Source organism: Aquarana catesbeiana, linkage group LG08, assembly GCF_042186555.1.
Source record: "Aquarana catesbeiana isolate 2022-GZ linkage group LG08, ASM4218655v1, whole genome shotgun sequence".
In the NCBI taxonomy this organism is placed as follows: Eukaryota; Metazoa; Chordata; class Amphibia; order Anura; family Ranidae; genus Aquarana; species Aquarana catesbeiana.
This window is the reverse complement of record NC_133331.1, coordinates 135166663-136320095: the sequence shown is the minus strand read 5'-3', so window position 1 is coordinate 136320095 and position 1153433 is coordinate 135166663. Positions and strand designations below refer to the sequence as shown.

The 1153433-nt window shown below is 43.0% G+C and overlaps 1 protein-coding gene and 1 long non-coding RNA gene across 8 annotated transcripts; both read right to left on the bottom strand.

Moving 5' to 3' along the window:
• Nucleotides 1–214490: 214490 nt before the first annotated feature.
• Nucleotides 214491–872761, bottom strand: LOC141106055 (solute carrier family 22 member 15-like). Of its 7 annotated transcripts, none has more exons than XM_073596429.1 (14): nucleotides 872483–872761; nucleotides 794733–794876; nucleotides 776518–776650; nucleotides 774274–774438; nucleotides 769939–770068; nucleotides 740064–740285; nucleotides 694068–694208; nucleotides 673262–673351; nucleotides 666474–666559; nucleotides 566729–566837; nucleotides 383365–383437; nucleotides 298432–298584; nucleotides 276973–277107; nucleotides 276783–276884 (listed from the first exon to the last, which is right to left on the bottom strand). In XM_073596429.1, exons 1-14 carry the CDS (start codon nucleotides 872564–872566, stop codon nucleotides 276828–276830), a joined length of 1722 nt encoding a protein of 573 aa, XP_073452530.1. In that variant the 5' UTR covers nucleotides 872567–872761; the 3' UTR covers nucleotides 276783–276827. The 7 variants fall into 7 exon arrangements, 6 of the variants coding, with proteins under 6 accessions (XP_073452534.1, XP_073452530.1, XP_073452532.1 ...); XM_073596431.1 differs by lacking the exon at nucleotides 872483–872761 and adding an exon at nucleotides 845546–845695; XM_073596433.1 differs by lacking the exons at nucleotides 276783–276884; nucleotides 276973–277107 and adding an exon at nucleotides 214491–219396.
• Nucleotides 872762–1007831: 135070 nt separating this feature from the next.
• LOC141105303 (uncharacterized) lies at nucleotides 1007832–1150048 on the bottom strand. Its single transcript, XR_012235559.1, has 3 exons — nucleotides 1149941–1150048; nucleotides 1109796–1109840; nucleotides 1007832–1007986 (listed from the first exon to the last, which is right to left on the bottom strand). It is a non-coding gene; the product is annotated as an uncharacterized lncRNA (long non-coding RNA).
• Between the last annotated feature and the right edge of the window lie 3385 nt (nucleotides 1150049–1153433).

Genomic DNA, 1153433 nt, shown 5'->3' with positions numbered 1-1153433 from the left:
TCGTAATCTTACGTCATTTATGCTTCCTGATAATGTAAGATTACGAAATGTATGTTGAGACACCTTCTGGTCACACCACTTCCAGGTCCCAGCTTCCGGTTTGTCTCTCAGCATTCCTGGAGCGCACGCCGATGATACAGCATGAGCTGAGCGGTGGGGCTACTGTTACTTATCTTTGGGCATGTTTTAATAAAACCGTATCACGCTATTGGTCCTCCTCTTGTCTTTTATCCCCCATGGGCAACCGTGTTGGAGAGGAAAGCTAAACATAGAAACTAACGGATCTGTCTGCAGCCTACCTGTTCCAGTTTACTTACCTAGCGATCTCAGACCTTTTTTTAGTTAAAGAGGTCATGGAAATCTGGTGAGCAGGTTTTCCACTAGAGCACATTGAGTGATCTGGATTGTTGTCAAGTGGTGAAGGACTGTCTGCACATTTCTGAATTATTTGAATCACCAAGCTGTTGATTAGCATATGAACTTTCTTGTCCTTGGTCATTCTCATAAAATTAACACAGTGGTTTACTCAGTTTAATGGAAATAGAAAGGTCCTGGATAGCCGCACTTTATCAAAAAAGCATTTTTATTGGGTATATAAAATCCAACAATAGGAAACCATATAATGGGAATAATTGGTACAAACCCCCGTATGACCAGAGGGATTATAGAGGATATACACAAGACCATAGGGAACAAAGGAGGCCATATGATTACAGAGACAACAGAAGACCAACATATGACTATCAAGGCCCAAGAGGAAGAAGCCCTGGTCAAGATTACGGATACGAAGAAAGAAGAGGACCACAACAGAGAGACCATCGACACCATGAACGTAGCCCAATACCTACATACAACTATTATGCTCCACTGACCGATCGTGGGGAGGAGAGAAATGGCCAATACAGGCAACATCCTGCACAGCACGAAACTTCCGACAACTCTAGGCCTTTTTTAGACAGAGGCCGGGAGAACCCTCCCCCGAGACATATAGACGAAAACAGAAGCCACAGAAGAAGTCAAGAAAGAAGAGAGGAAAGCGATCTGGAAAGAGAGAGCAAAAGAAAAAGGGAGTGAAAGGAGAGGGTATCTTTAATCTGAGCGGCCAAACGTTGACACATGAGGAAATAGGGGTTCTAGATAAAGGATTAAAATATGCACCCTCCAAGAACTTGGACAAATTCCAAACCTATCTAGGGATTCAGAAATTCGTAAGGAAACTTAATATTGCCAAGTACATTGCAGGAAATCCACCAAGGCCTAGACATATAGAGTGTTGTGATGAGGAGATTGTGCATAGTACACTACGAAACAAATCTGTTTTTAATCCTTCAATAAAGAACAACAAGTATACTGAGGTTTTTAAAAAAGTAGTTTTAGATGATATTAAAGTTTTAAAAATTAAGAAAAGAGAAGAACCAAGCCACATAAAGAGTGGTATCAAGAAATTAACAAGAAGGAAAGACTTGGTTATACGACCAGCAGATAAGGGAGGAGGAATTGTGATTTTTATCGAAAGAGCAATACCACAGCAGTATGACCAAGATGCTGGGAGATGAGACAACTTACAGCAGATTGTTAAGTAACCCGATGTTCAAGTGCAGAAAAGCACTAGAAAAGGTGGTGTGCTTAGGAGTAAAGAGAAACATACTGAATAAAAAAGAAGCCAGATATCTGATACCTGATTCCTGTAGGACCCCGATCATATATTCATTGCCAAAAATTCATAAAGATAAAATTAACCCACTACCATGACCGATTGTAAATGGGATAGACTCACTGACATCGAGAATCGGGCAATATATAGATTATTTCCTACAGCCAGCGGTCCAGAACACAGAGGCATACCTCAGAGACACCAAGCAGATGTTGCAAATACTAGAAGATGTCCCAAAAGAAACAGGTCCATGGATTATGGCTACCGCGGATGTTTCATCCCTATATACAGTGATACCCCACCATCAAGCATGCAAAGCCGCAAAATGGGGCCTTAGGTCATACACCAAGCTACCATGCGTCCAAAGGAAGTTCATAGTGAAATGCTTAGACTTCTGCCTCAAGAACAACTATTTCTGGTATGACAAGAATTACTACTATCAACAAACAGGAGTAGCGATGGGAGCTAAATTTGCCCCAAGCGTGGCAGGCCTCTTCATGGCCCAGTGGGAGGAACAGAATGTTTTTAGAGACAGGCCCACCGAACTAGCCATTTACAAGAGATATATCGATGATGTCTTTATACTCTGGAAAGGTGAACTGGATCAGCTCACCAGTTTTTTGGAAAACCTTAACATCAATGATAGAAATATTAAATTATCTTGGGAGGCCAGTGATGAAAAAGTGACATTTTTAGATTTAGACATCATACAAGAAAATGGTATACTATGGTCACGCACGCGCTTTAAAACGGTGGACAGGAACAGTTATCTCCCTATTGAAAGCTGCCACCACAGGAATTGGCTGTTTAATGTCCCTAAAGGTCAACTTATGAGGGTAAGACGGAACTGTACCCACCTTAATATTTATCTAGAACAAGCAGAACTGATTGCGCAGAGATTCGCCAAGAAAGGCTACGACCAACAATTCATAAGAGACAAAATACTGGAAGTCAAGGAAATGGACCGAAAAGAATTAATCAGAGATAAAACCAGAAATGAAACGACATTAGCGGTAGCACCGATAATCTTGGACTTCAATGCCCAATACAAGAGAATTTAGAAGATTATCAAGAGACACTGGCATATACTTCTGGCAGATAAGGAATTACAGGATAAGTTACCCCCCAATCCCAGGTTCATTTACAAGAAAGCACCTACCCTTAGAGCCAAAATTGTGAAAAACATAATTGATCCACCAAAGAAAGTAATCTCCTTCTTTACCCGGAATGGTTTCTTCCCTTGCAAAAGGTGCTTTGCATGTTTGAGAACTAGGCGCCCCAATGAGAAGAAGTTCCACTTTACGTCGACTAGTACAGGGGAGACATATGAAATAAAAGAATTTATCTGTTGTAACACGGAAGGAGCGGTATACGCCCTAGAATGCAGTTGCGGCCTACAGTATATAGGCCGCACAAAAAGACCCCTTCGAGTTAGGATCAAAGAACACGTGAAGAATATTTTGAATGGGTATGACAAACATAGTGTTTCTAAACACTTCCTGCTGTGTCACAACAAAGACCCCACACAATTAAAATTTTGGGGAATTGAACCATATGTCAGACACTGGCGGGGGGGACATGAGGTTAGGACCCTCAGCCAGCTCGAATCTAAGTGGATTTTCACCCTAGATACTTTTGCACCCAGAGGTTTGAACATCGAATTTGATTTGAACTGCTTTTTAAGCGATTTTTAATAGGAGTGTACATTACCAGCTCTCTTTTTTCTCTCACCATTATTTTAAGAATATGCTTTGGCCCTCCCTCTCTCTCTTCTTATGCCCTTGGATATTGTTATTATTAGTACATGTTGTGATTTATCATTATAGATTTATTCGCTACCCCCCCGCCCCCCCCCCTTCCATTACCTCTTTACGTCTCCTCCCCTCCTTTTCCCCCTCCCTTCCCCGTCCCCCCTCTCCCTTTCCCCTCTCCCCCCACCACCTCTTCCCTTCCCCCCCGGTTTACCTTCCCTCCCTTTCCTTATGATTGCACTGTAGTTGAGATTGTAGGTATTCCATGTGATATTTATATGAGTATATATGATATGAAATAGCCCATTCCATCATCCCTCCGCGGCTATTTTAATTTGAATTTTACTGGATATTCCAGCTATTTGCACCTCAACCCCGTATATATTTTAATCATATTTCATTAAATAATTTAATTTTAGCCTTTTTATTACCTTTCAATATATTTTACAAATTTAAATTTCCATGTATGCACTTTTAGTGGTAGCCTCCGACCATTTGGCATTTTTTAGCTTCCAATACAGCGGGATCTCTCTCTTTTTTAATATATGCCCACCTATGCGTCCGTCTCTGGTCAATTAGCCCCTCTGTATATCATTAAGCCATATTTATGGGCAACGCAATATATCGTTACATAAACATACAGCCAATTCGGTATCTATTTGCCTTGGTATGAGTATAAAGTCTTCTCTAACCTATAAAATGGCCGCGCCCATCAGACACCTAGCTATTAGCTTTGTTATGATCAGGTAGTCGTTTCTAACCTACAAAATGGCCACGCCCATGTGAGACCCAGTAATGGCCGGCGTGGCTACAAGAAAATGGCCGCCCATTAATCACTATGGGAGAGACTATTTAAGACCACAATAAGCCTATTTTGCTCATCCCCTGAAGAAGTCACGTGATCGGTGATGACACGCGTAGGGACGGAATAGGCTGTTTCACATTGCTAGACACAGAACGAGTTCGCTGTTCGTAGGAGAGAGGTTTGCTCTGCATTGTTTTTATGTGAGTTCATCTACTTAAAGATTTTTAATAAAGCATTACCTGGTTAATACATACTTCACTATCAAGTACCTTTGTCCTGCATATTCCTGTACATACATACCTGAGATGTGGAGGCTGAGCTAGGATCCGCGCTGGTCCAGGACCCCTGATAGGACCATTAATATGGTAGAAGGGTATGGCGCTGTTCCTTTATCTGTTTAATGGTTTCCTACCTGCATGTTATGTATTTCTAAGATTAAACGAGACGTACAGGTATCAAATGGTGATATCCTCAAAAGATATTTCACAATGTTGAACCGAGTAAAAAATGTAAAATAATAATAGTGTCAAACTCCATACATAGTGTTGCTGTGTAAATTTTATATTTCAAATAGCACTTAATGAATGTGCATAAAGTGGATCAGGTTTAAAGGAAACCAAACCAAAGGCGGGGGGAGGGGACAGGGTGGGGGGGTTGGGGGGGGGGGAAGGGAGGAAGGGAGGGGGAAAAGGGGGAGTGGGAGGTCAAACAGTGGTAGAAAGAACTGATAAGTATCCAAAAAACAATCTTGGTAAAGTGCAAGCGTGCTATCAAGTTCATAAAGAGTCCTTATTGTGCAGTAAACGTTCTGTCAGATTCATAAAAAGTCCTTATTTGTGCAATAACTTGGTGCATATGGTGTTTATGATTATAATCCTTCTGCTGTTCAAGAATCCGTACTCTAAATGTGCAGCCACTCACCAGCTCACTTCACCCCTGCAGGGGTATCAGGCAGTTACAGTTTTGAGCCACTGTACGGCAATCTCTGGCAGACTCAGGATCGTGATGTGTCATGTAAAAAGAGAGAAGGGGTGCCCATAGTGTAAAATCGTTTTTAAAAAATTTATTTAAACAAGTGGAGAGGTACTCACAATTTCATAGTATGAATCAAGTAAAATAGACAAAAGTCGCGGTTAACCTTCAGCTGTTGCAAGCAAGTAATGTTGGGAAGCACAGTTTAGGCCACGCCCTACGCGTTTCGTCATCAGGACGTCTACGGGAGCGTGACCTGTGCTGTGTCTCCCCACCTTTATATAGCGTGCGGTGTCCCCTTGTTAATTCTTTAATTGGCATCCATTTTGCCTGTGATTCCGCGGACCGGAAGACGTCCGCGGCCATTTTGCCTATGATATGCAGACCGGAGCCTAACTTCCTGTATGGGAGAATGTGGATACTGCGGTGTACAATTTACTTATGTTTCTAAGGGATGGTTTGTTTTTAGCTATTGTGTGGCCATATTGCCTGGGATCTTTGCAGACAGAAGACAATGTCATATGTCTCTGTGTGCATATCCTCCGAAATGTTGGCGGCCATTATACCTATGATTTTATGGACAGAGGAGACCATAGAGTTATATCTCTTGTAACTGATTTACCTTAGTTTCGTTTTTCAGCTAATATTAATCCAAATTTGCTATTTGTAATCCCGGTGTCCCGTCCAGGTATACTATATTGGGTGTTCCGCATGTTATAATTAGGTGAAAGGTATTTTTAAAACATAACTTCCAGCTTGCACATATCACAATAAAAATCAGAATGTTTAAAATCACTGGCATATATATATGCCTCTTTCAATAAAAAACAACTACAGCGCAATAAAATATATGTACTTCATCTGGAATAAATCCTCATGTATAAACAATAAAAATGTAAAAAATAAACAATAAAAATGAAAAAAATGAAAAAAATATCAACGAAAAAAAAAAAAAAAAAAAAAACTATTATGCTAACTCCATTAAGTATATATACCAAATATATAAAATATCGCCTCTATGCATATTTTTATATGTCAATCTGGGAAGAGGGGGGGAGGAATCTTTTTATTTTAGTGAAGAACTTATTGTATCATGGTCATATGTATATATATCGACTGCTGGTCTATCTATATCTGTTCACTATATATCCATTTGTTGTTGCTATTGTAAGTCGCTAATTCTATAGTGCACAGAGAAGAGGGGTGTTGAATGCATGTGCAGCATCCCTTTGGGTAGATATTCTTATTTGTATAAGTTTGGACCTATGTCCGAACTATTAAAAAGTTTTAAAAGTATTAAAGAGTAATTAGAAAGGAGAAATTGAAGAATGAAAGGTTATATCTTTTGATGGTTCGTATTCCCTGTATGTGAACCTATGAGTCCATATTATAGATATATGTTTGAAGGAGGCATATGGAAACCTATGTTGTACAGTTCATGCATATATGTGTACATGATTTGATTGTGTACTTAAGGAGTCCTATTTAAGGAGTAATGTGGAACCATTAATTCATGCTTTTACTATTGGGTTCTTCTGCTATATACGGATATTTGTCATTAGAGATTCATTGGTACAATTTTTCATCATTTATCAGTAAAGATTTATCGGTACAGTTTTCACTTTTCACTTTCACAGGAGAAACCTGACTTAATGTTAATATTGTTTCCGTTATATTGGAGTATTATTTCTGTACTTCTAGTGTTGTTTAAGGTCAGGTATGTTGGTACTGCGTACCCCCCATGTTGATGTTAATGTCAGAAATTAGTTAGGAAGCAGTTTAGGTCGAGGTCTATATTCATTCCCATAGGCTGTAGGGTATCCAGCAGAAATATCCACTTGGTTTCATTTTGTGAAACCTTAGTTTTTTTATTCTCGCCTCTCCAATGGCCCCTAATTTTGTCAATTGCATAGAATGTCATACATGTTGGGTCCCTATTATGATGGTCTCTGAAATGCCTAGAGACACTATGTTTATTGAACCCTTTTTTGATGTTCTTAATATGTTCTCTAATCCTGACGTGTAACTCTCTGGTTGTTCTACCTACATATTGCTTCCGACATGGGCACTCTAATACATAGGTGACATGGGTACTGTGGCAAGTGATGAGTTCTCGAATGGTGAACTCCTTTCCGTTGGCGGTCGACCTAAACTTTGTTGTTTTCCTGTTGGTTTTTTTGCTAGTTCTGCAAGGCAGGCATTTACCACATTTGAAAAACCCTTTTAAACCTTTTCCTATTTTTATCTCTCTGGGTGGGTCTATTGCGTTATGTACCAGCTTGTTCCTCAGGGTTGGTGCTTTCTTATAGATAAAGACGGGTTTCCTAGGTAATATGGAATTAAGTACCCTATCAGATTGTAAAATAGGCCAATGTTTTCTAATTATAGTTTCCGCGTTTTTGTATTGTCTGTTGTATCCCGTTAGAAAGGCTACTTCCATCTTCTTGTTCTTTACTCTTCTTTGTTGTTTTCCTGTTTCTTCTATAAGTTTGTTCCTATCCATATTCCCGACTTTGCATTTTAGTGCCAATAGGTCCTTCTTTTTGTATCCCTTTTCTACAAACTTGTTTATTAAGATGTCTGTTTGTTTTTCATAATCATGTTTACTGGAACAGTTCCTATGTAGTCGCATGAACTGGCCTTTGGGTATGTTCCCTAGCCACCGTGGGTGGTGGCAACTACTGGTTGGGATATACCCATTTCTGTCCGTGGCTTTGAAATATGTTCTTGTGTTCAGGTGTCCGCTGTCTTTGTATATTTGTAAGTCCAAATAATCTACGGTTTCATTGTCCCACTTTCCAGAAAAGGTAAGCCCATAGGCATTGCCACTGATCTCGTCAAAGAAATTCTGTAATTCTCCTGCCGTGCCACCCCACACTATGACAATGTCATCTATATACCTCCGGTATAATTTCAAGTGTCTTCTTTCAATACTGTAGATCTGTTCCTCCTCCCATTTGTTGAGGAATAGGTTCGCTACGCTGGGGGCGTATTTAGCCCCCATAGCTACTCCTTTCGTCTGGGAATAGAAATCTCCTTTGTGCCAAAAGTAGTTATGGCTCATGGCCAGTTTTAACCCCTCCAATATGTATTTAATTTGTGCTTCCTTTAGGTCTGTCAGTGTATGTAAGGCCCATTCCACACCACTCAGACCGTCCTCCTGTACGATATTGGTGTACAGGGAATTTATATCGATGGTTACCAGGATATCGTTTTCACTTATTTTGAAGTTCTTTAATTCCCCAATCAGCTGTTTGCTGTCCCTCAGGAACGATTTTCCTTGTCCTACTAGGGGTTGCAAGTAGCCATCCAGATATGCTCCCAATCTGGAGAACAGTGAATCGATGCCACTGATTATCGATTCACTGTTCTCCAGATTGGGAGCATATCTGGATGGCTACTTGCAACCCCTAGTAGGACAAGGAAAATCGTTCCTGAGGGACAGCAAACAGCTGATTGGGGAATTAAAGAACTTCAAAATAAGTGAAAACGATATCCTGGTAACCATCGATATAAATTCCCTGTACACCAATATCGTACAGGAGGACGGTCTGAGTGGTGTGGAATGGGCCTTACATACACTGACAGACCTAAAGGAATCACAAATTAAATACATATTGGAGGGGTTAAAACTGGCCATGAGCCATAACTACTTTTGGCACAAAGGAGATTTCTATTCCCAGACGAAAGGAGTAGCTATGGGGGCTAAATACGCCCCCAGCGTAGCGAACCTATTCCTCAACAAATGGGAGGAGGAACAGATCTACAGTATTGAAAGAAGACACTTGAAATTATACCGGAGGTATATAGATGACATTGTCATAGTGTGGGGTGGCACGGCAGGAGAATTACAGAATTTCTTTGACAAGATCAGTGGCAATGCCTATGGGCTTACCTTTTCTGGAAAGTGGGACAATGAAACCGTAGATTATTTGGACTTACAAATATACAAAAACAGCGGACACCTGAACACAAGAACATATTTCAAAGCCACGGACAGAAATGGGTATATCCCAACCAGTAGTTGCCACCACCCACGGTGGCTAGGGAACATACCCAAAGGCCAGTTCATGCAACTACATAGGAACTGTTCCAGTAAACATGATTATGAAAAACAAACAGACATCTTAATAAACAAGTTTGTAGAAAAGGGATACAAAAAGAAGGACCTATTGGCACTAAAATGCAAAGTCGGGAATTTGGATAGGAACAAACTTATAGAAGAAACAGGAAAACAACAAAGAAGAGTAAAGAACAATAAGATGGAAGTAGCCTTTCTAACGGGATACAACAGACAATACAAAAATGCGGAAACTATAATTAGAAAACATTGGCCTATTTTACAATCTGATAGGGTACTTAATTCCATATTACCTAGGAAACCCGTCTTTATCTATAAGAAAGCACCAACCCTGAGGAACAAGCTGGTTCATAATGCAATAGACCCACCCAGAGAGATAAAAATAGGAAAAGGTTTAAAAGGGTTTTTCAAATGTGGTAAATGCCTGCCTTGCAGAACTAGCAAAAAAACCAACAGGAAAACAACAAAGTTTAGGTTGACCGCCAACGGAAAGGAGTTCACCATTCGAGAACTCATCACTTGCCACAGTACCCATGTCACCTATGTATTAGAGTGCCCATGTCGGAAGCAATATGTAGGTAGAACAACCAGAGAGTTACACGTCAGGATTAGAGAACATATTAAGAACATCAAAAAAGGGTTCAATAAACATAGTGTCTCTAGGCATTTCAGAGACCATCATAATAGGGACCCAGCATGTATGACATTCTATGCAATTGACAAAATTAGGGGCCATTGGAGAGGCGAGAATAAAAAAAACTAAGGTTTCACAAAATGAAACCAAGTGGATATTTCTGCTGGATACCCTACAGCCTATGGGAATGAATATAGACCTCGACCTAAACTGCTTCCTAACTAATTTCTGACATTAACATCAACATGGGGGGTACGCAGTACCAACATACCTGACCTTAAACAACACTAGAAGTACAGAAATAATACTCCAATATAACAGAAACAATATTAACATTAAGTCAGGTTTCTCCTCTTTAAAAAAGTGAAAACTGTACCGATAAATCTTTACTGATAAATGATGAAAAATTGTACCAATGAATCTCTAATGACAAATATCCGTATATAGCAGAAGAACCCAATAGTAAAAGCATGAATTAATGGTTCCACATTACTCCTTAAATAGGACTCCTTAAGTACACAATCAAATCATGTACACATATATGCATGAACTGTACAACATAGGTTTCCATATGCCTCCTTCAAACATATATCTATAATATGGACTCATAGGTTCACATACAGGGAATACGAACCATCAAAAGATATAACCTTTCATTCTTCAATTTCTCCTTTCTAATTACTCTTTAATACTTTTAAAACTTTTTAATAGTTCGGACATAGGTCCAAACTTATACAAATAAGAATATCTACCCAAAGGGATGCTGCACATACATTCAACACCCCTCTTCTCTGTGCACTATAGAATTAGCGACTTACAATAGCAACAACAAATGGATATATAGTGAACAGATATAGATAGACCAGCAGTCAATATATATACATATGACCATGATACAATAAGTTCTTCACTAAAATAAAAAGATTTCTCCCCCCCCCCTCTTCCCAGACTGACATATAAAAATACGCGTAGAGGCGATATTTTATATATTTGGTATATATACTTAATGGAGTTAGCATAATAGTTTTTTTTTTTTTTTTTTTTTTTTTTCGTTTATATTTTTTTCATTTTTTTCATTTTTATTGTTTATTTTTTACATTTTTATTGTTTATACATGAGGATTTAAGCCAGATGAAGTACATATATTTTATTGCGCTGTAGTTGTTTTTTATTGAAAGAGGCATATATATATGCCGGTGATTTTAAACATTCTGATTTTTATTGTGATATGTGCAAGCTGGAAGTTATGTTTTAAAAATACCTTTCACCTAATTATAACATGCGGAACACCCAATATAGTATACCTGGACGGGACACCGGGATTACAAATAGCAAATTTGGATTAATATTAGCTCAAAAACGAAACTAAGGTAAATCAGTTACAAGAGATATAACTCTATGGTCTCTTCTGTCCATAAAATCATAGGTATAATGGCCGCCAACATTTCGGAGGATATGCACACAGAGACATATGACATTGTCTTCTGTCTGCAAAGATCCCAGGCAATATGGCCACACAATAGCTAAAAACAAACCATCCCTTAGAAACATAAGTAAATTGGACACCGCAGTATCCACATTCTCCCATACAGGAAGTTAGGCTCCGGTCTGCATATCATAGGCAAAATGGCCGCGGACGACTTCCGGTCCGCGGAATCACAGGCAAAATGGATGCCAATTAAAGAATTAACAAGGGGACACCGCACGCTATATAAAGGTGGGGAGACACAGCACAGGTCACGCTCCCGTAGACGTCCTGATGACGAAACGCGTAGGGCGTGACCTAATCTGTGCTTCCCAACATTACTTGCTTGCAACAGCTGAAGGTTAACCGCGACTTTTGTCTATTTTACTTGATTCATACTATGAAATTGTGAGTACCTCTCCACTTGTTTAAATAAATTTTTTAAAAACGATTTTACACTATGGGCACCCCTTCTCTCTTTTTACATGACACATCACGATCCTGAGTCTGCCAGAGATTGCCGTACAGTGGCTCAAAACTGTAACTGCCTGATACCCCTGCAGGGGTGAAGTGAGCTGGTGAGTGGCTGCACATTTAGAGTACGGATTCTTGAACAGCAGAAGGATTATAATCATAAACGCCATATGCACCAAGTTATTGCACAAATAAGGACTTTTTATGAATCTGACAGAACGTTTACTGCACAATAAGGACTCTTTATGAACTTGATAGCACGCTTGCACTTTACCAAGATTGTTTTTTGTATACTTATCAGTTCTTTCTACCACCGTTTGACCTCCCACTCCCCCTTTTCCCCCTCCCTTCCTCCCTTCCCCCCCCCCCCAACCCCCCGCCCTGTCCCCTCCCCCCGCCTTTGGTTTGGTTTCCTTTAAACCTGATCCACTTTATGCACATTCATTAAGTGCCATTTGAAATATAAAATTTACACAGCAACACTATGTATGGAGTTTGACACTATTATTATTTTACATTTTTTACTCGGTTCAACATTGTGAAATATCTTTTGAGGATATCACCATTTGATACCTGTACATCTCGTTTAATCTTAGAAATACATAACATGCAGGTAGGAAACCATTAAACAGATAAAGGAACAGCGCCATACCCTTCTACCATATTAATCAACTTAGCTGTCCCAATTTATGGTGACTGCATGTTGGGCGGCAGCAGTTCCAAAGTGTTCACTAACATATCTTCACTATTTCCACTGCGCGGGTCCACTACTCTTTTCCTGATAGGACCATAGCCACTTGTAATCAGCTGCCATTAGGATAACTCAACACCGACAAGCGTAGATATAGGGACGCGATTGAGGCTCAGGACCTGGTGTTTTAGCTACAATTCATGCGGTTGACCTAGCACCGCTAGGTAAGGGGCCACTGCTTACATTAGTGTTTTATGCACGAAGAGGACACTGAGTGAATTGCATCCCAGACACCTCACTGTTGTTTTGTTGAATACACCAGAACTTGCTTTTGCACCTTCAATTACTTTTACACTGGCACTTTAAGTTTGCTGCACTTACTGGCATGTCATTGGTCATTTGTTTCGCAGGCCAGCACAATATATTTTATATCACTATTATTGGGACATTTATTTATATTATTTATTATCCATATTGCGTTGGATTGATGTGTTTTATTTGCGATATCTAGATCACCTTTAAGCACTGGCACTTTGTATGTTTTGCACCATTTATAAGGATATGTTTTTGATGGTTATTTCTGATTTATTCTATGTATTTTTATTTAGAATTATTCACATGAAGTAGTGTTTATGTCCCTTTGTGCGCCAACACATGATTATCTAGATTTATATGTTTTAGTGTCCACTTATTTATGTGATTTTACATGCAATTTTTTTGTCATTTAGTATATACCAATTGAAAAGGATTTTTTATGCACTTTTTTTCACATACACATGATGCTGATTATTAAGACTTGAATGTTTTTTAGTGCCAACACTTATTTATGCGATTTATGCTATTATGCGATTTTATGTCATTTTATTAATTGACCACAGACAGAGATTTACAGCTTTCTTCTGGTTAGCGCAGCATCTCCCCCCCTTATACCTCAGTTTGATTTTGGGCTTATGTCTGACCCTTGCTTCGGTGCATGCAGCTGTCCAGTCGCATACGTGCGTTTTTACTATTTTTCTTGAGTTCTTGATTTCTTTTCTTTTTCCAATTGGGTAGCGCAGGAATATTTTTATTGCATATAAAATCCAAAAACGCAGACAGGTAGCAGAAGTAGACATAAAGGGGATCAAATCGCTAACGCGTTTCACATCCAAAGATGCTTACTCATAGCTTATAAAATTAACACAGTGGTTTACTCAGTTTACTTACTCACTGTTATTTGATTTCTTTCATGTATATAATCTTCAAACATATTTACTGCTATCAGTGGCGGCTGGTGCTTACAAATTTTGGGGGGTGCAAACGAACTGAAAAATTCAGAAAAATACTGAAACAAAAACATCAATTGCAGCCACTGTGCCACTGTGCCCATCATAAGCAGCCACTTGTGCCCATCATATGCAGCCAACTGTGCCCATCATATGCAGCCATTGTGCCCATTATATGCAGCCAACTGTGCCCATCATATGCAGCCACCTGTGCCCATCATATGCAGCCACCTGTGCCCATCATATGCAGCCACCTGTGCCCATCATATGCAGCCACTGTGCCCATCATATGCAGCCGCTGTGCCCAGCAAAAGCAGCCACCTGTGCCCTTCATATGCAGCCAACTGTGCCCCATCAATTGCAGCCTTTCTGCCCATAATATGCAGCCACTGTGCCCCCCCCGCCCACCTGTTGTCTACCCGGAACTTACCCCATCGTGGTGGTGGGTCAGGCAGCAGAACAGGCAGCGAGCTGTGGGACGGGTAGCATGGTGATGGCTCTGTGTCCTCCACGCATCCTCCGTGCATGTCTTCTTCCTGCTTTTCTAGGCGGCCAATGAGAACACCTCTACCTTCAGCCAATCAGGTGCCCGGTATTACATCAGGGGCTCCTGATTGGCTAAGAGGCAGTTCTGTGTTAGCAAAGCAAATATCATACTTCCCAACATTTTGAGATGGGAATGAGGGACACCTACTAGCAAATGTATGTAGGCATAGGACATGGCCCTGTCACGCCCCTTAAAGGGGACATAACCAAAAAAAAAAGGTTAATTAAGTGCTTTTTTTTACCACTGATATTCCTTTATATTGGCTTTTAAAATTGACAAATGCAGCAATTTAGAATTTGGATGAAAGGTTTAGCACTGGAAAACACTTTTTTAAAGATAAAAAGTGCATTTTTTATACAACTATATGGATCAGATCAAAATGAGGGACAAATGAGGAGGAAAAAGGGACAGAGGGACATTGCTCCAAATCAGGGACAGTCCCTTGAAATCAGGGACAGTTGGGAGTTATGAAATATTCATTTGCTTTGCTAACACACCTGGGTGCACTGCGAGCGCCATGCTTTGTGCTCGCAGTGCAACTTTTTTGATGGCTATTAGAGCCTATGGCTCTAATCAGGTGCTTCAAAACACCCCCCACCACTGTAATTCAGGCGCCCGGCGCACGAAAAGGGTCATTAACCACCTCAATACATGGCACTTTCACCCCCTTCCTGCCCAAGCCATTTTTCAGTTTTCAGCGCTGTCGCACTTTGAATGACAATTGCGCGGTCATGTTACACTGCACCCTAATTAAATTTTTAGCATTTTTTCCTCACAAATAGAGCTTTCTTTTGGTGGTATTTGATCACCTCTGCGGTTTTTATTTATTGCACTATAAACAAAAGAATAGGGACAATTTTTGAAAAAACACAATATTTTTTACTTTTTGCTATAATAAATATCCAATTTTTTTTTTTTTTTAAACAAATTTTTTCTTCAGTTTAGGCCGATATATATTCTTCTACATATTTTTGGTAAAAAAAAATTGCGATAAGCCTATATTGATTGGTTTGCGCAAAAGTTATAGCGTTTACAAAATAGGGGATAGATTTATAGCATTTTTATGTATTTATTTATTTTTTAGTAGTAATGGCGGCGATCTGCGATTTTTATTGTGACTGCGATATTGAGGCGGACATATCGGACACTTTTGACACATTTTTGGGACCATTCACATTTATACAGCGATCCGTGCTATAAAAATGCATTAATTACTGTGTATATGTGACTGGCAGGGAAGGGGTTAACACTAGGGGCGATCAAGGGGTTAATGTGTGTCCTAGGGAGGTGATTCTAACTGTGGGGGGAGGGGACTGACTGGGGGAGGTGATTGATCGGTGTCCCTATGTACAAGGGACACACCATCGGTCTCCTCTCCTCTCTGACAGGACATGGATCTGTGTTTACATGCACAGATCCACGGTCCTGCTCTGTTACCCGGCAATCGCGGGTGCCCGGCGGACATCGCGGCCTAGTGGCTCGGGAGGGCGATCAGAACAAGAGCTGCCTCGTCCTGCCATCATATGACGGTGGGTGGTAGCTTAGTGGTTAATTTATCCATAATACACAGAGGGGGGTGGTTGGAGAGAGGGGGCGGCACCCGAGAGCCCCTAATGGACGCACCGCAGCTGACTACTATTTTAATCACTGTTTATGGTTTATGAATTGCTATTGGTTGTTAGCACTCACAAGCAGTGTTTACTTAGCGCCTCCTATTCACTTATTTCACTTTGCCCAGTTATTTACTAGATTTGGGGATCAGCGTCTGTAGTTTTTTAAGTTTCACTTATTTGGCACGATGTTCACATACTTACAAACTTGAGCTACATATCTGTTCCAGGTCAGTGACTCAAAGTATTAAAGCTCGAGTCAGAAAATTTCATTTTCAGGGGAGATCATCAGTGACAGACTCTCTGTATTTCGATTCGTACAGGGTTTCTAGAAATAAAGCTGTCACAAGCATGGTGTAATGGAACTTTGTATATGATAGAAATGAAACAGAAGAGAATTGATTAGCACAAGTCAAAAAGATAAGTAGGTCTAGACATATAACATATACAAATTCTATGTATAAATTATTTAAAACTATTTACACCTGCACTCTATATTTATATAGTACCCCAGCAGCTAACCACAAATCTCATCCTAGACATCCAATAAGTGCATTTCGTCCTGGATGATGAAACACGTTGGAAAGGGCTTTGGCTCATGACACCACTTCCATTCCTTGGAGTGAATAAATGGAGCCTAGTTTTCAAAAAAACATACAGGCTGGTTATCCCTAGTGTCAGGAGAGGTACTATGAAATGTGAGTGATTTGATTTTTAAGCTTATACAATTTTAATAAAACAGTAATAATTATGTGAGTTCTTCCAGTTTTTCTTCCATTTAAACCAGATGGCAGTCAAAGACCACATGCAGAGGGGGGTCGTTGTGCCTTACCATTAACCACAAGCATGTACAGACCCACTTATTAATTTAAGCAGTCCCCTCATCTGGTGAGTGTATTCACTAGTATGGGAAATGTAGTAAAACACCAGAGAAATATTCACTGTCACTAGCACTGTCACTAGCACTGTCACTAGCACTTTAGAGTGTGAATTGCTGGCACACTGTGTTGTAATCACTGGATTTGTCAGCATTGGACACAGTTTACACGATAAGCATTGGAGGCTGAAAACAGCATTTTCATTGTCTTTAACAAGATTGTATACTGAACTCTGATGTTGTAAGGATAATTTAACACATTTTCATATTTTTGGCGATTTTGGCATTTTATCATAGATATGTGTTATTAATATGCACTTACTGATTGCAGCACTTTAAAATGAGTTTCCATGTATGTACGACTGATTTGGGTTTATTGGAACATAGGTGCATATACAATATATTTTAGCTCTGTACCTTGCTTATTAGATGCTCTATGCAGAAATTGACTTTTCCTATAAAAGTTGATCTTTGCCTCACCTCATGAGCCTCCCTAATAGTCAGCAAAGTGCACCTAAAACCAGTGGCTCTCAACCCTGTCCTCAAGTACCCCCAACAGGCCATATTTGCAGGTTACCTTTATCTTGCACAGGTGCTTTAAATCAGAGTCAATGGCTTGCTATTTTGGACAGCTATTTTATCTAAGAGAAATTCCCAAAAGATGGCCTGTTGGGGGTACCTGAAGACAGGGTTGAGAACCACTGGTCTAGACCAGGGGTCTCCAAACCCCGGCCTGTGGGCCACATCCAGCCCGCTTGTGTGTTTAACCACTTGACGACCGCCTCACGCCGATTTACGTCGGCAAGGTGGCACGGACAGGCAAAATCACGTACATATACGTGATTTGCCTTCCGCGGGTGGGGGGTCCGATCAGACCCCCCCCGGTGCCCGAGGCGGTCGTCTTTTGTCCAGCGGCGATCAGAGGTGAGGGGGAGGCCATCCGTTCGTGGCCCCCCCCTCGCGATCGCCGCCGGCCAATCACATCATTCCTTTGCTGCTGTATGCTAAACAGCAGCAAAAGAAATGATGTCATCTCTCCTCGGCTCGGTAATTTCCGTTCTGGCCCGAGGAGAGAAGACAGGTATGTGAGTGCACAACACACACACACACACAGTAGAACATGCCAGGCACACTAAACACCCCGATCCCCCCCCCGATCGCCCCCCGATCCCCCCCCAATCACCCCCCCCCCGTCACAAACTGACACCAGCAGTTTTTTTTTTTTTTTTCTGATTACTGCATTGGTGTCAGTTTGTGACAGTTACAGTGTTGGGACAGTTAGTATTACCCCCCTGTAGGTCTAGGATACCCCCCTAACCCCCCCTAATAAAGTTTTAACCCCTTGATCACCCCCTGTCACCAGTGTCGCTAAGCGATCATTTTTCTGATCGCTGTATTAGTGTCGCTGGTGACGCTAGTTAGGGACCTAAATATTTAGGTTCGCCGTCAGCGTTTTATAGCGACAGGGACCCCCATATACTACCGAATAAAAGTTTTAACCCCTTGATTGCCCCCTAGTTAACCCTTTCACCACTGATCACCGTATAACTGTTACGGGTGACGCTGGTTAGTTTGTTTATTTTTTATAGTGTCAGGGCACCCGCCGTTTATTACCGAATAAAGGTTTAGCCCCCTGATCGCCCGGCGGTGATATGCGTCGCCCCAGGCAGCGTCAGATTAGCGCCAGTACCGCTAACACTCACGCACGCAGCATACACCTCCCTTAGTGGTATAGTATCTGTACGGATCAATATCTGATCCGATCAGATCTATACTAGCGTCCCCAGCAGTTTAGGGTTCCCAAAAACGCAGTGTTAGCGGGATCAGCCCAGATACCTGCTAGCACCTGCGTTTTGCCCCTCCGCCCAGCCCACCCAAGTGCAGTATCGATCGATCACTGTCACTTACAAAACACTAAACGCATAACTACAGCGTTCGCAGAGTCAGGCCTGATCCCTGCGATCGCTAACAGTTTTTTTGGTAGCATTTTGGTGAACTGGCAAGCACCAGCCCCAGGCAGCGTCAGGTTAGCGCCAGTAGCGCTAACACCCACGCACGCACCGTACAGCTCCCTTAGTGGTATAGTATCTGATCGGATCAATATCTGATCCGATCAGATCTATACTGGCGTCCCCAGCAGTTTAGGGTTCCCAAAAACGCAGTGTTAGCAGGATCAGCCCAGATACCTGCTAGCACCTGCATTTTGCCCCTCCGCCCGGCCCAGCCCACCCAAGTGCAGTATCGATCGATCACTGTCACTTACAAAACACTTAACGCATAACTGCAGCGTTCGCAGAGTCAGGCCTGATCCCTGCGATCGCTAACAGTTTTTTTGGTAGCTTTTTATTGAACTGGCAAGCGCCAGCGGCCTAGTACACCCCGGTCGTAGTCAAACCAGCACTGCAGTAACACTTGGTGACGTGGCGAGTCCCATAAGTGCAGTTCAAGCTGGTGAGGTGGCAAGCACAAGTAGTGTCCCGCTGCCACCAAGAAGACAAACACAGGCCCGTCGTGCCCATAGTGCCCTTCCTGCTGCATTCGCCAATCCTAATTGGGAACCCACCGCTTCTGCAGCGCCCGTACTTCCCCCATTCACATCCCCAACCAAATGCAGTCGGCTGCATGAGAGGCATTTTCTTTATGTCCTCCCGAGTACCCCTACCCAACGAACCCCCAAAAAAGATGTCGTGTCTGCAGCAAGCGCGAATATAGGCGTGACACCCTCTATTATTGTCCCTCCTGTCCTGACAATCCTGGTCTTTGCATTGGTGAATGTTTTGAACGCTACCATTCACTAGTTGAGTATTAGCGTAGGGTACAGCATTGCACAGACTAGGCACACTTTCACAGGGTCTCCCAAGATGCCATCGCATTTTGAGAGACCCGAACCTGGAACCGGTTACAGTTATAAAAGTTAGTTACAAAAAAAGTGTAAAAAAAAAAAAATATATATAAAATAAAAAAAAATAGTTGTCGTTTTATTGTTCTCTCTCTCTCTATTCTCTCTCTCTTGTTCTGCTCTTTTTTACTGTATTCTATTCTGCAATGTTTTATTGTTATTATGTTTTATCATGTTTGCTTTTCAGGTATGCAATTTTTTATACTTTACCGTTTACTGTGCTTTATTGTTAACCATTTTTTTGTCTTCAGGTACGCCATTCACGACTTTGAATGGTTATACCAGAATGATGCCTGCAGGTTTAGGTATCATCTTGGTATCATTCTTTTCAGCCAGCGGTCGGCTTTCATGTAAAAGCAATCCTAGTGGCTAATTAGCCTCTAGACTGCTTTTACAAGCCGTGGGAGGGAAAGTCCCCCCCCCCACCGTCTTCCGTGTTTTTCTCTGGCTCTCCTGTCTCAACAGGGAACCTGAGAATGCAGCCGGTGATTCAGCCAGCTGACCATAGAGCTGATCAGAGACCAGAGTGGCTCCAAACATCTATATGGCCTAAGAAACCGGAAGCTACGAGCATTTTATGACTTAGATTTCGCCGGATGTAAATAGCGCCATTGGGAAATTGGGGAAGCATTTTATCACACCGATCTTGGTGTCATCAGATGCTTTGAGGGCAGAGGAGAGATCTAGGGTCTAATAGACCCCAATTTTTTCAAAAAAGAGTACCTGTCACTACCTATTGCTATCATAGGGGATATTTACATTCCCCGAGATAACAATAAAAATGATTAAAAAAAAAAAATGAAAGGAACAGTTTACAAATAAGATAAAAAAGCAAAAAAAATAATAAAGAAAAAAAAAAAAAAAGCACCCCTGTCGCCCCCTGCTCTCGCGCTAAGGCGAACGCAAGCGGCGGTCTGTCGTCAAACGTAAACAGCAATTGCACCATGCATGTGAGGTATCGCCGCGAAGGTCAGATCAAGGGCAGTAATTTTTGCAGTAGACCTCCTCTGTAAATCTAAAGTGGTAACCTGTAAAGGCTTTTAAAGGCTTTTAAAAATGTATTTATTTTGTTGCCACTGCACGTTTGTGCGCAATTTTAAAGCATGTCATGTTTGGTATCCATGTACTCGGCCTAAGATCATCTTTTTTATTTCATCAAACATTTGGGCAATATAGTGTGTTTTAGTGCATTAAAATTTAAAAAAGTGTGTTTTTTCCCCAAAAAATGCGTTTGAAAAATCGCTGCGCAAATACTGTGTGAAAAAAAAAAATGAAACACCCACCATACTCACCATGCCTCTCAGCAAATAACTTGGGGTGTCTACTTTCCAAAATGGGGTCATTTGGGGGGGTTTTGTGCCACCTGGGCATTCCATGGCCTCCGAAACTGTGATAGGCAGTGAAGAGTGAAATCAAAAATTTTCACCCTTAGAAATCCTGAAGGCGGTGCTTGGTTTTCGGGGCCCCGTACGCGGCTAGGCTCCCAAAAAGTCCCACACATGTGGTATCCCCATACTCAGGAGAAGCAGCTAAATGTATTTTGGGGTGCAATTCCACATATGCCCATGGCCTGTGTGAGCAATATATCATTTAGTGACAACTTTGTGCAAAAAAAAAAAAAAAAGTGTCACTTTCCCACAACTTGTGTCAAAATATAAAATATTCCATGGACTCAATATGCCTCTCAGCAAATAGCTTGGGGTGTCTACTTTCCAAAATGGAGTCATTTGGGGGGGGTTTTGTGCCACCTGGGCATTCCATGGCCTCCGAAACTGTGATAGGCATTGAAGAGTGAAATCAAAAATTTACACCCTTAGAAATCCTGAAGGCGGTGCTTGGTTTTCGGGGCCCCGTACGCGGCTAAGCTCCCAAAAAGTCCCACACATGTGGTATCCTCATACTCAGGAGAAGCAGATGAATGTATTTTGGGGTGCAATTCCACATAGGCCCATGGCCTGTGTGAGCAATATATCATTTAGTGACAACTTTTTGTAAATATTTTTTTTTTTTTTTTGTCATTATTCAATCACTTGGGACAAAAAAAATAACTATTCAATGGGTTCAACATGCCTCTCAGCAATTTCCTTGGGTTGTCTACTTTCCAAAATGGGGTCATTTGGGGGGGTTTTGTACTGCCCTGCCATTTTAGCACCTCAAGAAATGACATAGGCAGTCATAAACTAAAAGCTGTGTAAATTACAGAAAATGTACCCTAGTTTGTAGACGCTATAACTTTTGCGCAAACCAATAAATTTATGCTTATTGACATTTTTTTTACCAAAGACATGTGGCCGAATACATTTTGGCCTAAATGTATGACTAAAATTTAGTTTATTGGATTTTTTTTTATAACAAAAAGTAGAAAATATCATTTTTTTTTCAAAATTTTCGGTCTTTTTCCGTTTATAGCGCAAAAAATAAAAACTGCAGAGGTGATCAAATACCATCAAAAGAAAGCTCTATTTGTGGGAAGAAAAGGACGCAAATTTCGTTTGGGTACAGCATTGCATGACCGCGCAATTAGCAGTTAAAGCGACGCAGTGCCAAATTGGAAAAAGACCTCTGGTCCTTAGGCAGCATAATGGTCCGGGGCTCAAGTGGTTAACCCCCAGCTGGCAGGTCCTGCAATACAAAGCAGCACACCCGCCCATGCTGCATGACGTGCTTATGATTGGCTTCTGGGACCGCCAATGTCCCAGCAACCAGTGATGTCATTGGCACGGCACCTCCCCTTTTCCTGCCCCCTGTTTGTATTAACGATTCTTCCGCTTGTGAAGCAGCGGGCGGCAGTCGGTAGCTGAAGACGGCTCATACGGAGGCAAGAGGTGTGTGTGTGTGTTGCTGATGGGTGGAGGGAGGGTCATTAACACTGTATAATTGAAGAGATTTTGATGGAGCTCCAGAGGTTGAAGGCTGCATTCCCCACTGCCCCACCTTCCCACTGACCTGTTTGCAGCAGAAGTCAGCTCGTAAGGAGGCAAGAGGTGTGTGTTGCTGATGGGGACACTGATGGGGAAATTGCTGGAGACACCACTGATGGGGATTGTCACGGGCATGGCCAGAGCGGAGGCTGTTGGAGAGGACTGTGTGCAAGCCTGTTGCCCACCGATTATGGGCCCTAGCATTTGAGGTGAATGAGAAATCCAGTCTGAACTGTATTAATCGGACTCAGTCATGTATATATTGTATGGGGACTCCTTACTGTATATTTGTGTCCCTGAAGAGGGAGGGGGGATTCCTCCAGCAGCCCCCTGCTGATAAGACTGATTCATTCTGCTGGGACACATCCTGTGAGGAGATGCTGGTGTTATCAACATGTGTTTATGTTAATTGAGAGAGCTGATCACATTAGCCACCAGCCCTGGCTAATAGACGAATGGTCTAGGCTGAGGAGGGGGGAGATTGTTGTTTGTATTGTTAATTGTATTAATGTGTGAAGCCCGGTGCCCACAAGACTGTCATCTGGTCTGGGTACATTTTGTAGTAAATTAGGTCATGTTAATTAGGTTAGCTTTGAGTCATCCCTGATATAAAAAGGTCTGTGAGATCTCAAAATAAAGGCAGTTCTGATGTACTCCAAGACTGGTGTTGTCTAGTTCTTGGGGTTCCTATAGCCAGATCCATTGGACTCGTGTTCCAGAACTTAGGAAGCGGTATATGACGGAAGCACTCAAGCGGAGTGTGGGGCGTTCCGTGACATTGGTGGCAAGCAGCGGGAAAGCTTCCTGAAGTCTGAAGTCTGGGACATCCAAACCTCCAACTGGATCCAAGATCAGCATAGCAGACTTCAGTCACCCCAGCGGAGATATGGACCTGGCATCAGAATTCCCGGGGCTGCTGCGGATCATCCTTTCAACGTACACCAGGACTGTGTCTGAGGATGAATACCTGGAGCTCAGGCAGCTGATTCGGGTGGAGCTCTGGATTGCAGCCCTCCGTCTCGCTGGTATAAAACAGGGCAAGTGCTTTCCAACCCAAGAGCAACGGGCCAGTGACCAACGGGCATTGCGGATGGCATTCCTGGGAGAGCAGCCCCAGGAGCAATGGGTGACTGAGTTGGACAGGTTGGTCCAGCAGGAGATAGAGCTGGACAATCGATATCGGGCTCTGCAATGGCACGCAGAGGAGGGATATTTAGGGGAGACAACAGAATGCTCTCCGGAGGGATATGACTTTGGCGGCCCTGGATTGCTGTGGGAGAACCTTACAGATCTTTTTATGTTTGGCGATGAAGGGGAACCTGACCTTGAGGACATGAGAGACTATAGAGAGTCTATGCTCGGTCTTGCAGGGGTCTCAGAGCTCAAACCTGATCTGGACCATTTGCTAAGGAAGGAGCAGCATCTGGAAAGGGCATACAGGAAACTGCTAGAACAAGTTCAGTAGCATGCCAGAGAATCGGCAGTGGAAAATCCGGAGATTGCCGTCCCCAAACCTGAAGTGCTGACAACAGGGCAGAGCTCTGCTAACCTCTGTCCAGAAATGATAACATCTTCTGGGTTCCATGGACAGGAGATGGTGAACCCCTATTCCCCGACATCAGTTGCAGAGACATGGGATTTGATAGACTTTTCTGCTGAGGAAGAACAACCTGATGAGCCTCCAGCAGAAGAGCTGCTATCAGGGCCAAAGTTCACTGTGTTCTGCCCAGCACCAACAGTGGCTTCGGCCTTCCTGAGAGAAGAGGTAGTCGGCCTTTCTCCCACAACACTGACAGGGACATGTGATTTTCTGCCAGCAGCATCTATGGAGTTAAAACAAACTTCTCCAGCTGAAGATCTGGTAACTGAACAGAGGGTCCAAGACCTCTGTCCCACACTTTTACCACTTCCAGAGACTGGGGATTTAATAGACATTTCTGTAGAGGAGGAACCACCTAGCAAACCCCCAGCAGAAGTGCTGGCAACCGGACAGAGGGTCCAAGACCTCTGCCCCACACCTGCAGCAATTGTGGAGGCTCAGGGTGAGAAGATGGCAATCACTTCCCAGCAGCAGATACAGGGGGAGAAGGGAGAGGAGGTGTGTGTTGTCCCTCCCCAACAGTTGGCCAGGGTGGAGGAAGTGGGCTTTCCTCCCCAGCAAAGATCCGTGTACCTGGGAGACAGTACCATCGACATGTCGTCCCAGCAGCCAGATGAGGGAATGGAAAAGGAAGCAGCCGGCTCACCTCCCCAATGGCAGCTACACAGTTTGGGAGTGGAGGAAGCCAGCTGCCTGCCCCAACAGTTAGCCGGAGCAGAGGATGCGGAGTCCCCAGCAGAAGTGCTGGCAACAGGGCAGAGTGCTACCAACCTCTGCCCAGCACCGGCAACAACTACAGAGTTCCAGGGAGGCGGGGCAGTCGGCCTCCCTCTCCAACAGTTAGCCGGAACAGATGGTGTGGGGTTTCCAGCAGAAGGGCTGGCAACAGGGCCGAGGACTGCTGGACTCTGCCCTCAACTAACAGAGGATGGATTTCCTGTGAAGGTGGATGGAACTTCAGTCTCCACCTATATACCCCAGGGATGCTGGGCAGTGGGCCCCGATCCCCAACAGCATGACAGAGTGAGCCCAGTCACCCTGTCTTCTCTCCAGCGGCAGATATGTTCTCTGAGAGAGGCAGAGGATGGCTGGGTGAGTAATGCACTGTTTGGGATAATTTGTTTGGGGTACTGTGTGGGTACAGGCAGTAGAGGACTGGAGCTGTTTACTAACTTCGGAGTCAACCCGTCTGGGGTCTCCTCCTGTGTTAGTCTCCTGCCGAAAGGGGAGAAATGTCACGGGCATGGCCAGAGCGGAGGCTGTTGGAGAGGACTGTGTGCAAGCCTGTTGCCCACCGATTATGGGCCCTAGCATTTGAGGTGAATGAGAAATCCAGTCTGAACTGTATTAATCGGACTCAGTCATGTATATATTGTATGGGGACTCCTTACTGTATATTTGTGTCCCTGAAGAGGGAGGGGGGATTCCTCCAGCAGCCCCCTGCTGATAAGACTGATTCATTCTGCTGGGACACATCCTGTGAGGAGATGCTGGTGTTATCAACATGTGTTTATGTTAATTGAGAGAGCTGATCACATTAGCCACCAGCCCTGGCTAATAGACGAATGGTCTAGGCAGAGGAGGGGGGAGATTGTTGTTTGTATTGTTAATTGTATTAATGTGTGAAGCCCGGTGCCCACAAGACTGTCATCTGGTCTGGGTACATTTTGTAGTAAATTAGGTCATGTTAATTAGGTTAGCTTTGAGTCATCCCTGATATAAAAAGGTCTGTGAGATCTCAAAATAAAGGCAGTTCTGATGTACTCCAAGACTGGTGTTGTCTAGTTCTTGGGGTTCCTATAGCCAGATCCATTGGACTCGTGTTCCAGAACTTAGGAAGCGGTATATGACGGAAGCACTCAAGCGGAGTGTGGGGCGTTCCGTGACAGGGATATTGCTAGAGACACTGCTGATGGGGACAAGACTGATGGGGATACCACTGATGGGGACACAGGTGTCTGGAAGGCCCTGATGGGGACACAGGTGCGTGGAAGGCTCTGATGAGGACACGGGCGCGTGGAATGCTCTGATGGGGACACAGACGTGTGGAAGGCTCTGATGGGGACACAGGCGTGTTGAAGGCTCTGATGGGGACACAGATGTGTGAAAGGCTCTAATGGGGACACAATGTACAAGGAGACTCTGATGAAGGACACAGATGTGCAGAAAGGCTCTGATGGGGACACAATGTGCAAGGATACTCTGATGGGGGACACAGATGTTTGGAAAGGCTCTGACGGGGACACAGATGTATGGAAGTCTCTGATGGGGACAAACATGCGGAAAAGCTCTGATTGGGACACTGACGTGTGGAAAGGCTCCGATGTGGACACAGGTGTGCAAGGAGTCTCTGGGGCACAGATGTGCAAGGAGACTCTGTTGGGGAGAAAGATGTGTAGAAAGCTCTGATGGGGACACAGATGTGCAGAAAGACTCTGATGGGGACACAGATGTGGTGGAGACTCTGTTGGAGTACAATTTGCGTCGGCACTATGAGACAAAACATGAACAAAGTTATTCCAAATTCACAGGAGCACAGCGTTGGGAAAAATTTAAATCGATGCAACGCAATTTGCTTTCCCAAAAAGCTCTATTTACGCAAAAGAAAAGTGAAAATGAAGCTTTAACGCAAGACAGTTATAAAGTAGCTTATGCCTTGGCTAAAAGAGGAAAACCATTCACTGATGGAGATCTTATCAAGGAGTGTATGATGGAAGCAGTGGAAGAGTTATGCCCAGGAAAAAGCTAATTTGTTAAAAACTATAACTCTTGTACCAAATACTGTTGCTCATAGAATTGATAATATAGGAAGCAATATAGTTAATCAAATTGCAGAAAAAGCAGAAAATGTTCTGGTGTATTCTCTCGCACTTGATGAGTCAACTGATGTGTGTAATAGATCACAACTTTTAGTATTCATTCGTGGTGTCAACAGCAAATTTGAAGTCACACAAGAGTTAGCAACAGTGCATAGCATGCACAGTACAGTAGCTGGAGAAGACATCTTTAAAGAACTGCAAAAAACTGTGACAGAATATAACCTGGAGTGAAATAAGCTGCAATGCGTAACAATTGATGGAGGAAAAAACATGTATGGGGCGAAGAAAGGTTTAGTTGGACAAATAACAAAAACTTGCGAGTTTGGTGGATTCTCAAAGCCCATGTTCCTGCATTGCATTATCCATCAGCAAGAATTGTGTGGAAAATATCTGGATATGTCTTGTGTTCTGAAACCTGTTGTTTCAGTAGTAAATTTTATTCGATCTCATGGGCTTAATCATCGCCAGTTTTGTGATTTTCTGAAAGAAATTGACTCAAAGTATGTTGACTTGACTTACTATACAGTAGTTTGATGGCTTAGTTGTGGAACAGTTATATCACGCTTCTTTCAGCTCAGAGAAGAAATAAATTCATTTCTAACAGAAAAGAATTGACCCGACCCACTTTTGTCAAACACTGACTGGCTTTGGAAATTGGCATTTTTTGCAGATTTGACAAACCATATGAATCAACCGAATCTGAAATTGCAAGGTGAAACCAATTTGATTTGTGACCTATTTGTGCATGTCAAGTCATTCAGGGCAAAACTCATGCTTTTTGAAGGACAGGTGAAAGTCCATAATTTGGTTAATGTCCCATGTTGTGAAAAATTTCATGAAGAATGCAAAACAGAATTTCCTTCTTCATTTGTAACTGAAATCATTCAGGGCTTGCAAAAACATTTTTAAGAGCGATTTTCTGATCTTGATGGTGGAGCAGATGATATAAAACTGTTTCAAAATCCATTTGACTGCAATGTTGAAACACTCCCAAGTCACTTTCAACTGGAAATTATTGACCTACAATCAAATGACATGTTGAAAGACAAATTTAAAAAAGGAAATTTGATCCAATTTTATAAATCTTTGCAGCCTGAGCAGTTTCCAAATTTGAAGCAATTTGCTCATAGACTTGTGTCAGTTTTTGGTACAACATACCTGTGTGAACAAACATTTTCAAAAATGAAGTCCAAATATCGAGCAAATTTATCAGATGATCATTTGAAGTCCATTCCAATAATTGGCTCCTCAAGCTTGAAACCTCAGTACAGTGACATTTTGAAATTAAAAAAATCAGCTCCATCGTTCAGATTAAATTTGTAAAAATGTTTTTGTTTTGTGAACATGAAGCACATAATTCTTTGCATTATGTTTTGCTGTTTACACAAAATTGCCAGGTCTGTGTTGAAATTTGCAGACTGATTTTATTTTTCTTCGACTCATATTAAAGGTCCAAGTTTATTTTGAATGTCTTTGCGTTGTTTTACTCAAGTTGTTTCTCTTTTGTTCTCAGTCATATCATGCTGATTACAAAAATGATCCATGTAAAATATATACACTTTTATAATTTTATTCATTCGTGTATTTTATATATAACTGATTTTTTTTTTTCGGCCCCCGAATACTTGTAAAATCTACAATGTGGTCCTCATGTTGAAAAGTTTGGAGACCCCTGGTCTAGGCTATAAACTTTAAAGTTTTTTCATATCCTTAACAAGTAGTAAATTAGTTTTAAAACAAGCCATCCCTGACTTCTCTAGCTGCATGTACTGTGAAGTAATTCATATCACAACAAAGACTCTAAAGCAGGCATCACTAAATGGTGGGCTATGATCCAGACCTGAATGAAGTGACAGTCTTATCCGGACCACACAAGCTAAGTCAGCAAAGGGAGGTAGATCGGGCAAAAACAGGAGGGAAAAGCAGAATCCAGAGACAAGCTGAGGTCAGGGCAGGTAGCAAACAAACGAAGGTCAGGAGCAAGTCGGGTCAGGATCAGAGGTCAAGCATAGGAATAGAGATGGGCCGAACACCCCTCGGTTCACGCCAGAACTCTCAAACATCGCAAATGTTCGGACCTGAATGACAAACCCCATTGAAGTCTACAGGACCCGAATAGGAAATATCAGAAGTCCCCATTTTGAAGGCTTATATGCAAGTTATTGGCCATAAAAAGGGTATGGGGGCCTGGGTACTGCCCTAGGGGACATGTACCAATGCAAAAAAAAACTTTAAAAAAAAAAAACGTCCCATAGCCAAATGACGGCTGCAGGGCGGTCGGATAACTCTGGGAGCACGTCATATGACGTGCTCCAAGAAAACCGCTCCCGCGCGCCCCCTGAGGACCCAGCGCATCACGGATCACGGTAAATGGCTGCTGATCACAGCCGTTTACCATGTGATCACTCTGTCAAATGACGGAGCGATCACATGTAAACAAACCGGCGTCATGTCATGACGCCGGTTCCTCTCTCCCCTCTCTGTACCGATCGGTACAGAGGGGGAGGGATCGGATGGGAGCAGCCCTGTGGGCTGGATGTGTAGTGCCCACAGCGCTGCTCAGTGTCACATCCATCCATCCCTCCATGCTCAGCCATCCCCCCCATGCTCAGCAATACCCAGCACTACTCTGCAATTCCCTGTGCAATGCTCTGCAATTCCCTGTGCAATACTCTGCAATACCCTGCAATGCTCTGCAATGCCCCGCAATACCCCACTGTGACAGACCTAGCCTGGAGAGAGACTTTTGGAGGGGACTGTATGCTAGACTCTTGCCGATCGATCGTGGGCCCTGGCATTTGGGGGAACGGTGCTCTTTGTGAGCTGTATGCCTGGGGACCCTTGAAGTGGTATTACTGTGGATTCGGGTCCTGGTCCTCCAGGACACACAGACTCTGGGGACCCTGGATTTGCCATATTGGAATAGTGACTGATTCATACCGTTGGGACTCCTACTGTTAAATGCTAATGTCATCAATTCCAGCTACCTGTCTGTTGTCTGCTAAAATGTGTATTGTAAATAAGTCTCTAGTATGGGATCTAAGAGTCATTAGATCCCCATTGTTGTTTGTGTTTAATTAACTCTGCTATTGTGATAATGTTGATATGGGGTTCTAAGCTACAAGATGGCCAGTCTGGCCTAAAGGTCATGTCTGAGTCATCTAGGCTGTCTAAAGGGATTAGGTAATTAGCCCATGTTAATTAGGTTAATTAGGTTACAGGTGTATTGTTAGAGTAATATGAGCCGGAGGTATGCACCTCCACTGTTAGTGTATAAAAGAGCCTGTATTTTTGAATAAAGGAGATTCCTGGTTGAACTTACATACAGCCTGCCTGGTGTTTGTTCTGAGCTATCACAACTGGGTTAGAACGGCACATAGCTGTAGTTCTAATCCCGGAGCATTGGATGACCGAGCAATCAGATGGTGCGATCTGCAATCTGATTCTATAGCAGCAGAGGAGTGTCGGGAGAGTGGAACCGAGCGAGCAAAGGGGCTCGTTACATTGGTGGCAGCGGTGGGATTTGCTCTCCAGTTACTGGGACACTCCAAACCAGCCTGCAGGAGAGCCACGCTGAAAGACTTACTTAAGAGCCGTGGAGGGAATGGTGGGATCATGCTTCCTTGCCGTGAACACATCCAAACCATCACCTGGATCCAAGGTCCAGATAGCTGGAGAGGAGAGATACCAGCCATCATGGATGAGGAATTCAGAAAGAGGTTGCGAGAGATGCAGATACAGCACAGAGGACCAGTATCAGAGCAGGCCCTGCTAGGATGGTTTGATTCTATCCGCTGTGAACTCTGGAAGGAAGTGCTAGCCCGTGAGCAGCGACACCAGGGAAAAGTTCTCCCCTCCATCCATGTGAGGTACTGGTCGCAGTATGAAGTGCGAATGCTGTTTTTGGGGGAACAGCTGAACCAGCAGTGGACAGCAGAGTTAAGCAGGCTGATCTGGGCAGAAATGCGGTTAGACGAGAGCTACAGAGCCCTCCAGTGGTATGTAGCCCAAGTGTGCCTGTGGACAGCGGATGACAGCCCCTCGGAAGGCTTTGACTACGATGGCCTGGGGTTGTTATACTGGAGGCTGTCCAGGGACCTTGACTTTGGGAGTGATCGGGAGTGGCGTTTGGAGGAAATAATGGAGCACAGAGAGCGAAGACTGAATGTCTCAGAAGTGCACTGGGCACAGGAAGATTTGGAGTTTCTGGCCGTTCAGGAATGGGAGCTGGAGATCGCCTACAAACAGCTGTTAGACTCTGCTCAGCAGCAGGGTGGGGCTTCCTTTGCCTGGGACTATCAGGAAATACCAGTTGACAACTCTGAAGTCTTGGCTGAAGAGTTGACAATGTGGCAGAGTAACAGTGTGCTTTGCCAACCTGCCCCCACAGCTATGGAGGCAGAGGTCTTATGGCGGATGCAGCAAGTGCTGACTGACCTTGATGAACCTGTTTCTGCATTGGATGATCTTGGATGGAGGAATGTGCCTGTCCAGCAGAATGCCAGAAAATCGGCAGTGGAAAATCTAAAGATTGCCGTCCCCAAACCTGAAGTGCTGACAACAGGGCAGAGCTCTGCTTACCTCTTCCCAGCACTGATAGCATCTTCTGGGTTCCAGGGACAGGAGATGGTGAACCTTTATCCCCAGACACCAGTTGCAGAGACAGGGGATTTGATAGACTTTTCTGATGAGGAAGAACAACCTGGTGAGCCTCCAGCAGAAGAAGAGCTGTTATTAGGGCCAAACTTCACTGTGCTCTGCCCAGTACCAACAGAAGTATCTGTGAAGTTACAAGGAACTTCCCCAGCTGAAGCGCTGGCAACCGGACAGAGGGTCCAAGATCTCTGCCCTACACCTGCGGCGGTTCCGGAGGCTCAGGGTGAGAAGGAGGTGGTCACTTCCCAGCAGCAGATCAGGATACAGGGGGAGAAGGGAGAGGAGGTGTTCGTCGTCCCTCCCCAACAGTTGGCCAGGGTGGAGGAAGTGGCCTTTCCTCCCCAGCAAAGATCCGTGCACCTGGGAGACAGTACCATAGACATATCATCCCAACATCCAGATGAGGGAATGGAAAAGGAAGCAGCCGGCTCACCTCCCCAATGGCAGCTACACAGTTTGGGAGTGGAGGAAGCCAGCCTCCTGCCCCAACGGTTAGCTGGAGCGAAGGATGCGGAGTCCCCAGCAGAAGTGCTGGCAACAGGGCAGAGTGCTACCAACCCCTAACAGCACCGGCAACAACTACAGAGTTCCAGGGAGGTGGGTCAGTCGGCCTCCCTCCCCAACAGTTAGCCGGAGCAGATGGTGTGGGGTTTCCAGCAGAAGGGCTGGCAACAGGGCCGAGTACTGCTGGACTCTGCCCTCAACTAACAGAGGATGGATTTCCTGTGAAGGTGGATCGTTCTTCAGTCTCCACCTGTATACCCCAGAGATGCTGGGCAGTCAGCCCAGATCCCCAACAGCATGACGGAGTGAGCCCAGACACCCTGTCTGTAGTCACTTAACAATGTATTTTATCAGCTCTATAGTAGTGCTTTACCCCAAACACCCCCTAAAATGTTTGGAAATTTTATTTTTGATTTAAATTCAGGCAGAGTGCCAGAGGCTTTTTTTTGTGGTGTCCCCAAATTTTTGGTAACCCTCCCTCCCCCCAACTGCTAAGTCAGCTGATCACAATTCTCTATCCTCAATCATCTATCTGCTGACTTTGCCAAACCCATACACACTATACCCACCTCTTTACTGGTCAGATTTATGGATGAATTTCCCAAAGCATGTAGTGCAAGGGCCTGCCTTTATACTTTCCAATGGTACTGTTTAAAGTTTTTGTATCCTATTATTATCTTGATAGGTAATATCAGAATGTTCAAATGTGCTCAAATGTGTACAGTGTGTATTTATATCTTTGTATTCAGACACTTCTTACCTGTCCAGTGGTCTGCCAATAGTGTAACTAAGGAGGGGCTGTTCCAAGTAATACCCATTATTTAGGCATTCATCTCTCAATGAAGTGAAGAGGGTTACCTGTCCAAGGGTGTCCCCCCCTATAATGTTAGAAATGGCCCATGAGAGGGGGGGAGGGGGAATATGATAGGTGTACCTTATACTTTGTTGTTGTTAAATTCCCCTTAATAAATACTATCTGGAGGTTGCCCCATAATGTTTGTGTCTAATCTGCTTGCCATGTTTCTGTGAAAAAATAGTAATGTTTATTGTTTTTTCCTCAACAGTTTCCTTCAACGCCACAGGAATGGCAGACTGTGGCCTCCCACTTTGCCCAGCGGTGGGACTTTCCTAACTGCGGAGGGGCAATTGATGGGAAACACGTCCACATCGTCCCACCACCCAATTCGGGGTCGTACTATTATAATTACAAGGGGTTTAATAGTATAGTGATGTTGGCGGGGGTGTCGGCTAATTACGAGTTCCTGTATGTGGACGTGGGGAAGAATGGCCGGATGTCCGATGGTGGAGTCATCGCCCAGACGGAGTTCTACAGGCGTCTCCAGAATGGCAGCTTGGACTTGCTACCTCCAGAGGACAATGTTGAAGGTCTCCCATTTGTGTTCGTTGCTGATGAAGCGTTTGCGCTGGGGGACCACCTGATGCGGCCATTCCCAATGAGGACCCTCACCCCGGAACAGAGGGTTTTTAATTACCGGCTGGCCAGAGCCCGAAGAGTGGTGGAGAACACATTTGGAATCCTGGCCAGCCGGTTCCGATTATTTCTGACACCCATCCATATGGCGGAGTATAAACTGAACCATATAATACTTGCCTTCTGTGTTCTCCATAATTTTTTAAGAAAATATTCAGCCAACTATGCTGGCTCAGTTGGGCCTGAGGCCGGAATCCCAAATCCATCAACACTGACGGCGCTTGAAAGTGGCCGTCCTGGCTTGCCCTCCCTGAATGCCCGTGATGTCCGGTTACGCTACCTGGAGTTCTTTGCGGGTAGGGGGGCTATCAATATGCCAGACAATCTGTGAAACCTTTTTCAAATAAAAAACAAAAAAAAAGAAATTCTTTGTGGACATTTAATGCTTGTGTTTGTTTTAGCTGACCCTGACAGAAATGTGTTGAGTGCAGAAAATGTCGTGATTGGGTAACCTTATAAAAAACACTGTTGGCTGGTACTTCCTAAATGCAAAAACACATTTCACTACAAGTGCACTTGCAACTGCACTGAAACTGCACTTGTAGTGCAAAGTGTATTTGCCCTTAGGAAATAACCCCCATGTTTGCATAAAACAGCAATTACATCACCCCAAAAGTGTTTTAGCGTTGAGACAATAATCCACACATTCTTGAGTAACCAACTTTTTTATAGCTGCACAATCACATGTGCATTTACCAAAGGTTTTTAAAACGAACCAACATGTTTGTTGTATAACAATTTTTGCTGTAGCATTATCAAAAATTGAAATGTCCTTTTCTGATAAAACAGGCCTGTGTAAAACCAACAAGAAAGCCAAAAAAATGTAACTTACAAAGTTCACATATGGTAAAACCTGAAGGCTATATCAGACATGAGTATTTAGGAACTGTGTTTGATATAGCGTTCAGATGGGGGGAAATCACCCCTGGAAAAGCCAAATTTGGAAGATGCACACCAAGTTCAGAATGTCAACATGTGCTATCTGCCATCAGGGGGGATCAAGGGACATGTTTTGTGGGAGCAAGCCCTTCCTCACCGCTACTTTAGAATTGAGGAAGGTGTTGCACCCCCAAAACGCATCCATTGATCTCCCGTGATGGCAGATAGCACATGTTGGCACACTATGTGCATCCTCCAAATTTGGCTTTTCAAAACATTGCAAAAAAATTTTAAAGATTGGACCACAATCCAAAAAGGTGATTTGGTGGCCTTTTAAATTCGCCCCAAACATCAATGATGTTATTATTTTTTTTAATAACATCACTGATTTGTTGCTGTATGTTGTGCAATTCGAGATTACACCCCATGATCTCCCCGATGAGGATCTGGGCACTTTCAGAAGTAAAGCGTTCTCTCTCCCTCACATCACGATCACCTAAAAAGAGATAAAGAAAACAAAAATAGGTATCAAAAATCTGCCACCATCCATATCGGTAACCTGAGCCTGTGGTCGCAGACACTCACCTGTTGTGGTGCCAATCTCCACCACATCTTCTTCTTCCTCCTGCTCTTCTTCTTGGATTGGGGGTATTTCCCCTTCTTCCATAGGTGGGGGGTCTCTGGTCTCCTGGGATGAGGGGTGTCCTCCGAGTCTTTTCTCCCCTATGTAAAACAAAAATGGTATAATTAGCACACAGATATTTGATGGCAGAACTAGAAATAGGAAACATTGCTTGGAAGTGAGGTACAATTGTCTATTTTAGCAGAGTTCCAAGATGTATTTTTTTTATTGCCCTTTGTCAAGCTGCAATACTTTACCTGTTTAGTACAAGCTTCACAGATGGAGACCCCCCTATAGTATACACTGGAGCACCTGTGTGGCCCCCCTAATAAAAAGGGTGTTCTTGTGTCCCACACTAGTGCTCCAGTGTCCAGATGTGAAAACAGCTGCTCAGTGTCCTCTCCTTACACACAATCTAGTTGGCATTTCATTCTAGTAACAAACCCATCTACACAAACAAATATTTGGCATCCAAGTAGGCCCCAAAAAATGTGTGAAAATGCATATGGCCTAAACAATGGTGTTCTAGAGGCCGAAAGAAAAATGTTTGATACGAACGAATAATGGGCCCATGAACATTAAAGTTGCCCTTTTAAACGTTCCAATTAATAAAAGCATATGGAGCAGAACGAACGGAATAAAGACAGAAAGAATACGAACACAGCACAACTACTTACTTTTTTGCAGCACTCTCCGGATCTTTCGGTACTGCTCTGGCTCTCTCAACTTCAGGTCCGACCACCGCTTCCTGAGCTGATCTTTAGATCTCTGTACCCCGAAATTCCTGTGAAGGGTTTTGATCACTTTAGCAATGATTTTGGCCTTTCGGATGTTGGGGTTGGGGTAAGGCCCATATTTTCCGTCATAGTCGGACTTCTTCATGATGTCGACCATCTCCAACATCTCCCCAGAGGACATATTTGTGGCCTTAAAACGTCTCCTTCTGGATCGGGACGTGCTTGGATCCGGGCTTTCCTCCTCCTCCTCCTCGTTGCTAGAATTAGCACACACCAGCTCTAAATCCGCCATCATGCTCTTCACCCACTGCGCCGAACGAAAAGGGGCGGGGAATAGACTAGAAAGAACGTCAGGGGCGGGCGGAGTTACACGCATGCGCAGTGTGTATAAAGCGTAACATGCGTGCGTATTACGTACGATCTGTGAGCGGAGGAAGGAGCATTGGACGCGCCGATCGTAAGAACGAAGATAAGAGACAAACTTGTGCCTATACTGCTTCTAGATTGAGGCCTATATTGTAACAAGATTAGGAGAGTTTTGTCTGACATTAGGCTTTGTCTTGTGTTGTGTCTTGCAGTGAACATGGATATGCTACTCAAAGATAATGACTTCATGTCAGTATTCGTAGATATGTTAAGGGAGCTGCCCTGTCTGTGGGAGATTAACCACCCCCATTTCAAGAACCAAGCAAAGAGGAAGGCAGCACTGGTGCAATTGTGTGAAATTGTGAAGCAGGTGATCCCCACGGCAGACATCACCTATTTAAAGATCTTCATTGGTGGCCTGAGGAGCACATATCTGAGGGAGCGCAAGAAAGTCCTGGATTCACAGAGATCCGGAGCAGCAGATGACATCTATGTCCCCAGGCTGTGGTACTATGACAGGCTGCATTTTCTGGCAGGCCAGACTGAACCCAGGCCATCCCTCTCCAGTCTTCCTTCCACGCTTCCTTCCCCCCCGGCTGAGGCTTCTGACGCCCAACCTGGGCCTTCTAGGCCGCATGTGGAGGAGCCCAGATTGAGCCAGGTATAGCATTCCTCTAAATATTTCTGCTATGATGTTAACTAGATGTTAGTTGGGAGTAGTAATTTATGATTGTGATTGATGAAGCAAAAACTAAAACCATGTCCCTTTTTCATACACAGGGAAGTCTCAGCCAGGAGGTGGCCGGGCCGAGCCGGCTGGCTGATCTGCAGGTCCCTCCACCCCCCCTGAAAAGAGAAAGTGGCAGTAGGAGGAGTGCCCTAGAGGAGGCTGCTATAGGATTCTTTTGGAGGGCTACAGAGGTCCTGGGAGCACCCCACACCATGGAGGAGAACATTGCTGCCTTCATTGCATATAAAATGCAGAGGATGGAGAAGGGCCAAAAAGTCATGTGTGAGGCCCTCATATCGGAGGATCTGGAGAAAGGTATGAGGGGCCAAATTACACCTCAGACACACCTTCGCGTTGGTCCTCCTCCTCCTCCTGCAGGTCCTCCTCCTCCCTCTCCTCCAGGTCCCCCCAGTCCTCCTCCAGGTCCTACTCCTCCTCCTGCCACATCTCCAACTGCACAGCCACAGCCCGGAATGAAGCGTGGAAGGAAGACCAGACAGTGATTGCCCTGGATCCAGTCTGGTTGGCCAAAAAATGCAGCCTCTTGTGGTACCACAGCCTGGGAACATAGATGTCATCTGCTGCTTTCCAGATCTCTGCAAATTCTGGACCAGACTGCCCTCCCTTAGATATGGACTCCTCAGGCCACCAATTTTGATGTTGAAGAATTGATGTCTGCCGTGGGGGTCCCAGGCTTCGCTAATTTCTCCTGTTGATCCAGTGTTGCCTTCCTCTTTGTTTGGTTCTGATCCCTTAATAAAGGATTTTTGTTTTGAATTATACTCTCCTATGTGTTTTACTTCAAAAATGACAGTTGGTTTGTGAGGATTCAGGTACATGTCAAATATACAATGTGAAATGAACAAGGGACACCAACACCAAACAATCTCCTTGAGATTAAATAATAAAAGATATCAATGGTGTTGGGGTAACTTGACACACAAAACACACACAAAAATATTCTTGAGTAAAAATAAAAATAACATTGAACAAAGATCAGCCTTGGAAAAAATCCAAACATTAAAGAAAAAAAAAAGGCTGAAAATCCAAAAAAAAAAAAAAAATAATAATATAAAACTGTCAGATGTGACAACTAATAACAATATATTCAGGGAATCCCACTAAATAAAACACAAATAAAAGTTTGTGAGAAGTGTGTGTGAATATGAGCAACAAAACTACTTAATTCTTGTCACATTATAAAGAAGAAGAGAGTGCGCTGTATTAAACCATTTTGAACATTGCAGCGTGACGAAAGTGCTGTATCCATTGCGAACGCTAAGTTTACCAGAACGAGCTGTCCCGTCTCGGAATTTCTTCTGAGCATGCGTGGCACTTTGTGCGTCGGAAAAGGCCACACACGGTCGGAATTGACGCGATCGGATTTTGTTGTCGGAAAATTTTATCTCCTGCTGTCCAACTTTGTGTGTCGGAAAATCTGATGGAAAATGTCCGATGGCGCCCACACACGGTCGGAATTTCCGACAACACGCTCCGATCGGACATTTTCCATCGGAAAATCCGACCATATGTACGGGGCATTAGTGTATAAAAGAGCCTGTATTTTTGAATAAAGGAGATTCCTGGTTGAACTTACATACAGCCTTCCTGGTGTTTGTTCTGAGCTATCACAACTGGGTTAGAACGGCACATAGCTGTAGTTCTAATCCCAGAGCATTGGATGACCGAGCAATCAGATGGTGCGATCTGCAATCTGATTCTATAGCAGCAGAGGAGTGTCGGGAGAGTGGAACCGAGCGAGCAAAGGGGCTCGTTACACCCACAATACTCTGCAATGCCCCGCAATACTCTGCAATGCCCCGCAATACTCTGCAATACCCTGCCATACTCTGCAATACTCTTCAATGCCCTGCAATACTCTGCAATGCCCCGCAATACCCCGCAATACCCTGCAATACTCTGCAATGCCCTGCAATACTCTGCAATACCCTGCAATACTCTGCAATACTCTGCAATACCCTGCAATACCCCGCAATACCCTACAATACCCCACAATACCCCACAATACCCCACAATACCCCACAATACCCCACAATACTCTGCAATACTCTGCAATACTCTGCAATACCCAGCAATACTCTGCAATGCCCTGCAATACTCTGCAATACCCTGCAATGCCCTGCAATATCCTGCAATACTCTGCAATGCCCTGCAATACCCAGCCATACTCTGCCATACCCAGCCATACTATGCAATACTCGGTGATACCCAGCCACACTTTGCCATGCTCAGCCATACCCAGCCATGCTCGGCTATACTCAGCCATACTCTGCCATACTCGGCTGTACTCGGCCTCTGTATGTGGCCAGGCTGTGGAAGTCTCACACATGTGGTATCGCCGTACTCAGGAGGAGTAGGAGAATCTGTTTTGGGGTGTCATTTTTGGTATGTACATGCTATGTGTTAGAAATATTGTATAAATGGACAATTTTGTGTTAAAAACAAAAAAGTGTTTTAACCACTTCCCGCCCGCCGGCCGTCATACGACGTCCTTGACTTTGTGTGGGGATATCTGAATGATGGGTGCAGCTACAGGCATCATTCAGATATCAGCTTTTTCAGCTGGCGATTCCCTACACCATGAGAATGATCATAGTGGCTGTTCCACTGCTTGATCGTTCTTATGGGAGGCGAGAGGGGACGTCCCCCCCCTCCTGCCGCCCTCAGGTGCTTCTACCGACTCACCGCTACCATCGAAGCCAGGATTTTTTTTTTTTTTAATTTCACGGCTTCCCAGCCTAGAGGTGAGATGTGGAGTCTTATTGACCCCATATCTCACTGTAAAGAGGACCTGTCATGCCATATTCCTATTACAAGGGATGTTTACATTCCTTGTAATAGGAATAAGAGTGATCAAAAAATGTATTTTTTGGAAAAAAGCATCAAACTAAAATAAATAAAGTAAAATGAACAATAAAAAAAAATAATTTTTTTTTTCCCCATGTGCTCGCATGCTGAAGTCCCGCCCACATATGAAAATGGTGTTCAAACCACACATGTGAGGTATCGCTGCGATCGGTAGAGCAAGAGCAATCATTTTGGCCCCAGACCTCCTCTGTAACTCACAACATGTAACCAGTAAAAAATTTGAAAACGTCTCCTATGGGGATTTTTAAGTAGCGAAGTTTGGCGCGTGTGCAATTTTAAAGGGTGACATGTTAGGTATCTATTTACTTGGCATAACTTCATCTTTCACATTATGCAAAAACATTGGGCTAACTTTACTGTTTTGTTTTTTTTTAAAGCACAAAACTGTTTTTTTTTAAAAAAAAAAACACGTTTGAAAAATTGCTGCGCAAATACCATGCGAGATAAAAAGTTGCAACAACCGCCATTGTATTCTCTAGGGTCTTTGCTAAAAAAACATATATGTTTTGGGGCTCTATGTAATTTTCTAGCAAATAAATTATGATATTTACATGTAGGAGAGAAATGTCAGAATTGGCTTGGGTGCTCCAGAACACCTGAAGGTGCTCCGTGCATGTTGGGCCTCTGTATGTGGCCACGCTGTGTAAAAGTCTCACACATGTGGTATCACCATACTCCGGTAATAGCAGAATGTGTTTTGGGGTGTAATTTGTGGTATGCATATGTGGTGTGTGAGAAATAACCTGCTAATGTGACAATTTTGTGAAAAAGAAAAAAAAGAAAAAAAAATCTTGATTTTGCAAAGAATTGTGGGAAAAAATGACAACTTCAAAAAACTCATCATGCATCTTTCTAAATACCTTGGAATGTCTTCTTTCCAAAAAGGGGTCATTTGGGGGTATTTGTACTTTTCTGGCACGTTAGGGTCTCAAGAAATGAGATAGGCCGTCAATAATTTAGGTGTGATCAATTTTCAGAGATTGGCACCATAGCTTGTGAACTCTATAACTTTCACAAAGACCAAATAATATACACCGATTTGGGTTATTTTTACCAAAGATATGTAGCGGTATAAATTTTGGCCAAAATATATGAAGAAAATATTACTAATTTGCAAAATTTTATAACAGAAATGAAGAAAAATGCATTTTTTTACAGAATTTTCGGTCTTTTTTATTTTATAGCGCAAAAAATAAAGAACCCAGCGGTGATTAAATACCACCAAAAGAAGCTCTATTTGTGGGAAAAAAAGGACAAAAATTTTCATTTTTCATTTGGGTACAGTGTTGCATGACTGAGTAATTGTCATTCAAAGTGTGAGAGCACCGAAAGCTGAAAATTGGTCTGGTTATTAAGGGGTTTTAAGTGCCCAGTGGTCAAGTGGTTAAAGCAGCAGTGCTTTTAATGATGCTTAACCACTTAAGGACCGGTTCTATTTTTCAGACTTGGTATTTACAAGTTAAAATCATTTTTTTTTTTTTTTGCAAGAAAATTGGGTAGAACACCAAACACTATATATATTTTTTTCAGACAACCTAGAGAATAAAATGGCGGTTGTTTCAATACTTTATGTCACACTGTATTTGTGCAGCGGTCTTGCAAGCGCAATTTTTTTGGAAAAAAATAATTTTTTTGGAAAAAAATAACTTTTTTGGAAAAAAATAACTTTTTTTTAATCAAAAAATATGACAACAGTAAAGTTAGCCCAATTTTTTTTTTTATATTGTGAAAGATAAACGTTATGCCGAGTAAATTGATACCCAACACGTCACACTTCTAAATTGTGCCAGCTCGTGGAATGGCAACAAACTTTGACCCTTAAACTTCTTCTAACTTTTTTTTTGTCCTTTTAAAAAAAAAGTTTTGGGTCACTTTTATTCCTATTACAAGGAATGTAAACACCCCTTGTAATAAAAAAAAAAAACATGACATGACCTCTTAAATGTGAGATCTAGGGTCAAAAAGACCTCAGATCTAACATTTACACTAAAAAGCAATAAAAAAAAAAATTAAATGTCATTTTTGTTTGCAAAAAAGAAATTTCCCCTTTAAGACCATTGGGCGAAAGCGACATTTGACGTCGCTTCCGCCATCCAATGGGGTGGAGCCGAGCGGGGGGCCATCTTTCCCTCACTCGGCATTCAGCCTTTGAGGGGAGAGGACTTGATTGTCTCCACCGCTACCAACGGCTCTGGTAAGCGACAGGCGGGAGGGGAACTCACAAGCGGGTGAGAGGGAGAGAGAGGATGACAGTCCACAGTGGATAGTAATGATCTGGAAGCTGTGTGGTAGTCCTTGGTAGAGAAGAAGGCCGGCCCCTGTGTAGGGGGCAATATGAGCCTGGAGTCCGTAAAGGGAGACCGGTGTCAGGCTGCCCTGTGTGGCCGTGATGGTATCGCTGATGAAAGAAGCGTAATCAAGCTTCCAAAATGCGTCCCGATTGGGACTACAGGCTCATATTGCTCCCCACCACAGCTGGCTTTCTTTTCCACCAATGACTACTACACAGCTCCCAGCTCATTACTATCCACTGCTGACTGTCGTCCTCTGTCTCCCCCTCACCTGCTTGTGAGTTCCATTTTTTATATGGCAGTTTACTTAATAAATTGTGCTACACTATGCCGGTTTGGCGCTTTCTTCCCTTCCCTTCAGTTAGTTTCCAGCAGCTTACAAGCACCTGCCGTGTTTAATTAAATTTGAAAGTCTGGAATGCTGCCATTATCATGCTCTCCATAGAAAGTAAGGAGGCGAGGAGCTGTGATTTCAGTGCATAGGTTAAGCTTGCTTTAAAGTTTTTTTAATGCTTGTTCAGAATAGGTAAATAGCTGAATGTGTACAGTATAGTCTGGGCACTTGTTCACTTTAAGGCTATCATCACGTTAAAGGACTAGTAAAGCATAGTTGCCAACATTCTCCTCAAATTTTTAGGCACACTTACGTGGAGTATTATTTTAATTAGGGATGGGCATTAGGGGTGGCCTAGCAGGATTTTAAAAATGTGGCACACTTTGCAAGGTTTCAATTACCCTAAATGATGGGCGTGACCTACATAGTGGAGAATGTAGTAAAATGTGGGGAAAACATATGCTGTGTCCGGGGGGGGGGGGGGTCTTGGTGGGAGGGTCCTTCTAAAAGAGGCAAATGAATGAAATTAAATTATTACAGATGTCCTGTGAAAAATTCACCAGTTCTCTTTCAGTGCATGAGAGAGAGAGAGAGAGAGAGAAGGAGAAAAAGAGGGGAGAGAGACGAAAGTGAGAGAGAGAGACGAAAGAGAAAGCGAGGGAGATAGGGAGAGAGAGGGGGAGATAGAGAGAGATGGAGATAGAGAGAGGGGGAAGAGGGGGGAGAGAGGAGGGAGGGGGAAGAGGGGGGAGAGAGGAGGGAGGGAGAGAGGGAGAGAGAGGGGGGAGGGAGAGAGAGATGGAAATAGAAAGGGGGAGAGGGAGAGAGAGAGAAGGTAGGGAGAGAGAGAGGGAGATAGAGAGAGAGGGAGGGAGATGGAGAGAGAGGGAGAGGGGGCGGGTGAGAGAGAGAGAGAGAGAGAGAGAGAGAGAGATGAAAGAGATAGTGAAAGAAAGGAGGAGAGAGAGAGAGAGAAAGAGGGAGAGAGAGAGGGGGATAGAGAGGGAGAGAGAGATGGAGATAGAGAGGGGGGAAGGGGGGAGGGAGAGAGAGATGGAAATAGAGAGGGGGGATGGAGAGAGAGGGAGAGGGAGGGAGAGAGAGAGGGGGTAGAGATAGGAAGAGAGAGAGGGAGATAGAGAGGGAGGGAGATTGAGAGAGAGGGAGAGGGGGAGAGAGGGAGATGGAGAGAGAGGGATGGAGATGGAGACAGAGAGAGGGGAGAGAGGGGGAGGGAGATGGAGAGAGAGAGATGAGAGAGGGAGAGAGAGAGAAGAGATATAGAGATGGAGGGATAAGGAGAGAGAGAGTGTGAGAGGATGGGAGATAGAGAGAGAGGGAGAGAGACACTGCTGCATACAGGTTCAGCTATACTTTGTTCTTCACAGATTCCAGTAGTGTTCAAACATTTTCATAGCACTGTTCTTTCTCACCTGATAGACAGTAACGTGGTTCCACAGCAGCTCCATGCACCCGGCCGATATTGGTGCCAGCGCACCCAATGGCTGGGACAGAAAGCCCAGACAGTGCACCAATTGGCTGGGATGCACTGCAGCCCACCTCCTGATACCTCCTCAGCCAGTAGCTGACTCAAGTTGTCTGCTACATCCCTCCCTCTCCCTCTATCACCTTGTCCCGACTACCAGCCCACCCAGCTTACTATGTTGGTGACCCAGGATGACACTGAGTGACAGCCGATCGGTGCGACTTTTGTTATGGGCATCAGACACTCCAGTCCACTCCTGCCCGGGACAAAGCCCGTTTTCTGGGATTCTGGCCAGGACATTCTCAAACCGGGACATGGGTCTGAATTCCGTGAATGCCAAATCGGGACCGTAGGTAATGATAGTGAAGGGATATTGGAGAGGGTAGTATCAAACTCAGCTTTTGCAATAAAGTAGAGCTTTTTTTTTAATTTCAGCTGCCTAAATCCCTGGATCCACTCATTTACGTGCAATGCAGTTTTTATTCAAGGTAACCTTTATTGATTGACCACATGCTCAATTAAATTTGCCCAGACCTCTGACTTGTACTTTAAATAATATTGCCCATGTCTTGTTAAAAAAACATTTCCGGCTGCAATACCACAGACCTTTCTGACTCTGACCTGGGTCACTCTTCTGGATTAAATGATACCCACTTTGATTCTGTCCACTTCCTTTGAGCCCAAGGCATCAAAGACAGCAGCCCTAAGTTCATAGGAGAAGGCTGTGGGAAACTTTGTAAAAGTCATTATATGTGTGTCGACCTCGGCAGCATTCAGGACCATCCACCATTTGTAAAGACCAGAAGATGAAGAGCACCTTACACCTGATGTGACTGGACTGAAGGCAGGTGGAAAAGCTAAGTATACTTAGGTTTTGTTACACTATGTTACACTATTACATTTTTGACATACTAGAGTGGACAAAAAATTAAAAAGCAGCATGTCGTTCTGATGCAGCACATCCCAACATTAACATTTTGCCCTGCACTGTGGTGCATTGCAATGTGTGTGCAAGGGAGCTGCGTTGTTTTAGTGCACTGGGTTGCAATTCAAAATGCTTGGCCCCACATCGTGCTAATGTATGTGACATGCATTAATGTGTCAACAGCAACATATCACAAATGAAAATGGGCCCTGTTGGTTGGGCTGGAGGAGAGTGGTTGGAAGACTAAAAGCTATAAAACCTAACTTTAGCTTTAAAATTGTTTGTCCGAGGCTGGTCCAAACGAACCAATACCTTCACTAACATACAGTAAATATAAACACGGGCATCAGTTACATACAGTATACATCACTGTGTATGTATACAATCATATAAAGAAACATAGTTATGCCGCCCACTGATTCAGTTCAAACAGCATAACTATAAATATTCTTAATAAGTAGTAGTCTTATACAAGCAGACCTGTACTTTGCATATGGAAAACAAAGCAACAGGTTAGATTTAAAGTTTAGCTAAATATTCCTTTGTTAAATCTGCACAAGGGATGGAATAATTAGTAGTGTCCCTTATGCTGGTGCTGGCTGTCCTAGTTGAATTCTTCCATGCACTGTACTGTCCACCCCCAAAAAAGGAGGATGCCAGAGCTGGCCTGAGTGGGTATAAGGTAAGTAATACAGACTGCACTGCGCACCCCATAACAAATATGTAATCCCTGCAATGCAGGGGGCACTGCAATGGGGAGTTTTTAAAACATTCCTGGAGCTGGGCTATAACCAATTAAAGTGATTTACCAAACAGGTTTATACTTACCTGCTCTGTACAATTAAATTGCACAGAGTGGCCTGGAACCTCCTCTTCTCAGGTCCTCCGCCAGCGCTCCTGGCTCCTCCTCTTCTTGGTGTGCCACCATAGGAAGCCAATTCTCATGGTGGCACACCTGTAAGCTTACTCCTGAGCCCCCCTACCTGTGTCTATAGTCAGAGACAGGCCCTGCCCCCCACTCCCTTGTAACAGGAATTGACAATGATAAGAGCAGAGAGAAGGGAGAGAGCCGCTACAGACAGGCTCAGTGCTGGATCGCGTGAGGACTCAGGTAGGTATGAGGGGTGTGTGTGGGGGCATCCTCTCCCTAAACATTTTTTTATCTTAATGCAAGGAATGCATTAAAGGAGAAATATAGCTAAAGCTTTTTTGGCTATACTTCTCTACTGGATCTCAGGATTGCAGTTTTTTTCTGCACTCCTGTGATGCTTTTCCAGCAAACTGCAGGCTACAGTCCGCTGTTGGCTGACATCACAGAGCTAGTTCAGGTTCTGAAAATATCCCAACCATATGGCTGGGATCCACCCAGCAGCTTGGACCGGCAGTTGGCTTAACCTTTCTGTGATCCGCTGAGAGCCTGAGCTGGCCCCTTCTGCACCCTCTGCAGCCCAGCACTCCAGTGAGGAGGGGAAGAGTAGAGAGCCAGACATTGACAGTACAGACTCTCTGTTTAGAGCGAAGGGAGAGAACTGAACAATTAGCAGTGTTTGATTGTTCAGTTCTCACTGCAGAGCCATCAGGGGGAAAGATGCGTGAGTATAAATGTTTTTTTTTTAAAAGTCCATACTTCTCTTTTAAGATAAAAAATGCTTAGGCTTAAGAACCACTTTAAAACTCTTGGAAAGTCCAAATAGTCCATTTGGAAGAATAAACTTGTGATTATCAATAAAAATGATGCAGCATACAGCATTAGTATCGTTGGGGAGCTTGTAATCAAAATCCCGCTGATCTTATTCTCCCTGTAGCTGTAATTAGTGAGGAGATAGATTATGCAGTTCTGGCTAGTGACTGCAGCTCAGGAGCGGGGGGGGGGGGGGGACGACTTTCATGTGTGGACAGTGACGTCACTGTGTTTCATAGTTACTGCCAGCACAGTTTTGCCTTTCTTATTGCTGTATCTTGTATAAATTATCCCAGTACAGTTCTTGTATCTTAAGCCTTTTCTTTAGGAAACTACTTGCTGGGAGATCATTGGCAGCACCCATGGAGCTATGTTTCTATTGCTAAGCAAATATAGGCTATTTAGCAGGATTCCTATCCAGTGGTAGTAAGGTGAGTTCTCAGGGACAATACAGAGGGGTTTTTAGAAGGCTATACACATCCCAGTACTAACCCCAGCTGGCACTTTTTTTGAGCCCCAGCTGTAAGATTTTTGTCTTTTCTATCATAAAATATTCCCCCAATCCTACTAGCAGTCCTCTACTAGTTACTAGTGCATGCTTACCTCAGTGTACATTTCCAGCATACTGTAAGATGTCAGGAGTGTCAGGTGCCTACACCTTCCCAACCTACCAAATCAACATGGCCAGGGCCTTGAAAAAGACTGGGAGAACATGGAAGCATCAGCAATAAAGGGACAAGTGGGAATGTTGGCATTACTGGAGCAGGGCACTTTGCAAAAAAAAGTGTGTCATAATGTGTAAATATGCCGCGCATACTTGAACATTATGGCAGTAGCTCCTTGGATGCTGAAATCATTTAGTTCCATTTTAAAGTTAAAGTTTTTGGATACAACTTCAGTCACATAACTTATCTATAATGAAGTGTATCCCACATCCTGCTTGCTGTGCCCTATTTCTAGCCATATAACCTACTGTATATGCTAGAGCCTTGTAACCATCTACATAGAGTCTTGGAGTTTAGAGGCTGCAACAGAATGATTTCTTTTAGCGGATTACACTTTCTCCGTTGCTTTTAATCTCCTTCTTCTGACTCCCAGCTCTCTTTAAGTTCCCCTCCACATCATTAATCTATTTTTTCTATAGATCTCAAAGATCTTCATTCGCCCTTTATCTCCAAGCCATCTAAGATGCTAGCTTCCTATATCTGTTGCTATCGTTTTTAGATTTAGGAAAAAAATTCTTTACTTCATTACTAGGGATAAACAAATCATTTTGAAAATAAGGTATAGTGGCAAATTTCAAACTTTTTCATTTGCCTAAATATAATTATACTAATTATCCAACATACTGAGAATTATACAATTTATTATAATGAATTGTGTAATTATGTGCAAATCTGAGAGACCTGTATAGAAATATGCAATTGAGTCTAAAAGTCTCTTACTCCTTACCCCCCTTCCTCCCACCATTCTTTTAGCGTTCCACCTCTTACTATATACTTCAACATTTTACTTCATTCTAGCTTTAGTTTTTGTTTTTTTTATGGTTAATTCGGCAACGCATACCTATGCTCTTCGGACCAAGTGTATTGTGACAGCTGGTTCTGGCATATGCTAAATTTCGTTACAATTCTCATAGAGGTTTTCTTATCTTTATTGTACCCTTGGTATTTTGTCCCCTTTGTTTATGGATACCAATAAACCCTCCTGTACCAAAATACAATTTCTGGAATTTTGTATTGTCTTCAACGTTATTGTCCTTATTTTCCCTCTATTGGGACACTGTAGTGTAAGTGTATACTGGATACTTTCCCTCGTGTTCTTGTATGCTGTCTATTTTTTGCTAACAAAATAAAGGAATTCCAAAAACATTGAGCCTAAAATGTGTGGTTCACTAATTTAAACTGCACATTTTATACATCTAATCTCTATACACTTCCCACCTGTAGGACATCATATGACATCCTAGAGTTTCAGTGGATATACCGGGAACTGCAGCTACAGGCATTATCCCAGTATGAAATTGTTTTGCCCGGAGATGCTATTTAATGTAAAACTAATTCTAGGGGATAAATAGCCCCTGAATTGCTTTTACATGTGGTGGAAGGAGGTCCTCCAGCCCTGATGCCTTCTGGTGCTTTTCCAGGCTCTCCCATCCCACCAGGGAGCCCGGAACTGAAGCCAACAGTTCTGCCGGCTTACTATAGAGATGACCTGAGTACTCGAACATCCCCGATCATCTCTATGGTCTAAGAAACTGGAAGCGACAAGTATTTTGTCACTTACAGTTTCACTCAGATGTAAATATGCCATTACTGGCTTGAGAAAGCATCTAATCAAACTGATCTTGGTTTGATCAGGGAAGAGCAGAGATCTGGGGTCTAATAAAGTAAAGAGTACCTGTCAATGCCCATGCTATCACAAGGGATGCTGTTCATCCCTTGTGATAGCAATAAAAGTGATCCATAAAAATGTAAAGAGACAGTGTAAAAAAAAAAAAAAAAAAAAGGTAAATAAAATAATTTAAAAAAATGAAAGTGCCCCCACCCCCTGCGCTCACACGCAATGGTGAATGCATATGTAGGTCCCGCACACATATGTAAACAGTGTTCCCACCACACATGTGAGGCATCGCCGTGAACGTCAGATTTTATTAGTATACAAAACACGATTAAAAAATATTGGTTAGTTTCCAAGTAAATCTCTCGAGGTAATGTACACAATAGGAATCATGGGGACAATGCCCAATGTCCTAATACCCAGGGGTGACTGCTGTGTGGGGTGATAATGTTCAGTTGGGGGTCCTGCTCGACATGTTTTGCAACAAAATGCTTCTTCTGAGCTTAGGAGTTAAAAATAAATTTTTCTAGACAAAATGAAAATAGTACAATGCGTATCACATAACAGTATTATGACAAAATAATATAGTTGACTTGGTTAAATTGATGATAGGCAACTCCTTTCCTCATATTGATTAGTGGTTCCAAATTAATAATAACTACTGCAGTAGGGAACAGACACAAAAGATATGCTCAGCATCTTTCCAAATTACCGTTCAGCCTTATTATGACGCAATTGAAGGTTTTTATGCACATGATTACGTAGGTATCACATTAATATTACAATTGTACGTTTATTGTAACAAGGGGCGTTACATAGGCAGGCTAATTCTAATCAGGACTCGAAAGAATATAAACATGTACTGAAAACATTATTAGTGCCGTGTGCACAGTGAGGGTAGTGTGCAATACATACATAATAGAATACAATTATATACAGAACGTACAAATTTCCATTACAGTCTCCCCTCTTTTGATCAATATTTTCCTTGTCAAAAGAAGTTTATTGAGTATACAATGTTATAAAGATACATAAAGTAAGTTTACAAGGATCTATAAAGTAAGCTCATTGTTTTACAGTAGGGTTTATATAGATAAATATCATGAAATTTCAAATATTAAACCTTGGGTTCACGTAAACCTAAATTAAAGATATATATCATTTCCTTAGTTACTTTTGTAGGTATTTAAATGATTTATACCTACTATACATATTGTTTACAAGTAGAGTGTATATAGGTCAAATAAATTCTGATAATGAGCTTTAATCGTAAGGTGGAGAAAAGGAAAGAGAAAGAAGAAAAAGGGTTGAAAGGTAGAGGTATGGTCCACAAGGTTGTCCCGCTCGTCAGTTTATTATTCTTTTTAGTTCTCTTTGAAGCCTTAGAATGGGTGTCTCTGTAAGTCATTTAATCTGTTACCATGGCAACAGGACAGAGTCATTGAAGTTTGACAGGAACTGTTGTTTTATCCAAGGATGCCAAAGTTTTTCAAATTTTGGAATTTGATTTTGATCGATGGCTACCATCTTAGCATGGGACATTGTATTATTCATTCTGTGAATTGTTTCTGCTAGTACCAATGTAGGAGATTTCCATGCCTTGGCCACTGTTTGTTTTGCAGCCGTTATTAGTTGGATCATAAGTTTGAATTGAGAGAGTGTTAACCATTCCGGTTTTAGATTAAGTAAAGTTAAATATGAATCTGGTTGTATTATTTTTTTAAATATTTTAGATGCAATCACGAAGACTTCCTTCCAGAAGGTTTGGATTACTGGACACGTCCACCATATGTGTAAATATGTGCCTATTTCTGGGCATCCTCGAAAACAAAGAGTTGAGGTATTAGGTGAATATTTTGCCACTCTAGCGGGTACAAGGTACCAGCGAGTTAGGACTTTATAATTTGTCTCCAGTGCTAAGATGTTGGGTGAAGATGACTTAGATGTGAGCCATATGTTAGACCAGTCCGTGTCTTCTAAAGTTCGTCCCAGGTCCTCCTCCCACCTCTGAACGTAAGAGGGTCTATTAAGATTTGTTACTCCATATAATTGATTATAAAGTGATGAAATTGTACCTTTAGCAAATGGATCTTTTGTACAGATTGATTCAAAAATGGATAATTGGGATAATGGTGTATCCCCCTTTAGGAATGGTGTATAGAAATTTTTGATTTGGAGATATCTAAATATCTCAGAGTTTGGTAGATCATATTTTTGATCAATATTTTGATCACTAACCATACCTGCTATAAACTTTAACCTGGAACCTCCACACGCTTAGGTGGAGTTAGTCCTGGCCAAAGAGGAAAAAAAAAACTCCACTGTGAAGAAAATAATAGCTGAGCAACTTTTTTCATTACCAAATGACTTTTCATTGTGAAAAACAAATGATTGATAAGACATATTTACAGAGTACTGGCTGTACACTCCTGTGGCCAGAATGGCCTTCTAGCTTAATTGTGAGCATGCTGACTTATCAGCATATGTAAACACAGACAATTTAACATAAAATGGAAAACGGACAAAAGACAAAATATGACTTCAACATGGCTAAACTACTTTTCAAATATATATATTCCTTACAATTAAAGTAATTGAATCAAAAAGTACCCTAGACTGTGATCACAAGAGGGAAACAAATCAAACACAGAGATTTCTTTAATTAAGTCATTTTTGCAGTGTCTGGTGTGGATCCAGGTGACTTTTCCTTCAAGTTTTGCAAAAACTGTACATGAAATAGATGCTGTATTGAGTCTCCAAACATTTCCTTATATATAAATGTCTCTTAACAATCCAAAAGTCACCTGGCTTTAGTTTTAGATCCTCCCAAACTTTTAGGATCTGGAATTGGGGAGAAAACACATAAATGAGTTTGTCAAAAACCTTAAAAGATCAGCAACGTTCTCTGTGAGATCCAAATGGAGGACTTCAGACAAAATATAAGCAAGTGAGTAACACACTCCCAAACCAAATCCCATAGGGAGAGAGTCCAACATCCCCCTTAGAGGCTTGATAAAATATAAGAAAACATTCAGGCAAAAGTTTTCTAGTTTCTTACTCTACTTTGTCCGCTACATTGTAGACAGTAGGGGGTGTAAAAATAAAACCTCAAAACTTCTAGTAAGGACTCTCCTATAAGAATGATTTCCTCTGTTACTCTCTGTACTTTCTGCACTCTGTACTTACAAACTACTTCTGATAACAGTTTTTACTGTGGCCTTAGCAGTAGCATTTGCCACTGGACATCCAAAAAAAATGTCCATACAGACAAAATGCATACTTGTAAGATCCTGACTTGGGCATCTGGATATATCTTTTTTGTAATCTCTGGAAGGGATGTTCAACTTTTGATTTGATTTGATATGGGATTTGTATTGCGCCGAATGCGCTCCGTTAGCGCATTCAGTAACACCTTTGGTAACAGGTAAAACAAGAAGTGGTATGTTATAAAAACAACTGTGGTGAACCCTGGCTCTATCCCATGCTCATTTACTAAGGCAGCCATAACTGCTTGTGACCGATGACACGGTCCATGTGTCAAGCTGGAGGGAAAAGAGTGGTTGGCAGACATAAATGATCACCTTTTTCCAAAGTCCTGTTTCATAAGAAGTTGCCCCCTGTGGACCACTTGTTCTTCTCATTCTGGGGTCCTTAAAGTTGAATTATTAATCCCAGCTATACTGGGCCAGAACTAGGGTGGAATCTGTGAGTTGCACAGACCCATCAAGTGTACGGGGCTGTAAATGCAGCATCCTTAGTCACCTGGTCTGCTTCCATGTGTGAAAGTTAATATGGCTACCTCAGCAAGAACCTGGAAGACTGAAAACAGCCAATCAAATTAACTTGGCATGCTTGGTTGGTTTACCTGCCGAAGTAAAAACAAACTTCTGGCCCTTTAAATGGAACCAAAAGCTCTCTATATCTCGACTATCTATATAAATATACACTTTTTATAGCTCACAGGCTTTGCTAAAACATGGAGCTCTGCTTCTTGAGCTGGGGAAAAAGGATCCAATGACTTTGAATACAGAGTATCCTTCTGGGTGATAAACTGCATACTCAAATCTACAAAAAATGTAATATCTGGGTCTTCAGGGAGTGTGTCCTGCACTGGGCTCACAACAGCTGATTCCTACACCATCAATTTAACACATGTGTCTTCCTTTGTCTCCAGCCTCCTCCAATAGAGGCAATAAGGTGGCTGGATTCAAATGTATGCATTTTTCATTGTTAGATTTGTACATAAACTCATATTTTAAACCTTTCATTAGACAAACATTTAGTTAGCTGTATATTTGCTGCACAGAATGTCGGACCGTTAAAAATTAAATGTTTGACCAAAACAATATCTAACTTTGTCTAATAGCACCTTTGCATAAAAGCTGCAGCTCTGATATATCGGGATGAACCCTTCATTACTGGGTCCAGCTTGCATAAATATATTACAATGGCTTGTTTTCTATCATGCTGTTTGTGTAAGAACTCCAGTTTCATGTTTCAAAAGTCAACTTTTTCCTGGCAATATTATAATAAATGATAACAATACCCTGCGGTCATGGAGAGATGCCCATAAATCCAAAATATTCTTCTGCTTATACCACTGTACTTACAAGAAAAAGGGGCACACCATTTCACAATCCACACATTCTGCTTTGGATTTCAAAAATAAATAAAAACAAAAGGATCAACAATCTGTATGATGGACCAGAAAGCATCAAAAACTATAAAACAACTGGCTGCAGGTGGCCTCTATCCTAACAGGGTGTGTGGACTTGATGTGATGGGTCTGTTATATTTAAATTTTATTTATTATTACTCTCACATCATGGACCGCACATCAAGTTATTATCAAAAACCTTAAAATGTCATTTTTGTAGAAAAACTTCTTATGTATTCCATCCATCTTGGCTTTGTTAAATATTATGGCAGCTGTATTACAAATAACAACCCCATCTTAATCTTTTTTTTTTCTCAATGAATAAATGTAAAATTACAAAATTGTTATCTTAATCTAAACTAATCCCATTTTTTCCCCAATAACCTGGATTTCATTTCCAACCAAAGGTTGTCTAAACCAGTTTCAATATATCTATATTATTAATAAAATTGTTAAACTCATATTAGAAATGAATACTCATTATTACTTAATTTTACTTAATTTCCCTTTTTTAAATGCAGTGTTTCCACTATCAAAGGATATTCAATTTGTGTAATACATGGTTAAATGTAACCTTCATTTTACCATGTTTGGAAAACAGATTCAAAATAATTGTGATCACATTGTTTATCATTAAATTCGTTAACCCGGCACATTTTGTTATAAATGTTTTCTCTAAAAAAAATGGAATTGGCATGGTGCCCTTCCAGCTTATCACTGACCTCTCATCTGAGCAACATTCGTTCATGAGAGCACAAAGGAGGGGGTCACATCTGCGTACATGACACACACAAGCAATAGAACTAAAGGTCCCAGCATTCGCACACACATACACCAATATCTCTCCTAAATCGCTTACTTTTTTCCCATTTGTACACAACACATGCATATCATTCTCTCACTTTCTTTTAACTCTTTAATATTTCCCTGCCTTAAATTCTGCATTCCTTATTTTGTTCAGGTATCTTTTATATCCAGCTTCTATGATCAGACAGACAGCCAGAGTGCTCATCCCATCTTCCCTCTCTGACAACATATAAAGTATTCTGTTTTACCTCTAATTTCTCTGTTTCTGACTCTAATAGTTGTAGTGCCTGACCCCAAATTCATCCCACAACTTAACATGAAAATGTCCCTTTCTGTCTAGTGTTAATGTCACCCTTGATCCATCCTGCTCACATAGATAGCTGTTTCTCTAGCTGTTTACTCTGCATGATTCTTAGTCCCTGTGGACCTTCGTAACCCAGTTACCCATTGTGGATCCCTGTTCACTTTAACCATTAATCTAGGGGCTCAGTATAGGCGGAACCGCACCTTCGGTTCATATATATCGCTCCTCTTTGCGCTGGGCATTTTTGAGGGTCTCTTACACTTCATTCCCTTACTTAATTTAATGCCAATAATGACTGGCCAGTCTTCTCTACATGTGCCTATACCCTCTTGCCTCTAAACAACTTTATCTAGCAGATTTACTACATATACCTGTGAACAGCACTATCCTTCCCTTTCTTATCTATAAAACTCCGATGGACAATAGACAGGGACAACATAACATATAACCACCAATCAATACAGTTCGATTAAGGGGAGTAAAATAGGTACCCTTTGTCCCGAAAATGCCTTACCGATCAAGGAAGTCTGATAACTCAAATGTAAGCAAAAGGCTTACCTCAGCCGGCTGATTATCAGAAATTCCTGGATTGTCTCAAGCTCCTCATTTCTGATACTCAGGGTCACCTGGAATCCCCTCCTGGCTGGCTCGCCATGCTGACTTGGTTAAATTGATGATAGGCAACTCCTATCCTCATATTGATTAGTGGTTCCAAATTAATAATAACTACTGTAGTAGGGAACAGACACAAAAGATACGCTCAGCATCTTTCCAAATTACTGTTCTGCCTTATTATAACACAATTGAAGGTTTTTATGCACATGATTACGTAGGTATCACATTAATATTACAATTGTACGTTTATGGTAACAAGGGGCATTACATAGGCAATTCTAATCTGGACTCGAAAGAATGTAAACATGTACTGAAAACATTATTAGTGCCGTGTGCACAGTGAGGGTAGTGTGCACAGTGAGGGTAGTGTGCAATACATACAAAATAGAATACAATTATATACAGAACGTAAAAATGTTGCCATTACAATAGTATACATAGTTGCTGCTACAATTGGCTATGCTTACAGTATAACATGCAATGTATTAGTGAGACAGATAGAAGAGAGAGCTAGCTAGGCAGACTGAACTCAGTTCCCAAAGGTGGATGTGGGGGTAAACCTAGGGGCGACAGCGAGGGTTGATACAGAGAGTTTCTCTTAAGAATTTATCATATAGAGCGTGCCCTAATACTGGGTCCCACTTGCATAAATTCCAATGGTATCTTAGAGTTTTAAAGCGTGACATGTTAGGTATTCACTTGCTCAGACTCAATGATGTTGAGACCAGGGCTCTCTGGGAGCCAAACCATCACTTCCAGGACTCCATGTTCTTCTTTAAACTATACTGTAGATAGTTCTTAATAACATTGGTTGTATGTTGGGGGTCCTTGTCATGCTGCAGAATAAATTTGAAACCAATCACACGCCTCCCTAATGGTATGGCATGATTGATAAGTATCTGCCGGTATTTCTCAGGACACCATTGATCCTGACCAAATCTCCAACTCCATTTGCAGAAGTGCAGCCCCACACCTGCAAGTAACCTCCAACATGCTTCACTGTTCCCTTCAGACACTCATTTTTGTACTGCTCTCCAGTCCTTCGGTGAACAAACTGCCTCCTGCTATAGCTAAATATTTAAAATGTCGACTCATCAGTCCAGAGCACATGCTGCCATTTTTTTGCACCCCAGTTCCTATGTTTTTGTGCATAGTTAAGTCGCTTAGCCTTGTTTCCACATCAGAGGTATGTTTTCTTTGGCCACAATTCCTCCATGAAGAACTTCTGGCTCTGCTTCTGGCCAGACTTTTCTAGACAGGAGATGTGTGTACATGGGTCCCACTGGTTTTTGTTAGCTCTGTGCCGATGGCACTGCTGAACATCTTCCGATGTCAAAGGGAAGTAAGCATGATGTGTCTTTCATCTGTTGCATTATGTTTTCCTGGTGTCCACGGTCCTTAATGTTGCCTGTTTATTTGTGCTTTTTTCAAAAGATCTTGAACAGAACATCTTAAAACCCCAGTCTTCTTTGAAGTTTTTGCCTGAAACCCCAGTCTTTGAAGTTTTTGCCTGGCAGAGACCTTGCTGATGCAGTATAACTTCCTTGTATCCTGTTGTTGTCTTCAGTCTTGCCATGGTGTATGACCCGTGACATTAACCACTTGCCGACCGCCTAACGCAGATATACTGCAGCAGAATGGCACGGGCAGGCAAAATCACGTCTGGTACGTGATCTGCCTCCCGCGGGCGGGGGGGCGCATAGCGCCCCCCCCCGGTGCCCGAGGCGGTCGGCTTCATTAGGGGAGCGATCCAGGCTGAGGGGGAGACCACTCATTCATGGCCACCCCCTCGCGATCGCTCCCCACGAATGAGATTCTTCCTCTGCTGCTGTATAGTAAACAGCGGCAGAGGAAGCGATGTCATCGCTCCTTGGCTCGGTATTTTCCGTTCCAGCGCCGAGGAGAGACGACATCAATGTGAGTGCACAACACATACACACACAGTAAAGCACACCAGGCACACTTTTCACCGCCCATCACCCCCCGATCACCCCCTAATCACCCCCCCCCCATCACAATGACACCAAGCAGTTTTTTTTTCTCTGATTACTGCATTGGTGTCAGTTTGTGACAGTTAGTGTGGTAGGGCAGTTAGGGTTAGCCCCCTTTAGGTCTAGGGTACCCCCCTAACCCCCCATAATAAAGTTTTAACCCCTTGATCACCCCCTGTCACCAGTGTCACTAAGCAATCGTTTTTCTGATCGCTGTATTAGTGTCACTGGTCACGCTAGTTAGGGAGGTAAATATATAGGTTCACCGTCAGTGTTTTATAGCGTCAGGGACCCCCATATACTACCTAATAAAGGTTTTAACCCCTTGATTGCCCCCTAGTTAACCCTTTCACCAGTGATCACCGTATAACTGTTACGGGTGACGCTGGTTAGTTAGTTTATTTTTATAGTGTCAGGGCACCTGCTGTTTATTACCTAATAAAGGTTTAGCCCCCTGATCGCCCAGCGGTGATATAACTTAGGTTTTAGGGTCAGATAGGGTCTGCGTCGCCCCAGGCAGCGTCAGGTTAGCGCCAGTACCGCTAACACCCACGCACGCACCATACACCTCCCTTAGTGGTATAATATCTGATCCGATCTATACTAGCATCCCCAGCAGTTTAGGGTTCCCAAAAATGCAGTGTTAGCGGGATCAGCCCAGATACCTGTAAGCACCTGCGTTTTGCCCCTCCGCCCGGCCCAGCCCAGCCCACCCAAGTGCAGTATCGATCGATCACTGTCACTTACAAAACACTAAACGCATAACTGCAGTGTTCGCAGAGTCAGGCCTGATCCCTGCGATCGTTTTTTTGGTAGCATTTTGTTGAACTGGCAAGCACCAGCCCCAGGCAGCGTCAGGTTAGTGCCAGTAGCAATAACACCCACGCACCCACCATACACCTCCCTTAGTGGTATAGTATCTGAACGGATCAATATCTGATCCGATCAGATTTATACTATCGTCCCCTGCAGTTTAGGGTTCCCAAAAACGCAGTGTTAACGGGATCAGCCCAGATACCTGCTAGCACCTGCGTTTTGCCCCTCCACCCAGCCCAGCCCACCCAAGTGCAGTATTGATCGATCACTGTCACTTACAAAACACTAAACGCATAACTGCAGCGTTCGCACAGTCAGGCCTGATCCCTGCGATCACTAACAGTTTTTTTGGTAGCGTTTTGGTGAACTGGCAAGCACCAGCGGCCTAGTACACCCCGATCGTAGTTAAACCAGCACTGCAGTAACACTTGGTGACGTGGCGAGTCCCATAAGTACAGTTCAAGCTGGTGAGGTGGCAAGCACAAGTAGTGTCCCGCTGCCACCAAGAAGAAGAAAAACACAAGCCCGTCGTGCCCATAATGCCCTTCCTGCTGCATTCGCCAATCATAATTGGGAACCCACCACTTCTGCAGCACCCGTACTTCCCCTATTCACATCCCCAACCAAATGCAGTCGGCTGCATGAGAGGCATTTTCTTTATGTCCTCCCGGGTACCCCTACCCAACGAACCCCCCCCAAAAAAGATGTTGTGTCTGCAGCAAGCGTGGATATAGGCGTGACACCTGCTATTATTGTCCCTCCTGTCCTGACAATCCTGGTCTTTGCGTTGGTGAATGTTTTGAACGCTACCATACACTAGTTGAGTATTAGCGTAGGGTACAGCATTGCACAGACTAGGCATATTTTCACAGGGTCTCCCAAGATGCCATCGCATTTTGAGAGACCCAAACCTGGAACCGGTTACAGTTATAAAAGTTACAGTTCCAAAAAAAAGTGTAAAAAAAAAAAAACACAAAAAAAATATATATAAAAAAAAAATAAATAAATAGTTGTCGTTTTATTGTTCTCTCTCTCTCTCTATTCTCTCTCTATTGTTCTGCTCTTTTTTACTGTATTCTATTCTGCAATGTTTTATTGTTATTATGTTTTATCATGTTAGCTTTTCAGGTATGCAGTTTTCTATACTTTACTGTTTACTGTGCTTTATTGTTAACCATTTTTTTGTTTTCAGGTACGCCATTCAGCTGCAGCGCGGATTTATTTATCTTGACAGCAACAGCGTTTGCTCCCACGATATATAAAGCCGTGACTCCAGCGGAGGTGATATATGCCGAAGCATGGGGGCAGCAGGGGCGGAGGAGCGATTTCCTCCTAACTTTTGGGGCGGATGCCCCCATGCTTCGGCATATATAAATGGTGCATGTATACCCATCATTAGAAGTGGGTGGATGGAAGGGAGGTATTCTAATGGTGGGCATACCCACCAATCAATCTCTTTTTTTCGTTCAGCCCACAGGCTGCAAGAAAAAAAGATTACAATATATGCCCAACAAGGACCAGCAATGTACTGGTATGTTGCTGGATTTTGAGTGGTTATACCAGAATGATGCCTGCAAGTTTAGGTATCATCTTGGTATCATTCTTTTCAGCCAGCGGTCGGCTTTCATGTAAAAGCAATCCTAACGGCTAATTAGCCTCTAGACTGCTTTTACAAGCAGTGGGAGGGAATGTCCCCCCCTCCCACTGTCTTCCATGTTTTTCTCTGGCTCTCCTGTCCCAACAGGGAACCTGAGAATGCAGCCGGTGATTCCACCAGCTGACCATAGAGCTGATCAGAGACCAGAATTGCTCCAATCATCTATATGGCCTAAGAAACCGGAAGCTACGAGCATTTCATGACTTAGATTTCGCCGGATGTAAACAGCGCCACTGGGAAATTGGGAAAGTATTTTATCACACTGATCTTGGTGTGGTCAGATGCTTTTGAGGGCAGAGGAGAGATCTAGGGTCTAATAGACCCCATTTTTTTAAAAAAAGAGTACCTGTCACTACCTATTGCTATCATAGGGGATATTTACATTCCCTGACATAACAATAAAAATGATTAAAAAAAAAAATGAAAGGAACAGTTTAAAAATAAGATAAAAAAAAAAAAATAATAAAGAAAAAGAAAAGCACCCCTGTCCCCCCCTGCTCTTGCGCAAAGTCGAACGCAAGTGTTGGTCTGGCGTCAAATGTAAACAGCAATTGCAGATCGAGGGCAGTAATTTTAGAAGTAGACCTTCTCTATAAATTTAAAGTGGTAAAATGTATGTAGTTTGTCGCCACTGCACGTTTGTGCGCAATTTTAAAGTATGTCATGTTTGGTATCCATGTACCCGGCCTAAGATCATCTTTTTTATTTCATCAAACATCTGGGCAATATAGTGTGTTTTAGTGCATTTAAATTTAAAAAAGTGTGTTTTTTTCCCCCAAAAATGCGTTTGAAAAAATCGCTGCGCAAATACTGTGTGAAAAAAAAAATGAAACACCCACCATTTTAATCTGTAGGGAATTTGCTTTAAAAAAATATATAATGTTTGGGGGTTCATGTGAAAATTCACCCTAAAATACATTCTGTTTCTTCTCCTGAGTATGGGGATCAAAAAATCAAAAATTTACTCCCTTAGAAATCCTGAAGGCGGTGCTTGGTTTTCGGGGCCCCGTACACAGCTAGGCTCCCAAAAAGTCCCACACATGTGGTATCCCCATACTCAGGAGAAGCAACAGAATGTATTTTGGGGTGTAATTCCACATATGCCCATGGCATGTTTGAGCGATAACGGAAAATTTATATCAAATACTTACCGTAATTTTCCTTTCCTGATGGACTCCATGGCAGCCTACGTATGAGAGGCGGGTTAATCCCGCCTCTCATACCTCATAGGACCCCACTCCCATAAATCTTTGCTTCTGGTCAGAGACCGTGCTCCGTAACTTAGCCTACTCCAGCAAATGGGAGGGAACTCCTACTGCCATGGAGTCCATCAGGAAAGGAAAATTACGGTAAGTATTTGATATAAATTTTCCGTTTTCCTGACAGACTCCATGGCAGCCTACGTATGGGAAATAACTAGCCATACACACCCGGGTGGGTAATTGCTGGATAAAGAAAAAAAGGTTTAATTGGCACCATCAACAGATAATACATGCAAACCAAAGTTAACCGAAGACAAAGAAGCCGGTTCTACACAATAGTGCATCATAAAAGTGTTAATTGATGACCATGAGGCCACTTTACAGATTACTTCCAGAGACACATGCCGGGATGCTGCCCACGATGTAGAGACGCTCCTGGTAGAATGAGCGGTTACCGCCTCCGGAGAAGCCAAACCCTTAGACCTATAAGCCCATTGAATGGCCTGAACGATCTATGCTGCGATGGTTCTAGAGGAAGCCCGTGATCCCTTGTTTTTGCCATGAAAGAGAACAAACAGATGATCAGACTGGCGAAAGGAAGCTGTGGCTTCTAGGTATTGTTTTAGAACCTCCCCAACATCCAGAGGGTGAACGTTAGAGTCCTCAGCAGACCTGTAGGAAGGACAATCTCCTGATTCTCATGGAAGACTGTTGTTACTTTTGGATTCGATCCTAACATGGGAATCAAGACCACTCGATTTGGGAAGAAGGTAAGGAATGGTTCTTTGCATCCTAAGGAACCAATTTCGGAAACCCTCTTGGCCGATGTTATGGCCACTAGAAAGACCACTTTGAGAGAAAGCTCTTTAATCGATGATTGATCCATATGCTGTATTTCCTTTCCTGAGAAGGAATCAAAGACGAGAGGAAGATCCCATTTAGAAAATCTCGGTTTTCTCTGAGGCCTAAGCCTTATTGCTCCCCTGAAGAACTGCCTAGTAAGGGGGTGTCTGGCCCATGGTACGCCTGTGAAGGCCGAGATTGCAGAAACCTGGACCCGCAAGGAACTAACCGATAAGGACAAATCTAGGCCAGTTGGTAGAAAACCTAGAATATCCTGAATCCTTGGGTTATTACAGGAACCATTGGTGGAAGCCACATAGTCAGCAAACTTCGCCCAAATCCTTTGATACACTCTGTTGGTGCCCACTCTTCTGGCATTCAACAATGTAGCAATAGTTGTACTTGGACATCCTAGTGCTTCCAACCTTCCCCTCTCAACCACCAAGCCATCAGATGGAGATGGGATGGGCATGGGTGAAGAGACGCTCCCTGCAACAGGAGATCTGGTCTGGACGGGAGAGGGACCGGCTCTCAGTAACTGAGCTGCATCAGGAGAGGAAACCATGGCCTGTTGGGCCAAAACGGGACAATTGCCAATACTTCGACATCCTCCCACCTGAGCCTTGATAGAAACCGAAGAATGATTGGAACCGAGGGAAAGGCATAAGCCCTGTGGAATCTCCACTGGTCCGTCAAGGCATCCACTCCGAAGGCCTGGGGACAACGACACCTCGTGTAATATTTCTCCAGCTTGAAGTTGCAAGGGGATGCAAACAGATCTACTTCCGGCATCATCCCTAGAGACAGGACCCAGTTGAAAACTTCGGTGTGGAGGGACCACTCGTTGTTGTCCAGGGTGACTCTTGAAAGGAAGTCTGCCTGGACATTTTGAATTCCCGGGAGATAAACAGCCGATAGATTCGTCAAGTTTGTCTGGGCCCAGGACATGATCGGGCTTACTTCCCTCAGCAAGGAGAGACTGCGGGTGCCCCCCTGTCTCTTGATATATGATACTGCGGTCGTGTTGTCTAACCTCAGGAGGACTGAGGTTCCTGATATCAGATGGAGAAAGGCTTGGAGGGCCCGGAAGGAGGCTCGTAGCTCCAGGACATTTGAGACCACCCCTTGGGATGGGAAGTCCCATCTGCCCTGGGCTACCTCCGTCAGGCAGAGAGCGCCCCAACCTCTGTTGCTTGCATCCGTTGTCACCGTAATCCAGGAGACAGGTGCTATGGAATGGCAATTGAGGAGATTTTTCCATTGCAGCCACCAGGGGAGGCTCTCCCGCATGGAGGTGGTTACCCGCACAAGATGGTATCGAGACCCTGGATCCCATTGTTGGAGGAACCCCTTCTGAAAGGGCCGCATTTTCCATTGCACCCACCTCACCATGGGGGCTGTGGCTACCATGGTGCCAATTATCTTTGGACACTGTGAGGCTCTGAGAAGAGGCGATGACAATGCTAGGCGAATTCTCTCCCGAATCACCAGAATTTTCTCCAGAGGCAGAGAGATGGTGCTCTCCACCGTGTTGAATTGGGCTCTCAGGAAACTTTAGAGTCTGTGTCGGAACTAGATGACTTTTCTCTCTGTTCAATAGCCAACCGAACTCTGTCAGGGTAGAGATGACTTGATCTCGATGTGACAACATCTGTTCCCTGTCTTGTGACAGCAGGAGTAGGTCGTCCAAATAATGGTGTAACCGAATACCTCTGACCCGGATTAGTGCCACCACAGCCAATAAGAGCTTCGAAAACACTTGAGGTGATGTTGTGAGCCCGAATGGGAGACATGTAAATTGGAGATGCCTCTGGTCTACTGCAAATCGGAGATACCTCTGGAATTCTTTTGCGATCGGCACATGAAAGTAGGCGTCTTTCAGGTCTATGGAGACCAGCCAATCTCCTGGTTGTACTGTTTGTCGGATTGTCAGCAGGGTTTCCATCTTGAATTTTTCCTTCTTGATGAAGGAGTTCAGATGTGTCAAGTCGATTACTGGCCTCCAGGAGCCATTCTTTTTGAGGACCATGAAAAGGGGGGAAAAAAACCCCTAGAAATCTTTCTTCTGATGGAACCTGAATGGCGGCCCCCTGGGCAATCAGTGAATCTGCATATGATAGAAGAATTTGTTTTTTCTCTTCTGAGTGCGGAAGGACCGTAGGCACAAACTGGTGTATGGGTGGACTGTTGAATACCCAAGTGTGACCTGAGGAGACCGTTTTGACGGTCCAGTAATCTTGAATCGAGGCTGCCCAGACGTGCTGATACCGGAGTAAACGAGCCCCTACTTGCTCCGTCTGGACAGGCGCTGTATCAAAAGGACTTGGAAGTCTCCCGTCCTCCTGACGGGGCTGACTTTGAGGATTTTTGGCTGGAAGGCTGGCCTCTCCTCCAGTTTTTTCTAAACTCACGGCCAGGTCTGTAGCGGCGAGCATCTCTAGTGCGCTCTGGCTCTTGCCTAGGTTGAGTTCTTCTTTGGTTTAGGATACGACGGTCCTGGGGTAAGAAGCCTGATTTACCCCCAGTTGCACGGGAAATGGCAGAATCAAGCTTATTTCCAAAGAGTGAAGAACCCTCAAATGGAATCCTGCACCATGCTTGTTTAGAGGCAGGGTCTGCAACCCATTGGCGTAACCATAGGGCGCGTTTTGCTGTAACTGACGAGAGCATGACACGTGCCACAAGACGAATAATGTCAATGGATGCTTCCCCCAGGAAGACCGAAGTCAGCTTCAGCTCATGTACAGGAGAGCTCTTGAATAAGTCTTCAGACACACTTCCTAAAGCTGCACCCACATCGTCCGTCCAAGACTCCATCACTTTTGACAAAGCTGCCAGGGCCAGAGCTGGTTTACAAGCCATACCTGCCGTGATATAAATAAGTTTTAAGTCCGTATCAATCTTCCTCTCCAAACCATCCTTGAAAGAGACAGTATCCTCTAGAGGGAGCGTGACATGTCTCACCAGCCTCATGAGAGCCGCATCGATAAGGGGTGCTGATTCAAGATGTTTTACCTCATCACTCTTGAATGGATACATCTTTGCTATCTTGGAAATTAAAGCGTTTTTCCTTTCAACCTTACCCCATTCATCTGAGATAATTTTGCCCAGTTCACCCAGGAAGGGGAAATTTGGGCGATCCTTCTTAAGATGTTTAAAGTATTTCCTCTGCTTAGAGGGTGCCTCTACTGGTTTTTCCCATCTCAATGCGTCTTTAACAGCTCCGACCAACTGTGGAACCAGGGAGAAGTCAAAACCTGCACCAGGCTCATTCATCTCTGCCTCGCTGTCCGAGGAACCACTCAAAGAGAGACTATGTTGAGATGGACCCGGAACTTCGGGTTCAGTTTCTTCAACCACTGGAGCTATAACAGAAGGAGGAATTACTGCCCGGTCAAAATCCGTTTTGTTAAGAGATTCTTGGACCACTTTCCTAACCAGAGATTCTATTTGCTGGTCCCCAGCTCCTCTTTCCTTCGTAGCTCTCGAATAGCATAACTCACAGAGGGATTTACCCTCTGGAACTTGAGTTTTACATCCCCAGCAAGCTTTTCTCTCAGAGCGGCTGGGATGGCGGGGGGAGTGATGACTGGACCTAGATCTTGACCCCTCTTTGTGGTGTCTGGAGGATGACTTGGTACGTCTAGAACTTGACGTGGACTGGTGATGTTGTGACCTAGACTGGTCTTTCTCTTTGTGTGCCGATAGCTGCGGTTCAGACCTAGAAGGGCTGAAGGAAAGAAAAGAATACTTTGCTCCTAAATAGTACCCCAAACAATACAGGCAGAATGAAAAATAAAAATACTTTCATCCTACCTGCGGTGTAAGGGTTGGCCACTAGGGGGCGGTGACACATCCATGGCGACAGAATCAAGAGACTGAAAATAATTCAATAATAAAACTAATAAATAATAGTTTTACCCTCTCTCTCTCTTTTTTTTTTTTTTTTTTAAAAGAAAGCACAGTTACCAGAAAGGAATAACAAAAAGAACCCCCTACCTTAGAAGTCAGAGGAATGGACACAGGGAAGCCTGCTGCCTGAGCTGTGAGAGCAACCCATATAATAGCTGTATCTAACAGCTATTTGAATCTGCCGCCTGACGATGATGTCATCGCGGCCGCCGCCGTCTTACCCGAACTGCGCAGGTGCGAACCAAGCCTCGATCTCAATCGAGACTTCGCAGCTGCGCACTCAGAACGGGGAAGCGGAGGACTTAAACGCAGATGCGTCCCAGCCGCCATGGCCACATAAACAAACGGAGCTACGTGACAAAAAACAACACACAAAAACAGGCTGCCATGTATCAGAAAAGCAGAAGGGCATACATTACCACGGCACCAACGAGATCCATCCTGGGACTAGGAGCTAAGAGAGCGCTCACCGCACGACCGGGGTATTGTAAGAGGAGGCCTCCCGCTAATAGCTGGGACGATTGGCCAGGTTGCTGCTTCCCAGCCAATGGCTGGTTTAGTAAGCTCTTCAAGGCATCGTAATGAACCCCTTGTGTTCGCCCTGCTAATAGCTGGGGAATCTGGACTTCAGTAAGACACCGCCATCACCATCAAAACACGTGCAATCCACCAGGACTGGATCAATAAACTTCATAAGGTAAGAGATACACCTTGGTCCTAGGAGGAGGCCAAAAAAAAGGAACACGGTCTCTGACCAGAAGCAAAGATTTATGGGAGTGGGGTCCTATGAGGTATGAGAGGCGGGATTAACCCGCCTCTCATACGTAGGCTGCCATGGAGTCTGTCAGGAAATATCATTTAGTGACAACTTTGTGCAAAAAAAAAAAAAGTTTGTCATTTTCCCGCAACTTCTGGCAAAACATAAAATATTCCATGGACTCAACATGCCTCTCAGCAAATAGCTTGGGGTGACTACTTTCCAAAATCCCATTTGGGGAGGGGGGTTTGAACTGTCCTGGCATTTTATGGCCTTCAAAACTGTGATAGGTAGTGAGGAGCGAAATAAAAAATTTACACCCTTAGAAATCCTGAAGGCGGTGCTTGGTTTTCGGGGCCCCGTACGCGGCTAGGCTCCCAAAAAGTCCCACACATGTGGTATCCCCATACTCAGGAGAAGCAGCTAAATGTATTTTGGGGTGCAATTCCACATATGCCCATGGCCTGTGTGAGCAATAAATCATTTAGTGACAACTTTTTGTAATTTTTTTTTTTTTATCATTATTCAGTCACTTGGGACAAAAAAATTAATATTCAATTGGCTCAACATGCCTCTCAGCAATTTCCTTGGGGTATCTACTTTCAAAATGGGGTCATTTGGGGGGGGGTTGTACTGCCCTGCCATTTTAGCACCTCAAGAATTGAGATAGGCAGTCATAAACTAAAAGCTGTGTAAATTCCAGAAAATGTACCCTAGTTTGTAGACACTATAACTTTTGCGTAAACCAATAAATATATGCTTTTTTTTTACCAAAGACATGTGGCTGAATACATTTTGGACTAAATGTATGACTAAAATTGAGTTTATTGTATTTTTTTAATAACAAAAGGTAGAAAATATCGTTTTTTTCAAAATTTTCGGTCTTTTTCTGTTTATAGCGCAAAAAATAAAAACCACAGAGGTGATCAAATAGCATCAAAAGAAAGCTCTATTTGTGGGAACAAAAGGATGCAAATTTTAAAAACATTCTTACAACATTTCTTCATGACATTTCTTCACACCTGCCTGAAACTTTTGCACAGAACTGTACTTTAAAACATACAGCCTTCCCTAAATTTATATTCAATCAAATCTGCTGATTCTTGTACTATTGTATTCATCTTTATAATTTACAATCCTAATTTCATTCCTTTGCCTTTTATATCACTAGCATACATTATGCACCTCTTTTGTTAGGGTGTCCCAGATACATACCATTTGTGTTTTTAAAACTTATTTTAAATGATTTTACCAATTCTATATGTATTCCTTTTCCTTAATAATATGACCAGATTTTCCTGGTTGACACTGTCCTATACTTGCTTAAAACCTACATTTATCATATGGAGTGGATCAAATGAAAAGCTACTAAGAAGGGAGCTTTAAGTAATTATTCTGTGTATGTATATATTTATGATAAGTGCACTTGCTACATTTATATTCACAAGTAGTTTTGTGGAAATGTTTGGAATAATGTTGCCATTTGGTAGTTAGGCATTCATAGACATTGGCATAATGTTACATCATTAAGTGGCTAGAGAAATCAAGCAATATTGGAAGTATACATGATTTATTCCAGTTTAGTACTTAAAACATTTTGTGAAGGGGGAATTGTTAACATTGGGATTAAATATCAGGACTAAAATATTGTGAATTGTGGAGTGGGCATGTTATCATGTTCCTTTGTTAGTTGTAGCAAAAATGGGATAAATCTTGGCAATCTGATAGATGAGTGGGACTAGGTGGTTATTTGCAACATGGCATGGTGTCAGAAAAGGTTTCACCTGCTGGTGGCGCTGTCAGATCTATGGGCTGCATTACTGGTGTCCACCAGCGGGTGTCTCCCGGCAGTCTTGAGCCAACATCATCTCCTGCAATCAGGCGTCACCTGAGACTGATTGAAGGAGGTGTACTTATACCCGGCAGATGCTTGCACTCATCGCCTTGGTATTGTTCCTTGAGCCCTGACCTGTGTTGTTATCCTGAAACCTGTATTCCTGTATCCTGACCTGCTATCCTGAAACCTGTATCCATTCCTGGACTCCTGCCCTGCAGCCTGATCCCTTCCGCCTTCTCCTCCTGTCTCCTGTTACCTTCTTCCTGTCCTGTCTTGCTCCTTGTCCCCATCTGCTTGATCTCCCGTGTATGACCCTGGCTTGTTTATGATTAGGATTGTATCTTTCACTTGTATATACTTTTGGTTTGGGTAGTTATTTATGTGTGTCACTGTGGTTGGTTGTTGGTTTATTTTATTATTTGTTACATCAGAGGTGCGTTTACTTTGGTTTATTACTTATCCCCATAATAAATCATATTATTATTACTTTATATGCATTTGGTCTTCCCTATCACAGCCCACACATTTCTTTTTTTTTATCCCAAAAGTCAGTTTATTGAGATACGAACCAGGTATACATATACAATTGCATCTGAGTCAAGGTATATCAAACATATACATTCCAGTATGAGAATTACAAACATTAGTAGACATGTCAAACTCCATATTTAAGTACAGATGTGTACACATCATTCATATTTAAGCAGGGTAAATCCCATGATGATTGCAAATTTCCCAAAAGCAACATCACACAGTGCACGTTTCACCGTCCCCCAGCCATCGATCCCAAATACTGGAAAATTTTTGCGGGCGGCCTCTGTGGGTATATATCATTTTTCTATATGGAAGGGTATCATTTTTTTCTTTTTTCCAATTTTGTAGTGTTGGGGGCACCGCCTGCATCCAAACCTTAGCGATTACTTTCCTTGCAATGAATAATGTTTCATTTATAAATATAGCTAAATATTTATCTACATCAGTGTCAGGTAGTAGACCTAGAAGACATAGTTTTGGGTCAAGACCTACTGGTGTGCCCATACTGTCATGTAGAAATTGTATTACCTGTAACCAGTAGGTTTGTATGTTTGGGCAACTCCATATTAAATGGTAGAATGAGCCTGGAACCAATAAACACATAGGGCACATGGGACTTCTGTTATGTTGAAACTTTGCCAGTTTTATAGGTGTAATGTACGTGCGATGTACAATATTCAGTTGTGTAAGCCTATCCGATAGTTTAAGGGAGGCCATCTTAACTCCCTCCAAGATTTCTACCCAGTCTGTGTTGTCAATTGGGCCTATGTCTTGTTCCCACTTTTCTTTAGCCAATTGGGAAACTTTATGTGATCTTTGAAGTCTAAGGACATAGTACAAATTTGATATAAGCTTATTTGGGTCTGTCCCAAGTAGAATGCCAATAACCGGCGGGGACAGCCCACACATTTCTGGTCGCACCAGTTTATGACACATGGGTACTTGTTGCTTTGGTGGGGATCTTTTTTTTTTAACTTGGCAAATATAAGGGGATGTGGAAAAGGTGGTAAGATTTGGGGGACTATCCTTGGGATGTAGCTACATCCCCCTATTTTTTATTAAAATATTTATTGTTTTCTTTAAAAAAAAAAAAAAGAAAATATATATATATATATATATTTGTTTATGAATAGAGGATTTGTCTGTGAGTATTTACTGATCATCACCAACCTCATCTGCAGATATCGCCCAAACTGTGCTTTCCAGTCCTCCCAAGATATCTTGCTCTATAGCTCCCTTGTAACCACCTCCCATGCTTGCCTCCAGAACTTTTCCAGATCTCTCCTATCCTCTGGAACCCCCTACCCCAATATGCTCAGTCACCTCTACCCTGTCCACCTTTCCATTTTATTCCTCCCAAACGGAAATGCCTAAGTTTTATACATTTTTGTCATTTGTACCCTTCTATAGATTCCATGTTCTTATCCACATACCTTACTAGTGTTTGGGTTGTCATCATTTTTCTGTCAAGTTTTTCCTTGTCAAAAGAAGTTTATTGAGTATACAATGTTATAAAGATACATAAAGTAAGTTTACAAGGATCTATAAAGTAAGCTCATTGTTTTAGAGTAGGGTTTATATAGGTAAATATCATGAAATTTCAAATATTAAACATTGGGTTCACGTAAACCTAAATTAAAGATATATATAATTTCCTTAGTTACTTTTGTAGGTATTTAAATGATTTATACCTACTATACATATTGTTTACAAGTAGAGTGTATATAGGTCAAATAAATTCTGATAATGAGCTTTAATCATAAGGTGGAGAAAAGGAAAGAGAAAGAAGAAAAAGGGTTGAAAGGTAGAGGTATGGTCCACAAGGTTGTCCCGCTCGTCAGTTTATTATTCTTTTTAGTTCTCTTTGAAGCCTTAGAATGGGTGTCTCTGTAAGTCATTTAATCTGTTACCATGGCAACAGGACAGAGTCATTGAAGTTTGACAGGAACTGTTGTTTTATCCAAGGATGCCAAAGTTTTTAAAATTTTGGAATTTGATTTTGATCGATGGCTACCATCTTAGCATGGGACATTGTATTATTCATTCTGTGAATTGTTTCTGCTAGTACCAATGTAGGAGATTTCCATGCCTTGGCCACTGTTTGTTTTGCAGCCGTTATTAGTTGGATCATAAGTTTGAATTGAGAGAGTGTTAACCATTCCGGTTTTAGATTAAGTAAAGTTAAATATGGATCTGGTTGTATTATTTTTTTAAATATTTTGGATGCAATCACGAAGACTTCCTTCCAGAAGGTTTGGATTACTGGGCACGTCCACCATATGTGTAAATATGTGCCTATTTCTGGGCATCCTCGAAAACAAAGAGCTGAGGTATTAGGTGAATATTTTGCCACTCTAGCGGGTACAAGGTACCAGCGAGTTAGGACTTTATAATTTGTCTCCAGTGCTAAGATGTTGGGTGAAGATGACTTAGATGTGAGCCATATGTTAGACCAGTCCGTGTCTTCTAAAGTTCGTCCCAGGTCCTCCTCCCACCTCTGAACGTAAGAGGGTCTATTAAGGTTTGGTACTCCATATAATTGATTATAAAGTGATGAAATTGTACCTTTAGCAAATGGATCTTTTGTACAGATTGATTCAAAAATGGATAATTGGGATAATGGTGTATCCCCCTTTAGGAATGGTGTATAGAAATTTTTGATTTGGAGATATCTAAATATCTCAGAGTTTGGTAGATCATATTTTTCTCTAAGCGATGGGAATGAAAGGAATGATTTAGATGCTATGAAGTCATTTAGTGTCTGAATGCCTGATGTTGTCCAAGCTTTAAAAGAATTTGGGTAGATCCATGCCGGATAAAAGGCCGGATTTCTGATAAAAGAAAGGAGAGGATTGTGTGGAGATTGTAACTGATATTTGGTTTTTAGTTTATCCCAGAGAGATAAGAAGTGTTTAGTTATGGGATTATGAATTTTAAAGCGGTCTTTAGGATCAAGCCATAATAAATTTGATATTAATAGAGGGTCATTTTCTGAAGCCTCTATAAATACCCATAATGGGATTTCCTGTTTTGCATGGTATTTGGACAGATTGGCCAAATGTGCCGCTCTGTAGTAGTTAGTAAAATTAGGGTATCCCAGGCCTCCTTTATTTTTGGGAAGATGTAGTGTGTGTATAGGTATACGTGGTTTAGAAGAGCCCCATATAAACGAAGTTGCTCTTTTTTGTACTATTCTCAAAAAATAGGAAGGAATTGGAATAGGGAGGACTCTGAATAAATAAAGCGATTTGGGTAGAATAGTCATTTTGATTGCATTAATCTTCCCCATCCAGGATAAAGGAAGTTGCGACCATTGTTTTATTAGATTTGTGATCTGTCTTAATACAGGAGGATAATTGGTTGAGAATAAGTCAGAATGAGAGGCTGTTAAATGAATTCCAAGATATGGGATTGATTTTTCTGCCCATGTGAATGGGAGTGCAGCCCTAGCCGGGATCAATTCCATGTTTGTGAGTGAAATATTAAGCACTAGGCATTTCTTAGGATTAATCATAAGGCCGGATAGGGCTGCAAATCCATCAAGAGCTGGTATTAAGTTAGGACCAGAGACCTGTGGTGATGATAAAAAAAGTAATATATCGTCTGCAAATATACATAATTTGTGTGTAATACCTCCTACTTCAATGCCAGTTATAGTTTGGTTTGTTCTGATATATTGGGCCATGGGTTCGAGTATAAGGGCAAATAATAAGGGAGATAATGGGCAACCCTGTCGGGTACCTCTTTCGATATTAAAGGCTTCAGATTTGTATCCAGCATATTTTATATAGGCTTTGGGTTTATTATATAATGCTTTGATCCATGTTAAAAAGTGGGGTCCAAAACCCCATTTTTGTAATGAATATTGCATATATTGCCAGGATACTGTGTCAAATGCCCTCTTAATATCGAGAGATAGAAAACATAAAGGGATTTTCCGTTTTTTAGCAATATGTGCCAATAACACTGCCCTGCATATATTATCGCCTGCCTGTCTATTTGGCATGAAGCCTACTTGATCTCTATGTATTAATTTTCCTATAATGCTATTGAGGCGTTTTGCTATTATTTTTGCTAATAATTTAATATCGAGGTTTAACAGAGAGATAGGCCGATAATTCACACAGGAAGTATCATCAGAAAGGGGTTTTGGGATCATACAAACAATTGCCATTAGTGTTTCTTGCCGAAAAGAATGTCCATATAGAAGTTTGTTAAAAGTTTCAGTGAGAATGGGAGAGAGTATTTCTGAGAAAGTTTTATAGTATAAAGCCGAGTAGCCGTCTGGGCCTGGTCTTTTGTTAAGTTTTAGGTCTTTTATGGCGTTAGCAACTTCATCTATAGTTATAGGCTCATCCAAACTGCTTTTTTGATTCTGAGATAACTCAGGTAAGGTTATTTTTGAGAAGAAGGATTCAGCCTCTGTAGGATTAAATTCATTGTTTGTCTTGTATGAAGTTACGAGATGTGAGTGAAATTTATGGACTATTTTAACTGGATTACAGGTGTAAACATTTTTTGATAATTTCAAACGTATTGGTTTGAAAGATTTGTTAGTTGAATTTAATGCCCGAGCCAAATATGTACCTGGTTTGTTTGTATTCATGTAAAAATTGTGTTTGGAGCGTTTGAGGGATTTATCAACTGACTCAGTGAGAAATAGATCGTATTCCAATCTAGATTTTTCCAGATGAGATTTTGTACTCTGAGATGGATTATCTTGAAATGATATGTAGGCTGCATTAAAATTGAGTTCTAGTTTTTTTGCTAGATTTTTGCGTTCCCGTTTAAATAGTGCCATTTGTCTTTGTATTGTACCACGCAAGACAGGCTTATGAGCTTCCCACAGTGTTATTGGGGAGATGTCTGTTGTATTATTAATTGATATGTATTCCTTTAAAGCTTGTTCAATGGCCATCTGATGTAGTGGGTGTTTGAGCATTATGTCCGGTAAGTACCACGTTGGGTCATGCGCTTTTGGTATGGCTGAGGCTATAGTAGTGTATACTGCATTATGATCAGACCACGGAATCGGAATTATATCTGATGCAATAATTTCTGGTATCATTCCTATTGTTAGAAAAATATGATCTATTCTGGTAAAGGTTTGATGAGGGTGCGAGAAATAAGTGAATTTCTTTTTCATTGGGTTACTTTCTCTCCATGAATCTACCAGATTGTATTTGGAAAGAAGTTGAGGAAAAGGTAATCTAGAGGTTATTTTGGATGGTGTAAAAGGTGATTTATCTAGAAATGGGAGGAGGATCTGGTTCGAATCCCCGCACATTATCACTGTTCCTATTTTGTGTGTATTAATCACTTGTAATATATGTGAGAGGAATGGTGTAGGTTGTTTGTTAGGAGCGTAGTAGGAAATCACCGTGATTGCTGTATCCATTATATAACCCATGAGTATCAGGTATCTACCTTCTGGGTCTTTAATTTCTGATGATAAGGTGAATGGTGTGGATCGGTGAAATGCAATTAGAGTTCCCCTTTGCTTGGTACAGGCAGAAGCCGTGTAAATTTGTTGATAAAAAGGTGAAATATATTTTGGAGTAGAATCTTTGGTGAAGTGTGTTTCTTGGAGGCATACTATGTGAGCCTTCTTGTTATGGAAAGTACGGAAGGCTTTGGTCCTTTTTTGAGGGACATTTATTCCCTGAACATTTAGGGAAAGTATATTCAGTGGTGCCATGGCAATAGATCAAATAGTTTTGACTTACTTTTTATTATGCAGAGCTGACTGCGCAGATCAACCTGTGTGGACTGAAGAGATGAATAGATAGAAAAGAAACCAGTGAATTCTGGAGTAAAGAGTAAACAAAAAACATATGAGATTAGATGATACATTGTATAAATTATTTTTTGCAAGTAATCACAATTTACCCGTGAAAGAGAATAAATATCTCTCTCAGGGGAATAAGTGCCTTCGTCACACTCCCACATAATATGGTTGGGAGAATGAGGAGGGCTAATGGGGGTACACGGATCTTCCGCTTACAGGAGAGAAGTGCTATGTCAAAAGACATCAAAATGATGTTTCATTAGTTGGAGTGCAGAATATAGTTTTTGTTGAAATTATTTATTCCAGGGTGGTTGTATATGGTTAGTCTTGCCCTAGGCTAAATAATTCAGTTAGAAAGGTACTGTTAATAACTTTGGTATTGATGAAGATAGTTTGAATTATTTTGGGATTTTAACCCTTTTAGAGTAAACAATTACATATTTTATTCATATGTAACTGTTTAGATATGTTAATTCATAAAATTGAGGTTGTATTGCTTCAGATTAGAATAAACAAAAACATAATTCTAGGAACTAGTTAGGTAATAATATATTTGTTTTAAGAAAAGAAAGAAAAAAAAAAAAAAAAAAAAAGCTTCCATTACTTTTGGATTATTGAACATATTTGTCCTAAAAAGTAATAAATCTATTGTTATTACCTGATAATATATAACTGAACAAGAATTTCCTTATTTCACTTATATATTCTAAGGCTATATGAATCAGAAGTAATAAGAAATATAACTGGAATGTAACATGATCCCACACAGTGTGTGACTATCAGAATGCAGTTACATTCAGTTATAAATATAGGTTTTTTATAGAGAACCATCTCTTAGTATAATAAATGAAGAGATATCAGGAATTAGGATGTCAGTCCATTGAATCTTCTTGGTCCATGGATGATGTGGCATAACGGCCTCTTTTGTGAGAATGATGATTCCCATTTTGTTCTGGAATTTTCTGGGTGCTGCCTGAAGGTGAAGATGATGCCATTCTTCTGCGTGTGGGAGTGTTGCTGCTTGTGGGTTCTGTCAGATTTAATTTTAAAAGGGTTTGTTGTAGTTCATCTGCTGATCTGCTTCTGTAAATTGTACCTTGGTAGTTAAATCTGACTGAAAAGGGGAAGCCCCATTGATACATAATGTTGTGGCGTTGCAGTTCCATTAGTTGGGGTTTCATGGATCGTCTTTTAGTAATAGTAAGTTGGGATAGGTCAGCAAAAATTTGATAATTGTGTCCTTGAAAATTAAGTTCCTTTTTTTCTCTTGCAGAAATTAGTATTTGTTCTTTCGTTCTGTAATAATGAAATTTTGTGATTATATCACGTGGGGGTCCATCTTTCTTTTTGGCTGTGAGGGCTCTGTGTACTCTGTCCAGTTCTAAACGTTCAATAGGGATATCTGGCTTTAGTTCTTGTAATAGAGCAGTAATAGTAGATTGCAGGTCTGTCACAGTTTCAGGTATTCCCCTTATGCGCAAGTTTGAACGTCTGGCTCTATTTTCGTAATCTTCGAGCTTAGTTTGAAGTATTAAATTCTCTTTTTTTAATTGTTCCAATTCTGTTATATTTTCTTGGGTTGTAATTTCAATTTCATCCATTTTTATTTCTAAGGCTGCGGTGCGGTTTCCCAGCTCTCTTATTTCTTTGGTTAGGCTGTTTGTTATTTGGTCTGAGGTTTGTTTTAAAGCCTTATGAAGCATCTTTTCAAATTGTAATAATATTACTGGGGATACTGAGGAGGCTTGTGGAGAAGTTTGTGAGAGGATTTGTTCTGTATCTGACTCAAATGGAGAGTCTTGCTGTGACATTTTCTGTCTGTGAGAGCGCCCCGATGCTGTATCTTGTGAGGTGACTGGAGCTGCTTCAGCTGCAGTGAGTGCCTGTGAGCTCTTTGTGAGGTGATTTTTATTTCTGCCACGGTTTCCTCCCAGTACCATATTTATTGCCCAAACTTTCACAGTTTGTTCCCTGGGGCAAAAAGGTTCAAATGGATACCTTTTGAGCCTGCAGGCTCCGCTTTGTCCTTCTCTTCTCTCCTCAGCGGTGTGGAGCTCTAACAATGCATGTCTGCTCCGCTAGGCTCCGCCTCCTGCCCCCCCTTCTGTCAAGTTTTTAAGATCTGGATGGACAATTCTGGTTTTCCAGAACAGGTTTAGGCTTATATAAACCACTAACCTGGCACTTAAAGTGGATGTAAACTCCATTCATAAAATCTGACCTGGGAGAATCTATCTGTAGTGTTTACTTATCTCTCTCCAAAGCCCTAAGTCCCGTTGCTTTCTGCAGCACTGCTCCTCTGTTATTAACATGATAACTTCTGACACAGGAGATAAAATCAGCTGGAAATTTGTGTTGTGGAGGGAGCTTAGAGACAGGTAAGCAGAGAGCTTGTCGATTCACAGCACAGCTCTGCATGTTTCTTCATTCCTCTGCCTATGTGGAGGGGGGGTGCCTTTCCTCCAATCAGCTCACACACAGTGTATGTCCAAACCCCACACCCACTACTGAAACAGGAAGAAACATTTCTAACACAATATGCACTTTCTAAAGAATATAGAAAGGGAAAGACAGCAGATATACTTGTAAAACGTATCTAGGGAAATTTGTTTCATCCCCGTGGATCATTTGGGGCTGTTCACTTCACTGGGTATAGGAGAGTGTTGACATCCACTTTAAGGCTTCAGGCTTTGGTTTTCTATCAAGATTCCAGCCCTTAGCCTTTGAGGATTTCCGCCTATCCTATAGGGCAGCTATTATTTATTGAAGGCACAAACTTGCCATGCCAAAATGCTGTCACAAGTATCCCCTTACTCCTTCAGTAGCCTTGCTGTTATCCAGCCAACAAATTGATTATATGTTGGAATACCTTTAGACACAAGAGAATCTAGCCTGGTCCACATTTTCATGACTATGGTAAAAATACAATTTACGTGTAAACATAGCATTTTTTTAGTTTTGGGTAGACTAAGGAAGGGTTTACACACCTGGCAGGTTATTTTTGCTGTCTGTGTACCATTGGGGAAATTGTTCTTCATTTCTTGTCCTAGTGATGCAACAGAAGTTAGAGGAAATTTCCCAATCTGAGGGAAACTCACTTCTGATGCCCCGTACACACGGTCGGATTTTCTGACGGAAAATGTGTGATAGGACCTTGTTGTTGGAAATTCTGACCGTGTGTGCTCTCCATCACACATTTTCCATCGGAATTTCCGACACACAAAATTTGAGAGCTTGCTATAAAATTTTCCGACAACAAAATCCGTTGTCGGAAATTCCGATCGTGTGTACACAAATCCGACGCACAAAGTGCCATGCATGCTCAGAATAAATTAAGAGACAAAAGCTATTGGCTACTGCCCCATTTATAGTCCCGACGTACGTGTTTTACGTCACCGCGTTCAGAACGATCAGATTTTCCGACAACTTTGTGTGACCGTGTGTATGCAAGACAAATTTGAGGCAACATCCGTCAGAAAAAATCCATGGATTTTGTTGTCGGAATGTCCGATCAATGTCCGACCATGTGTACAGGGCATTAGACTTAAAGAAGATTGAAAGATTTAAAAATGTGGATTCCCCTTCACTTTCCTGTATGTAAAAAGTGCATTAAGAAAAACTGCCTGTAACAACTCTCAGAAAAGGATTGACTGTTTTCTATGGACAACAAGACACTTTCTTTAGAACACTTTTCAAACATAAGCTCCTAAAAAAAGTCTCCTAAAAGTCTCTTGCTTAATGGCGAAGTAAAGTTATTAACCATAGGAAAATAAATGTTATTTTAATAAATATAATAAATAATTAATAAATGTTTTTATAACAAGAAAAATGTAAAAATGTTGGCCACAATCTACTGGTTACTATTGGAAGTATTTTATGTCATTGATTTTTTTTCTACATTAGACTTTATGCATGTTTAGAGGTATCAATAACCAATGATGTGTCAGACATGCTAAGCCTAGAGTGCAGAACAGACATCCAATATTAATCTCATCATAAATCACACTTTATTTTATTGTAGGATATTTTATAACAATATACATTTGATTATTATCTCTAGGAATTAGCATAATGTGGTTCATGTCATGTTAAAATAAAAGGTGACAAGCCATGATCAAAGTGGCAATTTCTTAGACATTCATAACATAAATCAAATTCACCATATAATTGCTTCAAAATATACTGAGCAAAGCATGTATAATATAAAAGGTCACCATCAAATAAATGTATAGTCAGACCAAAATTGACATCTACAGGATATGACATGCTGTAATTGTTTCTTATAAATGCTGAGAGGAAATAACTTCAGAATAATAAAAGCAGATTTATAATTGCATTGGGTTACTGCACTTTTATACGTTTCGTTATACCATTCACAGCTTTATTCAACAAACTGAAGTAAATAAAAGCAGCCAAACAGAATAGGCAAATGGACTGTTCACTTTGCAATTGGTAACAGAAAAAAAGTTAATCTACAAGAAATAACAACATCAGTTTAGTTACATTAACACATATACTGTATATATATACAAAAATGGATCAAAAAATCTCACTGTACATGGTAACTTAGTGGAAAGAATGGGATGTAAAAGGAAGACGGAGGAGAAAGAAGGAAAGAAAAATAAACCACAACCAGACCACCTACTGCGGTGAGGTTGCAATAGGTTGTGTGGTTGTTTTTCTTTGTCTTCCCCTCTTCCTTTTGCATCCCTCCTTCCCACTAAGTGACTATGAACGCTAAAGTTTTTTTACCCCCTTATTTGGGGGGTATTTGTATTGTATTTCCTGTACATGGACTTTTTTCTGTTACCAATGTATACAGGAAAGCTTATGTTTCAGTACTAAAGATACAGATGTACTGTAAAAGGCATAGACTGATCTAGATATGAAGTACCAAGCTTTCTATATTTTATTTTTACTGTCACACCTATCATTGTAAACAGGACATTCTACTTCATGTTTTATATGTTATGGGATACATTTTTAATTTGTATATACAAGAAAAGCACAATAAAAAATGTAATGATACTATTTTGTATGTATTTTTTCTGGATACTCCCGGGGGGGCATATTTAAAGTCCTACACACATTATACGGTTTGATATTAGTACTACTTGGGATGATGTCCCCTTGGACATATTCTACTGATATATAGTTACATTGATCCCACATACAAAATTGACATCCTTTTTTCCCACAAAAAGAGCTTTCTTTTGGTGGTATTTGATCACCTCTGCAGTTTTTATTTTTTTGCGCTATAAACAAAAAAAATGCGACAATTTTAAAAAAAAGCAATATTTTTTACTTTTTGCTATAAAATATCCCACAAAAATATATAAAAAAAAACAAATTTTTTCCTCAGTTTAGGCCAATATGTATTCTACTGTACTGTACTCACGTTTACAAAATAGGGGATAGATTTATGGCATTTTATTATTACTATTTTTTTTTTAATTAGTAATGGAGGCGATCTGCAATTTTTATCGTGACTGCGACATTGCGGCAGACAGATCGGACACTTTTGACACTATTTTGGGACCATTGACATTTGTACAGCAATCAGTGCTATAAAAATGCACCAATTCCTGTGTAAATGTCACTGGCAGGGAAGGGGTTAAACACTAGGGAGCGATCAAGGGGTTAAGTGTGTTCCCTCAGTGTGTTCTAACTGTAGGGGGAATGGGCTCACTAGAACATGACAGAGATCACTGCTCCCGATCACTGGGAGCAGTAGATCCCTGTCATGATGCTAGGAAGAACAGGGAAATGCCTTGTTTACATAGGCATCTCCCCATTCTGCCTCTCCATGCCACAATCGCGGGCCACCGGTGGACATCGAGTCCGCGAGGCCTCGTGGGCGCGCGCCCTTGGTGCGCGTGTGATGTCGGTGGCGTGCGCATGCCCTCTAGCTGTCGAGGATGGAGTGACGTACGGGTACATGGTTTTGCGCACCCGTGCCATTCTGCCGATGTGTATCGGCGTGAGCCGGTCGGCAAGTGGTTAAAGAGGAACTTTACCCTCTCCCCCACATTGTTTTTTTCCCTGCTTAACTGATGCTGTGTTCTGCACAGTAAAGAAACTCACCCACCCAGTGAATGCAGTGTTTTCCTGCTGAGATCCTCTTTTCTGCAGCCGCCGCTTGGGTCCCACACCACACCACCATCTCCTGTGATGTCACTGGGAGGCTTCCGCTTCTTCCAGTTTCAGGCCCTGCCTCCTGATGATGTGCCACTAGGCCCACCCCCTCCTCCTTTGGTGAATAGAATGACTGTAGTGCTCCCGGTGCCTCCTGAGATATGTAAGTACCGGTGGCACTGATGTCATTCACCTAGGCTATTTTAGAGGAAGGGGGTGGGACTGAAACCACTAAAAAAGAAGTAAAAAAATAATATATTAGTGTGGGGGAGGAGCAAAGTTATATTTAAGGGTGAAGTTCAGTTTTAAGTACAGCTCTCCACGCCTGGATTTGTAGAAAGGTCGCTTAAGTTATTTCCATATTTTTTTTTTTACATCTTCTCTGTGCAAATCTTTACGGATAGAATGTAGTATTCTATCTTGAATTTAATTTGACAATTTTTGTCTTTATATTTGCTACTTTATTAAGCAGCAGATGAGTTCAGTTTTTTTGCCCCGCGTTTTTTTTACTAATAAAGAACAATCAAAGCCCCATTGGATCCTGCTGTCATCCAATGTGCTCATTCACTGAACATCACATATTAGGTAATCTCCCTTATAGGGTTTGATGGGTAGCAGTAGCTTAGCTCTATCAAAAACTATTGAATGTTTTCTAGCCTATCAGGGTTCTTATGCTTAGTGTTGATCAGTTGTCATGGTCTTTTAAACCATGTAGTTGCCTGCACAACTGTTTTGGAATCATTTATGTCCACAATTTTATTCTTTTAGGTGCCTTAACCTCTTGATTCTTTCTTGTTCCCTAATTCTCTCAATGTTCTTTCTGAATTTCAGTAATATAGAACCTCAAATGACTGTGCAGATAATGAGGCCGAATCTTCAACCTCATCTACTACTGTCTGAAATATGGTCATAGAAATCCCTTGAGTTTAGCAAAATCTTTATACCCCACAGAACTAGTAATTTACCCTATTTTTCTCATTTATGTTTATATCAACATAAAAATTGCACTTGCTGTACAATGGCCTTTCATTGGCAGCTATAGAAACAATGTAGCTTAGGAAATATACCTTGCAATGTTGTTCTTTTTACTATTATTCTTCTTAAACAAGCATTCATGTGGTTGTTTAGCAACCTGAAACATCCACATTGTAAAGGCATCTCGGTGGAGAATTCATGAGAGATTGCGAGTGCTTACTGTGCCGTCTAATTACATTATCCCAGTAATGTAGTAAATTAAAAGGGTTCTTTGATCCTAACACCCTAAAATAGATGGATAAAAAGAAAATGCTTCGGTAAAAGCTGAATACATTTATGGTGATTAATTAGAAAAGAGATGCTAATAGAGATACTAATTGTGCTTTAAAAGTAAAATATAGTTGGGAGAAATGTTTTTTTTTTCATAAGTAATCAGTGCTTACTTAGTATGCCAGAATAGTTCATAAGCATTTGACCATGCATGGAGCAAGTCAACATAGTGTTTTTTTTAAAGCGATATATTATTTTACACATTACAGTATATGACATTTTTACTGAATGTATCACCATTACTTCAAAATCAGTCCTTTACTATACGTGTGTATCTAAAAAAAAGAAACCTACCATTATTTACAGAAGCGAGTCATGAGATCTCTTATTACCAGCCCATTGCCAGGAATAATGTGAGTGCTCATCAGATGCCACACCTAGTCTCAACTGGCCTTCTTAGCCTAGCCAATAAGGCGCCTTTCACACGGACGGCTATTCTGCCGCAGTTAAAAGTATGTTTCTTTTTCTGTGAAATTCAAGACTCCAGGCACTGCGATCAGCTGCATTTGCACTGCATTTGTACAGTGCGATTAGCTGCGTTTAGCTGCGGTTTGCCATTTCCATAGCAACCCGACAGGGTACCAACTCGTATTGAACGGTGATCCGACTTGGATCCCCGCCAATGCCCAGCACTGTTTGGTATGAATCTTGAGGGGGAACTCCACGCCAAATTTAAAATAAAAAAACGGCATGGGTTCCCCCTCCAGGAGCATACCAGGCCCTTCAGTCTGGTATGGATTTTAAGGGGAACCCCCTACGCTGAAAAAACAGCGTGGGGCCCCCCCCCAAAATCCATACCAGACCCTTATCCGAGCACGCAGCCCGGTCATTCAGGAAAGGGGGTGGGGACGGGGGAGCGGTCCCCCCCTCCTGAATTGTACCAGGCCGCATGCCCTCAACATGGGGGGGTTGGTGCTTTGGGGCAAGGGGGCCACCCAGCAGGCCCCCCCACCCCAAAGCACCTCGTCCCCATATTGATGAGGACAAGGGCCTCTTCCCGACAACCCTGGCCATTGGTTGTCGGGGTCTGTGGGTGGAGGGCTTATCGGAATCCGGGAGCTCCCTTTAATAAGGGGGCCCCCAGATCCCGGCCCCCCACCCTATGTGAAAGAATATGGGGTACATGATACCCCTACCCGTTCACCTAGGAAAAAATTGTCAATTAAAAACATAGTAAACAGGTTTTTAAAGTGATTAATTGGCAGCTCCGGGGGTCTTCTTCCGACTTCAGTGGGTCTTCCGACTTCGGGGGTCTTCTTCTGACTTCGGTGGTCTTCTCCCTCTCTCCGCGGTCGTCTCCGCACTCTCTGGTTCTTCACCAGTGCCTTCTACCTTCTGCCGGGCTCCTCCGCTATCTTCTGCTCTTTTGTCGCTCTTTTGTTAGTGGAGGAGCCCGGTCTCCCGAGAGGTCTTCTTTCCTCTTCTGTTCCTAAGATGTTGACACGACGCTCCCTCTCGCTGTAATGTAATGTAATGTCCCAATATCTCATTGTGAAGTGCTGCTACTAATGCTTCCCAGCTCTGCCCTATTGTTGTGTACAGATGACTCACCTGCAGACCATGGGGTTGATTTACTAAAGGCAAAGCCATTTTGCACTACAAGTGCACTGCAAGTGCAGTCGCTGTAGATCTGAGGGGGACATGCAAGGAAAATAAAAAACAGCATTTTTGGTTGCACATGATTGGATGATAAAATCAGCAGAGTTTCCCTTCATTTCACAGCTTCCCTTCAGATCTACAGCGACTGCACTTTCAAGTGCACTTGTAGTGCAAAGTGGATTTTCCTTTAGTAAATAACCCCCCATGTGTTTACATGTAAATAACCGGCATTGATATGTAAATAGCGACTGCATTTATATGTAAATGGTCGCGGACTGGCGGCATTCATATGTAAATAGAGGCAGCATTCATATGTATATCATGCCCCCCTGAGGTCATATCCACCATCACCTATACTGAATGCTGCCCACTGGGGAGATAAAGGGGCATGCTTAAATGTTCTGCCTGCAACTGTGGTCATTCAGCCTAACATCAGCTTGTTCTGCAAAGGTAAGCAATTTGGTGGGGGGTGGGGAGGGTAGTGTGGGGTGTGCAGAGGTAGGCAGAGAAGGAGTGCAAAGATGAACAGAAGAGGCAGGTAGAGTTAAAGGGGTGGAGGGTTGGAGTGGAGAGGATGGGGGAGGTTTGGGGTGCAGAGGATAGTAGAGGTTTTAAGATGCAAAGGTGTACTGACAGGGTGGATAAAGATGTAGGTCGCGTGTAGGGCAGCCCAATTATTTCAATGGGTTGCTCTATGCACTAGAAATGTGGAAATAAAGTCCCTAACACTTTTTCAAAATCACACGGTTGCACAGCACATGTCAGCAGATGCGTGAGTGTGTCATTAACAATTAATGACACTGCTGTGTATCTGCTTAAGGGCAGCACGTTTCTGTGGTGTCAGGAAATCGATTTTGCATGCATTCCCGACACACACAAATGTGAACACAGGCTAAATGTCTACCAGTTACATTGGTGGTCAGTGTAAATCTTCTCATTACATTGGTGCTTGGTGTAGAATCCTTTAATTCACACTAGTAGCCAGTAGGGATGAGCTCCGGCGTGTTCGCATGGCGCACGTGCCGAGCCCGCCAGGAAGTCGGCACGGCGCAGCGCTAATCACAAGCAGTGAGACATTTCCCGATGTGCGGCTGCAGAGATCGGGAAATGTCTCCCTGCCTGTGATTAGCGCTGCGCCGTGCCGACTTCCTGGCGGGCTCGGCACGTGCGCCATGCGAACACGCCGGAGCTCATCCTTAGTAGCCAGTGTGAAGGTCCCCCTTACATTGGCGGTCAGTGTAAATCCCTCCTTACCTTGGTGGTTACTGTGAATGCTCCTATTACGTTAGTGGTCAGTGTAAATCCCCTTCACACTGGTAGTCATTGTAAATCTTCTCATTACATTGGGGCTTGGGGTACACTCATTTTATTCCCACTAGTGGCCAGTGTGAAGGTCCCCCTTACATTAGCGGTCACTGTAAATCCCTCCTTACATTGGTGGTTACTGTGAATGCTTCTATTACATTAGTGGTCAGTGTAAACCTCTATTACATTGGTGGCCAGTGTTGAAACTCTTCTTTATATTGGTAGTCGGTAAAAAAAATCAGCATCTGCGTTTGATCACACCCTCCCCTCCCCCCCAGCACTGCCACTGATCCCAGGAGTTCTAGGATCCCTAGAAGTTTTCTGTCTTTTGATGGGTCCCCTCACCGTCCCAGTCCATTGTGTGCAGGCAGGTGGAGAGCAAAATTGCATGGGGGGGGGGCCAAGAAAATGTTTGCCCAGGGTCCAATCAATATTAAAGACGGCCCTGAGCAGAATATTAGAGAAAATCACAAGTGGGAATTCCCATCTTAGACCCTTAGCTGTCCCCCAATTAGGTTTCCACCAAACATTCTCAATAAACCCACTGAACACTGCTACATCTTTGTAGCAAACTTTTGCATACACAGGAATTTTTGGTTCACATACATTGCAATACATGTTTAAGCTGGTCATCTGGGTCAAAGTAATCCATCTCTGGCCAGTCCCTACTCTGCTAACTGCCAAATGCTTGCTTATGACATACTTTAGTGCAGTGGTCATCAACCCTGTCCTCAGGGCCCACTAACAGGCCAGGTTTTATGTATTACCTTGGGGAGATGCAGACTAGAATAGATAGAATGCAGTCACTGAGCAGCAAATGATATCACCTGTGATGTATTTCAGTTATCTTGCAAACCTGGCCTGTTAGTGGGCCCTGAGGACAGGGTTGATGACCACTGCTTTAGTGGACATATAGGGGTAGATTTACTAAAGGCAAATAGATTGTTTGATTGATGAATGATGTGAAGTTCTGCTGACTTCCATAATCCAATCATGTGCAAGAAAAAAAATGCTGTTTTTTTTTTTTAAATTTCCCTTGCACTTGATTCCAAAGTAAAAAATTCAACAACTCCCCGTTGTTGCCACCACCCCCCGTAGTGCTGCTGTCTTCCCTTCCCTCTTCTCCCCCCGGCTGCTGTGGGGCATGTTTCAGGATGGAGAGAGGGGGTAGGGGCTAGTAAATAGTTCCTTTTCTAAATGAACACGGTAAACACACTAGCTCACTGTGTCCATTCATAACTGAAGCATAGTACAATGTCTTAACCCTCTTGGGCATGGAGTTCACCAGAGCTTCACAATTTGCCACTGGAGTCCTCTTCCACTCCTCCATGATGACATCACGGAGCTGGTGGATGTTAGAGACCTTGCGCTCCTCCACCTTCCATTTGAGGATGCCCCACAGATGCTACTCATCAAAAATAAAAAATAAATAATGACCCTTTAAGTGTGTGTGGGGTGCTATGGGAAGGTGCTATGGGAAGCATTACGTCATTGCAGTGGACTGTCCTCTGGTGGTATCTGGCGGGTCTGTAGGACATAGGGTGGTGCTTTCATTGGACTTGCAGCATCACTTCTGGTTTCTCGAGTGCCTGACACAGCACAGGATCAGTGGGAACCCCTCATAATGAGGACAGCAGGTGTACAGACAGGGATGGTGGGAACCCCTCATAATGGGCACAGCAGCCAGCAGTCGTACAGACCTGTGTACTCAGCACAGGGATGGTGGGAACCCCTCATAATGGGCACAGCAGCTGTACAGACCCGGGTACTCAGCACAGGGATGGTGGGAACCCCTAATAATGCACATAGCAGGTGTACAGACCCGGGTACTCAGCACAGGGATGGTGGGAACCCCTAATAATGCACATAGCAGGTGTACAGACCCAGGAACTCAGCACAGGGATGGTGTGAACCCCTCATAATGGGCACAGCAGCCAGCAGGTGTACAGACCTGGGAACTCAGCACAGGGATGGGGGGAACCCCTCATAATGGGCACCGTGAGGCTGCATTTGATGGGCACAGTGAGGCTGGAATTGACAGGCATAGTGAGGCTACAATTGATGTGCACAGTGAGGCTGCAATTGATGGGCACCATGAGGCTTCAATTAATGCACACAGTAGGGCTGCAATTGATGGACACAACGAGCTTGCATTTGATGGGCAAAGTGAGGCTGCAATTGATGGGCAAAGTAAGGCTGCATATGATGGGCACAGTGAGGCTGCATATGATGGGCACAGTGAGGCTGCATATGATGGACACAGTGGGGCGGCATTTGGTGGACACAGTGGGGCGGCATTTGGTGGACACAGTGGGGCGGCATTTGGTGGACACAGTGAGGCTGCAATTGATGTGCATAGTCAGGCTGCAATTGATGTGCACAGTGAGGCTGCAATTGATGTGCACAGTGAGGCTGCAATTGATGTGCACAGTGAGGCTGCAATTGATGGGCACAGTGAGGCTGCAATTGATGGGAACAGTGAGCCTGCATTTGATGGGCACAGTAAGCCTGATGGGCACAGTGATGCTGAAATTGATGGGCACAGTGAGGCTGAAATTGATGGGCACAATGAGGCTGAAATTGATGGGCACAGTGAGGCTGCAACTGATGGGCACAGTGAGGCTGCAACTGATGGGCACAGTGAGGCTGCATTTGATGGGCACAGTGGGGCTGCAATTGATGGGCACAGTGAAGCTGCAATTGATGGGCACAGTGAAGCTGCAATTGATGGGCACAATAAGGTTGAATTTGATGGGCACAATGAGGCTGAATTTGATGGGCACAATGAGGCTGAATTTGATGGGCACAGTGACGCTGAAATTGATGTGCACAATGAGCCTGCATTTGATGGGCACAGTGAGGCTGCATTTGATGGGCACAGTGAGGCTGCAATTGATGGGCACAGTGAGGCTGCATTTGATGGGCACAGTGAGGCTGCATATGATGGGCACAGTGAGATTTGTCATTTGTCATTTGCCAAGAAACCCTATCTGCTCTGAGCTATTAGACATTATTTTAACAAACCAAATGTGAGCTACAGCAACCTGACTGGTTTAGTGCAAAGGCATTTAGGCAGGGACCATAGTGATCACACCTGCACTACTGCATAAATAGACTTGATAATCAGGTCACATGATCAATACCTATTCACAACACAACAAAGATTCAAAATTTTAAAAATATGCAATGTCTATACTAACTGCATCAGTCTTTCTCACTCTTTTATGCCATAGGAACCCCTAAAATATTTTTCAGGTCTCGGGGGACCCTTACTAAAACCAATTCATTGGGCATCAATGAGAAAATGCCCCTGTTAATAGAAATTGAAAAATAACAGACTTACTGGCTGCATCACCAGATATGCAAAAAAGACATTTAAATGATAAATGTCTTTTTTGCATGTGTGCGCTGTAATATTTTGTTCTGTTGTATGGTCTTATGGCTGCACCATCTTTAATGCATCTTTTAGGGTGTGCCCCCAAATATCTTGTTTGTCTATTGTATAGATTTTGACCAAATCCTTTTAGGCAGGAGTACTCCACTCCCTCATTAGTGCCTCTCATTAGTTTCCACCTGTGTCATAGGTGAAGACCTCTAGTTCTCCCATATAGAGGAGTGTATGGCTCCCATGGTTCAGAGAAGCAGGATCTCCCAGTCTATGGATAGTGTAGGACCCACTAACAATGGGATACTTTGTCGCAGTAAGTGGGCTTAAGCACCATATAGCAATACGGTTTGACCAAATCCCCATATTTTTTTATAATGTTTTTTGAAAATGTCTAGGTGTTTTAAATAGCCTTGCAAGAGGTAAATGTCTTTTTTGCATGTGTGCGCTGTAATATTTTGTTCTGTCAGTTAAAGTGACGCAGTGCCGAATCGCAAAAAGTGCTCTGGTCAGGAAGAGGGTAAATCCTTCCGGGGCTGAAGTGGTTAACAAGTATAAACTGAACTCGAAGCATGCAAATAAATATACAGATACATATCATATTAAGCAGAGTAAAAACAGAAAATATTTTTAACATATAAAGATCATTGTAAAAAAACTCTATAACCCATCTGTAGACGGGCGCTGGGCTGCAGTAATATAGAGAAGGAGACATTGGACCATTCTCCTCTGGCCAGCAGGGGGAGAGCTGAAGCTAAGTAAGCCCATAGACTTCTATGCAGAGTGCTGAGAACCTTGGGACTGCAGATCCCAATAGACACGGTGCTGTAGGGGGGAGTGGAGAGAGGATTTTTTTTTTTTTAAACTACCCAGGAAAGTTCTTCCTCTTGGTGCAGAGGAGAGCGAGAGAAGCAGAGCACCTCTATCCGGTTATTAACCTGTCAGCAGGGAAGGGAGTTTAAGACTGAGAGTTAGGACATTCGGGGCAGCACAACAACACCCACAACACGGATCCTGCACTCCTGAAGCAGCCACTCCCCTTCTGCCTCCTACGGCTCATCACCAGAGACTTTCAAGGAAAGACTGAGGGGGCCCTTGTCTACAGTGGACATCCACAGCAGCATCCTGGGAACTGGTAAGAGGACTATCTGCCCATTATTGACCCTGCCGGTAGAGACTAGAGTTGGGCCCCGGTCAGTTCGCACCAGAACTCTCAAACATTGCAAAAGTTTGGACCCGAACCCTATTCAAGTCTACTGGACCCAAACTTGAAAAAAGAAAAGTCCCCATTTTGAAGGGTTTTATGGTACTGCCCTGGGGGACATGTATTAATACAAAACATTTTTTTTAAAGATTGTTTTTACAGGAGCACTGATTTTAATGCTGCTTAAAGTGAAACAAAAAAGATGAAAAATTCCTTTAAATATAGTTCCTGGGGGGTCCCCTTAGTCTGTGTTTAAAGTGGCTTATTTGTACTGTTCTGTGTATAGAACCTGCTGCAGCAAAACTGACATTTATAAAGAAAAAAAATGACATTTAAATTGCCAGCAATACAATTCCATTGCCAGCAATACTAAAAAAAAAATTTACCTGCCCCCCCCCCCCCAATCCATACCAGACTCTTATCCAAGCATGCAGCCCGGCAGGTCAGAAAAGGGGGGGGGCGACGAGCGAGCGCCCCCCCCCCCGAACCATACCAGGCCACATACCCTCAACATAGGGAGGGTGCTTTGGGGCGAGGGGTGGCTCTGCCCCCCACCCAAAGTACCTTGTTACCATGTTGATGGGGACAATGGCCTGTTCCCACCAACCCTGGGCAGTGGTTGTGGGGGTCTGCGGGGGCTTATCGGAATCTGGAAGCCCCCTTTAACAAGAGAGCCCCCACATCCTGCCCCTCCCTATGTGACTGAGTATGGGGTACATTGTACCCCTACCCATTCACCCAAAAAAGTGTCAAATTTAAATAAAAGCAGAAGTCAGTTTTTGAAAATTCCTTCATTAAAAAAATAAAAAAACAATGTCGCCCCGATGTAGATCCATCGTCAATGATGCCGGCCATCTTACCGCCGGGCCCGGAAAAAAAAAATCTCCACCTGTGACGAAGGCTAACCACTGAATGTCTGCTCAGCCATTTGACAGTTCTTAACCACTTGCCGACCGCCTCACGACGATATACGTCGGCAGAATGGCACGGGCAGGCAAAGTAACGTATGGGTACGTTACTTGCCTCCCGTGGGCGGGGGGGTCCGAGGCGGTCGGCATCGTTCCCTGAGTGATCCAAGGTGAGAGGGAGGCCATCCATTCGTGGCCACCCCCTCGCGATCGCTCCCAGCCAATGACAATCTTCCTCTGCCTCTGAAATGTAAACAGCGGCAGAGGAAGTGATGTCATCTCTCCTTGCGTCGGTCTTTTTCGTTCCGGCGCCGAGGAGAGAAGACATCCAAGTAAGTGCTCCAACACTACACGTACAGTAGAACACTCTAGGCACACTTTTCACCCCCCGATCACCCCCCTGCCCCCTTGTCACAGTGACACCAATAACAGTTTTTTTTTCTGATTATTGCATTGGTGTCAGTTTGTGACAGTTATAAGTGTTAGGGCAGTTATGGTTAGCCCCCTTTTAGGTCTAGGGTGCCCCCTTTAGGTCTAGGGTACCCCCCTAACCCCCCCTAATAAGGTTAACCCCTTGATCACCCCCGTCGCCAGTGTCACTAAGTGATCGTTTTTCTGATCGCTGTATTAGTGTCATTGGTGACGCTAGTTAGGGAGGTAAGTATTTAGGTTCGCCATCAGCGTTTTATAGCGTCAGGGACCCCCATATACTACCTAATAAAGGTTTTAACCCCTGATTGCCCCCTAGTTAACCCTTTCACCAGTGATCAACGTATAACTGTTACGGGTGACGCTGTTAATTTTTTATAGTGTCAGGGCACCCGCCGTTTATTACCTAATAAAGGTTTAACCCCCTGATCGCCCGGCGGGTGATATGTTAAGTTTTAGGGTCAGATAGGGTCTGCGTCGCCCCAGGCAGCGTCAGGTTAGTGCCAGTACCGCTAACACCCACGCACGCAGCATACACCTCCCTTAGTGGTATAGTATCTGAATGGATCGATATCTGATCTGATCAGATCTATACTAGTGTCCCCAGCAGTTTAGGGTTCCCAAAAACGCAGTGTTAGCGGGATCAGCCCAGATACCTGCTAGCACCTGCATTTTGCCCCTCCGCCTGGCCCAGCCCAGCCCACCCAAGTGCAGTATCGATTGATCACTGTCACTTACAAAACACTAAACACACATAACTGAAGTGTTCGTAGAGTCAGGCCTGATCCCTGCGATCGCTAACAGTTTTTTTTGGTAGCGTTTTGATACAGTCGCTAACAGTCAGGAGCTTTTTTTACCTGTGAGTCTCACTAGTGTACCACTAAATTTAGAGCCCAAAATGGCAAATCGAAGGTACATGTGCTATACAGAGCTTCAGGACGGACTGGATCTTTCCTTAAATTCCAGGAAGAGATCGTCAGAGCCCTTCTGTTTCCAGGCGGTGCTCCACCTCACCTTCCCAACCAAATGCAGTAAGCCGGCTGCATGAGAGGCATTTCCTTATGTGCTCCCGAGTGCCATTCAGTTGCAGCGCGGATTTATTTATCTTGACAGCAACAGCGTTTGCTCCCACGATCCATAAAGCCATGACTCCAGTCTCTGGGTGGAGACCATACCTGCCTGCCTATTGACTATGTGTTGACCTTGACTAATCTAAACTTTGCCTGCCTTGTACCTTCGACTGAAGCACTCTGCCTGTCTGCCAAACACAAGTACCTGTTTGCTTTGCTCAGTTCGTGCCTGCCCCGGTGTGGTGGCAAGGCACTATAGCATTGTGTATAAGTCCTGGGGGTGATGAGTTCCAGTAGGTCTGATTGAATTGTGACATTATCACAAGCCTTTAACAAGAAAATATTTCAGTGAAGATCGACTACACAGGCTCATTTATTTGAAGAGGAGATTTGCAAACTGACACGCCAAGCCCAGAAACTGGGCGAGCGTGTAAACACATCTCCAACATGCGGGGGCTAACCTGCCTGACCATTTTTAGGGTAAACCCCTTTTTTTTCAACTTTAAAAATAGCTGTATGCTATACTTTAAAATTAGGCCACGCTTTTCTGGTTCTGAAGCACAGCGGATTACCCTGATTATTACATGGTTGCAGAATGACCCCCAGTCTTGGGCTTTTAGTCTCCCCGCAGAAGATCCAGCCTGAGGGTCAGGGGAAGCATTTCTCAAGGCCCTGGGTTTACTCTATGATGATCCTGACCATACCCACTCAGCAGAAACTACCCTTAGGTCACTACGTCAGGATAAACGCCCTTGGACGCAAAAAGGGATAATTTTTGTGTAAGGAGTTCACTCCAAGATTAGAGCTTTAAGGACATCACCACTTGCTCGTTTAACCCCTTCCCGACCGGCGCACGCCGATGTACGTCGGCAGAATGGCATGGCTGGGCAAATGGGCGTACCTGTAAGTCCCATTTGAATTCCCCGCCATGCCATTGCGTGCGCGCTTGCGCGTGCCAGCCGGGAGCTTCGTGAGTCGGGTCGCGGGTCCCGTGGACTCGATCGCCGCGGGGATTGCCGCGATCGCCTCACGGAGAGGACGATCGGGGAGATTCTGATGTAAACAAACATCTCCCCGTTCTGCCTAGTGACAGTGTCACTGATCTCTGCTCCCTGTCATCGGGAGCAGAGATAGTGACATGTCACAGCTAGCCCATCCCCCCTACAGTTAGAAATCACTCCCTAGTACTGACTTAACCCCTCCCTGCCCCCTAGTGGTTAACCCCTTCACTGCCAGTGTCATTTACACAGGAATAAGTGCATTTTTATAGCACTGATTGCTGTATAATCGACAATGGTCCCAAAAATGTGTCAAAAAGAATACGTATCGGCCTAAACTGAGGAAAAAAAAATGTTTTTTTAATTAATTTTTGGGGATATTTATTATAGCAAAAAGTAAAAAATAATGCATTTTTTTCCAAAATTGTCGCCATTTTTTTTTGTTTGTTTATAGCGCAAAAAATAAAACCCGCAGAGGTGATCAAATACCACCAAAAGAGAGCTCTATTTGTGGGAAAAAAAGGACGTCAATTTTGTTTGGGAGCCATGTCGCACAACCGCGCAATTGTCAGCTAAAGCGACGCAGTGCCGAATCGCAAAAAGTGCTCTGGTCAGGAAGGGGGTAAATTCTTCCAGGGCTGAAGCGGTTAAGGGCTGGTTTTGCCCATTTTTATTCAAAAGAAAGTTCAACAAATACAGTAGATTCCCTCCCAGGGGTATTCAGCATTTCAGTTCAGCTACAGAAATGAACAACATTCATCCCGCTTGGCTAATAACCTCAGCTCTCCTGCCTTACGCTTTAGGCCTTGGTCTATCTCCCACAGACCGGAGCCCTCCTGACTCCTAGGCCAGACTTCCTATCTGCCAGGGTGGCATCTGCATCTGGTCATTAAAGCCCAGAACACAGCTGACCAATTAGTGTACTGTACTGGCTGTTCACTAGACCTGGACCCTGGCAGGGTACCACCCTGCTACATGGATTTTTTGGGGGCTTCTTACTATCCTGTTTTTTGTTTTGTTTTTTGTTTTGTTTTTTTTCCTTTTATATAGCAAACGTAAAAAAAAAAACAGTGCCTATTAAATGCCAGCAGAAAAAGTCCTGTCTGCTTTTAAAAAAATGATACAAAAATTAATTTGGGTAAAGTATTGCATTACTGAGTAATTGTCAGTCAAACTATAACAGTACTTAACACTGAAAAATGGCAAGGTAATGACAGGGTATTACGGGCCACTGAAGTGACCAAAAATAGCATGCATGGCTAATAAACTTTGAGTGTAACAATGTTAAAAATGTTACTGTCATTGTGTTTGCTGAATCTTTGGTTTGTAAACCAGAACATCCATAGGGTTTTATGGTACCACGTAAAATGCATTGCACTGCAACCGCAGAGGTGTGAATACTGCCTTACAGGCTGTACTAACCTGCTTGATGTACCAAAAGCCTCTCCGTAGCCTGTAGAAAATCTGTCCCGGTTGATAGGAATGCCAGTCGTACACATGGCAATTTTCACGCTTTCAAAAACAACCTGATGAATGAGTGCAACCTACCATTAACATTTTCTGTTGAAACCCTGAAACAATCAAAGCTGTTGGTGATAGATTACCTCTCACTATGTTCATTGCAGAAGCTATCCTAGCTGACATCTAAATGCAGCGTTCAATTTGTTTTCTCTGTACCTTCCAACTTCTCAGAATCATTTCAGCATTCAAACAAGTGGATAGAAACACAGGAACATACACAAGCTGTTATTTTTACAACTGAGATGTCTCATATTTTGATTAGTGTGCCTGGTCTTTTGTGAGATTATGGTTACCTGCTCCCCATTATTTGTTCATGGTATATATTGGTAACCCTTAACCACTTCAGAGGCGGCATGTTACACCCCATTCCTGCCCAGGCCATTTTTCAGTGCTTTGATAATTTGACCAACGATAACTCTATCATGCAAAACTATCCAAATTACTTTTAGATCACAGACATATCTATCTTTTAGTGGTATTTAATAACCATTTAAATCATAATAACTCATTTTGTAAATTTTTTGGAAGGAAAAAGCATGCTGATATTGAGATGTTTAAAAAATAAAATAAGGTGTGCTTGGCTTTGAAAATCTGGCCACTGAAGCTGTTCAGTAAGTCTTCTGTTATTGATGGAAGAGATTTGCCTTGAGGATGATACTGAATTGTCATGAAATTACATTGTGTTAATGGCTAGGTGTCAAGAAAAAACATTTTAAACTACCCCAAAAATTACCACAATTTACTATAAAACGTCTCTCACTCTCATCATGGGCGGTCAGCAGGGCTTTAAATTCTCCTTTCCCCAAACAAAACCACAACATTGATAGTCTGTGATCCTTTAAATCCCCCCCAAATGATCACATATTCAGTGGCAATTTCCTCATCTCTGTTGAGATAGGGAGAAGAAGAATCACCAATGTAAACAGTACTACACTGACCATCACAGCGATCACACAGACCTACTCCAATTGGCTCTGTGCCTTTAGCTGATGCTCTCCACGGTTTAATGCTGAGCTATGGCTTGACAGTATTTTTTTTTGGGGGGGGGGTGCCTCTGAGTGTTTCCCCCTTAGGCGTGTACCTATTAAGGCGACAGGTCCCCCGGTAGTGAGGGGGTCAGTATTCTGGCTCCCTCCCTAGGGGTATCCAATAGCAACTGGATCTGAACCCATGTTACAGAGATTTATGGCCTGGTCACGAGGTATGGGAAGTGAAAGAGTTAATAAGTGCACAAATGAGGTCCGCGCTATGTGCACTGCGAGACCCCATTCTGTTACTGGGAGTGAGATAACAGAGGTACGCTGGAATGGTGGAGTGGGCGCAGGCTCAGCATGTCCCTCCTAATACAACATATAAGTTACAGTGTGGAGTTACGTGGAACAGCACTTTGTCAGAGGAACTCTGTATGTTATTTTACTACACATAGTGAAGGCTCATCTCTAAGTCGGGGGAATGGTCTTAATGTTAGATTCTTCACATAATCGTAGTCTACGCCTGGTCCCGGGTGTTAATGAACACGCTCCACGCAAAAGGTACTTCACGTGCATGTCGAAGATGACCCCACTCACATGTTTGTGTCCAAATATGGTCAATGATGTCACCCGGAGACCCTACCACTTCATTTATATCAGCTGTCATCCACTGGAGTAGTCAGAAGCAGGCTAGCTGTCATCAGAGTAAGATTGTACCAGCGGGCAGTGAGTTCTTCTTCTTTTGGCATTTAGGTGGGCATTAGGCATAGCAATTGATGTGAATAAACATTGCTGCACAAAAATGGCACCGTTGGCTGCTGAGTAAACTGAAGATGAAGCTACCAGGTTTCTACATCGGAGACTCAATCAAAGGTAAATCCGGCTTTGTTTGAGTCTCCTGGTAGGGTGGGAGACCTGGGCTGAGCGGCGGGATGGGGGGTACATCCCCTCCCGCTCCTTGTAAGAACAGCCAATGCTGTTCATCCATGGCAACCAGTGGCAATAGACGGGACAGGCAAGAGGTGTCAGTTACTCACGTGTGAGCAGATCCCACATTTTTGGACAGATCGTGGTCAGGGAAGTGGAGAGCTGGACTGGATCTGCTATTAGGAAGACATCAGAGTGAGATGGGGAGACAGCTGACAATACAAAGTATGGCCCATACTTTGCATTATTTGCTGTCCCCAGGGACAGATCCGATCCAGAGATCCCACTGTATGGCGATCTCTGGATCAGATCTGTCCCTGGGGACAGCAGACCATGGCATCATTGGCATTAATGATTTGATGCAGATTTTGGAACTGACCTGCTGACAAGGCGTGTTGCTTGCTGGACCGTGGATGGGATCTGATGGCCACAGAGAAGATGGCAAGATGCTGCTTGCTGGACGGATCTGATGGCTGCAAGATGTGGGTGTAGGTCAATGTCTGTTTATACCTAGTCTGCAGACACCCCCCCATCAGACCAGCTCATCTACTATACCTGGGTGGTGAGCACAGTGACACCACCCCCCCATCAGGCCAGCTCAGCTACTATAGATGGGTAGTGGACACACAGCAGTACCCCCCCATCAGGTCAGCTCAGCTACTGGGTGGGTGGGGTGGTAGACACAGCAGCACCACCCCCCCCCATCAGGTCAGCTACTATAGGTGGGTGGGGTGGTAGACACAGCAACAAAACCCACACCCCAATCAGGTTAGCTACTATAGGTGTGTGGTAGACACAGCAACACCACCCCCCATCATGTCAGCTACACTATACCTGAGTGGTTGTAGACACAGCAACAACCCCCCCCCCCTGTTATCAGACCAGCTCAGGGTGGCACTGGCAGGACAGACACAAACATCCCTCCCCTCCGGCCTCTTCTCACACCAGCTCAGGGCGCATGTCAGCTCACATCCACTGGGTAGCCGCGGTAGATACCATGCGTGCCAACCCACACCACACACACACACTCCCTTATCACCAGGCACTCAACTCGGGAGGTGGAGCTAGAGCAGCAAGAAAACAGTGACCAGGCTAGTGCGGCCGCGGCGCTGGGGGTGTTCATGCTGATAAAAAAAAACAACCAAAGGGAGCAGCCAGAGCCAGGGCACTCGTCGCCCTCTCTCTGGATGGTGTCAGTGTCACCGACCTGGGTGCGGAGCGCACCTCCATAGCAACGCCACTGACACCCCCCCAATGTGTGGCACCCGGAGCGGACCGCCCCCCCCCCATTGCTACGCCCCTGCACACAAATACTCATTCATACAACATACATACCAGCGCCATAGTCCCCTGATTGGCCAACAAATTGCAACTGGAAGCCTGAAATAGCTAATCCCAACAGTGATTACAACCAAATATTAGAAACAAATATAGATTTGAGCATAGAACTTCTCCTCAAAGGGACTTCGAGATGTCCAACCATGGTTGCCATATTTTAGTAAATTTCTTAGAGCACACCCTGCCCTTATAAATTAATTTAAACTTAGGTAGCTCCCCATTCACAACACGATATACCCTTAAAACTGTGGGTGGATTAGCATCCTTCCATTGTAACAAGATTACTTTACCTGCATAAAATAGTAACATAGGTAACAAAATACGAGTATGAGTCCTTGGAACAAAGTCATTTAGAATACCTAACAGTCCAACTTCCGGGGTTTGAGGTATTGGAAGATTTAATTGTATGTTCACAAAAATAAAATAAATCCTGCCAAAAAATCCTTAGACCCGGACAATTCCAAAACATGTGAAGCAGATCTGCCCTAGTGAGTCCACATCGAGGACAATTAGCAGCAGTTTCAAATCCCATTCGATCCAGTTTAGCTGGGGTATAGAGTGAATGATGAATAAACCTAAATTGGATAAATTGATCTGCTGTATGAATCAGATCCTGTAAACAAACTTCAGTGGCTTCCTCCCAACCCCCCTCAGAAAGCTCAGGCAGTAACAAAAGCCAGGAATCCTGAAATGGGTTGGTCCCTGCCAGTTGAAGACGACTAGAAAAGGTTACCAATTTAGTGACAATTGAATGACTTCTGGATAGGATAGTAAATCCTCTAGTGGGAATTCTGTGAGTCCCAAACTGCACCTGGACGGCATGGCGAAACAAAAGATATTTAAAGAAAAATGAATTATCCACACCGTGACTACCTTTTAGGGCTTCAAAGGACACAAAGATATTATTATTATTATTATTATTATTATTAATAACGATGTGAGAGATATAGGTAATACCATAGCGACCCCACCAGAGTGAGTCAGGATGACCATAGACCTCAGGGAGATTGGGTTTATTCCATATAGGGACCCGTGGCGACCCCCAGGCTCGTTATTTGATGGAGTTTTGCATTTTTAATGTTTTACTTTCAGCGTTACTAAAATTGCTGCTCCCTCCAAATGGAATTTAAAAAAATTTTTGGTTTTTTGGCTGTGGTACATGTCCTCTAAGGCAGTGCCCAGCTCTCCGTATCATTTGTTTGACAATCCCTTGCTTGTTAGCATGGAAAATGGCAAGAACAGATTTTCAACACTTGGCTTCTATTGACTTCAATGGGGTTTGGATCCAGGACAGAATTTTTACTTATGTTCGCTGAACCCTGTTTAAGCCGAACCCAGGTGTGTTCAGCTCATCAACAGCACCCACCTTTAAGCAGATAAGTGCTATCACCCCTTTCAGATGGGGCAGCTCCGTCCAGCGGATCTGCCTGCTCAGCGGGGAATCTCTCGCCTGATCCCCGCTGAGCAGGCGGATGACAGGTCCGTGTCCGCTCCTCTGATGCAGAGGGGACACGGACACAGTCTGCTGCTCTCCATGGGGCGGTCGGATGGAAAGGGACTGCCTGTTTGTTTCCATCCAACTTTCATCTGATCTGAATGCATAGGGAAGGGTTCCCCATCAGTCTGTTTTTAGTGGACCGGATCAGATGCTGGCGGGTGTCAGCGGACACATGTCCGCCGCTCCATAGAGAACAATGGTGGTCTGATCAGGTCTGCCTGAAAAATGGACAGGCGGACCCGATCGGTCTGCTGGTGTGAAAGGGGCCTAAAGCCTTGTACACACAGTTCGATTGTTGTATGACCGAGCGTCTGTTTTTTTGTCAAAAGCGCGTGTGCAGGATAGCATACTAACTATCCACAAATTGTCTTTTGACAAACACAAATGTAGTGACGTACTACAAGAGTATAAAGGGCGGCACCCTTTGGGCCCCTTTTGCTAATTTCATGTTAGTAGAAGTTTGGTGAGCGTTGATTCGCGATTTTCAGATCGTTCATCAACCAGCCATGTTACAAAATAAGAGGAGAGAACGTTCTATTATTGGGCTAGGAGTCATTGCTTTGAACCAAGTCCTTTCCAGGAACAGGAGGAAGAGGAGTTCTTGGGCTGGCCGTCATTCAAATGCTGCAGAACGACTATATTAGGGTAGGTTTTTTTTTATTTAAGATCACATTCTATGTATTTCTGTTTGCTAATTTTTTTTAATTTTTTTTTTTTTTTTCTGATTACATAATTTTCAATATTGTGATATGCTGTGACTGTCCTCTTTGTCCTAATGCAAGCTGTAAGGTTTTCCAGCTCCTTTTTTGGTCTACATGCATATTTTCCTACAATAACTTCCCCAGCATGCTATCCTGGGCCCATACACACCTAGCCTGGTAACTTAACAATGTTTTTTTGTCAGCTACATTTTGGGGCTTACCCTAAACAACCCCTAAAATGTGTTCAAATGTCATTTGTGTGCTCCAAAATCGGTCAGCATGCAAGAGGCCTTTTTATTATGGGCAAACTCATTTTGAATTCCCCCCCTCCCAAAAAATGCTAAGTCAACATATCCAAATACTCTATCTGCCGACTTTTAAAAAAACATACACACTATCCCTCTTTTGTGGTCAAATTTCATTATCAATTACCCAAACCATGTAGTGCAAGGGCCTGCCTGACCACCTACAAATTGAAACTTCTTAGTTTTCACTCCTATTATATTAGTTAAATCATAATGTAAAAATGTGCTGCAATTTGAACAGTGTGTATCCAGATTTAGATTATGACACTTCTTACCTGTCCACTGGGCTGGCAATAGTGTAAGTAAGGAGGGGCTGGCAAAAGTATCACCGATTATTTCTGCAACCAGCTCTCATGGAAGTGGAGAGGGTTACCCATCACCCCTCCCCCCCAAAAAAAGTTGTCTAGTGGGCCACCAGAGGAGGGGAGGAATCAGATAAATTGAGCTTCCACTTTTGTCTTTAAATACTCTTTTAAGTGTATACTTATGTTGGCTAAGCATGTTTGTGTCAAATCTGATTGCAATGTTATGTGCAGAAGTAGTAATATATATTTTTTTCTTTCTTTAATCCAGTTTCCTTCCAACCCAGAGCAATGGCAGGACGTTGCAGCCCAGTTTCTTCACCAATCGAATTTTCCCAACTGTGGTGGTGCTATTGATGGGAAACATGTCCGGATTGTACCACCAGCCAACTCTGGCTCATATTATTTTAATTATAGTGGCTTTTATAGCATAGTGATGCTAGCTGTTGTGTCGGCCAATTATGAATTTCTTTATTTGGATGTTGGGAAGAACGGCCGCAACTGTGATGGAGGAGTCATCATGCAGACAGAGTTCTACAGGTGGCTCCAAAATGGCACCTTAAACTTTCCACCTGCTGACCAGAATGTGGAGGGCCTCAATTTTGTGTTTGTGGCAGATGAGCCGTTTGCTCTTGGGGAACATCTGATGAAGCCATTTCATATGAGGAACCTCACCCCCGAGCAGAAAATATTTAATTTGCGACTCTCTCGTGCCAGAAGGGTGGTTGAAAATGCCTTTGGCATCTTATCCAACCATTTCCGTCTGGTTTTGACTCCCATTAACCTGGCATTCTACAATATAATCATGTGGTCCTGTGCTGCTGCATCCTCTACAATTTTTTAAGGAGGGATGCTACGAGCTATCTTGCCTCCCTGCCAAGTGACATGAACCCTGCAGTACCAGGCCCAGCTGGAGAGGCTGTAGGTTGTCCGTCTGTGGGTGTGATGACGGCTATAGAAAATGCCTGTGCTGGCTTGCCCTCCCAAATTGCCAGGGATTTACACAAGAAATACATGGACTATTTTGTGGGTAGAGGGGCAGTGTCTTGGAAGCAATTTCTAGCTGATCCTGTCTAAACTTTTTTGGAGCTCATAAACTCATCATTCAGTTGAACTACTGTTGTCTGTCCTTCTTATATGTATAATATGTTCCCAAATGGGATTTTGTTTGGACACTTGCTCCAATAGTGAAAATGTACCTTAATTTTTACATGAGGTGACAATATCTTCTTCAGCTAACTATTATGGTGTGCTGGGGGTCTGCTACACACACACACACACACACACACACACACACACACACACACACACACACACACACACACACACACACACACAATGTTTTTGTTCTTAATGGATCTAATGCAGGAAGAACGATAACATTACAACTCCATTCATTTTTGCTGCCTCAGATTTGCAGGAGTTGACAACATGTAAGAGCTTATTGTAACTGTAACTACAACAACTTTTTGAAACTCACTGGTATTGAGCAATGAAATAATAAGCCACACATTGTTTAGTATAAATCATTTTACTCAAAGCACATTCACATGTGCTTTTTAAGGTGCTTAAACAAACCAACATCTTTGTGTATAACATTTATGTTTTGAGGTATTTCTCCTTTTTTGGGGGTAAACAGGCATGTTCAAAACCATTAGATACATATCCAAAACTCAGTAACTTCCAAAGTTCTAGTTTAGTAAAGTGAAGGGCAACTGAGACATTAGTATCCCAAGACTGTGTGGATGTTGCCTTCCTCAGATGAGGTGATCTCACCCCCTAAAAGCCAAAATTTGAAGCCATGTACACGTAGTGGCTTACCAAATACATTTTCCCCATAATCCCATTCCTAAAATGTGTGTAGTTACAAACAACAGTTTTTCGAATCCCCAAATCACACAGTGTGTAAATATATGTGCTATCTCTCATCACAGGATATCAATGGTCACATTTCAGGGGTGCAATCCCTTCCCCAGAACTAAAGTAGCTCTGATGAAGGGGTTGCACCCCCAAAATGCGTCCATTGATACCCAGTGATGAGAGATAGCACATGTTTACACACTGTGTGATTTGGGGGATTCAAAAAATTGCCGATTGTAACTACACACATTTTAGGCATGGGGTCATGGGGAAAATCATAGTGTTAAGCCCCAATTTATGTGTACCTTCAAATTTTGGGTTTTAGATTAGAAAAAATAGATAAACATTGGCATTCACATTAGTTAGGACAGTGTTTCTCAACTCCCCTCCTCAAGTGCAAACCCAGGTCATGTTTTCTGGATTTCTTGCTACTTTGAGCAAGAACATATACAGACAACTAATTTACACATATACATATTTTTTTAGATACAACTATTGCTTACTTTTTTTAGGATATGATGTATGTGCTCCAGCTGGCCTTGTGCCCGGTGTTTAAGATCGGACCATCGTTTTCGGATCTGGTCTTTTGATCGGTCCACCGAAAATTCTTTCTTCAAACCAACGATTACCTTATCCAAAATGCAGTCTTTTCGGCTGTTGGGCCTCTGATAATTCTGCAGCTTGCAATCGTAATCATCATGCTTCTGCAGGATGCGCACCATCTCCACCATCTCACCCTTGCTCATTGGTGTGGCTTTTCCCCTCCTATGAGCTCCACCACCAGGGGGCTGGCTGCAACTAGATGAATCTGACATGTTCCGCACGAAAGTTCCGCTGTGTGTCACATGCAGGATAGGAGAGGTGTTCATGCCCCAGCATCATGACGCACGTGAGAGCGGAGTTGGACGCATACGCAGTGTATATTAAGCCAAAACGCACATTCAATGGAGCGGCCATAGGAACGATCTGTGGATGGAGGACAATCAATCGGCAACGTGCATAAGGAGGCAGAAAAGGTACAATTGGAAATTGGGGCATAGGTGGTTAGTGGCCTATACTGGTTAGATTGGGGCTGACATGGAGGATTAAATGGGCTATACTGCTTAGATTGATGTCTATATTGGGACCAACTTATGGGTTAAGCCAGACATTATGGTTTGTCTTGTGTTCTGTCTTGCAGGCATTATATAATGAATGACAAGTTCACATCCCCATTTCATTGATATGTACCAGCAGCTGCCCTGTCTATGGAGGATTAAGAGCAAAGACTACTCTAATAAAAACTAAGGTTGGCAGCATTGGAGAAACTGGCCCAATTGTGCAAACCAGTTAACCCCAAGGAAGACCCCAGCTATGTCCGCCAAAAGATTGCTAATCTCTGTAGCACCTTTAAAAGTAAGCTTAACAAGATCCAGGAATCGGAGAGGTCAGGAGCAGCAGCAGATGACATCTATGTACCGAGGCTCTGGTACTATGACAGCTTACGGTTTCTGACAGACCAGACTAAACCCAGGCCATCACTGTCAACCCTGGCTTCCACCTCTGCTGAGGGCACAGCTCCTGATGCACAAGATGAAGATGTGGAGAAGCCCATCTTGACACAGGTATAGCGATGTTGAACATATTTGGATCCAAAAATACAATGATAACTATACGTTATTGGAAAAATATTTGAGCCTTAACAAAGTGGTTTCCATATCACTACACAGTAGTGACCAAGAATGATTTGAACAAGAATGAAAATTGCTGGGGTCAGAATGATAGTCTTTTCTATTTCTCCGCATTCAATTTGCAACAGTGAGGAGATCAAAATTGTGTGTGATTGATTACCAAACCCAAAAAAAGATTCTAATTATGTCCTATTTTCATACACAGGAAAGTTTCAGTCTGGAGGAGCCAGCGGTCAGTAGTCAGACAGAGTCGCAGATCCCTCCCCTACCTCCTGCTGCAAAAAGAGCCAGGAAGACCAGAAATCTGGAGGAGGCCACAGCTTCATTTCTCAGCCAGGCCCTAACTGCGCTCAGTACTGACCCAGATGAGGTTGAAGGATTTGGGTGTGTTACAGCCAATAAATTAAGGCAGATGGCCAGTGAGCAAAGAAGCAGGTGTGAGGAAGTCATCCTGCAACAAGGGGGTGAGGGGCGAAATTTCAGAAAGCACCCACATTTCTGATTTTGTGGCCCCACCTCCACAGCCACTCCACCCACCCACCACAGCAGCATGCCGGTCAGTGGCAATACCAGCCACATGAACCCCAACAACCACGCTGGTCTGGGGATTTTCACCCCTACCCCTATTTCTATTATTTTGTGCAGTTTTTGGTAATGTTTTGTTTTGTTGTTTTTTTCTGCATGGAATAAACTTTTGTTAAGTTATTTTTATTTGGATGGCAGATAGCATCTCTAATTTAAATTAGTTTTTTTACTGCACAATAAAAAAATTGTGTAGAATAATACTTATCTATGTTTAGGAGTAGTTACATTAAAAACAACACATGGAAAATTAACAAGGGACACCAACATAGTTGTATCTTTGATCTTAAAAACTCAGGGATAATGGTGTTGTGGTAACTTCTCCAAAAGATCAAATTAATTTTAATATTAATATTACTTATATCACTACAGAACAAATGCCTTTTAACCACTTGCTGCCCGCCCTATTACAAAATGATGGCTGCAAAGTGGTTTGATATACCTAACCGGACATCATATGATATAATCAGGATATCGAGCCACTGCGTGCCCCCGGGGGCGCGCATTGCGGCGATCGTTGTTGGGTGGTGTCAGTCTGACACCCTGCAACACCGATCTAGGTAAAGAGTCTCCGTCAGTCTGTCCAATCACGGCTGATCACGATGTAAATAGGAAGAGCCGGTGATCGGCTTTTCCTCACTCGCGTCTGACAAACGCGAGTAGAGGAGAGCCAATCGGCTGCTCTCCTGACAGGGGGGGTCTGTGCTGATTGTTTATCAGTACAGCCCCCCCTCGGATCCCGGACCACCAGGATGGCCACCACATGGACCACCAGGTATGCCCCCTAGACCACCAGGGAAATACCAATATGTGCTCCCAGGCAGCTGCCAATCAGTGCCCACTCCAATGCCTACCACTGCCAGTGCCACCAGGGATGCCTATCAGTGCCGCATATCAGTGCCGCATATCAGTGCCCATCAGTGCCACGTATCAGTGCCCAGCAGTGCCACCTATCAGTGCCCAGCAGTGCCGCCTATCAGTGCCACCCTATCAGTGCCCAGCAGTGCCGCCTTTCAGTGCCCATCAGTGTCGCCCATCAGTGCCACCCAGTGCCACCTATCAATGCCCATCAGTACTGCATATCAGTGCCACCCATCAGTGCCGCCTACCAGTGCCCATCGTCAGTGCCCGCTCATTGGTGCCACCTCATCGTTGCCGCCGTATGAGTGCCTGTCAGTGCCGCCTTATCAGTGCCCATCAGTGAAAGAGAAAACGTACTTATTTACAAATTTTTTTAACTGAAACAAAAGCAAAACTTATTTTTTTCAAAATTTTCGGTCTTTTTTTATTTGTTTAGCAAAAAACAAAAACCGCAGAGTTGATCAAATACCACAAAAAGAAAGCTCTATTTGTGGTAACAAAATGATAAAAATTTAGTTTGGGTACAGTGTTGTATGACCACTGAATTGTCATTCAAACTGCGACAGCACTGAAAGCTGAAAATTGGTCTGGGCAGGAGGGTGTCTAAGTGTCCCATATTGAAGTGGTTAAAATACGTTTGGTATAACTATATCAGTATCACCAGCAAAGCAGCTTCATTATTATACCATTAAAGAAGATGAGAATGTGCGCTGCATTACGACATTTCATCAATTGCCGCTTCACAAATGTTAATTCTAGATTACGAACAGTAGTTTACAAGACCGAACTCTTTCGGGTCATTCCTTGCTTCCGATCATGCGTGTTTGTACTTTTGACTTTTGTGTGACGATTTCTGTACAGACCATCCGAAAATCGGATGTTGAGCTGTCGTTCGTCAAAAATGTACTAGTCCGCTCATCCAGCTTTTGTCTGACAAAAAGTGAAAATCGGATGTCGAAAGGAGCATACTAACGGTAAGAATTTCGGACGATAGGCCATCAAACGAAAATCCCCTTCCGAATTTTGCATCGTGTGCACAGGATTTAAGGTTAAAAGTGTTTTACTGGCAAGGATAGCGAGTGAAAATATAGGAAAAAAGCCAAATCAAAGGACTGCAATATGCTACACTTTTTTATTTTTGTGTTTAGAGGCACTTTTAGTGGAGGTGTTTTAGTCTGATGCTGATGTCAAAAGGCTGCTTCACTTTTTAGCTTCTAGGATCATTTCACAAGGCTTTTACATGTTTACGTGTACTGTATGTGTGTATTTGCTATAACAGGCTCAATTTGCTAAACTATAATGCATTTGTTATTTGCCACAAAAATTATTATGTTTACCTCCCATTAGTTGTCATTTCTGCAGATAGTGGTTCCTATGGCAGTAAATGATTTTCGCAGGATAGTAAACTGAACCACCATTGACTCTGGCATTAGCTCACCACATATTTTAAAGTCTGATTACACAGTCTCTTTTAGATTTACCAACAATATGTAGTGCAAGGACCTGCCTAATTGGATATCATTTGATTGAATAGATTAGATAGATCCTCATAATATGTTGATTGGTAAATCTAAAGATGATTGCCCAAAGATTGTATGGTCAGATTGTAACATGTAGGGTGACCCACTGAGATCGTTGAAGCTGTGTTCCTAGTCTCCTCCACCTGGTCTGGTTGTTATTAAGAAGCAACCCCCTAGTGGGACTTTAAAGTCCCACAATAGCAAATCATAATAGAGTGTAAATTAACAAGAGAATATTTTAAAAAATCAAGTACAATTTTTTTTAACAAAATAGTTAAATACAGATTACGCTGGTGTAAAGTAAAGCCAACATAGTGTGAGTCACACAAATGTATACAGTTCTACATATTCCAAACATACCACAATGAAGACACCGTGGCAGAGAATACATGGAAAACATCCTATGCATTTCAGAAGTTCATTTGTTCCTCAGGGGTGTGTTTATTAGTAGAACAGGCCACTTATGTTGTCAAAAAATGGAACTTTCATACATCAGCCAAAGATGTTTAAAAAGACAATCAGTGATAACCATCCCATTGCCAGGGAAGAGGGGAACTCAGTAGTAAATCAACCCCATATGAGATCCAACAAGACCTGTCTGGGAGGGGAATGTAGATGTACAATTTGGTCTAAAGCGTAAAGTATCCCGCACGTCCTCTCCCATAGACTGAGGGGATGTTATTAGAGGAGCTCTCTCTTTTTGAAGGAGTTGTGACAAAAGCTGACCATAAACTGGGAGATTTTTTAATGGACGTTCATATGAAAATTCTCACTAGTACATTTGATAATGTTAACAGAGACCTGATGGATTGTTTGAAAATACTTCAAGATTTCAATTGCTATTAACATTCAATTATGATATGAATTGAATTTTCCCTAACAAAAAACACATACACTGTTGGAAACATAGGTGTGCGCAGCCCATTGTATTAGGGTGTGCACCCCAAAGCTCAAACACACACCCCTTTCTCTGCAGCCTCGACTGCACTGCACAGGGAATGAATGGGAGGAGCTCTGTACTGAGCCGTTTCCTGTTTATTCACAAATTGAAGCATAGTAATCACAGTTTAATATGCTTCAGTTATGAATGAACACAGAGAGCGAGTGTGCTCTCTATGTTCATTCAGAAAAGGAAGGGGCCAGTAAATGACATATTGACTAGATATGGGTGCTCAACCTGTGGCCCTCCAGCTGTTGGGGAACTACAAGTCCCATCATGCCTCTGCCTTTGAAAGTCATACTTGTAACTGTCCGCAACTTGCAATGTCTCATTGGACTTGTAGTTCTGTAACAGCTGGAGGGCCACAGGTTGAGTACCCATGGGCTAGCCCTTTCCCCTGCTTTTCATCCTGAAACATTCTCCTTAAGAGCCAGGGGGAGGAGGAGAGGAAAGAAACCAGTAGCACTGCGGGGGGGGGCGCAACACAGAGGGAAGCCTGGGCAGTAGGGGAAATTGGCACTGCACAGAGTGATTAGGGTGTGCCCAGGCACACCTGGCACACCTCCTGCGCACACCTATGGTTGGAAACTTGCTTGAGAAAAATTTCTATCCTGTCTTTTGAATTTTCTCATCACTACGGTTGAAAATGATCATCTGTTTGACCACAAACAATTAGAAGATAAAACAAACTTCCGAAAACAAACATTTTTTTTAAACAAAATTCTGCTTGTATATAGGCCACCTTTACTTACATGATGGAAAATGCAAGAGGCGAAGTGAAATTATTCCTGTATAAAAAGAGGGAGGGAGAATCTCTGGTAGACGTGGGCACTAACATTATATACACCTGTACATTCATCTCAAGCAAACAATCAGACTGTTTGTAAAATCTGGCTGTAAGATAATGCAGCATAAACACAAAACTGTGTCTCTTGGAAGGTCAGAAAATAGCCAGATGCTTAGTCATATTTCAAGCTTCGAATAAGATTTTCCTGCGCACTTGAGAGTTTAGCCAAGATTCTTCCTCCCAGTTCAGGCGTAATATACACATTCAATTACACACAACAGTACAGAAAGGCTCTCCTGCTTCTCTATATAATATTTCTTTTTTTCTCCTGTGCTCTTCAGACAGAGATTATCCCCGCTGCTTCTATAAAAGGGAATTGGTTTCCAACTTTGTATAATTTGAAGATCTGTCACTTTCACTACTTTCATTTATGTTAAATAACTGCCTTCTCTCCACACATATATGGAAATGATCGCACATATCAATGCATGCTCACAAGGGAAAATGTGCTGTGTGTTTTTCTAGGATGTTCACTAAAAGCTTAGGTAGATTTACATTCAAGATAAGCTTACTTAGGAATACCATTATATATTATTTATTTTACTTCTAAAGCTGAAACGGGATCCATTCACATATATATATTATTTATATATACACACACACACATATATATATACACACACACACACACAGTATCTCACAAAAGTGAGTACACCCCTCACATTTTTGTAAATATATTGTATCTTTTCATGTGCCAACACTGAAGAAATGACACTTACACTCTACAATGTAAAGTAGTGAATGTACAGATTGTATAACAGTGTAAATTTGCTGTCCCCTCAAAATAACTCAACACACAGCCATTAATGTCTAAACCGCTGGCTCAAAAGTGAGTACACCCCTAAGTGAAAAAGGCCAAATCGGGCTCAATTAGCCATTTTCCGTCCCCGGTGTCATGTGACTCGTTAGTGTTACAAGTTCTCAGGTGTGAATGGGGAGCAGGTGTGTTAAATTTGGTGTTATCGCTCTCACTCTCTCCTACTGTTTACTGGAAGTTCAACATGGCACCTCAAGAGGATATGAAAAAAGGAATTGTTGCTCTACATAAAGATGGCCTAGGCTATAAGAAGATTAGGAGGGACATGCTGAGCTTTGTCCATATCCACCTGTCTAGCGTTTTCCATTACCATACCCCAGTAGCAGAGTGGGCCCCACTGTGCACCTTGTGCGGGCTCCACGCATGCACTGAACTCTTGAATTTCCGTACCTCTGAACAGGACGGAAGCCACTGCGGTGCAAATCCATTCCCGTTGCACTTGGAGACAGACAGCTGGTGGAAGGAGTGCGGACAATTTTCCCTCGCCGCTAGAGGCCGTTCCACCTATAACAGGTACACACTACCGACAGGCTGCTGTAAAAGTTCTGTTGCCCTAGGCAACTGCTTGTGTCTTCACACGGCTCCATTCCATAACAATGTCTTCATATTCCAATGTGTTTAAGAATCACTTGGTAGTCTACTGTATGTGTGCCGATTACTTACATTACACCCCTTTGAGTAACTTTAGACCAGGAAGGACATTTCAAACGCTTTACTTAAAAAAAGTGCAAAAGGGCAACTACAGAGTCCAACATTCAAAGGCATAACTCTTCCATAATTCCCTAACTTTAACTACAGCCTGTGTGCTGCCCCGGCATATCTGCAAAGGTAGTGTTTGTGTAATAGTCCATCAGAGGCATCCTTCCAGGGCTGGTGTCTTCAGGGTGAACCCCAGGTTCTGATGATTTTACATATAGGAAGTAATGAGCAACATCTTCCTGCTCCTCTCAGGTGTGGTTCTCCTTCGCTTTCCCTTATGTGCACATGCTCAACTTTCTGTTAGCCCTATTAAGGACCCTGGGACCCCCTTGGATCTCTCAGCTCTCTAGGGGACGGACCCCTGTTCCTTTTATATTACCCAAAACCAGTGGGTCGCACCCAAAAACCCATGCAATTTATTATATGACAAATAAAAGTTACGTTTTAACCCTTAGCGGTATTGATGTGTGAGTTGAGTGCATCCCCTTTCTTATTTATACAGTCAGGTCCATAAATATTGGGACATTGACACAATTCTAATCTGTTTGGCTCTATACACCACCACAATGGATTTGAAATGAAACAAACAAGATGTGCTTTAACTGTAGCTTCAGCTTTAATTTGAGGGTATTTACATCCAAATCAGGTGAACGGTATAGGAATTACAAAAGTTTGTATATGTGCCTCCCACTTTTTAAGGGACCAAAAGTAACGGGACAGATTTACAATCATCCATCAAACTTTCACTTTTTAATACTTGGTTGCAAATCCTTTGCAGTCAATTACAGCTTGAAGTCTGAAACGCATAGACATCACCAGACGCTGGGTTTTATCCCTGGGGAGTACTTTGCTACAATGTAAAATAGTGAGTTGTACAGCTTGTATAACAGTATAAATTTGCTGTCCCCTCAAAATAACTTAAAACACAGCCAATAATGTCTAAACCACTGGCAACAAAAGTGAGTATATGCCTAAGTGAAAATGTCCAAATTGGGTCGAATTAGCCATTTTTCCTCCCCCGGTGTCATGTGACTCGTTAGTGTTACAAGGTCTCAGGTGTGAATGGGGAGCAGGTGTGTTAAATTTGGTGTTATCGCTCTCACTCTCTCATACTGGTCACTGGAAGTTTAACATGGCACCTTAAGGAAAAGAACTCTGAGGATCTAAAAAAAAGAATTGTTGCTCTACATAAAGATGGCCTAGGCTATAAGAAGATTACCTAGACCCTGAAACTGAGCTGCAGCACGGAGGCCAAGACCATACAGCGGTTTAACAGGACAGGTTCCACTCAGAACAGGCCTTGCCACGGTCAATCAAAAAAGTTGAGTGCACATGCTCAGCGACATATCCAGAGGTTGTCTTTGGGAAATAGACGTATGAGTGCTGCCAGCATTGCTGCAGAGGTTTAAGGGGTGGGGGTTCAGCCTGTCAGTGCTCAGACGCCACACACTGCATCAAATTGGTTTGCATGGCTTTCATCCCAAAAGGAAGCCTCTTCTAAAGATGATGCGTGAAAAAACCCACAAGCAGTTTTCTGAAGACAATCAGACTAAGGACATGGACAGTTTATCTTGGTCTGATGAGACCAAGATAAACTTATTTGGTTCAGATGGTGTCAAGCGTGTGTGGCGGCAACCAGGTGAGGAGTACTAAGACAAGTGTGTCTTGCCTACAGTCTAGCATTGTGGTGGGAGTGTCATGGTCTGGGGCTGCATGAGTGCTGCCAGCACTGGGGAGCTACAGTTCATTGAGGGAACCATGAATGACAACATGTACTGTGACATACTGAGGTAGAGCATGATCCCCTCCCTTTGGAGACTGGGCTGCAGTGCAGTATTCCAACATGATAATGACCCCAAACACACCTCCAAGAGGACCTCCAAGAGGACCACTGCCTTGCTAAAGAAGCTGAGTAAAGGTGATGGAATGGCCAAGCATGTCTCCAGAGCTAAACCCTATTGAGCATCTGTGGGGCATCCTCAAACAGAAGGTAGAGTAGCGCAAGGTCTCTCATATCCACCAGCTCCGTGATGTCATCATGGAGGAGTGGAAGAGGACTCCAGTGGCAACCTGTGAATCTCTGGTGAACACCATGGTCAAGAGTGTTAAGGCAGTGCTGGAAAATAATGGTGGCCACACAAAATATTGACACTTTGCGCCCAATTTGGACATTTTTACTTACGGGTGTACTCACTTTTGTTGCCAGCGGTTTAGACATTAATAGCTGTGTGTTGAGTTATTTTGAGGGGACAGCAAATTTACACTGTTATACAAGCTGTACACTCATTACTTTACATTGTAGCAAAGTGTCATTTCTTCAGTGTTGTCACATGAAAAGATATAATAAAATATTTACAAAAATGTGAGATACTGTATACGCGTACACACATACATATGCGCACTAATGGGTTGTACCACAATGTTCAGATCTGTTCTCAGATATACCTACAGTAAAAATAGGACCTTGGACAGAAAAAAATTAAGCTTTGAATAAGGATGGTTCTGTATATTCTTATAAACTTGGCCCTTGCATTAAAACAGGTCAAGTGCAAGGGAATTTACTCATCAATTCCAAACAATTAGATCTGTGAAAGATCATTTTTGAACATGACAAAGACATTCCTATGCTCAGTTCATGTTGATGAGTCTGCACAAAGCATCTGAATTGTAGCTCCCATTTATCTTTGCTCACACAGCAGATAATAGGTAATCAGTCAGTCAAACTCGCAAAATATACTTGCATGTATGAACATTGTACTTCAACGGAGAATTACATTCAGGATAAAAATCTTTTATAATCTTGCATAACATCAGCTTATTTTCCCACTTGTTCAAATAGTATACAATTGTATTATATGTAAGATGCTCAGTACTGCATCTTTCAGAGCAATTGCTTTCTATATAACCGGGTTTCTTTTGTTGGCTAACATATATATTACAGATGGATGCAGGTGTTATTTGGTATAATAATGACTGCAGTGAATATATTGTGCTTTAAAGCTTAACTCTAGGCAGATATAAGAGACACAGATAATGCAGCACTGTGATCATTTATACATAATGTAACTTTTCTTCTTTTAAAAAAAAAAGTGTAAGTATCTGCATTTGGCCATGGTATCAGTCCTTGCGGTACCTGCATAGTAAAGTTTCCAGATTTTTTTTTTCCAGATTTATAAAATGAAATCTGGGGATACTCTACTAACCATGTCCAGTTTTAATCACACCCACAAAAACATGTACTTACTTATAGTGCCAGACAAATTCACACCCCCATTTTTAAAACGCCCTCAAACAATTGGTCACAGACTTTTGGAACAAGAGGCAGCCATGTAAGTTATAAAGACAAAATAAACCGATTTCAAAGAAATGGTACCAAGATATGCATGCATAGTTATGGGTAAGACCAGCTTGAAATCTTCAAAAAGAAAAAATGCAGCAAATAAAGTGGGCACTATGGTGCCAATCACTGAAAATTCATCACATCAGGTGAATCTCATTTCTTGAGACACTAACAAGTCAGAAAAGTACAAATACCCCCCAAATGACCCCTTTTTAGAAAGTAGACATTCCAAGGTAGTAGCCTCCCTGACGGTTTTCCCGTATGTGGCTCGGGATACATTGCAGGATCCTGGAGCGGTATACTTACCTTGTCCCCAGGATCCTGCGATGTCCCACCACGCTGTCTGCGGGCTCTTTCACCTCCGAAGCCTCTCTGTGCCAGGCTCTGTTCCCTGCGAGCATCGCGATGCACGGGGGGCGGAGCCTGGCGGCAAATTAAAAGGAAAGTAAAAAACATAACACATACAGATTACAGTACTGTATGAAATTATTTCACTTTCCTTTTGTCCCCAGTGCTTTGTCCAATGCCCTGCATGCAGTTTTATATTATATATACTGTTCTTTCTGCCTGGAAACTGGAGATTGTCCATAGCAACCAAAAAGTGTCCCTTTACGTCAAAAGTGGCTTTAGACCAGCTAGAAAACAGCGATAGTAAATTAGAACACTTGCAGAATTGAGCGTTAGTGAATCGTGGGGAAATTTATTTTATTATTATTATTATTATATTATTATTTTTTTTTTATTATTTATATTTATTTATTATATTATAATTTATGTTTTTGTGTTTCAAACTTCATCATACCCGGGATATCTACTAGACTTTTGGTGGACAGATATAAGTGTGTTTTTGTTAAGAATTACAGACCTACAATATAAAACGCCATAATTCCATGCAAACTAATTGTACCGCTTTCAGCACCTAAAATCCAAAATAATCATACCGCCAGGGAGGTTAAGTAAGTAGCATGGTGAGTTTTTTCAAGTTGTCATTTTTTCCCACAATTCTTTGCAAAATGAAGATTTTTTATTTTTTTTACAAAATTGTCATATTATCAGGTTATTTCTCTCACACAGCATATGCATACAACAAATTAGACTCCAAAATACATTCTGCTACTCCTCCCGAATATGCGATACCACATGTGTGAGACTTTTACAAAGCGTGGCAACATACAAAGGCCCAACATTGAAGTAGCACCTTCAGGCGTTCTACGAGCATAAATGACAAATCTCATTTCTCAACCACCTATTACACTTTTGAAGGCCCTGGAGCACCAGGACAATGGAATTGCCCACAAAATGACCCCATTTTGGAAAGCAAACACCCCGACGTATAATCTATGAGGCATAATGTGTCTTTTGAACGGTTTATTTTTTTCCAGAAGTTTTTGGAAAATGTGAAAAAAAAAATAACGCTTTTTTTTTTTTTTTTTTTTTACACAAAGTTGTCAATTTATAAGATTTTTTAAAAACATAGCATGTATATAGCAAAAATTACACCCCAAAATACGTTCTGCTGCTTTCCCCGAGTATGGCAATACCACATGTGTGAGACTTTTACACAGCCTGGCCACATACAGAGGTCCAACATTGAAGTAGTATCTTCAGGCGTTCTAGGAGCATAAATTACACATCTCATTTCATTCCTACATATCACACTTTTGAAGGTCCTGGAGCACCAGGACAGTGGAATTACCCATTTTGGAAAGAAAACACCCCAACGTATTTTCTATGAGGCATGGGCTGCAAATAGGTACTTGGGTACTCTGATGGGCTGCAGATAGGTACTCAGGTACTCTGATGGGCTGGAGACAGGTACTCGGGTAACTTAATGAGCTGCAGACAGGTACTCGGGTACTTTGATGGGCTGGTGACAGGTACTCGGTTACTCTGATGGGCTGGTGACAGGTTCTCAGGTACTCTGATGGGCTGGTGACTGGTATTCGTTTACTCTGATGGGCTGGTGACTGGTACTCGGGTACTCGGTACTCATATGGACTGTGACAGGTACTCAGGTAATCATATGGACTGTGACAGGTACTCAGGTAATCATATGGACTGTGACAGGTACTCGGGTACTCAGATGAACTGTGACAGGTACTCCGGTACTCTGATGGACTGTCACAGGTACTCCGGTACTCTGATGGACTGTCACAGGTACTCAGGTACTCTGATGGACTGTCACAGGTACTCGGGTACTCTGATGGACTGTGACAGGTACTCGGGTACTCTGATGGACTGTAACAGGTACTCGGGTACTCTGATGGACTGTGACAGGTACTCGGGTACTCAGATGGACTGTCACAGGTACTCGGGTACTCAGATGGACTGTGACAGGTACTCATATGGACTGACAGATACTCAGATGGACTGTGACAGGTACTATGATGGGTGATGACAGGTCCTCTTTATTGGGGGAGCAATCAGTGTGATTACACTGTAAGCGGTAATGAAATGTTACCGATTGTGTGTGAGGAGGAGACACATGGGCAGGAGACAGGTACTCGGGTAACTTGATGAGCTGCAGACAGGTACTCGGGTACTTTGATGGGCTGGTGACAGGTACTCGGTTACTCTGATGGGCTGGTGGCAGGTACTTGGGTACTCTGATGGCCTGGTGACAGGTTCTCGGGTACTCTGATGGGCTATAGATAGGTACTCGGGTACTCTGATGGGCTGGTGACTGGTATTCGTTTACTCTGATGGGCTGGTGACTGGTACTCGGGTACTCTGAAGGGCGGTGACAGGTACTTAGGTACTCGGTACTCATATGGACTGACAGGTACTCGGGTACTCTGATGGACTGTGACAGGTACTCATATGGACTGACAGATACTCAGATGGACTGTGACAGGTACTTTGATGGGTGGTGACAGGCCCTCTTTATTGGGGGGAGCAATCAGTGTGATTGGTATACACTGTAAGCGGTAACGAGATGTTACCGATTGTGTATGAGGAGGAGAACCCGGTAACATCTCGTTAGTGATCAGCTGTGAAAGGATCACAGCCGGTCGCGTGGTAAACAGCCGCCAGCCAATGGCTGTTTACCAGCATCGGTGACGAGCAGTGGTCCCGGGAACACACTGCCACTGACGTCCATGAGCAGCGCCCGCGATCGCACGCATGCGCCGTGCACAGTGGGGCAGAACCATCTGTGATCGGCCATGACTTCATCACGGCCGATCATGTGGTAAACAGCAATGATCAATGGCTGTTCACCCCCCTCGTTGGCGAGCGGAGTCTCCATGACACACCGCCACCGAAGGAACAGGGATGCGCGCGCACGATCGCGTGCATTCCCTGTTTAAATGGAGGGACGTCATATGATGCCCTCCCAGAACGAGAGACGCGTCGCCTGGCCGTCTTATGATGGCCGGCGGTAAGCGGTTAAATATCAGGCGTAACACAGAGTTCAGGTATTATTTGTATGGAATGCCGAGTTCAGAGGTCTGTATTGCATAACACACAATTTTGTGAAATCTGTAGTAAATAATGCAAAGTTCAGAGCTCAGTAGTATGTAATGCAGAGGTCAATAATATGTAATGCAAAGTGCAGTGGTGTGGGGTAAATAATGCAGAGTTCAAGGGCCAGGAATATGTAATGTAGAATGCAGGGGTCAGTTGTATGTATTGCAGAAATCAGAGGTCAAAAATATGTAACACAGAGCCAGTAGTAAATAGTGCATAGAGTGTGGGGGTCAAGAGTAATGCAGCGTTCAGTGTCATATATGTCATACATGTAATGCAGAGGTCTGTAGTATGTATCGCAGAGTTCAGAGATTGGGAGTAACGCAGATTTCAAAGATTGATAGTATGTAATGCAGAGGTCAATAATAAGTAATGCACAGTGTAGTGCTCAGGAGTAAGTAACACAGTGTTCAAAGGTCAGGAGTAAGTTAGACAAAGTTAAGGGGTCAGGAGTAAGTAATGCAGAATTCAGTGGTCAGGAGAAAATAATGATGAGTTCAGTGGTCAGGAGTATGTAATATGGAGTTTAAATGTCAGTAGTAAATAACACAGAGTTCAGGGGTCAGGGTTAAACAACACCAAGTGCAGGGCTCAGGAGCATGTAATGCTGAGTTCAGAGGTCAGACTAGTAAGTAATGCAGAATTCAGGGGTCAGTATTAAGTAATGCAGAGTTCAGAGATTCAGGAATAAGTACCGCAGGTCAGGAGTAAATAATGCAGTGTTCAGAGGTCAGGAGTAAGTAATGTAGAGTTCAGGAATCAGGAGTAAATAATGCAGCGTTCAAAAGGTGAGTAATAAGTACCACTGAGTTGAGGGGTCAGAATTAAGCAACGCAGAGCGCAGGGTTTAGGTGTAAGTAATGCAGAGTTTAGAGGTCAGAGTAGTGGGTAAAGCAGAATGCAGGGGTTTGTAGTAAATAATGCAGACTTCAGGGGTCAAAAGTAACAAGTTCTGGGTTCAGTAGTATGTAACAGTTAAAGGGTCAGGATTAAACAACAAAGAGTGCAGGGGTCAGGATAGGTATTGCCAAGTTCAGGGGGTGAATAGTAAGTAAGACAGAGCTCAGAGACTAGACTAGTAAGTAATGCAGAATTCAGGGTTCAGTAGTAAATATTGCAGAGGTCAGAGTAGTAATTAACACAGAGTTCAAAGGCTAAGTTCACTTTTTTCCCCCTAAATTCCAGCTCCCCTATATACTAATACAACATTTATAGTACTTATTTTTCAAAAATAAAACAGCTTTCCATTAATTCTACACCTGCTTACCCAACTCTCTTCATAGCTGTTTAAACAGAAAGGAGTTTACCAGCTGACCTCATTAGCACACACTCTGCAATATCTACCCTCAGCTGGTTAACTCCTTCCTGTGTCATGACCCAAAGTCTGACCAGGAAGTAAGGCAGAACTAAACGAGCAGTGTGTTTAAACAGCTATGAAGAGAGTTAGGTAAGCAGATGTAAAATTAATGCAAAACCGTTTTATTTTTGCAAAATAAGTACATTATTGCTATATTGGTATATAGGGAAGCTGGAATTTAGGGAGAAAAAAAACAGGTGAACCAAGGTGAACTTAGTCTTTAAAGCACAGCTCTCAACTGTCCCTGATTTTGAGGGACTGTCCCTGATTTGGAGCAATGTCCCTCTGTCCCTCTTTCCCCCTCATGTGTCCCTCATTTTGGTCTCATCTATATAGTTGTGTAGTGCTGGTAGATTTTCAATCTACCGCAGATTTTCGATCTACCGCAGATTAGGTAAATTTAGTAAATTGTGTGTTAGGAAGGTTAAAAGTTTGCCTCTGTTCCAGCTTGGCTGACGTTGTGTGTGCTTCCATGCTGACCGGTGGGTGTCGCTGTTACCATTAGTCAGTGTTGGAAGGGCAACGTGTTGAAGTGTATAGATGCTCCTCTGTCTTGGAGACAAGCTCGGTGGAGGTGGTCCTCCGAGTTGCATTCTGGGAAGGGGGTATTTATGGGACAGACGCCATGTTCTAGCGTTCGTTTTCAGCCACCTGCTGGCCCTCGTGGCCGACAGGTATGCATTAAGGAGCTACCTTGTGGTCCTCCGATCGAGAGGCCAACAATGCTACGGTGCAGGGGTGGGTCCAGAGGCTTGTCTGGGGCCTACCACCGTGGCCGAGGAATGGTCCTGAGCTGTCGGTCCTGTGTGACGAAGCTGGACAGCCGAGGAGATCCCAGGGGAGGACCCGTCTTGGAGAGATCACGCAGCGTGCTGGTCTATAGAAGGGCCTGGTGACTTGGTTGCAGGACGTATCCAAAAGAAGTAATTATACAGCATAGTGTCGCCGGCTCGGCTTAAAGGTTCAGGCACTGTGACTGACTGTTCACTGCAGAAGATATGATACATCCTGTGGCAGAGGATCGTGCAGATTTACCCCCCAATTAAGTCTGTGGTAGAGACTTTAGATTCGTGCTGCGTACTGGCTGCTAGACCGGTGAGAGAGGCCTATCCAGACGAGCAAAGAGTGCATCCCATGGGGGGAACGCATTCCACATAATTATTTGAATTCTACCAGGACATTTGTCGCTAAGATCTTGTAAGAAGATATTTGAGTTTCTCCTAAAACTTTCCTTTTCCGTCTCTTTCCTGCTACTTCCTAAAGTTTGACTGTTCAATAAAGCATTGAAAATGTACTCCAGTGTTGGTGCGTTTATCGTCCAGCAGTAAACTCAATGGAACCCCTAGACCCGGTGCCGGTGAAACAGAGGGAAGCAAAGTGAAGGTAACAGACCCATTTAAACCAGCAGCTCCACCGTGAGTTAGTGCTACAGTTGTATATAAAATGCACTTTTTATCTTTCAAAAAGTGTTTGTCAGAGCTAAACCTTTCATTCAAATTCTAAATTGTTGCATTTGTACATTTTAAAAGCCAATATAAAGGAATAGTGGTGGTAAAAAAAAAAAACCCTTGTGGATTTAATTAATCTTTTTATTTTGGTTAATTCTCCTTTAAGAGGGTGTGGCAGTGGGCATGTCCTATGCCTACATACGTTTGCTAGTAGGTGTCTCTCATTCCCATCTCAAAATGTTGGGAGGTATGTTTAAACTATAATTAAACGCAAAAGTTTTTTTTTGTTTTGGAGAGAGTGGAGAGGGATTAGAGCCCCTGTCAGTTTTTATTGCTGTCTGTGCCCCTGTTAAGGAGATTCACCTGCTTTATTTGTCCTGTTTACCATTGTCATTGAAAGTCAAAGTAAAAATAAAACTCCAATTTTGGGGACACTAGTTCTGGTGAGCTGGGGGTCCCCAAAAAATTCCTTTAATTTGCAGAGATATCCTCTCACTTCCTGTTTCGCTATGGGACAGGAAGTGAAGGGAAATCTCTGCAATGGGACAGAGATGTTGAAAAAAAAAAAATCTGACAGGGGTTATTACTTTCCCTTACTCTATCCGAAAAAAAAAAAGTTTTGCCCATAGTTCTACTTTAAGGGTTAGAGTAGTATATAATGCAGAGTTCAGAGGTCAATATTAACACAAAGTTCAGAAGTCAGTAGTAACGCAGAGTTCAGGAGTCAGTAATAAGTAATGCAGAGTTCAGGGGTCAGTAGTAGGTAACATGGAATTCAGGGGTCAGGAGTAAGTAACAGGGAGTTCAGGGATCAGGAGTAACAAAAAGTTCAGAGGTCAGAGTAATAAGTAACACAGAGTTCAGAGGTCAGTACAATGTAGCACAGTGTTTATAGATCAAAGAAGTAAAGGGTCAGAGTGGTAGAAAATGCAGCATGCAAGGGTTAGGAGTAAGTAACACACATCAGAGGTCAGTAGTAAGTAATGCAGAGTTCAGGGGTTAGAGTAGTAAGTAGCACAGAGTTCAAAGGTCAGGAGAAAGGAATACAGAGTTCAGAGGTCCAAGCAACATAGAGTGCAGGGGTCAATTGAGCCATACAGTGTGTCCGTGTAGGTCAATGTGTTATATAACGTTGGTGTGGCTCCCAGTACTGGGACACATTTGTCCAGTACCCAGTGCAAGGATGGGAAACCATGCCCCCCCTGCTGCTAGTGTATGATGTAGAATGGAGTACCACCCTGCACCTATTCTCTGCTCTGTTTCTGCTACTTATGGTTGGCATTAGGGATGAGCCAAACACCCCCGGTTCAGTTTGCAGCAGAACATGCAAACAGGCAAAAAATTTGTGCGAACACCGTTAAAGTTTATGGGACACAAGCGTGAAAAATCAAAAGTGCTCATTTTAAAGGATTATATGCAAGTTATTGCCATAAAAAGTGTTTGGGGATCCGGGTCCTGCCCCAGGGGACATGTATTAATGTAAAAAAAGTTTTAAAAACGTCAGTTTTTTCGGGAGCAGTGATTTTAATAATGCTTAAAGTGAAATGATAAAAATGAAATATTCCTTTAAATATCGTGCCTGGCGGGTGTCCTTAGTATGTCTGTAAAGTAGTACATTTTTCCCTTGTTTAGAACAATACCACAGCAAAATTAAATTTCTAAAGGAAAAAAAAGTCATTTAAAACTACTCGTGGCTGTAACGTATTGTTGGGTCCTGGAAATATAGATGAAAATCATTGAAAAAAATGTCATGGGTTCCCCCCCAATCCATTACCAGGCCGTTTGAGTCTGGTATGGATATTAAGGGGAACCCTGCACCCAAATGTACAAAAAAAATGGTGTGGGGGTCCCACTATATACTCTGAACAGCAGTATATATACTATGCGGCCTGCCCTATATACTCTGCAGAAAACTGGGCCTTAGGTGTTGGTGGTACCAGAACACTGTAACACCTCACAGATACACTTGTTGGGTGCAGGAATGGGCCCTGCTGTGAAATATTATATAAAGAATTGTAATTACATGCCCCTGTTAAACAGGGGCAGAAAATTGGGCCTTAGGTGGTGGTGGTGGTGGTGGTGCCCTAAACCAAAAATATTGTTGGAAGCTATCATCATCAAGATTGAGGAGGAATAGGATAGTCAGCATAAGCAGTCTTCAAGAGATCCCACATCCATAGCAAATTCAATTAGTTACATCAGCATCAGGTGCTTGATAGCTGCTGATCCAAGACCGATTTTTATGAATATGAGCCTATCAATGGAGTCTATGGACAGGCGCACTCTTTGATCCGTTACAAACCCTCCAGCAGCACTGAATGTGCGTTCAGAAACCATGCTGGATGCAGGACAGGGCAGTAGCTCAATTGCATATTGAGCAAGTTCTGGCCAGTGGTCCATTCTCAAGACCCAGTAACCCAGTGGAAGCTCTGTTGGAAAGGTCTCCAAGTCTGCTCTTGCCCCTAGGTATTCCTGCACCATGTAATGCAGACGCTGGCAATTGTTGCTTGAACCGATCAGACCTTGGCGCTGAGGACAGAAAAATTGTTTAAAGGTATCGGTCAGCCAACCACCTTCTATACTGCTCTTCCTCTGACTGAACGAAGCCTTAGCAACACGTTGTCCAGCACCAGGAAATTGTAACCCCCCAGGGTCTGGAAATGCGTTGCACAAACCTTTCTTCAAGGCCTCCTGAAGATGTTTCATCCTCTGCTCCCTCTGGGAAGGCAGGATGAATTCTGCAACCTTACCCTTGTAACGTGGATCAAGAATGGTTGCCAGCCAGTAATGATCCCTCTCCTTGATACCACGAATCCTAGGGTCCTTTCACAGGTTATGCAGAAGCAGGGAGGCCATGCAGCGTAAATTTGCAGAGTCATTCGATTCTGAGTCCTCTGGGTCACTAAGGATCACATGATCTGTAACTACCTCCTCCCAGCCACGAACAACTCCTTGGGTTTCTGGGGACTGAAGACCATCCCTTGAAGACTGCTGCTGAGTGTTATCATCTACATCCATGCTGAGACAATCCTCCTCCTCCTCTTCTTCCTGTGTGTTTGGCGGCCTGCAGGAATGCTATCTGGATAAAGGGGGCCTTAAGAGGTAAGGAAGTCATCCTCTTCCCCCCGCTGTTCTGCCTCAATTGCCCTGTCCATGATTCCACGAAGCATATGTTCCAACAGGAAGACTAGAGGGACAGTGTCACTGATGCATGCATTGTCCCTGCTCACCATCCTTGTGGCCTCCTCAAATGGTGACAGGACAATGCATGCATCCTTGATCAGTAGCCACTGGCATGGCAAAAAGAGGCCAAGCTCCTCTGACCCTGTCCTGGTGCCATACTCGCACAGGTACTCATGGATGGCCCTCTGCTGTGCGTGCAGCCGCTGCAGCATTGCCAACATTAAGTTCCACTTGGTGGGGATGTCACAAAAGAGGCGGTTAGTGGGCAGGTTGCATTCCCTTTAAATGTCAGCCAGCCGAGCACTGGCATTATATGACCGGCGGAAATGACCACAGACTTTTCTGGCCTGCCTCAGGAGATCCTGTAAGCCTGGGTACCTGCTCAAGAACCGCTGCACCACCAAATTTAGAACGTGTGCCAAACATGGAACATAGGTCAAGTGTCCCTGTTGGAGGGCGGAGAGAAGGTTGTTGCCATTGTCGCATACAACCATTCCTGACTGAAGCTGGCATGGCGTCAACCACCTCTGAGCCTGCCCCTGCAGAGCTGACAAAATTTCTGCCCCAGTGTGACTCCTGTCCCCTAGGCAGACAAACTCAAGCATCGCATGACATCTTTTAGCCTGACTGCTTGCACAGCCCCTTGAATGCTTACGGAGCACTGCTGGTTCAGAGGACAAATCTACAGAAGAGGCCTTAGAGGAAGAAGAAGAGGAGGGGGTGGAGGAGAGAGCTGTGGCAGAATCACCACTGGCATTTTGGAGGCGTGGTGGTGGAACAAGCTCCAACAGGTTTGCAACTCTGACATATAGAAGCAATGCCCTGTCTCTACCAGGATGTCCACATCCACACAGATTTGCAGTATAGAATACACCATGTTAAGGCGGTCGTAGAGAAAACATCAGTTGCAGTCTACAGGCCATAATGGTAACTAGTTTTTTCTCCCCTGCTTGTCTTGTTTGGACACAGCTTCCACAGTATAGAAAATTACAAGGAAAAAAGTGAAATTATGAATATAATAATGTTAATCATAAAAGCAGACCCCTAATGTCCAGCTGTAAAAAAAATGTACTTCTCTAAGCAAAAAGAGAAACTTGCTTGAAACAAGATAATTTCACTGTACATAAAAATAGCTTATTTTCTTAAGACCATAAAAGTTTTTTTTTTTTTTTTGTTTTTTTTATGAGCTGTACAAAATTATTTTTTATTATAAGTTACGCATATTTTTTTTCCTGATGTGTGCTTTTTTGATATTTGTTGCAATGTTTTCAGTTTACTGGAAATAAAATGTACTCTAAAATGTACTGAAAATAAGTCTAACCACCCTGAATATAGGTGTAAATTCCAAATAACTAAATGTGATTCTTAAAGTGACGATATCCTTATTTTTCAAAACATAATCCATATATAATAATCCATATTTTTCATGAAATTGTCTCTTAATGTGTTCTTTCGCATCCCATAGTCCCTAGAGTGAGAAAGAGAGTGTGGCTATGCTGTTACTTAGAGTGGGACCGTGGAGAAAGAATGTAGCCACCCTCTAACAAGAAGCCAGGTAACAGCAGCAAAAAATAGTACATTTTGGAGAAGGCTGAAAGCCATAGAATGTTCTTTCTTGAGTTAATAATACACTAGTCAGAGGTGTCAAACTAGCGGCCCTCCAGCTGTTGCGGTACTACAAGTCCCATTATGCCTCTGCCTGTGGGAATCATGCTTGTAACTGTCAGCCTTGCAATACCTCATGGGACTTGTAGTTCTGCAACAGCTGGAGGGCTGCCAGTTTGACACCTGTGCACTAGATTCTTGAATAGAATACATATTTTTTTTAAACCAAAATTTAGTGTCACTTTAAGACTACAAGTTAACTATGACAACTTGTCTACAAACATCTACTGTCTACTGAAATTTGCCCAATTACATCACAAGTGACACCACTGCTTGCCAAAATGTACGTATGTGTGGGTATCTTCACCAAGCCTTAAAGAGACCTTGCTGCTTTTCCATTCATTTTAACAACAATCTACCTAAATGATTATATGTGCATTTAAACTGTTATGCCCTGTACACACGGTCGGATTTTCTGGTGGAAAATGTGCAATCGGAGCGTGTTGTCAGAAATTCCGACCGTGTGTGGGCTCCATCTGACTTTTTCCATCGGATTTTCCGACACACAAAATTTGAGAGCAGGCTATAAAATTTTCCGACAACAAAATCCGATCGCGTCAATTCCGACCGTGTGTGGACAATTCCGACGCACAAAGTGCCAAGCATGCTCAGAAAAAATTCCGAGACGGAACAGCTCGGTCTGGTAAAATTAGCGCTCGGGGGGCGTGGCCTGACACTACATGGAGTAGGACGCTTCTCCACAGAGCTCTGTCCATTAATCCTGTTACTCGGCTAATCCTTGACTCACCGGCACACTACGGGACCCGGGACAGGCTACTTTAGCTCCTCTGCCTTCAGGTGTCATGTCTCCGATGAAAGCACAAAAGGCGGCCGTGGCGAAATTAGATCAATACCGCCGACATGACAGGGATGAAGCAAAGGAAGATGGCGGCGCCGCGCTGGATACAAGGGAACAGCCGAAGGGAGACACAGACAGACTTCTAGAAGCCATCACATTCTGCCGCACCTCTCTCACTGCACAAATTGAAGAGGTGAAGGTAGACATATCCCTGATCAGACAAGATCTCCAGAAGGTCCGAGACAGGGTCAAAACAGCGGAGACCAGGATTTGCACTATAGAAGATGCCATACCGCCTTTACAGGCAGGGTCTGATCATATGCAGAAGCAGATACACCAGCTCCTCGTCAAGCAGGGCGACATGGAGAACAGGCTCAGGAGGTGTAATCTGCGCTTTATTGGTCTACCTGAGGGGGCAGAAGGTAAGGACCCTGCTTTGTTTCTTGAACAGTTACTTGTGACAACATATGGCAGAGAGGCCTTCTCCCCCATGCTAGCAATTGAGAGAGCACACCGCATGCTGACCAGGCCACCTCCACAGGGAGCTCCCCCCCCGCACATTTATCGCCAAGTTCCTTAATTTCAGGGACCAGGACGCGGCCCTACAACTTGCAAGAGAAAAGGGTAATATCCCCTGCGGGAATGTCAAAGTCGCCATCTTCCCTGACTTCTCGGCGGAGGTCCAGCGCCACCGCCAGAGCTTCATGGAAGCTAAACGCAGGCTGAGGGAACGTCAATTTAAATATTCCATGCTGTTCCCTGCACGATTAAGGGTGGAACATGAAGGTCGCGCCATCTTTTTTGAGGCTCCTGAGGATGTGGTCAACTGGCTGGAACACTGAACAACCCCTGGAAGAGCAGACTGACTGTACACCGGACATGAAGCCCCAAGCCTTTCCTTCTACACTTTCCATACCATGCAATGCACTTCTAGTGTGGCAGAACCAGCCTAGACCCCAAAACTGCGATCACTACTATCCTAACTCCCCGCCTGTTTTATGTTGCAGGTAACAACGGATTGTTAGCGGGCTGTGATTACTGCCATTATCTTAACACCCTGGAGCTGTTATTCCCTGATGACAGAGATACCTGTTCGTGTGAGTCCAGATTATTTCTGAACCCTTTGGGGTTCAATCATATTTCCTTTTTCCTCTTTGTTTCTAATCTACACCGCTGTAAGGAGCTTAGGAACAAAGTAGTCCTACATAATACATGTAAAGTGCAGCGAGACTTTGCCTCCTATTTCAACAGAGGACATAGTCATGTTTGTCTAAGATGTGGCCGAGATCTATTTGGCATACTAAATGCTTATATTGGAAGACAGACTACCTCACTTGATGTTATATCCTCCCTTCAGATGAAAACTAACTGTCTTTCTTTGCATGCATGGCGATACCCATTTAAGTTTTTCTATCAACAAGGATTGTTCCTCTTTTTTTTCATGACTACCTATGTTTTTTTCAGGGATTATGCCCACACCAGTTGGGGAGGGTGTAGGGCGGGGTGGGGGGAGGGGGTTAGTTTACTTAGAGAGTGTATAAGAATGTATACGGAATTTCAATGTCAGGTAACACAACGATGTAAACTTACAGATTGGTTTTACTATATGCTGATTTCTTTACCCTTTACAATGATTTGTTTGACCCAGGAAGATAAGCATAGTAATCTCATAATGGCTCAGATGTCTGTTATCATAAAAATGCGTTATCTTTTCACAGGTTATTCATGGGGTCTCTGAAATTCCTTACATGGAATGTGCGAGGTCTGTGTGAGAAAATTAAATGCTCGGCGGTAGACATGTGCACACTGAAATATTTCGTTTCGGAATTTCGTTTTCATCTGAAAAATAAATTTATTTAGTTACTCCCGAAATTCGTTTTTATTTATTTCGTTTTTCGTTAAAAATTGCATTAGTCCGAAAATCCAAATTAAGGTCGAATCTGTCATTGAAGGCTTATGGTGTCTGTCGAATGTTCAAAGAAGATTCGACGGAGCAGCTAAACTGTACAATGCCGTACAGTTTACCTGCTCCATCGAATCTTCTTAGAACTTTCAACAGACACCATAAGCCAAAGTACGTGTGTACTTAGTTCTAGCTATTTTACTGCTCCACCTCTTTGGTTACAATCAGCCAATAACATTCATCATCATCATTATTTTTATTTATCTTTCCTCCCCTACGTCGAATCTTTCCTCCCCTACGTCGAATCTTTCCTCCCCTACGTCAAATCTTTTCTCCCCTACGTCGAATCTTTTCTCTCTACGTCGAATCTTTTCTCTCTACGTCGAATCTTTTCTCTCTATGTCAGTGGTTCTCAACTCCAGTCCTCGGGACCCACCAACAGGCCAGATTTTAAGTATTACCTTGGGGAGTTGCAAACTAGAATACTGCAATCACTGAGCAGCAAAGGAGATCACCTGTGATATATTTCAGTTATCTTGCAAACCTGGCCTGTTGGTGGGTCCTGAGGACTGAAGTTGAGAACCGCTGCTCTATGTAGAATAATCTTGGACTAATAGAGCTAAGGTTAGGCACATTCGACCACAGGTTTGATGGACACAGATTGTTATTGTCATCATCATGTCGAATCTCCTATCTATATCGAACTGTTGTAGCAACGAAAACGAAAATAAAGCATTTGTTTATGTCGGATCTTTCGTTTTTCGGACTCTGCACTTTCGTTATCGTTTCTTAAAACGATAACGAAAATACCTGAAATTCGGACGAAAATGCATTCGGACGAAAACGAATGCACATGTCTACTCGGCGGCCTTCACATTCCTCAAAAAACAAAGAGCTGATGTAGTGGTATTGGTGGAGACACATGTAGAAGGGAAATTGCAAATGGCCCTACGACGTCCATGGGTTGGGTGGGCATATCATTCTACCCACACATCCTACGCTAGAGTTTCAATCCTGATTGCCAAATCTGTTCATTTTGAATTAAATGAAGTTGTTACCGATCCCCAGGGCCGCTTTGTATTCTTGTCTGTCAAGCTTTATGGCGAAACCTTTCTAATACTTGCATTTTACATCCCTCCCCCTTTTTCCACCTCCGCTATCCTAGAGGGTCTCTCGTTCATGGCCAGATACCCTTCAACACAGGCTATATGGTTAGGGGACTTCAATACTACGTTGAATCCCACATTAGATAGACTCCGGTCCACTGGGCCTGCCACAGGGGCCACCGGGGAAACCAGATTCTCTAAACTTATTACTGCCTTCCAGCTAGTGGATACGTGGCGCTTTAAATTTCCCCACACACGGTCCTACTCCTGTTTTTCATCTACCCACAACTCTATGTCACGCATTGATTTAATTTTAGTATCCCAAAAGCTCACACCACGACTACTAAATACACACTTTGGCCCCAGAGTACTCTCTAAACACAGTCCATATTGGATTACCCTCAGTGTACCCATTGACAACCCTACATACACATGGGGCTTGAATCCTTTCTGGCTCTCATTGTTGCCAGATGACAACGAACTCCTAAATACTTGGAAGACGTATTTTGCAGAGAATGATCAGACCGCCTCTCCGGCAGCGGTGTGGGATTCCTTCAAATTATACGTGCGTACATCCCTAATTTCTCGCATTAATAAAATTAAGGCAGATTCTGCAGGAGCCCTTGACAGAGCGATAGTGGAGCTATCCTCTACGGAAAGGGAATAAACGAATAACCCATCCCCGGACAAAGCGCACCAACTCAAATTGCAGAATAGAGTGGTAACTCAACTACAGTTTGAGAAATCCAGACAAAAACTATTTTTCACTAAACAGAAATTATTTGAGCATGGAGAGAAGGCTGGTAGATTGTTGGCGTATTTGGTTCACAATGAAGACAGACCGCCTGTGGTCATTTCCCTACATGGACCTACGGGCCAACAAATTACAGACCCGCCTAGTGTAACCTCAATGTTCAAAGAATTTTTCTCGGACTTATATACATCATCAGTACCTGATGATTCCGCCGCAATGGACTCTTTCCTTAGAGACCTCACCTATCCCCAAGCTGACGAAGGAACAGGTTGATCTTTTGGAAGCGCCATTTACAATAGACAAAATAACGACTGCTATTGCCGGCTTTGCTAGGTCTAAGGCCCCAGGATCTGATGGCCTCCCTATAGAATTTTATTACCACTTTGGCGAGATACTTATCCCCAAACTCCTAACCTTATATAACCACTTGCTAGAGACTCAGACACTACCACCTTCCATGAGGGAAGCAACCATAATTCTTATACCCAAACCGGGGAAGGACCCTGGATACCCGAAATCCTATCGTCCCATTTCCCTATTACAAGCAGATATTCAAATCTTAGCCAAGGTCTTATCTAATCGTCTTAATCAAGTCATATTATCCCTCATACATCCAGACCAAGCAGGGTTTATGCCTGGTCGCAACACCTCCTTCAATTTAAGAAAAGTATTTATTAATTTGCAGGCTACACATATGGAGGTGGGCTCCCGGGTAGTGGCAACTCTTGATACGGCAAAAGCGTTTGATTCAGTGGAGTGGAGATATCTCTGGAGATGCTTGGAGAGATATGGCTTTGGGCACCTTTTTATTAAGTGGGTCCAATTACTGTATAGGACTCCCGCGGCTAGGGTGGTGGCGAATGGCTGGCTGTCCTCAGTACCTCAGTAGAGGCACGAGGCAGGGCTGCCCACTCTCACCACTTTTGTACGCCCTGGCTGCGGAACCCCTAGCCATGTCCATTCGAGCTGACCCAAAGATCAGGGGGCTCAAAATGGGAACCTTAACCGAAAAAAATCAGTATGTACGCGGATGACACACTGTTATACTTAGCAGACTCGGGCCCCTCCCTCCGCACAGCACTGCAAAAGATTGAACGCTTTGGGACCTTTTCTGGGCTTAAAATTAATTGGGGAAAATCACAAATTTTGCCACTGGATAGCTTTCCACCTACTGAATTTCAAGCTAGATTACCGTTACAGTGAGTCGACACTATTAAGTACCTGGGAATCCATATCTCCAGAATACCAGCAGATTATATCTCCCTCAATATTGAACCCATATTCTCCCTCGTCAAATCTAAGATACGTGCCTGGTCCCGGTTACCCCTCGGAATCTGGGGCCGTATTAATCTAATTCAGATGGTCCTTCTCCCCAAAATCTTATACATACTTTGGCACTCCCCAGTCTACTTACCTTTGAAACACTTTAAGGTTCTTGAAGCCCTTCTTAAACCCTTCGTATTGGGAACAAATAGACATAAACTTGCATGGCAGTCTCTCAAAAATACCACGGACCTGGGAGGTACAGCCCTCCCCGACTTTAACCTGTATTATGTCGCGTCCCAACTTTCCCAATTATACCATCTGGACAAAACAGACAGAGATAGATTCCACACTCTAATGTGTCCGGCTTGGGCTCAGTGCACTCAGGACCCGATATATGCCATAGCGGGGGTCCTTGGTTGCGTGGAACCTGAGGGAGACAGAAAATCTCTCATATACCATTATAGACGTATCTGGGACTTGGCATCTGCCAGGCTGATAATACCTCAACATAATGACTACACTCCATTATGGCACAATAAACGTCTTTCGGAGTTCCTCCATATACAAAACGCAGAGATATGGGCCAAGCGGGGAATATACTATTTACATCATCTGCTGTCTGACAGTACCATTAAAAACTTTAACGCACTTCGAGAGGAATTTACACTTTATAACCATATGTACTTCAGATTCTTTCAGATACGCCATGCGCTTCAAACCCAATTTCCACAATCCCTTCCCCAACCCACTCCTAATCCCATTATGGCAATTATTAAAAGTACAGACCCTCGAAAGCTGACTTCAACTTTTTACAACATGTTTTCTACACCTGCTGCTACTCAACTTGCATATGCTTTGAAGCCTCGTTGGGAGCAGGGAGTAGGCCCGATGGAGGATGAGGAGTGGGAGGAGGCACTGGAGACCTGCAGGGCAGTGTCACCCAAGCTATCTGACAGACTCTCACAGATATACATACTTCACCGAGCATATCTCACACCCCTTAGAGTGGCTAGATATAAAAGAGGATATCCTACCGGGTGCCCGGTGTGCAGACAGGAGGTGGGCACATTCTTCCATCTCATCTGGTCTTGCCTCAAAATACAGGGTCTGTGGTCACAAGTTATAACATTTTTACATGACACCATGGGCTCCCCGGTGTCACTGGATCCGAAAATTTGTATACTTGGGATATTCCCTGACAATATTGACAAATTCACCAAAATATTCCTCCATGAAACCCTGTTTTCAGTTAGAAAAGTTGTTGCTAAAAAATGGATGAGACCGTTACCCCCTACCTTCACGGATTGGAAGGTGGATGTTAACAGTGCTCTACCTTATCAAAAATGTATCTATATCAACCGTAATTGTCCCGCTAAATATAATACAATATGGGACCGATGGCTCCAGGAATCAGAAACCTGCACTTAGGCTATGTTTCCACTATTGCGTCCCCAAAGTTGCGCGATTTACACTGCAACTTTACAATGCCATTTATGTTGCGATTTGATGCGACTTTAAAAGCGACTTTGATGTTCTGCGATTTAGCCAGAGTGATGTCATTCCTTATCCTGCTTAGTTATTTCCCCTTCCTGTCTTCCACACTCACGTACATCAATATAGGAAGTGATGTATTTGGGAGGAGCAGAGATCATGTGCTTCCGTAGACTTCCGTGGAAGTCGCAACAAAGTCGCGGTGTCAGACATGTACATACAACTGCATTGCGACTTAATACCTTTCTATGGAGAACAAGTCGCACCGAAGACGGAACAAAGTAGTGCAAGAACCTTTTTTGGAGTCGCTGCGACTTGAGTCGCACCAATTAGAACGGGGACCATTGAAATACATGAGTTTTGTCTTGTCATGCGACTTGACATGTGTCAAGTCGCAAAACAAGTCGCAGTAGTGGAAACAGAGCCTTAACCACAATATGTCACCATGGAATTGATAATCGGATACCTGACAATAGATAACACCCTTGAATGTATTGGGTTATATGCTGTATTACTGCAATCTACATCTGACCAACTGATAGTCAAGCATATATTAGTATGTAATGTAAAACTCTGCATATGATGACCAAGATGTATGTACCTGCTATGACTCTAACATGTTTGAACAGACTACTCAATAAAAAACTTTATTAAGGAAAAAAAAAAAAAAAAAAAAAATAGCGCTCGGAAAGGAAGGATATAGCACTTTCCTCAGGCTGCAGTGTTTTAAATTGTTTAATGCAGCGCACTCTGTTCTTCTTTATAATGTGAGAAGAATGAAGTTGTTTTGCTGCTCATATTCACACAGACGTCTCACAAACATCTTTCTTTATTATTTATCATGATTTCATCAATATAATATTTTTATTTGTCACATCTGACTCAAAACTGTTTTTTTGTTTTTTTTTGGGGGGGTTATTATTTTTTCTAAGCCTGATTTTTTTTTTTTTTTTTTTTACTCCAGAATATTTTTGTGTGTGTTTTGTGTGTCAAGTTACCACAACACCATTATTATCTTGTATTATTTAATCTCAAGGAGGTTGCTTGGTGTTGGTGTCTCTTGTTAATTTCACATTGTATTTTTGAAATGTACCTGCCTCCTCACAAACAAACTGGAAAACACACATAGGCGAGTAAAATAGAAACCAAAAAACCTTTATTAAGGGATCCGAACCAAACAAAGAGGGAGGCAACGCTGGAGAAACATCCAAGATTGGTGAAGCCTTTAGCCCCCAGGGCACACATCAATTATTTCCTGCCAAAATTGGTGGCCTGAGATTAGATTAGACACAAACATTCTTGGCCAACATCAGTATAACATTTATTTTAGAGAGAATTTAAAGACAAAGGTATTTGTATATGTTGGGGGAGGGAGATGTTTTGGACAGGTAACCCTGTCCACTTCATTGAGAGATGAATGCCTAAATAATGTGGATTACTTTGGCCAGCCCCTCCTTACTTTACACTATTGGCAGCCCACTGGACAGGTAAGAAGTGTCATAATACAAAGATATAAATAGGGCTTTTTTTCTCAAACAATAGGTGCTGGAACTTAACCACGGCCCCACAAAACCCCTCCCCCTACACACATCCTCCAAATCATATCAAATAGTGGGTGTGTTCAGTTAAATTTCACAAAAACAGTAGAAAGGTCTTAAAGGGGCATTGAATACCAGGATTGCATTACATACAGAGTGCAGAGCTGTCACTTATAAACACAGAAACCAGACTTCCTGTGTTTACAAGTGATTGAGGTGAGCAGGCACCAAAGGGTCTGAGCCAGAGGTGGTGGAACTCAGTTCCCCCTGAAAAAAAGCCCTGGATATAAATACACACTGTACACATTTGAGCACATTTTACATTCTGCTATTACCTATCAAGATAATAATAGGATACAAAAACTTGAAACAGTACCATTTGAAAGTATTCAGGCAGGCCTTTGCACTACATGCTTTGGGGAATTCATCCATAAATCTGACCACTAAAGAGGTGGGTATAGTGTGTATGGGTTTGGCAAAGTCAGCAGATAGAGGATTGGTATCAGCTGAGTTAGCAGTTGGGGGGAGGGAGGGTTCAAAAAGATTTTGGGAGACCAAAAAAAAAAAAAAAAAGCCTCTGGCACTCTGCCTGAATTTAAAGCACACATCACAAATTTACACATTTTAGGGGGTATTTAGGGTAAAGCACTACTATGGATCTGACAAAATACATTGTTAAGTGACTAGACGAGGTGAATATAGGCCAGGAGAGCATGCTGGGGAGGTAAGTGAGGGTAAGTGAAGGCAGATATGTATGAAGGACAAAAAAAATTACATAAATTACATAAAAATCCAGCATGCATGAGGACAAAGGGGACATTCACAGCATATTACAATCATGGTAATTAGGGAATGAGGAAAGAAATACAATATATTATCAAACATTAAATACAATAAAATGTGATGTTAAAAGATAAAAGGGTGCCGCGCTTGGTTCTGAACTGCCCTTTTATAGTCTCGTCGTACGTGGTGTACGTGACTGCGTTCTTGGCGATCAGAAATCCAGACAACTTTGTGCGACCATGTGTATGCAAAACAAGTGATGTTAAAAGATAAAAATCTTACCTTAATATAGTCTTTCTGCAGGACCTGAATGATGGCAGAACAGGTCTCTGGAATAATGATCCCCAGAGCCTGGGGGGAGATGCCTGTCGAGAACTTGAGGTCCTGCAGGCTTCTCCCCGTCGCCAAGTACCGCAGGGTGGCGAATAGCCTCTGCTCCGGAGTGATGGCTTGCCTCATGCAGGTATCCTGCCTGCTGATATAGGGGGTCAGCAAAGCCAACAAACGGTGAAATACGGGGTCCGTCATCCGGAGAAAGTTCCTAAAATCATCAGGATTATTCTCACGGATCTCACGGAGCAAAGGCATATGACAGAACTGGTCACGCTGGAGTAACCAATTCTTGGTCCATGAACTCCTCCCCACCCTGTTCATGGACTGGACTTGTGTCAAGGTAAGGACCCCAACACCAAGCCCCCAGCACGAACTCTACGAGGAGTATGTATATGCAACATGGCTAGAAAACGGTCGGCTGCTCAGAACGAAGTAACAGAACGCACTGAAGAACAGCAAGGCCTGTGAAGAGGACCTGAAAAACAGTAACGAATGAACACGAACACAATGACAAGTCAATTGTACTCGCTGCACGCACTGAAGAACAGATACAAACCCACAAGCACAAACTGAACAGCAGAAAACGATCTGAAAACCACGAGTCTGAAAAAGTGCGAATCGTCTCTCACCAAACTTTTACTAACACGAGATTAGCAAAAGGAGCCCAAAGGGTGCCGCGCTTGGTTCTGAACTGCCCTTTTATAGTCTCGTCGTACGTGGTGTACGTGACTGCGTTCTTGGCGATCAGAAATCCAGACAACTTTGTGCGACCATGTGTATGCAAAACAAGTTTGAGCCAACATGCTTCGGAAAAAATCCATGGATTTTGTTGTCGGAATGTCCGATCAATGTCCGATCGTGTGTACAGGGCATTACACCAACATTTTTGTGATATGTGTCTGCTGTACCATGTACTTGTATTAAAAAGTATCCTATTCTCTTTGTATTGCTTCCTTTGTGTGAAATTCAAGGTGATCCTGCCTGTGGGTGGATGCAGTGTTATTGTGGTAAAGGCAAAACATTTGCAAAACAGTTCACAACAAACCCAGAGGGATAAGGCCCAACCGGGAGCACCCATTGATGTCAATTGCATGTAGCAGAGCAGGTATCAGCTGAATTGACAGCGTCTGTCTGGGCGGGAAGAATGAAGCCTGGTAGTCTAGGACCCAAAACCGGAAGATGTCTAAGGAGATTGCGAGCCCTAAGCTTTCCCTTCTCGTCTGGAACCTGTCCCTGCCGCTAATACTGTCCCTGACAGATGGGTGACCTGTCCCTATACTACCCACACATGAATTCACGCCAAACCCAGACCCTGCTACACCCAAGATAGCTTACCAAAGCCACATGGGTGACCAGCATCCAATTGGATCACTACCTTAGTGACTCAGGAAATCATAGAGGAACCATGTTCCTTATGACTTCCTCTCCCTCTGCATTGTCGCTGCTGTTGAGCATCACCTGCAGTGGAGACAGCCAGCTGCACCTGCCTACATGCTATTCCCCCATGCTTTCCTATTTTAAACTGACCATGCTAGGCATGAGCACATCTATCCCAGAGTGGTCAGTTTTCTGGCTGTATATACAAAAAAGGTGTTCCTACGGGCCCTAAAGTACACCACTCAGCGCCAGGAAAAGATGCTGTTCCAAAGTAGAAATAGTAAATAAAAATGAAGATAAAGATGGAAGTAACGACCAATTGGCTAACACACAAAAGGTACGGAATCCAGATAGTAAAAAAGCAGCCATTCAAAAACATAGATAAATCATGATAAACAGTGGTATAAAATAATCAATAAATTAGACTATAATATCACACTAAAAACAGCGCTATTGTTGAGCTGAAATAAACATGCATGTGGCCAACTTCACACAAAAGTCCTTTAAAAGTGGTGAGGAGTTTAAAAATTAGTTCAGAAAGTGTTCATAGGTGATCATAAAACAGAATCTCAGTGTGTACCTTCCACCGGTCAGTCCAATTCCACCATGTGAGAACACACTCCCCTTAGGGGGTTAAACTCACCAGAGCTAAGTAATAATAAGCCTCCAAGGAAAGAAACATCCAAGCCACAAGCCGCTGCCAACACCACTCCGGAGGATTCACAGATGATCAGGGCTCAGAAATAAATCAACAACAAAAGAAAAGCGCACATAGCGTAATCCTATTTATTGATTAAAAGCCCATCACATCACACAAAGAACCCCCCTTCAATAAAAATACGTACATCAACACTGCAATCAACAAAGCACATCACAAGGAAGCGTTTAGACATGCACTTCACCGTAGCAGACATCAACCGACTCAGCTTCCCAAGGAGCGATCTCCACTTCCTGGTTGTGGATCCAGCTGCGGTGGAGCGCAAATGTCACTTCCGGCGTTGTGTAGGCCACGCTCTGATGCGTTTCGTCATATCCTGACTTCAACAGAGGGCGTGCCTACACGACAGACGGACAGGCTTAAATTATCCCACCCCAGCCTCCATGGCAAATCACAGTGCATTCGGCGTGACGACAGGTGCACGTCGTCAGCCGAAGTAAACACTAACGGCTTCCTAAACACTGACGGTTTCCTACAGGAGGGGGAGAGGGACAATCAGCCACACTGCACTTTTTATATGTCAAATAAGAATATGCAGATATACATACCCACAAGTTAAACATGTTAGCAAGCAGGTATATGAGTCAACACTGCATATTACACTCTTCTCATAGGGGCTAGAACATCTATAGTTATGCAAATTAACACATATTGAATTAATCGGTATACAGATATGCAACACAGCAGAGTAACAAATCTTAAGCGGACTACTAAATGCCAGCGCCCACATAATTAACACATATTAAGCGGACTAATAAATATAAAAATCCTCATACTTTATATAGTTCCGTCATTGGTACATCGATTAATTGTAATCATAGTGTTTTTAACAAGAAAATGAATTCTCATTACAGTTCTATACTCAATAAATCACCTATTATACCCATAATGCTTTTAACAAGACAATTTAGTTCTCATCACAATAGAATCAAAGCAATAATATTGATAAATACAAATTAGAATATTATGATGTGACTTATTAATAAAAATATATATAAATCGGCTGCAAGTAAATTATTTCTAAAAAACTAGAAAAAAGATAAAATAGATCTAAATGCATTTAAAGAGAATCCAAATGCGTTTAAAAAGGAGCAAAAAATAGAGCAAAAATAGACATGAGGCACTTAATCGGAAAACACAAGTAAAAAACCAGATATACAGTGATATACACTGTATATGGTATATAAAAAAATTAATCGATAAAAACTGCTCCAAACAGTTACTTCAAAACCTCAATAATCACTTATGAAACAGTTAATATCTAGATCCACGTTCAACCCTTTTGGCGATAATGTATCCGCCAAAAAAATCCATTGGGTCTCTCTCCTAGACAGGTCACGGACTAGATTTGAACCCCTCCATTTTGGTTTTAAATGGTCAACGCCCCAAAATTTGAGGCCTGACGGGTCTTGATTATGTATTAGTTTAAAATGGAGCGATACATTGTGGTCTTTAAAACCTATTTTTATATTTGTTATATGCTCTGCAATTCTGACTCTTAAAAGTCTCTTAGTGCGTCCTATATAAATCAGACCACACGGACATTGCAGAGCATAGACCACAAAGGAAATGTTACATGTAATGAATTCTTTGATGGCAAATTCTTTGTTGTTAGAGATGGATATAAAGCTCTCCAAAGCCCTCACTGGTCTATCTACTTCCCTACAAGCACGACACCTCCTACAGCTGTAAAAAACATTTCTATCCCAAAAAGTAGGGGGCCTAGACGGAGGGTCCAACACTTTCCGCACTATTTTGTCCGCAAAACTTAGGGACCTTCTATAGATAAACTTAGGTCTACAGGGTAAAACTGAATGCAACACTCTGTCCATACGCAAAACGTGCCAGTGGGCAGCAAAGATGTCTTCCACCTCCCTGTATTGGGAGTGAAAGCCCGAGATGAAGCTCCATTCATGGCTGTTCCTATTCGGGACTAATGGAGCTTCTTCTAAAAAGGCATCTCTGGGTTGCACAGCCAATTCCTGAATAATGGAGTCCAACGCTCCCTCATAATACCCCTTTTCCATAAACTTTTTCTTTATAGTTTGAGCTTGCAGCATAAAGTCCACTTCTTCAGAACAGTTCCTTTTCACCCTAGTGAGTTGTCCCTTAGGAATATTTTTTAACCACATAGGGTGATGCCCGCTATCAACGGGTAGGTAGCTGTTAGAGTCTGTGGGCTTGAAGTAAACCTTAGTTCCCAACCTATTCCCTTGTCTAAAGATACTCACATCCAAAAAATGTATATCACTCTGACTAAATTCACTAGTCAGTTTAATATTATTAACATTGGAGTTGAGTTCCCTCAGGAATTCTTGTAAACTATCAATTGACCCTTCCTAGATAAAAAACAAATCGTCTACATAGGTGTGCGCAGCCTCTTGCATTAGGGTGTGCACCCCAAAGCTCAAATACATATGCATGTGTATATGTACTGATGGTGTCAGTAGGGCAGTGGACGACAGTGTCAGTAGTTTTATTTTTATTCTTTTTAGATTATTTTATTTTGTAACATTTTTTTGGGATGAAATATCAGCGCTCTAAACAGGGGGGAATATGCACCACACAAGGCGATTAGGGTGTGCCCAGGCACACCTGGCACACCCTGTGCGCACGCCTATGATCGTCTATGTATCTTTTGTATAGCAGGAGCTGGGTACGAGTGACAGAGAAAGTAGTTTTATCCTCCCACTCCCCCATGAACAAATTTGCTATACTCGGGGCAAATTTGGCCCCCATAGCAACGCCCCTACATTGGGAAAAGAACTGGCCATCAAACCAAAAGAAATTGTAGCTTAGACAGAAGTCCAAAGCATTCCTGATGAAGACTTTTTGATTGTGTGGTAAATCATCACGTTGGCACAAAGCCCAATTAAGAGCTAAAAGTGCATCATCATGTTGGATGATTGAACACAGGGATGCCACATCCGCCGTTACCAAATAAAGTTCTTGCTTCCCTGTTAAATCCACCTGTTGTAAAATCTGTAGGAGACTCTTAGTATCCCTAAGATACGCCTTTGTTTGTGTGACACTGCCTTGGAGGAAATGATCCAGGTATTGGCCCATCCGGGACGTGATGGAGCCAATGCCGTTAAATATTGGCCTACCGGGGGGGTTATTCAGATCCTTATGTATCTTAGGTAGGGTAAAAATCGTAGGGATTCTACTACTACTCGGCACAAGATATTTTCTTTCTCTATTAGATAAAACACCTGTCGAGTAACCCATTTCAACCAGATTCCTAAGATCTTTTTCATATTGTGTAGTAGGATCCTTTGTTAGTTTTACATAAGTGTTACTGTCATTTAGCATTTCGGTGAGTTGGTTGTGATAAAAATCTTTATTTAAAATCACTACCCCTCCCCCTTTATCAGCGTGCCTTATGACTATCTCTTTCCTCTTTTCAAGCATAGTGATCCCATCTAATATATGTTGGGGGTTTACATTCTTTTTAGGCACTAAATGTTCCAAATCACGTGTCACTAATCCTTTAAACACTTCAATATGTTGATTTGCGCTATTAAGAGGATTAAAAAGGGACTTGTTCCTTAGTCCACTATCCAGTGGCCCTAAGGCCCTAGTGTTAGCTGGTTGAGAGTTCCTATTTAGAAAGTACTTCTTGATGTTTACTTTTCTCATATATTTATGTATGTCGATAAAAACATCAAATTTATTGATCGGCCTTTTAAGGCCACACTTTAGACCCAAATGCAAGATATTAGTTTCTTTATGAGATAAAACCACATTACTTAAATTAAAAATGCCTCCTAGTCCTGCTCTCTCCTTTTTTTGGGCCCTTCGTCCTGCCCTACAGCCCCTTGTTCTTCTCTCCACTGATTGGGATGATGAACATACCCCAACTCCTGTTGCGGCTGTTCCCTCCACTGCAGTTCGCGATAATCCTGTCTCGGCTGCGACTGTCCTGGAGGTCTCCCCCTTCGCTGAGGGTGCCCCCGACCACGTTTCTGCCAGCCTCTCCCCCTCCCTAAAAAAGGATGGGGAGATTGGAACCTTGTTCTATCCCCATTTTCTCTCAAAGGATCAAATCTGTTATAAATAGGGACTTGATACTGATTATTGGAAGGTGTATGATGGTAGGAATTATTAGATCCATTCCTCCCCTCATTACTTCTCCCATAATCCATATTCCTTCTGGCATGGGTGGAACGATCATTTGGGGGGCGGCTATAGCCGTCATCTCTTCTGCTGCCACCAACATACGGGGCCGTATTGGGTATATTGTTCAACCGACTAATAGGGTTCAAATCTAGTCTGTGACCTGTCTAGGAGAAAGACCCAATGGATTTTTTTGGTGGATACATTATCGCCAAAAGGGTTGAACGTGGATCTAGATATTAACTGTTTCATAAGTGATTATTGAGGTTTTGAAGTAACTGTTTGGAGCAGTTTTTATCGATCTTTTTATTGATTAATTTTTTATATACCATATACAGTGTATATCACTGTATATCTGTTTTTTTACTTGTGTTTTCCGATTAAGTGCCTCATGTCTATTTTTGCTCTATTTTTTGCTCCTTTTTAAACGCATTTGGATTCTCTTTAAATGCATTTAGATCTATTTTATCTTTTTTCTAGTTTTTTAGAAATAATTTACTTGCAGCCGATATATATATATTTTTATTAATAAGTCACATCATAATATTCTAATTTGTAATTATCAATATTTGTTATTGCTTTGATTCTATTGTGATGAGAACTAAATTGTCTTGTTAAAAGCATTATGGGTATAATAGGTGATTTATTGAGTATAGAACTGTAATGAGAATTCATTTTCTTGTTAAAAACACTATGATTACAATTAATTGATGTACCAATGACGGAACTATATAAAGTATGAGGGTTTTTATATTTTTATATTAGTCCGCTTAATATGTGTTAATTATGTGGGCGCTGGCATTTAGTAGTCCGCTTAAGATTTGTTACTCTGCTGTCTTGCATATCTGTATACCGATTAATTCAATATGTGTTAATTTGCATAACTATAGATGTTCTAGCCCCTATGAGAAGAGTGTAATATGCAGTGTTGACTCATATACCTGCTTGCTAACATGTTTAACTTGTGGGTATGTATATCTGCATATTCTTATTTGACATATAAAAAGTGCAGTGTGGCTGATTGTCCCTCTACCCCCTCCTGTAGGAAGCCTCCAGTGTTTAGGAAGCCGTCAGGGTTTACTTCGGCTGACGACGCGCACCTGTCGTCACGCCGAATGCACTGTGATTGGCCATGGAGGCCAGGGCGGGATAATTTAAGCCTGTCCGTTTGTCGTGTAGGCATGCCCTCTGTTTAAGTCAGGATATGACGAAAGTGACGTTTGCGCTCCACCGCAGCTGGATCCACAACCAGGAAGTGGAGATCGCTCCTTGGGAAGCTGAGCCGGCTGATGTCTGCTACGGTGAAGTGCACGTCTAAACGCTTCCTTGTGATGTGCTTTGTTGATTGCAGTGTTGATGTACGTATTTTTATTGAAGGGGAGTTCTTTGTGTGATGGGCTTTTAATCAATAGGATTACGCTATGTGCGCTTTTCTTTTGTTGATTTATTTCTGAGCCCTGATCATCTGTGAATCCTCCAAAGTGTAGTGCAGCGCTAAAAATTCATACAACTGAAAGAAAGTCCATAAAATAACATATGTAAGAAAATAAATGAAGCAAACAGAGCCAAGATCACCATGGGAACTATGTTCAACATCAGGTCCTCTTACTTCCTACTCCCGAGCGGTGCGTTCCGATTGGACGGTCACCGCTCGGGATTTTATTGGTAACACATGAGCTAATTAGGGGGCTGCTTATAAAACAATGACCAGACGTGAGGGACCCCAAGACCGCTGAGGAAGTCCTGCTGGACGATACGCGTGCGGATCAGGATTTTATCCCTAAGAGACGTCACTGCAGCCACCTTAATATCTTCTGTCACCTTTTAAATGCATGCACTCAATACCTTAGCACTGGGCATAGTGCTTCCTATGTGAGTACCTTTTTAATAAATGATATCGTGTTTTAGCTATACAGAGAGCACTATAGTATTCTTTATATATTTCATGTGAATATGAATGAAAACCGTAAAGCCTGATTAATGAAGTGGGTTCCGGTGTTCCAGTCAAGATTTTACCCTGACCACTAATAAAGTGGTGAACGCCTATGTGACCCTTCTGTTAGTTCAGGGGTCCGTGTAACAAGGTGAGCGGTTTGGCTGGCAAGAGGTGTGTGCACGGTTCGAAGAGCACCTTGGATTTGCATGAAGCACCCTTTTTCACCGTGGATTTTTCTTGGCTCTGTTTGCTTCATTTATTTTCTTGCATATGTTATTTTATGGACTTTCTTTCAGTTGTATGAATTTTTAGCGCTGCACTACTACTGTTTACTTTATCACTTGAGAGGACTTATATATTTGCCTTTAGTGTCCAGCAGCTTGTTTTATCTGATGGTTTTTTGCGCTGACCTTTTTCTTTGAATACGTATTGCTTGTTTAATATATCTCGGTACAGCAGCATTAATAATGGACATCTTCCAATACATAGAAAAAAGAGAGATTAAATTAGGAGAGATTTTTACTAGTAATTACAACTCAGAAGAAGTGAATGCTCTATCCCTGGGCTTTAGAAAACTGGGGTATCTATTTGAGAAAAAGATTAAAACATGGTGGGACATAGTCTCATTTGAACAATATCTTACTGCCAAGCTGATCCCTAGGAGACTCAGATGGGAGGTACCTCCCAACAATGGTCTCATGGATGACCAGGCAATGAAAGAATGGGAAAATTTTTTTACAGCTAAAAGTCTCGAATTGATTGAGTTTTTATTATCACATAAAAGACGTAAAATGATCCTTCTGGAAACCCAGATTGCTGAACTTAAAAGCTCTATTGAGTCTCACAAGGAGTCTGAGGAATTCCTCAGACTCTCAGCTGAGTTGAAAAACAAGTTAGTTAAATGGGATTATGAGACCCAAAATAAAAAGAAGAAAAAATACATAAGAGATTTGGAGGATTTTGGGAAAGGGAACGTATATAAATGGCAGAGAAAACCAGGAGAGTTAGCAACTGCTCATCCGGTACCAGCTTCTACTAACAGAGAACCCCCTTATACCCCCCTACCTACACAACAAGAGGATCCTGGAGTTAATTGTGATCAGTTTGATTACAGAAATCCAGGTACCCCTTCATACACTAATCCATTTAAAGTGGTACACAATAAAAGAGGGAAAAATAAAAAAGGAAGGGGGACCAAGAGGGATGTCTATGACTCACCGTATAGGCAATACCCTTGGAATCCCCCTCGCACCAATGAAGCATCCTATCATCAAGATACTTATTTCCCTGACAGTGAGCATAACTGGGGTTACAGTAATGGCCCTACCAACGATAACCAGTATTTTTCTAGACCTCACAGTATCCCTTATAATAGAGGGAGAGGGTTTCAATCTTCTAGAAACCCCATTTCCATCCAAAATAGGTTCGCCCCATTACAAAATCCCGGACCCAATAGGGGAGGGGATTTTTTCAGGTCCCCGAGAGGGATGGTGAGAGGTGCTCCATTCATTCCACCCAATCCAGGGGGGAGATTGAATGTGGCCCCACCCCTTGTGAACCCAGACAGTGGGCTAAGAAAAAGAAAAATCAGAGAGGAAGGAGAGGAGGTAGGTGAACTAAAAAGAGTGAAACCCCAGTAGGGGCCGGTATCTACAACCTTAGCGGCTCACCTTTGAGTGAGGATGAGATTAAGGTTCTCGATAAGGGCCTGAAATACGCCCCCACTCGTAATTTAAATAAATTCCACACATATATTAGTTTGCAAAAGTTTATTAGGAGTTTAAACATCAAGAAATATCATCTTTCTAATACCTCAATACGTAATCCATCCAATATCCAGAAATCTCTGATCAGACACTCGGACCTCCGCAATAAATCGTTCTTTAACCCTCCTAATCGAGACACTAAACATGTTGAAGTGTTTAGGAATATGGTCTCTAAAGATTTGGATACACTTAAAATCTGGAAGGTTGATGACCCAGCATTTATTAAAAGGGGTATTAAGTCTCTGATTGAGCGGAAGGATCTTGTAATACGCCCCGCCGATAAAGGCGGTGGCTTGGTTGTTTTGAGGAAGACTTACTATAATAATGAAATGGAAAATATGTTGGGTGATTACAATACTTATGTTTTACTTACTAAAGACCCGATGTTCCAGTTTAAAGAAGAGTTACACTATCTGATTGAAAGAGGCAAACATATTGGAGTTTTGATCTCAAAGGAAGCTTCTTATTTAGATCCTTTCTTTTGTCGCACTCCAATTATATATTTTTTGCCCAAAATTCACAAAAATAGCACCCACCCTCCAGGCCGGCCCATAGTCAATGGGATTGACTCAGTCTCCTCCAGACTGGGTCAATACATTGACTTTTTTCTCCAGCCTATGGTTATGAAAACTCGTTCTTTTTTAAAAGACACTAAACATATAATCCATATCCTAGAGTCTCTCCCTCTTTCATCTTCGTGTGTGCTGATAACGGCGGACGTCAGTTCGTTATATACGATCATTAGCCATGAAGATGCCTTAACTTCGGTTAAATGGGCTTTTGGATCATCAGATCTGACCAAAAGACATAAGAATTATATTTTAGACTGTTTGAGATTTTGTTTAGCCAAAAATTATTTTTGGTACAATAAACGTTTCTTCCTTCAAACAAGGGGTGTGGCGATGGGGGCCCGCTTTGCTCCCAGTGTTGCCAACCTATTCATGGCACACTGGGAGGAAGAAGTTATTTATAAGAACACACCTCCTGAACTCATCTGTTACCAACGGTATATCGATGATATCATTATGATCTGGGAGGGTGACAGATCTAACCTGGATGTTTTTATGCAGAAACTCGATGAGAACAATAGAAACATTGTCCTCTCTTGGAATGTGGGGAACGATCATGTCACATTCCTTGATCTAGATATCCATCTAAAAGATAATCAGTTAGAACTAAAAAATCATTTTAAACCCACGGACCGCAATGCGTACATTCCCCTGGGAAGTTGCCACCATCTACAATGGTTGTGCAACATCCCTAAGGGACAATTTGTACGCATTAGGCGGAACTGCACATATGAGCATGAATATCTTGCACAGTCTGAAGTTCTATCAGCCCGTTTTGTACAAAAGGGATATAACAAATCTGATATTACTAAACATATTGAGACCGTCCGTACAATGGATAGAACAGCACTGGTTGCCAATGGACCTAGGGTGAAACAGGACCAATCAGGGAATTTTAGAATTATCTTAGACTATAATGTCCAATATAGGAAATTTGAAAAAATCATTCGTAAGTATTGGCCTATTTTGAAACAAGACAAGACACTAGGCCCAGTCCTCCCTGAACACCCTCAGTTTGTGTATAAAAGGGCACCTTCTCTAAGAGATAAACTAGCCCCTGGGGTCATTGACCCACCTCTTGCGTCTGTAAATAGGATATCTAATATCCTGACTGGCTTCTAGGCATGTGGACGTTGTCCACCATGCAAACAAGCTAGGGGGAATATCAAAAAACGAAAAGAGTTTATGGCTACTGCTACTAAGAAGGTTTACCAGATTAAAGATTTCATTACATGTTCTACGGCAGGGGTGGTATACATTATGGAATGCGAATGTGGTTTACAATATGTGGGTAGAACGTCTCGTCCCCTGCACATTCGCATTGGTGAACATATTACTAATATTAAGAAAGGGCTTGATTCACATAGTGTTTCCAAACATTTTAAAATATGTCATAAACGCAATCCTGCAAAATTAAAGTTCTGGGGAGTAGAAAAAGTTACACCCCACTGGAGAGGGGGTAATTTTATAAGACAATTAAGCCGCCGTGAGTCGTTCTGGGTCTATGAGACTCGTGTGGGAGTACCCACGGGGCTTAATGTCGAGTTCGATTTGAACTGTTTTATTTCCGATCGATAACAGTTGTTTTATGTATGTAGGATGTTATAGTCTGTTGGATATTGTAATAATGTGATTTATGTTTTGTGAAAGGTGGCTGCAGTGAAGGTTCTTATATTAATTATCTCTTATAGTTTTTAATTAAATTTTTTGTCATAATTTTTTTCTTTATCATATTTTATGAATTGTTTATGTATTTTAATTTAATTTGTTATATGGTGTTGCCTGCAGGATTCCCTCCCGGTCCAATCTGATATAGCATTGTCACGTTATGTGTATTCCAGCTAATTATTATGTTCCTATTCTCGCTGGGCGTCCTGTTCCCTAGCAACCATAGACACGCAGAGGATTGGCATTTACTGCCTCTTCCTCTGACTGCGTTCCATACAGCGGACGTGGCACTAGGATGATCATGTGACTGAGCGTCACTCCTATACTATTAATTCAGCTTTGGTTTGATCCAGGGAGGGATGCGCCGTTTGTCAGGTAACCCTACGTCGCGTCATCTGGATGACGCGATCACGTCCTACACACTCCACTCAGACACTCCCCCTACCCGCGCGTCAGCATAATGTAGCGGCTCACAGCCCTGCTCGCAACTCGGGGGGGAGGAGCGCAGTGACGCAGTGTACCAGGTGATCTGGCGTCGTGTCATTACGACGCCGATCACCTTGGGAACTATGTTCAACATCAGGTCCTCTTACTTCCTACTCCCGAGCGGTGCGTTCCGATTGGACGGTCACCGCTCGGGATTTTATTGGTAACACATGAGCTAATTAGGGGGCTGCTTATAAAACAATGACCAGACGTGAGGGACCCCAAGACCGCTGAGGAAGTCCTGCTGGACGATACGCGTGCGGATCAGGATTTTATCCCTAAGAGACGTCACTGCAGCCACCTTAATATCTTCTGTCACCTTATAAATGCATGCACTCAATACCTTAGCACTGGGCATAGTGCTTCCTATGTGAGTACCTTTTTAATAAATGATATCGTGTTTTAGCTATACAGAGAGCACTATAGTATTCTTTATATATTTCATGTGAATATGAATGAAAACCGTAAAGCCTGATTAATGAAGTGGGTTCCGGTGTTCCAGTCAAGATTTTACCCTGACCACTAATAAAGTGGTGAACGCCTATGTGACCCTTCTGTTAGTTCAGGGGTCCGTGTAACAAGGTGAGCGGTTTGGCTGGCAAGAGGTGTGTGCACGGTTCGAAGAGCACCTTGGATTTGCATGAAGCACCCTTTTTCACCGTGGATTTTTCTTGGCTCTGTTTGCTTCATTTATTTTCTTGCATATGTTATTTTATGGACTTTCTTTCAGTTGTATGAATTTTTAGCGCTGCACTACTACTGTTTACTCTATCACTTGAGAGGACTTATATATTTGCCTTTAGTGTCCAGCAGCTTGTTTTATCTGATGGTTTTTTGCGCTGACCTTTTTCTTTGAATCCTCCGGAGTGGTGTTGGCAGCGGCTTGTGGCTTGGATGTTTCTTTCCTTGGAGGCTTATTATTACTTAGCTCTGGTGAGTTTAACCCTCTAAGGGGAGTGTGTTCTCACATGGTGGAATTGGACTGACCGGTGGAAGGTGATCACCTATGAACACTTTCTGAACTACTTTTTAAACTCCTCACCACTTTTAAAGGACTTTTGTGTGAAGTTGGCCACATGCATGTTTATTTCAGCTCAACAATAGCGCTGTTTTTAGTGTGATATTATAGTCTAATTTATTGATTATTTTATACCGCTGTTTATCATGAGTTTTCTGGCTGTGCTTGCTTTAATCCAATGGTCAGACTTGTGCTGATGCGCCCCTCTGCACAACTATTCACTAGGAAGATCAGTGTACTTCTCTCCTTCTGCCTACTGCTGTCATGCCTCCCTGCAGTCTCCATTCCCAGCTCTCTAAGCCCCTTATGCAGCTGAGAACAGAGGTTATGTGATTGCTTATAAAAATAAATAAATTATTATTGATAAAGCGTTTTTTTTAAACATGTACACAAATGTTTTGCCTTGCATTTCAATTTTTTTATACTCTTATTTTTATGCTTTTTCATACATACTGTAGAAATACACCGCCTCTCAAGAGGCTCATACAATTCAGAAACATTTTGTCAACCATATTTACATCACCTCATCAATTCTCAAAATTGGTTACCTATCTATACCTTATTGTAAGCCATTACTATTTGCTCAACCTCTTTCAAAAGATGGAGGGAGCGATTTATTATACAGCATATCAGGAAATGGTCCCCTAGAAAGGGAAAATTAAACATTTATGTGCTACCCTGATCATGATTCCATTCCCTTTGTTAGTACCGTTTCCCCTTTATTGCATTTCAATTTTAAACTGAACGGGTTGTTTTACAAGGTGAAGGTTCACATATACGTGAACATATTTTAGGTATGTTCTTTATTTATAAATCCTCCCTTGCAGTGGCGTAACTAGAACCTTCAGGGCCCCCCTGACCCCCAGACAGGGTTCTTTTCTCAGAGCCCGATTGCGGAAATACAACAGGGCCAGGTCACAAGTGGGAGGCTGCATATAAAGGAATCGATTTCTCCATTTCCCCCCACTGCTCCTCCTCTCCCTCCCACAGGCATTCAGCGGCTGCAGGAGGAAAATGGAGAGATCAGTTCCTCTAGATCGGTGTTTCTCAATCTTTTTCCAGTCAGGGCACCCTTGAAGTATACCCCTAGGTGAATGGGGCAGAACTGCAACCACTCCGCAACTGTGTGCATTGCATGCAGTTGCGGGATAGTGATGATGCATTTAAGGGATTAAAACAGGCAGTCAGTAGGCAACATATTGGGGGTGGCTGGTGAGAGGGGGCGGCGCCTGTGCGCCCTTATGGACGCACCACCACTGATAAACACATGCACATACATGCACACTAAAAAAAAAAAAGACCTCTCCTGCGCTCAGGTGTCCATGAACTGGATATGTGGTGCAGCCACCTATAGAAGTAATGCCTAGCGTCTTGCAGCCCTCATTTGAACAATGGGTATTCAAGCTTTAAAAAAATCAGAAAAGAAAGAGGGCGCACCAACCTAGTGCATTACCACTAATAAACTTTAATGCAGCATAAAAACAGTAAAAATTATACTCACAAACGAGCTAATAGAAATAGCTTTCAAAAGGGCGCAAAAGCGCTGTTTCTGTGGATCTACACCCCAGGACCTGTTGCCGAGAGGATCAGACCGGTGAAAATGGCTGATGGCTTACGCGTTTCGGGGGAGCACCCCTTTCTTCAGAGCCTAAGCGGGCAATGGTTCGAGAGACCAACCAATAAGTGCGCCCTCTTGAAAGCTATTTCTATTAGCTCGTTTGTGAGTATAATTTTTACTGTTTTTATGCTGCATTAAAGTTTATCAGTGGTAATGCACTAGGTTGGTGCGCCCTCTTTCTTTTCTGATTTTTCATACATGCACACTCACATACATACATACATACATGCACACACACATACATACACACTCACATACATACATACATACATGCACACTCACATACAGTGGGGCAAAAAAGTATTTAGTCAGCCACCAATTGTGCAAGTTCTCCCACTTAAAAAGATGAGAGTGGCCTGTAATTGTCATCATAGGTATAACTCAACTATGAGAGACAAAATGTGGAAACAAATCTAGACAATCACATTGTCTGATTTTTGAAAGAATTTATTTGCAAATTATGGTGGAAAATAAGTATTTGGTCACCTACAAACAAGCAAGATTTCTGGCTCTCACAGACCTGTATCTTCTTCTTTAAGAGGCTCCTCTGTCCTCCACTCATTACCTGTATTAATGGCACCTGTTTGAACTTGTTATCAGTATAAAAGACACCTGTCCACAACCTCAAACAGTCACACTCCAAACTCCACTATGGTGAAGACCAAAGAGCTGTTCAAAGACACCAGAAACAAAATTGTAGGCCTGCACCAGGCTGGGAAGACTGCATCTGCAATAGGTAAGCAGCTTGGTGTGAAGAAATCAATTGTGGGAGCAATAATTAGAAAATGGAAGATATACAAGACCACTGATAATCTCCCTCGATCTGGGGCTCCACGCAAGATCTCACCCCGTGGCGTCAAAATTATTACAAGAACGGTGAGCAAAAATCCCAGAACCACACGAGGGGACCTAGTGAATGACCTGCAGAGAGCTGGGACCAACGTAACAAAGGCTACAATCAGTAACACACTACGCCGCCAGGGACTCAGATCCTGCAGTGCCAGATGCGTCCCCCTGCTTAAGCCAGTACATGTCCCGGCCCGTCTGAGGTTTGCTAGAGAACATTTGGATGATTCAGAAGAGGATTGGGAGAATGTCATATGGTCAGATGAAACCAAAGTAGAACTGTTTGGTATAAACACAACTCGTCGTGTTTGGAGGAGAGAGAATGCTGAGTTGCAACCAAGAACACCATACCTACTGTGAAGCATGGGGGTAGCAACATCATGCTTTTGGGCTGTTTCTCTGCAAATAAAAACAGGACGACTGATCCGTGTACATGAAAGAATGAATGGGGCCATGTATCATGAGATTTTGAGTGCAAACCTCCTCCCATCAGCGAGGGCATTGAAAATGAAACGTGGCTGGGTCTTTCAGCATGACAATGATACCAAACACACCGCCCGGGCAACAAAGGAGTGGCTTCAAGAAGCTTTTCAAGGTCCTGGAGTGGCCTAGCCAGTTTCCAGATCTCAACCCCATAGAAAACCTTTGGAGGGAGTTGAAAGTCTGTGTTGCCCAGCGACAGCCCCAAAACATCACTGGTCTAGAGGAGATTTGCATGGAGGAATGGGCCAACATACCAGCAACAGTGTGTGACAACCTTGTGAAGACTTACAGAAAATGTTTGACCTCTGTCATTGCCAACAAAGGATATATAACAAAGTATTGGGATGAACTTTTGATATTGACCAAATAGTTATTTTCCACCATAATTTGCAAATAAATTCTTTCAAAAATCAGACAATGTGATTGTCTGGATTTGTTTCTACATTTTGTCTCTCATAGTTGAGGTATACCTATGACGACAATTACAGGCCACTCTCATCTTTTTAAGTGGGAGAACTTGCACAATTGGTGGCTGACTAAATACTTTTTTGCCCCACTGTACATACATACATGCACACTCACATACATACATATGCATACATACATGCCCCACACACATACATATGCACACACACACATATAAACACACATATAGTAGACAGATAGTCTTATTAAAAAAAGGCAGACCTCCTTAGCTCATCCTGCCGGGTACTGCACTGTAGGGGGAGACAAAGAGCACAGCACACACTATGCTTTCACTTTGACAAGCTCCCTGCAGTCAGCGCCGATTACAGTTTGGCTGACGATCGGGGAGCTCCTATCGAAGAGTACAGGGGGCCCTCAAGAGCCCCCTGCAGCAAGGGGCCTGGTCGCCAAGGCGATCTCAGCGACCCCTATAATTCCGCCACTGCTCCCTTGTGTAGACCTCCATATGCCTGGAAACGGCTGCAGGGCACCATTATCTTAAAGCAGAGCTAAATCCTTTTCAGCCAAGGAAGCTGACATCTTTGACTCTGATCGGCGACTGCCATGTTGTGATCTGTTATGACATGAGCCATTTGATGATCTGACAGCTTTGGTTGCCAATACAAGCAAAAGTGACAGCTAGCATCCACGGCATGACATGAATGCAACTGTTTTTTTAAACCATTAAATCAATGGGTTTAGTTCCACTTAAAATGTGATATCAGCTGCCTCAGCAGACTCCTGTCACTCAAGTGACAACCTACAGTTTTTCACTTCTCCCCACCTGCTACACGAAAAGTTATGCAGGGAGTTAAGGAGTAGAGGAACAAGGTCAGAACCAGTGGCAACCTGTGCATTGTGGGCGTACAGGTGCCGCCCCCCCCCCGACACCTCTGCCGCCCTCCCTATTCATGTGCCCGGCCCCTTTCAGGTTGCTGGACAAATTAAATACTATGGTGGGGATAGGCGGGGGTGTGTATTTTGAAGCATGTGATTAGAGTCAGAGGCTCTAATAAGCTTCAAAATAGGGTGGGCCCAGGGCGCAGAGCACTGAGTCCCGATCCCACCCTGTTGTGTGACATAGCAAATTAATTTTCGCTATTTTCACATTAACGTTCCTCCCTGCCAATCAGGAGGCAGGTCATTGAGACCTGTCTCCTGACTGGCCAAAGCATTAGGCGATCCTATGGGATGCCTAACGCTTTGGCGGAAGAGGAGACATGGCATAGGAAGCCTGAGGACTGGAGCCGAGCGGACACAGGAGTCGCCACTTCCTGCCACTACAGAAGAAGAGGAGGAGAGCCCCGTCACTCCAAGAGAGGAGCAGAGCCCCGCCACACAAGCGGTAAGTGCTGCTGGACCAGCCGCGGGGGGGTTGGTTAAAGTGACAGCTGGGGGATGCACCTGGCAGTATATAATGGGCACAGTGGCTGCACATGATGGGCACAGTGGCTGTATTTGGTGGGCACAGTGGCTGCACACGATGGGCACAGTCCTGCATTTGATGGCAAAGTGTCTGTATTTGATGGGCACAGTGGCTGCATCGATAGGCACTGTGGCTGCATATCATGGGCACAGTTGGCTGCATATCATGGGCACAGTTGGCTGCATATCATGGGCACAGGTGGCTGCAACTGATGGGCACAGGCTGCATTTGATAGACACTGTGAGGCTGCAATTGATTTTTTTTTTAAAGTATTTTTCATAATTTTTCAGTTTGTTTGCGCCCCCCCAAAATTTTGAGCACCAGCCGTCACTTGCCAGAACAATGAGTAATTAGACATTTCCAGAAGAGGAGAGTTAGGACATCGCAGGAAAGAGGGAGCTGTGCTAGGAAACTGCCTTGTCAGATTTGCTAGCAAGTTCAGATGCACATTGCAAGTTAATAAAGTATTTTATGGAAAGGAAAAAGCAATAAAAGCAAGCACGTAATATACTTGACTCTTCTGTGATTTTATCTGCATTTTGTTAATCTGGTGACAGAGTCTATAAAGAAGATCTATACAGGAGGAAACTGTGCTAGAATGAGGCAAGCAGTACTGGGCAAGTACAAGTCACCACTATTGCCTGTTGGCTCCCTGAAGCTGATCTTTTCACCAATACTAACAATGTTTTTTTCAAAGTGTGGAAGTGGCCTTGTTGGTAGAGGCAGGGCTTTGCTTCTGCAATGTAAGTGCTGCCTGTAACTGGTGGGATAATAATCAAAAAGCCGCAGGAGATATAGATAGAGTACAGATCTACAGAACGAATGAAGCAGAAGCAGGGAGTTTTATAGGTTGCTCTCCAGCAAATAATGCATTGGGCAGTACAGTAGTGAGATCATCAAATCCCACCCCAAATCACCTGAGAATAGCAGTTAGAGACAGCCGGTGCCTTAAGCTGGTAATACACTAGAAGAACATTCAAAGGAAAATTCTTAGTACATTCGCGCTGGTATGAAGAATGTCATTCAAAAATGGTTAAAAATTTTGATGGCTTTTAACATTCAAATTTTAAACAAATGGACTTTACTGAACGAAAACCACATACACTGTTAGAAATGAATTTGTTTGAGAAAAAAAATTCCATCCTGTTCCTTTGACCTCACTAACAATTAGAAAATTGAAATTGTACCACTCTTCTAGCATAGAATGCAAGGCAAATTTAGTGTTGGCCTCTTCTGTAGTCAAGGGAATAGTGATTGTTTGTTCTGGTCTGTTTAGGGTCTCACAGGCTGGGAGTTTTATTGTTTCGCCCTGCCTCTGCAAGAAGCTTCCAGAACATAGGAAGGGAGATTTAAATGACCAGCCTGAATATTTATCATGGCCTGGCCAAACCCTGGAAAGAAGTGTCCAGAAGGTGATAGATAGTCTGAAGCCCTAGAGAGATTGTTCTCTCTCCCCAGGAGGATTCCAAGCTAAAAGGGGGGCTGCTGTGTAGATGTTCTTGAGGCCTCAACAGTGTCAGGGCTGAGGGCCTGGAATGATCTTCCTGAGGAGCTAGCTGTGGGACTTCACCATTGGTATCAGGTCTGAAAAAGGGTTGTCTCCCTCACTGGACCATGCCCAAAGAAAGCTGAAAGGTGTGCAGCTAATGACCCTAAACTGATTCCTGGTGAAAGTGTGTGCTTTTGGCATATAAGTGCCAGAGGGAGCATGGATTGAGGTGGATCTCACAGTAATGTTCATTCCCCTATCCTCAGCAAAGCCTGGAGTGTGAGCTTAGAGAAGAGTGTCCTCTTGTTACTATTCAGGATTGTGTAGTATCCCATGCCCTAACACCTCTTCTGATTAGAGTTCTGTAAGCAATACATTTCAAAAAGACATCCCCTAGACTGAGTTATTGGAGCCAGAGTGTATGGACCGATGCTTGTGGTGTTGGGCAGTCTCTGTACTATTAGAGAAGAAACAGCCATTACCAGCGGCTGCTCTGGGGGAAGCGCTACAAAATTAAAATCTACTAGTGTATACACAGCTTTAGATGATCTCATACTGCAGATATTTTGCTGTAAGGTTACAGATACAGTAGACTTGTGTAGTTTGTTTCATTCCGAATTAAAATTCTGACAAATTTCTCAATATCACAATTGGGACGTTTTTAAATTAATCCAAAATAAATGATAAAGAAACAAAATTTCATCCAAATTTGAAGCAAAACAAATTCAAGAACGAATTTGAAATGTCAACATATTGCTGACTATTGCTAATTTCTTTGAAATACTGTGTGCAAGTGTACCTAAAAGAATGGATGCTGTTTTGAATCGAAAAAGTTTTCAAATATTGATTTAATTTAGATTTTTCTTAGGTTTGCTCACTCTGCATTGTTTAAATTGATAAAAACAAACAAGTAAAAAAAATATATATATATATATATATATATATATATATATATATATATATATATATATATATATATATATATATATATGGCAGACAGTTCCCCTCAGTCAGCTTCTTCAAAGTACCAGGGTCTCAGCATTCCTCCCTCAGGTCGCCCACCTCCAGGGATCCTACGCCTGAGAGGGCAGAATGCCCTCCTCAGGCTGGACTTCTCCACTCTGGGACAAGACCTAGAGTGCTCCCAGAATTAATACAGTCTCCTTGCACAAGCAAGGTCCATAAAGACATAGATGAGCGAGTTTGAGGTGGAGGAACTTGACTGGCCTGCACAGAGTCCTGACCTCAACCCGATAGAACACCTTTAGAATGGATTAAAGAGGGGACTGTAAGCCAGGCCTTCTCATCCAACATCAGTGCCTGACCTCACAAATGCGCTTCTGGAAGAATGGTTAAACATTCCCATAGACACACTCTTAAGCCTTGTGGACAGCCTTCCCAGAAGAGTTGAAGCTGTTATAGCTGCAAAGGGTGGGCCAACTCAATACTGAACAGGGGCAGCCCGTCCATTAAGGGCGCACAGGCACCGCCCCCCTCCCCCCGTCCATGCACCCGGCCCCTTTCAGGACACTGGCGCATGGATTCCAATGCGGGGGAGACTTTTTTTTGAAGCACCAATTAGAGCCAGAGGCTCCAATATAGGGTGGTCTCAGGTCGCAGAGAGTGTGCTCCGATCCCACCCAGGTGTGTTACAACAGCGAATGAATATTCGCTGTTGTAACACTGATCCTCCTCCCAACCAATCAGGAAGCGGGTTTTGACACCGGTCATCCGATTGGCTGAAAGGACAGGGGATCCTATTGGACACCTAGGAGGAGGAGGAGGGGATGCACTAGAAGCCACCGTGGAGGAGAGGACACGGGGCCGCCGCACCACGCTGCCTGCTGCGATGGGGTAAGTGCCGGACTGACCGGCAAACAGCAGAGGGGTGGTTGTTTGCTGCCCCCCAAGAAAAAAACACCAGCCACCACTGATACTGAACCCTCCGGACTAATTCTGGGATGCCATTAAAGTTCATGTGCATGTAAGGGCAGTCGTCCCAATAATTTTGGTAATATAGTGCAGCCCTCAAAAAATCCACACACCTGCTCGCATTTTGCGAGTGGATTTTGAGGGCTAGCGAGGAAGGGCTGCCTGGGAGTGGGGGGTGAGCCGGCAGCCTGTGTAGAATGGGAGTCTCTCTCTCAGCGATCACGGAGGGGAAGAGAAAAAAGAGAGCCACCCAGGTGTTCAGAGTGCAGTGTGAGGAACACAACGATAACAGCTTTCATTTCAATAGCCGTGTTCCCCGCCGCTCGCTGTCAGATACAGCCCCTCCTCCTGGTCCCGGGACTTTGATAGACAGATCACCCATCCAATCCCAGTGACGGGTGATCTGTCAATCAAAGTTCCTGGCCAGGGGGTGGGGCTGTATATGACATTGCGCCGCGGGAACACAGCAATTGAAATGAAAGCTGTTATCGCCGTGTTCCCCGCGCTGCACTCTGAACACCTGGGCGGTTCTCCTGTTCCTCTCCTCCCCTGCACAGGTAGGCTGCATGGTGGACACAAGACTGCATTGGTGGGCACAATGCTGCATTGGTGGGCACAAGGCTGCATTGGTGGGCACAAGGCTGCATTGTGGACACTAGACTGCATTGGTGGGCACAAGGCTGCATGTGGACATAAAGCTGCATTGGTTGGCACAAGGCTGCATGGTGGGCACTGGGCACAAGGCTGCATGGTGGGCACAAGGCTGTATTTGTGGGCACAAGGCTGCATGGTTAGCACTGGGCACAAGGCTGTATGGTTGAAACAAGGCTGCATTGGTTGGTACAAGGCTGCATTGGTGGGCACAAGGCTGTATTGGTGGGCACAAGGCTGCATTGGTGGGCACAAGCTGAATGGTGGGCACACGGCTGCATGGTGGACATATGGCTGCATTGGTGGGCACAAGGTTGCATTGGTGGACACAAGGCTGCATTGGTGGACACTGGGCACAAGGCTGTATTGGTGGGCACAAGGCTGCATGGTGGAAACAAGGCTGCATTTGTGAACACAAGGCTGCATTGGTGGGCACTGGGCACAAGGCTGCATTGGTGGACACTAGGCTGCATTGGTGGACAACAGGCTGCATTGGTGGGCACTGGGCACAAGGCTGCATGGTGGACACAAAGCTGCATTGGTTGGCACAAGGCTGCATTGGTGGGCACAAGCCTGCATGGGGGACACACGCAGCCTGCATTGGTGGGCACAGATACAGTTGTTGTTAATATTTATTTTCATAACTTAATTCTGCCTAATACATTTGTGTCATTTTATGAGATATTTTATGAGGGCGTGATTAGGGGCAGGGCGGGCTGGGTGGGGCAACTGGTGGCGAGTAACCCTTGAGGCCTGGCTAGTAGCTCAGGACTTAAAATTTTGAGCCCTGATAGTGTATGTTTGTTTGTCCTTGACTGCGGTCCTGAGTTTGATCTCACCAGGCACTATGCACCTTGAGTACACGTACTGTACATATACATGCACCTTATTAGTAAGCATTCCTGGGTTTGAACTTACACCAGGCACTATGTGTCTGGTACACATCAAAGTTGGGGAAGGTTTTCTTTGGGATGCTCAGGATTGCTCATACTGTCCATGTAAAATGTATAGATTTTCAGTGTTATTTGTATGTTAATTCACAGAAAAGATTGTACAGATTTTTGTGCTTGAAAATATTGATGCTTGTGTCTGCCGTTAGTTGTGAGATGTCAACTGAGGGGAGAAGAAAATAGAGCCAATTAAGAGAAAAATGGAAAATAAAATTGTGTTTTATGGAAAAAAATGATTCATGAGAATAAGCGGATTGCAATAGTAAGATAACGATTTCATGAAAAAATAATTCCACACCTATACAATATTTATGTATGTGAATGAAATGTTTGATTGAGATCATTATTGCAATTGAGATATGATTCCTACAGAATAGTAAATTTACCCTTTTGCATGAACATAAAAGTAATGTGTGAAGCATTAAAGTGCAATTGAACCCTCACTATTAATGCAGTCTGGCTGCATATATAGTAATGCAGTATATAGTACTAATTATAGAGTGATGCAGCAAAGGTTAAAATATCCATAAGACAGTTTTGTCTAGGCTCTCACATGTTCCCCTTGTCAAAAACTGCTCCAATCAACAATGCTTTTCAGGAAGTGAGAGTGCTAATAAATGGAGCCATGTTTGGGGGATGTGTTGGACTGATGGAGAGCAAGGCCACTGCTTTGTGCGTAAGAGCCATGGTCCAACGCTAAAGCCTCGTACACACGATCTGATTGTTGGCCAACAGAGCGTCAGAATTTTGTCTGAAGGGTGCGTGCCGTGAACTTGTCTTGCATACAAACAGTACACAATTGTCGGCCAGCAAGCACGAACGAACGTAGTGACGTACTACGAGCTGATAAAAAGGAAGTACAATTGTCAGGCACCACCCTTTGGGCTCCTTCTGCTAATTTCGTGTTAGTAGAAGTTTGGTGAGCGTTGATTCATGCTTTTCAGTTAGTTTCTGAACGGCTGTTCAGCAACCAGCGGAATCAAAGGAAAGAATGTTCTATCATTGGGCTTGGAGTTATTGCTTTGACCCAAGTACAGTCCAGGAACAGGAGGAGGAGGAGTTCTTGGACCAAAAATTGGTTGCTTAATCATGACCCCTGCTTTCACCAACTGTTGGCAGTGGTGACCCCGTATATTAAGAAGCAGGACACATGCATGAGGCTTGCCATCACTCCAGAGCAAAGGCTCATAGACACCTTGCGTTACTTGGCGACGGGGAGAAGTCTCCAGGACCTCAAGTTTACCACAGGGTCTCCCCAGGCTCTGGGACTCATTATTCCAGACACCTGCTCAGCCATTATTCAAGTACTGCAAAAGGACTATATTCCGGTAAGGTTTTACCTTTAAGATCACATTCTATGTATTAATGTTTGCTAATGTAGTATCTTAATTTGTTGATTACATAATTATCAATATTGTAATATGCTGTGAATGTCATCTTTGTCCTCATGCATGCTGTAAGCTTTTCCCACTTCTTTGTTGGCCTACATGCATTTTTTCCTTAACTAACCTCCTCAGCATGCTATCCTGGGCCCATATACACCTAGCCTAGTAACTTCACAGTGTTTTTGTCAGCTAAATTTTGGGGCTTACCCTAAACAACCCCTAAAATGTGTACAAATGTTATTGTTGTCCTCAAATTCAGTCAGTGCCCAGTGTTTGCCCTCTGTAAAATGACATCAGCTTCCTTTTTCTATGCATTTTGCACTGTTAAAAAAACAGTGCAGCATGGTGGAGTCCACTAGTCAGGAGCAAACATTGCCATCAGATCAAGTGCAAGGTTGGTCAACTAATGTAGCAAAATGAATGCTAGAAACAGATGGGGCTAGGGGTGGCTTAATGAATGGTGTATTGTTTCTTTTTAGAGGAAAGTGAGTGTGGTCATCTCACCCAGGATGTTGGTTTGGAGGCATGGGATCTGACTCCTGGACCCAGCACAGACATAACAGACCTGGACTTCAAATCCCCTGATGCAAGTCACACTGAGGGCCAAAGCGACCCCGAAGAGGAAGAAATTATTCGGAAGCCTCTTGTTTGCGCAAGTAAGTATTCTTGTAATCTGGCTTCAAATGTGTCTACATCGAGTGTTTAGCTCAGGGGTCTTCAAACTATGGCCCTCCAGTTGTTCAGGAACTACAATTCCCATCATGAGCTATGATTGCTCTTACCAGAAATATCAGTGATATGAGCGGATGGCAAAAAACCCTGCCAGGGCCTTTGGAATGATAGACCAGTCAGCACCGTCCGTTTTCAAATTAAAACCCCTCAATGGATGCAGGAGAAAAAACAAACAAAAGAAAACTGGCCATAGTGTAGTATATTAAATTTGGTCCCCATTGAGAACGTCCTTTTGATGACGAAACGCGTCTGGGTACGCACGCAGCGACACTACCACGAGACCAGGAAGTAGGACGAGCTTCGCTTCCATGTTTGTATGCCGGCCGGCGACTTATACTCTATGCGATACAAGTGTTTTTATCCTGTAAGTGCATTACTTTACTTATTAAACTCGATTTTAAACGTACTTCACCATGGAAAGCTTATCATTTGTATTCTGGGTTGTGTACTGATGATGTGGACTTCGGGCTAATGTGGATGAATCAAAGTGTTCCTTGCCAACTTTTGATTCGCTTCCAACTCATTTAGAGCCTGCTTATCACCGTGAGTCGGTAAGCACAATCTACAGCCACGGTGGTGGGGTTTTTTCACTTCCCTCCCCTTTTTTTTGGTTGTTGTTATGTGCACACCAGGGTGTTTGGTACGTCTGTCTGTCCATGCCTAACATTTAATATACTACACTATGGCCAGTTTTCTTTTGTTTGTTTTTTCTCCTGCATCCATTGAGGGGTTTTAATTTGAAAACAGACGGTGCTGACTGGTCTATCATTCCAAAGGCCCTGGCAGGGTTTTTTGCCATCCGCTCATATCACTGATATTTCTGGTAAGAGCAATCATAGCTCATTTGGATTATTATTTACATTCAAACTGAACATCCTACCATTTTGAAGATCTGGACTTTATATTATTTCTTAAATATTTGCTGGTGTTAGGTTATACTACTTTACTTCAAACATAAGATTTTTGTTTAGCGCAGTTTATAATTTTCTTTGATATAATTTTCTTTGTTCTGATTGGTGTTGTCGCACTGTTTACTGCTGCTTATCTTTATATGTTTCTAGCGCGGAATTTTTTTATTATATACAATTCCCATCATGCCTAGTCATGGAGACCCAGGCACCAGGGCCAAGATTACTGAGTAGTTGCAGTGTGTACATTCCTAGTAGTGTAGGAGTCTGAAGGGCATGCAGGTTGCAAGCAACAATAGACTGGGTAGGTAAGTATTTCCTGAATTTGACTACTAACTTGACCATAACTCACTATGTAGGGCCTCAGCCACTTGACCATCGTTCCCTTAATCCTTTTTTGTCTTCTTACTAGGTCATGATCTTCCAAGATGCACAATTGGCCGAATGAGTGCAGATATGTTGCATTGTTTAAAGAATCTGGACCAAATAAAGGAGGCTGCCACTGCTTTACAGCGAAGAATCAGAGATTATGTAGACATGCTTGCCAAATTCGAATTTCCTATTGCCTGTTCAGAAGTTTCTTGTTCCACTTGTTGGCTCCTGTTTGCACTTTTAATATTTACCATGTTTTTCTGACTTTTAAGTGAGAACGTTTAGTGTCCAAATCCAGTGTTTCTCCACTCCACTCCTCTAGGTGCACTACAAGGTCCTGTTTTCTGTATTTTCCTCAGTCTAAAAATGACTGTGTGAATTACTAACATTGAAAATGACAACATCACCTGTGCCAAATTCAACAAATATAGAAAACATGACCTGGGTTTGCATCTAGGGAGAGCTGGGAAAAACTGCCCTAAGTAATGTGAATTGGAATCTTTCTGTGTTTTGAAGAATAGCAAAGCCAAAATTTGATCCCATGCCTAAAATGTGTGTATTTCTATACACAAAGTTTGCCAAAAGCAAAAATCAAAATCTACCATCACTGGGTATCTATGGACAGGTTTTGGGGGTGCAACTCCTTCCTCATAACTATAGAAGCTCAGAGGAAGGGGTTGCATCCCAGAAACACGTCCATTGATACCCTGTGATGGAAGCTAGCACATGTTGACACACTGGGTTTAGTAAAAAAAAAAAAATTTGCAACTACACACATTTGTGGCATGGGATCATAAGGGTTATTTAATCGTTATGTGTACGTGGTTTCAAATTTTGGCTTTTAAAGGGGTGAGATCACCCCATATTAGGAGGGCAACATCCACACAGTCTTGGGATGTCTCATTTGGCCTTCAATTTACCAAAATCTAACTTTGTAAGTTCCCAAGTTTGGGATGTGTATCTAATGTTTTGGAACATGCTCGTTTAGCCCAAAAAAGGGGAAATAATGCAAAACATACATGTTATATACACACATGTGAATATGCTTGGAGTCATTTTTTTCAATTTGCAACAGTGTGAAGATCAAAATTGTGTGCGATTGATGACCAAACGCTAAAAAAACCCTAAATTATGTCCAATTTTCATACACAGGAAAGTGTCAGTCAGGAGGAGCCCGTGGCCAGCAGCCAGACGGAGTCCCAGATCCCTCCCCTATGCCCTCCTGCTAAAAAGGGCCAGGAATCTGGACGAGGCCACAGCTGCCTTCCTCAGCCAGGCCACTACTGCCATACAGACAGACCCAGATGCAGCTGAGGCATTTGGGTGTCTGACGGCAAACAAATTAAGGGAGATGGATGTATGAAAGAACTCATCCTGCAGTTCCTCAAAAAGGGGGGGGGGCACAATTCGGAAAAAACACATATTTCTGATTTTGAGGCCCCACCTCCGCCACCCCAACCACCATGGCAGACAGTGGCAATACCAGCCACAAGACCCCCACAAGGCCGCTGGACTGGGGATTTTCAGCCCTTCACCAATTACTAATTTCTTTTTTTTTTTTGGTTTGGTATAATGATTTTATTTGTTATATTTTCTATATTTTTGTATGCATAGAATGCACTTTTTAGTTAAGTTCTTTATAAGTGGATGGCAGATAGCATCTCTAATTTTAATTTTTTTTCTTTTTTTAATGCACAATAAAAAAAAAAAAAAAATGTGTAGAATGACAAATGACTGTTTGGGAGTAGGCAGTCACAACTATGTTGGCGTCCCTTGTTAATTTTACCTTGTATTTATTTTAAATAAATCTGTGATCTTAAAAACTACGGGATAATGGTGTTGTGGTAACTTGCCCAAAAACAAGCATAATAATATTATTCTTGATAACACTAAGAAAAATAAAGCCTTTGAAAATACGTTTGGCAGAACTTCATCAGTATCACCAGCAAAGCAGCTTCATTATTATCCCATTAAAAAAGAGAATGTGCGCTGCATTTCGAGATTTCATAATTTGCCGTGTCACGAATGTTAATTCTCCATTACGAACGCTAGTTTACAAGACCAACTGCTTCCGGCGCGTGCTTGCTTCCGAGCATGCGTGTTTGTACTTTGGACTTTTGTGTGACGGACTTGTATACAAACTATAGGAAAATCTGACAACAGACCGTTGTCCGCCGAAAATTTACTAGCCTGCCATCCAACATTTGTTGGCAGAAAGTTGGACAACAATTGTCAGATGTTAGGCAAACAGTCTGTTATCACACAATTCCCGGACGAAAATCTGATCATGTGTACCAGGCTTAAGTTTTGCTTTTATTTTTTTATTTAAACAAAAGAGCTGCATCATTATTAAGTCAGACTGTATTACAATTTTTGATTACAAGTATTTAATTGGATTTTAACGTGATCTCAAAAGGGAGATTTTTTATGATTTTTTTAAATAACATGTCACACTTACCTGCCCTGTGCACTGGTTTTCACAGATCAGCCCCGATCCTCCTCTTCTTAGGTCCCCCGCCGGTGCTCCCGGCCCCTTCCTGCTGTCAAGTGCCCCAACAGCAACTAGCTTGCTATGAGGGCACCTGAGCAGGCTCACTCCCGAGCCTGTGTCCATTCACACACAGAGAGTGGCTCCGCCTCGCTCTCTCCTCATTGGCTTACTGGCTGTGACTGATAGTAGCGGGAGCGTCACTGTTCTCATGCACGTTACTGCATGAAGGTAAAAAACCTTGAGCCTTTACAACCACTTTAACCACTTAAGCCCCAGACCATTTGGCTGCCCAAAGACCAGAGCGATTCGGCACTGCATCGATTTAACTGTTAATTGCGCGGTCGTGCGACGTGGCTCCCAAACAAAATTGACGTCCTTTTTTCCCCACAAATAGAGCTTTCTTTTGGTGGTATTTGATCACCTCTGCGTTTTTTATTTTTTGCGCTATAAACATAAAAATAGCGACAATTTTTGAAAAAAAAAAAAAAAACGCATTATTTTTTACTTTTTGCTATAATAAATATCCCCAAAAAATATATATAAAAAAATGTTTTTCCTCCGTTTAGGCCAATACGTATTCTTCTACATATTTTTAGGGAAAAAATTTTTTTAAAAAAATGCAATAAGCGTTTGATTGGTTTGCGCAAAAGTTATAGCATCTACAAAATAGGGGATAGTTTTTATGGCATTTTTATTAATTTTTTTTTTTTTTTTTTACTAGTAATGTCGGTGATCAGCGATTTTTATCTTGACTGCGACAATATGGCGGACAGATCGGACACTTTTGGCGCAATTTTGGGTCCATTCACATTTATACAGCGATCAGTGCAATTAAAAATGCATTGATTAATGTGTAAATGTGACTGGCAGTGAAGGGGTTAATAACAAGGTGGCACTGTAGGGGTTAAGTGTGTCCTAGGGAGAGACTCTAACTGTGGGGGGGGAGGGGCTATGTGCGACACGGCACTGATCACCGCTCCCGATTACAGGGAGCGGTGATCAGTGTCAGTGTCATTAGGCAGAATGGGGAAATGTTTGTTTACATCAGCATTTCCCCATTCTTCCTCTCCGTGAGACGATCGCAGGTATCCCCATGGACATTGAGTCCGCGGGACCCGCGATCACACTCACGGAGGCCGTGGCAGGCGCGTGCCCACAAACCGCTTCTTAAAGGACAACGTACAGATACGTTATTCTGCCTGTACGTGCCCTTCTGCCGACGTCTATCGGCGTGAGCAAATGGCTGTAGATCTATTTTCATCAATAAACCATTATATGTTTTTTTTTTTGTTTTGTTTTTTAAACACAGGCAGTGTAAGTACGTGAATTTGACTTGCTATCCATCTTGTACCAATCCTCTGAGCAGCAGGACTCTGATAGAGGGAGGGGCAGTACTGGGAGCCAATCATATGTGCTGCACTCAAATGTGTTCACAGGGAACATACTGATAGAAAGGGAGAGCAGAGTATACAGAAGGATGAGTCTATAAGGGTTGATTTACTAAAACTGGAGAGTGAAAAATGTCGTGCAGCTGTACATGGTAACCAATAAGTTTCTAACGTCAGCTTGTTCAATGAAGCCTGGAAGCCGATTGGTTTCTATGCAGAGCTGCACTAAATTCTGCACTAGTAGTCAGTTTAAGTAAATCAACCCCTATTAGTCTACCGCTACTTTTTCTTTTCAATCAGCAGGTTGGGGTGGATCACCGGTTGGCTTATTTTGTCTCAGTGGGGAAGCAAGCGGCTCTAAGTGAGTAAGTCCAGGTGTGGTTAGGTGAGGTGGAACTCCTCGTGTGGGTGCACACCCCGGCTCACCTGCCATGATTAGCCAGAAATTGAAGGAAATGGCTGCACTCCAGCATAACGAAAACCGACGGTTAGACTAAGACCCCTTTCACACTGAGGCATTTTTCAGGTGCATTTGGGCTAAAAATAGCACTTGTAAAGTGCCTCTCCTGCAGTCCCAGTGTGAAAGTCAGAGTGCTTTCACACTGGGGCACTGCGCTTGCAGGACATTAGAAAAAGTCCTGCAAGCAGCATCTTTGGGGCAGTGGAAGGAACGGTGTATACAGCGCTATTCCACTGCTCCTACCCATTTAAAAGAATACACGCATTTAACCCTTTATTCGCCCACTAGCGAGGGTTAAAAGCACCCCGCTAGCGGCCAAATAACGGCAGTAAAGCGTCGCTAAAACTAGTGGCATTTTAGTGTCAACGCCCGCCCCAGTGTGAAAGCAGCCTTACTGGTAATGGCGTTTCATCGAACCTTCCAGGACAGCAACACATGAGAGATGAGAGGCTCCTCCCTACAAGAAACACAATCAGTTCACAGCTGTTAAAAGGCCCACCTTACCCCTTGTCCCTCAGTTGTTGTAAAGTAATTCTCCCAACCAATTCCGACGGTTAGACTTCTACAGTTACTGGTAAGTCTAACCGTAGGTTTTCTCATCTCACCTTCCAGGACAGCAACACATGAGGGTAATCAAGTAATACACAGGCCTACCTTAGGACCGCTGGCTGCAAGATCTTCCTGCCAAATGTCAGGTTCTGTAGCACGTTTTACCTCCACTTCATTATGACTGATGAAGGTATCTTAGCTGGTTCAGGAGGATGATCAGCAGGTTTGCTCCATTGATGTCCCTGCCTTCTCCGCTTCGGATGCAAGATCTATGTGGAGTGCTTTTAAAGATGGATTTAGAAAAAAAAAAAAACCTGTAAAATTAGTAGATTAGCAGGGTTTGACTGTCTCAATCATCTAGCAATTGTGGCCCAACATGCACTTTTTAGGACCACTAAAAGGACAAATCAAAGATTTGCTCTGTGACACGAGGATACTACTTTGATCAACAAAGAGGATCTGGCCTAAACATTACTCTGTTCAGGAGAATGATTTAAAAAGGGCTCCTTGACAGACAGACCTTGCAGGTCCCCTTTAATTATTTATAGTGATGGGTAAAAGAAAGCCCACTTAAGGGTAATAGAATAAAGGGCAGGTTATTCCTGGGGCTCAGAAGGCTGGGTAGGTATGTGCCCAAGCACACTAACCTTGGACTTCCCTCACATCTGAATGCTGGCATGTCAACTGTGAAAGTGCTCTATATACCCAGACTCCCTATACCCCTGCCCGCAAATGCATTAAAATTAAGCGGAAAGGAGCTTTGGTAAACACCAGATTGTACCTATTCCGTAAATATCCGGTATCCTACCTGATGTTTGAAACCATAATCCACTCCAACATCATAGGGTGCTTTTTGGGATCAGTGAGGGATACATTAAGCAGAACCCCACTTCATTAAGTCAATAGAGGAACCAGAACAATAACACTGGTTTGCTATGAACAGTTCTACTAACAGGGTGATAAGAAGAATACATATAGAACTGTAACCCTATTTGAGTTAGGCATACGGGTCAGATAAGTTCTGATACTGCATCTTCAGGTAATACTCCTAAGAACAGAAGTTTTTACTGAAAAAGGTGATCTTATAACCTTCCAGTGTCCTACAACCCTACCGGGTTATAGGCACAGGAAATGCCTCTGGCATGGCTGAATGCAGGGACTGAATTTTCTGACATCCAAGTTTCTGCAGACAGAACTTCTGGCCCCTCCATGTACATGGGAAATTAAGGTCTGAAATATAAGTGATACGTGTATAACTAATATCACAAGTATAAAAGATCATGCGTTTCAGACGCACAGCACCAGAAAAGACATGTAGACATAAAAGGACATAAGCAGGACTACAACGCTGTATATTTCTGAAGTGCAGCTAGATAGACCAACACAGAAAAGACAGGACATGAACTTCAAAGTCATGTACTTCAAAAGTGCAACAAACTAGGCTATATAAAAAATATAAATAGAAAAGACGCAAACAGTCTTCAATGTTGCGTATTCTGATGTGCAGCCAAAATGTAAAAAACAGAAAAAAAAAAAAGACAAAAAAAAAAAAAAAAAAGCAGGACACGAAGTTCATTGCTGTATATTGCTGATGCTCAACAATGTACCGTCATAACCAATATGAAACCAGAAAAGGTACAAAAATGTCAACATTGTGCTTTTCTGATTAGCAAGAAGGTACTGTCATAACAGAAAGACACTGACAACCTTCAATACTGTGCATTTCTGATTAGCAACAGTGTACAGTCATAGGATTGACAGAAATGTTGCAAACAAACATTAAATGCTGTGCATTTTTATTGGCAACAGGGAACAATAACAACACCCACAGAAATGTTACCAACACTTCAATGTTGTGTATTTCTGATTAGCAACAGTGTACAGTCATATGATCCACAGAAATGTCAGGAGCCAACTTCAATGCTGTGCATTTCTGATTAGCAACAGGGTACAGTCATATGATCCACAGAAAAGTCGCTAACGAACTTTAAATAATGTGCATTTTTGATTAGCAACAGTGTATAGTCATGTAACCCAAAGAAATGTCAGTAGCAAACGTCAATGCTGTGCATTTCTGATATAGACATATGATCAATGGAAATGTCGCCAACTTTAAATCGTGTGCCTTTTTTGAATAGTAACAGAGAACTGTGTCACAAAATTTGAATGTTGTGCATTTTACATTAGCAACAGAGTACAGTTACATAACCAGCAGAAATGTTACCAACAAAATTCAATGTTGAGCATTTCTAATGAGCAATAAGCGTCATATAACTAAGATGATAGAACAGACACAAAACAATGTTGTGTATTTCTGATGCACAGGCACAGTCAAACAGAAAAATACACAGACAACTCAGTGTTGTGTATTTCTGATGAGCAGCAAGACCACCAGAAAGGACGCAAATAAACTTCCACATTGTGCTTTTCTGATATGCAGCCAAAGCATTAAAGTCAAAGTCATGGTATATTCAACTGCCCAACAAAGGGCAAAATCTATCATAGGCATAGCCTGGACTCTATATACTAACCTTCAAAGACCACAGGGCAAGCAGTGTAGTTCCAAATAATGGAAGTCTAAAGCCCCATACACACTAAGATTTTCTGCAGATTTTTGTCTTCAGATTTACCATAACCATGTAGTGCAAGGGCCTGCCTGATTGCATACAAATTGAAACTCCTAAGGTTTGACCTCATATTAAATGGTTTTGGTAAATCTGAAGACAAAAATCTGCAGAAAATGTAATAGAAAATTTAATAGTGTCTATGGGGCTTAAAGTGGAGTTCCACCCACTTTTACAACGCTTCAGCATCCCTGACTAAACTGTGCACTGTAAACAAATTGGATATTTTTTTATTTTTTTTCTCAGCACCTACTGTATATCTGCTGTATTCATTTTTCACTTCCTCCTCCCTGGCCGCGGCCCATCGCATCATTTCCTGTTTGCAATGCCTTCTGGGAAAGGGCGGCAACTTCCTCTGAAACTGCCGTTGCTATGGAAACCTGACCTGAAACCTATTGCACTGCTTGTGCTGTGCTGAGCATGTGCGAGATCTGCAAGGATGAGATCCAGGAAGAAACACAGTCTAGCTTCAGATGCCCACACTTAAGATGGCCACGGCCTGCTGTAAATTTATAAAATAACAAACTACTGCTATAAACTAACAAAACAGACCTTAGTTTACAGACTAACTTTACTAGAATACATTAAGCTTGTGTATTATAGGGGTATTTTTATTTAAAAACTATATATTTGGCCGGAACACCACTTTAAGGTGTATGACTATCCCACAGTAGTAATAGCTGTTGGTCTACCACTGTCAAAGCATGAGCAGGTGTAGGTAGCCACACACAGGTGAAAGAGTCCAAGCATCTAAGTTCTTAACAAGCACAAATCTAGAGATCAATTAAGTCAGCCTCAAGAAGAGGTGGTCGCAATCTTAGCCTGTAGGACTTAACAAGCAATCCAGGTTAGTATATGTAGCTCTTGCATAGCTGTTTGCACCAGAACACGTCAATTAAGGGTTGCAGGATAACATTTTATGCTTCTAATTTATCCAAGGGGTGGGCTGTAGCCCAAACCACAAGAGGTCTTGATTAACTCGTACACACGGTCGGACTTTGTTCGGACATTCCGACAACAAAATCCTAGGATTTTTTCCGACGGATGTTGGCTCAAACTTGTTTTGCCTACATACGGTCGCACAAAGTTGTCGGAATTTCCGATCAGCAACCACGCGGTCACGTACACCACGTACGACGATACTAGAAAAGGCCGGTTCAGAACCAAGCGCGGCACCCTTTGGGCTCCTTTTGCTAATCTCGTGTTAGTAAAAGTTTGGTGAGAGACGATTCGCGCTTTTTCAGACTCGTGGCTTTCAGATCGTTTTCTGCCGTTCAGTTTGTGCTTGTGGGTTTGTATCTGCTCTTCAGTGCGTGCAGTCAGTTCGTATCAGAGTTTTCTGTGTGATCTTGCCTGCTCGTTGCTGTTTTTCAGGTCGCTCTTCACAGGCCTTGCTGTTCTTCAGTGCGTTCTGTTACTTCGTTCTGAGCAGCCGACCGTTTTCTAGCCATCTTTCGTATGCGTACTCCTCGTAGAGTTCGTGCTGTGTGGGGGCTTGGTGTTGGGGTCCTGACCTTGACACAAGTCCAGTCCATGAACAGGGTGGGGAGGAGTTCATGGACCAAGAATTGGTTGCTTCAGCGTGACCAGTTCTCTCATATGCCTTTGCTCCGTGAGATCCGTGAGAATAATCCTGATGATTTCAGGAACTTTCTCAGGATGACGGATCCCATGTTTCACCGTTTGTTGGCTTCGCTGACCCCCCTATATCAGCAGGCAGGATACCTGCATGAGGCAAGCCATCACTCCGGAGCAGAGGTTGGTCGCTACCTTGCGGTATTTGGCCACAGGGAGAAGTCTGCAGGACTTAAAGTTCTCGACAGGCATCTCCCCCCAGGCTCTGGGGATCATTATCCCGGAGACCTGTTCTGCCATCATACAGGTCCTACAGAAGGAGTATATGAAGGTAAGATTTTTATCCTTTTATATCACATTTTATTGTATTGAATGTTTGATAATATATTTTATTTCTCTCCTCATTCCCTAATTACCATGATTGTAATATGCTGTGAATGTCCCCTTTGTCCTCATGCATGCTGGATTTTTATGTAATTATTATTTTCGGTCCTTCATACATATTTGCCCTTCACTAACCTCCCCAGCATGGTGTCTCCTGGCCTATATTCACCTCATGTAGTCACTTAACAATGTATTTTATCAGCTCCATAGTAGTGCTTTACCCCAAACACCCCCTAAAATGTTTGGTAATGTTATTTTTGATTTAAATTTAGGCAGAGTGGCAGAGGCTTTTTTTTGTGGTGTCCCCAAATAATTTTTAGTAACCCTCCCTCCCCCAACTGCTAAGTCAGCTGATCCCAATTCTCTATCCTCAATCATCTATCTGCTGACTTTGCCAAACCCATACACACTATACCCATTTTCTTTAGTGCTCAGATTTATGAATGAATTCCCCAAAGCATGTAGTGCAAGGGCCTGCCTGTATACTTTTCAATGGTACTGTTTAAAGTTTTTGTAATAGCAGAATGTCCAAATGTCCTCAAATGTGTACAGTGTGTATTTATATCTTTGTATTGTGACACTTCTTACCTGTCCAGTGGGCTGCCAATAGTGTAACTAAGGAGGGGCTGTTCCAAGTAATACCTTGTATTTAGGCATTCATCTCTCAATGAAGTGAAGAGGGTTACCTGTCCAAGAGTTCCCCCCCCATAATGTTAGAAATGGCCCATGAGAGGGGGGGGAGGGGGAATATGATAGGTGTACCTTATACTTTGGCGTTGTTAAATTCCCCTTAATAAATGCTATCTGGAGGTTGCCCCATAATGTTTGTGTATAATCTGCTTGCCATGTTTCTGTAAAAAAATAGTAATGTTTATTGTTTTTTCCTCAACAGTTTCCTTCCATGCCACAGGAATGGCAGACTGTGGCCTCCCACTTTGCCCAGCGGTGGGACTTTCCTAACTGCGGAGGGGCAATTGATGGGAAACACGTCCACATCGTCCCACCACCCAACTCGGGGTCGTACTATTATAATTACAAGGGGTTTAATAGTATAGTGATGTTGGCGGTGGTGTCGGCTAATAACGACTTCTTGTATGTGGACGTGGGGAAGAATGGCCGGATGTCCGATGGTGGAGTGATCGCCCAGATGGAGTTCTACAGGCGTCTCCAGAATGGCAGCTTGGACTTGCCAACTCCAGAGGACAATGTGGAAGGTCTCCCATTTGTGTTCGTTGCTGATGAAGCATTTGCGCTGGGGGACCACCTGATGCGGCCATTCCCGATGAGGACCCTCACCCCGGAACAGAGGGTTTTTAATTACCGGCTGGCCAGAGCCCGAAGAGTGGTGGAGAACACATTTGGAATCCTGGCCAGCCGGTTCCGACTATTTCTGACACCCATCCATATGGCGGAGTATAAACTGAACCATATAATACTGGCGTGCTGTGTTCTCCATAGTTTTTTAAGAAAACATTCTGCCAACTATGCTGGCTCAGTTGGGCCTGAGGCCGGAATCCTACATCCAACAACACTGACGGCGCTTGAAAGTGGCCGTCCTGGCTTGCCCTCCCTGAGTGCCCGTGATGTCCGGTTACGATACCTGGAGTTCTTTGCGGGTAGGGGGGCTATCAATATGCCAGACAATATGTGAAGCCTTTTTCAAATAAAAAAAAAAAAGAAATTCTTTGTGGACATTTACTGCTTGTGTTTGTTTTAGCTGACCCTGACAGAAATGTGTGGAGTCCAGAAAATGTCGTGATTGTGTAACCTTATTATACAAAGCACTGTTGGCTGTTATTTCCTAAATGCAAAAACACATTTCACTACAAGTGCACTTGCAACTGCACTGAACCTGCACTTGTAGTGCAAAGTGGATTTGCCCTTAGGAAATAACCCCCATTTTTGCATAAAACAGCAATTACATCACCCCAAAAGTGTTGTAGTGTTGAGACAATAATCCACACATTCTTGAGTAAGCCACTTTTTTATGCCTGCACAATCACATGTGCATTTACCAAAGGTTTTTAAAACAAACCAACATGTTTGTTGTATAACAATTTTTGCAGTAGCATTATCAAAAATCGAAATATCCATTTCAGATAAAACAGGCCTGTGTAAAACCAACAAGAAAGCCAAAAAACTTGAACTTACAAAGTTCACATTAGGTACAAGCTGAAGGCTATATCAGACATCAGTATTTAGGAACTGGGTTTGATATAGCGTTCAGATGGGGGGAAATCACCCCTGGAAAAGCCAAATTTGGAAGATGCACACCAATTTACGAATGTCAACATGTGCTATCTGCCATCAGGGGGGATCAAGGGACGTGTTTTGGGGGAGCAAGCCCTTCCTCACCGCTACTTTATAATTGAGGAAGGGGTTGCACCCCCAAAACGCGTCCATTGATCTCCCGTGATGGCAGATAGCACATGTTGGCACACTGTGTGCATCCTCCAAATTTGGCTTTTCAAAACATTGCAAAAAATTTAAAAAGATTGGACCACAATAAAACAAGTGATTTTGTGGGGTTTAAATTCGCCCCAAAACATCAATGATGTTATTATTTTTTTTAATCACATCATTGATTTTTTGCTGGATGTTTTGCAGTTCGGCATTACACCCCATGATCTCCCCGATCAGGATCTGGGCACTTTCAGAAGTAAAGCGTTCTCTATCCCTCACATCACGATCACCTAAAAAGAGATAAAGAAAAAAAAAAAAGTCTCAAAAATCTGCCACCATCCATCTCTTTTACCTGACCCTGTGGTCGCAGACACTCACCTGTTGTGGTGCCAATCTCCACCACATCTTCTTCTTCCTCCTGCTCTTCTTCTTGGGTTTGGGGTATTTCACCTTCTTCCATAGGTGGGGGGTCTGTGTTCTCCTGGGATGAGGGGTGTCCTCCGAGTCTTTTCTCCCCTATGTAAAACAAAAATGGTAGAATTAGCACACAGATATTTGATGGCAGAACTAGAAATAGGAAACATTGCTTGGAAGTGGGGTACAATTGTCTATTTTAGCCGAGTTCCAAGATGTATATTTTTTATTGGCCTTTGTCAAGCTGCAATACTTTACCTGTTTGGTACAAGCTTCACAGATGTAGCCCCCTCTATAGTATACACTGGAGCACCTGTGTGGCCCCCTAATAAAAATGGTGTTCTGGGGTCCCACACTAGTGCTCCAGTGTCCAGATGTGAAAACAGCTGCTCAGTGTCCTCTCCTTACACACAATCTAGTTGGCATTTCATTCTAGTAACAAACCCATCTACACAAACAAATATTTGGCATCCAAGTAGGCCCAAAAAAATGTGTGAAAATGCATATGGCCTAAACAATGGTGTTCTAGAGGCCGAAAGAAAAATGTTTGATACGAAGGAATAATGGGCCCATGAACATTAACCACTTGAGCCCCGGACCATTATGCTGCCTAAGGACCAGAGGTCTTTTTCCAATTTGGCACTGCGTCGCTTTAACTGCTAATTGCGCGGTCATGCAATGCTGTACCCAAACAAAATTTGCGTCCTTTTCTTCCCACAAATAGAGCTTTCTTTTGATGGTATTTGATCACCTCTGCAGTTTTTATTTTTTGCGCTATAAACGGAAAAAGACCGAAAATTTTTTTAAAAAATGATATTTTCTACTTTTTGTTATAAAAAAAATCCAATAAACTAAATTTTAGTCATACATTTAGGCCAAAATGTATTCGGCCACATGTCTTTGGTAAAAAAAATGTCAATAAGCATATATTTATTGGTTTGCGCAAAAGTTATAGCGTCTACAAACTAGGGTACATTTTCTGTAATTTACACAGCTTTTAGTTTATGACTGCCTATGTCATTTCTTGAGGTGCTAAAATGGCAGGGCAGTACAAACCCCCCCCCAAATGACCCCATTTTGGAAAGTAGACACCCCAAGGAAATTGCTGAGAGGCATGTTGAACCCATTGAATATTTATTTTTTTTGTCCCAAGTGATTGAATAATGACAAAAAAAAAAAAAAAATTTACAAAAAGTTGTCACTAAATGATATATTGCTCACACAGGCCATGGGCCTATGTGGAATTGCACCCCAAAATACATTCAGCTGCTTCTCCTGAGTATGGGGATACCACATGTGTGGGACTTTTTGGGAGCTTAGCCGTGTACGGGGCCCCGAAAACCAAGCACCGCCTTCAGGATTTCTAAGGGTGTAAATTTTTGATTTCACTCTTCACTGCCTATCACAGTTTCAGAGGCCATGGAATGCCCAGGTGGCACAAAACCCCCCCAAATGACCCCATTTTGGAAAGTAGACACCCCAAGCTATTTGCTGAGAGGCATATTGAGTCCATGGAATATTTTATATTTTGACACAAGTTGCGGGAAAGTGACACTTTTTTTTTTTTTTTTTGCACAAAGTTGTCACTAAATGATATATTGCTCACACAGGGCATGGGCATATGTGGAATTGCACCCCAAAATACGTTTGTGCGCAATTTTAAAGCATGTCATGTTTGGTATCCATGTACTCGGCCTAAGATCATCTTTTTTATATCATCAAACATTTGGGCAATATAGTGTGTTTTAGTGCATTAAAATTTAAAAAAGTGTGTTTTTTCCCCAAAAAATGCGTTTGAAAAATCGCTGCGCAAATACTGTGTGAAAAAAAAAAATGAAACACCCACCATTTTAATCTGTAGGGCATTTGCTTTAAAAAAATATATAATGTTTGGGGGTTCAAAGTAATTTTTTTGCAAAAAAAAATAACTTTTTCATGTAAACAATGAGTGTCAGAAAGGGCTTTGTCTTCAAGTGGTTAGAAGAGTTGGTGATGTGTGACATAAGCTTCTAAATGTTGTGCATAAAATGCCAGGACAGTTCAAAACCCCCCCAAATGACCCCATTTTGGAAAGTAGACACCCCAAGCTATTTGATGAGAGGCATGTCGAGTCCATGGAATATTTTATATTGCGACACAAGTTGCGGGAAAGAGACAAATTTTTTTTTTTTTTTTTTTGCACAAAGTTGTCACTAAATGATATATTGCTCAAACATGCCATGGGAATATGTGAAATTACACCCTAAAATACATTCTGCTGCTTCTCCTGAGTATGGGGATACCACATGTGTGGGACTTTTTGGGAGCCTAGCCGCGTACGGGGCCCCGAAAACCAAGCACCGCCTTCAGGATTTCCAAGGGTGAAAATTTTTGATTTCACTCTTCACTGCCTATCACAGTTTCGGAGGCCATGAAATGCCCAGGTGGCACAAAACCCCCCCAAATGACCCCATTTTGGAAAGTAGACACCCCAAGCTATTTGCTGAGAGGCATGGTGAGTATTTTGCAGCTCTCATTTGTTTTTGAAAATGAAGAAAGACAAGAAAAAACTTTTTTTTTTTTCTTTTTTCAATTTTCAAAACTTTGTGACAAAAAGTGAGGTCTGCAAAATACTCACTATACCTCTCAGCAAATAGCTTTGGGTGTCTACTTTCCAAAATGGGGTCATTTGGGGGGGGGGTTGTGCCACCTGGGCTTTCCATGGCCTCCGAAACTGTGATAGGCAGTGAAGAGTGAAATCAAAAATTCACGCCCTTAGAAAGCCTGAAGGCGGTGCTTGGTTTTCGGGGTCCCGTACACGGCTAGGCTCCCAAAAAGTCTCACACATGTGGTATCCCCGTACTCAGGAGAAGCAGCAGAATGTATTTTAGGGTGTAATTTCACATATTCCCATGGCATGTTTGAGCAATATATCATTTAGTGACAACTTTGTGCAAAAAAAAAAAAAAAAAATTTGTCTCTTTCCCGCAACTTGTGTCGCAATATAAAATATTCCATGGACTCGACATGCCTCTCAGCAAATAGCTTGGGGTGTCTACTTTCCAAAATGGGGTCATTTGGGGGGGTTTTGAACTGTCCTGGCATTTTATGCACAACATTTAGAAGCTTATGTCACACATCACCAACTCTTCTAACCACTTGAAGACAAAGCCCTTTCTGACACTCATTGTTTACATGAAAAAGTTATTTTTTTTTGCAAAAAAATTACTTTGAACCCCCAAACATTATATATTTTTTTAAAGCAAATGCCCTACAGATTAAAATGGTGGGTGTTTCATTTTTTTTTTTCACACAGTATTTGCGCAGCGATTTTTCAAACGCATTTTTTGGGGAAAAAACACACTTTTTTAAATTTTAATGCACTAAAACACACTATATTGCCCAAATGTTTGATGATATAAAAAAGATGATCTTAGGCCGAGTACATGGATACCAAACATGACATGCTTTAAAATTGCGCACAAACGTGCAGTGGCAACAAAATAAATGCATTTTTAAAAGCCTTTAAAAGCCTTTACAGGTTACCACTTTAGATTTACAGAGGAGGTCTACTGCAAAAATTACTGCCCTCGATCTGACCTTCGCGGCGATACCTCACATGCATGGTGCAATTGCTGTTTACGTTTGACGACAGACCGCCGTTTGCGTTCGCCTTAGCGCGAGAGCAGGGGGCGGCAGGGGTGCTTTTTTTTTTTTTTTTTTTTTTTCTTTATTATTTTTTTGCTTTTTTATCTTATTTTTAAACTGTTCCTTTCATTTTTTTTTTTTTTTTTAATCGTTTTTATTGTTATCTCGGGGAATGCAAATATCCCCTATGATAGCAATAGGTAGTGACAGGTACTCTTTTTTGAAAAAATTGGGGTCTATTAGACCCTAGATCTCTCCTCTGCCCTCAAAGCATCTGATGACACCAAGATTGGTGTGATAAAATGCTTCCCCAATTTCCCAATGGCGCTATTTACATCCGGCGAAATCTAAGTCATAAAATGATCGTAGCTTCCGGTTTCTTAGGCCATAGAGATGTTTGGAGACACTCTGGTCTCTGATCAGCTCTATGGTCAGCTGGCTGAATCACCGGCTGCATTCTCAGGTTCCCTGTTGAGACAGAAGAGCCAGAGAAAAACACGGAAGACGGTGGGGGGGGCATTCCCTCCCACGGCTTGTAAAAGCAGTCTAGAGGCTAATTAGCCACTAGGATTGCTTTTACATGAAAGCCGACCGCTGGCTGAAAAGAATGATACCAAGATGATACCTAAACCTGCAGACATCATTCTGGTATAACCATTCAAAGTCGTGAATGGTGTACCTGAAGACAAAAAAATGGTTAACAATAAAGCACAGTAAACGGTAAAGTATAAAAAATTGCATACCTGAAAAGCAAACATGATAAAACATAATAACAATAAAACATTGCAGAATAGAATACAGTAAAAAAGAGCAGAACAATAGAGAGAGAATAGAGAGAGAGAGAACAATAAAACGACAACTATTTTTTTTATTTTATATATATATTTTTTTTTTTTTTACACTTTTTTTGTAACTGTAACTTTTATAACGGTAACCGGTTCCAGGTTCGGGTCTCTCAAAATGCGATGGCATCTTGGGAGACCCTGTGAAAGTGTGCCTAGTCTGTGCAATGCTGTACCCTACGCTAATACTCAACTAGTGAATGGTAGCGTTCAAAACATTCACCAATGCAAAGACCAGGATTGTCAGGACAGGAGGGACAATAATAGCGAGTGTCACGCCTATATCCGCGCTTGCTGCAGACACGACATCTTTTTTGGGGGGGTTCGTTGGGTAGGGGTACTCGGGAGGACATAAAGAAAATGCCTCTCATGCAGCTGACTGCATTTGGTTGAGGATGTGAATGGGGGAAGTACGGGCGCTGCAGAAGCGGTGGATTCCCAATTAGGATTGGCGAATGCAGCAGGAAGGGCATTATGGGCACGACGGGCCTGTGTTTGTCTTCTTGGTGGCAGTGGGACACTACTTGTGCTTGCCACCTCACCAGCTTGAACTGCACTTATAGGACTCGCCACGTCACCAAGTGTTACTGCAGTGCTGGTTTGACTACGACCGGGGTGTACTAGGCCGCTGGCGCTTGCCAGTTCAATAAAAAGCTACCAAAAAAACTGTTAGCGATCGCAGGGATCAGGCCTGACTCTGCGAACGCTGCAGTTATGCGTTTAGTGTTTTGTAAGTGACAGTGATCGATACTGCACTTGGGTGGGCTGGGCTGGGCGGAAGGGCAAAATGCAGGTGCTAGCAGGTATCTGGGCTGATCCCGCTAACACTGCGTTTTTTGGAACCCTAAACTGCTGGGGACGCCAGTATAGATCTGATCGGATCAGATATTGATCCGTTCAGATACTATACCACTAAGGGAGGTGTACGGTGCGTGCGTGGGTGTTAGCGGTACTGGCGCTAATTTGACGCTGCTTGGGGCTGGTGCTTGCCAGTTCACCAAAATACTACCAAAAAAACTGTTAGCGATCGCAGGGATCAGGCCTGACTCTGCGAACGCTGCAGTTATGCGTTTAGTGTTTTGTAAGTGTCAGTGATCGATCGATACTGCACTTGGGTGGGCTGGGCCGGGCCGGGCGGAGGGGCAAAACGCAGGTGCTAGCAGGTATCTGGGCTGATCCCGCTAACACTGCGTTTTTGGGAACCCTAAACTGCTGGGGACGCTAGTATAGATCTGATCGGATCAGATATTGATCCGATCAGATACTATACCACTAAGGGAGCTGTACGGTGCGTGCGTGGGTGTTAGCGCTACTGGCGCTAACCTGACGCTGCCTGGGGCTGGTGCTTGCCAGTTCACCAAAATGCTACCAAAAAAACTGTTAGCGATCGCAGGGATCAGGCCTGACTCTGCGAACGCTGCAGTTATGCGTTTAGTGTTTTGTAAGTGACAGTGATCGATCGATACTGCACTTGGGCTGGGCCGGGCGGAGGGGCAAAACGCAGGTGCTAGCAGGTATCTGGGCTGATCCCGCTAACACTGTGTTTTTGGGAACCCTAAACTGCTGGGGACGCTAGTATAGATCTGATCGGATCAGATATTGATCCGATCAGATACTATACCACTAAGGGCGTGGGTGTTAGCAGTACTGGCGCTAATCTGACGCTGCCTGGGGCGACGCATATCACCGCCGGGCGATCAGGGGGCTAAACCTTTATTCGGTAATAAACGGCGGGTGCCCTGACACTATAAAAAATAAACAAACTAACCAGCGTCACCCGTAACAGTTATACGGTGATCAGTGGTGAAAGGGTTAACTAGGGGGCAATCAAGGGGTTAAAACATTTATTAGATAGTATATGGGGGTCCCTGTCGCTATAAAACGCTGACGGCGAACCTAAATATTTACCTCACTAACTAGCGTCACCAGCGACACTAATACAGCGATCAGAAAAATGATCGCTTAGTGACACTGGTGACAGGGGGTGATCAAGGGGTTAAAACTTTATTAGGGGGGGTTAGGGGGGTATCCTAGACCTAAAGGGGGGTAATACTAACTGTCCCAACACCGTAACTGTCACAAACTGACACCAATGCAGTAATCAGAAAAAAAAAAAAAAAAAACTGCTGGTGTCAGTTTGTGACGGGGGGGGGGTGATTGGGGGGGGATCGGGGTGTTTTGTGTGCCTGGCATGTTCTACTGTGTGTGTAGTGTTTGTGCACTCACATACCTGTCTTCTCTCCTCGGGCCGGAACGGAAATTACCGAGCCGAGGAGAGATGACATCATTTCCTTTGCTGCTGTTTAGCATACAGCAGCAAAGGAATGTTCTCATTGGCCGGCGGCGATCGCGAGGGGGGGGCCACGAACGGATGGCCTCCCCCTCATCTCCGATCGCCGTGGGAGAAAAGACGACCGCCTCGGACCCCCCACCCGCGGAAGGCAAATCACGTATATGTACGTGATTTTGCCTGTCCGTGCCACCTTGCCGACGTAAATCGGCGTGAGGCGGTCGTCAAGTGGTTAAAGTTGCCCTTTTAAACGTTACAATTAATAAAAGCATATGGAGCAGAACGAACGGAATAAAGACAGAAAGAATAGGAACACAGCACAACTACTTACTTTTTTGCAGCACTCTCCGGATCTTTCGGTACTGCTCTGGCTCTCTCAACTTCAGGTCCGACCACTGCTTCCTAAGCTGATCTTTAGATCTTCGTACCCCGAAATTCCTGTGAAGGCTTTTGATCACTTTAGCAATGATTTTGGCCTTTCGGATGTTGGGGTGGGGGTAAGGCCCATATTTTCTGTCATAGTCGGACTTCCTCATGATGTCGACCATCTCCAACATCTCCCCAAAGGACATATTTGTGGCCTTAAAACGTCTCCTTCTGGACGTGCCTGGATCCGGGCTTTCCTCCTCCTCCTCCTCGTTGCTAGAATTAGCATGCACCTGCTGTAACTCCGCCATCATGCTCTTCACCCACTGCGCCGAACGAAAAGGGGCGGGGAATAGACTAGAAAGAACGTCAGGGGCGGGCGGAGTTACACGCATGCGCAGTGTGTATAAAGCGTAACACGCGTGCGTATTACGTACGATCTGTGAGCGGAGGAAGGAGCATTGGACGCGCCGATCGTAAGAACGAAGGTAAGAGACAAACTTGTGCCTATACTGCTTCTAGATTGAGGCCTATATTGTAACAAGATTATGAGAGTTTTGTCTGACATTAGGCTTTGTCTTGTTTTGTGTCTTGCAGTGAACATGGATATGGTACTCAAAGATAATGACTTCATGTCAGTATTCATAGATATGCTAAGGGAGCTGCCATGTCTGTGGGAGATTAACCACCCCCATTTCAAGAACCAAGCAAAGAGGAAGGCAGCACTGGAGCAATTGTGTGAAATTGTGAAGCAGGTGATCCTCACGGCAGACATCACCTATTTAAAGATATTAATTGGGGGGCGTGGCCGGGATGGAAGACTGAGCGGACGTGTTCCTGAGCTCTCCTGGAGTGTGATTCGGTAATTTATCCGTACTATCTACTTTCACCTGATAAAAAGAGACCTAATAACCTCTGGATGCCTTCTAAGACTCCAGGCTACCAGAAAAGGGGCAAGAAATTGAAGTTCCCCCCTGATATACCCGTAGAGACTGTCTCAAACTCCTGCTCCACGAGATCCCCTGCGCGCCATAGCAACATGGCGTCGCAAACAGACCATGAGGAGAACTCAATGTCGGCGTCTCCGGGATTACCAGAGATCATGGCGGCAATTACAACCTGCCAAGCTGCCGTTACCTCCTGCCAGTCTACCTTAGCTTCAAAAATAGAGGAGGTTCAGTTGGATGTCGGCCTGATTCGGCAAGATCTGGACAAGATCCGCTCCAGAGTGACGGAGGCTGAGAACAGAGTCGGGACGGTGGAAGACACAGTAAGCGACCATGCTGCTTCCATTCGCTCACTGCAAACTAAGGTTAAGGCGCTCGAATACTGAGCTGAAGATGCCGAGAACCGGAGCCGCCGGAACAATTTGAGGATCGTAGGCCTGCCGGAGGGAGTGGAGGGCCGCTCCCCGTCGCAGTTCACGGAGGGGCTGCTGCGCTCCCTGCTACCGACAGCTCAGCTCTCCCCTTACTTTGCGGTTGAAAGAGCCCACTGAGTACCGCCAAGACCTGGTCTTGAGGGAGCCCCCCCAAGAACCTTCATCCTCAGATTGTTGAACTTTCGGGACCGTGACGAGTTGCTCAGGGCGTCTCGTGCTGCGGGAGATTTACCCTTCCAGAACACCAAACTCCTATTATTCCCGGATTATACCATGGAAACACAACGGCAGAGGAGATCCTTTGATGCTGTGAAGGCGGCCCTGCGGAAGAAAGGTATAAAATACAGCGTTTTATTCCTGGCAAAATTGAGGGTGATTGATGGGGAAACGGCACGCTTCTTTACTAGCCCCAAGGATGCTTCGGCTTGGCTGGACACTCTGCCCCCATAAGAAGATTACTCTGCAAGCTCGCTGCACTGCTTTACTGGTAAAAATGTTTTCCTGCCTCACTAAACCGAATATCTCTGTTTACTTCCTGACTTTGAACGTTCACATATAACAGGGGCTGGTGCTCCAGCTTCAACAAATGTGCCTGACAAGGTTGTGTTAAGTGTTACCGACACCTGCGGTTCCGTTCAGCCGGACCTTGGGCAAGTTATATGCCTGACCTTGAAGCATGAGAATTACCCTTACACTGCCCATCAGTTCTCGGTGGTTGGTTTACTTTCGGTTCAGACTATACTGGTACTCTCTCTGGATCTTCTTTGCCCCCCTCTTTTCTTTTTGAGGAGGGCACTGGACAAAGAAGTTGCAAGTTATGGTAACAAACTCTAAGAATGTGCCCCTGTTTAGGCAGGTGAATGCTGCAATCTGTTATCTGAGTATGCCTGGTTACTTTTATCTTTTTATTTTTTGGTTCTCTTTTTTTAAACACTCCAATAGCTCTAAAAAGGAACTTACTACTCTCACATATAAACCCTGGTATCAGGGAAGATGTAGGGTCTGTATCCAAGCTCACAACCCTAACTTAGGTTACTAACTTTAGTATTATGGGTGTTTGGGGATCCAGACGCTCCTCATGTTTCCGAGGTGCGTGGGGTGGGTGGGGGAGGGTGTTGTGGGATGCTAATGTTTGGGCACCCATGTTATTTTTTTGTTCTGTTGTTTTTACTTATTACTCTTGTTTTTGCAAATGTAGATGCAAATCACGGTTGGTCTTTATGGGCAGGTATGTGTGGGCACGTCCCTATCGCATGGAGCTCGAATTTTTTGAGGTTCTGTGTGATACGGATCCCCGGTGTGGCCTGGGAGGGACAGGTTTTCCCTTGAAATTATTATTCCTGGATACTTTCAACATTTTACCATTTTTATTTTTATTGATGCACCTATCCCATGGCTAAGTGTTTGGTGGTTTCTTGGAATGTGAGAGGCCTTAACTCGGCGGTTAAGCGCTCCCTGGTACTTGCCTACCTGCGGAGACTCCGCCCACAAGTGTGTATACTTCAGGAGACACATCTTGTCGGTTCACGCATCCTAAGTCTTAAAAAGGCCTGGGTGGGCGCGCACTACCATGCACCATACTCTAATTATGCGAGAGGCATTAGTATACTAGTGCATAGATCCCTTCCATTTCAGATTGTGGAGGTGAAGTTGGACCCGGGGGGCAGGTACATTCTCTTACATGCTTTAATCTCTGAAATTCCTTTTGTAATAGTAGGGTTGTACCTGCCACCACCGGCAGATGTTGCTGTCCTCCATGAACTTATGCAAAAGGTCATACTATACAATGTCGAAAATGTGTTATTTATGGGTGATTTCAACTTGGCCCCCTCCAGAGACATTGACAGACTCCATGCTTCCGGTCCGACCCAACATGGACTCTCTCGATGGGCTTCCGCCTTCCACATGACAGACGTCTGGCGCCATTACCACCCTTCGGATAGGGCTTTCACATGTTTATCTACTACATACCGGACCATGTCCTGCATTGATTTGGCTTTTGCCTCCTCTATGTTACTGCGGAGGATTGAATCCTCTGAGATCCTTTCCAGAGGTATTTCGGATCATGCTCCGGTATCGGTTACTATTCGACTCTCTCATGTGGTGGGTGAAAGAGTGTGGAGGCTGTCTAAATACTGGATTATGGACCCTGACATTCAAGAAGAGCTCCCTGAGGCTTTATGTAATTTCTGGTTAAACAATGATGGGTCCACGGGGCCTCTGGTACAGTGGGATGCCTTTAAGGCCTGGCTTCGGGGGGAGTATATGACCCGCATTGCAACCAAGAAGCGTGACTCTGTGCAGTCTCTGAGACACCTGGAAATGCAGGCGAAATTGAAAGAAGAGGAGTATATACAAAATCCTGATCAGAACCACTATGTGCTCTGGCAGGACTCTCTGAGGGAACTGTCCCTTCTTAGAGTCGAGCTAACTCAAAAATCTATGCTTGATAGTGCACAGAGAGTATTTGAATTCGGTGATAAGAACGGGAAACTATTGGCCTGGTTAGCAAGGGGAAGGAATAGTATGACCCATATTGGAAGGGTGAAGGCGATAGATGGTCGGCTTTTGACGACCCCGATGGACATTAATGCAAGGTTCCTTGAGTTCTATCAGAATTGATACGCATCTAGAGCGAGATTCAGAGGCGAGGAGCTACTCCAGTATCTGGAGAGGATCCCCTTTCCCTCCCTGACGGATGAGAAGCGTGAGGAGTTGGATAGGGACATTTCCTTAGAGGAAGTTCAGGAGGCATTGGGTGCTATGCAGTCTGGGGAAATCCCCTGGACCAGACGGCATCCCTATAGAATTCTACGCCACACACCAGGATCTCCTGGCACCTAGGCTTACCTCGCTGCTGCTGCGGTCCGCGGAACTGGGATCCATCCCGGATTCGTTATCCAAAGCAATTGTTGTGTTGGTGCCCAAGCCCGGCAGGGACCCGGAAGAATACGCCTCTTACCGGCCTATCTCCCTTATCAATGCTGATGCTAAATTACTGGCCAAAATACTGGCCATTAGAATTGGTAGGGTGATAGAGGACCTGGTGCAGATCGACCAGACTGGTTTTATGCCGGGTAGGGGTACCGATATCAACATCCGTCGCTTATTCCTGAATCTGGCTGCCGCCCATGATAATGGTGGCACTAGAGTCATAGCCTCTCTGGATGCAGAGAAGGCTTTTGACTCTGTTGAGTGGGAGTATTTGTGGGCGGTCATGCAGAAGTTTGGAATAGGACCTCGGTTCATGCAATGGCTCCGTGTCCTGTATAAGGGCCCTAGGGCTAGGATTCGAGTAAATGAGGCCCTCTCAGATTTTTTTCTCCTCCAGAGGGGCACTCGGCAGGGCTGCCCCCTTTCTCCCAGTTTGTTTGCACTTGCCCTGGAGCCCCTGGCGATTTTGGTCCGGGAGTCCAGCCGTATAGTGGGACTCAAGATTGGCCCTCTGGAGGAGAAAATACCATTATATGCTGACGATGCCCTGCTTTACCTGCAAGATGCTGGTGCCTCATTGGAGGCTGCTCTGGAGGCCTTTGACGAATTTGGGCAATTCTCGGGGATACGTATAAATTGGTCCAAATCAGTCCTTTTCCATTTAGATGGACGGGCAAAAGAGCTGGCTCCTCAGACGGCATTGAGATGGGTGGAAGAATTTACGTACCTTGGTATAAAGATTGCAAGAGAGCCTCAGGCATATCAGCGCCTAAACCTTTTTCCGATAGTCGCGCAACTGAAAGAGCTCTGCTCCCGCTGGGCCAATTTGCCCCTAAATCTTCTTGGAAGGATTAATATTTTAAAAATGATATATCTACCCAAGCTTAATTATATATTCCGGAACTGCCCAACGTGGATACCCCAAAAAATTTTTAAGAATCTAGATACGTGTATTGGCTCCTTTCTGTGGAGGGGATCGTCTCCGCGTATAGCTCATTCCACTTTACAGCTCCCCGTGAGTTACGGAAGCCTGGCCCTTCCTAACCTGACGGTGTACTACTGGGCGGCTGTCCTGGTCACGGTCAGGTGGTGGTTCGAACAATCTAGAGCTAACGCGGCGGTGTGTCTTGAGGCGGCTATCGTGGGATCCCTTACTGAACTAGGTAACCTGGCCTACCGCGGGGCCTCGTCATACCCCTCCCTACCTGCTCCCACTGGGACTACCCTGCGAGTATGGGGAATAACTAGAAAAAGGTTCTTAGCTACCAACCAATGGTCTCCATTCTGCCCGCTGTGGGGGAACTCAACCCTCCCGCATTTTCGGACCATTCCGGATCCGCAGGTGTGGGCCAGATTTGGTGTCAAGGTCTTAAAAGATATCATAGCATCAGGATCTCTTATCCCATTCCGTGCACTAGCGATTAAGCATAATCTCCCGGGGTGGATGTTTTTTCGTTATTATCAGCTGCGACATGCCTTCCAAGCGCAGTTTCCGATCCCGCCTGTCATTCAGGCTGACGCGGTTGAGGAGTTGCTCTCACAAGAAGATTTGCAAAAACCCTTGTCCACGCTATACTTTACAATACTTAAGAAAGGCTCGCCCAAGATGGAGGCCTTGTGGGTTAAGTGGAAGACAGATATCCCGAACCTAGACAGGGAATCATGGGAAGAGTGCTTTGACAATGGGCTTCAAATACTAATCTCCTCTAGGGATAAATGAATCCAGACCAAGTTTTTGCACAGGGTATACTTTACACGTCAGAGATTGCACAGAACGTTTCCGTTGAGATCCTCAAATTGTCCGAGGTGCCAGTCACCGAATAGTGACTACATTCACATGTTCTGGAACTGTCCTAGACTCTCCGGATACTGGGCTGCTATAGAGGAATTTGTACAGGTCAGACTACAGTTGGAAATTTCTCTATCGCCGGAATTGGCCCTGTTGGGTATCCAAGACGACGAACAGAGACCTCGCTATACCAAATTATTATTGGCCCTACTGTTATTCTATGCAAAAAAAGTGATTCTGCTGAAATGGATATCTAGTCGCCCTCCTACAATAAGAGCCTGGGAGGACTTAATAAATGCGGTTTTACCGCTTTATAAATTAACTTATATAAGTAGAGGTTGTCCCCAAAAATTCGCCAAAGTCTGGCAACCGTGGACTGACCCGATCTGACCTCCCTGCTAAGTATCTTGTGACTGTAGAGTGGTGCAAGATGTGTGGTGTGAGATAGGCATGTTGTCTCCTGCCGCCCCTCCCCCCCCCATATATATTGTGCAATGGCTATCTGTATTTTATGTTGGCACCCCCCCTCCCCCCCCCCCCACTGCCTGATGACACTGAAATGAACAATATTTAAATGCTAAGCTAATACTGTCCGCTGTATACTATCTATACGCTGCATAACTGTATTGTATTTGGCACACTGATTTAGCTTTTTACATTCTGTATATCATATTTCTCAAATAAAGACCAACCTTATTGTTAAAAAAAAAAAAAGATATTCATTGGTTGCCTGAGGAGTACATATCTAAGGGAGCGCAAGAAATGAAAAAAATCCAAAAGGAAAAGCGCCTCTTAAGTATCAGAATTTATTTGTAATAAAAGAATCACATCAAAGCACTTACATGTAAAAATGTAGACTTCCAAGAAGAACTGTTCCCGTTGTCGCCACATCCAGGTGTAGGTTGGAATAAATGACGGCCGAGCGGGTGGCCGCGGACCTCCGCACGGAAACGCCGGCTGTTGTGCGGTGAGCGAGTGTCACTTCCGCGTTCCAACAGGGTCACGTGGTGGGTGACGTCAATCAGGCAGTTCTGATGTCTGGGATCCACTACGCGTTTCTGAGCATGCGCGAAGCTCGCAACGGGCATGCGCGCTCCTTTCTCAAGTGTACACTCGCGCTCCTTTCTCAAGTGTACAAGAGAAGCTCGCAACGGGCATGCGCGCTCCTTTCTCAAGTGTACACTTGAGAAAGGAGCGCGCATGCCCGTTGCGAGCTTCGCGCATGCTCAGAAACGCGTAGTGGATCCCAGACATCAGAACTGCCCGATTGACGTCACCCACCACGTGACCCTGTTGGAACGCGGAAGTGACACTCGCTCACCGCACAACAGCCGGCGTTTCCGTGCGGAGGTCCGCGGCCACCCGCTCGGCCGTCATTTATTCCAACCTACACCTGGATGTGGCGACAACGGGAACAGTTCTTCTTGGAAGTCTACATTTTTACATGTAAGTGCTTTGATGTGATTCTTTTATTACAAATAAATTCTGATACTTAAGAGGCGCTTTTCCTTTTGGATTTTTTTCATATCTTTCATGGAGAGCTGACTTCGCTCAACAGGAAGCTGCCCTGGGTATTGGATATATAGAGACCCCTATATCTATCAATTACACCGATGATTTACATCCATAGACTTTACATTGTCTTTTACAGTATTGGATCATCTTTTATTGGACATTGCTCCTATTTATTACTATCTTTTACCGGACATTGCTTCCACTGGTCTGCTTGTTCTCTTTGATTGATTATACACACACATGTGTGTTTATATGTGAATGGACTAAGCGCTGTTACATTATATTTTATTTTAAGGGAGCGCAAGAAGGTCCTGGATTCACAGAGATCCGGAGCAGCAGATGACATCTATGTCCCCAGGATGTTGTACTACGACAGGCTGCACTTTCTGGCAGGCCAGACTGAACCCAGGCCATCCCTCTCAAGTCTTCCTTCCACGCTTCCTTCCCCCCCAGCTGAGGCTTCTGACGTCCAACCTGGGCCTTCCAGGCCACATGTGGAGGAGCCCAGATTGAGCCAGGTATAGCATTCCTCTAAATATTTCTGCTTGTTCAATCAATGATGTTAACTAGATGTTAGTTGGGAGTAGTAATTTAGGATTGTGATTGATGAAGCAAAAACTAAAACCATGTCCCTTTTTCATACACAGGAAAGTCTCAGCCAGGAGGTGGCCGGGCCAAGCCGGCTGGCTGATCTGCAGGTCCCTCCACCCCCCCTGAAAAGAGAAAGTGGCAGTAGGAGGAGTGCCCTAGAGGAGGCTGCTATAGGATTCTTTTGGAGGGCTACAGAGGTCCTGGGAGCACCCCACACCATGGAGGAGAACATTGCTGCCTTCATTGCATATAAAATGCAGAGGATGGAGGAGGGCCAAAAAGTCTTGTGTGAGGCCCTCATATCGGAGGCTCTGGAGAAAGGTATGAGGGGCCAAATTACACCTCAGACACACCTTTGGGATGGTCCTCCTCCTCCTCCTGCAGGTCCTCCTCCTCCTCCTCCTCCCTCTCCTCCAGGTCCCCCCAGTCCTCCTCCAGGTCCCCCCAGTCCTCCTCCTCCTCCAGGTCCTACTCCTCCTCCTGCCACATCTCCAACTGCACAGCCACAGCCCGGAAGGAAGCCTGGAAGGAAGACCAGACAGTGATTGCCCTGGGTTCAGTCTGGTCGGCCAAAAAATGCAGCCTCTTGTGGTACCACAGCCTGGGAACATAGATGTCATCCGCTGCTTTCCAGATCTCTGCGAATCCCGGACCAGACTGCCCTCCCTTAGATATGGACTCCTCAGGCCACCAATTTTGATGTTGAAGAATTGATGTCTGCCGTGGGGGTCCCAGGTTTCGCTAATTTCTCCTGTTGATCCAGTGTTGCCTTCCTCTTTGTTTGGTTCTGATCCCTTAATAAAGGATTTTTATTTTGAATTATACTCTCCTATGTGTTTTACTTCAAAAATGACAGTTGGTTTGTAAGGATTCAGGTACATTTCAAATATACAATGTGAAATGAACAAGGGACACCAACACCAAACAATCTCCTGGAGATTAAATAATAAAAGATATCAATGGTGTTGGGGCAACTTGACACACAAAACACACACAAAAATATTCTGGAGTAAAAATAAAAATAACATTGAACAAAGATCAGCCTTGGAAAAAATCCAAACATTAAAGAAAAAAAAAGGCTGAAAATACAAAAAAAAAAATGTCAGATGTGACAACTAATAACAATATATTCAGGGAATCCCACTAAAAAAACACAAATAAAAGTTTGTGAGAAGTGTGTGTGAATATGAGCAGCAAAACTACTTAATTCTTGTCACATTATAAAGAAGAAGAGAGTGCACTGTATTAAACCATTTTGAACATTGCAGCGTGACGAAAGTGCTGTATCCATTGCGAACGCTAAGTTTACCAGAACGAGCTGTCCCGTCTCGGAATTTCTTCTGAGCATGCGTGGCACTTTGTGCGTCGGAACAGGCCACACACGGTCGGAATTGACGCGATCGGGTTTTGTTGTCGGAAAATTTTATCTCCTGCTCTCCAACTTTGTGTGTCGGAAAATCCGATGGAAAATGTCCGATGGCGCCCACACACGGTCGGAATTTCCGACAACACGCTCCGATCGGACATTGTCCATCGGAAAATCCGACCGTGTGTACGGGGCATAAGAGATATAACTGCAGTGTGAGGAGGAATTAATAGGTTGGAGCTTATTAAAATGTTACACATACCAAGCAACCCCCACACAGAGAATATGTTCACAAGGCTACCCCTTGCTGTGTCCCCCTCATATGGGGGAAAACTAGGAGGCAAGCTTTTAAAAGCCAACAACCTCTAAATGAACCCTCTTGGAGCTACATGACAGATTCATAGCAGCTGGCCTAATATATTCAGATTATCTGGTGTGCAAAGCTGACCAGGGGAAATCTGTGCTATTACACCTGGAATCACCAGGTACCCACAGATCACTTCACATCCCTTCCAAGTAACCCTTTAGGAATGTGTAACTTATTTAGTGGCAGAAATAGCCTATAAGAGACAATTTGTGTCTAACAGCTCTCAACTCTCTACTATATTTATCCTAATTGATAGATTTATAGTGAGTGGCTGGCAACTTAATGTTGCAATAGCCACAGTCTTTCCTGGGGTAAAAGGGAGCTGTGGACATTGGTCTAGCTAAGGCTTCTGGGCCATTTGTTCCCAGACCCAAGGGCAAGGATAGTAGCACCCTGTATTGAGAGAGGGAGTCCTATCTCAATGCCCAGAAACCACCAGGCTGCCATTAGGGATGCTGCTGCTAATCTTCCAAGGCAAAAAAGGGAAGTACTCACCACTGTTGTTATTCCCTTTGCCACAGGGCTTGGTTTTCTCGCCTCAAGGTAGCATGAGAAAAGGATAGCGGCCAAAAATCACCCCCTTCCAAGTTGCTGTCCCAACTAGGGAGCTGCCAAGTTAGGCTGTGTGCACTGCACCAGTTGCATATCCATACCGCTCTTCTGAGATCCAAACTTTTTTTCAAAAGGAAAAGGGGAGGGGAGGCCAGGGCCATTATCCTCTTTAGCGGTGAGTTGCTCTGAGTCTACCACCTAAGGTGTGGGTACAGAGGTGCGGAAAGATTGAATAGTGGCCAACATTTCCCCGTGAACAGATTTAAGAAAATCTTTCATTAATACTGAGGCTTTTTTCCAGCCAGTTTGTTAATACACCTAGAACAAAATGGCTTGGTGTGGGATTTAGACAATATTTCCCCACAGTTACTGCACTTTTTACTGGCACTAGTGCTAGCGGATGTAGAAGGTGGTTTGTCAAAGACCTCCTGCACTCCACTTGGGGAATCTGCAAGAGAAAAGGGAACAATCAACAGTCACTCTTCCTGCCCGCTGTATCATGGCTGCAGCCCCCCATCCCCAGGAGGTGAGAGCATGGGGGTCTACCAGGGATTACATCTTAATCTGATGTCACCCCCCATAGTAGGTAAACGGCACTTACCTGTGCTCCGCCTTGCTCTTGCCTGCAGCCAACTGTGCTGTCTTTCCATCCTCCTTCCCATGAGGTGGGCTCAGACAGACTTTCAGCTCCTTGCAGCTCGCTGAACCCTGTGAGACAGGAATGTGTCAGCCTCCGCAGCCATGCGAGTCTGGCATCTCCTCAATACTTTAAGCCCACTTCCTGGGTTGCACTGGGCGCACTTCACCCTCTTCCTGCTTTGACAGGAAGTTTCACCCTGAGAATGAGGCTTGGAGCACTCCCCTTGGTGTCTTACATCGTTTGGACTTCAGCAAAATGGCGCACGTTGCACACAGGGGAAGACAGGAGGAGACATGGGCTGCTGAGTGGCGTGCAATGGCTGGGGATTCAGTTATATCCAAACTACCTGCACAATACTGTGGTGGCGACCTGTGAGAAGCTCTGAGGTGGCAGGTTAGTGCAGCCCTCACCGGCATTCCTAAACCTGGCTCACAGGGGGACCATCCAACTCTCTTAGTCTTCTGGTCAGAGAAAGAAAAAAAATGTTTTGCTGTGGTAGAAAGACAATCAATACTGAGGGACAAGAGGGAAGGTGGGGCCTTTTAACAGCTGTGAACTGATTGTGTTTCCTGTAGGGAGGAGCCTCTCATCTCTCATGTGCTGCCACCCTGGCTCATGTGTTGCCATCATGGCACACATCACAGGTGGTGACAATGGTTGGTGCGTTTCACACAATTAACTGTGCTTTTAATGTACAGTCGGTTATGAACAAAAAAAAATATTGTTTTCTTGTGACTATGGAAGTTGGAAACATTTGAATGCAGAATGTCCATTAAATATAATTTCCTGCTTTCCTAAGCAGTTTTTTGTTTTCACTTTTTACAACACTGGGGCTGATCATGTAATTAAAGCCCAACTTCAACCAGATTATTTTTGTTTTGGACACAATGGAGATGGGTTAAAGCCTCTGTCAGTTTTTTATTGATACCGGTCTCCCTATTGCAGAGATTTTCCCTCATTTCCTTTCAGGACAAGACATTTTTCCATTAGAGACACAGAAAAAAGCAAATACACAGTTTTAGCAAAGTGAAGAAAATGTAGAACGTCTGGCAATGTTTTATTCTGGGCCTTCCTGTCCCTGTGAAAACTGCTCCACCCTTATAGTTATTGGCATCACAGGGACAGGAAATGAGGGAAAATCATCCTAATGAGGTCATAGACAGAAATAAAAAAACATGCTCGTGCTCTCCTCCACCTGTGTATTAGGCTGCTCACCTCACAATTTGACCCGTTTCACCAGCGGGTCAAATAAAGCAGTTCCCATCTGGGGATATCATAAGGGACTGGCGTAAAGCTGACACCGGAAGTCCTCAATTCCATACACTTCCTCCAAGTGTTTGACAAGCTCTCCAAGTGTGCAACGATCAGCATATGTAAAAAACAGGATAGCGAGATCTAGTGCTCTCCGTTTAAAAACCAATTTATTTCTATAAAAGATGAGTCAAACATACTCACAAGTAAGGCACTATAAGCCGTGCTAGCTGTACAGGCATAGATACAAATCAAACTGGATAGCTGCGATGTGACGTCAGCACGTGGGCTCCATCCCCTATACGTGTATCGTGGCGCAAGGCGTAGACTTCTTCTACTGTTTTTATACATATGCTAATCGTTGCACACTTGGAGAGCTTGCCAACCACTTAGAGGAAGTGTATGGAATTGAGAACTTCTGGTGTCAGCTTTACACCAGTCCCCTGTGATATCCCCAGATGGGAACAGCTTTATTTGATCCGCTGGTGAAACAGGGGTCAAATTGTGAGGTGAGCAGCCTAACACACAGGTGGAGGAGAGCACGAGCGTGGTTTATTTGGATCATCTTACACGAATGGTGGATTGTTTTCTGTCACTTGTTTACTCATCTTTTTTCATGGGCTGGAATATTTAGTTCATGTCTTCATTGTATTGATTATGCACATTGTATTTTTAGTAGCACAGCACTGTTTATGCATTTTCTTATGGGTGGAGTGAAAACACTGAGTGATAGCACCTACTATTTTTTATTCACTGTCACATTAATTGTTATTTAGGATTTGATTGCACTGATTGATTTCACACAGAAATAAAAAACCCTATAAAAATTTGAACTCTAACCCACGATATCCAAATCTCAAAATGATTTTGCCTGGAGTTAAAGTGGTTGTTAAGTCACTATGTTATGTTTATACCATCCCCTCTGTTAGATAGAGACATGTGTCCTAGTGCCTGTGCTTTATAAAAAAAAAATCAGAGTTCTAGCTGATTTCACAGCGCCTCTCGGCGCTCACATGACTCCTCGGCTCTCTCCTCTCCCCGTCTGACAGTTCCAGCAAGCGGGGCCGAGAACTCCCACTGACATCAGCCGGGAGGAGAGGAGGAGAGAATCATGTAAGCGCTGGGAGGTGCTGTGAAATCAGGTAGAAATCTGCATTTTTTTTATAAAGCACAGACACTAGGACACATGTTGTTATCTAACAGAGGGGATGGTATAAATATAACATAGTTTTATAGCTGCGGGGAGGGGAAGCAGAGCGGTGCTGGTATGAGCTGACAGGCAGGGAGGGGAGGGGGAGAGGAGCACAGAGCAGGACAGGAGAGCTGCGGATGACAGAATCACATGAACTGACCACGGTGTCAGTGCTCAGCAGCCATGATAAACCATGGTCAGTTTACAGGGGGGACAGGAGAACCAGGCAGGATCAACCAGGTGATAGAAGGGGCCAAATTACACAGCACAAGCACTGTGCTGTATAACATACAGTACTTTAAGGGAACAGGTAACCAACACTTTAAGCCTTCAAGTAGGCAGATATTACCACAGTAGAAGGAAGAAGTTACTGCAATGCATGTGTTAGTGTCCAGTGGTCAGCGACAGGTCAGAGTCTGCAATGTGCAAACTTCTGTAATTAATGTAACTAACTGGGAAAGGGTAATCTTTTTTCCAACGAAAGTGAAACTTCATTTCTATTGCTGATATTCCAGACATATTTTCTTGTAAAAGTGGTTATTCTTCAATATAGTAAAGAATGAAACAAAGAAAAAACAAAATTAGTAACACCACATCCCAAATAATCATTAATAAAGAGAAATGGACTTTAAGGACATAAGCCCTGGGATTTTAAGTGTGTATAAGATTTGATGATATTCAGGAATTTGTCCAGAATTGTAGTTTTATTAAAAAAGAGAAATGTTATTTAAACAATGTTTAAAAAGCCAAAAAGCTAATTGCAGTACAGAAATTACTACAATTTCATAAAATACAGTAACAGATCATGATAAAAATACCACTTTTCTCAACATGTTTCACTCAGTGGAGCTTCTTCAAGAGACTTAGCATGTGGCATCGTTATTATACTGAAAGTTATATAAAAAGAGAAAACAAAGGATCAATAATTTGAATACAACATAAAATAAATGTATGTAATTATTGGTCAAAGAGAGAACTTGCAGAGCAGTGACGGGGAGAGAGGAAACAATCCCCGTAATTGTATTGATCTCCAGCGCGACGGCGTCTGACATTACCGCCGCGCCACGGACTTCCTTCACGTCTGCGGCGCGGCGGTGATTTCAGACGCCGCTGCGCTGGAGATCAATACAAATACGGGGATTGTTTCCTCTCTCCCCGTCTCTCCTCTGCTGGACACCCTAGAGACAAGATGGAAGGATTTTTCCTTCCCTGTTGATCCAGTTTAATCCCCAGCCATGTTCCATTTAGGTAGGCTCATATTGTGCTGCGTTTTTTCTCACTAATTTGGCATTCTAACCCCTTATCTATGCAAAATCAATTCAAGTATATTACAATTATATTGAGTTTTCTTTGTTTATTATTGCGGTCTAGGGTCTGATTTGGATTGAATGGATGCTGCTCTCTTCCTCTCCAGGTCTCCCCATTACCTTTGCTACACTACGTTTCATTTACCTCACACATCCTACTTATAATGTGTCTTTGTCCAATTAAACACTTTGGATGTAATTACTAAACAATATTGATTCTACTAATCAAATACCATTGAGGTCATTCTCAAAAATGACTTTTTCAATTGGTGATACTTTTTTACCTATTTAATCAATTGTATATATTGATTATATATTTAATTATATATAAAAATACCTCTTCAATAACCTTACCTTTATTGGTCCTTTCTCTATCAGCAAGGACCTTGTTAACCCTGATCGCCCATGCATTGTCTCTGCAAACTTGTTTATGAGGCCTGAGGCTATAAGGAGAAGGCAACCCATGGACTAGACTTCTAAATATTTGTGATTTCCAGCTCTAAGTGTAACTCATTGAAATAAAAAATTCTTTGGGTAAGGTTCATTTTTATGTAGTAGTTTAACATCTCCCTATATGGAACATTAGACTTTCTCTATACAGTGTTTTGTAATTTTCAAATATAGCTTATACTCCAACATACAAGTTCTGTCTTTGACCAATAATTACATACGTTTATTTTATGTTGTATTCAAATTATTGATCCTTTGTTTTCTCTTTTTATATAACTTTCAGTAAAATAACGATGCCACATGCTAAGACTCCTGAAGAAGCTCCACTGAGCGAAACATGTTGAGAAAAGTGGTATTCTTATCATGATCTGTTACTGTATTTTATGAAATTGTAGTAATTTCTGTACTGCAATTAGCTTTTTGGCTTTTTAAACATTCACGACTTTTAAACATTCAAATCTTATACACCCTTAATGTCCCGGGGCTTATTGCCTCAAAGTCCATTTCTCTTTATTAATGGTTATACTTCAAGCTTCAAAATTCCTTTGCCAAAAATAAAAGCTACCCTTCTTTTCCACACCATTAAACAGGTGTGGAGCATTCAGTGCCAAAATCAGATGTGAGCACCCAAGTATCACTAACACTCACTCCAAAGCCTATCCCCATCCTACCCACTAATATTAAAGTGGTAGTAAACTGCTTAAAAAAAAAAAAACTAGGGCCTTGGGCAGTTTAAGTCATAATGCATTATATACTAGCACATTATGATAGACTTACCCAAAAACAAAGCCACCGCTGAACGCGTTTCAATCTGCACCTGTCTTCCTTCCAGGTTCCGGCAATATGCATGCGCATGGCAATCGCTGTTTAAGGCACAAGTATGCTGTTCTTTCAGAGTGCATGCGTTAGTGATGTCTCCGGCTGCATCTAAAGTAATATCTTCGAAACAGTGCACGTTTAAAAGATATTTACTGTACCTATAGGTAAGCCTTATTATAGGTAATAATTGGACAAGGGAATTTACTTCCACTTTAAGCCCAGGTTCACACTGACAGCAGGAATAAAATGGTGTGAGTTCAGCTGAACTCGCACCATTTCATTCCCGAATGTCAGTCCCGACTTCAGGGGCGATTTCAGAGACATCTGTGCGAGTTTCTGCACAGATGTCTATTAAAATTGAACCCCAAAGTCGCCAAAAGTAGTACAGAAACTACTTTTGGGCATCGGTGTGGTGCCGCTAATGCGGCATCGCACCGATTCGGACGGTGCCGTTGCCAGCAATAGCCGCCGATTTGACATGTCAAATCACTGCAATGTGAACCAGGGCTTATAGTAAAGTCCCCAAAAAATTAAACTTAGGGTAGGTAAAAACATGTTTTTGTTTATGGACTTATATGGTGTCTCTGTTGCCCGTGTATTGTTAATGGATTTATATAGTGTTTCTGTTGGGTGTGCACTCTTCATAAAGGGTGAAAGGTGTTGGTGTGGGTTGGGAGTTGTTTCTCTACACTTTGAAGAGATTTTCTCACACTTTCTGTTATGTCTCAGGACAGGAAGTCAAAGGCACTCTCCCAATAGGAGAAAAAAAAATTACAAGGGTTTAAACCATTCTCTATTCTATCCAAAGCTAAAAAAAGTTTTAGATTTTAGATATATAGCTTTAGCTATGCTTTACCCATAACCATTCTTAAAGCAGACCTTCAGTAATTTTCAACTTTCCATCTATTAACTCTTCTGCCCTTGTTGTTTTAACTTTTTGTATAGTAAAACATTATTTTTTCTGCCAGAAAATACCTTATACAGCCCACTTCCTGTTTATTGTCTGGTCATTAGACTAGGCTTATGACATCATGCACAGCTCTCTCACTCTCATGAGAATTTGCAAGGAAGGGAGGGGGGATGATGAGTCATAAGAGGGCCAATGAGAACTGCAGAGCTAGAGGTGTGCCTTTGTGTGTCTGTGTAAATCCAGAAAGTGAACAGGCAGCATCTTCAGCTGCCTACAGTTAAAATGTCTGCAGCCAGACTTAGTGGAGGGAGATTTCTGCAGCATATTTGACAAGTACAGAATCACAGTATATATAAAATAATATGCAAAGTGGTTGGAGGGAAGCATCAGAATGGCAAAGACGTTTCAATTACAAATTATGTGAGCAGTCTACAGTTCCTCTTTAATTTAATGCAGATTATAAAGTATTTACACAACACCCACATTTGAAAACAGAGCTTAAAGACCACACCTTGCATAGTTAACAAAAAATGAATAATAAATTCAGAGCCCACTGCAGAAAACCAAAGACACAACTTCTGTAAAAATATCTAATTTTATAGGCTTTCATGGAAATTCTGGTAAATATTTATAGAAAACAATAATGAAAAAAAAATATCTGCGCATTATCTGATGCAGCTAACTGTATACAGTGAGTGGAAAAAAGTATTTGATCCCCTGCTGTTTTTATATATTTGCCCACTGATATAGAAATGATCAGTCTATAATTTTAATGGTAGGTTTTTTTTTTTTTAACAGTGAGAGACAGAATAACAACAAAAAAATCCAGAAAAATGCATTTAAAAAAAGTTAAAAATTAATTTGCATTTTAATGAGTGAAATAGGTATTTGATCCCCTATCAATCAGCAAGATTTCTGGCTCCCAGGTGTCTTCTATACAGGTAACAAGCTGAGATTAGGAGCACTCCCTTTAAGGGAGTGCTCCTAATCTCAGCTTGTTACCTGTATAAAAAAACACTTGTCCACAGAAGCAATCAATCAGATTCCAATCTCTCCACCATGGCCAAGACCAAAGAGCTGTCCAAGGATGTAAGGGATACGATTGTAGACCTACACAAGGCTGGAATGGGCTACAAGACCTTAGTCAAGCAGCTTGGTGAGAGGGTGACAACAGTTGGTGCGATTATTCACAAATGGAAGAAACACAAAATAACTATCAATCTCCCTCAGTCTGGGGCTCCATGCAAGATCTGATCTCGTGGAGTTTCAATGATCATGTGAACGGTGAGGAATGAGCCCAGAACTACACAGGAGAATCTTGTCAATAATCTCGAGGCAGGTGGGGCCATAGTCACCAAGAAAACAATTGGTAACACACTATGCCGTGAAGGACTGAAATCCTGCAGTGCCCGCAGGGTCCCTCAGCCTACGACCCCAAGAACACCATCCCCACCGTCAAACATGGAGGTGGAAACATTATGCTTTGGGGGTGTTTTTGTGCTAAGGGGACAGGATAACTTATATATGTGGAGGGAGCTGAAGGTTCGAGTTACCAGACGTCAGCCTCGAAACCTTAATGAGTTGGAGAGGATCTGCAAAGAGGAGTGAGACAAAATCCCTCCTGAGATGTGTACAAGAAATGTCTGACCGTGATTGCCAACAAGGGTTTCTCCACCAAGTACTAAGTCATGTTTTGCAAAGGGGTCAAATACTTATTTCACTCATTAAAATACAAATCAATTTATACCTTTTTTAAAATGCATTTTTCAGGATTTTTTTGTTGTTGTTATTCTGTCTCTCACTGTTAAAATAAACCTACCATTAAAATTATAGACTGATCATTTCTTTGTCTGTGGGCAAATGTACAAAATCAGCAGGGGATCAAATACTTTTTTTCCCTCACTGTAACAAATGTATTTTACTACATAGAAAGTATAAAGACCAGTTTAAAACAAAGGTTTACCTACTAAAATTCAAAGACCCAAAATGGTCTTTAGGACATATATGAATACATTCTACAGTGTAAATCAATTACTCAAAAAAGTATATCAAATGTACAGATAAGGATGTAATAATCATAACGATAGTGGTGGCTACTCTTCCACGTAGAGTACCAAAATCAACAATATTCTAAAGTATCCATTTCTTGCATGGATAAATTAGAGTTGTATATCATCTAGACTGTATTCCAGGAGGGCTTAGTAAAAGCTTCCTGTGCTGTTGAGGATGTAGCACACCAAAAGGTTAAAACCAGCACATCAAGGTGACATGGGCAAGATATGAATACTGTAATGTTATTATCCAAAAAAACTTGAATGCTCCATGTATTAGAAAGGTCTCAAGGTGGATCTATCCTGAGATTTATCAAAGCAGAGAATGTCCATATATACACTTTAACAGGGACCACAGAGACAATACACACTCACAGGACACTTTATTAGGTATACCTGTTCAGTTGCTCGGTAACACAAATTGCTAATCAGGCAATCACATGGCAGCAACTCAATGCATTAGGCATCTAGACATGGTGAAGATGACTTTCTGAAGTTCAAACCGAGCATCAGAAAGGAGAAGAAAGGGGATTTAGGTGACTTTGAACGTGGCACTTTTAACGAGTATTTCAAAAACTGCTGATCTACTGTGATTTTGACGTGCACCCATCTCTAGGGTTTACAGGGAATGGTCTGAAAAAGAGAAAATATCCAGTGAGCGGCAGTTGTGTGGACGAAAATGCCTTGTTGATGTCAGAGGTCAAGTTCTGAAGGTAAAAAGGGGGTCCAACCGAGTACTAGCAAGGTCTACCTAATAAAGTGGTTGGTGAGTTTATATAGTATTAGGTGCAACATTATCCAGTCTCCAGGTGGATTTAACCTGCCATTAGTAGTATACAAATGTCCATGTACAGATTTCAACAGGGACCACCGAGACCTTATATGCATGGTTTGTATAGTTGGTGCATCATCACCCAGTCTCCAGGTGGATTTAAACTCTCATTAGTGATACAAATGTATTTAGCCTGCCATTAGTCGTGCATGAATGTCCACATGAAAACCTTTACAAGGACCACCGAGACCTCAGATGTCACGCCAAATATTTAGGAATTAATCAGGTGACCAAAGTAGAGGCAAATATACAATAGTCCCTTGAAACAGAAACTCAAATCATAAAGACTTCATACCAAGTTTAAAAGTAAGAGTCCATCCATCATAAAAGGACATGGAGAGCACCACCACTGGATCAGTTGGAGAAAAAGACTGACATCTGACCAGTTTTGTTGGTGAACCAACTTCCTCAGAGACTGACTAGCCCAAAGTGCTATACCAAATCTTTAAATACTAGACCAGGTGTCAAAGATGATGCTCAGAGGAGTGGGGGATGCCAATGTGGTTGTAGCCCCTTTTTCCTGGAAACCCGGATATTTCACTGTCTCTCCCATCCCTACAATGATAACTCCCCCAGGTGTCTAGAAAGAGCTATTACTGCTCCAAATGGCAGACTCAGCCACACGGAAACATGGGAGGGAGAAACAAAGTGAAATAAAGGGGTGAACAAATGCCAACCTTAAGGAAGTGTACTTTGAAGATATTTTCTCTCACTCCCTGTTGTTTCTAAGGACAGGAAGTGAAAGGGAATCTCCCAGTAGGACACAGTGAGAAAACAGACAAGGCTCAGAGGGAAAATGGAATAGGCATTTGATGTATCAAACATTTATTTCTGATTATCAGTCATTTCTTTCTTTTCAGGCAGATATCTTGTTAGAAGTCACATTGTGTAACAGCTGTATTGCGTGTGTTAAAATGCTATTTACACCTCCATCTGGGAAGATGGTTCTCTGTCTTTTTAAGGAATTGTTCCTCCGAAAGAGCCACTGGAAGTGACAAGCCTATGTGAATGACCATCTGCATCTCAATGGATTTCACCAGAGACACAGATGTAGCTTCAAAGAAAGTTTAGATAACTAGGTGCCACCCACTTTAGAACATATACGTTGTATTAGAAGTCCTTAGTGAGCAATACTTTTGAAACTAAACACTGTATTGTGCTGCTCTCCCTGCATGTAGGTTTAACCACATGCTTGTTTAATAAATACATTTACTTTCCAATCTGGCTTCAGCAGTCAAAATGTTACTGAAACCTATACGTTTTGGAGTTTCCCCTACAAGGGTTTTAACAATTCTCTAATATATCCAAGGCTGAAAAAAGTAAAAGTTAATGGTCATTACACTTACCTTATGGGCACCAGGGCTAAAAAAAAAAAAAAAAAAAAAAACTATGCGCAAAAATCCCACCTAGAAAATAAAGCACTATAAAAAGTTTATGCTGAATTCTTTGTGGAGGCATAGGCTTTTGTAAGGTTCCTGTGTTACAGGGAAACACGGGACATAAAATGCAGAGAGCAGCTCTCTTTCAGATATATAGCTGCTCATAAATATGAAAATACTGCTTCTTTCTCTCCCACAAAAGAGCTGAGCAAGGAACAATGGATTGCTGGTAAGATTTTATTACTTTGGAAAAACATCAATATATGTCTATATGCTGCATTATAAGAACATTGTTACTTTTACTATACGTAGACCTTTCAATTGATAAACATGTAATGAAAATATGAAATACAAAATATTTACTTAGACAAGCTTTACAGATCAGTAAAAAATGTGGCACCGCTGTGCAGTGCAAATGTATTTACACACTTTTTTATCTATGAACAAAATAAGTAAGAGACACATTTTTTTTCTACACAATTTTCACTTAACCACAGACCCAATTGGAAAATAGCAGATGTAGCTGAAGATAAAAAAAAAACATAGATATATTATAATTTATAGTTCCTTTTACCTCACATGTATGGTTTGAACACCGTTTTCATATGTGGGCGGGACTTACGTATGCGTTCGCTTCTGCGTGCGAGCACACGGGGACAACGGCGCTTTAAAATTTTTTTTTTTTTTTAATTGTTAATTATATTTTATTTTTTTATTTTGACACTTTTTTGAAAAAAAAAAAAAAATTGATCACTTTTATTCCTATTACAAGGAATGTAAACATCCCTTGTAATAGCAATATGACATGTCAGGTGCTCTTAATAGTGAGATATGGGGTCAATAAGACCCCATATCTCACCACTAGGCTGGGAAGCCTGAAATAAAAAAAAAAAATAAAACGATCGCCGCTTCCCAGCCGAAGCGGCGCCGTTTTTTTGAATGGAGAGGCCGGGCGTGACGTCATAACATCGCGCCCGGCCTCCGACGATCATAGAGACTCCGGGGACCATCTGGTCCGCCGGAAATCTCTATGATCTACATCCGGCGCCAGCGGATCCACTCTCCGCCTCACCGATCGTAACGGTGAGTCGGAGCAAGCACCGGAGGGCGGCGGGAGGGGAGGGACGTCCCCTCTCGCCTCCCATAGGAACGATCAAGCGGCGGAACGGCCGCTATGATTGTTCCTATGGTGTAGGGATTCGCCGGCTGAAACCGGCAATATCTGAATGATGTCTGTAACTACAGGCATCATTCAGATATACCCGCCCAAAGCCCAGGACGTCATATGACGTCTGTGGGCTGGAAGTGGCTAGAGCAAGGAGCTGCTGTTTTTATTTTCGCTTTTGAAAAAAGTGTACCAGTTCTTCACCCATATGCATGCAGTCCCAAATCAAAGTCATTGATGCCTAAACGTCTGTACAAGAATGATATGAGAGGCAGGATAAAATGCTGCTTCAAAATCCAGAAATATCACATAAACAACAGTCTCAACTACCAAATTTGAATTTCCTTATAAAAATTGCATCACATTAACTAGATACAACCTTTCTAATTTTCGAAAGCTAAATTCCAGGCAGATATAAAATATTCAGGCTATTTTGTAACCATTAATGCATCATAAATTGTGTTTTTTTAAAATGCAAGAATTGTAAGTATTGACATGGGCTTTTTGTTCACACTTTTGAAATGTGTTATGCAACCTTCATTTAACACACAGACACAACTTCTGCTAGAAGTTCTCTCTGTCTCTACTCCCCCATCCCTTTTCAAGGTTTTACTTTTGCAATTGTTCTGTTCGCTAGCTTTTAATAACATTATTTCTATTTATTAGTTTTTAATAACATCTCACACCACCCCTTTCTTATCTATGTATAAAATAACATGTAATAATACATTTTGTCATGAATGGACATTTTAACCACTTGCTTACTGGGCACTTAAACCCCCCTCCTGTCCAGACCAATTTTCAGCTTTTAGCGCTGTCGCACTTTGAATGACAATTGCGCGGTCATACAACACTGTGAAATTTTTATAATTTTTTCCCCACAAATAGAGCTTTCTTTTGGTGGTTGATCACATCTGTGGTTTTTATTGTTTGTTAAAAAGACCGAATTTAAAAAAAAAAAAATTTATATATTTTTTATATTTTGTTATAAAATTTTGCAAAGAGGTAATTTTTCTCCTTCATTGATGTACGCTGATGAGGCGGCACTGATGGGCACCGATAGGTGGCAGTGATGGGCACTGATGGGTGGCAATAATGGGCACAGATTGTTTACATTGATGGCAGCACTGCTAGGTGGCACTGATTGGCACCACTGCTGGGCATTGATAGGTGGCACTTGTGGGCATTCATAGGTGACACTTGTGGGCATTCATAGGTGGCACTGCTGGGCACTGGCAGGTGGCAATGACAGATGGCACTGGCAGGCTCAGATGAGGCATATGTGCCTCCTTCCTCTTTGGGACCAATGTCCCTTTAACATAAGCTCGGCTTTTTTTTCTCCTCACGCTGTCAGCGTGAGGAGAAAAAGAATCTGATTATTGAGCTTTTGTTTACATCATGTGATCAGCTGTCATTGGCTGACAGCTGATCACATGGTAAGGGGCCGGGATCAGCCCCTTACTCGGATCTGTGATCAACCGAGTCTCCGTGACTCGGTGAGCACAGCGCGCGCACCGCGTACCCTGCAGGGTGCGCGTGGTGCACATGCACAGGGGAGGACGTCCCATGACTCCCGGAAATTGAGGATTGAGGTCCGCGCTGTGGCCGTCATTCGGCTATGGCCCGAACCTCAAGTGGTTAAACACAATGATTGCGTCCTGTGAATCTGTTCCTGCAATTGCAGAAATATTCCCATTTTGATGAGCCAGCCAGAAGGCGTTTCACAAACCTTCTGTCCACTAACCATCTTATCTAGATTTGTGACGTCTACACCACTTTCTTTAAGTATATACCCAGACATGGGGCGTGGCCTAGCAAGGCATGTGATCGGACGTGTCCCAGTACAGCTCCGGCTGCTTTTCACAATTCTGTTCCATCTTGGATTGACCAGGGTAAAAACAATGAGCCTACGCTGCCTATCCTGTCGGGGAAGAGTCCTGCTTCGCTGGGAGGTGTTTTTGGTGGATGGACAAACAGAAGAAACAGCCGCTGGCTTTGCCACATGCTCAGGCCAAGATGGCCTCCGCAACAACACTGTGCCATGCATATCGCCTGCCTCTACCCCTGATCTCTTTGGGGATGCTCCGGACACCTAGACCTAGACCCTTCAAATCTGTCTTCACAAGCATCCGGGGGAGGAGGGAGCGGATGATGGGACTGGGCCTACACTGTTGGAGGTACTGCGTACCATTAAGGTAAACCACACTGACTTAATGGGGGAGGTGGCACAAATTAAAACTGACTTTGCGATCATGCGGTAAGATGTATAAAAAATAGTATTTTTTGTACATCTTGCCGCATGATCGCAAAGTCAGTTTTAATTTCTGCCACCTTTCCCATTAAATCAGTGTGGTTTACCTTAATGGTACACAGTACCTCCGACAGTGTAGGCCCAGTCCCATCATCTGGGTCACTGAAACCGAATGCCGCATCAGCGACCTTGAAGACACCATTAACCCCCTACTGCCTAAAATCAATACTTTTGTCTGGAAGATCGCAACCCTGGAAGACAAAGTGGATGACCTCGAGAACCGCCTCCACAGGAATAATTTGCAATTGTTGGGCCTCCCTGAGTGGGTGGAGGGGTCAGACCCTGTGGCTTTCATGGAAAGCTGGTTGGAGCAAGAGTTCGGCCGTGATCACCTATCGTCATGCTTTGTGATCAAGCGGGCTTATTAGGTCCTGGATCGACCTCTCCCAGAAGTTAATCCTACCTGCACTATCGTGATTCGTCTGTTACATTACAGAGACCGAGACTCCATTCTGCGTGCTGCTCGCTTGAAGGGAAGTCTTAAGATCAACAATGCGGTGGTGTCGCTTTTTCCGGATTACTCAGTGGCTGTCCGCAACCAACGAGCCCAATACCAGACCGTAAAGCAGAAGCTGCGGGAATATCCAATATTCCCGCATCCAATATAATATGTTTCCAGCCACCCTCCATGTCGTACATCAAAGAAAAGTTCATTTCTTCCAGTCTCCTAGAAATGCCATGGCATGGTGGGAATCATTGCTGCAGCTTCCCCGAGCTCCCGCTTGATGGGTGTCATCTCTTCTGTTCAAGTTTATTACCTTTTCTTTTGTATGCTGTAAGCCCTACAGCAACCCCACAAATGTGTGGTTTGGTTGACCAATTTACTTGTCCCCGACCCTCTTCTGCTGAGTTGGCATGAGCTGCCATGAGGGAAATATGCTAATCCTCCCATCTGTGGAACACTGACATTTCCTTTTTCATAACATGGATAAAGGACATGTGTCCCATGCATGGTACAAGTTTTGGGTTTAAGCCCACTCTGTTTTTTAGGTGTTGGGCAGGGGTGTTGCTGCCCTTGAGTGGCTTTTTCTTTTATATATATAGTTTTGTGGATGTATGTGTGAAGTGTGGATGGTTGTTTGAATGTGTGCCAAAGCGTTCTACCTATAGCTTGTGGCTGTGACCGGTTTACGGGAAGTTGTTAAAAGGCCTTTAAAGCCCACTTTCTTTCTCCTTGCCCTATGGATGGTCTTATACCCAATATGGGTTAATTACTTGGGCATGGAACGTACGTGGACTGAACTCAAAGTGCAAAAGAGCTTTGGTTTTTGAGAGGATTAAGCATCGTAATCCGCATATTCTCTGCTTTCAAGAATCCCACCTAATGGGTTCCAATGTTTTAGCACTAAAGAAACAGTGGGTATCTCAGAATTACCATTCCAAACTCTAACTATGCCTGAGGGGTGGCAATTCTAATCCATAAGGGATTGCCCTTTTCCTGTCACCAGGTCATTTTGGACCTCAAGGGCCTTGTTCTGCATGCCACTGTACATAGGGTTCCTATTTTACTGGTCACAGTTTACGTCCCTCCCCCGGTTACAGCCACAGTGTTTATGAGCTGAGTACAAAGCTTTCCTCTCTACCATTATGTCCTATGATCATTATAGGGGATTTTAATTCAGTACTATAGCCATCTTTGGATAGGTTGAAGCCTTTAACGTCGGAATCCAAACTGTTCTGTAAGTGGTGTGAGGCTTATGGATATGTAGCTATCTGGCGCTGGAAATTTCCTACTGTAAAAATCTTCTCTTGTCAATCTAAATCATACTGTACTCTTTCCAGGTTGGATTATGCACTGAGGAACTCCTAAAATTTATGTGGACTATTGCCTATATCTCTCAGATGGTGTCCGACCATTCAGTAGTACAAGTAACTCTGACCCTGGGTCATAACCCCACGTTTTGAAATTCATGAGTCCATTCCAACTCACATGGCCAATTATTGGGCATCTAACTCTGACACTGCAGCCAAAGGCCAGTATGGGACGCCTTTAAGGCAGTAATGCAGGGTTCATACATATCTCATATTAAGCACTATAAATCGTCTGAGCGAGCTGTACAAGCAACACTTGAAAAATCCCTAGAGGCCGCTAGATCCCAACATGTGACAAATCCATCATCTGAAACTCGGTGTGGACTGACCGAGGCTCATAACGCATTACAACTACACATGGTTTACTAAAAAACAACAACTACATCTTTCTGCTCGTATACGTGAACGTGGGGGGAAAAAATGGAAGACTACTGGCTTTCCTTGCCCATACTGACTTCCAGGACAGCTCGATTTCTGCCATACAGCTATCTGATGGGTCAATTACTTTGGATCCTTTGATCATCATACAGGAGTTTGCATCATACTATGGTAGACTCTATGATGATCAAATGACTCCTTCAGAGACCTCCTTTACAGGTTTCTTTTTCTCTTTAGATTTCCCTGCACTTAGTGACTCTCACAGACATCTTCTGGACGAGGCCATAACAGTGGAGAAAGTGGAGACTGCTATCTGCTCCTTGCCATCCTCCAAAACTCCCAGCCTGGACGGCCTTCCCTCTGAGTGGTATCATGCATAAACTGAAACACTTGCCCCTAAACTTCTTGCTACCTTTCGTGCATCACTGGATCAAAGAATACTCCCTGATTCCATGAATGAGGCTAGGCCCTCATTGTAGTTTTACCTAAGCCTGATAGGGATAAGTTACTATGTGGGTCCTACCGTCCCATTTTCCTCCTAAATAATGATGCAAAAATACTGGCAAAAATACTAGCGCTTCGATTACAGAACATTATACTATCTCTCATATCACCTGATCAATCAGGGTTTATGCCTGGATGAAACACTTTTGATAATATTCGGAGGTTATATCTGCATTTCCATAAAGCATCTGTAACTAAATGTAGTGGACTGGTACTGTCATTGGATGTGTTGAAAGCATTTGACACTGTTCGCTGGACATTTTTATGGGAAACTATTTCACGGATGGGCTTCGGTCTGCAATATGTGAGATGGGTCCGCCTACTGTATGTAAACCCAAAGGCTAGAATCCGTACCAATAAAGATGTCTCCTTGCCATTCGCCATCATTGAAGAGAGGTACTAGGCAGGAGTGCCCCCCCTCTCTCCACTCCTGTTCGCTCTCGCTATTGAGCCTCTAGCTTTGGCGGTGCATAAGAAGTCTGAGATAGGGGGTATCTGCTATGGTCTGCTGGAGGAGAAGTTTTCACCCAAGTCACCCATCTCTCACATATTGTTTGTGGGAATAATTTTGTTTCTTTTGACACTTTAAGGGGGAATCATGGCATTGACTATAAATTCTTTTTCAAATACTTGTTACTCGGGCATGCCATCCGGACGCAGTTTGGGTCCTTGACTCACGGATTCTCCAGTGGAAGACCTACTATCCTATCCTGAACTTACTAAATTAGTAACAACATTTTATAGTCGTTTTTCATTGGTGGGGGCAGACACATTTTAGAATTCATATGATAGATGGTTGGTGTTAGTGAGCTTACTGAGGAGGGCTGAGAAGAAGCCACTGAGGTCTGTTTTCAAGATATTATTAGCACTGCTAATATTAGCACTGCTGATCAATTTATTTGATTTGTTTATTCATCATCTACACTATACCACACCTAAGCTGGCTTGTATGGGTTTCGGAATCGCTGCAGTCTGTTTCAGATGTAACCTAGCTAATGCAGATTGATTTCATATGTTTTGGAGCTGCCCAGGACTGACTTCTTACTAGAAGGAATTGTTTGGGTTTTTCAAAAAACAGCTTGCCCTTCCGCTACCACAGACCCCAGAAGTGGGACTTTTGGGCATATTGAATGACTTTGTACATAGGACCCCTGCCCGGACCTTAATTCGCACAGTTCTGTACTATGCACATAAAGTTATATTGTTGCACTGGAAGGATGTTACCTCTCCAACTAAAACTCTGTACCGTATTGTTAATGGGGAGCTCCCCAAATTTAAGCTAATATATAAAAGTAGAGCACGCTCAAAAAATTTTACCAAAGTATGGCAACCATGGTTGGATGCTTCTAAATCATTTTGGGTACAGTTTTGTCCTCGCAGCTGATCAAGATTGGCCTTTATTACGTTGTGGCCCTGTAGGCCAGGTGGATATTGAGTAGTTTGAGCTGGGCATTGTTTTATATGGTATTAAACTTTTGTTTTGCAAAAGTTGGGACCATGGTATTAGTGTGGGGCAACGGTGTGCATGCGTATGGCTGGGGTTGTTTGTTTTCTCGGTAACTGCACCTTACTGACCTAGTTCATGATGGTCTCATCTCCCTTCACCATTCTTGTTGGTTGTATGGGAACTGGGAATTATTGTTTCTTCTCATTATATTCAATCGTCCATGTGGGTCTAAAAGACATATATTTTTTTGCTGCATTTCAATAATGATTTTGTATTGTACTATATCGTTTGTTTTTGTGTTTATGAAAATCATAAATAAACACCTTTCAAAAAAAGTATATACCCAGACATGTTGCTTCCCACTGCTTTAATAAGAAGCTGATGAATCTCAGTAGCAGAAGCATCATATGCTTCCTGTGCAGCACTAAGTTTGTTTGCAAACCCAATTGGATTCTTTCTAAGATCTTCCAATCTCGCTAATATGGCTCTCATTTCTTGGGGACTAAAAGGTACATGCCCATTTAACACTAAACGTACACAGTTGGGCATTTCAGATTACACTGGAGCAAAGATTACAGTTTATGGAGGAAACTATAGTCAATATTATTATATCCCAGATCCAGAACTAAATAGAACCCTTTATAGTACAATTTTCTCACAGTTCCCAATATGTGGAAATATCAGTTACCCGAGATTCCATGTTATTGCATCTAGTTTTTTTAGGAGCAGGTATACCGTCCATACATAGAGAGTTTTATTATATATGTGGAGATAAAGCTTACGCCTGGCTTCCTACTAATGTTACAGGTACATGTTATATTGGGAATTTATTACCTGCATTGGCTGTTTGCAAAGATACAGTGCGACCAGAATACCCTTTAGTGTTCAAAAGAGAGCTGTTCACTGAAGATGACATGACATGGTCATGGTTCCCTTCCTGGACAGGATGGGGAATTGAAGCAGTGAAGGTTAATAAAGTGAAGAAATGGCTCAGCTTAAAAAAAGTAGTATTAGCGCACAGATTAGCGCTAAATTATCTCACTGCAGCTCAAGGCAGGATGTGTAACGTTATTCGCACTGTTCTATATACATTTCTGATAATGGGGACATTATTAGGGCCCTTTCACACTGGGGCGGTTTGCAGGCGCTATTGCGCTAATAATAGCGCCTGCAAACCGACCCGAAAGTGTCGCTGCTTTGTCTCCAGTGTGAAAGCCCTCCGGGCTTTCACACTAGAGCGGTGCGCTAGCAGGATGGGAAAAAAAGTCCTGCTAGCAGCATCTTCGGCGCGGTGAAGGAGCGGAGTGTATACTGCTCCTTCACCGCTCCTGCCCATTGAAATCAATGGGACAGCGCGGCTATACTGCCAGCAAAGCGCCTCTGCAGAGGCACTTTGCTGTGGTTTTTAACCCTTTCTCGGCCGCTAGCGGGGGGTAAAACCGCCCCGCTAGCGGCCGCATACCGACGGTAGAGCGCCGCTTACAATAGCGGCGCTTTACCGCCGACGCCGCCCCCGCCCCAGTGTGAAAGGTCCCTTAAGGGCATCTTGCTAAGATAAGAGAACTACAGAATAAGACCAGAGATATAGCCAGAGATATTGCTAGATAGATGGAACCCCTTTAAGGGATTAGGAGGTTTTGGTGACTTTTTATATGGCATAGCAACATGGTTACAGAAACTAGGCGCTTACAGTGTGAGGTTCCTCTTTCTCATATTTATTTACGTACTCATCAGGCTATGCCTCTGTGTGACTACCCACTGTATCAACAGATGGTCCACCAGCCCTGATGAACCTATTATTCTGAGAAAGCTAGGAGAGTAATGAACAGGACACCGTCTCTCCGCTCCAATGTAGCAGGAGTTACCAGCAATCGGCTGAATGTAACGTGGAGAAGAATGGTGTCAAATAAACAAAAGCAGGGAAATGACATGGACTTTCACTGTATTGTTAATTTAAGCACAAGAGAGTCCATTCTGTTCACACTGTTGAAATTTGTTCTGTAACCTTCACTTAACCCACAGACAACTTCTACTAGAAGCTCTCTCTGTCTCTACTCCCCCATCCCCTCTCAAGGTTTTACTTTTGCAATTGTTCTATTTGCTAGCTTTTAATATCATATTTCTATTTGTTAGTTTTTAATAACATCTCACATCGCCCCTTTTTTATCTATGTATAAAATAACATGTAATACATTTAGTCATGAATGGACATTTTAAACACGGTGATTGTGTCCTGTTAATCTGTTCCTGCAATTGCCGTATTACCTTTTGTTTTTAGAGTCACAATCAGAAATATTCCCAAAACAGTAGCTAAATTTTACTTGAGGAAGGGAGAAGCAGTAAAAGACTAGTCCATTATGTTTATGTACTAACATGGGACATGTTGATAAGAAAGAGGAGCAGAGTGATAGAGTTGAGCTCATCAGTCTGCTTTGTCTCCTTTCATTATCTAATCACAGAGAAGGCCTGCAAGTGTTACCTAAAGTGGGAGTCTGGTGACCAATCATTTTTTTTTTTTTTTTTAGGTCATTGAGACACTTTGCTAATCCCAAAATAATACTCACAGTTTGGGTGTAATATTTCCGCCTCTGTCTGTTTTCGTACTGAAGAATAACTTTAAAAATGTGATGCTGGCTGTTTCCATCTTGCTTGTGGGCATGTGAAGCCCACAAGCATTGATTTCCTGGACGCAGTGAATGCTGTTCATTCACAGCTTGTTCACACGCATGAACATTGTTCCCGCACTGAATCTTGGGAAACCTGACACTAAGCTCCCAGGAGACAGTGCGGCGCTGGGGAAAGGCAATAAACACCGCTACTCCCATGGGAGGAGAGACAGGAAGTGCCACAATAAAGTACAATATAAAGGTAATTACAGCGATAAAAAATTTTTTTTGCGCAGCATTTGAACCACTATGCAATTAACTGAAGGGGGTAAGATTAAGTTAAAAATTTGAGTGGAACCTTGCTTTAAATCGTAACTCCAAATTTGTTGAGAAAAAAACATTCCCCTCTGGGTGATCAATGTACATTTCAAGGATTATAAAACTTTGTTTCAGATTCCTACCTTTTGTTATTCTGAAGAAATCCATGTGTGTTTCTCTGTGCCTCTGTTCTGTGTAGGTCTAATGGGAGTGGTTTCATAATTAACTGTCAGTTGTGGAGCTACAGGGCAATAATGAGGAAATCTGTTGGGCCTGCATCCCTTTTGACGGGTTCCTATTGAAAGTATCTCTTAAAAAAATGACATTTTTTTGCAGGGGATGCCTGAAATCTGGCTTGTATCTTAGGCAGACTTCTGGGAAAATTGGTGAGCCAATCACACAAACAGGAAATGGTGTTTCCTGTTGGGGAGTAGCCAGTAGGGCTGGGAGATTTTCTTTAAAAAAAAAATCTGTGATTTTCTTAAAAAAAACTTGATTCACGATTCAAATTTTTTTTGTTTTGACACCATGCTGGTCGTGAGGAGCTGCGGGCAGGAGTTTTTAGGCGAGGCCGCAGCTTCGGCCTAGTCTGCGGTGTCCGGCCTCGCGGACTAGGCCAAAGCCGCGCCCTTACCTAAAAACTCCTGCCCATAGCTCCTCAGGACCGGCGCTGACACCTAGGGGAGCTGCAGGCAGTATTTAGGCGTGGCCGTGGCTTCGGCCTAGTCCGCAGCGTCCGGCCTAGCGGACTAGGCTAAAGCCGCTGCCTCGCCTAAAAACTCCTCCGCCCGCACTGGCGCAGTGAAAAAAAAAAACATCTAAAAAAATCGATTTGCCTAAATTTTGAATCAATTTGACCTCTCAACTCGATTCAAGATTTAAATAGATTTTTTCCCCAGCCCTAGTGGTCAGTACACACTCTGTGTACAGAAAACTCCAGGTAGCCATTTTGCAATGTATTCTCAGAAAATTACAGATTGAAAAGGAAAGGTAAATTTTAATAACAATCAATTACAAAATGATTAGTGTCGCAATCATATGCGCTATACTATTTTTTCTTTATTTGCTATCCCCCCCCCCACGAAAGTGCAGTTACCCTTTAAAGTGATACTCAACACATACTGTTTAATTTACATTATCTCTTCTCTTTCTGTATGTGGATGATGATGGCAATGGAATTATTTTAATAAAAAAAACACAATGTATTTTATTCATATAAGCAGTTGTTTGCCTGGAGTTCGGCTTTATTGAACCCACTGTGATGTATCGTTTTTTTTGAACAGAACTATTTTATATACAGTACGTTTAAATTTACAAAGGGCAAAATTTGAGTTTGTCAATAAATTATCAGTTTTAGGTTTTTAGCCTTATAAAAAAATGGCAGAATGTCATACCATATACCAGTTTTGTAGACTTGACTTGAAAAAAAAATAAAAACAGTTTACCACGAGTACAGCATTTAAAAATCTTTTTTAATTATTTCCCCTTTAAGTTTTCTTCTTATTGCCTTCATACTATACAGCAATCTAATGTAAAACACACACAGCGAGAATATTTCTTATTACTTTGCAGAAATGTGTAGACAAAGATTAGGTTCTATCCACATTCACAATAATGATATACATAAAACAATTAGTTTTATAGCATAATGTGAATCATAGCAAGAATTCATGATGGACTATTTGATTGGAATACAATTCAACTCAATTTCAGAATAAAAAAGAAAATATTGCAGGCGAGGCTGTTTTCTCATCTCAGCTGTGGATAACATTTATAATATAAAACTCTCAAATTTTCTGCTCAGCTGAAAAAATATATATATATCGTATATGCACTTTTATATCTTTTTATTCTGGAAAATCTAAAGTACACAAACATAATCTAAAAAATACAAGAATGTTGAAAGTTGTTTCGTTAAAAAGATCTAAAATAGCTATAAAGTAGTATGACATAAACACACCCAACTGTAAATCTTTCTTCTAGTTAAACCTTCTCTGAACAAGGTCAATTTATTAAAAAACAGACTTTACATGAAGCTTTAGGGCACATGTCTGCTTTACCATCTAACAAAACATACATACATACAGTGTATGTGTATATATATATATATATATATATATATATATATATATATATATATATATATATGTGTGTGTATATATATATATATATATATATGTGTGTATGTATATATATATATATATATATATATATATATATATATACATACATACACAGTGCCTTAAAAAAAAAGTATTCATACCCTTTGAAATTTTCCACATTTTCTCATGTGGAAAACCGTAAATGTATTTTATTGTCATTTTAGGTGATAGACCAACACAAAGTGGCACATAATTGTGAACTGGAAGGAAAATGATAAATGTTTTTTATTTTTTTTTTTACAAATAAATATCTGAAAAGTGTGGTGTGCATTTGTATTCAGCCCCCTTTACTCTCATACTAAAATCTAGTGGAAACAATTGCCCTCAAAAGTCACCTAATTTGTATATAGAGTCCAGCTGTGTGTAATTTAATCTCAGTATAAATACAGCTGTTTTGTGAAGCCCTCAGAGGTTTGTTAGAGAACCTTAGTGAACAAACAGCATCATGACAACCAAGGAACACACCAAACAGGCCAGGGATAAAGTTGTGGAGAAGTTTAAAGCAATCCATCATCCGAAAATGGAAAGATTGCGGCACAACTGCAAACCTACCAAGACATGGCCAGCCACCTAAACTGACAGGCCGCGCAAGGAGAGTATTAATCAGAGATGCAGCCATGGTAACTCTGGAGGAGCTGCAGAGATCCACAGCTCAGGTGGCAGAATCTGCTCGCAGGACAACTATTATGGGGCGTACACACGGTCGGACTTTTCGTCTACAAAAGTCCAACGGACGCCGATGGACTAAAGCTGGCTGGTAATCCGATCGTGTGTGGGCTTCTCCGGACTTTCAGCAGACTTTTTCAGCCTCAAATCCGACGGACTTTAGATTTGAAACATGCTTCAAATCTTTACGTCGTAACTACGACAGACCCCGAAATCCGCTCGTCTGTGTGCTAGTCCGACGGACAAAAACCCACGCTAGGGCAGCTATTGGCTACTGGCTATGAACTTCCTTATTTTAGTCCGGTGTACGTCATCACGTACGAATCCGTCTGACTTTTGTGTGGTCGTGTGTAGGCAAGTCAGTTCGTTAGAAAGTCTGCTGCAAGTCCGCCGAAAGTCCGCCGGAAGTCTGTCGGACAGGCTGTCGGACTTTTGTAGACGAAAAGTCCGACCGTGTGTACGCCCCATTAGTCATGCACTCTACAAATCTGGCCTTTATAGAAGAGTGGCAAGAACAAAACCATTGTTGAAAGAAAGCCAGAAGAAGTCCGGTTTGCAGTTTGCAAGAAGCCATGTGGGGGACACAGCAAACATGTGGAAGAAGGTGCTCTGGTCAGATGAGAACAAAATTGAACTTTTTTGGCCTAAAAGCAAAATGCTATGTGTGGCGGAAAACTAACATTGCACATCACCCTGAACATGCCATCCTCACCGTGAAACATGGTGGGGGCAGCATCATGTTGTGGCGATGTTTTTCTTCAGCAGGGACAGGAAAGCTGGTTAGAGTGGATGGAAAGATGGATGGAAAGATGGATGGAGCCAAATACAGGGCAATCTTAGAAGAAAACCTGTTAGAGCATGCAAAAGACTTGAGACTGGGGCGGAGGTTCACCTTTCAGCAGAACAACAACCCTAAACATACAACCAGAGCTACAATATCAAAGCATATTCATTCAAAGCATATTCCTGTGTTAGAATGGCCCAGTCAAAGTCCAGACCTAAATCCAATTGAGAATCTGTGGCAAGACTTGAAAATTGCTGTTCACAGATGCTCTCCATCCAATCTGACAGAGCTTGAGCTATTTTGCCAAGAAGAATGGGCAAAAAAATTCACTCTAGAAGTGCAAACCTGGTAGAGACATACCCAAAAAGACTTGCAGCTGTAATTGCAGTGAAAGGTGGTTCTACAAAGTATTGACTCAGGGGGGCTGAATACAAAATGCATGCCACACTTTTCAGATATTTATTTGTAAACAAATGTTGAAAACCATTTATCATTTTCCTTCCATTTCACAATTATGTGCCACTCTGTGTTTTTCTAATACATAAAATGCCCAAAAAATATGTTTACATTTTTGGTTGTAACATGACAACATTTTGAATATTTTAAGGGGTATGAGTACTTTTTCAAGGCACTGAATATATATATATATATATCTCAATATATATATATATATATATATATATATATATATATATATATATATATATATATATATATTTTAATATATATATATATATATTTATTTTAAAGACTGCACAAGACAGGGAGGGATGGTTCATGTCAATTCCAACAGGACACAAACTTTTTACTAAGGGGCATGTGAGGATACCACCAAAACATGGTGACTATTATTGTTAATGACCCACTCTGCATACTCTGGTTAATTGGTTGTCATGCCGCCCTCTTGCTTTTGAAAACAAATGGCCAGCATAAAAGCCAGGCAGCCAGCATTTTTAAGATGTGGTCCCAAATGGCAGCCACCATATTTCTCTTCAGAACGGTTAACTTTAAAGGAAATCTGTGATGAAAAAATAAGAGAGCTGCCATTGCTCAGCTGTTCTAAGCATAACAGGCTCCAGGGATTTTATCTTGACTTTTCTACCTGCTGAGTCACGGAAAAAACAAATGCTCTGCGAAGGGTTAACGTTTAAATCACTAGGCTATAAAGGCAGGATCAGGGTGAAAGCCCCACAGCCTGCACCTAGGAAGAAATTCAGCAGTGGCAGCTCCCAGACCCCTACCCTATAGATTCCATTACTAATGGTCCAAAAAAACACTACACCCCTAGAAAACCATGAGGCCTGTCAAAAGTAAAATTGACAAAATATAACATTATCTACATCACAAACACAGGCAGTATACTGCTATAAAACTGCACAGCGTATAAAAATTACAATGCAAAAAATATAGCTACAGCTTTCATAGGTTCATGGAGCCTGCTCAACTGAGATTTAAGCTAAACACAGGTTACAGTTTACAGCTTACAATGCATTCAATTGCAAACCCACAGAGATTGTACAATCAGATTGTAATGTGTGTCCAGCTTTAGGTTTGCCCAGAGATAGTCATTGAAGTGCTGAGGCCTGGCACAGTTCTTTTCTGTTGTTTAGAGTAGTGCACAATTTGATCCTTCCCTCTTTTTTTAAAGGGGAGAAATGCATCAAGCTGCACAAGACAATTTTCAATCATACTGGAAAGTCTCTGTGCAATAACAAATTCCAGGCACTGGAGACAATCATGTCCAAGGAGATTAGAAATGGTCCAGTAGTGCTTAAAGCAGGATACATTTCTTGTTAGGATTGTCACTCTAGTCATCTGCAGCATCTGAGTACAGAGTGACAGATTTCTTCTTAACACTAATACTGGTTAAATTTTAAAAACCACATTTTTACGTACAGGAGGTGTGAAAGACACAACTACCATTGGTAACAGAGGATGTTTTTAATCATTGATGAAATCCCAGATTGGACATGTATAAACATCTTAAATACATTACTGATGCCAAAACTAGAATGGATATGGAAAGCACTTCAATAACATACATACGAGATTGAAGCCTGGGGTATATCAGAACCCTTGGTCCACATAAACAAAACAATTACAGTATATGATAGTCCAGGACTACAATTACAACTGAAAAATAAAACATTTGATCAACTTTTTAAGACAAAGTCTCAGGTTTCTCTGACCCTGGCCAATGTGGCAGGCTTAATTCTTATTTTTTGGATGCAGGTATGTTGATCTACAGAAAATCAGGCAATCACGAATCACAAATTGCGTGCTTCTCTGAAGAATGCACAAACCAGCATGCATATGATGAGGAGAATCAAAAATAAGCAGCTTGCCTGATTTGAAAATCAATTTACTTATCACTGCTTAGAACCAGAACTGAATATTACAAAGCTTTAATGGAGGTTTCAAGTACATTGTAGATACTTTTATTGTATGTCATACATTTTCATAGTCTATATAAAATACATTAGTGGCAGATGTATAATACATATTTGGAGAGTCATAGTATGCTATATTGACATTTCTGCAGCACTTGTCTTTGTTAAATCTCAGCATTCCCGCTTTTACTCCCAAAGTGAATGAAATAAAAGTGTGATTGGGAGCAGGTGAATTTGCTGCAAAATTTGTTTATGTCATATTCTGTTTGGTTCCATTAAACCTCTTCAAGAGACCAAGCATTGATGTCCAAATATAAGAACCTTGTATTCAAGTTGTTTCCTCCACTTGTTTTCCCTGAAAAACAATCAAAAACCATTAGATAACAATGATCAATTATTATGTAACTAGTTTTGGTAACAATCCTTGCTTATAAGCTGCAGCAGTACCACCACTGAATGTTACAGCAATGAGTCCCCAAAACTATGTCTAGGTCCAAATCATAAATGGTTGTTGGGATGATGGTGTCCACTATAGAGTTAAATTGTCAAGATGTTAAAGGCAAATGTTCAATTCCACATTGTATTTCAAACATGTCTAGCCTATTCTTATTAATCTGAACAATCTTGAAGTTTGTACTTCTTGAATCTTGTACTTTGTGGAGCTCCCCACACATTAACTGTATTGAATTATGTGACTTGCACTGACTATGTCCTGTGCTGTGTCACAGAATTCACAGAGCCTGCCTTTTGAACTACAGAAGTGCTAAGAGGAGGGGTTTTGGGAGGGGGAGTAATTATAGGAATCACAGCTTTCACGAAAGTAAGGCATCGTGGGATATGTAGTTATTAGAAATTAAATTTGAACAGCAGAGAAGAAGCTGCAAAGCATGCAGGGAATCCAGGAAGTTGTGGGAAGAGATGGCCAACAGACAGGCAGCACTCACAACATGAAAGGAGATTTTTCAAGTACACGTATGTTGGATTGTCAAAAAGAACTATTGCTTGTATTATTACAATGTTAGAAAATTAAAGTGTATGCTGTGACCATAGATTTCCTTTATAAACCAATATCCGTTATATGGTTTCCCGGAATATTACAGTATATGAAGAAGGTTTTATTACTTGCAACAGACCCAAAAAGTTATTGTTTTTCTTTAAAAAAGGTACATCAAAAACAGATGAAGGTAAATAGGTTTTTGACATTGCAAAAATATTTCTGAGTTGTGTGTTTAGCCTGCAGTGCTTTAAGGATTTAATTTATTTTATACGTCTAAAACTGCTACATAAGTGATAGTGGAGACACATAATGCTTATTATATTTCACTTGGTATCATAGGAAATATGCCAAAACAGGGTACCAAACTGGAAGTGGTCCCCCTTTACACAGTATAGTGAATTAAAAAAAAAATATATGTCACTGTCTCATTAATGATATTACTACATCATATTATAAATTTAATTTAACAGCTAAATGGCCTTTCCACCCAGAACTGATATTTCAGTTACAGGTGGATGCTATTGGGCTGAATTACCCTTTTGCATTTATATATATCAGGGTGTCCAGCGGGAAGACCTCCATACTAGTTTTCCAAATCTGTACCACCTGCCATACAATATCAGTATTGTTTCAGCAGGGAAAATGTCTTTTCTTGTTAAGAAAGGAAAACTGTGCTTACAGCTGGTACAGAAATGTAACGCTTTTAGTGGACTGACCACATAAAAAAAATAAAAGTAGTGCCAGGAGGGAAGTGTGCCAGGGTTCAATGCTGCAGCTGGTATATCTTAAAGAGTATGTAAACCTTAACAATGAACATTACTTATTTGTTCTTCTGGGTGTGTTTAATATACCATTGATAGTATTTTGTGTTATCTGTCTGATAAGTGCAAAAAAACAACCTATTGATCCTTCTCAAAATTTTGTGAGCTGAAACGTTTTGTACTATATATATGTAAAGCGCTGCGTAAATTGACGGCGCTATACAAGTACCTGAAATAATAATAATAATACTCTCTGCCTGTGCCAATTGCTATCAGCTACATGGCTCCCAGCTATCTTTGATTGAACTACACCCCTCAATGTTATGAAAAAGAGAAGAGGGCAGAGTCCTGTAGTCCTTTGCTGTTTCTGTTGCCTTGATATATAGTAGGGTAAGTGAGCATTGTCATTGTAGGACTGGAAAGCTGTTACTGGCTAAATCAAAGGGGAAAATAAAAGAAACAAAAACAAATGCAGCCATCACATCTAAGAACTGGTAAGCTGCAATGATTAATTTGAGGGTTTAGATATACTTTATCAAATGTCACACGAAGAAACCTACAACTGATATTTCAATGAAAGCCAACTAAATATGACAACATAAAATGTAATCCCTGTACATAAGAATGTCATAGAAGTAAATATTTCTAAGTGTATTTTACAAATAGCACATGCAATTTTACCAGCACTGTTATCAACAGGTTAAAACTCCCATAACCCCTATCCACAAGACAAACATACAGCTTTTGTCGGGAATCAAATTACAATGACATAGATATATGAATAAAACACTTAATGTAACCGTTGACAACAAATTGATGTATAGCAACAGAAATACTGAAGGAGCTGTATGTAGTGCCTAAGAAGGCAGTTCTGGGGAGGCTCCACTACATAAAAGCTTATGACAGTAATTACCACCTCTGTACTACTCAACTAAACATAGCAACAAGTATTAAGTCTAAAGTGATCTCCGCTGTCCTGTAGCTTATTGATACGTGAGGCGTTGCTGGCCTCTCAGAGGAGTTAATCATGTTAAATACATATAGATTTGCAGCATAAATGAATAACATATTAAAATCAACTCCTATAATTGGCTTGGCTGCAATTACTAAATCACTTTATGTACTGCATATGACAGATTAAATATAGCTGTAGTTATATAACTATTCAAGCTCACTGAATCTGCTTCCTAGTGCCAAAAAGAAAATCCTAAGCAATTGTTTCTTGGGGAAAAAAGAGAAAGCAATTAACCGAGAAAGTAAATGGGATAAAGAACTCCTCTTTGTATATTCTAATTACGATAAAAATTATGTGGAAATGAAATATAATGGTCTTATTAATTTTATTTTTAAAAAGCTTTTACGTACTCTAAAATTTACTTTTTTTGTTAGCTGGCCTAAAATTACCGTTACTCAGGTTTGCCAATGTGTTTTTAAAAAAGACGCTGTGGAAGATCTATGGTACAATTTTTCATGCCAGCTGATGCAATGTTTATCTGATTCAGTCTGCAGATATATCAGGCATGTTATGTCAGACCAATGCATTTTTCGTATGTGCTTGAACCTGCATTACATCTTGCTTCCTCCACAACCTTATAATCTAAAGGGGCATAACAAAAGTTAGCACAACAGGGTGTGCAGGACACCGGGAATGTGTCCTGAATGGCAGGTATATTTGCCCAATATTTGAGTTGTGGTCCCATTAAGGGGGACAGTTTGAAGACTTGGTTGAATACTCATGGATTCTCATCCATGCAGGGTGAGGGGTTCCAGGGTAATCCAGTTGGAAAGAGAGCACTGATTGTCAGTGCTTTCCTAAGTGATTAAATTCTTATAAGGGACCCAGAACTTCAGAGATCCAAGGAGGCAAGACCCTCCAAACTCTGACTACAACGACCCTGGTCCTGAAGAAGGAGTTAAGCCACAGCAAAGGGAGTCTTGAAAGACGGCAGGAAGGGCATCTGTTTCAGTGACTGAGGCAGAGTGGAGTGGTTCACAGGTTGTTAGTAAGGTGAACCCTCTGGCAATGGAGACACTGGTTGCTGAACCCCTGGCACCCTGTCATGCGAAGGAACCCTACTTCAGTACAGGATCGACAAATTGGCAGTGAGCCTGTGGTGTGCTTCCTTCTTATACCAGAACTACACTTTGTTTTGCTTTACTTTTGGCTAAAGAAATCTATGAGTTTACTTGTTTTGGAGATACCAACAAAAAGGACTACTTGCTTTTACCAACTCAGCTGCTTGATGTCCCTGGGCTACTTCATTTCACAAGGTTCAGATCCAATTTTGTTTTTCATTTTGAAATCGGGGAGGAATGTTTTCTTTACATTTTCCCCTGGCAGATAGTAAAAAACAGACATTCCAGTTAAACTCCTGAGAAAAATCAAGCCACTGATTTGTTTCACCAAACTCCACCCAAAAATATTTGGCCATCACCTAAAAAAAGTCAAAATCTACCAGGGAGACTAAAGCTAGGTTGTTGGGAATTTCTTGGCTTGCCAAATCATCTTTAACCACTTCTCGCCTGCTGGCCGTCATATGACGTCCTTGACTTTGTGCGGGTATATCTGAATGATGCCTGCAGCTACAGGCATCATTCAGGTATCGGCTTATCAGCTGATGATTCCCTACACCATAGGAACAACCATATCGGCTGTTCCACCGCTTGATTGTTCTTACGGGCAGGGAGAGAGGACATCCCCCCTCCTGCCACCCTCCGATGCTTCTAATGACTAACGACTCATCGGAGACAGGATCCGCCGGCCCTGGATGTTTACCATAGAGATTTCCGGTGGATCAGATGGTCGCGGGAGTCTCTATGATCGTTCGTGGGCCGGGCGCGATGTTATGACTTCACGCCCGGCCTCTGCATTCAAACAAATGGTGCTGCCTCGGCTGAGAAGCCGAGATGGGTTTTTTTTGTATTTTTTCTATTTCAGGCTTCCCAGCCTAGAGGTGAGATGTGCGGTCTTATTGACCCCAATAATAAGAGGTGAGATGTGGGGTCTTATGACCCCATATCTTACTGTAAAGAGGACCGATCATGCCATATTCCTAATGCAAGAAATGTTTATATTCCTTGTAATAGGAATAAAAGCGATCAAAATTTTATTTTTTTTTAAAAAAGTGTCAAACTAAAAAAAAAAAGTAAAATTAACAATGAAAAAAAAAAATTTAAAGCGCCCTGTCCCCGTGTGCTCGCACGCAGAAGCAAACACATACACAAGTCCCGCCCACATATGAAAACGGTGTTCAAACCACACATGTGAGGTATCGCCGGGGAACATTAAAGCGAGAGCAATAATTCTAGCCCTGGACCTCCTCTGTAGAAAAAAGGTGCCGGAACACAAAGGAATTTCCAAAGAATTCTTCAATGAGGAAAAAAACGGTATTAAAGATAAAATGTCTATTTAAAAAATTTCACATAACACTAGCCAATTAATGACTAAATTAATACTACTACTAATTTAGTCATTAATTGGCTAGTGTTATGTGAGATTTTCTAAATAAAGTGACATTTTATCTTTAATAACGTCTTTTTCATCCTTGAAGAATTCTTTGGGAATTCCTTTTTGTTCCCGCACCTTTTTTCTGTATGTTTAAATAATTCAGAGGAATTCACCCCTATGGTTGATTACTTGTGTATCCCTGGGGTGATGGTACATTGTGCCACAGAAGGGGATTAACTATCTGAATAGATATTCCCGTGCTAGGCCTATGTGGATGTAGTCAGAGTGTCAATTTTAAATTGTACTGTAAGCCATAGTACATTCAGAAAGCGTAGAAAATGTATCAGATACTTACAATGCCTTGAAAAAGTATTCATACCCCTTGAAATATTCCACATTTTGTCATGTTACAACCAAAAACGTAAATGTATTTTATTGGGATTTTATGTGCTAGACCAACACAAAGTGGCACATAATTGTGAAGTGGGAGGGAAATGATCAATGGTTTTCAAAATGTTTTATACATAAATACCTGAAAAGTGTGGTGTGCATTTGTATTCAGCCCCCACCCCTAACTAAAATCTAGTGAAACCGATTGCCTTCAGAAGTCACCTAATTAGTGTGCAATTTAATCTCTGTATAAATACAGCTGTTCTGTGAAGCCCCAGAGGTATGTTAGAAAACCTTAGTGAACAAACAGCATCATGAAGGCCAAGGAACACACCAGACAGGTCAGGGATAACGTTGCGGGGAAGTTTAAAGCAGGGCTATGTTAAAAAATTTTTCCTAAGCTTTGAACATCTCACGAAGCACTGTTCAATCCATCATCCAAAAATGGAAAGAGTATGGTACAACTGCAAACCTACCAAGACATGGCCGTCCACCTAAACGGACAGGCCGAGCAAGGAGAGCATTAATCAGAGAAGTAGCCAAGAGGCCCATGGTAACTCTGGAGGGGGTGCAGAGATCCACAGCTCAGGTGGGAGAATCTGCTTGCAGGACAACTATTAGTCATGCACTCTACAAGTGCTCTCATGCACCAATCAAATGGCAAAACAGGTCATATAACTGGATTTGTATGACCCTATAGTGAACAAAAAAAATATACAAATCATAAATTACCAAATACCTAAACAGTTTGTGTATTAAAGGTGTAACAAATGTCCATAAATAACAGAGCGAATGGGCCAGATAAAGTAGTGTCCAAAAGGCCCACACAGTGATAACACCCATGAACTAGAGCAATGATTAGTGTCCATCCATAAATAGTATGTTCTTCACAGTTGAATGAAAGACTAGTGCAGAAATCCAACACCAGAATGTAAGGGGTTACTGCTTACCGGAAGCACGTGATCCCCCCTACAGAGGATCAAGGGAGGCCTGTATATAATAAGCCCTCCAGAATGTATCTGGTGCACCAACTATCCTCGATGTATTGGGAGTGATAATAGGATGTCCAGAACCGCCCAACGACCCTCATAACATTCCAACACTCCTCATTTCATTTCAAACTTACTTTCCTTCATCTATGATTCCAAGCATATCTATTGCTTCTGTCTTACGTCCTTACAGACTGTAGGTAATGACACAGGAAGGAGTTGACCAGCTGACCTCATTAGCACACACCCTGCATCATCCCAAATCTAGGCTTTATGGAAGAGTGGCGACATCATGTTGTGGGGTTGCTTTTCTGCAGCAGGGACAAGGAAGCTGGTTAGAGTCGATGGGAAGATGGATGGAGCCAAATACAGGGCAGAGTATACAATTTTCCGTTTTCCTGACGCCTTCATGGCAGCACACACTCGCCAGTCGGTGGGTGCAAAAGAATGTTTATAATGTTTATTTCTTATAATGCTGTAGAATTGGCTCTAATAATGGTTCTGCCAAAGTCTGCCATTGTTAGTTGGGCAGAGTCTATCTTCTAGTGAGAAATGACTCTAGACAACCAGGTCGCTGCTTTACAGATCATCTCTGGTGAAACTCTGCAGTATGCTGCCTATGAAGTCGCCACTGCCCTGGTTGAGTGAGCCCTGATGCCTTCTGGAATTGCCAGTTGACGGATGGAGTATGCTATCTTGTTAGAGTTGACCAACCAGGATGCAATCGTTTGAGAAGTTGCTGGTTGACCTTTCCTAGCCCCATGGGGAATTATCAAGAAAGTATCTGATTTTCTGAAGGTAGCTGTAGCTGCCAGATAGCTGGTAATAACTGATTTCACATTTAATGCATGGGGTTCGCCTCGATTTTTAGTGAAAGATGGAAGGATGATGTCCTGATTATAATGAAATGAGGAGGATACTTTGGGGACGAAATGGTCCGAAGGTCTCAGTACCACTCTATCAGGATAAAGGATCAGATAGGGTTCTGTTATCATTAATGCTTGTAACTCAGAAACTCTTTTCGCAGATAAGGCGATAAGGAAGGTTGACTTCAAAGTCAGGTTCATTAGAGAGGTTGACTCAACCGGGTAAAAAGGAGGGTTTGCCAGTGCATCAAGTACTATTGCGAGGTCCCATTCCGGGAATGTCGTTTTTTTTCGGAGGTCTGATCTTCAGGCATGCTCTCATGAACTGGATTACTAGAGGGGTGTAATGCCCATCTAATGCCTGTCTTTGCAGATAGGCAGATACATGAACTTTAAGGGTACTTGAGCTTAGCCCTTTATTAATACCCAATTGGAGGAACTCCAGAACTTGTGGGGGTTCTGGTGATATTGGATTCCAGTTCTTTTGTTGGGCCACAGAACAAAACCTTCTCCAAATTTGTGTGTATGTTTTGTTAGTGGTGTTCTTTCTGACCTGTAGAAGTATTGAAATTACCTCTTGTGAGCAGCCTTGCTCTAGCAGCCGATTCCTCTCAATTTCCATGTCGTCAAGTGTAACTTCTCTGCGGCTGGATGCAGGAATTGGCCCTGGGATAGGATGTCTGATGTTACCGGGAGAGGCAGTGGTTGCTGCAGGTTGAGTTGTAATAGAGTTGTGAACCAAGGCCTCTTTGGCCAGAAAGGGATTACTGCTATTACCATAACCGATGATCTCCTGAGTCTGGATAGAAACCTTGCGATTAGGGGAATTGGTGGAAATATGTATCCCAGCTTGAAATTCGATTGTATGGATTCTGACCAAATCCTTTTGGGTGAGGAGCATCACACTCCCTCATTAAGTGCCTCTTATTAGTGTCCACTTGTGTCATGGGTGGAGACCTCGAGTTCTGCCATATAGAAGAGTGTATTACTCTCATAGTTCAGAGAAGCAGGATCTTCCAATCTATGGATAGTGTAGGACCCACTAATCATGGGGTACTTTGTCCCAGTAAGTGGGCTTGGCACCATATATAGCAATATGGTGTGACCAAATCCCCATATTTTTTAAAAATGTTTTTTGAAAATGTCTATGTGTTTTAAATTAGCCTTGCTGGAGGTAAATGTCTTTTTTGCATATGTGCGCTGTAATATTTTGTTCTGTTGTATGGTCTTATAGCTGCACCATCTTTAATGCATCTTTTTAGGGTGTGCCCCCCCAATATCTTGTTTTTCCAGCTTGAAATTCCACGCGTGGATCAGGCAGTCTATTCCCTCGGCCGACGGGAAGGTTGCTCTCGACAGAAATCTCCGACATTTGGTGTTCACTGGTGTAGCCGCCAAGTCGATCTCCGGTATTCCCCAAGTCTCTGTAGGAAGAGAAAAGGCCTGCTGGCTCAATGACCACTCATTGTTCAAGAGAAGTTCTCTGCTTAGGTAGTCGGCCAACATGTTTTGTACTGCTGGAAAATACACTGCCCTCAGGTCTGCCAGATGTACTTGTGCCCAGTCCAAGATGGGACGAACTTCCTCCATTAGTGTGCGACTCCTGGTACCTCCTTGCCTTGGATATATGCCACCGCAACTCTGTTGTCCATCTGAATCAGAACGCTCTTCCCTGTCAGGTATGAGGCAAAATCCATAAGTGCCTGAAAGGCTGCACTGAGTTCCAGTATATTCAAAACCATACCATGAGCTCGAAACTGCCTCTGACCTTGGGCTGCTTGGTCTTGGTAATGAGCTCCCCATCCTTTCTGACTGGCATGCGATGTAACTACTACTGGAGGGACTATAGGTCTGTGCCTCCTGAGGTTGCTCAAATGTGTCCACCACCATATTGATTGTTTCACATATCTGTGGATGTAAATTGTCAAGCATTGATGCTCCATTCCACTGCCTCAGAAAGGAGTTTTGTAACACTCTCGTGTGCCACTGGGACCACTGAATCATGGGCACTCTCATAAAAACTCTGGCAGGTAAATGCGTTGCTGAGATTAGTCTCTGTATTTTCTGAATTAGAGGCATAACTTTTTCCCGAGGAAGCTGTACTTTGTTTAGATTGGTGTCTAATTCTGCCCCTAGGAATACCATATTCTGAGTAGGCTGTAACTTGCTCTTTTACCAGTTGACTAACCAACCCAAATTTTGTAGGGTTGTCAGTAAGATCTCCCGATGCTGGATCAAGATCTGGCGACTTTCTGCTAGAAGCAGTATGTCGTCCAGATAATGGTGTATTCTTAGTCCCCTTTCCCTGAGATATGCAATGATGGGTAGAAGAACTTTGGTAAAGGTCCTGGGAGCCGACGAGATGCCGAATGGTAGGCACTGGAATTGGAAGTGATGGTGGTTGATTGAAAAACTGAGAAATTTTTGAAAGGCAGGAATGTGTAGATAAGCATCCGACAAATCTACGGACGGCATCCAGTCTTTTAGATTCACTGCTAAGAAGAGGCTTCGTTCTGGGATGATAGCCATGCAGACCAATTTGATGCAGTGTGCGGTGTATGGTCTGAGCACTGACAGGCTGACCGCCAAACCCTTCAACCTCTGCAGCAATGCTGGCAGCACTCATATATTTATTTCCCAAAGACAACCTCTGGATATGACGCTGAGCACGTGCACTCAACCTCTTTGGTTGACCACGGCGAGGCCTGTTCTGAGTGGAACCTGTCCTGTTAAACAGCTGTATGGCCTTGGCCACTGTGCTGCAGCTCAGTTTCAGGGTCTTGACAATCTTCTTATAGCCTAGGCCATCTTTACGTAGAGCAACAATTCTTTTTTTTTCAGATCCTCAGAGAGTTCTTTGCCATGAGGTGCCATGTTGAACTTCCAGTGACCAGTATGAGAGAGTGAGAATGAGTCACATGACACTGGGTAGGGAAAATGGCTAATTGGGCCCAATTTGGACATTTTCACTTAGGGGTGTACTCACTTTTGTTGCCAGCGGTTTAGACATTAATGGCTGTGTGTTGAGTTATTTTGAGGGGACAGCAAATTTACACTGTTATACAAGCTGTACACTCACTACTTTACATTGTAGCAAAGTGTCATTTCTTCAGTGTTGTCACATGAAAAGGTATAATAACATATTTACAAAAATGTGAGGGGTGTACTCACTTTTGTGAGATACTGTATATACTCACACAGTGGCAGATGTAAACAGGCATGTTATATGAAAACTCCTGATGTTTTCAAACCGGCAAGATGGCCACGTTTCTCATGCACAGCGACGCCACGCGTCCAAAAACTCCACCCTACGTGGCCTTTCATTGTATTAAACATCATCAGGGGCTAGTTTAAAGGTTTAAACTTGGGATTTTACACATAACTGGTTTTTGATTTGAAGTAAATTTTTCTACATGAATGACAGTTTGAATTTAAAGTTGATGTAAACCTGATTTATGAAATTTGACCTGGGCACATATATCTGTAGTGTTTACTTATCTCTCTCCAAAGCCCTGAGTCTTGAGTCGTTCTGCTGCTTCATTCCTCTGTTATCAGCATGATAACGTCTGATAAGTTCTCTGACATGGGAGATTAATATATAAACTATAAATAGATTAGCAGAGAGCTGATCTATTCACAGTACAGCTCTGTATGTTTCTTTCTTCCTCTGCCTATGTGGAGTGAGGGTTTGTGACTTTCCTTCAATCAGCTGTCACACAGTGTATGCCAAGACTCCCCTCCCACTGCTGAAAGAGGAAGTAAAAATTCTAACACAATGTTCACATTATAAAGAATATATAAAGCTGAAGACAGCAGATACACAAAAAAAACTTATGTAGGGAGATTTGTTCTTCACTGGGTATAGGAGAGGGTTTACATCCACTTTAAGCTAATCAAATCATTCATTATGGAAAAAGTAATTTTATGTCCACTCACAGTCGTTGGTTTTGGTTAACATCATAATCCCAATTAAAGATAATTATATTTTGCAATGGATACAATGAGGTGTTCTAGTATATATACAGTCAGTTATATCTGACACTTAGTGATCCTTTGGCCACCACGTTTAATACACTTGATTGAGTTTTTCTTAAAATCCTCCTGGTAAATTATTATGAAATGAGATAGGTTCCCAGGTTTGGTTTTCCTCAATCCTCCCCGGTTGTTTGGGTTTGGGACTGGCACATAGAGTATGGTGACATATATGTATGGGTAATATATACTCACATACCGGGGTCAGTGTAGACAAGAGCCAGTTAGCCTGTCTTTAAAGTGTGGGAGGAGACCAGAGTACGATGAGGAAATGCACACATTTAGTAGTCTGAAAATGGGCCTATGGTTAAACATTGTTCAGTTTATATATAGAGTGGTGTAGAATTCAGGTGGTAGTTGGGTGGTTTCCCTGTAATATTTTACCCTTAATTATTATTATTATACAGGATTTATATAGCGCCAACAGTTTTCACAGCGCTTTACAACATGAAGGCAGACAGTACAGTTACAATAGAACTCAATACAGGAGGAATCAGACGGCCCTGCTCAGTAGAGCTTACAATCTAGAATGAATGAGAAAAGCTGAGTTTTTCTTTTAGTGTTAGGCCAGGTCACTAGGGACTGTGGATTTAACTGTTCAGAAATCTATGATGGGCTGTATGGACATTGTTGTTAGTTATGGAATGTTGGTTTGACAGTTTTGGTAACACACCTGCCTTGACGTCAACCACAAGCATACTGGAGAAAGGAGATAAAACGCTTTTCACAGCAGCAACGATCTATAAAGACTTTGCCACTGATCAGCAGCTGAGCTGTTGGTGCAAGTTCCACCTTCTCTGGTGGTCAATTACCTGAACTGTTCCATCCACTATCATGGTCAAGTACCTGATTTGTTCTATTTGTTCTGATGGCCAAGAACCTGATCTGTTTTATCTGCTCTGATGGTCAGGTGCCTGAACGGTCTGTATAAATAAATAAAAGTTCCATCTACCACGGTGGTTATTTACCTGCATGGCTTTGGCTTATGAGCTGCAATAGTATGGAGGATGGTATGGACTTTGTATTCTACAGTTCTACAGATTTTTTTTTTTTTAAACAATAAGCTTTTATTGATGTTAAAATATAGCATTTGTACAATCATACTAACATTTGTACATGAGTATCATATAAAAATATAACTGTATATAATTGAATTTAATGATAGAGTATTTTACTAGCGAAACCAACAAGATGGCTTTGTAATCAGCCTATCTTTACATCAATTGTTTATTTGAAATACTCTGAATTTATGTATCAAAATCTATTATTTAATTCAAGAGAAAAATAAATTCAAGGGTCTATAAAAATACCCTTCTAAATATATATAGTAACAGAAATGAAAAGTAAAGAGAGGGAAAGAAGAGTAAATAAAATATAAGAGAGATGTAATTATTCACATTTCTTTATGTTAAGAGGTATATCCCTATGTGAAAGTGTTATAAGAATCAGAAAATTTAAAGATGATCCACGGCTGCCATATTTTATTAAAATTTTCTGTATTCCCTTGTGCTGTTGCCCTGATCTCCTCCATACCTTTGAGCAGATGTATCTCTTCCAACCATTCTTTAATTGTAGGTGCGGCGGTGTTTCTCCAGTGTCTTGGTATTATTGTTTTTGCTGCTGTGATTAAGAATCTGGTCAGGGAGTTTTTGTATTTTTTTAGGGTGCAATTGGTAATATTTATAAGACAGCAAGCAGCGTCTAAATGAATTTTCGTTTTTGTGATGTGTTTTATGATCTTGATTACTTGGTTCCAAAAGGGTTTAATCAAATCACATTCCCACCAGATGTGGCATAGAGTGCCTTCTTCCCGATTGCAGCGCCAGCAATGTCCAGGTATTGTCGGAAACCATTTGTGTAATTTATTTGGTGTAATATACCAATTTGTTAGGATTTTGAATGAAGTTTCCTGTAATCTCACACTGATTGCACACTTGTGTGCGAACACACATGCTTGTAGCCATTGGTCTTTTGTAATGGGTTTGTTCAGGGTTGATTCCCAGAAAGTTTTGTGTCTGTTAGATTCCTGTAAATCACTGGACTGCAACCAAGTATATGTTAATGAAATGTTCTTAGTGGTCGTACTAGCCAAAAAACATATAGTTTCGAAGGGTGTTAAGGGTCTAAGGAAATGTTTTTGTCTCTGAGTGTTCATGATGAAGTCATGTATTTGTTGGTATTCCTTGAAATGTAGTGGTGTTTGTCCTATTTCTTTTTGTAGATCTGCTTGAGACTTGATTTTGTTGTTCTTTAAACAATGTGCGACTAGAAGTGGAGTGTTTCTGTTGTAAAGTGATTGGATGGAACCATCCATTCCTGAGGGGAAGTCAGGGTTTGTTGTCAGTGGAGTTAGTGGCCCTAGTGAGGAGGTAAGTAAATGTCTCTGATTAATTGCTTGTAGGGTTTTTAATGTTGCCCCTATGAGAGGATGTTGTTTTAATTGTTTCGGACACAGGTTCCAAGGAATCCATGGAGCATATGATATCGGAATAGGTCCTATGTTATTTTCCAGTCCCACCCAATCTTTATTCTCCTTGTGGCATGTCCAATCTATGATTCTAGTTAATTGTGTAGCTAGGTAATAATTTTTAAAATTAGGAAAACCCATGCCTCCATTTTGTTTGTTCATAGTAAGTAAATTTAGACTGATTCTAGGTTTTTTGGAGTTCCAAAGGAATTTTCTTAGCAGGGAGTGTAGGGATTTAAAGAAGCTTGAAGGTAGTATTATGGGTACTGTTTGGAAGAAGTATAGTATTCTGGGTAAAACTGTCATTTTAATTATAGCTGCTCTACCAAACCATGAGAAGTACTTTATTGTCCATTTTTCTAAATCTATGGTGATATTTTTTAAAAGTGGTTGAAAATTGGCTTTATACATGGACTCCAACTTTGGGGTTAATTGTATTCCCAGGTAGGTGAGGGATGTTGTTTCCCATTTAAATTTGCTGTTGTTTTTTGTGTTATTTAATGTAGCCTCCCTAAGTGTTAGGTTCAGCGCTTCAGATTTGTTGTAATTTATTTTGAAGTTTGATATATAGCTATATTGGGAAAATACATTACATAGGTTGGGCATGGTAATGTGTGGTTGGGATATGAAGAATAGTAAATCATCAGCGTAAGCTGCGCATTTATATATTTTGTTTTTGACATTGAAACCATGAATGTCAGGTATTTTATTTATAATGCGAATTAGTGGTTCCAGGGTTAGAATAAATAGTAGGGGTGATAATGGACATCCCTGTCTTGTCCCATTTTGAATTCTTACTTTGTCAGATAATGTTCCATTTATTTTAATTTGGGCTGTCGGGTTGTAGTATAAGGCCTTTATCCAAGCTAACATATGTGATTTTAAACCGATATGGGAACATACGGCAAATAAGAAGTCCCACGACACTCGGTCGAAGACCTTCTCCGCATCGGTTGATAATAACATGCCTTCGTGTTTATCTATGTGTATTTTATGTATGAGATTCATGGATTTAATTACATTATCTTTGGCCTCTCTGCCAGGCATGAATCCCACTTGTTCAGGTCCTATTAATTGATTCAGTAATGGTCTTAATCGGTTTGTTAATATTTTCGTATGAATTTTTAGATCAAGGTTAAGTAGGGATATTGGTCTGTAATTGGCACAGTCTGTTGGATCCTTATTTAGTTTGGGCAGTACTGTTACATGTGCTCTCAGAAAGTCTTCAGAGATGTCATGTGGGTTTTTTAGGGAGTTCAATGTTTTGAGAAGATGTGGTATCAAAATGTCGGAGAAGGTCTTGTAGTAATGGGCTGTGAGGCCGTCTGGTCCGGGGCTTTTCCCCGATTTGAGGGATTTAATGGCTTCAATCATTTCCTGTTCTGTTATCGGTTCTTCTAATGTTTGTGCGTCTATGTCTTTCAGAATGGGGAGGCCACTGTCTGTAAGGAATTTGTGAATTATTTCTTTTCTTAATCCTATAAGGTCTTTGGGTTTATGTGTAGAAGGTAAGTTGTATAGGTCTGTATAGTATTCTTGGAATCTTTGGGCAATCTTTTGAGTATCATTAGTAATTTGATTTTGTTTGGTCTTAATGGCCAATATGTTTGTAGATAATAAGGTTTCCTTCAATGCTTTTGCTAAAAATTTACCTGATTTGTCTCCATGTTCATAAAAGAACCCCTTTCGCGAAAAAAGGATCCTTTGGGCTTTGAGGTTCAGGATGGACTGTAGTTTTTTCCTTAATTCAAGTAGAGTTGTTGCTGCTTCAGTCGCTAAAGATTGTTTATGTTTGGTTTCCATATCTCTTATGGCCTGTGTTAAAGCCATGAGTTCCTTTTCTGCTTCTCTCTTTTTTGCAGCCCCCAACCTGATAAATTCCCCTCGGACCACGCATTTGTGAGCTTCCCATATGTTCATAGGTATTATGTCTTCTGACTCATTTTCTTTAAAGTAATATTTAATCGTTTCTGATATTTTGTTTGTGTCTGCCATATCAGTAAGCAGAGAAGGATTTAACCTCCAATTTGTAGTTCTGGGCCTTCTAGCCTTTTTATGTAAAGTCATCGATATGGGTGCGTGGTCCGAGAAGGTCTTTATTCCAATCTTAGCTGATTTTAGGAGGGGTAAGTCTCTTTGTGAGATAAAAATATAATCAATATGTGTAAATTTGTTATGTAATGTTGAAAAATATGTAAAATCCTTCCCTGTTGGATTACATGTACGCCACAAGTCTATTAATGTGAGAGAGGCAAGGAGTGTTTTGATTTTTCTTAATTTTTTATATGGCGCACTAGATTTGCCATCTGAAGTGTCCTGTAGGGGATTCAGTGCTAGGTTGAAGTCCCCTCCAAATACAATACAGCCTGTCGCGAAGCTTTTTAGTTCATCAATTACTCGTTGGCAAAATGTGATTTGCGCAGAGTTAGGAAAGTACACTTTGGCCAACGTAATTGGAGTCCCTGCCCAATTTCCTTTGAGGAAGATATATCTTCCTTCTGTGTCTGTCAGTTGTTGTGAGATAACAATCTCTGAATTCTTGTGTAATAGAATGGAAACTCCTTTGGATTTGGATATATAATTGGTTGCGTGGAACACTTGTGTGTATTGTTTGTCGTGTAGTTTGGGGATGTTACCTGTCTTGAAATGAGTCTCCTGGAGAAACACCACCGCTGGTTTAGCTTTATGTAGTTCTCGAAGTAACGATATTCTTTTTTCTGGTATGCCAAGCCCCTGACGTTGTGAGATATTAGAAAAGAATGAGTATTGATCATTGTATATGACATTTTGATATATTATAGGTTATTGCCTATTTGTTTGTGAAACAACCGTGGATATTCCGATGTCGGATCAAATTATATAAATAAAAGTAGAAAGAAAAAGAGAAAAAGAAAAAAAAAAAAAAAAGGAAAAAAAAGAAAGAAAGGAAAATGAAGTTTAGTAACTCTCTAGATGAGTGTCACGAGTAATAAGAGGTAGTAAACACGTCTCCAGGTGTTAGCCTAGGGAGAAAAGTGTAGTGGATGTGTGTTGGTAGATGCCAACGCACATCCACTGGTGGGAGCTGTGGGAGGTAGTTACTATAAGGGATCAGGAGGTAACTAAATCTTAAAACCTGATCAGTTAACCTGTTGTAAATACTAAAGTGAGTATGGACTCCCGTGACTCAGCTTACAGCATAGAAAAATGGGATAAGTCATGATCCCCTTCCAGCCGTTGGGCGGTATCATGAATTTATATAACCTTGTAACAACGAGAGCAGTGGTGCACAGCAACATCCATGCACCATTCCTCTAACAAATCCACACCGGGACCCCCAAACGCCCCCTAAGATGGTTAATTCTTATAGAGGCGGGTGTGTGTCTGTATATCTAAAGTAAATAAAATAACATTAATTATGTAACTCTATAAATAATTCTATTGTATGGCCGTTCTCCGAGGGGCAGCCCGAGTCTCCCCCAAGAGTGCGCCACACAAGGCATCACTACACATCTGTCATCGTGCTACTAGAACTATCTTAATTATTGACAATCTGTCAGAAGTCAATCGGGTCAGTTCTACAGATTTGCAATTGCTGTGCTGCAGCTGCGATCTGGTAACTGGATGTCTAAAGCCTCTTACACACGATCAGATTTTCGGACAACCGTTCGTTCCTTTTTTTGTTGGATGCTAGTCTCATGTCGTGGAGGTTACTCATCATACGAAAATTCTCATACGACAGAATATAACTTCAGAAGTAACGTAATATGTTGACTAGTTTTGTATGTATTCTTTAGTTTCTGAGCATGTGTAGTCTTGCTTTCGTGATTTTTTTCATACGAAAACCGTACTATTTAAATGAAAATCAGACGTCGAGTTCATGTACGACAAAAATGTTATAGTCTGCACATCCAGCTTTTGCCAGTCGAAAAACCGGAAACGGCTGTCGAAAAGCACCATGCTAACGATCCAAAAATCAGCAGATTGTTCGTCTGATGCAATTTACTTCCTATTTTCGTATTGTGTGTAGGGGCCTTAAGACTCTATTGTCCATCACCAGATATGGAGGACTTTCACAAGCTTCTATGCTTCTGAACTCCTGGAAAGGAAAGTTTGATGTTCATACCCACTCCTGTACGTTTGAAAGGAAAAGTTTGGTGTTTGTTAATCCAACACAGTTTTTTTTCAAAATATTTTTTTAATTTTGGATATTTTTATATTTTTCAGCCCTAACATAGCCAAATTAGATTTTCTGAGTAGAGAAATCAGACAGGGAAAGTAAGTATCTACACTTAAGATAGTTACTCTAGGTAGGTCACACCGGTGGGGTGGGAGAATACATTAATTATTAATTTTGTTTACAATTATCAGGTGCTTTCCTTCCAATGCTGATATGTTGCCTTTATGTATAGCTGGAGGCATTACTGTATGATATTTGTGAGTCGGGGGGTGGAGTGATATGAAAATAGCATATTACATACAGTATTAAAGTTGTATAGTGGTCTCACTAATATTTAAGAATGCATCCAAGCCTTTTCTAATGATTATACAGGACAAAGTCAAGTTACTTTTAATTAAGCCGTGTGAAAGAAATGTGTGATTGTAAACTGACCAAGTCATTGAGGGGTCATTTTGCAAAGGGAGTTGACTTGGGGGTTGTCAATTTCTAAAGCCTCATACACATGGTACGATTGTTGGCCAACCGAGCGTCTGATTTTTGTCAAAAGGGCATGTGCCAGGATCTTGTCTTGTATAATAATGGTACACAAATGTCATGCCACAAACACGATCGTAGTGACGTACTACAAGGAATTTCAGCTCTTGAGCGACACCCTTTGAGCCCCTTCTGCTAATTTCGTGTTTGGTGAGCATTGATTCCGAGCATGTGTGTTTGTACTTTCGACTTTTGTGTGACGGATTTGTGTACTGACCATACAAAAATCTGACATCAAACCGGTGTCCGCCAAAAATTTACTAGCCTGTCATCCAACATTTGTTGGCCAAAAGTTTGACAACTGTAAAAAGGAGCGTACTAACGGTAGGAATTTCGGACAACAGTCTGTCAACAGACAATCCCCTGCCAACAATCATACCATGTGTACGAGGCTTTACATACAAGTCTAAATACCACTGCCTAAACTGGAATAACTTGGTCTCACACCAGAGCTTGCATTATGCATACATTTGAATCTGGTCGGCCATGCTGCGTAAAAGCAGGGGGACTCCATGGCGAAACAGCATCTTTAGTTATGTATTCTTGTCATATTTTCTTTATCTATACAGTATCTGTCATTATCTATAATAAATGTTATACAGTTTTGCTTATAAGTTTACATACCCTGGCAGAATTTATGATTTCTTGGCCATTTTTCAGAGAATATGAATGATAACACAAAAACTTTTCTTTCACTCATGGTTAGTGTTTGGCTGAAGCCATTTATTATCAATCAACTGCGTTTACTCTTTTTAAATTATAAAAGAACCATTAGCGAAAGAAAAGTTTTTGTGTTATCATTCATATTCTCTGAAAAATGGCCAAGAAATCATAAGTTCTACCAGGGTATGTAAACTTATGAGCACAACTATACTTTTAAGTATTTGTGTGAGCTCTCTTTGCACATATCGAATACAACCCCAAAAACGTGACAAAACACTGACTCAGCCAAGCAAGGGCAACAAAATGTAGCACCCTGATGTTTAGTCAGGGTTGCTAGTAAATTTACCTGCCAGGTATAGTCGCCTTGGCCAATTGATAGGGGATCAATTGATTCCACCCTAATTCTGGAATTGCAGCATTTCTCTCTTCTGTCACTAAATGGCCGGGTATCTGGTGGCATTAGATAAGACAAGGGCATTGCAAGGACGGATTAGGAATAGATGGGGTATCTCAGCCAATAGGCAGGGATCTTGTTGGGTCCCTTGGCCTGCTGGAAAAGCCTATTTATTTGGGTGAGGTCAGGTGATCGGCGTTCTGTGGCACCTGGACAGCTGTCTGGGTTGACGTGTTTTGTACTTCCCCAGGCTGCTAGGCCAGAGCCTGAGGCCTATCCTGGGGACATCTGGCTGATAGGCTGTCTGAGGGCTATCCAAAAGCAAGAGAGCAGCATAGGTTTGGGACTGCAGCTGGCAGTCCAACCAGAAGTGACGGTTCTGCTGACCGGAGAACCTGTCAGTGGTCGGAGGTAGAAGGGAAGCTGTCCCCACTAAGAGACCAACCACCTTATTACCAGGGACCACAGTGAGTAACTGAAGCAAGTACCGGAGCAGTATTCTCATCGAACGGGCACGGTGGAGAATCGGGAAACTTCAGGCGGTGATCAAGTCAGGAACCTAGCCAGTGGAGGTGACGCTTGCAGAGCAGTCTTGTGTGTCAAGTCAGGGACCGAGCAGGCCAGTGGGGTGAAGCTTGAGAAGTATCGGGAAAGCCAAGCTAGGGGCCCAGCAGAAAGGCGGGGGTGTTGCTTGAGGAAGATACCACCGTGAAGATTGGAGGAGCTCAAGGGATTCAGTGGCAGTAAATGATCAGATCTAGTGAGAGACCGGGAGCTCAGTTTATGGAAGAACTACGGAGAAGTTGTAGTGAAGGTGAAAGAACTGTTACGCTTTGTGTTAGGAACTGTTAAAGACTGTTGCCATTCCTGCACGTGCAGATGTGGCTTCTTGCTGGAGGCCTTTCCCTGCACAGCTGTCCTCCTATTGAAATCTTGGAGTCTGCTAATTGAACTTGCAACTACTCAAGGGTGTCCTGACCCTAACCCTCTTTCCCCATAAAAGTTTGTAAGAGAAATAAACATCTCTTTTGCATTCAAGAAGTGTCTGGCGCCCAATAACTTTATCCACCTTGCACCCACTATGCCTCACAACCCACCACATACAAAAGGATGTCAGCTATCTCTGGCTCTGGAGGTTCTCATCAGACTGAAGGAGGCCGGAGACCTTGCTACATATACATACATACGCATGTAAACACACGTACGCACATACACACACATAAATACACACACACACACAAACATGCAGACACACATATATGCACACACACACGCACACATACATATAAAACACACACCTGCGCACACACACAAACAGAGCCACAGACGCACACACACAATCATGAAGAAATACACACATGCATACAAACATATATAGATAGCCTTTTTAAAAATCGGCAGCGCTGTAGGGGGAGGCAGTGAGCACACACTGTGCAACACACATCTCCCTTGCTTTCACTTTCAGTGTAAACACAGTGCGATCGAGCTCCTGCACTGCCGTTATACCCATTGGCTGAGGTTCGGGGAGCTCAGTCCCATATGAAGCCACCGCTGTAACAATTCAGGCATTGGGAGGGAGGCAAGTGGGCCCCCTGCAGCATGGGTCCCAGTCGCAATGGCGACTTCTGCGACCCCTAAACGTCTGCCCCTGCTCTTTGCATTCTCAGGTTCTCAGTAGACCAAAGGGGACCTGTGACTTGGCTACAAAAACAAAACAGAAAGTCTTATTACTTGAGCTAGAAGCAGGCTGAGGTGAATGTGTCACTGGAGCAGAATAAAGGCTGGAGTGCAGAGGGTCACAGGAGGACACAGGCAGTAGTGCACAGGGTCACAATGCAACATGAGTTACAGATTGAACAGCACAGGGATCACATCAGCATAATACAATAGGAGACACTGGGGATCACAAAAGAAACAGGCAGACCAGAGGAGCACTAGGGATTGCTGAGGAAATTCTATGAGGCACTGGGGTGTCTGGCTGCCAGTGTGTGGACTTTGTTGCTTAAATGCCAAACATCATCCCAGCTAGCCTTTTAATACAGCAGCCACCTCTGTGACTGGCTGTGGTGCCAACAGAAGCAAGAATCCAACAGCCCCACACAAAGGGAAAGACCCGGTGCTGGAACATGGAACAGGTGCGTATGACAACTTTTACTTCAGAAACATCTTTGTAACATGTACCTTTAATAAGGAATTACATGCCTGACATCGCATACTAAAGTGAAGAATTTAGGAAAATAAATTGGTCATGTAAAGCTGCAGATATTTTCTGGGTATCACAATTAATAAAAGCAGATCATTAACTAATATCCATCAAAAAAATACATTAAAGAATGAGGTGCTAATAATGTCCAGTGAATCAAATTAATACAAATACAAAATAAACAGCAAGCAAAAAATCCATAATGATAAATCTGAACACCAAGTAGTGATGCTCAAATTAGTTTTCTAGTTCTTCACCATGAGTGCTCAATAGATGGATGGCCACTCACCAGAAAATTTTGACCGCTTTTTACAGGAAGGTCAAACAGCGCTTCTGGAATAACAACAGATTCCACTAATAGCACAGTTCTGCTCCACTGGCCCCTCGAGATGAAACTAGGATAGGAAAAATGACTCCACAAGAGACAGAGAAAGGTGTCATAGTGTAGTAATTTTAATGGATAAAAATGTATACAACAAATGATGATTTTTCAGAAACCATGAATCAGACTGACAGTTAAATCGCACTTGTTTAATAATAATAATAAAAAAAGGTAAACAGAGTAAACATAGTCAAAACATAGCCAGAGTTCAGGAACCGGAATGGATAGTCAGACAAGCCAAAACGTCAGGGAGCCAGAGATGAGCGGAGTAGAACAGCAAGCAGGATCTGGAGCCAGAAGGAATGTTAGCCATGCAAGTCTTTAACAGGAACACAGAGAGCGTCTCTAGAGATGTGACCAAGGTGAAGGCAGAGATCATCTGGACTGGACAACTTAAGTAGGCAGGACTGATGAGCAGGATATCATCAACAGGTGAGTCACTGTGGAGAGATAGGAGCTGGCAATTAGCCGACAGCTGAGTGGCCAGCTTTGACAAGTAAGGGCTGCGCAAAGCCCTGACAGTACCCCCTCCTCAATGACCCCTCCCCCTAGGAGGACCACCAGGCTTGAGGGGAAAACGTCATGGGAAATCACGGAGGACAGCGGCATGTACGTCCAAGGATGAGACCCAAGAGCGTTCCTCCGGACCATACCCTTTCCAATGCACCAGGCACTGTATGTGCCCACAGAACCTACGGGAGTCAACAACGGACTGTCCTTTATATTCCTCATGGTTCTCAACCTGTACAGGGTGAGGACGAGGCACCGAGGTGGTAAAACGGTTGTAGACCAAAGGTTTTAATAAGGAGACATGAAATACATTCGAAATACGCATATTAGAAGGAAGGTCTAATGCGTAAGACACTGGGTTAATCCTGCGAAGAATACGGAAAGGCCCAATAAACCAAGGTGCGAACTTCAGAGAGGGAGCACGAAGTCGGAGGTTGCGAGATGCCAGACCTTGTCCCCAACCTGATAGGAAGGCACAGGCAGCCGTCTGCGGTCAGCATGGAGTCTGTACCTATCATTTGCATGTCGCAAAGCTTCCTGGACCTGTGCCAAAGTGGAACGAAGACCACAGAGATGCTCCTCTAATGCAGGAATACTCAGCAGAACAAATGAGTCAGGCAACATGGAAGGTTGGAAACCAAGGTTCGCCATAAACGGGGACAATCGGAAAGCAGAATTCAAGGCACTATCGTGAGCAAACTCCGCCCACGGTAAGAGGTCTGACCAGTTGTTATGATGGTCAGAAATATAGCAACGTAGGAATTGCTCCAAGGACTGATTGGCTCGTTCTGTGGCCCCATTAGACTGCGGGTGATAAGCAGAGGAGAAATCAAGCTGAATTCCCAACTGTGCACAAAAGGCTCGCCAGAACTGGGACACAAACTGACTACCCATCTGAGACAATCACCTTGGGTAGCCCATGTAAGCGAAAGATCTCCCAAGCAAAAATGGAAGCCAATTCCTTAGAATGGGCAACTTAAGTGGAATACAATGGGACATTTTCAAGAACCGGTCAACTATAAGGATAACTGTGTTGCCCTGGGAGTTGGGTAACTCCACAATGAAATCCATAGACAGGTGGGTCCAGGGCCTCTCACCATTGGGTATGGGTTGTAGAAGGCCCACTGGAAGTATCGTGGAGTCTTACTCTGAGCACACACGGAACAAGCAGCTATGAAGGTGGTTACATCAGCACGTAGACTAGGCCACCAGAATTGTTGGGAAATGGCCCAAAATAGTTGATTCTTCCAAGGGTGGCTAGCAGCCTTGGGAGAATGGTAAGTCTGGAGCACGGCAGTACGGAGACTCTCTGGGACAAAGCAGTGGTCACAAGGTTTCTCAGGAGGAGCATGGACCTGAGCAGCAAGAATTTTGTCACCCAAAGAAGAAATGAGACTGGTGCCAACCGTAGCCAGAATATGATCAGGAGGAATCACAGGAACCCGAACCAACTCCATCTTGGAAGTGGAGGAAAATTGTCGGGACGAAGCGTCAGCCCTTACATTCTTAGTACCTGGTAAGAATGAGACAATGTTATTGAAACTAGACAAGAAAAGAGCCCATTGCGCCCTTCTGGGAGAGAGGCATTTAGCCTCAGACAAGAATGTGAGATTCTTATGGTCAGTAAGAATGAGAACCGGCACAGTGGTACCTTCGAGATGTCTCCATTCTTTCAGGGCTAAAATCATCGCTAGCAGCTCTCTGTCACCAATCTTGTAATTGCACTCCGCAGGTAACAATTTCTTGGAAAAGTAGCCACAAGGATGCATAGCGCTCTCAGAGGTAGGACGATGAGACAGAAGGGTGCCAACTCCAGTTTCGGATGCATCAACCTCAAGGATAAAAGGTAACACAGGATCAGGATGTGTCAACACAGGAGCAGAAACAAAGGCTCTCAAAGGCCTTAATGGACTCCGGAGACCAACTCTGTGGGTTACCATCCTTTCTGGTCATATCAGTCAGGGGCTTGACCAGAGACGAGAAGTTACGAACAAACTTTCGATAATAGTTGGCAAAGCCAAGAAAACACTGCAGAGGACGTAAATACACGGGTCGGGGCCACTGTAGGACTGCTGAAAGTTTCTCTGGGTCCATCGAAAAACCAGCAGTGGAAATGACATAACCCAGGAATTTAACCTGTTCACGATGGAATTCGCACTTCTCCAATTTACAATAGAGATTGTTCTCTCTTAGTTTCTGAAGCACACGACAGACATCTGTGTGGTGGCTCTCCAGGGACTTGGAAAATATGAGGATATCATCGAGATAAACCACCACACATAACTGCAACAAATCTCAGAGGACATCGTTAATAAATTCCTGGAAAACTGCTGGGACCGCACAAAGGCCAAAAGGCATTACGAGGTACTCATAATGGCCTGTTCTGGTATTAAACGCAGTTTTCCACTCGTCGCCCTCCTTAATCCTCACGAGATTGTATGCCCCTCTCAAATCAAGCGTCATGAAAACCGTTGCTCCCTTGAGGTGGTCAAATAACTCCATAATCAACGGAATCGGATAGGCATCCTTAATCGTGAAACAATTGTGACCCCTATAATCGATACAAGGTCTCAGTTCACCACTCCTCTTCTTCACAAAGAAGAAACCAGCACCAGCAGGAGATGAGGATTTGCAAATGAAACCTCGAGAAAGTGCGTCTGCAACATACTCCTCCAATGGCCTTATCCTCCAAGACCGACAAAGGGTAAACCCGGCCATGAGGGGGTATGGCACCAGGTTGAAGGTCGATTGCGCAATTATACGACCGGTGTGGAGGCAAACTACCGGCTTGACCTTTGTCAAAGACATCGCTAACATCGCGGTACTCCTCCGGCAGGGAGGAGAGTGAAGAGGTGCATAGGACCTTGGCTACCTTCTGGAAGCATGTCTTACTGCATTGTGGCGACTAGGAGAAAACCTCAGCATGAAGCCAATCAAAAGAGGGGTTGTGCCTCTGTAACCAAGGATAACCAATAACCAGAGGAAACTAGGTGAGAAAATAACTTGGAATTGGATTATATCATGGTGAAGACCCCCTATGGCCATGGACAACGGAACAGTCTCATGAGTCACATGGGCTGGCTGTAGAGGTCTTCCGTCAAGACTCAATGGCAAGTGGAGTTTCACGCAGCTGCAGCGGAATCGAGTGCCTCGATACAAAGGCAGCATCAATGAACAGGCCTGCAGCCCCGGAGTCAATTAGAGTCTGTATCCCGACGAACGACTCAGCCCAAGAAAGGGTACCCAAAAGCAGGGGCTTATCCTTCTGGATAACTGGGGACGAAACACCGCCGCCTAAGGTCTGTCCGTGACAGGACCTCAAGGTTTAGGTGTTCCCTGGATGGGTAGGACAAGACTTCAAAAAGTGTCCTGCCTGGTCACAATAAAGGCACAATCTCTCGCCCTGCTCCTAAGGGTTCTCTAATCTGCAGAGAGACTCGTGAAGCCCAAGTGCATAGGTTCATCTTCACAGACCGACTTGATACCAGGAGGCATGGAAGGTGAGGGAGGCAAGGGTGGGATTGCAAAGTTCGGAGACAAATGTACTGGAGGCTTGCGCCAGCGATCCTTAAAAGGGAGTCTTTCTCTGAGTCTGGAGTCAATGAAGATGGCAAACATGATCAACCTCTCCAGATTAGTGGGTATATCTTGGGCTGCTATCTCATCCTTGATGGTATCCGAGAGACCATGAGAAAAAGCAGCCACGAGGGCCTCATTGTTCCAAGCAACCTCTGCTACCAGAGTATGGAATTCAATGTCTTAATATGCAACAGTTCTCATACTCTGTTTGATGGACATGAGGCAATTGGCAGCAGAAGCGGAGCGTGCGGGAGTGTCAAATACCCTTTTAAAAGAAGTCACAAACTCAGGGTAACTCAAGACAACAGGTTTTTGCGTTTCCCATAGAGGGTTTGCCCAGGCCAAGGCTCTGTCAGAAAGCAAAGATATCACAAAACCTACTTTGCTTCTGTCCGTGGGAAACGCCTGGGGCAGCATCTCAAAGTATATCTCAACCTGGTTGAGAAACCCTCTGCATTGGACTGGATTGCCCCCAAATCGATGGGGAAGCAGAGTGGAACCAGACATACCTCTTATAGAGGTAATACTCGAGGCGGGTGCCTGCACAGAGACTGGAGGAGCAGCAGCAGGGATGGCCTGCAACACAGGTTGTACCGGAGCAGCCACAGTGGGAGATTCCAGGTGAGTCGTGCAACTCAGGAGCGTTTGTAGCGCCATGGCAAACTGATCCATGCGGTGATCCTGCTCATCCAATCTGGAAAAAATATTACCAACAAGTGGATTGACTGCATCTTCTGAATTTATGACCTTCGCCTACTGTCAGAAACCATGAATCAGACTGAGACAGAAGTACAGTTAAATCACACTTGTTTAATAATAAAAAAAGGTAAACAAAGTAAACGTAGTCAAAACATAGCCAGAGTTCAGGAACTGTAAGTATGAGCGTAGTAGTACAGCAAGCAGGATCTGGAGCCAGAAGGAATGTCAGCCAAGCAAGTCTTTAACAGGAACACAGGAGGGTGTCTCCAGAGATGTGACCAAGGCGAAGGCAGAGGTCATCTGGACTGGACAGCTTAAATAGGCAGGACTAACGAACAGGATATCATCAACAGGTGAGTCTCTGTGGAGAGATAGCTGAACGGCCAGCTTTGAGAAGTAAGGACTGAGCCCAGTCCTGACACGATTACACTCACATGTTACAGTGCCGAACCGGGCACCTAGTGTAATCAGCATATGCAAGCCGGCTAGTCCTAGAGGGATAGCGTGGAGTCCGTGTCTCTCCTAAGGGCAGAGCCTAGATTGGATGTAGGATGAGGACCTGGAATGGCTGCTCCTCTGCTCCGACATATGTTTCGCTGTATTGGCGTCTTCAGGAAGTTTTTACCTTCTCCCCTTTCTGAAGACACCAATATGGCGAAACATATGTCAGGGCAGAGGAGCAGCCATTCCAGGTCCTCATCCCACATCCAATTTAGGCTCTGCCCTTAGGAGAGACACAGGCTCCATGCTATCACTTAGGACTAGCCGGCTTGCATATTCTGATTACACCTGGTGCCCGGTTCGGCACTGTAACATGTGAGTGTAATAACCATTTGTTGTTGTCATACATTTTTATCCATTAAAATTATTACACTATGAGACCTTTCTCTATGTCTCTTGTGGAGTCATTTTTCCTATCCTAGTTTCATCTCGAGGGGCCAGTGGAGCGTAACTGAGCTGTTAGTGTAATCTGTTTTTATTCCAGAAGCGCTGTTTGACCTTCCTGTAAAAACGGGTCAACATTTTCTGGTAAGTGGCCATCCATATATTGAGCACTCATGGTGAAGAACTAGAAAACTAAATTGAGCATCACTACTTTCTGTTGGGATTTATCATTATGGACATTTAGCTTGCTGTTTATTTTGTATTTGTATTTATTTGATTCACTGAACATTACTAGTTCCTCATACTTTAATATATTTTTTTGCAGCATTTGGTGATTTGTTCACTTTTAAAGGGGCAGCTTATATTATGATTGTTCACTGATGTCACAGGGCACCATTCACTGTTTTATATAACTACCCTGTTTCCCCGAAAATAAGACCTAGCGTGATTGTCAGTGATGGCTGCAATATAAGCCCTACCCCCCAAATATGCCCTACCCTGTTTTCCCGAAAATAAGCCCTACCCTGAAAATAAGACCTACAAGGACTTTAACTAGGGCTTATTTGGGGGGTAGGGCTTATATTGCAGCCATCGCCGACAATCACGCTAGGTCTTATTTTCGGGGAAACAGGGTAATATCCATAGCCAACTAGTTTAAAAAAATATATTGTCTGAGTTTTTTTTTTTTACTCAACTTTTACTCACGTAAGTCCTGCTTGACTATTTCTCTTGATCAAGCATATCAAATTACACTCTTAAAGAAGAATACGCCATATTGTTTTGGGTGGATAGGGACATTAATAATGAGCATCCAAATACAAATTTCCATACTCAACTCCATTATGAATTCTTTCAACACCTTTGTACAGGCAGATCCAAAAGGGAATAGTTTTATCTTACGGGAAACATAAAAATAACTTTCAAATGTTGTTAGTCTTCTACGCAAACAAATCCACTGGGGTGATTGATTGTTTTCTAAGATTCTTTCTTATGTTTTATTATTCATGCCTTTAATACAAAATGAACACAAACTTGACAGGTGGCTTTAGTCTGTGGTGAGTTGCCTTGCAAATCATAGCAAGTTAAAGAACTTAACGCTAATATAACTTCAAAAAGTTACAATGTAAAATCACCCTTGCTGTGATAACTTTACTTAAAGTTGTATTAAAGTTATTGTTTTCTAAATCACATATCAACAAAATAACTCGCATGCAGGGGTTTTTTTTTTTTTTTCAATTTCCTCCTTGAAGCTTCCTTTTGAACTTGTTACTTAGCTGCGCTGCTATATTGCCATTATATGCCCCCTGTGCTACCTGGACCTATGGAGTCCCGTAGGAGTGTCTTCTACATGGGCACTCCAGCTTTGAACTATAACTGTACGTGCAGCAGTTCAGGGCACCTAAAATATTTTTCACTTCTTTCATTATAAATCCTTATTTCACATTTTCCATTTTGCATTACTTTTCAGCATTATTCAACACAACGTTCACTATGCCTTTTTATAGCTTTCTCTCACATATTGTCAGCTTTTCTTTTAGTTTTCAATGCAATTCACCCATTTCTCATGTATTCACCTCATCAACTCAATCACTTGCACATGTTCACCTTCTCATTTTCACAGCCAGTACTGCATAAGTTCTACCATCCTGCCTCTGCAATTTACCGCTATGAGAAAGCTCTGGTGGCTTGAGTGAAACATGTCAGAGGCTCAGGACAGCTTATACAGTGCCTCGAAAAAGTATTTATACCCCTTGACATTTTACACATTTTGTCATGTTACAACCAGAAACCTAAATGTATTTTATTGGGATTTTATGTGATAGACCAATACAAAGTGGCACATAATTGTGAAGTGGAAGGAAAATGATAAATGGTTGTCAATTTTTTTTACAAATATCTGAAAGGTGTGGCGTGCATTTGTATGCAGCCCCCCTGAGTCAATACTTTGTAGAACCACTTTTTGCTGCAATTACAGATGCAAGTCGTTTTGGGGATGTCTCTACCAGCTTTGCACATCTAGGAGAGTGACATTTTTTCCAATCCTTTCTTGCAAAATAGCTCAAGCTCTGTCAGATTGGATGTAGAGCGTCTGTGAACAGCAATTCTCAAGTCTCGCCACAGATTCTTAATTAGATTTAGGTCTGGACTTTGACTGGGCCATTCTAACACATGAATATGTTTGATCTAAACCATTCCATTGTAGCTCTGGCTGTATGCTTAGGGTCGTTGTCCTGCTGGAAGTGAACCTCCGCCCAAGTTTAAGTCTTGCAGACTCGAACAGGTTTTCTTACAAGATTGCCCTGTCTTTGGCTCCATCCATCTTCCAATCAACTCTGACCAGCTTCTCTGTCTCTGCTGAAGAAAAGCATCCCTACAACATGATGCTGCCCCTCAGTGATGTATTTAGGTTTTGTGCTGCCCCAGGTCTGACTAAATTTATGCACCCCCTAATTTAAATATGACCCACCCCTTCATGTCCAGGCCACATCCCTTCCTGTTTAACCACTTGCCGACCGCCTAATGCAGATATACTGTGGCAGAATGGCACGGGCAGGCAAAATCATGTACCTGGTACCCGAGGTGGTCGGCTTTGTTAGGGGAGCGATCCAGGCTGAGGGGGAGACCACTCATTCGTGGCCACCCCCTCCCGATTGCTCCCAATGAATGAGATTCTTCCTCTGCTGCTGTATAGTAAACAGCGGCAGAGGAAGTGATGTCATTGCTGCTCGGTTCGGTATTTTCCGTTCCGGCGCCGAGGAGAGAAGACATCTGAGTAAGTGCACCAACACAGCACACACAGTAAAACACACCAGGCATACTTTACACCCCCCATCACCCCCTGATCACCCCCTAATTACCCCCCCCTTGTCACAGTGACACCAAGCAGTTTTTTTTTTCTGATTACTGCATTGGTGTCAGTTTGTGACAGTTAGAAGTGGTAGGGCAGTTAGTGGTAGCCCCCTTTAGGTCTAGGGTACCCCCCTAACCCCCCCTAATAAAGTTTTAACCCCATGATCACCCCCCGTCGCCAGTGTCACTAAGCAATCGTTTTTCTGAACCCTGTATTAGTGTCACTGGTGACGCTAGTTAGGGAGGTAAATATATAGGTTCGCCGTCAGCTTTTTATAGCGTCAGGGACCCCCATATACTACCTAATAAAGGTTTTAACCCCTTGATTGCCCCCTAGTTAACCCTTTCACCAGTGATCACCGTATAACTATTACGGGAGACACTGGTTAGTTTATTTTTTATAGTGTCAGGGCACCCGCCGTTTATTACCTAATAAAGGTTTAGCCCTCTGATCGCCCGGCGGTGATATAACTTATGTTTTAGGGTCAGATAGGGTCTGCGACGCCCCAGGCAGCGTCAGGTTAGTGCCAGTACCGCTAACACCCAAGCACGCAGCATACACCTCCCTTAGTGGTATAGTATCTGAATGGATCAATATCAGCCCAGATACCTGCTAGCACCTGCATTTTGCCCCTCCGCCCGGCCCATCCCAGCCCACCCAAGTGCAGGATCGATCGATCACTGTCACTTACAAAACACTAAACGCATAACTGCAGCGTTTGCAGGGTCAGGCCTGATCCCTGTGATCGCTAACAGTTTTTTTGGTAGCGTTTTGGTGAACTGGCAAGTACCAGCCCCAGGCAGCGTCAGGTTAGTGCCAGTAGCGATAACACCCACGCACGCACCATACACCTCCCTTAGTGGTATAGTATCTGAATGGATCAATATCTGATCTGATCAGATTTATACTAGCGTCCCCAGCAGTTTAGGGTTCCCAAAAATGCAGTGTTAGCGGGATCAGCCCAGATACCTGCTAGCACCTGCATTTTGCCCCTCCGCCCGGCCCAGCCCACCCAAGTGCAGTATCGATCGATCACTGTCACTTACAAAACACTAAACGCATAACTGCAGCGTTCGCAGAGTCAGGCCTGATCCCTGCGATTGCTAACAGTTTTTTGGTAGCGTTTTGGTGAACAGGCAAGCACCAGTGGCCTAGTACACCCTAATCTTAGTCAAACCAGCACTGCAGTAACACTTGGTGACGTGGCGAGTCCCATAAGTGCAGTTCAAGCTGGTGAGGTGGCAAGCACAAGTAGTGTCCCGCTGCCACCAAGAAGAAGATAAACACAGGCCCGTCGTGCCCATAGTGCCCTTCCTGCTGCATTCGCCAATCCTAATTGGGAACCCACCACTTCTGCAGCACCCGTACTTCCCCCATTCACATTCCCAACCAAATGCAGTCGGCTGCATGAGAGGCATTTTCTTTATGTCCTCCCGAGTACCCCTACCCAACGAACCCCCCCAAAAAAGATGTCGTGTCTGCAGCAAGTGCGGATATAGGCGTGACACCCACTATTATTGTCCTTCCTGTCCTGACAATCCTGGTCTTTGCATTGGTGAATGTTTTGAACGCTACCATACACTAGTTGAGTATTAGCATAGGGTACAGCATTGCACAGACTAGGCACACTTTCACAGGGTCTCCCAAGATTCCATCGCATTTTGAGAGACCCGAACCTGGAACCCGTTACAGTTACAAAAAAAAGTGTAAAAAAAAAAAAAAAACACAAAAAAATATATAAAATTAAAAAAACAAAAATAGTTGTAGTTTTATTGTTCTCTCGCTATTCTCTCTCTGTTGTTCTGCTCTTTTTTACTGTATTCTATTCTGCAATGTTTTATTGTTATTATGTTTTATCATGTTTGCTTTCAGGTATGCAATTTTTTATACTTTACTGTTTACTGTGTTTTATTGTTAACCATTTTTTTGTTTTCAGGTACGCCATTCAGCTTTATTTATTTATCTTGACATGGGGGCAGCAGGGGCGGAGGAGCGATTTGCTCCTAACTTTTGGGGCAGATGCCCCCATGCTTCGGCATATATAAATGATGCATGTATGCCCATCATTAGAAGTGGGCGGATGAAGGGAGGTATTCTAATGGTGGGCATACCCACCAATCAATCTCTTTTTTTTTGTTCAGCCCACAGGCTGCATGAAAAAAAAAAAGATTACAATATATGCCCAACAAGGACCAGCAACATACTGGTATGTTGCTGGACTTTGAGTGGTTATACCAGAATGATGCCTACAGGTTTAGGTATCATCTTGGTATCATTCTTTTCAGCCAGCGGTCGGCTTTCATGTAAAAGCAATCCTAGGGGCTAATTAGCCTCTAGACTGCTTTACAAGCAGTGGGAGGGAATGTCCCCCCCTCCCACCGTCTTCCATGTTTTTCTCTGGCTCTCCTGTCCCAACAGGGAACCCGAGAATGCAGCCGGTGATTTCGCCAGCTGACCATAGAGCTGATCAGAGACCAGAATGGCTCCAATCATCTCTATGGCCTAAGAAACCGGAAGCTACGAGCATTTCATGACTTAGATTTCGCCGGATGTAAACAGCGCCATTGGGAAATTTGGAAAGCATTTTATCACACTGATCTTGGTGTGGTCAGATGCTTTGAGGGCAGAGGAGAGATCTAGGGTCTAATAGACCCCATTTTTTTCAAAAAAGAGTACCTGTCACTACCTATTGCTATCATAGGGGATATTTACATTCCCTGAAAAAAATGAAAGGAACAGTTTAAAAATAAGATTAAAAAAGCAAAAAAAAAAAAAAAAAAAAAGCACCCCTGTCCCCCCTGCTCTCGCGCAAAGACGAACGCAAGCGTTGGTCTGGTGTCAAATGTAAACAGCAATTGCACCATGTATGTGAGGTATCACCGCGAAGGTCAGATCGAATGGCAGTGATTTTAGCAGTAGACCTCCTCTGTAAATCTAAAGTGGTAACCTGTAAAGGCTTTTAAAGGCTTTTAAAAATGTATGTAGTTTGTCGCCACTGCACGTTTGTGTGCAATTTTAAAGTATGTCATGTTTGGTATTCATGTGCTCAGCCTAAGATCATCTTTTTTATTTCATCAAACATTTTGGCAATATAGTGTGTTTTAGTGCATTAAAATTTAAAAAAGTGTGTTTTTTCCCCAAAAAATGCATTTGAAAAATCGCTGCACAAATACTGTGTGAAAAAAAAAAATGACACACCCACCATTTTAATCTGTAGGCCTTTGCTTTAAAAAAATATATAATGTTTGGGGGTTCAAAGTAATTTTCTTGCAAAAAAAAAATTATTTTTTCATGTAAACAAAAAGTGTCAGAAAGGGCTTTGTCTTCAAGTGGTTAGAAGAGTGGGTGATGTGTGACATAATCTTCTAAATGTTGTGCATAAAATGCCAGGACAGTTCACCCCCCCCCCCAAATGACCCCATTTTGGAAAGTAGACACCCCAAGCTATTTGCTGAGAGGCATGTCGAGTCCATGGAATATTTTATATTGTGACACAAGTTGCGGGAAAAAAGACAAAATTATTTCTTTATTTATTTTGCACAAAGTTGTCACTAAATGATATTGCTATATTGCTCAAACATGCCATGGGAATATGTGAAATTACACCCCAAATGACATTCTGTTGCTTCTCCTGAGTACGGGGATACCACATGTGTGAGACTTTTTGGGAGCCTAGCCGCATACGGGACCCCAAAAACCAAGCACCGCCTTCAGGGTTTCTAAGGGTGTAAATTTTTTATTTCACTCCTCCCTGCCTATCACATTATATTTATATATTTCAGAGGCTATGGAATGCCCAGATGGCACAAACCCCCCCAAATGACCCCATTTTGGAAACTAGACACCCCAAGCTATTTGCTGAGAGGTATGGTGAGTATTTTGCAGACCTCTCTTTTTGTCACAAAGTTTTGAAAATTGAAAAAAGAAAAAAAAAAAACATTTTTCTTTTCTTTCTTCATTTTCAAAAACAAATGAGAGCTGCAAAATACTCACCATGCCTCTCAGCAAATAGCTTGGGGTGTCTACTTTCCAAAATGGGGTCATTTGGGGGGGTTTTGTGCCATCTTGGCATTTTATGGCCTTGGAAACTGTGATAGGTAGTGAGGAGTGAAATCAAAAATTTGCGCCCTTAGAAATCCTGAAGGTGGTGATTGGTTTTCGGGGCTCCGTACGCAGCTAGGCTCCCAAAAAGTCCCACACATGTGGTATCCCCATACTCAAGAGAAGCAGCAGAATGTATTTTGGAGTGTAATTCCACATATGCCCATGGCATGTTTGAGCAATATATCATTTAGTGACAACTTTTTGTAATTTTTTTTTTTGTCATTATTCAATCACTTGGGATAAAAAAAAAATAATATTCAATGGGCTCAACATGCCTCTCAGCAATTTCCTTGGGGTGTCTACTTTCCAAAATGGGGTCATTTGGGGGGTTTTGTACTGCCCTGTCATTTTAGCACCTCAAGAAATGAGATAGACAGTCATAAACTAAAAGCTGTGTAAATTCCAGAAAATGTACCCTAGTTTGTAGACGCTATAACTTTTGCGCAAACCAATAAATATATGCTTATTGACATTTTTTTTATCAAAGTCATGTGGCTGAATACATTTTGGACTAAATGTATGATTAAAATTGAGTTTATTGGATTTTTTTTATAACAAAAATTAGAAAATATTGGTTTTTTTCAACATTTTCGGTCTTTTTCCGCTTATAGCGCAAAAAATAAAAACGGCAGAGGTGATCAAATACCATCAAAAGAAAGCTCTATTTGTGGGAACAAAAGGACGCAAATTTCGTTTGGGTACAGCATTGCATGACTGCGCAATTAGCAGTTAAAGCGACGCAGTGCCAAATTGTAAAAAGTGCTCTGGCCAGGAAGGGGGTAAATCCTTCCAGGGCTGAAGTGGTTAAGACACGCCCTATCATCTGTAAACCACACCTCTTCATATTTAGGCTCCACCTCTTCCTCTCTGTACATTAGCGCACACAATAACACACCATTCACTCCATACTTACATCAATCACCCTACCCTGCCTCGCCTCTAAACACGCCATTGTAAATTATCTCATGAAATTACACTGTTAAATGTTTTATGCAGAATTAAGTTCCAAAAAATAAATATTAACAATAACTTTAACAATATCAACATAAAGCATATCAGTACCTATCAGTGAAGCCTCATCAGTGCCGCCGATTAGTGCAGCCTATCAGGGGACACCAGTGCAGCCGTATCAGTCCAGCCCTATCAGTGCAGCTTAAGAGTTCTGCCTCATCAGTGCCCATCAGTGCAGCCTTATCACTGCCCATCAGTGCAGCCTCATCAGTGGTCCCCAGTGCAGCATAACAGTGCAACTGAAGAGTGCCGCCTCATCTGTGCCCAACAGTGCATCATTGTCAGTGCCCATCAGTGCAGCCTCATCAGGGGTCACCAGTGCAGCCTATTAGTGGCCATCAGTGTGACCTCATCAGGAGCCACCAGTGCAGCCTATCAGTGCTGCCTCATCTGTGTCCAACAGTGCAGCCTTATCAGTGCCCATCAGTACAGTCCCATTAGTGTAGCCTCATCAGTGCAGCCTATCAGTGCAGCCTACCAGTGCTCATCAGTGCAGCCTACCAGTGCCCATCAGTGCAGCCTACCAGTGCCCATAAGTGCAGTCCACCAACGCCCATCAATACAGCCTAACAGTGCCCATCAGTGCAGCCTAATATTGTTCATCAGTGCAGCTTAAGAGTACCGCCTCATCAGTAGCAATCAGTGCAGTCTCGTCAGTTTCAAAATATTACAGCTTACTAGTGTATATTAATTATGTTTTGATTATAGCATGGAGCAAAAAAAAGGGTAGTACTAAGTATTACCAAAAGGGCGGACTTTTTAGGCTAAGAAACAATGGAGAGAAAACATACTATAAACAATCAAATTTATTAAGATTAACATTTACATAGAATAATCAAAAGGTTAAAAAAGTAGCATATATGCATCTGTGTTTTTGTGCAGTGAGCCCTTGTGCGTCTATACGTTTCACAGTTAGGCTTCTTCAGGACACGGCCAAGGTTCAGAGAGGAAACAGATAAGAGAATATGTTTCTCTATCTGAAATGAGATATAATGCCATTAAAAACACGACTAATACACAAACAAATTTGTTTAAAACAAAACCATGTGTTAAGCACTTGTGGATACATAGGTCAAGGACGAACAATGAACAGGTACCTTAGTTTAGGATACATTATCATATATACCCATGATAAGCTGAACGGTGAGTTTAGGAAATATGAACTAAAAAGAAACAGATACAACCAATCTCAATGATTAAATATTGTTAATGTAATGCAGTAAAGTGGTATGATAAGTTGGAGCAGTTAAACTTACTAGATCAAAGTTAGCTGAGTCTATGAGCAGGGGCAAAAGAGAATTTGTATTCCTGGTCTGAAAGAGGCAAAAAGGCCAAAAAGTGTTCACCATATATACGGGTCCTTAATTAGGTTTCAGCAGTGCTGGTGGCTATATAAAGCCCAACAGCATACCGCTGTATCTATGGATATGAAATAAAATAAAAAAATAAAAAGGTGTAGAGTTAGCAGACACCTTGACCAGTTTAAAGAGAGTTTAAGCCTAAGTACAAATAACAGATAGCAGGGTACGTACATCCAGGATTTTTGTAAAAAGAATGTGCCCCTGGGAGACAGCAACCCACTGCACACAGAGCTAAGCTGATTAGGAAGGCTATTTATATCATGAGAGGGTCACAGCTGACCGTCAAGCAGGCGTCATGTGACGCAGTGATGACAGAGGGCTGAGAGTGCCAGGACTTATGGGCAATGTAGAAAAGGTAGGCGACAGTGCCATATGCGCATGTGCAGGTAACGTCTGAAAACAAAAAGGGGAGTAAAAGAGGAATGTATTCCGACAGCGAGGCGCGTGGGGTCAAAGAACCCTGCGCATGCGCCATAGATGCTAAGGACAAATGGATGCATTGTGGGCAATGACAGCATCATGCTGACAGATTGCTGCATGCCATAACAACATACATAGAAGGGGGTATAGAATCAGAGCAAAGTACCCTGATAATAAAGTGTCTCATCCTTGAGTCCCACAAGTAAGCAACACATGATAAATTAAAAACAAAACAGAGATGCATATTAGATCATAGAGGATATGGATACATTTTACAGATCAATACCATTGCTTGTAATGATGGATATAATATCAAACAGGATCTTGTACAAGATGATTATATGTCAAATATATATAGAGTGTGTTGTAATCGCTAATACAGAAGTCCCTATCGGGTTCACATAGTAAGTATTGCAAGTGATACAAACCAAAATGAATTTTATACATATACAGTCTTTCCATAGAAACAAGTTGTATCAAGCAACAATTACCAGAAAAGGGGAAATGACCTAGGAGAGGTGAAACAGTGGATTATACGCAAGCATGTATCGTGTTGAATAGGTTAGGCAATCGCATTAGAGAAAGGGTTTAATGCTGATCATGTTATTTAGGCCTGGATAAACCGTGGCCTGTAACTTGTGTATCCATTGAGTTTCTCGCTGGAGTACTTTTTTTTATCAAAGTCACCACCACGAGGGTCTGCATGGATAGTGTCGAGAGTAGCGACTTTAAACACCATAGGGTTATATTTGTGTTTAAAGGCTATATGGTAACCCATTGTGGTACTCAAAAGACCATTTGTGGCATAGTATACATGATCTTTAATTCTTCTCCAAAAGGGCCTGATAGTTTTACTGACATAGAAAGCTCCACATTGACAAAATATAATGTGGATAACTCCTTGAGTTTGACAGGTAATGTGCTGCTGTAAAACATGAGTGTGACCATTTGGGAGAAGAACCGATGGTCCTATCAGTAAAAGATCACAAAAATCACATCTACCACATTTAAAAAGACCTGTAGGGGACTGTATCGCATTAGTGGTTTTACAATAATGGCTTTGTACCAAACAATCTTTGATGGATCTAGCTCGCCAAAAAGTAATTTCAGGCCTAGACCCAATGTATTTGCTGATGGTGGGGTCTACTGTTAAAATGTGCCAATGTTTTTGGATTGTTGAAAGTATGGTTTGATGCCGGTCAGAATAAGTAGTGATAAATCTCACTGTATCTGAACTTGTTTGCTTGGATTCTGGAAAAAGGAGAGTATTTCTGGGTCTAGCTAAAGCTTTTTAAAAGCCTTTTTGAGACTAGTTTTGCTATAACCTCTTGTTAAGAGGCGTTGATAAAGAAGATCTGCTTCGTGCTTGAAATCAGCGTCTGTTGAACAGTTACGTTTTAGGCGTATATACTGACTAAATGGGATACTTTGAACAAGAGGTTGTGGTTTTACTCTTAGAAGAAAATTAATCTTTTCCAACAACTCAGGGTATCCCTGAATCCGATGAAATCTTAGGTCAGCGAATGCAAACAACATTGTATCTCAAAGATATTAAATCGCTAGGGGAGGCAATCAAGAAAAAATCCACTAACTTCCCTTCCTTACATATTAACTCCAACATATGGACTTTTCTAGTCCAGACTGTTAAGGATATTGAGTCTATCTCAGTGGGGAAGGTATCTAACCCTAATCTAAGTGAGGCCCAAAAAGCTGCCCTATTTAATCTTAGCAATAACCCGTGTCTGGTGATTAAACCTTCAGACAAGGGTGGTAATGTGGTACTAATGGATGCACTTTCATATAGAAATATGTGCTGGGACAAATGTGAAAAAATGTGCCAAAAACACTGGCACATTTTAACGGCAGACCCCACCATCAGCAAATAAATTGGGTCTAGGCCTGAAATTACTTTTCGGTGAGAAAGATCGATCAAAGATTGTTTGGTATGAAGCCATTATTGTAAAACCACTAATGCGATACAGTCCCCTACAGGTGTTTTTAAATGTGGTAGATGTGATTTTTGTGATCTTCTACTGATAGGACAATCGGTTCTTCTCCCAAATGGTCGCACTCATGTTTTACGGCACCACATTACCTGTCAAACTCAAGGAGTTATCTACATTATATTTTATCAATGTGGAGTTTTCTATGTCGGTAAAACTATCAGGCCCTTTTGGAGAAGAATTAAAGATCATGTATACTATGCCACAAATGGTCTTTTGAATACCACAATGTGTTACCATATAGCCTTTAAACACAAATATAACTCTATGGTGTTTAAATTTGCTGCTCTCGACACTATCCATGCAGACCCTTGTGATGGTGACTTCGATAAAAAAGTACTCCAGCGAGAAACTCAATGGATACACAAGTTACAGGCCACAGTTTATCCAGGCCTAAATGACATGGTCAGCTTTAAACCCTTTCTCTAATGCGATTGCCTAACCTATTCAACACGCTACATGCTTGCGTATATTGCACTGTTTCACCTCTCCTAGGTCGTTTCCCCTTCCCCTTTTCTGGTAATTGTTGCTTGATACAAGTTGTTTCTATGGAAAGACTGTATATATATGTATAAAATTCATTTTGGTTTGTATCACTTGCAATACTTACTATGTGAACCCGATAGGGACTTTTGTATTAGTGATTACAACACTCTCTACATATATTTAACATATAATCATCTTGTACAAGATCCTGTTTGATATTAAATCCATCATTACAAGCAATGGCATTGATCTGTAAAATGTATCCATATCCTCTATGATATAATATGCATCTTTGTTTTTGTTCCGCTCTCAAAACACTGACTATGTGTGGTTCTAAACGGACAGCTAAACACTTGTCAGAGACTCCAGTAAACGGAAGCCCAATGCTTGATTTGTCTACCGAAGTAATCCAACTTTATTTTAGTTTTAAGTTTTTTGTGAAACTGCAATACAATACAATAACAAGATATCAGCACACATAGAATAACTAATCTAGCATAAATGACAGATGACACAACAGAAAGACACTTACAGGTGATGATGTCTCAAGCCCCTTGGGAGAGAAACAGACATGCTGCATCCATGTAGAATGACAATCTAAAATGGCTGAAGAATTTCCTGAACCAAAGGTCACATCTTGTATGAGAAATTTACCTGACTGAAGATAAAGCTGCTACAGACTTTGGCCACTAGATGGCAGTGGTAAACTACACATTCTATATAAGTAATTATAACGTAATTAGCTTGCAAAGGCAGCACACTCCTTGTCTGATATAATACATTATATCACTACTTATACATATCTACTGTACAGGGAAAAACACACTCATAAGAAAATACGTTCCCGTCTAGAACTGGTAACATAAACTAAAACATGAGTCCACAATATAGTGTCTCTTGGCTATGGTACTTCAAGCTGGAAGCCCACATGAAGAAATAGTTTTGTCCTTAAACCCATCTTCAGATTGGAGAAGCCACACTAGGCCAAACTATCTCTAATGCCAATTGTAATCCACATGAATTTTAACTCTTGGCGAAAGTCACATCTGAAAGCTGTCAGTGACAAGCTCTATATTATGTATTGTGTCAACAACATAACAGAAATACCTGTTCAAAGGAGAACAATGACATCCGAAACTGGTCTGGCGTACACTTTAACAGTCCCTTGTTTTGTCACTTTGACTTCAACCTTTCTGACATTACCATCTTTACTTGGCAACGCATTAGTGACAATTCCCATAGGCCAGTTGTTTCTGCTTTCTTGACCATCTTTCAATAACACAACATCTCCAACTTTAACATTGGGACTGGTCTTATCCCATTTCCTGCGACTTTGTAAGGTAAACAAGTAATCTCTCCTCCATCTCTTCCAAAACGTATCAGCCAGACACTGGACTTGTTTCCATTGCTTTACATGAAGTTCTGTTGTACTAAAATCTCCATGAGGGGCCGACACAGAGTCTACCTTTTGGGTCAAGAGCATAGCAGGAAGGAGAACTGTTGGATTATCTGGATCTGTAGATATTGGTACCAAAGGTCTTGCATTAATGATGGCCATAACTTCTGCCATGAAAGTACTCAAAGTCTCATGAGTCAAACGAGTAGGTTTAGCTTGGAGTAACATTGCATCCAAAATGCACCTAGCTACACCTATTAACCTTTCCCAAGCACCTCCCATGTGAGATGAGTGTGGAGTGTTAAAGATCCATGTGCATCCTTTGTCTTCAAGATAGTCTAGAAGTTCTACATCATTTGAACATATATGCAGTTCCTTGCATGCTCCTACAAAATTAGTACCTCTGTCCGAGCGAATTAACTTAGCCGGACCACGAACAGAAAATAGTCTTCTTAGGGCGTTGATGAAGCTGGATGCTGACATGGACTCAATCAATTCTATATGCACTGCTCTTGTAGAAAGACATGTGAAAAGAACAGCCCAACGTTTGTTGTCAGCGCTACCTCCTCTAGTTCGGCGTGTTACAACTGCCCAGGGACCAAACACATCAACACCCACACTAGTGAATGGAGGCTCAGGATTGATTCTATCTTTTGGTAACTCTGCCATCTTTTGGCTTTCCAATCTCCCTCTGAGCTTACGACACATGACACATTTGTGAATGATTGCAGACACTAGACGTTTTCCACCAAGAATCCAGAAACCTGCAGCTCGTATTGCACCTTCTGTTATGTGGCGCCCTTGGTGAACTATTTGATCGTGATAATGTCTTACAATCAAAGTAGCAATATGGTGATCATGAGGAATGATGACAGGCTGCTTCTCCTCATCTGACAGCGTGGCAAAGGATAAATGGCCACCTACTCTCAATAGTCCATCTTGATCTATAAAGGGACTGAGTTTTGTAAGACGGCTATGTTTTGGAAGCGTCTTTTGTAGTTCAATGCAGTCATATTCTTGCCTGAAATATGTATGTTGTACAGAAGAAATTATGACTGTCTTGGCTTGTGAAAGTTCTTCTAAACTGACTCTTTCATGGAAAACTCCCCAGCTTCCGGGTCGATCATCATTGGTTTTCTTCTGGAAGCTTTTCGCAACATGAATTAGTCTTGCTATGACCCTGTTTAGTCTCCTCCAGTTGGAAAATCTTTCGAAGCAATGTAACTGCAGTCTAGTGTCAACAGCTTTAGTGCTGAAGCTTACTACTTCTGACCTAATTTCAGGATCAGCTTTGGGTTCCACTAAAGAGTAAACACTGGTGTTATCAGGATTATCTACAACTGTCTGATACAGAAAATGTGGGCCTGAGAACCATATAGAGTCCTGAAGGCAAGCTATCTGTGTAGGCCTGGTAGCATAATCTGCAGGATTTTGTTCTGAGGGCACATAGAACCATTGCTCTGGACAGGTTGCTTGTCTGATACTATTCACCCGATTGGAAACATATAAGAAGAATCTCTTGGTAGTGTTACAGATATAGCCTAAGACTGTTTTACTGTCTGTAAAGAATTTCACAGCATCTAGGCTTAGGTCCATCTCATCTCTCACTACCTCATACAGTTCAACCGCTAGTACGGCTGCACATAACTCTAGGCGTGGAATTGTATGTGCCGGCCTAGGACTCAGTTTGGATTTTCCCATAACAAATCCAACATGACAGACATTTCCTGCATTGTTTACCTTCAAGTAAGCAACTGCACCTATTGCTGTAACAGATGCATCTGAAAAAATGTACAGTTCTCTTTTGCAGGCTTGTGACAATGAAACAGGAACATAGCATCTGGGTATTTGTAAACTTTGTAAGGCTTGTAAAGACTCTGTCCATTGGACCCACTCATGGAGTCTCTCTTGTGGAAGTAAGGCATCCCACTCACTTTCTCCACTTGACAGTTCACGAACTAAGGCCTTACCTTTTATGGTGACAGGTGCTACAAACCCGAGAGGATCGTAGAGACTGTTCACAGTGGATAGAATTCCTCTTCTCGTGAATGGCTTTTCTACTGAAGAAACCTGAAAAACAAAACAGTCCTTCTCTATATCCCAGCTTAGGCCTAAACTCTTCTGTAAAGGAAGGGTGTCTGTTCCCAGGCAAAGGTCTTTGAGATTCTTAGCTCTGTCTTCTGCGGTGAAAGCTTCCATGACTTGTTTGCTGTTAGAAGCTATCTTATGTAGTAGCAGATTAGACTCTGCCAGCATTTGTTTTGCTTTGTTAAGAATGTTGATTGCCCCTTCAGGTGTGCTAGCTGAAGCAAGTCCATCGTCTACATAGAAATGTCTCATCACAAGGCGTTTGGCATCTTGACCATAATGTTCTGCACCTTTCTGGGCAGCTTTGCGCATGCAGTATATGGCAACAGCAGGAGAAGGGCTATTACCAAAAACATGCACCCTCATTCTATACTCTGTCACCTCTTTATCTGTGTCCTTATCCTTGTACCACAGGAAACGCAGGTAATCACGATGGTCCTCTCTCACTAGAAAACAATAAAACATCTGTTGAACATCCCCTGTGAAGGCAATAGGCTCTTTCCTGAAGCGTAAGAGGACACCCAGAAGTGTGTTGTTTAGATCTGGGCCACTCAGCAGAACATCATTTAATGAAACACCTTCATGTTGAGCACTGGAGTCGAACACAACTCTTATTTGTTCTGGCTTGTGTGGATGGTAAACGCCAAACATTGGCAGATACCAGTGTTCTTTACCTTCGTCCAGTGATGGTGCTACTTCGGCATGATTGTTGTCAAGCATCCTTTTGAGGAATTCTGTAAAGTCTTTTTTCACTTCAGGTTTTCTTTGCAAAGTTTTACGTAGTGCGTTCAGGCGCTTCATGGCTTGCTCTCTGTTACTAGGTAAATAACACCTGGGTGTGCAAAAAGGTAAAGGAGCTACCCAATTATTGTTTTCATCTTGGAAAGTCTCTTTATCCATGATATTGAGAAAGGCTTGATCATCTATGGACATTGCTTGTTTGTCATCATCTTTTGTTCGCTGGAACACTGAGTTGCCTAAAGTGTCAGTCTTCATGCCACTACTAATGTCTCTATTGTAATTAGAAGGAGAGTCACAGTATGGTTTTAGGGTTTCTTTGATGACAAAGCTGTTCTGACATGGACTAAGAAGGGATGAGCGCCCATTCACTAGCACAGATGTCTTTGAAGTGTTGACTCTGTCAGGCCGATGTGTTGCTCCTAGACAAACTTCTCCTACTATAACCCCCCCTAGGTCAAGTCTTTGTCCATAGGGGGCATTAAAGGGCCCATTAATTTGTTGGCGTACCTTATGTACCTGTAGAATGTCTCTTCCAAGAAGTAGAAGAATAGAGGCATCTTTCTGGATAGCTGGAATAAGGTGTGATATCGAATTGAGATGAGGATGATGAAGGGCCACTTCTGGTGAAGGTATCTCTGCTTTATCGTCTGGTAACATATCACACTCTATCAAGGTGGGAAGTGAGAGATGGACTCTCTTGTCAGGAGACTCGATAGTAAAGTCGGTAGCTCTTCTTCCTGAAGTTTCCATCACTCCTGCGCATGTCTTTAGGGTGTATGGAACTGCACTCGATGTAATGTTGAAAGCATCAAAAAAGTCTGACCTTGCCAGTGACCTGTTACTCTGTTCATCAAGAACCACATACATCTTAACTGCTTTTTGCTTTTCCCCTGTGGGGTACACTGTTGCTAGGCAGATCTTGGAACATGAACGTGGAGTTATACTGTCACCACAGATTTCCGTGCATTTGGACATCACTGGGGTAGATGAATTATCTTTTTGCTCCCTGTCCCCACCTTTCGGGGCTTCTGTGACCTCTAATGGTCGGTGCAAAGTATCAGGGTGTAAAGCTGTGATGTGTCTATTACTGCCACAATCTGAGCAATCCGCTTGTATTTTGCAGTCTTTGGCTATATGTTTAGTGGATCCACAACACTTGAATCAGATGCCGTTTTGTCTAAGAAAGGCTAACCTTTCCTTGACAGGTTTACTTTTGAACCCTTTGCACTTGTTTAGGGGGTGGGGCTTTTTATGAAGTGGGCAAAATCTGTCAGGGTCTTCAAAGGTGTTTACCTTGTAGCTGCTTAGACAGTCTGGGTCCTCAGAGGGTACAGTTGTCTTATGGGCGATCACTGAAGTCCTATGGAAGGCTCTAGGTGGCTTTTCTGCTTTCGGCAGTTGACTGTTGGTGATGAAGGAAAAGCTGGGATCACACCTGATCTTAGCTTGCTGCTGCACAAACCTAGAAAACACAAAGAATGGGGGAAAAGGGACATCATGATCTTCTTTGTATTTGGCACCAACACTCAACCATTTTTCTTGTAGGTTGTGAGGTAGTTTCTCCACTATAGGCTTAGTAGCGCTAGCGGTATCTAAATGTGCAAGTCCTCTTAAATAGCCTTCTTCTTTGGCACACTGGACTTCCCAAAGTATATCCCCCAGCTCTTGCAGTTTGAAATTGTCTCTGCTGTTTAGCTTAGGGAAAGACTCCAGTCTTTTCATTAGAGCACCTTCAATTGCTTCTGGTGATCCATATCTTTCCTCTACCCTTTGCCAAGTCATATCAAATCCTGCTGAAGGGTTAAATATGTGAATCCTGCGCATCCTTCTTGCATGCTCTGCTGACTCAGTCCCAAGCCATTTTATCATCAGGTCTAGCATCTCAGCTGCTGGTAATTCTAAGTCTTTGACTGCATTCAGAAAAGAAGACTTCCATGCCCAGTAATTCTCGGGGGAGTCATCGAACTTGAGAAAGCCTGAATTAACCATCTCTTTATGGAGAAAATATTTAGTGACATCTTGTGCACTCTGGTGTTTGGGTTGCTGCAGTAAGGATTCACTTGGCCTGTTCCTATATGTCTCTAATGGTTCATCTTTAAATGTTCTGGCATTGCTGGCTTCATGGGTTTGTTTTCGTACACTCAGGGGTTCTGCTGGTTCTGGTTTAAATTCAGCTGACTCTGGATTGGGAAACTGTTTTGTTGCATTGCTGTTTAAAAGTTCTTGGACATACTCCTTTGTACGTTCTGCTGAGGAACAGGGTTTCTCAGGCACATCTGGGCCTTTGTGGATAGACCCACTTCCAGACCGATCAATATCAGCATAAGCTGTGGCCTCTGCTGCTGCAGCGGCAGCTGCGCACTGACACTGAAGTATATGCAACTTTGCTTCCTGCTCTGATTTTTCTTTTATAATGGCAGCCTCTTTCTCGGCAAATTCTAGCTTGACCCGAGCTGCCTCTGCTTTGGCGCGAGCTCTGACTAAAAGGGCACTTGCTGATGAAATCTGACTGGACCTTGTTGATTTAGACGAGTGTGAGCGTGCATCGTCTTGCTGGACACTTGGCATGCTCTCCCTGCCTTGATGTGTCCCGGGTAGCTGATCTTCAGCCTTATACTGTCTTCCTGATCTTAGACTCATTCTGTCTGTGCAGAGACTAATCTCCAGGCTTGTTGCGCTACACCTTTTCACTGTTCCGCTCTCAAAACACTGACTATGTGTGGTTCTAAACGGACAGCTAAACACTTATCAGAGACTCCAGTAAACGGAAGCCCAATGCTTGATTTGTCTACCGAAGTAATCCAACTTTATTTTAGTTTTACGTTTTTTGTGAAACTGCAATACAATACAATAACAAGATATCAGTACACATAGAATAACTAATCTAGCATAAATGACAGATGACACAACAGAAAGACACTTACAGGTGATGATGTCTCAAGCCCCTTGGGAGAGAAACAGACATGCTGCATCCATGTAGAATGACAATCTAAAATGGCTGAAGAACTTCCTGAACCAAAGGTCACATCTTGTATGAGAAATTTACCTGACTGAAGATAAAGCTGCTACAGACTTTGGCCACTAGATGGCAGTGGTAAACTACACATTCTATATAAGTAATTATAACGTAATTAGCTTGCAAAGGCAGCACAGTTTTGTTTTTAATTTATCATGTGTTGCTTACTTGTGGGACTCAAGGACGAGACACTTTATTATCAGGGTACTTTGCTCTTATTCTATACCCCCTTCTATGTATGTCATTACGGCATGCAGCAATGTGTCAGCATGTTGCTGTCATACCCCCCTCTTTTCTGTCTGTTGATACGGTATCTAACAAGCTATCTATAGTTTACTGTCATATTGGCCAGTGCATTCTATTCAATGTGTATTCATGTGTTCCAGGTAGTTCTGTATATTTATATGCATTGGATGGGGGCTCTGGTCTGCCAACTATGCTGCTCGTTTGGCTCCTATTGGTTGCCTCTGGCCATATGTACGTACAGCATGTAAGGACCGGCCGACTTTTCCTACATTGCCCACAATGCATCCATTTGTCCTTAGCATCTATGGGGCATGTGCAGGGTTCTTTGACCCCACACGCCGCGCCGTCCGAATACATTCCTCTTTTACTTCCCTTTTTGTTTTCAGACGTTACCTGCACATGCGCATATGGCATTGTCGCCTACCTTTCCTACATTGCCCATAAGTCCTGGCACTCTCAGCCCTCAGTCATCACTGCGTCACATGACGCCTGCTTGACGGTCAGCTGTGACCCTCTCACAATATAAATAGCCTTCCTAATCAGCATAGCTCTGTGTGCAGTGGATTGCTGTCTCCCAGGGGCACATTCTTTTTACAAAAATCCTGGATGTAAGTACCCTGCTATCTGTTATTTGTACTTAGGTTTAAACTCTCTTTAAACTGGTCAAGGTGTCTGCTAACTCTACACCTTTTTATTTTTTATTTTATTTAATAGCTATAGATACAGCGGTATGCTGTTAGGCTTTATATAGCCACCAGCACTGCTGAAACCTAATTAAGGACCCTTATATATGGTGGACGCTTTTTGGCCTTTTTGCCTCTTTCAGACCAGGAATACAAATTCTCTTTTGCCCCTGCTCATAAACTCAGCTAACTTTGATCTAGTAAGTTTAATTGCTCCAACTTATCATACCACCTTGTTGCATTACATTATTAATATTTAATCACTGAAATTGGTTGTATCTGTTTCTTTTTAGTTCATATTTCCTAAACTCACCGTTCATCTTATCGTTGGTATATATGATAATGTATCCTAAACTAAGGTACCTGTTCATTGTCGTCCTTGATCTATGTATCCACAAGTGCTTAACACATGGTTTTGTTTTAAACAAATTTGTTTGTGTATTAGTCGTGTTTTTAATGCCATTGTATCTCATTTCAGATAGAGAAACATATTCTCTTATCTGTTTCGTCTCTGAACCTTGGGCGTGTACTAAAGAAGCCTAACGACGAAACGCGTAGACGCACAAGGGCTCACTGCACAAAAACACAGATGCATATATGCTACGTTTTTTACCCTTTTTGATAATTCTATGTAAATGTTAATCTCAATAAATTTGATTGTTTATAGTATGTTTTCTCTCCATTGTTTCTTAGCCTAAAAAGTCCACACTTTTGGTAATACTTAGTACTACCCTTTTTTTGTTTCCTCAATACTTACGGACGTGACTACTTTAGTGCACTTTTCCTTCTTATCTATAGCATGGAGCACTTTGCAGTACATGCATTTTCACTGAATGTGGACTGTTTAATGAGTTTGCATTGATTTCAGCATGGAGCACTTGAAATCATTGCAAACTAATTAAATAGTCCACATTCAGTGAAAGTTCATGTACTGCAAAGTGCTCTGTGCAATGCAAACTTATTAAACACAGAAAAAGCTGGTATGAAGGTGATCCGCCCGCCCCTATACTACCAACACTGCGCTCCTGGAAGACTCAGATCTGGATACCTAAAGCAGCCACTTGGTATGAGCAAATGTGTGGAAAAAATGTAATTCTCTCTTAAATCGACAACCCCCAAAACAGTGAAAAAAATAGTGGCCCTAAAAAAAATAAATTCCTAAACACAAAGAAAAAACAAATCACAGTGCAACAAATAAATATCTACAACATTGTGAAGAGTAGTGATATCAAAATAAGTGACACCTAATGTGAAATACACCAATGATGGTGAATAACCTGTTGGATGTATAAATAATGAAATAGTGTTCAAATGAATTATTATAACAAGTAATCCAAAAGAAATAATTAAATTCCCTTAAGATGAACACCCACAACGTATAAATGAATAAAAAAGTCCATAGTGAATATCCAAAAATGTGTAAAATAGTCCGTGACGTGATATAATGAAGAAATTCTGCTTAATGAATCTTCCACCACACCTCCGTGTCCGTGATTCCACTCCCCTTTAGGAAATGCACTCACTAGCTATCTCTGCCTCACACTCTCGTATTTGGCTACACGCGCTTTGGCCCACACAAAAGGGGTGAATAATGACCTCCGGACTCACACTGTCAGCATCCAGGGTTTCCACATAAAAATAATCTCCACATGTAAATAAAGAAGTGCTCCAATAGTGTGATAACGTACTAAATTTAATAAAAATGCAAAAAAACTCTTCCACCATTGCACTCACATCATATAAAATTACATCAAGCAGAGAAATTTCCACAGCAAGAACACACCAAGCAGTATAACCCGGTGTATAACGGTCATGGCGGATCCAAGGTGTGTAGCAGTTGGTTACAGCCTCACCCACTCCTCGGAGCCGATCCCCCACTTCCTGGTACAGCATATCACATCACATCGTATCGCGTCACACGTAGATGAGTGCCGTACAGCCACGCCCCGACATGTTTCGTCACAAAGACTTATTTATGGGATTGGCTGTATGGCTAGGCAATCTATCCCTTTATACTCTCCGCTCTCATTATGGGTAGAAGTGGCTCCATTGCGCTTGCGCACTCCTTGTGTCCCCGCTCGCGCAATACACAGACATTACATCCTGCTGCAGCACAAATATGGATACAAACATGGAGATCAATCTAGATAAAAAACAAACAATGGCACAAACCTGGCTACTTATCATATGCTAAATATCATAGGCACTAATCTATAACAATGTCCTATATAGCACAATGTTAGGCTACATTAATTACTGTTCAGTAAAATAGACTCTAATTTAATCCAAGTACTCCTCACTCACTATATCACTGGTTGGAATCCTAAATAAAAATCTAAAAAAATCAAAAACAAGAGAGATGATTTAGATCTCAAAGTAAATATTATGCACAACTGTACATGTATAATAAAAATTATTAGTAAAAATATGTGCATAAGTTTTACCAGATTAACCCAAATTTATCTACAGGCAGGACAGGGTAGTGAAAAAGATCTTGGATCCACCTAGTCAACCTACAATAAAAATAGATTTAAAGGGATTTTTTCTGTGCAGAAAAGGTATTTGCTGCAGAACGGTAAGAGTAGTCAATAGGGCTAGGCATGACTAAGATTACCAACAATGAAAATGAAACGTTTGAAATAAGGGAATTCATCACTTGCAACTCGTCTTATGTTGTGTATCTTTTGTGGTGCCCATGTGGGTTATTCTACGTGGGCCGTACAAAGAGACTCTTAAAAGTACGAATTTCTGAACATCTTACGAATATAAAAAATGGCTTCAAACATCACAGTGAATCCCTTCACTTAAAGGAAAAACATAATCAGGATCCTAGTCTGCTGCAGTTTTGTGGGATTGATGTTGTTCACCCAGTCTGGAGAGGGTCAAACCGGGTGAGGGATTTATCCCAATGAGAAACTCAGTGGATCTTACTTTTAAAAAGTCTTTTCCCTAGAGGTTTAAACATAGAAGTAGAGATCTCAGCTGCTTCATTAGCAATTTTTGACTTTGTCTTATTGATTTTTTAGAGGTCTTCATTATTTATTATTAATACATTTTTTACAGTCATTATTAGTGGAAGTTAGTGGTTGGGTACATTTAGACGGGGGTGATTAGGTTGCTATTGGTTGGACTAATGCATCCTCCTACTCTACACTTAGTATCCTTTTTTGGATACATTGATACAAAGGTAATAATGAGGATATGGATGCTATAGGGGGATTTTTGGATACTTAGAGATGCCTTTCGTAACCCCACACAACCCCCCCCCCCCCTCCCATGTTTACCATATGTCACTTGATCGCATTTTATTTTGTTCAATTCATGCACATATTTTTACTTATAATTTTTATTATACATGCACAGTTGTGCATAATATTCACTTTAAGATTTAAATCATCTCTCTTGTTTTTGATTTTTTAAAATTTTTATTTAGGATTCCAACCAGTGGTATAGTGAGTGAGGAGTGCATGTTCGGATAAGGGTCTGGTATGGATTTTGGGGGGGACCCCAAGCCATTTTTTTAATATTTTTAAAAAATGTTTTTCTATGCCCCCCCACCCCAAAGCACCTTGCCCCCAGATCCCAGCCTCCCCCCCATGTGAATGAGTATGGGGTACATTGTACCCCTACCCATTCATCAAAAAAAAGTAGTGTAGTGTGAAAAAATACAGTAGACAGTTTTTGACAAGTATTTTATTAAAAATATCTTCTTCCTCCGGTCTTCCTGCATCTTCTCCCGCATCTTCCTCCTCCAGGCTTCTCCTTCTCCAGCTTCTTCTTCTGCTCTGCTTCTTTCTCCGGTCTTCTTTGTCCGGTGTGCTTCTTCCACTGCTGCCGCTGTCGACCCTCCTCCGATGCTGCGTCCTGCTGATCTGTCAACGCCAATGTCAAGCATTTCTTAGATAACGATGGGGGCATGGCCATCTGATGACGTCATCCAGAGGCCCCCTTGTGACATCACGGACCCATCATGCCCCGGGCGGTGACATCAAAAGGGGGCAGGGGCCTCCGGATGCAGTCATCCTATGGCACCACCCCATCTTTATCTAAGAAATGCTTGACATTGGCGTGGACAGATCAGGGGGATGCAGCATCGGAGGAGGGTTGTCGGCGGGAGTATAGGATGAGGAAGAAGCACACCGGACAAAGAAGACAGGAGAAAGAAGAAGTGCAGAAGAAGAAGCAGGAGAAGGAGAAGCCCAGGAGGAGGAAGATTTGGGAGAAGATTCAGGAAGACTGGAGGAAGAAGCCCCCCCTGCCTCAAAGCCACCCACTCACCTATGTTGAGGGCATGTGGCTTGGTACGGTTCAGGAGAGGGGGGCGCTCACCCCCTCCTTCTGCTGACCTACCGGGCTGCATGCTCGGATAATGGTCAGGTATGGATTTTGGGGGGACCCAACGCCATTTTTTTTTCATTTTGCCGTGTGTGTGTGGGGGGGGTCCCCTCTGACTGAATCTATACTAGACCCAAGGACCTGATATGGACCTGGGGGGAGACCCCACGCTGTTTTTTTTTCACTATTTTTTGGTAGACGGCAATTCTTTTTTTCAGCTGTCAGCGAGGAGGCCCACTGACAGCTGATGAATCATCGGTTGATAAGGACGCGGCAGCCGGCTTCCCGACCCCCTCCTTAGCAACAAGCTATATACAGTGTAAAAAAACAAACCGCAAATTGTGGCACAATCACGGTAAAAAGGCGTGTCCAAAAACACGGCAAGCACCGCAAAAAGCATTGCAGAAATACTCAAAAGCAACATGCATAGATGTGAATCGAGCCTTAGGGCATTATAGTCTTTGGTCATACATATCTGGTAAGCGGCTGTATCACAGTGGTGTGGGGAATCACAGTGCTGTTTTTCTACGCATCTTGGAACATTTAAGAAGAATATTTGCACTTCATTTATTGGACACTTTTTGAACATTTATTTTGACTCATTGTCACTTTTTATTTTCATTTATTTTATTAAATTTTTTGTATGTATTTATATTATATCACTTTGTTTGTGATTAGTGTAGCACAACACGTATATGTTTTTGCTGTTCATTTCATTATGACAAATGTGTGCCAGCTGCTTCTATGTTTAAGACTCCGAGCGTGGTAGTGCATTTGGTTTATAACTATATCTCTCCAGCCATCTGACACATACTATTGCTTCTAAACTTGGTCTGGGCATCTAAGCTAAAAAAAAACTCTGGTCCCAAAAGGGTTAAAATGGTGACACATAGATCGCTAGGGAGTGTCCTTATAACCATTTATGCTTTAATACTTGATGAGGAGCAGTTGTCAAAATTTGTGTTACTCATACCAACGTAATGCTTCCTTTAATCTTCCACGCTGCATCAACATCTAGAATTCTCATTGGTCTCCATGGGCTGCACCTGTGCCCCAGTCACTCCACACATTTTCCTTTGTATTATTTAGAAAAAGCCAGATGGATCAAAATGAGGTTTGCTATGCTTTTGGACACACAGTGTTAAACTAGACGTTAAATTTATCTTCTGATCACTATTCTTACAAGTGTTCAAACTGTGCACAGCCACAACACTGAATGGGATATTATAATCTGTATATTAACACTTTCCTAGCCACTGAATGTTCATCCCATGGTTTCCTGATTATAGCGTATTTGGTAAGTTGCCATTTCATAACATTAAGTTTCATAAGTTGCCATTTCATAACATTACTAACTCAGGGGGGATGGTCATAGGAATCCTTAACAACAATATTTACAAACATGAGTGGTACTTTATAACAGGGCAATAGCAATGTGCATAATGCCATGGTAGCCAATCAGAATTCAAGTTTTAAAAAAAATAACGTGAGTGGTCACTATTATGCCCTGTACACGCGGTCGGACATTGATCGGACATTCCGACAACAAAATCCATGGATTTTTTCCGACGGATGTTGGCTCAAACTTGCTTTGCATACACACGGTTGCACAAAGTTGTCGGAATTTCCGAACGCCAAGAACGCGGTGACGTACACCATGTACGACTAGACTATAAAAGGGCAGTTCAGTACCAAGCGCGGCACCCTTTGGGCTCCTTTTGCTAATCTCGTGTTAGTAAAAGTTTGGTGATAGACGATTTGCGCTTTTTCAGACTCGTGGTTTTCAGATCGTATTTCTGCTGTTCAGTTTGTGCTTGTGGGTTTGTATCTGGTCTTCAGTGCGTGCAGCGAGTTCCCATTGACTTGTCATTGTGTTCTTGTCCGTTCGTTACTTTTTTCAGGTCACTCTTCACAGGCCTTGCTGTTCTTCAGTGCGTTCTGTTACTTCGTTCCGACCAGCGTATTTGTGCTGTGCGGGGGCTTGGTGTTGGGGTCCTTACTTTGACACAAGCCCAGTCCATGAACAGGGCGAGGAGGAGTTCATGGACCAAGAATTGGTTGCACCAGCGTGACCAATTCTGTCACATGCCTTTGCTCCATGAGATCCGTGAGAATAATCCTGATAATTTCAGGAACTTTCTCCGGATGACGGACCCCGTATTTCACCATTTGTTGGCTTTGCTGACCCCTTATATCAGCAGGCAGGATATCTGCATGAGGCAAGCCATCACTGCGGAGCAGAGGTTAGTCGCCACCCTGTGGTACTTGGCGATGGGGAGAAGCCTGCAGGACCTCAAGTTCTCGGCAGGCATCCCCCCCCAGGCTCTGGGGATCATTATCTCGAAGACCTGTTCTGCCATCATCCAGGTCCTGCAGAAGGAGTATATTAAGGTAAGATTTATCTTTAACATCACATTTTATTTTATTTAATGTTTGCTAATGTATTGTATTTATTTCCTCATTCCCTAATTACCATGATTGTAATATGCTGTGAATGTCCTCTTTGTCCTCATGCGTGCTGGATTTTTTTTTTGTCCTTCATACATATTTGCCTTCATTAACCTCCCCAGCATGCTCTCCTGGGCCTATATCCACCTTGTCTACTCAATTAATGTATTTTGTCAGCTCCATAGTAGTGCTTTACCCTAAATACCCCCTAAAATGTGTAAAATTTAAATGTGTGCTTTAAATTCTGGCAGAGTGCCAGAAGTTTTTTTTTTGGGTCTCAAAATCATTTGGAACCCTCCCTCCCCCCAACTGCTAACTCAGCTGATACCAATCCTCTATCTGCTGACTTTGCCAAATCCATACACACTATATACCCACCTCTTTTGTGGTCATATTTATGGATGAATTCACCAAAGCATGTAGTGCAAGGGCCTGCCTGAATACTTTCAAATGGTAATGTTAAAAGTTTTTGTATCCTATTATTATCTTGATAGGTAATAGCAGAATGTAAAAATGTGCTCCAATGTGTATTTATATCTTTGTATTATGACACTTCTTGACACTTCACACCTGTCCAGTGGGCTGCCAATAGTGTAAGTAAGGAGGGGCTGGCCAAAGTAATACACATTATTTAGGCATTCATCTCTCAATGAAGTGGCGAGGGTTACCTGGCCAAAACATTCCCCCCCCCCCTAAAATTTTTAAAATGGCCCATGAGAGGGGGGAGGAGGAATCTGATAGGTGGACCTTATACCTTTGTCTTTAAATACTCCCTATAATAAATGTTATACTGATGTTGGCCAAGAATGTTTGTGTCTAATCTGCTTTCCATATTTATGTGCAAAATGATTAATTTATTTTTCTTGTTTGACTCCACAGTTTCCTTCCAACCCACAGGAATGGCAGACTGCAGCCTCCCACTTTGCCGAGTGGTGGGACTTTCCTAACTGCATCGGGGGAATTGATGGGAAACATGTCCACATCGTCCCACCACCCAACTCGAGGTCATGCTATTACAACTACAAGGGGTTCAATAGTATTGTGATGTTGGCGGTGGTGTCGGCTACTTATGAGTTCCTGTATGTGGACGTGGGGAAGAATGGCCGGATGTCAGATGGTGGAGTCATCGCCCACACGGAGTTCTACAGGCGTCTCCAGAATGGCAGCTTGGGCTTGCCACCTGCAGAAGACAATGCGGAAGGACTCCCAATCGTCTTCGTTGCGGATGAAGCGTTTGCGCTGGGAGACCATCTTATGCGGCCATTCCCTATGAGGACCCTCACCCCAGACCAGAGGGTTTTTAATTACCGGCTGGCCAGAGCCAGAAGAGTGGTGGAGAACAATGGCCAGCCGGTTCCGCCTATTTCTTACACCGATACACATGGCGGAATATAAACTCAATCACATCATCCTGGCTTGCTGTGTTCTCCACAACTTTTTAAGGAGAAAGTCTGTGAACTATGCTGGCTCAGTTGGGCCTGAAGCCGGAATTAATATGAATGAACCAACCCTGATGGCGCTTGAAGCTGGCCGTCCTGGCTTGCCCCCCAGAGTGCCGTGAGGTCCGTCTAAGATACATGGAATACTTTATGGGTAGGGGGGCCATCGATATGCCAGACAATGTCTGAGACATTTTTTAAATAAAAATATATTTTAAAATGAACAAATATTTGCTTAGATTTACTGCTTGTCTTTCTTTTAGCTGACCAACACTGAAATTTGGGGAGTTCTGAAAATGGCGTGATTGTGTAAAATTATAAAGCACTGTTGGGTGTTATTTACTAAATTTACTATTTACTAGTCTCACTTGAGACTGCACTGAAACTGCACTTGTAGTGCAAAGTGGATTTACCTTTAGTAAATAACCCCCATTGTCACTGAAAACACCAACTTTACTACAAAAAATACTTTTGAGCATTGAAAGAAGAAGCCACACATTGTTGATTCTCTTTTTAATCCAAGCACAATCACATGTGCATTTATAAAAGGTTTTTAAAACAAACCAACATGTTGGTTGTATAACAATTTTTTAGGTCACATTAAAAAGTAGAAATTGCCGTTTAAGGTAAAACAGGTACGTTTAATACCAAAAAGAAATACACAACTCTGGAACTTACAATGTTCAACTTTTTTTAGAAAGTGAAGGCAATATCTGACATGAGCATTTATAAACTGTGTTTGATATTGCGTTCAGCAGATGGGGTGAAGTCACCCCTGGAAAAGCCAAATTTTGAAGATGCACACAAATTGCCGAATGTCAACATGCGCTAGCTGCCATCATGGGGGATCAAGAGACGTGTTTTGTGGGTGCAACCCCTTCCTCTCAGCTACTTTATTATTGAGGAAGGGGTTGCACCCACAAAACGCGTACATTGATCTCCCTTGATGGCAGATAGCACATGTTGACACACTGTGTTCATCTTCAAAATTTGGCTTTTCTATAATATGTCACAAAATTTTCACAAAATTGTCAGAAAATTGTCAGAAAAACAAAAACACAAAGCACAAATAAGTTAGGGATTTCTAGAGTTTTTAAATTCTCCCTAAAACATCAGTGATGTTCTTCATTTTGTTTTGAACATCACTGATGTTTTGCTTGATGTTTTCTAAGTCCCTATTACACCCCATGATCTCCCCAATCAGGATCTGAGCACTTTCACTGGTGAAATGACCTTCTTCCACAACATCACGATCACCTAAAAATATATAAAAAGCAAAAACACCATGTATTATAAATATGCTGGCATCCATCTCTTATCTGAGCCTGTGGTCGCAGACACTCACCTGGTGTGGTGACAATTTCCACCACGTCTCCCTCCTCCTCCTCCTCTGGTTGGGTTTGGGGAATCTCCACTTCTTCCTGAGGTGGGGGGTCTGTTGTCTCCTCTGATGAGTGGTGTCCTCTGAGTCTTTTCTCCCCTATGTAAAAAAAAAACAGGTATACTTAGCACACAGATATTTGATGGCAGAAATCGGAATATTAAACATTGCTTGGAAGTGGGGTACAATTGTCTGTTTTAATAGAGTTGCAAGATGAAGAAATATTTTTGCCCTTTGTCAAGCTTGAATACTTACCTGTTCTGTACAAGCTTCACAGATGGAGTCACCCCTATAGTATACACTGGAGCACCTGTGTGGGGCCCCCTAATAAATAGGGTGTTCTTGTGTCCCACACTAGTGCTCCAGCGTCCAGATGTGTAAACAGCTGCTGAGTGTCCTCTCCTTACACAGAATCTAGTTTGCATTTCATTCTAGTTACTAACCCATCTAGACAACAAAATTATTTTAAGAGAAGTAGGCCAGAAAAAATGTATTGAAATGCATCTGGAAAAAACATGGTGTTTTATTGGCCGAACGAACAATGTTTCCTACGAATGAATAATGTGTCCATGAACATGAAAGTTGCCATTTTAAACTGTACAACAGTAAAGAAAAGCAAATGGAGCAGCATGAACATTCTAAAAATAACGAATAGGAACACAGCACAACTACTTACTTTTTTGCAGCACTCTCCTGATCCTTCTATACTGATCGTGCTCCCTTAATCTGAGGTCCAACCACCGCTTCCTCAGTTGATCCTTGGGTTGCCGTACCCCAAAATTACGGTGCAGACTCTTCACAACTTTTGTCATGATCTTGGCCTTTCTGACATTGGGGTTGGGGTAAGGTCCATACTTCCTGTCATAGTCAGCCCTCTTCAGTATGTCGACCATCTCCACAAAGGACATATTGGATGCCTTAAATTGTCTCCTCCGGGATCGTAACGTTTCTGGCTCCGGGCTTTCCTCCTCCTCGTTGCTGTAATTAGCACGCACCTGCTGTGTCTCCTCCATGTGCTATTCCCCACTGCGCAGAACGAGAAGGGGCGGGGAATAGACTAGAAAGAACGTCAGGGGCGGGCGGAGTTTCACGCATGCGCAGTGTATATAAAGCGTAACACGCGTGCGTCGTACGTACGATCTGTGAGCGGAGGAAGGAGTATAGCACAGATCGTGATAACGAAGGTAACCTTTAAACTTGGGCCTATACTGCTTAGAGATTGAGGCCTATATTGGGGCAAGATTAGGAGACTTTAGCCTGACATTAGGGTTTGTCTTGTGTATTGCAGATAAAATGGATGGCTTCAATGACCAGAACTTCCTCCCCCTTTTCATAGATAAATACAGGGAGCTGCCCTGTCTGCGGCAGGTCAAACACCCGCAATATAATCATCAACAATAGAGGCAGGCAGCGCTGGAGAAACTGCTGGAGTTGGTGAAGCCGGTGGTCCCCACAGCAACCATCCCCTATTTAAAAGCCGAAATTGGTGGTCTGAGGAGCACTTATCTTAGGGAGCGCAAGAATGTCCAGGATTCCCAGAGATCTGGAGCTGCAGCAGATGACGTTTATGTCCCCAGACTGTGGTACTATGAGAGACTGCGATTTCTGTCAGACCAGACTGAAGTCAGGGAATCCCTCTCAATCCTTCCTTCCACTCTTCCTTCCACCCTATCTTCCACCCCAGCTGAGGCTTCTGATGTCCAACCTGGAACTTCCAGCCAGGAAGAAGTGGAGGAGGCCAGCTTGAACCAGGTATAGCATTGTTCTACAGATTTCTTGGCAAAACATCAATGATGTTTACTAGATGTTATTATTGATCACTAATTGCTGATTTAATAAAGTGTTTTACATATCAATAGACAGTAGTGGGCAAAAATAATTGGGACAAGAATGAAAAGTGCTGGGCTCAGAATGATAATCTTTTATATTTCTTAACATTCGATTTGCAACAATCATGAGATGAAAATTGTGTGTGATTGATGAAGAAAAAACTAAAACTATGTCTCTTTTTCAGACACAGGAAGACCTCAGCCAGGAGGAGGCTGTGGAATGTGGCACACAGGGGGAGGCTGTGGAATGTGGCACACAGGAGGAGGTGGGGGTTAGTGGCAGCCAGGAGGTGGCCGGGGTAAGTAGCAGCCAGGAGGTGGCGGGGGTAAGTGGCAGCCAGGAGGTGGCAGGGCCCAGTAGGAGCCTCACAGAATCCCAGGTCCCTCCCCTCTGCCTTCCAAACAAAAGACCCAGGAAGGGGAGTAACGTGGAGGATTCAGCACTCAGGCTGATTCAGGAGGCTTCTGCGCCCCTCAGAGCCACCCCCACTCATGAAGAGGCTTTGCCTCCATGGCTGCCACAAAACTGCAGGACATGCAGGAGGGCCAACGCCTCATGTGTGAGGAAATCATTTATAAAACATTAAATAAGGGGTTGAGGGGCGAAATCACACCCAATACCCACCTGAGTGAGTTGCATCATCCTCCTCCTCCTGCGACAACTCCACCACCACAGATACAGCGTGGAAGGAAGAGTGGAAGGAAGACAAGAAAGTGATGACCTGGGTTCAGTCTGGTCTGACAAAAGATGCAGGCTCTTGTATGACCACAGCCTGGGGACATGTATATCATCTGCTGCTGTTCATGATCTCTTGGACTTCTGGACCAGATTGTACTCCCTTATATATGGACTCCTCAGGCCACCAATTTTGCAGTAAAATAATTGATGTGCCACCCTGGGGGGCAAAGGCTTCGCCAATTTCTGCTGTTTCTCCAGCGTTGCCTCCCTCCTTCTTTGGTTATGACCCCTTAATAAATTTTTGGTTTGTTTTATTATACTCGCCTATGTGTGTTTTCCTTCGAAAAGGACAGTTTGTTTGTGAGGAGGCAGGTACATTTCAAAAATACAATGTGAAATTAACAAGAGACACCAACACCAAGCAACTTCCTTGAGATTAAATAATACAAGATAATAATGGTGTTGTGGTAACTTGACACACAAAACACACCCAAAACTATTCTGGAGTAAAAAAAAAATAAATAACACAAGATCAGGATTTAAAAAAATCCAAAAAAAAATTAATCTAAAAACATCAAAAAAATATTTTTTTTTCGGTAGATGTGACAAATAAAAATATTATATTCATGAAATCACGATAAATAAGAAAGAAGTTTGTGAGAACTCTGTGTGAATATGAGCAGCAACACAACTTCATTCTTCTAGCATTATAAAAAAGAAGAGAGTGCGCTGCATTAAACTATTGAAAATATTGCAGCGTGACGAAAGTGCTATATCCATTACGAACGCTAATTTTACCAGACCAAGCAGTTCCGTCTCGGAATTTATTCTGAGCATGCGTGGCATTTTGTGCGTCGGAATTGTCCACACATGGTCGGAATTGATGCAAACGGATTTTGTTGTCGGAAAATTTTATAGCCTGCTCTCAAACTTTGTGTGTCGGAAATTCCAATGGAAAAAGTCCGATGGAGCCCACACACGGTCGGAATTTCCGACAATAAGCTCCAATCGCACATTTTCCGTCGGAAAATCCGACCGTGTGTACAGGACACTAGAGTACAGAGAATAGCAATAATTATTTTCTATTGGAAGTGTACCCAATTTGGTCCTGCAATATGCTTTGTTAGGTTGTAGGAATGTCACCTTAGCTTCTCTACCTGATGAATCATAGACCTGGATTAGGTATGCAAAATTCACTGGCTGCTAGCTTGTTCTAGGTAGGAGGTCACAACGTCAGAATAAGGGCCTGTGTGGATTGGCTTTGAGCTTGTGTTGATTGAATCAGTATGACATGCTCCTGAGGTCATTTAGAATTCACTGAAAGGTGCATGCAACCTGTAGCTGACCACCTCCTTACGAAGTTACATAGTTGATAAGACTGAGGTCCATCAAGTTCAGCCTCCGTGTCTATGTGAGTTAAATGTCTTCGATCCAGAGGAAGGCAAAAAGAAAAAAAAGACAAAAAAAAAACACTACAAGCATAGACTAACTTGCTGCAAGAGGGTAAAAAAAATCCTTCCTGACCCCATACTGGCATTTCGATAAATGCCTGGATCAACCCCCTATCAAATATATGAATTCCCATAGCTGTGTAGAATGCTCACTGAGGAAGATCTCTAAAACCTTCTGCTAATACTACTCGCTGGGGAATAGGGTTCCACACATTGTCACTGCTCTATAGGGATGAGCTTTCTGTTGGAGTCGAACATGAGTTCGACTCGAACATCGGATGTTTGATCATTCGACGAAGATCGCACATTATGGGGCGTTCGAGCCAAATTTGAGCGGAGCGTTATGCCCCATAATGCACTGCGTCATCGCAGTGCATTGCTGGCTGATGATTGGCCAAGCATGCACTATGACCCGCATGCTTTGGCCAATCACAGTACCATCAGCAAAGAGAGCCTTTGGCCAATTATGGCTCAGGCGGTTAAGTCCACGCCACACACTATATAAGGTCGCCTGCACGTTGGCCCTGTGCAGTGTGTTGCTGGCGTTAGATTGAGCAGGCAGTCCGTTCCTGGTGTACTGTTTCTAATCAACTTCAGGCAGGCAGGTGATTCAGTTAGCTGCAGTGCATTTAATATATTTATACAGTCAGACTGGTATATATATATATTCACTGTACCCAGTTTAGCTGGATCTCACTGCAGTCCGTTCCTGGTGTACTATTTCTAATCTACTTCAGGCAGGCGATTCAGTTAGCTTTAGCTGCAGTTTATTTTATATATATATATATATATATATATATATATATATATATATATATACAGTCAGACTGGTTTTTGAAAGAATTTATTTGCAAATTATGGTGGAAAATAAGTATTTTGTCAATATCAAAAGTTCATCTTAATGTTTTGTTATATATCCTGTTATATATGTTATATATCCCTAGCTACATCTCTAACCTAGTCACAAAATACCAACCTAATCGTTCTCTTCGCTCCTCCCAAGACCTCCTGCTCTCAAACTCCCTTGTCACCTCATCCCATGCTCGCCTTCAGGACTTCTCCAGAGCCTCCCCCATCCTCTGGAATGCTCTTCCCCAATCCGTCCGATTTTCTCCTACTTTATCCACTTTCAGACGATCCCTGAAATCTCATCTCTTCAGAGAAGCCTATCTGGCCCCCACCTAACAACTGTACATTTATCTTCTCAATCAGCACATCACCCACAGTTATTACCTCTTGTATCTCTTGACCTTCCCTCTTAGATTGTAAGCTCTAAGGAGCTGGGCCCTCTGATTCCTACTGTATCAAATTGTATTGTATTTGTACTGTCTACCCTCAAGTTGTAAAGCGCTACGTAAACTGTTGGCGCTATATAAATACTGTATAATAATAATAATATCCTTTGTTGGCAATGACAGAGGTCAAACGTTTTCTGTAAGTCTTCACAAGGTTGTCACTAGAGGTGCGCATCTTCACTGGTCTCACGATTCGATTTGATTACGATTATCTGGTCAACGATTCGATTCGATTTGATTCCACGATGCATCACGATTACCGACGAGCTCCCACTTCTTCTTGGGCCGCCTAGGCGGCCCCTTCCACCCTGCAATCTTCTGGGACACATCACAGGTCCCAAAAGATTGCCCGGCCATTCAGGACAGTGCAGTGAGACATGCGCACCCGGCTGTGAAGCTGCAAGCTGTCACAGCCAGATGCCCACAGTACTATTGCCAGCGCCGTGGACAGGCGGGGGAGAGAAGGGAGGGTTCGGGTGGCCACGTCGCTGGATTGGGGGACAGATGAGTGTCTTTTTATTAAAAGTCAGAAGATGCACTTTTTTTGTAGCTGCTGACTTTTAATAAACAAAAAAATTTACTGGAACTTTGAATTAAAAATAACCTCACTCCCTTAACCACTTCAGCCCCGGAAGATTTGGCTGCTGCATGACTAGGCCATTTTTTGCAATTCGGCACCTTGTTACTTTAACTGACAATTGCGCGGTCGTGCGACGTTGTACCCAAACAAAATTGACATCCTTTTTTCCCCACAAATAGAGCTTTCTTTTGGTGGTATTTGATCATCTCTGTGGTTTTTATTTTTTGCACTATAAACAAAAAAAAGCAACAATTTTGAAAAAAACACAATTTTCTTTTACTTTTTGATATAATAAATATCTCCATTTTTTTCAAGGAGGACAAAAGGGATCACTGGTGCTCAATTAGGGGAAATGGGGGTCCTGGCGCTTAGTGGGGGGAGATGGGGGTGATTAGTGGGGAGAGATGGGGGGGTCCTGGCGCTTAGCGGGGAGAGATGGGGGGTCCTGGTTCTAAGTGAGGGGAGAGATAGGAGGCTCAAGTTATTAGTGAGGGGAGATAGGGGTCCTGGTGCCTAATGGGGGTAGTTTGGGGGCACTGCCAGTCAGTAGGTGAGGGGGGGCACTCTGGTGCTCCTTAATCCATATCCTGTAGGCAGTCAGGCAAGTGATTCAGTGATCTGCAGTGCATTAAATGTATATACACTCTCCAACATATATATATATCCACTGCATTCCAGGCTAGCCAAACCTATACCTGACTATAGGCCATTCCTGGTGTACATATTCAAAGACACTTTCAGGCAGGCAGGTGATTCAGCGATCTGCGGTGCATAAAGATATATATACAGTCTCTTACATATATATCCACTGTATTCTAGTCTAGCCAAGCCTATACCTGACTACAGGCCATTCCTGGTGCACGTTTTTAACGTCACTTTCAGGCAGGCAGGCGATTCAGTAAACTGCAGTGCATAAAGATATATATACAGTCTCCTACATATATATCCACTGCATTCTAGTCTAGCCAAGCCTATACCTGACTGCAGGCCATTCCTGCTGTAATTTTTCTAGTAAACTTCAGGCGGTGTTTTGCTAATCCAATTTTACAGCATGTCTGGAAGGCCACCAAGGAAAGGCAGACGATCACATGCCACTAAAAGAGGGCAAGCAGGCTCTGTGTCTACATCCAACAGTGCTGGTCGTGGACACGGTGCATCCTCAGCACGTGACCGTGTTGAGCCATGACATGCAGAAGAGTTGGTAGAGTGGATCACAAAGCCGTCCTCATCCTCCTCATCCTCGGTCACCCAGGCTAAGAAAAGTTTGGCTGCCAATGAAGCTGCCAAAGTGGCCTATTCCATCGGCTCAATGGCATCAGTCACTCCTTCCCTAGCCCCACCATCATGTCCTGAGGATTCCCCCGAACTGTTCGACCACAGTGCCAGGTAAATGCTGCAGGAGGATACACAGCATTTTGAAGGCTTCAATGATGGCACCAAGGTTGAGGATGAAGGCAGTAACGTGAGCCCAGAGAGAGGGGGTGCCCAAGAAGGACAAGAAACTGGCAGTCATGTTCTCCGAGCTGGAGCATACTGCCAGGTTTGCTCCAGTGGCGAGGAGGGAGGGGATGATGAGGTCACTGACTCTACGTGGGTGCACGAAGAGAGGAGGAGGAGGCGGCACATCTCCAACGAGGCAGGATGCCCTCCAGGGGCCAGCTCAAGGACAGCACACCGACTGCATCACACTGCAGAGCTCCACATGTTTAGGACACTGCTGACTCTGGGCGGTTTTTCAAAAGTTCTTTGGTGTGGGCCTTTTTTGAGACGTGTGCAGCAGATCGCATCGTTGCTGTTTGCAACATATGTTTGAAGCGTATCAAGCGTGGCCAAAACAACACCTGCTTGGGCACCATATGTTTGACCAGACATATGTCGAGCTCCCATGCAGTCCGTTGGCAACAGTACTTAAAAGACCCACACCAAAGAACAAGGTGGACATCTCCTTGCTCCTCATCAGCTGGGATCTCCAACTCCATTATGCCTTCAGTCCTCTCAGAGACCCGCACTGAGAGGAATGAAGGTGTAGAATTAGGTGTCCCAAGCACTTGCGGGCAATCTGCTAGCGGTACACCTAAATCCAATTGTAGCAGGCAAATTTCCCTACCCCAGTTGCTAAACCGTTGAAAGAAATTCGGTCCCAGCCATCCACATGCTCAGCGGATGAATGCTAGTTTGGCTAAACTGCTAGCAGGCCAACTGCTGCCTTTTCAGCTGGTAGAACCCCTTTCGAGAATTTGTGAAATGTGCTGTACCCCAGTGGCAGGTTCCAAAACGCCATTTTTTTTCTCGGAAGACCATTCCAGCTCTCTACCGGCATGTGGAAGGCAATGTCTTGGCCTCATTGGACAGGGCGGTCAGCGGTAAGGTGCATATTACCGCTGACTCATGGTCCAGCAGGCATGGACAGGGACATTACCTTTCTTTCACAGCGCACTGGGTAACCCTGCTGGCAGCTGGGAAGGATGCAGGATAGGGTGCAGTAATGTTGGAGGTTGTCCTGCCACCACGCCTCCAAAATGCTGGTAGTGGTGATTCTGCCACATCTCTCTCCTCCACCCCCTCCTCTTCTTCCTCTATGGCCTCTTCCTGTGCAGATTTGTACTCAGAACCAGCAGTGCTCCGTAGGCGTTCTAAGGGCTACGCAAGCACTCAGGCAAAAATATGCCATGCGGTGCTTGAGTTGGTCTGCTTAGAAGACAGGAGCCACACTGTGAGATTTTGGCAGCTCTGCAGGGGCAGGTTCAGATGTGGTTGACGCCATGCCAGCTTCAGCCAGGAATGGTGGTTTGCGACAATGGCAAAAAAACTCCTCTCCGCCCTCCGACAGGGACACTTCACCCATGTTCCCTGTTTGGCTCACGTCCTTAATTTGGTGGTGCAGCGGTTTTTGTGCAGGTACCCGGGCTTACAGGATCTCCTGAGGCAGGCCAGGAAAGTCTGTGGGCATTTCCGCTGGTCATATAATGCCAGTGCTCGGCTGGCTGACCTTCAAAAGCAATGCAACCTGCCCAAGAACCGCCTCATCTGTGGCATGCTCACCAGGTGGAACTCAATGTTGGCAATGCTGCAGCGACTGCACACATAGCAGAGGGCCATCAATGAGTACCTGTGCGAGTATGGCACCAGGACAGGGTCAGGGGAGCTTGGCTTTTTTTCGCCACACCAGTGGCTAATGATCAAGGATGCATGCACTGTCCTGTCACCATTTGAGGCCACGAGGATGGTGAGCAGTGAAAGTGCATGCATCAGTGATACTGTCCCTCTTGTCTTGCTGTTGGAGAACACGCTGCATGGAATAATGGACAGGGCACTTGAGGTAGAACAGAGGGAGGAAGAGGAAGACTTCCTTACCTCTCAAGACCCCCTTTATTCAGACGGTATTCCTGCAGGCCCGCCTATAACACAGGAAGAGGAGGAAGAGGATTGTGTCAGCATGGAGGTGGAGCCTGGCACTCAGCATCATCAGCAGTCTTCAAGGGATCATTTGCAGTCCCTAGAAACCCATAGACTTGTACGTGGCTGGGAGGAGGTGGCTGCGGATCATGTCATCCTTAGTGACTCAGCAAACCTATGCTGTATGGCCTCCCTGATCCTGCAAAGCCTGTGAAAGGACCCTCGGATTCGTGGTATCAAGGAGAGGGATCAGTACTGGCTGGCAACCCTTCTTGATCCACGTTACAAGGGTAAGGTTGTGGAACTTATCCAGCCTTCGCAGAAGGAGCAGAGGATGAAACATCTTTGGGAGGCCTTGCAGAAAGGTTTGTGCAATGTGTTTCCAGAGCCTGGGAGGTAGCAATTTCCTGGTCCTTCTGGATAACTTGTTGCTGAGGCTTCGGTCAGTCACAGAAGGAGCGGTGGAGAAGGTGGCCGTCTGACCGATGAGTTCAGACAATCTTTTTTAGTCAGCAGCCCCAAGGTCTGATCGGTTCCAACAACCATCGCCAGTGTCTGATTTACATGGTGCAGGAATACCTTGGGGCAAGATCAGACTTGGAGACCTTTCCAACCAAAAATCCACTGGCTTACTGAGTCTTGAGGATGGATCACTGGCCAGAGCTTGCACAGTATGCAATTGAGCTACTGGACTGTCCTGCATTCAGCGTTCTATCTGAACGCACATTCAGTGCTGCTGGAGGCTTTGTACCCGATCACAGAGGGCGCTGTCCACAGACTCGGTTGATTGGCTCACCTTCATAAAAATGAACCAGCTACCAAGCACCTGATGCTGATGTAACTGATTAATTTTTTTTATTAATTTTTTTATGAATGCGAGTTCCCTTGAAGACTGCCTATGCTGATTCTGAGTGACTATCCTGTTATGCTGAGTGACTATGCTATTCCTCCTCAATGTCGATAGCTTCTAAGAACATTTTTGGTTCTTGGCACTACCACCAGTGCCTAAAGCCCAATTTTTAAACAGGGGCGTGTAATTACAAATAAACTGTTAACAGAGGCGTGTAATTACAATTTTCGCTGTAATATTTTGCAGCAGGGCTTGTTCCTGCGCTCAACTAGAGTATCTGTGAGGGGTTGCAGTGTTGTGGCACCACCACCACTGCCACCTAAGGCCCAGTTTTTCTGCCCCTGTTCAACAGGGGCATGTAATTACAATTTTTGCTGTAATATTTCGCAGCAGGGCATGGTCCTGCGCTCAACTAGAGTATCTGTGAGGGGTTGCAGTGTTGTGGCACCAGCACCAGTGCCTAAGACCCAATTTTTCTGCCCCTGTTTAACAGGGGCATGTAATTACAATTTTTGATCTAATATTTCACAGCAGGGCCTGTTCTTACGCCCACCAAGAGTAACTGTGAGGGCTTACAGTGTTGTGGCAATACCACCACAAGACCACCAAACGCCCAATTTTTCTGACCCTGTTCAACAGGGGCATGTAATTACAATTCTTGATATAATATTTCACAGCAGGGCCCGTTACAGCACCCACCAAGAGTAACTGTGAGGGCTTATAGTGTTGTGGCACCACCACCACCAAAGGCCCAATTTTGCTGCCCCTGTTCAACAGGGGCATGTAATTACAATTCTTGATATAATATTTCACAGCAGGGCCCGTTCCAGCGCCCACCAAGAGTAACTGTGAAGGTTTACAGTGTTCTGGTACCACCAACACCTAAGGCCCTAATTTCTGCAGAGTATATAGGGCAAGCCGTATAGTATATAAAGGCGGTCCTCTACTTTCAAACATCCGACTTACAAACGACTCCTACTTACAAACGGAGGGAGACAACAGGAAGTGAGAGGAAATCTACCCCTAGGAAGGGAAGTTCTCTCCTGTAAGAGTTAATATGGAAAGAAGGTGTCTCCACTGATGCTTTAATATCACAAATCTTTGTTTCCCTAAAAACCCCAAAATCCAATTGTCATTGGGACAGAAAGTGAGGTGAAATCTTCTGAACAGGGGCACAGACAGCAAAATAAATGTTATAGGGGTGATGATAATCCTTCCCTATGTTATCCAAAAAGCTTAAAAATAGATTTTTTGGCTGGAGCTACACTTAAAAAAATGTACCTGTTCCAAATTACAAACAGATTCAGTTTAAGAATAAACCTACAGTTCCTGTCTTGTTTGGACCGCCTGTATACTGCTGTTCAGAGTATATAGGGCCTGGGGGCCCCACGCCTTTTCTTTTTTTAATTTGGGTGCAGGGTTCCCCTTAATATCCATACAAGACCCAAAGGGCCTGGTAATAGGTTGGGGGGTTACCCATACCGTTTTTCTCAGTAATTTTCATCCATATTGCCGGGACCCGACATTACATTACAGCCGCAAGCAGTTTTAAATGACTTTTATTCCTTTAGAAATGTCATTTTGTGCAGGGACACGGGAAACACGCGCCACTTTATAGGCATACTATAGACACCCCCTAGGTACAATATTTAAAGGAATATTTCACTTTTATTTTTTCACTTTAAGCATCATTAAAATCACTGCTCTCGAAAAAACGTCCGTTTTTAAAACTTTCTTTTGCATTGATACATGACCCCTGCGGCAAGACCCGGGTCCCCAAACCCTTTTTAGGACAATAACTTGCATATTAGCCTTTAAAATTTGCACTTTTGATTTCTCATGTTCGAGTCCCATAGACTTTAACGGTGTTCGAATGTTCGCGAGAACTTTCTGTCCGTCCGCATGTTCTGGACGCGAACCGAACCGGGGGGTGTTCGGCTCATCCCTACTGCTCTAACAGTAAAGAATGCTTTTCTTAGGTTAAGGTTAAAGCTATTTTTGTTCAAGCTTAAATTGGTCCAGGTTAATATAGTTTATATTTATATTTTTGATATAGTTACACATTGTGATCATTTTGCCCCCTAAGCAGCTCTTCTCTAGAGTGAATAAATATGATCTTTCTAATCATTCCTCATAACTGAGGTCCTCCAACCCCCGTATTAATTTTTCTGCCCTTCTCTGTACTCTAGTTCAAGGTCATCCTTTCTGTGGATTGGTAACCAAAACTGAACAACATATTCATGATAAGGCTAAACCAGTGTTTTAAAAGGGGGGTAGAATTATGGATTTATCTAATGAATTATGACATTTGGAGCTACATTTTATTTTAGTAAGGTTTTGTCCATACAAGAAACCGGATTTTCTGAATTTTCTGTATTTCTAAAAACAACTCTTTGCCACAGCAGCTGTATAGAGAAATCCAGCAGGACCAGATCAGACCAGCTTGGAGTGGCAGGACTTGACTATTTAGTACCAGGCAAAGTCCCTGTCTTTTTGCTTTTAAAAAGGGAGTAGGGATATCCTCAGTAAGGCCTGATTCACAACTATGCATTTTTAGTGCTTTTTGCATTTTGCAGATTGCACTACAGAACGTGTTAAATAGGAAACAATGTTAAATGGATTGTAGTGCAAATCTGCAAAATGCAAAAAGCACTAAAAATGCATAGGTGTGAATCAGGCCTAATAGGTGACTCTTTAATTATGAAGTTGGTCTAGTAGAGGTTTTAAGCCCCCCGGGACACAAGTGTTTCTGTTGCCACATATTGATAGATGGTTAGTGAGGGTCCATTAAAATTGTTGTGTAGTATGCCTCTAGTCTTCAAGGAGGATCAGTTCCTTTTCTTTATTATAATGGAGTCAACATAGTACCTCTTGTGGCTATTCTGATGGTAGGCCATGTGGGTGCAGTGTTCTGTGGACTCTATCAAGGCACAGTCTTTCCATTACTGTGCTTAGCATTCCTATAGCAGTGTCAGCTATGTCAGGGTTTCTGGTAGCTTCAAGTAGACATCTTATGTAAGTTGTTACATCAAGATCTGTTTTCCTGAGCCTCCATTTTGCACGTAAAGGATCTGAGGAGAGTACTGTTTTAGATTTTTGCTTTAGCTGCTAAATCACCTGAGCATGTGATATTTGGGTGGGTTCATCATCTTCAATTCCATATATTAGGTGTTTTAGATCACTTTTTAGTGAAGACACTTGAGATTTTAGTGCCATTGTAAGGAGTCTCTATTTGCCAAGAATCCACAAAAATCCGACGTGCCCCCCAGGGAGACCCATCGTGAGTGGTATTAATTCTATTACTTCTAGAATAGGCAAATACATTGATTTTTATTTGCAACCTATTGTTTCAAAGACACCTTCTTTTTTGAAAGATACCAGCTCTACGATTAAACGTTTGGAAGAGATTCAGCTACAGAAAGGTTTTATCATGGCCACAGCGGATGTGGCCTCGTTATACACGTGCATACCACACGAGAGGGGCATAGAGGCTGTCAGACACTTCCTGTACCGGGAAGAATCCCTGGCTCCCTTTCAGTGCGATTATTTGATAGAGTTGCTTGAATTCGCGACCAAACATAACTATTTTTGGTTCGATCAAAGGTACTATCTGCAACAACGTGGAGTGGCCATGGGAGCGAAATTCGCTCTGAGTCTTGCGAACCTCTTCATGGCCAAGTGGGAGGAGGATGTCGTCTATGCCTATAGGACTACTTCATTAGTCCTGTAGGCCAGATACATAGACGACATCCTCCTCCTATGGAGTGGTACTCCAGAATCATTGAAACAATTCTTCGAACATCTTAATAATAATGATAGAGGTATCTCCTTATCTTATGAAGCTAGTGAAGATGATATCCACTTCCTAGACCTAGAAATCAAGATCGTTAACAATCAATTTGAATTCAACACCTATTTTAAGCCAACAGATCGAAACAGTTTTATCCCCAGAGATAGCTGCCACCACAGATCTTGGCTTAACGCAGTTCCTCGCAGTCAGTTTCTACGTCTTCGTAGGAACTGTACAAACTTAGATGTATTTATAGAACAAGCAAATATTTTAAAACAACGTTTTCTTGACAAGGGGTATGACAACACCACTTTAGAATTAGACCTTCAGAGAGTTACTAATATTGACAGAAATTCCCTGTTTGAAGTGAAACCTGACAGAGAACCAGATTCCACATTCAAGTGGGCAATGCTAACTTCATATTCAGTGCAACATAAACAAATTAAAAGTATTGTGAAAAAGCACTGGGGGGTGTTGAAGCAAGACAATATTTTAGCTAAGATGTTACCGGAACAAGCCAAACTAATTTTTAAAGGAGCACCATCCCTACGTGGCCTAGTAGCACCCAATGTTACGAACCCTCCAGTACGTCCTTCATTTTTCCACAACCTGACTGGATTTTTTCCATGTAAGAAATGTGTTGTATGCCAACATAATGCATTAACGGGACGCAAGACTACATATTTTATGTCGACAGTCACAGGGAAAAGGTATACTATCAAGCCTTTCTGCACATGTAACTCCAGATATGCAGTATATTTGATTACATGTCCATGTGGCCAACAATATGTTGGCCGCACAACGAGAACTTTTACCAGAAGGGTGGGTGAACATATTGCCCTAATTAAAGGGAGGAAGTCCAAACACAGCGTACCCAGACATTTCAAGGAATTCCATAACGGTAACCCACTAGGTTCACAATTTCTAGTTATCGACCAATACACTCCACCTTGGAGAGGGGGTGCTAAGACCAGGGGTGTCTCCCGCCTAGAGACTTTCTGGATACATGAGCTACAGTCCCTCTCCCCAAGGGGTATGAATATGGAAATTGACATTAATGCATTTATCAATGATTCTTAGTTTTACTTTAGAGCAAGCATAAGTTTTGTATACTGGTGTTTAATTGTGGAGAACTCTTTTGAGAATATATCTCGGGTCTATGGAGGCCAAATTTATGTACATATATACAAAGACTTCACTGATATGGATATTGTCACTATCAAGATCCTTCACACTTTATATTCAGTTTTTTTCAGTTTTTTTGGTTCACATCATAATACTCTGAGGTGGTATATAGAAATAAAAATTTCTTTACCACTTCTTAAACGCACATTCATTTATATATTCACCTTATATTCATTTTTATATTCGTTTTCAATTTTAATTTTATTTTTATTTATTAAATTTTATTTTTATTTTTAATTTTATATTTATTTTTATTTCCATTTTATTTTTACTATTAATATTTTTATTTCATTTATTTTTATCTTCATTTTTATTTTCAACTTTATAAGTTTTCTTTTAATTTTATTTTTATTTTCATTTTATTTTTATTTTTAGTTTATTTTTATTTTTTATTTTTTATTTTTTATTTCAAAATATTTTTTCTATATTTTTTCTATATATATTTTTTCTATCTTTTCTTTCTTTTTTTCTTTTTTCCTTTTTTCCTTTTTTTCATTTTTATTTTTTATCATTCTATCACGTTATGTCTTATTTAGTTTTCCCTATCACGATATCACTATTCACTGAACACACTAATAGTCATTGATACACTATTCCCATATTTATAACATACTCATTTATTCATTTAAAGATCATATCTTTTGTTACGCAGATTTTTATGTTATTGCACACTGTGCTTTCCCACTGTTGTCAATATAGAGTTCTCTACTGACGTCACTAGGTTGACCGTTACCAGAATGAGGCTTGACTTAATGTTTACTTTCAGCCGCCCATGTGATGGGGAGTCACGTGCTCTCGCCCCGTTCGACGTGGTGATGCACGCTCCACTGATAGGTGGATACACACCAAAACGAGGCTTGAACCGCTGTTTACCTATAGCGGTCCATGTGAAGGGAAGTGACGCGTGCTCATCCCGTCTGAACGGGTGACGCGCATCCGGCATCTCGTTCTTCCCTATCTCGGACCACACTCTCCACTATGATATGGAGAGTGGTAACAACTGTTTTATATTTGGAATATCCTCACCAGGAAGTGGTCTTTATTCTTACTTTGTCCCTACACTCATAATTTTATTACACCTTATAACAACATCTCAGTATAATGCTGGAACGCATATACACACACCCAACTGAGGCGTGGAACGCACGCGGGTCCGCCATCTTGGCTAAACCCGGAAGTGCCTTAGAAATCTAGACACGAGCTGTATCCTCATTAAGGGGGCTTAGATATCTATATTAAGGGGTATGGCAGCAGTGAGTGAGCACCCCAGAAGAAGTCTTTTAAGACGAAACGCGTCGGGAGACTCCACTGCCTGCCATAATTTTTATTTGAAGCGCTTTTTTTACTACCGAAATGTAAGTTGTTTACTTATTTTAATAAATCTGTTTTTCCAAACGGTATTATGCTATGTGGCCCCCCTTCTTTATTCTTATATGGACTATCCATCTGAGATGACTCGTGGGAAGGTTTGCCATTCACTTTAAGTTCCGTCAGAAGTGTGGACATGTCCTGAAGCTTTGCTACCATCCAGTCGTGAGGTTCCCCCTTTTGATTACCCATTGGGGTTACAAGCTTGATTGACTCATTGAACGTATGTTCCTATGAGTTCAATCCTTCTGGTAAGCCTTCATTTTGTCCTTATGTGGAGGGTCCATCACACTTTTGCATGTGTTATCCACGTGGTGAATAAGGAACTACACATACCTTTGGACTAACATCAGTCCTTTTCAGCTTTTAAAACATCTGAAGAACATCAGAGACTTTATTTGTTTATTTGTCAAGCTACTACATTTTGTAATTTCTGCTGTTTGACATAGACGTTTTTCTTTATTCTTATATCTTTATAAGTTTTTTAAACCCACAGCGCTACACTTGTATATCCATTGTAAGGAGTCTCTCAAACAGGTTGGTTACAGCGGGAGTAGAAGGAAATGGCTGCTGTGGCCTACCTGCCTCCACATAGTCGGATCTATGTATAGAGCAGTATTGGCTATCAACTTTTCTTCCTGGGCTTCCAGATTGTGTCCTGGGCATTTACTGCAGTTCCCCATAAATCTCTGCTGTCTCAGGCCGCTTTGGATTGTGAGCTTGGCCATCCAACCAAGCCTATAGTCTCTGCAGTTATATATGCTTTATTGTGCTGCAGCTGGTGTGGTGGTGGTAGAGGAGTTTTCTTTTACTTTCCATCAACCCAACACCCTCTGCTTTCACCACATACTTGCCAACGTTGTAATCAGCCCCATCCTCACCCTTGCCCATTCTGGAACGGGCATATTTTTGCTAGTGTATTATTAGACTGGAACTTAACTTTTTATTTTTATTTTATTAGCCTTTTTTTAAACAATGTGTAGAGTGGGGAGGATTAAACTCTCTGTCAGGTTTTTATCTGCATTCCACTCTGAAGATTTGCTATCACTTTTTAGATAATGTTCACCAGGGCAGAAAGTGGCAAGAAATCTAAAACTGAAGAACAGAGATTATGGTGATGACTTGCACGCCCTGGTCCTCCACTGCCGCCATTCTAGAGTTATGCGAGGCATGACTGCCCTTAACTATTCATTTTCAATGTATTGTTACCATATTTTTGTTAGTATTCAAAGTACTAACAATAATTTACAAAGCCATCCATAACTCTGCCCCCATCTACATCACTAACCTAGTCCCAAAATACCAACCAAGCCGCTCTCTTCGGTCCTCCCAAGACCTCCTGCTTTCTATCTCCCTTGTCACCATGCTCACCTCCAGGATTTCTCCAGAGCTTTTCCCATCCTTTAGAACTCCCTACCCCAATCTGTCCGACTGTCCCCTAATCTATCCATCTTTAGGCGATCCCTGAAAACCCTTTTCTTCAAAGAAGCTTATCCTGCTTCTAACTAACACTGTTTTACTTCCTCCATCAGCTCATCCCCCCACGGCTATTACCTTTTGCATCAATTGACCCTTTCGTTTTAGATTATAAGCTCTAACGAGCAGGGCCCTCTGATTCCTCTTGTACCAAATTGTAATGTAACTGTAACGTCTGCCCTCATGTTGTAAAGCGCTGCGCAAACTGTTGGCGATATATAAAACCTGTATAATAATATAATAATAATAATAATAATATTTAATATTCATAAATATATATTTTTTTCATTTGCTTTTGTAGCAATACTTTATAAAACTTTGAAGTTCCTTTATTTAATTAGTAAAAACTGGACCATGCTTTCTACTAGAACATTTTTTAGTGTTGGTTATAAAATAATTGTTAAACTTTTTATATACAGTAACACCACGGGTTCTTAAACTTTTTAATCAAAGGACCCAAATAAGAAAATGATCATACAGGGACCCAAGAAGACAGTTATTGCAAAAATGTCAGCAAAGCCAAACAAAGACTAATAACAATGACTGAATGACACATTTCAGCTACGCTTTACCATTTCTGTTGTAGTAAAGAGATGAATACTTCATTTTATTTCCTTTTGAAATTTTCAACTGGTGCTGGGTCTCTTCACCTCACAACCTTGTCTGTAAAATTCTTTCACCCCCCAACTATTCCCTCATATGTGTCTCTGCTCTCAATCATATTAGTTTAAGGCCCCTTTCACACTGGGGCGGTGGGTGCGTCGGTAGTAAGGCGCTGCTATATTTAGCGGCACTTTACCGTCAATTTTGCGGCGCTATTCAGCCCCCTGCTAGTGGCCGAGAGAGGGTTAAAACCACTGTAAAGCACTGCTGCAGCAGCGCTATGCCGGCGGTATAGCCGCGCTGCCCCATTAATTTCAAAGGGCAGGAGCGGTGAAGGAGCACACCGCTCCTTCACCACTCCAAAGATGCTGCTAGCAGGACTTTTTTTTAACATCCTGCAAGCGCACCACTCCAGTGTGAAAGCACTCAGGCTTTCACACTGGAGAGACAGGAGCAGGTCTTTGCAGGTGCTATGCAAGCGCTATTTTTAGCGCTGTATCGCCTGTAAAGCACCTCAGTGTGAAAGGGGTCACACTTTTTCACAGGTTTTGGGAGTGGTGGTGGTACAGGAAGACAATGTATTACATCATCGTCCCAAAGAAATAAATGACCTCTGTGATAAATTATCCACATTTGAACCAAAGTGTGCCCATCACTCCCCGCTGATTTTGTGCTTGGACAAACTAAGCCACATTTACAACATAGAGATGTGGTGACCCATCACATCACCAAATCTTTGACGTGCAGTTCAAGAAACACAGCAATAATTGTATTATAACTAGGACTAAATATTAGAACTAAAAAGGCTTCTTAGTGTCCCAAAACTACATATTTATTAGCTTTGGTATCAAAGTTTTTAACAAAGATATTGCAAAATTAATAAACTCATTGATAAAATGTAAAACGTGTGAGCTGAAATAGTAAAGGGGTTTTTCTTTCACTTCTTGTTGTGTCTCTAGGACAGGAAACGAGTGGAAATCTCCCCATCATTGGCAGGAACAGCAATAAAAATCTGACAGGGGTCCTAACACTTTGCTACTCTAAACAAAACTATCACTACCACTATTTAGACACCACTTACGATACTAGAAATATGAGATATTAGTAAACGGATGGTGCAATCTGCAGCCATTAGTGCCAGGCTCTGGACTATAAACTGTGATAACACAGTAAGGCCCCTTTCACATGTGCGGACCGTATATCCGGATTTCATCCATCCGTTTTTGGATGAAATACGGACATACATGCATCCCTATGAGATAGCGGTGCTCAGAGGATGAACATCCGCTGACACCCGATATCATCCGGCCCCGCTATTGTCTGATTCAGCAGACAGAGGAAAATCCTATTTTTCTATCCGTCTGCAGAGCGGATCGGATGAACACGGACAGACGGTCCGTGTTCATCCGATCCCCCATAGGGGAGAGTGGAGATCTGACAGGGCGGTCCCTGCACAGTGTGCGGGGACCGGGGACCGCCCTGTCATCAAGCGGTTGCTCACGGGTTGGATCAACACGGATCCGCACGTGTGAAAGGGGCCAAAGAGTAAGCTTACAGCAGGCTGTGTATATTATATTTAATTCCTCAATGCTGTTCAGTAAACTTTATTTTGAGGACAGTTATGAGATAAAGATTTGTATACTTATTTACTTGTCTATGATCAGGGATATTGTTTACATCTTGCGATAAAATGTCTACAGATATATGACTTCCCAAGAACTACATTTTAGCACAAGCATGGATATTTATATATGGGAAGATATATATATCAATATATGTAATAATTTTAGATTATATAATATTACTCTTCCTTCTATGGATTTCTTACATGGGCTTTAACCCCATATGTACTTTTTGTTGTACGAAATTGCACTTCTTCTACATATAACACTTTTATACATGCTTGACACTCATCTTAAGGCTCCATGCACACTAGGAGCAGAAAAAAAACGTGGCATAAAAGACGCAAATTGAAAGCATATTGTACAAAGTTTAGGCGAGTCTATGAGAGTTTAAGAGCATTTCATTTATAGGAGTTTTTTGCACTACACACCCCTCTGCAAAAGCCAGAAAATGATGTACAGTGACAACACACCTTTTTTTTTACTAAAAAAACATTGAAATGTGACGTTCAGAAGAGATAAGAGGAGTTTAGGAGAGGCTGACGTTTTTACAGCTCCTAAACTTCTCCAGAAAACACGATAGAGAAGGGATTTTTTTCCTGCCTCTGAACGTCCCTGACAGAAAACGCCTGTAGTAGTCATAATGTGCAAAGACACATAGAACACAATAGAAGTGCTTCTAGAGGCAGGAGAAAAAAACGTCAAACGCCTGTAGAATCAACGTTTTTTAAGTCCAGTGTGCATGGAGCCTTAGTCTTTATTGCTGAATCTTTTCATTTGTCATGCACAATTGATGGCACTAATTGCACTTTAATCAGAATTTGAGATTTATGGTTTTCAATTTAATTTTTTCAATTGAATTTTTTCATTAATCACATATACTGCGCTGCACTTCATTCTTATATATATTATATAATATATAATATCATAAAATGCTAATGCGATGAAACAACTACCAAGATATAGAAAACTGGTCTGGTTCTGAAGAAGCAACAATAAACATATAAACGAAAAAAACACAAATATAGGTGAAAATAATAGTGGATCTGAACTGTTATTCTGTTTTTAAAATAATGCATTTAGGTCAAAAATTCCCTTTAGATATAGTGATCCATTCCAGGAATATTGCACCAAAAACAATACAACTATTTCAGTTGGAGCTGTGAATTTAAACTAGGAAGCTGGTGTTGTCTGAGATGTAGACACAGCAGGTTGTATGGGAGAAGTACTGAAATGACACCAGCTACATGTCAAGCTGTCGTGATAATGTACCATTCTTTCTACCCGTTGATGTCTTACCTTGTTTAACAATTGGTATGCATGAGGCTGTAGGTCTTCAATGCACTCTGCAATTGGCTTATTAAGTGTTTCTGGCAGTAACAGACTCAGGAATCCTGCTGATATGCCGCTGATTCCAAATGCCACGAATGGCATTGATGGATTAAGGGATTTCTGGAATGGAAATTGCAGAAAGAAATGGAATTCAAATCATATCATGCATACCAGTACAAAGGTTTGCTTTCGTTAACCAAGTAGGGCACCCGCAGAGCTATCACAAACCCAAAATGTTAGAAACTGAGTTCCAGTGAGAAATGGCAAAATGTACCTACAAGAACATTCAGTATACAAGAACATACTGTAATATGTTTCTTCCAGCTGTTACTCTGTGCGTCTTCGCTAGATCAACACTGCTGGCCAAGTCTGTGAGATCTCATATTGTTGCTAGTTTAATGTAAAATTATTCTACTTCTGGTCATCACATTCTAATACCTTATTTTATTACAAAACTGCCATTTGTTTTGTTTTTTTTTGTTTTTCCTTTCTTTCAGTTGCCTAGGCTACAAAACAATAGAGGTAACCTGTGCCTCCCACATTCCTTGCTGGATATCAAAAAATGGTTGATTACCCAATGTGATCTTTATATGGGCTGTCAAATTGAAGCAGTCCATATGCTTGTTGCATTTGCGGAGTGTGGGCGTGAGAGTCTGTAGCAGAATCTCATTATGCATGTCCCTTGCTCATTACCATTGCCCTTTTGAAGAGGCAAATCATGCACAACAAATACTGATGGGAATAAATGCCACACTTACCCACAACGATTGGCATGCTGTGCGGAGTTTACAAAGCAGAGACTGAAAACATTCCTTTGTAATGAAGTTGTGCAGCAGTCTTCTCATATATCATGAATACATCAATCAGGTTATTTCTCATACCAATTAGACTGGAAAGTACCACTATTATTGAGATCAAAATGAATCTAAATTGGCTGCTGCCTATAAGATACAACTCTCACACTAGAGAAAAGCAGATTGCAGGCATGTCCGTACCACTGCCTTGTTTTTGGAAAATGTAAAAGGCTAAATATTAATATGTTTATCAATTATGTCTAATATTATCTGTAATAAAAATTGTATGAAGGCTTATTTTATTATTTACTACAATTAATACTTTTTAGGACACAAGGTAACTGCCAGGATTGACATATAGGAGTCTATCACTATGTTCACATAAGATTCACCCAACTTTCATTCATTTTTCATATAAGACAATTAGACAAATGAGCGAACCTTGGGTGAAATGCTGTGTGAATATTTGGTGAATACGGATCATATAGTTTTTATTTTAAGATAGCAAAATGCATTTAAATGACCAGTTTTCTTTGCTATAAAAATCACCTGGCCCTCTTGTGGTGCTTTATTTAAAGTGTTACTAAACCCACAACAGTAAAATCAGTCTGTATATGCAGTAAAGCATGCTTGTTATACTCACTGTGGAACCTAAGGGGTTAATCCTGCACATTGTGTAAAAAGGCTGTTTGATCCTGTCTTCTCTGATCCTTCCTTCTTCCACAGTCCCCAATCCATCTGCTGATAGAACAGGGCCTTGGGGACCCTCTGCACATGCTAAGTTTGGTGTGTATTGCTAGAGAGTGTTTTTTTTTTCATGGGAGTGCATATGATCTGCACAGGGCCAATCAGCACTGTCCAGACAGATGGCCAGGGGTCCAACAGCCTCATAGGACAATCAGGGGAGAATGAAAACTCCTCTTACAAGCTTTAACTAGATAGAAGTCACACAACTGCTATACACTGCTGATGAGAAAAGGTATTTAGCAGTTTTTATTTACTAATATAATTGCATTTCCATGTTCTGTGTACTGTGGGAGACCAGATATAGTGAATACAGGGTCCTGGGTTTAGTAACACTTTAAAACTACCAAATGGCCATAGTTTGTGTCTTTAAAGAACACCTCCAATAAATGATCTAGAGCAGTGGTTCTCAACCTCAGTCCTCAAGTACCCCCAACGGGTCATTTTTGCAGGTTTTCCTTAATCCTGCACAGGTGCTTTAAATCAGATTTAATGGCTTGGTATTTTAGACAGCTATTTTGTCTAAGAGAAATTCCCAAAACATGGCCTATTGGGGGTACTTGAGGACTGAGGTTCAGAACCACTGATCTAGGGTGCCATTGTTGAACTTGAAAATGCTAGTTCCCTGGCTGTCATGCTAATGCTAAAACTTCAGTGTGCGCTGAGTTAATGACTTGAAGCAGGTAAAGAGACAAGGCATTCCAACACTTTTACAGCATGCTTTTTCCAGGTCTGTGATTAAAGCACAGTAAAACCAGTCAGGCAACTAACATTTTCAGAAGGAAGCCAGCAATGGCAGCCTCTATACTTTCCTTATGGCAGGTGTACTTTAACATTGTGCAGTCAACAGAGGAGATGATTCTACTGATTGATACTTAAGTGAGTGAGGCTGGCACATTGCACATCTAATAATATAGAAAAATGCAATTTTTTTCTGTTGGGCAGAGCTGCCATCAATTATTTCTTATATATATCTTTTATATATATATATATATATATATATATATATATATATATATATATATATATATATATGTCCAACGGATTGCTGCATTTAAAATATTTATTAATAAATTGTTCAAGAAATTACATAATCGGATGTTTGAAGATGATTTCCATTTTGGGCTGACAAGCTTACGCCCTTCATCAAATCAAAAGCACATGTAACATTTCAGACAAATTCATGAAGTTTTAAACACTTTCACAAAGAAATCACATATGAAATCAACCCTGTGATTAATGATTAATCAGTACAATTACATTCTTTCATTGGTTATTTTTCTCCACTCTCACAGAAATGGTTAACCAGGTGTGACAGCAGGCAGGTAAAATCACCTGGTTGCATCCAGGATGGAAAATATGTATGCCCTAGGTTCAGGCTTTATGCTGACTTATACCACTAGGGGGAGTGCTGGGAGTCCTGCAGGAGAAGATTTAAAGCGGAGTTCCACACAAAAATGGAACTTCCGCTTTTCGGAACCCTCCCCCCCTCCGGTGTCACATTTGGCACCTTTCAGGGGGGAGGGGGGTGCAGATATCTGTCTAAGACAGGTATTTGCACCCACTTCCGGCATAAACTCCCATGGGAGTCTATGCCTCTTCCTGTCAGTCCGCGCTGTCTCCTGGGAAACACACAGCTCCCAGGAGATAGCGGGGACCAGTTACGATGCGCAGCGCGACTCACGCATGCGCAGTAGGGAACCGGGAAGTGAAGCCGCAACACTTCACTTTCTGATTCCCTCACCTAGGATGGCGGCGGCAGCTCCTGAGAACCGAGCGGGTTCTCGGCTTCGCCTGCCGACATCTCTGGACCCTGGGACAGGTAAGTGGCCATGTATTAAAAGTCAGCAGCTGCAGTATTTGTAGCTGCTGGCTTTTAATATTTTTTTTTTTTTTGGCGGTTTAGGTGGACCCCCGCTTTATTAATGAGCCCAGCTGAAGTAAGTGGGCTCATTAAGACTTATACAAAAAACCCTAGAATGCTTAGGGAGATGCTCCATCCTGGAACCAGTTCTGTGTGTGTAGACTGGGGAGTGTGGTATCTGTCCTGTGTGGTATCTGTCCTGTGCGGTGAGTTAATGCCTGTGTGGCAAACTTCTAAAAGAGAGATAGGGACTGGGGCAGCACAAGGCTGCACCCAGTTGTTAGATAGGGAATCTACGTGTGTAGTAAGCGGTCAAAACTGACCAGTATTTCTTTTCATGTTTCTTTTTGTTTTGCTGTTATATTTTTCACTGCATATAGCATAAATAAACCACACCTTTGTTTTTTTTCACCTGCAATGCTGTCTGCTGTGCCTGATTTTGTGTGGTGAACCCATCCAGGGAATCACACACACCCGCTGCCGAGCTAACCCCCTCACAGTTGGTGGAGAATGCGGGCAGTTTTTTTTTTTTTAAGGCCAGCATGGAGGAGATACTAGCAAATGCACATCAGCAGCAGACAAATGCGGATTTGCAAAAGAGCCTTGCAGCTCAACAGCTGACAAATGCAACTTTGCAACAGAGCCTCGCAGCTCAGCATCAAGTTCACCAGCAGAGTCTGGAAGCTCAGCAACAAGCCCAGCAGCAATCTGAGACCCGCTTCATAGACCTGTTGCAAAAGCAAGAGCAGGGACTCCAACAACAAATAGAGACATTAATGCAGCAACGTCCGCAGACCAGTGAGGCAAGTGGTTCCACTAATACTGCATCCTTTGGTGTGAGCCGTTTACTGACAAAAATGACTGGAGAGGATGATCTGGAGGTGTTTTTGACCACATTTGAAAGAACTGCTGAAAGGGAAAAATGGCCTAAGGAGCAGTGGGCTGGACTGGTGGCCCCTCTGTTAACGGGGGAATCGCAGAAAGCCTATTATGACCTAGAGCCTGAACAAGCAAAAGACTATGGGGGTCATTTACTATAGCGCTATAGCGCTAATTCGCGTAAATTGCCGCGAATTAGCGCTAATTCGCGGCAATTTAGCGCTAATAGCGCTAATTCGCGCTAAAACGGTATTCACTATAGCGCTGGTGAGAAAATACTCCCAAAATCGAATTTACTATAGCTCCCTGAAACTAAATAGAGCCCAAACCCTTACTCTGCTAAAACCTAGAGAATTGCACATTGAAATAATGTTTAGAGCATGATATAATTGCCTAAATGGTACTGAAATATGCCGTATATTATTTAAAGATTATCTGCTTTTAAACTGTGTGAAAAAGTGATTTCTACACTGAAATATCTTTAAAAGTCTGAAAAGTGAAAAATTCCCCGTTTTGGACAACTAGGTGCCAACACAACAGCGCATGCTCAGACCTGAAAATAACTCTCATTTTAACTCAAGTGTCTTTTTTACCTGGAGCTATAGTAAATACCAAAATGAGAGCTAATTAGAGAGCATTTTTGGGGAGTTAAAATCTGCTCTAATTTAGTCCAAATGAAGTTTCAGTCATTGATTCTAATGGAACAATTCTAACTTTCACAAAAAAACCTTTTAATGTTGAGATGAAATGTATCTTTCTGTGAAATAAATTTTCCTTTGCAACATTGTTGCTTCTACTTAAAATATTTTGATTTTAAGAATGCTACAATGTGGAATGTTTTGGTAAAATATATTTTTCTCTGTCACTTTCACTTGTTACTCTTCATCTCACAACAATCTTTACCCCAAACTCACACAGGTGTCTTTACAATCCACAAACAATACCATTGTATTACCATCTGATGAAAATTTAAAATGAATCACAATTTTTTGTGCTTTGTATTATTTCCAAATATTCATAATTTGAGCCCAAAAAATGTGATATGTGTACCAACATCAGAAATCAAAATGTAATTCCCAAAAATTTGAGGGTAATATTCTACTCTCACCCACAAAAAAACAGCAAATATCACAGAATAAATCAAGAAGAATAACTCTTGAGTAATGTAATTCCATCACCTGTATGTCCATTGAAATGCAGTATTAATGTGTTTTTTGTGTATTTATGTGTAGTTATGTGTAGGAGGGTCTCACATGTGGCAGCTCTGTGGCTTAGAGGTTAGAATTTCTGCTTAGTATCTCTGAGGGTCTGGGTTCAAATCCCAACCATGTTACTTCATGTAGAGAAGTTATCTCATCTCCCAGGTCCTATAATTATGTCTAAATGTAGTAGTTATGTGTAGGAGGGTTCCACCACCATTGTAAGTCTTTTCCAGATACACTATATAGCCAAAAGTATTGGGACGCCTGCCTTTACACACACATGAACTTTAATTGGCAGCCCAGTCTTAGTCCGTAGGGTTAAAATTTGATTTGGCCCACCCTTTGCAGCTAGAACAGCTTCTGGGAAGGCTGTCCACAAGGTTTAGTCTGCCTATGGGAATGTTTGATCATTCTTCCAGAAGTGCATTTGTGAGGCCAGGCACTGATGTTGGATGAGAAGGCCTGGCTTGCAGTCTCTACTCTAATTCACCCAAAGGGTGTTCTATCGGGTTGAGGCCAGTACTCTGTGCAGGCCAGTCAAGTTTCTCCACCCCAAACTTGCTCATCCATGTCTTTATGGACCTTGCTTTGTGTACTGGTGTGCAGTCATGTTGGAACAGGAAGGGGCTTTCCCCAAACTGTTCCCACAAAGTTGGGAGCATGAAATTGTCTAAAATGTCTTGGTATGCTGACGCCTTAAGAGTTCCCTTCTCTGAAACTAAGAGGCCAAGCCCAACCCCTGAAAAGCAACCCCGCACCATAATCCCCCTCCACCAAATCATTTGGACTAGTACACAAAGCAAGGTCCATAAAGACATGGATGAGTGATTTTGGGGTGGAGGAACTTGACTGGCCTGCACAGAGTCCTGACCTCAACACAACAGAACACCTTGGGGATAAATTAGAGAGGAGACTGTAGGTCAGGCCTTCTCCTCCAACATCACTGCCTGACCTCACAAATGCACTTGGAAGAATGGTCAAACATTCCCATAGACACACTCCTAAACCTTGTGGACAAGAAGAGTTGAAGCTGTTATAGCTGCAAAGGGTGGGCCAAATGAGTTTTGAACCCAATACTAATACTGGGATGCCATTACAGTTCATGTGTGTTTAAAGGCAGGCGTCCCAATACTTAGGCCAATATACTGTATATTGCTTGTGACACTGAGCATGGCTATGGACTTAGGGCTGGTTCACACCACAGAGATGCAGAGAACATGAGTGGGGATGCCTGGTGGCTTAGTGGGTAGCAGTTCTGTCTAGCAGCACCTGAGATGTTGGTTCAATTCCCCAACATGCTAATGCTTGTGTTGAAGTGTATATGTTCTCCCTGTGTGGGTTTCTCACCACAATCTAAAGACATGCTGGCATCTTATTTGTCTCCTGTCGAAATAGGTTCTAATGTAAGAAAGTTAATTTTGGACTTTATATTGGAAGCTCATTGCAGCCAGGGACTGATGTTAATGTTTATTAGCACTAATCATGCCCAGGGACTTGGACATTTCAAATTTTAGGGTTTACACTGCATGGGTACATATGCTTAGAAAACTGTTGCTTTGTTTATGTGGATGCAAATGGACTTTGATCTTTGACCTGTAGTTGGAGATTTGATGCACATAGCCAAGGGCTAACAGAGTTGTGAACACTATTATGTGTTCCTGCCCATCAGGTGCAATCACTTTAGACATACATGAAAAGACAGATTGAAAGATACTGGTGGGCGTGTACTTCTATTGGGTGTGTCAGTGTGCTAACAATACAACCTCTCTTATATAAAGGCCTGCAGTAGGGGGATTCGTTTGGCCTGAGAAGGTCAGGTTTTTTGTTGTGAGGGAGAAGGAATGATATTGGGAGATTTGATGAAATTCTTGTGCATTTTTTCAATCAAAAGTGGGTTTATGTGGCCATGCTATCAATGTTGTGTGTGTATTGTTCCTGTCTGATCATGCAAACATCGTTTGGAAGCATCTGCTGACCTACTATTTTTGATCTCGTTTAATTGTGTACACCGAAATGCAGCTTCCAGCAGAACATGGTCATCAATGTATGTATGTGTGGATTGTGGGCTGGTGGTGGGTGTTTTGAATAAGTCTTTTGCAATATTATGTTGGAATGCTTTGTAAGAATGACTGTTAAGTATGTTTCTATAATCTTTCAGATAATAATGTGATGTGTTGCCCGTTATACACTGAAATTAAAGCTGTGTCCACTCTAAGGTTTTGTCTAATTTTAGATTGTAAGCTCCTATGAGCAGGGCCCTTAAAATTCCGTTGCTAAATATAGTACCATATATCCTGTCCAAATTTTTTTGAAGCTAGTAAATGTAAATTTATTTTTTTTCTGCTGGTAAAATAAAAGTACATTGAGCTTTTGTTGTGGTGTGGGTGTGTGTGTGTGTTTTTTTTTTTTTTTTTTTTTTTTCTTCTACTTTTCTTTCTTTAGTTTTTGTGGGTGGTGGTTTTGGGAAAGTGCAATATCTCTTTTATATTTTATTTCAATATGTATTTGTGCACCAAAAAACTAATCTTTGCCCTGGTTCACATGCTACTTTGAAATTGCGCTACTTCACTTGAAGTAGCACGATTTCAAAGTAGCAAGGTCAGCGTGATTTCAGGTGGCTTCATACACAAATGTCGTCTATTGAAGTCGCACCTGAAATCGGCAAAAGTAGCGCAGGAACTACTTTAGCAAATTATTGCGGTGCCACAAAAAAAAGTTGCATCAATTGGAACAGTGCCATTGCCAATAGTCATGCGATTTGATCTCTCAAATTGCATGGCCAATCGCTCCAATGTAAACCTAGGCTTCTGCACAACTGCAAGTTATATATAAAGATTCCACCTTTATCATTAACAGCTGTGGAGAATTGCAGGTAATGAATTCAGCTGGTGGATAGGCAGTGTTTGAATGTGTCAGCTCTGGTTCACATTGGTGTGATTTGACATGTCAAATCTGTGGCAATTGCACTGTTCTAATTGGTGCGATTTGTATTGATATTGGTGCAGAAACCTGCACTGATGTCTCTTATGTTGCCTCCACAGTCGGGACTGACATGCAGGAATGAAATTGTGGGAGTTCAGCTGAACGATTTCCTCCCTCTGTCAGTGTGAACCAGGGCTCAAACTGGGCCTTTTGCGTTTGTAATTCACCTGCTGCTAACCCAGGGACACCATTTCTTAGCAAACTCCCTTAAGTTTACCTTCAAATATATGTAGAAATACAGATTTGCATATCTGAAAATAAAAAAATACTAATCATGGTTGAGATCAAATATTCGCAGCTGCAATCAAAAGCGTGGTTTCACCTTCTGACCTGGAAATTATTCATTGTATGCACCTGGAAGTTCCTGTGCTGATCAGGATCTCCATCTAGGTGGACATGGCGAGGTCTCTTTAGCAGAGAGGAGGCGCTGCTTATTGGCCGGGTAAGTGTAGGATATGTACTTGTACTTAATCAATGCGGGGTGGATGTCATAGTTAGATTTGGTGTGGGGGGGGGGGTTCATTGATTTGTTTGGCATCACCACACATTTGCTTCCGTCCCATGTGCTCACATCACTTCCTGCATTTGTTCTGCTGATGTAAATCAGTAAGGACTATGCAAGTATAAATGAGAGCTCCTTTTATTAAAATATATATGACTTGTTTCACAACTGGGCGAATTTTCCAGCAAATTTGGACCTTTGAGTTGCATGACAAGTTGTACCCCATGATTCTCAATGACAACCATTCATATCTGTGCTACTTTAAGTCGCACCAACTTCAAAGTAGTCCCTGTACTACTTTGGTGTGACTTAAGGTATATCGGGTACAATATTACACAGGCATTCCCAGAAGTTGGGGCCAAGTTGCAGCGGCAGAGTGGCACCAAAATAGTGTGACTTTCAGGTCGCAGCAGTGTGAATGAGATTCAAGGATAACACCTTTAAATTTGGCCCTATTGTCACTTGTGCATCCTGAAAGTGTAGCAAATTCGTCCCTGCACTACCTTGGTTTGACTTTGATGCAATTTGAGGTCCATACACCACAAGATTACACAGACATTGCTTCAAGTCATGACAAAGCTGTGCAATTTTAAGGTCGCACAAGTGCAAATGGGGCCTTATTCAAAGGTGTTATCAATTAATCGCATTAGGTTACTTTCACACTTGGGTGACTTTTCATGGAGCTTTGGACCTCAGAGTCACATGAAAAGTTGTCCCCCTTGATTTCCATGCATATTTATTAGAGCTGCACGATTAATCGTCATCGTGATTTTTTTCCCCTTTCCGATCTTGAAAAAAGAGTTTCACGATTCTTGCTATGCAAAGAACTCTCTCTGCTCTTCTGAAGCCACAGTCGAAAAACCAGGAAGTCTGCCAAGAATTAGAACATTCTTTATCAGTGAACTTATGTAGAAACCTTGTAACAATTTGTCAATTAAATAGAATTCTGTGTAAGTGAGGAAAGTTTAACTACTTAAACACTAAACATTTTTCTGACATTTGTTGGTTTCAGGTTAAAATCTTTTTTTTTGCTAGAAAATTACTTAAAACCCCCCAACATTATACATATATTTTTTTAGTAGAGACCCTGGAGAATAAAATGGTGGTTGTTACAATATTTTATGTCACACTGTATTTGCACCTTTCAAATGCAATTTTTTTTTTGGAAAAAAGTACTTTAATGAATTTAAAAAAAAAAGAAGAAACGTTAGCCCAATTTTTTGTGGGATAATGTGAAAGATTTTACGTCGTGAGAATCGTGATCTTTTTATTCTAAGCAAAAAAATTGTGATTCTCATTTTGGCCAGAACCGTGCAGCTCTAATATCTATGCAACTTCACCCATGTTCACATAGGTCTGAATTGACATGTCAAATTGTAGGCCAAATCGGCGCCTATTGATGGCAATGGAACTGTCCGAATTGGTGCGACGCCACAACGATTCCCAAAAGTAGTTCCTGTACTACTTTGGGCGACTTCAGGGGGCGATTTTTTACCTCCCAACTTTTTGAGATGGGTATAAGGGACACCTATTAGCAAAAGTAGGTAGGCATTCTTAAAGGAGAACAGTTGGGACCTATGTGATTTCACTAGACATCTGTGCAGGAAAGTGCACTGATGTCTCTGAAATCGCTGACAAAGTCGGGCTGAGTCACACTTGTGCGACTTTGGATATCAGAGTCGTATGACAAGTCATACCCCATGATTTTTATTTGTGTACCATTCATATCTGTGCAACTTCAAGTAACATTGACTTCAACGTAGTCCCTGTACTACTTTGGTCTGACTTTGATGCGAGTTGAGGTCCATAGACCTCAAGTTTACACAGGCATTCCCTGGAATTGCGGCAAAATTGCTGATGCAAAATCATGGGAAAGTTGCGTGTCTTTCCCTGTGACTCCTGTGTCCATAGACCTCAAGATTACATAGGCATTGCTTAAAGTCGCATTAAAATCTCGCAACTTTCAGGTCGCACAAGTGTGAAAGGTGCCTAAGTCACTGTGCTGAGTACTATTTTATACCTAGAATATAAAGTAGTCCCACCATCAAACACTAGTAAACATATGTTCTCAATATTATTGTGCTCAAATGGCTGAAAATCACACAGATGGTATCACCTACTGAAAGCTTGCATTGTACTCAGCAGCATATGCTGAAAAGAGGCAAATGCCTATTAGCCAATGCCACATTGGCACGAGCATGGTTGTTACTATAATATTAATGTCTGAAATGCAAAACATTATTGTATTGATAAAACATTAGTAAATGTATTTTCTCTGTAAGTAAGTGCTCAGCTCTGTAGCATAGCGGTATACCCTGCTGCCCCCAAAAGTTCAAGCCATGAATTCAAATCCCACTGACAGCATCACCTCCCAGAAGTGTGCATTGTACTCAGAAGCATAATTAGGCAAAGCACATCAGCTTGCTTTATTCCATATTTTAACTCTTCAAATGCATGCAATGGTATGTACTTATTCAATAATATGGTATGGAATTCCAAAATTCAAGGAAAAAAATGTCGTAGGGTCCCCCCAGTAAATACCAGGCCCTTCGGTATGGACTTTAAGGGGAACCCCACACCAAAATGTAAAATGAATTTGATGTGGGGCCCCCAAAATCCATACCAGACCCTTACCTGAGCATGCAGCCTGGAGGTCAGGATAGGGGGGGACGAGTGAGCACCCTCCCCTTCTGAACCTTACCAGGCCACATGCCCCAAAGCACCTTTTCCCCATGTTGATGGGGACAAGGGCCTCTTCCCGACAACACTGGTCGGTGGTTGTCGGTCTGCAGGCAGGGGGTTTATCAGAATCTGGAAGCCCCCTTTAACAAGGGGGCTCCCAGATCCTGCCCCCTATGTGAATAGGTATGGGGTACATTTTACCCCTAACCATTCACCAAAAAAAGCAGTGAAATGTAAAAAAATTAATAGCCGGTTTTTGACAAGTCCTTTATTGTAGAATAGCTCCGAGCTGTCTTCTTCCCTGAGCCATCTTCTCCAGACACTGTCTCTCCCTCCTCCATCTTCTCCCCGAGCTGTATTCTCCCAGAGTCGTCTCTCCTGCCGCCGCCATCTGCTGTGTTCTTCCGCACCGCTGGTTACCCGCTAATAAAAAAAAGCTGCTCTTCTTCCATGGTGGTCTTCCTCCGCTGTGTTGTCACCCGCTGTGTATTGTTTCTTACATAGCCATGGAGCGGACTCTCCGGGTGACATTATCGGATGGCCACAGAAGACCGCCACAAGAAGAGCGGCTTTTTTTTATTAGTGGGTAACCGGCTGCGCTGAAGAACACATCAGCGGGAGAAGATGGTGGCAGCAGGAGAGACAGCTCGGGGAGAAGAAACATCAAACACTAGTGAATGTATTTTCTATGTATTTTCTATGTATGACTGTGCTACACCCAATAGGCTAGTGGTCAGCACTTCTACCTTGAAGAACTCATGGGTTCAAATCCCACTAAATACTAAAAGATTGAATTGGTGAAAAAAAAGCAAATGACTATTAGCCAATTTGCCAAAGCAGCATATGCTGAAAATAGGTGAATGCCAATTAGCCAATGCACTTTAAATTTGGCTGATTCTATTATATTAACTCTTCAAATGCATGCAATGATATGTAAGTATTCAATACTATTATGGTGTGAAATTCCAAACACCACACACTAACTAATGGGCAGATTACATTTTTTTGTTTGTTCATTTTAATTCGCTTGTGCACTGAAAAAATAAACACAGCTGGGGGATGGTAGGTTGGCTGGTATTTGAACTTGTACCATGAGTGCTGTGGAGACATCTGAGCAGACTACTAAGCCATTGTGCTAAGTATGAGACCTGCATAATAGTGTAGTATGATTAAAGAATGAATATAAATAATTACCGCTTTATAGTCACCTAAATAAAAAAATAAAAAACAACATACAACAAATAGATAACCTAAATGTTTAATACATGTAACTTTACAGAATAGCAGACATTACTATGTAATAATCATTCATAACTGCATTAGTTAGCAAAAGAAGGAAAAAACTAGGAATACTAATTGCAACACACATCAATAGATGCACACGAGGTAGAGCACATCTCACATAAAAATGTTTCTTTCACATACATGGATCATGATTACAGTGCAGTACTATATAACAACTTGGTAGGAATTGGCATTTGCATATGCGCGGAAGCGCTAATTAGTGCCAGCTTAGAATTTACTAACATGTGTTTCTCACTAATAGCGCTAGTTTTTCATTCGCACATTCGCCTGTTGAAATTTTATTTGGCTAAAATGGTCGCTGGTTCGTATTCCCAACCACACCACAAGACTACCTGCCTGGAGTTTGCATGTTCTCCCTGTGCCTGCGTGGGTTTCCTCCGGGTACTCCGGTTTCCTTCCACACTCCAAAGACATGCTGGTAGGTTAATTGGCTTCTGTCTAAATTGGCCCTAGTATATGAATGTGAGTTAGGGACCTTAATTTGTAAGCTCCTTGAGGGTAGGGGCCCATATTAGTGTATAATGTTTATGTAAAGCACTGCGTAAATTGACGGCACTATAGAAGTACCTTAAAGCGGAGTTCCACACAAAAATGGAACTTCCGCTTTTCGGAACCCTCCCCCCCTCCGGTGTCACATTTGGCACCTTTCAGGGGGGAGGGGGGTGCAGATACCTGTCTAAGACTTTGTGCTCATCCCAATAGGCTAGCAGTTAGCACCTCTACCTTCAAACATTCAGGTATTGAAAGACTCATGGGTTCAAATCCCACAGGAGAATCCTATTACTTTTGGTGGAGAAAAGGAGAATTACTGTTAGCCAGTTAGCCAATTAGCCAAAGCAGCATACAGTGAATGCCAAGTAGCCAATACACTTTAATGTGGTTGATATTATTGTATTAACTCTTCAAATGCTTGCAATGGTATGTAAGTATTCACTAATATTATGGTGTGAATCTCCAAACGCCACACACTAGCTAACAAGCAGTTTACATTTGATAAACTTTATTGTATAGTATATAACACATCAAACACTAGTAAAAGTATTTTGTATGTATAATTGTGCTCAGCCCAATAGGCTAGCAGTTAGCACCTCTACCTTCAAACATTCAGGTATTGAAAGACTCATGGGTTCAAATCCCACAGAAAAATCCTAAAAGATTGCATTGGTGGGAAAAGGAGAATGCCAGTTAGCCAATTAGCCAAAGCAACACAATTATACGTGTATATATATTTACTGAAAATAGGTGATTGCCAAGTAGCCAATGCAGTTTAATGTGAAAGTTTTTATTGTATTAACTCTTTAAATGCATGCAATGGTATGTAAGTATTCAATTATATTATGATGTGACATTCCAAACACCACACACTAGCTAAAGGGCAGTTTACATTTCTATGTTTGTTTATTTTAATTCACTTGTGCACTGAAAAAATAAACACAGCTGGTGGATGGTAGGTTGGCTGTTGTTTGAACTCATACCATGAGTGGTGTGGAGATATCCAAGCAGACCACTAAGCCATTGTGCTAAGTACAAGACCTGCATAATAGTGTAGTATTATTAAAGAATGAACATAAATAATTACTGCTTTATAGTCAACTAAATTAATAAATAATATATCAAAAACATGAAAAAAACAACATACAACAAATAGGTAACCTAAATGATTGATACATGTAACTTTACAGAATAGCAGACATTACTATGTAATAATCATTCAGAACTGCATTTCTTAGCAAAAGAAGGAAAAAAAAACTAGGAATACTAATTGCAATATAAATCAATAGATGCACGGGAACTAGAGCACATCTCTGATAAAAAATGTTTCTTTCACATACATGGATCATGGCTACAGTACAGTGCTATATAACAACTTGATAAGAATTGGCATTTGTATATACGCGGAAGCGCGAATTAGCGGCAATTTAGAATTTACAAACGTTTGTTCTCCACTTATATCGCTGATTTTCATGCGCAAATTCACCGTTTTGTTTCCATTTGGCTAAAATGGGCTCTATTATTTGCCATAGTGCCCAGTACTTCCTGGAGTTATAGTAAAAGACCCCCTATGTGGTGCTAAAAACGGAAATATTGGCACGGCTGGGTGTCACCTTGGCCGTCGGGGCTCAGCGCGTACATAACTGGACTTTCCGGCTTGGAAAACCCCCCAGGTCTCAAATGTATGATCTCATTCACCTGAGCAGGAAGTGGCTACAGCCAGAGACTTTGACCGCACCAGACATTGTGGAACGTGTTATGGATCGTTTCCTGAGAGCTCTTCCTACTGCCATCCAAAAGTGGGTAAGCCATGGAGACCCAGAAACTGCAGATAAGCTTGTGGATCTGGTTGATAGGTACTTGGCTACAGAGAACCTGGCCACCTCTTCCAGGGACTCACGGACTTTCCACCCTAAGAGAGTGAGAGGGTGGGGGTTCAACCTAATGTCTGGCGGGAGCAGCCCGGGAAGCCCAGGCCGCAAGAGGCAGCAAAAAAGATTATTTGCTACTGCTGCCGGCAAGAGGGACATATTGCAGCCAATTGCCCAGTTGTTCATGAACCTATGCAATGTGACTTTATAAAGGACAGACGTCAGTCGCTGTTTGCGACAGTTACATGCACTGCCATTCGGGGACCTGAGAAACATTTATGTAAAATGTGTATTAATCGTAGAAATGTTTATGTGTTGCTGGATTCAGGTAGCCTGGTGACATTGATAAAAGCTGAATCAGTTACTACAGAGGTCTCTGGGAATAACAAGGTGGCTGTTATTTGTGTGCATGGGGACACCCGAAAGTATCCTGTAACTTCAGTGGTTTTTGAGACCCACAAAGGTAACCTCTCTCATCAGGTGGGGTTAGTGTCTCACTTAGCACATGATGCCATTGTGGGAAGGGATTTTCCAAAGTTCTGGGAACTCTGGGATTGTCCTGAGCCCCCCCCCCACTGGTGCCCCTATAGACCAGGAAGATGATGACCAGAGTTCCTCTGAGAGTGGTGAGGACTCTCCACAATTTCCCTTGTCGGTATTGGTGGGGGAAACTCGAGAAACTGGGGAGGAGCCAACATCCTCAGATGAAAACATGCCGTCTGTGGAGTTTTCGGATCTCGAGGTTCACAGGGAAAATTTTGCCACAGAACAGTTAAAAGACCCCACCCTAATAAAGGCACAGGAAAATGTGGTGAAAATAGATGGCTAATTAGTAAACCCAGATAAGACTTGCACTTACCCGTACTTCATTGTGCAAAGGGACCTGCTGTAACGAGTGGCTCAAAGGGCAGAAGAAACCATTGAGCAACTTGTGGTGCCCAAACCTTACAGGATATTGGTGTTACAATTGGCCCATGGGCACATTCATGGAGGTCATCTGGGGACAGAGAAAACCAGAGAGAGAGTATTGCAGAGATTCTATTGGCCTGGGGTCATGAAGGAAACAGAAAATTATTGTTCCTCCTGCCCTTTGTGTCAGAAGTCGGCACCTATGCCACATTTCCGTAACCCGCTGGTACCTCTTCCTATCATTCAGGTCCCCTTTGAGAGGATCTCAATGGATTTCGTAGGTCCGATAATGAAGTCCGCTAGGGGGTATCAGTACATTTTAGTTATATTGGACTATGCCACCCGTTATCCGGAAGCGATTCCTCTTCGAAATACCTCGGCCAAAACCATAACCAAAGAGCTATCTCTTGTTTTTAGCCGCATGGGTATTTGTAAGGAACTGCTTATGGACCAAGGTACACCCTTTATGTCCCGGGTTATGAAACAACTATGCAAGTTGTTCAAAGGGACACAATTACGTACATCTGTGTATCATCCCCAAACAGATGGGTTGGTTGAAAGATTCAACAAAACCCTAAAACAAATGTTAAAGAAGGTGCTGGATAAAGATGGAAAGAATTGGAACTGTCTAATACCATATTTGATGTTTGCCATTAGGGAGGTACCCCAATCCTCTACGGGTTTCTCACCCTTTGAGTTTCTCTATGGGCTGTTGGATATCGCCAAGGAAACTTGGGAAAATGAGAGTTCTCCCCACAGGAGTGTGATTGAGCATGTCGCCCTGATGCAAGATAGAATTGCACAGGTAATGCCAATTGTAAAGGAACATTTGGCCCAAGCGCAATGAGCACAGCAGAGAGTGTACAACCGTGGGGCCAAGACCCGTACCTTTTCCCCGGGGGATAGGTTATTGGTGCTAGTCCCTACGGTTGAAAGCAAATTCATGGCCAAATGGCAAGGTCCATATGAAGTCATTGAAAAAGTGAGTGAGGTGAACTATAGGGTTAGACAGCCAGGAAGGCGAAAGCCGGAACAGGTATATCACGTCAATCTGCTGAAAGCCTGGAGGGATAGGCAATCCCTAGTCGCAGAGACTTTGCCACCGGTCAGTCTGATTGCTTTGTTCCTGAGGTTGAAATCGCAGTCACCTTATCAAAACCCCAACAACAGGAGGTTAAAGAGTTTGTACTTCGCAACAAAGAGATTTTCTCTGAGCTGCCAGGAGAAACATCTGGTGTAGAGCATGACATTATCAAGGGTAAAACTAAAACCTTATAGAATACCAGAGGCCCGACGGGAGGCAATACGTGGGGAGGTTCAAAGGATGCTGGAACTGGGTGTGATAGAAGAGTCCCAGAGTGACTGGTCCAGTCCTGTCGTACTAGTGCCCAAACCTGATGGGAGCTGGCAGTTTTGTAACGATTTTCGACAATTGAATAGTTACAAAATTTGACACCTACCCCATGCCACGTATAGATGAGTTGATCGACAGCCGGGAACAGCCCGATACATGACAACTCTCGATCTCACCAAAGGGTATTGGCAAAATTCCCCTGGCCGAGTCGGCCAAGGAGAAAACTGCGTTTGTAACCACAGAAGGGGCATTCCAATACAAAAGAATGCAGTTTGGGTTACAGAATTCACCGGCAACATTCCAGTGGAAAATGGACAAGATTCTGAGGTCCCATCAGAAGTATGCTGCAGCTTCCCTGGATGATGTGATTATCCATAGCACAGATTGGGTCTCACATCTGCCAAAAGTGCAAGCAGTCTTAGACTCTATCCGGGAAGCTGGGTTTACGGCCAATCCAAAGAAGTGTACCATTGGACAGGAGGAGGCCAAATATCTTGGGTACACTATTGGGAGGGGAGTGATAAAGTCCCAAGTCAATAAGGTCGAGGCCATACAGAGTTGGCCACGTCCCAACAGCAAGAAGCAGGTACGAGCCTTTCTGGGAATTGCTGGCTATTATCGGCGATTCATTCCCCATTTTGCTTCTCAGGTTGTGCCCCTCACCAACCTGACAAAAGGGAAAGAGTCTGTCATGGTTAAATGGTCCCCAGAGGCTGAAGCAGCATTCCAGTCCTTAAAAACAGTCTTATGTAGCCAGCCAGTGTTGTACTCACCAGACTTCTCTAAGGACTTTGTTGTACAAACTGATGCATCAGACGTTGGGTTGGGAGCAGTGTTGTCCCAGGTCTGGAACGGGGAAGAGCACCCAGTCATTTACCTCAGCAGGAAATTGAAGTCCCATGAGGTAAATTATGCCACGATTGAGAAGGAGTGTTTAGCGGTGAAGTGGGCTCTAGATTCCCTTCGGTACCATCTGCTAGGTAGGCACTTTGACCTCCTTTAAAGTGGATGGCTCAAAACAAGGAGACCAATAGAAGGATAAATAGGTGGTTCCTGGCCCTACAGGAATTTAACTTTACAGTAAAGCATCGCCCTGGTGTTAAAATGGGGAATGTGGATGCTTTGTCTCGAGTACATGTGTGCCTGACTGCGTGTGTTCCAACCCCAAGGTTGAAACAAGAGGGGGGGTATGTGACAGCAGGCAGGTAAAATCACCTGGTTGCATCCAGGTTGGAAAATATGTATACCCTAGGTTCAGGCTTTATGCTGATTTATACCACTAGGGGGAGTGCTTGGAGTCCTGCAGGAGAAGAGTTAATGAGCCCAGCTGAAGTAAGTGGGCTCATTAAGACCTATACAAAAAACCCTAGAATGCTTAGGGAGATGCTCCATCCTGGAACCAGTTCTGTGTGTGTAGACTGGGGAGTGTGGTATCTGTCCTGTGCGGTGAGTTAATGCCTGTGTGGCAAACTTCTAAAAGAGAGATAGGGACTGGGGCAGCACAAGGCTGCACTCAGTTGTTAGATAGGGAATCTACGTGTGTAGTAAGCGGTCAAAACTGACCAGGATTTCTTTTCATGTTTCTTTTTGTTTTGCTGTTATATTTTTCACTGCATATAGCATAAATAAACCGCACCTTTGTTTTTTTTCACCTGCAACGCTGTCCGCTGTGCTTGATTTTGTGTGGTGAACCCATCCAGGGGGTCACACACAGCCGAGCTAACCCCCTCACACAGGACAGGTGTTCTTCTCATACACATTTTTATATATATATATATATATACATACACACAGTTGTGCTCATAAGTTTACATACCCTGGCAGAATTTATGATTTCTTGGCCATTTTTCAGAGAATATGAATGGTAACACAAAAACTGTTCTTTCACACATGGTTAGTGTTTGGCTGAAGCCATTTATTATCCATCAACTGTGTTTACTCTTTTTAAATGGCAACAGAAGTTTTTGTGTTATCATTCATATTCTCTGAAAAATGGCCAAGAAATCATAACTTCTGCCAGGGTATGTAAACTTATGAGCACAACTGTATATGTATATATATATGCACATACATACATAATAAATATATATATATATACCCAATATCTCACAAAAGTGAGTACACCCCTCACATTTTTGTAAATATTTTATTATATCTTTTCATATGACAACACTGAAGAAATGACACTTTGCTACAATGTAAAGTAGTGAGTGTACAGCTTGTATAAATAATAATAATAATAATAATTAATAAATTTGCTGTCCCCTCAAAATAACTCAACACAGCCATTAATGTCTAAACCGCTGGCAACAAAAGTGAGTACACCCCTAAGTGAAAATGTCCAAATTGTGCCGAATAAGCCATTTTACCTCCCTGGTGTCATGTGACTTGTTAGTGTTACAAGGTCTCAGGTGTGAATGGGGAGCAGGTGTGTTAAATTTGGTGTTATTACTCTCACTCTCTCATACTGGTCACTGGAAGTTTAACATGGAACCTCATGGCAAAGAAGTTTCTGAGGATCTAAAAAAAAAAAAACTTATTGCTGTACATAAAGATGGCTTAGGCTATAAGAAGATTGCCAAGACACTGAAACTGAACTGCAGCACGGTGGCCAAGACCATACAGAGGTTTAACAGGACAAGTTCCACTCAGAACAGGCCTCGCCATGGTCGACCAAAGAAGTTGAGTGCATGGGCTCAGCGTCATATCCAGAGGTTGTCTTTGGGAAATAGACATATGAGTGCATCCAGCATCCAGCATTGAGGTTGAAGGGGTTGGGGGGGTCAGCCTGTCAGTGCTCAGACCATAGGCCGCACACTGCACCAAAATGGTCTGCGTGGCTGTCATCCCAAAAGGAAGCCTCTTCTAAAGATGATGCACAAGAAAGCCCGCAAACAGTTTGCTGAAGACAAGCAGACTAAGGACATGGATTACTGGAACCATGTCCTGTGGTCTGATGAGATCAAGATAAACGTAGGCACTGAGGAGCTACAGTTCATTGAGGAAACCATGAATGCCAACATGTACTGTGACCTACTAAAGTAGAGCATTATCCCCTCCCTTCGGAGACAGGGCCTCAGAGCAGTATTCCAACATGATAACGGCCCCAAACAGACCTCCAGCACAACCACTGCCTTGCTAAAGAAGCTGAGGATAAAGATGATGGACTGGCCAAGCATGTCTCATGACCTAAACCCTATTGAGCATCTGTGGGGCATCCTCAAACGGAAGGTGAAGGAGCGCAAAGTCTCTAACATCCACCAGCTCCATGACGTTATCATAGAGGAGTGGAAGAGGACACCAGTGGCAACCTGTGAAGCTTTGGTGAACTCCATGCACAAGAGGGTTAAAGCAGTGCTGGAAAATAATGGTGGCCACACAAAATATTGACACTTTGGGCCCAATTTGGACATTTTCACTTAGGGGTTTACTCACTTTTGTTGCTAGCGGTTTAGACATTAATGGCTGTGTTTTGAGTTATTTTGAGGGGACAACAACCTTACACTGTCATACAAGCTGTACACTCACTACTTTACATTGTAGCAAAGTGTCATTTCTTCAGTGTTGTCACATGAAAAGATAAAATATTTAAAAAATGTGAGGCGGGTACCCCTTGGCTGCACCATTATAATACTACATCCTGAGGCTGGATCCTAGCGCTGGACTTTTTGAACTCACATACTGAAATTCCCCAGGGGGCGTTACTTTGCAGTCTATTGGCATCATAGCACTACAACCTTTGGCGGCGCCATTTTAATACTACATACATTCAAACATGAATACACCATTAGTTAACAGCTTAGTCACTCAGCATTATTTCAATAATATACCTATATACAACTCATCTTATCTGGTACAAGAAGTAGTGACAGTCCTTGGTCAGCAGAGAAAACAACAGCACATGAGGAATCCCACAATATAGCAAATAAAATTCATTTCAGTCAACTCATTAAACCAAAATAAGCTATTTCCAGGCAGAAGAGTTTCAGTGTAAGCCTTTCTCCATGTCTAGCACATGGATACATGGAAATAGTTTATGTCTGTCTGAGAGGCTGTTATATGGTTTTAACGAGCTAAAGAGGATGATTTTATTTGAAATACTGCAGGATTTGCTGTGCGCTTTTGTGAAGGAACTATTATGATTTTACATATCATGGTAGCACCATTATAATATTATATTTATTGGCAATACATCCTTCAATGACAGTTGTATATTACATTATATTACATCCTATGATGGGAACATTATAACATTATATTAAGCAGGATAACTACTGTAAATGTAATCATATGCTCTCTGACACTTTGGTTTATCTATCTTTCATTCTAACGAATGTCAAGTGTGTTCCTTGTTTTATGTAAATATTACCCATTTTAAGACCAGAGATCATTGATGCCTAGGTACCATATTTTGCAGCATCAGCATGTGTCGGTTAACTTAAAGCAGTATTTAACCCAAAGGCAAACATTTATTATACTGCAGCTTACTATTTTTTAGATGTGGTGGCTGCATTTGATTTATTTTCTTGGGCTTTCTTTCTTCTATTTTCACCTGATGATCCTGACATTAAGTCTGTTTTTTTTTTTTTTTTTTATATAACAGAATAAGCTGTTCTGCAGATGTAGCAGGTAAAGGGTTGAGACAAACCATATACCGCTGTCAGGGTGCTTACAATGGTCAGCTTTTTCTTTTATGTAAGCCTTAATGCCTTAAAGTGGTAGTAAACTCTCTCTCTTTATTTTTACCTACAGGTAAGCTTATAATAAAGCTTACCTGTATGTAAAATTAATATCTTCTAAACGTGTACTGTTTAGGAGATATTCTAGCGAGCAGCAGCCAGTGACATCACAGGCGCACACGCTCTGAAGTAACAGCATAGCCGTTCTGTTCCCTCAGAGCTGAAGGAACAGAGTGTGCCGTGGCTCCCGTGGACATGCGCGGGACTAGCGTCATCTGATGTGGCATGGTTGTGACATGGATGTGGCACAGATGAGCACTAATGTGGCAGGGATGTGGCACGGATGAGCACTGATGTGTCATGGATGTGGCAAGGATGAACACTGATGTGCCATGGATGTGGCATGGATGAGTACTGATGTGGCATGGATGAGTACTGATGTGCATCGACGTGCCACAGATGAGCACTGATGTGGCATGGATGAGGCACAGATGAGTCCCACTTCCTCAAACGTAATCTATCCATAACAGAACTTATACGGGTGAGCGCTGATGTGGCACGGATGAGCACTGATGTGTCATGGATGTGGCAAAGATGAACACTGATGTGCCATGGATGTGGCATGGATGAGTAATGATGTGGCATGGATGAGTACTGATGTGGCACGGATGAGCACTGATGTGCATCGATGTGCCATGGATGAGCACTGATGTGGCATGGATGAGGCACAGATGGGTCCCACTTCCTCAAACGTAATCTATCTATAACCGAACTTATAATTTTTCCTCCCCCCATATACCCCTTCCCCCGATCTCTCGGTTAAAATCGATGGCACAACTATAAGTTCATCCCCACATGCCAAGGTTCTAGGTGTAGTCCTGGACTCTGAACTTTCCTTCGAGCACCACGTCCAATCACTATCCAAATCCTGCTGCCTCAAACTCCACAACATCTCCAAAATACGCCCCTTTCTAACCAATGACACAACAAAGCTCTTAATTCACTTGCTGGTCATCCCTCACCTCGACTACTGCAACTCCCTTCTCATTGGTTTACCTCTACATAGTCTATCGCCTCTTCAATCTATCATGAATGCTGCTGCCAGACTCATCCACCTTACCAATCGCTCTGTCTCTGCTACCCCTCTCTGCCAATCCCTCCACTGGCTTCCGGTCAGCCAAATAATTAAATTCAAAATACTAACAACTACGTACAAGGCCATCCACAATTTCGCCCCCAGCTACATCACTAGCTTAGTCTCTAAATACCAACCTATTCGTTCTCTTTGTTCCTCTCAAGACCTTCTGCTCTCTAGCTCCCTCATCACCTCCTCCCATGCTCGCCTCCAGGACTTTTCCAAAGCCTCTCCAATCCTATGGAATGCCTTACCCCAATCTGTCCGCTTATCTCCCACTCTGTTAGCTTTTAGATGATCCCTGAAAACCCTTCTCTTCAGAGAAGCCTACCCTACCCACACCTAACAACTGTTTTTTAATTTTCTCCATCAGCTCACCCCCCACAGTTATTACCTTTTGTTTCCACTTGACCCCCCCCTCTAGATTGTAAGCTCTAACGAGCAGGGCCCTCTGATTCCTCCTGTATTGATTTGTATTGTATATGTACTGTCTGCCCTCATGTTGTAAAGCTCTGCGCAAACTGTCGGTGCCATATAAGTCCTGTTTAATAATAATTAATAATAATGAGAGCTGATGTGGCATGGATGTGGCACAGATGAGAACTGATGTGGCACGGATGATCACTGATGTGGCATGGATGTGGCACGGATGATCACTGATGTGGCATGAATGTGACACGGATGATCACTGATGTGGCATGGATGAGCCATGGATGAGCATGAATGAGCCATGGATGGGGATAGATAAGCATGAATGAGCCATGGATGGGGATGGATGAGCCATGGATGGTGATTGATGAGCCATGGATGAGCCATGGATAGGGATGGATGAGCTATGGATTGGGATAGATAAGCATGAATGAGCCATGGATGGGGATGAATGAGCCATGGATGGTGATTGATGAGCCATGGATGAGCATGGACGAGTCATGGATGGATGAGCCATGGATGGGCATGAATGAGCCATGAATGAGGATGGATGACCCATGGATGAGGATGGATGAGCCATAGATGGGGTTGGATGAGCATGAATAAGGATGGATAAGCATGAATGAGGATGGATGGGGATGAATGAGCCATGGATGAGCATGGATGAGCCATGGATGGGGATGAATGAGCCATGGATGGTGATTGATGAGCCATGGATGAGCCATGGATGGGCATGAATGAGCCATGAATGAGGATGGATGAGCCATGGATGAGCATGAATGAGCCATGGATGGGGATGGATGAGCATGAATGAGCCATGGATGGGGATGGATGAGCCATGGATGGGGATAGATAAGCATGAATGAGCCATGGATGGGGATGGATGAGCCATGGATGGTGATTGATGAGCTATGGATTGGGATAGATAAGCATGAATGAGCCATGGATGGGGATGAATGAGCCATGGATGGTGATTGATGAGCATGGATGAGTCATGGATGGGGATGGATAAGCCATGGATGGGCATGAATGAGGATGGATGACCCATGGATGAGGATGGATGAGCCATAGATGGGGTTGGATGAGCATGAATAAGCATGAATGAGGATGGATGGATGAGCCATAGATGGGCACAAATCAGCACTGTGGAAACTTTAGATCCAGCCCACAGCGCTGCTGCACCACCTCCCTCCTCTCCTCACACACTATACCGATCGGTGTGAGGAGAGAAGTTGAAGCGGACATGCTCCGGTTTGTTGACAACTCATTGTTTTGTCATTGGATGGAGCGATCACGTGTTAAAGGGCCGCTATCATTGGCCCTTTACCCCGATCTGTGACACGTGGGGTCTGGAAGACCCGACGTTTATGGACATTTCTGGGTGTGCAACCCCGGGGGGTGCGATTCTGGGAGGACGTCATTGTACGCCCTCCCAGAGTTATCTGACCGCGCTGTAGCCATCACTCGGCTATAGCCCGGTCGGCAAGTGGTTAAGGAAAAATAAAACTGTTCCTGTAACTGCTTATAAAGTGTTAGCTAGACTTTGTTAGTATACTTCTGCTAGTACATCTAAAATTCTCCCAGATTAACAATGCTGCTGTCCAAAAGTGTCTTTGTTGCTCCAACATCCAGAGTGGGGGCACTCTATTACAGGAGGTGTGTTACTGGTCAAATCACCAGGTAAAAACGAATGGGGAAAAAAAGCCTAAAACAAGAAAACTAATGCAGTCACCACATCTAATGACTGGTAAGCTACAATATATTTTTGGTTTTGGGTTTAATACCACTTTAACAATAACTATGTTACATATACAAAGTTACATAGTAGGTGAGGTTGTACCATTTGCATATCTAAATTGTCTTTATACATATCTAAATGTTTACTTTTTTTATACAACTTTACATAATTAACACAGATAGTATGTGTTCAGGCCATACACCTGCATGGATGTCAGATTTAGAGCAGCATCTGTGTCTGTGCAGCCGCCGTGTACCAATTGACATCAATAGGTCTACCTGCATGGAGATGCATGGAAGACACGCGCATCCCCCTGCGGGTAACGATGACCCTCCGCGAGTGCACGCTTTAGGATGTCCCATGTGAACGAGGACTAATAGTGCAAATGTATGTGACAGTTGAACTATTAAATAAATAGAACTGCAGTCTGAAAATGGCAGTGCCCATTTACAGGTGGAAGTCTTTTATTTTTGTCATCAGTGCCTTCAGTCTGAATGAGATCACTATTTCTGAGCTGACATACTGATCACATGATCAAGGACCACTCTGGCTGGTTCTGGATCATTGGTGGGGACCCTGGCTGTCTTTGAGGGCAGGAATTGACAACCAGAAACCACACAAAGTGTTAACTGTTGGTTCTAAAAGAGGAAACTAAATGTTAATACATCCTCGGCAGGGGCACTGTCAGGGAATGTTAATATATAGATTGTGAATGGAAAGGGTTAAAATATCAAAGGTTTCTTTTAAAATCTTCTCCAAATGAACTATATACTTACTGTACATTGCACTCAGGGTAAATGGCTTTTTAGCCATTTCATTGCAGAACCTTACCTGCTTCTTCTCCAAAAAAAACAAATGTGGACCATGCCAACACTGATTGCCAAGTGGAAAGGTTTTACTTCACTATAATCACCTGATTAGGCTCATTGTTGTAATAAGAAAAAGCAGCAGCCCCAGCATTCCTCCATTAATGCAAGAGTATGAAATCTTATTGCAAAGGATCCCAGTAATTTGACCTTAAGCTTCCTGCAAATCTCTAGTCTACATCATAATTGATAGCAATTTGGTAAAATTCTGTACACAAAATATGGTTGCCATGGTTGCAGTTAGTTTTTAGGCATTTTTGGAAGGTCACAGCTGATTACAGACTGAAATGCCAGGATAAACTAAAGCAAAAGTGTAGGCTAAACAAAATCCACTTTAAAATGTTTCCTCCCTATTGCCTCACATTTACCTGCATACATTTTAGCATAAATCACAATGTAAATATCCTATTTTCAATTTTTCCCATTTCCGTCTTTCAGGACAGCACCATAGAGACCTTGGCTCCTCCCCTTCTGAGGAAACACCGCCTTCAACTTAAAGCTTTAAACCTCACCGCTCTCCCCCGGCCCCTCAGTTCTGGTGTTTCCTCCGGTGGGGAGACATCGCAAGGAACCAGGGCCGCACAGCTAGGGAGGCTGAGGCTAATTGCAGGCTGACCAAAGGGGGCGCTCTCTCTCTGGCTCTCTCCTGCTCATTTTTTCTAAGAAAGCTGCAGTCTAAGGGGCTAGGGTGGCTGAGTACCTTTTAGAAGACTGCACATCACGCTCCCCCAGCTTCTCTTAGTGAAGTTGTAAGCTGGGGGGGTCCGTTTTCTTTCTTGCCTAGCAGTGGCATAGGCGGAGGCACAGAAGACCGCCCTGCGCTTGCAGCCAGCGTGGGAGCTCTGAGCGCTGGGTCGGAGGACGGGTGACGTCATTTCCGGCGGAGGTCGGTGCTTCCGTCTGACCCGTGACTTCCGGTTCCGGTCGCGGTGTTGAAAACGGACCGCGCGTTCGGCTGGTGCTGCCTCTGACCTGCTGTGGGGACAGCACACAGGGGCTTGGATCACCACTGCACTCTAAGGAGATGTCGGAAGCAGAGGCTTCAAGAACCGCTCCAGGAGAATCCTGCACCAGCCACTCTAAGGTAAGAGGAACCCTGGGGTGGTGTTCCCTTACCGCTTCCTGTAAAGCTCCACAGGTGTAGAACTCCCCCTGGTGGTGAAGGGGGGGAAAGGGTTGTGACTGGGTCCCTGGTGATGGTTGGTCCCGGGAAGTGCACCCCTGGTGGCCCTCCGTGGTAGTGCTGGTGAAAGTTTGCTGATTGCTCCCTACTTTTAACTTGTTTTCCAGGGCAAAGCTACAGAGAAAAGCAAGTCGCCCCACAGTGCCAAGAAGAAATGCCCCTCATGTAAAATCACAATGGGGGAATCTTGGTCTAAACCCCTTTGCAGGGATTGTATAGAGGGGCTAGTAAGGGAGCAATCTGGAGAACAGTCTTCAGATTTAGCAGCATCCGTGAAAGAACTTTCCAATACGGTGCAGACTTTTAAAACATTATTTGCCAGTCTTCAGTTGCCACAGCCGCAGGTTGTTTCTCCACCAGCACAGCAGAGTGTTCCTCAATCCTTAATGGATGCTCCCTCGGGAAGTGGAGAGAATCCAGGAGGTGCCAGATTCGAGGTTGAGGAAGAGCCTGATAGCGGGTCCTCAGATCCCCAGGGGGAATCAGAGGGAGAGGAGGTGGAAGGGGAATCCACAAGATCCTCTCGCTACAAGCTTTCCCTGGAGGAGGTGGAGGAGCTCCTAGGAGCCATTCATACCACCCTAGGAATCCAGGAGGAAAGGAAAAAACTTTCACTCCATGACCAGATGTACAAGGGACTAGGGGAACATAAAAGGAAGGTGTTCCCGGTCCATGAGGTCTTAGTCGACGCCATCAAAAAGGAGTGGCAAGACCCCGAAAGGAAGCCTTTCCTTTCAAAGGCACTTAAGCGTAGGTTCCCCTTTGCAGAAGAGGAGGCGCTGGTATGGAACAAATCGCCTAAGCTAGACGCAGCCTTTTCGCAGGTCTCCAGGCACACTGACTTGGCCTTTGAGGACATGGGGGCACTCCCAGATCCCATGGATAAAAGGATAGATTCCCTCCTGAAAAAATCCTGGGACTCTTCCATAGGGAACCTCAAACCTGCCATGGCGTCCACGGTGGTGGCACGAAACATGGAGTATTGGCTAACGCAAATTAAGGCGCATATAGAGGCGGGTACGCCTAAGGAAACAATCCTTTCGTCTTTTCCCATGCTCCTTAAAGGAATAGCTTACCTGGCAGATGCGTCAGCTGAATCGGTGCGTATGTCTGCAAGATCAGCCGCATTGTCCAATTCGGCAAGAAGAGCCCTATGGCTTAAAACATGGCAGGGAGATACCGCATCCAAGGTTAAACTCTGCGGCATTCCTCTCACGGGGGACTTGCTTTTCGGGCCAGGTCTGGAAGCTGTATTGGATAGAACGGCTGACAGAAAAAAGGCATTTCCTTTTAAAAGAAAACCGGCAGAGACTAAAAGAAAGTCTCGGCCGTGGAAGAAGTTGGACCCCCCAAAATCTGATCAACAGAAAAAGGGGTGGGGACAAAAAGGGAAGGGGCGTGGGGGGGCTATTTTTCGCCCTCCTGAACAGCCCAAAAAGACAAAGTGACAGAATAACGGTGGGAGGAAGACTGGGGGCCTTCCTTCCACAGTGGGAGATGATCACCTCCAACAATTTTATTTTGGAAGTCATAAGAAGAGGGTACAGGTTGGAGTTTGCAGAACCTCCACCATGCAGACTCCTCGTAACCACGCTTCCGAAATGTGCAGAGAGGTCAGCGGCTCTCCTTTCCTCCCTCCAGGAGTTGGAGGAACAGGAGGTGGTAGTTCGAGTGCCAGAAGGAGAGACGGGCAGAGGCTTTTACTCCCACATTTTTGTGGTGCGCAAACCCTCGGGGAAGTTCAGGCTCATCCTGAACCTGAAGCCTCTGAACGTCTCTCTCACCTACAGGAGGTTCCGAATGGACTCAATCTATTCGGTAAAGACACTTCTTCCTCCAAACTGCTTTATGGCATCGATAGACTTGAGGGATGCCTACCTGCACATTCCCATTGCAGATCAGTGTCAAAGGTTCCTCAGGCTGGCAATAAATACCAGAGAAGGGACCTTTCACTGGCAGTTCAGGGCCCTTCCCTTCGGACTATCCTCTTCCCCCCGCATCTTCACCAAAGTCATGGTAGAAGTCTTGGCTTTCCTACGGATCAGGGGCATTTCAGTGATCGCTTATTTAGACGATCTACTACTTTTTGCCCCTTCCGCGGAACAACTGTCGCAGGACCTGCAGTTGACAAGGAACATCTTAGAGGGTCTAGGTTGGCTCTTAAATCTGGAGAAGTCCAATCTGACTCCTTCGCAAAAAGTAATCTTTTTAGGTTACCTGTTGGACTCTACAAAACAAAAGGTCTTCCTGCCTATGGAGAAAATCCAGAAGGTAGACAGGGCAATGTCGTTACTCCAGGGCAGCCAACAAATATCAGTAAGAAAGGCTATGTCAGCCTTGGGGTTACTGACGGCAGCACTTCCAGCAGTCCAGTGGGCAGGATTACACTTTCGCCCCTTGCAACTATTTATCCTGAGCATTTGGGACCACAGTCAGGAATCTTTGGATTCCCTGATAACTGTACCGGACCAGGTCAAGAGATCCCTATGGTGGTGGCGGAAAGAAGCCAATCTCTCTCAGGGTCTGGAATGGGTTCTGCTGGTGTCCAGATGCGTCACGACCGATGCGAGTGGCATGGGTTGGGGGGCGCATATGGGGGACCGGGTGGCTCAGGGAGGCTGGCGGAAGGAGGACGCAGGAAGATCCTCCAACTGGAGGGAGCTGAAGGCAGTAGCCTTGGCACTCAAAACTTTTCAAAAGGAACTTCAGGGACAGCATGTGAGAGTCCGGTCGGACAACTCCTCAGCTGTAGCCTACATAAACAGGCAGAGGGGTACCAGGAGCAGACCTCTGTGGACCCTGGTAGAAAGCATTCTCAGATGGGCCGAATTAAACGTCCTATCCCTCTCGGCAGTGCATCTGAAGGGAGATCAAAATCTGGTGGCGGATTACCTCAGCAGGAAACGGCTGAGGGAAGGCGACTGGGTTCTGAATCAGGGGGTTTTCGAAGCAATATCCCAGAAATGGGGAAGGCCATGCATAGACCTCTTTGCCTCGAGAGAAAACAGGAAGGTGCATCTCTTCTTCTCCCTAAACAGGTGGGATGGAGCTCTAGGGATAGACGCACTGGCTCAGAGTTGGGCTTTCGACAGGTGTTATGCCTTCCCCCCACCTGTACTAATCCCAGCCGTCCTAAGAAAATTCCAACTGGAAAACACAACTCTCATTCTTATTGCGCCACATTGGCCCAGGAGGCCTTGGTTCTCCATCCTGAGAAGTCTGGCAGCGGAACCCCCCTGGCTTTTGCCAGTTCAGGAGAATCTCCTTTCCCAGGGGCCAATCTGTTGTCCCCAGGTGGGGAGATGGAGCCTCGCGGCTTGGCTACTGAGGAAGAACTGTTGAAGAACAGAGGTTTCTCAGATAGCTTGGTAAAGACCCTCCTTAACTGCAGGAAAAAAGAAACCCAGGTCATCTACCAAAAAACATGGAGGCGTTTTAATAGCTGGTGTACAGAAACTTCTTTTGATACTCACAGCTCTATAGCGGTCTTAGAGTTCCTGCAGGCAGGGGCGGACAAGGGGTTAGCCCTTGGCACCCTGAAAGGACAGGTTTCTGCTTTGAGTGTGTTTCTGGAGAAACAACTAGCCTCCGATCCTTGGGTCATTAGATTTTTTAAAGCATTGAGTAGGCAGAGACCTCTGAAGGTCCCCCCCTTCCCAATGTGGGATCTTTCCTTGGTCCTACAAGCACTTACAGGGGAACCCTTTGAGCCATTGGAGACGTGTACACTAAAATGGATTAGCCTCAAAACGGTGTTTTTGGTGGCAATCACTACGGCAAGAAGAGTAAGTGAACTCGAGGCCCTCTCCATTAGGGCCCCCTTTTTTTCAGGTATTCCCGGACAGGGTAATTTTTAAGGCCGATCCGGCCTTCTTACCGAAAGTAGCCTCGGTTTTTCATAGAGGCCAGGAAATTGTTTTGCCCACCTTTTGTTTGAATCCTGTGAGGGAACAGGAACATAGGTTTCATAAACTAGATGTAAGAAGGTGTGTCCTGCAATACTTGGAGGATACAAAACCATTTAGAAAATCTGATTCCTTTTTTGTGTTATTTTCAGGAACCAGGAAGGGAGGCAAAGCCTCGAGGCGCACTTTAGCTAGGTGGCTAAGGTTAGCTATCAGTCAGGCTTATATAATTAGCGGGTTAGAAGCCCCTAAGGGTATCAGGGCACACTCCACAAGGGCAGTGGCGACCTCTCAGGCCGAGTGGGCTGGTGCGTCTCCGGAGCAGATCTGTAGAGCGGCAACGTGGTCTAGATTCGACACGTTCGTGAAACACTACAGATTGGACCTTCTGTCAGCAAAAGACCAGGCTTTTGGGCGTAAGGTTCTGCAGGCAGTAGTCCCACCCTAAGGTAAGGTGCTCGCTCATCCTCTCTATGGTGCTGTCCTGAAAGACGGAAATGGGAAAATCGGAGTTACTTACCGGTAACGTCCTTTTCCAGGAGTCTTTCAGGACAGCACAGTTACCCACCCTACTGTAGGGATATTCGTGAAGGAGTTCATCGCAGAAGAACGTCAGGTAAGATCAAAGTTATTATGACGTGTTCTTGTGTCTCCCCAGCTAACCGGAGGTCCTCTTGAAGAACTGAGGGGCCGGGGGAGAGCGGTGAGGTTTAAAGCTTTAAGTTGAAGGCGGTGTTTCCTCAGAAGGGGAGGAGCCAAGGTCTCTATGGTGCTGTCCTGAAAGACTCCTGGAAAAGGACGTTACCGGTAAGTAACTCCGATTTTTCTATGTGGTCATGTGACCGCAAAGCTCTAGCTCCTCTGTGTTATTGATTGGGAACTCTCTCCACCTTTGACAATGCTTAGAGCAATGGACGCTGGTGGGTGATATCACAGCTCTAAGGAATTTAGTCCTGTTGTCTGTGCTCCATATTGCAGAGGAATCAGAGCTTTGTAATCAGGTGACCGCATTGAAAAAGTTTGAAAGAAATTATATTTACCCTGTGATTTGTGTTAAAATGTATGTAGGGGCCATTAGGAGGCAACGTTTTAACTGCTTCCCACCCCCGTCATTGTAAAATGACGGATGGACAGGAAGGAAGTTATATGATGTCCTCCAAAGAACAGGCTGCCGCCGCCGGACAAGGCGATTGACTGATCACTATACCAGCTTGCTGTCAGCATCATGTGATCGCTGTGACCAATCACAGATATACCATAGTTTGTGGACTCTATAATTTTTCTACAGACTAAATACTACACTGATTTGAGTTATTTTCACCAAAAAATGTTGCAGAATATATTATTTATTTGCAAATTTTTACAACAAATGAAGAAAAACAGTTTTTTTTTTTCCAAAATTGTTTGCATTTTTTGTTAATTTAGCAAAAAATGTAAAAAAACAGTGGTGATTAAATACCACCAAAAGAAAGCTATATTTGTGTGAAAAAAATGATAGAAATTTCATATGGGTACAGTGTTGCATTGTCATTCAGAGTGCAACAGTGCTGAAACCTGAAAATTAGCCTGGGCAGGAAGGGAGTAAAAGTGCCTGGTATTAAAGTGGTTAAAGTAAAGCCGCGTACACACAAGCAGAATGTCCGACAGAAAAAGTCAGGCGGAAGCTTTTCATCGTCTATTCCGATCGTGTGTATGCCTCATCGGACTTTTTTTTCTCTAAAAATTCTAACGGACCTAGAAAGAGAACATATTCTAAATATTTCCGACGGAACCAATTCCTATCGGGAAAACCGCTCGTCTGTATGCTGTTCCGACGGACCAAAAACAACGCATGCTCTGAAGCAAGTACGAGACGGAATCTATTGGCTACTGAACTTCCTTTTTCTAGTTCCGTCGTACGTGTTGTACGTCACCTCGTTCTGGACGGTCGGACTTTGGTTTGACCATGTGTATGCATGACCGCTTGAGCAGAATTCCGTCGGAGAAACCTTCGGAGTTTATTCCAATGGCAAAACTGGTCGTGTGTACACGGCATAAGTGTATTGCTTAGCCTTTCCTTCTACTTTCATCTTAAACCAAAAAGTGGCTTCTGTTGCAATTATATATGTTGTTTAGGACAGCCTTTCTCAACCAACAATGTAAGGAACATTCTTCCCACTGACCATCACTGTGAGGATCATTCTTCCCACTGACCACTAAGGATGAGCTGCGGCGTGTTCACACAGCCCACGTGCAGAGCCTGCCAGGAAGTTGGCACTGCGAAGCGCTAATCACAGGCAGTGACGTCAAACCAGGGAAGCGGATGCGCATGCTCTGGGATAGTGGGTCTTTAAGCCCAGATCACAATCAAGGGGTTGCCAACCCACCATCTCAGAGCATCAAAGTGCATGGAGCCGGTGCCTACAGCGGAGAAAGCAGGTGGCCCGAAGGGAGCAAGAGCCGTATAAGCCAATGCTTCTGTAGAGCTGGCTCTTGTCCCAAGCAGAGTAATACCAAGTGCACTTCACCTGTGTCCTTTCTAGCAGCCTGGAGAGCGATGCCAGCAGAAGCAGGAAGAGGAAAAGGTCAGTGTATTTAACATCAAATACACAAATGGCATATTGAAAAAAGGGTTATTAGGCTGCTTTCACACTGATCCGCAGGTGCAACTGCGGCTTTCCTGTGGGTTAGCTACACTGAGCCATAGACTTCTATTATAAAGATAAATTGCAAGAATCGGCACACTGGAATCCATCCATATTCTTTATTCAGATAAAATCAAGTTACAAGGTAACTGCTGACATGTTTCGGCGAGTAGCCTTGTTCACAGCATAGTTATCAACATGAACGACACAGATATATGTATAAAAAGAAGTGACTGACCACTCCCATTTGTTAATTTGTATAATTAGCAGTAAATGAGAACCACCGCTGCAAAGAGTCTCTCTAGGAATGAAAATTTGCCAGAACAAAGATCTTATAGCAAGAAATGTCAGAGAGATAGAGATAGGTGGAGGAATCACAGACTGTGGGAATGTATATAAGAACTAGTATTACTAACGTAAAAACAAATCTATATTATATCTGTAATTCATTCCAGCCGGTTTTCTCATTTTTAAATTGAATATCCACCAAAGTTCTCGTTTCAGAAGTTTACAGTGGGTACTACCCCCCTCCCTAAGTGGATTTCTCATTCTCTCCAAACCATAGAAAGTAAAAGAGGACATGTCTCTAAGATGTACATATTTAACCACTTCAGCCCCGGAAGAATTTCCCCCCTTCCTGACCAGAGAACTTTTTGCGATTTGGCACTGTGTCGCTTTAACGGACAATTGCGTGGTCGTGCAACGTTGTATCCAAACAAAATTGAGGTCCTTTTTTTTCCCCACAAATAGAGCTTTCTTTTGGTGGTATTTGATCGCCTCTGTGGTTTTTATTTTTTGTGCTATAAACAAAAAAAGAGCAACAATTTTGAAAAAAACGCATTATTTTTTACTTTTTGCTATAATAAATATCCCCCAAAAATATATAAAAAAACTTTTTTTTTTTTTACTGCAGTTTAGGCCGATATGTACTCTTCTACATATTTTTGGTAAAAAAAAATAGCAATAGGCGTATATTGATTGGTTTGCGCAAAAGTTATAGCATCACAAAATAAGGCATAGATTTATTTTTATTATATTTTTTTTTTTTACTAGTAATGGCGGCGATCTGCAATTTTTATCATGACTGCGACATTATGGCGGACACATTGGACAATTTTGACACATTTTTGGAATCATTGGCATTAATACAGCGATCAGTGCGATTAAAAATGCATTGATTACAGTAAAAATGTCACTAGCAGTGAAGGGGTTAACACTAGGGGGCGGTGAAGGGGTTAACTGTGTTCCATGGGGGGTGATTCTAACTGAAGGGGGAGGGACTAACTAGATGAAGTGACGGATCGTGGTTCCTAGCTAATAGGAACACACGATCTGTCACTCCTGTCAGAACAGAATAGGGAAGTGTGTGTTTACACACACTCGTCCCTGTTCTGTCTCTTCTGGTCACGATCACTCGTGGCCGACGGTCATCGCGACTATCGGCCACGAGCATTGGCACCCTCCGGCGGCGTGTGTGCCTGCTATCCAGACCCCGCGAGCCAACGTATAGTTACATGGTTTCGCGCAGGGGAGCCAACCTGCCACAGTTAAACTGCGGCAGCTGGTCCAGAAACGGTTAAAATGTTTAGACACATTTAACAGTCCTTTATCACTTTGATACGAAGCTCCATGGAAGTGCTCACCTACTTGTGTCCTAAGAGGCCTAATTGTGCAACCCACATACAGTAGATTGCACAAAGAACACTCCACAGCAAACACTACATTGGAAGAGCCACAGTTAATATAATCCTGCAGAAACAAAACTCCTTCGCTGTTGAACAAGATAGCACTGTTTTAGATTATTTAGTATGTTCATACAAAAGCGACACGTGTTAACACCAGAGGCATACAATCCATTTATGTTTAACCATATCCTCTCCCAACCTTTGGATAGAAACAGACTTGACGATAATATCCCTCCCAGGATTTTCGCCCGACAGCTAGAAAATCTACACCCATTTTTGACAAATGGAGAGGGATCACTATCCGTGGACAGAATAGGTAGATGTTTCGAAATGATATCTTAAATTAAGAGTAGGTAGTTACAAAAGTGAGGATACTGCCAGCATTAGATTTACATTTCTTGCGAGATTTTAATAGCGCAGATCTATCTCTATCTGCAGCTGTAGCTATTGCTTTATTAACATAATTAGAATTATCTTTACATGCTACTAATCTCGAGGCTACTATATCGCAATCTTAAGCAAAGCTTACCTCCAGTAGAGCAATTTCTCCTAGCTCTTATACATTCCTCAAGTGGGAGTGATCTAATTGTGTGTGTGCTGGGTGGCAACTAGTCACCAGCAGTACCGAATTTCCTGCACATTCCTTCCGATAAGTACGGGTGGATACAGTCCCAGTTGTGGAATTGCCCTCCAAATTGATATCCAAAAAGTTGATGTCACATATGTTGAAGTAACACCTAAATTCTAAGTTCAGATTATTTTTGTTAAGATAAAAAAATTAAAAAGAGAGTTCTTCCGGGGTACCCTCCCATATAAACAGAAGGTTGTGCATAAATCGACCGTACCATTTAATATACCTGATGAAAGGGTTTTTGGGAGAGAAAACAAACTGTTCCTCCCACCACCCCATATATAAATTAACTATGGAGGGGGGACATTTTTCCCCCCCATGGAGGCACCTCTACATTGAAGATAAAATATGTTATCAAAAGAAATAAAGTTGTGTCTTAACAAGAAATCCACCGTCATCGCAATAAACTCTGAGTATTGTAACATTTTTCTTTCTTCTTTATATATTATGTTTGTGTATCTCCATATATATCTTTTTATATATTTGTGTGACAAGTTTCCATTCCTAGAGAGACTATTTGCAGCGGTGGTTCTCATTTACTGCTAATTTTACAAATTAACGAATGGGAGTGGTCACAGTTTGTTTTATGCACTGTACATATATTTGTGTTGTTCATGATGGTAACGATGCTGTGAACAAGGCTACTCGCCGAAACATGTCAGCAGTTACCTATAACTTGCTTTTATCTGAATAAAGAATATGGATGGATTTCAGTGTGCCGGTTCTTTCCGATTTATCTTTTTTCAAGTGTTGTGACGAGTGGGAGGTCATCTGAACCTGAGCACCTGAAGTGGAGTTACCAGTGATTAACTACTATACTGGAGGTTCTCAGAGTCAGAACAGTGATTTTTGTGTGTTTATAGACTTATATTATATCCTGCAGGTTTGGTGCGATTTCAGAAAGTGCACCACACCCTTAAGATATAATAGAAGTCTATGGCAAGTCGCAGCTAACCAGCAGGAAAGCCACAGGTACATTGTGCTGCACTCGCTGTGCAGGTAATCCGCAGTGCATCAGTGTGAAAGCAGCTTTATAGAAGGCTGAGAACAGTAAGGGGTTGTTTATATGTTACTTGCGGTTAGGGGGTGGTAAAACCCCATAGTTTATTGTAGCCCACTACTGGTTACCAACTCGCTTAAGTAGCCATCGCTCTTCAAAAGGTTAAGCACCCCTGGTTTACCCTAATGCTTTATGAGCTATTTATATGTGTAATTATTGACAAGGGGTTCCTGAAACCTTAAAGAATATTTCAAGGGTTTCTCCTTGTTAAAAAGGTTAAGAAAGGCTGATTTTGAGAGAGTAAAGTTCTCCTTTAAGAAAATAATATAGTCGTCTAGTAAAACTATACAGCCAAAGATATGTTTTTCAATATGTGTATACTACAGGCTGACCAATGACAAATCTGACAATAAATGATCCCACCACTGATTTATAGTTTATTTTATGGCTCCAGAGAGTATAAGTGAGCAATTTTTGCACATAGAGCATAAGAATGACTTTACTTCTTCAATATGGCCACCAAGCCAGACTTAATAATGAAAAAACCCCAGAAGGATTAGAGAAGCATTAAACGAATACACAGAATTTACGTTAGCTGCATGCAGCATAATGAAAACATTTGTTAAACTGAGTTATAAGGTCCCAGCATCTGTTAGACAACCTTAAGAAGAATGTGTCAGATTAAATGTAAAAAAGGTAATTTAGCTTTAGATAATGCAAGCTCCCTGCAAAGTCTTTATTATAGACCTCGGGGGTCTAATTGGCAAAAATATATAAATTTAAATAGCTATTTTACTGAACTACTACAGTGAAATTAGATTATGTTGGTTAGTTAAATCCCAATTCTTAGGAAATAAGTAGATCATCCTCTGAAAATCCTACTGTTAACTACAATTTCTATCATCCAGAGACAGTTGGCGATGATGGATGGTGAGAGAATTTTGACTTCAGGATTAAATAATACAATGTAAAGATATATTTTAATGCTTTGCTGGCAAACCCTGATTGTTATACAACTGTATACATGCAAAGCTACAAGAACATTACGGGCAAAGTAGGCTATTTATCTTGGGAAGTAATTATGTTTTGAAAGGGTCTCCTAACTGCCTAAAGCAAGGCTACTTCCAAGTTATTATGAGACAATCTGCTCATAATTTATTCCTTAGTACTTTTCATGCTAATCTGGCCATGGCAAGGCACTGCCATATTTCATTCAAGCCAAGCAGAGTAATGCCGCGTACACACGGTCGGAATTTCCGACAACAAATGTTTGATATGTACTTGTTGTCAGAAATTCCGACCGTGAGTAGGCTCTATCGGATATTTGTTGTCGGAATTTCCAACAACAAAAATTTAAGAGCTAGTTCTCAAATTTTCCGACAACAAAATCCGTCAAAATTTTGTTGTCGGAAATTCCGATCGTGTGTACACAATTCCAACGCACAAAATTCCACGCATGCTCAGAATCAAGCAGAAGAGCCGCACTGGCTATTGAACTTAATTTTTCTCGGCTCGTCGTACTTGTTGTACGTCACCGCGATCTTGGCGTTCGGAAATTTCCGACAACATTTGTGCGACCGTGTGTATGTAAGACAAGTTTAAGCCAACATCCGTCGGAAATATATCCAGGATTTATTGTATGTCAGCTACCCTACACAATAATAATGCAGAGTAACGTAAAGAGGATCTCATAGAATAACAAAAGCTTTATAAAAGCAAAAGGTAAAATAGATATTCTTAACCTCCAAAAACAGAAGGATAATTCCTCCCAAAACCTTTTCTGGGACATTTAATGTTTGACTGCTTTATCTATTGCTGTACAATATTCTACTGGGGGTCTCTCTCCCCACTCTGTTTAGTTATGACTGCTAGGGTTGGTCTTAGAGCTATCCATTCTGAAACTCTACTAGGTAGTACATTCTCCATATACACCGATCAGAGGTCACATCCCCTGCTGCCATCCACTGCTACAGCCCCTTCCTTTTAACGAAGCCTGAACAAACATCCACCAATGAAAGGAGTGCCAGACCAAATGAAAAGAAATACAAATTAATTTATTGGTAAGAACTTTAAAAAAAATGCCAATGCATTTCGGGGCCAAAAAACACCTACCTTAATTGGGGCTTCTGATAAAATAGGATTCTTGCTTTGAAAACAGAAGGCAAGAGACCCATTTTTGACACCTCAAGCAAGGTACCATAGGCAAAATTCTTACCTAATTCTAAGGTAGTCTATGTAAATTGTGATAAATTAAAGAAACGCATGGTACACAGTAGAGCTGCACGATTAGTCGTAAAGAATCGTTATCGTGATCTTGACTAAAGTGTTTCCCGATTCTTTCTATGCAAAGAATTCTCTCTGTTCTTCTGAAGCCACAGCTGTCAAAAGAAAGGAAGGAAAAAAAAAACAGGCAGTCTGCCAAGAATCAAAACATTCTTTATCAGTTGAACTTAAGTGTAAACATTGTAACAATTTGTCAATGGAATAGACTTTGTGTTTAAGTGAGGAAAGTTTAACCACTTAAACACTAAAACTTTTTCAGACATTTGTTGGTTTAAAATCATTTTTTTTGCTAGAAAATTACTTAGAACCCCCAAACATTATATATATTTTTTAGTAGACACCCTAGAGCAGGGATATGCAATTAGCGGTCCCATCATGCTCTGCCTCTGGGTGTCAGGCTTGTGGCTGTCAGAGTCTTGCTATGCCTCATGGGACTTGTAGTTCTGCAACAGCTGGAGGTCCGCTAATTGCATATCCCTGCCCTAGAGAATAAAATGGTGGTTGTTGCAATATTTTATGTCACACTGTATTCGCGCAGTGGTCTTTCAAATGCAATTTTTTGGGAAAAAATTACTTTAATGAATTAAAAAAAACAACAACAAAAAACTAACCAGTAAAGTTAGCCCTTTTTTTTTGTATAATGTGAAAAATTTTACGTCATGAGAATCGTGAGTGAACTTTTTATTCTAAGCAAAAAAATCGTGATTCTCATTTTGGCCAGAATTGTGCAGCTCTATTACACAGTATGTATAGGATGCCGAATATGCTCTATACATCAGTGTTTAAAACCTTTATGTAGTGAAAGCACCCTTAAGAATTGTGCACAATCCCAGGCCACACCAGTCTCAGGGCTTGTTCACACAACCCAGATAGCAAGGATAACTTGCAACAAATTTGTGGCAGTGTTGAATTGTAAGTCTGTTAACTTGATGCACATTCACTGGCAAGTTGTGCACTTGCAGAGCACTTGAAGCAAAAGTTCTAGTTGACACTTTTCCAAATTTGTAGCAAATTTGCTTGGCAAGTCTCTAGCAAGAACAAAGTTGCAGTGGTGAATCTATAGCAAGAGCTTTGCAAGTCTACAGCATGAAAATTCAGCCACAGTGACTCCTGTGGTGGGATGACTATAGCACAACGTAACTGAACTAGGACTTGCAGCAGACTTGCAGAATGTTTGCAAAGAAAGTTGAGTAGAGTCATGCAATGCGGACTTGCGCATTAAACTTGTGAAGCCTGCCAACTGTAGCAATAGCTTAGCAAGTCATTTTCAAACTTGCAGCACAATTGCTTGCTATCTGGGAAGTAGGTGCGTCTGAGCCTGAGCGCATTTTTGCATGTTCTGTTTTTTATTAGGCTGCTCTATGCTCATGAAACATGCACAAAAGTGTAGGCATGATTTTTACATTACTCCCTACCAAAATACATACCAAGCAATTAAGTGGGCGCAAGCAAACATGCAATTGGTGGATGTGTGGGGGTGCCAGCGCATCCCATTCCTCCACCAGGCTCTCTCCTCCTCTACGCTGCTATCTGTACTTTTGCTGGCAAAACTGAAAAGTGTGCCCAGCCTGCCCTTAGCAAGCGATGACGTAATTGGTTTGTAGGATGCGGGTGGCTTCGACAGCTTTCACTTTTGCCAGCAAAAGTACAGACTGTACAGAGCTTTGTGTCATTTTGCTACGGCACCCCTGGGGACTCTTTGCTGCACCCTGGACAAAAAACCCTGCTCTACATCATAAGTACTATATCCAAACTATCTTCAAGATGTTTAAATGACTTATAAAATATATCCCATGAACTGTGGTATACAACAATTCTGAACACCTTGTGTAGCGGGGAACATCAACTTTAATGTCAGTCACTGAAAAAGAAAGTTCCATTCAGTCCTACAAATGGCAGAGCTGCTCCTCTAAAAATTACATCCAGAGTGTACAGTATATGCATCTATATAACAAAATACAAAGGGGAGTGCATCTAAGAATACACCATTGTTAGCAAATGAGCCAATGTGTAAGGCAAAACACGCTCACCTATATCCAGAATGCCTATATTGTCAGATTGAACATGTTTTTCCGTACATATTAGTTCATTTCCTAGCAATGGTGTACTCTTAGATGTGCTCCCTTCTGTATTTTGTTATATGAACTGTATTATTGCAGCAATAATTATCTTAGAAAAAGTGTCCTCCATTGTAAATTAATGATACAGGTGTAGAATAGTGCTGTGCTATGCTCCATTAAAGTGAAGCATTGAAGCCACAGGAACCCTGAGGATACACAGGTCTACAAACCCATCAAATTGTTTCCGAGCAGCAGGGGGCTCAAAGTATGATTGCCAGCTTGGTGCGCCTGATAGAAAAATAATCATTATTTAGGGGATGTCAGACACGTGGAGGGAGGGTGGTGAGCACAACGTAGGGAAGCTCTATAAATGTATGTACTGCCACAGCCATTTAACTTTTAAACAGAACATACTTTTTAATCTAAAAACAGCTGCTTTCAAGAGGTATACTTTTTAACTGCAAGGATCTAACCATCACTGAGACTAAGCGAATCGCCTTTCACTTTATAAAGAGCACTTGGTGGATATAATAGAAATGAAGGCTCCCCAGGCATTACGTTTCTGCCACTGGTTCTTTACCTATCATCCCAAAGGCAACAATCTGTACTATTCTGTGAAAACATCAAATATTGCAATAAAATGACTGCTTTTTTCAATTCAATAATTTATTCAATTTTCATGGTAAAAATTATAATGGAAGCAAAGTACTAACAGGTAACCAAAGCAAACATGAAAGTGCACACAATAAGCACTGATAAAGTCAACTGAGTAATCCTACCAAAGATCAAATGATAAGTCAACATGAAAGTGGGTTACATGTACTCATGTAATAACGGAGGAAATATAAATAAGTATTGTATGAATGAGTGTGATAAAAGATGCTGTGTGCTTGACGAGTGCAAAACGAATATATGGTTACCAATACAATATAACAGTCAGCATAAAAAAAGAGCAAAATATGAATCCTTTTCACTGTTTTTTGCCAAATGCTACTGCATCTTACAGGCAGATTTTAGTGGATAATACATTTTGGAAAGAAGACACTTCAAGCTATTTGCAAGAGGCATGTTGAGTTCATGGAATATTTTATATTTTGCCACAAGTTTTGGGAAAATTACAATTTATTTTTATTTTTTTACACAAAGTTGTCACTAAATGATATATTGTTCAAACATGGCATGGTTATATGTAGAATTACACACCAAAATGCATTCTGCTGCTTCTGAGTATGGGGATACTACATGGGTGGGGCTTTCTGTCAGTCTAAACGCGTACAGGGCCCCGAAAACCAACTCTCCGCCTTCAGGCTTTCTAAGGGCATAAATCTTTGATTTCACTCCTCACTACCTATCACAGTTTTGGAGGCCATAATTTGCCCAGATAGCACAACCCCTCCCCCCCCCCCAAATGACCCCATTTTGCAGATCTCGCTTTTTGTCACAAAGTTGTGAAAATTGAAAAAAAAAATACATTTTTCTTTTCTTTCTTCATTTTTAAAAACAAATGAGAGCTGCAAAATACTCACTATGCCTCTTAGCAAATATCTTGGGGTGTCTACTTTCCAAAATGGGGTCATTTGAGGGGGGGGGGTGTGCTATCTGGACATTTCAGGGCCTCTGTAACTGTGATAGGTAGTGAGGAGTAAAAATCACAATTTTTTTAGAAAGCCCAAAGGCGGTGATTGGTTTTTGGGGTCCTGTACGTGGCTAGGCTCCCAAAAAGTCTCACACAAGTGGGATCCCCATACTCAGGAGAAGCAGCATAATGTATTTTGGGGTGTAATTCAACGTATAACTATGCCATGTTTGAACAATATATCATTTAGTGACAACTTTGTGTAAAATAAAAAAGTAAACAAAAAAAGAAAAAGCAAATCGCTTGAAGTGTCTACTTTCCAAAAAGGGGTCATGGGGGGGGGGGGGGGGGTGTTGAACTGTTCTGGCATTTTATGCACAACATTAGAAGCTTATGTCACACATCACCCACTCTTCTAACCACTTGAAGACAAAGCCCTTTCTGACACTTTTTGTTTCCAAAAAAATATATATATATATAAATATATATATATATTTTTTTTTTTGCTAGAAAATTACTTTGAACCCCCAAACATTATATATTTTTTAAAGCAAAGGTCCTATAGATTAAAATGGTGGGTGTTGCAATTTTTTTTCACAAAGTATTTGCGCAGCGATTTTTCAAATGCAATTTTTTTTGAAAAAAACACTTTTTTTTAATTTTAATGCACTAAAACACATTATATTGCCCAAATGTTTGATGAAATAAAAAAGATGATCTTATGCCGAGTACATGGATACCATACATGACATGCTTTAAAATTGCGCACAAACGTGCATCACCGACAAATTACATACATGTTTTAAAGCCTTTAAAAAAATCCTTTACAGGTTACCACTTTAGATTTACAGAGGAGGTCTGTAAGTCTGTAAAATTACTGCCTTCAATCTGACCTTCGCGGTGATACCTCACATACATGGTGCAATTGCTGTTTACATATGACACCAGACCGACTCTTGCGTTCGCCTTTGCTCGTGAGCACGGGGGGGGGGGGGGGGGGCGGGTGGACAGGGGTGCTTTTTTTTTGTTTTTTATTTATTTTACTTTTTTATTTTATTTTTAAACTGTTCCTTTCATTTTTTTAATTAATTAATTAATTTTATTGTTATCACAGGGAATGTAAATATCCCCCATGATAGCAATAGGGAGTGACAGGTACTCTTTTTTTGAAAAAATTGGGGTCTATTAGACCCTAGATCTCTTCTCTGCCTTCAAAGAATCTGACCACACCAAGATCGGTGTGATAAAATCCTTTCCCCAATTTCCCAGTGGAGCTGTTTATATTCGGCGAAAATCATGAAATGCTTGTAGCATGCGGTTTCTTAGGCCATAGAGATGCTCGGAGCTGTTCTGGTCTATGGTCAGCTGGCGGAACCACTGGCTGCATTCTTGGGTTCCCTGTTGGGACAGGAGAGTCAGAGAAAACCATGGAATACGGTGGGGGTGGACGTTCCCTCCCACTGCTTGTAAAAGCAGTCTAGAGGCTAATTAGCCACTGGGATTGCTTTTACATGAAAGCTGACCGCTGGCTGAAAAGAATGATACCAAATGATACCTAAACCTGCAGGCATTATTCTGGTATAACCACTCAAAGTCCAGAAACATACCAGTACATTGCTGGTCCTTGTTGGGCATATATTGTAATGTTCTTTTTTCCATGCAGCCTGTGGGCTGAACGAAAAAAAGAGATTGATTGGTGGGTATGCCCACCATTAGAATACCGCCCTTCATCCACCCACTTCTAATGATGGGCATACATACACCATTTTTTTTTTTTTAACTGTGGTGGTCAAATCACCTCCTACAGCACTGGAGTCGCTGATTTTCGTATCGTGAAAGCAAACGCTGTTGCTATCAAGATAAATAAATCAGTGCTGTAGCTGAATGGTGTAACTAAAAAAGCAAACAATGGTAACGATAAAACTTTAACTCAATAAAACAACTTGATTTTTTAACGCAATCTGTGCCTAAAAAATATATGCCGAATCATGGAGGCAATCCATCCTTAATGTTAAGAGCAAATCGCACCTCCACCCATGCCTGCATGCTTCGACATATATGCTCTTTTTTTTTTTTAACTGTGGTAGTGAAATCACCTCCTACAGTACTGGAGTCACGGCTTTACGTATCGTGTTGGCAAACGCTGTTGCTGTCAGAATAAATAAACCCGTGCTGCAGCTGAATGGTGTACCTGCTAAGCAAATGATGATTAACAATAAAATAAAGTAACATTACAGTATAACAGTAAGACATACCACACCTGCAAAGCAAATACAATAAAACATAGTAAAAATAAAATATTACAGTTCTAAAATACAGTAACAATAGAGAGAGAACAATACAAAGCGAACAATAGAGTGGACAATAGAGAGCGAATATAAGAGAGAGAACAATAAAGAGAAAAGAAAAATAAAACCACTATTTTTGGCTTTTTTTTTTTTTGCACTTTTATATAAACTGTAAATGTTCCAGATTAGGGTCTCTCAAAATGTGATGGCCATCTCATCTTTCGAGACCCTGTGTAAGTGTGCCCTAGGATTGAGCAATCCTGTACCCTACGCTAATACTCCACTACTGTGTGGTAGCATTCGAAAAATTCACAAATGCAAAGACCGGGTTGGTCAGGACAGGGGGGACAATAAAAGCGGGTGTCATGCCTATATCCGCGTTTTCTGAAAACACCACATTATCTTTGGGGATTTCTTTGGGTAGGGGTACCAGGGAGGACATACGGAAAATGCCTCTCATACAGCCGACTCACTGCATTTGGATAGGAAAGTTGGGCCACAGCACCGTCTGGAAACAGAAGGGCTGTGATTATCTCTTCCTGGAATTTAAGGAAGGATCCAGTTCAACCTGAAGCTTTGTATAGCACATACGCATTCAGCAGAGCCAATTGGTATAAATATACAGACACTTTTTTATACCAGTGTCTGGCCTTATGGGCAATTAGGTACGGCGCCAACAACTGGTCATTAAGGTCCACCCCTCGATTAGATTGCACGGTGCCACATGCGTCAATTCCATGATCAAACAAGTGACTAAAAAGTGGCATGTTTGTGTAATAATTGTCCACATACAAGTGGTACCCATTTCTGAATAAGGGTAACACCAAGTCCCACACAATCTTACCAGCACTCCCTATGTAGTCTGGGCAGTTTTCTGGCTGTACGTAACTATATCTTCCCTCGTAAACCATAAAACTATATGTATAGCCTGTTGCCCTGTCACAGAGCTTATATATCTTGATTCAATATCTGGCACGCTTGCTGGGAAGATACTGTTTGAATGACAAGTGGCCAGAAAACATAATCAGGGACTTATCAACGCAGACAACTTGATCGGGTGTAAACAAGGCTGCAAACTGCTGGTTGAAGTTGTTTACGAGGGGCCAAATTTTTTAGAGCCGATCGTATTCAGGGTCACTGAGGATGACAGAGTTCATTGTCATTGAAATGCATGAACCTCAAGATCTGCTCGTATCGTGTCCTGGTCATGGAGGCAGAGAACAAGGGCATATGGTGAATTGGGTTAGTGGACCAATATGACCGCAACTCACTTTTTCTAGTTATGTCCATGAAGAGGGATAGGCCCAGGAAGGTCTTAAATTCGGAGACCGTAATAGGTCTCCAATCTCTGGCAAGGGTCAACTGGGGATTAGCGGTGATTAATTGACCAGCATACAAATTGCTTTGGTCCACAATAGTTCTATAGAGATCTTCCGTGAAAAACAGTGAATAAGAATCAAGTGCCGTAAAATCAACTGTTTCCACCTGAATTCCGGGTTTGCCAGTGAATGGGTGAAGTACGGGTGCTGCAGAAGTGGTGGGCTCCCAATTCAGATTGGCAAAAGCAGCAGGAAGGGCGCTATGGGCTCGACGGGCCTGTTTTTGTCTTCTTGGTGGCTGCGGGACACTAGTTGTGCTAGCCACCTCACCAGCTTAAACTGCACTTATGGGACTCGCCACATCACCAAGTGTTACTGCAGTGCTGGATGTACGACCAGAATGTACTAGGCCGCTGGTGCTTGCCAGTTCACCAGAAGGATGAGCAGCACTAGTACTGTCTCTCTGCTCCATACGAGAGCCCTGCGGTTCTTGCACCTCAACAACAGCAGAAGAATGGGGTCGGGTACGCCTGACCTTGGCAGGGACCACTACTCCGTCGTCAGAGCTATCTGTCAGAGTGCCGCTGCTGTCTACAGGTTTGTATTCTGAGCTTGAATCTGACAGATGGGTGAGTTCCTCTTCACTCTCATCTGTCACACACAGAAACGTGTAGGCCTCTTCACTAGTGTACCTTCGATTGGACATTTTGGCCTCTAAATTTACTGGTACAACTAGTGAGACTCACAGGAAAAAAAGAGTATTTGACGATCAGCGACTGCTTCAAACGCTACCAAAAAAACTGTTAGCGTTCGCAGAGATTAGGCCTGACTCTGCAAATTCTGCAGTTATGTGTTTAGTGTTTTGTAAGTGACAGTGATCGATTGATTGATACTGCACTTGGTTGGGCTGGGCTGGGTGGAGGGGGTAAATTCAGATCCCGCTAACGCTGCCTTTTTGGGAACCCTAAACTATTGGGGACGCTAATATAGTTCTGATCAGATCAAAAATATTGATCCGTTCAGACACTATACTACTAAGGGAGGTGTATGGTGCGTGCGTGGGTGTTAGCACTACTGACACTAATCTGACGCTGTCTGGGGTGATGCAGACCCTAACTGATATCACCCACCGGGTGATCAGGGGGTTAAACCTTTTATTAGGTAATGTATGGCGGGTTCCCTGACACTATAAAAAAATAACTAACTAACCAGTAGACATGTGCATTTGTTTTTGTCCGAATTTCAGGTATTTTCGTTATTGTACGAAAACCGAAAGATCCGACATAAACAAATGCTTTATTTTCGTTTTAGTTGCGACAACAGTTCGATATAGATAGGAGATTCGACATGACGCTGACAATAACAATCTGTGTCTATCGAACCTTTGGTCGAATGTGCCTAACCTTAACTCTATTAATCCAAGATTATTCTACATAGAGAGAAAAGATTCGACATAGAAAGAAAAGATTCGACATAGAGAGAAAAGATCGCTACTGGAATTGGGTGGGGGAAGTAAAATAAAAATAATGATGATGATGATGAATGTTATTGGCCGATTGTAACCAAAGAGGAGGGGCAGTAAAATAGCTAGAACTAAGTACACACTTACAGCCAACTTACTTTCACTTACGATTTGCTAGCAGAGAGAGACACACACTGAATCATTTCAGAAGACAGTCAATCTTAGCTGGTTCGTTTGTAAGAGAACCTGAATTATTTAGCAATTAAGCATAAGCACAGCAGCAGAACAATAGTGACGCAAACTACAGTTCAACTTAACTTTTTCATAATAATTTGCTGCTATTGTGTTAGTGTTGTGTACTTGATAGTGATACTAGTGTTGCTAGTGTTGTGATAGCCGCAGAGGCTGCCCGTGTTGTGGGGGAGGATTTATTATTATAGATTCTATAGTATAGTATAATGCCATATCAATATCTGACACAACGCCGGATGCCGCGCCCGCCATTGCACTTGGAGATTGAGAAACGAATGTGAAAGTTGGCTGACTGTTGGGGTAGAGTAGACCATTCAACATGAACGACGAAAATTCAACAAAGCAAATAAAAACATAATACAAACGTCGAAACTTTGGCTTATGGTGTCTGTCGAAAGTTCTAAGAAGATTCGACGGAGCAGCTAAACTGTACGACGCTGCAATCGTACATTTCCGGTCAAATGTATCCGCCCATAGGCTATAGAAAAATTCTAATGTTGGTTGACTAGCAAAAAAATGAATAAATATAATTATTACTAGTCATACAACATTAGAATTTTACTACAGCTAGCTTGTAGGCGGAAAATTTGACCGGAAATGTACACAGTTTAGCTGCTCCGTCGAAATTTATTTAAACATTCGACAGACACCATAAGCCTTCAAATGATAGATTCGACCTTAATTAATTTGGATTTTCGGACGAATGCAATTTTTAACGAAAAACGAAATAAATAAAAACTAATTTTGGGAGTAACTAAATAAATGTATTTTTCGGACGAAAACAAAATACCGAAACATAATATTTCAGTGTGCACATGTCTACTAACCAGCGTCACCCGTGACACTAATACGGTGATCACTGGTGACAGGGGGTGATCAAGGGGTTAAACCCTTATTAGGGGGTTTGGGGGGGGGGTCCCTAGACCTATCCACTACTAAGTACCCTAACGATGATTAGTAGAGCTGCGAGATTAATCGTTAAGAATAGTTATCGTGATTTTTTTCACCGTTGCGATCTTGACAAAGTATTTCCTGATTCTTTCTATGCAGAGAATTATCTCTGCTCTGCTAAAGCCGACAGCCGTCAAAAGAAAGAAAAAAAAAAAACAGGCAGTCTGCCAAGAATCACAACATTCTTTAGCAGTGGAACTAAGTATAAACATTGTAACAATTTGTCCTTTAGATCAAAGGAATACACTTTGGTGTGTAAAAGAGGGAAGTTTAACCACTTAAAGCGGTTTAAACCTGTAAGGCAAAAGGCATAATGAGCTAGTATGAACCGCATACTAGCTCATTATGAAATACTTACCTTAGAACGAGGCGTCGGCGGGTGATCTCGGTCCACGCCGAGGGAGCGGACATTTTCCCTCGGCGTGTCTTGTGGGTATCGCGGCTCCGGCGCTGTGAGTGCGCGGGAGACTTCTTTCCGGCAAGGTCTGGCGTCTGCTGGACCTTTTTAGCCGGGAAACTCAGAGCGCATGCACCGCTGAAGTCAGCGGCTGCATGCAAGGGGAATATCTCCTAAACCGTACAGGTAAGCCTTATTATAGGCTTACCTGTAGGTCAAAGTGAAAAAAAAGGGTATACAACCGTTTTAAACACATAAAATATACAAACAATACAAACAATACAAACCATTTTTTTTTTTTTTTTTTTGCTAGAAAATTACTTAGAACCCCCAAACATAATATATATATATTTTAGTAGAGACCCTAGAGAATAAAATGGTGGTTGTTGCAATACTTTATGTCACACTGCATGGAAACAAAATTACACTTTAATTAATTAAAAAAAAAAAACTAACCAGTAAAGTAAGCCCAATTATAATGTGAAAGATTTTACGCCGCGAGAGTCATGAGAGGATCATGATCTTTTTATTCTAAGTAAAAAAATTGTGATTCTCATTTTGGCTCTACTGATTAGTATAACAAATGACACCAGTACAGTGATCAAAGAAAAGTATGAACACTGCACTGGGTGACACAGTGACAGGGAGTGAAGGGGTTAACTGGGGGGGGGGGGGGCACGATTGGGGGGGTGATTGGGGATTGAAATGTGTGCCTACGTGTACTGTGTCAGTGTAGTGTTGGTGCAACTCACGTTTGGATGTCATCTCTCTGGAACGGAAAAGAATTCCAGAGAGGGAGATTACATCATTTCATTAGTCAGAACCGATCAGCGGGTCCAGGCCAGAAATCATTGGCCTGGGCCTGGAGACTGATCGGTTCTGAAACAAACCCCCTAGGCGGCCGTGCGCCCGACGTAAGGTAATGTACAGTAGTTTCGCTCACCCGTGCCATTCTGCTGCAGTAAAACTGCGGCGGCTGGTTGGGAACCGGTTAATTTGCTGCTGGTGTTGGTGAGACTTCTCTCACCTAGGCAAGGAATTAGGGAAATAGGTGTTATTAAGACATGTAGACACAGGCAGAAAAAATCCTGGCAGAGGATCTAACGCTACAGACTGTGCTAAGTAAATGTTTTTGTTACTGTCTGTCCTCGGTGGAGAAATTTATCATCACATTCTGTCCCTAAGATACCCTACCACCAGGACATAATGTGAGGTTAATCTGTCCAACAAGGTCACCAACAGCTACGCTAACTGCATTGTATCTATGGAGGAGCAGCACTGTCACACTAGAGTGTTCTCTTAACTTAGAATATAAACACCTGCATAACATAGGGGAGGTGTTTTGTAGTTCACATAAAATAGCTGGAAAGACAGAATTACATTGAGATTTCGGTGCAGTACATAGGAAATGACGATACTGGAATTTTGGCAATATCAACAGGTATTTTTCTGTACTTGCTAAAAGTATACTTAGTCTGAAAAAAGAAAATTAATGCAGCCATCATGTCTAAGGACCAGTAAGCTGCAATATCTTACATTTTTGTAATTGGGTTTAGATATTCTTTAAAATAATAAGCATTTCCAGCTATAGGGTGACAACTCTCTCATTCAGTCTCCCAAATGTTCTCCTGCATTGTCACCCGGCCATAAAGGCTTCAGATGGAGACTACATAGGGCCAATTCAGCACACCTTACCCAAACATGGTTCACTGTTACCATCCAAAGGCTGCCCTGAGAAATGCTGCCATCAGTGGAGTGCAAGTAGACATGAAGTGACTGCAAAAAGGCTGCAACTGGTCTGCAAGACTGAGACAAAACAATGCCCATTGCAGGTTCAGGCAATATATGGTGCTCACTGCTTGAGGAGCCAAAAACCATAGGATAACCTGCCAACTTGTTTACTGGACATATTTTGCAAGAAAAACCCCAGAAAAATCCCCAGAACATGTTCAAATACATTTTTTTTTAAAATGCATTCTGCACTAGAAAATGGTATTTAAACAAAGTGTACTGGCAATTTGCTGCAAAAGAGATAGCATAGAGGTTAATGTTCAGTACTGGCATTTAGCACTCCTAATAAGCTAAAACTTTAGTTGCATCAAGTTCAGTGAATATTCACCTAGAGTGTCACATATAAGCTAAACAACAAGTGCTAAAACCAAATAGCTTTGTGTAAACAGTAGTAACAACCAATCAACGGTATGTCACCTATTAACTGATGTCACTGGCTGCTATGGGTCCCGGCACTATGTACTCAATTGCTGTCTAAGCAAAACAGCCTTTTAGTTTGTATTGAAGGAGTTGTTTATATCTTTTAAAATAAGCTGTTAAAGCAATATTGAAGCCTTATAAGGTATGTAAGTTGGCGTTGCGCAAATTAAATTGTGTAAGTGTGTAACATAAATATTGTACCCCCATTATAACATAAAAATCATGAAATAGATATGTAAATACCAAGGAACATATATATAACGTTATTTACATAGCGCAGTCCGTTACACTGGTGTTTAACCGCTTCAGTCCTGGAAGAATTTACCCCCTTCCTGACCAGAGCACTTTTTGCGATTCAGGACTGCGTCGCTTTAACTGACAATTGCGCGGTCGTGCGATGTGTCTCCCAAACAAAATTGACATCCTTTTTTTCCCACAAATAGAGCTTTCTTTTGGTGGTATTTGATCACCTCTGCGGTTTTTATTTTTTGCGCTATAAACAAAAAAATAGCGACAATTTTGAAAAAAATGCATTATTTTTTACTTTTTGCTATAATAAATATCCCCAAAAAATAATTAAAAAAACATTTTTTTTCCCTCAGTTTAGGCCAATATGTATTCTTCTACATATTTTTGGTAAAAAAAAAAAAAAGAAGCGATTATTGATTGGTTTGCGCAAAAGTTATAGCGTTTACAAAATAGGGGTTAGTTTTATGGCATTTTTATTAATAATTTTTTTTTTACTAGTGATCAGCGATTTTTATTGTGACTGCGACATTATGGCGGACACTTTTTTACACATTTTTGGGACCATTGTCATTTATACAGCAATCAGTGCTATAAAAATGCACTGATTCCTGTGTAACTGACACTGGCAGTGAAGGGGTTAACCACTAGGGGGCAGGGAGGGGTTAAGTCAGTACTAGGGAGTGATTTCTAACTGTAGGGGGGATGGGCTAGCTGTGGCACGTCACTGACATGACAGGGAGCAGAGATCAGTGAGACTGTCACTAGGCAGAATGAGGAGATGCTTGTTTACATCAGCATCTCCCCGTTCGTCCTCTCCGTGAGGCGATCGCGGGTATCCCCGACCCGACTCACGGAGCTCCCGGCACGCAATGGCACGGCGGGGAAAGTTCAAATGGGACTTACAGGTATGCCCATTTGCCATTCTGCCGACGTACATCAGCGTGCCCCAGTCGGGAAGTGGTTAACCTCCCTGGCGATAATCCCGAGTGTGGCTCGGGGTTAAATTTCAGTACCATTAGCGGTAGCCCCAAGCCACACTCAGGATAGCATTGCAGAATCCTGGTCATGGTTGCTTACCTTGTCTCCAGGATCCTGCGATGTCCCCCCGCTGTGTCCGCGGGCTGTGTCCTCCACCCGATGCTCTTTGTGTTGGGCTCTGTTCCCTGTGAGTGTTGCGACACACGGGGCGGAGCTGGCGGCAAAGTCAAAAAGTACACAAAACATAACACATACAGTACAATGTAATCTTACAGATTACATTACTGTATCAAATCATTTCACCTCCATTTTGTTCCTAATGCTTTGTCCAGTGCCCTGCATGCAGTTTTATATTATATACACTGTTCTTTCTGCCTGGAAACTTAAGATTGTCCATGGCAACCAAAAAGTGTCCCTTTACGTCAAAAGTGGTTTTAGACCAGCTAGAAAACAACAATAGTAAATTAGAACACTTGGAAAATTGAGCGATAGTGAATCGTGGGAAAATTAATTTTATTATTATTATTATTATATTATTAATTTTATAATTATTTATAGATATTTATTATATTATAATTTATGATTTCGTGTTTCAAACTTTAATCACACCCGCGATGTCTACTAGACTCTTGTTTGGACAGATTTAAGCAAGTTATTCCTAAGAATTACAGGCCTACAATATAGAATGCCAAATTTCCATGCAAAACAATGTACCGCTTTGAGCTTCAAAAATCTGACATAATCATACCGCCAGGGTGGTTACCAAGTTATAATAAATAATAGTCAATTTTTCAACAGTGACGTGTCAAATACAATCACTAATCTCCAGTTAAAGTGCTGCTTTGGTGCATATAAAAGAAACTAATTGGTATGCTTTCACCTCCTCGTGCCACCTCTATGCTCCCAGAACGCTCACCTTAAAAAGGCAATAAATAACCTTATGTGTGGTATAAAAGATGGTGTGCATCAATCTTGAATTTGTTCTAGATATTCCACATGTGTGCCACACATTTTTGGTACTAATCCCTTTAAGACTCCATCTCCCACGCTAGCTCCATATATTAGGATAAAAGAAGATATTCCTTCATGGTGTAGTATATAGAAGTAACAAAATGTATTAAAATAGTAACTCTTACATTAAAAACTGCTCTGTACTGTGTAGATTTTCCAGTATCTTGCATCACTTCTGGTCTGGAATGCCCTATGCGTTACATCACTGCACTGATGAAGGGGGGCTGATGAAGTCACGTGCCATGACGTAACAGCGTCTTTTATCCTAATATATGGAGCTAGTGTGTGAGATAGAGCCTTAAAGGGAACAGTACCAAAAATTATTGGCACACTTCTGGAATATCTGCAACGAATCCAAGGGTGATGCACACTAGGGGTGCGCATCTTCACTGATCTCACAATTCGATTCAATTACGATCAACTGGTCAACGATTCGATTCCGCGATGCATCACGATTACCAACGAGCTCCCACTTCTGCTTGGGTCGCCTAGGCGGCCCTTCCTCCCCGCAATCTTCTGGGACACATCACAGTTCCCAGAAGATTGCCTGGCTGTGCAGGACAGTGCAGTGAGACATGCGTACCTGGCTGTGAAGCTGCAAGCTGTCATAGCCGGATGCCCACTGTAGTATTGCCAGCGCCGTGGACAGGCAGGGGAGAGAATGGGGGATTTCGGTGGCCACACCGCTGGATTGTGGGACAGGTGAGTGTCTTTTTATTAAAAGTCAGAAGATACACTTTTTTTGTAGCTGCTGACTTTTAATAAACAAAAAATTTACTAGGCGGCCCCTCCCTGCCAGCGATCTTCTGGGTCCCAGAAGATTGGCTGGCCAATGGCAGAGCGCAGTGCGGCTTGTGCAGTCTGCGCCCGACTGTGAAGCCATAAGCGGTCACGAGCGGGTGTCACTGCCCACAGTAGATATGACGGCGCAGAGGAGAGGGAAAGGAGCAAGGCTCCGTGCCGGTGGACCGTGGGACAGGTGAATGTCTGATTATTAAAATTCAGCAGCTACACTTTTTGTAGCTGCTGACTTTTAATAAACTAAAAAACGGGTGGAACTCCACTTTACGTAGTGCACTAATCCGGTGCACTACAAGGTACAGGAATTCACACACACGGCTGCTGGGAGGTCAGGAGGGATTACAATCCACAACTGACAAACAGCCCTGTGAAGTTCCCTGTACTGTCTCTGTGATGACATTTCTCTGGACTTCCTCGTTTGCACCTTCCAGCACACTAGGAGTTAACAGTGGAATGTGCAAACTGGGGGGGGGGGGGGGCAGAGAAATAATGTCAGCACAGAGCACATGTAGGAGACAGTATAAGTAGAATACAAACACATTTGTACTCTACATACAGCTGTTAAAATACCTGAGTGGTAAAAAATGCAGTTAAAATCCATTAAGTTCCCACCGCTGTATCTGCATTTTAAAATATATGCAGCTTCAGATCTTATTTTTCAGTCTGTGTATATAACTGTTTTTGTCAAAATGGCTTTTGCTATTAAATGCAGTTGTAATCCATTAAGTGGTGATCGCTGTATGTGTTTTTTTTTTTTTAATATATGCAGCTTCATACCTTGTTTTTTTTTAGTCTGTGTATATAACTGTATAAGCTGGTCATGCGACTGCTCAGTCCAGTCCGCATCTTTCTCCTCTCAGTCTCACGTTTCTCTCTCTCTCTCCTGACGTCAGTGGGAGTTCTCAGCCCCGCCCACCAACTGTAGCTATCAGATCAGAAGAGAGGCGGGTGGGGCTGACATCAGGAGAGACAGAGAGGAGAGGGGCGGGCCGGACTGAGCAGTCACATGAGCGCCGGGATATACAGTTATATACACAGAGTAAAAACGAGGTATGAAGCTACATATATTTAAAAAAAAAACACATACAGCGATCACCACTGAATGGATTACAATTGCATTTAATAGCAAAAGACATTTTGCCAAAGACGCTCGGAGCACACTTCCGGGAGGGGCGGGGCAAGGCGGGATGACGTCACACCCAACATTGATTTTTCGGGGTGCTTGCATCGATGCCGCATCGGGGACCCCCGAATCGCGATGCATTGATGCAGCGATTAAATTCCACACCCCTAATACACACCATCTTTTACTACTTTACTATAAGGCTTATGTATTGCCTTTATAAGGTGAGAGTTCTGGGAGCACAGAGGTGGCACGAGGAGGTGGAAGCATACCAATCTGTTTTTTCTATATGCATGAAAGCAGCACTTTAACTGGAAATTAGTGATTATATTTGACACGTCATTGTTCAAAAATGGACTATTATTTATTATGATTTGTTTAATTACCAGCGTAATGGACTGCGCTATGTAAATCACGTTATATATGTTCATTTGTATTTACATATCTATTTCATTAATTTATGTTATAATAGTGGGTACAATATTTATGTTACATACTTACACAATTTAATTTGCGTGACACCAACTTACATACCTTACATTGCTTATAGTTTATGGGAACACAACAGATGGATGCAGATTGTTTGTATTAATATTTATTTCACAGTCACCAACAAACCGCTTTTTCATCACTGCATAGATATTTTATCCTTACTTGGCTAGCGCAGAGGTACACACACAACTTTTCAGATATTGAAGCCTTGTTTTGTTTTTCTTTTTTAAATGTCATACTTTACATGTCATACTTACCTGGATCCTCCTCTTCTCGGATCCCACTCCAGAACTTCTGGCTCCTCCCTCCTGCCGGGTGTCCCCACAGCAAGCAGCTTGCTCTGGGGGCACCCAAGCATGCGTGCTCCCGACCGCGGCTCAGAAAGTGTAGTTAATAAACATTGGCCTATTTTGAAAAGGGACCCGATCCTAGCCAAAATATTGCCAAAACATCCAAACTTTATATACAGACGCCCACCAAATCTCAGAGATAAAATTGTGAAAAGTAGCCTCGATCCCCCAAAAAGACGGTCATTTTTTTTAGACCAGGTGGGTTTTTATAAATGTGGCAAATGCTTGATCTGTAGAACGTACAGAAAGAGCAACAAGAAGATGACACAATTTCAATCAAACATTTGGGGTCAATATATGAAATCATGTCACCTACCTAATGGAATGCGACTGTGGGTTACAATACGTGGGTAGAACTACAAGAGAATTAAGGGTCAGACTAAGAGAACATGTCAACAACATAAAAAAGGTAAACAAGATGAGATGCCTTTTTGACTCTAATGCCGCGTACACAGGTTCGGAATTTCCGACGGGAAATGTTCGATGTGAGCTTGTTGTCGGAAAGTCCGACCGTGTGTATGCTCCATCAAACATTTGCTGTCCGAATTTCTGCATACAAATATTTGAGAGCAGGTTCTCAAATTTTCCGACAACAAAGGAAAGTCCGATCATGTGTACACAAGTCCGACGCACAAAATTCCACGCGTGCTTGGAATCAAGTACGAGACGGAAGCGCTTGGTCTTGTAAAACTAGCGTTCGTAATGGAGATTGCACATTCATCACGCTGCAAATTTTGAAATCTTTCAATGCAGCGCATTCTCTTCTTCTTTATAATGCTAGAATAATGAAGTTGCTTTGCTGCTGATATTCACACACAGTTTTGACAAACGGATTTCTTATTATTTCTCGTGATCTCCAGAATAATCTTTATTTTTTTTATAGTGATCTACTTTTTATTTATTTTTTTTTCTCAAGATCTCCAGAATTTTTTTTTTATAGTGATGTCCATAATAATTTTTGTTGTTTTGTGTGTCAAGTTACCACAACACCATTATTATCTTGTATTTTAACCTCAAAGAGGTTGGTTGGTGTTGGTGTCCCTTGTTAATTTAACATTAATTAATTAATAATTTAACATTGTATTTTTGAAATGTACAGTGGGGACGGAAAGTATTCAGACCCCCTTAAATGTTTCACTCTTTGTTATATTGCAGCCATTTGCTAAAATCATTTAAGTTCTTTTTTTTTCTCATTAATGTACACACAGCACCCATATTGACAGAAAAACACAGAATTGTTGACATTTTTGCAGATTTATTTAAAAAAGAAAAAATGAAATATCACATGGTCCTAAGTATTCAGACCCTTTGCGCAGTATTTAGTAGAAGCACCCTTTTGATTTAATACAGCCATGAGTCTTTTTGGGAAAGATGAAACAAGTTTTTCACACCTGGATTTGGGGTTCCTCTGCCATTCCTCCTTGCAGATCCTCTCCAGTTCTGTCAGGTTGGATGGTAAACGTTGGTGGACAGCCATTTTTAGGTCTCTCCAGAGATGCTCAATTGGGTTTAAGTCAGGGCTCTGGCTGGGCCATTCAAGAACAGTCACGGAGGGGGGCGTGGCTTGCGCGCAACTGTAATGGACGCTTAAGCCGTTAGCTCTGTCAGAGACCAGGGACCTATCGACAAAACCGGAGGGATACAGAACCACCGGAGCCCATACGGAGCTCCCACCACAAGTCGGAACCTGCCCCCATGCTGTCCCGCAAACGAAAAGACACAAGACAGTCAAAGAAACTCACGGACTTCTTCACAATGCCAGCTTCAGAGGGGGAGACGTGGCAAGATGGCGGCGGCGGCGCGGCAGCACAGGCCTCATCGTCATACACTGACCTGCCTGATGACTACAATGGAGACTGGGAGGACGGAGTGAGACCGTTATCATCCCGGGACCCCTCATCACATAGCCCGCTCTCCAACAGCCCTGCCAAAGCGAGGATGAGGCTGGATCCTGTCACACAGGCCTCAGGCGCAGTGAGTAGCATCCCCCACACAGACGCAGCAGGCCTCACTACACAGCCATCCATAGCATCCTTTCCAACCTCTGGTCAGCCGGTGCTGGACACAGTAATGAAGGATATGTTATTATCTCTTCACTCATCCCTCATGGTAAATTTCTCCACACTGATACACCAATTTACTGCTGAGATGCAAGGCATGGGGGGGAGAGTTCAACATATTGAACACAAAATGGATGAATGCTCTCTGACAGTAAATGACCTCATAGATGCATACAAAGACCAAGCTGACGACAACGATCGAATAAAAGCGAAACTCGCGGATCTAGAAGACCGCTCGCGAAGGAATAATGTTAAAATAAGAGGTGTCCCTGGAACGGTTCTTCCTGCTGATCTACCCAAATATGCAGCGGACATGTTTGATAAATTGATACCTGAAGTATCGCAGATTGAACGCATTATAGATCGCATTCACCGCATACCAAAACCCAGACACCTTGAGGCATCCGTACCTAGGGACATTCTGATGAAAATTCATTTTTTCCCTACTAAAGAAAAGCTTCTAGCAAAAGCCAGATCTGAACCTGATCTTCCAGCACCATATCAGGGCATTCACCTGTATGCTGATCTCTCTCAGTACACCCTTAACATGAGAAGACAAATGAAGACCGTCACTAAAGCGCTTAACAACCATAAGATCACTTACAAATGGCGTCATCCGGCCACAGTGGTGATTACCAAGAATGGTACAACGCACACTGTGTATAGTCCTAAAGAAGGCCTCCGACTACTGCACACATGGGGCATCGTTCCAGAGCTTCCAAGCAATGAATCATCATACGATCCTAGCCCACACATCTCAGGCTCGCCACCACTAGGCCGTCAAAAGCGGGAATTTCCGAAGATCCACTAAAAAATGATATCTCCCCTGGCAACTACTACAAGAGCGCCTTACATCCCTGGTCTGACTCCCGGCTAAGTCACACTCAGTTTGTTTACCACTTTGAACACTGCCTCCACTCCTGGTCAGTTACTTATCTAGCACACTGACCTCACTCCTATCTTGCCAACATTGGTAAAATCTTTTATATTTCTCTTTTGCTTTAGTTTTTTCTTTTTCTTTGTTAAGTAGCGGCTGCTTCATAACAGTTATCGGATCCACGCTATCGTTTACACAGCTCTCAGGTGGAACATCTCTTTTGATTTAACATTTTTGACCTATTGAGCAATAACAGTTTTATATGTTTTGTTGATCACAGATTACACCTTTAAGAGACGCAAGCTCATCAATTGACACCAGGACTTCCAAGGAACAACCATCGGACGCCCATCCCAGACCCTCCAACAGTGGACATCTTCCTAATCAGAGATAAGTAAGCCTACGATATAGTACACCACTCCCACACTACCACAAGTATGGATATCAACATACTATCCATAAATGCAAAAGGGTTGAACCATCCTGCAAAACGAGCATCGTTATGGAAAACAGCATTAGCCCACAACAGCGATATCATATGCGTACAAGAAACGCACTTTGCCCAAGACAAGACCCCCAACTGCCAACACATAAAATTTCCTCACATCTACAAAGCATGCTATTCTAAGAAGCAAAGGGGAGTTCTCATAGCCATTAGAGACACTGTCAGTTTCCAGCTACAGGACAGTATTCTGGATCCAGAGGGAAGATTCATCATCTTAATATGCTCTATAGAAAATACCGTATACACCATTGCATCTATATATGCCCCTAATCAGAGGCAAATACCGTTCCTCAAATCTACACTGAAAACAATCCAAAGTGTGCAGCAAGGCCATTTACTGATCTGCGGGGACTTTAACTTAGTACCAGATAATGTCATGGACTCCTCTTCGGGTCCCAAAAGATTTGCATCCCCTCTGAACTCTTTTCTGACGAATAATGATTTGTATGATGTTTGGAGGTGCTGTCACGCGGCTGAGAGGGATTATACGTTCCTCTCCCCGCGTCACAACACCTACTCCCGTATAGACCTGTTTCTTGCAGACAAGTGGCTCCTACAAAATATTCATAACTCATGCATCCATACCATCACCTGGTCAGACCACGCCCCCATCAGCATCCAAATTACCAACAAAAATTCCAAACCACAATCCTACTTATGGAGAGTGAATAATTACCTCCTACAAAATCAATCCAACGCTACTTTTTTATCCCAAAAACTGGAAGAGTTTTTCGACACAAATGTGGGATCTGTGGCTGACCCGGCGATCTTGTGGAATGCTCACAAATCATATATAAGGGGATTTTTCATAAAATTAGGGTCCAACCTTAAAAAACATAGAATGCGGACAATACAAGAACTGACTACATCTCTTGCAAATGCAGACAAACAAAACAAAACCCATCCATCACCAGCATTACAAACCCAGATTTTTAAGCTAAGACACGAACTTAGAACACTACTTCTTGACAGCTATGAAAAAACACAACGTAAACTTAAAGCTAGATTCTTTGTTACCAATAATAAAGCGGGGAAAACTATGGCAAACAAAATTAAAGGTCAACGTATAAAAACTAAAATAACACATCTCTTTCATCCAAAAACCCACGATAAAATTCTGAATCCTCAAGAAATAGCAGACGCTTTTAGCACTTACTACAGTGAGCTTTACAACCTCAACACAGATTGCAACACCCCCCAACCAGACCAAATAGAGATTAAAGCATTCCTAGACCATATTAAACTTCCCTCATTAACGTCTGATCACCTCGCCAAACTAAATTTACCATTTACAGTAGAGGAGATTCAAAAAACTATACAACAACTCCCAAACTCTAAATCCCCAGGCCCAGACGGATTTACCGGAGAATATTTAAAAACCTTCCACTCAATCCTGGCCCCACATCTATGCGAACTTTACAACCACGCAACACTGTCCTCGCACTTTCCAGCAGAAATCTTATCAGCCCTAGTAATTACCTTGCCAAAGCCGGGGAAGGAACCAACCTCTCCCCAAAATTTTCGACCCATATCCTTATTGAACCTCGATCTTAAATTATATGCCAAAATGATAGCTAACAGACTCATGGACATTATGCCATCACTAATACACAACGATCAAACAGGATTCACTAAGGGTAGGCAGACTTCGGACGCAACTAGAAGACTGATCAATATTATCCACCACACGAACTCTGCTGGAACGCCTTCTCTGCTCCTATCCTTGGACGCAGAGAAGGCGTTCGATAGAGTCAATTGGAGTTACCTATCTCTCACACTACAGAAATTTGGTTTTCAGGGACGAATACTACAGGCCATCCTTGCCCTATATACTAACCCAACGGCACGTGTATACACATCTAATCTTTTATCTACCCCGTTCACCATTACAAATGGAACCCGACAAGGTTGCCCACTATCCCCACTAATTTTCAATCAAATAATGGAACCTTTAGCTGAACACATAAGATCTAATCCCAAAATAACAGGCATCAAAATTGGATCTCAAACACACAAAATCAGTCTATTTGCGGACGATGTCATATTAATTCTAACACAACCTACATCTTCCCTTCCTGAAGTCCAACACACCCTAAACTGGTTTAGCAAAATATCCTACTACAAGGTAAATACAACTAAATCTCAAATATTAGACCTCGGAATAGATGCTGTGAATAAAATCCTCCTACAAAATCAATTCCCCTACACATGGGCAGACTCCAGTATTACATACTTGGGCATTCAGCTCACAAGATCCACCAATCTCCTTTTTCAACATAATTACATTCCCCTAAGGTCCAAAATTCAAAATGACCTTCAAAAAACAGCCAAATTTGAATTTTCTTGGTGGGGAAAGCTTGCAGCTTTTAAAATGATACAACTCCCACAAATACTGTATCTCTTCAGATCTCTCCCCATACCAATCCCAAACAGCTATTTTAGATCCCCGCAATCTTTACTATCAAAATTTGTTTGGAATGGGAAAAGATCCAGGTGCTCCCATGCCAAATTGATCAAACATAGAATGTCCGGTGGTGTAGGATATATAGACTTCCAGGACTACTATACTGCCTCAATATTGACACAACTAAAAGAATGGTTCTTGACACCCCCATCCACACTGTGGGGATCTATTGAGAAAGCATACAGTCCTTATAACCCCTTGAACACATGGCTCTACAGCACTCAACTAGGAGCAAAAATACCATCCCACTTCTCTCCTCCAATGATTGCCTCAATCAAATCCTGGATGAGATTACTACAGGGCACCCACCAACATACGTCCAACACGCTTCTGCAAATCCCCCTACCAGCTCTGCACCACCTCATAGCCCAGATCTCCTTCACACCATGGATTAGAAAAGGAATAACACACTTACACAACTTATATAATTCAGGAGCTCTTAAATCTTTCTCTGATATTCAAACAGAATACCACATTCCTCCACAAGACCTATACAAATATCTGCAAATTAAACATTGCCTTAAGAACCTAACGAAAATCCATCACACTATACCGACTGTAGCATGGGCCTTCCTAACGTCGGGCAAGACAATGAAAAAAGGTATCACCCTCTTTTACAACTTATTCCAACAGAAAACCACATTCTCCAAATCCACCTCACACTTGCAGTGGGAAACGGACTTACAACAAACATTCTCCCTTCTACAATGGCAGAGGGCGTGTAGGATCACTCAGAGAGCCACTAGATGTTCCACCCTGTGGGAACTCACTGTTAAGATAAATTTGAGATGGTACATCACCCCTGCTAAACTCTCCAAATTCAATCCGATAAACAGCGATTGCTGTTGGAGACAATGCGGACTACGTGGTAATCTTCTACACGTTCTCTGGCAATGCCCCAACATTCTCCAATACTGGTTGGGGATATTCAATATCATATCTGACATTACTAAAACCAAAATACCACCTAACCCAGCACTTGCTATACTTTCTATAGGCATTGAGGACTATCCTCCTAAACTCCATAACACCATAATAAATATACTTCTAGCGGCAAGACTGACCCTAACTAGGCACTGGAAAGACCATACATCCCCAAAGGTTTCTGAGGTAATAGACCTCATAAATTTACACTGCTCATATGAACAGATCATGTTGACCTGCTCCGGACATGTCCAATCCTACACCACTCAGTGGTCTCCTTGGTCCTCCTGGTTTCGGAACACGGACTTGCTCCCTCTCCACTGACACCTCCTACTAATATTCCTGACAACGTTGAAGATGCTGAGCTCTCTTCCACACAATTAGATCCCAATAGGGGATTTAGGGAGAGTTGACCCAGCCCAATACATAGTCATACAACTTACTGTTAATAAACCGTGAAGAAGTTTATCGCCGCAAGTACATTCCTACACTACCCTTGCTATATGATCCTGAAATACTGGTCTCATAGTTATCTTTACACCTGTACTCTAACCGTATTGTGTAACCGTTTGACATACTACGGTTACTGACTATTACTGTCTTCTTTTTTTTCTTTTTTTTTTTTTACTTAAATAACTAAACTATTGAAGTATAGTTGACTGTAATTCCACTTAATGTGGACACAGTCTGTTTCCAGTAGGGGTACATAGGATAAGTGACAGTACCTCAACTGTAAGACAAATATTCTAGTTACCTCTACAGCTCAAGTTCAAATTACTTTATATGTTATGGTATACTATGTGCGCTCTTCATAAAAGATGTACTGTACAAATTGTATCACATTCTTATCTGTCTGTACCCTTATCTATAAATACTCAATAAAAATTATTGAAATAAAAAGAACAGTCACGGAGTTGTTGTGAAGCCACTCCTTCGTTATTTTAGCTGTGTGCTTAGGGTCATTGTTATGTTGGAAGGTAAACCTTTGGCCCAGCCTGAGGTCCTGAGCACTCTGGAGAAGGTTTTCGTCCAGGATATCCCTGTACTTGGCCGCATTCATCTTTCCCTCGATTGCAACCAGTTGTCCTGTCCCTGCAGCTGAAAAACACCCCCACATGATGCTGCCACCACCATGCTTCACTGTGGGGACTGTATTCGACAGGTGATGAGCAGTGCCTGGTTTTCTCCACACATACCGCTTAGAATTAAGGTAAAAAAGTTCTATTTTGGTCTCATCAGACCAAAGAATCTTATTTCTCACGATCTTGGAGTCCTTCAGGTGTTTTTTTAGCAAACTCCATGCGGGCTTTCATGTGTCTTGCACTGAGGAGAGGCTTCCGTTGGGCCACTCTGCCATAAAGCCCCGACTGGTGGAGGGCTGCAGTGATGGTTGACTTTCTACAACTTTCTCCCATCTCCCGACTGCATCTCTGGAGCTCAGCCACAGTGATCTTTGGGTTCTTCTTTACCTCTCTCACCAAGGCTCTTCTCCCCAGAGCTCAGTTTGGCCTGACAGCCAGCTCTAGGAAGGGTTTTGGTCGTCCCAAACATCTTCCATTTAAGGATTATAGAGGCCACTGTACTCTTAGGAACCTTAAGTGCAGCAGAAATTTTTTTGTAACCTTGGCCAGATCTGTGCCTTGCCACAATTCTGTCTCTGAGCTCTTCAGGCAGTTCCTTTGACCTCATGATTCTCATTTGCTCTGACATACACTGTGAGCTGTAAGGTCTTATATAGACAGGTGTGTGGCTTTCCTAATCAAGTCCAATCAGTATAATCAAACACAGCTGGACTCAAATGAAGGTAGAACCATCTCAAGGATGATCAGAAGAAATGGACAGCACCTGAGTTAAATATGAGTGTCACAGCAAAGGGTCTAAATACTTAGGACCATGTGATATTTCAGTTTTTCTTTTTTAATAAACCTGCAAAAATGTCAACAATTCTGTGTTTTTCTGTCAATATGGGGTGCTGTGTGTACATTAATGAGGAAAAAAATGAACTTAAATGATTTTAGCAAATGGCTGCAATATAACAAAGAGTGAAAAATTTAAGGGGTTCTGAATACTTTCCGTCCCCACTGTATATATCTATATATATATAGATCTGTATCTCGATCGATCTATCTATCTATCTATCTATCTATCTATCTATCTATCTATCTATCTATCTATCTATCTATCTATCTATATACTCTCACTATATTGCCAAATGCATTGGGGCGCCTGCCTTTACATGCACATGAACTTTAATGGCATCCCAGTCTTAGTCATAACTGCTTCAACTCTTCTAGGAAAGTTGTCCACAAGGTTTAGGAGTGGGTCTATGAGACTGTTTGACCATTCTTCCAGAAGCGCATTTGTGAGGTCAGGCACTGATGTTGGACGAGAAGGTCTGGCTCGCAGTTTCCGCTCTAATTTATCCCAAAGGTGTTCTATCGGGTTGAGGTCAGGACTCTGTGCAGGCCAGTTAACTTCCTCCACCCCAAGCTCGCTCATCCATGTCTTTAGGGACCTTGCTTTGTGCACTGGTACGCAGCAATGTTGGAACAGGACGGGGTCATCCCCAAATTGGGAGCATGAAAATGTCCAAAATGTCTTGGTATGCTGATGCCTTAAGAGTTCCCTTCACTGGAACTAAGGGGCCAATCCCAACCCCTAAAAAAACAACCCCACACCATAACCCCCCCCCACACCAAATGGCAATATAGTGTGGATGAGTGAGTTTGGGGTGGAGAAACTTGATTGGCTTGCACAGAGTCCTGACCTTAATAAAACACCTTTGGGATGAATTATAGCCGAAAATGCGAACCAGGCCTTCTCATCCAACATCAGTGCCTGACCTCACAAATGCGCTTCTGGAAGAATGGTCAAACATTCCCATAGACAGACACACTACTAAACCCTGTGGACAGCATTCCCAGAAGAGTTGAAGCTGTTATAGCTGCAAAGGATGGACCAACTCAATATTGAACCCTACGGATGAAGACAGAGATGCCATTAAAGTTCATGTGCCCAAACACATTTGGCAATATAGTGCATATATGTAAACTGTTAAAAAAATTCCCCCTGTATCCTCACTATCAGTGCTATAAAACAGTTCTCCTTAAAACAAATCTGCGCTTTGCCCTTTCAGGTAAAATAGTCATGCAGTGTACTCTTTCTTTCACTCCACTGCCACTACATTCTGCACCAGGAAGCAAAGGAAATACTCAGTACTTACAGAATCAGCACTGTTAAATGGGGAGCCAATATCATTCTAAGCTTCAACTGAATTACAATTTGCATTTACTTTAGCTAATCAGAGTGAACAGAAAAAGAAAAAAAAAAAATCAACATTCCCTCTAGTGTCTGCTATTGGTAACAGATTCCAGGCTGAGCATTTACAGTACAGTATAATCTAAATCAGGGGTCTCTAAACTTTCTAAATCAGGGGTCTCTGAACTTTCTAAATAAATGGCAAGTTTACTGTCCTTCAGACTTTAGAGTGGCCAGACTATGGCCAATGGGAGTAGAAAATGTCCTGATGTCAGTGGGAGTAAACAATTCCACCTTTTGTACCTTTGGGACAAGCTATGTACAATGAGAATGTGCAGCATCATACCAAGGAAAATCCTGCTACATAACTATAATATACTGTATTTTGTTGACAAGGTTAAGATTTATGTTTGGTAACTGATACTTAGGGTTAGATGTAAACCAACACACTGCCATCCTGAAATTTACACCGTCTTGTTAACAGACTGTGTCCGTTGTCGTGCCAAACATCTGTATATTTCATATGACAGGTCCACTTTAAGCTATGAACATCTACTGAGGTTTTGATTTAGTTAAAAAAAAATCTTCACCTAATACAGTTAATATAAAGCAACCTTGCAGGGAGCCCAGGGGCTACATCTGTGCTATATAAAAGCACACACAAGTACACATAAACCATAAAGACAAAGAAAATATGTTTCTTTGTAGATGATAAAGCAGAGTGGCGGCCAACTGTGCTTTTTTTTTTTTTTTTGTGTGTGTGCTGTGAGAAAATCTCTTTAAGGAGATGAGAAAAGTTTGTTGTGGGAGTAAAAACGTTTCAGACTAGGGCAGAAATTGGGAATTAAGAAAGGAATAAAAAATATGTTTTTTTACATTAATCTTGTGAGACAAACCTGGGATGCTGTAATATGCCACTAATCCAATAAAGAGCAATGTTTTGTGCCTTACAAGGGAACACAGAAGTGACAACAACAAAAAAATGTCTGCTTCATTTGATCTCCTTCCTTGTCACCTGTCACAGATGATTTTGATCATACTCTGTTGTCATTTTAGTCAGAAAGACTTGGTTTGATACATGAATCAGCAAAGATTAGCAGATATCCTGGTGCGTGCAGCAATATGGTATTCAGACAAAACATCTGCACAATATGCAGTTTCCATCTATGATCCCCGTTAAGAAATATTTTCCTTTTTTTTTACTAATTATTAATTTTACAGCTACACATTTAATATGGGGTACTTCCATTACATCAAAGTGTTACTAAACCCAGGACCCTGCACTCACTATATGTGGTCTCCCATGGTACACTGAACATGGAAATGCAATTACTTTAGTAAATATAAACTGCTAAATACCTTTTCTCATCAGCAGTATAGAGCAATCTTATGATTTCTATCAGTGTCAAGCTGAGCACTGCTTAAAGCTTGTAGGAGGAGTTTTCATTCTCCTCTGACTGACCTATGAGGCTGCATGACCCCTGACCCTCTGTCTAGACAGTGCTGATTGGCCCTGTACTAATCACATGCACCCCCCCAAAAAAAAAAAAAAACTCTCTAGCAATACACATGGAGTGCCTCCAAGGCTCTGTACTACCAGCAGATGGATTGGGGACTGTGGAAGAAGGGATCAGAGAAGACAGGATCAAACAGCTTTTTTACAAATTGCAGAGGATTACCCCTTAGGTTCCACAGTGAGTATAACAAGCATGCTTTACTGCATATACAAACTGATTTCACTGTTGTGGGTTTAGTAACACTTTAATGTGCTGAAATACAAAGCAATCTGGCATTAAGGCACCTAGAGCTGCTGGCTATTTAACATGAGCAGTGCAACCTGGTCAACGTTCTACTTTTATGAAAGTAAATCACTCATTAGATGCAAGCTCTGATAAGATGTGTAGGGAAAGTGAAAGCCAAAAAGCCTATATGTTCTCATACTACACTGCGCTAACAGTGAGCGCGGCAGTTGTCCTATGAGACTGCAAGACCCCCGACCCTCTGTCTGGACAGTGTTGATTGGACTGGTGCTGATCACATGCACCCTCCCAAGAAAAAAAGACCTCTCTAGCAATACACACCAAACTGAGCATGTGCAGACTGACTCCATAGACTCTGTGTTATCAGGAAATTATTAGTAGACAATGGAAGGAGAGGAGGATCAGAGAAGACAGGATCAGTCTTTTTACACAATGCAGAGGATTAACAAGCATGTTTTACTGCATATACAGACTGATTTTACTGTTGTGGGTTTAGTAACACTTTAAGCTGCAGACCATGCAGGGCTTTCTAAGGAAAAGCCAAGCACTGCCTACCTCCAGAATCCCACCTGCTGGCCCCAAGAAGGAAAAAGTAAATAGCCATACAGTAGGTATTATTTTATGTGTCTGACTACAAGAATTTTTTTAGCCCCAACAAATACATACAAACTACTATTAATTCCTTTTAAAGCATTTGTTACCCCAACACGTCCTATTCCTGATATGTGCCTTCTGTACCATGTACATGTATGAGAAAGTATCCTATTCTCTTTTTATTGCTTCCTTTGTGTGAAATCTCTGGTGTCCCTGCCAGTCCCCCTGCATTCCATATTAAAAATTGACCACACTATGCAGGAGAGCACAGCATGATCAGTTCTCTAGCTATGCTGTTCTCCAATGAACAAATTTGTCTTGACACGCCCCCACTACACAGCCTGTCACTGGGAAGCTCAGTGTGCTGCTGCTTCTCCTCCCCTCAGCTGTTATGCAGCTGAGAAAAGAGGGAATGTGATCACTTACCAAAAAAAGGGGAAAAAAAATTATTTATAATTTTTTTTATATCTATACACAAGTGTTTTGCATTACAACTAAATGGGTTGTTTTACAAAATGAGGGTTTACAATTACTTTAGGAATGCCAAACCTCATTTTCAGGAATAAGTTGTACAAGAATGATATTCTTGCTCGATTGCTTAATGTTATGATTTTAGGTGGAGCCAAGTGTTTTATCCATAGACTTCTTTTAAATACAACAAATGTGTTTATCGTTTTTTACTCTTTAGCCTCGCCTTAGAATTATATGTTTGGGTTAGACATCTATTGTAAAATTACTAACACACGTGACCAGAGGCTTGCTTTAATGTCAATGTTTAATTATTTGTCTTTATGTAAGTTTTAGCCACAATAAAAGGTCATTTTGTAATGATATAGCTGCTCTAAGCTATTAGATTCTAGGTTGGGACTAGCTCTGCCGGATTGGAAGGAGGTTGCAGGGTAAAGGTGATAGTAGGTGTGGTCATTGATCAAAATTTAAAACATTGTTCAAAAGAGGGGAGACTGTAAATTGAATTTGTAAATTCTGTATAAAACTGTATTCTACTTTGTATGTTTGCCCATGTATTGCACACTACACTCATTGTGCACACGGCACTAATAATGTTTTGATTACATGTGTGCATTATTTTGAGTCCTGATTAGAATTTGGCTGGCTTATGTAATACCTCTTGTTACCATAAAAGTACAATTGTAATAATAATGTGATACCGTAAGCATGTGTATAAAAAACTTCAATTGTGCCGAATAAACAGAACAGTTATTTGGGAAGACGCTGCGTGTATCATTTGTGTCTGTTCCCTACTGCAGTAGTTATTAATTTGGAACCACTAATCAATATGAGGATAGGTGTTGTTTCCAGAACAGGTAGCTTTGTAAGTTAGGAATACCATGACAGCTAGGTTTCTCAGGGTCTTTGCATCAGCAGATTATGGCCTTAAAGCCTTGCTGTTGTATTTACCGTGCATTATTTATTAATTTGCTTATCCTCTGAGTAGGGCAGGTGGAATGACCCGTGACTGCAGCTGGTTGCTTGTGATCAGCAGAGTGCAGTGCGGTCACCAGCTCAAAAACAGCTGAGCTGATATTCATGCCAATAAAGGTGTGTTCCTGTACTGCAGCATGACAATGTGTGGATCCTCTCCACTTTGGCATCAAAATGTATGACAGTTTAAACAGTTCATCCAATCTTTCCATCTGTAGATGGTTAGGACTGCAAACTATATGCTGAAAATCATAGGCTTTAGGAAACCATTTTAAATTCTATTGGAGCAAACTGTAAGCTATCATCACACTTCTGTAATTCTGTATCTAGACAAAAGTGCTTTGCCTTGCTCTGCAACAAGAAATGTCGGTGTGCCATAAAAAGATAACATTTTTGAAAAATTCTCCTGTAACAGTCCTCAATTAGGATATCATTTAAAATGTCTAATACAGAAGGATCTCATGCACTTGTTTGCTATAGTTCTAAGGGATCTGTGGGATTAGAAGTACACTGCTGCAGCCGCATTTCTACCTTTATTTTACGCTACTAGAATACATCTGTAGCGCTACCCCGCAGGGGCCACTTGGTAGATTGGGTTCTCGGTTCCTCTGCTTCGATGCAGAGAATGACCTAAGCCCCTCTGGCACACCAGGTTAAACAAGGAGTATATTGCACTACTATTACTAACACAAATATAAATATCCTTCACACACTACAGTTCAGTATCCGGAACAAAAAACAGACTGATTAGCAATAAAGAAATCTGTTATACTGTAACAAATTAAAGTAGATGGTGATATGTACATAAAGGAACAAGTAGAGTGTGAGTCAACACAATTCTATAGACAAAATTTAGCAGTTTAGAACAAGGATCTATATGGTTAGATTCATATATATATGATATTCTACAAGTCACTGTTAAGCAATGGAATAGATGATAGTAATGGCAATGATTATCAGTACTGTAACTTTCCTGTGACCAGTAGGCTATACTGCTTAGAGAGCACTCTGTATGAGTGGCTATGCTAAGACCCAGAACATTCTACAGAGGTACCTCTTACTATGAACAAGTAAAGTTCTCGTAAAGTGGCTATCTGAGGGGACACAGTCCCTTGCCCTAGATCTTCAGCTAGCTAGTGTTGGAGCCCCTAAGTACAGTCCCAATCCAAGTCTGCATGCAGTGGAAAAGGCTGCTAGTTAGAGGTCTGGTCCCTATGCACTCAATCTCTGCTAGCAGCAACAGGTTAATGGTAGTAGTGCCCTCTCATCAGTCCCAGTGATACAGACACTTCAGTTCCACTGTTCAGGTATTAGTCTGCTTCTGGATCCACCCAGCATGAATGTTCACCCTGTGCTCTCTCTTTTTTTTTTTTTTTTTTTACAAAGAACATGTTTATTGTTGTCAAAAAACATCATACAATGAAATATAAATCATACACTGATCAAAGGAGGTAGCGAACAGTGTTTGTATACAGGCATACATTTCTGACAATATAACTATATATACAGGCAGGTGTAGTTTCACATAAGACTGAATTATCGTATCTGGATTGGCCGTTTGCATTATATTATTTTGCCAAACTAGATATTCACTCTGGTCAGGTTCCTAGGGCATAGATGCCGTGAGTTGAGTTTGTTTCCTTCCCACATCTTGCAGCTATCTTCTGCCAATCATGCAGAACAAGTGTTAGTGTTGGCTAACATCTACCCCATATCTTGTGGTACTTTGGGCACCCCCTATGTCTATATAGTACCTTTTTATAAGGCAGCGACGCATTTACGTCCCCCGGTGGTTCTCATCCAGTATTTGGCAATTAACTTTCTAGCACTAAATAAAGTTTCACTGAGAAGTGTAGCCATAGGCCTGTCCATGGTGTCTGGGAGTAAGCCCAGTAGGCATGGTTTTGGGTCTAGTTGTATTGGCGAGCCCATATGATCATGGAGGAACTTTATAATCTGTGCCCAGTAATCTTGTATCACTGGGCATGACCAGATTAAATGAAAGAAGGAGCATGGGTTACCTGAGCATCTTGGACAGTTTAGGTTCTGGTTTGGAGAAAATTTGGCTATTCTGGCAGGCGTAAGGCAAGATTTATGTATTATGTACAGCTGAGTCAGACGTTCAGATATTTTAGGTGAGGTTTTCCTTACATTTTCTAATATTCCTTCCCAGTCAGAGTCATCTATTGGGCCTATGTCTGTCTCCCATCTAACCCTCGCTGTGTCTACTATTCTAGCTATCGCTCTATTACGTAGTGTGGTGTAAAGAGTGGATATAAGTTTTTCAGGGTTTGATCCTGTAATTACGTCTATCAATGGGAGCATTTGTGGGTTAGGAAAGCCATTTGCAAATTGGGTTTGGAGCGCGTGCCTCAGCTGCATATAGCTAAATTGCATTTGGGAGGGGAGGACAAATTCTTCACAGAGTGTTTGGGACCCTGTGCTCTCTCTAACTCAGGCTTTTGTTAGGTAGGTGCACACCCAGATGAATGAATGTGCTCTTCGCAGCAAGAGGAGGCTGTTAAAATTGGCAAATCCTCTCCTGGGCCATATCTTCCAAAGTTCAAAACGGGAGCATTCAAGTCTCTTGAGCTCTTTTTGCTTGCCAGTCCTCCTGCTTAGTGGAGGTGAAAAAGCATCAACTCATTCAGACTGATAATCCAGCAGGCTCAGAGAACACTGCCGCACAGTGTTCTAACTCTCTCTCTTTCTAGCCAAGCACCTTGCTACACATCCTATGCTCTGTTTTTACATTTTTAAAATCCAAAGTTCCCTTTCTGTAACTGTCAATATAGTTTCTATTAATTTGAGAACAACAAATGTTGCCCTTTGCAGATCAGATCATCCATAACATCTAACTGTTGATGCTAAAGGAAATTAGCACTTATTGGCCAGCCATTTATTATGCCTTTTTCGTGATATTAGGTGTCATTCATAGGTTTTGAGGTATTTCAGTTGGCTTATTTTTTATTTAATGAATGTAATCAATCAGCATACAATATCCCGCCCCCCTAGTGTTTAGCAATAGGAGGACATGGAGGAGGGGGGGGAGTGTCATTTATTACTCTGTATACACCCACATATGTGAGACTGCACATCTGAAAAAAGGAGGAAATGAAGAGCTTAGAAGGGAACCAAAACACGAGCATGGTTAGTAGAGGACACCAGCTGGTGTACACCACCTCAGCCTGCAGTGGGGACACAGGGAAGATTGGAGGGGCAGCAGGATCAACCAGGTATATTTCACTCTACACAAAACAACTGCTTTAGTGCAGGGCTCAAAATTTCAAGTCTTGAGCTACTAGCCAGGTCTTAAGAGTTACTCCCCACCAGTTGCCCCACCCAACCTCTACCCCGCCCCTTATTATGCCCTCATAAATTATCTCATGAAATTACACTGTTAAATATTTTATGCAGAACTAAGCTACAAAAATAAATATTAGCAACAATAACTTTATCAGTGCCCATCAATGCAACCTATCAGTGCCGCCCCATCAGAGCTGCCTCATCAGTGCAGCCTTATCAGAGCCCATCAATGCAGCCTCATCATTGCCGCCTATCAGTGTCCATCATTGCAGCCTCATCAGTGCCCATCAATGCAACCTCATCAGTGCCCATCAGTGCAGCCTATCAGTGCCCATCATTGCAGCATATCTGTGCCCATCAGCACAGTCTATCAGTGCCCATCAGTGACCATCATTACAACCTATCAGTGCCGCCCCATCAGAGCTGGCTCATCAGTGCAGCCTCATCAGTGCCCATCAATGCAGCCTCATCATTGACCATCAGTGCAGCCTCATCAGTGCCTATCAATACAACCTCATCAGTGCCCATCAATGCAGCCTCATCAGTGCCCATCAGTGAAGGCTATCAGTGTCCATCAGCGCAGCCTAACCAATGCCCATCAGTGCAGCCTCATCAGTGCCCATCAGCGCAGCCTATCAGTGCCCATCAGCGCAGCCTATCAGTGCCCATCAGCGCAGCCTCAACAGTGCCCATCAGCGCAGCCTCAACAGTGCCCATCAGCGCAGCCTCAACAGTGCCCATTGGTGCAGCCTATCAGTGCCCATTAGTGCAGCCTCATCACTGCACAGGGAGGAATCAAGAGGAGAGCCGGCCAGATCATACAGAGAGAGGATCTCCTGCTGGGACACAGCTTGGATCTGAAACGCCGACTGCTGTCAAACAAAGTCCCACCTCCTGGACCAGCTCCCATAATAGATGTCACACTACTACAATTTCCCGGCATTGGACCAGTGTGCTATCATAGGAGCCAGTCCAGGAGGCGGAACTTTGTTTGACAGCGACCGGCGTTTCAGATTCAAGCTGCGTCACCGAAAGGAGTTCTCCTCTCTGTGTGATCCGGCTGCCTCTCCTCTTCCTCTCCCTTCCCCACAGTCTGATGGCCGATCGCTGGGAGGAGAATCGGCTCCCATTCAACGCTGCCTGCCTGCGGCACCTGCCCCCCCCCCCCCCCCCTGCTTTGATGTGGCTCTACACTTGCCCTCAGCTGATTTTCACTTGCCAAATGCGAGCAGGTGAGTGGAAATTTTGAGGGCTACTTTTGTGGCATTGTCAGTATGCACACACTGTTATATATCATGTAATGAGAGTTTTTCATAGTCTGGGTTTATTGACACTTTAAGAGGTGTGTTTTGGAGGGCAACCAGTCAACCGATCTGAAAAGGCCCAAGTGCTATATTCACTTGGTCCCCTGGGGAAATAAATACAATTTTAAAAGTTTCATGAGAGTTGTTCGTTAATAACTTATTTACCGGGGGAAATTTTTGTATTTTTGCACACATTAGGATTTGCATTTTTTGCTAGAAGTTACTGTAAACTCGTAAAACCGTATTCACGTAAACTGTATAAAAAAAAGTATAATAAAATGGTGGTAGTTGCAATTTTTTATGTTGCACAATATTTGCCACGGTTGTTTATCAAACATATATATTTTAGGAAAAATGCACTAAAGTGAATTTTAGTGTGAAAAAACACAATATTTGGTAAAATGTAAAACATGGGGTGACATTGAGAAAATAGATACCAAACATGTTAAGTCTTAAAACTGAGCACATCCATGAAAGTGCAAGAAATTCTCCATAGGCAACACTTTAAAAGTCTTTACAGGTCATCAGTTTAGAGTTGGCCCTAAACTATAACTCTAGAATTATTGCACTTACTCCTACATTCACGACAAAACCTCATATGTGGGACAATTGATGATTACATACACATGCTCGCCCTATGCTGCAATTTTTCTATTGCATCTATTGGACCCCCAATGTCTACCCTGCCCTCCAATGCAACTTTTCAGACACAGATCGTATTTATAGCTGCATCCTCAACTACAATAGCTGAGGAATAACAGCTGTGGCCCCAGAAGTTACTTAATACACGTCACCTATGGGGTAATTGGTCATAGGAGGGATTAGTGAATGAATGTTCCCTGAGTTCCTCCTGCTTTCACCAAGGAACCAGTTTCCCAGAGCCCGGGATCGTAGTAAGAGAATAACAATCAGTTCAATACCAAACATGCCTATGCTATAATGTACAAAAGTAGATGGGACATATTAAAGCCCAAGATCTCAGGCAGATGCATCAAAACAGCAGCTTGTCTCAGCTAAGAAAATGTGCATACAGGGACACGCACCTGCACACCTGCAGTGGCTGCATCCCAATAGACATGAATAGGACTGATTGCATGCATATGCACACAACACCTATGCATCTTGTGCGGGCAAAGACGGCCGTTCGCAAGGGTGTATGCTTAGATACACCAGGGTGAATGGGGCCTAAATAAGAAATTAAAGAATCTTTCCCTCTCAAAGAACAGATTAAATGTTTTAAACTCTGTACATTCCTGTCCAGGCATACCAGTGTGTCCCAGACATTGTTAAAGTACAGAATTGATACAGCCAAATCTGTGAACAGTGCATGTTTCTGTTAAAGTATAGGTAAACTCTCACTTTGTAAGACAACCCACTCAGTTTAAAATATAAATGAAAGGCAAAACATTTGTGTGTGTGTAGATATATACACACACACACACACAAAAACAGTATAAATACCTTTTTTCTCTCTTTTTATAAGTGATCACATACCCTCTCTTCTGAGCTGCATACAGAGCTTAGCAAGCTGGGTAGGAGAAACAGCAGCAGAAACAGAGGGACTGGAATGAACACCAGGAATTTCACATAAAGGAAGCAATACAAATCAAACAGGATACTTTTTCATACGTGGTAAAGCAGGCACATATCAGGAATATGAAATTCTGAGTTTACATATCCTTTAAAACACAGGGTAGTGGCTATTGTTGTGTGTGGAGGGATAAATGCAAGTTAACAGACCCCAGGTACAAACACTCTTGGTCTCCTGGCACTTAGATTGTTGTCCAGCGAGCTAGAAAATCTCTGTGCAGTGTGAGGCTGAGAGGGCAACTGTCATTTCTGGTGGCAACGATGGGATCAGAGACTCATCATAAGTCGTTTTTCTGTTTTTGAGTGGCAGTCTGCTCTATCTGCAACTGCAAGGATACTGCTAGGCTTGCAAGTCTGTACAATGTCAATTCTTTGTAGCCTAGCTAGTTAGAAGTAAGACTCCTCTAATTTGAAAGGATTTTGATCTGAATCCACACGTTCCTATCACTCTTTATGTGGAAACATTTACAACCAAACACAACTGAATTCATATTATTTTCTATTTGAGTTTAGCTGATCTCTCTCCAACATTGACTTGCAGGTATAAATGACTGCTTTCCCTTATTTGTACAGTACTGCACAAGCAGTTGATGCCTCCAGATAAGCTGCTTGTTGAAGGCATCAACCTTGATTTGTCCTTTTGTTGACATATCTATGGTAATTTTCCAGCATTAACACATTTGTGTTAATTTTTTCAAATGCATGCTTTTGAGACTCCCACGGAAAGTACATTTTGTTTATAAACACCCTGCAGTGATGAAGCATCAGCAAGACGTGGAATTCATTTTACCAGGGAATTAGCCATTCCAATAAATATTTCCAGCTCTGATAGGATTTAGGGGGTCTCACTCCAATTGGATCTGGATCTGTTTTTTAGACTTTCTGATAACACTGGTTCAAAACACTTCATTTCACTTGCTCATGTATTTTTTTCTGAAATGAATGTAACTTCTTTTTCCCTGGATCCTTTAATCCCTTCATGACCACATAACACAATTATACGGCATCCAGGAAGTGGGCTTTATTTCTGGATGCCACATATATTCCTGTATTTGTGCTGGAAGCATGCTCGAACGTGTGCTCCCCCTAACTGAGGCCAAGCTGTCGGACATAGCTCCAAGTCTCCTACTAATGATCAGGAGCCAGTAAAACTGGCTCCCAGTCATGTGATCGGTGTGATTAACCAAACTGTGATTGACAGTGTAATGTCGCACCCCAGTGTTGTTTCTCCTTCTCTGAAGAGGAAAAGATATATTGTACCTTTTCCTAGTAGCTAGAGAAGAAGTCTGTAGGGAAAAAAAAAATATTAACTAGAACAGGGCTCGATCTAGTTTAGTGAGTGTTAGTTTCAGTGTAGGTGTGGGTGGCAGTGACAGAGTGACAGCATGTCAGTTAGTGGAAGTGTAGGTGTCAGTTGGTGTCATTGTCGTTGGTCAGTGTTGGTTTCAGTTAGTGGCAAAGTTAGAGGTTCAGTGTGTTTTAGCAGAGAAAAAAGGTTATATACTTAGTGTATTGCCGCGTACACATGACTGGACTTTCCGGCAGAAAAGGTCTGACGGAATCATTCCATCGGACATTCCGATCGTGTGTGGGCTTCATCGGACTTTTACTTTCAAAAATTCTGACGGACCTAGAAATAGAACATGTTTTAAATCTTTCAGGCGGAATCGATTCCTATCGGGAAAACCGTTTGTATGCTATTCCGACGGACCAAAAACGATGCAAGGGCAGCTATTGGCTATTGAATTTCCTTTTTCTGGTCCCATCGTACTTTGGTGTGATCATGTGTAGGCAAGTCCGTTTCAGCGGAACTCAGTGGGAACTCCATCGAAAAAAACGCCAGAGTTCATTCCGACGGGAAAAACGGTCGTGTGTCTGCGGCATTAGTGTGTTAATGGATAAGTTCACCTTTACAAAAAATATAATAAATGCAAATTCTTTTGCATGTAAAAATATAAAAAAATAATTCATAAATATATCCCATAGTTTGTAGACTCAACCAATCAATATACGCTTATTAGGATTTTTTACCAAAAATATGTAGCAGAATACACATTGGTATAATGGCTTAACTGCGCTTGCCTCACCACATCATAATTACTACTAATTATCTATATGTGATACTCCTGTGTATTATATCTGGACTTACATCCGGAAGAAAATCCTCTTGTCTAAAAGCAGAAGTTGAAAACAAACTTCAGACATGAATAGCTCCCACCTGACCAATAGATTTAATGTGGGTGTCTTAGTTTATTGATGCTTAATTTGTGGATGCCTTCAATGTTTCAGATGAAAATCACTGCTCAGGCTTTTCAATAAAAAGAAATGCAGTCCAGCATAAAACAAATCAATTCACTTAATATCACACCACAGGCTTCTAAATTGTATTTAAAATATATCTGAAGTCTTCATATCTGCGTTGACAAGCTGTAAACGCATTAAATATACATTTAATAAAAAAGAAGCAGCTCTGAGTTACTAAAACACCTGTTTGAATTTCCTTTTTGCAAATACCTTCCACGAAGATATCACGCTCAAAACACAAGGGAATGTAACACACATATAAACATCAACACAAACTACTGATGGTAAATTATACTGACAAGGACTCGTACAAATCACCTACAAAATTGCTTATGCCCAAATCCTAGTCATGAAATCACTGTATCACGTTCCAAAGTGATCTCTTGCCAAAAGCAGTGTGCATGGCACATCTGGTAATGTTTTCTCCCAGCTTTCATTATCTACATTAATGGCAGAAATATTTCAAATTATATAGTGATGTAAACTATAAGATGCCAAGTGCTTAATTGATTTACCCATCCATTTCTTCCCAATCAGGCAGATTAATACTTGGATCTGCAGGAAGGATAGAAATGTTTTTTCTTGCATGGAATAACACAATATATGGTAATGCTCCATTTACAGTGAGGGAAAAAAGTGTTTGATCCCCTAATGATTTTGTACATTTGCCCACTGACAAAGAAATGATCAGTCTATAATTTTAAGGGCAGGTTTATTTTAACAGTGAGAGATAGAACAACAAAAATATCCAGAAAAACACATTTCAAAAAAGTTATTAATTGATTTGAATTTTAAGGAGGGAAATAAGTATTTGATCCCCTATTAATCATCAAGATTTCTGGCTCCCAGATGTCTTCTAAACAGGTAATGAGCTGAGATTAGAAGCACTCCCTTTAAGACACCTGTCCACAGAAGCAATCAGATTCCAATCTCTCCACCATGGCCAAGATCAAAGAGCTGTCCAAGTTTGTCAGGGACAAGATTGTAGACCTACACAAGGCTGGAATGGACTACAAGACCTTCCCAAAGCAGCTTAGTGAGAGGGTGACAACAGTTGGTGCTATTATTCGCACATCGAAGAAACACAAAATAACTGTCAATAGCCCTCGGTCTGGGGCTTCATGCAAGATCTCACCTTGTTAAGTTTCAATGATCATGAGAACAGTGAGGAATCAGCCCAGAACTACACAGGAGAATCTTGTCAATGATCTCAAGGCAGCTGGGACCATAGTCACCAAGAAAACAATTGGTAACATACTACGCCATGAGGGACTGAAATCCTGCAGCGCCCCTAAGGTCCCCCTGCTCACGAAAGCCCATATACAGGCCTGTCTGAAGTTTGCTAATGAACATCTGAATGATTCAGAGGAGAACTGAGTGAAAGTGTTGTGGTCAGATGAGACCAAAATTGAGCTCTTTGGCATCAGCTCAGCTTGCCGTGTTTGGAGGAGGAGGAATGCTCTCTGCGACCTCAAGAACATCATCCCCAGTGGCAAACATGGAGGTGGAAACATTATGCTTTGGGGGTGATTTTCTACTAAGTGGACAGGACAACTTCACTGCATCAAAAGGGACGATGGACGGGGCCACGTACTGTCAAATCTTGGGTGAGAATATCTTTCCCTCAGCCAGGGGATTGAAAATGGGCCGTAGATGGGTATTCCAGCATGACAATGACCTAAAACACACGGCCAAGGCAACAAAGTAGTGGCTCAAGAAGAAGCACATTAAGGTGTTGGAGTGGCCTAGCCAGTCTCCAGACCTTAATCTCATAGAAAATATGTGGAGGGAGCTGAAGATTCGCATTAAGATAAAAAACTTTTCTGTGTAGCAGCCCCCCCCCCCAAATTACTTACCTGGGCCCCTTCTCTCTTCAGCGATGTCCACGAATGTCTAAGCTGTCCGGGACACTCTTCCCGATTGGCTGAGACACAGCAACGGCGCCATTGTCTCCTGCGGCTGACAAAGTCAGAAAGGGGAGAGAGGTGGCAGGGCCAGGTCGAAGTTCTGTGTCTGAATGGATACACGGAGTTCTGACTCGGCTCAGGTGCCCCCATAGAAAGCTACTGACTGAGGGGGCACTTGATAGGAGTGAGGGGCCAGGAACAGCAAAGATGGACCTGAGAAAAGGAGGATCTGGGCTGCTCTGTGCAAAACCAACTGCACAGGGGAGGTAAGTATAACATGTTTGTTATTTAAAAAAAACAAAAAACAAAAAAAAAAAAACACAAGACTTTACAATCACTTTAATGACTTGGAGAGGATCTGCAAAGAGAAATGGGACAAAATTCCTCCTGAGATGTGTGCAAACCTGGTGTGATTGCCAACAAGGGTTTTGCCACCAAGTATTAAGTCATGTTTTGCGAAGGGGTCAAAATACTTATTTCACTCAATGCAAATCAATTTTATAACTTTTGAAATGCGTTTTTCTGGATATTTTTGTTGTTTTGGTGTCTCTCACTGATAAAATAAACCTATCATTAAAATTATATTATAATTTTTTTGTCAGCGGACAAACGTACAAAATCAGCAGGGGATCAAATAAATACTTTTTTTCCCTCACTGTAATAGATGATGTATAAGGACATACAGCAACAACAATCATATAAATAAACCAATAAATGAATACATTGAAAAAAATTAAAAAATAAAACAGGAAACACCGCTGCAATCACAGGTCCGCAAATTAAAAAAAGGCAAAGGATAAGTATAAAGTGCAGTAATCCCTAGCCCAGGAATAAATACCCTTTTTTCACGCTCTACTCAGTTTTAATTCGGTGAAAGGTAATGCTAATTAGTTGCTATAGGTCACTGCAGATGGCAGTTTCTCTTTGAGCTGCCTTGTTAGTTAAGTCTATATGGTTATCTGTTTAAAGCTGAATTCCAGGGAAAACACAAATACTTCCTTTACAGTAGGGGTTAAATGATAGTCTAGAGGACTGTAAAAAGCACTTTTACACACCCGAACCGCTTCGCACCAAGGCCCTACTGGGTTGCAACACCAGTCCCTGTAGCCTCTTCTCTGACGGTCATAGGCCTTCTGACATCATCAAGACCAATGCAGAGCCCAAAGACCTGTGCTGGATATGAAGAAGCCAAGGGACAGTCCACTGCTGGAGCGTAAGATCTTGCTTTTCGTGGTCCTCTAGACATAAACATGCATTTAACCCTTGCAGTGGGGGGGGGGGGGGCATTCCTGTTTTTCCCAGACTTATCTTTAAGTAATTAAAATAATATGTCGTTTTTGCAATAAGCTGGTGGTGTATGTATTCTATAAAAGAGCCATCAAAACCAAATGAGCTTCCATGTGTGCAAATCCTGACCTTTATCTGGTAAATCTTTGGGTAGAATGAACAGGATAAACTGCTATGTCTTTTTTTACACAAGGCAACTTCATGTGTGTACACACCTGATTCTATTATTTGTAGGGCACCCTGGGAACCCTAAAGATCAGGGTGCCCTGATATGCAAATATTGACCAGTAGGGTGATCTGGTCTCCCACAGTAAACAGAACATGGAAATGCAATTATTTTAGTAAATATAAACTGCTAAATACCTTTTCTCATGAGCAGTGTATAGCAGTCTTATGACTTCTATCAGTGTCCATCTGAGCACTGGTTAAAGTTTGTAGGAGGCGTTTTCATTCTCCTCTGACTGTCCTATGAGTCTGCATGACCCCTGACCTTGTTTCTAGACAGTGTTGATTTTCCTTGTGCTGATCACATGCACCCTCTCAAAAAAACACACTCCAAAGCTCTGTACTATCAGCAGATGGATCGGGGACAGTAAAAAAAAAAAGGGGGGGTCAGAGAAGACAGTATCAAACAGCCTTTTTACACATTGTGTAGGATTAACCCCTTAGGTTTCACAGGGAGTATAAGCATTATTTACTTCATATACAGACTTTTTGGATTTTACTGCTGTGGGTTTAGTAACACTTTAAGGTGCTGAAATACAAAGCAATGTGGCATTAAGGCACCTGGAGCTGCCGGCTATTCAACATGAGCAGTGCAGCCTGGTCAAAGTTCTACTTTTATGAAAGTAAATCATTGTTAGATCCAAGCTCTGACAGCATGTATAGGGAAAGTAAAAGCCAAAAATGTTCTCATACTACACTGCACTGACAGCGAGCAGGGGGGTTGGGGAATACAGATGCTGGAGACTCCAAGTAGACAGCAAGGGCAGTGAAGGAGAGATGACACACAGAAACCTACTCCCCTCCAGACCCACTAAACTCCTGTGTTTCTGCTTTCCTTCACTGCCCTTGCTGTACACTATCAGAGTCTCTAACATCTGTATTCCCCAATTGCCCAGTTCACAGTCAATGCAACCTTTTTCTGATACCTGCTGAAATATGCTATTCAATAGCTAAGAGGATAAAGTATTTAAAGTGAGGGGTGCAGATTCGATCTCGGCTTTAGCTAAACAGTTTTGCTTAAAATCCATCCTGAAAAAAAGAGATTTAATACTGGCCCCACTTGGTCATACAAGTATGAAAAAACATTGTTTAACCTTTGTGGTCTAAATCGATTTTATTATGTAAAAAACAGGCAATATGTGTTGCTGCTCGCTCATTCATAAGTGGCTGGCATTTTAACTATACACCAGATTATTTCAGATAAATAATAGTTTCATATTTCTGGCCATTACTTCCTTACAATGACCTTTCCTTAGTTTTTTTAAACATTAAATCATTCACTGAATATTTATTTGCTCACAAAGTGGATGCTTTTGTATTTAGTGGGTAGAGTGCTGTGCATCCACTTTTGTGAGGAAATGTATGTTTATCTCTCAAGCATTTATTATCTCGTTATCAGTGTGAGAATCATGAATATATATATATATATATATATATATATATATATATATATATATATATATATATATATATATATATATATGATTCACGCAACATTTATTTAATCAATTCTACCTCTGAAACTTAAAACCTCAAAGTCTGTATGGGTACATATTTGTTTGCTTCCCAAATTTATCATCCATAAATCTAGGATCTTATAGTACAGACAGACCCAAATTTGATCTTTGACTTTGCAAATTTTCCATTTAAAGGGGCCCTCAAACAACATGTGCCTTCTGTATTACAGTATATGTTATCTGGAACTGCTGGCATTTATAAGAGGCAGAAGTTGACAGACATTTGTTTTTTTTCAACTTATGGCCCCAGTACATTTATACATTTCAGATTGCATTCTATTTTAAAAAGAAGTGCAACAAAAAAGATTAATTCTTACCATGGATGGTACAAAAGGGGCAAGAATGCCACCAAATCTGCATGCCATGGCACACACACCCAAGCCAGCATTTCTGAAAGGGAAAAAAAAAAAACAATATTGCAGCATTACAAAAATAATCACCACTTTTGAAGAATTTAGTTTCATTTTGGATTGAGTGAGAACAGAGAATAAGTTAAAACTTCCATCAGCTTTTCAGTATATATTGTCTGTGTATCCCTTGTCTCACTTTTATGGCACTATCCCTATGATCACCATTCTTTAGGAAAGTGTGTAAGGCTACCATTAAAAGTCAGCTGTTTTAATTCTTTCTCTCTACTAAAAAAAGGGGGCTTACGTCAGTGACTGTGTCCTCTATTCAAGATTACTCCTCATGGTGTCCCTGTGTTACCAGGGCAAGAAGTGAGGGGAATTTTTCCCACGATGAAGCAAACAGAATTAAGAGCTTTCCAGAGGTTCTAAGTCTTCCCATTCTGAACAAAACAGAAAAAAAATGTCTGCACCCCCACTTTAATCAAGATCATAAGTTTGCCCGATTTAACCTACTACTTCTGTGGTCATGATTGCAATAAAATGCAAGACAAGTCATGGACCCCCGCCCCCCTATAAAAATCAAACTACAGCCAGTGACGCAGCACAACAGAATAGCTACATGTAAATATTTTCATAAAGACAGTTCCTGCAATTTGACAGTATGATACTGACATGTGTAAGTGGGAGTGAGATGAGAAATAACAATGCGAATCAGGATAAGGCTATCAATATTTGTCATGGCTGACATGATAATATTCCCAGTCGTACTTATAAAACACATTTACAGTCTTGAGCTGGTATGGCAAGAAATAAAGATGTTCTCTGATCACAAGCCTGCAGTTTTGCCCTCTGACTGGGTCACAGTGGGCTTGATTATCTCAAAATTTCAAGCTTTAGTGAAATTTTCTGAATGACTGTAAGCACTGCTCATTAACATCCATTTTCTTATAGATCCCACAACTATTGCCAATCACATTTATTGACTGCCATAATGAAAATTAAAAAAAAAAAACCTTGTCATGGGAGAAAAAGATGGACACAGCTGACCTCACTCTGAAAATGTCAGATACTTTTGTGACAGAGTTCTAAGTCTCTATTCTTTATACAGGTCAGTCAATCTGACTGTACAAAAGTTGAAGCATTGGCCATGACAATCAGGCACCTAGCATTCATGTTCATGAAAATAAACCCTTAAGAACAAAACTGGTTTTCCCAGTGCTTCTTCCATATTTCTCAGATAAAAGGTATATATGAATTTTGCCAGCTATCTGGATAAACTGTTTCTTGCCCACATCCCTAGTACAGACAGACAATGAACAGAAGGGGCTCCTCAAAAGTTGGGATTTTAACAGGCCAGAAACAGTGGTTATAATACAAAAGTACAAAGTTTATTGTGAAAAATAGAAAAATCAAGAGTAAAATGAATCAATAAAAACAAGCACATAAGCGAATGCGCAGCATCCGATGATGGTGGACGTGTAATTCCTCTGCTTCGATCCCCGCCGCCCTCCATAGCTCCCGCAAAGCGACCGAGAGCTGCATCAGCCATGGGCGAATCAGTACTGGACCGCCGAATCTTTCAGGCAACCCATGGTGAACTACAGGCTGAAGCAAACGTCTTCATCATACACCCCGGAGCTGCAGTCTACACAAACTCTGGACCGCTTCCTGCGTAGGTCCGAATCCCCGGCCTCGATTATGCAAAGCGCCCCGCCGGCACTAGCAGACACACACGAAGAGGTAGGGGACGTTCCCCTGCTATTTGCACCCACCCCAATCACAGAGATGTCAGCCCCCCTCACAGTTGAAATACTGAACAATAAGCTGCAATCTCTCTTGCAAAGCCTGACATGTAACATCACCAGAGAAGTGGGGAAGCTGGTCCAAGAATTGAGGGGGGAGATAACTCACAAAGGAGAACATACTGACACTCTAGAAACTAAATTTGATGACTTAATACAATAAGTTCATGTTCTGGAAGAAGACAATGCAGGTTTAAAACAATCTGTCTCCCAGCTTCAATCCCAACAAGAAGATTTGGAGAATAGGGAACGCCGTCAGAACCTGCGTATCAGGGGCATTCCTGAATCTGGGAGATCTGACCATATCTGCTAAGCCTCTTTAACACCATAGTCCCCCTAATACCTGACATAAACTGGCGCCTGGACGGAGCACACAGGTCACTGGCCCCTAAGCCCCCTGCAGGGGCAAATCCCAGGGATGTTATAGTACGCTTCCACTACTATAATAGTAAAGAAGCCTTAACTATGGCCACCCGCAATAAAACACGGCTAGAATTTAAGGGTGCAAAAATAAAAATTTTTTGCGATTTGTCACCTATAACCCTCGCAGCTTTCGCCCAGTGACCACAAATCTCATACCGCTGGGGCTTCCCCTTTCGCTTGTCCCCATCACGAGATGGTACCCAATTTTCCACGAGGGATCTCCAGGAAAGCGAGGCGTTCATACTAGGGCTGAAACAACTAATCGATTAATCGACAACTAATCGATTATGAAATTAATCGATTACTATTTTCATAATCGATTAATCGGCCAGTAACATAATGGGGTTAAACATAATATAATTAGCCCTTTATAGTACAAAAAGAGCAAATAATCGCTACTGTAAATATTACTTTCACAGTTCTACAGTAAAAAAAATGAACTCCTTACAGTAGCGATTATTTGCTTTTTTGTACTATAAAGGGCTCATTTTAGTTTTTTTTTAACCCCCTTATGTTACTAAACGTCTTAGACCTGGTTCACATCTATGTGTTTTTGGTGCTTTTTGCAGAAACACACTACAGTTCATTTACATGGTTTCCTATGGGACAAGTTCACATCTATGCTTTTTTTCAGCCGCTGCGTATTTGGAAAGGGTCAAGGACTTTTTTTTTTTTTTTTAACGCAAAACTGTGCTTTTTTGGTTCAACATACTTCAATGGAGAAGCTGCAGAAAAGCATTTAATGCGTTTTTGCAGCAATTTGTATTTTTTAATCTGCCCAACAACAAATTGGCTAAAAAACTGTATTTCTCTTCTAATAGTGTATATACAGTATATCTCTTCTGTCTGTTATTCTCAGAGTGGATTCAATATTTTGCTCCCTAACCATATAGTTGGTTTATATTTACCACTGCATAGAGATATTTAAGAATAAATTGCTTTTTTTAAAAACTTTACATATTAACTAAATATTACAACACACTTTTTTTAAGGTTATTAACCGATTAATCGAAAAAATAAATCGACCAACTAATCGATTATGAAAATAATCGTTAGTTGCAGCCCTAGTTCATACGCAATTTTGGTCTTCCACCGCTGCCAGATGAGGAACCCATACCACTCCCTGCAATGCCTAAACCAGCATCCAGGTCGGATTTGGACCCCTGCTCGCCAGAAATCGCAGAAGACCTTCTCCACTCCCTTTCCCAGGCTCCCAACTTGAGAGCTCCCTTTGATATATTTTGTTTGATCCTGCTTCGGACCCCACTTTACCGAGTTCCCCCTAATTTGGGGAATTTTTCACCCATACCCATGGGTTGACTTTATAACAGATTATGATACAAGCTTTCTTATATTTCGTAGGAAGACGGCGGGGATCACTCCAGACAAGTTGGAGCCCCTCATGCGCCTCTTTTTGATCCACGGCCACGGCTGTGAAATCCTGAGTGGTCCTGACCCCTCAGGATAAAGTTCAAAAAATGTATGTTTTTATAGGTCTTTTTTTGACATATTTTTCACTCTTTGTTTATTCGGTTTAAACCTCATGCTTTCCCTCCACAGGATACACCATGGACTTTTTTCTGTTTTTTTTTTCTGTTTCTGATTTTTAACGATAACTACAGCATAACCATGTTATACCATTATGGCTTTACGGGTTCTTATAATGTGAAAGGTTTGAACTCCATTCATAAACGGTGGTTAGCCTTGAAGGGGTTCAAATCATCAGTTGCTGACATAATCCTAGTCCAGGAGACTCACTTTCCCTCTGGGGGATCCTTTAAATTTGCTGCAAAACATTTCCCTGTCTCATTTACAGCCTCTGACCCCTCTGGTAAAGCAGGCAATGCCATATTGATTAAAAAATTCTTTCCCCTGAGAGTGAAATCCTCATATATGGACCCCCATGGTAGATATATTTTCCTGGACTGCGATTACTTCTCACGCTCTTTTACTCTGGTCAATATTTATGCTCCCAACTCAGGTCAAATCCAGTTTCTCACTGATGTGCTTGGGAAACTCGGAAAATATGCTCAACCCTTTATGATTGTTGGAGGAGATTTTAATATGACTATGTCCCCTAGAAGAGACAGACGCACATTATTTTCCTCAACCCCTTCAGCTAAGGTGGAACGTCAATCCACCTCTTTACGTAAACTCATCAGATCGCACAACTTACTAGATACAGTGGGGACGGAAAGTATTCAGACCCCCTTAAATTTTTCACTCTTTGTTATATTGCAGCCATTTGCTAAAATAATTTCTGTTCATTTTTTTCCTCATTAATGTACACACAGCACCCCATATTGACAGAAAAACACAGAATTGTTGACATTTTTGCAGATTTATTAAAAAAGAAAAACTGGAATATCACATGGTCCTAAGTATTCAGACCCTTTGCTGTGACACTCATATATTTAACTCAGGTGCCGTCCATTTCTTCTGATCATCCTTGAGATGGTTCTACACCTTCATTTGAGTCCAGCTATGTTTGATAATACTGATTGGACTTGATTAGGAAAGCCACACACCTGTCTATATAACACCTTACAGCTCACAGTGCATGTCAGAGAAAATGAGAATCATGAGGTCAAAGGAACTGCCTGAAGAGCTCAGAGACAGAATTGTGGCAAGGCACAGATCTAGATCTCGCCAAGGTTACAAAACAATTCTGCTGCACTTAAGGTTCCTAAAAGCACAGTGGCTTCCATAATCCTTAAATGGAAGACGTTTTGGACGACCAGAACCCTTCCTAGAGCTGGCCGTCCGGCCAAACTGAGCTATCGTGGGAGAAGAGCCTTGGTGAGAGAGGTAAAGAAGAACCCAAAGATCACTGTGGCTGAGCTCCAGAGATGCAGTTGGGAGATGGGAGAAAGTTGTAGAAAGTCAACCATCTCTGCAGCCCTCCACCAGTTGGGGCTTTGTGGCAGAATGGCCCGACGGAAGCCCCTCCTCAGTGCTAGAAACATGAAAGCTAAAAAAAAAAAACACCTGAAGGACTCCAAGATGGTGAGAAATAAGATTCTTTGGTCTGATGAGACCAAGATAGAACTTTTTGGCCTTAATTCTAAGAGGTATGTGTGGAGAAAACCAGGCACTGCTCATCACCTGTCCAATACAGTGAAGCATGGTGGTGGCAGCATCATGCTGTGGGGGTGTTTTTCAGCTGCAGGGACAGGACGACTGGTTGCAATCGAGGGAAAGATTAATGCGGCCAAGTACAGGGATATCCTGGATGAAAACCTTCTCCAGAGTGCTCAGGACCTCAGACTGGGCCGAAGGTTTACCTTCCAACAAGACAATGACCCTAAGCACACAGCTAAAATAACGAAGGAGTGGCTTCACAACAACTCCGTGACTGTTCTTGAATGGCCCAGCCAGAGCCCTGACTTAAACCCAATTGAGTATCTCTGAAGAGACCTAAAAATGGCTGTCCACCAACGTTTACCATCCAACCTGACAGAACTGGAGAGGATCTGCAAGGAGGAATGGCAGAGAATCCCCAAATCCAGGTGTGAAAAACTTGTTGCATCTTTCCCAAAAAGACTCATGGCTGTATTAGATCAAAAGGGTGCTTCTACTAAATACTGAGCAAAGGGTCTGAATACTTAGGACCATGTGATATTTCAGTTTTTCTTTTTTAATAAATCTGCAAAAATGTCAACAATTCTGTGTTTTTTCTGTCAGTATGGGGTGCTGTGTGTAAATTAATGAGGAAAAAAAGATGAACTGAAATGATTTTAGCAAATGGCTGCAATATAACAAAGAGTGAAAAATGTAAGGGGGGTCTGAATACTTTCTGTCCCCACTGTATATGGAGAATTCAACATTACACACATAAACAATTTACATTTTTTTCCCCTCCCCACAAGATGTACTCCAGATTAAACTATCTCTTTGTCACGACCCCCCTATTGACATCCACAGTCGCATCAGAATTAAATCCCATAACCTGGTCAGACCATTCCTCTGTTCAGCTTGACCTCACACTCCTCATCCGCAACTAGAACCTGTCACTGGAGACTTAATGACTATCTTCTCCACAACCCTATCACTAAAACTCAACTGTCCCAAGGACTATCCAAGTTCTTTCAACTGAATAAACATACTATGGCTGACCTGTCTACCCTATGGGAGGCTCACAAAGCCTACTTTAAAAGGCCAATGTATCTTGGTTGGCTCTCATTTAAAGAGATACTCTGCTGCTCAGAGACTTGATATCCTTTCTCAGCTTCGTAAAGCAGAGAACTTGCTGCTTACCTCACCTACGGTGGCACGTCTGCATACAGTCACCCCCTTACATGGACGGTTGAAATCCACTGACATGAACAGATGCTCCAAATCCCTTCTTTGGGCTAAGCAGAAATTCTATGAGTATGCTAATAAGCCTCATAGAATGCTAGTAAACAAGCTTAAACCAAGCTCATTCCATTCCTACCCTGAATCTCTCACACAAAATGATGGAACTCCAACTCATTGCCCGCAAACAATGTCTAAAGTCTTTGGGGAATTCTATAAAAAGCTATATAACTGCTTACACACAGACCCTAAACATCTATTTTCCCAAGATGAATTCAGTTCCTTCTTTGACCCTTTAAAACTATCCAAATTGTCATCCTCCCAAAAATCCGCACTTAACACTGCTATCACACCAGAAGAAATAGCTGGGGTAATTAAAGACCTGCCATCACACAATTCACCAGGACCAGACGGCCTACCCTATTTCTATTATAAGACCTTCCTCCCAACTCTAAGTCCCCATTTAATAGAACTTTTTACCTCTCTACAGAAAGGTATCATCCCTTTAACTTCGGAAACACACAGGCTATTACGTAAATGGGAGGAGTGTCCTTTGTCTCTTCTAGGTAGGATAAATGTCCTCAAGATGTCTATACTCCCGAAGTTTTTATACCTCTTTGAAACTTTGACAATTGCAGTTCCTATGTCACAACTCCGAAATATTTAACGGGTCTTTACTAAATTTATTTGGGGTAATAAAGCACACCGGATTGCTAGCACAGTGGTATTTGCTCCTTGTTCCCATGGAGGGCTGGGAGCCCCTAACATTACTAAATACTATTATGCTACCCATCTCACACCGACCATCTCCTGGTCAACTTGATTTGCAACAAACAGATGGTCAGAATTGGAACTGAGCATTACCAGCCCTGTGCATCCTTGCTAAAATGCTCTGGTCCGACCTAACCACCTTTATCTTCCAGCTGAGAAATATATGCTTGGGACCGATGTTATTTACCCCCTCCATTTGGAAAAAATGCCAAAAAAAGTTCTCTCTCTCTTCTCCATGCCCACCTCTCCTAAACATACTTTTTAACCTGGATATCCCGGACAGCCTATCCTACACCAGCATGTATCCATAGTCACAGGCGGGCATTTTCCAGCTCCGTCATCTAGTACACCCTGTGACTCGTAAACTACTCTCATTCCAGGATCTCCAAAATAAATTTGAAATCCCCAAAAAGCTCTTTTTTTCTTATCTCCAATTTAAACATTATTTTCATTCTATATCACCTTATCTAACCTTAGAAAAGCCTAATGCCTTTGAAGTACCCAAGGCCCGTACCTGGTCTCATATCTTCTATATACAAAATTCTCCATGCATGAAACCCGCCCACGATAAACGCTCATGTATACATGTGAAAATGGGCCAAGATAATTCAGACCCCTATATCCCTCCCTCAATGGCAAAGGATCTGGGACTACACATCGAAAGTTTCCAGATGCGTGCAGCAGAGGAGAGACAGCTTATACGGTCCTCATGTTCTGGTATAGGACTCGGAGGCTATTCATAAATATGATCCCTCTGTATCCCAGAAATGTTGGAGATGCCTACAGGATCTGGGAACACATTACCCTATCTTCTGGGAATGTCTGTTAATCTTACCATTTTGGACCTCGGTCCAATCTTTACTCTAGACTGTGTTAGAGATGGATTTCCCGGTCCATTACTTACTAGGCCTCCCAGTCCCTGAAATATCTAAACACGCTAAAAAATTGATGTCTTATATTCTGTTGGCTGCCAAGAAGGTAATACTTATCTCCACTGGCTATCCTCCAATTATCCAACACAACCCCAATTGATACTGACCATAACACAGATACGTAGAATAGAACGTATGACAGCAGTGATCCATGACTCCTTACCTCAATTCTCAAAAATATGGGATCCTTGGGATAACTCCCCATTCAATCCAGAGACAACATCCCATACATCTGATTAAATGCCATACACACAACCAGTCTTTACCCGCTCAAATTAGCTAATCCTATTCTTATTAATATATATATGCAATGTTGAAATCCATGGTGTTGCCCCCCCCCCCCCCCCCCGGAATCATCAGGTGTTGGCTTGCAGTTGCACTGTGTCTGTGTTGGAATGTCCGCCGCGGCCTCCACTGACTTTTTTTTCTAGGTCTGCAGCTGCTACTACGCTGCTCTCTGCCCTGTCCTGACACTGTCCTGTGTCCTCCACTTGGCAGCTCAGCCTTTCCGCACTCCTCCTCACTGATTGGCTGCCTGTGTAGTGTGTAGGTGTGTTGTTGTAGATGGATCCGCCCACTCAAGTGCGAGCCGAGTCATATGCTGGCAGTCTGCCACTATGTAGATCTGGGCCGACACTGCCACCGCCCACTCAAGTGTGAGCCGCCCAGTGATATGCTACCTGTGCCTAGGCAACATAAGACCCGCGAGGAACCACAGGTAACAGCAGTTAGTAGCAGCCAGGACTCCCAGGAGGATGAGCATTTTGATTTATTTATTGCTAATTTGCTGGAAAGATATGTCTCTTTAGTGTATTATGTTGTTATTATCATGACTAAAATACAGAGATAATTCATGTTTTCTTCACTTTGTATTAGAAGTTACTACTCAGGCCAGGCGTACCAGACCAGTCCATGCCCATATAATTTATATAGCCTAGAGAATGCAATGAGAACACATGGGAGGCCCGTGCATTAAGGGCGCACGGGCGCCGCCCCCTCTCTCCTGCCATCCCTCTATCACCTATAGATAGATTCATGCATTGCATGAATCTATCTATGGCCGCCGCTGCCACCCCCTATTCAGGCGCCTGGACCCTTTTCGGGCGCAGGACACCTGAATTACAGCAGCGGGGGGTGTTTTTGAAGCATCCATCATACCACCCCCCCCCCCCACCTGCCCCCTACTGAAAAAAGTTCTGCGGACACCCATGTTGATGACAGTTATTTTAAATGTTATACAAACTTCTTATAAGATGGACTACACACTACCTAGAGACTGTCATATGTATGTGTTACCATCCACTAGGATATGCTTCTGTTTTTTTGTATAAGACCATTACAACATCTTTGTATTTTTGATGGAAAAAACAAATAAACATACAATTATAAAAAAAAACAAGCACATAACATCACATATGATAGCATTGAATGGAAGCAGAGGATAACCTATGGTCAACTGCCTATGTGTATAGGCCACAAGAGAATCCAATGCTTTTCAACAGAAATAGTGAAAAGTAGCATACTACTCGTGGGAGACGCTACTTGCACACTGCACTGCTGCACTACTTGGACTGGCATAATACCTGTAACCAATATTTCATCTTTAGCCTTCTCCCTAGCCCTGATGCTTGTGTGCATGCTGAATTCAGCAAAAACATCTTTAACTGTATTCATACCAGTCTGTGGCTATATTGGTGCATGTCATCACCCTTACACCCAGTGATTTTATATACTCCATGTTCTTAAGATCTTTGGAGTCACACCCAAGAATCACCTGTCCTTCATTTTAACTTGGCCCCTTTTGGGGTATTCCGATCTGGGTTCTGGGATCCCGTCTGGTGGTGCTGACTCTGCTTACTTGGCACATTTTTTAGCAGTTTTTATTTTGCTCTTGAGCTATGACTTCTAATCCTTGAATCATCAGCACATTAATTTTGAGGAATTTGAAACTGCATAACCCTTTGTCCCTGAAGAAGACCCTCACTATTTCTGTTGAAATGCATTGGATCCTCTTCTGTCCTATACCCATAGGCAGTTGACCAATAGGTTATCCTCTGGTTCCATTCAATGCCATCATATGTGATGTTATGTGCTTGTTTTTATTAATTAATTTTACTCTTGATTTTTCAATTTTTCACAATAAACGTTGTACTTTTGTATTATACCCACCATTTCTGGTCCGTTAAAATCCCAACTTATGAGGAACCCCTTTCTGTTCATCCTACTGAACCAATCCAAGGATATAGCTGGCTATTATTTAGGTTAGTGAGAACATTATGAATACTGTCAGCAGCCCTTGGAACACTTTTCTTCACATTTCCAGAGGGAGTCAAGCAAGATAAACAGTAAAAAAACTAACAAAAAAATAGACAAAACACACAAAGAGATCCTTAGTGCTGCTCCTCTTTACCTTGTTGCCATAAGAACAAATTAATGACTGCCTTTCAGTAAATATAGATCTTTGTATCTTTATTTTCATTTACTTTCATTTATTCTATTGTGCTGTTTGTGTGTACTTTCTATGAATTCCTACTTCATGAGGTCCTTCTGCCTAAAGGTGCTGGTTTAATTGCTTTTGACACAAAAATATGTGCCCGAAAGGAATTAAACTGTAGAGTTTGCTCATTGTGAGTGCATCAGGAGAAAAGCGCAGTGGAAAAAAAGCAAAGTTTGAACAGCAGTGGTTTGAAAACAGCAGGAGTTTGGAGACAGCCAACTATCTTTGGTTAGTGCCTGTGTTTGATCTCAAGTACCGTATTTATCGACATATAACACGCACCCTTTTCCCCTGAAAACAGAGGACAAATAGTGCCTGCGTGTTATACGCCGATACTATGTTTTGCCAACAGGGAGCGGGAGCGGGTGGTCCTCCCCGGGAGCCACCCATTGGGGGTGTCAGGCTGGCTGCCCCTCCTCTCCTGGCCCTGGGACAGTGCTGCCAGCATAGTCTAAAGTTGATAAAAAAATCACTTGCTAGCCCCTTCTCCTACACCACTCCTCCTGTGTCAGTGTCATTATAAAACAAAGCTTTTAAATATTTCAATAGCTTAGTTTTTTCTGGCTGCTCTCCTCCTCCTAGCTTTAGATTGGAGGAGGAGAGTGGTCACATGACCCTCTATGTAACGTCAGAGAGAGCAGTCATGTGACCAGGTCAGTGGAAAAAAATGATCTTTTGAGGTATATGGAATCTTCATTTTACAATAGGAGTGACACAGGAGGAGCACTGTAGAAGGGGCTAGCAGTGATTTTTTTCTTAACTGTAGAGAATGCTGGCAGCGCTGTCACCTCAGAGTTTTCAGAGATCTTACCTGTCCAAAATGCACAAGGGAAACCACTTTGCATAGCAGAGTTAAATGTTTGGTGAAAAAACAATGTTTTGGTTATGTTAGTCATGATGCTAGCAGGTGGGCTGATATTGAGCTATAAAAAAGAGATGGTCTGCATCCCTCACATAAGGGCACTGAGCTTGGTTAAATCTTTTTATAAATAATTCACTCATAAGATTAAAGTAAATGTATACAAAAATATTTAGCAAAAACAACTTTTATACAGCTTTTTATTAATACACTGAGTCTGTACTATTGCTGTATCAAGTACAACCCAATTGATTTTATGTTGCTACATGTTGTGTGACGATCCGGGATGATTAAGCTCTAGTGGTGTGTCCGAGTTGAAGAAATCGTGCCAGTCCCGACTGCATTTTCAAGAGCATGGCAGCCCATTTTTATTTAAAAGAAACAAATTTCAAAAATAAACATCAGATTCCCTTGCAGGGGTGTTCAGCATTACAGTACTCTTGAGAACAACCAACATTCAGCCTTCCTGGCTAGAAACGCAGCTCAGGCCTAACACCTTAGGCCTTGGTCTGTCTGCCCCAGAACTGACGTTCAGCATCTCTGTGCTTGCAGCTTTGTGCTGCACTGGCTCCCTCCTGACTCCTAGGCCAGAACTCCTGTCTGCCGGGCGGAGCTGTCTCCAAGGATGAGCACTGGCCTCTATTCCTGGGATGATTATGAAGCCAGCGCACAGGTGTGCAATTAGCAAGCCTACCAAAATCAGGCATACACTGCTCATATGCACCTGTGACACGGGGGTCGCATCTCCACAGTTGTTATTATGTTGGAGAAATACGACAGCCACCAAAGGATCAAATAGACCAATTTGAAACATTGTTTTCTGATATTTATTAGTTGCCTGTTTAAACTATGCCTGTGTGTATCACATAACTGTCCTCTGGCTAGTGCCGTTAGGGTTAAGAATCCTGGCACCACCCACACTAGATAAAAGGAGCTCTTGGAGAGCACTGGGTGACCTGAAGAGGGAGGCCACGTCCTCTGAAACGCAATTTCCCTGAAACCACGGTGTGTCCCCTGTCAGCTGGCACAGCCTGGAGTCATGTGATCGCGAAGGCAGGACCTGCCTCCCTGTGGACTTGGGATCCCTGGTCTGAATGAGTAGCTTGCGTGCAGCTTGTCAGTTGCTGCATTCCACTCCTCTCAGCCTCTGTTCTCCCACCGTCCAGATGATCTCACTTCGTAAGCTGGCTTGGAATATTTACACGAACATTCAGCTTTACATTACTCTTGCGAATGTAACTTGTTTTTATCTTTTATCTACTTTAACTTTATTGCACAAAGAGCCCATGCGCTCTGTTTTCTCTTTAGGTCCTCACAGTTTCCAGTGTCCCTCTGCTAGACAGAGCTGCTTGGTCTTGTGCATTAGCTGGGCTTAACCTCTTGGTGAATATTTAGATTGCAATATCTCTCTGTTCCCTACATTGCTTATATAACCTTTTATGTGATCACTTTTTATACCTTTGTATATTGGTTGGTTTCAATAAATGTATTTTTTGACCTGCACCATCGGAGCATTTTATATTTTTTTCCCCACACCTTTTGGTTCTATGAGAAATCGGGACACTCCCACCAGATGTGCTGCTTTCCTTGACTCGGAGGACATCATTACAGTGGTTCCAGTCTAGAGGAGACACCTTTGGAGACCTTGGACCTCTATTAATATCCGGGAGAACCTTCCATCTGGTTCCCTAAGCCTATTTGATTCGGTGTCATTGGCATTTGAATCCATCTGCTCCGGTAAGAGTATTTTCACCTTCTTTACTACAAGAGCTATCATTAGATGAATCATATGTCAGAAGACTTCCTCATATATATATATATATATATATATATATATATATATATATATATAAATAATGTTTGGGGGTTCTAAGTAATTTTCTAGCAAAAAAACCTGTTTTTAACTTATAAACATTAAATCTCAGAAAGGGGCTCGGCCCTTAAGTGGTTAAGGACCCTTGGGTGTAAGCTATCTGGTCCAGGTGACTTATTTATGTTAAGTCTTTCAAGTCTATTTCTGATTCTGTTAGCCACGAGGGTGCTTCCTGTGACATGTTATGAAAATTACCATTACTGTCTTGGTTATTGTAACCCTCTGTTTCCTTTATGTAGACTGAGGAGAAGAATATATTCAGAACCTTTGCCTTCTCTCAGTCCTTTGTAGCCAAATTCCCTTCATCATCCTTTATGGGGCCAATATGTTCTGGTCTCGCTTTCTTACTGTTTATATACTTAAAGAATTTCTTGTTTTTTTTTTTTACTCCCCTCCGCTATGTGCCTTTTTGTGTTCTATCTTGGCCGCCCTGATTTCACCCTTACATTTCTTATTGCATTCTTTGTAAAGTTGAAACAATGACCCCTCAAGCTTTGTATTTTTTGAAGGCTTTTTTTTGCTTTTATATGCAAATGAGGGTTACAACCCAGATACAGTAGGTGACCGCGATATTGTGTCAATCTCGCCGCATTTATCGGTGAGATTTGACACCTGCGAGCCCCATCGAAGGAGCCAGCGCCGAGATGGCTAACTCATCGGGAAAGGAAAACTTTTTTTCCTTTCGCGATGAGTGACAGGCAGTGCTGACAGCTGTCTGGTATGAATCCTGAGGGGGAACGCCGCGCCAAATTTTAAATGAAAAAAACGGCATGGGTTCCCCAAGGGGCATATCAGGCCCTTAGGTCTGGATTGTAAGGGGAACCCCCTACGCCAAAAAATCGGCGTGGGGGTCCCTCCATAATCCATACCAGACCCTTATCCGAGCAGGCAGCCCGGCCGGCCAGGAAAGGGGGTGGGGACGAGCGAGCGCCCCCCCTCCTGAGCCATACCAGGCTGCATGCCCTCAACATGGGGGGGTGGGTGCCTTGGGGGAGGGGGGGGCACCCTGCGGGTCCCCCCACCCCAAAGCACCTTGTCCCCATGTTGATAAGGACAAGGGCCTCTTCCCGACAATCCTGGCCGTTGGTTGTGGGGGTCTGCGGGCGGGGGGCTTATCGGAATCCGGGAGCCCCCTTTAATAAGGGGCCCCCAGATCCTGGCCCCCCACCCTATGTGAATGAGTATGGGGTACCCATTCACCTAGGGAAAAGTGTCAATAAAAAAAAAAACACAGTACACAGGATTTAAGAGTAATTTATTAGGCAGCTCCGGGTCCTCTTCCGACTTCTCCCGATGTTCCGCCTCTTCTCCTGGGCCCCTCCGCTATCTTCTTCCAGCTCTTTTGCCAGTGGGGGCCCGGTCTGCTGCCGCTGTCTTGTCGCCACTGTCTCATCGCTTCTTCTCTTCTTCTGATGTTGACACGATGCTCTCTCCGGCTGGAATGCTTTGTGCGAGCTGCGGAGCCATTTATATAGGCGGTGACCCCGCCCCCTTGTGACGTCACAAAACCCAGCTTGCGCAGTGACTCTGGGGTCACGCCCCCTTATGACGCCAGAGTCCCTGCGCATGCTGGGACCGTGACGTCACAAGGGGGCGGGGTCACCGCCTATATAAATGGCTACGCAGCTCGCAGAAAACATTCCAGCCGGAAAGAGCGCTGTGTCAACATCGGAAGAAGAGAAGAAGCGATGAGACAGCGGCGACAAGACAGCGGCAGCAGACCGGGCCCCCGCTGGCAAAAGAGCTGGAAGAAGATAGTGGAGGGGCCCAGGAGAAGAGGCGGAACACCGGGAGAAGTCGGAGGAGGACTCCCCCGAAGTCGGAAGAAGACCCCGGAGCTGCCTAAAAAATTACTCTTAAAACCTGTGTACTGTGTTTTTTTTTTTTATTGACACTTTTCCCTAGGTGAATGGGCAGGGGTACCATGTACCCCATACTCATTTACATAGGGTGGGGGGCCAGGATCTGGGGGCCCCCTTATTAAAGGGGGCTCCCGGATTCCGATAAGCCCCCGCCCGCAGACCCCGACAACCAACGGCCAGGGTTGTCAGGAAGAGGCCCTTGTCTGCATCAACATGGGGACAAGGTGCTGTGGGGTGGGGGGGCCCGCAGGGCGCCCCCCTCCCCCAAGGCACCCACCCCCACATGTTGAGGGCATGCGGCCTGGTACGGCTTAGCAGGGGGGGGCGCTCGCTCGTCCCCCACCCCCTTTCCTGACCGGCCGGGCTGCATGCTCGGATAAGGGTCTGGTATGGATTTTGGGGGGACCCCCACGGCGATTTTTTTGCGTAGGGGGTTCCCCTTACAATCCATACCAGACCTAAGGGCCTGGTATGCCCCTTGGGGGAGAACCCACGCCGGCCTTTTCATTTAAAATTTGGCGCAGCGTTCACCCTCAGGATTCATACTAGACAGCTGTCAGCACTGCCTGTCACTCATCGCAAAAGGAAAAAAGTTTTCCTTTCCCGATGAGTGAGCCAGCGCAACATGCACAGTACCCTGTCGCCGAGAACCAGCTCGGTCAGGTACTGTAACAAGTAATTGTGCTGCAAGTTTGAAAATGACTTGCTAAGCTCTTGCTAGACCTGCCAAGCTTCACAAGTTTGTTGCACAATTGCAACAAGTCTGCATTGCATGACTCCAGATCAACTTTCTTAGCAAACATTCTGCAAGTCTGCTGCAAGTTCTGGTTTAGTTATGTTGTGTAATAGTTATCCCACCACAGGGGTGACTGTGGCTGAATTTTCATCATTGCTGCCTGCTGTGTGTAAGGCTTTTCTTTAACCGCTTGCCGCCTGTCATATGACGGCCAGGCAGCGCGGCTCTCGTTCTGGGAGGGCATCATATGACGCCCTGCCCTTTAAACAGGGAATGCACATGATCGGAGACACCGCTCGCCACCGAGGGGGGTGAAAAGCCATTGGACATGGCTGTTTACCACGTGATCGGCCGTGATGAAGTCACGCCCAATGACAGATGGTCGCCCGTTGTGCACGGCACATGCACGTGATCAGGAGCACACCGCGCATGCACGTCGGTGGCGGCGTGTTTACCGCGTGATCGGCTGTGATCCTTTCACAGCCGATCACTAAATATAAACACAGAGCGGTAACTAGCTGTTACCAGCTCTTCTCTCCTCACACACTGTTTCCAGTGTGTGAGGAGAGAAGAGCCAGGAGCAGTGAATTACTGATCTGTGTCTGTTTTATACTGCACCAAGCACAACACTTGTCCCATCGCCCCCCCCCCCCCCCTCATTGTCATCTGTCACATACAGTTGCAATAAAAAGTATTTGAACCCTTTTGGAATGATATGGATTTCTGCACAAATTGGTCATAAAATGTGATCTGATCTTCATCTAAGTCACAACAATAGACAATCACAGTCTGCTTAAACTAATAACATACAAAGAATTAAATGTTACCATGTTTTTATTGAACACACCATGTAAACATTCACAGTGCAGGTGGAAAAAGTGTATGAACCCCTAGACTAATGAGATCTCCAAGAGCTAATTGGAGTGAGGTGTCAGCCAAATGGAGTCCAATCAATGAGATGAGGTTGGAGGTGTTGGTTACAGCTGCCCTGCCCTATAAAAAACACACACCAGTTCTGGGTTTGCTTTTCACAAGAAGCATTGCCTGATGTGAATGATGCCTCGCACAAAAGAGTTCTCAGAAGACCTACGATTAAGAATTGTTGACTTGCATAAAGCTGGACAGGGTTATAAAATTATGTCCAAAAGCCTTGCTGTTCATCAGTCCACGGTAAGACAAATGGTCTATAAATGGAGAAAGTTCAGCACTGCTGCTACTCTCCCTAGGAGTGGGCGTCCTGTAAAGATGACTGCAAGAGCACAGCGCAGACTGCTCAATGAGGTGAAGAAGAATCCTAGAGTGTCAGCTAAAGACTTACCAAAGTCTCTGGCATATGCTAACATCCCTGTTAGGGAATCTACGATACGTAAAACACTAAACAAGAATGGATTTCATGGGAGGATACCACAGAGGAAGCCACTGCTGTCCAAAAAAAACATTGCTGCACGTTTACAGTTTGCACAAGAGCACCTGGATGTTCCACAGCAGTAATGGCAAAATATTCTGTGGACAGATGAAACCAAAGTTGAGTTGTTTGGAAGAAACACACAACACTATGTGTGGAGAAAAAGAGGCACAGCACACCATCAAAACCTCATCCCAACTGTGAAGTATGGTGGTGGGGGCATCATGGTTTGGGGCTGCTTTGCTGCATCAGGGCCTGGACGGATTGCTATCATCGAAGGAGAAATTAATTCCCAAGTTTATCAGGACATTTTGCAGGAGAACTTAATGCCACCTGTCCACCAGCTGAAGGTCAACAGAAGATGGGTGTTGCAACAGGACAACAACCCAAAGCATAGAAGTAAACCAACAACAGAATGGCTTAAACAGAAGAAAATACGCCTTCTGGCGTGCCCCAGCCAGAGTCCTGACCTCAACCCAATTGAGATGCTGTGGTATGACCTCAAGAAAGCGATTCACACCAGACATTCCAAGAATATTGCTGAACTGAAACAGTTCTGTAAAGAGGAATGGTCAAGAATTACTCCTGACCGTTGTGCACGTCTGATCTGCAACTACAGGAAACGTTTGGTTGAAGTTATTGCTGCCAAAGGAGGTTCAACCAGTTATTAAATCCAAGGGTTCACATACTTCTTTCCACCTGCACTGTGAATGTTTACATGGTGTGTTCAATAAAAACATGGTTACATTTAATTCTTTGTGTGTTATTAGTTTAGGCAGACTGTGATTGTCTATTGTTGTGACTTAGATGAAGATCCAATCACATTTTATGACCAATTTGTGCAGAAATCCATATCATTACAAAAGGGTTCACATACTTTTTATTGCAACTGTAACAGTCACCACAGTCACCCCCATAAAGTGCACCTGTCACATAAGAGACTGCCATCAGTGACCGTCAGCGGTGCACCTGTCACCCATCAGCCGTCACCCATCAGTGACCGTCAGACATCACCTGTCACCCATCAGTGACGTCAGCCATTACCCGTCACCCATCAGTGACTGCCAGCCATTACCGTCACCCGTCAGCCATCACCCATCAGTGACCATCAGCCATCACCCGTCACACATCAGTGACGTCAGCCATTACCCGTCACCCATCAGTGACGTCAGCCATTACTCGTCACCCATCAGTGACTGTCAGCGGTGCACCCATCACCCATCAGTGACTGTGGCCTGTCACCCGTCTGTGACCATCACCCATCAGTGACCATCACCTGTCACCCATCAGTAGGGATGAGCTTCGTGTTCGAGTCGAACCCATGTTCGACTCGAACATCGGCTGTTCGATCGTTCGCCGAATTGCGAACGATATGGGCCGTTCGCGCCAAATTCGTGTGGCGCGTCACGGCCCATAATTCACTGCGGCATCGCAGTGCATTGCTTGCTGATGATTGGCCAAGCATGCACTATGACCCGCATGCTTGGCCAATCACAGCGCCGCCTTAACAGAGAGCCATAATTGGCCAAAGCCAAGGAGGCTTTGGCCAATTATGGCTCAGGGGATTTAGTACACGCCCCACACTATATAAGGCCGCCTGCACGGCGGCCCTGTGCAGTGTGTTCCGGTGTGCTTAGAGAGAGAGAGACAGTGTCATTTCATTTGAGTTAGCTAGATTAGGCAGGACAGTCAGTCAGTTAGCTGCACTTAAAGTGTATTGTGTATATATATGCATCCCAGGTGTTGCATATATATATATATATATATATATATATATACACTGTATTCAGTTTAGCTAGATCCGTTCCTGTTATCTTCTAGACTATTTACATTTAGTGCAGTGCGTCCTGCTCACAGTGTTCAGCTAGATCCGTTCCTGTTATATTCCTACTGACAGGCAGGCTTGTCTTGTTACAGTATTTTGAAGAAAATTACTGGTGTTCTTTTGATCCTATTAGTACCACAGTCAGGCAGCTAGACTATTTACATTTAGTGCAGTGCGTCCTGCTCACAGTGTTCAGCTAGATCCGTTCCTGTTATCTTCTTACTGACAGGCAGGCTTGTCTTGTTACAGTATTTTAAAGAAAATTACTGGTGTTCTTTTGATCCTATTAGTACCACAGTCAGGCAGCTAGACTATTTACAGTTAGTGCAGTGCGTCCTGCCCACAGTGTTCTGCTAAACCTACAAGTAAGTGGGGTGCGTCCTGCTCACAGTGTTCAGCTAAACCTACAAGTTAGTGGGGTGCGTCCACCTCACAGTGTTCAGCTAAACCTACAAGCTAGTGGGGTGCGTCCTGCTCACAGTGTTCAGCTAGATCCGTTTCTGTTATCTTCTTACTGACAGGCAGGCTTGTCTTGTTACAGTAAATACAGCTACCTGAAGAAAATTGCTGGTGTTCTTTTGATCCTATTAGTACCACAGTCAGGCAGCTAGACTATTTACAGTTAGTGCAGTGCGTCCTGCTCACAGTGTTCTGCTAAACCTACAAGTTAGTGGGGTGCGTCCTGCTCACAGTGTTCAGCTAAACCTACAAGTTAGTGGGGTGCGTCCACCTCACAGTGTTCAGCTAAACCTACAAGCTAGTGGGGTGCGTCCTGCTCACAGTGTTCAGCTAGATCCGTTTCTGTTATCTTCTTACTGACAGGCAGGCTTGTCTTGTTACAGTAAATACAGCTACCTGAAGAAAATTGCTGGTGTTCTTTTGATCCTATTAGTACCACAGTCAGGCAGCTAGACTATTTACAGTTAGTGCAGTGCGTCCTGCTCACAGTGTTCTGCTAAACCTACAAGTTAGTGGGGTGTGTCCTGCTCACAGTGTTCAGCTAAACCTACAAGTTAGTGGGGTGCGTCCACCTCACAGTGTTCAGCTAAACCTACAAGCTAGTGGGGTGCGTCCTGCTCACAGTGTTCAGCTAGATCCGTCCTGTTATCTTCTTACTGACAGGCAGGCTTGTCTTGTTACAGTATTTTAAAGAAAATTACTGATGTTCTTTTGATCCTATTAGTACCACAGTCAGACAGCTAGACTATTTACAGTTAGTGCAGTGCGTCCTGCTCACAGTGTTCTGCTAAACCTACAAGTTAGTGGGGTGCGTCCTGCTCACAGTGTTCAGCTAAACCTACAAGTTAGTGGGGTGCGTCCACCTCACAGTGTTCAGCTAAACCTACAAGCTAGTGGGGTGCGTCCTGCTCACAGTGTTCAGCTAGATCCGTTTCTGTTATCTTCTTACTGACAGGCAGGCTTGTCTTGTTACAGTAAATACAGCTACCTGAAGAAAATTGCTGATGTTCTTTTGATCCTATTAGTACCACAGTCAGGCAGCTAGACTATTTACAGTTAGTGCAGTGCGTCCTGCTCACAGTGTTCTGCTAAACCTACAAGTTAGTGGGGTGCGTCCATCTCACAGTGTTCAGCTAAAGCTACCTGTAGAAGGTTGGTGGTGTTCTCATACTACAGGCAGGCAGTTGATTTTGCTAGCTGCAGTATCAGTACATATATATATATATATATATATATATATATATATATATATCCCAACTTAGTGCAGCTACAGGCCATTAGTATGTCTGGAAGGCCAAGAAGGAGAGGCAGACAGTCACAAGCCAATAAGAGAGGGCAAGCAGGCTCTGTGTCTAGTGCTGGTCGTGGAGACGGTGCATCCTCATCAGCACGTGGCCATGGGACATGCTTGGCCTTTTTTTCGGCAGCTGGCCATGTTGAGCCGCAACATGCGGAAGACTTGGTCGAGTGGATGACCAAGCCGTCCTCATCCTCCTCATCCTCTCTCACCCATGCCCAGGGTACTTTGTCTGGCAAAGCAGCGGCCTCTTCCCTCGGCTCAATGTCATCAGTGACTCCTTCCCTAGCCCCACCATGTCCTCCTGAGGAGTCCCTCGAACTGTTTGACCACAGTGTTGGGTACATGCTCCAGGAGGATGCCCAGCGTTTGGAAGGCTCTGATGATGATACTGAGCTCGATGAAGGCAGTAACACGAGCACGGACAGAGGGGGTGCCCAAGAAGGACAGCAATCTGGCAGTCATGCTCCCCCTGCTGCAGCATACTGCCAGGTTTGCTCCAGTGATGAGGAGGGAGGGAAAGATGAGGTCACTGACTCAACGTGGGTGCCTGATAGGAGAGAGGAGGAGGAGGAGGAGGCGGCACATCACCAACGAGGCAGGATGCCCTCCAGGGGCCAGCCTAAAGGCAGCACATTGACTGCATCACACCCCAAAGCTCCACATGTGCAGGGCGCTGCAGTCTCTGCGCGTTATTCAAAAAGTTCTTTGGTGTGGGCCTTTTTTGAGATGAGTGCATCAGATCGCACCGCTGCTATTTGCAACATATGTCTCAAGCGTATCTCGCGTGGCCAAAACATCTCCCGCTTGGGTACCACATGCTTGACCAGACATATGTTGACCTGCCATGCAGTTCATTGGCAAGCGTATCTAAAAGACCCACACCAAAGAACAAAGACGACCTCTGCTTGCTCCTCATTAGCTGAGATTTCCAACCCCACTAGACCTTCAGTCCTCTCTGAGACCTGCACTGAGAGGAATGAAGGTGTAGAATTAGGTGTGTCACAGCCACGTACTTGTGGGCAATCTGATTTTGGTGCACCGACGTCAGATTGTACCAGGCAAATTTCCCTGCCCCAGCTGCTGCACCGCCGAAAGAAGTTTGCTCCCAGCCATCCACATGCCCAACGGTTGAATGCTAGCTTGGCAAAATTGCTAGCACTTCAACTGCTGCCTTTTCAATTGCTAGACTCTGCCCCCTTCCGTGAGTTTGTGGAATGTGCGGTTCCTCAGTGGCAGGTACCCAAACGCCACTTTTTCTCACGGAAGGCGATTCCGGCTCTCTACCAGCATGTGGAAGGCAATGTCCATGCCTCGCTGGACAGGGCGGTCAGCGGTAAGGTGCATATTACCGCTGACTCATGGTCCAGCAGGCATGGACAGGGACGTTACCTAAGTTTCACGGCGCATTGGGTGACTCTGCTGGCAGCTGGGAAGGATGCAGGACAAGGTGCAGTAGTGTTGGAGGTTGTTCCGCCACCACGCCTCCAAAATGCTAATGATTGTGACACACCTCTCTCCTCCACCCCCTCCTCTTTTTCTTCCTCCATGGCCTCTTCCTCGGAACCAGCGGTGCTCCGTAGTCGTTCAAGGGGCTACGCAAGTACGCAGGCCAAAAGATGCCATGCGGTGCTTGAGCTGGTGTGCTTGGGGGACAGGAGCCACACTGGGGCAGAGGTTCTGTCAGCTCTGCAGGGGCAGGTTCAGAGGTGGTTGACGCCACGCCAACTTAAGGCAGGAATGGTGGTTTGCGACAATGGCACCAACCTCCTCTCTGCCCTCCGACAGGGACAAATGACCCATGTGCCCTGTTTGGCTCACGTCCTTAACTTGGTGGTGCAGCGGTTCTTGGGCAGGTACCCGGGCTTACAGGATGTCCTGAGGCAGGCCAGGAAAGTCTGTGTGCATTTCCGCCGGTCATATAATGCCAGTGCTCGGCTGACGGACCTCCAAAAGGAGTTTAACCTGCCCAAGAACCGCCTAATCTGTGACATGCCCACCAGGTGGAACTCAACGTTGGCCATGCTGCAGCGGCTGCACACGCAGCAGAGGGCCATCAATGAGTACCTGTGCGATTATGGCACCAGGACAGGGTCAGGGGAGCTTGGTTTTTTTTCCCCACGCCAGTGGGCCATGATCAGGGATGCATGCACTGTCCTGTCACCATTTGAGGAGGCCACGAGGATGGTGAGCAGTGACAGTGCATGCATCAGTGACACTGTCCCCCTTGTCCACCTGTTGGAGCACACGCTGCGTGGAATAATGGACAGGGCACTTGAGGCAGAACAGAGGCAGGAAGAGGAGGACTTCCTTAGCTCTCAAGGCCCCCTTTATCCAGACAGTGTTCCTGCGTGCCCGCCGATCACACAGGAAGAGGACGAGGAGGAAGAGGAGGAGGAGGAGGAGGAGGAAGATTGTGTCAGTATGGAGGTGGAGCCTGGCACTCAGCATCAGCAGCAGTCTTTAAGGGATCAGTCCCAAGAAACACATGGACTTGTACGTGGCTGGGAGGAGGTGGCTGCGGACCATGTCGTCCTTAGTGACCCAGAGGACTCCGGACCGAATGCCTCAGCAAACCTACGCTGCATGGCCTCCCTGATCCTGCAAAGCCTGCGTAAGGATCCTCGTATTCGTGGTATCAAGGAGAAGGACCAATACTGGCTGGCAACCCTCCTTGATCCACGTTACAAGGGTAAGGTTGCGGACCTTATCTTGCCATCGCAGAGGGAGCAGAGGATGAAACATCTTCGGGAGGCCTTGCAGAAAGGTCTGTGCAATGCGTTCCCAGAGACTGGGAGGTTACAAACTCCTGTTTCTGGACAACGTGTTGCTGAGGCTTCGGTCAGTCAAAGAAGGAGCGGTGGAGAAGGTGGCCGTCTGACCGATGCGTTCAGACAATTTTTTGGTCCGCAGCCCCAAGGTATGATCGGTTCCAGCAACCATCGCCAGCGTCTGTTTTACATGGTGCAGGAATACCTAGGGGCAAGATCAGACTTGGACACCTTTCCCACCGAAAATCCTCTGGGTTACTGGGTCTTGAGGATGGATCACTGGCCAGAGCTTGCACAGTATGCAATTGAGCTACTGGCCTGTCCTGCATCCAGCGTTCTTTCGGAACGCACATTCAGTGCTGCTGGAGGCGTGGTAACCGATCACAGGGTGCGTCTGTCCACTGACTCGGTCGATCGACTGACCTTCATAAAAATGAATGAGTCTTGGATCACCACCAGCTACCAAGCACCTGATGCTGATGTAACCGAATAATTTTTTTTGAAATCTCAGATCCCTTCAAAGACTGCCTATGCTGATGCTGAGTGACTATCCCTGAGTAATTATCCTCTTCCTCCTCAATCATCACGCTGATAGCTTGTAAGAACATTTTTGGTTCTGGGTGCCACCACCAGTGCCTAAGGCACAATTTTTCAGCCCCTGTTTAACAGGGGCGTGTAATTCCGATTTTTGATGTAATACTTTGCAGCAGGGCTCGTTCCTGCATTCCAACTAGAGTGTCTGTGAGGGGTTGCAGTGTTGTGGCACCAGCACCAGTGCCTAAGGCCCAATTTTTCAGCCCTTGTTTAACAGGGGCGTGTAATTACAATTTTTGATGCAATACTTTGCAGCAGGGCTCGTTCCTGCATTCCAACTAGAGTGTCTGTGAGGGGTTGCAGTGTTGTGGCACCAGCACCAGTGCCTAAGGCCTAATTTTTCAGCTCCTGTTCAACAGGGGCATGTAATTACAATTCTTGATCTAATATTTCACAGCAGAGCCCTGTGAGGGCTTACAGTGTTGTGGCCACAGCAACACCTAAGGCCCAAATTTCTGCTGAGTATATAGGGCAGGACCCTACTTTCAAACAACTAACTTACAAACGACTCCTACTTGCAAACGGAGGGAGACAACAGGAAGTGAGAATAAATCTACCCCTAGGAAGGGAAATTCTCTCCTGTAAGAGTTAATATGGGAAAAACATTTCTCCTTTCCACTGATGCTTTCCAATCCATTGGGACAAAAAGTGAGGTGAAATCTTCTGAAGAGGAGGAAAGACAGCAAAACAAATGTCACAGGGGTGATAACCCTTCCTATGTTTTCCAAAAAGCTTAAAAAAGATTTTTTGGCTGGAGCTAAACACGTTAAAAATGTACCCGTTCAAAATTACAAAGAGATTCTACTTAACAACAAACCTACAGCCTGTATACTGCTGTTCAGAGTATATAGGGCCTGGTGGCCCCACACCTTTCCTTATTTTAATTTGGGTGCGGGGTTCCCCTTAATATCCATACAAGACCCAAAGGGCCTGGTAATGGACTGGGGGGTACCCATGCCGTTTGTCTCACTGATTTTCATCCATATTGCCAGGACCCGACATTACATTAAACCCGCAAGCAGTTTTAAATTAGATTTTTTTCTTTAAAAATGACATTTGGTGCAGGGACTGTTCTAAACACGGGAAACACGCGTCACTTTACAGGCATACTATAGACACCCCTCAGGTACGATATTTAAAGGAATATTTCACTTTTTTTTTTTTACTTTAAGCATCATTAAAATCACTGCTCCCGAAAAAACGGCCGTTTTTAAAAGTTTTTTTTGCATTGATACATGTCCCCTGGGGTAGGACCCGGGTCCCCAAACCCTTTTTAGGACAATACCATGCAAATTAGCCTTTAAAATGAGCACTTTTGATTTCGAACGTTCGAGTCCCATAGACGTCAATGGGGTTCTAACGTTCGTGCGAACTTTCGGTCCGTTCGCAGGTTCTGGTGCGAACCGAACCGGGGGGTGTTCGGCTCATCCCTACCCATCAGTGACCATCGCCTGTCACACTTTCATCACCTATCAGTGAACGTCACCTGCCACCCATCTCACAGCCCATCAGTGACTGTCACCTGCCACCTGTCACACAGCCATCAGAGTCATGTCCAAAACAGTTTACAACAGTGAGGAGGCGTTCCAGATCCTCTCCATGACTGATGAGAGCAACAGGGAGTTCTCATCAGATTCCAATTCTTATTCCGAATCAAATTCGGCATTTAAACCGAATAGTGAATCCGCAAATGATTCGGAGGAAGAATGGGTCCCTCCTAAAAGAGCACAGCACTCTGGAAACCAGGATTATATTCCCAGGCCCAGTACCAGCACTGCTGCCAGCAATAGGCCCCAAGAACAAATTCCCAGGTCCAGTACCATTGCTGCCGCCAGCAATAGACCCCGGGAACAAATGCCCAGACACAGTACCAGTGCTGCCACATCACGCCCGAGTACCAGCACAGGAAATTAAAATCCCCCAACTACTGGAGTGTCACGTCCCCCAAGAGCCAGGGCCTCTACATATATGCCAGATGGTCTTGCCAACCCAACATGACTGCCATCCGACTCGGGATCACCAATTATTCCCCCTTTTACAGCACAGTCAGGTGTGCAGGCCAACACCCACAATTTCTCAGAGATCGATTGCTTTCATCTGTGTTTGCCCTACACTTTGCTGCAATTCATTGTGGAACAGAGAAATTTGTATGCCCAGCAGTATATTGCCAACAACCCCCAATCATCCTATGCCCGTCGGTTTGAGTGGAGAGATTTGAATTTGGAGGAGTTCAAATCGTTTATGGGCCTCACCCTAAACATGGGGCTTACAAAAAAATTATACAAGCTCTGTGAGAGAGCCACGGGATATTTGTATGCGTTCCGCATATATGAAGGAAAAGATTCCCAGCTCCAGCACCCTGAGTGCACAGCCTACATGGGCACAACTGGAAAGATTGAATGGGACTTGGCATACCCACTTCTGAACAAAGGATATCACATATACCTTAACAATTTTTACACTGGCCTGCCCTTTTTCCAACCCCTATACACTGCAAAAACCCTGGCCTGCGGAACCTCCAGAAAAAATAGGAAGGGGTTCCCACAATCTCTAGCAAACAAAAAGCTGCGAAGGGGGGAAAGAGCAGCATTGAGATGCAACAAAGTGCTGGCCTTGAGGTGGAAGGATAAAAGGGACGTGCACATGATGTCCACCATCCATGATGACACTACAATTGAGATTCAAAGAAAACGAGGTCCCATTGAAAAGCAAGTATGTTTCCAAGATTATAATCTCTACATGGGAGGGGGTGGATTTCAATGATCAAATGTTTAAGCCCTATTTGTCGATAAGGAGGTCCCAATTCTGGTACAAGAAGGTAGCAATTTATCTCATCCATTTGGCCGTTTATAATTCCTACGTAGTCTATACCAAATCCACAGAAAGCCCCGCCCCCTTCCTACAATTCATAGAAGAAATTGTTACATCCCTCATCTATCACCAAAGACCCCCCCAGAAGACCTTCGCTCTGAGGCTGTTTGCCGACTTCATGAGCGCCACTTCCACCATTTGAAGACGGCAAAAAAAAGTCGCGTGTGCACCAAAAGAGGATTTCGAAAAGATACCAGCTACCATTGTCCCCAGTGTCCCTCCCAACCTGGCCTTTGCATTGGTGAATACTTCTTTATCATACATCCCTAAAATATTAGCCCATATTTTTAACCATTTCCCCATTTTCATCATATGTGCTGACCATGTTCCATGCTTCCCCAAATAACCATGCCACTGCCTTCCACGTGAACTGACCCTGGCCTGTTTTTTGACTATGCCTCTACCTACCGTTTGGACTGCTTCCATGTGAACTGACCGTGGCCTGTTTTGTGACTATGCCTCTGCCCACCATTTGGACTTCCTCCACGTGAACTGACCCTGGCCTGTTTTATCAACTACGCTACTGCCTAACGCTTGGACTGCTTGCACGTGAACTGACCCTGGCCTGTTTTATGGATTATGCTTTTGCCTACCGCTTGGACTGATCTGTTGCCCTGCTACTGTAGTACACAGCGGTCTCACATATGTGAGGGGCTCCAGAATTGTTTTTCCAAATGGAGAAAAAATGTTTTGTTTTCTCCGGGTTTCGGGATTTCCGGATTAGGGTCTGGAGTCCGGAGGCTTCATAGAAATTTGGGTGGGTCGAAGCCTCTACCCCTGTGCCCCTGTGCACAGGTCTTACCTGATTGCGGCCCTCAGTCTGCTGCTGAATTACTGCCATCATGCCTCTGCCTGCCGCATGAACGGACCACACTGCCAACTGGACTATGCAAATAATTAGCTGTAGCAAGAAGCAGTATGTTTATCAAGGGCTGTGGAGCGTTACAATGAGTGTCTGCAGGTAACAGTGTACCAGGACCAATATTATGGCTGTGCTGGCTGTCTCTGCCTGGACAATTTCTATGGACTGTGCTGTGCTGACAATATCCTTGTGCTGACTATAGACAATATTCCTGCCTGCTGCCTGGATAATTACTATTGCTGTCGCTAAGCACATCCCCGCCTGCTGCCTGGACCAGTGCTCTCCTCTGTGGATACTACTAAAAGCACAGGTAATGTTTTTTTTTTACCCTTTCCGCAATATAATTTATTTTGGGTTGTAATTCTTGGTATGTACATGCTATGTGTTAGAAATATGAAGGGCCTTCAAAAAATGATAGGTTGCCAGGAAATGATATATGTCATTCATGCTCCTAGAATGCCTGATGGTGCTACTTGGATGTTGGGCCTCTGTATGTGGCCAGGCTGTGTAAAAGGCTCACACATGTGGTATCACCATACTCAGGAGGAGTAGCAGAATGTATTTTGGGGTGTCATCTTTGCTATGTACATGTTATGTGTTGGAAATATCTGACAAATGGTCAACTTTGTCTAAAAAAAAATGCGTTTTCAGTTTTTTCCACATTTTCCAAAAAATTCTGGAAAAAAATGAATCGTTCAAAAGACTCATTATGCCTCATACATTATACATTGGGGTGTTTGCTTTCCAAATTGGGGTCATTTTGGGGGCAATTCCATTGTCCTGGTGCTCCAGGGCCTTCAAAATTGTAATAGGTGGTTGAGAAATGAGATGTGTCATTTATGCTTGTAGAACGCCTGAAGATGCTACTTCAATGTGGGGCCTTTGTATGTGGCCAGGCTGTGTAAAAGTCTCACACATGTGGTATCGCCATACCCAGGAGGAGTAGCAGAATGTATTTTGGGGTGTTATCTTTGCTATGTACATGCTATGTGTTGGAAATATCTTATAAACCGACAACTTTGTGGGGAAAAAATGCGTTTTCATTTTTTTCCACATTTTACAAAAACTTCTGGAAAAAAATGAACCATTCAAAAGACTCATCATGCCTCATAGATTATACGTTGGGGTGTTTGCTTTCCAAAATGGGGTCATTTTGGGGGCAATTCCATTGTCCTGGTGCTCCAGGGCCTTCAAAAGTGTAATAGGTGGTTGAAAAATGTGACGTGTCATTTATGCCCGTAGAAAGCCTGAAGGCGCTACTTCAATGTTGGGCCTTTGTATGTGGCCAGGCTGCGTAAAAGTCTCACACATGTGGTATCACTATACTCGGGAAGAGTAGCAGAATGTATTTTGAGGTGTCATTTGTTGTATGCATATGCTCTGTGAGAGAAATAACCTGTTAATATGACAATTTTGTAAAAAAAAATTTAAAAAATACTTAATTTTGCAAAGAATTGTGAGAAAAAAAATACAACTTAAAAAAACTCACCATGCTACTTACTTAATACCTTGGAATGTCTACTTTCTAAAAAGGGGTCATTTGGGGGGTATTTGTACTTTCCTGACTTGTTATTGTCTCAAAAAATGAGGCCTTCAGTACATCAGGTGTGATCAGATGTGATGAATTTTCAGTGATTGGCACCATAGTTTGTAGACTCTATAACTTTCACACAGACCAAATAATTTACACTTATTTGGGTTATTTTTACCGAAGATATGTAGCAGTATAAATTTTGGCCAAAATTTATGAAGAAAAATTACTAATTTGCTCAATTTTATGACAAAAACTAAGAAAAAGGCATTTTTTCACAAAATTTACGGACTTTTTTATTTATATCGCAAAAAATAAAAAACCCACTAGTGATTAAATACCACCAAAAGAAAGCTCTATTTCTGTGAAAAAAAAATGACACAAATTTCATATGGGTATAGTATTGCATGACTGAGTAATTGTCATTCAAAGTGTGAGAGCGCTGAAAGCTGAAAATTGGTCTGGGCAGGAACGGGGTGTAAGTGCACTGTATTGAGGTGGTTAATTGGTGCTGGGGCGCAGTGTGCAGAGAGGTGAGTGGTATCCATGAGATATGATATGGAGTTCGGAGAGGTAGAAATTAGGGTTGTCCCGATACCACTTTTTTAGGACCGAGTACAAGTACCGATACTTTTTTCAAGTACTCGCCGATACCGATTACCGATACTTTTTTTTTAATGTCACGTGACAGTGTTTTTTTTTTTTTTTTTTAACAGTGTTTTCTTTATTTATTTTTTTTTGGGGGGTGGTGAACGGTGTATGTGTGTGTGTTTTTTTTTTTTTTTTTTACAATTTTTATTTTTTACAATAATATTTTTTTTATTCTTTATATGTTTTTTTTGTTTTTTTTTGTTTTGTTTTTAATCAGCCCTAATGGGGGGCTTTGGTGAGATATCAGGGGTCTTAACAGACCTCTGATATCTCCCCCTTGAGACAGAGAAAGAGACAGAGGATAGAGATTCCCCAGTCCCTTTCTCTGCAGCCTCAGCTGCACTGAGAATGAATGGAGAGAAGACAGCGGCTCCTCTCCATTCATAAACTGACACATCGTAATCACAGGAGATTACAATGTTTCAGTTATGTGAATGGACAGAGTCAGCTGACTCTGTCCATTCACAAAGCAGAGAGAGACAGCAGAACGGAGGGGACAGAGAAGGAGAGGGGAACGGAGGGGACAGCGGAGAGGCACAGGGAAGGAGAGAGGAACGGAGGGGGAGAGCGGAGAGACACAGCAGAACGGAGGGGACAGCGGAGAGACACAGGGAAGGAGAGAGGAACAGCGGAGAGACACAGGGAAGGAGAGAGGAACGGAGGGGGACAGTGGAGGGGGACAGAGGAACGGAGGGGGCATGGAGGAGGATGCAGTGACAGTCAGCGGTGAACGATCACCGCTGTATGTCACTAAAGCTGCTGAAAGCCGCTGGGGGAGAATCTTGTAACTCCCCCACGCGCCGATCACAGCTGTCCTCTAGGTATCGGGGGAAGCATTGGGAGCATTTGCCCGAGTACAAGTACTTGGGCAAATGCTCGGTATCGGTGCCGATACCGATACTAGTATCGGTATCGGGACAACCCTAGTAGAAATCAAGGAGTGACTAACCCTAATATCCTATTGGTGGAGCACACTTTGAAATGTTTTATTTTTTCTTGTTTATATGCTAGCAGCTCACCTTAAACAAAGACCACAAAAGATGTGGCTCTTTTAGGAAAGGAGAGTGGAGTGGAATGTGATTTTACCTAAAGGATCTATATATTAAAGCCTTGTCAGACCATCTGTGGATTTTGATGCAGGCGAGAAGAGGAGAGTGGAATGTTAACTGTGATTAAGGATTTGTATACCAAAGCGCCACTAGACCTGTTGTGGTCTTTGTTTAAGGTGAGCTGCTAGTGCACACTCCTGGTGGATTCCTGGATGGTGGAAACAATTTTGTTCACAACTTTCAAGAACTGTTTTTTGAGCACGTGATCTTCACATCTCATTATTTTTTGATGCACATGCACTTTATTATTTGGGACTTATTTTATTGTTTTTTATGTAAAATCAGATGAATACCTGCTTTGATTCGAGCACTTTTATCACTGTTTCATATATCGCATATTATTGTATTTATTTTTTTAAATTAGGAATATATTTGTCTTTTTGCGGTTTAGCTTCTTGAGTTAGTGCACTTTATCACTGTTTCACATAATATTGAATATTATCGCATATTACTGCAATTTTTGTTTTGTACTTTTTTTTTTTATTATTGTATCATTTTTATTGTTTTTGAGAATGTTCTTTTTCATATTGTAAATGCTCTTTTTTATGTTTTGTTAAATGTTCACCCTAATAAAAAAATAACTAAGATGTAATCCAGTGTTATGTATTGATTTTATTCAAATATTTTAATAAATGTTTTTATAGAGATCATTTTTGTTATAATGCACTATTCAGTGAATGGAGGTACATTTTTTTTATAGAAATGGTAAAATATAGGCCAAAAAAGCTGAACTAAAGGCATTTCAATGAGAGCTCTTTTTTTTCTTATACTTCAGCCACTTTGGCTTAGATTTTGCAATTTTTCTGACAATTCACCTCTCTTCACTTATTAGTGAATAAACCCGATAAAAACAGACACTTGGACAAACAACAAGAAAAACTAGTGCCAAATATATTAATGGAAGATTGAGGGATTAAATTAGATTGCTGCCACCTAAGTACCAGTGAATCACCAGCATAGGTGTATGTAGCTTATTGCATTAGGGTGCGCATCCCAAAGATCAAAATCTATACGTGTGTGTGTGTGATTATTTATATATATATATATATATATATATATATATACATACACACACACACACACTCTTATGTTAGAGCTGATACAGTGAAAGAGAAGTACGGTAGCACTTCGTGAATGGCAGACCTGGTCAGAGGGAGATATTTCCCATCTCCTTGCCTGCACACAGAGTGATAATGCTAATGCGCTTGGCATGATTAGGGTATGCCCAGGCACACCTGGCACACCCAATGTGCATGCCTATGATCACCAGTTAATTGGCAAGAAACGCAAATCTATAATCTCACAATCTGGTAATAGTAAACACACTGCTATTAACCTAATCCCTTACTGTACACATGTGAAATACATTCAATCCAACAATCATGTATAATGATAGACTCTGTGTCATTGCATAAAATAATTCATCTGTCATACAAAAATTATTTGTTTCTATAAAATAAAACAAAGGGCAAATGCTGTTAAAAAAGTGCAAAAGAAAAAAATGTGTGCTGACACGGTGAACAAAAAGTGCTTAGTGCAAGAAAATATTATTCATTAGTAAAGTGCATGCATCAAATATTCATGTGTTCAAAATATTTGAAGTCCATTTTGTAATCCAAGGAAAAATCCAAGAAAGTGATGATAATATTGGATTTTTCCTGCGATTGCAAAATGGACTGCAAATATTTTGAACACATATGAATTTTTGATGCATGCACTTTACAAATGAATAATATTTTCTTGCACTAAGCACTTTTTGTTCACCGTGTCAGCACACAGTTTTTTCTTTTGCACTTTTTTTTTTAACAGCATTTGCACTTTAAGTGTTTGTTTCATAGAAACAAATATTTTTTGTATGATAGATTAATTATTTTATGCAATGACACAGGATTTATCATTATATGAGATTGTTTGATTAAATGTATTTCACATGTGTACAGTAAGGGATTAGGTTAATAGCAGTGGGTTCACTATCACCAGATTGTGCAATTATAGATTTGCGCTGCTTGCTTCTTTTTTCTTGCCAAAAATGGAGATTTGCATAACTCTGGCTATAGACTTGCGGGGCTCATGCTGTAGACTTGCAGGGCTCGTGCTGTAGACTTGCGGGGCTCGTGCTGTAGACTTGCGGGGCTCGTGCTATAGACTTGCGGGGCTCGTGCTGTAGACTTGCGCGGCTCGTGCTATAGACTTGCGGGGCTCTTGCTGAGACTTGGGGGCCTCGTGCTGTAGACTTACCACTGCAACTTTGCTCTTGCTAGAGACTTGCCACTGCAACTTTGCTCTTGCTAGAGACTTGCCACGCAAATTTGCTTAAAATTAGAAAAGTGTCAACTAGAACTTGCACTTCAAGTGCTCTGCAAGTGTACAACTTGCCAGGGAAGATGTGCAGCAAGTTCACAAGACTTACAATTCAATACTGCCACAAATGTGTGGCAAGTTATTCTTGCTATCTGGGAATTGTGCTAGAATTATTACTCTCACTCTAACGATTGTGGCGATACCTCACATGTGTTGTTTGAACACCGTTTATATATGTTGGCGCAACTTACGTATGCATTCGCTTCTGCTCGTGAGCTTTACATTTTTTTTTTTTTATTTTACTTTTTATTTTTACACTGTCCCTTTAATTTTTTTTTTATCACTTTTATTCCTATTACAAGGAATGTAAACATCCCTTGTAATAAAAATAAACATGACAGGTCAAAAGACCCCAGATCTATCATTTCCCTTTAGGCCTCATGCACACTGGATTTTTTTTTTTTATATATACAGCTGCTGTTTTTGGCTTCAGGTGTTTTTTTCTGCAGCCAGTAAACTCTCCAGCATGCTATCCTATGTGATCATGCAAACATAGGCTGTTATCAGTGTTTTTTTGGAGGGGCGTTTTCTGGCTGTAAAAAACCCAGAAGAAAAAGAATAATTTGTTTATGCCCGACAACCGGAAAGTGACGTCCGAGGTCGATCCGGTCCTCAAAGGGCATAGAGCCGAGTGGGGGCCATCTTGCCCTCCCTTGTCTTCCTGCCCAGCAAACGGCCACATCAGATTGCTTCCGGCATTACTGACGGCTCCTGTAAATCCGGAAACGACTGGGAAGCAGGGGGGGGCACCTCTCCCGTCACCTCTAAAAGTGATCCCACGGCTAATGCGCCCCCGGGACCACTTTTATCCGATGGGGAATTGCCCATAGTTAAAAATTTTACCAAGCTTTAGCAGCTAGCTGCTAGCTGCTGCCATAACACCGGTATTAGATGTCAAAGCAATGACGTATTTTTACTATGAGACAGTCGGCAAGTGGCTAATATGGAATTCAGGAGTTTTGTGGATATGCATTTAAACTGAGAAATAAGGGCAGAGATTTAAATGATTCTACATTAGCATTTCTGTTCCCAGCAGGTTAAAACAAATGTTAGGCATTTGTGTTGTTAAGGACTGGGCTGATGGGGTAATTAATTCAGTTAAAGTTTCTGGTGCTAAAAATACAGCAGTAGATAGCAAGGTTTGTCACATCATGTGCACTAATTCTCACAGTTTAGGCAAAAAGCTTTGTGAGCGGATAGCTTTTCTGTCTAGGGACATCATGGATTGCGTTACGATTACAAAGACACGATTCAAGGATTCAAATGACTCAGAAATAATCGTACCAGTGTACACATACGAGAAAGACAGAGTAGGGAGGTGGAGTTGCCATATACAGTATGTCAAAAATAGCATAAGGCTAGCATTAAATCAAAAAACAAATGTAATACTTGAAACCCTCTAGGTCTACCTTCCAGAGGCATATTTCCTTAGAACTGGTGTAGTATACAGACCCCCAGGACAGACTGAAGATTATGATAACTTGTTGATTGACAAGATAACCCAAGTAACAATGAATGGGGAGAGGTTTTATTATGTGTGACTTTAACATGTCTGGTATCGACTGGAATTCTCAAACTGCAATTACAAGCAGGAGCAGGGATGTAATGAAAGAACTGAATGGGGTTTCTCTGAAACAGTTTGTAAAAAGCCCGACAGTAGGTAGTATAGAGAAGGGTGATCACATTTAAACCTAGTACTGGCAAATGGGAATCGATTGTCTGATGTTGACGTTCGAGAAAATCTGGGTTCTAGTGATCACCAAACTAAAATAGGAACTGAAAAATAATATAGAAAAACAACATTTTTGGATTTCAAAAGGATAATTTTTGCTGAAATTGATGGATTTCTAAAACATTAATTGAAAGGTTGGAGTACAATGACAGTCAGTAATCAGTGGGCACTAGTAAAGTCTACTATCCTGGAGGCAACTCGATTGTATGTAAGGCAAATTAGTTAAAGTAAACGAAAGAAAAAAAACAATATGGTTCACTAAAGAGATAAGTAAGATAGTAAAGAAAAAAAATTAGCATACAGAAGATTCAAGGAAACAAAAAGTGTAGCTGATACAGAAGTATAAAAAAATGTACAAAGGAGGCAACAAACATTATCCATGCTTCAGTGCGGTCAAAGCACAGGAAGAGGAATAAATGGTTAAAACTATTAAGAAACTTTTTTAGGTACACCAGTGATGGAAGGAATACAAAATGGGATCACTAAAATTAAAACTAGGCACAACACTTGCGTTGAGAGACCTGGATGTAATAAACCATTTAACCACTTGGGCACCCCCTTCCTAACCAGACCAATTTTCAGCTTTTGGTGCCCTCACACTTTGAATGACAATTACTCAGTCATGCAACATTGTACCCATATGAAATTTGTCCTTTCTTTCACACAAATAGAGCTTTCTTTTGGTGGTATTTGATCACTGCTGGGTTTTTTATTTTTTGCGCTATAAAGGAAAAAAGACCAAAAATTCTGTAAAAAAAAAAAAAACATTTTCTTTTTTTCTGTTATAACATTTTGCAAATTAGTAATTTTTCTTCATATATTTTGGCCAAATTTTATACTGCTACATATCGTTGGTAAAAATAATCCAAATCGTTGTATATTATTTGGTCTGTGTGAAAGTTATAGAGTCTACAAGCTATGGTGCCAATCACTGAAAATTGATCACACCTGAAGCACTGACGGCCTAGCTCATTTCTTGAGACACTAACAAGCCAGGACAGTACAAATGACCCCTTTTTGGAAAATAGACATTCAAAGGTATTTAGAAAGAGGCATGGTGAGTTTTTTTAAGTTGTAATTTTTTCCCACAATTCTTTGCAAAATCAAGATTTTTTTTTTTCACAAAATTGTTATATTAGCAGGTTATTTCTCACACACAGCATATGCATACCACAAACTACACCCCAAAATACATTCTACTACTACTCCTCCTAAGTATGGTGATACCACAGGTGTCAGAATTTTACACAGCCTGGCCCCATACAGAGGCCCAACATGCAGGGAGCACCATCAGGCGTTCTAGAGGCATAAATGCCAAATCTAATTTGACTACCTATTACACTTTGAGGCACTGTAGTGGCATGGATGAGCCGTGGATGGGGATGGCTAAGCATGGTTGAGCCATGAATGTGGATGGCTGAGTATGGATGGGATGGCTGAGTATGGCTGAGTATGGCTTGGTGGGTATGGCTGAGTGTGGTTGGGATGCCTGGGTATGGTTGATGATGAATGGATGAGTATTGCTGAGTATGGATTGATGGATGAGTATTGGTAAGCATGGATGGATGGGTGAGTATTGCTGAGCATGGATGGATGCATGAGTATTGCTAAGCATGGGTAGATGGGTGAGTATTGCTGAGCATGGATGGATGCATGAGTATTGCTGAGTATGGATGGATGCATGAGTATTGCTAAGTATGGATGGATGGATGAGTATTGCTGAGCATGGATAGATGGATGAGTATTGCTGAGTATGGATGGATGAGTATTCCTGAGCATGGATAGATGAGTATTGCTGAGGATAGATGGATGGATGAGTATTGCTGAGTATGGATGGATGAGTATTGTTGAGGATGGATGGATGGATGAGTATTGCTGAGGATAGATGGATGAGTATTGCTGAGGATGGATGGATTGATGAGTATTGCTGAGTGTGGATGGCTGAGCATGGATGGATGGATGAGTATTGCTGAGCATGGATGGATGAGTATTGCTGAGCATGGATGGATGAGTATTGCTGAGCATGGATGGATGGATGAGTATTGCTGAGCATGGATGGATGGATGAGTATTGCTGAGCATGGATGGATGGATGAGTATTCCTGAGCATGGATAGATGAGTATTGCTGAGGATAGATGGATGGATGAGTATTGCTGAGGATGGATGGATTGATGAGTATTGCTGAGTGTGGATGGCTGAGCATGGATGGATGGATGAGTATTGCTGAGTATGGGTGACTGAGCATGGATGGATGAATGAGTATTGCTGAGCATGGATGGATGGATGAGTATTGCTGAGCATGGATGAGTGTGGATGGCTGAGTATTGCTGAGGATGGATGAGTATTGCTGAGCATAGATGGATGGATGGCTGGATGAGTGCAGGAATTGTGACATATTAGCGCTGTGGGCAGTACACATCCAGCCCACAGCGCTGCAGCACTTGATCTCTCCCCTCTCCCTGTACCGATCAATAAGGAGAGGGGAGAGAGGAACCGGACATGACGCTGGTTTGTCATTTGACGGAGCAATCACGTGTTAAACGGACAATTTTTTACTAGTAATGGCGGCAATCAGCGATTTTTTTCGGGACTGTGACAATGCGGTGGACAGATTGGACACTTGACACTTTTTTGGGACCATTGACACTTATACAGCGATCGGAGCTAAAAAAAAAACACTGATTACTGTATAAATGTCACTGGCAGAGAAGGGGTTAACACTAGGGGCAGATCAAGGGGTTAAATGTGTGTTCCCTAGGTCTGTTTAACTGTAAGGGGATTGGACTGACTGGTGGAGGAGACAGATCGTTGTTCCTACTTCCTAGGAACACACAATCTGTTTCTCCTCCCCTGACAGGACAGGGATTTGTGTGTTTACACACACAAATCCCCGTTCCTGCTCTCGTTCCCGCAATCGTAGGTGGCCAGCAAGGATCGCACCCGCTGGCCACGTGTATTGGGTCCCCTGATGCCGCAGTAAATATACAGCGCAGGAGCCACAGTATATATACGGTTTTTTGTGCAGCAGCGCCATTCTGCCGTCGTATATAAACAGGCGCTGGTCAGGAAGCGGTTAACTGATTTTTTTCTAATCAATCTCTTCCAACAGGAGAAGTTCCCCATGACTGTGGACAGTTAATATTGTACCTATCGAAAAGTAGGATAGCAAGGTAGAAGCTGGCAATTATAGGCCAATGAGTTTAACATGTCTTGTAGTCAAATTAATGGAATCACTCAGAAAAAGAAGGATCATTGATCACTTAAAAATACACAACTTGCTGGACCCAAAGCAGCATGGTTTTACTGGGGGCAGATCATGTCAGACTAATCTGACTAAATGTTTTGACTATATTACTAATGTATTGGACCAGGGTAGTGCTGTGAACATAGCATATCTTGATATTAGCAAGGCATTTGATACAGTATCCAAAGTATCCAATGTTCAAAACTCATCATCTGTGTCCATTTCCTCTTCATACGCAGTCAGAATCAATAGGAATAGTTAATAATTTGTTTTTACGTGTTGGTATGTTCTAGGCTCTTCATCAATAATAAAACAAGATATTAGTGCTGATTTCAGTATACTGCTAATGACTGCTAAAATTGAGCTCCAGGCACAACTATTCCTAAATTAATGTAATGCTATGTTCAGCTACTGAAGGTTTAAAGTGGTTGTAGACCCTTACATATACCCAGTGGCGTGACTAGCCTCAGGCGATACACAGACATAAAAACAAATCCTCATACACATGTTGTAACTGTTTATCTGCAGTCATCTGTCCTCCACAGTCTTTCAAAACACACATTTTACACAGAATATCTGAGCTCTGAAAAGTTGGCAGCGGGAATCGGAAGTATCACACTGCAGAGCTCAATGAGGAGAGCTCTGATTGGAGGAAAAGGACACACTCCCCTCCTCACAGTACACAGGAACATGCACAGCTGTGTACCGGAGCTCTCCTCCCCATCATCAATTATCTCTTGGTGTAGAGAAAAGCTGTCAAAATTGACTCATGCAGATAACAGAGGAACAAAGCAGCAGAGAGAAATCACACTCAGGGCTTTGGATAGAGACATGTACACAGTATAGAAGGATATACTTTGTTTATATTTCATAACCCAGACTTGGAGCAGATATAAAAAGGGGTATGTCCAATTATATTTCTAAAAAGCACATTCTTATTCTTTAGGAACAGCAAACAGGTTACTGGGCTTTGAATTTAGTTGCTGCCCATAGTTCAGCTTTAAGCTGGACAAGGTAGAAAATGTAGCAACAAACAGAGACAGATCAGAAACATAAAAATATCAGTGTGAACCACTTAGGTATTTAAACGTACTCTATACGGGCAATTGAATGTTAGCTGAACTGAAACAGCCTTTGCTGTATACTATGATCATAGTAGCAAATCACGGAGAAAGGATAACAAGTACATTTATACTCTTATTGCCTCGGGTCAAGAACTTTGTGGTTAGAGGGGAAAACACAAAAATCCATTTTATTGGGCAAGTCAATACACAGCGGAGTGCAGCTTATAAATTCACTAGGTCCATCAGAGAAGGAAGAGGCACACAGTACCTTAATACCTTAAAGAATAAGTTTACTTTTGTAAAATAAATAAAATCAGTGGATGTCATAGTAGATATGATGTCATCATCAAGCTGCCAGTAGAGAACTGGCAAGCAGTACTTAAATTCTCCTGGTGCCCCAGTCTGAATCAGTTCCTCCTTTTATTACTGCATTTACACATTTTATAGAGTCAGGCTCTGACATAAAGCCAAGCTGATCAAATACAATGCATGCTAGAAAGTCACTGAATGCTTCTATTATCACACATATCTGATTACAACCATTTATAGAGAAAAAACATGGAAATAAAGGTCATTGTCAGCACCATTTTAATGAGCTGAGGAATGTGTTGCCTCTGTATGAATGAACGTTATTAATATTCCTATGCATCGTTTCATTCCTCTGTGGACACTGTAATCTCATTTAAAGAAAAATCCAGGGCACCTGAGACATGAAGTTGAGTAGCGCTAAATCTTTTATCTGGTCTTCACAAGACTCTGCATCAATATGCGGAGAAATAAATCTACACTAATACCATCACGTACAGCACTCAAGCCAACCTCAGCAATGACAGCTCAGGGTAAGGGAATACTATAAATTAGCCAGAAAAAAATAAAGCTAAGATACTACACACTCATGCAAAGAGAAAATCTTCTTCAATCCACAAATAAAGAAAAAGCAGGACAGCATTAATTAAATCAGTATTAACATATCTTTGTAAAAGAGCAATCAGTGTGTCTTACGAAAGGCAAAGAAAATCTATATGACATCAATTTTCATGCCAGATTTGTGTGGAAAATGAACTCTGACCGTTTCTTTAAACCCAGTTTCAGCTATTTTACAGACATAATCAATAAAAGTGCCTTAGATATACCAGCTTTAACGGAAACCCATTGGTAGAAATATTATAATCTAAAACACTCTTATTGCTATGCCCGATTGCAAAGTACCAGTTTCCACACTTGACAACCATTTAGCTTAAATGATCATCTGGCTGGTTGTAGGAGATGAGGTCTAGCCATAGAGAAAAGCAGACATACATTTTAAGCTAGTCAATGGCATACAAGGTAGAGAGGCATTAGCTATGCATTATGCCCATTCATCTTCCTCTATCAACATATACAGGCCCAAACATATGAGCTTTAGCTTGTTTAAGAGCATTGGGGTTGATTTACTAAAACTGGAGAGTGTAAAATCTGGTGCAGCTGTGCATGGCAGCCAATCACCTTCTTCCGTACTTGTTCAATTATGCATTGACAAAAAACTGGAAACTGGTTTCTATGCAGAGCTGCACCAGACTTTGCACTATCCAGTTTTAGTAAATCAACCCCATTGCGTTCAGCAGGCTTCTACAAAGCATTGACAAAGCTTTCACCCAACTTTAAGCAGTTTTAGTGAAGCCCTTAAAAAAGCATCCTTTAGCTTTAGTTTGAGGATGTTAATAGGAGTGCTGACTAACACTTTTAAACAAGATGCTAGAAGGCTTCAGTATCACTCGAAGCTTGTTGAAAGCCTGCTAGCAGTTTAATGTGTCAGTCAGCAGTCCTATTAACATCCATGTTTAAAGCATAACTTTACTGCCTGTGGGGTGGGGGGCTCTTGCCATAAGTAGGTAAATATGCACAGCATATTTGAACATTATGGCAGGCTTACAGTCAGGTCCATAAATATTTGGACATCAACACAATTCTAATCTTTTTGGTTCTATACACCACCACAATGGATTTGAACAAGATGTGCTTTAACTGCAGACCTTCAGCTTTAATTTGAGGGTATTTACATCCAAATCAGGTGAACGGTGTAGGAATTACAACAGTTTGCATATGTGCCTCCCACTTTTTAAGGGACCAAAAGTAATGGGACGGATTAACAATCATCCATCAAACTATCACTTTTTAATACTTGGTTTAAGTCATTTGCAGTCAATTACAGCCTGAAGTCTGGAATGTATAGACATCACCAGATGCTGGGTTTCATCCCTGGTGATGCTCTGCCAGGCTTCTACTGCAACTGTCTTCAGTTCCTGCTTGTTCTTGGGGCATTTTCCCTTCAGTTTTGTCTTCAGCAACTAAAATGCATGCTCAATCGGATTCAGCTCAGGTGATTGACTTGGCCATTGCATAACATTCCACTTCTTTCCCTTAAAAAGCTCTTTGGTTGCTTTCACAGTATGCTTCGGGTCATTGTCCATCTGCACTGTGAAGCGCCATCCAATGAGTTCTGAAGCATTTTGCTGAATATGAGCAGATAATATTGCCCCAATCACTTCAGAAATCATCCTACTGCTTTTGTCAGTAGTCACATCATCAATAAATACTCGAGAACCAGTTCCATTGGCAGCCATACATGCCCACGCCATGACACTACCACCACCATGCTTCACTAATGAGGTGGTATGCTTTGGATCATGAGCAGTTCCTTTCTTTCTCCATACTCTTCTCTTCCCATCACTCTGGTACAAGTTGATCTTGGTCTCATCTGTCCATAGGATGTTGTTCCAGAACTGTGAAGGCTTTTTTAGATGTTGTTTGGCAAACTCTAATCTGGCCTTCCTGTTTTTGAGGCTCACCAATGGTTTACATGTTGTGGTGAACCCTCTGTATTCACTCTGGTGAAGTCTTCTCTTGATTGTTGACTTTGACACTCATACACCTACCTCCTGGAGAGTGTTGTGAAGGGTGTTTTCTTCACCAGGGAAAGAATTCTTCAGTAATCCACCACAGTTGTTTTCCGTGGTCTTCCAGGTCTTTTGGTGTTGCTGAGCTCACCGGTGCGTTCTTTCTTTTTAAGGATGTTCCAAACACTTGATTTGGCCACACCTAATGTTTTTGTTATCTCTCTGATGGGTTTATTTTGTTTTTTCAGCCTAATGATGGCTTGCTTCACTGATAGTGACAGCTCTTTGGATCTCATATTGAGAGTTGACAGCAACAGATTCCAAATGCAAATAGCACACTTGAAATGAACTCTGGACCTTTTATCTGCTCCTTGTAAATGGGATAATGAGGGAATAACACACACCTGGCCATGGAACAGCTGAGCAGCTAATTGTCCCATTACTTTTGGTCCCTTAAAAAGTGGGAGGCACATATACCAACCGTTGTAATTCCTACACCGTTCACCTGATTTGGATGTAAATACCCTCAAATTAAAGCTGAAAGTCTGCAGTTAAAGCACATCTTGTTCGTTTAATTTCAAATCCATTGTGGTGGTGTATAGAGCCAAAAAGATCAGAATTGTGTTGATGTCACAATATTTATGGACTTGACTGTATGTACTAGTTTTTCCTACTCTAGTGCTGGCCAGATCTAAGCTCCCTGTCAGCATCTTATCAGGTGTGTCCTTATAAGTCTGAAGGACTTCTTTCTTTTGCCATTCCGTGGCCATTGCAGACATGACTCCTGCGCATGTGTGCTGGATTCATATTGTTTGGGCTCCATTCTCAGCTTACAAGATGCCAGGAATCAGTCAGGAGTAAACACTTAAGTGTGCATATGCCAAAGGCAAGTATACACAACATAACAATTTGGTACCAGGCTAAAGAGAACAAACCTGCAATGGCAAACAAACACTACCTCCTAGGTAGTTCTTAGTTATTGACTTTAGTTCACTTTAACACCCTTTCTGACACTAAATGATACTTAAAGGCTTCAATAAAGCTGCTTAAAGCTTGCAGAAAACTTTGTGAATACTTTTTAAAAGCTTGCAGTACACACTGGTCTTTAAAATATTGACACCCATATGTACAAAAGCCTTAGAGAGTCCTTGTTAATTTCTCCTTTTTGTACTGTCAGGGCTGGTCTCAGCCCTTCCTTCTCTGAGCTGGCTGCTCAGCTGTCGGCTAATTGACAGCTCTTATCTCTCCACAGTTACTCAGCTGTTCATGATATCCTGCTTGTCAGTCCTGCCTACTTAAGCAGTCCAGTCCAGAGGAGCTCTGCCTTCGCCTTGGTCAATATCACAGAAACTCTCCTGTGATCCTGTTCAAGACTTGCTTTTCTGACATCCCTTCTGGCTCCAGATCCTGCTTGCTGTTCCATTACAATGATCCCTGACTTCTGGCTTGGCTGACTATCCGTTCCGGTTACTGAACTTTAGCTATGTCAGCTATGTTTTGACTACGTTTGTTCTTTTTACTTTTATTATTAAACAAGTGTGATTTAACTGTACTTCTGTCTCGGCCTGATTTCATGGTTTCCAACATGTACTTAAAGTGGACCTTCACCCTAATAGGGCATGTTGTGCTGAACTGCCCCCTCCCCTTTTACAAATGGCATTTTTTTAAAAGTGATTTATTTGTGCTACACAGCAGCACTTCAGAAATTTTTACCTAGGTGAGTATTTCTCCCCACCCCCTGAACATGTACAGATGTGCCGCAGGGCTTGGGTCCCGAAGGAGCCCTGTGGCACATCTACAGCTGTGCTAGTTTCCCCAGCCATGTGCGCACATATGGGGTTTCCCACAAATGCACAAAGACTGCTACCAGGGAAGTCCAAAAAATTTTCTGCACATGTGCATATGTGTCAACGGTCTCTGCCAGGACCCAAATGTTGCCTTATGCCATACTGATTGTGCTCAAAGGGGTTGGAGCAACCTGATTGAAGCATTGAAGTTCTGCTTTAACCAAAACTGTGGCAACGAATGGTAATTTCGTACTTTGTGAAGTGCCTGTATGTAGGTAAAGTGTTATTGCACCAAAATATTTAACAATTTAATAATAAGCTCAGTCTCACCTTAAGAACATGGTATATGTTACAGTTTATTCAGCAATTTTATGGGTTTGGTTTTTTTTGGTGAGCAAGTAATTTGATCTATTTTTCTATTGCTATTTGCCCTAAAAAGTTAGGTTTGAATTATGACTCACCTTAATGGCCATAAAACTATTCTGACTTAAAGCGGGGGTTCACCCACACCGACAAAAAAAAAAAATATTAAAAGCCAGCAGCTACAAATACTGCAGCTGCTGACTTTTAATACATTGCCACTTACCTGTCCCGGGGTCCAGCAATGTCGGCAGGGGACGCCGAGAACCCGCTCGGTTCTCGGCAGCTGCCGCCGCCATCCTAGGTGAGGGAATCAGGAAGTGAAGCGTTGCGGCTTCATTTCCCGGTTCCCTACTGCGCATGCGCGAGTCGCGCTGCGCGTCCCTAGTGGTCCCTGCTCTCTGCTGGGAGCTGTGTGTTTGGGACAGGAAGAAGCATAGACTCCCATGGGAGTCTATGCCGGAAGTAGGTGCAAATACCTGTCTTTGACAAGTATCTGCACCCCCCTCCCCCCTGAAAGGTGCCAAATGTGACACCGGAGGGGGGGAGGGTTCCGAAAAGCGGAAGTTCCATTTTTGTGTGGAACTCCGCTTTAAGGGGAAATTTTATAGTAGATCTGGCAGAGTCATTTGATTTTAATAGATAAAATATACTATCCAATTAAAAATGATCATATGTGTGCATGTATAAAACTTTGATCTGCTACAAATTTTATGTATGGGCAACATTAGTATCTGCCTCTTTACCCTGCTCTCCCAGATATACAGCAGCTTCTGAAATAAGGTATTTGCTTAGGATATTCAGAGTGCTGCCGAAGTGGAGTAAAAAATGTACATGAATAGTGCATTTGGGGGTAGGCAGCAGCAGATTTCACACTGAGGCAGGTTTCAGGCGTTTTAGCGCTAGAAATAGCACCTGTAAAGCGCCTGAAAACCGCCTCCCATTCATTTCAGTGTGACTTCACACTGGGGCGGTGCGCTTGCGGGACGTTAGAAAAAGTGCTCAGAGTTCTCAGCATAGCCAGACCACTGACCACACTATGATGGATGTGATCTCATGCCTACTGTTGTCAGTTTTTAATAGGAAAGCAGAGGGACTGGCAGAATCACTAAGTATTTCACACAAAGGAAACAATACAAAGAGAACAGTTTACTTTTTTCATACAAGTACATGGTACAGCAGGCATATATCAGGAATATGACATTCTGGGTTTACATATTCTTTAAATAGCAGAAGAAAGCTCTGTCTAAAAAAAGACAAGCAATTATTTTGGTTACAGTGTTGCATGACCAAATACTTGTCAGGCAAACTATCAGAGCGCTGAAAACTGAAACATGGTCTGGTAATGAAGGAGTATATACAGGCAAGTGCTCAAGTGGTTAAGAAAGTTTTACATTTTCTTTTGTTAACCAGTTAAGGACCGCCCTATAGCAGATTTACAGCTACAGGGTTGCCCTCCTGTGCAGTATCACGTATGTATACACCCGCCGATCGTGAGGCAGAAACACAGAACGGAGCTCTACCTATGTAAACAAGGCAGATCTCTGTTCTGACGGGGGGGGGGGGTGGATTTTGTCCATCACTTCCCTTAGTAAATGTAGCACACATAGTACAGTAAAACACTGGCTAAGCCCACAGTTAACCCTTTGATTGCCCTAGATGTTTAACCCCTTCCCAGCCAGTGTCATTAGTACAGTGACAGTGCATACTTTTAGCACTGATAGGTTTATTGGTGTCACTGGTTCCCACAAAGTGTCCGAATCAATATTAGTCCCACTATAAACTGCTGATCGCCGCCATTACTAGTAAAAAAAAAAAAAAAAACTCCATAGTTGTAAGCGCTAGAACTTTTGCGCAAACCAATCAGTATACGCTTATTGGTATTTATTTTTTTTGCCAAAGATATGTAAAGAATACATATTGGCCTAAATTTATGAAGAAATTTAATTTTTTCAAGTTTTTTATTGGATAAGTTTTATTTGCCTGAAAGTAAACAATATTGTTATTTTTTTCAAAATTCTCGATTTTGTTTATAGATGATCAAATACCACCAAAAGAAAGCTCTATTTGTGGTAAAAAAACATATCAATTTTATTTGGGTACAGCGTCGCACGACTGCACAATTGCCAGTTAACCACTTCAGCCCCGGAAGGTTTTACTCCCTTCTTGACCAGGCCATTTTTTTCGATATGGCACTGCGCAGCTTTAACTGACAATTGCGCGGCTGTGCGACGTTGTACCCAAACATAATTTGTGTCCTTTTTTCCCCACAAATAGAACTTTCTTTTGGTGGTATTTGTTTACCTCTGCGGTTTTTATTTTTTGCACTATAATAAAAAAAAAGAGCAACAACTTTGCAAAAAACACAATATTTTGTAGTTTTTGTTATAATAAATATGACAAATTTATTTAAAAAAACTATTTTTTTTCCCAAGTTTAGGCCGATATGTATTCTTCTACATATATTTGGTAAAAAAAACCCCAAAAAACGCAATAAGCATATATATATCGATCTTGCGCAAAAGTTATAGCGTTTACAAAATAGGGGATAGATTTATGTCATTTTTATTATTATTATTTTTTTTTTTTACTAGTAATGGCGGTGATCTGCGATTTTTATCAGCACTGCGACATTGCAGTGGACAGATCGCACACTTTTGACCCCATTTTGGGACCATTGACATTTATACAGCGATCAGAGCTAAAAATAGCCATTGATTACTGTATAAATGTCATTGGCAGGGAAGGGGTTAACACTAGGGAGCGATCAAGGGGTTAACTGTGTTACCTGGGTGTGTTCTAACTGTAGGGGGGATGGGACTGACTAGGGGAGGAGACCGATTGGTTTTCACACTTAGTATGAACACACGATCTCTCTCCTCTCCCCTGAGAGAACCAAGATTTCTGTGTTTACACACACAGATCCCAGTTCTCGCTCGGTCAGGAGCGATCGGATGTTCCCGGCGGTCATCGCGCCTGCCGGGCACGTGCATCAGCTCCGAGGACACGTGGTGTGCGCCTGCTGTGACGTCTTAAAGGAGTGACGTACAGCTATGGCGATTGGCCCAGCCAAGCCAACCTACCGCAGTATAACTGCGGTGGCTGGTCGGCTAGTGGTTAAAGTAACGCAGCGCCGTATCGCAAAAAACAGCCTAGTCACGAAGGGGGGTAAATCTTCTGGAGGTCAAATGGTTAAACTCTGACCACCTTTGTTTATTACATTCTATGAATTTGGGCACATGATAGAACAGCCTTACAGCCTGGTAATTTTGCTCTGACAGGGCGAGGATGCAAGTAAATAATCAGAAATCAAGCAAACCTTCAGTGGTAAGGCTCCATTATCATATGAATTCAAGAGTAGCTAAATAAAAAACTTGAGCATTAGTAAAATACATTTACGTTCAAAAGATTTTTATTTCCATATTAAGAACATCAGTGAATTGACATTAAAATATCAGCCAACTTAGTACAGGATAAAAGCATTCAAAACTAAATAAAAGAATACAAGAACTGTAACAATGGCCAAACAGACATGAGCTAGACACATAGGATGATAAAACCGGAAAGAACATACAGTGCCTTAAAAAGTATTCCTACCCCTTGATATTTTCCACATTTTCTCATGTTACAAATAAAAATGTAAATGTAGTTTATTGGGATTTTGTGTGACAGACCAACACAAAGCAGCACATAATTGTGAAGTGGAAGGAAAATGATGAATAGTTTTCAAAATTGTTTACAAATAAATATCTGAAAAGTGTGGCGTGCATATTCAGCCCCCTTTACTCTGATACCCTAACTAAAATCTAGTGGAACCAATTGTCTTCAGAAGTCACCTAATTAGTAGATAGAGTCCACCTGTGTGTAATTTAATCTCAGTATAAATACAGCTGTTCTGTTAAGCCCTCGGAGGTTTGTTCCCCCAGAGCAAAATACAGGGAAATCTTAGAAGAAAACCTGTTATGCAGCGCACACACGACCGGACTTTCTGGGAAACTAGGTCCGACGGTCTTCCCGACGGACTTCCGGCGGACTTCCGACGGACTTTCTGAACGGACGGACTTGCTTACACACGACCGGACTTTCTGGCAGACTAGGTCCGCCGGCCTTCCCGACGGACTTCCAATGGAGTTACGGCGGACTTTCCAAATGAACGGACTTGCCCACACATGGACAAGTCTGTTCATTTTGAACGTGACACGGGTACGACGGGACTAGAAAGGAAGTTCATCTCGCCGAGATTGACACCTTGCAAGCCCCGTCGCGGGCATACCAGGCCCTTAGGTCTAGTATGGATTTTAAGGGGAACCCCCTACGCTGAAAAAACGCCGTGGGGTCCCCCCCAAAATACATACCAGACCCCTATCCGAGCACGCAGCCCAGCCGGTCAGGAAAGGGGGTGGAGACGAGCAAGTGCCCCCTCCCTCCTGAGCCGTACGAGGCCGCATGCCCTCAACATGGGGGGGTGGGTGCTTTGGGGGAGGGGGGCGCCCTGCGACCCCCCCACCCCAAAGCACCTTGTCCCCATGTTGATGAGGACAAGGGCCTCTTCCCGACAACCCTGGCCATTCGTTGTCGGGGTCTGCGGGCAGGGGGCTTATCGGAATCCGGGAGCCCCCTTTAATAAGGGGGCTCCCAGATCCCAGCCCGCCACCTTATGTGAATGAGTATGAGGTACATGGTACCCCTACCCATTCACCTAGGGAAAAAGTGTCAATAAAAAAAAACATTCTAGACAGGTTTTTAATGTAATTTATTAGACAGCTCCGGGGGTCAGCCACGCCCCCTTAAAACGTCATAGTCCCAGCATGCCCAGGGACTGTGATGTCTTAAGGGGGCGGGGTCACCGCCTATGTAAGTCATAGCGGAGCACTCAGAGAGTATTACAGCCAGAGAAAGCGTTGTGTCAACATCGGAAGAAGAGAAGAGGGAAGAAGACAAGAAGGCAGAAGTCTGGGCCACCGCTAGGAAAAGAGCGGCAGAAGATAGCGGAGGAGCCAGCAGAAGAACCGGACACCGGGAGAAGAGGCTGGAGAGACCCCGAAAGTCGGAAGAAGACCCCCGGAGCTGCCTAATAAAATTACATTAAAAACCTGCCTAGTGTGTTTTTTTATTGACACTTTTTCCCTAGGTGAATGGGTAGGGATACCATGTATCCCATACTCATTCACATAGGGTGGGGGGCCGGGATCTGGGGGCCCCCTTATTAAAGGGGGCTCCCGGATTCCGATAAGCCCCCGCCCGCAGGCCCCGACAGCCAACGGCCAGGGTTGTCAGGAAGAGGCCCTTGTCCTCATCAACATGAGGACAAGGTGCTTTGGGGTGGGGGGGCCGCAGGGCGCCCCCCTTCCCCAAAGCACCCACCCCCCATGTTGAGGGCATGCGGCCTGGTACGGCTCAGGACGGGGGCGCTCGCTCATCCCCACCCCCTTTCCTGGCCGGCCGGGCTACGTGCTCGGATAGGGGTCTGGTATGGATTTTGGGGGGACCCCACGCCATATTTTTGGCGTAGGGGGTTCCCCTTAAAATCCATACCAGACCTAAGGGCCTGGTATGCCCCGAGCTCACCGCAATAGGAACATTTGTTTTTCCTATTGCAGCGAGCGCAAGATGCAGTACCCTGCCCTTGCGTCGTATCTGGTCCTTCGGACCAGCATACAGACGAACGGGCTTTCCGTCAGGAACTGGAACCGGCGGAGTTACGACATAAAGATTTAAAGCAAGCTTCAAATCTAAGTCCGTCGGATTTCCGACCGAAAAGGTCTGTCGGAAGTCCGATGCAGCCCACACACATCGGACTGGTCCGTCGGACCAGTCCGGTCGGAAGGTCCGCCCGTGTGTCCGCGGTGTGTATGAGTCTGCAAAAGACTTGAGACTGGAGCGGAGGTTCATCTTCCAGCAGGACAACAACCCTAAACATACAGCCAGAGCTACAATGGAATGGTTTAGCTCAAAGCATATTCATGTGTTAGAATGGCCCAGTCAAAGTCCAGACCTAAATCCAATTGACAATCTGTGGCAAGACTTGAAAATTGCTGTTCACAGACGCTCTCCATCCATTCTGACAGAGCTTGAGCTATTTTGCAAAAAAGTAACAGCGCCAACGATATTAATGGATGGTTGGAGGATTTTACCTGGAAATGCTGCTACTTAATACTAGTGAAACACTAAAAAATCCTGCAATCGTGTAACAATGAATAGCTTGCAACTAACATGTGAATCAAATCAATACACCCTATGATTATTATGCTATTGCAAGCAATTTTATCCTAACATATAACAACATATAAATCAAATGTATAAACAAATACATTTCCTATAAATCAACAAAAATGTCAGCACAATAATATGTGTAAACCCACACTTTTGTGCAAACAAATTTGTGTGTGAATATAGTGCTCACATCCAAAAATCTATATATTAAAAAAATATTTCAAAAATAAAAGTGAATACATACAATATGTGTTTCTAAATCTCAAAAATATAGTTCGCAAATAATGAAATTAATTATTGAATTCATTGAAAGCTGGTAGAGACATACCCATAAAGACCTTCAAGTGTAATTGCACTGAAAGGTGGTTCTACAAAAGTATTGACTTGGGGGCTAATAACAAATGCACACCACACTTTTCACATATTTATTTATTTAAAAAAAAAATTGAAAACCATTTATCATTTTCCTTCCACTTCACAATTATGCGATATTTTGTGTTGGTCTATCACATAAAATCCCAATAAAATACATTTATGTTTTTGGTTGTAACATGACAAAATGTGGAAAATGTCAAGGGGTGTGAATACTTTTTCAAGGCACTGCATAAAATGTGTCGGCTAAACCATTCACACTATATTCAATGATACTGTGAGAAAAAACATTAAAAAAATGAAAAAAAATGAAAGACTATCCGGAGGGCCTGTCTAGGCATTAAACAGTAGTAATATTTACAACCAGATTCACATTAGTGATGGTAAAATAACTGTCATAAAATTGAGAAATTAAGGAGTGACGAGGGATAGAAGAACAAAAAAGGCGGAAGGAAGAAACAAAATAATAAGCCAAGGTGAAAGATGTATCCTGAAAGTGGAAGAAGTCCTAGGGCAGTGATGGGGAACCTTGGCACCCCAGATGTTTTGGAACTACGTTTCCCATGATGCTCTTGCACTCTGAACTGTAGTTGAGCATCATGGGAAATGTAGTTTCAAAACATCTGGAGTGCCAAGGTTCGCCATCACTGTCCTAGGGGGTAGAGGAGAAGCCAAGAAACTACATGGAACTGAGTTGCGAGGATAGACGAACGTGTATGTATGTCGCCCACTGTTCCCAAGTCCGTTCAAACATACTGTGCCTATCACTAAAAATTCTAGCAACCTTCTCATGAATCATTATCCAAGAGATTTTGTGTTTTAGTCCTCAAAAGGATACTGAAGGTGTCTTCTCTGCTCCTGCTAAAGTGATTTTAGCTGCCAGTGGTAAAATAGTAAAAGTAAAATACATTTAACATAATTTGTTGTGTTTGGTTTGTTTATAATAAATCTCATTTATTGTGCCATTTCTCCAGTCCTGGCCAAATCAAGATTCTACATTTCCATAAGCTCTTTGTGTAAGCCTAATGCAATCTTCACAAACCATAAACTAGACAGTGCAGTTTCAGATAACCAACAATGCAATTTATATAAATTCCTCCAGTTTGTGTGGCTTTCCTACAGGTACACTGGTTTAAATCTACAATCCCCCCACCAAAAAACTGTCCTTTGAGAAATGAAGTGCTGCTGTAGGTGATAGGGGCATTGGAGTGTAAACTCCATTTGGACTGATGTGACTGGTTCCATGTACTCTGTAAAGCAGTGCCCAATATCCTTGTGCTATAAACATTCAAGAAATGAAGGAAGAAAAAAAGGGGCATTTTCAAGGACGCATTTTGAAAATCCAGAGCTGCTGGCAATAAAAGAACATTGACAACATCGTATTACAAAACAACAAATAGCTTTCTAAGAATGTAAACATTGGCAATACAGTACAGTATTAACAGGCAGTTGTTCTTTGTCTTTAGAGTCATGGCAATATGGCTTACAGCTAACAAAAGCTGGGAAATTACACATTACTATTCATGAAGGCAATGCTGTGCAGTAGAACTACTTTTCTGGGAACTTCATTATTAGCTGACTTCACTGTATTAACAAAAGTGGGGAAAGAATGTGGGAATTGTGCAATGGGGGAATAAATAGGAATCCAGGAAGGAGCCTATGATACAGGGATTTTCAGAAGTTAGAAACATTACAAATAAGCATGTAAATTGAGCACTGAAAGAGTTGGAAAGTCTTAAGCTAAGCATTAAGCTGAAACTGTTGTTGGTATTTTTCACACAGGGAATTCAATCGCTATTTTGATTGCTCCAAATAAGTTAAGACAAAAAAAAAAAAAAAAAAAAGGTGTTTCTTTGAAAAAAAAAAAAAAATGACTTAAAGCGGACCTTCACCCTCTCGATGAAGATCCTGCCTCTGCACCCCTCCTCCCTTTCTCTGGTGAATAGCGTATTTTTGGTCTACTCAAGGTCTGCCCCACCCTGCCTCCCCATGCACGTTGCTCGTCTTAAGCGAATGATGAGCACACTGCCACTGTGCCTCATGGGATAAGTATGTCACATATCTCAAGATAAATAGGCTTTCTTTAAAGAACAGGAGGAGGAGGGGGCAGGCCTATCTGCTCATTATCAAGAGTTTAAATCGGGCTGAAATCGGACAATGAATGGACAATGAACGGTGAAAGGAGATGCATCAAACTCCTGCCGTGAGCCGCTGCGTGCTGTAGTGTGAACCCAGCCTTAAAGGTGTTGTAAATCCTATGCATTGAGATGAAAAACCTCTTGTAGTGCACCAGCCTCCCAGAGCCCTTCTTTTAGTTACCTGAGCCTGATTGTTCCTGCGCCGGGAACAAGCACACCTGCTCCAGCCGGTGTCTCGGGTCTTGATTGGATAGATTGATAGCAGCAAAGCCATTGGCTCCCGCTGCTGTCAATCAATTCCAATGAGGCAGGAGCTGGGGGCGGAGCAGTGTCCTGCTGTCTGTGTCTATGGATGCAGCAGCAGGACACGGGAGCACTCCCGCACGGGTGCCCCGAGGGAGCATGCTTCTCCGACGAGGCACTTGAGAAGAGGAGGAGGCAGGAGCGTCGCTGAGGGACAGGATGTGGGCCACTCTGTGCAAAACCAACTGCACAGAGGAGGTATATGTTTGTTTTAAAACAAAAAACCCTGAATATTTACATATTCTTTAAGGACTACATATCACATGGTACCTTGCTGCTTCCAAGCAGAGATTCCTGTACTGACTCATGAAACTGTTCTTTTCAGCACCTCCGTAGTTTAAAAGATAGGCTCTGTGAAATGTGTGACATAGCAGTGCCTACCTACAGGACATAGTGAATATGTGTCACAGACTTTACCCACTTCAAGCATGGACTGTTTCACACTGTTTTCCATTTTCAAAACGTCAGCGCTGTCGCACTTTGAATGACAATTACTCAGCCATGCAACACTATGCGCGCTACGCCTGAGAAGGCCTGGCTCACAGTCTCTGCACTAATTCATGCCAAAAGTGTTCTTTCGGGTTGAGGTTAGGATTCTGTGCAGGCCATTCAAGTTCCTCCACCCCAAACTCGCTCATCTAGGTCTTCATGGACCTTGCTTTGCGCAGTGGTCCAAATAATTTGGTGGAGGGGGGATTATGGTGTGGGTTTTTTTTCAGGGGACTGGCTAGGCCCTTTAGTTCCAATGAAGGGAACTCTTAAGGTTTCAGCATACCGAGACATTTTGGACAATTCAAGCTCCCAACTTTGTGGGAACCGTTTGGGGATGGCCCCTTCCTGCTCCATATGACTGCGCACCAGTACACAAAGCAAGGTCTATAAAGACATGGATGAGCGGGTTTGGGGTGGAGGAACTTGACTGACCTCCACAGAGTCCTGACCTCAACCCGACAGAACACCTTTGGGATGAATTAGAGCAGAGACTGCGAACCAGGCCTTCTCGTCCACATCAGTAACTGACCTCACAAATGCGCTTCTGGAAGAATGGTCAAACATTCCCATAGACACACTCCTAAACCTTGTGGACAGCCTTCCCAGAAGAGCTGAAGCTGGTATAGCTACAAAGGGTGGGCCAACATAAAATTGAACCCTATGGACTAAGACTGGGATGCCATTAAAGTTCATGTGCGTATAAGAGGATAATTTGTACCCAGTTGTACAGCAATTTACACAAAAATGTTCGATCTGGAAGTCCCAAACTGAGTAAATTTGGTTTAAATGTCCTACCTCCCCAAATTTTTGTATATGTTTAGAAATACTTTGGTGACTGTTATATTCTTCACCAAATTGGAACGTGTCATTTCACCTTTTATTTGGGTGGGACAGAAGCCCAGACTAGCAAAAACCATTCTGCAATTGCCCCTTACTGAGGGAGGCCTGGCTCTGCCGCGTATTAAGTTCTATTACTGGGCCGCAGTTCTAGCGACAGTGAGGTGGTGGTTTGAGCAACAGGATACTAACCCTGCGGTTAATCTAGAGGCGGCTCTATTGGGGTCATACTCGGAGCTCATCAATCTGGTTTACAGAGGACCCCAGTCTAATCCCAATATCACTATTCCGATGAAAACTACCATCTTTGTCTGGAGAGAGGTGACTAGGGCACTAAGTGGAGATCATAACTCGCCTCATACTCCGTTATGGGGTAACCCCAGTTTAACCCATTTACGAACCGTGCTGGATCCGCGGGTATGGGCTGGGCGAGGTGTAAAGACTTTGCAACATGTCATGCCCGAGGGTCAACTCCTGTCTTCTGTAGATCTGAGGGGATTCATTTTCATTGCCCTCCTGGATGCTTTTCAGATTCCTGCAACTGAGACATGCCGCACAGGTGCAGTTCCCTGACCCTGTTGTTTTGGCCTCTCATTCGGTGGAAAAATTGCTGACAGCACATAGATAGACCATTGTCCTCTATATACCTTAGGCTGACTGTCTCTAGAGATTCTCAGACTGACAAGTTATTTCAGAAATGGCAGAGAGATTTGCTGTAACTGTCTAGGGAAGACTGGGATGCAGGGGTCCAGCAGTACCTTACTTTGATGATTTAAGCCTGAGATAGACTGGTGAAAATGAAATTCATTCATTGAGTCTATTATACTCCCCTAAGATTGTCAATGATATACCGGAATTCACAAGCCGAATGCCCTAAATGTCAAACAGAGGTAGAGAATTTTATTTATATGTTGTGGTCTTGCCCCCGAATTCAGGACTTTTAGAGGGTGGTGGCCACTGACATAAACAGTCTTGGAGAGGTACGGATCTCCCTAGACCCCTTAATTCTGTTGCTGGGTATAACTGATAACTTACAGGCCTCCACACATCAAAAGCTGCTTATAGTTTACACAACGTACTATGCTAGAAAGACAATTCTTTTAAAGTAGAAACTTGCTGAGCACCCCACGGTGATGGCTTGGAGATCGATTGTTAATGCAGTACTCCCCCTCTACCATCTTACTTATATGGGGTGTAATTGTCCCAAAAAGTTCAACAAAATTTGGTCATCTTGGGTCGGGGACAGGAGCCTTGAATTTGAGGTTTAAAGGTTGCTTTTGGCCTTTAGGAAACAGATTTTCACAGACCAATTATTTTTGACTGTGTCATGCCCCCCCCCCCCCCCCTTCCATTCCTCCATGACGACATCAAAGAGCTGGTGGATGTTAGAGACCTTGCACTCCTCCACCATCTTTTTGAAGATGCCCCACAGATGCTCAATAGGGTTTAGGTCTGGAGATATGCTTGGCCAGTCCATCACCTTTATCAAAGCAGTGGTCATCTTGGAGGTGTGTTTGGGGTCTCTATAATGTTGGAATACTGTCCTGCAGGCCCAGTCTTTAAAGGGAAGGGATCATTCTCTGCTTGAGTAAGTCACAGTACATGTTGCCATTCATGGTTCCCTCAATGAACTGTAGCTCCCCAGTGCAGGCAGTACTCATGCAGTCCCAGACCATGACACTCTCACCACCATGCGTGACTGTAGGCAAGACACACTTGTCTTTGTACTCCTCACCTGGTTGCCGCCACACACACTTGACACCATTTGAAACAAATAAATTTATCTTGGTCTCATTAGACCACAGGACATGGTTCCAGTAATCCATGTCCTTAGGCTGCTTGTCTTCAGCAAACTGCTTGCAGGCTTTCTTGTGCATCACCTTTAGAAGAGGCTTCCTTCTGGGACGACAGCCATGCAGACCAATTTGATGCAGTGGGCTCTGGATATAACGCTGAGCACGTGCATTCAACTTCTTTGGTGGACCATGGCAAGGCCTGTTCTGAGTGGAACTTGTCCTTTTAAACCGCTGTATGGTCTTGGCCACAGTGCTGTAGCTCAGTTTCAGGGTTCTGGCAATCTTTTTTATAGCCTAGGCCATCTTTATGTAGAGCAACATTTCTTTTTTTTCAGACCCTCAGAGAGTTCTTTGCCGTGAGGTGCCATGTTGAACTTCCAGTGACCAGTATGAGAGAGTGAAAGCGATAACACCAAATTTAACACACCTGCTCTCCATTCACACCTGAGACCTTGTAACACTAACGAATCACATGACATTGGGGGAGGGAAAATACCTTTGTTCCCAATTTGGACATTTTCACTTAAGGGTGTACTTTTGTTGCCAGCAGTTTAGACATTATTGGCTGTGTGTTGAATTATTTTGAGGGGACAGCAAATTTACACTTTTATAAAAGCTGTACACTCACTACTTTACATTGTAGCAAAGTGTCAATTCTTTAGTGTTGTCATATGAAACGATATAATAAATTATTTCCAAAAATGTAAGGGATGTACTTACTTTTACGAGATACTGTATGTGGTCAGAAAATAGCCAAAGGATTAGCCCAAGCAGCAGCCAGAAGTATAAGGCTTAGGGCCTCAGTCAGGTAAGACCTGGACACAGGGGTAGAAACTGCCTCCCTCCCAAAGCTCTTTGAAACCTCCAGACCCTGAACCGGGAAATACAAAACCCAGAGAAAACCAAAAGCTTAGTTATCTCTACTCTGAAACACTACTATGGAGCCCTTTACTCTGCATAAGTAAGAACCCTTTGTTGTCTTCGATTCCACTACTACAGTGAAAGGGCCTTGCCTCACAGCAGGCAAAAGTTCAATCCAGGCAGCAGGCAAAAAAACAGTCAATTAACAGACCCAGGTCAGTTTAGTTCAGACAGAAGGCAGAAATATGGTCGATAAACAGGCAAGGGTCATTTCAAAAGGCAGACAGAGACATGGTCAGTATGCAGGCAAATATTTACTCCTGGCATGAGACATGGGTGAGAAAAAAGGCAAATGGTCAGTACACATGACATCAGATATAGGGAAATGGCAGGTAGTCGTTAGAGACACATGGGAACTTTCTTCACCATACCTTCACTAATATTGTGGTGAGGTATGGTAGCTACAGAGTAGTCTCTTATACAGAGGCCAGGCTGGAAGGGACATTGGGGACAATAGTATTGGGTGTCATGCCCCATTCTATTACTGGTGCATACACAGCTGGGGGGGAGTTTAGCCCGTTTTTTGTTTTTTTGGTAGGAGAGATAATATCAGAGCAGTGTCTTTCACACAGCCTGCTCACTGCATTAGAACAAAGGCGTTCAGGTGCAAGGCCTTTCTGATAAATAGGGGCTGTTAAAATCTCCTATTGATACTTTAAGTAGGAGCCATGTCTTTCTATAGACTTATTATAGATGATGTAGGAGTTGTACCGGCCAATTGGAAAGGGACACATTTTTTTAAACCAATGGGTGGATCTAGGTGGTAGCTAGGTAGGGCTGCATCACTTGGTCGGTATAATCTACACCTCTCCTGAACTGATTGTAGTTGTGTCTGCAACCGTGACTTCCTTGGATTTCCACTAAGGTATCTTGGTGGATGGAGGAAAAGACATACACAACCCACTTATCCTTCCATTTAAGGGCCAACATTTCTTAATTTCGCAAACTGGCTGACGCCCCCCTTTTCAGCTTTGTGGCGATCATTCATCATAGGAAGCCCTTTTGATGTGCAAAGACTACAGTTTTCAGTCTGTAAAGATTTCTGTTTTGGAACAATTCTACTTCAGTCCAATCACCTGTTGAACACATCGCTTTAACCAAAGGGCCATGCTAAACTATATAGACATGTTGTGGTAAACAAATTAGGATTGGATGGATTGGTTAATTAAAGGCGCTGCCAGTTTATATGCAGTTATAAATAATTAAAAGTGGTAAATACTTTTGGGTATTTGCCTAGCGAATACCAGTAAGCATAAACATTGTTTTAAATGTGCTAAATGGTAATCTATGCTGCTTTCAAATTCTTTACCTCTGTCCATAACACTATGATGTTTATTTTGCTTTCTTATTGTCTATACCTAAATTATGAGATATTCTTATCTTTATAACCGTGACCCTTCTGCTCTCTTGTTGTGGCTTATAGTCTGCCTTTGGTGTGAGAAGGTTGTTCTGTTAGCCATGTGTTCCTCCTATGCAATCCTGACTTATTAATCGGCAATACCCCCACCTAACTCAGTTTAAATGTAGGCCCTCTCTAGGGGATGCACAGACAGGGGTTTGCACAAGCAGGGATTGCATTGGCAACTAACATCTTGGATAAAAGTATTTATATTGGATTAAATATTACACTTCGGCTCAGCACTTCAGCGAATGCACAAAGCGAAAATCCAGAACAGACTACTGCAGAACACTAAACAGACTACAGGTGACCTGATTCCTCATAGAACTTTTTCATCTCTCAATCTCACCACTCTGCATCATGCACTCCCTACTCTTCCTTCTCACAGTTGCATCTTCTCTCCTTAAATTCTCTCTCCTTCACCCATCTTCTCAACCCCACAGCTTATATATTAACCTCACTCCTATCTTCACCTTATTACTGCGCGCATCAGCTCCTGCTAATTCTGAACCCATATACCAATAAAACCTTCAGGACACTGGGACGTGTCTCCCCCCCCCCCCCCCACATAAGTCACACTCCCATATCACCTCTTTCACCCTTCTGCTTCTCCTAACTTCTGGAGATATTTCCCCAAATTCTGGACCACCATCATTTACCTTCGGCCAGCATTAGGGTTGTCCCGATACTGATACTAGTATCAGTATCGGCACCGATACCGAGCATTTGCCCAAGTACTTGTACTCGGGCAAATGCTCCCGATGCTTCCCCCGATACCTAGAGGACAGCTGTGATCGGCGCATGGGGGAGTTACAAGATTCTCCCCCAGCGGCTTTCAGCAGCTTTAGTGACATACAGCGGTGATTGCTCACCGCTGACTGTTACTGCATCCTCCTCCATGCCCCCTCCTTTCCTCTATCCCCCTCCGCTGTCCCCCTCTGTTCCTCTCTCCTTCCCTGTGTCTCTCCGCTGTCCCCTCCGTTCCTCTCTCCTTCCCTGTGTCTCTCCGCTGTCCCCCTCCGTTGCTCTCTCCTTCCCAGTGTCTCTCCGCTGTCCCCCTCCGTTCCTCTCTCCTTCCCTGTGTCTCTCCGCTGTCCCCCCCTCCGTTCCTCTCTCCTTCCCTGTGTCTCTCCGCTGTCCCCCTCCATTCCTCTCTCCTTCCCTGTGTCTCTCCGCTGTCCCCCTCCGCTCCTCTCTCCTTCCCTGTGTCTCTCCGCTGTCCCCCTCCGTTCCTCTCTCCTTCCCTGTGTCTCTCCGCTGTCCCCCTCCGTTCCTCTCTCCTTCCCTGTGCCTCTCCGCTGTCCCCTCCGTTCCCCTCTCCTTCTCTGTCCCCTCCGTTCTGCTGTCTCTCTCCGCTGCGTGAATGGAGAGAGTCAGCTGACTCTGTCCATTCACATAACCGAAACATTGTAATCTCTTGTGATTACGATGTGTCAGTTTATGAATGGAGAGGAGCCGCTGTCTTCTCTCCATTCATTCTCAGCGCAGCTGAGGCTGCAGAGAAAGAGACTGGGGAATCTCTATCCTCTGTCTCTTTCTCTGTCTCAAGGGGGAGATATCAGAGGTCTGTTAAGACCCCTGATATCTCACCAAAGCCCCCCAACAGGGCTGATTTAAAAAAAAAAAAAAAACATATAAAGAATAAAAAAAATATTATTGTAAAAAATAAAAATTGTAAAAAAAAAAAAAAAAAAAAACACACACACACATAAACCGTTCACACCCCCCCCCCCCCCCAAAAAAAAAAGAAAGAAAACACTGTTAAAAAAACCAAAAAATAAAACACTGTCACGTGACATTAAAAAAAAAGTATCGTAATCGGTATCGGCGAGTACTTGAAAAAAAGTATCGGTACTTGTACTGGGTCCTAAAAAAGTGGTATCGGGACAACCCTAGCCAGCATACCCGGCACCCCCTATCCTCTGATAGCAGCCGCAATCCACACAATCTCATTTCTATTCCTCATCTGCCTAGAACCAGCCTCCCCTTCTCCTGTGCCCTTTGCAATGCCTGCTCTGTTTGTAACAAACTCTCCACCGTCCATGACCTATTTATCACAAACTTCCTGCACCTAGTTGCAATTACTGAGACCTGGCTTCAAAAATCTGACCTTCTGCTGCCCTCTCCTGTGGTGGCCTCTGTGGGCTCACTCTCCCAGGCCTAGTGGATGGAAAGGAGGTGGTGTTGGAATCCTCCTATCCCTCAAAGCACTTTTCAGGTTCTTCATCCACCCCCCTCTCTGTCCCTCTCCTCATTTAAAGCTCACTGTATTCGTCTATTTTCTCCAGTTTTATTGAGAATTGCTGTGATCTATCTGCCTCCTGGACCGGTATCAAGCTTCCTTGACGACTTCTCTGCCTGGCTACCCTACTTTCTCTCTTCTGAAATTTCAACAATCATTCTTGGTGACTTCAACATTCCTGTTAATCTTAACACTTCCACTACTTCTAAACTACTAAGCCTAACCTCCTCTTTTGACCTAAAGCAATGGACACACGCTTCTACTCACTCTGATTGCAACTGCCTTGACCTCATATTCGCCTACCTATGCACTCCGCACAACCTCTCCAACATTCCTTTTCCTCTTTCTGATCACCACCTTATTCGTTTCACTCTCTCCTTATCTTCCTCCTCCTTGCCTTCCAACTACCAAACTATTACCCGTAGAAACCTTCGCCATCTTAACCCTTCCCTTCTTTCTTCTGCTACAGATTGTCTCTATGACAAAATCTCATCCTTGTCCTGCCCCAACCTGGCCAATTCTTTCTACAACAGTTTACTGTCATCCACCCTGGATACCTTGGCCTCCCTCACTACACACAGAATCAGGCCCCGACCGCTACAACCTTGACAGACAGACAATACCAAAAGTCTCAAAAAATGCAGCCGTGCTCTTGAGCGTCTGTGGCCTAAGACTAAGTCACAACAAGATTTCAGCCAATATAAATCTGCCCTCCAAAAATACCATGCCTGCCTCCACACTACCAAACAGACCTACTTTATCACTCTCATTAACACCCTCTCATGCAGTCCCCGTCAACTCTTTTCTACCTTTACCGCTCTACTTCGTCCTCCATTAACTCCACCCACTAACTTACTCACTGCCCAAGAGATTGCTAATCACTTCAAAAATAAGATTGAGACAATTCGTCTCGAGATCTCCACTCTACAGATATCTCCCTCACTTTACACTCCTTGTTCTCCTGCACAATCAATACTTCCCTCTTTTAACCCAGTTACTATAGAGGAAGTCTTCAAACTTTTTTCTAACGTCCACCTAACCTCCTGCCCCCTGGAACCTGTTCCTTCTCAAATACTATGGTCACCCTCTGGCTCTATCCTACACTCTTTAACTCATATCTTCAACCTCTCCCTCTCTACTAGCATCTTCCCCAACCTTCTAAAACATGCGCTAGTCACTCCCATACAAAAAAAGGCCTCACTGGACCCCACCAATCTTAACAACCTAAGATCCATCTCATTACTCCCTTTTGCCTCTAAACTCCTTGAATGATTAATCTACAACCAACTGAGCGACTGTCTCATTGAGAAAAACCTTCTTGATCCCCTTCAGTCTGGATTTCACCCACAGCACGCCACAGAAACTGCCCTCCTAAAACTCACAAACAACTTACTAACAGCCAAAACCAACAGTCATTATTCTGTACCCTTACTCTTGGACCTTTCCGCTGCCTTTGATACAGTTGACCACCCCCTCCGTCTAAAAAAACTCAATTTGTTGGTCTCCATGGCTGCGCTCTGTTGGTTCGAATCTTACCTATCTCACCGCACCTTCAGTGTCACTTACAACTCCACTTCCTCTTCTCCAACTCCTCTTACTGTTGGGGTTACCAAGGTTTTGTCTTTGGACCTCTATTATTCTCGATATACATGTCCTCCCTGGGTCAGCTGATAGCCTCCCACGGCTTCCGCTACCATTTACATGCCAGTGACACCCAAATCTATCTCTCTGCCCCTGAGCTCACCCCATCAGTCTCCTCACACATTACTAATTTACTAACAGACATATCAGCCTGGATGTCACACCACTTCCTTAAACTGAATCCATCTAAAACTGAGTTCTTAATACTTCCTCCCCCACATGCCCCTTACCCTGATTTCTCTGTCAAGATCAATGGCACATATAGCAGTCCATCCGCACATGCCAGGGTGCTAGGGGTAACCTTAGACTCTGAACTGTAATTTTAGGCCCACATCCAATCCCTGTCCAAATTTTGCCACCTTAGTCTCCGCAACATTTCTAGAATATGCCCCTTTTTAACTAATGACACTACCAAGCTTCTAATTCACTCCCTGGTTATCTCTCGCCTCGACTACTGCAACTCCTGCCTCATTGGATTACCTTTACATGGACTAGCCCCCCTTCAGTCCATAATGAATGCCGCTGCAAGACTCATCCATCTTACCAACCATTCAGTGTCCTCCACTCCTCTCTGCCATTCCCTCTACTGGCTTCCACTCACCCAATGAATAAAATTCAAAGAACAATAATTTACAAAGCCATCCATAACTCTGCCCCCAGCTACATCAGTAGCCTAGTCTCAAAATACCAACCAAGCCGCTCTCTTTGGTCCTTCCAAGACCTCCTGCTCTCTAGTTCCCTTGTCACCTCCTCTACTGTTCGCCTCCAGGATTTCTCCAGAGCTTCTCCCATACTTTGAAACTCCTACCACAATCTGTCTGACTGTCCCCTAATCTATCCATCTTTAGACAATGCCTGAAAACCCTTCTCTTTAAAGAAGCCTCTCCTGCTTCTAATACACTGTTTTACTTTCTCCATCAGCTCACCCCCCACAGCTATTACCTTTTGTTTCAATTGACCCTCCCTTTTAGATTGTAAGCTCTAGTGAGCAGGGTCCTCTGATTCCTCTTGTACCAGATTGTAATGTAACTGTAATGTCTGCCTTCATTTTGTTAAGTGCTGCGCAAACTGCTGGCCTTATATAAATCCTTTATAATAGTAATAATAATAAACCGCAATATTTTGTAACAAAACGAAATGCAAGTAATTTTTCTACTTTTGTCAGAGAGTTTTTTGTTTTTTTTAAACACTTTATTATATCATTCTCCTATTTAAAATGAGATTTAAAATATGATTCGCATACAAGGCATTGCAAATGTATTAACAAATGAAAATAAGTCTTTTAAAAAATCAACAAACAAAATTAAAACAAGTTTAATAGTTGGAAAAACAGAAATACAGAAATCAGTAGAAAAATAAGTTATGCGGAGAACAAGTTAATTAGGGATGATTATGGTAAACTAAGGGCTAATAAGGGTTTTAACAGGAATACATTTAATTTTTTTTTAAACACATATATATATATATATATATATATATATATATATATATATATATATATATATATATATATATATATATACATACACACACACACACACACACAGTATATATACACTTGTCTGGTTGGTTTAATTGAAATCATATGTAGATCAATATTCTTCCCTTTGATCTACAGATGGGAGTAGATAAAAAAGTAACAATTAAATGTTGTATCTTTCTATCTTGTGTCTGAACAGTGTCTATAAACATTAAGAATTTATCAACACAGTTGAAGACAGAATCTGGGGCAGCTGTGCATGGCAACTAATCCGCTTCTATGTTTTATTTATTTATTTTTAAAACTTAACTGAACAAGCTTAAAGTGTTACTAAACCCACAACAGTAAAATCAGTGTGTATGTGCAGTAAAGCATGCTTGTTATACTTACTGTGGAACCTAAGGGGTTAATCCTCTCTATTGTGTATAAAGGCTGTGTGATCCCCCTGTCTTCTCTGATCCTCCTCTTCTTTAACTGACTCCAACCCATCTCTCAATAGAACAGAGCATTAGGGGACTGGCTGCACATGCTCAGTTTGGTGTGTATTGCTAGAGAGATGTTTTTCTTTCTTGGAAGAGTGCATGTGGTCAGCACAAGGCCAATCTGCACTGTCCAGACAGAGGATCAGGGGAGAATGAAAACTCCCCCTACAAGCTTAAGCAGACAGTGATACAAGTCATCAGACTGCTGATGAGAAAAGGTATTTAGAAGTTTATATTTACTAAAGCTATTGCATTTCCATGTTCTCTGTACTGTGGGAGACTAGATATAGTGAATGCAGTGTCCTGGGTTTAGTAACACTTTAAGAAAGGCTATCTGGTTGCCATGCACAGCTGTGCCAGACTCTGACTGCTTCAGTTTTGATAAAGTTCCCCACTGTGTCAGATAGTCCCATCTTTTGACAGCAGCAGCTACTACAGCAGCTATATTTACCTAGCAACTCACAGCTGTCATTTTGGCAGTTGGGAATTGCTGGAAAATACAAGGACAGAACAACAGAGGGACAAAAGGTTAAGGTGTTCTACACATGCCCCTCAATGACATCTTTTTTGGTCTGTGTAGTACATCCAGTGTCCACAGGTGTCCACAGCTGGTTAAAAACCTCCTAAAGCAGGTCTAAACAGTAATGTTTCTACTGTTTCAAATGGTTTAACTGCGTAGATCTCTAAATGTAACCTAATGCAAATTATCTGATATAAAGCAGCCACCCAGAAGTATCGCTTTGTATGTCTACAGGTAAAGGTCTGTGGAGGTCATTGGAACAGATGGTGTGCTTTATTTTGTTCCTGCTGTGCTATGGCTATGGAGAAATTGCATATAGACCTAATTTTTTTTAATGATTCCATATGTATTAAAGGGAACAGTCAACAACGAGCATCTAATAATTTGAATCTCCACTCCTGAATTAGTCAAGTATTACCGAATGCTCCCTGTAAGAGCAGAGTGTATGAGCATGTCACATATGTTTTATCTAATGTTTGAGCTCAGTGCCAATAACAGATGGTCACTAAATATTCCATATTTCTTGGGGCATAGAACACCTGCTCCCCTGCCACATGCTGTGGTTTCTCCTGCCAGCTTGTACATCTTTGCAGGATGTACAAGCAAGCAGAAGAAACCACTGTGTGCAATTGGGTAAACAGGCATTCAATCCATTCAACCAGTCAAATATTTGCAACAGCATTTCAAGGCATAGGCTGACGGAAAGGTAAGCATGTTGACTCTTACTTCAGCAGGTAAGGCTACTTTCACACTGAGGCGTTTTAGCACTAAAAATAGCACCTGTAAACTGCCTCTTCTGCAGCCCCAGTGTGAAAGCCGGAGTGCTTTCACACTGGGGCGGTGTGCTTGCCAGATGGGAAAAAAAGTCCTGTAAGCAGCATCTTTGGGGCAGTGCAGGAGCACACCGCTCCTAAACCGCCAATGCATTGAAATCAATGGGCAGCGCTGCCGAAGCACCTGCAAAGCGCTTCAGCAGCGGCGCTTTTCAGGCACATGTAACCGTTTTTAACCCTTTCTTTGGCCACTAGCGGGGGTTAAATGCGGTAAAACGGTAAAAGCCCCCCCAGTGTGAATGTAGCCTAAGTTATTGAATAAAAGATAAGCTATGCTGACAGTGTCACTTTAACTGAGGGTTTCACATTCCTCTATTAGCCTGGATAGAGTGTAATCATCAGTCTTGATTTCAGGAAGCGGCAAGTCAGCCACCATGGGGGCCTTATATTCCCATACTAAGCTGCAATTTCTGAAAGGAAAATAACACAAGTTATCAGCACACACTGATCCCTGGGAAATAAGACTGTGCTAGGTTCTTACAAATGTTTCCACAGACTAATTCTCTTTAAAAGCTATTGAGACTCAAAGAACCATATTTTCTTAAACTGCACGGGGGTTAATATGTGAGAGAAAAACTTGAATTTATCAATAGGATTCCTATGCACGGTCATATCTGCTGTACAATGACCAATGGCACCTATGCCTTACATGCCAGGGTGTACACTATGTTCTGATATCTGTTTACCGAAATAAAGCCCACATTTCATTTTTATACTCTGGTACTTCTCTCAATGCCTTTCAGTGGGGTGGTGAGGGATTATTTAGTATGACCACAGTTATTTGGCCATAATAGGGTAATAAACTACAAGTGATCACTAATTACTGAGAGTCAATTTGCTGGGTAGAGAGCATAACAATTTTGGTGTTAATTGTTTGCCCAATATACTATGTCACCAAAAGCATGTGGACACTATTCCAAATTATTGTGTTCAGGTACAAAAAGCCTAAGGAGGGTGTTTTTCAAAGTCGTTTCTCAACAAAATAAAGCATGGAGACATGCATGTATGGGTGTTTGCTTTGAGTATTAAAAATGAATTAAATGGCATTTTCAGTTTGTGGTTCTCAGATACAGTTAGGTTCACTTTTAACATACTTCAGCATTGCTTTACAGATGCATATTAGCTCAATTACACAGGAAAAAAAGGTCTGCTTGACTGAATCCAGAGGGGAGCAGACTACAAAGAAAGGGTTAATTACGTGGATAAAGGTCTTACCTTCTATTAAAGTATCTGAAAATGTTACAAGACATCATTAGCAGCTAAAAAAAAAAAAAAAAATCTACATAGATTTTATTATATTGAAAAGCCAGAAAGTGTTCCCTCTTTCAGAAAAAACACTCTCCAAACATTCATTATCTTTAACATTCAGTTACAGAACATGCAACATTAAGAGACTTTCCAACAACGCAAGGCATTAGCGAAAAGGCTTTCTCCACCTGGAGTACATATGGCAATAAATTACAGAATAATATCAAATTAAGTGTAGTGAAAAAGAAAAGATTGTCTCATTATACTAATGATTGCTAAAATAAAAGGTCATATAATGGTATAAATTGTAACGCACAGCCCATAAGTGGCAATAATGTAACAATGGTAGAAGGCTCCTTGGATACAGAACCTTGCAGAAAAGCTGATAATTATAATTAAACTTTGGGGCTGTCAAGATTTTTCGGCAAAATGAATAAAGACACATCTCCAGCAATAGCTCAGAACTGCAGAAGACAAGTTGAAAATAGAGAAATGTAATGAGCCACGGAACAATTATGCTCACATTGTTTTAGAACCCTTTTTAGACATTCCTTCGCATTACAATTCTGACAGTATAGATCGACTGCAAGAAGAAGTGATGTTTCACTGCTGGCATTTAATGACAAACAGCGCTTTGCAGTTCTGTACATAGAACAGAGATACTTAGAATCTTAAAGACTAGCAAAAAACATCTTACTACATTATCATTGGGAAATAAGAAGCCTGAAAACCCATTCAACTGAAGTGTTAGGAACATTCAAATTGCTTTCTGGGAAAACAAACTTTCTGCACCCTTTGTGTAGTAGTACAGAAAGTATATTTTTCCCATACCATCTCCTGTCACAATTTATGTTCTCAGTAGACTGAAGCATGACTGCTTACTTGTATTCATGCCTACAGTTTGATTTTCTAAATGTTTGTGATGCATTTCCAAATTTCACCAGAAGATGGAGAAGTGGGCAAAGTCTAATGTTGCGTCTCCCAGTCCATGTAAAATGGGAAATCTAAATGAAAACTGCAACACAGAGGGGTAAGATATCTTAACATTGAAGAAGATAAGGGCATTGTGGGAATCTTTTGGGGATCAGCTTCCAAAAAAATGATTCACTGTCTCTGCAACACAAAACACTAAGCAGGTTTACCTGTATAGAAGTATAGTATTACCAAGAGTATTGGGACACCTGCCTTTACACACACATGAACTTTAATGTCATCCTGGTCTTAGTCTGTAGGGTTCAATGTTGCGTTGCCCCACCCTGTGCAGCTATAACAGCTTCAGCGCTTCTGGGAAGGCTGTCCACAAGGTTTAGGAGTGTCTATGGGAATGTTTGACCATTCTTCCAGAAGCACATTTGTGAGGTCAGGCACTGATGTGGATGAGAAGGCCTGGCTCGCAGTCTTCGCTCCAATTCATCCCAATGGTGTTCTATCGGGTTGGGGTCAGGACTGTGCAGGCCAGTCAAGTTCCTCCACCCCAAACCCATTCATCCATGTCTTTATGGACCTTGCTTTGTGCACAGTCATTTTGGAAAAGGAAGGGGCCATCCCCAAGCTGTTCCCACAAAGTTGGGAGCATGAAATTGTCCAAAATGTCTTGGTATGGTGACACCTTAATAGTTCCCTTCACTAGAACCGAGGGGCCAAGCCCAACCCCCTGAAAAACAACCCCACGCCATAATCCTTCCTCCGCCAAATGATTTGGACCAGTGCACAAAGCAAGGTCCATAAAGACATGGATGAGTGAGTTTGGGGTGGAGGAACGTGACTGGCTTGCACAGAGTCCTGACCTCAACCCGATAGAACACCTTTGGGATGAATTAGAGTGGAGACTGTGAGCCCGGCTTTCTTGTCCACATCAGTGCATGACCTCACAAATGCGCTTCTGGAAGAATAATCAAATTTTCCCATAGACACACTCCTAAACCTTGTGGACAGTCTTCCTAGAAGAGTTGAAACTGTTACAGCTGCAAAGGGTGGGCCAACTCAATACTGAACCCTACGGACTAAGATTGGGATGCCATTTAAGTTCATGTGCGTGTTAAGGCAGGCGTCACAATACTTGGTAATAGAATGTATATGAGACCTCCAGAACAACAAGCAATAGCAATCACAGTCTGGTTCCCAGGCTCTGAGCAACCAATGCAGCCTGAGTAACTGAAGAAAGACCACAAATCTGTTCATTATTTCAAAGTAAAAACAAAAAAGACACATGTCTTACTCACACAGGCTTCAGCTTTTAGAACAGCAGTATGTAAAGCAAACTTTTGCTAAACTTTTGGTAACATTTTCAATGCATTTGAGAAGCTTTTGGCAAGCTACAGTTTTGTTAAAGCCTTTCATCACCTCCCTACCATCCGTTGCACTAAAACTGCCACTGGGGGGCGCAGTTATACTAAATCGATTAATTTAAATGTAATTTCCTTCACTGTTGTGCACACATCTTGCATGCACACAATACCTATGATTCCGCCATCAGAAGAGAATATAGGCTAAAGGCACCATACCCACCTCCCCTCTGTGATGTAAGAAACTGGAGGCGACAGCGATTTTGTCACTTCTGGTTTCGGTGTGCTGTTTGAAAGCCGTTATCGGCTTGTAAAGCATCTGATCAAACCAATCTTGGTGTGCTCAGATGTTTTTGAGGGGAAAAGAAGAGATCTGGAGTCTAATGGACTTCAGATCTCTCAGTAAAGTGTACCTGTTAACTGCCCATGCAATCACAATATCGCATGTTTGGGGGTTCTAAGTAATTTTATAGCAAAATTTGCAGATTTTTACATGTATGTGAGAAGTGTCAGAACTGGCCTGGTGGTCAAATGGTTAAAAATAAAAACTAGTGTTTATTAAAAAGCACCAAAAGAAAGCTCTGTCTCAAAAGTGGTATACAGTCAGTGGCGTCTCCAGCTTTCAAATTTAGGGGGGGCACATGGGGGGACAGGGACAAAAGTAGGGGGCAACTATAAAATGCATATATATATATATATCCTGGGGCCCTTTACTACGACCCCACAACGGGCCCTTTCACATATTCTGCAGTGAGCTCCCTTCCTACTGTATTGGGGTCCCCCAGGGTGGCAGAAAACAAGAGATATATGTCACCAGCATATCAAGAAAATAAAAGGATCCAAAGCAGTGGGAGAACTATCAGGGTTGCAAAGGTTGTCTTGCCTCCGGGCCCTGGTGTTCTGCCACTGTGGGGTTCCCCAGCCTCCTCTTGCTGTCCTGCCCCTGCTATTGACAGCGCTGGTCTGGCATCTCTTGGAATTTACAGGCTGGTCCTCCTGTCCTAAGGACAGGAGAAATCAGTCTGTTTTTTCAGTAACTGAGAGTCCTGGTGGAGTCCTTCCTGCAACTCGCTCTTCTCCCTGCCAATGAGGATGCAGGTGAAGGAGCAGATCGGGCGGCCGTGGTTGTGTGAACGCTCGCATTATGCAGTGTCAGCGAGCAGGGGAGGGGGGAGGAATCACCCGCAGGAGCTGACGGGGGACTCTCTCCCTCTTAGACATTGATTTTTTGTAAAAAAAAAAAAAAAAAAAAAAATTTTTTTTTTTGGGGGGGGCACATCATAATGTTGGGGGGGTCAGGGCCCCCCCCCCTAGGGTCGCCATTGTATACAGTTAATTTGAGTTCCCTGCCCAAGAAGAAAGGGGGAATTGGCTTCCCAGGCCCCTTTAAACATTATTATGTGGTCCATATGTCTCGCACATTAGACTCCCTCCCTCTGCAGACAATTACGTGGCAGACTATGCTTCTCCCGCTAGAGGTGAAAATTCACTCTATGATAGGTACCACTGTAGCGGTACTGACCAATATGGGCTGTCCAAGGTCTGATCCACAGACATTTACTCCAATGTCCCTGATAATAGGTGCTCAGGAATTTATCATGGGATTGGAGAATACAAGGTTCAAAGATTTTCTTTTGACCAACCAATTCCGAGTTCCCTATGTGTCACATGCTCTCAACATCCTACGCTCTGCTTTACAAGCCACCTGAGAACTTTGTTCCTCCCTTCCTTCAGAAATGGGAGCGTGATTCAGACTTGACCTTGAATCCCACGCAGACAGACTGGGCCCTTTACTTTTGTTCATCGGTTCTCCCTGTCCAGCAGATACTAGGAGGCAGGATACACACTGCTGACTCACTGGTATAGGACCCATGCACTTCTCCATAGGATCTATCCCACTGTATCTCTGTTATGCTGGCATTGCCAACAAGAACCTGGCACATTGCTACATATCTTTTGGTCGTGCCCTTGCTTACAACCCTATCAGACGGCTGATTCATAAGCTTACTGATCTATCTCTGGAGATGCACCCTGAGACATTCCTACAAAACATCACCCCAACGCTTGAGACATAGGTACAAGAAATCCCTCCTGATCCACTTGCTTAATGTGGCCATGGTTTGCAACCCACAAAAATGGAAACACACTGACCATCCATTGGTTGGTCAATGGATAGCTGTGGTAAACGAGATTAAGGCTATGGAATGTTTAACAGCGGCTATAAAACGCAAAGCGGAACAATTCCGTAAAACATGGTATTAATGGCATGACTTTCAATGTTCATGAGACTATACTTCGTATCTGTCCTCTTAGGTCAGGTTTAGCTTTCTAGGTAGGCACCACTCCCTGTACCCCTTATCCCCACCCCACCCCCTTTTTTTTTTCTTCTTCCCCACTAATTTCTCTGAATCCCCATATCTGTTATAATTTAGGTTAAAAAATGCTGTTTTGGCTGAAGCCTACATGGATTGGACCCCCGCTTAGGAATTTTTACTATGTGGCCACAAATTATATGTTCTAGGGGCCTTGTTTTGCACTACTGTTATCCATGTAATCAGATCTCTAATGGTTTAAGGCCCCATTCACACCTGAGCGTAGCGTTTTCAGGCAGAAAGTCGTGCGATTTTGTACGGGTCAAAATGTCACCAATGTAAAAAGCAGAAAAATGGCTGTAATCTGCCTAAAAAAAAGTTCCAGAACTTGTTTGAACTTCAGGCATTTTGGAGCTTCTAGCTTCAGGTGTTTTGCAGCGGAGATGTGAACCATCTCCATAGAGAATAACTGATTTTTTCCCCTCCAGCGTTTTGTAGCTTCAGGCTTCAAGCTACAAGCTACAAAACGCTCAGGTGTGAATGGGGCCTTAGAGTCGTACAAGATGACGAGCAAAATAAAAACTAATAACTAAAACTAAATGAAAAAAAAATAAAAAATAATAGTTTGGGTTTAGTGTTGCATGATCGAGTAATTGTCAGTCAAACAGAGCAATAAAAACAATGGCCTGGTAATGAAGGAGGTGTAACATGCTGACATTGAGGTGGTTTAAGAATTCTTCAGTTCTAATTTGAGAATGTTAAACACAAATCTTAATGAGAGGGCTGACTCATTTTAAACAAGCTGCAACCAGGCTTTCAACAAGCTTCAAGTAGTTCTGAAGCCTTCTATAAACTTGTTTAAAGTGACGGCACTAATATTAAGATTCACATTTAACATCTGATTGGCACTTTTAAAGCTTCAACAAAGCTGGCTTAAAGCTTTACAAATGCTTTGTAAAAGCTCGATGTACACACTGCGGTTGGGGGGCAGTAAGAATAAGTGGTCAAGCCATAATTTTATCCTCCTCGTCCCAAGCTTCAAAAGGCACCTGGCATGTACACACGCTGCAGCTGCTTTTCTTTGCTTCCCCACAGTCGTTGGGCAGTACCTCTAGCAAATGTGACATATTCAAGTTAAAGGGGTCATGCCAGAAATGCAAGCAGAAGGCAGCAGTATCGGATCTTGAATGCTTGTAAGCCATGCCTGCACCTCTTTGTGAAATGTGACCCACCACAGGATCACGCTTCACAGAGCCTTAAAGGAATAAACAAACCCTTACTTTGCTCTGACTGCATCTGCTGCATACTTGCAGGCACAGCCAGATATCCAACATCATAGTGTTCAGTTCCTGAAACACTTCTTCATAATCTATAGTCATCTCTTACCCTAGTCAATTCACATCCTTCTTATTATTGTTTCATCCACTCCTCTCTCCATCCACTATTCTGGCTTGTTTGTTGTGTACGTCTTTATTCTCCTTTATTACTTTCCATCTCCAAGATTCACCTACTTCATGACGCCTACAAGATTCTCCTACTAATATCTGCTCCCCTACACTCCCTGAAGCATTTCAGATCTGAACTCTGATATATACCAGATACATGACAGGTTCGTTAGCAGCTACTGAGTGCATTTTTAATACTGATTTATAATGAAAAATACATAACCCATCATTTCCTTTAAAGATCTAATATGCCTTTTTATAGTTAAACTCTATGATCATACAATTAGGTTCTGGTTACACCCAGTGAACTGAAAGTGATCCGTGAGTGGTATGCAGAACCTGGGGGGGAAATGTATTCTGACTGAGGCTGGGTTCACACTGCTGCGGTGCGGGAACGCAGCGAATTTACTGCGGGTTCCCGCATCGCACCAACTCGTACGGCAGTTCACACTGCCATATGCGAACTGCTGGGGAGTGTCATACAATGTTAATGACACCCCCAGTTCAGCCCGCATATCGCAATGCGAACTGACAATTCGGACATTTTCGGATCGCATAGGTGTGAACACACATGCGATCCGATCTTGGTCCGAACAAAAAAAAGGGTCCTGTGCGAGTTTGGACCGAATGCGGTGCGATATCAGCCATACTATCTGTATGGCTGATATCGCACAGCACAGACATCGCATGTGATGTGAACAGCAGTGCGCTGCGAATCACATGCGATGTCTGCCACCGCAGCAGTGTGAACCCAGCCTAAAGGGTATTATTATTAACTGCCTTTGAACCAATCATATATATAATGAGAACATAGAATACCATACATAGGTATTATAGCACATTGCTGAGCCTATGTTAAATGACTATCGTAGCAGCCCTTAATTAAAAAATGAAAGTGTTACTAAACCCACAACAGTGAAATCAACCTGTATATGCAGTAATGCATGCTTGTTATACTCGCTGTGAAACCAAAGGGGTTAAACCCCTGCATTGTGTAAAAATGCGGTTTGATCCTGTATGCACAGATCCTCCTCTTCTTCCACTGACTCCAAAACAGGTCTGGATAAAACAGCGTTACTTGAGTCAGGCTGCACATGCTCAGTTTGATGTGTATTGCAAGAGAGTTTTTTTTTCTTGGGAGAGTGCATGTGATCAGCACAGGGCCAATCAGCACTGTCCAGACAGAGGGTCAATGGTCCTGGATCCTGATAGGACAGCCAGTGCAGTATGAAAACTTCTCCTACAAGCTTTAATCAGACACTGATAGAAGTCACAAGTTTGCTATATACTGCTAATGAGAAAAGGTATTTAGCCGTTCATATTTACTAAAATAATTGCATTTCCATGTTCGGTGTACTGTGGGAGACCAGATATCGTAAATGCAGAGTCCTGGGTTTAGTAACACTTTAAGACTGTACACAATTCATCAGGAGAAGAGAAATAGGTTTTATCCATAGATACCACTTTCAATGCCCAGTTACTAGTACAGTACAACCACAATTAGCTATAAAGACAAGCATTAGCAGTATCTGAAGGTCAGCAAGATCTGGTTTTAAAACTTATTTACAGCCTGTCAAAATATGTAAATATTTGAATATCCATAGTCTGGCCGCGGTTACACTTTAGGCCAAATAGTCGAGTTTCTGCTTTACAATTGGAAGAAAAGTTGTTTTCATAAGACAAAAAATAATGAATACCAAGTCCCTTTGTGTTAGCAGGGTAAGGTATTGTTTTTAAATTGTTACTTACCAGTTCTGTAGCCAGTGGTATATCTTTTAAAACAGTATGGATTATATTTTCTTGTTATAGGTGCAAATCTGAATTATTTTCACTAATTTAGGTATTCTTTGAGTTTCCTAATCCTGTGCCCTTTCCTTCAGGAACAATATGCAACTCTACATCCAGTTAAAGTATGAAGATGTAGGTGGAATATGTGAGTATATCTCTAACATGAACCATGATCAACTTAACCATTGACACTTGTTTACACCACTCTGAGAAATCAAGTACCCTGAGGTGCCCAATGGTAGGACAATTGTATCATCACAGATAGTTTCAATATAAGTTTCAGGGGTCCAATGATGGCGTCCTCCATGAGGCAGTGTACAGTTGGCTAATATGATCATACTGAGAAACACAAGTTCCATCATATTTGCAGATTCAAAACTGGATAGTAAAAATATAATGGCTAATCTGGCACATAAACTCAAACGTTTGTGGCAAATTAAGGCTAAACTCTGCTAGTAGCGGTGTCTCTGAAAATGGTGCCTGTGGATAGGACCCTCTATCATTTGTCTCCGGCTCCACTGTGTGCCCTTTTAGATTCAGAAAATCATATTACCAGTCAATCACTGAAGACTCTCTAATAAGGTGTTTTATTCACCTCAGACTTCATCCTGTGCTCTTTTTACTTTAGAAAATCCGGTTGAATAATCAGTGATTGAAGACGTGATAATAATAGTATGCCAGTAATACCCAATTGGGCTTATTGTTTGTGGTATTTATCGAAGAGTCACCCAGGCTGCAGGCTGGGATTTATTGAGGTAGTAGAATTTGCAGCTGAAGGAACTTATAGCACAATTATGCTGTTATAGCACTTAATCTTGTCCAAGCTGGCTAGATTTGTACAGTGCCTTGAAAAAGTATTTATACCCCTTGAAATTTTCCACATTTTGTCATGTTACAAACAAAAACGTAAATGTATTTTATTGGGATTTTATGTGATAGACCAAAACAAAGTGGCACATAATTGTGAAGTGGAAGGAAAATTATACATTTTTTTACAAATAAAATTCTGAAAAATGTGGCGTGCATTTGTATTCAGCCCCCTTTACTCCTTTACTTAACTAAAATCTAGTGTAACCAATTGCCTTCAGAAGTCACCTAATTAGTAAATAGAGTCCACCTGTATGTAATTTAATCTCAGTATAAATACAGCTATTCTGTGAAGCCCTCAGCGGGTTGTTAGAGAACCATAGTGAACAAACAGCCTCATGAAGGCCAAGGAACACACCAGACAGGTCAAGAATTAAGCTGTGGAGATGTTTAAAGCAGGGTTAGGTTATAAGAAAATATCCCAAGCTTTGAACATCTTACGGAGCACTGTTCAATCCATCATCTGAAAATGGAAAGAGTATGGCACAACTACAAACCTACCAAGACATAATAGAGCAATAATCAGAGAAGCAGCCAAGAGGCCCATGGTAACTCTGGAGGAGCTGCAGAGATCCACAGCACAGGTGGTGGAATCTGTCCACAGGACAACTATTAGTCGTACATTCCACAAATCTGGCCTTTATGGAAGAGTGGCAAGAAGAAAGCCATTGTTTAAGGAAAGCCATAAGAAGTGCCGTTTGTGAGAAGCCATGCGGGGGACACAGCAAACATGTGGAAGAAGATGCTTTGGTCACATGAGACCAAAATTGATCTTTTTGGCCTGAAAGCAACTTGCTATGTGTGGCGGAAAACTAACACTGCACATCACCCTGAACACACCATCCCCACCGTGGAACATGGTGGTGGCAGCATCATGTTGTGTGGATGCTTTTCTTCAGCAGGGACAGGGAAGCTGCTCAGAGTTGATAAGAAGCTGTATGGAGCCAAATACAGGGCAATCTTAGAAGAAAACCAGTTAGATTCTACAAAAGACTTGAGGCTGGGGCAGAGGTTCACATTCCAGCAGAACAATGACCCTAAACATACAGCCAGAGGTACAATGGAATGGTTTAGATCAAAGCATATTCATGTGTTAGAATGGCCCAGTCAAAGTCCAGACCTAAATCCAATTGAGAATCTGTGGCAAGACTTGAAAATTGCTGTTCACAGACACTCTCCATCCAATCTGATAGAGCTTGATCTATTTTACAAAGAATGAGCAAAAATGTCACCCTCTTGATGTGCAAAGCTGGTAGAGACATCCCCAAAAAGACTTGCAGCTGTAATTGCAGCAAAAAGGGGTTCTGCAAAGTACTGACTCAGGGGGGCTGAACAGTGGCGGCCCATCCATATGGGGTGCCCGGGCGTCGCCCCCACCTCCTGTAGTCAAAAAAAAAAAAATGTAAAAAAAAAAATTAAAAACGGCCCCTTTAAGGAAAAAAAAAGTCCTTTAACAAAGTGCACTGTGGCGCCGGACGCAGTGCACTGTGGGAAGTGCCACGTCAATGCAATCACGAGATTGCAGACGTGGCACTTCATTTGCGGGCGTTTAACCTGCGGTGCAATACAAAGCGCCGAGTAGCTTCCGCCCATAAAATCACTGTGATTCTACGGGCGGGAGCATTGTTTTTCAAATCTCAAGGTCACTTCCGGGTTTCGTGAAACAGACAAAAGCTGGAAGTGACGTCGGCAGCTCCGTTCTTCGGCCCGAGCAGAGCTGCAGGAGAAAGGTAAGAGAGCGCGCCGCTACGCAGCATGAGGGATGGTTTTAATTCATAAAGATCACGTCATTAAAAATAAAAACTGAAGGCAGGCACTTGAATATCAGATCAGGACCAGACAGTAACTGGAACAAATGGGTGACAAAAAAATTACAGGCACAGCCACACACGAACAGCAGCCAAATGATGATGAGAGTGAACAGAAACACACTGTACAGTGATGGCACACTTTTTAATAAGACATTTCCTGTGCCACTGCCATGGAAGGCTCACATTAAAAATAAAAACTGAAAAGGCAGGCACTGGCACTCTGGCAGAGGTCAGTAACTGGAACAAATGGGGGGAAAAAAATTACAGGCACACTTGATCTGCAGAACAGGAAAATGTGAAAACACACACTGGTGGCCTGATGCACTTTTTAATAAGACATCTCCTGCACCGTGGATGGAACTATCCCAGAGCTAAGGACATGTGGTCAAAGAACCCTCCCTACCAGTTACTGATAACCACTTGCCTGGAGCTTTATTACTAGAGGGTACAGATTTTTTTTTTTTACTATTTTGCTGCATCACGTGGCATGTATGGAATTTATTCTTAAAATTTTTTGCCAAAAATGCTTTTAAGGACCGGTTCACACTGCTGCGTAGTGCAAAATTGCATGTGATTTGCACCACACTGCAGTGCCAATCACATGCGATGTCCGTGCGATGCGATTTCAGCCATACAAATAGTATGGCTGAAATCGCATCGCATTCGCACTAAACTCGCACAGGACCCTTTTGTTGGTCCGCACCAGAATCGGATCGCATGGGTGTTCATACCTATGCGATCCGGTTCATGTCCAAACTGACAAGGGGTGTGGTTTATGAGAAGTGGTTGGGGTCAAAAATGATGGTCGGGTCTAGCGCCCCCCCATCCAAAAACTTCACCAGCCACTGGAGCTGAATACAAAATGCATGCCACACTTTTCAGATATTTATTTGTAAAAAAATGTTGAAAAACATTTATCATTTTTCTTTCACTTCACAATTTTGTGCCACTTTGTGTTGGTCTATCACAGTGATGGCGAACCTTGGCACCCCAGATGTTTTGGAACTACAATTCCCATGATGCTCAACTACACTGCAGAGTGCATGAGCATCATGGGGAATGTAGTTCCAAAACATCTGGGGTGTCAAGGTTCGCTATCACTGGTCTATCACATAAAATCTCAATTTAATACAGTTACATTTTTGGTTGTAACATGACAAAATGTGGAAAATTGCAAGGGGTATGAATACTTTTCAAGGCATTGTATGTGTAGCTCATTTCACTGTCATTTAAAAAAAGACATCGTCATGCTAAAAAATATGTAAACTGACAATTATTGCCTTCTTGTGTAAATTGTAGTTGCATGCCAGTCATATCAATCCTCTCAATACTCTCTAAGGCACTGGCTTCAAGCAAGTGTAAAACACAATTGAGTTAAGAAAAAAACACCTTGGCATAGCCCCCAAAAAAATGTTCAAATTAGCTCCAATAGATATAAAAATTCCTAAACTATCCCCAAAGGATACTCTTCTGAATCAACATTATACACATGAATTCTCAAGGTGCTCATCAGATACAGTATCTCACAAAAGTGAATACACCCCTCACATTTTTGTAAATATTTTATTATATCTTTTCATGTGACAACACCGAAGAAATTACACTTTGCTACAATGTAAAGTAGTGAGTGTACAGCTTGTATAACAGTGTAAATTTGCTGTTCCCTCAAAATAACAACACACAGCCATTAATGTCGAAACTGCTGACAACAAAAGTTTGCACAATTAGCCATTTTCCCTCCCCGGTGTCAATGTGACTCGTTAGTGTTACAAGGTCTCAGGTGTGAATGGGGAGTAGGTGTGTTAAATTTGGTGTTATCGCTCTCACTCTCTCGTATTGGTCACTGGAAGGTCAGCATGGCACCTCATGGCAAAGAACTCTCTGATGATCTGAAAAAAATAATTGTTGCTCTACATAAAGATGGCCTAGGCTATAAGAAGATTGCCAAGACCCTGAAACTCAGCTGCAGCACGGTGCCCAACACCATACAGTGGTTTCACAGGACAGGTTGCACTCAGAACAGGCCTCGCCATGGTCCACCAAAGAAGTTGAGTGCACATGCTCAGCATCATATCCAGAGGTTGTCTTTGGGAATTAGATGTATGAGTGCTGCCAGCATTGCTGCAGAGGTTGAAGGGGTCGGGGGTTAGCCTGTCAGTGCTCAGACTATACGTCGTACACTGCATCAAATTGGTCTGCCTGGCTGTCGTCCCAGAAGGAAGCCTCTTCTAAAGATGATGCACAACGAAGCCAGCAGTTTGCTGAAGACAAGCAGGCTAAGGACATGGATTACTGGAACCATGTCCTGTAGTCTGATGAGACCAAGAAAAACATATTTGGTTCAGATGGTGTCAAGCATGTGTGGCCGCAACCAGGTGAGGAGTACAAAAACAAGTGTGTCTTGCCTACAGTCAAGCATGGTGGTGGGAGTGTCATGGTCTGGGGCTGCATGAGTGCTGCAGGCACTGGGGAGCTACAGTTCATTGAGGGAACCATGAATGCCAACATGTACTGTGACATATTGAAGCAGAGCATGATCCCCTCCCTTTGGATCTGGGCTGCAGGGCAGTATTCCAACATGATAGTAACCCCAAACACACCTCCAAGACGATCACTGCCTTGCTAAAGAAGCTGGGGATAAAGGCGATGGACTGGCCAAGCATGTCTCCAGACATAAACCCTATTGAACACCTGTCGGGAATGCTCAAACGGAATGTGCAGGAGCGCAAGGTCTCTAACATCCACCAGCTCTGTGATATCGTCATGGAGGAGTGGAAAAGGACTCCAGTGGCAACCTGTGAAGCTCTGGTGAACTCCATGCCCAAGAGAGTTAGGGCAGTGCTGGAAAATAATAGTGGCTACACAAAATATTGACACTTTGGGCCCAATTTGGACATTTGCACTTAGGGGTGTACTCACTTTTGTTGCCAGCGGTTTAGACATTAATGGCTCTGTGTTGAGTTATTTTGAGGGGACAACGAATTTACACTGTTATACAAGCTGTACACTCACTACTTTACATTGTAGCAAAGTGTAATTTCTTCAGTGTTGTCACATGAAAAGATATAATAAAATATTTACAAAAATATGAGGGGTGTACTTACTTTGAGATACCGTATGTTGGTTCTAATTTTGCCAGCAGCGGCCCAATCATTAGGGGAGCATGGGCGCCACCCCCCTATACATGTGTCCGGACCCCTGATATACATACAAGACGCCGAACGCATGGATTCCAAATAGCAGGGGTGTGTTTTTAAAGCATGTGATTGGAGCCAGAGGCTCAAATAGGCTTCAAAAAAGGGTGGGCTCAGGGCACAGATCCCACCCAGTTGTGTGACAATAGCGAATGAATATTCGCTATCGCCACACTGATCCTCTTCTTGCCCAATCAGGAAGTAGGTCTTGAGACCCATCACCTGATTGGCTGAAAGGACAGGCAATCCTATTGGATGCCTAGGAGGAGGAGGGAGGAGCAGCACGGAGGAAACTGCGGTGATGCAGAAAAGAAGGAGAGGACACAGGAGCTGCTGCCCGCCGTCCTTTGGAGTCTGCAACCCGCCCGCAAGAGCCTGCAACCTGCCCGCTGCCTGTAGGAACCCGCAACCTGGCCGCTGACTGCCGTCCACAGAGGCCCGCAACCTGGCTGCTGCCTGGAGCCCGCAACCAGCAACCTAGATGGGGTAAGAGCCGGGGGGTGGGGTTGTACCACCACTGAAACACCAGCCGCCACTGAACTTTGCCCTTCGTGTGCTTCATCCTTGAAAAAAGTTGCTCAAAAATATAGGTGCTGCTGAAAAGTAATGACATGAATAAGGAGTGATTGTGAACAGTGGGATACTTTTCTTTGGGAAGATAAAACGTAAAAAAGTCCAGTGAAGAGACGCTGTCAAATTTTTCTTTGGCTGCATGTGTTCTTTAAGTGTTAACATGGTTTTACAAAAAAATCCCCCCCCCCCAAAAAATAAAAAAATTTTAATTAACCACTTGCCGACCGCCGCACGACAATGTACGTCCAAACTTTGAAGGGGTATACCGTTGTTATGGCAGCAGCTAGCTGCCATAACCCCGGTATCCCCATTTTCGTGCGGCGGCCGGCCTTCAGATAAAAGTGGTCCCTGCGGCGGATTCGCCGCAAGATCACTTTTATCAGTGGCGGGAGAGGGCCCCCCTCCCGCCGCGATCCGGTGCCCTCCGCCGCTTACCGGAGCCGTCGGTAGCGGCGGAGGCGATTGCATCATTCTCCGTGCTGTGCCTGGAGATGAGTGAGGCTAAGATGGCGCCCACTCGTCTCCATGACACTGCTGAGCGGAAGCGACGTCAAAACGTCACTTCCGTCCACGCCTCTTAAAGGCACATTTTTTCAAATGTCATTTTTTTAAATTACTTTAATGCTTTTTTCTATTACAAGGGATGTTTACATTCCTTGTAATAGGAATAAAAGTGACACAATTTTTTTTTTTCGAAAAACAGTGTAAAAATAAATAAAATAATGTAAAATAAATAATAAAAAAATGTTTTTAAAAACCCCCCGTCCCCACGAGCTCGCGCGCAGAAGCGAACGCATACGCGAGTAGCGCCCGCATATGCAAACAGTGGTCAAACCACACATGTGAGGTATCGCCGCAACCGGTAGAGCGAGAGCAATAATTCTAGCCCTAGACCTCCTCAGTACCACAAAATATGCAACCTGTAGAATTTTTTTAAACGTCGCCTATGGAGATTTTTGAGGGTAAAAGTTTGACGCCATTCCACGATCGTCCACAATTTTGAAGTGTGACATGTTGGGTATCAATTTACTTGGTATAACATTATATTTCACAATATAAAAAAAATTGGGCTAACTTTACTGTTGTCTTATTTTTTTATTCAAAAAAGTGAATTTTTTCCAAAAAAAGTGCACTTTTAAGGCCGCTGCGCAAATACGGTGCAAAAAAAAGTATTGCAACGACCGCCATTTTATTCTCTAGGGTGTTAGAAGAAAAAACATATATAATGTTTGGGGGTTCTAAGTAATTTTCTAGCAAAAAAAACTGTTTTAAACACCTAAAATCAGAAACGAGGCTTAAGTGGTTAATGATTTAGTGTTAGGCTGCATTCATAGCCATCTTGGGCCATAGGCTGGACACCCCTGCACTATAATGTTATATTAACCGCTTGCCGACCAGCCGCCGTCGGTATACGGTGGCAGGTTGGCTCTCCTGTGCAAATCGCCGTAGCTGTACAGCGGCTCGTGCAGGTGCGATTGCGGGCGGGCTCATGCCCGCTGTGGTAGCGTGCCCGCAGGTCGGGCGCACTCGATATCCGCTGGCGACCTGCGACCGCCTATTACAGAGGCAGAACAGGGAACTGCCTTTGTAAAAAAGGCAATTCCCCGTTCTGACAGGTGACATTACAGAGATCTACTATTCCCAGTGATCGGGAATAGTGATCTCTGTCATGTCCCCGGCAGCCCATCCCCCCTACAGTTAGAACACATTAGGGAACACATTTAACCCCTTGATCGGCCCCTAGTGTTAACCCCTTCCCTGCCAGTGACATTTACACAGTAATCAGTGGCTATCAGTGGCTATCAATGGTCCCAAAAAAGTGTAAAAGTGTCCGATCTGTCCACCACATTGTCGCAATCATGCTAAAAATCGCAGATCGCCACCATTACTAGTAAAAAAATAAAAAATAAATAAATATGTCATAAATCTATTCCCTATTTTGTAGACGCTATAACTTTTGCACAAAACAATCAATATACGCCTATTGCGATTTTTTTTTACCAAAAATATGCAGAAGAATATATATCGGCCTAAACTGATGACTACATTTGTTTTTTTATATTTTTTTTTCCATAATTGACGCTCTTTGTTTGTTTATAGCGCAATAAAGAAGTGATCAAATACCACCAAAAAGAAAGCTCTATTTGTGGGAAAAAAAGGACGTCAATTTTGTTTGGGTACAACGTGGCAGTTAAATGTCAGTTAAAGCGATGCAGTGCTGTATGGCAAAAAATGGCCTGGTCATTAAGGGGCCAAATCTTTCCGGGGCTGACGTGGTTAAAGTATTTTTTCCCAAATCAAATCAAATAACATAGCTCACATGCAATAAAAAAAATTGTATTGCCTCCTTTTCAATTGTTCCCTGGCCGTGCTGCTATAGTCCCAAGCTGAGATTTATGGAGTGCTACATGAGTCTCTACAATGTGCGCTCTCCCACTCTGCACTACAACTCCATGTGCAGCTATTCAGAGCAGCACACACAAAACCAGCCCAAGAAGGACACAAAGCTGCTTTTGATCACCACTAAGGAGAAGGAGGAGAGGCATGGCTTTTACTAAATGTCCTTCTTGCTCTGACTTTGTGTACGGTGCTCTGAACAGCTGCATGTAAAGTTCTAGTACAAGGTGGGATTGCGCACATAGCGCAGACCTGCACGTGACACCATAAGTCCCAGTAGGACAGAGAGAATGGAGAATCAAATTTATGTGAGTTATGTTATTTTAAGGGATAAGTTCACCTTTTAAAAAAAATAAATAATTTTTTTTTACTTTTAGCAGGTAAAAAAATATAATTTTCATTTTTAAAATTTTTTTTTTCACTTGGAGCCCGTAAAGCATTGCACGTGTGATCACAGATCACGGGAGCCATAAAGGACTCCTGCAGACTTGTCAGTTTATCTGTCTGCTCGCACCTCGTACTGACAGGGAGAGAGAATGAACTACCACAGCACTGGGAACTACAAGCCAACAGCCACAAAGGTTGTCGGGACTTGTAATTTTTCAATTCACAGATTGGCGTGGCCAGGACAGCACAGCTACATTTTCTCTAGATAGTGGCAGCAAGCAGGGGGAAAAGATCCCCTGCTTGCTGTCAAAACAGAGACTCAGGGAGGTGCGGGTGAAATTGTGACATGTTATACCCTGAATATGGGTGTAACATGTTACAAAAGGTAAACTTATCCTTTACCGATTCAGGCCCCTTTCACACTTGTCCTACGATTTGGGACAGCAAAGTCGCATTACAAGTCATTCCCCATGATTTCCAATGACAACCATTCATATTAGTACGACTTCAAGTCGTGCCGACTTCAAAGTAGCCCCAGCACTACTTTGGTCCGACTCTGATGCGAGTTACATAGGCATTCCCTGAAAGCGCGACTTTGAAGTCGCAGTAGTGTAAAAGGGGCCTTATGCAAAACATAATTGATTTTAATACCACTTTAAGCCTTACGATCTACTGGTGCACGCAGTCCTTTCTCCATTATTGATTCACCCAGTTTCACTCCCCAAGTATTATTATTTTTTGTTGCCTGTATGTTTTTAGCCCCCAAATGAATAACTTTACATGGAAAATGAGCTTTAATGTTGATAGTAACCATCCATTAATTTATGCCATCTGAAAAAAAAAACAGTACTTTTTAATCCCATATAAAACTAAAACAAGTTACAATTTATGACCTGCATGTTTATTCTAGGTCTGTGAATTAAAGTATTGAACCCACTGGATCAGCGCGATAGTCAGGTACCATTTTCTTCAGGTCAGCATTGCAAGTCCATCTTCTTTTAATATCAGATTTTGTTGGGTAAATTAAAAGTGATGTACATAAATCAATGGCGATTTGATTTTCTATCATGTCCATAAATGAAAAAAACAAAATATAATTTGCAAAGTATAATTGCCACATCCCTATATCTAGTCTAGCACCTTGAAACATGGTAGTATCAAAAAGTGGGACTTTTGAGGCAACCATGGTTTTCTATAGTAAAACTTATTTTATTAATTCATCTAAAATATAATATTCATACATAAAATCATTTATATGACATGGTACATAATCATAGAAATCAATATTGACAGTATGATGTATCTTGTTCACATGGGATGATCTTAGAGGCTCGACGCGTTTCCTGAAACTAGTACACTTCCTCAGGAGTCAGAGATACACAATTTATACAATGAACAATCTTGACATTGTGGCGACATGCCTGTGTTGCTTATTATATTAAAACTAGAAGGAACATGTTGCAGATGATAAAATCTCATTAGATCTGAAAGGCAGTTGGTTGAGAACATTAGTGGCACTACCACAACTAGCCATTTATTAATGCAATATAGGAGGGCAAAAAGGGCCGAGCAGCCCATCATTGTAGTCCCATTCCTAGGATCTTGCAAATTATAGCCTCAGGCTCAAGCCTTGCCAAAATTCCAGATGGACAACTTAAAGGTGTATATATATACCTTATAAGGCTTTCAGTAATCCTCAAGCAGTTTGCCGCCTCGGATATCCACAAATGTCTACCTCCAGCCTCACCTAGCTCCTGAGGAAGTGGACTAGTTCCAGGAAACGCAGTGAGCCGCTAAGATCATCACATGTGAACAAGCTACATCATACTGTCAATATTGATTTTTATGATTTTGTACAATGTCATAAATGATTTTATGTATGAATATTACATTTTAGATGAATAAAATATGTTAATATACACTTTTTTTGGTTTCAATGTTTTTATTAATGTTTTCAAATTCACAAGAAAAACAAAGAAGCAGTTACAAGTCATGGAAATTACAGGATGTAAATATACACAAGATATAGATATTGTAAGCAATATGTAACTGAACAGAAAAATGTATTTATTTGCAGAACTTTAAGGGTGAAACCCGGAGAGGTCTGGGGTGTTACAAATGAGGGACTCTGAGACGTAATTACAGATAAACCGGGCATGCCACCATGCACATAAACACCCCTGTTGGGAGAAAACTGAATGGGTGGGGGCTCTTAGAGCTGGTACTTTTCTGTCCATCATACCGATTCTTCAAGAAGTTTAAGTGAGTCACTTTACTGTTAACTGACATGTATCAGAATTTCTCATCGGGGACGATCTTCCAGTGATAATTCCCAACCACCATATGGTACTACAGTGGTATGTTTTTTGTTTGTTTGGATTGGTGCTGGGTCCTACTGGGAAGCTGTAGCCTCTGTTCAGGTGAGGGGAGGGTAAGGGACAGGGGAGGTGGGGAGGGTCTGATGTGTTGGTACGCACCTATAAGTCAGGTAAAGTCATCTGACGTCTTGTGGCTGTCCCCGGGTCTAGCTATTGTGGTACGTTTAGGAGGTTGCGGAATTCTACAGATTCTGTAAAGTGTAACCAGCAGGCCCAGGTTTTTTGGAATTTTTTCAGGGTCTCTCTAGTTTGGTGGACTAGGTCCTCCATGTCTGCGATTTTCTCTATGCGTTGAAGCCACTCTGAAATACTAGGGTGGGTGTTATCTTTCCAATGTATGGGTATGCAGAATTTTGCTGCGTTAATGAGGTGGAGTGTGAGAGATCTTTTGTAGGCCGATTGGGGTATGGACGTGTGGTGAAGTCAGGAGAGTAGATTGTTATTTGAATGGTAAGGCGGTGTACTTCTTTCCCGAAAGGTTGTATTAACGGGCAACACCACCAAATGTAGAGCAGGGAACCATGAGCTTCATTGCATCTCTAGCACACAGGTGAGACACCGGGCTGATATTTGTGGATCCTATCCGAGGTCCTGTACCATCTGGAATATATTTTGAATCTGTTTTCCTGTGCTGATATGTTAGTGGACCCTTTGTGGATATGGGTGTAGATTCGCTCCCAGTCCTCTTTTGATAGATCTAACACAAGGGCTCTTTCCCATTGTTGGCTAATTGTGTTTACCTTGGGATCACAGCCTGAGAACATGAGTGTGTATTTGTCCGAAATCAGAAGTCTATGGGTCTCTGATCTCATGCAGAGTGCTTCAAAGGGAGTGTGATCTCTGTGCCAGTTGGAGAGTGGTTTAGAGCGATCGAGGAAGTGTCTGATCTGTAGGTATTTGAAAAAAGGAATGGTTCAGTTAGGGAATCGAGAGGAGAGGGCTTGATTTTGCAGAAGCTCGCCTTTATCAAAAAAGTTTTCCCGCTCTAATTGAGTTTAGGTTAGATTGAGCTCTTTGAGTCTAGAAGGGAAGTCTGGGTTTCAATCTATAGGGGTTAAAGGTCCGGTTGAGGAAGCCAGATTTAATTTTGCATGCCACCTGGAAGTTCTGTAGGGTCAGGCCTATTAGGAGGTAAGTTGCGCTCTCCTTAGGGATCTTATTGAAATTGATCCATGGTAAGTGATAAATTGGGACATGGGAGAATGGCTCCTCAATATTAATCCATTCTTTAGTGTTTGCACGGACGTGCCAGATGATTATCCTAGCCAAGTGGCAAGACCAGTGGTATTTGTAAGTGTCTGGAAGTCCAATTCTTCCTTTCAGTCTAGGGAGGACCAATCTGTCCCAGTCGAGGGGGTTTGGAGGACCAGATGAAGTTTTTACATATCTGTTTGTATGTTGTAAAGAATGATAAAAGGAATTTTTATCAGTAAGGTCTGGAAGGGATAAAGGAGTCTGGGTAGAATATTCATCTTTATAATTGCTGCCCTACCAAACCAGGAGAAGGGGCCCGCGTTCCATTTTTGGAGGTCCTATTGGATGATTCTGAGAATAGGGATGAAGTTTCTGGCATACAAATCAGTTAATTCTGTAGGGAGCTAGTGTAACGAGCCCCTTACTCGCTCGGTTCCACTCTCCCGACACTCCTCTACAGCTATAGAATCAGATTGCAACGTCTGATGGTTCGGTCATCCAATGCTCCGGGATTAGAACATGTGCCGTTCTAACCCAGTTGTGATAGCTCAGAACAAACACCAGGCAGGCTGTATGTAAGTTCAAACAGGAATCTCTCTTTATTGACAAAATACAGGCTTTTATACACTCAAAGTGGAGGTGCAGACCTCCTGCTCATATTACTCTAACAATACAGCTGTAACCTAATTAACCTAATTAACATGAGCTAATTAAGTAATCCCTTTAGACAGACTAGATGACTCAGACATGACCGTTAGGCCAGACTGGCCGTCTTGTAGTTCAGAAAATCCAATCAACATTATCACAATCAACATAGACTCTTCTTCACACAATAGCAGAGTTAATTAACACAAATAACAATGGGGATCTAATGACTCTTAGATCCCATAGTAGACTTATTTACAATACACATTTTCAGCAGACAATAGACAGACAGTTGTTGGAATTTACATCAGCATCTCCTAACAGTATCTGTCCCAGCATTATGAATCAGCCACTATTCCAATATGGCAAATCCAGGGTCCCCAGGCATACAGCTCACAAAGAGCTCCGTTCCCCCAAATGCAAGGGTCCCCGATCGATCGGCAAGAGGCTAGCATACAGTCCCCTCCAAAAGTCTCTCTCCCGGCTAGGTCTGACACATTTCTCCCCTTTCGGCAGGAGACTAACACAGGAGGAGACCCCAGACGGGTTGACTCCGAAGTTAGTCAGTAGTTCCAGTCCTCTAATGCCTGTACCCACACAGTACCCCAAACAAATTGTTCCAAACAAAGCATTACTCACCCAGCCAACCTCTGCCTCTCTCAGAGAATATATCTGCCGCTGGGGAGAGGCCTGGACTGGCCCTTCTCCCTGGAGTCCTTTTTGCCGTTGGAGAGAGGACAGGGTGTCTGGGCTCACTTCGCCATGCTGTTGGGGATCTGGGCCGACTGCCCATCATCCCTGGGGTATACAGGTGGAGACTGAAGTCCCATCCACCTTCACAGGACATCCATGCTCTGTTAGTTGAGGGCAGAGTCCAGCAGTACTCGGCCCTGTTGCCAGCCCTTCTACTGGAAACCCCACACCATCTGCTCTGGCTAACTGTTGGGGAGGGACGACGAACACCTCCTCTCCCTTCTCCCCCTGTACCCTAAACTGCTGCTGGGAAGTGACCACCTCCTTCTCACCCTGAGCCTCCGGAACCGCTGCAGGTGTAGGGCAGAGATCTTGGACCCTCTGTTCGGTTGCCAGCGCTTCAGCTGGGGAAGTTCCTTGTAACTTCACAGATACTTCTGTTGGTGCTGGGCAGAGCATAGTGAAGTTTGGCCCTAATAACAGCTCTTCTTCTGCTGGAGGCTCACCAGGTTGTTCTTCCTCAGCAGAAAAGTCTATCAAATCCCCTATCTCTATAACTGGTGTCTGGGGATAAAGGTTCACCATCTCCTGTCCCTGGAACCCAGAAGATGCTATCAGTGCTGGGCAAAGCACAGTGAAGTTTGGCCCTAACAACAGCTCTTCTTCTGCTGGAGGCTCACCAGGTTGTTCTTCCTCAGCAGAAAAGTCTATCAAATCCCCTGTCTCTGCAACTGGTGTCTGGGGATAAAGGTTCACCATCTCCTCTCCGTGGAACCCAGAAGATGCTATCAGTGCTGGGCAGAGGTTAGCAGAGCTCTGCCCTGTTGTCAGCACTTCAGGTTTGGGGACGGCAATCTTCAGATTTTCCACTGCCGATTCTCTGGCATTCTGCTGGACAGGCACATTCCTCCATCCAAGATCATCCAATGCAGAAACAGGTTCATCAAGGTCAGTCAGCACTTGCTGCATCCGCCATAAGACCTCCGCCTCCATAGCTGCGGGGGCAGGTTGGCAAAGTACACCGTTACTCTGCCACATTGTCAACTCTTCAGCCAGGATTTCAGAGTTGTCAACTGGCATTTCATGATAGTCCCAGGCAAAGGGAGCACCACCCTGCTGCTGAGCAGAGTCTAACAGCTGTTTGTAGGCGATCTCCAACTCCCATTTCCGAACGGCCAGAAACTCCAAATCTTCCAGTGCCCAGTGCACTTCTGAGACATTCAGTCTCCGCTCTCTGTGCTTCATTATTTCCTCTAAACGCCACTCCTGATCACTTCCAAAGTCAGGGTCCCTGGACAGCCTCCAGTATAACAATCCCAGGCCATCGTAGTCAAAGCCTTCCGTGGGGCTGTCATCCGCTGTCCATGGGCACACTTGGGCTACATACCACTGGAGGGCTCTGTAGCTCTCGTCCAACCGCATTTCTGCCCGGATCAGCCTGCTTAACTCGGCTGTCCACTCCTGGTTCGGCTGTTCCCCCAAAAACAGCATTCGCACTTCATACTGCGACCAGTATCTCACATGGACGGAGGGGAGAACTTTTCCCTGGTGTCGCTGCTCACGGGCTAGCGCTTCCTTCCAGAGCTCACAGCGGACAGAAACAAACCATCCTAGCAGGACCTGCTCTGATACTGGTCCTCTGTGCTGTATCTCCTCTCGCAACCTCCTTCTGAATTCCTCATCCATGGTGGCTGGTATTTCTCCTCTCCTGCTATCCTGCTACCTTGGATCCAGGTGATGGTTTGGATGTGTTCAGGGCAAGGAAGCACGATCCCACCATTCCCTCCACAGCTCTCAAGTAAGTCTTTCAGCGTGGCTCTCCTGCAGGCTGGTTTAGAGTGTCCCAGTAACTGGAGAGCAAATCCCACGGCTGCCAACCAATGTAACGAGCCCCTTGCTCGCTCGGTTCCACTCTCCTGACACTCCTCTGCAGCTATAGAATGTCTGATGGTTCGGTCATCTAATGCTCCGGGATTAGAACTTCAGCTATGTGCCATTCTAACCCAGTTCTGATAGCTCAGAACAAACACCAGGCAGGCTTAAGTTCAAACAGGAATCTCTCTTTATTGACAAAATACAGGCTTTTATACACTCAAAGTGGAGGTGCAGACCTGCACATATTACTCTAACAATACAGCTGTAACCTAATTAACCTAATTAACATGAGCTAATTAACTAATCCCTTTAGACAGACTAGATGACTCAGACATGACCGTTAGGCCAGACTGGCCGTCTTGTCGTTCAGAAAATCCAATCAACATTATCACAATCAACATAGACTCTTCTTCACACAATAGCAGAGTTAATTAACACAAATAACAATGGGGATCTAATGACTCTTAGATCCCACAGTAGACTTATTTACAATACACATTTTCAGCAGACAATAGACAGGCAGGTGTTGGAATTTACATCAGCATCTCCTAACAGTGTCTGTCCCAGCATTATGAATCAGCCACTATTCCAATATGGCAAATCCAGGGTCCCCAGGCATACAGCTCACAAAGAGCACTGTTCCCCCAAATGCAAGGGCCCCCGATCGATCGGCAAGAGGCTAGCATACAGTCCCCTCCAAAAGTCTCTCTCCCGGCTAGGTCTGTCACAGCTGGATACCGAGATATAGATATAGCGTGGGAATCCCAACCAAAGGGAAAGTTAGTTTGGCATTGTGTCACAATGGCTGTGTTCAATGCCCTGGATTTTGAAAAGTTAATTTGGAGATTGGAGAGCGATTTGAAGAGAGAGAAGTCTTTTAGTAAGTTGGGTATAGTGGTAATGGGGTCTGTAAGGAATAACAGGATCTCATCTGCATATACCGCCAATTTGTATCGTCTGTTTTTTATTTCGACCCCTTTAATGTCGGGGTTAGCCTTGAGTCTGCAAAGTAGAGGTTCAAGGGTAAGCATGAATATGAGGGGGGATAAGGGGCATGTGCCATTGGATATGGAGAAAAGTCCCACTTTTTGATACTACTATGTTTCATGTCCATAAATCGATGATTGTCAGAATGATGTTTCTCTCTTGTTTTGTAGATATTCAAGTGTTTGGCCACCCACGCAAACCATGACATTTATTCTCGGTTCACACTGGGCGGCTTCAAAGTTGTCCGACTCCGAAGCCGCCCCGTACAGCACGACTTCAGCATGGCTTGCAAACGACTTTTGTAATAGAAGTCAATGCAAGTCACTCTGAAGTCGCCACAAACGGTACAGGAACCTTTTTCTAAGTTGGAGCGACTTGAGTTGCTCCGAATTAGAACGGTTCCATTGCACTGAATGGAGCGAGACTTGTCAGGCGGCTAAAAATTCTGGATGGACCCTCTGCACCCTGCTACACCCTTCCCAGCAAACTATGCAATGAAAAACAGGGATATTTAGTTCACATATTGTATATTGCAATACATGTTTAAGCTGATCAATTGCGTCAAAGTAATCCCTCTTCTGGTCAGTCTTACACTGCCATGCCACTGCAAATGCTAGGGTGATCACACACCTAGCACCTGATACATGTACAAGTTATTGGGATTTGAGCACAGGTATATTTTTTCTCTGTTGTAATGCAGCTCAGTGACCAGATTTGAACCTAGTTTTTCATTGAATAGTTTGCTGGGAAGGGCCTGACAGGTCGCCTCAGTGTGAACGGAGCCTTAATCAGCATTCTATGTATTAATATTGCTGTGAAATCGTTGTTTTATTTTGCTTTTCAATGTTTACTCTTTACCATATAAATTAAATCTACAATATTCTTTAAGGCACCTGTGTCAAACACAAGGCCTGTGGGCAAAATCCGGCCCTCCAGGCCATTTAATGTGGCCCTCGCACCCAAGGGGAGGGGTGGAAGAGAGATGTGAACAGCCTGTGAAAGAGCAGGTTCTTGCACCTTGTACGTAGGGCCCCTGAACTCCGCACGAACTCTGCACTGCTGCCATTTATTGCGCCTTTAAGATCCTCCTGCTGTTAGTTGACCACACCCATTTGATGCGGTTTGGTGAGGGGCGTGGTTGAGTTCCCGCACCTATTCTGAGACAAAAAGCCCTGCATAAATTTATATCTGTCTTATAGATACAACTGGCCCTTTGAGGACAACCATAATTCTGATGCGACCCACAGTGCAATGGAGTTTGACACCCCTGTTTTAAGGCATCCAGAAGTCTCTTCTGCACATGGAAGTGTTTGTGGGTAGCTGCAGACACATCCTTATAGGTGAACTGATTTTCAGCAATACATTGTAATAAGCCATTGTTGCCATGCATAATCAAGATGGCAAAATACTTGTAGAGCACAGATGAAGAGAAAATGTAAGAAGATAGGGCAGAATGTTTTTACCAAAATCAACAAGCATTTTCAAGCCCTGCAAATAGACACAATGAATTAATTGTTAAGCTTATGCAAGATTTAGTATCTAAGCAATTTTCCTAATGTCACAAAACACAGAATGAACCTAATAATCTGCTACTGATTCATGGATTCTCTGTTCTGCAGCCTAATAGCAGGAACCACCTGGACAACACTCAACTAATTCTGACATCTCAGGTCTGTCAAAGTGACTCTTGAATTAAATGAGCTTCTCTCATAATGGTCACAGGGCATTTATATGGCAGTAAGATTTTCAATAAACAAAGCAATTATTTTTTTATATTAGGAGTCCACATTCACCATTAGTAACTATAGCACATGGAAATGCAGGTGACAGATGGTAATCAGCAAGATGAGGTTTATACCAGATCAGTGAACACATTAGCAAAATAGTCCTTCGAAATAGCTCCCTATTCCCATTCAATATTTGTACTGGGATAGGAGAATTCATAAACAAAATGTTTTTTCCAGCAATACAAGGTACTTAAAGCTGAACTCTAGCCTATTCAATCATGCACAGTTGTACAGGCTCCTCTCCTGAACTAAAAATACTTGGTCTGATCTCACTCCATGTTGTGAACGTCTCAGTGTGCATTAAAAGCTGAAGCAGGACAGAGCCTGCCTCCTAACCTAGCTAGAGGACATACAGTATATATTACACTGGTTTCATTTCTTTGGGTTGGCTTAGTTTTGTGCCTTTCTGCTCCCCCCTTCCAATCCTATGTGTTGGATAGGGGCCCTTCCCCCTCTCAAATTTTTATTGCCCGATTGGAAGAACTGTTATACAGGTCTGTGTAATTGTGTCTATTATTGGTATGTACTTATGAGCTCAATTTATTTTGCAGAATGGACCATCTAATACATCGTTTTGGTGTGAAGATATGAACCAATTGCGAAACACATTGATATCAGCAGCCATACATGGACAGATTTACATATATGATGTATTTTATGATGGGATTTACCAAATATTTATAGATGGTCATATTAGAGGAGGGCGAAACATACTCTTCTGATTTCTATCATTATAATAAAAGGTGTTATTCTTCAGTTTTATAAGTGTGTTTGCTCTCTCTGTTTGGCACATAAGGCCGGGTTTACACTGGTGCGACACATCAGCCGTCCTACTTTGGATCAGACTTTGCCCTGCGACTTGAAGCCGACATACGTCCGACTTTTAATGAACAGGGAATCGACTTGGATCCCCGCCAATACCAGGCACTGTGCTTGGCATGAATCTTTTTAAATAAAAAACCGGCATGAGCAACCAGGCCCTTCCGTCTGATATGAATTCTAAAGGGAACCCCCTACGCCGAAAAGACGGCGTGGGGGTGCCCCCAAAATCCATACCAGACCCTTATTCGAGCACGCAGCCCGGCCGGTCAAGAAAAAGGGTGGGGACGAGTGCCCCTCCTGAACCATACCAGGCCACATGCCCTCAACATGGGGGTGGGTGCTTTGAGACAGGGGGGCGCCCTGCGGCCCCCCCACCCCAAAGCACCTTGTCCCCATGTTGATGAGGACAAGGGCCTCTTTCCGACAACCCTGGCCGTTGGCTGTCAGGGTCTGTGGGTGGGAGGCTTATCGGAATCCGGGAGCCCCCTTTAATAAGAGGGCCCCCAGATCCCGGCCCCCCACCCTATGTGAATGAGTTTGGGGTACATCATACCCCTACCCATTCACCTGGGGAAAAAAGTGTCAATAAAAAATACACTAGACAGGTTTTTAAAAGTAATTTATTAAGCAGCTCCGGTGGTCTTCTACCGACTTCAGGGGGTTTCTTCCGACTTCTCCGCGCTCTCTGGCCTCTTCTCCTGGCCTCCGGTTCTTTTCCCACTCTCCGGTGTTTTCTGCCGGGCTCCTCCGTTATCTTCTGCTCTTTTGCCCGCTCTTTTGCTAGTGTTGCCCCAGTCTTCTCCGTTGTCTTCTTCCCTCCAGTCTTCTTCCGATGTTGACACGGCACTCTCTCCCGCTGTAATGCCGTGTGCGTGGTGCGCAACGACTTACCCCGCCCCTTATGACATCACGGCCCGCGGCATGATGAGGCGGTGGTGTCTTAAGGGGCGGGGCCACCGGGTGACATCACCCAGTGACCACGCCCCATGGCTATATAAGTCGTTGTGCACATGGCATTACAGCGGGAGAGAGCGTTGTGTCAACATCGGAAGAAGACCAGAGGGAAGAAGACGACGGTGAAGACCGGGCCAACGCTGGCAAAAGAGCGGATAAAAGAGCAGAAGATAGCGGAGGAGCCCGACAGAAGATACCCGGAGAGCGGGAGAAGAACCGGAGACCGTGAGAAGAGGCCAGAGAGTGCGGAGAAGTCAGAAGAGACCCCAAGTCAGAAGAAGACCCAGGAGCTGTCTAATAAATTACTTTAAAAACCTGTCTAGTGTGTTTTTTTTATTGACACTTTTTTTCCCAGGTGCATGGGTAGGGGTATGATGCTTTGGGGTGGAGGGGCCGTAGGGCGCCCCCCTGCCCCAAAGCACCCACCCCCCCATGTTGAGGGCATGCGGCCTGTTATGGTTCAAGAGGGGGGGGCGCTCGCTCGTCCCCACCCCTTTTCCTGACCAGCCAGGCTGCGTGCTCGGATAGGGGTCTGGTATGGATTTTGGGGGGGACCCCCACGCCGTTTTTTTCAGGTTAGGAGGTTCCCCTTAAAAACCATATCAGACCGAAGGGCCTGGTATGCTCTTGGAGGGGGAACCCATGCCTTTTTTATTTAGAAATTGGCACGGAGTTTCCCCTCAAGAGAACCAGAGCACAAGTCGCATGCCAAGGTCGGATCATGCAAGATGGCAATCCCACTTTGATCTGACTTCAATGATAGTCAATGGGCTGAAGTAGGATCAAAGTCAGACCAAAGTAGTACAGGGAGCATTTTCAAAGTCGGACCGACTTGTGTCGGACCAGTTAAGACGGCTCCTATAGGGAAACATTGATTTTCACATATCATGCGACATGAGCTCCCAATGTCGGAGCGTTTGTCACACCAGTGTAAACCCGGCCTTTGGGGGTTTCTTCCGACTTCTCTGCTCTCTCCGGCCTCTTCTCCCGGTCTCCTGTTCTTCTCCCGCTCTCTGGTGCCTTCTGCCGGGCTCCTCTGCTATCTTCTGCTCTTTTGCCCGCTCTTTTGCTAGCGTTGGCCCGGTCTTCTCCGTCGTCTTCATCCGATGTTGACCCGATGCTCTCTCCCGCTATAATGCGATATGCGCAGTGCGCAATGACTTATATTGGCATTGGCCGTGGTCACGGGGTTATGTCATCCGGTGACCCTGCCCCTTATGATGTCCCCGCCCGAGGCATGATGGGGCGGTGACGTCAAAAGGGCTGGGTCACCGGATGACATCACCCGGTGACCACACCCCATGCCAATATAAGTCGTTGTGCACCGTGCACACGCCATTACAGCGGGAGAGAGCATTGAGTCAACATCGGAAGAAGACCGGAGGGAAGAAGACGACGGAGAAGACCGGACCAACGCTAGCAAAAGAGTGGGCTAAAGAGCAGAAGATAGCGGAGGAGACCGGCAGAAAACACCGGAGACCGGGAGAAGAACTGGAGACCGGGAGAAGAGGCCAGAGAGCGCGGAGAAGACGGAAGTGACCACCTGAGCTGCCTAATAAATTACTTTAAAAACCGGTCTAGTGTGTTTTTTTAGTTGACACTTTTTTCCCCCCAGGTGAATGGGTAGGGGTACGATGTACCCCATACTCATTCACATAGGGTGGGGGGCTGGGATCTGGGGACCCCCTTATTAAAGGGGGCTCCTGGATTCCTATATAGTCTCTCCCCTGCTGGTTTGGGTTGAGAGTTCACTGAATTGGAGGATGGTGCCCACAAAAAATTGTAACACGAATCCACCCTTTGATCCTGCTGAAAATAATCTTTCTGGACTTAGTCAGTTTTTAGTGCCCAGAGATGTTTGTTTAGGCTGGTGTGTACCGCTTAAACCAGTATATTAACATTTGTCCTAAGGACGCAGATTGTAGCTTAAAAAATGCATGGGAAGGAAAATCATCTGGAGTTTCTGCAAAAGCAGGGTTCTCAATACTTTTCTCCATAATATCCTTTAGGAACTGATGTTCCACTTCTAAATCCTAAATCTTTTGTCTCAGCTTCCTTGCACCTGTAATCTGCCATTGCTAAATAAGGAAATCCTCAGTGAGGTACTCATGGAATGGAGGACATAATGAATGAAGTTTCGCTTTTCCAGATATAGGAGTGGCTTTAAACCAGGTGCTGACCATGTTCTTGTGGCTGTCTCTCTATTGAAGATGGCAGCAGGAGCGCAGCAACATGCTGTGTGCATTCTTGGAGAATAAGCATCACCAAGGAGGTATGAAGCTTCCTACTAAGACTAATATTTTGTTAGTACCAGATGCGGTGGGACTGCCTTGGGCAGCTATTTCAGTGCAGTCCCACCACACAAGACAAAATGCCTTCTCCTTATCTGCCCGGTTCACACCACAGTGTTACGGTGGTGTACAGGTGGTTGTGTGCTGAAAAAAAAAAAAGGACCGTGTGCAATACTTTTTTTCAGTGCAGTGTGAGGCAATCCACTGTTTCACACAGCCCAGTGGCCAATTCAACTGTGTGACATTTCTTTGCAGTTTGTTAAGAAAAAAAAAAAATCAGTGCTGCCCTCATCCAGCCAGAACTCACCACACACCAGCCGCTGCACTGTAACACAGCGGCTGGTGTGAACAACACCCTTAGGCTGGATAGTAGGAGGAAATCCACCAATTTTAAAATTCCCATGCAAAGAAACATTAGAGAACAAATGGCAGGGGTTATAACAAAAGTACCCAATTCCTCTGCCTGTAGTAAAATGTACAATGAAATGTGAATGGGAGTCCTGTACTACAGAATTAAAGTGATTGCAAAGGTTTTTTTTTGTAAAATAACAAACATGTCATACTTACCTGCTCTGTGGCCCTGATCCTCCTTTTCTGGGATGCCCCGGCGGTGCTCCTGGCCCCTCCTCTTCAACAAGTGCCATCACGGTGAGACGCTTTCCATCGGGGCACCCTAGCGGACATGCTCTTGAATCCTGCTGCTGCGTCCATTGACACAGACAGCACGACTTGGCCCCACCCCTGGCTCCCTTGTCACTGGATTTGATTGACAGCAGCGGGAGCCAATGGCCAATCTAATGATGACCGAGACAGTGGCTGGGCTCGTGCTCGTCACTGGAATGATTGGGTTTCAGGTAAGAAAAAGGGGGGCTCTGGGGGGCAGCTGCAGCGCAGAAGGTTTTTCACCTTAATGCATGGAATGCATTAAGGTGAAAAACCTTGAGAGCAGTGGCGTCGGCGTGGGGGGGCTCACCGTGGCTGAAGCCCCGAGTGGGTCCCCAAAAAGCCCCGTGTATCGAGTGGGCACCATTCTATTAATAGCCCCGAGTGCCACCGAGCGAAGACCGATCTTATCCCAAGCACCGCGAAGTGCAGTCGAGTCACATAGCAGGTCCAGCCCTTCTGGAGCCTGCAGCGCTGATGGATGTCCCACTGGTCCAATGGTGGGATCGCGGGACGTCCATCATAGGCGCTGTAGGCTCCAGAAGGCGGGAATTACAATGCGGCCGCCGCAAGGGATGCCCGCTCAGCGCTAGGCTCTCCTCCAGCTGCCTGCTGTGATGATGGGCGCGCACCGCACACCACGGCTGAGCTGCTGCTGCAGGACACATGAAGTTTCCTGGTCAGGTAGGTCAGTGTGTGTCACTACCATCAGTGTATGTAGGTCAGTGTATGTCAGGTAGGTCAGTGCGTGTCAGGTAGGTCAGTGCATGTCAGGTAGGTAGGTCAGTGTATGTATGTCAGGTAGATCAGTGTATGTATGTCAGATCAGTGTATGTATGTCAGGTAGGTTAGTGTATGTCAGGAAGGAAGGTCAGTGTGTCAGGCAGGTAGGTCAGTGCTGGCCTTGGACTTCGGGCTGAAGCCCCTGGTCTTTATGCCACCTAGCAACTCCCCTGCTTGAGGGTTTACAACTCCTTTAAGATAAGCCTGATAACAGTATAGCAATAGATGCACAGGCATGCATTATAACATGCGCCTTATGCAAGTAACGCTCTAATGCATGATAACCAAAGTTGTTGATGTGTTTTTACATTTCATTTTTTACTAAGAAAAATTCCACAACACTTCTTTTCAGTAATTTCAAGTATGTATAGTAGAAGTAGAACAAAAGATTTAAAAAGCTTTCATGGGTGAAAAATAAAACATTTTTAAATAGAAATGATTCAGCAGAAGGTTAATAGTAAACATTTGTGCAGTTTTTGACATTTTATCATTACGAAGTGCTACATTGTAAAAAAAACAATTAATTATAAACACATTTCCTAATTCACGCAGAAACCCAGTAATTATTATTACATTGCTGCAGAGTACTTAACACATCACAATTTCCAGCTTCATTTTAAGGATTTACATATACTTATCCCAATCATTTTAAAGTTATTTCAAAGAATTTGTTCAACTTCTGCTTAAGGGCTTTCACAAGTACCTGAAAGCTTTGATTAATTGGGACCTTTCATCATCTTCAAGATTTCAGTCACATTCAAAAGGTTTAAACATTCTTAACAAAAAAGGAATCCTCATCAAGCTCACCATATTGTGGCATGGTTATAATAACATATGGAATGTTTACAGAGGTTCGGATGGCAACCTTCAGGACCGTGCTAGTCTTCCACGTGATGCCTAGCTTCTCCAGGTTGCTGCACATTATTAATGTGCACTAGTTGTTTTAAAAGCAAAAATTTTTTGCAAAAAGAAAGAAAGGGGCTTGATGTTTACCCCTATTCTGAGTGTCGACTGCCTCAGGCGACCTGGACACGACAGGAGCGGCGACTTGCAAAACGACTTTTGTATAGTAGTCAATGCAAGTCGCCCCCAAAGTCGTACAGGAACCTTTTTCTAAGTCGGAGCGACGACGGTTCCATTGTACAGAACGGGACGCGACTTGTAAGGCGGCTAAGTCGCCTGACAAGTCGTCCCAGTGTGAACCGGCACTGAAGGTTTTATTGTGTTTTGGAAAGTAACATTAAAGTTTATCTAAAGCCAAAACATTTTCTTACTTTTGTACAGAGTAGGTAGGGGTTAATACCCCTTTCCGTTTTTTGCCATCTATGTGCCATTGGGGAGAATCAGCGTCCATTTCTGTACCATAGACACAACAAGAAGAGAAAATTTCTTTAAAAATAAGGTAAACCCCTCTTTGCTTTTAACAAAAAACTGACCCCGATGGTAGATTTCCCCAGTTTGAGTGACAACTCAATATTTTGTTGCAGCCTTCTTTAGCCCTGGTGAAAATGGCACTCTGTGACCGCTTTGTCTTTTGGACACAGCTGATCCCAGATCAGGGGAAAGGGCCAATCAAAGGAGCCCTCTACCATGTGATCAGCTGTGTCCAATCAAAACTGGTCACACATAAAAAGACAGCCAGTTATCGGCATTCCTTTCCTCACACGCTCTCCAACAGGGCAAAGCGAGTACATTGTTTACACTGATTATCATGATTATCAGGGCACTGATCATCAGTGCCCTGATGATCAGTGTCCATCGGTGCCTCCTCATCAGTGAAGAAGAAAAATAACTTATTTTCAACATTTTGTAACAGAAGCTAGGAAAAACGTTTTTTCTCCAAAATTGTAGGTCTTTTTTTAATTTGTTTAGCAAAAAATAAAAAAACAGTGGTGATGAAATACCACCAAAAGAAAGCTCTATCGGTCCGTGCAGTTGTCATTTAAAATGCAACAGCACTGGAAGCTGAAACATGGCCTGGGCAGGAAGGGGGTGAAAGTGCCTGGTATTGAAGTGGTTAAACTATCCAAAACGAAACAAAAAAAAAGTTTTGCCTTTAAGTACACTTGTATAGCCTACCACTTTGTATATGTATTTGCCACTACAACTCTAGGAAGGATGTCTGTTGGGAAAGAGAGTGAAAAACAGCTGGTATTGGTGCCACAGAGAAGGATATGGATAAAAAAAACAGAGCTAAAACTAGGTGACAAGACTCACATCACAACAGCATAAATATTAAAGCTCAAAAGGTAAAGAGAGAGTGGGCTGCTGCTATAGCAGGTAAAAAAAAAATCAATGCTCCACAGCTGTAACCAGTGATATTTTTCCCAATGGTTAAATAAAGAGGGGTGTTTTGGAGGTAAAATTATCATTACAAAAAATTTCCACAAAGCATAAGTCAGAGGAGGAGGGGATCCCAGATGCCCCAAAAAGGGTCAAGTTTAAAAGAAAAAAAAATAGTGACACAAACCCAAACAGCTGGGAAAGACTTATGTAATAACTAGAAAGAGCAAAAATGTGAACAAGAGCGGTGACGAACAGCACGTACGACAGGACTAGAAAAAGGAAGTTCAGTAGCCAATAGCTTCCGTCTCGTACTTGCTTCAGAGCATGCGTCGTTTTTGGTCAGTCGGAACAGCATACAGACGAGTGGTTTTCCCAATAGGAATTGGTTCCATCGGAAATATTTAGAACATGTTCTATTTCTAGGTCCGTCAGAATTTTCGAAAAAAAAAAGGCAGATGAGGCACACACACACGATCGGAATAGACAATGAAAAGCTTCCGTTGGACTTTTTCTGTCGGACATTCCGCTCGTGTGTACGCGGCTTAATTGATGTCAAGAAAAATGTCCCTAAGCAAGTTATGCTAGTAATTAGAAACAAAGAACAAGACACATGCCTAAGATTTAGTGAACTGAAATGACAGGCATACTATGTGCACTAAAAAAAGAAAATAGATACAGTTATGTACATATACACTTGCTAGAGTGTCTCAGAAGAGCGTACCATAAAACTCTGCCCACTCCTATATTTGTAAAAATAAAATAATGTACAGTATCTCACAAAAGTGAGTACACCCCTCACATTTTTGTAAATATTTAATTATAGGTTTTCATGTGACAACTAGGGATGAGCTTCGAGTTTGAGTCGAACCCATGTTCGACTCGAACACCGCCTGTTCGACCGTTCGTCGAATTGCAAACGATATGGGCTGTTCGCGCCAAATTCGAGTGGCGCGTCGCGGCCCATAACTCACTGCGGCATCGCAGTGCATTGCTGGCTGATGATTGGCCAAGCATGCACTATGACCTGCATGCTTGGCCAATCACAGCGCCGTGTGTACAGGCAGCCGTAATTGGCCAATTTAATTTAAGTTAGATAGAGTAGGCAGGTCGAGTGGTCGAGTCAGTCAGCTGTACTTACAGTGTATTGTCTATGTATATATATATATATATGCATCCCAGGTGTTGTGTGTATATATATATATATATATATATATATATATATACACACACACACACAGTATTCAGTTTAGCTAGAGCCGTTCCTGTTATTTTCTTCCTAATATACTGACAGGCAGGCAGGTGTTTTTACAGTATTTACAGTTAGTGTACTGTGTACCCTGCACAGTTGCACCTACAGTATAGCTACCTGAAGACAAGTGCGTGTGTTCTTCTTTTTTTCTTCTGATCCTATTAATAGCACAGGCAGGCTCTTGAAGTATTTACAGTTAGTGTACTGTGTACCCTGTACAGTTGCACCTATAGCTACCTGAAGACAAGTGCGTGTGTGCTTCTTCTGATCCTATTAATAGCACAGGAAACCTCTTGAAGTATTTACAGTTAGTGTACTGTGTACCCTGCACAGTTGCACCTACAGTATAACTGTAGCTATACAGCTATACTGTAGGTGCAACTGTGCAGGGTACACAGTTAGTGTACTGTGTACCCTGCACAGTTGCACCTACAGTATAGCTACCTGAAGACAAGTGCTTGTGTTCTTCTTCTGATCCTATTAATAGCACAGGCAGGCTCTTGAAATATTTACAGTTAGTGTACTGTGTACCCTGCACAGTTGCACCTATAGCTACCTGAAGACAAGTGCTGGTGTGCTTCTGCTAGCAGAATGCCTGCCTGTGGTATTAATAGAATCAGAAGAAGCACACCAGCACTTGTCTTCTTCTGATTCTATTAATACCACAGGCAGGCATTCTGCTAGCTGCTGTATAATCAGTATATATATACATCCCAGTTTTGTGCAGCTACATCTCACTGCAGTGCAGGCCATTAGTAGGTCTGGAAGGCCAACAAGGAGAGGCAGTCACAAGCCAATAAAAGAGGGCAAGCAGGCTCTGTGTCTAGAGGCAACAGTGCTGGTCATGGACATGGTGCATCCTCATCAGCACGTGGCCATGGGAACGCTTGTCCTTTTTTCGGCAGCTGGCCGTGTTGAGCCGCAACATGCGGAAGACTTGGTAGAGTGGATGACCAAGCCGTCCTCATCCTCCTCATCCCCCCTCACCCAGGCTCAGGGTACGTTGTCTGGCAAAGCAGCTGCCAACACGGCCTCTTCCCTCGGCTCAATGGCATCAGTCACTTCTTCCCTAGCCCCACCATGTCCTCCTGAGGAGTCCCCCAAACTGTTTGACCACAGTGTTGGGTACATGCTCCAGGAGGATGCCCAGCATTTTGAAGGCTCCGATGATGGTACTCAGCTAGAGGAGGCCAGTAAAGTTAGCGTAGACAGAGGGGGTGCCCAAGAAGGACAGCAATCTGGCAGTCATGTTCCCCCAGCTGCAGCATACTGCTAGCTTTGCTCCAGTGATGAGGAGGGAGGGGATGATGAGGTCACTGACTCCACGTGGGTGCCTGATAGGAGAGAGGAGGAGGAGGAACATCACCAACGAGGCAGGATGCCCTCCAGGGGCCAGCTTAAGGGCAGCACACTGCAGAGCTCCACATGTGCAGGGCGCTGCTGTCCAAAAGTTCTTTGGTGTGGGCCTTTTTTGAGATGAGTGCATCAGATCCCACAGCTGCTATTTGCAACATATGTCTCAAGCGTATCTTGCATGGCCAAAACATCACCCGCTTGGGCACCACATGCTTGACCAGACATATGTTGACCTGCTATGCAGTTCGTTGGCAAGCGTATCTAAAAGACCCACACCAAAGAACAAAGAGGACCTCTCCTTGCTCCTCATCAGCTGGGATCTCCAACCCCACTATACCTTCAGTCCTCTCTGAGACCTGCACTGAGAAGAATGAAGGTGTAGAATTAGGTGTGTCACAGCCAAGTACTTGCGGGCAATCTGCTATCGGTACACCGACGTCAGATTGTACCAGGCAAATTTCCCTGCCCCAGCTGGTGCACCGCCGAAAGAAGTTCGCTCCCAGCCATCCACATGCCCAGAGGTTGAATGCTAGTTTGGCTAAATTGCTAGCACTTCAACTGCTGCGTTTTCAGTTGGTAGACTCTGCCCCCTTCCGTGAGTTTGTGAAATGTGTGGTTCCCTCATTGGCAGGTTTCCAAACGCCACTTTTTATCACGGAAGGCGATTCCGGCTCTCTACCGGCATGTGGAAGGCAATGTCTTCGACTCGCTGGACAGGGCGGTCAGAGGTAAGGTGCATATTACCGATGACTCATGGTCCAGCAGGCATGAACAGGGACGTTACCGTATCTTTCACGGCGCATTGGGAGACTCTTCTGGCAGCTGGGAAGGATGCAGGACAAGGTGCAGTAGTGTTGGAGGTTGTTCCGCCACCACGCCTCCAAAATGCTACTACTGGTGATTCTGACACACCTCTCTCTTCCACCCCCTCCTCTTCTTCTTCCTCCATGGCCTCTTCCTGTGCTTTGTCCTCTGAACCAGCGGTGCTCCATAGGCGTTCAGGGGCCCACGCAAGTACGTAGGCCAAAAGATGCCATGCGGTGCTTGAGCAGATGTGCTTGGGGGACAGGAGCCACACTGGGGCAGAGATTCTATCAACTCTGCAGGGGCAGGCTCAGAGGTGGTTGACGCCACGCCAGCTTCAGCTGGGAATGGTGGTTTGCGACAATGGCACCAACCTCCTGTCCGCCCTCCGACAGGGACAAGTGACCCATGTGCCCTGTTTGGCTCACGTCCTTAACTTGGTGGTGCAGTGGTTTTTGGGCAGGTACCCGGGCTTTCAGGATGTCCTGAGGCAGGCCAGAAAAGTCTGTGTGCATTTCCGCAGGTCATATAATGCCAGTGCTCAGCTGGTTGACCTCCAAAAGGAATTTAACCTGCCCAAGAAGTGCTTAATCTGTGACATGCCCACCAGGTGGAACTCAACGTTGGCCATGCTGCAGCGGCTGCACACGCAGCAGAGGGCCATCAATGAGATCAGAGGGCCTCCCAGGTACGATATTTAAAGGAATATTTCACCTTTTTTTTTTCCACTTTAAGCATCAATAAAATCACTGCTCCTGAAAAAACATACGTTTTAAAAACTTTTTTTTTGCATTGATACATGTCCCCTGGGGCAGGACCCGGGTCCCCAAACCCCTTTTAGGACAATACCATGCAAATTAGCCTTTAAAATTAGCACGTTTGAGTCCCATAGACTTCAATGGGGTTCTAAAGTTTGCCCGAATTTTCGGTCCGTTCGCAGGTTCTGGTGCGAACTGAACCGGGGGGTGTTCGGCTCATCCCTAGTGACAACACTGTAAAGTAGTGAGTGTACAGCTTGTATAACAGTGTAAATTTGCTGTCCCCTCAAAATAACTCAACACACAGCAATTAATGTCTAAACCGCTGGCAGCAAAAGAGAGTACACCTCTAAGTGAAAATGTCCAAATTGGGCCCAATTAGCCATTTTCCCTCCCCGATGTCATGTGATTCATTAGTGTTACAAAGTCTCAGGTGTGAATGGGGAGCAGGTGTGTTAAATTTGGCGTTATCGTTCTCACTTTCTCATACTGGTCACTGGAAGTTCAACATGACACTTCATGGCAAATAACTCTCTGAGGATCTGAAAAAAAGAATTGTTGCTCTACATAAAGATGGCATAGTCTATAAGAAGATTGCCAAGACCCCGAAAACTGAGCTGAAGCATGGTGGCCAAGACCATACAGCGGTTTAACAGGACAGGTTCCACTCAGAACAGGCCTCGCCATGGTCGACCAAAGAGGTTGAGTGCACATGCTCAGCATCATATCCAGCGGTTGTCTTTGGGAAATAGATGTATGAGTGCGGCCAGCATTTCTGCAGAGGTTGAAGGGTGGGGGGTCAGCAATAAGCTGCACACTGCATCAAATGGGTCTGCATGGCTATCGTTCCAGAAGGAAGCCTTTTCTAAAGATGATGCACAAGAAAGCCTGCAAACAGTTTGCTGAAGACAAGCAGCCTAAGGACATTGATTACTGGAACCATGTCCTGTGGTCTGATGAGACCAAGATAAACTTATTTGGTTCAGATGGTGTCAAGCGTGTGTGGTGGCAACCTGGTGAGGAGTACAAAGACAAGTGTGTCTTGCCTACAGTCAAGCATGGTGGTGGGAGTGTCATGGTCTGGGGCTGCATGAGTTCTGCCGCAGAGGGAACCATGAATGCCAATATGTACTGTGACATACTGAAGCCGAGCACGATTTCCTCCCTTCGGAGACAGGGCAGTATTCATAACATAACGACCCCAAACACACCTCCAAAATGACCACTGCCTTGCTAAAGAAGCTGAGAGTAAAGGTAATGCACTGGCCAAGCATGTCTCCAGACCGAAACCCTATTGAGCATCTGTGGGGCAACCTCAAGAGGAAGGTGGAGGAGCGCGTGGTCTCTAACATTCACCAGCTCCGTGATGCCGTCATGGAGGAGTGGAAGAGGACTCCAATGGAAACCTGTGAAGCTCTGGTGAACTCTATGCTCAAGAGGGTTAAGGCAGTGCTGGAAAAAAATGGTGGCCACACAAAATATTGACACTTTGGGCCCAAATTGGACATTTTCACATAGGGGTGTACTCACTTTTGTTGCCAGCGGTTTAGATATTAATGGCTGTGTGTTGAGTTATTTTGATGGGAAAGCAAATGTATACTGTTATACAAGCTATACATTCACTACTTTACATTGTAGCAAAGTGTCATTTCTTCAGTGTTGTCACATGAAAAGATATAATAAAATGTTTACAAAAATGTGAGGGGTGTACTCACTTTTGTGAGATACTGTATATAGTTTTATTTCATACAAATTTTAAAAACATCAAATCTTTCCCCATATAAAACAAATCACATACAAATAATCCAAACTACAATCATAAGTACATAATACATCAATTTAGAAAACTCAGGCTGCACAATGCATTAGTCATCAGCATACATGTTTCGTTGAGTTACAGCTTTAACATGACTGCTAAATAAACTTTCATGAGACAGCACTGAGTTTATAAAATCAATACAATATGCTTATGTAAAACAATCACCTTGTAAAACAACCCATTCAGTTTAAAATAGAAATGAAAGGCAATACATATTTGTATAGATATTAAAAAAAAAACATTATAAATTAATTTTTCCCTTTTTTATAAGTGATTACATTACCTCTCAGCCGCATAAGAGCTGGGGGGAAGAGAAGCAGCAGCACACTGAGCTTCCCAGTAAATGGCTGTGCAGCAGGGGCATGTCAGGACAAGTCTGATCATTGGAGGAGAGCACACTGAGTTCCCAGCATAGCTAAAGATCTGAGCACCATGTGCTCTCCTGCTTAGTGTGGTCAGTTTTAAATAGGAAAGCAGAGGGTCTGGCAGAAATACCAGGGATTTCACATAAAGGATATGATACAAAGAGAACAGGAGACTTTCTCATACAAGTACATGGTACAGCAGGCACATATCAGGAATATGAAGTGTTGGGGTAACAAACGCTTTAAGGTTAGGGTATCCACCTCTAGAGGACTTTTTTCACTTGACCAATGGCTATACCCTTTTACTCATGACTTTGATGTTTAGTTGTGATGAAATTATTGAATGTCACTTCTGTGTTTTTGATGCATCTTCTTAAACTGGACCTTTACTCGTGGACTAGACTTCCTTCTTTTTGACTCATGCTCCCCATAAAGAATTGAAAATATTTTTTTCTAAATAAATAAATACTTTTTCACTTCCTGTATACCTACCTTGGCAAGCATGACATATCCAGCTTGATATCTCAGCATGTTCCGCGCATGCGCGGATACACGTAGGGTCTTAGGACCTAACTGAGACCCTTGGCATGTCTGCAAATGCGTGAATTTCTGCAATCCCACCATGCTGCTTCTCTTCTGGTCCCAAAGACTGGAAGAAACCTACTGCTTTCTGGCCATGCCTGCGGGATTTCGCATCGGTAGACCTCACTAGAGCTCCCTGACATATCTGAGCATGTGTGGGACATTGTTCCAAGAAGGTGGAGCTGGAAGATGGACAACACTGGACTCCATGGACTAGTAAGAATGATTTTTTTTTCATATTTTCATACAGGAGCAATAACTAGGGATAAAAATTTAGTCAGACAAGGTGGAGTTCCTGTTTATGAGGAACAATAGTTTTTCTAATGTATACAAGAGAACAAGAGCACTTAAGTAGATATACAATTCAGTGGAGTATTTACAGTATGGAGAGATCCTGTATGGTTTGCTGCTATGTGAATAATAATAAAAAAAAGTCTTTACAAATGGGTCTTGCAAATATTGCAATTATGCAAGGAAACATCGCTGAACAAGCTAGCTCAGACATTTCTTTTACTAGCCAATAAGAAGCTCTCAATCTGGCTAGCAGATAAAAGAATAACTCTGACAGGTTTTGGATGCATCCAGGCCTCTTTTATGTTTGTTGCGCCTATTATGTCTTTGGAGAGTCTTGCAGGAGGCATTTATGGAAGATGCCAAAACCCACTTCAAAACATGTTCTAGAATTTGAAGCAGATGTATATCCTCTGAAACTTCAACATTCCTAATCCTTGCAAGAAGAAGTAAAAGCATTCTATGAAGCAGTTTAAAGGGGTTTTAAAGGCAGAAGTTTTTTTTATCTTAATGCATGCTATACATTAAGATAAAAAGCCTTCTGTGTGCAGCAGCCCCCCTTACACTTACCTGAGGTCCCTCGCTGTCCAGCGATGTCCACAAGTGTCTAATCCGTCCAAGATTCTCCTTCCGGATTGACTGAGACACCGCAGCGGCGCCATTGGCTCCCGCTGCTCTCAATCAAAGTCAGCTAGCCAATCGGGGGAGAGAGGGGATCCGTGTCTAAACGGACACAGGGAGCTGTGACTTGGCTCGGTTGCCCCCATAGTAAGCTGCTTGCTGTGGGGGCACTCGATAGGAGGAAGGAGCCAGGAGCACAGAAGAGGGACCCAAGAAGAGGAGGATCCAGGCTGCTCTGTGCAAATCCACTAAAACAGAGCAGGTAAGTATAACAGGTTTGTTACTTTTATAGGGAAAAAACAAGACTTTACAATCACTTTAATTTTCACAATTACTTTTTTTTTTTGTAACACACAGCTTCAAAGCATAGGTGACAATATAGATCATGATCTCTAAACTACATGTCTTGTCTGAAAAATGATCCCACACATCCTTTCAAATCATCAATATAAACAATAAATAAAAGTGTAGCGCTATAACTCAGTAATTGTGTACAAAAAAAAACATACATATCTGTGTACAGTGAATACGCATTGTCAAACCACGTATAGCTATAGATGTGAATAACACTATATGGAAAATCCACAACACTATAGGGTGAAGCAATAAATAGTACACCTTATAATTGAATACAATAGTGACTAATATATAGAAAACAGTGACAGTTCCATAAACGCAACAACTCAAATAATATATAGAAAACCTGAAATGTAATAGTACATTTCAAAATTGTGAAAACTTCGTGAAAAACACCACCAAGAGTCTATGAGGGTAGTGCATAAACAATGATGTAAAAATGATGGAAAGATGACTCCCAAGTATGCAGATGGATAGTTAAACCGATTTCAGCAAGTGAATGAACAGTGGAAGAACCATGGGTGCACAAAAAAATTTAAATCAGTGCCGGGGCCATCACCAGGAAATGAAGAGGCTTACCGGAACTCAATGACCTGAAATAGCGTACGCCATACAAGTCAAAACAGGCTTGATGACCAATAGGTCTGGGCAGTGTGTCTTGACAGATGTCATCAGCATACAGCAGAAAGGGGTATCAGCACGGCCTCCACATCCATAGACACTCCAACATAAGCCAAGCGAATGATTCAAGTACCATGTGAGGAGCAAGAAAACTCACATAGCGTGATAACGTTTAAATACTGGTTTATTTAAAATAATTAAAATCAAACTCACATATTAGGAGGAAGAAAACAGCTCAAACATCATATAGCGGCAGTCGTGAGGGGTCCACCCGACATGTTTCAACTAAAAAGCCATCATCCACCATCCTTTCCATCATTTTTACATCATTGTTTATGCACTACCCTCATAGACTCTTGGTGGTGTTTTTCACGAAGTTTTCACAATTTTGAAATGGACTATTACATTTCAGGTTTTCCATATATTATTTGAGTTGTTGCGTTTATGGAACTGTCACTGTTTTCTATATATTAGTCACTATTGTATTCAATTATAAGGTGTACTATTTATTGCTTCACCCTATAGTGTTGTGGATTTTCCATATAGTGTTATTCACATCTATAGCTATACGTGGTTTGACAATACGTATTCACTGTACACATATATGTATGTTTTTTTTTGTACACAATTACTGAGTTATAGCGCTACACTTTTATTTATTGTTGTTATTTTTTACCTTGAGTCCATAGGTGTGTTAGCTGCTGTCTCAGTGTTCCTTTGATCTAGCGCAGCGCTGTACTTACTCTTTTACCTGTTCCCAAGTCATCAATATAATATTGAGAAAACTAGTCTTTGAGACCATCTGTTTTTCCCTAATCATGCTCCAAATTTCCAACGCCTATAAGCAGGATCCTTAGCTACCTCAACTCCTTCACAGTCACATCCAAAACCTATGGCTTATGCGACAATTGCAAAGAGCAATCACTATTTAAAATATAATGAGAGAACGCATGCTGCGCAACTGTGACAAGGAAATTATGACCACTCACAATCATAAAACGGTCTCAGTCTCTCCTGTGTAATACATCTGAAAGTCTGTCTCCAGTATGTACAGTAAATTACCAGGTGTATGTAGGCGACAGATGAAAAACACAGGCCAATGTAGGCATTCTTTCCCAGGGTGCACATTAATGTGACAGTTTAGTGTGTAAACATCTATATTTCACACCACACATGCTTTAACCATTCATGTAAACATCTTCAAACAAAATAAAAATGCAGAAAAAAAGTAATCATCCCTGTAATATTTGTTTCTCCACATGTAATATTGCCACAGATGCACACTGGATTTAAATGGTCCTTGGCACTTAAAGTGGTTGCTAACCCACCAATGTATCTTTACATAATCCTCTCTTTTTTAATGTAATGGCTCCCTGTGACTGTGCTTTATAAAAATAATTCTGTATATACCTTGTTTACAGAGCGCTGATCTGCGCTCATTGACCCGCGGCCTATCTCCTCTCTCGGCCAGACAGATGCAGTGGGCGGGGCCGGGGATCCCCCGCTGACATTAGTCAGGAGGGGAGGAGGATAGAGGCGGCCCCGTCCACTGCATCTGTCGGTCCGAGAAAGGAGATTGGCCGCGCGTCAATGAGCGCAGATCAACGCTTTGTAAACAAGGTATATACAGCATTATTTTTATAAAGTACAGTCACAGGGGGCCATTACATTAAAAAACAGAGGATTATATTAAAAATAAACAGTAATTTGAGTGGCAGGATAGGAGGGGGTGGCATGGACACGGAGCTGACAGGCAGAGAGGGGAGGGGGGAGAGGATAGAGGAGAGGACACAGGAGACACAGAGGAGGGCAGTGGATGACGGAGGTACGTACGCTGATAACAGTGTCAGGGCTCAGCAGCCATGATATATGGGGGGCAGCATACAGGGGGGAAAGGTAGAAACTAGCAGGATCAGCCAGGTATTACAGGTGATACAGGGGGCCAAATGACACAGCACAAGCACTGTGCTGTATAACATGATTTAAAAGGAGCAGATCTTTATTTTTTTGGGGTTAACAAACGCTTTAACTACTTCAGCCCCAGAAGGATTTGCCCCCTTCCTGACCAGAGCACTTTTTGCGATTCAGCACTGCATCACTTTAAGTGACAATTGCGCGGTTGTGCGACATTGTATCCAAACAAAATCTACGTCCTTTTTTCCCCACAAATGGAGCTTTCTTTTGGCGGTATTTGATCACCTCTGCGGTTTTTATTTTTTGCGCTATAAACAAAAAACAGTGTAAATTTTGAAAAAAAAAAAGCTATATTTTTTACTTTTTGCTATAATAAATATCCCCCAAAAATATATAAAAAAAATATTTTTTTCCTCAGATTAGGCCAATATGTATTCTTATACATATTTTTGGTAAAAAAAAAAAAAAAAAAAAAATCGCAATAAGCGTATATTGATTGGTTTGTGCCAAATTTAGAGCGTCTACAAAATAGGGGATAGTTTTATGGCATTTTTATTATTCATTTTTTTTTTTATTAGTAATGGCGGCGATCTGCGATTTTTATCGTGACTGTGACATTACGGCAGACACATTTGACACTATTTTGGGACCATTGATATTTATACAGCGTTCAGTGCTATAAAAATGCACTGATTACTGTGTAAATGACACTGGCAGTGAGGAGGTTAACCACTAGGGGGCGATGAAGGGGTTAAGTGTGTCCTAGGGAGTGATTCTAATTGTGGGGGGATAGGCTTCAACACACGACACACCCAATGACAGGGAGCAGTGATCTCTGTCATGTCACAAGGAAGAACGGAGAAATGCCTTGTTTACAAAGGCATCTCCCAGTTCCACCTCTCCGTGACACGATCGCGGGCACCCGGCGAACATCAAATCCGCAGGACCCACGGTCACGGCCATGGAGAACGCAGCGATCGCGTGTGCCCGCAGCACCACTTCTTAAAGGGAACGTACCTGTACGCCCTTTTGCCCAAGCGTGCCATTCTGCCGAAGTACGTCATCAGAGGTCGGGAAGCGGTTAATGTACTAGGAGTATAAAAATACGTGCAACTGCATTTAAAAAGATTACCTCCCCTCCAAATACGGAATTATTTTCTCTTGATGAAAGGAAATTACAATATATAAAATTATTACAAAGTTATATTTAAACTGATGCAGGGAACATGGCTTACCTGCTGAATGGCTGTAATACCTGCCATTCATCTTCTGTATCACCTGGTCCTGCTATCTAAACCCCTGACTGTTGTTACTATCCTCATCTTGTGAACAGCCCTAATGCACCAAACCAAACTCTATTTCTAAGTCCTCTGCGGCTTCTCTTAAGTGCATGGAAGAAGTACGCTGCAGTACACAAACTTATGTGGAACTAAAGTCTTTAGTCCCATTCAAAAAACAGGGTGTAATGGAGACAGGAGGATGATGTAAAAAATACAGATAATGTATTTTCCAATATACAGGTAGCCAAATTGCAGCAGATCTGCAATTTAATCTCACAACTCTGTGCTCTGTCACTCTACTTAACACTTTTGCCCTGTACACACGATCGGACATTGATCGGACATTCCGACAACAAAATCCATGGATTTTTTGCGACGGATGTTGGCTCAAACTTGTCTTGCATACACACAGTCGCACAAAGTTGTCGGAAAATCCGATCGTTCTGAAAGCGGTGACGTAAAACACGTACACCGGGACTATAAACAGGGCAGTAGCCAATAGCTTTCCTCTCTTAATTTATTCTGAGCATGCGTGGCACTTTGTGTGTCAGATTTGTGTACACACAATCGGAATTTAACCAATCGGATTTTGTTGTCGGAAAATGTCATATCCTGTACTCAAACTTTGTGTGTCGGAAATTCCGACGGAAAAAGTCCTATGGAGCCTACATACGATCTGAATTTCCGACAACACATTCCGATCGCACTTTTTCTGTCGGAAAATCCGACCGTGTGTACAGGGTATTATACTAGTTTTGAAGAAATATCTTCCACCGCAAGCTTGATCTTAGTGTATGTGTCATCTGCATGATCCTTAAAGACAAATGTGATTAGTATTTTGGGTTCATCATTGCCCACATGTGTCTATCAGTTTGCAGATCTGACAAAGGCCTATACCCTAATCTCTCTAAACCTAACCCATTGTTTAAAAATTGGATTTGTGTAGTTTTTAGGCACCAAGTATGCTCATTAGAACAAATAGTAAACACACAAAAATGATTTTGTTATGGTACCCCCATAATCCCTGCCTAGTCTTCCAGAACTCCTACTCTCATAATTCCTGCCATGGCTTTCAATGGTGCTTGCAAAATCCCTTTCAGGTCTTTCAGAGTTCCTAGTTACAAAGACTGTGCCAAAAAGCCAACTTCTATCTATTCTGAATGTTGCTTGCTAAAATGGTACTTAGTCCCTACCCACTTCTCCAAAATATATCTAAATGCTTTTCCATTATGTTTTCAGGGCTGTAATCTTTTAGGGAATATGTACCATGTCTGGTGGGAATGCCCTCAAATTTAGGGCTTCTGGAACAGTGTTTTCGTTTTGCTGCATAGAGTCACCGAAATACCTGAGCCGCAATTACTACAAATTGCCCTTCTTAATGAGTCCTATTGATAAGATATTCCGCAATGCTCAGAAACTGATATTTTTTGTTATTGGCAGCCAAGATGACCATTTGTCATGAATTGCCAGTATTCATGCCTCAGGTAAGCGGACAGACATCAATCAGCCTTATGCCGCGTACACACGACCAGACTTTCCATCAGAAAATCATTCCGTCGGACATTCCGATCGTATGTGGTCTTCATCTGACTTTTTCTTTCTAAAATTCTGATGGACCTAGAAATAGAACGTTTCAAATTTGTCCGACGGAATCAGTTCCTATCGGGAAAACCGCTGGTCTGTATGCTATTCCGACGGACCAAAACGACGCAAGGGCAGCTATTGGCTACTGGCTATTGAACTTCCCTTTTCTAGCCCCGTCGTACGTAATTGTATTCTAAACAATCAGACTTTGGTGTGATCGTGTGTAGACAAGTCCGTTTCGTCAGAACTCCGTTGGAAAGACCGTCGGAGTCTATTCTGACGGAAAGTCCGGTCGTGGGTACGCGCCATTAAGCCTGCACTCTCACACCTGCATGGTTAAGTAATCTTCCCTCAGTGTGGCTCCACCCTAGCTTCTACAGGATACACTTTTTAACACTGTGCCTATTTAAGCCTGCCTTGCCTGAGCAATATTGTGTGTTTGGTTTCCTGTCTCCTGCTTGCCATGTGCTCTACGTCTGTTTGTTACCGATCTTGGCTTGTTCTTTGACCATCCCTGCTTGCTTGCTAGTCTGACCTTTGGCATGCTCTCTGTCTATCCTTGTCTGCTAGTTGCCCCGACCTTTAGCTTATTTCCTGACTATGCCTTGTTGTCCTGGGCTGCTGCTTCCTCTCTATCCTCCTGTAGCCTACCGTGAGCGTGGGCTGGGAGACCCTGGGGGCAGCGACCTGGAGCCAGTTGCAGCTCAGTCCATCCTCACCACTAGAGGCTCTGGTGAACACCTGCTGGCTCTTAGACTCAGCGCCCTGGGGAATCTTATGCTCTAGCCCCCAGTGGGATTCATGCTGGTGCTCCAGTGGACCTGCTTTCCTGAGCCACCCAGAGTTCCATCCGTAGCAGTCAGCCAGGGTAGGGTCCACTACCTTAGCGATGCATTCCTGACCCCAACGGTGTGCATCTGTCACCTGGCCTCAGATGACCTGACACCATTGCAAAGGCTTGGAAACAACCTTCAGTGTCTCATGTACCAGCAAAGCGGAAAATATTCTGGATCATGACCCACAAAAATATTGTTAGCATCTTCAATGTCAATGTAAATCAATTTTAAAAAACTTGGGACCAATACATGAAGATTTCACTTCTTATTTGACTGGTAAATTACTTTTTTTTCTTTTTTTACTCCCTTTACTGATCCTCTTTCAGTGAGGTGTTCTAATTTGTCAATTCATTATGCTAATATACACTATTACAGAAGTCTGCATCAATGTATCTGGCTCTTACAGATCTATACTGTAATGATGGATTATACACTTACCGGCCACTTTATTAGGTACACCTATTAAATTGCTTGGTAACACAAATTGCTAATCAGCCAATCACATGGCAGCAATTCAATGCATTTAGGCATCTAGACGTGGTATAGACATCTTGCTGAAGTTCAAACAGAGCATCAGCATAGGAAGGAAAGGGGATTTAAGTGACTTTAAATGTGGCAAGGTTGCTGGTCTGAGTATTTCAAAAACTGCTGATCTACTGGTATTTTCACGCACAACCATCTCTAGGATTTACAGAGAATGATCCAAAAAAGAGAAAATATCCAGTGAGCGGCAATTCTGTGGACAAAAATGCCCTGTCGATGTCAGAGGAGAATGGGCACACGATTTGAGATGAAAGAAAGGCAACAGTAACTCAAATAACCACTTGTTACAACCAAGGTATGCATAATACTATCTCTTAAAGGAACAAAACATCGAACATTGAAGGAGATGGGCTACAGCAGCAGAAGACCACACTGGGTGCCACTCCTGTCAGCTAAGCACATGAAACTGAGGCTACAATTCACACAGGCTCACCAAAAAATGGGACAATAGAAAATTGGAAAAATGTTGCCTGTTCTGATGAGTCTCGATTTCAGCTGTGATATTCAGATGGTAGAGTCAGAATTTGGCATACACAACATGAACGCATGGATCCATCCTGACTTGTATCAATGGTTCAGGCTGGTGGTGGTGGTGTAATGGTGTGGGGAATATTTTCTCGGCACACTTTGGGCCCCTTAGTACCAATTAAGCATCGGTTAAACGCCATGGCCTAGCTTTGTATTGTTGCTGACCATGTCCATCCCTTTATGACTACAGTGTACCCATCTTCTGATGGCTACTTCCAGCAGGATAATGCACCATGTCATAAAGCTCAAATCCTCTCAAACTAATTTCTTGAACATGAGTTCATTGTACTCAAATGGCCTCTACAGTCACCAGATCTTAATCCAATCGAGCACCTGCGGGATGTGGTGGAATGGGAGATTCGCATCATGGAAGTGCAGCAGGAAAATCTGCAGCAACTAGGTGATAGTATGTCAACATGGACCAAAATCTCTGAGGAATGTTTCACCTTGTTAAATCTATGCCACGAAGAAGTAAGGTCGTTCTGAAGGCAAAAGGGGGTCCAACCCAGTACTAGCAAGGTGTACCTATGTAGCGGGCACCTACTTTTAGGTAGGTGACCCTTTTTGCTAGCTTTCTATGTCAGGTAAATTTAGACAGGCGTATGCTATTACAGCAGGCCTGTTGTGTTCAATTACCATTTGAATGGCAGGTAGTTTATGTGATAGTCTCGACCAATCATTGATTTGCTTGGTAATGCCTGGGACTCTCATATAAAAAGGGGGTCACCTGGTGTCCGAGAGAGTTTGAGTCCAGTCCTGCTCTGAGGAGCGAGAGAGCCAGTCTGGTTCCCGGAGGGGGAGGTGGAGGTTTTTCCCCGGGGAGCCAACAGAGCTACACCTTTGCGAGAAGGGTGAAGAACCGGTCTTCATGGAGGAACAGACGACATATTACAGCATGTAGTCGCTGGATGTCGTTGGCCGTCCCTGCGGGGAGGGGAGCGGGCCACAAAGGCGAAGAGAAACTAGGAACCATTGCGGGAGAAGTAGAGTCAAGCAGAAGGAAACTGGGCGATCGATTGCTTAGGAGCGACACGCGGGCTATTGATCAAGTGAGTGAAAGGCCCAAGGGAAAGGTACTGTCCAGAGACTGAGGGATGTTGGTACGCAAGTCAGCAAGACAGGTGGTTGTGGTCTGTGACTTTGGGTTCAGCATTGCCCCGGGATTCCAATCAGTCAGCGGGAGAAGTCATTCAGAGTGACTCTTATCGTTTATTCTTTGTCAGAAATCTACCTCCATCTTCCCTGATAAAGTAATCATCCAGTTTTGAATAGCTGTCACCTGCAATGCTGTGAGTCTTTGCATGTGAGGCAAGGAAAAGATCAGAAATCCACCAAAGAGCATCTCAAAGAAAGTCCTTCTCCCATCCCAGTTTATGTTGATGAATAAAGCATTAAGAAAAAGCATTAAAGGCTGTGACTTTTAAATCTATGGGCTGCGAGGGTTGAGTGGTAAACGTGAATTACGGATACAACAATTATTTACCCGCTCCTTCGGGGGTAAGCGCTTCACCTAATAAAGTGGCCGGTGAGTGTATATTTTTGTCTGTGCTATACGCTATTGTTAGCACCGTTGTTGACCATTACCATAGTGTTGTGGATTACTTTACCGACTCTGTATTTTCAATATTGTCCATGATTGATCTGAAGTGATACCTTCTTGATCTCATTAAAAAAAAAAAATGAATGAATGCTTAATGCTCAAAATTCATGCAAACTACATTGTTTCTCACCCATAAGCCATGCAAGATGAGAAGCTGTTGTGTAAACAGTAAAGGATGCAAAAGGAAAGTTAACAGGCAGTAATAATGTTATGTATTCACAAAGAACAGCACTAAAGGTGCTAAAGGTGGCATGGAGAAAATAACTAATGGACAACTGGCTCTATGGATTCTCCAGGAAAACTGGAGCACAGGGAAGATAAAGTTGTTGTCTACAGCTATCCATCAGCTTAAAAGACAACTTATAGAAACTGTAGCACAATCCTTCACAATTCAAACTGAGCAGAAGATACAAATGTATAAGATGGTACAACCTGCTCAAAAGTCAAAATGCTAAGTAGGTCCAAAAATATAAGCAACTGAAGTTATATAAAAATATTAACTTCTTATGCAAATGTGGGTAAGCCTTGCCCTGCTCCTCACACTTCTCAAGCATTATAGGGTAAACTCTGTTGATGCAAGTCTACATCCCCTACTCAGATTAAATTACTAAGGTTAGTAAAAGGTATACTTTAAAAATGTATTCTGTCCTATACACCCCTATTGCTCATCACACACTTCATATCAACAATGGAACAAAAGACTGTAGTAAGTTATTATGTATTGGGGTACTTGATAGATCCATGTTTATGCTATGTACCAATCATCGCTTCCCAGTGTGGTCTAACTGCTCCAATACTCCATTTACTTTTGTTTTTTATGTTTAGCCAGAATAGGCCAAAAGACAAGCTCATCATTAGCAACAAAAAGTGAAATTATGGCAGGAAGCCCCTGTAACCTGGGGAAAAGGAGGGGGGGGGATCAGATGAGACAGATGTGACATGACTTAAGGAATGAGGTGTGTAGCAGGGAAGTGCTGGGATCAGGGTGAGGAGGAGAGACAGTGAGAAATGTAGGGGTCAGGAGAATAGGGCAGCAGCTTTAATTAACCAGTTCCCTATTGCCGTATAGTAAAATGACGGCGGCAGGAACCCTTCGTCCCTCCGGGCGGGCGTCATATAACGTCCTCGGCTTCCCGGCATTGTGGAGAGCGCCGCACCACTGGGGACCCGATGCACATGCCCAGTGGCTGTGATGTCCACCGGGCACCCGTGATTGCTCATCACAGAGCAGGGACGTGGATCTGTGTGTGTAAACACACAGATCCACGTCCTGTCAGGGGAGAGGAGAACTGATCGTATGTTCCTTGTACAGAGGAACACCAATCGGTCTCCTCTCCTCATCAGTCCCCTCTCCCCACAGTTAGAATCATTCCCTAGGATACGCATTTAACCCCTTCAGCTCCCCTAGTGTTAACCCCTTCCCTGCCAATCACATTTATACAGTAATCAGTGCATTTTTATAGCAGTGATCGCTGTATAAATGTCAATGGTCCCAAAATAGTGTCAAAAGTGTCCGATCTGTCCACCGCAATGTCACAGTCACAATAAAAATCACAGATCGCCGCCATTAGTAGCAAAAAAAATAATAATAAAAATGACAAATCTATCCCCTATTTTGTAAACGCTGTAACTTTTGTGCAAACCAATCAATATACGCTTATTGGGATTTTTTTTTACCAAAAATATGTAGAAGAATACATATAGGCCTAAACTGAGGAAAAAAATAGTTTAAAAAAGATGGGATATTTATTATAGCAAAAAGTAATAAATATTGTGTTTTTTTTTCAAAATTGTCACTCTTTTTTTGTTTATAGCGCAAAAAATAAAAAACACAAAGGTGATCAAATACCACCAAGAGAAAGCTCTATTTGCGGGGGGGGGATCAAAATTTAATTTGGGTACAACGACGCATGACCACGCAATTGTCAAAGTTTGACAGTGCTGAAAGCTGAAAATTGGCCTGGGTGGTTGTGTGGTTGCAGAGGGTGAGCATTGGAACTTAGGCTCCATTCACACTAGCGCGTTTTTTGATGCATTTTGCAGAAATGCATGGGAATTTTTTAACATGGGTTCCTATGGAACATGTTCACATCAATGCCTTTTTGTACCTCTGCATTTTTGGAAAGGGTCAGGGACTTTTTTTTATGCAAAATGCAGCGTTTTGCATGTAAAAGAATTCAATGGACCAGCATCAAAAATGCAAGTGCACCGTTTTTGCAGCGTTTTTGGCGTTTTTTTTTTTTTTTTGACTGTATACAGTCTAAAAAAAAAAACTGTAAAAAAAACAAAAAAAAAAACGCAAAACGCAGCAAAAACGCTACAAAAACGCTGCTCAAAAACGTGGCAAGCATGACAAAAAAAAACTCCAAAAACGCTCAAAAGCAACATGCATAGGTGTGAATCGAGCCTAAAGGGTGAAAGAGAGAGAGAGATTAGACAGCATGAGGTGGGGGTTGAATGGGGAAGGGATGTCCAAGAGAGAGCATTAAGGTTAGAGACAGTGGGGGGAAATGGTGTAGTGTTAAGTGGTCATCTCAGCAGCTTATGGGAGAAAAAAACATTGCCAGAAGTGCAGTGAGAGGAAGAGACAGCTGGCAGACACTGAATCCTCCGCCTCTTTTCAACACAGTGGGGAAAATAGCAGCCAGCCAAATTCAAAATCTTTAGCTGCAATCGCTCGCTGGCTGCTATTTTCTTCCCAGTGCTGAACAGAGAATTCAGAGTCTGAAAATTGCAAGGGGGAGGTGCTCATAGACTGTGCACTGTGTGTCCTATGTCTTTTTTCTACTGGAGGACCAGAATGTGTGCCTCTGTTTTACTTAGGCCTCTGTTTCTATTCCCCTTATAAATCCACATGAAGGACTTTTTTTATACAATTAAAGCGTAACTCTACTTTTGTTGATAAAAAAACATTCCCCCCTGGGTGATCTATGTACATTGCAAGGATTATAATAAACTTTGTTGCAGATTCCTATCTTTTGTTATTCTGAAGAAAACCCTGTGTGTTTCCCTGTGCCTTTGTTCTGAGTAGGTCTATTGGTTTCATAATTAACTGTCAGGTGTGGAGCTACTGGGCACCAATGAGGAAATCTGCTGGGCCTCCATCCCTTTAGACGTGCTCCTATTTGTATCTTAGGCAGACATCTGGGAAAATTGGTGAGCCAATCACACAAGCAGGAAATTATGTTTCTGGGGAGTGGTCAGTACACATTCTGTGTACAGAAACTCCAGGTAGCCATATTGCAATGTATTCTCAGAAAATTACATTGGCTGCAGATTGGAAAGGAAAGGTAATTTTTAATAACATTCAATTACAAAATGATTAGTGTTGCTATGCGCTATATTATTTTTTCTTTATTTGCTATTTTTTTCCCCCACAAAAGTGGAGTTAACCTTTAAGGACGTGCTGTCAAGTTGACCACATTAATTTTGCAGGTTGTTCTCTTCTGTTTAAAAAAAAAATATAGGAACTAATAGGTTCCAAACCCATGCAAATCAAACACCAAAAAAACAAATAAACTACAAAAAAAAGGAGCTGCGTGTTGTAAAGTGTAAAAAAACACCTGAAACAATGTGAAAAGAAACAAAGGAACCACGCTCTTATATCATACATTACATAGCACAATAGTGAATAAACAAATAAATCAATACATCTACATTTAAATTATAAAAAATACATAAAAAATTGTGAAGCCCATGTATAGATCCCACATGTGAATAACGTCCTCAGTGAGTATAGGAAAGGTTCCCCTCCACCAGCATGCAGACACAGTATGCACTCACCAGACTTAAATGACCCCTATTACAGGGAGTCAAATTACGCATATGGGAAAATCCAAGATGTCATACATGAGGTCACAGGCTGGGGAGAAGGCCAAATGGCAAACTAGCAAGGACAGTAGACATGTCCCGGAAGATGGCACTTGTTATAGGCAGACGTTTGGCATTGATCATGAGTTGTCATTTTTGGAGGCTGCATAGGATGGCTGGGATCGCATAAGATGCAAATAAAGTTGGTTTTGCGGGATCTCGAAAGGCCAGAAAATGCTGGACGCTGGCTAAGTATAGACATAATTGAGAGCGACTTAGATCTGTCTTTATTAACAAGATCGGCTGTGGCCTGGTTGTCGGTGGTGAAGGCCACGGTTTGTCCTGTCCAGATATGACCCCAGAGTTGAGTGGCTGCCACGACCGGGTATAGTTTGAAGAGGAAGGAAGTCCGGGTAAACCTGGGGATTAGGAGTACCTGTGGAGGCCATGGTCCTGCAAACCAATGGTGGCCAAAAATTGCAGGGGTCCTGTGTCTGGGAGAGGAAGACCAGGAGCGTGACACAAAAGATCGACCCTGGGGAATGATCCGCATTGCAAAATTGAGCATTCCCAAGAGAGATTGAAGCTGCTTCTAAGTACACCTCCTTGTATGGGTGAAGTCTTGGAGGACTGACCTGATGCGGGTCAGCTTGTCGACGGGAGGCTGGCCTGCATGGAGCAAGTGTCTAGGTTGACTCCAAGGAAGGTGATGGTGTGTGCTGGGTCGTCTACTTTGTGTTCCGCAATGGGAACATTGAGATTCCCAAAGACGACTCTTAATTTGTCGAGGTCTTCTGGGAGCACACCAGGCTGTTCAATTAACAAGTCGTCGTCCAAGTAGTAGATGACTTTTTGACACTGAGCTTGGTGCGACAGTATCCAGGGGAGGGACAGTGCATAAGTGTCAGAGTCAGGGGCTACTCTTAGAGCCAAAGGTCAGTTTGGTAGCAAAGTAGTACGACTCTTTCCAGCAGATATCGACTGAAGGGACGCCTGCTGGGTGCTGGGCCCAACTGTGGCTGGCGGATGGAAGAGGAGCCAGAAGAGCTCGGTTTTCCTGGCTGTAGTGGAGAAGGGCACACGCCTGCGCCTCAGTTCCGCTGTCAACTTGGGGATGGTCCATCCTCTGAGGGACTGCATGCTGCCGCTCTCTGAAACCAGAGAAGGTGACAGCGGGGCCGTGAAGTCTTCACTGCCGGCCTGAGACATGGCTCTGGGTGACTTGTGCCCTAGATGCGATGTCCTGTCTTTGAGGTTGAAAGTTGATCGACCGGAACCTATATTAGGGGTGACATGAAAGTCGGGTTAATTCTCTTTTCTATATACACACATATGTACATGGTTCCTGACCCTTTGTTTTTTTTTTTTTTTCCTTTTTTACCTGGGGAAATAATGTGCAACCTGGTGCAGGATGGACCTACTGAACTTGACTGACTTAAAGGAGAAATGACAGATGACAAGTGGTGAGAGGCTTTGACTACCTAACTTGGAAGGTAACTAAGTGGCTGAGTTGTGTAATTTTGTAGTGCGTTTGTGAGACTATAAGGGGAAGTAGCAGTGAGGCAAAGGTTTTAACAAATGAATCGAGATCATGACTGAACTTAGAAGGAAGACGGGGTGTGTTTTTTTTTCTGCGTCGTAGAGACGTCTGAGGTCGAACATCCGTGGAGCCGTGTTTAAGAAAATAGAGAATGCACGAAGGACTCAATATGAACTGACTGCCAGACCTGGGGAGGAATGACAGGCAACATGCAAACGATACCTGTAAGGCTGAAATGGTGGGTGCGAATCGGTGCGTTGTTGGTTCGAGTGGATTTGGCTGGGAGCGACAGGTGTGAAACAATGAGTCGGACTGTGGAGCAGGGAATGAAATGTGGCCAAGACAACGGGGGGCGCGCCGGGATGAATTGGTGCATCTCGGATGCTACTGGATTTGAATCGGAGCGCGGTACGTGACAGTGAAATGATTTGCCATGACAGAGGCACGAATCGGTTGTGCTGTGGCTCTGACTGAAAACGAACCGGACTCTGGAGCATGTACTGAAATGGGGCCAAACAACAACTGGAGCACGCCGGAATGAATCTGTGCATCATGGATGCGACTGGATTCGAAACGGTGCGTGGTATGTGACAGTGAAATGAGTGAAATGATTTGCCATGACAGAGGCACGAATCGGTGTGCCGTGACTGCAACGGACAACAAACCGGACTCTGGAGCATGTACTGAAATGAGGCCAAAAAAAACACTGGGGCACGCGGGGACGAATCGGTGCATCACGGATGCGACTAGATTTGAATCGGAGCATGGTACGTGACAGTGATATGATTGAAATGATTTAGCCATGACAGAGACACGAATCGGTGTGCCGCGACTGCGACTGACAACGAACCGGACTGTGGAGCCTGGTATGAAGATGAGGAAAACAAGTGAGACACGCCTGAACAAACTGGTGCGATGCGGACACGACTGGATTTGAATCAGAGTGAGGTACGTAAAAATAAATGAAATGTTTTGGTATGATAGAGGCACGAATCGGTTGCTAAATACTACGGCTGCGTGCAGGGTTTCTTTAAAGAATGATTAGTAAGTTCAGTATCGAGGATTGGCAACACAAGATATCTAACAAACAGTGCTGCATGAAATAAAAAACGTCAAACGAAAACCTATCTGCGACAGCCAAGGCAGACACGTTGTATGAAAATTGCGAACGGGAACCAAAAGCCTCTGAAAGCTTTGAACACGCAACTCACGAATGCTAACGAGTTGAGTAGTCGGCCTAGTGACGTAGTATCACGCACAGGAAACCGACAAGGACCACAGGCAAGCAGACTGGTTAAATACCCCCCGGGCTCCTCCCATAAATTCAGGCCACCATACTGAACATACATATATAAATATCCTATTTAAAGCTCCAGTGTTGCCATATAGGAGAGGTTGTATTGTATTGTATAGGAATCGCAGCTCCGTTGGGTTCCCCTGATGACGTCAGATGTAGGCTGACAAAACGGCGTTAGGTGGTGTTTGAGATATGTCATTTTCAGGCAGGTGGAACACAGGTGTGATGTAATTATGTAATTTTTGATCCTTTGTTTATTTTCTCTTCTCTTTGCTTCAACTTTTCTAACCATAATTGTCTTTTCCATTGAGTTGGAACTACTCATAATATATCCAGAATAAGACAGCCTCACTCCATTTATTTGGGCTTCTGGTGAAAGGTAGGACTTGTTTGTGTCCTTTGCCAACACCAAAGTTCAAAAGTAGCAATACATTTTCCTGTCGTGTTTCTTCATTGTCTAGATTTCACATCCATAGAGAATGACAGAAAATACCATAGCCTGAACCATTTCGAGCTTTGCACTTATTGACACATCAGTACTTTTGTAGATCTTTCATCCTTGCTCTTCTAAGGGCTATTCTGAGTCGTATTTCTTGACTGCTGGATCCTTTGTTGTTAATAATTGATCCAAAGAGGTAAAAGCTGTCTATTATGTCTAGGTCTTTACCATCAACTTCAAAGTTAGCTGTCCTTCTTGTTGTCATAACCTTAGTTTTCTTGATAATAGCCGAAGTTCCATCTTTTCACTCTGTTCTTTAACTTTCTCTAGGAGACTCAAGGCCCTTAATATGTTCAGCTACAGGCACAGTGGCATGAGTATATTGAAGATTCAATACATTAACACCAATTTTGAACCCTCTATCTTCTAGCCTTGCAGCAGAACAGGTACACTTTCCTTTGCCACAGACAGAGACTCATCCTATTAAAAGTCTTTGCTCCACTCTGACACCAACATACTCATATCTCACAGATCAATAGACAATCAAATGTATTATTCCTGGACATAATTTGGTAGGACCTTTGAATTTAGTTCTACCATAGGGCTCAGGCGAACCTGCTCGTCTGTGGTGCTCGTGAACTAATGCAGGATTCCACCATGCCAAATGCTTTGTAATCATAAGGGCCATTGAATTTAGGGCAGTTGGCTTAGAAGAGCAAATAGTAGGGGCTTTTTTATGTGACATTCCCCTCACTAAGGGTAGGCACAGAGCAACCATAGTGTCCGTGTATTGAAAGTTATTGCAAGAAGATAGGGGAACTGACAAACTACATAGGGAAATTTTAAAGTGGTAATAAACCCAAAAGCACACATTTGTTATGTTGCAGCTTACCAATTCTTAGTGTGATGGCTGAGTTAATTTTATTTTGTCTCTCTTCTATTTTCAACTGGTGATCCACCCAGCAGGTCTGTTGTTTTTCAAAGAACAAGCTCTCCAGCAGCATGTATCAGTTTACATGGATGCCATTTAACAATGGTGGAGTAGCTTAAAAAATGCCCAGCTTTTATTTATTCACGAAAAACTTTATCCCAAAAGGAAAAACTGTTTGTTGTAACTGATTATAAAGTGTAAGCTGGAGTTTGGCTTCAATTTGTTAGCGTATGTAAAAGTATTCTAATACATTTAACACAACCCCCCCCCTCCCAACTGACAATGCTGCTGTCTGATGTGCCTCCTGTTCTCATTCATCCAGAGTGGTGTTTCACTAATACAAGAGGTGTGCTACTGGCCAGATCACCAGGTGAAAACAGAGAGGAAAAAGTTAAAGAAAAGAAAACTGATCTAATGACTGGTAAACGTTACTTGTCTCATTCACCTACCAGGTCTGGTATTACTTTTAAAGGAAACCTCATGCAAAAAAAGAAAAAAAATTGTGTGAAGTGCCTCCTCGCCCCCCCCCAAAAAAAGAAATCCACACCAGACCCTTATCCAAGCCAGCAGCCTGGCAGGCTAGGAAAGGAGGGGGGGGGGAATAAAACCAGGCCAAAAGATGCTTCTGGCAAAGCACCTTTTCTTCATGTTGAAGAAGTCAAAGGCTTCTTCCCCACAACCCTGGCCTAGAAGTCGATGAGCTTGTTGGAATCTGCAAGCCCCTTTAACATTACAGAGGCACATAGATACTGGCTTTGCCATGTGAATGGGTAAAGGGTACATAGTACTCCTACTAATTCACAAAAAAAGTAAAGAATAAATAAAGACAGACACTGTTTAACATGTTCTTTAGAAAAAGAAATAAACTAAAAAATGTCCCACAATGTAAATCCACTGTCAATCATGTCATCCAGCAATGTCCATCTTCAGTCATGATGCCCTACATCTGCCAACCAATCGAACAATAAAAATCCATTGACGCTTATGTTTGTTCCTGTTGCTTCAGTCACACCAAATGACATATCTGCCAGTTGAAAGTGGTTATACAAAGAGGTGATGTCTCCCGTGTGACATCATTAACTACAGTGCATCCAGAAAGTATTCACAGCACTTCACTTTTTCCACATTTTGTTATGTTACAGCCTTATTCCAAAATGCATTAAATTCACTATTTTCCTCAAAACTCTACAAACAATACCCCATAATTAAAACGTGAAAGAAGTTTGTTTGAAACCTTTGCAAATTTATTAAAAATTAAAAACGAAAAGAAATCCCATTCACAGCCTCTGCTCAATATTTTGTTGAAGCACGTTTGGCACCAATTACAGCCTCAAGTCTTTTTGAGTATGATGCTACAAGCTTGGCACACCTATTTTTGGACAGTTTCTCCCATTCTACTTTGCAGGACCTCTCATGCTCCATCAGGTTGGATGGGGAGTGTCGGTGCACAACCATTTTCAGATCTCTCCAGAGATGTTAAATTGGGTTCAAGTCTGGGCTCTGGCTGGGCCACTCAAGGACAGTAACTGAGTTGTCCCATAGCCACTCCTTTGTTATCTTGGCTGTGTGCTTAGGGTCATTGTACTGTTGGAAGGTGAACCTTCGCCCCAGTCTGAGGTCCAGAGCGCTCTGGAGTAGGTTTTCATCAAGGATGCCTCTGTACATTGCTGCATTCATCTTTCCATCGATCCTGACTAGTCTCCCATTTCCTGCTGCTGAAAAACATCCCCACAGCATGATGCTGCCATCACCATGTTTCACTGTAGGCATGGTATTGGCCAGGTGATGAGCGGTGCCTGGTCTCCTCCAGACATGACGCTTACTATTCAGACCAAAGAGTTCAATCTTTTTTTTCATCAGACCAGAGGATTTGGTTTCCCATGGTCAAGTCCTTCAAGTGCCTTTTGGCAAACTCCAGGTGGGCTCTCACGTGCCTTTTACTGAGGAGTGGCTTCCGTCTGGCAACTCTACCATACAGTCCTGATCGGTGGAGTGCTGTAGAGATGGTTGTTCTTCTGGAAGGTTCTCCTCTCTCCACAGAGGAACGCTGGAGCTCTGTCAGAGTTACCATTGGGTTCTTGGTCACCTCACCGACTAAGGCTCTTTTCCGCCGATCACTCAGTTTGGCCGGGTGGCCCGCTCTAGGAAGAATCCTGATGGTTCCAAACTTCTTCCATTTACAGATGATGTTACCACTGTGCTCATTGGGACCTTCAAAGCTGCAGACATTTTTCTGTACCCTTCCCCAAATCTGTACCTTGATACAATACTGTCTCGGAGGTCTACGGACAATTCCTTAGATTTCATGGCTTGGTTTGTGCTCTCACATGCACTGTTAACTGTGGGACCTTAAATAGACAGGTGTGTGCCTTTCCAAATCATGTCCAATCAACTGAATTTACCACAAGTGGACTCCAATCAAGTTGTAGAGACATCTCAAGGATGACCAGTGGAAACAGGAAGCACCTGAGCTCAATCTTGAGTGCCATAGCAAAGGCTGTGAATACTTCTTATGTACATGTCATTTTTTTTACTTATTTTTTTAATAAATTTGCAAAGATTCCAAACAAACAAAAAGTGACGAGCTGTGAGTACTTTCCAGATGCACTGTATATATGGACAGAACTATTCTATGCATGCTCCTCCGTGGTGGAGACTTGCTTTGCTATGAAATGCTGATGAGCACACAAAGGATCTAAAATATGTTTTCGTGCATTGGGGCACCAAGGAAATATATGTGTATTTACAAAAAATTATCATTTCTAACATTGTTTAAAGGTTTTTTTACACAACTAAAAAAATGGATTTTTAATACAGCTTAACTGTAAAATCCTTTTCTTGGGAGTACATCACGAGACACAGAGAGCACCATGATAATGACTATCTGGGTTAAATGCTACCTTTAGGTGATTGGACACTGGCAACCAATAGAAAGAAAGTTCCCGCCATATAACCCCTCCTATAAACAAAGTACCTCAGTTTTTGTAGCAAGAAGAATGAAGTATGAAGATCCCAGAAAAGAGGGGAGGGACCTCTGTGTCCTATGATGTACTCCAAGAAAAGGATTTTACAGGTAAGCTGCATTAAAAATCCATTTTTCTTTATTGTACATCACGGGACACAGGGCACCATAATAATGACTATCTGGGATGCCTAAAGCAATGCCCCTGAGGGGAGGGCGACACTATTATAGAACCTGCCACCAAAGGAGGACCTACTCCGTTATTTGTAATACGCTGAGGCCAAAGGCAGTATTTTCTACGTGATTGACATCGACCTGGTAAAAACCCTGTAGATGTATAACCAAAGACCAAATATTGGTCTTGTACCCCTGGGCCACCGACATCCAATGATGGATGGCCCAAGATACTCCCACACCTGGTAGAGAATCTCTCCCCAGAAAAAAATGTATTTTTTGCCATTTCAACCATAGGCATCATTGATAAATTGGCAGATCCACTACTTAATATTTGACCCGGATGCCGCCTGCCCTTCCTGGGCTCTTCTGGCAGCACAACCAGGATTCCAGATTTGTGACGATAACTCAAGTAGACCCTGAGTGTCTGAACTACTTCTAGAGTAGGTAGCGATCTTTCTCCTGCCGATTGCAGATTTAGGAGAAATATAAAAGGCAAGACACTGTCCTGATTCAAGTGAGAAACTAGAAACAACTTTAAGCAATAAAAAAAAAAAACGGATGAGGACGCAACATCACCTTGTGATGTGAGACCAAGAACGACTCCTTGCATGAAAGAGCCACCAATACTGACACTCCATTTCGTGAAGTGATAGAAACCAAAGAAGCCACCTTCTGAAATAAAAGGACCAACAGAATCCCTGTTCAAAAAGTGGCCTCTGCAAGGACAGTCAAGACCAATTCATGTCCAAAGGACACAAGAATGGCCTGACAGACGGGTCTGTCCAAGTTACATACTCTATGAGGTATGAAAAAAGGAATGAGAAACAACGACCCCTGGAAAAAAATTACCAGCTATTGGACAGTGTTTTCTCCTGTGGAGATCAAGCCCACTGAACGGTAGCCAGCCTTAAGTCAACTTAGAGAGACTGGCATCGGTGGTTATCTTCCAGATTCCTGAAAGGGAAGAATATCAAGCACCAATCTTTGCTCTGCAACACCCTGGAAGCAGAGCCTTCAGGCAAAGCAATGACTGGATCCTCAAGTTCCCGACAGGGAATGAACCTCTACTAAGACCTGGAGTAGGGCTGTATGTAGAGAACGTGCTTTGACCCAAACACAGCTTCCTTCTGTTGAAAAATATCGAAGGAACCCCTGGAATTGACTGCTTCTTGAGCAAAGATTGAGGTATTGATGAGCCTGGAAACAAACCGCCACATGAAACCTACCTCTTGCAGAGAGGTCATCACTGAATCATCTAACCTATCTGAAAACAGAAGGATGTTCAGCGGGTTAAGACCTTAAGATAAACCCCATGTTCCTTTTTGACTTTGGAACTTCCACCATTAATTGCTCCAAGCGCAAATGTAAGGCAAAGACTAACGACTCTGTGACAGACCCCCACCCAAGAGGTGCCCTTAACCAACCAGGTTTCTGCCGGCAAAAGATGGAACAAACCACCTCAGAGACTGCCCTAAGTCTTACTGGCTTGAGATACTCTCAAAAAACCCAGCAGTCTCAGATGCTTCCCTCACCCCGGTGGGGAATAGCTAATAGCATTTGGTATCCCCGGGCAGTCTCCCATCTGTATACTAACCAGGCTTGATCCTGTTTAGGCTTCAATCAACCAAGATCAGACATGAACAAGGTGGTGTGGCCACAGTGACGAAAAATGAATGCGCCAGGACACACTGCAATGCCAAACACCACAGTAGTTCAGATGCACCCAAAACCACTGTCCATCAGGGGATGTAAATACCTGCCAGATCACTGAACCCGAGAGCGGTGCTCCTGCTTCCCCAGGCTGCCTCTCTTTTGTGGAACTGTTTAACTGTTATAACAGGTCCCAATAAACAGTTCTCCAAGGATGCCTTGGAGAGGTAAACTGTTGGTTTATCTCTATACAAGCCCTTAGGTATGCAAGTACCTAGGCATGCAAATATGTAGGTATACAAGTGCTCTTGCAATTCATGCATTCATGTATGCAGTACAGGGTCATTACGCTCATACAGATGTACCCTCAGGCAAACAAGCACCCCAGCAAATAGGCCCATATGCATGTAGTCCTATGTAAATAAGTACAGGGCCAGATTTCCCACAAGGCCACCAAGGCCAAGCCTCAGGGCGGCAGTGGTGCAGGGGCGGCGCCGCTCCTGCGGTGACCTCCTGGATTGCCCGGGATTGTCCCTTAATTATGATCTTTATCTCGTGTCCCGGGCACCTTAATTCCTGGACAATACAGTGTCCCGGAATGAAAAGAAAAAAAAAATGGTCCGCCTCCACCACTCTGGTATAGTTACACTCATCTGCAGCAGAACTGGTTGCTATGCTAGGGCCGCCCCGCGTCTAGCAACCAGTGACGTCGGCTGACATGTGGGCAGTGCACCCTATGGCTGAGCAGTGCACCTCCGACTCTGAGATGAGTCCGCCCACCTCCTCTTTCCTTCTCCGCCTCTGGCCAGCAGCAGAGAGAGAGAGACCAGCCAGGCACACCAGAGCGGCGAGTCACCAGGATCCAGCCTGTGCCCACTGCCCAGTCAGTGCCAGTGAGTCCGCCACCGCCGACAACTTCCGAGTCCCGCAGCCACTACAGGGGAGCACATTGCCAGCAGCCAGACTTCTCCAGTCCAGTTCTCCTCCTGAGCCTCCTCCCGCCCACGAGGGCCGCTAGTTTTGAGCCACCACTGTGCCAGACAAACTTCCAGGACCAGGTTAGTGTTTGTTCATGTGGCAGAAAATATCATTCATGACAGTGATACAGCAACTTGCTGGCAAATTCATGTTTAGTCACTATTCAATTATTAACCACTTAAGCTCCGGATCATTTTGCTGGCCAAAGACCAGAGCACATTTTGCGATTCGGCACTGCGCCGCTTTAACTGACAATTGCGTGGTAGTGCAACCTGGCTCCCAGACAAAATTGACGTCCTTTTTTCCCACAAATAGAGCTTTCTTTTGGTGGTATTTCTCGTGTGTGGAGATATGTTTTTAATTGATCTATTGTAGCAGTCAACGATAAAGGACGAGAATGGTGGTGTGTGTGGGGGAGGGGGGGCGGCATTGAAGGACCCGGCCTTGGGGCGGCAAAGGGAGTAAATCCGGGCCTGAATAAGTACATAGTTAAATAGTCCCGGAGAAAACAAGTACATACAGTACCTGACCGCGAGATTGTATTTCCAGCGCGATCCCATCGCGCTGGTTCTCGGTGACAGGGTGCTGTGCATGTCGCGCTGGCTTGCTCATTGGGAAAGGAAAACTTTTTTTTCCTTTCGTGATGAGCGACAGGCAGTGCTGACAGCTGTCTGCTATGACTCATGATGGGGAACGCCGCGTCAAATTTTAAATAAAAAAACGGTGTGCATTCCTCCCCAGGGGCATACTAGGCCCTTAGGTCTGGTATGGATTTTAAGGGGAACCCCCCTAAAATCCATACCAGACCCTTATCCGAGCACACAGCCCGGCCGGTCAGGAAAGGGGGTGGGGACAAGCGCGCGCCCCCCCCTTCCTGGACCGTACCAGGCCGCATGCCCTCAACATGGGGGGGTGGGTGCTTTGGGGAAGGGGGCACCCCAAAGCACCTTGTCCCCATGTTGATGAGGACAAGAGCCTCTTCCCGACAACCCTGGCCGTTGGTTGTCGGGGTCTGCAGGCAGAGGGCTTATCGGAATCCGGGAGCCCCCTTTAATAAGGGGGCCCCCAGATCCCGGCCCCCCACCCTATGTGAATGAGTATGGGGTACATGGTACACCTACCCATTCACCTAGGGAAAAAAGTGTCAATAAAAAAAAACACTACACAGGTTTTAAAAGTAATTTATTAGACAGCTCCGGGGGTCTTCTTCCGACTTTGGGGGTCTTCTTCCGACTTCGGGGTCTTCTTCCGACTTCAGGGGTCTTCTTCCGACTTCTCCGCTATCTCCGGCCTCTTCTCCTGGTGTTCGGCTTCTTCTCCCGGTGTTCTGCCTCTTCTCCCGGTGTTCCCCTTAAAATCCATACCAGACCTAAGGGCCCTGTATGCCCCTGGGGGGAACCCACGACGTTTTTTTTTTATTTAAAATTTGGTGCGGCGTTCCCCCCCCATGAGTCATACCAGACAGCTGTCAGCACTGCCCGTCGCTCATCGCGTAAGGAAAAAAAGTTTTCATTTCCCGATGAGCGAGCCAGCTCGGCACTGGCTCCCGCGACGGGGCTCACAGGTGTCAAATTTCGCCGATAACATCGGCGAGATTGACACAATATCGCGGTCACCTACTGCATGTATACAGCTTAATGTAATAAACATGTGTATGCAGTACAAATGAAAACATGCCAGCATGTGTTTAAGCAATATACTTCTATGGATGCATGTGTTCATGCAAATATGCATTTGGGCAAAATATGAAAGTGTGCGTTGTATACACACATTCATGCAACACGTGCCCATGGAAACAGGCATTCTCGCAACAAGCAAACATGCGTTTATGAAACTTGTTTATGCAACATTTATCTATGTAGACGTGTATAAATATGCATCTTTATGCAACCATGTATTTTTATGTGCGATCATGTATTTTTATATGATCCAGCATCTATAAGCGATCCAGCATTTTTATGCGATCCAGCATCTTTATGCGAACCAGCATTTTTAAGCAAACCAGCATTTTTATATGATCAAGCAGCTCTAAGTGATCAAGAATTCTTATGCAACCATGGGGGTTATTAACCAAGGGCAAACCCACCCCGCGCCACAAGTGTACCGCAAGTGCACTTGGAAGTAAATTAGTTGGAGATCCGAGGGAAATATGCAAGGAAAATATTTTAAAAAACAGCATTTTAGCCTGCACATGATTGGATGACAAAATCAGCAGAGCTTCCCCTTATTTCAGATCTACCTCCTAGATTCAGAGCGACTGCACCCGCAGTGCAAAGTGGATTTGCCTTCCGCAAACAACTCCCCATGTATCCTATGCGAACATGTATAACCATGTATATTCAAGCAAATATGTATAATCATGTATCTTTATGCAAACATCTTTATGCCATCAAGCATTTCTATGCGACCATGCATCTTTATGTGATCATGAATAATCAATGTCCATTTATATAAACATGTCCAAACCTGCATCTTTATGCAAGCATTAATAACCATGCATCTCTATGCGATTATGCATTGTATGCAACCCTGAACATGTATCTTCATGCAAACATGTAAATTCTTGTATATTTCTGCAAACAAAAATAAACATGCATCTTTGTGCATCCATGCATGCTTAAGCAACCATGCTTTCTGTGCAACCATGTATCTCTATGTAAACATGTATAACCATGTATATTTATGCAAAACATGGCAAAAAGATGCATCTTTGTGCAATCATGCATCCTTGTGCAACCGTTCATTTTTAGCAACCGTGCATCTTTAGCAACCGTGCGTTTTAACAACAGTGCGTTTTAGCAGGTTTGCAAGCACCTGCTTAACTGCAGCTGGGTCCATACTACACCTGCAGGTTTTTAGTCAAGCACATATGCACTATACTGGAGATACAAACTCCTTAAAAAAATGCATCCATGCTCACATTTTCCCAAACGTGTATATTTAAACATGCATTAAGCAACAAGTTTGCAAGCATGTATAATACACTGCACCTGCTTATAGAGCAGTCAACACTTTAAAGAGAACAGCTAACCATCCAGGGGCATTTTAACTTACAGCTGAACCCCCCCAGATAAGCAGTAAATATGTAGCATATAATCATGACTCGTCTTCACATAGTTCTCCCATAGTAAGTACTAACACTTTGTTAGTATCCTTAGGCTGTTGCTATGTCTCCAGTGGCCTACTGAACCTGTTGCCACATGGCATGGCCCACTTCCTGCCTATATAAAAATAGGCCATACTAAGCAAGGCTGCGCCCTCTGGTGGCTGGAGGAGAATCCGCACCAACATGAGTAAGAGCACACAGCATGATTAAACGGCACACTGCTCCCAGTGGCCACCGGGAGGACTGAAAGTCAGATTTCCCTCTTTTTTTTAAAAAAAAAAGAGAAACTGCAAACAAATGCAGACTTACCACTCCTGCTGCAGGACTCTGAACATAACAGGAGTCCATTCTTCAACCATCACGGTGAGCTTTGTCATAAAAGACCTTCAGAGACTGTGTCAGAGAACTCACAGCACTAGCTCCCGTCTCCATGCAGCAGCGTCTAACGGCCATGCACGGTGTCCCCGACAGATACGAGCGAGTTCCGGATCGGACGTGCACAACCGCGCATCCGTACGAACGTATGCACGCACCCGCACAGCCATACGAGCGGGTGTACGTTCTCACGCACGCACGTTCACGTCCACCAATCCTGGCGCTCGGCGCCATATATAAACAAGGTTCGTGCCTGACACTAGTGCTGGATCGTCTTCAGCTAGTTCCTGATTTCCTGACGTTCGTGTGACCTGTTACTTGCTCCTGATTACCTGGCTTCCTGACCACTCTCTCGGATCTCCCTTGTCTGCTACCTACCTTACGGATTATACTGACCCTGGCTTGGACTATCTTCTACGGCTCTGCCTCCTGACTTTGTACCTCGCTGCCTGCCCGTTGCCGACCTCTGCCTGACCTTGACCACGAACTGTCTTTTGTTTTGGATACCTCGCTGCCAGCCCGTTGCCGACCTTTGCCTAACCTGACGTTGCAGTTGCCCCTGAACCCACGCCTGCCCGGCTTCTACTAACAGTTCTGGTGACCTATCTTTCATCTAGCCTCCGGAGGATTCCGAATCTCCAAGTTCCAGTTCTCCAGCCGCAGGCACCTGCACCCTTCTGTGCCCCGGCACTCCCTGTCCCTACTACCAGGGGTGTCAGGACCAGGACCGTGCGAGAGGCCTCCCTCTACATTCAGACTCTGCTGAAGGTACGTGACAGTACGATCCAGCCAAGATGGAGTCTGAAAGGGGGACCTCACCTCTAGACACTCTGTGCCAACAGATTTCGGCCCTTACCCAGGCAGTCCAGGGCCTACAAGATGGCTACCGGCAACTTGAGCAAAGAGTGGAGTCATTGTCTCCAGATCCCTCAACTCACCAGGCAGCTACAGCCGCTCGGTCTCCCGGTCCAGTGGCCGCAGCAGCAGCACCTGCAATAATGGTGCCACCCCTAGAGCCTCGAGTCCCCACTCCAGAGAGGTTTTTCGGAGATCGCAGCAAGTTCCGTGCCTTTAAAAATGCCTGCCAGCTATACTTCCTGCTACAGCCCCGTACCTTCTCTTTGGAGAGCACCAAGGTGGGGTTCATCATCTCACTACTCCAGGGGGAACCTCAAACCTGGGCTCACCGCTTATTGGAGCAAGCCAGTCCACTATTAGATACTATGGACTCTTTCATGAATGAAATGGCCAAAATGTATGACGACCCTCAACGAGCCACCACTGCAGAGGCCAGTCTTCATGCTCTCCAGCAGGGACGTAGGCCAGTAGAAGATTACGTAACTGACTTTAGGCGATGGAGTTCCGATACTCAGTGGAACGCCGCCGCCCTCCGCTATCAGTTCCGCATGGGACTCTCTGAGGCACTGAAAGATGAGTTGGCCCGAGTTGGACTTCCAGACTCTTTGGAAGACCTGATCCAATTGTCCATCCAGATAGACCGTCGTCTAAGGGAACGGAGATCTGAAAGAACCAGTCAGATGCGACCCACCTGGATGCTGCCCAAAGTTCCTAGCAACCCTACTATGTCCACCTCCCATGTACCTGCTGCCACCTCCGAAGCTCCGGAACCAATGCAGATAGGGTTGCTCCGCTCACCACTGTCACCTGAAGAGAAACAGCGTCGATGTCAGAACAACCTCTGCCTCTATTGTGGGGAGGCCGGCCACTACGCAAATATGTGCCCAAATAAAGCTCGTAAGTTTAACTATCTACCTCATGAACCTAGAACACTAACTGTAACAAGATCTGCTCACATTGCTGTCCCTGTTTCCTTACAGCTTCCAGAAGGAACACTCCGGCGCCTGCAGCTGCTTCATAGACCGTGCCTTTGCCCTACAACATGACATCCCATTAACACCCAAGCAACAGCAACTTTCCATACGACTTGCAGATGGGTCAAACATTAAATCCGGGCCTATTACGCATGAAACCCAACCACTGCCCGCCAGCATATTACCCAACCATCAGGAACTATTGTGCCTGGACGTCATCTCATCCCCATTGTTTCCAATTATTCTGGGAATGCCGTGGCTACAAGCCCATAATCCCCAAATCAACTGGGTTACGGGCGAAGTAGTGTTCCAGTCCAGCTATTGCCTCCAGAACTGCCTCAAGGTCCTCCACCATGTAACCCCAGTCCTCGGCTGTTTAAAATCTACGTCAGAGTCCCAAGAACTGGTTCCATCTGTCTACCATAGTTTCCTGGATGTGTTTGATAAGCATAAAGCAGATAATTCTTCCTCCCCACCGGGTTTATGACTGCCCAATTGAACTGTTACCAGGGGCAGAAATCCCGTTTGGAAGAATCTTTCCCCTGTCGGAACCCGAACTCCTGGTCCTTAAGGAGTACATTAACGAAAACCTCAAAAAAGGTTTCATCAGACATTCCTCTTCTCCAGCTGGTGCTGGAATATTTTTCGTAGAGAAGAAAGATCATTCCCTCCGCCCGTGTGTGGACTACAGAGACCTAAATAAAATAACAGTTAAGAACCGCTATCCTCTTCCCTTGATCCCAGAACTGTTTCAGAGACTTCGCTCGGCCCGGATATTCACAAAATTGGATTTGCGAGGTGCCTATAATTTGATTCGAATCCGTGAGGGTGATGAGTGGAAGACAGCTTTCCGGACACGCTTCGGCCACTTCGAGTACCTAGTTATGCCATTCAGACTCTGCAATGCACCAGCCACCTTCCAACATTTTGTGAATAACATTTTTAGAGATTTCCTGGACTCATTCGTAATTGTCTACCTGGACGATATCCTGATATTCTCAGACTCCTTAGAAACACACCGTGACCATGTGAGGCAAGTTCTTCTGAGATTGAGACAAAACGGACTCTTTGCCAAAGCCGAGAAATGTGAGTTTGAGCGCCAGACCATTCACTTTCTCGGCCTGGTAATATCAACTCGGGGTGTAGCAATGGATCCTCAGAAAGTCTCAGCCATCATGTCCTGGCCACCCCCAACCGATAAGAAAGGGGTGCAACGTTTTATTGGATTCTCTAACTTTTATAGAAAATTTATTAAAAATTTCTCCAGTATTATAGCACCCATCACACATCTTACAAGGAAGCAAAGCCGTTTTCAGTGGACCACAGCAGCCCAAGCTGCGTTCGACAAATTAAAGGAGCTATTTACCTCTGCTCCGGTGTTGAAACACCCTGATCCTGCCCTACCTTATACCCTGGAAGTGGATGCATCAGAGAATGCTGTGGGGGCCATCCTGTCCCAGCGCCAAGGGCCAAAATCTTTAATGCACCCTGTGGCTTTCTTCTCCAAGAAATTAGGTGCCTCCGAGAGAAATTATGACGTTGGGGACCGAGAGCTCTTGGCGATAAAAGCAGCCTTGGAAGAATGGCGGTAACTCCTAGAGGGGGCAGCACATCCCATCTTGATCTTCACTGATCATAAAAATCTCGAGTATCTCAGGACTGCCAAACGCCTCAGACCCAGACAAGCAAGATGGGCCCTCTTCTTTTCCCGTTTCAATTTCCACCTTACCTATCGGCCAGGATCTAAAAACATCAAACCCGACGCGCTATCCCGCATGTTCACGGAAACTGTGGATCCTTCCCCACCAGATACGATCCTGCAAGCTGGAAATTTCTTATTGACCCAATCCAGTGTGATATCACAGATCCGTCAGGCATCTTTAGGGACAACGATACCCCCAGGAACTAACCTCCAAGAAAAAGATGGGCTCTTCTGGCAAGGGAGTAAGATTTTTGTTCCCCAAGGTCTACGTACCACCATTCTACAGGTCTGTCATGATTATCCCTTAGCGGGCCATTTTGGGGGTCACAAGACCATGGACTTAATTCAAAGGCATTTTTGGTGGCCCAACCTTGCAAAGGACTGTAGAATTTATGTAAACTCTTGCTTGACCTGCCTCAGGAATAAAAGTAACAAGAACAAAGCCTGGGGACTACTGAGACCACTGCCCATCCCCGAAAGACCTTGGGATAAAATCGCAATGGACTTCATTGTCGAGCTTCCTCCTTCTGATGGATTCTCATCTGTCTTTGTGGTCGTTGACCGTTTTTCCAGGATGGCACATTTTATCCCTATGAAAGGGACTCCGTCGGCAACCGAGACTGCCAGAGTGTTTATTAAAGAGATTGTTAGACTCCACGGAATTCCCAGTGACATTGTTTCTGACTGTGGAGTACAATTCACATCTAAATTTTGGAAGTCATTGTGTGAGACACTAGGCATCAAACTGAACTTTTCTTCAGCATATCACCCCCAGACCAACGGGCAAACTGAACGCACCAACCAAACATTGGAACAGTACCTACGTTGTTTTTCTTCTTTTTCTCAGGAAGATTGGGCCTCATTGCTACCCTTGGCGGAATTTGCATTCAACAATGCTACGCACTCTACCACAAACCAGTCACCCTTCTTCTCCAACTACGGGTTTCACCCTTCCTTTTTGCCAGCGCTCATACCAGACTCTCCTGTACCTGCTGTCCAGGACAGACTCAATTTCTTTGCTGCAAACAATAAGTTGCTTAAAGAAACTATCTCTAAGGCACAGGAAGATAATAAAAAATTCTTCGACAAGAAAAAGAGGGGAGAGTTGGAGCTAAAGGTTGGTGATCGTGTGTGGCTGGCTACTAAGAATCTGAAGTTGGCATGCCCTTCTAAAAAACTGGGACCTAGATACTTAGGGCCCTTCCCAGTCAAGAAGAAGATTAATTCAGTCGCCTATGAACTCGAACTTCCCAATTCATTCAGGATCCACCCTGTTTTCCATGTTTCACTACTCAAGGTCGATGTACCAAATTCCTTTCCAGATCGGGAGGTAGGACCCCCTGAAGCTATAATTGTGAATGGGGAAGAAGAATTCGAAGTTGAAGCCATTTTGGACCATAGGAAACGGCAAGGGCAAAACCAGTATTTAATCAAATGGAGAGGCTTTGGCCCAGAAGAGAATTCCTGGGAACCTGAAACAAATCTCCATGCTCAAAGACTCATACGGGCCTTTCACCGCTCCCGCTCAGAGGGTTCGGTGTCTAGAGGCATCCAGAGGCTGCCCTTAAGGAGGGGGCAATGTCAGAGAACTCACAGCACTAGCTCCCGTCTCCATGCAGCAGCGTCTAACGGCCATGCGCGGTGTCCCCGACAGATACGAGCGAGTTCCGGATTGGACGTGCACAACCGCGCATCCGTACGAACGTATGCACGCACCCGCACAGCCATACGAGCGGGTGTACGTTCTCACGCACGCACGTTCACGTCCACCAATCCTGGCGCTCGGCGCCATATATAAACAAGGTTCGTGCCTGACACTAGTGCTGGATCGTCTTCAGCTAGTTCCTGATTTCCTGACGTTCGTGTGACCTGTTACTTGCTCCTGATTACCTGGCTTCCTGACCACTCTCTCGGATCTCCCTTGTCTGCTACCTACCTTACGGATTATACTGACCCTGGCTTGGACTATCTTCTACGGCTCTGCCTCCTGACTTTGTACCTCGCTGCCTGCCCGTTGCCGACCTCTGCCTGACCTTGACCACGAACTGTCTTTTGTTTTGGATACCTCGCTGCCAGCCCGTTGCCGACCTTTGCCTAACCTGACGTTGCAGTTGCCCCTGAACCCACGCCTGCCCGGCTTCTACTAACAGTTCTGGTGACCTATCTTTCATCTAGCCTCCGGAGGATTCCGAATCTCCAAGTTCCAGTTCTCCAGCCGCAGGCACCTGCACCCTTCTGTGCCCCGGCACTCCCTGTCCCTACTACCAGGGGTGTCAGGACCAGGACCGTGCGAGAGGCCTCCCTCTACATTCAGACTCTGCTGAAGGTACGTGACAGACTGTGTCCTTCTTAATGTGGGGTCCACTCCCCCAGACCTGTATAGCACCCTGCAGGAAAACACCTTGGTCAGAACAAACACTGCACAGGTTTCCATTACACAGGGTCCAGAGGCTCGGGTACCATCCATTTTAGCCTTCATGCCATCCGAATGGATCCGATCATAATGCCCTTTACTGGGACATCATTAAGTTTTGAAGAACTTCAAACAGCCATGACCATCACCTTCAAGACACTGGCGAAAAAACTGAGGTACTTCCTGTATGGGAGGGGTTATATGGGGGGAACTTTCTTTCTATTGGTTGCCAGTGTCCAATCACCTAAAGGTAGCGTATAAGTGTCCCGTGATGTACGATAAAGAAATAGTGGTTTGCTTTATTAGTAACATTTACAGCTTTACACAATAGGCCCCTTTTAATCTACAGGTTATAAAGATAAAAAAACACTTATTACTTATTCTTAGTGAAATATGTAAAAGGATAACAGACTGTTAAAGGGAAGATTCACACTGGGTCAGGTGTGCTTAGGTCATATTCTTAGGTCTCTTCTTTAAAAGGGGAAGCATATTTTGACATATACATAACAGACGACTCTTTCTTAGAAACTCAGAGGCAATATACCTTGGTGCAGTTCCCCTGGAAATTAAAATTCAACTTCTGTAGCTTCAAACCTTTAGCTAGAAGGCCATTTACCCTCATTAATTCTGGAACCAGACAGCATCAAAGCAATCCAACTTCATCAATAAATTAGGTGAAGATGTAAGAGGGTGACTTACAGTGGCTCGAAATCTAACTCCTTCAATAAATTAGATAATTACGTGAGAGTGTCTCACAAGGATAGCATATTCAAATATGGAATACCTATCCCATAATTTGAATAATTTTAATATTTCAGATTCTCTTCAACTGAAAAATAGCTAAACATTCCATGCACATATAATTAGCTAGAAAAAAAATGTATAACTCACAATTAATATCATTCTACCCTTTTAAAGCAAACCTGTCACAAACCTAGAAAAAAAACATACTGTATAAGCAGAGATTACTATCGATTAAAAACATATGTCAAATCTACTGGCAGATCCAGAAGGAAGCTGAAGTTATATGCAAATCTCCACTTTTACAGTATTTTCTAGTAGTTTGGCCCCATGTATTTCTTCCTACAAAGAAAGACTCTGAAAGGTAGAAGGGGCAAAGTCAAGGTTAACTGTTACAGAAAAAGTTTGCTTAAAACTACACCTGACTAACTACAAAGAAACTATTTTAACAAGCAGTGGTATTCTCTGCTCATGCATTTTGTTTTTCTATGATATGTTCACTTTGAATTGTTGAGGTTTGTGCCCGATTTAAAGTATTTTGTAGGTCCATCCAAAGTTGCTAGCTCAGTTGTGGAAGGACAGCCTCAGGAAGATGTTTACACTGCTAACAGATTTTCTCTTCCTTCAGCTGCAGCCTTGTCTGGCATTATGTATGGAGAATCCAGAAGGGGGAGCATGATTACAGAGTTATTATAACCTCAAATGGGCTAACTTGAGACGTAGGTGTAAAGTTATGTTCATACAGCTGCCTTCTGCTCTCTTTCTGCATGTTTTGATAAAAAAAAAAAAAAAAAAAATAGGGGAAGATGGTAAAGAGATGGAGAGCAAAGAAGGACAGCATAGAGAACTGTTCTTTATACAGCAATTTATTTTCCAACCACAGTGAGCATGCCATAAAAGGACATTAGACAAGCTCTAAGAAAAATTGCAGCATGTTACTTTATGCACATAGCCAAAGGCTGGAGCTCTGATCTCAGGGGGAGATATTCTTTCCAACATGTCTGAAAGTTCTTAGTAGCTGGCATGTGAGTTATCGGTATTACAAAGTATACAGTCCAGTCTAGTAACTTAATATTCTCAATTCTCCAACTACAGACTACTGCATTAAATTCAAAGTGTACAATATGTCTGCATGTGCAGCATACAAACATATGTGACCTTAGTGCACTCTTAAATCAGGATGTAATAAATTATCACACCAAGCGCTTTATAGCATAGATTTCTTTGCACTTGGGCACAGATATCAGAAATCACTATGAGGCATTCAAAGAGGAAGCAATTGGAAAAAGAACCCTCGAACATAATTTAAATAAGTAGGGTGAAAGCATTGAGCTATCCAAAATCGTTTTATGGCCCTTATCATGGTTCCTGTAAGATGCCTCTCTTGTGGAAATAACATGTGAGGACTATGAGTTTTTACTAATGCAAACATGTATGCCCACTTAAATTTTGAGTTTAAGCTGCAGACGGTTCATGACATAATAGTGACAGTGCCCTTAGACCAGGGGGAGGCAAGGCTTTGAGAGGTGAAGATCTACCTGAATAACATGAAAGATCAAAGATCATTGGTGTTCGACTCTTATTTTTTTGTTATTAACTAGCTAGCTATTAACTAGCTATTAACTAGATATTAACTAGCCAGGCCTAGTAAGGAAAACATAGAAAAATATGATAAAACAAATATCACTATAAATATAAACTTACACTATCTTAAAAGTGTAGTGTCAGTTAATAGAGCAGTGGACAGTGTCAGTAAGGCAGTGCAGGGTGTCAGTAGATTTTTATTTTTATTATTATTTCTTTACAAAATAGCAGCCAGCGGGAGAGGAGGGCATGGAAGCTGGCAGCACTGTGGGGGGAGTAACACGGGGAACACATGGGCACCGGGCAGCCGAAAGAGGAGGAATGGGGACAGGAGGGGCGGCAAGGGTGGCATTTACTGGTACAGATCCTCTTTCCTCCTGCAGCTGAGAAAGGGGTCTGTACCAGTAAATGATGCCACCCCTTCTGTTTGGGGGTCGGCAATGAAGGATCACAGCCTATCCGTCACCTACGCATGATCAACGGGTAGATCGCGATCAATGGGATGCTGACCCCTGCCTCAGACATACCAGCGAGTACATAATGGGCTGTAGGAGAACACACAAATCTTAAAATCTATTAAAGTGATGTAATGGGGGAGCAAATGCGGACTCAAGCAATCAAACGTCAATTCTGACAAAGAAACAGAAAAAATGTCTCATGCAGGAGACAAACAAAAAACAACAACAGGTCAGCACAAACTCCCCTGCCCAACTTCATGCCCTAATGAGTAGGCCTAAACCCAAAACTAATATCGGGTGGTATGCATCTTGGTAGACCAAATAATACATATAGAAGGAGAATATATAGAGAGCAAATATTGGATGTACCAGTTCTGTAATGGGGGGGAATGAGTCTAGGGAAAATGTATCCTTAGGGAAAATGCCATTGCTTCAGGTGGTCAAGCCGATGCATCTCCTTGGTCAACGAGGGTGTTAATCCAAGCATGTACACTTTCAGGGGTGGTTAAAAAGTGGGTGCATTACTTATTCATTACCTACAGTTTCGTAGGGGAACAGCATTGCAAATTGACGGCCAGGGCCTTGAAGCCTCTGTTCAATAGCTGAGAAATAGGCACATAGTTTTCAGATAGTTGGGAAGAAATCAGGGTACAATAATACCACAGCATTCTCTATTCAGATCTGACCTTTTGTCTTTGCCAGATGTATCATAGTCTCTCTATATGTGGAGTTCAGTAGTATCATCACCATCAGGCACAAAGTCTGCCCTGGTGGAGTTGTGCACACCGGCACGGAGGGTGCTTGCTTAATTAAAAAACTTGAAGAGAGAAAAGGCTTACCGAACTTGTGCTTGAGCCACTTCTTCAGGAATTCTTCTGGGTGGTTCCCCTATACCTTCCTAGGAATGGCCCATGAGCCTCTGGTGCAATTTTTCTTCCAGCAGTTTAATTTTGGTCTCCAGGTCACAACATTTAGTAAGCAGTGTTTAGTGTACAGTATCTCTGAGCTCTGACAAAGCTGGCCAGCTTTAGGAATTATGATTTGTTTGTATAAGGCACAGTCCCTCTTAAAGCATGGGTTCCCTTTCTTCCCCTTGGGGACTATGGCTGAGTAAAGCGGGTGCTGAGCTGTCTCCATCTCCCATCTACCCAATTCTAGGAGTGCTGGCACGATCTTGGTTGCGTATCATGGCCTTAGTCATCCATAACATGGCCTGTCTTTTTCTGCAGTCCATCCACTTGAATGAATTACTGAATGTATCCCTCCACTGTCAAGCAGCCGAAAGGTAGGTGTGTGTGAGGTGAGAGGATTTCTCAGACTAGAAGGATGGTGCAGAATATCAGCAGGACTGGTGGCCTTCCTAAGATGCCACTTCACATTGCGGGCTAAATTATGCCCTCACACCAAATGGTCTAGGAATACTTAGCATATGGGTAAGGGTCCTTTTACAATTACAGTATATGCTATTCCAAATGCACAATAACTTATAGTATTCTGCCATTTTTTGAATGCCAACCCAGCACACTGTTACAGCTCAGAGAAATGCACTGGCACTGAGGCACACCACAATGAACATGCCATGGGTTGCGGTGTTATGCTTTAAAGATGGGTAAGATACCATTTTTGGGCCAATGCCATCTGTTGTCAGCCATTCAATGAACTACAGAAGGTATATTGTTTTAAACATACCCTGTCTGGTAGGCTGTTCATCGCACCGTATGAACGCAAAGAGATGAGTCTACACTGGTAATGAGCAAATATGGTTTCCCTCATTTATAACAAATCATGTATAGAATACAGAAGTTTTAACACATACATTGATAAGATTATTTACATTAAACTAATCTCTAGCATACATAAAAAAACACCTAAAAGACTACAGCTGACAGTAAAACTTGAGACGACCCACGTAAAAACTTCTCCACTATACCTATTCTGCCCCCCAACAAACACAGGTAGACTGGATGTATTACAAGGATAATCTGCTGAAAAATTATATTTACATAATTAAATGATATTGTGGGGAATTTACAAAAAAATGCAGAATACAGACTCTGTATAAAGGGTGAGCCAGGCTTTTTAGAAATCCCTGATGAAGACGAGGGACCATGTGACAAGGACAGCTTTAGAAACCCACTGTCACTCTCTCCATAAAAGATTGAGTTCTACCTAAATGGTATCTAAAGCCAAGAACTAAAATATTTTACAGATGACTAGATGTTGAAGCTGTATGAATTATTCTATTTCTTTACCTGCTTGCCTACCAGTCAGTGGTGGCCCGTCCATAGGGGCGCACGGGCGCCGTCCCCCCAAGCTGTTCAAAAAATAAAAATAAAATTGTCACTTTAATGCCCTGTACACACGGTCGGACATTGAACGGACATTCCGACAACAAAATCCATGGATTTTTTCCGACGGATGTTGGCTCAAACTTGTCTTGCATACACACGGTCACACAAACTTGTCGGAAAATCCGATCATTCTGAATGTGGTGACGTAAAACACGTACGTCGGGACTCTAAACGGGGCAGTAGCCAATAGCTTTCATCTCTTAATTTATTCTGAGCATGCGTGGCACTTTGTCCGTCGGATTTGTGTACACACGATCGGAATTTCCGACAACGGATTTGTCACTTTGGATAAGTCTCTATGAGCGTGCCACATCTTACCACTGGGATTTTTGCCCATTCCTCCTTGCAAAAATGCTTCAGCTCCTTCAAGTTGGATGGTTTGTGCTTGTGAACAGCAATCTAAGTCTGACCACAGCTTTTCTATTGGATTGAGGTCTGGGCTTTGCCTAGGCCATTCCAACACATTTACATGTTTCCCCTTAAACCACTCAAGTGTTGCTTTAGCAGTGTGTTTGGGGTCATTGTCCTGCTGGAAGGTGAACCTCTGTCCTAGCCTCAAATCACACATAAAGTGGTACAGGTTTTGCTCAAGAATATCCCTGTATTTAGCACCATCCATCTTTCCCTCAACTCTGACCAGTTTCCCACTCCCGACTGCTGAAAAACATCCCAACAGCATGATGCTGCCACCACCATGTTTCACTGTGGGATGGTGTTCTTTGGGTGATGTGATGTGTTGGGTTTGCACCAGACATAGCATTTTCTTTGATGGCCAAAAAGTTCAATTTTAATCTCATCAGACCAGAGCACCTTCCTCCATACATTTTGGGAGTCTCCCACATGCCTTTTCGCAAATTCAAAACATGCCATTTTGTTTTTTGCTGAAAGTAATGGCTTTCCTCTGACAACTCTGTCATAAAGCCCAACTCTATGGAGCGTACGGCATTTTGTCGTCCTACGGTATGTACAGATACTCCAGTCTCTGCTGTAAAACTCTGCAGCTTCTCCAGGGTTACCTTACGTTTCTGTGCTGCTTCTCAGATTAACGCCCTCCTTGCCCGGGCTGTGAGTTTTGGTGTGCGGCCGTCTCTTGGCAGGTTTGCTGTTATGCCATATTCTTTCCATTTGGTTATGAGAGATTTGATGATGCTCCTAAGGATCATCAAAGATTTGTATATTTTTTTATAACCTAACCCTGACTTGTGCTTCTCAACAATATTGTCCCTTACTTGTTTGGAGAGTTCTTTGGTCTTCATGGCAGGGTTTAGTTAGTGGTGTCTCTTGCTTAGGTGTTGCAGCCTCTGGGGCCTTTCAAAAAAGTGTGTATATGTAATGACAGATCATGTGACACTTAGATTGCACACAGGTGGACATCATTTCACTAATTACGTGACTTCTGAAAGTAATTGGTTGCACCAGAGCTTTTTATGGGCTTCATAACAAAGGGGGTGAATACATACGCACATGCCAATTATTAGTTTTTTATTTCTGAAAAATAGTTTTATGTATATATTTTTCAAATTTTACTTCACCAACTTAGACTACTGTGCTCTGATCCATCACATATAATTCAGATTAAAAAAAAAAACATTGAACTAAAGGCTGTAACAAAATAGGTAAAAAGCCAAGGGGGTGAATACTTTTGCAAGGCACTGTACCAGGATTTGTGAGACATGCTATATACCAGGCTTTGTGGGAAATGTTATATACCAGGATTGTGAGACATGCTATATACCAGGATTTCTAAAAAATGCTATATACCAGGATTTCTGAGAAATTCTATATGCTATACTCTGCTGTGATTCTGGACTGTATACTCTGCTGTGAGTCTGGGCTGTATACTCTGCTGTGAGTCTGGGCTGTATACTCTGTCCTGTGATTCTGGGGCTGTATACTCTGTCCTGTGATTCTGGGGCTGTATACTCTGTCCTGTGATTCTGGGGCTGTATACTCTGTCCTGTGATTCTGGGGCTGTATACTCTGTCCTGTGATTCTGGGGCTGTATACTCTGTCCTGTGATTCTGGCGCTGTATACTCTGTCCTGTGATTCTGGGGCTGTATACTCCTGACACTATGGGTGGCAGCAAGTGGAATGCAGGGGACGGAGCGGGTGGATGCTATAAGGGGTGGGGCTTATAAGTGGGAGGGGTCAAAAAGGAGGGGCAGGTCTGGCACCCCCCCATCCTAAAACTTCACCAGCCGCCACTGCTACCAATAACACACTTTCTGTCCTAGAGTGACAACAAATACTTGCTATGCTGCAACTAATGTACAGCAGAATTGTCACCCTAGGACAAGTATTTTGTTGCACTTATCAAACAGATAAAACAAAAATCTTTCAGTGCAATATTTAACAAACCAAAAGGAAGAAAATAGCAGCTCTTGTTAGGATTTACAAACATTTTAAAACCAGTAAATGAGCAGAATGAGGTGTTTAGCTATTATGACACAAACAACAAGTATCAACATAGAGACTTAAATATAAGCTACATATGTAAGAGCATAGCATGCCTAAATTCTGCCTTTTTTTTCTGAGCTGAACAAGACGCCTAATCACAAAAAAAAATGAAGAGATGGAAAATGGCGCTTGCAATGTTTACCAACCTTCAAGCTGTCTGGAATAATGTTATCCAGATATCTGTCATTTTGTGGCGTTATTGATAAGAGTAAAAGCACATTACATTAAAGGTCAAAGAGGATGTTTGCCATGTGCAATCTGCATCAACTTGACAATTGTACAATTATAACAAAATCTGATAAATATGACAGAAGGTTTTCAAAGCTGTGCATGGTATAGTACACAATACATTTACTGTGTTTTGCAAAAGGATTCACCTCCTTGGCACTCAAAAAGCTCTAACGCAACCTATTGCTTTCAGAGATTACATAATTGTCTGAATTCAAAATAGAAGTAAACTCTGGCTGAATGACAATTGGTTTGCTAAGCACTGTTTATCAAAAATTTGTTTCAATATTTTTTTTCTTTGTTGCTAGCTTAATTCTGTAGACCGAAAGTTGCTACAAAGAGGCTGTGAATTTACTGCGGCCTCTTTGTAGCCAATTCTTGTCAACAAGTCACTCCATCAATGGCTTCATGACATTTCAGGATAATATTTGTGTTAGGCTTCATTCACACTTGTAGGACTCTGAAGTTGTGCCGACTTTGGAGTGCAACTTTGATGCAAATTTGACGCAACTTTAGCTTTAACCAGTGATAATGGAGAACTGCTGCACACAAGTTGCATTGTATAACATTCAGGTACGACTTTCATGCAACTTCTGAGGGTTAACATTGAAGTCTATGGCCAAAATTGTCCATGAACTACTTTGAAGTTGCTGCAACTTTAATTTGGGAAAAATTGAATGGTCATAAAATGGAAAACACGGGGAACGACTTGTCATCCAACTTTGATGTCCAAAGTTGCATGACAAGTCACACAAGTCTGAAAAAGTAACTTCATGGGAGACTAGTCAAGTGTTATTTTAAAGAAATCTGCAGATTTAAAGATATTTAAAAAATGTAATTTTGTACCTTTTGCTATAATAAATATCCCCAATTTCTTTTTAAAAAAGCAAATTTTTTCCTCAGTTTAGGCCGATATGTATTCTTCTACATATTCTTGGTAATAAAAATCGCAATAAGCGTATATTGATTGGTTTGCGCAAAAGTTATAGCGTCTACAAAATAGGGGAAAGATTTATGACATTTTTATTATTATTATTTTTTTTTACTAGTAATGGTGGTGATCAGCGATTTTTATCTGGACTGCAACATTATGGTGGACAGATCAGACACTTTTGACACATTTTTGGGACCATTAGCAGTTATACAGCAATCAGTGCTATAAAAATGCACTGATTACTGTGTAAATGTCACTGGCAGGGAAGAGGGAACAGTAGGGGGTGATCAAGGGGTTAACCGTGTTACCTAGGGAGTGCTTCTAACTGTGGGGGGATGGAACTGCCCTGGTGAGGCATAGTATGAACAACAGATCGCTCTCCTCACCCCTGACAGCACGGAGATCTGTCTGTTTACATTGACAGATCTCCGTTCTGTCTGTGTGGAGCGACTGCGGGTGCCCGGCGGTCGCATGCGCAGCAGCTCCGGCGTCATGGCCCCAGTGGTCAAAAAGTGAGCTGACGTATAGCTACGATGGTTCACCCAGGGGAGCCAACCTGCTGCAGTATAACTGCGGTGGCTGGTTGGGAAGGGGGTTAAATAAAAAGAGTTACACCACATTGAGGCACAGAAAGACAAGCAGTATTGTAAGCCGGCCACGGTGTCACCCATCCTACCAACCGCGATGACGTCACATGTGCACTCTACCCAACGCGTTTCCCAAAGAGTGGCATCTTCTGGGATTGGAGGATGCCGCGCAACATCAGCAAGCAGACTTTAAAGAGGAAGTGACACGGAGATACATACAACAGGAAGAGATACATACAAAATACACCGTGCCACCGTGGAGACATGTGTATAAAAACATGAGCTGCTTACTACGAATGTAAACACCTGCAAACACTAATAAAAGTAAACATAGTTCCAAAAGAAACACATATAAAAAGTATATGTAAAAATACATTAAAAAAACAAAAAAAAAAAACAGATGAACTGCAGGTCATATAAAAACAATCTGCGCATAATATCACCATCTAGCGGTTACATAAAATAACACATATAAGATGCAGAGAACAACAAGTATCAAATATTGACCATATAAAATACCTTACACTCTTGATGTCATGAAGATATCCAAAAGTGGACCATCTGCCCACGGAAGAAACATCAGTACCAAAATTGTATGCTAATGTTATGAATATATACAAATCCCAATATCAGTTTTAGATATATTGATTTTTTTTTGCTATATTTCTTACATTTTTCAAATTTTTTATAACTTATATTATTTTTTATTATATTCATACTTACCTTTAAAGAACATAGTTGTCCACTTCGGATTTTTATATATATATTCGTAACATTAGCATACAATTTTGGTGCTGATGTTTCTTCTGAGGGCAAATGGTACACTTTGTATGTCTTCATGACATAAAGAGCGTGAGGTATTTTATATGGTCAATATTTGATACTGTAGTTGTTGTTCTCTGCATCTTATATGTGTTATTTTATGTAACTGCTAGATGGCGATATTATGTGGATTGTTTTTATATAATCTGCAGTTCATCTGTTTGTTTAAATAATTTTTCTACGTATTTTTACATATATTTTTTATGTGTTTTTTTTTAAAACTAGGTTTACTTTTATAAATGTTTTCAGATGTTTACAATCATAGTAAGCAGCTCAAATTGCTCTGTATGTATACTTCCGGTTTCAATTCCTCTTTAAAGTCTGCTTGCTGACATTGCACGGCATCCTCCAATCCCAGAAGATAGAAAAGCGAACAATCCCCTTAACTGGGACTTTGTAGGTACTTGACTCGTATTACAACTAGGTAGATAAAAGAATAGTTTTTATTAATGTCACATCAATTTAAAAAAAAAATAATAATATAGAATGTACATGGCCTAAGCAACTAAAAACTGAGTGATGATACAGAATGATATCCTCCACCCAACGCTTTAGTTTTTTGCACCTACTTCATCAGGGGTAGGGGAGATATCAGTTATAGTCACTCCAGTGATGTACATGTAAACATTCGATGGTAGATTAAAATAACACAGTCTCAAGGAGTTCCTGCTTTTAGTTTCTTAGGCTATTTTTTCTTTTTTTTAATTGATGTGACATTATTAAAAACAATTCTTTTATCTACCTAATTGTAATACGAGTCAAGTGACTACAAAGTCCCAGTTAAGGGGATTGCTGGCTTTCTATTTCCATACATAGGGATGTGGCACATTATGGAGTAAATCACTGAACCCTTCAATCCCAGAAGACCCCATTTTTGGGGAAACGTGTGCACGTGCGACGTCATTGCGGCTGGTAGGACGAGTGACACTGCGGCCAGCTTTAAATACTGCTTGTTTTTCTGTGCCTCAATGTAAGTGTTAATGAAATAAAATTATACCAGCGCAAAAAATTAGTTAAAATCTAAACAGCTGCTGAACACTCCAGGCAAATTTATAAAAAAAATCCCAGGCAATAATAGTACAAAGAATAGTGCAGCGCTAAATATCACAGTTAATACATCTCCTCATCCAATAAATCAATACATGAAAGATATTAGTTATTGGAAAGGAAAAATCATAAAAAGTTCATATAGAAATCAGGATTCCAAAAAGTGACAATGTGCATCAATGAAGACTGAAAATCGGTGCCAGAAGTGTGACCTCCACCATAAGACACTCTTTGCCGCTCACCTCAATGATAGGACCCCCAAGTCAACAAAGGGTGAAAAAGGCTTTCCCTTACGGGCAAAATCCTGGAGAGTAGCAATAAACCTTTTCAGAGTGCAAAGCACATGGATCAAAACATGAGCTCATATACAGGGGATCGCAGCACAAGATCATCAGTGTCCCAATATCCCGATATATGAAAATAAAAAAGGAATTATGTAGTGCTCTCTGCTGGCATGTATTTAATATGATAAAAAGGAAGAATCACACTTTCATACAAGACACTTCTATTAAGTGCCAGCAAAAAAAGCGTTCTGTCACATAAAACCACATGGAGTCAGCAAGAGGAGACAGCCGCAGGTGACGTCAATCCCTCTTGCACGCTTATTGTCCCAAGGAGCAGGACTTCATCAGTGTACCGTGAACCATGTGCTTTGCACTCTGAAGAGGTTTATCGCTACTCTCCCGTTAAGGGAAAGCCTTTTTGACCCATTGTTGACTCGGGGGTCCTATCATTGAGGTGAGCGGCAAAGAGTGTCTTATGGTGGAGGTTACACTTCTGGCACCGATTTTCAGTCTTCAATGCGAGTTTAACTCTTTTTATTTAATAAACTTGTCAAACCGATTTACGATATGGGGCTTCTACCTGCTCACATTACATACATCTTCGGTGGTGAGTGGATCTCACCCAAAGCATGGTCTAGGCCAATGAGAGACGGCTGTAGCAACACGCTCACTGGGAAGCATTTGCCATGGAGAGCGATTACAGGCTGTGTTTGATCTCAGTGATGTAGATCTATTCCATTTGGTAAGAGGCTAATTGTTGCATCAAGAACATGACTTTTCTTACACTGGAGCACTGTTTGGAGTGACATTGGAACATTCAGCATTTAGCACTTTATTACAGTGACACAAATTTTTATTGGGCTTTATATTTAACTTGTCACGTGTATTGCACTGAAATACTGTTTGCATCCCATTTTGAGTTTTTGTCACTTATTGCATGTTTGCACAGTATATCAGCACCTGCACTTTGTTTTTTTTTTCTTTGTACACAATTTGCATTGTGTTATATTTATATATGATATCCATGTTTGTATATCACTTAAAGGAACAGCGCACCATTTTTGTATATGTAGGTTTAGCTTACTAAAGCTTTGATTTATTTATTTATTTATTTATTTATTTATGGTTAAGCTTCAGCTTTACAGCTTTTATTACTTTTTACATATTAAAGGTTTACATCTACCTTAAGTGTGTGCATTTAAAGTGTCACATGACCTCAAAATAAACACATCTTTTACATAGGAGACTCCCTGTTCAAAAGTCTAAATCACAGAGGGAAGGACTAATGGTTCCTAAAACAAGATCGACCCGGCAGACATCTGGTCCCTAAAGGGCTGAGAACCAACTGCTGGTCCAACCCCTGCTGCAGTAGGCAGGGGGGTTCATCTCATGGAAAAAAAAAAATCAGGGTGAAAACCCCAAGAATTACACCAAATAAAATATGCTTTCAACATCCAATAATAAACCTTACAGCAGTGGTGTCATACACCCAGCCTGCAGGCTTGCTGTGTGTGGCCTGGCTTGTACTGGGCTGGGTTCACCACCTGCTAAGCACTTGCAGACATGGAGAGCAGCAGTGAGGTGCTGGGTGCTGAAATGCTCTCTGTGTTTGATTAAGCAAGCTGCTCTTCCACATTGTGTTTTTTCTTTGTGTCAAACAAGCTTTACTGTTCATCCAGCAAATTTGCAAAGCCAGATTTTGTTTGCCTATTACTATCTAATCTGATGGGCTTAATCCAGAAGGTAGTCTTGGTTTAACCGGAGAGAGACATTGTTGCACAGAAGCATGTGATTAGGTAAGCAAGTTAGATCTCACTGTCACTGCACTGACCACTAATGGGGAGAAAAGAAAACTGCCAATGACCACCAAAGGGTGGGTGTTAAGAATATTTCCCCTGACTATCAATTAGGGTGGTTTAAATGGCATGACTACGGTGCACCAGTGGGAAGGGAGGGGGGGGGGTGCTGCCAGCACTGTTACCACTAATGTTGGGAGAGTTAATAATACTGTGACTGACACCAATGCTGATGGTTTTTAATTGCATTGTTGCCTTATGAGTATAACTTGCGGGTAACAGCATCCACCAGCACCAATGCTGGGGGTTATTACTGTGGTGGCTGACACAAATTCTGAGGGGGGGGGGGTTATTGTGTCCATATACATCAATTCTAGGGAGTGGTGTTGCATCTACTGACTCTAATGTGGGGGATTTTATTGTGGTCACCGACACCAACACCGAAAGTTATTTTTGTGGTTACTGACCCCAATGTCGGGGGTTATTATTGTGTCCACTGACATCTATGATAACTCCAACTTTCTCTTCAGCATGCACTGCAGCGCACTACAAAAAATGGACTGAATTTTTCTGTGCTTGAGCGCGTTATAGCCCATTTATTTTGAAAGGATTGCCTAACTCGATGGAATGAAGCTAAATGCATGAATATGAATGCTATTGTGCAGCCCTCTAGAAGAGGCCCGGACCTGAGACCCTCTATGATTTTTTTAGTTGGCCATGGATGCCTTACAAGTAGTCTTTCTAGCTGTTAGCATTGAAAATTAAATTCAGAGATGCCCCTGATTCAAGAAAAAAAAAAACAGGTCTACAACAATCAAGACATTAAAGCAAGTGACTAAGTAACAAGGAAAAACAGCCCTTGGGACAGAAAATCCTGATGATCCAACACAGCTTAGAAAGGTTTATTTTTTTCCATTTCCTTGTCAAGATTTCCCAAGGCAGGCACCAAGCCAGACTATGGGGGCAGTCTGGGTGCCTGCCTTGGGAAATCTTGACAAGGAAATGGAAAAAAATAAACCTTTCTTAATAGATAGAGAGGGAGAGTCTATTGTGTATAGCCTGGTACACACCACTAGTTTTCTTTCGTTCAACCCATTTGGTTGAATGAAAAAACCTGACAGTTCAGATCGGAACCGCTGTACTAACTTTTCGATGTTAGTACATGCAACTCCCCTGCCGAGCTAATGTGTTCTGACAGGGAGACGCCCCCTGACATCCCCTCCCCGCCAGAACACGCGGGTCAGTGCTCTCAGCCGTTTTGGTCATGAGCCTTAGGCCCCTTTACCACTTGTGCAACTTGTCCTACAACTTGGGACTGCAAAGTCACATGACAAGTCGTACCCCATGATTTCCAATGAATACCATTCATATCTGTGCGACTTCAAGTCACGCCGACTTCAAAGTAGTCTCTGTGTTACTTTGGTCTGACTTTGATGTGATTTACACAGGCATTCCCTGAAATCGCAGCAAAATACCACGACTTTAAAGTCGCAGTAGTGTGAAAGGGGCTTTAGACAGAAGCCGGAGGAATGGCCAGCTTCTGTCGGACTGGTTGCCATACACATGGGACGAATGTTGGATGGTTTCTATTGAGCTGGCCAACATTCACCCCATGTGTACTAGGCTTAAAGTGGAAGTCCAGTCAAAAATTAAAGTTCTTCTATTAATTATTTGTAAAATATTTTTATCTTGACATTATTCATTTTCTGTATAGCTGATCGCTGTGTCGCTTAGAAAGTCTAATAAAAGCCAGACAATCAGCTTCTTCCTTTTCTTCAGGGACAACCTTACTTCTTTATTTCTGAATTCTGCATGTGAGCCTCTCACTTCCTGAAAACGTTGTCCTTCTCTTCTACACGCCCCCCATCCCGAATCTCCTTTTTAGACAGACATGCCTACACTTGCCCAGTCCCACCCACATCCCTGTTCTCCTTCACAGATCTCCTCCTGTCTTCATAGCCTCTTTTGGATAGCAGTTTCTCCTCAGAGAGGGGGGAGGAGAGGCTTTGGAAGTCTGTTCTGTTATATTACAATGCAACATGCTGCAGATTTCCTACAGTGTACAACCATGTGGTTGTTTCTGCATGGCACTGTGTGCATGGTGTGGCACACGCCCAGCTGAGGGAGCTACATGTGAGTAATGAGTTTAAGGCTCTGTTTCCACTAGTGCGACCTGTCATGCGACTTTGGACCCAAAGTCGCATGACAAGTCACAGCCCTCCAAAGTCGCATGACAAGTCACAGCCCATTGATTTCAATGGCAAACTTTCCCATCAATGCAACTTTGAAAAGGTGCCTGCACTACTTTGATGCAACTTTTGATACGACTTTGATCCAGAGTGTAAAGTTGGATCAAAGCTGCACTCAGTCGCACTCTAAATCGCACCACTTTGGAGTCACACTAGTGGAAATGTAGCCTAAGGCCTCATTCACACAGGCACCATCAGTTTAGCCATGTTAAAAATGTATCAGTTCTTATCCGTTGCTTCATCCGTCTTCCGTTCCGTTAATATCCGCTTTCATCCGTTAATGTACACGTTTACATTCGTTTTTTCATCCGTTTTTGTATCAGTTTTGATCCGTTTACAGCAGTTTCTGTGCATTTAAGGAAATTACCCATAAAGCATTGCTCCTCCCATACAGATAAACAAAAAAAAAATTATTTCTTCAAAACAGATCTTAACTGATCGGACGTTGACGGACACTGTCCGTTAACGTCAGTTAATATCCGTTTTGGCGGATCTGGACGTAGCTTTGTACGTAAAAAAAAAACGGATAAAAACGGAAGCGGAGGTTAACTGATGGTAAGAGCCCTTTCACACTGGGGCGGGGGCGGCATCGGCGGTAAAACGCCGCTATTATTATTATGAGAAAGGGTTAAATACCACCGCACTGCGCCTCTGCAGAGGCGCTTTGCCGGCGGTATAGCCGCGCCGTCCCATTGATTTCAATGGGCAGGAGCGGTATACACTCCGCTCCTTCACCGCTCCGAAGATGCTGCTGGCAGGACTTTTTTTACCGTCCTGCCAGCGCATCGCTCCAGTGTGAAAGCCCTCGGGGCTTTCACACTGGAATGAAAGTAGCGGCACTTTCGGGTCGGTTTGCAGGCGCTATTATTAGCGCAATAGCGCCTGCAAACCGCCCCAGTGTGAAAGGGCTCTAACGGATGGTCATCCGTTTGCCCATTGGAATGCATTGTCGTACGTCAACGGATGGAAGAAAAACGGATAGACGGTCCGTCCATGTGAAAGGGGCCTAAGGCTAGAGTGCAACTTTGGAGTGTGACTTTGATGCAACTTTACACTCTCTGGATCAAAGTTGCATCAAAAGTTGCATCAAAGCATTGCAGGTACCATTTGGAAGTCGCTGATTTTCAAAGTTGCATAGATGGGAACAGGTGCCATTGAAATCAATGGGCTGTGACTTGTCATGCAACTTTATGTGTCCAAAGTCACATGAAAATTCATACTAGTGGAAACAGAGCCTTAGTCTACATTTACACTATTGCGACCACAAAGTTGCACTCTAAATCACACAGCTTTGGAGTCACACTAGTGGGAACGTAGCCTAAGGCTAGAGTGTGACTTTGGAGTGCGACTTTGATGCGACTTTACACTCTTTGGATCAGAGTTGCATCAAAGCATTGCAGGTAACTTTTCAAAGTTGTTGATTTTCAAAGTCACATAAATTGGAACAGGTACCATTAAAATCGATGGGCTGTGACTTGTCATGCAGACTTTGGACACAGTCGCATGACAAGTCATGTTTCCACTATTGTAACCACAAAGGTGCACGATTTAGAGTGCGACTTTGAGTGCAGCTCTGATCCAACTTTACACTCTCTGGGTCAAAGTCGCATCAAAAGTCGCATCAATACATTGCAGGTAGCTTTTCAAAGTCACATATATGGGAACGGGTGCCATTGAAATCAATGGGCTGTGACTTGTCATGTGACTATGTGTCCAAAGTGGCATGCCAAGTTGCACTAGTGGAAACGGAGCCTAAGTGTGGTTGCCTGTACTATGATCATTGTAGACTGTAAGCTGAGACCCCAGAGCACTTCCAGCTACACTGACAGCCCCCCCCCCTCGCATCTTCACTGGTCTCACGATTCGATTTGATTACGATTACCTGGTCAACGATTCGATACAATTCGATTCTACAATGCATCAAGATTACCGACGATGGTTTCCAACAAAACAACTTCAAGCAATTAGAACTCCATTTTTTTTTCATTTTATCTAGGGATCAGGACAAGGACAGGAAATAGTCCAGGATATGAGGGAGGGGTAGGAACTGAAGGATGGAAGAATCCATGAATAAGAAAGGAAGAGTCTGGGAATGGAGGAAACCATGGATAGAGAATGGAAGGCCCAGGGGAGTCTGAAGATAAGAACTGAAGGATGAAAAAGGATGGGGATGGAGGAATCCATGGATAGGAACAGAAGGATGGAAGAGTTCAAAGATAAAAATGTTGGTGGTGAGGGGGGACTGAAGGATGAAGGAATCAAAGGGAGGGTGTTAAGATGGTCATCATGGAGTCCTGCAGGTGAGGAATATCAGAGTTAGAGGATCCCCTGTGCTGTGTACATGGCAGGGTTGGGGGTATAATGGTCTCCTCCTGGAGTCCAGGGTTGGGGATGTCATAGTGCTTTCTGTATAAACATATATTATTAAAGTGGAGTTCCACCCAAAAGTGAAGCTTCCGCTTTAAGGAGTCCTGACCCCCTTGCATGCCACAACTGGCATGTCATTTTTTTTTTTTTGGGGGGGGGGGTATCTAGTTTTGACAGGTACCCAGCTCCCACTTCCGCTCGGGCCACCTAGGCGGCCCCTCCCTCTCTGCAATCTTCTGGGACATGTTACAGGTCCCAGAAGATTGCCCAGCCATTCAGGACAGCGTAGTGAGACATGCACACCCGGCTGTGAAGCTGAAAGCTGTCACAGCCGGGTGCCCACAGTAGTACTGCCAGCGCCGTAGACAGGCGGGGAAGAGAATGGAGGGTTTGGGTGGCCATGTTGCTGAATGGAGGGACAGGTGAGTGTGTGTTTATTAAAAGTCAGCAGCTACACTTTTCGTAGCTGCTGACTTTTAATAAACAAAAAGTCGACTGGAACTCTACTTTGAATGAAAAATAATGTCACTCACTTAAAAATTACACTAATCCAGTGCACTACAGGGTACAGGCATTACCACACACTGCTGCTGGGAGGTCAGGAGGGATAGAATCCACAGCTGACAAACAGCCCTGTAAAGTTCCCTGTATTGTCTCTGTGCTGACAGTTCCCCTGTGCTTCCCCGTTTGCACCTTCCAGCACACTAGGAGTTAACACAGTGAACTGTGCAAAGGGGGAAGCCGGGGAACTGTCAGCATGGAGCGTGTACGAGCTGTATGTAGAGTACAAACTCATATGTACTCTACTTACTGCTGTTAAAATAACTGTGTTTTAATAAACCCCATGTTACAATCCATTAAGTGCCTCACTGTATGTGCTTTTAAAAAAATATGGAGCTACATACCGCATTTCTCGGTGTGTGTACACGCCGCTCATGTGACTGCCCGGCCCGCCTCTCTCCTCTGACATCTCTCCCGACGTCAGCGGGGAATTCTCAGACCCACCCGCTGACTGTAGCTATCAGATCAGAAGAGAGGCGGGTGGGGCTGAGAATTCCCTGCTGATGTCAGGAGAAACATGAGAGGAGAGAGGTGGGCCGGGCAGTCACAAGAGAGGCGTGTACACACACTGAGTAATGCCTTATGTAGCTCCATATTTTTTAAAAAGCACATACAGTGGGGCACTTAATGGATTGTAACACGGGATTTATTAAAACACAGTTAATTTAACAACTATACGCTCGGAGCGCTTTCCTAGGAGGGGCGGGTCAAGTCGGGATGGCGTCACCCGCCATTCGATCTTTCCGGTCGTATGCATCGATGCCGCATCGGAGATACCCGAATCGCGATGCATCGCCGCTGCAATTAACTTCAGCACCCCTAACAGTTATACTGTATATGTGCACTGCACTCCCCCCCCCCTCCCCACCCCATGTGGATGGGGCTTATTTCTTCATTTTCTCATGAATTAGGATGTACAATGAGAGAACACTGGGCGGGAATCTATGGTCAGCTCCTCCTGTCCTGTATATGCCCACTGGCTACACAGGAACAATGTCCCTCACAGGAAGTGATGTCACTAGCTTTCAGGAATCACACCCACTGGCTGATTTTAGTCTCAGAAAGATGTAGAATTGAAGTTATGTGACAGCACTGGATTCTGCAAAACAAAGGTAGAATTTTTTTTCATTTTGAGGCATAAGGCTGAACTTAGATCACGTTAATGATTGCAGGGGAGAATTTAAGTGTTAGGGTGGACTTTCACTTTAAGGTTCTTCTGCTGAGTAAGATGGGTGTTCTTGTTGTTAGTATCCTAATTAACTAGGAAACTAGAAATTATCTAAAGAGATGTTGCCCCTTGAGGACAATCCAGAACAAACTGTTTTTTTTTTTTTAAAAAAGGAACTCGGAGTCCAGCAGGGTGCCCAAATATGATTTGTGACAGGTAAATCGCGCAATAACAAAACCAGGAAATGTTAAGCAGACCAGCAAGGCATTTGATCAAGGTTACTCCATGGTTTGACAAGATACAATCACAAACAGGAGCTGTCAAGCCACTAAGTTAAAGGGTACAGTATATCTGACTGCCACAATGTGGAGTAAAGCAAATTCTCCAATTTGGGAGTAATAACTGCAGACTGAAATCCGAATACTGTTTCCTACAAAGAGGGCGTAGTACATTGAATAACAAACAGATCTGAAGGGGTATCCAAACCCAAACCAGAAAGTCCAGCATATCAGTGTCAGATCCAGAAGAGGAGGAAAAGGAAGTAAATACTTATGGGTCAGATAAAGTCTTCAGCAGAGCAGACAGCTAAACGAGGCCAGAACCAGCCTAATTCGCAAAGACAAAATAGGGCCAAGTCCTGAGGTGTGCTTGCATTCATAGAGCAACTCCACTTCTGTTAGTCAGAGATAGAAGTAAATGTTTAACAGAACAAGCTAGAGTTTAAGACCTGCAGCAGTCTTGTGGTGAGGTCAGGTGCACTAAACCTTAAAATTATTGATGGCACTGTATGGCACTTTAAAATCAAATGCTGATTGACACATTGAGTGCCAGATTGACTGTCATTGTTCTAGCATGCAGTGCAGTTTAAAGCGGAGTTCCACACAAAAGTGGAACTTCCGATCATTTGTCTCCTCTCCCTCACCAGTGCCACCTTTCGGGGGAAGAGGGGACAGGATACCTGTTTGTGACAGGTATCCTGTTCCCACTTCCGGGAGTCCAGGCCGCGGACCGTGACATCACCGCGGGGCTCCCTCCTCCTCTTACTGTCGCCGGGCCAGTAGGAGAGAGGAGCGGAGCCTCCCTCATGCGCAGTAGGGTTCCCAGCGTGAAGCCGTAAGGCTACACTGCTGGGTACACTTACCCGCAATGGTGGCGGCAGCACCTGACAGCTGATGGAAACATCAGCTGCGGTGCCGACATCTCTGGACTCCGGGACAGGCAAGTGTCCTATTTTTAAAAGCCAGCAGTATGTGTAGCTGCTGGCTTCTAATTTATTTTTTTTTTGTTGGGCAGAACACCGCTTTAAACACACCTGCTCCAAAGTTGCTTTTAAAAACTATTGGCAACACAACTTTTAAGTCAGTTTGCACTAAAACGATGATAGAAAAGCCTGAGTATGGCTCAGTGTGGAGATAAGATGGGGCGGCACAGTGGTGTAGTGGGTAGCAGTTTTGCCTAGCAGTAAAAAGATCGTTGGTTCGAATCCCAACCACGACACTACCTGCCTGGAGTTTGCATGTTCTCCCTGTGCTTGCGCGGGTTTCCTTCAGGTCCTTCGGTTTCCTCCCACACTCCAAAGACATGCTGGTAGGTTAATTGGCTTCTGTCCAAAATTGGCCCTGGTATATGGGTGTGAGTTGGGGACCTTGGATTGTGGGCTCCTTGAGGGTAGGGACCGATGTGAGTGTGCAATGTATGTCTGGAGTGCTGCGTAAATTGACAGCACTATATGGGTACCTTAAATAAATAATAATGGATGAGCATCTTAATGAGACACAATGTACAGGAATAGGGCAATTGTAGATACGCACCGTCACTCACTCTGGTTGAACTGGATGGACTGGTGTCTTTATTCAACCTTACCAACTATGTAACTATGTAACCATGTAAGGAAAGCATATAGTACAGATGCTGTGTGATGCAGTTATGTTTGTGAGATCACAATTGCAGGCAGGCAATTAAAGTGGTTGTAAACCCATTTAAAAAAAACAAAAAAAAAAACTAATACTTGCAAGACAAAGGCATAAAAAGCTAGTTTGCATAGCATACTAGCTCATTATGTAATACTCACCTGAGATTGAAGCCCTTGCATCGGTGCCCGTACACCGCACCGGCCGGCAACGTTGACGTCATGCACGCAGTAACGGCACACTTACTGAAGCACCGACACACCATTGCTTCAGTTTGTGTCAGTGTGCATGTGCTGAAGACGTGGGCACATGCAAATACATGGGATATCTCCTAAACAGTGTAGGTTTAGGAGATATCCTGTGCAGGTTTAGGAACTATCCTGGATAGCTACAGGTAAGCCTTATTATAAAAAGGAAAAGGTCTGTAAGGGTTTAAAACCCCTTTAAATCCCCCCTTTAAAACCCCATAAATAGGGAGCTGTAGTGCTGGAGATAAGCTCCCTAAATAAGGCCCCTTTCACACGAGGCGGACTCCGTTTCCACAGAGTCCGCCTCTGTCCGCCGGCTCAGCGGGAGATCAGTCCGTTGATCTCCGCTGAGCCGGCGGATGACAGGTCCCTCTCTGCTCACTGAGCGGGGAGGGGCTTGTCAGGCGCCGCTGCCGTCTATGGAGGGATCGGATGAAAACGGACAACATGTCCGTTTTCATCAGATCTCACCCGATCTGATCCGCCAGCGACGGACCTGGACGTAGGGCCATCTGTCTGCTTTTAGTGGATCGGACGGGGTCGGATGTCAGCGGACATGTCTTCGCTAACATCCGTCGCTCCATAGGCTAACATGGAGCGCCCGTTCAAAACTGACAGGCGGACCTGAACGGTCCGATCGTGTGAAAGGAGCCTAAAGTACTAAAAGTCACAGCTTGCATCTATAAATGTAATTAAAAGTTAAGCTTGGTATACACTAGTAGAATTTCATTCAACATTTTCCCTTGTGAGAACGTTTGTTTTTCTAAACGTTAGTGGGGTCAAATCCATGTTCGTTTTTGACCACAGTGACAAGAAAAACTGAAGGCGGAGGATGAAAATTTTTTGAAGCAGTGTATTTGCTTTTTGTTTGGTAAAGTCCATTCATTCCAAAATCGAATGTTTAAAGCAAAGGAGATCTTGAACTACTTTCAAATGAAAGTACTAAGAATTTTCAAACAAATCTTCCTTTGAATTTTTATACAAATGTATAATCAGATTTCTACTTGTGAATACCTGGGTTTAGACTCAGTGTTTACAAGGGTCTAGATCCCTGGTATACAGGGACTTTCAGTACATGAACAGCTCTGCAGCCAACTGTTCCTGCAGAGTTTATGGAGCCATGTAGCAGCAGGTGGAAGAAGACGACCGTATGTGCCAGCTCCTCCCTCTTGCTGAAAAGAAAAAAAAACAGCCAAAGCCAGTGTAAAGGCTCAAAGGCAATACAGACAGGTATGAGGAAACACTCACAGCTGCCTAGTGAAAGGAACAACACACAACCCCTAGAGAAGAAAGGAGAGTTCCCCCATTACACAGAACAGTGATCCTGGCAACCTGACTTTTCTCTATTGCAGCAACACAGCTATGTCACCTTCCTGCCACTGGTTTATTATAGAACAGTGAAGAAGTCTTATCTCTGCTCTCTACTGTCTGCATATTTCCGATCAGCACATACAGTGCCTTGGAAAAGTATTCATACCCCTAGAAATGTTCCACATTTTGAATTGTTACAACCAAAAACGTAAATGTATGTTATTGGGATATTATGCGATAGACCAACAGAAAGTGGCACATAATTGTGAAGTGGAAGGAAAATTATAAAAGGTTTTCTACATTTTACAAACAAATAACTGAAAAATGTAGCATACATTTGTATTCAGCCCCCTTTACTCCGATACCCCTAACTAAAATCTAGTGGAACCAATTGCCTTCAGAAGTCACCTAATTAGTAAATAGAGTCCACCTGTGTGTAATTTAATATCAGTATAAATGCAGCTGTTCTGTGAAGCCCTCAGGTTTGTTAGAGAACCTTAGTGAACAAACAGCATCATGAAGGCCAAGGAACGCACCAGACGAGCCAGGGATAAAGTTGTGGAAAAGTTTAAAGCAGGGTTAGGTTATAAAAAAAATCCCAAGCTGTGAACATCTTACGGAGCACTGTTCAATCCATCATCCGAAAATGGAAAGAGTATGGCACAACTGCAAACCTACCAAGACATGGCCGTCAACCTAAACTGACAGGCTGGGAAAGGAGAGCATTAATCAGAGAAGCAGCCAAGAGGCCCATGGTAACTCTGGAGGAGCTGCAGAGATCCATAGCCCAGGTGGTAAATTCTGTCCACAGGACAACTATTAGTCATGCATTCCACAAATGTGGCCTTTATGGAAGAGTGGCAAGAAGAAAGCCATTGTTGAAAGAAAGCCATAGGAAGTCCCGTTTGCAGTTTGCAAGAAGCCATGTGGGGGACACAGCAAACATGTGGAAGAAGGTGCTCTGTTCAGATGAGACCAAAGTTGAACTTTTTGGCCTTAAAGCAAAACGCTATGTGTTGTGGAAAACTAACACTGTACATCACCCTGAACACACCATCCCCACCGTGAAACATGGTGGTGGGAGCATCATGTTGTAGGGATGCTTTTCTGCATCAGGGACAGGGAAGCTGGTCAGAGCTGATGGGAAGATGGATGGAGCCAAATACAGGGCAAACTTATAAGAAAACCTGTTAGAGTGTGCAAAAGACTTGAGACTGGGGCAGAGGTTCACCTTTCAGCAGGACAAGGACCCTAAACATACAGCCAGAGCTATGGAATGGTTTAGATAAAAGCATATTCATGTGTTAGAATGGCCCAGTCAAAAGTCCAGACCTAAATCCAATTGAGAATCTGTGGCAAGACTTGAAAATTGCTGTTCAGACACTCTCCATCCAATCTGACAGAGCTTGAGCTATTTTGCAAAGAAGAATGGGGAAAAATGTCACTCTTTAAATGTGCAAAGTTGGTAGAGACATATCCAAAAAGACTTGCAGCAGTAATTGCAGCAAAAGGTGGTTCTACAAAGTATTGACTGAGGGGGGGGGGGGGGGGCTGAATACAAATACCAGCCATACTTTTCACATATTTATTTGTAAAAAATCTAAAAAAACATTTATCATTTTCTTTCCACTTCACAATTATGTGCCACTCTGTGTTGGTCTATCACATAAAATCCCAATAAAATAAATTTACGTTTTTGTTTGTAACATGACAAAATGTGGAAAATTGTAAGGGGTATGAATACTTATTCAAGGCACTGTGTGAATGCAGCACTCCTGACTGCCCTGCTCTCTAACCTAAATGCTATTGGCTAAAATCAAGTCAAGCCAAGATATTTATATTGGTTGCATTTTAAAATGCAATTAATAATATTTAAAAATAATCATTTTCATCCTCCCCCTAGCAAAGGAACCTCCTCTCTCCCAGAAACCTCTTAAGGGATACGATTGCTAAATGGATTTTTCCTGTGGCATCATGGCAGCATACACTTTGGGTTGTGACTCCGCCTCCACAACCTGATAGGACCACATAGCTATAAATTAATGAGTAGGCACCCGCCCCAGTATTCTCTTATTTTTCCTCACCTGTCAGGACCGCACGGATCAGCACCCCCTTACCGCTTCGCCCCAGCCAGGTTCTAGCCTCTCCTGGGTGGAAGTCCTTCCTGTACAGCCTCTAAACGAGCTAAATGGAAGGAGCCCCACTCTGGTGATCTCAGGGGCACCCCCTTTTTTCATATTTCTGCCTGACCATGATATAAGCCTTAAACAGGCTTGACGTGTTAGCAGCCCATATACAGCCTTAAATAGGCTTTCTGGTGGAATGGCCTCCGAAATCTCAGCTTGGCCTCAGGAAATAAGCCTTAAATAGGCTTAGTTGTGTGCAGCAGTCTCCCCCCCACTCTCTCCTACCTTCTGGGCTCTGTTGTCCTCCAAACCATCCCCTGTGTTCACAGAGCGTCCTCGGCGTTCTCGCGCATGTGCAGTGTGTCGTTTCAGGGCGCTTCTCTGCCTTTGCCAGGTTCCAAGATGGCGCTGGGTGTCTCGCGGCGCTACTGCGCATGCGTGAGCGCTCGGCGATAATGGCGGCAGATTTAAAAAGCCCCAATGTCAGTTTTTCCTTGCTGTTGCTGTATGACTGACCCGAGACAGTTTTTTTTCTTAGAAAACGCTCTACAAAGGTAGGTATCCTGTCTTTTGGTCCAGCTGTCCCCTAAACCTTATTCCTTTCTGCATGTCTTAATCCTTACTGTTTCTGCAGGTTTCACCACTCCTCCACTATGGAGACCGCTGCCCCAGCAGATCACCGCCAGCCTAATAGGTAAGGGGGGAAGACATGGTAAGTAGTGAAGATTGAAAAAGAGAGCACTACTAATGCTACCTAAATTGGTCAGCCCTATCAGGTCTTCAGGAACGTCTGCTTCAAGACAGAGAGAGACCTCGCATAGAAGAAGTCGCTCCAGACACAGACGGAGCCGTTCCTATCGCAGGAGAAGCCGCTCGAGAGGGAGTCGCAGAAGGAGCCAGTCTAGATCATATTCTAGACACAGTCGATCACGCCATAGAAGATCTCCTTCGTGCAGACCACAGTCTCCCGCACGCCACTCCTGTGCCTCTGGGAACGCCTGCTGGATTTGCGGTGCGGTGGCCCTCCCGGATAAACTGGCCTGTCAAAAATGCCTAGAGGAGGCCACAAAAGAAAGAGTCTCGGATACTGGAGAATCCGCTGGAATTTCAGCTCCGCAGGCCTTGATGGCGGAAGCGGATTTTTCTACCCACAGTGCCTCTCCAGCCCAGGCCAGCACATCAAGGGAGCAAGACTCTCTGTCCGATAATGAGGGTCTGGAGGTATCGGCCGGCTTTGACTTCTCTCTAATAGAGGCCGTGTGTCAAGTCGGTCAAGGAGGCAATAGGATGGGAGGAACCCCAGGAGGTTCAACAAAAACAAAGGAAATATTTTCCTCACCTTAAGAAGGATCTAGAGGCCTTTCCGTTTATAGACGAACTGGATGACCTGATTAAGGAGGAATGGCAAAGACCAGAGAAGAAATCTAGTCTGAATAACAGACTTCTTAAGCTGTATCCGCTCAAGGAGCCTAAAGTGGCCCCCCCTGGCGTCCCCTCCTGTGGTGGATGCATCTTTGATGCGCCTAGCCAGGCACGTTACACTCCCGTTAGAGGATGCGGTAACATTCAGGGACGTGCTCGATAGGAAGATCGACACGGACCTCAAGAGGGCTTACCTGTCAGCAGGAGGCGCCTGCAGGCCTGCGATAGCGCTTGCAGCGGTGGGAAGAGCCATCTCGAGCTGGTCTGCAAACACCGAGAAGCTCGTATTGGAGGGTGCAGACCAGGAAAAAATAGTTAAAGCTTTGCAAGAACTAAGCTTGGCGGGCGACTTTGTGGCAGAGGCCTCTGTCGATACCATTAGGTCTGCAACGAAGTCTATGCTGGCCTCGGTAACGGCCAGAAGAGCGTTATGGCTGAAGCCCTGGACGGCGGATCCAGCCTCCAAGTCCAATTGGTGTCGCATCCCGTTTGACGGGGAGAACCTCTTCGGGATGAACTTGGACTCAGCCATCTCTAAGGTGACTGGTGGCAAGTCTGGGCTCATCCCTCGGATAGAAGGCCCAAACAGCAGAGACCTCCTCCCTTTAAGCAAAACCTTCCGGAGAGGTATAGAGACGCAAAAGCGTACAGACCTTTGAAAGAGTACCGAAGGAGCTGGAAAAATCCTCATCTTTTATGAAGTTCCAAAAGCCCAAGACTCCCGCTTCCAGTGATCAGAAGCCCTTTTGAAGGTGCGCCCGTCCAGCCAGCGGTAGTGGGAGCAAGACTCTCCAGATTCAAGCTGGCCTGGGCAGAGACCATAAAGGATACCTGGACTCTGGCCACCATCAGTTTCGGCCACAGGTGGTCCTTCAAATATCGACCCGCAAGGGATCAATTTTGTCCAACCCACATTCCTCCATCTCGGGAAAAAAGGTTGTCACTACTAAATTATGTTCAGGATCTTCTCCAAAAGCGGGCGATAGTAAGGGTTCCGCCAGCACAGAGGGGCAGGGGATTTTATTCTCCACTATTCCTCGTCAAAAAGAAATCGGGGGATCTACGTCCGGTTCTAGATTTAAAGAATCTCAACAGATCCATCCGGGTGGAGTCATTCAGGATGGAAAGCTTGCAGTCTATCCTCCAGGCTATAAATCTGGGAGACTGGATGCTTTCCATAGATCTCCAGGATGCCTACCTGCATATTCCAATTCATGTGGCATTCCAAAGATTCCTGCGATTCTCGGTGGGTCACAGGCACTTTCAGTTTCAGAGTCTTCCCTTCGGGATCTCGACAGCCCCCAGAACATTCACAAAGGTCCTATTACCAGCAATAGCCTCCTTAAGAGAGAAAGGTCTAAGGGTTCACCACTACCTGGACGACATTCTCCTCCTCTCAAACAGCCGGGAATCACTCGTGCAACATCGCGAGATCCTAGTCTCCCCACTAATAAGTTTGGAATGGATAATAAATTGGGGAAAAAGAAACACCCAGCCTACCCAAAGGATGGTCTTCCTAGGGGCCGAACTGGATACCCGAGCAAATACAGTGGAACTGCCACGGGAAAAAATACCTCTGCTAATCCAGAAAGTAAGAAAATCAATCTCGGCTCCGTTCTTACCAGCCAGAGCGTGCCTCAGTCTTCTGGGTTCTCTATCGGCAACCATTCCAATGGTTCAGTGGGCGCAATGAAATACCAGACCCCTTCAAGCCTCCTTCTTGCGCCAGTAGGAAGGTTTGTCCATGTCCCAACTGATTTACATTTCGGAGGAAGCCAGTCTATCTCTGCAGTGGTGGACGTGTCCTTGCAATCTCAGGTAATGCAAACAGATAGTCATCCCCATCAGGAAGTAGTAACTTCGGATGCCAGCCTGGAGGGATGGGGAGCACACTATCTACATTACGCGGCTCAGGGCCGCTGGCATTTCAAAACCCAGGACTCTGTCTCGAATGTTCTAGAGATGAAGGCAGCCTTCCAGGCCCTTTTGGCATTCAGCACCTTTCTGAGAGGGAAACAAGTTCTCATAAAGATGGACAACAGAGTGACAGTAGCCTACATCAACAGGCAGGGGGGTACCAGTTGCGTCTCTATGATGCAGGAGGTCGGCCCGGTGATGCAATGGGCCCAACTGAACCTTCTGGATCTGAGGGCGGCTTATATTCCAGGCGTTCAGAATCTCCTAGCGGATTCACTCAGCAGAACATTCATTTCCAACAACGAGTGGTCTCTGAGCTCCCAAGCATTTGCCCTCATATCCCAGACATAGGGTCGTCCGGACATAGACCTCGCAGCAACGCCAGCGAACACGAAGTGTCAGAGATTTTTGTCGAGGATTCCCTTTCCCTCAGCGGAGGGAACAGACTGTCTCCAACACCCCTGGAACTTCCGCCTAGGCTACATTTTTCCACCAACTCCTCTCATAGCCAAGTTTCTTCTGAGGCTCAAGCATTCAGCAGCTCTAGTGCTGGCTGTGATTCCCTTCTGGCCGCAGAGGCCTTGGTTCACTACCCTCCTACAGCTGAACACAGCGGATCCACTTCCCCTCCCGGTGTCGGCAGATTTACTGACCCAGGGCCAGCTACTCTACCCAAGCCCGGAGAAGCTACACCTAACTGCCTGGAGGCTGAGAGGTCTAGATTTCTAGGCCAAGGCTGCTCTCAGAAGGTAGTGGATACCCTGCTCCAGGCTAGGAAGTCTACCACGAATACCACGTAGCACCTACAGAAGGATTTGGGAAAAGTTTATTTCCTTTGCTCAGGAGCAAGGTTGGGACTCTTCTTCCCCATCAGTAGCGCAAGTGCTCGAGTTCCTCCAGTCAGGCCTGGACAAAGGTCTTGGGTCCAGCACCCTAAAAGTACAAGTATCTGCCATCTCTGCCTTGATAGGAGTTAAGTGGGCCCTCAATCCACTGGTGGTTCAATTCCAAAGGGCCTGTCTAAAACTAAGGCCTCCTAGAAAGCCTTCATTTCCGACATGGGATCTCTCAACCGTCTTGGAAGTCTTATCCAGGGAACCATTCTTTCCACTTGAAAACATCTCCCTTTGGGATCTGACACTCATTTCTAATCGCTATTACATCAGCGAAGAGAGTCTCAGAAATGCAAGCCTTGCTAGTCAAAGAACCATACCTGATGATCTACCCGGACAGGCTAACCCTGAAACCTTCGGATCAATTTATCCCAAAAGTCTCCTCTTCATTTCACTTTAACCAGGAGATTGACCTCCCGGCCCATGTCACAGATCAGGGCGCTCCTCATCCACTGGATGTCAGGGGCAACGTTTTGCAGTATCTCTCAATAACCAAGCCATTCAAAAAGTCTGAAAATCTTCTAATCATCCCACACGGGTTTAGAAAAGGCCAAGCGGCATCTGCCCGTACCATCGCCTCATGGTTGGTGAAAATTATCAAGAAGGCCTACTCCTTGAGCACCTTGCAGATTCCAGAAGGCTTAAGAGCGCATTCTACCAGGGCAGTGGCTACTTCATGGGCAGCTTACTGTAGAGTCTCAGCGGAAACCATTTGTAGAGCGGCCACCCGGTCCTCCAGAAACACCTTTATATCCCATTATAAAGTGGATGCTGCACGCTTATCAGCAGTAGAGTTCGGGAAGGCCGTTATACAGGCCAACTCTTCTATTTCTTGTCAATAAACTTACTTTGCATTCCCACCCAGTCTGGCGAGTTACTCCCCAAAGTGTATGCTGCCATGATGCGACAGGAAAATGGAAAATTGTATACGCACCTTTCCGTAATTTTCCTATCCTGTCGCATCTTCATGGCAGCATACAATCGCCCACCCTTCTGAGGTGACTTATATATACAGAGAATACTGGGGCGGGTGCCTACTCATTAATTTATAGCTATGTTGTCCTATCAGGTTGTGGAGGCGGAGTTACAACCCAAAGTGTATGCTGCCATGAAGATGCGACAGGAAAGGAAAATTACGGAAATGTGAGTATACAATTTTCCGTTTTAAGGCTCTTGCACACATAGGGGTTGATTTGCTAAAACTGGAGAGTGCAAAATCTTGTGCAGCTCTGCATAGAAACCAATCAGCTTCCAGATTTTTTTTTTGTCAAAGCCTAATTGAACAAGCTGAAGTTAAAAGTTGATTGGCTACCATGCAGAGCTGCACTAGATTTTGTACTCTTTAATTTTAGTAAATAAACCCCCTAGTTTCCATGGTTGCTAGGCTCCTGCTGTCTAGAGTCCCAAGTTGCAAGGCTTAAAGCCCCGTACACACCATCCGAAAATCGTATGAAAAATGCCGCATTTGAATCGATCGTACGATAATCGGATCGTTAGTACAGAGTTTTCGAGAGCCAATCAGGACAGTTCATCCGATATTATTCTATCGGACATGCACAGAAATTTTTTTCATATGATGCCAGATCATACGATTTTCGTTTAAGCAGTACAGCTGTCGTTCGAAAATGCAATACATTACAACACATGACAACACATGACATCACTTCCAAATTTTTATTCTGTCATACGAGAATTTTCGTGACTTTAGTAAACTCATCAGATTCGCATGCAAAAAAAAAAACGGAAGATCATTCGTCCGATAATCGGATCATGTGCACGGGGCATTAGGTTGCTAAAAAGCAGGCAGCTACTGACATCTAGCATTCTAGGTTGCAATGGAAAAGGCGATTCCTGACACCTAGCATCCTTGGTATTCAGGGCCAATAGTATACATTTGCGCTAAAGGCTGTAGAATGTAAACATTAAAACATTTACACTCATAAAGTGCTAAATATAGTCCCGGACAGTGGACGCAAATATACGCAAGACAGTGGACACAGACATTATATATACTATATTTGTGTGGGTTTATTTTATGCAGCTAAACATAGCTACAGATTAAGGAGTTGTGGGCAGCTGTATGCATGGGCCCATAGGATTCTGGAATCGCAGAGAGAAACATGTGATTCTGCCCACGATTCCAATATGCAAAAGTGTTAATAGGGCAAATTAAAGACAAGTAATCATAGCAAACAGTTGTACTAAGTTTATACTATGTCATGGTAAAACTTGCATACGCTCAAAGTCCACTTCACGCAAAACGACGTACCTGTACGTCAGTGCTTTGACACTAAATACCGAGGTTATGCTGCCACAACCCTGTTATTTTCGGGAACGCCATGCGTTTCTCTTTAAGGTAAAAGTGGTCTCCGCAGCAGATTCACCACAAGATCACTTTCATCAGTGGCGGGAGAGGTGCCCACCCCCTTCTGGTCGTCTCTGCCACTTACCGGACCCTCCGGTAGCGGTGGAGACGATCGCGTCCTCTCCCGTGGATGCCTGGCTGCCGACTGAGGGGAAGATGGCCCCCCGCTCGGCTCCATGGCATGGGAGAGCGGAAGCGATGTCAAACGTCACTTCCGCCCATAGGTTTTAAAAGGAGAATTTTTTTTTTTTTTTCAAGTGATTTTTTTTTCTTTTATTGCATTTTAGTGTAATTATGAGATCTGAGGTCTTTTTGACCCCAGATCTCATATTTAAGAGGTCCTGTCATGCTTTTTTTCTATTACAAGGGATGTTTACATTACTTATAAGAATAAAAGCGACCCAAAATGTTTTTTAAAGCGTCCTGTCCCGACGAGCTCACGCGCAAGAAGCGAACGCAAACGTAAGTAGCGCCTGCATATGAAAATGTTGTTCAATCCACACATGTGAGGTATCGCCGCGATCGTTAGAGCAAGATCAATAATTATAGCCCTAGACCTCCTCTGTAACTCAAAACTGACAACCTGTATACATTTTTAAACATTGCCTATGGAGATTTTTAAGGGTAAAAGTTTGTCGCCATTCCACGAGCAGGTGCAAATTTGAAGCATGACATGTTGAGTATAAATTTACTCAGCATAACATTATCTTTCACAATACAAAAAAAATTGGGCTGTTGTTGTCTTATTTTTTAATTCAAAAAAGTGTATTTTTTATAAAAAAAAAAGTGCGCTGTAAGACCGCTGCACAAATACAGTGTAACAGAAAGTGTTGCAACGACCGCCATTTTATTCTCTAGGGCAGGGGTCTCAAACTCAAATTACCTGAGGGCCACATGACGAGTTTTCATATCCCATGGGGGCCGCATGCAAACTTTTAAGCTTCAAAAAGAACATTAAACTAGTATATATAGTGGTAGTTACTGCTTGCTACCAGTCACTGCTTACTGCCAGATGCTTGGCAGTGTTTTCTCCGCAGCGTCCAGCAGCCAGCTCCCAGCAGGACCCACAGCTTGTGGGTCCTGCTGGGAGCTGGCTGTGGACCTGTGGGTGCTGCTGGCCACTGACCTATGGGTCCTGCTGGTCTGTAGGCCATGGGCAGCAGGACCCACAGGTCACTGGACAGGGTCCAGCAGGACCCCACAGGTCAGCATCCAGCAGGACCCCACAGGTTTGCGGCCAGCTCCTAGCAGGATCCACCTCTGGATCCTGCTGGCCATGGCCATGGCCTATGGGTCCTGCTGGCCTGTAGGCCATGGCCAGCAGGACCCGCAGGTCACATAGGCCATGGCCAGAGGCCAGCAGGACCCACAGGTCTGCAGCCAGCTCCCAGCAGGAGCTGGCTGTGGACCTGTGGATCCTGCTGGCCTATAGGCCATGGCCAGCAGGACCCTCAAGTCAGCAGGACCCACAGGTCAGCGGCCAGCAGGACCCCACAGGTTCGCAGCCAGCTCCTAGCAGGATCCACAGGCCATGGGCACTTGGGCAGCTCCCAGTGTTGAGGGCTATTTGGAGGTTACTGGATGGCCACTGGGGCAGGGTAAATGAGGTGTATAAGGGGGGATAGATGGGATGATCATGTGGGGGTCAGCTGGGGGTGTCAGGGTCTCTCACCGTGGGCCTCAGCGCTGGGCCAATGGCAGCTGCCAGCTCGGGCTCAGCAGGACAGGTCCTCCTCCTTGCACGCCGAGCCAGTGAGTCAGACTCAGCAACGACAGTGTCCAAGAAGATTCCACTGGGAGTTGTAGTTTGGCTGTAGTCAGTGGCATCACTAGGGTTGGTGTCACCTGGTGCGGTAAAACATGGTGTCACCCCCCCGTCTAGGCTGCACAGCACCATGCAGGCAGCGCACGTCATGGAGCGCACCCCAAACCAGCCATTGTAAATGATAGTATAGGGTGGTATAGTGGCAGATTAGGGTGGTATAGTGGCAGTTTGGGGTTGTTTAGGGCGGTATAGGGCATGTTGGGTTGGTATAGGGCAGGTTGGGGTGGCACAGGGTAGGTTGGGGAGGCACAGGGTAGGTTGGGGTGGCACAGGGTAGGCTGGGGTGGCACAGGGCAGGTTGGGGTGGCACAGTGTAGGTTGGGGTGGTACAGAGCAGGTTGGGGTGGTACAGGGCAGGCTGGGGTGGAACAGGGTAGGTTGGGGTGGTACAGGGCAATCCGGGGTGGCACAGGGCATCTTAGAATTCTTTGTAGTGACAGTGTGCAGAGTAACTTACATAGCATGCCTCATATCTGCAGATGAAGACCTGGGCGGGTGGGCGGGGCTGCTGTGTCTGTCCTCGCCTCTATCTGCTTCAGCTGCGGCATCATCCATAGTGAAGGAGTCTGTGGGAGGAGTGGAGGAGGCAGCCACACCCCCAGCCCCTCCCGCACCCCCATAGCAACGCCAATGGCTGTATTTAGGCTGGCTGCGCTCGCTGCTCTCCAGACTCCACCCGCCGGGTACAGGGAGCTTGAGCGCACAGCCATGGACCACAACTCCCAGAAGCAACAGCGGCGGACGTCATGTGATTTCACCGAGGTCAGCTAGCCCGAAGAGAAAAAAAAAACATCGTAAGCAGGCGGCAGTTGCTTACCAGGAAATGTATCAGTATGCCTCAGTCCTGCGGGCTAATTGTAACCGCTCCGCAGGCCGTAAATGGCCCGCAGGCAGGTACTTTGAGACCCCTGCTCTAGGAAAAAATATAGAATGTTTGGGGGTTCTAAGTAGTTTTCTAGCAAAAAAAAAAAAAAAATGATTTTAACTTGTAAAAAACAAGTGTAAAGAAGAGGATTTTGACAAGCTCGCTATGGAGCCGGTTCACATATCTCCGCAGCGGGTCCGGTGCGATTTGCAAAAAAACGCTGTGTGTCTTTTGGTCCGTTTCAGGTCTGAATTCAGCTAAAAAACAGTGAACCGGGACGCACCGGACCCCTGCTGTAAGCCGCATGCAGCTTATATGTGAACCCAGCCTTAATATTTCGATCAAAATTTATCAAGCTGTGTAATGTGTAATGTCAACTGGGCCACCTATTTTGACTGTTTTATCAGGAAATGACAGCAATTCAATCCATAAATAGCCAGTTTTAACTTAAAAAGCCAGCTTTAAATAAAACAGGTTAGAAATAAAAACTAAAGAATATTTACATTTCCATCAACAAATATGGAACTAATGTATACTTGGCTATTTAGATTTGCATACACTTTAATCTGTACTTGTCCAACACTTGCTAACTTTTTACTCAGAAAAAGCCAAGAAAATTAATTGCCAATTAAAACAAATGTAGAATCTCTGAAAGCAGTAAAGGTCATAGAGGTTGTAATCATGTCTGCAGATCCTTTCTATTCCCTGCCATTAAACAAGTTGTTCAACCTTTCATAAGAGGATATCCAAACACTAAAGGGTGATTTGTCTATCTAGAAATATCTATGATAGCAGACAGCCTGAGTGGAATGCTTGATTAAGAGGAACAAGCTTCCAAATTAACGTTTATACGGCTTCCTAATGGCTGCAACATAAATTAGGAAGACATAAGGATTTTTTCTAAGCAGCATGTTGTGTTTGAGCAATGAATTTTAAAGTTGCTGACTCTCCACTGTCTGGCTTGCTTTAAGTTTCTTGTAACAGAGAGATCTCATTCCAATGTAAATTGTGATTCAAGTCAATACCAATTTATGACACATCTAAAGAGTTACAAAGAGCAGACGACTGGCACTGTGTCTGGATCCAATACAACATTATATACATTATGGTACGGCACAAATAGAAATATCTTACTTCATTATTTATTTGCTTTTGCAACATGTTTTATGTTGTGGTTTATAGGCACTGCATAATGAGACAGGAATTAAACCAATAGCAGATTGAGCTGCAGGATTGCTGTCTAATGGTTCAAGGCAATACAGACACAAGCAGAGAGGTGCCATGCTAAGTAATATATGATACTACTGTTAGGGCATATGCTGGAACACAAATGCATTTTAGCAATTTGCATTTTTACCTATTTAAATTTTATTTTGGAAAACACGATTCAAACAAAACTTATGGAAATCTACTACTGCTACAATAACTTTTGTAATAATATAAATACTACAGCAGGGATAGGCAATTAGCGGACCTCCAGCTGTTGCAAAACTACCATCATGCCTCTGCCTCTGGGTGTCATGCTTGTGGCTGTTGGAATCTTGTTATGCCTGATAGGACTTGTAGTTCTGCAACAGCTGGAGGTCCGCTAATTGCATATCCCTGTACTACAGGATCCCAGGTTTTCAGATTCGAAAGTTATTTTACATTTAGTAAATGTATTTCTAATATTTATAACAAATACATTTACAATAAATTGGACGCCATATATTAGCAAACACATTAACAAGACATAGAAATAAGTACAGAGTTCTACAGAGTAGTAGATAACAGAACTCATAACTAGCAGGCATATAGTAAGCCTTATGGCCCGTACACACGATCCGAATATCGTACGAAAACTGTCATCCGAGGAAGAATAGTACGATTTTCGGATCGTGTGTACACTCTTTTCGAGAGCCGATCACGACAGTTCATCCGATATTATTTGATCGGACAAGCAGGAAAATTTTCCTCGTACGATACCAGATCGTACGATTTTCGTTTAGTCAGTATAGTTGTCATCCGAAAATACAATACAAATACATTACAACACATGACATCACTTCCGATTTTTTTTTTCTGTCGTACGAGAATTTGTGACTTTAGTTACCTAATTCAATTTCTACTTGCGACTATTAAGCAAAAAAAGTCATAGATCTGTCGTACGATATTCGGATCATGTGTACGGGCCTTAACAGTCAACTTAACTCCTTAAGGATGATAGCCACATGCCTTGTCTATCATGCCAGGGTGAAGAAAAATGTGTAAGCTACGAGTCACCAAAGTCATAGCTTACACAGGGCTTTGGACTCTCTACGTGACAGTGCTGATTGGCTAAGAGCTGTAATACTGGTAAGTAACATGCTTGAACATGGTATCAGCAAGCCCCACGTACAGTGCCTTGAATAAGTATTCATACCCCTTGAAATTTTCCACATTTGAGTAAGGGCAAATGACTCAAGTAGCATTTGCTTCATGGAATCCATATGCCCTTAGCTTAAGCATGAATGCAGTAGAGTGTGCTTAGCTGAGAAAACCCCTCCTCCACTCCTTAAGACTCCTGGGACATATGACATAATTTGTCCAGGCAAGAAACCGGGAAGTAACTGAAGAAATGTAACTGAAGAAATGTAAAAAAGTTTAAAATAAGTAAATGTGATATACTTTCCTATCTCTGTACTAATACTAGCAACACGAGTATTGAAAATAATCAATGTTGATTGGGAGAGTGAAGTACCCAAATAGGCAACACGTTTTGCAATAAATTACACCATTAAATACATTTTAAATAAATCAGACATGTATATATAGTAAAGTGACTTTACACTATAAAAAAGAACTATAATATAGAACTTAGATAAGGAAACAACACTCAGGCTGCTATACACATCATAGTAAACAAGGTTTTAATGAATAAAGGACAGCCAGCTTAACTCCTAATACATTAGAGCACACGTTTCAAACACAAGGCCCACGGGCCGAACACCGCCCCCCAGGCCCTTGCACCTCTCCTGCATCTGCGACAGTTACCTCTTTTTGTCATGATTAAAAACACACTACTGAACTGTTTCATGTGACCCAAAGTAAAGATCATATGTTTTCTGATGATAATCACTTTATTCTAGGACCAGCCGTTGTCATTATACTGTGGCAGGTTGGCCCTCCTGGGCGAATCGACGGCTGCTTGAGGCTGCATTCACACCTGCTGCGTTTTTACAGCAATTTTGTTCAGGTCACTAATGTAAAAGGCAGAAAAACGCCTGTAATCTGCCCCAAAGAAGCTCATGTTCTTTTTTGCGCTTAGGGCGTTTTTCAGGCGTTTTGCTTCTGGTAACAAAACGCTCAGATGTGAACAGGTGCCATTGAAATGAATGGGATTTTGCTTGTTGGGTGTTTTTCAGGTGTTTTTTACGAGCGTTTTATGAGCTGAAAACGCTCAGGTGTGAATGCAGCCTTAAGAGCGTTTGGGGGCGCGTGCGCTTATACGAATGGCCGGTGGCCTTGATGTCCGCTGGCCACCCGCGATCGCTCCACAGAGAGCCAGAACGGGGATCTGTCAATGTAAACAGACAGATCCCTGTTCTGACAGGAGAGGAGAGACAGATATGCTGTTACTAATGATTAGGAACAGCCATCTCTCTCCTCCTCCAGTTAGTCCCATCCCCTCCAGTTAGAAACACCTCCAAGGGAACACATTTAACCCCTTGATCGCCCCCCTAGTGTTAACCCCTTCCCTGCCAGTGACATTTACACAGTAATCAGTGCATTTTTATAGTATCGATCGCTGTATAAATGTCAATGGTCCCAAAAATGTGTCAAAAGTGTCCGATCTGTCCGCTGCAATGTTGTAGTCCCGCTAAAAAAATTGCAGATCGCCGCCATCGACTAGTAAAAAAATAAATAAAAATTCCATAAATCTATCCCCTATTTTGTAGACACTATAACTTTTGCACAAACCAATCAATATACGCTTATTGCGAATTTCTTTACCAAAAACATGTAGAAGAATACATATTGGCCTAAACTGATGAAGAAATGTTTTTTTTTGGATATTTATTATAGCAAAAATGTAAAAATATTGTTTTTTTTTTTTCAGAGTTGTCGCTCTTTTTTTGTTTATAGTGTAAAAAATAAAAACCACAGAGGTGATCAAATACCTCCAAAAGAAAGCTCTATTTGTGGGCAAAAAAGGACCTCAATTTTGTTTGGGTACAACGTTGCAAGATCGCGCAATTGTCATTTAAAGAGACGCAGTGCCGTATTGCAAAAAATGACCTGGTCATTAAGGGGAAAAATCCTTCCAGTCCTTAAGTGGTTAAATTAGGCAGACCCTGTCTGGAAGAGTTGTAGCGAAACAAAAAAACTTTAGCAAGGCACAACCACAAATCATAGCCTACATCTGTAACAATTATTGCCCTTTTGTTTGCAAATATATTTACTACCCATACATAAAACCAAGGCTTATAAAACATTAACGGATATAATTATTCACCATGAACTTATCACTTCCAAAATCTCCAAAATGACATAGAACTGCCCTCAGCATGCAAAGATTGCCAGGCTATGAACAATAAAGCATTTATATATTCTCAACAAGCAGTAAAGAAGCTGTGAAACAAGCCCTCGGTGACCTCTGTAGTTGCATGTACCGTTGAGAAAACTCAAAGTTTACAGAAAAAGCACTGAAGTCATTCAAGTCCGCTCCCAGCAGCTCAGCTCACCTTGCCTCGACTCTCAGAGCCCTTTGTGTTTACATGAAAACGTATTAAGGGATAGAAGGCCGCCAAACCCCTGCTAGGAGGGAAACAGCTAGCCACCCCCCCCCTTTATTGTATAATTAATGTTTAAATTTGTGGATACATTTCCTGAAGTGGAACTGTAATAAAAAAAAAAGGTGGACAGACAGGATTTTTAATGCAGAAAAGACATACCATATTTCTTCTGTATTAAAGTTGCATACCTCCTGCCTGTCCACACACCACAGCTCAAAGTAGAATTTCGGCAATAGGGAGATGCGGGAGTGACGTTACCTCAGGTCAGCCAATGAAAACAGCTGCCGGAAGCCGTTGGGCTGAAGATGCCAGCAGTCAGTGGGAAGCTCCGAGACATTGCAGTGCTAGAGAGAAGGTGAGTTCATCTTCGCTTTAACCACTTCAGCACCAGAAGATTTGGCTGCAGAATGACCTGCCATTTTTTGCGATTCGCCACTGCGTCGCTTTAACTGACAATTGCGCGGTCGTGTGATACTGCACCCAAACAAAATTGACAATTTTTTTTACCACAAATAGAGCTTTCTTTGGTGGTATTTGATCGCCTCTGCAGTTTTTATTTTTTGCGCTATAAACAAAAAAATAGTGACAATTTTGAAAAAAACACAATATTTTGTACTTTTTGCTATAATAAATATCCCCATTTTTTTTTTTTTTAAAAAGCAAATTTTTTCTCAGTTTAGGCCGATATGTATTCTTCTACATATTTTTGGTAAAAAAAAAAATAGGGGATAGATTTATGGCATTTTTATTATTATTTTTTTTTTTTACTAGTAATGGCAGCGATCTGCGATTTTTATTGTGGCTGCAACATTATGGCGGACACATCGGACAATTTTCACACATTTTTGGAACCGTTGGCATTTATACAGCGATCAGTGCTATAAAAATGCATTGATTACTGTATAAATGTTACTGGCAATGAAGGGGTTAACACTAGGGGCGATCAAGGGGTTAACTATGTTCCCTGGGAGGTGATTCTAACTGAAGGTGGAGGGGACTGACTAGAGGAAGTGACGGATCGTGGTTTCTAGCTAATAGGAACACACACTCTGTCACTCCTGTCAGAACAGAACAGGGAAGTCGTCCCTGTTCTGTGTCTCCTGCTCACGATCGCTCGTGGCCGGCGGTCATTGCGACCGTCGGCCACGAGCACCGGCACCCCTGCTGTGCAGCGGGCGCGTGCCTGCTATCCCGTTTCCGCGAGCCGACAAATAGCTAAGACGGTTTGCTGGATCGTGCCGACCTGCCACAGTATAATGATGGCGGCTGGTCGGCAAGAGGTTAACAGTGACCCTGCAGCCACAGTGGCCAGTGAGGGCTTTTTTCAAAGCTCATTTGCTGCTTTTTACTGCTCAAGAATATGTAAATATTTGAATATCTATAACCTGGCTACAGTTCCACTTAAGAGTTGTTCTATGGCCATGAGCACTCAACTCCTGCCAACATTTCAACATTTTCAAATGATAACGTATAATATAACCCAGTTTTCAAGCTGCACAAAAATTGCCAAATTCGCCCAACCACGCCCCAGTTTATACCAAACAAGTGAGAATTACCTTACTACTGTAGGATAGAGTTCAGAAGTGTAGATGTAAACAACATTAAAGGCAGCACTGACGGAAAGCTTCCCAAGTAAGGCAAGGATGGCCGGATTAAGAAACAAACCTAAAAAGATAAAAAAATTAAAGGAATTTATAAATAATCTGTCAGTACAGCAAAGTGTACACGGTGAATGCGACAATACGGATTTACTGTATGCATTATGATGTAAAATGTATCATTTAATAATTAAATATTACATTTCCCCCAACAAAAATGAACAGGCTCAGATCAATGAATTTGATTTTTTGGTTTTCTTATTTAAAAACTTGTTACCTATCCCCACTAAAATCAGCAATGCACACTAGATATCAGAATACTTTATTAATCCCAAAGGGAAATGATTGATATCTCGGATGGCATTGTCATAGCAACAGAGTTGTAAGTGTGCGGTAGAGAAATGTACCTATTTTAATCAGACTGTGTATAAAAGACTATCCCCCTCTTCTTTTTGCTTTCTCTCTCCTGTAGCACCAACTCATTTCTGAATGGTATAGCCATGACCAAAATTATTGTTACCTTTTTTGCAAAAAATAAGTACCTAAACATTTCAATGAAATAAACTGAAACTGACAAAAGTAATCCGTATCCATTTTTATTTCATATGTAATAAAAATTAGACTTTATTTTTAATTCAACAGAGTATTTTAAAGAAAAAAAAAACAGACCAAAAAGGCAAGGACAAAAATGATGGGGCCATGACCTAATACTTTTGTTTGCACAACATTTGGAGGCCATTGCTGTAAATGATTTCTAGAGCTCCCAATGAGACTTCTGTACCTGCAAAAAGTTAGTATGACCCACTCTTCTTCAGCAAAGTGCTCCCAGCTGTCTAAGGTTCGATTGGAACCTTCTCCAGACTGTGTGTTTCATCTCTTTCCATAGATCTTCAATAAGATTCAGTTCAGGGTTCACAGAAGGCCACTTTAGAAAAGTCAAATGTTTTGTTCTTATCCATTCTTAGATGCATTGTTTCATCTGTGAACATATAGCATGTGTCTTTCAAAAAAGCTCTAGTTTGCCTCCTCTGCTAAAAGGACATTCTCCTGGAAGCATTGTGGCTTGTCAATATGTATTTTAAGAAGTTCCAATCTGGCTTTTATGTGTTTTTCTTTTTGTTTCTGGTTCAATATACTTTTATTAAAAATGTAAATATTGTATCATTTTGGAAATACGGAAAGAGTATAAGTCAATGGTCCTTCAATTCAATATAACTTACACATTTTAAAACCAATGCATAATCATGCAAATCTGCAACCTACAGAATGAGATACTTTCTTGAAATCCTTTCTCATTAGGGTAATAATGAAATATCTGAACACTATGCACCCAAAATCAGAAAACAGAGAACGGCAGTGTGTCTGTTTTTCTTCCAACAGTAGAGTTCTCCTGGTTCTTCTTCCTTTGAGCCAACAGTTGCTTAGAAATGGATTGGTGCAATCAGACTAAGTTACCTTGACCTGGGAAATCAGCATGCATTTCTTTGTATGTTGTCATTGGCTCTTGTCAGCCATTCACACTACATATCTATGAATGCAGAACTAATACCTGACTGTAAAGCGAACCAGCCACTGATTTCGAGCAAGCATACATTCCCAAGTCACCTGAGATATACATGCTTGTTCCAGGACAATGACTAGGTAAGCATAGTATCACAATGACAGCCCCAAAGTATGCACCTGCAGTACCAGGTCTGACTTTTGACCTAATACTCACTCAACTCCTTTATCCTCCTAACCTTGGCTTCCTCTTGCCCTGTGACCTTGAATCTAATCTTGACCTTCACTCTTTGGCTTTGGGACTTTTACATTCTCTGCTGGTCTAATATTACTACATTTGCCATTGTTGCCAATGTTGTACTGTCCCCTATTTCCCCCTGGTCTATATCATGGTTCAGTGGTGGTCCGATCGTGCATTTACAAATGTACATTCCCTCCTCACTACCACTAAGATAATCACGTTCAAAACTCTCTGGTCATCCTATGATATTCCACTGAGAGAGCATTATTGTTATATGCAACTTAGACATTTTATCCTCCAGCTCCTCTGCACCCAACCATTTCTGTGTTGTTTAATGTCATTTGAAAGTATTTGTAGAACACGTCCACACTCATCAGGTCTCATTTCATTGGTTTAATCCTCTAAAACATTGCAAAGGAAACCACTGGTTTGCTCCTTCCAGGTGCAATGTGAAAGCAAATTGGGGATGGTGTTGGACCCTGAGGACTTGCAGGTCATGACACAGACCATATATAAATGTTTAAAAAAATGTTCTGCTACTGGGGAATGCCTAAAAAATATTTTATTGATGGAACTATATATCGTCTCGTCTAGCACAGTTTGTTCCCAATTACCTATCGGTATGCTTTTGAGGGTGTACCCAAACTGGAACGACTACACATATTTGGCGGTTCTGTCCAAAAGTGAGCAGACTATAGATCTGAGTTTACCCTTTACTCCAAACCCTCCTACACTCTAACCCTAAGAATAAACCCCTATGAGGCGTACCTTTTCAAGCCCACTGATACCCTCCTTTGTCCAGAACACCAATTAGCTGTGCAACTTTTCAAGCTTACTATAACCAGGGCCTGGAAATCCTTTGCCCTCAGTTTTGAGGTGGTGAAGAACTAAATAAATGATATCACGATTAATGAAAAGCTGACGGCTATATTGGCAGACTCCCATCACAAATCTCTCCATACTTGGCGCCCATTGATCAAATAAGCACATCCTTCCAGAAGCAATCACCACCTGTTGACAATTTAACTTTTCAGCTATCAAGACTCCCTGGGACCCTTTTCTCTTCCCTATTCCTCTGCTCTTTTCTACCTTCCCCTTTTTTTTTTCTTTCTTACAGCCTTATTTTTGTATCAGCATGACAGCCAGGCTATGAGCATTTGGAAAATAAGCGAGATTAATTATGTGCTAATGACTACATTGGATGGTACAGCACAATCTAAGGAAGCCTCCCATTACATAACAACCGACAATCTCTTGTTTGTAACAGTATTTTTTTCTGTAAATGGTGGAATGTGCGTTAGGGGAGTTTATTAGGATTTTGGGTATTTTATTGTTAAAAGTATATGCTAATAAATAAGTTTCTGTTTATATTTATAAATATATATTTATAAAGAAGTGGATTAGGCTTCATAAATTCCTGTTCATGCATATATCTGGGTTTTCCACGTTTATGTACTTAAAAGTAACCTTGTTCTTTTAACTAAAGGGTAACGCCACTTTCTTGGGGAAAAAAATAGCAAATAAAGAAAAAATAATATAGCGCATATAATTGCGACACTAATCATTTTGTAATTGAATGTTATTAAAAATTACCTTTCTTTTTCAATCTGGAGCCAATGTAATTTTCTGAGAATATATTGCAATATGGCTACCTGCAGTTTTCTGTACACAGAATGTTTACTGACCACTCCCCAGAAACATAATTTCCTGCTTGTGTGATTGGCTCACAAATTTTCCCAGAAGTCTGCCTAAGATACAAGTCAGATTTCAGGTATCCCTTGCAACAAAAATTTAATTTTTTGAGAGATACTTTCAATAAGAGCACGTCTAAAGGGATGCAGGCCCAGCGGATTTCCTCATTAGTGCCCAGTAGCTCCACACCTGAGTTAATTATAAAACCACTCCCATTAGACCTACTCAGAACAGAGGCACAGAGAAACACACATGGATTACTTCAGAATAACAAAAGGTAGGAATCTGCAACAAAGTTTGTTATACTCCTTGCAATGTACAGAGATCACCCAGGGGTGAATGTTTTTTTCTCATCAAAAGTGGAGTTACGCTTTAAGTAAAAGATACTCTTTTTTTATATAGATTTTAAACTGATGGAGCTAGGAAAATACAATTAGTTTTAAGACATGGACAAGTTTTCCCAAAATCTAGATATCAGCTCCAAAAAGTGAAGAGCCAAAAATCCCTTAGTAAGTGTCAGCCAGGTGCTCCAGTATCCTATACAATATATGCCAATTGCCCAGTAAATTTTTATCTTTTTGGAAAAGTAATCCAGTAGGATTCTAACCTGTGTCTGCTTCTTTTGGCCACAATCACACTGAGTCGCTGGCTACGTTGATGGTAAAGCGGAGCTAATTTTAGCGGCGCCCCAAAGATGCTGCTTGCAGGACTTTTTTTCCTGTCCTGCAAGCACACCGCCCCAGTGTGAAAGCACTCAGGCTTTCACACTGGGGCTGCCAAAGAGGCAGTTTACAGGTGCTTTTTAGGTGCTATTTTTAGCGCAAAAACGCCTGTAAAACGCCTTCAGTGTGAAAGTAGCCTTATTCTCATCTATTTTTAGACATAAATTGATTACTGCACATTTCATAGAAAACAGTTATCCAGTCAAAGCATATACTAAAGTTATCATTTATAATGTTTTGCCTGGATACTTGAGCATTAAAATCAGCCACTTTAGAAAAGAGAATTACCTGGACAAAAAAGACAAGGTAAGACAAGCCTAGATAAATATTTTTTCAATGGAAATAAATAAAAGAAAGTGACACAGGTGATGTAAAACCCAGTGCTGTGTACATTTGCAATTATATAATCCCTGCTTATAAAAGTGATAGCACCACTTTAAAACTTTGTGTAAAAGCATGCCAAGCCATTAAAAAAACTGACAAAATGTCAAGATTATTATTTATCATCCAAGATCATCTTGACCATTGTGTGATGCTGGGAAAGACAAATCCACTTATCCACCATTATAAACATATTCACTAATATAAAAAGGTCACAAAACCAAAACTGCTACAAGAAAAAAAAGGCAATTAGGAGATACAAATTAATGGTAAATGATCTTCTTGTTTCTTATATTTTGCCATGGCAACAGTAACTAGTAGAAACCAAATAGGCTAGAAATTATTTGTGTGCAGGTAATTGTAAAACGGCTTGAAGCAATTTTTACTGAACCTTGTGCAGAATCATAAATATTAAGTCAGACATGCTCTAAAAAAAAGAAGTGAATGCAAGACAGCAGCTTGGAACATGTCTTCAGCACAGCTGTCATAATTCACTATACAACGGATCACTATGGCTTAGGTTCAATGGTCTTTAACAAGCTAGCAAGTTCCCTTTTCTTTCAACTTTGTTTCCTTGAATAATGCATTACCTTTGATATGGTTTTCATTACCTTTCCGGAAGTACATGACTCCTGTCTGATTTAATGGTTTATGCCTCTCATATCAGGTAAAACCTTAAGGGGGCTTATTTGATCCAAGTGTTTAATTTATGATTTTCAAAACAGCACAATAAGAAGTACATCAAAATTACAACACCAAAAAGGCTTCAAAACTGCATTGACATGCAATGAAAATGTTGTAATATACACTTTATTGTCAAAACTATTGGGACGCCTGCCTTTACACGCACATGAAATTTAATGGCATCCCAGTCTTATGCCCCGTACACACGGTCGGACATTGATCGGACATTCCGACAACAAAATCCTAGGATTTTTTCCGACGGATGTTGGCTCAAACTTGTTTTGTGTACACACGGTCGCACAAAGTTTTCGGAATTTCCGATCGCCAAGAACGCGGTGACGTAAACCACGTACGACGAGACTAGAAAAGGCCAGTTCAGAACCAAGCGCGGTACCCTTTGGGCTCCTTTTGCTAATCTCGTGTTAGTAAAAGTTTGGTGAGAGACGATTCACGCTTTTTCAGATCGTTTTCTGCTGTTCAGTTTGTGCTTGTGGGTTTGTATCTGCTCTTCAGTGCGTGCAAGCAAGCTACGCGTGACTTGTCATTGTGTTCTTGTTCGTTCGTTACTGTTTTTCAGGTCGCTCTTCACAGGCCTTGCTGTTCTTCAGTGCGTTCTGTTACTTCGTTCTGAGCAGCCGACCGTTTTCTAGCCATGTTGAGTATACGTACTCCTCGTAGAGTTCGTGCTGTGCGGGGGCTTGGTTTTGGGGTCCTGACCTTGACACAAGTCCACTCCATGAACAGGGTGGGGAGGAGTTCATGGACCAAGAATAGGTTGCTTCAGCGTGACCAGTTCTGTCATATGCCTTTGCTCCATGAGATCCGTGAGAATAATCCTGATGATTTCAGGAACTTTCTCCGGATGACGGACCCCGTATTTCACCGTTTGTTGGCTTTGCTGACCCCCTATATTAGCAGGCAGGATACCTGCATGAGGCAAGCCATCACTCCGGAGCAGAGGCGCATTGCCACCCTGCGGTACTTGGGGACAGGGAGAAGCCTGCAGGACTTGAAGTTCTCGACAGGCATCTCCCCCCAGGCTCTGGGGATCATTATCCCAGAGACCTGTTCTGCCATCATACAGGTCCTGCAGAAGGAGTATATTAGGGTAAGATTTGTATCCCTTAATATAACATTTTATTGTTTTTGCCTTCACTTACCTCCCCAGCATGCTCTCCTGGCCCTATATTCACCTCATGTAGTCACTTAACAATGTATTTTATCAGCTCCATAGTAGTGCTTTACCCCAAACACCCCCTAAAATGTTTTGAAATGTGATTTGTGCTTTAAATTCATGCAGGGTTCCAGAGGCTTTTTTGGGGGGGTCCCCAAATCATTTGGAACCCTCCCTCCCCCCAACTGCCCCAAGTCAGCTGATAACAATTCTCTATCTATCCTCAATCATCTATCTGCTGACTTGGCCAAACCAATACACACTATACCCATCTCTTTAGTGGTCAGATTTATGGATGAATTCCCCAAAGCATGTAGTGCAAGGGCCTGCCTGTATACTTTCAAATGGTACTGTTTACATTTTTTGTATCCTATTATTATCATGATAGGTAATAGCAGAATGTCCAAATGTGCTAAAATGTGTACAATGTGTATTTATATCTTTGTATTATGACACTTCTTACCTGTCCAGTGGGCTGCCAATAGTGTAACTAAGGAGGGGCTGTTTAAAGTAATACCCATTATTTAGGCATTCATCTCTCAATGAAGTGGAGAGGGTTACCTGGCCAAGAGGCCCCCCCCATAATGTTAGAAATGGCCCATGAGAGGGGGGGGGGGAATATGATAGTTGTACCTTATACTTGGTTCCTTTCAAAATTCCCATAAATAAATGTTATCTTTATGTTGGCCAAGAATGTTTGTGTCTAATCAGCTTTCCATGTTTTCTATGTTTCCACTTTGCCCAGCGGTGGGACTTTCCTAACTGCGGAGGGGCAATTGATGGGAAACACGTCCACATCATCCCACCACCCAACTCGGGGTCGTACTATTATAATTATAAGGGGTTCAATAGTATTGTGATGTTGGCGGTGGTGTCGGCTACTTACGAGTTCCTGTATGTGGACATGGGGAAGAATGGCCGGATGTCCGATGGTGGAGTCATTGCCCAGACTGAGTTCTACAGGCGTCTGCAGAATGACAGCTTGGGCTTGCCACCTCCAGAAGACAATGTGGAAGGACTCCCATTCGTCTTCATTGCGGATGAAGCCTTTGCGCTGGGGGACCATCTTATGCGGCCATTCCCGATGAGGACCCTCACCCCGGAACAGAGGGTTTTTAATTACCGGCTGGTCAGAGCCAGAAGAGTGGTGGAGAACACGTTTGGAATCATGGCCAGCCAGTTCCGCCTATTTCTTACACCCATACATATGGCGGAGTATAAACTGAATCATATTATCCTGGCGTGCTGTGTTCTACACAACTTTTTATGGCAACATTCTGCCAACTATGCTGGCTCAGTTGGGCCTGAGGCCAGAATTCAAAATGAACCAACCCTGACGGTGCTTGAAAGTGGCCGTCCTGGCTTGCCCTCCCTGAGTACCCGTGATGTCCGGCTAAGATACCTTGAATTCTTTGCGGGTAGGGGGGCTATCAATATGCCAGACAATGTGTGAAACCTTTATCAAATAAATTAAGCAAATCTTTGGAGACATTTCCTGCTTGTGTGTGTTTTAGCTGACCCTGAAAATGGTGTGATTGTGTAACCTTATACAAAGCACTGTTGGGTGTTATTTATTAAAGGCAAAGACACTTTGCACTACAAGTGCACTTGAAACTGCACTTGTAGTGCAAAGTGGATTTTCCCTTAGGAAATAACACCCATTGTCACAGAAAACATCAATTAGAGCACCCCAAAAGTGTTGTAGCGTTGAGACAATAATCCACACATTCTTGATTAACAATCTTTTTAATACCTGCACAATCACATGTGCATTTAGAAAAGGTTTTTTAAAACAAACCAACATGTTTGTTGTATAACATATTTTGGGGTGGCATTAGAAAAAGTAGAAATGTCCATTAAAGGTAAAACAGGTAATGTTTAAAAACACACAAGAAAGACACAAATCTTGAACTTACAAAGTTCACATTTGGTAGAACTTGAAGGCAATATCAGACATGAGTATTTAGGAACTGTGTTTGATATTGCGTTCAGATCGGGTGAAGTCACCCCCGGAAAAGCCAAATTTTCAAGATGCACACAAATACCTGAATGTCAACATGTGCTACCTGTCATCACGGGGGATCAAGGGACGTGTTTTGGGGGAGCCACCCCTTCCTCACATCTACTTTATTATTGAGGATGGGGTTGCACCCCCAAAACGCATCCATTGATCTCCCGTGATGGCAGATAGCACATGTTGACACACTGTGTGGATCCTCAAAATTTGGCTTTTCTACAATTAGACAAAAAAATGAAAAAATTGTAGTACACCATAAAACAAAGGGATTTGGAGGGGTTTTAAACTCTCCCCAAAACATCAACGATGTTCTTATTTTTTTGAATAACATAATTTATGTTTTTCTTGATGTTTTCCAATGCAACATTACACCCCATGATCTCCCCAATCAGGATCTGTGCACTTTCCGAGGTGAAATGCCCTGGATCCACAACATCACGATCACCTAAAGAGATAGAAACCAAAAAAAAAAAAAAAACATGTATTATAACTATGCCGGCATCCACCTCTTACCTGAGCCTGTGGTCGCAGACACTCACCTGTTGTGGTGACTAGTTCCACCACGTCTTCCTCCTCCTGTTCTGCGTTGCTTGGGTGAACTTCCCCTTCTTCCAGAGGTGGGGGGGTCTGTGGTCTCCTCGGATGAGGGGTGTCCTTCGAGTCTTTTCTCCCTTATGTTAAAAAAAATGGTATACTTAGCACACAGACATTTGATGGCAGAACTATAAATATGAAACATTGCTTGGAAGTGGGGTACAATTGTCTGTTTTGGCAGAGTTCCAAGATGTAGAATTTTTAGTGTCCTTTGTCAAGCTTCAATACTTTACCTGTTTTGTACAAGCTTCACAGATGGAGAACCCCCTATAGTATACACTGGAGCACCTGTGTGGGCCCCCTAATAAAAAGGGTGTTCTTGTGTCCCACACTAGTGCTCCAGTGTCCAGATGTAAAAAAATTGCTGCTGAGTGTCCTCTCCTTACACAGAATCGAGTTTGCATTTCATTCTAGTAACAAACCCATCTACACAACCAAATTATTTTCATACAATTAGGCCCTAAAAAATGTGGTCAAATGCATATGGCCAAAACAATGGTGTTTTATAGGCCGAAAGAAAAATGTTTAATACGAACGAATAATGTGCCCATGAACGTTGCCATTTTAAACTGGATAACAGTTAAGAAAAGCACATGGAGCAGCATGAACGTAATAAACATAAAAGAATAGGAACACAGCACAACTACTTACTTTTTTGCAGCACTCTCCGGATCTTTCTGTACTGCTCGTGTTCTCTTAATTTGAGGTCCGACCACCGCTTCCTGAGCTGATCTTTCGATCGTCGTACCCCGAAATTCCGGTGCAGACTCTTGACCACTTTTGCCATTATCTTGGCCTTTCTGACATTGGGGTTGGGGTAAGGTCCATACTTTCCATCATAGTCGGCCCTCTTGAGGATATCGACCATCTCCAACATCTCCCCAAAGGACATATTTGAGGCCTTAAATCTTCTTCTGGATCGTGACGTTTCTGGCTCCGGGCTTTCCTCCCCCTCCTCCTCGTTGCTATAATTAGCACGCACCTGCTGTGTCTCCGCCATGTGCTCTTCCCCCACTGTGCCAAACGAAAAGGGGCGGGGAATAGACTAGAAAGAATGTCGGGTGGGCGGAGTTACATGCATGCGCAGTGTGTATAAAGCGCAACACCTGTGCATAGTACGTACGATCTGTGAGCGGAGAAAGGAGTATCGGAGGCGCCGATCGTGATAACGAAGGTAAGAGCAAAACTTGGGCCTATACTGCTTCGAGATTGAGGCCTATATTGTAACAAGATTAGGAGAGTTTTGCCTGACATTAGGGTCTGTTGTGTTTTGCAGAAAAAATGGATGGTTCAATGACCACAACTTCCTCCCCCTGTTCATAGACAAGTACAGGGAGCTGCATTGTCTGTGGCAGGTGAAACATCCACATTATAATAATAAACAAAAGAGGCAGGCAGCGCTGGAGAAACTGCTGGAGTTGGTGAAGCCGGTGGTCCCCACGGCAACCATCCCCTATTTAAAAACCAAAATTGGTGGCACTTATCTTAGGGAGCGCAAGAAGGTCACGGATTCCCAGAGATCAGGAGCTGGAGCAGATGACGTTTATGTCCCCAGGCTGTGGTACTATGAGAAACTATTTCTGTCAGACCAGACTGAAGTCAGGGAATCCCTCTCAACCCTTCCTTCCACTCTTTCTTCCACCACAGCTGAGGCTTCCGATGTCCAACCTGGGACTTCCAGCCAGGAAGAAGTGGAGGAGCCCAGCTTGAGCCAGGTATAGCATTCTTCTACAGATTTCTTTGCAAAACATAAATGATGTTTACTAGATGTTATTATTGATCACTAATTGCAGATTTATTTAAGTGTTTTACATATCAATAGACAGTAGTGGGCAAAAATATTTGGGACAAGAATGAAAAATGCTGGGCTCAGAATGATAATCAGTTATATTTCTTAACATTCAATTTGCAACAGTCATGAGGTGACAATTGTGTGTGATTGATGAAGAAAAAACTCAAACTATGTCCCTTTTTCATACACAGGAAGACCTCAGCCAGGAGGAGGCTGTGGAATGTGGCACACAGGAGGAGGCGGGGGTTAGTGGCAGCCAGGAGGAGGTGGGGCTAAGTGGCAGCCAGGAGAAGCCTAGGACCAGTCGGAGCCTGACCGAATGGCAGGTTCCTCCCCTCCGCCTTCCATACAAAAGACCTAGGAAGGGGAGTAACATGCAGGATTCAGCGCTCAGACTCATTCAGGAGGCTTCTGCGTCCCTCAGAGCCTTGCCCACTCCTGAAGAGGCCTTTGCCTGCATGGCTGCCACCAAACTGAAGGGCATGCAGGAGGGCCAACGCCTCATGTGTGAGAAACTTATTTATAAAGTCCTAAGGGGGTGAGTGGCGAAATCACACCCAATACTGACGTGATTGAGTTGGACCATCCTCCTCCTGCTGCCACAACTCCACCACCACAGCCACAGCGTGGAAGGAAGACCAGAGAGTGATGGCCCTGGGTTCAGTCTGGTCTGACAAAAGATGCAGTCGCTTGTAGTACCACAGCCTGGGGACACAGATGTCATCTGCTGCTTTCCAGATCTCTGTGACTTCTGGACCAGACTGCACTCCCTTAGATATGGACTCCTCATGCCACCAATTTTGCAGTAAAATAATTGATGTGTGCCCTGGGGGCCAAAGGCTTCACCAATTTCTGCTGTTTCTCCAGTGTTGCCTCTCTCTTTGTTTGGTTCTGAGCCCTTAATAAAGGAATTTTTGGTTCAATTATACTTGCCTATGTGTGTTTTCCTTCAAAAAGGACAGTTTGTTGGTGAGGAAGCTGGTACATTTCAAAAATACAATGTGAAATTAACAAGAGACACCAACACCAAACAATCTCATTGAGATTAAATAATACAAGATATCAATGGTGTTGTGGTAACTTGACACACAAAACACACACAAAAATATTCTGGACTAAAAAGCCAAAAAAATTACAAAAACAGCCTTGAAACAATTTTTTACACTTAAAAACAAACAAAAAAAAATTGGTCAGATGTGACAAATCAAAATATATTGAGGGAATCCCGAAAAATAATTAAGAAATAAGTTTGTGAGAAGTCTGTGTGAATATGAGCAGCAAAACTACTTCATTCTTCTCACATTATAAAGAAGAAGAGAGTGCGCAGTATTAAACCATTTTTTACATTGCAGCGTGACGAAAGTGCTGTATCCATTGCGAGCGCTAATTTTACCAGACCGAGCGGTTCCGTCTCGGAATTTCTTCTGAGCATGCATGGCACTTTGTGCGTCGGAACTGGCCCACACGCGGTCGGAATTGACGCGATCGGATTTTGTTGTTGGAAAATTTTATAGCCTGCTCTCAAACTTTGTGTGTCGGAAAATCCGATGGAGCCCACACACGGTCGGAATGTCCGACAACACGCTCCGATCGGACATTTTCCATCGGAAAATCCGACCGTGTGTACGGGGCATTAGTCTGTAGGGTTCAAAATTGAGTTGGCCCACCCTTTGCAGCTATAACAGCTTCAACTCTTCTGGGAAGGCTGTCCAGAAGGTTTAGGAGTGTGTCTATGGGAATGTTTGACCATTCTTCCAGAAGCGTATTTGTGAGGTCAGGCACTGATGTGGACGAGAAGGCCTGGCTCACAGTTTCTGCTCTAATTCATCCCAAAGGTGTTCTATCGGGCTAAGGTCAGGACTCTGTGCAGGCTAGTCAAGCACCCTAAACTCCATGTCTTTATGGACCTTGCTTTGTACACTGATGCGCGGTCATGTTGGAACGGGAGGGGGCCATCCCCAAACTGTTCCCACAAAGTTGGGAGCATGAAATTGTTCAAAATGTCTTGGTATGCTGACGGCTTAGGAGGTCCCTTCACTGGAACTAAGGGGCCAAGCCCAACCCCTGAAAAACAACCCCACACCATAATACCCCCTCCACCAAATGATTTTGAGGGGTGGCCCAATACTTTTGGCAATATAGTGTGTATTAGCGAGTTTGGGGTGGAGGAACTTGACTGGCCTGCACAGAGTCCTGACCTCAACCTGATAGAACACCTGTGGGATGAATTAGAGCGGAGACTGCAAGCCAGGCCTTCTTTTTCAACATCAGTGCCTGACCTCACAAATGTGCTTCTGGAAGAATAGTTAAACATTCCCATAGATACACTCCTAAATCCTGTGGACAGCCTTCCCAGAAGAGTTGAAGCTGTTATAGCTGCAAAGGATGGACCAACTCAATATTGAACCCTACGGACTAAGACGCCGTTAAAGTTCATGTGTGTGTAAAGGCAGGTGTCACTATATTTTTGACAATATAGTGTATATCAAAACAGCAGATTTGCAAAGTCAGAACTATCAAAATGGCCAAGGGTGCCCAAACATTCTGATTTAAATATTACTTATTATGACTGAGGAAAGGTTAGGACGTGTAGAGATTCCTTCAAAGACAATGATGCGGTTATTGATCACAGGCATTTTCCAATGACCAGATGGCAATGACACATCTGTCAGGTCCTGCCACAATATATATATATTTACTGTCACTGGATGGGGCAAGAATGGTGGACATTGAGTTTTTATCACAGTATGATTGACACGTTGTGAATGATTCAGTTTTTATCATTGGCTATTCCATGTTTGTGTTGATATAATACATTTTGACTTTTTGTACTTGTACAGTGGGCTGTGTATTTTCTTTCCTCTTTTTCCTTATCCCTTTTATGTCATCATTGGAGTCAGTTGAGCCAAAACAAGGTTTTTATTAGTTTTTGATAATGCTTTACTGCACTGGTGACATTATGTAAAAAAAAAAAAAAAAAAAAAAAAAAAAGGATTGTGAAAACTTTTTTTTCTTTAATTTCTTAAATTTTCCAAAAAATTATGACGAAAAAAAAAAAACTTGCCATGGTCTTACTAAATACCTTGGACTGTCTATTTTCCAAAAAGGGGTCATTTGGGGGTATTTGTACTGTCCTGGCGTTTTCAGAAGAGGGTTAATTTCACCAAAGAAATTTAGCAGAATATTTGATCGAAATTTATGAAGAATAATTGTTTATTTGAAAAAGTAGAACCTCTCGCTATGGAATGGCTAGATGAGCTAGTTCTAAAAAAATATTTATAGTAAGCTGCTCCCCCTCAAAGTGCAATAGTGCTAGCTTTGACTGATTTGTGGTGTGTAATGATAGGGGGCACTGTGAATAGTGTAACTTAATAAATTATACTAAATCTTGTGCATATACAAATAAAGTGCATAGTGCTTATCTAAATACTATAGCATTTGGTCGATTTATTGATAATCCAGTGCTGAAATAACAGTGATTCAAATATTTAATCAAAAACAAAAATTTCATCAAAAACAAAGTCCATAAGGCCCCTTTCACATGGGATGGATCCGTGTTGATCCGACCCATGAACATCCGCTGCTCAGCGGGGATCGCTCCGTTTTTTCCCAGCTGAGCCGGCGGATGACAGGGCGGGACCCGCACACTGTGCAGGGACCACCCTGTCAGATCTTCCCTCTTCCCTATGGGGGATCGGATGAGCACGGACCGTCTGTCCGTGTTCATCCAATCCGCTCTGCAGACGGATAGAAAAATAGGATTTTCCTCCGTATGCAGAATCGGACGAGAACGGGGACGGATGATGGTCATCCGCTGACACCCGCTATCCCATAGGGATGTATGTATGTCCGAATTTCATCCAAAAACGGATGGATGAAATACGGACATACGGTCCGCACGTGTGAAAGGGGCCTAAATCTTTTGTGATGCAACTTCAATCTTTACACCATCACCAATAGCAAACTTCACTTCATGAAAAACACCCAGTGGATCTGAGTGAAATTCTTACTCACCAGACCACCGTGACCTCTTTAACTAAAAAGAAGGTCAGATGGAGCTTTTAATGTGGCTCTGTGGTCTTGCTGGCATATCAAAGGAGATGTGGCTGGAATCTTGCTAATACTCCACGCAATAGCAGTTGAAAAAATGAAAAAACAGGACCATATCGTAATACAGTTTAATTTTAAAAACATGTGCCAGATGGCCACTTACATTAGTAGGTGCCTTTCCTCGGCACTGAAGGTTTAAAGCATGTATCACCAGGCAAATGGAAGGTATGGCCATCCCGCTCGCACTGTGTTGATCGGTGTGCGTTCCACTGCCGTGGTGAGACTGAAACCAGAAGTAGCTGGAAGTGACGTGACCGGGATGCGCCTCGACGTACGTTTCGTCTTCACAATGTCATCAGGAAGCATCTATTTATTTATTTGCAAGATTTTATAACAGAAATGAAGAAAAATGCGTTTGTTTTTTTCCAAATGTTCAGCCTTTTTTCGTTTATTTAGCAAAAAGTAGAAAGCCCAGTGGGGTGATTAACCGCTTCCAGACCAGCCGCCGCAGTTTTACTGTGGCAGGTTGGCTCCCCTGTGCGAAACCACGTAACTGTACGTGGGCTCGCAGGGTCCGGATAGCAGGCGCGCGTGTGGTGCCGGTGCTCGTGGCCAACGGTCGCGATGACCGCCGGCCACGAGCGATCGTGAAGAGGAGAGACAGAACAGGGAAGTGTGTGTAAACACACACTTCCCTGTTCTGTTCTGACAGGAGTGACAGATCGTGTGTTCCTATTAGCTAGGAACCATGATCCGTCACTTCCTGTTGTTAGTCCCGATCCCCTTCAGTTAGAATCACCTCCCAGGGAACACCCCTTCACCGCCAGTGACATTTTTACAGTAATCAATGCATTTTTAATCCCACTTATCGCTGTATTAATGCCAATGGTTCCAAAAATGTGTCAAAATTGTCTGATGTGTGCGCCATAATGTTGCAGTCATGATAAAAATCGCAGATCGCTGCCATTACTAGTGGAAAAAAAAATAATAATAAAAATGCTATAAATCTATCCCCTATTTTGTAGACGCTATAACTTTTGCGCAAACCAATCAATAACGCGTATTGCGATTTTTTTTTTTTTTTTTCCCCAAAAAATATATAGAAGAATACATAGCAGCCTAAACTGAGGGAAAAGTGCTCGTCAGGAAGGGGGTAAATTCTTTCGGGGCTGAAGTAGTTTGGGTACAGTGTCGCATAACCGCGCAATTGTCATTCAAAGTGCTGAAAGCCTAAAATTGACCTTGGCAGCAAGAGGGTAAAAGTGCCCAGTATTAAAGTGGTTAAGCATGTTGTAAAGTAAACTGGACCTTTTATCCAATAACATGTGCTCTGTGCTGGTGGACATGGCTGGTCACTCAGATCTGGGCCCTGCTCTATGCACTTTGTTTCAGAAGAAACAAAAGAACTATATATATATATATATATATATATATATATATATATATATATATATATATATATATATTTTCAGGTAGGTATTTGGCACTTCTGAAACCCCAACATCTACAATAAAGTACTTTTATTAACTAAAACAAACATGGTTTATACTAAAAATTGTATTTCTACTTTTAATATTACTCAACAGAGTGTGACAGTAAAAGATGTGTTGATTCTGCATACACAAATGTGTCTGATTGTTTGTTTATTTATTTATTTTCACCAAATATTCTCGTGAAGAATAAATCACTGTCATTTAAAACACATGAAAGATTCACCTGCAGAGAATGTCTGCATAATGTCTCCATGCTTCTCTGCTTTATAACTTTACCATGGGTATGTGTGGAAAAAAAAAACATTTCAAATGGAGCAGCCATTATTTCCAAGGCCAAAACAGCATCACAGTAGTGTAAGGAAATATATTTATGATACAGTTGAAACAAAGTTTGCAAATCCTTTTGAACCCATTTGCAGGATTTCTGCATAAACTGCTCCTAATGTGAAGTGATCTTTTTGTGAGTCACAATAATAAAAAGGGAACATCTTCTGTAACTAATAACAGAGAAAACATTTTAAACTGTATTCTCTTTTTTAAGACAAAGATTTAAACAGGTTAAGTAACTGATGGAAAAAGAAAAGTGAACTTCCAGGATAATGACATCTTGAAACGTGTTCCATTTAGTTAAGGTGTAGGTCTGACCTTCACTGACATACAATATATAAAATTTCGCAATTATAGTTACCTGCTATTCACTACAGTCCTCTGTTAAAGAGCAATATGCCAAGATCAAAAGAGATTTCAGGGGACCTCAGAGAAAGAACTGCTGAGGCTCATAAAACTGGAAAAGGTTACACAAGGATTAACCTCTATCAGTTCACAATCAGGTAAAAAGCTAATTTTAAAGACATTTAGCACCACTACCAACATTCTGTTTAGTAAGTGTCCTTCAAACGATCAGTAAAAAAGATACGGCATATGCTGCACAATCAAAGTATAACTAAAAGATTTTAAAAATGATAAACAGTAGGCACAACAATCATTCCAATGATGTCCTTCTTTCAGGCCTTTGGTTTTTTAAGTCAGATTGGAATCCACAGAGGGTGTAAGGCATCATAGGATGTCAAAATCATCAGAGATGGATGTGCACACAAGCGTACAGTGTAGGTGCAGAAACAAAGTTTAGGTTAGGGTTTTAGTTATGCTTTAGACAACTATCAAAGACAGAACATCTAATGCCGCGTACACACAGTCGGACTTTTCGGCTACAAAAGTCCGACGGCCCATCCGACAGACTTTTGGCGGACTTGCGGCAGACTTTCTAACGAACGGACTTGCCTACATACGATCACACAAAAGTCCGACAGCCTAGTACGTGGTGACGTACACAGGGAGAAGCCTGCAGGACCTTAAGTTCTCGACAGGCATCTCCCCCCAGGCTCTGGGGATCATTATCCCAGAGACCTGTTCTGCCATCCTTCAGGTCCTGCAGAAGGAGTATATTAAGGTAAGAATTTTATCCTTTATTAGCATCACATTATTTTATTTAATGTTTGATAATGTAATGTATTTCTTAACTCAAACACTACTTACCATCATTGCAATATAGTGTGAATGTCCCCTTTTTGTCCTCATGCATGCTGTAATTTTTTCATGTTCTTTTTTATCCTGCATGTATATTTGCCTTCACTAACCTTACCAGCAATGCTGGGCACATATCCACCTAGTCTACTCATTTTGAATGTATTTTGTCAGCTGCATTGTATTTTTTTACCCTAAAATCCATCCAAATAGTGTGTGTGTGTCATTAACTCGATTTCCAATCCCCCCCCCCCCCCTAAACTCCATCCAAATAGTGTGTGTGTGTGTGTGTGTGTGTCTCATTAACTCGAATTTCCAATCCCCCCCCCCCCCCCCAAACTCCATCCAAATAGTGTGTGTGTCATTAACTCGATTTCCAATACCCTCCCCCCCGCACCAAAAATAATTTGCTATAATGTTCTGTGGTGTTGATTTTAAAAAAACAAATATATGTTGCACTTTGCAAGTGCATTTGCTCCAGGGCTTTAGTAAATAAGCAGAAGCTCTGCTGATTTCCATCATCCAATCATGTGCAAGCCACAAAGTGTTTGGATTAATTGCCCTTGCATGTGATTGGGTACTCCTTGCAACATGAAGCCTTTTTACCTTACCTCATTTGCTAAGCTGTGGAGCAACTGCACTTGCAGAGTGCAACAACTGCACTTTTCAAACTGCACAGTCTTGTAGCCTTTAGTCAATCAAACCCTGCGTGTCCTTAAATTTAATTTCTAATTTCACCACCCCCTAAAATTGAACAATGTGCCATCAGAGGGGGTGAGCAATCTGATAAGTGTGCCTTTCCATATTATTTATTAAAGATTTCAATTATTTAATGTTATACTGATGCTGGGCAATAATGTTTGAAGTGTAATGTTCTTGCAATGTTCTTTTCAAAATTACTGATTTTTGGTTTCTTGTTTGATTCCCCAGTTTCCTTCAACGCCACAGGAATGGCAGACTGTGGCATCCCATTTTGCCACCCGTTGGGACTTTCCCAACTGTGGAGGGGCTATAGATGGGAAACATGTCCACATCGTGCCATCACCCCATTCGGGGTCATACTATTTTAATTATAAGGGGTTCCATAGTATTGTTTTAATGGCGGTGGTGTCGGCACAACATGACTTTCTGTATGTGGACGTGGGGAAGAATGGCCGGATGTCGGATGGAGGAGTATTTGCCCAGACGGAGTTCTACCAGCGTCTCCAGAGTGGTGGCCTGGGATTGCCACCTGATGCGGATAACGTGGAAGGACTCCCATTTGTCTTCATAGCAGATGAAGCCTTGGCTCTGAGCAAGCATCTCATGAGGCCATTCCCCCAAAGGACCCTCACCCCAGAGAGGAGGGTTTTTAATTTCCGACTGGCCAGAGCAAGAAGAGTTGTTGAGAATGCTTTTGGGATTCTGGCCAGCCGGTTCCGCCTGTTTCAGACATCGATAAACCTTGTGGAATACAAACTTAATTGCATCATTTTAGCGTGCTGCATCCTGCACAACTTTTTGAACAAACATTCCCCAAATTATATTTTGCCAGTTGGGCCTGAGGCCGGACTTATTATTAGTGACAATCTGACGGCCTGGATACTGTCCGTACTGGCTTGGCCCCCCAAAGTGCCCGTCAAGTTCGTGATCAATATGTAGATTATTTTATGGGTAGGGGGGCCATTGCAATGCCCCAGAATATTTAATTTGTCAAAATAAAAAATCTTGATCAAATCTTGAATTATATTTATTGCTTGCCTTTCTCTTTGGCTTTCTCCTAGGTTATCGTAGAGCACTTGTAGTGCCAAGTGTATTTTCATTTATTAAATAAGCACCATTGTCACTGTAACCAACTATTTTAACTTTAAACAAACTGATACTGAGCATTGAAAGAAGAAACCACACATTTTGTTAATTACTAAACAGATTTTTTAATATTTAGTGTACATTCACTTATGCGTTTGTTAAAAATGTTGATAGTCAAAAATATATCTATATTTAGAAATTTTTAACAATATAATTAGGTACATTTTTTTTAACAATATTTTTGTTTCTTTTTGTTTTAACAAACAGGCCTCTTCTTTATTTTATTTATTAATTAGTTTTTTTTGGAAAACAGGCCTATTTTTTTGTTTTCTTTATTTTATAAAAATAGGCCTCTGGTTTTTAATTTTTTTGTTTTTTGGGAAACCAGGCATATCATTTTTACAAGAGAAAAGGGAAGGCCCAGAATGGGGTCAGCAAACAAGAAAATGAAGAACATGATCGATGTTTTTTTGGTTGAAAAAGGGCATTTAGATTCTCCCCTAAACATCGATGAGGAGGGAGGAGGAGGAGGAGGAGGAGGAGGATCGTACATTAAAGAAAAGCACATGGAGCAGTATACAAGGTAATAAACAGAATATGAACACACGACAAGTACTTACTTTTTTTCAGCACTTTACGGATCCGTCTGTACTGATCCAGCTCCCGGAGTTTGAGGTCAGACCATGTTTTCTTAATCTGATCTTTTGAGAGCTGTACCCCAAAAGAAAGATGTAATGTCTTCACCACCTTCGCCATTATTTTGGCTTTTCAAAAATTAGGCCGGGCGTACGGTCCATACTTCCCATCATAGTCATTTTTTCTCAGAATTGCCACCATCTCTTTAAAGGATATATTGGAGACCTTAAATCTCTGCTTCCCAGATCGGGACGTTCCGGCCTCTGGGCTTTCGTCGCTACCTGAGGTAGTACACACCTGATGTGTCTCCGCCATTGTTCATCCCACTACGCACCGTAGAAAGAATGGGCGGAGAATATTCGTTAAACTAGAACGTCAAGGGCGGGCGACGCAGGCGGAGTTTCACAAATTCACAAGGGACAACAATCTCCTTGAGGTTGCAAAAACACCAAAAAAAAAATAATGTTCTAGTGGTAACTTAAAAAAAAAAACAAAAAAAGAAAAATATACATAACCAAAAAAGGTTCTTTGTGTTAACTTTATATACAAAGAAAAAATCCAAATACAAAAAAAATGGTTCTTTGTGGTAACTTAAACCAAACAAAATTAAAACTAAAAAAAACTAAAAAAAAAAAGTATTTGTGTTCAATTTAAGAACTACAAAAATAAAAAAAAATGGTTCTTTGTGGTAACTTTACAAACCCAAAAAAATAAAAAATGTAGATAAAATAATTTCGACAATAATCATAAAAAAAAAATCTGCATAAAATCTAAAATAAAAGATGACTCCCCCCCCCCCCCCCCCAAAAAAAAGTGTAAAAATTAGTATTGGTATGGAGATATGGCTTTTTAAAAAAAATACTATATCATTCATGAGATCAAAGAGAAAAAGAATCCAGAAATCAGTTTGGGAAAACTCTGTGTGAATAGGAACAGCAAAACATCTTCGTTCTTACAGCATTATTAAAGAAGACATTACATGCGCTGCATTCAACGATCACAGAATTTGCAGCGTGAGGAATGTGCTACCTACAATGCGAACACTAGTTTTACTAGACCGAGTGCTTCCATTTAGTTTTTGCTTCTGAGCATGCGTTGTTTTTTTTGTCCGACAAACTAGCATACAGACGACAGGATTTCTGGGTCCGGCGGAGTTACAACGTAAATATTTGAAGCATGTTCCAAATCTAAAGTCCGTCAGATTTGCGGCTGGAAAAGTCCGCTGAAAGTCCGGGGAAGCCCACACACAATCGGATTGTCCGTCGGACTTTTGTAGCCGAAAAGTCCGACCGTGTGTACGCGGAATAAGGCTCTGAAAGCATTTTTTGTATTTCATTATAGCTGTGTTGGTCTACCACCAAGAAAAAAAAAATGAAACAAGGCAGGAGTACTACTTACTATAAAAATATGGTTTCCTGTCCCAAGTCTACTAGAGACCACCTGAGTACTGTATACAGCGTTATTGTGTAGAATATATTTCTGTAAATCCACAATCCAGCTGGCTATTGACCGATAAGATGAAGTGCTGTCCTGAGCATGATCAGAAATGGAAAGATGGATCTATCCTGAATCAGCATCCTGAATAAGTAAAGACCAAGTAAGGCTTAGGCTGGGTTCACACATATGCAAATAAGATGAGGGTTTCTCCACATCCAATTCGCATGACATGCGAGTGTGACCGGCTCTCAATGGAGCCAGTTCACACAGGTACGGGCGGCCACGGTCCAGACTGTAGAAGGGTCCTGTGCATGTTTGGGTCAGGGGTCAGGTTCAGGTGCGAATTCAGGCAAAAATTCAGACCTGATTCGCACCTGAACCAGTGGACAGACACGCACTGGACCCCGGGCAAGAACCTGTGGCTGCACATATGTGAACCCGGACTAAATGAATTTCTAGAAAACACAAGTATATAATCAAGATCTGTGGATGATGGGGAAGCCCAGAATCAAAAGCTGCAGTAATCATATGCAAGCAAACTGTATCTGCTTGACTTTTTAAGGCAACGATATGATGGCTATTGGTTATATTACATGCATTTAAGGATTTTATATACAATAGATTAGGTTTATCTGGGCGTTTTCTTGTATGGAGACAATTCTTGTTGTAGATTGCATTAGCATGCATAAAATGTAAATATTTTTTAAATATTTAAGAGATCCTGTCACCAATTTAAAAAATTTCAAGTAAAATCAAGTACTTTATATGCTTATTCACAGCATTTCTTATTTCAAGAAAAAAATTTCAACTTGCAATGTGCGTCTGCACTTGCTAGCAAATCTCAATAGACTAGAAGAGTCAATGCTTTAGCACAGTGTCTAATTACTCTCTCTGCTGGCTCAGCAAATCCATGCTTTCCCTCAACCCCCTACATAACCTATTATATAGCTGCCAGGGAAGAAGCAAAAAGGGATGCTATAAAGTGCCAATATGAGTCTATTGGGGTTGCTAACATCACATCAAAATGGTGATGCCCAATAGCAGTCTGTTTTTGGATGTCTACTCAAGGTAGGCTTTTACAGGTAAACAACATGCACCAAATAGTTTAAATGCACATAGTTGTTGTTGAAATGTATGATTGAGGTCTCTTTAATATTAGCTGCCATACCATACATAGTACCTATGTTAAAAAGGTATTGTTATGGCTGGAAAAACGAACCCACTGCATACCAAACTTCATCCCACCTTTGAAGTACAGTAGAGGCAGTATAATGATGTGCAACTGGTTTGCTGCCTCACACATTTGAAATCTGGTGCTCAATTGCTCATATATTTTCCCATTTTTTGAGTCAATGACGTAGAACTATGCATATAAGGAAAATGGCATTCACTATATTTCTCTCATGACAAGTTTACTTTAAAGAAAACATTCTACAGGTGGGTCTACGTTGGGATAGATGTGATGAATTTTAAAATCCAGGAAAGTGAAACACTGGCCAATAATTGTTTTTAAAAGTTCTTCTTCCTCTTCTAAGTTCTTCTAAATATAGCATGTTTGTTATTTTAGAAAAAAAAAAAAGATTTTACATATGCTTTAATCTTGGCATCAGTTATTCTTGAAAAAAAATCTGTCTCCAATAACGATAACCTTCACCTTCCTTGTTCATTGCTTTCACAAAATTTTTATCAGTCCAAGTTTTATTGGAAGTGGAGATAAAAATATCTTTGTTGGGTCAACAAGTGGTTCAAGGGCCATGTTTTTTCTGTCCTGGAACAATGTTTTTTCAGAGTGGCCATTTCTTTTAAATGTAATGCAACTCTTTTACATTGGTATATCCAGGCTGCATTCCAAACAGCATAGCTGCTACTTTTAGATTTCCACAGATATTCCAGTTGTACTTGGTGTACTGGATGTGCTTCAATAACCGTTTCACGCTTTCATATGTTTCTTTCATGTATGCAGCACAGCAAACAGATACTGAAGGGTGTAGATTGCCATTGTGTAGAAAGATGGCCTTAAGACTTAACATTGATGAGTCAATAAAGACACCATTCTAATGGGTCATGGTCACAACTCAAAGCTGTGAACAAGCTGTGAATGTCTGAACAGAAAACGAGGTTGTCAACCTGTGCAAAGAAATGTGCTAAATCATCTTGGAGGTTTTGAAAGATAGAAATGTTTGTACCTGATGAAAGCGAACCTTATCCTTGCAGTCTTGAACCCAGTAGTTCTGCTTCTGAGAAAACTTTAAGTCCCTGACTAGAGCATTTATTTCTGACTGTGTTATGAGATGAGGCTCACCTGACACCCACACACAATTCAAAATCCTGATCATTGTCCATGTCCGTGCTTGGCTGGTGTATTGCAGCATATTCGTCTGTTTTGTCTAAGCTCCATTTCTCTGGTGGCTTTGGTTTTGGCAGATTGTAATCATATGGCACTGGTCTCAAGGCTGAAGGCAAATTGTGTTATATCTATTACTTATTTTTAACAGAGAAACCAGCAACATTTGCTAGACAGAAGTAAAAGTCTGTCACGTGACCATTCTTTTCTCACCATATCATCGGTAGAGCAAATGGCACTGACTTCCAAGTTTCTCTAAGCCAAGCTCTAAGACAGGCATGTCCAAAGTCCAGCCCCCTTCCATTTGCAAACAGCCCAACGAATCTCCGAGCGCCAGGGCCACAAAAGATAAATATTCTGGCTGCCTCGGAAGGGACAGGAAGGGGGTGGGACGAGTGCCATACATACAGTGAGAATTTCCAGATTTACTTGGCAGCCTCTGTAATAGAAAGTCCCGTCTCCTGGGCTGCCATTGGACGACTGTTCTGTCCATCATAGGAGGCGGGACTTTGTATTAAAGAGGCCGCCAAGAAAACAGGAGTTTCTCCTGTATGTAATCTGTTGGCGCTCGTCCCGCCCCCCTCCCTGTCCCCTCAGAGGCTACAGAAGGGCATGGATCAGGCTGCATTCATGGCAATGGGGGTGCTGCATTCATGGCCGTGGCAGGGGCTGCATTCATGGCCGTGGCAGGGGCTGCATTCATGGCCGTGGCAGGGGCTGCATTCATGGCCGTGGCAGGGGCTGCATTCATGGCCGTGGCAGGGGCTGCATTCATGGCCGTGGCAGGGGCTGCATTTAGTGGCCGTGGCAGGGGCTGCATTTAATGGCCGTGGCAGGGGCTGCATTTAATGGCCGTGGCAGGGGCTGCATTTAATGGCCGTGGCAGGGGCTGCATTTAATGGCCGTGGCAGGGGCTGCATTTAATGGCCGTGGCAGGGGCTGCATTTAATGGCCGTGGCAGGGGCTGCATTTAATGGCCGTGGCGGGGCTGCATTTAATGGCCATGGCGGGGCTGCATTTAATGGCCGTGGCGGGGCTGCATTTAATGGCCGTGGCGGGGCTGCATTTAATGGCCGTGGCGGGGCTGCATTTAATGGCCGTGGCGGGGCTGCATTTAATGGCCGTGGCGGGGCTGCATTTAATGGCCGTGGCGGGGCTGCATTTAATGGCCGTGGCGGGGCTGCATTTAATGGCCGTGGCGGGGCTGCATTTAATGGCCGTGGCGGGGCTGCATTTAATGGCAGTGGCGGGGCTGCATTTAATGGCAGTGGTGGGGCTGCATTTAATGGCAGTGGTGGGGCTGTATTCATGGCATTGGTGAGGCTGCAGATGGGCACTGCTGAGGCTGCATTGATGGGCACTGACTCTTATTTTGCTTCACAGTTCTTTATTTAAATTTTTTTTTTTTCTCTGAAACTTCTCTTAAAAGTGAAGGTGGGTGTTATACACCGATAAATATGGTATATCCAAATAACGCGCCCAAACTCATCTCTTCATCACACACAGCCACAAAGGCTGGAAAATTCTTGTTAAACAGTGTATTAGTGATATAATACAATATAAATTTGTAAACATAAATAATAGTCCATGCATATAAGTAGTTGGATGTCCGTGAGGGTCAAATATTCAAAAAAAGTTCAAAGAAACTTCATATTAATATCCAAACGGTGACTGGGATGTGTGGCTAGAGTGAAGGGAACCACCACCAATAAACAGAAGGCTTACCAAAACGTTTGAACCCAAAAGAATGTACGCTCAATGGGTCAAACGAGCTGTGTTATATGAACAACAATGGTAGATGGACTCTTTATTCCTCCAAATCGCTAGACCGGGGATGCCCGACTGTCCACAAGATGGAGGATGTCCTTACAGGGTGATTTCATGGGAAACGGTGGTCAAACATCCATGGAAATGGTGAGGATGGTTATAAAGGAGAACAAGAAGTGCCACATAGCATAATTCCGTTTAAAATAAATATATTTAATGAAGCTAGAACACTTACATTGGGTAGGTAAATCAAGCGATTGGGATAAAATCAAATGGCGGCAGTGGAGTCCTCCGACGCGTTTCATCTCCATAGACAGTCTATGGAGATGAAACTCATCTTTCCTTTCAAAGTCTGACCAGGAAGTAAGGCAGAAGTAATCGAGCAGTGTGTTTAACCACTAATGACCAGGGGATTTTTTGCAATACAGCACTGTGTCGCTTTAATTGACAATTGCGCGGTCATGTGACACTGTACCCAAACAAAACTGATGTCCTTTTTTCCCACAAATAGAGCTTTCATTTGGTGGTATTTGACCTCTGTGTTTTTTGTGCTATAAACAAAAGTGACAATTTTGAAAAAAAAGCAATATTTTTTACTTTTTGCTATAATAAATATCCCCCCAAAAAATATAAAAAAACAAATTTCTTCCTCAGTTTAGGCTGTTTTATATTCTTCTACATATTTTTGGTAGAAAAAAAATAAATCGCAATAAGCGTATATTGATTGGTTTGCGAGAAAGTTATAGCGTCTACAAAATAGGGAGTAGATTTTTGGCATTTTTTGTGGCGGACAGATCGGACACTTTTGACACATTTTTGGGACCATTGACATTTATACAGCGATCAGTGCTATAAAAATGCACTATTTACTGTGTAAATGTCATTGGTAGGAAAGGGGTTAACACTAGGGGGCGATCAAGGGGTTAAATGTGTTCCCTCGTGTGTGTTTCTAACTGTGGGGGGATGTGACTGACTAGAGGAGAAGCCAGATCGCTGTTCCTAACTAGTAGGAACAGACGATCTGTCTCTCCTCTCAGAACAGGGATTTGTGTGTTTACACACACACACATCCCCCGTTCTGGCTCCCCTGCCTGCGATTGCGCATGGTCGGCGGACATCGCTCCCACCTGCCATGCGCATCGGGTCCCCCGCCATGCAGCACGTGCGCCTGCTATAGCCGTCTAAAGGGCCGACGTACGGCTATGGCGATTTGCGCAGGAGAGCCGACCTTCCGAAGTATAATGACGGCGGCTGGGCGGCTAGTGGTTAAACAGCTATGAAGAGAGTGAGGTAAGCCTGTGTAGAATTAATGGAAAGCGGTTTTATTTTTGCAAAATAAGTACATTAATGCTATATTGGTACATTGGTTCTAGGGAAGCTGGAATTTAGAGAAAAAAAAGTGAACAAAGGTGAACTTAGCCTTTAAGCAATTCTCTAGAATTTCCAAACTCATTATATACATCTGGAGTAAAAATCTAATAACATGTTATTTATGGTATTAAGGTTTGAACATACATTACAGACACAGATTTATCCGTTGTGATATATAACATCTTTATAACTAAAACCAAGTTTCATAAACAAAAATGTAGCTTTTTGCCAAACAGGAGTGCAACTTAAAAAAAAAAAAATGTAAACTATTGGATGTAATGCCAGGCTGCAAGTGGGAATGGGGAAGTAATAGGGAGTGAGAGAGTGCACAAGGCAGGGTGCATTATACTTTGCAGATTGGGAGGTGACCTGCAAATGAGGATGGGTCAATAAATGGGAATGAGGGGGTGCACAGGGAAGAGAACTGGATGTTCTAGGGAGGCTGTTATTTTTCACTGCTACCTTGCTGGGAGGGGAAACACTCACCATGTCCTATCCAAACAGACACAAATCCAACAGAGGTGTTCGTCTTCTGTGGTTTGCAGGGAAGCGTTCCAGAACTCCCAGGTAGCAGGCAGACAGAGGGAGCCAATACAGCTTGCCGATAGAAGCTGGGGCTTTAACAGACAGACGGAGCTCAGAGTAAAGCGGCAGTTCAGGTAGGTACTGGAGATTTTATTCGAATAAAAAGTAGGGCTCGACAAACCCCAGGCATCAGGCCATGGTGACAAGTTTCGTGCTGGTGCCTGGGGTGCCACCTGAATTTTCCCCACACCCTGCACGTGCCCCCCCCCCCCCCCCGGCTATATATTTCCGGCTCCGCTTGCCCATCTGCAGGCCCGGGACCAGCATAGCAGGTGCTGCCACATAGAGGGGAGGGAGGAGAACGGACAGACATCCCCTTCTAGTTGCTGACCCGGAAGTCACCTGTGACATCACTTTCGGGTCCCCGTTCACAGTTTCTGGGAAAGAATGTAATGTAGGGCGACGTGTATAGCGTTACATTCACTGGCGCACAGAGGAGACAAGCAGGGTCACCAAAAAAAAATTCACGCAGGGGACTTTTTGTCCCCTATGTGATGGGGGAAAAAAGTTAAGTAAAATTATTATTTTTTTTTTTTTTAAATTAAAGTTACACCCTAGCACATAAAATCCCCCCACCTCCAAAAAAATTAAAAATTTGAGGCCTCCCACCCCCACATACACGCATGTACTAATGTAAATATAACGTATGATATATGTTACTTCAGTGGTGTATTTAGGTTTTGTGCTGCCCTAGGCTGACTAAACTCATGCACCCCCCTAATTTAAATACAACCCACCCCTTGCTGCCGAGGCCACACCCCTTCCTGTTTAAGACCCGCCCTATCATCTGTAAACCACACCCCTTCCTCTTTAGGCTCATTTGGCACCTTTCAGGGGGGAGGGGGGAACAGGTACCCTTCCCCACTCCCTGGAGACTGCAACTAAATGTGGACTGTTTAAAGGGTTTGCTTTGATTTTAGCATGCATGGAGCACTTTGCACATGCCAGTGGCGGCTGGTGCTCAAAATTTTTTGGGGGGTGCAAACAAACTAAGAAATTCAGAAAAAAAGACATCAATTGCAGCCTCACTGTGCCCCATCAAATGCAGCCACTGTGCCCACCAAACGCAGCCACTGTGCCCACCAAACGCAGCCACTGTACCCACCAAACGCAGCCACTGTGCCCATCAATTGCAGCCACTGTGCCCATCAATTGCAGCCACTGTGCCCCACCAAACGCAGCCACTGTGCCCCACCAAACGCAGCCACTGTGCCCCACCAAACGCAGCCACTGTGCCCCACCAAACGCAGCCACTGTGCCCCACCAAACGCAGCCACTGTGCCCCATCAAACGCTGTCACTGTGCCCCATCAATTGCAGCCACTGTGCCTTTAAACGCAGCCATTGTGCCCCATCAAACGCTGTCACTGTGCCTTTAAACGCAGCCATTGTGCCCCATCAAACGCTGTCACTGTGCCCCATCAATTGCCAATACTGTTCCCATAAAACTCTTATAATTTTTTTCAATAACTTTACCTGCTGTGCCGAGGAGAAGGGTCAAGCAGTGTGGAGGAGGGTAGGCGGAGCATAAGGCTCCACCTCCTCCAGTCATCGGCCGCTTATGGGGGCGTGAGTCACTGGCCGCCCCCGCATGAGAGAAAGTCCCCCCACCCGTCTTCCTGATTCCCGGCTCCCGCGCCCGCCCCCCGCACACATGCAGCCCACGGCAGCCGCCTTGCTGTAGCGGGCGGCGCTGCTGTGTATGGGCGTGCTTGTCAGAGGGTGGAGGGGCGTGAGCTCTGCTAAGCACGCCCATACACACGCCCCTCCACTCTCTGCCAAGCACGCCCATACACAACAGCGCCGCTACAGCAAGGCGGCCGCCGTGGACTGCATGTGTGCGGGGGGCGGCCGTGGGAGCTGAGAATCGGGTAGGGGGACTTTCTCTCATGCGGGGGGCGGCTTTTTTTGCCGCCCCCCGCAAAGTGCCGCCCTAGGCCTAGGCCTTGTCGGCCTAGGCCAAAACACAGCCCTGCATTACTTATCGCCGCACATGAATGGATGAGAACAAAAATTCCAGCACCAGTGATGACCTATATGGGGCTTTTAAAGCGGAACCTGCATAAAACATCGGTTACTGACATGTTTAAGGTTTGACATGTTGAGTATCTATTTACTTGGTACAACCTTGGCTTTTATATTTGACCAAAAAATTGGGTAACTTTTTGTGTTTTTGTGCCCCCTAAGATTAACTTTTAATGTGTTTTTTTTTTTTTTTTTACCTTTGTTGTAATATTTTGTGCGATAAAAATTGGAACTACCACTATTTTATTCTCTAGGGTGTCTGCTTTCAGAAAATATACAATGTTTGGGGGTTTTATGTAATCTTCGGGCCTAAAATGATTTTTTTACACGTGTGCAAAAAACACAAAAATGGCCCTGGCTGTGAAAGGATTAAAGGATACGTTAAAGGAAAAAGGGAGAGGTCGGCCCTTATCCATGGCAAAAAAAAAACCTCCTAAATCCAACCCAGGGGTTAGACTAATTACATGTTTTTCTGGCCAACACCAACAAGTACGGGATAGTCTTAAAAAATATTGGTACCTCCTCACAGGAGACACAAAAGTATCTAAACATCTCAAAGAGTTCCCAGAAATAACATTTAGGAGGTCTAGATCGTTGAGAGATATGTTGGTGCATAGTCATAACGCTCCTATGCCACCCGTCAAGGTCAAATCTCGGGGCACGAGGCCCTGCCACAAATGCAATGTCTGCCGTCATCTGTACTCGTCTAAGTACATCATTCTGCCCAACGGTCGTATGTACAGACCCAATTTTTTGGTTACGCTGGTAAAACAAAACGGTCTTTCTTCCACCGCATCAGAGACCATGTTTCCCTGGTGCAAGGGAAGAAAATGGAGACGCCCATTAGCCATCACATGGGCCTATATCACAACTTCGATGACACTAAAATGCACTTTTTTTGCTCTTGAGCATGTCCCCCCCCCCCAATGTAAGAGGGGGCGACAATGACAAGATTTTACTGCAGCGCGAGGCACGTTGGATCTCTGACCTTATTGTTCTCAGACCCCCAGGCCTCAACAACGCCTTGAGTTTCAAGCCTTTCCTATAATTTGTTCCCATTTCCCCCCTCCCCTTTCCTCCCTTGGTTCTCCCTCCTCCCCCTTCTTTATTCTTCTATCTCTATTTATTTATCTTTATGCTGTCCAATAGTTGATTATTATTTTGATATTTTGAGATACTGTTACACATTTAGTGTCTTTATTATTAGATTATATTGTACAAACATGTGGTTACTGTATCAATGAGCCAAACATTACCATCTACTGTTAGATCTTATATGTATACACTTCACATAACATGCAAATTATACTCTATATCATTTTTATTTTCTTATTTTGTCCCCTGGCGAAGTATCTAATATGCATTTTTGCATACCCCATCTGTTTTCCTCTCCAGCTAGTCACCATATATGCTGCTTGTATGGGCGCCCGGGGCATTCACTGATTGTTATGCTAATCAATCGTTCGGCCAGTGTATTGCCCCTCTTTTGTTTATGCTGTTTTGTTTAGCCTGGGGTTGGCTAGTCCTTTCGTGTGCTAATGGGGCGGGTCGTTCTTAATGAGCCGCCCGCTCATGACGCACTACCTTTGCCCTCATCACCTCCTCCACCAGGTGAGGGCACGGGACTTTAAAAGATGGCGGCCTCGCTCCACTGATGCCCGGCGCTGGCGCAATGGCTTTACATAGTACGCCTGCGACTCGGCGGTGACGCCAGACGCCGCCTTGTCGGAGAGGGGCTATTTAAATGGAGGTTACAGGCCACTACAATCTGCCTGAGATCCCTGTATAGGAATGCTTCCTTATCCTCCCTGGATCTCTGATTTATTATTGGAATCGTTTGGTAAGATGTCTCTCTCCCTACAAACTATATTGCTCACTCGTTCTGGCATTGCTCCAGACTGCATTAGATCTAACTCCTTTACAATGTTGTTTGTAGATTCTTTGAGCCCTTGATGTCCGGTGTTCCTAAGACTTGTTGCTTTTGGGAGATGTCTGGTACCTGGGTGTCACCATCCAGTTATGTACTGTCAGCAGGACCTGTCTAACTTATTGATTCAACCCCGTTAATATTTAAGGTACATTTTTTTCTTTACACTTATGCTGGGCTATGGGTGTTTGAATACTCACTGCACTAGTTATCATACTGTGCTTTATATGGCCCTATTTATGCATTATATATTTCTTTTTGAAATATTACCTCCTTGGCTCCTCTCTGCAAGCAGCTTGGGTGTCTAAGTCTGGAGGATTGGGATCATACACGCACAAAATTGATTATCGCTATATTTTTTGCCTCATTGATATCTCTTTTGAGACTGAAGCAGTTCTGGTAAGATTTGGTTCCTTTGTGTGTCCACATGTTTCCATGCCCCTTTTTTGTTCTGATACCTCGGTTTTCCCTGTAAACAATTCATGCATAGTTTCTTTTTCCCTATTCTATGCCAATGTGCATGCTCAATCATGTTCATGTATTGTTTTCCAATACATTCATGAGATATACTGAAACTTTTTTTCATTTCTAGTATAAAAAGAGTCACGCCATCAATCTCCTGAAGAAACTCTATCGAGTGAAACATGTCGAGAGTGGTTGTGCCCTGTTTGTATATGCTTCATTAATTCAATGTACCTTATTATACGGATGTATTTCTCTTTCTCATGTTTTTATATCATTCTTAAATAAAATACTTCAATTTTTTTTTTTTTTAAATAACATTTTTATTTTATTTAGCTTATCAAGCAGCAGATAAACATAACTTGTGCATTGCAATGTACAAAAGTCAACATAATAGCCACAATTCAGCTTCTACTTCAAATATTAATGTTACTCTGTGTTCTGATCTCTATACCTTACACCATTAAAGTCCCCGAGGTTTGTTACCTCTTTGCCCCATTCTTCTCTTTTGGGGTTAAAGGATACGTTCATGTAACATGCTCCACCTGTAAGATTTGTTAGTAAAAAAAAAATTTGCTCCTAACTTTTTTAGCTAGCTCCTAGATTCAAAGCAAGTTTGTCAAGCCCCGGACTAAAATATGGCTACAACTAAAATGGCATTTTAGTCAAGAGACTATGACTAAAATGAAATTGAAATTTGAGGTCAAAATTAACAGTGGAAAATTTGAAGTTGACCCTTTTTATGTAGCTGGCACTCAATTTCTTTGAAAACTTTTTTTTTTTTTAGCATACTTTACTCAAAAGGTTTCCTACCTCTGCTGTATAAAGTACATTTATGACATGCCAATTTAAAATCTTATATTGAATACTTTTGTTATCAACCGGATTGGATAGCAAACAATATCATCTGATAAGCAAATTAGGAAATCTAAAAAAACTGGTGTCATTTACATAGTTGAATCGTCAGCTTTCAGACCTCCTCTATCACAAACCATAGGATTTTAGGGATGGCGGACAGCCAGCCAGCTTTTTTTATACTCTTACAATTCTTAATTTATAAGCCTGAAAGATGAAAACCAAATAAATCACATATTTAATGATTTAGAAATTATACTTATTTCATACAAGGAACACAGATATTAGTGACCGTAAATATTTAAAGTCATGGGACAGCAATGTAAATATGTGGTATAGGAATATATCATTTAGCCATAATTACATACATTGCAAACTAACCCAAACAATTAAAAATACCCCATTGCTCAGTTCTGAGTTAGACATGGCAAGCTGCAAGAAAAAGTTCAATTTCTCACTTGTACATTTTAAATGCAGAACCATGTGACACTGAGGCAGACTTGTCATCAAAGACCAATAGGTTAATGAAGATGTGGCCCAGAAATACACCTTCAACAATGAAGGTTTTGCTAATGACTTTTGGGAGAAGCTGGGAAGCCATTAACACTGCAAATCCATTTATAGTTAAAAATAAATAGATGTAATCACTACACAAGAGGTGTGAGAGCATCCCATTAAAGCATGGTCAATTAAGTAATTAAATAAGGTATATAGTGCCTTGCAAAAGTATTCACCCCCGTGGCTTTTTACCTATGTTGTTACATTACATTACAGCCTTTAGTTCAATGTTTTTTTAATCTGAATTTTATGTGATGGATCAGAACACAATAGTCTAAGTTGGTGAAGTAAAATTAGTTGAAAAGTGATGGTGCAGCGCTAATAACAATTTGAGATATAAATGGGTGATCTAAAGGGCATGGATAACCTGATACACATCTAAATGTATCAAAGTTAGAATAATTGTGAAGATAACAAACTAACAGTATACATGTGCAGTACTGAAATAATTATATCAGGTGATTAACCCAATGTATACCATACATATAAATGCAATGATATCAGGTGATTAAACCAATTTATACCATACATATAAAATGCAGTGAACAACTTATTATAAACTCAAACTCATAAAATGATGCAATGGGAACAGCAGGCTCGAACCGACGGGTTCCATCAACAAAGATATCGTCTGGGGTGATATCATTGTGGATGAAACGCATCAGTTTGAGCCTGCTGTTCCCATTGCGTCATTTTATCAAATAACAAGCGCTTGTTTTACCTCTTCCAAAATGTGAGTGTAAATCTTTCATTTTTAATAAAAAAATTTGTGTTATGCGGATTCACACTATATGCGTTTTTTTATTCCTTTTTGGCCCTATATGTTTGAGTCCACATGACGTTTTATATATCTTGGAGCTTCCTTTCTTGTTGACCGGTGGTCTTTGTGAGAAGATTATTTTATCAAATTGTATCAACGCCTATATCCATCCGGGCTCTACTATTTTTGGTGTAGAATCACCGACAAGTCTGTTTGATTCACAGGGCGTATGTCCTACTGAATCCATACTTTCTGGTAAGCTTCAGTGTTATTGGTGGCGGTGCTCCATCTCCCCTTTACATGCACATTCAGCAGGGCTTGAAAATTACCATTCGGGGTGTCAAGATACATATGTTTTGGACATTTCCATTTCATCAAACACTTTTTCTCACTCAGTGGACTTTTCTCTTTATTCATTTTTTTTTTATTATTGCTTTTGAGTATATAAGTTGTTCACTGCATTTTATGTGTATGGCATACATTGGTTTAATCACCTGATATCATTATTTCAATACTGCACATGTGTACTGTTAGTTTGAGATCTTCACAATTATTCTAACTTTGATACATTTAGATGTGTATCAGGTTATCTATGCACTTTAGATCACCCATTTATATCTCAAATTGTTATTAGCGCTGCACCACCACTTTTCCACTTTTACTCTTTGCAATTGTTATTTGCGGTGCTGGCAGGTCCCCCCCCCCCCCCTTTTTTTTGTGAAGTAAAATTAGAAAAATATATACATAAAACTATTTTTCAGAAATAAACTGATAATTGGCATGTGCGTATGTATTCACACCCTTTGTTATAAAGCCCATAAAAGGCTCTGGTGCAACCAATTACCTTCAGAAGTCACCTTAATAGTGAAATTATGTCCACCTGTGTGATATCTATCTGTCATTTCATATACACACCTTTTTGAAAGGCTGCAACACCTAAGTAAGAGGCACCACTAACCAAACACTCCCATAAAGACCAAGGAACTCTCCAAACAAGTAAGGGACAATGTTGTTGAGAAGTACAAGTCAGGGTTAGGTTATAAAAAAAGATATCCAAATCTTTGATCCCTAGGAGCACCATCAAATCTATCGTAACCAAATGGAAAGAACATGGCACGACAGCAAACCTGCCAAGAGAGGGCCGCACACCAAAACTCAGAGTGGGCAAGGAGGGCATTAATCAGAGAGGCAGCACAGAGACCTAAGGTAACCCTGGAGGAGCTGCAGACATGGGCGTCCACAGGTAGGGGGAAGGGGGGCAAGTGCCCCCCCCCCTGGCATCAGGAATCAGATTGGCACATTCAGCACAGTGGCGTCGCTATGGGGGTGTGGGCAGCCAGCGGGGTGACACCATCAAGGTGCCGTCAAGCCCCCTCATCAGTGTATTTTGACTGTGGGCTCTTTTTCATGCTCAGTCCAGCAGAGAACTCGGCTGCGGTGTGTCAGGAGAAAGGCGGGCTTGTCAGAGGTTTCCCCTGCTCGCGCCCCCTTTCTCCTGTCAAGGAGAAGAGACGGCGGCTCCCACCAGGTTCCCCGTCCAGCTTCCTGCCAGCTTTGTTCCTTCCCCATTGGCTGTAACTGAGAGCCAATCAAGGGAGACTAGAAGAGGAGAGCATCATGGGACATGTAGTCTCGAAGATTGGCGGCTCCATTTTCCACAGGAAGGAGGCTACAGCTTGATCAAGAGAGAGATTGAGACTGCAGCCTGGAAAAAAGCTGGAGGGAGTGAGTGCTACAGGACAAAGAAAGAGGCATGTGCTGGGCGGAAGCCAGAGAGAGAGCCACGCTGCCCAGGGCCACCAGAGAGAGCCACGCTGCCCAGGGCCACCAGAGAGAGCCACGCTGCCCAGGGCCACCAGAGAGAGCCACGCTGCCCAGGGCCACCAGAGAGAGCCACGCTGCCCAGGGCCACCAGAGAGAGCCACGCTGCCCAGGGAAACCAGAGAGAGCCATGCTGCCCAGAGCCACCAGAGAGAGCCACACTGCCCAGCGCCACCAGAGAGACTGAGCCACTGCCAGGGTACAGACATGCTACACTACTGACCAGAATCGCCCCCGGGGAACCCAGAGTGGGCGATCGTCCAGCCTGAGGAATCACTGCTGTAGTTTCGCTGGGTCTGGTAAGAGTGCCTGTCGGCCATTATACATTACTTATCCTAGGGACTGTACTATGCCTGCCTGACATTGTTGAAAAGGGGCAGCACATGGGTGCCCCTAAAATGATGCCCCCCTGAAAAAATTTCTGGGGATGCCCATGGCTGCAGAGTTCCACAGCAGAGACTGGAGTATCTGTACATAGGACGACAATAAGCCATACCCTCTATAGAGTTGGGCTTTATGGCAAAGTGGCCCGAAGAAAGCCATTACTTTCAGCAAAAAACAAAATGGCACGTTTTGAGTTTTGAGACTCCCAAAATATATGGAGGAAGGTGCTCTGGTCTGATGAGACTAAAATTTTACTTTTTGGCCATCAAAGAAAACGCTATATCTGGTGCAAACCCAACACATCACATTACCCAAAGAACACCATCCCCGCAGTGAAACATGGTGGTGGCAGCATAATGCTGTGGGGATGTTTTTCAGCAGTCAGGACTGGGAAACTGGTCAGAGTTGAGGGAAAGATGGATGGTGCTAAATACAGGGATATTCTTGAGCAAAACCTGTACCGCTCTGTGTGTGATTTGAGGCTAGGACAGAGGTTCACCTTTCAGCAGGACAATGACCCCAAACACACTGCTAAAGCAACACTTGAGTGGTTTAAGGGGAAACATGTAAATGTATTGGAATGGCCTAGTCAAAGCCCCGACCTCAATCCAATAGAAAAATCTGTGGTCAGACTTAAAGATTGCTGTTCACAAGTGCAAACCATCCAACTTGAAGGAGCTGGAGCAGTTTTGCAAGGAGGAATGAGCAAAAATCCCAGTGGTAAGATGTGACAAGCTTATAGAGACTTATCCAAAGCGACTTGGAGCTGTGATAGCCGCAAAAAGTGGCTCTACAAAGTATTTACTTTAGGGGGTGAATAGTTATGCACATTGACTTTTTCTGTTATTTTGTCCTATTTGTTGTTTGCTTCACTATAAAAAAAAAAAAAACAAAAAAAACCACATCTTTATAGTTGTGGGCATGTTCTGTAAATTAAATGATGCAAATTCTCAAACAATCCATGTTAATTCCAGGTTGTGAGGCAACAAAACACGAAAAATGCCAAGGGGGTGAATACTTTTTCAAGGCACTGTACATAGTCCAGTACGCTATTCATTTTTATTCTGTTTTACACATAGTTTTAATCATTTTGTATTCATACTCTTCTTTATGCTTTTAAACTATTGTGACTCATACAAAATAGCAGCACACAGGAAAACAATTATCCTTCAGTGTGTGATGTCTGTCATTCTTTGGGCACATCGGAAATGTGTCCCTTATCAGCGTTCAACAAAATACATAAAGTACATGAGCTCTGGCTGTGTAATATTCCAGATAGCAAAATTACAAAAAGGGCAATAGACTTCCCCATTACATCTAACACTATATTATCAAGGTGAAAGGAGTGTTTCTGCTAGCACTGACAGCCAGGAGAAAATGACTAATTTTCATTAAAACTGAATTGCCAGCCAGAAGCACAAAGGTTTCAGAAGATCCATAAGACTTTTGTTAAAGGTACAGCCAGCTGAACATTCTTGGTTGGGCTGCAAGACCTAGATTCTCAATTACTCTGTTAGAAGTACATTTGTATTTATTATTGATTGATAAAGAGGTTGGAATGCTTGCAGTAAGAACCGCTATCTGCCATTTATATTTTCTTCATTCTGGAGTGTGCTGACCTTTCTGCATCAAAAAAAAAAAACACAGGCTATATTATAATCAAAGTGTTTTTTTTTTTTTTTTTTTTTTGCAAAGGCATCTATTAACTTTTTGCAGTATACAAGTCCTGGAAATGGAGTATGCTCGTTTTCTTAAAGGGTAAGTTCACCCTTGTACACCTTCCTTTTTCTTTTTTTTTTTTTACTAAATTCCAGCTCCCCTATGCACCAATATAGCATTCATGTACTTTTTTTTGCAAAAAATATCAAAGCTTTCATTAAATCTACAGTCACTTACTTTTCTTGTCCTAATCCACATTTCCATTAGTAATGTCTTTCATACTTAGACTGTAGGTCATGACATAGGAAGGAGTTGACCAGCTGACCTCATTAGCACACACCCTGCATCATCCACCCACCCATTCCCAGGTGCACGTTTTTTTAAATGAAATGCAATCAATCAGTGATCACCCTTCTCACTAAATACACAATCAGATTGTATAGTGTATGGCCATATTTATACACCTAACATTACTAGTTGCGCTTTCAGTGCCATTAATTGTTAACGGCACACCAAACACAGAAGCAAACACACATTTTGCCATGTGAAAAACGAGGGGCAAATGCTTCAAAACGCACAGTAAAAAACATGCAACCCAAAAACCGCCAAAATGTCCCATTAACCACATGTAGTGCAGCCAACTGAAATCAACAGGCTGCGTGTCACAGTGTCACAGTAAAAACAAGACTCAAAATGTGTGCTCCCACTATGCTAGATGGGAATGGGTCCTGAAAGTGAAATTGGTGCAGTAACACAAGAACAATGAGGCTCCATTTACATCTGTGAATTTTCTTGCATTTCAGAAACCAAAATTCGCAGTAAAAAACGCACCAAGCTCCAGTCTAAAAAAAAGTTCTGAAGCTTCTTTGGGGCGATTCAGGTGGATGGGCTGACCTTTGTGTTATGAGTGAAAATATGCTCCAAAACGCCTCCCCCCTTGCTACAAAAAACGCATGTGGGAATGCGAGTTCCCACTATGTAGAGTTGTGAACGGGGCTTGACAGCTGAGTTTCTGTCCACTCCCTCATATGTACTTGAATAAAAATGGCCATACACTATGCAATCTGATTGTGTATTTCGTGAGAAGGGTGATCACTGATTGATTGCATTTCTTTTAAAAAACGTGCACCTGGGAGTGGGTGGGTGATGCAGGGTGTGCAAATGAGGTCAGCTGGTCAACTCCTTCCTGTGTCATGACCTTCAATCTGTAAGGAAGAAAGACATTACTAATGGAAACGTCTGGAAATGTAGATTAGGACAAGAAAAGTGACTGTAGATTTAATGGAAAGCTTTGATATTTTTGCAAAAAAAGTACATGAATGCCATATTTGTGCATAGGGGAGCTGGAATTTAGAAGAAAAAATGGTGTACAAAGGTGAACTTACCCTTTAACCACTTGCCTACAGGGCACTTAAACCCCCCTCCTGACCAGACCAATTTTCAGCTTTCGGTGCGCTCACACTTTGAATGACAATTACTCAGTCATGTAATACTGTAGAGCGGATGCCTAGTGGTTAAGGACCATTATATTTAATCTAACCAGGAGCAACTTTTATTGCACTGTACCCAAATGAATTTTGTGTCCTTTTTTTCATACAAATAGAGCTTTCTTTTGGTGGTATTTGATCACCTCTGGGTTTTTTATTTTTTGCGCTATAAATGAAAAAAGACCGAAAATTTTGAAAAAAAGAAATGATTTTTTTTGTGATAAAATTTTGCAAAGTATTCATTTTTCTTCATAAATTTTGGCTACAATTTTATACTGCTACATATCTTTGGTAAAAATAACCCAAATTAGTGAATATTATTTGGTCTTTGTGAAAGTTAGAAAGTCTACAAGCTGTAGTGCAAATCATAAAAAATTGATCACACCTGATACTGTACTGGTGGCCTATCTCATGTCTTGCAACCCCTTACAAGCCAGGAAAGTACAAATACCCCCCAAATTACCCCTTTTTTGAAAGCAGACATTCCAAGGTATTTAGTAAGATGCATGGTGGTTTTTGATGTTGTCATTTTTCCCACAATTCTTTGCAAAATGAAGATTTGTTTTTTTTTTCCCACAAAATTGTCATAGGTGCATGTAATAGGTTATTTCTCTCACATGGAATGTGTATACCACAAATAATGCCCCAAAATACATTCTGCTACTCCTCCTGAGTATTACGATACCACATGCGTGAGACTTTTTTCAAAGCCTAGCCACATAGAGAGGCCCAACATGCAGGGAGCACCATCAGGTTGTCAGGGACATGTCAGTGGCAATCTGGCTAACTTGCGTGCACGTAGGTGCACAAGGAGCATTTCTAGAGTTGCTGGGCTGAATTCCCCACTGGGGGGTGCTGGCGCGCTAGCGCTGTTTGGCGCCAAAGCCCCTTTAAAAGGGTGTCAGTTACTCCCATTAGGTGCTGTTCGTCTTCAGCTCTGCACCTGAATTCCTGTATCCTGCTTGTTGTTATCATTAATACTGACCCGGCTCCGTCTGACTACTCTGCTATCTCCGATCCGACCCGGCTTGCCTGACCTTGTTGATATCCTGCTACCTGTTGCCGAATACCTGCCTGCCTGACTATTCTGTGATCATTCCTTCTGCCTTATACCTGCCTGATCTCCTGCCAACTCGGACTGTCTGACGCTGCTTTGCTTGTGTCCTGTGACCCTGTTCACCACCTGCTCTTCCAAGATCCAGGTCCTGCTGCTGCAATACCATCCACCTGTCTGCTAACGGATCCGCTTCTGCTTGCCTGCATCCGCTACACTGTCTTTCCGGAGAAGTCTCCTCAGCTCCTGTGTTGGCCGTCGCAAGGAATCGCATCAGACACTCCTACCCACTGTGCTCAGGAGACCACTGTTCCCACTCCAGTGGCTCCTGAACCAGCGCTTAAGAGAGGTCTCCTTCTACCAGTCGGGCTCATCTACCAGGTACCTAACACAGGTGTTCTGGGACCATAAATTACACATCTAACTTGTTGACTACCTATTACACTTTTGAAGGCCCTGGAGCACCAGGACAATGACACGTGACACTGATGTGCAACTGATGACAGATGGCCCTAATATGTGGCACTGATGACAGATGGCATTAATATGTGGCACTGATGACAGATGGCATTAATATGTGGCACTGATGACGGATGGCACTAATACGTGGCACTAATGACAGGTGACACTAATGACAGATGGCACTGATACGTGGCACTGATGACACGTGACACTGATAACAGATGGCACGTGGCACTGATAGGTGGCACTGGGAACAGGTGGCACTGATAACAGGTGGCACTGATAACAGGTGGCACTGGGGACAGATGGCACTGATAGGTGGCACTGGGGACAGATGGCACTGATAGGTGGCACTGGGGACAGATGGCACTGATAGGTACTGTGGGCACTGTGTTGTGTTAGTTTGGCACTGCAATTTATGATTTTTTTCACTCACGCTGCAGCACGGAATCTCTCCCTCCTCACACGCGGTTTCTGTGTGAGGAGAGAGAGACGACAATGAGAGATGATCTCATATGTTTACATATAAGATCATCTCTCATTGGACACTTCGATCGAGTGCTAAATGGCCGCTGTGATTCCAAGGGACACGGCAAACACAGATTTCCCCTGATGCACGCCCGCGGCGGTGCGCAGGGAGGAAGTAGACAGGAGGACGTCCAGGGACACCCTCCCGGCAATTGAGCACTGCTCTGTAGCCGTCTTTCGGCTACAGCACGGATGCCTAGTGGTTAAGGACCATTATATTTCATCTAACCAGGAGCAACTTTTATTGGACATCTTCCCTTCTAACTATCCAATAAAAAATAGGCATCACTCAAAACCAGCAGCTTCCCCTTGGAAACTTAGCTTGGAAAATCTTTATTGCAGCGACCACCAATAATATTAATGTAATGAGGGGGAGGGGGGTTGCATTAAAAGACATGTCATTTAAGGCCTCATGCACATGAGATGCTGTTAAACGCACGTTCAGAGGCAGTTGGACACTTTTTTCAACTGCCCCTGAACTCATTCAATGTTATCCTATGTGTCCATGTACACAGTCTCGTTTTTTGGCGTTTTTAGGCAGTTGTGTTTTAACCTCGTTTTTCCAGAAGCAAAAAAAAAATGGGTTCAGATGCAAAAGTTTTCCACGTTTCAGACGCCAAATGTGGCTGAACGCCAGCACCGCGTTTAGCCACATTTGCGTTTATAAGTGTTTTTAAACCCTATTTTTTGGACCAGAAAATACAGAAATATGATGGTAAACTGCAGCAGAGAATGACATTTTGTGACCCGATTTTGGGGCCCCATATCTTGGGGCCACTTGAAGCTAGGAACCCCAAATTTGGTATGCAGACACAGTGGAATTAGCCCTACAACATATCCATTGGGGTTCCTAGCACCAAGTGGCCCCAAGATACGGGGCCCCAAATTCGGGTCGCAAAATGTCAAGCACTTTTCTGCAGCAGAGAATGACATTTTGCCACCAGACTTTGGGGCCCCATATCTCGGGGCCACTTAGAACCCCAGCTTTGGATATGTTGTAGTGTTAGTTTCACTGTGTTAGCACCCCAAATTTGGGGTTTCTAGCACCATGTGACCCTGAGATACGGGGCCCCAAAATCAGAGAATGACATTTTGCGACCCAAATTTGGGGCCCCGTATCTCGGGGCCACTTGGTGCTAGGAACCCCAAATTTGGATATGTTGTAGTGCTAGTACCACTGTATTTGTATACCAAATTTGGGGTTCCTAGCTCCAAGTGGCCCCAAAGTTGGGTTGCAAAATCTCATTCTCTGCTCTGCAGACCCTTCTAGACGCAAAAGTGGTAAAACGCGGCTAAACGCGACATGCAAATGCGGCAAAACAAGCGTTTCTAAATGCTGGTTTCAGCTTTTAAAAACATGTGTTCAGCAGAGTTTGCACCGGCGTCTCGTGTGCATGAAGCCTATCTAAAGCAGTGGTTCTCAACTCCTGTCCTCAGGACCCACTAAGGCCCCATGTACACTGCTGCTGCTAAACGGACGATCAGAGGCAGTTGGACACTTTTTCAACTGCCCCTGAACTCATTCAATGTTATCTTATTTGTACATGTACACAGGTTTGTTTACTGTCCTTTTTAGGCATTTGCGTTTTATAAGCCTTTTTTTGAAGGCAAAAAAATGAGTTCAGACGCTGAAGTTTCTGACGTTTAAGAAGCCAAACGCGTCTAAACGCGGTAACCTGTGTTTAGCCGCGTTTTGTTTATAGGCGGTTTTCATTTTTGGCCATTTAAAAAAAAAAACACAAAACGCGGCATGTAAATGCAGCAAAACAGACGTTTTAAACGTGGGTTACTATCTGTCAAGTTAAATCGTTCAGGAGAGGTTGTAAAAATGTCCCGTGTACATGAAGCCTAATGCCCCGTACACACGGTCGGATTTTCCGATGGACAATGTCCGATCGGAGCGTGTTGTCAGAAATTCCGACCGTGTGTGGGCTCCATCGGACATTTTCCATCAGATTTTCCGACACACAAAGTTGGACAGCAGGAGATAAAATTTTCCGACAACAAAATCCGATCGCGTCAATTCCGACCGTGTGTGGCCTGTTCCGACGCACAAAGTGCCACGCATGCTCAGAAGAAATTGTGACACGGGACAGCTCGTTCTGGTAAACTTAGCGTTCGCAATGGATACAGCACTTTCGCACGCTGCAATGTTCAAAATGGTTTAATACAGCGCACTCTCTTCTTCTTTATAATGTGACAAGAATTAAGTAGTTTTGATGCTCATATTCACACACACTTCTCACAAACTTCTTTCGTTACTATTTATCGGGATTCCCTCAATATATTTTGATTTCTCACATCTGACAACATATTTTTTTTTTTAAATTTAATGTAGATTCTTTTTTTTGTGTTTCTCTTTTTTAATTGTTTTTTTTGGTGATTTTGATTTGTACTCCCGAAAATGTTTGTGTGTTTTTTGTGACAAGTTCCCACAACACCACTAATATGATGTTCTATTTAATCTGTAGGAGATTGTTTGGTGTTGTTGTCCCTTGTTTATTTCACATTTTATGTTTTTAGAAATGTACCTGAATCGTCACCAACAAACTGTCCTTTTTGGATGAAAACACACACAGGAGAGTAGAATTTACCGAAAAAAAATGTATTAAGGGGTCACAACTATAAACAAAGAGGGAGGCAATGCTGGAGAAACTGCAGAAATTGGCCAAACCTTGGACCCCCAGGGCAGACATCAATTATTTAAAAGCAAAATTGGTGGCCTGAGGAGTCCATATCTAAGGGAGGGCAGTCTGGTCCAGAAGTCCCAGAGATCCGGAAAGCAGCAGATGACATCTATGTCCCCAGGCTTTGTTCATATGAGAGACTGCATCTTCTGTCAGACCAGACTGAACCAAGGGCAATCACTCTCAGGTCTTCCTTCCACGCTTCCTTCCAGGCTTTGGCTGTGGTGGTGGAGTTGTGGCAGCAGGAGGAGGAGGAGGAGGATCGTCGATCTCAATGACATCCGTCTTGTGTGTCAGTTCCCCACTCTCCCCCTTACGTAGGAATTTATAAATCAGGTCCTCAGAGATCTTGCGTTGGCCCTCCTGCATGCCCTGCAATTTGGTGGCAGCCATGCAGGCAAAGGCCTCTTCAGGACTGGGGAAGGCTCTGAGGGACGCAGAAGCCTCCTGGATCAGCCTGTATGCTGAATCCTGCACAGGACTGGGAGTCATCTTCCTGGCTCGTTTATGTGGCAGGCGGAGGGGAGGAACCTGAGACTCAGTCAGGCTGCGACTTGTCCCAGGCTTCTCTTGGCTGCCACTTAGCCCTGCCTCCTCCTGGCTGACACTAATCCCTGCCTCCTCCTGACTGCCACATTCCACAACCTCCTCCTGGCTGAGGTCTTCCTGTGTATGAAAAAGGGACATAGTTTTAGTATTTTTTACATCAATCACACACAATTTTCACCTCCTGACTGCTGCAAATTGAATGTTAACAAATATAACAGACTATCCTTCTGAGCCCAGCATTTTGCATTCTTGTCCCAATTTTGGGTGCCCACTACTGTCTATTGATATGTAAAACACTTTATGAAATCAGCAATTAGTGATCAATAATAACATCTAGTAAACATCATTTATTTATTGCCCAGAAATCTGTAGAAGAATGCTATACCTGACTCCAGCTGGGCTCCTCCACTTCTTCCTGGCTGGAAGGCCCAGGTTGGACATCGGAAGAATCAGCTGGGATGGAAGGAAGAGTGGAAGGAAGAGTGGAGAGGGATTCCCTGACTTCAGTGTGGTCTGACAGAAATCGCAGTCTCTCATAGTACCACAGCCTGGGGACATAAACGTCATCTGCTGCAGCTCCGGACCTCTGGGAATCTGTGACCTTCTTGCGCTCCCTAAGATACGTGCTCCTCAGGCCACCAATTTTTGCGTTTAAATAGGGGATGGTTGCCGTGGGGACCACCGGCTTCACCAACTCCAGCAGTTTCTCCAGCGCTGCCTGCCTCTTCTGTTTGTGATTATAGTGGGGGTGTCTCACTTGCCACAGACAGGGCAGCTCCCTGTACTTGTCAATGAACAGGGGCAGGAAATTGTGGTCGTTGAACCCATCCATTTTCTCTGCAAGACACAACACAAGACAAACCCTAATGTCAGGCCAAACTACCCTAATCTTGTTACAATATAGGCTTCCATTTCGAAGCAGTATAGGCCCAAGTTTAGATCCTACCTTCGTTAGCACGATCGGCGTCTCCGATGCTCCTTCCTCCGCTCACAGATCGTACGTAAGACGCGTGCGTTACGATTTATACACACTGCGCATGCGTATAACTCCGCCCGCCCCTGACGTTCTTTCTAGTCTATTACCCGCCCCTTTTCGTTCGGCGCAGTGGAGGAAGAGCACATGGTGGATAGACAGCAGGATCGTACTAATTACAGCAACGAGGAGGAGGAGGAAAGGCCGGAGCCTGAAACGTCCCGATCCAGAAGGAGATTAAAGGACTCAAATATGTCCTTTGGGGAGATGTTGGAGATGGCGGACATCCTGAAGAAGGCCAACTATGATGGAAAGTATGGGCCTTACCCCAACCACAATGTCCGAAAGGCCAAGATCATGGCGAAAGTGGTCAGGAGTCTGCACCGGAAATTCGGGTTACGACGATCGAAAGATCAGCTCAGGAAGCGGTGGTCGGACCTGAAATTACGAGAACATGAGCAGTACAGAAAGATCCGGAGAGAGCTGCAAAAAAGTAAGTAGTTGTGCTGTGTTCCTATTCTTTATGTTTATTACGTTCGTGCTGCTCCATGTGGTTTTAGGAACTGTTGTACAGTTTAAAATGGCAACTTTCATGTTCATGGGCACATTATTCGTTCGGATCACACATTTTTATTTCGGACGATAAAATACCATTGTTTAGGCCATATGCATTTGGCCACCATTTTGACGCCCTATACCTGTCTTCAAAGAATTGGGTTGTGTAGATGGCTTTGTTACTAGAATGAAATGCAAACTAGATTCTGTGTAAGGAGAGGACACTGAGCAGCTGTTTTCACATCTGGACACTGGAGCACTAGTGTGGGACACAAGAACACCATTTTTATTAGGGGGGGGGGGCACACAGGTGCTCCAGTGTATACTATAGGGGGGGCTACATCTGTGAAGCTTGTACTAAACAGGTAAAGTATTGCAGCTTGACAAAGGACACTAAAAAAGCTACATCTTGGAACTCTGCTAAAATAGATAATTGTACCCCACTTCCAAGCAATGTTTCATCTTTATAGTTCTTCCATCAAATATCTGTGTGCTAAGTATACCATTTTTGTTTTACATAGGGGAGAAAAGACTCGGAGGACACCCCTCATCCGTGGAGACCAGAGCCCCCCCCCCCCCCCCCTCTGGAAGAAGGGGAAATCCCCCCAACACAAGATGAGCAGGAGGAAGAAGACGTGGTGGAACTAGTCACCACAACAGGTGAGTGTCTGCGACCACAGGCTCAGATAAGAGATGGATGGCGGCATTTTTTGGGAAACCTAATTTATTTTGGGGTTCCTCTCTTTTTTAGGTGATCGTGAGGTTGTGGATGAAGATCCTTTCACATCCGAAAGTGCCCAGATCCTGATCGGGGAGATCATGGGGTGTAATTTACAATTGGAAAACATCAAGCAAAACATCAATGATGTTGTTCCAAAATATAAAAACATCATTGATGTTTTGGGGCGAGTTTAAAACCCCTCCAAATCACTTTCTTCTTTTGTGTGCTACAATGTGCGAAATGTTTTTGTGATTTTTCCCAAAGCCGAATTTGGAGGATGCACACAGTGTGTCAACATGTGCTATCTGCCATCACGGGAGATCAATGGACGCGTTTTGGGGGTGCAACCCCTTCCTCAATAATAAAGTAGCGGTGAGGAAGGGCTTTCTCCCCCAAAACACGTCCCTTGATCCCCCGTGATGGCAGGTAGCACATGTTGACATTGTGAAATTTGTGTGCATCTTCCAAATTTGGCTTTTCCTGGGGTGATTTTCCCCCCATCTGAACGCTATATCAAACACAGTTCCTAAATACTCATGTCTGATATTGCCTTCCAGTTCTACCAAATGTGAACTTTGTAAGATCAAGATTTGTGTCTTTCTTGTGGGTTTTACACAGGCCTGTTTTCTATAAAATGCACATTTTGATTTTGGATAATGACACCACAAAAATTGTTATACAACAAACATGTCGGTTTGTCAGAAAAACCTTTGGTAAATGCACATGTGATTGTGCTGGTATTAAAAAGATCGTTCATCAAGAATGTGTGGATTATTGTCTCAACGCTACAACACTTTTGGGGTGATGTAATTGTTTTATGAGAAAATGGGGGTAATTTCCTAAGGGCAAATCCTCTATGCAGTACAAGTGCAGTTTCAGTGCAGTTGCAAGTGCACTTGTAGTGAAAAGTGTCTTTGCAATTAGTAAATAACAGCCAACAGTGCTTTGTAAGGTTACACAATCACGACATTTTCTGCACTCCACACATTTCTGTCAGGGTCAGCTCAAACAAACACAAGCAGTAAATGTCCACAAAGAAGAGCTTGGGGGGAGATGCCTGTCGAGAACTTGAGGTCCTGCAGGCTTCTCCCTGTGGCTAAATACCGCAGGGTAGCGACAAACCTTTGCTCCGGAGTGATGGCTTGCCTCATGCAGGTATCCTGCCTGCTGATATAGGGGGTCAGCGAAGCCAACAAACGGTGAAATACGGGGTCCGTCATCCTGAGAAAGTTCCTGAAATCATCAGGATTATTCTCACGGATCTCACGGAGCAAAGGCATATGAGAGAACTGGTCACGCTGGAGCAACCAATTCTTGGTCCATGAATTCCTCCCCACCCTGTTCATGGACTGGACTTGTGTCAAGGTCAGGACCCCAACACCAAGCCCCCGCACAGCACGAACTCTACGAGGAGTACGCATATGAAACATGGCTAGAAAACGGTCGGCTGCTCAGAACGAAGTAACAGAACGCACTGAAGAACAGCAAGGCCTGTGAAGAGTGACCTGAAAAACAGTAACGAACGAACAAAAATACAATGACTACTTAAAGTCAAGCGGAACTTGCTTGCATGCACTGAAGAGCAGATACAAACCCACAAGCACAAACTGAACAGCAGAAAACGATCTGAAAGCCACGAGTCTGAAAAAGCGCGAATCGTCTCTCACCAAACTTTTACTAACACGAGATTAGCAAAAGGAGCCCAAAGGGTGCCGCGCTTGGTTCTGAACCGGCCTTTTCTAGTCTCGTCGTACGTGGTGTACGTGACCGCGTGGTTGTCGATCGGAAATTCCGACAACTTTGTGCGACCGTGTGTAGGCAAAACAAGTTTGAGCCAACATCCGTCTGAAAAAATCCTAGGATTTTGTTGTCGGAATGTCCGAACAAAGTCCGACCGTGTGTACGCCCTATAACAGGCCAGATTTTAAGTATTACCTTGGGGAGATTCAGACTAGAATACTGCAATCACTGAGCAGCAAATGATCTCACCTGTGATGTATTTCTGTTATCTTGCAAACCTGGCCTGTTAGTGGGTCCTGAGGACAAGAGTTGAGAACCACTGATCTAAAGAGAGCATTATATAATTGTTTTAAACCGTATTAAAAAATAAGAATTGTAGTTTCTTTTATGATATTGCATGTTCACATAAAAAATCTGAATAAAACAAATAAGATAATGATCATAGGATATTGAGGAAAATATAAAGATTGCAGCTTTCTACGCAGTCTACACAATCATTAGAAATGCAGTGGAGCAATAAAATAAAGAAAAAAAAAAAAACCTTTCTTAGTTTCACTGATGTATTAGTTTGTGGGATGTTAGATATCAATAGGATCATCCTTGAGGTTCGGATCATGACTTACAGCATAAGTCAATCATATCTATTTTAAACCTAAACTACAGCTTGGTGAATATTAAAGGGTACAAATATTACATCTATATTTTACATAGAGGAGATGGTTGCCCTGCCTAATTGCTCTAAGTTGTATCAAAAAACTAAATTTAGCATGGAAAGTGGTGGAAGCTTTTGGCATACTTGCACAACATGGAATACTTACCTTTCAGTGTGCTCTGCTCCAGCATTGACAGTTCCTGGTCACTTTGTTTTTTTCTATGTCACTTCTTCAGTGCAGACATCTTTTCTCTTCAGACTCTGGGAAATCATTGATGTTCTAATTACTGTGCATGTGTGCTGGAGCACCCGACTCCATTATCGACATCTTAGAGCCCTTGCACACTGGGGCGGGGGTGGCGTCGGCGGTAAAACGCTGCTATTATTAGCGGCGTTTTACCGCCGGTATTCGGCCGCTAGCGGGGCGGTTTTACCCCCCGCTAGCGGCCGAGAAAGGGTTAAATACCACCGCAAAGCGCCTCTGCAGAGGCGCTTTGCCGGCGGTATAGCCGCGCCGTCCCATTGATTTCAATGGGCAGGAGCGGTAAAGGAGCGGTATACACTCCGCTCCTTCACCGCTCCGAAGATTCTCCTGGCAGGACTTTTTTTACCGTCCTGCCAGCGCACCGCTCCAGTGTGAAAGCCCTCGGGGCTTTCACACTGGATACACAGCAGCGGCACTTTCAGGTCGGTTTGCAGGCGCTATTATTAGCGCAATAGCGCCTGCAAACCGCCCCAGTGTGCAAGGGCTCTTACAGATACAGAGAGTGGACCGAGTGTCCACATTGCACTGTGCATGCACCACAGTTAGTGTACACAAATAAATAAAATAATATTTCTACTGCTGGACAAAGGTGGAGAAACTGTGGATAGCACCTATGCATCTTAACTCCATTTTATGGAGTCACAATTTAACAATCAAATTTCGCTGCACCATGGAATTTCTTAAAAATGATTGGCAACACACAAAGCGCCGCTACTCCATGACATCAGACTCGGCCGAAATAACTTCTTTCATACTCAATCCTTCCATCCTGGATGGCCTGACCTAGCAAATGCCCCGCTATTGGATGGTTCGGGTCTTATTTTACTTCTGACACTCATTAGTAGTCAGCTAGAAGTCAACTAGAAGACTATTCATTAACAGATCTCCAAGATGAGTTTAATTTTCCTGAACAAGCATCCTATACAGATATCTGTAAATCCAACATTATACCCAGAAAACTTTTCTCTAAACTCACCATATTTGACCAAATATTCAAAATCGGGCCCCTCCAGTAAAGGTTTGCTCTCAGACATTTATAAAATACTAAATGCACTTTCACCACCACCCCCACTTATGCACACCTACATGTGTGAATCGTTGAAGATTCTGGGGGAGCAGTTACCTCTGGAGATTTGGCAAATGATATGGTCACAAGCTTCTAGGAGCTCTATTTTTACACTCCTGCACAACATATACTTGACAGTTAAACTGTACTTGGAAACTGTTGATTTCTTGATCCACACACAGAATGTTTGACACCCCAGATCCCTTTTTCCAGTAAAACCTACCTTTTGGGTCTACCACCAGAAGACATTTCTAAACCAGCTAACAAAATTGACTGTTGCATATACTAATGGCAGTGAGACACCCTTAAATAGCAAAGCATTTATCACCCATTCCTCGAAGATCTATACATGAATATTCGGTAAGTCAAAACAATCAAACATCTCGCAGCTTGTCTACATACCATAAGTCCTTAGATAAATATACCAACAGCAAGCAATAAGCATAAATAATTTTGCAGTCCAGTGTGTTCCATAGTTTAAGCGCTGCCTTTCATCACACAGAAGCACTTTCAGCTTTTGGCACAACTTCACACTTTCTTGGATAACATTACCAGCTTGCTAAGGTGTTAACTGAAGTTGTACTTTCAAACATGTAGCGATACCCCCGCAGGGGCTGCTTAAGTATGTTCAGTCCGTTACTCTGCTTCTCAACCCCAATAACTGTCACAGCCCCTTTGGCACACCTGGCAATAGTGTAAGTGCAATGACTAATGAGAAACACACACTTTATAATAAAACACAGAAATTGTCTTTACTGCAATGTTTCTGTGTAAGAATAACAGACAGTAACAATATATGTTTGAGTAATCAACTAGAGAGCAATAACTGAGATTTAAGAGCAATATAGCTCTCAAGCTGCTTTCAGGGGATTCCAAACACTAGAATGTCCCCAAGAGCAGAGGCACATTTAAATGGCAAACAAAGCACAATATGACACTTTCAATTGGATTGGTTAGCTCTACAGGTGCAGGAAGGAGGAGAGCAAAGGAATGACTCCCTTTGTGTCAGGCTTCTCTCTCCTGTCCCCTGACACCATAGGCCCAACTTTAACCACTTCAATACCAGGCACTTTGACACCTTCCCGCCCAGGCCAATTTTCAGCTTTCAGTGCGGTAATGCTACACTGTACTCAGACAATTTTTTAATCATTTTGTTCCCATAAACAGAGCTTTCTTTTGGTGGTATTTGATCACCTCTGTGGTTTTTATTTTTTGCGCAACAAATAAAAAAAGACCGAAAATTTTGAAAAAAAAAAAACAAGTTTTTCTTTGTTTCCGTTAAAAATTTTTGTAAATAAGTACGTTTTCTTCTTCAATGATGGGCACTGATATGGCTGCACTGATGGGCACCAATGAGGTGGCACTGATGGGCACTGATAGGCAGCATTGATGGGCACTGATAGACGGCACTGATTGGTGGCACTGGTATGCGGCACTGATGGGCACTCATAGGTGGCACCGATGGCCACTCATAGGCGGCACTGATGGGCACTCGTAGGTGGCATTGATGGGTACTTATGGGTGGCACTGATGGGCACTGATAGGTGGGCACTGACAGGTGGCACCGATGGACACTGATGGGTGGCACTGATGGGTGGCACTGATGCTCCTAAGGTTGGCATCGCAGGGCATCTAGGCAATATTATGGTGCCAATCAGTGCCCATTTGTGGCACTGATTAAGTGAAACAGGCAGGGTTTTGTTCAACAAGGTGAGAGGACAATGATGTCTGTATACAATGTCCCAGAAGTGGATAGCCTTATCCCTTTATCCCTGTAGTACTACAAGTGTCAGCAAGATGACTACCAGCAATGATGTCTGTATACAGTGTTCAAATAACTCTTTCTGTAGTGCAGTTTCCCTGTTCCCTGCAGATGGGCAGAAATGCCCTCTCGCCACATCCTGCGATCAAGGCCCAAACAAACGCCCTGGAACAGACAGGCTCTCTTAGCAACCTGACTGGTTCCCTCACACTGGAACGATTCACTGTCAGTGTAGGTGCGCCTCGATATACACCTGGGATCCCCCTCTCTCAAGCTGCATGTCCCAACTGGCAGTGGAGGCCTGAATCGCGTGGGGAGATCATCTGAGAGACATCAGGTCTGGTCTCTTCCCTCCCTCAAGGCTGACTGACTTTTCCTCAGGCCACAAAATGGAGTCTTTACTTTCCTGTCACAGAGCACCCTGGGCTTTTTTGTAGTTCCTTCCTGAATACAAGGCTATAGAGCCGCTTGATGAGGGAACTGCATGTCCCAGAATCCATTGCAGCTGCTTCCTGCAGCTTAGTACAGTCTCTCTGATTGGCTGCTCTAACTGTGCCTTTAATTGGCTTACTTCTTCCTGCCAATAGGGGCACAAGACAGGCTACTAAATGCACAGCTCTGTGTGTGTCAGCTCACATTACATTAAACTCAGTCAGTGAAACAGGAAGGAGGGGGTGGTGGAAAATCCCCCTTGCAGCTGCTGGCAGGCAGCTCTCCCTAACAAGCTGGAAAGCCTGTGTACATTGTTCTGGTCAGCTTGGCGGGGTCATGTGTTATAGAGTAGACACCCGCTACAAACATAAAATTTGAATTTTTTTATTTATTATACATATTTTCAGCTGATTTTTCCTCCCCAAATTCCCCTTCAGCTCATATGAATATATAGAAGATGTCTGTAAAAGACACAGCAAATTCCAAAGGATGTTACCGAGATCAAAACTTTGATATTAGTCATTTACTAATCAAATCACTTGTTTAACCACATGCCGACCGGGTCATAGCCAAAAGATGGCTACAGCGCGGTCGGCTTGTTCTGGGTGGACGTCCATCGGACGGTGGGGCGCATGCACGATAGTGTCCATGCTCGCCGGGACCAGGCCCAACACGGATCGTGGTAAAGGGCCAATGACAGCGGCCCTTTACCACATGATCGCTCCCTCCAATGAGGGAGTGATCATAATGTCAACAAACTGAGGTCATGCAAAGGTCCCAGCTCTCTTCTCTCCTCACACTGATACAGCGTGAGAGGAGAGAAGAGAGATCGATTGACAAAACGACTGAGAAATAGTGAGTGAAAGTACTACAGTGCCCAGCAGTGCCATACAGTGCCACACAAGTGCCCCTACAGTGCTAAATTGTGCCCTACAGTACCCATCTGTGCCACTACAGTACCCATCAGTGCCACTAAAGTGTCCATCAGTGCTCATCTGTGCCATCAGTGCCACTATAGTGCCACCAGTGCTCATCAGTGCTACCTCTGCCACTACAGTGCCCATCTGTGCCCCAGTGCCACTACAGTGCTAATCTGTGCCACCAGTACCACATCGGTGCCATTGGTGCCACCTGTGCCACTAGTGGCCCCTCTGCCACTTTAGTGCCCATCTGTGCCGCCAGTGCCACGTCAGTGCTCCGTCAGTGCCCAGTACCACTGCAGCAAAGGCCAAGAACTAGTGGGATGTCATCTCGGCCCCAAAGCGTTAGGACCCATGCCGGCCTTCCCTATGCTCTTGAAAACCCTCTGTGGCTTCCCCCTAATTCAGGAGCAGCAAACATCCCCCCTTTCACCGCCAGCCAGGTGTTCAGGTGAACACAGAGAATTTTGCCCCTATTGATTTTTTACCCCCCTCCCCTTCCCCCCTTTCCCCCCCCCTCCTGTTTCCCCTCCTGCCCTCCCTACCCCCCTTTCCCACCCTTCTTGCCTCACATTTGTGGATTGGAATCTACCAGATTGTCTTTCTCGGTGCCCCAGGTGATATCACATACTACCTACAACAGCTGTGGCTAGTTGTGTCAATTTGCGAATGGTAGGACGCCCTTTGTGTCCTGCTGTGATCTGCATGTCCGTGCCATGTTTTTGGTGCTAGGGCTGGACTGGGGGTCATTTCTTCATCGGTGGTCTACTGTGCTTATCTCTGTTTTTAAAGTTGGATGCTTTCAAATTGTGGGTTCAGGAGTCAAATGGTGAGCATATCACTTAATAATGTTGAATCAATCTTGACTTTCATGCTATATAAATATATATGATGCTATCATACCATGAATTTGCTTTAAGATGTTTTGTTCTTTTTGTAAATATATAGTCACTCATCTCACCACCAGCCCCTGAAGAAGAGGTCTCAACCAAATTTTAAACCTCGAAACGCGTCGGACCCGTGTGGGTTAGACTCCAGTTTGTATAGTTAATGTGGTTTTATGTTCACAGTGTACCTTTACAAGCATACTGTTATTGTCCACACCTTTTTTGTAGCATCCTTCATGTTTTCTTCAGTATTTATATATGTTGTTTTGTTACAATTTTAATTTTTTGATACCAAATAAACTATACATGTTTTTGATATTTTTGAAGACTCTCTTGCCTTATAAAGTCCCATCAGAGGAAAACCAGTTTCTAATACATGTTTACCGATCCTGAGCCTGCATCCGACCTTGTTCCCGAGCTTATCCTGACCCAGTCCCTTCTGTGTTCCTGTACCCTTCAGCCCGATCCATCCCCTCTCTGTCCCGTTGGTTCCCTGTCCCTCATTTACTGATCTTCCTGTGTATGACCTTGGCTTGGCTAATGTTTACGTTTCTAAAATATCCCTTGTCCTGCTGACCTGCCGTGTATGACCCTGGCCTGGCTGACATCTTTGATTCTGGTACTGCCCCTTGCTGTATATATTGTTGTTGTTGGTGGGTTTGTTGGGTTGGTTGTGCACTGTTTGTATTTTCTGATTTATCATGCGTTTTGGGTTATCTCTGTGCAGTCCACACAGTCTGGTCTACTAAGTCTCCTGACAGCGAGCCAATAGAAAGGGCTTCCCGCAAAGGCTCATTACTGAAAGACTACGACAAGGGGAGACAGCGTCTTTGTGGAATGAAGAGATATTGGCTCTCAGGTGGAGGCAGACGAAACATCTACTTGCTCACAACGATCCACAATGACACCTACGTGGAAATCCCCAGAACAAACGGCCCAATCCAGAAACTGAAATGTGTCCATGATTATAATTTGTTCATGGGGGGAGTCGACTTCAATGATCAGATGATCGAACCCTACCTTCCCACAAGAAAAAGCCGCTTTTGGTATAAAAAAGTCTCCATATATCTTTTCAGTTTGGCCATGTACAATAGTTTTTGTTATTTACTGTAAATCTACAGAGAGCCCCGTATCTTATCTTCAGTACCAAGAAGAAATTATCTCCACCCTTTTGTAGCCTGAAGGCGCACCAGAAAGCATTCACTCGGATTCAGTGAGCAGACTCCACGAATGCCACTTTCCTGAGAAACTCCCTCACTATGAAACAGGCCGGAAACGTCAGAAGAAATGCCGGGTGTGCTCCAGAGGAGAAGCTATTGTTGTCACGATTGTCCTTCCCAACCAGGCCTTTGTATTGAATGTTTCCGCCTTTACCATACTTCTCTACATTATTAGGGAAGTATGGTAAAGGTAATTGTCATTTACCGCCACACCCCTTTATGCCACTGTACATACCGCTGCCTTCTCCGAAACTGACCCTGGCCTGCTAAACGACCAAGCTTCTGCCTAATGCTAAACTGTACCTACCTCTGCCTGCTCTGGAACTGACCCTGGACTGTTTGACCATGTTTTTTGCCTGCCTCTTGGACTGGTCTTTTACTCTGCTACTGGAGTAGTGGGCTTCATAACACAGGGGTCTCACATATGTGAGGGGCTCCAGAATTGTTTTTCTGCATGAAGAAAACTAATTTTTTAGTTTTCTCATTCCCGGATTAGGGTCTGGAGACTCGGAGGCTTCAAAGAGATTTGGGTGGGAGAAGCCTCTACCCCCTGTCCCCATTCTTTCCTGGACTGCTACTTGGACCATGTTCCTGCTTACTACCAGGACCAATATTTTGGCACTGCTGGCAATGTCTCTACTTGCACTGACCCTGGACTGTATATGGACAGTATCCCTGCCTGTACTGACTATGGACAATATTCCTGCCTGCTGCCTAGACAATTCCATTCACTGTCGCTGACCACGTCCCTGCCTGGATCAGGGCTCTCCTCCTGTGGACAACTGCATTACTAAAACCACAGGTAATCTTTTGTTTACCCTTTGCTCAGCAGAATGTATTTTAGGGTGTAATTCTTGGTTCATGCTATGTGTTAGAAATATGAAGGCCCTTCAAAAATGTGATAGATTGTAAGGAAATTAGATGTGTAATTTATGCTCCTAGAACGCCTGAATGTGCTACTTCAATGTTGGGCCTCTGTATGTGGCCAGGCTGTGTAAAAGTCTCACACATGTGGTATCGTCATACTCAGGAGTAGCAGAATATATTTTTGGGTGTCATTTTTGCTATGTACATGCTATGTGTTGGAAATACCTTAGAAATTGACAACTGTGTAAAAAAAAAAAAAAAAAAAAAAAAAATGCGTTTTCATTTTTTTCCACATTTTCCAAAAATTTCTGGAAAAAAATGAGCCGTTCAAAAGACTCATTATGCCTCATAGATTATACGTTGGGGTGTTTGATTTCCAAAATGGGGTCACTTTGTGGGTATTTCCATTGTCCTGGTGCTCCAGGGCCTTCAAATGTGTAATAGGTGGTTGAGAGCTTAGATATGCAATTTAAATGTAATTTTGTGGGTATTTGTACTTTCCTGGCTTGTTAGGGTCTCAAGAAATGAGATAGGCCTCAGTACATCAGGTGTGATCAGATGTGATCAATTTTCAGTGATTGGCACCATAGCTTGTAGACGCTATAACTTTCACACAGACTAAATAATATCCACTAATTTGGGTTACTTTTACCAAAGATATGTAGCAGTATTAATTGTGGCCCAAATTTATGAAGAAAAATTACTTATTTGCAAAATTTTATAGTAGAAATGAAGAAAAATGCATTTTTTTTTTTACAAAATTTTCTGTCTTTTTACACTTATAGCACAGAAAATAAAAAACCCAGAGGTGATCAAATACCACCAAAAGAAAGCTCTCTTTGTGTGAAAAAAGGATGAATATTTCATATGGGCACAGTGTTGCATGACTGAGTAATTGTCATTTAAAGTGTGAGAGCACCGAAAGCTGAAAATTGGTCTGGTTAGGAAGGGGGTTTAAGTGCCCAGTGGTCAAGTGGTTAATCTGATCAGAAATTATGAGCACTGCTTTAAAATATGAAAATATGTAAAAATCCAAGGCTAAAGCAGATACAGATCTGTTACAGCTTCTTAAAATATTGAGCAGAGAAAGTAATAATCTGCAAATAAATTAGCTACTCAGAAGAAATGGATCACTGGGAATTGGTTATAAAATAATCACCACCACTATAGGCTGCTGAAAACAGTATTACAGAGGGAAGCTGAATAATATGTATAATAATGACCAATGTCCCAGTTACCGTATATCCAACATCCAGTCTGATTTTAGAAGCCAAACTCCTTAAAATGTGTCAGTGCTTTTAACCACTTCCCACCCAAGGACGTCATATGACCTTGACCCTCAGTGGGAATATCTGAATGATGCCTGCAGGTACAGCCATCATTCAGATATCCTTGTTTTCAGCCGGTGATTCTGTGCACCATAAGAATGATCATAGCGGCAGTTCTGCCGCTTGATCATTCTTACAGGCGAAGGGAGGGGACATCCCCCCCTCCCGCTACCATCCAGTTCTTCTCCAGGCTCTCCCGGGCAATCGGAGACCTGGAGAAAGAATCGGCCGCCGCTGGATGAGGAGCATAGAGATTTCTGCTCGCCAGTCATCTCTATAACCGTAGGAGGCCCGGGCACAACATTATGACGTCACGTCCGGGCCGCGGATGTAAAAGCCGCAATCGCGGCTGGTAAGCATGAGATTGTGTATTTTTTTTCCCAATCTCATGCTTTCCAGCCTGAAGGAGAGATGTGGGATCTTATTGACCCCGCATCTCTCTATAAAGAGGACCTGTCACGAACGATTCCTATTACAAGGGATGTGTACATTCCTTGTAATAGGAATAAAAGTGATAAAAAAATGTAAAAGAAAGTAGAAATAAAAAAAAAAGCAAAATAAAAGAAAATAATTTAAAACACCCCTGTCCCCGGTAGTTCACGCTCAGGAGCGAACGCACATGTTAGTCTCGCCCACATATGTAAACGCCGTTCAAACCACACGTGAGGTATTGCCGCGTGCGTTAGAGTGCGAGCAACAATTCTAGCACTAGACCTTCTCTGTAACTCTAAACATGTAACCTGTAAAAAATTTTAAAACGTCGCCTATGAGGATTTTTAAGCACCGACGTTTGGCGTCATTCCATGAGTGTGCGCAACTTTAAAGTGTGACATGTTGGGTATCTATTTACTCGGCGTAATATCATCTTTCACAATATAAAAAAAAATGGGCTAACATTACTGTTTTGTTATTTTTTAAATCATGAAACTTTTTTTTCCAAAAAAAAGCGTTTTAAAAAATGGTTGCGCAAATACCGTGCGAGATAAAAAGTTTCGACACCTGCCATTTTATTCCCTAGGGTGTCTGCTAAAAAAATATATATAATGTTTGGGGGTTCAGAGTAATTTTCGAGCAGAAAAAATTATGGTTTTAGGCCTGGTTTGGAAGTGGTTAAATATGGCTAAATGTAATGGCAAACAATTTACTTGAGAAGGAAGTACAGTATGTTACGGGGGTCTCAAACATCATGTCACAATACAAGATCTTTTGGAGGTCACAAAAGTATAATAATTTCTTAAAGTTGCCCTCCCAAATATTGACCATACCAAAAATTTGCAAAAAACAACCAGGATTTTAAATTGGTACACCAGGAAAATATTACCATATAACTACAAAACACAAAAGTGGAAATGTCCAATGTTATACAATAAAACCATCCAGCATGTCTATTGTATTCCAATGTAAGCATTAGTCTACGCGTTTTATGAGCGGTTCGTTTCTTTAGGACCACTAATGTTAAGATATAACAAAAGATAAAACCATCTATAAAGAGGCAAATGTACAAAACATTACAGTCCTATCAAAAATCCCAATAATACAGCATATTACAAAATGGGACCAAAATGGGACTAATGCCCTGTGCACACAACCGGTTTTGCCGTCGGAATAAACTCTGAAGGTTTCCAACGGAATTCCGCTCAACCTGTCTTGCATACACATGGTCACACCAAATTCCGACCGTCAAGAATGCGGTGACGTACAACACATACGACGTCTCATACTTGCTTCAGAGCATGCTTCATTTTTGGTACGTCAGAACAACATACAGACAAGCAGTTTTCCCGATAGGAATTTGTTCTGTCGGAAAAATATAGAACATGTTCTCTATCTAAGTCCGTCTGAATTTTTGACGTAAAAAGTGTGATGGGGCATACACACTGTCGGAATATACGATGAGTAGCTCCCATCGGACTTTTTCTGTCGGAAATTCCGACCGTGTGTATGGGGCATTAGCAAAAAAAAAAAATTCATAAATCACAAAAAGAAAACGAACATCATCTCCAGACATGCAAACCTGAACAAATTAGATATATGAAAAAACCATCTTCATGATCCCAGACTGTGGGGAAGCATCAGGGGGCAGGAGAGGAAACGCATACCATCCTTACAATGTGTACCCAAAAGTAGAGGGTCCAATAAAGGGGATTAACAGAACACACTGATTGTTACCTATAATAACTCACTTTGATGGGAAAACAGTAAATAATTTCCCAAGGGTAATTTCACTCCAAACAGTCCTCAGTCGTCATGGTATAAAAACGATTAGCAATGTACTTTCCAATTTATTCAGACTGGCTGTAATGAAATGGACCATAAGAAATGTCTGGTATATTTCAGTTACTTATAGCAAGCTCAAATGATTAACAGCCAAGTATGTGACAGAAAAAAAAAATCGGGTGGGGGGAGAGGAAGAGGGCAGGATTACTTCACATTGCTCTATCAGCAGTAATACCTGATGGCACACCTCACTAACTTCTACAAATGCTGTCAAAATGAGAGGGAGGAGGTACTGCCTCCCTTCCTACTGTAAATACCTCTGGGTCTCCCAAAGACCTCACCAGGGGTCTCAGCTCCACATAATAATGCCCAATACCAGTCCTGGGATGAAGAGGGAGGTCGCCTCCCCACTCGAGTGTGCCAGATTTCACCTAAACAATTTCCCAAGTGTCTCCCAAATATGGAAGAAGCCAGGACTCCGCAATCCAGCTCTAGATCACAGAACTGAAAGTGATGCGATCCCAAGACCAAAAGTTGCGACAAAAATGTTATTAGCTCACCATATGCTCTCCATCTTAAAGCACAGGTGGGATGGCAACTGTCAGCCAGCCTCAAAGGAACAAAGGGGCGGCACAGACACAACAAGTGGGGACACAGTGCGGGACAAAGCAGAGGGCATCCGTCCGTCCCCGAACCAAAACAAATACAAAATTATACGGAAACAAAACAAAAAATTAAAAAAGTAAGGGGGCGGTGAAAAAGCCCCTTACATAGCGGCTCCCATTCTACATAATATCTCAAACTTCAAAAATAAATGACCCTCAAAACAGTAAAACTTTGAAAAATGCAAACTGAATAGAGACAGGTTCCAATGTGCATGTACAGTATCTTACAAAAGTCAGTACACCCCTCACGTTTTTGTAAATATTCTGTTTTTTTCATGTGACAACACTGAAGAAATGACACTTTGCTACAATGTAAAGTAGTGAGTGTACAACTTGTATACCAGTGTAAATTTGCTGTCCCCTCAAAATGACTCAACACAAAGCCATTAATGTCTAAACCGCTGGCAACAAAAGTGAGTACACCCCTAAGTTTAAAATGTCCAAATTGGGCCCAAAGTGTCAATATTTTGTGTGGCCACCATTATTTTCCAGCACTGCCTTAACCCTCTTGGGCATGGAGTTCACAGAGCTTCACAGGTTGCCACCGGAGTCCTCCTCCACATGGCGACATCACAAAGCTGGTGGATGTTAGAGACCTTGCGCTCCTCCACCTTTTGTTTGAGGATGCCCCATAGATGCTCAATAGGCTTTAGGTCTGGAGACATGCTTGGCCAGTCCATCATTTTTACTCTCACCTTCTTCAGCAAGGCAGCAGTTGTCTTGGGGGTGTGTTTGGGGTCGTTATGTTGGAATACTGCCCTGCAGCCCAGTCTCCGAAAGGAGGGTATAATGCCCTGCTTCATTGTGTCACAGTACATGTTGGCATTCATGGTTCCCTCAATGAACTGTAGCTACCCAGTGTCGGCAGCAATCATGCAGCTCAAGACCATGACACTTCCACCACCATGCTTGACTGTAGGCAAGACACACTTGTCTTTGTACTTCTCACCTGATTGCCGCCACACACGCTTGACACCATCTGAACTAAATAAGTTTATTTTGGTTTCATCAGACTACAGGACATGGTTCCAGTAATCCATGTCCTTAGTCTGCTTGTCTTTAGCAAACTGTTTGCAGGCTTTCTTGTGCATCATCTTTAGAAGAGACTTCCTTCTGCGACGATGGCCATTCAGACAAATTTGGTTCAGCTTGGTTCACTGTTTTTTTTTTCTGCACTACTTTTGGCGATTTTGGGTGCGACTTGCATAGACATCTGTGCATTAAGTCGCACAGATGTCCTCCAAGTTGCTCACTGATGTGGCTTTGAAATTGACGAAGTCTCACTGACGTGGCTTTAAAATTGTGCGATTTCAGATGAAGTCGCACGATTTCAAAGATGCAGTCACTATGAAGGGGGGCTTATACATTTTTCTTCAACCGCCTCACGCAGGTATACTGCGGCAGAAGGGCACGTACAGGCAGATTAACGTACCTGTATGTTGCCCTTTAAGGGGCATATTGCGGGTCCCGATGTCCGTGGGGATACCCGTGATCGTCTCACGGTGAGGAAGAACGGGGAGGTGCTAATGTAAACAAGCATCTCCCCGTTCTGCCTAGTGACTCTGTCACTGATCAGCTCTCCCTGTAATCGGAAGCGCTGATCAGTGATGTGTCACACACAGCCCCTCTCCCCCACAGCTAGAATCACTCCCTAGGACACACTTAACCCCTACAGCGCCACCTATTGGTTAACCCCTTCACTGCCAGGGACATTTTTACAGTAATCAGTGCAATTTTTTAGCATTGATAGCTGTATTAATGCCAATGGTCCTAAAAATGTGTCAAAATTGTCCGATGTGTCCGCCATAAAGTCGCAGTCACAATAAAAATCGCTGATCGCCGCCATTACTAGTAAAAAAAAAAAAAAATTATCAATAAAAATGCCATAAAACTATCCCCTATTTTGTAGACACTATAACTTTTGCGCAAACCAATCAAACGCTTATTGCGTTTTTTTTTTTTTTTTTACCAAAAATATGTAGAAGAATACGTATCGGCCTAAACTGAGAAAAAAAAATGTAATTTTTTTTTGGGATATTTATTATAGCAAAAAGTAAAAAATAATGTGTTTTTTTTCAAAATTGTCGCTATTTTTTTGTTTATAGCGCAAAAAATAAAAACCGCAGAGGTGATCAAATACCACCAAAAGAAAGCTCTATTTGTGGGAAAAAAAGGGAGCCACGTCGCACGACAGCGCAATTGTCAGTTAAAGCTACGCAGTGCTGAATCGCAAAAAGTACTCTGGTCAAGAAGGGGGTAAATTCTTCTGGGGCTGAAGTGATTTTTTTGATTTGCATTACATTTTGTAATATGCTATATTCCGATTTTTGATTGAAATGTAAGGTTATGTACATTTGTTTCTTGATAGTTTTGTCTTTTGTCCAAGTTATAACCTAACATATTAGTGGTCCTAAAGAAGTGGTATGCCCACGACTAATGCTTAAAGCGTTTGTTACATAAACACTTCAAATTCCTGATATGTGGCTGCTGTACCATTTATTTGTTTTAGAAAGTATCCTGTTCTCTTTGTATTGCTTTCGTTATGTGAAATCCCTGGTGTTCCTGCCAGTCCCTCTGCTCTCCTATCAAAAATTGACCACACTAAGCAAGAGAGCACATCGTGGTCAGCTCTCTAGCTATGCTGTGTGCTCTCCACCAATTATCAGACTTCTTCTGACACGCTACTGCTGCACAGCCATTCACTGGGAAGCTCAGTGTGCTGCTGCTTCTCCTCCCCCAGCTCTAAAGCAGCTGAGAACAATAGGAATGTGATAACTTAAAAAAAAGTGGATAAAATATTTATAATTGTTTTTATATCTATACAAGTGCTCACCACAAGAGTGTTGGCTAGGGGATACAGTCCACGCTAAAAAAAGCATTTAATCATGTCAATGACACCAAAAGACAGGATCTTATTTTTAAGTCCAAAAACAAGAAAAGGGAGGATAACACCACCAAAATTATTCTGAGATATTCCAATGAACATAATCAAGTGAGGAAAATCCTTACAAAATATTGGTATATTTTGACTGAAGATCCAATTCTTGGGAATCTAGTGACTAGAAATCCACAAATAACATACAAAAACGCCGGAACTATTGGTGGAATGCTGACACAGATTGAAATCAAAGGTGACTCAAGTATGGACCCTGTAAGATTTGGGGTACCTATCCTTGCGGATCCTGTTCGCAATGTGCAGTGATTGGTAAAAGGACCTCGTTCACACTGCCCAATGGGGTGTGATTTACCTCCTGCAGTGTCAATGTATTGCCTTCTATGTAGGCAAGACATGGTAGGAATTGGGTAAATGCATTGAGAAACACATGCACAGTACGCGAATAGGCAATCTATACTTACCTCTGGGAAGACATGTTGCCAGGAGACATAAATATAGAATGCACAATGTTAATTTTACAGTTTTAGACAGAATACATATTCCCACCAGGGGAGGTGACTGGAACAAGATTCTGCTCCAGTGCGAAATGCGCTGGATCAGATATCTTAAGGCTACAACTCCTCCAGGCCTCAATGAGGCAGAGAGTTTCAGGCCCTTTCTGGATGGTTTTATTTCAAGAAAAACAGATTAACCGAGGGGATCCCTTGATAGTATGATGCAGTGGGCATATAGGGATCATGTTTCCCCTTATACATAATTTAGTTATTAAGTTAGGTGTTATCTATAAATAGGTGGTTCCTCTTTTCAATTTTAATCCAAATCTATTCTATCCCCATGGTGGGATTTCTGTAGATGATTTTTGAGGGTCGCTCTTCTTTTTCCTAGTCCTTTAGTGGAATTTCGTCGTCCCCACACTTTGGGAGCTAAAATATGGATGCTACATCTTTAGGTTTCTATTCTTTCTTTCTTTTTTTGTAAATTCTATGTCCCTTACCTCTCCAATTTCTGTCTGCATTTTTTCACTCCATTGGGATTGGAATATATGCGACAGTCTATCGAAGGAATGATATATATTATAATTAATACATTTTTTGGTTTGTAATGGTAGAGGCATTTTCCAGTTGGTGGGAATTATGTCATTCCTCTGCAAGCTTTCACTCCTGTACCTGGCACACAAAGGCCCTCATATTTATATCTGGGTTGTCTGTCCTCCTCTGGTTGTATTGGTATACCAACCGATAGACCGGATATGACACGGCAACGCGATACGTCTGACGTCACCGCGGCGCGCCTGCGCAGTATATGGAGACGCCGGGGACTGCAGCTGGTGCCATTCCTCTCCTCCCACATGATACCTGGATGAGTCAAAGCCGGTGGAGCCGTGCTAATACAGCCGGCAGAAGTTTCACTACTTTGGAACACTTGGATTTCATAAGCAAACTGCCCTTAACAGTAAGTAGCCCCATCTTAAGTTTAGGGTTTGCAATTTTTCTCCCTAGGGGGATGTTACATACATACACCCCAACAGATGGAGGTTTACTATGGGTGATGTGTGTGTATACATATCACCCATTGGATTCAATCTTTATTTTCTTTTATGTCTTCAAATAGCTTCCGGTGTTCCCCTCTGCTTTGAGTGCCATATCTTTGGATTATATCCAGCAGTCCTGTAAAGGGTGAAGGGCAATTTGTGCAAATCTGGGACTTTTTCCACCAGGATATGGGGAATGTTAAACATGTATATAAAATGTAACATGTATATAACATGTATATAAATATAAAATGTAACATGATTGTAGTTTTTGAACACATGGTACTTTTATGAATTCTAAAATGCAATATTTTGTTTTTTCAGAAGTGGTATAAATCCCTGATGAAAATTTTGCTTATGCATTTATTATTTGAAACGCGTTGGATATCCCGCTACTCTTCACCATCTGGTTTTCACTGGTGGTAGTTCAACAAGTAGTTGGCAAGTACCACTTTATACAAGTAAGGCCGCAAAAATCTGGAGCAGTAATTAACCCACAGCATTCAAAAAAAATCACAAATTAAAACGCATAAAAATTATGCATAAAAGTAGTAATAAGGTGAAAGGAGTCCATAATGAATGGTAGTGTCATAAAAGTCCAAAGAAGGGAGGGAGAGATGATGATACATAGGTCCACATTCAGGGCTGCCGTCAGAGGGGAATCAAAACCAAGTTCCAGAGATTCTAAGAAAGATACAAGGGGAGAGGTGCCTCTGGGTGCCATCATGGGGGCAGTCATCAAGCAGCTTGAAGGAGCGCGGCTGCCACGTCAATCGCAGCTCGTACGCTCGAGAAACGCGTCGCCTATCAAGTGACGTCATCTCTCCTCGCCTGCCTTTCAACCGCGCCCCAAGCCTTGTTTTGAGTTTTTGCTCCACCGCGGCTGGCTTTACCATCTTGCAGTGTCGACAACGAGCAGCCAAGCGCCCAGCAAGCAGGAACAGAAAGACGGACCTGATGATGGCCCCCATGATGGGTTATTTTAATACACCCGCTTACTGATGACTTCACAAATGTGAGTTGCCTGTACATTTGAATTGTGAATAAACTGTTTTACTTCTACACCCAGAGGCGCCTTTCCCCTTGTATCTTTCTCGGAAATACCACTTGAAACTCAATCTAATACATCATGCAATGTTTTTAATTTTTGTATAATTATGCAACATACTGAATTTTTCTACTAATTTCTTATCTATATGTCAAAATAAATTCTATTTATATATAGAATTTCTTTCTAAACTTATTATTTCATTGCCTTAAAAACCCTAAACTAGGTTTTCAATTTTTTCTGCCTTTCATTTCTTCTAAATGGTTTGGTTTACAATCACTTTAAGTTGGAATTTAATAGACATGCCAAACTTTTTTTTGTATAACATTGGAATGTTTAACATTTGTAATACAAGTTTTGTCAATTATTTCATATATGTGTATGAAGAGTTATATATTAATACATTCCTGGGATACTGATTATAATCCCAGTTGATTTTGCAATTTTTTGGTGAGGTCTCAAACATCAACTGCTGAAAAGAATTTGGGTGACAGGGAAGAGGGCCTGAGGCGCTACTACATTCCCTTGGGGTCCTTGGATTATAGACCATTACCTGATCTATACAGCTTACCGTAATTAAAGACAGCAGTTTTCATTATAGTGAATTTAAAATTTTCAACTAAAACGAACTAAAAAACTACATAAAACTCCATTGAAGCTCCTGCAAGTCCACCCGGTGTTTTTTTCAATGGGTGCTGGCTGGGTAAAAGACCAATCACAGTGGCCCTTTACCACATGATCACTTTGTTCAATTACAGAGCAAACATGTCAACAAACCAGCATCATGGCCAGTTCAGCTTGTGCTGCTGCAGGGTTTCTGTCTCCTCTCCTCACATGCTGTATCGGTGTGAGGAGAGGAAAAGGAAACACAGCAGCAGCGCAAGCTGGCACGATCCTCAGTGACAACAGTGCTCAAAGAGTGCTTATCAGTGCCCCTACAGTTCTCATCAGTGCCACATCAATGCCCCTATGGTGCCATCAGTGCCACTACAGTTCTCATCAGTGCCCTACAATGCCACTACAATGTTCAGTGCCCTACGGTGCCACTATAGTGTTCATCAGTGCCACTACACTGCTCATCAGTGCCACTACAGTGATTATCAGTGCCCTACGGTGCCACTACAGTGCTCATTGGTGGCCTACAGTGCCACTACAGTGCTCATCAGTGCCCTACAGTGCCAATCAGTGAGTGCTTATCGGTGCACATCAGTGAGTGCTTATCAGGTCCCTACAGTGCACATCAGTAAGTGCTTATTGGTGCTCATCAGTGCCATCGGTGAGTGCTCATTAGTGCCCCTAACGTACTCATCAGTGCCACTACAGTGCCCTATTAGTGCTCGTCAGTGCCACTACAGTGCTCATCAGTGCAACAACAGTGCCCTATTACTGCTCATCAGTGCCCAATAGTGCCCATCAGCGAGTGCTCATCAGTGCCACCCTATCAGTTGATCCTCATCAGTGCCCTTCAGTGCCATAAAAACGTGTAAAAAATGCATTTATTTTCTTTCCACATTTTCCAAAAACCTGAGGAAAAAAATTACATGTTCGAAAGACTCATAATGCCTCATAGAATATTCATTGGGGTGTTTGCTTTCCAAAATTAGGTCATTTTGCAGGCTTTTCCATTGTACTGGTGCTCCAGGGCCTTCAAAAGTGTAATAGGTAGTCAGGAAATTTGATGTATAAGTTCTGCTGCTAGAACGCCTGACGGTGCTCCTTGAATATTGGGACTCTGTATGTGGTTTTGCCATACTCAGAAAGAGTAGCGGAATGTATTTTGGGGCGTAGTTTTTGCTATGTACATGCTACGTGTTAGAAATATTGTGACAACTTTGTGTAAAAAAAAATAAATAAAATAAAACAAAAAGGGTTTTCAATTTCTTTCCACATTTTCCAAAAACTTGTGGGAAAAAATGACATGTTAAAAAGACTCATTAAGCCTCATAGAATATACACTGGAGTGTTTACCTTCCAAAATGGGGTCATATTGTGGGGGTTTCTATTGTCCTGGTGCTCCAGGGCCTTCAAAAGTGTAATAGGTAGTCAAGAAGTTAGATATGTAATTTATGCTCCTAGAACGCCTGATGGTGCTCCCTGCATGTTGGGCATTTGTATGTGGCTAGGCTGTGAAAGAGTCACACACGTGATATCGCCATATTCAGGAGTAGCAGAATGTGTTTTGGGGTGTAGTTGCATATGCCATGTGAGAGAAAAAAATCTTAATTTTGCAAAGAATTGTGGGAAAAAAATACAACTTCAAAAAAACTCGCCATGCCTCTAACTAAACACCTTAGAAAGTCTACTTTCCAAAAAGGGGTCATTTGGGGGGTATTTGTACATTCCTGGCTTCTTCGTGTCTCAAGAAATTAGATAGGCCATCAGTACATTAGGTGTGATCAATTTTCAATGATTGGCACCATAGCTTGTAGACTCTATAACCTTCACAAAGACCAAATTATATACACCGATTTGGGTTATTTTTACCATTGAAATGTATCAGTAAAAATTGTGGTCAAAATGTAAAAAGAAAAATTTTCAAGTTGCAAAATTTTATAACAGAAATTAAGAACAATTCATTTTTTTTTACAACATTTTCGGTCTTTTTTTAATTTATAGCGCAAAAAAAATTATATAAATACCACAAAAAGAAGGCTCTATTTGTGTAGAAAAAAAGGACAACAATTTGCATAAGGGCACAATGTTGCATGACTGAGTAATTGTCATTCAAATTGTGAGAGCGCTGAAATCTGTAAATTGGACTGTTTAGGAAAAGGGTAGCCAGTGAGCAAGTGCTTAAAGTGGTTGTACACCCTGTACAACCACTTTTACCTACAGGTAAGCCTATATTAAGGTTTACCTGTAGGTGCTGGAGATAGTTACAAAAAAGCCGTGCTCTGATATCTACGGCGCATGCGTACTTTAGAAAGGGCAGACGTCACGCGACTCCGGCCAGTAACAGCGCCAGAGTTCGCGGCCCCCGGAAGGAAGAGGGTGAAGATGGACGCTCGCTGCTAGTGGGGACAGCGGTGACATTGCAGGCTTCGTTTTCAGGTGACACATAATGGGCTACTATGCGGTGCATAGTACCTTTCCCAGTGACATCCTAGGAAAGAGGGGAAAATCTCTCCAAAAGGAAAACAGTTAGCAATAAATACTACGGGAATGTTCTAACCTGTCCTTATTATATTCAAAGCTAAAAAGTAAATGTATAAAAATACCAGAATTTCTACTTTAAGACAATGTCAACAGAAAACTGACATATCAGTACTAATTGCCGATTACAGATTGAAATTTATACTCCTCCAAGAATCCATGACATTTAGAAGAATGACACTGAATCTCAAGAGCAGAAAACAAAGTTCAATGAGACCATCTACCTACCTTGAATCTGAACATGACAGTTGTGGTAGTAAGGGGTATGTGAATATTCTAGGGGATCTCAGCAAAAAACAGGTTTCTAAAAAAGGTAAGCATCTATCCAATTTAATATTATCACTTTTGAATGGAGCAAGAAGCTCCTGCCCTCACAATTTTTTTTAAATACCCTATACGTATCTTTTTACCTTACACATACTGTACCTCTTTATGTGCATTCTTCAGACCAGTTCTATGACCTCACTGGTGCTTCCTCTTCCACCTCTGTCCCAGAAGGTGGTTCTTCCTCCTGGACTGAGCAGAGCACATATAATGATATGTGAGCAGCATTCAGTTCAGGAGTACTGTAAACTTAAGTAGTATATCCATAAGAGCCTGGGCCCACAGGTAGTAGGTTGAATGACATTGGTTGCCATTCAACCCAGAAGAGGAACATCACTGGACGGTGGCAATTATTGTAGCAAGAGCTGTTTTTTTTATGCTGTCAAATTAATTTAAATTATTTTTAATGTGCTGGGGTATCACTTTAGGATATGGTTTTCACCAATAAATAACACAATGAATGTACAATTATCCCAAGAGGTAAACTAGAAATAAATGCATTTTATTTCTCACAGTAACATGCTGCATTAGCAATTGAATCACTATATATCACGGGGGAAGAGAGAAACCACTGGACTTCCACTCTGCAAAACCTAAAACCTACTGATATCATTACATTTTTACAAAAGGAAAAAGGGCTGATATGTTGCTCTCCTACCTTTTCCTCCAGAACTACTCATTTTAATCAGACTGCCTGAACAAATTCTTAATATTTCTAGTGGTTTCTTTCTCTAAGCGTTATGAGTAAAAAAAAAAAAAAAAAAAAGCGACTGTCTAAAATAACTACACAATGCACAGTTTTGTATAAAATCATCACTAGCTTTTCATCTCTTTCGTGTACTTGTGCTCTACACTATACATTATGGCCTTTGCTAAGGAACTATGGCTTTGATAGCACATGAATTCAGATGAAATTATGGTTTTCCCATACAGTGCTTTGGGTGACTGGCATGCCTTTTTTTCCTTTATCATGGAGAAAGACATTCAATTTATGTACACTAAGTCATTTTATCATCTGCAGAGCTGCTCATTCAGGCGTTCCACGGACGACATGTTAAGTATGGACCACTGTGCTTGTTGAAGACAGGAGTGGTTTTTAAATGGCTCTGCAAGGTTATCTATTCATAAGTCTGGGGAAGTCAATGTCAACACAGCTGTTACAAGGTTTATTGCTAAAAGGAAATGCTTCCTATTTAAATGTGACACATATTGCATTTTCTTCCTGTAAATATTTATAAAAAAAAAACTATTCTCTAAAATGAAACTTGTTTCTGAAAAGCAGATACATTTAACATCATTGGAAATTAAAAATGTATACCAATTTATTGGATGCTATAGCAAAAATTCAAGGCAAGACCACAGTGCACTACAGCGGCCAAACCTGTATGAACAACTGCAAAACAATTATTTAAAGTGCCAATATGGAATTAGAATTTATTTATAAAGCAACAAATGTGATGACATCAAACATTGAGGTCTATCTTTTGGGTACATTGGGGAAGGGGGCACACACAGAAAAGGCTCAGAAAAAATACTGGTGTTTGGAAATGTTGAAATGACGGGTACAACTGGGCTAGGTAACTATACTCAAAGTGGTGGTGATGAAAGGATAAGCGCACTAAAAAATACATTTACCTTTTTAAGACCCATTTACACTTATGTGTATGCATATTGGAATTTTACGCATTGCCTTTGCTCAGTTATTTCCTAATGAGCCCTAAACTAGCTTCAACAGAAAATAATTACACGATAATTTTTTGGCCAACACATGTTCACAAATAGCAGGAGGAAACATCAAAACGAATCTTAGAAAATATTATTTTACCGAAAGAGTAGTTCATGCTTGGAATAGACTTTCAGCAAAGTTAGTGAGTCAGTCAACAGTAAGTGGGTTCAAACATGCTTGGGACAAACAGATGTTAGCAAAAAAAAGTATAAATTGAAAAAAATAAATGAGGCAGACTCGATGGACCACTTGGTCTTTTTTCTGCTATCACTCTTGTATGTGCAATAGAGGCTCCTGATGACACGCGGTCACGCAAAATGGCGTTGAGCAGAGCAGAATTGCTAGAGGTCCTACTGCCACTCCAAGCTGGGCTGGCGGCTCTTTATGAAGTGGCATTTGATATCTAGTTTTATGTGGATGTTTTTAATCTGTATATGCATTTCGGATGATCATTACTCTTGCATCTGGTGGTTTCTTGTGGATTTGAATGCTGTTACAAAGCCTTGGTGGAGTAGAGAAGTACAGTTGTCGTTTTTAACAGTGGTGGAGAAAGATAGATCATGAAGGATATTTCACAAGTGCATATTGCTGTTCTATCTTTAGACAGCATTTTGCTGTGGTAAGCTTGCAATCTTCCTACAGGTGACGTATAAACACAGTGGGTGTTTCTTCATGTATGGTAAAAATGCGAACAGAAGTCACCACGATTTACTATTTGTTCACTGGCCACACGTGATACTTCATCATCGCAATAACTTGTTTTTCTTTATGGACACTTTTACGTGTATGGTGGATGATACAGATTCACATATTATCTAAATATAATTTATTATCCAGCGCTGCAAATGTCATTTATGTTTTTTTACTGCTGTCACTCATTGTGCATTGCTAACAATTAACGGCCCACTTAAGATAAACTTGATGCCCCAAAACCCATGTGCAAGATGTGTTAAGCAGCACGGGTCAGCATGTGTGGCAACCTAATGCAGCAGTCTCTCATGAGTTCTTTCACTGACAGTGATGTTGACCAGGTCCTTTACTGCCCTGAAATTAGCATGCACATGAAGCATACTTACAGGAGGTTAGGGGAGAATAAGAGAGCCCCAAGGGAACTGCGGCATGGGCCTAAATGCGGTGGAGCTGTAAATACTTCTGATTCCTGCACTGTGCACATTACATAATCTGACCCCTGCACTCTGTGCGCTACCCATTCCTGAACCCTGCACCCAGTATATTACATAGACCTGACCCCTGCACTGTGTACATTGCGTACACCTGACCCTTACATCATGTACACACACATGGCCCCTGCATTCTGTGTGTTACCTACTCCTGACCCCTGCATTCTTCATGATACATACTCCTGACACCTGCACTCTGTACATTGCACACATCTGACCCCTGCACTCTGTACGTAGGCTTGTTTTAAGCCCCTCCCCACTCATAACAATTTTGCCGCACCCACAATTCGCTGGGGCGCACTATATACGCCACCTCATTCCATACCTCCTTTTTTCAAGTCTTGGGATGTTCACTAGGCAATCTATATTGTAGTTTAACCACTTAGGACCGGAAGGGTTTGTCCCCTAGGACATTTTTTGCGGTACAGCACTGCATTGCTTTAACTAACAATTGCGCGGTTGTGCAACGCTGTACCCAAACAAAATTGATGTTCTTTTTTTTTCCCCACAAATAGAGCTTTCTTTTGGTGGTATTTGATCACCTCTGCAGTTTTTATTTTTTGCGCTATAAACAAAGAGCGACAATTTTGAAAGAAAGACAAAACCTTTTTTTTTTACTTTTTGCTATAATACATATCCCCAAAAATATATAAAAAAAACACATTTATTCATATATATTCTTCTACATGTTTTTGGTAAAAAAAATAATAAGTCGCAATAGGCGTATATTGATTGGTTTGCGCAGAAGTTATCGTGTCTACAAACTATGGGATAGATTTAGGGACTTTTATTAATTTTTTTTTTTTTATTGTTTTTACTAGTAATGGCAGCGATCTGTGATTTTTAGAGGGACTGCGACAGTGCGGCAGACAAATCTGACCCCAACTTTTTGGGGACCAGAGACATTATTACATTGATCAGTGCTATAAAAATGCACTGATCTATGTAAAAATTACACTGGCGGGGAAGGGGTTAACACTAGGGGGCGATCAAGGGGTTAAAGCGGAGTTCCACCCAAATTTTGAACAATATCTGTATGTATTCTCTTCCTTGCCTAGATGCTGACATGCCGTTTAAAAAAATTTAAATCGCCGTAATTACCTTTTATTTTTCTATTCTTCTTTGCACTTTCTGGTTCTCCTCCCGTGGGAGTAGGCGTGTTTCTAGCCTCTCCCAGACTCCTGGGAGCTAGTCTCAGGCTTCCCAGGATGCCACTGAGCATGTGCGGGAACGAGGATGCTGGGAGCACAGCATTCACCACATCCAGGAAATAAATGCTTGTGGGCTTCAAATGCCCACAGTGAAGATGGAAACCGCCTGCAGTGAATAATACAAGTTATTCTTTCCGACGAAATCTGACACAGGCGGACATATTACACACAATATGTGAGTATGCAATGCTGAGAAGAAAAGTTTGTGAATGAACTCAAAAAAAAAAACGATAGATAGGTGGACCCCCGCTTTAAGTGTGTTCCCTAGGTGTGTTCTAACTGTAGGGGGGGTGGGCTCACTGGGACATGACAGAGATCACTGTTCCTATTTACTGGGAAGAGAAGATCGTTGACCGCTTGTTTACACTGGCAGAGCCTCATTCTGCCTCTGTACTAGGCGATTGCAGTCCGCTGATGGACATCGAGCCCGCCCGACCCATACATTCCTTAACACCATGAAAACATCCCCATGGGAAAAAGAGGTCCAAAACCTAAAGGACAACCTAAAGGACAAAAAGTGAGGACTCACAGGGTAGGTTGGGGGTATAATAGTACACCTGGGGAGCTTGCTCAGCAAAGCTTTTGCCAGTGTCTACTCACCTAAAGGTAGAAGCCTACAACCAGGGTATATGAATATCCAGTGTGTTCTGCACTGTATGATTAAGTTAATTTTAACTTGTTGACAAAGCCCCTTTAAAAATGTAGCTTTAAACTGATCATTTTGTTTTGAGTACATTCCTTAACATCTTTCTGACAATGTAACACAAGCGTGCAGGGGCAGAGAGGGTGGGCATTAACACCCACATGCTACAAATATGCATTCATGGCAGCCAAGGTTTCTGTGCTCAGAGCCAGCTGTGCAGTTGTCCCAACTGTCAGACAGCCAGCTCCTGCTCATGTGACCACTGTGACAGCCAATCACAGAAAGCACAGGATTGGGAGGTTTGCCCTACCTGCTGGTGTCAAGACCCAGTTACAGGGCAACCAGGAGGGGGTGGGAAGGGGTTAACCTATTCATCCACAAAACGTCTTATATCTCCCAAGGCAGCAAGGTTACTGCACCTAAGATTTGACACTCATGCCCCATCACTGAGATGAACTGGGACTTTGGCTGCTGCAGGAATATTGAAACTCCATGGAAAAGGTTACAAACCAGATATCTTATCAGGCCCGTTTATGACTATGCTTCATTCCAAAAGATGGCAATGTAAGCAGCAATCAACCATAACTGAAATATCATAAATCACCCCTTAGTACAGTATGTACGGTACTGTATCTAGAGCAAACATTAGTGACAATGAAAAAAAACAAAAACAAACGCACACACGTTAAAGCTGAACTCCATAAAACTAAAATAGGATTTTTATAACAGCTTACCTGTAAAATCCTTTTCTTTGAGGTACATCACGGGACACAGAGCCATAGTAGTTACTATGTGGGTTATAGGCCAACTTCAGGTGATGGACACTGGCACGCCCTAAATTAAAAAGTGCACTCCCTATATAACCCCTCCCACTGGTGGGAGTACCTCAGTTTTGTAGCAAAGCAATACACGTGTATACCAAAGAAGGGAGGGACCTCTGTGTCCTGTGATGTACTTCAAAGAAATGGATTTTACAGGTACGCTGTTATAAAAATCCTATTTTATTATCGTACATCATGGGACACAGAGCCATAGTAGTTGCTATGTGGGATCTCCCATAGCAATGCCAACTGAAGGGAGGGAGACACATCAAAAGTAGGGCACCAAGAGACTAGAGGACTCATACTTCAGCCTGCAGTACACTGCGCCCAAAGGCGATATCCTCATGATCTTTTACATCTACTTGATAGCATTTGGTAAATGTATGGACTGAAGACCAAGTTGTGGCCTTGCAGATCTGAGCCATGGAGGCTTGGTGATGCACTGCCCAAGAAGCACTAACAGCCTTGGTGGAGTGCGCTTTAATATGAAAAGGAGGAATTTTCCATTTTAAACCATAAGATTGAACAATCACTTGACGAATCCATTTAGAAATGGTAGATTTCTACGCTGCCTATCCTCCTTTAGGACTGTCTGGCAACACAAACAAAAGATCTGTTTTCTAAATCTGAACGCTCACTTTCAATAGACCTTGACCGCCCTCACCACATCAAGAGAATATAGTGACCTTTCTGCCACAGAAACGAGGTTCTGGAAAAAAATGATGGCAGAACAATATCCTGGTTTAAATGAAAACCTGATACTACCTTCGGAAGGAATTCAGGATGAGGCCGCAATACAACCTCACCCTTATGAATAAACCAATATGGCTCTTTACAAGAAAGAGCAGCCCACTCTGATATTCATTTTGCAGAAGATATGGAAACCAAGAAAATTATTTTTCCCCCCGTCAAGAGGACCAAGGGAATATCTCGTATTGGCTGAAAAGGCTGCTTCTGTAAGCCGACAGGACTAAAATTAAGTCCCACGGGTTCAGGGGTGACCAAACTGGAGGATTAATCTGCGTTACCCCCTGAACAAAGTTACGAACCAGAGAGAGTGAAGCAAGCAGTCGTTAAAAAAAGACTGATAAGGCTGACATCTGGCCTTTGATAGTACTCAAGGCCAGCTTCATTCCTAATCCTATCTGTAGGAATTCAAGGATCCTACCTATAACATATTTCATGGGGTGCCAACCCCTGGATTCACACTAAGAGACATATGCAGGCCAGCTTCCCAGCATTAACCAAGTAGAAACTACTGAAGCTAACAGCCCACGATCTTTCAGAATGTGGGTCCAAAAAGCCAAACCGCTAATTTTAGCAAGGTAGGATGGAATAACGGACCTTGTGAGAGAAGGTCTGGCCATAGTGGTAGTGTCCAAGGGTCCCCTACAGCCATCTTTACGATCTCGGTAAACCAAGATCTCCTGGGCCATGCTGGGGCCACAAGAATCACCACCTTCCCTTCTTGCTTGATCCTGCGCAAAGGCATGGAAGCAGCAGAACAGGAGGGAATGCATAGATCAGTGAAAAACTGATCCCACGGAAAAACCAAGGCATCTGTTCCGTATGCCATTGGATCCCTTGTCCTTAACACAAAGTTGTTAATCTTGTTGTTGAACCTGGACGCAAACAGATCCACATCCGAAATTCCCCATCTTTGACATACTGACAGAAAGATGTCAGAGTGAAGGGACCATTCTCCTGGGAACAATTGTTGGCGACTTAAGTAGTCCGTCTGTCAATTCTCTATCCCTGGAATTAAAAATTGCTGATAGGCAAGGAATGTTGTTTTCTGCCCAAGATAGAATATGATTCACCTCTTTCTGGGCCGCATGACTTCTCGTGCCCCCTTGGTGATTGATATAGGCCACAGCTGTGGCATTGTCAGATTGGATCCTGACAGGACAATTCCGTAGTCTGGGCATCCAGGCCTCGAGGGCCAGGCGTACTGCCCGAATATCTAGAATATTGATGGGCAAGGTCATCTCTGATTTGGACCATTTCCTTTGGACAGATGCTTCTTCCAGGACTGCTCCTCAGCCACGAAGGCTGGCACCTGTTGTTACCACCTTCCAGGTAACTAGTAGAAAGGATGTTTCCTTTTTTAAGATTCTTGAATATCAACCACCAATTGAGGCTCTAACAAACATCGGGGGATAAATGCATTGGAAAGTCCAGAGCTTGGACCCTTTTGTTCCAAGTTGACAGGATACTGTTTTGCAGCAGTCTTGAATGAAACTGCGCATAAAGAATGATTCTTCTTTGTTTTGACCAACTGAATCAGTTCCCTTATGGAACTGATCCTTTCCCGGGGCAAAAAACACTCTCTTCTGAGCTGTATCTATGATCAGCCCCAAGTACTGCAATCTCCTTAATGGTTTTAAGGAGGATTTCTCCAGGTTGAGAATCCATCCTAGGTTTTCCAGGTAACTGACTGCAGTGACCAAAGTTTGGTTTAAGCGGGCTACAGATTGATCTATTAAGAGTAAGAGTAAGTAGGCTAGCATTGTTATACCTTGAGCCCTTAACCTGGCCAACGGTGGAGCCAGGACCTTTGTAAACACTTTAGGTGCAGTAGCTAGACCGAAAGGCAGAGCTACAAACTGGAAATGAAGATTTTTTACCTCGACGCGTAGAAATTTCTGGTGAGCGGGGAAGACCAGCACATGGAGATAAGCATCCTTGATGTCGAATGATGCCAGAAGTTCTCCCCCTTGTAGGATGGAGACTACTGATCGGATTGACTCCATGCAAAAAGAACGGATATTCAAAAACGGGTTTAGATCTTTGATACCTAAAATGCGTCTGACATCCCTGTTTAGTTTTGGAATCGTGAACAGGTTTGAATAAAACCCTATACCTTGCTACTTCCAAGGGGACCATTGATATCACTCTGAGACAAGAAATGATCCAAAGCTAGAAAGAGAGACTTCTTTTTTACTGGATCTCTGGGAACGTTTGATCTGAGAAAATGAGGAGACGGGAACTCTAGTTTGTAACTTAGAGAAATTGAGGAAGCCACCCATCTGTCCTGAAACTGTGTCTGCCAGACCCTTGAAAACTGTAGAAGCCTCCCCCCCACTCGAGCGAGTGGGGGCGCCCCTTCATAAGGAGGCTTTAATATTCTGTTTTGTGGGGTTCCTCCCCCAGGTCCTCCTTTGACCCTGGGACTGACCCAGAGGTTTACCTCTTGAACTTGGCGGTGGAGGCCGTTGTGACTGCCTGGAGGTTGATGCCGTGGCACTGGAGAAGAAGCACGTTTAAAAGAAAAAAGCTGACCAATTTTTCAACCATAGGATTCTACGCACCTTTCTATGCTGGTACATTCTATGCATGTACCAGCCCTAGCATGAGCCATGAGGCCTGGAGAATAGAATCTTTCATAGCGTCTACTGTAAAACACAACGTTTCTGATATCCCAGCCAAATCCTGGGCCTGCTGATCAGGAATAACTTTCAGTACCTCTATAAACTGGTCCTATAAGGACTGAGATACTCCGATATCTGCCAGCGCTGACTGAACCTGCAAGCGAAATACATATATATTTTTTTTCTAAAAAGGAACTCCAACTTCTTATCTGTTGGATCCTTTAGCATATGAGCATTGCCTACTGGACAAGTCAAGTTTACAGAGGATATAGCAGCGTCAATTGCTGGAATTTCCCATTATAAAACTCTTCATCCATGAGATAAAGTATTGAAAACGTTTTCGGAGGAAAAAACAGTTTATCTGGGTGCTCCCACTCAGAATACATTAGCTTCCTTAGCCAAGAATGGATAGGAAAAACATGAATCAGATTGGGGAGGCTTTAGTGAACCCAAACCAGAAGTGGGCTCATCCACTGTGTTATTGTCAGTAAAAATGTGGAGCAGACCAATTCAGTGAGAGACTGTACCAACAACCTTTCCTGCGAACCTGACACTTCCGTATCAGGTTCTTCGGAAGAGGAGACATTAGCCTCTTCCTGGTCCTTTGAAAGAAATTTGTCATCTCTTGCTCAATGTTCCTCAGTAAGAGGGTCCTGAGCATTGGACGGGGACCTGCTATGCTTAGTCCCACTCTGGGATGCGATTAAGCATTAATCGTTTGCTTCAAACTTAAAATGGTTGAAGAAAAAACCTCCTTAGTAATATACACAGGGGCTGCAGTGTTTTTAGAGCAGCTGCAACACTTGCCCCTCCTGATGGCTCACTCTGACCAGCCATATTACTCTCAGGGGAGGATGCCATCTTTACTAGGATGGATCTAGGCTTCCTTGTGACTTGTAAAAGTCTTTCTAGAGTCCTTTTTGAGGTGTTTTTCACCCCCTTCTGAGCATAGCCCGATGCACAAAGTAGAGGTACTATCAGAAGGAATGCATCCACTGCTTGAGCAATAGTCCAGTTCTGTCACTGCTATTAATGCTCAACCTGATGCAGTAGTAAATGTGTCAAAGAAATGCCTGTGTCACCAAAGTCTTATATGCAAACAAAAAAACATCTGTTTTACCTTTGCTCTTGTGTCCCTCCGCAGCTTGCAACACACATGGTGCCTTTTAAAAACATACCTATGGCTCTTCCCCTGTCTTTTAAAAATAGCTTTTTCCCACGCGATCGCGGGCTCCTGAAACTATAGGATCAAGGGAGGGAAGCAGAAACGGCGAGGGGGGTGCCTGTAAGCCGCCGCGCGGCGTGCCGTTCACGACAATTTTTTTTTTTTTTTAAATTTCAAATCTTTAGCGCTCTTTCCCCACTGAAGAGGGGAAGAAAACCAGCACAGGGGGGCATCTGGTGGGGAGAGGGAACCCCCCCAGACTTACCGGAGGTCTGCTGCTAGGCCGGAGGAAGAAGCATCTGCAGCTTTCAAGACACAGCGTGGGCTCTCTGAGAAGCATGAGACGGTGAGTGCTCAATACAGCTCCCAGTGGTGACACATAGGCATGACAGCATTTACTAAATTAAAGGAGACATTCATAAGAAAATTTTACAAATTTCTTAGGAAACTCCACTTACCTTTCCCGCCAAAGGGTTTTCTGTGGTATACCAACAGACCCAATCTTCACCCTTCACGGTGGGTTCCGTTAAACCTTCATGAGCTGGGGATCCTCGAGGAAACCCACAATCCTGGACCTGTAATAGCATCACCACCAGTAAAAACTTTATGGCCTTAATACCAAAAAGTACTGGATCCTGGGGTCCAGCTCTCTAAAAGAGAAGCGTTACAGGCAAGACCTCGTTTCTTCGGATACGAGACCCGGGTACCATTCAATTCAGCCAAAAAAGACACTTTGAATGGATCCGGCTGCATGGCTAGCCCCAGCAAGGATTGCTCCAGTGGAGCTCAGCACAGCACATCTTTACTCGTGACCAGTACCTTAGACACTGGCGAGAAAACTGAGGTATTCCCACCAGTGGGAGGGGTTATATAGGAGCTCAGCACAGCACATCTTTACTCGTGACCAGTACCTTAGACACTGGCGAGAAAACTGAGGTATTCCCACCAGTGGGAGGGGTTATATAGGGAGTGCACTTTTTAATTTAGGGCATGCCAGTGTCCATCACCTGAAGGTGGCCTATAACCTACATAGTAGCTATTATGGCTCTGTGTCCCGTGATGTGCGATAAGAAAGAAATCTAAAAGTCCTCCTTTGCAGTGAGGCTGTGCTTGCACTGCAAGGGTTAACTGCTCATTAATGTCTAGGGGAGCACTTTTATTTAGCTGATCCTCAGCACTGCCAGCAAGGTCCCCGCAGCCTCTTCTACCCTGCACTTGTGGGCTAAGGTCCTTTTACATCATCAAGACTGATACAAGGCCCATAGCCCTGCTTTGGACATAAGGACCCTGGAGCTGCTTCTACCATCCCCAAGACTGAATGAGCACGTAAGCCTTGCAGTGCGGATGCAGCCCAATTGCAAGTAAGGGCATTTTAGCTTTCCAGAGTTCAGCTTTAAATGAAAAAAAAAAATGGTTTCAAACCAATAATGTAAGTTCAGAACTCCTTTACTTAAAATGCGCTTAGTTTGCTCAACATTTTTTAACATATCCCTTAAATAGTGTTAAGCTAAGTTCACTTCAATTATTTTCTTCCAGCTACAGTAACGTATTATGTTTTGCTACACACTTGCTGTTAGGAAATTAAAAATCCAGCCGATTCTCCTGCTTTAGAAAAAAAATAAAAAATAATCATTTGTAAGGAAGGCAGCCTTTTATTTCAGTAATGGAAGAATGAAGTAAATAATATCCACACTGTGTTCCAGCTTGTGGTTATGCATATGAAGGAAGTCTGCTCCTCTTATAAGAACACACTTAATCTTTACCGAAAATTCCTCTTTAATTTACTCTAAATTAAATTAAGAATGATTTGAATTAACTGCTCAAGGTTATCCATCTCAATATCACAGCTTTACCATCAGCCATCACATGAATATTAAGATATTTTTCACACTGCTGTTTAGCGAAACAAAAAAAGCTATTTTGCTTTCTGTTTTTGAAGTATGGAACCAGTTAGGACCCATTTATATTTCTATGGAGTCAACATGTATTATCTTGCGCATTTATGTGCACTGCATTAGGGCAGTCCAACAAAATAAATCTACTTCTAAGGCACCAAAACTTTCCAAAGACAATTTTGCCACAACGCACTATGGTGTGTTGTAATGCATTGCAGCCCACTGCAACGCATGTGCATTGTCTTAGTGCATTGGGGTGCTATCAAAATGAATGGCACTGCAATGCTTCAGAACATACTGTATATTATGCTTTGCAATATGTTAATGCATGTTTTCTGCCTTTAAACACAAGTTACTAAATCTTATTACAAAGCTACTACAGGTTACAACCTACATGGTCTTTGTTGTAGGCCAGCTCCTACCAAAATGTTTTATTTTGTTTTAGACAAAAACTATGAAGGAATAGAACCTCTGTCAGGTTTATATTGTTGTTCTAATCTCTATTGGGAAGATTTCTCCTCCATTCCTTTCAGGGCAGAAAGTGATGGAACATCCCTGTAACTGTAACACAGACAGTGGTTTAAAAAAAGGGTTAAATCTTCAGACAATTTCTAGTGGAGTTGCACGGCACAAAAATGCTATGGTACAAGGTGATTAACCTGATAAAGAGCCATCAAGCAAACATCCCAGCACTTCAAATCACTCTCCTCTCTACTACCAGGTCCAATCTCCAAAAATGACTTTTCTCCCCATCTTACCAGGTCTAATCCCCTCTGCCAATAAGTCAGGAATGAGATATTTTCTCCAGGGAATCTGCCAAGTTATTCCAAAACATTGGAGATTGACTTCTACTCCATTCCTTAAATGAGTAGAAGCACTAAACAATGTACTAAGGATAAAACAGGTGGCACTTGACAATGAAAAGGACAGATGCCTTCCAGAGAATACGGGCTATGTTAACTGTTTTCAAAGACTATCTTAAGTTTTTGTCTTATTTTACCAGTTGACCCATATTAGTCTGAGCTGGCCCATGAATTGCCTCTTTGCCAACCCATAACACAAAGTTTATTAGTCAGAAGGGTAAAGTCTAGGATCCCTTCCACAAGCTTTACCAGAACCCACGCCCCCACCCTTTTATTTTATTTTCTCCTCCATGTTGTGTTTCCCATTCTTATTGCTTTCTTTCTCCCATATACTGCCAATCTCTTCCAAATATTTATTTCCTAAATACTTTTTATCACCCGGTTTTAACATTCCCCGCAATTCACAAAACATCTGATTTTTTTTTTTTAGAAAACCATGGTCAACAACAAGCAGTCTATTTGCCATTATAATTACTCCTAAGGGTTTATGACTGTTATTTAGGTTACCTATTAAGAAGCATCTCAATAATAAATATCAGTGTTTAATATATTGTTATGTAAAATGAAAAATGTTGATATAGATTTACATAGATATTATATCTATTCATGTGACAACACTGGAGAAATGACACTTTGCTACAATGTAAAGTAGTGAGTGTACAGTTTGTATAACAGTGTAAATTTGTTGTCCCCTCAAAATAACTCAACATACAGCCATTAATGTCTAAACCGCTGGCAACAAAAGTGAGTACACCCCTAAGTGAAAATGTCCAAATTGGGCCCAAATTAGCCATTTTCCCTCCCCGGAGTGATGTGATTTGTTAGTGTTACAAGGTCTCAGGTGTGAATGGGGAGTAGGTGTGTTAAATTTGGAGTTATTGTTCTCACTCTCCCACACTGGTTACTGGAAGTTCAACATGGCACCTCATGGCAAAGAACTCTCCGAGGATCTGAAAAAAAGAATTGTTGCTCTACATAAAGATGGCCTAAGCTATAAGAATATTGCCAAGACCCTGAAACTGAGCTGCAGCACGGTGGTCAAGACCATACAGCAGTTTAACAGGAAAGGTTCCACTCAGAACAGGCCTTGCCATGGCTGACCAAAGAAGTTCTAATGCACATGCTCAGTGTCATATCCAGAGGTTGTCTTTGGGAAATAGATGTATGAGTGCTGCCAGCATTGCTGCAGAGGTTGAAGGGTGGGGGCTCAGCCTGTCAGTCCTCAGACCATACGCCGCACACTGCATCAAATTGGTCTGCATGGCTGTCATCCCAGAAGGAAGCCTCTTCTAAAGATTATGCACAAGAAAGCCCGCAAACAGTTTGCTGAAGACAAGCAGACTAAGGACATGGATTACTAGAACCATGTCCTGTGGTCTGATGAGACCAAGATAAACTTATTTGGTTCAGATGGTGTCAAGCGTGTGTGGCAGCAACCAGGTGAGGAGTAAAAAGACAAGTGTATCTTGCCTACAGTCAAGCAGGGTGGTGGGAGTGTCATGGTCTGGGGCTGCACGAGTGCTGCCGGCACTGGGGGAGCTACAGTTCATTGAGGGAACCAAGAATGCCAACATGTACTGTGACATACTGAAGCAGAGCACGATTCCCTCTCTTCAGAGACTGGGCCGCAGGGTAGTATTCCAATATGATAACAACCCCAAATACACCTCTAAGGTGACCACTGCCTTGTTAAAGAAGCTGAGGGTAAAGGCGATGGTCTGGCCAAGCATGTCTCCAGACCTAAACCCTATTGAGCATCTGTGGGGTATCCTCAAATGGAAGGTGGAGGAGCGCAAGGTCTCTAACATCCACCAGCTCTGTGATGTGGTCATGGAGGAGTGGAAGAGGACTCCAGTGGCAACCTGTGAAGCTCTGGTGAACTCCACGCCCAAGAGGGTTAAGGCAGTGCTGGAAAATAATAGTAGCCACCCAAAATATTGACACTTTGGGCCCAATTTTGACATTTTCACTTAGGGGTGTACTCACTTTTGTTGCCAGCAGTTTAGACATTAATGGCTGTGTGTTGAGTTATTTTGAGGGGACAGCAAATTTACACTGGTATACAAGCTGTACACTTACTACTTTACATTGTAGCAAAGTATCGTTTCTTCAGTGTTGTCACATGAAAAGATAAATAGAATATTTACAAAAATGTGAGGGGTGTACTCACTTTTGTGAGATACTGTATATATCAAAACATCACATGTAATCAATTAACCACTAAAGGCCTGAGCCTCTTTTTGACACTTGTTGTTTACAAATTAAAATCATTTTTTTTTTTTGCTAGAAAATTACTTAGAACCCCCAAACATTATATATATTTTTTCAGACACCCTAGAGAATAAAATGGCGGTCGTTGCAATACTTTATGTCACACCGTATTTGCGCAGCGGTCTTACAAGCGCCAGTTTTTGGGAAAAAATACACTTTTTTGACTTAAAAAATAAAACAGTAAAGCCAATTTTTTTTTTTTTTATATTGTGAAAGATAATGTTACGCCAAGTAAATTGATACCCAACATGTCATGCTTCAAAATTGTGCCTGCTCGTGGAATGGTGACAAACTTTGAACCTTAGAAGTCTCCATAGGCGATGTTTAAAAATTTCAACAGGTTACAGGTTTAGAGTTACAGGGGAGGTCTAGTGATAGAATTATTGCTCTTGCGTCGCGGCGATACCTCAAATGTGTAGTTTGAAAACCGTTTTAATATGTGGGCGTGACTTACATATGCGCTCGCTTCTGCGCGTGAGCTCGGCAGGACAGAGCGCTTTGAATTTATTTTTATTTTTTTCTTATTTTCATTTTTATTTTTACACTGTCCTTTAAAAAAAAATTGGGTTACTTTTATTCCTATTTCAAGGAATGCAAACATCCCTTGTAACAGAAAAAAAAGCATGACAGGACCTCTTAAAATGTGAGCTCTGTGGTCAAAAAGACCTCAGATCTAACATATACACTAAATAAATAAGGAAAATACCGCGCCAATCCAGCAAGTCCTAACAGCAGCCAACACTACAAAACGACTAGATTTGTGCACATTAACTATGTATTAAAAAGTGTAGCGCTATAGTGAAAAAACAAGTGTAAAGGTATGGGACAGAAGGAAGTCTGTTTACATTTGGGAAAAGCAAATGACCTCATCTAATCCCAAACCTGAAAGGTATGTGTACTAAATGGTGCAGTGAATAAGTATATAACATCCAGTATCAACACACCTGTGACTGAGTGAGATGCTCTATCTTTTCAGGAAGAGCACAAAACAACAAAAAAAAAAAAAAAAAAAAATTAATATATCAATAAACAATCAAAACTTATCAGTGATAAAAAAATTATATAATATCAAAAAAATGTCCACCATGCAAGTGGGGAGATATGTCTCCCAAGTAAACAATATAAGCATAATATATTAGTCCATATTGTGTATAGCGTGATTGACTCAAATTGAATCCCAGGCGGGTAACATCACAACAAAAAATCCAAATCTGAGTAAGGGATGGAATACTCTTACCGACTTGGGTGGACTCACAGGCCGTTGGCGGTGAGTCAGTAGGGCTTGTACTGTCTTAAGATGGATGACAGTGTCAGGATGGCTTGTACACCGGAAAGGCTCCTCCTCAGATGGGGGGCCAAAACCCTGCCCCAAAGGATCTGCACGGTCACCGTCTTTCTCAGCATGCATGGACCATGTATGAAGAAAAAACAAGGAGCCTCCACATGGTGTAAATCCAAAGATTATTTTTCAGATAGCATTTATTAGATCACTCAAGATCATCAGACAATCCAAAAAAGTTTAAAATTAGCAGAATCGATTCCAGTAATACAAAGTGAATATAAAAATTGGTAAGCGTGGTAAAAGTGGCTGGGTACAGCAAAGAAACCCGACCGGTTTCGTCTAAAAAGACTTCGGCTGGGGTATATGCCATCCCGCCACCTCCACGCTTATATACATTCATAATAGTGATGTCCTAAAAACAGCTGTTACAGCGTCGTACGCGCTGACTTCCTGAATTGATAGCGTGCGTTCCATACAGAGTCATGTGTTAACACATTAGCCAACGGGGAGACGAATTAATAGCACCGCCTCTACCCACCAAACCTCGATGTGGATATCGTCACGTTGTGCGCACTCCTTGGACAGAGGGGTGCGTTCCTCAGTTACTCACCCAATCAGAGCCAACGCCGTATGACGCACACACGACCTCCATCATGTGACAGCATCTGACGTGCCGATAGGTGTACATCATTGTATCATACCGGAAGTAAAACCCACATACCAGAGGCTGTTGGAACGCAAATGTGTTCCAAATGGGTCATTGAGGAAGGAAGTGATAGAAATATATATCTAAACGGAATTGCGGCAATCATTATAATCTGCCAAAATAATAGGTATATAAACCCTAATTTGGAATACAAATACATGACCCTGTTAATTACACAAAATGTACATTCCGGAAGTCAGTAAGCATTATAGCTACATTGTAAACAAACGAAAAAAATGATTTTTAATTTAAAAGGCATTGGCCATTCTTGTACTTAAATATGTATTTATATGCCTTAGTACCCATCTAAATCATGTTAGGTCATAGCACATATGGGGCCAATATCCCCTAGAGGGACAAGGAGCTATATTACAAATCCATACTTAACAGCATTTCTCTCATAAATATAAAAAATGAATTAAAATGAAATTATATAAAATTGCATGAAATATATGTATAAATTGAGCACAACGGTAATTGTAGAACTAATCTCTAAAAGTGTGAAGCCACCATACACTATTCCTTGAAGGCAAAGCCCGAAAGTATCCTAGCACAAATACAGCTGATTCTAATTACCAGTATACTGAGTAAACCTGGGAGAGAAGAGAATAGAAGGAAAAATCAAGATTGATTAATGAATGAATTGATGTCCCACTCAACATTTAACCCATGTGTTGTAAAACATCTTAATTGGTATATCCAAAAAGTTTCGAGCTTTGATACTCCTCTTATACATGACTCCCCTCTCCAGTGGGGGATAAATTTATCTATTATTTGGAACTTGGTGCCAGTGGGATCTCGATTATGGCAGGCTAAATAATGTTTGGGAGCACTATGATTCGTACGTCCAGGGTTTTGGCCCCCCATCTGAGGAGGAGCCTTTCCGGTGTACAAGCCATCCTGACACTGTCATCCATCTTAAGACAGTACAAGCCCTACTGACTCACCGCCAACGGCCTGTGAGTCCACCCAAGTCGGTAAGGGTATTCCATCCCTTACTCAGATTCGGATTTTTTGTTGTGATGTTACCCGCCTGGGATTCAATTTGAGTCAATCACACTATACACAATATGGACTAATATATTATGCTTATATTGTTTACTTGGAAGACATATCTCCCCACTTGCATGGTGGACTTTTTTTTGATATTATATAATTTTTTTATCACTGATAAGTTTTGATTGTTTATTGATATATTAATTTTTTTTTTTTGTGTTGTTTTGTGCTCTTCCTGAAAAGATAGAGCATCTCACTCAGTCACAGGTGTGTTGATACTGGATGTTATATCCTTATTCACTGCACCGTTTAGTACACATACCTTTCAGGTTTGGGATTAGATGAGGTCATTTGCTTTTCCAAATGTAAACAGACTTCCTTCTGTCCCATACCTTTACACTTGTTTTTTCACTATAGCGCTACACTTTTTAATACATAGATAACATATACACTAAAATACAATTAAAAAAAATGAAATGTAATTTTTTTTTGCAAAAAAAACCCCAAACATTTCCCCTTTAAGACTATTGGGCGGAAGTGATGTTTGATGTCACTTCCGCCATTCAATGTTATGGAGCTGAGCGGGGGCCATCTTTCCCTCACTCGGCTCCATGCCCGTCAGGAGGAAGGACTCGATAGTCTCTGCCGCTACCGACGGCTCTGGTAAGCGGTAGAGATGACCGGAATGTGGCGGGAAGGGGGGTCCCTCTCCCGCCCCCAATAAAAGTGATCTTGTGGCGAATCCGTCCTTGAGACCACTTTTATCTGAAAGAGCGCAGCTCGCTGTTGCTGAAAATGTCGGGGTCATGGCAGCTTCTATAACAATGGTATGGCGTCAAAAGTACCAATGTACAATGATGGCGATTTGCGCTAAGTGGTTAATCAATTAGGTGATCGAACTTGCGGTTTTCAACCTGTGTTCTTATTCAAAAGACATACACATAACTCCAAATATGTCAACGGTACATTGGCTTCTCAAATATAAATAAAATTGTATCTGTAAAAGAAATAGATACATTTTATATAAATATTTCTATAAAACAAAATCATACTGGTATCCCACAGGTCACGTGGTTGGAATGTCCAGAAATCTGCGTGAAGAAAGGTATTGCCTGACAAAGGCTTTCTATAAAGACTGGACACAATGCGACTCTCTTTACTAGATAAAACAATATCAAGAAAAGAAACCGACTCGCTGTCCAAATGTCCCATAAACCGTAGATTCCAATCATTAGTATTTAGATACTGTAAAAAATTATCCAAACTCCCCACGGAGTCAGAGCAAATGAACAGCAGGTCATCTATATAGCGACAATCGAATCTAGTGGCCAGATGAAACGGATTAGTATCTCCAAAGATGCACACCCTCTCCCACCAATCCATGTATAGGTTGGCGAGAGAGGGTAAAAAAAGAGCAACCATAGATGCCCCGCCTCTCTGGAGCTACAAAGGGAAAAAAATATGCATCAAGAGATAACCAAGGCACTCCAAAATGTATTCTTTATGTATAGACGTATACCCACTGTGACTATCCAGAAAGAACTCGACCGTCCTCAGCCCCAAGGCATGAGGTATGGAGGTATGGAGGAGTACAAGCTGGACACATCACAGGTGATCCACACATCCCCATCCACCTATTTCATTTGGTCACATAAATTTAAGAGCTGTTTGGTGTCCCTTAAGTAGCTGGGTAACTCCTTAACCAATGGCTGTAGTTGGCAGTCAACCCAAAAACCTAGATGTTCATTTAGGGAACCTATCCCAGCCACTATGGGATGACCCATTAGGGGAGAAAGCCCCTTGTGGGTCTTAGGGAGATGATGGAACACTAAGGTAATGGGAAAATCAGGAATCATGGTTTCACCTTCGTTCCGAGAGAGAACTCCCAAACGGACCCCCTTGCTCACAAGCTCACTAAAAATCTTTTTGAACTTAAAAAGTGAAATCCAGCTTGAGCTTTTTAGGCAGGGCTTCTCCTAAGGGTCACAGGAATGCAATTTGTTTTCCACTCCTGTGACCCATTTTGGTCTGAAGTCACCAAGTTCAGTTCAGGCAGCGAGTCTTTCCAACTTATGAAGTCTGGATCCGCCAGCTGCCTGGACTGATGGCAGTCTCAGCCTCTCAGGCTGAGGCAGCCGCTCTGCACCCCTCCACAGCTCAGCATTCCAATGAGCGTGGAGCAGAGCAGGAGAGATGCTGACAGTCAGCAGCTCTCCGCTCCGGGAGGTGAGAGAACCGAGCCATCGGCCACGTTCGGTGGCTTGGTTCTCAGTAAAGAGGTGGATTGCACCCATCTATAGCTTCAGTAAGTAGAATGTTCTTTAGAAACAGTGGCGGTGCGTCCATAAGGGTGCACGGGTGCCACTCCCTCTCTCCTGCCACCCCCTCTAGCACCAATAGATAGATTCATGCAATGCATGAATCTATCTATGGCCGCCGCTGCCACCCCCGAAAAGGGGCTGGGCGCCTGAATAAACCGCTGCAGGGGGGGTTTTGAAGCACCTGATTAGAGCCATAGGTTCTAATAGGCGTCAAAAAAGGTGACCTGTCACTCAGCTGTGTTAGAAAAGCAAATGAATATTAGCTTTCTTAACACTAAACTGCCTCTCCGCCAATCAGGTGCTCAGATCTGTTACTCGTCACCTAATTGGCTGAAACGACAGGCGCTGTGATTAGACGCCAGGCATCCAATCATAGCAGAAGACGGGAAGAGAGGACGGGAGAAGACATCGAGGCGCTGTCCCACCGAGACAGGTAAGTGCAGACAGTGGGCTGGCAGGGGGCACACTGGCAGCATTTGATATGGCACAGTGGCTGCTTTGATGGGGCACAGTGGCGGCAATTGATGGGCACAAGTGGCTGCATATTATGGGCACAGTGAGGCTGCAACTGATGGGCACAGTGAGGCTGCAATTGATGGGCACAGTGAAGCTGCAATTGATGGGGGGGTTCAGTATTTTTCAGTTTGTTTGCGCCCCCCAAAAAATTTTGAGCACCAGCCGCCACTGTTTAGAAATCTTCTAACAGTAATTTGGTAATTTTGGCTAAACAAACGTTAAAAAATGCCAAAAAGCAGACATTCAAAAAAAAATATCCTGCAGAGTATTAATAGTAACCCCCAGTCTATCCGACTATCTCCTACTCTGTCCACTTTTAGATAATCCCTGAAAACCCTTCTCTTTAGCGAAGCCTATCCTGCCCCCACCTAACAACTGTACTTTAATTTTCTCCTTCCAGCTCATCCCCAACTGTTATTATCTTTTGTATCACTTGACCTGCCCTCCTAGATTGTAAGCTGCAACGAGCAGGACCCTCTGATTCCTACTGTGTTAAACTGAATTGTAACTGTGCTGTCTGTCCTCATGTAAATCGCTGCGCAAATTGTTTGTGCTATATAAATCCTGTATAATAATAATAATAGTAACATTATAAAGAAATAAGTTCCCATCCTGTCCTTTTCAGTACCAGGAGTGTTAGTTAATTTACAAAAGGAGTGGTGGGGATGTTGGAGTGAGAGGAGATGTTAGAGATCTTCCCCCAGCCCGATGCCTCCGTGATCATCTGTACCAGCCTAGTGGATTAAGCCCAGCTGGATGAGCTCTCTCTCCCCGCAAAGTCTGGCGCTTGATCGGCCACCTGGCTCCCTCTGACCCTGCCTGTACCGGTGTGTTGTGCCGGAACACCGACGCTACCGTCTGGACAGCGGGAGAGGACGAGGGTCAGAGAAGGACGGTGCTAGCGGCTCCTTCCTTGGAGCGGTGAGGAGGAGCTCGGGACACCCGCCGTGCTTGGAAAGGTTGCCGGGGCAACGGCTCCGACACCAGCGGGAGGAGGCGGCGGGGACGGCGTTCGGCGTCAGCAAAGGAAGCAACCATCAGGAGTGTCCCTGCGCTGCCCAGGTAGTCTGGCAGCATTAAGGTACCAACTATTTTGGCCATTAAAAAAGCGGACTGTCTCCCCTCTCCCTCTAAGGGCCGAATTGCTGCCTCTGACGTGGAGGGGCGGAGGTTTAGGCAGCCTGATTTATCGCTACATAGTGGCTTGTCCCTGTGAGGGAGAGAGATATCCTGCTGGTTGGTGGTGGGCTGTACAAATAAAACAGATGCTGACTCATGGCAATAATATAAAAACCTAACAACGCTGAACTACTTATTATATCAGGCTGGGTGATAGCCCCAGTGGCAGCTGAATACTAGAAAGATATCATTGGGACTGTGATAATATTTGATTTGAAAAAAGGAAAGGAAAGGTCAACTTGACGAGCTGTTAAACCCCTCTACTTTTTCCCCCGGACTATATAATAAGTCATGACTAGAAAAAAGGGAGAGGAGTTGCAACAGCAGGAGAACACTAGCTCCCAAACGACTCGTACATCAAAAGAGAAGGGGAACCAGGTAGCAGCAGCGGCCAAATTGGAAAAATTTGCGCACCCCTCTACCTCATCACCATCCAAAAGCACCCAGCAACAGCAGGAGAAATCTTATGTGGGGGGCCCTGGGGATAGGAAGAGCCTAGGAACAGGACCGGCGGCAACGCACATTACAAAAACTGCGAGCAGTAAAAGCTCTGCGGGTGAGCCCTCGGGAATGGCAACCAATAATGTCGGTGAGCAAAATGCATCAGTAACAGTTGAGCCTACACTGAAAGACGTTCTATGCGCTGTTAATTCCTGTAAGGCCTCCCTAAGCGACCTGTGCGACCAGCTGAAGGGGTTAAAGGAAGAGCTAATTACAGTAAGCCAAGAACTGCAAAGGACTATTGCTAGAACAACTACACTGGAGGAGAGGTTGAGTCAGGTTGAGGACGATTTAACCCCACTGAAGCAAGAGCTCAAAGCAATGAAAATGCAAATGGGTCTACATAAAGCCAAAATGGAGGAAATGGAAAATAGGTCTCGCAGGAACAACGTGAGGGTGGTGGGCCTACCGGAGCGGTGCGAGGGTCCCCACCCCGAGGAGTTTTTGGAGAAGAGGCTTAGGGGAATATTCGGGACGGAAACCTTTTCTCACCTCTTTGCTATTGAAAGAGCCCACAGAGTGCCAACTAGGGCCCCACCATCAGGGGGTATCCCAGACCAATAATTATGAAGCTTTTTAACTATAGAGACAAGGTAATATTGATGCGCAGGGCCAGAGAGCTGGGGGATATCCTGCACAACGGAGCTAAAATTTTATTTTTCCCCGACTACTCTCCAGACCTGCAGAAACGAAGGGCCAAATTCAGGGACATTAAGTGTAACCTACGGAACTATAAAATTGAATATGCCCTGCTGTATCCGGCACGTCTACGTATTACTGCCCTAGGGGCTACCCATTTTTTTGATACGATAGGGTAGTTTTTTCCTTTTTCTCTTTTTTATTCTTTCTTACAGCATATAGTGGATGGCATGGGGAGGGGGGAAGGGGGGGTGTGACAGATGGAAGCATGGATGAAGGATGTGGTTTCACTAGTTATGTATGTTTTAAGTGTTGCTTTGGTGTCTTGGAATTGAGTCACAAAGTATTTGTTCAGTATATGAGTGGGGAGTTTTTTCTTGAATGGTTGGGAGGGAGGAAAAAGGTCACAAGCACAGCCCCTAGGGCTAGCCTAGTTAGGCAGGAGGGGGGGTCACGAAAAAGGGCGGGGAGAAGGGGGATGGGTCAAGTAGAAGTTGGGGGGGTTTACAGTGAGATACAGGGTTAGACAACGGGGTGAATGTAAGGCACACGTATTTAGGAGGAGGGGGTTTACAAAAATAAAGCATATTTGCACATGCGGTTTATATTTGCAGTTAAATAATATAAGGGGAGAGGGGGGAGTGGTCCCTGGACGTGGGGGCCCCTCGCCCTTCCCCCCTTTCACTTTCTCGTTTGACACAACCACAGAGATGATGGCAAGTTTTGCATACACAAATGCACGAATGAATTGCCCCTTCTTTTTGGGCGTTTTTCTCTTTATTACTCTTATTTTTCTTTTTCTTTTATCTATCTTCCTTAGATGCCTTTTAAAACGCTAAAAATAGGTTCTTGGAATATTAGGGGCATTGTGGAAAATAAACCTTTGGTGATAGCAAATGTTTACATCCCCCGACCGATATCACTGCTGTGTTCAGATGCCAAGATTGTCGCAAGGGTGTTGGCATCCAGATTAAATAAATGTATCGCAAAACTTGTGCACCTGGACCAATCGGGGTTTATCCCCGGTCGGTCTACCAGTACTAATATTAAAAGGGCATATCTGAATCTTTAGGTACCAACAGAAAATGCAGGATCTAGAGCCATACTGTCTTTGGACACTGCCAAGGCCTTTGATAGCCTGGAGTGGGAATATCTCTGGAGGGTACTAGAGAGGTTTGGATTTGGCTCTGTATTTATTAGCTGGATTAAAATCCTATACAACCATCCAAGGGCAAGGCTTAGGATAAATAACGAATATTCGGAAAGTTTCCCCCTCGAAAGAGGGACAAGACAGGGTTGCCCCTTGTCTCCTCTGCTGTTTGTTCTGGCCATGGAGCCACTGGCAGGAGTGGTGAGATCATCATCCGAATTGCAGGGATTTCATAGAAAGGGGGTGGAAGAGAGAATAGCGCTCTTCGCGGACGACGTTCTATTTTTCCTGGGGGACACGACCTCCTCATTGGAGAAAGCGATGCATTTGGTTGAGAACTTCAGGAAAGTTCTCGGGATTAGCTATCAACTGGGAGAAATCGTTGCTCCTGCCGGTCGACTCATTGGCCAATCCTATCTCGATGTGTCTGCCCCAACTGAAAGTAACAGGGAAGATGAAGTATCTCGGTGTTGTGCTGTCCAAGGACCCCGGTGCGTTTATTGAGGACAACTTGGTCCCTCTCTTATCAAAATTTAAGAGAAAATGCGATATCTGGAGTAGACTCCCCTTGTCTGTGGCAGGTCGAGCCAATTTGATTAAAATGGTATGGATGCCGCAGCTGCTATATTTGCTCCACAACTCCCCAGTTTGGATTGGGGAGAAGTGGCTTCAAAAAATCCAATCCCTCTTTAGGGAGTTAATATGGAAAAAAGGGCAGGCCAGGATCGGACTACAAAAACTGCAGTGCCCCGCCACGTAGGGGGGACTGGGGGTCCCCCATCCGTTTAGCTACTTCCTGGCAGCCCAGTTACAACAACTAGGGGGATGCGCTACTGAGGGAGGGGGAAGTAAGAGCGTCAAAATTATTCTACAGGGGAACCCACATAGTTCATTAGTGGAAGCACTGGAGGCAGATTCATTGCAAGGAGAGATCCCGACACTTAAATTGATCACTAGGGTTTGGCAGACAGCTAAGAGAATAATGGGGTACAAAAGGAACTTCAGAATATTCGCCAATTTGGAATAATAAGCACTTGCATGAATTACTATCTGTTGATAGGAATAAGATGTGGGAAAGTTGTGGGATAAGCCGGCTGATACAATTATACGACGGGGATACCCTGAAATCTTTTGAGGAATTGAGGCACGAGTATGGGATACCAAGTCAAGTATTTTATAGTTACCTGCAGATTAGGCATGCCCTGAGTAAGCAGTTTAGTAGACAACCCCTCACATGGTGTAGGATCCCACTATTACAAACAATAAATAAATCAGAGACCACCAAGGGTTTAATCACAGAGACATATACCCAACTAACAAAGAGAATAAACACGCAGGTAGGCCTTCCTGGGGGTAGGGACAGATGGGCGGCTGATGTGGGGGAGATAACGGACGAGCAGTGGAAAAGGATTCTGGAACTTGGATCAGAGGTGTCGGTCTCTCCATCACAAAAAGCCTCCCACCTGATGTTGCTGCACAGAACTTATTACACACTAAAAAAGCTGTTTATGTTTGGTCGTAGAACCAACGATGAGTGCCCTAGATGCAGAGGAACAGGCGATTTAATCCATATGGTCTGGAGGTGCCCAAAACTAGTTAGGTATTGGTCCGAGATTTTAAAGAAAATAAACACTACATTTAGAACTAACTTAGAGCTTGATCCTAAGACCTGTGTGCTGGGACATGTTAATATTGGGTTGAGCGATAGGAGTACAGCTGTAGCGGTAGCAAGATGCCTGTTTCAATCTAGAAAACTAATAGCACAGTCTTGGCAATCAAGAACACCCCCGACCCGGAAGTTTGGGTTGGAACTGTCAACTCTACAGTGTGGAATGAAAGGACATTCTATACTAGATTAGGCAACTACAATAAGTTTGTGAGATTATGGAACTTGTGGGTACAAGCAATGCCATGTCCTCTATCAGTGCTACTTCAGTGCCGAGAGCATTCGCCCTCCTACTAAGGGAGAGATGTTGAGTTGGGTGCAGCTTAGAGTTTTGAAGTCAAGAGAGAACAATGTACAGAACTGCAGCTAGATTTTGGGTGTGCCCTTGAACTATGCGGGCCCAATAATGGAGGGTCACTGAGGGGTGGGGGGGGAGGGCACATTAGATAGAAAAGTAACATTATATAGTCACGCATAATAATAATAAGAGGATATGTGGCCAGCTGGTCTTGATGTATCAGTTATGTGTTTTACGTGTTATACTTTGGCACTACTATAGCTATTCAAGCATGGAATATACAAAAAGCAAAAAAGAAAGTCTGAAAGGCCACAATGATGTAACTGGGTTAGAGACATATATGAGTATTAATCTGAAAGCTGTCTCTTGATTAAGTTAACTGAAGTGGCTAAAAAAAAATAAATAAATAAATAAAAAAATGGAGTGTTAGTTAATTTTCAGTAGGAAGTATAGGAAATATTAAAAAAAGGGGGAGAAAGGGGCGGCAAGCTGCCAAGAGTGTAATACTAGAGACCAATGGAGTCACTAGGAGCCAACCGATGAAGCCAGTAAGCAAGCTGCTGGAGCGGCCACTAGAATTCCACCAAGACACCGCAGAGCAGTCTGTCACAGCGCTTACAATCCTGGGATATCCATTTCAGGAGCTAGGCATGCCCTCTTCCTCAGTCCAACCTGTCCACTAACTTCTGGGGATTAAAATAGGTGCAACTAAGTCAGTCATTCAACATTAACCCTTCATGTACCAAACTGCTGTGTGGATTAGTCCTGCTCAGTGAACTCAAACACCTAAGAGTTCTCTAAGGGTTAATATTGTAAAAAATAAAATAAAGCTAAATGCAAAGCAAATGTGAAATATATTGAGAAGCGATACCAGAAACTGTTTGACAAAATGAATAAAAATGACATTTTTACATGTAAGTATAGAAAATATACTGTATATTTATTTCATGTGGATCCCGACTGTACATATGTCTTAATCTAAACACATACCTGTAACAATACCTACAATCTATTAGCCGCTTTCTTCACTTTGTAACATTACTAGGGTGAAAGGAAAGGGCACTAAACTACAGTATGAGAATAGAAGACCAGTCACCTTGCGCAAGAAAAGAGAACAGGAGTGAGGTCTTTATTAACAGAAACTCTTGCACTGAGGCAAAGTGCGGAAGTTCTTCATGCAGAGTTACTGCATAGAACTTTGAGAAATAACCATTGCGACCAAAATTAAAATAAGAACATACAGTATCTCACAAAATTGAGTACACCCCTTACATTTTTGTAAATATTTTATTATATGTTTTCATGTGACAACACTGAAGAAATGACACTTTGCTACAATGTAAAGTAGTGAGTGTACAGCGTCTATAACAGTGTAAATTTACTGTCCCCTCAAAATAACTCAACACACAGCCATTAATGTCTAAACTGCTGGCAACAAAAATGAGTACACCACTAAGTGAAAATGTCCAAATTGGGCCCAAAGTGTCAATATTTTGTGTGGCCACCATTATTTGTGGTTTTGCCACTAGAGTCTTCTTTCACTCGTCCATGAGGACATCACGGAGCTGGTGGATGTTAGAGACCTTGCATTCCTCCACCTTCCATTTGAGGTTACCCCACAGATGCTCAATAGGGTTTAGGTCTGGAGACATGGTTGGCCAGTCCATCACCTTTACCCTTAGCAAGGCACTGGTCATCTTGGAGGTGTGTTTGGGGTCATCATATTGGAATACTGCCCTGCATCCCAGTCTCCGAAGGGAGGGAATCATGATCTGCTTCAGTATGTCACAGTACATGTTGGCATTCATGGTTCCCTCAATGAACTGTAGCTCCCCAGTGCCCGCAGCACTCATGCAGCCCCAGACCATGACACTCCCACCACCATACTTGACTGTAGGCAAGACACACTTGTCTTTGTACTCCTCACCTGGTTGACACCACACACGCTTGACATCATCTGAACCAAATAAATTTATCTTGGTCTCATCAGACCACAGGACATAGTTCCAGTAATCCATGTCCTTAGTCTACTTGTCTTCAGCAAACTGTTTGCGGGCTTTCCTGTGCATCATCTTTAGAAGAGACTTCCTTCTTGGACGACAACCATGCAGACCAATTTGATGCAACGTGCGGCTTATGGTCTGAGCACTGACAGGCTGACCCCCACACCTCTTCAACCTCTGCAGCAATACTGGCAGCACACATACATCTATTTCCCAAAGACAACCTCTGAATATGACACTGAGCATGTGCACTCAACTCCTTTGATCAACCATGGCGAGGCCTGTTCTGAGTGGAACCTGTCCTGTTTAACCACTGTATGGTTTTGGCCACTGTGCTGCAGCTCAGTTTCAGGGTCTTGGCAATCTTCTAATAGCCTAGGCCATCTTTATGTAGAGCAAAAATTCTTTTTTTTCAGATTCTCAGAGAGTTCTTTGCCATGAGGTGCCATGTTGAACTTCCAGTGACCAGTAAGAGTGAGAGCGATAACACCAAGTTTAGCACACCTGCTTCCCATTCACACCTGAGACAGTCCTTGTAACACTAACAATCCACATGACACCGGGGAGGGAAAATGGCTAATTGGGCCCAATTTGGACATTTTCACTTAGGGGTGTACTCACTTTTGTTGCCAGCAGTTTAGACATTATTGGCCGTGTGTTGAGTTATTTTGGGGAGACAGCAAATTTACACTGTTATACAAGCTGTACACTCACAACTTTACATTGTAGCAAACTGTAATTTCTTCAGTGTTGTAACGTGAAAAGATATAATAAAATATTAACAACAATGTGAGGGGTGTACTCACTTTTGTGAGATACTGTACATGGCTCTTGAATTTAGGCATAATTTGTTTAGCTCAGCTGTCAGGTTTAAGGACACATATAAAGAATTTCTGAACACCTGAACCATCTACAAGTCCCAAGAAATGAACACGTATTACAAATCTACAGTACGTTACAGTACATGTAGATATTACAAATCTACAGTACATGTAGATATTACAAATCTACAGTATATTGAACATTTGTACAAGATACTGGTTTGCTTCTCACTTAACTTCTACTTACTGTTATTTTCTGGTAAAAACGCTGTAAATATACAGGCAAGTCCAGCGAACATTAGAAAGCCAGCTGTGGATTTTCCTCGTCCAGACCTGAAAAATAAAGTCAGGCCTATTTAGAAAGCAGATGGTTAAAACAAAGATAATATACCAAGCAGAATGACTGCTAGCAAACATACACGTCAACCTATTAAAAAATATATATATTAAATTATTTTTGACTGCTGTGAGTTATTCTACAAACTGCTACCTACCTTATTTAATAAGACCGCTTATAATGTACTAAAGCTGACCATACAGCAGGAGAAATTTTGTTCGAATTTTCCTTCAAAATTCTGAAAAATTATTCATCGGGGCATTTGAATTTGCCATGATTAAGTAGAATTATTTAGTTCAAAAGCCCTTAAAATTTCAAATCAGACCTGCTACATGAATGAAGTCCCAGGCATATTAGGGCGATTTCCAGAACAAAACTCACATTCAAGTTTAAAATGTCGTTCATTCAGATGCTCAACGTTCATCGTCAATACGATCAAAGATTTGAACTAAATTGTTGACTTGACCCACTAACCATTAGAAAATTGAATGAATGTTCTGAAAATGAAAATTTGTGAATGTAATTCTACTGGTATATGTCCAGGTTTACTATGTGATTTGAAGATCCATTTAAGTGAATTTCCTCCAGCAACCTCCTTCCATATCAGCTTATTCTGCAGCTTCATGTGAGAATTTTATCAAAGTGTGCAGAGGAGGGATCAACAATGGGACACTACAGCTGTAAATCTGGACATATGCATATGAATACTAAACAAAGCTGGTAAACTTCTTTTTATTTTTTAAAGAATCTTTATTTGTAAAAGACAGGGTATTACATTGCAAGATAAAAAAAAAAAAATAAGAAAAAACAATTGCCAAAGGTGATGGCTTCAAGTAATACACCAATCATTACTTTTTTGTTTTTCACATGAAAGAGAAAGAATAGGAAAACATTAATGATAAACAGTCACAGTTATAATTTGATGCAACTAGAGTTATAGAAAGAGCAATTATCAGGTGGTGGGTCGGCGAGATAGTCTCAACCTGTTTATCGGGCTAGAGCGACTCAGCCCGTCTTATCTTCTGCTGAGTATGAGACATATTTGTCCTCTTAAGAGGGGTTCTCGTGTGTACCAAATTTGGTAGGTTCCCTATACAATACTTAAATTATAGCGTGTTGCCTGGGATGAAGGGACGGGCCAGGCGGGCGCACGTGGGGGGAGGGGGGCAAACTTGTGCCTCCAGCTAACCTCTCCCCACAGTGCCCCCCGACCCAGCCCCCCCAAGTCCAGGCTTTAGAACAGGGTTAGAACATACCTGGAACCTCACGTCCAACTCCGCCTCCGCTCCGAGCCCCGTCAACATCTCCACATATGCTGGAAAGCTAAAAAAGAAAAAAGGAAGGAACATCTCGCCCCCATTCCCTCATTTGGTTAAATGGCGTATTGGTATGTTAAAACCCTTCAAGTGGTGGCTCCCGTCTGTGAGCCTTGAGGGCGCACCCTCAGGGTAGGCTCCGCCAGTTCCAGGAGGGCTACATCTAAGCTGGAAAGCATGCGGCCCGGGTCCGAGACATACACGGTCCAGAGCTGCCAAGCCACGGTGAAGCGGTCACAGACACCCCTGCAGGTGGCAATCCAATCCTCTGCCTCTCGGATATCACCCACCCTGCGACGCCATTCCTCCCTGTTTGGGATTTGCGGGCGCCTCCAGAATATGGGGAGTAGCCGCTTAGCTGCATTTAGCAGGTGAGGCAGCACACTCTTCCTGTACTGGCTCACTGGCATGGGAGGAATGTGTAGCAGGAAGTGAACCGGAGAGAGAGGTATGTCTATGCCCATAATTTCCTTGATTTGTGACTTGATGTCTTCCCAGTAAGGTCTCATCACAGGGCAATCCCACCAAATGTGCAGAAGGGTGCCTTTGTGACCGCAACCCCTCCAGCACTGGTCTAGTGTGGATGGGAATATTCTTGCTAAGTCTGCCGGTACTCGGTACCAGCTCATCAGTATTTTGTAATTCATTTCCTGCGTCTTGGAGTCAATGGAGCTGGATCGAGTAAGTTGGTAGAGTGAAGATAGTTGGGCGGGGGTGAAAACTGTCCTTAAATCCCGTTCCCAGGCCCTGACGTATGAGGGTTTCACTGCAGGAGAAGCAGAGCTAAGCAGTTGGTAGAGTTCAGAGACCATATGTGGGATCGGTTCTTCTGCTATGAAGAGGCGTTCGAGAGGTGTGAGGGAGGAGATATCTCGTATGGAGTCTCCTTGTGTTTTGAAAAAATCGTGGAGCTGCCTATAGTGCCAAAAGTCCATAGGGAAACTCCCCGCCCGGTCCCGTAGGGTTTCGAGGGGAATTAATTTACCGTCCTGCATTCATTTACCACAACTGGCACTTCCATCATCTACCCAGGGGCCGAAGAAAGCTGCCTGTTCACCAGGCAGGAGCCACAGATAACCTCCCAATGGGGACACAGGGGGCACCAGTGTCAAGTTGGCGTTGAGTCGGTCCCAGGTTTTCAGGACCTGGGTCATCAGCAGAGAAGTAAAGGCAGACAGCCCCCTGTGTTTCCGGGCCAGCCACGGGGCATAGGCCAAGTTCCTCCCCGCCATATACTTTTCTAGTGAGACCCATAGTTTGGATTGAGTGTGGAAGCGCCAGTTAAGTATCCTCTGAAGGAGTATAGCCCTATGATTCCTTTGAGCATCTGGATGATTCCTTTGAGCATCTGGGGGGCCCAGACCTCCTATGTCTCTATTGCGACTTAACAGTCTAATTGCAATTCTTGGTCTCTTATTGTTCCAGACAAAGGTTAATATCAGACTGGATAGCTGAGCAAAAAAGCTCCACGGGTACCATCTGCATATAGAACAACACGCGTGGGAGAATGTTCATTTTGATGATATTGAGTCTTCCTAGCCAAGTGAAAGCTGTCTTAGTCCACAGGGCCAAATCTTTTTTCACATTTGTTAGTAAGGAGGGAAAATTAGTGGCATATAGGGTGTCAAACCTGTCCGTCCGCCGTATACCTAAGTATTTTAGGGACGATTTGGTCCAAGTGAATGGGAAGGCAGTTTGCAACCTGGCATCCAGGGAGGGTGTCGGTTGAATAGGTAATATTTCTGACTTTGTATAATCAATTTTGAAATTAGAAAGTGTCCCGAAGTTTTGGAGTTCCCGCATCAGATTAGGCAAATAGATCAGGGGTTCCGTGAGGTGGAAAAGCACATTGTTGGCGTAAGCCGAGAGCTTGTGCTCCGTGTGACCTACTGTGAGTCCTTTAATATCTGTGTTCGCCTTAACAGTGCGTAGAAATGGTTCCAGCACCAGGGCAAACAAAAGTGGCGATAGAGGGCACCCCTGTCTCGTGCCATTTCTGATCAGGAATCTTGGGGAAAGGAAGCCGTTAACTTTGACTTGAGCATTTGGGTCCGAGTACAGAGCCATGATCCAGGTGAGCATGTGTGAGCCTAGGCCCAACGCCTCCAGCACAGCACGTAAATAAGTCCAGTCCACCCGATCGAAGGCCTTCTCCGTGTCGGTGGACAGGATCAAGTAGGGAGGGGATTTAGGGGAAGCGCACGCCCAGTGAATAAGGTGAATTGCTCTGATAGAATTGTCCTTAGCTTCTCTGCCTGTTATAAACCCTGTTTGATCTGGGTGGACAATTAGTGGGATTAGGTGCTTCAACCTAGTTGCAAGGATCTTGGCTATTATTTTTATATCCACATTAAGAAAGGATATGGGTCTGTAGCTTTGGGGCATAGCGGGATCCTTCCCCTCCTTAGGGATTACGGAAATATGAGCCAACAGGGCTTCTCTAGAGATTGTGGTGCCATCTGCTATACAATTAAAGTAGTTGCACATCGACTCGGACAATAGGGGTAGGAACAATTTATAATATGCCTTGGTGAACCCGTCAGGGCCCAGACTCTTCCCATTAGGCAAAGAGTTCACCGTGGATTCTAGCTCAGTGGTGGTAATGGGGCTTCCAACGTGGAGCATTGTTAGTCTGTCAGTGGGGGTAGGCCAGATGCAGTCAGGTAAGTTTGAATGTCTTTCAATTTTGCAGCCTGGGTCTCCGGGGTCTGTGTTGAGTTTAGGTTATAAAGAGTATTATAATAGTCCTGGAACCCAGAGGCTATTTTGGAGGACTTGACCACGTAGTCATCTGAGGAGAGGCATAGCTTATGTACATACATGAGCGCACGTTTCTTCCTAAGAGCTCTAGCCAACATACGGCCACACTTATTGCCATGTTAATAGTATCTATGCGACAGGTATCGCAGTTGTCTGCGTGCCTGTCGGTCCAGCAATCGAGAGAATAACTCTCTTAATTCCATCAGTGGCCTCGAAGCCTCTGGGTCCCCGTCCTGTTTGTGTTTAAGTTCCACCCGCTGAAGCGCCTGAAGTACCCTATCGAAATCTGCTTGCCTGGCTTTCTTAAGTCTGGATCTCTGAGAGATCAGTTCGCCTCTCACCACTGCCTTATGGCCCGCCCAAACAATCCCTTTGCTTATCCCTTCTGTGGTGTTTTCCTTGAAGTAGTGGGACAGAACCCCGTGACCCCAGAGACCACTGCCGCATCATCCAACAGGGATTCATTTAGGCGCCATGACCGGGCCTTGCGGGTGCCCTGTGGTAGAACCAGTGCAGCCATGACTGGGGCAAAATCGGAGATCATGATATTCCCGATGGACTAGGCCTGCAGCAGCTCTAGAGCCAAGTGGTCTACACAAATCAGGTCTATGCGGGTATAGACATCATGCACCTTTTGAATAGTAGCTATAATCCCTATCCACGGGGTGGAGAACTCGCCAGCTGTCCAAGAGGCGGTGGGCTTGTAGGGATCTACGAAAGTGTTTAAGGAAGGCATGTGAATGAGAGGGGCGTCTGTAAGAAGTATCTAATTGTGGGTCTGGGCTAATATTAAGCAGAAATACAAAAATTCGCCCGTGGGACTTTAAATGACGTGTCCATTGTGGTCACAGAAAAATAACAAGAGTATAGGAATGAGAAAATTTATTGTGATAAATAACATCCAGTACAAGTTATGAACATCGGTGACACATACATAACAGCAGCATGATAAAATGGTCCTAAAAACATAGCCATCGTGACATAACATCAAAATATTAAACGTATAAAGAGTACAGATATACATGCTACATCTCTAACCCGACGCGTTTCGCGAGCTCTCCTCGTCCTTTTCCTCTTCCTGTTTTCTCTCTTCTCTCTCTCTTTTCTCTCCCCCTCTCCCTTTTCCCTTTTTCCCTTCACTATTCACTTCTTTCCTCACATGCACTTTCTTCCCACACCACATTTCCCCATGCCCTGCAGGACACTCCTGCATTCCCTGTACCTTAGTTTACTATACTACATTCCCACTACAGTGCGACATTAACAACCCTAGTCATACAATATATATATTCATGCATTTTATTATGGTATTCATGTCATCTAGGACTCATGGGTTACTAGGGAGATTGTGTCATTCACCATTCCAATATGTTTATACACATTTATATATGCTATGACATGGAGTATGCCCTGCTAGGTCCATAGGTAACACTTGGGTTCACATTTTTCTCACCACTTCTCTGCTTTCGTTTCTTGTTCTTTTGTTTTCCCTCATGCTCTGCTGAACACCCTGTATCCTTCATATTCAAGCATACTATTGCCAATTTTTTTTTTTTTTTTATATGGTTATCGCCACTATCTTAGATATATATATATTTTTGTTATTTATTTCATTATAGTGAATACACTCTGTAACCATCCTGGGTGACAGTCGGGCCTATTCTTCTCTTTTTTTCAACTGCCCTGCCTGCCCTTTGCCTGATCCTGGACGTCCATTTGGTGGTCTCCTCCCCCTCAGTTCCCGGGGGAGATGTATCCCCACTGCCCCCCGTCTGAGGGCCACCTCCTCGGGGTTCTACGCCTGACAAGTGGGTATTGGATTACTTACTCTGGGTTCATGTTGTTGTCCTACCATAACCTATACTTCAATATACTCCTTACCTGTTTATTACAGACATCAGATATACACATCAGCCCCTGATGATGCGAGGAGAGCTCGCGAAACGCGTCGGGTTAGAGATGTAGCATGTATATCTGTACTCTTTATACGTTTTATATTTTGATGTTATGTCACGATGGCTATGTTTTTAGGACCATTTTATCATGCTGCTGTTATGTATGTGTCACCGATGTTCATAACTTGTACTGGATGTTATTTATCACAATAAATTTTCTGGGCGAATTTTTGTATTTCTGCGCAATATAGGGATGGAGGTGTCTCATGTTAGGGAGCAGCTCTCAGACTTTTCTGTTTCTGGGCTAATATTAAAGTCACCCCCCCAGGACCAAAGGGCCTTCTTTGAATTCCGTCAGACTATCAAGGGTGTTAACCTAAAAGGTAAGTTGATTGGAATTAGGGGCATGGATCGTAGCAACTGTGAGCTTCTGTCCCGCCATGGTCCCCTTTAGGAAGACATATCTCCCCTGAGGGTCCACCCTACTTTTATTGACCTGGAGGGGGCAAGACTTATGTATGGCTATAGCTGTACCTCTAGATTTCGCAACGGGTGAATTGCTCAGCAACCATTGGTTATATATGTGGGTGGGCAATTTAGGTATTGACTGGGGGGTGAAATGCGTTTCCTGTAAAAGGATCAGCTGAGCCCCTGAGCGCTTAAGTTCCCACCATAATTTACTGCACTTACATGAGGAGCAGAGACCATGTACGTTGTACGAGATTACCTTAAGTGATGCCATAAGGAGTTCTTGGAGTGGGTGAGTCTCGCTGCATGACTGTGGGCGCAGAGCAGGAGGCAGAGCCGGAGGCAGTCCCTGTAAGTAGGTATGCAGTGAAGAGGAGGGGAAAGAAGAAAACATGGTTAAAGAGAGCAAAACACACATTAACGCAAAGTACATTAATAATAACAATACCACAACATGGGGTACCTGAGGGCCAGGCGTCGGGTCCCTCCCCTTAGGGGAGAAGTTCCCGAGGCCCGTCCCAATTTCCAAAAATAGGAAAAAAATACCTAAAAAAGGTGAGGCCTACGTGGGGAACGTGGACCAACAGGAGAGGGAGGAGGGCGAGGGTCAGCCCCTACCCGCCGCCATCTCTTGATCAAAATGCAATGTATAAGAGGGGAGAACTTTCGTGGAAACAAAAACTGAAGAACAGAGTTCAAACTTGAGGAGAAAAAAAAAAAGTACAAAAATGAACTTGAAAAACAGGGCATCCAAAACAAAGGCCTGTTGGACTGGGTTTGGAAATGTAGCTTCCGGTTGCCCTCCCAGGCCAACAATAGGAGATCACAATCAGGCTCATTACCAGGATCAGTTATTCTAATGGAGGGGTTCTCGGTGGCATGTTGTGCAGCTGAGTTTATGTCCCAACTCCAGGCAGCCTGCTTGCTCAAATGGGCAGGAAGCCCCTGCAAAAAGTAGGGCAGATCCCCGTAACAGAAGGGAACAATGTTCCTCACAGAAGTACAGAAAACCGGTCGGAGAAAGGGAGCTTTCCGTTGCCGTGGTGACACAGGGTCCACAAGGGAGGCAGAAGTGGGGTGTTTGTGGTCTCGTCTGCGACTCCTGCGCTTAGCTGGAAGCCAGGGTTGGGGGAGCTGTAGGCGCGGGTGGTCTTGTGGGACCCTCCAGTCCGGAAAATCAACTGGCTGAAGTCCCAGGGTAACAAAAATAAAAAAATAAGTACAGCGCTACGTTTAGAAAGAAAGTGAAAAGCAGCCAACACACCTATAGACTCAAGGTAGAAAAAAAACAAAAGAAACAAAAGTATGGCGCTATATATCACATCCACAGCCGTGTGTATTACAATGAAGACATATAAAAATGGTGAATACTACCAAAAAATGTATGACCATAAAATGGATAGTGTCAAATAATTAATCAGTGTTGATCACATATAAGGCAAGAAAAGGGGGGGTCCGCACGGCTTCCTATTTTGGAAGAACGAAACAGAGCTCAAAATATCAAATATCCTTAGCTGAAACATGTCGGGTGGACCCCTCACGATCGCCGCTATTTGATATTTGAGCTCTGTTTCGTTCTTCCAAAATAGGAAGCCGTGCGGACCCCCCCTTTTCTTTCCATCATCTGTTGATGACATCTGACAAGACGCATTTCCCAGAACCAGTGGTTATTATGCTTTTTTGACTTGTCTGGCGTACGCCATTTCAGGTCAATTCTTTCCGGTAAGCCTCCTCTACTCCTGGTATTGACCCCGGCACTGATGTACAATCTATGCACACTTGTGGTCTCCCTTCTGCCCACTCGCCAGATTTGGTGCGACTAAAATTCTGTGAATACCATCTGGCCATGCATCACCCCCTTTGAACTCTGTTGATGTTTTCTTCACTATTTTTCTACACATTTTTTATGGACTTCTAAAGTTTTATGTTTTTTTGGTGTCTGGCTCATGGAACCAGCACGGGTTTTTATTAATCACTGACACATCTGATGATTAAGTATTATTGTGTATTTACCTTATATGTGATCAACACTGATTAATTATTTGACACTATCCATTTTATGGTCATACATTTTTTGGTAGTATTCACCATTTTTATATGTCTTCATTGTAATACACACGGCTGTGGATGTGATATATAGCGCCACACTTTTGTTTCTCAAGTCCCAGGGTATCCAAAAAACGTGGGAGGTCATCCTTAGTGCGCAGCATAGAAGTTTTGCCATCTTTGGGTGCCTGTAGATAAAAGGGGAATCCCCAGCGATAAGGCAGGCCTGCTTTTTGGAGAGCCTCCAGCAGGGGCCGGAGGGCTCTGCGCCGCATGAGTGTGCATCTTGAAATGTCCTGATAGAAATATAGGTGGGCCCCATCGAAGTCAAAGTATTGCTTCCCTCACATCTTTTGCATAATCCTGTCCTTCAGTGTATATTTGTGGAGTTTACAGATGATATCTCTCGGATTATCCACATCTTGGGAGGGCGGCCTAAGGGCTCTGTGAGCACAGTCTATCTCAATAGGAGCCGTGGCAGGCAGACCTAATATTTCTCTCAAGACATCTTCCAGGGTGGGAACAATATCCTTAGGAGCTGTGACTTCTGGCAAACCGTGTATGCGGATATTTGCTCTCCTACTGCGGTTTTCAAAGTAATCTAACTGGCACAGTAAGGCTTCAATTTTCTGATCTTGTAAGCTGCATCTGTCCTGGAGCATGGAAATAGCAGGCAACACCTCATCCAGCCTCTGTTCCACAGTTTCCACCCTGGCTCCCAAATCATTAGTGTCAGCCTTGAGCTGGGCTATATCCTCCCTGAAGGCTTTCTCCACTCTGGCTGTGAATTTTTCCAGGTCATCCCGGGTGGGGAGAGACCAAATATGGCGTTTTATGTTCCCTTTCCCTAGGAAGTCAGCCATGTCAGGGCCCTAGTCATGGGAGGCAGAGGATCCCGGGGACAGAGGGGGCTGTGTCATTCACCAGCCTCGGAGAGGGGATCTGTGAGCCCTATAGCTGCTGCTGCCGCTGCTGCTGAGCCGCTGCTCTCTGTGCAGCCTTTGCTGCCTTAGTTGTTTTCGGCGCCGCCGCCGCCATTTTTGGAGGCCTCCTGTCCCGGTCTGCGGGTCAGGCCAAAGTAAGTGTCCAGCTCCTCCTGCTGGGATCCCTTCGCTCTTGGTTGCTGAGAGCGCTCTCCTTCCCTGTGACATGTTCTCCGGGGTTCCGGAGGCAATCTCTCCCCTCTATGTGGCTGTTAATGCAGCGGCAGACAGGGAGCTGAGGAGACAGACGTCCTCACTCCTCCACAGCCAGGCCACGCCCCTGGTCAACTTCTTTTCAGAAGAGCCATGAGAGTCAGATATCAGGGTGTGTAAAAACATTGTGTACAGAAAGCATAGACAACTCATTTTACACAGTTTTCAGATTCTATCTTGCAGCCTCCAGTTTGAAGATGATCAACACATATTATGGAAGTGCAGGCTGACTGTCAAAAAGCTGCTAGCTGGCTTCATTAGGCCTTATGCACTCTGAAAAATGCCACTGCTTAGGGCGTGTGGAATTTTTTTAATGTCCATGAATGCAGCTGCATGTTATTTTCAGTGACTATGCACATGAGGATGTTTAAGCGCATAGTAAGGGTGCATAAAAAAAAATTGCCCTAAACCTGAGCTCAGAGTGCAGGTTATCAGCATTTTGTATCGGTGTACGTGCATAAATGCATCTAAGCACAAATATATTATTTTAATTGTCAGAATAAATTAATATTCTGGACAGTAGTATACACGCATACATACACAATACTAGATGCATTTTGTCTGCCAATTTCTGGCAGAAGAAAAAACAGCATATTTGAAGATTACTGTGTGCATGGGGCCTTAAAAAGTTTTTAAAAGTTTGAAATAGTGCTGAAGTTTACTGAAAAAAATGCAAGAGGGTGCGCTTAGCTAAGAAAACTCCCCCTCCACTTTTGAAGACTCCTGAAATGTATGACATAATTTGACTAGACCTGGGAACCAGGAAGCAACTTGAAGAAATGAAACAAGTAAATATGATATACTTTCCTATCTATTTACTAACGTTAGCAGCATAAGAATTATAAATAGTCACCTATAGACCTTTTCTATTGTAAGAGGTCTATTTATGAAGGTGGGTGGTATAGGCAAACAGATTTGGGGGCGCACCTTGTGAATATTACCTAATATGTGTTGGGTATCCAACTGAACATAGAATTTGAAGATATTTTTGAATGATATGGACTTTTGTGATTATTATATGAATATACTGTATGACATGGTTTTTATGTATCTTTATGGTTTTGGCATGTTTAAGGTATAGGCATTTATTCTGTGTTATTACTGCTGCCCTGTTATTTTGTTTTGACTTTTGAACTTTGGTTTGAACTACTTTCCAGTGCTGGCTACCTTTAATTACTTATGATATTGGGGCTAGGCATAATTACAAACAAACTTTTTCTTGTATTACAAGCCTTAATCCTTAATATGAAATGTATCCCTAAATGGCCAATGTTTACCTAATAAAGTGTCAAAAGCAAACATTTCTAGATCCAAGATCCAACAGTTTAAAGTGTTCATTCATCTTTTCACAAAAAATAAAAAGGTGAACACCGTACACCCTACCTGCCCCCCTTCCCTGTTCCCCACTGTACTTACCTCATGGATGCTGAGCTGTGTGCACATGCAACCTGTGAAGCAGTCTGGGGATTTGAGAGAGAGCAGCATCAGCTCAGAGAGAGAGCAGACGTGCAGACGTGCGTGCGTGTGAAGCTCCGGCTTCCAGTAGCTCCGGCCATCCGGCCACCTTTAGCCTTCCCTCACCCAGGACTATCACCCAGGACTATCCCAGACCCCCAGCTATATAGTCACCGGGACCCCCCTCATCCAGCTATGTGACCGGGAACGGATGGGATCCCGGACCCTCCCGTCGCTCCGCCAGCCCCATACTCACCGCTCATCACGCCGTCACGGCAAGAACACTTCCTGCTGATCTTAGCTGTTAGCCTCCGGAGCAGTCCCACAGGACACACCACGGCTCCAACCAGCTCTGCTAGTGCGGCCCCCCGCTCACCCCCAGCCTCCATCGGAAGCCGAGCACGCCAGCAGACGGGACCACAACCACCCGGGAGCCGAGCATCAGGACAGCCCGCAGCTCGGGCCTAGCTCGTCGGCCATCTTGGTCCACCCAGGAAGCCGCAATCTCCACCCTTCTCCAGAGCTCAGCCAGATCACCACCCAGCAGGTCAGTACCAGGACCCGCTCCCTCCCGACCCTCCCAGGTCTGCACTGACCTACCTCCAGGTAAGACCCATCATCCCTCGGACCCCCTCTGCCGGTCCACGTCCCCCCCCACCAGGGCACCACCGCAGCCACCGTCCATTCACCCCCACCACTCTAAGGCACTAGACTTGGGGGACAGACCACGGCTGCGGCATAACCTTCGGCAAGCCAGCACCTCATAATCCTCCCACACCCATCCAGGGGGCTCCGTGCCCTATTCACCAGAACACCCCCCTGCGGGGACACAGTTTAACACCAGGGACCAGGATTCCACGGCTCTGGCCTGATTGGCGTCCTCCATAGATCCTCCAAGACACAGGCACCACCAGGTTAATCAGTAAGCCAGCACCCCCCCTACAAATTGCCCCCCTCCCCCTCTCCTCCGGATCTCCTGCTCAGGTAAGCCCACTGGGTACCCTAATAGTTGATCCAGGCTCCTCGAGCCAATCGCCCTTCGGGGGGTCAGGAAGGAATTTTTTTCTCTGCTGTAGCGATTGTCCAGCTCAGCTAGGGGTTTTTTGCCTTTCTCTGGATCAACAGGAGGGAGGTAGGCAGCCCCCCCATCACCCCCAGTACTACACACCATCTTTCAGCCAGCAACTATATCTCCAGTAGCAGAAACAGCCTCCAACCCCTCCATCCCCCAGCAACTCAGCATCCTCCTTCAGCAACAGTCTTTACCATCATGTGCAATTTCAAGTACACTGCGGATGCCCTCCACAGGCTAAGAAACACCGCCTTAACTTTACCAACCGCCACTCAAAAAAGACTAAAAAAAGAAAAATTATTACGGACCAAACCATAATCAACCATCAAATACAAGGAGACACCAATCCAACCACAACAACTAGCATGCGCCCTGATCAACACCAGATCTGCAGTAAAGCACAGACTGGAAATCCACGACTTCATCACTGAAAACAACATAGATTGCCTCTTCATTACAGAAAGCTGGCCAACACCCGACTGCAACACCATCCTAACGGAACTGGTGCCTGAGAACTACAGCATCCTAACTGAGCATAGAATAGGAAAAAAAGGAGGAGGCCTAGCAGTGATCTTCAAATCGCACCTTGTGTTCACCAAACCAACTTCACAGAACTCAGTGCCTTTTATGGAAACACTCTCCCTGCGGCTTCAAACAACACCCCAAGACACCATTCACATACTACTATGCTACAGACCACCAGGACCAAAGACCAATCTCCTTACACCACTCACTGAATTCATTTCAATGCATGCCCTGAAAAACAAAAATTTTCTGATATTTGGGGACTTCAACCTCTGGGCAAACTCTACCCAAGACCCTATCGCGACCGCCTGCATTAACCAACTGGAAGAACCAGGTCTTCAACAGCTGATAAATGCTCCCACGCATGGTTCAGGACACACTCTAGACCTCATCTTCGAACAGAATATGGACATCAACATATTCGACAACACACCGCTTCCATGGACGGACCACCACGCCATCAAGTTTAAAATCACCACTGACACCACCCTCCAAAAACAGGAACATATAACAACAACACATTGGAACAGAACTCAGAAGAAACTACACTCTGAACTCTTCAAAACCACTCTATCAAACAAAATAACATTGTTAAACTCAAACTTCTCAACGGAACAAACACTCAACTTCCTAAACAAGGCACTACTACAAACAGCAGACTTAGTGGTGCCAAAACGCAGAACACTCATCCGCAAAAAAAACTCCAGATGGTTTAATGACACCCTCACACTACTGAAACAAGAACGTAGAAGAGCTGAAAGGGCATGGAGAAGAAATCCTACCAAGGAAAACCATACAAAATACAAATACTCACTGTGAAATACCACAAAGCAATCTTCCAAGCCAAAAAAGAACATTTTTCAAACATCATCTCAACTGCTTTAAACCGACCGCGGGGACTCTTCAAAATAGTCGCCCAATCAATGAACCCTACCTGCTTAGAGCCCCCAGCAAATGATACTCAAGAATTCTGCAATGAGCTATCAAATTTCTTCATCGACAAAATCGACAATATTCGGAAATCAATTCATCAGAAAAAAACAACTCACCCCAAAGCAAGAAGAGGATACCGACACGAATATCACAAAACCACCAGATTTCTCTTTAGCACCAATCTCCACTGACATGACTAGAAACATTATGAGAAGTCTTCGAGACAGCACATCTCCAAATGACATGATTCCCACAAAACTCCTGAAAGAGTGTTCCGACATTCTGGCTCCTACTATAACACACCTCATAAATCAGTCATTCAAAGAGGGGATTGTGCCAACCACCCTCAAGCAAGGTATCATCAAACCCCTTCTAAAGAAACCCAATCTCGACCCTAACTGCCGCAGACCAACAAGCCTCAACACCATCTCCAAGATCATGGAGATCATGGAAAAAGCGGTAGTACAACAGCTACAGCGCCACCTGGACACACACCAACTCCTGGATCCTCTGCAATCAGGCTTTCGCCCAGGGCAAGGCACAGAAATAGCACTTCTCAAAATATGGGATGATGCCTTCGAAGCAGCAGATGACGGAGAATCGTGTCTCCTGGTACAATTAGACCTCAGTGCAGCATTTGACACAGTGGACCACAACACTCTACTCGCCCGCCTCACAGAAGTAGCAGGAGTCACAGACCCTGGTCTAAAATGGTTTGCATCCTTCTTAGAAAATCGCTCTCAGATAGTGAAACTAGGAGCATTCACCTCTGAAACCTGCACAATCTCCTGTGGAATCCCGCAGGGTTCACCCCTATCACCAGTCCTATTCAACATCTACATCCGCCCACTCCTCAAAATCATCAGAAAATCTGACCTCTCCTTCCACTCATATGCTGATGACACCCAACTGTACTTTCGCATCACCAGACAAAAAGACCACCTTCAACAAATAGAAAAATGCCTCACTATGATAGATGACTGGATGACCAGTAGCTCCCTCAAACTCAACGGTTCAAAAACAGAACTTCTTCTCCTACACGCTAACCATAATGCCAAAACCAAGACTCTGTGGACACCTCCCACCATCTTAGGACAGACCATCTCCCTAAGCACCAAAGTCAAGAGTCTCGGAGTTATCTTTGACTCAGAAATGACAATGGATGCACAAATAGGATCGGTAGTCAGTGGATCCCACCATCTCCTCCGCCTGTTACGTAGACTTATCCCCTTCATCCCAGAAGAGGACAAAGCAGCAGTAGTTGGAACAATCATCAATTCCTGACTCGACTACGCTAACTCGCTCTATATAGGATTACCCCAATATCAGCTTGCGCGCTTACAACTCATCCAAAATGCGGCGGCAAGACTGTTAACAGGAAAAAAACCCTGGGAGTCAATCTCCCCATCCCTGAGGAGCCTACATTGGCTAACCGTAAAGAATCGGATCACATTCAAGACCCTCTGCCTCACCCACAAATGCATGCAAGGAAACGCGCCTCAATACCTTCGAGAGAAAATAAAACACTACACACCCAATCGCAGTCTTCGATCATCTAACCAAAACCTCCTTCTCATTCCCAAATGCCGCTACAAAGCAAAGGGAGAACGAAGGTTCGCAGTCCAAGGACCTCGACTATGGAACGCACTTCCGCCCCACATCCGCATGGAAGAAAACCATTTGGTTTTCAGGAAAAAACTCAAGACCTTCCTCTTTTAGAAGCTGACAACACCAAATGCATTAGCGCCTTGAGGCGATTCAGTTTGCATTTGCAGCGCTCTATAAATCTTTCATTCATTCAATCATTCATTTGAAATTCCCGCTCTTCGCTCTTTTTTCTGTGCAGCACTTCCGGGACAGATCAGAGCGATGCTCTGTGCCAGGGCTGACCAATCAAATAAGCTCTGATCTATGAAGTGCCGCATAGAGAGGAGGGAATGGGGGGGTCTGAAGGGGGTAAGGTATTCGCTAATGTTTCCATTTTTTATTAAAAAGGTGAACCAACACTTTAAGACAGTTTAAGAATGTGCAGCTATCCTCCACTTAAAGGTGCAAGCTCCCACTATCCCCCAGGGCTCATGTGCTGGGCTGAATGGGAGCCATCCTCACTCCAAACACATAACGAAGAGCAGAGCAGCTGCACATCAAGGATGTACCAATAATCAAGGCTTTATTCCAGCATGAGCATGCTGGAATAAACATTCCATAGTCCCTGCCTGGAGACCACATGCCCTACCGCGTTTCACCACACAGGGCTTAGTTGTAGGAGTGGGAAGTGTCAGAAGAAGTACATTATATACACTTGAGACTAACGCAATCAAGTACATTCTAAAATGTAAAAAAAACAAAATAAAGCGTGCATATCATAAACATGCAAAATATGATATACAGTATGAATGATAAATATATGAAAAGAAAAAAATGACATACAATATTGAAAGTCCCAATATTACAGTCCCAATTTGATGATACAATAAAGTGTCATAGCTCCTTATGAACTCCTTATGATGCAATATAAAGTGGCAGTGCTCCTTATGGGAATAACATTGTGCTCCACTCCAAAGTGCTTTTAGTGCCCCCACACAGACTAACACTCGCCATATATAATTGACCAACTACAGTGCCTTGAAAAAGTATTCATACCCCTTGAAATTTTCCACATTTTGTCATGTTAAAATCCCAATTAAATACATTCAAATTTTTGGTTGTATGTGATAGACCAACACAAAGTGCCACATAATTGTGAAGTGGAAGGAAAATGATCAATGGTTTTCAAATTGTTTTACAAATAAATATGTGAAAAGTGTGGCGTGCATTTGTATTTAGCCCTCCTGAGTTAATACTTTGTAGAACCACCTTTCATTGCAATTACAGCTGCAAGTCTTTTTGGGTATGTCTCTACCAGCTTTGCACATCTAGAGAGTGACATTTTTGCCCATTCCTCTTTGCAAAAAAGTTCAAGCTCTGTCAGATTGGATGGCGAGCACCTGTGAAAATTAATTTTCAAGTCTGTCCACAGATTCTCAATTGGATTTAAGTCTGGACTTTGAGTGGGCCATTCTAACACATGAATATGCTTTGATCTAAACCATTCCATTATAGCTCTGGCTGTATGTTTAGGGTTGTTGTCCTGCCAGGTGAACCTCTGCCCCAGTCTCAAGTCTTTTGCAGACTTTAACAGGTTTTCTTCTAAGATTACCCTGTATATGGTTACATCCATCTTCCCATCAACTCTGACCAGCTTCCCTGTCCCTGCCGAAGAAAAGCATCTCCACAACACGATGCTGCCATTGCCATGTTTCACGGTGGGGATGGTGTGTTCAGGGTGATGTGCAGTGTTAGTTTTCTGCCACACATAGCAATTTGCTTTTAGACCAAAAAGTTCAATTTTGGTCTCATCTGACCAGAGCACCTTCTTCCACGTTTGCTGCGTTCCCCACATTGCTTCCTGCAAACTGCAAACGAGACTTCTTATGTCTTTCTTTTAACAATGGCTTTCTTTTTTGCCACTTTTCCATAAAGGCCAGATTTGTGTAGTGCACGACTAATAGTTGTCCTGTGGACAGATTCTCCCACCTGAGCTGTGGATCTCTGCAGCTCCTCCAGAGGTACCATGGGCCTCTTAGCTGCTTCTCTGATTAATGCTCCCCTTGCCCGGCCTGTCAGTTTAGGTGGATGGCCATGTCTTGGTAGGTTTGCAGTTGTGCCATACTCTTTCCATTTTTGGATGATAGAACAGTGCTTCTTGAGATGTTCAAAGCTTGGGATTTTTTTTATAACATAACCTTGCTTTAAACTTCTCCACAACTTCATCCCAGACCTGGCAGGTGTGTTCCTTGGCCTTCATGATGCCGTTTGTTCACTAAAGTTCTCCAACAAACCTCTGAGGGTTTCACAGAACAGCTGTAATTATACTGAGATTAAATTACACACAGGTGGACTATATTTACTAATTAGGCGATTTCTGAAGGCAATTGGTTCCACTAGATTTTAGTTAGAGATATCAGAGTAAAGGGGGCTGAATACAAATGCACGCCACACTTTTCAGATATTTGTAAACAAATTTGAAAACCATTGAGTATTTTCCTTCCACTTCACAATTATGTGCCACTTTGGGTTGGTCTATCACATAAAATCCCAGTTAAATAAATTTACGTTTCTTGATCATACATCACGGGACACAGAGTATTCATTACATAGTGGGTTAGATAGGCACCATCGGTGATTGGACACTGCTTAACCCCAATTAAGGAGAATTCCTCCCCTATATAACCCCTCCCATACGGGGAGGACCTCTGTTTTTTTCACCAGTGTCTAAGGTGGTTGGTCACGTAAAACATGTGCTGTGAAGAAAGCTCCAGTTTGGTCCCTGCGGGGGCTTAAAGGGCTATGCTGACCGGTTCCATATCTCGGGCTGAAATTTTGACTCCCAAGATGGTATGGTACCCGGGCCTCGTCATCCGAAGAAGCGAGGTTTTGCCTGTAAGTCTCTCTTTGGAGGACTGGGCTCTGAGAAAACCAGGCTTGGTGTACTATTAAAACAGTGGCACGAAAGTTTCTGGCAGAATCTTTTACAGGTCCAGGTAAAGAGGTTTCTCTGAGTAGGAACCCAAAAAACCCCGAAGGTTGGCACAACGCTACCCGCCGTGATGGGTGAAGGCTGGAAACTGTCTGTTCTCAGCAGTTCCTGCGGCGGGGACAGGTAAGAGAAGTTAATCCTATGTATATATTTATATTACAAGTGGATTTTCTTCAATGAGTTCATGTCTTACCTGATTTCCACCACTAGAGGGAGTAAAGAGCAAACTTACGTGCTTTTCAGACACACTCGGTGATTAGCTGGTGTGCAATCATACCCTTCCTCCACTGCAGGTGTGCAGACGCCAGGTGGCCAATTTAAAAGCCCAGAGCGTTCAGAGCTCTGTAAACAGATGAACACAGAGTCTGGGCAGTGAGCATCTTAAAGTGGTCGGATCCAGGATAACCTAAGACACCTACTCGGCATCAGGTTTGTGCAGTATTAAGCATATATGTATATTGTGAGACTTTTAGCATAACAGTGATTGCATATGTACTAGTACCTCTACTTTGTAGCTTGGGACTATGTCTCCTCGTAAGAGGGTCTCGTGGGGAGGTAACAAAGGCACAAGAAAGTCACCGCCTGTGTCTAGGGGTCCTAAAAAGTCAGTGCCCCTGTCAGGTTTTGCAGCCTCTTCTAAATGTTACAGCTCCAGCGTATGTCACATTCCCTTAGGGCTACATTGGAGGGTTTTGAGGGAAGAATTATGAATTTTATTTCAGCTTCCTTAAAAGATAGCAGAAAAAGGGGTAGATCCCCTCCCTCTGCTGCACTTTCTCTTTCAGATGATTCTTCTGACAATGAGGAGAGATCCCTATCCAGAGATAGGGATCAAGAGCAGTCTGAGGATTCAGAGGAAGAGGAGAGAGCTTCTTCCTCTCAGGCACTCAAGAAGCAGGTCCAGTATTATACTGAACTAGTGCGTTCCACATTTAAAATGCCCTCTGCTGAGGCCGCTACATCCTCTGTTTCTTCCCTGGGGGTCAGAAGGATCCCACAGACTGCGGCTTCCTTTCCCATTCATCCTTTAATGGATAAATTGTTGTATAAGGACTGGGGACATCTCGATAAACTGTTTACTCCTCCTAAAAGGTTTTCTATGCTTTATCCTCTGGAGGAAAGCTTCACCAAGAAGTGGGAGGTCCCATCCGTGGATGCGGCTGTCTCTTGTGTGAAAAAAAACCTGACCTGTCCCTTGAACAATGCTCAGGTGTTTAAAGATCCAACTGATAAAAAAGCTGGAAACTTTATTAAAAGCCTCCTTCTCCATGGCTGGCGCTGTAGTCCAACCTACAGTCGCAACTGTGGGTTTGTGTCAATTGCTCAAGGAACAGGTTAAGCAGATGCTTGGCCTCCTTCCCAGTGAGGAAGTGGAGAACTATGCAGACCTTCCACAGGTGCTGTGTTTTATGATTGATGCCATTCTGGATTCTGCCCAGCAAGCATCTCATTTGTCTCTCCTGTTGGTACACATGTGCAGGTCCCTTTGGCTTAAAAGTTGGGCAGCAGAGCTTTCATGCAAAAGATATTTAGCTGACTTCCCATTCAAAGGGGAACACCTATTTGGGGATGACCTAGACAATTGTATCCAAAAAAAATTACAGGTGGTAAATCTACACTCCTACCAGTTAAGAGGAGTAAATGTCCACCATTCAAACGGTCTCATTCCCCTTCCCCTGGAACATCAGGCTCTAAGTAGTGGCGACGGCCTTTCCAATCTACTTTCAGAGCAAAGGCCCAGGGTCACACCCAAGGGCAGAAAAAGGCTTGGGGGACGAAAGCCTGCCAAGCAGAGCCCCAAAACTTCCCTGTGAAGGGGCGCCCCGAGTGAGGGGAAGGCTCCTACAGTTTTCAGGAGCCTGGCAGGAAGAGGTTCAAGACAAGTGGGTGGTCTCTTCAGTATCTCTAGGTTACAAAATAGAGTTCCTAGAGCTTTCACCAGCTCGTTTCCTAAAGGTCAAGAGATCCCAAGGATCCAGTAAAGCGAGAACCGCTACTACTGGCCTTAGATCGCTTACTATCCCAACCGCCTGGGAATACCAGGTGCCGTAGGCTAGAGTGATAGTAGAAATGAACCCAAAAGATCAGGGTTCAGGGTTCTACTCGAATCTCTTCACCGTTCCAAAGCCAAATGGAGATGTCAGACCCATCCTAAATCTAAAGGATCTAAATCAGTTTCTACACATTCGATCTTTCCGAATGCAGTCAATTTGTTCAGTGGTCTCCCCCCTGCAGGGTGGAGAATTTATGGCATCAATAGGTATCAAGGATGCATATCTTCATGTGCCGATTTTTCCCGCTCACCAAAGATATCTAAGGTTTGCGGTAGACCAGCGCCATTTCCAGTTTGGGGCCCTTCCTTTCAGTATCGCTACAGCTCCTCGAATTTTTACAAAAATTCTAGACCCTCTCTTAGCAAATCTAAGAGCTCAGGGGATAACTGTGGTAGCTTATCTAGACTATTTGCTACCCATAGAGCAATTGGTGGCACACCTAAACCGCGCTGTCTTCAAGACAGTAAGACATTTGGAAGGACTAGGTTGGATAATCAACCTAGAAAAGTCTTCTTTGCAACCTTCAACAAGGTTGGAGTATCTAGGCATGATCATAGACACCGCTCAAGGCAGGGTGTTTCTACCGGAGCCAAAGGTCAAGGCTGTAAGAGCTCTAGTCCGCTCAGTATTAATCAAAAAGAGTCCATCCATTCGGCTATGTATGAGACTGTTAGGAAAGATGGTTGCCACTTTTGAGGCTGCTCCATTTGCCCAGTTTCACTCAAGGCCCTTGCAGAGAAGCATTCTCGCAGCTTGGAACAAAAGACCCATGCTTTGGATCTTCCAATGTGCCTATCCCCAAGGATACGCAAAAGCCTCAATTGATGGTTAGGAACCAAAAATCTTTTGAAAGGCAAAGCCTTTCTTCCACTACAATGGTAGATCGTAACCACAGATGCCAGCCTGACAGGCCGGGGAGCAGTTCTGGAAGAAACATGCACTCAGGGAAGATGGTCTGCAACCGAGAAACGCTTGCCCATCAATGTTCTAGAAATGGACTGGTCTTACAGGCTATAGGGTCATCCTATTCGGATACAATCCGACAATGCCACGGCTGTGGCTTACATCAATCACCAAGGAGGCACCAGAAGTCTGGATGCCCAAAGGGAGGTAAATCGCATTCCTGCATGGGTAGAAAGCCATGTTCCCTGCCTGTCTGCGGTATTCATCCCGGGGGTGGAAAATTGGCAAGCGGATTTCTTAAGCCGCCGGCAATTATGCCCAGGAGAATGGTCCCTACACCCCGACATATTCCAGACCATATGTCAAAGGTGGGGAACACCAGATGTGGATCTATTTGCGTCCAAATTCAACAGAAAGCTGGACAAATTTGTGTCCAGAACAAGGGATGTACTTAGGGGTCAGTTGCTCTGACAATCCCATGGGATCAGTACAATCTAATGTATGCTTTCCCTTCGAAACCACTTCTTCCGCGGTTCCTGGGAAGGGTCAAAAGGGAAGCAAAGTCGGTCCTTTTAGTAGCCCCGGCTTGGCCCAGACGACCTTGGTATGCAGAGATCGTAAAGATGGCAGTGGGCAGGCCTTGGGTCCTCCCATTCCAGCCAGATCTGCTCATACAGGGTCCGATTTGCCACCCTGCTTTACGAAATCTAAATTTGACGGCTTGGTTGCGGAGACCCACATTTTAAAAGACCATGGGTTCTCGGAGTCAGTCCTTTCCACTCTGGTCAATGCCATAAAGCCGGCCTCCAAGCTTATTTACTACAAATCTGGAAGGCATATGTTTCCTGGTGTGGACCCAGGGGATGGCATCCTAGAAGGTATATGATTAGCAGAATCTTGACCTTTCTTCAGTCAGGCCTAGAAATTAGATTGGCTTTGATCACTATCAAAGTCCAAATTTCGTCTTTGTGTTTTTTTCAGAAGCCAATTGCTTCACATTCCCTTGTCCGGGCATTTATTCAGGGGGCACTGCGGTTAAATCCGCCAGTCAAACCTCCAGTATGCCCATGGGATTTGAATTTGGTGTTGTCGGCTTTACAGGGACAACCCTTTGAGCCACTGCACCTGGCTCCTTTAGCGCTTTTGACTAAAAAAATTAGTCTTCTTGATAGCCATATCCTCTGCTAGGAGAGCCTCAGAATTGGCAGCTTTTTCTTGTTAAGAGCCATATTTAATTATTCACAAGGACAGGATTGTTGTGTCCTAATCGTTCCTTCTTACCTAAGGATTCCATTTGAATCAAGATGTAATCCTACCATCCTTTTTTCCAGATCCGCAGTCCGCGGAGGAAGAATCTTTGCACACTCTTGATGTGGTTAGAGCAGTCAGTGTCTATCTGCAGGGAACCACTCAGATACGGAAAACTGATTGTTTGTTTATTCTGCCGGATGGCCATAAGAAAGGCCAAGCAGCGTCGAAATCCACTCTTTCTAGATGGATTAGACAGGTTATTTTTCAGGCTTATGATATAAAGAGGAAGACTCCTCCTTTAAATGTGAAAGCGCACTCAACTAGGGCTGTTAGTGCTTCTTGGGCAGTGCATCACCAGGCCTCCATAGCTCAGATCTATAAGGCTGCGACTTGGTCTTCAGTCCATACATTCACCAGATTCTATCAGGTGGATGTAAGAGGGCAAGAGGATACCGCCTTCGGGTGCAGTGTACTGCAGGCTGCAGTTTAGTTCCTCTGGTCCGTTTGCGGTCTATTTTCTGATCTGTGTCTCCCTCCCCTCAAATGAGCATTGCTTTGGGACATCCCACTATGTAATGAATACTCTGTGTCCTGTGATGTATATAGGGGAGGAATTCTCCTTAATTGGGGTTAACCAGTGTCCAATCACCGATGGTGCCTATCTAACCCACTATGTAATGAATACTCTGTGTCCCGTGATGTACTCTCAAGAAAAGGATTTTACAGGTAAGCTGTATTTAAAAATCCTATTTTTTGGTTGTAACATGACAAAATGTGGAAAATTTCAAGACACTGTATCTCTAGTGTGGTCAATAGCACTTGTGGGGCAATTCCCTAGCTGATCGACATCACTTGACTTTGCCAGATGATACTCAGCATGCCCGATAATATCACTCAGACGGAAGGATGACAGGAAGAAAATCTCAGTGTAAAACTACTCCAAAAAATGTATTGTTAAAAAGATACAGATGTACACTTAACATAGAGATTGACCTAAATTGTTTTTATCACAGATTTTTAGTACAGCTCATATTCTTTAACTTCATATGTAATTTTGATTAATTTAGGTCTAAATTTATACATAAATTTGTGTTGAAAAGTTCAATAGTTAATTTAGTAACATCCAATACCAGATTTACAATGTATCAATGAATACTGTATATTGTGTCTCACTATCACTCAATGTCACTATTATGACTAGACAGTCAGTGGTGTCTGAGCAAACATTGTATATGTACAGTGGAGAAAAATAATTATTTGATCCCCTGTAGATTTTGTACGTTTGCCCACTTACAAAGAAATGAAGGGTTTATAATTTTTATCATAGAGCTACAAAAAGCTGACAGCGCTCAGTGGCTTGGTATGAATGGAGTATTGAAGTATAGCTGCAATGATCCACAGTTAATGATCGATAAAAACACTGGTAGTTTATTCAACATGTCGAAGCTTCGTATAAGTAGCCGTGATATAATTTCGACTGATGTAATTTCCGGGCGTGGACTTGCACCTCACTTCCAGTCACGGAGCATGTGGCGACCATCATGCCCCCACATATACACAAAGCTGTTTACACCAGGTGCTGGGTTGTAAGGCACAACAGCAAGTGAGTGTACATCTGTGTCTTTTTAACAATATATTTTTTGGAGTCGTTTTATATTATAAGATTTTCTTCCTGTCATCCTTCCCCTGAATGATATTATCGGGCACGCTGAGTATCATTTGGCAAAGCTAAGTGGTATCAATCAACTAGGGAATTGCCCCACAAGCACTATTGACCTCACTATAGATTGTTGGTCAATTATATATGGTGAGTGGTAGTCCATGTAGGGCACTAAAAGCACTGTGTAGTGGAGCCCAATGTTATGTCCATAAGGAGCACTGGCACTTTATATTGTATCGTAAGGAGTTCATAAGGAGCACTGCTACTTTATTGTATCATCACATTGGGACTGTAATATTGGGACTTTCATTATTGTCTGCCAATTTTTCCTTTTGAAATATTTATCAGAGTCCTATATCACATTTTGTATGTTTATGATATGCGCGGTTTGTTTAGGGGTTTTTAAATATTCGGTGTCTCATGTAGACACATTCTAACTGCATCAATCATTTTAAGTTTCACCACATTAATGCACTATTCCAAATACTTAAAGCACTGTATATCCAAGGCGCAGAGCAATTCCTTATTACATTGTAAACTTACTTAAAAGGCACAAACACAGCCTCAATCCACACACACGTATACATACAAATGCTAGTAAAACCTGACATATATACACTATTCTTTATATAGAATATTTTCTTAATGTTTGATATCAAATATAAAGTGCCAGAATAACCAAAAAAGGAAGATATATGACCACATAAACCCATTATGGTGTCTTATTCTGTAAAAGGAAGAACACTTGTATAAATCCCTAACTGCTAACAATAACATTTTATCAAAAACCATCAAAAGTTTATTATATTACATACAAAACGTAAAAGCCCATAAGGTATAAAAGCCTACAGAGCACAAAATTAATCGTATGGTTCCCATCACAACAGAACTGTGGATGAAAAGGTTTGAAAGGCATAATGAAGTCATGACACATGCGTTGCGATAAAGCAGGCATTATAGCAATTGCACTGAGATTGAACAGAACTCTAGAATATTGGTAATGCTGGAATAAAGCCTTGATTATTGATATGTTATCGTTGTGTGCCTGCTCTGCTCTTTCTACAAGATCTAAGGCCCCTTTCACATGGACGGATAGAATGGTGCTTTTAGCTGCGGATTTTCTAGTTTTCTATCGCAGCTAAAAGCACACAATGCTTTCCTATGGCCCCATTCACACACTGCGTTTAGCTGCAATTTAGTTACATGCGGTTCTGTGCGGATAGAAAAAATAGAATTGACTGCGTCCAGGAGTGATTTAGCGCAGCTATCTGCACATGGCAGTGCACTGTGTCAGCTGCGGATAGCAGCGCCGAGCTGGCTCACTCATCGGGAAAGGAAAAATGTTTTTTCCTTTCCCAATGAGCGACAAGCAGCACGGAGATCCGACTTGGATCCCTGCCAATACCAGGCACTGTGTTTGGTATGAATCTTGAGGGGGAACTCCACCCCAAAGCAACTTGTCCCCATGTTGATGAGGACAAGGGCCTCTTCCCGACAACCCTGGTCGTTGGTTGTCGGGGTCTGCGGGCGGGGGGCTTATGGGAATCCGGGAGCCCCCTTTGACAAGGGGGCCCCCAGATCCTGGCCCCCCTCCCTATATGAATGAGTATGGGGTACATGGTACCTCTACCCATTCACCTGGGGAAAAAAGTGTCAATAAAAAAAAAACACACTACACAGGTTTTAAAAGTAATTTATTAGGCAGCTCCGGGGGTCTTCTTCCGACTTTGGGGGTCTTCTTCCGACTTCGGGGGTCTCTCAGGCCTCTTCTCCCTCTCTGCGGTGTAGTCTCCACGCTCTCTGGTTCTTCTTCGGTGCCTTCTTCCTCCTGCCGGGCTCCTCCGCTATCTTCTGCTCTTTTGCTAGCGGAGGAGCCCAGTCTTTTGAGACGTCTTCTTCCCTCTTCTCTTCCAGAGATGTTGACACGACGCTCCTTCTCACTGTAATGCCGTGAGCGAGGTCCGCATCCAATTATATAGGCATGGGGCATGGCCCCCGGGTGATGTCACCAGGTGACCCCACCCCCTTATGACGTCACAGTTCCATCATGCCCCGGGACTGTGACCTCATAAGGGGGCGGGGTCACTGCCCATATAAGTCCATTGCGGAGTGCTCAGAGCATTCCAGCTGGAGAGAGCGTCGTGTCAACATCAGAAGAAGAGAAGAGGGAAGAAGACGATCCAGAAGTCCGGACCACCGCTAGCAAAAGAGCAGCAGAAGATAGCGGAGGAGCCGGCAGAAGATGCCGGAGAGACCCCCGAAGTCGGACGAAGACCCCTGGAGTCGGAAGAAGACCCAAAGTCAGAAGAAGGCCCCCGGAGCTGCCTAATAAATTACTTTTAAAACCTGTGTAGTGTGTTTTTTTTTTTTTTTTTTTATTGGCACTTTTTTTCCCCAGGTGAATGGGTAGGGGTACCATGCACCCCATACTCATTCACATAGGGTGGGGGGCCGGGATCTGGGGCCCCCTTGTTAAAGGGTGCTCCTGGATTCCGATAAGCCCCCCGCCCGCAGACCCCGACAACCAACGACCAGGGTTGTCGGGAAGAGGCCCTTGTCCTCATCAACACGGGGACAAGGTGCTTTGGGGTGGGGGGGCACACACCAACCCCCCCATGTTGAGGGTATGCGGCCTGGTACGGTTCAGGAGGGGGGCGCTCGCTGGTCCCCACCCCCTTTCTGACCGACCGGGCTGCATGCTCGGATAAGGGTCTGGTATGGATTCTGGGGGGACCCCCACGTCGTTTTTTCGGCGTAGGGGGTGCCCCTTGGAATCCATACCAGAGCGAAGGGCCTGGTATGCTCTTGGAGGGGAACCCATGCCGGTTTTTTATTTAAAATTTGGCGTGGAGTTCCCCCTCAAGATTCATACCAAACACAGTGCTTGGTATTTGCGGGGATCCAAGTCGGATCCCCGTTCAATATGAGTCAGTACCCTGTCAGGTTGCTATGGAAATGGCAAACCGCAGCTAAACGCAACCGCAGCTAATCGCAACCGCAGCTAATCGCACTGTACAAATGTAGCTGATCGCAGTGCCTGGTATCTTGAATTTCACAGAAAAAAAAAAACATGCTTTTAGCTACAGCAGAATAGCCGTCCGTGTGAAAGGCGCCTAACAGTGGGCATACTAATTAAACTTTTTTTTTGATTATGGTTTAAAAATTACCAGCTTAAAGATCTATGATCTTAAATGCATTCTTAAATGCATTAGCGAAGATTCTTTGCGTTAAAAATTAGCAAAGATCTCTGTTCTACAAATGCTAAAAATACTTTCAATTAAATGTTGTCCTATATGTGACGTACTCTACATAGAATTTATTCTCAGATCAGCAGAGGCTAATAGTAGTTCTAAGCGAAATGACTCTGAAAGTCCAGTTTTTCCATACTCACCAAGACTTCTCAATAAAAAATAGGCAGAGAGGGAATGCTGGAACTTCCACAAGGCCAGACAACGCCACATTCAAATAGAGATTGCCTTTTAGATCCCCAGCGTTTAAGGTCAAGCCATAATACACCAGACTGCAGACGTACCTTGAAGAAACACATCATCATTGCTGTTGAAAGGTTTACAGATTTCAAGGGCTGCTTCCATGAAAGCCAATTTATCAGGAAGGCACTCAGACAATAAAGAATGGCTGGGGTGAGAAGAATACTGTTTCTTCCTCTGTTACCTGGGAAGTCCCTGATCTATTAGCAGCATGTTCCCCCGACATCACACAGGGAAAAGAAATGGTATTTAAAAACACATTATATAGCAAGTAATGTCTAAAATACACACAAAGGTGTATACTGGATAGACAAATCATGCATTTAACAAATATCTACATGTGATTACTGAGAAACACATATTGTAACACTGGGAACTGCCAGCCTAGCTTAAAGAGGAATGCCAGGCACAAACACAACTTTATAAATTCTTAGCTATAAAAAAAAAAAAGTTACCTCTGGACGTGTGTGTTAAATTGTAAATAGAACTACATACAATTTGCATATGCCAGAAAGGAACATCTTTTTTTAACATTTACACATGCAAAGCTGTCCAGCAAAATCCAAACCATAGGACAATGCCCTGGGAGTGCTCAAAATGGTCAGCTTTAATTCATATACTTTAACTGTTTAAAAAAAAAAAAATGACCAGAGCACTTTTTCAATTTGGCACTGCACTACTTTAACTGGTAATTGTGTGGTCATTCAATGTAGTACCCAAACTAAATTTGCGTCCTTTTTTTCCCACAAATAGAGCTTTCTTTTGGTGGTATTTGATCCCCTCTGGGATTTTTGTTTTTTGCGATATAAATGAAAAATACCGAAAATGTTGATATTTTCAAATTTGATATTTTTGACTTTTTGTTATAAAAAAAATCCAATAAACTAAAATTTAGTCATACTTTTCCTGAGAGGCATGTTGGCCCACTGAATATTTTATTTTTTGTGTCACAAGTGATTGAAAAATGACAAAAGTACACAAAGTTGTCACTGAAATGATACAGTATATTCAGGGGAGGGCTGGCAGCCTTAAGCCTGGGGGGCAAGTCCAGTCGAGTGGCCCATTGTACCACCGAATCAGCTCACCATCCATGGCCACCTGGTTTTGTAACGGCTATTGATGTTATGAAGCAAGACAAATATGACACAGAGCATGACCCCGATCTTGGTAAAGAGCCGATGACGCGGCTCTTTACCCATGTGTTCAGCTGTGTCCAATAACAGCCAATCACATGTAAATGACAGCATGTAAGGAGAGAAGAGCCGATCAGCGGCATCTCCTCACAGGGGAGACTGTACAATAATATAATCAGGGCACTGATTACAGTGCAGCCCTAGCAGTGCCCAGCAAGTGACACCAGTCTGTGCCCATCAGTGTCACCAATCAGTGCTGCCTTTCAGTGCCCATCAGTGCTGCCCATCATTGCCCCCTATCAGTGCTACTCATCAATGCCCATGATAAGTGCCACCCATCAATGCCACCCCCTATCAGTGCCACCTATTAGTGCTGCCAATCAGTGCCGCTATCAGTGCTGCCCATCAGTGCCACCCCCTATCAGTGCAGCCCATCAGTACCACCTATTAGTACCCATCAGTGCTGTCCATCGGCGCCACCTACCACTGCCCATCGGCACCACCTACCACTGCCCATCGATGCCGCCAATCAGTGCCCATCAGTGCTGTCAATCAGTGCCCCTATCAGTGCTGCCCATCATTGCCACCATCTATCAGTGCCACCCATCAATGCCACCTATCAGTGCCACCCATAAGTGTTACCTATCAGTGCCATCTATCAGTGCTGCACATCAATGCCACCTATCAGTGCTATCAGTGTTCATAAGTGCCGCCTATCAGTGGTCATCAGTTCCACCTATTAGTGCTGCCTATTATTGCCCATCGGTGCCACCTATCAGTGCCCAGTGCCATCAATCAGTGCCCCTATCAGTGCCACCCATAAGAGTTACCTATCAGTACCCATCAGTGCCACCTATCAGTGCTGCCTTTTAGTGCCGTTCATCAATGCCACCTATCAGTGCTACCCAGTGCCACCTATCAGTGATCATCAGTGCCACCTATTAGTGCTGCCTATTATTACCCATCAGTGCCACCTATCAGTGCCCATCAGTGCCCTTCAGCGAAGGAGAAAAATTACTTATTTACAAATGAAACTTTTTTTTTCAAAATGGTCTGTCTTTTTTCATTGTTTAGCAAAAAATAAAAACCCAGTGGTGATTAAATACCACCAAAAGGAAAACTCCATTTGTGTGAAAAAAAAGGACAAAAATGTAATATGGTACAGTATTGTATGACTGCGTAATTGTTATTCAGAGCCCAGGTTCACACAGACAGCGGGAATGAAATGATGTACAGCTGAACTCACATGATTTCATTCCCGCATGTCAGTCCCGACTTTGGGGGCGATTTCAGCAACATCTGTGCGGCCTCCTGCACAGATGTCTATGGAAACCGCACCCCAAAGTCACCAAAAGTATTACAGAAACTACTTTTGAGAAACGGTGCAGCCGCAAATGCGGCGTCACACCAATTCGGACGGTGCCATTGCCGCTGATTTGGCATGCGATTTGACATGTCAAATTGCATGCCAAATCACTCCAATGTGAACCAGGTCAAAGTGTGAGAGCACTGAAAGCTGAAAATTATCCTGGGCAGGAAGGAGGTGAAAGTGCCTGGCAGGCAAATGGTTAAATGATAAGGATGAGGGAGAGGAATTTGGGAAAGACAGAAGGAAGAGAGGGAGGAGGGGAGAGTCTGGTCACCGCTCACTCACTTGCACAGTCCTAGCAGGTTCACTGGCTCAGTTAGTGTCTTCATGATGTGACATTGTGATTTGTGACTGTGACTTTGCCGCCCGCACATCCCCTTCACAGCACAGGGGCACGGGCTGCATCGAGTGTGGGCGGGCACAAGGAGTAGGCAGAACAGATCCGTTCTCCCATTGGATTAGAGGACAGGGGAGGGCTGTGCTCTATAAGTCATTCACACACTCTCAGCCCTGTGACAAGGACACATCACCGATGTGCAGCTGCAGCAAGGGATAGAGGGATCTCTCCCTGCAATTTTGACACTAATCCAGCCCTGTTAACTCCGCCCCCCCCGATGTTGGTGCCCGAGCAGTATCACTCGGCCAGCCCTGGAAACTGCACATGCGCAGTTCTGAGCTGGCAGCACAGAGGCCCTTTTACAGGGAATCACAGCAGCCCGGGGGGAAATTGCCACTCTGCATCCCGGCCCAGCCCACCCCTGAGTATATTGCTCACACATGCCATGGGTACATGTAGAATTACACCACAAAATACATTCTGCTGCTTCTCCTGAGTATGGGGATACCACATGTGTGAGACTTTTTGGGAGCCTAGCCGCATACAGGACCCAGAAGTCCAATCACCATCTTCAGGATTTCTAAGGGCATTTTGGAAAGTAGACACCCCAAGCTATTTGCTGAGAGCAATATATCATTTAGTGACAACTTGTAGCAAAATATAAAATATTTCATGGACTCAACATGCCTCTCAACAAATGGCTCGAGGTGTCTACTTTCTACTTGCACAGTGATTCCCCAAACACAATTTTTTGGGGAAAAAAACACTGTTTTTAATTTCAATGCATAAAAACACACTATATTGCCCAAATGTTTGGTGAAATATAAAAGATGATCTTATGCTGAGTACATAGATAACAAACACGACATGATTTAAAGCTACGCACTCCCACCAGTGCAGTGGCGACAAACTATATACATTTTTAAAAGCCTTTACAGGTTACCACTTTAGATTTACAGAGGAGGTCTACGGCTAGAATTACTTTGCTCGATCTGAGGTTCGCAGTGATACCTCACATGCATGGTGCAATTGTTGTTTACATACGACACAAGACCGACGCTTTCGTTCACCTTTGCGCGCATGCACGGGGAGACAGGGGTGCTTTAATTATTTATTTATAATTATTCATTCTGCTTTTTATTTCATTTTTACAGTCCTTTTTCATTTTTTATTTTTTTTATAATTTATATTGTTATCACAGGGAACGTAAATATCCCCTATGATAACAATATGTAGTGTAAGGTACTCTTTTTTTGAAAAATGTGGGGTCTATTAGACTCTAGATCTCTCCTCAGCCCTTAAGGCATCTTACCACACCAAGATCAGTGTGATAAGATGCTTTCCCAATGGCGCTACTTATATCAAGTGAAACGGAAGTCATGAAATGCTTGTAGTTTCCGGTTTCTTAGGCCAGTGTTTCTCAACTCCAGTCCTCAAGGCGCACCAACAGGTCATGTTTTCAGGATTTCCACTAATTTTGCACAGGTGATTTGATCAGTTTCACTGCCTTAGTAAATACCACAGCCTTTTAATTTGAGGGAAATCCTGAAAACATAACCTGTTGGTGCGCCTTGAGGACTGGAGTTGAGAAACACTGTCTTAGGCCATAGAGATTATTGGAGCCATTCTAGTCTCCAATAAGCTCTATGGTCAGTTGGCGGAACCATCCGCTGCATTCTCGGGTTCCCCGCTGGGACAGGAGAGCCTGAGGAAACCATGGAAGAAGGCGGGAGAGGAGGAAGACGTTCCCTCCCACTGCTTGTGAAAGCAGTCTAGTGGCTAATTAGCCACTAGGATTGCTTTTACACGAAAGCCGACTGCCAGCTGAAAAAAACTATACCAAGACGATACCTAAACCTGTAGGCATCATTCTGGTATAACTACTCAAAGTTCAGCAACATACCAGTACGTCGCTGGTCCTTGTTGGGCATATATTGTAATGTTCTTTTTTTTCATGCAGCCTGCAGCCTGAACGAAAAAAAAGAGATTGATTGGTGGTATGTCCACCATTAGAATACTATCCTGCATCCACCCACTTCTAATGATGGGCATACATGCACCATTATTTTTTTTAAGTGTGGTGGTGAAATCACCTCCTACAGTACTGGAGTCACGGATTTACGAATCGTGAGTGCAAACCCTGTTGCTGTCAAAATAAATAAACCCGTGCTGCAGCTGAATGGTGTACCTGCAAAGCAAATAATGGTTACCAATAAAATAAAGCAACATTACATTATAACAGTAATGCCCAGTACACACAGTCGGACATTGATCGGACATCCCGACAACAAAATCCTAGGATTTTTTCCGACGCATGTTGGCTCAAACTTGTTTTGCGTACACACGGTCGCACAAAGTTGTCGGAATTTCCAATCGCCAAGAACGCGGTGACGTCAACCACGTACAACGAGACTAGAAAAGGCCGGTTCAGAACCAAGCGCGGCACCCTTTGGGCTCCTTTTGCTAATCCCGTGTTAGTAAAAGTTTGGTGAGAGACGATTCGCGCTTTTTCAGACTCGTGGCTTTCAGATCGTTTTCTGCAGTTCAGTTTGTGCTTGTGGGTTTGTGTCTGCTCTTCAGTGCGTGCAAGCAAGCTACGCGTGACTTGGATTAGTCATTGTGTTCTTGTTCGTTTGTTGCTGTTTTTCTGGTCGCTCTTCACAGGCCTTGCTGTTCTTCAGTGCTTTCTGTTACTTCGTTCTGAGCAGCCGACCGTTTTCTAGCCATGTTGCGTATACATACTCCTCCTCATAGAGTTCGTGCTGTGCGGGGGCTTAGTGTTGGGGTCCTGACCTTGACACAAGTCCAGTCCATGAACAGGGTGGGGAGGAGTTCATGGACCAAGAATTGGTTGCTTCAGTGTGACCAGTTCTTTCATATGCCTTTGCTCCGTGAGATCCGTGAGAATAATCCTGATGATTTCAGGAACTTTCTCCGGATGACGGACCCCGTATTTCACCGTTTGTTGGCTTCACTGACCCCCTATATCAGCAGGCAGGATACCTGCATGAGGCAAGCCATCACTCCGGAGCAGAGGCTCGTCGCTACCCTGCGGTACTTGGCGACAGGGAGAAGCCTGCAGGACTTTAGGTTCTCAACAGGCATCTCCCCCCAGGCTCTGGGTATCATTATCCCAGAGACCTGTTCTGCCATCATCCAGGTCCTGCAGAAGGAGTATATGAAGGTAAGATTTTTATCCTTTAATATCACATTTTATCGTATTTAATGTTTGCTAATATATTGTATTTCTTTCCTCATTCCCTAATTACCATGATTGTAATATGCTGTGAATGTCCCCTTTGTCCTCATGCATGCTGGAATTTTTTTTTTTCTCCTTCAAACATATTTGCCTTCACTTACCTCCCCAGCATGGTCACCTGCCCTATATTCACATCATGTAGTCACTTAACAATGTATTTTATCAGCTCCATAGTAGTGTTTTACCCCAAACACCCTTAAAATGTTTAGAAATCTGATTTGTGCATTAAATTCAGGCAGAGTGCCAGAGGCTTTTTTTTGTGGTGTCCCCAAATCATTTTTAACCCTCCCTCCCCCCAACTGCTAAGTCAGCTGATCCCAATTCTCTATCTATCCTCAATCATCTATCTGCTGACTTTGCCAAACCCATACACACTATACCCACCTCTATTGTGGTCAGATGTATGGATAAATTCCCCAAAGCATGTAGTGCAAGGGCCTGCCTGAATACTTTCAAATGGTACTGTTTAAAGTTTTTGTATCCTATTAGTATCTTACTAGGTAATAGCAGAATGTCCAAATGTGCTCAAATGTGTACAGTGTGTATTTATATCTTTGTATTATGACACTTCTTACCTGTCCAGTGGTCTGCCAATAGTGTAACTAAGGAAGGGCTGTTCCAAGTAATACCCATTATTTAGGCATTCATCTCTCAATGAAGTGGAGAGGGTTACCTGTCCAAGATCCCCCCCCCCCTATAATGTTAGAAATGGCCCATGAGAGGGGGGGAGGGGGAATATGATAGGTGTACCTTATACTTTGGTGTTGTAAAATTCCCCTTAATAAATGTTATCTGGATGTTGGCCAAGAATGTTTGTGTCTAATCTGCTTTCCATGTTTGTGCAAAAATACTAATTTATTTTTGTTTTCCTCAACAGTTTCCTTCCACTCCACAGAAATGGCAGACTGTGGCCTCCCACTTTGCCCAGCGGTGGGACTTTCCTAACTGCGGAGGGGCAATTGATGGGAAACACGTCCACATCGTCCCACCACCCAACTCGGGGTCGTACTATTATAATTACAAGGGGTTCAATAGTATTGTGATGTTGGCGGTGGTGTCGGCTAATTACGACTTCCTGTATGTGGACGTGGGGAAGAATGGGCGGATGTCCGATGGTGGAGTCATCGCCCAGACGGAGTTTTACAGGCGTCTCCAGAATGGCAGCTTGGACTTGCCACCTCGAGAAGAGAATGTGGAAGGACTCCCATTCGTCTTCGTTGCGGATGAAGCATTTGCGCTGGGGGACCATCTTATGCGGCCATTCCTGATGAGGACCCTCACCCCGGAACAGAGGGTTTTTAATTACCGGCTGGCCAGAGCCAGAAGAGTGGAGAACACATTTGGAATCATGGCTAGCCGGTTCCGCCTATTTCTTACACCCATCCATATGGCGGAGTATAAACTGAATCATATAATCCTGGCGTGCTGTGTTCTACATAACTTTTTACGGCAACATTCGGCCAACTATGCTGGCTCAGTTGGGCCTGAGGCCGGAATTATAAATGAAACAACCCTGACGGCGCTTGAAAGTGGCCGTCCTGGCTTGCCCTCCCTGAGTGCCTGTGATGTCCGGCTAAGATACCTTGAGTTCTTTGCGGGTAGGGGGGCCATCAATATGCCAGACAATTTGTGAAACCTTGATCAAATAAAAAAAAATTAAGCAAATCTTTGGTGACATTTACTGCTTGTGTTTGTTTTAGCTGACCCTGACCGAAATGTGGTGAGTCCTTAAAATGGCGTGATTGTGTAACCTTATACAAAGCACTGTTGGTTGTTATTTATTAAAGGCAAATACACTTTGCACTACAAGTGCACTTGAAAATGCACTGAAACTGCACTTGTAGTGCAAAGTGGATTTGCCCTTAGGAAATAACACCCATTGTCACAGAAAGCAGCAATTACATCACCACAAAAGTGTTGTAGCGTTGAGACAATAATCCACAAATTCTTGATTAACAATCTTTTTAATACCTGCACAATCACATGTGCATTTAGAAAAGGTTTTTAAAACAAACCAACATGTTTGTTGTATAAGAATTTTTGGGGTGGCATTATCAAAAATAGAAATGTCCATTTAAGATAAAACAGGCATGTGTAAAACCAACAAGAAAGACACAAATCTTGAACTTACAAAGTTCACATATGGTAAAACTTGAAGGCAATATCAGACATGAGTATTTAGGAACTGTATTGGTTATTGCGTTCAGATGGGGTGAAGTCACCCCAGGAAAAGCCAAATTTTGAAGATGCACACCAATTTACGAATGTCAACATGTACTAGCTGCCATCACGGGGCATCAAGGGACGTGTTTTGGGGGAGCAACCCCTTCATCTCAGCTAGTTTATTATTGAGGAAGGGGTTGCACCCCCAAAACGCATCCATTGATCTCCCGTGATGGCAGATAGCACATGTTGGCACACTGTGTGCATCCTCAAAATTAGGCTTTTCTAAAAATCGCTAAAGCATTTCCAACATTGTAGTGTACAAAAAAACAAAGGGATTTGGAGGGGTTTTAAACTCTCCCCAAAACATCAATGATGTTATTATTTTTTTGAATAACATCATTGATGTTTTTCTTGATGTTTTCCAAAGCTAAATTACACCCCATGATCTCCCCAATCAGGATCTGTGCATGATCACCTAAAAAGAGAGAAAACCAAAAAAAAACAGGGATTATAAATATGCCGGCATCCATCTCTTACCTGAGTCTGTGGTCGTAGACACTCACCTGTTGTGGTGCCAATTTCCACCACGTCTTCTTCCTCCTCCTGCTCAGCTTGGGTTGGGGGTATTTCCCCTTCTTCCCGAGGTGGGGGGTCTGTGGTCTCCTCGGATGAGGGGTGTCCTCCGAGTCTTTTCTCCCCTATGTAAAACAAAAATGGTATAATTAGCACACAGATATTTGATGGCCGAAATATAAAGATGACACATTGCTTGGCAGTGTGGTACAATTGTCTATTTTGGCAGAGTTCCAAGATGTAGCATTTTTATTGTCCGTTGTCAAGCTTCAAGACTTTACCTGTCTTGGACAAGCTTCACAGATGGAGACCCCCCTATAGTATACACTGGAGCACCTGTGTGGGCCCCCTAATAAAAAGGGTGTTCTGGTGTCCCACATTAGTGCTCCAGCGTCCAGATGTGAAAACAGCTGCTGAGTGTCCTCTCCTTACACAGAATCTAGTTTGCATTTCATTCTAGTCACAAACCCATCTACACAACCCAATATTTTTCATACAAGTAGGCCCTAAAAAATGTGGGCAAATGCATATGGCCTAAACAATGGTGTTTTATAGGCCGAAAGAAAAATGTTTGATATGAACGAATAATGGGCCCATGAACATGAAAGTTGCCATTTTAAACTGTACAACACTTAAGAAAAGCACATGGAGCAGCACGAACGTAATAAAGACAAAAAGAATAGGAACACAGCACAACTACTTACTTTTTTGCAGCACTCTCCGGATCTTTCTGTACTGCTCGGGCTCGGGTAAGGTCCATACTTTCCATCATAGTCGGCCTTCTTCAGGATGTCGACCATCTCCAACATCTCCCCAAAGGACATATTTGAGGCCTTAAATCGTCTCCTTCTGGATCGGGACGTTTCTGGATCCGGGCTTTCCTCCTCCTCGTTGCTATAATTAGCACGCACCTGCTCTGACTCCGCCATGTGCTCTTCACCCACTGCGCCAAACGAAAAGGGGCGGGGAATAGACTAGAAAGAACATCGGTGCGGGCGGAGTTACATGCATGCGCAGTGTGTATAAAGCGTAACACGCGTGCGTAGTACGTACGATCTGTGAGCGGAGGAAGGAGTATCGGGGGCGCCGATCGTGATAACGAAGGTAAGAGCCAAACTTGGGCCTATACTGCGCCTAGATTGAGGCCTATATTGTAACTAGATTAGGAGAGTTTTGCCTGACATTAGGGTTTGTCTTGTGTTGTGTCTTGCAGTGAAAATGGATATCTTGAACGATACCGACTTTATGGCAATCTTCATTGACATGTTCAGGGAGCTGCCTTGTCTGTGGCAGATAAACCACCCACATTATAAGAACCAAACAAAGAGGAAGGCATCACTGGATCAATTGCTGGAAATTGTGAAGCAGGTGATCCCCACGGCAGACACCACCTATTTGAAGATCCTAATTGGTGGCCTGAGGAGCACTTATCTAAGGGAGCACAAGAAGGTCCAGGATTCGCAGAGATTTGGAGCAGCAGATAACATCTATGTCCCCAGGATGTGGTACTATGACAGGCTGCATTTTCTGGCAGGCCAGACTGAACCCAGGTCATCACTTTCCAGTCTTCCTTCCACGCTTCCTTCCCCCCCAGCTGAGGCTTCTGACGCCCAACCTGGGCCTTCCAGGCAGCAACATGTGGAGGAGCCCAGCTTGAGCCAGGTATAGGATTCCTCTAAATAGTTCAGGTTGTCCAATCAATGATGTTAACTAGATGTTAGTTTGGAGTACTAATTTATGTTTGGGATTGATGATGCAGAAACTAAAACCATGTCCCTTTTTCATACACAGGGAAGTCTCAGCCAGGAGGTGGCCGGGCCGAGCAGGCTGCCTGATATCCAGGTCCCTCCCCTACACCCGCAAAGAGAAAGTGGCAGGAAGAGGAGTACCCTAGAGGAGGCTGCCATAGGTCTCTTTTGGAAGGCTACAGAGGCCCTGACAGCCCCCCAAACTGTGGAGGAGGACTTTGCTGGCATAATTGCCTGTAAAATGCAGCGGATGGAGGAGGGCCAACAACTCATGTGTGAGTCATTAATGTTGGAAGCTCTCAATAAGGGGTCGAGGGGCCAAATAACATCTGCTACCCACATTTGTGACCTCACACATGGTCCTCCTCCTCATCCAGGTCCTTCTACTTCTCCTCCTCCTCCAGGTCCCACTAGTCCTCCTCCTCCTCCAGGTCCTACTTCTCCTCCTGCCACATCTCCAACAGTAGAGCCACAGCCGGGAAGGAAGCGTGGAAAGAAGACCAGAAAGTGATGACCCTGGATCCAGTCTGGTCTGGCAAAAGATGCAGCCTCTTGTGGTACCACAGCCTGGGGACACAGATGTCATCTGTTGCTTTCCAGATCTCTGGGACTTCTGGACCAAACTGCACTCCCTTACATATGGACTCCTCAGGCCACCAATTTTGATGTTAAAGCATTGATGTCTGCCCTGGGGGTCCAAGGCTTCGCTAATTTCTGCTGTTTCTCTAGTGTTGCCTCCCTCTTTGTTTGGTTCTGAGCCCTTAATAAAGGATTTTTGGTTTCAATTATACTCTCCTATGTGTGTTTTCCTTCAAAAAGGACAGTTTGTTTGTGAGGATTCAGGTACATTTCTAAAGTACAATGTGAAATTAACAAGGGACACCAAACAATCTCCTTGAGATTAAATAATATAAGATATCAATGGTGTTGTGGTAACTTGACACATAAAACACACACAAAAATATTCTGGAGTAAAACTAAAAATAAAATAAAACAAAGATTAGCCTTGGAAAAAATACAAACCTAAAAAAAAAAAAAAATGCCTTAAAAAAAAAAAAAAATAAAACAATAAAAATATATATATTTTAGTCAGATGTGACAAATCAAAATATATTGAGGGAATCCCGATAAATAATAAAGAAAGAAGTTTGTAAGAAGTCTGTGTGAATATGAGCAGCAAAACTACTTCATTCTTCTCACATTATAAAGAAGAAGGCCGTGTGCTGTATTAAACCATTTTTAATATTGCACCGTGACGAAAGTGTTGTATCCATTGCGAACGCTAAGTTTACCAGACCGAGCTGTTCCATCTCGGAATTTCTTCTGAGCATGCGTGGCACTTTGTGCGTCGGAACAGGCCACACACGGTCGGAATTGACGCGATCGGATTTTGTTGTCGGAAAATTTTATAGCCTGCTCTCAAACTTTGTGTGTCGGAAAATCCAATGGAAAATGTCCGAAGGAGCCCACACACGGTTGGAATGTCCGACAACACGCTCCGATCGGACATTTTCCATCGGAAAATCCGACCGTGTGTATGGGGCATAAGACATACCATACCTGCAAAGCAAACACGATAAAACACAGTAACAATAAAACATTACAGTGAAGCATAAAATACAGTAAACCAGAGTAGAACAATAGAGAGAGAACAATAGAGAGAAAAGAACACTAAAACGACAATTTTTTTTTTTGTTTTACACTTTTATTATAACTTTGAACGTTCCAGGTCTCTCAAAATGCAATGGCTATCTAACATCTTTCGAAACCCTGTGTTAGTGTGCCCTAGGACTGTGCTGTACCCTACACTCAACTAGTTTATGGTAGCGATGGAAACAGTCACAGATGCAGAGACCAGGTTGGTCAGGACAGGAGGGACAATAATAGAGGGTGTCACGCCTATATCCGCATTTTCCACAGACAACACATCTTCTTTGGGGTGTTCTTTGGGTAGAGGTACCACAGAGGACTTGTGGAAAGTGCCTCTCATGCATCCGGATCACTGTATTTGCATTGGGAAGTTGGGGCACAGCACCGCCTGGAAATAGATAGGCTGTGATGATCTCTTCCTGGAATTTTAGGAAGGATCCAATTCATCATAACGCTTTGTAAAGCTCATAAGAGTTCAGCAGAGCCAACTGAAATAAGTATACAGACACTTTTTTTATACCAGCGTCTGGCCATACAGGCAATTAAGTATGGCGCCATCATCTGGTCTTTAAAGTCCACCCATCCCATGTTAAGGTTGTATTCGTGGACACAGAGGAGCTTCACAACAACACCAGTCGCCGTTGGAATTTTGACTGTCGTATCTGCGTGAATGGAGGACAGAACGAAAAGATTCTGTGTGTCCCTCCACTTCATTGTGAGCAAATTGCTACATCTCCCCCCCATCTAAGTCAGGAAGCTACAAACCAATGGGGGAAGCCCCGGCGATTAGATCACACGGTGCCACGTGCGCCAATTCCAGAATCAAAAAGGTGACTAAAAAGTGGCAAGCTTGTGTAATAATTGTCCACGTACAAGTGGTACCCCTTTCCGAATAAGAGTGACACCAAGTCCCAAACAATCTTACCGCTGCTCCCTATGTAGTCTGGGCAGTTGGGGGGGGCTCCACGGTCTTTTCCCTCGTAAACCAGAAAACTATATGTATAGCCTGTTGCCCTGTCACAGAGCTTATACAACTTGACCCCATATCTGTCACGCGTGCTGGGGAGAAACTGTTTGAAAGACAAGCAGCTAGCGAACTTAATCAGGGACTCATCAACACAGACAACTTGATCGTGAATAAACAAGGCTGCAAACTGTTGGTTGAAGTGGTTTACGAGGGGCCGAATTTTATGGAGCCAGTCATATCCAGGGTCCCCCCGAGGACGACAGGGTTCATTGTCATTGAAATGCATGAACCGCAATATTTGCTCATATTTAGTCCTGGTCATGGAAGTAGAGAACACGGGCATATGGTGAATTGGGTCAGTGGACCAATATGACCGCAACTCAGTCTTTTTAGTTATGCCCATGAGGAGAAATAGGCCCAGAAAGGTCTTCAATTTGGGAACCGTTATAGGTTTCCAGCTGAATTCTCTGGCAAAAGGTGAATTTGGGTTTGCGGTGATAAATTGCTTGTAAAAAGCTTGTAAAAGTCAAGGGTACTAAAATTCACTGTTTCCACCTAAATTCCGGGTTGGCTAGTGAATGGGGGAAGTACGGGCGCTGCAGAAGTGGATGGCTGCCAATCAAGATTAGCATATGCAGCAGGAAGGGCACTATGGGCCTGTCTTTGAATTCTTGGTGGCTGCTTGTGCACTACTTGTGCTAGCCACTGCACCAGATTGAACTGCACTTATGGGACTCGCCACATCACCAAGTGATACTGCAGTGCTGGTTTGTCTACAGCCAGAATGTACTAGGCTGCTGGTGCTTGCCAGTTCACCAGAAGGTTGAGCGGCACTAGTACTGGCTCTCTGCTCCATACAAGAACCCTGCGGTTGATGCACCTCAACAGAAGAACAGGATCGGGTACGCCTGACCTTAACAGGGACCACTACTCCGTTGTCAGACCTATCTGTCAGAATGCTGCTGCTCTCTAATTGTTTGCATACTGAGCCTGACTCTGACAGTGGAGCTTCCCCATCGCTCTTATCTGTCATGCTCAGCAACGTGTAAGCCTCTTCACTAGTGTACCCATTTGGACAGTTTGGCCTCTAAATTTACAGGTACAACTAGTGCGATTCACAGGCAAAAGAGCAACTGGTTGTCAGTGACTGTTTGAATTGCTACAAAAAAAATTAAATGTTAGTGCTAATAGGGAACAGGCCCGACTCTGCTAATGGTGCAGTTTTGTGTTGTGTGTGACAGTGATCTATTGATACTAAACTTTGGTGGGCTGCGCTGGGCGGAGGGGCTAAACGCAAGTGCTGGCAGGTGTGTAGGCTGATTATGCTAACGCCATGTTTTTGTATACAGTATTTGTATTCAGTTTTGTACTCAGTATAGATCTAATCAGATCAAAGATATTGATCCGTTTAAACAATATACTAGTAAGGGAGGTGTATGGTGTGTGCGTGGGTGTTAGCACTATTGCCAATCAACAGTGGCATCACTAGGGTTGGTGTCATCTGGTGCGGTAAAACATGGTGTCACCCCCCCGTGTATCCTGCCCAGCGCCCTGCAGGCAATTACGGCGCGCACCCCAAACCGATCCCTGTAAATTATAGTATAGAGTGGTATAGTGGCAGGTTGGGGTAGTATAAGGTGGTATAGTGGCAGGATAGGGTGGTGTAGTGGCAGGTTAGGCTAATATAGGGTAGCATAGGGCAGGTTAGGGTGATACAGGGCAAATTGGGGTGATATAGGGCAGGTTGGGGTGATATAGGGCAGGTTAGGAATCTATGCAGTGAGTTTGCAGTACCTTATAACATAGCTGCAGATGAAGACAGTCACTTGAGGCTGCTGTGTCCTCGCCTCTTTCTCCTACTGCAGCCACTTGATCAGCTAGAGTAGAGAAGTCTGTGGGAGGAGTGGAGGAGGCAGCCACACCCCCAGCTCCACCCACCAACCCAGGCTGAAGGAGATATTGAAGATCCCTGAGGGTTAGCTTCACTGATTGGGGAGTGTTATAGGCAGCCTACCTTGCACGGCTACGTGTCCTGCTTGCACCACTCCGCTGCAGCTCTGCAAGTGCACGCAATATAGTGCACTGTGTAGCGGCGGCCCTGGTGTCACCCCTCTGGTGGCTGTTACCCGGCACGGGCTGCACTCCCTGCCCCCCATAGCAACGCCACTGCCAATCAAACAAGAAACAACTGATGCTGTCTGAGACTGAACCTAACTGACACCAACTAGCTAACCCGTGACACTAATACGGTGTGCAGAAAAAAGATCTGTACACAATACTAATGCCACAGTGAAAGGGAGTGAAAGGGGTGATCAAGGGGTTAAACCTTTATTAGGGACTATATGGCGGGTACCCTTAACCTATCTGCGAAAACCGCCAACTGCCCTAACGCTGTTTAGAGTCACAAGTGACACGAACAGGGTGATCAGAAAAGAGATCTGTACACTATACTAGTGCCACTGTGACAGGGGTCGAAAGGGTTAAATCTGAAAACTGCACTTGGTGGCACTGTAACAGGGAGTGAAAGGGTTAACTGGGGGGGTGACAAGTGTGCCTACGTGTACTGGTGTTGGTGTAGTGTCCTCTCTCCTCTCACTGGAACCGAAAAAGGCTCCACGAGGGGAAGTGACATCACTTCCTCTGCCTACATTCACAGGCAGAGGACAGTTTGCCATTCGCCAGAATCGATCACCAGGTCCAGGCCTGGGCCTGGAGACTGATCGGTTCTGTAGCTAAAACGATTACCGCCGGGAAGATGGGTGCGCCCGCCTCCGACGTACACCTACGCCAATTTGCCCAGAGCCGACCTGCCGCCGTAAAATGACGGCAGCTAGTCGGCAACTGGTTAAAGTGCTTCTAAACCCTTACAAATACCAAATGAAGTGACTAGAGTAAGGTGATACACAGATGATGAAACCTCATACGTTGTACCTGTTTATCTGCAGCCCTCTCTTCTTTGCAGCCTCCTAAGGCTGGGTACACACAGGAAGTTTTCTTTTCATTCAAACCAGCAGATTGAATCACAGATCATTGTATGAACATATCTGATGTTAGTGCGGCGATCTCCCCGCTTGTTTTCACACAAGATTTACACATTTTTCTAAGTTGATCGATTGAAAAATGCATGAATTCTGAGTAAGGCTACTTTCACACTCAGTGAAAAAAACCTGGGTGACATGCTGATCCAATCAGAATTCACCCGTAAACAGGACAACTTGTGGCTATCCAATTATCCACGGTCACTAGGTATGTTCCCTTGTAATAAATGCCAGATCTGTCCATTAGTGCATAGGACTTCAATTTTTATGCATGCACATGGAAGGGAAACATACGAAATACGGGAATTAATCAACTGTTCAACTTCACGTGTAGTCTACATGATAACATGTCCTTGCCCTAAAATATATGTGGTCAAAACAAAAAGGCAGCTAAGGATCCGCATAGGTGAACACTTGCGTGAAATTAATGATAAAAGCAAAATTCCAGAAAAGCCCCATGCCAAACATTTTGCCCAATACCACGGAGGGAGCTCCCAGGGTATGAAAGTGAAGGGCATTTATGCCCTAAAACTACCCTCTAGTTGTGGTGACTTTGACCGTATTTCCTGCAGAAGGAAAAGTGGTGGGTGTATCGATTAAAGTCCCTTATACCTGTCGAATTGAACACAGAACTAAACCTGCAGGCCTTTCTACCTATGTAAAATTCCTTTCAAAGCTTGTAGTTTTTATTATTTATTTCTTTTGAAATATCTTCCTCTTTGTTAGGGCGATCGCGATCTGGTGGGTTAATAGACCTATTCATTTTAGGTACCTACTCCCTGCCTATGTTTGTGTATATGCATGCATTTAATAAGTATATACATGTATGCATATACATATGCAAAAGTCCTTGATCACTAATGCCCCAGTTTATCATATTTCCTGTTACGTTTCATATGCATATTACCATCGCTGTTTGTTCTTGTTTCCTGTCCTTTCCCTTTGTCCCTTTTTCCACAATTATTCCCCAAAGTTATCATTAGGACCTTATCTACTTACTTGGCATACTAATGAGATTATTTATTTTCTTTCTTATGTGTACCACGATCCTTATGTGTCACGTAGTTTTATAAAACTTTTTTTGATTGCAAAGAAATTACAAAACATGATCTCTTTTTTACTCATTGGATAACTGTCCCTTTAAAACCCAAACACACTTGGGCGGTGACCGAACGCAATTGTAACAATATAAGGGAGCGTGGTTACCAGCCCAAGTATCGTCCAAGATGAAGCTACGTCATTAGACCCAGCGAAACGCGTTGACATCATCAACGCCGGCCTGTCACGGACGCTGGTGTATGGGAAGTGAGGCGAGCGCTGCGAGCTATGCTCTGACGAGCTAAGGCTGTACGATCGCACCGAACCAGCCGAAGTCTACAGCAGATTGACATTTTAAATGCTTCAATGCCTACTGGGATGCACCCCTAAACAAACCTGCACACTTTACTTACTTTTCTTCACAGCATCTGATTACGGAGGGGGTAAATTACTGGAGCTTCGGATCTCCCGCTACCCCTGCAGCCTATGATGATTCAGTGTATTCAGCCATCCTACAGCTGAGCAGATGAGCACGTGAGTGATTTATTTTCCCCTGCATATGAAGCATTCTCTGCATCAACCGACCCGACTTATTAGGATTCTATCTGGTTGAAGACTTCAAATGGTAAAGTCTGCTGACCCCATTATCATATATCCTCTTTATGATTCCATTTCAATTGTCAGTATTATCTTATACATATGGATCATCTTTTTTGAAATTTCAACCAGCATTCTGCCAGAGAGGAATTCCAGTATTCCTAACATCAATACCACCTGTTATTCCACTATTTTGTTTGTGACTTTTTTGATCATCATCCTCAATGACTCTCTTAGGCAGCCAACTATTACCACTTTTGTCCACATAGGCTGTGTTCATCCAGCCCACGGAGCAGCTCGCATCCCTCCCCCCCCCCCCCCTTTCCACTACATCCATTGGATTTGCAAGCAGTCTGTCAGCCTTCTTTAGGATTCGGGAGCTCCCATTCCCCAACCTTCAAAATTTATCCAAGACTTTCCTGAATGACTACTTGCCAACTCAATGTGTCCGGACGGTGTCGGACGTCTTGTTTTATGTTTTGTCCTGTTTGTTTAATCAGCTCATGTTAATCTTTTCAAGGTCCAATTTTGGACTTGGTTGACAGTTTTTTTTTAATACTACTTTTTAACTATTTACTTCCCAATTTTTTGATATTTGTAAAGCAACATATTTAATAAATTCTTGTTTATACTTTTGAATCATTTTAAATTTTCTGGTCTGATCAATACTTGTTGCCAAAGTAACACCTTACTCGGCTCCTTTACACCGGGTACCCCTTTTCCCTTTTACTTTCACATTCAGACTGCCCGAGCGTTAGCAGTAGGGAGGTTGAAGGGGTTAACAAGGGGTTACAGCCCGAAAAGTGCCGCTGCCGAATCACCTCTGCCATTTGATTTCAAAGTGCTGCTTGCAGGACTTTTTTTTTTCATCTTGCAAGCGCACCGCCCTTTCACACTGGCTTTCACACTGGGGAGGCTTGAGAGGCGCTTTTCAGGCGCTATTTTTAGCGCTAAAACGCCTGAAAAGCTCCTTCAGTGTGAAAGGGGTCTTAATGAAGTATAAATCCTGTGTGAAAACATTTATAAATAGATCTCTTAAAGGACCAATCGGTTGATCATATGGCAGAAGACAGCCCTGTGTTAGTAAACACAGAGCTCTCTTCAGACAGCAGCGATGTGTTGTGTTTTTGCAAGGAAAACTTTGCAGGGACTAAAAAAAAACACATTGCTTAGTAAAACAGCAGAGTACACACCAAACATTGTTAGACACACAGTTACCCCCCCCCCCCCCCAGACAGTGTCATTCGTACAGTGACAGTGTACAGCCATGGCCAAAAGTTTTGAGGATGACACAAATATTAATTTTCACAAAGTCTGCTGCTTCAGTGTTTGTTTTTGGACCTTTTTGTCAGATGTTACTATGGTATACTGAAGTATAATTACAAGCATTTCATAGGTGTCATAGTCTTTTATTGGCAATAACATGAAGCTTATGCAAAGAGTCAAAATTTACAGTGTTGACCCTTCTTTTTCAAGACCTCAGCAATTCACCCAGGCATGTTGTCAATCAACTTCTGGGCCACATCCTGAGTGATGGCAGCCCATTATTGCATAATCAATGTTTGGAGTTTGTCAGAATTTGTGTTTTTTTTTTTTTTGTTCAACCGCCTCTTGGATTGACCACATGTTCTCAATGGGATTAAGGTCTGGGGACCTGTTTTGTTCCCCAAGCCATAATTATTACTTTTGCCTTATAGTAAGGTGCTCCATCATGCTGGAAAGGGCATTGTTCATCACCAAACTGTTCTTGGATGGTTGGGAGAAGTTGCTCTTGGAGGATGTTTTTGTACCATTCTTTATTCATGGCTGTGTTGTTAGGCAAAATTGTGAGTGAGCCCACTCCCTTGGCTGAGAAGCAACCCCACACATGAATGGTCTCAGGGTGCTTTACTGTTGGCATGACACAGGACTGATGGTAGCGCTCACCTTTTCTTCCCTGGACAATGTTTTTTTCCAGGTGCCCCAAACAAACAGAAAGGGGATTCATTAGAGAAAATGACTTTACCCCAGCCCACAGCAGTTGAATCTCTGTACCAGAATATCAGTCTATTCCTGATGGCATCCTTGCTGCCCTTCTTGATACCAGGCTATCCTCCAAAAGTCTTCTCCTCACTGTGCGTGCAGATGCACTCACACCTGCCTGCTGAATTTCCTGAGCAAACTCTCCACTGGTGGTGCCCCAATCCCGCAGCTGAATCAACTCTAGAAGAAGGGCCTGGAGCTTGCTGTCCTTTCTTGGGTGCCACAAAGCCTCTTTCACAAATGCAGTGGAAATGTTTTTTATGGGATTAAGTTCGTTTTCATGGCAAAGGTGGACTTGGCAATTTACATATACTCCAGAATATTATGAAGAGTGATCAGATGAATTGCAGTTAATTGCAATCATAAAAACTGGGGCAGCAGACTTTGTGAAAATTAATATTTGTGTAATTCTCAAAACTTTTGGTCACGGCTGTATATTATTAGCACTGATCACTTTATTAGTGTCACTGGTGCTGTCAGTGTCAGTTAGTTTGTTTACCCCTCCAGCGTCAGTTAGTCAGATTGTCCACAGCACATTTGCAGTCCCATTATAAGTTGTTGATCACCGCCATTAGTAGCTTAAAAATAAATTAAAACTCCAGTATACATCGAATCATTTGTAGGTACTATAACTTTCATGCAAACCAATCAATATACACTTATTGGAATTTTTTTTTACATGTAGCAGAATATATTTTGGCCTAAATTTATGAAGACATTTGTTTTTTTTTTGTTTTTTTTATTGAATATATTTTATGTCAGAAAGTAAAAAATATTGTTTTTTGTTTTAACATTCATTGGTCTTTTTTTATTTATATTGCAAAAAATAAAAAACCCAGTGGTGATCAAATACCACCAAGCTCTGTTTGTGGGAAAAAAATGATATACATTTTGTTTGGGTTCAGCATTGCACGACTGCACAATTAACAGTTAAAATAGCACAGTGCTGAATAGAAAAAAACGGCCTGTTCATGAAGGGGGTAAAATCTTTTGGTGCTGGTGTGGTTAAAGTAGTGAAATATAATGGATCTATGGGTGAGAATAGAAGTTGTCAAACTAGGTTACAGCAGATTCAAAAAGAAAAAAGTGTGGTGTTAATACTAGTTAGACACTGCATCATACAGTATACAGTATGTCATTTTTTATTTTGCCCTTAAATATTAACTTATTCATTCCTGGAGCCATTGAGTACACCACAGTAATCTTACTCCAAGTGCTCCAACTATAGTTGACCTTTCATTAACATAACAGATGCATGGATAAATAAAAATACCTTCTGTAAGAGAATTAATGTCACTGCACTTGTATAATGCCACCGGAAATTACAATTTATCCCTTCAATTTCTTAAAGGCATACTGAAATTTATAATTTAATGACTATTGAGAGAGTCAGCAACTTTCTTATAAAAAGAGAATGGAGGATTGGGCTGCTTAGCTCACACATCAACAGCAGTCATGAAGGGGGGCAGTCATAGAAATGATCAATGACAACTTCATTACTAATACAATAGAAAAAGTAAGTTTCCCTCTCTAGTTTCAAACGCAGAAGTGACACCATTGATCTTGTACAAGTCTGAGTTTTTTTTATTGTTCTGTCTAGTTCAAACATGAACCCAAAGGTTCGAATTTTTGAAGAGTTCTGTGGTTTGACTTTTTAGGGCATATTACTTCTTTACCACTTTCTATTTACAAATACATGGAACATTTTCTTCTGATTTGGTCCCTAGTGCTGCAGTTTTTTCATCTACCTCTTGAAATCTGCAGCTTGTATGGCAATTTTCTGCTCTGACAAAATTATTAAAAATGCATCCAAATTGTTTTTGTTACTTGAACGCCCTCCTTCAGAGCTCACATTATATCTGGAATAAGAATTGTTCACAAGTTATTATGATTAAAGGATTACCAGCTCCAGGCTAAAAGCAAAGAAGTAAAACGCATCTTAAATATAAAGACAACTCTTCAGAGATAAATCTTGTCGTTTTAAATTATGCGACTTGACGATTCACAAGACGCAGCACATACTCGGTGTACTTTTCTTCTGCAGAGTAATTGCCATCATAATGAGTACTTTGATGAAGAGCCATTTGAAAGAAATGTTGGTGACAGCTCAGATGGAGGCTTTCATTCGGCAGAACTCTGTGTCATTGTCCCCACTGCCCTAATATGCCAACATGCTGATCTGCCAAATTTGATCTTCCAATGGCAATTCAAACCAGGTTTACTCTGAATTCTCAACACTCCATGCACATACTTTTAAAACAATGCATATTACGAAAAAGTGCAATTCTCTTGAAATCATTTCCTTAAAGAACCTTTAAGTCACCGGAGTCTTGTTAGGCTTTATGTACACAGGACGTTTTTACAACTTCTCCTGAACGATTTAACTTGACAGATAGTCACCCATGTTTAAAACGTTTGTTTTGCCGTGTTTACAGGCCGCGTTTGCATTTAGAAGCGTTTTAAAATGGCCAAAAATGAAAAAATGCCTGTAAACGCTTAGCCGCATTTAGAAGCGTTTGGCGCTTGAAATGCCTCTATACTTAGCTTCTGAACCAATTTTTTTGCAATCGAAAAAAGCCCCTAAAAAATTCAACGTTTTTAGAAACGCCTAGAAGCGTCTATGATCAACCCTGTGTACATGTACTAATAAGATAACAGAGGAGAGTTCAGGAGCAGTTGAAAAAAATGCCCAACTGCTTCTAAACGTCCGTTTAGCAGTAGCAGTGTACATGAGGCCTTAGTCTGTTCAAATCGCCAGTGTTGTTAAAAGCTTCTTATTTCTTCATCATATCACCGTATGCTATTTACTGTCTGTCCATACAGCGTCTATGCTTATTTCAAACTCTTACGACTGCACAGTGATAGCCTTATTAGACAGATTGAAGCATATATAAACCCTAAAACCAAAATGTAATATATTGCAGCATACCAGTCCTTATGTGCCGGTGTTCTAGCTAATAGTGCAGATCATTGGATATTGCCTCTGATGATTTGCGCATGTGCAATAATGTCATTCCAGCTGATCACCCAATCAATCATAGGGCGGCACAGTGGTGTAGTGGGTAGCACTCTCACCTAGCAGTAAAAAGGGTCATTGGTTCGAATCCCAACTGCGACACTACCTGCTTGGAGTTTGCATGTTCTCCCGGTACCTGGGTTTCCTCCGGGTACTCTGGTTTCCTCCCACACTCCAAAGACATGCTGGTAGGTTAATTGGGTTCTGTCCCAAATTGGCCCTAGTATATGAATGTGAGTTGGGGACCTTGGATTGTGGGCTCCTTGAGGGTAGGGACCAATGTGAGTGTGCGATGTATGTGTGGAGCGCTGTGTAAATTGATGTTGCTATATGGGTACCTTAAATAAATAATGATATAATCAATGAGCATCTTAGTGAGACACAATGTACAGGGATAGGGACAATTGTACACTGAACTGGATGGACTGGTGTCTTTATTCAACCTTACTAACTATGTAACTATGTCAACAGTTTGCATGCGCCGATCGTTGGAGCCATTATCCAGCGATCAGCAAAGCGCAGAGGGAGAATCTAGTCCTCACATTCTGTCTCGCTCTCTCTGCGGATGCATGAGACATCACTGATCACGTCACATGCGGAAAAAGATTGCAATATTGGACAGAACACTGCGCTTTGCTGATCATCAGATAATGCCCCAGATGATATGCGCAGTGTTGATGTCACGCCAAGAGAAGCTGGAATGACATTATGTTCTGTGCATGCGCAGATCGCCGGAGGCATTATCCAATGAGGTGTACTATTTCGACAGAACATCGGAAGCATTCGTTTTCCTTTAAAGCTTTTTTCCATCTATTGGTTTGCCTTGAAAGTCTGTTGCTTTTTACTTTAACCTCTTGCTGACCATATAACCTAGACATAGGGTGGCAAGGTCGCTTGGTTGCACCAGATCACGTGCCGAGTACATGATCTGACACTTCCGGGTAGGGGACACACACGCGCTGCAGGTTATCCAGCTATGCTGTGATTGAACACAGCAGATGTCGCACACTGGGTGCTGACCAATGGATTACAGTCAGCACCCAGCGATCGTCATCAATTTACACAGTACCGAGCTCTGCCTATGTAAACAAGGCAGAGCCCTGTCCTGTCAGCAGGGAAGTAATAGATTTCTTTCCCCTCAAAGCAGGTAATAAAATCCATTACTTTCCCTAGTGAGAGCACCACACAAAGACACAAAACACTGGCTAGGCCGAAAGGCTTCACTGCCGGTTTCCCTTAACATGAATGGCGGCAGCAACACCCGTGAGCCGATCCGAAAATCGGCTGGGGTGACAACATCGCGGGATCCCTGGACAGGTAAGCCTCCTAATATTAAAAGTCAGCAGCTCCACTATTTGTAGCTGCTGACTTTTAATTTTTTTTTGTGAAGGGCAGAACTCCTCTTTAAATCATATATTAATTTCCACATTGTGTTTTAATTATATCTAGCCTACACCTAATAATCTTTAGAATCTTGAAGCTTGTAAACTTATTTTGGGAAGATCCCCACACATTTACTTTCTTGAATTCAGTGGCATGTATTCACTATGCCCTGTGAGTAATCAATGCTGTGTCACACATTTCACAGAGCCTCCCTTCTAAACTACAGAGGTGCTGAAAGGAGGAGTTTCAGGAGGCAGAGTCAGTAAGCGAATCACTTCTAGCAAGCAGCAAGGTACCAGTGGATATGTAGTTCCATAGTACCTTGAATGTAAACAGCAGAGGAGAAGTTGTAAAGCATACAGGGAAACCAGGAAGTTGTGGAAAGAGATAGCGAGCAGAGAGGGAGCAGTCACAACATAAAAGGAGAGGAAAGGAGGAGGTTATATTGGGTTGTCAAAATAACCATTGTATGTATTGCTGATGTTATAAAATGAAAGTGTATGCCTTGACCATAGAACTTCTTTTGGGAACCATAATCTTCATTTTTTCTATTATAGTAATTGAAGCACTGACTAGGTCTAATGCTTTGGTTTATTTTCAGAGTGAAAAGTCCAAAAGCACTCCATGCTCAGATTTTAAGCTTATGAATGAAAACTGACAGTTTTTTCTAATAGGTTGCATTCATCTTGCCACCATTTTTAACTGAATTCTCTGCACTGCTATAGATTTTATACCACTAAAACTATCCCACGCTTCAAGTTAGTGTGCTTTTCTTTATAGGCCTTGTTTGTTGGCTCTCCAAACATATTTTTCATGATTGGGACCATAAAGTTCAATTTTTGTCTCATCGCCCTAAATTAGTTTGTTCCAGTAGTTTTGGGGCTGCTCTAGGTGTTTTTACCACACCGTTGCTCTGTCCTATATCTCCATTATTTCCCAGTGCATTATAGGATACAGGAACACAAGTGTAAACTTAGCCTAAAGCTGCCACCAGGCTTTAGCACTATTTGAAATGTGTGAAATCCCTCTGACATCTACTAACAATTTTTCCCCATTCTGAATAAAAACTCTTTAAAAATGTACAATTAATGCCTTACGTTTTGATTCATTCAGGTCTTTTTTGTGACATCACCAGCTCCTTAAATAAAGTTTACTGTGCCAAGACATGGGGGAAGGATCTAGGCATGCACAGTATGTCACATTCACTATGTTTCCTAGGAGAAAGTAGCAACTACATTTCCCATGATTCCATGGAAATGCACTTACTTGGAGAGTGTGTGGTGGACAGTGCTGTGCTATGAAAAGCAGCTATTTTCATAGCTGCCAATCAATGGCTGTGGGCAGGTTGTGACCAGTGTTGTGCAGTCATACCCACTCAAAAACAGAAGAGTGACATAAGCACATTAACACCCTCCTTATGTGTAATGCACAGAGGTGGAAACAGAACTGGGAACCATTTTACAATAGGGTGAAAATAGCAGCACCCAGTCCGACAAAGCAAAAGCAGCCCTATTATGGAGGAATTAATGACATGTTTGAGGGAACAGGATTATAAGAAAAAAAGGATTTTAAAAAGAAATGGAGATTGTTTCTGCAACAGGCAAGCGTGTTTCATTGTAAAAAATATTATGTGCCTCCTGGCTGGAGTTCAGCTTTAAAGTGACATCCATCACTTCATGTGTTTAGGCAACCTAAACTGGGTCTGAAGGGTGCTTTAAAACCTTCAACAAAGCTGCTTACATTTCACAGAAAGCTTTATCAATGGCTTGCAGAAGTTTGTTGTGCAAATCAGCTTAAATAAGCTGAAGCCTGTATGTACAAGGCTGTAAGGTAACCTGAATTCTGATACGTTGAAGATGCAGGACACAAGTTTAGCACTACTACCACGATAGATTTGCTGCCCAAACTTTACAGATGGACCTTTATTTGGCTATTCAAATAAAGGTACCAGACAACTTTCAATAAATGTACAGTACGATGCAAAAGTTTTAGGCAGGTGTGAAGAACGGCCTTTAAAGTATGAATGCTTTCAAAAATATACCTATATATATATATATATATATATATATATATATATATATATATATATATATATATATATATATATATATATATATATATTTTAACTGTTTTTATCAAGTTACAAAATGCAAAAAGTGAGAGAACAGAAGAAAAATCAAAATCAAATTACCACTTGCCGCCAGCCATATAGCAGAATGACGGCTGCAAAGTGGTTTCAATAACCTGACTGGGCGTCATATGACGTCCTCAGGATATTAAGTCGCTGCACACCCCCGGGGGCGCGCATCGCGGCAATCGTTGCTGCGGTGTGTCAGTCTGACACACTGCAACACCGATCTAGGTAAGGAGTCTCTGATGGAGACTCTTTACCACGTGATCAGCCGTGTCCAATCACGGCTGATCACAATGTAAATAGGAAGGGCCAGTGATCGGCTTTTCCTCACTCGCGTCTGACAGACGCGAGTAGAGAAGAGCCAATCGGCTGCTCTCCTGACAGGGGGGGTCTGTGCTGATTGTTTCTCAGCACAGCCCCCCCTCGGATCCCGCCCAGGACCACCATCATGCCACCCAGGACCACCAGGATGGCCATCCACACTAGACCACCAGGTATGCCCCCCATAGACCCCCAGGGACATACCAATCTGTGCCCAGGCAGCTGCCAATCAATGCCCAGGCAGCTGCCAACCAGTGCCCACCCACAATGCCTTCCAGTGCCACCAGGGATGCCTATCAGTGCCCCGTATCAGTGCTGTGTATCAGTGCCCATCAGTGCCGCCTATCAGTGCCACTCATAAGAACCCATCTTTGCAGCCTATTAGTGCCCACCAGTGCCACCCATGAGTGTCCATCAGTGCCGCCTATCAATGCCCATCAGTGCTGCATATCAGTGCCGCCTACCAGTGCCCATCAGTGCCGCATATCAGTGCCCATCGTCGGTGACCGCTCATTGGTGCCACCTTATCAGTGCCCATCAGTGAAAGAGAAAACTTACTTATTTACAAAATTTTATAACAGAAACAAAAGCAAAACTTTTATTTTTTTTCGAAATTTTCTGTCTTTTTTTATTAGTTTAGCAAAAAATAAAAACCGCAGAGGTGATCAAATACTTTGTGGGAACAAAATGATAAAAATTTAGTTTGGGTACAGTGTTGTATGACTTGATTGTCCTTCAAACTGCAACAGCGCTGAAAGCTGAAAATTGGTCTGGGCAGGAAGGTGTATAAGTGCCCTGTATTGAAGTGGTTAATATTTGGTGTGGCTACCTTGGCTTCAAATCAGCATCAATTCTTCTAGGTACACAGAGTGCTTGTGCGCACAGTTTTTTTTAAGGAACTCAGCAGGTAGGTTGTTCCAAAGATTTTGGAGAACTAACCACAGATCTTCTGTGGATGTAGGCTGCCTCAAATCCTTCTGTATTTTCATGTAATCCTAGACAGACTCGATGTTGAGATCAGGGCTCTGTGGGGGCCAAACCATTTCAATCACTTTCAGAACTCTTTTTTTTTTTTTTTTTTTTTACCATGAAGATAGTTCATAATGACATTGGCTGTATGTTTGGGGCCAGTGTCCTGCTGCAGAATAAATTTGGGGCCAATCACATGCCTCCCTGATGGTATGACATGATGGATAAGTATCTGCCTGTATTTCTCAGCATTGAGGACACCGTTGATCCAAATCTCCAATTTCATTTGCAGAAATGCAGCTCCACACTTGCAAGGAACCTCCATCGTGCTTCACTGTTCCCTGCAGAGACTCATTATGTACCGCTCTCCAGCCCTTCAGCAAACAAACTGCCTCCTGCTACAGCCAAATATTTAACATTTTGACTCATCAGTCCATAGCACCTGCTGCCAATTTTTTGCACCCAAGTTCCAATGTTTTAATTCATAGTTGAGTCGCTTAGCCTTGTTTCCACATCGGAGATGTGGCTTTTTGGCTGCAATTCTTCCACGAAGACCACTTCTGGCCAGACTTCTCCGGACAGTAGATGGATGTACCTGGATCCCACTGGTTCCTGACAGTTCTGTGCTGATGTCTGATGTCGAAGGGAAGTAAGCACAATGGGTCTTTCATCCGTGTCTACAGTCCTTAACGTTGCCGACGGTATCCTCACTCAATGCTGAGAAATTCAGGAAGATACTTATCCATTATGCTATACCATCAGGGAGGCATGCGATTGGCACCATATTAATTCTGCATCAGGACAACGACCCCAAACATACAGCCAATATTATTAAGAACTATCTTCAGGGTGAAGAAGAACAAGAAGTCCCGGAAGTGATGGTTTGGTCCCCATAGAGCCCTGATCTCAACATTGAGTCTGTCTGGGATTATATGAAGAGACAGAAGGATTTGAGGCAGCCTACATCCACAAAAGTGCTGTGGTTAGTTCTCCAAGATGTTTGGGACAACCTACCTGCCGAGTTCCTTCAAAAACTGTGTCCAAGTATATCTAGAAGAATTCATGCTGGTTTAAAGCCAAAGGGTAGTCACACAAAATATTGATTTGATTTAGATTTTTCTTCTGTTCGCTTAGCTTGCATTTTGTATATTGATAAAAACAAACAATTATATATTTTACTTTGCAGCATTTCTTCACACCTGCCTAAAACTTTTGCAGAGTACTGTATATCTCCATTCTGACAGTTGCCATCTGTAAGACTGTTGTTGTAGGCTTTCTAAAACTAACAGCGGATGCAGGAGTGGCTTTTTTCCCCTCAGTGTAAGACAGCATTTAAATTAACACAACTACAAAATCGGACACCTTCACATGTGTCCTAGTTCATTTTGAAATAGCGCAGAAAGACACAAAAACATTTTGCACAGCTATGGTGCAATGCCTTGTACATGTCAAATAACTATCTATTTATCTAGGAAAATTATCATCCCAAAATTTGGTTCATAAAGTTTTGTACTGCATGTTTTGTTTTTTTTTCCCGCATGTTTCACTGTAAACTAAGGCTTGGAAAATCCATGCTGAGTTGCGAACAGTATTCTCAAAAGTGATGTCAACGAGACCTTGTAATGTAAAATTAATAAACTTTCAGCATTAAAAAATTTCTGTCTGTCCTCTTGAGGCATGGAAGCTGCTTTTCCTCAAACTAATGTTATTCTAACAACATTAGAAATCAGCATATATGGTCAACCTAAGACAGGTATCTCTAATAATTGAAATAACTGGTCCATTTTTACCAGTTAACCTTTAAGAAAGGCTGGTGCGGTAACAAGCATATTGGCAGAATTGATCTCTTTTGAAATATAGTCACTAGTTGGTAGACATAGCAACCATCTGAAGCAAATCTATTACCCACACTATCAATTAAGGTAAAGCATTACCTTGTATCTAATAGAGTTATATTTTATATGGCAGCTCAATTTCCTTTGTGTCGGGCAGGCCGGTAATCAGCATCCTAGTCACATATAATTCCATGTTAAGGCTGCAATATGCTTTAAAAAGCTGTCCGAACATTGCGACCTCACGAAAATAGTTGCTGAGATACACTTTGCTTACTTGGTTATGTACTGTATTATATCTTCCTTGACTTGTAATCATTTAAAGTTTATGGGCTCTTCTCTTAGCATGATCTCATAGCCAGTCTCTTAAAAGGCTGATTTAAACGTAACATAATTCACAGCTTTAATCTAGCTTAGGATATAAAGGAGCAAAAAGGGAGTATCTAGTGGTCTCATTACATATTGTCAACAACTAAAGATAAGAGCCATTAATAAAATGTCCTACTTAATGCAGGTTGCGAAAAACAAGAACAAAGATAATAGCCTTCACAAAATTAAATACTTGATTTTTATTTTATTGCCCCTAAATACTGCCAATGTCTTGCAGGAACACTTCTTGTATCCATCCACCACTTTAGTTATGTCTAAGGGGTTAACATTCCAATTAACCTGCCTCTATTAAGTAGAATTACTCAGTAATGTTATAGTCATAATTAACCAGAATGAACAGGTGACCTAAAATGGCTTAAATATATCAGTAATTGGGTGTCTGTAACTCACATATAGACCAACATATGCCAATAGCTTAATGCAATCAGACGATGGGTTACAAGTAAAAATAGGTGCTTTGGATTTCACTTTTATTACTATAAATGAATGGAAGAAATGTAAAAATCAAAATTAAGAAATGTGCTTTTTTCTGCCACAAGTTAAAAAAACAACAATTTCATTGATAGTGGGTTGCAGTAAATGGTTTCCCGAAAGCAAGATGATCTGCATCATTGGCGACATACGCCTAAGCCTCCTGTAATAGTAAATCAGTTCATTTTACTTGCCAGAACAATTAAATGCTTTTAGAAGAAAAAAAAAGTAATTTGTGAATTAAGACAGAAGGCAGACAATTTCACAGTTAGAAAGGCGCAGGAGACCTGATACAGACAAGTACAGATAGTTTTGTTTGATGTAAAGCTTTTATGTCCATTAGACAAGCCAGCTTAGCACCTGAGCTACTGTAAATCCTGAACAAGGAAACAAAGTTATTGAAATGTCATAAATCAGAGTGCATAATACAAGAATAAGTGCAGCTTTGCTCATTCCTGTTGGCTAATTGTGAGCTAGCCTAGGGAGTATGCTGGGGAAGTTTTCTGCTTTTATAACATGAGCACTGTAAGTACATGGAACTTTATCAGAAAACAGAAGGAAATTAAACTGGCAGGGCAGATTCCAGTACAGTAAAACCTTGGACTGCGAGCAAAATTTGTTCCAGAAACATGCTTGTAATCCAAAGCACTTGTATATCAAAGCGAATTTCCCCATAAGAAATAATTGAAACTCGAATGATTCGTTCCACAACCATTTATTCATAGGTCCTTCAGGTTATAGTCCATATAAAAAGATTCTAGCAATGTGACCAGGTTGTGTAACCATAAAATGTCCATCCACAAATGGAAGCCTCCACAAGGGGATTAGAAGCAAAATCCAGCAGGAGCAGAATGGCACGGGCAGGCAGAATCACGTACCTGTACGTGATCTGCCTCCCGCGGGTGGGGGGTCTGATCGGACCCCCACCCCCCCGATGCCCGAGGCGGCCGGCATTTGTTGGTGGGCGATCAGAGGTGAGGGGAAAGCCATCCATTCGTGGTCACCCCCTCGCGATAGCTCCCGGCCAATGAAATCCTTCCTCTGCTAATGTAATGTAAACAGCGGCAGAGGAAGTGATGTCATCCCTCCTCAAGCCGGTCTTTTCGTTCCGGCACCGAGGAGAGAAGACATCAACGTGAGTTACACCAACACTACACTTACAGTAGAATGCACTAGGCACACTTTTTACCCCCCATCACCCCCCTGTACCCCCTGTCACACTGACACCAATAGCAGTTTTTTTTTTTGCATTGGTGTCAGTTTGTGACAGTTATAAGTGTTAGGGCAGTTAGGGTTAGCCCCCTTTAGGTCTGGGGTACCCCCCTTTAGGTCCAGGGTACCCCCCTAACCCCCCCAATAAAGGTTAACCCCTTGATCACCCCCCGTCGCCAGTGTCACTAAGCGATCGTTTTTCTGATCACTGTATTAGTGTCGCTAGTTAGGGAGGTAAGTATATAGGTTCGCTGTCAGTGTTTTATAGCGACAGGAACCCCCATATACTACCTACTAAAGGTTTTAACCCCCTGATTGCCCCCTAGTTAACCCTTTCACCAGTGATCACCGTATAAGTGTTATGGGTGACGCTGGTTAGTTAGTTTGTTTTTCATAGTTTATTATAGTTTTAGGGCACCCGCCGTTTATTACCTTATAAAGGTTTAACCCACTAATTGCCCGGCGGTGATATAAGTTACGTCTTTAGGGTCAGATAAGGTCTGCGTCGCCCCAGGCAGCATCAGTTTAGCGCCAATACCCCTAACACCCACGCACGCAGCATACACCTCCCTTAGTGTTATAGTATCTGAACGGATCGATATCAGATCCGATCAGATCTATACTAGCATCTCCAGCAGTTTAGGGTTCCCATAAACGCAGTGTTAGCGGGATCAGCCCAGATACCTGCTAACACCTGCGTTTTGCCCCTCGGCCCAGCCCTGCCCAGCCCACCCAAGTGCAGTATCGATCGATCACTGACACTTACAAAACACTAAGCACACATAACTGCAGCGTTCGCAGAGTCAGACCTGATCCCTGCGATCGCTAAGAGTTTTTTGGTAACGTTTTGAATCAGTCGCTAACAGTCAGGAGCTTTTTTGCCTGTGAGTCTCACTAGTGTACCCCTAAATTTAGAGCCCAAAATGGCAAATCGAAGGTACACTAGTGAAGAGGCCTACACGTTTCTGAGCATGACAGATAGTGAAGAGGAAGTCCCTCATCTGTCAGATTCAGGCTCAGAATACGAACCTGTAGAGGACAGCGGCTCCATGACAGATAGCTCTGACGACGGAGTTGTGGTCCCTGCTAAGGTCAGGCGTACCAGACCCCAATCTTCTTCTGTCCTTGAAGTGCAAGAACCGCAGGTCCCTCGTATGGAGCAGAGAAGTACTAGCGCCGCTATTCCTTCTGGTGAACTGACAAGCACCAGCGGCCTAGTACACCCTGGTCATACATCCAGCACTGCAGTATCACGTGGTGACGTGGCGAGTCCCAAAAGTGCAGTTCAAGCTGGCGAGGTGGCAAGCACTAGTAGTGTCCCGCTGCCACCAAGAAAACGAACACAGGCCCATCGTGCCCATAGTGCCCTTCCTGCTGCATTCGCCAATCCGAATTGGGAACCCACCACTTCTGCAGCACCCGTACTTCCCCCATTCACTGGCCAACCCGGAATTCAGGTGAAACAGTTGATTTTACGCCACTGAATTTTTATTCGCTGTTTTTCACCGAAGATCTCTATAGATCTCTTGTGGACCAAAGCAATTTATACGCTGGTCAACACCGCCGCTAATCCCCAGTACTCCCTTGCCAGAGATTGGAGACCAATTACGGTCTCCGAATTTAAGATCTTTCTGGGCCTTTCCCTCAACATGGGCATAAATAAAAAGAGTGAGTTGCGGTCATATTGGTCCACTGACCCAATTTACCATATGCCCGTGTTCTCTGCTTCCATATCAAAAGGGGGTTGGAAGCCTGATCCCCGGTCAGGCGACCAAAAAATGGAGCATATTGGACTATTACGGTACAGTAATTAAGGGTAACCATAAGAGCTTATGGTTACCCTTAATTACTGTACCGTAATAGTCCAATATGCTCCATTTTTTGGTCGCCTGACCGGGGATCAGGCTTCCAACCCCCTTTTGATATTGATTTGATATTGATTTCTGGATGATGGTACATATGCACTTCTGCTACCTTTATATTTTACTGTAGAGAGGCCACTTCTCTAATTCTCTGCTTCCATGGCCAGGGCACGATACGAGCAGATTTTGCGGTTCATGCACTGCAATGACAATGATCTCTGTCGTCCTCGTTGAGACCCTGGATACGATCGGCTCTACAAAATTCGGCCCCTCGTAAACCACTTCAACCAGCGTTTTGCAGACTTGTTTACTCCCCATCAAGTTGTCTGCGTTGATGAGTCCCTGATTACATTTTCTGGCCGCTTGTCAATTAAACAGTACCTTCCCAGCAAGCGTGCCAGACACGGGGTCAAGATGTATAAGCTCTGTGACAGGGCCACAGGCTATACATGTAGATTTATGGTTTACAAGGGCAAAGATAGTCACGTAGAGCCGACAAACTGCCCTGACTACATAGGAAGTGCTGGCAAGATAGTGTGGGACTTGGTGTCACCCTTATTCGGAAAGGGGTACCAATTGTACGTGGACAATTATTACACAAGCGTGACACTTTTTAGTCACCTTTTTGATCAACAGATTGGAGCATGTGGCACCGTGCGACCTAATCGCCGGGGCTTTCCCCAGCGGCTTGTAGATTCCCGTCTTAGGCTGGGTGAGAGAGCCTGCTTGCAGTGTAAGAATTTGCTCGCTATGAAGTAGAGGGACAATAAGAATGTTTTCGTTCTTACCTCCCTTCATGCAGACACGACGGCCCAAATGACTACGGCGACTGGTGTTGTGAAGAAACCCCTCTGTGTCCACGAATATAACCAAAATATGGGAGAGGTGGACCTCAACGACCAGTTGTTGGCGCCGTACCTAGTTGCCCGTAAGGCCAGACGCTGGTACAAAAAAAGTGTCTGTTTATTTATTTCAATTGGCTTTGCTGAACGCTCATGTGCTATACAGAGCTTCAGGACGGACTGGATCCTTCCTTAAATTTCAGGAAGAGATCGTCAGAGCCCTTCTGTTTCCAGACGGTGCTCCACCTCACTTTCCCCAACCAAATGCAGTAAGCCGGCTGCATGAGAGGCATTTTTCTTATGTCCTCTCGAGTACCCCTACCCAACGAGCTCCCCAAAGAAGATGTTGTGTCTGTAGCAAGCGCGGATTTAGGCGTGACACCTGGTATTATTGTCCCTCCTGTCCTGACAATCCTGGTCTATGCATTGGTGAATGTTTTGAACGCTACCATACACTAGTTGAGTTTTAGCGTAGGGTACAGCATTGCACAGACTAGGACATACTTTCACAGGGTCTCCCAAGATGCCATCGCATTTTGAGAGACCCAAACCTGGTACCAGTTACAAAAGTTAAAGTTACTAAAAAAAGTGTAAAAAAAAAAAATAAATAAAAACACAAAAAAAATACAAAATAAAAAAAACAAAATAGTTGTCGTTTTATTGTTCTCTCTCTCTCTATTCTCTCTCTATTTTTCTGCTCTTTTTTACTGTTTACTTTTTTTACTTCTATTCTGCAATGTTTTATTGTTATTATGTTTTACCATGTTTGCTTTTCAGATATGCAATTTTTTTATACTTTACTGTTTACTGTGTTTTGTTGGTAACCATTTTTTTGTTTTCAGGTACGCCATTCAGCTGCAGAGCGGATTTATTTATCTTGACAGCAACAGCGTTTGCTCCCATTATACATAAAGCCGTGACTCCAGCGCTGTCGGAGGTGATTTCACCACCACAGTTACATACTTCAGCATATATGCCGAAGCGTGGGGGCAGCAGTGGGTGGAGGAGCGATTTGCTCCTGCCTTTTGTGGGAGGATGCCCCCATGCTTCGGCATATATATATTTTAGGCACAGGTTGCGTTAAATGTTTTATTTTTTACTAAGTTTTTTTTGTATTTGCTTTGCAGGTATGGTAAGTCTTACTGTTATACTGTAATGTTACTTTGTTTTATTGTTAACCATCATTTGCTTAGCAGGTACGCCATTCAGTTGCAGCACGGATTTATTTATCTTGACAGCAACAGCGTTTGCTCCCACGATATATAAAGCCGTGACTCCAGCGCTGTCGGAGGTGATTTCACCACCACAGTTACATACTTCAGCATATATGCCGAAGCGTGGGGGCAGCAGTGGGTGGAGGAGCGATTTGCTCCTGCCTTTTGTGGGAGGATGCCCCCATGCTTCGGCATATATATATTTTAGGCACAGGTTGCGTTAAATGTTTTATTTTTTACGTTTTTTTTGTATTTGCTTTGCAGGTATGGTAAGTCTTACTGTTATACTGTGATGTTACTTTGTTTTATTGTTAACCATCATTTGCTTAGCAGGTACGCCATTCAGTTGCAGCACGGATTTATTTATCTTGACAGCAACAGCGTTTGCTCCCACGATATATAAAGCCGTGACTCCAGCGCTGTCGGAGGTGATTTCACCACCACAGTTACATACTTCAGCATATATGCCGAAGCGTGGGGGCAGCAGTGGGTGGAGGAGCGATTTGCTCCTGCCTTTTGTGGGAGGACGCCCCCATGCTTCGGCATATATATACGGTGCATGTATGCCCATCATTAGAAGTGGGTGGATGAAGGGAGGTATTCTAATGGTGGGCATACCCACCGATCAATCTCTTTTTTTCGTTCAGCCCACAGGCTGCGTGAAAAAAAAGTTTACAATATATGCCCAACAAGGACCAGCAACGTACTGGTATGTTGCTGGACTTTGAGTGGTTATACCAGAATGCTGCCTGCAGGTTTAGGTATCATCTTGGTATCATTCTTTTCGGCCAGCAGTCGGCTTTCATGTAAAAGCAATCCTAGCGGCTAATTAGCCTCTAGACTGCTTTTACAAGCAGTGGGAGGGAATCCCCCCCCCCCCCATCGTCTTCCATGTTTTTCTCTGGCTCTCCTGTCCCAACAGGGAACCTGAGAATGCAGCCGGTGATTCAGCCAGCTGACCATAGAGCTGATCAGAGACCAGAGTGGCTCCAAACATCTCTATGGCCTAAGAAACCGGAAGCTACGAGCATTTCATGACTTAGATTTCGCCGGATGTAAACAGCGCCATTGGGAAATTGGGAAAGCATTTTATCACACCAATCTTGGTGTGGTCAGATGCTTTGAGGGCAGAGGAGAGATCTAGGGTCTAATAAACCCCAGTTTTTTCAAAAAAGAGTACCTGTCACTACCTAATGCTATCATAGGGGATATTTACATTCCCTGAGATAACAATAAAAATGATTAAAAAAACTAAAAATGAAAGGAACAGTTTAAAAATAAGATAAAAAAGCAAAAAAATAATAAACAAGAAAAAAAAAAAAAAAAAAAAAAGCACCCCTGTCCCCCCCAGCTCTCGCGCGAAGGCGAACGCAAGCGTCGGTCTGGCGTCAAATGTAAACAGCAATTGCACCATGCATGTGAGGTATCACTGCGAAGGTCAGATCGAGGGCAGTAATTTTAGCAGTAGACCTCCTCTGTAAATCTGAAGTGGTAACCTGTAAAGGCTTTTAAAAATGTATTTAGTTTGTCGCCACTGCACGTTTGTGCGCAATTTTAAAGCATTTCATGTTTGGTATCCATGTACTCGGCCTAAGATCATCTTTTTTATTTCATCAAACATTTGGGCAATATAGTGTGTTTTAGCGCATTAAAATTAAAAAAAAGTGTGTTTTTTCGCAAAAAAATGCGTTTTGAAAAATCGCTGCGCAAATACTGTGTGAAAAAAAAAAATTAAACACCCACCATTTTAATCTGTAGGGCATTTGCTTTAAAAAAATATATAATGTTTGGGGGTTCAAAGTCATTTTTGCAAAAAAAAAATATTTTTTCATGTAAACAAAAAGTGTCAGAAAGGGTTTTGTCTTTAAGTGGTTAGAAGAGTGGGTGATGTGTGACATAAGCTTCTAAATGTTGTGCATAAAATGCCAGGACAGTTCAAAACCCCCCCAAATGACCCCATTTTGGAAAGTAGACACCCCAAGCTATTTGCTGAGAGGCATGTAGAGTCCATGGAATATTTTATATTGTGACACAAGTTGCGGGAAAAAGACAAATTTTTTTTTTTTTTTTGCACAAAGTTGTCACTAAATGATATATTGCTCAAACATGCCATGGGAATATGTGAAATTACACCCCAAAATACATTCTGTTGCTTCTCCTGAGTACGGGGATATCATATGTGTGAGACTTTTTGGGAGCCTAGCCGCGTACGGGACCCTGAAAACCAAGCACCGCCTTCAGGCTTTCTAAGGGCGTAAATTTTTGATTTCACTCTTCACTGCCTATCACAGTTTCGGAGGCCATGGAATGCCCAGGTGGCACAAAACCCCCCCAAATGACCCCATTTTGGAAAGTAGACACCCCAAGCTATTTGCTCAGAGGTATAGTGAGTATTTTGCAGACCTCGCTTTTTGTCACAAAGTTTTGAAAATTGAAAAAAGAAAAAAAACATTTTTTTTTCTTGTCTTTCTTCATTTTCAAAAACAAATGAGAGCTGCAAAATACTCACCATGCCTCTCAGCAAATAGCTTGGGGTGTCTACTTTCCAAAATGGGGTAATTTGGGGGGGTTAAGTGCTATTTTGGCATTTTATGGCCTTCGAAACTGTGATAGGTAGAGAGGAGTGAATCAAAAATTTACGCCCTTGGAAATCCTGAAGGCGGTGATTAGTTTTCGGGGCCCCATGCGCGGCTAGGCTCCCAAAAAGTCCCACACATGTGGTATGCCCGTACTCAGGAGAATCAGCAGAATGTATTTTGGGGTGTAATTCCACATATGCCCACGGCATGTTTGAGCAATATATAATTTAGTGACAACTTTGTGCAAAAAAAAAAAATTGTCACTTTCCCGCAACTTGTGTCAAAATATAAAATATTCCATGGACTCAACATGCCTCTCAGCAAATAGCTTGGGATGTCTACTTACCTTCCCAATGGGGTCATTTGGGGGGGGGGGGGGGTTGTGCCATCTGGGCATTTTATGGCCTTCAAAACTGTGATAGGTAGTGAGGAGTGAAATTAAAAATTTACGCCCTTAGAAATCTTGAAGGCGGTGCTTGGTTTCGGGGCCCCGTACGCGTCTAGGCTCCCAAAAAGTCCCACACATGTGGTATCCCCGTACTCAGGAGAAGCAGCAGAATGTATTTTGGGGTGTAATTCCACATATGCCCATTGCATTTTGAGCAATATATCATTTAGTGACAACTTTGTACAAAAAAAATTTGTCACTTTCCCGCAACTTGTGTCAAAATATAAAATATTCCATGGACTCAACATGCCTCTCAGCAAATGGCTTGGGGTGTCTACTTTCCAAAATGGGGTCATTTGTGGGGGGGGGGGGGGGGTTGTGCCATCTTGGCATTTTATGGCCTTCAAAACTGTGATAGGTAGTGAGGAGTGAAATCAAAAATTTACGCCCTTAGAAATTCTGAAGGCGGTGCTTGGTTTTCGGGGCCCCATACGCGGTTCGGCTCCCAAAAAGTTTCACACATGTGGTATCCCCATACTCAGGTGAAGCAGCTAAATGTATTTTGGGGTGCAATTCCACATATGCCCATGGCCTGTGTGAGCAATATATCATTTAGTAACAACTTTTTGTAAATTTTTTTTTTTTTTTTTTGTCATTATTAAATCACTTGGGACAAAAAAAATTAATATTCAATGGGCTCAACATGCCTCTCAGCAATTTCCTTGGGGTGTCTACTTTCCAAAATGAGGTCATTTGTGGGGGTTTTGTACTGCCCTGCCATTTTAGCAGCTCAAGAAATGACATAGTCAGTCATAAATTAAAGGCTGTGTAAATTCCAGAAAATGTACCCTAGTTTGTAGGCGCTATAACTTTTGCGCAAACCAATAAATATACACTTATTGACATTTTTTTTACCCAAGACATGTGGCCGAATACATTTTGGCCTAAATGTATGACTAAAATTAAGTTTATTGGATTTTTTTTATAACAAAAAGTAGAAAATATAATTTTTTTTCAAAATTTTCGGTCTTTTTCCGTGTATAGCACAAAAAATAAAAACGGCAGAGGTGATCAAATACCATCAAAAGAAAGCTCTATTTGTGGGAAGAAAAGGACGCAAATTTCGTTTGAGTACAGCATTGCATGACCGCGCAATTAGCAGTTAAAGCGACGCAGTGCCAAATTGTAAAAAGTGCTCTGGTCAGGAAGGGGGTAAATCCTTCCGGGGCTGAAGTGGTTAATGAAGGTACAACATTTAGTAACTCACATGATTGATGGTTAAAAAAGGCACATCTAAGTATGCAGGCATACAGGATAAAGCTGTCCATATAGACCATCCTCCTCACGACCGGCTCTCACCGCTGTCAGTCTGCAATTGTGAACGGGAAGACTACCCCGCAGTAGAGCGATCAGAAAGCGAGGCTTGAACCGCTCGTGGAGCGCAGCGTGGAAAAGATGACGTCGATGGCAGTGAGGAGGATGATCTATGTGGATAGCTTTACCCCAGATGCCTGCATACTTAGATGGGCCTCTTTTAAGCATCAACCATGTGAGTTGCTAAATGTTGTATCTTCATTAAATGTAACCATATTGCTACAATTAGAGGTGCCTCTCTTCTCTTTTATACTCAGTTGTGACATGACGCTACTTGTATATAAAGACATCGCTTGTATATCAAGTCAAAATTTATTTTTAAAAAAATTTCTTGTCTTGCAAAACGCTCTCAAACCATGGTTTTACTGTACAGTATTCAAAAGGACAGCAAGTGAGATGATAAATGTGAACTATTATACCTGTAAACTGGACATGCCTGGATATATTAAAGTGTAAGTCAAGCCAAAAACTTTTTTTGTTTGTTTTAGAGAGAGTGGGGGAGGATTAAAAGTCATGGCCATGTACTCACTAAAATGTATATATCAGTTATAAACATGAAAGATAATCTCCTACCCTTTAGGCTAGGCAAAATTGTGCAATGTGACCTGTTGTATTCTTCTTATATTCCAAAGTCAAATACAACAGCAAATAATTGTTTGCAGAACTCTCCCTGCCGCAGTAACAAAAACACAAATGATCATATAGTAGGGGTTTGTCATTTAAGCTAGGTGACCCAAAACTTCCCGAATACAGCACAAGCCAAGGCAAGCCTCAAAGTTAGGTGCATTTTTACATGTCGGATTTAGCAGAAATGTTAAGGTCAAGGCTTATATCCAGTAGCAGCAATTTTTCAATGCCTGTGAAGCTTGGAGTTGTAAAACCCCCAAAATGTCTACTGGCAGTCATGTACAGTATAATGGGTATCTACATCTATGTAAGTTAGCTTAGAGATATGATTGGAGGTTCAACATATTATATCAGCTGTATTTTGTTTTTATCAACAGTGCTGCCCAGCTCACACCCAATAACCATAGTATGCACCTGTTTGAGGTTACAGGAGAGCAGGGCTGCGGATGACGGGGGCACGTAAACTGACCACGGTATCAGAGCTCAGCAGCCCTGATATATTGTGGTCAGTTTACAGGGGGGAGGGCATAACCAGGCAAGATCAGCCAGGTTTTTTAGGTGATACGGGGGGCCAAATGACACAGCACAAGCACCGTGCTGTAAAACATGCTTTAACCACTTGCTGTCCAGCATACGACGACATACGACGGCACGGCTGCGCAAATGGGCGTACCTGTATGTCCCCTTTAAATCCCGGGCTAGTGGGTGCACATGCACGCCCGCAGGTCCCGCAGGCTCGACGTCCGGCGGTGGCCTGTGATCATGACACGGAGAGGCAGAACAGGGAGATGCTTATGTAAACAAGGGATTTCCCTGTTCTGCCTAGCAAAATGACAGGGATCTACTGCTCCCTGTCATCGGGAGCAGTGATCTCTGTCATGTTCTAGTGAGCCCACCCCCCCTTCAGTTAGAACACACTGAGGGAACACATTTAACCCCTTGATCGCCCCGTAGTGTTTAACCCTTTCCCTGCCAGTGACATTTACACAGTAATCACTGCTTTTTTATAGCACTGATCGCTGTTTAAATGTCACTGGTCCCAAAGTAGTGTCAAGTGTCCAATCTGTCGCATTTGCAGATGGCCGCCATTACTAATAAAAAAAAATATAGTAAAAATGCCATAAATCTATCCCCCATTTTGTAGACGCTATAACTTTTGCGCAAACCAATCAATATGCGCTTATTGCGACATGGTTTTTTTCAAAAAACATGTAGAAGAATACATAAACTGACGAAGAAATTTGTTTTTTTATATATATTTTTCGGGATATTTATTATAGCAAAAAGTAAAAAATATTGCTTTTTTTTTTCAAAATTGTCGCTCTTTTTTTGTTTATAGCGCAAAAAATAAAATCCGCAGAGGTGATCAAATACCATCAAAAGAAAGCTCTATTTGTAGAAAAAAAAAAAAAAAAAGGACGTCAATTTTGTTTGGGTTCAATGTCGCATTGTCAGTTAAAACGACACAGTGGCGTATAACAAAAAATGCTCTGGACGGGAAGGGGGTAAATCCTTCCAGGGCTGAACAACTTGCTGACCGCTGCACACACATATACATCGGCAGAATGGCACAGGCAGGAAAATGGGCGTACCTGTGTGTCCCTCTAATTTTGCCGCCTATCGCAGGCCGCAGGAGCTTGCCCGCTGGTCCTGCAAACTCGATGTTCGGCGGCAGCCCACGATTGTGGCAAGGAGAAGCAGGGAGATGCCTATGTAAACGAGGCATTTCCCTGTTCTGGCTAGCAACATGACAGGGATCTACTGCTCCCCGTCATCGGGAGCAGTGATCTCTGTCATGTTGTAGTGAGCCTGTCCCCCCCACAGTTTGAGACATTCCCTAGGACACACTTAACCCCTTTATCGCCCCCTAGTGTTTAACCCCTTCCCTGCCAGTGTCATTTATACAGTAATCAGTGGCTATTTGTAGCTCTGATCGCTGTATAATGACAATGGTCCCAAAATAGTGTCAAAATTGTCCGATGTGTCCGCCATAATGTCGCAGTCCCGATGAAAATTGCAGATCGCCGCCATTACTAGTAAAAAAAAAATTTTTTTTTTAAATAATAAAAATGCCATAAATCTATCCCCTATTTTGTAGACGCTTTAACTTGTAGACCAATCAACATACTATTATTGCGATTTTTTTTTTTAACCAAAAATATGTAGAAGAATACATATCAGCCTAAACTGTGGAAGAAACTTGTTTTTTTATATATTTTTGGGGCTATTTATTATAGCAAAAAGTAAAAAGTATTACTTTTTTTTAAAAATTGTCACTCTTTTTTTGTTTATAGCGCAAAAAATAAAAACCACAGAGGTGATAAAATACCACCAAAAGAAGTCTCTATTTGTCGGAAAAAAAGGACGTCAATTTTGTTTGGGTGCAACATTACACAATTGTCAGCTAAAGCGACGCAGTACAGAATTGCAAAAAATGCTCAGGTCAGGAAGGGGGTAAATCCTTCCGGGACTGAAGTGGTTAGTGGAACAGGATCTGTTTTTATTTTTATTTTTTTGGGTTAACAAACGCTTTAGGGGAACGGACCACTTTTTGGTGAACTCTTTTTCCACTGGATAGAATTCGACAAAGATTTTTGTTAAAAAATTAAATAAAAAAGTACATTTTTTTTCCTTTTGTTTTTTTTTAAAAACATAAGCACCAGTCAGTGTCCCTGATAACCGCAACCCCAGTGATATGATGACTCTGTACTGCATTGTAAAAAAAAACAAAAAAAAAAAAAATTATATATATATATATATATATATATATATATATATATATATATATATATATATATATATATATATATATATATACACATACATACACACACTGTATGTACTGTGCATATATACAGTGGAGACAAAGTATTCAGACCCCCTTAAATTTTTCACTCTTTGTTATATTGCAGCCATTTGCTAGAATCATTTAAGTTCATTATTTTTGCTCATTAATGTACACACAGCACCCCATATTGACAGAAAAACACAGAATTGACATTATTGCAATTTATTAAAAAAGAAAAACTGAAATATCACATGGTCCTAAGTATTTAGACCCTTTGCTGCGACACTCATATATTTAACTCAGGTGCTGTCCATTTCTTCTGATCATCCTTGAGATGGTTCTACACCTTCATTTGAGTCCAGCTGTGTTTGATTATACTTGATTAGGAAAGCCACACACCTGTCTATATAAGACCTTACAGCTCACAGTGCATGTCAGAGCAAATGAGAATCATGAGGTCAAAGGAACTGCCTGAAGAGCTCAGAGACAGAATTGCGGCAAGGCACAGATCTGGCCAAGGTTACAAAAAATTTCTGCTGCACTTAAGGTTCCTAAGAGCACAGTGGCCTCCATAATCCTTAAATGGAAGATGTTTGGGACGACCAGAACCCTTCCTAGAGCTGGCCGTCCGGCCAAACTGAGCTATCGGGGGAGAAGAGCCTTGGTGAGAGAGGTAAAGAAGAACCCAAAGATCACTGTGGCTGAGCTCCAGAGATGCAGTAGGGAGATGGGAGAAAGTTGTAGAAAGTCAACCATCACTGCAGCCCTCCAGCAGTCAGGGCTTTATGGCAGAGTGGCCTGACGGAAGCCTCTCCTCAGTGCAAGACACACGAAAGCCCGCATGGAGTTTGCTAAAAAAACACCTGAAGGACTGCAAGATGGTGAAAAATAAGATTCTCTGGTCTGATGAGACCAAGATAGAACTTTGTGGCCTTAATTCTAAATTCTATGTGTGGAGAAAACCAGGCACTGCTCATCACCTGTCCAATACAGTCCCAACAGTGAAGCATGGTGGTGGCAGCATCATGCTGTGGGGGTGTTTTTCAGCTGCAGGGACAGGACGACTGGTTGCAATCGAGGGAAAGATGAATGCGGCCAAGTACAGGGATACCCTGGACGAAAACCTTCTTCAGAGTGCTTAGGACCTCAGAATGGGCCAAAGTATTACCTTCCAACAAGACAATGACCCTAAGCACACAGCTAAAATAACGAAGGAGTGGCTTCACAACAACTCTGTGACTGTTCTTGAATGGCCCAGCCAGAGCCCTGACTAAAACCCAATTGAGCATCTTTGGAGAGACCTAAAATGGCTGTCCACCAAAGTTTACCGTCCAACCTGACAGAACTGGAGAGGATCTGCAAGGAGGAATGGCAGAGGATCCCCAAATCCAGGTGTGAAAAACTTGTTGCATCTTTCCCAAAAAGACTCATGGCTGTATTAGATCAAAATGGTGCTTCTACTAAATACTGAGCAAAGGGTCTGAACACTTAGGACCATGTGATATTTCAGTTTTTCTTTTTTTGAAAATCGGCAAAAATGTCAACAATTCCGTGTTTTTCTGTCAATATGGGGTGCTGTGTGTACATCAATGAGGAAAAAAAATTAACTTAAATTATTTTAGCAAATGGCTGCAATATAACAAAGAGTCAAAAATTTAAGGGGGTCTGAATACTTTCCGTCCCCACTGTGTATATATAGATATATCTATATATAGATATATCTATAATATATATACACACACACACACACACACACACACACACACACACACACACACACACACACACACACACACATATATATATATATATATATATATATATATATATATATATATATATTTTAAATTGCAACTTCAAAAAACTCACCATGCCTCTTACTAAATCCCTCACACTGTCTACTTTTTAAAAAGGGGTCATTTGGGGGGTATTTGTACTATCTTGGCATCTTAAGGGGCTCAAAAAATGAGATCGGCCATCAGTACACCAGAATTGATCAATTGTCAAGAATAAATATATATATATATATTTATTCTTGACAGTTGATCAATTCTGGTGTACTGATGGCCGATCTCATTTTATATATATATATATATAATTATTATATATACACACACCAAAGTTAGCAGACGCTATAACTTCCACACAAACCAATTAATATACACTTCTTGGGATTTTTTTTTTACCAAAAGACATGTAGCAGAATACATTTTGGCCTAAATTTATGAAGAAAATTGATTTTTTTTTATTTTATTTTTTTACTGGATATGTTTTATAACAGAAAGTAGAAAATATAGCTTTTTTTTCACAATTTTCTGATTTTCTTTTTTGTTTATATAGCAAAAAATAAAAAACCCAGTGGTGATCAAATCAAAAGAAAAATCTACTGTATTTGTGTGAAAAAAAAATGACAAATTAATTTGCATACAATGTTCCATGACCGCGCAATTGCCAGTTAAAGAAGCACAGTACAGAATAACAAAAAATGGCCTGGTCATGAATGAGATAAAACCTTCCATGGGGTTGATTGTACCACATACAGTATATTCAAATAGAAAAAGTACACATATACAATTTTTTTTTTGTTATTTTGCACATACCAGATATACATCAGAAGGACTGTTCTCCAGCAAAGCACTCCATATTTCACCAAATCAAAGACACTGTGTGCTGAGTCACCACTTCTTAAAGTTCTGTTACATTCCTTTAATTTAATTGTAGGAAATTCTTTCCCATTGCCGTGAGCTATCTGGCGCAGTACTTCTTCTGCTTTGTCTGTATAACCATGGGAGTATAACCATCTTGGAGATTCAGGGAGTAAACTAAGAACACAAAATAACATGTGTCACTTCTCTTCACATGCATGTAAATGTGTGTGTAGCACAAGGGTACAGGAGGACATCTAGATGCAATAAATCACAGTTATACAGCGAGAAATTCTGTGCATCTCCATTCTACCATAGGTTTCTCCTATTTTATGTTCTATAAACTCGGATTGAATGTAAGTGATTGGGTTACCAAAATCATACAGACAAAAAGAGGGAACCCACATTGTCACGATTTCAATAAGACCTTTCATGAAGTTATTATATACTGCTTAGGCCTGATGGACACTGGACGTTATGTCCACTCTCCTAGACTCCTTTCGTCCTGGCAGCAGCGTTTTGGCAGAAAAAATGGCTGAGACTTGTAAATGCATGTAACGTGTTTAGGCATGTCAAGCGCTTGGGCGTTAAAGGATAAGTTCAATTTTGGGAGCATGTTACATGTTCCACCCGTTTCCAGGGGGGAACATGTAACATGTTCCCACTCCTGCAGCCTCTTGTCACCCCCTCATTGTGACAGCAGGCCGGGGATATTTCCCCTACACCCACTGTCACTCTTTATAAAGAACGCGGCTGTGCCGGGCTCTGCCAACATGGCTGTGTCATTCATTCTTAGAGATCTGTGAATGAATGAACTACAAGTACTGACAGCCTTGACAGCTGACGGCTTTTAGTTCTCAATTAACTACCAAGGTGCTAGTGAGTACTCTAGGTAGTGCATTGAGTCTTCCTGTTATTGTGTAACCACCTGCCAGTATTAATTATGTGCAGACAGATACACTGACAGTCTGCAGGAGCCTGAGATTTCACCCGCGATCTGTTGATCACAGGTGCAATGCTTTTTATGGCCAACATACCTGCAAAAAAAATGTACATATATTGTTTTTTTTAGAAAGGTGAACTTATCTGTTAATTAATTTCATTGTCCAGAATAAAGATTTATTCTGGCCACCGAAATAAATTAACGCTCAAGCTCTAAACGGGCCTAGCACTTGGGTGCGTTTAGATACATTTAGGCGTGTCAAGCATTTTTTTTCTGCCAAAACTCTGCCGCTCCTGGACACACTAGCTGTGGGTATTTTTTCTGCCTCTAAATGCCTATGTGTGCATGGAGGCTGACGTGCAGGGGTGTTTACAGACAGAAAAAACATCCAGCGTTCATGAGGCCTTAGTGATTGCAAGCAATGTAACTGATCAGCAAACTAGCAAACCATTAAGGACTTAAGGCTTTTCAAATAAGCCTGCAGTTCTTACTTCACATGTATATTATCAATGCGTTGGCTTATTCAGGAAGAAGTTGTGGGGGATCTTGATATTCAGACGAGAACAAGAATGGTATGCATCTCATCTCCTTGTTTAAGCATAATATTACCCTTTTATACTCTTTTGATCACTCTGTACAATAAACAAGAACATGCTCGGTCTGCTGTTTCACAGTCCGCATGTGTGCCTTCTATCCATTGCACACCGTTTATTGTGAGCAGGAGGGTTTCTAGTACCTCTTCAGTGCAGTGTTTATCTGTGCCTGCTGATACCATAACAGATTGGCGCTGGTCCAAGCCTGCACTATCAGTCTCCCAGGTTTATACTCTGCATTCAGGTGCTGGCAGATATAGAGCACATCTCTTTCCAAAATATAACACACTGTATTCAACACCAATGTAAGGTAAATGAAAGACAGGCTTCATCTCAAACCAAAGTCCATCGGTCATGCTCCTCTGACATGTTTCACCCACATTGGGCTTTTACAAGTTTGATCTTCCCAAAGAAAAATATTCCACTCTTCACAATCACACCTTAGATCATGTCAACAGTTTTCGGCTGCACCTATATTTAGGAGCAAATACTTTCAAGGATGAAGCACACGAAGAGCAAAATTAGAACCAAAATATCTGAAGAGCATCGCATTCATTGAGAATTGCTCTTACATCCATTGAGCCATATATTGATGTGTTAGCTTATCAATAACAGTGTCAATTATCGCATTAATTTTGTGGTGCCCTCTTTAACTTTTAAAAATTACAAAAAAATGAAGTGTTATTACTCACATAGTTACATTATCTATATCAGTGATCGTTAACTTGTGATCTGCCTGACTTTTTCTGCTCATCAGCTATCCTTGTTGTTAGTGTATTTTATGTGTGGTTCAAGACAATTCCTCTTTTTCCAATTTGGCCAGGAAGGTCAAAAGTTTGGACACCCCTGCTGTAAAAATGTGTGTACTTACCTATTCCCTGGGTACACTGGTCTGGATACATGATCGGCTCCCAGCACCTCCTTCAGGGAGAGGATAGATTGCCGACAACAGATGGAATGCCTGGGCGGTGAAGTCACCCATAGGTTTACTATGGAGCATTATTGTTGGCTGTCCCTCATCTCCTCTGAAGCCGGCGCTGGGAGACAATCATGGGACCGGACCTGAGCGTCCAGGTAATTATACACATCTTTCAAATAAAGAGGAAAAGTGCACAACAAACAGCCACGTCCATAAATATTGAGGAAACTCTTTTTTTGTTTATACACATCTTTCCTCTACAGGCTAGACAGTACACAACTTGGGGGGCAGGTTTAAGATTAGAACGGACTTCCACTTTAAGCTCATGCTGTGGCCTAGTTGCATGAGGTCCTGTATTTATCCCCAACATGGGCCAGAACTTGAGCAGTTTTCTTCCAGGTAATCCAATTTGTTACCACTAAAAACATACTGATAAATTCATCAGCTTATATGGCTGAAATCTAGGCTAAACAAATCTGTCTATTTCTTCAAGATCTGTGCAGTAATTTGGCAACTGGCTTCAAAACAACTTCAGTTCACTTTGCCTTGTGCCCGAGTTTATTATGATAAAGGCTGCTCACTGTAGAATTGCCAGATCCCACCACAGCCCTGTTCTCGGTCACTGCTGCTTCTACAAGGTAATATCTGGGTTTGCAAAGGCATTTGGTGCACACAAAGTGGATTTCTATTGCAAAATAAATTTAAATAAATGCTGTGGTGCCCAGAGCTCAGCTTTACAGCTAAAATGTTCTTTCTAGATGCAAGGCAAAGCAACAGGCATGCTTTATTACTCCCCTCTTAAACAATATACTGTATATTCAACCTTCCATTAACTCCTGCAATGTTTCCAATAGCCACCATGGACAAAAAAAAAAAAAAAAAAAATGAAGTACTTTTCTGATTCACTCTGGTTAGAGCTTACACAAGGTTAAGACACTCTCCCTGCCCCACGTGACAGCAATGAGACAATCACAAAGCACTAGAGTTGGCACACCAAAGAAAGGGGGATTGAACCTCATGCTTCTCAATACCTGGAAATACTGGGTATCTTCTTTCTTCCCAGCAGCCGGACACTGAGCATCAGGGAAGCAAAGGAAAGAGGAGTATGTGCTGCTGGGGAGAGAGGAATTAAAGTGTGTGGGCTCCATTCACTAAAGCATATTGCATGTAGTATTTGGTTCACGTGATGCATTTTTCCCAAATACTGCATGCGATATTGAAAATGTCAATTCACAATCCTTTTTGCAATGTTTACCTCAAAAAGTAAAAACGCTTGATAAGTTACCGCATAAAACGGAATTAAAGTCAATTCACTAAAGAAAATAAGTAAATGCATGTGTCAAATAAGAAGTGGTCAAGGCATGCGATGGTTAAAGAATGTATTTAATTTCAGCTGGTCGTTAAGGAGCCGGTACCCTCCAGTGCCCTTAACAACCAGGAAATAAAAGGACTTCTCAAAAATGGTCACTTTGTTTTTATTTACTTTGCTAATTTTTTGGGGGAAGGAGTAGGGGTACTAAGTATCCCTTACTGATTCACATGGAGGATGAGGATCTGGGGGTCCCTTTGTTAAAGTGGGCTGCCAGATTCTGATAAGTCACCCCCCACAACAACGGGTTAGCCATGGCTGTGGGGAAGAGGCCCTGGTCCTCATCAACATGAGGATGAGATGTTTTGGGGGCCCCCCTCTAATGTACCCCCCCATGTCAAGTGCGTGTGGCCTGGTAGGATGGGGGGGGGGGTGCTCACTTTTCCCCTTCCTTTCTGGCCTGCAAGACTGCATGCTTGGATAGGGGGCTGGTATAGATTTTTTTGGGTGGGGCATGCCATTTTTTTTTTTTTTGGCATGCCGGCTCTTTTTTTGTTGACGTTCTGCTGTCAATGGTGAACCCTGCTGACAGAAGGTGAGTCATATTTGTTAAGGGTGCCGTGGGTGCTGGCTCCCTAACAACCAGCTGTTCCCTGGTTGTAAGGCCTCGTTCAGTCCTAAGCAGTTTGCTTTTGATCCATTTCTGCAGTGCTTTTTTTGGTGCTTTTGCATTTTTTGATGCTTTTGATCTCTGCTTTTTTATGCTTTTCTTTAGGCAAATTTGTTGTTGGGCAGAATAAAAACGCAAAATGCATCAAAACCGCACTACATGCTTTTATGCGTTGTCCTAATTGAAGTCTATTGAACCAAAAACGCACCGTTTTGCATTGAAAAAAGACCCTGACCCTTTCCAATAATGCAGCGGCTGAAAAAAGCATACGTGTGAACGTGTTCTATACTAAACCATGTTAAATGGACTGTAGTGCGTGTCTGCAAATGGCACCAAAAAAGGTATAGGTGTAAACCAGGCCTTAAAGATGCAGCTGGCGTTAAAATACTGCATGTTTTCACTACTAAAATACTGCATCACTTCAAGAAGTAGCGCATGCGGTATTTTAGTAGTGTTTTTAGTGAATTGCCCAAAAAAATTTGAAAAAGGCTATGAGGTATTTTACAGCTGATCTTAAATGCAGCAGATACCTCTTTGTGCACTGAGCCCTGTATATCTATATAACTATTGTAGGTACACAGAAATTTAAGTGGTTGTTAAAGCCAGTGATTCCAATTCCCGCCAGCCTCTCTGTAATAATAATAATATATATACTACACAGTGTATGTGTTTTTTGAAAATTGAGCAGCTAAATACCTTTTTTCACATCGCTGATGTGCTGTCACATGACCACCCACCACTCTCCTCCCCCAATCTGAGGACTACAGTGGGAGGGGCTGAGATTTCCCTGTAACATCAGCCGGGCGGTCACATGACTGCACATCGGCGATGTCAAAAAATGTATTTAGCTGGAGAATTTTCAAAAAACACACACACTGTGTATTATATCTTATTACAGAGGGGCTGGCAGGAATTGGGATCACTAACTTTACTGACACATGGAATAGCGGCAGGAGGGGAGGAGCAGGTTTTTTTATCAGCTCACACACTAGGAAGGGAAAGGGAGGGAGAGCAGCAGGATGATGGAGGCACGTAAACTGACCACAGTATCATGGATCAGCAGCCATGACTACCATGGTCAGCACACTAAGGGGGACACAGGAACAGGCAGGATCAACCAGGTATATTACAACATAGAATGGGACAAATGTCAGCACATAATCACTATGCGGTTTAACATGCTTTTGGGTTACAACCTCTTTAACCACTTCCCGCATGGCCTATAGCAGGATGACGCCGGGCGGTGGCTCAGTTATCCTGACTGGGCGTCATATGACGTCCAGCAGTATAACTTGCCGACGAGGGAGTGCACCACGGCGATCAGTGATGCTGTGTGTCACTCTGACATACTGCATCACTGATCATAGCAAGAAGCCTCTGACGTAGGCTCCTTACCACGTGAACAGCTATTGTCAATCACAGCGTGAACCAGGCTTTCCTCAGTTCGCGCTGACAGGGAGAGCCGATCGGTGGCTCACCCTGTTGGGGGGGGGGGGGTGTCTGTGCTGATTATCAGCACAATCCCATTAGAGTTTCCACCAAGAATGCCAATCAGTGCCCATCAGCTGCCAGTCAGTGCCCCATCAGAAATGCCTGTCGGTGCCCAAAGTGCCAATCAGTGCCCACAGTGCCAAGCGTTGCCCATCACAGTGCCAAGCAGTGCCCATGAGTAAAATCTGTCAGTACCTCATCATCAGTGCTGCCCATCAGTGCCATCTATTAATTTCCATCAGTGCCAATCAGTGCCACCTATCAGTGCCCATCAGTGCTGCATATCAGTGTCGCCTATCAGTGCCCATCAATTCTACATATCAGTGCCTCCACATCAGTGCCACCTTATCCGTGCCAACTCACCAGTGCCCGTCAGTGAAGGAGAAAACAAAATTTTATAACAGAAACAAATTTGTGGTGCTTGTGGAGGAGACTGGGATCGCATAATCCTACAGCGAGAAACTGTCTGGATCGAGCATTTAAACGCTAACATACCTCCTGGTCTAAACGAAAGTCATACATATAAAGCATTTCTGTAACCAGATTTTGAAATATCTTTATATATTGATTAGGTTGGACCTGTCCCTGTCTCTATTGTACGGGACCAACACGCTCGTTCTGGTGAGACCCACTGATTCAATTCCTTTCTTCTCGACTCAATACAGAATTGAAACGAATAACTATTACAATATCAACTAAAATGCAGAGTTTAATATATCAATATCTCTGTATTTATATGTATCTGTTTGTAATAAGGCTAGTAGGACAGCCATTGTTAACTTTTATAACCAGGCTGCCCCCTATCCTATGTCTATGCAAAGTTATAAACTGCTATGAATGCTATATCTTGCACTGCCCCTAGATTGACTGTGGCGTGAGACAGTACGAGGTTTAGCTCCCCCAGCGTCGGGCACGTGCCTCTCCAGGAAATGAGGATGCTCCTTGGAGAGCTACAATCCATTCCCACAAGGATGATGCCCACCAGCCGTGCCCACTATGTGGTCACTGCACGTGCGCGGTCTCACGCATGCGCAGTAAAAAGAGTGGGATCCAGCGACGTCATCCGCCAGATCATGAACGTCAGCTGGATTGGAGGCATATAAGAACACTGAGAACAGCCCCTAGCAAGGCAGCCACCCCCAGGTAAGACATGGAAGCAGGAGTTAAACGGTGAGTCATGCGATATCTAAACAGCAATTTACCTACATATAAGCCGACCCCATGCTAACTGTATACCGAATGCCAAGCTAGGCACCGGAGACAGCCGCATAATTATAGGCATTAACTGTCATGTAAATATGGCAGGAGAAACCTATTATATATCACCTTTCCTTATTGATCTCTGACTACTCTAACTATGTATATCTAACAAAACAGGGGATGCTATCTTGCTGTGACACACCGTATGAATAGATCACCGTTTAAACATCAGTCAACAACTGCCTGAAAATAGACCGCTAAATAACAACCAGCTGTAACTACTATTACTCCTGCATCCCCTTTTCCCGAGGTGTTATACTGGACATCCTGACTTAATAGATCGGGAGTCTAATATATCAGTCTTTTAACCATTCTATCTCACTTTCTTTTACTGTTTAACTCTAAATACTTCATTTTCACTCTTTCTTTCTATCTGATCCAACCATGCTTCTTTTTTTCTCCCCTCTTTGTTTCTTCTTTGTTTTCCCTTCCCTTTCTCTCCTTTCCCTCCCCCCCCATTTCTCCCCTTTGCCCCCCTCATTTCCTCCCCCCTCACCCCCTCTCTTCCGCCCCCTCTTTCCATCTCATTCTTCCTTTTCTTTTAATTCTGTTTTCTTGCACCACATACCTTATAGACGATTGTCAGATGATATACCATACTACCTATAAAACTTATAAATGTAAAATTCAGTGGTCCAAGGTGCTTCCCGTGTCCGCGGTGGGGGAAAATTGCCTTTGGGTGCCTCTGTCATTGCTGCCGCAGTCTCCCCATTCTCTAGGTAAGCATTGCCTATGTATCCTTCTCAGAACTCATATCAGTCTTATACAATATTAAAGAAAATAACCTTCATGTTTTGAAATATATATCAAGGTCATAAACAATGGTTTAAACATGAAATTATGATTATGATTTATCTCAATAGATGCTTATGACTGGCTCCTTCTGAAGAAGCAGCAATTGCTGCAAAACTAGTTGAGGACAATCGCCAAGATGCATTATATCCGATACCCCACTTCAACACTAGGGGTCACCTTCATTTCTTGTAAAATAGTTTGAAGCAGCATACAAGGCTGTAATTATCAATTGTATCTAACTATTTTGTCAACGTGGTTTTGTCCCACAATGTTTTTTGTTTCATATATACTCTTGTCTATGTCCTTGAGGTACTGAGATAGTCCAAACTTTTCTCCCTTTTTCCAGGTGCACTTCTCATACGACCCCAGGCACCTATTTCTATAACAGAAACAACAAAACTTTTTTTTTTTTTTTTCAAAAATTTCGGCCTTTTTTAGTTTGTTTAGCAAAAAATAAAAACCCCAGTGGTGATCAAATACCACCAAAAGAAAGCTCTATTTGTGGGAAGAAAATGCTAAAAATGTAGTTTGGTACAGTGTTGTATGACCGTGCAATTGTCATTCAAAGTGTGACAGCGCTGAAAGCTGAAAATTGTCCTGGGCAAAAAGGGGGGAAAGTGCCCAGTATTGAAGTGGTTTAGCACCTAAAAAACAAAGACAAATTGGAATGTATTGTAAAGCTGTGTGTAACATATAGCTAATAATAGGATTTTTATAACAGCTTACCTGTAAAATCCTTTTCTTGGAGTACATCACGGGACACAGAGCCACAGTGATTACTGTATGGGTTATATAGGCACCTTTAGGTGATGGACATTGGCGCACCCTATACAGGAAGTTTGGCTCCCTATATAACCCCTCTCCTTACTGGAAGTACCTCAGTTTTGTAGCAAAGCAATACACGTGTAATCAGAAAGAGGGGAGGGACCTCCGTGTCCTGTGATGTACTCCAAGAAAAGGATTTTACAGGTAATCCTATTTTCTTTATCGTACATCACGGGACACAGAGCCACAGTAATTACTGTATGGGATGTCCCAGAGCAATGCTATGTGAGGGGAGGGAGACACAAACAAAAGTAGGGTGCAATCAGATCTGAGGACCTATACTGCTGCCTGCAGCACACTGCGCCCAAAGGCGACATCCTCATGCCTTCTTACATCCACCTGATAGAATCTGGTGAATGTATGGACTGAAGACCAAGTTGCGGCCTTGCATATTTGAGCCATGGAGGCTTGGTGATGCACTGCCCACAAAGCACTAACAGCCCTGGTGGAGTGCGCTTTGATTTGAAAAGGTGGAACTTTCTTCTTCAAACCATAAGCTTGAATAATTACTTTCCGAATCCACTTAGCAATAGTAGATTTCGACTCTGCCTGTCCTTTTTTAGGACCTTCAGGCAGCACAAACAAAACATCTGTTTTCCGAATCTGAGCAGTCGCCTCTAAATAGATTTTGACTGCTCTCACTACATCCAGAGAATGTAGTGACTTTTCTTCCGTAGAACAGGGTTCTGGAAAAAATGAAGGCAGAACAATATCCTGGTTTAGATGAAAACCCGAAACCACCTTAGGGCAGAAAGCTAGGATGAGGACGCAATACTACTCTATCCTTATGAATAATTAAATATGGCTCTTTACAAGAAAGAGCAGCCAATTCTTCTTGCAGAAGATATGGCCACCAGAAAAACTAGCTTCCTTGTCAAAAGGACCAAGGGAATATGTCGTATCGGCTCTAAAGGCTGTTTCTGAAATGCCGACAGAACTAAATTCAAGTCCCAAGGGTTCAGGGGTGACCTAACCTGTGGATTAAGCCGCGTTACCCCCTGTATGAAGCTATGGACCAAAGAATGCGAAGCAAGTGGTCGTTGAAAGAATACCGATAAGGCCGAGACCTGGCCTTTGATAGTACTCAAGGCCAGTTTCATCTCTAACCCCATTTGTAGAAAGGCAAGGATTCTACCTATGACATACTTTCTGGGATACCAACCCCTGGATTCACACCAGGAAACATATGCCTTCCAGACTCTATAATAAATGACTCTGGAAGCTGGCTTCCTTGCATTAATCAAGGTAGATATCACTGAGCCTGAAAGCCCCCGATTCTTCAGAATGTGGGTTTCAATAGCCAAACCGTTAAATTTAGCGTTTATAAGGTAGGATGGAACACTGGTCCCTGCGATAGCAGGTCTGGACGTGGTGGTAGGGTCCATGGGGCACCTACCGCCATCTTTACTATTTCTGCATACCAAGATCTTTTGGGCCACGCTGGGGCCACAAGAACCACTGACTTCTTTTCCTGCTTGATCCTGCAAAGAAGTCGTGGTAGCAGCAGAATAGGAGGAAATGCATAAATCAGTGAGAACTGATCCCACGGGGTCACCATCGCATCTGTTCCGCATGCGAGTGGATCCCTTGTTCTTGACACAAAGTTGTCGACTTTGTTGTTGAACCGGGACGCAAATAGATTAACGTCCAGAATCCCCCATCTTTAGCATATAGCTAGGAAGATGTCGGGGTGCAGGGACCATTTCCCCAGGAACAACTGCTGGCGACTTAAGTAGTCCGCCTGCCAGTTCTCTACCCCTGGAATGAAGATTGCCGATATGCATGGCACATGCTTTTCTACCCAGGTTAGGATATGGTTCACCTCTCCCTGGGCTGCATGACTTCTTGTGCCCCCTTGGTGATTGATATAAGCCACTGCTGTGGCATTGCTGGATTGGATCCTGACAGGACAATTCCGCAACCTGAATGTCCAGGCCTTTAGGGCTAGGTACGCTGCCTGAATCTCTAGAATGTTGATGGGCAAGGTCCTTTCGGTTCTGGACCTGAAAGGCTGGCATCTGTTGTTACCACCTTCCAGGTAACTGGCAAGAAGGATTTCCCCTTCCACAGATTCTCGGGTATCAACCACCAACTAAGGCTCTGGCGCACTATTGGTGACAAACGCATCTGAAAATCTAGTGCCTGGACCTTCTTGTTCCAGGCAGACAGGCTACTGTTTTACAGCAGTCTCAAATGGGCATAGGGAACCGCTTCGAATGAAGCCACCATCTTTCCCAACAACCTCATGCAAAGGCGACTAGAAGGACCCTTCTTCAGCCTGACCACCTGAACCAGCTCCTTTATGGCACTGATCTTTGCCTGGGGTAAAAACACCCTCTTCTGGGTTGTATCTATAACCAGACCCAAGTACTCTAGTCTTCTTACTGGCTTTAAAGAAGATTTCTCTAGGTTGAGGACCCAACCTAGGTATTCCAGGTAGTTGACTGTGGTGACCATGCTTTGGTCTAAGCGGGCTACCGACCAGTCTATCAAGAGCAGGTCATCTAGGTAAGCTATAATCGTTAAACCTTGGGCCTTTAATCTGTCCAGAGGAGGGGCCAGGACCTTTGTAAACACCCAAGGTGCAGTAGCTAGACTGAAAGGCAGAGCTACAAACTGAAAATGAAGTTTTTCCACTTCGAAACGCAGATATTTCTGATGAGCGGGGAAAATAGGTACATGCAGGTATGCATCCTTGATGTCGATGGGTGCCAGAAGTTCTCCTCCTTGTAGGATGGAGACTATTGATCGGATTGATTCCATGCGAAAAGATCGAATTTTCAGGAACCGGTTTAGATCCTTGAGATCTAGAATGGGTCTGACATCTCCATTTGGTTTTGGCATAGTGAAAAGGTTTGAATAAAACCTCAACCCCTGCTTTTCCATGGGGACCACCATGTTCACTTTCTGTGACAAAAGCCGATCTAATGCTTGAAGGAGAGACCTCTTTTTCTCTGGATCTTTGGGAGCATTTGACCTGAGGAAACGAAGAGACAGGAATTCTCGGAACTCTAGTTTGTAACCTAGAGCTATTGTGGAGACCACCCATCTGTCTTGAAAATCCTCCCGCCAGACCTTTGAGAACTGTAGAAGTCTTCCCCCCACTCGAACGAGGGGGAGCGCCCCTTCATAAAACGGCTTCAGCGTTCTGTCTTTCCTCCCCCAGGACTTTGTTTGTCCCTGGGGATGACCCTGAGGTTTACCTCTTGAACCTGACGGTGGAGGCTGTCACGACTGCCTGGAGGCTGATGCCCCTAGCACTGGAGAAAGAGCCCATTTAAATGAGGTACATTTACTCCTTTTCTTAACTGGCAAAAGGGTACTTTTCCCACTTGATATCTTTTGGATATAATTGTCCAAATCATTTCCAAACAGCCTTTCATCGCGGAAAGGAAAGCCAGCCAGGAGCTTTTTGCATGGCGCTTCGGCTGACCAATTTTTCAACCATAAGATTCTTTGCGTCAACCCAAGCGTAAGGCAAGAGGTCTGCAGAATGGAATCTCTGATTGCGTCAATTGCAAAACACAAAGCCCCTGGCAGCTTGGCTAAATCCTGGGCCTGCTGTTGAGGGAAAACCTTGAACACCTGTTTCAAGTGGTCTCTCAAGGATTGACACACTCCAATTGCCGCCAATACAGGTTGAGCCACTGAACCTGCCAAAGAAAAAAATGTTTTTAACAAAAATTCCAACTTTTGATCGGTTGGATCCCTAAGCATTTAAGCATTGTCAACAGGACAAGTTAAACTTATATTTACAGAGGATATAGCAGCGCCAATTGCTGGTATACCCCACATCTTTGTAAATTTTTCCTCCATAGGATAAAGTGTTGAAAACTTTTTAGGAGGGAAAAAGTGCTTATCTGGGTGATCCCACTCAGAATATATAAGCTTTTCCAGCAACAAATGGACAGGAAAGGCGCGCAAAGCTTGAGGAGGCTTTAGTGAACCCAAACAAGAAGTGTGCTTTTCAACCGACTTAGTTAAGGGTAACTTAAATGTGGAGCGTACCACCTCACTAAGATTGCACCAGCAATTTCTCAGCCTGTGAAGCTGAAGAAGGTCCTTCCCCACTTGATTCCTTGGAAGAGGAGTCATCAGTCTCTTCACGGTCCCCTGAGGGAGAATCATCTTCCCTCTCCCACTGTTCCTCTGTTTGAGGGTCCTGGGTGGTAGAGGGGGACCTAATGCGTTTTCTTCCACTCTGTGAAGATGCGATTAACGCCGCTAATCTTTCCTCCAATTAAATCATGGCTGAGGAGAAAACCTCCTCAGGAATATATACAGGGGCTGAAATGCCGGAAGCAGTTGCAACCCCTGACAACTCCGATGGCTTGCTCTGACCAGCCTCCCTAGGTCTTTCAGGGGGAGATGGCGTTGTAGAGGGGGGGTCCTCAGAGCCTGAGGGAGATCCCTTTGAGCCCCGGTTTTTTGGGGTATTTGTACCTCCCCTTTTGCCCATAGTGCCAAGCACAAATGCAGAGGTACCAGAAAATGCACCCACTGCTGAGCAAATAGTCCAGCAACTGCCGCTGCTATCAAGGCTCAGTCCGATGCTTAAGTAAACGTGCCCTGGGAATGCCTGTGTCACCAACATTTACATGCGACCCATCTGCTGTGTCCCTCCTTCAGCTATATGCACCTGAAAAAAGTGCACCTTATAGCTTTACACACTCTGAATCATGCCGACGCCACTATAAGCCCCGCCCCCTTCCTCCGACCTCCCACCGCGCCCCCCTCATCTTTTTCAAAAGATACTGTTTTCCCACACGAGCAGGGCTCCGATCCGAGCGGATCGCACGTGGAGGGGGGGCTGGGGAGGAGGAGAGCTGCTGGATGGAGAACCGCCATAAAGGCGGCGGCAGCAGAAGCGGCGCGGCCCACTGCCGACTAACCCATGCTCCCTCTGCCTCCTGGAAAGAAGCTGTCTGGGTGGGGGGGACATTCCAAAGAGAAACTCCCCCCCTTCCCACGTTTTACCTGGGGCTTGGGCTGGAGGAAGCTTGTGACACAGAGCGAGACTGACAAGCATGGAATCAGGTACATGCTCTTGACAGCCCCCGGTGGTGAATTTAGGCATGACAACACTTACTTAAAGGAGAAAAATCCACAAGAATTAGAAAAATTCCTTAGGAATCTCCCTTACCTTATCCAGCTGCAGGGTTCTGTGGTAAACCACACAGACCAAAATCTTCACCACTCACAGTGGGCTCCGTTAAAAAACCTTCAGGAACCGGGGCCCCTTTTTATCGGGGTTCCACACTCCTGGACCTGTAAAGCACCCCGCCAGAAAATATGGCTGAAAAAAACAAACATTGGAACCCGGGGTCCAGCTCTCTAAAAAGAGAAGCGTTACAGGCAAAACCTTGTTTCTTCAGCCACAAGGCCCGGGTACCATTCAATTTGGCCTGAAAAGACACTTTGAATGGATCCGGTTGCATGGCTTGCCCCAGCAAAAATTTCTCCAGCGGAGCTTAGCACAGCACGTCTTTACTCGTGACCAACACCTAAGACACTGGTGAAAAAACTGAGGTACTCCCAGTAAGGTGAGGGGTTATTTAGGGAACTAAACTTCCTGTCTAGGGTGTGCCAGTGTCCATCACCTAAAGGTGCCTATATAACCCATACAGTAATTACTGTGGCTCTGTGTCCTGTGATATACGATAAAGAATTTTAGTTTTACTAAACATAACATTAAAATGCCCTAAACTATAATCTTTAAGCAATTTTCTAGAGAAGGAATCACATACCAAGCCACGTGGAAGCAAGCTTGCTGTGCAACCAATGTTTCATAATACAGTACTACATGTCTATTTAACAGAAACATTATTTAGACTTTTTCAATAAGGCAAAAAAACAAAAGGGGCCAATAGCAACTGATCACAAGTCACCTTTCACTGGTTTGATGAGAGTAGACGGAAGTCTAGTGCTTACTTTCTGCTTACTGCACCATGGCTTTGATTTCATACACCATTGAATGAATAAGCTAGGATATGTTCTGTAAAGAGAAGGTGAACTAAGGTGTTGACAGTCAAGTGTGAAGGTGGCGGAAAAGCTTGCATTCTCTAGTCAAAAATGCCAGCTTAACATTACCAGCCAGATAAGACAAGACAACAAAGTCTCTTGCCTTAGGGATCAATGAATACACTTGATTTAAATGAACCGAGATCAGAGGAAACGTTCTACCACATCAAGGAAAATAAAAACAGAAAAATGAATATGTTCTCAAACATAAATAAACAAAATGTCAGAGAACAGATGAAATATTTTGTTCCATCTTTACTGTTTCTGTATACATACACCTCCAATTTCCATTAAAAAAAAAAACAAAAAACAAGAAAGGGAAAACATTTGCAGCAATAACAAAAAAAATGCATGAAGCAGCTGTCAGCTAACTTGGCAGTTATTGCTGTTTCCTGTGTACAATTATTTATACAAATGTTTCATTTTCTGCAACAGTGCCTCTAAATTTTTTGTTTGGATGTTACAATATTTAAATGAGCACTGGAATAGCAGGTTCAATATGAGCAATGCTTATACCATATCTAAATCCAAAAGCAAGAATAAAGTATATTGCAGTTTATCAATTCTTAAATGTGGTGGCTTCATTGGTTCTCTTGTTTAGGCTTTTCCCCTTCATTTTTACCTGGTGATTCAGCCAGTAAGTCTGATATTTTTAAACTTCCTTCTTTTCAGCAAAACAGATAAACCATTTAACATTCACATCCAGATGGGAGCAGGGTCCTTGGGAGGCAAAGGGACTATTGGGCATGATTTACACAGTGAACAGACAAAAACAGTCTGGCGCCAGGAAACTGGGACATCTATTGCACTAAGAACCTTGAAAATGTCCTGCAAGAGCCCAAAAGAGCAGCTGTGTGGATGAGCACACCAGGAGGGGTGTGAATACAAGTAAAAACATTCAGGAGCAACCACAATTGAAAGCGCTGATCGGGACAATCTTGAAAGGACAAACAGTCAAATAATAAAAACGTTCAAAATGAAGCTTGGAGCACAAGCTTCATTTTGGACTTGCGTTCCTCGATTGTATGACGTCACGTTCGGGTGTTCCCGTCCACTTGCTCCGGTCGGTGGTTGCTCTGGCTGCCTCTCGGTCCCCCCTTTGCTTCCTGGTTGCCGCGTGATTCCGCCACACACCATTGGGGATCCCATCGAGGCTCCACACTTTCCATCCGGCTCTTTCCATCCGGCTCTGCACATGCTGGCTTCCCTCTTCCTAGTGACATCCAGGAACACATGAAGGTTTTGCCATTGCAGCACTGCCCCACCAAGCCAGTCCACCACCGACTGTTGCTTAAGGTACAGTCACAGTGAGGAGCACGCTTTGCAGTAGTTCCATCTATGCAAGGAGATGTCTAGATAATTTTTCACCCAATCACATATTATTAAATCGACACACGTTTTTATCTCATTGAACATTTTTGATTTACCCAGTAGACATCTAGGAGAAGTCTCACAGTGGAGACAGCACGACTGGTGCCATTATATTTTAATCATTGATGATAGTGCTCTAAATGGATTGATGGTCAACACTGCCAGACCGCGATTGGAATATATGTTGCCACCATTAACATAGTTAATATAGTGAACTTGGTATTGAATTATTCACTTTAAGGTCAACAAGGGGGTACTCTTTACGTCTAGAGGAAAAGAGATTTCATCTTCAATTATGGAAAGGTTTCTTCACAGTAATGCCCTGTACACACGGTCGGACATTGATTGGACATTCCGACAACAAAATCCTAGGATTTTTTCTGACCGATGTTGGCTCAAACTTGTTTTGCGTACACACGGTCCCACAAAGTTGTCGGAATTTCCGATCGCCAACAACGCGGTGAAGTCAACCACGTACGACGAGACTAGAAAAGGCCAGTTCAGAACCAAGCGTGGCACCCTTTGGGCTCCTTTTGCTAATCTCGTGTTAGTAAAAGTTTGGTCAGAGACGATTCGCGCTTTTTCAGACTTGTGGCTTTCAGATCGTTTTCTGCAGTTCAGTTTGTGCTTGTGGGTTTGTATCTGCTCTTTAGTGCGTGCAAGCAAGCTACGCGTGACTTGGATTAGTCATTGTGTTCTTGTTCGTTCGTTACTGTTTTTCAGGTCGCTCTTCACAGGCCTTGCTGTTCTTCAGTGCGTTCTGTTACTTCGTTCTGAGCAGCCGACCATTTTCTAGCCATGTTGCGTATACGTACTCCTCGTATAGTTCGTGCTGTTCGGGGGCTTGGTCTTGGGGTCCTGACCTTGACACAAGTCCAGTCCATGAACAGGGTGGGGAGGAGTTCATGGACCAAGAATTGGTTGCTTCAGCGTGACCAGTTCTCTCATATGCCTTTGCTCCGTGAGATCCGTGAGATCCGTGAGAGTAATCCTGATGATAGCAGGAACTTTCTCAGGATGACGGACCCCGTATTTCACCGTCTGCTGGCTTTGCTGACCCCCTATATCAGCAGGCAGGATACCTGCATGAGGCAAGCCATCACTCCGGAGCAGATGCTCGTCGCTACCCCCCCTGTACGTGGCGACAGGGAGAAGCCTGCAGGACTTTTAGTTCTCGACAGGCATCTCCCCCCAGGCTCTGGGTATCATTATTCCAGAGACCTGTTCTGCCATCATCCAGGTCCTGCAGAAGGAGTATATGAAGGTAAGATTTTTATCCTTTAATATCACATTTTATTGTATATAATGTTTGCTAATATATTGTATTTCTCTCCTCATTCCCTAATTACCATGATTGGGATATGCTGTGAATGTCCCCTTTGTTCTCATGCATGCTGGATTTTTATGTAATTATTTTTTTAGTCCTTCATACATATTTGCCTTCACTTACCTCCCCAGCATGCTCTCCTGCCCCTATATTCACATCATGTAGTCACTTAACAATGTATTTTATCAGCTCCATAGTAGTGCTTTACCCCAAACACCCCCTAAAATGTTTTGAAATGTGATTTGTGCTTTAAATTCAGGCAGTGTGCCAGAGGCTTTTTTTGTGGTGTCCCCAAATCATTTTTATTAACCCTCCCTCCCCCCAACTGCTAAGTCAGCTGATCCCAATTCTCTATCTATCCTCAATCACCTATCTGCTGACTTTGCCAAACCCATACACACTATACCCATCTCTTTAGTGGTCAGATGTATGGATGAATTCCCCAAAGCATGTAGTGCAAGGGCCTGTCTGTATACTTTCAAATGGTAATGTTTAAAGTTTTTGTATCCTATTATTATCTTGATAGGTAATAGCAGAATGTCCAAATGTGCTCAAATGTGTACAGTGTGTGTATTTATATCTTTGTATTAGGACACTTCTTACCTGTCCAGCGGGCTTCCAATAGTGTAACTAAGGAGGGGCTGTTCCAAGTAATACCCCGTATTTAGGCATTCATCTCTCAATGAAGTGGAGAGGGTTACCTGTCCAAGATCCCCCCCCCCCCCCCATAATGTTAGAAATGGCCCATGAGAGGGGGGGGGGAGGAATATGATAGGTGTACCTTATACTTTGGTGTTGTAAAATTCCCCTTAATAAATGTTATCTGGAGGTTGGCCAAGAATGTTTGTGTCTAATCTGCTTGCCGTGTTTATGTGCAAAAATAGTAATTTTTTTTTGTTTTCCTCAACAGTTTCCTTCCACGCCACAGGAATGGCAGACTGTGGCCTCCCACTTTGCCCAGCGGTGGGACTTTCCTAACTGCGGAGGGGCAATTGATGGGAAACACGTCCACATCGTCCCACCACCCAACTCGGGGTCGTACTATTATAATTACAAGGGGTTCAATAGTATTGTGATGTTGGCGGTGGTGTCGGCTAATTACAACTTCCTGTATGTGGACGTGGGGAAGAATGGCCGGATGTCCGATGGTGGAGTCATCGCCCAGACGGAGTTTTACAGGCGTCTCCAGAATGGCAGCTTGGACTTGCCACCTCCAGAAGACAATGTGGAAGGACTCCCATTCGTCTTCATTGCGGATGAAGCATTTGCGCTGGGGGACCATCTTATGCGGCCATTCCCGATGAGGATCCTCACCCCGGAACAGAGGGTTTTTAATTACCGGCTGGACAGAAGAGTGGTGGAGAACACATTTGGAATCATGGCCAGCCGGTTCCGCCTATTTCTGACACCCATCCATATAAACTTAATCATATAATCCTGGCGTGCTGTGTTCTACATAACTTTTTACGCCAACATTCTGCCAACTATGCTGGCTCAGTTGGGCCCGAGGCCGGAATTCTACATGAAACAACCCTGACGGCGCTTGAAAGTGGCCGTCCTGGCTTGCCCTCCCTGAGTGCCCGTGATGTCCGGTTAAGATACCTTTGAGTTCTTTGCGGGTAGGGGGGCCATCAATATGCCAGACAATTTGTGAAGCCTTTATCAAATAAAAAAGCTAATCTTTGGTGACATTTACTGCTTGTGTTTGTTTTAGCTGACCCTGACAGCAATGTGGGGAGTCCTGAAAATGGCGTGATTGTGTAACCTTATACAAAGCACTGTTGGGTGTTATTTACTAAAGGCATAGACACTTTGCACTACAAGTGCACTTGAAACTGCACTTGTAGTGCAAAGAGGATTTGCCCTTAGGAAATAACCCCCATTTTCACAGAAAACAGCAATTACATCACCACAAAAGTGTTGTAGCGTTGAGACAATAATCCACACATTCTTGATAACAATCTTTTTAATACCTGCACAATCACATCTGCATTTAGAAAAGGTTTTTAAAACAAACCAACATGTTTGTTGTATAACAATTTTTGGGGTGGCATTATCAAAAATAGAAATGTCCATTTGTGATAAAACAGGCATGTGTAAAACCAACAAGAAAGACACAAATCTTGAACTTACAAAGTTCACATATGGTAAAACTTGAAGACAATATCAGACATGAGTATTTACAAACTGTGTTTGATATTGCTTTCAGATGGGGTGAACTCACCCCTTGAAAAGCCAAATTTGGAAGATGCACACCAATTTACGAATGTCAACATGTGCTAGCTGCCATCACGGGGGATCAAGGGATGTGTTTTGGGGGAGCAACCCCTTCCTCACAGCTACTTTATTATTAAGGAAGGGGTTGCACCCCCAAAACGCGCCCATTGATCTCCCGTGATGGCAGATAGCACACGTTGGCACACTGTGTGCATCCTCCAAATTTGGCTTTTCGAAACATCGCTAAAACATTTTTAAGATTGTAGCACACAAATAAACAAAGTGATTTTGAGGGGTTTTAAATTCGCCCCAAAACATCAATGATGTTATTATTTTTTTGAATAACATCATTGATTTTTTTTCTTGAGGTTTTCCAATTCTAAATTACACCCCATGATCTCCCCGATCAGGATCTGGGCACTTTCTGATGTGAAAGGATCTCGATCCACAACATCACGATCACCTAAAAAGAGAGAAACCAAACAAAAACAGGTATCAAAAATATGCCCGCATCCATCTCTTACCTGAGTCTGTGGTCGCAGACACTCACCTGTTGTGTCAATTTCCACCACATCTTCTTCCTCCTCCTGCTCAGCTTGGGTTGGGGGTATTTCCCCTTCTTCCAGAGGTGGGGGGTCTGTGGTCTCCTTGGATGAGGGGTATCCTCCGAGTCTTTTCTCCCCTATGTAAAACAAAAATGGTATACTTAGCACACAGATATTTGATGGCCGAAATCTAAAGATTAAACATTGCTTGGAAGTGGGATACAATTGTCTATTTGGGCAGAGTTCCAAGATGTAGCATTTTTATTGTCCTTTGTCAAGCTTCAATACTTTACCTGTTTTGTACAAGCTTCACAGATGGAGACCCCCCTATAGTATACACTGGAGCACCTGTGTGGGCCACCTAATAAAAAGGGTGTTCTTGTGTCCCACACTAGTGCTCCAGCGTCCAGATGTCTAAACAGCTGCTGAGTGTCCTCTCCTTACACAGAATCTAGTTTGCATTTCATTCCAGTCACAAACCCATCTACACAACCAAATATTTTTCATACAAGTAGGCCCTAAAAAATGTTGGCAAATGCATATGGCCTAAACAATGGTGTTTTATAGGCCGAAAGAAAAATGTTTGATACGAACGAATAATGGGCCCATGAACATTAAAGTTGCCATTTTAAACTGTACAACACTTAAGAAAAGCATAAGGAGCAGCATGAACGTAATAAAGACAAAAAGAATAGGAACACAGCACAACTACTTACTTTTTTGCAGCACTCTCTGGATCTTTCTGTACTGCTCGGGCTTTCTTAATTTCAGGAATAAGAAAAAGAAAGGTCCGACCACCGCTTCCTGAGCTGATCTTTCGATCGTCGTACCCCGATATTCCGGTGCAGATTTTTGACCACTTTCGCCATGATCTTGGCCTTTCTGATATTGGGGTTGGGGTAAGGTCCATACTTCCCGTCATAGTCGGCCTTCTTCAGGATGTCCACCATCTCCAACATCTCCCCAAAGGACATATTTGTGGTCTTAAATCGTCTCCTTCTGGATCTGGACGTTTCCGGATCCAGACTTTCCTCCACTTCGTTGCTATAATTAGCACGCACCTGCTCTGACTCCGCCATATGCTCTTCACCCACTGCGCCAAACGAAAAGGGGCGGGGAATAGACTAGAAAGAACGTCAGGGGCGGGAGGAGTTACACGCATGCGCAGTGTGTATAAAGCATAACACGCGTGCGTAGTACGTACGATCTGTGAGCGGACGAAGGAGTATCGGAGGCGCCGATCGTGATAACGAAGGTAAGAGCCAAACTTGAGCCTATACTGCTTCTACATTGAGGCCTATATTGTAACAAGATTAGGAGAGTTTTGCCTGACATTAGGGTTTGTCTTGTGTTGTGTCTTGCAGTGAAAATGGATATCTTGAACGATACCGACTTCATGGCAATCTTCATTGACATGTTCAGGGAACTGTCTTGTCTGTGGGAGATCAACCACCCACATTATAAGAACCAAACAAAGAGGAAGGCATCACTGGATCAATTGTTGGAAATTGTAAAGCAGGTGATCCCCACGGCAGACATCACCTATTTGAGGATCCTAATTGGTGGCCTGAGGAGCACATATGTAAGGGAGCGCCAGAAAGTCCAGGATTCGCAGAGATCCGGAGCAGCAGATGACATCTATGTCCCCAGGATGTGGTACTATGACAGGCTGCATTTTCTGGCAGGCCAGACTGAACCCAGGCCAGCACTCTCCAGTCTTCCTTCCACGCTTCCTTCCCCCCAGCTGAGGCTTCCGACGCCCAACCTGGGCCTTCCAGGCAGCAACATGTGGAGGAGCCCAGCTTGAGCCAGGTATAGCATTCCTCTAAATAGTTCAGGTTGTCCAATCAATGATGTTAACTAGATGTTAGTTTGGAGTACTAATTTCTGATTGTGATTGATGATGCAAAAACTAAACCATGTCCCTTTTTCATACACAAGTCTCAACCAGGAGGTGGCTGGGCCGAGCAGGCTGCCTGATATGCAGGTCCCTCCCATCCACCTGCAAAGAGAAAGTGGCAGGAAGAGGAGTACCCTAGAGGAGGCTGCCATAGGCCTCTTTTGGAAGGCTACAGAGGCCCTGAGAGCACCAAACACTGTGGAGGAGGACTTTGCTGCCATAATTGCCTGTAAAATGCAGCGGATGGAGGAGGGCCAACAACTCATGTGTGAGTCATTAATGTTGGAAGCTCTCAATAAGGGGTTGAGGGCCCAACTATCATCTGATACCCACATTTGTGACCTCACACATGGTCCTCCTCCTCCAGGTCCTTCTACTTCTCCTCCTCCTCCAGATCCTTCTCCTCCTCCTGCAACATCTCCAACAGCAGAGCCACAGCCAGGAATGAAGCGTGGAAGCAAAACCAGAAAGTGATGACCCTGGATCCAGTCTGGTCTGGCAAAAGATGCAGCCTCTTGTGGTACCACAGCCTGGGGACACAGATGTCATCTGCTGCTTTCCGGATCTCGGGAACTTCTGGACCAGACTGCACTTCCTTACATATAGACTCCTCAGGCCACCAATTTTGATGTTAAAGAATTGATGTCTGCCCTGGGGGTCCAAGGCTTCGCTAATTTCTGCTGTTTATCCAGTGTTGCCTCCCTCTTTGTTTGGTTCTGAGCCCTTAATAAAGGATTTTTGGTTTCAATTATACTTGCCTATGTGTTTTTTCCTTCAAAAAGGACAGTTTGTTTGTGAGGATTCAGGTACATTTCAAAAATACTATATGAAATTAACAAGGGACACCAACACCAAACAATCTCCTTGAGATTAAATAATACAAGATAATAATGGTGTTGTGGTAACTTGACACACAAAAAACACACAAAAATATTCTGGAGTAAAACTAAAAATAAAATAAAACAAAGATCAGCCTTGGAAAAAATACAAACCTAAAATCTAAAAAAAAAACTGCCTTTTAAAAAAAATAAATAAATAAATAAATAAATATTTTTGTCAGATGTGACAAATCCAAATATATTGAGGGAATCCCGATAAATAGTAAAGAAATAAGTTTGAGAGAAGTCTGTGTGAATATGAGCAGCAAAACTACTTCATTCTTCCCACATTATAAAGAAGAAGAGAGTGCGCTGTATTAAACCATTTTTAACATTGCAGCCTGACGAAAGTGCTGTATCCATTCCGAACACTAATTTTACCCGACCGAGCTGTTCCGTCTCGGAATTTCTTCTGAGCATGAGTGGCACTTTGTGCGTCGGAACAGGCCACACACGGTCGGAATTGACGCGATCGGATTTTGTTGTTGGAAAATTTTATAGCCTGCTCTCAAACTTTGTGTGTCGGAAAATCCGATGGAAAATGTCCGATGGAGCCCACACACGGTCGGAATTTCCGACAACACGCTCCGATCGGACATTGTCCATCGGAAAATCCGACCGTGTGTACGGGGCATTAAGAGCTGTGAAGATGTGGAATAGGCTCCCTCCAGAGGTGGTTCTGGCCAGCTCAGTTACTTTATTGCTTTAAAAAAGGCCTAGATTCTTTCTTAAATGTACATAACATAACTGTAGACTAACATTTATAGGTAAAGTTGATCCAGGGAATATCAGATTGCCTCTCGGGAGATCAGGAAGGAATTTTTACCCTTGCTGTAGTAAATTCGATCATGCTTTGCTGGGGTTTAATGTCTATAAACAAAAAATGAGTAAGAATCTTCTTCTTAACCCAGTGATATAATTTTTTGTGAATCTTGTGACCATAAATTTAAGTCCTTACAAATTGTATGATGACATGTGCAAAAGTCCACTGTAGTGCCCAGTGATATAATTTCCATAGTGCTTTGGTCATGTATAAAACGCGATAAGTGCTATGAATCTGTATGATCCTCTCCACCATTGCACAACCTGCCAAACACCAGATATAAGGACCCAATGTTTGGTGGGTCAACTTGTGCTCAAGTTAGATAGTTAGTAAGGTTGAATAAAGACACCAGTCCATCCAGTTCAACCTGAGTGAGTGTGGGTGCGTGTCTACAATTGTCCCTATACCTGTACATTGTGTCTCATTAAGATGCTCATCTATTATATTATTATTTATTTAAGGTACCCATATAGCGCTGACAATTTATGCAGCGCTCCACACATCGCACATTCACATCGGTCCCTACCCTCAAGGAGCCCACAATCCAAGGTCCCCAACTCACATTCATATACTAGGGCCAATTTTGGACAGAAGTCAATTAACCTACCAGCATGTCTTTGGAGTGAAGTGTACTCCCCATCAGCTGGGCTGTTCCATCCCCTCTCCTCTCCTGCTTGGACTCGGTACTAGTAAATTACTCCAAAAAATAAATGAAACGCTTTCCATAGCATAACCCTGTTTCAATAATAAAATTCTTAAAAATGGCGTGAAAAGAAATAAAACTTTACCTTTTTCCACGCCTTGGCTGGCACCCAACAATCTTAGCAGTGTTTGTTATGGCCGCCGGCCACCTTTTCCGGCATGGGTATCGCCGTGTGTCCAACCGGCGGAAGTTGCGTCACCAGATGTGATGTCAGAAACCACGTAACCTTGCCTCATCTAAACTAAACTGGTACTAAACCCAGGACCCTGCATTCACTATAGCTGGTCTACCACAGTACACAGAACATGGAAATGCAATTATTTTAGTAAATATAAACTGTTAAATACCTTTTCTCATCAGCAGTATATAGCAGTCTTGTGACTTCTATCAGTGTCCAGCCAAGCACTGGTTAAAGCTAGTAGGAGGAGTTTTCTGACTGAACTATGAGACTGCAAGATCCCAGACCCTTTGTGTGGACAGTGCTGATTGGACCTGTGCTGATCACATGCACCCTCCCAAGAAAAACAAACCTATCAATACACACCAAACTGAGCATGTGCAGCCTGACTCCATAGACTATATTATCAGGAAATTATTAGGAGTCAGTGGAAGGAGTTGAGGACCAGAGAAGACAGGATCAAACAGCCTTTTTACACAGTGTAGAGGATTAACCCCTTAGGTTCCATATTGAGTATAACAAGCATGCTTTACTGCATATACAGACTGATTTTACTGTTGTGGGTTTAGTAACATTTTAAGCAATACAAATAGTGCAAAGTATCATGAACAGTTCTCCCTCCTTTCAATATTGCTGAAAAATTGCTATTTCAATGCATATGATTTTCCACCTATGAGTCATATCAAGCTATGTAGAGATTGGAGGCACAGAGCAAAAGGAGTGGAAAAGAGACCATCAGAGGAAAAACACAGACACCTGGTTACTTGAAAATCCTAGTGCATTCATTTCACATCTATTTGGAGAGGGGAGCACAAAGTGTGTTTACATATGCACAGGAGTCATTGAACCCAGCACAAGAGATTGCACTTGAAGTCACATTGAATAACAATCTGAATGGACTGAATGAAAAAGATTTATTGTAAATTGTATATAGAGTGCTCAGCATAAATGAGTACACTCCAACAGAGTTGTCAGAAAACCTTTACTTTCTTTTCAGAATTTTTTATGGGACACTATACTACAAAATACTCCTACAAATGTGGGCCATTGATTGCAACCAAGATTTGTTAATTTGCACACACAAAAAAGTGTTTTTCCTATCAAAATCATTCATGTTGCAAAAATGAACACACCCCAATGAAAGTCTTAGGAGCAAAGCTACATTTTAGACAACAAAATCCTAATTTACAAGAATTCTACTACAGGTCAGTAATTCTTCATTAAACAGGTGTCCAGCAGACAGTTGATTATAAAAGGGGGTTACTTAACAAAGAAAACCCCTTCCCATTTCATGCTGTCAGCAATGGCACCACATGGAAGAGAAATGTCACAAGGTCTTAGAACGAAAATAATTTCTTTACAGGAGAAAGGTGAAGGCTATAAGATCAGCAAAGCTTTACTTCTCAGTCAGAATACTGTAGCAAAAGAGATACAAAAATTTAACAAAGATGGAACTGCAACCATCTCACAGAGACGTCCAGGCCATCCACGGAAGTTACCACCTCAATAGGAGTGTCTTCTGATGTGAAGGGTTGAAGAAAATCACCATGCAGGTTCACTGCAGTTAGCTAAAGAAGTAGAAAGCCAAACTGGGGTAATTGTTTCCTGTGACACAATACGACGTACACTGCAGAGGACCGACATGCACAAAGGAAGCCTCTCCTAAAGACCATGCACAAAAAAGCCCACCTAGAATTTGCCAGGGCTCATGCTGAAAAAGAACAAGACTACTGGGACTCTGGAGTGATGAGACCAAGATAAATGTTTTTGGAACTGATCGCTTCAAAACTGTATGGCGTTGCAAAGGTGAGGAGAAGAAAAATGCATGGTGTATACAGTGAAACATGGTGGTGGCAGTGTCCTTCGATGGGGCTGCACGAGTGCTGCTGGTGTCGGGCACCTGCATTTGATGGTATCATGAATTCACACATATACTGCTCTATATTGAAAGAGAAGATGCTACCATCACTCTGTGCCCTTGGTCGTTATGCACTTTTCCAACATGACAATGATACAAAACACACATCTAAGGCCACTGTTGCATTTCTGAAAAAGAACAAGGTTAAAGCGATTCAGTGGCCAAGTATATCTCCTGTTCTGAACCCAATCGAACACCTATGAGGAATTCTTTAGAGACAAGTTGAGCATCACTCTCCATCCAGCATCCAGGCTTTAAAAGAGAACTTTCTTGAAGAATGGAAGAAAATAGATGTTATAATATGTTGCCAACTTGTTCATTCCATACCTAGAAGACTTGTTGCTGTCCTTACAAATCATGGAGGTCATACAAATTACTAGATGTAGTATTTTTTGTTGTGGGGTGTATTCATTTTTGCATCAACTAATTTGAGTAAAACTGAAGATTTTGTAATCCAAGTTATATTATTAACCTTACGTTCATGAAATAAGATAATCAAATGTTCTATGAAACTCAGTTTTGTCAAAATTTTGGAAATTGTTATTGTGTTCATTGAGATATTGATTAAAATCTTACTTTTCAAAAAGGGTGTACTCATTTGTGATGAGCACTGTATATGCATTGAAATAGCAATCTTTGAATAAATATTGAAAGGAGAAAGAACTGTTCATGAAACTTTGCACTATTTGTATTGCTTAATAGTACACAATAGTGACATTATTGCACTGAAGAATAGGGGAGCGCTGTGAACCTTTAGATACTAATATTTAAACTTAATTTTTATTCATTTTGTTTATGTATTAAAAAGAGTGCCACATTGAAAAAAAGAGCCTTTCATTTATTTGTGAAAACAATTGGTGTACGGATCACCCCCAGAAATGCTATTTCCTGGTTTTGTGATTGGCTCATAGATATTCCCAGAAGTCTGCACTTAGATACATGTCAGATTTTAGGCATCCTCTGTAACAAAAATGTAATTTTTGGTAAGATGCTCCTAAAGGGTTAATCACTTATGTGAGTCAGACCCTGCATTAGTATCATTAAAGCTGCTTTGTAAGCTGATCAATAATGAAAATGTAAATCCTATTCATAATCAATATCCATTAAGCCAGGTACACACAATTTTTTACTTAAAAATGCATTTTTACTTCTGTTTGTGTTGCTGTAAGAAAAGTAGAAGGAAAAACTCTAACATCAGTAAAACCTGACAGGAGTTCTAATCCTTCCTCATTCTGTCTCCAAATATACTTTATTGCATGGGTATTGAAAAAGAATTCACAGAGGTCTGGTCAGTAAAATGTTTGCGCTGCAGAGGTTCAAATCACACAATTGTGCGATCACTCAGATACTTCACATGACAGCCAGATTCATCCTCTTATATCACACTTCCCTCCTTACATCAGTGTCCTAAGTCCCCCCCTGCACATTACTATCCCCCCCCCCGCCTTCACATCAAAGGTCACCCTTTATAGTGGTGTTCTCATCCCCCCCTTCACAGTAGTGTTCTCAATCCCCTTTCATATCCCCTGACCCTTCCCCACCCTATTCACAGACGTGTTCTCAGCCCCCCTTTGCATCAAACACCCTATTTACAGTAGTGTCCTCAGCCCCCCTTCACATAACCCCGTCTCCACCCTTCCCCATCCTTCACAGCAGTGTCCTAGCACCCTTCACTCTCCTAACCTGTCTACCATTGTAGACAGGTACACCAGACATGGGGTAGGAGTCACAGCAGCTCTGGATACATGTTGATAAATGTCCTGCATCCTACCTAGCAATCAATCACTTGCTAGTTAACTTAAAAAGTTAACTTGGGCAGCTCCCACCTTCCATTCAGAACTATTCTGCCTCCCTCTTCTAATTATGCTGTGAGGATGACGGCTCTGAGGAAGTGACTCAGTCCGGATTTGGACTGCAGTCCACCATTTAGTGATGTCTTTCATGGGGGGTAAAGGACTATAAACAGATAAAATGGTGTATAACTCCAGCTCGGCTTTAAATATATCCAAGGCACGTAACATTTTATCCAAAGGACTGGACAGAAGTTAATAGAACATCAGCTGTGTAGAATTAAAAAGATTTTATCATCAGTTGAATGGATTTTTACAGTAAGAGTGGTTAAAGAGACATGGTCACGTTGCCCATTCAGGGCAAAATGACAGGGTCTTTATACAGAAGCCCCATGACCCATTGATATTCATCTTGCCAGCACTCTTCCAATGCTTCTGGTGACAATACTGGTGCATCTGGCTATGAAGGAACTTGTGATCTTCTTCTATGTGAATCTAGCAGCCCATCGCTATGCCTAAGCAGTGTTACATGGCAGAAGGCGTGACACTGCCGTCCCACAAACAGTCAACACCAGGGGTTTTAGTGTCAGCTGTGACAGAGGCAATGAATATCAGCAAGTCAAGGTGAGGCCCCATTGCAAAGGCATGGTCACTTTGCCCTAAATGGACAAAGTGACAGGGTATCTTTAGAGTGGCACTAAACTCCCAAAAAAAGTTAGCTCCAATTTAACACTCCACACCCTCATCAAGCAGAATTGCAGGGAATTTTCAACCCTGCCCTCTGCCACCATCCCAGACTTGGTCAGAATGACATGTACCAAGTCCAGCAGCCTCCTGGGCTCCATTACATCTCCCAGGAGGCCAAAGGATCAGCACACAAAAGGGGGGGCAATCCAGTAGGCAGTTGGAGAGCAGGGAGGTCAAGCGCATCGGCATTATTGCTGGAAGAGCCCGAAGTCCGAAGAGGCAACCTGCTGAAAAGGACCAAGGTGGAGAGCAGGACCCATTCTGTGGCACTTGAACAGTGGATCACAACAGGAAAACACTGGGTTTGCTGTGAAGGTATGTGTTTTGAAGAGCACTACAGCTAGGAAGTTGAGTACAGCCTTAAGCTATGCAAAACCAATAATGGCATTTTTTTTCTTACATCTAATAATATCTAAAAGGTATAGAAAAGCAAACAAAACAATATTTTCATTCCAGTAATTGATCAGACTGCCCGAAAATGTTTTTTTTCTGTTTAGCAAAATTGGGAACAGCTGATTTAGAGCCATCAGAGATCAAACTTGATGGATATAACTCTTATCAAAGCTATAAATTATGTCAAATTAAAGCATTAAATAATGTAACTTACAAAGAAAGGAGGAAAAAGAAAACACCTGGAGTGTTGGCCACAAATGCAAGCGTTCTCCAGTCTCGAATGTAATAGCCCAACAAGGCATAAACCGCTATGCCAACAGCAAAAGTGAGATTAGTTAAGGAACCTAATAAAAGAAAAACACAACTGTGAAACATACTATAAATACTCTCCATAACATTGCATTATATGCCAATAATTCACGTTCCACTACCTTGAATCCTCTCAAACAAGAAATGTATTCCACCCAAAACCTAAAATTATGTGAGTGGAATTACAACATATGTTTTCTAGTTTTGAACAGAACATGGAAGGGTTAGAATGTCTCTCACATTTCTCCCTATACATTTACCCTTTATACTAGACCAGATGACCATTTTTACAGGGATAGAAAGTAAATAGAAATCTAAATTTTTAAATGTCTCACAGGATATGGTGTTGTGAGAAGGTGTTGTGAGAAACCTTCAAAAGAGTATACCTGTTTCGGTGGGACATTTCCTCACTTCCTCTTATGTTTCCGGGTCCATACACAAGGGGAAAGGATTATTATTACTTACTATTAAGCCTTCTATTGGAGTTCATTAAGGGACACAGGATAGAAATAGTTCTGAAATGTTTGGGTTATAATGTTGCCTACAGGTGCTGTTATGCAGTCTATAACACTGTTAGCCAGAATAACCCCTCCTACTCCCATCATGCTTCAGTTTTATGCATCAACAGTACTAGGCACGATCAAAAGAAAAAGGTATGGGACTTGTATCCCTTAATAAACTCTATGAAAAGGGTTACATATGCCAAGTCAAAAATTCTGTTTTCTCAATTGCTTATTAAGGGACACAGGGTAAAGATAATACTGATACATTCAGGACATCTAAAAGCAATTAAACTGAGTTGAAGGCAATACAGCAAACAAAATGCCAACATGCCCACAACAGTATTAATTGGGGCTACTTGCAGCTGAAAGAGCTGGCTGAAGGACCTTATGTCCAAATCCTGCATCAGCTGAGGCCTGTCTGCCTGATACAACCTGTGAACAAAAGACCAAGTGGGCAGCTTAGCAAATCTGGGAAATAGATGCCTGATGTTCAAAAGACCAAGAAATTACTTACTGATCTAGTGAAGTTTGCCTTGACAGGAAAGAACATATCCTTTTTGTTAAGCCCATAAAAACGTGAATGATGAGCTGCCTAAGCCACTTGGCAATTTTGGAACAAGAGAGAGGCTGATGAATTGAAAAGAGATCTGACGCTTGAGATTACTCAGGGCCAAATGTCAATCCAATTCAGACTGGAGAAGGACAGATCCCGCTGAGTATCTCCAGGTCAGGACAGACAGGAGCAGAAATGGACTTACGGGACTGCATCAAAGGAGACTTCCCTCAAGCCCAGAACCCTAATGCGGATTTGGAGGGTTGGACAGATCCTTAGCTGCAAATCCTGAACTTAGGAAAGTGAGGTCAGTTGTTCGTGTCAGTTATGACTGAGGCCTCATAGGCTGAAACGCGTCAACTGATCTTATCTGCGTTTGTACACTGTGGTTTTTTAATAAAAATTAAAATGTAAGTAAACCGACCTATCGTTTTCAGCCAAGGAAGCTGCCATCTTTGCCTCTGTTTAATCTACAGCTGCCATGATGCTGCACATGTGATCAGTTATTGACAGTTTGGTTGGGAGTGTTACATTTCCAGCACGTGCCGCAAATGAAACCGTTTTATGGATGGGTTTACTTCCGCTTTAAGATTTTTTAAGAGCAACAACGTGTGTGCGCATCATCTCTCTGAACGGTCAGTTGTTTGTCTTGTGGAAGGATAATCCTGGACTGAGCTGTATCTAGAAAAACAAAATGCTCTCAGAGATAAGGAGTTCCAGCACTAACTTTTGAAAGTTCTCTAGAGTCTCTTTTGGACATTGGCCAACAAAGTCAGAGCTGACGGTTCTCTCAGCAAGAGCTCATCCAAATATCCCAAAATGGGTATGCCCTGTAAAAACAGCTGAGAAAACACAGTAACTAGCGTCTTGGTGAATACACAAGATGTAGTGGACAAACCAAAGGGAAGGGACAAAAAGTGGGAGATTTACTAAAACTGGTACAAACAGAATTTGGTGCAGCTGTGCATAGTAACCAATCAGTATTGCACGCCCACAGCAAAACACAGGTAGCATTGATGCGCTGGAAAGATGAGGACATGCAAGCAAGCATCCTTGATGTCCACAAAGAACAGAAAATCCCTACATCCACAGGAAACCTATAACTAACCTGGTAGATTCCATGCAGAATTTGTGCGTGTGAATTAAGACATTGCATGCATAGATCCAGAATGGGGTGTATGCCCCTTGTTTCTTTTGGGACTGTGAAGGGGTTTGAGTAGAAACCTTGCAATAACATCCTAAGATAGGAGTTAGCCAAGGCAGTACAGAGATCTGTTAGACAATGCAGAGATGTTGGAAAATTTAACAACATGAATCTAGAGAGGGGCACAGAATGTAACTTCAGCTTGTAGCCCCTGGATACTACATCTATGACTTATACAACTGGAATACTCTTGGTCCAAATGATTGCAAAGGCTAACAGACGTCCCCTCACTTTAAGAAGTGGGTATCCCCTCATACTGTGGATGTCTTTCTCACAGGTTTGGAAGGTTTTAGGTGTCCAAAGTTTTATACTTGGACTTTGAGTTCTTGGAGAAGCAAAAAGATCTTTCCTTAGCCTCAGAAATAGGAGATTTTCCAGTGTGATGCTTTAGTCATTAAAAGATTCACTAAATAATATGAAGAGTATCATACACATTAAGCTACCAGTGAAGAGACAATATTCAAAACATGTGAGCTTTTGAAAAGGTTAATGCAAAGAAGGAAAACAGTTAATTCAAATAAATAGCATGATTAAATGTCAGTTTTCATGCCTGATTATAACACATCCATAACTAAATTAGAATAGTAAAGAAAGTGATTCAGAGACAAAATTACAGAAAATATATACATCTTGTAACTGTTAATAGTTAAATATAAAAACAACTACAACAAGCAAGAATAGCACATGCAAAAAATACCAAAAGAAAAATAAACATGAATTTAATTGCGATTCCTAAATTTAAAGCACACTAATAGGAAACCATAACAAATAGGAAACCTAAAGAGTACTCATAACCAAATGTATTGGTAACCATTCATGTTTTCCAAGAGAATTCGAATTTGCCATGAAATAAGCTGAAACAAGTTATAGGTAACAAGTAAATATCCTGCCAGCGTCTCTCTTGGCATCTCTTGCCCAGTGCGGGGATACAGATGGAGGGAATGGAGGTAGCAGAACTGAGTGGTCTCGTGGATAGGTTATTTATGCTGCTATAAATAGTCCTTGGTGTATAATGTGTTTTTAATTGATTTTTAATAAATATTGGGTTACACTATGGATGTGTCTTCCCACATTTCTATATGATTAAATGCTCAAGGATATCCTCTGGAAAGGGTAAATAATCTGCTTGTAGGAGTGAAAGACCTGGTTTTGGACATTTCCAATCAAGTGCATCTGACCATCTGTGTCCTCTGCATGATGGTGGACTGTGCACATCAGGTGGCACTAGGATGAATTATTATTTTAGAAAGTAGACAGAGAACAATATACAACTTTGGTTTGATATAGAGACTGATTTGTTGAGAATCTTCATATTTCACAGAAGCTTTTAGACTTGTATTGGTTTTGTGAGGTAGTGCGGTTTTATTACTTTGTTTGTTTCACCATTTAATAGCAAAATAGCTGCAGGTCTGGGTACATGCTTGGGTGAGTTTATCACATATTAAAAGGATAATTTTACCTTTTGTAGCATGTTACACCTGTATTTAGGGTGCATCATGTTACGCTTAAGCACCCTCGACTCACCCCCCCCCTCGTGACCGTGGGCAGGGATTCCTCTCCACTGCACCCGCTGTCACATTTTAAAAATGGCGCAACAGTGATCTGTGAATGAATGAACTACAAGTCCTGTCTGCCACTGTGGCAAGCGGGTTGTAGTTCCCAATGAACTACTAGCATGCTGATTAGCCTTGTAGTTTACCAAAGCTTCCTGCAGCTCAGTAACTGTATGCCCATACATAGGTACAGGCAGAGAGCTGTCAGGGGTGTCTTCATTAGCCTGGCATTGCACCTGCAGTCCACTGATCGCAGGTGCAATGCTTTGCGGGCCCCAACGTAAAAAAAAAAAAAAAAAAAATGCACATTTTTTTACCTGCAAAATGATGTGCAATATAATTTTTTTTATTAAAAGGTCAACTTAGACTTTTGGACACCATGGTTTTGCTTTGCACAAATTTTAATATTGTGACTACATGAACTTACCGGTTAACGCCCAGTACGATTTTCCTACATACTCTTGTGTTAAAACAAAAGAGACCAAGGCCATTCCACCATTCATTATCCCAACAAATAATCGTGATGCAGCAAAAAGGCCATAGCTTGGAGCCAAAGCTGTTAGGTAACCAAAGATAACATCAAATAAGAGACCTATGAACATAGAAAATAATGGCTGCATAAATTACCAAATTGATAGAATATTATAAAAAAAAAATAAAAAATCATTTTTAAAGTACCATACAAAGTAAAGTATTATAGATGCAAAATATCTGATGAAAAAAAACTTACCAAAGCCATCAATATCTAATATCTATAACAAAGAAAAAGAAAGAAGAAATAAAAGAAAAAAATGCACCGTGCTGACAAACACCTGTTAAAATCAAAGAGCAACTATGCTGAGTAATGAGCAATTACAACACAGACAATCCCATAACTAGTGCATAAATTAATAGTAGTCAATATTGCCACAAAGTGCTCATATAAGTGTAAAAACTACAAAAAAAAGTTCATAAATGATCTTCAACAACCACAAAAGCCTGGATCCAGCTTGCAAAAACTCATTACAGTGAAACATGTGCAAACGTTCACCATGAACCAACTGGACATACTCTCATCTCATTAGTAGGACCTTTAAACTATAAAAAGGTCAAAACAGGCAGATATCCTTTCAGTCAGCTAGGAAACCTTCTGTCACAGCCAGCTCCAGGAAGAGAGTACAATGTTGCCATTCAGAGAAAAAAAAAACAAACAGACCATGGTGCTTTCCATATAAATTTTAAAACCACATACATTTATTGTAATGTAACTGTAATGTCTGCTTTCATTTTGTAAAGTGCTGCAAAAACTGTTGGCGCTATATAAATCCTGTATAATAATAATAAAATTAAAAATGCACCCGCATATAAATAAATCAAGATTGCATTCTACAAAGACTCCAAGGAGCAGGTGTTCTCCCCACAGCTCACCGCTCAAATGAGATCAGGCTGACAGCCCAGGATTCACTCCAGTAAGGTCGGACTGCTGTGGGACCGATACTACTCCTGTGTCAATGTGTGAGCTCTTACACACTCCACCTTACGTGTTACATTGTTTGACTTCATCATCGGACGTGGGGCACCAGGAGTGTATCATATTGATAGCCCGTCAGTCCGCCCAGCTAATTGGATCCCTAGCTGTCAGCTGGGTCTCTCACAATCACACATACAAGCCAGCTGGTGAGCTGATCGATCTAAAGGCTGTGTGCTCTTAACAGACTGTTACTGTTAAATGAAAAAAAATTGTGGGATTTTTTTTTATATTTTTTTTATTTAGTTTATATCGGTATTTCACTGTATTGAGTTTATGCAAGATGAATCCAGGCTTTTGTGTTTGTTGAAGATAATTTTTTGTGGTTTTTACACTTATATGAGCACTTTGTGGCATTAATGACTATTATTCATTCAGGCACTAGTTTTGTGATTGTTTGCTTTGTAACTGCTGTTTAGTTTGTCTGTGTGGTACAATATTTTCTTGTATCAATATCTACACACATCTATTTATTTGCGCCTCTAAATCTTCCTGTTGCCATAGATCTCTTTATATATCTCTTTATGTATGTAAAGAGATGCAACATACATTGTAGGTCTGTTTTCAATCGTTGCAAGGAATTAGTGAAGTTATGTGTTCTTGTGACATTGATCGTTTAATTAGTTTCATTAAAATCCCAAGAAGGAGGAATAAGCACCCTGCGTTTCACATACATGTTTTCATAGTAATGGAAAGCACCCTCACACAGATACCATTCATAATACTGTAGGCTACTATCAATGATTGAAAATAAAAACAATTCAGGCTAAATTTAGTAAGATGAAGGATTTATTTTAACCCCATTCTATTTAATTCTGTAATAGTGTACTTGTTCCTTTGACATACAGAGGTATCACATAGGTGTGGAATAGTCATTGTGTCACATGCAAGTCTTCATTTTCATTAATAATTTTAGCTTGAGAAGAACTATTTTATCACCACCACAAATGGCTAACTTTTCTGCGAACCTTACCAGACACTTCCCTAAAACTCACAGTTAATCCTAACCTGAAGCTAATGTTATTCTATAGCCTGTGTGATTTGTGAATTGACTTTTGCAATCAAAATCATGTATTCACCATCACAAAAACTGCTAAAGAGTATAATTATCCTGCAGGAGACACATTGTTTATGGAACAAGAAGCACCTACGTGGATAACCTACCTATTAAATATACCGGCCTTCTTCCCAATTTATCAGACAACGGTCCAAACAAAACGTTCCCAATGAGGAGCCCGGCAAATAGCAATGACGATGCCAAGTTAACCTTGTAGGCTTGATGCTTAATGAGGTTCCACTGTGGAATAAAACTATTAGCATTAACAATATGAGATTTATTCATCACAAGTTACAGAAACCACTTTTGTGCTATTATACTGTACATACATTACAAACATTCTAGGCGCATTCTATGAAGCTTTTAAACTGATGAAAACACATCATAAAATTGAAAAAAGACACAAATTAATCTAGCTCTGTGTTTATTAATACATCTTTACATGGATTTTTAAATGCAAAACACCTTTAAGCCAAAGTTTAGTTAAAAAAAATAAAAAAATTAAAAAGCACCCTCTGCCCTCTCGCCTCCCCCTTCCTTCATAGAAGCTGTACTATAGCTTCCTTCAATAAAAAGCACTCTATGAACGGAGGACGGGAAGATGAATGAAAGATCCACTTTTCATTGAAGGAAACTTTAGTACAGCCTTTATGAATGAAGGAATGTGGTGGAAAGGGTAGGCAGTAGTCAGCACTCTTGACAAATCACGGGTCCAGATGCTATTAACTCCTGCAGCACCAGCAGATTACTGCTGTGGAGGTGTGCGGGCAGAGGACAAAAGATTTCAGCTGGCACCAGCATGACAGACACTTAGCTGCAAGTATTGTTCCTTGTGCTGATCCCAAGGCTCCGACCACACAGCAAAGCTTCAGGGAGAAGAGAACAGCGGTAAAGCCTGGTGTAATGAGGAGTCAAGTATGTGATAAAGCCTATTCTGGAACCCCCTGGACTTAACAAGCATTTAATCCATGAAATGTGGGGATCCCACTGGAAGATTTTTTTTTTTTTTTGATCCCAGAGTTTGGCTTCAATTTGACCAAGTATCAGTTTCTTGTACAGCAGGACTCAGGGAAACAGCACAAGGAGCCATTCAGGTGTGCTACTTCTTTTTTTACTGTCCTGAGTAGAGTAGGAGTGGGAAGATGACCTCTAAGTAAATGTAAAACAACAGAAGAGAAAGAAGAGAAAGATCAGGTCCCCTCCCGGTACTGTGTAACTCTCAAGAATGGATGGATAGGAATCCAAATCCTTTTGGCAGTAAAACAGCTCCTTTATATGTATTTCATGTGTATTTAACTATTTGCCTAGAGTTCAGCTTAAAAGACATTTGTTTGCCTTAACTTGTAATGATGGGCTCCCATGTTGTGGCTGCACCTTGTAGTCTCAATTCCTCTATGGTCATGTACTAGTTCACCTACAGTGCCCTGAAAAAGTATTCATACCCCTTGAACTTTTCCACATTTTGTCATGTTACAAACAAAAACGTAAATATATTTTATTGGGATTTTATGTGATAGACCGACACAAAGTGGCACATAATTGTGAAGTGGAAAGAAAATAATAAATGGTTTTCAATTTTTTTTACAAATAAATATCTGAAAAGTGTGGCGTGCATTTGTATGAGTTAATACTTTGTAGAACTACCTTTTGCTGCAATTACAGCTGCAAGTCTTTTTGGGGATGTTTCTACCAGCTTTACACATCTAGAAAGTGAAATTTTTGCCTATTCTTCTTTGCAAAATAGCTCAAGCTCTGTTAGATTGGATGGAGAGCGTCTGTGAACAGCAATTTTCAAGTCTTGCCACAGATTCTCAATTGGGTTTAAGTCTGAACTTTGACTGGGCCATTCTAACACATAAATATGCTTTGATCTAAACCATTCCATTGTAGCTCTGGTTGTATGTTTAGGGTTGTTGTCCTGCTGGAAGGTGAACCTCTGCCCCAGTCTCAAGATTTTTACAGACTCAAACAGGCTTTCTTTTAAGATTGCCCTGTATTTGGCTCCATCCATCTTCCCATCAACTCTGACCAGCTTCCCTGTCCCTGCTGAAGAAAAGCATCCCCACAACATGATGCTGCCACCACCATTTTTCACAGTGGGGATACTGTGTTCAGGGTGATGTGCAGTGTTAGTTTTCCGCCACACATAGCGTTTTTTGCTTTTCAATTTTGGTCTCATCTGACCAGAACACCTTCTTCCACATGTTCGCTGTGTCCCTCACATGGCTTCTCGCAAACTGCAAACGGGACTTCTTATAGCTTTCTTTCACCAATGGCTTTCTTCTTGCCACTCTTCCATAAAGGCCAGATTTGTGGAGTACACGTCTAATAGTTGTCCTGTGGACAGATTCTACCACCTGAGCTGTGGATCTCTGTAGCTCCTGCAGAGTTACCATGGGCCTCTTGGCTGCTTCTCTGATTAATGCTCTCCTTGCCCGGCCTGTCAGTTTAGGTGGGCGGCCATGTCTTGGTAGGTTTGCAGTTGTGCCATACTCTTTCCAATTTTGAATGATTGATTGAACAGTGCTCCGCGAGATGTTCAAAGCTTGGTATATTTTTTATATAACTTAACCCCTGCTTTAAAGTTCTCCACAACTCTATCCCTGACCTGTCTGGTGTGTTCCTTGGCCTTCATGATGCTGTTTGTTCACCAAGGTTTTCTAACAAACCTTTGAGGGCTTCACAGAACAGCTGTATTTATACTGAGATTAAATTACACACAGGTGGACTCTATTTACTAATTAGGTGACTTCTGAAGGAAATCGGTTCCACTAGATTTTAGTTAGCACAGCAAATATACTTTTACACAGTTTTGTTACAGTTTTAAATATAGAGATTTAAAGATTCACCCTCATAAGAAGCAGAATCTTAGGGGCATATTTTAAAGTTGTAATTTAAAAACACACACACCTGGAAGTTTCAACTGCAGATAATATTTGGTGAATGACAGATATACCGCTTTAAAAATATGTCCCCTAAAAAACACATCATGTGAGTATTAAAACACTTAAATAGCTCTGACAATACCAAGTATAAATTCCCTGTCTTGGAACAATTCATACATCCAATAACCTATAATAATAATTATTGAGAGAGAATAGAGGGGCTGCTTTATGTATTCTCCATAATTATTATTATAGGTTCTTGGATGTATAAATTGTTCCAAGACAAGAGATTTATATTTGGTATGGTCAGAGCTATATAAGGTTTAATACTCACATGATGTCTTTTTTAAGAAATTTTTGTACAATAAAAAATACTTTTCTATATATTAACCACTTGCATACTGGGCACTTTCGCCTCCTTCCTGCCCAGGTTAATTTTCAGCTTTCAGTGCTAATGCGCTTTGAATGACAATTGTGCGGTCATGCAACACTGTACTCATATGAAATTTTTATCATTTTTTTCACATAAATAGAGCTTTCTTTTGGTAGTATTTAATCACCACTGGGTTTTTTATTTTTTGCTAAACGAAAAAAGACCAACAATGTTGAAAAAAAACAAACATTTATCTTAGTTTCTGTTATAAAATTTTGCAAATAGGTAATCTTTCTCCTTCACTGATGTGCGCTAATGAGGCTGCAATGATGGGCACTGATAGGCTGCACTGATAGGCTGCACTGATGAAGAGGCACTGATAGGCGCCACTAATGGGCACTGTTGGAGCAGCACTGATAATCAGGACACTAATGATCAGTGCCCTGATTATCAGTGTAGATGTCCCCTTTTACACATTCCGGTTACCGGTTCTCCTAACCTCATGCTGTGACTGCATGAGGAAAGGAATGCCGATAACCGGCAAGTGTTTACATTGTGATCAGCTGTGATTGGAGCGATGTGATTGGCGCTTTGCCCTGATCTGTGATCGGTGGTATCCAAAGGACACAGCGATCACAGAGCATGCTGCAGCAGGCACGCGAGGAGCATGGTTCTTGGAGGACATCAATAGACGCCCTCCCAGAACTGGATGACCGCTCTGTAGCTGTCATTCGGCTATAGCACGATCGGCAAGTGGTTAAGATGTGTTAAAGTCCCAAGGGGGCATTTTTGTTCTTTCTCATGGTTTGGGGATGAGCAGTTTTTACTTATTGGAGTTCCACTGTAACAGCTTTTTAAAACTTATTTTAGTTTAAAAAAAAAAAAAAAAAACACAGGAAACGTTTGAAGTTACTTAGTTATTCCCTATGTCGACCTTCGATACTTTAAATTCTCAACAGTATGTAATGACATATGCTATGCTGTTTAGTATTATTCCACTTTGTTGTTGTATATTAAGTTCAGTAAAGAAAAAGTGGAAATAAAACAAACAGGGCCAACAACCAACACCCAAGAAATTGATAAAGAATGCATCTAATATCTGTATGAAGGAGTCCCAACAATACAGGTCTAAGTGGAACAGAAACAGACTGCACAAAAGTGGCTCAGGCCTTATTGTAAGGGGATTATGTAGTTTATCTGCAGATTTATAAACTCATGTTGAACATCTCAATAATTAAAAGATAATTAAATAAGATAATAATAATATAAAATAATTATAGTGAAGCAGAATGCTGAATTCTCATGTTATCACTCCCCGTAGCCAATTTCCCCTGCAGTGTCTACATATGATGGGCAGACAACTCAATCACAGAAGTTTCTATTCTGCTTTCATTGAAAGCATTTCACCAGCTGAGATACCTCAATGGACATTATTATCTCTTAATCACAAACTGTAAATCAAAAAGAGAACCGTTTAAGCCATTTTTATAGCTGCAGAATAGGATGCAAGAAAGGTAATGGATAGATGGAAGATAGCAATATAAATGGGTCTCTGGAGTGGCTGGCACTATTGTATTGTATTGAATCACATAGTACCAACCTGGAATCCTACTTTAATAACATGCAAGGAGCCTTGGTGTGCATTAACCCACACCAACTAATCAGGTTCCACTATTCTACCTGAACTAAAATTACTGGTATCTAAAGTTTAGTTCCACATTTGAGTAAATGTTTTGTTATACATGTAGAGTAAATGCACTACAATATGATTGTTTACCCTATTCTTTAATTTTTTTTTGACCCCTGTAACATTTTTTTAAAAAGTGCACACATGATTTTTACACACTTGTTAGAGATATGTATGGAGCTGAGAATTTAAAACAATTCTTTATTAATCTGGCCATACAGTATACGATCTGACTCTACAATTTCTGTGCAATGTCCTTTAGATTTACCAAATTAAATAATATAGCGGAAAAAAAATAAAATAAAAAAAATGAAAAAAAAAAAACAAACAAACCTATGTATATTTGTACCTAATCACACATGCCATCATATTACATAGTTGTTTGTAGATCTAAAGAAAATTGTAAAAATGTACTTTGTATAGTGTAAAGTCACCCTTCTTCAGGCTCTTAAATTTTAAGTGCAACACCTGACATAACTATCACCCAAGTTTAATAGAATAGTAAAGGGTTGGAAATTCTGTGGGATTGTACTGCTCTCTGTGGTTTTGGTGGAGAGATTTAAAGAATAATCAATCACCAGATGAAAAAAAAGGTTGCTAAACCCTCCTGGGGCCCTGTGTACATAGTAACTGTCTCCATTAAAATCTGAACAGTAACTGTTGGATAAAATAAATACTTCTAAATCTGTCATTTCTTGATTTAGCTCCAGCAATCCCCCATCCCCAAACACCGAAGCGAAGCCAAAGAACAAAGAATATGGGTGCATTCCAATCAGGGGAGTTACAGCCACCACCAAGCCCCGCTTCCTTCCCATTCTGCAGTGTCATGTCTCCTTGTCTCACCTCTTCAGTACACACATAGTTCTGATCTGCAGCCAGCTATTCAGGGGAAACGGAAAGAGCTGAAAGTCAACTTGTGCTATGATAGATTGCATTGCGAGAAAAGGGCTTTTTTTTTTTTTTTTTTTTTTTTTTTTTACAAAAAAACAAACTAACAACAGCACACCGTGGCTACTATACTTTTCTGAGACAGCCTAGTGTGGAATCTGGCTTGTACTGTTGTCAGCTTGTGTTTTTGTGAATGAAAGCGCTTTTCTCGAGCTGCAATTATTCATAGCCCAAGCTGCCCCTCTCGCCATGCTGGACTCTGAACTAAATAGGAGGGATGAGGAGACAGCACTGCATTGCACAGCAGAGTTCCACCTGGCAGCTTAGGAGGAGGGAGGGCTGTGCGGGCTCTGTGTGCATTGTCTGTCGTGCCCCATCTTTTCTTGAGCTGTCACAGACAGAAAACGGTCTTCTTTTTTCAGTGCTGTTGGACAGTTAGGCGGGTGGGAGCAATCACCACAACTCAGCAACTCCTGCACAGAATTTAGATGGTGACACGTGCTAAGAGTTCAGGATCCCCTGGGGGGGGGGGGGGTCTTTACTGTATATTTCTGACCCAACACACCTGATAAAATCTAGTAAATTTCCACTGAAGTTGTATGTGCACGTGGTTCTCCCAATCTACCTTAGCATCCTGACCTGATTATAATTATTCAGTCATGTACAAAGATGTTTACAGCACCCTGAGTAAGTAGTGCCTGGAAGGAAATTCTTTTTACTTAAAGGGTAAGTTCATCTTTACAGAACAATCTGTAAGGTGAACTTACACAGGACCCCCCTCCTCCCCCGGCCCGCTGACCTGCAGCGTGGCGATCTCCCATTATGAGCCCTGCTATAGCCACCTCACGGGACCGGGGCTTAGAAACGGGATATCCCCACACTCAAGGTCAGCGGGACAGGAGGGGGTGAGGAGGGGGTCCTGTGTAAGTTCACCTTACAGATTTTTCTGTAAGGTGAACTATTAACCTTCCTAATTTCATCTTGTGTAAATCCTGACATTGCACAGATTAATGCATGAGCTCTGTCTATAATGTGAGAACTGGCACTCTCGGCATTCAGGGCCGCTAACCTGCACCTACACGCCTGTCAAATTAGATCCAGCTGCTGTGTCTGTGCAGCTGCTACATTTCGACAGACTTCAAAACCTGCCTTCATGCAGCACCTAACATCTAGACACGCTGCAAAAAATAGTCCATTCACAGTATACAGGCCTCAGTGCCCATGTGAACAAGGCCTAAAAGAGCGCTCACTATGCAGTATTTCATTACATAAGCAACACAAAGGAAATAGAAAGGGATTCATTGGATACTGTGTGACCGAGAACAAGAAGTCGCCTGTCCCTTTCACGATTAGGGACAAGCAAGTGAATTAGTACATGGATATAGGGGAATCAATCAGCCATGACACCATAAACTGCAGCCACAACTTGTGAGCCTATCAGTACTAGGTAAGGCAAACAAACAACACAGGGAATATAACTACAGTATTACCTAATTTAGACAACAAAAACATATGAACGTGTACAATGCCTTTAAAAGCGGAGGTCCGCCGCAAATAAAATAATTTAAAACCAGCAGCTACACATACCGCAGCTGCTGGCTTTTAATAACAGGACACTTACCTGTCCTGGAGTCCAGCGATGTCAGCACCGCAGCTGATGTTTCCATCAGCTGTCAGGTGCTGCCGCCGCCATTGCGGGTAAGGGTATCCGGCAGTGTAGCCTTCCGACTTCACGCCGGGAACCCTACTGCGCATGCACAAGGCCCGCTCTTCTCTCCTACTGGCCTGGTGACGGGGGAAGGAGAGGGGAGAGGGGAGGAGGGAGTCCCAGACATGAAGTCAATAGCCATGGCTGAAGCTCCCGGAAGTGGGAAAGGATACCTGTCAAAGACAGGTATCCTGTCCCCCCTCCCCCCCCCCCCCCGAAAAGTGTCAATTGTGGCACCCAAGGGGGGAGGAATCAGATGAGCAGAAGTTCCACTTTTGGGTGGAAGGCCGCTTTAAATGATACACATCCAATGTATATTGGAGAATTAAAAGGAGAAGTATGGACATAGGCCATATTTTTCCTGTGGGTCACTTCGTTCTGCACACTCCTGTAACCCAGATTAAGCCAATAGCAGGCTACAAAGCTGGCCCAGCCTTTGCAGGGATCCCGACAATAGTGCTGGATCTGCCCAGATGCCTGAATGGCAGCTGGCTCAGCCTCTCAATGCGCCACTGAAAGCCTGAGCAGCAGCTTCTGCCCCCTTCACAGCCCAGCACTCCAGTGAGCGGACCTGAAAACTGAGCTGTCTTTGATCGCTCAGTTGTCGGTGTAGAGGTGGAGAGCTTCAGCATCAGATTGATGCTGTAGACATCTAAATGGTTATGTATGTTTATTTTTATTCCTGTACTACTATTTTAACCACTTCCTGCCTGCCGTATGCAGAATGACGGCCGCAGGATGGTTCCATTATCCTGACTGGGCGTCATATGATGTCCAGCAGGATAAGATGCTCACGCGTGTCCACACCGCATCTCCAATCTAGGTATAGGGCCTATGACGTAGGGTCTTTACCATATGATCAGCTGTGTCCAATCACAGCTGGTCACATCATAACCAGGAAGTGCTGTTTATCTGCTTTTCTGCTATTCGCACTGACAAAGCACGAGCAGCGGGTTTCCTGACATGGGGGGGTTTGCGCTGATAATCAGTGCACTAATTATCAGTGCAGACCCATTAAGGATGCCCACTAGAGCCCACCAGGGATGCCAACCCATGCCCACCAGGGATGCCAATCAGTGCCCAAAGATGCCAATCAGTGCCCATCAGTGCCATCTATCAGTGCCCATCAGTGCCGACTATCAGTTCCAATCAGTGTCGCCTATCAGTGCTCATCAGTGCTACATATCAGTGCCCATCAGTGCTGCCTCATCAGTGCTTGTCAGTGAAGGAGAAAACATACAAAATTTTATAATAGAAACAGAGAAAAACTTTTTTTTATTCAAAATTTTCAGTCTTTTTTTATTTGTTTAGCAAAAAAATAAAAAACCCAGTGGTGATCAAATACCACCAAAAGAAATCTATTTGCGTGGAAAAAAAATTATAAAAATTTTGTTTGGATACAGTGTTGCATGACCGTGCAAATGTCATTCAAAATGCGACAGCGCTGAAAGATGAAAATTGGCCTGGGCAGGAAGGGGGTGAAAGTGCCCTGTATTGAAGTGGTTAAGTAAATATAGTTGAACAGCAAACAAGCAAAGCATTTGCAATGAGCCCCCATCATGGGCACTGTGTACAGATAGTTAAAATCTTGCTGAATGGCAAGGAACATTTAGACACATCAAGGTCTATATAATAAGAACAAAGTGCTCAGGACAGCCACTTGAAAGTGTTTTCGATGATTTAAAGACATATTCACAGGCAGCTTTTAGTGCCTGCTTTCAAACACGTTGACTTTAAACACTGACACACAGTTGGCAAGGTTCACTTTCAATAGATAAGTGCATTTTAAATTTACTTATCCTTTTATGCTCCCCTCTCCTTGCCCAGTACTTTGAACATAGACTATACAAGCTACAGTGCACTTTTCATTGATGTTAATGGAGGCCACGGCACGCATGCATCAGTACAGCTCAGAGGATTTCTGAAGATTTCACCTCTAGGCTGTGCAGTGTTCAAAAGAACACCCAGTGAGGATCTTTATACAGAAACATTATAAGTAAATATGACATATGTTCAAAATGCCTAGAGGAAAGGAAGGGCGAAAAGGTTAAATACACTAAAAGTCCACCTAAAGCATATACATCATTAAAACTACTTCCATGTAAGATACATTGAAATCGATAGCGACATCCATATAAACTGTATCAGCACATGTGGTGTATCTATGATGATTTTTTTCTAAGGCAGGAAGGAGAAGTTACACTTGAACTGTCACTTAGCGTATCCCTTCTTAACATTTATGGAAGTAATAGATTGTGAGATGTATATCAGAATATCAGATCTGAACATTTCTAACAAGGCAGAGACAACATGACCTGTGGCATACCACAGGCTTGATTCCTCAAGCTGCAATATCTCTTGTCTCTGCTAAGAACGCCATATCCACAAATATTATCACATGTCACAATATTGCTCACTTCACTAAAGATGAAAAACTTGTATTCATTATTAATGGATGGAAATGTTCCCTTGTAATTTCAATACCCTCTTCACAAAAATAGGATTTTTATAACAGCTTACCTGTAAAATCCTTTTCTTGGAGTACATCACGGGACACAGAGACATAGTAGTTACTATGTGGTTATAGGCCACTTTTGGGTGATGGACACTGGCACACCCTATGAGAGGAAGACCCCTCCCACTACTGGGAGTACCTCAGTTTATGTAGCAAAGCAATATACATGTATTAAAAGAGGGGAGGGACCTCTGTGTCCCGTGATGTACTCCAAGAAAAGCATTTTACAGGTAAGCTGTTATATAAATCCTATTTTCTTTATCATACATCACGGGACACAGGGCCATAGTAGTTACTATGTGGGATGTCCCAGAGCAATGCCAACTGACGGGAGGGAGACACAACAAAAGTAGGGCACCATGAAACCAGAGACCTTATACTGCTGCCTGCAGCACACTGCACCCAAAGGCGATATCCTCATGCCTTTTTACATCAACCTGATAGAATCTGGTAAATGTATGGACTGAAGACCAAGTTGCGGCCTTGCAGATTTAAGCCATGGAGGCTTGGTGATGCACTGCCCACGAAGCACTAACAGCCCTGGTGGAGTGTGCTGTGATCTGAGAGGGTGGAATCTTCCTCTTCAAACCATAAGCTTGAGCAATTACTTGCTGAATCCATTTAGAAATAGTAGATTTAGATGCTGCCTGTCCTTTTTTTAGGACCTTCAGGCAACACAAACAAAACATCCGTTTTTTCGAATCTGAGCAGGCTCCTTCAAGTTCACTTTGACTGCTCTCACCACATCAAAAGAATGTAGTGACTTTTCTTCCATAGAACAGGGTTCTGGAAAAAATGAAGGTAGAACAATATTCTGGTTTGTAAGGTAGGATGGAATACCGGACCTTGCGAGAGTAGGTCTGGACGTGGTGGTAGGGTCCATGGGTCCCCTACCGCCATCCTTATGATCTCTGCATACCAAGATCTTCTGGGCCACAAGAATCACTGACTTCCCTTCCTGCTTGATCCTGCAAAGAAGTTGTGGAAGCAGCAGAATAGGAGGGAATGCATAAATCAGTGAGAATTGATTCCACAGGATCACCAAGGCATCTGTTCCACATGCTAGCAGATCCCTTGTTCTTGACACAAAGTTGTCGATCTTCTTGTTGAACCTGGACGCAAACCGTGCTACTTCCGTGATCCCCCCATCTTCTGCATATTCCCAAGAAGATCTCGGGGTGAAAGGACCATTCTCCCTGGAACAACTGCTGGCGACTCAAATAGAGACTGCCGATAGGCAAGGTTCATTGTTTTCTGCCCAAGTTAGGATATGATTCACATCTCTCTGGGCCGCACGACATCTTGTGCCCTCTTGGTGATTGATATAAGCCATGGCTGTGGCATTGTCGGATTGGATCCTGACAGGACAATTCCGTAACCTGAACGTCCAGGCCTTTAGGGCCAGGCGCGCTGCCCAAATCTCTAGAATGTTGATGGGCAAGGCCATTTCTGATTTGGACCATTTCCCTTGGACAGTCGCCTCTTCCAGGACTGCTCCCCAACCCGAAAGACTGGCATCTGTTGTTACCACCTTCCAGGTAACTGGAAGGAGGCTCTGGCGCACCTTTGGAGACAGACACTTTGGGAAATCTAAAGCGTGGACCTTCTTGTTCCAAGCTAATAAGAAATTGTTTTGCAGCAGCCTCAAATGAAACTGAGCATAAGAAACGGCCTCGATTGAAGCCACCATCTTTCCCAACAACCTCATGCAAAGCCAAATAGAAGGATTCTTTTTTGCTTTGACCACCTGAATCAATCAGTTCCTTTATGGCACTGATCTTTGCCTAGGGCAAGAATACCTTTTTCTGGGCTGTATCAATGATCAGATCCAAGTATTTTAATTTCCTTGACGGTTTTTAGGAAGATTTCTCTAGGTTGAGAATCCAACCTAGGTATTCCAGGTAGTTGACAGTGGTGACCATATTTGGTCATACTTTAAGTTCTCCTCCTTGTAGGGTGGAGACTACTGATCGGATTGACTCCATGCGAAAAGAGCGGACATTCAGGAACAGGTTTAGATCTTTGAGACCTAGAATGAGCCTAACATCTCCATTTGGTTTTGGCACCGTGAAAAGGTTTGAATAAAACCCCAACCCCTGCTCTTGCATGGGGACCACTGAGATCACTTTTTTAGACAAAAGACAGTCCAATGCTTGAAAGAGAGACTTCTTTTTCTCTGGATCCTTGGGAACATTTGATCTGAGAAAACGAGGAGATGTGGACTCTCGGAACTCTAGCTTGGACGCTCTTCCTGCCAGACCCTTGAGAACTGCAGAAGTCCCCCCCCCCACTCGAGCGAGTGAGGGTGCCCCTTCATAAGGAGGCTTTAGTATTTTGTTTTGTAGGTTTTCTCCCCCAGGACTTCTTTTGTCCCTGGGGTTGACCCTGAGGTTTCCCTCTAGAACTTGAGGGTGATGGTTGACGTGACTCCCTGGAGGCTGATGCCCCTGGCATTGGAGAAGGAGCTCATTTAAATGAAGCACGTTTACTCCTTTTACTAACTGGCAAAAGGGTACCTTTTCCACTAGAAATTTTTTGGATGTAATTATCCAAATCATCCCCAAACAGCTGTTCACCGTGGAAAGGAAAACTAGCCAGGAGCTTATTGCAAGGCGCTTCGGCTGACCAATTTTTCAACCATAGTATTCTATGCATGTACCAGCCCAAGCATAAGGCGTGAGGCCTGAAGAATAGAATCTCTCATAGTGTCTATTGCAAAACATAAGGCACCTGGTAGCTCGGCTAAATCCTGGGCCTTCTGAACAGGGATAACCTTGAGCGCCTGTTTAAACTGGTCTTTCAAGGATTGACATACACCAATTGCTGCCACCGCAGGTTGAGTCACTGAACCTGCCAGAGAAAACGCGTTTAACAGGAATTCCAATTTTTTTATCCGTTGGATACCTAAGCATTTGAGCATTGTCTACCGGACAAGTCAAACTTTTATTCACAGAGGATATAGCAGCGTCAATTGCTTGTATCTCCCACTTTTTAGTGAATTTTTCCTCCATAGGATAAAGTGTTGAAAACTGTTTGGGAGGAAAAAAATGCTTATCTGGGTGATCCCACTCAGAATATATAAGCTGTTCCAGCAATGAATGGACAGGAAAGGCATGCACAGCTTGAGGAGGCTTTAGCGAACCCATACAAGAAGTGGGCTTATCAACCAACTCAGTTAAGGGTAGCATAAAAGTGGAGCGGACCAACTCCGTAAGAGAATGCACCATCAATCTTTCAGATTGTGAAGCTGAAGGAAGTCCTTCCGCATTTGACCCCTCAGAAGAGGAGACATCAGCCTCTTCACGGTCCCAAGGGAAATTCGTCTTCTCCCATTCACAGTTCCTCAGTTTGAGGGTCCCGTGTAGTGGAAGGGGACCTGTCTGGTTTTGTCCCACTCTGGGAAGAGGCGATTAAAGCCGCTAACATTTCCTCCAATCCTATCATAGCTGAGGAAAAAACCTCTTCAGTAATATAGACAAGGGCTGCAGTGTTGGAAACAGTTGCAACATTTGACGGCCCCGATGGCTCACTCTGACCAACCACCTCAGATTTCTCAGGGGAGGATGCCATTGTAGAGATGAGACTAAGCTTCTTAGAGCTTGAGGGCGACACTTTTGAGCCCTTTTTTGGGGTGTTTCTACTTCCCCTTCAGACCATAGCCCGATGTACAAACGCAGAGGTACTACCAGAATAAATTGCACCCACTGCTTGAGCAAATAGTCTATTAACTGCCACTGTTATTAATGCTCAGCCTGATGCTTCAGTAAATGTGCCAAGGGAATGCCTGTGTCACCACTTACATGCCCCCTTCTGCTCTTGTGTACCTCCGTCAGCTGCAGTCAGCAAAATGGAGCCTTTTAAATGCGCTCCCGCACTGGACGTTGCTGCATGCTAGCGCCAAGCCACTCCCGCTACGTCTTCCCACCGCGCCCCCTCCTCTTTTCAAAGGAGCATTTTCCCGCATGAGTGCAGGCCTTTGATCCGACGGAATTGGCGTGTGTGTGTGGGGGGGGTGGCGAGGAGGAGAGCTGGTGACAAACCGCCGTGCAGAGGCGGTGGAGAACGGAGTGGCATCCGCCGATCGTTCTGACTTCCCCCTACCTATCCAAGGAGAGGGGGAGAGCTTCTGCCCAGGTGAGGGTGTTTTTAGAAAAAAATCCCCCCCACCACATCTTACCGGAGGCCTGGGACTGCTAGCCGGAGGGAAGTTTGCAGCTTCTGCTGACACGATCACTGACACGAGAGCGATCTAAGGAAAGCATGAACAAGGTACGTGTTCTATACAGCCCCCAGTGGTGACTTTAGGCATCACAACATTTTAAAGGAGACCTAAGACACTGGTGAGAAAACTGAGATACTCCCAGTAGGAGGGGTTAAATAGGAAGTGGACTTCCCGTCTTAGGGTGTGCCAATGTCCATCACCTAAAGGTGGCCTATAACCACATAGTAACTACTATGGCCCGTGATGTACGATAAAGAAAACATTTTATTAGGTGAAAAAGCTGCATAAAAGGATTAGTATATTGCACAGTTCAGCAGGCGTCCTCCCATATTTCATGAAATGTATGTTTAAAGATAATATATGAATAATTTTATTTTAATTAACAGTAAACACCTGGTTTAGTGGCAGGCAGCAGAGAGTATTCTATGCACTCTCTATAGTGCAGATATTAGATCTCTGAGAGAATTGGTACTAGATTGGTTAAAGTAAAGCTATCATGGGATAAGTGTGCGGCTGACATTTTCTAACTTACTTCTGAAAGTGCTAGTTCAGTGTTTCTCAACTCCAGTCCTCAACGCGCCCCAACAGGTATTGTTTTCAGGCTTCCCATTATTTTGCACAGGTGATGTGATCAGTTTCACTGCCTTAGTAATTACCACAGCTATTTCATCTGAGGGAAATCCTGAAAACATGATCTGTTGGGGCGCCTTGAGGACTGGAGTTGAGAAACACTGTGCTAGTTGCTTAAGTCACTGACCCCCCCAAAAGTAAGCATATCAGGAGAGTCAGAAAAAATAGTATGTAGGCAAGAGAAATATGACAGCCAAGCAACCAGCAAATTTAGAAGAGGTCAGTGGTAAATGGTATCATCCATTATTCTTCCACAATAGGATTTTTTAACCACTTGACCTCAAAGGTTTTATCCCCTTTATGATCAGACCTTTTTTTGCTATTCAGCACTGTGCTATTTTAACTGGCATTTGTGCAGAAGTGCAGCACTGTACGCAAATAAAATTTATATAATTTTTTTTGACACAAATAGATCTTTCTTTTGGGGGTATTTGATCACCACTGGGCTTTTAATTTTTTGCTATACAAATGAAAAAATACTGACAATTTTGAAAAAAGAAAACAATATTTTCTATTTTCTGTTATAAAAAGGTATACAATCAAATTTCTTCATAAATTTAGGCCAACATGTATTCTGCTACATGTCTTTGGTTAAAAAAAGAAAAATAAATCCCAGTAAGCGTATATTAATTGGTTTGTGTCTACAAACTATGGAATATATATTTAAAAATTGATCAATTCTGATGTACTGACAGCCTATATCTCATTTTTTAAGGGCCTTAAAATGCCAGGAGAGTACAAATAACCCCCTCCCTTTTCTTGAAAGTAGACAGCCTGAGGTATTTAGTAGAAGGCATGGTGAGTTTTTTGAAGTTATAATTTTTTGTTACAATTTTTTGGAAAATTAAGAAATTAAATAAAATTTGTTTTATTTTTTTAATTTACATACTGCCATCAGTGCTGTACAGCGTCAGCATATGACTGGTGTGGTGATGTTCAGGAATACTGACTGGTGACAGTATGTAAAAAAAATAAAAATAAAAACAACATTTTTTTGTACATCCTGTCTTCAGAGCAGTTCAGTGTCACCATAGCTACACTGGGTGATTAGGTTTTTTTTTACACTTTTATTGCTTATACATTAATGATCACTGTATAAGCAATACTTTTAGCTGTCATGAATGGGTTAACATTTGTGAACAGCTTCTTTATGGTTGTGATCTGTGATTGGCTACAGCTCATCACATGGTACAGGCAACCAGGTACCATGTAATTGCTTTGGGCCAATCACAGATCACAGCCATAAGCAAACTGTTCATGAATTGAAAGCCATTCATGACAGTTTATTTACATTGTTATCATGTGATCACTATGACCAATCATAGCGACCACAGCTGGAGTATCCAAAAGTGCAAGGAGCTCATTGCTAATATAAAGGAAGCTAAAACACAACCGAATAATATTCACACAGTAAACTACCAAAAAATATCTGAAGACTAGACTTTTACAAAAATTTCATGGGCAGCTGAAAACTTGTGGCATGTTAACTAAGGCCCTTTTCGCATTTGTGTTACTTGTCCTGCGACTTGGGACTGCAGAATCGCACAACAAGTCGTACTCCATGATTTTCAATGAGTACCATTCATATCTATGCGACTTCAAAGTAGTGCCTGCACTACTTTGGTCTGACTTTGAGGCGACTTGAGGTCCCTAGACCTGCTGCAGAGGGAGCCATACAAAGAATCAGTTACAGTAACTACCCCCCACCACAACGATCACTCTACCTGTGCACCATACATTTCCCCATGCTGCCCAGGCCCTCCTGTGTGCCCCCCCTAGCTCCCCCCAGTGCTGTTGGCTTCATTCCTCTTCTTCCTGCTGGCAGCTGCAAGCACACAATAGGATCCTTCAAGATTGAGAGTGGGGGAATATGTCATATTTACCACCCCTTCCTTTCCTGAATGAACGCAATGAGTGATCGGTACCAATCACTGACTGTGTTCATTCATAACTGAAGCATTGGCTGTATGGGGCCCTGTGTCAGGTTGTCTGTATGGGGCTCCAAGGTTTTTAACAGTAGCCCTGCAGACACCAGCAAGGTGGGGGGTTCTACTGGTGAGGGCTAGCATTACTAAGAATGAACTGGTTTGATCTTTTGAGGTTAAAAGGTGGCTTCAAATTCAACCTAAAAACTTGCTGCCAGTTCCTGGATGGTACTTTTTTTAAAGCAGCGGTACAGATAAAATTCAGCAGAATTCAATAAAGCCGTGATCTCTGATGGAGGACAATGCTCCATTACATGCATCCAAGTATTCAACTGCCTGCCTAGCTAGCAAAGGCCTCAAAGGTAATGGATTACTGACCTGGCCCCATTCCTCACCGGACTTAAATCCTATTATGATTTTCTGGGCCCTTCCCAATAGTAACATTTATAGTAAGGGAAGTAGATACACCCCTTTGAACAGCATTTCATCATGAAAATAGCAAAAGTTCATCATGAAAATAAAATAAAAAAATAAAAAAACTGACAGACTCTGAGGATTGGAGGCTAAAGGCACTGAAAAGGTGGGTAGAATATGGTCATTTATACAGTATTCAGTGATTGTGACTTTCACCAAACAATCACAGGTGGGGAATTAATAATTTAAAACACAACAACCAGGAATATTCGCCTGCAGGGTATGTCAGATTAACTGTTTTAAATGTATTGTATGCCTCGTAACACATGAGAGTAAATGAGTGGGTGAAAAAAAAATAAATTGTAATTCAGTTGCTTAACACCTCCACACACTAATAGCACCCCAGTTACTTCATTTTCCCCAAAAATGTTACACATATGTATTTCATGTAAAATACAATTTTGAATTTACTAAAAACATAATAGCATTTGCCCAATTATTGTCAACAAAATGTATAGTATTACTTATTGGTGTATACATTCACAACAAAAATAAAAAAAATGTAAATGATTACTCCGAAAATATTAAGAGGTCTATTTAAAAATGTTTTCACACAAGACTCCTATAACTTTCACATGGGATTCATACATCTTTCTATTCAGATTTCATTGAAAAAATGCGTGAAACCCAAGTGAAAATTGTACAAATTCAATGCGAAAACATTTACACATAGACCCTTAAGCCAAATGAAAAAACTTTTATTTTGATGCTTAATCTTTTTTTCTGCTTAATCTTTAATCTAAACCCTATATTAGAAAAATGTGGCAAAATGCAAATAACCAAACACCATAATGTGGCTATGGTAAGTGTAGGATAGATTACAGTACATAAAACAGGGATAAATGTACAGTTTTCCTTTAGCACTGATGTAGGTTAAACAAAGGAACACAGACACAATACTAGCTTATACAGTACATTTACCTTTTAACAAAATGATAAGGCTAAGAAATTAACAATTTGGAAATGATATTTCTTATCTACTATGCTCCCTTCAAGCATTCAAAATGATACTTGCCTCAGATACTATGGAAGTGAAGTTGTTTGCATATCGGACATGCTTGATAAAGTCTTCATCGCTGAGGCCTTCTTCCTTATCAATGTGATATTCTGGTACAGCACCCACAATGACAATCAGCATCGACTGAAAAGCCACATACACCTAACAGCAGCAACAAAACCAAATCATCAGTTAAAAAAGGGACAATGTAATTTATCTACTTCTTTATTAAAAATATTAATATGACTTTTATAAAGCTTCGGTATGGCAGTTTTTTCTTTATTTATAGATTTTTTTTTTCCTTACATACAGTGCCTTGAAAAAAGTATTCATATCCCTTGAATTTTTCCAAATTTTGTCATGTTACAACCAAAAACATAATGTATTTTATTGTGATTTTATGTGACAACACAAAGTGGCACATCATTTTGAGGTAAAAGGAAAATGATAAATGGTTTTCCAATTTTTTTCCAAATAAAATATCTGAGAAGTGTGGCATGCATTTATATTCAGCCTCCTTTACGCTGATACCCCTAACTAAAATCTAGTGTAACAATTGCCTTCAGAAGTCACCTAATTACAGAGTCCACCTGTGTGCAATTTAATATCAGTATAAATACAGCTGTTCTGTGAAGCCCTCAGAGGTTTGTGAAAGAACCTTAATGAACAAACAGCATCATGAAGGCCAAAGAACACACCAGACAGGTAAGGGATGAATTTGTGGAGAAGTTTAAAGCAGGGATAGGTTAAAAAAAACTATCCCAAGCTTTGAACATCTACGGACCAATGTTCAATCCATCATCCGAAAATGGAAAGGAGTATGGCACAACTGCAAACCTACCAAGACATGGCCGTCCAGCTAAACTGACAGGCTGGGCAAGGAGAGCATTAATCAGAGAAGCAGCCAAGAGGCCCATGGTAACTCTGGAGAAGCTGCAGATATCCACAGCTCAGGTTGGACAATCTGCCCACAGGACAACTATTAGTCATACACGATACTAATCTGGCCTTTATGGAACAGTGCCAAGAAGAAAGACATTTTTTAATGGAAGCCACAAGAAGTCAGTTTGCGAGGAGCCATGTGGGGTACACAGCAAACACGGGGAAGAAGATGCTCTGGTCAGATGAGACCAAACTTAAACTTTTTGGCCTAAAACTAAAACGCTATGTGTGGTGGAAAACTAACACTGCACATCACCCTGAACACACCATCCCCACCTTGAAACATAGTAGGGGCAGCATCATGTTGTGGGGATGCTTTTCTTCAGCAGGGACAGGGAAGCTGGTCAGAGTTGATGGGAAGATGGATGAAGCCAAATACAGGGCAATCTTAGAGGAAAACCTGTAATACCACGTATACACGACCGGTTTTGCCGTCGGAATAAACTCCCACGGAACTCCGATGGAATTCCATTTAAGCGGTCTTGCCTACACACGGTCAAACCACACGGTCAAACCAAAAGTCCGATCAAAGTCTGACCGTCCAGGACGCGGTGACGTACAGCATGTACGGTGGGATTAGAAAAAGGAAGTTCAATAGCCAGTAGCCAATAGCTCCCATCTGGTACTTGCTTCAGAGCAAGCATCGTTTTTGGTATGTCGGAACAGCATACAGACGAGCGGTTTTCCCGATAGGAATTGGTTCCGTCGGAAATATTTAGAACATGTTCTATTTCTAGGTCTGTCAGAATTTTTGAAAAAAATGAGGCACACACACACAATCGGAATAGACGTAGCTTCCGTCGGACTTTTTTCTGTCGGACATTCCGCTCGTGTGTACGCGGCTTTAGAGTCTGTAAAAGACTTGAGACTGGTGCAGAAGTTCACCTTCCAGCAGGACAATGACCCTAAACATACAGCCAGAGCTACAATGGAATGGTTTAGATCAAAGCATATTCATGTGTTAGAATGGCCCAGTCTAAGTCCGGACCTAAATCCAATTGAGAATCTGTGGCAAGACTTGAATATTGCTGTTCACAGATTCTCTCCATCCAATCTGACAGAGCTTGAGCTATTTTGCAAAGAAGAATGGGCAAAAATTTCACTCTGTAGATGTGCAAAGCTGGTAGAAACATACCCAAAAAGACTTGCAGCTGCAATTGCAGCGAATGGTGGTACTACAAAATATTCACTCAGGAGGCTGAATACAAATGCACGCCATATTTTTCGATATTTATTTGTAAAAAATTTTGAAAACCATTTATCATTTTCCTTCCATTTCACAATTATGTGCCACTTTGTGTTGGTCTATCACATAAAATCCCAATAAAATACATTTACGTTTTTGGTTGTAACATAACAAAATGTAGAAAGTTTCAAGGAGTATGAATACTTTGTCAAGGCACTGTACAGAGCAAAAGAAAAGACAAAAGAGCTCAACTCGAAGATCAAGGTATACAATATCAACCTCAGTGATAAGAATGGGTATATAGAATCTGCACGGGCACAATATAGATTGAAATATTAGTGAATACACGGTTTTCAATTGCCCAATCATACATCCGATAGGCACTAGGAGGCATGGAGTGGAGGTTAACAGGTGTAGTCCATTGTCCACTGGGAGCTCCTTTGCTCGTCATTGGGCTACTACTGAAATAGGCCCAAGACGTCCAAATGACAAAATGAAAAATGGACAGAAAAAAAAAAGGGGGGGGGGGTGACAGTGGAATAAGAGTTGTGGCAAAGGTAGGTAGGTAGGTAGGAAGCTGTGGCTGGCAGTCCCTCTTCGCACACGATTACCATCATTCTCTCCTAGCTAGGTGGTTTCTGGGGTTAGGCCCTCCATATGGTTGGCCAAGGCCATCAGTCTCTCCATGTGTTTCATTTCAGTTATTGCAAACCACAGACTCATGGGTGGTGTGGGTGTTTTTTTTTTTTTTGCAGCATTCTGTATTACATGCCTTTGTGATATTAAGTCAATGTATCAATAATGAGTGTTTATACTATTTCAGAGGTAGAGGGGTTAGATGAAGGAGAAATGCCCCCGCATCATCCAGTAGCGGATATCAGTGAATTTGAAAATCCAATGGTTAACCTAAACAGAAGCCCTGCAGCTTGTTGCAGGACCAGAAGATATGGAGCATGGTACCCTCCTTCTCTAGGCATCGCCAGAAGAGTGGTACACTCTGCGGGTATAGCTTTTGCGGGGTTTTAGATACCATAACCATCTAGAAAGTATGTTGTATCTCTTGAACACTGCATGAAACCGACATCTTGTGGGTCATTTGTAGGATTCTGTCACGCTGTTATCAGTAAAGGAAGTGTAGAGGTCTGATTCCCACTAAATAAGATATTTAGGAGGTGTTGAATTTAGTGGGGCGGACAATATGTGGTATGACTGAGATAGACCGTGGAATCATCACTCCCCTCTCCTCCCCACAAGATGCCAAATGTGACACCAGAGCGGGGGGGGGGAGGAAGACAAGCAGAGCTTACCCTTTTGAGTGGAGCTCCGCTTCAAGAATAGGGCATGATTTTGTTGTTTTTCTTACTACGTGTGTGTACATAAAATTGTAAAAGTGTTAGCAGCACACTGGAGAGCCAGACACAAAGCATAGTGGTTTGGGTCTCCAGAGGTCAGACACTTCCATTGCACAGTTCTCAACAGTACCCCAATGCACAGTAATAAACAATGCTGCTTAGGATGTATGAGCATGTTTGATTGTGCAGTGCTGGAGATCAAGAGCTTTGTGCTCGGTGTGAGAGCAGTGGTCCAGCTCCCCAGATTACAGCTCACACAGGGCAGCTTCTATAGTTCTAATCACAACATATGGTAAAAATAAAAAAGCTGCCATTTTATTCATTTAGGCCTTAAAATTGAAGATGTAAAAGGTAAATGCAATCTAATAGACACTACTGTAAACATCAAAACTGGCCATGGAAACACAACAGGGTTTATATTTATTGTTCTCTGCATTTTTTATTTTAAGTAGCAAAACAATTCCATAAACACTGTTATTTGGTCTTCAATTTTGCTTAATTATACACTCTTCGTCTGACCTACATTGATTGCTTAATTATATCTTATTGTGTGAGAAACGCAATCATATTGCACAATGCGTTAGCTGTGCTAACCTGATGGTATGTCTTCTCTTGTTATTCTAGAACAATTCTACATTACTACTTGTTCTAAAGCAAGGTTAAAGCACAGTGGAATCAGATGACCAGCATTCCTTTCCATTGAAAAGTTCATCTTCACTTTGAAATACAGTGCCTTAAAATGTTCTACTTTACCTATAGAATTATCATAACCCTCCCTAAAGTTCATGATAAAACTAAAAGGAATAAAAAACTTTCACTCTGTCACTTTCTACAACTAAGCCCTATTCACGGCTTAATAAGGAACTTCATATATATTATTTGATGTTCTAATCCAATCCCCTAGGGTACAAAGTACAATGTAGTTCTTTGTCCTATCTTTATAGGAGCTGTAGAAGCAAATATCCAGTCTGTGATAGCCCGCCCAGGCTCCGTCCATCAATTTCCTACCAAGTTACCTTGGTGCCAGAAAATAGGCACTAATACATGTGAGTGTGTTTTAAAGTGTTTGTTACCCCAGCATTTCATATTCCTGATATGTCCCTGCTGTACCATGTACTTGTATGTGAAAGTATCCTGTTCTTTGTATTGCTTCCTTTGTGTGAAACCCCTGGTGTTCCTGCCAGTCCCTCTGCTTTCCTATTAAGAACTGACCACACTAAGCAGGAGCGCAAAGTGCAGTCAGTTCTCTAGCTTTGCTGGGAACTCAGCCTGCACTCCTCCAATGATCAGACTTGTCCTGACACACCCTTTCAGCACAACCATTCACTGAAAAATTCAGTGTGCTTCTGCCTCTCCTCCCCCCAGCTCATATGCAGCTGAGAACAAAGAGAATATGACTACTTATAAAAAAAAGGGGGGGGGGGGGGTATTTATAATGTATTTGCTCTATACACAAACGTTTTGTCTTTTATTTCAGCTTTAAACTGAATGGGTTGTTTTACAAGGTCATCGTTTCCAAACTTTAATGATGTTTTATGGTGAATGTTGCTTACAATAAATAGTACACTATGGGAGATATTTTGGTCTTTGTATGTTTTTAGGCTATGTAATGAGAAAAAAAAAAAAAGAAGATTTCTAACCAATGGTGAACATAGTCTAGGCAGCACCAAATCATTTGGAGCAAGGGGTACAGAGTGGTCTGTCATCTATGCAGAGCCTATATTGATCTTCTTTCACAAAAAGGTCATATACATTATCTCACAAAAGTGAGTACACCCCTCACATTTTTGGAAATATTTTATTATATCTTTTCATGTGACAACACTGAAGAAACGACAGTTTGCTACAATGTAAAGTAGTGAGTGTACAGCTTGTATAACAGTATAAATTTGCTGTCCCCTCAAAATAACTCAACACACAGCCATTAATGTCTAAACCTACTGGCAACAAAAGTGAGTACACCCCTAAGTGAAAATGTCCAAATTGGGCCTTAAGTGTCAATATTTTGTGTGGCCACCATTAATTTCCAGCACCGCCTTAACCCTTTGGGCATGGAGGTTAACATAGCTTCACAGGTTGCCACTAGAGTCCTCTTCCACTCCTTCATGACAACATCACGTAGCTGGTGGATGTTAGAGACCTTGCACTCCTCCACCTTCCGTTTGAGGATGCCCCACAGATCCTCAATAGGGTTTAGGTCTGGAAACATGCTTGGCCAGTCCATCACCTTTACCCTCAGCTTCTTTAGCAAGGCAGTGATCATCTTGGTGTGTTTGGGGTCGTTATGTTGGAATACAACCCTGCGGCCCAGACTCTGAAGGGAGGGGATCATGCTCTGCTTCGATATGTCACAGTACATGTTGGCATTCATGGTTCCCTCAATGAACTGTAGCTCCCCAGTGCCAGCAGCACTCATGCAGCCCCAGACCCTGACACTCCCACCACCATGCTTGACTATAGGCAAGACACACTTGTCTTTGTACTCCTCACCTGGTTGCCGCCACACATGATTGACACAGTCTGAACCAAATAAGTTTATCTTGGTCTCATCAGACCACAGGACATGGTTCCAGTCATCCATGTCCTTAGTCTGCTTGTCTTCATCAAACTGTTTTCAGGCTTTCTTGTGCATCATCTTTAGAAGATGCTTCCTTCTGGGGTGACAGCCATGCAGACCAAATTTGATGCAGTGTGTGGCGTATGGTCTGAGCACTGACAGGCTGACCTCCCACCCCTTCAACCTCTGCAGCAATGCTGGCAGCACTCATATGTCATTTCCCAAAGACAACCTCTGGATATGACACTTAGCACGTGCACTCAACTTCTTTGGTCAACCATGGTGAGTCCTGTCCTGAGAGGAACCTGTTCTGTTAAACCACTGTATGGTCTTGGCCACCTTGCTGCAGCTCAGTTTCAGGGTCTTGGCAATCTTCTTATAGCCTAGCCCATCTTTATGTAGAGCAACAATTCTTTTTTTCAGATCCTCAGAGTTCTTTGCCATGAGGTGCCTTGTTGAACTTCCAGTGACCAGTATGAGAGAGTGAAAGTGATAACAACAAATTTAACACACCTGCTACCTATTCACACCTGAGACCTTGTAACACTAACGAGCCACGTGACACTGGGGAGGGAAAATGGCTAACTGGGCCCAATTTGGACAGTTTCACTTAGGGGTGTACTCACTTTTGTTGTCAGTGGTTTAGACATTAATGGCTGTGTGTTGAGTTATTTTGAGGGGACAGCAAATTTACACTGTTATACAAGCTGTACACTCACTACTTTACATTGTAGCAAAGTGTAATTTCTTCAGTGTTGTCACATTAAAAGATATAATAAATTATTTACAAAAATGTGAGGGATGTACTCACTTTTGTGAGATCCTGTATATACGTGATCCACTGCAGAGGTGCCACCCTGTAGCAGTAAAACTGCTATAGGGCAGACCTTAAGCGGTTAAAGCAGAATTTCAGCCAATAATAAGATAAAAATGAATAGCCAATTAAGAGGTTAAAAAACAAAACCAGCTTTTGCAGCAATATTCACATTCAGTGCAAATTTTTCCCTGCAGCTTTCTACAAAAAGCAGCCAAAATGAAAAATGTTAATTTTTTTTGTGACGCAGCACACCAGTGTATGCTATGTGCATTTCACAGTGTTGCGCTGCGGTACCAAAATAACCTATATGCACTGTACAAGTATGAATGGGCCCTTAACAGGTGATAACACTCTACAGCACACTGGATGTCTTAACTTGGCTTGCAAAGGCAATGTCTGGGTTTCTGATGTGTTGTTGTGCCTTTAGGAAGGAGGGGGATGTCTCCGGATGAGCCTGCTCTCTATTTGTGCATTGTTATATGTCCATTGGCTGGGAGCTCAGATAGTTTAGCATTGGGAACCCCACTTATCAGAGGTGCCTTGACATGGCAGTATGGCTTCCACATGTAGGCACCTAAAATCCTCTCTTTTTACTTGAGTAGTTGAAACAAATTTGTTATTTTTTTGCAGACTACGTGGAAATATGCCAGGGACCTTTTGTGTTGTAACGCACTGTCTCCATCTGCAAATTGTGCTCCTATTTTGTCACCCTACTACACAGGCCTCCAATGGATAATACAAGTGGCCATATTACACACAATATGAAGGCATAGTCCAAAGTTGTCACTCTCAGTAAAATGCAGCCATCCCCAGCAGCACATGATTCCCTTTTTTTTCCCTTAATCTTTGTCTTAAAAAGAGGCTTCCTTGACACAATGGTGGTAGAGTATGCTGGGCTTTCTAACAGGCAAGCTCACCATTGCCTATATACTGTATATGCAGCACACACACAAGGGTGATAAATAGGCGACAGTGATCAATCATGATCCTACCACCAGCCTTACATTTGTGATCCTTCCACATAAGAAAAAACACAATGCACCAGCTGCTTTGTTATAAACAAATAACAAAAAGACTTACCACTTGAAAGCAACGATATCATTATTAGTATCATAGAATAAACAGGATACAGAAAATAATTGAACAGTTTTTAACAATGTCCACTGTATCATAAAAGAATTTCAGCTTACAAGGCAAACCTAAATCTTCCCTAGCAATCTGCAACACACAAACACACACTAGTACCTACAGTTTAATGATCATTCCTCAAAGACTTAAATAACCGTACAGCTCAGCACAATAGTTTGATATTTATCTTCTTTTTAACATGAATTTATTCATATCCATATACACTAAAAGAAAAATAACTGATACAAATGTTATGGCAATTCAAACTAACACAAGAACCATATACATACACAACAGACACAGTAAAACCTTGGTTTGAGAGTAACTTGGTTTGAGAGCATTTTGCAAGACAAGCAAAATTTTTAAATAAATTTTGACTTGATATACAAGCGATGTCTTGATATACAAGTAGCATCATGTCACAACTGAGTATAAAAGAGAAGAGAGGCACTTCTAAGTGTAGCAATACGGATACATTTAATGAAGGTACAACATTTAGCAACATATTGCTATGCTTAGAGGCGCCTCTCTTCTTATTAATACTCTGTAGCTACTGCTGGATTTAGCTTCTAATCACCTTGTGGAGGCTTCCATTTGTGGATGGACATTTTATGGTTACACAACCTGGTCACATTGCTATAATCTTTTTATATGAACTATAAACTGAATGACCTATGAATAAATGGTTGTGGAACGAATCATTTGAGTTTCCATTATTTCTTATGGGGGAATTTGTTTTGATATACAAGTGCTTTGGATTACAAGCATGTTTCTGGAACGACTTATGCTCGCAATCCAAGATTTTCTTGTAATACTAATCATACACTACACCAATGTAATGTTACAATACTATAGCTAAAATTAGTGCAGAAACAGACCAACAACAGTTAGAATGATAAATACGGTATTTATTCACCATTGATAACAGTAAAAACTGCCAATTTGCTGAGGGCATGCCTTGGCACTGAAGACCTTTTCCCTGCTGGAATGGTCACCTGAAGTTTAGTGTACCAGCTCTTGCTGATTTGGTCATATACAAAAAAAGAGGGCTGTTTTTTTATTCTCCTGACAGGTGATATATAGACAGCAATTAAAGGGGTCGTAAAGTCTCATGGTTTTTCACCTTAATGCATTCTAATGCAAAACCGTGGTGCCAACTTGCAGTTGCTCTCTTCTGTGGAAGCAGAAGTCCAACACAAGTCAGAGATAGAGCCCTCCAATCAGCAAGGTGTATGAGCTCAGATTTAGCATAGGGTGTGTCTAACCTCTGCAAAAAGACCTGTGCTTTAACAGTAAATGGTCCTTCTCTGCAGCGCATTTGCCCTTCAAAATAAATGGCAAAGCACTAATGTAATGTATAGGTATGAATTGCAAAACACAGTGGCCTTTAAATTTTTACTACATGGATATAAGGGGTATCATGTGCTTCCATCAATTTTAACAGAAAAGAGAAAACAAGACCTTAGTTCTACAGTTTACCTTAGATCTCTGGTTTCTGGGATAATTCCAACCCTGCAAGCAACCATTAACCACGTCTTAACTTCAAATTCAGGTTACAGACAAGACGGAAAATTTTTACATTTTGTATATATTTGTATAGGTTCCACTTCACCATATTTGTAGAAAAGATTGAAGATCCGTTGAACATGTGTGCATCATTTCATATTCAAAACGGGGGAGGATGTCATAAGTAACAGCAAAATAGAACTGTACATAGTGTGTGGGCCATCAAACTGCCGAAATGAATTATGAAGTTTATTACCATTCAGCTGAGATTGGATGCATTATAAATATTAATCTGGTAATAAGTGGTGCAGTAATACACACCTTAACCTAAACGCTGAACCTGGCCTACATTGGCAAGGTCATTTATAACCCTTTCAGATAAATTTAATGCCTGACATTTACTAGACTTCGAGAATATATAGAAGAAATTAGTGTGTCACCTCTGATCTTTACATAATCAATTAACTATGGGCTTATTTGCATAATGAACACTTTCTTTCATTGGAAGGAACAAAACACCATTATGAAGCTATCCAGCTACTTTTAACACTCTATCAATATAAATAAAGGCTGCATCTAGCCATACACAAGCCATACAGCCCATGATTATAACTGGTGATATCCGTGAGTTACAAACTACCACACTAGCCAATTAAGGGTATCAATTTAATGAGTAAATTAAAAAAAAGGTTGCTTCTACCAGTTCATCTAGGTAAGAAATAAAGATCAGCAAAAAATACACACAGTTAAAATACTTGTGTCATTCACCCTAAAGAGGACGTACCGCTTCATGCCCTCCTTCCAGGGTGGATATAAATCAATAATTAACCACTTCAACACAGGACATTTATACACCCTTCCTTCCTAGACCAATTTTTAGCTTTCAGCGCTCTCTCAATTTGAATGCCAATTACTCATGCAACACTGTACCCAAACAAAAATGTTATCATTTTTTTCATACAAATAGAGCTTTCTTTTGGTGGTATTCAATTACCACTGTTTTTTTTATTTTTTGTGACATAAGTGAAAAAAGAGAGAACATTTTGGAAAAAAACACTTTTTTTTAGTTACTATGATACAATTTTGCAAATAAGTCATTTTTGTTCATAAATTTGGGCCTAAATGTATACTGCTACATCTCTTTGGTAAAAATAACCCAAATTAGTGGATATTATTTAGTCTCTGTGAAAGTTATAGAGTCTACAAGCTATGGTGCAAATCATTGAAAATTGATCATATCTGATCACACCTGATGCACTGACGGCCTCATTCTCATCTCATTTCTTGAGGCTCTGAAGTGTCCAGAAAGTACAATACCCCCCAAATGACCCCTTTTTTGAAAAGTAGACAGTTAAAGGTATTTAGTAAGAGGCATGGAGAGTTTTTTGAAGTCGTAATTTTTTCCCACAATTCTTGGGAAAATGAAGATTTTTTATTCACAAAATTGTCATAATAACAAGTTATTTCTCAGACACAGCATATGCATACTTTCAATTACACCCCAAAATACATTCTGCTACTCCTCCCGAGTATGGCGATACCACATGTGTGGGACTTTTACACAGCCTGGCCACACAGAGTGGGCCAACATGCAGGGAGCACCGTCAGGGGTTCTAGGAGCATAAATTACACCTCTAATTTCCTAACGACCTATTACATCTGTGAAGGCCCTGGAGCACCAGGACAATGGAATTACCCACAAAATGACCCCATTTTGGAAAACAAACACCCCAACGTATATTCTATGATGCATTATGAGCCTTTTGAATGGTTAATTTTTTTTACACAAGACTTCAGAAAATGTGGAAAAAAAATGAAAATCTTTATTTTATTTATTTATTTTTTTTTTTTACACAAAATTGTAAATTTATAAGATATTTCTAACACAGCATGTATATAGCAAAAATTACACCCCAAAACACATTCTGCTACTTATCCTGAGTATGGCGATACCACATGTGTGAGACTTTTGCACAGCCTGGCCACATACAAAGGCCCAACATTGAAGCAGTACCTTTATTGTTTGCGCTATTAAAAAAAAAAAAAAAAAGAAGACCACCAATTTTGAAAAAACAAACAATATTTTTTACTTTCTGCTATAAAACTGGGGACCAGTGACACTAAAACAGTCACTGTACTAATGACACTGGCAGGGAAGGGGTTAACATCGGGGGGTGATCAAAGGGTTAAATGTGTCCCTAGGGAGTGCTTTCTGTGTGGGGGATGCTTTAAGTGTGGGAAGACAGAGATCCGTGTCCCTGCTTAGTAGAAACACAAGATCTCTGTCTTCCCTTGTCACAGAACGGCGATCTTGTTTACACAATTGGTGGGTCCTGGCAGACATCTGGTCCCGGCGGACATCGGGTCCGCCAGACCCACTGATTGGCTCCCACTGTGTCCAATCACAGCAGGGAGCTGGTCGCTGGTGGAGTGCAGACCCGGAAGAGCAAAATCACGTACAGGTATGTGTTTTTGCGCAGGAGAGCAGCCGCCCCGCAGTATACAGTATGTATGTGGGGTGGTCGGCAAATGGTTAAAAGCTATCCAAATTTCACAAATGCTTAAAATGCCAGTTTTTGTTTATTTACAAGACACAGTCAATCCCAAAATCACAGTTTTAAAAAAAAAAAAAAAAACTTAACCTGTCCCTACCATTTTAGATGCCAATTTCTTCCCACATAAAATTTTAGTAAAGTTCTAATCAGGTGTTATACAGTGCCTTGCAAAAGTATCATCTTTCGTGTTTTGTTGCCTCACAACCTGGAATTAACATGGATTGTTTGAGAATTTGCATCATTTAATTTGCTCCTAGAGATCATCAAAGATTTTTTTTTTTTTTTTTTTTATAACCTAACCCTGACTTGTACTTCCCAACAACATTGTCCCTTACTTGTTTGGAGAGTTCCTTGGTCTTCATGGCAGTGTTTGGTTAGTGGTGCCTCTTACTTAGGTATTGCAGCCTCTGGGGCCTTTCAAAAAGGTGTGTATATGTAATGACAGATCATGTGACACTTAGATTGCACACAGGTGGACATCCTTTCACTAATTATGTGGCTTCTGAAGGTAATTGGTTGCACCAGAGCTTTTTATAGGCTTCATAACAAAGGGGGTTAATACATACGCAAATGCCAATTATCATTTTTTTTCTTTCTGAAAAATAGTTTTATGTATATATTTTTCTAATTTTACTTTACCAACTTAGACTATTGTGTTCTGATCCACCACACATAATTCAGATTTAAAAAACATTGAACTAAAGGCTGTAATGTAACAAAACAGGTAAAAAGCCAAGGGGGTGAAGGATACTTTTGTAAGGCACTGTAAGTAAATAACTAAACAAGGATCTTCTTTGCACATATTTAGGTAATCTGTACACAATTTATTGTGTAAACATTCTCAAATGCTTTAGTACAGGAGTCCTCAACCCACAGGCCGCGGACCGGAGCCAGTCCGTGGCTTGTTGGGGGATGGGCTGTGTGACTGGGGTAGGCCGGCAGGCCAGCACGACCTGCACTGCCAACCTTCCACCACTAGAGGGCGCCCGCTCCCCTTCTCCTAGCACCACTTGGGAGAGAAGAGGAGAAAGAAGTCGGGCTTGCCCAGAGTTGACTGGCTACATATGCCCACACCTGCCCACACCTCTGTAGGTGACAGGTTGCCCCAACACACATGCACCTCCCCTCCAGGCGACAGGCTGCACACACACCTTCCCCCTGGAGGTGACAGGCGGTGCTCACACAAAGCAGGTGAAAGGCTGCACACACCACCCCTTCCCCCAGAGGAAAAAGGCTGTACACTTCCCCCATGGAGGTGACAGGATGCACACAACCAATCCCCCCCCCCCCCTCCCCAGAGGTAACAGCTTGCACACCCCCCAGAGGTAACAGGCAGCACCAAACACCCCCCTCCCCCCGGTCCGTGAAGGGGTTGTCATTGAGGCCAGTCCCTGGTGCCAGGGAGGTTGGAGAATGCTGCTGTAGTAGATCAGCCTCTGTGTTTGGTGAAGAAATATTCAAGGAAGAACTCTAGTTCTCAGTATACCCACTGAATAAATAATGCCTCAACAAAGATGGCTCTAGCATTCTGAAAAAAAAGCAGATGAAGGTAGTTTTACACATTGTCGAGCATGCAATGTGCGTAAAGCGGAACTACACTGTATCCAACTACCACAAACCAAAACCGCTATTTAAATAAAATTTTAATATTCAAAGCAAAGTCATCCATCCATTCATGTCTCCATGCTTTACTTTGCTGAGAAATCACTCCCTAGCATTTTTGGCCACAGCCAACTTGAGTAAAGGGCAAATGATTCATGTAGCTAAAAAAAAAAGGCTATCACTTTAAGTCAAAATAAAGCATATACATTAGGGGTCGATCGATATAACTTCTATGGGGGGACAGAGGACACTGTGGGGGGGGGGGGGGTGCGACAGAGGACACTATGGGGACGACGACAAAGGAAACTAGGGGGGCACCAGGGACCCCATAACCTCTAGGGACAGGAACCCCATCTCCAGACCTTGCTGGCTGGCAAGGCTGGTGTCAGTCACCCTTGGGTGCCAGAATGGGGCAGTAAAATCCAGATCCCCAGCCACATGCTCCCTCAGGGAGAACTGGCTTTGTATTAGTGAAGCACCTCAAAGTGAGGTAAACCTGTACTGTTATTATGAAATGCTTACCTTAGAAGAAAGCCCTCCAGCAGCATGCTGTCACCACTGATAGGGCTTCCATCTTCAAGGTTTGCATGCTCCAGTCGTCTGACTGACTGATCCGCAGCGCGGGACCGACGGCTGCGGCACAGAGCTCTGAAAGGACAGCAAGGTATGCGTCCCCTTCAGAGCGCATGCACCAGTGACATCACCAGCGGCATGTAGTGTGAATATCTCCTAAACAGTGCAAGTTTAGGAGATATTCACTTTACCTACAGGTAAGCCTTATTATAGGTACAAGTGAAAAAAAAATACTTTACTACCACTTTAAATGACTTTAGTTTTTATATGGTACACCATGTTTACCTGAGCGGAAGCTAATGAAGAACCAAAAAAATATATGACATATTATAGGGCTAGGTCCACTTTAACATTTCCGATTTCACAAAGTTGGCTTTAAAAAGTTAGAAAGGTAGCTTATATAAGTCTAATTTTTAAGCACATTGGGAAACAACACTCTCAGATCTTGTCAGCAAAACATAGCAACTTTGTGTTTGCTGTCACTGATCATAACACCGTGAATGTATTTGTAGAGCTTCAGGAAAAGGGAGCAGAGGTTCTAAAGAAACTGCAAAGATAATGAGTGAAGGGGGAGGGAGGGTGCCCAAGTCTCCTTTCACGAGATATATGAAAAGGAGAAGAAATGCAACCATTAAATGCTTACGCTGGCCTACAACTTGGAAGTAAAACACAAAAAACAATCGCGTTATCCTTAAAAGGCATTTTCTCAAGCAATATTTATGTATAATGAGTCAAATTTGTGAGATGATTTTCAGCACTGATGGAGACAAGAATGCACACAATGAGTCAGTGTTAGAGAATGTAAAAATTCTAAGCGGTAGTAAACTGGGCTTTTTATCTTGCACCTACAGGTATGCTTATAAAAAGGTTTACCTGTTGATACAGTTCATACTTGCCAACAGTCCCGATTTTCCCGGGACAATCCCGATTTTGGGACCCTCGACCCAATCGGAGGCTGTCCCGATTAAAATCCCGGGATTTTGCTTTTGTCCCAGGAAATCAGGACTGTTTTTGGCACCAGAGCTGCTTCTGGCTCCAAAAATATGGCCGCCGCCACCGCCGTGAGAGCTCTTTACTATTTCCCCCTAGCTCTCAGCTCAGATTCAAACTCTGCCACTCCAGCCCTCTGCACTGCAGCTCCTTCCACTCTCCCTCGCAATGTTATTCGGTCATCTACCGCCCCCGCCCCCTAGAAGGTAAACGACGGCCAAATAACATTGTGAAGGAGAGTGGGAGGAGATGCAGTGCAGAGGCATGGAGGGGCAGAGATTAGGAGGAGCTAGAGTGCAGTAGGCTGGAGGGGCGGAGTTCTGATCTCAGCCGAGAGCCAGGGGAAACAGGTTTTCTGGGGAAAACCGATGTTGGCAACACCAGTTTATGAGAGGCAGAGCCAAGGGACTCTACTGCACTGGGGACACCTGATGTAAGGAGGGATTCCGCTGGGGACGCCTGATGCAAGGAGGGATTCCGCTGGGGACGCCTGATGCAAGGAGGGATTCCGCTGGGGACGCCTGATGCAAGGAGGGATTCCGCTGGGGACGCCTGATGCAAGGAGGGATTCCGCTGGGGACGCCTGATGCAAGGAGGGATTCCGCTGGGGACGCCTGATGCAAGGAGGGATTCCGCTGGGGACGCCTGATGCAAGGAGGGATTCCGCTGGGGACGCCTGATGCAAGGAGGGATTCCGCTGGGGACGCCTGATGCAAGGAGGGATTCCGCTGGGGACGCCTGATGCAAGGAGGGATTCCGCTGGGGACGCCTGATGCAAGGAGGGATTCCGCTGGGGACGCCTGATGCAAGGAGGGATTCCGCTGGGGACGCCTGATGCAAGGAGGGATTCCGCTGGGGACGCCTGATGCAAGGAGGGATTCCGCTGGGGACGCCTGATGCAAGGAGGGATTCCGCTGGGGACGCCTGATGCAAGGAGGGATTCCGCTGGGGACGCCTGATGCAAGGAGGGATTCCGCTGGGGACGCCTGATGCAAGGAGGGATTCCGCTGGGGACGCCTGATGCAAGGAGGGATTCCGCTGGGGACGCCTGATGCAAGGAGGGATTCCGCTGGGGACGCCTGATGCAAGGAGGGATTCCGCTGGGGACGCCTGATGCAAGGAGGGATTCCGCTGGGGACGCCTGATGCAAGGAGGGATTCCGCTGGGGACGCCTGATGCAAGGAGGGATTCCGCTGGGGACGCCTGATGCAAGGAGGGATTCCGCTGGGGACGCCTGATGCAAGGAGGGATTCCGCTGGGGACGCCTGATGCAAGGAGGGATTCCGCTGGGGACGCCTGATGCAAGGAGGGATTCCGCTGGGGACGCCTGATGCAAGGAGGGATTCCGCTGGGGACGCCTGATGCAAGGAGGGATTCCGCTGGGGACGCCTGATGCAAGGAGGGATTCCGCTGGGGACGCCTGATGCAAGGAGGGATTCCGCTGGGGACGCCTGATGCAAGGAGGGATTCCGCTGGGGACGCCTGATGCAAGGAGGGATTCCGCTGGGGACGCCTGATGCAAGGAGGGATTCCGCTGGGGACGCCTGATGCAAGGAGGGATTCCGCTGGGGACGCCTGATGCAAGGAGGGATTCCGCTGGGGACGCCTGATGCAAGGAGGGATTCCGCTGGGGACGCCTGATTCAAGGAGGGATTCCGCTGGGGACGCCTGATGCAAGGAGGGATTCCGCTGGGCACGCCTGATGCAAGGAGGGATTCCGCTGGGGACGCCTGATGCAAGGAGGGATTCCGCTGGGGACGCCTGATGCAAGGAGGGATTCCGCTGGGGACGCCTGATGCAAGGAGGGATTCCGCTGGGGACGCCTGATGCAAGGAGGGATTCCGCTGGGGACGCCTGATGCAAGGAGGGATTCCGCTGGGGACGCCTGATGCAAGGAGGGATTCCGCTGGGGACGCCTGATGCAAGGAGGCACTCTGCTGGGGACGCCTGATGCAAGGAGGCACTCTGCTGGGGACGCCTGATGCAAGGAGGCACTCTGCTGGGGACGCCTGATGCAAGGAGGCACTCTGCTGGGGACGCCTGATGCAAGGAGGCACTCTGCTGGGGACGCCTGATGCAAGGAGGCACTCTGCTGGGGACGCCTGATGCAAGGAGGCACTCTGCTGGGGACGCCTGATGCAAGGAGGCACTCTGCTGGGGACGCCTGATGCAAGGAGGCACTCTGCTGGGGACGCCTGATGCAAGGAGGCACTCTGCTGGGGACGCCTGATGCAAGGAGGCACTCTGCTGGGGACGCCTGATGCAAGGAGGCACTCTGCTGGGGACGCCTGATGCAAGGAGGCACTCTGCTGGGGACGCCTGATGCAAGGAGGCACTCTGCTGGGGACGCCTGATGCAAGGAGGCACTCTGCTGGGGACGCCTGATGCAAGGAGGCACTCTGCTGGGGACGCCTGATGCTAGGAGGCACTCTGCTGGGGACGCCTGATGCTAGGAGGCACTCTGCTGGGGACGCCTGATGCAAGGAGGCACTCTGCTGGGGACGCCTGATGCAAGGAGGCACTCTGCTGGGGACGCCTGATGCAAGGAGGCACTCTGCTGGGGACGCCTGATGCAAGGAGGCACTCTGCTGGGGACGCCTGATGCAAGGAGGCACTCTGCTGGGGACGCCTGATGCAAGGAGGCACTCTGCTGGGGACGCCTGATGCAAGGAGGCACTCTGCTGGGGACGCCTGATGCAAGGAGGCACTCTGCTGGGGACGCCTGATGCAAGGAGGCACTCTGCTGGGGACGCCTGATGCAAGGAGGCACTCTGCTGGGGACGCCTGATGCAAGGAGGCACTCTGCTGGGGACGCCTGATGCAAGGAGGCACTCTGCTGGGGACGCCTGATGCAAGGAGGCACTCTGCTGGGGACGCCTGATGCAAGGAGGCACTCTGCTGGGGACGCCTGATGCAAGGAGGCACTCTGCTGGGGACGCCTGATGCAAGGAGGCACTCTGCTGGGGACGCCTGATGCAAGGAGGCACTCTGCTGGGGACGCCTGATGCAAGGAGGCACTCTGCTGGGGACGCCTGATGCAAGGAGGCACTCTGCTGGGGACGCCTGATGCAAGGAGGCACTCTGCTGGGGACGCCTGATGCAAGGAGGCACTCTGCTGGGGACGCCTGATGCAAGGAGGCACTCTGCTGGGGACGCCTGATGCAAGGAGGCACTCTGCTGGGGACGCCTGATGCAAGGAGGCACTCTGCTGGGGACGCCTGATGCAAGGAGGCACTCTGCTGGGGACGCCTGATGCAAGGAGGCACTCTGCTGGGGACGCCTGATGCAAGGAGGCACTCTGCTGGGGACTCCTGATGCAAGGAGGCACTCTGCTGGGGACACCTGATGCAAGGAGGCACTCTGCTGGGGACACCTGATGCAAGGAGGCACTCTGCTGGGGACACCTGATGCAAGGAGGCACTCTGCTGGGGACACCTGATGCAAGGAAGCACTCTGCTGGGGACACCTGATGCAAGGAGGCACTCTGCTGGGGACACCTGATACAAGGAGGCACTCTGCTGGGGACACCTGATGCAAGGAGGCACTCTGCTGGGGACACCTGATGCAAGGAGGCACTCTGCTGGGGACACCTGATGCAAGGAGGGACTCCGCCGGGGAAAACTGATGTAAGGAGGGATTCCACTGGGGACACCTGATGTAAGGAGGGACTCCGCTGAAGACACCTGATGTAAGGAGGGAATCTGCTGGGGACACCTGATGGTATCTGGTGGCAGGCGACGTGACAAGTGATACACTCAGGGCTCCCACTGATTCTGCATTATGGTTGAACTATTTCATTCTATATTACAATGTAATAATAGAAATAATGCACTTCAATAATCCTGACACCATAACAACCATGGTGCCGGGATGACTGAAGCGCCAACACCAGGTGTTTGGAGTATCTTTATCTGCTGATTGTTAAACTTTTTGGCATACACATATTTCTATTGTGGTATAGGATCTGGGCCTGCTGTCCGTCCATCCCTCTTTCTTTCCTTCCCTCTCTATCTCTTTCTTTCTCCCTCCATACCTCGTTCATCTCAGAGTCGGACCACACCCCCTTGAGCCATGCCCAATTTAAGCCACACCCACAATTTAGTTTAAACCACGCCCATTTTTCGGCACAGCATCCTACATTTTCCTTTTTCTTCTACACCATGCCCTAAAACAAATGCCTCGCGCCCTAATTATAATAGGACTCTGCCTACAGACAGAAAAGTGTCCCTATAAATTTTTTTACAATGTTGGAAACTATGACAGTGACTTTCTCCTAAACGTGCACAGTTTAGGAGATATTCCAATGTATAGCTGCCAGTGACGACACCAACGCATGCACACTGCTCTCTCAATGGACGGAGCCCGTGAACCAAGAATGAAGACCGGATGAAGATGGAATTACTGTCAGCGGTGACAGGGCGCTGCTGGAGGGATCTAGGCAGCAATAAGTAATCTGAACCTTTTCAGTTTCAAGATTCACAGAAATGTTTCCTAAGTCCTCCAGGAATCTTGGGTTAGGCATTTTCCTTTATTTTCTGGCAATGAGGCAAAAGGGAAAGCCCTAAAGACAAACTATACTATTGACCCCTAGGGGCAGCTAGGAACAGTCTTAAGAGCCATTTTTGCAGCAACATTTCAACATCTTAAACCAGAAACATCAGGACCACTGCTCCATTAAATTCCAGATCTGGAAAGTCTTTTTTTAAAGATCATTTTCTTTCTCTTTGTACTAGGGAATACTATCTGTAAATGTTAAATTATTTAAATAGAATGAAGTCTGTAGGCTCTGTGAAAAAATATGAATGGATTTAGAACACCATAAACCAGAGTTTATACAGATTGGATGATTCTTACTAGATTGTTGACTTGGGTGTCATCTGGTATCCGCCACACCTTGAGGCTGGACTTACACTATGTGCGGCCATGGGGCACAGCAGGGGGTACAGTGTGTCTCCTTTCACAATTTCAGGTCCGAATTGGGTCTTAAACTTTTGGCTGAATTCAGAGCTGAAACAGCCAAAGATGCATAGGACTCTTCTGCTGTGCACTCCATGGCCGGCCCGCGATGTGTGAAACGGCTCCATTGAGAGCCGATCATAATCTCATAGTTACATAGTTACATAGTAGGTGAGGTTGAAAAAAGACATAAGTCCATCAAGTCCAATCTATGTGTGTGATTATAAGTCAGTATTACCTTGTATATCCCCTGTATGGTTTGGTCATTCAGGTGCTTATCTTATAGTTTTTTGAAACTATCGATGCCCCCCCCCCACTGAGACCACCGCCTGTGGAAGGGAATTCCACATCCTGGCCGCTCTTACAGTAAAGAGCCTTCTATAGTTTATGGTTAAACCTATTTTCTTTTAATTTTAATGAGTGGCCACGTGTCTTGTAAAACTGCCTTCCGCAAAAAAGTTTTATCCCTATTGTGGAGTCACCAGTACTCTCCCTCTTCTCCAGAGAGAATAAGTTCAGTGCTCGCAACCTTTCTTCATTACTAATATTCTCCAGACCCTTTATTAGTTTTTTTGCCCTTATTTGCACTTGCTCCATTTCCAGTACATCCTTCCTGAGGACTGGTGCCCAGAATTGGACAGCATACTCTAGGTGTGGCCGGACCCAGAGTCTTGTAGAGTGGGAGAATTATCGCTTTCTCCCTGGAGTTAATCCCTTTTTTAATGCATGCCAATATTCTGTTTGCTTTGTTGACAGCAGCTTGGCATTGCTGAGCCTATCATATACTAGGACCCCATTTATCACCATCCGCTGAAATCACCCTTGTAGCCAGGTTTCAATCCATGTACTCACCCTATGGTCCATGCCAACGGACCTTATTTTGTACAGTAAACGTTTATGGGGAACTGTGCCAAATGCTTTTGCAAAATCCAGATACTCCACGTCTACGGGCCTTCCTTTATCTAGATGGCAACTCACTTCCTCATAGAAGATTAATAGATTGGTTTGGTTTGGCAAGAACAATTCTTCATGAATCCATGCTAATTACTGCTAATGATACCATTTTCATTACTAAAATCTTGTATATAGTCCCTTATCATCCCTTCCAAGAACTTGCATACTATTGATGTTAGGCTAACTGGTCTGTAATTTCCAGGGACGTATTTTGGGCCCTTTTAAAATATTGGTGCTACATTGGCTTTTCTCCAATCTGCTGGTGCCATTCCAGTTAGTAGACCGTCAGTAAAAATTAGGAACAATGGTCTGGCAATTACTTGACTGAGTTCTCTAAATACCCTCGGGTGCAAGCCATCCGGTCCCGGTGATTAGTGTTAAGTTTCCCAAGTCAAATCCTAATTTTGTCTTCTGTTAGCCATGAGGGTGTTTCCTGTGACATGTCATGAGGATATGCACTGCAGTTTTGGTTACTAAAGCCCCTACGATTCCCTTGTTATGACTGAGGAAAAGAATAAATTCAATAGATTCACCATCTCCCCATCCTTTGTAACCAGATGTCCTTCCTCTTTCTTTATGCGACCAATATGGTCTGTCCTCCCTTTTTTGCTGTTTACATACTTAAAGAATTGCTTGGGATTTTTTTGCTCTCTTACGCTATGTGCCTTTTGTGTTCTATCTTAGCTACCCTAATTGCACCCTTACATTTCTTGTTGCATTCATTATAAAGTCTGAAAGCTGATGATGATCCCTCAACCTTGTATTTTTTGAAGGCCTTCTCCTTTGCTTTTATATGCATTTTTACATTGGAGTTAAGCCATCCAGGACTTTTGTTCGCTCTTTTAAACTTATTACCCAACAGGATGCACTGGCTAATACCTTTATTTAATATGCTCTTAAAGCAAACCCATCTCTCCTCCGTGTTCTTAAGATTGTAAGCCAATTTATGTCTTCTGATTGTATGGCTGAATTTGCATTGCATTCGGACCAAAGTCGTGCAGGACCCTTTTTTCAGTCCACACCAGAATCAGATCGCATAGGTGTTAACACCCATGCGATCCGATTCATGTGCGAACTGACAGTTCTCACTGCGATATGCAAACCGTAGTAGGGGGTCGTTATTAACTTTGTATTGACACTCCCAGCGGTTCGCACATGGCAGTGTGAACCACTGTGCGAGTCAGGAGCAATGCAAGAACTGTCAGTTCTGTCAGAATCCGCACTGGATTTGCAGGGCTCTTGCATCGCACCAGTGTGAACCCTGCCTTAAAGCCGAGTTCCACCCAAAAGTGGAACTTCTGCATTAAGCACTCCTCACCCCCTTACAAAAATGTTTTTCTTGGGGCGGCTACCTAGTTTTGACAGGTACCCAGCTCCCACTTCCTGCTCTCATCGCCTTGCCGCCTAAGCTGCAAGCTGTCACAGCCAAATGCCCATGCTTCCAATTCCGGCGCCGCGGAGAGGTGCGAGGCTTTGGGCAGCCACATCGCTGGACCGTCGGACAGGTGAGTGTCTGTTTATTAAAAGTCAGCAGCTACACTTTTTGTAGCTGCTGACTTGTAATAAACTTACAAACGAGTGGAACTCCGCTTTAATGTATACAGCTATGAAACTGTAGCCATTACTAAAGCTGGCACTACAGCTTTTATGAATGAAAAAGTATTAGAGAGGATGGACAGATGATTGAATGGTCTGCCCTTTGCATTTGTATTTCATTTATATAAGCTGTTGAATCAGCCTCTATGAATGGAGTAGTTGGGCAGAAAAAGCGGACATAGTCAGGCACTCTTGATTTATGCAAGTGACAGCTACCTCAGCTATATTAACCCCTCTATGCACCAGAAGATTATGGTTGTGGGGGTAGAGGTGGTACCGATGGAACAAAATTTTAAGAAACCAGGAGCTAGCAGCACAAGGGGCACAGTGCGTTAATAGTAAACTGTGTCCCGTGTGCTGATTTGTGTTTTTTATTTTTATTACATTTAGGCTTTAAGTAGCAAGCAATACACTGATTTCCACTGAGGCAGTTTTCAGCAAGGTGTTGAAACACCTCGCTAACGCTCGCTAACAACTGATCAAAAACTCACAAGCAGCCCCAGCCTAAGACTTGACATCTCTGAATGACTTGAAATATGGATTAGCACCTCAAGTATTTTGTCGTTTTCTAGCAAAAATCCCTGTAAAGTTGTATAGCTTTTCCGTGCTCTGTGTCTTTATGGCTTTAAGTAAGGATTCCTATAAAATGTCTAACAGACGCTGCCAAATTGTCAAACAGAACAGATATTTTGATCTTCACTTTAAAGTCAGTGTTGCTCTGCAGGATTTTATTTTTCTCCCCATTTTATCGAGATTGTCGAGCCGACCTTTAAGTTTGGTTGGAATGCTCCCTAGAGGCTTTGGCAGGCTGCGTCCCAAAAAACACATAAAACTGTCAGTATTCACGGCTGGAAATTTCCACTGGGCAAAAAAAAATAAAAGAAGAGTATGTCTGCACATATTAACTAGTTTTATCTTGGGATCAGTTTTTTTGTCATTTTTACAAATGCCAGCATAAAATGTGTACTAGCACCTAGCAAAATAAATCCATGTAATCCATCTTTACATCTCTGCAAAACCAATTGAGACTACCAAATGGCACGGAGGAAATGTCTGTATTACAGTTGTTTCATTAGACACACAGTCACAAATAAATATGCAATATTAAAATGTAGATCTCTGGCAGCAGCATTTTTGCAGAAAAAACGGTTGACGCTTGTAAACGCCTGTAACACATTTTGGCACATTTAGGTGCATCAAGGGCTTGGGTGTTATTTCATTTCATGGGCCAGAATAACAATGTATTCTGCCCACTGAAATGAATTAATGCTCAAGCGCTAAACGCGCCCAGGACTTAGGCACATTTAGATGTGTTTACGCGCATTAAGAGTTGTTTCGTTCTTCACTCCTGTGACCCAGATTTCACCGACAGCGGGCTAAAGTCCGCTGTCGGCTGACATCACTCAGTCTGTCTAGACTCTGGAGGGATCCCGACTTTAATGTTAGGATCCACACAAATGCTTGGACCGGGAGCAAGCTGAGCCTCTTAATGAGGGCTTTTATGCCGAATCCACTGCTCCAGACATAATGAGTAGAACTGCTCCAAGTCATCTCACAGCCCACATGGTCACCCCGTCATTAGCTCCAGTACAACATCCTCTTCTGCATATTAATGTCATTTTATATGCCAGGTATAATCATTTTATATGCCAGGTATTGTAGACCGAGAATATTTCTTTGAAGGAACTCCTGGTTTAGAAGGAAATCTAGTTGTTTTTATATGTTGTAAAAAAAAAATCCTGTATAACAATAATACTAACTATTCTGGAATAATTCTATATGCACAGTAATGTTTATTTCAATTTGTAATAAAACAGGCATTTTCTTCAAAACTGTATATCAGGAAACAGCTAAATACAGATGGAATACATGTAAGGGACCAATTTTATCTGCCAAAGGATTTGTATTTCTGTCTATCAAGACCTAAGATTTATACAACTCTATCACATCGCCCAGCCCTACCCGGCAGACTGCTACAGATGTCCAGCCTGTGACTAGATAGGGGAAAGGAGAAGCAGAAGACTAATGAGCTGCTAGTACATGAGCACTGCAGCACAACTGACTGGCTCCTTGTGCTGCCTCTCCCTCCTCAAGGAGGAACTCTGCTGTACAGGGATTGCAAGAGGCTGATACCCGGTTAAATTCAGATACTTCAGAATGGTTATTAAAAATTACCTTTCCTTTTCAAACTGCAGCACTATAATTTTCTGTAGAATTCAATGCAATATGACAACCTGGAGGCATTCCGTACACAGATGGTGTACAGAATGCCTGCCCAAGAAATGTCATTTCCTGTGATTGTGAAGTCTGCACTACGATACCCGTCAGATTTTAGGTATCCTTTCCAACAAAAGGAAATCATTTTTGGTGAGATACTCCCAAAGGGTTTATTACTTCTAAAGGGTTAAAGACCCTGCAATGTTCCTCATTAAAAAACTGCAAATGCATCAGCCGATTAATAACAAAAACAAAAGTTAAAATCTTTGCAGCCCAAAGGGGATTGTTTTTTTTCTCAACAAAACTGGAGTTACTCTTTACAGTATATGTGAACCTTTGCCTTGTAAAACAACCCATTTATTTTGAAACAGAAATTAAATGTAAAACTTTGGTTTATAGATTAGAAAAAAAAATATATAACAAATAACTTTTATTATTTTTTTATTTATTTATTTAAGATCACATAATCTTTGTCCTCAGCTGCATGTGGGGCTTGGAGATGTGGGGAAACAGCAACAGACTGGTCTTCCTAGTGAAGAGCTGTGCTGGGGGCGTGTCAGCACAAGTCTTGGCCATCGGAGAACAGGGTAGGGTGTTTTTCCAGCACAGCCAGAAAAGGGACCACACTGGGATGGATGTGCTCTCACACCTAGTGTGATCAGTTTGAAATAGGAAAGCAGGGGAACTGGCAGGATCACCAGGTATTTCCCACAAAGGAAGCAATACAAAGAGAATGGGATACTTTTTAACAGTGCAGCAACAGTAAATACATGATACAACAGACACATATAAAAAATATGAAATGCTGGGGTAACAAACACTTTAAACCTCCTTGTACTTGGTCCAACTTCCCACTCTCTTGGTTGGCACAAACAGCTGCAGTGAAAATTATGTACCTCCCAAAAAACCTGTACCTTTTTTCAAGTCTTGCCAGTCTACATTCCATCTCTATGTCATGCGCTGACTTCAAAACCACATAACGCATTTTATTTGGCAAAACCAAAAGCTAAGGTTCTCTAAACACAGCATGTTTCAAACCAGATCCAGTAAGAGCCTAAGTGTCCCAAACGTGTTAAGATATTATCAGGTGGTCCAGATGGCTTAGTTCACAAAATGTCATCTCTCTACTGAGACCACAATCTGAGGTACTCTGAAAGAGGTTGATTGTGTCCCTTTATCCATACACAAAATACTCTAAATAGCTTTACCCACGTGACAGGAATTCTTTAACAAACCCCACTACCCGCCACTCCCTGTGAATATGGGACGACCTTAAAAGTATACAGAAAGCCTAATCCACCCCACAATCCCTTAGTCGCCCTTGCATTTGAGTCTCTAGTTGCCTTCAGGCTTTGGATCGAAGAAAAATATAAAAACAACTCAGCGCTGACACAAGAACAATAGAAAATAAATGCAAGCAAGCACGAAGGCAAATTCAACAAAAAACCTCAAAAGTCATATAAATAATAAAAGTGCTGCGCAAATAAATTGTCCCTTTCAATAGTAAAACAAAACAATCAAAATAAATAAAATAAAATAAGGAGATGAGATGGGAACACCAGTGGATGGTAAAAACGCCAAGGATAGGATCAGAGGTGACTGAAAATCCCTTCACCATATATGGATGGCCCCTCACCTGTAATCTTCGACCTGAAACAGGTCACACAGCATGTACACCAAACAGAAGGTAAGCTGAAAACCAGGCGATAATAGCTTCTCATATGCTGCTCCCACTCTCATCAGATGGCATATAGAAATGAAGCATAAACAATATAGTGCTCTCCGTTTCTAAAGTTTATTGCTAAAAGTGAAAAAAACCAGTACACTCACATAACAAAGCACTCAGATCCGAGTGCCGGCTAGATGGCGTGTGATCGTATACTAGCTGACAGCCGCGGGTGACGTCATGCGCTCCAGGCCCCCGTACGCGTTACGTCCTGTGGGCGGGACTTCATCAGCGTGGGGCGGGACACGCAATCGACGGCCCGCATAGTTGATATACAATGGCATGGTAACCAATGCTCCAATCACGGCACTGATCCACTTATCCAGAGGACGCGAGCCCGCACGTCACTCCGGTACACCATTGTATTAAAGGGTTTAAACCGCACAACCTCTGACAAGGTAAAAGGGCAGTAAGAAACAAAACTATAACATCCCGGATATAAAATACTTATATGGCTATGAAGGGATTACAGCTCAAAAATATCTCTGGGACGAAAAGAAACCACCCTTACCTAAAAGAGGAGATTTAGGCTGGCTAAACATCCCTTACTTAAAGGGGAAGTATAAGCAATTATTTGCGCAAAAATCGCTAAAAATCGCATACACAATATAAAAAGTATAATATATAATTAATAAAAAGAATATGACAATCACGCCACGGGTGTCCACCCAGATACGATCACACTTACATATCAAATTAAAAAATATACACAAATGAATATTACAAAAAACTAATAAAAAACACAAAATTATCTATTGGAAATAAAGCAATTTAAATCGAAATCCACGTTCATACCTGCCGGAGATAAGACCTTGGTCTCATAGATCCAAAAAGATTCTCTACGGCTAAGTTGTCGGATATAGTGACCACCTCTCCAGTGACGAGGGACCTTTTCGATCCCCCAAAATTTGAGACATTTGGGGTCTCTATTATGGCATAGGCGAAAGTGCCTGGACACACTGTGGGTTTTTACCCCTCGTTTGATATTACTAATATGTTCGCCAACCCTAACGTGTAAAGCTCTTGAGGTGCGGCCCACATACTGGAGTCCACAATCGCACTCCAGCATGTAGACCACCCCCACCGACGAACAAGTGATAAGACCTTCAATTAGGTATTTTTTCTGCGTGCTGTTTGAAACAAACTCTTTACGCCTTTTAATATTCTTGCTGGCCTTCTTACAAGTAGCACACTTACCACAAGCATAAAAGCCAGAAAGAAAACCAAACATCCTATTAATTCCTGTTTTAGGTGGATCAATAACTCCCGGGGCCAATCGGTCACGTAAAGATGGAGCTTTACGGTATATAAACCGTGGACGCTCCGGCAGTACAGAACCCAGGGTGCGGTCACCTTTGAGTATAGGCCAGTGTTTGGTTATGATCTGTTCAAGTTTTTTATACTGGATATTATAATCAAGTATAATCCGGTAACTAGTTGTGGCTTCTTCACTTAAGGGGGGTTTCGGCCTGTCTGCCACTATAGAATTCCTATCAGTAGAAAGAACTCTAGAAATTTCAGAGTCAACCATGGTCTGCGTGTAACCTTTTTCTTTAAACCTAGTTGCCAGGATTTGGGACTGTGTTAGGAAGTCTTCATCGGAGGTACAATTGCGACGTAAGCGGATAAATTGTCCACGTGGAATGTTACAGAGCCACGATTTATGGTGACAACTAGTCAGTGGAATGTACGCATTCCTGTCCGTCGCTTTAAAATGATTCCTCGTTTGGAAAACTCCCTCTCCTTTGAATATTTCTAAGTCTAGAAATGTAATCTGTTGTTTGTCTACAGTCCATGTCAGCTCAATGTTTTTATTATTTTCATTCAGCTTACCCATGAAGAATTGCAAACTAGTTAGATCACCTTCCCACACCATGATTACATCATCGATGTACCTTCTATAGCACAGTAATTGCGGTGGAGGGTCATGAAAAATGATATCTTCCTCCCAGTGGGCCATAAAAAGGTTAGCCACACTGGGAGCAAACCTAGCCCCCATAGCGACTCCTCGTGCCTGCAGGAAGTAGTCACCATTAAACCAAAAATAATTGCTCAGTAAACAAAATTCTAAACCTTCCAATAAAAAGGAAATGTGGTCTTTTGAGAGCTCGGTGGTAGTCAAAGCCCACCTTACGGAGTCCAAGGCCTGTTGATGGTCAATGATCGTATAAAGAGACCCGACATCTGCAGTAATTAAGAAGCAAGAAGGGGTACATGGAAGGGTAGACAGGATTTGTAAAATCTGTTTAGTATCACGCAGAAAAGCTTTGGTATGAGTGACGAGTGGTTGAAGGAAGAAATCCAGGTACTGACCTAGCCTTGAGGTAACGGAATCAATTCCGTTCACGATCGGGCGACCAGGTGGGTGCTCCGCATTTTTGTGCAATTTTGGCAGAATATATATAATGGGAGTCCGACAATAAAATGGATCTAAATACGCCGCCTCCTTGGAGTTCAGAATGCCCTTACTTTTACCTTTTTCTACTAATAAATGTAGATTATTCTTAAAAGTTAACATAGGGTCTCCTCTCAAAGGTAAGTAAGTATTCCTGTCACTCAATAATTTCTCCATCTCAGTCTGGTAGTAAGCTTTACTGAGCACCACTAGTCCACCCCCCTTATCCGCTGGACGGATTACAATATCCTTCCTTTGCTCAAGGGAGGATATACCTCTTTTAATGGCCTGAGAATCCCTAGCCCTCTTAATCTTGAGTTTATCTAAATCTTGACAAACCATGTTTTTAAACACCTCCAAGTGTTTGTTGTCACCACAGAGAGGATTAAAAACAGATCGATTCCGAAGATTGGAATGTCTAGAGACGGTATCAACCTGTGAGGTAGTCCGTTGAACAGGGTTGGAAAGAAAGTATTTTTTGATATTTAAAGTGCGAATGTATTTTTGTATACTAACATATGCTTGAAACTTATTTAGGTTACGAATCGGGGCAAACTTCAAACCGCGATCCAACACTAATGTTTCATCAGTGGTTAAAGGAGTACCACTTAAATTATAGATACCCGTGCCTAGTGGGGTCTTGGCCTTTTGGAATCGTCTTCCCCCCCTGCACCCTCTCTGTGTTTTCTTTTTAGGCTGCCTTGGTTGTTCCGCAGGTCTTGGGGACCTCTCCTTTGGTCCTGAGGACTTGCATAACCGGTCGGATCTCTTACCCACACTGGGGTCTGTGGAGGTCCCCTCCAGGGGGTCCTCTCTTGGCCTAAAAAATGGTTTTGATCGAATTGCTGGTCTTCCTGGAGGTTTTGTAGGGGGGCAAAATTATTAGAGGTATACACTGGCTCACTTCTATGGGTGGAATTACCTCTTCCTCGGGGCCTACCTCTTCCCCTGGTGGGCACTGTATGCCACATGTAGTTATTTGGGTATTGGGAATGATAATCATAATTGTTTGCCTGTGGGACTGGGTGAGAATTCGAATTTCTCTTCCCTCGGCCCCGTTTATTATTTCTGGAAGATCCATGGTTTCCTCCTCTAGATGTATTTCGTACAGTGGGTATAAATTGGGATTGTTGAGAAACAGATATAGGTGCTTCATGGTTAGAATATCCTTGAGGAGGCATAACTGCTCCTCCTACTACTGGAACATTAACCACCGTCCCATCAGGGCCATTCATTGGTGTTACATCCTGGGATTGCCATTTAAAAATAGTTTTCCCTTCAAAATCCTTAACATCACGCAGAAATTTTTTTCTCTTTTTATCGCGTGTTTCTTTGTCCCATTTTATGAGTTTAGACTTAAGTTCTCCTGACAATTGAATAAATTCACTAGAGTCTTTGGAACTCTCAATGCGGTCAGTGATTTCCTTGATCTGTTTCTCCAACTGTTTCTGTTTCCTTTGCTTACGTGAAAGCAGTAAACGGAGGAGATCAAAACTTTTATCTACAAAGAAGTTACACCATTCCACATTAGACTCATTGTCAGTTAATCCGTCATTGGGTGGTAAATCCCACCGTAGACGTCTGGGTACAATATTAGCAAACAGATAATGTTCAAAAGTCACTATATCCCACCAGGTCTTAATCTTTTTCTCAAACAGGTGACCCAGTTTTCTAAACGCAAACACAAGGTCATCCTGTTGCGGGACAACAGCTTCCCTGGAGAAGACCTCAGTGAGAACAATCTCTCTATTTTCAACATAAGTGAACACATCCATAGTCTGCAGCTCTGCAGCTTTGGATCGAAGAAACATGTTTCCACTACCTGCTTACGTAGAAGAGGATAAAAAGTTTTCCCAACCTGCAAAAAGAATTTCAGCTTCCCAATTCTAACCTATTTCAATATCTAAAAGTAAAACATTGTCTTTGCTCCACTGCCCAGGTTTCAGGCACTAATTTAACTCTTGGCTTTGTTTGATTTTGTTCATTTATATTGCCAGGCAGTGGGAGGGCATTATATTGCCTCCCCACTGCCTATTTGTTTAGGTGTTTTAAATAGCCTTGCAGGAGGTCAATGTCTTTTTTGCATGTGTGCGCTGTAATATTTTGTTCTGTTCTACGGTGTTATGGCTGCACCATCTTTAATGCATCTTTTAGAGTGTACCCCCAAATATCTTGTTTGTGTCTCACTGCCTATTTAACCCCTTAAACCCTGCACAAGGTTGCAGCTGTGGGGCTTCCCCATTCAGTTGAATGACTAAAGTTCAGTAGGAGGTAGAGGTCGACCGATATGGGTTTTTCTCTGGCCGATGCCGATGCCGATATTTAGAAATCGCGGTGGCCGATGGCCGATATATGATGCCGATTTTTTTGGGCCGATATATGATGCCGATTTTTTTGGGCCGATATATTAGGCCGATTTTTTTTCTTTTTTCCCTTCATCTCATAAAATCTAACAGTTAGACCCCTTTCACACTGGGGCGTTTTTCAGGCGCTTTTGGGCTAAAAATAGCGCCTGTAAAATTCCTGTAAAACAGCTCCCCTGCAGTCGCAAGTGTGAAAGCCCGAGTGCTTTCACACTGAGGCGATGCGCTGGCAGGATGTTAAAAAAAAGTGCTGCAAGCAGCATCTTTGGAGCGGTGTATACCGCTCCTCCACCACTCCTGCCCATTGAAATGAATGGGCACCTCTGCCAAAGCGCCTGCAAAGCGTTTCGGCAGCAGCGCTTCATGGGCGCATTTAACCCCTTCCTCGGCCGCTAGCTGGGTTATAAGCGCCCCGCTAGCAGCCGAATAGCGCCACTAAAATGATGGTAAAGCGCCGCTAAAACTAACAGCGTTTTACCGTCAACGCATGCCTGCTCCACTGTGAAAGCAACCTTAAGTAATAAGTGATACAGAAATTTTTTTACATTTAAACATTTATTAAACAAAACAAACCTCCAATCAGTTCACTTGTATGTATAATTTAGATTAAAAAAAAAAAAATAACTATATCTTAAATATTAAATACACAAAAACAGGTAATCAAAACTTTTGGACGAAAAAAAATGGGCTTACTTTACTGCTTTTTTTTTTTTTTTTTTAATTTCATAAATTTTTTTTTTAAAAATTGCGTTTGAAAGACTGCTGCGCAAATACCGTGTGACATAAAATATTGCAACAACCGCTATTTTATTCCCTAGGGTCTCTGCTAAAAAATATATATATAATGTTTGGGGGTTCTAAGTGATTTTCTAGCAGAAAATACAGGATTTTTACTTGTAAGCAACAAGTATCAGAAAAGATTGAGTCTTTAAATGGTTAAACTGAGAACTTCTACACACAGAGTTCAGTCTATTGATAAAATAACTTGAAAAGATACAATGTATCTTCTTGGCAGGCTGCCCAGGGAGGAGAGAATCCTCTCCACAGATAACGCAGAAGTCATTTGCAAGTCCCGCTGAAGTTATAATCGGCTTTTTTTATCAGCACAATCGCCGATGCCGATTAAGTAAAAAAAGCCAAATATCGGCCGATATATCGGCCGGCCGATTTATCGGTCGACCACTAGTAGGAGGTACTGCCCATCGAACACTAACAGCGGAATAAGTTTTACCACGTCGCAATGCAAAGCACTTTGCCTGTGGCATATGTACACCCCCCTCCACTGCCTTTGCAACTTAAGGCGCATAAGTGGGCAGGCAGTAAAAACACAGATCAACAGCACATTTTTAACGCCCCCCCAACCACAAGTGTAAACAAAGCTTTACCCCTTTTGAGTCTAAATCAAAAATACTGACCTCACTCTATAGGGATAATCTCTTTACCTTTTGATACCCTACTTTCTCGGTACACCCCATCACCTCATAATTATATGCGCAAAACGGGAACCTAACCTGTGGATTAAGTTGGAATGTGATGATTGGATCCACATTTGGAATACAGCTAAATCCTGTTAGCACAATGCCCTAGACACAGAGATTAATTGTAAAATATTACTCAAATGGTACATAGTACAAAGCCTGTGCCATCCCAGGCCACCCACCTACATGCTTTCATGGCTGCTCAGAACTGGGCGCATTTTAGCATACAGTATATGATGGTCATTTGTTATTGCTCAGGAACTATGGACAAAGGTTTATAGGATTCTTCACATTCTCTTCCAAACCAAAGGCCACTTCCTATGAAGCTAAGTGAGGCACTTTTAAACTTAAAACCAAATGGGATATCCAAGCATTCATTTGCGCTTATGGTCCACATTTAGACAGCTACAAAACAACCAAAAGCTAAACGCGTGGCTCTCTAACTCCCTGTTCTTTTGAGGATGTTAAAAACAATGTATACTGGTCCTCACTTAATACAAAATAACAGCACAACTACAGGGCAGTATGCCTAAAATTTCATGAAATCTAAGAACCAGGAGTCTTGTATTTCCTAAAAATTGGTTTTTACCATCATCTACTGGATCTCTGATATTCTCATATCAAAAATCTGATCACTACACAGTCACTGGAAGTCCTTTGTAGGCAGCCCCCCCCCCCCCCCCCCCTTCCCAGACCCTTGAATGCCTCCTCCTCTTTTCCACCAATCAATCTCCCATTTTGACTCCTTTATACTATGCTGATGGGGATGATCATTCCCACACCTCTTCCCTCTCCCGTCAACTCTACTCAACCCCCTTTTTTGCCCTAAATCCCAATCCCTCTCCCATCCTCCTTTACGGTTCTCTCTTTATATACCAGCACACGTACGTACTGTATGTACATATATATATATCCTATCTACTCAGTTATTGCGGAAGACTAATTCATCCACTTCTACACATCCCCCTTATCCGCCATAGGGGAACGTTGGAGGTGTCTTGGCTGTGTTTCTGTACATGGGCCTATGGGTAATCGGCATTGCACCCGTCTACCCTGTGATCAAATGTGTCTTGTAACTATGTATGTATATATTTTTTTGTATCCTTAATTGTTATGTATACTATGCTATTTTTACTTTAGACATTATCCTCCTGATGAAGCAGAAACATGTAGAGGACCACATTTCCCGTGAGGACCTACTACACCTTTGTCTCCATCTTGGAGTACACTAAGTATATGATGTTCTTGTCTATGTTCAGATCATCTGTTTTTTTGTTTCTTTTTTATCTATGTGTATAAATAAAATTAAATTTTTTATTCAAATATGTATGTTGTCCCATTAGTACCGAGATAGTCCATTTCTTTATTGGAGACTAGCTTGGGGAACTGTCTCTGCCTCCAACTCTTTGTCACATACCTGGCGTTATTGTAAAATTGGGCTATTGACTTTTATCATGTGACTTTTGCTGTCTTTGGCATGTAACTTTGTAATCTTGTAAAATTCATGCTATAAATGGGTGTAAGAATTGCTTAACAGTAAACCAGTTCCTTTCCAGTAACTCAGAAAGCATTCAAGAAAAAGCATCAGTATGACAGCTTTTTCTTGAAAAAAGAAGCATGAACTAGAACCAGAATTTTTAAAGGTGAAAAACCTACTGTGCTGCAGCTGCCCCCACCCCCCCCCCTTTTTCCTAGCCCAGTCCGACAGGATCCAGCAATGTGCACAAGAGCAGTTGTCTCTCTCCTCATTAGACAGATTTATAGTAGCAGAAGCCATTGGTCATAAGCCAGAGCAGGTAAGTACAGGCATGTTTGTTATTTTTAAAAAAAGGAAGGTTTATAACCACTTTAACAATTTTCTCATTAGAGCCGTACTTTAATTTTGTATTATATATCTCTAGTGCTTAAACAACCTATATTTTGCCATGTGCGGTTTGCATATTACCAGATAACTAGATTTAACAAGTTCAACAAAACTATGCAGAAAGCTCCATGAGCACAGAGCTGTGATAGTTTAAATGCAAATGGTTACCCAGCCACCGAACTCAGAGGGCAGAATGATCCCTATAAACATAAGTTATTCTTAAACGGTTTCCTTTTCTGTATTGAAAAATATATAAATTTTTTTTTTTTTTATAAATAACAAAGTTATCTTAAAAGCCCATGTTAGAAACGCTCTTTCAAACAGGTCTATTACAAATAGACAGCTTTATCTCTAAATTTATACCAGTGCTACTTGGGCTTTATTGGCTGGGATTACCACAGTGATTTTAACATAGTACCTTGTACTGTAGTTTACAAAAGATGGTGGTTTATCCACATTAGATATGGGGGCTTACAGTTTCATCAGAAAGGACGAAAATCCCTTCACTTGGTGATTTACAGTGCTATGAAATCTTGGTATATTACATGTTCCTTGCCAACAGCTGTAGTGCATGCATAAGAACAGCACCAAGGTGACTGGAAGAGTAAGCTCTAGGCTTTTGTCAGCAAGACATGGCTCCAACCTCAAAAACCCACTAAAATCAACTTGCACTTGAACAGTTTCCAATGAAATTAAGGTGGATCATCAAAAGCACATAAAAAGAACATACATTTGCTGAAGAAGTCAACTATAAACAATTGGTCTTGATTTGTATGTTTAATCTCAGTAGAGCATGAAGTGAGACATCAATAAATACATCATTAGATCCAAAAGAATGCCTCTAAAGCTAACCTGCTATCCTGCCCTCTGACTATACTTTTAATTTTACTATGCATGGTTTTCACCTCAGTCCATGGCCAGAAAATTATTGCTACTATCTGATGTTTTCAGGCAAGCGTCGGCGGGGTGCACATCCTGTAGGTCAAGGCCTCATAAGGTGGCACCACAGTCAAATTTCAGGGTGCCCAAAAAACTTAACACAATATTGACCCTCCTATGCTTTACTGTGAAACAATCAGGGTTCAAAAATTAGGACATGCTAACATATACTGGTCTGCAAAAAGATGGTATATGCATGACCACCAATATAAAACAGATCAAGAAACTGTAAATCTATGTTCTAGTCTAAATTGCAGCATTTTCGCTAGATATCCTTACACCAAGGTCAGTTACAATTTTTGTCCTCACTGAGGAGAAAGATGGCCTGATAGAAAAAAAAACACATTATTAATTCCAGCAAATTGTGTTTAGTGGAACTGGGGTATAGGAGAAATGCTGTATATATTTCACTAATTTCTATTCCACAGATCTTCTATGCCAAGTGAAAATCTGTGTGCCACTGACTACCTATAGGTGCTTTTTATGATCACCATGTTATTCAGATGATTACTGAATAGGGAGACTTTTTTTATGGGAACTCCGATCTGTAAATCACCCCTGACTAACCAGTCTTGAGGGATTGATAGGGCTGGTTGAATTTTTCCAACATATCAATATGCTTCCTCCAAGACAAAATCAATGCATGATTTGCCAAAATCCCAATCTCAGGCCTGCACTTATCAAACATCCCACCTCATCAGAGGCATTCCTATAACTTTCCAAGGATAAATACTTGTTTAGGGAGAAAGGCAATAAATTCTAGAGGTTGTGCAGATAATAAATGTGTTTCATTGGTTCAGAAAGGAATCACTGATCCACCACATACTTCCAGCTGGCTAAATGTTTGAGGAGCAACCCATTAATAAAAAATAGGATTTTTATAACAGCTTACCTGTAAAATCCTTTTCTTGGAGTACATCACGGGACACAGAGCCATAGTAGTTACTATGTGGGTTATAGGCCACCTTCAGGTGATGGACAATAGCACACCCTAAGACAGGAAGTCCACTCCCTATATAACCCCTCCCACTACTGGGAGTACCTCAGTTTTTGTAGAAAAGCAATATACGTGTATTAGAAGAGGGGAGGGACCTCTGTGTCCCGTGATGTACTCCAAGAAAATAATTTTACAGGTAAGCCGTTATAAAAAAAATCCTATTTTCTTTATAGTACATCATGGGACACAGTGCCAAAGTAGTTACTATGTGGGATGTCCCAGAGCAATGCCAACTGAAGGGAAGGAGACACAACATGTGGGCACCATGAGACTAGAGGACTTATACTGCCGCCTGCAGCACACTATGCCCAAAGGCGATATCCTCATGCCTTTTTACATCCACCCGATAGAATCTGGTAAATGTATGGACTGAAGACCAAGTTGTGGCCTTACAGATCTGAGGCATAGAAGCTTGGTGATGCACTGCCCAGGAAGCACTAGCAGCCCTAGTGGAGTGCACTTTGATTTGAGAGGGTGGAATCCTCCTCTTCAAATCATAAGCTTGAACAATTACTTGCCGAATACATTTAGAAATAGTAGATTTCGATGCTGCCTGTCCTTTTCTAGGACCTTCAGGCAACACAAACAAAACATCAGTTTTTTGGATCTGAGCAGTCGCCTTCAAGTAGACTTTGACGGCTCTCACCACATCCAGAGAATGTAGTTACTTCTCTTCCGTAGAACAGGGTTCTGGAAAAAGTGAAGGTAGAATAATATCCTGGTTTAAATGAAAACCTGACACTACCTTCGGTAGAAAACTAGGATGAGGGTGCAATACTACCTTATCATTGTGAATAATTAAATATGGCCCTTTACAAGAAAGAGCAGCCAACTACGATACCCTTCTTGCAGAAGATATGGTTACCAGAACAATTAGTTTCCTTGTCAAAAGGACCAAGGGAATATGCCATATTAGCTCAAAAGGCTGCTTCTGTAATGCTGGCTGAACTAAATTCAAGTCCCAAGGGTTCAGGGGTGACCCCCTGAATAAAGCTACAGACTAAAGAATTCGAACCAAGTGGTCATTGAAATAATACCGATAAGGCCGAGACCTGGTCTTTGATAGTACTCAAGGCCAGCTTCATTTCTAACCCCATCTGCAGAAAGTCAAGGATTCTACCTATGACATACTTCCTGGGGTGCCAACCCCAGGATTCACACCAGGAGACATATGCCTTCTAGACTCTATAATATATGATTCTGGAGGCTGGCTTCCTTGCATTAATCAAGGTAGATACCACTGAACTTGACAACCCATGCTTCTTCAGAATGTGGGTCTCAATAGTCAAACCATTAAATTTAGCTTTAGTAAGGTAGGATAGAATACCGGACCCTGCGAGAGAAGATCTGGACGTGGTGGTAGGGTCCATGGGTCCCCTACCACCATCTTTATGATCTCTGCATACCAGGATCTTCTGGCCCACACGAATCACCGACTTCCCTTCCTGCTTGATCCTGCGAAGAAATCGTGGCAGCAGCAGAATAGGAGGGAATGCATAAATCAGTATAACTGATTCCACTGGAACACCAAGGCATCTGTTCCGCATGCTAGCGGATCCTTTGTTCTTGACACAAAGTTGTCGATCTTCTTGTTGAACCTGGACGCAAACAGATCTACGTCTGGGATCCCCCATCTTTGGCATATTGCCAGGAAGATATCGAGGTAAAGGGACCATTCTCCCGGGAACAACTGCTGGCGACTCAAGTAGTCCGCCTGTCAATTTTCTATTCCTGGAATGAAGACTGCCAATAGGCAAGGTACATTGTCTTCTGCCCAAGTTAGGACATGATTCACTTCTCTTTGGGCCGCACGACTTTTCGTGCCTCCTTGGTGATTGATATAGGTCACTGCTGTGGCATTGTCGGATCAGCTCCTGACAGGAAAATTCCGTAACCCGAACGTCTAGGCCCTCAGGGCTAAGCGCGCTGCCCGAATCTCTAGAATGTCGATGTGCAAGGTCATTTCTGATCTGTACCATTTCCCTTGGACAGTTGCCTCTTCCAAGACTGCTCCCCGACTTGAAAGGCTGGCATCTGTTGTTACCACTTTCCAGGTAACTGGTAGGAAGGTTTTTCCCTTCTGCAGATTCTTGGTTATCAACCACCAACTGAGGCTCCGGCGCACGCTTGGAGACAGGCACATTGGTAAATCTAGAGCTTGGACCTTCTTGTTCCAAGCCGATAGGATACTGTTTTGCAGCATTCTCGAATGAAACTAAGCATAAGGAACGGCCTCAAATGAAGCCGCAATCTTCCCCAACAACCTCATGGAAAGTCGAATAGAAGGATTCTTCCTTGCCCTGACCACCTGAATCAGTTCCCTTATGGCACTGATCTTCGCTGGAGGCAGAAATACCTTTTTCTGGGCTGCATCTATGATCAGACCCAAGTATTCTAATCTCCTTGATGGTTTCAAGGAAGGCTTCTCTAGGTTGAGAATCCAACCTAGGTTTTCCAGGTAGTTGACTGTAGTGACCATACTTTGGTCTAAGCGGGCTACCGACTGATCTATCAAGAGCAGATCGTCTAGGTAAGCTATAATAGTTATACCTAATCTGGCTAGGGGAGGAGCCAGGACCTTTGTAAACACTCGAGGTGAAGTAGCTAGACCGAAAGGCAGAGCTACAAACTGAAAATGAAGATTTTCTACCTCGAAATGTAGATATTTCTGGTGAGCGGGAAAAATAGGCACATGGAGGTATGCATCCTTGATGTTGATTGACGCCAGAAGTTCTCCACCTTGTAGGATGGAGACTACTGATCGGATTGACTTCATGCGAAAAGAGCGGATATTCAGAAACCGCTTTAGATCTTTGAGATCTAAGAGATCTGGGTCTGACGTCTCCATTTGGTTTTGGTACCATGAAAAGGTTTGAATAAAACCCCAATCCCTGCTCTTCTATGGGGACCACCGATATCACCTTTTGAGACAAAAGATGGTCCAATGCTTGAAAGAGAGACTTCTTTTTCTCTGGATCCTTGGGAACGTTAGATCTGAGAAAACGAGGAGATGGGGACTCTCGGAACTCTAGTTTGTACCTTAGAGATATTGAGGAAGCCACCCATTTGTCTCGGCACTCTTCCTGCCAGACCCTTGAGAACTGCAGAAGTCCCACTCAAGCGAGCAGGGGCGCCCCTTCATAAGGAGGCTTTAGTATTTTGTTTTGTAGGTTTCCTTCCCCAGAACTTCCTTTGTCCCTGGGGTTGACCCTGAGGTTTACCTCTTGAGCCCGATGGCGGAGGCCGTCGTGACTGCCTGGAGGCAGATGTCCCTGGCACTGGAGAGGAAGTTCGTCTAAACGACTAAGCTGTTCACTGTGAAAAGGAAAACTAGCCAGGAGCTTTTTGCATGGCGTTCTGGCTGACCAATTTTTCAACCATAGTATTCTACGCATATGCACCAGCCCAAGTGTAAGACTCGAGGCCTGAAGAATAGTATCTCTCATGGCGTCTATTGCAAAACATAACGCCACTGGTAGTTCGGCCAAATCCTGGGCCTGCTGGTCAGAAATAACCTTGACCACCTGTTTAAACTGGTCTCTCAAGGACTGACATACCCCAATTGCTGAACCTGCCAGGGAAAATGTGTTTTTTAATAGGAATTCCAACTTCTTATCCATTGGATCCTTAAGCATTTGAGCATTGTCTACCGGACAAGTCAAACTTTTATTCACAGAGGATATAGCAGCGTCAAATGCTGGTATCTCCCATTTTTTCCTCCAACTTTTCCTCCATAGGATAAAGTGTCGAAAACTTTTTAAGAGGAAAAAAATGCTTACCTGGGTGATCCCACTCAGAATACATAAGTTTTTCCAGCAATGAATGGACAGGAAAGGCATGCACAGCTTGGGGAGGCTTTAGCGAGCCCAAACAAGAAGTGGGCTTATCAACCGACTCAGTTAAGGGTAGCATAAATGTGGAGCGGACCAATTTAGTAAGAGATTGTACCAACAATCTTTCAGATTGTGAAGCTGATCCCTCCGCATCTGACCCCCCAGAAGAGGAGTCATCAGCCTTTTCACGGTCCCCCGAGAAAAATGAATCTTCTCCTGCCCCCAGTTCCTCAGTTTGAGGGTCCTGAGTAATGGAAGGGGACCTGTCTCGCTTTGTCCCACTCTGGGATGCGATTAAAACCGCTAACCTTTGCTCCAATCCTAATATGGTTGAGGAAAAAACCTCTTCAGTAACATAGACAGGGGCTGCAGCGTTAGAAACAGTTGCAACATTTGACGGCCCTGATGACTCACTCTGACCAGCCACCACAGATCTCTCAAAGGAGGATGCAATTGTAGAGATGGGTTTAGGCTTTTTGAGCTTGAAGGAGTCCCTCTTGAGCCCTTTTTTGGGGTGTTTCTACCCCCCCGACCATAGCCCGATGCACAAATGCAGAGGTACTACAGAAGAAATTGCATCCACTGCTTGAGCAAATAGTCCAGCAACTGCCGCTGCTATTAATGCTCAGCCTGATGCTACAGTAAATGTGCCAAGGGAATGCCTGTGTCACCATTTACATGCCCCCTTTTGCTCTTGTGTCCCTCCGACAGCTGCAGCTAGCAAAATGGAGCCTTTTAAAACATACTACCATGCTGGACGTTGTTGTACGCCAATGCCGCGCTAAGCCACGCCCCCTCCGTAACATCGCGCCCCCTCTTTTTTCAAAAGAGTGTTTTCCCGTGCAGGCGCGGGCCTCAGATCCGATGGGATCAGCATGTGTGTGTGGGGGGGGGGATAGCGAGGAGGCGCTGGTGACAAACCGCTGTGCAGCAGCGGTGGATGAACAGAGTGGCAACGCCGATCATTCCACTTCCCCCTCTATCCAGGGAGAGAGGGAGAGCTTCTGCCCAGGTAGGAGGTAATTTTTAGAAAAAAACACCCCCCCCCAACATCTTACCGGACGCCTGGGACTGCTAGCCAGAGAGAAGTCTGCAGCTTCTGCTGACACAGCGTGATCTGAGGAAAGCATGACAAGGTACGTGTTCTACACAGCCCCCAGTGGTGACTTTTAGGCATGACAACATTTACTTTTTAAAGGAGACAATTCATAAGAGAATTTAAAATTCCTTAGAAATCTCCACTTACCTTTCCTGCCGCAGGGATTTCTGTGGTAAAACCAACAGACCCAATCTTCACCCCTCACGGTGGGCTCCATTAAAGAAACCTTCAGGAACCGAGGCCCCTTTTTATTGGGGGATCCACACTCCTGGACCCATAAAAGACCCCGCCAGGAAGCTTTATGGCTGAAAAAACCAAAGCACTGGATCCCGGGGTCCAGCTCTCTAAAAAGAGAAGCATTACGGGCTAAACCTCGTTTCTTCCGCCATGAGGCCCGGGTACCATTCAATTCGACCTGAAAAAACACTTTGATTTGATCCAGCTGCATAGCTAGCCCCAGCAAAGATTGCTCCAGTGGAGCTCAGCATAGCACATCTTTACTCGTGACCAATACCTAAGACACTGGCGAAAATACTGCGGTACTCCCAGGAGTGGGTGGGGTTTTATAAGGAGTGGACTTCCTATCTTAGGGTGTGCCAGTGTCCATCACCTGAAGGTGGCCTATAACCCACATAGTAACTACTATAGCTCTGTGTCCCATAATGTACGATAAAGAAATAAATAGCATACCCTGAGGGCATACGAAGAACACTGCAGACTGACAAAAAAAATTAGATGCAACAATTCCCAAGATTTGACATAAGGGGGACCCAATGCTGGCTACATCACTCCATCTAAAAGGTGTAAACAATATTATACACTTAGTTTTGTGTGCTATGTATCACACTAAGTTATCAAAAGCCCAAAGTCAGTTATATAAACTAATAGAAACAACTAATATAAAACATAATATTATGAGGTCTTAAAGTGTTACTAAACCCACAACAGTAAAATCTGTCTGTATATGCAGTAAAGCATGCTGGTTATACTCACTGTGGAACCTAAGGGGTTAATCCTCTGCTTTGTGTAAAAAGATCATTTCATCCTGTCTTCTCTGATCCTCCCCTTCTTCCACAGTCCCCGACCCATCTCCTGATAAGGCAGAGCCTTTAGAGCAGGGATATGCAATTAGCGGACCTCCAGCTGCTGCAGAACTACAAGTCCCATGAGGCATAGCAAGACTCTAACAGCCACAAGCATGACACCCAGAGGCAGAGGCATGATGGGACTTGTAGTTTTGCAACAGCTGGAGGTCAGCTAATTGCATATCCCTGCTTTAGAGTCTCTCTGCACACGCTCAGTTTGGTGTGTATTGCTAGAGGGGTTTTTTCTCTTGGGAGGGTGCATGTGATCAGCACAGGGCCAATCAGCACTGTCCAGAGGATCAGGGGTCCTGCAGCCTTATAGGACAGTCAGAGGAGAATGAAAACTTCTCCTATAAGCTTTAACTAGGCACTGATAGAAGTCACAAGACTGCTATATACTGCTGTTGAGAAAAGGTATTTAGCACTTTATATTGTCAGGGCTGGGCTCAGCCCTTCCTTCTCTGAGCTGGCCACTCAGCTGTCGGCTAATTGCCAGCTCCCATCTCTCTCCACAGTTACTCAGCTGTTGATGACATCCTGCTGGTCAGTCCTGCCTACTTAAGCCGTCCAGCCCAGAGGATCTCTGCCTTCGCCTTGGTCAACACCTCAGAGATGCTCTCCTGCATTCCTGTAAAAAGACTTGCTTGGCTGACATCCCTTCTGGCTCCAGATCCTGCTGGCTGTTTTACTACACTCATCTCCGGCTCCCTGACATTTGGCTTGTCTGACTATCCGTTCCGGTTCCTGAACTCTGGCTATGTTTTGACTACGTTTGTTCTATTTACTCTTATTATTAAACAAGTGCCATTTAACTGTACTTCTGTCTCGGTCTGATTTCATGGTTTCTGACATATATTTACTAAAATAATTTCCATGTTCTGTGTACTGTGGGAGACCAGATATAGTGAATGCAGAGTCCTGGGTTTAGTAACACTTTGATAAAAAGGCAAAAACATTTTTTTCCCAAAAGGAATCTAAAAAAAAGCTCTAATTAGTTTTAAAGTACCCAAGTGAAGACTGTTAATTAATGTTCATAGAACCTAATGATGCCAGACATATTCTGCAGGTTCTTTGCTGCCTCTCACATACAAAACCTGAATACATGCCATTGAAAGGAAGTTCACAAAAGTGACCAATCACATTTAAACCTGCCTTGAACGTCTGAATTACCCACAGGTTTCCCCATTGTGTTTCCATGGATGTGATCAACCAGGTAGATTTTTAACACATTTTGGAAATGTAGTAAATTAGCACCTACATGGCAAGAGAAGAGGTATTCACGCTTATTAACACACTGGTTGGCAAACAAGTCAATTTAACTTATAAAAACTGTCTATTATTAAGTGATATCCCTGACTTGCCACAATTTTCACCAAATTTAATACATACTATATGTCTAGCCACATAGTAAACCACTGCTCTACATTGGGAAACGATAATAGTTAATTTCTCACAAATTATTGAAAGAATAGAAAATATTCCACACTCTAAATAACTATTAAAAGGTTATTTAATTCAAAATGGGAACCTTGGTTTTTATATAGACTTCCAAATTCTGACCTGTCTGTATTATCTCGTCCTTGAACATTTTTCATGATATGGTCGTTTTTCTAAAGCCTTGTTATTGAGTTATTGGAGTTTCAACTTTTTTTTTTTTTTTTTTTTTTTAAGTGGACCCTATACCCATTTTGTGCTTTACTTAATTCTCTGTTTTATATTTTTGAGGAGAAGTAAGCGATTATTACCATATATACTCGCGTATAGGTCGTTCCGAATATAAGCCGTGGCCCCTAATTTACCACAAAAAACTGGGAAAAACGTATTGACCCGAGAATAAACCGAGGGTGAGAAATGCAGCAGCTACTGTAAGTGAAAAAGAGGGTCAACAATGCCCATCTGCAGCTGCATGCCTCCCTGTGTCCTGTGCATGTGTCCCTGTGTCCTGTGCAGCCTACCTGTGTTCTGTGCATGTGTCACTGTGTCCTGTGCATGTGTCCCTGTGTCCTGTGCATGTGTTCTGTGCATGCCTCTGTGTGGCGATCTGCATCCTCCATGTCCAATGTGGCAAATAGAGTGTTCTGCCTATCACAGGCGAGGAGGAGGCGTGGCTTTTGAACAGTGGATTGTCCGCCGAATGGTATTATCACACGCTGGCCGCCGTACTGTCTGCATGACACGCTGATCATGTAGGCAGACGGCGGTGACTCGAGTATAAGCTGAGGGGGGCACTTTCAGCCTAAAAAAAAGGGCTGAAAATCTCGACTTATACTCGAGTATATACGGTATATATATATTCTTGTATGATGACTGTACACAACTTTAGTGATGTCCCATACCTGTTACTGCTCATTTTGTTAGGTAAACTTTAAAAAAAAAAAAAAAAAAAAGAGAGAGAGAGGGAGCTATACAGACCTCAGGAAGTACACTATGGGGTTGATTTACGAAAAAACTGGAGTGTGCAAAAATCTGATTCAGCTCTGCATAGGAACCAATCAGCTTCCAGTCCTTTTTATCAAAGCTTAAAGCAGAGTTCCGCTAAAAAATAAATAAATAAATAAAAGTCAGCAGCTACAAATACTGCAGCTGCTGAGTTTTAAAAGAAGGACACTTACCTGTCCAGGGCACCCACGATGTCCTCACCCAAAGCCGACCCGTCCCTCAGCTCCGGGTGGAAGTGCCGGTAATACTAGTAGGGGAATCAGGTAGTTAAGCCCTGTGGCTTCACAGTCTGGTTCCCTACTGCGCATGCACAAATCGCGCTGCGCGTTCTGAGTGGTCTCTGCTGTCTTCTGGGACCTGTGTGTCTCCCAGAAGACAGCGGGTGGCGGAGGAGGGGCCGGACACAGCGTAGATCGCCGCGGATACTGCAGCGATCTTTTGCCGCAAGTGGGAGCAAATACCTGTATTAGACAGGTATCTGACCCCCCCCCCAAATGATGCCAAATGTGACACCGGGGGGGAGGATTCTTGACAGCAGAAGTTCCATTTTTGGGTGGAATTACGCGTTAATTGCACAAGCTGAAGTTAGAACCCTATTGGCTACCATGCACAGCTGCACCAGATTTTGCACTCTCCAATTTTAGCAAATCAACCCCACTGTCTTACTACTGAGCCATGTGTGCTTTTAGGTGCAATGGATTGCAAAGAAAACAGATTAAAGTGGCGAATCAGACAAAAAGAGAACTTAGTCACAAACAATTGACGAACCAACCCCCACCCCTTCGTTTTTGGATATTTTTATTTTTGCTACCTTTTTTGCATGTTTTCTTCAGGATTTCCGTCCCATGCCACCGCAGCGAGGTATGTCACTTCCGCGGTTTTATCTGGCACTCCCCCCCCGTTGCCTTCTGGGACCTGTGTGTGTCCCAGAAGATGACAGGACCATTCAGAAAGCACCACGCGACTTGCGCATGCGCAGTAGGAAACTGGCTGTGAAGCCTGAAGGCTTCACTGTGGATTTCCCTTACTTGCAATGTCAGCGCTTGCACCCAAAACTGATGGACGGATCGGCTTGGGGTGCCAACATCGCAGGCTCCCTGGACAGGTAAGTGTCCTTATATTAAAAGTTAGCAGCTAGAGTATTTGTAGCTGCTGACCTTTCTTTTTTTTTTTTCCCCAGGCTGGAACTCCACTTTAAGTTAAACAAAGTAAACTCATTTTACCACAGTAGCAGTATTTGCTGGTTTTCCAGTTCATGGATTGGTTAAACTTGTTGCCTGGAAGAATCTTTAATATTCATCATTCGGAGCCAAAGTCCAAATGGGTCTACAGTTTTACACTGTAAAGTCGCATAACAAACATGTTATTGTAGGTTATTCCAATTTATAGCATAGTGAAAAAAAATCATTCCTGTCTCTCTCTGAGAACATCTGCCATAGAGTTATTATATGTATAGCATTATGCATTCCATTTTCCCATCAGTAACCCAAAACATGATTGTAAAATGCCAATCCTTCATTTAACATAATGCAACACATTTGATGCTATAGACGCATTGTGAATGGTGTTAAATTACATTTTATGAAAAGACACTGTGCAAACACAGCAGTATCTTTTGTTCTTACTCTGCTTTTTTAGAGCAGAGTGTACTTCCAATTTATAATGTAAGAGCTCGTCAGACAAAGTATCTATCTGGGGAGAGCAATGAGCACAAAACCATTCTGCTTCATTTACAAATCATTCATAAAAAAAGATTACTTCTCAAAGGTCTACTTGGATTTAAGAGGCTGAACGACTCATTTATACTCAGCAAAAGGTTTGCATTTACATAGTATGTTTGTTTTCTTAGTGGATGTTCATTTTGCCTTAAGTTTCAATCTCCCTAAGGTGAAGAGAGGCCAGCTGGATAGGGAGCTCAACTGGACTACATATAAGTTACATATTTCAAAATGTATTAAAGGAACACTAAACTCTGCTTTGAAAAATGCTATTCAAGTATGCATTCTTAAAGTAGAACTATAGGCACAACTTTTTTTTTTTCATTTTGGATAGAGCAAAGGAAGGCTATAACCCCTATCAGAATTTTTTTTTTCACCACCTGTGTCCCATTGCGTAGACTTCACTTCACTTCCTGTCCCATAGCCAAAACAGGAATTGAGAGGAAATCCCTGCAAATAACGGGAGTTCCTTGGGGACCCCAGGTCACCAGAATTAGTGTTCCCATTGGAAGATTTCCCCTCTGTTACTTTTCAGGTGACAACCGAAAATTTGTGATTTTCTCTTACTTTCACTTTCACTGATAATGGTAAACAGGAAAAAAAAAAGAGGCAGAATCTCCATAACGGGGGCACAGACAGCATTAAGATCCAAAACTAAAAAGAATAAAAAAATAAAAAAAGTTTTGCCTTTAGTTATACTTTAACTGAAAAAAGCTCCTTTTGTCCTCAGCCTCTTCCAATCTCCAAATTCCATTTTTTTTTTTGGCTGCAGTGATCAGATTTCCTTTTAGAAGATGGCTTCATTTGTTCTTCATGGTCCCGCCACAAAAGCAGCTAACTATGGCTGCCCTTTCTACACCCCCTGCTCCATTCATAGAACACGTACAATCAGTTACAAACAATATAAAGCACTCTATGAGTGCAGGATGGGCAGATATGAATGAAAGGTCCATCTACCTATTTATTGAGCACTTTTCATTTTGGTAACCGACAGTACAGCTTCTATGACTGGAGTAAAGATGGCAGAAACGAAGGGGCATATTTGACACTTTTGACAAGTGCCCATGACAGGTGCAGCCGCTCATATTAACCCCAATAGCACTGGCAGATCACAGCCATAGGGGTAGCCACAGGGCAAAGGACTGAAGATATCAAGCAAAACTGCAGCCACCAACAAGGGGGACACTTTTATTAAAGTTAAAGTGGAACTAAAGCCTCCTATCCTTTACAGCCAAGGAAGCTCCCATCTTAGCCTATGCTGATCTGTACTTGCCAGGATGCTGCACGTGATCAGTTAGGACACAGCTATTTGATGGTTTGAGAGTTTGGTAAGAGCACAAATTTTAAAGTTATATAAAGATTTTTTAAGGGGGCGGGACTTTGAGTGAAGCACACGGATGCAGTAAAGAAATGAATTAAGAAATGGTTTATTAATTGAGTCAATTTTTTTAGAACATAGATTCAACATAGATTCACCCAGTTTCTCACTCCTTCTATTCTTTGTTTCACCTTATGGTTCACCTACACTCTCCCTCACCTTCTGTGTACCACATCCACCAGCCCTTCCTTCTTTAGTAGGTCCCTATATTGGGGCCTCTAGTCTTTTTCCCTCTTCCACCCCATCTCCACCCTCATTTCTCCACTTTTACCATAGGGATGTCGCCGCTGCGGGTATATGCTGCCTGGACAGGTCCCCTCAGCTCCGGGACTGACGTTAGTGACCGGGTTGACTTGCACGGCTGTGCCTCCCCCTCTGCGCGACCACACGCATGTAAGTAGTTAGGACAAATGCATGGATGTGTGAGGGGATGCTGCACATTCCCTGCATTTGCCCACTCACTTTTTTGATCATGACAATGTCCCTACCATTACTTTTATCTTCTCAGATGTTTATTACGGTCTTGCTCCTGACGAGTGACTTAAAGGTCCCGAAACACGTAGAGCTACCGTTACCACCATCCATTCATGAATTCACTACGGCCGTTTTTCTCCACCAAGTATTATTTCCTTTTTCCCAATGTGATGCTTTAATGCATCCTTTTACTGATTTCAGTATTACCTACACTGCAATTAATCACGCCCTTATGTGACCCGTGCAACTGTAAAATACTGCCTTACATTTTCTACCTTAGTCTAGATGCAAGTTTTTTAATAATTATTTTCCTACTTGTCTTATCTCTACTATTATTTCTAATGGCGCTTTAATGCGCTAGCTACTTTTATGAGTATTCCTACAATACAAGTAATCATGTTATTACGTGAACTGTGTATCTGTAAAATACTGTTTTATAATATGATAATGTACTTATATGTGATGATTTATCTCGAAACAATGACATACAATATGCAATGTATTTTCAATCTATGTTCTAAAAAAATTGACTCAATTAATAAACCATTTCTTAATTCATTTCTTTACTGCATCCGTGTGCTTCACTCAAAGTCCCGCCTCCTTAAAAAATCTTTATATAATATTTAATGGGATGGAGGATGGGATGTAGTCGGCCCCCCATCCTCACTTAAAGTCTCACCTTTTCATCCCTTCATTCACCCTATAGGGATGGAAGTACACGGCTGCATCATGAATATCATGTCAGCATTTGCTATGGCTGCTCCACAGCCGTTTAGGGTAATTTTCCATCCTTTTTTATTATCCTGTGCTTTGGGTTTGTCCCAACTGCACACACCATTTATACCACCTATTGCTATGTTTTATTATTTATCCCATCTTTTTACATTTACAACACCTGTAGTGTATAGTGGCTGCGCACAGGGGTCACCGGCCGGTGCTTTCCTCTTCCCGTGCCGCCCTTGTCTCATGCTGGAGCTGTGACGTGTACTGGGGGTTTACCCCCCGCCCCCCCGCACTGGGTGGGCGGGGTTTCCCCCACTGCTCGTCAGCGTCATGCCTGACTGTCAGCTGGTCGGCGCCTCCGAGACGCCTATTTATCAACCGGCATGTTTAACCACCTGAGCAGTGGGGATTTCCGGTGGGCGCCCATGGTTGGACACGCTGGGATTGGCGGCCAGGCTCTGGTGTGTCCCTGCTCCCCTCTCTGCCGCCTAGCATGACATTGGGAGCCAGTCTGGGTTGGCTATCCCTGCTGGGGCTTCCCCCCCTTACTGCTACCTGCACCTGCATCTTCTACTCTCTCCCTCATCACATCGTTCCCCTTGGCACACTGGCCCAATCTCACCAGCACCAGGTATCTAGCTTTCACATTATTACTTCCATGTACTATACCCAGCTTTATCCCCTTCTCTCACCCCTCTCTCCCCCCCCTCTTGTCTCTTTTCTTTTTCTTCTTCTCCTCTCCTCCTTTTCAATTACTTATTCTTTTGTTCCCCTCCAGCACTCTACCCCTTCACTTCACCCAGTTTCTCACTCCTTCTATTCTTTGTTTCACCTTATGGTTCACCTACACTCTCCCTCAACTTCTGTGTACCACATCCACCAGCCCTTCCTCCTTTAGTAGGTCCCTTGTGGCAAAAGGGTGAGAGGTTGTGGACATACATAGGAGCTTAGATGATTCTCCCAATCCCTAATTATAACCAAATGCAGCGAAAGATAGATTTCTATCAAGAAACATGGGATTTTTATAGGGAGATAATACGTCTATTAACAGTAGGTACCAGCAAATAGGAGTATTTTAAAAGTTAATTTTTATTAAATTGCAAAAAAGAAAAAAGAAAAAAATTGTACAAAACAAATAACAATATATGTATATAAACATCAATAAGACCATCCAGTATTGTGTTCAAATTCTATTCATGCCTGTCAGCCAACATGTTTCGCAAAAGAATAATTGCTTCATCAGGGCATAGATCGGCATCATTGATTCATTTAAACTATAAGAACAACAGATAAACATACTAGAGTTAGAATTGTATGGTGGTCATACACATTCAGATGTCATGAAAAACATATAATGATTGGTCTAAACATTTAATCTGATAGTCTCACCTACTGGTGCAAGTCTAGGGTTAAAAGCATACTCCACCATTGCCAGGCATCGTCCACTATGCCAGCTGGTGCAAAAACTCCAGGGGTGCCAGATACCACCCGGATATTGCCAATAGAGGGACTGGACCGCACAGTTGCAGGACAAGAATCTAATAAGATATCTAAAAAGCAAAACAAAGAAATCGATAAAAAATCGCTAACCAATCTAGAACGATAATGTATGTTTAGTCTATTCCAAAGAATAGGCAATACGACATATAGTTCATCTCGCTTACCAGCAGCATAGCATGGACAGGTGAAATAGATACATGGCCATGCATGCTGGGGAAGTGGGCAATTAACAACAGATTCAAATATGATGTTACAATCAATGTATACTACCCTTAACAATCATATAGGCGTATGCCTGATAGCATAGTCCCTATATAAACTCCAAAAAAGCTAGAGGGGAGGATTAATTAAATATTTAGGTTACAGGCTGTATAGAGATAGCAAGCTTGAAAGGGATTATATGATTTCATATGCACCGAACTAGAGCCAAAGGCCCTATAACTTAGCATGGTTAATCACTGTCAGGGAGATGACAGACAAACGGCCAGTGGGTCTGCTTCCAAATAAATAAAGCACCCCCCATCCTCCCCAAGAAACATGGGAAGGAGAGAGTACAAGTAGGTGCATACATAAAGTCAGACAGGTACCCTTCCTAGTGGTCATAGAGATCAAATAGTAAGATTATTTACCTGCAAAGGCTCAAAGATGGTGGTTTCTCAGTCACAAGAGCTCGTCCTGTCAGCAGAGATGGATCTGGGCCAGCTGCGTCTGAAAGCACAGCGGCCCCTCCATCTTTTGTACGGTCCCACTGGAAGTGAACAGGTCAGTGATGGCCTCCGGCATCACTTCCGGTCCGGACGTCCCCGCATGTGATGCGCGCGCATCACGCCGAGCGGAAATACGTCACCACTACTGGCGGATGCGCGCGCACTACCCACACCACGGAAGGAAGTGAGGGCAGAAGGGGCGGACAAGAAAAACTCCGCCCCGTTGCGCGGGGACGTCCAAGTCCCCCTATCTACAGCAGTAGCAGCAGCACGGCATCTGACTAGTCCAGCATAGAAGAGGCTTCATTGTTATATAGTCCCGCAAATGACTATATGCATATATGTTTTGAACACAATAATTGTAGTGGTAAGAAGATAAAAATAAGTCATTAATATCTTAATAATGAGATAAAGCAATAACCCATGCAGGGATCTTTTCCCCTCAAGACCAAACAGGTATGCATGGGTATACCTAACACAGTGTATACATATCATTGCGGCAACCAATTTATTTGATAATGTGGATAAAAAGAAAAGAAAAGAAAGATGTCCCCTGGTTGATTGTCCATATGTCCAAAACCTCCCTAAAGGTGTACAAGAGGTGGAACCAGACAAGGGGCAGTAAGACAGATGGAGGATGAAAATCGAGAGAAATTGGGAGGGTCCCAACTAAGGCTCATAGCTTTATATTACATTACAGAAATGGTTTGTAAGAAAGTGCTGTGTTGAGGCCGGGTGGATGAGTAGCCTGCTGGCCAAAAATCCATCTTGCCTCCCTTTGAAGTATTCGTTTATCTACATTTCCTCCCCTCTCCAAATCAGATATGACCTCCAAAGCAAAGAAGGAGATATAGCTAGGATCAAAACTGTGGTGAAGGCCAATGTGCTTGCAGACAGGGGTATATAGCAGTCCGGCATCCAGATAATAAAGATGATCCTGGATCCTTTTGGTGAAAGGACGTTTAGTTTTGCCAATATAGAAGGCTCCGCAACGGCATGTGGCAAGATAAACAATGCCTGTTGTGGAGCAGTCTGCATAGCCCTTTAGCTTATGAAAACCTCCTCTTGGGAGGGGGCAACCTATGCCTTCTCTGATCCACGGGCAAAATTTGCAGTGTCCACATTTACAGGTGCCGTTTCCGCCCTCCGCCCCCAATAGGGGTGTTGTAGATTGAAGATGACTATGTACTAACGTGTCCCGAATAGACTTTGATTTTCTATATGTAATCTGTGGCACATTAGCTACATATTTGGAAACTATCGGGTCCTCAGAGAGGAAATGCCAATTTTCATTAATGAGATTACGGATCACCTGTTGATGGGTCGTGAAGGTGGTGATAAGTTTGGTAGTAGACTGAGAGTCACATACTTTTGGTTTAAATAAAAGAGTATCACGTGTGTTTGATTTGGCCCGTTTATAGGCCCTTTTGAGAATTTTCTTACTATAGCCCCTGTCCAGTAGCCTCCTGAAAAGGGCTTTTGCTTCTCTATCGAAGTCTTCATTTCTCGCACAATTCCGCCGCAGCCGCAAGTATTGGCTGTAGGGTATACTATGTACGAGCGTGCGGGGATGAGAGCTGGAGAAATGCAATATGGTATTCCCCGCAGTCTCCTTCCTGTATAATGTGCTGAAGACCGAGCCATCTTCTTGCAGGACAAGGCGCAGATCCAAGAAAGGGATGGAATGTGCATCTGATTGGATCGTAAACTTCAAATTAAAGTTATTCTGGGACAAAAACTCCATAAAATCCGACAACAAAATAGCTGAGCCTGTCCAAATGAGGAAGACATCGTCGACGTACCTCCGCCAACGAAGAATGTGGCGGAGATACATCGAGGCCCCCTCACTGGAGAAAAGAGTGCGTTCCCATTCCCCCAGGTACAGGTTGGCATACGATGGGGCACACAAGGTCCCCATCGCTATCCCCTGTACCTGGAGGTAGGTAACGCCGTTGAACAGAAACATATTGTTGGTTAGAATATGTTCCAGTAACAGGGTGATAAATTGGCCTAGTTCCCAGCTGTTAGTGTCTCTTTCTCTCAGGAATTCCGAAATTACCTCTATACCTTTGGTATGTGGGATGCTAGAGTAGAGAGCCTCTATGTCAATTGCTGCCAAGATTGCTCCTTTGGGTATGATAAGTCCTTCCAGGATTTTAAGGAGGTCTAATGTATCCTTGAGGTATGAAGGCAAGCTGATGACATGTGGGCGTAAATACGCATCAACATATTGGCTGGCAGTCTGGGTATGACTGCCTATTCCAGATATGATTGGACGTCCGGGGGGTTTTTCAATATTTTTATGGACTTTGGGTAGTGAGTAAAAAGTTGGCGTAATTGGCCATTTGATCTCCAAGAATTCCCGGGTGTCTTTGTCAATCAAGCCCTGTTGGTATGCTTGGTCAATGATGGTCAGATAGTTGGATCTTGCCTCAATAAGCTTTTGAGCTGGGACTTGCTGATACCATTCCTGGTTATTGAGTATGTTTAGACACATGTTAATATAGTCCTCCCTATTCATCAGAACTACATTTCCTCCCTTGTCGGAGGGTTTGACTACTAAGTCTTCCTTCTCCATAAGGTTTTTTTAAAGCCAATTGTTGTGCCGTTGATAGATTATTGGTAGTATGCTTGGGAAGTTGCATCGCTTCAATTTGCTTAGTAGTTTGTTTCAAAAATGCCCATACTGCTGGGCATGTTTGAAGATTCGGGAACTTTTGAGATTTTGCCTTAAACTTCAATGGTACAATGGGAGTTGCTGTAGTTATTTCCTCCTCAGATGATGATGAATCTTGTGAATCTGCATATCCCTCATTCTCATCCAATAGTTGGATCAGCGTCTTCAATGCCCTAAAGTCCTGTACTTTGAAACCTTTGTATAGGTCTTCTTCCCTCTTCACACCCTTCCCTCTATCGGTGTCAAAAATATACTTATATGTTAAGTTTCTTGCAAAAATATGCAAGTCCTTGACTAAAGTGAATTTGTCTATGTGCTGTGAGGGACAAAAGCTAAGCCCTAGTCTTAATACTTCCAATTCCACCAGTGTGGGCTGATATGATGAGAGGTTAATGATATCTAATCCCGATTTGTTACATTCTGTTTGATTACAAATGGGTCCATTTTCCCCGTCCATTGTATCATTGGAGTAGCCGGCGGGTTGGAGATGTGGCCTAAAGGGGTTGATCCTGTATGGGGACCCCGTCCTTGGTTGATTTTTGGCACCGCCCCCATTTCTCTTGGGGATACTGCATCATTTTCAGGTACATCCCCAAACATAGGGAGAGATGTCATCGTACCTGCAAATGAGTCATTATAGACACCCTCTCCTGAATCTGAGTAGGAGCTTTTTTTACTAGTGCCACCATGATTTTGGTGTTCACTATTATTTCCTCGTTTTGGTAGACGTCCCCTATTATGTGAACCTCGTGATGACTTAGGGGGTGGTTTGTAGGATGAGACGGATGATGAGGCTGATGCCTCAGAGTCAGATCTATATGGGGTTTCAAAGTTTTTGTTAGTCCGGAATTTTCTCTCACGTTTGTGATTTTGGCCCCTAGGCCATCGATATAGGCCATCGATATAACTTTTAAAATACTCTATTTGTTGGTACCTACTGTGAATAGACGTATTATCTCCCTATAAAAATCCCATGTTTCTTGATAGAAATCTATCTTTCGCTGCATTTAGTAGGTCCCTATATTGGGGCCTCTAGTCTTTTTTCCTCTTCCACCCCATCTCCACCCTCACTTCTTCACTTTTACCATAGGGATGTCGCCGCTGCGGGTATATGCTGCCTGGACAGGTCCCCTCAGCTCCGGGACTGACATTAGTGACCGGGTTGACTTGCACGGCTGTGCTCCCCCCCCTCTACGCGACCACACGCATGTAAGTAGTTAGGAAAATGCATGGATGTGTGAGGGGATGTTGCACATTCCCTGCATTTGCCCACTTACTTTTTTGATCATGACAATGTCCCTACCATTACTTTTATCTTCTCAGATGTTTATTAGGGTCTTGCTCCTGACGAGTGACTTAAAGGTCCCGAAACGCGTAGAGCTTACAACTACCGTTACCACCATCCATTCATGAATTCACTACGGCCGTTTTTCTCCACCAAGTATTATTTCTTTTTTCCCAATGTGATGCTTTAATGCATCCTTTTACTGATTTCAGTATTACCTACACTGCAATTAATCACGCCCTTATGTGACCCGTGCAACTGTAAAATACTGCCTTACATTTTTTACCAGAGTCTAGATGCAAGTTTTTTAATAATTATTTTCCTACTTGTCTTATCTCTACTATTATTTCTAATGATGCTTTAATGCGCTAGCTACCTTTATGAGTATTCCTACAATACAAGTAATCATGTTATTACGTGACCTGTGTATCTGTAAAATACTGTTTTATAATATGATAATGTACTTATATGCGATGATTTATCTCGAAACAATGACATACTATATGCAATGTATTTTCAATCTATGTTCTAAAAAAATTGACTCAATTAATAAACCATTTCTTAATTCATTTCTTTACTGCATCCGTGTGCTTCACTCAAAGTCCCGCCCCCTTAAAAAATCTTTATATTATATTTAATGGGATGGAGGATGGGATGTAGTGGGCCCCCCATCCTCACTTAAAGTCCCACCTTTTCATCCCTTCAAATTTTAAAGTTATCATTCACGGCATACCTTGAATGCAACGGTTTTGGGAAACAGTTAAAGTATAATAACTAAAGGCAATTTTTTTTTTAGTTTTGGATAGAGATGGATTAGGACACCTGACAGTTTTTATTACTGTCTGTGTCCCTGTTAGAGAGAGTGAATCTCCCTATTTGTCCTGTTTGCCATTATCATTGAAAGTGAAAGGAAATGAATCCCAAATTTTGGGTTGTCCCCAGAAAAGTAAATAGCAGGGAATCTGCCACTTGGGACACTAGTTCTTGTGACCTGGGGGGCCCCATAGAATTCCCTTAATTGCAGGGATTTCCTCTCAACTCCCGTTTTGGCTGAGGGCCAAGAAGTGAGGGTAAATCTCCCCAATGGGACAGATGGCAAAAAAAAAAAAAAAACAACACACTGACTGTGGTTTTAAGCCTCCCTTACTCTAAACATTTCTCTTGGTATAGCTTTCTTTGAATCTCTTCAATGCAAACTGATTCATTGTATATTAGCTTTTAACCAGAGCCAAAGCTGGGTGATGCAGTACATGTCCAGTTTATAGGGTTTATGTGGCATGAAAGAAAGTCAAGAGCAGGGTTTCTCAAACAGGGTTCTTTGGAACACTAGCATTTCTCTAGAACAGGGGTCTCCAAACCCCAACCCGTAGCTCATTCAAAGACTGCCTGCTTCAATTCCCCCGTTCACTTTAGGCAGCGGGACAGAGCAGAAGGCAGGTGGGGTGATTTATGTGTGCCGCTGTCAGAGCGGATCCAATGAGGCAGAGGAAGGAGGCGGGGCCCCGCTGTCGGGCAGCATGGATGTGGGCTGGAGGAGTGGCGGCAGAGGAGGAGGTTGGGCTGGGGGAGTGGTCGCATAGGAAGAGGTTGGGCTGGGGGAGTGGCGGCAGGAGGAGGACGAGGTTGGAGTGCAGGAGGCTCCCGCTCTGTGCAGCTGCCACTGCCAGATTTGTATGGAGGTACAGGGGGTCCCCGGGTTACAAACAGGTTAGGGACTGTAGGTTTGTTCTTAAGTTGAATTTGTTTGTAAGTCGGAACAGGTACATTTTTTAAGTGTAGCTCCAGCCAAAAAAAAATATTTTTAAGCTTTTTGGATAGCATAGGTAAGGGTTAACACCCCTGTGACATTTGTTTTGCTGTGTGTGCCCCTGTTCAGAAGATTTCACCTCACTTTCTGTCCCAATGACAATTGTATTTTGAAAATTTTGGGTTGTTGTGGAAACAAGCCTTGGAGATAAAGCATCAGTGGAGGTACCTTTTCCCCATAATAGCTCTTACAGGAGTGAATTTCCCTTCCTAGGGGTAGATTTCCTCTCACTTCCTGTTGTCTCCCTCCGTTTGTAAGTAGGAGTCGTTTGTAAGTCGGATGTTTGTAACTAGGGGACCCCCTGTATTGTGCTTGCTCCAGTGACAGCTAACCCACCCTGGTGAGCTGAAAATTCCTCCATGACATCATGTGGAGGAGGAGCCGCAGGACTGAGAGGAACTGTCTGAAGGACTGGAAAACCCAAAAAGGTGTGTCTGTTGGTGGAAGGGTGTGTTAGGGGAGAGGTATGAGGAGGGCGGTATCTGGGGGGGTGGCATTATAAGATTAAAGGGTATCTGGGGGTGTAATCAGGGTGGGGGACACAGATGTGCGGAAAGGCTCTGATAGGGACATAGACGTGCAGAAAGGCTCTGCGAGGGACACAGACGTGCAGAAAGGCTTTGACGGGACAAAGATGTGCAGAAGGGCTCTGATATGGACAAAGACGTGCAGAAAGGCTCTGATGGGAACAAAGACGTGCAGAAAGGCTCTGAAGGGGACAAAGACGTGCGGAAAGGCTTTGACGGGGACAAAGACGTGGAAAAGCTCTGACGGGGACAAAGACGTGTGGAAAGGCTCTGACGGAACACAAATCTCACAAATTGGTTCAAAGGGTGGTTTCTGCAAAGACAGACAAGACCAAATTCAAGTCCCATGGACACAGAGGGGACTTAATAGGCAGAATCATAATAGTTACCCCCCCCAAAAAAGTATGCATCAATGAATACGAAGCAATAGGTGTCTGGAAAAAAAACTGATAGGGTCAATATCTGGCCTTTAATGGTGCTTAAGGACAAATTCATTTCCACCCCTGATTGGAAGAAAGCTAAAATTCATCCAATCATGTATTTCCAGTCATTAAACTTTCTGGTCTCACACCAGGACACATAACTCCAAAGTCCTATGATAAATCTTTCAGTGTACGAATCATGTGCGACACTTTAAGCCTTAAATGCACTGAACATTCTGAGCAACAGGTCGTCCAGATACCCCAAGATGCACAGTCCTTGAACCCTCAACATGCCCAGCACTGGGGCCAATACTTTTGTGAATACCCAAGGAGCTGTGGGTAGCCCAAACGGCAGGGCCACAAACTGAAAGTGCTGTTATTTTGTCCTATTTGTTGTTTGCTTCTCAATAAAAATAAAAAAGAATTTTCAAAGTTGTGGGCATGTTCTGTAAATTAAATGATGCAAATCCTTAAACAATCCATGTTAATTCCAGTTTGTGAGGCAACAGAACACAAAAAATGCCAAGGGGGGGTGAATACTTTTGCAGGGCACTGTACATAAAAAAGAGCATTGCGGCCTCTAAAAAAAAAAAACAAAAACAAAAAAAAACAAAGAAAAAAAAAACACAACAACATACTAAGGTTATGGCTGCAGCAGCACCCATGACTCTGGTAGATCCACTGAAATCTAAGAACATACGGGTACGTTCATTTGCAGGAAGTGGGTAATATAATTTACAGTGGTGTTAAAAATGATCTACTCTGGTTGCAATCACTAAATATGCCACGTTCCTTATTGTTTAATTTCATATCTACAACTTACTTATTATGCTAATTCACCATAAGCTGAAAATAAAATTATTTTTAGCAGGGGTTCCTCGAGACCTTAAAAATATTTCAAGGGTTCCTCTTAGAGCTGCACAATTGTTAAAAAATCGTGATCTCAGAGTGCGCATGCGCGAGAGTTCCGAGATGGCCGCTTGAGCCGGGAGCTCCGCACCTCACCACTTCAGGTGTGCCAAGGAAGCCTTTCCGACCCCACTCGACAGCCCTACAAACGGCATAGGATCCCCCCAAGAGCCAGAGAACACCCCCATATGCTTGGATCCGGGGCCAGGAGAAGCCTGATCCCCGAATTCGCTGCCTCCACCCACTCCGGGTGTACCAAGATGGCCGGCGCGGCCGCTGCTGCAGCACAGCACCATGCTTCTCTCACAGAAGCAACTCCGCAACACAGGCAAGTGCTGACCCCTGCCCTTCTCCACATTACCCCTGGGTCTCACAGCACAGGATTGCAGGCACAGACTCCCTCACCGGCCTCCACAGAGTCCCTGCTTGGCCACACATTTGGGGAACAGGCCTTCTCCCCGGCATCCATTTATGCTGCACCTATCCCCCTCAGCCCGTAGACCCAAAATACCCAGCATTTGATGAAAGAACTTTTCTCTAAATTCTCCAATCTCCTGGAAAGGGGTCTGGAGGCCACGGCAGCTAAAATAACAGGAGATATCAAAGCAGACCTACAGAAAATAGGCTCCAGAATGGACGCCATTGAAGGCAAGCTTGACCAGACTGCTGCACTCTCCCACCAGAACTATGACATGATCCAATTCCTCCAAGACCAATTAGATACAGCAAATTCCCGCATAGATGATTTGGAGAACAGATCTCGGAGGCTTAACTTTAGGAGAGGACTACCGGAAACAATTACAGATGTCACAGCAGCCACGCAGAACTTAATGAGGGAACTGATCCCGAATATTCCAACATCACATCTGGAGCTGGATATGGTACTCAGGGCCCTGGGCGCCCCCAGGAAAGACGGTTCCCCCAGGGACATCATTGCTAAACCACATTACTATGATGTCAAAAAAGCGGTCATGAAACAGGCCCGGGCCCTTCCCCAAGTCTCCTGTCAAGGTCACACAGTGCAAATTTATGCAGATCTCTCCCCCTCCACCATACAGCGAAGAAGAATTCTGAAACCCCTCCTGTCTGCTATGGCTCAGAAGGAAATCAAGTACAGATGGGCCTTCCCGTTTGCGGTCAAATTTTCTCACAGGGGACAGAACCACTCTTTCTCCAGTTTTACAACGGGGGAGAAGCTGCTACTTAACCTGAAGATAATCTTGCAGGAGATGGACATGGAAGCTCCTGGCTCCAACAAGCGTCCTCCTCCGGTCGGCTCGCCGAACCCTCTATGGAACAAGAACAAGTCCAGAAGATCATCCCACTACGGTCCACCATGACCACATGAACATACCAACTTCTGTGTCTCCTGAAGTCGATTGCGTACGCTATTGACTGGCTTTCTGATAGAAGAAATTGACTCCCTCCCACTCCTTGGGAGAAGTTCAGTTCACTGATGTCCCTCCACTGAAAGGGGACAAGAGAGAAGTTTGCTTTTTCCTAGCTTGATTTCTCTTTTTTATTTTTATTTTTCATGCTCAGGTCCCCGTAGCTCCGCCTCCTCACTTTGCTCTGTGGAGAGACGGGGGGCGGCGCATTCAAGTTGGGGTATATCTGGGGTTCGAAAAACCCTTATTTTTGTTACACTTATCACAACCTGTTACTACTTTTATGGTTACAGCAACAGTTAGCTAGAAATCATCTCAGATTGTAGGGCGCCCTGATTTGGGGCAGATTGCATGTGCCTCCTCCTATCCCTTAGTCGCCCGAGGGTTTCTGGGGGATAGGAAGTCCAACCGTGGTTGGATTTTTGACCACAGATTTTCTCACGTGTTACAGTGAGATGATAAGGGGGGGGTCTTCTTTTTTCCTTGGGCTCTAGGTAGCCTCGGGGGGAGAGAACTCTCCCTTACCTTCCTTTTCCTCTCTCTCTTTCTCTGTTCTTTCTCCTCTTTTCTCTTTCACTCCCAATCCACAGAACATCACTTACCAGGTTTTTTCGTTTCAGACAAGTTCAGAGGTTCACCATTTCGTACTGAGGTTCCCATGGTTGGCAGAGCACTGTACCCCCTTTCAGCTTTGCATCGGAAGGCACCAGCATCGGTAAGTGACGGTAGATTAAATAGCACTCCCTCACCCAGGCCTCATGGCTGACCGCACACATAACACTTTAAGGGTTGCCACCCACAATGTACAGGGCTTAAATTCCCCCCTTAAAAGACGGAAGGAACTCCTATAAATCCTCTAAACTAGACATTATCATAATGCAGGAAACTCACTTCCCGGCCAAATACTGCCCCAAGTTTCTTCACTCCCACTTTCCAAATTTTTATCTAGCTAGCACGGAAAATAAGACCAAGGGGGTGGCCATAGTGATTGCCAAATCATGCAACTTTAGTTGGCTTGCAGAAATCAAAGACCCAAATGGCAGGTTTCTCTTGGTCAAGGGTACAATAGACGGACAGATCTACTTCCTAGTCTCCTACTACACCCCTAATAAGGGCCAAGCATCTATTTTCAAAAACCTCCTAAGTACCCTTTCGCCGTCACTAGAGAGCATGGTTATTTTTGGTGGAGACTCAAACGCCGCCTTCGATCAAGGGCTGGACAAATCCAGGCCTCCCGCAGATCAACTTACCCGCCCAACCAAACAAAGTCTCAAGATAGCCAGACTCATTCATGCCCACGAGTTAGCGGATGTCTGGAGGGAATTGAATCCTACTAAAAGGGACTACACACACTTCTCCCACCCCCACAATTCCTATGCTAGGATTGATCACCTTCTGGTTAAAACACAGTCCGTCCCATTGATCTTAAAATCCCATATATCAAAGACACGGTTCTGTCTGACCACTCAATGGTCGTCATGGAAATCCAGGCCCATCACCACAGAACGGGCAGGGGACAATGGAGGCTCAAAGAATCCATTCTCTCAGATCCAATTCATGTCACTATGCTGGACAAATCATTAAAAGAATATTTCCTTCTGAACAAAACCGAGGGTATCTCGGCTGAAACATTATGGGCAGCCCACAAAGCCTTTATTAGAGGGGAGTTAATCAAACTTGCTTCCCAGCTTAAGAGAGAAAGAGAGGCTGATATAAAAATCCTAGAGGATGAATTTTCCAAACTTCAGGCTCTTCACAAATCCAAGCCCTCCCCCTCCTCGATAACTCAGCTAGACAAAGCCAGGTTGGAGCTCAGCCTGGCCCTGACAGCTAAGGCGGAAAAACAAATTCGCTGGAACAAACACAAATTCTATACCCAAGGGGACAGGGTGGGCTCCATGCTGGCCGCCAAATTAAGGCCTCGTATTAAGTCAAATACTATGCCAAAAATAAGGATCCCAGGTCAGGGCACCACGGCTGACCCCTCCAAAATCCTAGAGGCTTTTCATGTTTTTTACAACACCCTTTATTCTCCAAACACTCCACATACTGATTTCACACTGGATACGTTTCTGGGTGGTCTCTCACTTCCATCGCTTTCAGCGGAACACAGAGATAGCCTTGAAGTACCTTGAGGTACTTGGAATGATAAAATCCCTGAAGACTGGCTATGCACCTGGCCCGGATGGACTGTCAAACCCCTATTACAAAGCCTTTTCCACCACCTTAGCCACACACCTAACAAACTTTTTCAACTCTAAAACAAAGGGGGACCCACTTGATCCACAACTTAACACCGCATACATTGCAGTGATCCCTAAACCGGATAAGAATCCGGAAGATGTAGGAAACTATCGCCCTATATCACTTATTAACTGTGATATCAAGATTCTGACTAAAATTCTTGCTAACCGCATGGCTTCCTTCATCAATATATATAATCGACAAGGATCAAGTGGTTTTCATCCCGGGCAGACAGGGCCCAGATCAAATAAGGCGGGCCATAGATCTGGTTTCCATTTTACAAACTAACTGGGAGGGAGGTCCTAAACAATCTGGTATGCTCCTGTCGTTGGACCTACAAAAGGCCTTCGACTCTGTCTCATGGCCATACATTTTTGTCATTCTGGAGCGCTGGGGATTTGGCCAACGATTCCTAGGTCTGATACGGCACTTTATTCCAATCCCAGTATACGCCTACAAGGATATTATTCCAAACCCATCACAATCAAAAAAGGGACTAGACAAGGATGCCCACTCTCGCCGCTCATATTTGCTATGACCATTGAAACGCTAGCCATTGCAATTCGTCATAACCCAAACATCAAGGGAGTGTCTTGCGGCTCCCAAATTCACAAATGTGGACTATATGCGGACGACGTCTTTCTATTTATTACTTCCCCCATAACCTCCCTTCCCAACTTATGCCATACCTTAGATGACTTTGCTAAATGGTCCGGTTTGCAAAGTAATTATTCAAAATCACGAGCGCTAAACATCTCTCTACAAGCCGAGACTGTTGAATTCTTACGACAGAACTTTCAATTCAAATGGAGCGATTCCTCCATCAGATATTTAGGAATTAACCTAACAGCTAAAACTGAAACCCTATATGGCCATAACTATCCCCCCATATACCGTAAGCTAGAAGCAGACCTAAACTCCTGGTCCCAAAATAATATTTCTTGGCTGGGGAGGGTAAATTCAATAAAAATGACATTACTTCCCAGATTGTTATATCTGTTTCGTTCCTTACCCACCCCTATCCAGAGGGACCATATTAGATCTTTTCAAAGCAAACTTCTAAAGTTTATCTGGGGTAAGGCAGGTTACAGAATTCCCCAAAGAACCCTTTACCTACATAGGAAAAAAGGAGGACTGGGACTACCCCACCTCTACAAATACTTTTAAGCTGCCAGATTAGCCCAATTGTCAACAGTCTATTTTAATTTCGAGAAACCTGATTGGGTTACAATAGAAAAACATGCAGTTCCTAACTTCACACTAGACTTCCTTCTCTGGATACCCCCAAAAAACAGACCCTCAATACTTGCACCTACTCTCTCCCACTTGTTTGCTCTATGGGACTCCCTCCGCTCCTCAGAAGCTTTAGTTTCAGCTTATAAACCCCTCACTCACATTTATAATAACCCAGACTTCCCCCCAGGGAAAAATGTTATGGCCTTCAAGTGGTGGGTGGATAAAGGCCTATACAGGATCGGACAGTTTTTCACGGCCACAGGACCCTTCACCCTAAAACACTGCACCAAAACGCTTGATCTCCCCTTATCTGAAACCTTTAGGTTCAGCCAAATTTCTCATTTCTTGCAATTGCTATGTAAAGACAAAGACCTACCCCCAAAATTTACTGACTATGAAATGTGGTGCGGTCAAGCCAGAGACCAGAAGGGTGGGATCTCGGTGATCTACTCGTCACTTACCTCGCCATGCTCGAAAACGACTTTCATGGAAGCCTGGGAGTCCGAGCTCCAATTTAAATGGAACCTGGAGAACTGGCAGAGGGCCTGTTTCAAATCCTTCCAGGGTGTCCTGAATACCACTTTGATGGAGGCCAGCCTGAAAGTGATTTCCAGATGGTACTACACTCCTTCCAGACTGGCTTCCATCTTTCCTACGGCGGACCCTCTGTGTTTCAGAGGTTGTTGTTGCCCCAGAATTCGTTCCTTCTGGAAAAGAATATTCAATATATTGGATGAGCTGGTGGAGACTCGGATTCCCAGAACTCCTATGGTGGCCCTTCTTAACGCCTCGATCTCTAAATCCTCACACAAACTGGTACACTTTGTGCTGCTAGGGGCTAAACTCACAATCGCCAGAGCCTGGAAACAGATGGGAGTTTCTCTCCCAGCAGCTAAAAGGAAAATATCCTGGATAATGTCCCAAGAAAAGCTCTCCAGTATTGTCCAGGATACTGCTAAGAAATTTGAGAACATCTGGGAACCATGAGCCCAATTGGTAGGTGTACCTTTTGGTCCTTCTAATAGATCCACACAAAACACATCCTGAATGCATAAGTGGTGTTCCTTCCCTCCCCCCTCCCCTCATCCCTTTTTTCTTTTTCTTCCATTTCTCTTTTCTCCTATTCTCTCCTCTTTAGGTCAACTCTAGACCTTGTTTTATTTAAATTTACATGGGTACTTTGTTAGCTCAGATTTGTATATGTTCAGTGTCAACATTTAAGGCGGGGCAAGGAAATGTTCAATTCCTACTCCCCCTGTATCTTACATTTTCTCTCAGCTCTCAAAGATGTAGACTCGGATGTGTTACGCGCCTTCATTGGGAGAGCTCAGACCATCGAGACCAATAAGAGTTTCCTCACCCCGGCACAGTATGGTCCCATTCGGGGTGCTGGCTGGTGAGAAAACCCATGATTTTCAGGTTAAAGCTTTCTTGAGTCCTTGATAATTTGAACTCCCCGCCTACGGCAACCGATGTAGAATTTACTTTTTAGGCATTGCACTGTTTCTCATTGCTTATACCTGACAAAGTACATTTCTGTCTTGTTTACTTTCTTTTTTTTCCAAAATAAAAATCTTTTGAAATAAAAAAAAATAAAAAATCGTGATCTCGATTCAACCCCCCTGACGATCTCTATTGCAGAGTTTGCCGATTCTTTCATATAACACGTGGAGAGACTTATCTGCTCACTCAGCTGTCAAAAGAAAACATCCGGGCAGTCTGCCAAGTTTTTAACATGAAACATTGTAACTAAGGCCCGGTTCACACTTGTGCAATGCGAGAACACCGCAAATCCACTGTGGGTTCCCGCATCGCACCGACTCACATGTCAGTTCACACTGCCATATGCAAATCGCTAGGGAGTGTCAATACATTGTTAACGACACCCTCAGTTCTGCTTGCATATCGCACTGCGTACTGACAGTTCGGACATGAATCGGATCTCATATGTGTGAACACACATGCGATCCGATTCTGGTCTGAACAGAAAAAAGGGTCCTGTGCGTGTTTGGACCGAATGCGGTGCGATATCAGCCATACTATGTGTATGGCTGATATCGCACCGCACAGACATTGCATGTAATGTGAACAGCAGTGCTCTGTGAATTGCATGCGATGTCTGGCATCGCACAAGTGTGAACCGTGTCTCACTCGTCTTTTTTAGATCAAAGGGATACAATTCTGTGTAAAGAAAACATCCAGGCAGCCTGCCATGTTTTTAACAACATGTAAATGCAGGAAGTTTAACCACTTAAAGTCTAAATCTTTTTCTGACATTTGTTTAAATTAAAATCAATATTTTTTGCTAGAAAATTACTTGGAACCCCCAAACATTATATATATATTTTAGCAGAGAGGGAATAAAATGAAAATTGCTGCAATATTTTATGTCACACTGTATTTGCCCAGCAGTCTTTCAAACGCAATTTTTTGGGAAAAAATACACTTTAATGACCAAAAAAAAAAAACGAAACAGTAAAGTTAAAGTTTTTTTTTTGTTTTAATGTGAAAGATGATGTTACGCCACAAGAATCGTGATCTATCTTCTAAGCAAAAAAAATTGTGATTCTCATTTTAGCCAGAATCGTGCAGCTCTAGTTCCTCTGGTGAAAAAGGGTTGAAAGACTGGTCTACCAGTTAAGAGTTAAACAGGGGGTCTGGTGCTAGAATTATTGCTCTCCCATTGATGTCCTTAGCAATATCTCACGTGTGGTTCGATTACAATTTACATATGCATGCAGGACCTACGTATGAGTTTGTACTTTCGCGTTAGCACAAGGAGGACACGAGCACGTTAATTTTTTTTCTAATTTTATTTTATTTTAAATGATGTTTTTCACTCTGTCTCTTAATTTTTTTTTACTTTATTGCTATTAGAAGGAATGAACAACAGGCAGTGACAGATACTCTTTACTAAGAGACCTGGGGTCTATTCTATAGACCTTTAATTATATTTGTCAGGGCTGGGCTTAGCCATTCCTTCCTCTGAGCTAGCCGCTCAGCTGTCGGCTAATTTCCAGCTCCTATCTCTCCACAGTGACTCACCTGTTGATGATATCCTGCTCGTCAGTCCTGCCTACTTAAGCTGTCCAGCCCAGATGATCTCTGCCTTCACCTTGGTCAACATCACAGAGACTATCTCTTGCATTCCTGTTAAAGACTTGCTTGGCTGACATTCCTTTTAGCTCCAGATCCTGCTTGCTGTTCCACTACACTGATCTCTGGCTTCCTGACTTTCTGGCTTGTCTGACTATCCATTCCAGTTACCGAACTTTGGCTATGTTTTGACTACGTTTGTTCCATTTACTTTTATTATTAAACAAGTCTGATTTAAAGAGGTTGTAAAGGTATATGTTTTTTCACCTAATGTATTCAGGTGAAAAAACATGCGACGATTAGCGCCCCCCCAGCCCCCCGTTTACTTACCTGAGCCCTCGAAAGTCCTGCGTCGTGAACGCGCTGGCTTCTTGACCGGGCTATAGCCGCCGACTGTATCACGGGAGCGCGCCCGCAAGCTAACCCCCTTGGGAGAGCGGCTCCTAGAGCGGTTGCGGGGGAGAAGCCGAGACAGCCGCCAAAGGACCCCAGAAGATGAGGATTGGGGCCACTCTGTGCAAAACGAACAGCACAGTGGAGGTAAGTATGACATGTTTGTTTTTTTTGTTTTTTAAAAAAGGAACCTTTACAACCACTTTAACTGTACTTTTGTCTCGGTCCGATTCATAGTTTCTGACAATATTTCAAGGGTTTCTCTGCTGTAAAAAAGTTGAAAGACTGGTCTACAGACTTTATCCAGCGGATCAATGGATAATTATTTAGCCCTCATATAGGCTGATTTGGGTACCAGCTGCGGTAAGGTGGCAGCAATACAGTGATACTGAATCATCTGTATTCTTAAAACATTGCCTAGCTTACTATAGAAATTTATTGAGCAAATTTGTATATCCTGGAGCCATACATATTCCTATAAGTGAGGAAAAGATGTAAGTCAGCTGAAGACAGCAGGATTCTGTCCACCACAAGATTCAAACAGGAGAGCTAGGTTTTTCTTTTCTAACCAGTATTAACATATTTCACAGCTCAGCAATTTGAAACAGACTTGAATTTTAATAGAGCTTGACCCTCAAGCTTTCTCGGGTTAACAGACTGCAAGGTTTTCGGCAACTAAACTTCTTATGTAACAACTGTATTTCTAGTACTACCAGTGAAGCATGATTGAAGTACAGCAACTGCAAATTGATTTGACAGATTTTCAAGATAAACCAAAGCTGAATGCTCATATACTTCTAGGGAACATTAGTAAAAAAAAAATAAATAAAATTTATAAAACAGTTACGCTAGGTTCACGCCTATGCGTTTTTTGCAGGTTGCGTTTGCTTGGGCATTTCCATGCCTGTATCTTTTCAAAAACGTAGTTGCAGGGAAATTGCGTAGTCTTTTTGACCATGAGATTCCCCCATGGTTCCAGGAAATTCACTGCAATTTTACATGCATGGGGGTGCCATTCAGAATGAATGGCAGCCCTGCGCTTTCGCAGAGCAGTGCGTTTTCACTGCGAGTGGTTGCGGGTATTGCTGCGATTCCCGCAGCCACACGCGGAAGTGTGAACCTAGCCTTAAAGTGTATATTTTATTTTGCTTTGGATAGAATGTGAGGGGGCTAGCACCCTTGTCAGGTATGCAGTGCTCATGTCCCTGCTAGAAGATTCAACCCTCAAGATTTGTCCTGGTGATCAGGTACAAAAAGGTGGGAATCCATCTGAATAATGGTGAAATCTTTATATACAGTATAATAACCTATTCTAGTAGTAACTGTCCAAAAATAGATGGCCCTTTGCTTTAGAGCAATCTGCTCTTACTTCCCGCTGTGTCTTAAAGTGCTTCTAAAGGAAAGATTTTTTTTTTTAAATAACAAACGTGTTATACTTACAGTACCTGCTCTGTACAATGGTTTTGCATAGAGCAGCCCGATCCTGTTCTTTTTGGGTCCCCTGCCGGCAGTCCTAGCTCCTCTACCTCTGCTGAGTGCCTCAAATAGCAAGCCTCTCGTTACGGGGCACTCGAGCAGGCACGCTCATGAACCGCGCTCTGTGTGTCCATTCAGCCCCCCCGCTCTATTCACTTTGGCTCACTGGCTGTGAATGACAGTAGCGGGAGCCAATAAGGAGAAGAGAGAGGGACCCCAAAGAGCCGGTGCTCTCATGCACATTGCTGGATCGAGATCAGGTTCAGATAAGTATAAAGGGGGAGCGAGGATGCACCCAGAAGATTTTTTACCTTACAGCATGACTGCATGAAGGTAAAAAACCTTGAACCTTTAGAACCACTTTAACCATTGCCTTCTTTATCCAAAACTAACTAAAAAAGTTTTGGCTTTACAAATACACTACGACAGTGCACTTAATTTTTTAGAGTGACAGTTATATATAGAGCGTTGCATCTAAAACCAAGCAAAGTAGATTATTGCAAACAGCTGTTATTAATATTTGCAAACCATCTTGTTATTTCTGAAAATAAAAGCTGCCACAAAAAGCTTTCATACTTTAGTCTAGATAGCCAATTATCCCGATGGGGTTGCAAATACTCAAGGCTCGCAGGAACTCCTATCTGAACTGTATAATAATCTAGCAACTGCTGAGGTGACAAAGCAAAGAAAGAACATTAAAATCAAATAGAATCATTTATTCCTGAAATACAAAGAAACTGAGAAGATATTTTTAATAACAATGCAAGTGTCTCCATCAAGCAGTGATAAACTAATATAGTTATATGTTCTTCATCAGGGTCTACATGTCTCCAACTAAATTAGCACAGACTGATTGAGACAAAACCCTGTCCTAAATGTACACATAGCAACAATCACACTTGCATACAGCGTATTAAGGTACTTTTGAGACCTTTTGGCACTTTTTTCACGCATTTAAATCATGAAGTGCCATACAGGAGCTTCTTTAGGGCAGGATCACACATTTTTGGCCCATAGATTTGTTATGAGTACACCTTCATGTTTTTTCACAAGCCTCCATTGAACTCAATCGGATAAAAGACACCTTGTTCCACTTTAAAAAGTAGTTCATGTACCATTTAGAGTTTCAGGCATTGAGCTGCAGGCGCCTGAACACTCCATTTAGAACAGGGGGACAATTTCACAGCATTTTGGTTTTGGTTGTAATTTGGAATTTGGAATTTTGGTTGTAGAGCATTTTGGAGCTTTGACTTTCGAGCTACAAAGTGTCAAGTGTGAATGAGAGCCAATATAGACTTAAGCTGGGTTGGCAAGGGCACATGTTTTCATGACTATTCATTGCTACAGAGAGATGTTGGACAAAACTGTGAGGCCTATGTCACACATGCTGCCAGTGGGCAGTAAAAACAGGCATTCTAGCCTCTGCTTTACTGCCCCCTGACTTGGCAGAAGAGGTCTGGGGGCAGAGTAAGAAAGAACATGAACAGGAAGGCGACATGGGCTGGCAGGCATCAGACTGGAGGGTACCTGGTGGACAGCAGAATCTGGGTAATCGTCAAACCTGCTCTGGGGAAAGAAGAGAAGTAGAGAGCACCTACAAGGATAGGGAGAGCAGTGACATATGCTGAAAGGGCACTAAGAAAAGGGGGTACCAATGCCTGACTAACACAAAATGTCGGTATTACTGGGAGCCACCACTGAACACAATCCTATATCCAGCCGTTTCAGGCACCTAGCTATGAGCTGCGGTCACTACTCCCATCAGCCTATATATGGCGCAATACATGATCCATTATTGTGTGTGTGGTAAAAGACAAGCATGCTCACAAAGCAAGGAGGCAGTGACAGCTTAGCTCAGAAATAGATACACCTAAAGATCAAGCATCTATCAGGCAAACACCAGAGAAGCAGAAAGGAAATAAAGAAAGGCTGTTCTTCGAAAATATATTCATTTTTTACAGCCAGCGATCGGCTGTTCAGTAAAAGTGATTTGGGCAGCTCTACAGCCACCCCATCACTTTGAAGTTAAGGGCTTCCCCCTTGTGAGAGCAATAAAGTTTTTTTTAAAAATAGGAAAGTGTAAAAAAAATAAATAAATAAAATAATAACCAAAAAAAAAAAAATGGAAAAGCAAACCCCCGGCACACATGCACGCAATACAGGCAAATACAATTGCACACATATGTAAACAGCGACTGCACCACACGTGAGGTACTGCAGGGACATAATTTACGTTTAAACTTTACACTGATAACCGAACGCTTTCAAAACGTCACCTATAAAAAAATGTAAGATACTTTAATTTGTTACTTTTTCATGGGTGCACACAATTTTGAGTCATGACATGTTTGTTATTAATTTACTCAATACAACAGCATCTTTTATACTTTACCAGCAAGTGGATATTCTATCGTGTTTGTGTACACTGAAATTCATTGTGTGTGTGTGTGTGTGTGTGTGTGTTATTTCCTGCAAATTTGTGTTTGATAAACAGCTGCACAAATATTATATTCTCCAGGGCTTCTGTTTTCAGAAAATATATAATGTTTGAGGGTACTAGATCATTTTCTAGCAAAAAATGCTGATAAAAATTGTCCATTGATCAGCAAGCCATGCCCCCCCTTTCCAAAAATGCTTACCTCAGTCCGGCTTCTGATGCTTCTGGGAGGCTTATGTAATACCCTGGTGCCTTCTGTCGTAGCTGGCCACCCAGAATCCTGGCATGATGTACTTGTCCAATAGGTGGGGGTTTTCTGGATTAATTACTTTTTAAAGACATTTGTACGTGTAGGCCAAAGAGCACATTTTTCATTAAAAAAAAATAAAAAAATTGTATAGAGAGACATATGGAAAGAAATCTTGCCATTACCGACCTCCTTTTAAAAATACCAGTTGCCTGACTGTGTGTGACTTCAGTACTTTCTGAGACCATGACACAGAACAAGCATACAGAACAGACAGAACCCAGTTTACATACTTGTGTCAGGTGTCCCTTCACATGCCATCAGATAAAATACACCTGAGTGACAGTGTCCATTACACCCACTGCTACTTCCATTCTGGTTCTTTCACTGCCATCCACCATCTCACATAACTAACAAAAGCAAACTATACCTTCTGCTGCCTGACACCCATGCATGAAAACTTCCAACACAGCCCATCTACTTCAAGCCAGATGTAATCTTCATAGCAGTTTAACCACGTTGATATTCTGCACTATTCAGCTGTCTAATGTCAATGGCCAGCTTGTAAATGCAGGAAGGAGAAGGGGCTGTCTAGAAGATAGAATAATCACATATCAATCTGCACACATTAGTGACAGAACAATCCTGATGCCATCACAAAGTGAAAGCTAACAGCTAAAGCTAAGGGGTAAATGTACATGACTTGCAAGTAAGTGGAAGATTTTGTCAAAAAAAAAAAAAAGTGGGTCTGCTCCGTTCATCTGCTTGACTGTAGATTTATTAACAGCTCAAGTGGCATCGACAGTCATGAATATGGAAACCTTGACCCGTATCATGCTTGAAAGTGTTTACACACAAAGAGAACTTATAAAGTAAGTACTTTCATGTGCAAAACGGCAAGGTTTTCATACTAATGACTGGCTGCGCCCCCTCAGCTTTTAACCTACGATCAAGCAGATGGGCAACATGGGACTACTTTTTTGGGGGATATTTATCTTGAGCACTGGGACCCAGCAACGTCCAGGAGCTCTGATCTACAACTGCCAAGGTGGATAACATATGCCAGGCTGATATAATTCAAAGAGCAATCTGCCATCATTGATACCTATTACATGAAAATCAGATTAAAGTGGTTGTTTATTTTTATAATTAAAAAAAAAAAAAAAAAAACTAAACATGCCTATACTTACCTGTTCTGTGCAATAGTTTTGCACAGAGCAGCCCCTGATCCTCTTCTTTTGGGGTCCCCCGCCGGCGCTCCAAGCCCCTCCTCTTCATCGAGTGCCCCCACGGAAAGCCGCTTTCCCTGGGGACACCCGTGTAGGCTCGCTCCCAAGTCCTGCTGCTACATCCATTGACACAGACACCGCTCCCATGTCACAGGATTTAATTGACAGCAGTGGAAGCCAATGGCTACTGCTATCAATCTGTCCAATGAGGAGAGAGACAGCGGCTGAAGCCACTGTGCTCATGCACATCGCTGAATCGGATCGGGCGAGGGTAGAAAAAGGGGGGGGTGTCTTGGAGGGAGCTGCAGCACAAAAGTTTTTTCACCTTAAAGTGGATGTAAACCCACTGTAATGGTTTCTAATTTAATAACATAGGGCATATCTAGAAGGATATACATGCCTCTTTACCTGTCATAATTCATCCCTTTAGCTTAGTGGAGCCCCGCAATACTCCCGAATCTGTGGGCGGATCTGCTGTCCGGTGCTCGTGGGCGGAGTCATGACGTCAGAGGACTCCTCCACCCATCACTACACTCCCCTGGCCAGCCAGCGTTGCAAGGACTTGCCTCGCGCCAGGTGAGACTAAAGCGCACACACAGAAGTGGCAGAGCACGATCTGTGAAGAAGCAGAGCGCGCTCATGGCCCCATGTCACTCCTGCGCATGTGCACATACGCCGCAGTCTACATAGGATGATTCTACAGAGCTGTGTGTGGAAGATGTGAGAGGCAGAGACAGTGACATAATCATTGTAGCTGGGAAGAGAGGAGGGGGGTGGGCATTACACATAATGCCTCTCTAAGGCTGGGGAATGAGATATGTAAATCACCTGTCACTCACAGCAAGGGGGAAGAACTGACTGCTATTTCTCTGTTGGATTTTAACTCACTGAAAAAGATAAGAGGATTGCTCAGAGCTGGATTAACTCTTTGTGGCAAGACTGGGCACAGATGACATGAAATCCTATACTGTACACGTTACAAGCCTTAATTAAAAAAAAAAAAAAATCGGGTTTACATCCACTTTAATGCATAGAATGATGCATTAAGGTAAAAAACTTTAAGGCTTTAGAACCACTTTAAGTGTCCCTTCACACCTAGAATTGCACACGCTCTCTGCATTCCTGTTCAATTCCTGTGCAGTGCAATTTTCAACCCATTAATTTAAATGGGCGGAAATCACACTGGGTCGCACTAAAAGTAGTGCATGCGCTACTTTGCAACTGGATCACATGGTACCACAGTACCATGTGATCTAGTGCAGGCAAACATACTGCATATGTGATCCACTTTTGCGATGTTGTTAGGAATCTATTGACATTTGCAGCAGATCGCACGCCCAGTGCGTTTTGAACAAGGTGCAAGACACGGGCACGAAACATGGGTTTTCCGCATCGCTTTCTGGTGTGAACTGGCCCTAAAGGAACCGGTTATAAAAAAAAATCATCAGTATTCCACAGTCAACTTTTTTTCTAAAAAAAGCCAGTCACCTGGCTATTTATGTTGCCCCAGTGGCTTCAATACTTTTACTTAAAATGACATTAAACAATATCCTTTTAAAAAAAGAAAAGTTCACATACAACCACTACTTAAGCCTTGTAAACTATTTTTCATTAAATCATTGCTTACTGTATTTTTCTGCCTCCGGCGGCGGAGGAAGGAGGGAGGGACCCCCGTCCCCATTTCTGTCTCCCAGAAGTGGGGAAGGGTATTTGTACCCAGGTACCTGTCCCCCCCCCCCCCCCGAAAGGGGCCAAAATGTGGCACTGGAGGGGGAGAGGAAGCAGGTAAGTGGATCTTTCCACTTTTTGGTGGAACTCTAACCACTTGAACTGCGGAAGGTATTACCAGCTTCATGACCAGGCCATGTTTTGCTATTGAGGACTGTGCTACTTTAACTAACATTTGTGTGGTCATGCAACACTGTACACGAATTTCATTTTTATCATTTTTTTCACCCAAATGGAGCTTTCTTTTGGTGGTATTTAATCACAGCTGAATTTTTTTATTTTGCGATATAAACTAAAAAAAGACTAAAAATTCTGAAGGAAAACTATATTTTCTACTGTCATAAAACATATTAAATAAAATCTAATCTTGGCATAAATCTAGACCAAAATATATTCTGCTACATGTCTTTAAATAAAAAAAATCCCAATAAGTGTATATTGATTGGTTTGTGTGAAATTTACAGTCTACAAACTCTGGTATGTATAATTGAAAGTTGATCAATACTGATGTACTGAAGGCGTATCTCATTTCCTTGGGCCGCTTTCTGAATGGCCCGACGAGGGAAGGAGGAGGGGGGCCGAACTTCCAATGGACGACGCTTCGTGCCATCTCCCAGAATTGGGGAAGGGTACCTGTCAAAAACAGGTACCTGGTTCGTCCCCCCCCTCCACCCTGAAAGGTACCAAATGTGGCAAGGGAGAGGGGCAGGAAGCAGAGCTTCCATGTTTGGGTGGAGCTCCGCTTTAAACTGTCCACATTCAGTAAAAATTCATGTGCTGCAAAGTGCTCTGTGCAATAATCAATAAATAATTCATATACACTAATAAGCTGTGATATTATGAAATTGATGAGGCTACACTGATTGCCACTGATAAGTCAGCACTGATAGGCCGCACTGATGGGCATTGATAGGCCGCACTGATAGGCAGCACTGGTGGCCCCTGATAAGCTGCAACGTTGGGCTGGGCACTGATGAGGTGGCGCTGCACTGATGGGACTGTACTGATGGGCAAAGATGAGGCGGAACTAATGGGCAATGATAAGGCTGCACTGATACCCACTAATGAGGCGGTACTCTTAAGTTGCACTGACGGCCACTGATAAGGCAGCACTGATATGAGGCACTGAAGGAGTGTGGTTTACAGAGTGGGTCCTAAACAGGAAGGGGTGTGGCCTTGACAGAAAGGGGTGGGTCATATTTAAATTAGGGAGCACACGCATTTAGTCGGGCCTAGGGCAGCACAAAACCTAAATACACAAGTGGGATTGTCATTATAGGAATTCAGTGTGCACACCACTTTCTAGGGGTCTTGTCATTATAGGAATTTGGCGTGCACACCACTTTATAGGGGTCCTGTCATTATAGGAATTTGGCGTGCATACCACTTTATAGGGGTCCTGTCATTATAGGAATTTGGCGTGCACACCACTTTATAGGGGTCTTGTCATTATAGGAATTTGGCATGCACACCACTTTATAGGGGTCTTGTCATTATAGGAATTTGGCGTGCATACCACTTTATAGGGGTCTTGTCATTATAGGAATTTGGCATGCACACCACTTTATAGGGGTCTTGTCATTATAGGAATTTGGCGTGCACACCACTTTATAGGGGTCCTGTCATTATAGCGTACACACCACTTTATAGGGGTCCTGTAATTATAGGAATTTGGCGTGCATACCACTTTATAGGGGTCTTGTCATTATAGGAATTTGGCATGCACACCACTTTATAGGGGTCTTGTCATTATAGGAATTTGGCGTGCACACCACTTTATAGGGGTCCTGTCATTATAGCGTACACACCATTTTATAGGGGTCCTGTAATTATAGGAATTTGGCGTGCATACCACTTTATAGGGGTCTTGTCATTATAGGAATTTGGCATGCACACCACTTTATAGGGGTCTTGCCATTATAGGAATTTGGCGGGCACACCACTTTATAAGGGTCTTGTCATTATAGGAATTTGGCGGGCACACCACTTTATAGGGGTCTTGTCATTATAGGAATTTGGCGGGCACACCACTTTATAGGGGTCTTACCATTATAGGAATTTGGCGGGCACACCACTTTATAAGGGTCTTGTCATTATAGGAATTTGGCGGGCACACCACTTTATAGGGGTCTTGTCATTATAGGAATTTGGCATGCACACCACTTTATAGGGGTCCTGTCATTATAGCGTGCACACCACTTTATAGGGGTCCTGTCATTATAGGAACTTGGCGTGCACACCACTTTATAGGGGTCCTGTAATTATAGGAATTTGGCGTGCACACCACTGTGTAGGGGTCCTGTCATTATAGGAATTTGGCATGCACACCACTTTATAGGGGTCCTGTCATTATAGGAATTCGGCGTGCACACCACTTTATAGGGGTCCTGTCATTGTAGGAATTTGGCGTGCACACTACTTTATAGGGGTCCTGTCATTATAGAGTGCACACCACTTTATAGGGGTCCTGTCATTATAGGAACTTGGCGTGCACACCACTTTATAGGGGTCCTGTAATTATAGGAATTTGGCGTGCACACCACTGTGTAGGGGTCCTGTCATTATAGGAATTTGGCGTGCACACCACTTTATAGGGGTCCTGTCATTATAGGAATTTGGCGTGCACACCACTTTATAGTGATAGGGATTCCACCTGCACACAGCTGCCACCAAGTTTGTACGTCAGTCCAGGTGGGTGATTGGGCCACAACCTAACCCGAGGTGTTTCTGGTCCGATCCTCAGCCAAGGTTGAGGATGAGATGTCGGAGACTGGCAGTGTTGTCAGCTGTCACATATCCTCCACACATCCTGATATGGGATACTTCTCACACTGGGGATGTCTCCCTTACTCCTTCCTGTCCCACTGAGGGATGAACAACTGCCAAGAGGTTCTGCAGCAGCAGGCACTGCCTGTCACAGCTCTGAGTGGGACCATGAATGTCTATGAATGTGTCAGGTCCAGGCTCCCTCTACACAGAACACCCAGACATATCATCCCCCTCAATGACAGCACCGACCTGCAGCAGCACTAAGAAGCCGGTGAGCCGCTTCTGATAGCAGCCGAATTCCCCGACTGACAGGAAAGCCTCATCCAGGTCCATGTGTTTCCTCACATCCCTCCGGGCAGCATGTTTACGGTAATTTCTGACGTCACGCTCGGGCTGGATGACGTGGCAGCACCACAAGTGAGCCCCCTGTATGAGCCGTGCGCTCCAAGCCTCGCTTTGGTGAGCTCAGTGACGCTCTGTTGTGTCTAATGTGTCAGGGCACTTCTGCTTTTGGATGTCTCTTTTCTCTGATTGGCTTAAAAATTAGATCGCTTCTGGTAACGCCCACTAGTTGCGAGGAAAACTTTTGTAGGCAGGTTTTGTTGGTAGTAGCTGCTGAAATGTTGATTGGTTATGTGCTGTGTTATTATAGTACAGTGCCATTTATGTTCAGTGGCACCCAATGCACACTTCCATTACATGTGCACTGCTCCACATTACAATGCACAGTAGTAATGGTGGGTTGTGGTACGCTGCGTCTAATAAAATGGCAACCGAATTGACAGATTTGTAATCCATTTTGGTGCATTGGCGGGCTATATAAATTGATAATGCGGTGCAGGAAACGTCACCATACTTGTGCATTCCCTGCACCGCATTCCAATTGCTCTGGCCTTGCGATCCGCTGCAGGTGTTGATACAAAGTTAAAGTAGAACTATAGGCAAAACAATTTTTTTCATTTTGAATAGAGTAAGGGACGGTTATAACTCCTGTCAGATTTTTTTTTTTACCATCTGTGTCCCATTGCGGAGATTTCCTTTCACTTCCTGTCCCATAGCCAAACAGGAAGTGAGAGAAAATCCTTACAAATTAAGGGGAATTCCTTGGGGACCCCTAGGTCACAGGAACCAGTGTCCCCATTGGAATATTTCCCCTCTATTACTTTTCTGGGAACAACCAATAATTTGGGATTTACTTTTACTTTCACTTTCAATGATAATGGTAAACAAGACAAATAGAGAGGATGAATCGGAAGCACAGGCAGCAATAAAAACTGACAGACATTCTAATTCCTCTCCACTCTATCCAAAACTAAAAAAAAGTTTTGCCTTTAGTTATACTTTGACGACACCCCAAACACAGGTTGAACATGCAGTGCCTTTGCCTGCACTGGATCCCATGGTACAAAATGACCATGTGCGGCTACAAAAAAAGGTGCATGCACAATATATTCAGCCTCATCAGCCAATCTCCAGTCAGGAGAGTGAGTGACCAGCAGGGGGCTGAGAGGGGTATAAATAGGCTGGGGCCTGGATACAGAGAAGCTTTTTCTTTTACCTGGGGGTGTAAGACCCAGCCTGAGGGTGATTACTTGCAGCTTCAAAGAATTCTTTTTTGGGGAGTCCAGCTCCTGCTTGGGCTGGGCGACCTCTGGCCTTGCCTCCTGAAAGCATGCAGAAAGCTTATCTGAGGATCTGCAGGTGGCAACACAGTATACAGGGCACAGTGAGTACCCACCCTGTGGGTTCCAGAGACTTTTCTTTGCATTATATGGGAGAGCTTACTACAGTACATGCAGGATTATACTTCCCTTGAGGAGTTTCTGTTTGCAATCTAGTTACCCTTCACATTAAAGCAGACATCTCAAGTCTCCCCCGAGGTAAAAGAGTCTCCCACATTTCTGCTGCGGCTCCCGCACACCCACAAGTGCCTCGCAAACTTCCGGGAATGACCGGTGAGGAGGGGAACAGCTGTAAACATCGATCTCCTTTGTATTGATTTTTAGCTGACAGCCGCTTCTCCTTCTCTCCCTCCTGTGGCTGTCAGCTAAAAAGCTATACAGGGAGATCGGTGTTCACAGCTGTCCCTCCTGCTGCAGCAATCATTCCCGGCTGTTCTGTGTGCTCCTCCCCCAGCCTTCTCCGTGTCCTTCTCCATCCCCCCTGTTCTCCCCTGGCCCCTGTGTTCTCTTCCACACCCCCACACCCCCTTCATCCCTCGCAGACGGCTCCCCTCCTCTCCTCTTCCGCCGGCTGTGGGAGGAACTGTCAGTAATTGGACACAGTGAGCGAGATCGCTCCTGTGTCCTGTGATTACTGAGTGGAGTAAACTGTGTTTTATGCTGTGATTCATTAACCAAGTGTTGCCTCCAAGAAGCATGGACTGCAGAGTGTCCTGCCTTCACTGTCAGGAACTCTGTACCCGGTGCGTTGTCGGTTACGCACTGCCCCCATAGGAGAACTTCCTATGGCTTAGTGTTATAATGGGGCGTACACACGGTCTGACTTTTCGGCTACAAAAGTCCGACAGCCCGTCCGACAAACTTTCGACGGACTTTTGGCGGACTTGCGGCGGACTTTCTAACGAACGGACTTGCCTACATATGATCACACAAAAGTCCAAAAGTTCTTTTTCTCTTATGTGCTTGAATGCATTTAAATACAGATGGCTCTATAACAGCAAGGGACTAGGTTGTGTCTTGAAGTCTCCTGCTCTGCTCCCTCCCTGCGGGTGCCCGCAGGGCCCCCTGACGGGTTGTGTGTCGGGTAGGATGTTGCCTCATTTGGGTCCCAGACTTACATGGTTCTCCGGTGTTCTTGTCTGCCCTCCCAGGATATGGCTCAGATAAGACTCTTGTCCTGGAATGTCAGAGGACTCAACCATAAAATCAAGCGATCTCTGGTTTTTGATTACCTTAAGAAATATACACCCCATATATGTATTCTCCAGGAGATGCATTTGGTGGGCGGTAGAATACTGGGACTAAAGAGACCTTGGGTGGGCCACCATTATCACGCCACATACACTAGTTATGCCCAGGGGGGGTAGTATTTTGGTACACAGATCTCTCAGCTTTGAACCCCTTGATGTTCTTACAGACCTGGAGGGCAGGTATGTGCTGTTACATGCTGTCGTAGATACGGTAGCAATGGTATTGGTAGGTGTCTACCTGCCACCCCTAGCTAATATCTCCCTGCTACAGAAAATAATCACCCTGATTGCTCAGTTCCCCACAGATAATGTGATCCTCACAGGGGATTTTAATATTCCTCCTAACCCATCTTTAGATAAATTGTCCCCGGATTCTGCCACTGACTCGGTGCTGTCCCGTTGGTCGCAGATGCTCGGAATGGAGCATGTGTGGCGATGGAAGCATCCCTCAGATCGTATGTATGTCACTCCTCCTCCTACAACACACTATCCCGTATTGACCTTCTATATGCCAGTTTACCCATGCTTCCCAAAATTATGGGCATTGAGATGCTCCCCCGGGGAATCTCTGACCACTCCCCGCTGATGTGTCCGGTACAAACTACTACCCCGCAAGCAGATAGACTATGGCGACTGTCTCGATTTTGGATTGAACACCCTACTATAGAAGCGGAGATGGTCAAGGAGATTAAACACTTTTGATTAATTAACGCCAACACCTCTACGTCAGGGACCGTATGGGATTCCTTTAAAGCCTATATCAGAGGTTGCTATATGTCATCCATAGCTAGGGAACGTAGGAATGATGGGATTCTACTGGAGGAAGCAGAGGCTAAAGCTCGTGACTTAGAGACCAGGTTCACCCTTACCTCTAACCCTATTATAGCCCAAGATATGAGGGTAGCTTACAGGGAGAGAGCTCCCACTCTCTATGACACAAGCCATTATAGTGGTAATACCCAAACCAGGGAAGGACCCCCAATTATGCCCATCATGCCAGCCCATATCCCTGCTTAATTCAGATGCATTCAGATGCAAAAGTGCTGACTAAAATTCTCACCAGGCGTCTAAACGAAATAATACTCACCCTTATACATGAAAATCAGTTAGGCTTCATGCCGGGCAAAGGTACGGACATAAACATTCGTAGGCTGTATGCTGTCCTGGCCTCGGGGGAGGGAGATGTTGAAGATGAAATAGTGGCCTCTCTTGACGCGGAGAAGGCCTTTGACTCTGTGGAGTGGGGCTATCTCTGGGAAGTCCTTCACAGATTCGGGTTTGGTCCGGTCTACATCTCCTGGGTCAGGATAGTGTACAAGGCCCCAATGGCCAGAGTACGCACAGGCACGGTTCTCTCTCAGACCTTCCCCCTCAGCAGGGGAACCAGGCAGGGGTGCCCCCTTTCACCGGGGCTCTTTGCCCTGGCTATTGAACCTATGGCCACCCTCCTCCGGGCTACACCTGAGGTCCGGGGGATTATACGGGGTCCCCTGCAAGAAAAGGTGTCGTTATACGCTGATGACACCTTGCTGTACCTTAGAGACGATGGTACTTCCCCGCAGGCGGCCCTTTCATTAATTATTACTTTTGGGAAGTACTCTGGCATATGTATAAACTGGGGGAAGTCAGTCTTGTTCCCTCTGCATATTGGATCTGCCTCCTCACAGATGGATGGGCAGCTTCGGAGGGTCCCCCAGTTTAGATATTTGGGTGTGGAAATTTATCTAGATCTAAAACAATATGTAACTCTTAACTTAAACCCAGTGGTCAATCAATTGTCCCAAAGATGCAACACTTGGAAATCTTTACCCCTAACTACAGTAGGCCGGGTCAATTTAATTAAGATGTCGGTACTACCCAAATATACTTACCTATATTACCTAAACCCCGGTCTCTATATCAATGACCTTCTTTAGACACTTGGATAGTATCATTACCTCATTTATTTGGAATGGGAAGGCTCCTAGAATAGCTAAAACAACTCTACAACTACCAGGTACATTGCGGGGACTGGCCTTACCCTGTTTTCTAAAATATTACTGGGCAGCGGTCTTAGTAACTGTAAAATGGTGGTTCTCAGAGAACCTGGCCAACCCTGCATCCACCACAGAGGCAGCGCTGATTGGTTCGTATGCGGAGCTAAGGTGTCATGTACCTGGTAGGTTTTGAGCCTGAAGTGCAGAGAAAGACCTCCCTTACAGCTCCCACTCCCGTTCCCCTGGAATGGAGACAGAGGGCCCAGGAGTGAGGAGTGGTATGGGTGCCTGGCAGGATCAACAGTCACCGGAAGTTCAGGAGTGGTGGCACCCTCTGGAACCTGAAGCTGAAGAGACTGGAATGCAGAGAGGACCAGGAACCACAGCAGGTAAGTAAGCAGGACTGAAGAGCTGGACTGGAACCAGGAACAAGCAGTAGGTAATAGACTGGAACGCTGGGCTGGAACCAGGAACAAGCAGCAGGTAGTAGACTGGAACGCTGGACTGGAACCAGGAACAAGCAGCAGGTAGTAGCCTGGACCGCTGGGCTGGAACCAGGAACAAGCAGCAGGTAGTAGTCTGGAACGCTGGACTGGAACCAGGAACAAGCAGCAGGTAGTAGTCTGGAACACTGGACTGGAACCAGGAACAAAGCAGCAGGTAGTAGCCTGGAACGCTGGACCGGAACCAGGAACAAGCAGCAGGTAGTAGCCTGGAACGCTGGACTGGAACCAGGAACAAAGCAGCAGGTAGTAGCCTGGAACGCTGGACTGGAATCGGTATCGGTCGGTATCGGTCGAGCAGCAGAGGTACCAGGGATTACACAGAGAGATGGTCAGGCAAGCCAAGAGGGTCTGGTGCAGGAGGATAGCAGGATGGTCTAACAGGAAGCCGGGTCAGATAACAGAGTACACAGGTCAGATCAGGTTAAGGCACACGGAACGCTGTAGAGCAGACAGCGGGGATTGAGTGTGACAGGCCGGTTTAAATAGCCCGCCTGGCACCAGCGGGAGTGCGCGCGCGTGCCCGTGCGTGACAGCACCCGTGAACGCGCGCGCATGCGCAGTGGAACCCGTGGCCGTGTTCCCGTGCATTTGGATCGCCCATTACTGGCAGGATCTTCATGACATTGCCCCCCCCCCCCCAAGGGGCAGCCTCTGGATGCCCCTTTGAAGAAATTTCTCTGGGTGGGACCTTTTAAAAGATTGCAACAGATCTTCAGCATGAATATTGTCCTCAAGTTCCCAAGAATTTTCTTCTGGGCCAAACCCCCTCCATTTTATCAGAAATTGATTTTGGTTACCTCTTTTCCTATGGTCCATGATAGCCTCCACCTCAAATTCCTCCTCCCCATCTACCAAAATTGGATCAGGAGGATCCGTTCTTCGGCCTGGAAATGGATTAGAAATAGAGTGAGCCTGCTTGGGGTATTGAGGGAGGAGCCGGATGTGGGCGTCAGGCTGGTTCAGAGGCTAAGCCCGGGAAGCCGGTCGTGTCCCTCCCCATGATGTTAGTCTAGGCGTCAGCTCCAGCGGTCCCGGGCCCCCCTTATGCCCTCCCCATTGAGCAGTATCAGTGCCCGCAGCCCCCTCTGTACCTCGGGTCTCGGTGTCCCTGAGATCCTGTGACCCGCTGCAGCATACACTCAATACTCGGCGTATCCTGCTTTACCTGTGGTTCCTCATCGGGCTCGTGTTGGAGTGGATGCCCCCCCCCGTGCCTTCTGGGCTGGGTTGGGAGCTGGGAAAGTGCAGACGAGTGTTGCAGGCAGCGGCTGGAGTAGCGCTTGGCTCCCCCGAATCCAGAAGAAAGAAGCCCATCCGCGGAGACAGCTCCCGTCGCTGCACAGCGTGCGTGTAGTGTGTGTAAGCAAGTTCCGGGCAGGGAGCATATGAGACATACGGCGATGGAGTAGCCTGACGGAGTCAGAAGAAGAGGTGCGGGGTACGGCAGTAGGAGAAGCAGCGCTGAAGCAGCTAGGTACGGGGTAAGAGCCTGAAGGCACTGAGACCCAGACAGAGGGTAAGTGAAAGAAAAGAAGTGAATGTGATCTGTGGTGAGGCGGTCTGCAACCCTCTGGCATCAGATCTGTGGAAGCAAACGACCTGAAAAAAAGGTAATGGCAAGCAATAGGAGGGATTTGAGCTGAACTAAATTGACTTACACCAAACCTCTAATGTCTTACATGCCTTGTGTTCCGGATGCTGAAGCGTGATCAGGACTACATTTTTTATTTGTATTCTCTCTATGTGGATCAGTTTAAAACAGTAATCCCCATGCTAGATGCTAGACGAAATGACCTGGTAATAGAACTCTGTATAAGTTTTAAGGTCACAGGACGGATGGATTGAAGTGGCAAGAAATGTGAGGCGTATTACAAGGCTTGCTTCCCCTTGCACCAAACCGCATCCATGCGGAGGAAATAACAATCATATTAAATATATAAGTCATATACAAGTTAAGCAAGTTAAATCGGAGCTTACATTTAAGTCTTCGATTTCTCCTACCCTTGATTAGGATCAGAAACCCGCAGGAACTTTCTAATATCTAATATAGAAGATCGTCTACACCATTAATATTGTTAACATACAGTGGACATGTGGGAGTAAGAGGGGCACGCTCATTGGTGTGGGAGAACCAGGAGAACTGGGAACCAGGGGTTGAGAAACAGCGCACCAAACGATCGAGGGGGAGGTATAGTGGATCGGAGAAACAGAGCATATTACAGCGCACTATGGTGGTATGGGGGAGGAATATATCTTGCTCAAATACCATTACACTAACACCCCCACTGTCGGCACTGTCGGTACGATTGTGCCATGCTGGGCAATAACTAGGCAACAACAGTCAATCGCCAAAAATCAGGAATCCACCCTGGCCGGTAGGCAAAGCCAGCCCAATAAGGCGATCAGAGAGGAAAGGGGAGGCAGGGTGGAAACTGCTGAAATATTAGGGAATAGGAAGGAAGGCATGAGAGCAAATCAACAAAGGGGATGGCAGCTAACCAGCCTAGAACAAGTGCAAGCACGGGAACCATTAGGAAGTACATGGTACAGGAAAGCAGTAAAGATAGTCCAGGCAAACAAACGGGGACTAAAAACAAAGCCCCAGAGAGCCTGCCAAAGATGGGGACAAGAAGACAACTAGCAGAGATAGACTCCCACTCTGCAAGTGGTGAGATACTGGACGAAGAAACAGCAGAATCCCAATTAAAAAATCAACTACCAACAAAGGGCGAAATGGCCGAAATATTCGTGAAGCTGGAAACCTCAATAAAAGGAGAAATCGATTCCTTACGAGAAGATATGAATCATACTTTAAAAAGGGTGGAAGAGGCAGAAACAAGGTTGGACAGACACGGAGAAGAGCTTGATGGTCTCAAAAAACAGTTAGAGGAGGTTCTAAAAGAACAGAGAAATATCCTGTACAGAATAGAAGATCAAGAGAACAGGAGCAGAAGGAAGAACCTTCGAATAAGAGGCCTCCCCGAGACACAGGGAGAAAAAGAAGACCTACAAGGAAAGATGGATATAATCTTTGGGGAAATGATCACTGCACCCAATACAAGCGGTAAAATAAAATTCGACAGAGTCCACAGGATCCGCAAGCCTGCAGAAATCAAAGGAGATGTCCCACGAGATGTGATCGCGAGATTCCACAATTATAATGACAAAGAATCGGTGAAGGCGTACATGAAAAAGAGCCAACCAGTGAGGTACGGAGAGACGAACTTACAGATTTTCGCAGACCTGGCAGCGGAAACGCTGGCCAGGAGAAGAGTGTTAAAACCTCTACTGGACCAGCTTAAATCGCACGAAGTCAAATATTCTTGGGGTTTTCCAGCCTGTTTAAACGGGTACAAAGAGGGCCGTTCGGCAACCTTAAGATTTCCAGAAGAAATACAAACATTTTGTAATCGTCTAGGGATCCCCTTAGTGGAAGTACCGGGTTGGTGGGAAAGAATTGGTAATAGGGATTCCACTGAAGAACAGCAGACCTGGAAGCAAGTTTTCAAATCCAAAAGGAGATAACTAGAACTGAATCTGCAAAGACAATGGAAATAACTAAGTAGTTATTAAAGAGAAAGATGCTGGGGGGGAGGTTGAGGGGGTCGGGGGGAGCTGGAGTGATGGCGGGGGCGGACACGGGCAACCCCCGACTTAGGGGGGGAGTACTGGATCCAGAGAGGCCCAGTCCAAGTTCCACCTCAAGGGGGATAACCAGAGGGCCAGGTGGAGAGGTTGGGCCCATGGTTTTTCAGGTCTTGGAGAGACCGGACTCCCCCAAACGAGAGGGGGGAGGATGGAGGTGGGGGGAGCAGGGTGGGGGTGCCGAATGGGTGGGGGGGGGGGGCGGGAGGAATGGGGGGGGAGTATAGGGGGGTAGGGGAGGGCGGAGGGAGGGGGGGTTTGGGGTTTGTATGGAACCAAAGGAGGATAGTACGTCACATGCACAGGGGACTGGAATGAGATGGAGGAACAAATTAAAACAGAAATTGCACCAATACCAACTGGTAGATGTTTGGAGGTTACAGCACCCCAAAATAAGAAACTATACATTCCACTCCCCGGTTCATGCGTCGTACTTTAGATTGGATTTTTTTTTGATAGAGCACAGGCTCTTAGAGGTGGTTGTTAGTACAAATATCGGTATAATGACTTTTTCCGACCATGCACCGGTCACGCTACAACTAAAGATAGGAGAGTTTAACAATAGAAGTAATATGTGGAGAATAAATGAGGAACTTCTGCATGATAAAGCAATAGAAGAACGAATGAAAAAAGAATTAGAGATGTATTTTAAAGAAAATAACACGGAAGGGGTACCAGAAATGACGGTGTGGGAAGCCCATAAGGCTTACATAAGAGGCATCATGATTAAGGAGGGGGCGGAGAAGAGAAAGAGTACCAGAGAGAACACAAGGGTCTCGGGTAAAGAAATTAACACACTAGAACAGCTCCATAAGAACAAGAATGATAGTGAAATTTTGCTAAAACTCAGCCGCAAGAGGGAGGAGATGAGAGAACTTATAGAGCAAGAAACAAGAAGGACAGAGTAAAAAGAGAAAGGTACCTATACGGGAATAAGCCCGGGAAATATCTAGCGCAGGCCCTAACGAAAAAAAAATCAGCGAACTATATAGACAAAATACAAACAGGTAAAGGGGATTTTGTACACAAAACAGTAGAAATTGCCAGGAAGTTTCAGGAATATTATGAGAGCCTATACGCCATTAATAAACTAAGAACCAAAGAAGAGGCAGAGCAGAAACAGGAAAAAATAAAAGCCTATATGAGGGAGAGCGGCTTAGAGAGAATCTCTGAGGAGCAAATCAGTCAGCTAGAAGCCCCTATCTCTGAGGAAGAAATAATAAAAATAGTAAAAGAAACACCGGCGGGGAAAAGTCCCAGGCCAGATGGCCTGACGATACTCTATTATAGAAAGCTCGAAGATATTTTGATCCCAAAAATGTGTTCCTACATGAATGGGATAGGGGAGAAGTGGGAACTACGCAAGGAAGCTCTGGAGGCCACTATTGTTGTTATCACAAAAGAAGGGAAAGATGGAACGCTATGTTCCAGCTATAGACCTATCTCTCTCTCCTAAACTTAGATACTAAAATATACGCAAAAATTTTTGCTGACAGGTTGAAAAAAATAATGTCAAATATAATACACCCAGACCAGGTAGGTTTTATCCCCGGGAGGGAGGGGAGAGACAATGGAACCAGAACCCTGTTAGCAATACAGAAGATGAAGGACGGTGGGGCCCCAGGTCTACTTCTGTCGATCGATGCTGAGAAAGCATTCGACAGGGTAGACTGGGGCCTCATGCAGCGTTCATGGGAAGAGATAGGTCTGGGTGTGAAAATGATAAAACGTATTAAGACCCTATGTATCATGGTATAAGACTTAGCGTTGGTACGGGGGAACAAATGTATTTACATACGCTATATACATTTTCAATACAAAAATAAAAGGGGGAAAGGGGAGTTTGCATAATACTGTATATAATAAAAAAAAAAAAAAAAAAAAAGGGAATAAGAGCTACTATGATGTGACTGTGAGCGGGGAATAGAATGAACCGACAAGGTGAATTAAGTACCCCAAAAGAACTGAAGTAGAATAAAAAAAAAAAAAAAAGAAATAGAGGGTCTGAGCAGGGACACATGAAATACTGGATGCACTTTTAGTGAATCCGGAAAGTTCAAGTTCATATGCCACCTCATTAATTCTCCGCTTTACAGGAAATGGTCCAAGAAACTTGGGACCCAATTTCTTTGAAGGGTAAACCATCCTGAGATTTACTGTAGATAACCATACCTGGTCCCCGGGTGTAAGTAACAGCTCACCTCGCCTCTTCTTATCGAAGATTGCTTTATTATATTCCTGGGTCCTGGTCATGGTCTCCTGTAAAACTTGGTTGTTGGAAGTAAAGAAGTCCAACTTCTCCTGAACTGCGGGTACTGTACACTCTGGAACAGAATTAGGCAAAAATGAAGGGTGGAAACCATAATTCACAAAAAATGGAGTTTGATAGCGGAATGAATAGAATTGTTGTAGGCGAATTCAGCCAATGGAAGAACAGAAATCCAATCATCTTGGGCAAAAGAAGAAAAAAAGCGTAAATAAATAAATTGTTCAAGAGTCTGGTTTGTTCTCTCTGTTTGCCCATTAGTCTGGGGATGATAAGCAGATGAAAATGAGAGCTCAATGTTCAGTGTTTTGCACAGAGACCTCCAGAATCGGGAGGTAAACTGTACCCCCCGATCTGAAACAATATTACCTGGTACCCCATGGTGCCTGATGACTTCTTTAATGAATGCCTGTGCCGTTTCTGTAGCTGAGGGAGTGCCCTTCATTGGGACAAAGTGGGCCATCTTCGACAACCAGTCCACTATGACAAAAATTGAGCTGAAGCCCCTAGCCGGAGGTAATTCTACAATAAAGTCTATAGAAAGCATTTTCCAAGGCCTATCTGGGACAGGCAATGGTTTTAGCAACCCCATGCCTTGGTTCTGTGCTCCTTGTTCCTGATACAGGTGGTACAGGACTCAACAAATTTCCTACAATCTTCGCGTAACTGAGGCCACCAGAAGGTACGCTGTACCAGATCAGTGGTCTTAGCCACGCCAAAATGCCCAGCCAATGCATGATCATGACAGAGTTCTAGTACTGAAACTCGTAGTGTTTCAGGTATAAAGATCCTATTCTCGTGCCACAGTAACCCATCCTTAACTTGGAGTTCTGACCTAATGGAAGATCCCAATTCCGCGGAAGCCTGCTTAATCTGGGAAAGCAGGTTTCCCTGAAGCAAAAGAAAATTCCCCGGGGACAGAATGGTGTCCGGACGGGAAACCTCTTGGGACTTGTGAAACATCCTGGATAGGGCATCAGGTTTGGTATTTTTGGAGCCAGGGCGGTAAGTGACATGAAAGGAGAACCTGGAGAAAAAGAGAGCCCACCTGGCCTGACGTGGCTTCAACCTTTTTGCAGATCTCAAATACTCCAGGTTCTTATGATCTGTAAAAATTAAGACTGGATGAGCGGCACACTCCAGCAGATAGCGCCACTCCTCCAACGCTGATTTGATTGCCAACAACTCTCTGTCACCTACATCATAATTTCTCTCTGCCGTGGACAATTTACAAGAGAAGAAGGCCACAGGATATAACAGGGCCTTAGTTCCCTGTCTTTGGGACAACACTGCCCCTACTGCAATTTCAGATGCGTCCACCTCTAGTACGAACGGCAGAGAGGAATCTGGATGCTTTAGTACGGAGGCGGAAGTAAAAAGGCCCTTGAGAGTCTCAAAAGCCCTTTGGGCTTCAGCAGACCAGTGGAAGCGTGTACCTTGTTTAGTTAGCTGTGTGATGGGTGTGATGATGACTGAGAACCCCTTAATAAATTTACGGTAAAAATTAGCGAATCCAACAAATCGCTGGATTCCCTTCTTGTCTGTCGGGACTGGCCAATCTAAAACTGCAGCGACCTTTTGAGATGTCCATCTTTTCAATCTTAGTTTATTTCAAAAGCAGGAACACAAAGAGAATAACAGAAAAATACTGTTCTTTACAGTAAAACATCACATATAGTATACATAGATTAGTGAGGTGCATCTTGACCATGTATAAACATGAATGTTCTTTCTAGTATGTATCTTTAGGTGCAATACTGATATATCATATTGTATATTGAAATCTTTGATATATGCGAAGAGTTACTTTTGAGTGGGAGCCAACATTTACCGAATCTGGTGGTTTCGTGTGTTGGCGTTATCTGAGGACTCCCTCTCATTGAATTAGAATGCTGTAGGGATCAGGTATTCACCTATTGTAGATAGTCAAGTCATTGAACTATTCCGAGGATATGATCTTTAATTACATGTGTAAGTGATTGGTTCAGTATTTAACAAAAAGAAAACAGAGAGAGTCAGAAATAAGATCGTGAATAGAAGTAAGGGATGGTACCTGAGGTATGAGGCACTCCAGCATGGCTAATCGGCGGGTAAGGGTGGGATATCTCTGATCCATAAGGAGAATTCATCCGAATAGCGAAACATTGACCACGAGGTCCAAGTGATGGAAAATTGTTCCTCCTTCCCCGCCTCCTGCGCCAACAGACGCTCCAGATCTCTTATCTGGTCTATTTCAACAGCCCATTCCCCCAAGGAAGGCACGTCTGTCGTTTTTCAATGTCGGGGGATCACTGTTCTAGTTGCTGCTAGAAAGTGGCGCAGTACATCTTTTTTAATTGACTTGAGGGGGCCCGGGAGCATTGATAGTAGGGCTATCTCTGGTGTGGGCTTGATTGATGTCGCCGTCAGCCTGCTGTAAAGATCAAAGACCTTTTGCCATAGTTTCCGGATTGGAGGGCAAGCCCACCAGATGTGAAGCATTGTCCCATTAGAGGACAAGCATCTCCAACAAATGTCTGCCAAAGAGGGGTTAAACCGTTTAATAACCACTGGGCATCTGTACCACCTCGTTAATAGTTTGAAACCTTTTTCTTGGTTCTTAGTTGCCAGGGAAATCCTATGCGTTAGGATAAAGCTTTTTTGCCAATCAGCGGGGGAGATGGAGTGCTGCAGCTCTGTTTCCCATGTCTGGGTATATGTTGGGAGGTCAGGGGTGTATACGTTCAGTAGCAGGGGATATAATAGTGACACTACATGTGTTGGCGGGTCCGGTTGTAAGAGCAGCTCGTCAAAGTCTGATGGGTCGTCTAGGATCTCTGAGATGGAGGGAAAAGTGCGTATGTATGACATTAGTTGACCCCTTTGTAACCACATTGTTGTTGAGGGCCCTAAGTCCGTACGAGAGGGAATGTCCGTTCTCAAAGATGGGTCAGCGCGTAAAACCTGTGCTAAGCGTCTATGGCTATCCCTACTCCAGGGTCCAAATCTCATCTTATTTACTGCTGGGGGGAAGGCCGGAGTCCCAAAGAGAGGGGTCATTGGGCCCTGGAGTTTAGACAATTTACTCGCTGAGGTCAGGCGGTCCCACATCTGGAGAGTTTGACGAGTAAGAGCAGTAGAGGGTATGTTGTCTCCACGTCGAGCCGCCGGGGTCCACGGCAGGGCACAAAGATCAGCCCCATTAAGATATTTCTCTAATTGAACCCAAAGTTTGGAGGAAGAGTGGTGGAACCAATCCACTATACGGACAAGTACCGCTGCCTTATGGTATATAGAGGCATCTGGGACCCCCGCCCCCCCCCCGACCTTCGGGCGAATCATTGTGTCATGTTTTATCCTGGGGCGACGTCCCTGCCATATGAATTTAGAGAAGATCTGACGGAGTCTTTTGAAAAACAAAGTGGGGATATGGATAGGAATAGTCTGAAAAAGGTATAGGAATCGAGGGAGAACGTCCATCTTCAAGACATTCACCCTACCCAACCAGGAGAGCTGTTTAGAGGAATATGAGGCCAGATCCGCTTGAGTTTTAGTAAGTAAAGGGGTGAAGTTGCTGGAGAATAGTTGAGAGGCGGCTGTTGGAATATGGATTCCTAGATAGCGGATAGATGTGGAGCTTGTCTTAAAAGGGAAGGTCGCGAGCTGTTGGAGAGCTGCTGCTGGGAGTGAGATGTTGAGGATTTCTGACTTATTAAGGTTAACTTTAAAGTTACTAACCTCTCCATACCTCCGAAACTCCTGCATAATGGAGGGTAGGGAAACTTGCGGTTGGGTTACAAATATGAGTAGGTCATCAGCAAATAGGGCAATTTTAGTGTGTAATGGGCCTATACTAACACCATATATAGCCGGATTATTTCTAAGGGCAATGGCTAGATGTTCCATAACAATCACATAGAGAATGGGGGATAGGGGGCACCCCTGTCGCGTTCCATTGTGTATAGTAAATTTTGGAGATAGGGAACCGTTTAGTTTAATCCTGGCGGAAGGAGATGTGTAGAGGGACATTATTCTGGAAATCATGTTTTGGCCTAGACCTAGTTGTTGTAATGATAAGCGGAGAAATTGCCAGTCGACACGGTCGAAGGCCTTTTCCGCATCGACTGTGAGTAGGCACAATGGGATATTGTGGGCCCGAGCATAATCCGCAATGAGGAGTGTTTTCAGGGTGTTATCTCGCGCCTCTCTTCCACTCACAAAGCCAACCTGATCTAGGTGTATTAAGCGGGGTAGCAATGGTTGCAACCTATTAGCTAATATTTTCGCATACACCTTTAGATCTACTCCTATTAGTGAAATAGGTCGGTAATTAGCACAGACAGTCAGGTCTTTGTCTGGTTTGGGGATGAGGGTGATATGTGTCTCTAGGGTTTGTGGCGGGAACACCGAACGCTCAGAGATGGAGTTAAATACTTTTGTTAAGAAGGGAGTAAGGAGGGGAGCAAATTGTTTGTAGAATTTTGGAGTAAAGCCATCGGGACCAGGGCTTTTACCAGATGGGGTAGAAGCAATGGCGCGGGCAACCTCGTCCTCCGAAATCAGGGCCTCAAGGTCCTCTATCGTTTCGCTATCTAGAGTGGGTAATGCAGTTTGCGCGATGTATGAGGCTTGTGTTTCCACTGTAGTAAAGGGAGGGTCAATGGAGCTCGCTGTAGGAATATTATATAGGGATTGATAGAAGTCCCGGAACACCTGCCCCATCTCAGAAGGCGATGAGACAGTTTTCCCAGAACTGTCCCGTATGTGGGGTATAAAGGTGTTAGGTTGTTTGGTGTGAAGGGTGCGAGCTAGGGATCTACCACATTTATCCCTAAATTTATATTGATGAAAGGCTAATTTGTTCGCAAACGTGCGGGCTGATGCCTCATATAACTCTCTAAGCTGAGTGCGAGCGGAAGAAACCTCCGCAAGCACTTCCACCGTCGGGGAGCATTTATGGGTAGTTTCTAGTGTCCTAAGCTTGTGCACTGCCGTGGTTATCGCAGCTGAACGTTCTTTTTTCATGCGGGCACCCATTTGGATAAACCTACCCCGTAGTACCACCTTCAGTGCTTCCCGTTTGATGGGTGGTGAGGTGTCATCAGATGCGTGGTCTGTGAAAAAATTTGATATCATCTCCGCTATCTGTGTATCAAACCCTGGTTCAGTCAAGAGGGAGTCATTTAACCTCCATGTCCATTCTTTTATTGGGGTAGAGGGGATTGCAAGCGTCAGGAATATAGGTGAGTGGTCGGACCAAACCATAGGGTCTATTTCACAATTGGGGGACCAATCTAAGCAGCCATGGTCGACTAGAAAATAATCTAAACGACTGTATGATTGGTGAACGTTGGAGAAGTGCGTGTAGTTTCGTGAGTCCGGATACAGTATTCGCCATATGTCAATGAGATGCATATTGTAGATGACACGTTTTAAGGCCCGTATTTTTGGAAAGGATATAGAGGAACGGGATGTCGATGAATCCAAAAGTGGATCCAGGGGAGAGTTGAAGTCCCCTCCAAGTATGAGCTTGCCCTCCGTGAAACCCTCCAAAATCCTTAGGTACTGCAAGGCTGATGGGACTTGGTGAGTGTTAGGCAAGTATACGTTAGCTATTGTAAATTTAGTCCCCCATAAGGAGATTTTTGCAAAGACATACCTGCCCTGGGGGTCCGCCACATGATCGAGCAGCTCAATAGGGAGTGTTTTATGAAACCCAATAGATACTCCTTTAGATTTTTGTGTCGGGTTGGTGCTGTGAATCCATCTATTAAAATATCTATTGGAACAGGAAGGGGTGGAGTCAGAATGAAAGTGGGTCTCCTGCAGTAAAAGTATGCTGACCTGTCTTTTGTGCATCTGATATAGAATTTGCCCACGTTTCGATGCGACGTTAAGTCCGTTTACATTATACGAACAAAGTTTCAGGTGTGGGCGCGAAGTCACCGTGTGAGCCATGCTGGAGTGCCAAAAGCTGTAAAGGGGAGAAGGTATTAAGATATGGAGGAAAGATATAGGGGGTAGAAAAGAAAAGAAAAAAGAAGGGAAGAAGAGCGGAAGAAGAACAAAAACAAAAACAAAAAAGGGGGGGGGGAGAGAGAGAGAGGAGGAAGAAGGGTAGAAGGAGCGTGAGGATAATGGAAGAAGTAAGGTATAAATGAAAAGACACCTAAGAAGATGTGTCTGGGAAACTAATGTGTTCGCTAACGCAAAACACTGCGTGAAAATTCACGCTTTAGGCACAAACCGTGCCTGTCCTATTGCGGGGGAAAAGTCGAGATGAATGGGTCTGAGCCGTGATCCCGACAGCAAACTAGGCATGCAAGTATTATGTATGGCACACTTAATTTTTGAACCGAGTGTGGGGCTTAAGGCAGCTTAACAACAACAAATAATAACAGTCAACCAGTTATGTGCATTGAATTTAAATAGTTAACCCTGAAGTATAGAAAAACAATTACATTGGCTCTCGCATATAAAGAAAGTTACTGAACCAAAACAGCAATGTGAGTATATGGAGGGTAGGGAGAGCGGGGGATCCCCCCGAGGGGGCAATCCTCTGCCCCATGTGTAGCGCCCCTTAAACCTGTATCCTCCGCAGCAGAGATTAAGTACAACCGGATGCCAGACCCCCCCAGGGCAGTACCCCCCCCCCGCCACACAACCCCCACTGCATATAATATCAGGGATGGGTGAGAGGGATCAATCTGAGACAATGCATAACATCTTTTAGAAAAGCAAAGAAAAAACAAAAAACAAACAAGAGAAACATAGCATTGGTATACATTCACATTACCTGAGGCTCGTCATAGTGAGAGGCACAAGAGTGACTTCAATTTATGTTCTCACCCAAACCCCAGCCAAACAATAAAATTGGCAAAGAGCAGGGAAAGAGCCATTGGATCTGATCCCCATATTTACCACTTCTCCTACCAGGCTCACTGAAGGTCTTAGCTGTCAAGTAGGAAAAGCATAGTTAAGGGATCAAAAACATATATCATGCCGCCCAGAAATGTAACAAAACTGTCGGGAGCCTTTGGAAATATTATTGGCGTGGTAGGGCAAAACAGGCCAACAGTCTCTAACTAGCTACTGAGTTAATCTTCTGGAGAAGTAGGTCTTCTTATCCCTGGGCCAGAAGAAACTGATCTAGACCTAGGACGTCTGCGGCGCTGTGGAAGTGAACCGAATCCCAACTGTCCTGATCTATCTTCTGGAGGGTCTAACCAGTTCAAGACTTCTACCGGATCCTGTTCAATAAAGAGGAAAAAGTCGGGTAGTTGGTCTGGATCAGAGAGCGTGAACCTGCTACCGCCCTGTGTCACCTTGATACTGAAGGGGTGGCCCCAAGTATAGGTAGCTCCAGCTTCCCGTATAAGGTCAAGTAAAGGGCGCACCACTCTACGCATATATAGCGTGTTGCGAGATAAGTCAGGATACAGGTGAATGGGGGCTCCAAAGAAGTCAACAGAGCCCAGGTTCCATGCCTTCCGCATGATCTCTTCTTTTAAGGTGTAATAGTGAACCCGACACAGGACATCGCGGGGGCGACCATCTCGGGCCCCCCCTGGCCCTCCTACCCTGTGAACACGATCCAGTTCAATTGGTGATGCTGCCTCTCTTCCTAGTGCTTTATTGAGGATAGTGATGACAGTGGGTTTCAATTCCGCTCCAGATGTTGCCTCCGGTATGCCTTGCAGTCTAATGTTGTTTCTGCGACTGCGATTTTCGCTGTCTTCTATGCGGAGTTGCTGGTGGCGTAGACGCCGTAGATGCGTCGCGGATGAGGATTCGAGGGCTGTTATACGTGCCTCGTGGTCATCTTGAGCGGTGGTTAAGACCAATACTGCTTCCTCATTGGCTGTGACTTGTTGCCTCAGGGCGTTCAGCTCCACGTGGAGGGAGTCTTCCATTTTGCTTGCCCAGGATTCGAAGTCCATTCTGAAGGCAGAAAGGAGGGCAGCAGCTTCCGTTCGAATGGGTTCTCCAGATAAGGGATGCGTAACTGACTGGGGTATCCCGGTGCCTGTGTCGGGCGGTGAGACTGACCTCGCGGAGGAGGCTGATGGCTCTCCCCTGGAATTCTGAGGTTTCTCATTATTGTCCTCTGCCGTGTAAGCTGCTGCTGAAGTGGAAGTGGGAGGCTTGGTCTTCCCCGGGTTGCGGCCAGGCGCCATCTTGTCTTTGGGAGTTCGGGGATCAATCGGCGCTGTTCTAAGTAGATACCTCTGTATGGTGCCTTGTTGAGGGTCAATAAGTTCTGTGGAGTGTGAGCTAGCTGCCGCCATGTATTATGTGGGTGTGCTATGCTATGGAGATAGCCTGTAGCTGTCGGGATAGCACGGGACTCAGGGGCGCATGACCTCAGCCATCCATAGTCGGTCTCTTTCCATCAAAACCTATCCTCCATGGGGATGGGGAGGACTGGGGAGGGAAGGCAGGCCTGCGGGAACAGTGGTGGCACCCTGTTAGCATGTGCGCATAGCTGGAACACCATATGGGTTCAAGGGGGAGAGCACCGACCAGTTAGGGCTCAGTTTCTGGGGCTACAGGCCTGTCTGGTAAGCTAGGCCGCAAGGTGGTAAGATGGCGGCCGTCACTGGGGGTCTCTCAGGTTTCCGGGGTCAGCGAGGGGTCCGTGGCGGCCGTGGACTTGCCCAGGGGGTGGCCACTGTATGTGGATGTGATTAATTTGCCCCCCTTACCTCCATTCGCGGCCCCAAGGTATGGTGATGCTGGCGGCTTCACAGGCCTCGGGCCTGCCGTAGGCCGCAAGTGTCCAGGGCCTGGTTTCTCTGCCTTGGCTGGGGTCCCCTCACAGTCCGGTCCGCTCTGGATGCAGCGCTTCCCGCCTCAGGCCGGCCGATCGCCCTCCGTACCGCCGATCGCGGTACTCGAGACCGGGGATTCTGTATGTCCTGTAGGCCTCAAGATAGCGGCCGGCGTCTGCAATGTGAGGCCGGCCGCGGCCTAAAAACAGCCCAATCCGCCGGTCAATTTTCTCAAAATTCCCCAGAAAAGTCTCCTTTAGTGCCCAGTGTCTGTGTGGTGGGTTCTGGGGCAAATTCTGGGGTTTGTGTGGGCCGGATGGCAGTAGATTGCAGAGGGCTATGCGGAGCTCCTCTGCAGTGCGTCCATTCACCTCGCCGTTCAGACACGCCCCTGAGATGTCCATCTTAATGCCTCTACTGGAAATGATTAACCCCAAAAATTGAATACTTTCCTGTTCAAATTCACACTTCTCAGCTTTTGCATATAGGCCGTGTTGTCGAAGCCGGCCCAACACACTTCTGACGTGCCTGCGGTGGGATTCAAGGGAACAAGAAAAAATTAATATGTCGTCTAAATAGACGATAACAAACAGATCTAGAAAGTCTCGTAAAACATCATTGATGAAGTACTGAAATGTAGCAGGGGCATTGCACAGACCGAAAGGCGTCACTAGGTACTCAAAATGTCCATGACGGGTACGAAAGGCAATCTTCCATTCGTCTCCGTCGTCCCTAATACGAACTAAATTTGTATGCTCCGCGGAGGTCAAGCTTAGTGAATATGGTAGCCGTCCCAAGTTTTTGGAACAACTCTGGTACCAGAGGAAGAGGGTAACTTTTTTTACAGTAATTTTATTTAGTTCACGGTAATCCACACATGGTCTGAGGGTCTTATCTTTCTTCTGTACAAAGAAGATGCCTGCACCTGCTGGAGACGTGGACGGACGAATGAAGCCTTTCTTTAGGTTCTCATCGATATATTCCTTTAAAGCCCCTTGTTCTACTTCAGTCAAAGGGAAGATTCTTCCAAAAGGAATCTCAGCACCGGGAAGTAATTCGATAGGACAGTCATAGGCCCAGTGAGGGGGTAAGACCTCTGCCCCCTGCTTGCTGAATACATCTAAGAAATCACGATAGGCAGAAGGGATGGAGAGGTGTAGACTAGGATCTGTATCTAGGCAGAGCAAGGTAGGGTTCTCCTGAGCTTTCTGAATTCTGCAAGACTGTTGGCAATATGAAGAAGAAAAGGTAACTTCACCTGTGATCCAATTAATGTCAGGATTGTGAGCCTGTAACCATGGCATGCCGAGGATTATGGGAAACAGGGGTGAGGCGATGATATCCAGGCGTAGCAGTTCTTGATGAGAATTGGAGATGGAGACGGGTATTGGAATAGTCTCTTGGGTAACAGGTCCAGATTTAATGGCGGTTCCATCAGCTAGATGGATGGAAAGTCCATGGGCCTTAGGCAACAAAGGTATCTGGTGTTGGGTAGCAAAAAGAGAATCCATGACTGCAAGCTCCAGAGTCAATAATTGGCGGTTATTTGCAGAGTCTCTCCTGGAAGCTGTAACAAGATAGAGAGAGCAAGGTGAGTAGTATTCTTAGCCAGAGGTGTAACATAGTCAGTGGACAGGGATAGGCACTTACGGAGTTTAAGGGGACAGTTCCTGACATAGTGCCCAGGTTCCCCGCAATACAGGCACAAATTATTCACTCGACAACGTTGCTGTTCCTCCTGGGTAAGAGAAGGCCGCAGGACCCCTAATTGCATTGGCTCAGGTGGGTTAAACATGGAGGTAGGTGGTGTTGGTGACGTATGATGAAGAACTTTAGGGGTAACCCAAGTTGGGCGAGAAGATCCCATAGCTCTCTCAGTCCTACGTTCTCTTAGGCGTCGATCGATCTGGATGGCTAGATCGATCAAGGCATTTAAAGTCTGTGGTGTACCCACCCTGGCCAATTCATCCTTCAGAGAGTCAGAGAGTCCCATCTGAAACTGATAGCGGAGAGCCGCATCATTCCAATTTGTGTCCGCACTCCACTTTCTGAATTCAGCCACATAGTCCTCTGCTGCCCTGCGACCCTGTTGAAGGGTGTGCAGAGCTGCCTCTGCAGTCACGGACAGCTGGGGGTCATCGTACAACTGACCCAATGCGTCAAAGAAGGTGGAGAGATTGGTCAGGGATACGTCCTTTTGCTCCAAGAGGCGATGGGCCCAGGTTTGGGGGTCACCAGAAAGCAGAGAAATTACGTAGCCCACCTTGGTAGCCTCCAGGGAAAAGGTACGTGGCTGAAGAGCAAAGAACAATTCACAGGAGTTGCGGAAGGCCCTGAATTTATGGAGATCCCCGGAGAAACGTTCAGGCGTCGGAATTTTGGGTTCTGGAGGGAGCATCACCACCGTTGAGGAAGGCCTGACTGAAGGAGCAGGAGCAAAAGGAACTCCCTGGACACCAGTGGGATTAGACAAGGTTAGCACTCGTTCCTCCAGCCTGGTGTATCCTTGCTGCAGATTCTTGACTGCTTCAGTCAATCCTGCCAGGTGTGCACAAAGTTCCTCCATGGGAGACGTTCCCTGCTCAGGCTCAGACATGGCTGTCTGCTACTGTCACGTACCTGGTAGGTTTTGAGCCTGAAGTGCAGAGAAAGACCTCCCTTACAGCTCCCACTCCCGTTCCCCTGGAATGGAGACAGAGGGCCCAGGAGTGAGGAGTGGTATGGGTGCCTGGCAGGATCAACAGTCACCGGAAGTTCAGGAGTGGTGGTACCCTCTGGAACCTGAAGCTGAAGAGGAGACTGGAGACTGGAATGCAGAGAGGACCAGGAACCACAGCAGGTAAGTAAGCAGGACTGAAGAGCTGGACTGGAACCAGGAACAAGCAGTAGGTAATAGACTGGAATGCTGGGCTGGAACCAGGAACAAGCAGCAGGTAGTAGACTGGAACGCTGGACTGGAACCAGGAACAAGCTGCAGGTAGTAGCCTGGACCGCTGGGCTGGAACCAGGAACAAGTAGCAGGTAGTAGTCTGGAACGCTGGACTGGAACCAGGAACAAGCAGCAGGTAGTAGTCTGGAACGCTGGACTGGAACCAGGAGCAAAGCAGCAGGTAGTAGCCTGGAACGCTGGACTGGAACCAGGAACAAAGCAGCAGGTAGTAGCCTGGAACGCTGGACTGGAACCAGGAACAAGCAGCAGGTAGTAGTCTGGAACACTGGGCTGGAACCAGGAACAAGCAGCAGGTAAACAGACTGGATACTGGTATCAGACAGAGGGATGGTCAAACAAGCCGGTGGTCGGTATCGGTCAAGCAGCAGTGGTACCAGGGATTACATAGAGGGATGGTCAGGCAAGCCAAGAGGGTCTGGTGCAGGCGCATAGCAGGATGGTCTAACAGGAAGCCGGGTCAGATAACAGAGTACACAGGTCAGATCAGGTTAAGGCACACGGAACGCTGTAGAGCAGACAGCGGGGATTGAGTGTGACAGGCCAGTTTAAATAGCCCGCCTGGCACCAGCGGGAGTGCTCGCGCGTGCCCGTGCATTAAAGCACCCGTGAACGCATGCGCCGTGGAACCCGTGGCCGTGTTCCCGTGCGTCTGGATCGCCGATTACTGGCAGGATCTTCATGACATGAGGAATCTGGTGCACAGGGGCCCCAGGTCTACTTTACGTGTAACTCTCCCCATGAGAGCAACCCTTAAGGTGTGGGACATGGTTCATAAGAAACTCATGGGACCCAATGATTGGTCCCCAGCAACTCCCTTGTGGGGCATCCCTCGTTTGCCCCATTTTCACTCCATCCCAAACCCAGTCGTGTGGGCTAGGCATGGGGTCACAACCTTGGGGGATATAGTATTTCAGTGACAACTAATCTCCTTTGATGCCCTGAAAAGAGACAAAGACCTACCGAATCACATGTTCTTTAGATTCCTTCAATTACGTCATGCGTTCCGATCCCAGTTCCCTAGTCCGCTGGTTCCGGAAACGTCCCCTGTGGAGAGTGCGCTCAGATCCCCTGATAGTGGGAAAACACTGTCCACACTATAGAATATGCTGGCGTATTGGGACACGTCTAGGGTCTCCCAGTTATGCGAGCTATGGCGGAAGAATATTCCGGAGTTAGCGGATGATGATTGGGAAGAGGGCATTCAGCAATATCTGCCCCTTGCAATCTCAGCAAGGGATAGGTTTATGCAATTGAAGTTCCTCCATCGTGCATACTACTCCCCAGCATGCTTGGTGAGAATTTACCCTGATAGAACGGCGAGCTGCCCTAGGTGTAGCTCGGATAGTGCAGACTTCTTCCATCTGGTCTGGTCCTGCCCTGGAGTGGTAGAATTTTGGAAAAATATACTTACCAACATTAATTCTATCGGGAAAATGAAGGTCCCATATAGCCCAATCCCTCTTCTGCTGGGTATCTGCGACTTCCTTGAAGTCTCATGGGGGAAGAAATCGTTTATCTTCTACACCACACTATATGCCAGGAAAGCAATCCTACTGCAATGGAATCAACCCCAACCACCCACCAAACAACTCTGGCAGTCCTTGGTAAATGCGGCATTGCCACTCTACAAAATGACATACATGGGAAGAAACTGTCCTAAAAAGTTTGGGAAAATATGGGCAGCATGGGTGAAGGCAAAACATTTGACTATTGAATACACTTAACATACAACCCTTCCTCCAACCGTTTATATGCCTCCCCTCGAATCTGAGAGGTTGGGGTGAATGCACTGAAGGTAATCGGTGGGACCCCTCCCACCCTACCCTTGGATATAGGTCTTAGCAACTATACTTGTACTAACGTTTCAACTACCCGACGCAAGGTTCACGTTGACACAATGCTGCTTTTGCTGTTAATCTTTTACACTGATAAAGATATGTAAGGAAAACTTTGATTGATGTCTGTATGTGTATGTACCCCGATATAGATTGTTTGTTTTGTGAAACTTGAATAAACTTTTTTGTTGAAAAAAAAAAAAAAAAGAAATTGTCTCAAAAAGTATTATAAAATCTGGTGTAATTGGATTGGCGCAGAAGGTTGAGGACCCATTTTTGATGTTTGATGCCCTGTTATACCCCACCTGGAGACAATGTCTCCCTCCCCCCTCCTCCTGCCCCTCTCTTTCCCCTTCTCTATTCCCCTCTACTACTCCATTGTGTGTGGTACGTCCACAGCCTACTCTCCGCCACCCACCCCCTCTCCCTTCTTTCTCCCTTCTTTCTCTTTCCATTTCCCTCCACCCCCTCCATCTTCCCTCAACGTTCATTTAATAGTGATGATAGTAATACTGGTACTACCTCCCGTGAGGTTGCTTGGAATTTCTGACTCTATCTTGTGTTTTTTGATAACTGAGCCTGATGTATTGCCTAATGTAGACATGACCAGACTTTTCGACCGAACTGGTCCGATGGAACAAATCCGTAGGAGACAATTCGATCGTGTGTGGACTTCATCGGACCTTTTCTGTTGAAAAATCTGTCAGACTTTAGATATAGAACATGTTTCATATCTTTCCGACGGACTCAAGTCCGATAGAAATATCTGTTCGTCTGTATGCTAGTCCGACAGACAAAAATGGATGCAAGGGCAGCTATTGGCTACTGGCTATACACTTTCCTTATTCTAGTCTGGTTGTATGTCATAACGTTCGAAACAATCGGACTTTGGTGTGATCGTGTGTAGGCAAGTCAGTTTCGTTGGAACTCCATCGAAAAGTCCTTCGGAGTTCAGTCCGACGAAAAGTCCGGTCGTGTGTACACGGCATTATACTTGGTATTGCTGTGCACCTTGGAGTGTCTCCTTATTTTATGTGTTGCTGTGCAATGTTCTGTCATTGCTGTTTGTATTTGGAATTACCTGCTTCTATCAATAAAAAACTTCTGTTAAAAAAAAGTTAGTACCTCCACCCAAGACAGGGTCTTTGTGAACAGAGGGGATTCCCTTCCTGGGAAATTAACCAGTAATCTAGTTGTAATTTTATAAAGATCAGCGCTGCAGGGGAGATCCTCCAGCAATTGTTCAACCAGCCTCGAATGTAGCTTTTCACCAGCCAAAACTGTGGTGTGGCACTGAAACTCAGAGTCAGCCTATCTACTCCATGCTTTAGTCTCTAGTAGTAGCTAATCTGACTGGACCTCTAACCTGACCGAATGTTATGGGACCACTAACTACTAGAAGTGTCTGTCTCATGCCTAACCTGGCTCTAGTCTTTGCTGGTTATCAAGCCCTTGGACAGAGACTTGCATGTCACTAGGATTCAGATCAAGAATAAAATACAATATTGCAGTAATGCAGCTCCGGTATGTGGACACGTGGTGTCAGCTCCTTTCTCTGTTCACTTCCTCCTTCAGGGGTTTACCCAGAGACAGGAAATGCTACTACATAACTATACATAGTACATTAATATTAGCAGCTAACAGTAGAGGGAAGCAGATCCCTACACAAGTAAATCTTATTTGTGACACTTCTTTTATGGTGTCGTGAAAAGTTCACAAAGAAATATACACTAAGGGCAACTTTGCTTCACGCTACTGATCTTCAATAAATAAATAAATACCTGGATCACAATAAGCCCACAGCTAAGAAGTCCACCCACTGCCATGCGCTGATAATCTAAAGCAAGGTAGATCTGATGGTGAACTAGTCTCTCAGTTCCCCATCTGGCTTTACCAACCCGACAGGCGCAGAGGCCATGGAGAATAGTTCTCCATCAGGTCCACCTCTCATGTCATTTGGGATTTTCCTTTTTTGGGTAACAGCAACATCACCACTATCCCCGACCTCTATGTTTGCAGTCAGCTTTCAGTCTGGGAATCTCCCAGTTGACAGCTGAATGGGGCCTGGGATAGAGTCCTGTCTGGGCAGCTTCCCAGCACAGACATGATCCTCTGTGAGCACTGTCATAGTTCTCTGTGCCAGCTCAGAGTTGGTCTTAATTACTGCCAGTTTCCTAATCTGAGAGTTGGTGGCAGCCATATTGACAGGTTCCTAAAGTGGAGGTAGTAAGAACTACCTGAATTAATTGCACAAATTGTTGCTGTAACTGAAACTGGCTCAAATGCTTGTTTAAATTAGACACAGGTAATTTTAAAGGGAACTACTGCCAAGAAAATGTTTGTAAATGCTTTATTAAATTCCCCAGCCTATATCAACTTCACACTCATCAGATCAGCACATCAGACCTTTGGCTGTTGAAAAGTGCAGGGAAGAAGGATAGGAGGGCATGGTAGTATTGGGGAGCCCACTAGAGCCTATCAGTAAATGACCTTGAGGTCTAAACTAAGACAAGGTTCACACTAATGCAATGCAGGAAACGCCGCCACCCTTGCGCATTTCCTGCACCGCATTCCAATTCCTCTGCTGTTGCGATCCACTGTAGGTTTCGATACAAAGCTAATGACACCCCAAACGCAGGTTGCAAATGCAGTGCGTTTGCCTGCATCGGATCGTATGGTACAAAATAACCATGTGATCCAGTTGCGGTGAGGCTCCAAAAAAGGTGCATGCACAGCTTTGGTGCGATGCAATGTAATGTGAGCCCATTCATAATGAATGTGGTTCAGTTCCTGTGTAATCTACATGCAGTTCATAACCACATAACTTTGTGTCCTGGGCACAGAGTTGGTAATATTAATACCTCCCCAATATGTTTTTAGTTTTATTCACTTATTGTCAGCCGGTAGTACAAATCTACTAGTCCTTTTTAAAATTGTTTTTCTGTTTCTTCCCCTAGTGTATAATATTGCCCCCAACAATACAGTCCACGTTCCCAGTCTTCTCTGCACATCCCTGCACTTCAGAAATATGGGTAGAACGATCTTTCAAATGTGGCAAAAGGCAGAGGTTCTAAATCTTTTCATTCTGCACTCAGCATTTGCTGTATCCTTTCCAAATCCTTCTGCTTGAAGCACCACTTCTATCAGTCTCCTTATAAGATCACACCTGCCTGTATACTCCACTGATGCCAGTTATATCTTACTGATTGTACCAATCTATTCCGTTTGGAAAAACACAAGTGTTCATTAAAAAATCTCTCAAACTGTGCCAGTACTTACTGCCAGCGAGTCATCTTTAGTAATATGTCAGCACACCTTACAAGCTAAATGTAATGATTGGATTGCAAGAAGGTATAAATGATAGCTGACATGTACATTTCACTAATACTGAATTTTAAGAAATAATTTATATGTTTTTTTGAGGTACTAAAAAAACAAACACACGTACCTCCGTACTGCAACATCGGTGTTATGTTACAGTTGTAACCGTTAGCTCTGAGACAGAGAACTGAGCAATCACATGACCACTGTTCACTCAGTTTTCAGTCTTCCCAGAGCAGTCACCGCTTTCTGTTTTGCCTCTCCAGCACTCACTGGATAGCCGGACTGATGAGGGGCGAGTGCAGCTGGCTCTGGCTGAAAGCTGTAAATTTAGGCAGTTGGGTGGATCCTGACATTATTGTTGGGACCTTCCAAAACCTGGAACTGCGCTGTGACATTAGCGCGTTTCAGCTGTTGGTGGATTCTGTGTCATAGGATGCAGAACTAAGTTCACTCCTATGGCCCAGAAAAGAAGTATGGCCAAAAAAGCTTTTACCATAATTCTTTTTTGACTAGCCCAATTTTCCAACTTGAATTTGGAACAGCAATGCACTATTTTTAAAGCCCAACTCCTGGAAAAAATCCATCACCTACCACCTTACCATCATCACTCCCACCTAATCTGACAGTTCCTTGTTTTCATGCATAAGACATGGTCATCGACTCAACTATGCACAAAAACATAGAAACTGGGGTGCAGAAAAATGGCAGCAGGTGTTCTGGACTGATGAGTCAAAATTTGAAATATTAGGCTGTTGCAAGAGGCAGTTTGTTCATGAAGGGCTGGAGAGCAGTACAATAATGAGTGTCTGCAGGCAACAGTGAAGCATGATGGAGGTTCTTTGCAAGTTTGCATTTCTGCAAATGGAATTAGAGATTTTGTCAGGATCAAAGGTGTCCTTAATGCTGAGAAATACAGGCAGATACTTATCCATCATTCAATACCATCAGGGACGCGTGAGATTGCGCCAAATTTATTCTACAGCATAAAGAACTATTGTGACAGACCCAACCGGCATAGGGGCTTTTGGGGGGGACTGCAGGCTAGCTTCTTGCCTACTGACTGTGGGACCTGGCTTTTGAAGGGACACTATTCTTTGGAAGGTGTGTGCCTGGGGGACCTTTGGAGTGATTTTGCTTCCGATTTGGGTCCATGTCTCCCCAAAAACACACAGATGCTGGGAACCTAGGACCTGGATACAGATTTGAGGCCTCTGTGCCCATACCAGCATTGATTGCTTCAACCCCCCCCCCCTTTCCTAGACTCTAAGCAGAAAAATATAATCAGCTTCAAACAACCTGATGCTTGTAAAGTCTAATTTTTTTCCTATAAAAATAACAAACATGTTCTACTTACTTGCTCTGTTGCAGTGGATTTGCACAGATCAGCCTCCTCTTCTCAGGTCCATCGTCTGTGATCCTGGCCCCTACCTCCTGTTGAGTGCCCCCACAGCAAGCAGCTGCTATGGGGCACCTGAGCTGAGTCGCAGTGATGGTTTGATCTCAACATCATCAGGTCTGTCTGGAATTACATGAAGGACAGAAAGCTCCGAGGCAGCCTACCTCCACAGAAAATCTTTGGAACAACCTAATTGCAGAGTTCCTTCAAAAATTGTGTGCAAGTGTACCTAGAAGAGTTTAAGAATTTATGTTGTTTTGAAGGCAAAGGGTGGTCACACCAAATATTGAATTGACTTGGATTTCTCTTCTGTTCATTTACTTTACATTTTGTTAACTGATAAAAATAAACTATTAACACTTTTATTTCTGGTATATATAATAAAGTATTCTTTATTTACAGCATTTTTTTTACACATGCTTAATACTTTTGCACTGTATGTGCTTTGGTCACTTAAAACACATCTGTCCTACTGCAGTGTCATTCATTATGAAAAGCACACCAATTCAATATACAGTAGAGGCCAGTACACAATGCAATGCAGCGCAGTACTGTGTACATATCTTGCATTTTGGTGTGCTTCAGTGTGTAGGAAAGGTGATGTTCCCTAACTGCTTAGCGACTGCCCCACATACATTTACTATGGCAGGGTGGCCGCTGTGCGCCGGATCATGTATCTGGTACGTGATCAGTGCTTCCAAGTAGGGCCCACGCGCGCACCCACTGCCCCAGCTGTGCTGCGATTTGTTACAGCACAAGCTGATCAGCGGGTCCTGTGAAATGATTGATTGCCAGAACACGCTGATTGGCTCTGTGATTCATGGAATCACGGAGCCGTGTTGGTAAACAACACAGAGCTCTATACACTGATAGGCAATATTTCAGTTTTTTTATTCCCTGGAAAGCAGAAAAGATCACTTAGTAAAAGCAGCACATATTACACTTGTTAGGCACACAGTTAAAGTGGTTGTAAACCTTTGATTGTTACTTTTACCTATAGGTAAGCCTAGAATGCACGGGAGTGAGGTCACGCAGCTCCAGCCAGTCACAGAGCTGGAGTCCACGGCCCCGGAAGGAAGAGGGGCGAAGATGGATGCGGCCACCAACAGGGACGGCGCAGGCTTCTTTTGCATGTAAGTACACATAATAGGCTAGTATGCGATGCATACTAGCCCATTATGCTTTTACTTTGCAGGGGAACAAAGAGGAAGTAAAACTCTTCAGGGTTTACTTCCTCTTTAACCCCTTGATCATCCATAGATGTTAACCGCTTCCCAGCCAGTGTCATTAGTACAGTGACAGTTTTTTCATTTATATAATAAAAAATAAAAAAAAAGTGGTGATCAAATACCGCCAAATGAAAGCTCCATTTGTGTAAAAAAATTATATACATTTGTATGGCATTTACATGACCGCACAATAGTCCGTTAAAGTAGGACAGTCCCTGACCCCAGAGCGCACGTGGAGGCAGACTCGATGCTTCCTCTTCGCTGAACGGATTCCATTCGTTATTTGGGAATTAATATCTCCCAGGATGTCACGAAGTATTGTACCTTAAATTTAAACCCCCTCCCTGCTAATGAGAAACTGAAACTAAAGGCGTGGAGAAGCCTGCCCTTGTCATTGATTGGTAGAATAAATATTATTTAAATGAAAATCCTGCCAGGTCTGTTGTAGTTTCTCCTCCACTCCCGGGTCTGGATACCGAAATCGGTCTTTAAACAGTTTACCTCCTAATTGTCCTCTTGTGTGGGGTACACGCCCTCCTTGGTTTCGCTTGGCAATACTGTGTAGACTGTGGACTCAGGGGGGTCTGGCCTATGCCTATTATCTCGCAGCTCTCCTACAATTCAAATGCGTTGGTGGTGCATGAAGCAGCTTCAGTTGGTTCCTACGAGACTCTACGGCATCTCCCTTATAGAGGCCTTAAGTCTGGGTTCACACGCGATTTGCACAGGAGCCTTGTGCGTCTTTTGGTCCATTTCAAGTTCGAATGCAGACAAAAACTATAACGGTGAACGAGAATGCACCGTAGTCCTGCTGTGAGCCCCTGCGTGCTCATATGTGAACCCAGCCTGAATCTCCTTATTCCCTTACTCTCTTGCTCTGTCCATAAAGGTGGTGGTTAAGGCTTGGCTTTTGAATAATCCTAAACAGTTGGATGATCTTGCACCCCTGCCACTCCATTATGGCTGAAACCCATGTTTTTAGAATGCTAATTTGGACCTCACCCTTGACCCTTTTCCCTTCTGCAATGGAGACACTACTGAGACACCTGATCTCATTAAACCACTTTCAAATATTTATAAGGCTCTTCAACCTTCTGTACATAATCCCTTTTTATAACTAGTGTCGGCAAGGGATAGATTGACACAATTTAAGATTCTGCATAGAATCTATCTCACGCCCTCGCAGCTGCATAGGATATGTTCAAGTGTTTCCTCTGCCTGTTGGAGATGCAGGAGTGAGTCGGCCAACTATATTCACATGCTTTTGGCCTGTTCTCAGTTGAGTCAATACTGGAATGAGATAGTTCAATCTATTACTTGACTTACAACCATCTTTACTCCTTTGCAACCCAATGTGTGTCTATTAGGCCTAGTAGACTCCCTGGCCCACATGAGAGCAAACAGAACTCTATTAGTCCCCCATTTGTTCTACGGACGGAAGGCCATTATTTTGAAGTGGAAATCACCAGTGGAACAATTTCTAGATTATTGGAAGTTTTTGGTTAATTCTGTGACCCCTTTATACAAGCTACATATCTTTCAAGAAATTTAACAAAGTGTGGGACCTTTGTGTTAATTCTGTTGACACCAAAGACACTTATGTGGGGTTTGATCCTTTTATGAGCCACATTTTGTATTGGATACCCATCAGCTCTTCAGGGACCTCTGTGATTGTACAATTCACTCCCCAACCCATTTCTCCATTGTCATGATCACCAAGAGTGAGGAATTATTTTTGTTTGCCGTCTATTAGCACAAGTTACTCTTTTAGTGTAACTGCTTTGTTTTCTATTCTTATTATTTTTCTTGCCAGGGAATGCCCAATAGGCATTGTTTTGTAACCTACTTCTATAAATCTATGTCTCGATAAAGCGAAGTTTGAAAATTAGCGCAGTGCCAAATAGCAAAAAAGTGCCTGGTCATGAAGGGGGCAAGTGGTTAATTGGTCTACTAAATTGTGTTGTACTGTATAGGTGTAAATAGGTCCTTACACTACACACATAGAAAAAATAGTTGTTTGTGCTCACCTTGCTTTAAGATGTTTAAGAGGTGTGCTCTGTCTATTTCTCTGAAGACTCTGCACTGAAGACTATTGCACTTTAAAGCACAACTAAACTGTATCTGAGCACCACAAATTGAAAACGCTATTGCATTTATTTTTATTAAATTTATGATAATCAAAGCAAACTCACCCACCTATGCTTCATGCTTTATTTTCTTGAGAAATCACTTTAAAAAAAAAATCCCACTAGCATTTCTAGCTGCCGCCATCCTGAGTGAGGGCAGATGATCCAGTAGCATTTACTTCCTGGAATTCATCTGTTCTTAGCTTAGGCATGTAGGAGGGTGTGCTTAGCTGAGAAAGCCCCTCCTCCCCTTCTCCAGATGAAATAAAAAAAAAGCCCACAAAGACCCCTGGGGTGTATGCCATCACTTTAGCCTAGGAGAGAAACCAGGAAGCAGCAGAAGAAATGTAAAAAAAATGCTAGCAACATAAGGCTTAAAAATGGTTATTGTTGACTGACAGAATTTAGTTCCACTAAGAAAGATAAATGTCCCCATACAGTTACTATTTTTTAACGTCTTAAGCCTAGTTCACATATTTAGAAAATCAGACGAAAATATCCATATTCAGAATGGTCATTTGATTTTCTGTTCATTAGTATACTGCTTGTGAGAGCCGATGTCGACTGTTCAGATGAAAATTTCCATAGGGACATGCTGGCAAACCACTTGCTGATCCTGGCTTTTTCTGACATTTGTTGTTTACAAGTAGATTTTTGCTAGAAAATCACTTAGAACCGCCAAACATTATATATATATTTTTAGCAGAGACCCTAGAGAATAAAATGGCGGTCATTGTATATTTTATGTCACACTGTATTTGCACAGCTGTCTTTTAAATGCAATTTGTTTGGAAACAATACACTTTAATTAATAAAAAAAAAATAACATTAAAGTTAGCCCAATTTTTTTGTATTAGGTGAAAGATAATGTTACGCCGAGTAAATAGATGTCTAACACGTCATACTTTAAAATTGCGCATGCATGCGGAATGGCGACAAACCACTGTTCTTAAAAATCTCCATAGGTGAAGTTTTGAATTGTTTTACAGGTTATCAGTTTAGAGTTACAGAGGGAGTCTAGTGCTAGAATTATTGCTCTCACCCTAACGATCGCGGCGATACCTCACATGTGTGGTTTGAACACCGTTTACATATGCGAGCACAACTTATTTATGCATTCGCTTCTGCATGTGAGCTTGGCAGGTCCTCTTTATTAAGAGATATGGGGTCAAAAAGACCCTAGATCTCTCATTTACCTGTAAAAGCAACAAAAAAAAAAATTCAATTTTGCCTTAAAAGAAAAAAAAAATTCTGTTTATCTGCACAAAGAGGCAGAAGTGACGTCAGACTTTGCTTCGGTCCTCCAAGGGCATAGATCCAAGTGGGGGCTATCTTGCCCTCACTCGGAGTCCTGCCTAGTCATTGGCCGCACCAGATCGGTTCCTGGCTTACCAATGGCTCCAGTAAGCTCAGGAACCACCGAGAGGGGGGGAAGGTGGGCACTCTCCCACCACCTATAAAAGTGATCTTGCAGTGAATCTGCCACTGAAAGCTGACCACCTGACTAAAAAAATTATATCAGGGTTATGGCAGCTAGTTTTAACAGAAAATTTTATTGAACAAATCAGCATTACAATACAAAATAAGTTAGTACATTCAATGCAGAGAGGATAATGACAGTAAGTTCTACCTTCAACCTGTAGCCTCTGTTTATCAGATAGTCCAGTTGTGCAGATGTCAGAAATATCACTTAACAGTATACCTTATTGCATTGTAGTATTATACCATCGTAGATAATATTATGTAAGTAACCAATATTTGATCCAGCCTGGGAGGGACTGGGGGGGGCGAGCAAAAGGAGAGGGAAGGGGGCGAGAGGGAATGGACACAAGGGGAATAGGCATGGGATATAGGATGTCCACGGCATGATTATGGGGTAGGGGGTTCAGGGTCCCCAGAGGCGTCCACCCAAGAGGACCAGATTTTATCAAACTTCCCTGGGCATTGCCTACTTTCATATGTCATTCTATACAGGGGGAGTACCATGTTCACCGACCTTCTCCACGAGGCCAGAGTAGGAGGCTCTGCTAGTTTCCATCCCAGTAAGATTTCACGCCTAGCATAATATAATGCAAAGGTAAGACACAGTTTACTATACCTGTCGCCCTCAATATCCTCCAAATGGCTGAGCAATAGTGTCCGAGGATCGACCGGTAGATTTAAACCTGTGACATTGCTCAGTGTGGAGGCCACTGCTGACCAAAAGGGTCTGAGTTTGGGACAGGACCAGACCATGTGCCAGAAGGTACCTACCTCCTGTCTGCATCTCTGACAATTGGGGTCTCTTTGATTGTAAATGCTCGCCAGTCTCTGTGGGGTGAAGTACGCTCTGTGTAGGAACTTAAATTGTATGAACCTGTCTTTTGCCGCGATCATGGAAGGAATGTAGGAGATTAAACACTCCTTCCATTCCTCCTCGTCCAGGGAAGAAATATCAGCCCTCCACTTTTCCCATGTCTTAGTTAGTTTGGTGTCATACTCTACTGTAAGGTATAGATATAATGTTGAAAGTGGCTTCCCCATCACACTGGAAATCAAGAGCCGTTCAATGGAGTCTGGTTCCAAAATAAGGGGGGCAGGGAACTGAGCATCAAAGGCGTAATTTAACTGCCAGTACCTGAATTGGAAGGAGGATGGGATAGCAAATGATTGCCTCAGGGCCTGGAAAGTCATAAGCCTACCATCCTGAACTATATGTTTTAATGTAAGAATACCCTTTTTTGCCCATATAGAGGGGTCCGGTATACTGTGGGGGTGAGGGAGCATAGGGTTACCCCATAGGGGCATATGAGGTGAGATATGATTAGGTTTCCCGTATATCTTCCTAGCCTCCTGCCAGACCCTTACGGTGGTTTGCATCGGAGTTGTCATTGACAGGCTAGCCCTCAGTCCACGAAAAGGGAGATTACTCAGGGCTGCAAAAGAACCTAGAATGGCTGCTTCCAGAGTGACCGCTGGATTCTGTGTGGGCTGGGAGAACCACCACCGGATCGTGACAAGAACAGCTGCCCAATAATAAATTTGAAAGTTCGGTAGTGCCAGCCCCCCCCCCGAAAGTGGCAGATATAGGATCTGCTTGGCCACCCTGGGTGGCCTCCCAGCCCAGACAAAGTGTATCAGCAGACTCTCCAACCTTCGGAAAAAAGCCCTAGGGATGTGTATGGGTGTGTTGCGGAAAAAATATAAATATTTGGGAAGGTAAATCATTTTTAGCAGATTGGGGTCAGTGGAAGGGAACACCAAGTAGCGCACCTAGCCGTTAGCGGTGTCATGAGTGGTCGCAGATTGTTGTCCATATAGTCCTGGACTTTACCACTAATTTTAATCCCCAGGTACTTGAATTCTTCTACCCATTTAAGCTGTGAGTGTGGAACCCTAGGAGTTGAGGGATGGAGCGGGAACAGAACCGACTTATCACAATTAATACGGATCCCCGAGTACTTGCCGAATCGGTTAATCAGACCTAGTGCAGTCTGTAAAGATGACGACGCATCCGCTAAGTAGAGCAGAGCGTCGTCCGCATACAGCGATATCTTCTCCTCGATTGGGCCCACCTGAAGCCCCCTTACACTGGGGTCGGCCCTCAGCAATATAGCCAGGGGCTCCATCGCCAGAGCAAATAGGCCCGGGAAAGTGGACACCCCAGTCTCGTACCCCAAAATAATTTAAACTTCTCTGATAGGCATCCGTTGGTGCGTGTTCTAGCTGAAGGGCAATGGTATAGCATGTGGAGCCATTTCGTGAAACCCGGGCCAAACCCAAATCGCAAGAGCACTTCCCATAAGTAGCCCCACTCGACGGAGTCAAAAGCCTTCTCCGCGTCGAGTGAGGCCACCGTTCCCTTGGACGTCTCGTCTGCCCTGTCTATGTTAGTATGAAGGCGTCATAACCCCGGTATTTAACTTTAAAGTATTGATGTATATTTACAGTATTTGTCCTTAAAAAAAATTGATTTTAATTAATGTATTTGCTAATAATTATAATAACAGCTATTGTCATTGTAATTATTATTTGTAGTATTAATTACATTCACACATTGCAGCAATGAAATTAAAAGATCAAATAATATTTATACATTGCTTAACCGCTTGCTTATTGGGCAGGCCAATTTTCAACTTTCAGCGCTCTCACGGACAGAATTGCACGGTCATGCAACACTCTACCCAAATGAAATTTTTATCATTATTTTCCCACAAATAGAACTTGGTTTTGGTGGTATTAAATAACTGCTGGGTTTTTTATTTTTTGCTAAAAAACGAAAAAAGACCCAAAATTTGGAAAAAACAAGGCAGTTTTATATTTTGATATAACATTTTGCAAACAGGTAATTTTTCTCCATCATTGATGTGCGCTGATGAGGCTGCACTGATGGGCACTGATAAGGTGGCACTGATGGACACTGATAGGGTGACACTGGTGGGCACTGATAAGGCAGCACAGGTAGGCACTGATAGGTGGCATTGATAGGTGGCACTGAGAGGTGGCACTGATAGGGGGCACTGAAAGGCATTTATAGGTGGCACTGAAGGGCACTGATAGGTGACAATGATTGGAGGCACTGATGGGCACTGATAGGTGACACTTACAGGCAGCACTGATAGGTGGAACTGATTGGCAGCACTGATGGGCATTGGTAGGTGGCACTGGTAGGTGGCACTGGTGGACACTGATTGGTGGCACTGATATGCACTGGCAGGTGGCACTGATGGGCACTGGCAGGTGGCACTGGTGGGCACAGATGGCAGCTCATGCATGGGAGGAAGACTATTGACACCCGTCTGGCAATTAAGGCCCGCGCTGTAGCCGTTTTTTGGCTATAGCGCAGGCGGAAAGTGGTTAATAAAGAAAGAAAAAGTGTACTGTGGCAAAGAGTGCGCATGGTTTTCATTGTGACTGGGGTGTTTCTAGGATTGTAAAAGACCTGGGGCCTGTTTTGAAACTTCAAGCAGTGTACTAATGCAGCATGCTACACACGCTGTTGCAAATGGTGAGTGCGGCCAAATTGCGTTGACAGTGGGCGGGCTCAGGCCCGGACTGGGACAAAAAATAGGCCCGGGCATTCTAAGCTGAACAGCCCATTTTCTTTTTTTAAACCAAATTACAAATAATGACAACCCATTTCTCTATGTATTTTAGTTATATTTAGCCTGTTTTAGTCACTGTAATTTGCATATATTTATGTCAGACGATATTTGTGCAACGGTTTTTCAAATGCAAATTTTTTGGAAAAAATACACTTTAATGGTTTTTAATGCACAAAGACACAATATAATACCCAATTGTTTGGTCAAATATAAAAGATGATAATACGCGTACAATAGATACCAAACATGTCACACTTTAAAATTGCATCCTCCCATGTAATTTTTTTATTTTAATCTTTTTTTCAACGCTGCACCTTTTTAACTTTTTTTTTGATCAACTTTATTGCTATTAAGCCCAGGTTCACATTAGTGTGATATCATACATCGCATGTGATTTGCACCCGCACCGCAGGTGCCGATCACATGCAATGTCTGAGCAATGCGAGTTCAGCCATACAGTTGTATGGCTGAACTTGCATTGGATTTGCACAGAAAAAGGTGCAGGGACTTGTTTTTCCCCACACTAGAATCGGATCGCATGAGTGTTCTCACCTATGTGATCCGATTCCTGTGATCCGATCGCACTGCGATCTGTGAACCGATCTGGGGGTGTCATTAACTTTGTAATGACACCCACAGCAGTTTGCAGAAGGCAGACGGTGCCATTGCCGGCAATAGCCACCAATTTTGCATGCGATTTGACATGTCAAATCATATGCCAAATCGGCCCAATGTGAGGCTCAATGCAGGACACCTTTTGGGCCCAAGAACTGTCCCTCTCTCACACAATGTCTGACTGATGCCATCACTTTACCTCCTGCCCTTATTCAGCATCACTCACATTGTGTAAAAGAGACTGACCAAAGCATGCTTTCATCAAAAATCGTGCAAAACATTGCATTTTTGGCAGGCAGGCTGGCAATGGCATACTGTCACTTACTTCTTTAGTAGTCCAGGCCCTGGTGTCTGCGGCTGCAGAAGGGGACTCCTCCAGCTCCTCTCCCTTCATGGTCACCTGACTTTTTCATTTCTGCCCCCCGAGCTGAATAGGAGGCTGGACGGCCGCGGGGAGGCCGTGTGAGCAGCGCCGACACAAGGAGCAGCCCAGCTTCCTTGGGACTGGGGACTGAGGACACCATGGAGCCGGCCACAGAGAGGTTGGTGGCGGGTGAGCAGGGCCGGCCCAAGCAGCTGCCTATGGAGTCAGAGTCGGGACACAAAATGACATGCGGCCCGGGGGCCTGGCCCATCGGGCATATACCCGGTGTGCCCTATGGCCAGTCTGGGCCTGGCGGGGCTTAAAGGGGCATAGTTAACTAAAACAGAATCCTTCATGTACCCAATTAATACAGTATGTTTTACATTGCTGTGCCATAAGCAAGAGTTTCAAAGACATGTATAAACCTCAACACAATATTTTTTTTTTTTAAATAAAGCTTTTCCATTACATATGATTTTGTGCAAACTGAAAATAGTAAAAAGACAACATTTTATCTGAGCCTACCTTAAAGTAGAACTATAGGCAAAACTTTTTTTTCCCCATTTTGGATAGAACAAGGGAGGGTTATAACCCCTGTCACATTTTTTTGCCATCTGTGTCCCATTGCAGATGTAGCAGGAATGTTGTAATGCAATTTCTCCTTTTGGCCACAAGATGGAGACAGAGAGATGCTGACTGTTCCAGAAAACTGAGAGAGAGAGTGAGAGAACACTGGGAAAAAGGGGAGTTTCAGGAAGTGCTGAGGGGACAGAAGAGAGGGAAGTACTGAGGTAAAACGGAGAGTGCTGACAGGAGACAGAGGAGAGGAGATTGCTTAATAGAGAGGGAGATACCAAGGCTCAAAAAGTACTTGGGACACAATAACACTTAAAAATGAGGAGGGGAGGAGTGTGTGAGGGGAAGGAACTGAGGTGCCAGAGTGAGGAGAGAGACACACGCTGACACCAGGGACTGTGTGCCCCAACAGAGGAGGAGGGATATCCTGAAGCCCGAAAAAAGAGTCTGTGAGGAGAATGAGGAGAGAGAGAAAGAGAGAGAGAGAGAGAGAGTGAGGTGAGGTGGCAGGAGCTGAGACTGAGGAGACTGAGAGAGAGAGACAATCTTTTCCAGAGACTGCCAGGAGAGTGTTGCCTGGAGAAGGAGGATGGAGGAAGCCTGAGGGGAGCCAGGAGCAGAAACAGCCACGTGGTCCACTACTATTTAGTCCAAAGACCCTACTCAGCAGCCCAGCACCACTCAGCTCAGCAGAGACGACCTACGCCTTTCAGGGATCGAGATACCTATCCGGGTATCGGGTCGTCCACTGCCTGTTCACCTTGCGAGTTTCGCTACCAGTCATCTTGATTGGCCATCAGCAAGAGATCCAGTGCCTTACAGCATCGCTAGGAGCATCAGGAGCCTGAACCAGCACCTGGGACTATTGTTGTGTCATCGCACAGAGGACTGGTGAGCGGGTGTACACCCAACATCCTTCTTGACACCATACTGACACTGCATGCAGACACCAATTTCCCTTTTTAGTGTCACGGGATGCTTGTTTGGAGCTGCCATCTCTAGTAGTTTGCCCTTTTAAATCTCTATCTAACGGAACATTATAGAGAATTACTGCTCCATGTAAGCTTGTTTAAACCTTCTCTTAAAACAAGGGCCCCACCGTTTTCCAGCAGAAGACACTAGTATTCTTCACCTCAGGACCTGCAACATTACAGAACTGTGCTTACTGTACTTCTTTTCATTGTGTGTTTGCCTCTCAAAGGTGTTTGCGGCCCAGAAGGAGCTGAGAAGTTGACAAGTCTTCTCTCCTCCCTCTCAGCGACTGTGTTAAGGACATATGGATTACTGCCCTTTCTATACCTGCAGTTGCTAAATATTGATGGTTGTCTTTTCTAATGTATTAGTTATTTGTAGCAAGGTTTAACAGTGTTGTAAGTTTCCATATGCTTTAAACCGTGCTAATATATTCAACTTGTTTATCACTACCAGGTGTGTGTCTATTTTTGGTGATAATCCACAGCCAGGATAACGGTTTTTACCACGTGTCCTTAAATGTGTTTGCAGTAATTTTATTTAACCAGGTGTGTCAGAGGGGCTAAGGTCATTCTTGGAGTTAAGGCAGAGATCAGTGAGTCCAAATTCACCAAGCGGCTCCTTCGGGGGTGGCGCTACACAGAGATTTCCCTTCACTTCCTGTACCATAACCAAACAGGAAGTGAGGGGAAATCCCTGCAAATTAGGGGAATCCCTTGGGGACCCCCAGGTCCCCAGAACTAGTGTCCCGATTGGAAGATTTCCCCTCTATTACTTTTCAGGGGATTTGGGATTTTCTTTTACTTTAACTTGCAATGATAACAGTAACCAGGACAAATAAAGAGGGTGAATCTCCCTAACGGGGGCACAGACAGCAATAAAATCTGACAAGCGTTCTAATCCATCTCTAATTCCATGCAAAAAGTTTTGCCTTCAGTTATACTTAAGAGCCGGTTCACACGGGGGCGACTTGTCAGGCGACCTAGCCGCCTGACAAGTCGCCTCCCGTTCTGTACAATGGAACCGTTCTAATCGGAGCGACGCAAGTCGCTCCGACTTAGAAGAAAGGTTCCTGTACTACTTTGGGGGCGACTTGCATAGACTTCTATACAGAAGTCGTCTTGCAAGTCGCCGCGGCAGTCATGTGCAGGTCGCCTCGGTGAGGCGACCTGCAAGTCGTGCCGCTTCTAATGTGAACCGGCGCTTAAAGAAGACCTTTGTTAAAATAGTCAAGGATTGCTTAGCAACTAGCAACTGTTAAGATAATGAACACTTTGGTGAGATGTATGGAATGTACAATATAGTGTATATAGAGCAGGAGTTAAAATGTCTGCACAGTCCTTCCCCCATCCTCAGTCTTCATAGTCCCCCCCATCCTCAGGCTTTCCAGCCCCCCATCCTCAGTCTTTACAGTCCCCCATCCCTAGTCTTCACAGTCCCCCCATCCTCTGGCTTCACAGACCCCCCACATCCTCAGTCCTCACAGTTCCCCCCACATCCTCAGGTTTCCCAGTCCCCCCATTCTCAGGCTTCACAGCCCCCATCCTCAGGCTTCACAACCTTCCCATCCTCAGGCTTCACAACCTTCCCATTCTCAGGCTTCACAACCTTCCCATTCTCAGGCTTCACAACCTTCCCATCCTCAGGCTTCACATTTCCCCCATCCTCAGACTTCACAGCCCCCCTATCCTCAGGCTTCAAAGTCCCCCCACAGCCTCAGTCTTCACAGCCCCCCCCCACACCCTCAGTCCTCACAGTCTCCCTCCCCCACATCTTCAGTCTTCACAGTCCCCCCACATTCTCAGGCTTCCCAGTCCCCTCCCCATTCTCAGGCTTCACAGCCCCCCATCTAAAGTCCTTCAAGTCCCCCTTCACCATCCACAATCTTCTGAGCCCTCCCCCCCATTCTCAGTCTTTCCTGCCTCCCCCACCATCCTCAGTCTTTCCAGCCCCCCTCTAGCTCATCTGCACAGTCCCCTCCCTCCCTAAATTCACAGACCTCACCAGTGTCAGGCACATCTCTCACAAGCATGGGCAATTTCTTTCTCTCAGGCTCCAGTGGATCGAGTCACACAGATCCCCTGTGACAGGACCCAGAAAGGAAGGGAAGTGACAGGCTTGTCTCTTCCATGGGTGCAGAGTCGGTCAGAGCAAAGTGGGCCCCATCCCCCTTGGTGCACCCTTGCACTCATGAATGATATGCCACTGGGACCATGCCTGCATGAGAGGCGGGGAGCGGGGAGGGAAGCCAGGAGCGCCAGCAGGGGACCCGAGAAAAGGAGGATCAGAGCTGTTCTGGGCAAAACCACTGCACAGAGCAAGTAAGTATAACATGTTTGTTATTTTAAAACAAAATCAAACGTTTGTAATAACTTTAACCACTTACAGACTGGAAGATTTGCCTGCTTAATGACCAGGCCATTTTTTGCATTGATTTAACTGACAATTGCACGGACGTGCGACATTGTACTCAAACAAAATTGATGTTCTTTTTTCCCCACAAATAGAGCTTTCTTTTGGTGGTATTTGATCACCTCTGCAGTTTTTATTCTTTGCGCTATAAATAAAAAAAGCCTCAATTTTAATAAAATAACCAATATTTTTTACTTTGCTATAATAAATATCCCCAAAAAATGTTTTTAAAAATCAAATTTCTTTATCAGTTTTGGCCAATATATATTCTTCTACATATTTTTGGTAATAAAAATCGCAATAAGCATATATTTTATTGGTTTGCGCAAAAGTTATAGCGTCTACAAACTATGGGAAAGATTTATGGCATTTTTATTTACTTATTTTTTTTTTTACTAGTAATGGCGGTGATCTGCAATTTTTATAAGGACTGCGACATTGTGGCGGACAGATCAGACACTTTTGACACATTTTTGGGACCACTGACATTTATTCAGTGACCAGTGCTATAAAAATGCACTGATTACTGTGTAAATGTCACTGGCAGGGAAGGGGTTAACACTAAGGGGCGATCAAGGGGTTAAATGTGTTCCCTTAGTGTGTGTTCTAACTGTAGGGGGAAGGAACTGACTAGTGGAGGAGACAGATCGTTGTTCCTAGCTAGTAAGAACACACGATCTGTCTCTCCTCTCCTCACAGAACAGGGATTTGTGTGTTTACACACATGTCCCTGTTCTGGCTCTCGTGCCCAGGATTGCATGTGGCCACACGCATTGGTTCCCCCGCAGTGCAGCAGGCGCAAGCGCGCCTGCTATCCCTGCCTAAAGGGCAGACATACAGCTACGACAGCTTGCGGGAATGTTCTGACCTGCCACAGTATAATGACGGCGGTTAAACATATACCCAGTGAAGTAAACAGCCTCAGATGATATACAGAGATTAAACAAATCTCCCTACATAGGTTTTACATGTATATCTGCTGTCTTCACCTTTATATACTGTTTAGAAAGTGCACATTGTGTTAGATTTTTCACTTCCTCATTCATTTGTAGGAGTGGATTATTGCTAGACACTGTGAGGCAGTTGATTGGAGGAAAGGCACACACCCCCTCCCCACACATGCAGAGGTTGCCTTTGAATAGTTTAGCAGTCTGCTAATCTTTTTATAGCAACCTCTCCCAACACACACTTCAGGCTCCCACCTTGGAGAGCTTGTCAAAAGTTATCAGGCTGATAACAGAAGAATGGAGCATGACAAAGCTACCAGACATAGTGCTTTGAAGAGAGATATAAAAAAAAAAAAAAACACTACAGATATATGTGCCCGGTTTACATCCACTTTAAGCCTGCTTTGCTGAGCATTTTGGGTTGGGAACCTGGGATGGCCCATGCCAATGGGCATCAGCCCCTCCATGGGATTACGACCTTCCCCCCACAACATTATTCCCTAGCATTGCTGCAAGTCTATCAGGCTCCTTGTCACATGGCAAAACTGAAATGTACTGGAACTGCTTGGCCACTTCCTTCCACTCCTTAGGATTGGTGAGAATTTGAAAGGAAATAGACTTAGCAGTTAGAGCAGATCTTCACCATACCCCTTTATATCAATTCATACTGCAATAGAATAGAAGTAAGTAAAATAGTTACAAGAGCAATGCACATGCATTATGAGAATACACACTACTATACATGGGTTCCAGCTGACTAGTGTTAAATACATTTAAATGCATACATATTATAAATAGAGGGGAATTATTGGTTTTCCATATCTTCAGGTATATAGTAGCTTAAAAAAATAAATATCTATACAAATGATACATTTATGTTAATCATTTCATAATTTTATAAATAAATATACATAGAAGTAAAGGTCAGTTTACTGTACCTTGATATATTCATCCTGCAACACTTTGATGAGAGCCCTGCAGGTCTCCAGTATAATATATCCTAGAACTTGTGGATAAATGCCCATTGGGAACTTCAAATTTTGAAGGCTTCTCTCTCTCCAGAAAGCTTAAAGCCATTATCAGTCTTTGTTCTGCACTAATAGAATCCCCTGTGAAGGCGTTCTGTTTTTGCATGTGAGGGGTCACAGCAGTCAATAGTTGCTGAATGCATTTATCAGTCATACGCAGATTATTTCGAAAATCATTGAGATTATTCTCCTGTAACTAAGGGGTTGGGATAGAGGGCACAGAGAAATACTGTATTTCTCTACCTCAACTGTCTACTGGATTTACTGGTACCACATTCTTTGAATTAAGTACATAACATGCAACAATTCCTAACCAGAACCCACTAAAATAGGATTTTATAGGTACTGCACCAAGAAATACATTAAAAATGGATCAATTCAATTGTAAACATTCTGTAAAAAATGTATTAAAAATTGGCTTATAGGGCAGGACAACAAAGACAAATAGAAATAGTGGCCTGCGTTTGGCAGATTACCACACAGACATGATGTAGCGATAGTACTGCAAATAATTAGACGTATTGCCCCCAATATAATTTATCAGGGAGTCCTATGCATGAAGTAACTTCTATGTGTTTTTTTTTATAATCTCTTTTTCTTTTTAAGACAAATTACAACATAAACATACTCATTGCACAATATATCTATATACATCTTTTCATTAACATACACCACACTAACCCCCCCATCCCAAGAAAACACATCGGCTCCTTGATCATGTCCTCTTCAAAAGAGAGAAAGAAAGAGAGAAAAAAAAAAGTAAACAAAAGAAAAAAAGCCCACCCTCTTACCTACCCATAACCAAAACTCAATTTGTGCAAAACATTATTCAAAGTATAATTAAGAAGGAGGCTTTACAGCGCCTTATTACGTGTATCAAACAACCAACAATACAATAAAAAAAAGTGTATAATTTGAAATTACTATTTTTGTGTCCTATTTAGTGTTTTAATTCAATATAAACTCACTCTACTATTTCATTTTTACACCTATCCGCCTTTCATTTCAATCTACCCTTCTTTATATGATTCCATTACGTATTGCCCATCCCGTGCCTAATTTATTATTATAACTTATCCTCTTCCTTTAATGAAATCAATCATCTCTCCACTGTGCCTCCCAGAGGAGGAAAAAAGAAACAAAAAAAAAAAAGGAACCCCTCAATTCCTCCCAACCTCCCCCCACCAGACGCATCCTGTAGACTATCCGATCCATAACACAGCATTACCCCCAAGTGGGTTTAATCCACCCCTATTTCTGGGGAGTAATACAGCCATCCTGCCCATGTATCTTTACATTTCTTCTGTTGGTCTTTAACCATATGTATCCATCTCTCCGCTTCCATTATTTTTTCTACCTCCCTTTTCCAATCCATTATAGTGGGACATCCAGACTGTTTCCAAAATCTAAGTATCAATATTTTGGCTGCATTTGCATAGCAGATGATGGCATCCCATGAAAAAGAATATGTAATGGAGAGAATTCTACAGGTCTAAGTGTCATTTTCTTAATCCAAGGGGCTATCTCCTCCCAGAAAACTTTAATCTTTGGGCAATGCCACCATAAATGCAGAAATGAACCCCTTTGGTTACATCCACTCCAGCTGGTAACATGCGCAGATGGGTATACCTGAGGCAATCGAGCCGCTGTACGATACCATCTTGTCAGGATCTTGTAATACATCTCCTGTATATGGGAACTTATTGAAGTATGGTGTGTTGCTCCCATCAGCCTTTTAATTTGCTCTGATGTAAAATTATAGCCCAGTTCTCTCTCCTATTCTCAAATGAAATAGGGAGTTGTCATTTCATATAAATCCTGTATAATAATAATAATAATATTTTGGGCACTCGGAACCAGCCTATACATTCGAGACAACATATGACCCGACTCTGATAAGTGAACACACGCCTGATCTGGTACTTCCACTTATTGAACAAGTCTGTCAGTTGACGGTATTTCCATACAGCCATTGGTACTTCCCCCAGTATTCGAACCAAATCCACCAATGGAAGCAATTTACCCTGTGGGGCCACACCAGCGCAATTGTCCTTCCCGTCCATTCCCCAGCAAGCTAAACTTCCTTTCTCTTCCCCCGGGGAAAACCAGGGAAATCCTACCAATGGTGTTATAGGGGATATGGGGGAGGCAAACTTTCCCATACTGTTCATTCTATCCCAAATGGATAGTGTTGTCTTCGTCAATGGTGATTCATATTCTGACAACCCCCTACAAGAAACTGGAATCCAGGGGGCTCCAGCCAAGTTCCTAACTGCTAATGTTTTCTCCAAGGGCACCCAAATTTTACCAGCAGAGTCATGGCACCAGTTCATTATATGAACCAGGGCCATGGCTCTGTAAAAAAAAACACTATATCCGGGAGTCCCACCCCACCTTCCAGTTTTGGTCTCCTAAAAATCTCGTGTGCCAACCTAGGATGTTTATCTCCCCACATGAAGGTCATAAAAGCCCTTCATATTTGTTTAAAGAATATCTGTGGGAATGTTATGGGTACGGTATGAAAAACGTAAATAAGTCTGGGAATTACACTCATTTTAAGCGCATTTACCCTGCCAAACCATGTCAGAGTATGACTTCTCCACTTTTGCAAATCTTTTATTATGGATACCATCAAGGGTCCATAGTTTAGATCATATAGGCGCTTTATACTGAAGAGATATAGATCTCTAAATAGTATATAGAATCAAAGCGCCAAACAAAAGGAAAAGATTGTCGCAAGGTGGTCCTCATCCTCAAAGGCACATGGCTCGGCATCAACACTGATTTCTCGATATTTATTTTAAAATTAGATATAAGGCAAACCTGTCTATTTCCAATATCAGTTCCGTCAAAGTCTCTTGAGGAGAGGAGAGGTACAACAGTAAATCATCTGCGTTGATCCAATACAAATCCCCTTGATCTTCCTATTTCCCCTAATCGTGCGCAGAAAGGGCTCCAGCACCATAGCGAATAACAATGGGGACAGTGGGCATCCATGCCTAGTCCCATTCCGTATCTCAAAATAATCTGAAAGTCTACTATTAACTCTAACCATTGCTCTAGGTTCTACATAGAGTGCCCTCATCCATCCCATCATCCACTCTCTCAAACCCATCTCCCTCAAAACTCCGACCATAAACTCCCACCCCACCCTATCGAATGCTTTTTCAGCATTCATTGAAATTACTACATTCGGGGTCTGGTTTGGTCCATTATGCATCCAATGCAATACATGCAGGCCCGAATAGTATTATCTGTAGCCTCTCAGCCCTTCATAAACCCTGTATGATCTGGGTGAATCAATTTAACTATATGTTTTTGTAACCTTAGGGACAGAATTTTAGCCAGGAGCTTAGTGTCAGAATTAAGGAGTGAGATGGGTCTGTAGCTGGCACAGCACTGAGGGTCTTTCCCTACCTTCGGAAGAACCGTCACATAAGCCAACAGTGCCTCTGTTGGCATTATTATGGGCTGCTTTCATGATGGCTTCTTTCACTGGATATCTATGTAGTTTACAAATGACATCTCTTGTTTTTTCTGCATTTTGGGGTGTAGGAGGAAGGGAACGATGCACTCTATCTATTTCAATCTTGTCCGGTGCCGATGGCACCAGAATTAACTGGAATGAACTGATCACCTTTAGAAGCAATCCAAAATGTTGTTTTATTTCAGGCAGGCCCCTTATACGTATATTTTGCCTAAGATCTCTATTTTCTTGATTATCCATTTGATCTAACAGAGAATTCAACACTTCCTCATAATGTTTTGTCATATCTTGGATATCAGCCACTCCTTGTCTAATATCATCCTGGCCCATCTCCATTTCCTCTACTCTATGTCCCAGTGCCCCTACTTCCTCCCTTAACCCCTCCACAGCTCGTTTGCAGGATGATTCAACAGCAGTTATAAGTAATTGAATGTCTTTCTTTGTAGAAAGTGCTCTCAAATGTTCTCTTAAATCCCAATCTACTATTAACTCCGATTGAGATGCACTTAGTTCATTATTAAGATCACCATACAAAGGGTTAACATACTGCACCTGCCCTCTGGATTCATCACAAGTGCTTTGCTGATTTTTGCTGATTCACTGCTGGGTTTTGTAGTACCACGACTTTCAACTTCCAGGGATTGAACCATCCCTCCTGGGATTCCTTCCACCTCCTGAAGACTTGGGTCTCCTCCAATATACTCCCCCTCAGGACCCTCCGTTCCACTGGCATAAACCGAGGTGTCTCTCCCTTCTCCTGGGAGATCCCTTTCCAGGGTTGTACAGCTCTGCTTTGGGCTCAGAGGTATTTGACCAATGCCATGTGCTGCAACACCCCTTACACAGCCTGTCACTCCTCAGCCCTGTACGGGGGGATCACATCCGACCCTCCCTCCTGGACAGGAGTTCTTTTAATTGCACTCCCAGGATCCGCACTCTGCGCCAGGAGTTAAGCTCTAAGCCAGTTAGCCTGGCTCTTTCCACCACCACCGGGCAGGAGTGCAGCTGTATGATGGCGTGTGAACATGCTTTAGCCGGTCTAGAGCCTGCTGAACACCACAGCCTATCTTCCTGGAGCCCAGGGATCATTGAGCAGCACGCTCAGTCAGTGCGCCTGTTCATATCACGCCCTGACTTCTATGTGTTTCATGGGATAATGCTGAATATATTTAGGAGCATATACAATGTTGCTTTGACGAATGCCACTCGTGGTCAACTGGACCCCTTAATGGTCTTCACATGATTGCCAAAGGGATCATGTGAAGTAACTTGTCTGATTCTCCAACAAAAGAGGCAAAAAAAGGAAAAGTAGGCAAAGCACCAAACGATAAAGTCCCCCCAGACAATTGTCTATTGTTCTCGTCTTTGTATATTCTTGATTACAATATATTCTGTGTAATTAAGAGAGTCCGTTGTGATCCATAGTAGCCCATGAGGCAAAAACTGCATTTTTGCCACGACTCTTTTAAAGTGCCCCATCTATTTGCCTTTAGTAAATCTACCCCAATATGCACTTGTACTTGACTGTTACATTAATGAAAATAAGTAAGCAGAAGTAATTTTTACACAGTTGTTGCGTGTATGAGATTTCATTTGGTTAATGTCAAATGGGCAGCTTTGATTTAAATTTTGATTAGTAGGGATCTTCTTTAAAACAGAAATTCAGGCGAAAATCTGAACTGACAGTTTAAATACATTTATGTGAACTGCTTGATCTGTCAAAAGATTCAAAAGGTAATTTACTGTACTTGAAGAAAATGTACTTAGCATGAAAAAAAGAATATGCAGCCACCACATTTTAGGACTAGTAAGCTGCAAAATATTACATTTTTGTTCTTGGGCTTAAATATTGTTTAACTACTGCATTGGTTTGATCGTGAGCTGCTGAAGAAATTTATTTTGGTTATTGCCAAAAAGGTGGCAATTTTCTTTAACAATGACCATGATTTTGTCATTAGGATATGGCCTGGTTAAAAGAATTCTCTAGGTCTAAGTGTCATTTTCTTAATCCAAGGGGCTATCTCCTCCCAGAAAACTTTAATATTTGGGCAATGCCACCATAAATGCAGAAATGAACCCCTTTGGTTACATCTTCTCCAGCTGTTAACATGCGCCAATGGGTATATCTGAGCCAATCGAGCCGCTGTACGATACCATCTTGTCAGGAACTTGTAAGACATCTCCTGTATATGGGAACTTATTGAAGTATGGTTTGTCGCTCCCATCAGAGTTTTAATTTGCTCTAATGTAAAATTATAGCCCAATTCTCTCTCCCATTCTCAAATGAAATAGGGAGTTGTCATATTTTGGGCGCTCGGAACCAGCCTATACATTCGAGACAACATATGACCCGACTCTGATAAGTTAACACACCATTCCTCAAAAGTAGTAAGCGGGTTCGCTGGCATGATCTGGTACTTCCACTTATTGAACAAGTCTGTCAGTTGACAGTATTTCCATACAGCCATTGGTACTTCCCCCAGTATTCGAACCAAATCCACCAATGGAAGCAATTTACCCTGTAGGGCCACGCCAGCGCAATTCCCGTTCATTCCCCAGCGATCTAAACTCCCTTTCTCTCCCCCCGGGGAAAACCAGGGAATGCCTACTAATGGTGTTATAGGGGATATGGGGGAGGCAAACTTTCCTGTACTGTTCATTCTATCCCAATTGGATAGTGTTGTCTTCGTCAATGGTGATACATATTCTGACAACCCCCTATAAGAAACCGGAATCCAGGGGGCTCCAGCCAAGTTCCTAATTGCTAATGTTTTCTCTAAGGGTACCCAAATTTTACCAGCAGAGTCATGGCACCAGTTCATTATACGTACCTGGGCTCTGTAAAAAAACTATATCTATATCCACTATATCCGGAAGTCCCACCCCACCCTCCCATTTTGGTCTCCTCAAAATCTTGTGTGCCAACCTAGGATGTTTATCTCCCCACATGAAGGTCATAAAAGCCCTTCGTATATGGTATGAAAAACGTAAATAAGCCTGGGAATTACACTAATTTTAAGCACATTTACCCTGCCAAACCATATCCAATCAAAGATTTTATTAATTGTCACACAGAGGGAGTCGTTTACGTTATACAGTGTTCTTGTAAATTACAATATGTAGGGAGAACCAAACGAGCATTAAAAGTAAGGATTAAAGAACATGTTGCAAATATTGTAAAAGCTTTCCCGAAGCATAATGTATCCAAACATTTTTCTTTAGTACATAACAATGATCCAACAGGATTATTGTTTTGGGGGATTGAAAGATACAATAAATCATGGAGAGGTGATCATAAAATTAGAACCCTCAGTCAGAAAGAGTCCAAATGGATACATAAAATGAGAACACTTGCACCTAAAGGGTTAAACATAGAATTTGACTTAAATTGTTTTATTAGTGATTATTAATTGTTTTATTTAAATAATATTAATTGATTTTTTCCATTTGATGTAAACCTTACACTTCATTTCTGGTGTGCAGATTATTAATATTACTATTTTAATTTGACATTTTTTATCAAACCATTATCCCTAGCTGTCTGGAAAATATATGTTGACTGCAACTGTGGACACCATATTTATGAGGAGATATACACAATACATTTTTTAAGCTTTTTATTCCGTAATTTATATTTACCTATGAGCAGGTCTCATATGTATGGGTTAATATATATATACCTTGGTATACATACTCATTTTTTAAAATACATTTTTAGAGCAGTTAGTGTAATGTTTTGGAACGGTTTGATCTATTAATTCGCCTCTGGTTGAGACTGTATAGGAGGAGTCCACCATTCACGGAAGTATTGGATGTTTTCTATAATTTTACCCCCTCCTCTAATTAAACAGCACTAGGTTTTCCTACACGCTAGCATTTCCCGTTTTTTATTTTCAATAAACTTTATTTACATGTACATGATGCTTTTATCCTATGGATAATGACCGCCGCCTTGATAACGCTTGATCTTTAACAAAATGGCGATTCTACCACTTCCTGTCCTAAGAATATAAATAAACTGATGTTTTAACCAATCCGGTTCCCTGAGGAAGTCATGTGATATGACATAACGCGTAGGATGTAACCAGAATTACTACTGCGGACCGGAAGTGACGTTTTGGGTGCCATGTCACGCTGTTTCCTTGTTTATGTTTGGCGCACTTGTGTTCACCACAGTGTAAGCAGCTATTTTATTTTAATAAATTAAATTTATTTGCGATATCACCCTATTGGAGGCTTAATTATTTTACATGTGGATCTCACCAACTACTGGGAGGGGTTATAACCCCAGGGCATGAACGGACAACATCTTTGTTCCTGAAGCGTGGTTTGCATCCCAGAGGATACATTAAAGCATATTTGATATGCCGCTGAAGTGAGAGTTCTGTGAGCACTTAGCGCTGGTGTGTCTATCACAAAGTCACGAGATCCTCTATCAACTCTTTGTTCTCTTTCCTGTTGAAGTTTATTTATTAATATCTTACCCACCACATAGTATCACTTATGGACTTTTATTAACTTTTATTAATTTTTGATATACCGTATCTTGAATTTGCTTCATTCTTGCACAATTGAATTATTGTTATCAGGACTATCATCATTAACTTCACTATTTCATATTATTATCACTGGACTTTTTTCACTTATATAGACACCACTGGGTATTGGAGATTTCAATTATATTTATTGTTTATTCATTAATTCAAAGTCATATTTATGCTAGATGTGTTGTGCAAGATCACTTGTATATTTATATATTATATATGTATACATTATTTCTATATTTAGTGAGTGGTGTTCACTTTTTGATTTTGCAGCACTACCATTACACGAACTATTCATTTTTTAATTTTGATATTTTTTAATTTTGATACTATTTATTTTTTAATTTTGATATAGTAGCGCAGAAGTCCTTCCACGGATCACTTTTTGTACATGTCAGAGTATGACTTCTCACTTTTGCAAATTATATGAACCAGGGGCCATGGCTCTGTAAAAAGATGTTATATCCGGGAGTCCCACCCCACCCTCCCGTTTTGGTCTCCTCAAAATCTCGTGTGCCAACCTAGGACGTTTATCTCCCCACATGAAGGTCATAAAAGCCCTTCGTATACGGTATTAAAAACGTAAATAAGAGTGGGAATTACAGTAATTTTAAGCGCATTTACCCTGCCAAACCATGTCAGAGTATGACTTCTCCACTTTTGCAAATCTTTTATTATGAATACCATTAAGGGTCCATAGTTTAAATCATATAGGCGCTTTATATCTGAAAAGATATAGATCCTTAATTAGTATATAGAATCAAGGAGCCAAAAAAAAGGAAAAGATTGTTGCAAGGTGGTCCTCATCCTCAAAGGCACATGGCTCGGCATCAACACTGATTCTTCGATATTTATTTTAAAATTAGATATAAGGCCAAACCTGTCTATTTCCAACATCAGTTCCATCAAAGGCTCTTGAGGAGAGGAGAGGTACAACAGTAAATCATCTGCGTTGATCCAATACAAATCACCTTGATCTTCCTATTTCCCCTAATCGTGCACAGAAAGGGCTCCAGCACCATAGCAAATAACAATGGGGACAGTGGGCATCCATGCCTAGTCCCATTCCATATCTCAAAATAGTCTACTATTAACTTTAACACTTAGGGTCTGCATACAGTGCCCTCAGCCAGCCCATCATCCACTCTCTCAGACCCATCTCCCTCAAAACTCCGACCATAAACTCCCACCCCACCCTATCGAATGCTATCGAATGCTTTTTCAGCATCCATTGAACTTACTACATTCGGGGTCTGGTTCGGTCCATTATGCATCCAATGCAATACATGCAGGCCCGAAAAGTATTATCTCTAGCCTCTTAGCCCTTCATAAACCCTGTTTGATCTGGGTAAATCAATTTAACTATATGTTCTTCTAACCTTAGGACCAGAATTTTAGCCAGGAGCTTAGTGTCAGAATTAAGGAGTGAGATGGGTCTGTAGCTGGCACAGCACTGAGGGTCTTTCCCTACCTTCGGGAGAACCGTCACATAAGCCAACAGTGCCTCTGGAGGCAATGGGTTAGAGACCGAGATAGAGTTAAGGTATCTGCAAAGAGGAACCAACAGGATTGAGGAGAACTTTTTATAATACATATTTGTGAAACCATCAGGTCCCGGGCTTTTACCTAATGGCAAAGCCACAATCGCTCCGCCCAGCTCTTCAATGGAGATTGCTTTTTCCATTCCCTCCAAGGCCGCAGATGGAATGGCCTGTAGCCCTGAGGCCTCAAGATATTCCCGAATTCTATCAAAACGTCCACCCTCCTCCGCCCCCACAGGAATTGAGTCTATGTTATATAAAGACGTATAAAAGTGACGAAACTCAGCTGCTATTGGTTGGGAGTCCACTATCTGCTTATCGCCTGTGTGTGTGAACATAGCGTGAATCTTGTTGTTGCTTTAGTTGTCTAGCCAATAGTCTCCCACCCTTATTCCTCTGTTCATAGAATCGGTGGGCAACGTATTTATGTTTATTTTGAACTTTTCGATCGAGAAGCTATTTTAAGTCTGCCCGCAGTTTCTCCAGTCTCTGCATGTCCCCAGGTTTTTAATGGGCCTTATGTTTAATTTCAAGTTGATGTATTTCCTCTAAGAGCACAACCATTTCCCTCTGTCTCTCTGTTTTTAATACACAAACCCATTGAAATTAACTCCCCTCTGATGACTGCCTTGTGGGCTTCCCATAACACTTGGTCAGACACCTCCTCTGATATATTGGTCTCAAAGTATAGGGCTAATGTGCGGGACAGGGATTCCACATTCTGTTTATCATTCAAAATAGATTCATTCAATCGCCATGTTCTTTCCAGGCTCCCAATTGATGCTGGACATATCATCAAACTTATTGGACCATGGTCTGACATGGTGATTGACTCAATAGTTGATGAATTTACATAATTAAGATAATATTGATCAATCAACAACATATCGATCCTTGAATATACATTGTGTATTTTGGAGTAATAACTGAAATCCTGTCCCGCTCATGCAGCACCCTCCAACTGTCCACCAAGTGCACAGAGTGTAGGCGCTGTCTAACATATCTTAACGTCTTATGAGACACAAAGCTTTTCCCCAAAGAGGTGTCTAGACTAGGGTCCAAGCTAATGTTAAAAACCCCTCCCATAACCAATAGACCTTCTCGAAACTTCCCCAGGACATCCAAGGTTTTAGATAGAAATTTAACAGTATGGCTATTGGGGGCATATATAGTAGCTAGGGTATAACACTGGTCCTTGATCTTTCCTTTAACAAAAAGAAAGCGGCCCTCAGGATCTACTCGTATTTCTGTGGGTACTAGTGGACAATGTTTGTGTATAGCTATTGTAACTCCTCTAGCCCTAGGAATGGGTGAAGGTGCATGAAACCATTGATTATATGGAAAATGAGGCATACGAGGGGCCGACCCTGTCACGAAGTGCATCTCTTGAAAAAAATTATCTCTGCCTCTACCAATCGAACAAAGCCCACTCACATTATACGATATAATCATCATTCTACCTGCCATTCTCTCATTACTCCCATAAGTCTCCTATTGTACTGCTGTGCCTGATCGGTATCTACACCCAGCCTTCTGAGCTCTCTCACCCCGGATGCATCTGATGAGAAGGAGTGAGGAGGAGAAAAAAGAAAGAAAGAAAGAAAAAAAAAACACAAAACCATCTAAAAACCATAACCTACTATGCTACTGTCTATGGCACACCCCCTAAAGGGAGGGTGAATCCAGGCAGATGTGCACCACCTGTGCCTGGAGTCCCCCCTCTGCCTTATAGCAGAAAACCAAGTCCCTTGTCTCGGGACCGACCTATTAGGGAAAAGATGGATAAAAACACGAACAGAGTACCTCGTGAACCCGGACTTCCATTTATGTTTTTATATCATTTTTTTTTTTGGCGGTATTTCAGCATATTGCCTCAAAAGTGCCCACCAAAGGTGAGAAAACAAAAAAGTGTTTGGGGGGAAAAAGGAAGGGGAAAAAAAAAGAAAAAAAAGGGCGGGGGGGTAAAAAATAAAATAAAAAAAGGGGGGAGGGTGGTGGGGGACTACAGGAGGACAGAGAGAAAAAACAACACCCCGTCCCCCATCCCACCCCTATAAAAAGGGGAGTAATAAAAGAGATAAAAAAAAGAAAAAAAAGGGGAGGGTGTGGTGGGGGATTAAGAGAGTACAGAGGGAAAAAACAACCTCTCCCCCCTCCTCCCCCCACCCAAAACATCCCCCCATTCAACTCTAGGCAATCTGCTTCTTTCCTCTTAGCCTTTTTCACTTTACATCATTACTCAGGCATAACTTTCTATGACTGGATTATAGTCCTGTCTTATCCACATCCACATCAATTGTCCGTCAACCTTTAACTGGCACTATAATCCAGTCATAGAAAGTTATGCCTGAGTAATGATGTAAAGTGAAAAAGGCTAAGAGGAAAGAAGCAGATTGCCCAGAGTTGAATGGGGGGATGTTTTGGGTGGGGGGAGGAGGGGGGAGAGGTTGTTTTTTCCCTCTGTACTCTCTTAATCCCCCACCACACCCTCCCCTTTTTTTTCTTTTTTTTATCCCTTTTATTACTCCCCTTTTTATAGGGGTGGGATGGGGGAGGGGGTGTCGTTCTGGTCGTTGTAGTGATGGTTTGTAGTTATTCAATCTCCAATCCGGAAAGTCCACCATGGGGAGCTCCAGCACCTCTGTGAAGTGTTGGAGATCAGCTTTCATTTTAAGTGTTGCTGTTTTCCGATTCCAGGTTGCTACAACCTTAAAGGGATATCCCCAGCGATATTTAACGTAATCATTCTGTGTTGCATAAGAGTTCTATATGATAAATCTGGAAATAAGGCTATTTGTGCACCTTCAAAACCAACCATGGATTTTTTACAGGCTGCTTTCATGATGGCTTCTTTCACTGGATATCTATGTAGTTTACAAATGACATCTCTTGGTTTTTCTGCATTTTGGGGGGTAGGGGCAAGGGAACGATGCACTCTATCTATTTCAAACTTGTCCGGTGCAGATGGCACCAGAATTAACCGGAACAGACTGATCGCCTTTGGAAGCAATTCAAAATGATGTTTTATTTCAGGCAGGCCCCTTATACGTATATTTTGCCTACGATCTCTATTTTCTTGATTATCCATTTGATCTAACAGAGAATTCAACACTTCCTCATAATGTTTTGTCATATCTTGGATATCAGCCACTCCTTGTCTAATATCATCCTGGCCCATCTCCATTTCCTCTACTCTGTGTCCCAGTGCCCCTATTTCCTCCCTTAACCCCTCCACAGCCTGTTTGCAGGATGATTCAACAGCAGTTTTAAGTAACTGAATGTCTTTCTTTGTAGGAAGTGCTCTCAAATGTTCTCTTAAATCCCAATCCACTATTTACTCTGATTGAGATGCACTTAGTTCATTATTAAGATCACCATACAAAGGGTTAACATACTGCACCTGCCCTGTAGAGGCTGTCTCTGGATTCATCACAAGTGCTTTGCTGATTTTTGCTGGTTCACTGCTGGGTTTTGTAGTACCACGACTTTCAACTTCCAGGGATTGAACCATCCCTCCTGGGATTCCTTCCACCTCCTGAAGACTCGGGTCTCCTCCAGTATACTCCCCCTCAGGACCCTCTGTTCCACTGGCATAAACCGAGGTGTCTCTCCCTTCTCCTGGGAGATCCCTTTCCAGGGTTGTACAGCTCTGCTTTGGGCTCAAAGGTATTTGGCAATGCCATGTGCTGCAACACCCCTTACAAAGCCTGTCACTCCTCGGCCCTGTATGGGACAATCACATCCGACCCTCCCTGGTCCACCCCCCCCCCTCAAATCAGGGGAGGCGAGCTTCCTTCCCTCCTGGACAGGGGTTCTTTTAATTGCACTCCCAGGATCCGCACTCTGCGCCAGGAGTTAAGCTCTAAGCCCGTTAGCCTGGCTCTTTCCACCACCACCGGGCAGGAGTGCAGCTGTATGACGGTGTGTGGACATACTTTAGCCGGTCTGGAGCCTGCTGAACACCACAGCCTAGCTTCCTGGAGCCCAGGGATCATTGAGCAGCATGCTCAGTCGGTGTGCCTGTTCATGTCACGCCCCAACTTCTATGTGTTTCATGGGATAATGCTGAATATATTTAGGAGCATATACAATATTGCTTTGACGAATGCCACTCGTGGTCAACTGGACCCCTTAATGGTCTTCACATGATTGCCAAAGGGAAAGGATGCAACATCATGCAACATGCGTCTGGCCTGATTACCTGGCCATGCCTTTATGGGGAGACTCCATGGTGAAACGTTAGTTAGGTATTCTTGTATTTTCTAATATTATCTGTATCTGTCATTACTTTTAATAAATGTTATACTATAAGTATTTGTGTGATCTCTCTTTGCACATATCGAATACAACCCCAAAACCGTGACGGAACAGGGTTCCAGGACGTGGACGCATGAACATTTGCAATTGCTTTGTGGACTTTACTCTCTCTCTACAGTTAAAAGGTATGACTACCCCAGTGAGCAGGGGCACAGGAGGCACTAGCTATCACTTGTGGAAGAATCTATCTATAACACTCTGTTATATTTAAACAACATTAGTAAAGATAACTTTTCTGTTAACTTATCTTTGCCTGGTTTGAAGTCACTTGGGGATACATACCTAAAGGCTTAGCATACAGTATGTTCAATCCAGGGGACAAGACGATACAAGAGAAAATGCAGTACGAGTGTCTGAATAAACGATGAAGTTAACCAGGGAAGGCTATATTACCATAGCCAATTACTAGTACCAGTGTCTATGTGCATATAGCTTCCAGCTTGCCAGGAGGCTGAGGTGATTTGGCATAAGTGATAGAAGGCCCGGGACTGAAGGAGATTGCATGCTTGGTTTCCTTACCCAGCAGTTGGTACCCCAGTTTGGGTCTGACTTGTGGTACGGGGTATCCTAGGGGCCCAGCCTGGATGTCACAGAAGATGGAGAGAGGCCTCTGGGGAATAGTAAGTGAGGGCTATGTACAGTGGTAAGCTTCCCGGGATTCAAGTTTAATCACAAGTGGAGTAGAGTTAAACATACAGATCAGTGTTACTGGGATAAGGTAACGGGTAACTGGGCTGGTGGCGTCACATGGCACTGGCTCAGAAATGCTGCATGGAGAGAGAAAGCGGTGTCATAAGAATCAATATTTGTCATGTACAGTACATATATATGAAAGAACTGTGCTACAGAATCCAAGAATTAAACTACTGTCTGCATGGAGAAGTGTTGCTCATTACAGAAAGCACCGCCTTGATGCCATACCCATGTTTTAGGATATGCCTCTGGCAACCTGCTAGGGCATGAGTGCACACTTCTGCTCGTCCTCCCCTTGGCACCGCCCACACACTAGTAGATTTTTTGTTCAACATTTTTCATTTAAGAATGTTGTAAGAATGTTCACTGGTATTTCTTATCATTAGTGGGGTTAAATTGACGTTTATTTGAGACTGCAGTGAGGAGTCAGGAGCGGGATGCAAAATTTTTCTCAAGTGTACAAATTTCTAACAGTCAATGTGGTTTACATTCAGTAAAGTAATTTAAATCCAAAGTCAAATGTTAAAAGTAAAGGAAATCTTGAACAACCTTCAAATGACATTCAATTGTTTTAAGAATTTTCCTATGAGTTCTTTTAATTCGAAGTTTTACTAGTGCATACCCATCTTTAATCTGTCTCTGATTCCTGACCCTAAGCTGGCTACACATTATACAAAATTCCTGTACAATTTTCCTTTAGATTTACCAAAACCATTTAATATGAGGTCAAACCTAAACACTTTCAATCTGTATGCAATTAGACAGGCCCTTGCACTACAGAGTTGACGGTAATCTAAAGGAAATTGAACAAAAAAATGTATAATGTGTAGCCAGCTTAAAGCTAACTGATTGTAAAAAAAAAATCTAACTGAAGCTATGTTGTATGGTATCTGAAACTATGGTGCTCCCTATTAGGTGTCAGAGATAAGTTTTTTTCCCCATATAGAGGTGTGTAAATTATCTAAATCTATGCTAAGCCATGTTTAGCTACTGTATGCTAAACTATACTGTATAATATTAGTGGGCCTTTCCAATAGAATTTTACTATTCCTGTCTACCAACATATTTTTGTAACAGCAACAAATGACAAGAATATGCCAAATCATAATATAATATCTACAGTATATAAAGCGCACATAATGTATTGAAGAATTTTGTACAGATATTTTGGAATTGCAATACCTTTGTGTTTTTAAAAGAGACAAAAAAATAAATAAGATATGCCTCAGAATCCAGAAGAGAGACATTTCAGACAGCAAGTAGAAGTATGCTTTGAATATTCTCTTAAAGTGGACCTTTACCCTCGGATATAAGTTCCCTTCTCTCTATCCCTCTTCCCCTCCTCTACACAAAGAGCACACTTATTTTTTTGTTCACCTTTTTTTTTAACCACTTGCCGACCGCCTCACGATGATATACATCGGCAGAATGGCACAGGCAGGCAGAATCACGTACCTGTATGTCATCTGCCTCCCGCGGGTGGGGGGTCCGATCGGACTCCCCCCTGGTGCCCAAGGCGGTCGGCTTTGGTCTGGGAGCGATGAGAGGTGAGGGGGAGACCATCCGTTCGTGGCCCCCCCCTCGCGATCGCTCCCAGCCAATGAGAATCTTCCTTTGCTGCTGTATGCTAAACAGCAGCAAAGGAAATGATGTCATCTCTCCTCGGCTTGGTATTTTCCGTTCCGGCGCCGAGGAGAGAAGACATCACTGTGAGTGTAAAACACACACACACTCAATAGAACATGCCAGGCACACATTACACCCCCGATCCCCCCCCCCCATCACCCCCCAATCACCCCCCCCCCCCTGTCACACTGACACCAAGCAGTTTTTTTTTTTTCTGATTACTGCATGGTGTCAGTTTGTGACAGTTAGTGTGGTAGGGCAGTTAGTATTAGCCCCCTTTAGGTCTAGGATACCCTCTAACCCCCCTAATAAAGTTTTAACCCCTTGATCACCCCCCGTCGCCAGTGTCACTAAGCGATCATTTTTCTGATTGCTGTATTAGTGTCACTGGTGACGCTAGTTAGGGAGCTAAATATTTAGGTTCGATGTCAGCGTTTTATAGCGTCAGGGACCCCCATATACTATCTAATAAATGTTTTAACCCCTTGATTGCTCCCTAGTTAACCCTTTCACCACTGATCACCGTATAAGTGTTACTGGTGACGCTGGTTAGTTCGTTTATTTTTTTATAGTGTCAGGGCACCCGCTGTTTATTACCTAATAAAGGCTTAGCCCCCTGATCGCCCGGCGGTGATATGCGTTGCCCCAGGCAGCGTCAGATTAGCGACAGTACCGCTAACACCCACGCACGCAGCATACGCCTCCCTTAGTGGTATAGTATCTGAATGGATCAATATCTGATCCGATCAGATCTATACTAGCGTCCCCAGCAGTTTAGGGTTCCCAAAAATGCAGTGTTAGCGGGATCAGCCCAGATACCTGCTAGCACCTGCGTTTTGCCCCTCCGCCCGGCCCAGCCCAGCCCACTCAAGTGCAGTATCGATCGATCACTGTCACTTACAAAACACTAAACGCATAACTGCAGCGTTCGCAGAGTCAGGCCTGATCCCTGCGATCGCTAACAGTTTTTTTTGGTAGCATTTTGGTGAACTGGCAAGCACCAGCCCCAGGCAGCGTCAGGTTAGCGCCAGTACCGCTAACACCCACGCACGCACGCACCGTACACCTCCCTTAGTGGTATAGTATCTGAACGGATCAATATCTGATCCGATCAGATCTATACTGGCATCCCCAGCAGTTTAGGGTTCCCAAAAACGCAGCGTTAGCAGGATCAGCCCAGATACCTGTTAGCACCTGCATTTTGCCCCTCCGCCCGGCCCAGCCCAGCCCACCCAAGTGCAGTATCGATCGATCACTGTCACTTACAAAACACTAAACGCATAACTGCAGCGTTCGCAAAGTCAGGCCTGATCCCTGCGATCGCTAACGTGGCGAGTCCCATAAGTGCAGTTCAAGCTGGTGAGGTGGCAAGCACAAGTAGTGTCCCGCTGCCACCAAGAAGACAAACACAGGCCCGTCGTGCCCATAGTGCCCTTCCTGCTGCATTCGCCAATCCTAATTGGGAACCCACCACTTTTGCAGCACCCGTACTTCCCCCATTCACATCCCCAACCAAATGCAGTCGGCTGCATGAGAGGCATTTTTATGTCCTCCCAAGTACCCCTACCCAACGAACCCACCTAAAAAAGATGTCGTGTCTGCAGCAAGCGCGGATATAGGTGTGACACCCGCTATTATTGTCCCTCCTGTCCTGACAATCCTGGTCTTTGCATTGGTGAATGTTTTGAACGCTACCATACACTAGTTGAGTATTAGCGCAGAGTACAGCATTGCACAGACTAGGCACACTTTCACAGGGTCTCCCAAGATGCCATCGCATTTTGAGAGACCTGAACCTAGAACCGGTTACAGTTATAAAAGTTAGTTACAAAAAAAAGTGTAAAAAAAAAAAATATATATATATATAAAATAAAAAATAGTAGTTGTCGTTTCATTGTTCTCTCTCTCTCTATTCTCTCTCTATTGTTCTGCTCTTTTTTACTGTATTCTATTCTGCAATGTTTTATTGTTATTATGTTTTATCACATTTGCTTTTCAGGTATGCAATTTTTTATACTTTACCGTTTACTGTGTTTTATTGCTAACCATTTTTTTGTCTTCAGGTACGCCATTCACGACTTTGAGTGGTTATACCAGAATGATGCCTGCAGGTTTAGGTATCATCTTGGTATCTTTATTTTCAGCCAGCAGTCGGCTTTCACGTAAAAGCAATCCTAGCGGCTAATTAGCCTCTAGACTGCTTTTACAAGCAGTGGGAGGGAATCCCCCCCCCCACCGTCTTCCGTGTTTTTCTCTGGCTCTCCTGTCTCAACAGGGAACCTGAGAATGCAGCCGGTGATTCAGCCAGCTGACCATAGAGCTGATCAGAGACCAGAGTGGCTCCAAACATCTCTATGGCCTAAGAAACCGAAAGCTACGAGCATTTCATGGCTTAGATTTCGCCGGATGTAAACAGCGCCACTGGGAAATTGGGAAAGCATTTTATCACACCAATCTTGGTGTAGTCAGATGCTTTGAGGGCAGAGGAGAGATCTAGGGTCTAATAGACCCCAATTTTTTCAAAAAAGAGTACCTGTCACTACCTATTGCTATCATAAGGGATATTTACATTCCCTGAGATAACAATAAAAATTATTTAAAAAAATGAAAGGAACAGTTTAAAAATAAGATAAAAAAGCAAGAAAAAAAAAAAGCACCCCTGTCCCCCCCTGCTCTCGCGCTAAGGCGAACGCAATCGTCGGTCTGGCATCAAATGTAAACAGCAATTGCACCATGCATGTGAGGTATCACTGCGAAGGTCAGATCGAGGGCAGTAATTTTAGCAGTAGACCTCCTCTGTAAATCTAAAGTGGTAACCTGTAAAGGCTTTTAAAGGCTTTTAAAAATATATTTATTTTGTTGCCACTGCACGTTTGTGCGCAATTTTAAAGCATGTCATGTTTGGTATCCATGTACTCGGCCTAAGATCATCTTTTTTATTTCATCAAACATTTGGGCAATATAGTGTGTTTTAGTGCAAAAAATGCGTTTGAAAAATCGCTGCGCAAATACTGTGTGAAAAAAAAAAAAAATGAAACACCCACCATTTTAATCTGTAGGGCATTTGCTTTTAAAAAAATATATAATGTTTGGGGGTTCAAAGTAATTTTCTTGCAAAAAAAATAATTTTTTCATGTAAAGAAAAAGTGTCAGAAAGGGCTTTGTCTTCAAGTGGTTAGAAGAATGGTTGATGTGTGACATAAGCTTCTAAATGTTGTGCATAAAATGCCAGGACAGTTCAAAACCCCCCCAAATGACCCCATTTTGGAAAGTAGACACCCCAAGCTATTTGCTGAGAGGCATGTCGAGTCCTTGGAATATTTTATATTGTGACACAAGTTGCGGGAAAAAGACAAATTTTTTTTTTTTTTTTTGCACAAAGTTGTCACTAAATGATATTTTGCTCAAACATGCCATGCGAATATGTGAAATTACACCCCAAAATACATTCTGTTGCTTCTTCTGAGTATGGGGATACCACATATGTGAGACTTTTTGGGAGCCTAGCCGCGTACGGGACCCTGAAAACCAATCACCGCCTTCAGGCTTTCTAAGGGCGTAAATTTTTTATTTCACTCTTCACTGCCTATCACAGTTTCGGAGGCCATGGAATGCCCAGGTGGCACAAACCCCCACCAAATTACACTATTTTGGAAAGTGGACACCCCAAGCTATTTGCTGAGAGGTATAGTGAGTATTTTGCAGACCTCACTTTTTGTCACAAAGTTTTGAAAATTGAAAAAAGAAAAAAAAAAGTTTTTTCTTGTCTTTCTTCATTTTCAAAAACAAATGAGAGCTGCAAAATACTCACCATGCCTCTCAGCAAATAGCTTGGGGTGTCTACTTTCCAAAATGGGGTCATTTGGGGGGGGGGGGTTGTGCCACCTGGGCATTCCATGGCCTCCGAAACTGTGATAGGCAGTGAAGAGTGAAATCAAAAATTTACACCCTTAGAAATCCTGAAGGCGGTGATTGGTTTTCGGGGCCCCGTACGCGGCTAGCCTCCCAAAAAGTCCCACACATGTGGTATCCCCATACTCAGGAGAAGCAGCTAAATGAATTTTGGGGTGTAATTCCACATATGCCCATGGCCTGTGTGAGCAATATATCATTTAGTGACAACCTTGTGCAAAAAAAAAAAAAAAAAATTGTCACTTTCCCGCAACTTGTGTCAAAATATAAAATATTCCATGGACTCAACATGCCTCTCAGCAAATAGCTTGGGGTGTCTACTTTCCAAAATGGGGTCATTTGGGGGGGTTTTGTGCCATCTGGGCATTTTATGGCCTTCAAAACTGTGATAGGTAGTGAGGTGTGAAATAAAAAATTTACACCCTTAGAAATCCTGAAGGCGATTGGTTTTCGGCCCCGTACATGGCTAGGCTCCCAAAAAGTCCCACACATGTGGTATCCCCGTACTCAGGAGAAGCAGCTGAATGTATTTTGGGGTGCAATTCCACATATGCCCATGGCCTGTGTGAGCAATATATCATTTAGTGACAACTTTTTGTAATTTTTTTTTTTTTGTCATTATTCAATCACTTGGGGAAAAAAAAAATGAATATTCAATGGGCTCAACATGCCTCTCAGCAATTTCCTTGGGGTGTCTACTTTCCAAAATGGGGTTATTGGGGGGGGGGTTGTACTGCCCTGCCATTTTAGCACCTCAAGAAATGATATAGGCAGTCATAAACTAAAAGCTGTGTAAATTCCAGAAAATGTACCCTAGCTTGTAGACGCTATAACTTTTAAATATACGCTTATTGACATTTTTTTTACCAAAGACATGTGGCCGAATACATTTTGGCCTAAATGTATGACTAAAATTGAGTTTATTGGATTTTTTTATAACAAAAAGTAGAAAATATCATTTTTTTCAAAATTTTCTGTCTTTTTCCGTTTATAGCGCAAAAAATAAAAACGGCAGAGGTGATCAAATACCATCAAAAGAAAGCTCTATTTGTGGGAAGAAAAGGACGCAAATTTTGTTTGGGTACAGCATTGCATGACCGCGCAATTAGCAGTTAAAGGGACGCAGTGCTAAATTATAAAAAGTGCTCTGGTCAGGAAGGGGGTAAATCCTTCCGGGGGTTAAGTGGTTAATAAAGAGAATAAAGACATTCCCCATACGCCTCATTCATCTAAGCAAATTACGTGCATTATGCTTCCTGTGTCTTCTGTGTGATATGCACATCATATACTCCAGAAGACATAGTACTTTATTGAGAAAGGAGAAGCGAGTGGGGCTAGTGGCATGTCATTGTGAGGCCCGGTGGCTGAACCTGGAAGAGTCCAATTACATCATACAAGATGATGGTGGCACAGAAACAAGCAGGGGCAGAATTCTCTGAGGATTCTGCAGTACCACGTTGGATCCACTGGGCGTGTGACACGGCCGTCTTATCAAGCGGGCACTGCCCAGGGGCCCCAGCCACATATGGGGCCCCATCAGGGCCAGATCCGTTGCTTTGATGATCTAGGATTGTCCCAGGCACCTTCATTCCGGGACAATACAGTGGCCCGGAATGAAACTGACAGAGCCAGCAAACCCGGACATAGTGCTGGCTCCGCGTCCACCTCCACCTGAGTATTACTGGCCACTGGTTGCGACTCCCTGCACACCACACAGCATTTAAACTGGAGGAGGACCGCGCTTTGCCTAGTGCTCTCCACTAGGGTCGGGATAAAGGGAGGGGCGGCTGTCCAGGGTGTAGTGTGGTGTTGTACCATGGAGGAGGGGGACACCTGATGTATGGGGACACCTAATGTATTGGGGCACTGTGATGGGGACATCTGATCAATATGGGCAATGTGATGGGGGACACTATATGGGCAAAGTTATGGGGTGACATGATGTATGGGGGCACTGTGATGGGGTGACATGATGTATGGGGGCACTGTGATGGGGTGACATGATGTATGGGGGCACTATGATGGGGTGACATGGTGTATGGGGGCACTGTGATGGGGTATCATGATGTAAGGGGGCACTGTGATGGGGTGACATGATGTATGGGGGTACTGTGATGGGGTGACATGATGTATGGGGGCACTGTGATGGGGTGACATGATGTAAGGGGGCACTGTGATGGGGTGACATGATGTATGGGACACTGTGATAGGGTGAAATGATGTTAGGGGGCACTGTGATGGGGTGACATGATGTAAGGGGGCACTGTAATGGGGGGACACCTGATATAAGAGGACACTTTGATGGGGGATGGCTGTTGTATGGGGACACTGTGAGGGGGGAACCCAATGTATGGGGACACTGATGGGGGAACATGATGTATGGGGACACTGTGAAGGGGCACCTGATGTATGGGGACACTGTGAATGGGGAACCTTATGTATGGGGATACTGTGAAGGGGGACACCTGATGTATGGGGACACTGTGATGGGGGACACCTGATGTATAGGGACACTGTGATGGGGGACACCTGATGTATGGGGACACTGTGAGGGGGGATCTCAATGTATAGGGACACTGTGAAGGGGGGAACCTGATGTATGGGGACACTGTGAAGGGGGGCACCTGATGTATGGGGACACTGTGAAGGGGGGCACCTGATGTATGGGGACACTTTAAGGGGGGAACCCAATGTATGGGGACACTGATGGGGGAACCTGATGTATGGGGAAACTGTGAAGGGGGGGACCTGATGTATAGGGACACTGTGAATGGGAAACCTTATGTATGGGGACACTGTGAAGGGGGACACTTGATGTATGGGGACACTGTGATGGGAGACACCTGATGTATAGGGACACTGTGATGGGGGACAGTTGATGTATGGGGACACTGTGATGGACACTGTGATGGGGGAACCTGATGTAAGGGGGCGCTGATGGGGGAACTGATTTTAAGGGACACTGTGATGGGGGACACTTGATGTATGGGGACACTGTAATGGGGGAACCCAATGTATGTGGGCACTGTGATGGGACACCTGATAAATGGGCACTGTGATGGGACACCTGATAAATGACATGATGTAAGGGGACACTGTGATGGGGTAACATGATGTATATGGGCACTGTGATGGGGACACCGATGATACAGGCTGGTGGGGGCCCCAGTGCATTACTTTGCCCAGGGGCCCATAATGCTAATAACATGGCCCTGCTTGTGAGTATCTAAAATGTTTAGAACCCGCAACAAGATATGCACGGGTCTTTGTACTACCACTGAATGGTGGTTGTTGACATTTGCGTTAGATAAACTATGACAAGATATGTAATTTGGTTTATTTTTCTTGGTTTTGGATAATATGTCATTTTAAAGGGCCAGCTTTCCCTCACTCGGCTCCAGGTCTGTCAGGGGGAAGGACGCGATCGCTACCAACAGCTCTGGTAAGCGGCGGAGACGACCTGAGCATGGCGGAAGGGGGTGCACCACTCCTGCACCTGATGAAAGTGATCTCGCGGTGAATCTGCCACAGAGACCACTTTTATCTGAAAGCAGACCGCCCGCTGTTGAAGGGGATACTGGGGTTATGGCAGCTATATGCTGCCATAACAACAGTATTCCACTTCAATCAGCCGACATACAACGACGGCTGGCAGTCCGGAAGTAGTTAAATATATTTTCTGCTTTACCCATAGATTTATCTGATTCTTTTTTTAATGTGAACCAGAAATCAGTGAAGATTTGCTACGTTATAGGGAACTATCTAGAACTGTTAATTGTGCCTAAGCAGTATCCTGAAAATGTACGCCTATGTATTTAGAGAGGAACTACACTACATCTGAGCAACACAAAACAAAAATGCTATTTAATTAATTTTTAATAATCAAAGCAAGCTCACCCATTGATCTGTGCATCCATTCTCCATTTGGCTGAGGAATGACTTTGAAAAACACTCCCTAGAATTTATGGTTATGGCCAACTTGAGTAAGGGCAGATGATTTAGGCAGCATTTACGTCCTGCAGTCCATCTGCCCTTAGCTCAGGCATGCAGACAGGAAGATGTTCCCAGCTGCGAAAACCCTCCAACCCTCCTTCCCTCCTGAAGACTCTTGAGATATATGACATAGTTTGCCTAGGCATGGAAACCAAGACGTAACTAAAGAAATGTAATCAAGAAAAGTTTAAACAAGTAAATATGATATACTTTCCTATTTATTCCCTAATGCTAGCAGCATAAAAATAGTCAATGTTGCTAGAGTGTGAGGTCCTGCTTTAATTCCTTATGAAAAATAGCAGTGCACTTCCTGGTATGTGAGGGTGCCGAGGCACTCCTACGCAGTACGAAATCTGATGCACTGTGTTTGTGACTGCTAGCCTCATAAAATGTGGAGTAAGATTTGGTGATGTCACTACTGTCAGTGTTCTCCTTACTGGAGAGAAAACAGTTGTGCAAGGATCTCCCTGCTTCTTCTTCATTCGTTCTATGGGTCTGTGCTTTCTGAAGCTCTCCTGCTGCTTGATTTTTCCTTATCAGTGATCAGATAAACAGTAATCAGGGCAGGGGGGAGGCACTAAATAATGCAAACATTTGTTCTCCATTCTATTCAGCCAGTCATGTTATCCAGGTGCTCCTACCAGATAGCATAGCCATATCCCTGACCTCACTTTTTTCCACTGCTGTTGAAGCAATACAGTCTTTTGTCAAGGTCTCACCCCAGCCAGTTAATGGACAGTAAATGGCCAATAGTACACTGATTATGTCATTCCTGTGGTCTCATTTCATGTCAACAAGTTACCTGCATTGGATCTACATTCAGAATTCAGGCATTCTGTAATGAATTATGTTGTCTACCATAGATGACTTTTCCTTCTATAAATCCTAGTTGCCATGCTGATCAAAATGATTCAATGCTTTTCTGGGTCATTAACCTGGCAGGGGTTCTGACTTCACTCTAACTTCACTTGCTGCATACTTATTCCAGATCAGTGGCTCAGAAAGCATTGGAGCCAAAACAGTTAGGCAGCTAGCAATTTTCTGATGCAGGTCAGTAGTGGCAGGCTATATATTTCTCTCAGTTCAGTTACCTTATATTGTTGGTGCATATATAATATATGCAACACAACAAAAATAATAGTACTGAGAAGTATTCCTCCAGAGGAAAAAAAAGCAATTATATAATAGCCTTATGTATATAGGTTATACAGTCTACAAATAACTGGTGAATGCAGGGTGAATTTATATAAGGGTAGCGTAGCAAAAACATAAAAGGGCCCCCCTTGCTACCTGTCCTCCCTGACAGTAGCACTACTGAGACCTGGGCCACAGTGTTCCTTAGACTCATGAGATGGTATAATCCAACAATATCCACCCCAAACCTGCAGAAAAAGATATCAAATAGGTTGACAATCATACCCAGATAGCAAGGTTAACTTGTGACAAATTGGTGGCAGTGTTGAATTGTAAGTCTGTTAACTTGCTGCACATTTTCACTGGCAAGATGTGCACTTGCAGAGCACTTGAAGCACAAGTTCTACTTGACACTTTTCCAATCTGTAGCAAATTTGTGTGGCAAGTCTCTAGCAATAGCAAAGTTGCAGTGGTGAGTCTACAGCAAGAACTCTGCAAGTCTACAGCATGAAAATTCAGTCACAGTGACCCCTGTGGTGGGATGACTATTGCACAACATATCTGAGCCAGAACTTTCTGCAGACTTGCAGAATGTTTGCAAAGAAAGTTGATCTGGAGTCATACAATGGGGACTTGCTGCAATTGTGCAACAAACTTGTAAGCCTAGCAAGTCTAGCAATAGCTTAGCAAGTCGTTTTAAAACTTGCGTCACAATTGCTTGCTATCTGGGTAGGTCACAAGATGCCAAAATGTGGACATTTTTTACTGCATCCCTCTATTGGTTTTTGAATAATTTTTATTATACCAAAACATATATGAACACAAATCAATAACCAAACTCATACATCACCAACATGGTCAGTTTTTAAGTGACATTATACTCTGATTTAAAAATACATTCTATTAAATTATATATCCTTAACTCAAAAAGTGCTCTCAGTCTCCTCCAAATCTACAGATTCCTTTTTTCTTGTTAGAGGGTGGCCACGCTCCTTCTCCATGGTCCCATCGTATGTAGGAACATAGCTACCCTCTCTTGCTCGCTTCCAAGATGGACTAGCGACTATAGCCTGTGGGATTTGAAGTGTGCATAGAGCAGTGCACATGACTGCAACTAACGTGCACTACCTATTCCAAACAAACAGAAGTGAGGGGGAAGAGGTCTGCAAGCTCACAGAGGACAATAGAAGAAGGTAGAAAACACAGAAAGTAACAATTTCATGAAAAATCAATTATAGGGCCATTAGGTAATGGACGTGTATGGATTATATTTGGAGAACAGGGATATTGTTTAGGAAAATCTATACAAGCAAAGCTGCTCCAGGTGACTAATAAGCAGTCCACCTACTAACCACCCAGGGTGAAGGTGCTAGCACAGCTCGTCTGTAGGCCACAGAAAAGAAAAGGATCCAGAACCCACTGCACTTCTTCAAATTTTATTGAATCTTCTTCTTCAAATAAATCATAGACAGTTTGGGTTACAACTGAAAGTTAACACGTTTCGTGCTACAGTTAACGTTTACCTTTTGGTTATGAGTAAGCACTAACTGTAACACGAAATGCATTAACTTTCAGCTGTGGCCCACACTGTCTGATGATTTTAAAGAAGATTTATTGAAGGTTGAAGAAGTGCAGCAATTCTGGATCCTTTTCTTTTCTAAGGATATTGTTTAGTGTCACTTTAAGGTGAAATTCCATACCCTGTGTGAGAGCCATGTTTGCCAACACAGGTGTTCTGTGTATCCCCATGCAGGCAGTCCTAGTACTGTCAATTTGGAGGCAGCGGCTGCAATGACACAGCCTCTGCTCCCAATGTGACATCTGTGAGGGTAACAGATAATATGTTATTGCTAAAGAAATTAGGTCGCTTTTCCATAACCACCAATCAGCATCAGACCTTCCCAAAAAATATGAATGCTTTAAAATCTGACTGACAGTTTTGCAGACATAATTCTAATGCTAGGTAAGAAAATGATGATACATAAGGCCCAAAAGTCTGAGAAGTATCTTATCTCAACCAGTAACCCCTAATAGCACAATATGGTTTTTACTTTAAGTGCTTGTAAAGGCTTAAGGTTTTTTACCCTCATTCATTCTATGCACAAAGGTAAAAAAACTTCTGTGTGCAGTAACCCCACCCCCACCCCCAGCTCCCCCTAATACCTATCCGAGCCCCACCTCTATACAGTGATGTGCATGAAAGCAGAGGCTCTCCCGGGTCTCTTGCTCCTCATTGGCTGAGACAGCATCGGGAGCCTTTGGCTCCCTCTACTGTCAATTACAGCCAGTAAGCTAATGAGGAGAGGGTCGGTTGGGGCGGGGTCGACCCATGCTTAGCGTGTGAATAGATAAACAGAGTTGCTTGCATTGGGGGCGGGAGGGAGGGGTCAGGAGTGCCAGCGGGGGGACCCAAGAGAAGATGGATTGGGAGAGCTCTGCGCAAAACCATTACAGAGCAGGTAAGTGTGACATGTTTGTTATTTTTTTTTAAATCTGCCTTTAATATCACTTTAGAGATGACCCTAGATGATGGCTTTTAGGTTTACCCTACTGGAGACAACTGAAGTGTAGGCAGTCCATAAGCTATGATCAGGATAGGCAGCATTCAGGCAACATTGAAATGAACTGTTTTTTTTTTTTTTTTTTTTGCTTTTTGGTTTTTTTTTTATGTTAACATATTTTTGTAGTAAATTGTAAATGTGAAATACACTGTTACAACAAGCTGTTAATCCCTGTATGATGGAAGCTCAAAGTTTACACAAAAAAATACTTGTCTAAAAAGGACATCATTTATTAATTATTTATGTATTTTCAGTATTCATAAAGCACCAACATATCACACAGCGCTTTACAGAGTACATCTAAGATCTATTCACATCAGTCATTGGAGTCAAAAATAATTGCTTTACAATCAGTCTCCACTAGTAAATCATTAGAATAACTGTCACCATTCCTTGGTAAAAAAAAAAAAAAATAGATTCTTACACATAAGGGATATTATTCAGGTTAGTAAACTAAAGGGCAGCTATGAAAATGAAAAGTAATGAGCATTTGTCTAACCAAATAAGTTAGACATAAAGTAATACAAATGCATACTGTAAATTAGTGAAAGCCATGTCCAGGTGTTTGTATGTCGCATTGTCAACTGTTGTTTCAATGATCAGAAAGTGACAGCTGCAAATTGTGGAATTAAGTTTCAGAGAGATTAGGGGTAATTCTGAACGAGCTAAAAGTCCTAAGGCTGGATTCACACCTATGCATTTTTAGTGCTTTTTGCATTTTGCAGATTTGCACTACAGAACATGTTCCATAGGAAACCATGTTAAATGGACTGTAGTGCAAATCTGCAAAATGCAAAAAGCACTAAAACTGCATAGGTGTGAATCAGGCCTAAGAATCCTGAAATTGAAGTAAATGTGCACATTCGGCCATATCAAAAGATCTGTGTAACACTGTGTCGGAAGATGGCACAAAAGAAGCCATTACTTAAAATTAGTGATGTTAAAATACCTAGGGAGCACCTCTAAAAAGTATTCATATCAAGTCTTCCAGTGAAAGTGCATGTACATTTGTTCTGTGTGAATGGGGGGGGGGGGGGGGCAATCTTTATTAAGCTATAGCCTTAAAAGGTTGAATGTTTATCATTGATTTAAAAATGAAAATACCGCATTTGGCTATTAGATGACACAGGGGGGTTGATTTACTAAAACTGAAGAGTGCTAAATCTGGTGCAGTTGTGCCTGGAAACCAATCAGCTTCTGATTCTGCTTGTTCAATTAAGTTTTAATAAAACTTCAATTAAGGTTAATAAAACCTGGAAGCCGATTGGTTTCTAGGCAGAGCTGCATCAAATTTTACACTTTCCAGCTTTAGTAATTCAACTCCAAAGTATCATAGGATCATCTAGGAGCCAAATCCAGTTATATCCATTTTAAATAAATGAAAAACATTTCACCAGCAAAGGAAATAGCCTAATAATATTTCTTTTTTTTTTTTCATACAGAACGCACATGCACTTTCACTGGGTGATTTTCTGTGCAAAGTTTTTAGCATTACACTTCTTAAAGTTGACCAAAACCATAATAGTAACCTAGTTGTGATGTGGGATAGGATTCCGCTACCTCACTAAGGTGGATTCACACTTAGGCCCCATTCACACTAGCGCGTTTTTTGATGCATTTTGCATTTTGCAGAAATGCACGGGAATTTTTTAACATGGGTTCCTATGGAACATGTTCACATCAATGCTTTTTTGTATCTCTGCGTTTTTGGAAAGGGTCGGGGACTTTTTTTCATGCAAAAAGCAGCGTTTTGCATGTAATGGATTTCAATGGACAAGCATCAAAAACGCAAGTGCACCGTTTTTGCAGCGTTTTTGCAGCGTTTTTGGTGCGTTTTTGGTGCGTTTTTGCCGTTTTTTTTTTTTTATTTTTTTTTTTTTGTAATTTTTTTTTAAGACTGTAAAAAAAAATGAAAAAAAAAAAAAAAAACGCAAAACGCAAATCGCGGCAAAAACGCGGCAAAAACGCCGCAAAAACGCGGCTCAAAAACGTGGCAAGCATGAAAAAAAAACCTCCAAAAACGCTCAAAAGCAACATGCATAGGTGTGAATCGAGCCTTATGCAGTTTTAGTGCATTTTGCAGATTTGCACTGCAGTCCATTTAACATGGTTTTCCTATGGAACACGTTCTGTAGTGCAAAATGCAAAAAGCACTAAAAATGCATAGGTGTGAATCCAGCCTGGTTCACACCTATGCAGGTTGCAGGTTGCATATTCCAGGTGCATTTTGCGTTTTCCAATAAACATTTTGGATCCATTGAGGTCTATGGAACCAAAAACCAGAAAAAAAGTCCCTGGCCCTTTCTATAAAATGCACAGATGTGAACATGACCCATAGGAAACCATGTTAAATGGAGTGTAGTGTTTTTCTGCAAAACTGAAAACACACGAAAAATGCATGGGTGTGAACCAGGCCTTACTATAGTTAGCTATATTCTAACACAGCCCATAACTAATAAAAACACCATACATACAGCACCCTTTCTATGTGATTACTTCTCTTCATTCCAGACCAAACCTTTAGAGCCCTTTCACACTGGGTCGGTTTGCAGGCGTTATTGCGCTAAAAATACCGCCTGCAAACCAACCCAAAACAGCCTCTACTGTTTGTTCAGTGTGAAAGCCCGAGGGCTTTCACACTGAAGCGGTGTGCTGGCAGGAGAAGAAAAAAACTCCTGCAAGCCGCATCTTTGGAGCGGTGAAGGAGCGGTGTATTCACCGCTCCTAAACAGCTCCTGCCCATTGAAATCAATGGGGCAGCGCGGCAATACCGTGGCTATAGCCGCGCTATGCGAGCGGTTTTAACCCTTTTTTGGTCACCAGCGAGGGGTTAAAACCGCACTGCTAGCGGCCAAATACCACCGCAAAAACAACGGTAAAACAGCGCTAAAAATAGCGCTATTTTACCGCCGACGCCCCCACCGCACCAGTGTGAAAGGGGCCTTAGGCTCGATTCACATCTATGCATGTTGCTTTTGAGCATTTCTGGAGTTTTTTTTGTGATGCTTGCCACGTTTTTGAGCATCGTTTTTGCAGCGTTTTTGCTGCGTTTTGTGTTTTTTTTTACAGTTTTTTTTAGACTGCAAAAACGCTGAAAAAAGGCTGCAAAAACGCTGCACTTGTGTTTTTGATGCTGGTCCATTGAATTCTATTACATGCAAAACGCTGCATTTTGCATGAAAGAAAGTCCCTGACCCTTTCCAAAAACGCAGAGGTACAAAAAGGCATTGATGTGAACATGTTCCATAGGAACCCATGTTAAAAAATTCCCATGCATTTCTGCAAAATGCAAAATGCATCAAAAAACGCGCTAGTGTGAATGGAGCCTAAGGCTGGATTCACACCTATGCAGTTTTAGTGCTTTTTGCATTTTGCAGATTTGCACTAGAGTCCATTTAACATGGTTTCCTATGGAACACGTTCTGTAGTGCAAATCTGCAAAATGCAAAAAGCACTAAAACTGCCTAGGTGTGAATCCAGCCTAAGGCTGGATTCACACCTATGCATGTTGCTTTTGAGCGTTTTTGGAGGTTTTTTTTTCATGCTTGCCGCGTTTTTGAGCCGCGTTTTTGCCGCGTTTTAGCGGCGTTTTTGCCGCGTTTTTGCCGCGATTTGCGTTTTGCGTTTTTTTTTTTTTTCATTTTTTTTTTACAGTCTTACAAAAAAATTACAAAAAAAAAAAACAAAAAAAAACGGCAAAAACGCACCAAAAACGCACCAAAAACGCATCAAAAACGCTGCAAAAAAGGTGCACTTGCGTTTTTGATGCTTGTCCATTGAAAACCATTACATGCAAAACGCTGCATTTTGCATGAGAAAAAGTCCCCGACCCTTTCCAAAAACGCGGAGATACAAAAAAGCATTGATGTGAACATGTTCCATAGGAACCCATGTTAAAAAATTCCCGTGCATTTCTGCAAAATGCAAAATGCATCAAAAAACGCGCTAGTGTGAATGGGGCCTAAGGCTGATTTCACACTGAGGAGTTTTAGAAGCGCTTTTGCATTTAAAAAAAAGCACCGGAAAAGCTCCCCTTTAAATTCTATGTATGTGTTCACACTGTGTTCGCACTTCTGTTGAAGTGTAAAAAAATCCTGCTTGCCACATTTTTGGAGCATGTTTGGTCAGTTAAAAAAAAACACCAAAAATACACCTCTCCAATAAAATCAATGGAAAACCCAGCAAAAACGCCTCAAAAACACACCCGTGATGCATTTTTGGTGCAGCTTTGGAGTCACATGTCCTTTAAAAAACACATTGCAGCCAGACCAAATGTTTTACAGATATATACAATTACGACACGCCTTTCGTGCGCAGTTTTCCCAAGACGACCTAAACTTGAATGATAACCCCCTACTGGCAGGAGTAAAATGCCCTGACCCAAAGAAATTGATTTTGCAATTCTACAGCATGCTAACACTTCCTCAGGCAACTTCATCTGCATATGCAATGAAGATCAGGTGGGAGGGAGAGCTGGGCCCTCTAGAAGACTCTAAATGGAGTGATGCGCTTGACACGTGCAAACTAGTGTCTCCTAAATTATCGGACCGCTTAACACAAATTTTCATAACACATAGAGCATATCTCACACCTCTTAGAGTTTCTAAATACAAAAGTAACCAATCAACTAATTGCCAAATGTGTAGTCAGGCAGTGGGTACCTATTTTCACCTATTATGGCAATGCCCTAAGATTCAAGCCTTCTGGATACAGGTGGTACAGTTCCTACATGATAAAATGGGCTCCCCCATCACACTGCAGCCAAAGCCATGTCTCCTCTGAATTTTTCCGGATCCAGATCTTGATAAATTCACCAAAATATTTTCTCTGCTCGCAAAGTCATAGCCAGATTCTGGATGAGACCCACTCCACCGGAATTTGTGCAATGGTTAATAGAAATTAATAAAGTTCTGCCATACAAGAAACTAATGTAGTCTAATAGGTGTGTCCATCTAAGTACGATAAGATCTGGGACAGGTGGCTAAAGACACCCGAAAAATGTGTATAACCAAAACTCCAAACATGATAGATTAAACTAAACCCCCCCCTTCATTAACTCAATTAAATATGGTGGATCCCAGACCCCTACTGTTTATTTCTATCCCTTACAACCTAACCGCACAATGGATATAAGTGTTAATAAAGTCGATTTTACCCTACCTCGAATGTTATATAGAGTTGAACTGCTGTATACGATACCAATAATGTTGTATTAGGCCAATATGCACATAAGTAGAGGGAGCAACTGTTCGCCCATAATTGGTAATCTTATTTATTAACTTGTATGACTGTCAAGACAATTGATCGTATGTAATCCTTTCCTTTTGTTCAATAAAAAGATTTTGCCAAAAAAAAAAAAAAACACATTGCAAACACCGCAAAAGTGCATATGCATTTTTTGCTGTCTTTTTGTGGCATATCAGTGTAAAAGTAGCCTTACTTGATACCAGAATAAAAGCCTAAGATGAAGAATATAGGAAAATACTACAAGAAAATATGTTTTCAGGCTGCCAAAAGCTGAACTGTGAGAAAAAGTTCATCTTTTAGCTGGGCAATGATCCCAAACAGTACTACAAGTTCTCAGTGCAAATATCTTTATTCTGTAAAAACCAGGGAGAGTAAGCAGATAGAATCCCTAAGGCATTTCATGCATACCTGCGCTTAATCATGGAGTACTCCCTAATCTCTATATACCATACAGTCTATGATTAAGCACAAGTAGGTATAAAAACGTGTTGGAGATTCCATCTGTTTGCCTCCCTGTTATTTATCGAATGAAGATATGTATACTGATAACTTGGAATGCAATCAACCTGGTATTTTTCTGGTTCACATGTATCGGTGTCAGGCTTCGCTCACATGGGGCGTTTTGATCCGTGCCCCATGCAGTGTCATGTTTACCCCCGTGGGAATGCACAGGTTTTTCACACATCCCCATGCAAGAGCAGCCCCATTTATATCTATTGGGACATGGCAGCTATAAGGACACAGCCACTGCTTCCAATATGACATTTGTGTAAGTGCAGGTGCATGTGGGTGAGTGTCCTCAAACTCACCCTGGGTGTGCTTGGGGCCATGTAACTGCACAGATATCACAGAACTTCACGGTTGTCTCTGTAAAGTTGCTATGGGACTGCACACATGGGGAGGATGCACACCTGTGCATCCCTGTGCCAGTAAAACATGGCCCTGCACAGTGCACAAATCAAACTGACCAGTATTTATGAGGCCTTAGTAATGAACTGTGTGTTGCAACTGTAGAGCTCACCCCCACAGGGGTTGCTGAATAGATACCCAGGGTCCTTTTCCCAGTCATTGCCCCACAGTTAGTAACACAGTCACAGTCAGTCTTCTGGCTCAATGAACAGTCTAGACCAGGGGTGTCAAACTCAATTTCATCGTGGGCCGCATCAGCATTATGATTGTCCTCAAAAGGGCCTGTTGTATCTGTAAGATTACATGTCCAGCGCATCCCCTCCCCTTACATTAGATGTCAAGAGCCACCCCACCATCAGAAGTTGAGTTCCCTACTCTCCCTAACATCACAAAGCACCCCTTTTCCTTATGCTGCTGCTGGGAAGAAGCTGGATGCATTGCTTGAAAGCAGAAAGTTGGGATTTGGAGGTGGACCAGAGGAGGGCTGGAGCTCTCCTGCAGTTGCAGGAGAGGTGTGAGGGCCACATTAAATGGCTTGGAGGGCCGGATTTGGCCCGCGGGCCTTGTGTTTGACACCTGTGGTCTAGACTCTAGGGGTATGCTTTTCTGATGCTATATTGCAGAACTTGGATAACTTTGTTACTCAGGGTAACTGTTGGATACTCTTATGCCGCATACACACGAGTGGACTGTCCGGCAGAAAAGGTCAGACGGACATTCCGATCGTGTATAGGCTTCATCGGACCTTCATTGGACCTCTTCTGTCGAAAATTCCGACGGACCTAGAAATAGAACATGTTTCAAATCTTTCCGACGGACTCAAGTCCCATAGAAAAATCAGTTTGTTTGTATGCTAGTCCGACGGATAAAAAAGGACGCAAGGGCAGCTATTGGCTACTGGCTATGAACTTACTTATTCTAGTCCAGTTCACGTTCGAAACGATCGGACTTTGGTGTGATCGTGTGTAGGAAAGTCCTTTTAGTCGGAACTCCGTCGGAACACCGCTCTCTTGCCCCCCCCCCTTTTCCTGCAGCCTGCCACTTTTCATGCTCGGATAAGGGTCTGGTATGGATTTTGGGGGGGACCCCGATGCCATTTTTTTTAAATTTTGGCATGGGGTTCCCCTTAAAATCTATACCAGACCTGAAGGGCCTGGTATAGACCTGGGGGGGGGAACCCCACGCAGTTTTTTTTTTTTCGTTTTTTTGCCAGCTTTTTTTTTTTTACTTTCAGTGGGGAAGCTGTTGACAGCTGGTGACTCATTGGTTGTTAAGGACGCAGCGGCTGGTCCTCCGGCCCCCCCAGTTAGCAACCAGCTATATACAGTGTTAAAATAAGCACCGCAAAACACCTCAAAAAATCACATCACAAATGCAACAATTGCGTTTCTGGTGCGGTTCCATTGAAATCTATTATCTATTAGTACATGTGCTGTTACACAGTGTGTCCACAGACCACAATCCTCCGGAGTCATGACAGTAGCTGTGAAGCTCTGCTCTTTACATGTTACGTCCAACAAGGACTTCCTCAGCTAAGAAAGTGTATTTAAGCACTTTTGACTAGCTTTTCAATAAAACAGAGACCACTTTTTTTGGCGTTTGTTTATTGCATGTACTCTGGGAGCTGTGTGAGGATCTCTCTGGTTAACCCCTGATGTGCTGGTTTGATATGATGCCTGCATATAAAGATGGAACATTGCTTGGGGCTTCATTAATGTGCTGTTAGACCTCCTATAACATTAGAGGTCTACAGAGGAAGTGAGCCTTTTGAATAGACCAGATATTGGACGGTACATATATTAGTCATTCATTTTTTACAGGTGGTAACCTGCTGTTTATTCATTTATCAATTTGTGGAGCATATGATTACGATTAAGTGGCTATATGTTTTCTGACCTAAACATATTTTATTTTTTATTGTTTTATTGACACTAAGAGGGATTGATTTATTAACCATTCTTTGCACAGGATTTAATATTGATTGGAAGGTTAATTTTAGCGCAACACATTATTTCACTTGTTACTCACTATAGGAGCCTTTGGGCTGCCACATGGTGGAGGAACAGGCATGTTTGGTTTGGGGACACAGCACATATTTTGATTTGAAAAGTGACACAGGTTATGTTGGCACATTTTTGGACTTTAGGGCTACACTTGTATATATTTTTTGTGATTTTGATTAATAATTTCTGTGAGAATATTTGAATGGATAAGTATTTACGTGTTTTGATTACAGTACTATTATGTATATGTTTCATGTAATATAATTACACAAGAAAAGCACTGCACACATTTTTTTTTTTTGATAATACTGCAATAATAACCCTAGTGTTTTTGTCATCGACCACAATATAATCCCCAATATTGGTGTGGGCAGATACAATAATAACCACCAGCAATGGCATGAGTGGGTGCAACTGAAAACCCCAGCATTGGTGTCAGTGGCAGTACTAATAACCCACCCCAAACTGATGGATAGTGGCAAAGTTGTCAACTCCCTTCTTCACTGGTTCTCAGTAGCAGTGCTTTTTAATCCCTCTACCATTGATGGACAGCACATTGTTTTTCAACCCCACTTGTTTACCAGTGACACACACACGTGAGCAAAGCAGCTTTTTTAAACCTCTCCTACATTGGTAGTTAGTGGCAGTGTTTTTTAACCCCCTGGGGTTTTACTCTTTAACATAAATAGCGATGCAAACAGCATATTTACATTTTTGAAGCACAAGGCAATGTAGCAAAAGCAACTTCTGTTTCAGCACTTCCAAATAAAAAATAAAAGTAATCTAGAGAGCAAAATGTCAGTGCTAGAAACGTTATTCAGCAAAGTGAGATAACTGGTCAACGCCATGAATACTTTAAGGCATACTCTAAGGCAGTGGTCATCAACCCTGTCCTAAGGGCCCAGTAACAGGCCAGGTTTGCAAGATAACTGAAATACATCACAGGTGATATAATTTGCTGCTCAGTGATTGCAGTATTCTAGTCTGAATCTCCCCAAGGTAATACATAAAACCCGGCCTGTTAGTGGGCCCTGAGGACAGGGTTGATGACCACTGCTCTAAGGCATCAAGGGTTAGGGTGATCAACACCTTGACTCACTAACTCTCTTACACAAATAAGTGCACCGGAAAATTAAACAGAGCCTCCCCAAGCTTCTGTATCAATAAAGAGTAGACAAGACATTGATAAATTCTGCTATCAGTTGCTCATCCTCCTGGGGTTGGTGTAGGGTGCAATCATATCTACCAATTTGTCCTCCTACTCAAAATGGCACATGCACTTTGGTCAAGATGACCATAGTGAATACTGGACTTGAGAGGAAGAGAGAGAATGACTGGGCTTTTGAAGTGTATTTTTTTAAAATTTATTTGAAGCTATTGATTACATGGGGGGAAGGGGGGATCTGGGAGTCTAAAGATAGGATGTATAATTATGGTTCACACTAGGTTATGGACTGCATATGGACATTGAATTTGACCTGCACAAGAGTTCCTTGGTAAGTGACAGGACAGGTGAAGGGTGTACAGTAGCATAATTTTCTCAGTCAGGGTATCACTAGTTCTGCTCACTGCTAACTGCAGACAACTAAAATATGGCTGTGTGTATGGACTGGAATCGTAAAAAATACCTTTTCTTCTCTAGACAACTTTGCAGGAATAGTGTGATAACATAAGTACCCCCGATCACCGTCTCTCATGCTCATCAGGGGCTTTCACAAATGTTTTGCACAGAGAGGCTTTCAGTGGCCATCAGCCATGGAAGACATCACAAGAAGCCTTTCCAAGAAGAGGAAGAACCCTTTAAGAATAATCCTACAATGTATTTTCACCAGGATGCCTATTGATCTCTGCTGAAAGTGGAAGCTGAAAAAATTACACAAATTCGTAGGATTAGTCACTAGGTATGTATAGTTAAATGCATCTGCATGTCGGGGGGAAAATGGGTCTTCTAATGGTCACTTGAGGGCAGTCATCAAAAGCTTTTTTATCTGAGCTTTTGAGGAGTGACTTCATTTTGCTCTGCGTTTCTTAAGTTGTAAATACATGCAGCATGGAAATAGTTAAAGAACACTGAATTTTGTTCATCATTGATTCTATCAAACAGATAATAGGAGCCTCGGATGTGAGAGTTGAGAGTGTGACTCTTGCTGTTCTGATTGACGGAAATGCATTGTCAGTTGTCATCATCCCAGACGTCAAGTACAAGCTGCTGATGAGGTGAATTTGTAACTGCAGTCGCACATGTGCAGCATTAATGATAAGCACCACATGCCCTGTACTAAGTGCCCTTCAGCAACAGTCCTAAAAATCTGTATCTCTATATGTCTGAGAAAAGCCAAACTATAGGTACATTAACCTTTTGCTTTAAATGATGATACAGTACTTCTAGACATACAAAGAAATGCAATTCTTTCTGTACATGTAATAATAGGGTTTGCTACAAACAGCAATGGAAAGCCTTTTGTCTTTCATTAAAAACAATATTGGAAGTGAAGTCCAACTCCTCAGACTGGAGATGTTCTTTATCTGATATTTTGACCAAGACTACTTGAAGCATGCAGGCTTTTTGTAGCTGGGAAACCCAAACCAGACTTTGTCATATAAAGAAAAGCCATTAATGATGGCTAGAAGTGACGTTACAATTTTTTACTCATCATTTGGAGACCCTCCTTTATTCTTGCTGCCATTACAAGTAAAACTCCAGCCAAAACATTTTACTTCTGCCTGTACCTCGTTTCAAAGATCTGCCCACACTATTTATTCTGATGGCAAAGGTCACTAAGACATTGAAAGGGGGGGAAGCCACATTTTTACACTTGTCTCCAGACAGTAGAAAGGGCAAACAGGACACCTGTTCCAGTGACAACTGTCAAAATGTGAATTTTCTTAATTTTGAGGACTTAACCACTCAGAAAATGAAAAGAGTTAGACACCAAATGAAACATGCCAGGGATTCCAACCATTCTCTACTGTATCCAAAGCTATAAGGAGGGTTTGAGTTTGGGGGTCTGCCTTAAATTAGCTTTTAAGACAACCTAAAAAAAAAAAAGAAAGACGAACTTTCACATCTGTTCAAAAGAGACTTGGTCTATCCAAGTACTGGAACATGTACCCTCTTTCTACCCCATCCCCTTTTTATCTGTGTCCATTCTGTTGTGTCTAACGTCAAACCTTAAAGTTGAACTCCAGGCAACAGCTACTGTAAATACACAGTTCTGATACAAGATACATGGAAGCTGCTTCACTCACTAAGGCTGGTTTCCGCACTATTGCGTGTCAGGAATGCGTGTTCCTGACACATGAGAGAAAAGCCCTGATCTTTAGCAGATTTGCAGGGGCATTATTCATTTTTAAAGGCACACCCATGCATCGGCAAAATATCTGCTTTTTTCTCAGACCTGAAACCGCAGCACCATGTGGTTCCAAACATTCAGGACTTCATTCCCTGCATTTCTGTGGGTAGGACAGCCCATTAAAATGAATGGGCTTCCCTATATGCAAAACGCAGCCACATAGGTGTGTACCAAGCCTAAAGATTTATAATTTTGTCCAGTGAGTTCTGTGATTTACACAGATAGCACAGTCATGTAGGCGACCTCGCTTTTCTCCACAGCGAGTCTGGTAATCCCCTTGCCCCTAGCCCATGATTGAACAGTGAAAGAGCAACATCAATATGATGAGGTTTTCATTCTGCTCTCTCCTCCCATCAGTATTTTCCCTGTCAGCATTGGTTCAAGCAGCAGTGCTTCAATGAGTCAGAGAACTAACGCTCCCTCTCTCAGTCTTAGTGATGCTGTACAGGGAACATAATATCCTGATATTAAAGAGTAAGTGAACTTTGGTTGAGAAAAAATAATCCCCTCTGGATGATCACTGTACACTGCAAGGAATTTAATAAACTTTGTGGCAGAGTCCAACCCGTTTCTGTTCTGAATAAAAAGCTGTATGTTCAACTATGTCCTTGGAAGTCTGATTCCTGAGTAGGTCTTCGGTAATATTTCACCAAAGTAATACAAATCTTATTGAAGAGGGTGCCTAAAATGTTATTTGTATCTTAGTTAAGACTTCTGGGAAAATCAATGTGCCAATTACACAAGCAGTAAATGACATTTCTGAGGAGGTTCTGCACATTAATTGTGTACAGAAGGCCCCCAGGTTGCCATATTGCTTTAAACTTTACAGGAAATTACAGCAGCGGCAAATGAAAAAGTAATTTTTAAAGTGGTATCAAACCCAAAAGCAAACATTTATTGTACTCGGAGTCAACCTGATAGTGGAGGAAAAACAAAGAGACAACAAAGAACATTGACCTGAGGTGTGCCGGGGTCACGTGGTCAGTATGCCTAAAAGGGGGCATACCCAAGTATGAAATGAAATGAAATTAAAAAAGAAAAGTAAAGAAAAAAGGGGATGGGTGGGGTACGAGAGCCCATGACCACCAGGGAAGGAGGCAGAGGCGGGCCGGCTTTATGCAGCCTGACTCCGCCTACAAAAACAGGCTGACCTGCGGTCAGCCTTATACTTGTACTCGGAGTCAACCTGTGATAGTGAAGGAAAAAACAAAGAGACAACAAAGAACATTGACCTGAGGTGTGCCGGGGTCATGTGGTCAGTATGCCTAAAAGGGGGCAAAAATAATACAGTAGGATGAAAGTTTAACAAAAGTTTATTACACACTAAATCACATTAAATCAGCCAAATTGACAAACACCTGCGACATCTCCAAAAAAGGATCTGGAATATACCTAGAAAAACAAGTTGACCTCCACCTGCCTAATTTCTTAATGATATGAGCAGGGACCCCTTGGCGTGAAGCTGCAGAAGCCGCTCCTATCCTAAATGAATGACCAGAGTACGCCTTAGGGTTCAGACCCAGATTAGCCAAAAGGATGCGACAATGTATAGTGAATTGAGCTGCAGAAAGGGGAGCACAAGGGAAGGGCAACAGAGGCCCATCCGTGGGTTTATCAGCCGTAGCACTGACTAGCTGGTCTTACACTGAAACCGGGCACCAAAGAACATGATGTCCATGCCGCCTCCTGTTTGCTGTGTCTTGCACGCATGTAAATGCAAACAAAAATAGCCTGGGTGCCTGACCAACTGATTGGCCAGAAGCATGCGAGACCCTTTACCAGAATGCGTAAATTCCCCTGGCCTCAGAAAATCGAAAAAGGCCAGATAAATTGCTGCCTTAAGCACCAAGCTGGGTAACCACCCAAAAGGAGATCTAGTGAGAATATCGGACATGTCCCGGAAAATGTGGCCAGTTATGAGAAGTCTACTGAGCGTGACAGGAGGGCTACACTTCTGGATTCCTTTGAGGATGGCCCTGATCGGGTGAGCGGAGAAAATAGAGGGCCTATTGGGGTCTTCTAAAAACATGAAATGTTGAATGCCAGATACGTCCTGATAGTACTATGGGCCAGTTTGAGTTGAGAGTGGCAAAAAGCAGTAAAAGCAAGTAGGTACTGGATATTATAACTGTCAAAGCTAGGAAATCTTGCCTGGAAGGCCTGGAAGACCCTCCAAGCTGTGGCATACGCCTTCCTGGTATTCAAAGATAAAGAACTATTGATTAAATTAGCCGCTTCAACCCAATGAGAGTCTAATCCATCACCAATTGCTGGAACTGTGGAGAAGGCGTGGCGCAGGCGTCTGCATCCGGGACCTGCTGAAAAAATAATGGGAAATTAAACCGGGACAAAGCATCGGCAGCTATATTATCTATACCATTGATGAATCTACAATGGATGTGAAAGTTGAAATGAAGGGATAAGCAAATGAGCCTACGCATAAATCTCATGATCGGCAAGGATCTGGATCTGCCACTATTGATAATCTCAGAGATTGCTTGATTATCAGTAGAAAAAACCACCGTCTGTCCTGCCCATAGATGCCCCCACACCTGAACTGCTGCCACTATGGGATATACTTCGAACAAAGCCGAAGTCTCAGTAAACCGAGGAATTGCCAAAACCTCGTCCGACCAAGATCCTGCCATCCAATGTGAGCCAAAAATGGCTGCATAGCCCTTGGTGGCTACTGAGTCTGTGAAAATTTGGGGGGAGGAATTAGACTAAGCCGGGATAAACATAGTGACCCCATTCCAATGCTGAAGGAACTCATCCCACATCTGAAGGTCAGAGAGCCCGGAAGGATCCAGGAACACCTGAGCATCAGAGTTGGGGGCCGAAGGCAATAATGACAATAATATAGAAATGAAAGCTCTCCCCTGGGGAACGATCCTCATAGCAAAATTTAACATGCCGAGAAGCGACTGTAATTCAACCCTGGTACAGACTCGGGAGACTGTAAACGCATGAATGCGATCTCTGATTCTCACGAGCTTGTCTGTGGAAAGACTGGCCTGCATGGATTGCGTATCAAGCGTGATACCCAGGAACGTAAGTCTGGTAACTGGACCCTCCATCTTTTTGACTGCAAGCGGGATGTTAAGTGCAGAGAAAAGTGAAGTAAGTTTCCGAAGGTAGAGGGGACCTGATCACCACCTTCAATGCGGAGAAAATCATCTAAATAATGAATCACCTTGTGACAATTCTCCCTGTACGTGAGAATCCAGCTAAGAGTCTGAGAAAAAGAGTTGAACAACCAAGGGCTACTTTTGGACCCAAACGTAAGCTTGGTAGCGAAATAGTAAACACCTTTCCATTTGATACCATGCCACTGCCAGAGAGACGGTAGAATAGGCAGAAGCTTAAAAGCATCCGCAATATGCGCTTTGGACAACCAAGCGCCTGTGCCCACCTCAATGATAGACTGAATCGCTTGATCCACCGAAGCATATTTAAGAGAAAATTCTTCCGAAGGAATCAAAGAGTTGAGGCTAGCAACATGTGAACAATGAGGGGCAGACAAGTCATAGATTAAATGCAGTTTATTGGAAAATTTCCCTCTAACAAGCCCCAGTGGGTTGACCCTCCATACCCGAAAGGGTGGTGACATGAATGGCCCGATGACAAACCCCTTATCAAGTTCTGACTGTAGTAACAAATCTACCGCTTCAGTATCTATGGACGATAACCTAATGTTCTCACACTCAAAACTATCAGATGGTAGGGAGACAAACCCTGTGTTGAAACCCTCAGTGAAACCTTTAACCAAAAAAACGCTCCAAGAAGGTGACGGGTGGGCAGCTAAACACTCCTGCAAAAAAGGTACGTTGATACGGCTTAGTCATTACGTTTTATTCTGTTTAATAGAACAGGCTGACTTGGGGTGAGCCCTGAAACACCTGGTACAGATATGCAGCAACCGGCATTGACTTTAATTGCATACCCCAAGGTTGTAGTTATTGCAAATCTGGGATTTTCTCAGAAAATGAATAGGACGGCCTAACTTATCCAATGGTGCCGGATGGCCTGAGGAAGGGAGCATCATACCTGACCCCCTGGACGTACTAGGTAGTGCAGGAACCTCTGAATTGGGGCACAAGTATGCCGTATGCGTAGACGACTGACAAGTCGCACATACCGGAGACCTGAGCCCAGTAAAATAATTTGGTATCTATGTTGCTCCAAACCGTCACCACCTGAAATTGAGCAAAACGGGCCGCAGCTTTAGCGGAAAAAGACCGGTGATAATCGTAAAAGTTGGACCCCCCATACTTGTGGCCTAACTCGACCACTGTATATAAGTACAGGTCCAACTCCTCCCTCCTAAGTGGAGTCACAGAGCAAATTATATCTATGTAGAGACTAAAGGCCAAGACAAACTCTGGGATGGACAACTTGCGATTAAGCCTGTGATCCCTGGTCTTCACCACTACCGAAAAAACATCCCCGCAAGCGTAGGACCTGTTATCCGCAACGTCATGGGCAGCAATTAACAGGGATGCCAGGTTGACATCCTTCCCCTCCAGGATGTCCTACTTAATATTACCCGGGATAAAATGTGCTGGGGTGACAGGGGGAGCACACAAAAAATTACCTGGACCTACCGGTACCGGCCCAGGTACCGAGGGGGTCCCGGATTCTGCTAAAGCCACCAGGCAGGCAGCTGCTGCAGTAGCTGAACTCGGCTGACTCTCCAAAACCTCCACCCTATTGTGCAACTCTTGGCAGGACGTAGCCAGGGAACTAAGGGTAGTGTGGATTTCAGCCAAGGAAGCAGCCACAGTCCGTAGGGTAACTTTCTCAGCACTTGTATCCGATGTACGAGGGAACAGCAACCTAAAAAGCTGGGCTTTCCGGGCTGATGCCGGGTACGAAATCCCCCTGTGCTGGAGTTCAGCTATCAGTCTAGGAACAGTCCAGGTTCTGAGGGTGGGTACGCTGCCGTGCTCCGACCCCCTTGCTGAAGAAGGCGAGATGGAAGCGAAATCCCCAATATCCGCTGCTTGTGACATGACCTGCAACCAACAAATAAAACTTGAAAAAACAAAGAGCTAAAACAACTGACCCCACGACTTACCTGAATAATGGCCGCCCCCCCCCCCAAAAAACATCGTAAAAGCAGGACAGAGCATGCCGGTCATAGGCAAATTAAAAACGTAAACTCAGGCCTTGAAACCTGAAAACGTGTCAGGCCAGTGATGAAAATAGTAACATGTAACACTAAAGATGAAAATTGAGGTGTACGTATGTGATACGGACGAGGAGACTTGCCACTGTACAAGCCAATTAGAAACGATCAACTCAATCCGTGTGAACCTGAACACGTTGCAAGTAACTGCAGTGGAGATGCAAAACTAACCATGAAGATGTGACAGAAAACCCGTGGAACCATAAACAGTGAAAGTCAAACCAAATAAAATAAAGGAACCCCAGCAACTGGAAGCAGCACATGACTTCTGTGAGCAACTTGAGTTGTCAGAGAAACGCAAGCTGCATGAAGAATGAAATCTAACATGAGTGAGTGAATTAAAAACGAGAGTTATGTGAGAACGTGGGCAGCATGAGAACGTGGCTGCAAGAATAATACAATCTGCATGAAAATGTAAATAGCTTGAAAAAATAAACAAAATAGCCCGAGAACATAAAACACCTGAGAAACAAACCGTATGAGAAATAAAATCGCATGAGAAGCGTACATCGCAAGAGAAAACGCAAAAACATGAGTGAACGCAAAACGCACGAAAACCGTAGCTCCTATGGGAAAAAGCAACTAGCATGAGAAAACGTCAAAAACCACGCGATTACACCAGTTACGAGAAAACGTAATTTGCAGGAGAAAACGAAAATCGTATGAAAAAATAGAACATAGTACGAGAAAACATGAGTAGCATGAAAACAGGAATGACCCGAAAAACTCCAAAAAGCATGAGAAGAGTAGAATGCCTGAAAAACGTAAATTCTACAAGAAACAAAATTGCACGAGAAAAATGTAAATTGAACGCGAAACAAAAGATGCACGAGAAACGTACACTGTATGAGAAACGTACCTTGCATGAGAAAATCGTAAATTGCATGAATGAAACGTAATTACATGAACGAAACATAAATCGCATGAATGAAACGTAAATTGCATAAATGAAACGTAAATTGCATGAAGGAAACGTAAATTGCATGAAAGAACGTAAATTACATGAGAAACGTAAATTGCATGATAAACGTAACATGAATAAGAAAAAACAAAACGTAACCTGCCTAAGGAACGGTATGCTGCGTGAGAACAGAAAAGGAGACTTGTCACAGAACCAGCCAATTAATCGAAACCTCAATCTGTAAAAACCCATAGACGTGATGAGTAACCAACAGAAGTGTCAAATCTAACTAGACCTACAATACATACCTGAACAGCCTGGGAACCACCAAACAGAATCCTGAGCACCCTGCTGCAATGTGGAAAACTACTATAGAATGAAAAACAGGAACGTGAGGGTTTTATTATATTTTTTTTTTTTTCTCTTTTTTAGAGTAATTCCTTCTTTTACCCATAAATAATAGACCCGACATGCCCAGAATACCAGAAAAATAGCAGCTGGCAACAATTAATGTGAAGCCATGGAGCTGAGCCGAGGCTGGGGGTCCCTGTAGACCTGCCCCTCAATCCTCCAGAGCTCCCCTCCAGTCTGCTCCTGAGCCCCCAGTGCAGATTACAAGGACTGTACATGCATGCTGACATTGAAATAATGGGCGGGAAATGACAAATATACGCTGCAGTAGACATGAATAACTGTCTGATGTCCCATGCCAGAAGCACCTAAGACCCCTCAACACACGCTACCCACCCCCCACCAGTGACACAAACCCTGAGTGGGGTGACAGAGTAAGGAAGCCGAGACTCCTCTTACCTGCACCTCTGCCGAGCCAGAGGCTCCAGGCAGCGCTGTCAACGCAGTAGCTGAGAAGCGAGGCACCGCACGAGCTCCTGTTGCTCCGAACCCGGAAGTGGCGTCAGAGTCGCCCGGGAATGAGGCGCCTACTGTACGGGAGCCTACGACCACCAGGGAAGGAGGCAGAGGTGGGCTGGCTTTATGCAGCCTGACTCCGCCTACACAAACAGGCTGCCTGCGGTCAGCCTAATACTTATATTGCAGCTTACCAATTCTTAAATGTCACGGCTGCATTCATTTTTTTACCACTTCAGTCCCTGAGCCATTTTTTCTATTTTTTTTTCTTTTCTTGGCATGTTTTAAAAATCCTTTTTGGATTCAAGATTACTTAAAACTCCAAAACATTATATATTTTCCGAGAGCAGACACTTTGGAGAATAGAATAGTGGTAGTTCCAATCTTTTATGTTACACAATATTAGCGCAACAGTTTATCAACTGCAAAATTTCAGTAATAAAAGATACTAAAGATAACTTTAGGGTGCATAAATGCAATAAATTACCCATTTTTTTTTTTTGGTAAATGATCAGGCAGCTTTACAGCAGCTTGTATAATTTCCGCATGAAAGCAGACAGTTGATTTTTGTATCCAGTGCTTTAAAACTGTGCTGAGACTCAAGTGGTTCCACTTTCTTTCTTTTATTTTCAACTGCTGATCCTGCCACTAAGACTGTTGGTTTTTCAACAAGCTCTCCTGCAAATGTATCAGTTAGAGTAATGAGACAAACCATTTACCACTGACAGGGGTAACTATTTACAATGATCACATTTCATTTATCCCAAAAGAAAAGAAAAACTGTTGCTATAACTGCTTGTGTAATTGCAGTGTGAGCCTGAGTTAGGCTTCAATGTATTCGTGTATCTAAATCTGTCCTCTAACACCCCTCTCCCCCTTGACTGACAATGCTGCTGTCCAAAAGGTAATGATTGGTAAGCTGCAATATATTACATTTTTGGTTTTGGGTTTTATATTGCTTTAATAACATTGAATTACAATATGGCTTTTTGTAGAAATTGTATACGCTGATTTTTTAACTTTTATTTGCTATATTTTTTTCAGGAAAGTGGAATTACACTTCATGATAAATTCAGGTACTGACAGTAGTTGCATTTTAATTAATTATTAGATTTAGATATTAGATGTTATTATTTTACAATGAAAACATAGGTGCTTTAAATAGTTTTACTCTTATATCTGCCTGGAGTTTAGTATTACAGCACCTTTGTGAGGGTCAAGCCACAAAGGTGTGTAATGCTTGATTTGTTGCATATACTGCATGTTTGATGCCAGGTCTATACATTCTGATCAAGAGTCAACCTTCTGGATTGTGTAGCTACAATAGAAGAAAACACTGGTCTCCCTTTAACCAAAGAAAAACAAGCAATACCTTCATAATTATTTTCTGAACAGCAGAGAAATATTTGTGGTTCATGTGTGTTTCAGTACAGCAATGCAAAGTGTTTACCCAAGGTACAGAGATTATTGTGGCCCTTTCATTTGCAGAGGTCAGTGCTGCTTTTTACAGAATTCCTGCTGGTGATGTCACTATGCCCATCTGTAGTGAATACAGTGCCTTGCAAAAGTATTCATCCTCCTTGGCATTTTTCGTGTTTTGTTGCCTCACAACCTGGAATTAACATGGATTGTTTGAGGATTTGCATCATTTACCGTATTTATCGGCGTATAACACGCACTTTTTTCCCCCTTAAAATAGGTGGAAAATCGTGTGTGCGTGTTATACGCCGATATAGGCAGCCACCGAGGGGAAGGAAGGGACGAGCGCTGCCGAAATAAAGCCAGATCTCCTGTGTGCTCGGCTCGGCTCACAGTCACACTTAGTCCCGCCCCCTGGACATCTCCTAGCATTGATGTCCCGGCATTGGACCGGCGTTATGTCCACCATAGGATCTGAGCCAAAGGGCAGGACTAGGCGTGACGCCAAGCCGAGTACACAGGAGATCCTGCTCTATTTCGGCAGCGCTTGTCCCCTCCTTCCGCTTGGAGGGGACAAGCTTTCTGGTCATAGCTGTCTGGAATTCAGGTAAAAATGCACACGCCCCACATGATGTAGGGAAATAGCTACATATACTGAGATAGACTCGCTATTAAGATTTGAGAAACAACTGGAATTTTATCTTGCTGAATCATTCGAGCTTCTGGAACCAGCACTGACCTCATTCCTTAAATACAGCACTTGTCTGAAAGATCTGTTACTAAAATGAATCAGTTTCAAATACCATATATCTTCTTGTCTCTGGGTTTTAGCTGTATGATGCCCCTGGGACTGCAAATGCAAACCGCTTCTTGGTAAAGTCCTGATTTGTGCAGCCTTACAGCCTACCCTACGTGACAAGGCTGATGAAAAATTACAGTTAACCGCTTGCCGACCGTCCGCTGCAGTTGTACTGCAGCAGAAAGGCACAGGCAGGAGAATCGCCGTTATGCTACGTCAGGCGCGCAGCGGCCACAACCATCGGATTCAATCAGGAACCGATCAATCCCCAGGCCCAGGCCAATGAAATCTGGCCTGTACCTGGTGATGATCGCCCCTGAGGAATGATATCCTTCCCCTGTCTATGTAACTGTAAACACTGACAGGGGAAGTGATGTCATCTCTCCTCGTGTCGGTCTTTTCGTTCCAGACCGAGAGGAGAGAGCATCTAAAAGTGAGTTGCACAGCACTGCACTGACACCAGGTCACGAAGGCACACAATTCACCCCCCGATCACCCCCCCCCCAGTTAATCCCTTCACCACCTGTCACTGTGTCACCCAGTACAGCAATCATATTTTTTATCGCTGTACTAGTGTCATTAGTGACACTAATCAGTGTTAGGGTAATTAGTATTAGGCTCAGATAGGTACAGGGACCCCCCCAACCCCCCCCCCCCAATAAAGGTTTAACGCCTTGATTAGCCCCTGTCACCTGTGATCACAGTATTGCCCTGTACACACGGTCGGATTTTCCGACGGAAAATGTGTGATAGGACCTTGTTGTCGGAAATTCCGACCGTGTGTAGGCTCCATCACACATTTTCCATAGGAATTTCCGACAAACAAAGTTTGAGAGCTTGCTATAAAATTTTCCGACAACAAAATCCATTGTCGGAAATTCCGATCGTGTGTACACAAATCCGACGCACAAAGTGCCACGCATGCTCAGAATAAATTAAGAGATGAAAGCTATTGGCTACTGCCCCGTTTATAGTCCCGACGTACGTGTTTTTTACGTCACCGCGTTCAGAACGATCAGATTTTCCGACAACTTTGTGTGACCGTGTGTATGCAAGACAAGTTTTAGCCAACATCCGTCGAAAAAAATCCATGGATTTTGTTGTTGGAATGTCCAATCAATGTTCGACCGTGTGTATGGGGCATATAAGTGTCACGGGTGACGCAGTTTAGCTAGATTTATTTTTATAGCGTCAGGGCACCCGTCGTTTTTTTACCCAATAAAGGTTCAACCCCCTGATCACCCGGCGGGTGATCAAAGTTAGGTTTTAGCGTCAGATAGGGTCTGCGTCGCACCAGCCAGCGTCAGATCAGTGCCAGTACCGCTAACACCCACGCGCACACCATACGCCTCCCTTAGTAGTATAGTGTCTGAACAGGTCGATATCTGATCTGATCAGAACTATATTAGCATCCCCAGCAGTTTAGGGTTCCCAAAAACGCAGTGTTGGCGGGATCAGCCCAGAAACCTGCTAGCACCTCCGTTTAGCCCCTCCGCCCAGCCCAGCCCACCCCACCCAAGTGCAGTATCGATCGATCACTGTCACTTACAAAACACAACACACATAACTGCAGCATTCACAGAGTCAGGCCTGATCCCTGCAAACGCTAACAGTTTTTTGATAGCGTTTGAATCAGTCGCTAACAGTCAGGAGCTTTTTTACCTGTGAGTCTCACTACTGTACCAGTAAATTTAGAGACCAAAATGTCAAATCAAAGGTACAATAGTGAAGAGGCCTACACGTTTCTGAGCATGAAAACTGTAAACAGCAGTGGCACCCTGACAGATAGCTCTGACGACGGAGTTGTGGTCCCTGCCAAGGTCAGGCGTATTAGACCCGATCTTCTTCTGCTGTTGTTGAGGTGCAAGAACCGCAGGTCCCTCGTATGGAGCAGAGAGCCAGTACTAGTGCCGCTATTCCTTCTGGTGAACTGGCAAGCACCAGCGGCCTAGTACATCCTGGTCATACATCCAGCACTGCAGTAACACTTGGTGATGTGGCGAGTCCTATAAGTGCAGTTCAAGCTGGCGAGGTGGCAAGCACGAGTAGTGTCCAGCTGCCACCAAGAAGAAGACAAAGACAGGCCCATCGAGCCCATAGTGCCCTTCCTGCTGCATTCACCAATCCTAATTGGGAACCCACCACTTCTGCAGCACCCGTACTTCCCCCATTCACTGGCCAACCGGAATTCAGGTGGAAACAGTTGATTTTATGTCACTTGATTTTTATTCGCTGTTTTTCACCGAAGATCTCTATAGATCTATTGTTGACTAAAGCAATTTATATGCTGGTCAATTCATTGCCGCTAATACCCAGCTGACCCTTGCCAGAGATTGGAGGCCAATTACGGTCTACAAATTTAAGACCTTCCTGGGCCTATCCCTCCTCATGGGCATAACTAAAAAGAGTGAGTTGCGGTCATATTGGTCCACTGCCCCAATTCACCCATGTTCTCTGCCTCCATGACCAGGACACGATACGAGCAGATCTTGCAGTTCATGCACTTCAGTGACAATGAACTCTGTCGTCCTCGGGGTGACCCTGAATTTGATCGAGCCTACAAAATTCGGCCCCTCGTAAACCACTTCAGCCAACATTTTGCAGCCTTGTTTACTCCCCATCAAGTTGTCTCCGTTGATGAGTCCCTGATTAATTTTTCTGGTCGCTTGTCATTCAAACAGTATTTTCCCAGCAAGCGTGCCAGATACGGGGTCAAGATATATAAGCTACGTAGAGCCGAAGAACTGTCCTGACTACATAGAAAGCGCTGGTAAGATTGTGTGGAATTTGGTGTCACCCTTATTCAGAAAGGGGTACCACTTGTATGTGGACAATTATTACACAAGCGTACCACTTTTTAGTCACTTGTTTGATCATCAAATTGGCACATGTGGCACCGTGCGATCTAAAGGGCTTTCCCCAGCGGCTTGTAGATTCCCGTCTTAGGCTGGGGGAGAGAGCCTGCTTGAGATGTAATAATTTGCTCGCTGTGAAGTGGAGGGATAACAAGAATGTTTTCGTTCTTTCCTCCCTTCACACAGACACGACTGTCCAAATTACTACGGCAACTGGTGTTTTGGAGAAACCCCTCTGTGTCCACGAATATAACCTCAATATGGGAGGGGGTGGACCTCCACGACCAGTTGTTGGCGCCGTACCTAATTGCCCGTAAGGCCAGACGCTGGTATAAAAAAGTGTCTGTATACTTATTTCAATTGGTTTTGCTGCACGCTCATGTGCTATACAAAGCTTCAGGACAAACTGGATCCTTCCTTAAATTCCAGAAAGAGATCATCAGAGCCCTTCTGTTTCCAGATGGTGCTCTGGCCCAACTTCCCAGGGCAAATGCAGTAAGCCAGCTGCATAAGAGGCATTTTCCGCAAGTCTTCTCTGGTACCCCTACCCAAAGAAACCCCCAAAGAAGATGTCATGTCTGTAGAAAGCACGGATTTAGGCATGATACCCGCTTTTACTGTCCCTCCTGTCCTGACCAACCTGGTCTTTGCATTGTTGACTGTTTCGAACGCTATCACACACTAGTTGAGTATTAGCGTAGGGTACAGCACCACACAGTCATAGGCACACGTACACAGGGTCTCGGGGTCTTGAAAGATGTGATGGCCATCACATTTTGAGAAAAAAGTAAAAAAAAAAAAAACACACAAAAACACAAAAAAATAAAAAAGCCAAAAATAGTTGTGATTGTATTTTTCTTCTCTCTCTCTCTCTATTGTTCTCTCTCTTATGTTCGCTCTCTACTTTCCACTCTACTGTTTGCTCACTATTGTTCTATATCTATCGTTCTCTCTCGGTTTTATTTTTACTATGCTTTATTGTATTTGCTTTACAGGTATGGTATGTTATACTGTAATGTTTGTTTTATTGTTAACCATCATTTGCGTAGCAGGTACGCCATTCAATTGCAGCATAGATTTATTTATATTGACAGCAACAGCGTTTGCTCCCACGATATATAAAGCCGTGACTCCAGCGCTGTAGGAGGTGATTTCATCACCACAGTTAAAAAAAGAGCATATATGCCGAAGCATGGGGGCAGCAGGGGCGGAGGAGCGATTTGCTCCTAACTTTTGGGGCGGATGCCCCCATGCTTCGGCATATATTTTTTAGGCCATTCAGCTACAGCACTCATTTATTTATCTTGACAGCAACAGCGTTTGCTCCCACGATACATAAAGCCGTGACTCCAGCTCTGTAGGAGGTGATTTCACCACCACAGTTAAAAACAATGCAGTGCATGTATGCCCATCATTAGGAGTGGGTGGATGAAGGGAGGTATTCTAATGGTGGGCATACCCACCGATCAATCTCTTTTTTTCATGCAGCCCATAGGCTGCATGAAAAAAAAGATTACAATATATGCCCAACAAGGACCAGCAACGTACTGGTATGTTGCTGGACTTTGAGTGGTTATACTAGAATGATGCCTGCGGGTTTAGGTATCATCTTGGTATCATTCTTTTCAGCCAGCGGTCGACTTTCATGTAAAAGCAATCCTAGTGGCTAATTAGCCTCTAGACTGCTTTTACAAGCAGTGGGAGGGAATGTCTCCCCCCTCCCAGCGTCTTCCATGGTTTTCTCTGGCTCTCCTGTCCCAACAGGGAAACTGAGAATGCAGCCGGTGGTTCCGCCAGCTGACCATAGAGCTGATCAGAGACCAGAACAGCTCCAATCATCTCTATGACCTAAGAAACCAGAAGCTACGAGCATTTCATGACTTAGATTTCGCCGGATGTAAACAGCGCCATTGGGAAATTGGGAAAGCATTTTATCACACCGATCTTGGTGTGGTCAGATGCTTTGAGGGCAGAGGAGAGATCTAGGGTCTAATAGACCCCAATTTTTTCAAAAAAGAGTACCTGTCACTACCTATTGCTATCATAGGGGATATTTACATTCCCTTAGGTAACAATAAAATGATTTAAAGAAATTAAAGGAACAGTTTAAAAATAAGATAAAAAAGCAAAAAAAAAAAAAAAAAAAAAAAGCACCCTGTCCCCCCCTGCTCTCACGCAAAGGCAAACGCAAGCGTCGCTCTGGCGTCAAATGTAACCAGCAATTGCACCATGCATGTGAGGTGTCACCGCGAAGGTCAGATTGAGGGCAGTAATTTTAGAAATAGACCTCCTCTGTAAATCTAAAGTGGTAACCTGTAAAGGCTTTTAAAGGCTTTTAAAAATGTATATAGTGTGCAATTTTAAAGCATGTCGTTTTTGGTATCCATGTACTCGGCCTAAGATCATCTTTTTTATTTCATCAAACATTTGGGCAATATAGTGTGTTTTAGTGCATTAAAATAAAAAAAAAGTGTTTTTTTCCCCAAAAAATGCGTTTGCGCTGTGCAAATACTGTGTGAAAAAAAATGAAACACCCACCATTTTAATCTGTAGGGCCTTTGCTTTAAAAAATATATATATAATCAATAACTCTGTTAGGATTATTACCCAATTCTCAAAACAGCATGGCCAAATGAGAGGGATCTTTCAAAAATATTGGCCACTTCTGATGGCTGATAATACCATTAAAACATTTCTCAAATCATACCCAGAAATCACTTACAGACGGGCCCCATCTATGAGAGACATGCTTGTTCACAGTCATCATGAGATACGAGGCCCCCTTGATTATTCAAATGCCGGCACTTTTTCATGCGGTACATGCGATTTCTGCCCATTTATCTTTAACTCTAAGAATATTCCCCTTCCAAATGGTAGAATACACCGTTTGAAACATAGAGTTACGTGTAAAACAATTGGTGTCGTGTATCTGGCTCTTTGCCAGTGTGGCTGTTTCTATGTAGGGAAGACTAAGCGTCCATTCCTTAAACATATTAAGGATCACATTGCACCTCTATATAAACACTTAACCACCACAGCCCTGAATAGGCATGTGGCCACAGAGCATAACTTTGACCTTCATGTTGTCAAGTTTGCGGCCCTTGGGCATATCCCTTCTCATGCCAGGGGAGGTAATATTGACAACTCCTTGCTTCAGATGGAGACCAGATGGATATATTTATTGAATGCGGTCAGATATCCTGGCCTCAATGAGTATATTAGCTTCAAATCTTTTCTTTAGAATAACATTTATGTGTATATATACAAATATTCCTATTATCTAGCTAGTCTATTCTTTGATTGTCTCCTCACTGGCTGGTCGATGTTATGCCCATCGGGCCCTGCTGGTTTGGTGTTCCATCTGCCCTCACTCCTTGCCCCCGTCCTGTACCCACTGCTGGTTAATTTTATATCTGTATGTTGAAATAATTAATACAATGGTCACTATATGTAGTTGCATACTGTATGTACGATAATTCCTATCACCTGTTTTTATTGAATACATAATTAAAATATCTGGATTAGTTTGATGTATATAAAAAACAAAAAATAATAAAATATAATACAAAAAAACAATTATTGACAATATGGTGACCTAAGTTCATGTAGAGACATGTTATAAATCAAATGCATTGTTTAATTTTGGACCACCATATCGATTTTATTAATGCAATTTTGTCATCTAACTTATACTTGTGTTGTTGCAGGCATTTTCTTCCGTTATCGCATGGCGGCCATTGCGGTGATACCATCTGTCCACCGCCAGGGCCGCTCCACCTATGTCCCCGATCTGTCTGAATTATCAGACTTCCCTTTGTTCCTTCCGCCCTCCCCCCCTCCTGGGGCTTGCCATGGTGGGCCCAATGCACTGGGTGTTTTTACCCCCCATTCATCTGGGAACTTGTTTCACTACAGCCTTTGGCTGCATGGACGCCCAAGGGCTGGCTTTATTGTCAGCCCGCCCCTTCGGCCGGGACCATCGCGGTGTTCCAACGCCTGTTCATGCCTCCTCTCCCCTCTGTCTCCCTTGGATGATGTGGGGTTCTCCCCCCTCTTCCTCTGGAGCCTTCCGTTGCACTTTCCCATCTGTCGATCATGTCGCAGGCAGTAGCTGCCATGTGACCGGACCGACGCTTGGACTTATGGGATATGTAGGCAAATGATACTGGCAACTGCGCATGTGCCCCGCCCGCCTGTTGTCCGCTCCTGATCAGCTGATTTATATCATGCTGATCAGGTGGGGGTTTTAAAAGGCAGCCTTGCTCTCAGTGTGTTTTTTATCTCCTTGCTGTGGGACCATCCTGGGGAGCTGGCTACATATGTAAAAGGTAATAGATCCAACAAACTTTTTTTCATCACAGCAAGCATCTGTCATTATATTGCCACATATGGCTGTACTGGCTGAACTTTCTTGCTAACAGTCCCTTTGTTATATGCATTGACTTTCAGATCATCTATAATAACCGGTGTTACCAGAAAGACTCATTGTGGAGGTTCCAACGTTTAGCCAAGATATTGGCGGAACCTTATTCATAGGATGCATTTTTTCTAACTTAATGTGTATTCGGTAAGCCCTTCTCACTATATCCAACATATTTCACTATGTCCTTCAAATCTGAAATTCACTGATATATTTATGTGTATCAATATAATTTTTCCCATACCTTTTTTTTTTTTTTACCCTCTCTTGAATCTATTTTACAGTCCTTTTGATCGCATTCATGCAATTTTTTTTACATGAACTGACTGCGCTGTGAATCTCCCTTGTGCAACATTGAGTGCCTTGGTTTTGCATATAATTAGGGTATGTAATTGAGGCTTAGGTCCCTTTTGTTAAACAAAATCAAAAGAATTTTCAATACTTATATGCTATACTTCTCTTTTTAGGCGCCCTTTAATTCCCCTGTAGCCAAATACTGGGCTGAGTGCAACTTCCATTCTCAGTGTCTCGGTGGTGTCCCCCTTGCGTTTTGGAGCCCGCATGGTATGTTTTAGGTGTGTGAGGGGTGGGAAGACCGTGGGATATGGGGGGGCGGCAATTTGACCGCTATGGGATGCGATTGGCTTGCCTCCAGCATTACAAGATTATGTTGATCCAATAATGCATTTTTTCTTTATTATAGTGGTTTTACTCTCTGCAGTACATCTCTACATTCCCCTGATGAAGCCAATGTTTTGGCGAAACTAGTTGGGAACATAAGACTATGATCACCCCTCAACATCTTTGGTGACGGTCATTTATTTGCACTGTATTTCTGTTTTTGCTTTTGCTTTGTATATTTTTTGTACACCTTCATGTAAACATTTTAGATGTTTTTGATATCAATAAAATAAATGATTTTATATAAAATATCATTCTAGTAATTTTGAATTTTGGTGGCACCGCATTAATCCCATCATCCCCTGTTTCCCCCATTTTTTGATATAATATTTGGGGTTCAATGTAATTTTCTTGCAAAAAAAAAAATTTTTTTTCACACAAAAGTGTCTCCTGAGTACGGGGATACCACATGTGTGAGACTTTTTGGGAGCCTAGCCGCGTACAGGACCCGAAAACCAAGCACCGCCTTCAGGCTTTCTAAGGGTGTAAATTTTTTATTTCACTCCTCACTGCCTATCACAGTTTTGGAGACCATGGAATGTCCAGATGGCACAACCCCCCCCCCCCCCCCCCAAATGACCCCATTTTTGGAAAGTAGACACCTCAAGCTAAATGAGAACTGCAAAATACTCACCATGCCTCTCAGCAAATAGCTTGGGGTGTCTACTTTCCAAAATGGGGTCATTTGGGGGGGGGGGGGGGGGTTGTGCCATCTTGGCATTTTATGGCCTTCAAAACTGTGATAGGTAGTGAGGAGTGAAATCAAAAATTTAAGCCCTTATAAATCCTAAAGGCGGTGCTTGGTTTTCAGGGCCCCGTACGCGGCTAGGCTCCCAAATAGTCCCACACATGTGGTATCTCCGTACTCAGGAGAAGCAGTTTGTCATTTTCCCGCAACTTGTGGCAAAATATAAAATATTTCATGGACTCAACATGCCTCTCAGCAAATAGCTTGGGGTGTCTACTTTCCAAAATGGGGTCATTTGGGGGGGTTTGTGCCATCTTGGCATTTTATGCCCTTTAAAACTGTGATAGGTAGTGAGGAGTGAAATCAAAAATTTACGCCCTTAAAAATCCTAAAGGCGGTCCCGTCCACGGCTAGGCTCCCAAAAAGTCCCACACATGTGATATCCCCATACTCAGGAGAAGCAGCAAAATGTATTTTGGGGTGCAATTCCACATATAAACATGGCATGTGTGAGCAATATATCATTTAGTGACACCTCTTTTTTTTGTGATTATTCAATCACTTGGGACAAAAAAATTAAATATTCAATGGGCTCAACATGCCTCTCAACAATTTTCTTGCGGTGTCTACTTTCCAAAATGGGGTCATTTGGGGGGGTTTTACTGCCCTGCCATTTTAGCATCTCAAGAAATGAGATAGGCAGTCATAAACTAAAAGCTGTGTAAATTCCAGAAAATGTACCCTAGTTTGTAGACGCTATAACTTTTGCGCAAACCAATAAATATACGCTTATTGACATTTTTTTTTACCAAAAGACATGTGGTTGAATACATTTTGGCCTAAATGTATGATTAAAATTGAGTTTATTGGATTTTTCTTATAACAAAAATTAGAAAATATCATTTTTTTCAAGATTTTCGGTCTTTTTCCGTTTATATCGCAAAAAATAAAAATGGCAGAGGCAATCAAATACCATCAAAAGAAAGCTCTATCTGTGGGGAAAATAAGGACGCAAATTTTGTTTGGGTATAACATTGCATGACCGCGCAATTACCAGTTAAAGCAGCGCAGTGCCAAATTGTAAAAAGTCCTCTGGTCTTTAGGCAGCCAAATGGTTGGGGGCTTAAGGCATTGTACACTTTCAATTGTTTAATTTCGATATTAGTGTAGTTATGTTCCCTGTGTTGTTTTTTTACATTTAGACTGCAGATGGGCACTGATTAGACTGCAGATGGGCACTGATTAGGCTGCAGATGGGCACTGACTGTATATGGGCACAGATCAGGCTGCAGATGGGCACAGATCAGGCTGCAATGAAGCTGCAGATGGGCACTAATCAGGCTGCATTGATGCTCACTCACCATTATTTTGCTTCAAAGTGGTTTATATTTTTTTTAAAGTTTTTTTTTTTCCTGAGTCTTCCCTCCTAAATTGGGGTGCGTGTTATATGCCGACGCGTGTTATACGCCGATAAATATGGTAATTTACAGAACATGCCCACAACTTTGAAGATGATTTTTTTTATTGTGACGCAAACAACAAATAGGTCAGAATAACAGAAAGGCAATGTGCATAACTATTCACCCCCCTAAATTGAATACTTTGTAGAGACACCTTTTGCGGCTATCACAGCTCCAATTCCCTTTGGATAAGACTTTATGAGCTTGCCACATCTTACCACTGGGATTTTTGCCCATTCCTCCTTGCAAAACAGCTCCAGCTCCTTCAAGTTGGATGTTTGCGCTTGTGAACAGCAATCTTTAAGTCTGACCACAGATTTTTAATTGGAATGAGGTCTGGGCTTTGACTAGGCCATTCCAACACATTTACATGTTTCCCCTTAAACCACTCAAGTGTTGCTTTAGCAGTGTGTTTGGGATCATTGTCCTGCTGGAAGGTGAACCTCCGTCCTAGCCTCAAATCACACACAGAGTGGTACAGGTTTTACTCAAGAATATCCCTGTATTTAGCACCATCCATCTTTTCCTCAACTCTGACCAGTTTCCCAGTCCTGACTGCTGAAAAACATCCCCACATGGATGGTGTTCTTTGGGTGATGTGATATGTTGGGTTAGCGCTAGACATAGCGTTTTCTTTGAAAGCCAAAAAATTTAATTTTAGTCTCATCAGACCAGAGCACCTTCCGCCGTACATTTTGGGAGTCTCCCACATGCCTTTTCGCAAACTCAAAACGTGCCATTTTTTTTTTGCTGAAAGTAATGGCTTTCTTCTGACCACTCTGCCATAAAGCCCAACTCTATGGAGCATACGGCTTATTGTCATCCTATATACAGATATTCCCGTCTCTACTGTGGAACTCTGCAGCTTCTCTAGGGTTACCTTAGGTCTCTGTGCTGCCTCTCTGATTAATGCCCTCCTTGCCCGATCTGTGAGTTTTGGTGTGCGGCTGTCTCTTGGCAGGTTTGCTGTTGTGCCATGTTCTTTCCATTTGGTTATGATAGATTTGATGGCCCTCCTAGGGATCATCAAAGATTTGGATATTTTTTTATAACCTAACCCTGACTTGTACTTGTCAACAACATTGTCCCTTACTTGTTTGGAGAGTTCCTTGGTTTTCATGGCATATATAATATATATATTTCAGATTAAAAAAAAACATTCAACTAAAGGCTGTAATTTAACAAAATAGGTAAAAAACAAAGGGGGTGAATACTTTTGCAAGGCACTGTAGGTGACACTTCATTCCACAGATGAAAGAGACTCATCTTGTGTCCTCTCATCATCTCCTAGAATCATAGAAAACAGCACACTGAACTGAATAAAGCCTGCATGATGTCATTCTCAAAGTACAGGTATTGCTATTCTCTTTTTTATATGAAAAAATTAAACATCTACTTGGGATTTTTATTCAAGCTAAGTGATAAACTGAAGATTTTCCTGCATTTCTGTTAAACAGCTAAATGTAGAGACACAAAGCAGAACAAACGGAGAGATGGCGTTACAAAGCAAAACATCTTTTTATACCAATAATAATTTTGATTTATTATTCTTAAAGCTTTGAACCAATGAATTGCTACTTTTTACTTCTAATTTAATCAAAGTTTGGGTTTTGCCTTTCTTGGGCATCAAGCACTGGTTCCCACTGGAGTCCCTCTAAACCTGTTAAGATCCAACTATGGCTCCTAGCTGGTCCTCCCTACCAACCAGCATACATTCTTTCTCTCCCTGTTCATACATACCTCTTTTCTTCCTTTATTCCTCTTAACTGGGCAACTGGCTACAAGGGTGAGTTCAGAGGGTGATGATAAATGGGGAGTACTCAGAATAGTCAGGGGTGGGTAGTGGGTTCCCCCAGGGTTCTGTGTTGGGATCAATCCTATTTAATTTGTTCATAAACAACCTGGAGGATGGGGTAAACAGTTCAATCTCTTTATTTGTGGACAATATTAAGCTAAGCAGTGCAATAACTTATCTGCAGGTTGTGGAAACCTTGCAAAAAGATCTGAACAAATTAATGGGGTGGGCAACTACATGACAAATGAGGTTCAATGTAGAAAAATGTAAAATAATGCATTTGGGTGGCAAAAATATGAATGCAATCTATACACTGGGGGGAGAACCTCTGGGGGAATCTAGGATGGAAAAGGACCTGGGGGTCCTAGTAGATGATAGGAAAATATATTGATTGCCTGGATCAACCGTTAATTATTAAAGTAAGAAAATATATATATATATATATATAGTTTATCAATCTTTCATCTAGAAGGTATAACCAAAAAGGCGCAGTCCTAGCGACCCTAAGACGCATATAACAAAAAAGAGAGAATATAGTTCTACCATGAGGACCACTTCTAGGACACAATCATAGGCGTGCGCAGCCTATTGCATTAGGGTGTGCACCTCAAACCAAACCGCAAACACACGTGCGTCTGTAAATATATCTATATCTATATCTATATCTATCTCAATCAAAACTTCGGGTGGGTTACTGCCTTTTCTTTATCATGTTTTTTGGCTGGAAGAATGTCAAGGTGGACTCCCTGTCTTCCACCATTATCCATTCAAAGACGGCAAAGGGACACGTTCTCCAATTGCAATTACTTTACTGTATCTTCAAATCATCAGGTACTGTCAAATCATGTAAATCAGCAACAGCTACCATATACAGTTGCGAGCATCCCTGCTCTTCCTTAGGCTGCCTGGCAATATTGCCAGACAGCCTGAGGAAGAGCAGGGATGCTCGCAACTGTATATGGTAGCTGTTTGTCAGAAACCACGAATCAGACCGAGACAGAAGTACAGTTAATCACACTTGTTTAATAATAATAAAAAGTAAACAGAGTAAGCGTAGTCAGTACATAGCCAGAGTTCAGTAACCAGATCGGGTAGTCAGCCAATGTCAATGTCAGAGAGCCAGAGATCAACGTAGTAGTACAGTAAACAGGATCAGGAACAAGAAGGGACTTCAGCCAAGCAAGTCTTCAACAGGAACTCAGGAGAAATTCTCTGAGATGTGACCAAAGGCGAAGGCAGAGATGAAGTGAGCTGGACGGCTTTTAGTAGCCAGGACTGATGAGCAGATCATCAACAGGTGAGTCACTGTGGAGAGATAGGAGCTGGCAATTAGCCAACAGCTGAGCCCAGCCCTGACACTGTTGCTGATTTACATGATTTGACAGTACCTGATGATTTGAAGATACAGTAAAGTAATTGCAATTGGAGAATGTGTCCCTTTGTATATATACAGGGCCCAAAATTTCAAGTCCTGAGCTACTAGCCAGGCCTCAAGGGTTACTCGCCACCAGTTGTCCCACCCAGCCCGCCCCGCCCTTAAACACACCCTCATAAATAATCTGACACTTAAATGTATTATGCAGAATTAAGTTATAAAAATAAATATTAACAACTGTATCTTTGCCCACCAATGCAGGCTGCCTGTGTCCCCCATGCAGCGTTGTGCCCTACAATGCAGCCTTGTGCCCAGTGCCCACCAATGCAGCCTTGGGCCCACCAATGCAGCCTTGTGCCCTGTGCCCACCAATGCAGCCTTGTGTCCACCAATGCAGCCTTGGGCCCACCAATGCAGCCTTGTGCCCAGTGCCCACCAATGCAGCCTTGTGCCTTCCAATGCAGCCTTTTTTCCACCATGCAGCCTTGTGCCCACCAATGACGCCTTGTGCCCAGTGCCCACCAATGCAGCCTTGTGCCCACCAATGCAGCTTTGTGTCCACCAATGCAGCTTTGTGCCCACCAATGTAGGCTTGTGCCCACCAATGCAGCTTTGTGTCTACCATGCAGCCCTGCGCCCACCAATGCAGTCTTGTGTCCACCATGCAGCCTACCTGTGCAGGGGAGGAGAGGAACAGGAGAGCCACCCAGGTGTTCAGAGCGCAGTGTGGGGAACACAGCGATAACTGCTTTCATTTCAATTGTTCCCGCCGCTCAACGTCATATACAGCCCCGCCCCCTGGCCAGGGAACTTTAAATGACAGATCACCTGTCACTGGGATTGGACAGTGATCTGTATATCAAAGTCCTGGGACCAGGAGGAGGGGCTGTATCTGACAGCGAGTGTTGGCGAACACGGCTATTGAAATAAAAGCTGTTATCGCTGTGTTCCCCACGCTGTGCTCTGAACACCTGGGCGTCTCTCTCTTCCCCTCCCCCCGGCTTGCCCCCCACTCCCAGGCAGCCCTTCCTCACCAGCCCTTAAAATCCACTCGCAAAATTCAAGCAGGCGAGTGGATTTTCTGAGGGCTGTGTGTATATATATATATATATATACACACACTTACTTTTTTGCTGACAAGCCAGGCAGGGTTCATATTGATTTGAATTGTATATGTAATGTGTGTGTGTGTGTGTGTGTATATGTATATATATATATATATATATATATATATATATATATATATATATACAATTCAAATCAATATGAACCCTGCCTGGCTTGTCAGCAAAAAAGTAAGTGTGCGTGTGTGTATATGTGTGTATGTATGTATATATATATATATATATATATATATATATATATATATATATATATATATATATATATATATATATACATACACACACACTTACTTTTTTGCTGACAAATCAGGCAGAGACAGGGTTCATATCGAGTTGCCTTTTTATTTTTGGTCCATCGTTCTTGTGCCTGGCTGCATGCTCTGCTCAGTGCTGTCTCATTGTCTCCCCTTCACCTCACTGAGCCTTCTGCATGCCGCTATCCGATTCCAGGCTGAGGCTCCACTGAGTCCGCTGCTTCTTCCAAGGGAAGGAAGAGAGAGGAGGCCGGAGGGGGGGGGGGGCGGAGTGCAGATGACTATCACTCCGCCGCCTGTGGGACCTGCGCTGCCGGAACAATAGAAGACCCATCGGCAAATGCGGCTTGATCACTCCACCGCGGCTGTGGTCCCCGTGACTCCCTCGTCCCTGCAGTGCAGCACACACACATGTTTTTGCTTGCCAGGACCAACAAAGGGCAGTGGTGACAAGAGCAGTAGTCACAACTACTCGCAGCAGTCACAACTAGCAATGAGAGCACAGGGATGATTAGGGTGTGCCTGGGCACACCCAGCACACCCCGTGGGCACACCTATGGACACAGTGATTGATTCAAAAAAGTTTTATTATTTTGAAAAAACACACACAAATCAATGAAAAAGAGGGGACTAACAGTTTACCCACACAGGTAGTTTAAAAATAGGACAATGTTGTCATATGTTAAAAAGAAGGGGAATCGCAGCTGCGCATACCATTCACACCTATATTCACAGTACCCAAATTTAAACAATCACTTTAGTCAAACATTAGCACTTGTAATTGCAGACTTATATAATGGTATAAAGCTCAGTTCTCAGAAGCCAAAAATTATAATCCCGATGCAATTACAAAGCAACTTTGTAGACTAAAAACAGTGAGTCAAAAAACCCATATAAATGTGGGTGGTATTAGGTGAATTGGTGACTTCTTAGTTGTCATGTATTCAAAAAACACACAGGGTATCGTTATTGCTGTCCACAAATGGATTATGATCAGTCCCTTTGGATTTTGAATAACTAGACAGATTATACCTGGTGAAGCAGGAAAATAATTATATTGAAGCTGAGATAATCAAGAGGAGCAGGCTTAGGCATTGAGTCACTTTTAACAGTGTGGATACATCTCCTCCAAAGGCCATCAGATGGGGAGGCTTAAAACCGGAGACAGGAACAAACACAACTGTGTAAATAGACTTAGTTCAAGACACTCTCACCATGTCATACATCGATGCCCCCTGCTGAGACCACCGCCTGTGGAAGGGAATTCCATATCCTTACCACTCTTATGCCCCGTACACACGGTCGGACTTTGTTCGGACATTCCGACAACGAAATCCTAGGATTTTTTCTGATAGATGTTGGCTCAAACTTGTCTTGCATACACACAGTCACACAAAGTTGTTGGAAAATCTGATCGTTCTAAACGCGGTGACGTAAAACATGTACGTCGGGACTATAAACGGGGCAGTGGCCAATAGCTTTCATCTCTTTATTTATTCTGAGCATGCGTGGCACTTTGTCTGTCGGATTTTGTTGTCGGAAAATTTTATATCCTGCTCTCAAACTTTGTGTGTCGGAAAATCTGATGGAAAATGTGTGATGGAGCCTACACACAGTCAGAATTTCCGACAACAAGGTCCTATCACACATTTTCCATCGGAAAATCCGACCATGTGTACAGGGCATTACAGTAAAGAACCCTCTACATAGTTTAAGGTTACACCTCTTTTCTTCTAATTTTAATGAGTGGCCACGAGTCTTGTTAAACTCCCTTCCGTGAAAAAGTCTTATCCCTATTGTGGGGTCACCACTATGGTATTTGTATATTGAAATCCTATCCCCTCTCAAGCGTCTCTTCTCCAGAGAGAATACGTTCAGTGCTCGCAACCTTTCCTCATAACTAATATCCTCCAGACCCTTAATTAGCTTTGTTGCCATTCTTTGTACTCGCTCCATTTCCAGTACATCCTTACTGATGACTGGTGCCCAGAATTGGACAGCATACTCTAGGTGCGGCCGGACCAGAGTTTTGTAGAGTGGTTTTGTTGAGTAGTGATCGTTTCACTGTACCTCTACCCATCAGTCTGGATTAACACATGCTCAGGGTGAGCTGATATCCTGGCGCCTTCAGGTTTTCCACTGTGTATAAAGTGCCGTTCATGCAGGTTTTTTGTTTCCAATCATTGGATTACAAGCTGTCGTTCCTTTTCCATCTTCCTGCTTCACATGTGCAGCAAACAGGCAATCCCCCAGCCAACATGCTGATGTCACGCTGACATGTTTCACTAGCCAATCAACGCTAGTTTCCTCAGAGTCTTTTTAACATATGACAACGTTGTCCTAATTTTAAACTACCTGTGTGGTAAACTGTTAGTCCCTGCTTTTTCATTAATTTGTGTGTGTTTTTTCAATATAATAAAACTTTTTTGAATCAATCACTGTGACCTAGAAGTGGTCCTCTTGGGAGAACTATATTCTCTCTTTTTTCTTATTTGCTTGTAGATGATAGGCTCAGCAATGGCATGCAATGCCAAGCTGCTGCTAACAAAGCAAACAGAATATTGGCATGTATTAAAAAGGAGAATAATTTCAGAGATAAAACGATAATTCTCCCACTCTACAAAACTCTGGTCCGGCCGCACCTAGAGTATGCTGTCCAATTCTGGGCACCAGTCATCAGTAAGGATGTACTGGAAATGGAGCGAGTACAAAGAAGGGCAACAAAGCTAATTAAGGGTCTGGAGGATATTAGTTATGAGGAAAGGTTGCGAGCACTGAACGTATTCTCTCTGGAGAAGAGACGCTTGAGAGGGGATAGGATTTCAATATACAAATACCATAGTGGTGACCCCACAATAGGGATAAAACTTTTTCACGGAAGGAAGTTTAACAAGACTCGTGGCCACTCATTAAAATTAGAAGAAAAGAGGTGTAACCTTAAACTATGTAGAGGGTTCTTTACTGTAATGCCCTGTACACATGGTCGGATTTTCCAATGGAAAATGTGTGATAGGACCTTGTTGTCGGAAATTCTGACTGTGTGTAGGCTCCATCACACATTTTCCATCGGATTTTCCGACACACAAAGTTTGAGAGCAGGATATAAAATTTTCCGACAACAAAATCCGACAGACAAAGTGCCACGCATGCTCAGAATAAATAAAGAGATGAAAGCTATTGGCCACTGCCCCGTTTACAGTCCCGACGTACATGTTTTACGTCACCGCGTTTAGAATGATCGGATTTTACAACAACTTTGTGTGACCGTGTGTATGCAAGACAAGTTTGAGCCAACATCCATCGGAAAAAATCCTAGGATTTCGTTGTCGGAATGTCCGAACAAAGTCCGACCGTGTGTACGGGGCATAAGAGTGGTAAGGATATGGAATTCCCTTCCACAGGCGGTGGTCTCAGCAGGGGGCATCGATAGTTTCAAGAAACTATTGGATAAGCACCTGAACGACCGCAACATACAGGGATATACAGTGTAATGCTGACATATAATCACATATATAGGTTGGACTTGATGGACTTGTGTCTTTTTTTGACCTCACCTACTATGTAACTATGTAACTATGTAACAGAGATTTAAGAAGGAGAATGTCGCATGAATGTCCTTATAGAGCTGCACCATGGAGAATAAACATTCAGGATTTTGGGATCTAGTAGCCATTTAGGTAGCTTACATCTATATAGGACACATTCCTCTCCTAAGAACAAAGGCTAGTTGGCAAGCCTGCGTACTACCAATATCAGAAAGATAACATTACATCAGCCACTGCAATATACAGTAATATGTAGAGGTGCCTGCATCTACCTGCAGCAGCCTCCAAAAGTATCCTGCCATGGTAGAGTCATATTAATTTGGCACGTGCCAAAGCTTTCCAGTTCCTTCATATTGTCATGGTTCGGTGCACATCAAACCAGCGCTGGGTTTTACCTCCTGTTTGAGCTGCTTGGGTTCCTGCCAATCCACCCTGAACCTGGGTATTATTCCTGTAAGCCATTGCACCTGTGGCTTAGTGTTTAAAGGGGTTGTAAAGATGTTTTTTTTTTTTTTTTTAAATAACAAACATGTTATACTTACCTTCACTGTGCAGCTCGTTCTGCACAGAGTGGCCCCGAACCTGGTCTTCTGGGGTCCCTCGGCGGCTGTTTCAGCTCCTCCCCGCAAGCATTTACCACCTTCATGCGAGCTCCCTCGCACGGTGGTGAGTGCTTGCGGGCGCGCTCCCGTGATACAGCCGGCGGCTATAGCCGCTCGCTGTATCACTCGGCCCCGCCCCCCGGCGCGCCGCGTCATCGGATGTGATTGACAGCAGCGCGAGCCAATGGCTGCGCTGCTTTCAATCCATCCACTGCAGCCAATCAGCGACCAGGCTGAGCTGCAATGAAGCTGACGAGGACGAGGAGCGAAGATTCGAGGCGTCAGGTAAGTAAAACGGGGGGGCTGGGGGCGGCGGTACTGTCAAAAGTTTTTTCACCTTAATGCATAGAATGCATTAAGGTGAAAAAATTTTTACCTTTACAACCCCTTTAAGCAACGTATCTCCACGCTGAAGCCAGACCCTCCTGTTCATCTGGAGTTTGCTGTTTCTGATTATTCCCTTATTCTGTGTGTTGTTTGATCCTGTCTTTGTTCTCAGTGTTCCCTCTGGCTGTACAGTTATAGTCCCTTTGGTTTCTGTCTGTGGATCGCTTAATTTCCTGTTGCTGTGTGTGTCTCTCTCAGTATAGTGTCTGTGTGTACCCTGTGTCCTTCCAGCTTGCTATTTGGTTGCACTGTGCTCAAACGGGTGTGCCAGAGAACTGCAACCTGGGGGCTGCCTCACGGCGCAACATCCACACCTCCAGTGGTTCAGGTGAGGACCAGGTGGCTCCTTAGACCCTTTGACTTGGGCTACATATGTGTGCGGTCACATTGCTCCTGCAGCTGTGAGCCTCCATTCCCAGGTACACCTGGTTAGTTGTCCATTGGTCCATTTACTTGTGCCACATGCTGATGTAAAGCAGCATGTCCCAGCTCTCGCTTTCTGTGTTGCAGCTAGGGATGTGCTCCTATACACCATAAAAGCACTGAATGCTGTTAGAAAGATCTCAAAGCTACAGCATGAGGAGGAATATTTATAATACTGAATTACAGTAGGGTACAGTGTGTATAATATATATAATTATGGGCATGTGTCTACAGTTCAGTAATGATTACATAAAGCAAGTAAGGGCAATATTTTTTTCTGCTGTTGTGGCTGGAGGGGGAGAGCACAGACATGCTTTGCATTTATGAGGCTGTAATCTACCTATCCTGCTGTATGTTACTGAGTAGTGTGGCTGGCTGGCTGCAGAATGAGGGGGTGTGATTTATGTTGAAGTGGGCTTGTTCACATTTAACATGTACAGACCTAGTGTACCCTTCCACATTCACTCCAATCCCAAAGATTCGTGGGAAAGGTAGTTTGAATATGGTGTAGAGATAGAGGAGAGGATATGATGTAATCACTGTTCTAACAGCTCCTCCTAGGCAGAATACATGATGCATGTTTTGAATTACAGAGGACTTCCTGAAAATTCAATTTAACTCTTCAATAGTAAGTAATTTCACAAATGTAATAACTGTTTAGTGTTTTGTGTAGGGGGTGTACTAATGGGGGATTTTTTTGCCAATCCCAGAGTTCTGCTTTAAAAAATGGCCTTTGTGGCAATAATATAGTGCATGTAATACATTTTTTAATAAAACTGGTGTTACTCTTTATGTCAGTGTAATTAAAGATTATTCAGATGCATTGGTATGTGTTACTGCACATCATATATTGTTTTACTCTTATTTAATAGGTCTGTATGAATGCCTATGATGTACATAACTCTTTTGGGACTTCTCACTTAATCTACCTGGCATTGCACCTGATTAGATGACAAAACACATTGTGCAAGTCACCATGAATACCTGTCCTGGCAGCACAGAAGAGTTAAGGAGCCTGGCTGAGATTTATGTCTACTGAAACGTGCCCAGAGTGTAAATCTGTTATTGATTAGCAAAGCAACATGATAGTTTCTATTAAAACTAGTTTAAAGAGGCAGCATTAAATGTGATCTACCTCTGAGGAATAATGTCATAATGTAACAAATATAGTGCAGCTAGAAAAAGCGAATTGAATCTGTAAATGTCATCAGTGCAGGAAATGTGAGAAGATGATGTACTGGTAAGTCAAGCATGAAATATGAGTGAAAAAATGAAAAATAAATAAGAATAACTGGCTAGACGATAGAAAAGAAAAATACATAATAAGATGTGGGATGAAAATTATTTAGACTAATAGCCGGCCAGATTGACTTGAAATCTATATAACATTGTAGGGTGGAAGAATTCTGCTCAAGATATTCAGTGTCCAGGGAGATATTTTATTAAAATTAAATTAAATTAGTAAATATAAAAAAGAATATAAGTCTAGCACATGGGGGTCTTCCTTAAGGGGAAAATTTCTCATTTGATGTTTACTGTTTTAATAATAATGTTAATATTATTCCTAGGATTTGTTTTCAAAAATATTTATTTTGTATCAAAGCATTTAAACGAATCTACAAATTGCATAACATAAGGGGGAGTATCAGTTACTCCCCTTATCTTCCCTACATCCTCTTACCAAATGTACTTTAATTTTGGATAGAGTGGGGGGGTTATAATCCCTGTCAGTTTTTTTGCCATCTGTGTCCCATTGAGGAAATTTTACCTCACTTCCTGTCTCTTAACCAGAACAGGAAATGAGAGGAATTCCCTGCAAATTTAGTGACTCTTTTAGGGCCTTCCAGGTCACCAAAACTACTATCCCCATTGGACATTTTCCCTTCTATTATTTTACTGGGGACAACCCAAAATGTGGGATTTTATTTTACTTTCAATGAAAAGGGTAAACAGAAAAAATTGAGAGGGTAAATCTCCCTAATGGGGGCACAGACAGCAATAAAAACTGGTAAAAGTTTTGCTTTTAGTCAACTTTAACATGAACTTTGTAGATGCAGAGTAGAATTAACAATGCAAAAAAGGGTCAAAATGTTAAAGGTGTGTGCAATGGTACAGAACAATGTTAAATTTATTATGAAGCTGCACAAAAAGGTGCTCTAGAGAACAATGTCTTTGCCAATCAGTGAGGATACTACATGTCAGTACAGTGGCAGCATCCTTTACAGTGGAGTCCAGGATAGTTCTGGGTACACAAGCGAACAGCTGGAGGGATCTCTGGGTTGGCACAACAGGTGAGCGGCTGCAGGAGTTCCAGAAATGGTACCACAGGAAGGTGGCTAGCAATTCAGAGCCTTGCTGCAGTGGCTGGATCTTCTGTAGAAGCTGTGTTGTATTGGGCTTCTGCCTGGCTGCCTGCACACTGGGACTAACAGTAGAGGACTTTACACCTGCCGGCAGATCACATGCTCAGCTACATCTGCCTCATCAGGTGTGGTCTCTCTGAGCTGCAGAGATCAGCAAATATTGTCTAGGAGCCCAGGGCTTGTTGGAACCCAAGCAATTGTGGCATCCAATCATTGTAAGTCAAGGGGAACTCCACTACACTATTCTGTTTTTCCTTATTTTACCAGTGATTTTGGTTCTTAGGCCAGCCATCGAGGGATTGAATCTTGGCCGGTTCAGGAACTGGCCGAGATTTGATCCATCTATGGGCAAGCTGATTGTACCCAAGTTGATCTATCGATCGACTTGGGTACAACCAGCCTGTCAGATTTTTAGCATGTAATTATTGCCAGTGGCTATAGCTGCTAGCAGTAATCAGTGTGTTTTTCCGCAGGGATGGTTCCCTGTTTGCAGAAAAGAAAATTGCAAAATCTATGGACTGCTTTATTCTTTTTTAGTAAAACTTTAACAACAAAACCATCTTACTACTAAGCCCAAATATAGCATGGGCTCCAGCAATAGGGTCATACCGTAGCCATCAGCTATGAATGCTATGAAAATCTGTTAAAATCCATGATCAAAATGCTCAATAAAAAAATTAATGAAACAGAAACCCACATCTACCACTATTATAGAGGTGAATTGGGGGGGGGGGGGGGGGGGGGTGAACCCTCCAATTCCTCCACAAACTTTGTGGAATGCAAATAATGAACATGGATTGCCCGAATTTGATTTTTAATGTAATAAAAAAATAGTTGGGTGGGGGGAGCTGTAGAAATGAACAGGCCTAGTTTTCCTTTATGCCCCCTGGGCCAACTGTCTTGTGCCATTCCCTTCTTACCTTACCAGGGCTAGGGGCGCCTACTGTGGTAGCAGTTTGTTTCTAAGTGTACAGCTGTAGAGCAGGTGAACTATATGTACACAGAACATTACTTCAAAGATAAAAATGTACAGGCTGTGCAGGTGCCAGGGAAAAAAGAGATTTTGTGTTTTCAATTATTTATAGCAGATAAAGTATTTAATCTGACTGGTAATTATAGCTGAAATAATTTGTTTCTTCATGCTAAAATAGATAAGGCATATCTTTTTTTTTTAAGAAAGCTTTGAGTCTATTGAGTTCAACCAGAAAAAAAACACTTTGCATCCTCAGAACCATTTAACCCGTAGTTGAAGCAGAAGGCAACCATCCCTTATAAAGCATGATGTTTGTCCTAACAGGGGAAATCTTCCTGATCTACAAAGGCAATCGAAGATTCCCTTGGTGAACATTGTATTATGTAATTTTTTTTTTATAAATTATAATAGCAGTTTATATTTTGACCATTCTTAAACACATTCTGCCTTTCTCAGTTTTTTTAAACACACAGATAAGATGGGAGGTTCTGCCTTCATTGTTATCTCAGTGTTATACTATTAAAAGCAGCAAAGTCTGCATTTAGACATCCAAAAGTCTTGTAATATATTTCACCAAAAATGAACCTTAAACTCTTATGCCGCGTACACATGATTGGACTTTCCGACGGGAAATTTTGGATGTGAGCTTGTAGTCGGAAAGTCCAACCGTGTGTATGCTCCATCGAACATTTCCGCACACACAAATGTTTGAGAGCAGGTTCTCAAATTTTCTGACAACAAAACTTGTTGTCAGAAAGTCTGATCGTGTGTACACAAGTCCGTGGCACAAAAGTTCACGCATGCTCTGAATCAAGCAAAAGGCGCCGCACTGGTTATTGATCTTCCTTTTTCTCGGCTGGTCACAGGTGTTGTACGTCACCGCGTTCTCACGTTCGGAATTTTTGACCAACATTTGTGTGACCGTGTGTATGCAAGACAAGTTTGAGCCAACATCCTTCGGAAAAAAATCCACGGTTTTGTTGTAGGAAAATCCGATCGTGTGTACGGGGCATTAGAGATGCTTATAATTAGTTTTTAAAGTAACTTTTTCAGACCTTTCCCCCACCAAAATATGTGCTCCAAAGGCTTAGAGATCTCAAAAAACTCAGAAAATATCATAAACTTATAGAAGGTCTTACTAAGTCTCATGGGAAGACTTGGTTTCATTGGCACTGATTCACATTTTTGGAAGAATACAGCTGGCTATTTACGGAGTGATGGGATTATTTTTTTACCTCTTGCTTGACATCCATTAATCTTTCACATACTGCTTAGTGATGATTATCCATTAATTGATAAAATAGGTCCAGGCACAGAGCCTCCCTTTCTCCATCCACTGCCCTATCCACCCTTCCTCATGTTCCTTCTGCCTCCCCTTCCTCTCATTCCTCCTCTTTCCTCCCTCACTCCTTTCCTTACCCTTTGCCTTTTTTCCCGCCTCCCCTTACATCTTTTTTTATGCACCCTCCTCCTTCCAAACCTTTTCTACCCCGCCACCCCCCTCCTACCCCCCCCCCCTTCACCACATCTCTCAACACCCTTCCTCCACACAAATTCCCCCAGGAATCCTCAAGAAAAATAATTTTAGTACACTTCCTCCTGTACCATTTTCAATCACCCTGCAGTCAACCAGTGAGAAAATCCTTCACCCTTATATATTCAGATATATTATTTTTTCAGCAAAAGTACAGTTTTCCTTTAACTGGCCCTGCATGAAACAGTAATACTTCTAAGTATATACTCTAACATTTTTTTGTCTGTTTCCTTTGTCATTTCTATGTTAAGTAAAGCCTGGTTAGCTGCAAGATGCGATGATCTCTGATATTCCTGACATGCACCAATATTCCAACTGTGGAGAGAAGAATAGGGGGATTCAGTGAGTAATCCTGCAATAAATAAATCAGCTTGAGAAATAAAATACACATTCCTTTATTTTTCTGAAATTACATGCTCCAGCATGGAGCCACATTGGGGAGTTTGATATTGGCAATCTATCCACCTGGGATTTATAAACTCAAATACTTTTTTTTTTTTTGGAAGCTAATAAACTATCTGATACTGTTTAGAAGCATGCTGTGTTGTCACAGGATCAAAATCTTTTGATATTAACTACACTCTGGTGTTCTCCACAAAAACAAGTGACCTTTCATTTGAGAAAATCATTACAGTATTAAGAAATCATTTCCATCTGCCCTGTCTACAACTGGAAAGCAATTCCATTTCATCAAGCGGAAGCAACTTCCAGGTAAAAGTATAGCAGTTTACATCAAGGAACAGTGGAGCTTGTTAGATGGCCACTATTTTGGAAACAAGTTAGTATGCGAAAGGATGAAATAAAACAAAACAAAAATTAAAAAAACGCACAATGCCTGTAAACATCGCGTTTTCTCACAAGAACATGAATGGATTAAAATTGAAGTCAAGCCAAAATTTACTTTCTGGTAGAACTGGTGGGGATAGAGCCTCTTTTCTGTCTTCCTGTGCCCCTATTGAGGAGTGTAAAGAGCCCCTGCTCGCTCGGTTCCACTCTCCCAACACTCCTCTGTGTCTATAGAATCAGATTGCAGATCCCAACATCTGATGGTTCGGTCATCTGATGCTCCGGGACTAGAACTACAACTATGTGCCGTTCTAATCCAGTTGTGCAGCTCAGAACAAACACCGGGCAGGCTGTATGTAAGTTCAACCAGGAATCTCTTTTATTGAAAAATACAGGCTCTTTTATACAATAAAAGAGGAGGTGCGTACCTCCGGCTCATATTAGTCTGAACATACACCTGTGACCAGAAACCTAATTAACATGGGCTAATTAACTAATCCCTTTAGACAGCCTAGATGACTCAGACATGACCTTTAGGCCAGACTGGCCGTCTTGTAGCTCAGAAAACCCAATCAACATTATCACAATAGCAGAGTTAATTAACACAAAACAACAATGGGGATCTAATGACTCTTAGATCCCATACTAGAGACTTATTTACAATACACATTCTAGCAGGCTACAGACAGACAGGTGGCTGGAATTGACATCAGCCTCTCCTAACAGCATTTGTCCCAGCACCATGAATCAGCCACTATTTCCAATACGGCAAATCCAGGGTCCCCAGAGTCTGTGTGTCCTGGGGGACATGGACCCGAATCCACAGTAATACCACCTCAAGGGTTCCCAGGCATACAGCTCACAAAGAGCACCGTTCCCCCAAATGCCAGGGCCCACGATCGATCGGCAAGAGGCTAGCATTCAGTCCCCTCCAAAAGTCTGTCTCCCGGCTACGTCTGTCACAAGGAGATTACCTCATACTTCCTGGTCCAGAAAAGAAAGCAATTGGAAATTTAAAATGCTACATTTGTCCCTGGAATAGTAGATAAGTGGATAACACCACCTGCTGCAGTGACAACTGCCAAAGGTAGTATTGCCTCCCAACACACACACGTTGGTAGGATCTCCTCTCACTTTCTGTTGCAGGACAAGACATTTTCTCAAATGGGAGACAGAAAGAAAACCTGTCGAAAGTTATAGTTTTTCCCCACCATATCCTAAACCAGAAAAAAAGGTTTTGTATTGAGTTTAACTTTTACCTACTAAAGTTGTCCGTCATCCCTTGGAGGCCAGATCCAAGAACAACGGTCAAGCCTAATTGCTGCAATATGATGGAAAAATAAGAGTAGTTATGGAGTGATGGCAACCCTACATTACAACATGTAGGGTTGTCTGCCACCTTCCAAATGATGCACTCACCTCCATTTTTGACCTTTCGCATGACAACATGCGCCTTCCCCTTTAAGGGGCTTAAAAATCCTCTGGTGGGTAGACAAAGCCCCTTAAAGGGGAAGGTGCATTTTGGCCTGCGGAAGGTCAAAAATGGAGGTGAGCGCATCATTTGGAAGGTGGAGGGCACTGGAGGTGTTTGGCGAACCTTGCACGGAATTCACGGAATATTCTTTTCACATTTGGACTTTGTTTACTATGTTTTAATAGTGCATACAATGCCAGTGGATATATATGTAGCGCTGGTAGATTTACAATCTACCGCAGATTAGGTAAACTTAGTAAATTGTGTGTTAGGAAGGTTAAAAGTTTGCCTCTGTTCCAGCTTGGCTGACGTTGTGTGTGCTTCCGTGCTGACCGGTGGTTGTCGCTGTTACCATTAGTCAGTGTTGGAAGGGCAACGTGTCGAAGTGTATAGATGCTCCTCTGTCTCGGAGGCAAGCTCGGTGGAGGTGGTCCTCCGAGTTGCATTCTGGGCGAGGGTATTTATGGAACAGACGCCATGTTCTAAGGTTTTTTTGCTGCCACCTGCTGGCCCTCCTGGCCGACAGGTATGCGTTAAGGAGCTACCTCGTGGTCCTCCGATCGGGAGGCCCACGATGCTACGGCGCAGGGGTGGGTCCAGAGGCTTGTCTGGGGCCTACCGCCGCGGCCGAGGAATGGTCCTGAGCTGTCGGTCCTGTGTGACGAAGCTGGACAGCCGAGGAGATCCCAGGGGAGGACCCGTCTTGGAGAGATCATGCAGCGTGCTGGTCTATAGAGGGGCCAGGTGACTCGGCTGGAGGACGTTTCCAAAAGAAGTAACCATACAGCATAGTGTCGCCGGTTCGGCTTAAAGGTTCAGGCACTGTGACTGACTGTTCACTGCAGAAGATCTGATACATCCTGTGGCAGAGGATCGTGCAGATTTACCCCCCAATTAAGTCTGTGGCAGAGACTTTAGATTCGTGCTGCGTACTGGCTGCTAGACCGGTGAGAGAGGCCTATCCAGACGAGTAAAGAGTGCATCCCATGAGGGGAACGCATTCCACATAATTATCTGAATTCTACCGGGACATTTGTAGCTAGGATTTTGCAAGAAGATATTTGAGTTTCTCCTGAGAGTTTCCTTTTCCGTCTCTTTCCTGCTACTTCCTAAAGTTTGACTGTTCAATAAAGCATTTAAAACGTACTCCAGTGTTGGTGCGTGTGTTGTCCAGCAGTAAACTCAACGGAACCCCTAGACCTGGTGCCAGTGAAACAGAGGGAAGCAAAGTGAAGGTAACAAGCCCGCTTAAACCAGCAGCTCCACCGTGAGTTAGTGCTACATATACATTATTGTTTATCACTAATATTAAAATCACAGTGGTGTCATGTTTTAATGCATTGGTTGATTTTGTGGTGCCTACTTATGATTTACTTATATAGCACAATGTATTGCAACCTGTTTTAGTGATAAATGGTGCCTCACATATAGTGTGTTTGCAGTGTGGCAATTCATTGTAAAAGCTATAGGGGAGCGCTCTACCATCCGTCTACTCTTTACATTTTCACACTAAATAAGAACACCATTAGGTATATAGCGGCAGACCCTAATGCCCCGTACACACGTTCGGATTTTCCGACGGAAAATGTGTGATAGGACCTTGTTGTCGGAAATTCCGACCGTGTGTAGGCTCCATCACACATTTTCCATCGGATTTTCCGACACACAAAGTTTGAGAGCAGGATATAAAATTTTCCGACAACAAAATCCGTTGTCGGAAATTCCGATCGTGTGTACACAAATCCGACGGACAAAGTGCCACGCATGCTCAGAATAAATAAAGTGATGAAAGCTATTGGCCACTGCCCCGTTTATAGTCCCGACGTACGTGTTTTACGTCACCGCGTTCAGAACGATCGGATTTTCTGACAACTTTGTGTGACCGTGTGTATGCAAGACAAGTTTGAGCCAACATCCGTCGGAAAAATTCCTAGGATTTTGTTGTCGGAATGTCCGAACAAAGTCCGACCGCGTGTACGGGGCATTACATATTGGTCATGTTTTTTCCTTTACATTTTTTCTTTCCTATCAACACAATTATTCTTTGTGCACATAGTAGCACAGGGGATCAGGCACTTTGCTATATAAGAGTAAATCTTCACATTCCTGTGTCAACATTTTCTGTTTTTGTTCAAATGTGAGGCATGTGGCCTGGCCCTGCACAGATTAATCTATGACCTCTATCTGTAGTGTGATAAATTATATTTCCTGTGAAGAAACTACACATCCCACAGCCCCTGTGTAAGGGATACCAAATGCTGCAGGGAAGATCTGTGTAGGTGCATCTAGGAAACTGAAATCAGACTGAGTATGATTAAAATGAAGTTTATCAATGCACACAACACCAATCCAACACCAACAGACCATAAGCAAAGCAAAAGTGAAAAATAAACTTTTATTAATTTAATTTATTAATTAATAAACCCAGTTCCCTGAATAATTGTCTCCCCCTAGCCTGAATGGACGTGATGATAGTGTGAGGTAATAAAACCAATACATATTCCCCCTTTTTCTCCTTTTTTTTTCTCTCTTTCTCTCTTCTTTCTGTGTATTTTCCTTGTACTATGGGATAGGGTTTTTTTTATACTTGTGGGGGTTTTTTTTGTGTATTGAATTTGTTTGGAACTGTGTATTGATTACATATGTTTGTTGATATCAGGTATTTAGTCAGAGGTTGAGAGACTGAAGCCCTGAAGAAGCGCTTTGGACCGTGCAACACGTAGACAAATTCCAATATCTTACTTTTACCTCATATATGTTTTTATATACTATGGGCTAGTATGTGGCCCTTTTGTTATGATATGTCATATTTTAATAAGTTTTGTAATAAAGATACATTTTTTTATATATTAATAACGTGTTGATGCAATGAAATTTGAGTTATCAGGGGGTAGACATGTGCAGTTCGTTTTGTTCTGAATTGAAATTCGGACAAATTTTAGTTTTTCTGAAATTCGAATGTATCCATATCTCTTAATTACAATAGTACCGAATTTAAAGGAATCAGAAATAAAAAAAATTCAGCCAAAATTCGAATTCGAATTGTTTTTTAATTGCTTTTGAATACTTTTCAAATACTTTTCGAATTCAAATAGTTTTCTAGTTTTCAGATTTGAATTTGAAAAGTTTTCGAATTTGAATAGTTTTTCAATTTCCAAGGAGAATAAAATAGAATAGAAAATAAAGGAGTAGAATAGAAAAAAATAGTATAGAAAATAATATAACAGAAAATAATATAATAGAATATAATATAGTAAAACAGAACAAAATAGAATATAAAAGAACAGAATAGACCAGAATATAATAGAAACAAATAGCATAGAATAGAATAACATAGAAAGAATATAACAATATAAACTCGAAGTTCAAATTGAATCAATTTTAATTTGAATACATACGAAAAGAATAGAATAGAAAAGAAAAAAAAAAAGAATAGACTATAATATTATAGAAAATAATATAATTAAAAAAACAATAGAAGAGAATAGAAACAATATAACCATTTCCCAAAATTCAAATAGAATCAATTTGAATAGACTAGAAAATAACAGAATAGCATAGAAAAAAACAACATAATAGAATAGAATATAATAGAATATAACCATCTTCCGAAATGCAAATTTAGAATAGAATAAATTTGAATCTGAATAGAATAAACAAATAGAAAAATAATATAATTAAAAAAACAATAGAATAGAATAGAACAATTTCCCAAAATTCAAATAGAATCAATTCAAATTTGAATAGAATAGAAAAGAATAGATTAGAATAGGAAGATGGTTATATTTATTCTTTTCTATTCTATTGTTTTTTTCTATACTATTGTGTTATTTTCTGTTCTATTCTACTCCATTCTTTTCTATTCTATTACAATTTGAATTGATTCTATTTGAATTTTGGAAAATGGTTATATTATTTCTATGATAGTCTATTGTTTTTTTAAATCCTATTCTTTTCTGTTCTAGTCGAATTTCAGAAGATGGTTATAATCTTTCTATTTTATTCTATTCTTTTTTTATTCTATTCTATTCCTTTCTATTTGGTTCTAATCTGCTCTTTTATTTTCTATCCTATTTCGTTTTGTTTTACTCTATTATATTCTCCGACTAGGCAGAGACCCTCCCCATCCTGGAGAGACGCATGCCCGCCAGTGGGGAAAACAAACAGCTCACACTGGGCACGCTATGGAGCAGTGCACAAACCAGGAAATAGAAGATTTATAAACATTTATTGTGACATGAATGGTGGCGGTGGTGCATCTGCATCGCAGCCGTCCTTAAGGTAAAAAGAATATACAGATACCTTAACAAAACATAAAAATAAATTAATTAGATAATCTCACACCGCATTGACCAACAGAATAATAAACTATTCTGTATAGTGGGGGGCAGGGTCACGTAAACGAGCGTCAGAGGGGGCAGGGTCACCCGGTTACATCACCGGGTGGCCCCATCCTCAGTTAAAAAAGAGCTGTCACAGCGAAGACGGTCGGCGGGAGCCTCCCATGGAGGCGGATCGGTTGCGGCTTTTTTTTTCGGCCCGTCGGGCGGCGTGAACTTACATTGTGAGACATTTTTATTTTTTTATTTTTTAATAAAGGACTTGTCCCAAGCTGTCTCTTGTCTTTTTTACCATTTTTACACTTTTTTTGTGAAATGGTAGGGGGACTTGTACCCCGTTACCAATTCACACAGGGGAGGCCTGGGTCTGGGGGTCCCCTTGTTAAAGGGGGCTTCCAGATTCTGATAAGTCCCCCGCCTGCAGTCCCCCACAACCAACGGGCAAGTTTTGTGGGGATGAGGCCCTTGTCCCCATCAACATGGGGACAAGATGCTTTGGGGGGCTACCCCAAAGCACCCTCCCCATTTTGAGGGCATGTGGCCTGGTACGGTTCACAAGGGGGGGGGGCGCTCTCTCGTCCCTACCTCTTTTCCTGTGGCCTGCCAGGTTGTGTGCTCGGATAAGGGTCTGGTATGCATTTTGGGGGGACCCCTACACCATTTTTTTAAATTTGGAGCAGGGTTCTCCTTAGTTTCCATATCAGACCCGAAGGGCCTGGTATGGATTTTAGGGGGACCCCCACGCAATTTTTTAAAAAATTTTGGTTCGGAGTTCCCCTTAATATTCATACCAGATCCAAAGGGCCTGGTAATGGACTGGGGGGATCCTATGCTCTTTTTTTCAATGAGTTTTATCTATATTGCTGAGACCCGACAATTCATTACAGCCGCGATCAGTTTTAAATTACAATTTTTCCTTTAGAAATGTCATTTTGCTGTGGTACTGTTCTAAACACTGGAAAAATGCACCACTTTACAGGCATACTATAGACACCTCCCAGGCAGGATATTTAAAGGAATATTTAATTTTTATTGTTTCACTTTAAGCATTAAAAAAACCACTGCTCCCGAAAACGGCTGTAATCGAAAGTGACGTCACTCGGCTCCTCCCTACGCATTATGTCACACCACACGTGATTTTTTCAACAGACTATCATATTTTATCTACAATTGGACTCTGTTTCCTCTCCCTCTCCCTTTTGTTCCACTTTTTTGCACATATTTTTATTTATACACTCAGAGAGACTATGGTTTATTACTTTTTGATATTTTGGATACACTATACTATTGGATCACCTATCCTTGCATTTATCTGCTGGCCATTTTTTTTATGTCATTGTTATTGCACTGTTTTACACATTGGGAAGTGAGCTATCTGAAAATTTTTATCACTTTATTATTAGCACTTTATATTTAAGTATTGTATTAGAGTTTTTTAGCGCAGCTTCACTATATTTGATATTTACCGATTGGTGCTGGTAACACTAGAGAAGTTCAGCAGCTTTATATCTATCTCTTGCATTAAGCACTTTATTACTCGTATCGTTTACACTGTTAGTAGCGCATTAGTACTTCACTTACACATTATCAGAGTGCTGCCATCTGAATTTTAGGAGTTTTTCCACCTTTGGGATTAAACTTTTACTAGCTAGCTGTAGCTGAAAAAAAGCCCAGTAGATAATAAGTCAGATAGAATTCATACTAACAGTCTCAAATTTCCTGTTACAAATGTTGCACAGGGTGTCGAAAGGTAAATGTGCGGTCCATCAGGCACCAGATTTTGACTATTGATGCACTGATCTAACAGAGCTGGTCAGACGTACCCCCTTCTCTTCTTCAACACTTCAAGTCTATGTAAGGAGTCTATGTAAGGAGTCTCCTGGTAAGGACTAGAAAGGGAGATATTGGGACTTTGAATAAGACATGTGAAATCACATGTCTCCATCCCTAAATCTGTATAAAGAGAAGAGGGAATTTAGGACTTTTAGGGCTAGTTTACACTTGCTTCAAAACATGGCTTTGGACACGCTTTGTTTGAGCTCTCTGAACGCCAGTCAAAGCTCCTGTCACTAAATTAAATGGTTAGCTTACAGTTCAATTTACACCTGCTTTTGCTTGATGCTTCAATGCAGCTTCGGTGGGGCTTTGGTGGAGCTTTGATGGAGTATTGTGGAGACTTTAAAGACGCTTTGAAGCACCACTGAAGCTACATGGGGTATCATTTTTGAAGCAAAGCCAAAGCAAAGCAAAGCAAAAGCAGGTGTAAACAAGACTGTAAGCTAACCATTTTATTTACTAACAGGAGCTTTGACTAGCCTTCAGAGAGCTTTGACAAAGCCTGTCCGAAGCCTTGTTGAAGCCAAAGCAAGTGTAAACGAGCCCTAAGGGCTCGTTTACACTTGCTTCGGGTTTAATGCACAATAAAGCTCCTACAGCTTCAACAAGCTTTTATGATTTTTTTTTTTAGGGTTCAGTGGTGCCTCGATGAGGCTTCGGTGGTGATTTGATGAGGCTTCAGTAATGCTCTTTTGAAGCTTGGCAAATGCCCTGTGTGTGTTGGTTTTCCATTTTTTTTAAAAGGGGAAGTGATGTCATATGGGAAGTGATGTAGAGGAAATCACCACAGTTGATGTGTGGTTAGGTCTTGGTGTGATATTTTTCACTGGTTTCTGTGGTGACTGTTGCAATAATATACAGTTCCAACTGTCTATTTAAGCACTACCCAATGGATTACTATACAATTATGTCTCTGATGCTCAGATTGGTCCAGCTGAAGATAATAGTTGATCAAGTTGTCCAGCAGAATTGGAGGGGTGCATTGCATCATTACTGGGTGCATCCAATTATATTCCAGAGAGTGTTCAAGGGGCATTTTCACATCTTGTACAATGACTTGCGTATGTACCCAGATAAGTTTTTTTGACTATGTCCGAATGAAAATAAGTACATATGATTCCCTACTGGAGATTGATAGACCCCATTTGATACGTTCCACAACTTGTTTGATGCATCCAGTGTCAGCTGAAAAAAGTCTCTTTGTAACACTCAGGTAAATAGTCCTTGAAATATAGTATATAAGTTTATCTTCTTCTTTTACATATATTTTACAATATATATAAGGCAGATGCTAGTTTGTATTATGTTAGGTCAATGTGTCATATGGGACATGTTTAACCACTTGCCAACCACCCTATGGCCTAAAGACAACTACAGCACGGTTGTCTAGCTCTGGGAGGGTGTCCAATGATGTCCCCCCAGACTCCTGCCTCCTGCACACATCTGGCATGCTCTGTGACCGCTGTAAGCTTTGGGCACAGATGATCTCAGATCGAGGTAAAGGGCCAATCACAGTGTCCCTTTAGCATGTGATCAGCTATGTCCAATCACAGATGATCACATGTAAACAGGCGATTATCAGCAGTCCTTTCCTCATGTGCTGTGTCTGTGTGTGGAAAGGATTGCCAATAAACGGTAAGGCTGTCAGTGCCTTGTTTACACTGATAGGGCACTGATCATCAGTGCAGCCCCATCACTGCCAATCTTTGCAGCATATCAGTGCCCGTCAGTGGAGACTCATCAGCGCACATCAGTGAAGAAGAAAAGTTACTTATTTGCAAATTTTTATAAACAAAAATTAAGAAAAAATGTTTATTTTTTTGCCTTGCATTCTAGCACATTATGAAAGACTTACCTTGAAAGGAAGCCCTTCAGTGGCGAACTGTCACCACTGCACAGGCTTCCATCTTCACCTGCAGGCCACTTGAATGGCTGAGCCACAATGATGTTGTGCAAGTGCGCAGGAGTCACAGCTGTGGCACAGAGCTTTGAAAGAACAGCATGGGTGGCCATTCCTTCAGAGTGCATGCGCCAGAGACACCACCGGCTGCTGCTCACTAGAATATCTCCAAAATGGTGCACATCTAGGCGATATTCATTTTACCTACAGGTAAGCTTTATTATAAGCTTACCTGTGGGTAAAAATAAATAGAGAGTTTACTACCACTTTAAACAGAGCTGAGCATTTGCAGCCCAGTGTACATGCTAAGGAGTGTGAGCAGGTAGGTAGAGTTCGCCAATTACAAAAAAGACATTGGGTGTCTCATCTGCAATAAACCGCCTACTTTCAGATTTTGAAAGCAGGAAGTTATTTATGCTATAATATAATAGTAGTGCACATGCCTAAAACCTGCAAACCAGAAAGTGACTATGTTGCTGAGCAAGGAAATTAATATTAAATAATTCTAAAATTCCTAGGTTTCTGGTAACAAGTGAATCATTTGCCTCTCTGCATTTTCAGTTCCTGTTGGTTAAAGCCACAATACATTTCATTGTACAGGCATAGTTATATGGAGCCTGCTGCATAGGATGGTGATGCTGCTACCAACAGAACAACAGTGGCTTAAAATCAGTCAAGATTTTAAAATAAAAAAGCAATTATCCGCACTGTGTTGGAGCACTCGATGGAAAACATATTAGGATACAAATGCCTCCAAACAATGGCTCTAAGTTCTACAATTATAAAAAATATTGCTCGATTGTGTTGATGGCAGTTGCTGACAGCAATTATAATTTTTTGTCTGTAGATGTTGGTGCCTACAGCAGCTTTGCAGACTCGCAGGTATTTAGGAATTCAGCAATGAGAAAGAAGCTTTTGGAAGGAAGGCTCAACATGCTAGGCCTTTATCTGAAAATGGTGAGCCTTTCCCTTATGTATTAGGTGCAGATGAGGCTTTTTCACTGACAAAATGAATTATGAAGCCTTTCCCCAAAAGAGGCCAGGATATGAAAAAAAAGTGTTCAATTACCGATTGACACAGGCTCGCAGATATGTGGAGTGTGCCTTCGGTATATTATCCAACAAATGGAGAGTTTTCAGAGGAAACATCCAAATAGATCCAAGTGATGTTGACAATGTTGTCAAGAGTGCATGTGCACTTCACAATTCTGTGCGTCAGAAGGAGGGATACAATTTCGAAGACTCCCTTTCACATGACCTTGATAATGTTACCTGGCAACATGGACGAATCACAGAAAAAACTTGGAATGTGAAGGAAATGTTTGCTACTTACTTCATGTCACCTGAAGGGGAGTTACCGTGGCAGGATTCTAAAATTTTTAAAAATCTACATGCTTGTCCCATCATTTTATTGTATTATTCTACAATCTCTAAATAAATGTTATTTCACCTTTCAGCTTTAAATTTTCCAGTTTGCATTTAGATAGGTTTCCCGATAGCTTCATTGATAATCTCCACGTGATACATGCCAGCTCTCTTTTACTATTGAAGTATACAGAATCAGTTTTGAGGATACTAGCTAGGATAATAGCTATGCAAACAGCTGTTATGTGATCAAACCCTCTTTGTAATTTTTGATAATGGTCAACCATTCTCTATTTTACAAATAAACAAGAATGGTTATTGAAAACCATATACATACACACACTCACCAATGTTTAATGAAATAGATTTTAATATAATGTAAAAAATCCCATCTATGATAACAAACCATATTGCTTTTATTAAAGCAAAACAGAACATAAATTAACATAAAATTTCCATTACAATAGAAAACATAACTCTTTTTAGTCAAACAATTTCCTAGCTTTCATGCTAAATGTTATTAAAACTAGAAGTTCAACAATCAGGGGTGTAGATAAGGGGAGGGGGCGGTCCAAACCCCATTTCCCCAGAGCGTCTTGCCCAAGTGTCAAGGGTAATAAAACAAAAATAGTGTAGTGCAACAACATGTAATAATAATCAAACACGTAAAGAGGGCCAAGGGTTGCCAAAAAAGAGACATTTTGCTCCTGTCCATAAATGTCCATGGATGGGAGCAAGCAGTAATACAAACATTCCCTCTTCTAGGTTAATTACATGTGCATTCTAAATAAGGTGATCTCCAGCATGTAGTGACTTGTAATATGTGACATCAGAGGTGGATAGGAGCTGTACAGTGCAGCCCACTTATTCAAAGTCTGCCTGCCCAGTGCCAGTCAGGAAACCAGCCAGGAGCCATTAACCAATGCACTGTGGTCAGGTCCCGGAGTGCAAAGCATACAACTTTTTCTGCTGCCTCAGTGCTTCTTCTGGGACTGGGAAAAATGAGACTGCATGGGTAAACTTTGTTTTAGCCAGGCACAACAGTGTTTGGGGAAGCTTGTACATTAAAGAGTGGGAACAATGAAAGTAAAGTATTTGCACATTAACTTTCTTATATGAGCCTTTTGAGAATTATGTGCAAATACCTCAAGGACCCACTTAGACTTTTGCATCTGATTAGGCACGGTAACACACTTAGCATGCCAGTGCAAATCATTTAAGTGGCACCCCAACGTACAAAAGCATAGTAGTGTATTGAGGCATGTTGTTTTAAAGTTGAACTCCAGCTTTTTATCAGTTTGAATTAGTTAATCTGGACCAACCTTGTCCAAATGAACTATTTCCTTCACTAAGGCCCCTTTCACATGGGTGATTCAATCAGGTCTGCCTGTCGGTTTTTGAGGTGGACCTGATTAGATGGTTTATGTATTCTTATGGACCAACAGGTGTAAACAGATCTATGTCTGTTTTCACCCGCCTACCTCCAAACCAATCCAATCCGCTAAAAAAAATAAAAAATAAAAATGGAAGGGGATTTGTTCCTCTCCATCTAGGTTGATAAGAGGGCAGCCGAATGCAAGCAGAGAAATGGCTGTGTGTGTGAGTAGACACGGACCTATCATCTGCCTACTCTGCTCAGGAGGGGATCAGCGGACAGATCTTCTGCTGAGCAAAGCGAATTCTGGCCAGCGTAAAAGGGCTCTTACAGATGTGCTTGCTGTCAGCGCATCAGCAACATACTGTATATAGAACTGTGTTCTGTATATAGCATATATATATATAAACATAACCCTGCAGGAAAAGCTAACATGTTTCAGTCTAAAGTCATATTAGTCCTCTGCCCTTTCTTTCTTTGTCTCTCGTTTATCATACCCTTTTCTCCTATTCAGTTTCTTAATAAGATACCCATGGTATGCTTATTAACCTTACTAGCATACCTGATGCAGTGTGACTTATGGCACGGGTATTATGACTTCAATTAAGAATTCTTCTTACTAAGATACCAGAATGGCGTTAGTTGTCATAAGTTCACTACCTCTATCTCTCAATAGAGGGTCTATAACCTGATGTCACAGTCTTGATTTTGTAATAGACCATTGTTCATTACCCTAGACACTGTTTTTTTTATTTACATGTTATGTACTTTTTCAACATTGAGACCTACTTGTTCTCTGATCTATTATTTACCAATGTGGCATTTGTCTCATAGCTTGCTATGCTATTTAAATCAGCATGTCCATTGGATGTAATACTTTGTTTCCATACCATTCAGTAACACTTTTATAACTGTCATAAGCACAAAGAGTCTTTTCGAACTAATGTAACATAACATGGTTTGTTTACCTCTTTTTTCTGTACCATGTTTAAAATTTTGAAAAACAATAAAAACATAGATTATACACAGGGGCGTAACTAGAAATCACAGGGCCCCATAGCAAAATGTTGTATGAACCCCCCCCCCCCCAAAAAAAAATGGCGGGGCTTAAATTAAATAGTGGGCGTGGCTCAATGGGGGTGTAGTTCGAGTCTGACATGAATGAGGGATGGAGGAAGGAAGGAAGGAAAGAAAGAAGGAAAAAAAGAAAGGACAACAGGCCCAGATCCTACACCACAATAGCAATATATGTATTCCAGAAAGTTTAACAATCAACAGATAAAGATACTCCAAACACCTGGTGTTGGCGCTTCAATCACCCTCACCTGTGCCCATGCAGCGTGACCAATGCCCAATGTGGCCTGTGTGTTCCCAATGCAGCGTGGCCTGCCCGTGCCCAATACAGCCTCACCTGTGCCCAATACTGCCTCACCTGTGCCCACTTGTGCCCAATGCAGCGTGTCCAGTGCCCAATGCAGCGTGGCCAGTGCCCAATGCAACCTCACCTGTGCCCAATGCAGCGTGGCCTGCCCGTGCCCAATACAGCCTCACCTGTGCCCAATACTGCCTCACCTTGCCCACCTGTGCCCAATGCAGCCTCACTTGTGCCAAATGTAGCATGACCTGTGCCCAATGCAACGTGACCTGCCTGAGCCCAATGCAGCGTGACCTGCCTGTGTCCAATGCAGCGTGACCTGCCTGTGTCCAATGCAGCCTCACCTGCGCCCAATGCAGCCTCACCTGTGCCCAATGTGGCCTGCCTGTTCCCAATGCAGCGTGGCCTGCCCGTGCCCAATACAGCCTCACCTGTGCCCAATGCAGCCTCACCTGTGCCCAATACTGCCTCACCTGTGACCAAGGCAGCCTCACATACCTGTGACCAATGCAGCCTCACCTTTGACCAATGCAGCCTCACCTGTGCCCAATACTGCCTCACCTGTGCCCAATACTGCCTCACCTGTGCCCAATGCAGCTTGACCTATGCTCAATACTGTCTCACCTGTGCCCAATGCAGCCTCACCTGTGCCCAATACTGCCTCACCTGTGCCCAATACTGCCTCACCTGTGCCCAATGCAGCCTCACCTGTGCCCAATACTGTCTCACCTGTGCCCAATGCAGCCTCACCTGTGCCCAATGCAGCTTGACCCGTGCCCAATACAGCCCCACCTGTGCCCAATTCAGCCTCACCTGTGCCCAATACTGCCTCACCTGTGCCCAATGCAGCCTCACCTGTGCCCAATACAGCCTCACCTGTGCCCAATACAGCCTCGCCTGTGCCAAATGCAGACTCACCTGTGCCCAATGTAGCCTGACCCTTGCACAATGCAGCCTCACCTGTGCCCACCTGTGCCAAATGCAGCCTCACCTGTGCCCAATGTAGCGTGACCCTTGCACAATGCAGCCTCACCTGTGCAGAGGAAGAGGCGAGCCAGTGGCGGAACTACCAGGGAGGGTGAGGAATGCATAATGCAGCCCCCAAATGGCTGTTGGTGAGCGTGGGGCTGCCTCAGAGTGGGGGGGGCGAGCACCGCCCGCATGGTCCCCCATCCAGGGGAAGTGAGGAGAGGAAGAGGCAAGCTGTCCGTACGAGCAGAGAGCTCAGCTGTAAGAGCTTTCATTTGAATTTCCTGTGTTCCCGGGGCTCACCGTCACATAGCCCTACCTCTTGGCCCAGCGCCTTTGATGACGTCACATGTCCCGCATTGGACCGGCGTTCTGTCTATCAAAGGCGCCGGGCCAAGAGGTGGGGCTATGTGACGGGAGCCCCGGGAACACGGGAAATTCTAATGAAAACTTTTACAGCTGAACTCTCTGCTCGTACGGACAGCTTGCCTCTTCCTCTCCTCACTTCCTCTGGCTGGGGGACCATGCGGGCGGTGCTCGCCCCCCCACAGTATGCATTCCTCATCCTCCCCACGGGCCCCTCTCAGCTGCGGGTCCCATAGCGAGCGCGTGGCTCACTGTGGTGGAAATTCCACCACTGATTATACATAAAATCGTATTAGTCAGCAATACCCTAAATAATATAAAAAAAATATCTTGTATAGTTATGACTATGTCTGTTTTAGGCTGAAAGATGCCAGCTTGTTCTGCAGGGTTTTTTACAATAGGGTATTGGTAATTATCCACATTATGGGAAGTTCCAATCTAAAAGTTATACTTTCTTTTTTATAAATAATGCTATATCAAAAATGTATGACTTTTACATTGGAACTTTCCATGATGTGGACAATTAACAATACGCTATTGTAAGCAAGATGTGTAATGTCACGTTATGAATAAATTGAAAAAAAAGGAGGCTTTGTGGATCAATATAATCACAACCAGTTTAAGAATACCAAATCGGGGGGACCAAAATGTTTAGGTTTTTCAAGGTACTTAAAGGTCATGGTAAAATATATCCTCTGAATATGAGGATGGTGCTCTGAGTAAGGAGCCACCTGGACTTTGAATAGAGGCTGGAGGCATTTCACCATGGTACATGTATGGTCCTACAGTATCTTGTGAAAAATGCATGGAGGCATGGAATGTTTGTACCACTGGTGGTAAAGCCTGAACACTGCGATGGGTGTGGACTGCTGAATTGGTATGTACTGAATGTGTGGATGAAATATGTAGGTACCTATTTACTAACTGCATCATCTCCAATCTGAACACAGATAGTCTATGAGGAGGAATCTGTCTTACATCATATGACAGGGAATGTAGGAATCCATCTACATTACTATCACATTCTTCATCTCTTTGTTGTACTTCTGTCAGTGCACTCAGAGCTTTCATAATCGCAGATTCTAAATTCGTTTGTTTGGTGCTCGTTTTAGAGGGAGAAGCAGACCTTTGATTTTCTAACAAGGGGTGTGCAACCTTGGTATGTGATGTGCATAGCAGTGGGGAGGTCTCCATAACTTGATTATCTGGAAGTTCAATTGTAGTAAAAAGTGGATTGCGCTAACTACTATGTATAATAACCACTCCTATAAAATGTGCAAATTGTGCAAAATAGAAAAACACAATTTGCACATTTTATGTTTTAGGAGTGGTTATTATACATAGTAGTTAGCGCAATCCACTTTTTACTACAATTGCATTCCACCACTTCTTGGGTGGGTTTATATGATTGCAGCAAACTAGATTGATGGGTTATTTCATCTGAGTTTTGCGCCAGTAACACATCTTGTTGGACAATATACATATCTGGAAGTTCATCATCCCCTACATTTGTATCGGAAACATGAGTACTTTCATCTGATTTGTCAAAAAATTTCCTAAATAAAAAAGAAATGCATATTTTCTTAAAATAATTCTTAAAAAAACACCCACCCCTGAATCACATCAGCCATATTAGGCCACATGTCATAATCTGGAAGCATCCATTAAAGTGAAATCCAAGGCTAGATCTTACTAAGCTTAAAACTGCTTCTACCCCTCTGCTAACTCCTATACTAACTACCCTGTAGAAAGAAGATTCATATACTTGCCTATTCTCATAGCGCTCTTGTCCAGTCACATAAATATATGTGCAGCTCTTCCATACTATTTAAGATACAATAATACTAATATTATACTATTCAGGATACAATAAGCTATATAACAAAAGATTAAAACTTACGGTCTGTTTTTACATTATGACTTTCAGGAAGTGTAGTTCTTCAAAGTAGGTATGGGTCCTCACCTTCTTTGCAGCTGATCTGCTTGATTGATTTGCAATAGCTGTTAAATCTCTCTTGTAACGATCACATAGTGATTTCGAACAAGCTTTTATTTTCTTGACTGAAATAAAATATTATATTTTTAAAGTTTTTATACATTTTTTTAGATCTACATTTGACAGCCCATTGTAAAAAAGGGCTGTCGAAGAAACGGAGCATGCCAAAAAAGTTCCAGTATGAACATTCTCTTAGAAAATATTATGGTTAATTCAACATAATAAACATATATTTTACATATCAAAGTTAAAGTGGTTATAAAGGCTATTTCTTTTCCCTTAAAATAAAAAACACATCATACTTACCTGCTCTGTGTAATGGTTTTGCACAAAACAGCACCAATCCTGCTCTCAGGTACCTTGCTGGAGATTCTACACCCCCCCCCCCCCGCCAAGTGCCCCCAGAGCAAGCTGCTTCCTCTGGGAGCACTTGTGTGTGCTTGGCCCTGAGCTCCCTCTGTGTATCTATGGAACACACAGAGTGCGGCTCTGTCCTACCTCCCTCTCCTTTGTCACTGGGTGTGATTGACAGCAGTGGGAGTGAATGGCTCCCACTGCTGTGTCTCAGCCAATGAGGAGGGAGAGACCTGGGAAAGCTGCTGCTCTCATGCACATCACTGGGTCAAAAAGCCTCTCAAACACTGCAGGTTCTTCATTCAAGCTTCGTTATAGACTTCTATGGAGGCGTTGAAGGCGCTTTGAAGCATGGCTAAAGCACCATGGGGTATAATTTTTGACGCAAAGCTGAAGTGACGCAAAGCCAACGCAAGGTATGAATAGGACTGTAAGCTAAACATTTTATTTAGTGATGGGCTTTGACTGATGTTAAGAGAGCATTAACAAAGCCTATCTAAAGCCCTGTTTTGATGCAAGTGTAAACGAGCCCTAAGGGTGGAGCTTCGATGAGGCTTTGCTGGAGCTTCGGTGGGGCTTCGGTGAGGCTTAGGTGAGGCTTCCTGGGGCTTCGATGAGGCTTCAGTGGGGCTTCAGTGGGGCTTCAAGCAAGCTTTGCCATAGACTTCTATGGAGGCTTTGAAGACGCTTTGAAGCACCACTAAAGCTACATATAATTTTTGAAGCAAAGCAATGCAAAAGCAGGTGTAAACAGGACTGTAAGCTAACCATTTTATTTAGTGACAGGGGCTTTGACTAGCATTCAGAGAGCTTTAACAAAGCCTATCGGAGACCCTGTTTAGAAGCAAGTGTAAACTAGCCATTAATGTGTGTTGAAGCCGAAGCAAGTGTAAATGAGCCCTAAATGAGGTGAGTAAACATGGCTAAAAATGTGATTTTGAAAAACATGTTTTTATTATAACAATGAAGAACATGACCCAATAACATGATACATGCAGCAATAAATAAATTTGTCAATCACATGTTACAGACCATATGTATAGATGGACATTATTAGCAACCAGACAACCAATATGTGGCGTGGAATAATAATCCTAGATGTAATAAAAACACTAAAAAATACACGATAAAATGGTGAACTCAGATTGATGTAATGAGTAAAACCTTCTGCAGGAGAATAGGTGCATTCAAATTATCTTGACGCGTTTAGTGGATGATTCCGCTCTTCAGGGGCGGGTACACAAAGATCTATAAAAAAATAACAGGCGTAGATTAGTGTAATCCAATGTAATAGCCCTCACTGGGCAGTATATATACAAAAAGATAGGGAGAGAATAACTCATCCCTAAAAGTACTTACATAGTAATAAATCTGGAACATGTGAGATGATGAGTCAAGAGCTGCCCAAGATGTCCCGGGAACTCTGCTAGGAACCCGCAAGGGAAGGACCGGGTGCACAGACATAATCCCCAAGGAAAGAAAGAGCAAGAGTCCAAATAGTGGTGTGGGTGGGTTACATATCTAAAAGTAAATTGGGTAAACTATGAATAGTTGTGTTATGTGGTATTAGGAAACACTAGAGCCCAACACCAAGGGATTATGTCTGTGCGCCCGGTCTGCAATTATCCTCCCAAGTGAGGGGTATTACATTGGATTACACTAGTCTACTCATGTTATTTTTTATAGATCTTTGTGCACCTGCCCCTGAAGAGTGGTACAATCCACGGAACGCGTCAGAATAATTTGTATGCACCTATTCTCATGCACACAGTTTTACTCATTACATCAATCTTATTGTGTAATTTTTAGTGTTTTTATTACATCTACGATTATTGTTCCACACCACATATTGGTTGGCTGGTTGCTATTTATGTTCTTCTATACATATGGTCTGTAACATGTGATTGACAAGTTTATTTATTGCTGCATGTACCATGTTATTGTGTCATGTTCTTCATTGTTATAATAAAAACATGTTTTTCAACATGACCTTTTAGCCATGTTTACTCACCTCATTTAAAGTCTCATTTAAAGTCCCAAACTCCCTCGTTTCCTTATACAGATTCAGGGATGGAGACATGTGATTTCACATGTCTCATTCAAAGTCCCAATATGCCCTTTTCTAGTCGATATCAATTAGGAATGGAGGTGTGTAACTGGCTATCAGGCAGCTATCAGAGAACTATCAGGGAGCTTGTGACCGTTCACTCCTTTTCATGTGATCTAGGGCAGTTTTTGTTTTTCACTTGCTTGCATTAGACTGTATTAGACCTATTTACTCACCTTTTTTACATTTACTCTGCAATCAGCATTCCCATAGGTGTATAAGTCTGGTCATATTGTGGGTGTGGTATTCAGTGGGCTGTTTTATCTTATGCCCGGGAGCTGCGATGCACATGAGATCGCCTTCCCCCCTCCTTTTGCATCTGCCTGATGTGGGGGATCGGGCGGGCTTGTCTCTCTGCGCATCAATGTCACACTTCCACGCCATGCGCGTGATGTCCTCTGGGCGTCCTGGCGCTGGCGTGTCTGACTTTTCCATACGGATCATCATATCTTCAGCCTTTATGGGCTGCGATTGCGGCTCTGGCGTGGATGCCTCTCTTCGTCTCTTGTTGCACCTGTGTGATGCTGGGAGAAGTCTGCGGGGTACTCCAAGTGTACTTAACTTCCCCATTCAGTGCTATCCAGTTTATCTGGCAGCACGGCTTGTGCACGCTGTACACTATTCGGAACATGCTTCTATATATCACCAACAGGTAATCTTTTGGTAGTCTTCTCTTGTTCACGCTCACTGAGGTTTATTTCTACCTTTCCTTCTATCTTTTGGTTTCTTTACCCATATCTATTTCACGTTCTTTTCCCATCACTGAGTGTATGTGTTTTTTTGACACACTATTTCATATTTTACTCACATGTCCACTTATACAATGATGTTGGGCTCTAGCATTTCCTAATAACACATAACACAACTATTCATAGTTTACCCAATTTAGTTTTAGATATGGAGCCCACACACACACCACTATTTGGACTCTTGCTCTTTCTTTCCTTGCGGATTATGTCTTTGTGCCTGGTCCTTCCCTTGTAAGTACTTTTAGGCATGGGTAACTCTCTCCCTCCCTTTTTGTATATATCCTCCCCAGTGAGGGGTATTACATTGAATTACACTGGTCTACTCGTTATTTTTTTATAGATCTTTGTGCACCCACCCCTAAAGTGTGGTATCACCCACAAAATGCTAATTTGGATGCTCCTATTCTCCTGCAGAATATTTTAATCATTACATCAGGCTGAATTCACCATTTTATTGTGCATCTGAGTGTTTTTATTACATCTAGGATTTTTGTTCCACACCACATATTGGTTGGTTGGTTGCTATTAATGTCCTTCAATACATATGGTCTATAACATGTGATGGACAAGTTTATTTATTGCTCCCTCTTCTCTTTCTCCTGGTGAGGGCAACAGTTGTTATTCATCTTTAAGGCACTGGCAAATGAAAAATGTAAGTTCACAGTATGTATTAATGCAATGGATTATCATGCATTAAAATGTGTTAAGGCAGCCCATTTGTTTTGAATGACAATGGCAGAAAACCTCAACATGCTAAAATAGGAGACAACCTTTTTTAAAAGTGCACCACAACACATGAGAAGTGCATTGTGGTGCGCTGTTGTGTTTGCATGGAAATGTCATGGGTACCCTTGCTATCATGTTAATGTGTGTTGCAATAACATGGGGTAAAAAGTGAAGATCTGAAAGCGCTTTTAAAAAAATAACATATGACATTAAAGGATTATAGAGAGAAACTTCAATTTAGCTTTAAGGTGTTAGGCCTCCTTGGATACCTTAGGTTGCTGAGTGAGGATCTCCAAGCAGAATGGACCAGTGTTTAGCTAGGATGTTCTCCATTCTGTTGTGTTAATCATAGAATTGGGTTGTAAAGAGGTTGGTTGTGGGCCACCTGAAGTCCTAGATTTAGTAGAAGGTTTGGAGGCAAAGTGGAGGAAAGCTTCCTGTACAAGGGCAGGGGGATATCCCTGTCCATGTTTCCACACTCTCTCTGGTGCCATTCCAAATGATAACTATGTCGTCAATGTAGCATCCATAGTAGATGACCTGGGCAGCAAAGGGGTTGTTGTGTATGATATGCTGGCGTTCCCAATAACCCATGGCAAAGTATGCATAGCTTGGGGCAAAACTGGCCCCCATAGCTGTGCCTTGGGACTACAAATAAAAGGTGCTATCAAATTTAAGTTATGTTTTAAACAAAATTTTGTTGCTTCCAGTATGACAAAAAAACATACACAGTTAAAGGAAAAACATATACCATCAAAGAATTCCACAACTATTGTATGTGATGTACTATCTAACTTGCCCTTGCAGTCTCTTTTATGTAGGTAGGACCATTCGCCCCCTATGTCAACTATTTGGTAAACATAGGCGGTTTATTGAAAAAGAGTGAGATAAACACAGTGTCCCCATACATTTTCTAAAAAAACATCATAAATCCACAGTGGGTCTAAGAGTTTGGGTCATTGAGGTCATCCCCCAGAAGTCTCCCTACTGCAGAACGCTTTAAACACCTTTGTCAGCAGGAGACCTACTGGATATACTCATTGAATACTCTCTCGCCAGGAGGACTCAAGGAGGAAATAGAGACACATTCCCTATTATAACAATAAGCCTTATCCTACCATTCATATTTAGTTTCTTAATCCTTTGAATTTTGGGGTTTATTTCTGTGGGCTCTTATGATCGATTTCTATTTTTGGAAATCGAGTTGATCATTGGGGGTGGTTTTATCATGGTTTTATCAAATATGCATAGTAGGTAGGAAAAATGAACAAACCTCCTCTTTTTGCTCCTCCCCCTTCCATGCTTTTAAATGCTTATGTTTTCAGTTCAGACAATATGCTTTCATGATATACCAATATGTTCCACTGCATGTCTATGGTGCAAGTTAAGGGGTTTTTATATCTTTATATCCATTTTTGAAACTCAGTAGCCCTTCTTTTAGATATGTCTTATTAAAGTATTTTTTTAAACTATTTTGTTCATAATATTGGTCCGGTGGGCGCTGTAGTCCCACAGCTGCAAACATCATGTCAGTGTATTTAAACTTCTCTCCTCCCAAGAGCAGTAGGCCAGTAAAAGGAGCTGTGAGCTCCGAGCGCGTAGCCTATGTTTTTTTTCAGATTGACAGCCCCCAGCTCTGATGCCTGCCCTGTTCCAGTGACGTCATATCAGCTTTTGCATTACAGACTGGTCAGCATGGAGCTTCCGGCTTCCTGGGACACACAATACAGCCAGTAATAAGATCTACATCACCAATGGCCAGGGGACCGGTAGCAGAGCTCACAGAGCGGCATCAGATCACTTCAGCACTTATCATCTTGATGGGCATCCTCGCTCGCCTGTTTGGACTGTGTAAGTGTTCATTCTGCACACTCTTTTTTCTGAACTTTCTACATCTAGTTGGCGCCTCACACCCCCCCCCCCCCCCCCCTTCTGCTACTGACATGTTACTAAAGCTGCATTTTTTTTGATCCATAAAAGTAAACTCTTTAATAATTAATTTTACAGCTAACATGGTAGAAAAAAAATGTAAATATTAATCAAAAAGGGGTTGTGCATTATGAGGCAACATCAGGCCATTTAAGCAATTAGTGTACTTCAAATGACTTAATTCTTCACACAACGTGAAATTAAAAAAACATACTAAAGGCACAACATGGTATCTTTAGGCATAACGATAGAATAATTAAGTGATTAAAGAGGGAAACATAATTATTAGCAACATAAGAGATATAAAAGAAAAGCATACTAAAAATAATCTCCACATAACGATATTCTAATTATTTGGGATGGTTCTACTGACAGAATTTCTACTTTTGCTTGAACAATCCATTCAATATCTCATCCGTATTTTATACCTGATTGTATTTTTTCGACTTAGAATGATTCACTGATGATGAAGGTTCCACTCTATGAACTCTAGTGAACCCTGACCCAATTAAGACTCACATTCTGTAACATGAGTTATGTCAATTTTCCTACACTACCACTTTAGTAGCACACACTAGAGCGGTGGTTCTCAACTCCAGTCCTCAGGACCCACCAACAGACCAGATTTTAAGTATTACCTTGGGGAGATGCAGACTAGAATACTGCAATCACTGAGCAGCAAATGATATCACCTGTGATATATTTCAGTTATCTTGCAAACCTGGCCTGTTAGTGGGTCCTGAGGACAGGAGTTGAGAACCACTGCACTAGAGGGTGCTATACATGAAAGTGAGGAATCTAGGACAGTGATGTGACTCCAACAGTACTTTCCAGCTCTGGTTCCCACAGTGCAGCAGCTGCTTTTCATTTTAAAGAGGAACTAAACCTACAGATTTAACCATTTGCCAGAAAAGTTACATTCAAAGCATGCCGTGAATGATAGCTGTCACAGTTGCTAGTGCACTTAAGTTAGCTAAAGAACCAAACTCTCAAGCCAACAAATGGCTGGTGTCATAGCTGATCAAATGGCAACTGCAGATCAAACAGAGGCTAAGATGGCTGCTTCCTTGGCTGCAAAGGACTGTTGTCCTCACCATTAGCCACACCACCATGGAACTAGCAGGTACAAACGCTACTAAATATTGGAGCCCATTATGCGTGTGCTTAGTTGTTCCTTTCTGGTATAACACTCTCCTTCTGGGTGTTTACAATATTTCATGGTTTTATATTATTAAATGTTTTCTCTTGATCTTTTCATTTGGTAATAATAATATATAGTTGAAACACCTTTGATGTCTGTGTCCTGCCTTGTTTTTCAATTTTTTTCTGACCTAATTCTCAAAGTTGCACTCAAGACAAACAGGATAAAAAATATATCCTGGCAGTTTTACTTGTCAAAGGATTTTCAGACATGTTTTTCAACTGCAATAGATTTAATGGGAAATACAAGCTTTTGTTTGGATACTAAAGGTTGTAAATCTCAGAAATTTAAATCTCATAAATAAAGTACAATTAGATGGATACAGTGCCTTGTGGGAATTTGAGTGCAGGTGGAAGTTGACCAATTGATCTCTAGGATCTAGGGAAAAGGGAAGATGGGAAGAAGAGGAGGGGCGGGGATGGGACAAAAAACATTTAGCTCCACAACAGTTGAGCTGCAATTTGCCATGCTAGGAAATATTCTGAGTGATTGTGAGAAAAGGTGTGGGAAATGGAAGTGGTATTGAGAATCTGTTGTTTAAATGTGCAGGTACAAAAAAGGGGAATGAAAGAAAGAGAAGCATGACAGTTGAGAGGGAAAGTGATTGGGCAAGTGAGGAAGAAGAGAGAAAAGAGAGTGGTGCAGATGCCCCCATCCTCCATGATGGGTTACTTATGAGCACCTTTATTTCTGGTCTGGATATGGCATGAGTGTTGAAGACATTGAGGGAGCTGGGAGAGGCACCTGGGATTAATCTCTGAAAGTCTGGGTTGATGGAGGAAAGAGAACTAAGATCTGGAATAATTATCCTGAGCTCTATTTGACCTTCTTATCCTAAAGAGGTCATATATATCCTGTGAGTGCATGGTGTGTCTTTGGCTCACTATGGTGTTGGATTGGAAGAACACTTTTTTCTTTTCAATGATTTTTGATGAAAATACGTTTTTAACAGACAATAAGGTTCTCAATAACACAAATACCATGTCAACAACAGTGTTACAATAGTGAGTGTCAGATCAGTGCAGCTGGATCATTGTACAACTATACCATATCAAAGTTACTAACCATGACCATCCCTTTCCCGAGAACAAGGTGATGATTCATGAGATGCCTAGAACTCACTGATCAAAGAAAACCATTCACAATGTTATTATTAATATTTATAGCAAGTCAAGGCTATTATGCTTATACGATTCCGAAAAGCATTGCATAGAAGTCAGAGAACAGAAAAAATCCTTGCGGAGGGACTCTTGTGTAGCGGAAACAGATTTTCCAGCATAAAGCTATAATAGAAAGCTCATTATCTAGTATAAGCTAGGCTTAACGTAACATTAAGCCCACTATCAAATGTGTGGGAACCCAAAATAGGGCAAAGTGAGAATTTGTATGAAGGAATAAAAGAAGAAAAATAAGAAGCGAAAGAAAAAAGAAAAGAGAAAAAAAAAAGGTTTACGGTTGATCACCGATCACCAGTCGCTCCAGACTACTGACCTCTCCCCCCACCCCATCCTTCATGGTGACTGGAGATATCTAATCCAGGGGTTACAAACCTTTCAAACCGATTTTATTCATCATGAAGGATACTAGTCAATTTTAGTTTATCATGATCCAGGAAATTTTATTTTTTACTAATGCTAAATTTATCAGGGGGGTTCTCCATGCTCGCGCTATGGTGGTCTTCGCTGCCAAAAAGATAAAAAAGATGAGGGTCCTGAAATGTCTGGGCAGCTCAATCGAAAGATCAGAAAATAAGGCTGTCTTAACATATGATAAAACAATATATATTATTTTATCATATGCTTTTACATTGGTGTGTGAACATCCTTATGCTGGCAGCTACTGTGTTAGGTTTTTGAGATTATTTGTCTTTCCCCTTGTGGTTTGCGCATTAGTTTCCCATTGTTTTTCTTAAGGCTGTCTCAACGTTTTTGGGTGTATACACTCCAGTCACTGAATAAACCAAATTAAAAATTCTTATCCAAAACAGTTTGACTTTTGGGCACGTCCACCAGTTGTGGAGCATTGTGCCCTCCTGGCCACACCTCCTGAAATGGAGAGGTAATGCATCCGGGTAGATTTTAGTTAGCCTCTTTGGAATGAGGTACCGCCGTGACAAAACTTTGTAGTTCGCCTCCACCAGAGAAGTGTTCAGAATTCCCTTGTGCACCATGGTCGACCATTTGGACCAAACATCCTCATCAATAGTCTCCCCCAGGTCCGCCTCCCAGGCTAATTGATAGGGGAGTTTAGAGCCCTAATCCGTTAACAGGTAGAAGAACACTTTTTTTGTATAGGACACAGTTGTTCAATAAGGCACAGGGGAAATATTGGATGTGATAACTGGTCTGGTGCTTTTTCACTTTGTTTAGGGACTTTTTATTATCTATTATTTTGTTACATAGTTACATAGTAGGTGAGGTTGAAAAAAGACACAAGTCCATCAAGTCCAACCTATGTGTGTGATTATAAGTCAGTATTACCTTGTATATCCCTGTATGTTGTGGTCATTCAGGTGCTTATCTAATAGTTTTTTTAAAACTATCGATGCCCCCCGCTCAGACCACTGCCTGTGGAAGGGAATTCCACATCCTGGCCACTCTTACAGTAAAGAACCCTTTACGTAGTTTATGGTTAAATCTATTTTCTTTTAATGAGTGGCCACGTGTCTTGTTAAACTCCCATCTCAGGCGTCTCTTCTCCAGAGAGAATAAGTTCAGTGCTCGCAACCTTTTTTCATAACCAATATCCTCCAGACCCTTTATTAGCTTGTTTTATTGCACTTGCATTTTTAATGGTCTCTTATGATTAATTACAGTATATAATGTATAGGTTTTTTTACACTAAGGTTGGTATAATATACAGAGCGGTCCTTTGATTTTCACTTTTACTTACAGTACTGTCAGGCTTTTGGTAGAACATGGCGGTGAAATTATTGAATCCTTGGGCTCTACGCCTTGAGAAGTCTGTCTTTAATATCTGTAAGAATGCTAGTCAGGAACCAATACTGTAGACCAGGGGTAGGCAATCTTAGAGAGATGAGGATCTACCTGAACAACACTGGTGAAGTCAAAGATCACTGGACACAGTGTCTTGTTGTTAGGGCCGGTTCACACCAGAACGCAGTCCCAGAAAGGTATGTTCCATGTGCGTTTCCTGCACAGGGTTCAAACAAACTACTGCGGGTGCCAATAAATTGTTAATCCCAAACATAGATCGCAAATGCAGTGTATTTGTGGGAACAAGATCGCATGGTACTGCAGTATTATGTGATTTGACACAGTGCATTTTTGAAAAGTAGTGCAGGCACTATTTTTTGTGCAGTCTGATGCGATGTTCAATATCGCACCACACTGAATCGCACAGGAATGCGGAGAAGGCTCCTCTGAAAAATGATCCACATGCAGTTTTCTTTTCAGAGGTGTATGGCAGGTGGTGAGGAATCAATTTGTCACCTCTTCACCGCCTGGTTTAAACCTACAAAAACTGCAATTGTGTGCATTGCACAGCAATTATACGTTTATATCAGATTCTTCACCACTTGTCAAACATGCTAAGATCTGTTTTCAGAGAAGCAGCAGTGCCTATTGCACTTGTAAACCAGCCCTTAGTTGCATTTGGCAGTGGCACCATAATTTACATGTGAGGTTGAGGTTGGCAAAACCCTGCACTTGAGCAGACGTTTTACTTTCCCCAATCCCTCCCCCCTATAGCTGCAGAGGCAGTAGCCAAAGGTGTACACATGCGATGTTGGGCCCATAGAGCTGTTAGTGTGCTTCTATATGGGCACAATAGCATCTATATGGGCACTATAGCAGTTAAATGGGCACAATAGCAGTTATATGGGCACAATAGCATCCTTATGCTATTGTGCCTATATAGCTGCTGTTGTGCCCCTGTAGATGCTGTTGTGTTTATATACCTGCTGTTGTGTCCATATAGCTGATATTGTGCAGCTATATGTGCACAAGAGCAATTACATGAGCACAATAGCATCTTTATGCTATTGTGCCCATATCGCTGCTTTTGTGCCCATATAGATACTATTGTACCCATACAGATGCTGTTGTGCATCTATACAGGCACAATAGCATATATATGGGCACACCAACAGCTATATGGGCACACTAGCATCTTTATGGGCACAACAGCAGCTATATGGGCACAATTGCATCTTTATCGACACAACAGCAGCTATAGTGGCACAATAGCATCTTTATGCTATTGTGCCTATATAGATGCTTTTGTGCCCACATAGCCTTTAATGTGCCCTATTTTGCCCACTTACCTTAACTTCTTGCAGCGCGTGGTATGTGTTGCTATGGCCACTTGTATAGTGACTTTATTGCAATAATATGGAGTTTCCCTTCATTGATATGTAAATAACCCAGTTGGATAGGTTTTGGAGCTGAGCAAAGGAAGTTGGTATGCAGGAATTTGGTGGGAGGGGCTTGGGGTCTTGTGGGCGGACAAGAGTTGTGTTTGGAAGTACGAAGAGGAAGACATGGATGCCAGGAGCTTGAGAACTTTGGAGACGTTTTGAATTGGATTCTGAGCAAGGAACCATGAAGGACATTACATCTTAAACCCTAAGTTGAGTAATGGTTTAGTTTACTTAATGCGTACATATTGTACATGTTTATATTTGTAGGCATATTTTTGTAACCAACGAGTTGTGTTGTATTGTGTATTCTACAGTTGTATGTGCAGTTTTTTCCTGTTTAGCAAAGCATTGATACACAACAGAAGTCTAAGCTTTCCTGGTTTTAAGAACTTTAATAGATAGACGCAAAGCATAACATTTGGGGGCTCATGCCAGGATTTGCGCTAAAAGCTCAACTGAAGCAGACCTGTTTTCTGTGGTGTGTTTTGTTGTTTGTACTGGGGGAAAGTGCTGTGTACACTGTTTTGGATGAGTAAGGCTGCAAAGGTTTCAGGTGTCCAGGAGGACTTGAAGGCGTGCACCCTTCCTACCTGGGCCAGAAATAGTTAGTGAATGTCTGTTGTAAAGGAGCTTGCTGGATATGCTTCTCCTTTGAGCAGAGCTTGGGGGGATAGAGTCTGATCTTTCCTCAGATTTTAGTCTCAAAAGTTTTGGGTTCAGTAAGGGAGAGATGCTGTGTTTGGTTTGCACTTCCTGCATGCTCTACATATTGAATCTGAAAAGAAGGAAAAGGCAGAATTAGAAAGAGATTTACTGAAGGAGCAGCTTGCAGTAGCATCCAAGTGTTTGGAAGAAACTGCAGCAAGGCAAAAGATTTAGAAAGTAGGGTAATCAAAGTTAAGCCTGTAGTGGCTTTGAAGTGTCTTCAAACCCCTGTAGGCCCGAGCTGAAGGTTTAGAAAATATGTGTAAATAGCGCGCTGTCAAAAGAAAACATAAGCAGCTAGCACAAACAAGTGATCTGAACCTGTGGAAAATAAAGTGAAAATGGGAAAGTGCAGCGCTAAAAAGTATATAGTGACTATCTATGGTTCCTGATATACAATGTAACAAAAATTAGTTTAACATAATTAGCAGATGTTCAAAGTGACACACTTGTTGAGAATAGAGTCCAAAGAGCGTCCACTTGAATATATGTATATCCAACACAAAATAATATAGAAAGGTGAGTCTATAAAACATCCGTTGGGGTGTATATATCTTAAACACCAAAAAAGTGTAGGGAAATAGTAGTATAGTGTTGATAGCAGATCCACCACCGTATGAAGAAGTGGGGGGCTTATCAGAACAATTGGACACAGACGGGTATACACCCACTGTGCCAATTAGGCTTGTATAGATGAGAATCTCTGAAAATGTAGTAAGGATAACCAGGATACAAAAAAGTGTAGGGAAATAGTAGTATAGTGTTGATAGCAGATCCACCACCGTATGAAGAAGTGGGGGGCTTACCAGAACAATTGGACACAGACGGGTATACACCCACTGTGCCAATTAGGCTTGTATAGATGAGGATCTCTGAAAATGTAGTAAGGATAACCAGGATACAAAAAAGTGTAGGGAAATAGTAGTATAGTGTTGATAGCAGATCCACCACCGTATGAAGAAGTGGGGGGCTTACCAGAACAATTGGACACAGACGGGTGTACACCCACTGTGCTAATTAGGCTTGTATAGATGAGGATCTCTGGACATGTAGTAAGGATAACCAGGATACTGGTCCTGACAGGTTCATACGGTGGTGGATCTGCTATCAACACTATACTACAGTACTATTTCCCTACACTTTTTTGGTGTTTAAGATATATACACCCCAACGGATGTTTTATAGACTCACCTTTCTATATTATTTTGTGTTGGATATACATATATTCAAGTGGACGCTCTTTGGACTCTATTCTCAACAAGTGTGTCACTTTGGACATCTGCTAATTATGTTAAATTAATTTTTGTTACATTGTATATCAGGAACCATAGATAGTCACTATATACTTTTTAGCGCTGCACATTCCCGAGCTGAAGGTTTGAATGAGTAGTGTGCAGCCCTCATGAACAAGTCTAATGTTGCGTTAACAAAGGACAAAGGCCCGAAGCCTGTAAGCAGAAGTAGGACATGTGCCACTGTTACTTCCTATAAGTGGAAAGCTGAGGATCTGATCACCTCAAATGGCAGAGTTGATTCAAAAACAAGGAAGGCAAGGCCTATGATCTCCAGGAGACACATGTGGATTGATTTACTTAAGGTGGGGGGTCCCTAGAGAGGAAATAGATGGGATTCCTACACCAGCATTGCTTAAGAAGTGGAAGCAAGTGGTTGGGAATGGTAGATTCAGTCACATTAAGTGTTTCTGTTGCCATAAAATGGGGCACTTTTCAAAAAATGTGCCATGCTGTGAAGACTGGACAACAGCAGGCCTGTGTTCTTCCCAGGACAGCACTGAGAGACATGCAAGTTTATTCGTTACGTTGGAAGTCAGTGCCTTTCCGTGAAAGTGCTTCGAGGCAACAGTGGGCACCCTACAATAATTTTGCCGTTAGAAATGGGCAGATAGAGAAATGTGAGCAGTGAGCTATGTTTTTGGCACAGTTGGAAGGAAGAAATAATCTGCTTTGTCACTTACTCTTTTCAGGTACTGAGCATTGAGGGGTGGAGCAGGCAGAGCAGATGACCATGCTAGAAGGGAGGAAGCAGACCAGAATAAAGCCTAAGGAAGATGCGGAAGATTTCCTGATGGTGGCTGAATTGGAGTGGACTTTTATCTGAGCATTTCCTAATGGCCAAGAGGACAAGAGACTTTCATCTGGGACTTTCTTTCCACAAACTGCCAAAGACATTGTTAACCCTGCTCAAAAATAACGTTGCAGCCTTCCAGGGACAACAAAACAAAAGTCTGACCGCCCAGAAGATATGGGGGTCAAAAGGGATTTTTTTCCTCCCATATGGAGGGTTTATTTTGCCCTTTCCTGGACAAAAGGCTTTAAGAGATGTTGAAGTTTCCTATATTATGCTATAAAGTCAAGAGGTGGTATGTATTGCTATGGTCATTTGTATTGTCTTGATAGCAATAATATAGAGTTAGATTTTTAAGAGCATATAGGTTTGCACAGAAGCCAGGCTCCATTGATATGTAAATAAACCAGTTGGATAGGTTTTGGAGCTGAGACAGGAAGTGCTCGGCAGGATGTGATGTAAGCAGGAGTTAGGGGAAGGAGATTTCGTTTTTTAAAAGAAAGATGTGGTCGGAGGAGAGATGTGTTTGGAAGGACAAAGAGGAAGACATGGATGCCAGGAGCTCTTGAAACTTGAAACATTTTACTTTAGACTGAGCATGGAACCATGAAGGACATTACATCTTGACCCCTAAGTTGAGTAACTGTTTAGTTTACTTAATGTGTACATATTGTACATATTTATATTTGTAGGCATATTTTTGTAAGATATGGATTGTAATGTATTGTGTATTCTACAGTTGTATGTACAGCCTTTCCTGTTTAGTAAAGCATTGACAGACGTCAAAGCTTCCTTGGTTTTACCGTAAGGACTTTAATAGATGGACGCAAAGCATAACAGCTTCAGACGCTGTGCATCTAGCTACAAAGAAAGAGAGGAGTGCCATTGGTATCACTCCACCTGATATTGCAGCCAGAACTATAGATGAGGCATCAGCTCATGAGGCAGGATGATGCCTCCGCAGCCCCCTGATGCCTTCATGGCCGCCTACTCCTTCTTGCCCTGCTCCTCATCTTTTCATCCACGATCAGTGACAGCAGGTTGGGAGGCCCAGGACAGATCTACCAGTTACCTGGACGCGATGAACTGGTAGATGGTGGTCCACGGGTTGCTGACCCAGGCTGTAGACAGACCTCAAAGCCACACCCCTAAGGGATAGATTACAAAAACTATATGGCAGTTCCGGAGCCCATAGCACAAAACTATGGCTAGAAACCACGCCTATAGAAATAACTACTTTGTAGGGCTGCCATGGAAGTTTAAATATATGAAAGAGCAAATGGTCAAATAAGAGAAAGACTGATGTCTGACTGGTCTTGTTGGTATCCCAACCTCCTTAGAGAAAACCCCCTTTCTCCCATTTAATCCTGTGGTGGTGCTACCTATGTTGGATGGACCTTTGTTTTTATACCTGGAATTAAATCTTTACAACTTGAAGCTTCATTAAAGTGAGTGGACTTTTATATGTTTCTCCTTTCAATTGTCATCTTATCAGGAACCACCGAGACAGAAGTAAAGTTAAATCACACTTGTTTAATAATTAAAATAATAAGGTAAACCGAGTAAGCGTAGTCAAAACAAGCCAGAGTTCAGTAACCAGATCGAGTAGTCAGCCAAGCAAATGTCACAGAGCCAGAGATAAACGTAGTAGTACAGCAATCAGGATCAGGAGCCAGAAGGAACGCCAGCCCAGCAAGTCTTCAACAGGAATGCAGGAGAAAGTCTCTGTGATGTTGACAAAGGCGAAGGCAGAGATCAAGTGAGCTGGATGGCTTTAAGTAGGCAGGACTGACGAGCAGAATCAGCAACAACTGGGTAACTGTGGAGAGAGATGGGAGCTGGCAATTAGCCGACAGTACCCCCTCCTCAACAACCCCTTCCCCCAGAGGACCACCAGGCTTGAGGGGAAAATGTCTACTGAAATCACGGAGGAGGACAGGGGCATGTACGTCCGAGAATGAGACCCAAGAGCGTTCCCCCGGACCATACCCTTTCCAAAGCACCAGGTACTGTATGCGCCCACGGAAACTATGGGAGTCAACAATGGATTGATCTTCATACTTCTCATGGTTTTCAACCTGTTTAGGGTAAGGACGTGGCATCGAGGTGGTAAAGCGATTGCAGACCGAAGGTTTCAATAAGACATGAAAAACATTTGAGATGCGCATACAAGAGGAAGGTCCAAGGTGTAAGCCACTGGGTTAATCCTGCAAAGGATACGGAAAGGCCTAATAAAACGAGGTGCGAACTTTAAAGAAGGAACACGAAGTCAGAGGTTGTGAGACGACAGCCAGACTCTGCCCCCAACCTGGTAGGAAGGTGCAGGCAGGCTTCTGCAGTCAGCATGGAGTCTGTACCTATCGTTAGCATGTTGCAAAGCCTCCTGAACTTGTGCCCAAGTGGAACGAAGACCATGTAGATGCTCCTCTAATGCAGGAATACTCTGCGGAACAAATGAGTCAGGCAACATGGAAGGTTGGAAGCCATAATTCACCATAAATGGGGACAATCGGAAAGCAGAATTCAAGGCACTGTTGTGAGCAAACTCTGCCCACAGTAATAAGTCTGACCAGTTGTTATGATGGTCAGAAATATAGCAAAGTAAGAATTGCTCCAAGGACTGTTGGCTCGTTCTGCGGCCCCATTAGACTGCAGGTGATACGCAGAGGAGAAAGCAAGCTGAATTCCCAACTGTGCACAAAAGGCTCGCCAGAACCGGGAGACAAACTGACTACCCCTGTCCGAGACAATCACCTTGGGTAGTCCATGTAAGCGAAAGATCTCTGAGCAAAAATGGAAGCCAGTTCCTTAAAAGTGGGCAGCTTCTTAAGTGGAATGCAATGACACATCGAGAACCGGTCAACCACCATAATGATAACAGTTTTGCCTTGGGAGTTGGGAGTTAGGTAACTCCACAATGAAATCCATAGACAGGTGGGTATGGACTGTAGGAGGCCCACTGGAAGGTGTCGTGGAGTCTTATAGGGCGTACACATGGTCGGACTTTGTTCGGACATTCCGACAACAAAATCCTAGGATTTTTTCCGACGGATGTTGGCTCAAACTTGTCTTGCATACACACAGTCACACAAAGTTGTCGGAAAATCCGATCGTTCTGAACGCGGTGACGTAAAACACGTACGTCGGGACTATAAACGGGGCAGTGGCCAGTAGCTTTCATCTCTTTATTTATTCTGAGCATGCGTGGCACTTTGTCCGTCGGATTTGTGTACACACGATCGGAATTTCCGACAACGGATTTTGTTGTCGGAAAATTTTATCTCCTGCTCTCCAACTTTGTGTGTCGGAAAATCCGATGGAAAATGTTCGATGGAGCGCACACACGGTCGGAATTTCCGACAACACGCTCCGATCGGACATTTTCCATCGGAAAATCCGACCGTGTGTACGGAGCATTACTCTGAGCACACAGGGAACAGGCAGCTACGAAGGCAGTTACATCAGCCCGTAGACTAGGCCACCAGAATTGTTGGGAAATGGCCCAAACGAGTTGATTCTTCCCAGGGTGGCCAGTTGCCTTAGGAGAATGGTAAGTCTGGAGTATGGCAGTACGGAGACTCTCTGGGACAAAGGTCAAAAGGCATCTCAGGAGGAGCATGGACCTGAGCAGCAAGAATTTTGTCACCCAAAGGAGAAGTAAGACTGGTGCGAACCATAGCCAGGATACGATCAGGAGGAATCACAGGAACCGGAACCGACTCCAACTTGGAAGTGGAGAAAAATTGTTGTGACAAGGCATCAGCCCTTACATTCTTAGTACCGGGTAAGAATGAGACAATATAATTAAGACTCAACAAGAAAAGAGCCCATCGCGCCCTTCTGGGAGAGAGGCGCTTAGCCTCAGACAAGAACGTGAGATTCTTATGGTCAGTAAGAATGAGAAGTGGCACAGTGGTACCTTCAAGGAGATGTCTCCATTCTTTCAGGGCTAAAATGATCGCCAACAGCTCTCTGTCACCAATCTCGTAATTGCACTCTGCAGGTGACAATTTCTTGGAAAAGTAGCCACACGGATGCATAACGCTCTCAGAGTTAGGACGTTGAGACAGAAGGGTGCCAACTCCAGTCTCAGAAGCATCAACTTCTAGGATAAAAGGCAATGTAGGATCAAAATGTTCCAACACAGGAGCAGAAAAAAGGCAGCCTTGAGACTCTCAAAGGCCTTAATGGACTCCAGAGACCAACTCTGTGGTTTACTGTCCTTTCTGGTCATATCAGTCAGGGGCTTGACTAGAGATGAGAAGTTACGAATAAACTTCTGATAATAGTTGGAAAAGCCCAGGAAACGCTGCAGAGGACGTAAACCCAAGGGTCGGGACCACTGTAGGACTGACGAAAGTTTCTCTGAGTCCATCGAAAAACCAGCAGTGGAAATGACATAGCCCAGGAATTTAACATGTTCACGATGGAACTCGCACTTCTCCAGTTTACAATAGAGATTGTTTTCTCTAAGTTTCTGAAACACACGACAGACATCTGTGTGGTGGCTCTCCAGGGACTTGGAAAATATGAGGAAATCATCGAGATAAACCAACACACATAACTGCAACAAATCTCGGAGGACATTGTTAATAAATTCCTGGAAAACTACTGGGGCGTTACAAAGGCCAAAATGCATTACGAGGTACTGATAATGGCCTGTTCTGGTATTAAATGCAGTTCTCCACTCGTCGCACTCCTTAATCCGCACAAGATTGTATGCCCATCTCAAATCAAGCTTTGTGAAAACCGTTGCTCACTTGAGGCGGTAAAATAACTCTGTAATCAACGGAATCGAGTAGGCATTCTTAATCGTGAAACGATTGAGACCCCTATAATCAATACAAGGTCTCAGTTCACCGCTCTTCTTCACAAAGAAGAAACCAGCACCAGCAGGAGACAAGGATTTGCGGATGAAACCTTGAGAAAGTGCGTCTGCAACATACTCCTCCACTGCCTTATCCTCCAAGACTGACAAAGGGTAAACCCGGCCATGAGGGGGTATGGCACCAGGCTGAAGGTCAATTGCACAATCATAAGGCCGGTGTGGAGGCAAACTACCGGCTTGACCTTTGTCAAAGACATCACTAAAATCGCTGTACTCCTCTGGCAGGGAGGAGAGTGAAGAGGTGCACAGGACCTTGGCTACCTTCTGGAAGCATGGCTCACTGCATTGTGGTGACCAGGAGAGAACCTCAGCATGGAGCCAATCAAAAGAGGGGTTGTGCCTCTGTAACCAAGGATAATCAATAACTAGCGGAAACCTAGGTGAGGAAATAACTTGGAATTGGATTATCTCATGGTGAAGAGCCCCTAAGGCCATGGACAACGAAACCATCTCATGAGTCACATGGGCAGGCTGTAGAGGTTTCCCATCAAGAGCCTCAATGGCAAGTAGAGTGTCACGCAGCTGCAGTGGAATAAAGTGCTGTGATACAAAGGCAGCATTGATGAACAGGCCTGCAGCCCCAGAGTCGATTAGAGCCTGTATCTCGATGGACGACTCATCCCAAGAAAGGGTGACCGAAACCGGGGGCTTATCCTTCTGGATAACTGGGGACAACACAACACCACCTAAGGTATGTTCATGACAGGACCTCAAGGTTCGGGCATTCCCTGGACAAGACTTCAAAAAGTGACCTGCCTGGCAACAATAAAGGCACAATCTCTCCCTCCTCCTAAAGGCTCTCTCATCCGCAGAGAGACACGTGAAGCCCAAGTGGAATCCGAGAGACCATGAGAAATAGCAGCCACGAGGGCCTCATTGTTCCAAGCAACCTCTGCTGCCAGAGTACGGAATTCAATGGCGTAGTCTGCAACAGTTCTCGTACTCTGTTTGATGGACATGAGGCACTTGGCAGCAGAAGCGGAGCATGCGGTAACGTCAAATACTCTTTTAAAGGAGGCCACAAAGTCAGGGTAACTCAAGACAACAGGTTTTTGCTTCTCCCATAGAGGGTTTGCCCAGGCCAAGGCTTTTTTTAGAAATCAAAGATATCACGAAACCTACTTTGCTTCTGTCTGTGGGAAACGCCTGGGGCAGCATCTCAAAGTAAATCTCAACCTGGTTGAGAAACCCTCTGCATTGAACTGGATCGCCCCCAAATCACTGGGGAAGTGGGGCAGAACCAGACATACCTCTAAAGAGGTAATACTCGAGGCGGGCACCTGCACAGAGACTGGTGCAGCAGTAGGGACGGCCTGCAACTCAGGTAGTACCGGAGCAGCCACAGTAGGAGTTTCCAGGTGAGCCGTGCGACTCAGGAGCGCTTGTAACGCCATGGCAAACTGATCCATGCGGTGATCTTGCTCATCCAATCTGGAAAAAATATTACCAACAAGTGGATTGACTGTATCTTCGGAATTCATGGCCTTCGCCTACTATCAGGAACCATGAATGAGACCGAGACAGAAGTAAAGTTAAGTTACACTTGTTTAATAATAAAAATAATAAGGTAAACAGAGTAAGCCTAGTCAAAACAAGCCAGAATTCAGTAACCAGATTGGGTGGTCAGCCAAGCCAATGTCAGAGAGCCAGAGATAAACGTAGTAGTACAGCAAGCAGGATCAGGAGCCAGAAGGGACATCAGCCGAGCAAGTCTTCAACAGGAATGCAGGAGAAAGTCTCTGTGATGTTGACAAAGGCGAAGGCAGAGATCAAGTGAGCTGGACGGCTTTAAGTAGGTAGGACTGACGAGCAGAATCAGCAACAGCTGGGTAACTGTGAAGAGAGATGGGAGCTGGCAATTAGCCCACAGCTGAGCGGCCAGCTCAGAGAAGGAAGGGCTGAGCCCAGCCCTGACATTTCTGCTTAATGAGCTCCTAGCAATATGGGTGACATTCAGGCCATGCATATATGGTCCCGGTGGTCCCAGTAGAAATCTGTATGTGAACATTTCTGTACCAATAATTACAGGCTAAATTCACCTGGAGACCTGAGGATACTCTGCAAATTATTTATATGCTGTCTTGGACCCGGTGGGACCATTGATCCCGAGCGGCAGGTTTTGAGGGGTGGCACATTGACGCCCAAGAAGACACTGGTCCCGCACGATCGCTCCGCTCCTCTTCGCTCCTCTCCACTCCTCTTCTCTCCTAATCCCACTATGTGGATGGCCTGGCGCCGCTGCTATTCGAGGCAATGGCAGAGCACTCGCTGCCATACCTGTACAGCTGGCTGCCCGCCCATCCTCTCTACGCCCCCCCCCTCATTGCTGCTGACAAGAGAAAGTCAGCTGACAAACTGACAGAGACCCCATGATGAAAGAGGGATCGCTATAGGCGCAGCTGACACTGAGAGAAATTAGGTGTCAGCGCCACTAATCCCATCTTCACCACCCCTGCCTGTGTCTAACCCAGTCCCTACCACCGCTGCCTGGGTGTAACCCAGTCCCTACCACTCCTGCCTGTGTCCAACCCCCTCCCCACCACCTCTACCTGTGTCTAACCCCCTCCCTACCACCCCTGCATGTGTCTAACCCCTCCCTACCACCCCTGCCTGTGTCTAACCCCCTGCCTGTGTCTAACCCCCTACCTACCACCCCTGCCTGTGTCTAACCCCCCCACCACCCCTGCGTGTGTCTAACCCCCTCCCTACCACCCCTGCCTGTGTCCAACCCCCTTCCTACCACCCCTGCATGTGTCTAACCCCCTCACTACCACCCCTGCATGTGTCTAACCGCCTCACTACCACCCCTGCATGTGTCTAACCCCCTCACTACCTCCCCTGCCTGTGTCAAACCCCCTCCCTACCACCCCTGCCTGTGTCTTACCCCCTCCCTACCACCCCTGCCTGTGTCTAAACCCCCCTACCACCCCTGCCTGTGTTTAACCCCCCACCACCCCTGCCTGTGTTTAACCCCCCCACCATCCCTGCCTGTGTTTAACCCCCCCACCACCCCTGCCTGTGTCTAACCCCCCCCCCCACCACCACCCCTGCCTGTGTCTAAACCCCCTCCCACCACCCCTGCCTTTGCTGGGCATTTTCAAATACATGCACGTGTACAGTTGTTTTTTTTTTTTGTTCAATTAAAAAAAAATGTTTCATGGAAAGCTCTGTTATTGTGTTTTTTTTTTTTTATTAGTTTGGACAACTGTACGAGTTGTTTTTTTCTAAACAAAAACCTCAGTATTCAGGTTTAATTGCAGTGTTGGCACTTTGAAAAAAATAAGTCGTTTTGTGTTGCAGTTTGGGCACTCTGGCTCAAAAAGGTTCGCCATCACTGACCTAGTATGTCTTTGATTCATCATTCTACAGCCAATGTATTCAATCTAGGATCTATCATTCTATGTATATAAGCATTTAAGGGAACATACGGCTAGGTTCACACTTGTGTGTACGGTTGGCGCTGTGGGTCCACATCTGTTAACGCAGCCCCAACCACCCACACAGAAAAACGCACTGCCGCTCAGGAGATGCGTGGGAGTATGCAGGGCACTGCACTTGCGGTTTATATGTGGGGAGCATTTTCAGAAAAGGTGCAAAGACCTTTTCCCTGTGTGTTCTGGAGGTACAGCACCCAATTCAAGTGAATGGACTGCCGCTCCCGTGCAAAATGCAACTTACAGCGCTGCACAGTTGCGAACCTAGCCTTAGGTATGAAAAGGTGCTCTGCTTATTATAACCAAATTAGATGACAGTTTTACAAAGTGAAATGCACACTATCAAATTAACACAACAATAATATAAAATAAATATAAATAACTCTTTATGATACTGAAAATAATAATAATTAACAGAACATAAATTGCAGCACTATATAATCAAACATCAAATTGTGCCTTATTAAAGTGCAAAATGTTGTAATGAAAGTTTGTATAGTGAAGTCCAAAATCAACATGAAATCAACGCTGTACACCCATACTAGCTGCCAGGCACAATTTGATATTTGATTATAGCACTGAAATTTATGTTCTGTTTATCACTGAGGAAACTAGTATATTGCCTTTTAGCTAGCAGCTATATACATTTCTTGGGTGTTTTGCACTGACGTTTTCATATTTGAAATAATAATTAACAAACAATGTAGCAAGTGTCAATGTTGCCAAATAAAAATAAACCATTGTGTCAATATTGAAAAGTGAATGAAAATAGTCACTATTAGCAATAATAAAAAAGTGAAATAATAACGAACTTAATATATTTTGATGAGCTGAGAGTCCACAAAAAACAAAAGTGAACCAGTGTTAAAGCGGGAGTCTGGCGACCAATCTTTTTTTTTTTTTTTAGGGCATTGAGACACTTTGCTAACCCCAAAATAATACTCACAGTTTGGGTGTAATATTTCCGCCTCTGTCTGTTTTCATACTGAAGAATAACTTAACCACTTGACGACCGCCTCACGCCGATGTACGTCGGCAAAGTGGCACGGACAGGCAAAATCACGTACAGGGTACGTGATTTGCCTTCCGCGGGTGGGGGGTCCGATCGGACCCCCCCCCGGTGCCCGAGGCGGTCGTCTTTTGTCCAGCGGCGATCGGTGATGAGGGGGAGACCATCCGTTCGTGGCCCCCCCCTCGCGATCGCCGCCGGCCAATGAAAACACTCCTTTGCTGCTGTATGCTAAACAGCAGCAAAGGAAGTGATGTCATCTCTCCTCGGGTCGGTATTTTCCGTTCCGGCCCGAGGAGAGAAGACTGCAATGTAAGTGCACCAACACACACACACACAGTAGAACATGCCAGGCACACAAAACACCCCGATCCCCCCCCCGATCGCCCCCCGATCCCCCCCCAATCACCCCCCCCCCCTGTCACAAACTGACACCAGCAGTTTTTTTTTTTTTTTTTGTTTTTTTTTTCTGATTACTGCATAGTGTCAGTTTGTGACAGTTACAGTGTTGGGACAGTGAGTATTACCCCCCTTTAGGTCTAGGGTACCCCCCTAACCCCCCCTAATAAAGTTTTAACCCCTTGATCACCCCCTGTCACCAGTGTCACTAAGCGATCATTTTTCTGATCGCTGTATTAGTGTCGCTGGTGACGCTAGTTAGTGAGGTAAATATTTAGGTTCGCCGTCAGCGTTTTATAGCGTCAGGGACCCCCATATACTACCTAATAAATGTTTTAACCCCTTGATTGCCCCCTAGTTAACCCTTTCACCACTGATCACCGTATAACCGTTACGGATGACGCTGGTTAGTTCGTTTATTTTTTATAGTGTCAGGGCACCCGCCGTTTATTACCAAATAAAGGTTTAGCCCCCTGATCGCCCGGCGGTGATATGCGTCGCCCCAGGCAGCGTCAGATTAGCGCCAGTACCGCTAACACCCACGCACGCAGCATACGCCTCCCTTAGTGGTATAGTATCTGATCGGATCAATATCTGATCCGATCAGATCTATACTAGCGTCCCCAGCAGTTTAGGGTTCCCAAAAACGCAGTGTTAGCGGGATCAGCCCAGATACCTGCTAGCACCTGCGTTTTGTGCCTCCGCCCAGCCCACCCAAGTGCAGTATCGATCGATCACTGTCACTTACAAAACACTAAACGCATAACTGCAGCGTTCGCAGAGTCAGGCCTGATCCCTGCGATCGCTAACAGTTTTTTTGGTAGCATTTTGGTGAACTGGCAAGCACCAGCCCCAGGCGTCAGGTTAGCGCCAGTACCGCTAACACCCACGCACGCACCGTACACCTCCCTTAGTGGTATAGTATCTGAACGGATCAATATCTGATCCGATCAGATCTATACTAGCGTCCCCAGCAGTTTAGGGTTCCCAAAAACGCAGTGTTAGCGGAATCAGCCCAGATACCTGCTAGCACCTGCGTTTTGCCCCTCCGCCCGGCCCAGCCCAGCCCACCCAAGTGCAGTATCGATCGATCACTGACACTTACAAAACACTAAACGCATAACTGCAGCGTTCGCAGAGTCAGGCCTGATCCCTGCGATCGCTAACAGTTTTTTTTGTAGCGTTTTGGTGAACTGGCAAGCACCAGCCCCAGGCAGCGTCAGATTAGCGCCAGTACCGCTAACACCCACGCACGCACCGTACACCTCCCTTAGTGGTATAGTATCTGAACGGATCAATATCTGATCCGATCAGATCTATACTAGCGTCACCAGCAGTTTAGGGTTCCCAAAAACGCAGTGTTAGTGGGATCAGCCCAGATACCTGCTAGCACCTGCGTTTTGCCCCTCCGCCCGGCCCGGCCCAGCCCACCCAAGTGCAGTATCGATCGATCACTGACACTTACAAAACACTAAACGCATAACTGCAGCGTTCGCAGAGTCAGGCCTGATCCCTGCGATCGCTAACGTTTTTTGGTAGCGTTTTGGTGAACTGGCAAGCGCCAGCGGCCTAGTACACCCCGGTCGTAGTCAAACCAGCACTGCAGTAACACTTGGTGACGTGGCGAGTCCCATAAGTGCAGTTGAAGCTGGTGAGGTGGCAAGCACAAGTAGTGTCCCGCTGCCACCAAAAAGACAAACACAGGCCCGTCATGCCCATAGTGCCCTTCCTGCTGCATTCGCCAATCCTAATTGGGAACCCACCGCTTCTGCAGCGCCCGTACTTCCCCCATTCACATCCCCAACCAAATGCAGTCGGCTGCATGAGAGGCATTTTTATGTCCTCCCGAGTACCCCTACCCAACGAACCCCCCAAAAAAGATGTCGTGTCTGCAGCAAGCGCGGATATAGGCGTGACACCCTCTATTATTGTCCCTCCTGTCCTGACAATCCAGGTCTTTGCATTGGTGAATGTTTTGAACGCTACCATTCACTAGTTGAGTATTAGCGTAGGGTACAGCATTGCACAGACTAGGCACACTTTCACAGGGTCTCCCAAGATGCCATCGCATTTTGAGAGACCCGCACCTTGAACCGGTTACCGTTATAAAAGTTAGTTACAAAAAAAGTGTAAAAAAAAAAAAAAATATGAAATAAAAAAAAATAGTTGTTGTTTTATTGTTCTCTCTCTCTCTATTCTCTCTCTCTATTGTTCTGCTCTTTTTTACTGTATTCTATTCTGCAATGTTTTATTGTTATTGTTATTGTTATTATGTTTTATCATGTTTGTTTTTCAGGTGTGTAATTATTTACACTTTACTGTGCTTTATTGTTAACCATTGTTAACCATTTTTTTGTCTTCAGGTATGCCATTCACGACTTTGAGTGGTTATACCAGAATGATGCCTGCAGGTTTAGGTATCATCTTGGTATCATTCTTTTCAGCCAGCGGTCGGCTTTCATGTAAAAGCAATCCTAGCGGCTAATTAGCCTCTAGACTGCTTTTACAAGCCGTGGGAGGGAATGCCCCCCCCCCCCCACCGTCTTCCGTGTTTTTCTCTGGCTCTCCTGTCTCAACAGGGAACCTGAGAATGCAGCCGGTGATTCAGCCAGCTGACCATAGAGCTGATCAGAGACCAGAGTGGCTCCAAACATCTCTATGGCCTAAGAAACCGGAAGCTACGAGTATTTCATGACTTAGATTTCGCCGGATGTAAATAGCGCCATTGGGAAATTGGGGAAGCATTTTATCACACCGATCTTGGTGTGGTCAGATGCTTTGAGGGCAGAGGAGAGATCTAGGGTCTAATAGACCACAATTTTTTCAAAAAAGAGTACCTGTCACTACCTATTGCTATCATAGGGGATATTTACATTCCCCGAGATAACAATAAAAATGATTAAAAAAAAAATATGAAAGGAACAGTTTAAAAGTAAGATTAAAAAAGCAAAAAAATAATAAAGAAAAAAAAAAAAAAAAAAAAAACACCCCTGTCGCCCCCTGCTCTCGCGCTAAGGCGAACGCAAGCGGCGGTCTGTCGTCAAACATAAACAGCAATTGCACCATGCATGTGAGGTATCACCGCGAAGGCCAGATCGAGTGCAGTAATTTTTCCAGTAGACCTCCTCTGTAAATCTAAAGTGGTAACCTGTAAAGGCTTTTGAAGGCTTTTAAACATGTATTTATTTTGTTGCCACTGCACGTTTGTGCGCAATTTTAAAGCATGTCATGTTTGGTATCCATGTACTCGGCCTAAGATCATCTTTTTTATTTCATCAAACATTTGGGCAATATAGCGTGTTTTAGTGCATTAAAATTAAAAAAAGTGTGTTTTTTCCCCAAAAAATGCGTTTGAAAAATCGCTGCGCAATTACTGTGTGAAAAAAAAAAATGAAACACCCACCATTTTAATCTGTAGGGCATTTGCTTTAAAAAAATATATAATGTTTGGGGGTTCAAAGTAATTTTTTTGCAAAAAAAAAAAAACTTTTTCATGTAAACAATAAGTGTCAGAAAGGGCTTTGTCTTCAAGTGGTTAGAAGAGTGGGTAATGTGTGACATAAGCTTCTAAATGTTGTGCATAAAATGCCAGGACAGTTCAAAACCCCCCCAAATGACCCCATTTTGGAAAGTAGACACCCCAAGCTATTTGCTGAGAGGCATGTCGAGTCCATGGAATATTTTATATTGCGACACAAGTTGCGGGAAAGAGACAAATTTTTTTTTTTTTTTTTTTTTTTTGCACAAAGTTGTCACTAAATGATATATTGCTCAAACATGCCATGGAAATATGTGAAATTACACCCCAAAATACATTCTGCTGCTTCTCCTGAGTACGGGGATACCACATGTGTGAGACTTTTTGGGAGCCTAGCCGCGTACGGGACCCCGAAAACCAAGCACCGCCTTCAGGCTTTCTAAGGGCGTGAATTTTTGATTTCACTCTTCACTGCCTATCACAGTTTCGGAGGCCATGGAAAGCCCAGGTGGCACAAAACCCCCCCAAATGACCCCATTTTGGAAAGTAGACACCCCAAGCTATTTGCTGAGAGGTATAGTGAGTATTTTGCAGACCTCACTTTTTGTCACAAAGTTTTGAAAATTGAAAAAAGAAAAAAAAAAAATGTTTTTTCTTGTCTTTCTTCATTTTCAAAAACAAATGAGAGCTGCAAAATACTCACCATGCCTTTCAGCAAATAGCTTGGGGTGTCTACTTTCCAAAATGGGGTCATTTGGGGGGGTTTTGTGCCACCTGGGCATTCCATGGATTCCGAAACTGTGATAGGCAGTAAAGAGTGAAATCAAAAATTTTCACCCTTAGAAATCCTGAAGGCAGTGATTGGTTTTCGGGGTCCAGTACGCGGCTAGGCTCCCAAAAAGTCCCACACATGTGGTATCCCCATACTCAGGAGAAGCAGCTAAATGTATTTTGGGGTGCAATTCCACATATGCCCATGGCCTGTGTGAGCAATATATCATTTAGTGACAACTTTATGAAAAAAAAAAAAAAAAAAAAAAAAAAGTGTCACTTTCCCGCAACTTGTGTCAAAATATAAAATATTCCATGGACTCAATATGCCTCTCAGCAAATAGCTTGGGGTGTCTACTTTCCAAAATGGGGTCATTTTGGGGGGTTTTGTGCCACCTGGGCATTCCATGGCCTCCGAAACTGTGATAGGCAGTGAAGAGTGAAAGCAAAAATTTACACCCTTAGAAATCCTGAAGGCGGTGATTGGTTTTCGGGGCCCCGTACGCGGCTAGGCTCCCAAAAAGTCCCACACATGTGGTATCCCCATACTCAGGAGAAGCAGCTAAATGTATTTTGGGGTGCAATTCCACATAGGCCCATGGCCTGTGTGAGCAATATATCATTTAGTGACAACTTTTTGTAAATATTTTTTATTTTTTTTTTTTTTGTCATTTTTCAATCACTTGGGACAAAAAAAATAAATATTCAATGGGTTCAACATGCCTCTCAGCAATTTCCTTGGGGTGTCTACTTTCCAAAATGGGGTCATTTGGGGGGGTTTTGTACTGCCCTGCCATTTTAGCACCTCAAGAAATGACATAGGCAGTCATAAACTAAAAGCTGTGTAAATTCCAGAAAATGTACCCTAGTTTGTAGACGCTATAACTTTTGCGCAAACCAATAAATATACGCTTATTGACATTTTTTTTACCAAAGACATGTGGCCGAATACATTTTGGCCTAAATGTATGACTAAAATTTAGTTTATTGGATTTTTTTTATAACAAAAAGTAGAAAATATCATTTTTTTTCAAAATTTTCGGTCTTTTTCCGTTTATAGCGCAAAAAATAAAAACCGCAGAGGTGATCAAATACCATCAAAAGAAAGCTCTATTTGTGGGAAGAAAAGGACGCAAATTTCGTTTGGGTACAGCATTGCATGACCGCGCAATTTGCAGTTAAAGCGACGCAGTGCCAAATTGGAAAAAGACCTCTGGTCCTTAGGCAGCATAATGGTCCGGGGCTCAAGTGGTTAAAAAATGTGATACTGGCTGTTTCCATCTTGCTTGTGGGCATGTGAAGCCCACAAGCATTGATTTCCTGGATGCGGTGAATGCTGTTCATTCACAGTTTGTTCACATGCATGATTATTGTTTCCGCACTGAATCTTGGGAAGCCTGACACTAATCTTCCAGGAGACAGTGTGGCGCCGTGGAAAGGCAATAAACATGCCTACTCCCATGGGAGGAGAAACAGGAAGTGCCACAAAAAAGTACAATATAAAGGTAATTACAGCGATAAAAAAAAAATTTGTGCGGCATTTGAACATCTATGCAATTAACTGAAGGGGGTAAGATTAGTTAAAAATTTGAGTGGAACCCCGCTTTAATAAGAAATAGGAAAACGTGTTGTGGATGAGTGCGACCATTCCTCCACAGATCCCCCACAGATGTGCTTTCACCTGGCCATTTGATACCCACTACAAGGTCAAAATCGCATGAAACACCCCATACACACATAGCACTACCCCATAGGAGCCGCTGTAATTTAACTGGTTCTTTACTAAGATTAGTGCAGAGGCAGCCATACACACAGCAACTGTTACTCCCGCTCATTAAAGAGGAAGTAAAGTCTTCCTTTTTATTTGTACCTACAGGTAAGCCTATAATAAGGCTTACCTGTAGTTACTGTAAATATCTCCTAAACTTGCACCGTTTAGGAGGTATTTACTACACTGAGTAAAATTATAAACGCAACACTTTCATGTTTGCCTCTATTTATCATGAACTGAACTGAAAGATCTATGACTTTTACTATGTACACAAAAGGCCTATTTCTCTCAAATATTGTTCACAAATCTGTCTAAATCTGTGTTAGTTAACACTTCTCCTTTGCTGAGATAATCCATCCACCTCACAGTTGTGGCATATCCAGATGCTGATTAGATAACATGATTATTGCACAGGTGTGCCTTAGGCTGGCCACAATAAAAGGGCACTCTAAAATGTGCAGTTTTACTGTATTGGGGGGGTCCAAAAACCAGTCAGTATCTGATGTGACCACCATTTGCCTCAGGCAGTGCAGCACATCTCCTTCGCATAGAGTTGATCAGGTTATTGATTGTGGCCTGTGGAATGTTGGTCCATTCCTCTTCAATGGCTGTGTGTCAGGTACTCACCAAGGCCGAGTTGCTGAGAGAGGCTCCCCTTGCAGCTGGTCGCACGATACCCTCTGGGAGTGGCACAGCGGGCATTGAGCACGAAGGAGCACGGGTCGCCAGCAAGTAGTAGAGAAGCTGGGCGGTTCTTCAGGTAGAGAAGAGATCCGTGCAGGGTGGCTGACACTTCACCGAAGCCGACTGAGCAGGAATCTGGAGGTGAAGGCTGAAGCCGGATGAAGAGGGTCAAACACAAGGCAGAAGTCCAGGAACGGGCCAGGGGTCAAACACGGGTAGTCAAACAGGTAGGCAATCCAACACTGGGGTAAAGCAGAGACAAAGTCCAAGAGCAGGCCGGGGGTCAAACACAGGTAGTCAAGCAGGCAGATGATACACACTAGGATGAGGCAGAGGCAAGTCCAGGAGCAGGCCGAGGGTCAAACACAGGTAGTCAAACAGGCAGATGATCCACACTAGGATGAGGCAGAGGCAAGTCCAGGAGCAGGCCTAGGGTCAAACAGATCAGGCAGGTAGAGAAGTCCAGAAGGCAGCCGAGGGTCAAGTACAAGAGAGGTTCAAGCAAGGTCAAAGTCGATCCGGGTCACAACGAAAAGACAAACCAGCAACAAACACAGGACATAGCTGTCTTTATATAGGCCCGCCAGGGGAACGTCCCAATGTGCGTGCACGCGTTCGTACTGATGCGCTGCGTCGTGCACCCACGTGAGCTGATCCATTCAGGACACGCGCTCGTACCCGCTGATTGTGGAACGGTACGCGCCAATGTGCAATCCTACCACGCAGGTGCATAGGGAAATGCCTATACTGACAGGCTCTGATTCTGACATTCCCCTGACAGTCCCCCCCCAAGGGGCGACCTCCAGGTGCCCAACCTAGCTCGGATCCCAGGATGTCTTCTGTGAAACTCTCGCACTAAACGAGGGGCATGGACATGCTAGCAGGCTCCCAAGAATTGTCCTCCGGGGGATACCCTTTCCACTTAACTAAGTACTGTTCCTGTCCCCCCCTCCTTTTGTAATCTACTATTGCCTCCACTTCGAATTCTTCTTCCCCTTCAATCCGGATTGGTGGGGGAGGTAGTTCTTCTCTTCCTGGAAAAGAGTTGGGGGTGACCGGCTTAAGTAAAGAGGCATGGAACACCGGATGTATCCTATAAGAGTTAGGCAAAGTCAGTTCGAAGGCCACGGGGTTTACAACCCTCTTAATCTCAAAAGGACCAATGAATTTTGGGCCTAGTTTGCGTGATGGGCAAGGTAATTTGAGGTTGATGGCCGATAGCCATACTTTATCTCCAACCTTGAAACTTGGGTTACTTCTTCTTCCCCTGTTATAGAACTCTTCATAGCTCTTTTGGGCTTTCTTCATTGTTTCCTGAATTTGCAAAAAGTTTGTTTGGATAACATGTATACGGTCTTGTACTGCAGGAGTTGAGACTTCGGGAATGGAATCCGGGAGAAAGGAAGGGTGGAAACCATAGTTTGCCCAGAAAGGTGTTTGGTTGATGGCGGAATGTATAGAATTGTTGCAGGCGAACTCTGCGCACGGTAAGAGAGAAGACCAGTTGTCTTGGGAACAGGAGCAGAAACACCGAAGGTATTGCTCAAGAGATTGATTCGTTCTTTCTGTCTGGCCATTGCTTTGTGGATGATATGCAGAAGAGAGGGATGTCTTGATTTCTAAGGACTTACACATGTCCTTCCAGAATCTTGACGTGAACTGAATGCCCCTATCGGATACAATGTTGTGGGGAACGCCATGGGGTCTTACTACTTCTTTTATAAAGACTTCTGCAGTTGTGGAAGCAGAAGGGGTGCCTACTAAGGGCAGGAAGTGGGCCATCTTCGAAAGGCGGTCGACAACCACCAAGATAGTAGTAAACTTCTCGGAAGGGGGCAGATCAACAATAAAGTCCATAGAGACTTCCGTCCAGGGACGTTCAGGTATAGATAAAGATTTTAAAAGTCCCCACAACTTGGCATTGGATCCCTTATTACGTTGGCAAGTAATGCAAGATTGTATATATCTTCTGCAGTCTTGTCTCCAACCCGGCCACCAGAAAGAACGATTAATTAGTTCGGAGGTCTTCTGTATACCGAAATGTCCTGCCAACTTGTGATCGTGAAAGGTTTGTAGAATCTGAAGTCTTACCGGGAGTGGAACAAATACCTTGTCCTGGGCCCACAACAGACCATCTCTCTTTTCTAGGGAGGATACTTCAGGTTCCTGTACATTGACTGGAGGCTTGTATAATAACTGACCTAAGATTGGGCTGAATGAGGCTAAGAAAGTTGTGAGGAGATAGAATAGTTCCAGGTTCTTCTGATCCACTGGTTTCTGGGAACATACGGGAAAGCGCATCCGCCTTCCCGTTCTTAGAGCCAGGTCGGTAGGTAATATGAAAGTTGAACCTGGAGAAGAACAAGGCCCAACGAGCCTGACGAGGTCGGAGGCATTTAGCTGTTCGAAGATACTCTAGGTTGCGGTGGTCAGTGAAGATCATGATGGGTTGAGATGCCCCTTCCAGCAGATACCATATCTCCATTCTTCTAAGGCAAATTTTAAAGCAAGTAACTCTCTATCCCCAACATCATAATTCTTCTCCAGAGGGTTGAGTTTACGAGAGGCAAGGGCCACCGGATGGAGCAGGGCTTTTTGGCCACTTCTCTGAGACAGGATTGCCCCTATTGCTGACTCCGAAGCATCCACTTCAAGCACATAGGGTAAGACTGGATTGGGATGTTGGAGAATAGGAGCCGATATAAAAAGTCTTTTTAGTTCATCGAAGGCTTCTTGAGCTTCCGGGGACCATTGGAATCTAGTCTGCTGGCGAGTTAGTTGAGTAATAGGGGAGATGATAGAGGAGAAACCTTTAATAAATCTGCGATAAAAATTGGCGAAGCCAACGAATCGCTGAATTCCCTTTTTATCTACAGGAGCTGGCCATTCCTGGATGGCCCTAACTTTCTGCAGATCCATTGCGACCCCTCCTACTGAGATAATGAATCCAAGGAACTGGATGGTGTCTTTCTCAAAGTCACATTTTTCCCCCTTTAAATATAGGCCATGTTTTCTGAGGATTGAGAGTACTTTCTTCACATGGGTGCAATGTATTTCTAAAGTGGTGGAAAAGATCAGGATATCATCGAGATAAACAATTACAAAGTTATCTAGATACTCACGGAAGATGTCATTGACTAAATGTTGAGTAGCCGGGGCATTGCAGAGGCCAAAGGGCATCACCAAATATTCGAAGTGCCCGAATCTGGACCGGAAAGCCGTCTTCCCTTCATCTCCTTCACGTATCCGAACCAGATTGTAGGCTCCCCAGAGATCTAATTTGGTAAAGACTTGAGCGGCTCAGAGACGCTGGAAAAGTTCAGGAATAAGGGGGAGCGGGTACCTGTTCTTGATGGTAATCTTGTTAAGCTCCCTATAGTCCACACAAGGCCTCAAGGATCCATCCTTTTTCTCGACGAAAAAGATTCCTGCTCCAGCTGGAGAAGAAGAAGAACAGATGAATCCCTTTTCGAGATTTTCGTCGATGTAGGAGCGAAGGGCTTCTAGCTCGATCTCTGATAGAGGAAAAATGCGGCCGAAAGGGATCTCGGACCCGGGTAGGAGGTCAATGGGACAATCATAAGGTTGATGAGGTGGTAGACTGTCAGCTTTCTTCTAATAAAAGATGTCCAGGAATTCATGGTATGCTGCGGGGACATGTTGAAGATTATCCGGTGCTGGTTGTAGAGTTAGACAAGGAGCCGTTCTGTCGTATTTTGGTGAAAGGCAATGCTGAGAGCAGTACGTAGAAGAGAAAAGGACTTCTTTCTTGCTCCAACTTATCTGAGGATCATGGGCCTGCAACCATGGAAACCCCAGAATGATAGGAAACATAGGTGAACTTATAATGTCAAAGCGAAGAAATTCTGAATGGTCAGAGTCCGTGTAGGTGAAGATAGGCTTAGTTTCCTGTGTGACCGGCCCAGAGCAGGGTAGGGACCCATCTGCCAGATGGATTTGTAGGTGTTGCTCTTTGACTTGTAGAGGAATGTGCAGGCTTTGGGTTAAAGATGCATCCAGGAAGCAACTGCAGGCTCCTGAGTCAACGATGGCTGGCAACCGGACCTTCTCTTCTGCCACCTGTAATGAGATCATGAGGACAAGGTGAGACTGGCTTGAACTAGCAACTTGAAAGTTCGTGGCAGACCGTGGGTGGCACTTACTGGGTCTAACAGGGCAGTTGTTTAAGAAGTGACCGGACCCTCCACAATATAGACAAAGGTTAGCCTGGCGCCGGCAGGGCTTTTCGTTAGGAGAGAGTGGGGGTCGAACTAAACCCAGTTGCATGGGCTCACCATAAGAGGATGAGGAAGAGGCTGTAGAAGGTGCAGGAACAGGTGGTAACCGTGGCATCATCCAAGTGGGTCTTGGAGACTGGAAACGCTCGCTGCTACGCTCCCGTAAGCGTCTGTCAAGTTTAATAGCAAGCTGGATCAGGTCTTCCAGGGAAACCGGAGTATCAACTCGAGCCAGTTCATCCTTTAGGGACTCTGAGAGTCCCTGACGATACTGATATTTTAGAGTGGCCTTGTTCCAATTGGTGTCCCCTGACCATTTTCGAAATTCCACAGTGTAATCTTCCACGGGTCTCTTTCCCTGGATCAGGGTATGCAGGATGGACTCAGCCGTGGCGGTGCGCTGTGGATCGTCATATAGCTGGGCCATGGAGTCAAAGAATGTATCTGCTGAGTCAAGGATGGGGCTCTTCTGCTCTTCTGTTCGGGACACGCGCTCATACCCGCTGATTGTGGAACGGTACGTGCCGATGTGCAATCCTACCACGCAGGCGCATAGGGAAATGCCTATACTGACAGGCTCTGATTCTGACATTCCCCTGACACTGTGCAAAGTTGCTGGATATTGGCAGGAACTGGAACAAGCTGTTGTATATGCCGATCCAGAGCATCTCAAACATGCTCAATGTGTGACATGTCCGGTGAGTATGCTGGCCATGCAAGAACTGGGATGTTTTCAGCTTCCAGGAATTGTGTACAGATCCTTGCAACATGGGGCCGTGCATTATCATGCTGCAACATGAGGTAAAGGTTATGGATGAATGGCACAACAATGGGCCTCAGGATCTCATTACTGTATCAAAATGCCATCAATAAAATGCACCTGTGTTCATTGTCCATAGCATACGTCTGCCCATACCATAACCCCACTGCCACCATGGGCCACTTGATCCACGTTGACATCAGCAAACCCCTCACCCACATGACGCCATGCACACCGTCTGCCATCTGTTCTGTACAATGAAAACCGAGATTCATCCCGTAAAGAGAACACCTCTCCAAAGTGCCAGACACCATCGAATGTGAGCATTTGCCCACTCAAGTCGGTTACGGTGACAAACTGCAGTCAGCTCAAGACCCCGATGAGGACAACGAGCATGCAGATGAGCTTCCTTGAGATAGTTTCTGACAGTTTGTGCAGAAATTCTTTAGTTATGCAAACCGATTGTTGCAGCAGCTGTCCGGGTGGCGGGCCTCAGACCATCTTGGAGATGAAGATGCTGGATGTAGAGGTCCTGGGCTGGTGTGGTTACATGTGGTCTGCGGATGTGAGGCCGGTTGGATGTACTGCCAAATTCTCGGAAAGGCTTTTGGAGATGGCTTATGGTAGAGAAATTAACATTCAATTCAAGGGCAAAAGCTCTGGTGGACATTCTTGCAGTCAGCATGCCAATTGCACGCTCACTCAAAACTTGAGGCATCTATGGCATTGTGCTGTGTGATAAAATTGCACATTTTAGAGTGGTCTTTTATTGTGGCCAGCCTAAGGCACACCTGTGAAATAATCATGCTGTCTAATCAGCATCTGGATATGCCACACCTGTGAGGTGGATGGTTTATCTCGGCAAAGGAGAAGTGCTCACTAACACAGATTTAGACAGATTTGTGAGCAATATTTGAGAGAAATAGGCCTTTTGTGTACATAGAAAAAGTCGTAGATCCTTCAGTTCAGGTCATGATAAATAGGGGCAAACACAAAAGTGTTACATTTATAATTTTGCTCAGTGTATATACGCCGACGCCATCGGCACATGTGCTCTGAAGAAACGTCCACCCGTGCGCGTGGGAGTGACATAATTGCAGGTCTGGCCAATCACATTGCCGGAGCCTGCCAACCAAGAAGAAACTGTGGGGAAAATGTCAGCCATCTCAGCGTTGTGCGGGCGCCGCTGAGAGAGCGTCCCTGATCAGTCTTTATGCAGGAGTAAATAAAGATGACCAGAACTGAGACCTTGTAAAAGCTATCATAGGTAAAGCTACCACTGACACCTCCATCCAAAGGAAAACAGCACACAATCAATAGGACCCTGAGCTCAGGTCAGTACTCACAATGTCACAGGATCACCGGATGCCTCCTTCAGGGACATAGATAATTTTTTGTTCTGGGGGGGTTCAGCAGCAGGTACTAAGTAAAAGTCTTTTTAAATAAAATAAATTTCGCCAAAATTATAAAGACTGGAAAAAGGAAAATCAATATGTGTTGCCTATTGTCCAGTATGAGTGTCCAAACTGAATAGGTGCAAAGTAACTGTGCTGTACCTACAAGAAGATGGTGCCCTTTGCACCTCCTCAGTAAGGTTGGCTCTTATGGTGCAAAGTGCACCATGTTGTGTCAGACAGAGAACTCCCTGACTTTAACTTTTCCAGTTTATAAAAAAGGGGGAATGCACTGCCTACCACAGGATGGTGCACTGTAATAGCCAATCTTACTGGGCAGGTACAAAGGGCACCATCTTGTGGAAGGCAACACACCCATTGTGTTCACATTAGCTTAATTTTCAAGTAATCACAGAATAAAAAAAAACTAAAAAAAACACACACAATTAACTGAAAAATTACCAGCCATGAACACACTGACTTTTCTTTAGGCTAGGTTCACATCTAAGCAGGTGCGAGAAGGTGTGTAATTGCACACCTTCCTGCACTGGCATTGGATAAACACACTACTGCTTAGGAGATATACGCAGAGGTACACTACTATGCGGGAAACCCTCAATCCACGCACATTTCATGCACCTCATTCAAATCGCACCCCCCTTGCAATCTTCAGTGGGTGTCAGTGCTACCTTAACCACTTCAATACTAGGCACTTACACCTTCCTGCCCAAGCCAATTTTCAGCTTTCAGCAATGTCGCAATTTGAATGACAATTGTGCGGTCATGCTACACTGTACCCAAACAAATTTTTTATCATTTTGTTCCCACAAATAGAGCTTTCATTTGGTGGTATTTGATCAACTCTGCGATTTTTATTTTTTGCACAACAAATAAAAAAAATTTTGAAAAAAAAAAGTCTTTCTTTGTTTGTCTTAAAATTTTTGGTAAATAAGTACGTTTTCTTCTTCAATGATGGGCAATGATATGGCTGCACTGACAGGCACTGATAAGGTGGCACCGATGAGCACCGAAGAGGTGGCACTAATGAGGTGGCACTGATGGGCACTAATGATGGGCTCTGATAGGCGGCACTGATGGGCACTGATAGGCACTCATAGGGGGCACTGATAGGTATTAATGGGTGGCACTGATGGGTACTTATGGGTGGCACTGATAGGTGGCACGGATGGGCACTGATGGTCACTGATAAGTGGGCACTGATGGGCACGGATGGGCACTGATGGGTGGCACTGATTACACTGGTGGTTGGCATTGCTGGGCATCACTGATTTTATTAGTTCTATAATGATGCCAGTCAGTGCCCATTTGTGGGCACTGATTGGCATATGTTGGGCATAAGTTAGCACGTGGATAGCCATGGGGGATGTACCTAGCCATCCACATGTTAGGGGCTTCCCTGGTGGTCCTGGCGGCTTCCCTGGTGGTCCAGAGTGGGCATCTGAGGGGGGGCTGCACTGATAAATAATCAGCGCAAACCCCCCTGTCAGGAGAGCCGCCGATCGGCTCTCCTCTACTCGCGTCTGTCAGATGCGAGTGAGGAAAAGCCAATCGACGGCTCTTCCTGTTTACATTGTGATCAGCCATGATTGGACACGGCTGATCACGTGGTAAAGAGAGATCAGTATAGCGGTGTTTCAGACTCACACACCGCACCACCGATCGCCACGATGCACGCCCCCACGGGCGAGCGGCAGCTGTTATCCTGCTGGACGTCATATGACGCCCAGTCAGGATAACAGAGCCTCCGCCCGGCCGTCAGTCTGCTATAGGCCGGGTGGGAAGTGGTTAAAGTGGTTGTAAACCCCCCCCCCCAAAAAAAAACCTGCAATACAAAGACATAATGAGCTAGTATGCATAGTCTTATTATAGGCTTCCCTAGCAAACACCCCAAGCTAAGGTTGCAAAACAGTGTGTTTGCCTGCACCAGATCGCATTCACAAAATGACTATTCAAACCGGTTGCAGTGCGGTTCCAAAATTGGTGCATGCATGACTTTGGTGCGATTTTAGCCCATTCAAAATAAATGGGCCTTGATTGCACCGCAATCAACACAGTAAGCCTGGTTTTATACTATAGTTTGCATGTAAATCGCACAGGAACTGCACCGCGTTCCTGTGCAATTCACATGCGATTCTGTGTGGTGTGATTTGAGCCCATTTTGAGTGGGCTGAATCGCACCAAATCGCACCAAAGAAGTGCAGGCACCTTTTTTGAAAACCAACCATGCGATCTGGTTCAGACAAACACTGCGTTTGTGACCTTATTTTCGGGAGTTGTTAACTTTGAATTGACACCTGCAGCAGATCAAAAACACAGTGTGATTGCAATGTAGTTCGGAAACGCACAGGGAGCAGTGTTTCCTGTACAACATATGTATGAACCAGGGGTAAAACAGGGCCAAGGTATGCCACTGAGAGAAGCAGAAAGTCCAGCCTGGCTCTGGCATTGGCAGACATGTTGTGGTGCCAACTGATGAATCAGTAAGCCGGTGAGTACCACAACAAGCTTGCCAGTTCCAAGCTGGACTGTCAGTAACACAAGCAATAGAAAACTCAGCTTAGCCTCAGTCAACTGTCAGTAACACAAGCAATGCAAAATTTAGCCTAGCCAGCCTCAATCACATACTTTGTCAGTTGCAACACAGAATCACAGACAGTCTCTCACTGACTCACGATTACTACACAGCACTTTTTGCCTGCGCTCCAGGGCCCAGGCAAAGCTCCTCTCCCAAGCCCAAGGTGGGCATGGCACTGCAAGCCAATGGGAATACATGGTGTGCAGCAGGCAGGACTACACGCACCGCCGGCTCCCACTTTGCTGCCTGGTGATAGATCTGTCAGCCTTCAGCCCAAGCACAATAGACCGGTACATAGCATGTACGTGCGTGCGGGTATGCCTAATGATCTATTCCACTTGCTGCAGCGGCATCATTATACTCTGTGTACCACTGACTGCAGTGCTGCCTGTCGCTGGTGCCATGTGTGGCTGCAGAGCAGGGACACCATGAATTTAATTTTGGCCCTGGGGGGTTTGAACACCCCTGACCCCCCCTTATCTATGCCCCTGGCCTCCTTCCAGTATCCACCAGACACTCTTCAGTGAGGGAAAGGTTAATACCCACAATGCCACAGTACAGCCAGGCCCTTTTCAACTCCCACCGGTACTCTTCAATGAGCTCTCTAGACCAAGTCCCTAGGTGAAATTCCCTTGATAAGCTTCAGAAAAGGATTTTAGAATTAGGCTATGCTACAGCTGGGACCTCAATGAACATGCAGCAAACTCTAGCAGTCTGCACAGAGAGGCAGAGACCTCCAGGCTGGGATCTGCTCCACTAGGTAATTTGCCCAACATCCTAGTAAACTCCACTCAGCACTCCGCAACTGGCTAATAAATATATACAAATGATCAAACCTATAATAAAAATATCAAACCCATCATAAAATACAAACAGTTATGCATATAAGGGACATAAATGTAAGTACATAAAAGTAAGTAAATGTGTCAGAAACCATGAAATCAGACTGAGACAAAAGTACAGTTAAATCACACTTAAAAGTAAAAAGAACAAACGTAGTCAAAACATAGCCAAAGTTCAGTAACTGGAACGGATAGTCAGCCAAGCCAGAAGTCAGAGATCAATGTAGTGGAACAGCAAGCAGGATAGGAGCTGGCAATTAGCCGACAGCTGAGCGGCCAGCTCTGAGAAGGAAGGGCTGAGCCCAGCCCTGACAGTACCATAGCCAAAGTTCAGTAACCGGAACGGATATTCAGCCAAGCCAGAAGTCATGGATCAATGTAGTGGAACAGCAAGCAGGATAGGAGCTGGCAATTAGCTGACAGCTGAGGGGCCAGCTCTGAGAAGGAAGGGCTGAGCCCAGTCCTGACAGTACCCCCTCCTCAACAACCCCTCCCCCTCTGAGGACCACCAGGCTTGAAGGGAAAAACGTTGATGGAAATCATGGAGGAGGACAGGGACATGTACATCCGAGGATGAGACCCAAGAGCGTTGCTCCAGACCATACCCCTTCCAATGCACCAGGTACTGTATGCGCCCACTGAACCTACGGTTGTCACCAATGGACTGTACTTCTATACTCCTTATAGTTCTCAACCTGTACAGGGTGAGGACGTGGCACCGAGGTGGTAAAGCGGTTTCAGACCAAAGGTTTTAATAAGGAGACATGAAATACAATTATATTACAAAATACAAAATACAAATTTGAAATACGCATATTAGAAGGAAGGTCTAATGCATAAGCCACTGGGTTAATCCTGCAAAGAATACGAAAAGGCCCAATAAACTGAGGTGCGAACTTCAGTGAGGGAACACAAAGTCAAAGGTTACGAGATGACAGCCAGACCCTGTCCCCAACCTGGTAGGAAGGAGCCTGTACCTATCATTAGCTAGTCGCAAAGCCTCCTGGATTTGTGCCCAAGTGGAATGAAGACCATGGAGATGCTCCTCTAACGCAGGAATACTCTGCGGAACAAATGAGTCAGACAACATGGAAGGTTGGAAACCATAGTTCGCCATAAACGGGGACAATCGGGAAGCAGAATTCAAGGCACGATTGTGAGCAAACTCTGCCCATGGTAATAGGTCTGACCAGTTGTTATGATGGTCAGAAATATAGCAACGTTGGAATTGCTCCAAGGACTGCTTGGCTCATTCTGTGGCCCCATTAGACTGCGGGTGATACGCAGAGGAAAAGGCAAGCTGAATTCCCAACCGTGCACAAAAGGCTCGCCAGAACTGGGACACAAACTGACTACCCCTGTCCAAAACACTCACCTTGGGTAGCCCATCTAAGCGATCTAAGCAATCACCTTGGGTAGACCATCTCCTGAGCAAAAATGGAAGTCAGTTCCTTAGAAGTGGGCAACTTCTTAAGTGGAATACAATGAGACATTTTTAAGAACTGGTCAACCATCATAAGGATAACTGTATTGCCCTGGGAGTTGGGTAACTCCACAATGAAATCCATAGACAGGTGGGTCCAGGGCCTCTCTCCATTGGGTATGGGTTGTAGCAGGACCACTGGAAGATGTCGTAGAGTCTTACTCTGAGCACACACGGAACAGGCAGCTATGAAGGCAGTTACATCAGCACGTAGACTAGGCCACCAGAATTATTGGGAAATGGCCCAAACGAGTTGATTCTTCCCAGGGTGGCCAGCAGCCTTGGGAGAATGGTAAGTCTGGAGCATGGCAGTACAGAGACTCTCTGGGACAAAGTAGCTGTCACAAGGTTTCTCAGGAGGAGCATGGACCTGAGCAGCAAGAATTTTGTCACCTAAAGGAGAAGTGAGACTGATGCGAACCGTAGCGAGAATACGATCAGGAGGAATCACAGGAACCGGAACTGACTCCAACTTGGAAGTGGAAGAAAATTGTCGTGACAAGGCGTCAGCCCTTACATTCTTAGTACTGGGTAAGAATAAGACAATGTAATTAAAACTAGACAAGAAAAGAGCCCATCGTGCCCTTTTGTGAGAGAGGCGTTTAGCCTCAGACAAGAATGTGAGATTCTTATGGCCAGTATGAATGAGAAGCGGCACAGTGGTACCTTCAAGGAGATGTCTCTATTCTTTCAGGGCTAAAATGATTGACAACAGCTCTCTGTCTGATGTGATATACAAAACACAGCGCTTTAAATGGTGAACTAAAATAGAACAGCAGCCGCATACATTGTAACAAACAATATACTGAAACAAAGAGAAAATGCAGCGCTCTTAAAGTGAAAAAATGTGTAACAATGTGTCAAGTCCATGAATATTAACCCTGGAAATAAAACATATATAAATCAATAGTCCACTGGTGTCAACTCTGTGGTAAATACTTCAAAGGTAAATGGTGAAAAGTCCCAGAAGGACTACCAGAAATAATGTGAGTCCATAGGTGGGAAACTGCATCAAGGGTGTATAGTATGGATCCGTGGGTGGAAAACAACATCAATAGTGATTGGCATCAATAAATGAAGGAGGATGGATACTCTTACCAGATTGGGTGGACTCCAATGTCTTATAACATGGAGTCAGTCAAGCAGTAAGCCTCATATGGGCAATGGAAGGGTGTCCAAGGAACTGGAACTAATTTATTGATGCCAATCACTATTGATGTTGTTTTCCACCCACGGATCCATACTATACACCCTTGATGCAGTTTCCCACCTATGGACTCACATTATTTCTGGTAGTCCTTCTGGGACTTTTCACCATTTACCTTCGAAGTATTTACTACAGAGTTGACACCAGTGGACTATTTATATATGTTTTATTTCCAGGGTTAATATTCATGGACTTGACACATTGTTACACATTTTTTCACTTTAAGAGCGCTGCATTTTCTCTTCGTAACAGCTCTCTGTCACCAATCTCGTAATTGCACTCCACAGGTGACAATTTCTTGGAAAAGTAGCCACAAGGACGCATAGCTCTCTCAGAGGTAGGACGTTGAGACAGAAGGGCGCCAACACCAGTCTCAGAAGCATCAACCTCAAGGATAAAAGGTAACATAGGATCAGGATGTGCCAACACAGGAGCATAAACAAAGGCAGCCTTGAGATTCTCAAAGGCCTTAATGGACTCCGAAGACCAACTCTGTGGGTTACCGTCCTTTCTGTTCATATCAGTCAGGTGCTTGACCAGAGACAAGAAGTTACAAATAAACTTCCGATAATAATTGGCAAAGCCCAAGAAACGCTGCAGAGGACGTAAACCCAAGGGTCGGGGCCACTGTAGGACTGACGAAAGTTTCTCTGGGTCCATTGAAGAACCAGCAGTGGAAATGACATAACCCAGGAATTTAACATGTTCACGATGGAACTCGCACTTCTCCACTTTAACAATAGAGATTGTTCTCTCTTAGTTTCTGAAGCACACGACAGACCTCTGTGTGGTGGCTCTCCAGGGACTTGGAAAATATGAAGATATCATCGAGATAAACCACCACACATAACTGCAACAAATCTTGGAGGACATCATTAATAAATTCCCGGAAAACTGCTGGGGCGTTACAAAGGCCAAAAGGCATTACGAGGTACTCATAATGAACTGTTCTGGTATTAAATGCAGTTTTCCACTCGTCGCCCTCCTTAATCCTCATGAGATTGTATGCCCCTCTCAAATCAAGCTTCATTAAACCATTGCTCCCTTGAGGCGGTCAAATAACTCCGTAATTAATGGAATCGGATAGGCATTCTTAATCGTGAAATGATTGAGACCCCTATAATCAATACAAGGTCTCAGTTCACCATTCAGTTCACAAAGAAGAAACCAGCACCAGCAGGAGATGAGGATTTGCAGATGAAACCTTGAGAAACCTTGAGAAAGTTCGTCTGCAACATACTCCTCCATGGCCTTATCCTCAAAGACTGACAAAGGGTAATCCCGGCCACGAGGGGGTATGGCACCAGGTTGAAGGTCAATTGCACAATCATACGCACGGTGTGGAGGCTTGACTTTTGTCAAAGACATCCTCAAAATACTCATCCGGCAGGGAGGAGAGTGAAGAGGTGCATAGGACCTTGGCTACCTTCTGGAAGCATGTCTCACTTTGTGGTGACCAGGAGAGAACCTCAGCATGGAGCCAATCAAAAGAGGGGTTGTGCATCTAAGCAAGAATAACCAATAGCCAGCAGAAACTTAAGTGAGGAAATAACTTGGAATTGGATTATCTCATGGTGAAGAGCCCCTACGGCCATGGATAACGGAACCGTCTCATGAGTCACATGGGCAGGCTGTAGAGGTCTCCTGTCAAGAGCCTCAATGGCAAGTGGAGTCTCACACAGCTGCAGCGGAATCGAGTGCTTCGATACAAAGGCAGCATCAATAAACAGGCCTGCAGCCCCAGAGTTGATTAGATCCTGTATCTCAACGGACAACTCAGCCCAAGAAAGGGTGACCGAAACCAGGGGCTTATCCTTCTGGATAACTGGGGATGAAACAATGCCACCTAAGGTCTGTCCGTGACAGGACCTCAAGGTTCGATCGTTCCCTGGACAGGTAGGACAAAACTTCAAAAAGTGACCTGCCTGGCCACAATAAAGGCACAATCTCTCCCTCCTCCTAAAGGTTCTCTCATCTGCAGAGAGACGTGGGAAACCCAAGTGCATGATTTCACCTTCTGGACCGACTCGGTACCAGGAGGCATGGGAGGTGAGGGAGGCACAGGTGGGACTGCAAAGCTCAGAGACAAACGTACAGGAATCTTCCACAAGCGCTCCTTAAAAGAGAGTCTTTCTCTGAGTCTGGAGTCAATGAGGATGGCAAACGTGATCAACTTCTCCAGCTCAGTGGGAACATCTCGGGCTGCTATCTCATCCTTGATGGAATCCGAGAGACCATGAGAAAAAGCAGCCACGAGGGCCTCATTGTTCCAAGCAACCTCTGCTGCTAGAGTACAGAATTCAATGGCGTAGTCAGCAACAGTTCTCGTACTCTGATGAATATGAAGCACTTGGCAGCAGAAGCGGAGCGTGCAGGAACGTCAAATACCCTTTTAAAGGAGGCCACAAACTCAGGGTAACTCAAGACAACAGGTTTTTGCATCTCCCATAGAGAGTTTGTCCAGGCCAAGGCTCTCTCCGAAAGCAAAGATATCACGAAACCTACTCTGCTTCTGTCCATGGGAAATGCCTGGGGCAGCATCTCAAAGTATATCTCAACCTGGTTTAGAAACCCTCTACATTGGACTGGATCACCCCCAAATCGCTGGGGATGCAGAGCCGAACCAGACATACTTCTTACAGAGGTAATACTGGAGGCAGGTGCCTGCACAGATACTGGAGCAGCAGCAGGGTCAGCCTGCAACATAGGTTATACCGGGGCGGCAACAGTAGGAGATTCCAGGTGAGACTCAGGAGCGTTTGTAACGCCATGGCAAACTGATCCATGCGGTGATCCAGTTCATCCAATCTGGTAAAAATATTACCAACAAGTGGATTGACTGCATCTTCTGAATTCATGGCCTTCTCCTACTGTCAGAAACCAAGAAATCAGGGCGAGACAGAAGTACAGTTAAATCACACTTGTTTAATAATAAAAGTAAAAAGAACAAGCATAGTCAAAACATAGCCAAAGTTCAGTAACCGGAATAGATAGTCAGCCAAGCCAGAAGTCAGGGATCAATGTAATGGAACAGCAAGCAGGATCTGGAGCCAGAAGGGATGTCAGCAAAGGAAATCTTTAAACAGGAATGCAGGAGATAGGCTCTGTGATGTTGACCAAGGCGAAGGCAGAGATCCTCTGGAGTGGACGGCTTAAGTAGGCAGGACTGACGAGCAGGATATAATCAACAGCTGAGTAACTGTGGAGAGATAGGAGCCGGCAACTAGCCGACAGCTGAGTGGCTAGCTCTGAGAAGGAAGGGCTGAGCCCAGCCCTGACAAAATGTAAGTAAGTTACCAAAAATTATAACTCACTAATATAACAGTTTAGATCTACTATGTCAACATTTAGAACAAGGGGTGTAAATGTATCCACCTCATAGTCACCACATCTCACATTTGGACAATGACCTCTTAAAATTTCCACCACGCCAATGTTTAAGCATCTTCTCAATTCCCCAAACTTTAAGGCCACTAGGGTCTTTATTGTGGAATTGTTTGGAGACACTATGTCCTCTAAAGCCTTGTTTGTCCTCTAAAGCCTCCCACAATTGAGTCGCTAATTTCCTAGTTGTCCAATATATTGGAAGCTGCAAGGACATTGAAGCATATACAGTACAACCTCAGAATGACAAGAAATTAACTGCTTTAATGACATAATTTTATGACTATTCTGAATCTTAAAATCATTTTTCCTCTTTATCATTGACTGTTCGGCACGCATGACACCGACCACAGGCATAAAAACCTGTACGGGAAAGAAAAGTAGATATACAGTATAGGACCCTTTGGAGATAGGTGAAAAAGAGGGGGGGGGTTGTGACTTTGAATGAGGTGCACATGATGCAGCCCAGTCACACTCACAGAGGTGCAAACATATGTAAGTTTATTGAGGACCAATTATCAACATGGCATAAAATTGCATATAGACAATAAATCTATGTATATACAACCATGGGACATGGGTAGGTACAATTATGCATCTTAATCCCCCAAACAAGATAAAAGTCATGTGAAGTAAAAAACATCTGAAAATTGGTCAATGTGTGTTTGATGCATCAAAGGTAGGCCCGACGCTGCGTTTCATGGACTTCAATCCACTCTTCAGGAGCCAGATGCATCTAAATTCTATAAAAGATGTATAAAAAGCAATATAGTTTGATGGGTCTAACAAAATCAGCAGAAAAAGGGGGAAATTTGGGCATAATGGGCCATGCCAAAAAAGGTTACTCACATGATAGCCAAAACTGGGACCATGTGACAAAACAAAGCCAGGGGTAAGCCATGGAGCCTGGCCCGGGAGCTGAGAGGGGGACCTCAACGAGGAACACACCGCACACACCAACACCCCGCAGTGGAGGGGACTTCTATAATGTAGGAGATATATAAAATGTATCTATGATGATACAAGTAACAAAAAACGAAATGATATAAGCTGCGGATATCACCAAGGTGATTGAAAAAAATCTTTTACTCCCTGTGGCCAGACTGGGTCTGTGTGACTCATTGTCAGTGGGTGGGCAGATGTCCTGTTTCCTGGGAGCTGCGATGCATGCTGGTGTCCGCCCTCCTGCCTCCCCTCCACAGGGTTGGGGGTGGGTGGCTGGGCGGATCTTTCCACCGTGCATCGGCGCCACGCCCCCAGCACTGTGCATGTGACTTCCTTGGTTGGGCGTCGCACACACAGACGTCCGGTATATCAGCTGGGCAGACATGAGGCGAGCTTCTCTGGCGTTTGCCGAGGTTTTGCTCCACTGTGTCGTGCCTGCGTGACGATGAGGGGGAGCTGGCGTTCCATACTGGGGCTGCATCTCCCTCCCTGCTTCATGGTATTCAGAGACGGTGCTGATGCAACCTATGCACACCCTGATCCCCTCCTATCTATGTGGCTTCAAACATCATATGTACTCTCCAAGGTAATCTTCCGGGTGCTTTTTTCAATCACCTTGGTGGATGCACGGTGGAAAGATCCGCCCAGCCACCCACCCCCAACCCTGTGGAGGGGAGGCAGGAGGGCGGACACCAGCATGCATCGCAGCTCCCAGGAAACAGGACATCTGCCCACCCACTGACAATGAGTCACACAGACCCAGTCTGGCCACAGAGAGTAAAAGATTTTTTTCAATCACCTTGGTGATATCCGCAGCTTATATCATTTCGTTTTTTTTGTTACTTGTATCATCATAGATACATTTTATATATCTCCTACATTGTAGAAGTCCCCTCCACTGCGGGGTGTTGGTGTGTGGGGTCCGGTGTTCCTCGTTGAGGAGTATACAAGAATTTCCCATTAAACTTTCTGTGTTAAACTGCTGAGATGATCCATTTTACTCTTCTTGTAATCTGCCTAAATAACTGTCACTCCACTGCACAGAGTAATGCCCTGTACACACGGTCGGACATTGATCGGACATTCCGACAACAAAATCCATGGATTTTTTCCGACGGATGTTGGTTCAAACTTGTCTTGCATACACACGGTCACACAAAGTTGTCGGAAAATCTGATCATTCTGAACGTGGTGACGTAAAACACGTACGTCGGGACTACAAACAGGGCAGTAGCCAATAGCTTTCGTCTCTTAATTTATTCTGAGCATGCGTGGCACGTTGTCCGTCGGATTTGTGTACACATGATCGGAATTTCCGACAATGGATTTTGTTGTCGGAAAATTTTATAGCAAGCTCTCAAACTTTGTGTGTCGGAAATTCCGATGGAAAATGTGTGATGGAGCCTACGCATGGTCAGAATTTCCAACAAGGTCCTATCACACATTTTCTGTCGGAAAATCCGACCGTGTGTACGGGACATAAGTCAGAGCTTTAAATCTACTTATGTGTTTCAGGTGTGTACTGATGCCAGTGAGTTAACATGATAGCCAGGCAAGTAACATTTTAAGAAGTTGGTCAGCAATGGCTGCCTCCAAATTTTTCTCAGTACAAATTTTCTTTTCCCCACAGTAGTTATTCAACAAAGATTGCAATACAAGATGTAGAACATAACCATTAAATTGGAATATTTACAGATTTTTTTTATTATAAATAATAAAAAAAAACACACATCAAACTGATATGATATAGAAATCTTCTCAAGAGCTATATTCAGGAAAATGTACCAATAACAGCCTGAAATAAAGTACTTTCCCGTTAACAGTAAAATAGTTCATAATGCAATTCTTTCCTATCTGCTGCTTTGCTAGAGGTGGTGCTCAATTCTCATAATGTTATTTCCATGTCATACCTTATGCAGGCACTTGTTATCCATCTGCATGAGGTGCAGCACAACCTTGCCGACGTTGGCTTAAAATGTACAGAGAGAAAAGGATGGAAAAGCCCAAGGTGGAACTTTGTTCTGTATAGGAGTGATAGAACTGCAATCCTATTAATGCAAAAGTCAGAACTCTTCTAGAAATACATCAGAGCGGCAGTCATTCATTGCTGAAAGGCAACCTAAACATCTCCACAAGTTACTGCACGAAAATCAATGTGGAAAAGGAAAGAAATGTATGACAACACTTTCAGGGATGCCAAGAAACTGTTGCCCTCTGACAGCATCTTGGCACATTACAGGCTAAACAAACCACTCAATCTTACATTTGATATATTTCCCTTATACAATAAGTGCTGTTTAGAGCAACACATTTAATGGAAGGTTAAAAAGCTCAAACTGTATACCATTCAACTGCTTATTATTCAAGGACTGTGCATGTCATGAAAAAAAAATTAAACCCAAATGTTTGGACTACTTAAATAGAAGAAAAGCCAGTACTATAATGGATCTAATGGCATTATTTGGATTGTTCTGATGCAATTGGCTGGCTTCCCAAATATTCTTATTACACATGAATGGATGAATTCATTACACACAAGTGAATGGGCTAATTTTAAATGTTGATGGATGAAAACATAAATGCTTTCCTGAAACGGAATCAGTGATACTTGTCTTAAAGAGAACCTGTGAGTATTGAATTATCTGAGCTACCCTTGATGACTTGTTTTTAACGTGACTTTCTTGCTGCCAAAAAAAAAAAGATCAAAGCAGTACCTGTAAAAATACACAGATAATACCTCCTTGTCCCTCTGCCTGTTCTGACAATTTGTACTGTGTTGCAAAGCTGCCTGAAGAGTCTTCTACATGGTTATTCCCTTTGTGCTCTGTGGTTCCTTCCACCAATCCCTACACCACTACAGAATACAGTAATGATATAAGAGCCAGTAGGTGAAACCACGGTGCCCATTGGGGGAGCAGGTATCTGACGCAACCAGAAGTGTGTCAGATGTAAAAGATTCTTTGTCAGTGATAGAGAAAGAAGGCAGCAGGACAGGTATGTAAGAAATAGTGCTGCGCTATATAAATATGACGAGTGCTTATCTCTGTTAATACAGATACCACTCTGGTAAGAATTTGGTAAGAATTTTAAGGTAAACCCCGCGCCAAAATGTAAAAAAAAAAAAAAAAGGCCCCCAAAATCCATACCAGACCCTTATCTGAGCAAGCAGGTCAGGATGGGGGGGGGGATGAGCTAGCACCCCCCTCCTGAACTATACCAGGCCGCTTGCCCTCAACATGGGGAGGGTGCTTTGGGGCCTCCCCCATGCACCTTGTCCACATGTTGATGGGGATAAGGCCCTCATCCCCACAACCAGTGGTTGTGGGGGTCTGTGGACAGAGGGCTTATCAGAATCTGGAAGATTCTAATAAGCCCCCCCCCATGTGAATGGGTAGGGGTACATTGTATCCCTACCCATTCACCAAAAAAAAAGTGTCAAAAAGTAAAAACCACAAAAGACAGTTTTTGACAATTCCTTTATTTAAAAAAAAAAAAAGTGTGTTATATAGGCAAGGGCAGGGCCACCCAGTGACGTAACCGAGTGACCACTCCCCTTCTGACATCATGTGTGGGTCATCCAGTTACGTCAGTGGGTGGACTGGGGGGGGAACCCACGCTGTTTTTTTCCTTGATTTTTAATTATATTACCGGGAGCCAGCAATACATTACAGCCGCAAGCAAGTTTAAATTACATTTTTTCCTTTAGAAATATCATTTTGCTGCGGGACTGTAAAACTCATCACACAGATGCGCTATGGGAAAAGGGAGCGTTTTACATCAACACATATAAACAAATACAAGTACCATCATCCCAAATATCTTATACACGGGCAAAGGGCATGAGGTAGAGAGAGGTCGCAGGTGGCTGCCACTGTCGATCAATATCTCAATACCGCATGCACTCAGGCAGAAACCCCTAAAGAGGGGGGGGGGAGAAAACGAGGGGACTATTCCGGTACCAGGTATGTTTACTAATAGTAATAAACAGTGATAGTGACAAAAACTGTAAAAAAATATAAAAATTCCATTTTAATAGAAACCATGGTTAAAAAATTGTAACAATAACACATACAGTTGCAATTAAAAAACGGGAGCAATGCATACAACCAATTAAATTACAACTTGTAGTGGTGTAGACACAAATAAAGCTTGAGTTCTCGACCGGTTTCGCGGTTTCACCGCTTCCTCAGGAGAGCAATATCTGTGGTGCAACATACAATAAATGTAGTAAATACAATCATACACAAAATATACAGGAATATAGGAAAGCAGCAAGAACAGTGAACAATACGTTATATAATATACAAGATGAATAGAATAAGGATGGGCTCACCCGTTCTATGGTTGCCTGTGGGTACGCATAGCCCCAAGAGGTTCCCCCCGCGGCGAACACAGGGGATGACTAAACAGACCCTGGGTAGATAATTGTATAATAAGATAGAGTGAGTAAGGAGAAATGAATTAAGGGGAGGGATAGAGTGGGGGGTGCCAGTGGTATATTATTTAAAAAATTATTATTTAAAAAATAAAACAGTGTGCAAGTAAGCAAGGAACCACGGGAAGTGTGTGAATAGGGAAGGTTTTCTTCCCCCCCCCCCTTTTTCTTCCCTCCCAACCTTCCCTATTCACACACTTCCCGTGGTTCCTTGCTTACTTGCACACTGTTTTATTTTTTAAATAATATACCACTGGCACCCCCCACTCTATCCCTCCCCTTAATTCATTTCTCCTTACTCACTCTATCTTATTATACAATTATCTACCCAGGGTCTGTTTAGTCATCCCCTGTGTTCGCCGCGGGGGGAACCTCTTGGGGCTATGCGTACCCACAGGCAACCATAGAACGGGTGAGCCCATCCTTATTCTATTCATCTTGTATATTATATAACGTATTGTTCACTGTTCTTGCTGCTTTCCTATATTCCTGTATATTTTGTGTATGATTGTATTTACTACATTTATTGTATGTTGCACCACAGATTTTGCTCTCCTGAGGAAGCGGTGAAACCGCGAAACCGGTCGAGAACTCAAGCTTTATTTGTGTCTACACCACTACAAGTTGTAATTTAATTGGTTGTATGCATTGCTCCCGTTTTTTAATTGCAACTGTATGTGTTATTGTTACAATTTTTTAACCATGGTTTCTATTAAAATGGAATTTTTATATTTTTTTACAGTTTTTGTCACTATCACTGTTTATTACTATTAGTAAACATACCTGGTACCGGAATAGTCCCCTCGTTTTCTCCCCCCCCCCCTCTTTAGGGGTTTCTGCCTGAGTGCATGCGGTATTGAGATATTGATCGACAGTGGCAGCCACCTGCGACCTCTCTCTACCTCATGCCCTTTGCCCGTGTACACAGATGCGCTACTTTACAGGCAGACTAATGGGACACCCCTGGCACGATATTTAAAGGAATATTTCATTTTTATTGTTTCACTTTAAGCATTTTTAAAATCACTGTTCCTGAAAAAACGGTAGTTTTAAAAAAAATGTTTGCATTGATACATTTACCCTGGGGCAGTACATGGGTCCACATACACTTTTTATGGCAATAACATGCATATAAGCCTTTAAAAGGAGCACTTTTGATTTTTCATGTTCGTGTCCCATAGACTTCAACGTTGTTCGCACAAATTGTTTGCCTGTTCACATGTTCTGGTTCCGGGGAGTGTTCGGCTCATCCCCATTGTTTATATAGTGGATATACACATTTGTCATATGTTAGGAGAACATTGCTAGTAATAGCATAATATTCACAGGGTAAATTGATTTGCTTTACAGGTGTTAATTGCAAGCTATTTATTATTATGAGATTGGAGGATTTTTAGATTTGCGCTGCTCATTTCCCTTTTTATCTGCATCAACTAGTGTTTCACTAGTACCAAGTGGCAGTATTTCTAGCTAATAATCCTCCACCATACATCAATATTTTTGACGCTGTTTCTTGTTTTGTTTTTGATAATGGCAAACAGGTGCAAGGATGCAGGACACTTGGTTGTCTACCAGGGCAACAATAGGCAATATCTGAACATGGTATCATGATGCATGGTCAGATAAGGGAAGAAGACAGGCAGCAACTAGAAGAAATATATGGATCGTATGATGTAACCAAGAGAGTGGTGCCCCTCCCATAACGATAAGGTGTGAGACTCCTGGAGCTGCCCCATGTATCATCCCTCTGGAGATATATGTCTATATCAGCTCATTTGACTCAGTACCGTTGGTATCTGAGTCCACAGTCTCTGGTAAGTGTATTTACACTCCTTTGGTGGTGGATAATCACATCTTGGTGACTTACATATGGATACTTGTGGATGCTATCCACAATGATTTGGATGAACAATACTTGGATGTATTAAGTGGATTTATTCACCAATATATTTAGACTAAATATATTTTATATATCTGTCAATGTCAATGTCTGTCAATGTTTTTTATTTGGATTATGCATATTTTTATTTACAGTACATGGTTTATGTGCATTAACAGACATAGCTCAGCACTTATATTTTATTTAATAATACACAATGGTTTGTCAGTTGTGGTGCTAGCAGCTTTGGGTTTTTTAGACTAATAATGCAGTATCCCTTTTATTACCTCTATGTATAAAATAGTGTACTACAGGCACTGCTTTGTTTCAGTTCTTTTTTTGTGATAGAATCACTTTGTAGGGGCAGGCTCCATGATTTCCAACCTGTCAGTTATTGACCTAGATGCAAAATGGAATTTTTACATTTTCCAGGCTTTACAGCTTTGGTACTGAAGCCAGCATCAAGATGACATCACTGGAACCTACACCTTTAAAACAAGTTAAAGCAGTAGTAAACTTTATTAAAAAATAAATAAATACATGGGCCCTGGGTGGTTGAATGTGGAACCCCACCCAAAAAGGTAAGTTCCACTTTAAGGCCCCCCCCCTCTTTCAAGAATGGCACTTTTTAGGAAGGGGGAGCAGGTACCTGTTTTTTTACCACCTAGGCGATCAGAGCGGACATTCTCCTCCCCCGTCCCCCCTCACAATCTTCTGGGACACATCACAGGTCCCAGAAGACTGCAGGACCATTCACAATGTGCAGCGCTGTCACACTTCGAATAACAATTGTGCAGTCATGCAACATCGTACCCATAAGAGAGTACACAGAGTCCACAAACTATGGTATATATATATATATATATATATATATATATATATATATATATATATATATAAATTGATCATTTCTGATGTACTGACACCCTATTATTTGTGGCCCAAAAATGCCAGGACAGTATAAATACCCCAAAAGACCCCGTTTTGGAAAGTAGGCAGTCCAAGATATATGGTAAGAGGCATGGCGAGTTTTTTGAAGTTGTCATTTTTTGTCACAATTTTTTGGAAGAAAATTGAAGAAATTACATTTTTTTTCACAATTTTTTTTAACATACTGTCATCAGTGCAGTACAACATTATCATAATATAACTAGTGTGGTGGTGATCAGGGACACTGACTGTTAACAGCATGTAAAAAAAAATTTAAAAAATAATATTTCTTTCCAATTTTTTATTTATTATTTATTTTTTTGTTACATTTTTTTTTCTTTCTTTTTTTTTACAATTTTTTTCTTTTAACACACTGTGATCAGAGCAATGATGCCATAGTACCATAGTGATACCATAGTGATAGTGTACTATTCTGGAAAAGTGATCATGATTTTTTTTTTCTTTTTACACATTGTGATAGCTTATACCAGTGAATTTCAATGGTATAAGCAACCATTTTTGCTGAATGAAACTGATTGGCCAAAGTTAATCACATGGTAGAGGTAAGCTATAATTGGCCCTGTCTGTCTGTTCATGTGATCCCTGGGACCAATCACAGCTGGCAACATAATTGTATACCATGGATGGCATGAAAGGAAGTCAGTCATCCATTGTCTACAATTGTCAAGTGATTTGCTGTGATTGGTCACAATGATCACATGATACTGGCAGTGGGCAGGTAGTGATCATTCATTGGCTGTGTCCGGTGGACACAGCCAGTGATAGATCAAGCGAGGCACCTTCTGGGAGGACATCATATTACATCCACTCAGAAGGATGACGGGTGCGCACGTTATGGCATACTTACTGTAAAAAGAGGCCCTCCAGCGGTGCGCTGTTACTGCTGACAGGGTTTCCATCTTCACCCAGTCTTCTTTTCGGATCAGTGGCCACAGCACAGAGCTCCAAAGGGACAGCATGAGTATGCTGACCCTTTAGAGCTCATGCGCCTGTGATGTCACCAGCTGCATACTGTGTGAATATCTCCTAAACAGTGCAAATTTAGGAGATATTTACTGTACCTATAGGTGAGCCTTATTATAAGCTTACCTGCAGATACAAGCTCAAAAGCAGAGTGTACTACTGCTTTAATATATGTACAGGTTGACTTTAAAGTCATAGCTTTTCATTCTTTATATTTTCCTTGTTAGTTGATCTATCACAAATACCATAGCACTGTTTTTCCTAGTGGGAAATACTCACATCTAATCCTGTCATGCCTAAAAAATCTCTTCTCCATTTGTTTTTATTTCAAAGTATTTTATTGGTGAGCATGAAGGCAATACAGTAATCATTCATTATGTATTAAACATTGTAAATGTTACAGTCATAAGGTAAACAATAACAGAATATCCCAGCTAGTATTGGTAACCACTTCCATGCTGGGTGAGTTGTGAAAGGGATATATACCCAACTTATTTCTATAATCTGGTTTTATTGAATGATAACCGACTTTCTATAGAGGTTGTATTTTGTTTGCAGTAAGAGAGTCGATATACGAGTTTTGAGCAGAAAGAAACATGTAAAACTTCTGTCGTAGGTGAGATATAGTTCTTATTGGGTCTCACAGTGGGTCTGGTTAGTGAGCTTTTCGAGTATCGTCGTGGTTGTTTAGAGTTCGTTATGCCGATTGGGTATTTGATATGGAGGTAAAGTGGAGAAGTCATTTGCCTACGTGGGTGTCTGTATGTAGGCCGTGGGGAATGGGGGAGGCGAGGGGAGGTGGCAATTAGAGGTAGGGGAGTATGGAGGGAGAGGAAGGGAAAGAGGAGGAGAGGGGGAAGAGAGAAAAAATAAATAAATAAATAAATAAATAAATAAAGGGGGGGGGAGGATGGGATTGGGGGGTCTCTGACTTCCCTTGATATATGTTATCTAGTTGTGATGTTTCAAAGGGATATTGGGTTGATCTTGGGGAAAAACCCCGATGTAGTAAGGAAGAATCGATGGTGGAGAGTTTAGATTTTATGACCTATAGGTCATCAGATTTAGATCTACTTTAGGTGGGTGGATTTAGCGTGTCTTTGTATTCAGGTGTGGATTGGTAATGTATCCAGCAGGCCCACTTGTGACTAAATTTTGTTGGCGTGTCTCGTGAAATATGTATGAGCTGTTCCATTTCTGCTACTCTGTTTATTCTGGCGAACCATTCTTGGAGGGTGGGTATTTGTTTTGAGTTCCAATGTATAGGGATACATTGTTTTGCTGCATTGATCATGTGCATCATAAGCAATTTGTGATACGTAGTGTGCGACAAAGATGAGAGGTGGAGAAGAAATTGAGCAGGTGTGAAGTCTAGGTTGTAGGTGGTAACTTGCATGATTATGCGATGGACCTCAGCCCAAAAGGTTTGCAATGGTGTGCAAGACCACCAGATATGAAGAAGGGTGCCCTTTTCTTGGTGACATCTCCAGCACGTTTCGGGAATTACAGCTTTAAATTTATGTAACAGCTCTGGGGTATGATACCATCTAGCCTGGATTTTGAACCCATTTTCTTGGGTGGTGACATTAATTGAGCCCTTATGTATGTTCAGAAATATTTGTTTCCATCTGTCTTCCGTGATGTGGATGGATAAATCTTCCTCCCACTTTCTGCATGACCGGCTTTCATTTGCTTTGAGATCAGCGAAGAGGAGGTTGTGTATGTAAGAGATAAGATGCGATTGTGGTGTTGTCTTGGTACATAGTGATTCAAAAGGATTGAGCGGTCTGGAACAGTGACCGCTTTTGTCTAGGATTTTGAGGTAATGGGCTATCAGCATGTATGTCCATGGAGGGATAGGTGATTTCTCTGAACGGGCAGCAATTTGAGCTGCCGTGAGTAAGTTACCTTGGTGATAAAATTGGTGGGCTCTGATTTGTTCCTGCGACCAATTGGCCGACAGATATTGGTGTTGCATTCCTGGAGGGAAGTCGGGGTTCAGCTTTATTGGAGTCAGTGGGCTGGGGATAGAGGATATGGATGTTTTTTTTACGTGCTTGGTGAAAGTATTGTATGGTGGGTCCTATTGTTGGGTGTGAGCGGATGTCTGGGGAGAGATGGTTTGGGGAGATCCAAGGGAGTGAGCTCAAGTTTAGTTTTGTGAAGGAAGCCTCTATCGAGACCCAGTCTTTCTGTTGAGTATGGACATTCCAGTCCACTATCCTGGCCAGGTGAGTGGCTGTGTGGTAGTGAAGAATGTTTGGGAGGCCTATGCCTCCTAGGTTTTTCGGACGGGTAAGTTGGTTGTGACCGATCCTATGTCTGTGTTTCCCCCATAAGAAGCTGGAACATATCTGTCTGTAGGTTTTAAAGAAGGAAGGAGGGATCTGTATCGGGAGTGTCTGTAAGAGATATAGAATCCTTGGTAGAGCGTTCATTTTTAATATGGCCGCCCTACCAAACCATGAGAAGATCGGTTTGTTCCAGGATTTGAGATCTGAATTTAGTTTATTGAGAAGGGGGAGGAAATTTTTGGCATATAAATCAGAGATTTTGGAAGGGATTTGAGTTTCCAGATATGTGATCGAATCATGTTTCCAAAGGAAGGGGAAATTTTCCTTGCATTGATCTACTTGACTTTGGGGTAGTGATATATTTAGGGCGAAAGATTTGGTGAAGTTGATCTTTAAGTTGGATAAGGTCTGGAAGAGCTTGAATTCGGATAAAAGTATTGGCAAAGTGGTCAGTGGTTGTGTGAGGAACAGTAATATATCATCTGCGTAGGCAGCATATTTGTACTCCTTCTTCGGAGACATAATTCCCTTTATGTCTGGGTTAGTTGTGAGTTTGCGGAGAAAGGGTTCGAGGGTGAGTATAAAGAGAATAGGTGACAGGGGGCATCCCTGTCTGGTTCCATTGCGGATAGGGAAGGCGTCTGACAGAGTGCCATTGACCCTTACTTTAGCTGAGGGGTTGCCGTATAATGATAGGATCAGCCCAATCAACTTCGGTCCCAGGCCTATGGCTCGTAAAACCGCAGACATGTATTCCCAGGACACTCTGTCAAACGCCTTCTCCGCGTCTAGTGACAGGAAAAAGCCTTTTTGTTTTGTTAGGGACATCATGTGGTGTAGATTAATTGCTTTGATGGTGTTGTCCCTGGCTTCGCGTCCAGGGACGAAACCAACTTGATCTTGGGAGATTATGGAAGGCAATATGGCTAGCAATCTGTTGGCTAATATCTTGGAAAATATTTTTATGTCCACATTTAATAGTGAAATTGGTCTGTAATTTCCTGTTTGGGAGGGGTCCTTTCCTTCTTTGGGGATGACCACAATGTGGGCCTCCAACATTCCCTTTGTAAGAGGGTTTGTAGGGGAGAGTGAATTAAAGGTCTTAAGAAAGGCGGTTTGGAGAGTACTTAAGAATGTCTTGTAGTATACCGCTGGGAGACCGTCAGGTCCCGGGCTCTTTCCAGGTTTAAGCTGTTTAACTGCCTGTTCCCATTCCACGGGAGAAATCGGTAAGTCAAGGGATGCTATTGTTTCTTGGGGTATTTTCCCTGGGGCATATTGCTCTAGGAACGCGTCAATGTTCAGAGTCCTTTGGGGTGCTGGGGTCAAGTCATGTGCAGAGGTACGTAAGTCGTAAAGGGAGGCATAATATGTTTCAAATTCCTTAGCTATGTCTTCATTGTGCGTGAGGAGATGTCCCTTAGCAGAATGTAACTGGTGCATTGTGTTATTGTTTTGTTTCTTACGGAGGGCCCGTGCGAGTAGGTGGCCACTCTTGTTCCCAAATTCGTAAAAGAGTTTGTGAGACAAGATGAATCTTTTTTTGAGATTTAAGTGTAACTCCTCCTTAATAAGTGTGCGTATCTCCGTTAGTTCGGAATGCGTTTGTTGAGCTAGAGTATGTTTATGTAGGGTCTCAAGTTTTTTCAGTTTAGCAAATAAGTTGGATAGTATAGCTTTCTTCGCCCTTTTGATAGAAGCAGCTAGTGATATCAGTTTGCCTCGTATGACACATTTGTGAGCTTCCCATTGTGTCTGGGGAGACGAGTCTGGGGTGTCATTGTCTATGAAATAGTCCTTTAAGCAGGAACGGATCTCCTGTACATGTGTTGCGTCTGTTAGGAGGGTAGGGTCTAATTTCCAAATGTACGTTCTGTGGTGTATGTCAGGAAAGGTAAGAGTCATGGAGATGGGATGGTGGTCCGACATTATCATGGGGTCTATAGTTGCCGCAGTCAGAGTCGAGAGGTCTTGTTGTGAAAGAAATAGATAATCAATGCGAGAATATTTGTTGTGGGGAGCGGAAAAAAAGGTAAAGTCTTTGTCTTTTGGGTGGAGGATGCGCCATGCATCATGGAGAGAAAGTTCTTGGAGGCAACCCTTGATTTGTTTCAGGGCCCTATATGGTAAATGAGATTTGCCTGTGGAAGTGTCAATTAGAGGATCGCCCCCCAAGACTAAGAGGCCTTCCTGGAAGGCTGCTAGTTTCCCTATCACTGTTCTGAAAAAGGGGACTTGGGCAGTGTTGGGGCTATATAAGTTTGCAAGAGTGATCGGTCTCTTGTTAAACGTGCCTTTAAGGAAGACAAATCTGCCTTGATCATCTAGAAGAGTGTCTGTAATTTGCAAGGGTACTTTTTTGGAGAGGAGTATGGAGACTCCTTTAGTTTTTGAAGATGGGGCTGTAGCATGAAAGTGGTGGGGGAAAGAATGGTTCGTCAGTTTAGGTATATTGTTACCGTCAAAGTGGGTCTCTTGGAGGAATACCACATCTGCCTTTGCGCTTCGCATATGGGCTAGCAACTGCGAACGCTTTTCAGGTATGTTTAATCCTTTCACATTGAGAGAAATTATTTTCAGGGAGAGCTTAGCGGGTGATGTTTGGCGGTGTGCCATTGTCAGCTAGCCTGGGTATGAGCTACCTAGCTTATTGTTTAGCAGCAGGGAAGTCAGAGACGGGGGATGGATATGGAAGATAAAAAATGTAGTGGGGGGGAGGGGGGTAGTGATAAGTGGAGGAGGGTGGGTAGTAAGGGTATTATCGGGTGAGGAGTGTGGATGTTGGAACCGAAGGGGGCAATCTGGGAGATATACCGGTTGTGGGGATTGACCTGCAGTCCCACTTACAGAGTCTGCGGGGAACCGGTTTGGGTCAGCGGTATCTACCTGAGTCCGCTGTTGGTGGGGGTGGCAAGTGACGGTCAGCCAAGGGAGTGAGTCCCGTGTCCCATTGAGGTCATCGGGGCTAAGTGCAAATTTTCCTGTGTATCGTGTCAGGGTTTCCAGAGAGATATGAAGTTGTCTCTTGAATGTTCCCGACAAAAAGTGTATGATTTTTACTATGGTGAGGGAGTGTGTTATATGCTTGGGGAGAACGGAGGAGGATGATGGGTGTGTAAAGTCCGTGAGGTGCCAGAGATCTTATTGTCATTGGGGGTCTATTTGTTATTATTGCAGGGGGAGAGTGCTTACTGATGTATGGGTCATGTGTGGGTGTCATGTGGTTGAGGAGCGTTGAGTAGGTCAAGGTACATCCTAATCTAGAGATTAACACTATACCTTTGAGTGGTAAAGATCTCGGATGTTTTATTCATTCTTGAAATTGAAAATATTGAAACTATTGAAACTATTAACTGAGGGTAAACAGTCTGGTCTACCTGACATAGGGTGGAATATAAGGCATAGGCTATGAGATAGCTTGTAGGTACAACCCTATCAGAGAGGTAATGAAATAACAGTATTGACTGCAATGCGTGCATACCTGTGAGAGAAGAAGAGAAACTTATACAGAGCATCTCCAGGACCGAGGGGGACGTGCTCAACTGTGGTCTAATGAGTCGTACCCTGTGCTTGATCCCTTGGAAACGGGAATAAGGGTGTGCTTTAAGTTTGGATCAGGAGGATAGTTTTACTCCTCTGGGCTTTATGTGTATAATGGTTGGTTGTAGTGTTTGTCCTTCTTACCTGAGCACGTCCTACTCGGTTCCCAGTTAGCTCTCCTCAGCTCTTGGTTCAAGCGATTTGATATGACAGAGATATCTATAAGAGGAGAAAGAGGAAGGGTGAATGCTTGTACAATAGATATACTATGAGGACAGTGGAGTGCGTTACTTGAGAGAGATACAACGGAAGGCAAAGTAAGTGTGATAAGGGGAGAGTTGTAGTAGGGTTAACATGATATAGTATGAGTTGGAAGAAGGTGATATGGTAGGAAAAGGGGAGATAAGGAAGAGGCAAGAGAAAGAGTGAGGAAGGAGGGAGAGGAAGGAAGGAGTTGTAGGTGGGTATTGAGATACTGCAGATGTCTTCAGAGGGGGATCCAAAGAAAGTTTCTTGATCGTGTGGTCATAAATTGGGATCCAGAGACGGTATGACATCTGTTGAATATTAATACGTCTCTCTTCCTGTTGATTCAGTGAGAGGATGAGTTCCATGCTGTAACTCCGTTAGTCGGGCAAGGTGATTAGTGGAGGATCGGAGTCGGTTTCTTGAGTAAAGGGCGGTAGAAAAGGTGGGTAGAACAACAGCTGGGGAGTGTGTCCTCTCTCTGCGTGGGGTGATTCACCACATAGTGCAATGACAATGTTCCTTTCTGGCTGAGTTGTGGATATAAAGATAAGGCACTGTGGATATGCCTTCTGGAACTTAAAATAGAGATGTCATCAGGAATTCCAAGGTGGTGTCGCAGTGTCTGGTAACAGGTCCCCTGGTCTCTCACAGGCTCTGAGGGTGTACAGCCGAGGGGAGCGTAGGACTCGATGTCATCCTTCCCGTGTCAGGTAGGTTCGATAAACCAGAAGGTGAGAACGAAACATCAAAAAAAAAAAAAGAAAAAGGAGAAAAGGAGAAAAACCCATTAAAGCAAACATGGGTGCTCCGTTTAGGTGATGCGGGCCCTGCGGTGTGCCGGGGAGGCCGTGGGGCTGCCATTCCGTGGCATTCCTGGATCTCTCCGTGGAGAGTGATGGGGCGCTGGGTGAGGGCGGCGACGGCCTAGGTTAAAGTTGCCAGCTTCTGCGATGCCATCCATCGATGTGGCTCTTTGCATTTGTGGTAGGCGGAAATCGCTATACCAATCAGGTAGTGCAACTACTGGCAAGTCCAGGGTGGAACAGAAGTGTTCCAGGTACTCTGGAACCCTGAGAAGTGCTGTGCGACCCATGTGTGTTGCTGAGAGGCCAAAAGGAAACTTCCAACGATACACAATCGATCTGGCTCTCAGTATGTCTAGTAACGGTCTCAGTTCGCGCCTTCTTTGCAAAGTGATATTTGAAAGATCTTGGTATATCTTGATGCTTGAGCCTTGGAAAGGAAGTTGATTGCGACTTCTGGATGCTCGCAAGATCTCTTTCTTAAGGGGGAAATCATTGAGGCAGCAAACCGTATCTCTAGGGGGATCTGTATCCCTTCCCCTCGGGCGTAGTGCTCTGTGGATACGTTCAAAAGCCACTGGAGTGTCCTGGGGCCTCTCGAGTAGCTCATTAAATATGGATGACACTGTTTGAGGCAGTTGATTGGGATCGATTGATTCAGGGATCCCTCTTAGGCGGAGGTTGCGGCGTCTCCCGCGGTTATCGAGATCTTCCATGTGTCGGTTAATGTCTCTCAGGTGGACTGCATGAGATTCAGTAATTTGCTGTACATGGCATAAAGCTGCATCCTGGCGTGTCTGTGTCATCTCTACCTCCTCCATTCTGATTGACATGGCCTGGAGGTCAGACCGCATGTCCGAAATGGCCGCCATGAGAGTGTTTTTTATGTCCGCAGCCACGCTGTGTAAGTCATCTAGGCTGACAGCCAGCGGTTGTCTCTGTTCTGACCCCATATCTGACGGGCTCTGGGCTCCGGAGCGGTGGGGGCTGTCACTCGGGGAAAACGCCGTGCTTGCGGAGGCTGACTGTGAGGCCTGCGTCCTTCCCCTAGGCCGGGATCGGAAGATCTCGGGAATGTGTCTGTCACCCTGGGTTACTTGGCTCCGTGGAGATCGGGACCGGGTAGCCGAGGCGCTGCGGGATGTTCTCACCATAGTAGGGGAGACTAGAGAGCTAGAAAGCTGAAGATGCTGGACCTCATGGACGGGAGCTACGGATCTACACGTCCATCTTGGAGTGGCACCAGACCACGCCCCCCCCTCTTCTCCATTTGTTAACCCATTACTGAAGTTTGTATGCTGCAAAAAATTACACTGATAAATCCTTTGTCCCTCGAAATAAAATACAGCAGTAAAGGAGTGCATACTATGTAGTGAGCACCTACTCATTAGTGACTCGTTCAAGCTAAAACTCCCATTATGCTTTGCACTTGTTGAATGTTGAAGGACACACAGGGTTTGCAAAATATGTTTTTTATGTGGGCAGGGAATGAGTTGGTCACAAGAAGATAGCAGCACCTTGGGAGATGGGAATGTTTCTTATGTTACTTTTTTCACAAACTGGCAACAGCATATACGTGTTTGGATGTTTCAATGTGCTTTAATGGCTATCAATAACAGAATAACAGCTTGCAAACGCTAAGGTTTTTGTTTTTCACTGCTCTGGTTTGCCTGTTTTAAGACTGCTCAGAAACAACAAGGAGAGGCTGTACCATTATCTTCAATCTATGCATTTCTGTGGCAAGCAGGTCAGCATAATGTAGTCTGCAGGTTTTGCGAAACTAGAGGTCTACTTGCTGTATAAAGGATTTGCTGTCTGAATCGAACAGTAAATCGTTGCCACGCATTCACCCACCTATATTTTATGGAATTCACCCATTATTTTCAAATAGGATTCATCCATGTCATTTAACAAGATTCAGCAGTTGGATACAGGGCCACCATCAGGGGGATACAGTCATTACAACTGTAAGGGGTCCACCTGGGCCAGAAGAAGGCAGGACGGGTGAAGGGGAGCCATGCTGTGCATTACAGAAACAATCTCACAGTGTGTGCTCTCTGTGGCATTGAGTTCAAACATCAAGCTCTTTACTGCCACCTCTGGCTACTATGTGCATGTGCACCCCTTGTGTACTGGGCTTTTCTGTGTCAGCAACATGTCAGCTTTGTGAAAACATGCTGGGACCAGGTAGGAAGAAATTCTTTACAAGTATGGGCTGTGAAGGAAAGGGAGGGGGGCGGTTTGTGTACAGGTGGGGCCAAGAGCCTTGTATGTTTAAATATGTGTGTATGTGTGGGGCTGACATATATATAAATGTGTGTGTGGGGCGCTGGCATATATACAGGCAGTGGTGGTGCGCCCATTTAGGGCGCACAGGCGCCGCCCCCTCTCTCCAGCCACCCTCCTCTATGTATCATGGATAGATTTATGCATTGCGATGCCGGACGTGTATTTTTAAAGCACCTGATTAGAGCCATAGGCTCTAATAGGCTTAAAAGAAGGTGAACTGTGAGCGCAGAGCATACAAGGCTCAGTTCACTAAGGTGTGTTAGGACAGTGAATGAATATTCACCTGATTGGCAAAAAAACGATAGGCGCTGTGATTGGACGCCTATCAGGAGGAGGAGAGGAGACACATGGAGGACACAGCTCACCGTCATCACCCACTGCCCCACCAAGATAGGGTAAGTGCCGGGCAGACAGCGAGCGGGCGGGGGGGTTACAGTGTTAACTTTTAAATGGGCACAGTGGCGGCATTTGATGGGCACAGTGGCTGCGTTTGATGAGCACAGTGGCTGCGTTTGATGGGGCACAGTGGCTGCGTTTGATGGGGCACAGTGGCTGCGTTTGATGGGGCACAGTGGCTGCGTTAGATGGGCACAGTGAGGCTGCAATTAATATTTTTTTTCTGAATTTTTCAGTTTGTTTGCGCCTCCCCAAATAATTTTGAGCACCAGCCGCCACTGTATACAGGTGTTTGTGTGTGTGGGGGGGGCTGGCATTTATACAGGTGTGTGGGGGGCTGACATATATACAGGGGTGAGGAGGGCTGACATATATACAGGTGTGTGGGGGGACTGACATATATACAGGTGTGGGGGGGGGGTTGACATATATACAGGTGTTAGGGGGCTGACATATATACATGTGTGAGGGGGCTGACATATATACAGGTGTGTGGGGGGACTGACATATATACAGGTGTGTGGTGGGACTGACATATATACAGGTGTGAGGGGGCTGACATATATACAGGTGTGTGTGGGGGGCTAGCATATATACAGGTGTGTGGGGGGTCTGGGCTGACATATATACAGGTGTGTGTGGGGGCTGAAATATATACAGGTGTGAGGGGGGGGCTGAAATATATACAGGTGTGAAGGGGGCTGACATATATACATGTGTGTGTGGGGGGCTGAAATATATACAGGTGTGAGGGGGGCTGACATATATACAGGTGTGGGGGGGGCTGACATATATACAGGAGTGAGGGGACTGACATATATACAGGTGTGAGGGGGGCTGACATATATACAGGTGTGAGGGGGGCTGACATATATACAGGTGTGTGTGTGGGGTGGCTAGCATGTATACAGGTGTGTGGGGGGGCTGACATATATACAGGGGTGAGGAGGGCTGACATATATACAGGTGTGTGGGGGGACTGACATATATGCAGGTGTGTGGGGGGCTGACATATATACAGGTGTGAGGGGACTGACATATATACAGGTGTGAGGGGGGACTGACATATATACAGGTGTGAGGGGGGCTGACATATATACAGGTGTGTGGTGGGACTGACATATATACAGGTGTGAGGGGGCTGACATATATACAGGTGTGTGGGGGGGGCTTGCATATATACAGGTGTGTGGGGGGTCTGGGCTGACATATATACAGGTGTGTGTGGGGGCTGAAATATATACAGGTGTGAGGGGGGGGCTGAAATATATACAGGTGTGAAGGGGGCTGACATATATACATGTGTGTGTGGGGGGCTGAAATATATACAGGTGTGAGGGGGGCTGACATATATACAGGTGTGGGGGGGGCTGACATATATACAGGAGTGAGGGGACTGACATATATACAGGTGTGAGGGGGGCTGACATATATACAGGTGTGAGGGGGGCTGACATATATACAGGTGTGTGTGTGGGGTGGCTAGCATGTATACAGGTGTGTGGGGGGGCTGACATATATACAGGGGTGAGGAGGGCTGACATATATACAGGTGTGTGGGGGGACTGACATATATGCAGGTGTGTGGGGGGCTGACATATATACAGGTGTGAGGGGACTGACATATATACAGGTGTGAGGGGGGACTGACATATATACAGGTGTGAGGGGGGCTGACATATATACAGGTGTGTGGTGGGACTGACATATATACAGGTGTGAGGGGGCTGACATATATACAGGTGTGTGGGGGGGGCTTGCATATATACAGGTGTGTGGGGGGTCTGGGCTGACATATATACAGGTGTGTGTGGGGGGCTGAAATATATACAGGTGTGGGGGGGGCTGACATATATACAGGTGTGGGGGGACTGACATATATACAGGAGTGAGGGGACTGACATATATACAGGTGTGAGGGGGGCTGACATATATACAGGTGTGAGGGGGCTGACATATATACAGGTGTGTGTGTGGGGTGGCTAGCATGTATACAGGTGTGTGGGGGGCTGACATATATACAGGGGTGAGGAGGGCTGACATATATACAGGTGTGTGGGGGGACTGACATATATACAGGTGTGTGGGGGGCTGACATATATACAGGTATGAGGGGGGCTGACATATATACAGGTGTGAGGGGACTGACATATATACAGGTCTTGGGGGGGCTGACATATATACAGGTGTGAGGGGGCTGACATATATACAGGTGTGTGTGGGGGGGGCTAGCATATATACAGGTGTGTGGGGGGCTGACTTATTTACAGGTCTGTGAGCGGGGCTGACATATATACAGGTGTGAGGGGGGCTGACATATATACAGGTGTGAGGGGGGTTGACATATATACAAGTGTAAGGGGGCTGACATATATACAGGTATGTGTGGGGGGCTGACATATATACAGGTGTGTGGGGGGGGCTGGCATATATACAGGTGTGTGGGGGGGCTGGCATATATACAGGTGTGTGGGGGCTGACATATATACAGGTGTGTGTGGGGGGGCTGGCATATATACAGGTGTGTGTGTGGGGGGCTGGCATATATACAGGTGTGAGGAAGGCTGACATATATACAGGATTGAGGGGTGCTGAGTGCGTACAGGTGAGGTGGCCGGCGTGTGGATTCAGTAGGATGGCCCATGGGCAAGCCCTGGGGAATGTTGGTGGTCAGGCTCGGGGGAGGCCCAGGCCTAAAGCTGTGTAAGGGGCCCTGGTTGGATACAACATAATAGAGAGATGCGAGTAAAAACAAGATTCACCCATCAGCAGCTGCATACAACAAAATAGAAAGATTGAGATGGCAAAGAAAAGATTCCCTCATCCTCCTTGAAAATGGTGGCTACATGGGCATCTTAGTTGTCGCTAAAATCTTTCTATTATGTTGTATCCAACTGCTGATGGGTGAATCTTGTTAAATGCAAATATTGAATATTCTTTGAAAATGATCAACAAATGCGTAAATATTCCAAAAAATGATGGATGAATTCTGTAAAACACAGACCAATTAATTCTCAGAAAACTTTTTTATAAACTCAACAGTAATAATTGGTCCTTGGGTTATAAGGCAATGACACAGAATGATGTAGAGCTCACAGTCTTTTTGGAAAAAGTCAGGAATAAAAAAAGAGACAGTTTCTATTCAATCTATTTTTATGAGATTTAAAAAAAAACAAAAGAATACAAAAATAAAAATACCAAGAAACAAAATTGGGAGTTTTGAGGTGCAAAAAATCAAATCAAATTGATATTACAAATTTTATAATTTTATTTAAACAAATATGGTTAAAAAAGGAATAAAGTTTAAAACCAGAACATGAAAAGTAATACGGTCACAATACAAAATTTGGTTACATGTTTCGCCATAATCGTGGCTTCTTCTGGAGCTTTTGTAGGACCTTTATACAATGTCACCCAAACGTGATCAAGGTTTCAAAGGACCCTCAGGGCCCTCTAGGAGGTCCAATGAGGTATCCGTGTGCCATAAAGGGGGGACAGTAGCCCTAAATTCACACCCTGTTGTGATAATAAGTCAAGGACTTGGCCAATCTCCCTGTATGGTACCTGCAGGATTTCAAATCCAAGGTGAAAAGGGATACTCCCTTGGGATAGATTAATTAATATTGATCTTCCCTGGTTAAATGGTATCATATTAATACTAAGGAAAGGAATACCGTTAAATTCAATGAGGGAAGTGTTTAGATGGCATGGTCCCTCTGAAGCTTACTACAAGTATAAGAAGTATACATTTTAGGAGTGATATAATTATCAGCCTGTGAATTCCTTGACTTCTTATCACAACAGGATGTGAATTTAGGGCTACTGTCCCCCCTTTATGGCACACTGATACCTCATTGGACCTCTTGGCAGGCCCTGAGGGTTTTTTGGTATTTTTCTGAATATATTTAGGGGAGGTGGTGCTTGTAGAGGACTCTCTGGTCTCTGGTACCAAATTAAATTTTTCTACAAAACCATATCATTCAATATGCATATTTACTACTTCCCTCTGCATAAATCATATACTAGGATAGACTATATTTTTGTGGACCACTATCATCTCTAACTTTTACAGCAGGCAGCGATAAGGGCCGCTAATTTTTCGGATCATGCTTCGGTGAGAGCTTGTTTTAAAGCACCTCCTTTACCTCTCAAATCTAATAATTGGAAGATGAACAACTCACTTCTCTCTGATGCCATGGATAGAGCTCAGATTGGTGCTGTCCTTGCCCTTTATTTCTCAGAAAATTACATACTGGATACCTTGCCCAGCATTGTCTAGGAGGCCCATAAAGTTAAAATTCAGGGAAAATTAAAAGAGGGAGAGGACACATCGCCAGTTATTCACACCTCCACTTATTGCCTCAAAAACATGAGGAGCTTAAATCTCTTTTTCATGCTGATAACAAACAAACCTACTGGTAAATTTCCCTGTGGATTTATGTGTGAGGTAACAAACCTAGCAAGCTCTTGGCCAGGTCCCTGCAAAAGAAAAAATTGACCATGTGACAGACCCAATTTGGACAGGGACTTTTGGAGGGGATGGCAGGGTAGCCCCTTGCCTACTGGCTATAGGCCCTGGCTTTTGAGGGGGCTCTATTCTTTGGGAGGTGTGTGACTGAGGGTCATTTGGAATGGTTTTGCTTCAGATTCAGGTACAGGTCTCTCCGTAACACACAGACACTGAGAACCTAGGGCCTGGATACAGATTTGGGGCCTCTGTGCTCAAACCAGCAATGACTTTTCAATCCACCCGAGACTCAGAGTCTCTAAGCAGAAGATTATAATCAACTTAAAACAACCTGACGCTGATGTCTCCTGCTGCTTTGTGTAATCTGTTTATTAAAGCGGGAGTCCACCTTAAAAAAAAAAATATTAAAAGCCAGCAGCTACAAATACTGTAGCTGCTGACTTTTAATAAATGGACACTTACCTGTGCCAGGGTCCAGCGATGTCAGCAGCCGACGCCAATCACTCACTCGACTCTCGGCAGCTGCCGCCGCCATCCTAGGTAACGGAATCAGGAAGTAAAGCGTTGCGGCTTCACTTCCTGGGTCCCTACTGCGCAAGCGCGAGTCAAGCTGCGCATCGTAACTGGTCCCCGCTATCTCCTGGGACCTGTGTGTTTCCCAGGAGACAGCGCGGAGGGACGGGAAGAGGCGTAGACTCCCCTGGGAGTCTATGCCAGGAAGTGGGTGCAAATACCTGTCTTAGACAGGTATCTGCACCCCCCTCCCCCCTGAAAGGTGCCAAATGTGACACCGGAGGGGGGGAGGGTTTCGAAAAGCAGAAGTTCCATTTTTGTGTGGAACTCCACTTTAAGGTGTCTTTCTCTCATTGTATATTTCCCCATTGTGTGCCTCCTAGGTGTGAATTCCTGGTTTGTTTTATTTGGAACTATACATGTTCATTGAAAGAGCTGGTCACATTTGTCTCTGTCCATGTACTCCTATGTAGGCTCTAGACTGTCTGGGTGGCTAGCTGTTGATTAGCTTACTGTTAATTAGGTCACTGTTAGCTGTTGGCCGTTCCTTAGATATGCTGATGATATTACCGTTTACAGTTTGCATTGTTTAGGATAATGTGATCAAGTTCTTACCTGATCTTGTGTGGTATAAATTCTGTGTGAATTCACAGTAAAGAGAGTTCCTGTTTGCACCTAAGCTAGTGTTGTCTAGTTCTAGGGTGCTATGCTCAGCTATAATACCTGGTTCCTAGTTCCAGAGTTAAGGAACTGTACTACATTGGTGCATGAGACCAAGGAATTCGCCAAAGTGTTTCATTCCTTCTACCAACAGCTTTATCACGTTCATGAAGAAGCTATAGACGCTGATTCCCATTGGTCCCTGATTCAAGAATACCTAATGCAAGCTCACCTACCTGCACTTTCAGACTCCTCACTGCAAGCTTTCAAGGCAGATTTTACAGAATTGTAACTTTGAGTTGCTTTAAAATCAATGGCCAAAGGCAAAGCCCTGATGGCCTAACTGTACATTACTATCGCACGTATCTGGACACCCCCCGTCAAACTGCATTTGCCAACACTATCCCTGCTAGAGGCACTTTTAGACCTGAAACACTTCACGTCCACATCACAGTCCTTCCAAAACCCGGCAAGAATCCTACGCTGTGTGGTAGTTACAGGCCAATCTCCTTAGTAAATATAGATGCAAAGCTCTATGCCAAAGTGTTAGCTACTAGATTGATGCCCCTCATTCCCAAATGGGTCTCACGGGATAGGGCTGGTTTCATTCCTGCAAGGGCGACCCAGGATAACTCTCTTTGTACTCTCTCCCTCATGTCCCATGTGTGTCAGACTTCCCAGGCCACCCTTTTACTGTCCACAGATGCTGAAAAAGCATTTGATAGGGTGAACTGGTAACTCCTCGTGGCAACATCATCTTTCTAGGACATATGTCCTAAGATTCTGAGTATGATCTCGGCTTAAAAGAGCTCTCTGTACGCACAGATCCACATCAATGGCAACCTTAGTGACTCATTCACTTTACACAATGGTACCCAACAAGGCGGTCCCTTGTCTCCAATTCTTTTTGCCCTTTCTTTTGAACCATTTTTATCGATGATTCGACAAAATCCAAACATACATAATATACAAGTGGGAGACTAGGGACATAAGTATGCTGCTTATGCAGATGACATCCTTCTCTATGTACAACAGCCCTCCATCACTTTAAACCTGCTTTTACAACGTTTGGGATAATATCTAATCTTAAGAATAACCTGGCTTAATCAAAAATACTAAATATTTCCCTTCCCACAGCGGATGTAGCTTGTCTAAAACCCTCCTGGCAATCTAAGACTTTAAAATATCTTGGGATTTTACTCACACCCTGCCTTACTAATCTATTCTAACTGAATTATGTACCTCTGTTGAACTTGATTAAACAGGATTTACATAATTGGACTTCTTTGGCCCACACTTGGTTAGGCAGAATTAATGTTATAAAAATGAATATATTGCCCAGAGTACTTTTCTTTTTCCAAATGCTGCCCTACAAAGTACCACCTGGTTTCTTTTCTTTTTGATCTTACACTCCTTGAGCGTACAATATGTGTGGAATTGGAAATTTCAAACGAGCCAATTTTTCTGAACTGCGGTCATTACTACATGACATCAATTGGGACCAAATCCTAGATACATTGAACATGGAAGAAAAATTGGAATTTAGGAGCATATTAAACAAAGTGCATTCCAATGGGCATTAAATATAGAAGAGTGAAGGTGAAACCTGGGTGGCTAAATCATAATGTAAAAAGCCACATTAAAGAAAAAAATGGGGAAGGGGATGGATCACAGTCAGCATTCCAACACTACAAGGAATGCAATAAGAAGTGTAAGAACGCAATCAGGGCAGCCAAAAAAGACTGCGAGAGACATATAGCGGAGGAGAGTAAAAAAAATCCAAATAATTTTTTTTTTTAGATACATTACCGGGGAAAAGGCAAATTCAGAGCACATTGCCCACATAAAAGACGAGGGTGAGAGGATGGTTACGAATGACACAGAGAAGGCAGCTGTAATAAATGCCTTTTTCTCCTCAGTTTGTATGCAGGAAAAGGAGGGGTATATTGACCTCGACAGTACGGTTAGTGACACATCACAGGGCATACCCTTGTGGCTAACAGAGGCCGGAGTGAAGGAAAGACTTGATAAACCTAATACAAACAAATCACAGGCCCAGATGGCTTGCACCTGAGAGTCCTCAGATAACTCAGTCAGGTTATAGCCAGACCATCGTTTCTGTTCTTTGAGGACAGCATACAGACAGGATATGTACCAGCCGATTGGAGAAAAGCCAATGTGGTAGACATGTGCGGTTTGTTTCGTTCCGACTTAAAATTCTGACAAATTTTCATTATTCGGAAATTGGGATGTATCCGAATTTCTGAATTAGAATAGTACTGAATTGAAACGAATCTGAGATGACGAAAAAAAAATTCGGATGAAATTCAAATTCGAATTATTTTTGAATACTTTTCAAATAGTTTTCAAATTCGAAAATTTTTCAAATTTGAAAATTTTTTGAACAGTTTTAGAATATTTTTCGAATTTGAATAGTTTTTGAATTTGAATAGTTTTACAATTTCCAAAGAGAGTTAAATAGAATAGAAAATAAAGGAATAGAATAGAAAAAAAAAATTCTCTATTCTATTCCTTTATTTTCTAGTCTATTTTATTATTTTTGGGAATTGGAAAACTATTCAAATTCGAAAACTATTCGAATTTAAAAACTATTCGGAAACTTTTTGCATTTGTTTCGAAACCTTTTCGAATTTGATTTGAAAACGAATAAACGAAAACGAATTCCGAAAACAAATTAAACGAATAGAAACGAAAGAAAACACATTTTTTTGTTCTGCACATGTCTACAATGTGGTACCAATACTAAAAAGGACAGAGACAAATCCCTGGAAACTACAGGCCAGTCAGCATAACATCAATTGTTGGTAAATTATTGGAGGGGATGATAAGGGACTATGTCAAAAAATTTACTGAGGAAAAAAATATCATACGTAGTTATCAGTAGGGATGGTCCCAATGTTCGTTTGTTCGCAAACAAACCAAACACATGGGGCGTTCCCTGCAAATTTGAGTGCCGCAGTGCACCCCATAATGCACTGCGACATCGCAGTGCATTGATGGCTGCTGATTGGCCAAAGCATGCACCTGACCTGCATGCTTTGGCCAATCACAGTGCAATCTGCTGTGAGAGTCATGATTGGCCAAAGGCAGGGTGCCTTTGACCAATCATGGTTTAGGGAGCTAAGTCCATGCCCCACACCATATAAGGCTGCTTACAGGGCGGCTGCATGTAGTGTGATACGTGGAGGAGATTGAGAGAACTTGAGCTAGATTAGGCAGGTTAGTTAGTAGTGTGCAGGCAGTTTAGTGTATATATATATTATTATTATTATTATACAGGATTTATATAGCGCCGACAGTTTACGCAGCGCTTTACAACATTAGGGCAGACAGTACAAGTACAATACAATTCAATACAGAAGGAATCGGAGGGCCCTGCTCGTTAGAGCTTACAATCTAGGAGGGAGGGTCAAGTTATACAAAAGGGTAATAGCTGTGGGGGGTGAGCTAATGGAGAAAATAGTGCAGTTGTTAGATGGAGGCAGGATAGGCTTCTCTGAAGAGGAAAGTTTTCAGGGATCACCTAAAAGTGGATAAATTTGGAGATAGTCTGACAGATTGGGGTAGGGAATTCCAGAGGATGAGCGAGGCTCGGGAGAAGTCCTGGAGTCGGATATGGGAGGAGGTGATGAGGAAGCTAGAGAGCGGGAGGTCTTGGGAGGAACGGAGAGGACGATTAGGTTGGTATTTTGAGACTAGGTTAGTGATGTAGCTGGGGGCAGAGTTGTGGATGGCTTTGTAACTTATTGTTAGTATTTTGAATTTAATTCGTTGGGCGAGTGGTAACCAATGGAGGGATTGGCAGAGAGGGGTAGCAGACACTGAGCGGTTTGTAAGGTGGATAAGTCTGGCAGCAGCATTCATGATGGACTGAAGGGGGGATAGTATATTTAAAGGTAAGCCAATGAGGAGGGAGTTGCAGTAGTCGAGGCGAGAGATAACCAGGGAGTGAATCAGGAGCTTTGTGGTTTCATTGGTTAGAAAGGGACGTAGTTTAGAGATGTTGCGGAGGTTGAGGCGGCAAGCTTTGGAAAGTGATTGGATATGGGGCCGAAAGGAGAGTTCAGAATCCAAGATAACACCTAGCACCCTGACATGTGGGGACGGGTGGATGGTTTTGCCATTGCTCTTGACAGACAAGTCAGGGGAAGAGGCACATGGGGGAGGAAATATTATAAGCTTGCTTTTGGACAAGTTGAGATTGAGGAAGTGGTATGACATCCATACAGATATGTCGGTTAGTAAGTTAGTGATGCGTGAGGAGACTGATGGAGTGAGTTGAGGGGTGGAGAGATAGATTTGTGTGTCGTCAGCATAGAAATTATATTGAAAGCCGTGAGAGGCTATCAGCTGACCCAGGGAAGAGGTGTAGATTGAAAATAAAAGAGGTCCAAGAACAGAACCTTGGGGGACCCCGACAGAGAAGGGAAGAGGAGTGGAGGAAGTGGAATTGTAAGTGATACTGAAGGTGCGTTGGGATAGGTAGGATGAGAGCCACTGAAGAGCACAGTCACGGAGACCGAGGGAGTAACGTTTTTTGAGGAGGAGGGGGTGGTCAACCGTGTCAAAGGCAGCTGAAAGATCCAGAGTACAGAATAGTGTCCGTTGGTTTTTGCAGTTAGTAGGTCATTTGTGAGTTTTAAAGGAGCAGTTTCTGTGGAGTGTTGAGGGCAAAATCCAGATTGAAGGGTTTCAAGAAGGTTGTTTTTAACCACTTGAGCCCTAGACCATTATGCTGCCTAAGGACCAGAGGTCTTTTTCCAATTTGGCACTGCGTCGCTTTAACTGCTAATTGCGCGGTCATGCAATGCTGTACCCAAACGAAATTTGCGTCCTTTTCTTCCCACAAATAGAGCTTTCTTTTGATGGTATTTCATCACGTCTGCGGTTTTTATTTTTTGCGCTATAAACGGAAAAAGACCGAAAATTTTGAAAAAAAATTATATTTTCTACTTTTTGTTATAAAAAAAATCCAATAAACTCAATTTTAGTCATACATTTAGGCCAAAATTTATTCGGCCACATGTCTTTGGTAAAAAAAATGTCAATAAGCTTATATTTATTGGTTTGCGCAAAAGTTATAGCGTCTACAAACTAGGGTACATTTTCTGGAATTTACACAGCTTTTAGTTTATGACTGCCTATGTCATTTCTTGAGGTGCTAAAATAGCAGGGCAGTACAAAACCCCCCCAAATGACCCCATTTTGGAAAGTAGACACCCCAAGGAAATTGCTGAGAGGCATGTTGAACCCATTGAATATTTATTTTTTTTGTCCCAAGTGATTGAATAACGACAAAAAAAAAAAAATATTTACAAAAAGTTGTCACTAAATGATATATTGCTCACACAGGCCATGGGCCTATGTGGAATTGCACCCCAAAATACATTCAGCTGCTTCTCCTGAGTACGGGGATACCACATGTGTGGGATTTTTTGGGAGCCTAGCCGCGTACGGGACCCCGAAAACCAATCACCGCCTTCAGGATTTCTAAGGGTGTAAATTTTTGATTTCACTCTTCACTACCTATCACAGTTTCGGAGGCCATGGAATGCCCAGGTGGCACAAACCCCCCCCCCAAATGACCCCATTTTGGAAAGTAGACACCCCAAGCTATTTGCTGAGAGGCATATTGAGTCCATGGAATATTTTATATTTTGACACAAGTTGCGGGAAAGTGACACTTTTTTTTTTTTTTTTTTTGCACAAAGTTGTCACTAAATGATATATTGCTCACACAGGCCATGGGCATATGTGGAATTGCACCCCAAAATACATTTAGCTGCTTCTCCTGAGTATGGGGATACCACATGTGTGGGACTTTTTGGGAGCCTAGCCGCGTACGGGGCCCCGAAAACCAATCACCGCCTTCAGCGTTTTTAAGGGCGTGAATTTTTGATTTTACTCTTCACTGCCTATCACCGTTTCGGAGGCCATGGAATGCCCAGGTGGCACAAAACCCCCCAAATGACCCCATTTTGGAAAGTAGACACCCCAAGCTATTTGCTGAGAGGCATGGTGAGTATTTTGCAGCTCTCATTTGTTTTTGAAAATGAAGAAAGACAAGAAAAAAGATTTTTTTTTTTCTTTTTTCAATTTTCAAAACTTTGTGACAAAAAGTGAGGTCTGCAAAATACTCACTATACCTCTCAGCAAATAGCTTGGGGTGTCTACTTTCCAAAATGGGGTCATTTGGGGGGGGTTTGTGCCACCTGGGCATTCCATGGCCTCCGAAACTGTGATAGGCAGTGAAGAGTGAAATCAAAAATTCACGCCCTTAGAAAGCCTGAAGGCGGTGCTTGGTTTTCGGGGTCCCGTACGCAACTAGGCTCCCAAAAAGTCCCACACATGTGGTATCCCAATACTCAGGAGAAGCAACAGAATGTATTTTGGGGTGTAATTTCACATATTCCCATGGCATGTTTGAGCAATATATCATTTAGTGACAACTTTGTGCAAAAAAAAAAAAATTTGTCTCATTCCCGCAACTTGTGTCGCAATATAAAATATTCCATGGACTCGACATGCCTCTCAGCAAATAGCTTGGGGTGTCTACTTTCCAAAATGGGGTCATTTGGGGGGGTTTTGAACTGTCCTGGCATTTTATGCACAACATTTAGAAGCTTATGTCACACATCACCCACTCTTCTAACCACTTGAAGACAAAGCCCTTTCTGACACTTTTTGATTGCATGAAAAAGTTATTTTTTTTGCAAGAAAATTACTTTGAACCCCCAAACATTATATATTTTTTTAAAGCAAATGCCCTACAGATTAAAATGGTGGGTGTTTCATTATTTTTTTTCACACAGTATTTGCGCAGCGATTTTTCAAACGCATTTTTTGGGGAAAAAACACACTTTTTTAAATTTTAATGCACTAAAACACACTATATTGCCCAAATGTTTGATGAAATAAAAAAGATGATCTTAGGCCGAGTACATGGATACCAAACATGACATGCTTTACAATTGCGCACAAACGTGCAGTGGCAACAAAATAAATACTTTTTTAGAAGCCTTTAAAAGCCTTTACAGGTTACCACTTTAGATTTACAGAGGAGGTCTACTGCTAAAATTACTGCCCTCGATCTGACCTTCGCGGTGATACCTCACATGCATGGTGCAATTGCTGTTTACGTTTGACGACAGACCGCCGCTTGCGTTCGCCTTAGCGCAAGAGCAGGGGGCGACAGGGGTGCTTTTTTTTTTTTTTTATTTTTTTTTTTTTTGCTTTTTTATCTTATTTTTAAACTGTTCCTTTCATTTTTTTTTTTTTTTTAATCATTTTTATTGTTATCTCGGGGAATGTAAATATCCCCTATGATAGCAATAGGTAGTGACAGGTACTCTTTTTTGAAAAAATTGGGGTCTATTAGACCCTAGATCTCTCCTCTGCCCTCAAAGCATCTGACCACACCAAGATCGGTGTGATAAAATGCTTCCCCAATTTCCCAATGGCGCTATTTACATCCGGCGAAATCTAAGTCATAAAATGCTCGTAGCTTCCGGTTTCTTAGGCCATAGAGATGTTTGGAGCCACTCTGGTCTCTGATCAGCTCTATGGTCAGCTGGCTGAATCACCGGCTGCATTCTCAGGTTCCCTGTTGAGACAGGAGAGCCAGAGAAGAACACGGAAGACGGTGGGGGGGGGACATTCCCTCCCACGGCTTGTAAAGGCAGTCTAGAGGCTAATTAGCCACTAGGATTGCTTTTACATGAAAGCCGACCGCTGGCTGAAAAGAATGATACCAAGATGATACCTAAACCTGCAGGCATCATTCTGGTATAACCACTCAAAGTCGTGAATGGCGTACCTGAAGACAAAAAAATGGTTAACAATAAAGCACAGTAAACGGTAAAGTATAAAAAATTGCATACCTGAAAAACAAACATGATAACAATAAAACATTGCAGAATAGAATACAGTAAAAAAGAGCAGAACAATAGAGAGAGAGAATAGAGAGAGAGAGAGAGAACAATAAAATGACAACAATTTTTTTTTATTTTATATATTTATTTTTTTTTTTACACTTTTTTTGTAACTAACTTTTATAACTGTAACCGGTTCCAGGTTCGGGTCTCTCAAAATGTGATGGCATCTTGGGAGACCCTCTGAAAGTGTGCCTAGTCTGTGCAATGCTGTACCCTACGCTAATACTCAACTAGTGAATGGTAGCGTTCAAAACATTCACCAATGCAAAGACCAGGATTGTCAGGACAGGAGGGACAATAATAGCGGGTGTCACGCCTATATCCGCGCTTGCTGCAGACATGACATCTTTTTTGGGGGGGTTCGCTGGGTAGGGGTACTCGGGAGGACATAAAAATGCCTCTCATGCAGCCGACTGCATTTGGTTGGGGATGTGAATGGGGGAAGTACGGGCGCTGCAGAAGTGGTGGGTTCCCAATTAGGATTGGCGAATGCAGCAGGAAGGGCATTATGGGCACGACGGGCCTGTGTTTGTCTTCTTGGTGGCAGTGGGACACTACTTGTGCTTGCCACCTCACCAGCTTGAACTGCACTTATGGGACTCGCCAGGTCACCAAGTGTTACTGCAGTGCTGGTTTGACTACGACCGGGGTGTACTAGGCCGCTGGTGCTTGCCAGTTCAATAAAAAGCTTCCAAAAAAACTGTTAGGGATCGCAGGGATCAGGCCTGACTCTGCGAACGCTGCAGTTATGCGTTTGGGTGGGCTGGGCCAGGCGGAGGGGCAAAACGCAGGTGCTAGCAGGTATCTGGGCTGATCCTGCTAACACTGCGTTTTTGGGAACCCTAAACTGCTGGGGACGCTAGTATAGATCTGATCGGATCAGATATTGATCCGTTCAGATACTATACCACTAAGGGAGGTATACGGCGCGTGCGTGGGTGTTAGCGGTACTGGCGCTAACCTGACGCTGCCTGGGGCTGGTGCTTGCCAGTTCACCAAAATGCTACCAAAAAAACTGTTAGCGATCGCAGGGATCAGGCCTGAATCTGCGAACGCTGCAGTTATGCGTTTAGTGATTTGTAAGTGTCAGTGATCGATCGATACTGCACTTGGGTGGGCTGGGCTGGGCCGGGCGGAGGGGCAAAACGCAGGTGCTAGCAGGTATCTGGGTTGATCCCTCTAACACTGCGTTTTTGGGAACCCTAAACTGCTGGGGACGCTAGTATAGATCTGATCGGACCAGATATTGATCCGTTCAGATACTATACCACTAAGGGAGGTGTACGGTACGTGCGTGGGTGTTAGCGGTACTGGCGCTAATCTGACGCTGCCTGGGGCGACGCATATCACCGCCGGGCGATCGGGGGGCTAAACCTTTATTCAGTAATAAACGGTGGGTGCCATGACAATATACAAAATAAACGAACTAACCAGCGTCACCCGTAACGGTTATACGGTGATCAGTGGTGAAAGGGTTAACTAGGGGGCAATCAAGGGGTTAAAACATTTATTAGGTAGTATATGGGGGTCCCTGTCGCTATAAAACGCTGACGGCGAACCTAAATATTTACCTCACTAACTAGCGTCACCAGCAACACTAATACAGCGATCAGAAAAATGATCGCTTAGTGACACTGGCGACAGGGGGTGATCAAGGGGTTAAAACTTTATTAGGGGGGGTTAGGGGGGTATCCTAGACCTAAAGGGGGCTAATACTCACTGTCCCAACACTGTAACTGTCACAAACTGACACCAATGCAGTAAAAAAAAAACTGCTGGTGTCAGTTTGTGACAGGGAGGGGGGGGGTGATTGGGGGGGCGATCGGGGGGGGGGGGGATCGGGGTGTTTTGTGTGCCTGGCATGTTCTACTGTGTGTGTAGTGTTGTGCACTCACAGTGAAGTCTTCTCTCCTTGGCGCTGCAACGGAAAATACCGAGCCGAGGAGAGATGACATAATTTCCTTTGCTGCTGTTTAGCATACAGCAGCAAAGGAAGTGATCTGATTGGCCGGCGGCGATTGCGAGGGGGGGGCCACGAACGGATGGCCTCCCCCTCACCTCCGATCGCCGGGGGGCATAACAGGACCGCCTCGGGCACCGGGGGGGGTCCGATCGGACCCCCCACCCGCGGGAGGCAAATCACGTACATGTACGTGATTTTGCCTGCCCGTGCCGCCTTGCCGACGTACATCGGCGTGAGGCGGTCCTTAAGTGGTTAATGAGGTGGTCACTCAGTTGGTTGTAAACTAGGCATTCAAGGAGTTTAGAGGAAAAGGGGAGCAAGGAGATAGGCAGTAGGTTGTTAAGATTGGTAGGGTCCAAGGACGGCTTTTTAAGTATGGGGGTGACCAGTGCATGTTTTAGAGCATTGGGGAAGATGCCAGAGGTGAGGGAGAGATTGAAGATGTGGGTTAGAAAGTGTAGGATGGAGTCAGAGGGCGACCGTAGCATTTGAGAGGGAATGGGGTCCAGAGGACAGGTGGTTAGGTAGGCGATAGAAAGGAGTTTAGCAACTTTGTCTGTAGTAGCAGATTTGAATAGGTGGAGTGTCAGTTGTACCTGTTGACATGGGGTCTTAGCTGGGGGAGATACCTGTAGAGTGGAGATTTCATCACGGATTGTATCTTGTTTTTGAAGTGATTAGCGATCTCCTGGGCAGTGAGTAAGTCAGTGGGTGGAGGCGGTGGAGGACAAAGTAGAGAGTTGAAGGTAGAGAAGAGTTTACGGGGACTGGATGAGAAGGTGTTAATAAGAGTTGTAAAATAGGTTTGCTTGGCTGTGTGGAGGAAAGAATAGTATTTTTGGAGGGCAGATTTGTATTGGTTGAAGTTTTTGAGAGACTTAGTCTTGTGCCACAGACGCTCAAGAGCGCGACTACGTTTTTTGGGAATTTTAGTGTCATCTGTTTGCCAGGGTTGTAGGGGTCGAGGCCTGATTCTGCATGTAGTGAGGGGAGCGAGCTTGTCCAGGGTGGAGGACAGGGATTTATTGTAGATGGACGTGGCTTGGTTGGGGCAGGACAGGGGAGAGATTTTGTCATAGAGGTGGTCAGTAGCAGAATAGAGAGAGGAGTTAAAGTTGCGAAAGTTTCTACGGGTGATGGTTAGGCAATTGGAGGGAAAGGTGGTGGAAGACAGGGGGAGAGAGAAACTAATAAGGTGGTGGTCGGAGAGAGTAAAAGGATTGTTTGAGAAGTTGCATAGGGTGCATAGGTAGGAGAATACAAGATCAAGGGTGTTCCCATCAGAGTGAGTAGAAGCCTGTACCCATTGCTTCAGGTCAAATGAAGAGGTTAGACTAAGAAGTTTAGAAGTAGCAGGAGTGTTTGTATTACCAATACTGTATATATATATATATATATATATATATACACACACACACACACACACACACAATATCTCACAAAAGTGAGTACACCCCTCCCATTTTTGTAAATATTTTATTATATCTTTTCATGTGACAACATTGCAGAAATGACACTTTGCTACAATGTAAAGTAGTGAGTTTACAGCTATAACAGTGTAAATTTCCTGTCCCCTCAAAAAACCTCAACACACAGCCATTAATGTCTAAACTGCTGACAACAAAAGTGAGTACACCCCTAAGTGAAAATTTCCAAATTGGGCCCAATTAGCCATTTTCCCTCCCCGATGTCATGTGACTCGTTAGTGTTACAAGGTCTCAGGTGTGAATGGGGAGCAGGTGTGTTAAATTTGGTGTTATCGCTCTAACGCTCTTATACTGATCACTGTAAGTTCAACATGGCACTGTGAGAAACCATGAAATCAGGCCGAGACAGATGTACAGTTAAATCAAATAATACAAAATTAGTGCAGCGCAATAACAAATTAAAAGAAAAAAGTCCTTAGACTATTAAGGATAATGCCAATATTCTTGATGAAATAAACACTGATGTAATTCTTCACAAGCACCAATGATATTCGAACCAATAGGAAATGCGCTTACCAGACGTGATGGACCTCTAAATTATAGGAGGTCATATGAGCCTGGTTCCCAAAAAATTGGTAACAGCCTGGATCGCTTGGAAGACACCAACATCCGCCAGTAATCTCGTACAAGTTGAAACAGTTCCTGTGGGATCCCGCTGAGCCAGTTTCACTTAGAGCCCAGGAGTGGTTCAACTGCTTATGTCTACCATACTTAAGTGTGCGGTCACACTGTTGGAGGATTACATCAAGGAATTTATAAAGTGAATTGACTCACTGTTTCAACTTGTACGAGATTACTGGCGGATGTTGGTGTCTTCCAAGCGATCCAGGCTGTTACCAATTTTTTGGGAACCAGGCTCATATGACCTATAATTTAGAGGTCCATCACGTCCGGTAAGCGCATTTCCTATTGGTTCGAATATCATTGGTGCTTGTGAAGAATTACATCGGTATTTATTTCATCAAGAATATTGGCATTATCCTTAATAGTCTAAGGACTTTTTTCTTTTAATTTGTTATTGCGCTGCACTCATTTTGTATTATGTAATGTATTCTTTAGGTCTGGTGAAACCTATAGTGTTCAGCTGGCAACCTACATTTGTTAATTATTTTTGCGCTGATTGCTCATAGTTTTATGTACAGTTAAATCACACTTGTTTAATAATAAAAGTAAAAAGAACAAACGTAGTCAAAACATAGCCAAAGTTCAGTAACCGGAACAGATAGTCAGCCAAGCCAGGGATTAAAGTAATGGAACAGCAAGCAGGATCTGGAGCCAGAAGGGATGTCAGCAAAGCCAGTCTTTAAATAGGAAAGGCCTAACAAACTGAGGTGCGAACTTCAGTGAGGGAACACGAAGTCGGAGATTGAGAGATGACAGCTAGACCCTGTCCCCAACCTGGTAGGAAGGCGCAGGCAGGCATCTGCGGTCAGCATGGAGTCTGTACCTATCATTAGCATGGCGTAAAGCTTCCTGGACTGTGGAATGAAGACCACGGAGATGCTCCTCTAATGCAGGAATACTCTGCAGAACAAACGAGTCAGGCAACATGGATGGTTGGAAACCATAATTCGCCATGAACGGGGACAATAGGGAAGCAGAATTCAAGGCACTGTTGTGAGCAAACTCTGCCCATGGTTATAGGTCTGACCAGTTGTTATGATGGTCAGAAATATAGCAACATAGGAATTGCTCCAAGGACTGATTGGCTCGTTCTGCGGCCCCGTTAGACTGCAGGTGATACGCAGAGGAGAAAGCAAGCTGAATTCCCAAATGTGTAGTTATTCCTGCGCTACCATGTAAACGAAGGGCAATGAACGTTGAACTGCTGCAAGCACCGAATATAGGTCAAACTCAGCCCATACAGCAATAGAAATAAAGTATGTAAAAATTGGTGCTGCACTGTTCTTTAAAAAAAATGCTGCTAGAGGTAGTAGTACAAAGGTTAAAAAAAAAAAAAAACCTATGCTGCTAGAGGTAGAAGTACAAAGGTAAAAAAAAAAACTATGCTGCTAGAGGTAGTAGTACAAAGGTAAATAAACACGTAAAATGATATAAATATATAAAAAAACAGAAACAATATAAGAATATGTACAATCAATATAGAGCACTTCTATACCCAAGAGGTGCAGTGTGATGTTCCACAATAATCGGTGGTAGTAGCAAAGTGCAAAGTGCAAGAAAATCATTCAATAAAGACTTAAGGCCAGATGTGATAAGTATCTAACTGGAAACACTAAAATCAATATACAATCACTAAAATCCTCAATGGATTGTGCAAATAGGCAAAAAACATTGTGCAAAAAACAGCAATAAATAAATTAAATGTGCAACGTGCAATCAATATGTGCAAAAATTGCAAATGCAGTGTATGATAAACATATAACCATATCGTCATGGAGGAGTGGAAGAGGACTCCAGTGGCAACATGTGAAATTCTGGTGAAACCCCATGCCCAAGAGGGTTGAGGCAGTGCTAGAAAATAATTGGTGGCCACACAATATATTTACACTTTGGGCCCAATTTGGACATTTTCACTTAGGGATGTACTCACTTTTTTTGCCAGCGGTTTAGACATGTATGGCTGTGTGTTAAGTTATTTTGAGAACAAAATATTACAGCGCACACATGCAAAAAAGACATTTACCTCCTGCAAGGCTATTTAAACGCTTGCCGCCTGCCGGCCGTCATATGACGGCCAGGTGGCGCGGCTCTCATTCTGGGCGAGCATCATATGACGTCCGTCCATTTAAACAGGGCATGCGCGCGATTGTGTGCGCACAGCCCTGTACCTTTGGTGGCGGCGTGTCACGGAGACACCGCTCGCCAGCGAGGGGGGTGAACAGCCATTAGGCATGGCTGTTTACCACGTGATCGACCATGATGAAGTCACGGCTGATCACAGATGGTACCACCCCACTGTGCACGGCGCATGTGCGCGATTGCGAGCGCGCTGCATGTTCACGTCAGTGGCAGGGTGTTCCCGGGAACACTGCCCGTCACCGACACAGGTAAACAGCCATTGGCCAGCGGCTGTTTCCACGTGATCGGCTGAGATCCTTTCACAGCCGATCACTAATAGTAAACACAGAGCGGTAACGAGATGTTACCGGGTTCTCTTCCTCACACACCGATCGTGTGTGAGAAGGAGATTGCGGTAACATCTCGTTACCGCTTAAAGTGTACACCAATCACACTGATTGCCCCCCCCCAATAAAGAGGACCTGTCACCACCCATCAAAGTACCTGTCACTGTCCATCTGAGTACCTGTCACCACCCATCAAAGTACCTGTCACAGCCCATCTGAGTATCTGTCACAGTTCATCTGAATACAGAGTACCGAGTACCTGTCACAGTTCATCTGAGTACCTGAGTACCTGTAACAGTCCATCTGAGTAACCGAGTACCTGAGTACCTGTAACAGTTCATCTGAGTAGCTGAGTACCTGTAACAGTCCATCTGAGTAGCCGAGTACCTGAGTACCTGTCACAACCCATCTGAGTATTTGTTACAGTTCATCTGAGTACCTGAGTACCTGTCACAACCCATCTCAGTACCTGTCACAGCCCATCTGAGTACCTATCACAGTCCATCTGAGTACCTGAGTACCTGTCACAGTTCATCTGAGTACCCGAGTACCTGAGTACCTGTCACAGTCCATCTGAGTACCTGAGTACCTGTCACAGTTCATCTGAGTACCCGAGTACCTGAGTACCTGTCCCAACCCAACTGAGTACCTGTCACAGCCCATCTGAGTACCTGTCACAGCCCATCAGAGTATCCGAGTACCTATCACGGTCCATCTGAGTACCTTAGTACCTGTAACAGTCCATCTGAGTAGCCGAGTACCTGTAACAGTCCATCTGAGTAGCCGAGTACCTGAGTGCCTGAGTACCTGTAACAGTCCATCTGAGTAGCCGAGTACCCAAATACCTGAGTACCTGTCACAGCCCATCTGAGTGCCTGAGTACCCATCACAGTCCATCTGAGTACCTGAGTACCTGTCACAGTTCATCTGAGTACCCAAGTACCTGTCACAGTTTATCTGAGTAACCGAGTACCTGTCACAGTCCATCTGAGTACCTGAGTACCTGTCACAGTTCATCTGAGTACCCGAGTACCTGTTACAACCCATCTGAGTACCTGTCACAGCCTATCTGAGTACCCGAGTACCTGTCACAGCCCATCTGAGTACTCAAGTACCTATCTGCAGCCCATGCCTCATAGAATATACGTTTGAGTGTTCGCTTTCCAAAATGGGGTCATTTTGTGGGTAATTCCATTGTCTTGGTGCTCAAGGACCTTCAAAAGTGTGATAGGTAAGAATGAAATGAGATGTGTAATTTATGCTCCTAGAACGCCTGAAGGTACTATTTCAGTGTTGGGCCTCTGTATGTGGCCAGGCTTTGTAAAAGTCTCACACATGTGGTATCGCCATACTCAGGATAAGTAGCAGAATGTGTTTTGGGGTGTAATTTTTGCTATATACATGCTATGTGTTAGAAATGTCTTATAAATTGATAACTTTGTGTAAAAAAATGCGTTTTCATTTTTTTCCACATTTTCCAAAAACTTATGGAAAAAAATGAACCGTTCAAAAGACCCTCATAGGTTACAACCCATCTGAGTACCTGTCACAGCCCATCTGAGTACCCGAGTACCTGTCACAGCCCATCTCAGTACCGGAGTACCTATCTGCAGCCCATGCCTCATAGATTATACATTGAGGTATTTGCTTTCCAAAATGGGGTCATTTTGTGGGCAATTCCATTGTCCTCGTGCTCCAGGGCCTTCAAAATTATAATAGGTGGTTGAGACATGAGATATGTCATTTATGCTCGTAGAATGCCTGAAGGTGTTACTTCAGTGTTGGCCCTTTGTATGTGGCCAGGCTGTGTAAAAGTCTCACACGTGGTATCGCCATACTCGGGAAGAGTAGCAGAATGTATTTTGGGGTGTAATTTGTTGTATGTCTATGCTCTGTGAGAGAAATAACCTGTTAATATGACAATTTTGTAAAAATCTTCATTTTGCAAAGAATTGTGGGAAAAAATTACAACTTAAAAAAACTCACCATGCTACTTATTTGTACTTTCCTGACAAGTTAGTGTCTCAAGAAATGAGATAGGCCTTCAGTACATCAGGTGTGATCAGATGTGATCAATTTTCAGTGATTGGTACAATAGTTTGTAGACTCTAACTTTCACAAAGACCAAATAATATACACTAATTTGGGTTATTTTTACCAAAAATATGTAGCAGTATAAATTTAGGCCAAAATTTATGTAGAAAAATTACTAATTTGCAAAATTGTATGACAGAAACAAAGAAATTTTTTTTCCCCACTAAATTTACAGTCTTTTTTTTTATTTATAGCAAAACAAATAAAAAACCCACTAGTGATTAAATGCAACCAAAAGAAAGCTCTATTTATGTGAAAAAAGGATGCAAATTTCAAATGGGTACAGTGTTGCATGACTGGGTAATTGTCATTCAAAGTGTGAGACCGCTGAAAGCTGAAAATTGGTCTGGGCAGGAAGGGGGTGTAAGTGCCCTGTATTGAAGTGGTTAAAACACCTAAGCATTATCAAAAAATATTTTCAAAAATATGGGGATTTGGTCACACCATATAACTATATGGCGCTTAAGCCCACTTACTGCAACAAAGTAGCCCATAATTAGTGGGTCCTACGCTATCTACAGAATGGGAGTTATGGGGTACTTTGTTGCAGTAAGTGGGCTTAAGCACCATATAGCAATATGGTGTGACCAAATCCCCATATTTTTGAAAATGTTTTTTGATAATGTTTAGGTGTTTTAAATAGCCTTGCAGGAGGTAAATGTCTTTTTTGCATGTGCGCTGTAATATTTTGTTAAGTTATTTTAAGGGGACAGCAAATTTACATTGTTATACAAGCTGTAAACTCACTACTTTACATTGTAGGACAGTGTCATATCTTCAGTGTTGTCACATGAAAAAATGGAATAAAATATTTACAAAAATGGGAGGGGTGTACTCACTTTTGTGAGATAATTATATATATATATATATACAAACACACACACACACACAGAGTAATACCTTGCATTACGAGCATAATTAGTTCCAGAAGAATGCTTGTAATCCAAAGCACTCATATATCAAAGTGAGTTTCCCCATAGGAAATAATGGAAACTCAAATAATCCGTTCCACAGCCACTGCTTGTCTATGCAGTACTGCATGTGACCAGAGGTGTTAACCCCTTCCCTGCCAGTGACATTTACCCAGTAATCAGAGCATTTTTATAGCACTGATCGCTGTATAAATGTCAATGGTCCCAAAAAATTTGTCAAAAGTGTCCGATCTGTCCGGCGCAAAAATGCCATAAAAATGCCATAAATCTTTCCCATAGTTTGTAGATGCTATAACTTTTGCGCAAACCAATCAATATACGCTTATTGTGATTTTTTTTTACCAAAAATATGTAGAAGAATATATATCGGCCTAAACTGATGAAGAAATTAGTTTTTTTTTTTTTTTTTTAATTTGGGGATATTTATTATAGCAAAAAGTAAAAAATATTGTTTTTATTTTCAAAATTGTCGCCCTTTCTTTGTTTATCCCTTTCATGACTAAGCCTATGTTTGAAATTTGGTGTTTACAAGTTAAAATCCGTATTTTTTGCAAGAAAATTACTTAGAACCCCCAAACATTATATATATTTTTTTAGCAGAGAATCTAGAGAATAAAATGGCTATTGTTGCAATATTTTTTATCACACGGTATTTGTGCAGCGGTGTTTTAAACGCAAATTTTTGGAAAAGTGACATTTTCATGAATTTTAAAAAATCCAAACAGTAAAGTTACCCCAATTTTTTTCTATAATATGAAAGATGATGTTACGCCGAGTAAATAGATACCAAACATGTCACCCTTTATAATTGCACGCACTCGTGGAATGGCGACGAACTACGGTACCTATGAATTTCCATAGGCGACGCTTTAAAAAATTTTTTACGGTTACCAGGTTTGAGCTACAGAGGAGGTCTAGGGCTAGAATTATTGCACTCACTCTGACGATCGCGGCGATACCTCACATGTGTGGTTTGAACACCGTTTACATATGCGGGCGCGACTTCCGTATGCGTTTTCTTCGCTGCGCGAGCTCGCGGGGACAGGGGCACTTTAAAAAATTTTTTTTTTTTTTTTTTATTTTATTTATTTTTGTACTTTATAAATTGTGTTTAAAAATTTTTTTTTTTTTTTTTACTTTTATTGCTGTCACAAGCAATGTAAACATCCCTTGTGACAGTAATAGGTGGTGACAGGTACTCTTTATGGAGGGATGGGGGGTCTAAAAGACCCCCCATCCCTCCTTTACACTTCAAAGTATTCAGATCGCCGAAAACGGCGATTTTGAATACTGTGTACTTTTTTAAATTCGGCGCCATTGGCAGCCGAGTAAACGGGAAGTGACGTCATGACGTCGCTTCCGCGTTTACAACGAGAAGGCTGGAACGAAGCCGCTCGCAGCTTTGTTCCAGCCTGCCCCCAGCCGCCGAAGGCAGCCGAATGGACACCGGGCCTCCCGATCGCACGGGAGGCCCGGTAACAGCGGCGGGAGGCGGCGGGAGGGGGGGGGATGTCCCCTCCCGCTCCTCCGGTATAACAGCCGAGCGGCTTTTAGCCGCATTGGTTGTTATACACGGGTAGCCGATCGCCCGCTGGAAACAACGGTACCGGGATGATGCCTGCAGCTGCGGGCATCATCCCGGTATAACCCCGGAAAGCCGAGTACGCATATCTGCGTACGGTCGGCGGGAAGGGGTTAAAGCGCAAAAAATAAAAACCACAGATGTGATGAAATAACACCGAAAGAAAGCTCTATTTGTGGGAAAAAAAGGTTGCAAATTTTGTTTGGGTACAGCATTGCATGACTGTGCAATTGTCAGTTAAAGCGACGCAGTGCCAAATTGTAAAAAGTGCTCTGGTCAGGAAAGGGGTAAAATCTTCTGGGGCTGAAGTCGTTAAAAAAGAAAAAAAAAGTGTCCCGTGATGTTCATCCATCTTAAATCATGCTGCCCGACAGGCCCGAAAAATAGAAAAAAAATAAAGCTCCTACTCGATGGGAGGCCCCCCAGCGACTGCTCTCTTTTGGCTGTAACAGCTGTTATATAGGCAAGGGCGGGGCCCCCCGGTCATGTGACATCATGTGACATCAGAGGGGGCAGGGTCATCCTGTTACGAAAAATGCAAGTGGAGGCACAAAAACTTGTAACCATAAGTTACCCAATAATAAATCTGTATTAAATGCACAGTCTTTTTAAGTCTATGTGTAGGGTAATAAGAAGGGGTTAAAAGCCAAAGCAAACAGGGCTGCCATCATATCGGAACAGAAACCAAGTTCCAGGAAGCTGCAGAGAAAACATGGAGAGAGGCGCCTCTGGGTGCAGACGTTTAAATGTAAACTTTAATAGACATACAGGTGTCAACTCACATTTAAGCTGATTATTATAGGCATTACGGTTTCACAACTGAGATAGTCCTGGTGACGCTCCTGAGTCCTGAGTCCTGCTTCCTTCATCCAAACCATCTGGTCAGTGAGGGGTCTGATGCTGTGGATGGAAAGCCGGCTGCGGAAGACAAGCTCAAGACGAGGCGTGAGGCGCAAGGCACAGGTGGCTGCAGGGGATGACGTCACTAAAAGTGGACGCGTTTCATGAGCATGCACGCTGCGATGTCCTGGCAAGCCGCGCTCCTTTCTCAACGGACATAGTGAGAGAGCCATACAACGCCATTTTTAAAGAGGATGATCGGGAAAGGGGAGGGAACAAGGAATAGGTATATGGTATATGGGCTCAGTTGCCCATGTGGCCTAATTTATGTGGGCCTCACTATACGAGCCCTGAGACGAGAGACGGTGAACATAGAAGACTGATTGAAGGCAGGACAGATCCACATAGTGTCCCGAGACATTTTACTGCAGCTCACCAACATTCTACAAACGGTCTACAAGTTTGGGTGATCGAACAGATATCTAATTCTCTCCCGGCGGCCGAACGTTTTAAAAAACTTTGTGCCAGAGAAACATTCTGGATTTATAATCTTGATGTCCTTTCACCTGGTGGTATTAACGAAGGCATCGAAATCTCCACCATTCTATAAAATACCTCATATATATTAAACACATACGAACATTTCTATTTTCACTCATCAACATTATAGCATAAGTTACCAGTCCATTTCCTAATCTTTATTTATTTCACTTCAGGTTTTTCATTTCTTGGGGGAGGCGGGATCTCACTGTTGTAAGTATCGTTAGAAATATGTGCTAGAGGTATTTGTACCATTTTTTATTTCTTCTGTTATGTCTTACATATGATATATATGCGTATGACTTTGTTTAGATGTTATATTATTATGTCTGTATGTTATACATTGTGAGTGAGCATATATAGGTCCTGTTATGCCACACACTTGCTACTTAATAAGTTATGGTGCCCTTCTTCCCTAAAAAAAACCCAACCCCCCCTTCCAATCCCGTCACTCCCTTGTCCCAGTCACTTCCCATCTTCTTCCACCTCCCCCCCTTTCTCGACCCTCCTTCCTTCTCCTCCCCCCCACCCCCCCCTCTATCCCCCCCTCTCTTCACCCTCCCTCCTTCTCCCCCCCCTCCATTCCCCTTCCCCATAATCTATTTTATGGTCTAATAATATATATATATATATATATATATATATATATATATATATATATATATATATATATATGTTTTCCTAGTATTCTTTTTCAATATTTGATCGTTTTCATCAGTAATATAGTATCCAGTCATTTATCATTATTATCTTTTAAGTAATTTAAATGATAATCGAAATAACTAATTTTAATAACTTTTTAAAAAGATTGGATTATATTACCGATTATTAATATCATTATTATTATTATCATCATCTTTAATAGTATTTCTATTATTCTCTTTAGCATTATTAGTATCATTATTATTCCTACATCGCTATGGTAATATTGATTAGTATTATTTTATTTATTTTTTTTTATATTTTTTTTATTTTAACTTAATTAACATAAATTTTTTATTCATCAAACTTTTTAGTAGTTTTATTCATTTTTTTCCCCATCTTTAAACTAATGTTTCTTTTTAGTCTTATTGGTTTTTTTGATAGCTCCCATCACCGTTATGTATTATGCCAAACTATGCCTTTACGACCACTGCTTGTGCATGTGCATTGTTCTGATTGATTTTATTAGAACGTGTGCCTATATTTTTTTTATTACTGCACTTCTGCCCATAGGAAATAACATTGCCCATATTAATAGTAACTCCTAGTAATACTTGTGCCATAAATGTTTTTTAAAACTGCACTTAGCCCATAGTAATTAGTACCATCCCTATTCCTTGTTTCCTCCCCTTTCCCGATCATCCGCTTTAAAAATGGCATTGTATGGCTCTCTCACTATGTCCATTGAGAAAGGAGCATTGCTTGCCAGTACATCGCAGCACGCATGCTCACAAAACGCGTCCACTTTTAGTGACGCCATCCCCTGCAGACACCTGTGCCTTGCGCCTCACGCCTCATCTTGAGCTTGTCTTCCACAGATGGCTTTCCATCCACATCGGCAGGCCCCTCACTGAGCAGATCGTTTGGATAAAGGAAGCAGGACTAAGGAGCGTCACCAGGACTATCTCAGTTGTGAAACCGCAATGCCTATAATAATCAGCGAAATGTGAGTTGACACCTGTATGTCTATTAAAGTTTACATTTAAAAGTCTGCACCCAGAGGCGCCTCTCTCCTTGTTTTCATCCGCTTACATCAGTGGGTGGCCCCACCCTTGCCTATATAAGAGCTGTCAAAGCCAAAAGACAGCAGTCGCCGGGAGGCCTCCCATGGAGGCAGAGTTTTTTTCCCCTTTTTTTAAAATTTTTCGGGTCTGGCAGGTGGCGTGATTGAAGAAGGATGTACATTAAGCCCCCCACCCGCAGATCCCCGACAACCAATAGCCAGGGTTTTTGGGAAGAGGCCCTTGTCCCTATCAACATGGGGACAAGGTGCTTTGGGGGGGGGCCCAGAAAAGCACCCTCCCCATGTTGAGGGCTTGTGGCCTGGTATGGTTCAGGGGGGGCGCTTGATCGCCCCCCCCCCCATCTTGTCCCTCAGGCTGCATGCTCGGATAAGGGTCTGGTATGGATTTTGTTGTTGATGGGGACAAGGGCCTCGTCCCCACAACCCTTGCCCGGTGGTTATGAGGGTCTGCGGGCAGGGGGCTTATCGGAATCTGGAAGCCCCCTTTAACAAGGGGGCCCCAGATCCCGCCCTCCTAGGTGAATGGGTATGGGGTACATTGTACCCCTACCCATTCATCCAAAAAAAAGTGTCAAAAAGTAAAAACCACAAAAGACAGTGTTTGACAAATTCTTTATCAAAAAATAAATAAAAAGTGTCCCGCAATGTACATCCATGGTTAATCATGCTGCCCGATGGACCCAAAAAATAGAAAAAAAATGAAGGGGGCTTCCAGATTCCGATAAGCCCCCCAACCGCTGACCCCCACAACCACCAGGGTTGTGGGGACGAAGCCTTTGTACCCATCAACATGGGGACAAGCACCCTCCCCATGTTGAGGGCAAGCGGCCTGGTATGGTTCAGGAGGGGGGGGCGCTTGCTCGCCCCCCCCTTTCCTGGCCAGCCAGGCTGCTTGCTTGGATAAGGGTCTGGTATGGATTTTGGGGGGACCCCACGCCAATTTTATTTTTAATTTTGGCATGGAGTTCCCCTTAAAATCTATGCCAGACCCAAAGGGCTTGGTATGGATTTTGGGGGGACCCCATGCTTTTTTTTTCTTAATTCTGTCAAAGGGTTCCCCTTAACCACTTCAATACACTGTATTATATACTACACTGACTGCACTATATACTCAGAACTGCAGTATATATACTATATGGACTGCACTATGTACTCTCCCGAAAAATTAGGCCTTGGGTGTTGGTGGTGCCAGAACACTGTAACCCCTCACAGTTACTCTTGTTGGGCACAGGAACGGGCCCTGCTGTTAAATATTATTTCAAAAATTGTAATTACATGCCCCTGTAAAACAGGGGCAGAAAAATTGGGCCTTGAGTGTTGGTGGTGCCCTAAACCAAAAATATTGTCGAAAGCTAGCATCATCAAGATTCAGGAATAGGATAGGCACTTAGGCAGCATAGGCAGTCTTCAAGGGATCCCAGATCCCTAGCAAATTCAATCAGTTACATCAGCATCCGGGGCTTGATAGCTGCTGATCCAGGACTGATTCATTTTTATAAATGTGAGCCTACCAACAGAGTCTGTGGACAGGTGCACTTTTTGATCTGTTACAAACCTTCCAGCAGCACTGAATGTCCATTCAGAAAGCACACTGGATGCAGGACAGGCCAGTAGCTCGATTGCATATTGAGCAAGTTCTGGCCAGTGGTCCATCCTCAAGACCCAGTAACCCAGTGGATGCTCTGTTGGAAATGTCTCCAACTCTGCTCTTGCCCCTAGATATTCCTGCACCACATAATGCAGACGCTGGTGATGGTTGCTTGAACCTATCAGCCCTTGGTGCTGAGGACTGAAAAATTGTTTAAAGGCATCGGTCAGCCAGCCACCTTCTCCACCGCTCTTCCTCTGACCAAACGAAGCCTCAGAAACACGTTGACCAGCACCAGGAAATGGTAACCTCCCAGGGTCTGGAAAGGCGTTACACAAACTTTTCTTCAAGGCCTCCTGAAGATCTTTTATACTCTGCTCCCTCTGCAAAGGCAGAATTAGTTCTGCAACATTACCCTTGTAACGTGGATCAAGAAGGGTTGCCAGCCAGTAATGATCACTCTGTTGATACCACAAATCCTAGGGTCCTTTAACAGGCTTTGCAGAATTAGGGAGTCCATGCAGCGTAAGTTTGCAGAGGCATGTTGCAGTTGCAGTGCTAGCAATTTGGCCAAGCTAGCAATCAGACAGTGAGCATATGGATGGCTGGGACAGTATTTTTTTTTTTACGGTTCCGCAACTGGGGCAGCAAAATTTGCCTGCTGATATCAACTGGTGGTGTACTGCTAGCAGATTGGCTGCAAGTACTTGTGGCACCTATTGGGGAGGAAATAACACACAGAGGAGGTGGGCGGGCTCTGAGTTTAAGCACCATTCCAAGTTGGTTGGACAACAGGATCCATCTCTCCGCCCCCTGCGACCGCTGTTCTCGTCTTCAGGTCACCAACGCCAAGACGAACGAACGCCAGCCATCCTCAGGGGCCCCCTGCAATGCCCTGGAGCCCGAGTGTGTTTTTTACAGATTGTGAACTTCCATCCGATGAGTGCATTATCGCATTTGGCGAACTCTCCACCAAGCAACCACCTGATGCAATCAAACGATCAGGGACATTGGAAGATCTATGCGTCCCTGCAGAGGGCTTAATCTGTCTGTTTGTATGACCCCCGCTCCTCAGGGGGTCCACCAGTTCCGGTAAGGGTTCTCACATATAGAGCCTCACTTTCTAGTTCAGACCCTTTTCTGCCAGTTGTGGCATTATAAAGCGAAGGTGGTCACCCGGGATTCTACTTGTTGCGGTCCTCATTACCCACATCCATCCACTCCTCCATACACTTATCAACTGTGTATACAAATTTAAGGACACTATTTTTTGCACTAATCCATGTACATGGACATTAATTTATTTTTCACAACTGTATTTATTTTTATTTTTTTTTCACTATTGATGCATTTGGATATACTCATTTCCAATATTTATTTTATTAATTAATTTAATTTATTTATTTATTTACTGCACATGCTTGTACCATTCGATTGATTTGGTTTGGTTTGCTTCACCATCACTTGGTCTCCTATAAGTGATTTTCAATCTAGCGCAACTTTATTTACAATTAGACACAGAGGCTGCTTGCCCTCTTTTAGTGGCCTGTGAGCGCCTGCCTCTCCTTGGTGGCCTTCCGGATATGATGGGAATTTTTTTTTTCACACTACACTGTATTATATACTGTACACCGGCTGCACTGTATTATTTGCTGTGTATACCACCTGAAGTGTATTCTAAACTGTACACGCTGTATTATATGCTGTGTACACCACCCTTTACTGTATTATGTACTGTACACCAGCTGCACTGTATTATATACTGTGTACACAGCCTGAAGTGTATTAAAAACTGTACACACTGTATTATGTACTGTGTACACTGCCTGCCTGTATTATATACTGTAAACAGGCTGCACTGTATTATATACGATGTACACCGCCTGAAGTGTATTATATACTGTGTACATCGCCTGCACTGCATTATGTACTGCACACTGGCTGCACTGTATATATAGTCTACACTAAATGCAGAGTATACATATATATATATGTATATATATATATATATATATATATATATATATATATGTATATATATGTATATATATATATATATATATATATATATATATATATATATGTATATATATATATATATGTATATATATATATATATATATAGTGGCAGAGTGAGGCTCTGTCCCTATGAAATTGGAGGTAAAAGATACACAGAGTTTGCATATCTGCAGACTGCAAGACTACAGAGTGTAGAGTTTAAATGGAGAATATACTGCCTGCACGCCACTAACTAACCTGCCTAATCTAGCTCTACTTCTCTCTATCTCCATCCACTCCAACACACTACATATGGCCGCTGTGTAAGCAGCCTTATATAGTGTGAGGCGTGGACTTAGCCCCCTGTGCCATGATTGACCAAAGGCACATTGCCTTTGGCCAATTATGGCTCTCTCAGCAGAGCACGCTGTGATTGGCCAAAGCATGCAGATCACGTGCATGCTTTGGCCAATCATCAGACATGAATGCACTGCGATCTCGCAGTGCATTATGGGGCGTTCCGCGGCACTCGAATTTGCCGCGAACGCCCCATAATGTTCACTATTTCGCTGGAGTTGCTGGCTCACAGTTTCACACATGGCTCTCACATGACCCTCTTCTGCTTCCGAACGTTGTGAATAAACATGGGACAATGCCTTTATCTACTCTTATTGTACCCTCATCACCCTCCTTTATTAATCATTGGTGATGCACTTAGCTGTCCAGGTTCATCAAAGCTCTGCCTAAGCCTCTGCATACCTCTTCTCAATCCAGTGGAGATCATGTTCTCGATTACGCAGCCCCAAATAAATTGTTTCACAGCTTTACAAATCACTTCTTTCTCTAGAGTCTGCTGCATTTGTCAAATAATTAGAAGCTTGGGAGCGTACATTATCTGACGACCAACACTCCACCACACTGCAACTGACTCATACCTCCTCTATTTCATCCAAGGCAGCAGAAGTCAACTTTAAGCTCCTTTTTATGGTGGCATTGCACACCTGCTCATCTTCATACAATATTTCCTGAGGTATCTGACACCTGTTGGAAGGGATGTGGGGCAGTTGCCATGCACACACTCACATATGGTGGAAATACCCACGTATACACCCCCTACTGGTCTGAAATCATGCATTGGATCGAAATCATTTAGGGGTCTGCTACCCCTAACGACCCATGGGCTGTACTCTTTCATTGTACAAGTAAATCAATCAGCCAATATAAACGCTCTATCATACCTCATCTAAACGCAGCAAAATCCCTTATCCTGCTATACTGGAAACAGTCTGCCTTCCTCATGGCAACAATGGCTTTATGTTGTTGACCACATATATCATATGGAAGACCTTACCTATGAATCTCACAATATGACCACTAAATCACACAAAATATGAGCCCGTTGGTTCGCTTTTACCTACTCTTCGGTCTATTCGGAGGTTATGTCTAAAGTTGGTTGATACCGTTTCATTTTCTTTTTTTATTTTCTACCCTGGTAATACAGGACATATTTGATGTTATGGTGAAATGTGTGTACAGTACTAAGACCAAGCTCTTTTACCAACCTACTCCCCTTCCCCCATCTCTTTCCCTAGGTTCCTCACCTCTCTTTTTCCTCCATTCTTTTTTCATAATGTTGGTGTAATATTAATATCCACAATTTTCTGATTGGATGTTTGTATGTGTCATCTGTCCTTTTTTTATAGTCGTCTATTGTTAGACATCTAATGCCCGTCTGTTTTCCTTTTTGGGTGTACTGTTTTGTAATGTTTCTTATTGTTACCTCAATAAAAATATCCATATTTAATTGTCCTTAAATATAAACATATATAATAATTAATTGTATTTATTTCTATAAATGTTTACATATTTGTCCTCCCCATCCTATTTAAATATTGGTATTTAATTATTACTAATATAATTTTATTCATTTTATTTTAAACCCTATTAAAATACCAAAAGAAAAAAAAGAGAAAGACACAAAGACAGTAGAAAAATCAGGCCCTGTATCCCTCAAAAACAGGAGGCATCTTTTGCCTTACTGACCTAACCAAACTTACAAATTGCATTAGTTTACATCAAAGTTCTAAAATCATCTGTTACCATAAATAATATCCAGGGGGTCTACTTCAAGCGAAAGACCTAATATCTATCATGCTGTTATGCAGACCATTTCTTATGCTATCAGGGTCTTTTCGACTTTTTCTCCCGACATGTGTCTTATTCGCTCTAAAGGAATTTTTAGCTTTCATGATAACTTTATTATATCCCTATAAACACCTCTCAAAATTTAAAATTTAAGAATACAAGTTTGTACAGTTATTATATGTTTTCATACAATAACTAACTTTGAAAATATTTCCTGACTTTGCTGAAATTTCTTTTACTTATTAGGTAGGAAACTTTGGCTCGGCACAACATAATGTATTTTCTTTCATCTATTCTGCTAGTCGTAGATCTATCCTCCCACACAGACCTGTAATGAATTACTGGGAATGACTAATAAGGTTTTAGAAAATCTGTCACAAGTGATGAGGTTGGATAAGGTAACATGCACTGGCATCTGAGGCTACTGATAATAATATCATAATATGACCACACTGTGATTTACATATTATTGAGACTTTGTCATGTAGAAAAAGCATTTTATAGGGAGTGAGAGGCAACAACAAGATATAATACTACTTGGAATTGTTGGAGCTTTGCTTGCAAAAAGGGCCTGGAATATTTTAGAATATCAAAATTATTTTATCTTGTATTTAAAATAGAAATCTACCTTATGCAAAACCACTGCAGCCCCACCCCACAGATCCTTTTTTTTAATACCTATACTTAAGCTGGCCATACACTATACAATTTTCCTGTTCAACTTTCCTTTAGATTTACCAAAACCATATAATATGAGGTCAAACCTAAACCCTTTCAATTTGTATGCAATCAGACAGGCCCTTGCACTACATAGTTGAAGGTAAATCTAAAGGAAATTGAATCAGAAAATTGTATAGTGTATGGCCAGCCTTAGTTTTCACAGCAGTCTTCTGGTTGGTCCAGTGACATCATCGGTCCTTCCTGTTCCCAGAGGTGTTGGGGGGGGGCTTCCTCCTGGACCGAGCAGCACTTATGTGCAAACGTATTAAGGGTTTTGTAATTTTAGAGTATCAGAATAATGCTCCACCGACATAAATTCATTTGTCCTTCTCAATCTCGCAGACCAGCCAGATGCCGAAACCCAGGCATTCACCCTTGCTCCACACTGCAATTCAGTTCTAGAAAACAGATGACGCCTTAGATGAATTTCAATTGGTTTTACTGAGCAAGGAAGTAACTTCCAGAACATACTGCAAGCCTTCCACCTCTAGCCATACCTTTGCTGACAGATACATTATCGGGCTAACAATACATAGGAAATCTAACAGTTCAAATTGATCAGTCTCCAGGAATATCAATTAATTCATAAACAAATGACTCATGATTCCATGATTTCATGGCAGGAAACCACTACATACCAACCATTTTTCTACTGTGCTTTGGATTTAAAAGCAATTTTTGTGTAGGAAAGCATGGGAAAAATATCTGTAATTGATCTGTGTACAAATTTGGAAAAGTAAAGACTAAAATACAAGGTTATGGGAAATGCTCTGTGATGTCATTCTGGTGTCACTTGCATTTCCTGTAAGCTTTAGGAGTAGCACAGGGAAGTAAGACAATGATGACAGTAAGCATAGAACACAATATAGATTACCATAAGATGCAGTTGACTCTCTTCCCCTCACACTGTGCATTAATATCAGCAAACAATAGATCACCCTAAAATGCATGTGTGTTGGAGCATGTATCATCTAACCTCATACCCTTAATCATAAACCCCCCCCCCCCCCCCCCAAACACACACTCACACACACATATACATACACACACTCACTCTGCCTCCAATATCTATTGTTTGCTGGTGACAACAAGCAATAGATCACAATAAAAAGCATATGTGTGATGCATCATCTAACCAGATGCAGTGACTTTAATCCCCCCCATCCCCCTCCCCCAATCAGCTACAAATATAAAAGTTAAAATCAGTAAATCAATAAGAAAAATGAAACCTATCCACCACAACTCTTTAATTTCCATTGTCCTAATGAACACATTGTTAATGTTTGCTTTTATTGGAAGAGGCTCAATTCAACATTCAATGTTTTTGAGATAAACAGGCTCCTTATCTAAGTGCTCATCTTTGATAATTTAAGCAAACAGATTCTTTTTATCCACGTGAATTATGATATAATGTTGAAAAGGAGTAAAAAAGCTTTTGTAAATTGAAAGGGGAACTTTGACTTTGGGCTTTACCACTCCACTGTGTCATATAAAAATCACATTTATCTGGTATCCTCAAGAGGCTTTGATGATTACATTTTGTAATAAATGTCTGGGATTGAGCTAATTAAGTTAAAGTAGCATTAGGAGAGATTTCTAGGAAGTGAATTCATAAAGTAAGAATAAAAGCTTTGGAAATGCTACCACATTAGATCTGCCTCTCCTAATAAAAATGCTTAAAGTGTATTTCTATTTTTGTAGTCAGATTTTAGAAAACCCCACTATATATTTGTTATGTGTTCCCAATAACACAGCATACCTACATTTCTTTTCTTTGATATTTTTTTTAATGGAGAATGTGCCATGGCAGACTGCAATAGTTTCAGAGCAAGTTCAGGGTGAATCTGTTCTAGTAGAAAGGCTTAGGGCAGGCTGAGCTTTCCCATACAATAGGAATGCAAGCTTCTATAAGTAGCGCCCCCCCCCCGAAAAAGTTACTTGGTAATTTTGGATTTTCTGTTTTATGCCTCAACCCCAAGGACAACCTCAGCCCCTCTAGCACACCTGGTTGAATAAAATTACTGTGAACGCAAGTGCAAAAGACACCAGCAAAGCAAATTATTATATATCTAGGGATTTTTATGGCAACAAAAAGAAAGAAATGTTAATGCAAATATATTCAATCTCAAATGTTGGTCTAAGCAAGTATACAAAAGATATTCAATGCAAAGAAAGATCACAGTAAATCAACCGGTAATAACCTGTAGGCCCTAAAAGAACCTATGACCTCAGGAATAAAAGAGAGAAAGAATTACCTTTCTGTGTCAAACTGGTCCCTTCAAAATCTTGATGCCTTGGGCCTAGAAAGTAAACGAAACAGTTTTTAAAACAGCAATTCGTAAGGAATGCAATATTCAGCTTTTGAGTAAGAGTTCCCCTTAATGTGCACTAATGTTATACACTGAGTCCTTTAAGTGGAGGGAGAAGAAAGTGGAGCTAGCTCAAAAAGGGCCCAGGGGAATTGCTGTGCAATAGCGACCAGCAATCAAGAATAATATAAGGAAAATGTTTCCTTCAGAAGCTCTCATGTAAAGAGATGGGATAAAGGTGTCTGCATGCAGTGTCTCTATATTGTGTACACAGGGTGAGATTCCGTCAGCTCACCGATCCTGAAGACACCAAAGCTCAAGGGATTAGGATGTCCTGGAACAGGCTCTGAAAGGATCTGCCATTTGATGTAGGGTCCCCAACCGGCAACCTGATGACCCACGGACCCAGCAATGTCTGTACGGGTATCCACACAGCCAGTGGGGTATCTGCGACGGTGGATCTGCATCCAGAGATGGAACTGGCTGGTAGAGAGGGTCACCACTCTGTCCTGGTTGTGATCTCTTCACACCACAGGCAAGGTTGTGTGGTCCTCTCCTTCTCTCTTCCTGTGATCCCGTACACCTTGTGTCCTCTCTCCCTGGCTAACTCTGCCCTTCCTCCCTAGATTCCCAGCTCTCTCCCCTTCTGCTGGTGGGGCAGCCTGGCTGCTGTAGTCCATGCCCTGGTATTCTCCATGGGCCACCTGTGTTCTGGGACTACATTTCCCAAGATCCTTCTCTCCTCTGCCTCCAATGGGAAAAGAGGGGGAGAAATCAGAATGGGCAGGGAACCTAATCATTGCGGATGTGTCATTGCCTCGTCTCCTGCACTGCAGACAAAGGCGAGGGGGGACTGAGCGGGGGAAAGACATTAACAGTTGCTCTGTATCCCATGCAGCAGGGGCTGTGTACACTAGACATGTGCACCGCTGAAAAATTTGTTCATTTTCATTACATTCATCTTTTTTTTTTGTTTTTCGGGTCATTCGTTATGATCGCAATTGACTGTTAGTGAACGTAACGAATACAAATTTATCCGAAGTTACGAATTATCTGAAATAATGAATGCCGCATCTAAACAAATGGAATGGAACGAATCAATAATAAATAATAATAAAACGTTTTTATTATTATTATTTTTTATTATTATTAATTTGTTACGTTCCATTCGTTTAGATGCGGCATTCCTTATTTTGGATAAATTCGTATTTGTTACGTTCACTAACAGCCAAATTTGAAAGGAAAATTCCAATACCTATAATTTAATAGTTCGTTATTATTACAGATTTTCTCATTTTCGGGTTTTCTGATTTTCGAATTTACAATTTACAGTTACGTTCCATTCGTTTAGATGCGGCATTCCTTATTTTGGATAAATTTGTATTTGTTACGTTCACTAACAGCCAAATTTGAAAGGAAATTCCAATACCTATAATTTAATAGTTCGTTATTATTACAGATTTTCTCATTTTCGGGTTTTCTGATTTTCGAATTTACAATTTACAAGTATTCGAATTTACGAATATATGCAAAAATTTGTTAATTAATTAGTCGAAATTCATTAAGAAACTAATTTGGAACTAAAAGAATTGCACATGTCCAGTGTACACTCTCCCCGTGGCTTGCAGTGGAATATCAGGCATGGAAGCACCAGCTACATATATCTTTTACCATTAGGACAAACAGTGCTCAAATCTAGTTTACATCTGCCAGCGCAATACAGACAGGGTTGTTGATGCAAATACAGCTGCCCAGCAGCTTTATAAATAAAGAAAACTATGTTGGATTTGTAAGTGCTGGGATTGTTAAAGCATAGCTAAAGCAGCAATTTTTAAATATTTTGTTATGTTATACTATGTGCATGAGAACATATAAGTTAGGTGTTATCCCAGTTTGGCTGTAAAGGTAAAAATAAGCTTAAAGGTTTTAATGTCAATCAATGTCAATGGGGTTTTGTTTGCATCAGACAGATTTGTATTTTTTACAATAAGGAATACAAATTTTAAATATATATAATAATTGAGGCTACATGTGACGATTAATGAAACCTACTCACCCACACAAGCAAATCCAAACCACAAATGAGTACAGGCATACCCCACTTTTAAGTACACAATGGGGTTTATTTACTAAAGCTGGAAAGTGCAAAATCAGGCTCATTTCTGCATAGAAACCAATGAGCTTCCAGGTTTTATTACCAAAGCTTAATTGAACAAGCTGGGGTTAGAAGCTCATTGGTTTCTATGCAGAAGTGAGTCTGATTTTGCACTTTCCAGCTTTAGTAAATAAACCCCATTGTGTACTTAAAAGTGGGGTATGCCTGTAGTCAACAAAATAATTTATTTTGTTGACTGCATTTAATACTGTGGGAATGCAAAACCTGCTTAAATAATAATAATAATAATAATAATAATAATAATAATAATAATAATAATAACCTGCTCCACCCAATAAGAAGGAGTTAAACTGCAGATCAAATGTCTATCATGAATACTGCTGCCAGACTCATCTACCTTACCAACCGCTCAGTGTCTGCCACCCCTCTCCAACAATCCCTCCACTGGCTCCCGATCACGCAAGAGATAAAATTCAAAATGCTAACTAAAACATACAAAGCCATCCACAACTCAGCCCGAGCTACATCACCAATCTTGTCTCCAAATATCACCCAAAAAGCCCTCTCCGCTCCTCTCAAGACCTCTTACTCTCAAGTTCCCTTGTCTCCTCCTCCCATGCTCATCTCCAGGACTTCTCCAGAGCCCTCCCCCATCCTCTGAAACTCTCAATCTCAATCTGTCTGGTTATCCCCTACTCTGGCTGCCTTTAGGCGATCCCTGAAAACTCATCTCTTCAGGGAAGCCCATCACACCTCCAACTAATTTTTTACCACTTCCATTAGCTCATTCCCCACAGTTACAACCTTTTGTACCACCTGCCGCACCCAATTAGATTGTAAGCTCTTCTGAGAAGGGCCCTCTTAACACTCTTGTATTTTATTGTATTGTAATTATATTGTCTCTCCCTTTTATATTGTAATGCACTGCGTAAACTGTTGGCGCTATATAAATCCTGTATAATAATAATGTATAATAATAATGTACCTGCCAATGAATTCTAAATGATCTCAGGAGCATTTCAAACTGATGTTAAACTGATGCCAAGGAAACATGCCCAAAAGCTCGCTGACACAGGCCCCTATATGTTATGAGTTTATTTGACAACATATTAATAAAGGTCCAAACTGAATATATTGTATAGTCCTCTAAGGGGTCTAAAGCTGGGTAGAAATGAGCCGAACATCCCCCGGTTCGGTTCACACCAGAACCTGCGAATGGACCGAAAATTCGCACGAACGTTAGAACCCCATTGACGTCTATGGGACTCGAACGTTCAAAATCAAAAGTGCTAATTTTAAAGGCAAATTTGCATGGTATTGTCCTAAAAAAGGGTTTGGGGACCCGGGTCCTACCCTAGGGGACTTGTATCGATGCAAAAAAAACTTTTAAAAACTGCCGTTTTTTCGGGAGCAGTGATTTTAATGATGCTTAAAGTAAAAAAAAAAAAAAAAAGTGAAATATTCCTTTAAATATCGTACCTGGGGTGTGTCTATAGTATGCCTGTAAAGTGGCGCGTGTTTCCCGTGTTTAGAACAGTCCCTGCACAAAATGTCATTTTTAAAGGAAAAAATCTCATTTAAAACTGCTTGCGGGTTTAATGTAATGTCGGGTCCTGGCAATATGGATGAAAATCAGCGAGACAAACGGCATGGGTACCCCCCAGACCATTACCAGGCCCTTTGGGTCTTGTATGGATATTAAGGGGAACCCCGCACCCAAATTAAAATAAGGAAAGGTGTTGGGCCACCAGGCCCTATATACTCTGAACAGCAGTATACAGGCGGTGCAAACAAGACAGGGACTGTAGGTTTGTTGTTAAGTAGAATCTGTTTGTAATTTTTAACGGGTACATTTTTAACGGGTACATTTTTAACGTGTTTAGCTCCAGCCAAAAAAATCTTTTTTAAGCTTTTTGGAAAACATAGGGAAGGGTTATCACCCCTGTGACATTTGTTTTGCTGTCTTTCCTCCTCTTCAGAAGATTTCACCTCACTTTTTGACGAATGTTTTTTGAAAATGTGGGGTTTTTTGTGGAACAAGGATTGGAAAGCATCAGTGGAAAGGAGAAATGTTTTTCCCATATTAACTCTTACAGGAGAGAATTTCCCTTCCTAGGGGTAGATTTCATCTCACTTCCTGTTGTCTCCTTCCGTTTGCAAGTAGAAGTCATTTGTAAGTTAGATGTTTGAAAGTAGGGGCCTGCCCTATATACTCAGCAGAAATTTGGGCCTTAGGTGTTGTTGTGGCCACAACACTGTAAGCCCTCACAGGGCCCTGCTGTGAAATATTAGATCAAGAATTGTAATTATATGCCCCTGTTGAACAAGGGCAGAAAAATTGGGCCTTTGGTGGTGGTGGTGGTGGTGCCATAACACTGTAAGTCCTCACTCGCTCTTGGTGGGTGCAGAAATGGGCCCTGCTGTAAAATATTAGATCAAGAATTGTAATTACATGCCCCTGTTGAACAGGGGCTGAAAAATTAGGCCTTAGGCACTGGTGCTGGTGCCACAACACTGCAACCCCTCACAGATACTCTAGCTGGAACGCAGAAATGAGCCCTGCTGCAAAGTATTGCATCAAAAATTGTAATAACACGCCCCTGTTAAACAGGGGCTGAAAAATTGGGCCATAGGCACTGGTGCTGGTGCCACAACACTGCAACCCCTCACAGATACTCTAGTTGGAACGCAGAAACGAGCCCTGCTGCAAAGTATTGCATCAAAAATTGTAATTACACGCCCCTGTTAAACAGGGGCTGAAAAATTGGGCCTTAGGCACTGGTGGTGGCGCCCAGAACCAAAAATGTTCTTACAAGCTATCAGCGTGATGATTGAGGAGGAAAAGGATAATTACTCAAGGATAGTCACTCAGCATCAGCATAGGCAGTCTTTGAAGGGATCTGAGATTTCAAAAAAAATTATTCGGTTACATCAGCATCAGGTGCTTGGTAGCTGGTGGTGATCCAAGACTGATTCATTTTTATGAAGGTCAGTCGATCGACCGAGTCGGTGGACAGACGCACTCTGTGATCGGTTACAAAGCCTCCAGCAGCACCGAATGTGCGTTCCGAAAGAACGCTGGATGCAGGACAGGTCAGTAGCTCAATTGCATACTGTGCAAGCTCTGGCCAGTGATCCATCCTCAAGACCCAGTAACCCAGAGGATTTTCGGTGGGAAAGGTGTCCAAGTCAGATCTTGCCCCTAGGTATTCCTGCTCCATGTAAAACAGACGCTGGCGATGGTTGCTGGAACCGATCATACCTTGGGGCTGCGGACCAAAAAATTGCCTGAACGCATCGGTCAGACGGCCACCTTCTCCACCGCTCCTTCTTTGACTGACCGAAGCCTCAGCAACACGTTGTCCAGAAACAGGAGTTTGTAACCTCCCAGTCTCTGGGAACGCGTTGCACAGACCTTTCTGCAAGGCCTCCCGAAGATGTTTCATCCTCTGCTCCCTCTGCGATGGCAAGATAAGGTCCGCAACCTTACCCTTGTAACGTGGATCAAGGAGGGTTGCCAGCCAGTATTGTTCCTTCTCCATGATACCACGAATACGAGGATCCTTACGCAGGCTTTGCAGGATCAGGGAGGCCATGCAGCGTAGGTTTGCTGAGGCATTTGGTCCGGAGTCCTCTGGGTCACTAAGGACGACGTGGTCCGCAGCCACCTCCTCCCAGCCACGTACAAGTCCATGTGTTTCTTGGGACTGATCCCTTAAAGACTGCTGCTGATGCTGAGTGCCAGGCTCCACCTCCATACTGACACAATCTTCCTCCTCCTCCTCCTCCTCCTCTTCCTGTGTGATTGGCGGGCACGCAGGAACACTGTCTGGATAAAGGGGGCCTTGAGAGCTAAGGAAGTCCTCCTCTTCCTGCCTCTGTTCTGCCTCAAGTGCCCTGTCCATTATTCCACGCAGCGTGTGCTCCAACAGGTGGACAAGGGGGACAGTGTCACTGATGCATGCACTGTCACTGCTCACCATCCTCGTGGCCTCCTCAAATGGTGACAGGACAGTGCATGCATCCCTGATCATGGCCCACTGGTGTGGGGGAAAAAAAACAAGCTCCCCTGACCCTGTCCTGGTGCCATATTCGCACAGGTACTCATTGATGGCCCTCTGCTGCGTGTGCAGCCGCTGCAGCATGGCCAACGTTGAGTTCCACCTGGTGGGCATGTCACAGATTAGGCGGTTCTTGGGCAGGTTAAACTCCTTTTGGAGGTCCGTCAGCCGAGCACTGGCATTATATGACCGGAGGAAATGCACACAGACTTTCCTGGCCTGCCTCAGGACATCCTGTAAGCCCGGGTACCTGCCCAAGAACCGCTGCACCACCAAGTTAAGGACGTGAGCCAAACAGGGCACATGGGTCATTTGTCCCTGTCGGAGGGCAGAGAGGAGGTTGGTGCCATTGTCACAAACCACCATTCCTGCCTTAAGTTGGCGTGGCGTCAACCACCTCTGAACCTGCCCCTGCAGAGCTGACAGAACCTCTGCCCCAGTGTGGCTCCTGTCCCCCAAGCACACCAGCTCAAGCACCGCATGGCATCTTTTGGCCTGCGTACTTGCGTAGCCCCTTGAACGGCTACGGAGCACCGCTGGTTCTGAGGACAAAGCACAGGAAGAGGCCATGGAGGAAGAAGAAGAGGAGGGGGTGGAGGAGAGAGGTGTGTCACAATCATTAGCACTTTGGAGGCATGGTGGCGGAACAACCTCCAACACTACTGCACCTTGTCCTGCATCCTTCCCAGCTGCCAGCAGAGTCACCCAATGCGCCGTGAAACTTAGGTAACGTCCCTGTCCATGCCTGCTGGACCATGAGTCAGCGGTAATATTCACCTTACCGCTGACCGCCCTGTCCAGCGAGGCATGGACATTGCCTTCCACATGCCGGTAGAGAGCCGGAATCGGGGCAGAGTCTACCAACTGAAAAGGCAGCAGTTGAAGTGCTAGCAATTTTGCCAAGCTAACATTCAACCGCTGGGCATGTGGATGGCTGGGAGCAAACTTCTTTCGGCGGTGCAGCAGCCGGGGCAGGGAAATTTGCCTGGTACAATCTGACGTCGGTGTACCAAAAGCAGATTGCCCACAAGTACTTGGCTGTGACACACCTAATTCTACACCTTCATTCCTCTCAGTGCAGGTCTCAGAGAGGACTGAAGGTATAGTGGGGTTGGAGATCTCAGCTGATGAGGAGCAAGGAGAGGTCCTCTTTGTTCTTTGGTGTGGGTCTTTTAGATATGCTTGCCAACGAACTGCATGGCAGGTCAACATATGTCTGGTCAAGCCTGTGGTACCCAAGCGGGAGATGTTTTGGCCACGCGAGATACGCTTGAGACATATGTTGCAAATAGCAGCGGTGCGATCTGATGCACTCATCTCAAAATAGGCCCACACCAAAGAACTTTTTGAATAACGCGCAGAGACTGCAGCGCCCTGCACATATGGAGCTTTGGGATGTGATGCAGTCAAGGTGCTGCCCTTAGGCTGGCCCCTGGAGGGCATCCTGCCTTGTTGGTGATGTGCAGCCTCCTCCTCCTCCTCTCTTCTATCAGGCACCCACGTTGAGTCAGTGACCTCATCATCCTCTCCCTCCTCATCACTGGAGCAAACCTGGCAGTATGCTGCAGCAGGGGGAGCATGACTGCCAGATTGCTGTCCTTCTTGGGCACCCCCTCTGTCCGTGCTCACGTTACTGCCTTCATCGAGCTCAGTATCATCATCAGAACCTTCCAAACCCTGGGCATCCTCCTGGAGCATGTACCCAACGCTGTGGTCAAACAGTTCGAGGGACTCCTCAGGAGGACATGGTGGGGCTAGGGAAGGAGTCATTGATGACATTGAGCCAAGGGAAGAGGCTGCTGCTTTGCCAGACAAAGTACCCTGGGCATGGGTGAGAGAGGATGAGGAGGATGAGGACGGCTTGGTCATCCACTCGACCAAGTCTTCTGCATGTTGCGGCTCAACACGGCCAGCTGCAGAAAAAAAGGCCAAGCGTGTCCCACGGCCACGTGCCAGCACTACCAGCACTAGACACAGAGCCTGCTTGCCCTCTCTTATTGGCTTGTGACTGTCTGCCTCTCCTTCTTGGCCTTCCAGCCTTCCAGACATACTAATGGCCTGTAGCTGCACTAAGCTGGGATATATATATATATATATATATATATATATATATATATATATATATATGTACTGATACTGCAGCTAGCAAAATCAACTGCCTGCCTGTAGTATGAGAACACCACCAACCTTCTACAGGTAGCTTTAGCTGAACACTGTGCAGAGCTCGCAAAAAACTAACTTGTAGCTTTTTTAGCTGCCTGCGGTAGTGATAGGATCAGGAAAACACCACCAACCTTCTACAGGTAGCTTTAGCTGAACACTGTGCAGAGCTCGCAAAAAAATAACTTGTAGGTTTAGCTGGACACTGTGAGGAGGACGCACCACACTAACTTGTAGTTTTAGCTGAACACTGTGAGCAGGACGCACAGCACTAACTTGTAGTTTTAGCTGTACACTGTGAGCAGGACGCACCGCACTAACTTGTAGGTTTAGCTGAACACTGTGAGGTAGACGCACCGCACTAACTTGTAGTTTTAGCTGAACACTGTGAGGTGGACGCACCACACTAACTTGTAGTTTTAGCTGAACACTGTGAGCAGGACGCACAGCACTAACTTGTAGTTTTAGCTGTACACTGTGAGCAGGACGCACCGCACTAACTTGTAGGTTTAACTGAACACTGTGAGGTGGATGCACCCCACTAACTTGTAGTTTTAGCTGAACACTGTGAGCAGGACGCACCCCACTAACTTGTAGTTTTAGCTGAACACTGTGAGCAGGACGCACTGCACTAACTGTAAATAGTCTAGCTGCCTGACTGTGGTACTAATAGGATCAAAAGAACACCAGCAATTTTCTACAGGTAGCTGTAAATACTGTAACAAGACAAGCCTGCCTGTCAGTAAGAAGATAACAGGAACGGATCTAGCTGAACACTGTGAGCATGACGCACCGCACTAACTTGTAGGTTTAGCTGAACACTGTGAGGTGGACGCACCACACTAACTTGTAGTTTTAGCTGAACACTGTGAGCAGGACGCACTGCACTAACTGTAAATAGTCTAGCTGCCTGACTGTGGTACTAATAGGATCAAAAGAACACCAGCAATTTTCTTCAGGTAGCTGTAAATACTGTAACAAGACAAGCCTGCCTGTCAGTAAGAAGATAACAGGAACGGATCTAGCTGAACACTGTGAGCAGGACGCACTGCACTAACTTGTAGCTTTAGATGAACACTGTGCAGAGGTCTCACTACGCTAACTTGTAGGTTTAGCTGAACACTGTGAGGAGGACGCACAGCACAAACTTGTAGTTTTAGCTGAACACTGTGAGCAGGACGCACCGCACTAACTTCTAGGTTTAGCTGAACACTGTGAGGTGGACGCACCGCACTAACTTGTAGTTTTAGCTGAACACTGTGAGCAGGACACACTGCACTAACTGTAAATAGTCTAGCTGCCTGACTGTAGTACTAATAGGATCAAAAGAACACCAGCAATTTTCTTCAGGTAGCTGTAAATACTGTAACAAGACAAGCCTGCCTGTCAGTAAGAAGATAACAGGAACGGATCTAGCTAAACTGAATACAGTGTATATATATATATGCAACACCTGGGATGCATATATATATACACAATACACTGTAAGTGCAGCTAACTGACTGACTGTTCTGCCTAATCTATCTAACTCAAATCAAATGACACTGTCTGTCTCTCTCTCTCTCTCTCTCTATCTATGAACGCCGGAACACACACTACATAGGGCCGCCGTGCAGGCGGCCTTATATAGTGTGGGGCGTGTGCTAAATCCCCTGAGCCATAATTGGCCAAAGCCTCCTTGGCTTTGGCCAATTACAGCTCTCTGTTCAGACGGCGCTGTGATTGGTCAAGCATGTGGGTCATAGTGCATGCTTGGCCAATCATCAGCCAGCAATGCACTGCGATGCTGCAGTGAATTATGGGCCGTGACGCGCCACAAGAATTTGGCGCGAACGGCCCATATCGTTCACAATTCGGCGAACGGGCGAACAGATGATGTTCGAGTCGAACATGGGTTCGACTCGAACACGAAGCTCATCCCTAAAGCTGGGTATACATTTATTGAAATTTGGCCTGTTCAGCAGGAACAGGAATTTTGATTGGTGTGCAGCCCTCTCTGTTTAATAGAAGGCAATCGTTAGGACAGCTTTAAACTGATCCACTGCGCTTTGGCTGCAGTGCAGTATACCTAAGGGCTGGTCCACACCACATGCAGTCCAGTGCACTATTTTCTGCATAAAAAAATGCATGGACATGGATTTCAATGACAATGTAAGAGAAGCACAGTGTGCATTGGAACCAGAAGGCCATTACATGCTCATAATTCTGAGCAAAGGCTCAATACAGAACGGGCAATAGCATGAGTGCGCAAATGTATTAGTGTATGCACAAGACAGAATGTGCATGTGAGCATGTGCGGGCACAGATTGCTGAGTGGTCTTCAGCTAGTTCCTGTTTAACCTACACCTTGACCTGCTATAGCTGCCTACCAATGCATGACCCGGCTTGCCGTTGCTTGTACTTTGACCCTGCTCCTGTCTTGTGCTTTTGTGCCATAATCGGTGGGCAAGAGGCTTGCATTCAGTCCCCTCCAAAAGCCTCTATCCTGGCTAGGTCTGTCACATTTCTCCCCTTAGAAGACTAACACAGGAGGACACCCCAGACGGGTTGACTCCGAAGTTAGTCCATAGTTCCAGTCCTCTAATGCCTGTACCCACACAGTACCCCAAACAAATTGTTCCAAACAAAGCATTACTCACCCAGCCAACCTCTGCCTCTCTCAGAGAACATTCCTGCCACTGGGGACAGGCCTGGACTGGCCCTTCTCCCTGGAGTCCATTCAGCCGCTGAAGAGAAGACAGGGTGACTGGGTTCACTTTGTCATGCTGTTGGGGATCTGGGCCGACTGCCCACCATCCCTGGGGTAGACAGGTGGAGACTTAAGTCCCATCCACTTTTACAGGAAATCCATCGTTAGTGGAGGGCAGGGGCCAGCAGCGCTCTGTCCCGTTGCCAGCAGTTCAGCTGGGCGTAGGATCTTCCCTACATCATCTGCTCCAGCTAACTGTTGGGGAGAGAGGCCGACTGCCCCAGCTCCCTGGAACTCCGCAGTTGTTGCCGGTGCTGGGCAGAGGTTGGTAGCACTCTGCCCGGTTGCCAGCACTTCTGCTGGTTTTCTGTTAGTGGAGACCACAGGCCCATCCGCCGACACCAGATCAAGCTGCAGTTGTGAGGTGACGACTGCATTCTCTCCTTGGATCCTGATCTGCAGCTTGCGATAGACTGCCACCTCCTCACCCTGGGCCTCCAGAATTGCTGTAGGTGTGGGGCAGAGGTCTTGGACCCTCTGTCCGGTTGTCAGCACTTCTGCTGGTTTCACTGGAAAAGGGTGGGACTTTAAATGAGGCATGGGGCTTTGCCTCCATCCCAAATACAAGAGAAAAAGGGGGGGCAAGTGGGACTTTAAATGAGGCAGTAGACAGGTTGGGGTGATAAAAAATGTTCAAATTTATTGTGTAAAACATCCTAGTATATAACACATGTGAAGGGTTACATGTGCCTGTGCACAAAACATGACCTACATAATCACATGCGTATACAGACAGTCATATCAATAAATAGCTGTTTACAATTGTAATGTACAAAGATTACATGTAGACTGGGAATCATAAAACACATGGTGTAAAAAATGAGTATCAAATATATAATTGTGAGATGCATCAAAAAGTAGATCAGGATAAAGTCCTATATTAAAAGCTCAGTGGCTGCATCCATGGTGCCCAACGCGTTTCTGTGAATACACTTCTTCAGGGGCGGATGCTACAGGACTTCTGAAATAACAAGGTATAACACCATCAGAAAAATATAAAATAAAACTTCTGCTGGGGGTTTTCTAGGTGATTCCTCCTCTACAGAAACGTTAAATTAAATCCCCAGTCTCTGGAATTGCTAAAAGTGTGGGACAGAGGTCTTGGACCCTCTGTTCAGTTACCAGATCTTCAGCTGGAGAAGTGTGTTGTAACTCCAAAGATGCTGCTGGCAGAAAATCACATGTCCCTGTCAGTGTTGTGGAAGAAAGGCCGACTACCTCTTCTCTCAAGAAGGCCGAAGCCACTATTGGTGCTGTGCAGAGGTTAGCAGAGCTCTGCCCTGTTGTCAGCACTTCAGGTTTGGGGACGGCAATCTCCAGATTTTCCACTGCCGATTCTCTGGCATGCTGCTGAACGTGTTCTAGCAGTTTCCTGTATGCCCTTTCCAGATACTGTTCCTTAGCAAATGGTCCAGATCAGGTTTTAGCTCTGAGACCCCTGCAAGACCGAGCATAGCCTCTCTATATTCTCGCAGGTCCTCAAGGGCAGGTTCCCCTTCATCGCCAGACACAAAACGATCTGTAAGGCTCTCCCACAGCAATCCAGGGCCTTCAAAGTCATATCCCTCTGGAGAGTATTCTGTTGTCTCCCCTAAATATCCCTGCTGTGCGTGCCATTGCAAGCCCGATAATGATTGTCCAGCTCTATCTCCTGCTGGACCAGCCTGTCCAACTCAGTCACCCATTGCTCCTGGGGCCGCTCTCCCAGGAATGCCATCCGCAATGCCTGTTGGTCACTGGCTCATTGTTATTGGGTCAGAAAGCACTTGCCCTGTTTTATACCAGCAAGCTGGAGGGCTCCAATCCAGAGCTCCACCGGAATCTGCATCCTGTGCTCCAGGTATTCATCCTCAGACGCAGTCCTGGTGTATGCAGCAGCCCTGGGAACTCTGATGCCAGGTCCATATCTCCACTGGGGGTGACCGAAGTCTGCTATCCTGATCTTGGATCCAGGTGGAGGTTTGGATGTCCCAAACTGCAGGAAGCGTCCCACTGCTTGCCACCAATGTGACGGAACGTCCCTACACTCCGCTAAAGTGCTTCCATCAGTATACGGCTTCCAAAGTCCTGGAACACAAGTCCAATGGATCTGGCTATAGGAACCCCCAAGAACTAGACAAAACCAACCCCAGGGTCCCCATGCATACAGTTTACAGAGGCTTGCGTTCAATCCCCTCCAAAAGCCTCTGTCCTGGCTAGGTCTGTCACAACAGCCATCTGCTCAGTGTGGTCCCCTGTAATAAGGGACCACCATGTTCTGGTAAGTAGATATATGATGTAGCAGCGCTCAAGTCCGTGAATATAACAGTAAAATAATGTTAAAAATGAGTATCTAAATATATATCTCTCTCTCTATCTATACAGTGATAGATGAAATAATCTATAAAAAGGATAAAAAAACTATGGAAGGGATAAAAAATGAATAAAAATAATGAATAATTGATAAACAGTGGCCCATAAAAATAGTCCAGAAGAGAGTCTATGATATGTAGATCATCCGTAATGTGGATGGATGTGGGAGCCAGGGGGATCTGTGCAACCAGGATACCAAGGGCAGCTTCCTGTTGAGTGAAGTCAATTCTCCATGTATACATAAAAGATCCAAAGAGAAAGCGCCTCTTAAGTATCAATGATTTATTCAAGTGATAAAAGCATATGTAAACACTTACACTAAGGCTGACGAAAGGCAGCTTCCATAAAGAATTTATCCCGGTGTTCGTCAAAAAATCCCAATAGTGTAGGGCTGGATGGATGCCGAGCGGATGGCCGCGGACCTCCGCTCGGAAGCGCCGGCTGTGTGTGCGGTGTAGTGAGGGAGTCACTTCCGCGTTCCAACAGGTCACATGGGCAATAACGTCACTCGGGTGGTTAAGGTTCGCTGGGGTCCACTACGCGTTTCTGAGCATGCGCGAAGCTCGTAACGGGCATGCGCGCTCCTTTATCAAGTGTATTGGGGACAGCAAACCAAGAAGCTTAAATAGCTAAGTGTGGGAAGCAAATACCGATCTGGACCAATCAAACCGAAGGGGGAGGGAACAGTATCCGGGGAATGAATGACAATGATGGGACTAAATTCTCTATGGATTACAAATTAATATAAAAGTGATAGTATATAAATTAATAATGCAAATAGAGTTTATCCGAAGACATGAAAATATAAAGTTGAGAAAATTGGTAGTAAATGGATAATTATACGATGCATGAATAGTGATCAAAAATAATACAGAAAAAAGAAAAATGAATACATGAATAAAATTTAAATGATGGACATGGGAGTTCTGTACAGTAATTCATGTTATATAAAAATATAAAAATATGTACATCTATATAAAATAAAAACCAATATATTATCTGTAATATTAGGAAAAAATATATATATATTACAAAAAACACACAAAATTCAGAAAAAATGTAAAAAATACACAAAAATCGAAAAAAATGGAAGAAATTATATATATATATATATATATATATATATATATATATATATATATATATATATATATATATATATATATATATATATATAAAAAGAGAGAGAGAGAGAGAGAGAGAGAGAGAGAGAGAGAGAGAGAGAGAGAGAGAGAGAGAGAGAGAGAGAGAGAGAGAGAGAGAGAGAGAGAGAGAGAGAGAGAGAGAGGAATATATACATTAATATGGACTGAGGTTTTTATAATGAGGGAGAAGCCTCAATAAGTTTATGAAATGATACCAATAAAAAAGTATAAGAGGGGGAAAAAAAGGGGGGGGGGAATATGAGCTATGCACAATAAGTATAGTATTACAGCAATAAATATAAAAAAAAAAAAAAATAAAAAAAAAATAAAATAAAATTAAACATAATAAATTAATTATATAAAAATAAAAAATATATAGAAAATGATATGTAATATAATAATACATAAAACCTAGAGTGTAGAAAAAACACACAGACAGGACACCCTAAGTAATTCCTGTAATATGATAAAATGAATTTAAAAAGGAGTAAAATGGATCAATAGATACGTTCTATATAATGGTGTTAACCTCTAATTCCTCATTTAACCCATTGGGTGCTATAGTGTCCAAAATAAAAATCCAAAAAGTTTCACGCTCACATAGTTTAGAAAAACGCTCGGCCTCGGATAATTTGCGTGGAATGGACTCAATTACCCATACCTGTAGACCGGCAGTGGATTGGTGGTGATGTTCAAGAAAATGTCTGGGGACGCTGTGTTCGTCACAGCCTTTTTCTATAAAACGGCGATGTTTGCCGAATCGTTGTCGCAGAGGACAAATGGTGCGTCCAACATACAATAATTTACAAGGACATGTAAGACAGTACACAACGTAATCTGTCGAGCAGTTATAAAAGCCTTCCAATTGGTATGTTTTATCCTTGTGTTGGAAACTGCGTTGGCCATGTCTTACAAAAGCGCAGGTCTTACATAAGGCTTTATTACATCTATACATGCCAGTGAGCGGAATGAGGCAAAGAGTGCTATCTGGTTTGATAGTTTTGAATCTGCTAGGTGCTAGTTTGTTTTTTAGTGTTGGGGCCCTTCTGTAGGTGACCTTTGGTTTGTCGCCGAGGTCATTGTTGAGAAATGGATCCTGTTTAAGGATATTCCAATGTTTTTGGAGTATAGATTCCATTCTTCTGTGCTTGTTATGATATCTGGTGATAAAGCGAACAGTGCCATGATCAATCTGTTTTGAAGTTTTGGGTTTTTTTCCAGAGAGATAAGTGGCATGCGCTTGGTCAACCAATTTTTCAGGAAACCCCTTTTCAAGAAATTTCTTTTTGAGATGGATGCTCTGAGTAATATAATCGGAATCCCAAGTGCAGTTTTGCCTTAATCTACAATATTGGCCCTTAGGTATGTTATTTATCCACTGTGGGTGATGACAACTGTTATAATGTAGATAAGAGTTTCCCGATGTTGGTTTAGTGTAATTACGAGAAAAAATGGAGTTATGATCGTGAAATAATTCTAGATCCAGAAAAGGAAGGCTCTCCTTGCTATGTTCAGATGTAAATGATAGACCGAGATCATTAGCATTACAGTGGGAAACGAAACTCTCTATAGAGGATGATGGGCCATCCCATATGACAATAATGTCATCTATAAATCTGCCGAAGAAGATAATATGTCGGGCAAAAGGGTTATTGTTCCATATGTGTTTGTCCTCCCACAGACCCATGGTCAGGTTAGCATAGGAGGGGGCAAAATTAGTGCCCATAGCTGTACCATGGGTCTGTAGGTAGAAGTCATCATTAAAATGGAAATAATTATGACTTAAACAAAATAAAGTGGCTTCAGAGATAAAAACGGCCTGTTTGCCATTAATACAGGGATCTAGGGAAAGAAAATGTTGTACCGCCATTAGGCCTGTCTGGTGAGGGATGGACGTATACAGAGAATTTACATCCAAAGAAAGCCAAGAATAGCTGTCTTGCCATCTGTAAAGTGCCAACAGTTCCATGAGATGTATAGAGTCTCGAATATATGATGGAAGATTCTGTGCCAGGGGCTGTAGAAATGAATCTACATATTGGGAGAAACCACTGGTTATACTATCCATCGAGGCTACGATAGGTCTACCAGGGGGGTGAGAGGAATTTTTATGTATCTTAGGTAGATAATAAAAATAAGGTGTGTTATAAAATTCTTTTTTTAGGAAGGAGGCTTCATGTTTAGTAATAACACCATCTAATAATGCAGAATTGATCAAAGTTTCTGCTTCAACTTTGAACTGGGGCAAAGGGTCGGAAGAGAGTTTCTTATATGTTATGCGATCCGACAATAGTCTGGATGCTTCCATGATGTAGGATGTTCGGTCTATAATCACAATTCCACCCCCCTTGTCCGCTGATTTGATGATAATCTCAGGGTTGTTGGAAAGAGAGTGGAGTGCAGCCTTTTCTCCAGGGGTGAGATTGTGGGGACGATATTTATGTGTGTTGTCTGTGTGTTCACACAATTTCTGTAACTCAGAATATACTACTCTATAAAAAGTCTCAACATAGGGTCCCTTGGATCTCGTGGGATAAAATACTGATTTTGGTTTAAAACTGGTATGTTTGACTGGAGGTGAATGATCAGGATGTTGAGTAAGTAATTCTAGATCTATATCAATGGCCAAAGGGTCTAATCCTAAGTCCGAATCATAGATACTGATGGAGCTATCGGATGTCTCACAAGTATTCTCACCAGAAGTGACTGCAGGTGAAGTCATATTGGAGGTGCTCTCAACGTGTCTGTTCTTAGTGGATTGAATATTAAAATATCTTTTAAGGGTGAGGTTCCTGATAAATTTATTGAGGTCTTTGAACAGAAGAAAGGAATTGGGTGGTATAGTGGGTGAAAAGGTGAGCCCTTTACTGAGTAGGGAAATTTCATCTGAAGATAATATATGTGAAGATAGGTTAAACAGCTTTATCGTTTCTGTAGTTTCGTGTGGGATTTTGGGTTTGTTACGTCCTCCTCTGCATCCTCGTCTATGTGTTTTCTTTTTTGGCGTTGTTTGTGGTGTAGGCCTTTCTCTAAAAAAGAAAAAGTAAGGGCCTCCGAGTGTGAGGCTATTTCGCCGCTCTGGAAATCTCCTAATAGGAGGCTAGATTTATTGGAATGAATGATATGTGTGTCAGAAGCTGAGGATGTGAGTACATTGTCACTACTCGAAGAAGGAGGAGTAGCCACCTCAGTGATAGATGGTGTAGATACAGAATTTTTTACAGAATTTTGATCCTCTGCAGATGTAGAAGTTGGAGCCAAGGGTGAACCAATCGAAGGCAGTAAAGGCTTAGAGATAGTAGGTAGAACATCTATTTTATCTATTGATGGTTTATTCGTCTGAATGGTATCATGTTTAAGTGATGTAGGGGGTTTGGATAAGTGAGATAGAAGTTTGGGATCAGGTATAGAAGCTCTATTGGAGGTGGAGGATTTTTTATTTATTGATATATTGTTATTTTTTATAGGTCTGCGTGAAATGGGTGTTTTTTTATTATTATTGTATGTACCTCTAACAGAGGCGGCCTGAGAAGATGGGTAAGGATCATTGTCGCCTATGATATTGGGAAACAATTTGGTAGGATGAGGTGTCAGACATTAGGGCGGGTATTTGGTCATTTAATTTCCAAGAAAATATTTTATTTAGTCTGTAATCATCTAAATCTCTATGGAATTTCCCTATCTTAGTTTTCAGTAAATTATTTTCTTTGGTTTTAGTGTTCTTTTTGAGCGTCTCTAACCAAGTGGGGGGGATTTTGAGGTTAAAGGAGGTGATTTCTGATGTCAACATCTGTATCTGATGTACCATCTCGCTATATTTTAAATTCCGCTGACTGATGATAACTCCTAACCATTTAGTGGTACAAAATTCCGCCAAACTTTCCCATTCTGTGTTGTGAGCGGTATCTAAAAAAGAACAAGTTTTTTAAATCCTAAGACCTCTGGGGGAAATTTTTTCTTTTACATATTTATTAAGAAAAAATTGATCCCACCAGTGGGTATTGGCTGTGTGGATAAGTCTTTCAAGTTTCTTAAATTTACCACAGAGGGTATATCTATCAGGACGAGTGAGTTTGGATGAGTTACAAAATAATTCAGGGGGTAAAATAGTATGTAAGGTATCCAACGTCTCATATTTATGAAATTCTATGTCTTCAATGAGGTCCATATTATATGGCACCAATAAACTGTATAAAGAATGAATAATAAGGATGAAAAAGAAGAAAATAAAATATGTAATAATAAAGGAGAGAGAAGGGGGATCGAGTACAATCTATAAGTTAGACCAGTATCAAAAACACACATATGTGTATCAGTGCATAAATGTCCTTATATTACTAAATATATCCCCTAAGACCAGCAGCAATACAAGACTTCTAACAAAACCATTGATAAGATATATGATGTAGCAGCGCTCAAGTCCGTGAATTTAACAGTAAAATAACGTTAAAAATGAGTATCTAAATATATATCTCTCTCTCTATCTATACAGTGATAGATGAAATAATCTATAAAAAGGATAAAAAACTATGGAAGGGATAAAAAATTAATAAAAATAATGAATAATAATTGATAAACAGTGGTCCATAAAAATAGTCCAGAAGAGAGTCTATGATATGTAGATCATCCATAATGTGGATGGATGTGGGAGCCAGGGAGATCTGTGCAACCAGGATACCAAGGGCAGCTTCCTGTTGAGTGAAGTCAATTCTCCATGTATACATAAAAGATCCAAAGAGAAAGCGCCTCTTAAGTATCAATGAATTATTCAAGTGATAAAAGCATATGTAAACACTTACATTAAGGCTGACGAAAGGCAGCTTCCATAAAGAATTTATCCCGGTGTTCGTCAAAAAATCCCAATAGTGTAGGGCTGGATGGATGCCGAGCGGAGGGCCGCGGACCTCCGCTCGGAAGCGCCGGCTGTGTGTGCGGTGTAGTGAGGGTGTCACTTCCGCGTTCCAACAGGTCACATGGGCAATGACGTCACTCGGGTGGTTAAGGTTCGCTGGGGTCCACTGCGCGTTTCTGAGCATGCGCGAAGCTCGTAACGGGCATGTGCGCTCCTTTAACTGCGCGTTTCTGAGCATGCGCGAAGCTCGTAACGGGCATGTGCGCTCCTTTAAGTGTATTGGGGACAGCAAACCAGGAAGCTTAAATAGCTAAGTGTGGGAAGCAAATACCGATCTGGACCAATCAAACCGAAGGGGGAGGGAACAGTATCCGGGGAATGAATGACAATGATGGGAATAAATTCTCTATGGATTACAAATTAATATAAAAGTGATAGTATATAAATTAATAATGCAGATAGAGTTTATCCGAAGACATGAAAATATAAAGTTGAGAAAATTGGTAGTAAATGGATAATTATACGATGCATGAATAGTGATCAAAAATAATACAGAAAAAAGAAAAATGAATACAGGAATAAAATTTAAATGATGGACATGGGAGTTCTGTACAGTAATTCATGTTATATAAAAATATAAAAATATGTACATCTATATAAAATAAAAACCAATATATTATCTGTAATATTAGGAAAATATATATATATATATTACAAAAAACACACAAAATTCAGAAAAAATTTAAAAAATACACAAAAATGGAAAAAAAAATGGAAGAAATTTTATATATATATATATATATATATATATATATATATATATATATATATATATATATATATATATATATATATATGAATATATATATTAATATGGACTGAGGTTTTTATAATGAGGGGGAAGCCTCAATAAGTTTATGAAATGATACCAATAAAAAAGTATAAGAGGGAAAAAAAGGGGGGGGGGGTTTCCCACTGTAATGCTAATGATCTCGGTCTATCATTTACATTTGAACATAGCAAGGAGAGCCTTCCTTTTCTGGATCTAGAATTATTTCACGATCAGAACTCCATTTTTTCTCGTAATTACACTAAACCAACATCGGGAAACTCTTATCTACATTATAACAGTTGTCATCACCCACAGTGGATAAATAACATACCTAAGGGCCAATATTGTAGATTAAGGCAAAACTGCACTAGGGATTCCGATTATATTACTCAGAGCATCCATCTCAAAAAGAAATTTCTTGAAAAGGGGTTTCCTGAAAAATTGGTTGACCAAGCGCATGCCACTTATCTCTCTGGAAAAAAACCCAAAACTTCAAAACAGATTGATCATGGCACTGTTCGCTTTATCACCAGATATCATAACAAGCACAGAAGAATGGAATCTATACTCCAAAAACATTGGAATATCCTTAAAAAGGATCCATTTCTCAACAATGACCTCGGCGACAAACCAAAGGTCACCTACAGAAGGGCCCCAACACTAAAAAACAAACTAGCACCTAGCAGATTCAAAACTATCAAACCAGATAGCACTCTTTGCCTCATTCCGCTCACTGGCATGTATAGATGTAATAAAGCCTTATGTAAGACCTGCGCTTTTGTAAGACATGGCCAACGCAGTTTCCAACACAAGGATAAAACATACCAATTGGAAGGCTTTTATAACTGCTCGACAGATTACGTTGTGTACTGTCTTACATGTCCTTGTAAATTATTGTATGTTGGACGCACCATTTGTCCTCTGCGACGAACTATTCGGCAAACATCGCCGTTTTATAGAAAAAGGCTGTGACGAACACAGCGTCCCCAGACATTTTTTGAACATCACCACCAATCCACTGCCGGTCTACAGGTATGGGTAATTGAGTCCATTCCACGCAAATTATCCGAGGCCGAGCGTTTTTCTAAACTATGTGAGCGTGAAACTTTTTGGATTTTTATTTTGGACACTTTAGCACCCAATGGGTTAAATGAGGAATTAGAGGTTAACACCATTATATAGAAGGTATCTATTGATCCATTTTACTCCTTTTTAAATTCATTTTATCATATTACAGGAATTACTTAGGGTGTCCTGTCTGTGTGTTTTTTCTACACTCTAGGTTTTATGTATTATTATATTACATATAATTTTCTATATATTTTTTATTTTTATATAATTAATTTATTATGTTTAATTTTATTTTATTTATTTATTTATTTATATTTATTGCTGTAATACTATACTTATTGTACATAGCTCATATTCCCCCCCCCCCCCTTTTTTTCCCTCTTATACTTTTTTATTGGTATCATTTCATAAACTTATTGAGGCTTCCCCCTCATTATGAATTACTGTACAGAACTCCCATGTCCATCATTTAAATTTTATTCATGTATTCATTTTTCTTTTTTCTGTATTATTTTTGATCACTATTCATGCATCGTATAATTATCCATTTACTACCAATTTTCTCAACTTTATATTTTCATGTCTTCGGATAAACTCTATCTGCATTATTAATTTATATACTATCACTTTTATATTAATTTGTAATCCATAGAGAATTTATTCCCATCATTGTCATTCATTCCCCGGATACTGTTCCCTCCCCCTTCGGTTTGATTGGTCCAGATCGGTATTTGCTTCCCACACTTAGCTATTTAAGCTTCCTGGTTTGCTGTCCCCAATACACTTGATAAAGGAGCGCGCATGCCCGTTACGAGCTTCGCGCATGCTCAGAAACGCGCAGTGGACCCCAGCGAACCTTAACCACCCGAGTGACGTCATTGCCCATGTGACCTGTTGGAACGCGGAAGTGACACCCTCACTACACCACACACACAGCCGGCGCTTAGGAGTGGAGGTCCGCGGCCCTCCGCTCGGCATCCATCCAGCCCTACACTATTGGGATTTTTTGACGAACACCGGGATAAATTCTTTATGGAAGCTGCCTTTCGTCAGCCTTAATGTAAGTGTTTACATATGCTTTTATCACTTGAATAAATCATTGATACTTAAGAGGCGCTTTCTCTTTGGATCTTTTATGTATACATGGAGAATTGACTTCACTCAAAAGGAAGCTGCCCTTGGTATCCTGGTTGCACAGATCCCCCTGGCTCCCACATCCATCCACATTACGGATGATCTACATATCATAGACTCTCTTCTGGACTATTTTTATGGGCCACTGTTTATCAATTATTATTCATTATTTTTATTCATTTTTTATCCCTTCCATAGTTTTTTATCCTTTTTATAGATTATTTCATCTATCACTGTATAGATAGAGAGAGAGATATATATTTAGATACTCATTTTTAACGTTATTTTACTGTTAAATTCACGGACTTGAGCGCTGCTACATCATATATCTTATCAATGGTTTTGTTAGAAGTCTTGTATTGCTGCTGGTCTTAGGAGATATATTTAGTAATATAAGGACATTCATGCACTGATACACATATGTGTGTTTTTGATGCTGGTCTAACTTATAGATTGTACTCGATCCCCCTTCTCTCTCCTTTATTATTACATATTTTATTTTCTTCTTTTTCATCCTTATTATTCATTCTTTATACAGTTTATTGGTGCCATATAATATGGACCTCATTGAAGACATAGAATTTCATAAATATGAGACGTTGGATACCTTATATACTATTTTACCCCCTGAATTATTTTGTAACTCATCCAAACTCACTCGTCCTGATAGATATACTAAATTTAAGAAACTTGAAAGACTTATCCACACAGCCAATACCCATTGGTGGGATCAATTTTTTCTTAATAAATATGTAAAAGAAAAAATTTCCCCCAGAGGTCTTAGGATTTTAAAAACTTGTTCTTTTTTAGATACCGCTCACAACACAGAATGGGAAAATTTGGCGGAATTTTGTACCACTAAATGGTTAGGAGTTATCATCAGTCAGCGGAATTTAAAATATAGTGAGATGGTACATCAGATACAGATGTTGACATCAGAAATCACCTCCTTTAACCTCAAAATCCCCCCCACTTGGTTAGAGACGCTCAAAAAGAACACTAAAACCAAAGAAAATAATTTACTGAAAACTAAGATAGGGAAATTCCATAGAGATTTAGACGATTACAGACTAAATAAAATATTTTCTTGGAAATTAAATGACCAAATACCCGCCCTAATGTCTCTGACACCTCATCCTACCAAATTGTTTCCCAATATCATAGGCGACAATGATCCTTACCCATCTTCTCAGGCCGCCTCTGTTAGAGGTACATACAATAATAATAAAAAAACACCCATTTCACGCAGACCTATAAAAAATAACAATATATCAATAAATAAAAAATCCTCCACCTCCAATAGAGCTTCTATACCTGATCCCAAACTTCTATTTCACTTATCCAAACCCCCTACATCACTTAAACATGATACCATTCAGACGAATAAACCATCAATAGGTAAAATAGATGTTCTACCTACTACCTCTAATGCCCCGTACACACGGTCGGATTTTCCGACGGAAAATGTGTGATAGGACCTTGTTTTCGGAAATTCCGACCGTGTGTAGGCTCCATCACACATTTTCCATCGGATTTTCCAACACACAAAGTTTGAGAGCAGGATATAAAATTTTCCGACAACAAAATCCGTTGTCGGAAATTCCGATCGTGTGTACACAAATCCGACGGACAAAGTGCCACGCATGCTCAGAATAAATAAAGAGATGAAAGCTATTGGCCACTGCCCCGTTTATAGTCCCGACGTACGTGTTTTACGTCACCGCGTTCAGAACGATCGGATTTTCCGACAACTTTGTGTGACCGTGTGTATGCAAGGCAAGTTTGAGCCAACATCCGTCGGAAAAAATCCTAGGATTTTGTTGTCGGAATGTCCGAACAAAGTCCGACCGTGTGTACGGGGCATAAGCCTTTACTGCCTTCGATTGGTTCACCCTTGGCTCCAACTTCTACATCTGCAGAGGGTCAAAATTCTGTAAAAAATTCTGTATCTACACCATCTATCACTGAGGTGGCTACTCCTCCTTCTTCGAGTAGTGACAATGTACTCACATCCTCAGCCTCTGACACACATATCATTCATTCCAATAAATCTAGCCTCCTATTAGGAGATTTCCAGAGCGGCGAAATAGCCTCACACTCGGAGGCCCTTACTTTTTCTTTTTTAGAGAAAGGCCTACATCACAAACAACGCCAAAAAAGAAAACACATAGACGAGGATGCAGAGGAGGACGTAACAAACCCAAAATCCCACACAAAACTACAGAAACGATAAAGCTGTTTAACCTATCTTCACATATATTATCTTCAGATGAAATTTCCCTACTCAGTAAAGGGCTCACCTTTTCACCCACTATACCACCCAATTCCTTTCTTCTGTTCAAAGACCTCAATAAATTTATCAGGAACCTCACCCTTAAAAGATATTTTAATATTCAATCCACTAAGAACAGACACGTTGAGAGCACCTCCAATATGACTTCACCTGCAGTCACTTCTGGTGAGAATACTTGTGAGACATCCGATAGCTCCATCAGTATCTATGATTCGGACTTAGGATTAGACCCTTTGGCCATTGATATAGATCTAGAATTACTTACTCAACATCCTGATCATTCACCTCCAGTCAAACATACCAGTTTTAAACCAAAATCAGTATTTTATCCCACGAGATCCAAGGGACCCTATGTTGAGACTTTTTATAGAGTAGTATATTCTGAGTTACAGAAATTGTGTGAACACACAGACAACACACATAAATATCGTCCCCACAATCTCACCCCTGGAGAAAAGGCTGCACTCCACTCTCTTTCCAACAACCCTGAGATTATCATCAAATCAGCGGACAAGGGGGGTGGAATTGTGATTATAGACCGAACATCCTACATCATGGAAGTATCCAGACTATTGTCGGATCGCATAACATATAAGAAACTCTCTTCCGACCCTTTGCCCCAGTTCAAAGTTGAAGCAGAAACTTTGATCAATTCTGCATTATTAGATGGTGTTATTACTAAACATGAAGCCTCCTTCCTAAAAAAAGAATTTTATAACACACCTTATTTTTATTATCTACCTAAGATACATAAAAATTCCTCTCACCCCCTGGTAGACCTATCGTAGCCTCGATGGATAGTATAACCAGTGGTTTCTCCCAATATGTAGATTCATTTCTACAGCCCCTGGCACAGAATCTTCCATCATATATTCGAGACTCTATACATCTCATGGAACTGTTGGCACTTTACAGATGGCAAGACAGCTATTCTTGGCTTTCTTTGGATGTAAATTCTCTGTATACGTCCATCCCTCACCAGACAAGCCTAATGGCGGTACAACATTTTCTTTCCCTAGATCCCTGTATTAATGGCAAACAGGCCGTTTTTATCTCTGAAGCCACTTTATTTTGTTTAAGTCATAATTATTTCCATTTTAATGATGACTTCTACCTACAGACCCATGGTACAGCTATGGGCACTAATTTTGCCCCCTCCTATGCTAACCTGACCATGGGTCTGTGGGAGGACAAACACATATGGAACAATAACCCTTTTGCCCGACATATTATCTTCTTCGGCAGATTTATAGATGACATTATTGTCATATGGGATGGCCCATCATCCTCTATAGAGAGTTTCGTTTCCCACTGTAATGCTAATGATCTCGATCTATCATTTACATCTGAACATAGCAAGGAGAGCCTTCCTTTTCTGGATCTAGAATTATTTCACGATCATAACTCCATTTTTTCTCGTAATTACACTAAACCAACATCGGGAAACTCTTATCTACATTATAACAGTTGTCATCACCCACAGTGGATAAATAACATACCTAAGGGCCAATATTGTAGATTAAGGCAAAACTGCACTAGGGATTCCGATTATATTACTCAGAGCATCCATCTCAAAAAGAAATTTCTTGAAAAGGGGTTTCATGAAAAATTGGTTGACCAAGCGCATGCCACTTATCTCTCTGGAAAAAAACCCAAAACTTCAAAACAGATTGATCATGGCACTGTTCGCTTTATCACCAGATATCATAACAAGCACAGAAGAATGGAATCTATACTCCAAAAACATTGGAATATCCTTAAACAGGATCCATTTCTCAACAATGACCTCGGCGACAAACCAAAGGTAACCTACAGAAGGGCCCCAACACTAAAAAACAAACTAGCACCTAGCAGATTCAAAACTATCAAACCAGATAGCACTCTTTGCCTCATTCCGCTCACTGGCATGTATAGATGTAATAAAGCCTTATGTAAGACCTGCGCTTTTGTAAGACATGGCCAACGCAGTTTCCAACACAAGGATAAAACATACCAATTGGAAGGCTTTTATAACTGCTCAACAGATTACGTTGTGTACTGTCTTACATGTCCTTGTAAATTATTGTATGTTGGACGCACCATTTGTCCTCTGCGACAACGATTCGGCAAACATCGCCGTTTTATAGAAAAAGGCTGTGACGAACACAGCGTCCCCAGACATTTTCTTGAACATCACCACCAATCCACTGCCGGTCTACAGGTATGGGTAATTGAGTCCATTCCACGCAAATTATCCGAGGCCGAGCGTTTTTCTAAACTATGTGAGCGTGAAACTTTTTGGATTTTTATTTTGGACACTTTAGCACCCAATGGGTTAAATGAGGAATTAGAGGTTAACACCATTATATAGAACGTATCTATTGATCCATTTTACTCCTTTTTAAATTCATTTTATCATATTACAGGAATTACTTAGGGTGTCCTGTCTGTGTTTTTTTTCTTCTACACTCTAGGTTTTATGTATTATTATATTACATATAATTTTCTATATATTTCTTATTTTTATATAATTAATTTATTATGTTTAATTTTATTTTATTATTTTTTTATTTTTTATTTTTTTATATTTATTGCTGTAATACTATACTTATTGTACATAGCTCATATCCCCCCCCCCCCTTTTTTCCCTCTTATACTTTTTTATTGGTATCATTTCATAAACTTATTGAGGCTTCCCCCTCATTATAAAAACCTCAGTCCATATTAATATATATATTCTTCTATATGTATATATATATATATATATATATATATATATATATATATATATATATATATATATATATATATATATATATATATATATATATATATAAAAATATAATTTCTTCCATTTTTTCCATTTTTGTGTATTTTTTACATTTTTTCTGAATTTTGTGTGTTTTTTGTAATATATATATATTTTTTCCTAATATTACAGATAATATATTGGTTTTTATTTTATATAGATGTACATATTTTTATATTTTTATATAACATGAATTACTGTACAGAATTCCCATGCCCATCATTTAAATTTTATTCCTGTATTCATTTTTCTTTTTTCTGTATTATTTTTGATCACTATTCATGCATCGTATAATTATCCATTTACTACCAATTTTCTCAACTTTATATTTTCATGTCTTCGGATAAACTCTATCTGCATTATTAATTTATATACTATCACTTTTATATTAATTTGTAATCCATAGAGAATTTATTCCCATCATTGTCATTCATTCCCCGGATACTGTTCCCTCCCCCTTCGGTTTGATTGGTCCAGATCGGTATTTGCTTCCCACACTTAGCTATTTAAGCTTCCTGGTTTGCTGTCCCCAATACACTTGATAAAGGAGCGTGCATGCCCGTTACGAGCTTCGCGCATGCTCAGAAACGCGTAGTGGACCCCAGCGAACCTTAACCACCCGAGTGACGTCATTGCCCATGTGACCTGTTGGAACGCGGAAGTGACTCCCTCACTACACCGCACACACAGCCGGCGCTTCCGAGCGGAGGTCCGCGGCCGTCCGCTCGGCATCCATCCAGCCCTACACTATTGTGATTTTTTGACGAACATCGGGATAAATTCTTTATGGAAGTTGCCTTTCGTCAGCCTTAATGTAAGTGTTTACATATGCTTTTATCACTTGAATAAATCATTGATACTTAAGAGGCGCTTTCTCTTTGGATCTTTTATGTTCTGGTAAGTGACAGTATTTACTGTGGTGGAGGCACTTTTCACCCGCTATTTTTTTGGATCACCAGTGTTGTACTACTACAGAAAAGTCACCCGTATATTTGCATGGACTTGTTATATATTTGAATGCATGTTACGATTCACGATTGATTTTGTATGATCACTTTAATCACTTATGGACTTTTGTTGATTCAGTCACATGATTTGTTTTTATAGAGCCTAATATCCTATACTTCATTTAGGTGATAGCGTTAATTTATTTATATGTTAGCATTTATTCATTATTGATGTCACATCTATTTATTTTAGCATTCATTGATATCCAATTTTTATTGGCACAATACTTATTTTTATTCACTTCAATTAAGTTTTCACTCATTGTAGCATACTCTTTGTTCACTTTTGTGAGGATATGGAATATATACCTCATATTATTATATAGTTAGTGCAGCTCCTTTTTTTGTCATATAGATGAAAAAATAGATCATGGAGTGCATATAGCAGCCATTACTAATGATGCAAATAGTTACAAGTAGATGCTAAATTAAATTTATCCTTCACCCGATGCATTTTGGATTCTACTAGAGATACTCCTTCCTCAGGGGTAGATAGGATATAGAAACTCTATAAAATAAGTACAAATAGTCAATACCTAAACATGTCATTAACAAATAGAATTGTAATACATAAATCTATTATTACAATTTCAGCAATCAGATGCTTATAGCACACTCCATAAAATTAAAAACAGCATCAAAAAGCACAACATGGCCACGGGAAACCGCCATAACCCTACAGAGACCCAGCATAGAAACAATGAAAAGCCCAAAAATCATCAGAGGGCTTTCTATCTGTGGGACATAGGAAAGGACCAGCTGAGGCCCATAGGAAGAGTACTATAGTAAAGATAAAATAGAGAGAGATACATATGTATCATAGAATATATATATATATGATGTAATGTGCATGTAATGGCCTATTGCATACTTCATTCATGGCCTCATACACATACCTGGGTATATGCTCGAAAGCAGAATAGTAATAAGATGTCCTTCTGATTTAAGTGTAGAGGAGGCACTGCAGCGTCAGAATGTATATTGTTCAGGTCACTTTTGTCACTATAATGCTAGTATAGCAAACTACATTTCAGGTAGTATTATATTTGGTCCCGGCTCCACTAATGTGGTGATAAATGCACCACACAATATTCAGAGCATACAGACAAAAAACAGCTACGCACAGCTTGATTAGAACTCAAGGTGTGCAACTTTTCCTAGTTGATATTAAGTAGCATGAGGAGCTGCGGACGGAGAATGCAAATCACTTCAGAGATGCCTCAAAGTCCGCAGACAAACCCCCATGTATCGCATATAGCCAGCCAACTCAAAATTAGGCCTCCAATGACAAAGGAATACCTCCCCTTGTGCATAAAAACCAGATTCACTTTTACCTTGAATCTATAGATGTTCGGCGTGTGTCTCTCTCTCTGGTCTCATGTGAACAGGTTGCATTTCCTGTCCACAATCACTGACCCCATTTAAATATTGTCCACTGCCTGTGCTGACGCCCCAGCAATCAACATCAGCTGGGTGCCACCGGCACGGCCGACATTCATCCATCTCAGCCCCCTGAGAGGCACGTGCGCGTCCCCGCCACGCCATGCACGCGAGTGACTTCACTATGCATGCGCGATGGAGCGGAGGCCCACCCGCGCTCCCCCACTGACATGGCCATTAATCCCCTGCTGTGAAAAACACCTCAGAGGAAAACAGAGACAGGTGGAGATGGTCATTGGCTGATAGGATTCAGCCGATCCGTCTATTCCCATAATGCCACAGATAACTGGGCATTGGCTGTGTCGGGCAGTCCAATCAGTATCAAGAACACATGCACTATGGGAAACGTAGTTGTTGATACAGCAAAACAAGATGTCAGAACTACTGACATCTTGTGGGCTGATTCCATATGACATCCTACAATCCTAAAAGAGGAAAGGAAGCCAGTGCACTGAATAGTGAGCTGGGTCTAGGGCACGATATTAGGTCCCAAGGCCAAATGTGCTTAAATGCAAAATAGTCAGGAAATAAGAACATACAGGTCAATACATTGGAGAATTTGTTGAGATAATATTCACAATAAAGATTCTTACAACATAGCGATTGGGAACATAGAGATCCATTCATAATGAGAACAGAAAGTAGAGCAAAGAGACCATGTATTAAGCAAAAGGGAGAGGAGGTGGCACATGCAAGGAAAGCAACCACAAGAAAGGAAGAAACCTCCAGACTAAATGGAGACCTCCTACCTTTCCATGGTTCCCGAGGCGAACCCCTTCAAAAAGGGTTTATAACAAACAGTAGAGTTCAAACCTGGAGGTTGTGTCGCCCTTAGGACATATATCCATCTAAGCTCAAGTTGTAAAAGGGACTTATTCCAGTCCCCCCCTTTAGAGCCGGATGGACCCTATCCAAGATCAGTAATTTGATTTTTGGGCAGTTTCCATTGTGGACAATACTTGTATGTCGGCCTAATGGCAGATCAGGATTACAAGTCTGCATACTCCTAATTTTTCTATATGCTCTCTGCCAAAACTGGAGCTAGGTCTTTCAGATATAAAAGCCTGCAAATTAATTATTAGAAGCTTTTATCAAAAGCAAAGTGTGGATACTGACCCTTCCACTAATGAAGCAAGAGCACTAGACCAACTTGTATCACTCTTGGAGGAAAGTGATCAGTCCGATCTCATTGATCGAATTGATCTAAACAAACTCCTGGCTTCCACAGATGTGCACTCTTGATAAAGAGGTTCCGATGTGTTCCCAACTAAGAAAAAAAATCAGACAAGTTTCCAGCTCCTAGTCTGAATGCCAATGTTGCTGCCTTTTTGAAATTAGTCAATAACGATTTAGGTGGTGTACGTACACGGTCTCCATTCGCTGTGAACTTAAGCAATGCTGAATTACAAGCCCTTAAACAACTGTGCAGTAACAAAGCTATCACCATCAAGCCAGCGGACAAAGGGGGCAACATTGTCTTTTTTATTGCTATGTGCAATCGAATTTAAAAAAACCAGGATTGGTTTGTTATAAATCTTTTTTGGAGGGCTTTGCCTCGGGAGGCATGGAAATGTAGGAGGTCTCCATTTATTCTGGAGGTTTCTTCCTTTCTTTTCATTGCTTTCCTTGCATGCGCCACCTCCTCTCCCTTTGGCTTAATACATGGTTCTTTTCGCTCTACTTTCTGCTCTCATTATGAATGGATCTCTGTGTTCCCAATCGCTATGTTGTAAGAATCTTTGTTGTGAATATGTATGTATGATGAATGTAGGATGTCATATGGAATCAGCCCACTAAATATCAGTAGTTCTGAAAACCAGTTTCACTGTATCAACAACTACGTTTCCCATACTGCATGTGGGCTTGATACTGATTGGACTACCTGACACGGCCAATGCCCAGTTATCTGTGGCATTATAGGGATAGACGGATCGGCTGAATCCTATCAGCCCATGACCATCTCCACCTGTCTCTGTTTTCCTCTGAGGTGTTTTTCACAGCAGGGGATTAATGGCCATGTCGGTGGGGGAGCGCGGGTGGGCCTCCGTCGCGTCGCGCATGCATAGTGAAGTCACTCGCGTGCATGGCGTGGCGTGGCGGGGACGCGCACATGCCTCTCAGGGGGCTGAGATGGATGAATGTCGGCCGTGCCGGTGGCACCCAGCTGATGTTGATTGCTGGGGCGTCAGCACAGGCAGTGGACAATATTTAAATGGGGTCAGTGATTGTGGACAGGAAATGCAACCTGTTCACATGAGACCAGAGAGAGAGACAACGCCGAACATCTATAGATTCAAGGTAAAAGTGAATCTGGGTTTTTATGCACAAGGGGAGGGATTCCTTTGTCATTGGAGGCCTAATTTTGAGTTGGCTGGCTATATGCGATACATGGGGGTTTGTCTGCGGACTTTGAGGCATTTCTGAAGTGATTTGCATTCTCCGTCCGCAGCTCCTCATGCTACTTAATATCAACTAGGAAAAGTTGCACACCTTGAGTTCTAATCAAGCTGTGCGTAGCTGTTTTTTGTCTGTATGCTCTGAATATTGTGTGGTGCATTTATCACCACATTAGTGGAGCCGGGACCAAATATAATACTACCTGAAATGTAGTTTGCTATACTAGCATTATAGTGACAAAAGTGATCTGAACAATATACATTCTGACGCTGCAGTGCCTCCTCTACACTTAAATTAGAAGGACATCTGATTCCTATTCTGCTTTCGAGCATATACCCAGGTATGTGTACGAGGCCATGAATGAAGTATGCAATAGGCCATTACATGCACATTACATCATATATATATATATATATTCTATGATACATATGTGTCTCTCTCTATTTTATATTTACTATAGGACTCTTTCTATGGGCCTCAGCTGGTCCTTTCCTATATCCCACAGATAGAAAGCCCCGCTTTTCATTGTTTCTATGCTGGGTCTCTGTAGGGTGATGGAGGTTTCCTGTGGCCATGTTGTGCTTTTTGATGCTGTTTTTAATTCTATGGAGTGCGCTATAAGCATCTGATTGCTGCAATTGTAAGGGTTGTATGTAATAGATTTATGTATTACAATTCTATATGTTAATGACATGTATAGGCATTGACTGTTTGTACTAATTTTATAGAGTTTCTATATCCTATCTACCCCTGAGGAAGGAGTATCTCTAGTAGACTCCAAAACACGTTGTGTGAAGGATAAATTTAATTTAGCATCTACTTGTAACTATTTGCATCATCAGTAATGGCTGCTATGTACACTCCATGATCTATGTTTTTATCTATGTATTTTCAATAAAATATGTGACCATTTTTTCTATTTCATTGATCTATGACATTTATCTAAGTGCCGTTAAAGTCCTACCCCAAGGGGAACCCCTCTTTCTCTATCTATATATTTGGATGTTGGCACCGTGAAATAATCACTGTTACTTTTTCATGGTCAATTAAAGAGGGCAAATCTTCCGGAGGTCAAGTTGTTAATAGACACCAAGCAAAACAGGCGGCAGTGTGAATTTCTTATAAATAAAAACACAGGGAAAAAGTATAATAATATACTGCTGCTCACTGCGAGAATACTTGGTGTGAATGATATAAAACGTTGACTTAGAAAAGCAACATTGATATTTGCGGACTAGATCTTTACAATTACAATTGGGTAAAAACATGATTTTTATCCTAGCGGAAAACTATTATATTTTTATCACTCAAACACTATAAAATTTTCAGTTATCAACAGTTCAAGAGTAAAAAGCGTGTTGTCAATTTTATCTCTTGTTTTGGAAAAAGCGCATAGAAAAAGAATACTGTGCTACTCTAGGAATACGAGTAATTTTCAGGTTATACACACAACTTTTTTTTTTGCTTGATTGGGAGTATAAATATCCCCGATACAGCACATAGTCTTCTACCTTCACCCACAAGTAAAGACCCGTACACACGATACAAAAATCAGATGGAAAAATTCGTAAGACGAGCTGTCTGCGGATTTTACGATCGTAAGTACGGTGCTTTCGACAGCCGATTTCTGTTTTTCTGCAGACAAAATGTGGATGTGCAGGCTATAAAATTTTTGTCGGATGTAAACTCAACATCCAATTTTCGGATGTTCAGTACAGAAATCGTCACACATAAGTCGAAAGTACAAACACGCATGATCGGAATCAAGGAACGACTGGGAAGAGTTCGGTCTTGTAAACTACTGTTCGTAATCTAGAATTAACATTCGTGACGCGGCAATTGATGAAATGTCAAAATGCAGCACACATTCTCATCTTCTTTAATGGGATAATAATGAAGATGCTTTGCTGGTAATACTGATGGAGTTATGCCAAACATATTTTAAAAGGCATTTGTTTTATAGTGATATAAATCATATTAATATTATGGTTGTTGTTTAAATTTTTGGGGAAGTTACCACAACACCATTATCCCTGAGTTTTTAAGATCAAAGATACAACTATGTTGGTGTCCCTTGTTAATTTTCCATTGTGTTGTTTTTAATGTAACTGCCTACTCCCAAACTGTCATTTGAAGAAAAACACATAGCCAGGTATTATTCCACACAATTTTTTTATTGTGCAGGTAAAAAAAAAAAAACAGAAATAAAATTAGAGATGCTATCTGCCATCCAAATAAAAATAACTTAACATAAATGTGCGAGTCAATGCTCACCAAACTTCTACTAACATGAAATTAGCAGAAGGGGCCCAAAGGGTGGCGCTCAAGAAATGAACCTCCTCTTTATACTCTCGTAGTACGTCACTACGTTCGTGTTTGTCGAACGACAATTTGCAGATAGTATGCTAGACAAAATCCTGCACACACGCTTTTGCCAAAAATCAGACGCTCAGTCGTACAACAATCGAACCGTGTGTACAAGGCTTAACACAAGTAATTGATACAGGAGGACCTTAACCGCTTGCGGACCAGCCGCCGCAAATGTGCGTGAAATCACGTTATTGTACGTGATCTCGCGAGGTGTGTATAGCAGGCGCCCGCGTGCCCGTCGCAAGCTCCGCGAGTCAGACCGTGGGGAAATGCTGATGTAAACAAGCATTTCCCCATTCTGCCTAGTGACAGGACACTGATCACAGCTTCCTGTAATCGGGAGCAGTGATAAGTGTCATGTTACACATAGCCCATCCCCCCTACAATTAGAACACATCCCTAGGACACACTTAACCCCTGCAGCGCCACCTGTGTGTTGACCCCTTCACTGCCAGTCACATTTACACAGTAATCAATGCATTTTTAATCACACTGCTCGCTGTATAAATGTGAATGGTCCCAAAATAGCACCAAAAGTGTCCGATGTGTCCGCCATAATGTCGCAGTCATGATAAAAATTGCTGATCGCCGCCATTACTAGTAAAAAAAAAATTATTAATAAAAATGCCATAAAACTATCCCCTATTTTGTAGATGCTATAACTTTTGCGCAAACTAATCAATAAACGCTTATTGCGATTTTTTTTTTTTTTTTTGCTAAAAGTATGTAGATGAATACATATCGGCCTAAACTGAGAAAAAAAATGTTTTTTTATATATTTTTTTTATTTTATTTATTATAGCAAAAAGTAAAAAATAATGCGTTTTTTTCAAACTTGTCGCTCTTTTTTTGTTTATAGAGCAAAAAATAAAAACCGCAGAGGTGATCAAATACCACCAAAAGAAAGCTCTATTTGTGGGGAAAACACGACATCAATTTTGTTTGGGAGCCACGTCGCACGATTGTGCAATTGTCAGTTAAAGCGACACAGTGCCGAATCGCAAAAAGTGCTCTGGTCAGGAAGGGGGTAAATCCCCCCGTGTTTTTGTTTTTAATTCCATATTTTATTTTTAAAAAATGTATACAAACAAACTGACATAGTATAATTACGTGCATTCCATAAAGTATAGCATACCCCAGTTCAATTGTGTTTTCAGTAAATATACAGAATCTTAAAAATCTCCTCTCCTCTTCCTTTCTCTGTTGGGGTCCCTTATGCCGCGTACACACGGTCGGACTTTTCGTCTACAAAAGTCCGACGGACTAAAGCTGGCTGGTAATCCGTTCGTGTGTGGGCTTCTCCGGACTTTCAGCAGACTTTTTCAGCCTCAAATCCGACGGACTTTAGATTTGAAACATGCTTCAAATCTTTACGTCGTAACTACGACGGACCCGAAATCCGCTCGTCTGTGTGCTAGTCCGACGGACAAAAACCCATGCTAGGGCAGCTATTGGCTACTGGCTATGAACTTCCTTATTTTAGTCCGGTGTACGTCATCACGTACGAATCCGTCGGACTTTTGTGTGGTCGTGTGTAGGCAAGTCCGTTCGTTAGAAAGTCTGCTGCAAGTCCGCCGAAAGTCTGTCGGACAGGCTGTCGGACTTTTGTAGACGAAAAGTCCGACCGTGTGTACGCGGCATTAGGGTTCTGTTCTTGGACCTCTCCTATTTTCAATCTACACTGCCTCCCTGGGTCAACTGATAGCCTCCCATGGCTTCCAATACCACCTCTACGCTGACGACACCCAAATCTATTTCTCTACCCCTCAGCTCACTCCCTCTGTCTCCTCACGTATCAGTAATTTACTATCAGATATATCAGTCTGGATGTCACACCACTTCCTTAAACTCAATCTAGCCAAAACCGAACTTATAATTTTTCCTCCTCCATATGCCTCTTCCCCTGATCTCTCTGTCAAAATCGATGGCACAACTATGACCCCATCCCCACATGCCAAGGTTCTAGGTGTAGTCCTAGACTCTGAACTCTCCTTCAAGCAACACATCCAATCACTGTCCAAATCCTGCCGCCTCAACCTCCGCAACATCTCCAAAATACGCCCCTTTCTAACCAATGACACAACAAAGCTCTTAATTCACTTGCTGGTCATCTCTCGCCTCGACTACTGCAACTCCCTTCTCATTGGCTTACCTCTACATAGTCTATCACCTCTTCAATCTATCATGAATGCCGCTGCCAGACTCATCCACCTTACCAATCGCTCTGTGTCTGCCACTCCTCTCTGTCAATCCCTCCACTGGCTTCCGCTCGGCCAAAGAATTAAATTAAAAATCCTAACAACTACGTACAAAGCCATCCACAATTTCGCCCCCAGCTACATCACTAGCTTAGTCTCTAAATACCAACCCACTCGCTCTCTTCGTTCCTCTCAAGACCTCCTGCGCTCTAGCTCCCTTGTCACCTCCTCCCATGCTCGCCTCCAGGACTTTTCCAAAGCCTCTCCAATCCTATGGAATGCCCTACCCCAATCTGTCCGCTTATCTCCTACTTTATTAGCTTTCAGAAGATCCATGAAAACCCTTCTCTTCAGAGAAGCCTATCCTACCCACCCCTAACAACTGTATTTTTTTTTTTTTCCATCAGCTCATCCCCCACAGTTATTACCTTTTATTTCCACTTGACCCTCCCTTCTAGATCTCTAATGAGCAGGGCCCTCTGATCCCTCCTGTATTGATATGTATTGTGAGTGTACTGTCAGCCCCATGTTGTAAAGCGCTGCGCAAACTGTTGGCGCTATATAAATCCTGTATAATAATAATAATAATTCTGCTTTAACCACTTAAGGACCGCCCACCGCATATATACTGCAGCAGGGCGGCCATATTGCATGAAACAATGTACCTGCACGTCGTTTCGTGAAAGAGACACTGTGGGCACGCCCATGTGCTGGCTGCACAGCGGAGAAGCCGATGCGATTTCCACCGGCCATCCATAATCGCTCCTCAGAGAGGCAGAACGGGGATCTGCCAATGTAAACAAAGCAGATCCCTGTTCTGACATGAGAGTACAGTGAGATCGTCTGTTCCTAGTAATCAGAAACAGCGAGTAATGCCAGTCAGTCTACTCCCCCCACAGTTAGAAACACCTCCCTAGGACACATTTAACCCCTTGATCGACCCCTTCCCTGCCAGTGTCATTTATACAGTGATCAGTGGATATTTATAGCTTTGATCACTGTAATAATGTCAATGGTCCCAAAAAAGTGTCAAATGTGTCCGATCTGTCCGCTGCAATGTCGCAGTCCTGCTAAAAATCACTGATCGCCGCCATTACGAGTAAAAAAAAAATATATATAATAAAAATGTCATAAATCTATCTCCTGTTTTGTAGACGCTATAACTTTTGCACAAAACAATCAATATACGCTTATTGCGCTTTCTTTTTTACTAAAAGTATGTAAAATACATATTGGCCTAAACTGATGAATAAATTCATTGTTTTAAATTTTTTATTGAAAAAAGTTAAAAAATATTTTTTTTCAAAATTGTTGGTCTTTTTTTGTTTATAGCGCAAAAAATAAAAACTGCAGAGGTGATCAAATACCACCAAAAGAAAGCTCTATTTGTGGGAAAAAAAGGACATAAATTTTGTTTGGGTACAATGTTGCACGACCACGCAATTGTCAGTTAAATTGATGCAGTGCTCATATAGCAAAAAATGGCCTGGCCAGTGCTCTGCACCCCAAGCCCACCCTTTTTTGAAGCCTATTAGAGCCTTTGGCTCTAATCATGTGCTTAAAAAAAAAAAAAACCCTCCATTGGAATCCATGCATTCGGCGCCCCGCATGTTAGGTGATTAGGGGGCCGGGCGCATGGATGAGGGGGGGCGCCCATGCGCCCCTAATGGACAGGTCGCCACAGATTAAAAGTGAAAATAAAAGAAAATCCCAAATTTTAGGTTTTCCCCAAAAAAGTAATAGAAGGAAAATGTTCCAATGGGGACACTAGTTCTGGTGACCTGGGGGTCCCCAAGGAAATCCTTTAATTTGCCAGTGTTAATTTAGTCTACTAAAACGTCTAAAACATTTTAGTCGACTAAATGAATACTATTTTAGTTGACTAAAATATGACTAAAACTAAAATGGCATTTTAGTCAAAAGACTAAAATGGAACTAAAACTTAAATGCCATTTTAGTCAAAAGACTTATGCCCTGTACACACGGTCGGACATTGATCGGACATTCCGACGACAATATCCATGGATTTTTTCCGACGGATGTTGGCTCAAACTTGTCTTGCATACACACGGTCACACAAAGTTGTCGGAAAGTCCAATCGTTCTGAACATGGTGACGTCAAACACGCACATCGGGACTATAAACAGGGGCAGTAGCCAACAGCTTTCGTTTCTTAATTTATTCTGAGCATGCGTGGCACTTTGTGTGTCGGATTTGTGTACACACGATCAGAATTTCCGAACAACGGATTTTGTTGTCGGAAAATTGTATAGCAAGCTCTCAAACGTCATGTGTCGGAAATTCCTATGGAAAATGTATGATGGAGCCCACACACGGTCGGAATTTCTGACAACAAGGTCCTATCACACATTTTCCATCGGAAAATCCTATCGTGTGTACAGGGCATAAGACTAAAACTAAATGGAAATTTGACTTCAAAATGAACACTGGTCTGTAGTGCATGTTCATACCTCAATGCCTTAAATAATAACATTAGATTTTTCACTCCAGCAGTATATAATGAGTTTGGAAATTGTAGAGAATTGTTAACTAATGCATTACAATTTAATTACACCCATTAGATTTTAGATGATTAAAATGAGTTTTAGTCGACTAAAATGTACTGAAGATTTTAGTCGACTAAAACGTAGGACGTTTTAGCTGACTAAAATGTACTGGAGATTTAGTCAACTAAATACGACTAAAACTAAAACAACTGCAGAAGAAAAAATGGAACTAAAATTAAAATGCCATTTTAGTCCTAAGACTAAAACCAAATTCGAAATTTGCTGCCAAAATTAACACTGTAATTTGCAGGTATTTCCTCTCACTTCCTGTTTGGCTATGGGACAGGAAATAAAGAAAAAAATCTCTGAAATCTCTGCAATAGGAGACAGATGGGGAAAAAAAGAATTGACAGGGGTTATAACCCTCTCTTACTCTATCCAAAATGAAAAAAAGTTTTGCCCATAGTTCTACTTTAATTGGCATGAAGAAGGTGGCAGAAGGAACCAGGAAGGCAAAATATAAATCGGATTAAACTTCAATTTAGCAATAACAATGGTATTTGTGTTAAGCAAACACATATATGACCTAAATAACTGTCACCACTGAATTTTTACTCACCGTTATATCTGCAGCACAGCTCCACAATAGATTCAGGAAGCTTGTGTGTCCTGCTATGGTAATGTAATGTAGGCAAATGACAAACTGGGAGATTTTGTAAATTCTTTTAAGCCTAACTGGCAGGAAATTACTTTACTGTTGCCAAAATATTTAATAGAAACATAAGTTCCATGTGACTGGAAACAGTTTTCCCATGTATAATTATCTGTTTGGTTCGTTAATCGTTTTCTACAGAGTCTTAATGTACAAAGAATAGTCTCTGTATGTGACAACAGATTCATAATTTCTTTCTAAAGTTGTGACATGAACAAATCTCCCTTTTCTCTCGTGCTTACTTCTTGTTTCCTAGGCAGCAACTGACTGTTCTATTTAGTGGGAGGTGTTTCATTTTCTAAGCTCTTTTTTTAGCTGTTCTCCTCAAAACTATAAGTGCCCAAAATGAAGCACTGAATATTCATCATAAAATAGTGCTGGTATTCTTCAGCAAGAAAAACACACATTCTGGGAAAAAGTTCAGATATCACTTGTAGTACAAAGTATGTTAAATTCATGTGAGGTATAGAGAGTGAAATATCAATGCAGGCTCAACACAAGGACACTGAGAAAACAATTGTTTTCTATGTGTCCTAGTCATACCAATGCAAGTGCATTGGTGTGCATTACATACAAATGCAGGAAGCCTGCATATTTTTGCAACATAAAGCACAAAAAAAAAAAAAAAACATGGCAACGCATCTCCATGTGTTGTTCTCCAAAAAATGTAAATGTAATGTTTTTTTTAAAACTTCAAAGTTAAAAAAAATCGAAAGACATGTAAAGAATGTTATAACAATGCAGCGCAAATTCACAATGCACACCAGCACATACCTGGGCGCACCATGATATGTGCCCACGGGCGTAAACATGTCCTAAATTTTCTTTTTAAAATCTGGACATAATTTCTAAAGAATATGGTGTAACTAAACATCTGTGTGGAATCTGTAAAATCAACTTCCCAGCAGCAGATCTAATGATGTAGCTGCCGAACATGTGCATACTAAAAAAATTATCTCTTCTCAGTTTCTTTAGCTTGGAGCCTATGGCATCGATGAAGAAAAGGCAAATAAAGTAAGCTGCTCACTTTGCAAGTTAAATTTCCCAAGAACGTTGTGAATAAGGTGAAGCTCTGTGCAAGCAAAAATGCTTTTTTTCTCATTTTCTTTGCACTTTATAGGATATATTTTGCAACATGCATTTTCGCCACATTCACTATGCTAAGGGAAAATTCCCATGCAAAGTAAACAGCCTAGTAAATCCACCCCTATGGACTAGAACTATCAAACAACTTATTGAAAAATGATCATTTGATCGTATACATGAAAGCAAAATTCAATAAAGGAGTAAAAGAATTCTCCAAGTCTGACTAAGTTAATTATTTTGATTTATTTGCTAACAGTTGTTTTTTAATCACCAATATTTGTAAGATACAATAATGGTAGTACATGGTGCTTGAAATCAAATATTTGGTTGGTAACACCCATGGTCTTACCCTTACCCCTGAGTGGTGACTTTAAAAACATGAATTGCACTTGTCTACAACCCATTATAGTGAACCCCAGCAAAATTATGAGATGAAGAGCAGGACAGACAGAAATAGCAATATTTGTACATTCATCCTCCAGAAGGAGTACCTGGTGCTAAATAAAAATTGAATTCCCAATCTCCAACTATGACTCTGTGTCATGTGATATGTAATGCAAGATCGAGAACTTTAATTACTCACTAGGATGGCTACCTCAAGACTTGTGAGTCATCTCATCTTGCTCCTTCCTTGCTACATGCATAATAAAAATGAGGGGAATAACTGCGCTACAGTGAAATACATAAACAATAACAATTGTAGCCGCGATTCATCTATGTAACACAAACACAGTGAAATTAAATAAGAAAAAAAGGGGGGTTGAATCGCGCTAAAACATACACATCATCACCAAACCAAATATTTAGAACTAAGTGAAGAGTTCCCCTTTAGTGTATACATAATATACAAAACACATGTCAAATGAATAATCAATCCAAAAATAAAATGTTCAAAGTGATAATAAAAAGTCCATGTATAAAAAATAAATCACCCAAGTGATATGAAAGTATCTTAAAAAAGTTCCAAAAAACATAAATTCTTGCTGTGAGAAGAAAAAAGCGTGCTTGCTCCACCACCGTGAAATCAGACTGGCTGCTTACCAGAAACTCATGATCCCCCGTTACAGAGGAAGCTGCTTGTTAATACTGCTTCGAACCATGACCAATGGATCAGAGACCTTATACTGAGATGGGACATCAAAGACTGCAGGGTCAGGCTAAAGATGTTCACACTGACAGGTACTCAGACGTAAGCCCACAGCATTGCAGATACGGTCTTAGAAGGAAAAAAGGCTCCATATAGTGTAAAATCATTGACTTTATTGGATAAGTAAAAAGTTAAACTCACATGTTAGTAGACATAGTAGGCATGTAGTGTAGTCTGGAGCGCCGGCCAGAAGCTCACAGACAGCCCGTCCTACTGGAAACAACAGCAGCAATGGGAGGTGACGAGAACACGTCGCTCTGCCCTACGCAGCGTTTCGTGATAGAGTCACATCATCCAGGGGCCTGTAAGAGCCAGAACCATACTCTCCACATTATGGAACATGCCAACTCTGAAATGGCCAAAGTTTTGATTTACCTAACCTGACTTTAGGATTTACACTTTTTAAGGGTGCATTCATACAGGCAGTTTAAACTGTGCCCCATGCATGGTTCACCACCTTGGTCTGGTTTGTTTGCATAGATTGAGTGCTTGGAACGGTTCCCAGGCACAGTTTGGTGGTTCAGTACTGTTCGCTTCAGTGTGAGCACAAACTGTCACTGACCACAAAACTTTACATTGATCACTGAGCAAAGAAGCAGAGATACCTGTGGTCAGGTTGGCAGAGGTGTTCAGGAACACTTGCTTATAGCCCAGTCTGAGTGCAGACCAGTGATGGATTGGGGGGATGACAATCGAACTCAGTTCAACAGTACTGATTTTGATTGCGCCCTAAGAATCTGGAAAACATCCATAAAATGACCCAATCACTACATTGTCAAAATAAAATAGGAGACAACCAGGCACATCCACTTGGCACAGAGGTAAAGACTTCATATCAAGAGAAGAAGAGTAGTATCAGAAGGCAAGGATGGATTGAGCCTATAAAGTACAGGACTTACAAAACCTGGCTCACATATAATGTTTCTCTCCTATTTATTTTACCTGAATACTGTTTTTTCATGTTTAATTTATCTACAAAATTTGATTCTCCATTTCTTTAACTGTAAACTATGTTTTAAATTTTTTAATTATTACAGCTGGTCATTCAATTTACAACTACCGAGGGCTGTGAAATAAACCCTGATCCTTCTGATTGTGTACTCTAGAGAAAGACTACATCACATTTTTCGCAAAATCAACCTTCAAATATGAAGGAGACTGACATAT

What these genes read in the sequence shown, in the direction of transcription:
- LOC141106055 (XM_073596429.1), bottom strand. Translation starts at nt 872,566, where the DNA reads ATGGACCTGGATGAGGCTTTCCTGTCAGTCGGGGAATTCGGCTGCTAT. An exon ending in TCACTTCCATAGTATCTGAG is followed by an intron (nt 776,651 to 794,732) that starts GCAAGTATCATT and finishes TTTATTCCACAG; the next exon opens with TGGAACCTCATTAAGCATCA. An exon ending in TCCTTATGGCATCACTTAAG is followed by an intron (nt 666,560 to 673,261) that starts GTAATCTCGTAC and finishes TTTATTTTTCAG; the next exon opens with GTCTGGACGAGGAAAATCCA.